This window comes from Natrix helvetica, assembly GCF_964273705.1.
Source record: "Natrix helvetica genome assembly, chromosome: 5".
NCBI lineage: Eukaryota > Metazoa > Chordata > Lepidosauria > Squamata > Natricidae > Natrix > Natrix helvetica.
In genome coordinates, this window is record NC_138551.1 from 15365947 (window position 1) to 16519379 (window position 1153433).

The 1153433-nt window shown below is 40.9% G+C and overlaps 2 protein-coding genes across 10 annotated transcripts in view; both read right to left on the bottom strand.

Annotated features, from left to right (window-relative positions):
• Nucleotides 1–8030: 8030 nt before the first annotated feature.
• NAALADL2 (N-acetylated alpha-linked acidic dipeptidase like 2) lies at nt 8031–714446 on the bottom strand. Of its 6 annotated transcripts, none has more exons than XM_081953457.1 (14): nt 714236–714446; nt 498051–498664; nt 396842–397112; nt 383261–383380; nt 339153–339303; nt 251565–251708; nt 221320–221412; nt 220298–220503; nt 213080–213208; nt 182293–182439; nt 115107–115202; nt 50382–50475; nt 41407–41605; nt 8031–8725 (listed from the first exon to the last, which is right to left on the bottom strand). In XM_081953457.1, exons 2-14 carry the CDS (start codon nt 498545–498547, stop codon nt 8527–8529), a joined length of 2346 nt encoding a protein of 781 aa, XP_081809583.1. In that variant the 5' UTR covers nt 498548–498664; nt 714236–714446; the 3' UTR covers nt 8031–8526. The 6 variants fall into 6 exon arrangements, with proteins under 6 accessions (XP_081809583.1, XP_081809584.1, XP_081809586.1 ...); XM_081953458.1 differs by lacking the exon at nt 714236–714446 and adding an exon at nt 713788–713980; XM_081953460.1 differs by lacking the exon at nt 714236–714446 and adding an exon at nt 519017–519096.
• A 343428-nt stretch (nt 714447–1057874) lies between these two features.
• The window catches only part of NLGN1 (neuroligin 1), an 835713-nt gene continuing 740154 nt past the window's right edge, over nt 1057875–1153433 (bottom strand). For all 4 annotated transcript variants that reach the window (XM_081953454.1, XM_081953455.1, XM_081953453.1 and 1 more), the window contains 3 exons: nt 1070899–1071111; nt 1061963–1062752; nt 1057875–1058903 (listed from right to left, as the gene is read on the bottom strand). In XM_081953454.1, the coding sequence (XP_081809580.1) occupies nt 1058087–1058903; nt 1061963–1062752; nt 1070899–1071111 (1820 nt within the window). In that variant the 3' untranslated portion in view covers nt 1057875–1058086. The remainder of the gene's footprint in view (nt 1058904–1061962; nt 1062753–1070898; nt 1071112–1153433) is intronic.

The window sequence follows — 1153433 nt, forward strand, 5'->3', positions numbered from 1 at the left end:
TTTGAGGGCAAAGAACATCTGAGAAACATTTTAGCCCAGAAATAAAAGGAGGGGAAAGATTCATTCCCTTTCTCTGGGTTCTGATTTGCAATGCTTTCTCCCCATACAACTCCTTTTTTTGGTGTGGGGGGGGGAGAGAAAGTGGGAAGGAGTACATCAACCAACTCCTAAGCATTGTTTCCTTTAAATCCTGACTCAACTTGAGGGTATTGAATAGAGAAGTAAACTCTATGGCCCTAACAATAGTTTCTATATCCATGGAAGTTGTGACATCCAATCTACTTCTTTACATAATACTCAAGCAACAAAGTTTAACATAAAACTCATGTCAAAAGCTACCCGTCTCCTCTCTTTTGAAAAGCCAGCTTTGTAAAACCTTTTTTGTTTTCAAAGAAGTGTACTGAACTTCTCTAAATCAGTCGGTGATTCTGATAGGACATTGAAAACAACTAAGCAGTTTTATTGCACCTTTCGAATACGATTACCAAAATCTCATTCTACTCCTTCCACTTAGTGTGTTGCATTCCTGCAGTCACTATATAACAAAGAGACAATAAAGGAAATAATCCCATTTGCATTGTATGACATCGACTTATTGTATGCACTTACATATACTTTAAAGCCAGAAAAAAAAGTTCTCTCAGAAATAAGGACTAGCTCTGTATACTACCATCTTTCATTTTTGCTAATCAAGAGAGGATCACATTATAGAGCCTAAAGCAATAGCTTCATTCCCAGTAAATTTGAATTTAAAGTGGAAAACCTTGCAATCTTTCGTTTTCCATTAGGATGATCACAGGGGTGTCAAACTCAAGTCCCGGGGGCCAGATCCAGCCTGCACAGTGCTTAGATCTGGCCCCCAAGGCTGCCCTGGAAACAGCAAAGGACTGACCTGCGGTACCTCTGCCAGTGAAAATGGAGCTCCATTTTTTGCTGGCAGAGGATTGCAGGAGGCTGCTGCAGCTGAAATCGGAGCTTGGGAGCTCGTTTTCACTGGCAGAGTGCTCGGGCCACCACAGGAACCCATGGCCAACCCCCCCCCCCAGCCCCCTGAGGTCAAACACAACCCTGATGCAGCCCTCAATGAAATCAATTTTGATACCTCTGATCTAGGGTAATTCTAGTGCAGCAGCCATAGTGGCATAGTGATTAGACTGCAGTACAGCAGACTAACTCACTGCTCACTGCAAGGGGTTCAATCCTGACTGCCTTGAAGTTGACTGAGCCTTCCTTCTTCCAAGGTTGGTAAAATGAGGACCCTATTGTTTGGGGAAATAAGCTGACTCTGTAAACCACTTAGAGAAGGCGGTAAAAAACTGTGAAGCGGTTCTTAGGTCAAAGTACTATTGCTATCTACCATAGCCTTTCTGAATAGCATAGAACAACACAATTGGAAGGGGCTTTGGAGGTCTTCTAGCCCAACCCCATGCTTAGGCAGGAAACCCTACACTACTTCAGACAAATGGTTATCCCATCTCTTCTTAAAAACTTCCAGTGTTGGAGCACCCACAACTTCTGGAGGCAAGTTGTTCCATTGATTAATTGTTCTGTCAGGAAGTTTCTCCTCAGTTCTAAGTTGCTTCTCTCCTTGATTAGTTTCCACCCATTGCTTCTTGTTCTACCCTCAGGTGCTTTGGAGAATAGTTTGACTCCCTCTTCTTTGTGGCAACCCCTGAGATATTGGAACACTGCTATCATGTCTCCCCTTAGTCTTTCTTTTCCTCAAACTAGACATACCCAGTTCCAGCAACCGTTCTTCACATGTTTTAGCATATATTGAATTCATTTTTTTATTCAAAAGAAAGTGTGGGTCATCCATTTGGGGATGCTTCTTTGTATCAATCACCCCCGCACCCTTCTCTGGGTAATCCTATAAATTTGCTACAAAACTTAACAATCTTTCTTGGAGAGTATAAGAAATGTAAATGGCAACTACACTCAACTATCCAAAGTATGGACATCGCTATTTGCTTCTAACCCAATGTTGCTGTTTTTTTTTTTTTTTACTCAGGTTCACCAATGAAGGGCCCACTTTAGGCTATATAAGCTTATTTATGAATAAGTTCCCTTAGAAATAACTCAAGTTGAAATTGGAGATACTCATCTCTCAGTAAATATATACAGAATTGCACAATAAATCTACCGGTAAGCATGATGGCCACGCTGCCAAATTTGGAGCCTGCATGTTAAAGCACACTAAATCATTTAAAATCTCTACCAGATTTATGCAGCTAAGTAGTCATTAATCCTTTCTCCGTGTTCTTATTTCTAGTTCTCATAGTTTCCTTTGCCCTGTGTAGGATAATGCTTGTGAGTAAAAAAAAAAACCCTCCTTTTAGTCAAACTCTGGTGATTACATGGAACCACCCAATCATTTTTTTAAAAAAAATATACCTAAATAGCTTTTCCAGGATTTCTCTCTCTCTCTTTTTCTCTCTTTAAGCTCCCCCTCCAGGTCTAGTTTCCCGTTCAAATACTTTGCAAGCACAATCAGCTGTTTTGGGTTTTGTTTTTGAGATCTAAGTTAGCTAGGTGGCATTACCTGCTCAGTTACTCCATAGAGTCCACAATAAAAGACCCCTAAGGTCACCTAATCACCAAACCCTGATATCAAAAGAAGCCAAGATGAAGTGGAATCTTTTCCTAGGAAAATATATAATTCAGTCTCATTTCAATGCATAATCAACAACTCAGTAATCAGAAGAAATTAAAAGACAATTGGGAAGAGTAGCAAGTTCAACATCTAAGCTGTAAGTTTTGTCCAATACGCTTTGTACATACACTCATTCCATACAAACTCCCAGCGACAGGCATATGCGCATAAGCTTGATGAATTATCAAATCCCCCCTTAAAATAGTCCGACAACTATGGGATCACTGTAGGGAAGATTGTATTTCACAGAGCACTGTGATGGATGCATTGGACTTCAAAATCTATACCACTTTATCAATGACTCCACAACCCCAAACAGTGGACCATCTGCATATAGAGTCAACTGGTTTACCTGTGCCGGAAGGTCAAAAATCACTACATTTGCCATCGGGCATATTTTCACCTTCCTATGGGTGACTATCAGAGGTGGTATTCTACCAGTTTGGACTGGTTCGCCCGAACATGTAGCGGAAATCGCGGGTGGCCCCTCCCACACATCCAAGCTCTATGGCATCCCATTTAAAGCCCTTTTTTTTAGCCAAAAGCGTATGTGCCAAAGACAGAGCGCGCTCACATTTGGGAACCGGTAGGGAAGGTAATTGAATACCATCCCTGGTGACCATTGGTGGCAGCCAGCAACTCCATAAAGCCTGTTTTCACAGGCAAATATGAACTGTGTTGTTTATGCTTTGTCCGGAATCATAATGGAAAGATCAGCACTGATTCCCCAGACCAACTCCAGACACTTGGATGTCAGTACTAGAGAAAAAACAACCCAACCCAAAACCAAAACCAAATGTATTTGTCAAGGCCAGGATTACAGTTATAAAAACAGTCAACTTTGGTCATTGCAACAGTAAGATTAAAAAACAGTGTGCCTGTGTTTTTCTTTTTATCTGCAGGAAAATACAGCACAGAGATAAATAATTAGGCACCAGGAATACTCCGAATCTTACATTTGGTTAAGTTAATCAAAGTGCTAGGTGCAAGTATGCAAACTAGGCCATGAAAGGATTAAGATATAACTTGAGGTTTGTAGGTCATGGCTAGAGGAACAGACCAATTTCAGATGTAATTTCTTTGACCTGTTGTTTTTCAAAAGTATCTAGTATAAAAATCCATTATGTCCGTACCTATCCTGACCTATTCCCACAGCCATTAATGCATAGATGCTGAAACACAAACAATGAATCAAAGCCAAATTAATTGTAGTTAATTTGCAAACATTTATAAAAAGGGACTGCAGTGCCACCTCTCTTGAGGTCTGTCTTTGCTTCCAGCTTTGATCAATAAAGCAATTTATGCTTCAGTGAAGGTTTGCTGGTCCCTTGCTTAAACAGAGTCACCTATGATGGGTGGGTGAGTAGGTAGGTAAGTGGATAAATATGCCTTTTTTCTTTTGTTTTAGAATGAAGAAGAGGGAGAAAGAGAGATCTTAATGGCTGGTTTTTTTTACTGTTGTGGCCTATAAACAGTAGATTTTAAGGGTTTTTTTCCCCTCTTAAGTTATTCAAAACAATTTACAATTTACAATCTCTCATGAATTTACTGGCCAAATCACAACTCTCTGGTATACTTATTACTTGTCTGATTTGATTGTAGTTTTGTTTCCCCCCCCCCCCATTCCCTCTACAATAGGCACTATAAATGTTAGCTTATTTATTATAATTTCATTTTCATCCACTTTAAACACACAATTATATAAACTATTAAGTTTCCTGGCTGTAAGAACTATTCACTACTGCGTTCATTTTGCTAGGTACCTGCATGTGACCCATGACAAAGTAATAAAGAATGCCTCGGGAATCTGGATGATTGCTGAAGTATTATTTTAAGAGAAGTTTGAATCTAGATTTGAGTGAATTACCAAAAGAAAATCAAATGACAATGTCTAATATGATTGAGTGGCATCCTTCTGCATTGATGCCACCCCAATAGCCTCAGAAGAGATTTCATTCAAAGCATGCAAGCTTAAGGATGCTTACGTAGCTGAAAATATCATTGAAATCAATGGAAATTCGCTTCTGAATACCCGTGGTTATGAATTGTGCTCAAAAGCAAAGGGAAAGCTACGCAATTCTTTTCTGAGTTAAGTGCACCATTTGATGTACGTATACCATATGTAGCATGGGGAAGAGCAGGATGAAAAAAATACGTTTAAATTCATTTCATTTATATTTAAATTGAGCTTCCTAATCAGAATTCTGGAGGATCCTACCTCACTGAAAATGAAACAAAATAGATTTTCCTTTAAATTATATTACAAAGAATGAGGATGTGTTGTTGGGTGATTTTCTGTCCCTCCCTCTCTCTTTCTCTGTCACAAGCACAGCAAGCTGTCACATTTATCTCTCCTGCTACTTTTCCTGGATTATTGAATAGGAGTCTCTGGAAAATCTGTTTTCCCATCAACATCAATCACATGCTTACTTCATGGCAAGTTAAGTGATGCTTTCTGAGGATAACCTATAGGTGACTGTACTATAGGTTCATGCCAGAGGTGGGTTGCTCCTGGTTTTGCCTGGATCGGTTGAACAGGTAGTAGCGGAGGCAGGAGGCTCTGCCCATCAGCCCGGATGCTTCTGTGCATGTGCAGAAGCATCGCACATGCGCAAGCATGCAAATGCGCCCGAACTGGTAGTAAAAAAATTGGCAACCCACCACTGGTTCATGCAATCTTTCATTAAACTTAATTAAACTTAAACTCATCTTTTTCTAGATCTGAAGCAGGAAAAACAGAATATTCCCCTTTCAATCCAGATAGCTGCATAAACCTTATGGTTCCCTCTGAATTAATAAAGACATTGGAATGCAATATTACCTGTCATACCATAAAGTTTTTGCTTTCAGGATGTGCATAGTAAAGGCTACAGTTTTGATGAGAAAGCATATGTCTTTAATGTCTGTTGCAGTGGTGGGTTTCACATTTTTTTAGATCCTCTTCTGTAGGTGTGGCCTGATTTGTGGGAGTGGCTTGCCGGCCATGTGACTGGGTGGGAGTTGTTTGCCAGCCATATGACTTTGTGGGAGTGGCTTGGCAGTCATGTGACTTTGTGGGCATGGCCAACCTGTAAAATGTGGTGAAACTTACTTAATAACACTCTTGCTTAACAACTAAAATGTTAGCACAGAAACTCTGGCATTTGAAGCACACAAGTCTTAAAGCTGTCAAGTTACAAAACCGTTGTACAACTAACACTTTAGGAAAAAAAACCAGGAGTGTTCAAACTTGACAGCTTTAAAACTGGTGGACTTCAAATCCCAGAATTCCCCTTCAGTCATGTTGGCTCAGGAACTCTGGCATTGAAGTGTGCAAGTCTTAAAGCTCTCAAGTTACAAGACCCTTGCACCCCTAACCCTTTAGAAAAAAAACCCAGGGATGTTTAAACCTGACAGCTTTAAGACTTTAAGGTTTAGATAGGACTCTTAGAGGTGGGTGGGGTGATTGGTGAGCCAGCCAATCAGTGAGCGGTGGGTGGGGCAAGCGTAGTGTGGACAGGCAGGGGGAGGGAGCTGGAACCTGTTCTAAACAGCACAGTAGATTTGTGGAACCTCTTCTATAGAAGAAGTTAGAACTGGCAGGAACCCACCCCTGGTCTGTTGGCTCTGATTAAAAAAACCAGCATGGGGAGGCTACTATATTTTCAGTTGCATCCATTTGGTATTTAAACACCTTGACTCTTTTTACCCATTCCTTACTTTTTTCTTGTAGATTTTCAGCAAAATGCTTTCAAGACACATGTCAACTCACAAAGCATCCCTGCCCTGCTCTCGAGTTGACATAAGAAAGGTGGGATGGGAAACCAATACAATGGCATGGCAGCAAAAGACAGATGCACATTCCAGATTTATCTGTCTCAAGGTTGTATCCCAGGGTTACTTACAGCAGCCGGAAGTGAGTGATCTCTACAACCCACAAAATTTACCCATTGGGGGGAGTAGGGAAACAGAGTCATGATTGGGGCCATAAATTACATGGGCTCAGAGTTGGCTTCACTTGAGAAGGTGCCAACATGAAGCTCCTAATAAATAATTGGATTTCTTTTGAAGCTTGGCTCGAGGCTTATGATTTAATTAGGACATCAATTGGAACTCTCACAGAACACTTTGATTTCAGTTTCCTGATCTATGCAACTTATTTGTCATCTATAGTTGTCTAGGATATCTCATAGGGCAGTAGTTCTCAAGCCTGTGGTCTTCAGAACCCTGGGGAGGCTGAGATGTCATCACAGGAGCTCGGTGAATACACTTCCTTAGAGTTAGGTCTTGGTGGTCCCTGGCCATGGTCCATAGCCACAAGAGGTATTTAAAGGGAGTACATGGTGAAGAAAAAGTTGAGAACCAGGCATGGTCCTATCTGGGTGAAGTTAGAGATTATTGACTCTTTTACAATGGCTGGTTTCTAATTTTCTTTCAGACCTGAATATGATAGTATGACCCCTGTGCATAAATAATAAGAAAAGATTAACTTCTTTTGTTTCCTGTAGGATAGCACCACTGACATTTCATTGTTGACTCTGTTCAATCTTGAATCTTCTGCAGGAGGTCCAGTTCAATTAAAGTTGACTCTTGCAAGTCAACGATCAGGTGTTGGTAAATCAGGTGTTTTATGAAATCTGAAAACATCCATGACCAACCACATATGATCAGATTTCATGGTTTCTGTTCACAAATGGGTGGGATATTTTGGCTATTGTTAAACAGAAATATCCAGCACCACAGGGCACAATATTTTTGAATGAATGTTACACAAATGGTTTTTGCTACCGAACGGCAACATTAGGCAAATGCTAGTCAATGCACTTGCATGTTGTCTTTATATTTAAAAATGTAGTAGCCACATGTGACCAATGATTGCAAATAAGGGAACAGATGGAAACTCAGGTATTCCGTATAGGAAGTGAGTGGAAATGGAAAGGATTATTTCATGTCTTTTCTGTGTGCAATTAGAAATGCAGTAGGCTATTACAGGAAAGATAAAAGCACCTTAATTTCTTTTTCCAGCTTGGATCAACTGTGTGGAATTGTTTTCTAGTTTTCCAATTTCAAATCTTCCTTATTTGCTCTTGATCTATCAACACATATACAGCTACCCATACACACATATTCCAAAAATAGAAATATGCAATAAACTCTCAACAATGCAAAAGGCTGCTTTAGCATTATCTAGGGCAGTGGTGAAATTCAACATTTTGTACTACCGGTTCTGTGGGCATGGCTTGATGGGCATGGCAGGGGAAGGATACTGCAAAATCTCCATTCCCTCCCCACTCCTGGGGGAAGGATACTGCAAAATCTCCATTCCTTCCCCACTCCTGGGGGAAGGATACTGCAAAATCTCCATTCCCTCCCCACTCCAGGTTAAGGATATTGCAAAATCCCCATTCCCACCCCATTCCTGGGGGAAGGATATTGCAAAATCCCCATTCCCTCCCCACTCCAGGGGAAAGATATTGCCAAATTTCCATTCCCACCCCACTCTGGCACCAGCCAGAGGTGATATTTGCTGGTTCTCCGAACTACTCAATTTTCCACTACCCGTTCTCCAGAACCTGTCAGGACCTGCTGAATTTCACCCCTGATCCAGGGGTACTATAAAGTACCTTGAAACAATTGTGTATGGAAATTCTGAATCATCCAGGTTACGGTTGTCCCAGAGGTGCTTTTTCAAGAGGCAGCTGGACTGGTCCAGTTGCCTCTTGAAACAAAACACCTTTGGGACTACCTTGAAACAAGGATTCGTTCTTTAAAGTTGAGAAACCACAGAAAGATTTCAAACCTATATCATTTCAAGTCTGATCCCAAGTCTTCTTCTATAAAGTGTAAACAAGGTTCTTAGTGGCGTGCGTGCAGATGCCAAAAAGCCAAGTTCGTCATTGGTTTCCCACTGGGGTGGCCTCAAAGACCTCAAGTCCTACTTTGAAACAAACCTGAGCTGAATTGAAACTGTTGAACACTTTTGACAACATAGCTTGTAGAGTCTCATTGTGCTGATGTAATTTCCAGTGCTCTGCTGCCTCCAGGAGTACCGAAAATCGCTGTGTCCTGTCATCTAGTCGATAAAGGATGTTTCTAAAAAAAAAGCAAAGAAAACAACAACCAAGAAAAACAGTAAATGATTGCCTTAAGTGGATGAAAGCAGATATCTAAAGATTCACCTGAATTCATCAGTGATTTTGTCAGGTGGTAGCCATATTTTCCAAATGACAAACATTGTCTCCTGTTAATACTAAGCTCTTTGCAAGCTCAGCTGACCTGTGTTTATTATGATCACATCTTACAAACATAATGGGTAAGCTCCATAATGTAAGTGAAGGACTAGTTTGGGTGTCAGTAATGTTTATTTTTTATTCAAATTATTTGTGAGCCATTTTGAGAATCAAGCTAACTTGGATGAGCTTCAAGTGGATGGAATTCAGCTTTTAGAATTCTCTGTAATAATCAAATTGCCTGAGCAAATTTTACAATAATAATACAATACAATACAATAGTAGAGTTGGAAGGGACCTTGGAGGTCTTCTAGTCCAACCCCCTGCCTGGGCAGGAAACTCTAAACCGTTTCACACAGATGGCTATCCAACATCTTCTTAAAGACTTCCAGTGTTGGGGCATTCACAACTTCTGGAGGCAAGCTGTTCCACTGATTAATTGTTCTAACTGTCAGGAAATTTCTCCTCAGTTCTAAGTTGCTTCTCTCCTTGATTAGTTTCCACCCATTGCTTCTTGTTCTACCCTCAGGTGCCTTGGAGAATAGTTTGACTCCCTCTTCTTTGTGGCAACCCCTGAGATATTGGAACACTGCTATCATGTCTCCCCTAGTCCTTCCTTCTCTTAAGCTAGACATACCCAGTTCCTGCAACCGTTCTTCATATGTTTTAGTCTCCAGTCCCCTAATCATCTTTGTTGCTCTTCTCTGCACTCTTTCTAGAGTCTCCACATCTTTTTTACATCGTGGCAACCAGAACTGAATGCAGTATTCCAAGTGTGGCCTTACCAAGGCATTATAAAGTGATATTAACACTTCACATGATCTTGATTCTATCCCTCTGTTGATGCAGCCTAGAACTGTGTTGGCTTTTTTGGCAGCTGCTGCACACTGCTGGCTCATATTTAAATGGTTGTCAACTAGGACTCCAAGATCCCTTTCACAGTTACTACTACTGAGTAAGGTATCACCTATACTGTACCTGTGCATTCCATTTTTGTTGCCTAAATGTAGAACCTCACTCTTTTCACCACTGAATTTCATTTTATGACCAACTCTTTTATGGTTTTAATATTAGGACAGCTGTTTGGGGGGATATAAAAAGTATTTTCATGAAGCAATTCTTTCATGGTATTCTGCCTGGTTACTTTCTGTATTATGAAATGTCCCAGTCGAGCACTTCCCTAATTAATACTTTAAGCAACATTATTTAAAGTACTGCAAAATTAAACATCTTTTCAAAAGCCACTATGCTGGCTGGCCCCAGTCATTGTGTTTCTGGTTGGCAGCAAGTAATACATATTATCTTAAAGCAGGTGTAATCATTACTCTAATTAAAATGGTATGTAAATATCATATAAATCTCTACCCAGAGGCATTTTTGGTTGTGAACCAAAGAGTGTGAAGTTGGAAAACAATTAAAACATACCTAAAAGGTTGGTGAGCGATCAGAGGTACAGCTTGATCCTCAAACATATGAAAAGAGATTTCATAAAAAGAATGGCAAGGGAAAGGGGGGGGGGAGGGAATAACCAAAAGAAAGGAGCTCAGCCAAGATAGTCCATTAGTAACTTAATTATAGACAAGCCCAGTGGCAACTGCAAATTAGTAATAAAACCTCCTGCGATAGTTACCCAGAAGACTACCAGTGAGTATTTTCTGCAGATCACTATCAGAGCCATCTAATTACCATTTAAAGAGAGAGGGGTTGGCTGACAACATCAACAGAAAATGCAGGATAAATGGCAACTTGATAAGTGCACTTTGAAATGGTTCTTTGGTAGCTGAGGGGGAAAAATGGATCCATCCCTAAAGGCTTAGGGACTTTCATAACTTACAACAGCATTTAAACATTTAAAGATGCTGCTGCTGGAAAATCCCTCTTGCATCTCAAGACAATGTTGTAGTAAGGTGAGAAAAGAAGCCCAGAATGAGAATAGAACCGTGATGGCAAACCGATGGCATGTGTGTCCAAAGTGGCATGCGAAGCCATGTCGCCTGGCATGTGTGGTATTGCCCTCTTCTGGGTTTCTGGCAAACATGCACATGCGACAATCAGCTGATCTTCATGTGTGAGGCAGTGCCAGCAACTGGAAGAGCTGGTCTTTCGTTTTCCAGCATGAGCATGCGCACCAGCCAGCTGATCATTGCGTGCACATGCATGCCAGTAACCGAAGACCAGCTTCATTTCCCGCCCACCCCATGCCCACTGGGGAGCTCCTCTTACAGGTTTCGGCCCAGACGAATGCACGTGCCCCCTTTTTGGCCATCACCGGAATAAAATTTCTGATCTATGGCTAATCTTATAAACAATAAAAAAGATAAATATAGAAGCAATGACAATGCTATTGTTTGTTTATTCGTGTCAGAAGCATCACAATAAGGCATATCAATATAAAACACAAGATTAAAATAGGCACAACTTAAGCAGATCTTGCCCAGAAACTAACAACATTGTGTTCTGTGCATTGCCATGACATCCTCAAGTGTACACTGATTGGGCGGGTATACATGTGTGTCATTGTCTGCAAAAGACTACAATTCCAAAGAGCAGAAGCAACTGGATAGCCTCATTTGTTCAGAGTGTCTTTGGATCTTGTTGTATACATACAGCAGTGTCTTTAATGATGTCCATACTACCCAGCTTTCATCAGACCCAGGTTCCAACTTCTCTGTTGGTTCCATCCAGTGTTGGTTGGTTGTAGCTTTCCATAGATCTACTCTGCTTTCAAATTCTTCACATTCTTTAAAGGTTATCCTGTTAATCACTTCCAATCAGAGGTGATATTCTGCCACACCAGTTTGCCCAAACTGGTAGCAGAAATTCTGGCTGGCCCCGTCTACCTGCCCTTCTATAGAAGAGGTTCCACAAATCTACAGTGCCGTTTAGAACCAGTTCCAGCTCCCTCCCCCTGCCCATCTGCACCATACTTGCCCCACCCCCCGCTCACTGATTCACTGACTCACCAATCGCCCCGCACACCTTATCTAAACCTTAAAGTCTTAAAGCTGTCAAGTTTGAACACCCCAGGGTTTTTTTCTAAAGGGTTAGGGGTGCAAGGGTCTTGTAACTTGACAGCTTTAGGACTTGCACACTTCAATGCCAGAGTTCCTGAGCCAACATGACTGGAGGAGGAATTCTGGAAGTTAAAGTCCACAAGTCTTAAAGCTGTCAAGTTTGAACACCCCTGGGGTTTTTTTTTCTAAAGGGCTGGGGGTACAAGGGTCTTGTAACGTGACAGCTTTAAGACTTGCATGCTTCAAATGCCAGAGTTTGTGAACCAACCTTTTGGTTGCTAAGCAAGAGCGTTGTTAAGTGAGTTTCACCACATTTTACAAGTTGGCCATGCCCACCCAGTCACATGACTGCCAAGCCACTCCCACCCAGTCACATGGCTGGCAAGCCACTCCCACTCAGTCACATTGCCAGCAAGCCGCTCCCACAAAGCAGGCCACACCTACAGAAGAGGTTCTAAAAAAATTTTAAACCCACCACTGATCCATGCCATACAGGACTTTAATTTTTTTTTTCAGATTATTTTATGGACTGGAAGAAATTTGTTCTGGATGAATTTTGAATGCACACTTTTCCCATTTGCAGTTTTGGATGCAAAGCTGGAATTGAAACATGGCCATTGTTTAACGGGAATATCCAAATGTTAGAATTGAGTTATTCAGTAAGAATATTTGCCCAAAGGTATGTACACATTGCAAAACTGTCTACCAAATTGCGTGTATTAATACAAATGGTTTACAAAACATATTATAGCAGAGAACACGAAAGGCAAAGTTGTACATCTCAATTGAATTATACAGTATAGCTTAAAAGAAATCATGTACCTTAAGAAAAAAAAATACCTATAAGCAAGGATGCATATATATTTAATGTGCATGTTTACTTTTAAAACAAATTGCATATTTACGTGCAAATTTAAGACTGGAAAAAGCAATCTCATAAAACCAACTGTCCATGAGGAAAGTAGATTCCTGTAAATAAGCCAAATGGATTGGCAAAACACTGAGATAGCATCTTCCTCCATCCCAACTATGGAGAACAAACTAGCTTGAGACTCACTGGAAGAATTCTGCGAGGAGAACTCTGCCCCCCCCCCCCCGCCAGCCCCCAGTGTCTCAATTTTGCTTTGCATTCTTCAGAATTTGCCATTTCATTTTCTGAAACAGGGGACCAAGTCTGTCCTTCGTTCTTCAAAGATGTTTTATTTAATGCACAGGGGTAGCTATTTTTCTTTTTTAATGTCACAACGTTAGATGTTCATGAGACACAAACTCATACCAATCTTTGACTTACTTCCATAATGGAGCTCAGAACTTCTCTTATATGTCATGATGGTTATAAATCATAGCCACATGACTGATCTGATTTCATAACATTTTTTGCAGTTCTTAGACAACTATGGCTGTTGTTAAGTGAACCCATTGACAGAAATGGGCTTTTTTAAATTTTTGCTGGAAATCAGAAGTAAATGCTGGCTTCTGGTTTTAAAAAAAAGTGATAAATTGTGGATGTGTGAGCAAGGGACAATGCAAATGGCTCTAAATGTGATCCAGATTTTGCGGACCCAAAACCACAGGACACAATGACATGATACAGAGGGGGCAGTCATCAAAACTTTAAATCCTGGTTGTAAATTCCTTTTGGTAGATCCGTGGTAACTGAATGGTTGCTAATTGGCTACCTTTATGAGGATTTCTGAAAATTATCATTATAAACAATTTGTCAGGCCTGCAGCCAGTTCCTTTAGCGATATTTGGCCTGCCACACCAATATTCTATTCTACTATACTGTTTCATTAGTGGGGAAATGGGAGGGGGGATGGTAAGGAGTAGAATGATGTTGTTAAAATAAAATTCCTTTCTAGAATCCAAAGTCATCCTTTGTCTCTACACCTCTGCACCTGATCGGAACTGGGTGGGTGGAACTGCCAACATGGCAGTGGGAGATTGGGCCATGTGATGGACTTGTGGGTGTGGGGGCAAGATCTTGAACTTTCAATTGGGTGGGGAAAATTTTATCTGGATGCTTAGAACGTCTATAGTTTTCTGAGATCAAAATCTTAGTTATTTTCTCGTTGTTTATTTCAGGTGCTATAATTTATAAGGTTATAATTAAAATTTTGTTTCATTCAGGATTGAAGGTAACTTGCCCAGCATTTTCAAACTTGCAAATCCAAAGGTCTCTAATAGCTTAGTAGCAGTTAATGAGCAATTTCCAAAAGTGATTACAAAATGTGGTTTGCAAACTGAGCGTCTTTTAAAAGTCTCTGACACTGTTATGAGCAAGAGGGTTAATTCCTTTGTTTCCCAATGCTTAGTCCTGCAGAAAACCATTATCTTGTGGTCTCTTCATGAGAAACAGACATCCAGAATACACGTGGGCAATATCTTATCCACTCTATCTGGAGCGCTTTCAAGAAACCATCTACGCATCTGATCCTTGGTCTTTACCTTGGTTGTTGGTTCCACTCTCATAGAGCCTTCCCTAACCCTTACTCTAACCCTAACCTCCATGACTGTCTGGTTTGCAACCAAACAAGACAAATACAGACTTAAATGGATAATTAGATCTGCAGAAAAAAACAATTGCTATCAACCTGCCTTCCATTGAGGACCTGTGTACTGCACGAGTCAAAAAGAGGGCTGTAAAATACCTACAGACCCTTCACGCCCAGGACATAAGTTGTTTCAACTCCTACCCTCAAAATGACACTATAGAGCACTGCACACCAAGACAACTAGACACAATGCCATTTTTCCCCCAAACGCTATCACTCTGCTAAACAAATAATTCCCTCAACACTGTCAAAAAATGTACTAAGACCGTATTAGTATTATTCTTCTCTTCCTTCCTAGTATTTATCTCTTCCCACTTATGACTATAACCATGTTGCCTGTATCTGTCGATTTATATTGTTTTTATTTGTTTACTAGTATGATTTGATAACTTATTAGTAACCTTGACTATCATTAAGTGTTGTATCTTTTTATTCTTGATGAATGTATTTTTTAATTCTCCTTATGTACACTGAGATCATATGCACCAAAGACAAATTCCTTGTGTGTCCAATCACACTTGGCAAATAAAGAATTCTATTCTATTCTATTCTTTAATTTGGCATACCTTCCCTGGAAGTTCTCAGATAGGTTTACATTTCCACCTTCAAGAACAATCAGATGCAGAACTTTATTATAGCAAAGATGAAAAATATAATTTGTAGGGAAGATGGAGTACCATGTAACCAAAGATATTGATCCCAGTGTCAATGGGACGATTCATTTCTTCAAAAGAAGGGTTCAAATTCCTTATTTACATACATACATACATACATACATACATACATACATACATACATACATACATACATACCATGTATATCTTTGTATGCAAGAATAAGATTGTATGTGTGGGATGGGATTGTGATTTGTGTAGAAAATACTATGTGGCAAGTTTATATTAAGCTCTCCAAATGATACATGGACTATTGAAACACCATAATTTTTTCATTATGTTATTAAAAGAACATCAATCCAATTCCAGTTGACTAATTGCTTCATAATATTTCTCTTCAACCTTAACTATTTTGATCACGTAAATATAATTCCCAGTCACTGTAATCTATTTAGAAAGATTCTTAAAAGGTAAGTGCAATGCATTATTGATGGTGCTAATGAAATTACTATATCTATCACTCATTCTTAATGGGTCCATTTTAGTGACAACATCAAACCAGGAAAATAATTAATATCTCCAGACAGCAATTCTGAAGATGATAAAACCTTTTTTTCAAGATTAACAACTCAGGCTGAAAAAAAATGAAGGGAAATCAACATACAAAAGGAATTTTATTAAAAGAAGAAAAGTAGTTATGAGTCATTTATGTGACTGAAAAATATTATTGTGCATGATCAAAATAATAGTTCTCAAAATATTGCCCTTTATCAGCTGAAATGGGGGTGGCATATGGCTAGTCTGCATTAAATCCAATCTTCAAAATGGCAATGCTATGTTTTTCAAAATGTCCTAAGTACAATATTCCACAAGGTAAGAAATAATTTTACTTTGGTCACAATACTTAGCTATTTTGGAGATTGAACTCAAGCGTCAGCACATTGTCAAATATTGCAGTTTTTCAGGAGGGGGCAAACTTAGCATCAACCTTCATATAAGTAGATATCACACTGAAAATGCACTGAGTTTCTGCAAAAACAAAAACACTTCATGGTCCCAGAATATTCTGTCCCTAAATCATTGGACCAGGCCAACAGATTTAGTGTCACTCAACAAATAATTTCCTTCAGGAGAACCTATTGTAAATAATTGTCCTTTGCCCTAAGAAAGTCACACAACTGATGGGATGGACAAACAACAGATATTAGGAGTATAGCACAAAAGTCAACCAGATGAACAGTACTGATTGTCATGAAGATGATGGTGGACAAAGATTGAACATTGACCATGTCTTCTCTTAGAGATCAGTATTAATGGCATTAGTGACCATCCAGCAACTCAGTGAAGGTGACACCAGATTTTTTTGGGGTGACAACAAACCATGGATACTAAAGGCCTCCCTGGACACACATTTAGTACTACACCTCATGTGGTTAACCTTTGTTATGAAATATCTTCTGGCTCTGAAAAATAGCAATAATGCTATCCCTCCAAAGGGTCAATGACAACTCATTATGGCTTGCCACAGGACGAGTTACATTAACATCAAAGAAATAGTAGAATAAAATCATTAAATAATGAGAAAGGAGTGACAAAATGAAATGTGAACAACAAAAATTAAAGCATTTTTTTGTAATGATTTTAAATAATTGAAATGTTTAATTGCCCTGCAGCGAGTCTGGCAGTGAGTTGGGCCTGGCAAATTGGCCGCACCAAGTTGACCAAGGTGAGTTGACTGTGGCTGTGACAAGTTGCCTCATTCCATCCTCATATGAAAAACCAAAAGAGTCACAAGACTCATAGAAGAGTATAAAGGATTGATGATGATGATGTGCTCTTCTACCTTCCTGATTTCAAATCAAATTGAACTCCAGGCCTAACATGGATAACTTATATAACAGGAGTCTCTAACCTTGGCAACTTTAATACGTGTATATTTCAACTCCCAGAATTCCTCAGGCTGTGGAATTCTGGGAGTTGAAGTCCACAAGCCTTAGAGTTGCCAAGATTGGAGATCCCTGCTCTATAACATCTTAGCTACAAGGTATTTTTTTTAAGCACTATACTTTAAATTGTGTACTGGTGTTTATTGTTCGTGAACCAAATATAAGTATTCTGATTTGATGAAGAAATAAAGGCTCCTCAAACCCAGTACTTAGGTATAAAATGTATCCCGTGAAGCTTTTAATCCTGCCTTCCCATTAAGTCAGGAGTGTCCAAACTTGGCAACTTTAAGACTTGTGGACTTCAACCCCCAACCAGCAATTCCCCAACCAGCTTTGCTGAGGGTTGAAGTCCACAAGTCTTAAAGTTGCCAAGTTTGGACACCCCTGCATTAAGTGATTTCATGAATGAAGTCTGCTGAAAATGTATCACTTGATACATTTCACGGCTCCGGATCAAGTTCCATCAGCTATCCTACTTCAAAGCTGATGTTTAAATTAGGCTGTAGGCAGAGTTCAATAAACCGAAATAACTAAATCTAAACTAGTTAGGATACCTAAATAATTAAGTAGACTTAATTGGATATGAGAATTCACTAATTATTTAAAAGGAATGGAAAGGTTAGAGTTTTAGATTCCAGTTTAAAAGCTACTTGCTGAAATGATCCTCCCCCCATTTCATTCAGAGACATTTGTATAGCAATGATAAAACGAAATCAATAAATTGCAAATTACAGTAGTATTTTATAGACAATGATTGGACACTGAAAGGTAGCTTGCCAATTACAAGGCAAGCAGCATTGACAGAAACTGTACTCATCCATATTCAAATATATTTATTTTATTTTTTTAAAAAAAAAATCCTCTCCCTCTTCTGCATCTTTACTCACCTCGCTTAATAAAACAAATCAAGTGCCAAAATGCAAGGTTATTAAGACTGTATAATCAGCTTTTTGCTAAATATATATTTGAATACTAACACAAGGCATAAATTGAACGGTTGTTTGCTAGGCTAATGGCTCTTAGCATATCCTTTGCATTTCATGTCATTGGGGAGAAAGGAAAGATTATTAAACTCTTAAACAGAAGGAGCAAGGAGACTGCAAACCTCTATCCTTATCTGCATGAACTATTTCAGTTGCTTTGTGAATAGGGCAGGGAACTTCAAGTTTTCCCTCCGATTACTTGACTGGTTGAATTTCCTATTAGCATTCAACAAGCTATTTGAATAGCATTATCATTGAATGTTATACAATCAATGCTGCCTACATTACCTACAGATAGTTGGGGTAATGATAAAGTTTCTTTAATGGAGAATATTTTCACATCCGAATCGCAATCATCACATGCTGTAGGTCAAGAACATAGATGAGAAGAAATGGGTATTTCAATATAGCAATAGCACTTAGATTTATATACTGCTTTACAATGCTTTACAGCCCTCTCTAAGTGTGTTAGATACTTGCTTTAACTACAGCAGTTTCCACCAAGGTCCTCTGTTCCTGCAGGAACAGAGGTTTAATCCTATTGGTCGAAGGGTCTGACAGCTCCCTATAAAAGGGCTGCTGTCAGACTCAACCTTCGCTGGATTGTTCTCACTTGTTGTACCTAATAAAGAGCTGTTGTTACCTTTACGCCTGTGTCTGCCTATCCATTACCCAATCTAACAAAGTGGTTTTGCAGAGTAAGCATATTGCCCCCAACACTTTGGGGCTTCATATTACCAACCTTGAAAGGATGGAAGGCTGAGTCAACCTTGAGCCTGCTGAGATTCGAACTGGCAAACTGCTGGCAGCCGGTGATCAGCATGCGGTACTGCAGTCTAACCACTGCGCCACTGTCTCTATGTGGGATTTTTGGAGGCGTGTGTGTGTATGTATAGAAGCGCATTGGCTCAGCAGTTAAGAAGCTGAGCTTCTTAAACCCAGTAGCCCAGGTTCAAGACCTGTGCAATAGGGTGAGCACCAGCTCCTGCATAATACCTACGGTAGTTTGAAAGCATGAAAATGGAGTAGATAAATAAGTGTCACTTTGATGGGAAGGTAACAATGTTCCATGTTTCACCACATGCTCTGCACTGTGGCATGATATCATGCTGACCACATGACCACAGAAACATCTTCAGAAATAAACACCATCCCTTAGAATCAGACATGATGGGAGGATGGGTAAAACTTTTACTAGATCAATAGACAGATCGATAGATCCATAGAGAGAGGAGAGGGGGAGGGAGGGATAGATACATGATAGCTAGATGATATCTAGATGATAGATAGCTAGATGGTAGATAGATGGTATAGATAGATAGATGATAGATAGATGATAGATAGATAGATAGATAGATAGATAGATAGATAGATAGATGATACATAGATAGATAGATAGATAGATAGATAGATAGATAGATAGATAGATAGATAGACAGACAGACAGATAAGATGATCGATTGATTGAATTGAATTGAATGAATGAATGAATGAATGAATGAATGAATGAATGAATGAATGAATGAATATATAATATAACATAAGAACACCATTTCTACAGCTACCTGGGTCAGGAACAAAAGGAAGACTATATCACACACACCTGGCAATTGATATATTTTTTCTTTGCCACATTCATGGCTAAGAATGGGGAGAATTTGGGATATTCATTATTTCACAGTAAAGCAAACCAATTTCATATTTTCAGATTAATCTGTGGATTGCAATATAAGGATTTTTCAGAGTGTGGGACTTGTCTGAAGTTTGCCGTGTTGTTTTCAGCTGAATGCTTGTCTAAAAAATGGCATAATTCGGACAAGACTGAAAAAAGAATGCATCTTTCATGTAAAGTGTTAATGATATAATTATGTGTTTGTTACAGAAAATTGAGCATTTTGTGGTTTTGTTCTTTAAAATGCAGACTGATTAGGAAATTAAACAGGATGTGTTTATGAAGGAATGAAATGAAGAGGACACTGCCATCACTCCTCTTTCTTTTAATTCATGTCATAATTCCACATCGCAATGACAAATTTACGCAAGAGGCACACAATCCCGTTTTCCTGAGTTTCTCCACTTTTTTCTTTGGTTAAAATTCTAGCCTGTATAGCGGCAGGGAAAACATGTCACCTTTCAACAGCGGCTGACCTACAAACCTAACAGGAAAAATTGCTGCTAGTTGCCTTATGATGTTGAATACATACTTGGAAGGAGGTATCTGTTAAAATCTCAAAACAAGTTATGCAGAGATGTGAAAAATGAAGAAAATGAATAAGAGTTGGTATTCAGCTGGTTCTCTCTGGTTTAGGTGAACCAGTAGCGGTGGCTGCCGGAGGCTCCGCCCACGCAACCCGACGTAATACGCGAGCACTGCACATGCGCTACCGTGCTCACATTTGCGAACCGGTAGGGAAGGTAAGTGAACCTCACCTCTGAAATTAATGTATGGTTTTCCCAAAACAATTGCAATGGTTGCCAATTAACATTCAAAGACATGTTTGGGACTGTGCCAGCTAATGCCGATTTAGTTGATTGACAAATTCATCAGAGAAGATCAGTCCTGAGATTGACAAAGTGTTATCTTGCAGTTACTCACAGATAACCTTCTCCATGGTTAACTCTGGAATGCTTTTTTTCTTCCCAAAATCACAAGCTGTGTATGAAATCCTTTGTTATAAAGGAGAGGCAAGCAATATGCAAGAATTACTACCTGGGTAAAGGGGGCTGAAACAATTTTTAAAGGCTCGAGAAACAGATAATATGGAGACGGCTCCCAGATTCACTGGAGAATAAGTCTGGAGGAGGAACACAGCAGTGGGTTTCACCTTTTGTTACCACCAGTTGCAGCTCATGTGCCTCTTCCATGCATTCACCCGGCCTTCCACGCATGTGCTTTGCTTGTGCATTCACCTCCCGGCCTCAAAAATGTGCCTAAATAGGATGGCATAGAGCCGGTGTGGGTGGGTCAGTTCACCCACATTTTCCACTACTGGTTTGGGCAGGAATAGCCAACACTCCAGAAGATAGGCTTAAGATACAGAAGGATCTTGACAAACTTGAACATTGGGCACTATCTAATAAAATGAAATTCAATGGTGAGAAGAGTAAGGTTCTACATTTAGGCAACAAAAACGGAATGCACAGGTACAGTATAGGTGGTACCTTGCTCAATAGTAGTAACTGTGAAAGGGATCTTGGAGTTCTAGTGAACAACCATTTAAACATGAGCCAGCAGTGTGCAGCAGCTGCCAAAAAAGCCAACACAGTTCTAGGCTGCATCAACAGAGGGATAGAATCAAGATCACGTGAAGTGTTAATACCACTTTATAATGCCTTGGTAAGGCCACACTTGGAATACTGCATTCAGTTCTGGTCGCCACGATGTAAAAAAGATGTGGAGACTCTAGAAAGAGTGCAGAGAAGAGCAACAAAGATGATTAGGGGACTGGAGACTAAAACATATGAAGAACGGTTGCAGGAACTAGGTATGTCTAGCTTAAGAGAAAGAAGGACTAGGGGAGACATGATAGCAGTGTTCCAATATCTCAGGGGTTGCCACAAAGAAGAGGGAGTCAAGCTATTCTCCAAGGTACCTGAGGACAGAACAAGAAGCAATGGGTGGAAACTAACCAAGGAGAGAAGCAACTTAGAACTGAGGAGAAACTTCCTGACAGTTAGAACAATTCATCAGTGGAACAGCTTGCCTCCAGAAGTTGTGAATGCCCCAACACTGGAAGTCTTTAAGAAGATGTTGGATAGCCATTTGTCTGGAACGGTATAGGGTTTTCTGCCTAGGCAGGGGGTTGGACTAGAAGACCTCCAAGGTCCCTTCCAACTCTACTATTGTATTGTATTGTATTGTATTGTATTGTATTGTATTGTATTGTATTGTATTGTATTGTATTGTACTGTATTGTAAACCAGTCCAAGCTGGCTGAATATCACCTCTGGAGGCATAAAACCATCAGAATGCAACATGTTGCTTAAGCTAATGTTAATAAAACTAATTCTAATCTTCCTGGAGACCTACCAGATGGGTTTGATACTTAGGTACCTGGTGAAGTCTCATTTTACCAAGACCTTTCCTGCATGAATATTGAACAAATTGTTTATTTCTGTTTTGTTATTGTTTCCATTCTCTCCATTTTAATGAATGTTTTATTTCATTAATTAAAGTTTATTATTGAATTTTATAATTTGACTATAAAACACTCCATGATGCCTTTATATGTGAAGTAATCCAAGGGATGTATTTAATAACCTAATGAATATTGTAAATAGTTGAGCTGTGGAGCTTTAGATGCAATTTCAGAAAGGTGTTTTGAAGTGTGTAGAAGGCACGAGATCTCATAAAGAAGCTACTGTAGAATCACGTGGACAGATATGACGTTCTTGATCTAACATACTCCAAAACACTTTTTGGAATCAAATCTAAAAGATGGCACAGGCCTAAGAAATAGCTGCCGCGTTGATTGCTCCTTGTTAGTAAAGCCGTCTTTCAAAATTTTCACCTCCTTTCTTTCTTCCTTAGGACTTCTTCCCAAACACTAAAGGATAACAACAGTATATACTTCATCCTCACATGAATATTCATTCTTTCTTGGTCAATTAAGCCTAGGAGTTTCCTCTCAGAATAATTATAAGATAATGCAAAATTTTGAGTTTCCCTGAACCTGCACATATCGTATCTTTCTATTATTTCTGGTTGGATAAGCAATTGCCTTCACATCTGAAGTTCAAAAATAAGGCAATGGTAACATCTTCAGAAATGAAGAGAGAAGGAGGAAGGATCATTGTAGTATGTGTGTCAGGATTTCAAATAGCATCCAAAAGTAAATCAGAGTCCAAAGCAAAGTTCCAATTTATTAAGAGAGCCATGTTGGCACATCTGGGAAAACCCAAATCTGAAAGCTTCCAGGTTTTCCCACCCAGTTGAAAGTTCAAGATCCTGCCCCTACACCCATAAGTCCATCACATGGCCCAATCTTCCACTGGCATGTTGGCAGCTTTCACCCATCCAGTTCCAGCCAGGTGCAAAGACGAAGGATGACCTTGGCTTTTTGAAAGTATTTTGTTATGGCTACGTATCACCCAACTCCGTAGAAACCCTCCCCTCCCATTTTCCCACAATAGTGGGAAATGCATAGTAGAATAATAGAAAGTGTGGCAGGCCTCAGGTCCAAAAGAAAAGATGGCTTACATGTCTGAAACTGTGTTTATTCTAAAAGGTTGGTATATTTTCCCAAATTTAGCAACTTGAAAGGCAATTCTGCATGGCTTCCAGGTGCTTCTTAAACTAACTTCAGAAATTCCAGTCCACATGGTAAGAGATGGCCAACAGGACCAAACAAGAGGTCAGTACAGACTATGGACACCAAGAGACCTGATTTATGGTTCTCCTGCTTCTTGTTCATCATTCACTGGTTGATTCCTACAGGTATCACCCTACCAGTGTCTGTCTTTCTCTTTTCAATTAGCCATTAGCTTTAAATGAAACTTGATTTATTTTGTTTGTAGGCTTCTAGAGTTTCTCATTTTAATAGTTCAACTTGACTTTCGAGAGTCTACTGCACTTAGAAGTGATAGATAAAAACATATCAAAAGTAATTTGTTGGGAAAGATGGTACATTGTAGTCTATGCCTGTTTTATTATATTGTGTTTGTATGTTTATAATAATAGCTGTAGTCAAACCTCTGTACATTGCCCTAGGATATATTGGCTCAGAAATATTTTTTTAATAAAGAAATAGATGCATAACTTAAAGAAAGCTGCTGTGCAGAATAGAAATCCTATTTAAATAGGAATTAGGTCATTGTCTCATCCCAATTTACATTTCCTCATACATATTAATTATTAATTTATATTTCATGAGACAAAACCTCAGAAACAGACATAGCCTTCAAACCTCATTTCGCAGCGGTTGTGAATCTGAATTTTGTTGACAACACGTCAACATCTCCATGTAAATGCCAACATTAGAATGTGCTTAAAGTCAGTTTGATTTTCCATTTTATCACTTTTGGCAGAAACAAATTCAGCAGAAGGTCCCTAAGTAATAATGACTAATTTGATAATGCTCTTACAAATGTCTGCTGTGGTTTTGCTCTTTCCTCATTAATCCTAATCATTCTGAATCATACCCTCGCTTAATAAATTTTAGGAAGGAAAAAAAAGTGGCGTGTAACTTAGTTACGGTAACCCAAATTTTATACCTGAAGCAGATGCTGAGAGCAAAGAGATGCAATGTTTATGGAAAATATTATGTTTATGAGAAAATTTTGGACTAGGAAAATGTCATGAAATGATCTGTGAAGAGAAGTACAGGTAGTCCTCAGCTTATGACCACAACGGGAGTTAGAAATCCAGTCATAAGTCATTGCAGTTGAAGGTTGAGGTACACAGGTGACCAGACCCATTTTCCCACTTTATCTATTTAAAGGCTATCATTAAATGAGAGGGCTTTAAAGCACTGTAAAGTGGTATATGTCTAATAGCTATTGCTATTGCTATATCTATCTATCTATCTATCTATCTATCTATCTATCTATCTATCTATCTATCTATCATCTATCTATCTATCTATCTATCTATCTATCTATCTATCTATCTATCTACCTACCTACCTACCTACCTACCTACCTACCTACTTACCAACCTACCTATCATCTATCTATTAATCTCTAAAATCTATCAGTCTATCTGTCTATCTAACATCTATCTATCTATCTATCTATCATCTATCTATCTATCATCTATCTATCTATCTATCTATCTATCATCTATCTATCTATCTATCTATCTATCTATCTATTATCTATCTATCTATCTATCTATCTATCTATCTATCTATCTATCTATCTATCTATCTATCTACCTACCTACTTACCAACCTACCTATCATCTATCTATTAATCTCTAAAATCTATCAGTCTATCTGTCTATCTAACATCTATCTATCTATCTATCTATCTACCTACCTACCTACCTACCTACCTACCTACCTACCTACCTACCTACCTACCTATCTATTATCTATTATTACCTAGCAATAAAATAATATAAAAGTTATAGATTAAAAACAAGTTAAAAACCATATTCAAACAAGTGTTATAAACCAGATAACAGCAAAATTAAAAAGTGACAGTTACAAAGTTTTGATGATCTGGCACACATTTCAACTCAAATTACTCAGAACAATCTTCATTTAGCAACCTGTGAAAATAGCAGAGAATCAGGAGGATGTTTTGATTCAGTCCTAACATTGTATTTTCCTGTAGAAATACAGTATATTACTGGAAAAATCAGTAACAGTGGACAAATTACCTTTTCACAGAAGCTTATTTGTAGTTACTTATCATTGAGGTATTGGTTACTGATGGTTTCTAAATGTAACAGCTCTATATCACCACTTATATCAAGCTATTGTAATTAAAATATTTGCAGTGGAGTATTGTCTTTCAGGTCAAATGAGTTACTGTATTAGAAAAGCCTGAAGTTATAAATATTTTTAAACTATTGATTTTCAAAGAGTCAACATCCTGGCAGAAAGGGTTAGCTATCTGAACTAGCAAAATGATGTTTAAACAATTAAATTCTCAAGATGAAATTCCCTAGTGTTTCCATAATGTTTGCCAGCAGAAATTAAACCAACCAAAAGCCCTGCAATATTTCTTCAAAAACAGATCCAAAATTGCCACCCATGTCATCTCAGACTACAGAGGCTGGAAGGCTATCATGAATGAAGACTTGAAAGTCAGTGTTCGTTATATATCTTGCCAGTATCACACCAGAATAAAGGACAGCAAAAGCTCAGAACTGAATATGCAGCCAAGGTCTGGAGGCAAGTAAACAGAACACAAAAGGAGGAAGAAGAAACCTGGAGGAAAAGTTCTCCTGGAAATTACACTCCAGATCTCAAAATATTTCCACACTTATGCATAGTATGGGAAAATGGGATCTTTAGTTCTCCATGTTTCTGACAGAGTTATAAGTATAATGTGACAAAAACAACTATAACTTGATGGAATGAGATGGGATCAGGGGTGGGCCTCAAAAATTGCAGCAATGGGGTTGCTGCTCCATTGATGGGTGGGCATGGCCGTAGTGGGCGTGCTTAGTCTGCCTCTGGCACCATGGTGGGGTGGGGCTTTTCATGCTCCCCAAGCTCCGGAGGCTTTCCTCAAGCCTCCGGGAGGGTGGAAACTGCTCCCCTCGGACTCTGGAGGCTCTCCGGAGGTTGGAAACAGAGCATTTCCAAACTCTGGTAGGCTCATTTTCCCCCATCCCCAAGCCTCCATGTGGGCCCTGTACTTACCTGGCATGATGAACGGGCCATGTGGAGATTTCGGAGGGAGGAAGGTCAGGGGGGTAGGGTGGGCGTGCGAGCTGGGGGTGGCATTTGGGGGTTCACCAAACTGGGCAGAATCCTAGCTAGGATTGCCCGAACCCGTGCGAACACCCCAGCAGCCCACCCCTGGATGAGATGGGATGATGGAGTCTTCTTTGAAGAAGACTCCAAAGAAATAGGCCCAGCATAAAGGGTGGTGGAGTTGTACTATGTATGTATGAGGGTATCATTCAGCTCATCTCCAGAAGCTAAGGACACCTGCACATGGGGATGGTAGACCACTAGATGACCTAACAATACCAAAGCAGTTGGCTAGATTAGGATATTTTAAAAAAATCCTGGAAAATCTCACTGTAATAGACATCTTTTTACTGTTGGCCAATGAACTTCATGTATAACTTTGAGTCAATCTGAACACTTATAACTCTTTGCCTTTAATTAGACAGCAGAATGATCTGGCAAGAAAGGTTTATTTTACATATGAACAGACCAGTGGTGGGTTGCAGGGAGTACACCCCAGTACGAGCAAACCGGTGCCTGCTGGGAGCACTGGGTACCGTTCCGGTATGGTGCTCCGGAAGGTCCACCCACCATCCTCCTTACCTGTATCTGAGCTCTTTGGCCCTTCTGCACATGTGCATGGAGCATACGGCGCCTGTGCAATGCTCCGCCGAGCAGCTGGAGTGTTGCTGAGGCGTTGCAGAGCATCACAGGAGGTAAGGACGCATGCGTGCATTCATGTGGTGGACGCCGGGCCCCATTGCACCATACTGGTTGCAATGGGATCCGGAACCCACCACTGGAACAGGCACACACATACATACACAAAGAAAGAGAGAGAGGGAGAGAAAGAGAGAGAGAGAGAAATTCATCATAATTTCATCAGAACATGGAAATCCTGTTTGGATCAGAAGAAAAAGAAACAAGAGTAGTAATGACTAGGTCAGAAGGTAGAAAAAAGAACAAAGATTCTGCTATCTGGACATGGACTTCACAAATAGAGTAAAATCACTGAAGAAATGAAAGTGACCAGAAGCTGGGGAAAAGCAATCATGGTATCCTTGAACCTATAATAACCAGGTGATGAGGTACTGAGAAGAGGCAGGTCTTTATACTGGACTTTAGAGGACTGAATTTTAATGAATGTTAGGATTGAAAGGAAAGCCAAACAGAGTACAAGCCATTACAAGAAGAAAGTGGTGACCTGATAATAGAATACTAGAAACTTGCTACTCTACTGCAAATGATCCCAAGTGATCCCAAGTAAGAAGAAAGCAGAGCTAAATATAACCAGGCACACAAATTACTTAACTCTGGCACCAATTAGCTGGGCTAGATCCTAAATTTAACATCTCCCCAATGTTCTTTACCTCAGCCCAGGATTTTACTCTTTTATGGAAGCTGTTTCACAGGCAGATGCCCCTATTTTTAATCTCCTAGGTTGAATACAGTGGTGGGTTCCGGATCCTGGTGCAGCAGGTACAGTGCAATGGGGCCAGGCGTCCACCAGATGAATGCGTGCAGCATGCGCGCACACAGCATGAAGATGCGTACTTATCGCCCATGACGTTCTGTGACGCCTCCGCAATGCTCCAGCTGCTTGGTGGAGCATTGCGCAGGCGCTGTACGCTCGGTGTGTGCACACGGAAGCCCCAAAAACTTCAAATACTAGTAAGGAGCGTGGGCAGGCAGGTGGGCACTCCAGAACACCGTACCGGAACAATACCTGGTGCTCCCGGCAGGCACTGTTACACCTGTACCAGGGCGTACCGGTCGTAACCCAACACTGATTGAATATGTCCTTAGTAGAGCTCTACTAGTCCACATTATGCTACAGTACAGGAGGGAACTGAAGCTTAAGATGGATAGAGAAGGAATAACAGATAATATGTACATGTATACATCTGAACTAGACTGCTGTTTCTCTGTGTCATATAATAAGAGATGTGGGTATGTGAGTATATGCATAATATTTATTTCTCTTATGTTTGTTTGTTTGTCATGTTCACATCGTATATATTGAAGGTGATGACCCTTTGAGACTGTATGTAACGAAATTTCATTTTAATCTCTGCCAATTAGTGTACATTTAAAGTGACAGTAAAGTTTGCTTGTTTATTTGCTTGTTTGTTTGTCAAACAGGTACAAGATAACAAGTATAGGTATGAACATAAACATGAACAAAGGAAGTAAATACAGATAAATGGGGACAGTAGCACAAGGAGAGTAGGCATGCTCTATACTTATGCACACCCCCTTTACGGACCTCTTAAGAATGGGGTGAGGTGGACAGTTTGAGATCGAAGCTGGGGGGTTTGGGGATGTAACAACGGAGTTGGATAAAGCATTGCAGGGGTTGACCACTCTGTTGCTGAAGTTGTATTTTCTGCAATCGAGTTTGAAGTGATTTACCTTGAGTTTGTATCGATTGTTTGCCCATGTAATTATTGTGATTGAAGCTGAAGAAGTCATTGAGAGGCAAGATGTTATAGCAGACAATTTTGTGTACTGTGCTTAGATCGAACTGCAGGCAGCGCAGTTCCAGGTTGACCAAGCCCAAAATTTCAAGCCTAGCGGCAGAGGGAATTCTATTGTGAGTAGAGGAGTGGAGGACTCTTCTCGTGAAATACTTCTGAACCCGCTCAATTGTGTTAATGTCCGATATACAATGTGGGTTCCAGGCGGATGAGCTGTATTCAAGAATTGGTCTGGCAAAGGTTTTATATGCCCTAGTTAGCAATAGAGTGTTGCCAGAGAAGAAGCTTCGCAAAATTAGGTTATCTAAGTTATTCTAACTCTAAATCGAACAAAGTTAAACAAATTCAACTCTCCAAGGCCAGGTGGATTGTTAGGGTACTGTAAGAATTAGCGGAGGTGGTCACAGAACCATCCTTAGTCATCTTTGAGAACTCCTGGATGAGTGATGATATCCTAGACAGCTGAAAGAGAGCAAATGATATTTCCATCTGCAAAGAGGAAACAAAGACTAAGGAAGCCATCAATCTGTTAGCTTGACCTCTATTCTGGGAAAGCTTATTATAATATTTAACAGCATATTTGACAGTTCCTGGAGGAACATACCACAATTACTAGGAGCCAGTGAATTAAATGCAGACAAATCGGCTCAAACTAACCCTCGTTGAGAAAGTTACTATCCTAGTAAAGAAGAAAAATGCCCTATACATAGTACACCTAGAGCTCAGCGAAATGTTCACTAAAAGCCAACATGGTGAAATATGATCTATATCAGTGTTTCCATCTTTCTGGCGAATTCTGGGAACTGAATTCTTCTTCTTAAAGTCGCTAAGGCTGAGAAACACTGGCCTAGATAATTGTAGTGTTATATGAACTCATAATTGCTTGAATGACAGCACCAAAAGAATACTCGTTAATAGTATGTAACAGAAAAAAAACACAAAACAGAATAACAGAATTGGAAGGGACCTTGGAGGTCTTCTAGTCCAACCCTCTGGTTAGGCAGGAAACCCAATAGTACTTCAGACAAATAGTTATCCAATCTCTTCTTAAAAACTTCCACTACTGGAGCATTTGCAACTTCTGGAGGCAAGTTGTTTCACTGATTAATTGTTCTAACTGTCAGGAAATTTCTCCTTAGTTCTAATTTCCTTCTCTCCTTCATTAGTTTTCACCCATTGCTTTTTTCCTGCCCTCAGGTGCTTTGGAGAATAGCTTGCCTCCCTCTTCTTTGTGGCAGCCCCTGAGATATGTGAAAACAGCTATCATGTCACCCCTAGTCCTTCTTTTCATCAGACTAGACATACTCAGTTCCAAGTATGGCCTTACCCATGTAGAATTCATTGACCCTATTATACTCAGTTGTTACTGAAACAGCCGCTTTGCTACAGATCTATGTGAGAGTGTTTCATCTGGATGCCTGTATTTAGTTTTGCACCATTGCTCTTTTATACTAGTAGCAAAATTTTTACAGTTCATATTAGGAGAAATACATTGCGGGGGTGGGGGAAATCTCAAAAATAAATGAAAGAACTATTTGCTTATCATTGCAGATATCCCATGTAGATATGTACATTCAACATAATTTGATTAGTGTTCCATACTAATTTAATTAATGTCTTGCTTAAAAAATACAATCCATTTAAAAAATCTATACCTATTTCTATCTGCATCTTTCAGCATATGTTGCTTTTCTAAGAAACTTCCACTACACATAGTTTTAGCATAAATTCCCAACGGTACAAATCTTTAACATAAAATACTCAGTTGTCATTCCTTATTACAGATATTATGCCTCAAATAGATTTTAAAAGTAATTTCTCTTATGCAAAGTCTGATTTAAAATGCAATGACCTATTTTTGCAAGCCGCTTTCAGAAATGTATTTTTGTTTGTTGCAGAAATGTTTGTTGCAGGAATGTATTTTTGTTCGCTGGATTTGGGGAATGGACAAAGAAGAAGCCACTTCCTAGACAATCTTTTGCAGGATTTTATTGACAGTACTTTGGTAATGGATACATACGCAGCAGGGGGTAGATACACATTATTGAATCTAACCCCTCATTTAGCATATTCCAATCAGTAAGCACACAATCTAGGAAGGATATTAATGAGTTGGAAAGGATTGAAGAGTGTGAGGATAATAAAGCATCTAGGAAATTCCAGTATATTTTGTTTAGTACAGAAGATACTGTATCTGTTATATGGATCCTAAAGGCAAAATAGGAATGGCAATTTATTTCAGCCCAGTGAACACACTGGGGGAACCTGCTGGAAAATGGGTTTAGTTTAAACATTGAGAAGGAAGTTCTACTTCTGAGATCAATCCAAAAATTCCTCTCTACGATATTGAGTGTCAAGTATTATTATATTTTAGGTCAGGGATGGAGTCCTAAGTTCAGACATATTTTCCTCATTCTACCTCTTCCTAATAGTTCTTCACAAAGGTAGCACTTAATCATCAAGACTATTGCAAATACCACCGAGTGATTTCTTGTTCCTATGCCCAAATATTTCAAGCTAGTAGGTAAAGGGTTGCTGGCTGGGAAATTCTGGATGTTGAAGTCCACACAATTGAAAATTGCTGAGAAACACTGTAATAGTTCCTTGTGTAACCATTCTCAATGGCCATCTCACCCACAGTGTTTAATTCTGCAAGAAGACTTCAGAAGTTAGGCCACTTCTACTTCTGTGTTGTAATATCATGGTTAAATGAGAACTTCATTGTTAGAAACTACTCATTGTGATTTTTGTGGAATCAGAGATGATTTTGATGTTGTTTTGTTTAATACTTTACTTTTTTTCCTCTGTGATTATGCCGAATATAGAGGTTTTGCAAAACATCTGCCAAATAGAAGTAGTCCTTAATTTATAGCCATTCATTTAATGGCAATTCAAAGTTATTATGGCCTTGGAAAATGTGATTTATGACTAGTCCTTGAAGTTACGACCATCACACAAACTCAGAAGTCATGTGATCGCAATTTGAGTGCTTAGCAATCTGCTCACATTTATGATGGTTGCAGTGTCTTGCATCCCATAATCTTCAGTTACAACATTCTCAGCTGGCTTCGAACAATTCAAATCAATTGGGGAAGCTAGTTTGCAACTGCCGTAAAAATGGTCATAAAAGCAGGTGTAGTTGTTTGATGACCATTTCATTTAGTGACCAAAATTCCAGTCCCAATTGTGGACATACATTCAGGGCCAACTGTACCCAATAAGTACCTCAGTATTGATCTCCCAAAATCCAAAGAACCCAGCCAAGTAGAAGAAAAGGGTGCTTAACCCATCTATCTATCATCTATCTATCTATCTATCTATCTATCTATCTATCTATCTATCTATCTATCTATCTATCTATCATCTATCTATCTATCTATCTATCTATCATCTATTTATCTATCTAGTCACTCATATACAAGATAACAGGAATAAGAATAAACATGAATAAGAGCACAGGAAATGGGTACAAATAAATGGGGACAGTAGGACAGGGACATTAGGCATGCTGGTGCACTTATGCACGCCCCTACTGACCTCTTAGGAATGGGGTGAGGTCAACAGTAGATAATTTAAAGTTAAAGTTATGGGGTTTGAGGATGTAACAACAGACTCAGATAGTGCATTCCAGGCATTGACCACTCTGTTGCTGAAGTTGTATTTTCAGCAATCGAGTTTGGAGCTCTTTACTTTGAATTTGTATCTCTTGTGTGCTTGTGTATTGTTGTGATTGAAGCTGAAGTAGTCATTGACAGGTAGAACATTGTAGCAGATAATTTTGTGTACTACACTTAGGTCAGACCGTAGGCGGCATAGTTCTAGGTTGTCCAAGCCCAAAATTTCAAGCCTGGTGGCACAAGGGATTCTGTTGCGAGCAGAGGAGTGGAGGACTCTTCTCGTGAAATACATCTGGACTCGCTCAGTTGTGTTAATGTCCTATATACAGTGCGGATTCCAGACAGATAAGCTGTATTCGAGAATTGGTCTAGCAAAGATTTTGTATGCCCTAGTTTGCAGTTCAATATTACCAGAGAAGAAGCTTCGTAAGATTGGCATTAACAACTCTTAATGCCTTTTTGGTAATGCATTTGGTGGAGGAAGCGAAGACTTAGGGGGTTTTTAACTAGATGTTTTTTATCCATTTTAGGGGGTTCCAGGTGGGTGGGAGGGATCAGGCCAGGAGGAGGACTTTAGCCAGGCGAACAGGTGAGGTCAAGGAGGGAGTGAGCGGAGTGGGGAGGGGGAGGGAAAATGACATTCCTACAGAGGGTTGTTTTATTCCAACAGTCGTGGGGAGGGGTGGGTGCGAGGACCGAACAAAATCTCGTAGTCGGTTGGGAGACCGTGGCTGTTGGACACGCCCGGTCGCTTGTACCAACCCCCGCAGCCTAGGTGGCCAGGATCTACAGATCCAGGGCCTGAGGCTGATGCTCTGCAATGCAAGGTCCGTTGTTAACAAGGCCCCCCTCATTAATGAGTTGATCTCAGAGGCGGAGCCGGACCTTGCAGGGATAACGGAGACCTGGTTGGGCCACGAGGGTGGTTTGCCCCTCGTGGAGATGTGCCCGCCAGGTTACAGTGCATTTCATCAGCCGCGGGCCCTGGGTAAGGGTGGTGGGGTGGCGGTAATTATACGGGAGAGTCTGGAACCGAGGGAGTTCACTGTGCCACAGATCTCCGGGTGTGAGTCCCTTGGTGTGAAATGGGGCCCAGGGAGGCAGTTGGGATTGCTGATTGTATACTTGGCTCCTTGCTATGCATCAGCGGCCCTGCCTGAGCTCCTCGAGCTGATCGCAGAGACGGCAGTTGATACCCCCAAACTTGTGGTTATGGGGGATTTCAACCTGCCGTCAACGGGCGAAGCATCCGAGGTAGCTCGGGAGTTCATGGCTTCCATGTCAGCCATGGACCTGACCCAATTAATTCAGGGCCCCACACACGAAGGTGGGCACACACTGGACCTTGTTTTTGTATCTGGACAGTGGACGAGTGATCTGGGAATAGGGGATCTAGTTATTACACCCCTGTCATGGTCAGACCACTCATCTCTCCGGCTCGACTTCCCCGGTGCTACCCCCCACTGCAGGGAGGCGGAACCTGATTGTCCCAGATGGTTCTGCCCCAGGCGACTGATGGAACCGGATAGGTTCCAGACGGAGCTTGGGCCACTTCCTGTAGTCCTGACCCGCTCCCGGATGGAGGACCTAGTGGCCGCTTGGAATAGAGCGGCTGCTGGGGCCTTGGACCGGAAAGCGCCTTTGCGGCCTCTCCTGCGGCAACGAACCACCCTGGCTCCTTGGCTCCGAGGAGCTGAGGGTGATGAAACGCCACAAGAGACGCCTAGAAAGCAGGTGGAGGTCCTCACGCTCCGAATCTGACCGAACACAGGTAATAGCCTATTTACGGACCTACCTTGTGGCACTGACAGCGGCCAAACGTAGACACTGTGCCGCTCTTATTGCGTCCGCGGATAACCGCCCTGCCACCCTGTTTCGGGTGACCCGCTCCCTCTTATCACAGAGGCCGCGGGAAGCCCCTTTGCAGGGTAGAGCAGAGGAGTTTGGGGAATATCTGCAGGACAAAATCGATCAGATCCGGTGTGGATGGGCCCCCTTCAGTGGACCAGGGGAGACGTCGGAAGCAAGTCTTGAGACACCACGCTGGGAGGGGTTTGACTCTGTTGCCCCCGAGGATTTGGACAGGTTACGTGGGCGACTGCGAGCCACCTCATGTTTACTGGACCCGTGTCCCTCCTGGCTTGTACTGGCATCCTGGGAGGTTACACGAGGCTGACTCCTGGGTCTGGTGAACGCTTCACTTGAGGAGGGGTCCTTGCCGGCCGCCTTGAAAGAGGTGGTGGTGAGGCCCCTGCTCAAGAGGCCTTTCCTGGATCCGGAGGAGCTAGCTAATTACCGTCCCGTCTCCAACCTTCCCTTTTTAGCGAAGGTTGTAGAGAGTGTGGTGGCACAACAGTTCCCACATCACCTGGTGGAAGCAGACTATCTAGACCCACGCCAGTCCGGCTTTCGACCCGGTCACAGCACGGAGACGGCCTTGGTCGCGTTGGTAGATGATCTCTGGAGGGCCAGAGATAGGGGTTGTTCCTCTATCCTGGTCCTATTAGATCTATCAGCGGCTTTCGATACCATCGACCATGGGATCTTATTGCGCCGGCTGGAAGAGGTGGGCTTAGGGGGCACTGTTTTGCGGTGGTTCCGCTCCTACCTCTCTGACCGGATGCAGTGTGTGTTGGCAGGGGAGCAGAGGTCGACCCTGAGGCCACGCACCTGTGGGGTGCCACAGGGGTCGGTCCTCTCGCCCCTCCTGTTCAACACATACATGAAGCCGCTGGGTGAGATCATCCGTGGTTTTGGGGTTGGATACCATCTGTACGCTGATGATACGCAGCTGTACATTTCCACCCCAAACCACCCCAACGAGGCCGTCGAAATGATGTCCCGGTGTTTGGAAGCCGTCCGGGTCTGGATGGGGGACAACAGACTTAAACTCAACCCCTCCAAGACTGAGTGGCTGTGGCTACCGGCACCCCGGTTCAACCAGTGGATGCCATCGCTGGCCATAGGGGGCGAACAACTGCCCCCCGTGGAACGGGCGCGCAATTTGGGCATCCTCCTTGATGCCCGGCTGTTGATGGATGACCATGTGACAGCCGTGGCGAGGGGGGCGTTCCACCAGGTTCGCCTGGTGCGCCAATTGCGCCTCCTATTGGATCGGGACGCCCTACGCACAGTCACTCATGCGCTGGTGACGTCCCGCCTGGACTACTGCAATGCTCTCTACATGGGGCTCCCCTTGAGATGCACCCGAAGACTACAGCTAGTTCAGAATGCGGCCACGCGGGCCATCATGGGAGGAACAAGATACTCCCATATAACACCTCTCCTGCGTGAGCTGCACTGGCTGCCTGTGGTTTTTCGGGTGCGTTTCAAGGTGTTGGTTACTATCTTTAAAGCACTCCATGGCATGGGACCTAGTTACCTGCGGGATCGCATCTCACCTCACACATCTCTAAGACCTATTCGCTCTCACAGGGAGGGACTCCTCCATGTGCCATCCGCCAAGCAGTGCCAACGGGTGGCGCCTAGGAGTAGAGCCTTCTCTGTGATGGGCCCAACCCTCTGGAATGACCTCCCCCCCGATATTAGAACTATTAACGACCTCCGCTCCTTCCGACAGAAGCTTAAGACCCACCTGTTCCAATTAGCTGGCTTAGCCGATTTATAGCTCCATCTTTCACCTCCTGGCAAACATCTTATTGTGGAATTTTTAAGGGAATTTTAATCTTATTTGTATTTTAATTAAATATGGTACAGTATATTTTCTACCTCCTCCGTCTATGTCTATGTTTATGTATATGTATTCTATTTTGATATGTATATGGTTTTTAATAATGACTGTACACCGCCCCGAGTCCTGCTTAGGAAAGGGCGCGGTTTATAAATAAAAGTTTGATTGATTGATTGATTGATTTTGGTTACAGTGAGCTCTGGCGCTTAGATCATTTGATATGTGTACTCCAAGGTCCTTGACAAAGTGTACTTACAATGTACCTATAGTATACCTATTTGACTGCTATTAAAGCAAGATTCTATTCCATGAATCGTGGCAGAATTTCCTGTATAAGTAGCATTTGCTTACAAAAGGACAGGCTAACTGCTAGTGCAAACTTTCTCTCAGTTACAAAGTAGAGTATTATTATGAGCAAAACTTCAGTTGCTTGGCTGCAGACAAGAGAGTGATGTTTGCTGTTTGCACTTCATAATTTTGCTATAGTTCAAATCACACTTTTGAGAACAGCCAGTAATATTTTAAACAAGATGTCCTTCACCATTCCATTTGTTACTAATAGCTTTTTCAAGTATTCTTGTAGTCATTGAATACAATGTGCTGAATTTCATGAAAAATGTGATATTAATGTTGTAATTTTACACTCTGGAGCTACTGAATGCATGTACCGAAGACATGATGAAGTATAAAGAGTTGCAATCATACATACAGTTATGGTTATCACTTCTTGGTTCGTGGCTAAGAATAATGCCTTGTGTAGTATTTGAATTTAAATTTCAGGCTTTCGTCATCGTTTTGCTCAGTGGTTGTATTATAGTGACTGGATCAGGTTAAAAAAGAGATGCAAGTTCAAAGCAAGAAAAGGTTGGGTTCAGACAATACTCTTAACTAAGTCGGTAAAAAACCTAGCAGATGTACTCATACAGTGTAAGGGTGTGGGTTCTCACAGCATACTAAGCTGTATGAAGTCAAACCAACATTAACACTAACCCAACTTAGCATATTGTATGAGTACATCTGCCAGGTCCTCCTCCTCCTCCTCCTCCTCCTCCTCCTCCTCCTCCTCCTCCTCCTCCTCCTCCTCCTCCTCCTCCTCCTCTTTCTTCTGGTGGAAGGGACCTTCTAGTCCAACCCCCCTGCTCAAGTAGGAGACCCAATACCATTTCAGACAACTCTCTTCTTAAAAGCCTCCAGTGATGAAGAACCCACAACTTCTGAAGGCAAGCTATTCCACTGGTTAATTGTTGTCACTTACAGGAAATTTCTCCTTACTTGCAGGTTGTTTGGTTAGTTTCCATTCATATATTTTCCATGAATTAAAACTGTAGAATTCACAATGTTGGAAGATGTTGATGTCTAATAGCGTCTGTGAGTTATCCCTCTACTTTCGTCAAGTACAATAACTACACTGAATAATGTAAGTCTCAATGACTATATAGAAGACAATAATTGTACAGGTTCCGTACCCCTTAAAGAATATGTGCTTTATTATGAAAATATATTCTATCTTCACAAGGCAGTAAATTATAGTATTTATGGAATCTTAATGATCTATGCGCAGTTGGAGCCTGAAGGTCAAGCCTGCAAACAGCATCCTAAATTTCTGTTTACCAATGAAGCTTTGTATTTATTACAGCACTGTTTTTGCTGCTATAGTTAAAGATCTGCCAGCATTTCCATTATAAACCATTATTTCAGAGGTTTATAACTCAGTTATAAATCTCTGCTCCAGAATGAAACACAGTGCAAAACAAGGTCTCCAGTGTGGGAGTGTTGTCTTTTTTCTCCTCTTCCATTTCTTTCCCATTTGCTATATGGAAATTCTTATTTTTCAAAATTGTAGAAGCCATCTAAAATATTGAAGAAGAACAATCCATTCTCAGTAGATTCAATGGAATAGTGAAGTGTTAATAGTGAAGTGTTAATACCGCTTTAATACTTGGAATACTGCATTCAGTTTTGGTCACCATGATGTAGAAAAGATGTGGAGACTCTAGAAAGAGTGCAGAGAAGAGCAACAGATGATTAGGGGACTGGAGACTAAAACATATGAAGAACAGTTGCAGGAACTGGGTATATCTAGTTTTAATGAAAAGAAGGACTAGGAGAGACATGATAGCAGTGTTCCAATATCTCAGGGGTTGCCACAAAGAAGAGGGAGTCAAGCTATTCTCCAAAGCACCTGAGGGTAGAACAAGAAGCAATGGGTGGAAACTAATCAAGGAGAGAAGCAACTTAGAACTGAGGAGAAACTTTCTGATAGTTAGAACAATTAATCAGTGGAACAGCTTGCCTCCAGAAGTTGTGAATGCCCCAACACTGGAAGTCTTTAAGAAGATGTTGGATAGCCATTTGTCTGAAACGGTATAGGGTTTCCTGCCTAGGCAGGGGGTTTGACTAGAAGACCTCCAAGGTGCCTTTCAACTCTGCTATTGTATTGTATTGTATTGCATTGAATGTATATTTTTCAGAAATAAGAATCTCAGGCTGGTTCAATATGTTTCCACCTTAAGAAGAGAAATCAAACAAAGTCTATTGTTTAATGCATCGACCTTTATGAATATCCACACGTATTAATGTCAGGACATTATAGAATTTTCTCTCCAGAGTTCTTAACAGAAGCTGCCCGATGTTTTTGGCTGAGGATATGGAGCTTCTAAAGCTCTAAGATATTGAGTGTTAGAGTAAGCTATGAATAAGCCGTTTCTTTATTTTTGATAACCTGTTTACAAGAAGCTTGCCAGATTGATATAAACTGGCAGATAAGGTCTTCACAAATCCAGCTTGTGTCATTTCCTCCCTCACAGAAGCTTTAGCTGCTACATTTCCCCCCACTCTGTTTTTTAGTTGGTAATTCCACCACAGTTCAACTTGTGAATACTGATTGGCAATATTAGGTGATTGATGGCTAGGTGGCTTTGCTGTGGTAAGGAAATGAGCCATTCATGGGTTCTAGTAAGTTAAAGGTTCCCCTTGCACATATGTGCTAGTCATTCCTGACTCTAGGGAGCAGTGCTAATCTCTATTTCAAAGCCAAAGAGCCAGCACTGTGCAAAGACATCTCCATGGTCATGTGGCCGGCATTACTAAATGTTGAAGGTGCACGGAACGCTGTTACATTTCCACCAAAGGTGGTCCTTATTTTTCTACTTGCATTACATGCTTTTGAACTGCTAGGTTGGTAGAAGCTGAGACAAGTAATGGGAGATCACTCCATTACATGGCGCTAGGGATTCGAACTGCCAAACTGCCGACCATTCTGATCGACAAGCTTAGCATCTTAGCCATTGAGCCACCACATCCCTAGATACGAATGAATATATTTGCACATTGCAGCTACACCAGCGAACTGGTTTGCTCTCAGTTGATCATCAGAGCTATTGGTTCACTCAAACCAATCCGAATAGGCTGAATCTCAACCTTGCATAAGCAGCTCTGTGCTCTCCAAAGTACTTTTCCCTCCTTAAATCTAATGCACTACCAGCATCTTTCACAATGCCTCCAAGACCTCTCTGTCATCTGAGTTGCCATTCTTATAATATAATAATGATAGGAAACAATGATAATAAAGGTGAATAAAAATAAAAACCCCAAATATCAAAATAAATAAATTCATAAACTGGATACATACTGGATTTCTTGGAACATCTACAAAAATGGTAATGTCCTAGAAATGGGAAAAATGGTGGGAATGTTTGAATGAAAAAGTAGTTTCAAATGAGGTTAAAACAATATGGATTTCTGAATGCAAGCGGATAAAATCTTGGATCATATAACTGTGGTTGACAAGAAGAAAATGTGGATAAATAGATGTGACGATAAAAGACAAGAAATTGAAGAAGATCACAAAATATCAAGATCTGAAAACTGAAACCGAAATATTATGGCATAAATCCGCTGTGGTGGCCCCAGCAGTTATCAGCACACTGAATGCCATACCAGAAAACCTTGGACAGTCCTTAGAAAACCTGCGCTTTGACAAAATCTCCATCTGTCAATTGTAAAAGTCTACATTGCTGAGATTTGCACATATAGTTTACTGTTACATTAACAATGTCCTAATTTTGGGGAAGAACCTGATGCTTATGAAGGTCAACACCAGTTAAAGAACTATTAGCTGTGATATCATATTGGTGTGTCTATAACAATAATAATGTTTAACAGCTACAACCTAGCGGACATTTTGCTTTTGAAATCTGTCTCCCCTACAAAAAAGACCAAAATAATCTTCCACTGATTTTCCTTGTTAGCAATACATCCCAAGAAGGATGATGTTGTGCTGAACTGTTAAAAAAAATTGCATGCTGGGTTTCTTTGGTATGGATTGCATTTCTTTTAGTGGTATCTTGTTATATATACAACAATATAATAAGATGCAGAGAAAGGCAGCTTCAGAAGACAAGTAAAATGACCATACTACCGTACTTTTGGAGTATAAGATGCACATTTTTGCCTCCCCCCCCCAAAAAAAAGGCTGAAAATTTGGGTGCGTCTTATACACTGAATGCAACATTTTTTGCCTCCCGAAGCCATGCCCCTTCACCAAAATGGCCGTGCATAGCCTTATGGAGGCTTTTAGAGAGCTCCTGGGGGCTGGGGAGGGCAGAAATGAGCAACAAATGGCCTGTATTTTGCCCCCCAGCCCCCAGCAGCACTCTATAAGTTTCCTAAAAGCTATGCATGCAATTTGTTTTGACAAAAATGGGCCTGTTTTTGCAAAAAAACAGGCTGGTTTTTGCTCATTTTTGCCTCCCCCCGTCCCCCCAGGAGCACTCTGCAAGCCTCCTAAAAGCTATTCATGGCTTAAAAAAACAACAACGGGCCCATTTTTGTGAAAAACGGGCCATTTTTGGGAGGTTTGCAGAGTGTAAAAACTTTTTTTTTCCCTTTTGGAAAGCTCTTTAACTGATGAGAATTACGTTGATCAAGTGCTGTGCCAGCAGAAACAAAGTCTTAGGTGCTGCAGATTGTCAACAATTTAGTTCTCCGGCACATGGATAAATACACCTGGAAACATCTGCCTACCTACCTACTCTCTCTCTCTCCCTACCTACCTACTGTATTTCTCTCCATATATATATCCCTTTATCTACCTAACTACCTAACTACTCACTCTCCCTACCTACCTATTGTATCTCTCTCTCTCTCTCTCTTTCTCTCTCCATCTCTCCCTCTATTTACCTACCTACTTTTAAAAAAATATCTCCCTCTTCAAAACTTGGTGCGTCTTATACTCCAGTGCGTCTTATACTCCGAAAAATATGGTAGTTGACATAAGGATGTGAAGTTCTGCTTTTACCTGTAAAACCCTGGTGGAACACCTGAAACTAAGAAGTTTTTCTCGAGACTCTGCAGTATGTCATTCAACATCCTGATACGGGCAGGAGCTCTTTCCTTTGGGTCATTGGCTGGCCGCATCTCATCTGATTGAAACAATTCTGCGCTCTCCCGTAAAGCATAGGCCACCTTCAGCAAATTGCCAGAATTATGAGGCTCATCTGTTAATAAAGGAATAAGATACAAAAACAGCTTTAGCTTTATTGACATACTAGGTCACTGTTTCATTTCATTGTGATAGTTTTACACAACTCAGCAGGGAATGTCTGTTAGTGCGGGATGTTGTCTACATTTCCAGTTGTACACAAAGAAGTTGCCCAGTTGTACCCAGTTGGCACTTGGAGCATATATTGCTTAAACCATAAAGTGTATCTGGGATACTGATTCCAAATTAGTCTAACCATAATATCAAGGCCAATGTTTCCCAGCCTTGGTAGGTGGAAGATGTGAGGACTCCCAAAATTCCCCAACCAGCATGGTGATCTAGGCTTTCTTTAGAAGCTAAAGAAGAATCTTCTTTAGAAGATTCCCATCTGAGTATTAAAGGGAGGTGCCAGTCTGTCTCTTGACTGCAGCAGGGGTCATGGTTCCAAAAGCTGCAGGCTGAGTTTACTGGAAAGTCTCTTTTAAACCATGCCATAATAATCTGCTTAGAAGAATAACATTGACATGTGTTGCCTTAAAATTATTTCTTTTACTAAATACAGTAGTTTATTTTAAAAAAAATATTTTTAATAAAAAATAGTTAATTTTTTTTAAAAAATAAGAATAAAAGTCTCTTGCATATAAAGGTAAATGTAAAGGCTCCCCTCGTACATATGTGCTAGTTGTTCCCAACTCTAGGAGGTGGTGCTCATCTCTGTTTCAAAGCCGAAGAGCCAGCACTGTCCGAAGACGTCTCCATGGTTATGTGGCTGGCATGACTAAATGCCAAAGGGGCACAGAATGCTGTTACCTTCCCACAAAAGGTGGTCCCTATTTTTCTACTTGCATTTTTACATGTTTTCGAACTGTTAAATTGGCAGAAGCTGGCACAAGTAACAGGGACATAATGGGACACTCCATTATGTGGCGCTAGGGATTTGAACTGCCAAACTGCTGACTTTTCTGATTGACAAGCTCAGAGTCTTAGCCACTGAGCCACCATATCCCTCTCTTGTCTATAGGGTTGTCCTTATTATATAGAAGACATACTGGTCATAAATTTATAATAATAATAATCAATCAGAATAGAGCTGGAAGGGACCTTGGAGGTCTTCTAGTCTAACTTGAATTGGACTTTAATCCCATGTGGAAGGACTTGAAGACAGAGATTTGTGGAACATACTTTTAACATTGAGTGAAAAATCAATCTCAAGAAGCTTCTTGGGTGAGAAGCGAAACATCTTCAAAAGAAAAAAAAAGCACAAGAAAGTCCAGTTGCCTTCTGAAAAAAGCACCTTTGGAATTGCTAGTGAAGGAACTGGGATTCAAGAAAAAAAACGCCACAAATTAGCAGTTGGTAGGGTAACGATGAAGATAGGTAGCTTACTCGAAAGATCAGAATTATGCAAGCAATGATATTCCCCTCTACAGAAACTATATGACACTCTAAAATGCCAAGAAATGAAACAAATAGATCATAGAACAAATCAATTCAGAGTTCTGATTCAAGGTACAAATGACTAGGCTCAGATTATCACATTTTGTGTACATTGTTTTAAGGCACATAATGAGAAGGTCATTTTGTTGGAAAGATGGGTTGAAAGAAAAGACCAGCAATGAGGATGTGGATTAAAGTAGTAATGGGTGCATTATGAGTTGAATTGAAGGGCCTGGTTTGTGGCAGTTCATGTGGTTGCTAAAAATTAGCACAGACCTGATGGCACATAATCAGTCAATCTGGTTTAGCTAACGTAGAGGGGAAAAAAAACGTTTTACTTATGATATGGCGACCTCAGTTATATTCTGAAAAACAAACCACCACCACTACACAGATGCTTAAGGGCAGAAGCACGTATTTTACAAGTATTAAAAAATCCATTGTTGCCCATTATAAGAGAAATGTTACCGCATTCATTCCAAATCTCTAGAATAAATATCCAGCCAGCGTAGTAAAAAAAAGCTGTCTAAAATCTAGTTACATGCAGCAATTGCAATGAAATATTTGCCATACAATTCAGAAATCAACACCATGTTTTTTTTCCTAGTACCTTTGATTATACTCATTTAACAATTGAATATAAACCAAATGAGATTATCAATCCTGACTTAGAAAGACACGGCCCAGGAACTGGAATTGTAGGGTAATGAAAATGGTTTTCTTTTTAGTGAAATATTGTTTGCATATCCCCTCGGTTTTTTCCCCCTCCCTTCAAAGTGTTGCTGAAAGTTGTTTAGGCTGATATTGGAAAGCATTTCTAAATGGCATGTTGTGCCAGTTTTAGCCCCTGCGATAAATTAATGGATGATTCAAACTTTCTCCTTTCAGTTATAGCAAAACCAAGCCTTCGACACTCATGAGATTATTAGAATTATTAAAACCATACATTTTACTTCCTGAAATAAAGATAACATGTGTCTGATGATTTGAAAGGAAAACACAAGTAACTGGATGTTTCAATGACCACCATGGTTTGAAATCAGAATAGATCTAAGATGTGATTTAGCTGAGATTAGTATTTGGTCAACATTATGGGGTTAAATAAGCATGGTTTGACTTTGTAAGTAGATCCCTTCGACTACCGCAACATTTCAAAGATATAAACTAGACTAGATTTGATTTGATTTTATTTGTTTAAAATGGCTAGCAATAGCAATAGCACTTAGACTTATATATCGCTTCACAGTGCTTTATAGTCCTCTCTAAGCTAGAGAGATGGCAATGACAAATCTCTTCTATATTGTTGACAACTATACAATTCATTTACTGACAAAAGATGAGATCAATAAATATATACAGATAGCCAAAAAGATACTATACACTGAAGAAGAATCAAGAGACATTCCTGCCAAGGGTTCTTTTCAGGTGGTATTCAGCAGGTTCTGACCAGTTCTTGAGAACTAGTAGTGGAAATTTTGAGCAGTTCGGAGAACCGGTAAATACCACCTCTGACTGGCCCCGCCCCCATCTATTCTCTGCCTCCTGAGTCCCAGCTGATCGGGAGGCAATGGGGATTTTGCAGTAACCTTTCTCTGCAGTGGGGAGGGAATGGAGATTTTACAGTAACCTTCCCCTGCCACGCCCAACCAAGCCACGCCTACCAAGCCACGCCCACAGAACTGGTAGTATTTTTTTTTAAAATCCCACCACTGGTTCTTTTACATATACCCAGGTTGCCCCCCCCCCCTAGCCCCACTGGACAAAATTGCTGTTTCACCCTAGACAGCATTTCTTTATTTTCCTACTATCAGGCAGGAGATATAGAATCATAGCCAGCCAAACAAATAGGCTGAAAAATAGCTTTTATCCATAGGCTGTCAGACTTTTAAATGCAACATAACACCACAACAGGCTAATGTGATAGACCTGCAGTGCCAGAAAAATATGCAACATGTATATTCCAGTGTAATATAATAGTAAGTAGATGATAGATGATAGATAGATAGATGATAGATAGATAGATAGATAGATAGATAGATAGATAGATAGATAGATAGATGATAGGTAGGTAGGTAGGTAGGTAGGTAGGTAGGTAGGTAGGTAGGTAGGTATAGGTAGGTAGGTAGCATAGATGATATAGATATAGATATGGATATGGATATGGATATGGATATGGATATGGATATGGATATGGATATGGATATGGATATGGATATGGATATGATATGGATATAGATATAGATGATATAGATGATATAGATGATATAGATATAGATGATATAGATATAGATATAGATATAGATATAGATATAGATATAGATATAGATATAGATATAGATATAGATATAGATATAGATATAGATATAGATATAGATATAGATATATGTTGTGGCCCAGCAGGATCCAGTTGAGCTGCTGATGGACTTGGATAGCGAGGGATCATTTGAGTCTGCCCTAGATGATGGGAGGACCCTGTGCAGGGTTCAGATTCAGAGCAGGGACCAGAGGGGCTGGTTGGCCACCAGGAGGCTCAGGTGGCTGTGGATTGGCCCTTCCAAGAGAGCTTATAGGTGAGGCATTGGGAGGGGACATTTGCAGGAAACAACCATTTGAAACTAGCAGTGAAGATAGTCTATGTCTTAGAGCCGTGTTTGAATATCTGGTTTGTTTTTCTTGTATGTGAGTTATCTGGGCCCTCAGCCAAAGGGTTTGTTATCTTGCAATTAAACAGTGGCAAACAGCCAAGCTGTGTTCTGGCTTGTTCACAGGCGTGGAGAGAGTGGGGTCAGAACAGATATAGATATAGATATATACATATTGGGTTTAGGAAGTATTAGGAAATATTGGGTTATTGAGATGTATTCCGTGTTCTTGGGTGGGCTGCACCAAGGGAGGCTCATTCAATTGCATTGAACACATTGCATTGACAATAAACGTTTGATTTGATTTGATTTGGGTTAGTGGACTTCAAAACCCAAGAGAGCTAAGGCAAGCATACCTGGTCTCTAGCAACACTCCCACAGGTACTCAAAGGCTGGGAATCACAGCTTACTATGCCACTTTCCACCTACTCCACCACATTAAGTAAATTTGCCTTGGGCCGATTCAGACACTGTGAATTTCCCGAAAGAACACAAAGCACCTTCTCCCTCTCTCCCACGCTAACACCACAAGTCCAATACCAGCCACACATTGTTGAGCTGGTTAGTGGCAGGTCATAAAGAGACAGGCTACCAGCAGCCTAGGTTCTGACCATTTTGCAGCCAGCCTCACTTCTCATTCAGCCACAAGGCCTTTCAATATGTAATGTTGATATCCCAGAATTCACAGTAGGAAGTAATGGGTCATGGATTTGTCCATCTCTTATTCAAGAATGTAAGAATTCGATTGGCTTGTTTACAAATATATGTATTCTCTAGAATCCCCACTAGTAGGCAACCTGTTTTTAATGCAAATGAAATGTACTTCTGGTGTTTCGGAGGGAAAGCAGGAAAAAGCCCAGGAAAAAGGAAAAAAAAAACATTTAATTAGTGCAGAATATACTCTATACTGCTTTTGACCAAGCATCTTTATATGTATTTTACTTATAGATTTCATGGTATATGTGTACAAGTTCTAATTTTCAGCTAAAATGTGAATTTTATTCAGCCAATTGTTTTTTAAAGGAATTACATTGTTTTTCTCTCTGCTTATTACAAAAGTAAAATATTTGCATTGTTAAGTGTATAACAATCTTTGTTGACTTGAGCTCCCAATTTTCTTTACCTTTGATTGAAGGTTCATTAGGTCCAGTCACTTGATTTCAAAGAAAGGGAATTGTTTTTTTGGGAGACTTCTAAGACCAATAAAATAAGATATATATGTTGCATTTGTGCTGATAAATAAATAAAGGGAGACTAGTATGTATGTATGTATATATATGTATATATGTGTATATATATATATATATATATATATATATATATATATATATATATATATATATATATATATATATATATATATATATATATATATATATATATATATATATATATATTGCTTAGTGGTTAAGACTCCTGCCTAAGATATATACAGCCTGGGTTCTAATCCCAGTAAGGGTATGGCTAGCTGATGAGAGCTAATTAGCTCGAAATAGATCTATCCTAGTCTCCCTTTATTTATTTATCAGTACAATTACAACACAAATATAAAAAGACAACAGTAAAAATAAAAATATGATTTTCTGCCTGCATGGTCTTTGTGATAAGCCGAAGGACAGAAAGAGGGAGTAGTGACCTTCCTCCCATATTTAGTCATACCAGGGGTTGTAACACAAATACATACCTATTTCCCTGGCTCAACTGATAAGGAACAGAGCCCGTGGCTTAGTGGCTAAAAAACTCCTGCCTAAGATATATACAGCCCGGGTTGAAATCCCAGTAAGGGTATGGCTAGCTGATGAGAGCTAATTAGCTCGAAATAGATCTATCCTAGTCTCCCTTTATTTATTTATCAGTACAATTACAACATATATATATATATATATATATATATATATATATATATATATATATATATATATATATATATATATATATATATATATATATATATATATATATATATATATATATATATATATATATATATATATATATATATACTGTTTCTGCACTTATGTTTAATGAAATCTCTTACAGGTCCTTATGTTGCCCATTCTCTCAGTTTTCTATTCAGAGAGATCCCTGTTTTGGATTAATTTCATAAAATTTAAATTGTAAAGTAGTACAGAAGAACATGGCTAGAGGTTTTTTGTTCATATATATTTGTTCAATATATGAAACATATATTCAAGCAATATGGAAATATGTTACTATCCAGGAGATCACCAAGATTGCAACCTCATTGTCATGCATTTTTTTTAAAGAAGTGAAACTCAATGTTAGATCATACTTGACATGCACAATATTCATGGACATCTATTTTCCTGTACCTATCTGTTTATTATCTTTACCTTCTGCAATCTGCAATAAGCAATCAAAAATAAAGTGAGTTGTTGCCCTAAGCCATTATCTATGATAGAAACAAGATATGCATGTAGAATTAAGACCAAACTCAGATTAAGAAGGGAGCTTCCCACTGAAATAGTGTCCCCAGTATAACCTATAGAGAGAGAAGATAAAAAGTTTATGGCAAGGACAATGCACTATTATAATCAGGGACACACATTCCTTGAATAACAGCAATCAAAGCTGACATCAAACCAAAAAATTACAGAGCATTTCCTTAAGGTCAGTTAATGAAATGAGCTGTCACATAAAGCAAAAGAGAAGTTAAAACCCAATTTTGTGTAGTAGCTAAGGTACTGAGCTAAAAACCAAGCCACTATGATTTCTACTTCTCCTTTAAGAATAACCTTGACTGAGTAAATTTAGGGACACCTACTAATGGAACAATTGTAGTATTTCACTTAACAACTGTGCTAAGAAAAGTCATAAATTGGGGCAAAACTCACTTGACAAATGTCTCACTTACTAACAGAAGCTTGGGGCTTAATTGTGGTCTTAGGTTGAGGAGTACCTGCACTGGTCTGATACAGGGATGGGTTTTGGATTCTTTTACTGCCGGTTCGCTCAGGGACACATTCGGGCGTGGGCGCGCTTGATGCACGCATTGCACACATGTGTAGTAATGAAAAATTGCTTCTGTGCATGTGCAGAAGCCAAAAACAAGATGGCGCTGCTGTAGGCACTGCCACTAGAACCAGCTCAGGGGCATGGTTACTACCTACTCAGCCAAACTGGTCCAAACTGGTAGAAACCCACCTCTAGTCTGATATGATTTGATCCTTTCTAATACTAGCTGACCTTTGCTGATAGCAGAAGCTAAGCTTGGTCAGCCTACGTTGGAGGGCAGGAGGACTACATGGAACCCAGATCCAGGGTTGGTGGCTCTAGTCAAAACAACACAACAGAAGAAGGCAATGGGAAATGTCATCTGGAGTGCTTCCACGAAAACTACATAAATTCAGTCGCTAGCTGTCAAGGCTAACTCAGTGACTAACTTGGTAACCTTTAACTCCATGGTAATCAAGTGTTGAACGGTAAGCCTAAAATGGTTAAATTAGGATTACAATATCTGCATTGCAAAACTCTGAACAATCGCTAGATGGCAGTGGCAAAATGCTCTCATGACTTCCATCTAGTACAGGGGTGTCAAACTCCATTTCATTGAGGGCCACATCAGGATTGTGTTTGATCGGGGGAGGTTTCTGGAGTAGGCGTGGCGAGGCTGGACATTGCCAGCTCGACGACTTGTGTTGGGGGCACCTGTGGTGGCCTGAAGGCTCTGCCAATGAAAACAGGCTCCCGAGCTCCATTTTCGGCTGCAACAGTCTCCTGCAACTCACTGCCAGTGAAAACGGAGCTCGGGAGGGCTCCCCGCAGCCCTCCTGAGCTCTGTTTTCACTGAGAGAGGCACCGCGGGCCGGTCCTTCACTGTTTCCAGGGTGGCCCCATGAGCCACATCTAAGCCCCCCCCCCCAAGCCTTGATTTTGACACCCCTGATCTAGTAGCCAACTGGATATTTGTCACAGAATTGGTAGCTCTCAGTGTGAATTTTGGATTTATCTCCAAAGCTCCAATCCCAGCACTCTGAAAACACACACGCACATACAAAAAAAAAACAGTTGTATTATCCTGAGCCTTGGGCCTCTGTTTGGTTTCCTTAAGGAGGAAAAGGTCTTCCCATTTTTATTGCCCTCTCATCCTAATACGCAGAGCAAGGTCATTCATTTCTAACACAGAGCTTTCAAGAAGGGGGACGATAAATCAAGCTGGGCAAATTATTTGGCATTAAATTATCCTGCTTCCTAGCGGCTGTGAGAAGAGAAGCGAGCTGGACTGATCCGCTGCCAATATGACGTGGTGCAATAAATAAGCAAGATGGCCAGTTTTCAAACTGGGAAAATTACGCAGCCTTCAAGAACCATGGAGTTCAGTGCCTCGTTTTCTTTTTCTTCCTATTTGCCAGCTTCCCTGTATAGAAGGGGAGGGGAAACAAAAAAAAAAAAACCCTGCCTGCAACCCTTAAAATGGTATTTATCATTCACTGAAATGTTTACAGTAATTATTGCTTAACTGTGTCTATATAAACCATTTATGTTTCTAATAAGTTTGCTGAAAATGATACTTAATTTACCACCAAGGCACAAGCCCTGACGCACAGCTTAAAAATAAATAAATAAATATTAGGATTAATAAAATAGGCACGCATTGTTTGTTTACAGCAGAGAGAAGCAGGAACTTGCCATCTCAATCAGAGGGGAAAGCAACCCATTTGCTGAAATTCCTTAGACCACGGTAGAAATTACCTTGCAGGTTTTTCTGAACTTCCAATGCAATATCCAGGGCATTAAAAGGCAGAACTGGCTTGCTAGCAATTTGCAAAATTGCTTCTCCTGTCAACTGGAAAGAAAAAGAAAAGGAAAAAAAAAAGAATCAGACACTCAGGTGCATTCTAACATAATCCACTGGGTACTTTCCCCCTAAATAAGCGATGTTCTCATTAAGACATCTGGACCGGCAGATAAACGCTTCAGCTTTAATGATGGATGCCTCACCTAGAATACAGCAAGGTAGTTTTGAAGACCAGATTAAATGGCCTGCACAGCTTCACTTTTCAAGTGAAGGGGACGGCTAAGGGTACAAAGGGACCATTAATTTCAATGGGAGAGGAACATAATATCCCTGCATAAATGAAGACACCCAAACCAGCAGTGCAGAGAATTTCTGGACCATTTAAGCAGTATGTGTTTGTATGAGAGTCCAAAACAGATGATCAATAGTGCCGGAATTTATTTCCAGTGTTGTCAATGCCGTTAAATCCCTGTAGGTTACTTAACTTATAGATATCTTGCTAATTATTCTTCATTCCTTTAAAAAAAATGAATGTCCTTTGGGAGAAATATCAGACTCAAAGAGGTGGTTGCCTTCTTATCTCTTTTACTCTTTCCATAGCTAATCCAAGGTTATTGTGTTAGAATAATAATTAACTTCTCAGTGCTCCCTGCACATCAAAATGCATTTGAGAATTTCAAAGGATGCAACTATAGTTTGCATTGTATTTTAAAGGATACCCATTCCTCTTCTCTTGTAGTTGTATGGTTTGTTATTCTTTTGGGACCTTGCTATATGTTAAGGTGACCAACTTTTTTACAATGAAAAGGAGGACAAAACATGTTCTATTGTCCAAAATGCTAAGGTGACCAACTTTTTTACAATAAAAAGGAGGACAAATAAATTGGAAAAAATATATCGTAAATAAAAGAAATATTTTATTCATTGCAACAATAATACACTAAAATATGATATATGCATAATAAAAACATTTGCAACATTTTATATTGTAATTATGCTTACATGCCTGTTAATTATTATTTAAATGAGTACTTTTCCATTGAATTAATATTTTTTGTCAATGTATCATCTTCTAACAATATATTGGAAATATCTGAACAAGAAATATCCTTCATATTGAATTTTACGGCAAGTGCTGCAGCTAGAGTATCAACATTCAATCTCGATTTCTCACTTGTCGAAAAATCATTGGCAATTGAAAAAAACTCTTTCAACTGCTGCATTAGTTCCAGGGCAGCACAACGTAAATTGAACAAGTATAAATAAATGTTCACATGGAATATGTTCATTTTTGAAATGGCTGAAAATATCCACCCATCTTTTATCAATTTCAACATGTTGATTTTCCCATTGTATTAATTTTTCAGAATTTAAATATACATTCAGTCTTCTAATTTCTTCAAAGAGACAATTGTCGTCTATTTTAATGTCTAGCATTTCTTTAGATAAAAATTCAACACAAGATTCAATATCTGTTCAATATACTTGCGATGAAGTAAAAAAAACACCAATAAAAACTGTTTAATAAAATATGTCACATAACGCGCAACAGATTAGCCTTCAAATATCAAAAAGGAGGACATGTAGGAGGACACTTTTCGAGGGAGGACAGAACTTACAAAAGAAGGACTGTCCTCCCTAAAGGAGGATGGTTGGTCACCTTATATATGTGTGCATGTTTCAACTGTCTTTGATTAACATTCTGAACAAGAACTAGGGACATGGTGGCTCAGTAGCTAAGACACTGAGCTTGTCGATCAGAAAGAGTGGCAGTTCAGTGGTTCAAAACCCTAGCGCTGCATAACGGAGTGAGCTACCATTACTAGCAGTTCAAAAACATGTAAAAATGCAAGTAGAAAAATAGGGACCACATTTGGTGGGAAGGTAACAGCGTTCTGTGCACCTTCAACATTTAGTCATGCCAGCAACTTGACCACGGATATGTCTTCAGACAATGCTGGCTTTTTGGCTTTGAAATGGAGATTAGCACCGCCCCCTAGAGTCAAGAACAACTAGCACATGTGTGCAAGGGGAACCTTTACCTTTACAAGTCCTACTGTATGTTCACACTGAGGCTCTTGGTCTTGTTCCAGTTACTGGAGACCAGTGATTCATTGTAAACTTGCTTTGGAAACTCAACAAGTATTTGAATTCTTTCCAGTTGTTGACATTTATTGAGTGATTTTTTTCCCAACACAGCCTGGCATAGATAGCAAGATAAATGTGTCTAGAACTCTACTCTTTAATGTTACCAATGGAGATTGTTACTTATTCGCAAGGCCATATGTCGAAAATCTGGGTTTGACACATTTGATATTGAGATATTAGCATGTCTCCAAAAGATTGGAGGAATGGAAGGTAAAAGATGGTGTCATTTTGGTTTTTGAGAAGTAGAATGCATTGACTGTTCATTGGCAGGGATTCAAAATATGCTGCTTATGTGAAAAGGTTGAGAAGAGAAAATAAATGAACATGTCCTCTTGCAAATTCTATTACTATCGTCATAGGTACACAGTGATATAAAATCAAGTATTTTTAATAACGTCACTTTATCTTTGTAACATATTTTCCTGTTCCATATGCTAGTGGCTTTATGAAATTTAGAGATAAACTGTCAAGCCGGCCTCCCTCAGCAACCAAGAAAGAAACCACTTAACTCCATTTTGCAGTATTAAGAGTACTTTTACTGGTTATGAAAAGATAGCAGCTAAACAAAGCAAGATCTGAGGCAAAAGTGTGCAAAATCATACATATCAATATGTGTCCAACCCCCTCCCCACGGTAACCCTCATCCCACTGTCCAATCTGCAAATCCCTTAGGTGTCATCTGAGTTTCATCTTCAAGGAGCATCATCAGGTTGGTATGCAGAATGGTTGGCCTTGACTGACACCAAGCACTAATCTCCAGCATGCACAGGAGATGTTGAGAACAAAACTCCCCTTTTACAATCTCTCTGTATTAAAACTTCCCCTTCCAAATTCCAGGCCCCCCTCTCTGTTTCAATGGCAGCCGAAAGCAGATAGTGAAGCAGAGGCTGACATAAGCTATCCCAAAAATGCTTTTTCAAAAGACAACTGGGCTTTCTTCGTTTTTCTGTGAAGATGTTTCATTTCTCAACCAAGAAGCTTCTTCAGAACCGAAGAAGTTTCTTGGATGAAAAGTGAAACATCTTCACAGAAAAACAAAGAAAGTCCAGTTGTCTTTTGAAAAAGCAGCTTTGGGACCACCATGGCCTGAATGACTAAGAATCTTCATAGACATTTAGGCATAAGCTAAAACATTTTTTTTTGGTTGGATATGTTTACCTTTATTATTTTACTTAGAGTTGATTTTTGGAACATTAGTATGTTCTGCCAATTGACTTAATGTTTAGTTAATGCTTCCAGAGGTTTTTTTTTTTACCTTTTACTATTATTTATATATAACTTGAGAGGAAAAGATTAAAAGGAAAATGAAATGCATAATATAATGTTTTATCCATAAGAAGTATAGAATTGTAACTATTTGCAGCCAGAATGATATATCTTTTTTGCTTTTCCTTTAGTGTATTTTGTCACTTTAAAAAATTAGAACTGTTTTTTTCCCCCCACAATGCATATATTTTTATCTTTGTGAGCTCCCCCCCCCAATTTCTCTGTCATTATTTTAAAATCCATAAAAGAATACATTTTAAAAAAGAGAGGAAAGACAGGGAGTGAAGAGTAGAATGTATTCTTCTTTTATCTGTAAGGTACTCCGAGGTTACATTAAATATATTTAATGCAATGCAATGTAGGGAAAAATAAACTAAATCTCATGAGACATTTCAAGTTCCTTTGTTTCACATAAACTGATAAAGAACTATCTTTGGAAGATTCACTTTTGCAAATAAGTCTGCTTCATCTGATCTTTAAAAAGGACTATTTTTTAAAGAAAATTATCTGAACAGATGCATCTGAAACAATATGAGATTGCAAAATTGTCTGGAAAGGAGAGAATTAAAAATATCTGAAAGAAGTCTTCAGACAAAAACACAGAGAATAAATGTAGGGCAAGACCAGGGATGGTTTCTGGCAGGCACTACTGCGCAATGCAATTAAAATTGTTCTGGGCATGCACAGAACTGGAAAAAAAAAGATGGTGCCGCCTATGCCACCACCCAGGGTGAGTGGCCAATTCCAGCCACCCAGGCCACCAAACCACTACCGGTTCGCCCAAACCGAGTCGAATGGTAGGACCTGACCACTGGGAAAGACACGCCCTTGGAGTACAGAAGCAAAGAACATTATAGAATCATGTAGGTGGAGGAATTTCTGAGAAGGGTTATAGCTAAATAACATGGAAGATTAGGGAAAACACAGGATGAATTGTTATCTTCTGTGAAGGAAGAGGGGACGAAAAGTTCTGCAAAACAAAGTTAATTCTCTCTAGAAGGCAGCTTGAAATTAGATGTTGTAAAAGTATGAAGTGAGGAAGTGAGAGAGACATCAGAGTAGAATATTGTATTTTGATTGAATTTTCATACAGCATTTGATATAGCAATAGCACTTATACTTATATACAGCTTCATGGTGCTTTTAGAGCCATCTCTAAGTTGTTCTACAAAGTCAGCATATTGCCCCCAACAATCTGGGCCCCCATTTTACCAACCTTGGAAGGATGGAAGGCTGAGTCACCCTTGAGCCTGGTGAGATTTGAACTGCCGAACTGCAGCTAGCAGTCAGCTGAAGTAGCTGCAGTGCTGCACTCTAACCACTGTGCCACCTGTGTTAGAGTGTACATTGCATAATTGTGCATTGTATAATTTACAAGGTTGTTGAAAAGTTAGTTAAAGGGTATCCTGGGATTCCAGTCATTGTCTTTTTACATAATAAATGAATGAGGTCATGATCTTAAGCCATTGTACATCTCAGTTTATGTTTAGGCACAGATTCTGTGTTTTGCTAATCTGGGTAAGAGTCGGCATGGTCTAGTAGGTTGAGTAATGGAACAGGAGTAAGGAGATCCAAGTTTAATCCATACTCAACAGAAAAGGTCAACTTTATTCAGTCGATCTTACACCACAAGTGGTTATGAGTATAAGTGAAAGGAAGGGTGTTATATAGGCTTTCTTGACTAGACACAAGTACAGTTTTTTCCCCGAATGCCATCACTCTGCTTAACAATTAATTCCCACAACGCTGTCAAATAAATTACTGAGATTGTATTAATATTATTCTTCTCTTCCTTCCTAGTATCTATCTCTCCCCACTCATGAGTATAACCATGCTGCTTGTATCTTTCAATTTATATTGTTTTCATGTGTTTCCTAGTACGATTTGATAGCTTATTAGTAACATTGATTATCACTAAGTGTTGTATCTTTTTATTCTTGATGAATGTATTTTTTAATTCTCCTTATGTAGACTGAGAGCATATGCACCAAAGACAAATTCCTTGTGTGTCCAATCATACTTGGCCAATAAAGAATTCTATTCTATTCTATTCTATTCTATTCTATTCTATTCTATTCTATTCTATTCTATTATTCTATTCTATTCTATTCTATTCTATTCTATTCTATTCTATTCTATTCTATTCTATTCTATTTTTCCTGCATGGGTGCAAAGAGGTGGAACATACTGCAAATGGAGAATCTATTATCAGTCAATTATTCTTTCTTATTTATTTGAATTTAGTTATTCTCTGCTAAGTCACCATTCCATCTTCAGGATGTATTTTTCCTTTTCTTAAATAAACATATGGATGTACACCCAGCCAAGTGAGTAGAAGACAGGAATAAAAGATTCAGGCGACACCTGCCCCTAATTAGATGTGGTTATATTGTAAAGGACAAACAAGGAAAATATATAGCTAAATCAATAACAGGAAAAAAAATTGTGGACTTTTAGTTAGCATTGAAGAACATGCATTTCCGAAAATCTATTTATAACATTTCACAGTCCTTTGATTTCAATTGTTTTTTTTAAAAAAAAACAATATGATAATTATTAACATTATTTTGTTTTGAAAAAAATGATTATTATTAGCAGTTTTGATTTGCAAAGCTAGCTTGGCTGGTTAGGGTATATCTATAGGTTTTAAAAAGACACTTTGACAAAACATTGGCTCTCACAGAATGCATTTTGGGTCAGTAGAGGGCCCCCTGACAAAAGACAAGAATAGTTCAAAAGCTGTTCTTCTGTAGTAGATAACCTAAAACACAGTAATCCAGTAAAGAGTGATCTTTCTAAAAAATAAAATTGGGATTGATCATTTTAATATATGCTGGTATATAACAGCAGTTCTTCTCCACATAGTAAAACTTTCCCTTTCTTTTATTCATGATTGAGGAATTATTGATCAGGAAACAAAAATATTAATTGACAAACTTCTCTATGCATGAATTGTAAGAAGCACCCAACAACAATAAGAAACCTTCAAAAAATTAACTTGTTAGGTTGCTCCTAAAATCATAAGCCTACTTTTGATTCTTATCATGTAACAGCCTTCAGGAATTTATTTATGTATTTGTTTATTTATTTATTTGATCACTCATGTACAAGATAACAGGAATAAGAATAAACATGGATAAGAATACAGGAAATGGGTACAAATAAATGGGGACAACAGGACAGGGACGGTAGGCACGCTGGTGAGCTTATGCACGCCCCCTCTTAGGAGTTTAACAGTTTAAGGTTAAAGTTATAGGGGTTTGAGGATGTAACAACAGAGTTAGGTAGAGCATTCCAGGCATTGACCACTCTGTTGCTAAAATGGCATTTTCTGCAATCGAGTTTGGAGTGGTTTACCTTTAGTTTGTATCTATTGTTTGCCTGTGTATTATGGCGGTTGAAGGTGAAGTAGTCGACAGGTAGGACATTGTAGCAGACAATTTTGTGTACTACACTTAGCTCAGACCATAGGCAGTGAAGTTCTAGATGTCCAAGTCCAAAGTTTCGAGCCTGGTGGCATAAGGCTTTGCAAGTACAGGAGTGGAGTATATGGGATGATAACTTAGCCATCTTAGTTTGAAGATAAGGTTACACATAGAAGAAAGAGGGAAGATCTACCTATATAGCTTTGTTCAGAAATTAGATCTCTAGAATAGAATGAATTTTAATTTAAATAGGAGGTACAAAGTCAAGGGCACCACTTCCTTTCCAACCCTCTCATGTTGATCAAGAAAGTAGTGTAGGTTATTCTTCAGCAGAACACAACGAGCCTCCTGGGAAAGCTTTGGTATAAATCTAGCCAAGTGCTTTTGCCACCTTGTTCAGATCTCCAACAATGAAACACTTGGGGATAGAGCAATTGGAATTCAAGGCACTTGAAAAAGGTCAATACTCACAAGATAATGGGATGTGCAACAAGAAGAATTTGAAAATGTTGTGATAATGCCAACTGTAGCAGGGTCAGCTGCTTTGAGATCATTTAATGTCTCTGTTATTAAAACTATGGATTAAACAACATTTTGCTAGTTTGCTGATAAGTAGAAGTGTTAAATTTGAATGCTTTATTTCCAAGAACTTCCAATGAAATTATGGATTGCTAGATAGCAGAAAATGGTCACACAGAGAGAGATTTAAACCATCTTCCAAATATGTGGAAATTAGAGGTGAGGACGAAGCTAATTGCAGGAACAGAAACAAATATAGAATAGAATAACAGAGTTGGAAGGGACCGTGAAGGTCTTGTAGTCCAACCTCCTACTTAGGCAGGAAACCCTACACCACTTCAGACAAATGGATATCCAACATTTTCTTAACATTGTCCAGTGTTGGAACACTCACAACTTCTGGAGGGAAGTTGCTCCATTGATTAATTGCTCTAACAGTCAGGAAATTTCTCCTTAGTTCTAAGTTGCCTCTCTCATTGATTAGTTTCCACCCAAGCACCCCCAAAGGTGCTTTGGAGAATACTTTGACTCCCTCTTCTTTGTGGCAACCTTGAGATATTGGAACACTGCTATCATGTCACCCCTAATCCTTCTTTTCATTAAACTAGACATACTCAGTTCCTGCAATCGTTCTTCATATGTTTTAGCCTCCAGTCCCTTAATATCTTTGTTGTTCTTCTCTGCACTCTTTCTAGACTCTCAAGGTCTTTTTTACATCGTGGCAACCAAAACTGGATGCAGTATTCCAAGTGTGGCCTTACCAAGGCATTATAAAATGGTATTAACACGTCGCATGATCTTGATTCTATATATTGATTCTATATATTGGCTGGATGTTCTTGAATCATTCTTAGAAGTAATCTGAAATCCAAGACCAGAAGAAATCTTTAAGAGATGCACATAATTATGTTATGCCTTATAAGTTGTTTTAGTGGAATATCTTCCCATACTTTGTCCATCCATCGAATTTTAGAGTCATATTGCCTTGGTTACCATGAACAGATTCCGGAATGACAGCTATAATATAATATTTTTAAACCCTAGAAATTATGCATATTATCCTTCTTATCAATCAGGGTGCCATCACAGTAATGCACGTGGCATTTTAAATTCTTGCTTTCTTCATGATCCAAAAGTGAGTTATGGAGAAATAACAATAAAATGGGGGAGAAAAAATGAGATGTCAGATCTCTTAAAGTATCTATAAGGAAACCATAAATTTAAAAAAAAATGATAGATGAGGCACATGACAAATTGGCCAAATGTGAAACTAGGATTTAGGGTGAGGTGGGAAAGAGCTGTCACAACAGATCAACACAGGTTCCTCCTAGATAATTCTGAGTTTTCCGCTGCCCCATTAATATGGCTATTTGGAGTGTAGGTTTCAGAAATTCAGTAGACCTTTATTTAAGCTCTATAACCTCAGCCATAGTTGTAAGATGAAATGGAGGGTTTTCAGGGGGGACATCAGTAGTGGGATTCAAATTTTTTTCACTACTGGTTTTGTGGGCATGGCTTAGCGGGTGTGGCAGGGGAAGGATACTGTAAAATCTCCATTCCCCCCTGAGTGGAAGGACTCGGGAGGTAGAGAATAGATGGGAGCAGGGCCAGTCAGAGGTGGTATTTACCGGTTCTCCAAACTACTCAAAATTTCCGCTATCAGTTCTCCAGAAGTGGTCAGAACCTGCTGAATACCACCTCTGGGGGGCATGGTGTGGAGGGGCACTTTCTCTTTTGCTCCATCCATGTCCCTTTTTTCTCTGACTTATCACTCAGCCTTGGAGAAGGATCTGGCCACATCTTTGATCAATTTCACTAAACATCTCAAAGTGGCAAAGTCCTGGGGAAAAAAACCAGCATTGAAAGCAGAGAGTGGCTGCCGTTAAAAGCACCCAAAGGTATCCCATTGAGCATATAAAATGATGATAACAATGGAAATCATTAAGAGCTCCCATCCCACATCCCAGCATCAAATAAAGCTGGTAAAAATAGGAGAAAATTGGCAATGAACTTATATCAAACACAGCTAGGAAAACCTAGCTGTCTTTCTGGATTTAAGTCAATTTTCTCTTTAATAACATTGCAATCCTGGTTTTTTTTTAAACAAACAACATTGGTCTACAATTCTTTAAAAAAACTAGACATTTTTAAAAAAAGTTTAATGTGTTTTAAGAAGTACACCAAGGGGATGTGGTGGCTCAGTGGCTAAGACGCTGAGCTTGTCAATCAGAAAGGTGGGCAGTTTGGCGGTTCAAATCCCTAGTGCAGCGTAACGGAGTGAGCTCCCATTACTTGTCCCATCCTAGCAGATGGAAAGCATGTAAAAATGCAACTAGAAAAATAGGGACCATCTTTGGTGGGAAGGTAACAGCGTTTAGTCATGCCGGCCATATGACCACGGAAACATCTTCGGACAGCGCTGGCTCTTCGGCTTTGAAACAGAGATGAGCACTGCCCTCTTGAGTCGGGAATGAATAGCACATATGTGCGAGGGGAACCTTTACCTAAGAAGTACACCAGGCCTCTATATGTAAGCATTTCAAAACGATGCTTGAATGCCACTTTGCAAAACCCTTGTCAGCTATTATAGAAGTAGATGCTTCTGTGAAAGTCAGACAGCCAATCTTTCCTGCATCTCCGACCAAAATCATCATCAAAGGAAGTTTCCAACATCTAGAGGGGAGGGATGTGCCCAAAGAATTTAAAAATGACCAATGGGAGTAGATAGAGCTGAGCTCTAACTATGTCATTTTCAACATCATTAGTGAGACTTCACAGAATTCTTGGAGAGCAACACAGGCATCAGAAAAAAAAGTGGGGGGAAAGGCTTTATAATAAGAAAAAATAAAGTCAAGTGTAATCTGCTTCCATTTATCCATGTATCTGGGATTGAAATGAAGGTTGTTTTCATTATGCGTTCAGATTCGTTATTACTATGGTTAAAGGTACACAAACACTCAGTGGATAAAATTGCTAAAACCTAAAGGCCACAGTAAAACAATATCAATACTAAGTTCCGATTCGATAACATTGTGAATAACAATATTTAAAGACGTTTAAGGAAATTACTACAACGTTACCCGGCAATAAATATTAGATATAGAAAGAATTTGAATGCCTGGAAATGTAATTATGAATGGAGATATATATTGTGATCTATCAAAGATATCCAGGGGCGGGATTCAGTCGGTTCGGACTGGTTCGGGTGAACCAGTAGCTCTGACGATCAGCTGTGAGTGAACTGGTTCTGTCTGATGATCAGGTGGGCCCGCCTGTCCACCCCTACATTTTACTGACCTATATCTTCTCAGCTGATTCGCATGGCAGTGTGGATTGCTGAGCCTCAGCTGTGTTACTCTCCAGCAGTAACGTGGAAGGTAAGTTTTCTTAAAACTCTGCACGCATGCGCAGTGCGCATCAGGTGTGTGCATGTGCAAAGTGCACACAAAGTGCATGCAAAGTACGTGCAAAGTGTGTACAAAGTACATGCAAAGTGCACACAAAGTGCGTACAAAGTACGTGATCACCCAACCAGTTGTTAAACTGGCAGGATCCCACCATTGAAGCTATCAGATACTTTTATGAAAAGTACTGTGTAAGAAGGGATGAGCCCTGGACAAAGTTGATCTTTTTAATAGGATATCCTTAAGTCTATATTCTGTTAAAGTACATCGGCATAAGTTCTCCTGACTTGTGAAATTTCACTTAAACATGTAGCTGCAATGGAATGAACAGGCTACCAAGATAAATCCATCTTGGGAGACACGTCTGTAAGTCTTGCCCTTCAATATATCTAAGGTTCCCTGCCTTAGCTTTGCCTTGGACCTAGTCATAGCCCAAAGCTAATAATGTTTCTTGTGAATATTTGTATTGCTTCAGGCATTGCACAACAGAACCTCTTTATTTAGGAATCAAATTATCTACTAAAACTCAAGAAACCAAACAAGCGAAAAGAATATTATTTCGACCAATAATTTAAAATCTTAATCCTCATTTCATTTTCTACCGCAATTATGTCTGCCCCTCGATGCAGAACCATATTTGAGACACCCACGGTTAGAATATGTTCTTCAAGAAGATGCATTCGAGCTGCTTTAAAAATAATTGAAATGCTACTGAACCTGTTTGCATCAGTAAAAAAAGCAGAGTTTACTTAGGAGCATTCTGTAATGGATAGAGTATTGGTGGGCTTTGATGCACGATTGGGACAAGAATTTTGGTTACTAAGCCAAGGCAGTTATTAAATGCACCCAATTTTACAACACTTTCCCTCCCATAGTTGTTAAGTGAATCACCGAAGCTTTTAAGTGAATCCTGGAGTTGTTAAGCAAATCTACCTTCCTCATTGACACTGCTTGTTGAAAGCTGGTAGGCAAGATTGTGAATAGTGACCTCATTACTTTCGGTATTTGTTAAAAATACATGGCAGTTGCCAAGAACAAAATTTTGATCCCGTGACTGTGGGGGTGCTGCGATGGTCATATGTGCGAGGACTGGTCATAAGTCAATTTTTTCAATGCATTGTAATTTCAAATGGTTGCTAATAATGGTTGTAAGTCGTCAACTACCTGTATGTTATCATATTGTCAGAGGCATGTAAGATTGCATCCAGATATATAACAGCTGAGGCCTTTGAACTCTGGTGCTGGAGAAGACTCCTGTGAGTCCCTTGGACTGCAAGGCGATCAAACTGGTCAGTCCTAGAGGAGATCAACCCAGAGTGCTCTTTAGAAGGTCAGATCCTGAAGATGAAACTCAAATACTTTGGCCACCTAATGAGAAGGAAGGACTCACTGGAGAAGAGCCTCATGCTGGGAACGATTGAGGGCAAAAGAAGAAGGGGACAACAGAGAATGAGGTGGCTTGATGGAGTCACTGAAGCAGTCAGCATGAGCTTAAATGGACTCCAGAGGATGGTAGAGGATAGGAAGGCCTGGAGGAATGTTGTCCATGAGGTCGCGATGAATAGGACATGACTTCACAACTAACAACAACAACAATACAATAGCCGATTAAGATCTAATTCATGCCCATTGTGTACTGTGGAAATGTCCTCTGAAAACAATTAGCAGGCACTTTCATGGCATAATTAGCAGATGAGCTTTATGAGGGTTAACAAAAACAATGGCAAAATGACAGAAACTAGCATTCTAGAGCCAACGTTTTCTTTTAGAGTTTATTTGTCTATGGAGATTGTCAGTCATTCAGGTCATGGTTGTCCCAAAGGTGCTTTTTCAAGAGGCAACTGGACTTTCTTGTTTTTCTTTTGAAGACATTTCACTTTTCATCCAAGAACTGGATGGTGGGGAGTGGAAGGATTTATCCTCCTCGCAGACAGCTGGTCATTTGCATTCTTTCAGAGAGTTGTTGAGGCCACTCGGACGTTTATCTGTGCCCCCAGAATCACCTGAATAGGGCAAATGGGTGTGGAGGGTGTTTTGGCTGCAAGATGTTTTGTGTCCTGTGTCCCTTCACTGTTGAACACAGGCAGAGGTTGTTGGGGATGAGTCTGTGTTGTCTTCATCTTAAACTAAAGTGCAAATGGTATCTGTCATCTACAATTTTTCTGGAAATCGGTCCATACTCCTGCACCATCCTTTGAATGGTGTCCAGAGATTCTCCGTCATCCAGAGATTCTCCGTCATCCAGGTCATGGTTGTTCCAAAGGTGCTTTTTCAGGAGGCAACTGGACTTTCTGTGATTTTTCTTTGAAGATGTTTCACTTCTTCAGCTCTGACTGGACTTTAAAGTTTATTATCTTTCCAAAGCAATGAAAAGGTGATTTGTAGCTCAAAAGGTTTCTACCAATGGCAGCTGCGACTGTGCCATCAAAGCCTTAGCCCTTGTTTACACATGTCACGTATAAAAACAAGGGCTCTCCTCGTGTATGAGGAGGAGCTTCCAACAATGGCGGTCGCCTCCTGAGCTCCGGAGTGAACTATGGAGCGCCTGACCGGGTAAGGACTGCAACCGGCCCTATGACATCAAAGGGGGCTGAGAGTTGATAGCCCGACCACCCTGGCTTGTTTTGGGCCAGTTTTGGCCTTCCAGGGTGGTCGGTGAAGATCGGAGAGCAGGAAGGAGTTGAAGATCGTAAGCGGCAATCGGCTGGGAAGAAGCCTGTGAACATGGCGACGGCGCAGTGCGGCTGCGCGGGCAGCGCTGACGCCGGCAAATTTAAAAAAGCCGAAAAGCAAAAAGAGAAAGGAACAAAGGGAAGGAACCCCAGAGAGCCCCCAGAGAGCCACCGGAGGCACCGGAGGGTCACTACCAGCATCGGGGGCACAGGGAGGAACAAGGAAGGAGCAACGGAGTGCCGGAGAGCGCCGGAGAGGCACCAGAGACATCGGTGAGGCTCTGGAATTATGGCTGGGGATGATTTGGAGCCTGGAGGCCACTGGAGATCATGGCTTGGGGATATGGACAGGCTTGAGCAGCCTGAGCAGGCACTTGGAGCCATGGACAGGTTTGAGCAGCTGCCCAGCCTAAAACAATCAGGACAAGAAGGCCCCCCCCCCACCCATTAAGGAATTTTTATTCACCTGGGGCCATTTGAACCATCTTTCTCCCATTTACCATCTTTGCCTCTCTCCACCATCTGCGACACTTGACTACCTCCCATTTCCCCCCCTCCCTCTGAAGTTACCATCTAGTTACCATCTAGACATTATTTACCATCTATTTACCACCTATTACTTACTATCTTCCTCTGAAGTTACCATCCAGACATTATTTACTATTATTTACCATCTAGACTTTAAGACTCTGGTCCTTCATTGAGACCCTAGCCCTGCCGGCTATGACCTATCAACTTTGTTTTATCAGCACCTTACCCTACTGGGACTTTTATTATTCAATCAATTTACTCGAGGTCAGACCTGCTCCACCTGCGAGAAGCCCCTCTCTCGCAGGTATGGCCCTTGGCCATTTCAAGGGCCAGCCTTGATGACGGGTTTGTGAACCCCGAGAGGTGGAAGAAAAGGAAGCTAAGGGGCTTTTTATCAAAATGTTTTATTATGTTTTTAGGTGGTTCTAGGAAGGGGAGGGGGGATAACCAGGCCAGGAGGGAAGCCAACGCCAGACGAACAGGTGAGTCTATGAAGGAAGTGAGCGGGGTGAGGGGGGAGAGGGAACAAGTTATTCCAGTAGAGGGTTGTTTTATTACAACGGTCGCGGGGAGGGGGGGATGCGAGGACAAGAAAAGATTGCAAGGTCGGTTGGGAGACCGTGGCTGCTGGCTACGCCCGGTCGTCTGTACCAACCCCCGCAGCCTAGGTGGTCGGGAACTACAGAGCCAGGGCCTGAGGCTGATGCTCTGCAATGCAAGGTCCGTGACCAACAAGGCCCCCCTCATTAACGAGTTGATCTCGGAGGGGGAGCTGGACCTTGCAGGGATAACGGAGACCTGGTTGGGTCACGAGGGGGGTTTACCCCTCGTGGAAATGTGCCCACCGGGTTTCCGTGCATTCCATCAGCCTCGGACCCTGGGTAAGGGTGGTGGGGTGGCGGTAGTTATACGGGATTGTCTGGAGCCGAGGGAGTTCACTGTTCCTCAGATACCCGGGTGTGAGTTGCTGGGTATGAAATGGGGCCCAGGGAGGCAGTGGGGTCTGTTGATTGTATACTTGGCTCCTCGCTATACGTCAGCGGCCCTGCCCGAGCTCCTCGAGCTGGTCTCGGAGACGGCGGTTGAGATACCCAAACTTCTGGTTATGGGGGATTTCAACCTGCCGTCGACGGGAGCAGCGTCCGAGGTGGCTCGGGAGTTCATGGCTTCCATGACAGCCATGGGCCTGACCCAACTAATTCAGGGCCCCACACACGAAGGCGGCCACACACTGGACCTTATCTTTGTATCTGAGCAGTGGACGAGTGATCTGGGAATAGGGGATTTAGAGATTACGCCCCTGTCATGGTCAGATCACTCATGTCTCCGGCTGGACTTCCCTGGCACTACCCTCCACTGCGAGGAGGCGGAGCCAGTTTGTTCAAGCTGGTACCGCCCCAAGCACTTGATGGAACCGGACAGGTTCCAGACGGAGCTTGGGCCTTTACCTGTAGCCCTGACCCGCGCTCGGTCGGAGGACCTAGTCGATGCCTGGAATAGGGCGACGGCGGGGGCCTTGGACCGGGTTGTGCCTCTGCGACCTCTCCTACGGCAACGACCCACCCGGGCTCCCTGGTATACCGAGGAGCTTAGGGTGATGAAGCGCCATAGGAGACGTCTAGAGAGCAGGTGGAGGTCCTCACACTCCGAATCTGACCGAACACAGGTAAGAGCCTATTTACGGACCTACCTTGTGGCATTGAGAGCGGCCAAACGTAGACATTGTGCCGCTCTCATTGCGTCTGCGGATAACCACCCTGCCGCCCTGTTTAGGGTGACCCGCTCTCTCCTGTCGCAGGAGACGCGGGAGGCACCCTTGCAGGGAAGAGCACAGGAATTTGGGGAATATCTGCAAGACAAAGTCGCTCAGATCCGGAGCAGATGGCCCCCCCCCAGTGGACCGGACAAGCCGACATCAGTGAGTCTTGTGAGTCCACTCTGGGAGGAGTTTGACTCTGTTGCCCCCGAGGATTTAGACGGGTTGCATGGACGGCTGCGACCCACCACATGTTCAATGGACCCGTGCCCCTCCTGGTTGGTACTGGCATCCTGGGAGGTGACGTGAGGCTGGCTTCTGGGCCTGGTGAACGCCTCATTGAGCGAGGGTTCCTTACCGACTGCCTTGAAAGAGGCGGTGGTGAGGCCCCTGCTCAAGAGGCCTTCACTTGACCCAACGGAGCTAGCTAATTATTGTCCAGTCTCCAACCTCCCCTTTTTAGCGAAGGTTGTTGAGAATGTGGTGGCGCAGCAATTTCCACGTCACCTCGACGAATCCGTATATCTAGACCCACGCCAGTCCGGCTTCCGACCCGGGCCCAGCACCGAGACAGCCTTGGTCGTGTTGGTGGATGATCTCTGGAGGGCCAGAGATAGAGGTTGCTCCTCTATCCTGGTCCTATTAGACCTCTCAGCGGCTTTTGATACCATCGACCATGGTATCCTACTGCGCCGGCTGGAGGGGATGGGAGTCGGAGGCACCGTTTTATGGTGGTTCGGCTCCTACCTCTCCGGCCGGATGCAATATGTGTTGACTGGGGGGCAGAGGTCAACCCCGAGGCCACTCTCTTGTGGGGTGCCGCAGGGGTCGGTCCTCTTGCCCCTGCTGTTCAACGCATATGTGAAGCCGCTGGGTGAGATCATCCGTGGTTTTGGGGTTGAGTACCATCTGTACGCTGATGATACTCAGTTGTACATCTCAACCCCAAGCCACCCCAACGAGGCTGTCGAAGTGATGTCCCGGTGTTTGGAAGCCGTCGGGGTCTGGATGGGGGACAACAGACTCAAACTCAACCCCTCCAAGACTGAGTGGCTGTGGCTACCGGCGCCTCGGTTCAGCCAGCTGATTCCATCACTGGCCATAGGGGGCGAACAATTGCCCCCTGTGGAACGGGCGCGCAATTTGGGCGTCCTCCTAGATGCCCGGCTGTCAATGGATGATCATGTGGCAGCCGTGGCAAGGGGGGCGTTCCACCAGGTTCGCCTGGTGCGCCAATTGCACCCCCTTCTGGACCGTGATGCCCTACGCACAGTCACTCATGCACTGGTGACGTCTCGCCTGGACTACTGTAACGCTCTCTACATGGGGCTTCCCTTGGGATGCGCCCGAAGACTGCAGCTAGTCCAGAACGCAGCCACGCGGGTAGTCATGGGGAGTACTAGGTACTCCCACGTAACACCTTTCCTGCGCGAGCTGCACTGGCTACCTGTGGTCTTTCGGGTGCTTTTCAAGGTTCTGATCACCATCTTTAAAGCACTCCATGGCATAGGGCCTAGTTACCTGCGGGATCGCATCCTCCCACATACATCCCTGCGGCCAATCCGCTCTCACAGGGAGGGCCTTCTCCTGGTGCCGTCCACGAGGCAATGCCAACGGGCGACACCGAGGAGTAGGGCCTTCTCTGTGATGGGCCCAACCCTCTGGAATGACCTCCCCCCCGATATTAGAACTACTACTGACCTCCGCTCCTTCCGACAGAAACTGAAGACACACCTGTTCCGACTGGCTGGTTTGGCATAATTTTAACGTCTACCTCCTGGCATACACATTCTTACTGGTTTTTAGAGGGATATTGTTTTAAATTTAACTTGATATTTTAAACTTTTGTATTGATTTATTTATTAGCTGTACAGTTTGGCATATTTTACCCTCCTCTTATACATGTATTTATATTTCTACGTTTTAATCTGTTGTATTTTAATATGGACTGTACACCGCCCCGAGTCCCTTTCGGGAGAGGGGGCGGTATATAAACGCTAATAATAAATAAATAAAATAAATAAAAAGGTGGGTCTTTCATTGTACAAACATGGCTGCCACCATGATTTTTTTAGTCCTCTGCGGATGTCTCTGTGTAACTCTAATTCTTTAAACTTATTTAAACGCCACAGGAGTTCACACTTAATGAGAATCATTAAAAGCCCCGACAGTACAAAAAAATACAGCACTACATCAGAGTGAAAAATTCCATCATTTGGAGACATGTTCTCCCCTTCAAACTTCTCCACTGAATCAGATTGATACCCTCCTGTCACAGAGAAGATTCAAACTAATTCTTGGTTCAGCACAAGACCATAACGACGGGCAAAGCTCCTTAATTTGTATGACTAATGTTTCCTTGCAATGCTTACTCGATATCAACAATTGTCAGTGATACAGTATATGTAAATAGTTGAAGACAATATCAAGGCCATTTGTATCTTAAACATGGAGATGTTCTGGATTCAGGTGGTCTGTTGGAGACAGTCTCTGGGGGAAACTCAATTGCTCCACTTCTATATTGAGGGGACATGATGGCTCAGTGATTAATGATGCTGAACTTGTCAGCTGGAGAACTGATAACCCAGGTTTGAGATCCAAGCTCTGAGCAATGGGGTGAGCTGCTTTTACTTGCCCCAGCTCCTGCCCACCTAGCAGTTAGAAAGCATGCAAATGCAAGTAGATAAATAAGTACCACTTTGATAGGAAGCTATCAGCATTCCATGTACCTTCGGCATATAACCATGCTGGCCATATGACCATGGAAATTATATTCAGACAGTGTTGGCTCCCTTGGCCAAGAAACTGAGATGACCACTGTGCCCTAGAGTCGGCCATTACTGACAGAGAAAACTTTACGTTTTACCTCTTCTATAAAGACAGTCCTCAACTTATAACCAGAGTTGAGCCCAATATTTTTGTTGCTAAGGGAGACAATTGAGTTTGCGCCATTCTACGACTTTTCTTGTCAGTTAAGTGGATCAAGTTAGAAACATGGTTGTAGCAATAGCAATAGTACATAGACTTATATACCGCTTCATAGTGCTTCACAGCCCTCTCTAAGCAGTTTACAGAGACAGTATATTGCCCCCAACAATCTGGATATTCATTTTACCCATCTCGGAAGGATGGAAGGCTGAGTCAACCTTGAGCCTGGTGGGATTTGATCTGCCAAACTGCTGGCAGCCAGTGATCAGCAGAAGTAGACTGCAGTACTGCACTTTAACCACTGTGCCATTGCAGCTTGTCAAGTGAATCAGGCTTCATCACTGACCTTGCTTGTCAGGAAGTCACAAAAGGTGATCGCATGGCAGTGCAACCATCATAAATATGAGCCAGCTGTCAAATGTCTGACTTTTGATGACACAACCGTGGAGATGTTGCAACAGTTGTAACTGTGAAAAATCATCACAAGCCACCTTTTCCAATGCCATTGTAGCTTCCTGCAATCACTAAACGACAGGTTGTAAGTCAAGGCCTATTGTCAGACCTGAAAGCCATCTTTTACCCTTTGGACTTCAGGCCTGCCACATTTTCTTATTTATTTATTTTATTTATTTTATTATTAGCGTTTATATACCGCCCCCTCTCCCGAAAGGGACTCGGGGCGGTGTACAGTCCGTATTAAAATACAACAGATTAAAACGTAGAACGTAGATTAAAACGTAGTTTTCTCTACTCAGAGAAAATGGCATAAACCTTATTTAAAGGTTTATACAGAGTGTAGGTGATAAGTAGGCATAATAACATTCTCAGAAAGCCAAGGTCAACTGGCCCTGCAGCTGTGATGAGGTGACTGGGAAGTAACTCCTGGTTTGGATGGTGCCTGATTGGATCATGTGGGTGCTGGGTAGGGACTTGAACTTTCCTTTGGGTAGGAAAAACCTGGCAGCTTTCAGATTCAGGTTTTCCCAGATGTGCCAATATGACATCTCTAATAAAATGGAACTTTGAGGAAACTCAAGCCTCGGAGCCTCAACCCTGACAGCTATATGTAGTGAATAAAACAACTTATCTACAAATATATCATTTCCACAGATAGGATGGGACAAAGTTCGGTGCAGCTGACTCATATTGACACAGATAATACATTTTGGAGCATGATTCTGTATTAACCTGAATGACAGCATGTTGCATTATAATATTGTGCTATGCAAACATTTCATTTGAAGATGAACCGTCTTCAGATAACAGTCAGAACCAAAAAAGTATTAATTCTCTACAGAGAAGCAACCGAAAATGGCTTGACCTCCTTGTACAGTTTAGGAAAGTAACATTATTTCTAAGACAATGGAGAAATGCATTTGCCTGCACTTATTTAAAGGAATAGAGAGAGAGCATTTCACCTCAACTGAAGAAGAAAATGTCAAAAAGAAGCTGGCTATAATTTTCTGCAATGTTTTATTCTGAACCACTTCTGAGGTAGGTACAGGTCCGCCCCCCCCCCGCCCCCCCAAGGCTGTGCTACGTGGACTCTTTTTGGCAGCACATTGTAAGCTAGAAAAAAAGTGGGATAGATAGCTTCACCACCAGACGGATTCACAACTGGCTGACAAACCGTACTCAATGAGTAGTCCTTAATGGGTCTAAGTCTACATGGAGAGACGTCAGCAGTGGGATACCACAAGGTTCCGTCTTAGGCCCAGTACTCTTCAGTTTCTTCATAAATGACTTAGATGAGGGAATAGAAGGGGAACTTACCAAATTGGCAGATGATACTAAACTGGCAGGAATAACTAACACCCTAGAAGATAGGCTCAAGATCCAGAAGGATCTTGACAGATTTGAACACTGGGGCCTATCTAACAAAAATGAAAATCAATGTAAAGAAAAGTAAAGTCCTAAACTTAGGTAAGAAAAACGTAATATATAAACTGGATGAAACCAGGTTTAATAGCAGTGACTGTGAGAGGGATCTTGGAGTCTTAGTGGACAACCAGCTAAATATGAGCCAGAGTGTGCAGCGGCAGCCAAAAAAGCCAATGCAATCCTAAATTGCATTAACCGAGGGATACAATCAAGATCAAGTGAGGTACTAATACCACTCTATAAATCCCTAGTAAGATCACGCTTAGAGTACTATATCCAGTTTTGGACACTATAAAAAAGATGTTGAGACTCTAGTAAAAGAGCAACCAGGATGATTAGGGGACTAGAGACTAAAACATATGAAGAATTGTTACAGGAACTGGACATGGCTAGTCTAGTGAAGAGAAAGGCCAGGAGAGACATGATAGCAGTCTTCCAATATCTCAGGGGCTGCCACAGAAAGGAGGGGGTCAAGCTATTTTCCAAAGCACCTGAAGGCCTGGCAAGGAATAATGGATGGAAACTGACCAAGGAGAGATTCAACCTAGAAACAAGGAGGAACTTTCTGACAGTGAGAACAATCAACCAATGGAACAGAAGTTGCCTTCAGAAGTTGTGGGAGTTTCATCACTTAAGACTTTGAAGAAGAGATTAGACTACCATTTGTCAGAAATGGTGTAGGGTCTACTGCTTGAGCTAGATGACCTACAAGGCTCTTCCCAACTCTGTTAATCTGTTAAACCAAAGGAAGCCAAAGATTTAACATGAAAAGCTGAGTGTCAACTTATAATATTTGAAATTATTAAAGGCCGGATGCAAAAAATATACAGCTTGTTCTGCATTTGAAGTGGTTTTATAAGCATTCCCTGATTAATATGGAGATAACAGATCATAGATCAATTTTATTTCCAAATGACATAGTCCTCTGAATTTCCTGATCAAAAGGTTATTCAAATATTGATATTGATAATGTTGAATGCTAAATGCATACAATAGGGGAATTTGAGACCACAAATATGAATACAGTTTATACATCCATGCAGTGTTTTAATCTACAGAATGAGGAAGAATGAGGAAGAAACTAGAACAGATTCATGCTTAAAAATAGGTAAAATTGACATGCTTTGTACATCTACAATTGAAATCTTGTTTATATCAGTAGTGTATTGTTTATACATTGAAAATTGCATCTGCTATTTACTCCTTTTGAAATACTGTAGCTGTACATCTAGGTCATGCAATATGTAAAACATATTTAAGATGATTGCTCAGAAGACTGAATAATATAAAATTGCCTTGCTTTTTGACAAGAACTTCTAGGGGAGAAAATCAGATTGTATTTTCATGCATTCTTCTTCCAAACTGAGGAATGTAAAATATAGACCTGCATATATCAACATCATTCACGATCAAAATATATACTATGCTTAATATGTAGATGCAATCATAACAGGGAAACTATCCAAACTGATATTGGCAAGTTTCCCAAAATGCTATTAGTCCTTGGATGGGAAACCATGAGAAAATCCCAGAACTATGGATCAGATTGGGAAACTGAAAAAAATGTTCTAGAACAGGGGTATCAACTGACGGCCCATGGGACAGATGCGTCACACACAGGCCACGCCCACCCTAGTTTTTATGCAGAAAACATACGTCAAAAATTATTTTAGGACATTTATGTAAAAGGCCATGTAAATTAAAAGAAATTTCATCTCTCTACTTGCATCCCACATTAGAACAATTTTGAATAAAGATCAGACTTTTTTTTTCTTCAACTTATTTTTTTCATGTCTTAGAATTTTGCTTTGCTAATATGGATAGTAAAATGAACAAGGTTTATACTAGACTATATATCACTAACTAGTTACAGTTGCAGATTTAATCTCCTTTTGTTGCTGTCTTAGTTTATTGTTGCCTTATAGTTTGAATTTTGTTATAAGCCATCTTCAGAAGCTTTATGCAGACAGTTGGCTTATAAATCTTTGAAAGGGGTAATAGAAAAAACAAACTGTAAAAGACTTTGTGATCAGGTCATATAACATCACAGATGTCTCCCTGGCACTGAATGAATCTACAGATAGTTCAGCTATCAATAATGCAAAATATTTCCTTGAAATAATGGCAATATTCTAAGGCAGGTGCCATACAATGAAAATTAAGCCTTCTAATTGTCAGTCTTACCACCATTAAAGACATTTCTCAGATATTTTTTTTCTTCCCTTCTATTCATGCACTTCCTTTTTTCCCCTCATTAGGAAACTGTTAATGTATAGAAGATTTCTTTGATCACAAAAGAAGAGTTTTCATTCAGATGAAATCATGGAAATAATTATGTTCGCTTATATTAATTAACAAAGATATAAATCTAGAATTAAAATGAATGAGTGTAGCAGTTTCTGTACAGTACCTTAAATAATATTTTCATAATACAATTATGTAGCTGTTAAAAGCTACAAAAGCAGGATTCCCATCATAATTTTTTTCTGTATGGCACCACTAAAATGCTTCTACCCGCGAAAACTATGCTGGCTAAAATTTGTTTCGCCCGAAGTGGTGTGAACTGGCTGAATCCCACCACTGCTGGCATGTCTCTTTAATCTCTCTTCTCTTTTAGCTCATCATTCCACCACATTATTGCCCTCATAGCTCCAAATTTGTCTTTACGCATGTCATATGTACATTTTTGTTTATTACAGGTAGTCTTCGACTTACAACTGTTCATTTAGTGACTGTTCACAGTTACAACAGCACTGACAAAAGTGCCTTTTGGCCAATTTTCACACTTACAAGCATTGTCCCATGGTCATGTGATCAAAATTCACAACCTTGACAAATGGCTCTTATTTATGATGGTTGTAGTGTCCCATGGCCATGCAATCACATTTTGCGACCTTCTGACAAGCGACACTCAATGGGGAAGCCAGATTCACTTAACAACCATGTTATTAACTTAACAACTGTAGCAATTCACTTAACAACTATGGTAAGAAAGATCATAACATGCATTTAACAACTGTCTCGCAACAGAAATTCTGGGCTCAATTGTAGTCCTCATTTGAGGACTACCTGTACTTAGACAAAGTTTGATAAATAGCATCCCTCAGATACAGCTTTGGGCAAAAATGTGTTCTTTGTGTATTTAAACCCAGAAAGGCTGTTTCACTGATGGAAGAAATGGGCTTTCAGGGTGGCATTGGGAAATGTCACCTTCTAATCAAGACATATGTTAAGAATGCATTAAGGGAAATCAGCCACCCAAATTATTTTATTTGAAAAGTCTCCATGCAAATACTTATATAAGATGGGAAATTAGTGCAAAGAAAAAAAGGAATATAACTAGAAAAGGTCTATAACTAAGTGGCAAACATGGTGGTGCACCATAATGTGCAAAATAAAAATTGCCATGAAAATGTATATAAACCTTCATGCGGTGCTTTAAGAAACATTTAAGGTTGCTAAAATGGGATGGAATTAACTTAGGCCTGGCATTATAAAAAATATAACCAATTTACCCACTTCTTGCATGAATGGTTTTTTTCATTTCAGAGTCAGACAGAGAAGCCGAGTTTTTCAATTCCGATTCATTTTCCTTTCCCAAAATGTAAAAGCACCCTGTGTATAGCTTTCGCTAAGGAGGCTAGTCTAGTAGACGTTTGGAATCATGTCTTAAATATACTCATGTAGTATCTGCATAGATCTCACACTCTTAATCATACATAATAACATTACTTTGTGCAAGTTGCCTGAGACGTAAGGCATTTAATCACAGCAACAATGTTTTTAATCATTCAATTAATTAAAAAGAGATGGGTATCAGCCACTTAAGGTCAGGATGCAATGAGTGCTACAGTCGCCAGAAGGAAAGGGCCTTCTACTATCAACTGATCAAATAAAAATATGCAGCTACCGGTATTTCATGTAGGGTCTAAAATTGCAAGCATTGTGTCTCCAAGAGGAAAATAATAACTAGGTCCATTCAACTGAATGTTGCTTATTTGCCATATTTGTCTGCCTTGGATTTTGATGCAATTTTATAAACAAAACATTTTAACAGGGCATTGTGCATAAGAATACCCAAGACGGCTTGTTCCAGAATTGTTCATAATGGAAAAATTGTGTGCATGCAACTTTCCATCCTTCTAATGGGAATTTCTTGACACATCCTGCAAGCAGCTTCCTACACAAGAAATTGGCAGTTTTTAAAATCAGGTGAGGTGCTCATTTTTTAAAAAAAATGGCCATCACTTCAAAAGATAGAATAGAACAGAATGACAGAGTTGGAAGGGATCTTGGAAGACTTCTAGTCCAACCCTCTGCTTAGGCAGGAAACCCTAAATCACTTCAGACAAATGGTTAGCCAACATCTTCTTAAAAACTTCAGTTTTGGAGCATTCACAACTTCTGGAGGCTAGTTGTTCCATTGATTAATTGTTCTAACAGTCAGGAAATTTCTTCTTAGTTCTAAGTTGCTTTTCTCCTTTATTAGTTTCCAACCCATTGCTTCTTGTACTGCCTTCAAGTGCTTTCGAAATAGCTTGACTCCCTCTTCTTTGTGGCAGCCTCTGAGATATTAGAACACTGCTATCATGTCACCCCTAGTCCTTCTTTTCATAAGACTAGACATACCCCATTCCAGAAACCGTTCTTAATACGTTTTAGCTGCCAATAATCTTCGTTGCTCTTTTCTGCACTTTTTCTAGAACCTCAACATCTTTTTTACACTGTGGCAACCAAAACTGGATGCAGTATTCCAAGTGTGGCCAGAATGCCCAAGATTTATCAAAATCACACCAAGGCCTCAAAAGCTCATCTTATTGAGAAGTTTTCTATGAATATTTTCTCAAAATGTATCTATGATCCCGAACCAATCCAGTCCACTAAAACCTCAAAAGGTGTTCTGGACTGAACTGAATTGGTCAGGATCATAGATATATTTCAAGAGAGTTTTCCTAGAAAACGTCTCAAGAAGATGGTTTCTAGCAAGTTTATCACTAGAGTTATAGATTAGAAAAGAAACAGCATGTCAGGGAGTTAAGAAAATACAACCTGGAGTTCAAGATGTCATGTTTTAGTTGGATACCCATATTTATTTAGCTTAGAATCTGCACTGAATGTAAAATATGTTGACATAAACACTGTTCTTTGAATATTCGATGAAGAATTAGTTTGAAGGACCATCCTGGAGAGAAGCATGCAGAGAATCAATTAAGGTCAGGTCTTTATCAATAGTAGCACAAGGTCTATGGATCCCTTGGAAGTTCTCCCCTCCCCTCCCTTCCCCTCCCCACTCCTCGCAGCTTGGTTTAAGATGAAAGTAAAAAATATAGTTTTTATATGCAACCATTCCCCCCTTAGAAATATGTGGTTTTTAAGATTGCCACGCAGGCCTTTATGATTGTAACTGTGAGTTTTATTGCTTGTCAACTCTTGCTGTTTGTAAATGATTTAAGCTAGCATGATGTTTTTAATGTTTCTTAGCGTTTGGTATAATTTTATCCGTGATGTTTGATTTATCAGTTAGCAGCCATAGGCAAATTTCAGTGGGAATGTGTGAGATAAGTTAAAAAAAAACAAAAAAAAGTGGCAGGCAAGAAAGGAAGAACATCAAGTGTGTGTTGGCAGGAGGAAGTGCCATGCATACAATTGGGACTTGGATATTTTTCCCCAAATTATTGAGCCAGTTTTAATTTTCTTTTTTAAAAAACCTTTATTTTATTCTTTGCACTACAGATATTCCTTGACTTATAACCATTTGTTTAGTGACCATTCAAATTTAAAGAAAAGTGCCCCATGACCTAGAACTAAGGAGAAATTTCCTGATAGTTAAAAAAAAATTAATCAGTGAAACAGCTTCCCTCCAGAAGATGTGGGTATTCCATCACTGGAGGCTTTCAAAAGGAGACTGGACAGAATGGTACAGAGTCCCCTGCTTGAGCAGGGGGTTGGACTAGAAGACCTCCAAGGTCCCTTCCAACCCTATTATTATACTATTGCATTCTAAAACTTTGTTTTGGCCGTCTAAAACTAAATCTAAATTCTGGAATAAAGCTTACATGATCAGCAAAAATTTCTATAATAACTCCAATTTTTTTCTTTTTCTTTTTAGTATTTATAGACATGGAGGAGCTGTAAAAGATTAAGAAAAGAGATTGATGAGAATTTGGACAGAGAAAATAGAATCTGGGAGCAACAGAATTTATTCCTGAAAAATCCTTGAAATATTGTCCGTCTCGGGATATTTGCTTTATTTGATATTTTCCCAATGAATTGCAGAAGGTCCATTTTCCTGCCAACTTTAAGCAGCTTTTAGTAATCGCCATGAGCTACATGGGAAAAGAAATAATAAAAAAACCGAAGCAGCAATGTGATGTTGTCGTTAAAGGGATGGAACCTCTCGATATATAAGCATCTTAAATATTATTGCCCTCTGTATTTTGGGTGAATTATTCCAACACCCTTAAATGACATAAGGCCAAAGTCATAAAGGAGAAATTATTACAGTGTTCATCAAGCTATCATTGCACAAAATAATGTAGCAAATAAAATCCCATAAAACCTCTGGAGATTTATGGCAGCGCTCTATGCTTATTAAAAACAGAGAGCTTTCTCTTGGCTTCAGACTTGAAGCTTTAACCTTAAATGTATGGTACACTATTGGAAAGCTTCGTTCAATGGTCCTTCTCCCAAACTTGATCCTTGCTGTTTCCAATGATAAGTTATGCGCCATGGGGCAGGGGTGGATTCCAGTTGCTGCTACTGCCAGTTCGCTCAGGAACGTGCTTCGTGCACGCTTGATGCACACTATGCGTCCTTGCGCAGTACTGAAAAATGCTTCTGTACTTGCGCAGAAGCAAAAAAAAAGATGCCGGCCCCTACGGCACTGTCAAGAGAACCGATTCTGGGGCATGGAAGGTCGAGTTACTATCTACTCGGCCGAACCAATCTGAACTGGTAGGAACCCACCTCTGCCATGGAGTGACATGGTGGTGGAAGGCACAATAATTATCCAGCAGAAGGGAACTAATTTGTTTCATGCTGATTTGCCAGATTATATTTTCATAACACGAACACCACATGAGGTTATTGGAGTACAAGCCCATAAGATAGCCACTTGAACCAGATTTTTTGTCAGAAAGTGTCATGCAATATGTAACACATTGTTCTGGGTCGCGGCAGAATGGGACAGGTATCATATATTTGGGGGTTGTATGTGGATTCTTCTGATAGTAAATCACTCAGAAAGCTCAGACTGCCGAAGGAGCTGCTGATACAGTTCTACAGAGGAATGATTGAGCCTGTCATTTGTACTTTTGTAACTGTCTGGTTTAGTACAGTAACCAAACAGAATGGGGACAGACTTCATGAATAGTTAAGACCAGTGATGGGATTCAATTTTTTTTACTACCAGTTCTGTGGGTGTGGCTTGGTGGGCGTGGCGTGGCTTGGTAGGCATGGCAGGGGAAGGATACTGTAAAATCTCCATTCCCTCCCGATCAGCTGGGACTCAGGAGGTAGTGAATAGATGGGGGCTGGGCCAGTCTGGGGTGGTATTTACCAGTTCTCTGAACTACTCAAAATTTCTGCTACCGGTTCTCCAGAACTGGTCAGAACCTGCTGAATACCACCCCTGGTTAGGACAGCAGAAAAGCAGTTTCAACCAGCCTGTCTTCCATTGAGGACTTGTATTCAGCATGAGCCAGAAAGAGGACTAAGACATGCCCTCTGACTAAGGCATGAACTGTTTCAATTCCATCTCTCAGGATGCCACCATAGAACACTGCATGCCAAAACAACTAGACACAAAGGCAGTGTCACGCCTGGAAGCCATCTTGGGCATTGGGCATTTCCCCCCCTCATGCCATCACTCTGCTAAACACATAATTCCCACTGCACCATCTTATGCCTAAGGATATCTAGCCATGTAGTCTGACTTATTACTATTATCCTTGTTATCCTTCCTATTACCTACTCCTATTAGTATTTTATGACTATCACTTTGTGGTTGTACCTTATGAACTTAGTTGCTTATATGTATACTGAGAACTTATGCACCAGAGACAAATTCCTTGTGTGTCCACTCATACTTGACCAATAAAAATATTCTATTCTACTCTACTCTACTCTACTCTACTCTACTCTATTATTTTCCCAATCCAATATGAAGGATCTTTTCCCCATGACAAATACCACATGTCTGAGAATGAACATTATGTGCAGCTGGCCAAAGCATGAGTAAATAGTTTTGCATGAAACATGAATTAAACATGGATGAGAACATCTGCTTTCCTTAATCCTTTTTGCTACTTCTGTGGACGTTCTCTCACCATCTTTTTTAGTCTCTTATTTATATATAAAATTGGCAAAGGGAGGTTTCCTATAGAACTCAGCTGATTATTGCAAAAGTCTTTTGAAATGAAGCCAAATATATGATGTCAACAAATAGAATGTTTCCAAATCAAGTTTTCTTAGAGCTCATAATGTTTTAATACTCTTATGCATTAGTACAGTCCAAATAACAATTCTGCAGATTCTCTGCAGGTTCTATGAAATACAACTCTGGTCCACAAATTTTACATTCTGGTTGTATTTCACTATTTGCAACATGAATTGAATTGCTTCATGTTGTGTGATCTTGCTGTCCAATTTTAGCAGATGTCAGGGGTTTTCAAGTAGAGTCTGGAGAGGTCCTCTAATCTATGATCTGTGGAGCGTCCATATGGAGTGCAGGTTTCTTAAACTGGGATATAGGGCACATTTGTCATATATCCATTTGTCTCCAAGATAGATTAGAAATTATAGTTGATGCCTCAGCAATAATCATAATCATAATAAACAGTGAGAACACAATTTTTTTCCTTTGCTTTGGACCAGGGGTTGGTTCTGGTTACTGCTACTGCTGGTTCACTCAGGGATGTGCACCATGCATGCTTGATGCGCCCCAGGCATACTTGTCACACCCCACACACACTTGATGTGTGCTGCGTGCACATGCGCTGTACAACAATAATTGCTCTGCGCATGCGCAGAAGACAAAAAGAAGATAGTGGCACCTATGGCGTTGCTGAGAGAACAGGTTTGGGGGCGTGGCAGGCCTGCGTCACTGCTGGTTCCAGGACCCAGGCTGCCAAGTTACTACCAGCTGAACCGGTCTGAACTGGTAGGAATCTACCTCTGCTATGGACCTTAATGCCTGGAAATTGCAACTATGATATATTGCAAAACAATGTTAAGCTACAATGCTATAGGAAGAACTACCCCTACATTGCAAAAGCCACTTATGAATAAAATACTTCCTTACAATTGTGAACGGGCAGTTTACAAAAACCATGTCTATACTTAACTGATGCATATGGACAAGGATGCTAATGAGGATGAACCATAGTAAGGCCATAGCCTACATTTGTTGCTTAGAACATGAGCCACAGGGGACAGTTGTCTGCTAAGACTTCTTGGTAGATCCCACATCTTCCACAAAAGCCAGGTTGAACCACTCTTATAACAGCAATAATATTGCCCTTCTCCATAATTAGGATTGAGGGATTTATAAATTCTACCTCTCCTTTCTTAGTTAGTGTTCGAAGGACTACCACAATATGTCAGCACTACTGTTGAAACTTTAGACCTTCCATTGCCTCATAAAGTCTTCTGGGACTCCACAATATACAGCTAGCCATGACCCTTCATTCCCAAGACATGCTGTCTCTACCACATGTCACCTTTTATCTTATCTTGATTATACCGCACTCTTTTTCTCATTATTCATTTCCAAATTCCCACCAAGCTATCCCTCTGATGGTTGATGGATGAGCTATGCAGTTATGTCTCTCCAGCTAAGTGTAAGACAAATAGCTAAGTAGGCTATGATCTTTGGGCAAATTGCTCTCTGGGAGAACAATATATACCAATGAGTTGTGTCAGCTTCCATATACACACTTGTCAGTTGCATTACGCCAGTGACGAAAGCACAAGTCAAAGGGAGGGCACTGAAGTTGAGGAAAAGAATTCAGTAGTGTCAGGAGAAATTAGTGAAGGATAGATCAGGAAAAGCAGGTGGCAATTCAGATGAAGTAACTCTGAGGAGGACGGGCACCACTACACAAGGTAAAACAAAATATTACCTGCAAACTACAAAGCACTTACTATTGCTTTGGCAGTTGACATTTGCTACAATTAAATAATCTAGATTTGTTGATTATAGATGACAACTTATTTCTTTCCAAGTGTTTTGATAAGCCCTGTCATGGAGCAATTCAAATCAGCAAGGGCATATTTATCGAAGATAACATAATAATGCTGCAAACTCTCTAGTCATACATGCTATACCAAACTTCAAAAATTAAATGTAATATTTATCTCCATTAAGTTGTCTTGTCTCTCTTTCAAGTAGCATCTTCCATAGGTCCATGATGGCTTTGTCTATTATATGGGCACATAATAATTTGAATCTGCTCCTAACTGAGATGCAGTTGTAACTCAATAGCACTAATGGCCTGCTTGCTTGATTTCTTGCATGTATAAGCAACAGAAAGAACCTTATCTTACCAGTCAACTATTTCCACCATGTCACATATGCAGAGATTTTAATATTTAGTAACCTACTTCTATGAGCCATGGCGGCACAGTGGTTAGAATGCAGTATTGCAGGCTAATTCCACATTCCACTGCCAGGAGTTTGATTCTGACCAGCTCAAGGTTGACTCAGCCTTCCATCCTTCCGAGGACGGTACAATGAGGACTGCTGGGAGCAATATGCTGACTCTGTAAGGCGCTTAGAGAGGACAGTAAAGCACTGTGAAGTGGTATATAAGTCTAAATGCTATTACTAAGTGCTATTCTAATGCTTCTTTACCATTGTTGTGGATATATACTACACACTGTACAGGCTGTACACATAAACAACCTACCATCTGCTTTTCCCATAGCTGCCTTGAGCTTTCTCCTGGCTATCATCTCTCTATACTACACACCTTAACTAAAATTGAATGAACTGATAAAAGTAACCATTTTTTCTTCGTCATCATTTCAATATCAATGAACTTTGGATCTAACATTACCTTGATGTTATACAATGTAGCGCCCCAAAGCAATGATGAATCCAATTGAAGTAGCATGTCTGTGGTTATCTCCACATGTCTCCAAGTACGGCTGATATAATGGGCAAGTTTGGTCTCCACTAACGATGAGAGTGGCTAGATGTCATACCATAGAATGTAGATGTCAACCTTGGGAACTAATTCAGATCCAGAAGTACTAGCTCTATCATTAAAGTTACATTAACAAAATACTGCAAGTTTGAAAGAATACCTGTTCCCCTTTTGTCTTCACAGTCAAAGTAACTAGGAAGATCTCTTCTGAGATGTTTGCCATCCCCCCATTTCTTCTGAAAGCTCAACTGCCTCTTCTCTGACGATTGCTACCCCAGTGATGGTGAACCTATGGCATGCAGAGCCTCTCTGTGGGCACGCATGCCATCGCAAGCTGTTCTTCTTGTGTGCTGGAGCTCAGAAACCCAGAAATGAGCTAGCTGGTGCACATGCATGCACCGGCCACCTGGTCTTTGGGTTTCCAATGCTTTAGCATATGCAAAAACCAGCTGGCCGGCATGCATGGGCCTGCCAGAAACCAGGACCTCAGATGGCTGGCACGTACCTGTGCACTAATCAGCTGGTCTTTGGGGCTCTAGGGCTCCAGCGCATGCAAACATGCATGCACACACGTTCCAGTTTGGGCACTTGGTGCCAAAAAGGTTTGCCATCACTGGCCATGTGGCTCTCCTGTCTCCAATGTCATCCCCACATAACATTACATCAGCAGACTGTAGAGAGTAAGGAAGATGATCTTGTGAATGACAGGCCAGGCCCAAAACAGCAAGGGAGGAACATGGTTAAGCCAAAACCAAGAAGAATGAATGCACAGAAGACTCAAACAGAAACCTCCCTAATTCACATGAGTATAACAGGGGATGGAGAAGAGAGTAAAGCACAGACAAACTTGGGGGGTCACCCCAACGTGAGGAACTGTATTAAAGGGCTGCGGCATTGGGAAGGTTGAGAACCACTGGTCTACATAATCTCGTAACTGAGGAACATGGTGGCTCAGTGGCTAAGATGCTGAGCTTGTCGATCAGAAAGGTCAGCAGTTCGGTGGTTCGAATCCCTAGTGCCGCCTAACGGAGTGAGCTCCCATTACTTGTCCCAGCTTCTGCCAACCTAGCAGTTTGAAAGCATGTAAAAAATGCAAGTAGAAAAATTGAAACCACCTTTGGTGGGAAGGTAACAGCGTTCTGTGCACCTTCGGCATTTAGTCATGCCGGCCACATGACCACGGAGACGTCTTCGGACAGTGCTGGCTCTTCAGCTTCGAAACTGAGATGAGCAGGAATCTTTACCTTCACCTAATCTCCTCAATAGATTTTAGCTCCCAGGTGCTCATATTGCATTACCACTGAAATTATAGAGTCTTACCGTGGATTGATTTTGTTCTACCCTCCTTAAGTTTGTATCTCTAACAAATTAGCTTACAAACAAACAAAACCCACCAATAAATACATTCCTTATTTTCTTACAAATATTTTTGTGTGGAAGATAATTTCCATTGGAAATATTTCTGCTGCAAATAAAGGGAATTTTAAAGCCGTTTACATTCCAAATGACATTAATATGCATTTACAAGGCAGACTGAAAGAACTGCCTTAGCAGAAACAGGATGGGAATAGCTAATTAACTAGATGATGTTTCAACAACAGATACAAAGAAATGTTCTTTCAACAATTACACTTTAAAGCAATGTTTTAGTTTATTACAATGGCAAGTATATTGCAATGAAACTTCTTCATTAAAAACTGCACCTTAGGGTCAGTTTGTCTGTGTTGCAGGGGAATTAGAGGGTTATTCATTAATTGCTACTTTAAAGTCTGCATTTAACAAGGCAAAATATCTCTTTTAGGAAACCAAAGTCAGCAAATTGTATTTTTTTCCTAGAGCTTTAAAAGGCATATATTAGTTTCTTGTACTGCAGAAAACTACTGCACTCTGGTGAACAATTATATTAAGTTCTTATTCATTCAGTTAAGTCATTTATAAACCACTCCCCTGCTGGGGGTTCGCAGGCATTTGGGAGAACCTCTAGCTAAGATCCTGTGCAGTTCGGAGAAACCAAATCCCACTCCTGGTTGGCCCTTCCCACCCCTCCCCCTCAGGAGTCCCCACATGGTCCGTTTTGGATGCAGGTAAGTGCAGGGCGCGTGCAGATGCTCAGGGAGGGTGAAAAACAGGCCTACCGGAATTTCGGGAAGGCAGGAAAAAGACTCATTTCCGTAGCCTGGGGAGGCTGTTTTCGCCCACCCAGAGGCTCGAAGAAACTCTCTGGAGCCCAGGGAGGGCAAAAATGCTCCCCCATGGTGCAGGAGGCTGACTAGGCCATGCCCACCATGGCCACGCCCATCCAGCAACCGGGCTAAGAACCCCTTGCTAAAATGTTTGAAGCCCATCCCTGAATATATCCTGCAGCACTATCAGGGGTGTGTTCCTGCCAGTTCTAACCTCTTCTATAGAAGAGGTTCCACAAATCTACAGTGCCGTTTAGAACCGGTTCCAGTTCCCTCCCCCCTGCCTGTCCGCACATCATCAAGATGAAGAGCGAGAGGAGGAATTCTGGGAGTTGAAGTCCACAAGTCTTAAAGCTGTCAAGTTTGAACACCCCTGGGGGTGTTTTTTCTAAAGGGTTAGGGGTGCCAGGGTGTTGTAACTTGACAGCTTTAAGACTTGTGTGCTTCAAATGCCAGAGTTTCTGAGCCATTTTGGTTGCTAAGCGCCAAGCCACTCCCACTCAGTCACATGGCTGGCAAGCCACTCCCACCCAGTCACATGGCTGGCAAGCCACTCCCATCTGGTCACATGGCCACAAGCCACTCCTACAAAGCAGGCCACACCTACAGAAGAGGTTCTAAAAAAAATTGAAACCCACCACTGAGCAGTATACAAGAAAGTCAAAGCAACTTTGAAAGTACAAAATATAGAAATTTAAAATAATTCAGCACAAATTGAATGCAGAAATATAAACATGTAAAGTATATGTTTATATTAATTTACTACTTAAATATGAGTCAGGAGTGTAAGGCATATATCAATAAAAGCCAATGCAATCCTTGGTTGTATAAACAGAGGCATGGAATAAAAATCACGTAAAGTATTAATACTGCTTTCTAAAGCCTTAGTAAAGCCATCCCTGGAATACTGCATCCAGTTTTGCTCACCACATTACAAAAAAGCTGTTAAGGCTTTGGAAAAAATGCAAACAAGAGCAACTAAGATGATTAAACGCCTGGAGACTAAAGCATACGAAGAACAGTTGCAGATTTTGGGTTTCGCTAGTCAACTTATTTACTGAGGCACCTGTAGGATACTTTTGATGGAAACTAATTTCACATATAAAGATTAACAGAGGGACAGACTCAAGATCACATGCAGTATAGGTGCTGCTTTATAATGCTTTAGTAACACCACACTTGGAATATTGCATCCAGTGCAGTGGTGGGTTTCAAATCCCGTTCCAACTGGTATAGTTAGAACAGGGCCGGCGGTGTTCTAATGGATGCGGGCAGCATGTGTGCAGACATGTGCAGTGCGCTTATGTGTCTTAGCACCTCCACAATGCTCCAGCTGCTCTGCGGAGCATCACGCAGGAGCTGTACATGCCATGTGCATTTGCAGCAGCTCAGAAGCTTTAAAACACAGGTAAGGAGCTCGGGCGGGCTGGTGGGCCCTCCGGAGCATCATACTGGAATGGTATCTGGTGCTCCGGACTGGCTCCAGTATGCCTGTACCGGGGCGTACCACCTGCAACCCACCACTGATCCAGCGTATGGTCACCACGATATAAAAAAGATGCTGAGATCCTGGAAAGAATGCAGAGAAGAGCAAGAAAAATGATTAGGGAACTTGAGGCTAAAACATATGAAAAATAGTTTCAGGAATTGGGTAGGTCTAGTTGAATGAAAAGAAGGACTAGGGGTGACATGAGAGCAGTGTTCCAGTATCTAAGGGGATGCCACAAAGAGGAGGTTGTCAGTCTGTTTTACAAAGCAGCAGAAGGCAGGAAAAAAGTAATGGATGGAAACTAATCAAGGAGAGAACCAGCCTAGAACTAAGGAGAAATTCTGACAGTGAGAACCAGGGGGATGGCTTCAGAAGCTGTGGATGCTCTACCACTGGAGGCTTTTATGAAGAGATTAGAATGGTATAGGCAGTGGTGGGATTCAGCCAGTTTCCACCACTTCGGGAGAGCCGGTTGTTAACTTTCTGAGCAGTTTGGTGAACTGGAACTCATTAGGGCAGGGAACCGGTTGTTAAATTATCTGAATCCCACTACTGGGTATAGGGCCGTGATGGCGAACCTATGGCACGCGTGCCACAAGTGGCACGCGGAGCCATTTGTCAGGGCATGCGAGGCGCCATCCGAGGCTTCCCTGATGCCTTCGGAGCGCTTAAAACGACCCTCCGAGCAACCCGGAAGTCACTTCATCTATATTGCTCGGAGGGTGGTTTTAAGCGCTGCAAAGGCTTCAGGGAAGCCTCCGGACAGTCCCTGAAGCCTCCAGAGGGCCTCGGGGGGGTCGGGGGAGGCTCTTTTCGTCCTCCCCAGGCTCCTATAAAGCCTCTGGAGCCTGGAGAGGGCGAAAAAAACATGTAAAACTGGGGGGTGTCACGCGTTGTGCGTGCATGCGCACTGGGGGAGGGTGTCGCGCGTTGCATTATGGGTGCGGCACGCCCGCACTCGCCCCCCCTGCGCTCCCCCCCACTTGTGGCACGCGAGCCAAAAAGGTTTGCCATCACTGGTATAGGGTCTCCTGCTTGGACTAGAAGACCTCCAGGGTCCCTTCCAATTCTATTCTTCTTCTTAACAACAAACAGGCCAATCAAGTACATAATGAACCCAAATTGGTCTCTTCAATGTTACATGGTGCTCATATCAAAATTTTCTATAGATCAGTACAGACCAGAGTAGATATGCACAAATGAAGAGTCTCTAAGTTTCAAAAAAAAACCTAATGTATTAAAAGAACTTGTTAACATTTTTGCTATCAGAACTAGTCTAAAAGAAATGTGCATAGAAACTTTTAAATATAACTAAGAGAGAATCCTAAGAACTAAATACATGGAGAATGCAGTCTTTGGTTAACCATTCTTACCTTCTTACATATTTATAAAAACATACAGAGTTCCATCTTGTCCTTTGTGCTCTACCATTTTCCTGATGAAAATTGCATCCCTTATGCCGTGTGCTGTAACTTTTTTTTAATGCACTTGGGAGTCTAATATTTCATTTTCCTTCATCTATATTGGTGAAGGAAATTATTATTTGCAGGCGGGAAGGATCTGATTTTCTTCTTCTTCTTGCTACACTTCAAAGCATCAAGATGTTGTAGCTATATTTTTGAATTTCTCTGAATGGGAGGAGATGAGCACTAATGGACTCTGTATGGCAAGAAGTGAAACATGCTGATCCTGGAAGAATTGATTACTCTTTTCTCCCAGGGTAATGAAGAAATTCATATAATGCAGATCTAATAAATAATCCTAGAGATTCACAGAAAGAAGGGACTGTAAATCTAAAACTTGGCTCCATTTGTTTACAGTGAAGAGCCAGCTGCCTTCACCTAAGTAATGACAATGAATGGATGTCAATTTGGCTCCACACCTACAGCAGTGTTAATGAGTGTGCTGTTTTACATATGGCTGCATTTCATTGCTCTCTTTTGAACCAACTTTGTGAAAACCTAGCCATGTTCTCTTGCACTTGGAATCATTAGCTAGAATTGCAATTTTCATGATGATAGACATGACAGATACCCAGTTGGAATTCTTTTTTTTTTGTGAAATTTTTTTTATTGTTTTAATTAAACAAAAACACAAAAAAGAATCATTCTTCATTACATCTTGTAGAAAGCATGTCGATTGGTTACAAATAGATTTTGTGTGTTACTACCACAATCATTATTTATACTTCCTTCATATTGAATTGTACATTTTAAATCAAAAATCTTTATGTATTTTACTATCAATGTACCATCATTCTCATTTGACTAGAATTATTTAAACGTGTTTTTATCTAGAATCATTTGCATTTAAAGACACAACCACCTACTGGCATTCGTTAGCTATTTCAATAAACCTCCAATAAATACCCTTTAATAATATCTTCCTTTTTTTCCCCCAACTCACTGTTCAAGGCCTATATCTATTTGCTTTTACCAATGCCAACACATGTAGAAATCATTAAACATTATCCATGTTGTTATTATAGTTATTTAATTTTTTTTTACTATTCATATCACATCTCCTCTCATCCGGCCCAAGAAAGATTACATCTTTGTAATAAAATCTAAACAAAAATTTGTTAGTAGAGTTTATAAGTACCCGAGAAAGATTATATCTTTATAGCAAAATCTAAACAAAAATTTATTAATAAAATTGATAAATCTTTTCCCCAGGTCCCGATTTGTAGTTTATATCCAAATTGCTTTTACTAGTTGAAATTATTATTTCATTATTATTATCATAATGAATTATTTGTTAATGAAAAAACATTTAAAGAAACATTCTAAAAACATCTACAAAATCCTACTTGTTGTTTTAAACAAGTTTTATTGATTTTTACAAATTTTCCAAGGAAAAAGGGTTCAAAGGGGTGTGATAACATTTTGACAGCTACATCGTGCGGGGGAGAGCAGTCCCCCCAAGTCTCACAACTTTTACAAACAAGAGTTAAAAAGAAAAACCTCAACATTTAATAGATATTAGCAGTTTTGAGTTTAACACTAAATCATCAGTATGTTTCAATCATTTTGTTTTGTATCACTTCTGTAAAGGTACATTGTAACAATAATTGCAATAATGTTTCAAATCACTTTTGTGACCTGAGTCTTCTAGTTGTTGCATCCTCCCCCCCATCTGCTGGCAGAGCCTCAGCCCCTCCCTCCCTCGTCTCTTGTGTACCATCCCCCATTTCATCTAGGAGAGCACTATGTTTTTTAGTAAAGCCTCCGCCTCCACAACTGTGTTGATTCTTATTCTGCTGCCCTCCCAGAAAATCAACATGCCTTCTGGTAATAGCCACCTGAACCAGACCCCTTTGTTATATAAATATTTTGCTAAAGAGGAATATTTCTTCCTCTTATCTCTTACTTTCTTTGGGATCTGCTTAAGAATGGTTATTTCTTTATCTTTATATTTTAGTGGTCCTCCCCTTTGAGCTCCTAGGACCTCATCTCTTGTGGTCTTTCTAAGAAATTTAACATGAACTTCCCTTGGAACATTGTGTGTTCTTGCATAGGCTGAGTTAATCCTATAGATCACGTCAATGTCCCACCAAAGCTGTTGTTTATCTCTATTAATGTATTCTGCTAATATTGTGGTCATAATCTCCTTAAGATCTTCATTCTCAACTTCTGGCAGGTTTTGGAACCTAAGGAAAAAGGACATCCTTTCAAATTCCATTTTTATCATGTGGTTTTCAAATTCTACATGCCCCCTTAGCATTGTCTTCACCTCGTCCCTCATCCCAACCGCACCCTCTTCTAGTACACCTATTCTCTGTTCATTCTGTGTGGCTTGTTATTTCGTTTCTCTGAGCTGATCATTTAAGTCTTGTAGTTGTTTTTTTATTTCGTCCTGTCCCTTTAGGATAGATTGAAGCATCTGGTGAGTAGACAATCTTGCACTCTCTTCAGGGGCTTTAGGTTGTAGAAATGACCCCAGTTGTGACTGCTGCACAATTGGGCTTGACGTAGAAGATGTCGGGGCCGATGAAGCCTTGCCAGGTGGTAGCTTTTTTGGACCCATCATGGAGCTCAGAAATAGTTAATCTATACAAAGAAATGGTGTCTGTAGGGAAGCACAGCCGGTAGAGATCACAAGGCAGGTAAATCCAAGAGAGAGGAAATCTAATACAGAAATAAATCAAATGAGTAGATCAAAATATTCCAAATCCAAGGGAAAAACACATTTAGAGAGGCTCCTGGAGATCTCTGGGGTGGAAACTAGTTCAGAGCCATGAAATCTTCCAAGGGAGGAGTCTCACTAGTTCAGAGCCATGAAATCTTCCAAGGGAGGTCCGTTGTTAATAAGGCCCCCCTCATCTATGACCTAATTCTTGAGGGGGAGCCGGACCTCGCAGGAATAACGGAGACCTGGTTGGGCCACGAGGGAGGTTTACCCCTCGTGGAAATGTGCCCACCAGGTTATCGAGCATTTCACCAGCCTTGGGCCCAGGGAAGGGGCGGTGGGGTAGCAGTGATCATTCGGGAAGACTTAGAGCCGAGGGAGTCCACTGTGCCACAGACATCCGGGCGTGAGTCCCTTGTCGTGAGGTGGGGCCCAGGGAGACAGTTGGGCCTGCTGATTGTATACCTGGCTCCTCGCTATACATCAGCGGCCCTGCCTGAACTCCTCAAGCTGATCGCATCGGTGGCGGTTGAGACCCCCAAACTTTTAGTGATGGGGGATTTCAACCTGCCATCGGTGGGAGAAGCGTCCGAGGGGGTTCGGAAGTTCATGGCTTCCATGACAGCCATGGACCTGACTCAATTGATTCAGGGCCAAACACACGAGGGAGGCCACACGCTGGACCTTGTTTTTGTCTCTGGCCAGTGGATGAGTGATCTGGGAGTAGGGGATTTAACCATCACTCCCCTGTCATGGTCAGATCACTCACTTCTCCGACTTGACTTCCCTGGTGCTACCCCCCGCTGCGGGGAGGCGGAGCCAGAAGATATTAGATGGTTCCGCCCCAAGCGCCTGATGGAACCAGATAAGTTCCAGATGGAGCTTGGGCCACCTCCTGTAGACCTGACCCGCCACCGGGTAGAGGACCTGGTGATCGCATGGGACAACGCGACTACCGGGGCCTTATACCGAGTGGCGCCTTTGCAGCCTCTCCTGCGGCAACGAACCACCCTGGCCCCTTGGTTCACTGTGGAGCTAAGGGTGATGAAATGCCACAAGAGACGCCTAGAGAGTCGTTGGAGATCCTCCCGTTCCGAATTTGACCGAGCACAGGTACGAACCCATTTAAGGACCCTTGTGGCATTGAGAGTGGCCAAACGTCAATATTGTGCCGCTCTCATTGCATCCACAGAGAACCGCCCTGCCGCCCTGTTTCGGGTGACCCGCTCCCTTCTGTTTCAGAGGCCACAGGAAGCCCCTTTACAGGGCAGAGGAATTTGGGACTTATCTGCAGGATAAAATCGCTCAAATCCGGAAGGAATGGGTCCCTTTCAGTGGTCTAGTGGAGACGTCCAAGGCGAGTCTTGAGAGACCACTCTGGGAGGAGTTTGACTTGGTTGCCATCGAGGATTTGGGCAGATTGCGTGGACAGCTGCAACCTACCACATGTTTGCTAGACCCGTGTCCCTCCTGGCTTGTACTGGCATCCTGGGAGGTTACACGTGACTGGCTCCTGGGCCTAGTGAACGCTTCGTTGGGCGAGGGGTCTCTTCCGGCCGCCTTGAAAGAGGCGGTGGTGAGACCCTTACTCAAGAAGCCTTCCCTGGACCCTACGGAGCTAGCCAATTATCGTCCTGTCTCCAACCTTCCCTTCTTAGCGAAGGTTGTTGAGAGTGTGGTAGCTTCTCAGTTTCCACGACATCTGGAGGAAAATGATTATCTAGACCCGCGCCAGTCCGGCTTCCAACCCGGGCACAGCATGGAGACGGCCTTGGTTGATGATCTCTGGAGGGCCAGAGGGGTTGGGGGTTCGGGGCACCGTTTTGCGGTGGTTCGGCTCCTACCTCTCCGGCCAGACGCAACGTGTGTTGGCAGGGAAGCAGAGGTTGACCCTAAGGCCCCTCACTTGTGGGGTGCCACAGGGGTCGGTCCTCTCGCCACTCCTGTTCAACACATACATGAAGCCACTGGGCGAGATCATTCGTGGTTTTGGGGTGGGATATCATCTGTATGCTGATGATACCCAGCTGTACATCTCCACCCCGAACCACCCCAACGAGGCCTTCGAAGTGATGTCCCGGTGCTTGGAAGCCGTACGGGTCTGGATGGATGGCAACCGACTCAAACTCAACCCCTCCAAGACGGAGTGGCTGCGGGTTAGGGTTCAACCAGCTGTTTCCATCTCTGGCCTTCGGGGGCATACAGCTAGCCCCCGTGGAGCGGGCGCGCAATTTGGGCGTCCTCCTGGATGCCCGGCTGTCCATGGATGACCATGTGACAGCTGTGGCAAGGGGGGCGTTCCACCAGGTTCGCCTGGTGCGTCAATTGTGCCCCCTATTGGACCGGGATGCCTTACGCACAGTCACTCATGCGCTGGTGACGTCTCGCCTGGACTACTGCAATGCTCTCTACATGGGGCTTCCCTTGAGATGCACTCGGAGACTACAGGTGGTCCAGAATGCGGCCGCGCGGGTGATTATGGGGAGTGCTAGGTACTCCCATGTAACACCTCTCCTGCGCGAGCTGCACTGGCTTCCTGTGGTCTATCGGGTGCGTTTCAAGGTTTTGATAACGATCTTTAAAGCACTCCATGGCACAGGACCTAGTTACCTGCGGGATCGCGTCCTGCCCCATACATCCCTACAACCAATTGGCTCGCACAGAGAGGGACTTCTCCAGGTGCCGTCCTCCAAACAGTGTCGGGGGGCGGCGCCTAGGAGCAGAGCCTTCTCTGTGGCGGGCCCAGCCCTGTGGAATGACCTCCCCCCTGATATCAGGATTACCTCTGATCTCCGCTCCTTCCGTGTAAAGCTCAAGACCCACCTCTTCCAATTAGCTGGCCTGGCTCAACCATAGTTTTATCCTATTGCTCCTGACGGGTTTTTTAAAATTTTGTAATTTTTTAACTGAGGGTGTTTTAAATAGCTATTTTAATTGTATTTTATATGTATTTTACGAGTGTTACCTCCTCCAGGTACATGTATGTATATGTGTTTATTTGTATATGTGTTGTATATATATGTATATTGTATGTGTTTTATTGTACGCCGCCCCGAGTCCTTTTGGAGAGGGTGAGGCTAACAAATTAAATTTCAATTCAATTCAATTCAATTTCAATTCAATTCAATTTCAACTCATTCATAGAGACAAAGAAGAAAGAGGAAGTTGGCCATCTTGGCTCAGCCTTTACAGGTGGTCAGGAAACAACAAGTCCAAAGTTTCCATACATAGTTTAAAGAAGAGTCAGTTCAACCATCCTTTCTCTCGCAATTATGGTCAAAAAAAATTTTTCCCATTGTTTAACGGAAGTGAAAATAAGTTTTTTAACTCTCTCTCTCTCCTATGGGAGGGAGAGATTTTGCAAGTGCCGCTTTTCCGAGAGGGGTGGGAATTCCCCCCCCCTCCAATCTTAACTCTTCCAAAAGTTGAAACAGAGTCCTGAGAAAAACTGCAATTCAGTCAATTGAATAAAACAATAAAAGACTTGGGGAGACCTCCCACCTCGCCGCACTTCAGCTGCGTCTTTCAAATTGCTCATTCCCTTCCAGACTCCGTTCGGCGAAGGCGCATGGTGGCATTCCACGCTTCCCCTACACTCCTCGGCTCCTGGGGCAAAGCTGGAGACCCCCCTCAGCTGCTGCCATTCCAGGGGGTCCCAGCAAGCCGCCCCTATGGCAGGGCGCCCCTCCAAGGCACCCTATGCTCCCCCTAGACTTAAAGGGAGCCCACCAAAAAGACGAACGGCAGACACAGGCATCCATCACCTTCGGCTACTGGAAGTCGTCTCCTACAAAATCCTACTTGTTAATCACCAAGAATTAACTGAGTTTTTAATTATCAACATTCATTATCAGGCTGTATCTTTCCAGTAGCAAAACAATCTTATCTCTTTTGCCAGTTGTTGCATCAGTTCTCTTATTAACTTCTTTATAAGGTTTTTAAAAACTTCTCTCCACACTTTTTTGCTTAAAAGATCTCTCATATAGTCTCTTTCTCCTTGAGCTGGTGTTGAAATTAACATATCTTTGATTATCAGACGTATTTCTGAAGCTGTTTCTCTTCTTAATTCCATCATCAAATCCATATCTTGACAAGAGGGATAGAGCTCCAGATTATCAAGTTCACTTTTCCAAATTCCCTTCTTTCTACTTTCACTCATGAATGCTCCACTAGTAAATCCATCTGTTATCTTATCTTTATCTTCTATATCTTCATTCTCTTCTTTAATTTTGGGGGCTCCAACCCCTTCATCTTTTGCTGTGCAAGACAATAGTCTATCCAACCTCTTATCAAATCTCTCAAATCCTTCCAATATATTTTGAATTCTATTCAAAAACTCCTGAAAACATAGGGTTTCTTCATCTGCATATTGATACATATTCCCAAGAAGAGAAGAAAGAGTCTAGAATCCACTGCCACTCTCGCCTTCAATGTCTTAGATGTACAAAAGTACTTTTATTTAGAATTTACTTAAGCACAAGATTCTTTTATTTTTTTTCAAAAAGGAAGGGTTCTATCTTTTTCTTTTCTTTTCATTCCCTCTTCCAAAATATTTCACAAAGACACCTGCAAAGGAACAGTCCGTGCCCTTGTCCTTATCAGTCTCCACAAGTAAGCTGCAAACCCTCCAGTTACAACGTCAGTAGAATCAAAGGAGATAGAACAAAGGATACATTGTTTCAAAAAAAACCAAGTTCAGGCTTCCGAATGGCAGATTCAACTTTCTCTTATTCATTTCAAGCTTAAAGAAAACTAAAGTCTCTAAATGTCTTTAATAAAAATTAGTAAGCAGTAGAAGGAAGGATTATTAAAATAAAAAAGGCTTTGATTCAGCCAAAAAATAAGGTAGCAAAGAATAGAAGAAGAAAAATCAATTCATTCACTTAAGAGGAGAAATGGAAAGCGTTACAATCACTTCAATCCACAAAACATTGCAAAGAAAAAGGGAAAAAAAACTTTCTAAGGCAGTCCAATAGAGATAAATTTCGCCGCTTTATTCCCTGAGACCAGCAAGGATTTGTCTCCCTGTTCACCATCTCTAAAGGACAGTTTAGGTCCATATGGAACGTGCAGCGGTAAAAGTATCAACAGCGGTATCAGACAAATGAGACCTCACGTTGTCTCGTCACGATGTTGGCTCCTCCTCCAGATATCCAGTTGGAATTCTTGATCTTTGAAATTTTACCTATGCATCTGTAACTCATTCATGATGCAATAATTCCTAATTCCCAATGTGGTAGCAAATTTTTACCAGGGGGTTGTATTTTGAATGGAAGGAAGAGTTGAAGGGACAACAGTAGAGGTGTCTGTGGGATTGGATGCTTTCCTCAAAATAATGGCTGCAGTGTTGTGGCAATGCACAATTTACTATGCCATTGTTCTGCATTTTGCCTCTCAAGCTGGCATAAGATGTAAAGGTAAAGGTAAAGGTTCCCCTCTCATATATGTGCTAGTCATTCCCAACTCTAGGGGGCGGTGCTCATCTCCGTTTCAAAGGCAAAGTTCCTATTTTTCTACTTGCATTTTTACATGCTTTCGAACTACTAGATTGGCAGAAGCTGGGACACTAATGGGAGCTCACTCCGTTATGCAGCACTAGGGATTCGAACCATCGAACTGCTGACATTTCTGATCAACAAGCTCAGCATCTTAGCCACTGAGCCACTGTGTCTTTTGTATACAAGATGACATGTATACAAAATGGTGTATCACACCGTTATGTATTTTCAGCATTTGCTTCCCCTTCTCCCTACCTCGGAATGCTCTGGACAATGGCCAGAGCTACTGTGTGCTGTTTGCTCAACACGAGGGCTTGTTGAAAACTAAGAAGAGGCCATGCTACCCTTTCCATTTATTCTTTTTATCAAGCTGCCTCTGATTCTTTCCTTCTAAACTGATTTGATCTATTTTGAAAATCTTTTGAGGACTTCTTGATACATTTCCCTGTGATACACAAACTCCCAAAATCAGAACTACATTTATGGCCCGTGTGGTTTACCCAGTTTGTTCATTTTCCTTTGCACCCCAGTACTAGATGAAACTCTGAAAAATTCATGTTCAACTGAATGGGACCGCAAGCCTTATTGTGATCAAGGTCACTGAAAACCTGTCTACTGAAATAAAGAAGTACCCTCCAGTTCTTAATAGTCAATACAGAAAAGTCTAAAACTAGCCTGCTGCAGAAAAATTCACCTGCTTTTCTACCAGATGTCATACTCTACTTCATGAAAAACATTTCCATGAAATAAGTGTTTTTATTTTAATCAAGGCAACCTTGTCTACCCAAATACGGGACAGAGCATGCTGGCAGTTGCTTTCGCAACAAACTATTTTCGTGTTAAATTTATATTTCACTGGCAAAGAAATAAAGGGAGACTAGTATAGATCTATTTAAAGGTTTAGAACAGGGGTTGAAAGGCATCTTACAAATGTATTGGTTGGGTTATTTACTGGTGGCTCTTTGGCAGTTTCTTGATTGGGGTATTGCTTACTTGATTGTTGGTCTGAAGTTAACCTTGGAATTAATCTATGCTGAGTGCTGATTACCGGTGGAAAAATGCTGGAGTCTTTTTCTCTTTGGGGGCTGGTTGATTGTCTCTTTTGCATAGTCTGTAGATGTTGTTAATGTCTATGTGTCTGTTGATAGCTGATTTATCAAGAGTGCCAGGCTTCCAGAAATTCCCTGGCATTTTGAGTCTTGGCCTGGTCTTGGATGGTCACATTTTCCCAATTGAATATGTGGTTAAATATGTTGTGAAATTTTGTCAGGTCTTCTGATTGCCAGTTGCGATCTATCGATCATCTATCTATCTATCTATCTATCTATCTATCTATCTATCTATCTATCTATCTATCTATCTTTCTATCTTTCTATCTTTCTATCTTTCTATCTATCTATCTATCTATCTATCTATCTATCTATCTATCTATCATCATCTATCTATCTATCTATCTATCTATCTATCATCTATCTATCTATCATCTATCATCTATCTATCATCTATCATCTATCATCTATCTATCTATCTATCTATCTATCTATCTATCTATCTATCTATCTATCTGTCTGTCTGTGTTACAACCCCTGGTATGCCCAAATATGGGAGGTAGCTCACTACTCCCTCTTTCTGTCGTTTGGCTCATTACAGAAGACCATCCAGGCAGAAAACCATATTTTTATTTTTAATGTTGCCTTTTTATATTTGTGTTGTATTCGTGCTGATAAATACATAAAGGGAGACTAGTATAGATCTATTTCAAGCTATTTAGCTCTCATTAGCTAGCCATACCCTTACTGGGATTCGAACCAGGGCTGTATTACATATTAGGCAGTTGTATTAGCCACTAAGCCACAGGCTCTCCTCCTTATCAGCTGAGCCATATTTGGGCATACCAGGGGTTGTAACACAAATACATACTTATTTCCCTGGCTCATATATATCCCTGTCTATCACTCCCCACTCTCTCTATCTATCTGCCTATCTATCTCTCTGCCTATCATCTCTCTCTCTCTCTCTCTCTCTGCCTATCTATGATCCATCCATCATCTATCTATCTATCTATCTATCTATCTATCTATCTATCTATCTATCTATCTATCTATCTATCATCTATCTATCTATCATTTATCTTTCCTTTGCCTTTGCCTTCTGTTACCCTGCATCTAATTGGACCTGTTGGGAAGTATTTCTTTCTGTGCTATGGCGTTGGTGGTATTTTGTGCTCACTTCTACACAGTTTTAGATGTGGAGTTTAATCCCAAACTTTTTCATTTTGCCTCTCAACATCTTGAGTTAAATCCCTCTCTGTCCGGAGGTCCCTAATTCTATTCTCCTTATTGACTTCAAGCTGTCTAACAGCAGTCACTTTCTCTCTCCTTTAATCTCCCCGTCTTGCTCTCTCTAGAGATTCTTATCCCTCCTTGATCCTTACTTCCTCCTGTTACAGGCTTTGCAACCAGATTTTATTCTCTTACATGTCTACCCAGCAAAATCCTACAGTTTTCATTAAACTGTTATTCCTTCAATTATTTCTTGGCTCTACTATAGCCACCCAGGTTATATTTATAACCACAAAACCACAGCAGCAAAGATGGGACAAAAATGTACTGGATCTTAACATATTAGCAATCATCAAAACAGATTACAGTAAAGAATATTTATTTGGCTAAATGAAGTTAAGTAGAGCTGAAAACTAAATATATGTGGGTTTTTGACAGGCAAACAATACCCCTCCCCCCAAAAAACCCCAACAACTACAAAAAGGCATTGCTCTTTACACTTCAATTAGCCCCATGCATTAACTATTGATGCTAATTAATGCAACAAAAGACTGGAACTTTTCTTTTTTAATAAAGGGGTTGCATAAATGTTTAATGTTTGCTTCTGAAACCATGACCACCCCTTCCCCTGCCAAGGAAAATTGAATAGTCTGACATTGTCCCCAAAACATAGAAATCTTTGATGTGTGTGTCTGTCCCTTCTTGACCCCTGTAAGATTGGTCCCAACTGTAAATTGGAATGATAGAAGAGTCCACACTCTAAACCACGGGTGTCAAATTCACGGCATCGTGTTGCTATCACGTAACATTTTGCAACATTCTTCCCATTTGCAGAGCTGGGGTGGGCATAGCCTATGCATGATGAATCTGGCCCCTGACCTGCCAGTTTGACACCCCTGCTCCAAACCTTCTATTCTCCTCCTTCCCTAACTCTACTCTCACTGAAATTAATCCGGTAGGTTTTACACTGATGGTCTGAAAGCAGTCTCCAGGTCTTTAGACAGATTCTGTCAGAGTTTCTTGCATAACTTCAAATCCAGAAAGCACACACAGATAACTGATGCAGCAGGATTCATTAACTTCTTTATATACATAAGAATAGATGAATAAATGTACAATACCAACAGGTGGTTCTTCCAAGTAAACACAAGGCAGGAGAGTTACAGGCAAACACAAGCAGTTAGCTTCATTTCAGCAGACAAGCCCAGACAGACTGCTAAGTTACTTCTCAGAGCAGCAGACTGCTTAGGTTTCTGTTTCAATTCTCTGCACAGACTCAGATTTGTTTAAGCTCCCATTGGCTGACTTAGTTGCTATGCCTATTCATTGGCTGACCTTGTTCCCATGTCTCTTCCAGTCATGAATATTTTAACAGGTTCTACCCTTATGTAGACCTGGGAGGAAATATTGTAAATGCAAGGAGGGGAATCATCTTTCACATAAGGCATCTGCAAGTGATTGATAGCTGTTTTGAACCAAAAATATTGCCATGGTTAACATTGTAGAGTAATAATAGGGATCCACAGTCATCAATTCTACCTCAAACAGTTTGCTAGGACTCTTGGGAATTTGGCCTGGCCCTATCCAGTTTCTCTTGTTTTCACTGCACCTTCTGCAAAATTGTATCCCACTTATCTGATGGTATCTCATGTGTGAAAATTTTGCCTTGACATAGGGCTCTTAGATAATGGTTCAGGATATAAACTCTAAGCACCTTATGATTTAATCTAGTGCCCCTAGTAGTTATCTATAGTGTTAGTAAGATCAGCAATACATCATGCTGGATGATGTGGCCACAATTCATGTACAGTAAGTCCTGAGTGAAATTGGCTATTCAGCTGTAAAGACTGCAGCACACCACCAGAACAACTGCTGTGTAAGAGACATATGTCTGTACATTTTCCTGATGAAGGATTGAAGGAGAGTTTTGACTTCCTCATATGGCACGCTGCTCAATCTTAGTTTACCCTTTCTCCAATCCTTTATACTGCTTTCTTGGGGTATAATTATAAGTGGCTCTGAATAAAAATGACATTTATGGGTCAATAATATTACCCTAATGTGACTGATCTAGATTAGCTGATTCGGTTTCAAAGAATGTCCTAGGTGAACTTCAATGTTGATGGAGTCATTATTGAGAGAGAGAGATAATGAAAGAGAGCTTCTAGTTGCAGTTGATCCCCCTTGAAAAACCATGACCAATTTTGCATGGAGATGGAGCACTGGCTGCTGAAGACAGTTCTTGAAATAAAACAAAGGAGTAAATGTCACTTGACTGTGGTTGGAATGATGGAAAACCTCAAGTTCTCTCTACTTTAATTTGCTATGACCAAGTAGTAGGCTATAATACAAAAATAATCTAAACCCCAGGCTAGAGATCAATGGGAAGGCAATATATTAAACATTTTGTGCTTCAATTCCCATCTAGTCTAGCAATCATGGGAACTGAAAAAAATTGTCATCAAACTTCTGGGAGCACCATCCAATCTATCCCCAGTTCAGCAGGGAGTAGGCAAGCACTGATCTAGTTCAAATAAGCAATGTGAATTGAAATATCAAATTGGTCCAAATGTATGAGAAAACATTCTGGCTGGCACTAACTCCAAGTGGAGCTGCCTTCTGCAATTGACTGGTGGTGTTTTGTCAATGCCAATGCAATTCAAGTGGTGCTCCAGGTTGCCTATTTTATTGGTATTATCTTTGTTGTTGTTGTTTTTTTGCCAAAGTGATTCTACTTCTATTTGCAGATTCACATTTTGTGATCTTCTCCAATTAATAATTCATTTTTACAATATTATTAAATCACACATTTAAGAATCAAAATAAGCACTATTAAAATGTCGTGTATATAGTTTATAATCCCAATGTCATATTGGGAAGTTGTACATCACTCAGATCCCTGTAAGTCCTGGGTAAACAGAATTTGTTGGAGCAATTATCTGATCAGTTTTCAACATTCATGTATAAATAACATTAGCAGGCAGTGAACTTTACATTAGTAAGCAATGAGCTAAGGAGAAATCAAAGGACTTTATTTTCTCTTGCATGAAAGGAAGATAAGTCTGTACCCTCTGTTGGCGGTTTTCATACCTCCAGCATTTTTTTCTGGAGTGGAAAAGCTAAAAAAAGATAAATGCTGTGAATATATTGAAAAGACTGAAGTTGGGCTCAAGACTCTCTCGCCTCTTCCATTACTGCAACTAACTCCTTTAGGAAAACTTTGAGCGTGATGAAGTACCACTTGCCCTGTTCTATATGTTTGGGTATGTTTTTTCATCTTTAAATGCAGATCAAAGTGCTTAAGTACTATTCATTGCAGACAATAGGGAGTGAAACTATTTTTATTTCAGCTAACATATCTCCAGATAATATCGACCTTGGATCCTTGGATCATTTTAATATATAGAGCATAACAACCTGATGTGGTAAGAAAGTTAGCAAAAATAGTAAACGTAGCCTATTCTAGATTGGAACATATAAATAGAGAAAGACACAGATATTTAGTGTAGAAAATCACTGTATAGAAAAAAAAATCCCTTTTTTGCTGTTCATTTTAATTACGCCTTGGTGAATGACTGATAAAGAAGTACACTTCTGTAAATATTCTATTCTGGAATAAAAATGACATTTCAAAGCTCTATCTACTGAAAAACTGTTCTCCTCCCCACTCAAATTTTACCTTCCTTAACACATTTGAGAAATATTCATTTATGAGAGGCTGAAGTTGTTTTGCTCTCTTATAAAAATATAGGCCCTTCTTTCATATTGTCATAAATACAAGCTTGTGTATTGCTTGTTTCTTGAAATGAAAAGCAAGATCAGTTTATAAGAGGAAAAACATGGTTAAAATAGATAAGTGATGGCTCCGCAGACCGCAAAGAAGCATTTTGAATTCTAGAAATGAAACCTCAAAAGGCTGAAGCCCTTACCCTATAGATGTATTGACCTGAATGTACGGTGGTATTTAGAGTCTTGCTCAGAAGTGGTATTCAGCAGTTTCTGACCAGTTCTGGAGAACTGGTAGTGGAAATTTTGAGTAGTTTAGAGAACCAGTAAATACGACCTCTGAGTGGCTCGCCCCCATCTATTCTCTGCTTCCCGAGTCCCAGCTGATCGGGAGGTAATGGGGATTTTGCAGTATCCTTCCCCTGCCACACCCACAAAGCCACACCCACAAAGCCACACCATGCCCCCAAAGCCATGCCATGGCCACAAAGCCACGCCCACAGAACCGGTAGTAAAAAAAATGAATCCCACCACTGGTGTTGATGGAGACAGAACTAGGATGTTCTGAGTTCTGGAGCACCAGCTGGCCAGCTGGTCTTTACATGCCTGGGAGCACTGGACATTAGAAGAGCAGTCACTCAGTGCACATGCTGGGCGGCTGCTCTTCTGATTTCTGGTGCTGTAGTGCATTTGAAGACCAGCTGGCTGGTGTGTCAGAATCTGGAAGAGCAACAGGCAATGGCTCACGTGCCTGGAGAGATGGCTCTGCATGCCACTTCTGGCAAGCTATTGTGGTCCAGCAATGGCCGGCTGAGTTGTTGGTGGACTCTGACAGCTCAGACTATTGTGGGACTGCTCTGAAGGATGAGGAAGACTCTGGGGGGTGTTTCAAGTCAGAGCAGGAACTAGAGAAGCCTGTTGGCCACCAGGTGGCATCTGATTCAGGGAGCAGTGAGGAGGAACAGAGGGAGGTTGTCCCTGATGTGCGTAGACGTCGAATAGATAAGAGAAAGGAACAGCTGTGGAGAAGACATCATAGAAGGAAGTAGGGACAGCTGGTTAAGGGTGTGGCCCTCCCAAAGAGTTTATAAGTGGAGCGAAGGGAGGGGGATCTTTGCAGGAGACAACAGTCCATATTCAAACCATTGGGAAAGCCTTCTGTAAGTGTTATCTTGTGTTTGTGAAGACACCTTTCTAGGCTCCCAGCCAAGGGGTGGCTTTATCTATGTAATTAGTCGTGGCAGACAGCCAAGCCTGGGTCTGCATATTCCTTGGATTCACGGGACAGAACACAAGTGTGCCATATGTTGGCAGTTGCTAGGTACATGCATGCACACCGGGGGACTGCTCTTCCAGTTTCTGAGGTGTGTGTGCATGCATACACACTCCCATTTCAGCACTCAGTGCCGAAAAGGTTCACCAACACTTGTATAAGGTCTCCTGCTTGAGCAGGGGGTTGGTTTAGAAGACCTCCAAGGTCCCTTCAATCTCTATTCTGATTGATTAGATTCCCCTTCAAAAATGTTTGCAAAGAGTACTTGGAAGGGAGGTTAGGTAAGAATTCCAAGGCTGTGGGCAAAACTGGAGAGATGACAAAATATGCTGGCAGAAAACGGTGTTGAACACTGCCAAGCAAACCTTATGGACATAGTATGTGTGTTGAGAGGTTCTGAGAGAGAGGGTGATAATATATTTATTTTATTTAACGGAAAATTGCCTAGATGTTTTTTACGAACAAATGCATCCCTTCAATTTCTGGCCTTAAAAATGATAATAATTATAACAGCCCCCAAAATAGAAAAAAATGTATGCAACCTACAATCTAAGATGATTTAGACTAATTAACACATCCTAATCAGGAGTTAGAGATCCACAAGCAAGCTCCAAAAAGTCAAAAAAAAATTAGCCTTCCAACACGATGGAGAATACAACAAGCTTGCAATCATTGTGCTACCACAATGAATTTATGCATTTAGATGAGTACTAGCAGGGAACTCATCAGTTAAATTAGGCTTTGTGAAGTTGCAAGTTCCGTTGGCATCCCAAATTTCCGTTTCTGATGAAATGAAATCAACCTTGCATCTTCCCCATTCTTTATTTCAAATAAATAAAACTTTACTTCAGAGAGAAGAGCTTGAAAACATTTAGGGAAGGACTTGAAAAACTTTATTTATAAGGGGCCAGATCCTTCCCCTCCTTTGCATCCAAGGATTTGTCTGGCAGTTCAAGGAGTATGGCAGCCATTGGATGGCACCAATCTATTAGCAATGAGGCTCCTGATAGGCTGCTATCATGCCTCAGGACCTAGGCTTCCCAAGAGCATGAAGCAAACTCCTTGTCCCAAGAAAAACCACTCCAGGCACGTGTGCCATAGGTTTGCCATCATGGGTATAAGGTTTCTGGCCTCAGTAGAGGGTTGCATTAGAAGACTTCCATGTCCTTTCCAACTTTGTTATTCTGTTATTAATAGCAAACGATTACTGAAAATGCTAGCTTTTTGATGCTGTCAAGATCTTTTCAGCCCAGTTTAATTTTGAAGACTGCCAAAGGAATGCAGTGAGCAAGTTGCATGCTGTAGCTCAAGTACTGTATTTTATCAGTTACGTGTATATGGAATAAAAATATACCAGGTTACTCATCTTTGTGGGACTTGCAGAAAGTTTTTTTGTTTGTTTACTTCTCTTAATATAAACTCCTTGGATCAACATGCAAGGAAAAAGGTATTTTATTTCTGAGCCTACAAGCAACAAAACAATGATTGAGTCCTATTAGGTGACAGATTGGATTTTGATGCTAAGGTCCAACAGTCCTGAATTAACCCATTAAGCAAAATAATAATGTGCTTAGGACATGAAGAGAAGTAGGGAAACAGAGTTTTCCCTTCTAATTATCGTGACCTTAACTCTTTCACTGTCTCAATAAAAATTTAATTTTCATCACTTTTTGAATCTTAATAGCTTGTCAGTTAAACATTGCTGCTATATTTGGAGCTTCTGTTCGCCTTAATCTGGCCCTGAGGTCTATAAATGCCTAATTTTATGGAAGCACTCTAATTCAAAAATAAAGGCAAGATCTTGTATTGGAAACTATGTACATAATCTGGAATGGTTATTTAAATCAATTACTGCGTAATGATTATTTTAAGGATTTTTCTCAACTTCAAATAGAATTTTGCCTCACTAATTCACAGCAACATCAATATAATTAACTTAAGCACATTTTGATGGCTTAATCTGAATCAAATGCTTTGGCTGCTTCCAAAAATCCTGAAGGACTTTCATCTCTGATGGAGTCAACGTCTGAAACTAAACCCACATTATTTATATAAAGAACTAATTTCAAGCTTGATGTTAATGACATTTACAGGTTATGGAATAAAGAATTGGAACATCCAATAATGGAACATTTTAATAGTTCCAGGTCTTACAAAACGTCAAATTAGTTTAACTGGGATTTAAGATTAAAAGGAATTTATGAAAATATTCTGTTTGAAGTACATTGGGCTTCTATTTGAATAGATATTATTGATATCTATAAAAATTGAGAGGTAATCAACAAATATGATTTGGTCCTGTTAGTCAATGACATCATTTTGGAATAAACTTTTAACATATATAATTCCATATAAAGATTGATGGGAATTTTTTTAAAATGTTAATTATCTTAATGTAATGTTAAATTATGTTCTGAAACATTGGAATCTCATCATTTTTGAGAAATTATGGCTATACAAGATATTAGGCATTGCAAAAAAGCAAAACAAAAAACAAATAAACAAAAACAAAAACCAACTATTTTGAAAAATTGTAAAAGTAGAATTATTCCAGATGGGAATAATTAGAATGAGAGCCACGGTGGTGCAGTGGTTAGAGTGCAGTATTGCTGGCTATTTCTGCTGATCATCGGCTGCCAGCAATTTGGCAGTTCGAATCTCACCAGGCTCAAGGTTGACTCAGCCTTCCATCCTTCCCAGGTGGGTAAAATGAGGACCCAGATTGTTGGGGCCCATAGGCTGACTCTGCAAACTGCTTAGAGTGGGCTGTAAAGCCCTATGAAGTGGTACATAAGTCTAAGTGTTATTGCTATAAAGACTGGACTCAAGAGATGTATAATTTATCTGTTTTATGCAAGAAGGATTTTTTATCTAATAATAAAAAAAAAACTGATGCAATATTTTTCTTTTCTTTTCACCATACATATAGAAAATGTGGTCACTAAGCAATTGACTTGATGACACATAATTAAACAACTTGTAATTTATCATTGTTTTTGGAAATTCAATATTGTTTCCAGCCACTCACATTGATTAAAACAGGTTGATGGCAATGGACAAATGACAGAAAATTAATGAACAAATTTTAAAAGGATAGAACTTGAGAAATCTAGATCGTTGTCAATGAAATGTAGAAAAATCAATGGGCAAGATGTGCTTTAGTCTTTCTGAGGCCTGTGTATCCTGAACCCCAACTCTGCAACACTGTTAAGTAATTAAGCTCCCCGTTAGAAGAGCGAGTATGCAGAGAAGCGTAATGAGAGTGATATGGAATAACACGCCCAAACCAGCATACAGAGACACTGAATAGTATAAAAATATAGTAGTTTACTATGTAGAAATATAGAGGTATTCAGAGTCCGGTTAACAGTCCAAGTCATACACGGTTCAGTAATTCAGTTATCAAAATAGTCAGTCTAATACACAAAGTATAGCTAAACAGTAGCAAACCACAATACCTCAGTATAGACCGATCAGCTTCTAACAAAGCAGAGAGCTAACAGCCATTCTGGCTCCCTCTTATGGCTGCTTGAGGTAACAAACCAATTATATCTCTTAAGCATTTAAAGTAACAGTAAAGTAATCGTAGCTTATATACATTGCCAAGCCAAGCCTAGGGTTACATCCCTGACAAACACTATCAACAAACAAAAACTTTCATTCCTGAAGACATAAAAGTCCCAATGTTTTTAACAGTTTGTCTAAGGAAGCAAGAAAAATCTCAGAGATGTGATGGGTTCCTCTTCACTGAATATATTCAAGTAAACCCTAGAAGAGGATATTTGGGATATTTAATTTGGGTCACTTCTCTGAGCAAGAGTTGGACTCAGTTGGACTAAATGGCCTTTTCATCTCTCAGCTTCTGCCATCTCCATATTCTCATTCTTCTCTTTTTCAACAAGCAACAAACTTCCCGTTTTATTTATTTTTTTGTATTTTTTTGTCTTAATGTTCTTTATGAAACTTTTTTTTAAAAAAAATAGTTTTTATTAAACATTTTTACCTTTAAAAAACAGAAAAAAAGCAACAAAAAAGGAAAAAAAAACAAGGCAAACAATACATAATATTTAAGTAATATAAAAATAGTTATACAGCCTTCTGTATTGGCATGCATGTTTAGCCTTTGTAGTTCTCCATTCTCCATTGCCTTCCTATCAGTTTTAACCTCTGTAATAATGTAATAACAGTTGCACTAACAATTATAATGATATTAATTGTCCCTATGACCATGGCATTTACATTGTGGTCAATACTTTAAGTTTGATAGTAATTACTAATTTTGTTTAATTTTTATTCAGTACTAGTTTAGAAAAAACAAAAAGAAAGACTTCTATTTCCTGTTTTGGCTTCTGTTTTCTAGCCACTTATAAATTCTATTCCATATTTTATAGAAATAAAACTTCTTTTAACAAACTTCCCCTTTTAAATTCCATTTGTATCCAACCGCCTTGTGCTTTCCATGTCCAGTCTACCAAACTCATAAGAAGATTCCAACTACCATACCATAATCTTGTCCTCCTATTTATCTCCCCCTCATCCTCCTTGGAGGTCCACAATGCCATCCTTTTTATCTGCAGCAAGGCTTTCAGCCCTGTCTCTATCATCTCTCCACTCTTCACAGGTCCTTTCTGATATGATGCTACTGCTGCCACATCTCCTGTACCACTTTCAGGTTACTGTAATTTTCTTCCCCAGATCTTTCTCCTTTTGATGCCTTTATCACCCAAAGATGAGATAAAATAAGCAGATTCCTTATCTCCTTCTGCTTTTTTATTTCTTCCTCCTTGCAGCTTCTCTCCATCACCAAATCTCTTGCTTGTCTTTAAAGCCTTAATTGTGTGTGTGTGTGTGTGTTGTATTTGTGCTGATAAATAAATAAAGGGAGACTAGTATAGATCTATTTCAATCTATTTAGCTCTCATCAGCTAACCATACCCTTACTGGGATTCGGACCTGGGCTGTATTACATATTAGGCAGATGTATTAGCCACTAAGCCACAGGCTCCACTCCTTATCAGCTGAGCCAGGGAAATAGGTGTGTATTTGTGTTACAACCCCTGATATGCCCAAATATGGGAGGGAACTCACTACTCTCCCTTTCTGTCTATCGGCTCACTGCAGGAGACCATCCAGGCAGAAAAACCATATTTTTAATGTTGCCTTTTTATATTTGTGTTGTATTTGTGCTGATAAATAAATAAAAATAAATAACACACACACACACACACACACACACACATATATTCTTATATATTCTGGCCTTTTCTTGTTCTTAACTACTAAAGCCTTCCTTACATGTCTTCCCCTGTCTCCATCCCCACCCCTCTTATCAACAGAGTGTTACATTTTCCTTGGCTCCAGCTTCTTATACCCTGTTATTGAAAGGAACTGATGCTCTGGATTACTTAGAATAAGTTAGCCTTGATTCAAAAAGCTTTGAATATCACAGAGAGAAAAAAGGATTTTAAATGCTGGCAATGAATGGGGGAAAAGAAGGTATGTATGTGAGAAGAATAAGAAGGTAGAGAGTAAGAGAGAAAGCTCTGCATTAACAACACCAGTACTAGTATATCAGTTGTTTGGGACTAGAAGTTTTTTTATGGCTGTTTTGGCTTCAAAAGACTGCTTCAAAAGATTTGCACATTAATATGCATATTTTTAGTCACTATGTCCTAATAAGTTCATCTTATATTTGGATTTTATTGTCTATGTAGTTTGTTTGTTTGTTTGTTTGTTTGTTTAGCTGTTTTACCAAAAGGCCTTTGCTAGCTGCTGAAATTGGGCAGGGAGCTCAAGACAGGAGAGGAAGAACAGGGTTAAATTAAAAAAAAATAACATAAGCCATTCTAATTTCTAATATTAAATGAAGAAGCCCAGGTGATGCAATGGTTAAGTTAAGTATTGCAGGCAAACTCTGTCCACAGCCTTGAGTTTGATTGTGACAGGTCTCAAGATTGACTCAGCCTTCCATTCTTCCAGGGTTAGTAAAATGGGGCCCAGATTGTTGGGGGGCAATATGCTGGCATTGTAAACTGACCAGAGAGTGCTGTAAAGCACTATGGGGCAGTATATAAGTATAAACCATGTTATTGTTATTGGAAAGAAAGAAAGAAAAGAAGGAAGGAAGGAAAGAAGGAAGGAAGGAAGGAAGGAAGGAAGGAAGGAAGGAAAAGAGAGAGAGAGAGAGGCTGTAAATCACTCTGGGGCAGTATATAAGTATAAATTATGCTATTGTTATTGGAAAGAAAGAAAAAGAAAGAAAGAAAGAAAAAGAAAGAGAGGCTGCAAAGCACTCTGGGGCAGCATTTTTTAAAGTAAAAATCATGCTATTGTTATTGGAAAGAAAGAAAGAAAAAAGAAAGAAAGCAAGAAAGAGAGAGAGAGAGAGAGAAAGAAAGAAAGAAAGAAAGAAAGAAAGAAAGAAAGAAAGAAAGAAAGAAAGAAAGAAAGAAAGAAAGAAAGTGTTGTAAATCACACTGGAACAGTATATAAGTATAAATCATGCTATTGTTATTGGAATGAAAGAAAGAAGAAAGAAAAAAAGAAAGAAAGAGAGAAAGAAAGAAAGAAAGATGTTGTTCTTTTTCTTCTTGCATTCTTCCTCCCATATTTTTTTCTCATCAGAGCATATCTTTTCAGTAGAATTGGATTGTTCAGTAAATGCATACAGATATCTTGCAAAAGGTTTCTCTAAAATTATATCATACTATCTGGATCCCTTTCAGTGAATTACATCAGCCTATAATGAAATATTCAGTCTTAGGTTCCAGCAAAAAAAAATACTTAACTGCCCATTTATTAATTTACTTATTCATTTATAGGACTGTGGGGTCACTTTCATCAATTACAACTCATCATTTTAATGAGTCCAGCACGTCAATAGAATAATCAACCAGGAGATTATTCTATGGATGTTTGCATGGAACAAGTGATGAACAAATTGTTTATCTAGTTAGAAGTGATCAATTATGATCATTGATCAGTCTTAATTAAATGCGTAGTAGATATTCGTAGCCATTCATAATGAAAATCAAAATGAAAATCATCATCTGGCTGTATTGACAGATCAGTATAACAAATCCAAAGAACAGGATCATATTTTGAAGTATGGAAAAAATAACAGAAATCTAGTTTCCATAGGGAGTGAAGTAAAGTTTCAAAAAGACATACAATCAGTACGTTACTTGGCACAAAATTCAATTTTGTATCCAGTTCTGGTCACCACAATATAAAAAAAGATGTTGAGACTTTGGAAGAGTAACGAGAATGATTAGGGGTCTTGAGGCTAAAACATACAAAGAATGGTTACAGGAATTGGGTATGTCTAGTCTAATGAAAAGAAGAACTAAGGGAGACATGATAGCAATGTCCTAAAACTAAAGACTGCTAAAAAGATGAGGGAGTTAAACTATTTTCAAAAGCACTAAAAGGCAAGGCAAGATGTCAGAGTGCACACAGTGTGACTATTTTGAGACAACTCGGGAGCAAAATACAGTAAAAATTATTTTTAACTTAACCCTAACTCTAACCCTAACCTCCAACGTCCCTTCCAATTATATTAGTCTATGGTCCATGAAACATTTCAAGCCCAAAAAAGAAAAGAAGTCCAGTTGGCATGAATCAATTTCCAGGCAACTCTATCTGAATGACTGAGAATCTTCATTTATATAGAAATTGTGATTGTGGAGCTCTACTTGCTATCCCCTTCTTAGACCACTGCCTGGGCGCTGCTATTGATACCCTACACAGCATGCTGCTTTGGGAATTGTGGAAGGAACACAGATACTGGTGTTCCATTTTTAGAATGATTTTTTTATTATTTTCCTTTGTCCATTTGCAATTGAAGGAATGGAGGTTTCCCCTTTTATTTTTTTCCATACAGCATGAGTGACAGAATTGAAGAAGGAAAGCAAGGAAAACAATAAGGCCTCAATTTAAAGAAAAAGGATTTGGCATTTAGTAGTTTTGATATCTGTGAACTTTCTTCCTACAAATAGTGGAAGCATAACGGAAGCTCTTGATAAGACAAAAAGAAGATCTTGACTGTTTTCTGAGGAGGATGTGGCATACTCTGCAGGGCCTCAAAATGTATCTTTAGAATTATATTTGAACAACATTGGAAAAGTATAGAAATTCCTATTGATGAGGAGGTGATAAGGAAAATATTAGAATGTGCAGAAATGAACAGATTAACCTTAACAATTAAGGAGAAAGAGCAAACTGAATATTATATGATTTGGGAAGTATTTTACCAATGGTTGGAGAAAAAGAAAATGAGTTTGGAAATGAAGAAAGTTAAAAAATAAGTAGATAATACACTTAGATAAAGATATAAGTAAGATGAAAACTGTTAGTATGTGCGTGATGAGAACAATGTGTTTAATGTTGATATGATGTTATTACTAGAAGATATAGTATTAAGAAGAAAAATGGAGAGTTCCATAACGTTTAAATTCTCAATATAGTGGAATACTAAACTTAGGGAAATAATACAATACAATACAATAGCAGAGTTGGAAGGGACCTTGGAGGTCTTCTAGTCCAACCCCCTGCCTAGGCAGGAAACCTTATACCGTTTCAGGAAAATGGCTATCCAACATCTTCTTAAAGACTTCCAGTGTTGGGGCATTCACAACTTCTGAAGGCAAGCTGTTCCACTGATTAATTGTTCTAACTGTCAGGAAATTTCTCCTCAATTCTAAGTTGCTTCTCTCCTTGGTTAGTTTCCACCCATTGCTTCTTGTTCTGTCCACAGGTGCCTTGGATGATAGTTTGACTCCCTCTTCTTTGTGGAAACCCCTGAGATATTGGAACACTGCTATCATGTCTCCCCTAGTCCTTCTTTCTATTAAACTAGACATACCCAGTTCCTGCAAACATTCTTCATAGGTTTTAGTCTCCAGTCCCCCTAATCCTATTTGTTGCTCTTCTCTGCACTCTTTCTAGAGTCTCCACATCTTTTCTACATCGTGGGGACCAAAACTGAATGCAGTATTCCAAAAGTGGCCCTAACAAGACCTTATAAAAGTGGTATTAACACTTCACCTGATCTTGATTCTATCCCTCTGTTTATGCAGCCTAGAACTGTGTTGGCTTTTTTGGCAGCTGCTGCACACTGCTGGCTCATATTTAAATGGTTGTCCACTAGGACTCCAAGATCCCTCTCACAGTTACTACTATTGAGCAAGGTACCACCTATACTGTACCTGTGCATTTCGTTTTTCTTGCCTAAATGTAGAACCTTACTCTTTTCACCATTGAATTTTAATTCAATTATTATAATAATTATAATAAACATTATAATTTAATTATAATGTTAATATGAATGTGAAAGATGTGGCAAAAGAGGAACGATGTTGCACAGAGATGTTTGTACCCAGACAACACACTGCTTAAGGAAAGATGGAATGTTTATTTTTGTAACTAAAAAATAATAGAACTCTTTTAAAAAAATTATCTTTAGGATCTAAGGACACAATCATGATTCTATGCCATTGACTCATGTAAAAGGATTAAAGAGAGTTATGAATTTCTTTGCTGGTTCATTTCAGAAAAAAGAAGGTTTGAAATAATAGAGAATAATTGTAGCTCAGGGTTGGGTTTTTTTAAGGTTATTTACCTGAGGAATTTAAAAAAGAACAACAATTCTGCCTATGTAATTGCTATACTAAATGGAATTTGGGAGAAATGCTATGCCTTGTTCAGATGCATTAGGCACAATTTCATTTGGCTGATCTCCATCAAGTGACAGGGCTAATTGTACCTCTTGAATGTCTACCTGGACTTTTTTTTCAACCAAGGTTAATCTGAAAGACCAACGCAAGGTGAGTGCAGGGACTTTGGCTAATAACTCCCCAATAGCATACGAGATTGAACTAAGCTTCAGCTAATATGGTCTGTGCATAAAGATCTTGTTCTTATCTATTAATTTCATGGAATTTCTGAAGCCTAAGTGGAAATTGGAATGATAATCCCACCTTAAATTGAAGGGATTTTAAAGATATATTATCGAATAATCTTGAATTCTCAAATGTAATGACAGGGTTCTGAAGGCATGGGGAAAAACAATTCACAGCTTTATTGCCAGATGGAATCTATCTAAATGCTTGCCTCAAGAAGTTGTGAATGCTCCAACACGGGAAGTTTTTAAGAAGATGTTGGATAACCATTTGCCTGAAGTGGTGAAGGGTTTCCTGCCTAAGCAGGGGGTTGGACTAGAAGACCTCCAAGGTCCCTTCCAACTCTGTTATTCTATTATAAACGTCTATCTTCTTAATAGCACTGTAACTGCCCAGCTGAGCTTGTAAAATTTGCTATTGATATAGGAGATTCTGTTGCACAAAGATTCAAAAAGACATTCAACATAAAATAGTGAAGCTTGTATTAGAGACAATAAATAAAATACCTAGCATAGTGAAGATAAAGGATAGCTGTAGAACAATGCTAAAAACATGTACTTATGTCTATCCTAAAAGGAATTCCTTGAAGTAGAAGTTTCTGTTTGATTCATTTTTTTCTAAATTTTAAAAAAATGTTTTTCCAAAAAAAGTATTAGTGAGTTATAAAAAGTACAATGCAAAGTATATAGTTATATATAGTTATATAATGTTAAAAATCCTATCTACAATATAGTGATTAAAATAAACTAGCCATTAAAAGAGAAAAAAGAATACATAATATTATGTTTATATGCAATAAAACACAAACAATTCATGTCATATCAATTTGTTAAGGATAAGGGATTAATTCAATCCTTAAACTTATAATTAAATGTAGACTATTCAGAAACATAATGCTACTTTTTTTTTTCATTTTGGGAATATAACGATTTTTCAGAAAGGATTTAAAAAACATCTTAAATTTACTCTTTAATATGGGGAAGATATATTTCTTTTCATTTATTAGGATTATCCTTTCCTGAGCCCCAAACTTGATAAAGCAAAAGAAAAAAGAAAAAATATCAAATTTTACATTTTGAGACTATAATTTAACATTGCAATTATGTTGTTCATTATTATGGTTCTTTCCAAATTTCCTTAAATGTATGCTATAACCTGAATCCAAAATGGAGCGACGGCTGGACAGGACTAAATCACAGGAGTTAAAAAAAATCTGAAGATCAAAAAGTTCATATGCAGCCTTTTGAAAACATTAAACACAGATAAGCATTATCCTTTTTTTTTTAATCACAAGAAACATGTATTTCTTAAGACTTGGATACATTGATTTTCCAAGACTAGATCATTTCCAAGTTTAAATCTGGGACTGAAGGAAGATTACCACCTTTCTCCAATTCACCACACACGTATTGTCTGTTCTACTTGAGTTGTTTCGTAGTTCATAAAAGACAAATGCTTTTTTCTCTGGACAAAAAAGAGCTGTGGATAATCTTTTCCTGTCCCCGTGAAAAGCACGACTCATCTTGGAATATTAAATGCAGGAGATATTTGGTATTGACCTTGTGTGTTAAAAACGGTTGTGGCCCACCAGTGGCCAGCGGAGCTGGCAGCAGAGTTGGACAGAGTGGAGGTTGGGGAGGGCTCAGATGAGGGCTCTGCATCAGAAGCAGAAGTGGGGCCAAGGCCGTCTGGCAGTTCTCAGCTACCTTCGGAGCCAGACAGCAGTGAGGCAGAGGAACACTGGAGCCTTTTCCCAGTGTACGCATGTGCAGAGCTGCCAGAAGAAAAGAACAACTAAGAAATCACTTAGTTGGGAGTAAAGCCACAGGTGGACAGTGCTTGACCCCTCCCATAGGAAATAAAAGAGAAGCGAAAGGGGAGTGGGCTTTTGTAGGAAACAATTCATTCGTTAGTTCATTTCAGGAGTGTGAAGATCTACCTATGAATCTCAGGGACTCTGTGCCCAGTTTCTCCTTGCACAGCACTGCATTTGGAAAAATTTTACATGGCAGCTTTCCAAGTAAAGGTGATAGCTTCACCTTTGAAAGACTGTTTACCAGGCCTTGGCTGAATGTGAATGAGAGGAATTCACATTCGTTTAATAAAAGGGGTTTTGTCGGGACCAGGAATCTGCTTTGTACTTTTTGGGGAAGCCTAGGTCAGAACAAAAACAATTTTACAACGGCTCTTCCAGTGAATGAGTGAACAAATACTTTTATGCCTGAATTTGGAAACCTTTTTATTCTGAATCCTGAAACACAAGCCTTAAGCCTCAAATCTTATACTTAACTTCTTGGGAGTTAGCCCCACAAGTTCAATGGGACTTTCTTTTGAAAGAATGATGCACAGAATAATACTGTGGCTGCCTTTAAATCATCAATCAAACTGTCAGTATAGGCTCATCAATAAAAACTTTCAACCCCCCCCCCCAAAAAAAAAAACAGTGAATTATTCATTCACAATTGGTTCACATGAAGGAAATACTTATATCACTGCGGAGAGGAGACATCTTAATTGCCTTTACCTTAGTGATGGATTCGTGCAGGCGGAAGGGAGAATCCAGCTTTGCGGATATTGTTGAAGACACAGGAAAAACAGCCTCAGAAAGAAAGCTTGCTGTCTGTGTAGGAGGGAGAAGGAGAAACCTTTAAGACTTCATATTGATTTCCTTCCTTAGAAGCTTTATTGGCTTTTGTCTATGGTTTAAAGGATTTCAATTTTTTTAAAGATTGTGTTGATGATTAGACTTCATTTCGGTGATCCAGTTTACTCATTTCAACACACTGCTTCAGAAACAATGAACTATATTTTTGTTTTTAAAACAAATAAACAAACAATACACTGTTATAATGGCATCCATTTTCGTGTGTGCATGTCACTCGTGGAATGCATTTATTGTATATTTTCATTTGAAGGAGAAAGCAATCTATACTAATAATCCTAAATTTCGAAAGGCAGAGATTAAAGTTAAAGGTTCCCCTCGCAAATATATGTGCTAGTCATTCCAGTCTCTAGGGGGCAGTGCTCATCTCCGTTTCAAAGCCGAACAGCCAGCACTGTACAAAGACGTCTTCATGGTCATGTGGCCAGCATGACTAAACGCCAAAGGCCCACGGAATGCTGTTACCTTCCTACCAAAGGTGGTCCCTATTTTTCTACTTGCATTTTTACGTGCTTTTGAACTGCTAGGTTGGCAGAAGCAGGGACAAGTAACAGGAGCTCACTCCGTTATGCGGTACTAGGGATTTGAACCACTGAACTGCTGACCTTTCTGATTGACAAGCTCAGCGTCTTAGCCACTGAGCCACCACGTCCCTCAGTTAGGAGATTATGTAGACCAAAATAAATAATCAGCTCTACATTAAGGCCAAACTACTTTTATTCATATTAGTTATAGAAACAGACAGTTGCAAGTTTGTAAGCATGGGCTTTACTCTCTTCTCCATCCCCTGTTATACTCATGTGAATTAGGGAGGTTTCTGTTTGAGTCTTCGGTGCATGCATTCTTCTTGGTTTTGTCTTAACCATGTTCCTCCCTTGCTGTTTTGGGTCTGGCCTGTCATTCACAAGATCATCTTCCTTACTCTCTACAGTCTGCTGATGTAATGTTATGTGGGGATGACCTTGGAGACAGGAGAGCCAATGGCCAGTGATGGCAAACCTTTTTGGCACCAAGTGCCCAAACTGCCCAAATTTCGCGGCACTAGGAATTCAAAATGCCAAACTGCCAACCTTTCTGTTCAACAAGCTCAGTCTCTTTGCCACTGAGATGACATACGTTCAAACAGACCTACAAAAGTCCGAGGAGTATTCATGCTTCAGTTTGTAATATATAGGTTTTTAAAAATATAAACAGGACAATATTTAGCACTGAACATTTGAACTAAGCATTGTAATTATTGGCTATTTATTTATATACTTTCGTACAATATTTGTAGACTACAACAATCGAGACAGAGTCTGGGTGAAAAAGAAAGCTTTTTTAAAAAAGATAGTGAAAAAAAAATTAAACTCACAATAGAATAAAAACTACAATTAGTAATGAAACAACACAGGGATCTCCCACAATTAATCAAGCATGATAGGATAAGATGGTCTTGAGAGACTTGCAAAGTATGAGAGGAAAGGGTAAAACATATTTGTGGCAGGTAATGAATTCCCAAGACACAGGATACTACAGATATTCAGTTCATCTTAAGTGAACAGATTATGCAATTACTGTTCCTCAGGTTGCACAGTGTGCCTTCTCCATAGCAGCTCTGTGCTCAAAGGAAGCCCCCCTCCTCATTTTTGCTTCTTCTGCTACTCCTTCTCCTCTTCCTCTTCCCTTCTTCAATATATATATATTATCCATATGAGCACACTGAAGCATACCCAAAAGGACATTTTGATTGCAACTGGTAATTACACACAGCTACAGAAGATAATGCAGGCGTGACTCCACTGAGGGGCGAAAATTTTGCAAAAGGAGCTTAGCATGAATCAAATTAATATTAGATTCAGCCAAAGAAGAACATCAAAACCAATATATATATATTTCTTCTTTAACTATTTGTTAACTATTTGTATATTAAGTATACCTATATTGTGTATTTATTCTGTTTTAACATGACTGTACACCGCCCCGAGTCTTGTTTAGGAAAGGGTGCGGTTTATAAATTAAAGTTATTATTATTATTATTATTATTATTATTATTATTATTATTATTATTATTATTATTGGTTTTAAGCAGACATAAACGCATGCTGAAAAAAACTAATGGAGATCAATTCAGTCCAATAAATTATTATCCATTTAAACAGCTAACCTAATACATATATTAATGCATATAAAGATCTTGGAACAGCTAGCTTAAATTACTGAGGTTTCATAGTTTTTTCTCATTAAAATTTTACATTTCCACTTATATGTGTGTGTGTGTGTGTGTGTGTGTGTGTAGTATGTATGTATGTATGTATGTATGTATGTGTGTGTGTGTGTTACAACCCCTGGTATGCCCAAATATGGGAGGGAGCTCACTACTCCCCCTTTCTGTCCTTCGGCTCATTACAGAGGACCATCCAGGCAGAAAACCATATTTTTATTTTTAATGTTGCCTTTTTATATTTGTGTTGTATTTGTGCTGATAAATAAATAAAGGGAGTGGCAATTACATCGGCCTAATATGCAATACAGCCCTGGTTCAATTCCCAGTAAGGGTATGGCTAGCTGATGAGACCTAAATAGGTTGAAATAGATCTATACTAGTCTCCCTTTATTTATTTATCAGCACAAATACAACACACACAGACACACAGACACACATATAATGTTATCAAGCATGTTTGTTAATATGATCTTGTTGAAATGTTCAACATTAAGAATTTGATTAAATTTCCTTTTCATGGGTTACATTTTCTGTCCTTCTTTTCCACGTTAGAGATAGCTGCACACACGTTTATCCCATGTGTGATAACTTCTTCTCAAACTAAAAAAAATAGATATTAAACTCCTAACTCTTTCTCCATGAAACAATGTTCTGGGGGCCACCTTCTGATGCTTTGTTAGCTTGGCAATATCTTTAAAAGGAAATGGGAACTGGATCTGAACCAACATTCTGGATTTATACCGATGGGAGCGTATAATATTATAACATTAGCAGCTTTATCTGGGAGTCTACAATGAAGGAAAGGTTGAGAATCACTGGTCTATGATGTTCTAATATTGCAGGGTTTTTTTTTTAAATTTATGCTTTGACAGATTCCAAACACCAGAAAATGGGTTAACAATAACTAAGTTGAATGCTTCATAAATGAACATCCTACAAGTTTGTCAAGAAACTCAATGACTTGTCTCTCAAGAAAATTCCATTTTTGTTTTTGTTTTTAAATAAGTGATAACATTAGCAGCTTTATCTGGGAGTCATTTCCTAATGATCTCGGTGTAGAAGCTGACCTTTTTATTGCAGCCGTGTAGCAGATCAATGTTTTTTTTAAATTGTTGCAGTACTCAATGCCCACTATCTGTTGATGTGTTTTCGGTGTGTCTGTGTCTGTGTTTGTGTAAATATGCAACAGAATTCTCCACTTTAGCATCCATATATTCTATGTGAAACCAGTACATTTTCATAATTTACTGCAATCAGAAGGATTAATAGTAGTTGAAACAGATTATGGCATTACAGATTAACAGAGTTGGAAGGGATCTTGTAGGTCGTCTACTCCAGCTCCCCCACCCAAGCAGGAGACCCTACACCATTTCTGACAAATTGCAGTCCAATCTCTTCTTAAAAGCCTCCAGTGATGAAGCTCCCACAATCTTCGAAGGCAAGCTGTTCCATTGGTTGATTGTTCTCACTGCCAGAAAATGTCTCCTTATTTCCAGGTTGAATATCTCCTTGATCAGTTTCCACCCATTGTTCCTTGTCTGGCCTTCAGGTGCTTTGGAAAATAGCTTGACCCCTTTCTCTCTGTGGCAGCCCCTCAAATATTAGACCACTGCTATCATGTCTCCCCTGGTCCTTCTCTTCACTAGACTAGCCATGTCCAGTTCCTGTAACCGTTCTTCATAAGTTTTAGCATCCAGTCCATTAATCAACCTGGTTGCTCTTCTCTGCACTTTTTCTAGAGTGTTGCATTATTTATGTATTTAAAACATTTACACACCCACCCATCTTCCAATTTACTCAGGGCAGCTCCCAATCAAAAGTGAAAACAACAGGTAAAATCACATTAAAACTATAGAAGTAAACAGATTAAACTATTAAAGACAATACTCAGCTGGCACCAAGTCAAACTTCTAATGCACAATTATCCCATCTACTCCCAGTGCTTAGGGGAATATATTTTACTGGATGGGCTGCTTATTGTTCTTCCCAAAGTAAGAACATTGTCCCTATATAATAAGCACCTGTATTTGAGGAACACATTTCTAAAAGTCTCCTGACAAAAGTCAGCTGTCAGATGCTAAACTCCTTATATTCACATTTACTTGAGACCTGAATTTAGGGGATGATTAATGTCAAAATGATGATTAATTCATTCTTTACTTGCCAGAAAGCTCTTTACTTTGCTGTGAAGTGTAGAAATGAAAGCTTTGGGGTTTAAAAGTAATATTAATGCTGCTTGAAAATTTAACAGGATTGATTTGTCATGCCTGGCATCTCATAATGTGCCTGCTTGCTTCTGAGAACTTGGACTCTACCCTGGGGCTTTGATTACTTTATGTTTTGCTAGCTGAAAGAGACAGAAATGTTTTTTTTAAAAAGAATACCTTCTTCTTGAGGCATCTTATCTCTTCTTTATAAAGAGCCTAGCTTGACTAAACATGTTTAGACAATTGTGACATTTCAAGAGAAATATACCTTTGGCACGGGTCTGTGCAGGCTTTCAGCCTCAACAAGCATCATGTATAATGCAAGCTAAGATAAAGGTTCCCCTCGCACATGCGTGCTAGTTATTTCTGGCTCTAGGGGTGGTGCTAATCTCTGTTTCTAAGCTGAAAAGCCAGCATTGTCCAAAGACGTCTCCGTGGTCATGAGGCCGGCATGACTAAACCAGGGATGGATTCCAGCTTCTTATACTGCTGGTTCACTCATGGACGCACTTCAGGCACACAGGCACCTGATGCATGCTATGCACAAATGCACAGTAGTAAAAAAAATGCTTCTGTGCATGCACAGAAGAAAAGACCAAGATGGAGGCACCTATGGTGCCACCAATAGAACTGGTTCATGGGCGTGGCCGGCCGAGTTAATACTTACTCGGCCAAACCAGTCTGAACTGGTAGGAACCAACCTCTGGACTAAATGCCAAAGGCCCACAGTGCACTGTTACCTTCCCACCAAGGTAGTCCCTATTTTTCTACTTGAAATTTTTATATGCTTTCGAACTGCTAAATTGGCAGAAGCTGGGACAAGTAACGGGAGCTCACTCCGTTATGCGGCACTATGGATTCGAACTGCTCAACTGTCGACGTTCGGATCAACAAGCTCAACGTCTTAGCCACTGAGCCACCATGTCCCCTATATAATGCAAGCTACTACCTACCAAATTGGGTGGTTAAACCCATATTCTCAAAACTGAGTCAATTTCTAAGCCCTTTCTTGATGTTTCCCTCCCTTCCTTTGGTCTTCTCAATTATCCACACCACTAGGCATTCTTAAAAAGGTTGTTTATGTGATAGGATCAATCATTCAAAGTTCTAGGGTATCTATTTGACTAAGACTGAATGACAAGGCTTTAAAGATCTGCGTATAAATGGGGAGGAATTTCTTTTGCTTTACTTCTTAGGGTGACAGAGTGATGAGTTGGAAAATCAAATAGATTACTTAGACTGAGATTCAAATATAACCTGTTATTAATACCATGTTTTCCTGAAAACAAGACCCTGTCTTATAATTTTTTGCCCACCAAAAAAGACACCAGGAATCATTGGGGGGGGGGTTGTCCACTGACACACTTCACTTGTGCGTGTCACCCCTGGCCTCCTTTTTGCTATCACAGGCCTTCAGGAACTTCTACAGCTTCGGATAGTTGAAATCAGGCCTCACACACTTTGGCCCATTTCTTCTGAAGTCAGAAAGCCTTTCCTGAAGGCCTCTGTATTCGATAACAGATCCCTGGATCAATCCCAAACTCTGTTATTGGCTACAGAGGCCTTCAGGAAACCTGGCTGCAGAAGAAATGGGCCAAGGTGTGCAACACCTGGCTGCAACTATCCAAAGATAAGTAGAAGGGCAGCTACACCACCCCATCCCCATTCCCATCCCCACCCTAGCTTATTTTTTACCCATGCACCTAGGACTGGGCAGGGTCTTAATTAGGGCTTATTTTGGGGGTATGATTTATATTGGGCGCACATGTAAAAATCAAACTAGGACTTACTTTCTGAGTAGGTCATATTTTGGGGGAAACAGAGTAGATGCATTTGTGAAACATGCTAAACTGGTTTTATATTAACCTTGGTTATATTTCTATGTGATTTATGGTATTGATTGTCAACCTGTGGTCCACGGAGCCCTGGGGAGCCACAGTTTCATCACAGGGCGGCCAGAAAAGTTTGAAGAAATGTTATGATTTAAACCTTCAGTTTTGGTGGTCTGTGGTCATGGCACAAAAGGGATCTACAATGAAGGAAAGGTTGAGAATCACTGGTCCATGATGTTCTAATATTGTAGTTTTTTTTTTTTTAATTTATGCTTTGACAGATTCCAAACACCAGAAAATGGGTTAACTGTAACTAAGTTGAATGCTTCATAAATGAACATCCTACAAGTTTGTCCAGAAACTCAATGACTTCTCTCTTAAGAAAATTCCATTTTTGTTTTTAAATAAGTGATAAGTATTCCACAGTCCTGTTTGCATACGGGAATATTCAGTCCCTGTCCTTGGTGCTGAAAAATTCCACATACCTGCTAAATCCCAGATGAGAAATAATTGGTAACCTTCACCCTGACGTTGTATGCTATATTTCCAGAATGAATACTCCTATAATTTCCTCCTTGCTCACCTAAATATTGCAATCATCTATACCTTTTGTCCAACCTCCTTATCTTAGTGAAATACTGATTGCCAAATATCAGGGCAGTGATCAGGTGCCCAGGAAATTGGTTATTTTGGATCCAGAGATTTATACTTTATTTATTTGGCCAAGTGCGGTTATACCAGTGATGGTGAAACTTTTAGACACCGAGTGCCCAAACTGCGCACATGCGCATGCCCGAACTGAAAGGTGTGTGTGCGTGCATGAACCCATGTACGTGCAAACATGTGATTGTGCAGACATGTGCATGCATGGGCATGAACATGCATGTGAACAGACATGTGTGCATGCATGCACAGCAGAGACCCAAAGACCAGCTGGCCGGTGGGAGGTGGGGCATCCTGATACCTGCAGCTCAGCAAGAGGTTGTATCTTTTTCTTTCATGAGTTTCTGTTTTGTCGTTTGCAGGAAAACAGAAGCACAGGAAAGAAACACCACAGAGATCTGACCTGTGGTGATGGCGCGCATGCAAGCAGTGAGGGCTCTGTGTGTCACTTCTAACACACATTCCATAGGTTTGCCATCACGGGGTTAGACACACAAAGGATTTGCCTCCAGTACGGAAGCACTCAGTGTACGGGCAACAAATTCCTTGGCCAAATATATAATATAATAAATAAAAAGGAGGGATAATGATAATAAGGTATATATATATGTATGGGTACAACATAAGAAAATTGGATGTAAATTGCAAATAATGATTTGGAAAGAAGGATTATAAAATTTTGTTATTGAATATTATGTATGTTTAGCTAGAATGGGACATAAAGATTCAGTGTTATTGGAGGATTTTAGAAATAGTAAATGAAATGCAAGTATGTGCTTATGTATTAAATCTTGGTATATTTTATGATGAAGGACGTTTAAACAATTATAATCAAATGCAAATGGAGGTATGATAATGGTAATATGAGTTAAAATATTTGAGTTAATATGAATTATGTTTGATGACTGTGGAAGAGATGCACGAAAGCCTTTTGTAACCAACTGATACACTTTCTACAGTATGCAAAAAAAGAAGTTTTATGTGTTGTGTTTGTTTTGAAAATAAAAAATAAAAAATAAAAAAGAGAAGAAATTAATAAAGTAAAATAAAAGAGACAACGAACACTCAAATAAGGAAAGGAATTTTAAGCTTGATTATTAGCTCCACCAAACCGATTTAAAAGCATAACATAAAAAGTGTACATATCAAGCAAGATAATACCCCAATTTCTTACAAGTTCCCAGGAGCAACTTAATAAGGTCAGCAAGATTCTCCAAGGGCAACCAATTTCCACAGTATCCTGGTTTCACGCAGAAGTTCCCAATAAACCACAACCCAAGGATTTTATCAAAACCTGGAACCATGACCTCATGGTTCTTTTATGGTCAGGAGATTGCAGGACCCAATCTTGACAATGTGCTGCATAATTCTGGAAAAGGAATGGAACATCTTTGACTATCACAGTGAGAAAAGCTTTGAAGCTACATGAAGATTTTTCCCCTCCCCTACTTCTCCTTTATTCAGTAAACAGAAGGAAAAAGCTCTAAACTTTTAGATGGTTTTTAGTATGAAGGAGAAATCAAAACATGTCACTAAACTCTTCAAAATAACAATGGACTTCCACATTGTCATCCCAGGTACATGGTAATTCTAGTAAACTCTTGAAAAATTTGAAAACAAAAGAACACTTATTGTACTTCCTACACCCAACCTGGCACTTTCACTGTATTTTTGAAAAAAAGAAGAGGAGAAATTTACAAAGGAAAGAAAAAACTGAGATTGTACAACATGGCCTCCTTAGGCATTAAGCAAAGCAATAACAACATTTCTGTTGTTCACAGTGTTTTGAGGAATATGGGGAGCTCATACATGATCTAAACTTACCCTTATAGCTGGTTTGTTCTGCTAACATTTACTCTTTGGTGGAAATTTACACTAAACCTTGATGAAACCTGTCCATTTGGGGGTTTAATTGGGTAAACTTAAAGGTAAAGGTTTCCCTTGCACATATGTGCTAGTCGTTCCCGACTCTAGGGGGCGATGCTCATCTCCATTTCAAAGCCAAACAGCCAGCGCTGTCCGAAGACATCTCCATGGTTATGTGGCTGGCATGATTCAATGCTGAAGGCGCCCGGAACACTGTTACCTTCCCACCAAAGTTGGTCCCTATTTTTTCTACTTGCATTTTTACATGCTTTTGAACTGCTAGGTTGGCAGAAACTGGGACAAGTAAGGGGAGCTCACTCCATTATGTGGTGCTAGGGATTCAAACCACCGAACTGCCAACCTTTCTGTTCAACAAGTTCAGCATCTTAGCCACTAAGCCACCACGTCCCTGGGGATTTGATTAGGTGCCCAAACTCTCCCCTTAAATCTCAGAGACCTCATTTGAATTCACAATGGGAGAGAGTGATCAGGACAACAAAGTGGTCTTTTTTTGAAAGAGCTCCCCACTGCATTGGTTTGGAGGGAAACAGTTGCACACAATAGGCAAAATACAGAATTGTATCAATGTAAAAAAACAATGTTGGGACACGGTGGCTCAGTGGCTAAGACACTGAGCTTGTCGATCAGAAAGATCAGCAGTTCCCTTGAGCCACGTAACAGAGTGAGCTCCTGTTACTTGTCCCAGCTTCTGCCAACCTAGCAGTTTGAAAGCATGTAAAATGCAAGTAGAAATATAGAGACCACCTTTGGTGGGAAAGTAACAGAGTTCCATGTGCCTTTGGCATTTAATCATGCCGACCACATGACCATGGAGATGACTTCGGACAGCACTGGCTCTTCGGCTTTGAAACAGAGATGAACACGCCTCCTGGAGTCAGGAACAACAAGCACATATGTGCGAGGGGAATCTTTACCTTAAAAAACAATTCAAGTTGTACATCAGCTATATATTTAAGACGTTTGGGAACCAGTTAGACTTATGCTCTAAAAGCTCCAACAACCTTCTTTGGAAACATGAAACACAATATATTTGAATGTTTCCTAATTAATCATTATCAGAAGAGTTAATGAGGTTATATATTCTTTAAAATTATTCTTCCTCTGCAAGTCCTGGGCATGTGTGGTATGTATACGAGTAATATTTCAGGGGAAAGAACACTAATATAATCCATTATTAGAATAATGCTGCATGTCTCAGAGATGAGTCATTGTAACTATTCATCTTTATTTCAAATGTTTGTCAGAACTTGGTGGGCTGAATTGATTTATTTATGAGAAAAATCAGAGGTAAAATATTGCTGGGTTAGTCACAAATGCAGAAAAATTGTCAGCACTGAATAGATAATTGTCTATGTAGAACTTGAACTTGCCTTTCAAAGACCTAAGTGCTAATTTATTGGCAATGTTTATGTCCTTCTCCAATCGTAATGAATAACTAACAATCTAAAGAAAAGAAACAAACAAACAACAAGTAGCATAATAAGCCATCAAGAACAACTAAGGGCAAAAACATGCTCAAACAATATGATTTCAAATTGTTTGCAATATTCACAATGGCAGCCAACCAATGGTTTTTTTTTTCAGAAATCAATAAATCCCATTCCTGAAGCTTATTCAAAGGAAAAATATAATTCATCTCTATGTTTTTTATAACTTTTTGCACCAGGAATTGTGGTAGCCTTTACACTCTGGGCAGTTTACAAAGATAGCATGATTTCAACTTTCATCACAAGAATAAATGATTTTGTAACTTACACCAAATGTTCTCTTCTTTCCATATCCCATCTCTTATTAATAAACAAATTCATTAAACACCATCATTTTAGTCCTGCTAGTTGATTTGATCAAGCTTAAAATAGGTATGAGATCCAATTTGGTGTAGACATCTAGAGAGGAACTGAGAAACTATGAGCTCTAGTTCAGCCTTAGGTGCAAAGCCATCAAAGCCATCTTTGAGCCAGTCACTTTTTCTCAGCTCTAGGAAGGAGGCAATGGCAAACCACTTCTGATGGCAATTACTGGGAATTAAACATGATGGAATGGAAGGAATTAAAATATGGATAGGTTATTTGTCGATAATCCCACTGTTTAACCCTGCATTTTAGATCTATACTGGGCTGAACGTGCAGCAAACTTCTTCTTCTTCTTCTCCTCCTCCTCCTCCTCCTCCTCCTCCTCCTCCTCCTCCTCCTCCTCCTCCTTCCTAGCATGTTTCTGCAGGTGCAGGGTCCACTTTTCAGATCATTGAACACCATTTTGCATGGTCAGCTGTGTTTCCAGGGTGCAGACCCATGGCTTGCATACCTTGCCACCTTTATTTTGGATGCCAGCCATTGACTTCTAGTTGGTAGATAGTCTTGGCCACGGTGAAAGGTGCTGCTCTCTGGACATGTCCATACCAGCAGAGACAGCCTTCTCTTCTCTTCTCTATAATTGGTGCTACATCAAAATGTTGTCGAATGGTGTGATTTGTGATGTGGTCAAGAAGGGAGATGCCCGATATCAAACAGAGCATTCACATTTCCATGGCATGGAGATAGCTTTCGGTCCCTGTTGCTGCTGCCCAGGATTCAGTGCCATACAGTGCAGCAAACTCCATAGATTAAATCAAATCTTCTTAATCAGCACAGACATCCCACAAAAGCCACATCGACTAAGCATCTACAATGTCTTGAATCCAAATGGAAAAACATTGCTCCGAAAAATAGTATGGTGATTCAAACAACTGACTAAAAGACTGCCTACAAACTTGAATTCAAGATTTCTTATAGTTTAATCCCAAGCAACCATTTTTAGAGATAATGATTCAAAGAGGTTCTATTATTCATCTAAGCAATATAAACAATTGCAGAGCTATTACAGTGGAGCTATTCAAACAAATAGAGGCAGCCTTCCCCAGATTCTTCTACTTGGGATTTCGGACAGGCAGAGATTGAAATTAATCTCTGCTTTTCCCCATTCCCAAGCAGTTCTGTCTGCACATTTAGTTAATGAGGGCCTCTTCAGCCTTAATGTATAATTTTGCTTTTGCTCGAATATTTTTCATAAGCACAAAACACTGGAGTAATGTTGAGCAATCAAGGAAATATTTTTTTGTTGCAGAAGGTAGCCTGAAGTGTATTGGGGTGGCACAACTTTCCTTACAGACAGTTTGCCAACTTTCAGGGATTATTTTAAATACATCTCAAGAGTTAGCTACAGTTAATAGCAGATTGGAAAGCTGCCCAGAACATATGAAGATTATCTAATCTAGTTGATAAAACAAAGGTTTTCCATCCTGCTTCTGGGCTCCTAAACTGACATCAGCTGACATTGATCAATGCTTCTCTCCCTTCAAACAAACACCGGAAAATAAACTCCTGTCACCTAACAGCTGAAGTGAAACACGGAAGGGCTGCAAGACAGATAGGAGCAAATCCAACGAATTCATTGACAGATGTCACAGTCCTGCAAGCAGAACCACCCACTTTGCCTTGTTCATAAGAAACAGCTTCAACAAGAGCAGGGCAAAGGAAAGGAGAGCAAGTTAGGCTAAGATTAATCAGATGATACAAAAAAATCAGGGGGTGAGATGGGTCAGTGATTAAAGATGCTGAGTTTGTATGCTGGAATACTGACAATTTGGGTTTGAGACCTGAATTCCTGTTGTCGCCTGCCAGCAGCCAGTGGAGCTGGCAGCAGAGTCAAACAGTGAGGAGGTTGGGAAGGAGCACAGGCCAGTCCTGGAGGCTGGGAAAGTCTTGGACGAGGGCTTTGTGTCGAAGGCAGTGCTGGGGCCGAGGCTGTCTGGCAGTGATCAGATGCCTATGACAGCAGTGAGGCAGAAGAACAGCTAGAGACTGTTCCCAGTGTGTGCATGCGCAGAGCTGCCAGAAGAAAAGAACAGCTAAAGAACAGGGGTTGACTTGGGAGTAAAGCCACAGGTGGACGGTGAATGGCCCCTCCCACAGGAAATAAAAGAGGAGTGAGTGGGCTTTTGCAGGAAACAATTTGTTCGTTTGGTCGTTAGATTCATTTCAGGAGTGTGAAGATCTGTCCGTGAATCTCAGAGACCCTTTGCCCAGTCTTTCCTTGCACAGCCCTGCATTTGGAAAATATTTACAAGGCAGCTTTCCAAGATAGATAAGGTCTGCAGTCATAAATATTCCTTTGAAAGACTGTTTGCCAGGCCTTTGCGGAAGGTGAATGAGAGGAATTCACTATTTGTTTAATAAAAGGGGTTTTGTCGAGAACAGGACTCTTACCTTGTGCTTTTTGGGGAAGCCTAGGTCAGAACAATTTCAGATAATGGGGTGAGCTCCCATTCCTGTCCCAGCTCCTGCCCATCTAGCGGTTTGAAAAGATGCAAATACGAGTAGACTAATAGATGCCACTTTGGTAGGAAGGTAACTGTGCACCATTGGTGTATAACCATGCTGGCCACATGACCACGGAAGATGTCTTTGGACAACCCTGGCTCCCTCGGCCAAGAAATGGAGATGAGCACCATGCCCTAGAATTGGACTCAACTGGACAGGGGAATCTTTACCTTTTTGCAAAAATTGGCATAGAAAAGGCAAACTTTGTTAGAAGCTCCTGTCATTTTAAGTGCACCTGTAGTATTAATGTTTTTAGTCAAAAACAACTGCTGCTCACTGGGCATAAAAAAAACCCAACCCAAGGACATATACAAAGTTTAATATGCAAGCACAAAGTACACTTTAAAGTCAAAAGTCAGATCATAGTGGACCTTTCTTCATGGCTGCCTTGGAAGGAACAAAAGTAGGCAAGCATGCTTTGGTCTGCCCTCCTGATATCAAGAATGGCGAAATGGTGAAATTTCTAATGTTAAAGCAGGGTAAGATTAAAGAAGCAAAAAATATACCCATTTCACTAGGATATTTTTAATGCTAGTCTGGAATAAAATCAGAATCTTGGAAATTGTAAGACAAATTTTCCAACTGCATTTATAATTGTGTTTGTTAACACAGATTTCATCTATATCAGCGATGGTGAACCTTTTTTTGGCTCGCGTGCCACAAATGGGGAGAGCGCAGGGGGGTCGTGTGCAGGCGTGCCGCACCCATAATGCAACGCGCGACCCACCCCAGGGTGCATGCGCACACAACGCGCTCCCCATTTTTACATGCTTTTTTCGCCCTCCCCAGACTCCAGAGGCTTTATAGGAGCCTGGGGAGGGCGAAAAGAGCCTCCCCCCCCCCGGAGGCTTCCCTGAATCCTTTGGAACGCTTAAAACCACCCTCCGAGCAACCCGGAAGTCACTTCCGGTTTGCTCGGAGGGTGGTTTTAAGCGCTCCGAAGGCATCAGGGAAGCCTCCGGACGGTCCCTGAAGCCTTCGGAACGCTTAAAACAACCCTCCGAGCAACCCGGAAGTCACTTCCGGTTTGCTCGGAGGGTGGTTTTAAGCGCTCGGAAGGCGTCAGGAAGCCTCCGGACGGTCCCTGAAGCCTTCGGAACGCTTAAAACGACCCTCCGAGCAACCCGGAGGTCACTTCCGGTTTTCTCGGAGGGTGGTTTTAAGCGCTCCGAAGGCATCAGGAGAGCCTCCGGACGGTCCCTGAAGCCTTCAGAACGCTTAAAACAACCCTCCGAGCAACCCGGAAGTCACTTCCGGTTTGCTCCGAGGGTGGTTTTAAGCACTTGGAAGGCGTCAGGAAGCCTCCAGACGGTCCCTGAAGCCTTCGGAACGCTTAAAACGACCCTCCGAGCAACCCGGAAGTCACTTCCGGTTTGCTCGGAGGGTGGTTTTAAGCGTTCTGAAGGCTTCAGGGAAGCCTCCGGATGGTCCCTGAAGCCTCCGGAGGGCCTCTGGGGGGGAGGCTCTTTTCGCCCTCCCCAGGCTCCTATAAAGCCTCTGGAGCCTGGGGAGGGCGAAAAATGGCTTTTAAAAAGGTGAACTCAGTTGGCCAGTGCGCGCATGCGCGCTGGCCAGCTGATAGGGCAGCGCCTCATGTGCCCTGACAAATGGCTCCACGTGCCACTTGTGGCACGTGTGCCATAGGTTCGCCATCACGGATCTATATGTTTTGAAATGCTTCCTTCTTACCTGGAATAAGTATAACATAAAGGGGCCAACAGACCTATATTATAGCAATAGCACTTAGGCTTATATACCGTTTCATAGTGCTTTTACAGCCCTCTCTAAGCTGTTTACAGAGTCAGTATATTGCCCCCAATAATTTGGGTTCTCCTTTTACTCACCTCGGAAGGATGGAAGGCTGAGTCAACCTTAAGCTGGTGAGATTCAAACTGCCGAACTGCAGCTAGCAGTCAGCCAAAGCAGCCTGCAGTACTACACTCTAACCACTGCACCACCTCGGCTCTTTATATCTCATGAGTGTTTATGTCTATCCAGACTTCCATTCCTTTCCCAGCTTCCCGGCAATTTCTCACACACTAATTCTAATTCTTCTCCCGCTTTGAGCAGGGGGTTGGACTAGAAGACATCCAAGGTCCCTTCCAGTACTAGGATTCTATGTTCTATGCAATGAGCTCATTGAATGACGTTGTCTTTACAGTGTTAATGGAAGAGAAATTTAGGCAATCCTTTGCTGGAGTTTCCTGACTTGGATGCAGCCTTGCTCTGATATTTTCCTCTTATGTCATATGAAGAGAATGGAAAGAGTTTCCTATTCTCTCCTTCCTTTCTCTCACATTTTCTTGTCAAGACTGGACTGGTAATGGCAACTACTTAGTCTTACAAACATCCGTACAAAAATAGAATCACTGAGAGCTGCGTCAAGCAACCAGAAAGTGTGTGGGGGATGTCAGGACCATAGATACAAGTACTTTTTAATCAGTCACAGAAGTGAAAAGGAAGACATTAATCTAGTCTGATAAATAATAATATAAAAGCAGGGAATAATTGGGAGGGGAAGAAGACAAGGTGGGTGTCATGCCTGCAAGCCATCTTTTCTTCTGGACTTCAGGCCTGCTACACTTTCTACTGTTTACTTTCTAATGTGGGAAATTGGGAGGGGTGTATGTAGCCATAATCATATTCTTCTTAGAAAGCCAAGGTCATCTTTGTCTCTGCACCTGGCCGGAACTGGATGGGTGGAATCTATCATCGTGGCAGTGGATGATTGGACCATGTGATGGACATGTGGGTGTTGGGCAGGATCTTGAACTGTCAACTGGGTGGGAAAATCTGGAAATTTTCAGATTCGAGTTTTCCCAGATGTGCCAACATGGCTCTCTTAATAAATTGGAACTTTGAGGAATCCTCTGCCTCAGAATCTGAATTAATTTGGGAACCCCGGCATTGGGTTAATACATATTGTGTCGTCATCTTCACTGAATGAAGTGTCATAAATTTTGTCCATTGCAAGATTTGCATCACAAGTGCAATAACACTGTGGTGGTGCGACAGCTTAAGGACACTGAATCTGCTGAGCTCTGGTAGCACTGTGGGATGGGTTAAGTTGCCTTTTTCTTCTGTCCTGACCACCCAGCACTTGGAAAACATTACTGCAAGTAGATAAATAGGTACCACTCTGGTGGGAAAGGCTAGCTGCATAAGGAATGTGAGCTGGCACCGACCTATGCAGACATGAGTTGAGATGGGCAGAAGGGCCCCCAGAATGTGTCACTATCTGAACGCCACTATCTGATAGTACAAATTAGTTCACACCCGGTGGCACACTGGATAAGGGCCCAGATTCAAAACTGAACAAACTAGCAATTAGGCTGTCAGAATTACTCTGTGAAGTGCAGATCTCCCTGACAAATGTATGCCATAGGAAATAAATAAATAATAACTCTTCATCCAGCTAAAGACAAGTGGTTTTTAGTTACTTACTACGTGTACACTATTTCTCTGAAACTTTCACATTTCCCTTCCCTTCCATTTGTTCACCTATGAAGTGCCTTCAAAAAACTAACAGCAACGTCCTTCTTCCTACTGTTTTTTTCCCCCTTCCCTAAAATGCTTGTGACTTTTGAGTCGTGTTCATATACCATGATTAATTGGATTTCTGCATTAACCTATTTTCTGAAAAATATACTGAGCCAGAAACGAAGCTAACAAGCTCTTCCTGCAAGAACACACTGAATTATTATCTAGGATGCTAAACAATTATACAGAACTAACAATAATTGAACCTTGGATGCTGTACAAGCCTATTTGTGGGTTTTTTTTTTTAACCCAGTTTTGCTCAGGAATATCATGCGTCAATATGTTGATCTCGTTCCTGTGTTTGTACAATGTATTTAACCACTGAAAGAATTGAACAGGAAAGGATTGCATCCCATCAGTAGTGGGATTCAGCCAGTTCGGATCGGTTCCAGCAAACCGGTCGTTAAATTAACACACACACACATACACACATGCTGCTATCAAAGTGGATCCTGGGTGTGTGCTATGCTGCAATGGAGAAACGGGCCACGGAGCGGCTGACGTGAGAGAAAGCGAAGGCTGATTTCCCTCTTTCTTCTCCCTGCTTCTCCTCCTTCCCTCTGACTTTTCGAGTCAGCCTCCTTCTTTCATGCCAGCATAGCACCCAGGATCCAATTTGATTGTGTGTGTGTGTGTGCGTGTGTAATTTAACAACTGGTTCATCCAGGGTAAGGTTGGCCATCATGGGAGGCTCGTCCTGCATGTGCAAGAAGACGGAGAGTTGGAAGACGGGGATGGGTCACGCCTCCAATGACAGCCAATCTAACCCTGGGCGAACTGGTTTTTAAATGATTTGAATCCCACCACTGCATCCCACCCAAAGCCACATTTTCTGCATATACTCACATGTAGAAATTTAAGGAAAATTAATGTGCATCTCCTATTATTTACCCTAGTTCAAGATCTTATGTGATTATGGATTAAATTATGATACATAGTCCTTGCCTTGCAATCACATTTGGGGGCCGATCACTAAGTGAATAATCACATGACTGTGATGGACTTATGACCTCACTTCCCTACAGTCATTAAGCAAATGACCATGGAATTTAAGTAAAACAACACATGACTATGACTTATAATTTTAATTTTGCACTTAGTAACAAGATGCAGACTGCAGAATAGAAGAGAATTGGAGAAGATAATAAAATTCAAAGACTTGCAAATAGAAATAGAACAACTGTGTCAAAAGAAGGCAAAGGTAATACCAATAGTAATAGGTGCGTTAGGGGCAATCCAGAGGTGGATTGCTCCCTGTTCAGCCCAAATCGGTAGTGATGGTGGCGGGAGGCTCTGCCCACCCGCCTGGACGCTTCTCTGCGTGCACAGAATCATTGCATGTGTGCGCAAGCACGCACGAGCGAACCAGTAGTAAAAAAATGGAAACCCACCACTGGTGCAATCCCGAAACAACTGGATTACCACTTGAACACTACTGGCATTGAAAATTTCGTCATAAATCAATTGCAAAAGACAGCTTTACGTGGAACAGCTTATATCATACGACGGTACTTTTAACGCCATCCAACATCAACATCTGCTTATTGCAGTTCCTTGGAAGGACTTGATATGTGAGTAAAAATGCCAAATCCAATCTGAACATCTGGCTGACTGTGTGTCCAACCATGATAACAAGATCATAAAGTATCAAGCTCTGAAAATTGAAGATTATGGCATAAACCAGTCCTGGTGATTTCAACACTTTTTGCTGCCAAATTAAAAAAAAAAAACTTGGACAGCTCTTTGAAAATCTACACATTGATAAAAAATTTATCTCTCAGTGACAAAAGGCCATACTGCTTGGATCTGCGCATAAAGTCCATTGATACATTATGACAGCCTAAGCTTTTGGGAAAAGCTAAACGCATCTGAAGATAAAGAAATGGGACATGTGATTTCCCACTGGTGTGTACATAATAATATTATTTTAATAATAAAAAATAATATAGGTAGTCCTTGACTTACAACAGTTCATTTAGTGACCAAAGTTACAACAGCACTGAACAAAGTGTCTTATGACCATTTTTCATGCTTACAATCATTGCAACATCCCCGTTTCCCATGGTCACATGTTCAAAATTCAGACACTTGGCAACTGAATCATATTTACGATGGTTAGTATCCCGGGGTCATATTATTCCCTTTTGCAACATTCTGACAAGCAAAGTCAACGGGGAAGCTAGATGCTCTTAACAACTGTGTTACTAACTTAACAACTGCAGTGATTCACATAACAATTGTGGCAAGAAAGGTCGTAAAATGGGGCAAAATTCACTTAACTGTTTATTTAACATCAGAAACGTTGGGTTTGGATGTGGCCGTACATTGAGGACAATCTGTATTGTGCCAGGACCTTATTCATTAACCACTGTAAGCAGTGGTGGGTTTCAAAAATTTTTTAGAACCTCTTCTGTAGGTGTGGCCTGCTTTGTGGGAGTGGCTTGTGGGCCATGTGACTGGGTGGGAGTGGCCAACTTGTAAAATGTGGTGAAACTCACTTAACAACGCTCTTGCTTAGCAACCAAAATGTTGGCTCAGAAACTCTGGCATTTGAAGCACGCAAGTCTTAAAGCTGTCAAGTTACAAGACCCTTGCACCCCTAACCCTTTAGAAAAAAACCCCCAGGGGGTTCAAAGTTGACAGCTTTAAGACTTGTGGACTTCAACTCCCAGAATTCCTCCTCTCGCTCTTCATCTTGATGATGTGTGGACGGGCAGGGGGAGGGAGCTGGAACCGGTTCTAAACAGCACTGTAGATTTGTGGAACCTCTTCTATAGGAACCCACCCCTGACTGTAAGATATTAAAACTCATTTTGTTTTGTTGAAACCTTTTGAAATGCCTGTTCTGCCCAAGACTTCCCAAGAGCATGAAGCAAATTCCTTCTCCCGATAAAAACCCCTTTTATTAATTTACTGTGAATTCTGCTCATTCATATCCAGCAAAGTCTTTCAAGAGAGGATTTAGTCACAGACCTTATCTGGCTTGGAGGGCTGACAGGCCAATATCTGCAAAACTTGGCAAGGAGTCTCGGAGAGCCACGAACCAATTAAGCAAACTAATTGTCTCCTGCAAACTCCATTCCCCGTTCGCTCCTCTTTTATTTTCTCTGGGAGAGGCCATTCATCATCGACCTGTGGCCTTACTCCCAAGTCTCCCCTTGTTCTTTAGCTGTTCTCTTCATCTGGCAACTCTGTGCATGCACACACTGGGAACAGGCTCCAGCTGTTCATCTGCCTCACTGATGTCTGACTCTGAAAACAGCTGATAACTGGCATATGGCTCTGGCCCCCTCTCTGCCTCCGACACAGAGCCCTCATCAGAGCCTTCCCCAGACGCCAGGACTGGCCCATGTTCCTCCCCAACCTCCTCACTGTGCGAATCTGCTGCCAGCTCCACTGGTCGCTGACATGCCACAACAATACCCTAAATATTTTTGATGGATGCGTTTCAGGATACTAAACTCTGCACATCGCTAGATTTAACATCATTGCTGAGTCCACCTGCAACTCCTGCTGCCTCAGAACTCTATTACCAAATCCCACAAGGCTAAAAAATAAATCTTTACACAATAAAAGCTTGAAGACCGCATGTATGTAGTACACTAACTCTTCCCTCTATTTTCCTCATTGTAATGTGTTTCAAAAGAAGTTCTTGGCTGAAAAATACATGCCTTAAATTTAGGCAGTAACGATAGTGACCATTAACGTTTTTACCCTGCTTTTCTTTTGGCTTTTTAAGTTATGACACATGGGGGGGGGGGTTTCTTTTATTTTACCTTCACAGCGACAACTCTGTGGAGTACTGTATTTTTGGGAGTATAAGACACACCCTTTTCCCTCAAAAAAGAGGCTGAAAATCTGGATGCATCTTATAACCTGAATACAGTATTTTTGGCCTACCGAAACCCCGCCCCCTTTGCAAAAATGGCTGTGCATAGCCTTTAGGAGGCTTATAGAGTGCTCCTGGGGGCTGGAGAGGGCATAAATGAGCAAATAAATGGCCACTTTTTGCTTGTTTTTGCCCCCCATCCCCCAGGAGCATTCTATAAGCCTCCTAAAGGCTATGCATGGCCATTTTGTGACAAAAACAGGCCTTTTTTGGTGAAAAATGGGCCGTTTTTAGGAGGTCTGCAGAGTGCAAAAACTTTTTAAAAAACTTGCCTCTTGGTGCATCTTATACTCCGAAAAATACGGTAGGTTAAGTTGAAAGGCAATGATTTGGCCAAAATTACCCAGAGAGCTAGATGTTTCCATTCCCACTCTAACACCTTTGTCATTGCATCACATTATATCTGATTGGAAGATCAATGGTCAGATCTCACTTGGAGGACAATTTGCCTGAAGGCAAATTTTCAGCGAATAGGAATAAAAACAGGATGCATTCATGCAAGCAAAACTACAGAAATGTGATGCAGTTTAAGAACATCAAGCTTGAGCTAGAGCCATCTCCAACAATAATCCATCGTCTCCCCAAGGATATCTTAATGCAATACAATACAATAATAGAGTTGGAAGGGACCTTGGAGGTCTTCTAGTCCAACCCCCTGCCTAGGCAGGAAACCCTATACCGTTTCAGACAGATGGCTATCCAACATCTTCTTAAAGACTTCCAGTTTTGGAGCATTCACAACTTCTGGAGGCAAGCTGTTCCACTGATTAATTGTTCTAACTGTCAGGAAATTTCTCCTCAGTTCTAAGTTGCTTCTCTCCTTGATTAGTTTCCACCCATTGCTTCTTGTTCTACCCTCAGGTGCCTTGGAGAATAGCTTGACTCCCTCTTCTTTGTGGCAACCCCTGAGATATTGGAACACTGCTATCCTGTCTCCCCTAGTCCTTCTTTTCATTAAAACTAGACATACCCAGTTCCTGCAACCGTTCTTCAGATGTTTTAGTCTCCAGTCCCCTAATCATCTTTGTTACTCTTCTCTGCACTCTTTCTAGAGTCTCCACATCTTTTCTACATCGTGGCGACCAGAAGTAGTAATTTCTTGGATCCAGACCAATGTTTAATGAAAAGAAGGACTAGGAGTGATAGGATAGCAGTGTTCTAATATCTAAAGCATTGTCACAAAGAAGAGGGGGTCAACCTATTCTCTAAGGGCAGGACAAGAAGCAGCAGATCGAAACTAATCAAGGAGAGAACCAACCCAGAACCAAGGAGAAAATTCCTAGCAGTTAGAACAACTAATCAGTGGAAAGGCTTGCCCTCAGATGTTATAGGTGCTCCAATACAAGACGTTAGAAAACCATTTGTCTGAAACGGTACAGGGTTTCCTGCTTCAGTGGGGGGGTTGGACTAGAAGACCTCCAAAGTCACTTCTAATTCTGTTATTTTGTTATTAACCTTGCCAAAGGTGAATATCAGGGATGAAATTCAGCAGGTTCTGGAGAACCGGTAGCGGAAATTTTGAGTAGTTTGGAGAACCGGCAAATGCTATCTCTGGCTGGCCCCAGAGTGGGGTGGGAATGGAGATTTTGCAGTATCGTTCCCCTGCCACTCCCACCAAGCCACGCCCACAGAACTGGTAGTAAAAAAAAAATGCATTTCGCCACTGGTTAATATTATCCCATAAGACAGTGATGGTTAACCTTTTCTGGACCAAGTGCCCAAAGCACGTGTTTGTGCCCACACCCTCAAATGGAATGCATGTGTGGCACCCGTGAATGCTCCCTGCCCTGTGCATGCAAACCCCCACACACAGAGACTTCACCCCTGTGCATGCATGCACACTGCCCCACACACACATGCCCCACCCATGCACACACGGGGGGGCACATGCAACCCGCCCCCACTGATGTGCAGCAGAGATCCGAAGACCAGCTGGCTGATGGGAGGCACGTACACATGCGCAGCGGAGCTAAACTAGGGCAACAGCTTGCATGCCATCAGAGAGGGGGCTGTGTGCCATAGGTTCAACATCATGGCTTTCTTCCTGATTGCATGCCACAAATATATTATTTCCTTTTTGCTGAATGTTGCTTTCCAGAGCACAAGCACTCTTTATTTATTCCTGGACTCACTGATGGATTCTTCTTGCGTTTCATGGTCCTCTTACTAAGCATCTTCAGATCTATAATTCAAAGATGTCAGTCTCTTCAGTATGCAACTTTCACAGGTGTATAATCCCTCTAGAAAGGCTACAGCTTTCACTATTCCTACCTTTTATAGTCACTGAAATGTCCTTCTCCTTTGTGCTCGTGTAAGTTTGTCATTATTTATTTCTCTGGAATTCATTTCCTCTTTACTTTTTTGCAACGAGGAAGGGCCATAATAAAATAAAACTCTATTCCAGAGAGAAAAGGATATATGCCCTAAATGGATTGTTTATTCCCTAATGCAAAAAAGAATATTTTCCCCCTTGCATTATACAAAAATAACACCCATTGTTTTTCAAGAAGGTTCTTTGCAGGCCAACAAAACTTCATCATGAACTGCCCTGCCCCCTCCCCCCAATCAATATGACTATGATCATCATCATTATTCCAGTCTGTGGCTAGCATAGGTAAAGGTAAAGGCTAGTCATTCCCGACTCTAGTGGGAGGTGCTCATCTCCGTTTCAAAGCCCAAGAGCCAGCGCTGTCCAAAGATGTCTCCATGGTTATGTGGCCGGCATGACTAAATGCCAAAGGCGCAAGGAACACTGTTACCTTCCCACCAAAAGTGATTCCTATTTTTCTACTTGCATTTTTACATGCTTTCGAATTGCTAGGTCGGCAGAAGCTGGGACAAGCAATGGGAGCTAATTCCATTATGCGGCGCTAGGGATTCGAACCACTGAACTGCCGACTTTTCTGATCGACAAGCTCAGCATCTTAGCCACTGAGCCACCACATCCCTATTGGTTTTGCATACCATTTACCTAATATTAGTTTATGCCATGAAGAAAAGCCACTGAATCACTGTGCCCCTTGTGGATAGCATAAGCCCTAGCAAAAACCAGATATTTATGCCAAAGAGCAGCATGAAATCACAAAGCTTCCACATGAGTAGCAAAATAAAAAAAATGATAAAACTAGTTAACTAATATGAAAAAAGAGGGCTAAGCATCCCTATTGATTTATTTATAAGGGACAACAAAGATTGTGCTTCCTGAACATTTTTGAGTGCATCTTATAGACCTGTAATTTAACCCATCATATACTCATTTATAGAAATCTTTGGTTTTTACAAAATGGCAATGTACAGTTACATTTTTTAATATCTGTTGGCTGTGCTGAGCACAAGAAAGAAACATACAAAAGGATAAACTGTTTTTAAACTACATCCAGTATACCAAGTACAACTGGAACATCTATAGAGATCTAAACGTTTTGGCTCTGCTGCTTGGAATGCAGCTTGTGTACATCAAGTTTTGTTGCTATATATGTGAGTGGGATAACCAAGGAAGTGAATTGTATCATATTTAAAAGAATTAACCACTCTAAAAGAATTTGGTTCTAGGACATAAAAATATGACACGCAAACCACTTGTTGACCCAACAAAGATATCTTTGCCTCCACACTTCACATAAAACTTGGAGCGATGAAAATTTTTGTGAAAGTGATGAACAGGGAAGGGGAATATGTTCATTACTTGAGACAAATGCTTCTAAGAAAAACTGATACCAAGACCAGGAAGGCATTTTTGTTGGTCCACAGATCAGATATGCCATCTAGACCTATTCTCGAATATAGCTCATCTGTCTGGAACCCGCACTGCATATCAGACATTAATACAATTGAGCGAGTACAGATATATTTCACGAGAAGAGTCCTCCACTCCTCTGCTCGCAAGAGAATACCTTATGCCATCAGGTTTGAAATTTTGGGCTTAGACAACTTAGAACTATGCCGCCTTCAGTCTGACCTAAGTGTAGTACATAAAATTATCTGCTACAATGTCCTACCTATCAATGACTACTTCAGCTTCAACAGCAACAATACAGGAGCACACAATAGATACAAATTTAAGGTAAACCGCTCCAAACTTGATTGCAGAAAATACAATTTTGGTAAGAGAGTCTTCAGTGCCTGTAATGCACTACCTGACTCTGTGATTTCTTCCCCTACCTCCCACAACTTTAACTTTAGACTGTATACTGTTGACCTCACCCCATTCCTAAGAGGTCTGTAAGGGGCATGCAAAAGCACATCAAAGTGCCTACCATCCCTGTCCTAATGTTCCCATTTATCCGTATCCATTTCATGTATTCATAATCATGCTTATACTTATATTTGTTATACATACTTGACAAATAAATAAATAAAAATAAAATAAAATAAGCAGTTCAAGAGTCTGTTAATGGGGCCAGAAAGAGAGAACCTGGAAAGCTTTCAAGGATGTTATTGAGAATTTCTTTGGCATCTACAGAGCACCAAACTACATTCAGCTGGTTACAGCATACAAGATCATGGAGTGGGAACAAGTCACTTTTGGACCCTGTGTGATGCAGTGAGATGCATCACACAGTGAGTACAAATGAAAATCGGCACACAAAACACTTTTAGCCCTATTGAACTCATTCAGCATGTTGGAAACATTATGTGATTAAATACAGTAAACATTAATTTCATGTTTTTCAAGACTCCTATGTATTACAGTCATGCTGAATCTATATTTGTGTTCAGTTGCAAGGGGCATATCATAATCACCAAAAGTTTTTTCAGGAAGGAAAACTTCTGGAAAAACAATGTTGTCCAGTGTTAAAAGAGCAAACCTATTTTTATTGGAAATTTAATACTTGAAAGTGTTCTGGTCAGCAGACACAGCCTAAGTAGGCCTTCCATGGCTAACCTTTTCTCTATTTTTTGCTGAAAATGACTCATCTGGCCACTCTTTCATTCTGTTCTTCAGGGCATCTGAAGCGGGAGGGGGGGAGCGAGAAGAAAACAGCCTCATTGATTGACCTCTTTTCCACTTCTATTCCCATTCAAACGCTGCTGCTGTTACAAAATGTTCTCCTCAAATATTATATTGTGCATTGGACGCTTGCCTTTTTCTTTCCATCTCCCACAAGATTTTGCCCATTATAGCACAAGCCAGTTCAAGCCAATCGATCTAATGAAGCTACATTGATTTTATCGTATAGTGATGACATCAAACTTTGAAAAGCAGGAGGGAAGAGGCTGGTAATGATCAAATTAAGGGTTTGTTGTCCCCCAAGCGTTAGGAGCTAAATGCAAACTGCTAATGAGCTTTGTAGTCCTCCTGATTGCAATCTTTTCCCTCCTTTCCACGGGATTTAACTGAAAACAACTAAAGTTCAAGGAGGGGGGGTTACCTATGGAGCCTGTGGCATGCTGATAAAACAGAGAGCAACATCTAAGCATCAAAAACCTTGAATATAGGAATTTATTTCTAAAATTATAGAAATTAATCTTAATCTTTTAATTAATCTAGTACAGGGGTGTCAAACTCAAGGATCTGTCCCGTGGGTTGCTTAGCTCTGGCTTGTGGGGCCACACTGGAAACAATACAATACAATACAATAGTAGAGTTGGAAGGGACCTTGGAGGTCTTCTAGTCCAACCCCCTGCCTAGGCAGGAAACCCTATACCGTTCCAAACAAATGGCTATCCAACATCTTCTTAAAGACTTCCAGTGTTGGGGCAGTCACAACTTCTGGAGGCAAGCTGTTCCACTGATTAATTGTTCTAACTGTCCGGAAGTTTCTCCTCAGTTCTAAGTTGCTTCTCTCCTTGATTAGTTTCCACCCATTGATTCTTGTTCTACCCTCAGGTGCCTTGGAGAATAGTTTGACTCCTTCTTCTTTGTGGCAACCCCTGAGATATTGGAACACTGCTATCATGTCTCCCCTAGTCCTTCTTTCTCTTAAGCTAGACATACCTAGTTCCTGCAACCGTTCTTCATATGTTTTAGTCTCCAGTCCCCTAAAACTCCAGTCCCCTAAAACAGCGAAGGCCCAGCCCGGAGTACCTCTACCAGTAAAAATGGAGCTCAAGAGGGCTTCACATAGCCCTCCCCACGGGGCTCCTTTTCTGCTGGCAGAGGGCTAGCAAAATAAACTACAAGGCAAACAAAACAGAAAGAGAAATGTTTCCCCTTTGCATTTAAGCATTACCAAGAAGGGACAGGAAAGGAGAAAGGGAAAGAAGAAAGACAAATTAAAAGAAGGGAAGATGAGAAGAGAGCAAGGAAGGAAAAAGAAAGTAAGAGGGGAAGGAAGAAGAAAGGAGAATGAAGAGGGAAAGAAAAAGAAGAAAAGGAAGGGAGGGAGGGAAGGAAGTCCTGCCTTAGAACTTGGCCAGTAGAGGACAAGGGTTTGGTCTCTCCTTCCAAAAAATGGATCCCCCAGCCCCTCGATCCCAAGTGCCCTTGATATGAGTGATGTCGAGCTGGCCACACCCACCCTGGCCACACCCCTACCCCACCCCTGAGGCCATACACAATCCTGATGCCGCCCTCAATAAAATCGAGTTTAACACCCCTGATCTAGTATTAACGCCCTACTTGTAAAACCGCAAGAGTTTAAATGAGAATCAGCATAATAAAGTATACAGCAGACACAGAGACACAAAACAACGCACACCTGAAATGACACAAATGAAATGGCCTAGGTTCAAACCACTGACATCATTATTCACCAAGGGTGATAGGATTGTCACATTCTTCATGCTGCCATAGGTATCGTATGCAGGTAGTCCTTGACTTACGACCACAGTTTCTGTTGCTAAGTGAAATGCTCAGTAAGTGAATTTTGCCCAATTTGATGGCTTTCTTGCCACAGGAGTTAACTGAGTTGCTGCAGTTGTTAACCTCGGAGCACGGTTGTTAAGCGAATCTGGTTTCCCTATTGACTTTGCTCGTCAGGTCGCAGAAGCTGATCGCATGACCCCCAAGGCACTGCGGCCGTCATAAACATGAGTCGGTTGCCAAGCATCTGAATTTTGATCATGTGACTAGGGCAGGGGTGTCTAAACTTGGCAACTTTAAGACTTGTGGACTTCAACTCCCAGAATTCCCCAGCCAGCTCTGCTCTGCTGGCTGGGGAATTCTGGGAGTTGAAGTCCACAAGTCTTAAAGTTGCCAAGTTTAGACACCCCTGGACTAGGGGGATGCTGTGAAAAATGGTCATAAGCAGTGGTGGAATTCAGCCACATTGGACCACTTCAGGACAACCAGTTGTTAACTTTTTGAGCAGTTTGGTGAACTGGTTGTTGGAAGAAATAATTAGGGCAGAGAACCGGTTGTTAAATTCTTTGAATCCCACCACTGGTCGTAAGTCACTTTGTTCAGCATCGTTGTAACGCTCAACGGTCACTAAATGAACTGTTGCAAGTCGAGGACTACCTAGACAGCCTATCCTTTTTTCAACTTCTCAGCCCAAAGAAAAGACACCAAGTTGTCCTCTGCATCCTTTTGTCCATCTTCCCTTAAGGCTATCTCTCCCCACAGCCCTGATCCGTTCAAGCGTTCACTTAATGAAACGTTTTGTGAAATGAAAAAGACATTGATGCACCTTTCTCCCAACAGTGGTTTTTGCTTCTGATTAGACTTCGATTGAGCATCCAATTTCCAGGTCTTAAAACGAATTCTCTTCTTTTAATTTGGACACAATTTTCGGCTGCCCTAAGGCCTCCTGGCAGTAATGAATTGACATATGAATCAATTAAATTTGGCCTCCAGATTTAGGGGGTGTGGGGAACGGACTGTCTTTGATTTATTTATGGCATGTGTCAAAATGTACTTCTGGCTCCTTTATGGCATGAAATCAAATATTTAATCCTTTCCTGTACAATTAGCATCATCTTTTAGAAAAATTAACTGAGCAGACACTTCCATTCACAAAACATTTGATGGTCTATTCATGTACGTTTCATAAAATAGCATTCTTCATAGGTCCATTATATTCCAGAGGGGGAAGAAAACCCTGAAGGATATGTATAATCAGAACAGTAATTTTGAATTCCTCTTTTTTTTAAAAAAAAATGAATTGCTTTAATAATCATTGGCCATTTATTTCCCAATCTAACCTTTTCATTTGTAAAATGAAATGAATATGACGATCGCATTAGGACAGAAAAATATGACACACATACGGAATAACATATTGAGATCCTGTAATAACATAGTCCATAGAATAGTAATGATAAGAATATATGTTAGAAATACTATTGAATCTATTACTATTGTTATAAATTATGCAAGAGATCACATAGACCAGGGGTGTCCAAACTTGGGAACTTTAAGACTTGTGGACTTCAACTCCCAGAATTCCCCAGCCAGCATGGCTGGCTGGGGAATTCTGGGAGTTAAAGTCCACAAGTCTTAAAGTTCCCAAGTTTGGACACCCCTGACATAGACCAAAGTAAAAAGAAAATAAAGCTGCTGAATTCTGTAGCTGGGTTTTCAGTATAATTGGGAAAACTTTAAAATTAATTCACTGAGCTCTACTGGCTGAAAACATTGCCAGTAGTTGATTTTCAGGTTTTTTCCATACTGTCAAATAAATCTGCCCAATCCATAAGCTTTAAGATCAATACAATACAACACACATTTGACCCAAGCCAAATGGCCACTAGCAAAAATTTTTTTTTAAAAAAACCTACACACAACATCTAAACACAACACAGAAATTATCATGAGGCCAAACAACACAAAATCAATCTAAAAACAGTATTAAAATGACTTGGAAAAAAATTAGAAGTATTAAAATATACTAAAGTTGAATTTAGAAGTCCTGCCATTGCTTGGGAATGCTCTCATCCAGCACCAAGAAAGAGACTGATGTTCTGACCTAGGCTTCCTGATACAATAAAAAGCACAAGTTTAATTACAAAAACCCTCTTTTTATTTCAAAGGCTATGAATTATGTTCATTCACAGCTTGTAATGAGTGCCAAATAGTTGTAAAGAGTTGTACAGTAGTCTGCCAAAGTCTTTCGGGATAAGGCTGATAAGCACCCACCTTTATCTACCTTCCTTGAAACGTTGCCAAAGACTTAGTTGGCAATTAGCTTGGCAAGGCCACATGGAGCAAAGAATCAAAACGGAGCTTCAGAATGTAAACTGACTAGCATGAACCAAGTTGCTTCCTGCAAAGGCTCATGTGCCTTTGCTCCTCCTTTATGTCCTATAGGAGGAGCCAATCACCTCCAAGCTTTACTCCCCAGTCGTCCCTTCTTTCTTAACTGTTCTTGCCTTCAGGCAGCTCTGCACATGCATCTGTGGTGGGTTCCGGATCCCGTTGCAACCGGTATGCTGCAACGGGGCCGAGCATCCACCACGTGCATGCATGCAGCATGTGCACAGCACATGCATGCATACCCACCACCCACGATACTCCAGCTGCTTGGAAGAGCATCATGCAGGTGCTGTATGCTTCATGCATGTCCGTGAATGCCCCAATCGACTCAAATAGAGGTAAGGAGAGCGGGGAGGCGGGTGGGCCCTCCAAAGCACCGTACCGGAATGGTACCTGGTGCTCCCAGCAGGCACTGGTATACTCGTATCAGGGCGTACCAATCGTATCCCACCACTGACATGTGTGTACTGGGAGCCTGTTCCTCTGCCTCGCTGCTGTTCGACTCTGGAGGCTCGGTAGGCAGCACATAACTCCCAGATGGCCCTGCCCCCCCCCCCTTTCTGCCTCCGACACAAAGCCCTCGTCCGAGCCTTTCCCAGACTCCAGGCCTGGCTCATGTTCCTCCCCATCCTTCTTGCTGTCTGACTCTGCTGCTAGCTCCGCAAGCTGCCGTGGACCACAATAACCGATTTCTATGCTAGGGAAGTGTCTATTGAGGAACTAATTTAGCCACTCAAGGTTCAATACTGAAAAACTACACATTCCTGGTAATATCAATCTCATTTTAGTTGAAGTATTTGAGAGTATGCTGGAATAGATATATGAAGGTCTTACAATCCAGGAAATATGTACAGGCAATGAGGCTGAAAGCCGCTTAAGGCATAAATGCTAAAAAAAAAAAAAAATCAGCACTTAAACTGAAAGCCAATCTAGACCATAAAGTCCTAGCATAATATGATCCTATCTGCCTGCCCTTCATTACAAGAGATAAGAGATAAGAGGTATAAAATCAGATTAACTAGATCTCATTTCTAGTGATACACTAAGGCACAAACTTGTCCACTCCAAGGATAAAACACAAATGAGCAATGCGATATATGCCATACAATGCAGTGAGATGTGCAGATCTGTACATTGGTGAAACAAAACAACCACTTCACAAATGCATGGCATAACATAGGAGAACAAACCCATCAAGACGAGATTCAGCAGTCCACCTGCATTTGAAAAACAAAGATCACTCATTTGACCACAGCAAAGTCCATATTCTGGATAGAGACGACCAATGGTTTGAACGAGGGGTAAAAGAGGCCACTGTGTTAAAACTGAGCAGCTCTCTCTCAACAGAGGGGGAGGGATAAAACACCACTTATCGGCTATCTATAACATAGTTCTTTCAGCAGCTCTTTCAGCAGTTTCAAGAAAATCCCACTCCTATTTGCACTCTGATTAGGCTGACCCTGAGAGCACAGATAAACTCCCAAGTGGCCTCAACAGCTCTCAGAGTCATGACCACATGGCTGCAAAGAAATATAATCCTTCCATTCCCCCCCCCCCCAATACACGCACACCATCCCACCATAACCCATGAAATATCTTAGATGAGAAGCAAAATGTCTTCCTAAAAAGTCCACTTGCCTTTTGAAATAACACTTTGACTCTCCCACTGTCTTCCTGGGTCAGTTAAAGATCTAGCACAGGGGTGTCAAATGTGTGTCATCACAGCGGTGTCACATGATGTATCTGGACTCCCCCCCCCTTCGCTAAACTGAGGGTGGGCATGGCCAGCATGTGAAACATCCGGTCCAGGTTTGACGGACCTGATCTAGCAGATGGATCCGCAGAAGCATGTAATCTTGGTTTTTAGATGTTTGGGGGAAGGGTGCCTTTTGGAGAGGAAAGTGGCTTACTGTATTAGTGACCCAGGCTCCTTTGGTTAATTGATGGAACACTGTCTTGTGTGAGCTGACAAAACTCCTATGAGCCTGATTCAGGAGTTAGCCTTAAGATGCGAAGGGCAGAATGCTTGCCTACAAATCTCTACCTTTATAACTTTATTTCAGGCAACCCATCCAAATTGGAAATCAAGTTGGTCTACATGCATGCATGCTCCCCCACCTGCCTTGTCCTGTACTGGAGCTTTTAGAGAAGTTACTTTGATATCTACTCCCAGTGAACGGTGATGAGCAATTATGAACATCTGTCATGATAGCTGTTATTTGGAAAATGAGCATAGCTGAAACCTTTGAGGGGGGGTGCTGTTTGATTTTTAAGTAGTGTTGAAAGCATACTCTTTCATAGAAAGAGAAAGGGAGCTGCTTGCCAAAATCCCTCATTTTCCCCCAGAAGGCACTGGCAAAGTTTTCTGCCAAGAAATAGCATTTTGCTGCCTGGATGAAAAAGTGTCATAATGTGATCATATTACATTATGAAAAAGAGGCCCATCTTTGAGACTGAATGAGAGGAGCCATTTAATGTTAGACTCTTTCAATGTGATTATAATAAGATCCCTTTCTGGTGAGGCTTTCCACACAGGTAGAACTACAATTCACAGTCATTTACCTGCATGTCCACTCTCGCATTGGCTGAATGTCAGGTGTTAGCAAATGGGGGGGGGAGCCCTAGATTCACAAAGAGTGTGACAATGCTACAAAGAATTGATCCACAAACAAACATAACAAGGTGTAATATTCTTACAGATTACATATTAACATAATTGGAAGGAACATTGTAGGTCATCTAGTCCCACCACCCCCGCCCAAGTAGGGGACCCTAAGCTATTTCTGACAAATGGCAGTCCAATGTCTTCTTGAAAGCCTCCAGTGATGAAGCTCCCACAATCTTCAAAGGCAAGCTGTTCCATTGGTTGATTGTTTCTCACTGTCAGAAAATTCCTCCTTATTTCTAGGTTGAATGTCTCCTTGATCAGTTTCCATCCATTATTCCTTGTCTGGCCTTCGGGACATTTGGAAAATATCTGGACCCTCTCCTCTCTGTGGCAGCCCTTCAAATATTGGAACACTGCTATCATGTCTCCCATGGTCCTTCACTAGGCTAGCCATGCCCAGTTCCTGTAACCATTCTTCATAGGTTTTAGCCTCCAGTCCCCTAATCATCCTAGTTGTTCTTTTCTGCACTTTTTCTAGTGTACTTTCTGCACTTTTCTTATAAGTGTGTGTGTGTATATGTATGTATGTATGTATGTATGTATGTATGTATGTGTGCGCGTGTGTGTAGGTACATACATACATTAGGTAAAGGTTTCCTTCACACATATGTGCTAGTCGTTCCCAACTCTAGGGGGCAATGCTCATGTCCATTTCACAGTGGAAGAGCCAGCACTGTCCAAAGATATCTCTGTGGTCATGTGGCCAGCATGACTAAATGCCAAAGGCTGTTACCTTCCCACCAAAGGTGGTCCCTATTTTTCTACTTGCATTTTTACATGCTTTTGAACTGCTGGGTTGGCAGAAGACATACATGCATACACACACACTCACACACATATAAGGTTTTGTTTGTGGGCAGGCATTTATTGCTAATGATATGCATACACTTGTGAAATCACATTGAAACAAAACAAAGTTCCTGCAAAATGAAAGATCTAGAATAAAAATGAAAGACTCAGAAGCACCTGAAAATAGGAGGTGCATCTGCAAGTCAGTTTGTTACAGGGGTTAACTACACTGGACTAAAAGTTCTGCTTTAGACATTAAAGCCAGCTGGCTGCCTTTGGGACAATCATTCCTTCTTAGCCCTGGGAAATGGCCAATCACTTCTAAAAATGTTGCTACATAGACTTGTCAAGGCACTCTCCAGGACGTAACAATGATTTGAAGGCAAAAACAAACAAAATGTCTATAATTAGCTCAGAATTGTGTTACTATTCATAATATATTATGTTATTTCGTATCATAGTATAGTAGACATCATATTTGTTACACTATGTATTATATTATATTATCATCAATGTCTCATTAACTATAATTAGATAATGAGAGCCTGATTGGTCCAGTATAATAGGATGCATACATCTAGTATGCTCTCAGCTAGTTTGATTTATAACTGAGATTTTATGATTTAGTGTATTATGTCAACCAAGCCAATTATGAACCACAATTCAACAAGCATCGCTTAGTGTGATATATTTTAGGGAATAGAATAAGCACATCAACAATTTAATTCTGACCTTCCCATTAATTAATTGTCCTCTTATATGAGGAAGGACTTATAAAAGCAAATAGAATGATTTCTTAGCTATAGGGGAAGACTTTAAAAGAAGTTGAGCTCAATTTCTAGTGAGTAACACAGACACCACTGCACACCCTATTGGCAGGGTACAGGAGTGACTTGTCATTGACCTTTAGGGACATGTGTTTGTCAGTGTATAAGAGTTCATGAATCGGAATAGACATGGCAACAGTTCAGCCAATGGGGACTGTTTGGTGACTCACACAGTTTGGAGCCCGGGCGTGGCTTAGCTTGACTGTTACGTATAAAAGAGTTGGTTTGTCCTTGCATTGTTTCTCTTATTATATTGATTCTCCACTTCTGCATTCTGAGCTCTGGTTCTGGCTTCTGCTGCATGGGTATTGTATACATGCGTCATGCTTTAAATTACTGTATATAAAGAAGTTTCTTCTATAAACGAATCCTGCTGAATTCTTTACTTGTGTGCTGGTTGGATTGCTGCAAACTCTAACAGTGTTTGACTTCCTACTTCATTCTGCAGCTGTGGATATCCCTGACATATTAATCACACCCGACCCTGCTTAACTTTCACGAGGACAGACAGGAACTGTTTAGCTATTTGGATTTTCCATTGGTATTGCCAACTGCCTTCATTTTTTTTTTCTCTTCCAATATTTGATGTGGTGACATGTTGTTTTATTCCTAATGTTTAACCAATCCATGGCTTTATAAAGGGAAGGAATCCACCCGCATACACAGATCCATGTTGTAAATGGCAAATTCTGCCATTTCTCATAGGAGATATTTACGTGACTCCATCAGTCATCCCAATTTTACTAGAGACATTGTTCCAATAGACACAAAGTCTTTTTGTTGGCTTGTTTACTGGTATTTTTAACCTTCCTTTATATTTTAACTTTAACAAGCAGCAAATTTTATAGTTGCTGACATTTATATCTACAGGGGTAAAGTCTATAAAATAACTTCTCTGATCTGTGTAACTGTAGTCAGATCTTCTTTTCCTTATCTGATCCTCCCAAGTGTATGTGAATGAAATTGACTAGGCTGCAGGACCCTTCTTCTTCTTCGTCTTTTTTTTTTTACTTGAAATATTCCATTTATTTTTCCCATTTTGTCATTTATAAGACACAAGATTAGATTTGCAAGCGGAAGCAAAGAATACGCAGCCTCTCTTGATGTTCCTTGTTTTGGTTTCTAAAGGTATAGAAGCAAAAGCAAAAATAATGAAAGTTTTTGAACCGAAGCAACCATCAGGGCCAAATGAAGTGCACCGTTTCTTTTTTATTTGTTTTTTTATATATATAATGTGGCACTTAATCTAAAAAATCTGATATGAAGTACTGCAATGTAATTTCTGGAGCTTAAAAACTTCACCAGGAGGTCACCTTCACATATTAACAATACACACAAAGTTTGTTGTGTGTAGTTTGGAGAATAATGCTTACATCAGAGAATAATTCCTTTCTGGTCTTGTCACAAAAATGGGAGCCTCTAGCTGGCTAGCTGTTACAAGTAGTCCTTGATTTACAACCACAAATTGATGTTGCTAAGTGAGACATCTGTTCAGTGAGTTTTGTCCAATTTTATGACTTTCCTTGACACAGTTGTTAAGTGAACCATTGCAGTTGTTAAGTGGTTAGTAAATCTGTTAGTAAATCAGGCATTGACTTTGCTGGGCAGAAGGTCACAAAAGTTGATCACATCACCCCTGGGACAACGCAACCATCATAAACATGAACCAGTTTCCAAGCATTTGAAGTTTGATCACATAACCATGGGATCAGAGGTGAAATCCAGCAGGTTCTGACAGTTTCTGGAGAACTGGTAGCAGAAATTTTGAGTACTTCGGAGAACTAACAAATGCCACCTATGGCTGACCCCAGAGTGGGGTGGGAATAGAGATTTTGCAATATCCTTCCCCTCTCATGCCCACCAAGCCACGCCCACCAAGCCACACCACACCCACCAAGCCACACCACGCCCACCAAGCCACACCACGCCCACCAAGCCACGTCCACCAAGCCACGTCCACCAAGCCACGCCCACCAAGCCAAGCCACACCCACCAAGCCATGCCCACCAAGCCACGCCACACCCACCAAGCCACACTACGCCCACCAAGCCACACCCACCAAGCCAAGCCACACCCACCAAGCCACGCCACGCCCACCAAGCCACGCACACAGAACCAGTAGTAAAAAAAATGAATTCCAGCACTGCATGGGATGCTGCAATGGTCATAAGTGTGAAAAATGGTCATAAGTCACTTTTCTCAGTGCCATAGTAACTTTGATCGGTCACCAAACAAACTGTTGTAAGTCTAGGACTGGCTCTACTTGAGCTTGCCTTTCATTCACTGCTCTTTGAAATTGCTTTTAGCCAGTTAATATGGCAAGGAGAAATTTCTCTCTCTGATCATTTAAGGTTTCAAGACTAGTGATAACTTCTTGGATGTTATCATAGATTTATTATTTATTTGCCACCAACCTTGTTTCAAAGCGATTCTGGGCAGCTTACAGTATTAAAATCAGGAATGGATTCTGTGCAATTTTACTGCTGGTTTGCTCGTGCGCACACTCATGTGCATGCGCAGTTCAATTAAAATTGTTTTGTGCATGCGCAGAACTCAAAACCAAGATGGGGGCAACAATAGCGATGGCCGGGGAAATGGTTCAGGGGTGTGGCAGGCCTGGGTCACTGCCGGTTCCAGCGACCCAGGCCGCCATAACACTACTGGTTCGGTCGAACCGGTCCGAACCAGTAGGAACCCACCTCTGATTAAAATCATTAAAACTGTAAAAAGATAAATATTTTTAAAATGATATAAATCAAATGACGATCAAAGATTGTAGAAAACTATAATTAAAGTGATAGTTTAAAAGATGGGGAGGGAGAGAACCGATGCGCAGAGAGGAGATGGGATTGCCTCTTAATTCATCAACCTCCTCCAGTGTGATGCTCTTCCATTGGGGGCCCAAACCATCTGGCAGAGCCAGGTCTACAGGCCCATACAGAAGGTCAGAAGGGTGGGGGATGATCTCACTTCAAAGGGTAAAATGTTGCAAAGAGCAAGAGCCACAGCAGAGAAGGCCAGGCAGAAGACTTGCAGAGTCCTCACAGTTATTCAAAATCCATGAATATTCTCCAATCTCATTCCAATCCCCAAGACATTAGAAAAACAGCACTGCTGCTTTGCCCAAATTCCTAATGGCTAGAAGGAAGGAGGGCTTCATATAGAAGTCTTCAATTGTGATTCAAGAAGCATTGTCTCTCCCTCAAAAAAAGAAAAGAAAAGCCCTTATTCTTACTTTCTCTTACTTTATTCTTATTCTACCTTACTCTTGAAATCTTGGTATTTCAAAAGGATTTTTTTTTAATTGAAAAGGGGTAAAAGCAAGTCAACATTCAAAGCAGGCTCTGGGACCCTTAGGCTATACAATCTATGATAAAGGAATTTAGGAACCCTTCCCAACCCTTCCCAACCCAAAGTCTTTAAGAAGATGTTGGATCGCTATTTGTCTGAAACGGTATAGGATTTCCTGCCTAGGCAGGGGGTTGGACTAGAAGACCTCCAAGGTCCCTTCCAACTTTACTATTGTAAATTTGTAAACTGTCCGATGTGGATTCCCACCAATCCGCAGGAATGAAGATGTACTGGCTCTCTGAGAAACAGATAAGTAGAGATTCTCAGGATCATCTTCCGGAGTTGCAATCCACATGGCTTCCCCCTCACCTTGCATCCCCTAAGGGTGAGGATTTTCAACGGTTATAAATCAGGCGAAAAATTAGACAAACAGGCAAGGCATAGGATACTTAAGATACATAGAAAGGAGAAAGAACAAAATGTATCAAATCCAACCCCCACTCTTTGTCCACCAAAGAATGGCAGATCCATGGATCTGACAGATGGTCTTCAAAGCATTGTGAAGTTATCCCATTCACCGTCTGAACATCCAATGATTTAGGGACATTGCATTGTTATTTCCAAAAGGAAAAAAAAGACTTCAGAATAGAACTGAAGCACCAACATGTTGGTAAACAATAAACAATACGAGCTGTTTATGTATAGCAAAGTAGGAGAAAGTATTCCAGGAAATGCTTCTTCCATCATCACAGATATTCTTTTTATGAGAAGTTGGTGCAAACCTTAGAAATTTGCTAAAAGCTTAGCATGGGATTTCAGAACTGTGATTAACTCACAGTTTAGACTGATAACCTTCAAAGACTTCTTACTGATACAATTTTCGAGCAAGACCATATGCTCAAACCGTAGGTCAGCTTCTGTGGCAAACCCAAAGCAGATCTTAAATGATCAATTACAATTTGGGAATGCATTTGGCCCTGAGCATAATGCTGATTCAAGCATTATTTCCGCAATGGGCAAGTGCCATTCAATATGATCCTTTCCTGGAGCTGCCCCTAGAATACTTTTAAAGTAGGGCTATCCAACCTTGGCTGGCTGTGTAATTCTGGAAGTTGAAGTCCACAAGCCTTAAAGTTACCATGTTTGGACATCCCTGTTCTAAAGGACCACCGTATGGACAGAAAAAAATGAATCATCTTTCAATGACTAGGAACAAATTTCTGTTCCTAATTTTGAATGTCAAATCTGGAAATATCTTACATATCTTTGAACTTGTTCTGACCTAGGCTTTCCCAGGAGCACAAAGTCGAGTCCTTGTCCCGATAAACCCCTTTTATTTAATTTACAGTGAATTCCTCTCCAGCAAAGTCCTGGGCCACAGTCTTTCAAGATAGTTCACAATTACCAGCCTTTATCAGGCTTGGAGAGTGGCCAGGCCGATATCTTTCAGACGCCGCAATACTTGGCAAGAATGCAGGAATGAACTAATAGTCTCCTGCAAACACCCCTCCCCTTTCGCTCCTCTTTTATCCCCTATGGGAGGGCCATTCACTGTCTACCTGTGGTCTCCTCCCAAGTCGACCTTTGTTCCTTAGCTGTTCCCTTTGTCTGGCAACTCTGCGCATGCACACACTGGGAAGAGGCTCCAGCTGTTCGTCTGCCTCACTGATGTCTGACTCCGAAGGCAGCTGATAACTGTCAGATGGCCCTGGCCCCATCTCTGCCTCCAATGCAGAGTCCTCATCAGAGCCTTCCCCAGACTCCAGGACCGGCCCATGTTCCTCCCCAACCTCCTCACCGTCCCAATCTGGCAGGCCACAAAAGAACTCAGGATCATTTCTGGACTTGTAAAAGTCTTGGTTCTAGTTTATCTAAACCTTCTTAAGGCTTACTTTTATAGTGGGATGTATCCAATGCAAAGTAGATTACAATTACAACTGTTCACGGTTTGGAAGGTATACTGGTAGTCCTCAATTTAAGACTACCATTTGAACCAGAATTGCCATTGCTAAGTAAGGTGATTGTTAAGTGAATAGTGCCTCATTTTACAATCTTTTTTTCCATAGTTGTTAAGTGAAGCACAGCAATTGTTTTGGGAATTACACGCTAATCAAGTAAATCCAGCTTTCCACCATCAAAAGCCAGCTAGGAAAGTTGTCAATGATGATCACACACTGTAACTTTGAGTGACTGCTAAACAAATGGTTGTATATTGAGGACTACCGGTACTTCTCTTGCTCCAGCCCAGTGGTGGCTTCCTGCCAGTTTGGACCGGTTTGGCAATCGGTAGTGGTTTGGCAGCCTGAGTCCCCGGAACCGGCAGTGACCCAGACCTACCACGTCCCCGAATCAGTTGTTTTTTGCTTCTACGCATGCACGCACAGTGCACCGACGAGCATACTGACAGTAGTCCCTGAAGGAACCTGCTCCAGCCACATCATATGAAACAGCCTTCAGATTTGGCTTACATTCAACTCAGTTTGAAGATTATTTTCATACCTGCTTTCACCAATCCGCCAATACATATGAGAAGAAATTTGCAATTATTGCAAATTGCAAGCTGAATACTGTTACCTGGAGTAAAGCGAGAACAGATGCTAACAAACACAAACTTTAACACACTTCAAAGATTAAAAGTGAATTAGACCCTGAGCGTATTTATAGTTTCTGGAAAGATTTTAGGCCTGAGTTTATTTTATGATATCAGGAAATATAAGTATCTAAATCTGTTTTATTATGCTAATCTATTGCATATTCCTATCTGCTCCTGGAGATGATAATGCTTGTCACAGGGATCCAGAAGAGAACAGTTACATTGTCAAGTTAATTCGTGTAAGCTCATAAGAATACCTTGGACCCCAACATTCCAAGTACCTTCTTATTTAAATTCCTCCTTACTGAAAGTCTCTGCATGACAACTGATTAAACTGAATTTTAATGTCACACCGTATTCTCATTATCCAAACAATTAAGAGGAGACAATTGAACGCAATCCCCTTGTCATGCCCTGATTTCCCCAGTTCGATTAGGAGGCGGGTTTAACAGATGGCAGAAAACCTAATTGAACCTTAAACATAAAAATCAAAAAAATGTTCATAGGGAATACACACACACACACACACACACACACACACACACACATCAGTGGTGGGTTGCAGGCAGTAAGCCCCAGTACAGAGCGCACACCCCAGCCCGGAGCACCGGATACCGTCCCGGTATGGTGCTCCGGAGGGCCCACCCACCTGCCTGAGCTCTTTATTGGAGTTTAAAGGCTTCTCTGCTTCCGCACAGGTATATATATATATATATATTTATTTGTATGTGCATGTGTGTGTGTGTATATATGTGTGTATGTATGTATGTATGTATGTATGTATGTACGTATGTATGTATGTATGCAGCCACCCGGCAACCCCCCTTTCTAGCTGTGCAGAGCGCCACTCACTGACGCAGTAATATCCCACAGAGGCTAAGCCGCGTGGCGCTCTGCCCGGCTGGAAAGATAGGTTGCACGAGCACTTGTTCTGCCTCCAGCTCACTTGCCTCCCAGCCTCACCATGCCTAGCTCTCCCTGCAGGACTGGGCAGGGCGCCACCGTTGCCGTGACCCTGCTGCCGCCGCCATGCTCCAAGCATAACCAGCTTCCAAACTCCGGAGATCCGCTGCCAAGTCTTCCAGCAGCAGCTGCTCTGGGGCTACACTCTATGATTGTGGGCTGGCTGCGGGAAGACTCTCTGTCCCACCAGAGTCTTCCAACAGCCAGCCCGCAACCATAGAGCATAGTCCAAGAGTGGCCACTGCCAGAAGACTTGGCAGCAGATCTCTGGAGTTTGGAAGCTGGTTATGCTCGGAGCATGGCGGCAGCAGTGGGGCCACAGCAGTGGCGGCACCACCCTGGCCCTGCCCTGCAGGGAGAGCTGGGCATGGTGAGTCTGGGAAGCAAGTCGTCTGGAGGCAGAACAAGTGCTCGTGCAACCTCTCTTTCCAGCCAGGCAGAACGCCACGTGGCTTAGCACCTTTGGGATATTACTGGGTCATGAGTGGCACTCTGCCCGGCTGGAAAGGGGCATTGCCAGGTGGCTTCTCATGAGAGCAGCTGCCCGGCAACCCCCCGCTGCAGCTGGGCACAGTGCCACCCACCAACCTAGCAGTATCCCAAAGGCATCAAGCAATGTGAGAGCCTTTGCCCCCCTCCTCCCGGTTCCTGCGACTTTGTGCCTTCAGGATATTGCTAGGTTTATGAGTGGCCCTCTGCCTGGCTGGAGGGGGGGGGGTTGTCCAGGGGGCTTATTATTGGGGGAGGACGTATATTTTTGCCCACAGAAAAAATATGGCATGGCCTTATTATCAGGACATGTTGTAATCTTGGGGAAACACGGTATGGATCTCTGTGTGTGTGTGTGTGTGTGTGTAATATTTTTTTGCTGATAAATAAATGAAGGGAGACTAGTATAGATGTATTTCAAGCTATTTAGTTCTCATCAGCTAGCCATACCCTTACTGGGATTTGAACGTAGGCTATTTTACATGTATAAGCAGTTATAATAACCTTGAAGCCACAAGCTCTCTTCCCTTATCAGCTGAGCCAGGGGAATGATTAGATGTTTGGTCAAGGCACCTTTTATCAGCAAAAAATGTAATAAAAATGGTTTTGGCCTGGGAGGCCCCTAGGGTGGAGCTGAAAGGCAAAATGGAAACAGTATGCTCCCTCCCATATTTGGGCATATCAGGTGCCTTGACAAAACATCTATCTATCTATCTATCTATCTATCTATCTATCTATCTATCTATCTATCTATCTATCTATCTATCATCTATCTATCTATCATCTATCTATCTATCATCTATCTATATCTATATCTATATCTATATCTATATCTATATCTATATCTATCTATCTATCTATCTATCTATCTATCTATCTATCTATCTATCTATCTATCATCTATCTATCTATCTATCTATCTATCTATCTATCTATCTATCTATCTATCTATATTAGGCATCAGAATTTCATGTTTTTTGATCTGCCACACTGTCCCTGCTCTTCAAGTACCAATCTACATAATATTATGACTCATTTGGTGGCACAGTGGTTAGAGTGCAATATTGCAGACTAATTCCGCAGACTGTCAGCAGTTCAATTTTGATGGGCTCAAGGTCGACTCAGCCTTGCATCCTTCTGAGGTTGGATAAATGAGCACCCAGATTGTTGGGGGCAATATGTTGACCCTGCAAAACCACTTAAAAGAGGGCTGTGAAGCACTATGAAGTGGTATACAAGTCTAAGTGCTATTGCTATTTTTCAAAACTTCTTTTAAATAATTTTTTAAAAGGTTAAAGGTTTCCTCTCTCCAGTTGTGACCAACTCAAGGAGCAGTGGTCATCTTCGATTCTCAGTCTAAGGAGTTAGTGTTGTCTGAAAGACACATCAAGTGGCCAGCATGAAAGTACAGAATGCAGTCATCTTTCCCACTGAAGTAGTACCTATTTATCTACTCACATTTACATGCTTTCAGATTGCTAGGTGAAAAGGAGCTGGGGCAAGAATGGGAACTCATCTCGTTGCATGACACTTGGGTCTTGAACCCGGGCTGTCAGCTTTCCAGCTGACAATCCCAGCATCTTAACAGCACCACCCATAAGAATTAAACAATTCCTATAACTTGATGTCACTGTACTGAATGAAAATACAAAAAAATAATAATCTGGAGATGGGAAACGTAAAACAAATTTTCTATGCTGAAAAGAGCATGCTAATTAACAAGTTGAAATAGAACAGGTTGCAAAATTACCATATACCTAGAGTAATGATTGTAGTGGGAATAAGCATTTACAGGTGAGAGGTAAAACATCTGGACATTTTCTGGATTATGAAAATGTCAAAAATGTACAACTAGGAAGCATTCTTTAAATTAAAAGTTGCATTGATTGTAATGAAAATGCTAAATATCAACAGTGGTATGGACTGAAAGAACCCATTTTCCTTTCCTATTCAAGCATTCCTAATAAATGGGAGGGAGAAGGACATGAAAAAGAAAATTATGAACACTAATTTGTAAAATCCACAAAATTAATCTATATAATCTAAATCCATAAATTCCATTATTCTAAGTTTTTTTTTTTAAAAAAAACATATATCCTTGTGTATTGAAATTTACATTTATACTAAGGTGGAATAAAATTTTGTATGTAAATTATAAGACCTAGCCATATAAGATCTAATAGATATAAAATACCAGGCTACAGGTTCTATCCTCTTACAGACAATTAAGCAATATCTACATGCAATGGGAAAGTATTTAGAGACATTTTAGGAAATTACATCACTTCTATCAACCAATAGGCAACAAAGGGAAAATTAATCTGGGTGGCCTGAACTATTTGCTAATTGTAAAGTTAATTAGCATGCATGAATATTGCTGGGAGAAGGAGGAGAGGACTTAGTAAAGCTCTTCTACTAGGACAAAGCTGTACATTTTTCTTACACCCCCCTTTCGAGTCAGCATCTGGTTAAACAATCAATTAGAAAAGAGCTGGAAGGGACTTTGAAGGTCTTCTAGTCCAACCCCTTGCTCAAGCAGGAGACCCCATATCATTTCAAATAGGTTCAATCTCTTCTTAAAAACCTCTAGTGATGAAGCATCTACAACTTCTGTTCCACTGGTTAATTGTCCACACTGTTAGGAAGTTTCTCCTTAAATTCTAGGTTGCTTCTCTCCTTGATTAGTTTCCATCCATTATTTCTTGTCCTGCCCTCTAGTGTTTTGGAAAATAAATTGACCCTCCTCTTCTTTGTGGCAGCCCTGCCATAGCTCATCTATATTTAGCTATTTCAATCTGTCTGAGATATCAAATCAGAAAAAAAAACCAAAAAGCTGTTATTGTAACTGGATTCATTCTCTCCCCCCCCCTCTCTCTTTCCCTCCATCCCTCCCTCTCTCTCTCCCCCCTCTCCCCCCCCCAGTTTTCTGGATTTCTAATTCTATAGATCTCTGCATTAGCTTGGCCTTTGTCCAGCCAGGGCCAAAAGCTAGTAGACAATCTTGAGTGAGCACAATGATTCAACTTATACAAAATATAGTTTTTTCATCTGCTAATAAAGTCATCAGAATATGTTAGAGAGATGAGAGATTTAATCTTCTCACAATATTTTGCCAGTTTAATTTTTTAAATTATCATTTAATGTGGTCTTCTGACTATGAATATTATTTTACTCATGTTATTATCATGAAGCATTTAAATACATATCTCTCTTCCCTCTTTCTTTCTTTCTTTCTTTCTTTCTTTCTTTCTTTCTTTCTTTCTTTCTTTCTTTCTTTCTTTCTTTCTTTCTTTCTTAACTTTGGCCAACAAAATACAACCCTGCTGTTACCGATGAGGTATATGGGATTCACCTGGAATCCAAAAGCTTTTTGAGGTCCATTTTGGATTCACAGATACCACTGGAAACTGGGACTTTATTTTAAACTTATTTTGCTGTATTTTTATTGATGCTTCCCCCACGCCTCCCCGTATGGGCAGGAAGCATGGTGAATACCGCATGAGATATCTTTAGACAGGCTTGCTATTCTCGCTGCAGGTAATTTCTGCTTAGATGAATGGATCACGGAAGAGAACTAAAACATGAATTGTTCACTGTAGAAAGATGACAACATCTGAAGTTTCTGTAAAATTGCTTGAATTAATTCTCTCCATTACATATTAAAAAGTCTGCAGTAAATAAGAATAAATAAGAGTGAGCCTGTGGGGTGTAAGAAGATTGGGAGTGACGTGTTAGGCTTTACTGAGATTTAAGGTACTCATATTGTCAAACTTCACAGCAGGACCTAGCAGTAAATCTCAGCTTTTCAGGAAGTGGCTTACTCGACAGAAGACTCACAGACCCCACTCAGATAGATTAGTCTCTTCTTGAATACAATAATGAAGTAACAAATACATAGATGATTTGCCTCTAGTAGGCAAAGAAGCCAACGCTTCTATAGAAATCTGTGCCCTAAAGTTTGTTTATTTTTTACATTTTTCCAAATTCAGAGATATCTGACAATTTGCTTAAGAGCTCAGAATATGTAATGGATCTCTATAACCCAAGACGTGTTGGTTTTTACCCATTTCATCTCATTTAATTAAGGATGACCATCCAACTAGACTAGGTGACTTTGGATAACATATAGTACAAAAGAAAAAAAAATGGGTGGAGGGGAGAGAGAGAGAGATTCAACACAAAAAGATAGGCTTAAGATACAGAAGGATCTTGACAAATTTGAACATTGGGCACTATCTAATAAAATGAAATTCAATGGTGAAAAGAGTAAGGTTCTACATCTAGGCAACAAAAACAGAATGCACATGTACAGTATAGGTGGTACCATGCTCAATAGTAGTAACTGTGAGAGGGATCTTGGAGTTCTAGTGGACAACCATTTAAATATGAGCCAGCAGTGTGCAGCAGCTGCCAAAAAAGCCAACACAGTTCTAGGCTGCATCAACAGAGGGATAGAATCAAGATCACGTGAAGTGTTAATACCACTTTATAATGCCTTGGTAAGGCCACACTTGGAATACTGCATTCAGTTCTGGTCGCCAAGATTTAAAAAAGATGTGGAGACTCTAGAAAGAGTGCAGAGAAGAGCAACAAAGATGATTAGGGGACTGGAGACTAAAACATATGAAGAACGGTTGCAGGAACTGGGTATGTTTAGCTTAAGAGAAAGAAGGACTAGGGGAGACATGATAGCAGTGTTCCAATATCTCAGGGGTTGCCACAAAGAAGAGGGAGTCAAATTATTCTCCAAAGCACCTGAGGGTAGAACAAGAAGCAATGGGTGGAAACTAATCAAGGAGAGAAGCAACTTAGAACTGAGGAGAAATTTCCTGACAGTGAGAACAATTAATCAGTGGAACAGATTGCCTCCAGAAGTTGTGAATGCCCCAACACTGGAAGTCTTTAAGAAGATGTTGGATAGCCATTTGTCTGAAACGGTATAGGGTTTCCTGCCTAGGCAGGGGGTTGGACTAGAAGACCTCCAAGGTCCCTTCCAACTCTACTATTGTATTGTATTGTATTGTAAAACAAGAGATGTCATTAAAAACTTTAAAAGAATACAACAGAATTGGATTCGGATTGAAATCTTCTATAGCTCATCAGTTAGGGATTGTATTCATTGTGAACCCAAATCTTAAGAGAAAGAGCCAGGTTCTAATCTCTTTAATTGCAATTTGGGTTCAACCGGAAAGTCGGGAAGGCTGGAAACAGGCCATGGTGCAGGATGCTAATTAGGCCCCACCCACTATGTACAGTATCAGGATTGTAACTTTGTTGCTTGTATCCTTACGATTTATATTGATATTCTTTCCTGATTGCTTATTTGTATCCTAGGACTATCATTAAGTGCTGTACCTTATGATTCTTGACAAATGTATCTTGTCTTTTTGTGTACACTGAGAGCCTATGCACCAAAGACAAATTCCTTGTGTGTGCAATCACACTTGGCCAACAAAGAATTCTATTCTATTCTATTTTCACTCTGCGAGGAGTGGCTTTGTCCACAGTCTCACACCTCAGACCAGGCCAGCTGTGACTCCGGTCACTACAGGAATGCCGATGACTCAACAACTGAACAACCAAGTCATCATCAAGAAGGTAAGTCACCTGGATCCTATAAGATGACATTTTTTTTTTTTTTACTGAATAGGCAGTGGGAGATGGGGGACCTTCCTGAAAGCAGATGGTGTCACAGGTAAACCAGTTCTGTACCATGCAAGGCTTTATACTGTAGGTGATAACTACTATACAGTATATTACCTCTTTAATCTCTTTGGAAAAATTAAGCGACAGGATTCTCCACATTTTTAGAAAACTGTCTGTTCCTTCCATTATCCCCCCTCCCCCCAATCACCAAAAGCTTTGGCCTTCTGTATTTATTTATTTATTTATTTATTTATTTGATTTCTAGACCGCCCCCTCTTCCCGAAGGGACTCGGGGCGGTGTACAGGTACCGAATTAAAAAACCTTACAAACAATCATAAATATAGTTAAAAACGAATTAAACTTTAAACCCCTGTACAAATTTATAAAAATTAAAAACTAAGCCTAAGACCAAAATTTAAAAATACAGGCTGGGGTGGGAGAGCTGGAATTAGGCCAAGCCGGCTAGATTAAACAGGTGGGTTTTGAGCTTCTTACGGAAGGAGCGGAGGTCCGTGGTTGTTCTAATATCAGGGGGAAGGTCATTCCAGAGGGTCGGGCCCATCACAGAGAAGGCCCTTCCCCTGGGCGTCGCCCGCTGGCACAGCCTAGTGGACGGCACCCGGAGGAGTCCCTCTCTGTGTGAGCGAATCGGCCGAAGGGATGTATGGGGCAGGATACGATCCCGCAAATAACTAGGCCCTGTGCCATGGAGCACTTTGAAGATGATAATCGACACCTTGAAACGCACCCGAAAAGCTACAGGTAGCCAGTGCAGCCTGCGCAGGAGAGGTGTTACGTGGGAGTATCTAGCGACTCCCGAGACTGCCCGCGAGGCCGCATTCTGAACCAGCTGCAGTCTTCGGGTGTAGCCCTTGGGTGCCACCTAAATTAAAAAGAACATTTTTGGCCAAAAGAAAGTCATTCACTTTTGCACTCCTGATTTGTGACTTAGCTCGGGCTTAAGAGAGCTGAGCTCCAGCGTTTTAAATAAAGAAAGGTAAAGGTAAAGGTTTCCCTCGAACATATATGTGCTAGTTGTTCCCGACTCTAGGGGGTGGTGCTCATCTTCATTTCAAAGCCAAAGAGCCAGCGCCGTCCGAAGAGACTCTGTGGTCATGTGCCTGGCACAACTAAATGCCGAAGGCACAACGAACCCTGTTACCTTCCCACCAAAGGTGATCCCTATTTTTCTACTTGCATTTTTTACATGCTTTTGAACTGCTAGGTTGGCAGAAGCTGGGACAAGTAACGGGAGCTCACTCCATTACCCGGGCGCTGGGGATTTGAACCACCGAACTGCTGACCTTTCTGATCAACAAGCTTAGCCTCTTAGCCACTGCATCCTTTAAATAAAGAAAACCCATCTACAAATTACTCTGATGCTTCTGATAGACCAAGAATAGCTAGGAACGTCTTTTAGGAAGAAAATGGTGGCACTTTTCAGAATTTTACAGAGAAAATTGTTCGGGCTGGACAAAAAAAATAAAAAGAGAACAAAGTCTACAGGTAATTCCAAATAAAATCAGTTAGCAATTTAGGTCAATTGCCACCTATGTATTTGAAGGAGTAGAACTCTGCTGTGAGAGGGACCTCTGGTCAGATGCATCCAATTTTGTCCCACGGCTAAACATTGTTTACTGCCTATTATTGGTGCTGTGGCTGCATTCAGCCTGTCTTTATTCAGAGAAAGAAAAGGCCCAGCTCTCAAAAGAAAGATTAGCCACAGGGCAGCAAAACTTCCATAGAGGTTGTGGCAGCCGACTCATAGGTGGCCCCTGGTTTTTCTTTCATCCTGTGGTGTTTTTCTAAATCTAGGAACTGGCAGTGATTCTTTCAGTGAAATTCTGAAAAGGACACGAGGGTAGGGAGAGGGAAGAAAAGTAATATGATGGAGCTTGTTTTAATGATGGACCTTTAGTCGTCATAGCAAGCTTTCTTTGCGTCTTTCCTCTCCATTTGGAGCGCTCTGAAATGACTTCTAAATTTAGGAGCGGGCGACGAAACTCGTGATTCACGGAGTCTAACAATAGTGCTGTTTTGTTTAACTGGCTTGCTGGTTGTGAATTGGCACCAGCCAGCACTTATCCAGTAGGTCTTGCTGGGATGGCACTTCATATGTTTAACTCAATGCTTGGAACCCCGTGCGTTTTGGAGGGAGGAGAAAAAAGGATGTGGCTGAAGGTTTCAAGGAAAGTCTTTGCTAAACCCTTTGTTCATTTTTTGAGTGCACTGAACAGTCATAGTCCATAGTACAAAAATCATCATTTGAGATTTAAAAGATCCAGTCCAGAGGGTTTTGGCTGAATTCTGCAAACTGCAAAACCTTCCCAGCCAAATGTATAATATATAATTAGTCTACCAAACAGCTGGTAGTCTGCATTTAATTAGCTATTTGCTGAATAGACTAGACTAGACTAGACTAGACTAGACTAGACTAGAATAGAATAGAATAGAATTCTTTATTGGCCAAGTGTGATTGGGCACAAAAGTCTTTGGTGCATATACTCTCAGTGTACATAAAGAAAAATAAAATAGATTTACATTCATCAAGAATCATAAAATACAACACTTAGTAATAGTCATAGGTTTATTAATAAGCAATCAAATTATACTAGGAAACAAATAAAACAATATAAATTTTAAAAATACAAGCAACATGGTTATAGTCAAAAGTGGAAAGAAATAAGTACTAGGAAAGACATAGGTACTAGGAAGGAAGAGAAGAGTAGTAGTAATACAGTCTTAGTAGATAGTTTGACAGTGTTGTGGGGATTAGTTGTTTAGATGGCATTCAGGAAAAAAACCCTGTCCTTGTGTCTAGTTGTTCTGGTGTGCAGTGACCTATAGCGTTGTTTTGAGGTTAGAAGCTGAAACAATTTATGTCCAGAATGTGAGGGGTCTGTAGATATTTTCACAGCCCTCTTTTTGACTCGTGCAGGTCCTCAATGGAAAGCAGGTTGGAAGCAATTGTTTTTTCTGCAGATCTGATTATCCTCTGAAGTCTGTGTTTGTCTTGTTGGGTTGCAGAACCAAACCAGACAGTTATGGAGGTGCAGATGACAGACTCAATAATTCCTCTGTAGAATAGAATCAGCAGCTCTTTGGACAGTTTGAACACAGGTTTGCTCTGAGGAAGAAAAGGCAAATGTGTAGGGAGAAAAAACAGCAAGAGGATTAAAAAAAATCCCCTCTTGATCTGACTAGGTGGCTGAGTGGGTAAAACACTGAGCTTGTTAATCAGAAAGGTTGGCAGTTTAGTGGTTCGAATCCCTAGTACAGGACTCCTGCGTGGGCAGGGGGTTGGACTAGATGACCTCCAAGATCACTTCCAACTCTGTTAGTGCCTATCTAAAGATAGCTCAGCAATATCTTGAGTTGGCTTGTTCATTTTCTACTTAGAGTCTTAATAACATGGCCAAAATCAGACCTAAAGGTAGTGATGATGAAGCAATGTCCATCATTTGGTTTTCAAGATGAGATTGCACTGTTGTTATATTTCATTAGAATCTTGCCATTAATGTTGGAAGGGGGGGGGGGACAATAATCCTGATTTCATTTTAGCAATATATTCGGGAGGAGTGGCAGAGAGACTGAATTGCTGGAATAGTCATGATCTTCATGAAGGTCTGTATAACTACAATTACCTGCTGTTTTTCATATTCATTACTTTTCAAAGCTGACAGTTATTACGTGCTGCTAGAAGTGACAGTGTATGTTCCCTTGTGGCTTTTCTTCTCTGCCTTTTAAAAGTATGTTCAAACAGAAAATTTCCAATCTGCAGTGCACCATGTCAATTTTCACTTCAAGGTTTTAGTCCCTCGCTCAGAAGTCATGAGAAAATTCAAACTTTTTAATAATTAAAAGTATTCAGCAATCCTGTGTCCGTGTACTCAGACATTTGGGATTTTTGTGTATATGAGTCTTATTTCATGTGTGTTTAGTGCTACCAGACCTCAGTTGCCAAAAATCCAGATGGCCACTAGCTGGTGCCCAAAGGAAAGCGGCTCTTTGATACCATATATTAGTTTCTTAGATTGTTGCAATCCAGGTCTAGGTTAGGTATGAGTATCATTGGATGAAAGTAACCAATGAAGCAACATTATCGCTGGCAGTAAAGATTTGCTGCCCCGTATTTGCTGTGACTGCTGTGGTTCTGTTCATAATCCATTGGCTGGTCCAGTAAAAGACAAAATAGCATTCAGGAAAACGTTCAAGTTGACGGACAGGTTTATGGTTTGTTTAAAACAGGGATAGGCAGTTATTTTCCCAAGGAACCACATGGGAAACTGGAAGTGCTGAAACAAAAGGGCTATGAAGGTGCCTAAAAACATGCACATGTACAGGCACAAACAGAGATAGGCACACATATATACGAATATATATATTCGACCCAGGCCTGCCATACCCTTGAACCCATTCTCCGGGCGGCGCTGTATTGTTTTTTGCTTCTGCACATGCGCAAAGCAATTTTTATTGACTGTGCATGTGTGCACAGTGTGCATCTAGTGCGGCATGGGGCAGCCACAAACAAACCAGCAGAAGTGACTACCGCAACCCACCCCTGGCTGGATGCCCTTCCTGTCGCCAATGCGGAGTTTTGTTCAGTAGATAAATGAATCTCCTGAATGTGAGGCGAGAGCTCCACATCTGATATATATTTTGTTGTATTCGGGTCTTTTCCCGTGTAAGATTGACAATCTCAATCCGAATACAACAAAACCAGCATACCTACACCCGTGAAAATCTGTGTGTGTATGTGTGTGTGTGTGTGTGTTGTATTTGTACTGATAAATAAATAAAGGGAGACTAGTATAGATCTATTTCGAGCTAATTAGCTCTCATCAGCTAACCATACCCTTACTGGGATTCGAACCTGGGCTGTATTATATCTTAGGCAGAAGTCTTAGCCACTAAGCCACAGGCTCGCCTCCTTATCAGTTGAGCCAGGGAAATAGGTATGTATTTGTGTTACAACCCCTGGTATGCCTAAATATGGAAGGAAGGTCACTACTCCCTCATTTCTGTCCTTCGGCTTATCACAGAAGACCATGCAGGCAGAAAACCATATTTTTATTTTTAATGTTGCCTATATATATATATATATATATATATATATATATATATATATATATATATATATATATATATATATATATATATATATATATATATATATATATATATATATATATATATATATATATATATATATATATATATATATATATATATGTTTTTGTGTATATGTATAAAAAGGCAATATTAAAAATAAAAATATGGTTTTCTGCCTGCATGGTCTTCTGTGATAAACCGAAGGACAGAAATGAGGGAGTAGTGACCTTCCTTCCATATTTAGGCATACCAGGGGTTGTAACACAAATACATACCTATTTCCCTGGCTCAACTGATAAGGAGGCGAGCCTGTGGCTTAGTGGCTAAGACTTCTGCCTAAGATATAATACAGCCCAGGTTCGAATCCCAGTAAGGGTATGGCTAGCTGATGAGAGCTAATTAGCTCGAAATAGATCTATACTAGTCTCCCTTTATTTATTATAATAGTGCGACTACCGGGGCCCTAGACCGGGTGGCGCCTTTGCGGCCTCTCCTGCGGCGACGAACCACCCTGGCACCTTGGTTTACTGAGGAGCTAAGGGTGATGAAACGCCACAAGAGACGCCTAGAGAGTCGTTGGAGATCCTCCCGTTCCGAATTTGACCGAGCACAGGCACGAGCCTATTTGAAGACGTACCTCGTGGCATTAAGAGCGGCCAAACGTCAACATTGTGCCGCTCTTATTGCGTCTGCAGATAACCGCCCTGCCGCCCTGTTTCGGGTGACCCGCTCCCTCTTGTTTGAGAGACCACCGGAAGCCCCATTACAGGGCAGAGCAGAGGAGTTTGGGAAATATCTACAGGACAAAGTCGCTCAAATCCGGAGGGGATGGGCCCCTTTCAGTGGTTCAGTAGAGACGCCCGTGGCGAGTCTTGAGGGACCGCTTTGGGAGGAGTTTGACTCGGTTGCCATCGAGGATTTGGACAGGTTGCTTGGACGTCTGCGACCCACCACATGTTTATTGGACCCGTGTCCCTCCTGGCTTGTACTGGCATCCTGGGAGGTTACGCGCGACTGGCTCCTGGGCCTGGTGAACGCCTCGTTGGGTGAGGGGTCTCTACCGGCCGCCTTGAAAGAGGCGGTGGTGAGGCCCCTGCTCAAGAAGCCTTCCCTGGACCCAACGGACCTAGTCAATTATCGTCCAGTCTCCAACCTTCCTTTTTTAGCGAAGGTTGTAGAGAATGTGGTGGCACAGCAGTTCCCATGTCACCTGGAGGAAAATGATTATCTAGACCCGCGCCAGTCCGGCTTCCGACCCGGGCACAGCACGGAGACGGCCTTGGTCGCATTGGTTGATGATCTCTGGAGGGCCAGAGATAGGGGTTGTTCCTCTATCCTGGTCCTATTAGATCTCTCGGCGGCGTTCGATACCATCGACCATGGTATCCTGTTGCACCAGCTAGAGGGGCTGGGAGTCAGGGGCACCGTTTTACGGTGGTTTGGCTCCTACCTCTCTGATCGGACGCAACGTGTGTTGGCAGGGGAGCAGAGTTCGACCCGGAGGCCACTCACATGTGGAGTGCCACAGGGATCGGTGCTCTCGCCTCTCCTGTTCAACACATATATGAAACCGCTGGGCGAGATCATCCGTGGTTTTGGGGTGGGATATCATCTGTATGCTGATGATACTCAGCTATACATTTCCACCCCGAACCACCCCAATGAGGCCGTCGAAATGATGTCCCGGTGTCTGGAGGCCGTACGGGTCTGGATGGATGGCAACCGACTAAAACTCAACCCTTCCAAGACGGAGTGGCTGTGGCTTCCGGCCTCCCGGTTCAACCAGGTGCTTCCATCTCTGGCCATCGGGGGCGTCCAACTAGCCCCCATGGAACAGGTGCGCAATTTGGGCGTCCTCCTAGATGCCCGGCTGTCCATGGATGACCATGTAACAGCCGTGGCAAGGGGGGCGTTCCATCAGGTCCGCCTGATGCGCCAATTGCGCCCCTTATTGGACCGGGATGCCCTACGCACAGTCACCCATGCGCTAGTGACGTCTCGCCTGGATTACTGCAATGCTCTCTACATGGGGCTTCCCTTGAGATGCACTCGGAGACTACAGTTGGTCCAGAACGCGGCCGCGCGGGTGATTATGGGGAGGACTAGATACTCCCCTGTAACACCTCTCCTGCGCGAGCTGCACTGGCTTCCTGTGGTCTACCGAGTGCGTTTCAAGGTTTTGATTATGATCTTTAAAGCGCTTCATGGCACAGGGCCTAGTTACATGCAGGATCGCATCCTGCCCCACACATCCCTACGACCAATTCGCTCACACAGAGAGGGACTTCTCCGGGTGCCGTCCGCCAAACAGTGCCGGGGGGCGACACCCAGGAGCAGAGCCTTCTCTGTGATGGGCCCAGCCCTGTGGAATGACCTCCCCCGTGACATCAGGATTACTTCCGATCTCCGCTCCTTCCGTGTACAGCTGAAGACCCACCTCTTTCAATTATCTGGCCTGGCTCAATCGCAATCGTAATCTCTCTTATTCCTCCTACTGTTTTTTAAATTGTCTTTTAAAATTTTTAACTGCATATTGGGTTTCCTACAATTGGGGTATTTTAATGCTGATTTTTAACTGTCTAAATGATGTAATTGGTTACCTCCTCCGTGTATGTGTGTTTTGTATGTATGTACGTTTATGTGTTTTGATACATCTTCTATGTTTTATATGCTCCATTGTACGCCGCCCCGAGTCCTACTTGGAAAGGGAGCGGCTAATAAATTCAAATTATTATTAATTATTATTATTTATCAGTACAAATACAACACACACACACACACACACACACACACACACATATATATATATCAGTTGCCTTCAAACTAAAAGCAATCCACATAGGCCCGTGTTGGCAAATCTATGGCACACGTGCCACAGGTGGCACACAGAGCCCTCTCTGCAGGCATGCCAGCCATCGCCCCAGCTTAGCTTCACTGTGCATGACCACAAGAGGTCTAAGTCTAGCACACCTATTGACTTTTATCTACTGCCAAATTGCTTTGACCATTGTAGAATGCTTTAGTACACAATAAACCTATGTATATAACAACAGAAAGAGAGAGGAAAGACAGAGAGAGATAGAGGGAGAAGGAGGGAGAGAGACAGACAGAGAGACCATGGACATTTTTGTGGTGACTATTAAATTAAATTAATTTATTTATTTAGTGTATGGCACGTTTTAGCCAGGGATCACCGAAGCAGCTGGGGAAGGATTTTTTTCGGATGGTGTTATCTTACCCCTAGGATGCCTGAATGCCAGTAGGTAATTGGGGAAGACTCCTTCCTGTTCTTACACAGTTTATTTACTTACAGGAATTGCCAACCACAGTGGCGTGCAGGTTCAGCATCTTACCATGTGACCCCCATAAATTAAATGAATAGGGCAGGCTATTAGCTTGCCTAGGCTGCCAGCTTTCCAGTTGACAAGCTCAGCATCTTTAACCGCTGAGCCATTATGGCTCAGTGGTTAAAGAAGCTAAGCTTGTTAACTGGAAAGCTGGCAGCCCAGGTTCAAGACCCAAGTGCCACCCAACAGGGTGAGTTCCCATTACTTGCTCCAGCTCCTGCACACCTAGCATTTCAAAAGCATGCAAATGCAAGTAGATAAATAGGTATCACTTTGGTGGGGAGGTAATAGCATTCCATGAGCCTTGCTGTTTAGTCATGCTAGCCACATGACCAAAGAAATGTCTTTAGATCATGCTGGCTCCCTTGGCTAAGGAATGGAGATAAGCACTGCCCCTAAGAGTCAGCTATTTTTGCTCATGCATTTAAAACTGTTGGGTGATTTGCAACCAAGGTAAATAATATTCCTAAATAATTCTTGAGTAGGCACATCCAACTCTTCTTCTCCCACTATTCCAACTTTATCTCTCCTAGTTAATATTCCCAACTCCTTCTAATGCATGGTCTATGTTCACATAAAGCATTAACTAGGTCAGCTATGGACGTAACAGCTACTTTCACAAACTAAGCTAGACATGGGGAGTGTTAAACTTCATTAGGTTTTCTCTCGTTTAGTGTATAGTGCAAACCAAACTATTTGGTTAATTTGTGGTTCAGTGTATTCCATAAACACTCAAAATGGATTAACCCAGTACCTAGCTGCGTCAGGTGTTAATTCATTGTTTTGTCACAAAGAAAACTTTTTCACAATTGGATACGACTGAAGAATTTAAATAATGTAACAAATATAGCACATTTTATATTTAAAAAGACATTTTGCTTTTTTTTGGGGGGGGGGGTAAACTGACTGTTGATCGTTGTTAGATCAAGGGTGGGATTCTACTAGTTTGGACTGGTTCGGGCAAAGCTGTAGCTCCGAAGATCACGAGCAAGTGGGCCCCCCGCCCGTCTACCCCTACACTTTATCTACCTTTATCTTCTTAGCTGAGTCACGTGGCAGAGTAGTTTGCTGTGCCTCAGCTGTTTTCCTTCCCAAGCAGCAATCCAGATTTGAAGTATTATCCGAACCGCGTATGCATGCATAGCGCAAGCCCTGGCACATGCGCGAGTGAAGCAAGCACACCCGTGCAAAGCACATGCTCAGTGAACTGGTTGTTAAACCAGTAGGATCCCACCCCTGTGTTAGATCCTTGACTAGCACTGATGATCCCAAAGTTTGAAGAAGCTTCTTGGATGAGAAGCGAAACGTCTTCAAAAGAAAAACAAGAAAGTCCAGTTGCCTCTTGAAAAAGCACCTTTGGGACAACCGTGACCTGGATGATGAGAATCTCCAAAGACATTTAGCACTGATGATGTTACCTAGTTTGGGTACTGAAACGTCTGCAAGAAAACAAGGAAGCTTCTAGGTTCACCCAGGACTCCTCAGGTTGTTAGATCCTTAGGTGACAATAAAACATACATAGCTTTTTGGAAGCGAAGGGTATGAATAGCACAGGAAGTTGTAAAGTTACTTTTAAAAAGAGCCAGGTATTTCATAACAAATAGAAATCATTCTGGATTCCCTCTGAAAAGGATGTCATCACCGATAATCAAAATTCTTCCAAGTATTTTTAATCTAATCTTCCTCCCTTTGAATAGGATTCTTAAAATGCTGATTTCTGATTTTTAAAACTTATGATCTTCTGACATTAGAGAATTTGCTATTAATCCTGGAATATAATGGTAGTGAAATTTTAGGCCTTGTTTTAGCAGGAACAGCACTTACGTTTGACAGAAGATATGGAAAACAACTTTTATTGTTTGGATGGTAAAAATAAATGTCCTGAAAACCTTACATCGTTAGAATTTGGACAGCTGCTATAAAATTCTTCATCTTCATCTTAAATGCATTAATAAATAACAAAGGTACCATGGGGGAAATCCATCTTCATTTTTAGAGGTTGCAAAGCATAGTATTTTCTAAAAACAAACTAATAGCAGCTGCACTCTTGATTTACCTGTCCTACTAAGGCAGAACAAAGTATGTCACCTTAGGAACTAAACACTGTTATAAATGGACAGGAGAAAAATAATCTTTGAGGAAAACTATTGGTTATTTTGAAAGCCAGATCCTTCATTAGCTTATGGAAGACTATAACAATGAAGACTATAATAACAGACATGCAGTTCTTTTTATATAGTTTACTAGCCGATAACCCAGCGTTGCCCGGGTATTTATTTATAGCGGGAAAATGTCTGGACCAAACGTAATTTCTAATGTTGGATTTTCCCCCTCACCAGAGGGAGCCCCCTTGTGGAGTACTATGAAGCCATTACCATGGCAACTCCATTGTGCTGTACAGTAGAAGCCATTTTACAGCAGTACAGTAGAAGCACAACAGGCTGTATCTTAGCAGAACACACACCCCGAGAGATTTTAGGGGTGTCTTACCCCCACAGTATTTGTTTCCAGAGAGTAAATCATCTGTGTACCAAGTTTGGTTGAAATTGCTTGACGTGTTCCAGAGTTATGCTGGAACATAGAAACACAGTCAGAGGAGATCACTTCCGGTCCCTGGAGGCGACGGGCATTGCCGTCTGCTGCTCGTCTCTCCGGTGGGCTCCTTTAGGGAGCACAGGGGGTCTTGGAGGGACCACCTGCCATAGGGCGGCTTGCTAGAGTCCCCAGAAGCGGCGGCAGCCATCAGGGGGTTTCCAGTCTCACCCCAGGAGCCGGGGAGCGAAAGGGGGGTGCATGGCATAGCTGTTGGCTGCTTGTGCCTTCGCCAAATAGATTCCGGAAAGAAATAATCAATTAGAAGTTGCAGTGAAGTGCTGGAGGTGAGAAGTTTGCCCTAATCTCTTTTAACACCATTTAATGGATGACCAACAGCTATTTGCAAGTTGTGGATTCAATCTATTTGAAGTTGCAAGATTGGAGGGTTTTTTTTACCCCCCTCAGTTAAAGTGGCATTTGAACTATCTCTCAATCTCGGAATGGAGTGAGAGGGTAAAACGTTGAATTACCCACTTGTACTAACTATGAGAAAGATTTACATCACAATTGTAAGAAGTGATTCCTGAGCTGTTTTAAAAGCCTTATGGAAACTTTGAATGCTTTGCTCCCTGGTTCCCTATGAGAGGCGGAGCCAAGATGGCGACCAGAACTGAATGCAGTATTCCAAGCGTGGCCTTACCAAGGCATTATAAAGTGATATTAACACTTCACGTGATCTTGATTCTATCCCTCTGTTGATGCAGCCTAGAACTGTGTTGGCTTTTTTGGCAGCTGCTGCACACTGCTGGCTCATATTTAAATGGTTGTCCACTAGGACTCCAAGATCCCTCTCACAGTTACTACTACTGAGCAAGGTATACTGTACCTGTGCATTTCATTTTTGTTGCCTAAATGTGGAACCTTACTCTTTTCACCATTGAATTTCATTTTATTAGATAGTGCCCAATGTTCAAGTTTGTCAAGATCCTTCTGTATCTTAAGCCTATCTTCTGGAGTGTTGGCTATTCCTGCCAGCTTGGTATCATCTGCAAATTTGATGAGTTCCCCATTTATTCCCTCATCCAAATCATTGTATAAAGGTAAAGAAATTGCCATTCTTAAGCACATTCCGGGGGGGGGAAAAGAGAAAAGAGGAGGAAGTATTACTCCTTATCAAAGAAATTATATAATAAAGGAATTTGGTTTAGATGGTTATTGCCAGAAGGAATGTTGATTTTCTGGGAGGGAAATAGAATTAGAATTAATTCAGTTGTGGAGGCAGAGGCCTAGAGGATGAAACTATAAGAGGTAGTGAAAAAGGTGATAATATACAAGATATGAGGGAGGGAGGGGCTGCGGCTCCGCCAGGGGACAAGGGGGAGGGAGCAATACTGAAAAGACTCAGGTCACAAAAATAAAGGTATTTGAAATATTATTGTAATTGTTGATACATTAGAAAGTGGTAAAAGAGATGATTGAACATATGGTCGATACAATGTATAATAAGATGCTGTTTTTGCTTATCTTTTATCTTTTGTTTTTCTTTCTGTAAAAGTTGTGAGATTTGGGGAGATTTCTAGCTTCAGCATGATGTAGCTGCCCAAATTTTTTGTATATCCACCTACCCTATAAATGTTTAAAAACTAATAAAATTCTTTTTTTAAAAAAGAAACACAGCGATAGATAGATGATAGATAGATAGATAGATAGATAGATAGATAGATAGATAGATAGATGCAGATACAGATACATATACAGATACAAACCAACCATTATTTTTGAAATAGGAAAGACACAATTAAAAATCCATTTGGAATCGTCTTTCCCCGAAAAGATAAAAAAATGGCAGTGGGTGCACTATTGGGGCATTCGAAAGGTGAGGTTATCTAGGAGAAAGTGTAGCTTTGTGATTGCTAAGACTCAGCAACCACTTGACGGCATATAATCAAACAATAATCAGTTACAATGGTTGAACAATGGCCTTAAATTCCTATGTCCCCAATCTCTAACACATTTCCTTGCACTTTAAAAAAAAAGTGTCTGTATTTATCTGTATGTTTGATTTTGGAATTTTATGAGATTTGGGGTTTTGTGAGATGAAAGAAAGTGAAGCCAACCTAATCTTTGTAGCAATTCATTCCAGAGTCGATAAATAAATACAATACTCTATAACTTATAAAAAAAGATACCATCTATACGCTACAGTAATTTGGGATGGCAGCTCTATTTGCCATTTAATATATTGCAATATGCACTTAACAGATCTCTCTCTGAGAGAGATGCTGCTTTTTGATAAAACTCCATATTCCGTTAATGTCTGGCAGAATTTCAGTCAAGTCATGATTTCATGTTTGTTCTGCCACAGCTATTTTGATATTTTTTTTTCTTTTGAACTAAGCAACCAATAATATTTTTCTTAATCTTTCCAAATACTTCCTCTGCCTAAAAGGCCACTGTAATTCCAGGAAATCAGATATGAGCAAGAAAGCAACGTATATTCGAAAACTTTCTAAATGCTCTATAAATGACATATTTTATTAAGGGCCACATTTTTTAACTGATTAAACCTTTTTAAATCTGAATCTTATGCTGCTGTGTCAATATCTAAATGCCAAATAGTACACGAGTGGATCTTGTTATGTTTTAAAGGCTTCCTAAGCCTTTGTCATCAGTGCTTTCATTTCTGATGTTTAGATGTTATGCAGGGGTGGGTTGATGCCAGTTTTACCATCGGTTCGCAACGTGGATATGCCAGGCACGCACATGCACTGTTCAATGTAAATTGTTTGCAGTGAACTGCGCACGTGCAGTCACTAAAATCCAAAATGGCGGGAGCCCAGTTGCGGCAAGGGAACCGGTTCAGGGGCGTGGCATGCCTGGGTTGCTGCCGGTTCTGCGATCCAGGCCTGACTTCCTTTACCGATTCGGCTGAACTGGGCTGAACTAGCAGCAACCCACCTCTGATGGTATGCACCTATGGTTATGCAAACAAAATGACACAACGCTCATCATTGCTGAAAGTCTGCGGACTGTTATTGTTCACTAAATAAATGAAATAAAATGAAGCGAAATGAAATAAGCACTCTTAAACCAGTCGCAAGACTTATCCAAGATGCAAAACATGCCCAGGAATTGAGTTCTTCTTTTCCTCTGTTGCTCCATGCAGCACGTATTCAAGTTGGTTCCTTGTAAATATGGAGTCATTATGAGTATCTATGGAACTTATCAATCATCTAGATTGTGGTTGTCCCAAAAGTCAACTGGACTAAACTGTCTTGATTTTTTTGCCCCTTGAAAATGTTTCGCTTCTCATTCAAGAAGCTTCTTCCATTCTGAAATGAAGAACTTCTTGGATGAGAAGTGAAACATTTTCAAGGAAGAAAAAAGAAGGTCCAGTTGCCTTTTTGAAAGCCATCTCTGGATCATCATGAAAAGTGACGATGAATGGCTTATTTTGCATATTTTTCCTACCCCTTTGAAACCAACAGTGGTAGCCATCAATATATTCAATATATTCTTATGTTTCCTCCTCTTTCTCAAGATAATAAAATTCTAAGGATCTCTCCCATTTTAGCTATTCATCAGTGCACTACTCTCCATTAACCTCAAGAAGAAGGACAGAACTCCACTTCAAAAGAGAAGTACACCTTGAATTCCAGTGTGAGGCAATTACAATCTTAAAATTCTTCCAAGAAATCTGTTCCCTTTCTATTCCCATTCTCAACAAACCAGGGATAAGAGGAAACCTAGGAATACATTATAGCAGCGATATAGCAGACATGGTAGCAGTGTTCCAATATCTCAGGGGACAAGAAGCAATGGATGGAAACTAATCAAAGAAAGAAGCAACTTAGAACTAAGGAGAAATTCCCTGACAGTTAGAACAATTAATCAATGGAACAACTTCCCACCAGAAATTGTGAATGCTCCAACACTGGATGTTTTTAAGAAGATGTTAGGTAAGCATTTGTCTGAAATGATGTAGGGCTTCCTCCCTAAGCAGGGGGTTGGACTAGAAGACCTCCAAGGACCCTTCCAACTCTGTTATTCTATTCTAATAATTTTCTCCTAAAGGTGCTTTTTTCAAAAGGCAACTGGACTTTGTTTTTTCTTTGAAGACATTTTGTTTCTCATCCCAGAAGTTTCTTCAGTTCTGATTGAATGGTGGAGGATGGAACTGATTTATATTTCTTGCAATCATCTGGTCCTTAACACTCTTTCTGAGAGTCACTATTCAGGTAATGCTGAGGACACAGGTAAACCTCCAAGTGGCCTCAATGACTTTCAGAAGGCGTGCTAACATTCAGATGTCTTCAAGGAAAAGGTGCCCTTTGAAAAAGCGTCTTTGGGAGAACCATTTCCTGGATGATTGAGAATTTCCATAGGCATATGAATAGCTCTTTCTAATAGAGCTCCTACTCGTAAGCCTATAGTTATTGAAAAGTCATTCGCCATTCTAGAGAAACGAAAAAGAGAAAAAGAAATCTCCATTCCTTTAAAAAATAAAAATAATAATAATAATACAATTTAAAAAATAATAAATGACTATTGCAGTTGCGTATTTTGTGTAAGGTAAATTTAAAAGTTTCCCTAGCACATATGTGCTAGTCATTCCCGATTCTAGGGGGCAGTGCTCATCTCCGTTTCAAAGCCAAAGAGCCAGCACTATCCGAAGACGTCTCTGTGGTCATCTAGCCGGCATGACTAAATGCTGAAGGCGCATGGAAGGCTGCTACATTTCCACCAAAGGTGGTCCCTATTTTTCTACTTGCATTTTTACATGCTTTCAAACTGCTAGGTTGGCAGAAGCTGGGACAAGTAACGGGAGATCGCTCCGTTACACGGTTCTAGGGATTTGAACTGAACCTTTGAAACTTTCTGATCAACAAGCTCAGCATCTTAGCCACTGAGCCATGGCTGTATTTGATCAGAAAACAAATGAGTGGGGAGGTATAGGAACTTAATCAACTATAGAAAAAGAATAATCTCATCAGTATGCCTACAGGAGCATGATCCTAGAAAGAGAAAGAGAAAGTTAAAGATTTCCCCTATCCTGTCATATCCGACTCTAGAGGACAAGGCTCATATCTGTTTCCTAGCCGAGGGAGCCAGAATTGTCCGAAGTCATTTCTGTGGTCCTGTGGTCAGTATGACTATATTACCTTTCCACCGAAGTGATACCTATTTATCTACTCACATTTGCATGCTTTTAATTAGATGGGCAGGAGCTGGGGCACGTAATGGAAACTCATGCAGTGCTCAGGTCTTGGACAGGGTGGTCAGCTTTTCAGCACTTGTCTGCAAGTCCTTAAAGCAGTTGTGTCTTTTGTGGGATCCATGGCTACCTTCCACAGCTGCTATCTTACCCTGAATGATGCGATCCAGTGGCCAATATGGCTATTTAAAGAATGGCTATTTAAAGCATGGCAAACAGATGCTGTGTTTGAAGTGTCACATGCTCCAGTACTTAGAAATGATTCCAAAGACGCGCACAGCATAATTAAACAGAATTTTGTGGTAGAAAATTGGGGATTTTGAACATTTACTAATTTGATAAATGAATACAATCACTGCCTTTGCCACTTTTTAACTTGCTTTTATGCTGATAAGTCCAGACAAATTCTTTAAAGTATCAGTCTTTCTTCAAAATATCAATACTAGTTCTTCAAAAACAATTATGCCAGTAACATTCTTTTTTTTTTAGATGAAATCTTTTTTAAAAAATCTTATTTGAACAATAGAAGACAATTGGCTTTTTCCTCCATTCATTCCATACTAATTAACTACTTGGAGAAAAGTGCTATTAGCATGACCATATTATTTTATCATTCTGAACAGCTTACAGATACAATTACAGACATAAGATATCCAGGAGAGGTCTTATGGTAAGATAAACTGAAGCCATATTCTTAAACAACAGATACTAAAAAGATATTTCTTGGCATTGAGATACCACAATATATTTGTTTATTAGGCTTTTATGGGACAGATGTAATATTCTTCCAGAGCTGAGTTTCTTATTATCATCAAATTGATCACACGCTATAGTATTTCCATTCTGCTAAAGATATACTGCATTGATCTACTGCACCTTCCAGCATGAATCTAGTCACTGGTGGCCTGTGTTATATTTATCCATTTTCATCTTACCTCAGGTTGAACATAACTGCCTGTTTATTCAAATCCTCAATGAGATCGTTTATGGTCCCAGGAAATAGACTCATCTGAATCATTCAGAACAGTTGAAGAATGAGTTATATTAGGAACCATGTACTTCTCTAAAATGGCATTCCAACACAGCTTTCATTAACCCAGAGCCCTCCAAATCTATTCAACCTCAAGACAACACCAACTGGGGATTATGAAAATTGAATCCAACCATCTTTTGTAATCCTTGTTCACTCCAGATAAAACAACGTCTTGCCAAAGTTAGCTGCCACCAGAGACGTTAAGTGCTAGTATGAAACCCTTCGGTGAGGGGCTGATATCACATTTTTACTCTCATGTGTAAACTCCTTGTCACATAGGAATGCCTCCAACACTCTGGAGGTGATGATAGATAGATAGATAGATAGATAGATAGATAGATAGATAGATAGATAGATAGATAGATAGATGTGTGTGTGTGTGTGTGAGAGAGAGAGAAAGAGAGAGAGAGAGAGAGAGAGAGAGAGAGAGAGAGAGAGAGATTTAAAAAAAACCGTTTACATAGCTGTCCATCTTCTAACCAACTGGGTGGCTATGAATGAATGAATGATTCTCCAAATAAATGATATATCACTTTTATAATTCTTTAATGTACTGTTTTATGTCATAAAAACCTTGCTTGCATCTGTCATGTCAAGTTTCTCAATAGATGCTACAGGAAAAATCCCTCCTTTGATGCAGTTGGAGCCTTCCAATTCTCACCTATGCCCTGCATAGTACCAATTCTGAAACAGAAGCTGTGTAGAGCAGCTGTTAAGTGACAGAAGAAATGAGCCTTGGACCACAAGCCTGTCATAAACATTGCACACTTAATCATGGAACATCTGCTTTTCCATTTCTTTTATGACAACCTTTGCCTTGTATTTAATCTAAAGCAGAATGCTTTTCCTAATAGGTGCAACAGTGTTTCACAAATTGAAAAGTCTTCTTGCTAAAAATAAAATACACCAACTACAGGACATTTCAATTAGCAGAACCATTTCTTATTAAATAACGTGGGGAGGGGAGAAATAAAAGGAAGAATCACTGTAATTTTTGGCAAATTGGGAGATTGCTCTGCCTTTGTGAAATTTTAATTATTAGCAAATTAGTAGTGCTGATGCCAACACAGAATGGATTCCAAGATCCTGCTTCATTTTGGCAGATAATGAAAGCACCTCTCCTCTCCTGCCCAAAAAGGCCACCCGTTTTCCCTAAGGACAACGAAGGGACTTAGAACACATTATCAAGGATATAGTCCCAGTTTTGATTTTTTACTCATGACACCTATTTGCATAAGGAAGTACCTTAAATTAAATAATGCCAAAGTCATATATAGTACCAATCTCTGTTGAACTTCAGGAAGGATTTTTTTTTTTTGCAAGGAGTTCATCTAGAAGTGCCAGCAAATGACTTGGCAACTTTCTACCTGCTAAGAAAGTAAACTTTCCTTTTAATATCGTGCGAAATATGGATGGAGCAACAGGATATTTCAACCAATTTTGTTGTATTTAAGTACAATGATAATAAGGATTATACTTCTACTTATATTCCCAAGGATGCAGTTCAATAACTAAAGTCAAGTGATCGCCTTCTGGCTATCCTCCCAATCTGTGGACTTTAACTTCCAAAATTCTCCAGACAGTGCAAAATTTTAGAAGTGTAAGCATGGAGAGAATGCCAATGTTGAAAAAAAAATTGTTGTTGGTTCTGGGTTAAGTGTCTTTAAGGAAACATCTTTAAGCAGATTTCCATTTACACTGTGAATTCCAAGCACTATGTGCTGGATGCCTTATTTATTTCCATCGTGGTTAACCTCTCTGGATGACTATTTGTGTGGAGCTCTGTGTCCTGAATATGGTCCTGAATATTAAAATAAATTTTGCTTTTCATACTGTTTGCCCTTAGAAACAGAAGAACGAGGGGAAAAAAACTGTTAAGTCTATCCCCGTTAGGAGACTAGAGTTCAGCAGCGGAATGTAGTAACGAATAAGCCATAGAATAGTCACAGACTATAAGCAGTCTTGAAGTATATACAGTCTATTTACACCTCGTTGAAGTTACAGTTGCTCAACTCACAATTCACCATGTAGACAGGTAACTTAGTTACAGACTAGCCACCATCCAATACACGGTCTTCCCTCCAATACAACACTCACACAGGAACAGTCAGGAACAATCAGAAACATCATTAGCTATCGGGGGAGAGGCCGTAATAGTTCCTTCCTCCTTATATGGCTGCTTAAAGCAATTAGCATCCAATTACATCCACTTACATCTCTCTAGCATTTAAAGTAACAGATACATTTGTTACAATCATGGCTTATATACATTGCCAAGCCAAGACTAGGGTTACATCCCTAACAAAAACCCTTAAAAATTGTTGGCTTTTTTTCTTCCTATTCTAAACTAAACTCTCAATGCCAGTAGCATCCAACCTTTTCTCTTTTACCATCACTTCCCCCCCCCCCCTCATTTATTTTCTAGGCAGGATGTAATTTGTACATTCATTAGCCCTTACATTTAATTTTAAGGACAACCAGCCACCTTTCAAAGAAAAAGAGCAAAAATCCACTTTGCACACCTCCTGTCATTGTGACTATCACAATTACGCTTCAGCATTAAGCCTCCTGATGCTATGCAGAAGACAGCAAACATACATTTTCCTTTTCAATGGAAATATGACGTGCACTTGGAGAGAAACTGATGTGACCAAATACAGTGCCAAAAACCTCTTGCTTCCTCTTGGCTTTCTCGCAAGAAATAAGAAAATGAGTCAGCAGCTTTTGACAGCTACTTTCTAAATGTACAAGAATCTGCAGCGTAAAGCAGATTTTATGTTCTGATTTACCAATCTAACCTGGTGACTTCATTTACAATTACCTCTAATGTGGTTGAATCCTGGTATGAAAACTGTAAAGCCGGGACTCCAAGGTGGTTGATGAAATAATCAGAATCCCCTTGCATTTGAATAGAACTAGCATTGGATTCCATGCATTTCTCTGGCCCAAGACAGGTGTACTTGTGGTTCTGGAACACACAAAACACAACACACAAGATTAGGATCAGAAAGGGCAGGTGCAAAAAAAAAGAAAGAAAGAAAGAAAAGGACAAAAAAAAAATTAAGGAAAATGAATGTAAAGCATCCCGAAGCCAGGATCATCCAACGCAGGGTTCACTGTGATGCCTGAGCTGCAAAACTGGAAAAAATGATAAACTTGGACACCACTAATGGCAATGAAACCAGTTGGTTGAACATACCCCTGTGGTCCTGCTTTTGAATGTGTCAGTATGCTGCGGAGGGAATATAGAGGAGAAACATAATATTTGTTACCCAAGATTGACCTAGGGATCCTTGATGCTCTCTGATGGCTTTCTTGCATATGTGTCATTGCACCATTGCTAGCACTGAAGATGTTACCTCGTTGGGTAATGAAATATATGCAAGAAAACCACCCAAGCTCAGAGAGCATCAAGGATCCCAGTGATTTGGGAGAATGAATGATAGATAATATAATCTCAAATGCAACAATGATGTATTAAAATTCATTCATTCATTCATTCATTCAGGAACAACCCCAGTCAAAAACAATTAGGCTTTCCATCACATTATGTTTATGAGCATCTTAAGCACCTTGAGGAGCCCTGGTGGTGCAGTGGTTAGAATGCAATATTGCAGGCTAACTCTCCCCACAACCAGGAGTTCGATTCCGATGAGGGCTCAAGATTAATTCAGCCTTCCATTCTTTCCAAGGTCAATAAAATGAGCACCTTAGATTAGTTGGGGACATTATGCTGATGTTGAAAACCATCCAGAAAGCACTGTAAAGGACTGTGGAGTGGTATATAAGTCTAGGTGCTGTTGCTATTGCCTTCTGAAAAATTGCCAAGATCAGTGTTCCCTAAACCTTTCTTCATGATCCAACAGAATTCAGCAGCTTTAGATTTACCAGGTCAGATGGTTGGGTGAGTGTACTCATCACTTATTTATTTATGCTTTTGTAAGCTCATTGCTTTTATTGAGTAAGTTAAGATATGGTGGGTCAGTTCTGTTTAGCCTTTGAGACAGAAGCCATTCAAAATCAGGCCTCTGCCTGCCTGCCTGCCTGCCTGTCTGCCTGCCTGCCTGCCTGCCTGCCTGTCTGCCTGTCTGTCTGTCTGTCTGTCTGTCAAATCCAAGTACCACACACTCATCACAAAATCTCCAGAAACGTAAAGCCTGCAAACTTGAAATTTGGCACATATGTTCCTCTTGGCTTCTAGGTGCTCACTAAGAATGGATTTTTCAAAATGACCATCAGATCATTAATATTTCTTATACAGTACTTAACATGTTCTGATGCTAAGGAGTTCTACTCCCCCTCCCCATCTGAAAAGAACTCTGTTCCAACTGCCAGTTGCCTCACATTCCATTACCTCAGTTCAAACTGGCAGATGTTCCACTCTTTCACTCAGGAGAGTTCTGGGGCTCCTTATACTACTAAACCTCGGTACTTCACCAAAATGTCTACGCTTTCCACCTATGGAACTGCTTCCAGACTCAAGGCGGCAGGAGCGATATTCCCTTATGTGTTTCAATCACTGACCACCACTGAACCAACGGATTGAACTGGAGTGAACCAGATTTCTCCTGCATTGCTCAATCACATAGTTTTGTTGTGAAGCACGGGTATCCAGCTACTACTATATAATGATGCCACACTGTTCTGTCTTTGTCCAACTAGAAATATTCATTAAAAAGAATTGCAGACCTCAATTAGGCCCCAAAGGATGACACAGAGCTGCCTAAAGTCGTTTAGCAATCAACTTTTTAACTTCTTGGCTAAAGGATGTCCATCCTTTTGGATGCCATTTCAACAGCAGGAAAATAAATTCCTAACACTAAATTATTTGCCTCTGTGTTTTGCAGGCCATTTTCTCTGGCTTTTGCTACTCAATCTTCCAATTACTGTAACACTGCCAGATTTTATCAGGCATATGTATGGCATTTCTGGTAGCTACAACCCATCTTTTAAAGGATGTACTCAGAGAGAACACTACTACTAGGGGAATTCATTTTAATTAGAAATTGCTGCTTGCAAGTCTCTTCTTGACAGCAATTTGGTCAGCTTTAATTAAAGGCTCGGGTTCGCATTCTATTCTTCAGTAAACAAGCTTGATGAATGCATTGTGATACAATGGCTATACTACTAATTATGGGTGGCAAAATTTAATGGGTTTATCATGCACCCTCTGGCTCAGGGAGGTGCTCTTGTTACTTTTCTTTCTTCCTTCAAAATGAAAGCATAATCCCATTAATCCAAGGATTTATGGGTTTGGCTGATATTGCCAAACTTTCCTAAGTTAATTTTGTTTTTGTTTCCTCTCCTCAATTTCTTGCATATATTTGAGGTTATGTGAATAGCGGGAACATGGAAATGATATAGAGTGTGTTAATGTTTAAGAAATAATTAAGTCAATTATTATTAATAACATGGTGTAAAACAGGTTATTACACTGTTGTGGCATATCTACAGCTGTCAATCTATGTCTTGCTTGACAAGAAGATACCTATTTCTAAACCAGTGGTTGTCATAGATGGAGGTTTTATTAGATCTAGGACTGAGGCTTCCCTTGGAGCAGGGATGTGAAACTTGATTTCGTTGAGGGCTGCATCGGGGTTGTGTTTGACTTTGGGGGGCCAGGGTGAGCGTGGCCAGCTTGATGTCACTCGTAATCGGGGGCACTTGTGGTGGCCTGAGCTCTCTGCCAACAATAATGGTTCCCGAGCTCCGTTTTTGGCTGCAACAGCCTCCTGCAACCTCCAGCAGTGGAGCTCAGGAGTGTTGCATTCCAGTAGTGGGATTCAATTTTTTTTACTACTGGTTCTGTGGGCATGGCTTTGTGGGTGTGGCTTTGTGGGCATGGCAGGGGAAGGATACAGCAAAATCCCCATTCCCTCCCCACCTCACTAACCTGCTTTCCAGCTCCGTTCTCCTGTTCAGGGCAACAAAAGAAGATCAGCTGGGAGGCAGCAGGGGCGGGGCCAGCCTATTTGCCGGTTCTCCGAACTACTCAAAATTTCCACTACCGGTTCTCCAGAATCTGTCAGAACTGGCTGAATACCACTTCTGCCGCATGCATGAGCCAGATCTGGCCTGTGGGACTTGAATTTTCCCACCCTGTCTTAGAGGATTAGAAGAGGATTTCATCTCTACCCCAATTGCCCTCTCTTCCTTTTTCCCCTCACTCTGAAAAAGCAAAATCTGTACAATTCTGTTTCATTGCAAAATGAAAAGCGCTATCAGAACATCACACCACATCATATATATATATATGTCGCCAAGATACTCTCAATTGTACATGGGAAAAGACCCGAATAGGCCAAGACCTGCATACCTGTACCAGTGAAAATCTACGAATATATATGATGAGAGCTAAATAGCTTGAAATAGATCTATACTAGTCTCCCTTTATTTATTTATCAGCACAAATACAACGCACACACACATATATATAGATAATAATTCCAAAAATGAATTTTCAGGAACCACAAAGGGTATTAAAATTTTTATTATGTAATTATGTAGTATTGAGTAGCTTTTAAAAAAAAAGTGTAATAGGATCATCCCTCTTGTAAACAATATTGATGTGTTTGATAGTGATAGTGATACGAATGATCAATATTACTTGTAATGCAATGATCAAGCACATAAGTTCAACTTTTACTGCATTATGTATTGGAATATAAATAGCCCTGTAAAAAAAAGTTACTGCTCAACTTTGACAACATTACAAAGCAAACAGAGTTAAGTAAATTCCAGTAAGAAAAAGATCTATTAGATAGTGGGCTCCTTCAGCATGCTAAGCAACAGTTTATTTAACCATCATGTTTGGCTTGTTTGGGAAGACAAAAGAGATTGGCATCTTGTTGTACAGATTTGCATACTGTACCAAAAGAAGACCAGTTGAGCCAACAGCAATGATTGTTATTAGAGAAACTGAGATTGCTTTCTGAACTGATTGCCTTATTTGCTTAACAGTAGATCTGGCTCTCTTTGAAGCTAAAGCTCTCACAGAAAGGATTCAGGCACTGGTGTAAGGTTTATTTGTTTGTTTATTCATGGATTATCATGTTCCTGCAAACTGAGCCACTGGGGTTTGCAAATCAATTTTATGCCCAAGCACAACTTGGGAATCCAACCATTGTGGCTTCTACAGCAAACAATAGTTAAAAACAAATATCTTATCAAGACATACTCCCTAATACTTCTGACTGTTCTGACCTAGGCTTCCCCAAAAAGCATGAGACAGAGTCCTGGTCCTAACAAAACCCCTTTTATTAAACAAATGTGAATTCCTCTCATTCACATTCAGCAAAGGCCTGACAAACAGTCTTTCAAAGGAATATATATGACTATAGACCAGTGATGGAGAACCTATGGCACCACAGGTGGCACGCAGAGCCATTTGTCAGGGCAGGTGAGGCGCTGCCCTGTCAGCTGGCCAGCGTGCATGCGCACGCTGGCAGGCTGAGTTCACCCTTTTTAAAAGCCAATTTTTGCCCTCCCCAGACTCCAGAGGCTTTATAGGAGCCTGGGGAGGGTGAAAAGAGCCCCCCCCCGAGGCCCTCCGGAGGCTTCATGAGCATCCATGAAGCCTCCGGAGTGCAAAAAACCGGCCTTACGGGCAAACCGGAAGTTTGGGAACCCACTTCCAGTTTGCTCGGAGGATTGTTTTGAGCGCTCCAAAGGCATCAGGGAAGCCTCCTGACGGTCCCTGAAGCCTCCGGAGGGCGTCTAGAGCCTGGGGAGGGCGAATAAAGCCTCTGGAGCCTGGGGAGGGCGAAAAAAGCATGTAAAAATGGGGGAAGCGCCTGTAGTGCGTGCATGCGCACTGGGGGGAATCACACATTGCATTATGGGTGCGGTACGCCCGCACACGACCCCCCTGCGCTCCCCCCACTTATGACACGTGAGCCAAAAAAGGTTTGCCATCGCTGCTATAGACCTTATCTACAGTATCTTGGAAAGCTGCCACTTAAATATTTTCCAAATGAGGTGCTGTGCAAGGAAAGACTGGGCACAGAGTCTCTGAGATTCACGGACAGATCTTCACACTCCTGAAATGAATCTAACGACTGAACGAACACATTTTTTCCCTGCAAAAGCCCACGTCCCTTTAGCTCTTCTTTTATTTCCTATGGGAGGGGCCGATCCCCTTCCACCTGTGACTTTACTCTCAAGTCTACCCTGATTTCTGAGCTGTTCTTTTCTTATGGCAGCTCTGTGCATGCATACACTGGGAACAGGCTCTAACTGTTCCTCTGCCTCACTGCTGTCTAGCTCCAAAAGCAGCTGAGAACTGCCAGATGGCCTTGGTCCCTTCTCTGCCTCTGATGAGAGCCCTCTTCCAAGGCTTCCCCAGCCTCCAGGACTGGCCCATGCTCCTCCCCAACCTCTTCACTGTCTGCCTCTGCTGCCAGCTCTTCTGGCAGGCCACAACACTGCCCTTGAGCATGGAATAATAAGAGGTTGATTCTACTCAACATATTCCTAATTTGTTGCTACTGGCAAGGAAAAAACATGGTCCCAATTCCATCTTCCACATGACTATACTGTCACCTTCATGGTCAGTCCAGGCTTTACAGAAGGCAAACTATCTCTGCAAGACGTTCTCTTGTTCAGACAACTCTGGTCACTCATTTAGATTCCCTAGAATTAAAGGACCTTCCAGGGCATCAAAGGAGTAGCCCAACATGTCTGGAGAACGCCAGATTGCAAAAGATTGTCAAGAGCATTATTGCAATATTAACAAATGAATGTTGTGCCTCTCAATACTCCTTACCAAGTTGGAAGTTGAAATAGAGTTAATTTACCATAGCAGAAGGTTGTCTTAGCTTGTATTACTCATGTACAGATGGGAAATGCTTGTGAAGTCGAAAAGTGGCTGCCAAGCTGTCTAGTCCTTTGAGTGGGTGTTGCAGCTGCCCTACAAATGGATCTGGCTTTTCTGAGCTATTATCTGTGTTCCTGAGTATTTCAGAGGCATTAATATCTGTGTTGAAAATCCCTAACGCCTTGGTTGATATGAATTTCAGGATGGAAAACTATGACTGGAAACAGCATTAAACTTAAGTGAGCAACAACACTGGGTGATGTTTGCTTATTTATTCAATTTAGGCAGCCACTCAGTTCACAAATTGTGACTACGGCTGGCTCACAATTGTTAAAACAGCACCAAAGAACAATATGCAAATTGCAAATAAAAACAGCCTAACCCTAATCCCCCCAAAAAGTATATATCCATGCTTAAAACTAAGTTAAAAACCAAAGAGTATAATCAGTGGCAAAGACACAATCCATAACTTCCAATACAAACATTGAAGAGCTTGTAGATGGCCAGTTTCTCCAAGAAAGATGATGAAACCATATCGTCAGAGCCTTCAAAAAAGCCTGTAGAGTCATGTCCAATCTAATCCCCAGAGGTAAGATATTCAAAAAGATGGGCACCATGACAGAAAAGGCTCTCTCCCATCTATACAATGCCTCTTCCATTGATCCTGCGGGACCTAAAGGGATAGAACTAGGGAGAGGCAGTTTCTCCAACAACCCACTAAGCCACCTTAGAAAGGGGGAGTAGTGAGCTCCCTCCCATATTTGGGCATACCAGGGGTTGTAACACAAATACATACCTATTTCCCTGGCTCAGCTGATAAGGAGGAGAGCCTGTGGCTTAGTGGCTAACAAATCTGCCTAATATGTAACACAGCCCAGGTTCAAATCCCAGTAAGGGTATGGTTAGCTGATGAGAGCTAAATAGCTTGAAATAGATCTATAGTAGTCTCCCTTTATTTATTTATCAGTACAAATACAACACACACACACACACACACACACACACACACACACACACACACACACACACACACACACACACACACACACACACACACACACACACACACACACACATACATACATATATATATATATATATATATATATATATATATATATATATATGAGAGATGAATAGCAGGAGATATTAATAGAGTGTGCTCTTAATTCCCTTCTCCTAGAAACTAGCTTTGATTGTCATAAATTAATCAATGCACACCTAACTTTATTTAATGAACACGTGGCTATCCTATGGTTAATGTATTTCACACTATTGTGAATTTATGCAGCCTAGGCTAAGAGAGATTTTACATGTAAAACTGATAACTGTGGCATGCAATAGAAAGCTTAGTGTATAATTGAAGGGAATGAAATTATTACAGCAAATCTCAGGTTTTCTGAGTCAATGGGGAAGGCTAATTCACTTAACTTATCAACTGCAGTAATTCACTTAACAACTGTGGCAAGAAAGGTCGTAAAATGGGAAAAAACTCACTTAACACATGTCTCACTTAACAACAGAAATTTTGAGCTCAATTGTGGTCAGACAGGACTACTTGTAGATTGGTCTCTTGTCCTTCTACCCATGCCAGTTGGTGTTTTCAAGATGCAGAACAAATGTTCACATCAAAGCAGTTGTGCTGAGTTTTTTTTCATAAGCCTGATCTGGAATGGCTGCAGAAGCAGGCATCAACCAAATGACAACCCATGGCTCTTCCAAGCTTTCAGTAAACTGAAATACCACACTGGAGGCTGCCAAACTCTGACTGCTCAGCAAATCAATCCCAAATTAACTGTTATCTTAAAGAAATGAGAAAAGCCTAAGAATGGAGCCAAAAGAATGTCTAGTGGTTGCTGTAGCCAGAGACAAAGGAAAGTTTAATGCTGCAAAGATGTGTATACCATTGATAGGTGGAATGTCAGAACTATGAATCAAAGCAAACTTAATGTTGGTAGGACCAAAATGTCAAGGCTGAACATTGACATTCTAGGAACCAGCAAATTGAGATGGACTGGAATTGCTTAATACACATTTGAGGAACAACTAATCCTCTTTTGCAGACAAGAAAATCATAAAAGAAATGGAGAAGCAATCATTTTTTAATAAAAGTCTATGATCAGGTAGAACACAAACAAATGATAAATGATCCCAGTTCCCTAATCCCAATCATTATTGCAGTGATATATGTCTATCATCTAACCACAGATAAATACAAAATACGAGTCAGATATATCATGCTTGTGATAAGAAACTGGAATGCTAAAATATGAAATAAACTAGCATCTTGAATGAAAGGAAACATTGGTCTTAGTGTACAAAATGAATTGGAAGACAAGCAAATAGAGTTATGCTGAGAAAACTTTCTATAAAGTACCAAAAGAGGAAGGCAGATGAATAATCTGTAGTACAGATGACTATATGTCCATCATTAAATGGACAGTAACAAAACCAGTTTGACTGTAGACTCTGCAAGTAAAGATGGAGAAACTCTATTTAGTCAACAAAAATAATATTGGATGATAACTGCTGATCAGATTATGAATGTCTTACAAAATTATAACTCATAATTACTATGCTGAAGAAAAATACAGCTGTCAGTTGACATATCAACAAAACACGATCTTAGACATACTACATATGATTATGTGGTGAAAGTAAAACACATTTATTTCATTAGATTTGATCAACAAATTTATGAAGAAGTCTGAACTGTAATTCATGACATCATTAAAAACTAAGCAAACAAAAAAAAATATCCCAAATGCTAAAAAGCGCAAGAAAGCTGTAATTTCTGTCTGGTGCTACATAGAAATAATTTGACGAACGGCAGAAGCAAGAAGAAAGGCAACAGAGAAGAAAAAAAGGTCAGCAAAATGCTGGGTTCAAGTTTAAGAAAAGAAGGAGATACATCTAAATATGCAATGCAAATATTTACTTATAAAAATTACAGAGATCAAAGGAACCTTTTTATGTGAAGAGAGGCTTAAGAAGAAACAAAGAAGGCAGAGGTCTACTGGGGAAAAAAGGAGATTAAAAGAAAAGATGTGCAAATATTTGCAAGAATTATACAAAAAATAATAATATCCCAAATCAATAATACACACAAAATTGCATCATGGAATGCACTGTTAAATCTACCCTACAATATTGCCAACAGCAATTGCAGAAGGTAATGAAATGCCATGATAAGATGAGGTAGTTGAAACTGATATTGTAAGCTGCTATGGAAAAACAGTGCTGACAGGATACTGAAAAAGATAAATTTACATTCCAATACAAAAAAAAATGGTAAACAATGCTCAAAGTACTAAAGAACAACACTTATTCTGCAAGCTAACCCATTTATGTATACAAGCTGGATCTGGATGAGGCAGAAGTCCAGGAAAGATCAGATTTAGGACACGTCTCCATGGCCAATTCACCACAGCCAACTTGCCCTGGCCAATTGGCCCGATCAACTTGCCATGGTCAACTCACCAACTCAGCCAACTTGACACAGGACAACAATTAAATGCTGTATTAATCATTTCATTCAGTTACTTTTATTACTGGTGATCACATTTTCATCAGAATTATGGCAACTCTTATTTCTGAATTGAGTTTCTTTATTTCATTATTATTGGCCACAGTTCCGCTGAAATTAATGTAACTTTTGCATTTGTTGAATTATCCCCTGGCAAGTTGGCCCATGGCGAGTTGGCCATGGTGAGTTGGCCATGGCAAGTAATCCCATTCCACACAAGAACATATGGATTGAATTATGAGAAATGCAAGGCATCTTAAAACAGACGCTTGTTTTCATTTTTATTGTATTTTATTTATGAGGTCTATTTTACTGACTATACTAACAGCTGATCAATAGTTCAGATCATATAGCATAGTCTTTTTGAAATATATGTCTGCTAGGCTATCTCATTTGCCTAAGGAAGAAATGGTATGATGATTCCAGTTAGATTGGAGTATAGAGCAATGTAATCATTCAAAAATGTGGAAGTTGTGCCTCAAGGTTGTGTACTATTACTTCATTCTTAAATGTTCGATGCAACATATGGAATGATAAAAATGGATTAAAAGGAATAGGAATTATAAATAAAATTAAATTGTTAGAAGAAAGATAAAGGATATCTTCTTATATGCTGATAATACTACTTTGATAGCTGGAAGTGAGAAAGCTTTAAATAATCTCTTGCTAAATATGAAAAAAATACCCACGCATTTTTGCTACTTGCTACTCAAGTTTTTCTTAATTCTGTTAAGATTATGCTAGTAGGCAATGCCAATCCAATACAAATGGGCAGAGAAGAAGTTAAAAGAGTAACAGATTCTCACTTTTTGATGCAAAACTTCCCATGGGTTATTACTGTAGCCATGAAATAAATAGATGGAACCTCCTTGGGTGAAAAGCTGTAGAAGTCCCAAATAAAATATCAAACAGTAGAGTAAAGTTGACAAAATGGTTCTCATTATGAAGCTTGCTAAGACAATCCATCTTGCTCTTTTAACCTGCACTAGAGTAGATGGTTAGCTGACATTCCCTTTAAGTTTATGGTTTGAGCATGACAAGCTGATATCACCCTGTGAATTCTACCTCACATTTTCAGGGCATATAACTTTGGGTCAGAATATTCATGACTGGCAGAGGCATGGTAACAAGGTCAGCCAATGAATAGGCCTTAGTCACAAGGTCAGCCAATGGGAGCTGAAACAGCTTGGAGCCTAGGTGTGGTTTAGCCCTGCAGCTCTGAGTGCTGTGCTGAGAATTGAAACTGAAACTAGTCTGTCTGCAATGCTGAACTCTGAACTGAACAATGAAACTGTTCTCTGCTGTATATTTATTCTTATATATAAAGAAGTTTATTTAAATGAATCCTGCTGAATCAGCTATCTGTGTGCTTTCTGGCTTTGATTTTTGCAACAAACTCTGATAGTTTGATATTTGCATAGAAAAAGAGAAGGAGGAGGAGGAAGAGGAGGAAGAGCAGAAGAATGAGCAGGAGGAGAAAGAAGAACTTTGAGGATAGATCAAACTTTTATTAAAATATAGCTGAGCAGAGGAAACACCATCCTCCAAGCAATGAAAGAAGCGGTTGAATGGCGAGATCAAGGGGATACTGCAGAATTACAGTTCTGTACCATCTGAATTATTGCATGGATTTGCCTTCGTACATGTTTAACAGCAAAAATCATAAATTCCAACCCGCTGGCATTTTCTCCCAAACATCACATCCAATAAGGAACTTCTTATCTCTCTCAACAGTCTGCTACACCAGATAATTACAGTGCTGTAATATTTATGAAGCCTGTCTTTCAGCCAAAGCACTTAGCAAGGCTTAATTGAGATTCATAATGCCCTTGCAGAGTCAGTGCAAGGATTGAACATGTGAGAACATATGACATGAAAAACCATCCTTTTATGGGGCACTGAGCTGGGATTTGTTGCTGCCTTTATTGATTCGCCTACCTTGCAAGAGTGGCCAACATTTGTGTCTTTTCAAATGAGCCGAATGGATTGATTGGTCTGATTTAAAGGACCATTTCTAAGGAGAAGCAGCATGCAATGAAGTCATCTCACGTTAAGGTTGTCATTTCCAACACAAGCCTCTGTTATCTGGTTGACGTCTCAGAGAAACCAAGGACAGCTTGTACCAAAAGACATTTTATCTTGGACACTTTTGGGTTTTTTTGTATCTCCTGCAAGTCCCTTGGACTGCAAGATGATCAAACCGGTCAGTCCTAGAGGAGATCAACCTGACTGCTCTTTAGAAGGCCAGATCCTGAAGATGAAACTCAAATACTTTGGCCACCTAATGAGAAGGAAGGACTCACTGGAGAAGAACCTAATAGTGGGAAAGATTGAGAGCAAAAGAAGAAGGGGATGACAGAGAATGAGGTGGCTGGATGGAGTCACCGAGGCAGTTGGTGTGAGCTTAAATGGACTCCAGTGGATGGTAGAAGACAGGAAGGCCTGGAGGATCACTGGGGTTGTGATGGGTCAGACCCAACTTCACAACTAACAACAACAACAACAACAACAACAACAACATCCTTCCAATGGTTGGGGAAGATATTTTTATTTTACAAAAAAATACCAAAGAATTTCAAAGGAGAAAAGCACACCTCCACCAATAGTAGCAGGGCAAACCACTATACCTACCTGGATAGTGAGATGTTAGCCAGAAAACACTCAACCTCAGATAGCACCAAGGATTCCATAATTCAACCCTAAGCTACCTGTATTATTTTCTATTGCAATTATGTTCTATGAAATTCAACTCCAATATATTTTCATATCTTTCTATTCAATATCTTTCATATATTTATAAATTGCTGATCTCTATATTCCTGTTGTCTTCATCCCTGCATTGTCATTCTCTTTAGAGTTATACACTTTTTCTACAGTTTGATCTGTCTTTTATCTCTTATTAGTTTCTGTTTTCTGTTTCTAAGCTGTCAAAGTCTTGGCTTTTCCTTCACCTTTTCAGATTGTTGGCTCCTGGCTGTGCCTTTTAATACTTTCCTTCTCCTAAAACTTGGTTCCATGTGAGGAAAATGGCTTGAAGGACTTTTCCGTCATGCCAATCTGAAGGGGGAAGAGAAAAACACCTCATTTTTTTCAGTTATCTTTGCTGCTTTTTCTCTGGGTGCCTCTTTCTCATCAGGACTCCCTATCTTTTAGTTTGCTTGTTTATTTTGATTCCTGGGCTTTGGCTCTTTTATTCATACAGAGGTCCCAGAGCCATCTTGTGTTCCATCTTCCTAGCCTATAGTCAAGCTATTCTCCAAAGCACCTGAGGACAAGAAGCAATGGGTGGAAACTAATCAAGGAGAGAAGCAACCTGGAACTAAGGAGAAATTTCCTGACAGTGAGAACAATTAATCAGTGAAACTACTTGCCTCCAGAAGTTGTGAATGCTCCAACACTGGAAGGTTTAAAGAAGAGATGGGACAACCATTTGTCTGAAGTGGTGTAGGGTTTCCTGCCTAAGCAGGGGGTTGGACTAGAAGACCTCTAAGGTCCCTTCCAACTCTGCTATTCTGTTTTCTGCCTTTTTCTGTTTTCTGCTTGGCATCTGCCATTTGATTGGCAGGTAGGGGGACAGCTGAGAAGAGAAAGATTGAGGGAAAAGCAAAGGTGCTCATAACCTGCTGAGGCAGGCTGTCCTTTCACAGTAAGGAAGCATCAATTTTAATTTCTCAAAAAGTAGTGAAGTATAATGGAAAATCAAATACAGTTTTCTTTCCAACGAGATTCTTCCAATTCAGTCTTCTACATTTAGGCAACAAAAACGGAATGCACAGGTACAGTATAGATGATACCTTGCTCAGTAGTAGTAACTGTTAAAGGGATCTTGAAGTCCTAGTGGACAACCATTTAAATATGAGCCAGCAGTGTGTAGCAGCTGCCAAAAAAGCCAACACAGTTCTAGGCTGCATAAATAAAGGGATAGAATCAAGATCATGTGAAGTGTTAATACCACTTTGTAATGCCTTGGTAAGGCCACACTTGGAATACTGCATTCAGTTCTGGTCGCCACGATGTAAAAAAGATGTGGAGATTCTAGAAAGAGTGCAGAGAAGAGCAACAAAGATGATTAGGGGACTGGACACTAAAACATATGAAGAACGGTTGCAGGAACTGGGTATGTTTAGCTTAAGAGAAAGAAGGACTAGGGGAGACATGATAGCAGTGCTCCAATATCTCAGGGGTTGCCACAAAGAAGAGGGAGTCAAGCTATTTTCCAAAGCACCTGAGGGCAGAACAAGAAGCAATGGGTGGAAACTAATCAAGGAGAAAGCAACTTGGAACTGAGGAGAAATTTCCTGACAGTTAGAACAATCAATCAGTGGAACAGTTTGCCTCCAGAAGTTTTGAATGCCCCAACACTGGAAGTCTTTAAGAAGATGTTGGATAGCTATTTGTCTGAAACGGTATAGGGTTTTCTGCCTAGGCAGGGGGTTGGACTAGAAGACCTCCAAGGTCCCTTCCAACTCTACTATTGTATTGTATTGTATTGTATTTTGGGTGTCTTCCAAAGGTGAAGATTCCAATTTCCAGTGAGGTTAGCACCCCCTCCCCGAAAAATGGCAGATTATTATATTTCCCAAAGAGAGAAACGGAGAAACACATTTTAAGGGAGAGAAAGCAACCCCTAATTTTCTTAATAGCCCACGCCAGATGTCAGCACCTAAGAGTTAAAGAGATAGTTCTATTCAAAGACAAAGCAAATACTTCAGGAAGAAATCCACTCACTCAAGATTCAACATAGGAAAAAGCCATTAAGCCACAATAGGAATTGCTCAACAACCTTTCAAGGGATGCAATGGCTCAGTGGCTAAGATGCTGAGAAAGGTTGGCAATTCAGTGGTTCGAATCCCTAGCAGTGCATAACGGAGTGAGCTCCCGTTACTTGTCCCTGCTTCTGTCAACCTAGCAATTTGAAAGCACATGAAAAATGCAAGTAGAAAAATAGGCACCACTTTGGTGGGAAGGTAACAGCGTTCCAGGGGCCTTCGGCATTTAGTCATGCCGGCCCCATGACCACGGAGATATCTTTGGACAGCACTGGCTCTTCAGTTTAGAAACGGAGATGAGCCCCGCCCCCTAGAGTTGGGAACGACTAGCACATATGTGCAAGGGAAACCTTTACCTTTTAACATCCTTTCAGAACACAAGCCCCTTCATTGCATCACTCTGAAAAACTTCAACCAAACTTAGTTCAGTCAAACACCTAGGATTTGTACTTTGCCTATAGAGCCAGCTATGACCCCTACATAACCCCTAAATGGCCCCATTGGAGTCTGACAACAAGCAATAGAATACATGTTCTTGCACAGGAACAGGAGGTTCAGTTCAAGTGCAAAGACCAAAGAAGGTATAAAACACGCTCACTCTCAACTCCATTTTGTCAGCTGCCCAGACCCCTTTGTGGTTCTGCTTCATTATTGAGATATTTCCAATCAGCCTCCATGTTTCCAGTGTCTTTCTCCCAGCTTGGAACTGAACCAGATGAATATTTCTTCTTCTCACACCAGCATTCCTTTGCCTGAGTAGCCAATGCTGAGAATTCTGGGAGTTGACGTCCACATGCCTGAAGTGTACCAAAGTTGGAAGTGCTTTTTCTGGAGTCCAAATGGATCATGTTTGTTAGGGCTAAGGGGAATTGTTGTCCAAATCAGATTGGGCAATGCCTTAAAAGTTCTGATCCCATAAGAGGTTCTGTGGTAAGATAAGAATTCATTTGACAGGCCTGAAGCCATCTTTTCTTTTGGATCTTTGCTCTACCACACTTTCTATTATTCGACTATGCATTTTCTATTGTGGAAAAATGGGAGGGGGGATTGTACCGAGTTAGATGATATGTAGCCATAACAAAATTCTTTCTAGAAAGCCAAGGTCATCCTTGTCTTTGCACCTCTACACCTAACTGGATGGGTGGAACTGCCAACATAGCAGTGGAAGATTGGATCATGTGATGGACTTGTGGGTGTGGGGGCAAGAGCTTGAACTTTCAACTGGGTGGGGAAAACTGGGAAGTTTTCAGATTCGGATTTTCCCAGATGTGCTAACATGGTTCTATTAATAAATTGGAACTTTGAGGAATCCTTTGCCCCGAACTCTGATTTAATTTTGGGTGCTATTAACTCAACACAATTTAAGTTGCATATGCCTAATTCATAGACTCTTACAGAGATGTTGATTTTCTCTCTATTTCCCACAAAATTGTCACTGTCTGACTTTGCTACAAAGGCTTCTGAACATGCAAATTGGCAAGAAAAAAACCCCATGCATCTTAAAAATGATAATAATAAAAATAATAATCCAAATCAAATAGGATTAATGCAGTGTCTAAAGTATAAGTAGATAATAAAAGCAATCATTTTAAAATAAAGCCATACCAGGAAAACCACAAGTCATTTCATCCTGTGTCTTTTTCTCTTTCTCTGTCTCTGGAGTATAGTCCCTTAAAGGTCATATTCTCTCTACTTCAGCTTCTTCTTAATATCATTCAATCCCCCCTTTTAAAAGGTCACAAATAGGATCTTCAAGAAAATTTCTTCCTTTTTCAGTAATGCAGACAAATGAAAAAACAGAGGAGTGAGGGGGGGGAGATAATAGAATTCATTCTGCCCCCAGCACTCTTCCATTCAACCTAACATGGTGTACAGTTAAACTATGAAACATCTTCTACAGAAGTTGGTTTCAGCGCTTGGCATAATTTGGAAAACAGCATCTACATCTAGGAAGATTTTCAATCATTCAGGTCATAGTTGTTCCTATTGAGAAGGCCATTGGACTTTCTTGGTGTTTTTTTTTTTCCTTGAAAATGTTTCACTTCTCATCCATGTTCCCATCCAACTTCTTCAGTTCTGGCTGAATGGTGGGGAATACAAGGATTTGTGTTCTTTGAGGTCATCTGGTCGTTAGCACTCTGAAGGTTGGTTGTTAGGTCTTTAAGAGCCATTGAGGCCACTTGGGGTTTATCTTTACCCTCATGGTCACCTGAATCAGAGTGTTCTGATCTAGACTTCCTTAAAAAGCGTGAAGCAGAGTCTTGGTCCTGGCAAAACCTCTTTTATTTGCATGACTGTGAATTCCTTTCATTCACAGTCAGCAAGGCTTGGCAAACAGCCCTTTCAGAGGAATATTTATCAACACGAACCTTATCTCACTTGGAGAGCTAGTTTCCAAACAACACTTGGCACAGAGTCTCTTATAGTCACAAACAGAACTTTCCACTCTTGAAACGACCAAATGAACGAATGGTTTCCTGCAAAAGCCCCACTCCCTGTTCGCTCCTCTTTTGTTTCCTATGGGAGGGGCCAATCACCTCCAAGGTGTGGCTTTACTCCCAAGTCAACCCTGCTTTTTTAGTTATTCTTGTCTTCTGGCAGCTCTGTGCATGCACACACTGAGAACAGGCTCCAGCTGTTCATCTGCCTCACTGCTGTCTAGCTCCATCTCTGCCTCCGATGCAGAGCCCTTGTCTGAGATTTCCTCAGTCCCTAAGACTGGCCCATGTTCCTCCCCAACCTCCTCACTGTCCAACTCTGCTGCCAGCTCTGCTGGTCGATGGTGGGCCACAACTCAGAGTACAAATGGGTATGGAACCTTCTTTGTACGGCTGAAAGGATTGTGAGTCTACTCTAATGTTCTGAAGAAACAATCATGAACAGAATGAAACAGATTCAAAGGATATGAATCTGGCTAACTCCCAGTGAATTACTGCATTCTGCCTTAGGACCTGGGGTTTGGCCAAATCCAGTGAACGAGTTACCAAGTTTCCATTTTTATATTTGCAAGAAGTGGCCTTTAAGTATGGCCACCGATATCACATCCCCTATTCTTCTTGCTATATTTTATGCTACTGTAAGCTTATTGAAAAAAGTTATCTGAAGAATGAGGTGCCTGAAGTGATAATATCCCCAAAGTCTGCAGTTAATGAGGCATGATCTCTTACTTGAGTTAAATTAATCCATTTGAAACATTAAATTTCATACTTCCTTCTACGCGGTTGCATAGATTTTTGGTGTCACTCATATTCAATTTATGGTGGGGAACAGGACCTCTTTTTGATTTAATCTAAATGCTTCAGGGTTTGCCAACTGCCCATAACCCCTGGTAGTCTGAAGTAGCTTGCTTTGTTAATTCTTCTGAAATTAGTTACATTTTTATGGCTCAGGTTTAGCAGCAAAATAACAACAGCCCCCAGAACCATATAACCGCAAGGAAGAAATGGAGAGAAGGAAGGGAGGGAGGGAGGGAGGGAGGAAGGAAATTTATTTACAAGGCAAGTTAAAAACTGTAACATAACAACAAAGGGATGAAATAGCAAACTTTTGTCCGAAGAATACAAAAAGGAAAATAGTATTAGTGTATTATGGAGTCTATAAAATCTGACAGCCCAGGTTCTCCTGAAAATGCCAGATGTTTTTCAGCCTTCTTGATGGATGGCAAGCTCCACATGGATCTTTGAAGGAATGCTATATTAGTGAAGCAATGACCCTGTTTGATGTTTCAAGCTAACTTCAACCTCCCACAAAATTACATCTCGAATTACTATCAATAAGTCTGCAGGGGAAGGAGTGGCAGAACGTGGGTCAGAGTTAAAGAAGCACTCAGCTGAGAATCCCTATGTTGCCACAAACGAACTAACTCCCCCTCCCACAGCGCTTGAAATCCATTGATCCTTATCTAATTGCAAGCGGGTGCTGGCCATTAGTTGAGAAGATTTCTATACATCAGCTGTATAGTAATAAATCTGTTTAATTGGACCTTCACATGTGGATCTGATCTTTCATGCATGACAAAATGTACCAATTAGAAAGAAAAAGATAACAGAAAAGAGGATGATTAAAAAAAGAGTAATTCTACTTTTCTTTCTTCGTTGCTTTTTCTTTTTTCTTTTACTATGATCTCCGTATGCAACTCTAAATAAATGATCCCAGAAGAGGTAGCCCTCAATAAAAAGAGTTTTAAGGTAAAGGTAAAGGTTCCCCTTGCACATATATACTAGTCGTTCCCAACTTTAGGGGGTGGTTCTCATCTCTGTTTCAAAACCGAAGAGCCAGCATTGTCCAAAGATGTCTCCGTGGTCATGTGGCTGGCATGACTAAATGCTGAAGGCACACAGAACGCTGTTACTTTCCCACCAAAGGTGGTTCCTATTTTTCTACTTGCATTTTTACATGCTTTTAAACTGCTAGGTTGGCAGAAGCTGGACAAGTAACAGGAGCTCAGTCCGTTACGTGGGGCTAGGGATTCAAACCACTGAACTGCCGACCTTTCCATCACCTCAATGTGCAGTTCCGTGTTAATAAAATCAAATGAGCAAACTAACCAAGGAGAAATGGTATCACTGCAGGAAATGGGAACTTTGGAAAATTAAAATGCAATTACCTGCACATTAAAGTAATAAAAGTTTAAGAGACACAGTGAAAAGAAAGGTATATGTGTAAATATAGGAGAAAAAACCAAACTAATAGCAACAGAAACAGTCACCAATTTTAGTACTGACAATGAAAATATTGAATTATTGAATAGTTTCTCCCCTTTGGAATCAACTTTTAACAACAAAGGAAGAAATGTGCCATCGACTATCATATGGTAGAAATGAAGACATCGGGGGGAAATATTCAGATGCTGTGATGTGTCTATATCCACAAAGATCAGAGTGGTACAGATAATGGCTTTTCCTATGAAGCTACAGAAATGAAAGTTATACGCAGGACCGAAAGCGTATTTATGCTTTTGAACTTTGAGGTTGCATAGAAGACTTGAGATTACAATGGAGAACCAAGACAACAAAGAAGTGGATAATTGAACAAATTAACCCAGAGTTCCCTCACTCAAAGTTACAGGCTGAAATTACTATATTTTGGACAGATTATGCAAACTCCTAGCACTCTGGAGTAGTTTACAATACTGGGAAAAGCAATAAAGAAATAGAAAAAGTGGCGAACAAGCAGCAGGGTAGATGAACTTAATTTAAGCTGCAATGGGAACAACACTGGAAGATTTGAAGGTCCAGTTTGGGGAGAAAATATCCTGGAGGGAAAAAACAATACCAGCTTGATGGTATATAATTATGCTCTCTTTCAGTTTTTCATTCTTTTTTAACAATAAACTTATTTCATTCTTTTTCTGCGTTACTTCAATATGCAATAAAATGCAATACCCACAATCTGCAAATTGTGTGATCGTAGGGTGCACCATAGATTAGGTGAAATCAGCCTTTAAAACATGAATCCACTTTTAAAAAAACAGTATATGTGTAATGCCTTGTTACTTGATGTATATATTTATCTGCCGCGTTTCAGAACAAAAAAAAAAATGGTCCCAGAGTTATAAGACAAAAATGCAGGCAAAGCAAAATATTAATTAAAAGCTCAACGGCGTAAGAACAGAGTTGGTTACCCTTCAACATTTTCAATCCATATGTGTTGTGAATTGTTCTAATGCAGGGTGGCAAACTCAATTTCATTGAGGGCTGCATCAGGGTTGTGTTTGACCTTGGGGGGGGGGGGCGTGGACAGGGTGAGTGTGGCCGGATCAATGTCACTTGTGTCGGGGGCGCCTATGGTGATCTGAGCACTCTGCTAGCGAGAACGGGCCCCCGAGCTCCATTTTTATCTGCAATGGCCTCTTGTAATCCTCTGCCAGCAAAAAAAAAAGAGCATGGGAGGGCCACATTTTCACTGTCAGAGGTGCCACGGGGTGGCTCTTCACTGTTTCCAGGGCCAGATCTAAACAACCCACGTGCCTCATCCAACCCACAGGCCTTGAGTTCGACATCCCTGTCCTAATGGTTGGGATACTCACATGTCTACTAGAATCCATTCTGAGAACAGAATGGTTTCTCTTTCTGATGTTAACTCAAAGCAATAGTTTTGATCTACAAAATGTATTGAAGCCAGTTTTACTGTAAGATGCCTAGAGTCGCTTCCCAGAGTGAGGCTGGCGGCATATGAATTTAATAACTAAAAATGTAAGTTGCATTGTGTTGAAAATCTCCTTTTCTTATATGAGCCCAAATAAATCTGAAGCTTTCATATAAATACATGGGCAGGTCCATCATTGTTATTCGTAGGTTAGTGCTATGTCACTGCTACTGGCCATCATTAGTAACAATGATGTAGCAATTAGTGCTTGTTGCTACATTCTGGCTGGTTTTCAATGGCACTGCTCACATAGGTAGGGCATGCAATCTAAATCTACAGCCAAATGAAGCTCTTAGGCGAGATGCAAGTATTTCCTGGCACTGCTTTTTAAAACATATTTCTTATATATGATGCAATCTGATAAATAGTCAGTTTTTGTCCAGAGATACATCATAGGAGATGCCATTCTCTGTCAGGGTTCCAAATAGCATCCAAAGTTAAATCAGAGTACGAGACAAAGGATTCCTCAAAGTTTCAATTTATTAAAAGAGCCATGCTGCCACATCTGGGAAAACCTGAATCTGAAATCTTCCAGGTTTTCCCACCCAGTTAAAAGTTCAAGATCTTGCCCCCACACCCACAAGTCCATCATATGGTCCAATCTTACACTGCCATGCTGGCAGCTTCCACTCAACCAGTTCCGGCCAGGTGCAGAGATAAAGACGACCTTGGCTTTCTAAAAAGAATGTTATTATGGCTACATATCACCCAACTCCATATAATCCCCCCTCCCATTTTCCCACAATAGAAAATAGACAGTAGAAAGTGTGGCAGGCCTGAAGTCCAAAAGAAAAGATGGCTTGCAGGCATGACATTCTTATTATGATGGAGGCCTTTTTCAGTTTCCATGTGTTGGCACTAGCTTTATCATTCATCACTATTATTGACCAACCCAAAGATTTTTGTAATATTTCAAAGAGTAGGGTTGATGCCCTGATGCACATGGTCAGCTCAAATAGGAAGCATTTATATACTCCTTCCTCCCAGGAAATATTTACCTGGATTGGGATGCTCTGTGCACAGTCACTCATGCCCTCATCCTTTCTCGCCTGGACTACTGCAATGCTCTCTACATGGGGCTGCCCTTGAAGAGCACCCGGAGGCTTCAGCTGGTCCAGAATGGGGCCACGGGGGTTGTCATGGGGGTACCTAGGTGCTCCCATGTTACACCCCTTTTAGGCGGCCTGCACTGGTTGCTGGTTGTTTTCCAGGTGCGATTCAAGGTATTAATTATTACCTTTAAAGCACTCCATGGCTTAGGCCTAGGGTACCTGCGAGACCACCTACTGCCACCAGTAAAATTCGATTTGGTTTTTTGGATATATATTTAATTTCTTTTTAACTTTTCGGGCTATGTGTTTTTTAATGTTGTACGCCGCCCTGAGTTCTTTGGGAGAAGGGCGGCATATAAATCCAATAAAAACAAACAAACAAACAAAACAAAACAAAAACATACTGATTAGTCTAGATGAGATGAGCCTGCAATCCAATAGTTTACCACAGGTGGGTAGGTTCTGAAGGGTCCTTGGTGCTTCCTGAGCTTGTTGGTTTTCTTGTATATGTTTCATTATCTAAGTAGGTAACATCATCAGAGTTAGAAGGGAATGGGGTTTGAGAGCAAACACTTCTACCCACTAGCATTGATGATATTCCTTACTTGGGTAATGAACTGTCTGCAAGCAAACAACTAAGCTCAGAGGACCGCTCAGTTCAACCCAGAGCTACACATATTCTCTTTTTGGAGTTAAACTCCATTTCAAACTTTACACTGATTTGTATAACACGAGGCATGAAAGTGAAACCCAAAGTCCACATATCCTAAAGTAGTAGTCAGGAAACTCCTTTCAATAATTCAAACTCTACCAAGAGAAGGGGAGGGTGTTTTCTATTCCAGGTGGCCCCCTCTGTTACTTTATTCAAGTTCAACAGAATCACCACAGGTATCCAATCAATCAAACAGAATAGAGCTGGAAGGGACCTTGGAGGTCTTCTAGTTCAACCCCAAGCTCAAGCAGAAGACCCTACACCAGTGGTTCCCAACATGGGGCCTACGCCCCACAGGGGGGCAATTTGAACCTTGTTTAAACCAAGTTAATGCCATTTTAAGCTTCCTCCACGTGAGTAGAGTTCACCTTTTGAGTAAAGTAAGAATTATATGTCACAGGGGTGGGGCATGGCCAAAAAAAGGTCGGGAACCCCTGCCCTATACCATTTCATACAGATTATCTGTCCAGTCATTTCTTAAAAACCTCCAGTGAGGAAGCACCTACAACTTCTGAAGGCAAGCCGCTCCATTGTTCTCACTATTAGGAAGTTTTTTTTTCCTTAATTCCAGGTTGCTTCTCTCTTTTTGACTAGTTTCCATTCATTGTGTCTTGTCTTGCCTTCAGGTGCTTTGGAAAATAAGTTGACCACCTCTTCTTTGTGGCACCAATACTCAAGAATAAATCAATATATACTCAATAGTAAGTTAATAAATAATAAACACTCAAATAAATCCCCTTATTACTATTCCACTCAAAACATGATGTGAATGGAAGATTGAGGAAGTATAGCAAAAAATAACAGTATAGCCTTACTTGTCTCCCTCCAGATCTCTCTCTATTATTCAACTGATTTGTATGCTCTAACAGACTGGTGGATTGGGAACCATATAAAGCTAGACATGAGTTAGCGCTGCATCTCCTTCTGAAATTCTTCTCCCCATAAGATCAGCTGAGAACACAAGGATGCTTAGATCACATAGTTTCCAGGTTTTCAAAAAAACTACCTTGCTGATGTTTGCTTGGATTGTCTAACCCTATTTCCTTGGCAATCACCTTTTGAAAAAAAGTACCTTTCATGTAGTAGACTGAAATATACTAAAGGACTTCTCTGTATGAAAGAGAAGGAAAGAAAAGAGGAAGCCGTCTTGTTTGGCATTGGAAATTATACCTGAGGTCTCTTGGGAATCTGAGTCATGTCATGATTTTATGAAATTTCCCCCCCTCCCCATAATTTCTGCTGAGAGTTTCAGCATCTAGAAAATAACCCACAAAAAGGTATTCCAACAAAGGAGCAAGATAACTGCCTGCAAATATTCAGAAGGGCCTCTCAAAATAGAGCCTAAGAAATAGAGCTTTTAAAATAGATTGAGGCAAAACAGATTTTGAAGTTGCCATAGCAGTTATATTTCAAAAGAAAAAGAAAGATTTGAAGAGCCTGACCTTTGAATTCTGAAAGGCTTTTTATAGGGAAACTTTGAAAAATATAAACCTTGTTCTTTCTAGTTTCTTTTTTGGCTCTCAGAAAATTGAGCTCAAAATGCAATTCCTAGGAACATACCAAAGTCAATCTTGGAATATAGAATAACAGAGTTGGAAGGGACTTTGGAGGTCTTCTAGTCCAACCTCCTGCTTAGGTAGGAAACCCTACACACCACTTCAGACAAATGGTTATCCAACTAAAATGTCCAGTGTTGGAGCATTAACTACTTCTGGAGGCAAGCGGTTCCACTGATTAATTGTTCTAATTGTCAGGAAATTTCTCCTTAGTTCTAAGTTGCTTCTCTCCTTGTTTTGTTTCCACCCATTGCTTCTTGTCCTGCCTTCAGGTGCCTTGGAGAATAGCTTGACTCCCTCTTCTTTGTGGCAGCCCCTGAGATATTGGAACACTGCTATCATGTCTCCCCTAGTCCTTCTTTTCATTAAACTAGACATTCCCAGTTCCTGCAATCGTTCTTCATATGTTTTAGCCTCCAGTCCACTAATCATCTCTGTTGCTCTTCTCTGCACTCTTTCTAGAGTCTCCACATCTTTTTTATATTGTGGCGACCAAAACTGGATGCAGTATTCCAAGTGTGGCCTTACCAAGGTATTATAAAGGGGTATTAAGACTTCACGTGATCTTGATTCTATCCCTCTGTTTATGCAGCCTAGTATCAGGGTTGCAGGCCTGACACTTAGAATAGTGTTGGCTGTTTTTGGCAGCTGATGCACACTGCTGGCTTAATTGTAATGTCATGTAGGCAATGATATCATTCAATTCAATTTCAATTCAATTTCAATTTATTTGTGCTTCTAGACCGCCCCCTCTCCCAGAAGGGACTCGGGGCGGTGTACAGTCCATAGAGAATATCACAAAAATACAATAAAAAATTAAATATGTACAGTTTGGAGGAGGTTAAAATGCAATTAAAAGAACTGTACAAAGCTAAATAAATATAATTTTTTTAAAATCCCTAAAACAGACACACAAGATTAAAAAACCCTAAAATAACCAGATAATAATACATTTGCCAGGAGGGACAGTTGTAATTATGCCAGGCCTGCTAATCGGAACAGGATTCAAGACAACTAAACTTCTCATTTTTAAATCTAAGGAACAAAAAAAAGTTTCGTATGACATTATGAATAGGGACAGCTTTTCCCGTTTAAATGTTCTTTTTAATAAAAAAGATGACTAAATTTCACTAATAGCTGCGAAGATAAATAGTAAAACCTGTTAAAATACAGTCTTTTCTAAGCAATGGAATGTATTTTAAAAAAAATAAATAGCAATTGCTCTGGCACACAGATTATTAATTTTGATTTTTCAGATGGGAGTGGAAATAGCACAGTGGCATTAAGAGATAAATTAGTGTGTGTGTTTGTGTAAAAAACATTTAGTATTTATTTATTTATTTATTTATTTATTTATTTATTTATTTATTTATTTATTTATTTATTTATTTATTTATTTATTTATTATTTCATCAAGCATCCATTAGATAACATATATAGTATAGACATGATTATGAATACATGAAATGACTATGAATACAAGGGAATATGAGGACAGGGACAGTAGGCACGTTGGTGCGCTTATGCACGCCCCCTTTACGGACCTCTTAGGTATGGGGTGAGGTCCACGGTAGACAGTTTAAGGTTGAACCTGTGAGGGTTTGAGGATGCAACAACGGAGTCAGGTAGAGCATTCCAGGCATTGACCTCTCTTGAAGTCGTATTTTCTGCAACCGAGTTTGGAATAGTTTATCTTAAGTTTGTATCTATTGTGCGTTTGTGTGCTGTTGTGCTTGAAGCTGATGTAGTGATTGACAAGTAGGACATTGTAGCAGATAATTTTATGTACTAGGCTTAGGTCAGACCAAAGGCGGCACAGTTCTAAGTTTTCTAAGCAGCTTCACCATAATCTGGCTTCCTACAAGCAAAGCCATTGGGAAAGCTAGCAGAGAAGTCACAAATGGCACATGTCAAGCCTGAATTTGATTGGGGTGTGGGATTGTTTGCATCCTTGAGCATTTTGACATGAATTCAGTTTGACACAGTTTGGGGCTGAAGGGAGATGGAGCCTTCAGTCAAAATATCATTCCTAACTGATGAGTCAACCACATTTCCAACATTTGGCTGAAAGGAGGAGGAGGAGGAGGAGGAGGAGGAGGAGGAGGAGGAGGAGGAGGAGGAGGAGGAGGAGGAGGAGGAGGAGGAGGAGGAGGAGGGATGTCACCGAGCAACCAGCTCCCATCGTGGTTGGACAATGTGACAGTTGTTTTGGAAAGTTGGGGAAAATTTAAATTATATTGGGGTGAAAAGCCTGGGTAGTACTGGGTTTGCACCAGTAGCCCCAAGTTGATGTATCTAAATAAATTTGTTCTTTGAGGAAAAGCAATGCCTCGAGTTTGATTTGTAATGGGGGCATTACTTGGGGCCTCACAATGTCCTTGCTTAATGGCTCGTGGTGACTCAATGAATAAGCCAATCAGAACTGCTGGAATTTCTGTGAACAAGTGGCATAGTCAGAAACATGACACTTTACAACCACGTTGTTTAATGATGTAATTCCTGGTCCCAATTATCATCATTAAGTGATGACTACCTATAGTAGACTAGATTCTCATTAGCACAAGGCAAATGTGCTTGGTCAAATACATTTAAATTCCTCCCAGGATTTAATTACTTATTGATTCCAATTGTAGAACTCAGAGATTGTCTGAGGTGAAAATATAGAATTTTTTATATTGTTCTGGTTATGTTTATTGTAGCACAACTTGCCATTTATTGTGAATTGTGGTTTCAGTGAACTGTTAGGAAATTTGTTGCCACTCATCTTCCCTCATTGTTTGGATACATTTCTTGGCTTGGGCTTAAGGAAAAAATTGCTCTCACGTGACTAAAAACTGCTTCACCCCCACTTACTGGTGTATTGTTACTCTTGAGTGTATCCTGTTAGGACTGCAGAGACAGAAAATATGCTGGGAAAAAGGAGCACAAACAAGCAAGCAAATAAATAAATAGATGTTTTCACCTTGTGTATGTTGCACACACTAAATACAAATCAAACTCCTATTTTTGAATTTATATACTTGGATACAGGTTTACACTGAAGGTTAAATATGCAACATGACAAGGATATGGTAAATGAAGCTCATATCTACATTTTACAGTTCTTGTCATGTCATGAGCCATGGTGGTACAGTGGTTAGAATGCGGTATTGCAGGCTACTTCTGCTAACTGCCGGCTGACTGCGATTTGGCAGTTCAAATCTCACCAGGCTCAAGATTGACTCAGCCTTCCATCCTTCTGAGAGGTCGGTAAAATGAGGACCCAGATTGTTGGGGGCAAGAGGCTGACTCTGTAAACTGCTTAGAAAGGGCTGTAAAGCACGGTGAAGCAGTATACAAGTCTAAGAACTATTGTTATTGCGCATTCCTAAAACACATATTTCCAGATCTAATTGTCAACACTTTCATTAGCACATATTTCATGAAAAATATCAAGCACTGAGACTTCCAATATGACGTAACACAGACCAGTTTACACATATGCAATGAAACCGCAGTCAAAATTAGCTCAGTGCACGTGACATAGCATAACAAAAAAATCTGTTACATTATTTGGAGATTTAATTTGGGAAAGCTGTATAAAACACACTAAAAGCTCCTTGTTTTTTGTGCAGGTGGATAATGGCCACTGTAGCTAAAATGAAATATTGCATATCAGATGGGCTTGGAATGAGACAACTAATTGTAGCCAACTCGCTGTGGCCAACTTGCCGTGCCCAACTCACCACGGGAAAATTCAACTTAATTCAATTTCATTATTTAAAATAATTTTAAAAAAATATTTTAATTTTGGCCATGCACATTTCACTTTGTCCCTTCTTTAGCATCATTTCTTTAATGATACTATTCCACTATTTCTTCAATGTTAGTGTAACTCTTGTTAGTTGTCCTGTGGTGAGTTTGAGTTGGCTGGAGTGAGTTGGTCACAGCGAGTTGGCTGTAGCAAGTTGGCCTAGCTCTGCAGCATTTGTTTTATGGAATGGAAAAAGTAACTTTTCTTTTTTCTTTTAACTGTGGATCTTGAATGTTTGTTTCAAAGTTTATTTTTCAATATATTACTAAGATGTCAAGATTCCCCAAGATTCTTTCTTGTTTTTGCTTTACCAAAGCCAACCCTACTGGCATATAAATTAATGGCTCGGTCAGAGTAACTTTTGTACTTCTGAAATGTAAATTTGGGACTAATGAATTAATGGTCTTATTTAGAGGATTTAATTCCCTCCCCAGCCAACACAGACTTTTCCATTATAAGGTGCCAAATAAATGGTGATTCATTAAGGCAGCAAGCTGACAATGGCACCTTCGTTTACAGAACACTCGGAGGCAGAAATGTAACTTGGCAGAATCTCCCTCCCATAAAATGGGCCATAATTAGCATGGCTGAACAGAGTTCACACATGCTCTCAAAGATCTCAGAATGTTTGGATCCCAATTTGGCTTCACAACCTAAATATTTAAATCTGCCTTCTTTGTTTATTCAAGGTTCCAGTCAGAATCCTCTAGCAAGGCCAGAGAAGTGGGTGGGTACTTCTGAGTTGTTTCTATGCCAAGACACAACATTAGTTGTAACTGATTGAAGAAATGAAGATTGCATGAAGGATGTGCAATAACATGGCTTTTGAGAATGTCCAAGTGTTTGTTCCAGATAATCATTATAAACATCCTATTTTATTTGTTTTTGTAGATACTGCTAGTAGCTAGATTACAAGAGTGCACTGGGCTTCAAGCATTCCCCAAATGGAGATGTTTAAAACAAAGCTGAAAAAAATACTATTAAAAAGGAACTCAGTTAAGAGAAATAGGACACAGGTAGATATTTATTTGAGATCTCTATTTATTTGAAATACCTTTTTAGCCCTTCCTTTAAATAACAAGATACAGTGTTCATAATCTTACCTATTTATGATTTTATTACACTTGTTTACTTACAGCTTGTTTTTAATGATTTCATTTTTGCATTTTTATGATTTTCTTTTCTAAAAAGAAATCCAGTTAATATTAGAATATGGGGAGATCAAGAATTCTAGTCCTGAATTAGACACATTAGTAGTCACTTTTTTTAATGCCAAGGAGGAGGGCAGTTGAAAACAACAACTGAAATCTTGTCAAGAAAACTGAAGTCACCAGTCAAGACCACAAAAAGAGAAGAGAATAGAAGGGAAGGGAAGGGAAGGGAAGGGAAGAGAAAGGAAGAGAAGGGAAGGAAGAGCAGAGCAGAGAAGAAAACAGAAAAGAAAAGAGAAGTGAAGAGAAGAGAAGAAATATTTATTTTTTAAAAAATGTTACACTGTAAATAGCAATAACCTGTTGGAAAATGTCTTCACATATCAATATAATGGAACACAGAGAAAGTTGCAAGTCCAGGTTTGTGGACTTCAGTTCCCAGAATTCTTCCCAATGGCCATAGTGGCTGGGAAATTCTGGGATTTGAAGTTCCCATGGCTGGAAGTGGCCATGGCTGGAAACAACACTTTAAAAAATTGTCTCAGGCTATCAGTCTGTGTAGACCAGTGGAAAGTACAAGACTAAATAACCTGAACTCCTACCAGGCAACTTATTATGTTTGTACAGACATTCTTACAAATGTGTCTTTTGCTTCTTCTCCCCTGTAAGCTTTGTGAGAAATGTGGGACAATTTATCCCTTACTCTATTAAGTTTCAAATAATAAGTTTTTCTATCATCTCTAACAAACAATATAATTTGGTATGGATTATTGCTTTTGTATTAATATAATTCAGTAGGAACTTTTTTTTATAGCAATCCAACATGGTTCACATATTGTTATCTTGCAACTGCTTCTACTGAGTTTTTTTTTTTTCCATTGTATTTTAGAAGAAAAATGGTGGGTGGATTTAACAACCCTGATGGTATCACCTTTTCCACTTCTCATTGGTATTACAAAGAAGAATCCCCCCCTCTTATTCCTTATTGCAATTCTCTGTTGCCCTAAATCAAAGAAGAAAATTGTTGTCTTATTAGGGTTATTAGAACTGCAGTGGTGCAATGATTAGAATGCAGAACTGCAGACTACTTCTGCCGACTGCCAGCACTTTGGCAGTTCGATTCTCACCAGGCTCAAGGTTGACTCAGCCTTCCATCCCTTCCAAGGTCGGTAAAATGAGGACCCAGATTGTTGGGGAAAATATGCTGACTCTGTAAACTGCTTAGAGAGACCTAAGACTAAGTGCTATTGTTCCTGTCTTAAAGTTCCTAATTTCAGAAGTGAGTTTTCCTTTTTTGTTTTCTCTAAGATATATTATCTTGAGGATCTGATACTCAATTATTTAGTATCATAGCATCAGTGGTGAAATTCATTTTTTTTATGACTGGTTCGATGGCCGTGGCTTGGTGGTGGCGTCCTGTGACTGAGTGGGCATGGGCAACTTGACACCCACTCAGTTACATGCCTTCAGTACCACCAGGCCATGCCCACAGAACCCAGTAGGAAAAAAATGTGTGCATGAGTCCATTCACAGCAGAGCTGCTGCTCCCTTTATCTCCCTGGCCCCCTCCCTCATGGGGACTATCTTAAAGGCTGCAGCAGCTCTGCTGTGAACAGAGGAAGAAATGTTTGGATTGTCTCTGCTGCATTTAATGTTGAATTATGTGGCAAAGACAATCAGAACATTTCTCCCCCTGTTCACAGCAGAGCTTCTGTTCCCTTTATGGTTCCCCTGGCCCCTTCCCCCCTAGGTCTACCTTAAAGAGACAGGCTGCAGCAGCTGTACTGTGAATGGAGGGATAAATGTTCGGATTGGGTGGGGGGTCGAGCAGCCAGAAAAGGTGAGCAGTAACAGGGCAACCAGGCAAGCATTTTTGCCACTGGTTTGGAGAACTGATGCCAATCGTCCCTGCCAGTTTAGCCGAACCGGGCCGAACCGGGCGGATTTCACCCCTGCACAGCATATTGATTTTATCATGGAATTTATATCTATCCATAAGCATTTTAGGGCTTAAATGTTTAACACATGAATCACATATCATTATTGTCCATTATTTTTGGAACTGTCCTGTACAAGGAGATACTCACCTTTGTAACTTCAGTTGCTAGTTGCTGAACAGAAGGGGATGCTATGGAGTATAAAATGCCTTTGCCTCTTATTGGATCATGGAGATTCACATATGCCACAGCGTTCCTCTGGAGAACTTTCCTAAGGTCCTAAAACACAAACACGGTTAATAAGCCAGATCCTAATTAAGGACCTGCATTGTTGTTATAGTCCTTTGAAATGTAGGAAATGGGGAACACAGGCCATGTTTTTTCCACCTACTTCAATTCCCCACGTAACATTTAATTCAATTTTTATAGAATATCATTTTAGGAACTTGAAAGGAAGTCTTTATTTAATTTCCCTCTTGTGGGGTTATAATTTTATTTCTCAAATGAACAAAATGAAAAAAAAAAAATGAAGCCAGAAGGATGTAAGGACTGCAAGTTCTAAGCAGCGAATCAAAACATTACATTCTCTGAAATAATAGGAAGTCTGTTTTGTTTTTGGGGCGACAAAAATGTTCCCGTTCCACATCAAACTTCAAATAAAAGAATGAGCAAACAATGTTTCCATCCAGGCTCCCATACTGCAGATGTGAATGGCATCATTTTCTCCAATGTTGTCATTCGGTTATCTTTTTAAAAACAAAGGCATATTTCAATTATGTCCCATTGCCTACCTAGCAATGAAGTATTTGTTCCACGAAGAGGTTCTTTGCGTTGAGCAAAAGGGATATAACACAATTACGTTTGATGCAAGGATGATTTGAAGTGGAACTAAAGAAATTTTGCTCTCAGGCAGTTGTAAGATACCTGGTTGCAACCAGTTCCCTCTTTCCATATTTTTTTTTTTCACAGCGTATTGTAAGCCCATAATTCAGTTAGAAGAATAAGGTTTTGGTAATGCTTTCACACTCAGGCCCAAGAACGTCTGCACACTTTCTAGGTAACTTCAAATTCAGCTTTATTGTAGCTGGCAGGTCTTTAAAATCCTGCCATTAGAATGTGCAAGCTAAGCAGAAAGTACATCTTTCGTGATTACAGGGGATGTTATTAATTTATAAAGTATCTACTTAGAAAAAGCAATCCCTGCCAATAGGGCAAAAAGGGGGAAATGTTCAGTTTATAGTTGTAAATTTTCTTTAAATCCCAAGGAAAATATGCACCTGCTGTGTTTCCTAAGATATTCCTTTGTCTTTGTCAGACCAGGGCTTGGTTTCTATTTTACTGCCTAGAGACATGATGGCGAACCTATGGCATATATTCCAGAGGTGGCACGCAGAGTCCTCTCTGTGGGCATGCGCGCCATCACCAGCTGGTCTTCGGCATGAAAAATAGCATGAAAATGGCATGAAAACCAGAATGAGCCTGCATGTGCATGGAGCTGGAAACCCGAAGACCAGCTGGCCAGAATGTGTGTGTGCACTGGGCAACTGGTCTTTGAGTTTCCAGCTCCAAGCGCATGCAGGCGCATTCTGGTTTGAGCACTCAGTGCTGAAAAGGTTGGCCCTCCCTGCCCTAGAGATTGTATCCATTCGATTGATATACCCCCTGTGAATGATGGATCCAGAGAGGTTTCTGAATGAGATGGGATTGCCCATGTTGGTCTGCTGTATGCTCTAACTCCATGATTGGCAAACCTATGGCAAGCGTGCCACAGGTGGTACGCAGAGCCATTTCTTAGGGCATTGCCCTGTCAACTGATTTCATTTTCGGCTGTTTTTCGCTCTTCGGCTGTTTTTCGTTGCCTTCCCTGAAGCCTCCAGAGGGAGGAAAAAACCTCAATGCACAAACCGTAAGTTCGGAAAGGAACTTCCTGTTTGCACATTGGGCTGTTTTTCATGGGAAGGTCGCCTGCAGATGCACGGGGGGAAGGCATGCATACGCATGACCCCCCCTCCGCTCTCCCCTCTTTCTCCCCGCAATGACAAAAAAGGTTAGCCATCACTCATCTAACTGATAGCCTTGGTTGCCACTTGGAACAAGGTGATAAATGAAGCCTTTAGATTGGATTGCACTTAACTGACCTTGTATGGATCCCATCACTTCCTGTGGCTTATAATGGATTGAAGAAGATGAAATGAGTAGAGATACATCTAGGCCATTATTTCCATTCAACAAAAAGCAAATTTGGCCAAACATTGCTTAGAGCTGCTATTAAGGCCTACCTTGGGGTGGAAAGGGCATTGAACTGTTAGTACCTCTCCACCATTTTTGCATCTGCAGCTTGCCATTCCAGAGTCTTGTTTCAGGTGACATGTGCCAACTTGGGGAAAAGGGGCATGGATAACCTCTTACAGGGATGCATGGAAGAATTTTCACAGAATCTGTTGGAAGATGTTCCTCAAATTCATTCCTATACAGATCCTGTAATTGTCACAAGTCCAGAGGAGATGCTTGGCAAGTAGTGTCACATGGTATCTGGGAATATTTTGAACCTGGATCTGGATAGGTTTCTCAGTACTTTCAGCTTGGCTACCTGCTCTTCTGATCCATGACCCTGCTGGTTTGTCAAAGAGGACTGAAGCTCTTGTGTGGGTGACTTCTGTTGGCAGTTAATTCTTTTAGTGAAGTGGATCTTCCTTTACCTATGAATCAAGATGGCTTACCACCATTGAAGAAGCCACCACTGAAACCTACCATATGGGACCGTTGTTAACCAAAATCTCACCTCCCTTGGGGAAAGTGGTTTCAAAACAGCTTTGGGAAAACTTGGAAGAGACAGATTATCTGGATCCTTTTCAGTTAGGATTCTATTACCTTCCCACCAAAGTGGTACCTATTTATCTACTCACATTTTCATGCTTTCAAACTGCTAGGTAAGCAGGAGTCAGAGCAAATAGCTTTGCATAGCATTCAGGTCTCAAATCCAGACTATCATCGTTCCAACTGACAACTCAGCTTCTTTAACCAGTGAGCCATTATGTACTTTTTATACTTTAAAACCCTTATTTAGTCATTATTTACTTACATCAGCAGTTCAGAACCCTTTAGAGGAGTTCCTGGTTTTGCATAAGGTAAAGGTAAAGATTCCCCTCGAACATATGTGCTAGTCATTCCCAACTTTAGGGGGTGGTGCTGATCTCTGTTTCAAAGCCAAAGAGCCAGCACTGTCCAAAGACGTCTCCGTGGTCATGTGGCCGGCATGATTAAACGCCAAAGGCGCACAGAACGCTGTTACCTTCCTATCAAAGGTGGTTTCTATTTTTCTACTTGCATTTTTACGTGCTTTCGAACTGCTAGGTTGGCAGAAGCTGGGACAAGTAATGGGAGCTCACTCCATTATGTGGTGCTAGGGATTCAAACCCCCAAACTTCTGACCTTTCTGATTGACAAGCTCAGCATCTTAGCCACTGAGCCACCACGTCCCTATTGGTTTTGCATACCATTTACCTAATATTAGTTTATGAAGAAAAGTTTTATCTAAAGTTCTCTTGTTTTGTGGAATTAGCTGTCCTCTCAGATACACTAGACAGACAATGCTGATGTCTTTCGGACATCTTTTAAAGTTCCATCTTTTTATTTCCCTCTGTAACCACTTTGTTTTGCTTTTTCTAATGGAATGATTTTAATTCTTTTTAGTATATACTCTTTTTAAACTCTTTTTTTTTAGTCTGTTTTTATCTCCCTTTTATCTTTATTATTTTGATAAAGAGCTTTGGTTTTTTTTTTTTTTAATGAGAAACAGAACATTATTTTGAATTTAAAAACTGAATGCATGGAACGAAAACAGTATGGCTAAAATACCAGGTTAGTCTGTGGAAAGGTAAAACATATAGATGATTCATTGACTGATCAATGTGTTGATTTCTGCAGAACTTCTGGCAATTGTGATTCTTTTATCAGAGTGTATTATGAATATTTCATCACAACAGCAAGAAAGCATAAGGAAGTGTCTCTGTTTGTATCTTCTTTCAAACTCTGTACCAAGGCTGATTCATAATGTACCTGAATCTATTTATAGATACCAAGAATGTACCTGAATCAATTAAGCTACCGGTATTTTTATGTTCTTATTTAAACTAAATCACCACTTTGCTGCTTTAAAGAGGCTGAGTGTAATACTGTTTGGTGTATATCCGTGATGGCAAACCTATGGCACACGTGGCAGAGGTGGCATGCAGAGCCCTCTCTGTGAGCATGTGTGCTGTCACCAGCTGCTCCTCTAGTTTAAAAAAAATAGGCTGTCTTGGGGGCTGTTTTCGGGCCTTTCTCAGGCCATTTTTGGGGCTGTATTTCAGGCCGGTTTTTTAGGCTTTTTTTCAGGCAAAAACACTTCCTGAAAATGGCCCGAAAAACAGCTCAATAAAACGGCCTGGAAATGGCTCAAAAAATGGCCTGAAAACGGCCATAAAGCAGGCATGCAGACACCAGCCAGCTGTTCTTTGTGTTTCCAGTGCTCCAGCGCATGCCATGCACGCACATTTGGGCACTGGGTGCCAAAAAGGCTCGCCCTCACAGGTATATATTATGTTACACACATATCAAAATCAGTAGCTTTAAAGCTCAGAATGATTGACATCCTTGGTTCATTACTTGATTAAGCTAGTTGAGAGTTATAAATTGGAAATTGTGATCTGAACCACATAAAATCCACACACAGTGGAATCTTCTCTCTCCTGAGGTGAGGTTGACCCCATCAATTCTGAACTTCTGATGGTTTTCTTAAGATCTACTTATGCCAACAAGGCTAGGAACCCAAGGTGATGAGAGAAATTATACAGTGACTACATAATTATTAACAGATTCATATTTATTATTAATTAGTATCTATTATTCCCTTGTTTGTACCTTTTTATCATTTTAAATATATTTTAATTAATAATAACAAATGATTTTATAGATTTATTCATTGTTTTAGTTTTGCTATACACCACCCAGAGTCACTTTTGGCTATGCAAATTCAATAAATAAATAAATATTGACACAAAGCTACCAGGCTGAAATAATGAATGTCTATTAAAACTGAATTGCTTGGCTTAAAGTCCAGCGGGTCCACCAGTCAGATGGGGAGCCAGCCAACCGAGAGCCAAAATCACCTAGGAATGATCTCTTGCTGCTGAAAAGAATCCAGGAATATAATATTCTTTTGAAAAACGGATCAAATGTTGACATGTCTACACAAGCTGAATCACTGAGTCAAAATCTGGGGAATGCAGGCAGCAGAGGCGTGTCCACACAGACTCAGTCCAATCAGCTACGAGATGGAGTTAACCCATTCCTGGATTCTCTCGTCAGCACACTGGAGAACATATACTTTTATTCTGCTTACAGTATTCAAATCCAACAGGCTGATATATACACAGTATCTGACTTGAATCTTAATATTGTCCATCTCCCTTTTCTCTCCTGGAAGTTTTATTACTTGATCTGACCAAAAGGCATGTACCAATTAGCCACCTACCTCGATTATCTTTATGGCTTATTTATCCAGTTTCCTCTAGTCACTGATTGACTGACAGATGGTGTTATTAACCATTCTTGTACTCTAAGTGGATTCTATGATGCATCTAGAAAATTATTTCCTTTTGCTCAATGCAACATTCAGGTGACACAACTTATTGTCTGTTTGCTGTTAAAGAACGTTTTAATTGGCTACAAATTAGAGGAGGAGGAGGCTCTAAAAATACTGATTAATTGCCTGAATTGATGTAAAATAATTGCTCTAAATGTTCAGTTTTCATCTACATGTGTTTTAATATCTTTACTCTTTCTTTTTTCTGCACCTTCTGAACTTCTATTCTTTTTTCTCCAGTTTACTTTGCATTAATTTTTTACTAGATTTATTTAAAATGCCAATAGCATTATTAAGTTAAAAAAAAGAACACAATCTTTCTATAATAGCTTTGATTGTCTGGTTGTTTTGCCTTTTGCAAAAATGAGAAAATCCACATTTTGTGGGATTTCAAAATTCAAGCTAATAAACACTTAAAACGCAACACACCAGATATTACTGTTATTTTAAAAAGATACGGGATGGTTCATTGATATGAAGAGACAGTTGAATTGATAAAAAAGATTCTGTAGGAAAAAGTAAATGATTGTCATGAAGATGAATACTGAAACTCTTGGTGCCATAACAAAAAGCACTTACCACTTAGACTTATATACTGCTTCATAGTGTTTTACAGCTTTTTCTTAGCTGTTTACAGAGTCAGCATATTGCTCCCAACAATCTGGGTCCTCATTTTACTGACCTCGGAAGGATGGAAGGCTGAGCGAGGAGGAGCAAAATTGAACTCCTGGCAATGAGCTGAATCAGCCTGCAATACTACATTCTAACCACTATGCCACCACGGCTCAGACAAATATTTAGAAAGTTTACATTTACTGTACTTTACACCATTAATTTTGCAAAAGGTGACCCTACTTATAACAGCTTGCATTTTTCAGTGACACTAACATGACTTTTTAATTCTTGCCTAGGACAAAAATAATTGAAATCATCACCCAATTAACTACATAGTGATTCTGATTTAGATGATAATCATAAGGGCAATTGATAAAAGCTGTACAACTAGGGAGTTTTCAGATATCACAGTCCTCTCTTTTTCTTCGTAGATACTACTATTTCATCTTTCTGGGTACAAACACTGAACCAGGGGTGGGCTTCAAAGATTGCAGCAATGGGTTTTCTGCCACATTGCTGGGTGGGTGTGGCCATGGTTGGTGCAGCCTAGTTGGCCTCCTGCACCACAGTGGGGGGAGCATTTTTTACCCTCCAGGCTCTGAGGCTTTCCTTGAACCTCCGGGAGGGTGAAAACTGCTTTCCCCCAGGCTCCTGAGGCCCTCCAGAGGCTGGAAACAGGCCCATTTCCAGATTTCTGGAACCTCTGGTAGGCCCGTTTTCCCCCCTCTCTGAGCCTACCCGTGGGCTCTGCAGTTACCTGTCATGATGAATGGCCAGGGGAAGCTCCTGGCAGGATGGGGTGGGGTGGGAGGGGTGGGTGGGGCCAGCCAGGGGTGGCATTTGGGGGTTCGCTGAACTGGGCAGAATCCAGTTCGGTGAATCCAGCAGCCCACCCCCTCCACTGAACAGATAAAAAAGTTGTGATGCAGTTTCGACTAAGTTTTCACTCATCTGAATGTTTAGAAAACGTCTCTGAGAAGGAAGAAAAGAACATACTCAGAGAATAAAATTTAGCAACAGGAGACCATGACGAGGGATATCTCAATAATTCTTATCCTTGATATTGGCAACTCTAGATTCCCCCCCACACTCCCCGTCTGAAGAAAGAAACCTGTGAGCATTCTTACCTCTGCCCATTCGTAGGAACCAATCTTGCCGTACATGGTTCCACCCCATGAACAAAAAACGATGGTCCTCTCAGGCCGCCAACCTTCCTTCACCTTCATGGCCAAGGCTTGGATAAGTGCAGTCATGACTGCTTTTCCATGAACCCACTGGTCACTACTGTAGCCAGGCAAATTGCTATGGTGGCTGCCAACTATGACGTATCTATCTGAAAAACATACAAAAAGCAAAATATTTTACTAATTAATCAATACAATCAAGAGTCCTTCCAAACACTAATGATATTGGTTACCTTTCCCATTCTTGCCAACTGTGCCACAGCTGTTGTTTGCCATAATAATCAGCTGGGTTCAAGAATTACTTTTATTTGAAAGACCTCAATCTTATTTGCATGCAATCTCAAGCTAACAACAACATTTATAATGCAGAATATTGTATAGTGAATCATTCAATTAATCGTCCAACGAACCTATCTGAAAAGACATAAGACTCAGTAGTTATAGCAACCAGCTAAAATGGACTTAAACTAACTTAAGGGGTTAGATGTGTCTTGCTTGGTTTTTAGTAATTACTATATTTTTGGAAGTAACTCAAATAGCTCACTATATTTTAAAAGCAGAAAGTCCCTTGCTTTCTGTTTGCTAAAGATCTGTAGTATAAGGTATAGTCTTTCAAACAAATGTGACTCCTAACAGAGGTCTTACTCAGATATGAAAGAGTTAAACTAGATCATAGTAAACCAAAATGTACCATGTGGAATGTGCTAAGATGTATATTGTCTACAGCAGTGTTTTTCAACTTTAGTCTGTGGACTTCAACTCCCATAATTATTTTTCAGACAGGTGTAAGTGCTCAGTCATGGTAACTATATAGAACAAACTCTAACAAATAACAGTTATGTATAGTTTGAAAGTTAAGTGCAATCCCCAATCCAGAATAAGTTGTGAAATTCTGATCTTGTTCAGAAATATGACAAGTGAGTTGCAGAAGTTAGCACATGGAGAAATAAAATAAATAAACCTACCAGGAATCGTAGCTCCTTTTAAATACCCAACAACGTTGGATATTGTTTTATATGTTGGCTGAGTTTGAATATTCAAAGTCACAATTTTCCTTTCTGCTAAGACAAAAACAAAACATTTTATGTTGGATTCATCTGCAAAGTTGTTAAGAAACCATATACCACGTTGTTTACCCGAAGTTACCACTTGGATTTCCAAAACTGACAAGGATTTTGTCTATTTTTTACCATTTTATTTTATTTAATCAGCTGGAGTTATAATAAAATACATCTTTATTAACAAACATCTCAGGAAAAATAGAATGGAAGAGTATTCTTTTATTTTATTTTCTGATTTACCACGTAATTCAGTGGTTTGTTTATTTCATTTATTTATTTTAGAAAATTTATATAGCTGTCTACTCGCTCACAGAGACTCTATAACGATTACTTGAAAGTTATCAAAACTATACAACATTCTGAAAATGGAAACAGTATAAAAGAACACGAAAACAGATAAAATGTACATATTACAGTAAAACCTTGTTAACAGAAGGAATAGAGATCATTTCATAAGTGACTTTGTTTTCATTAAATGCACCTGCAAGTGTAAACAGTTTTAAGTTACTGAATGGAACAGTTGTATCATTCTGGCATAAATTCTTTCAGTAGCACTTTATCTGTAAAAATATATTACTAATCAAACTGAAACAATTTCTCTTTAATAACTTTTTGAGGGGCTCACAATATTTCCTTTTATCCAGGCCATTTAATATTTTGATCATTTGATCTAATGACTGATGATTTCTGTCAGGGGAAAAAACACCCTGTTAGAGATCGATGGACCGTGGCTGATTCCCTTCCGCATATCTTTTGAGATATTTAGAAAAGAAATAGTCTTTAAGAAAATATTCTAATTAATAAACAAACTTTAATAATAAAATAAAACAGAAAATAACTAATTGGTTACATTTTGATAATGAAAGCTTCGTCAGCCAAAATTGGCTGCCGAACAAAGAAGAGAGGAATTTTGGAATGTGTAACGCGTGCGCAATAAATCACTTTCAGATAAGAACCTTTTTTTTGTTTTATGACCTGCGCAATAAAGCTTTCTTAGTTTAACTCTTGAGTGTCAATTCAGGCAGTTCAGGCCTAGCAAACCTTTTAACATCGTGACACCCCTTCTTTTGCTAGTCTGGGCTGACGTCATCAAATCATCAATTAAGGCACATCTTCTTTCGCAGATATTCGTGTTGATTTGCGGCAAGTGGTTTGTTAAGCATGTCTGCGATCTGATCATGTGTAGAAACATATTGCAATTTAACAAAACCTTGCTTAACTAATTGCTTTGTGTTTTGATAACGAATGTCAATGTGTCTGGACCTAGAACCTGTGAAATGTGACTCAGAAATATAAACAACAGATACATTATCTTCCATCACGGTGATTGGTCGAATCGGACGTGTCCAGATATCTGTGATCAAAGCATCAAACCACGTTAGAGAATTACAAGCATCTGAAACACAAGCATATTCAGCTTCAGTAGATGAACATGAAACAAAACTCTGTTTTCTCACTTGCCAGTAAACAGGACAACCATTTAGGAACATCATGTAACCAGAAGTGCTTTTGCGTGACTTCTTGTCGCTCGCCCAGTCGGCGTCGGCAAAACAAATCAACTTTGGTTGATCAGTGTGTGTTGGTTCTAGCAATAACTTCATGTGTTTAGTGTGTTTCAGGTATTTCAACAACTTCTTAATGCATGACCAATGAAATTGTGTTGCCTTACCTACGTGTCGTGATAAAAGATTAACACTAAGTGCGATGTCAGGTCTGGTCCAACTACTAATGTATAATAGTGAACCAATGACTGAACGATAAAGTGTTTGATCCTCGAACTCAGGGCTTGGTTCATGTGTTAAGTTGTGAAAATCTGTTTGCATGGGTGTCTTTGTTGTGCTAGCATCTTTCATGTTGCAATGATGTAGAATGTGGTCAATTTTCTCCTCTTGTGAAAGACTAAACCCCTTCTGTGTCTTTTCAATTTGAACACCTAAATAAGTGCTAATGTGTCCTAAAGATTTTAGTGTGAAGTATCTCTGCAAACTTTTGGCAAAAATCTCACTCATTTTCTTATTTGGACCAATATAAACAATATCATCAACATAAACAAGAATTATCTCATATGCATTGTTAGATCTTTTTGTGAACACGCATTCATCAGTTTCGGACTTAATAAAGCCCATTGAATTTAGTTTGTCAGTAAGACATAAATACCACATTAAACCTGACTGTTTCAGACCATAAAGACTTTTGTTCAGGAACCAGGTATCCCCTTCTTGCTTTCGGAATCCTGGAGGGCTTCTCACGTAGATCTCTTCATCTAGGTCTGCATGTAGATAAGCTGTGTCCACATCAAATTGGAAAACTTCTAAACCAATAATAGTTGCAGTGGTTAAAGCAATTTTTACACTTTCAGTTCTGACTGTTGGTGAGTAAGTGTTTGTGTAGTCCTCAGGATAACGTTGAGCGAAACCCTGAGCTACCAGTCTGGCTTTGTATAAAGACTCACCATTCGGTTTCTTCTTGATTCTGTAGACCCATCGGGTGCCAATGACTTTCTTATTTGCTGGAGGTTTTGCAGGTGTGAATACATTAAGTTTCTTTAAACTGTCCATTTCATCCTGCATTGCATCATACCATTTGTCTTGTTCTGAATCAGGAAGCTGTTTGATTTGTGTGAATGTCTCTGGAGGAAGAGTAACGTTGCAAATCAAAGGTAATGGTGATTTTGTCAGTTGCCATGAATAACGTTGTGGAGGGATTCCTTTTGTGGCCCTCTTGGAGCGTCTAGGAACAACAGACCAGTCTTCTTCTTCTTCATCATCATCCTCGTCCTCACGTTCGTCGCTAGCATCAGCATCCGCGGCTTGAGAAGACGGAACATCAGGTTGTGAAGAACTGGTAGAAGGAATATCTGCCTGCGAATTGTCATCAGGCTGCGTGGCATCTGGAACACCATCTCTAGGAAAATAAACTTCAGGATCATTGGAATGAATCCTGGACCAGTCAATGTCTTCCTCAAAATTAGCAGATTGTGAAATGACAATCACATGTTTAGTATCAATGAATTTGTACCATTTTGAATTATCATCAATACCCATAAATCTCAGTCTCTTTGCTACTGTACCTCCCTTTCTTCTTTGACTTAAGGGAGTGTTCACCATAGCATATGAACCAAAAATGTGGAGGTTCTTGAGATTAGGCTTGTAGCCATACAGCATGTAGAAAGGAGTTTGATTGATTATACTGCTCCAAGTACGGTTGACAATGTAATTTGCATATTTGATTGCTTCACCCCAGTATGCGTTACTGAGATTGGCATCTTCTAGAAGACAACGCATCATGGTTTGTAGAACCCCTTGTCTTCTTTCTACGACTCCGTTATGAGCCGGTGTATATGGAGCAGATGTCTGATGAAGAATTCCATTCTTACGCATCCAGTCCTGGAAACGCTGAGACATGAATTCTGCACCACGGTCACTCTGGATTCTGGCGATGCGAACTTGGTATTGTGTAGAAACAAATGCTGCAAAGTCTTTAAAGATCTGAAAGGTCTCAGATTTCTCTCTCATAGGATATACAAATCCATATCTAGAATGATTATCTACAATTGTTAAAAAATACTTTCTGCCACCAAGTGTTGGTGGGAAAGGACCCACTATGTCAGTGTGTACCAAATCAAAAATGCGTGTTGACCGGCGTGTAGCGTGTTTGGGAATTGCAGCCGCCTTGGATTTAGCCTTTTTGCAAACGGCACAATCCAAAAACACCTTACACCCCTTTAGATCCAAACCTTTTGCGAACTCCGGCATCTTTCTAAGAACACGGAAACTGGCATGCCCCAATCTTCTGTGCCACTTGTGAATACACCTGGAATGCAAAGGTTTACCAGTTAGTGAATTCTCAACATTAACAGTTTCATGAGGACCCTCAGGCTTGCTTTGAGCAATCTGTTTCTGTTTTCTTTGTTTGTTGGCTTTAGGAGCCTTTGGCACAGTAACGCTTTCTCTCTCTGGGACAACTCTCTCTGGGTTTGCGTTGTGCCTTTTTGGAGTTTGCATACTTGCCTGTGCTTGCCCTTTAGGCTTTGGCTTTAAGTAATAAACACCACCAATCAGCATGGTTTCAGCAACAATATCACCATCTTTAACTAAGTAACTTGCTTTTTCGAGGTGGTGAACCTGGAACTTTAACTCTCTAGACAAGTGACTTTGACTAAGCAAATTACTGGTTGCTGAAGGTATGTAATAAACATCAGGGATGTGTGTATCGAGCTCTTCAATGTAAACAGTTCCTTTTCCCATAACCTTGCAAGTGTGGTTGGTGAAGGAATACAGTTCTCGATACTCGGGCTCTGGTTCGCCCATCTCTGTGAAAAGTTCCCTTCTGTGGGTAACGTGCACAGCTGCTCCACTATCTAAAGTCCACAAAAGACGTCTGTCGAACTTTGGATCAGGTTGTGGAACGTTGGTTATGGCCAGTGTTGCAAGTGGAGCTTGTGAATCATGCCTTGGACCACGACGACCTTGTCTTCCGCCTCTACCTTTGCCTCTGGAATCTGTTCCTCTGGGCTGGTACGTGGCGGGAGCTGGAACTCGTTGGGGACAATCCCGGGTGTCATGTCCCACACGGTTGCAGGTGTAGCATTTTGGCATCCTTGGAGCGTAGCCTCTTCCTCGGAAGGGACGTCTGGCTGGAGCCTTTGGTGCTGGAGGCCGTTGCAGATGTGGGGTAGCTAACCTGATAGCTTCGTCTTCCACTAAAAGTCTGCAAACGTGGTTAACTGTGCGTTGAGCAATAGGCACGTAGTTAATCTTTGCAACAGCATCTTTCCATTCATAATTCAATGAGTTAATGATGATGCTAATCATTTGGATATCATCGATTACATGGCCATTTTGTCTCAATTCATTTCTCATTCTTTTCAGTTTGGTCAAATGTCCACCAATTCGTTCACCAGGTTTCAACTTCGAACCATGGAACTCAGACATGAGCAAACATGAGGATTCAATTGAAACGGGCCTGTAGCAATCTTCCAAAATAGCCCAAATTTCTTGGGCAGTTGCATCAGGTGGAAAGATACCTTGGATCTCAATTTCCATTGACATGAGTAAAGTCGTGATAGCTCTGTTTTCGAGGTTTCTTATTGCAGGTGTCCAGGGTTGATGGGGAGGATCAAAAAACATGGAATATGTGCCTTCTCTTCGAAGCAAGAGCGCAATTTCACTGACCCAGGCTTTATAATTCTCTCCTGACTCCTTTAATTTGGACTCACCAGTCAAGGGGGTGACTGTGAATACCTGCTGAGGAACAATTTGTTGCTCTGGTTGCAAATCTGGTTGTTGAACCAGGGGATGCTGGGGTTGCATCATTGGCCTTTGCGTAGCAACATCAAATTGGCTTCCTCGAATTCGCCTTTGGCTTTGCCTTTTTCCATCTAGGGAGAATTCCACACCGCCAGGGGGTGTTGAAGACTTAACCTTTGGAGACAAAGTTTTGGCTTCTAAAGGACTCATAGCTAATTCTTTAAAACTCATCACCTTTTGTTGTAATAATTTTTCTCCGCCAGCAGATGGCAGTGCAGCTTCACTTTTTGGCTGCCTCTCCTTTCTATACGTATGCTGAAGTTCAATGGGCTCAAAGGGACCACGTGACCTCGGTGACGTGTACATGTCTCTTTGTTCTAATTGACCAGTGAACTCTGTGGGGTGTGTCTTAGGCTGTTGTTTTGAAGAAGACAAGATGGCGTCCTCAGACATTTTGGGAGTGGGGGAGCTTCTTCTACTTCGCTTTATTTCGTTAAAACACACTCTCGCCTCCCTAACATATCTTTCTAAACGTTCTATTTGATATAGATAGCTTTGCATTTCTTGCTCACCATCTGGGGAGATGTTATAAAATCTGCTTTCTGCGTGGGAGGATATTTTCTGTGCCGGCAGTTGCCATTCATCAATCGTTTGATAATCTGCGAGGGTCTGGGAATGGAGTGGCTCTGGCAGAGTGGGAAGTTTTGGCTTGGCCCCCAAAAATTCATAATCTCCTGGAGATATTTTAGAAGGAGGAACCACTGACCTCGTTTCGTGGATGTCGCGTCCTGTAGCTCCTTCTCCCATATTTGGCTCGGCACCTGAAGGAATTTGTTGTTCCTGAAGCACGTTTTGATCTTGCTTCTCTGTGTCCGAGGGAGTCTCTTTGTCAGAGGAAGCTGATTCATCTGTGTTCGCCCCATCTTTCTTTTTCTTTCTCTTCTTCGACATGGCTAATTAGCCTTAGTCGGTTATCTTTAGATAGCATGAAGGGAAAATACAGCCATAAATTGTAGCCATCTCAGCTGGTCATCAAAAGCCAAACTCTGCATACCAAGTTGTCAGGGGAAAAAACACCCTGTTAGAGATCGATGGACCGTGGCTGATTCCCTTCCGCATATCTTTTGAGATATTTAGAAAAGAAATAGTCTTTAAGAAAATATTCTAATTAATAAACAAACTTTAATAATAAAATAAAACAGAAAATAACTAATTGGTTACATTTTGATAATGAAAGCTTCGTCAGCCAAAATTGGCTGCCGAACAAAGAAGAGAGGAATTTTGGAATGTGTAACGCGTGCGCAATAAATCACTTTCAGATAAGAACCTTTTTTTTGTTTTATGACCTGCGCAATAAAGCTTTCTTAGTTTAACTCTTGAGTGTCAATTCAGGCAGTTCAGGCCTAGCAAACCTTTTAACATCGTGACAATTTCTTGCTTTAATGAGATTTTTATGATTATGATCACTTTATTACATTTTTATAAGCTTCCTAGATTTATCAGGGTTTGGGGCATCATACACATTTTAAATAAACAAACAAATAAACAAACTTACACATGGATAAATGTCAATAGGAGAGACCTAACCAAGCATCATTCCACTGAAGATAATATTGAATAATTTCTTGTGCTGGCATATCTAAATAAGAATTCAATACTTATTTGCAAGAAATACAACACTATCCATAAGAATCAAAATTTAAATTTCAAGCCATTTGTACTTTGAACATCAATAGAAGCTCTTTAAATTTTCAAATAGGGTTGAATAATCTGAAAAGTGGTGGCATTTTGAAGTAAGTTTGGCTTTTTTTTAATCACTTTACCCTGAAAGAATCACAGGGTGATTTCATCACAATGGCCACAAACTGTTGTCCATTTTTAGAACTGACAAGACAGTCTGACAAGACTGGACAGGGAAAACCTTTATCCTTATATCCTTACATTCTTTATCCTTAAATTCTTTTTTAGCAAAAAAGTCAGGATACAACTTTTCTCCATCCATATTTTCTTGATCTGCTAGGGTTGCTTTGATTCTTGAACTTAAACTACTGTTTCTAGTAATATTTTGACTTTAGAGGGATAGTAAAAGGGATCTGGAATAAGAACTTTGAACTAATGGTAGAAGTAGCAACAATGTACATCAATTATCCTCTGGTTCATTTCTGATTTCTTCTTCCAACTGGAGGTCAGGATTCCAGGTCTATTCATCACCCACATTTCAGATGTTTTCCTCCCCTTAATACATTCTTCTCAAGGCTCTTTTTGAACTTCTCTAAAACTTTGGTACCATTTCATCTCCCTAATCAATGTCACTTATAGCCTCAACATCAGAAATAATGATAATCACATCATTAAGCCAAAAGGATACTCTGCAAGAACATCATTTCATCTTTAGTCTCAGGGACAATTATCCCTCTTATTGTTCCTTCCTCCCCAAGTTGTTTTATTTCTCGGTTTCATCCAACAAAAATGCAGGAATGGTTAATTGGGGAATGCATTATGAAGAAAATAACTTGCCTCTTTGTCTTTGTCTAAAAAAAAATCAAGTTCATGTTCCTTACATCTGATAATGATTTATTTTAAATATTAATTAAACCTTCTTTCTATCTTTCTATTCTACTCTATCCTTCCTTCCTCCCTCCCTCCCTTCCTTCCCCGCCCCCCTGAATGCTATCACTCTGCTAAACAACTAATTCCCATACTGTCAAATTATCTGCTAAGACTGTATTATTATTATTCTCTTCCTTCCCAGTACCAATCTCTTCCCACTTATGACTATAACCATGCTGCTGTATGTTTACAATTTATGTTGTTTTATTTGTTTCCTAGTATAATTTGACGGTTTATTAGTAACCTATGATTGTCACTAAGTGTTGTATCTTATAATTCTTGATGAATACATTCTATTTTTTATGTACACTGAGAGCATATGCACCAAAACAAATTCTTTGTGTGTCCAATCGCACTTGGCCAATAAAGTATTCTATTCTATTCTATTCTTTCCTTCCTTTGTCCCTTCTTCCTTCTTAGACTATGAAAACTAAATCGCATTATTAGAATTTAAAAGGGAGCAATGACAAATAAGAGGTTTGTTCTTTTTTCTCAGCAAAATATTACCAATAATACAACTTGATGCAAATCATGGGATCATCAGAAGAATGTCAATAATCTTAGCAGATATTTTATGTATTCAGCACCAGTTTTGACTGGAGAGGCAAGGCAGTATTAATCAATCTTAAATTCAACATTATGCATCCCTGGATATGGGTTTATAGAAGAGAAGCCTTTGGCTTTTGTATCTTTGATGGTAGCTTTGCTTTTTTAACCTATATTGAATGGTGGTTTTTTTTTTTTACATTTCTACATCGCTGACTTCTGGTGGTAGGAAAGTCAGTGATGTCAGAAGAGGGCCAACAATATAGAATATATTTCAATGCAGTACAATACATCCCCATACATCCCTACGACCAATTCGCTCTCACAGAGAGGGACTCCTCCGGGTGCCGTCCACTAAGCAGTGCCAAAGGGCGGCGCCCAGGAGCAGGGCCTTCTCTGTAATGGGCCCAGCCCTCTGGAATGACCTCCCCCCCGACATTAGGATTACTACCGACCTCCGCTCCTTCCGTTCAAAACTCAAGACCCACCTTTTTCAACTAGCCGGCCTGGCTCAACTATAGTTCCATTTTAATCCTCCTGGCAATCTTTTAAACTTGTAATTTTATATTGGGGTATTTTAATTTTTAACTCAACTACTACTATTTCTATGTATTGTAATGATTGTTATGTGATTTTTATTCCTCCTCCGTGTAATGTGTAATTTTATAATATGTGTTTTTATTTATTGTACGCCGCCCCGAGTCCCTTCGTGGAGAGGGAGCGGCTAACAAATCTAAATAATAATAATAATAATTATTATAAGGAATAAAGTGTTTAGCGAAGTTGAACTTGAGGAAATTCAGGCAAATTGCAAAACAACAACAACAACATCACAAGAGGAATTAACTGATACTCAAGACACAACTAAAGAAATCATAGGAGAACTCCCAGAGGAAGCTGCTGGAGAGGAAATAACAACACTACCACCAGAACTAGTTACCATTGAACCAACTGATGAACCAACTCAAAAACAAAATGAACTGAAGGACAAGATCATGGAGCATTTTCTGGCTAGGGAGGAAAGGCAACGTTTACCATCATTAAAAACTGTCCCTAAGAAAATTTTGGGTCCTATCATGAAAATGGTTAATGCAGTGCTTTCAACAATTGAACCGGGATCCATCTTGGAAACGAATCAGTTAATGTACAGTGCAGCTGTAATAGTCACTAATGAACTAGGCATTAAAATCAAAGTACCTAATCACACAATGGAAAAAGCATCAAAGCCAAAGTGGAAAATCCGATTAGAACAAAAAGTCAAAAAATTAAGGGCAGATGCTAGCAACTTGAAGAACATGCGTGAGCAACGGCTTAAAAACAACAAAATTATAGATCAGCTAATCAGAAGGTATAGATTGGATACAAGAAACATCAATGAAGCTTTAGAGATTGTAAAACAGCAGATAACAGCAACAGCTAGGAAAATTGAAAGATATGAGGCACGAATCATCCAGTATAAACAAAATCAGCAATTTCGATCAGACCAACGGCGTTTTTATCAAAGTCTTAATGTGAATGGTGACACCAAAAGTGAAAAACCAGAAAAGCAGGCCACAGCTGAATTCTGGAAAGAATTGTGGGAAAATGCAAAGGACTACAATAAGGAAGCAAATGGATACATGACTTTGAGGAAAGCATTGGTAATAAACAAATGCAAGTATTAGAAATAACAACTGAGATGGTCAAAAATCGAGTAAAAAAAGTAAAGAATTGGACATCACCTGGAAATGACCAATTACATGGTTTCTGGCTCAAATATCTGACCAGTTTACATGCAATGTTGGCCAGGCAACTGAATGAAATTTTACAAAATGGTCAAATTGATGAATGGTTGACAACTGGAAAAACATACTTGATTCAGAAAGATGCAACTAAAGGAACAATACCTGAAAACTACAGACCAATAGCATGCTTGCCAACAACCTTTAAATTACTCACAGGCATTATTGCAGATAACATTATGGATTATTTGGAAACAAACAAAATCTTGCCAGTAGAGCAAAAAGGCAACAAAAGAAGGAGTAGGGGCACAAAAGATCACCTTCTAATTGATAAAATGATATTAGAAAATTGTAAGAAAAGAAAAACGAACTTGAATATGGTCTGGATTGATTATAAAAAAGCATTCGACTCATTGCCACATAGTTGGATCATAAAATGCCTAGAAACAACTGGCATTAGTAAAAATATTATATCCTTCACTGAAAAGGTGATGAAACAATGGAGAACTGAGTTGGCAGTAGGGAATGAGAACTACGGAATGGTTAATATCAAGCGAGGAATTTTCCAGGGTGATTCACTTTCACCTCTTCTCTTCATCATCGCGATGATCCCACTATCAGTAATCTTAAAAAAAATGAAATTAGGCTACCAAACAGCCAAAAAAGCTGAAAAAATTTCACATTTATTATACATGGATGATTTGAAACTCTATGGAAAGTCAGAAATAGAAATCCAATCACTGACAAACACAGTCCGAATATTCAGCACCGATATTTCAATGCAGTTTGGCATGGAAAAATGCGCCACTGTATCCATAAAAAGGGGCAAAATCACTACATGTGAGGGAATTGAAATGCCCAATGGCCAACTAATTAAATGCAACGAAAATGAAGCCTACAAATACTTAGGCATTTTGCAGTTGGATAACATCAAACATGGAGAAGTAAAAACTATTGTCAGGAGAGAGTACACCAACAGAGTTAGGAAAATTTTGAAATCTAAATTAAATGGTGGAAATACAATCAAGGCCATAAATACCTGGGCAATACCAGTTATAAGATACACAGCTGGTATAGTTAACTGGACACAAGCTGATTTGGACATTTTGGACCGAAAAACCAGGAAACTAATGACAATGCACTACAGTTTACATCCACGCGGTGACACTGATAGACTATATCTGCCCCGAAAATCAGGTGGCAGAGGATTATTACAAGTGAAGCAAATAGTTGAAGAAGAAAAACATGCACTGGCAGATTATTTAAAAGAAAGTCAAGAACATCTATTAATTGAAGTAAAGAACAAAAATCTATTGAAGACCCAACAGACAAAACAAGAATACAGAAAAGATGTGATAAAATCAAGAATGGAGAGTTGGCAGAACAAAGCATTACATGGTCAATTTCTGGAAAAAATAAAAGATAAAGTGGACAGTAAAAAAACTTGGTTATGGTTAACAGCAGGTACATTAAAGAAAGAAACAGAGTCACTAATCCTGGCTGCGCAAGAACAAGCTATCCGCACAAATGCCATTAAGGCCAAAATCGAAAAATCCTCTGATGATGCCAAATGTAGACTTTGCAAAGAGGCTGATGAAACTGTTGACCACATACTCAGCTGCTGTAAAAAAATCGCACAGACTGATTATAAATTGCGGCACAATTCAGTAGCACAAATGATCCACTGGAATTTGTGCAAAAATTATAACATTAAAACAACAACAAACTGGTGGGAACATAAGCCTGAAAAAGTCACTGAAAATCAGATGGTCAAGATCCTGTGGGATTTTCGTATACAAACAGACAAAATACTAGCGCATAATACACCAGACATCACACTGGTTGAGAAAAAGAAGGTTACAATCATAGACATCGCAATACCAGGTGATAGCAGGGTCGAGGAGAAGGAACATGAAAAAGTCGCGAAATACCAGGACTTAAAAATTGAAATCCAACGATTATGGCACAAACCAGCAGTGGTAATTCCAGTGGTAATCGGCACACTGGGTGCTATTCCAAAAGCACTGGAATTACATTTAAAACAGTTAAAACTTGACAAAATCACCATCAGTCAAATGCAAAAAGCTGCACTGCTTGGATCTGCACGTATATTGCGAAAATACGTTACGACGTCCTAGGCCCCTGGGTGGGGCCCGACTAGTAATCAATGCCAAATCCAGCGAATCAACTGGCCGCTGTGATACAATCGTATAATAATCATCATCATCATCATCATCATCATCATCATCATCATCATCATCATCATCTGTGGAATCATCATGTCAACAGTGTGCCTTCAGTAATGACTAGCTCTAATCCCTCCTTAGATGGGCAATGATGGAAGAAACTGCTCCTCACCAGCAACTAGCTCAGGTAATAAAACACAAAGGCATATTGTACTGTGACATGACTTCACTTAAAAGCTTAGTATGCCTAACAAAGACTTAAATGACTCTCAGTGGAGTATGGAGAAAAAATAAAATTTAATTTTCTTTAAATTATTCTGACAGCCAATCTCATGTTCCAAACATTGGACATCTGATGAAAGTTTTTACCTCTTTCTGTTTGAGGTAAAACTGATGGGGAAACCTCAAGTTAATGCAACTTGAAATATTTTCCTCATCTAAGCCACCAAGCTACTTCACCATAAAAGGACGAAAATGAATCATTGTTGGGGATTAATTGTTATAGTTTAGTTGGTTTGGGGCAACCTTTAATTCCAAAACCACAACATACCATACAACCAATTTGAGTAATCCCTTGCAACCGTTGAAGTCAACTCAAGGCTGTGCATGGATATGAAGATATGTGAACAGCTTAAAAGACACAAAGACAATATAATTTAAAAAATTCTCAATTCCTATTTACTTATTTGGTGTACGAAAAAGAGAAAGTAAGTATATACACAAAACCCATATAATGATATAGAATATTTCCGTGGGGATACAGCAGTGGCCTCATAACCAATTCAGCTATCCAGGCAATTGCCTCTCTTCTAAGGAATCATAGAATATATGATGTGGGTAGTGATGGACCACATGTTTAATAATTTAATATATGTTTTTCAATGATAACAGCTCAATATACTGATTATTAAGATACCTCAATATACTGTTACCACATGAAAATATTGCATATACATATACTCATGTCTGTGTCTGGGTTTAATATTAAATCTAATTTTTAAAAGTTTGTACTATGTATTTGAAATAGCACTAGCAATAGCACTTAGATTGGTATACTGCTCCATAGTTCTTTTTAATATATTCTATAAGCAGTTTACAGAGTCAGCATGTTGCCCCCAACAATTTGGGTCCTCATTTTACTGACCTCAGAAGGATGTAAGGCTGAGTCAACTTGAGCCTGTCAGGATCGAACTCATGGCAGTGGGCACAATCAGCTGGAATAACTACATTCTAACCACTGCACTACCACAGCTCCTCTGGATGCCCCCAGGAACAGCTTGCCCCTAGAGGAGAACGTTTCCTCTATCCTTCTGACCTTCTGGAAGGGTCTTTAAACAATGGCTCTGCTAATTGTCTGTGGTCCTAATGAGGACAGGCTATACTGGAGCTCATTGGTAGAAGATAAAAGTCCAACCCTTTATCAGTTTTATGCTTTTGGTTTTTAATCTTGATTTAATCACTGATATTTTTAACACTTTTATGTTTAAGTTTTTGTTATGTACTGAAGTTTTCCCTCTGGTCCGTTCCACTAGGGTACTCGTTTCTGATTGGTTACCTGTTTGACAGCTGGCATATATAAAAGGCTGTCAAACAGGGCTCAGCTGTTGCCAGTTAGCTGAGACGCGTGAAATGTGAAGTGCCGCGTTTGGCAATCTGTTAGAAATAAACTGTTAGCTAACGTTAAGCCCTGGCTCACCTCTGTTTGTCCACCCGCGTTCTCCCAGCTAGAACATTGGCGACGAAGGTGGGATATCCAGGCGGAGCCCAGGCAGAGCTGTGAAAAGTCAATAATCTATGAGCTAAGTCACTGAGAGCTCAGGGAATCACTTGACGAGAGGTCGAGTGAGTCACTTGCCTATGAAGACTGCCTCTGATTAGTCAACGGAGAAAGAAGTTACCTCAGAAATGGCTTCCATGAACACCTTAGCCACTTTTAACGTGGCCGCAGAGACTTGGGGCTCCTATATTTCCCGATTTGAGTGTTTTTTAGAAGCCAACGGCTTTACCGACCCAACTGAACAACGGAAAAAGGCATGTTTCCTAAATTTGTGTAGTACGGAGATGCTTAATCTCGCAGAAACTCTAGTTGCCCCGCACTCCGTCCACGCTGTGACCTGGGACATCTTAACGGCGAAATTAAAAAATCATTACGCCCCAGCGCTGTCCTGCACAATGCGTAGATTTGTGTTCTACAGAAGGGTCCAGCTTGAGGGAGAGACAATTAATGACTATGTGGCTGCTTTACGAGCCGCAGCAGTTCATTATAGATTCAAAGACTTAGATGAAGCCCTTACAGACCAGATTGTTGGGGGGGGGTGTTTCAGACCTCCGTATACAGCGCCGCCTGCTGGCCAAACCTGAACTTGACTTACAGACGGCCCTGTATGAAGCCAGGGTGGTAGAGCTGTCAACGAAATCTACGGAGGAAATCCAGAAATTCTCCAAAACACAACCTGCAGACAAGACTACCGAGGTACATCATGAAGATGTTATCGATGACACTGGAGCCATCAGAAACGATGAAGTACATCGCCTCCGGGCTGAGCAGGCCAAAGGTCGGCAGGGTAAGGCCATGTCCCGAACAAATTGCCCAGGGTGTGGAGGTAGGCATGATAGAGCGGACTGCCATTTCAAAAATGCTTCCTGCCTCTGATGTCGGAAAAAGGGCCACTTAGCAAGGTTTTGTAGGGCTGCTGCGCCTTGCCCGAGTGTTTTAGAAGGGAACTCTCCTAGCACCAGTCAGGGTTTCAGAAAACCCTCCAGATTTGGTAGGAACGTGGGGTTTAGGAAGCGGGTACCACCCTCACTTTTTCCCTCTCACCCCAGTGGACTCTCCGGTCCCCGCAGCGCAGGACTTCCTCTCTGAGCACCAGGCGGTCCACCAAGTGGTGCGCCACTATCTGAATCAGGCAAAGGAGGATTACAAGCAGGTAGCGGATAAGTCTAGACGTGCAGTGTCGGAATTGGCTGTGGGAGATCGCGTGTGGCTGTCCATGTGGCATCTTCTGTCCCACCGGCCGACAAAGAAATTGGACCACCGGTATCTTGGGCCGTTCCCCGTGGAGGCAGTTATCAACCTGGTGGCCTATTGCCTGACCTCCCACGCTCGATGCGAGTGCACCCGGTGTTCCATCGCTCGCTCCTGATCCCTGACCGGTCGGCTTGTCCTCTACGACGTCCCTCTTCTCCCCAGCCATCTTCGTGTGAGGTGGACACACAGCCACCACACAAAGTGACCCGGATCCGTGACTTGAGATGGCTCAAGGGACGGTTCCAGTATTTGGTCGACTGGACAGATGAGGGGTCAGACGGGGGGACCTGGACCAATGTGACGGCTGTACATGCCCCTGGTCTGGTGCGAGCCTATCATGCGCAATTTCCCTTGAGCCCGCATCCCAAGCATCAGACCCGGGGGAAGGGCCCTGCAGTGAGGGATAGTGTTGTGGCCCAACAGGAGTCGTTGGAGCTGCCACCAGACTCCAACAGTGAGGGTCCCTATGAGTCGGCTCTGGAGGATGTGGAGGACCCTGGGCAGGGTTCTGACTCCGAGCAGGGATCAGAGAGGCTGGTCGGCCACCAGGAGGCGGCTGAGGCATGGAGCAGTGGTGAAAGCCAAAGGGAGGGTGCTCCTGATGTCATGCCTTGGAGCAGTGGGGAGGAGTCATGGGACAGCGAGTCAGACATCAGCAGTGAGTTATTGAATGCTCGTTACCGGAGCGCTAAGTGGCGTCAGGAGCAATTGCACAGTTACCGGAGGTAATTGCGCTCAGCTGATGATAATTAGACTCCTCTGCAGACTATAAAAGGACTGCTTTTGCATACACCCTTTTGCAGAAGTCAATGCAGGAACTATTGTGGGAGTACAGTCTTGTGAGCGTGGCAGGCTGGATAGCTGCTATTGTGTATCAGTGCCAGAGGGTTCTGAAGGTCTAGTCGTGTTGGATTGCTGCCAAGGATCTGTCTATCTGTACAATAAACCTCGTGAAGTATCTTTGGCTCGGAGTGTGTCTGTGTTGGCGGGGGAAGAGGGGGGTCAGAACACATATTTAACCCACCGAAGTTTAATCCACACATCAATTGTTTTCTTCCTGCCTAGATAGTGCCTAGTAGCTGAGTTAAGTGGTGGGATTCAAATATTTTAACAACTGGTTCTCTGCCCTAATGACCTGCTGGGTGGGCGTAGCCATGGCGGGTGTGGCCAGGGGGTGTCATAGACAGCATTCGGCCTCCTGCACCCCCCTGGGAGCAAAAATAGCCCGAGGGGGGGGAATGCCACACTCCCCTGCACCCCATTTTGGGCCTAGTAGGCCTCCTTGCAGCCTCCTGGAAGCAAAAATGGGCCACAGGGGGGGCATGCTACACCCCCGCACCCCATTTTGGGCCTAATAGGCCTTCCTGCACTTACCTGGGAGCCAAAATGGGGCACAGGGGGACTTCTTGAAGATGCGGGGAAGGAAGGTGTGGGGCCAGCCTGAAATTTAACAACTGGTTCACCCAAACAAGCCTGAACCAGCTGTATCCCACCACTGGTTGAGTTCCATCTTTTGGGATGGGAAAGTGAACAGAGCTAGAGAAAGCCATAGAGCAGAGGAGATAGGACACTGTATTGTTAATGACAATATGGTCCCTCAGGTGAATGATGATGTCCTTAGCAAAACACCAGAAGTAAGCCTGTAGCTATGGCTGTTTCAAACAATTCACAAGATTCCCTGGGGGAATCCTTTATAAATAATGTCTGGATTATTCCCAGGGAGCCTCAATGCAAAGATTTATTTATCATGTTCTCACTGTGCTCACTGAGAATGCAGTCTGTTGCTTTGCCAAGCCCCCAAAATAATAACCAACCTAGCTTGGGAAGAGAGTTGCTAAAAAAAAAAAAAAAACACCCTCTAAAGTGTTAGGAAGAATATACCTTTATGTAGAACATTTTTAAGACCAGGCATCCATAAATGTATTGTGTGCCAAAGATTATCATTTTGAATCTCTCTGCCTTTCCACAATTCAAGACAATGGAAATGCCATCAAACCGAATCTCAGGTGAGAAATACAGGTAGTCCTTGATTTACAAGAGTTTGTTTAATGGCCATTTCACAAACTGAAAAAAGTGACTAATGACTATTTTTCACACTTATGACCATTGCAGCATCTTTATGGTCACATGATCATATTTATGATGATTTCAGTGCCCCAGGGACATGTGATCATCTTTTGCAACTTTCCATCAATGGGGAAGCCAGATTCACTTAATAATCGTGTCACTAACTCAGGGGTGTCCAAACTTGGGAACTTTAAGACTTGTGGAAGTCCACAAGTCTTAAAGTTCCCAAGTTTGGACACCCCTGCACTAACTAAACAGCTGCAGTCATCCCCTTTTACGACTGTGACAAGAAAGTTTGTAAAATGGGGCAAAATTCTCTTAACAAATGTCTCATTTAGCAACAGAAATGTTGGGCTCAAGTATTGTTGTAAATCGAGGATTACCTGTGCAAAGTCCCACTTGGCAATCAATGGGTGCACCTTTTCAACATATTTTGAGGTGAATAAAACACATTATTAATGAACGATTCTAAAATTACGTAACAGAATGTCTGCAGAAAAAGTTATACATGCATTCTTAACAGAATTTGCTCTCCCCTGTGGAACTCATGTTGGGTGGATTACATAAAAAAAGATCTAAAGAACTGGATGCTTAATTTTATATATTCAGATGCTATGAACATATCCTTCTGAATAGCATTGCTTCAACCATGCTAAATTGCTCTTGAAACTAAGAATAAAACCTCTATTTAGCAGAGGAACATGGGAAAGGTGTATATGTTATTCTCAACTATCTGGTAATGATGAAAAATACGTCATAAGGAAATTTAAAATACTACCCACTGGTACACGTCATATTCATTCCGGGAAACACAGGCAATCCTTGACTTACAACCAGTCCTTGCACTTAGGACTGTTGCAGCATTCCCACAGTCTCTGTATCAAACTTTGGACAATGGGGAAACAGCAGAGCTGGTATTCAGATGGTTCAAACTGGATTGCCTAAACCGGTGGCACCAAACTGCAACCCCCCTTCCCCTGACTCCAAAATGTCCCATGTAGCGTCGCTTTCAATGCCATACACATGCATGTACACCATGCACATGAGCAAAGAGCATGCACAGAAGGCCAAACGCTCACAGTTACGAACCGGTGGTTAACCTAAGTGAATCCCACTGCTGGAAAACAGCATGTGTTTTACAAGGCTTACAGCATCTCACGATCACATGATTGTCATTGTCAACTTCCCTGGCGATCTTCTGACAAGCAAAGTCAATGGGGGAAGCAGGATTTCCTTAACATCAGCATGATTCACTTAACAGCTGTAATGCTCCACTTAACAGCCATGACAAAAAAAGATCATAAAAATCAGTCATGGCTCACGGCCTTGCTTAATAATAGAAATTCTGATAGCAATTGTGGTGTTAAGTCAGGAACTACCTATAACTAAAACTAGTAAGGAGTCCTATGCTATTTAAAATGGGCAACAAGGTTAAATATTACTAGTAATTTGTGTGTGTGTGTGTGTGTGTGTGTGTGTGTGTTGGTTTGTTTGTTTGTTTTCATTTCAGAACTTGATTCCTTCCAAATTAGCTCAACTCCAAAAAAGAGTAGAGAATACAAGCCTTTTGTAGGAGATAACCAGGCTGAGCCTGAAGAAGGGACCAAACACATCATCAGCCTCAAGTCCAGTGGTGTTTTTCTACCGGTTTGGACCAATTCGTCCAAACCAGTAGCATAAATTGCGTGTGGTCTCGCCCACCCTCTCACCCTGACTCTATGGCATCCCATTTAGTCACTTTTTTAGCCCAAAGCACATGCGCGGAAGGCTGAGGGCATGCGCGGAGGTGCGCATGCGCCAGTGGTGGGTTCCAGATCCCGTCGCAACTGGTACGCTGTGACGGGGCCGGGTGTCTACCTTGGGCATGTGTGCTGGGCACGCATGTGCACCCACCGCACTGCGATGTCCAGCTGCTCAGTGGAGGTCGCACAGGCACTGTATACTGCACGCATGTGTGCAAATGGGCCAGTTGGCTTAAATACAGGTAAGGAACGTGGGCGGGAGGGTGGGTGGGCCCTCCAAACTATCATTCCAGTATGACGGCCACTGCTCCCAGCTGCCACCAGTACGTTCGTACCGGAGCATACCAACCAGAACCCATCACAGGTATGCATGGAGGTGAACCAATAGTTGAACCAATAACGAGTTGATCTCGGAGGGGGAGCTGGACCTTGCAGGGATAACGGAGACCTGGTTGGGTCACGAGGGTGGTTTTACCCCTCGTGGAAATGTGCCCACCGGGTTTCCGTGCATTCCATCAGCCTCGGGCCCTGGGTAAGGGTGGCGGGGTGGCGGTAGTTTTACGGGATTGTCTAGAGCCGAGGGAGTTCACTGTTCCTCAGATACCGGGGTGTGAGTCGCTGGGTATGAAATGGGGCCCAGGGAGGCAGTGGGATCTGCTGATTGTATACTTGGCTCCTCGCTATACGTCAGCGGCCCTGCCCGAGCTCCTCGAGCTGGTCTCGGAGATGGCGGTTGAGATACCCAAACTTCTGGTTATGGGGGATTTCAACCTGCCGTCGACGGGAGCAGCGTCCGAGGTGGCTCAGGAGTTCATGGCTTCCATGACAGCCATGGGCCTGACCCAACTAATTCAGGGCCCCACACACGAAGGCGGGCCACACACTGGACCTTATCTTTGTATCTGAGCAGTGGACGAGTGATCTGGGAATAGGGGAACTAGAGATTACGCCCCTGTCATGGTCAGATCACTCATGTCTCCAGCTGGACTTCCCTGGCGCTACCCCCCACCGTGAGGAGGCGGAGCCAGTTTGTTCAAGCTGGTACCGCCCCAAGCACTTGATGGAACCGGATAGGTTCCAGACGGAGCTTGGGCCTTTACCTGTAGCCCTGACCCGCGCTCGGTCGGAGGACCTAGTCGACGCCTGGAATAGGGCGACGGCGGGGGCCTTGGACCGGGTTGCACCTCTGCGACCTCTCCTACGGCAACGACTCACCCGGGCTCCCTGGTATACCGAGGAGCTTAGGGTGATGAAGTGCCATAGGAGACGTCTAGAGAGCAGGTGGAGGTCCTCACGCTCCGAATCTGACCGAACACAGGTAAGAGCCTATTTACGGACCTACCTTGTGGCATTGAGAGCGGCCAAACATAGACATTGTGCCGCTCTCATTGCGTCTGCGGATAACCGCCCTGCCGCCCTGTTTAGGGTCACCCGCTCTCTCCTGTTGCAGGAGACGCGGGAAGCACCCTTGCAGGGAAGAGCAGAGGAGTTTGGGGAATATCTGCAAGACAAAGTCACTCAGATCCGAAGCGGATGCCCCCCCCCCAGTGGACCGGATGAGCCGTCATCAGTGAGTCTTGTGAGCCCACTTTGGGAGGAGTTTGACTCTGTCGCACCCGAGGATTTAGACGGGTTGCGTGGACGGCTGCGACCCACCACATGTTCAATGGACCCGTGCCCCTCCTGGTTGGTACTGGCATCCTGGGAGGTGATGCGAGGCTGGCTTCTGGGCCTGGTGAACGCCTCATTGGGCGAGGGTTCCTTACCGACTGCCTTGAAAAAGGCGGTGGTGAGGCCCCTGCTCAAGAGGCCTTCACTTGACCCAACGGAGCTAGCTAATTATCGTCCAGTCTCCAACCTCCCCTTTTTAGCGAAGGTTGTTGAGAATGTGGTGGCGCAGCAATTTCCACGTCACCTCGACGAATCCGTATATCTAGACCCACGCCAGTCCGGCTTCCGACCCGGGCACAGCACCGAGACAGCCTTGGTCGCGTTGGTGGATGATCTCTGGAGGGCCAGAGATAGAGGCTGCTCCTCTATCCTGGTCCTATTAGACCTCTCAGTGGCTTTTGATACCATCGGCCATGGTATCCTACTGCGCCGGCTGGAGGGGATGGGAGTCGGAGGCACCGTTTTACGGTGGTTCGGCTCCTACCTCTCCGGCCGGATGCAATATGTGTTGACTGGGGGGCAGAGGTCGACTCCGAGGTCACTCTCTTGTGGGGTGCCGCAAGGGTCGGTCCTCTCGCCCCTTTTGTTCAACGCATATGTGAAGCCGCTGGGTGAGATCATCCGTGGTTTTGGGGTTGAGTACCATCTGTACGCTGATGATACTCAGTTGTACATCTCAACCCCAAGCCACCCCAACGAGGCTGTCGAAGTGATGTCCCGGTGTTTGGAAGCCGTCGGGGTCTGGATGGGGGACAACAGACTCAAACTCAATCCCTCCAAGACTGAGTGGCTGTGGCTACCGGCACCTCGGTTCAGCCAGCTGATTCCATCACTGGCCATAGGGGGCGAACAATTGCCCCCTGTGGAACGGGCGCGCAATTTGGGCGCCCTCCTAGACGCCCGGCTGTCAATGGATGATCATGTGGCAGCCATGGCAAGGGGGGCGTTCCACCAGGTTCCCCTGGTGCGCCAATTGCGCCCCCTTCTGGACCGTGATGCCCTACGCACAGTCACTCATGCACTGGTGACGTCTCGCCTGGACTACTGTAACGCTCTCTACATGGGGCTTCCCTTGGGACGCGCCCGAAGACTGCAGCTAGTCCAGAACGCAGCCGCGCGGGTAGTCATGGGGAGTACTCGGTACTCCCACGTAACACCTCTCCTGCGCGAGCTGCACTGGCTGCCTGTGGTCTTTCGGGTGCGTTTCAAGGTACTGATCACCATCTTTAAAGCGCTCCATGGCATAGGGCCTAGTTACCTGCGGGATCGCATCCTCCCACATACATCCCTGCGGCCAATCCGCTCTCACAGGGAGGGCCTTCTCCTGGTGCCGTCCACGAGGCAATGCCAACGGGCGACACCGAGGAGTAGGGCCTTCTCTGTGATGGGCCCAACCCTCTGGAATGACCTCCCCCTCGACATTAGAACCACTACTGACCTCCGCTCCTTCCGACAGAAACTGAAGACACACCTGTTCAGACTGGCTGGTTTGGCATAATTTATAACGTCTACCTCCTGGCATACACATTCGTACTGGTTTTTAGAGGGATAATGTTTTATATTTAACCTGATATTTTAAACTTTTGTATTGATTTATTTATTTAACTGTACAGTTTGGTATATTTTATCTTCCTCTCATACATGTATTTATATAACTATTTCTATGTTTTAATCTGTTGTATTTGGATACGGACTGTACACCGCCCCGAGTCCCTTTTGGGAGAGGGGGCGGTATATAAACGCTAATAAACTAAACTAAACTAAACTGAAGGTAAGTGAATACCACCCCTACTCAAGTTCCTTCGCACCCAGAAGCCTCAAGTTCCTTTGCACCCACCTTGAATTCCATTGATCCTTTAATACTGCCAATTTGCTTGGACTGTTAGTAGTTCAGATTCCTGTAGAGAGCTTAAGCTTGCAATAAACCTTTATATTCATTTGAACTGCCTGGATTTCCTTATTTCCTGCACTTGATACCTATCAATTCATCCCAACATGTTCTTCATGTACTGTTTAGAAAAGGACATTCTCTGTGTAGCAGGGCCAGCAAGGCAGGGGGGGAAAATCCTCACCACCTCATTAATATGGTGTATTTTTTTCTGCAAAATCAATTCTTGCCTACTAATGTATCGAATACAGACTACTACTGACAATGTTACATAGTTAGGGTAATCTAACATCTGCAAGAAAACAAGCAAGCTCAGAGAGCACCAAGGACCCCTTGTTTCAACCCCAAACTACAAATATTCTCCTTTAATGCATCAAATAACCTAGGCAAACAATTAGCTACAAATCAATGGCTGCAGAGAGAATGTTGATTATATTATAAACTTTCATATCCAATGCTTTTGTCAGCATAGTTTATGGCAGGGGTCGGCAACCTTAAACACCCAAAGAGCCCCAAAGGTCCTAACTGGAAGCCCCCCATTCAATTCTGGAGCCAACCAGAAGTCCGATTTCCCCACCATAAAGTCTCCTCCTAGCGGGACGTCCTTTTTCCTCTACCTGTCATAACTGAAAGCCCTATCAATTATGGAGCTGACCGTAAAACCCGCTCCATGCCACCTGCTGCTGGCGCTCCATGCTTTCCTCCCCCCAAACCGGAAACTCCTCTCAAAATTGTGGTGCCGACTAGCAACAGGGAGCTGCAGCAGAGGGTTGAAAGAGCCACATTCCAGAACCGTGATTTGCTGACCCCTGGAAAGATGGAACTCTTATAACAAACATATTCTTCTGTCTCCTTATTTCATGATTTCTCACATTAGTTGCTGGATTTAATGAAGTCTTTCTTTTGCACCTCCAAATATATTTTGATTGATTAACAAGAAACCAGTGATTTAAAAAAATGTATGTGGTCCAAGATAAACAGACTTTGTTGCCCTTGGGCCATTCCAAACGGAATCTTCAAAAAGACAGCAAAGCTCTCTTGTATGATTTCTGTAATGATGCGACGTGAGACAATGAATATGTGCTGACATTTTGCTAGACCTGTTGGTAGCTTTGTCAGAGCAGATGTGAAACCAGACCTGGCAGTAAAAATCTCATCTTTGGCAGCTGTGAAAATCTAGACTAGCAATTACATCGACTGTTTGCTTTCATGGAGGTCAACAATTGTGGAAAAAAGGGACTGAAAAATCCCAGCTGATATTAAGACATAGGAGTTTAGAAAAATGGTCTTGTGGGTCAAATCACCTATACAACTTAGTTCAAGAGATTTGGAGAGCACATTAAGTATAAAGGTTTTAGTGATTGCATGGCAGAGGTGACAAACATGTTAGAAGAACATACGACTAACTCTGTAACCGAATGTCCCAAAGGTGCTTTTTAAGAAGGCAACTGGACTTTTTCTTTTAAAGATGTTTACTTCTCATCCAAGAACCTTTTTCAGCTCTGGCAGGATAGTGGAGAATCTCTACTGACTTTTATCTGTACAATTTGGGATGAACACCTTTTGAATGGCATAGAAATAGGAATGGATTTCCAGAGAGGGGAAAAAAAAGCAGACTACAGGAACCAGGAGCACTGCTCAGGTGACCCTGAGGACAGAGATAAATCTCCAAGTGCTTCAACGAACCTCTAAAACAGGGGGGTCAAACTCAAGGCCCAGGGGCCAGACCCAGCCCAAGGGGTACTTAGATCTGGCCCATGGAGCCACCCTAGAAACAGCAAAGGACCGGCCCACGGTGTCTCTGCCAGCAAAAATGGGCTCCAGAGTTCCATTTTCAGCTGCGACAGCCTCCTGCCATCCTCTGTCAATAAAAATGGATCTCACACACACACACCCTCCACAAGCTCCATTTTCACTGGCAGAGGATGGCAGAAGGCTCTCACAGCTGAAAATGGAGTTCTGGAGTCCGTTTTTGCTGACAGAGCACTTGGGCCAACACAGACACAAGTGACATCAAGCTGGTCACGTCCACCCTGGCCATACTCACCCTAGCCCCCAAGGTCAAACGCAACCCTGATGTGGCCCTCAATGAAATCAAGTTTGACTCTAAAAGGATGCAAATGACCAACTGCCTGCAAGGGATATAAATTCTTCCTTTCCCCGCTATCCTGTCAGAGTTGAAGAAGCTTCTTGGTTGATAAGCGAAACATCTTCAAAGAACCCCCCCCCCCCAAAAAAAGCACCTTTGAGGCAACCATGACCTGAATGACTGAGAATCTCTACAGGCGTCAGTAACTGAATACATTTATGGAGATCAGAACACCAAAATCAGTATTCATATTCTCCTCCTACAAAAATCTCAAATACTAACTAAAAAGTAAGGTCTCTTTCAAATCAAGCTTAACTCCTGGTACATATATGGATTGATTCAACTACTTATGTATACATAGACATAGTAGTATATAATATTTTATTGTTTTCCATTCTTAGGTTGTTGTAGCTGAATCAACCAATTTGTTGTAGTTGAATCAATCCACATATGTACCAGGAGTCAAGCTTGATTTGAAAGAGACCTTACTTTTTAATTAGTATTTGAGATTTTTTTAAAGGAGAATTTGAAGATTATTATCTACTAATATTATCTACTAATATATGTATATGCGTAAGTAGTTACAAGGGGACGCGGTGGATCAGTGGCTAAGACACTGAGCTTGTCAATCAGAAAGGTTGGCAGTTTAGGCAGTTTGAATCCCTAACGCTGCGTAATGGAATGAGCTCCTGTTACTTGTCCCACCTTCTGCCAATCTAGCGGTTCGAAAGCATGTAAAAATGCAAGCGGAAAAATAGGAGCCACCTTTGGTGGGAAGGTAACAGCGTTCCGTGCGCCTTCGGCATTTAGTCATGCCAGCCACATGACCAGTGAAATATCTTTGGACCTCACTGGCTCTTCGGCTTTGAAACAGAGATAAGAACCCTTCCTAGAGTCAGGAAAGACTAGCACATATGCGCGAGGGGAACCTTTACCTTTTTAAGTAGTTACGGAGTTACGTTCTTCTATCTGTCACTGATCTGACTTGGTTAGGTTTTCAATATATTGAAACCTATCAAAATACTCTTAAGGTGATGTGACCTGCTATGCAAAATAAATATTCCCTCCCAGTCTTCATCTAAATTAGGTTGGTTTGTTTTTTTTAAAGAACTGAGGAACTTCAGGGAATTTTCTTCCTGCTTCAGTCTTTGAGGTGGCTTCCTTTCTCTAATTGAGCAAATTAAACTGGGCTGAGAATCTAATCCCCGCATTAGTCACCATGAACAATGTAATATAAACAGTACCACAAGGAATATAGTTTAATCTCCAGCGTGTGTTCATGATGAAGTAATCACAGCCAGCCGCGACACATATAACTTATTCACATTTGTTCTCATCATCCTTCTTAGATCTTGCCAACTGACTCTTAACAAAAGGAACCATTGTCCCACAGCACAGAGTGGAATCGCAAATGAGCAATGGGAAAAACCTACTGGCACAAAGTGAATATGGTAATAAGTATAAATGGCAACAGGTGAAGAACTCTGCTTTTGATCTTTCTTTCTTATTTTTTTTAAAGGAGAACAATGTCATACTTTCTACATCTGAAATAATTGCATGTAAAGTGTTTTAGAACACATGATGTCATTTATAAATAGAGCTGTTGTGCAATGAGATATTTTTCTGGATTAAAGGGTAAGTGGAAGCTGTGCTGAAGTGAAAAAACAACAACAACAGAATGGTGTGCTTTTAGATAATAGGGATATACAGTATATTACCCAAGATTTTGTCTTGAAAGTTGGATCAGATGTAGCAATGCTATGGAACAGTTGGTAAACCCTTTGCTTTGTCATAAATGCAACATTTGAATAATGTAAGATACTCTGCTCTCTTTGGTAAGCTGTATATGTGAGACACTATCTTAAAACAATAGCCTACTTCCCCCCCCCAAAAAATGTTCCTTTTTTCCTCACAGAAGACAGAATGTTAGTATATGGAATATGTTTAAATTCTTCTCCAATATCTAGCTGATTTATTTATTTAAAAAAAGAAGCAGCTTTAACAGTTTGATATCATCATTACATTCCATTTTTTTAAAAAAAAATAACATTTTTATTTTAATTTCTTGAATTAATTGGTTTGTACATACTCTTTGCCCACTCTTAGGTTTCAGAATAGATGCTAAAGATATAGAAAAATAAATTTAGAAACAGCCTTTTGTGGCATGGATTCTGAGATGAAACATTAAACATTAGAGCTACAATTTGCTAAAATCAGAATATATAATTTCTCTCTCTCTTTCTCTGTCTCTCTTCATTGACCATATATTATTACTTTTTTATCTGTCTGTCTGTCTCTCTGTCTGTCTGTCTGTGTGTGTGTGTGTGTGTGAGAGAGAGAGAGAGAGAGAGAGAGATGGAGATGATTATAACAGTTCTACTACATTTTTCTACCTAAAGTAGAACAAAAAATGCGACCCCAAACATTTTTTTCTAATAGATAATATGGCCTTGAGTACTATATATAAGATGGCATGTTAGATCCTGTGTGAGGTTGCAACTCCCGTACACCTAACAAGATCAGTAGTTGTAGTCAGGGGTGGGATTCAGCCGGTCTGGACCGGTTTGGGTGAACTGGTAGTTCCGGCAATCAGTTGGCCCGGCCCACCCACTACTGTTCTATTCCGCCTTATATTTCCTTTGTTTGAAGCCCAGCTGATTGGCATGGCAGAGCGGATTGCTGCATCTCAGTTGTTTTACTCACCAGGTAAGATTTAGTGTTGATTTCAAATCTAATATGTGCGTGCAGAGTGAACCGGTTGTTACACCAGTTAAATCCCATCACTGGTTGTAGTTTGTGAGAGCTATAGTCCAAAATGTGTGGAGGATAGCAGGCGTAACATACTGCAGACCTTTCAGATCAGAATGTCTCACCTAAATCCTCCAAAGGCTCAAGACAATTGAGATTAGAAAACAAGTTATTGCTAATAGAAAACACTGAAGGGAAATCACGACTTTCACGCATTTGTTGTGAATATATTTGTGTGCAGGTACTAAGAAAAACAGGGAGCAAGCTAGGTGTAGTGGTTAAGACATCAAGCTAGAAACCAGGAAAGAGGGAGTTCTAGTCTTGAATTGGGCAGGAAGTCAGCTGGGTGACCTTTATCCAGTCACTGTCTCTCAGTCCTACAAGGAGACAATTGCAAACCACTCCTGAAAAATTTTGACAAGCAGATGGCAGGGAGTTGTCCAGGAAGTCTCTGAGATTCAGATATGATTGAATGGAAGGAAAACAAAAACCAAGCAAAGTAATTTCAGTCATAAGATTCAAGTCAAGGAATATATATATACACATATATACACATACATACATACATATATACACATATATACACATACATACATACACACACACATACATACATACACACACACAGAGATTTATTTTTTTTATTTAGTATATGGCATATTATACATGGATTAGCAATATAAATTGAACATTTCAACTAGATTAGTAGATCCCAGTAAAATATAAATGTCAAAAAGACATTTTTGTCTCTGTTCTATGTTCAAATATCAATATCTAGAATGAGGGCTGGATGGAGCCACTGAAGCAGTAGGTGTGAGTTTGAATGGATTCCAGAAGATAGTAGAGGACAGAAAGGCCTGGAGGAGCATTGTCCATGGTGTCGAACATGACTTAAAACTAACAACAACAAAGGCCATCTAATCATTGAAGCACAGCACTGTTTATATTTTAAAAAATCAGATACTGGACCAGTATATAAACTCAGCTTACAGCCCGGTCATGATATGATTTACAGTTTGACGTGGGACTCTGTGGTCATATTGGGGGGGGGGGGGGGGCGCATTTATACTGGGAGTCCCAGCAGACACCATGTGAAGTGCAAACCCTATTGAGGATTGTCTATTGCTGAGCCTGGCCCCTTTTTTGTGGGGTCATTTATATATCTTCTTATAACTAGATGTTCAGTGAGCTATTTGGCTTTCCACTGGGAATTAATGTTAAAGTTAACAAGAAACAGAAGGATAAAAGAAACAATCTAATCTACAAAATCAACTGTAACAATTGCAACCAATTCTACGTGGGACAAACATGATGTCAGTTAAAAAAGCTGGATACCCGAACATCGTCTGGCAGTCAAAAGCCACAACTCCAAATCCTTAATCTCTACTAAAAATAACCGGCCATGCTACCACTTGCCATGGTCAAGAGTTCATTGAAGCCTGGCACTCCACAAACAATTACATCAACAGACACATTGACCAACAACCAACCTATGAGCCCCTCAGAATCCAAATCAACTGTACAGCTAACCAGAGACAGCACCAACCCTCAACCAACCCATGAAAGCTCCCTCCAGTGGCACTTCATCCACCAATGACTTCCCCATCACACAACTCCCACTGATGACTCCCACCTGACCCATTACAAGACCCTCACTTGACATACTCATACATGGCATGACTCATCACAAGACCCATCACAAGACCCTCACTTGACACATCTACACCTGACTTACCACAAGACCTACTGACCACACAGAACCCTAACAAACAGAAGAACACTGACATCCCATAAACTCTGCTGAAGATGTTACCTAGCCTCGCAACAAAGTGTTGGGAAACCAACCCACAAGCTCAGAGAATGAACCTTCACCTTCATAATGTTAAAATTATTTGGCAGGTGTTGTGCAAGTGCCAGTGGATTTTCCTAGATTTGTGTCTTTCTGCTAATAAATGAGGAAGCATGCACCAGTAGGAGTGAGTTGTATGCAGAGATTTATATAGTTCTTACATATAAATTTAAGTAGATGCCCAGACTCGGAGGGAAAAAAACTATTGCTTTGATGTTCTCCTGCTACTTTCCTTGATATGGTATACTGTCCAGGAAGATTTTATCCAACTGCACTGTAGTTACCCAAGCATATCTACAATGGAAGTGCTTATTATCGGGCTTTTCAGTCAATGTCATGCATTAGACTATAATGTTCGGTACTAAGAGATTTGCTACTCCTGTTATTTGATTTCCCATCAGCTGGATCTTAACAGATATAGCACCCACTGGTTATAAGTGACAGCTCGATGAGGTTTTTGGGTTTGTTTCTTTTCGTGCTCAACTAGCCTGTGAAATATGATATGCAGAACATGCACAAACATGAAAATGGATTTTTCATCTGATGAACGTCACATGATTTCTGCCCACACTTCGGCAAGTTTCTCAGTTCTGCTTCCCCCTTAGCTCTTCCTAACGAATATGGCTACGATTGGTCAGACCCAATTACATGCAATTACATGCAATGCTTTGGGAAGCCTTAAAGAACTTCCAACATTTAACAGAGGTAAGAAAATTGAGAAATAGAGTAGTGTGAGAGCAAGAAAATGTTACCTGCAGAAGGCAATCTCAGGGGCTGGCAAACTTCATTTTCACCAGCTTCCTCAAGGGAAATGAACAGCTTCCTGACCAGTGTCACTGAAATAGTCTGCACTAATAGAGAAGTGAGGTTTGATCGGTGTTGTTTATAGCTTCCATCTTCAAAAAGTTGCGAGGGGGGGGGGAGACAGAGAGAAAGAAAGACAAGGGAAAAAAATATTAGTAAGTCACTATTATCAAAACTTTGTTCCATTTCCCTGTTTTTGCATCATATTTATTTATTTATTTATTTTATCAGACTTATTAGTCGCCCCCTCTCCCCACAGGGACTCATAGTAGAATTACAGGTAGTTCTCGCCTTCTGACCACAAGTGAGCCCAAAATTCCTGTTACTAAACAAGACAGTTGCTAAATGAACGTTGCCTTAATTTAAGACCTTCCTCGCCACAGTTTTTAAGTGAGTCACTGCAGATTTTAAGTTAGGAACACAGTCATTAAGTGAATCTGGCATTCCCCACTGACTTCGCTTGTCAGAACATTGCAGTAGGGGATCACATGATCCAGTGGTGGTTATATTACTACTGGTTCGTTCAAGTGGGCGTACTCATGCAATGCTTCTGTGCACACCCATCTGGATTGGCGGGAAGAGCCTCTTGCCACCACCATTACCAGTGTGCCCAATCCGGGGCAAACTGGCAGAAACCCACCAATGACATGATCCCGCGACACTGCAATGATCAATAATATGAACCAGTTGCCAAGCATCTGAATTTCGATCATGTGACTATGAGGAGGCTGCAATGGTTGTAGGCATAAAGAATGTCCATAAGTCGCTTTTTTCAAGGCCATTGTAACTTTGAGTGAAGTCCAGCATATTGGATAACCATCTGTTGAACTGATCTGTCAGGGAATTTGTCCTGACAACTGGAATGGGCCCTTTTGTGACTTAAGTTCACTGTTTTTGCACATTGCCATCTAAGATGGCATGGGTTATCCTCTGCTATATCTTTCAGAAGGGCTATCCTATTCTCCTTCCACCTTTTCTTCTCAATGCCAAACAGAGGTGGGTTCCTGTCTGTTTGGATCGCTTCAGCCAAGTAGGTAATAATTCGGCCTGCCATGCCCCCAACCAGTTCTATCGGTGGCACCATAGGCAGCACCATCTTGGGTTTTTGCTTCTGCACATTTTTTTTACTACTGTGCCTGTGCGCGGAGTGCCTTCCTGAGCGAACCGGCAGTAGAAGAAGCCAGAACCCACCCCTGATGCCAAACATTGTCTATCTTGGGAGGGCACAATTTCCAATCCACATATCATCTTTGTTGTCCTTCTCAGAAGCTCTTCCAATAATGATGGTACGTCAGTCTAAAACATGTCAAACTCGATTTCATTGAGGGCTGCATCAGGGTTATGTTTGATCTTGGGGGACCGGGGTGGGTGTGGCCATGTTGGGTGTGGCCAGCTCGATGTCACTCATGTTGGGGGCACTTGTGGTGGCCCAAAATCGTTCTGCCGGCGAAAACGGGTTCCCAAGCTCCGTTTTCAGCTTTGATGGCCTCCTGCAATCCTCTGCCACTAAAAATGGAGCTCATGGGAGTCACATAAAGCATTCCTGAGCTCCATTTTTGCTGGCAGAGGCACTGCGGGCCATCCCTTGCTGTTATCCAGGGCTCCCCATGGTCCAGATCTAAGCACCCCGTTGGCTGGAACCATCCCCCGGGCCTTGAGTTTGACACCCCTGGTCTAAAGTACAGGTAAGACTTCTATCTGAATAATTTTTCCCAGGGCTTTAACACTCATTCTAAATAGGAAAGCACATTCAATGCATCTTAATCCCCCATAGGCCCATTATTATGGATCAGAGAAGTAGTCTCACAACATGACATCCCTGAATAAATGCCGTGACCTTGACTGATTCCCCACCCCACATTATTAACTTCAAAGGATGGTTGTTTAAATAGCATGATAGGTTTAAAAAGGGATCTTCAGGACTGGAGGGGAGAAAAAGAATCAGAGACTGCAAATAGAGAAAGCAGCTTCAGTCACAATTCTTTTTTAGGTCTCCCTGAGAAACATTCCACAGACAGATTTTAAAGGTTTATTTTCCATCTGTAGAACCTATACACAATGAAAAGAAAATTTAGAGAAATATGTTTGTCATTGTTGAATAAAGTGAACCATCTATAAACAAGGCTGAAAAACGGCTTTTCTTTCACATTTGTGTTAAACCTTTTAAATCCTCCCTTATTATGCCCTAGAACAGTATTTTAATGATCTCCTCTCCCCCCCCCCATTTTTAGAAAAAAAATGACTAATATAGAACTGACTTTTAACTACATTGCTAATAGAATTGTATTACTTTTGAAATAACAGAAGTGAGTGGTTCATTAATTTTTCACCTTAAGCGTACTGGAAGTTTGACAGTTTTATGCTTTGAATAGATACTCCAAAGAACCTTATTCTGTGTTCTAGGAAAGTATAAAATTAGAACAGAAAACAAAGTATCTTCATTACATAAAATGTATACAGCTGTACGCTGGGAAACTATAATCTATCACAGCAAATCATGAATAAGGGATATTTGTTGGGGAAAAAAATTGGCTCATTCAACAAACTCAAATCTCCTGGACATCTTCAATTTATACTTAAAGTGAATATACTGACTTTAGGCATTATAATTTGGGAAGCAGGAAAAGAACTTCAAAATCCTATTTATTGAAGCAAATGGCCAGATTAAAAGGCAACATGGACATACAAGTGATCAGGGGGAAAAAAAACAATATGGAAAAAAAGTCAAAATAGTTGTTATGGCACCAAGCTAAAAAAAGAGGATTCTGTGAACTCTAGTTCCATTTATAGAGGCAGTTCTCGACTTATAACCAAAACGGAGCCCAAAATTTCTGTTGCTAAGTGGGTTTATTTATTTATTTAGTTTGTCAAACATGTACGAGATAACAGGTATAAGTATAAACATGGGCATGAGCACATGAAATGAGTACAAATGAATGGGGGGACAGTAGGATAGGGATGGTAGGCCCACTGGTACGCTTACGCCCTCTTACAGACCTCTTAGGAATGGCATGAGGTCCACAGTAGACAGTTTAAGGTTGAAGCTGTGGAGGTTTGAGCAAGTAACAACAGAGTCAGGTAGAGCATTCTAGGCGTTGACCATTCTGATGCTGAAATGGTATTTTCTGCAAATGAGATTAGAGCAGTTTACTTTCAGTTTGATCTATTGTTTGCCCATGTATTATTGCGGTTGAAGCTGAAGTAGCCATTGACAGATAGGATGTTGTAGCAGACAATTTTGTGTACTATGCTTAAGGCAGACCATAGGCAGCATAGTTTTAGGTTGTCCAAGCCCAAAATTTCAAGCCTGGTGACATAGGGTATTCTGTTGTGAGCAGAGGAGTGGAGGACTCTTCTCGTGAAATACCTCCAGACCTGTTCAATTGTATTAGTGTCCAATATACCATGTGGATTCCAGGCAGATGAGCTGTATTCGAGGATTAGTTGTTGCTGAGTTTTGCCACATTTTATGACATTTCTTGCCCCAGTTGTTAAGTGAATCACTGCAATTGTTAAGTTAGTAACATGGTTGTCAAGTGAATCTGGATTCCCCATTGACTTTGCTTGTCAGAAGGTCATCAAAGGCAATCACATGATCCCTGGGACACTGCTACCATCATAATTATGAGCCAGTTGCCAAGGGTCAGAATTTTGATCCTAGGACCATAGTGTTAAAAATGGTCATAGGTCACTTTTTTCAGTGCCTTTGTAACTTTGAAAAGTCATTAAATGAATTGTTGTAAGTCGAGATCTACCTGTATATGAAAGCCAGCTGGGTAACTTTGGGCCAATCACCAGGAGACTAAGAATTCTAGTCCCGCCTTGGCATGAAAGCCCGCTTTGAGTCAGGCATTCTCTATCATCTCAATTCACCTCTCAGGATTATTGTGGGGAAAATAGGTGGAGGAAGGAGTATTATGTATATTCACTGCCTTGTTGTTGTCGTTAGTTGTGAAGTCATGTCCGACCCATCGTGACCCCATGGACAACGTTCCTCCAGGCCTTCTTGTCCTCTACCATCCTCTGGAGTGCATTGAAGCTCACACCTACTGCTTTGGTGACTCCATCCAGCCACCTCATTCTCTGTCGTCTCCTTCGTCTTTTCTCCTCAATCTTTCCCAGCGTTAGGCTCTTCTCCAGTGAGTCCTTCCTTCTCATTAAGTGGCCAAAGTATTTGAGTTTCATCTTCAGGATCTGGCCTTCTAAAGAGCAGTCAGGGTTGAGCTCCTCTAGGACTGACCAGTTCTCATTCACTGCCTTGAGTTACTTATGAAGTAATAAAGGTGAGATAAAATCTAATAAATAAAAGAAATAATAAATGTTCTGTGATTCCAATATACATATAACCAGAACAGTATACTGGCAATCTGCTGCATTCTTAATCAAACAATTGCTCTTATTAATAAGCAAAAATAAGAATATCTTTATTAACAATATTTTAGTAGAAAAGCCAATCTTACAGAAGGTAAAATAATAGCTCCTTTTAACACAGCTGTTTTAAGGGCACTTTCAAAATTGTTTTCCAGATAACTTAAAATGGCTCATCCTGCTTCTGTAATAGCAGAAAGATTTTTCCCTGGGTGAGTGGGTGTGATGTGCAATTTTCAAATGCACAAAGATCAAGAGTGAATTTAAGAAGAAGAAGAAAAAAAAACTTTATATTGATTTGAGGCATGGCAGAGTAAAATGGGCATTTTTCCTAAGGTGTTCTATACTTTTATGGCAGACTTAATGTTTATCCTCAGTTGGAGCACGTTATCCCAATGTTTCTTGTTTTTTTAAAAAAATGTTTTGTTTAAAAAAAAAAAAGTATTGGATGCTGTCCTTTCTATTTTCTTTTCAGATTTCCGTTATTATTTTTCAACCAAAATAGAGAAACAGTATAGTATAGTAGAGGTGAATGTGACATCTCTGCTTGAGAACTAATGTCTAAAATGAACTACTTGATCTTCATGTCTTTAAGTCTTCCATGACTTAAATTTACAAAAGTGGTAAAATAAGATTAGGTGTTAGCTTTGTCCCCAAAGTCTAATGTTAATAAAAAGAATCCAGAGAGGAAAGAGTACATTAAGTTATGCTAGTTAGCTATACAACTTATCTCTCCTGTGTTTAGTTTATATATTTTATTTAGTTAGTTAGTTTGTCAAACATGTAAAAGATAACAGGCATAAGTATAAACATAAATATGAACACATTAATGGGTACGAATAAATGGAGACAGTAGGACAGGGATGGTAAGCACACTGGTGCCCTATTGACCTCTTAGGAATGGGGTGAGGTCAACAGTAGACAGTCTTAGGTTAAAATTATGAAGGTTTGGAGATGTAACAACAGAGTCAGGTAGTGCATTCCAGGCATTAACCATCTTGTTGCTGAAATCATATTTTCTCAAACTCAATCATATTGAGTTTGGAGCAGTTTACCTTGAGTTTGTATCAATTGTTTGCTCATGTATTATTGTGGTTGAAGCTGAAGTAGTCATTGCCTGGTAGGATGTTGTAGAGAATAATTTTGTGTACTACGCTTAGGTCAGACTGGTAGGCAGCGTAGTTCTAGGTTTTCCAAGCCCAAAATTTCAAGCCTGGTGGCACAGGGTATTCTGTTGTGAGTAAAGGAGTGGAGTGTTCTTTTTGTGAAATATCCCTAGACTCTCTCAATTGTATTAATATCCGATATACAGTGCGGATTCCAGGCAGACGAGCTGTATTCGAGAATTGGTCTAGCAAAGGTTTTGTATGTCTTAGTTTGCAGTATAATATTACTGGAGAAGAAGCTTGGCAAGATTAGGTTGACAACTCTTAATGCCTTTTTGGCAATGTAATTTAAATTCAAGGTCTTGGTTGTCTCCTTGAAAGTCCTTCATGGCATGAAACCAGGATACCTGAAGAACCATTTCAATTCATTGACCTGTCTCACCTGGTCAAGCATGTGGAGTATCTTGCATATCCCAACCATCAGGGAATTTTGACTGATGGGATTTAGGAGGAGGGACTTCTCAGCTGCTGCTCCCACCTTATGAACATCTTACCCTCAGAGGTAAGGTGAAACCCCGATTCTTCTACTTTTCCCAAAAAGTATTAAGACCTGGCTTTCCAGTTAACATTGGGATCTAAAAGTATGATGCACTCCAGGAGATGACTGACGGTTTAAGGACATTTCCATTTCTTGTAAATTTCCCAATCTTTGCATTTTAACTCAATTTATTTTTACTTGTACGTTTTGACTTTTTAGCTTCTCTTTTAAGATGTGCTTTTAATCATGTCTCTATAGAGTTTTATTACATTGTTGTAAACTGCCCAGAATCATTTAGGCAAGACGGGCAATGTAGAAATTTCATAAATGCAAAATAAAATAAATAAATAAAGTCAGGAACTAAGTTTGTTATGGTTGTTCTACTGAATGAATGGAAAACCCATATGATGATCTACAGAAAATACAGTAAGATATCTCTTCCTAACCTATCTTTTGAAAAGGTTATGCTCAGTTCTTAATTGAATCCATTGAATAATCCAATGGGACTATCCTGGAGTTTAAAAATGCAGTGTTTATTTCAATTTGGCATATGTAGAGTTCTTACGTATCAAATCCTCCTGAGATATGATTTCTAAAAGCAATTGCTCTTTTAGGAGAGTTAGTATGACTGTCTTTCTTAGCTTTGATTATTCAAGTGTTTTCCATATAACTTTTGCTTTCATTCCTGTACATATTATTAAAAGTATAATTATTCCTGAAAAGGAACCATTGTGACATTCAAGGGGGAATATCTTTTTCTGTATGCTTCTCATACATGGTGAATTTGACATTCACACTTACAATATGGAATGAAGTTAATTTCTCTAAGGGGATGCTCAGCAGATGGCAGTAAAAAGTGGAAATAAAGCACTTGTATCCATCTTTTGCAAACTAAATGCTAGCTAAATATCATGCATTTGGTAGCAAATAAATGCAGGTTTGTTGGAGTGGTTTTTAAGAAAAATCAAGCAGCATGATTGTATGCTAAGCAACAAAATAGTTCAATCCCAACCCACTCCAAATGTATTCCACTGGAAACTCAAAATAAAGTTAAAGTTACTAGCAAATATGTGTCATTGGTCAAAGCAAATCTTTGAGGATCTGGGGAAGTGATTTCAAAGAATTATTTTTAGATCACTGATATTTCCTATACCCTTACTTTTCATTGCATTGAGTATTATGCTAGTGCCTATCTGACTATAGACAGAGAATGATTTACTAGAAACAGCAGAAAGGAAAAATAAATAAATGAGAAGGAAAAATTGGTAGCGGCCAAAGGATTAAATATAACCCGCTAACTATAATTCCCTACATACTGTATAGCCACCATTCTATCTTGTAGCTATAAAAAAAGGGAAAAAAAAGTGAAATTAGCAATCTTGCATTTTAAAGCAAATGATTTAGCATTAAATGGTCAAGTGAGAACAGTCAAACAATTGGCAACTCCAAATCTCAACCAACAAATGTTCTGTCTTACACATTGGCAAAAAAAATATCAGAACACCAAATACAAGTTGAATGGTAAAAACCTAGTGGATAACCCACACTCTGTCAAGGACCTTGGAGTACTCATTTCTAATGATCTACTATAAGTCCAAGAGTTCATTTTAACAGCATTGCCAAAAAGCCATTAAGAGGTGTTAAGCTAATTTTGTGAAACTTCTTCTCTGGTAATATAGTAATGCAAAGTAGGACATACAAAACCTTTGCTAGACCTATTCTCGCACATAGCTCATCTGTCTGGAAGCCACACTGCATATCAGAGATTAATACAATCGAATGAGTCCAGAGATATTTCACGAGAAGATTCCTCCATTCCTCTGCTGGTAACAGAATGTCATACCACCAGGCTTGAAATTTTGGGCTTAGACAATTTAGAACTATGCCGCCTTCAGTCTGACCTGAGTGTAATAACAAAATTATCTGCTACAATATCCTACCTGTCAATGATTAGTTCAGCTTCAACTGCAACAATACACGAGCACACAATAGATACAAACTCAAGGTAAAGCATTCCAAACTCGATTGCAGAAAATACAACTTCAGTAACAGAGTAGTCAATGCCTGGAATGCACTACCTGACTCTGTGGTTTCATACACAAACCCCCATAACTTTAACTTTAAACTGTCTACTATTGACCTCACCCCATTCCTAAGAGGTCTGTAAGGGGCATGCATAAGCGTACCAACATGCCTACCATCCCTGTCCTACTGTCCCAATTTATTTGTATCCATTTCCTGTATTCATAACCATGTTTATACTTATATCTGTTATCTTATACATGCTTGACAAAATAAATAAAATAAATAAATAAAAATTATATCCTGTCTGCTGATTTTCACCTAGAAGTATATTAATCAAGTCCTTTCCCATTAAATCCCAATTCCCCATTGAGGAATCTGATCTACAATAGATTAGAACTGTAAAAAATTAAATAAACTGGGGAATGCTGATGTTGCCTATGTAAAAGATAGATTATGCCAGCTGATGTCTAATTTCATAGTTTGTGCCTTAAATGAGCAGTTTTTGCTTAGCATATTTAACACTTCCACAAGCATGATTTTTTTAAAAAAACCTGGTACTAGGAATAATAAACACCAATCATAGAAAAAAATATCTATGAACGAATGTAACAAAACTTAAAAATAATAGTTATGGGTAAAATAAGAAAGTTAAGAATGGTGAAACCCAAATAAAACATAATTGAATGGGAAAATTTTTTTTGTCTAGATTTATTATAATATAAATATAAATGATTCTAGACAAAAGCACATTTAAACAAATATAGTTAAATGAGAATGATGGTATATTGATGGTATAAAGATTTTTGATTTAAAATGTACAATTCAATATGAATGAAATATAAAGAATGATTGTAGTAACACACGAAATTTAATTGTAACCAATCAACATGCTTTCTGGAAGATGTAATGAAGAATGTTTTTGTGTGTGTTTTATGTTTAATTAAAACAATAAAAAAAGAAAAAAAATATCTCTGCATTTAATGTAGGCATTTGTATCTATAATTTTGTGAATAGAGACACACACTTGGAGACGACACACAGCAGAATTGCTTGGATTCTGCTTTTTTAGATTTTGTCTTCTGTATGTTTAGAATGCCTGAAATAAATCACTTAGTTCTGAAAATTGCTTCTTATTTGTTTGATGCTTTTAGATAACAGCAATTTATGGAGGTGGTAGTTTGAGGAAGACTTTATGGAGGTGTTCAAAAATTGCACAACAATAACTGAAATATACTTTGAACCGTAAGATTTTTTTCTGAACCTAATACAAAAAACACAACCTGTCAAGAATCTCTCTGTACCTGGCTTGCACATCATGCTCCACTACGAACAATGGCTACATTTACTCATTAAGCCATATTGTAGTTTTCCTTAATTTTGGCTTTGTTCAATGGGAGAATTCAGTCTCTTTTAAAGGTACAATGCCCAACATCAACTATGTCTAATCTCTGTGGTTAAATACCTTTTTTTAAAAAAAAATGTTCTTCTTGAATTGTATGTATTCAATTCTTCCTGATTCAGGAAGCTGTAATCAAATAGTTGATCAGTACCACCATATTAGAATTCAATACTGGATTGGATAGGAAATGTACTGTGTGCTATTCATATACTATTCATATAATTTACTTGGACTTCGGTAAGGCATTTGATAAAGCAGACCACAGTACTTGGTAAGATGGAAAAATGTGAGTTAGACCAGCTAGATTCATAACTGGCTGACCAACCTCACTCAAAATGTAAAATAAGGATCAGGATTGCTGGGGACAATATGCTAACTCTGTGAACTGCTTAGAGAGGGCTATAAAGCACCTTGAAGCCATACATAAGTCTAAATGCTATTGCTATTCTTTATTTTTCTCTTTTTCTTGAAAATGGTATTTATTAGTGGGGCACTTTTAGTACCAATCTGATGCTATTTCATACAGGAAGCAGAGGGTTGAATAAGAAAGTGCAAACAAAGTAAATGAGATGAAAGTATGTACAACAACTTTGCAGGGTTTGATGGATCTTTTTCCTTACGTTCAGTATCTAAGTATGTGTAAACATACTTAACAACAATACTGTTTGCTGAACCAGGGATAGGTTTCTTAAATATCCCTCCTAAAATTTCCAATTTCTTAGAATATGTCCTTGGAATTTTATCTGATGTAATTCATGTTTGCAAACAATTTTTCATAGTATGCGCATTATTTAAAAAAAAAAAGAATAAATAAATTCATGCTAAGTTTCAATTCTGGGATTCATTTTAAAATGCTAGGTTCAACTTCAAATTGGAACTACTATAATTTTCAGAATAATAAAATGCTCCGAGGTATAAGATGCACCTAGCTTTTGGGGAGGAAAACAAGAAAAAAATCTGCCTCTGCCTCCCAGCAATTTGCCTCCTTGCAGCAAACAACCTGTTTCAGTTTCAGTTTCAGCACAGCCTGATTAGCACAAAAAAGAAAAAAAGTCTCTGGCTCCTAGAAATTTGCCTCCTTATAGCAAACAGCCCATTTCAGTTTCAGCACAGCCTGATTAGAACAAGCAGCTGATTCTTGGTTGGATCACCCTCCTGAGGATCAGCTGTTTCAGGTTGCAGGGATTGCCATAGCCTATTGCCGCCTCCACACACCATATTTTTGGCCTCCACATGCCCCATTTTCTGCCTGTTCCAGGCCATGGGGATCACAATAGGTAGAAAATGGGGCGTGAGGAGGCCAAAAATGGGATATGGAGGGTGAAAATGGGGTGTACGGAGGAGGCAATAGGCAATGGCAATTCCTGCAGCTTGAAACAGCTGATGGTCACAAGGCCAATCCAACCAACAATCAGCTGTGCTAATCAGGCTGTGCTGAAGCTGAAACAGGTTGTTTGCTCCTTGATGCAAGGAAGCAAATTGCTGGGAGGCAGAGGCCAAAGAGTGGGAGCTGGCAGCTGAGTGAGGCTGCATTCGGTGTATATGATGCACCCAAATTTTCACCCTCTTTTAGGGGGGGGGGTGTATCTTATATTCCAAAAATACGGTACATTTCATACTTGAGTATTTCTTGCTGATTCCTGTTCTGTAGGATTAGAAGGACAGATACAAATTCTCTCAGTCTGAACTCATATAGTGCACCATGTTTTCAACAACAAACATAATCTTGTAGCAATTACTTCCCATTTCATAAAAACATGACCAAATTTTGTTTTACCATTTTTCCTAATGCCCAATCCTTTGAAATACAGATAAATTGAAATGAGAACAGGGATTGGTAATAGTGAAGTTACAAATCCTAGGCATGGGGGAAATTAAATTTAATGGGAATTACCAAGAAGTTATTTTCCCTTTAAAATAAATTGTATAAAGTTTACTCTCAATTAGCTTCAGTTCCTGTTGCAGTCTCCTGTGATTATATGCTCCTTGTTAAATCCCCTATAAAAAAAAACCAAAACGTATCATCTAAGTTAGCTAAAGATCAGCCTGAAATCTTTCCTTCTTTCCAAACTAAACAGAAAAAAAAGTTTTCATTTAATACTAAGCAGAACAAACACAATTGTGAACCTAAAGTCCTTGGCCTATAATAATTCTGAATTACAAAAGCTGACAGTTAATGCAATTTGTGTGGGATTCCCCTCCCCCCCATCAATGGACTGTTATTGAACAGAATAAAGTATTGTGTGAAATTAATTGGACTCATTATGGTCAGTTTGAAATATATTCACTCTACTTCTCTCGCAAATTTCTAAGTAACTACTTATCTTGCTGTAATTAGATTCAAAATTCATCCTTAGCACCTTGAAAGAGAAGGAAAAGCTGTTTGTGGGAAGATGATGAAGGTGTTTTAGGTTGAAGGATTAACATCCACCCTTGTCACAAATATTAATATGTATATTCATTCTGGATTTCAACATGAAAGAAATGAAATTTTAACTTTGCGATTTGAAGATTGGAATTGTTGAGGATTTACAGGAGTACTGTGTGTTATGGTTAATCTTAGAGCAAAAGGTTATATTGTATTTTATACTTGTAAATACAAAGTGCAACAAAGAAACTTGGAAATTACACACAAAGAAAGTTGGAAATTATTATATTTTTTCTGCAATCCCAGTTCTGCTTTTTCTCTACCTCCTTCATTTTTTTCCATTTATTTATTTTTATTCTATTTTATATTCTTATAAAATTTAATAAAGTTTGAGGGTTAGAGTTAGCTGTTACTGAAATAAGCTATACAAAATAAAGCTAGACAGAACTTTAAAACTGACTCCAAGAAAATGCAATGGAGTATCCAAGGACACAAATAATCAAACATTATTTTCCATTATGCTTAGTTCCTGTGACTTCATGGGTATGTTTAATATAAAACTTCCTTGGCATGTTATGGAAAAAATATGTAAATGCACCGGAGCTTATGCTCCGGAGACAAATTCCTTGTGTGTCCAATCGCACTTCGTCAATACAGAATTTTAGTCTATGTATAAAGAATAAACATATTCTAATATTATCATATAACACAATAATTCATAGCTATTACAGTGGCCAGAACTCATTATTTAGGTACAATATATTTAGATGCTCTTCTATACTGCTCTGCCTTTTGTAACCTACCATTGCATTAACAGAGATATTAATGGGAATGATTGTTTGATGCCACGGGTGGAACTTTTTCTTAGTAAAAAGAAGACCTATTTCCCCCCCCAAAACAATCATCTAAATAAATAAATGTCCCACTTTTGTCATGCTTTTTTACCACCTGCTTGAAGTCTAGGAAACACATGGATAAAAGATTCAATGTAAATGATTCACATATATTTATGTGGATTATACTATACAGTTTTTAAAACTTCAATATTATTATTTAAGCAAAACATATGGTAGGGTTATGTTAAGTTTATGCTTTTACTGACAAAGGCTCCTGGATTGGGGCTTGAAAGCGAAAATGGAAGTAGTATGCTCCATCCCAAGTTGGATAAACCAGGTTGCCCTGACAAATAAACACATATAGTAGGGTTGTTGTTGTTGTTGATGTTGTTGTCCTTGTTGTTATATGGTGGCTCAGTTTGGTGGTTCGAATCCCTAGTGGCGTGTAACAGAGTGAACTCCCATTACTTCCCACCTTTGGTGAGAAGGTAACAGTGTTCTGTGTGCCTTTGGCGTTTAGTCATGCCGGCCACACAACCACGGAGATGTCTTCTCTTTGGCTTTGAAACGGAGATAAGCACCACCCCCTAGAGTCGGGAATGATTAGCACATATGTGCAAGGGAACCTTTACCTTTAGGGTTATTATATCCAGCCTGATAAAATCAAGATGATCCTGAGATGGCAGCAAAGAGCTCTTTATCTCTATCTCTCTGCTGCCATCTAGTTGCAATCCACTGCTACTATTTCTAGCATATAGGCGTACTTTAATAGTATCTCATAGGCTCTAACATCAGCAAAAATAGAAATATATCAGTGCAAAATCAGTTATCAGGCTAATAGCCAAGCATAAAATACTTGGCTATTTTCACAGAACACTTTTACCCAGTTTAGGCTAAGTCCCAACAGATCTATTTGCACAGCATTCACACTTTCATTTAGTGTTAAACTTGATTTTTGTACCTTACTACATTGTGGAGGCTCAGACTCTTTGGTTAGATTATGATTCAACGCTTTGCACAAACCCAAAAATTGAATGCTACATGTATGGAGTTTTAAAATACATTAAGAAGACAGTGAGAATATATATATTTCTTCTGCTTATTGCCCTTTCACTGTCCTGTCCTTTCCTGGCTATTTTCTGCACAATGACAAATTGATCATCTGACTTGTCTTAACAAAGGATAAAATCGTACGTGATGTGCAGCATTGTTACACTGCCTGAAATGTCACGCTCGGCTTCTCTCCCGCTTGAGAGATAGAACATGCTGGGTGAAGAAACTGAGACAACATTGATAAGTTCCATTAGTGACACAAGAATTCAAGTGGGGGGGGGGGGCACAGGTTTTTGGATGCTTGCCTACTAGTTTCTGTAAATCTCAGAGTGGCTACTCAATCAAGAAAGGAAAGGGAAAAGAGCTTTATTTCTATTGTGTAATTAGCTGAACTGCCTTGAGAAGCAGTAATAAGCTGGTGTTTGGGTGCATATATGTGCATATATGTCCCTCTAAAAATACTTCAGACTCATTATAGCCTACCAATGCAAAATTTCCATTTTCCTATTTTCCTTGTTGAGGAATTATATACTGAAGTTCCCATCACCTTTTTCTTCGGCTTTCCTAAGTTTTCACCATGCAGCGGGTGGAGATGGCCAATGCCCTCGTAGTCTTTCGTAATATCTGCCACCTTTTCTCCTCCAATATCTGGGAGAAGTATGTGTAGGTACTTCTGATATAAGTAAGTAAGTATAATCTTCATTGTCATTGTACTTAAATACAACGGAATTGGTCATATGACATGAGTTGCAGTTTTCCATGGTTCCCCACCTTCACCGCTATCATGGCAAGCTAGATGAAGAGACCAACAATGACCGACCTCCTTCAGAGTTGTTGGACAAAGTAGCATCTCAGGATCTGTAAACAGTTGAGATGGGACTGCTTGGAAATCAACAGGATATTGGTCTCTAAAGTCAAGTAATCTGAGCTGCCATGTTTTCCCAGCACAAGGGCCCGCTGTGCAGAGGGGCGAATAGGATGAGGTCATCATGGAGATTCCCCTTTAATAAGTAACACCAGTACTACTGTAAGACAACAGTGAATTCAACCCTCTCTATTGGGCACAGCATCTGCTCACCTAGACTCTGTATGCCCTGAGTCCAGACCTTGATTTTATTTATGTATGTACGTAAAATAAGGAGAAATTCCTGACAGCTAGAAGAATAATCTGTGGAAAACCTTGCCTTCAGACATTGTGGGTGCTCCAACACTGGAGGTTTTTAAGAAGAGATTGGATAACCATGTGTCTGAAATAGTATAGAGTTTCCTGCCTAAGCAGGAGGTTGGACTAGAAGACCTCCAAGGTCCCTTCCAACCTATTATATTCTATTCCATCCCATCCCATCCCTGTATCTATTTAACAAATTTACATAGGCACACAATTCACACATAGGTGAAACAAAGAAACAAAGAGATTAATAAATTAAGTTGCACATGAAGGTATGCCATCACTGACTATGCTTAACATGGTAGATGCATGCATCTCCAACATCTTTAGATGATCTAGTTAGGCAAGTTGCATGAACCCAGAGTGTAAGTTACAGCTTTAAAAAAAAAACTACTTCAAATGTGTCCACTTAGTTATGCAAATGCTACACTGTTTTGCAAAATGAATTGGTGTCATGAGAATTTAGCCCACATTTTGTGTCTGCTCAACACAGTCTCTTTTCAAGTGGGAAAGAGCTAAGGAAATTAAGTTATATTAATTAATCCAAAGCATCCTTAACCTAATATTAGAAAATGAGAAGAAAAATATCAAGTGCAAAGTAACTGAGTCATCTATTTACTAAGAAAGCTGCTGCAGCGAGCAATGATTTTCAATAAGACTTAGATCTGCAAGTTAATCAAAATGATTGGTGATGGTACACAGAATTCTTAAAAGTCTGTCAGTGGTCGGCTCGTGGATCAATTAATACCTCCAAGTGCCTCTTCTAATCTGAGATGTAGCCCTTAACCCTTGTTCATCTTCCGTTTGTTCAGACCTCATGCTGTTGGCATTACAAATAGACCAAATTGGATGTAAAGGAGAAAATATATGACTATGAATTGTTCTTAACCAATTTCCTCCCAAAATACGGAGTCTACGATTATTCATTTGAAGTTTTAAAATCTGTGGTTGTTTTTAAGTACACACAAGATACAGTGAAACACATTAATTGTTTCTTAGAAAAATGAACGGTCCAATACAAGTATTGATTAATGATTTAGATGAGTGGATAGAAGGGGAACTCATCAAATTTGCAGATGCCACCAAACTGGCAGGAACAGTTAACACCCTAGAAGATAGACTCAAGATACGGATGCATCTTGACAAACTTGAACACTGAGCCGTATCTCACAAAATGAAATCCAGTGGTAACAAAAATAAGGTTTTAGACCTAGGCAAGAAAACCACATGAATAGAATAGAATAGAATAGAATAGAATAGAATAGCATGCAATGCAATGCAATGCAATGCAATAGATGTAAAATAATACCTGGCTCAATAGTAGTAACTGTGAGAGGGATCTTGGAATCCTAGTGGACAATCATTTAAATATGAGCCAGTAGTGTGCAGCAGCTGCCAAAAAAAAAAGCCAGCACTGTTCTAGGCTGCATTACAAAAGGCATAGAATCAAGATCACATGAAGTGTTAATACCACTTTATAATGTCTTTGTAAAACCACAGTTGAAATATTGCATCCAGTTTTGGTTGCCATGATATAAAAAAGATGTTGAGTCTCTAGAAAGAGTGCAAAGAACAGTAACAAAGAAGGGATTAGGGGTTGTAGCTAAAACATATGAAAACCGATTGCAGGAATTGGGTATGTCTAGTTTAATGAAAGGGTGGAGTTTAGTCAGTCCGACCACATGACCACGGAGACATCTTTGGACAGCACTGGCTCTTCGGCTATGAAACAGAGATGAGCACTGCCCACCATCCCACTTCTATCACAACAAGAAATCTACATTAAGACCTTAGCTTAATCACTGAACTCTAAGTTGGGGCCTAGGCTGAGAAATCCAGAAAATATCTCCAAACGTGGAAAGAAAATATTTCAGCTCCACTATCAAGAAAGCTTCGTGTCAGGTTGAGCACAAGAGTCTTTCACCATTATTCCACAAACTACATATTTTAAGAATGTTTGAAAAGAGAATATGAAGGGTTTAATTAGCATTCCTTACTTCTCAACAATTGCTCCCACAGCATTCACCAAGCAACATCATTATTCTTTGCCATCAGAAACTCACATAGCATACAAATCCATCAACCTCTTTGTTGGAAATTTGCTGTGGATATTCTCCTATTATGCTGCAAACCTTGAACTGCAAAATGAAAATAGCTAGTGTAAATGTATAATCTGAAAGCCCTGGCACCATTTTGTATGAAATTTGATATACTAGGGTATATCATCTCTTAATTGTGAGTCACACAATTGGGTTATCTTCACTTTTTCTGACTCATCATCAGTTTCACAACTTTCTGACTCATCCGTATCGCAAAATTAACATTTGAGAGGTGTTTTTTTTTTAATGTACATTAGCGGGTCCATTACATTCCTTATATTTCCAACTTCTCTTTCAATATGATCCCATTATGATAAAAGCAAAAGACACAAACCCAGATCTCCATTTCTGGAGACTGGGGAAAGAACAGCAAGTTTCAATTCATCTCTAAGTTATAAGTTATTGATACTTATTTGTGACTTTGTCTTTACAATACAATACAATACAATACAATAGTAGAGTTGGAAGGGATCTTGGAGGTCTTCTAGTCCAACCCCCTGCCTAGGCAGGAAACCCTATACCATTTCAGACAGATGGCTATCCAACATCTTCTTAAAGACTTCCAGTGTTGGGGCATTCACAACTTCTGGAGGCAATTTCTGTTCCACTGATTAATTGTTCTCACTGTCAGGAAATTTCTCCTCAGTTCTAAGTTGCTTCTCTCCTTGATTAGTTTCCACCCATTACTTCTTGTTCTACACACAGGTGCCTTGGAGAATAGTTTGACTCCCTCTTCTTTAGGTAAATAATTTGTGCTTTCTTCTAATATAAGTAGTCGTCAACTTACCACCAGGTTATAGGATCAATATCTAAGTCTTTTCCACTGAGGCTATCTTACCCGGCCTTATCAAATCAGAAGGGTGAGCTTTAATTTTTTTTATAACTCAGATTAACATGGGTAAAAATTATCTAGGTGGCTATCAATAATCAATATGGATTGATGGAGTAGAATCAATAATAATAAGCAAAGCTGGCTTCCTAGAACTGAGAGAAAGAAACAATTTTCAAATAGTTGCAATAGATACCCTATTTCTCCAAAAATAAGATCTCCATGGATAATAAACCCAATTGGGCTTTTAAGTGCATGCACTAAAATAGGTCCTCCCCCCAAAATATTGCAACACAGCAGCAGCCATGAGGTGACCACACTCGTCGCCTCCTGCACCTCAAAAATAATAAAACCTCCCCAAAAATAAGGCCAAGTGCTTATTTCAGGGATAAAAATAAATAAGACCCTGTCTTATTTTTGGGGAAACACTGTATATGAACAAATAAGTACCCAGAACTCAAAATCCTACAGTTACAGATGCAGAACTCAAGATAAAACAAGCTTCTTTCTTTTCATTTCAGGTAAGTCCTCACTTAATGACTGGCAGCTTAGTGACTGTTTCAGGTTACAGTGGACCTCCCCAGAGCTATTTACAACCTATTTTCAAAGTTCCAACAGCTCTACCCTCCAGTCACATGATCACCTTTTGGTTGCCTGGCAACTGGCTCACATTTATGCGAGTTTGTAGCATCCCTCGACATGTAATCATAATTTTTGACATTTATTTTGGGGGGGGGGTTGGTTTCTGGCATTTACTTCCATTTTCATTGGGAGAAAAGTGTTTTGGTTAATAACCATGGTGTTTGCTTAACGTCCACCACAAAAACAGGATGTAAAATTGGGAGCAGTGACCACTTAATAATTACCACAGTTTACAATTGTAATTCCAGGCTCAGTTGCCGTCATAAGTTGAGGACTAGCAGCGTATGGAATATTCCTGACTCTGAATAATAAAAGAGAAAATATTGGTCCTAGATAAATTTGTGTGGGCAAAGCACCTGCAATAAAGCATCAAAGTAATTAAAATTTACAAGGCTTTAGGGCAGTGATGGCTAACCTTTTTGTTGTCGCGTGCCAAAAGCGCCCGCACCCATAATGCAATGCGTGCATGACACCACTACCCTGTACCCTGCCCCCTGCACATGCGTGCTTAACCCCCCCATGCAACCCCCCCATGCCCCCGGGAATGCGTACACGACCTCCCCACCCTCGTCCCATTTTGGGTCTAGTAGGCCTCCCTGTAGTCTCCTGGGACCAAAAATGGGCCATGGGGGGGGCACTGCACCCCCCGCACTCCTCTACACATCTCCTGCATGTGCCCTTCCCACCGCGTATTCACAGCAGACACCCAAAGACCAGCTGGCCGGCGGGAGGCACGCATGCATTCATGGTAGAGCTGAGCTGGGGCGACGGCCTATGTGTGTGCCATTAGGTTTGCCATCACGGCGCTAGGTGGGATTAATTTTAAAAAGCTGCTGCATCATATGTGCAATTGAATATCTTACCCAAATAATTATTTTTCTAAAATCTACATTGAGAAATTTACAGAATAAATTAGGTTAGATTAATTTTTCACAGTTTTTCCCCTTCAAGAAAGAACTCTGCTACAATCAGCATTAAATATAGTTAGATTTCTTGCAGCAGAATTCTTAACAATCCAATGTTAATCTAAAGTTATGACAATATTCTATTCACCCCCACCACCACACACACACACACACACATTTTTATTGTTCTTGATAGGCAGATACAGTGTTATAGGTATTTTATTGCATTTCACTTCCACCAAAAACAGAGCGTTGACAAAATGGCAACCTAAAAATAAAACAATTGTTAATGCTAAGCGTCTCTTTCTGAACAGAAGACGCCTGAATGTATATTACAAAATAATAACATTGAGCTATCAACAGTTTGGAGGACTTCACAGCCGAGCAGCTAGCATGCATTTAATAATAAGCTGAAGAAAAGGACATAGAAAATGTATGTGATAAAGAAAAAGCAACTAAAGTCACTGAGTTATTTCTTGCCACAGAAGTATAATTCACATGACCTTTAGCTATGATAGCCACGGAAGGCAAGCTGCTCTTTTCTCAGATTTCAGAAATAAGGGAATTGGCACGTCAGCTCCACATAAATATCTCTCAGGATATTCACAATCAAATTGCTTTTTGCGGTGCTTCAGATGTAGGAAGCCAAGTCAGCCATCACATACAAAGGAGGTGGCACTGTGTCATCTCCAAATGAGAGGTGGTATTCAGCAGGTTCTGACCAGTTCTGGAGAACCGTCAGTGGAAATTTTGAGTAGTTTGGAGAACCGGCAAATGCCACCTCTGACTGGCCCCGCCCCCATCTATTCTCTGCCTCCCGAGTCCCAGCTGATCGGGATGAAATGGGGATTTTGCAGTAACCTTCCCCTGGAGTGGGGAGGGAATGGAGATTTTACAGTATCCTTCCCCAGCCATGCCCACCAAGCCACACCCACAGAACAAGTAGTATTTTTTTTGAATCCCACCACTGCTCCAAATCCATTTTTCTTGAACAACACATTGAATATTACTTATGGATGGTCATCTAATCCATGCCATAGTTTAACAATGAAAATTAAAGGGGGGGGATGAAATAACAGGAGGCCTATTTTTTGTATGCTGCTACCATTTTCAGAGTTTTCATAGCTATGCTCTGTCTTTTCATGTGTCTTGACTTCTGGTAGCCAAATGGATAAGCCCTTGCAGTTTTCTTGGCAACATTTTGGGAACAGTGTCCCAGATTCTTCTCAAAACTACGCTCAATTACATTGACCTAGGCTCCAGATTCATAAAAAAAGAATTGGACTCTGGAGTAGGTGGTTTCTTTATACCTTCCTATAAGGCCCCGAGTCCCTTGTTGGGAGAGGGGGCGGTCTAAAAATCTAAGAAATAAATAAGGCTGGGGTGTCAAACTCGATTTCATTGAGGGCCGCATTAGGATTGGGTTTGACCTCAGGGGGGAGTGGGCGTGGCCAGTGTTGGTGTGGGGAGCTTGACATCACTTATGTCAGAGGTGCTTGTGGTGGCCTGAGTCATCTCTAGAAAAAACAGGTTCCCAAGCTCCGTTTTCAGTTGCAATGGCCTCCTGCAACCCTCTGTAAGCGAACACGGAGCTCGGGACGGCCGCATGCAGCTCTCACAAGTTCCATTTTTGCTAGCAGAGGCACCACAGGCCAGTCATTTGCTGTTTCCAGGGTGGCCCTGTGGGCCAGATCTAAGCATCCCATGGGCCAGATCCAGGGGTGGACTCCTGCCAGTTCTAACCTCTTCTATAGAAGAGGTTCTACAAATCTACAGTGCCATTTAGAACTGGTTCCAGCTCCCTCCCCCTGCCCATCCGCACATCATCAAGATGAAGAGTGAGAGGGGGAATTCTGGGAGTTGAAGTCCACAAGTCTTAAAGCTGTCAAGGTTGAACACTCCTGGGTTTTTCTTTCTAAAGGGTTACGGGTGCAAGAGTCTTGTAACTTGACAGTTTTAAGACTTGCATGCTTCAGAGTTTTAAGTTTTAAGCTTGCTTTAACACTTGCATTCAGAGTTTCTGAGCCAACAAGACTGGAGGAGGAATTCTGGGAGTTGAAGTCCACAAGTCTTAAAGCTGTCAAGTTTGAACACCCCTGGGTTTTTTTCTAAAGGGTTAGTGGTGCAAGGGTCTTGTAACTTGACAGTTTTAAGACTTGCATGCTTCAGAGTTTTAAGTTTTAAGCTTGCTTTAAGACTTGCATTCAGAGTTTCTGAGCCAACATGACTGGAGGAGGAATTCTGGGAGTTGAAGTCCACAAGTCTTAAAGCTGTCAAGTTTGAACACCACTAGGTTTTTTTTTTCTAAAGGGTTAGGAGTGCAAGGCTCTTGTAACTTGACAGCTTTAAGACTTGCGTGCTTCAAATGCCAGAGTTTCTGAGCCTACATTTTGATTGCTAAGCAAGAGCGTTGTTAAGTGAGTTTCACCACATTTTACAAGTTGGCCCACCTGGTCACATGGCCAGCAAGCCACTCCCACAAAGCAGGCCAAACCTACAGAAGAGGTTCTAAAAATTTTTGAAACCCACCACTGGCCAGATCCAAGCACCACATGGGCCAGATCCCGGGCCTTGAGTTTGACACCCCTGCTATAAGGGATGAGAAGAATTTCTATTTTTCCCCTTTTCTAATAATGCCCAGCATGTACTGTAGAATTCTTGGGCTTTTCACATTGTGATTTGCCTCTGTGGGCTGCTGCTATTGGTACTACTACTACTACTACTGCTACTACTACTACTACTACTACTACTACTACTGTGATGAGATACGACCGGTACAACCCGGTACAGGAGTACCCATGCCTGCTGGGAGCACCAGGTAGTGTTCCAGTACAGTGCTCCGGACGGCCCACCCACCCTCCCACCCTCCTTACCAGTATTTGAGCTGATCGGGGCTTCAGCTGAGCAGCTGGAGCGTCACGGAGCATCGCAGGAGGTAAGTATGCATGTGTGCACTGCGCACATGCTGTGTACATGCATGTGGTGGACGCCCGGCCCCATTGCACTGTACTGGTTGCCACGGGATCCGGAATCCCCCACTGTGCTACTACTACTACCACCACCACCACCATTATGCAACTTTCTCTTCCTCCTCTCCCTTCTTCTCTTCTTTTCTCTGATGGGGAAAAATATCTTCTTTCTTTTAACTGCTGCACATCTTTATTTCCTGGTGGCTGCAGAGCTCCAACACGTATGCCTCCTCCCTACTCCTCCCACACTCTGTAAAGATTGTGGCTTTATTGGCAGCTCTGCTGTGCTAACATTGATGGAGAAGGCTCAAATGGGTGAGGGCAAAAACAGCACAGGTGCCTGCAATTTTGTCCAGCACCCTGTTGTTCCACAGTGTGATTCCTTTCTTCATGAGACCAAAAAGAACAATCAGCTCCAGATATTTATTTGTTTATTCTATTGACAATGAAGACATTCTATCCATAGGGTTTGAGACAGTGGTGGGATTCAATTTTTTTTACTACCGGTTCTGTGGGTGTGGCTTGGTGGGCATGGCTTGGTGGGCGTGGCAAGGGAAGGATACTGCAAAATCCCCATTTCCTCCCTATCACCTGGGACTCGGGAGGCAGAGAATAGATGAGGGGGGGCCACTCAGAGGTGGTATTTACCGATTCTCCGAACTACTCAAAATTTCTGCTACCAGTTCTCTAGAACTGGTCAGAACCTGCTGAATAGCACCTCTTGGTTTGAGACCCAAGTGCTTCATGACAGGGTGAACTCCTGTTCCTTGCCCTTCCTCCTACCTACCTAGCAGTTCAAAAGCATACAAATGCAAGTAGATTAATAGGCACCACTTTGGTGGGAAGGTAACAGTGTTCCATGCGCCTTTGGCATGCTGGCCACATGACCACCAAAAATGTCTTTGGACAATGCTGACTCCTTTGGCCAAGAAATAGAAATGAGCACCATGAGTCAGACATCACTGGCCAGGGAAACCTTCATCTTTTTATTCATCTTTTTTAGATTAACAGAGTCGGAAGAGACCTTGAAGGTCATCAAGTCCAACCCCCCACCCAAACAGGAGACCCTACACCATTTCCAACAAATAGCAGTCCAATTTCTTCTTCAAAGTCTCCAGTGATGAAACTCTGATGCAAACCCATCAGATTCATGCCTTCTCTGTGAACTGGATCAGAACATCCCATTACATTGTCCCAAAGGTGCTTTTTCAGGAGGCAACTGGACTTTCTTGTTTTTTTTTTCTTTTGAAGGCATGTTGCTTCTAATGGGGAATGAACTATCGTGTCAGAGCTGAAGAAGCTTCTTCGATGAGAAGCTAAACGTTTTCAAAAGGGGGAAAAAAAAGAAGAAAGTCCAATTGCCTCCTGAAAAAAAGCACCTTTGGGACAACCATGATCTGGATGACTGAGAATCTCTACAGAGTTTTATCCCATTAAATTAGCAGAACTAAGCAAACCTTTCAGAGGGTGTTTCACAAAGTCAGCAAACCACCTCTCCTGCAAACGTTAAAGCAGATATTTCGTTTAGGATGACAATGTGGCTTGTACAGCATTCCCATCCTAAGGATTGCTGGCCTGCATAGATAACTAGAGACAGCCCCTGAAGCAGCCATGGTATCTTTGCAAAAATCATGAATGTACTAATGACTTCAGAAATGATTGATTAGATCTGAAAACAGATATAGTTGTTTTAACATTCTGAGGAAGAGTGTTTTGCTAGTGTTATCTCGATTTGCTAATAGCCTCCTTTAAATGCTTTGTGCAAGAGAAAAGAGGGCCTTGGGACTTTCTTTGTTGATGGCATTTAAACAGGGGGTAAATGTCTATTTGTCAAGAATTCCTGCAATGGACAGAGGACTGGACTAAATGATATCCAAGGATACTTGCAGCTCTTACAGTCTAAGATTTATTAAAGACCCACAGATCACTTGCATCAGAATTGTGTGATAGGGCTCACAAAAATATACATACAAACCAGTGGTGGGTTATGACCAGTATGCCCCGGTAAAGGTGGACTAGTGCCTGCTGGTAGCACCAGGTACTGTTCCGGTACGGTACTCTGGAGGGCCCACCTGCCCGCCAACGCTCCTTACTGGTATTTGAAGTTTTTGGGGCTTCCACGCAGGTGCACAGAGTGTACGGTGCCTGCGCAGCACTCCGCCAAGCAGCTAGAGCATCGTGGGCAGTAAGTATGCATGTGCGCATTCTGCACGCATTCATGTGGTGGGCTTGCGGCCCCGTTGCACCATACCGGTTGCAACAGGAACCCACCACTGATCCAGAAACCACCACTGATGCAAACACACACCCACACACCAGCAATTGGATTCACTTACTTTCCCTACTGGTTTGGGAAAGTATGCGCACTTGCACACATGCTTGCTTTGCTTGCATGCACCTTGTCTGCACTGTGCACATGCCTTCTGCACATGCGCAGCACTTGGGCATTACTTGGGGGCAAGTGGGAGGAGCCTCCTGCAACCACCGCTACCAGTTTGCCAGAGAGAACCAGCTGAATACCACCTCTGACACACACACACATACACACACACCACATACAGATATAGATATATATCTGTACACACACACACACATATATGCATGTGTGTGTTTGTGTGTGTGTGTGTGCGTGTGTCAGGGGTGGGTTCCTGCCAGTTCTAACCTCTTCTATAGAAGAGGTTCCACAAATCTGCAGTGCTGTTTAGAACCGATTCCAGTTCCCTCCCCCACCCCCGTCCACACATCATCAAGATGAAGAGCGAGAAGAGGAATTCTGGGAGTTGAAGTCCACAAGTCTTAAAGCTCTCAAGTTTGAACACCCCTGGGTTTTTTTTCTAAAGGGTTAGGGGTGCAAAGGTCTTGTAACTTGACAGCTTTAAGACTTGCACACTTCAATGCCAGAGTTTCTGAGCCAACATGACTGGAGGAGTAATTCTGGGAGTTGAAGTCCACAAGTCTTAAAGCTGTCAAGTTTGAACACCCCTGGAGTTTTTTTTCTAAAGGGTTAGGGGTGCAAGGGTCTTGTAACTTGACAGCTTTAAGACTTGCATGCTTCAAATGCCAGAGTTTCTGAGCCAACATTTTGGTTGCTAAGCAAGAGTGTTGTTAAGTGAGTTTCCCCACACTGTACAAGTTGGCCATGCCCACCCAGTCACATGACTGCTAAGCCACCCCCACCCTGTCACATGGCCGGCAAGCCTTGCCCACAAAGCAGGCCACACCTACAGAAGAGGTTCTAAAAGATTTTGAAACCCACCACTGATGTGTGTGTGTGTGTGTATGATGTGTGTGTATATATGTATGTGTGTTTGTGTGTATATGTATGTATGTATGCATATACATATACATATATGTGTGTGTGTGTGTGTGTGTGTGTGTATGAGTGTATGTATGTGTGTGTGTGTGTGTGTGTGTACAAATATGCATACAAATATATGTATTTAGACAAAGTGTGTCCAAATATCCTGATGTCGTCTGCACCCCTGGTAAGGATGTGCCAGGATCTTTTTTCTGGGTTCCCTAACTTTTCCCTTGGGAGAAGTTAATTTGCAAATTGCACATGAGTCTTTGATCCTAGAATGATCCTTCTTAGTCATGTGGTTTCAGTAGGAGATTAGCATAGATTAAAATGGGTCCTTATCTGTACTTTGCTGTGGCAGTCAATTTTTTAGAGTGTTAATGCCCTAATTTAGCCCATTAAAGACTTACTGGTAATTAATTCTTCTCTATGTTGTATCCATCATTTTCTACTGATAGATATATAAAGGGAGAGAGAGAGTGGGGAGAGAGAGAGACTTAGCACTTCTTTAAAGAGTTGTTGAGAGTTGAATGCCACATAAATTAGAAGGAGGGGGAGGAAGAAGAAGAAAAAGGATTTCACCCAGTGATTTATACTGTTTTGCCCATATTCCTAGGTATTCTTGGTTCAAAGCTTAACACTGCTCCTTACTTTTTGTTAAGCGATATATGTAATCTACAAGTTATGAAAATTGCAATCACTGTGTTTAGAGCCATTGATTGCTACTTTTATTTTACTAAGGGACCATGATAGCAGTGTTCTCAGGGGCTGCCACAAAGAAGAGGGAGTCAAGCTATTCTCCAAAGCACCTAAGGGGAGAACAAGAAGTAATGGGTGGAAACTAATCAAGGAGAGAAGCAACTTAGAACTGAGGAGAAATTTCCTGACAGTTAGAACAATTAATCAGTGGAACAACTTGCCTCCAGAAGGTGTGAATGTTTCAACACTGGAAGTTTTTAAGGAGATATTAAATAACCATTTGTCTGAAGTGGTATTAATGGGTTTCCTGCCTAGGCAGGGGGTTGGACTAGAAGACCTCCAAGGTCCCTTCCAACTAGAAGTCCCTTCTGTTATCTGTTAAATACTATTTATATTTTACTTTTTAAAAATCGTTTTGTTCTTATGCTTGCAGTTTATTTCTCCTAGTCTACAGTCATTCTTTATAATGCCTAATAGAAAAAAAATCTCTTCCTTCTAGAAAGAGCAAGCAAATAAGTATAAGTATAATCTTTATTTTCATTGTATTTAAATACAACGAAATTGGTTTTAACCTCACTGGTGCAAAATTATAACAGAAACGAAAAAAGAAAGAAAAAGAAGGAAAAAAACTAGCGTGTGCATGGAGTGATTGTGGTTGGATTTAAAAGTCTCACAGCTCAAGGATGGAAACTATCTTTAAACTTGTTTGTTCGGCTGGCTATACTTTGATGCCTTCTGCCTGATGGTAGAAGTGCAAAGAGACACTAACCAGGGTGTGAATCATCTCTGAGTATCTTCCTTACTCTGCTAAAGCAGCGAGATCTGGCGATGTCATCCAGTGGTGTCAGAGGACAACCAATGGTTTCTTGTGCCGAATTGATCACTCTCTGTAGTGCCTTCCTATCTGCAGCTGTTAAACCAGCATACCATACTGTAATACAATATGTGAGGACACTTTCTATGGTGGACCGATAGAAAGAGGTCATCAGCCGTTGTTCCACCTGACTTTTTCGCAGGACTCTAAGGAAATGAAGTCATTGTTGGGCCTTTCCAATCACCAGAGACATGTTGTTTTTCCAGGTGAGATCTTGACTAATAAGCACTCCCAAGAATTTAAAAGAGGAAACTCTCTCCACATAGCCCCCCTAGATATACAGTGGGGCAGGTTCCTCTCTGTGCTTCCAGAAATCTAGCACCATCTCCTTTGTCTTACTAGTATTTAGATGTAAGTTGTTTCTTGAGCACCATGCGGATAACTTCTGGACTTCTTCCCTGTATGCTGATTCGTCCCCTCCAGTTATGAGACCCAGCACTGTTGTCTGCAAACTTTATTATGATGTTGGATGGATCAGAGGATATGCTGTCATATGTATACAGCGAGTACAGGTATGGGCTGAGCACACAGCCCCGAGGGGAGCCTGTGCTGAGCTTCAGCATGGAAGATGTAAAGGACCCAACCCTTACTGTTTGTGGACAATCCGTCAGGAAGTCTTTGATCCATTCACAAGTGAGGGGAAGAAAATTCAGGTCAGTCAACTTTTCAATGAGAATTTCTGGTAAGATGGCATTAAAGACCAAGCTATAGTCTATAGACTCTTGTGTTTTTATGTTTTACACTGCCCTGAGTCCTTTGGGAGAAGGGCGGCATATAAGTCCAATAAATCTAAACCTAAACCTATAAAAAGCATTCTGACATAATTCCAAGATTTCTCAAGATGGCTCAGTGCAATATGTAGAGCAGTGGTGATGGCCTCCTCTGTTGACCTGTTGCTTCTATAAGCAAACTGGTGTTGATCAAAATTTGGTGCAAGACAGGACCTGAGGTGTTGTAGGACCAGTCTCACAAAGCACTTCATCACTATAGTCGTCAGTGCAATGGGTCTATAGTCATTCAAGCTTTTTATGGCTGCTTTTTTCAGAACTGGGATAATTGTGGCTGCTTTCAAGCATGATGGGACTCTAGCCTGTTAAAAACCCTTGTCAGGACCCCTGTTAATTGGTCAGCACAGGTTTTTACCACTTTCCCCAACACCCCGTCTGGACCTGCAGCTTTGTTGGGATTTGCAGCCTTCAACTCAGATCTTACTTGATGTTCATCCAGGGTGAGTGGCTGGAGGTCAGAGGGCCTTTGGGCTAGAGCCACAGAGACTGATCTTTTGACCTCAAAGCGGGTGAAGAAACTATTTAGCTCCTCTACTAGCAGGGCATAAGCATTGGCTATTTTTTTCGTATTGCCCCTATAGTTGGTTAGATGTTGTAGGGCCTGCCACACCTGTCTTGAGTTATTATCTTCCAGATACTTCTCTACCTTTTGTTTGTATTTCTGTTTAGCTGCCTTAATGCCTCTTCTCAAGTTTGCCCTGGCTTCATTGTATTTGTCTTTGTTTCCTGCCTTGAAGGTGGAGTTTCGGACTCTCAGAAGTGATTGTACCTCTGCTGACATCTAGGGTTTACGATTACTGTAAACTCTGATGCGCTTATTCACTGTTACATTGTCTGTGCATGTTTTAATGTATGAGAGTACAGTGTCAGTGAATTCTTGCAGCTCCAAATGTTCAAATATACTCCATTCGGTAGTCTCAAAGCAGTCCTGCAACTGGCAGAATGCTCCCTCCGGCCAGATTTTGACATTTTTCAAGACTGGTCATATCCTTTTCCTAAGGGGGAATATACTTTGGGCACAGTAGCAGAGAGATGTGGTCAGACGTACCCAGAGGGGAGAGAGGGATTGCTCTATATGCCTGTCTTAAGTTTGAGTGCATATGGTCTAGAGTATTCTTATCTCTGGTGATACACTGCACATACTGCACAAACCTAGGGAGAACAGATTTTAGACTGGCTTGATTAAAATCCCCAGCCACGATAAATGCGCCCTCAGGGTAAGTTTGCTGCTGCCTCTGGATGGCGTCATGTAACTTAGAGAGAACTGCGCTAACATTTGCATCAGGTGGAATATAGACAGCAGTGATAACTATAATAGAAATCTCTCTAGGTAAATAAAATGGCTGACAAATGACAGTTAAGAATTCCACATCTGCAGAACAGTGAGTATAAGCAACTCTACTGTTAGTACACCAGTTATTATACGTGTAAATACAAAGTCCTCCACCTTTGCTTTTACCAAAGTTGCTGTTTCTGTCAAAGTGGTGTGTGGTGTAGTAAGTTAGCTCCACTGACACATCTGGTACAAGTGGATGAAGCCAGGTCTCTGTGATGATCATCAAACAGCAGTCACAAATGAGCTTATTCGCTGCCATCCATAGCTCTACTTCATCAGTTTTGTGGACAAAGGATCTAGAGTTGGTTAGAAAAATGCTTGGTAATGCTGGTCTGTGAGGCTGCTTCCGTAACCGAACTAGCAAACCAGCTCTGCATCCCGGCTTCTGCTTTCTCTCTCTTTGCCGCCTCCTAGGCCCAACAACGATCCATGGAGAGCCTGGCAGTCTTACTATGTCACTCGGTATATTGTGAGACTGCTGGAAGTTGCTGGTAATATCTAGTCGACTAGAAGATCCAATCATTAATAACTCCCTGCGGGTATAGACTAGTTTTTGCCTAACTCTACTGTGGCACCAGGAGCTCAAAGGCACAGTGTCTAAGCACGCCGCCATCTTGAGGGAAAAAAAAGCAAGCTTGTCACTATGATCACAGCAGAACTTTTTCCCACCGGTATTCTTAGCCCAATCCATTTTTGCACAACGACTGTACTACTTCATTTCTACCTCGTTTTGCTACATGGTTAGACCAAATAATATGTGTTATATTCAACAAGGCATTCTGTGCATGTTGGCACAGAGCTGATTATCCCCACCATGCATACCTGGAATATACTGTCTATAACTATAAGAGCTGCAGTGGCGCAGTGGTTAGAGGGCAGTACTGCAGGCTACTTCTGCTGACTGCCAGCTGCCTGCAGTTTGGCAGATCGAATCTCACTGGGCTCAACATTGACTCAGCCTTCTCTCCTTCCGTGGTGGGTAAAATGAGGACTCAGATTGTGGGGGGCAATATGCCAACTCTTGGCAGCTCTGTGCATGCGCACGTCAGGAACAGGCTCTACCTGTTCTTCTGCCCCACTGATCTCTGACTCCGAAGGCAGGTGATAACTGTCGGACATCCCTGGCCCCATCTCTGCCTCCGACGCAGAGCACTCCTCAGAGCCTTCCCCAGACTCAATTACTGTCCCATGTTCCTCCTCAACCTCCTTACTGTCTAACTCTGTCACCAGCTCCGCTAGCTGCTGGTGGGTCACCACACTTAAAAACTTCCAGTATTGGAGCATTCACAACTTCTAGAAGAAAGTTGTTCCACTGATTAATTATTCTAACTGTCATACAGTTTCTCCTTAGTTCTGGGTTCTTTCATTTGATTCTGAATGACATCTACCTACCTACTGAACCCATTAAAGCAATAATTATACGGCTAAAAATTGCAAGATTAATAACCAGACGTGACAAATGAGGAATCCTTCTGGAGACAGTGCTGAGTAAGGAGATTCACTTAAATGTTCAGATTCTAAGCATTTTCTATTCCATGCAGCTGTACCAGAAGGCGACCAATGCACTGATTGAATCTGAACAAGAGAATAAGGAGAAAGTGACCTTTATGGAACGGTGGCTTTTTTTCCCTCTAAGCCTTTACCTTCAATGTCAAAACAGTTTGTTGTAGGAGTAAAAGCTGATCAATTCACCCTTCACCTCACCATTTATACTCTTTCATGATTTTTAGGAAAGGCAACTTTGATGCAAGTTAAAGGGATATATATTTCAAACGAAGAATGTCTTTCATGTTAAAAATAAAATAAAATACATTAGAGGAAATTATCATCATGATAGAAAATTAAGCGGACACTCATTTAGTTATTTCTCCAATTTCTATACCCACCCATCTATCCTTAAAACTGCTAGCAGCAAGTACTGTATTTTCTGGAGTATAAGATGCACCTTTCCCTCCCCCCAAAAAAGGGTGAAAATGTGGGTGCATTTTATACACTGAATACAGTATTTTTGGTCTCCCGAAACCCCACCCCCGTGCATCCCATTTTTCTCAAAAATGGACATGCAGAGGGTTTGGGAGGTGTGCTAAGTGCTCCTGGGGGCTGGAGAGGGTAAAAACAAGTGAAAAATGGGCCATTTTTGCTCATTTTTGCCCACCCCCAGCCCCCAGGGGCACTTTGCAGGCATCTCAAACTCTCTGCATGCCCTGTTTTTCACACACAAAAATGGGACTTGCAGAGGGTTTAGGAGGCCTGCAGAGTGTCAAAAGTTTTTATTTATTTATTTACCTGTTCAAAATCTTGGTGTGTCTTATACTCCTGTGCGTCTTATAGTCCAAAAAATACAGTAAGCAAAACCAGAGAATTACAATTAAGCAAAAACAAGTTAAAACTTCATTGAGGCTCTACATGTATACCTAGTTTAATGATTGGTCCTTTCAAAGTTATAGCCACTTCAGCAACTCCTGAAGCACCTTTCAAAGTTATAGCCACTTCAGTAGCTCCTGAAGTCATTTACCCTCGCAACTGATCTCTGCAGGGTGCTGCAGTGGCCTTCTGCCTCTCTCCCCTCTTATTCCACCGAGTAGGGTTACCATAGTTCTTGGGCCTGCTCCAGAGGCACTCACACTATTGTACCACCAGTTTGCCATACACCAAAAATGTATGCCTTCGGCATATGTGCTTTGCTCATGCACATGGCTTGCACGCATGCATGCGTCTTAGAAAATATGGCTAAATAGAGCAGCATTGTGCCAGGGGTCACTACTATGGTTCATCTGAACCAGTTGAATACCACCACTGGCCTGCTCTTTACCCCATTTCTATCACCCATCACATACTTAATCTGGAGTTCTCCAGATGCCCTGTTGGGAAATGAGGGCAGGAAACACATCCTTGGGCCATGTGGCTACCTCCTGGATGTGGCCATTTTCAGTGTCCCCACAATTCCTTATCATTGTGCTAAAATGGTGACCGCTTCTTGGAGGCCACCACACAGGCCAGGCATGGTATGTAGGCTATAGGTACTCCAAGGGTTGAGGGGTAGTACATGGGGTGTTTCAGAAGGGGGGAGGGCAGGAAGTGGAGTTGTTAAGTGAGGTTTTTCCATTTAACAGCCATCACCACTTGCAACCATAATGGGAAGACCCCATTATGGTTGTAGGTCAAGGACAAGACGTATAAAAACACAGACTACTGTGTACAAACTCATGCCATCTGCCACACTAATACTTCACTCCCAAAATCTGAGGGAATATAGATGGAATCTCTTAGATTCTTACCAACCAATTGTCTATGTATTTATCAATCTTCTCAGTTGATAGTTGGAATTTTGGAATTTACTGAACCATAAACAAAGCACCTGCTTGCAAATGATTAAAATACCCATGCCTTGTTTCCAGGACCACATAGTTGTTTTGAGGAAGCTTTTGCACATTCTGAAGCATTTCTGAGCTAAAGCTGAAAGATTAATATGCAGCTATTGATCCTTCTAGGCTCCTCCATAAATTATACAATATAAGAATGACTTTTTCTTCTTCCCAACATATTTTAAAGAAAATCCTTCCCTTCCCATCAAGCTTGAACCTTTAGGAAAGAGCTTCTCACTGATATCAAAAAGAATTTGTCCTCTTTTACATTTTCTAGTTATATCAAGAATTGTTTTGCTTCAGAATACCTGGGAGAAATAAGAATTCCTTCCTTTGCACAGTACAATTTCTAAAGGATTGTCTCCTCTTTGTGCACACCTCTATAATTTATTAAGGGAAAAAAACTAACTTCAAAATATGTATCTAGTATGGCTGTGGAGTGCTTCATTTTTTATCTCCAAAAATGCTTTGCAAAATGTATTATTTGTCTACAACACCTTAAAGTAGTTGTGTGTTTTTGTGGCTCATGGAGAACAAGCCATTGAAAGGATGCAACTCCTTTAAAGTATTGGAGATGGTGTGATATTGGCGTACTCATGTGCTGCAAAGCAGACTTTTTAGAGTGAATCCAGAATTATACCCTTTCCTAGTTTCTAGTCCAAATCCAAATCTAGACAGCATACTACAAAGCAGAGACATCACCCTGCCAACAAAAGTGCATATAGTCAAAGCTATGGTTTTTCCCAGTTGCAATGTATGGCTGTGAAAGTTGGACCTTAAGAAAGGCTGAGCGCCAAACAATTGGGGTCTTTGAACTATGGTGGTGGAGAAGACTCCCGTGAGTCCCTTGTACTGCAAGACAATCAAACCGGTAAGTCCTAGAGGAGATCAACCCTGACTGCTCTTTAGAAGGCCAGATCCTGAAGATGAAACTCAAATACTTTGGCCCCTAATGAGAAGGAAGGACTCACTGGAGAAGAGCCTAATGCTGGGAAAGATTGAAGGCAAAAGAAGAAGGGGACAACAGAGAATGAGATGGCTGGATGGAATCACTGAAGCACTAGACGTGATCTTAAATGGACTCCAGAGGATGGTAAAGGACTGGAAGGCCTGAGGAACATTGTCCATGGGTTCGCAATGGGTTGGACATGACTTCGCAACTAACAACAACAGTTTCTAGTTTAAGGTTCAGTGTTACATGTCTAGATTCTAGTCTTTTGGCTAAAAGTTCTACCAAATTGCCCTACCAGGAGAAGTAGCTGTCCTCTTGTTTTTGAAAATGCAACAACTTTTTTTATATAACCATGAGCGTAGTAGTCTCCGGTCTAGGCTTCTTAGAACCTCCATTGTGAAGGCCAACGGGCGACACCTAGGAGTAGAGCCTTCTCTGTGATGGGCCCAACCCTCTGGAATGACCTCCCCCCCGATATCAGAACCACCACCGACTTTCTCTCCTTTCGACGAAAACTGAAGACTCACCTGTTCCGTTTAGCCGGCCTGGACCATTCATAACCTCATTATACCTCTTGGCAGATATATTTTAACTGGGTAATTTTAATTGGGTATTTTTTAGGATTGTTTATATACTGTTTTTTATCTGCTTTACCTGTACAGTGTTGTATTGCCTCCTCTTCTATGTTTTTATGTTTCCATGTTTGTAGTCTATTTTATCTATTTCATTTGACTGTACACTGCCCCGAGTCCCTTTGGGGAGAGGGGGCAGTATAAAAATCGAAATAAAAGGTAAAGGTAAAGTTGGTTATTATGCTGCTAGAAGCAAACAAGTCTCAGTTGAATCTGTGGGTGGAGATATTGAGCAGTGTTGCTTCACGTTTTTCAAATGACTTTCCTTTGGTGGTGACAGTCCAAATGCTATGGGAAAAACAGGAGTTCTCACATGAGAACTTTCCTTAAGATTCAGCAAGAAGTCAAAAATAATGAAGGAGAATTAGTAGAAAAAAGGCAGAAAAAAAATCTATGTTTGTTTGAAATGGTATAGCGTCTGCTGCTTGAGCTGGGGATTGGACTGAAGGCCTCCAAGGTCCCTTCCAACTCTGTTATTCTATCCTACTCTACTCTAATCTACTCTACTCTACTGCTTCTTATTTAACTATTTGGAATGGAATCTCTCTCACCAATCTGCTTTCACCAATTGAAAAAGAATGGTCAAATGTGGATACTACCAGCTTAAGAGTTGTACGTTTTTACATTACAGCAGGCAGAGAAGGGTAGATGGTACTCCATTTCTCAGAAGATAATGGAAACTTATTCAGTGGTGCTGTGTCTTCTAATTTGTCATACAGTGTTTTATCACTTTATGTAATTCATCAAAATTCTCTTCTGCTTTGTAAACTATTTCAAAAGCCAACAGGAATGAGAATTGTTGTTATTGTTGTTATTGTTGCAAGAGAAATTTCCAGCCAGGAATAAACTCACTTAATGACTTAGTAGCTAAAAGCTGTCTGTACCTGAACATTTGGTCCAGCAGAACTGAATAGACTGAAATGTATGGCACTTATGAAGGTCACTGCTAACTGTACCTGAGTAAATAATGTTTTAGCTCTCAATTAATTTGAAGAGAAGTTAAAATAAAATATGCTTGATTTCAATTGCAATGCAGATTTTTACTGCATACCCCTTATAGTATTTGTGAAGACAAGGGTTAAAAAAAAGGAAGAAAAAAATGAAAATGTGAAATGGATACAGGTAACCCTCAACTTACAACCACAATTGAGCCCAGAATTTATGTTGCTAAGAGAGATATTTGTGAAGTGAGTTTTGCCCAATTTTACAGCTTTTCTTGCCACATTTGTTAAGTGAATTGCTGCAGTTTTTAAATTAGTAACACAGTTGTTAAGTAAATCTGGCTTCCTCATTGGCTTTGCTTGTCAGTGTCAGGCCTGCAGCCATCTTTTCTTTTGGATCTTTGGCCTGCCACACTTTCTATTATTCTACTATGCCTTTTTCTATTGTGGGAAGATGGGAGGGGGGATTGTAAGGAGTAAGATGATATGTAGCCATAACAAAATTCTTTCTAGAAAGCCAAGGTCATCCTTTGTCTCTGCACTTCTGCACCTGACCAGAACTGGATGGGTGGAACTGCCAGCATGGCAGTGGAAGATTGGACCATGTGATGGACTTGTTGGTATGGGGGGCAAGATCTTGAACTTTCAACTAGGTGGGGGAAACCGGGAAGCTTTCAGATTTGGGTTTTCCCAAGTATGCCAACATGGCTCTCTTAATAAATTGGAACTTTGAGCAATACTTTGCCTTGGACTCTAATTTACTTTTGGATGCTATTTGGAATCCTGACCGTCAGAAGGTCACAAAAGATGATCCCGTGACCCTGGGACACTAGAACTGTCATAAATATGAACCAGTTGTCAAGCATCCAAATGTAATTCGTGTAACCATGGCGATACTGCAACAATCATAACTGGAAAATTCATCCTAAGTCACTTTTTTCAGTACCTTTGTAACTTCAAATGATCACCACATGAGTTGTTGTAAGTCGAGAACTACCTGCATTGTTAATTGTCAATACTGAATAGTGGTGAAGTTACCGTTGTCCCATTCCAATTCTTTGGAATGACCTTGACTTTGCTTTAAGATTTGAAAAAGATAGAAAACGATAGTTAACAACATAGACTTTGAAGGTAAGACACATTTAATAATGAAACAAATGACTAGAAATATAAGATGAGTAAGTCTGCTCTAAATAGGATTATTTCTTCCTTGTGGATTTATGCTAACTGTCATTTATCTATTTAGTAATAATTTGATGTCAGAAGTGATTATAAAAGGAGAAAGAAAATAGTATGTTGGGCAACGCAGCCAGAAATACACACACACACACACACAAGCATTGTTGCAACTTTCAAATGCAAGTAAAAAAAATAGGCAAGCCATTAAAATCAAAAGGATATTGCAGAGAAAAGCCCAAATTGCTCTCAAATTAGTCACCTACACATATTGTTCGGACTACAAGAGGCACTGGTGTATAAGGCACACCAAGATTTCAAAGAAGTAAGTAAGAAGAAAATGTTTTTGCCTCCCTGAGCCCCCAGCAGTACTCTGCAGGCTTCAGCCCCTGTTTCTGTCTTGCCCCAGCCCTGCTGAAGCCTGCAGAGGGCTGCTGGGTGCTGAGGGAAGGCAAAAAAAGCCTCAATTTTTGTGAAAAATGGCCTATTTTTCGCAAAAATGGGATGCAGAGGTGGGGCTTCGGGAGGCTAAAAATGGCTGTATTCGGTGCATAAGATGCACCAACATTTCCATGCTCTTTTAGGCTGGAAAAAGTGTGTCTTATACCCCGGAAAATACGGTAATTAACGTTGTACTGTTCGCAAGAAGAATAAAATATTTACTGTGGTAGTAAAAGCGATGTTGGTGTAGTGGTTAAGGCCAGATACTATAGACCTTTAGTTCTAATCCTTCCTTAGCCAAAAGCCAGGTAGGTGAGTTTGAGCCAGTCCTGCCTCTAGAGGTAGAAAGGCTATTGATGTTTTTGAATTTCACTGTGGGAGGAAATTCTGGAAAATAGACACTCCTGAATAGAAACTCCATTGACCAGGACTGTCAAACTCCCGGCCCATGGGCTGGATGCGTCAAGCACTGGCCAGACCCACACCTGGTTTAGCAAAGAGGGAGGGAGTTGTTAGGGATGTAACCCTAGTCTTGGCTTGGCAGTGTTTGTTTGTTTGTTTGTGTGTGTGTGTGTCTGTGTGTGTGTTTTCGTAGATTTTCACGGGTGTAGGTATGCTGGTTTTGTTGTATTCAGGTCTTTTCAATCCTACATGGGAAAAGACCCGAATACAACAAAACCAACATATATATGCATAAGCCATTATTGTAACAATGTATCTGTTACTTTAAATGCAAGTGAGATGTAATTGGATGCTGTTGCTTTAAGCAGCCATAAAAGGAAGTAGGAACTATTACTGTTTGTTCCTGATTGTTCCTGGTTGTTCCTGTATGTTCTCTGTGCTTGGTATTGGGATTGAATACTGTTTATTGGATGGTGGCTAATCTGTATATTAGTTACCTGTCTACATGGTGAATCGTGAGTTGAGCATCTGTAAATCAACGTGTTGTATCATAGACTGTATATATAATGTAAGACTACTTATAGCTTGTTTTGGAGATTGTTTATCCTATTTTTGTTAATGAAAGTAAAGCTATCCTTGTTTTACCTTCGGTGGCTGTGAGTAACTATTCAGCGGCACATTCGTTACTACCTTCTGCTACTGAACTCTAATCTCCAAAAGGAGATAGACTTAACAGGAGTCCCGATACATCACGTGATGCCACTGTGAAGATGTGAGTTTGACCTCCCTACCATAGACACTCTGGAAAACACCATGAATAGCCAAGAAAACAAATGGATAATTGAAAAGGTTAACTCAGAGTTCTCAATGAAGTCACAGTCAAATTATATTTTGGGGGGTGCATATTTTACTTACTTCAGACACATAATATGATATTTAGTTCTCTGGAAGAGTTTATAATGTTGGGAAAGGTGAAAGAAGAAAAAAGATCAATATCAAGTGGATGAACACAATTACAGCACCAATGGGTACATTTTGTGGAAGACCTGAAAGAGCAGATTGAGAATGTTACACAGAAAATTTATCTATATGGTTGCTCAGAGTCAACACCAATGTGGTGGCACATCAGAGGTGGTATTCAACCAGTTCTGACAGGTTCTGGAGAACCGGTAGTGGAAATTTTGAGTAGTTTGAAGAACTGGCAAATAGGCTGGCCCCGCCCCTGCTGCCTCCCAGCCTCCCAGCTGATGATCTTCTGGAGAGCTGGTTAGTGGGGTGGGGAGCTGGAAAGCTGGTTAGTGGGGTGGGGAGTGAATGGGGATTTTGCAGTATCCTTTCCCTGCCACATCCACAAAGCCACACCCACAAAGCCACACCATGCCCACAAAGTCACACCCACAGAACCAGGGGTGGGCTCCAGCTGCTGCTACTGCCAGTTCTGTCATGGATGAGATGCACGTGCTTGATGCACAGTGCAACAAAAATTGATCTGTGCATGCATAGAAGGCAAAAACTAGATGATGGCGCCTCCAGTGCCTCAACCAGTCCGGGGGCATGGCAAGCCTGAGCTGCCAAGTTGCTACCGGTTTGGTAGTAGGAACTCACTTCTGAACAGAACTGGAAGTAAAAAAAATTGAATCCTTCCACTGTGGCACATAATCAATCATCATGAAGCATGTCTCCCTGTTTCAATCATAGCTTTAACAGAATATTATGTGAAGGTATCTTTAAAGAAATCAAGCCACACATTCCTTCATTAAAAGGAATCAAGTCATTTTTATAGTAAAGAGAAAGAGAGATGGGAGAGAGGGGGGGAGAGAGAAAGAGGAAGAAAGGAAGAAAGAGAAGACTGGGCTTCACAATTGCTAGGACAATTATTGAAATATTTGATCTCTTGCCAAACGTTTGCGATATTTTAAGTTGGAATCTGAAAGTGTGGCGTGCTACTTTTATCACATTTAGAGAATTATTTGCATTGAAAATTGGAGCCTGATCAGATTTTCCTTTTCTTTGACTCTGCTTCCTTACTCTATTCAATCCCCTGTCTCTTTCAAAGAATCACAATCAATTTCTTTTGGGGAGACTGGACAAGACAGTACATGGCCTTCAGAATGCCTTGTCAGATGTTGCATGTCTGGAATACCTCAATCCATTCCTGATAAAAAAAATCAGAAATGAGGAGATGATAAGCTGCCTGGGAAAGCCAAGGGGAATCATCAAAAACATTAAAAAGCGAAATAATATTTTGGACATGTGATGTGACACCTGGAAAAATAGGGCATACTTCAATTAATCTTCCAGGGAAAGACTGAAGGCAAACGAGGTCCAGGCAGAAGAAGAACATCATGGCTTCAAAATCTAAATGATTGGTTTGGACAAAACTCAGCAGCATTTTTTCATGCGGCTGTTGATAAAAACAGGATCGCCCACATGATTGCCAACTTTCAATGATAGATATGGAACAAGAAGAATTATTCCTGGTTAAAAAAAAAAAGGCATTAAACCACACTGTGATTCCTTTTGTGCTTCTGCCTGCAGGGATATGTAGCTGGATTCTTGCATTTTGTTTGTTTGTTTGGAGTTTTTATTACTTTAAAATAATTCATACAAATGGATACAGTCACAAACATGATTTAATGCAAAATATTGCTAGCCTACTAACATTACTGGGAAGGAGTTTCCATGTAGGCAATGAAATATTTTTCTACTTTTTGGTAACTCTAGTACGCTGTTCTCAGTCAATCTCTCTTCTCTTCTCCTCTCCTCTCCTCTCCTCTCCTCTCCTCCCTCCCTCCCTCCCTCCCTCCCTCCCTACCTCCCTCTCCCTCTCTCTCTCTCTCTCCACCTCAGCAATAATATATACTTTAACTGGTGACAAAAACAAAAATCATAACCTTTGTTTATACAAAAACTTTTTATTTGCACATCAAAAATCTCTTTCAAACATCTTCATTCTGAAATGTGGGGAATTTATGCCAAAACCAGGAGAAAGGTGTTTTGCATTTTATTAAATTATTCTAAAAAAAATATGAAATAATAAGACAATAAGGTACAAAAAAAATGCACTGTATGGCATAGAAAGAAAGAAAAGAAAATAAGTGGGTGGATTCTTGCATTTTCATGGCTCGGCCAAAGTTTGTATTTCAAAATTGGATAGTTTGTCATTGCTTCTTTGACTCAGTGGCTTGGGATAACCATACATCATCTTGCAGAGCCTACTAGACCAAATGCATTCAGTCTATAAACTCTGTCAGAAGGATTCTTAGAATCCAATCCAAGCCAGGATTGTGCAAAAATGATATCAGACCCAAACAGCTTTAAGAGGAAGAAGTTATTAAAGAGCATAAAAACACTCAAAGGTAGCTAAAAATTGAGGTACAGAGACTGGGAATATTTATATGGAAAGTGGTATTTTGTGGTGTGTGTATGTGCCCTTTGTAATGTTTAATTTGATGGACATACAACTCTGGTTTTAATGTCCTTATCTTATTTTGGTGTATGCCTAGATTCTGACTCTGGGTGTGATCTTTGCGTATTTAGAAAAAACGCGTTTTTGTGAAAGAATTTTCCTTGTTTATTATTATTATTTGTGTTGTTTAATTAGTTTAGCCTGGTCATTAATTGCCAGAGGAGGAAATGGTTTAGCAATCTTTGCAACATTGTATTGACTTTGCAACATTGTTTTTTCTAAAACATATGAAGAACAGTTGCAGGAACTGGGTATATCTAATTTAATGAAAAGAAGGACTAAGGGAGACATGATAGCAGTGTTCCAATATCTCAGGGGTTGCCACAAAGAAGAGGGAATCAAACTATTCTCCAAAGCACCTGAGGATAGAACAAGAAGCAATGGGTGGAAACTAATCAAGGTGAGAAGCAACTTAGAACTGAGGAGAAATTTCCTGACAGTTAGGACAATTAATCAGTGGAACAACTTGCCTCCAGAAGGTGTGAATGCTCCAACACTGGAGGTTTTTAAGATGATGTTGGATAACCATTTGTCTGAAGTGGTGGAGGGTTTCCTGGCTAAGCAGGGGGTTGGACTAGAAGACCTCCAAGGTCCCTTCCAACTCTGTTATTCTATTCTATTTTAATTTCAGTTATTTATAGATCATGTTAAAGATTTTAAAAAGTAAGAGATAGTATAGGAATACATCTAATTTTGAATTAAAATCGTGCAATTATTAACATTCTTTCCACATCTTCATATAACAGTCACTCTAAGCAGCAAACGCCATGGCTAAAAACATTTATAACATCTGATTTTCTAATACTTCTGCTTCTTCTCCATCTTTGATCTTTAGCTCAAGTTACAAGCTGTAAAGAAACTGGAACTTTGGAGGTTATTTGAATCAGCTTAATTAGTACTGATAAAAATCTTGCACTATTGTGGTTTCGGAACTATTTCTGGCTTTCACTCTTTGTTGAGTGATAGAATTTCTTCTGGGCTCATGATCTGTCTTATGTGTCAATTTGTGTACTGTGTATTTTAAGCAAACGGCATAGAAAAGGTGTTATTTTGGAATAAATATGTATAATAATTATTAATTTTATCAATTAAGATATTGTGTTGGTGTAATAACTTAATTAATATTAATTGCTATGAGCCACGGTGGTTCAGTGGTTAGAATGCAGTACTGCAGGCTATTTCTGTTGACTGCCGGCTACCTGCAATTTGGCAGTTCAAATCTCACCAGGCTGAAGGTTGATTTGGCCTTCCACCCTTCCAAAGTGGGTAAAATGAGGACCCAGATTGTTGGAGCAATATTCTGTCTCTATAAACCGCTTAGAGGGGGCTGTAAAGCACTGTAAAGTAGTATATAAGTCTATGTCCTATTGCTAAGTTCTATTACACCTTCTTTTAGAATTAACAAACAGGTTCCAGTTGAGCCAGCTATGTGTATATATGGGTGTATAACTCATTGTAAATAGCCACTACTTATATGAACCATCAAAAGTAATATTTTCTTTTTTTAAAATGTGATCATATCAGTTTCAGGTGAATGCAGAAATAGGAAGAAATGGAGTGCAATGAACAACCTGAGAAGGATTGGACACCAAATGAACAATCCTATTTGAGCTCTAAGTGCAATCCAATTTGAAAAGGGGTTTTCTATTTCTTTCTGTCATGGTGCACGAAGGGGTGGTAGGGGCCCTCTTTCTCAAAACATAAAAACAACTTGAAAGGATGAGATCAAAGGAGTTGCAACAATCCATGCCCTGAGTCTTTTTAATAACTGAGCTCCGAAAAGAACATAAACAGGTATTTTGCAGAAAATATATTGGAATGTTGCACATCAACTACTTGGCAACCAGTTTGTTCTTCAGCCATTTCAGTTCCAGAGGGACAATAAAGAAATACATTCATCCCATCAGGATTCATAAAATATTTCTAAAAGAATCCCAGGGGATATGTTTATTTTTATGCCAGCGAATTTCTCTGGACCATCTTCTGCTTTTATCAAAATTATATGTCTTTGTCCTAGAGAGCATAGCAGCTCTTTAATCCGCTAAATTGCTTTCCTCCTCTGGTGCTGACATCCTAAATTAAGAAGGCTCTTCCACAATCACTGGGTAGACAAGATAAATCACAAGTGTCAGACCAAGAGAAAGGCTTGGGAGCAATATGGCAGAAAGTGGATTCATCCCAAAATTAGATAAGCTGCAGAGCACTCATCATAGCAGCATAATTTAATCAAATAATAGACAGGTAACCAAGAGATTTAGACCATTGACAATTGCTAATCTTCCAGGTTTCATACATATGGCCACTCTTAGCACTGTTGCTTAGCACTGTTGCTTAGCACTGGCAGCTGATCACTAGAGATGCATCTTCCTATTTGAAGTGTTCATATAGCCCAAGGGAATAGAAATTAATAGCAGGACGTAATATGATAGATCAGGGGATATACTGTAGGTATAGATACTAAGGAAGAGCTCTATGTAGGAAAATATTTCCGCTGGAAGAGTAAGACCATTTTACATATTCACCAGGGAGGCAACAGTTAATGACCCACATAGGGTCAAGGTTTTAGGAATCAGAACATTTTCATCAGGGGTGGGATTGAAAAATGTTAGCAACTGGTTCTCTGTCCGGTTGGGCGTGGCCATGGTGAATGTGGCCTATTTGGCCTCTTGCACCATGGTGGGGGCGGGACATTTTCATCCTCCCCCAGGCTCTGGAGGCTCTCCAGAAATGGGCCTGCTTCCGGATTTCCCGGGGGGGCATTTTTCATTCTCCCCAGGCTCTGGAGGCTTTCCTTGAGCCTCTGGGAGGGCGAAAAGGTTCTCCCCCAGGCTCCAGAGGCCTTCCAGAGGCCAGAAATGAGCCCATTTCTGGACTTCTGGAACTTCCAGGAGGCCCATTTTTTTTTACCCTCCCGGAGCCTCCACGCGGGCCCTGCACTTATTTGGCATCTAAAACAGGCTGCATGCAGACTCCTGGGAGGGGAGGGGGGCAAGGTGGGCAGGGCCAGCCAGTCCTTGCAACTACTAGTTCAGTGAACCAGATGCAAAATTAGCCTCTAGTTCACCCGCACTGGTCTGAACCGTCTGAATCCCACTCTTGATTTTCATCCCAATGACTTTCTGCCTACTCACCTAAAGATCCTATCCAAATTAGGTGAAAAATGAGGAATGACACCTTCCTGGAGGACATATATGCGGTCCCCCTAACCAACTTGCTCAGACCCAAAGATGCTTTTCCAAAAGATAGCTGGATTTGCTTGTTCTTTTTTTTCCTTGAAAACATTTCGCTTCTCATCCAGGAAGTTTTCTCAAAACTGTTTTCAAAGGAAAAAAAAACCCCAAGAAAGTCCAGTTGCCTTTTGGAAAAGCACTTTGGGACAACTTGGATGATTGATAGATAACTTGCTCAGATTGGGGGGGAGAGGATCTTTATTGTTGCTAGCCTATAGAAATAAATCTTGACTGACTAAAGTACTTACCTGGATATCCTATGAACTGCTTGGGGAAACTGCTTCACTCTCTTTCTGCATACCAAAGATTGTCTCTTTACTCCCTGGGAAAGGGTCCCTCCCTCCTGCATCCTTGGCCCATATTCCCCCATATTAGTATTATTTTTAATACTATGTGTTAGACCTGGAAGCCATCTTTTACATTGGACCTTCAGCAGTGGTGAAATTCATTTTTTTTTACTACCAGTTCTGTGGGCATGGCTTAGTGGGCGTGGCAGGATACTGCAAAATCTCCATTCCCACCCTACTCCAGGGGAAGGATACAGCAAAATCTCCATTCCCACCCTACTCCAGGGGAAGGATACTGCAAAATCTCCATTCCCACCCCATTCTGGGGCTAGCCAGAGGTGGTATTTGCCAGTTCTCTGAACTACTCAAGATTTTCACTACTGGTTCTCCAGAACCTGCAGAATTTCACCCATGATCTTCAGGCCTGCCACATTTTCTGCTGTGGGAAAATGGGTAGGGAATTATATGGAGTATGGGTGATATATAATCTAAATAACATTCCTTTCTTAGAGAGAAAGGACACCTTGCCCTGCAGGTGTGATGGTTTGACTGGGAGACATCTCCAGTTTTGGACAGTGTCTGATTGGATCATGTAGGTGCTAGGCAGGGACTTGTACTTTTCTTTGGGTGGAGAAAACCTGGAAACTTTCAGATTTGGGTTTTCCCAGATGTGCCAAAATGACATCTCTAATAAAATGGAACTTTGAGGAAACTCAAGCCTCGGTGTTTTCTTTCATTGGGGATTTACTTGGAACCCTGACACTACGTCAAATCTGTCAATTTTCTGAAAGTTACAATTCTACAGTCACAAAAATATGCTTCAATACTTTTAGATCATTCTGAAGATGCTTTTAAATTTCATTTCAGTTTTTCTTTAGTTTCAGATATCAAGTAGACTATATACCCTGCAAGCAAAGATGTCAAAGCTCTATTCGCTCAGCAAGAACAAGACCTTGTGCTGACTACACAAAATGTCTTCTTACAAGGTGACAGATTAAACTAAAGAAAATAAATAAAATCATCAGACCAACAAGATTCAAGTCAGCAATATTCCTTGTGATTAGGTGGTGAGCAGAAAAGAATAGATGTAATGGATTGGACAAAGAACTATGAACTGAAATTTGTGTCGTGGTTAAAGATGAATCCAACAAAAATGTCCTGCAATGCATAAAGCAAGAAAAATGTCTGCTGATACACTGAAAATAGGTGAAGGCATAAAGCAAAAGGTACCAGGAGTTGATTAAATACTGGAAGAAATGTTTAAAATCTTGTAAGTGTGGCTTTTGAGCAAGTACAGGAACTTCAGTAGTGGCAAAGAGACTAGAAACAATCCGTTTATATTTCAGTACCAAGGACAGTGGTACTAAAATAGCTTCAGTGAGGAGAGTGATGAAGAATGCTCAATCAAACACCTGCATATACTTCATATACCAGTTAGATGATGCTCAAAGTTTAAAGTGCAGACTTCAGCAATATACAGCATAAGACCTGCCAGATGTACAAACTAGATTCCGAAGAAGTAAGGGCACTCAATCTCACATTGCTAAAATCTAAGGGATAATGAAAAGACAAGGGAATTCTCGTGTTTGCTTTTTCTTGTATTTATTATGTAAAGGCTTTGGACTGTGCAGATACAATAAATTATGGATAGACCTTAGCTCTGTACTGAAAAACTGCAAGAAGTCAGAAGATAATAGAATAGAATATGGATTAATTGAATAGTGAACAATTGGAATAGGAATGCCCCTAAGTTGTAAATTGCTACCTTGTTTAATTGATATTCAACCTATAAGAGTGCAGAGAAGAGGAACAAAGATGATTAGGGGACTGGAGGCTAAAACATATGAAGAATGGTTGCAGGAAAGTTTAATGAAAATAAGGACTAGGGGAGAAATGATAGCAGTGTTCCAATATCTTAGGAGTTGCCAGAAAGAATACAATACAATACAATACAATAACAGAGTTGGAAGGGACCTTGGAGGTCTTTTAGTCCAACCCCCTGCCTAGGCAGGAAACCCTATACCATTTCAGACAGATAGATATCTGTCTAAGAAGAGGGAATCAAATTATTCTCCAAAGCACCTGAGGGTAGAACAAGAAGCAATGGGTGGAAACTAATCAAGGAGAGAAGCAACTTAGAACTAAGGAAACATTTCCTGACAGTTAGAACAATTAATCAGTGGAACAATTTGCCTCCAGAAGTTGTGAATGCTCCAACACTGGAAGGTTTTAAGAAGATGTTGGATAAACATTTGTCTGAAGTGGTGTAGGATTTCCTTCCTAAGCAGGGGGTTGGACTAAAAAACCTCCAAGATTCCTTCCAAATCTGCTATTCTGTTCTGTTCTGTTCTGTTCTGTTCTGTTCTGTTCTATTCTATTCTATTCTATTCTATTCTATTCCATTCTATTCTATTCTAATTCTATTCAATAATAAATGCTGGACTGCCAAAAAAAATGGAATTTCAACTCCTGGAAGAAATATCAATATCCTCAGGCAAATTACTGATACCAGTCAGACTGGAATGTAGGAAGACTTAAGGAATCTCTTGTTGAAAGTGAAAAAGCAGGTTTGCTGCTCGATAGCTTTATGCTAACAAGAAAAAGGGCCCCACTCCAAATCGGTAGAGAAGACATTAAAGTATTAGCATACTTTATTTTCTTCAGCCTTCCATCCTTCCGAGGTTGGTAAAATCAGAAGCCAGATTGTTGGGGGCAATATGCTGATTCTGTAAACCACTTACAGAAGGCACTATGCAAAACACTATGAAGGGATATATAAGCTAAGTGCTATTGCTATTGTTTGGCTGATATAACAATAATGAAGGCAAGCTTTAAAATGCTGTAATGATGGCTACATTATGCTAGAAAATGATATAAATCTAGTGGATAGATGGAATAAGACATTGGAGCAATCATTAGTCATTCTACTTGACAGACTACAAATCTGATTTTACAATCATCACAACAGGGGGAAAGTGTAATATTTCTAATTGTTCTATGTGAAAGAATAAGTTGATTTCTTTAAAAATATAATAAAATTTCATATTCTAATACTCTTCTGATGTTCCAGAGATATAACAAGCCATGCACTTCTAACCAATCATTTCGATCCTTCTGATCTTAAGTTTAAAATGTTAAGAATCTTTTTAGACTTTGCATAAGGAAAATGCTAATAAAGTTAGGTGCATAATTAATTTGATAGCTCTGCATCAAAACAGTCATAGCTATGCCTTTCACAAAGCCAGCTGAAATAAATTGAACAATTTCTTTGTTTTCCTTTATTTTTATTATTGTATACACTCCGCATTTTAAAGGTCACGGGGCTTTCAGATAGTAGAGAATAGAAGAGAATAGAGGATTTTCAATCCTGGTAGATATCTGATAAGTTTTAAAGGGCACCTGAGATACATTAACTTATCAAGTCCTACCCAAGCAGAAGAGCTCATTTTGCTTTGGCATTTGGCTTCAGGCTTCCAGCTTATATTCTCAAATAATTATATTATTTTCCTTTGGAATTAAAGGGCAATGTCTTTTTATTCATAAAAAAGGGGTTTGTTTGCTCCCTCTGGACTGCCCACCTGGGACAGAACTTATAAAAAATTAATACAGTTATCACAATTTTTGCAATAAAAAATAACATTTTGTTTATTTCAACCAAAGAAGGGTGTGCCTTTGGGACTCTGGTTGTTTCTACTTTAATGGGCAAACTGACTAGTAGCTAACGGGAAGATAAGGGTAACATGCTTGGTTATTTTGCCCTGATTGACCGGGTTCTCCTTATATTTGCACATGAATAAGCCTGAAATGCAATTCCAGAGAAATGAGCTTGTTTGGGGGTTCTAGCAGGGGAGCGGAGCTATTGTATACCCTTGACCGAAGATCGGTACACTCCTTCTATCTGAGATGGTCGTTCTCTTCGACTGAGCATGAAGCTTTGGGAGGGATGCACATGGAGTGGTGATGGAGGAAGGGGACACCCACCAAGCCAGCCAGATCAGTAATGTGTTTCCATTTGTTTTACTATCGGTTTGCTCGTGTGTATGTGTGTGTGTGTGCACGCTTGCACGTGCACATTATGCTTCTACCCATGCACAGAAGCATCCGGGAGGGTGGACAGAGCCTCCCGCCACCGCTACTACTGGTTCGCCCAATCTGGGCCAAACCGGGAGCAACCCACCTCTGAGCCAGATCAGCCGAATCAACCCTGGTGATCAATGGGGTGTCAGATGTCGCAGCCAGATCTCCCTCACATCTCTGAAATATAATCTCAGATAAATGTGTGATGGAAAGTAGTGAGGAAGTGGATTTAAGAAGAGAGGGGTGCATATAAGTGGAATACAGGGCAAGTCAACCCTGGTATTATTTGTGGGAGAAAGAGGCTGAAGATAATCTCTCCTGAATAGTTCACTGGTATAATGTAGATGCAGCTAGTAGAGCCTTTCAGTCTGGCAAGATTCTGTCTTTTGGTGTGAAACAGTAAGTTTGGAAAAATTTCCATATATTATACTGGTTATTTTCCAAATAATGCTAGTATTTACTAGCATTAAAACAATGCTAGAACAAAAATATTCCACAAGCAAGAAAAGTAAACCAAGCTATTATAAACATTTTGTTGGATGGCATTCAAAGATCTGAAATGCAGTCATTAGCAAGGAACTATCCTATTAGCCTTAACCTAGCTCCACCCATATTGAATAAGACAAGGAATGTACATCAGACTGCTTCTTTTGTACATGTAGTCCTCAACATATGACCACAATGGAGCCCCACAATTATGTTGCTAAGTGAGACATTTGTTAAGCGAGTTTTGTCCCATTTATGAGTTTTCTTGCCACATTTGTTAAGTGAATCACTGCAATTCCTAAATTAGTAACACGGTTGTTAAGCGAATCTGGCTTCCCCATGAACCTTGCTTGTCAGAAGGTCACAAAAGGGGATCACATGACTGGGACACTGCCAAAAATAAATAAATGTGAGTCAGGTGTCAAGCATCTGGATGTAAATCACATGACCATGGGGATGCTGCAACGGTCGTAAGGGTGAAAATGCTCATCAGTTGCTTTTTTCAGTGCCATTGTAACATTGAACGGTCACTAAATGAACTGTCGTAAGTCGAGGACCACCTGTGTTTTGAATACAGTTAAGTCTCTGCATTGATATGCTATCAAGGTGACTGAAATACCACAAGAACAATTGCATATGTGTGTGTACATGAGAAAGTAGATTGGTGTGGGCTTCAAAAATTTCAGCAATGGGTTCTCTGCCTGGTTGCTGGTGGGCATGGCCTAGTCAGCCTCCTGCACTCTGGCAGGGTGGCATTTTTCCCTCCCCAGGCTTCGGAGGCTTTCTTTGAGCCTCTGGGAGGGCGAAAACTGCCTCTCCTGGGCTCCGGAGACTCTCTGAAGGCTGGAAACAGGCCCATTTCTGGCCTTCCGGAAGGCCTGTTTCCCCCCCTCCCCAAGCCTCCGTGCAGGCCCTGACTTACTTCGCATCCAAAATGGGCCACATGGAGACTCCTGGGAGGGGAGGGACAGGGTGGGAAGGGGTGAGAGAAGGGGTGGGTTCCTGCCAGTTCTAACCTCTTCTATAGAAGAGGTTCCACAAATCTACCGTGCCGTTTAGAACCGGTTCCAGCTCCCTCCCCCTCGCCCATCCTCGCCCAAGAAGAAGAGCGAGAGGAGGAATTCTGGGAATTGAAGTCCACAAGTCTTAAAGCTGTCAAGTTTGAACACCTCTGAGGTTTTTTTTTTCTCTAAAGGGTTTACGGGTGCAAGGGTCTTGTAACTTGACAGCTTTAAGACTTGCACATTTCAATGCCAGAGTTCCTGAGCCAACATGACTGGAGGAGGAATTCTGGGAGTTGAAGGACACAAGTCTTAAAGCTGTCAACACTCCTGGGTTTTTTTCCTAAAGGGTTAGGGGTGCAAGGGTCTTGTAACTTGACAGCTTTAAGACTTGCGTGCTTCAAATGCCAGAGTTCCTGAGCCAACATGACTGGAGGAGGAATTCTGGGAGTTGAAGGACACAAGTCTTAAAGCTGTCAACACTCCTGGGTTTTTTTCCTAAAGGGTTAGGGGTGCAAGGGTCTTGTAACTTGACAGCTTTAAGACTTGCGTGCTTCAAATGCCAGAGTTTCTGAGCCAACATTTTGGTTCCTAAGCAAGAGCGTTGTTAAGTGAGTTTCACCACATTTTACAAGTTGGCCACGCCCACCCAGTCACATGACTGCCAAGCCACTCCCATCAGGTCACATAGCTGGCAAGCCACTCCCACCCGGTCACATGGCCAGCAAGTCACTCCCACAAAGCAGGCCACACCTACAGAAGAGGTTCTAAAAATTTTTGAAATCCACCACTGGGTGGGAGGGGCCATCAAGGGGTGGGATTTGGAGATTCTCTGAATGAGCCATAATGTTTTCTACTGGTTCTCCCAGACCCAGGCGTACCTGTAGCAGCCCACCCCTGCCAACATTGTATGAATTCACACCAACATTGCTGTGGATTTTGGCTTAATGCAAAGCAGCATGGCAGTCTGAGACCTTCCACTCTTTTCAGGAAGAGCAACTAAACAAAAGAGAGAATCCAAGAACAGTTTTTGGCTGGCAACAGACCTATTTCATTTTACAGATCAATTTTAGAAGCTACGGAATGACAGATGTAGCCCCAGATCCCTCTTCCCTTCTCTTGACATTATGGATATGTAATTCATGTTTGGTTTGATTTGAAACACAATACAAAACTCAGCCAACACCTTCAAGCAAGCAGAAAGGTTTTCTGAGCACATTTGCAGGCTGCTTTTCTTTCATTGGAAAGAAAAATCCTCTTGGAAGCTTTCTACATTTCTATAGATAATCTGTAATTCTTCATTTTTGTTTGGCTTTAGTCCTGATACTTTAAACCAGTCAATGGCAGTATGCAAATCCTATACTCTAAAGAGGTCTATAGTATTGTACCATAGCTATGAATCCTTGGGTTACTCAGTAGCCGGATTCACATAACATACTGTACTTGGTTATTGATTTAACACATGTCTAGATTGCCATAACTGGTTGGGTCCTGACCAGAGGTGGTATTCAGCCAATATGCATCAGTAGGGGAAACTTGGCATGGGTCGCTTAACCGGTAGGAGAAATTTGGCCTGAGTCACAGAACCGGTAGGGGAAATTTGGCCTGGGTCACGGAACCGGTAGGGGAAATGTGGCCTGAGTCACTGTATCGGTAGGGGAAATTTGGCCTGCTCACTTTTTTGATGCGACTGTGAGAAGCCTCCCAGCCATTGCCTCTTTGCCAGCAGCTTCCCGGCCGCTGGCTGAAGACTGCTGAAAACTACTGGAGGTCATCTTTCTTTCTGGAGTCCAGACCAGCCTCTGTGGGAAGAAGGTAAGTAGCCCAATGAAAGAGGAGGTGGTGGGGAAGGAAGCGGGACTAGGGCTGGGGTCATTGAAGGAGAGGAAATGCGGCAACGGGTGCGACTGGCAAAGGGACGGCGAGCCAGCATGCAGGAGGAGACCTTCGACAGATTATGCCAGGCCTGGGCAGAAATAGTTAGATAGGTAGAAATTCAATTCTTTCCTACCTTCTTCTGTGGCCGTGGCTTGGTGGGGGGGAGTCATGTGACTGAGTGGCCATGACCATAACCACTCAGTCACATGACACACACACACACCATTTACCCATGGCCACAGAACTATTCGTAAAACTATTTGAATCCCTGACAATATTCTATGAATGTAAAAAGTAGGGCCCCCACTTGGAACTACTATAATCTGGACAATCACAGGGTATAGAAAACATTACCTGTCTCTTGCCATTAAGATTTGTCTAGTTTTTTGGACACCAGAAATAGCAGCCATACCTAAACAGTAAGGCAAGCTTATAAAACACGGTTTACAAATAACAATGGTTGATTGATCGACTGTAATAAATGATTAGGGAAGATTCAAATGAAAGTCTAAGGAAGATAACGTCTGAATGTTACATTTGATGTCATGCAATGCACACCAAACTCCCAGGGTTCAACGATTTTATTCCCCACTTCTGAAAGCTGGGCAAGTCAGATCATCATTTCTGCAGGGATTTCATTTGGCTGGGTCTCAGCCCCTAGAAATCAACAACGTTATCACCAGCCATAGCCAATTCAATAGCTAAGGACACATTATTGCGTCCCAGAAAATCAATGGTGGAAGCAATTGTAACATTACCATGTTTAAAGTCATTAGCAGTTAAACGAATATTATCAATTCTAAATGAATGTTGGACTGATACCAGGTGCTAATTCCTCTTTGTGCCTTAATTCCTCTTTCAGCCCCATTAATGATACCATTAATCCATAAAGCCATCACCTGATATCAACTGTGTTCTAAACCATCAAATTGTCTTCTTTTGTTCTTCCCTAGAATCTTAAGATTCACTTGCCGCAGGAGGAGTGCTAGCCATGAAAGAATTCAGGAAGGCAAATTCTTGTTGAATCTTAGGGAATACAACATTTCCAACAGGATAAACACTTCAACCAGTTACTTGGAATAATGTCTTTTATTGGATATGTACAAGCAGAGATTGGACTGTTGGCTACTGCTGACTTCCAGCTCTGCAATTCTATGAATGACAACAATGTCTCCTCACTGCATTTCACACATGGCCACTTGCTCAACAAACACTGTGTTTTTCAGAGTTTTTCATCAACTCTATTCAACCATGGAAGCCTTTTCTTTCCTCTCTATCTGCTCATACTTCTTTTATATATTTGTTTGAATTCAATATTCATTCATTAGCTTGATCTGACCAAAGCACGGGAGCATCATATTCTTTCATATTGGTCAGTTAGCTGTGTACTCAGGCCACTTTCATTCTATAAGTATAATCTTTATTGTCATTGTACTTACATTCAGAATTAATTCATCTGTGATCCTGTCTCTTCTTATTTTACAATTTTATTTCTTATCTAAGAAAGTGGCAATCTCTTTCTTCTTAAATGTATTAAACAACAAAAAGGACACCACACATGTGCATGTGCAAAATTCTTATTGTGGTGTTCTTGGTGTTCTCTGAGCTTGGACAATGAAGTGTCTGCAATTTAAAAAAAACAGGCACAGAGAGCACTATGAGCTCTGCAGTTCAATCCTGTTGTTGTTAGTTGCGAAGTTGTGTCTGACCCATCGCAGCCCCATGGACAACGTTCCTCCAAGCCTTCTTGTCCTCTACCATCCTCTGGAGTCCACGCCTACAGCTTCAGTGACTCCATCCAGCCACCTTATTCTCTGTCATCCCTTTCTTCTTTTGCCCTCAGCCTTTCCCAGCATTAGGCTCTCTTCTCCAGTGAGTCCTTCCTTCTCATTAGGTGGTCAAATTATTTGAGTTTCATCTTCAGGATCTGGCCTTCTAAAGAGCAGTCAGGGTTGATCTCCTCAAGGACTGACCGGTTTGATCGCCTTGCAGTCCAAGGGACTCGCAGGAGTCTTCTCCAGCACCATAGTTCAAAGGCCTCAATTCTTTGGCACTTAGCCTTTCTTATGATCCAACTTTCACAGCCATACATTGGAACTGGGAAAACCATAGCCTTGACTATACACAATTTTGTTGGAAGGGTGATGTCTTGGCTTTTTAGTATTCTGTCTAGATTTGCCATAGCTTTCCTCCCCAGGAGCAAGTTCAACCCTAAGCTATACATACTCTCTTTTATCAGAACTCTTACTTATTCTATGCTTTCCTAGAAGAAGTGGGTAATCAAGTAACATGATAAAGAGTGCTTAGCTGATGCAGTCCTTCACATTCATCTTATGTGCTCCTCCATGCTAAACCATTCAACAAGCTTTCTGTGTTTTCTCTTATGCCTCACTTCCAACTCACAGCATTCTTATCACACTTAGTCAATTACAATTAATATTCAACAATATAATCAAGGTCTTTATTAGACAATTGTTCTGAATCAATGAAGTTACAATACAATAAACCCCCTTTATGTGATTTTCTCCTAAAACTTTTCAAGGGGTTTCTGCCACACCCATAGATTTCTCTCTCTATGTTATGCACAAGTCAAGGTGGGTTTTGTTGACGTAAGGGTTCATATTAGGAAAAAAAAAAGGCTGGGATGTACAGTTACGTACTTGGGCAACATAACTGCTTCCAATTCTACAGAGTTAGGTTTTGTGTCGAATGTTTCCCATCTCCCCTGCTTTTCCCCCTTTGTGGCTATAAGGACAGAAGCTTTATTGCTTCCAATCTATCTTGTTCGAAAGTAGAACTATGCACGGATCAACAACAACGCTTTTAAAGAATTCCTTTTTCTTGTTTGTTCTCTCTTCATTATAAGTGTAGGTGAACATTGATAATGTTCCCTAAAGAGTTGGAAAAGAAAGCATTGGGGGATGAGTCATTGCTCCACGTATCCCTTTTCCCAAATATCTCACTGCTTTTTTTTTAAAAAAAGTGAAAATTACCTTTTGCATAATGCCATAATAGACTGCCGTAATTGCTTTGCCTTGCTTCTATCTGTTAATAGCCTTTCAATGTTGCTTTTGTTATATTAAAGTGGACAGAGCATTATTAAATCTTCTGGTTGTTCTGAATTGTAGGAAGGTAGGTAGACAGATGAGTGGGAGTGAATGAAGGAAGGTTTAAAAATCATGTGATAGGTAGGTAGGGAGATGGAATGATTACAAAACCATGTTAAAGAGAAATTAGGAAGTGATATGGCTTCTAAAAAAAATAGCTCAAACTGTGACCCTCCCTCTATGAATGTTGCATTAAAAAGCAATTAATAGACTTTGGAAGAAGTGGAATTTTCTACTGACGTAAACTTAATTCTTCAATAGCCTTTCACTTAACAGCTTTCCACATTTTCCTTCTGTGATTGTTGCATCTAATTGATAATCACTGTACAGGGAGTCCTTCATTTAAGAGAGCAACTAGGCCTGGAATTCCCAATATTAAATGATGTGGTTATAAAAAAGTGACATCATGTGACTGCATCACTTATTGATGACAATCCCTACAGTCCCTGTTGTAGTTGTAAATGAAGATCATGGGTCATTAAGCAAGCAACTTCTTGAAAATTCCTGCTGGCTTCCAACAATCAAAATCACTGGGGAAGCCAGCAGGAAGTTTCAAGTCCCAGGCGGCTTACAAGCAAGAGCAATAGTACTTAGACTTATATACTATACAATACAATAGTAGAGTTGGAAGGGACCTTGGAGGTCTTCTAGTCCAACCCCCTGCCTAGGCAGGAAACCCTATATCATTTCAGACAAATAGCTATCCAACATCTTCTTAAAGACTTCCAGTGTTGGGGCATTCACAACTTCTGGAGGCAAGCTGTTCCACTGATTAATTGTTCTAATTGTCAGGAAATTTCTCCTCAGTTCTAGGTTGCTTCTCTCCTTGATTAGTTGCCACCCATTGCTTCTTGTTCTACCCTCAGGTACCTTGGAGAATAGTTTGACTCCCTCTTCTTTGTGGCAACCCCTGAGATATTGGAACAATGCTAACATGTCTCCCCTAGTCCTTCTTTCTCTTAAGCTAAACATAGCCAGTTCCTGCAACCGTTCTTCATATGTTTTAGTTTCCAGTCCCCTAATCATCTTTGTTGCTCTTCTCTGCACTCTTTCTAGAGTCTCCACATCTTTTTTACATCGTGGCGACCAGAACTGAATGCAATATTCCAAGTGTATGCCTTACCAAGGCATTATAAAGTGGTATTAACACTTCACGTGATCTTGATTCTATCCCTCTGTTGATGCGGCCTAGAACTGGGTTGGCTTTTTTGGCAGCTGCTGCACACTGCTGGCTCATATTTAAATGGATGTCTACTAGGACTCCAAGATCCCTTTCACAGTTACTACTACTGAGCAAGGTACCACCTATACTGTACCTGTGTATTCCATTTTTGTTGCCTAAATGTAGAACCTTACTCTTTTCTGCTTCCTAGTTCTTTATCGTCCTGCCTAAGCTGTTTGCAGAGTCAGCATATTGCTCCCAATAATCTGGGTCCTTGTTTTACAGACCTTAGAAGGATGGAAGGCTGAATCAACTTTGAGCCTAGTGAGATTTGAACTGTTGGCAGTCAGCAGAATTAGCCTCCAATACTGCATTCCAACCATTGCACCATCACAGCATTTATCCCCCAGGCAAAGAAGTGGCTGCTTCTGGGTAGGGAAAATGAAGATGGTAGGAAGGCAAGGCACAAGTGCCACAGGGCTTGAGGTGGCTGCTACTAGTGTGAGAATGTCTGAGTGGCCAGTGAGATGTGGTACAACTGCAGAGTTGCTGAAGGAGGGTGCACAGGTTGGAGAGACTTACCTGAGCAAACTGTCACCTTTCCTGCTGGCTTCCCCATCAATTCAGATTGTGGGAACCTAGCAGGGAAGGTTGCAAATTGCAATTACTGTATGTATCTGCAAGACACTACAGCTATTGCACATTTCAGCTGGTTGCCAAGCACTCAGATTGCAATCAAATGATCGTAGGGTTGCTGGTTTGGTCAGAACTTTAAGACCACCACTTGTTCAGTGCCATCATAATTTCAAATGGTCATGGAATGAGTGGTCATTACTCAAGGATAACCTGTATTTACTTAGGCCGTTCTCTTTTGTTCCATGCTTTACTTACAAATTACTCTTTCATGTCATTTCATAGCAGTGTTCCCATACATCAGGGGCTGCCACAAACAAGAGGGAGTCAAGTTATTCTCCAAAGCACCTGAGGGCAGGACAAGAAGCAACGGGTGGAAACTAATCAAGGAGAGATGCAACTTAGAACTAAGGAGAAACTTCCTGACAGTTAGAACAATTAGTTAGTGGAACAACTTGCCTCCAGAAGTTGTGAATGCTCCAACACTGGAGGTTTTTAAGAAGTATGTTGGATAGTCATTTGTCTGAAATGGTATAGGGTTTCCTGTCTAAGCAGGGGTTGGACTAGAAGACATCCAAAGTCCCTTCCAACTCTGTATTCTATTCTATTCTGTCCTTTTGTATTTTCTGGAGCTGCAAAATGTGTGATTTATCCAAAAGTGGGTGCAGGACAGATTTCTGCTTCACAGAGATTTTTTTTTTCTTGTATACTATCGAACCTGTCTTGATTCCTGGTGATTGCCAGACAAGTCCCTGCAGTTTTCTTGGCAAGATTTTCAGAAGACATTGTCTCCTTCTTAAGGTTCAAAGTAATTGGCTCAAAGTCACCTAACTGGTTTCATGTGTAAGTTCAAAAGCAGATAAAGAAAGCAAGAAAGATGGCTGCGAATAAGAAATGCCTAATGAAGAATGCCTAATGAAGCTGTTAATAAATCACTGCTTTTTGTATTACAATATTGGGTCGCTTATTATGAAGTAGGCATCGTTAGAGTACTTTACAGACAGCCATCTTTTTTTGTGAAGATGTGTTGATTGTTTTGGAACCAAGGGTCTACTAGCAGTTCAGTTTTGAGTCTCGTGGTTAGGTTGCTTGCTGGTTGGTTGTGCCGGTCACGGCGCTGTCATCTGGTGGTCACTTGGGCAGCTATTTGGGTAGAGGGAATGATGGCGTCTACCACCTGCTCCCATTCGCATTTCTACTGGGGCATGCGGGAGGGGGCTTCAGCTAGAAAGTTCATCTACCCTGGAATGTGTTTTAGTACAAAGTGGAAGCGGTTGAAATATTGAGCCCATTGGGCTTGTTTGGGTGATAGTTTCTGTGGGGTCCTAAGAGCCTCCAGATTCTTATGGTCAGTCCAGACTTCGAACGGTTTCTGCCCCCCTTCCAACAGGTGTCTCCAGGTTAGCAGTGCCCACCTCACTGCAAAAGCCTCCTTTTCCCATGCAGCCCCTCGTCTCTCTGTGTCTGTGAGCTTGCAGGAGGTGTAGGCACAGGGTTGTAAGTTTCCTTGGTTGTTCCTTTGGAGTAGCACCACTCCCACTCCATGTTGCGGGCATCTGTCTGGATCACGAAGGGTTGCTCAAGGTCAGGATGCTTCAGCACTGGTTCCTTTGCAAACATTTCTTTTAGTGTCTCGAATGCCTTTTGGCAGCTTAGGTCCCACTGTAGAGGTTGGTCCGGGAGAGGTTTTGTTCCTGGGCTCCCTGTCTTCAGGAGGTCTGTCAGGGGTTTGGCGATCTTCACAATGGAGGGGATGAATTTCCCATAGATGTTTGTGAACCCTAGGAAGCTTTGTAGCTGTCTGCGGCTGCGAGGGGGTTGCCAGTTTAGGACAGCTTGCACTTTGGCTGGGTCCATCTCTATTCCCTCATTTGACACTCGCTAGCCTAGGTAGTCTAGTCGCTCATAGTGGAATTCACATTTTGATAGTTTGACATACAGGTTGGCTGCCAGATATTTTTCCAGTACTTGGTGGACCAGGGGTATGTGGTCGTCCCTTGTCTCAGTGCAACTGAAACTGCCCCGACTGCTAGGGAAGGTACACCCAGTATTCCATAGTAGCCTCTTAAAACCCATGGTCGGATCCACTCTGAGACCACTGCCCTGGGAACCCCCAGGCCCTGTGGTCATAGGGGACCAAACCCATTATGAGGTGCAATGCATCCTTGATTTGAGGTGACACAGGAGGCAACTCCAGTACTTAATTAAGTGGAAGGGCTATCCCTTGTCAGAGGCACCTTGGGTAAAGAGTTGAAATATCCAGGCTGATCGCCTTATAGAGAGATTCCATGAAAAAAATCCAAACGAGCCTGGGGGGAGGACACAGCCTTGAATCCCATACTGGTACTCAAATTATTTTTGCTTGCAGAGATTGCCTTTGAAAAGTGAGGGGAGCCAGATGTCAACTCTCTGTGTTGACATTCCATGCAGAGCGGCAGCGGAGCCAGATCTCAGATTACAGTAGCTGGGTTGAAATGAATGAAGCTATTGGATAACACGATTTATGACAGGCTGAAGGGAGGACAGAAACATGGGCAAACTTCAAAAGCAGATAAAGAAAGCAAGAAAGATGGCTGCGAATAAGAAATGCCTAATGAAGCTGTTAATAAATCTCTGTTTTTTGTATTACAATATTGGGTTGCTTATTATGAAGCAGGCAGCATTAGGGTACTTTACACCAGAATCAGAAGGCTGCTGAACTCTAACTTCGCCTTGAGACTAGAAAAAGTCTTGAAAATATCACTCTCACATGAATGCACTGCTTTGGACATTCATGGAAAGTCACATACATATAGCTATCTCAGATATTAGTTGAAGTATTTCCAGTATCTTACCTGAACATTTTTTAAGCTTGTTCGTAATTGTTACCTTCTGCCAATTCATGTGTAGACAAGGACAGAAATCAGAAAGGTGTATTTTGGAACCTTTTCTTGCTAGCCTACCAAAGCAGACCATCTAAATTCCACTTAGAGTACAATTCCCTGGCAATTCATTGTCAGCACTTTGAAAAAGATAGATATCGATAAGAATAGTCACAGTGGCAACACTAGCTGCTGAGAGGCTAGTCCTCCAGTGAGATGGCCAATTGGAATATGATTTATGATTCACTGAATCAACTTTGATGTTCTCCTGAAAAAAAAAGAAAAGTAACACCAGGGAAGGCAAAAATGCCTCCTCCCCACCGTGGTGCAGGAGACCAACTAGGCCACTTCCACTATGGCCACACCCACCCAGCAACTGGTCAGAGAACCCTTTGCTAAAATTTTTGAAGCCCACCCCTGTATAAAGCATATACTTTGGTAACTAATAGGGAAGAGGAAATTCACCCTCGTTCTCTCATACAGATTATCTGAACTGTGTTGCCTCTTGAGTCTCCAGAAGGCAATTCCTCCTTCCTCGGAATCCAGACAACTTTCCATGACAGATGCAAACATTTTAAATCATACTTTCCCAATCCACATGATTTGGGAAATACGAAACTTCACAATGCCCTGAAAACCAAATTGATTTCTCAACCAACTCTAAATAAAATAAAATAAATTAAATCTAAATTAAATAAAACCCATTCCATGCTACAACTGTGACCATCAATTCCTCTTGTCATCAATCACCCATACACACAGCCACAGCACACAGAAACACACACAAACATTTCCTGGGGCTAGAAGTCATTTTATCCTGTTACATGGATAATTTGGTCTTAGCATGATACTTTGATGGACAGTAGTAGCCAAATTAACATTGACTGTCTAAAGTTTCCTAAAACAAGCTGCACATTCTCACTGGAATAGCCTAAACCCAATCTTAACCCTCTAGATCTCTGGAAAATGGCAGGCATCACAATAAGAAACTATAAGAATGCTTTACATTTTTTATATCATCAGCACAATGCAGACTGGAAACAATTGAACTCACACAAAAGTTTTTTGATTGCAGCGAAGCATCAAGTACCACACCATCCTCTCCTAGAAGGGGACTAGAGACTAAAATATATGAAGAACGGTTGCAGGAACTGAGTATGTCTATTTTAATGAAAAGAAGGACTAGGGGAGACATGATAGCAGTGTTCCAATATTTCAGGGGCTGCCACAAAGAAGAGGGAGTCAAAGCACCTGAGGGTAGGACAAGAAGCAATGGGTGGAAATTAATCAAGGAGAGAAGCAACTTAGAACTGAGGAGAAATTTCCTGACAGTTAGAACAATTAATCAGTCTCCAGAAGTTGTGAATGCTCCAACACTGGAAGGTTTTAAGAAGATGTTGACTATCCATTTGTCTGAAATGGTATAGGGTTTCCTGCCTAAGCAGGAGGTTGGACTAGAAAACCTCCAAGGTTATTCATTCTATTCTATTCTATTCTATTCCATTCCACTGCACTCCACTCCACTCCACACCACACCACCTCCCACCCCACACCGCTCCATTCCATTCCATTCCATTCCATTCTATTCTATTCTATTCTATTCTAGAAATTACAGGCAAGATGACCAAGAAGCCTTGCAGAGGATGATATGGGCATTGATGAGAAAAGGGCCTGCCTGTTAGAACAGGAAACTCATGGGTGATATGAAAGGCTTGAAGACTTTCTAAATCCCAGATTGGTACTCTCAGTCAAAAGAATTGTGGAGGGAGTGTGGGAAGGTCCTGCATATGATCAGAGGTCTGTAATTATGGTAAGAGGCAGCATCTCATGCTTTTTCCTTTATTGGATCAGAGTATTATACCCTACAAGATCTTGTTATGGTCAACTCATGTGGACACCAAAAGAAGGAAATATGACAGAAGACAGAAACTGAACCAGGAGAGACCTGATAGCAGTCTTCCAATATTTGAGGGGCTGCCACAGAGAGGGTCAAGCTATTTTCCAAAGCACCTGAAGGCCAGAGAAGGAATAATGGATGGAAACTGGCCAAGGAGAGATTCAACCTAGAAATAAGGAGGAACTTTCTGACAGTGAGAACCATCAACCTATGGAACAGAAGTTGCCTTTGGAAGTTGCGGGAACTTCATCACTGGAGGTTTTCAAGAAGAGATTGGACTTCCATTTGTCAGAAATAGTGTAGGGTCTCCTGCTTGAGTGGGGGGTTGGACTAGATGACCTATAAGATACCTTCCAACTCTGTTAATCTGTAATCTGAACAACTTCATAAAGGAGAATATTTGTAATTGAGGATTGAAACGAGGGCTCCTTGGTGGTCCCCGAGCTTGGTTGTTTTCTAGCAGATGTTTCATTACCGACTTAGGTAACACCATCAGTGCTCTGACGATGTTACCTAGTTTGGTAATGAAATGTCTGCAAGAAAACAACCAAGCTCAGAGAGCACCAAAGATCCCTCAGAACAATCCTAGCACCGACTCCTTTTAAAGCATTACCGCAAGCGGTTATGTTTGAATAGACATCTTTGCAGTCCCAAAGTCTGCTCCCTTTTTCCCCTCTACCATTCATTTGTCATTCAATGTGATAAAAGATCATTCGCTTTTGAAAATTTGTTCAAAGGAGAAATTCTTGTGGCGTTCTTGTACTCATTGACTTACGAAGTAGCCAAGGGATATCCATATCAACATGCTAATTTCACACTTGTTCCCTTCCGCACATCAATTAACTCCAAGGAAGTCTTTGTGTGAGCACTGTTTCCATGGGGCTTTCAGAGAGGAAATACACACAGGGAAGTTTCAAAGTGCAAAAAACTTGCATAAAAGAAAATAAAACCAGCCTCCTTCAATAATAGATTGAGCTCAAGTGTTACCAGCAAATGTTTAAAAAGAGGGGGAGGGGAGGGAAAGAAGCTTTCTTTCTTGTGGGAAAAGACTTGAGAAATGCAAGCCAAATTCCAGCATGCCTTCACTCATACGCCAAGGCTAGCTACAAATGGGCAGAATGACTCCCTTATCATTCAGTTTTGGTCGCCACAATGTAAAGAAGATGTGGAGACTCTAGAAAGACTGCAGAGAAGACCAGCAAAGATGATTAGGGAACTGAAGGCTAAAACATATGAAGAATGGTTTCAGGAACTGGGTATGTCTAGTTTGATGAAAAGAAGGACTAGAGGAGACATGATAGCAGTGTTGATATTGGAATATTTCAGGGGCTGCAACAAAGAAGAGGGAGTCAAGCTATTCTCCAAAGTACCTGAAGGTAGGACAAGAAGCAATGGGTGGAAACTAATCAAGGAGAGAAGCAACTTAGAACTAAGGAGAAATTTCCTGACAGTTAGGACAATTAATCAGTGGAACAACTTGCCTCCAGAAGTTGTGAATGCTCCAACACTGGAAGTTTTTAAAGAAAATGTTGGACAATCATTTGTCTGAAGTGGTGTAGGGTTTCCTGCCTAAGCAGGGGGTTGGACTAGAAGACCTCCAAGGCCCCTTCCAATTCTGTTATTCTATTCTATTCTATATCTGCATGCAAAGTAGCAACTCTTCTCTGTTAAGAACAATATCACATCAAGCAAAACTGCCTGTAAGGTGGCTCATTTCTTTCTAATTTCCCCATATAATACAGGTAGTCCTCAACATATGACTGTAACAGAGACCATACATTGCAGTCATATGGCACAATGGTCAGTTTTTGCAGCAAATGCAGTGGTCATAAAGTAAAGACTGAAGCCATCCTTGTTTGCTATGGTGTGGTTGTGTCAAAAATCGAAGTAACTTCCAGTTTTCAGCAAAACCATCATCAGCCATGATCACTTGACTTTGGGATGCGGCAAATGGATGTAACTGCAGCCTGGTTGCCAAGCAACTGAAGTGAGATCAAGGGACCACAGATGGGGGGGGGATCTTCAGAATCAGGCCATAAATTCAGAAGGTTGTTAAGTGACAGGTCATACGTCAAGGGCTACCTGTAAGAACATACTACAGAAGTTAGCATTAGACCTTCATGCTGCATTCAAGATGCCATCCCCAAAACGGGGCAAGGCAGGACAAAGTCTCAGTCAGACATGTTAGAATTTAACTTAATTTAACATAAAAGAGTTGCATTCTGAGGGAGATGGACCATCTCCAATTGTGATCTATAAATAAATATACATCTAAATAAATAATCAAGCAAAACATGGAAGCTAGAAGTATCACCGTGGATGGGGTCAAACAAGTACAAAGGACAAAAGGAGCCACACACAACAAAATCTCTCCTTTTGTAATGCACCATTACAAGGATCATGTCTAGAGGGAAGGTTTTAATTAATTAATTAATAGGCATCTGCATTTTAATTCATCATTTCATTTTAGACCCCCTTCATGATCGTTGTCCTATTCTAGTAGGTTTCATCCACTCAATCTGCTGGAATCTCTCTTCACATGCTCGGGATACACAAGTCCCTATCTTCACGAAGGTCAATGACCCAATGGCTAATCTCAACCTGGTTTGGCCAGCCTGTCGAAGGTGTTGTCCGGGGTGTGGCCACTGAGTATGCTACAGCTATTAGGAGCCATAGATGAAAGCTGAGTGACAGGTGGGGACCAAAGCTGCCCTAAAAGCTGCCCTAAAGTGAGCTGCCCTAAAAGGACATGACATGCCCTTAAACCAGAGGTGCTACCTCTCCCTGAACAGCCCATACACCCTTAGCATGTGAAGACAGATTCCAGTGGACTGAGTGGATGAAACCTAATGTCAGGCCTGCAGCGGTTCCTTTAAGAATCTTTGGCCTGCCACACTCTCTCTTTCTGGCTTCATCTTTAGTATGCATATTCATTAAGGGAGGGGGGATAGCAAGAGGTAGAATGTGTTGTTTTCAAAATAAAAAAAATCCTTTCTAGAAGCTCAAGGTTATTCTTTCTCTCCACACCTTGGCACCTGACCGGAACCAGCCGGGTGGAGATGACAGCGTGGAAGAAGAAGATTGGAGCATGTGATGAATTCGTGGGTGTGGGGACAAAATCGTGAACTTTCAACTGTGTGGGAATCCTAGGTAACTTCCAGAATTGGGATTCCCACAGATGTGCCAACATGTCTGACTTATTAAATTGGAACTTTAAGGAAAGTTTTGCCTTGGACTCTGATTTAATTCTGCATGATACTTGGAACGCTGACACCTAATAGAATTGGACAACGGGGATGAAGGGGGTCTCTGCAAGCGGTGTAGTATGCTAAGAGCACCGCAAGACACGAAAGACGCCCCTGCGTCCAACCCATCTCCAACTGTCTCGACTCTTGTTCTGCTATTGGAGCAAGGTGGAATCTGGGAAGAGAGAGTGAAGCTGACTATGCGCACCTCTCCCTCACTTTAATCCAATTCACGTGCAAGTCTTGACCAAATAATAATAATAATAATAATAATAATAATAATAATAATAATAATAATAATAATAATAATAATGGTGGTGGTGGTGGTGGTGGTGGTGGTGGTGGTGGTGGTGGTGGTGGTTGTTGTTGTTGTTATTATTATTATTATTATTATTATTATTATTATTATTATTATTATTTGATGAAACTGTTGACCACATACTCAGCTGCTGTAAAAAAATCGTGCAGACTGATTATAAATTGCGGCACAATTCAGTAGCACAAATGATCCACTGGAATTTATGCAAAAATTATAATATTAAAACAACAACAAACTGGTGGGAACATAAGCCTGAAAAAGTCACCAAAAATCAGATGGTCAAGATCCTGTGGGATTTTCGTATACAAACAGACAAAATACTAGCGCATAACACACCAGACATCACACTGGTTGAGAAAAATAAGGTTACAATCATAGACATCGCAATACCAGGTGATAGCAGGGTCGAGGAGAAGGAACATGAAAAAGTCGCGAAATACCAGGACTTAAAAATTGAAATTCAACGATTATGGCACAAACCAGCAGTGGTAATTCCAGTGGTAATCGGCATACTGCGTGCTATTCCACTGGAATTACATTTAAAACAGTTAAAACTTGACAAAATCACCATCAGTCAAATGCAAAAAGCTGCACTGCTTGGATCTGCACGTATATTATGAAAATACGTTACGACGTCCTAAGCCCCTGGGTGGGGCCCGACTAGTAATCAATGCCAAATCCGGCGAAACAACTGGCCGCTGTGATACAATCGTATAATAATAATAATAATAATAATAATAATAATAATAATAATAATAATAATAATAATAATAATAATAATAATAATAATAACAACAACAACAACAACAACAACAACAACAATAATAATAATAATAATAATAATAATTTTAGATTATTTGACTACTCTTAATCTGGATCAGCCTTTTTTTTTTTTTTTTTAACAGAAAGCACATTTGCATTGCTCTCATTCGGAAAAGTAAGCATTGACAGAGAATACCTCCTGCAGCAGTCCTCTTCTAAGCCTCTGAAAGAACAGAAAGTTAGTGGATTTATCAGAAGCCAGCAAGCCTCTCTGGCAAGCAAAGGCATCCTGCTTCATCTGTTTGACACATATGACCTCTTATAGCAGGATAGATATCTGTACGATGGGGAATGCTACTTTAGTCATTGTCATAGATTCATGGGAGCCTGCAAACGCTTCTGAGGGCAGCCAACAAAGGTGACAGTTGTTCCTTCTTCCAAGGGATCTTTCCCTCGAAAAGAAAGATCAGGAAACAATAGCTTTCCATGATATCTCCCAAAGAGGAAGAAGCATGGGGAAATATGTTGAAACAAGGCTGTTATCCTGGGCAGCTTGCAGAGTACTACTGTATTAAAGCTATACCATAAAAACAGTAATTAAAGCTTCAACAAGCAAATGAAAAACAAAAGGAAAGAACAAAGAAAGCAGCTTCCATGCTATTCTCTGGCTAATAAGAATGGGATGGGCCACCCAATGTGAGAGATACAATACAATACAATACAATACAATACAATAGCAGAGTTGGAAGGGACCTTGGAGGTCTTCTAGTCCAACCTCCTGCTTAGGCAGGAAACCCTACATCACTTCAGACAAATGGCTATCCAACATCTTCTTAAAGACTTCCAGTGTTGGGGCATTCACAACTTCTGGAGGCAAGCTGTTCCACTGATTAATTGTTCTAACTGTCAGGAAATTTCTCCTCAGTTCTAAGTTGCTTCTCTCCTTGATTAGTTTCCACCCATTGTGTCTTGTTCTACCCTCAGGTGCCTTGGAGAATAGTTTGACTCCCTCTTCTTTGTGGCAACCCCTGAGATATTGGAACACTGCTATCATGTCTTCCTTAGTCCTTCTTTCTATTAAACTAGATACACCACCCGTTCTTCATATGTTTTAGCCTCCAGACCTTTAATCATCTTTGTTGCTCTTCTCTGCACTCTTTCTAGAGTCTCCACATCTTTTCTACATCGTGGTGACCAAAACTGAATGCAGTATTCCAAGTGTAGCCTTACCAAAGCATTATAAGGTGGTATTAACACTTCACGTGATCTTGATTCTATCCCTCTGTTTATGCAGCCTAGAACTGTGTTGGCTTTTTTGGCAGCTGCTGCACACTGCTGGCTGATATTTAAATGGTTGTCCACTAGGACTCCAAGATCCCTTTCACAGTTACTACTACTGAGCAAGGTACCACCTATACTGTACCTGTACATTTCGTTTTTGTTGCCTAAATGTAGAACCTTACTCTTTTCACATGTGTACAACTCTTCCCTCCCTCCCTCCCTCCCTCCCTCCCTCCCTCCCTCCCTCCCTCCCTCCCTCCCTCTCTCATTCTTCCCTCTCTTTATCCTTCAGTATCAAATTACGTGAATTTTAAGGCTAGATAGAAGTATTTTTTTTTGAAGTGACATGGTGGTACAGTGGCTAAGATGCTGAGCTTGTTGATCAGAAAGGTCGGCAGTTCAAATCCCTAGCACCGCATATTGGCATAACAGAGTGAGCTCCCATTACTTGTCCCAACTTTTGCCAACCTAGCAGTTCTAAAGCATGTAAAATGCAAGTAGAAAAATAGGAACCACCTTTGGTGGGAAGGTAACAGTGTTCCGTGCGTCTTCAGCGTTTAGTCATGCCGGCCACATGACCACAGAGACAGCGCTGGCTCTTCGGCTTCGAAACAGAGATGAGCACTGTCCCCTAGAGTCGGGAACGAATAGCACATATGTGCGAGGGGAAAATTTATCTTTACCTTTAGCAGTATTTTGGAGTAAATATCAAGCTGAGCTTAAGTAGGTTTATTCTTGCTTGGCTGATTCAGAATACACATCAGCAAAGGTTGAGTTATAAATTTAATTACGCATTTAATTGCTTAAACAATCAACCTCCTGACTTTTTAACACTTGCTTCCAATACTTTCTCCTGCTTCAGATACAGATGTGCTCACAAGGGTTTAATAGTCTCCATCTTTGAACCATACTTATCAATGACCCACTCTATGTCTGTAAAACAGGCTTTGAACTTTATGGTACATCCAAGGTTTCTTAAAAGAAATAATAAAGAGTTCAGAAGTCCATAAAGATCTCATAAAATGTAGGCAGCCTGAGGAAGAGTGGTGTATAGAATCTGAAAAGCAATTTCACTCTTTTGTATCGCCATTGCAATGAGTAGGAGCCCCAATATTTTTTTACAACATTTTGTAGAGCTGAGGAAGCTTTTTGAGATTAGCTTTGCTTTTGAGGTTATTGGTGGCTCAGTGGCTAAGATGCTGACCCTGTTGATCAGAAAGGTCGGCAGTTTGGCGCGTTCAAATCCCTAGCGCCATATAACGGAGTGAGCTCCCGTTACTTGTCCCAGCTTCTGCCAACCTAGCAGTTCAAAAACATGTAAAAATGCAAGGAGAAAAATAGGGACCACCTTTGGTGGGAAGGTAACAGTGTTCCGTGCACCTTCAGCATTTAGTCATGCCAGCCACATGACCACAGCGATGTCTTCAGACAGTGCTGGCTCTTCAGCTTAGAAATAGAGATGAGCACTGCCCCATAGAGTCAGGAACGACTAGTACGCATGTGGAAGGGGAATCTTTATCTTTATCTTTATCTTGCACTAGGTTAGAAACTGCATTAGATCCATTAAACCCAAACCTTTGATATGAGTCAGAGAAGAATCTGGGGACTCCATATCTCATGTGTCACACTGAAGTCAATTTTATGAGTCCCCCATTGCTTGTATCTGAACCGTAGCTCAGAAGAGCTCACCAGCATCCCAAATATTTGCTGAATCAACTAGGTGATATTGTTGTGCCTGTTAATGAATTTATATGAATGAGCACTTGACAAACACGTGCCATTAACTATATTTCCCCCCTTTTTTTCGTATTGTGCACTGTTTGTGGTCAATGCAAGTATTTCAGCACTTATTCATTTATCCTTGAATCCTTCAAGTGCCTTTTGCATTTATCTTGAGTTCAGCTTTACATTCCTGTCTTTGAAGCAGAGATTGCTTTCTTTAAAGTACACTATGACATAAAATTGATTCATTGCATATAATTTATGGTTTAATGTTTTGACCCTAAAGCATTTCTACCCTCAGGATATTGAACATCAGGAATCCTTAGTTCTTTGGCTTGTGGGCATCAGACAACAAAGACTATGTAGACTTTTCTAATTAGGCACACCCTGAACTGATTCTTCAATTCTGTTTCTTTGTTGCTTTACTTGATTCTAGTTTTGCACACATCTAAGCCTTTCTTGTCAACTCTTGGCTCTTCTATGCTTCATATGGGTAAAGACTTAACCTGCATCAGAAAGGCATCATATGGTCTCTATTCATATAGCATAACATAAGTAAAAAGAAACACACATTTTTAACTGATTAAACAATAAAGTAGGATAAGACCTATAGCTTATCAATCCACACATTCCTCTGTAGAGACTGAATCTATCAGGAAATTATATCTGGTGAGACTTAGGAAAAGGTCTCACCAGATATATATTTCTATGGTGGCTCACACACTGTTTGGAATAACATTTTCCCAGAGATAAAGTTTACTCTCACCTTGTTAGTTTTCTGCAAGGAAGGTCTTGAAAACAGGGTTTGTAAAGCCCATTTGGAGCTGATCAAGTAGCTTGTTTGATTCTGCCCATAGCCAGGAGTTCGATCCTGTTGGCGCTCAAGGTTGACTCAGCCTTCCAACCTTCCAAGGTTGGTAAAACGAGGACCCAGATTGTTGACAGCAATATACAAAAAAATGCTGACATTATAAACCACCCAAAGAGTGCTGTAAAGCACCCCTTTTTTATGACCTTGTAATCTCTTAATTTGTGGCAGAGTCAGGGCGACTGATTGGATGGAGCTAAGCATTTACTGGCTAGATGCCCTGCGGAGTTTGTCACAGATATTTTTGCTTTGCGCCCTAGGAGAGAAATATCTACCACTACCTAGGATTGAACTCTTAACTTCCAAGTGAGAGGAGGTGACCATCATCACCTCTATGCAAGCACACCCACTCACAGGGCTGTCAAGCACTATGGGGTGGTATATAAGCAATACCACTATTAGTATTGCTATTCAACTGAAAATGTTTAACTGTGGATTTTTAACCCTAACCTATTTCGATCTAGGCTTCCCCAAAAAGCATGAAGCAGATCCCTGGTCCTGACAAACCCCCTTTTATTAAACAAATGTGAATTCCTCTCATTCACATTCAGCCAAGGCCTGGTAAACAGTCTTTCAAAGGTGAATTTATGATCACAGATCTTATCTAGCTTGGAAAGCTGCCATGTAAATATTTTCCAAATGGAGTGCTGTGCAAGGAAAGACCTGGCACAGAGTCTCTGAGATTCATGGACAGATCTTCACACTCCTGAAATGAATGAACAAATGAACAAATTGTTTCCTACAAAAGCCCACTCCCTTTTCGCTCATTTTTTATATCCTATGGGAGGGGCCAATCATCTTCCACCTGTGACTTTACTCCCAATTCTACCCTGATTTCTCAGTTGTTCTTTTCATCTGGCAGACCTGTGCATGCACACACTGGGAAGAGGCTCCAGCTGTTCCTCTGCCTCACTGCTGCCTAGCTCCGAAGGCAGCTGAGAACTGCCAGACGACCTTGGTTCCATCTCTGCCTCCGACACAGAGACCTCAACCGAGCCTTGCCCAGCCTCCAAGACTGGCCCATGTTTCTCCCCAACCTCTTCATTGTCTGACTGCTGCTAGCTCTTCTGACCACCGGCGGGCCACAATACAACCGTAGTCACAGTGGGTGAGTTGGGCAGCTATCTAAATTTGGTTAATAAATAAATAGAGGCATTATCTCTCTGGCAATGGGCATTTCATGTATATATTAATAGTCAACAATCTCTAATCTCCAATATTTATGTATCTTTCAACTCCCCTTTCTGATCCATTCTCAGCCTATAAAAGTGCCACTCAGAGTTGACAGGAATCTAACAAAAGAAGAGCTGGGAGCTTTTGGAATTGGTCTAATACTATAGAGGACCACAGAGGATTACATGCTATGACCCAGAAAGCGATTTACTGAACATGGCATAGAGTCAGACTATTTGAGGGACCTCCTGTCACCATTTGCTTCTGGCTGTCCAGTGAGATTAGACAACATGGTGCCTTAAGTTCCCTGGGCAGTGTCATTGAACAGCCTCCAAAAGCATACCTTCCCTATCACAATTCCTGCCCTCTGGAAAAACGTCACTCAGAAATCTGAGCAACGACATTCAGAAAGTCATTGAAAACCTGACTGTTTTGGGGGTTTAGGGGACCCCAATAGGATGTTTTATTGTTATTCCAAATTTGCCTTCTGAATGCTTGTGACCAAGTTTCTCTCATTTACATTGAGGTTTGATGCTAGTTTGCCTCCTCGGGGTGCACCTGGATAGCATGGTAATGTGAACCAAATGACAAGCAACAATCGGCAGCCAGACTACATTGAAGAATTGGCAGTTAATGACAGTTGGCAGCCAGACATCTTTATAGAACTCCTGGCTCTCTACATACCATATTTTTCGGAGTATAAGATGCACCGGAGTATAAGACGCACCAAGGTTTTGAAGAGGCAAATTTTTTAAAAAGTTTAAAATGCAGACCTCCCAAAAACGGCCCATTTTTTTTTCAAAAAAAGGGCATGAATAGCCTTTAGGAGGCTTGTAGAGTGCTCCTGGAGGGTGACGGCCCCAAATGAGCATTTTTTGCAAGAACAGGCCCATTTTTTTGTCAAAAAAGGACATACATAGCCTTTAGGAGCTTTGCAGAGTGCTCCTGAGGGCTGGGGGGGGGTTAGAAATGAGCAAAAAAACAATCCATGTTTTGCTCATTTCTGCCTCCCCAGCCCCCAGGAGCACTCTGCAAGGCTTCTAAAGGCTATCCACGGCCATTTTGGTGAAGGGGCGGGGTTTCAGGAGGCAAAAAAAAATGCTGTATTCAGTGTATAAGACGCACCCAGATTTTCTGCATCTTTTTTTGAGGGAAAAAGGTATGTCTTATACTCCAAAAGATATGGTACATGGCAACGGATTAAAATCTATTCTTGCCTGCTGGCTCACCATTTTGAGCCACATTGCACCACCAGCTCTACAGAGGCAGATAGCCTTATCTTATAACTTTGACATCAACACAAAGTGGAAAGCCAAATGGACTGCTGAATGCCAGATACAGGCAGTTATGAGGATAACCCTACATAAAAGGTGCCAGGTTTTGGCCTCCTCACCAGCTTTGGTCAACTCTGAACAGGATCCATGTGTGACTGTGATGCTCCTCGACAAAATATCCATCACTCTAGGTGGTGTGGATATTAACATTTGAACTACTAAAAGTCCATGTATTTGCCATACACTAAATAAATAAATCTCATTTACTTGCCATCCAGAGTCATGGAGTTTCATACATTATGATATCCTAGGTCCTTGGGATGAACTCAGTGTATGTGAAGGTCCAACAGCTGGAAGAAACCTGGAAGCTGAAATTTCACATTGTTGTCTATATCACGGCAAATATCTCCTCTGCAAAATTGAAGGAATAGTGGACAGACTCACTACAAACAACGGCATGACGAAGTAGCAACAATGGTGCACTGGAAGATCTGATTGACAGGAATCTGCAAGAAATACCACTTGCCTGCAAGCTAGAACTCAATGGACCATAAAATAGAGAAAGCCATAGAAAATGAAGAAGCTAGAGGGCTGTAGAGTTTTAGAATTCAACAGACAAGCACCCATCTCATAATACGGCACACTTAACAACTGTCAATAAGAAAGACAAAAAACTTGTCTAGTGGAAGTGGCAATACCTGGACACAGCGGAATAGAAGAGAAAGAACTGGAGAAGACAAACAAATGCAAAGACCTGCAAATGGAAATCAAACAATTGTGGCAAAAGAAAGCAACGGTGGTACTAGATATAGTAAAAGTAATAGATACAATACCAAAACAACTGAAGCACCACTGAAACACCATAGGCATTGACAAAATCATCATCAGTCAATTGCAAAAAGCAGCTTTATTTGGAACATTATCACATCCTGTGACAATATCTTTAAAATCATTATACAATAGTGTTGTGGCCCAGCAGGAGCCGTTGGAGTTGCCACCAGACTCCGACAGCGAGGGTCCCTCTGAGTAGGCTCAGGAGGATGTGGAGGACCCTGGACAGGGTTCCGACTCTGAGCAGGGCACAGAGAGGCTGGTTGGCCACCAGGAGGCGCCTGAGGCATGGAGCAGTGGTGAAAGCCAAAGGAAGGGGGCTCCTGATGTCATCCCTTGGAGCAGTGGGGAGGAGTCACAGGACAGTGAGTCAGACATCAGCAGTGAGCTATTAGATGCTCGTTACCGGCGTGCTACCCGGTAATTGCTCTCAGCTGCTGATCATTAGACTCCTCTCCAGACTATAAAGGGACTGCTTGTGGACACAGCCTTTACAGGAATCAACTGATCATTGGAGTTGGAGAAGCTCAGATCTGTGTCGTACTTTGGCAGGCTGGATTGCTGCCAAAGGGTTTACCTGGATTGCTGCCAATCTGTTCCCTGGACCTTGGCAGGCAGGAGTGCTGCTAAGGTGATTATCTGGAGCTTGGTAGCTGGATTGCTGCCAAGGGGTGTTGCTGTAGCTGGATTGCTGCCCAGAGTGCTATCTTGACCTTGGCAGGCTGGATTGCTGCCAAGGTTGAATCTGTATGTCAATAAACATCTGGAAGAGACTTTGTGTCGGAGTGACTTGGTATACCAGAGCGGGTGTGTGTGTCAGAACACAATAGCATCTGCCTATCACAAATGCTCAGGAAGAACATGATAGGTTAAAAAAAAAGGCAAATCCTGTCTAAATATCTGGCTGAATGTATGGCAAACCATTAATAATAATGATAAATGGTGCATGAAAAGGATGTAGCTTCTAAAATCCAACTTTTGTGTTACATATTGCCATGAAACCAGTGATGGGATTCAACCAGTTCAGGCTGGTTCGGGTGAACTGGTTGTTAAATTGCTGGTTAGCCCTGCCTTTTCCTATCCCACCCCTTTCAGGTCCTCACACTCCTTGTTTTGGCTCCCAGGTAAGTGCAGGGAGGCCTACTAAGCCCAAAATGGGGCGCAAGGGGGTACGCCCCCCCCCTGCAACCCATTTTTGCTCCCGGGGATGTAGGAGGTCGATTCCTGCCTGTCACACACCCTGCCCATGCTCACCATGCCCAAGCCCACCCAGCTGGTCATTAAGGCAGAGAACCGGTTGTTAAATTACTTGAATCCTACCACTGCATGAAACAGTACACCAATAAAATCTATAGAAATATTAGGAAATTCAAAATCATTAACTAAAGAAGATCTGATGTCACAGAGCACATGCCTGATTAAACTGATACACAACATTTATTTATTTATTCTCATTTTGATGCTGCCCCACTCCTCAATGACTCTGGGAAGTTTACAAGCAAAAGAAAAGAAACTATATAAGTATAAAGCAGCCAACAAAAAGGATAAAACTAAACTGAACTAAAAAGGTTTATAAATCACCCCATTTCAAAAAACTTAGTAAAACAACGAGGTTGAATTTGCAGGAAATTCTGACTGTTCCGTTCAGTCCCTTAAAAGAATAAAGGATCATAAAAACATCAAGCACAAAGGACAATCTTTAATGAGAAGCAGGATATGTCAAAAACAAATTAACGGCCTTATTACAATAAAAGGAAGTGGATGTACATTTAAATCATCGTATGTGTGCTTATGTAAATTGCACATGGTCTACTCAAATTTTGCAGAATAATTGACTATCCTCAATTAAAAAGAAATATGTGAAGGTAATGCTAATCCTGAGTTGAGTCAACTCCTGTTGATTATGTCTATAGCTGTGATGGCGAACCTATGGCACGCCTGCCACATATGGCATGCACAGCGCTCTCTGCGGGCACATGAGCCGTTGCCCCAGCTCAATTCTGCCATGCATTCATACATGCATGTCTCCTGCTGGCCAGCTGGTTTTTGGGTCTCTGCCATGCACACATTTGCAGGAGGCGGGGCACATGTGGGGTTTCAAGACATGCGTGGGGGGCAGGTCACACATGGGGGTCACACATGCATGCATGGGGCACATGGAGGCATTGCACATGCATGTACGAAGGGTCAGGGTGCATGGGTGTGTCACACATATATTGCATTATGGGTGTGCATGCACGCACATGCGCTTTCAGCATTCGGCACCCAAAAATGTTAGCCATCACTGGTCTACAGTCTTGTAAGCTTCCATTACTGAGTAAGAGCCCAACTGTTCTTATTTTCCAAGCATATTGGAGGTGGATGTAATATAGTTAAGTGTTCTGACCCCCCCCCCACCCACCAACACACATACTCCGAGCCACAGATAAGTTACCGGATTTATTTATAGACAGAACAGGTCCTTGGCAGCAATCCAACACAAATAAGCCTTCATAACAACTCGGCACTGATAAGCACTGGCAGCAATCCAGCCTGCCACGCTCACAAGACTGTTCTCCCACATTAGTTCATGCATTGACTTCTGCAAAAGGGCGTGTGCACAAGCAGTCCTTTTATAGTCTGGAGAGGAGTCTAATTATCATCAGCTGAGCCCAATTACCTCCTGTAACTGCGCAATTGCTCCTGACGCCTATTAGCGCGCCGGTAACGAGCATCCAACAACTCACTGCTGATGTCTGACTCACTGTCCCTTGTCTCCTCCCCACTGCTCCAAGGCATGACATCAGGAGCACCCTCCCTTTGGCTTTCACCACTGCTCCATGCCTCAGGTGCCTCCTGGTGGCCAACCAGCCTCTCTGATCCCTGCTCAGAGTCAGAACCCTGTCCAGGGTCCTCCACATCCTCCAGAGCCGACCCATAGGGACCCTCGCTGTTGGAGTCTGGTGGCAGCTCCAACGGCTCCTGCTGGGCCATAACAGTTAAGCATTGTTGGAAATCTATCATAAGGTTTAAAACCATTTTAAAATTGTCTTAAAACATATCTCCTCCCCGCCCCATCATGGGTTAGGATGAATAGTGAGCTCCTTTCTAAGGTTCTGTATATTAGACTAAAAGTGGACAATCTTATGGACAATTGCTGCCTTGTCAAGAAAAGGTTTTTGTTTGAAAATATAAGAGGAAGGAATGGTAAATATACCACTCAAGAGCTCCTGTACAAAACAAACAAACAAACACAGGCAGAATAAGTATTCTAAATGAATAACTAATAGCTATGCTGGGTGGTGCAGTAGCCTCATCTTCCCCTTGGAAGGTTGAAAGTTCAATACTAGGCACAGGCAAATATTTTTCTATCAGGGCGCAAAGAGAAAATATTGCATGTGTTGTGAACTCTCTGTAGGTGTCAGGAAGGGCATCTGGCCAGTAAAAGCTCAGCTCCAATAAGTTGCCCTGACTCCACCTGAATAAAAGGGATTAAATTGTTGCAAAAAGAAAAAGAAGGAAAAAACACCCAATAGCAATGCTAATGCCATGCAAGTTTTGACATTATCACATAAAGATCACAAATTATGTAGTTTGCATCCATTGACATAACCCTAATAATATAATTCTATATTTAATTCTTTAATTCTTTAATACTTTATTCCTTGGATAAGATACAGAAGGATCTTGACAAATTTGAACATTGGGCACTATCTAATAAAATGAAATTCAGTGGTGAGAAGAGTAAGGTTCTACATTTAGGCAACAAAAACGAAATGCACAGGTACAGTATAGGTGGTACCTTGCTCAACAGTAGTATCTGTGAGAAGGATCTTGGAGTCCTAGTGGACAACCATTTAAATATGAGCCAGCAGTGTGCAGCAGCTGCCAAAAAAGCCAACACAGTTCTAGGCTACATAAACAGGGGGATAGAATCAAGATCACGTGAAGTGTTAAATACCACTTTATAATGCTTTGGTAAAGCCACACTTGGAATACGGCATCCAGTTTTGGTCACCATGATGTAGAAAAGATGTGGAGACTCTAGAAAGAGTGCAGAGAAGAGCAACAAAGATGATTAGGGGACTGGAGGCTAAAATATATGAAGAACGGTTTCAGGAACTGGATATGTCTAGTTTAATGAAAAGAAGGACTAGGGGAGTCGTGATAGCAGTCTTCCAATATCTCAGGGGTTGCCACAAAGAAGAGGGAGTCAAGCTATTCTCCAAGGCACCTGAGGGCAGAACAAGAAGCAATGGGTGGAAACTAATCAAGGAGAGAAGCAACTTAGAACTGAGGAGAAATTTCCTGACAGTTAGAACAATTAATCAGTGGAACAGCTTGCCTCCAGAAGTTGTGAATGCCCCAACACTGGAAGTCTTTAAGAAGATGTTGGATAGCCATTTGTCTGAAATGGTATAGAGTTTCCTGCCTAGGCAGGGGGTTGGACTAGAAGACCTCCAAGGTCCCTTCCAACTCTGCTATTGTATTGTATTGTATTGTAAGATGACATCCATTCCATTCGTCTGGTGACATTATGCTATAAATAAGGTCACTTATCCCTCTTCATGAACACGTATGATGAGCCTTGAAGGTCATCAACTTATCTCTTAATGAGGTCCTGAGACTTGTCATGGCTATGGAATCTGGAATGAATAATTCCCATCTTTCCAATGAATAGGGCTGATAGAAGAGGCAAGCTGGTTATTTTGCTTAGAGCAGGGGTGTTAAACTCGTGGCATCACATTGTCATCACATGACGTATCACAACTGTTCCCCCTTCGTTAAAATGGGGGTGCGCGTGGCCAGCACATGATGCACCTGGCCAGTGGGCCGTGAGTTTGATACCCCTGGCTTAGAGCATCGTCTATAGACATGGTATTCAGCAGGTTATGATCAGTTCTGGAGAACTGGTAGCGGAAACTTTGAGTAGTTCGGAGAACCGTTAAATACCACCTCTGACTGGCCCCAATATATTCTCTGCCTTGCGAGTCCCAGCTGATCGGGAGGAAATGGGGATTCTGCAGTAACCTTCCCCTGGAGTTGGGAGGGAATGGAGACTTTACAGTGTCCTTCCCTTGCCATGCCCACCAAGCCACGCCCACCAAGCCATGCCATGCCCATCAAGCCATGCCCACAGAACCAGTAGTAAAACTCCCACCACTGATCCTCTTTCCTTTTTCATTAGATTATTTCTTCACTAGTGTATTTTATTAGAAACTTTGGCAAGAGGATGAGCTATATCTTGGATGGAGCCTATTGCATTTTTAGCATTTTAAAAACTGATAAGAGTTTCCATATCTTCAAAGCTGCTTGAGAATTTCCTCATTTTTCTTCCTTTTCCAAATACGGAGATAGAAATCCTATTACCAAGTGGCTTATTTTAGGAATAGAGTTCTCATAGGACAGATGTTTTGCTATTTACATACTAGGGAGTCTGGCAGTCTGGATACAGCTTTTCTCCATATCTTCATTTACCAAGTTATTTTCTTATCAGATGAAAGATTCCAGTTTAAAAAATAAACTTGGAACTATTGTATTCATGTGAGGCTAAACAATTCCTTGCCAGAGGTAGACCAAGTGAATGGGAAGATAGCAAGCTGCCAAAAAAGGCACATCTGTTTGTGTGTGTGAGTGTGTGTGTGTGTGTGCGCACACACACACATCCATATGCAATTTTTGTATCATTTATTTTTTATGGGTTGGCAGTAAACTCTTAAGTGACATAGGATGAACAAAAAACATTTTTTCTTGCTATAGGACGTGTCTATTTTCAGGTACAAGCTTTGATTCGTCCTGCTAAAATAAAATAAAAAAAAGAGATTTTTATGCCTAATTAAATTATCACATTAATCAAAACAGACCTAATTTTGGATTTTCCTCATTTTCTAAAACAATTAAACGTGGTTTTTTTAAGGTCTGATAACATTTGCGTAAGATAATACGATAAAGATCAAATATTACTTTGACTGGTTGATTGCAATCTAATGACTCTTCGTAGCTTACAGAATTAAAACAGTTAAAACATCCATAGTAAGGTTAAACCAAATAATGACATTAAAATCCCCCAGTGAAAACAGAGTAACAATAAACAAGAATCCAATACATCTACATGTGTATATAGGTATGTACTGTATGTTTATGTGTGTCTTTATATTGTGGTGGAATATAGTCTAGAGTCCCATTAGGTAGAAACTCCTTCCTAGAGGACAAAGAGGCAATATCTCCTTAGCAGTTCACAGAAAATATCTATAATTATGTCGATAGTAGTTTAGTCTGGCAAGATTCTGTCTGTAAACAAACAACAATGAAGAAAGTACTCAGAATTCCTTGTGTCATACATGATTTGTGGTGCCTGATAGAAATAAACTACATTTTTACACAGTCCCTTGCAGGTCCACCATACTCACACAAGTTGCCACACACACACACCGCCGCCCCTTTAATTTTCCTTCCTGCAAAAATTCCACCTGGAACCTATGGAGTCCCCTCACAAGCTTTCATGAGAAAGTCAGCACATCGGACCTAGGCCTTGAACCAACATTTCACAGGCTTTCCGTAAACCATTTCCAATTAACTTTACTTTTCATAGAGGGTGCATAAAGCATTGTTGAGTTGAGCAAACTGATAAACAACAGCCCATTTGTCAAACGTCACTGTGAAATAAGCAAGAATTAAGCTGGAGAATGCTACATTTGCTCTGTCACTCCTCAGGGCAATACTAGAAACACTAGGTCAGGTAGTCTGAGATGCTGAGAAATTGCTCAATTCCGTCCCACTGAGCTGTCACGGCATTTCATGCTGTGAATAGTTAACACCCATCCATGACGAGGAGACAAATGCTTCTGGTTTGCTTGCTTTCCTTATGCCATTCCACTCATGTCGCATCACAGTACTGTCACCTCAAAGGATTTAGCGACAATTCAAGAAAAGATTTTCAGGGTCTGGATACACCACTGCAACAAATGTTCTTGATGGTACTTTGTTACAATTTCACAGTTTGATCCTTAATGTCCTTCCCACCACCCACCTTGTAGAGCTAGAAGGCAAAAATATGATGTAAGATAGAGAAAAGAGCACAAAGTGTGAAACACTTTTCACTCTGTAACCTGGGATCTTGAGCGATGCATCAATACAATAAAGGTGAAGATAAAAGTTCCCCTGCAAATACGTGCTAGTCCCTTCCGTCTCTAAAGGTGATGCTCATCTCCGTTTCAAAGCTGAAGAGCTAGTGCTGTCCGAAGACATTTCCATGGTCATATGGCCAGCATGACTAAATGCCAAAGGTGCATGGAGCGCTTTTACCTTCCCACCAAAGGTGGTTCTTATTTTTTTCTACTTGCATTTTTACATGCTTTTGAACTGCTAGGTTGGCAGAAGCTGGGACAAGTAATGGGAGCTCACTCTGTTATGCAGCAATAGAGATTCGAACCACCAAACTGCCGATCTTTCTCATCTACAAGCTCAGCGTCTTAGCCACTGAGCCACCTGATCAATACAATACTAGTGTCTTAAATCTTCATCTATAGATTTCAGCATACCTCCAGCAAGGAACAATAAACGTTCCGCAAACCCTACTTCCTTCTATGATGTTACTTAGTTGGGTAATGAAATGTCTACACAAAAACAAGCATGCTTGGATAGCACCAAGAACTCCAGATGTTCTCTTGTATTGGTGCTTTGTATAGGCCCCAAAACACTTCAGAGGCATGCAAATGAGGGGGGGGGAAACAGATGGTGTTCTCTGAGATTGGTTGTTTCCATGTTCTAGTGCTAAGATGATAGAAATAAGGAGGATTTTTTCTGACAGTGAGAATAATGAAATAGCTTCAGGGGTGGTCTGCTGGGGTTCACAGGGGTTCGGGAGAACCTCTAGCTATGTTTCTGGGCAGTTCGGTGAACCCCCAAATGTCACTCATGGCTGGTCCTGCCTGCCCCACCACACTCCTCCCAGGAGTCCCCAAGCAGCCCATTTTGAATGCAGGTAAGTGCAGGTCACATGTGGAGGATAAGGGAGGGTGAAAAACGGGCCTACTGGAAGTTCGGGAACGCCTGCGGAGGCCATTTTCGCCCTTCCAGAGGCTCAAGGAAAGCCTCTGGAGCCTGGGGAGAGAAAATGTTTTTCCCCCACCATTGTGCAAATGCCAAGTAGGCCGTGCCAACCATGGCCATGCCTACCCAGCAACCGGGCAGAGAACCCCTTGCTAAAATTTTTGAAGCCCACCCCTGAATAGCTTGTCTCCCAGAGTTGTTTGTCTCCACCACTGGAAGCTTTCAAAAACAGACCAGACATCTGTTTGATAGGGATGGCATGGCTAAGCTTGCTTGCTATCGGCTGCCATAGAAACGGGGAGGGTGGGAGCATGGTATTGGGGAAGGGAATTATATTGTACTGGAGGAGTCTTGTTCTCACCACTTCTGCGCATGCTGGTGGCTGATGTTTGGACCAACCGTCTCGCATACCAACCTGATGAGGCTGTTTGAAGATGCACCCCACATGACACCTTAGGGAGTTGCAGATTGGACACTGGGTTGGGGAATTGGGAGGAGGGTGCTTGTGATATGTACATGTTCGCGCCTTTCCGGCTCAGATCTTGCTTTCCTTTTTGCTCCTTTCATTTCATATCTAGTAAAAGTACTTTATCTCTATTCAAATGGAGTTGAGGTTTTTCTTTCTTGGATACCGAAGGAAGCATGCCTGACATTAAGCAAGATCAGCAGGGGGTCAGACTAGAAGACCTCCCATGTCCCTTCCAGCCCTGTGATTCCTCCATCAAGGAATAATAAACAGAGAGCAAAACCCATTCCCTTCGACCACTGAAGAAGTTACCGCATTTAGCCAGGTAATAAAAACCTGCTAACATCCTTGATGTTTTTTTTTTTAAATTCCTGCTTCTTTCACATATCTTTAGTCATACCTCTGCTTCATATCTTTTCTATATTCATCTGCACATTAAAATAAAACCGCTTCCCAAATGAGATGTTTAGTTAGGTTGCCATCAAGTCATACTCAGTTTCTGAGACTGCATGTCAAAATGCCTTCCATCTCAACCCATCTGCTCTGACAAAATGCAGCACACTCAAAAGACTTTTCAATACTCTTTCTGAACTGGTATATCCACCTTTTTTTAATGTATTCTCTTTTTGTCTATGGCAGGGGTGTCCAAACTTGGGAACTTTAAGACTTGTGGACTTCAACTCCCAGAATTCCCCAGCCAGCATGGCTGGCTGGGGAATTCTGGGAGTTGAAGTCCACAAGTCTTAAAGTTCCCAAGTTTGGACACCCCTGGTCTATCTGTTGAACTATTGGAGGATGTTTATAGTTTTTCATAATGTTTTTAAGTGTGATAAATAACTCTGTATGATAGATAGGTAGCTAGAAAGAGAGATGGAGAGATAGTGTGATGGATAGATAGACAAATAAACAGACATCTATCTCTATCTTTTTTATTGAAGTAGGGAGAAGTAAAAGCTCTTCTCCACTCACTCTAAATAAATAAATCACATACAAAGTTACAGTATGTATGTCAGGACATTTTAGGATGGTAAAGTGACCATCATCATTTTAAAGGATTATACATGGAACCAAGTGCCTTGTACAGATTACAGATTAACAGAGTTAAAAGGGACCTTGTAAAGTCATCTAGTCCAACCCCCACCCAAGTAGGAGACATCTAACAAAAACCCAAGAAAGTCCAGTTGCCTCCATAAAAAGCACCTTCAGGATAACCTTGACCTGGATGACTGAGAATCTCTACAGATTTTCCAATTCTGTTATTCTAACTGTCTGATGGTCTATCTCAGGGGTGTCCAAACTTGGGAACTTTAAGACTTGTGGACTTCAACTCCCAGAATTCCCCAGCCAGCCGGCTGGGGAATTCTGGGAGTTGAAGTCCACAAGTCTTAAAGTTCCCAAGTTTGGACACCCCTGGTCTATGGAGATTCTCAGGCATCCAGATCATGGTTTTGTCTCAACGATACTTTTTTTCAAAAAGCATACTGGGCTTTCTTTGTTTATCCTTGAAGATGTTTCGCTTCTCATCCAAAAAGCGTCATCGGTTCTGACAGGATGGTGGTGGTGAGGGAATGGAGGGGTTATTCTCTTTTTGTACTTCCTTCAAACATCCCATTGCATTTTTTTCTAGCGGATCTTACAATCACATCCCATGCCCAGGATTGCTTGCTTTCTAATCCTTGCCTCAGAAGAACAGTCAGTCTTTACTTCATACAAATTTGACTAATTGGTTCTCTTGGAAGCCATGGTACTGTTAATTACTGTCCTTAAATCCATAATTTAAATATATGTCCCTTCCTTCCTTCTTTTACTCCTTCTAAATGTCCAGCTTTGATCAGCATACATTGCTACAGGCAATGCTACTTCTTTAGCTGTTCCAGTACTCATTGCATTGAAATATATTTATTTTCAAGCTCTTTTCCAAGTACCTATGCCTAGAAGTAATGCTTAGTACTATCACTGATGATGTTATCTACTTTGGGTAATGAAACATCTGCCATAATACAACCAAGCTCAGATAGCACCAAGAACCTCTCTTTTCCAAGTTTGACATTCTTTTCCTCCTTAGGATTAAATCCTCAACTTCTCCAGCATCCTGCCTACTTATCTACCCTTGAGATCAAGACAACAAATTATAATGAGCCACGGTGGCACAGTGGTTGGAGTGCAGTACTGCAGGCTACTTCCGCTGATCACCAGCTGCCAGCAGTTCGGCAGATCGAATCTCACCAGGCTCAAGGTTGACTCATCCTTCCATCCTTCCGAGGTCGATAAAATGAGGACCCAGATTGTTGGGGGCAATATGCTGACCCTGTAAACCACTTAGAGGGGGCTTCAAAAGCACTATGAAGCAGTATATAAGTGCTATTGATATCTTCACTTATTTGCCATCAACTATAAATTCACTAAGAAACGTCTTTCTCAACATTTTCACTTTTCATTTTACTTTCTTAACGTGCTGTCTTAAGTCTTCTTTGCTTTGATTAATAGTGGCATTGTCTGCATACTACATGTCAAATTATTAATTTGAACTGTCTTTTAAAATACACATTTTAAAAATGTAGCTTGAAGTACAGTAATAATTAATACGTGCACTGCAAATTATATATAGGAATAGTTTTATTTCTTTTAACCACTAGCAACTATGAATTTGCAAAGTATTAACTTTTGTCTTCTTATTTAGCATTAACTCAGAAAATTCACATTCCCTTTGGACTTTCATAATGAGCTCTTCTAAGTTTTCTTTACTTTCATCTAAGAGATTAGAGTCAGCTGTATAATTCAAGTTTGTTAGTGCCTGAAGAACATATTTTAAAATATGTGTTTTTTAAAAGTGTAACTTTAAACATGTATGAATGCATGTCCTATCCATTAATATTGGAAAGAACATATGAGATGCAATCCACTTGATTGTTTCACTTTGTTGCTGTTGTTGTTAGCTGTGAAATCATGTCCGACTCATCGTGACCCCATGGAGAACGTTCTTCCAAGCCTTCCTGTCCTCTACCATCCTCTGGAGTGCATTTAAGTTCAAGCCTACTGCTTTGGTGACTCCATCCAGCCACCTCATTCTCTGTCATCCCATTCTTCTTTTGCCCTCAATCGTTCCCAGCATTAGGCTCTTCTCCAGTGAGTCCTTCCTTCTCATCAGGTGGTATTTGAGTTTCCTCTTCAGGATCTGGCCATCTAAAGAGCAGTCAGGGTTGATCTCCTCTAGGACTGACCAATTTGATTGTCTTGCAGTCCAAAGGACTCTCAGGAGTCTTCTCCAGCATCATAGTTCAAAAAGCTCAATTCTTTGGTTTTCCTTATGGTCCAACTTTCACAGCCATACATCGCAACTGGGAAAATCATAGCCTTGGCCATACATGTTTTACTTTGGAAAGGCATATTCTGCTGTTGAGGAATATATATTTCTACTGTTGTCCTTTTCTATCACTAACACAATGTTTTGGGCAGGGTCCCAATCCCACTACAAGAATGTTTCTCAACTTGGCAACTTTAAGATATGTGAACTTGATTTCCCAGAATTCCCCAGTTAACTGAGATGGCTGGAGAATTCTGGAAGTTCAAATCCATGCATATTAAAGTTGCAATGGTTGAAAAACACTACTCTAGAATAATTTTAAGGACATGCACAGCTAAAGTTGCAGAAAATCATGTTGTGCATCACAATACAATCCACCTATGAAGTTAGCTATGTTTATATTGCTGATACCTGTGTTGCAACATTCAAAACTGTACAGCATTGGGTCAATCATTTAAGTTCTGGTCTATAGTCTACATTTTTAGTCTATAATTAAAAAGAACAACAAAAAGCTAACATTACTATTATTGGTGCAATTTGATAGGCCTGGCTAAGAAGGAATGCCATAATATTTTTTTTTAATGGAAAGTATGGGAAATAAACAAAATTCTTAAGAATGGGGAAAGCACAATGGAAGGCCATCAATGACATACTTAACAGATGAACCTGAAAACACAGACATTTTAAAGGAATCTTCTGTTGCCAGCATTAATAGATTGTAAATTCATAGTAAGATATATATATATATGTGTGTGTGTGTGTGTGTGTGTGTGTGTGTGTGTGTATGTATGTATGTATGTATGTATGTATGTATGTATGTAGGAGATGACCAGGCTGAGCCCGAGGAAGGGGTCATCAATCATGAGTCCATGCACACTCATCTAGGTCCAGCCCATCATGAATGCCTTCTTAATTCCCACACTTTTCCCTTGACAATTAGTAGCTCAGATTCTTGTAGAGACCTTAAGCTTTCAATAAATCTTTATACTCATTTGAACTGCCTGAAACTTTTGATTTCCCAGCCTTAAAGACACATTTCATAGATACCATTTGTCACCCATACCAACATTCAATATTTTTTAAGAAAAACATACTTCTGTCCAAGGAGGATCAGGTGTCTCACCATTACACTACAAGTTGTTTTTCTTTTTTATGCACATTCAGTATTTGCATGGCAGATGTTAAGTCATGATAGGTTAGACTACTTAGACTTACACGCTATTTTATGGTGCTTTACAGCCCTCTCTAAGTGGTTTACAGAGTGAGCATTTTGCCCCCAACAATCTGGGTCCTCATTTTACTGACCTCAGAAGAATGGAAGACTGAATCAACTTTGAACCCCTCAGAACTGAATTCCTGGAGTGAGCAGTGAGTTAGCCCTGCAGTACTGCATTCTAACCACTGCGCCACCACGGCTCATGATGGCACATGGACGGTTTCATCAATTGCTCCCTTGACATCTTCCCTGCAGACATCTCAAGATCATGAACTAGACTCATAACAGTAGCGCTACCAAGTTCTTCTATAAAGCATTTTGCCAATAACCTACCAGCAAAACAATCAATATTTATAAGTGATATTTCCATCTCTAGTGGCAAAGTGCCACATTATAACTTGCTGCCTGTCCTTTTCAATTAGATACAACTGTAAAAAAAAAATGACTAAAATCTTTTCCACGTCTCAATCCAGGGATAATCCATGACGACATTTTCCATGCAGCTAAAGTTAGACAAGAAAGAACTCTACCATGAAATCCATAGACAAAGAGGTTGTTTTGTTTCATAAAAACAAAGCCTTATCAAAGTGCACAGTGTATGACAAGGTCTTATGTATCTGAACTGCAGCAGATAGATTTTTTCAGAAACTGAGGGAAATGGAGAGAAATATTATTTTTCAGCCTTTTGTTTCTAGCAATATGGAACCACCAAGTCTAGCAATATTGACACCAAGTCTCTCAATTTTGTACCAAGGAAAAGGCAGTCTGGAAATAATTTATTTATTAGAGTAGACCTAACAGGCCAAATCTTCTTCACAACGTTCAGTAGGTCCTTAGGTATATCTGCTTTTAAAAAATGAAAAAAAAAAAAAACACTTTCCAATCTCAATTTTGTTTGATACTATTTGTGCTACAATCTACTTTTTTTTTTTTCAAAGACTGCATTACCATATATTTTCATATACATTTCTACAGTTTGCATTGGCAGAACATGGCAAATATAATTGGGAGTCGTGTAAATTTCTGTTTAACTGGTTTACATAAAGCCTTTAAAAAAAGAGGATTGCTTTCAGGAATCAGAGAGAACACGTTGCAAAGCCCAAAACATCTCTAAATCATGCTTAAATGTGCAACCTCAACCATTCTGATTCATGCCATTCACAGTTTGCTGATGACTCTGATACACTGGGCCCTGAGAAGCATGAATGAATAAAAGATTGTCAGACTTACCAAAGTTTAGATTTTTAAATAGAACTGATCCTTGGCTCCATTTGTTGAGAAAGGTATAATTTATTAGAGATCAAGTGTATTGCAATATTACAAAGCCAGAACTGAGAATCGCACGCCAAAATTGCTCAGTTCTACTACCCACACCCTTAACTGTTTCTTGCTGCCCACCTTGTGTAACCAATCAGGTTCAGACAAGATGTTTTCATAACAGTCGGTCCAAGCACAGTTTGGTATACAGATCCTTTCTCCTTCCAGCTGGGTGACCTTGAAGCAGCATCTCGAGAAGGCACAGCTCTTACTTTCATTTCCCCAAGCTTTTCCCCCTTCATTCCCTCTCCCATTCATTCACATAGCAGTGAAACACAAGCGAACACAAGGTGCCAACTGACACAGACAGTTACAGACTGCAAAATCCTTATATCACCTTTGTTTTATGCTTTCAACTAACCATTTTTGCAATAAAGAGCTTACTGTTTATTTCATGTAAAAAAAAAAGTACTCTCGGAAAAGTACTCACCAATACTGGGATATCCAGGTGTTGAAGGATCACCGCCACTGTTCAATGACACCATGAATGCCTTATTGCTCAGGTTTTGAAACTTTGGTAAATTGCAAGGGTCAATGTAAAGAAGAACACCTTTGAAACCTGCCTCTTCTAACAGTGAAAGCTGAGAAAGCAAAGAAGTAAAAAAAGGGAAAATTAGAAAAATTTTATATTCTCATGTTTTTCTCTTTCTTCTTCCCTAAGTGCCAAAAACGTGCAAAACATCAGCACGTAAAAAGTTTGAGGACATTGGTAAACAGTTATACTTATGCTTACATACATAGGCCATATGCATTTTAAATTCATAATCAAAGTTATAATCAACCCAATATCCATTATTCAGTATCTCTCTGCTATAATTATTAGAAATAATATACTTGACCACGTGTTAGAAAGTGCCATATATTTCAGATTATAAGATGCGCTCCCCCCCCCACTAAAAGAGGCTGAAAATTTGGGTCCGTCTTATACTCCAAATGTAACTTTTTTGAAGGTTTTTCCAGCCCTAAAGAGATGCTAGAGAGTGAATCAATCTTCCATGTTTTGCCTGCTTTTCTCATTGCTTCTTTCCAGAAGCTGTTTTTTTATCCCAAACCATGGGATAAAAAGGGAGCATGCACGCTTAAAACCAGCAAACCTATGTGCTAAAGCTGACCAGATGAAGGACACTAGCCAGATGAATACCTGGTAGGCAGAATTTTTTCCCCTATTTTCCTCCCCCCAAATTAAGGTGCGTCTAATACTCCGGTGTGTCTTTTACTCCAAAAACTAAGATAGATATCAAACTGTTTCTCTCTGCTATAATGTATTTGCTTGTGTGTGTTTGTGCAACTTTTTTTTTTGGGGGGGGGGGAGAGGAAAATCCACAAGTCAAAGAAAGACAAGTTTGAACACTTTTCACTGGTTCTCAAAATTCTACTTGTGCCAGATTAACTCTTCCAGGAAACAAACCAGAATCCTAAAGTTAGTTACAAAATCCAAATGCATTCTTCTAACAGTTTCCTTTGCCTCCAAAGTAAACCAATGCAGCCAAATACCTTGGATCAAATGTTCTCCTTACACATGAAACAGTCATGACCAAAGACCTTAGTTTTGTGTTTTTTTTAATGTAAATTGATATTGGTATCAACTGGAGACCAGAACAACTCTTTTTTATTTCTTTTTCTATGCTATTCAAGTAACTTTACTGGTGAGACAGGCAACACGTAAATTAATTAATTAAATGCATATTTCCTTTAGGCCAGGCAAATGAAGCATATACATTTAATTAATAAATAAACTTTACCCTGTATTGATCACAACTTTTAAACGGCATCTTTGAAACATGGGTACAAGGTCTCTCTCTCTCTCTCTCTCTCTCTCTCTCTCTCTCTCTCTCTCTCTCTCTCTCTGTCTCTCTCTCTTTCTCTCTCCCTCCCTTTCCCCCTCCCGCTCCCTCTCCCCCTCCCCCTGTCCCCCTCCCGCTCCCTCTCCCCCTCCCCCTGTCCCCCTCCCCACTCCCCACTCCCTCTCTTCTTCTCATCTGCCTAAAATACATACACAAATAAACCTTCTTAACTACTCTCAAATAATGTTCTTTCTGCATCTCCTAGATTTAGAGTAAAAATAGTTAGATGTGCCCGAAATAAGAATAAGAAAAGGACACCATTGTTTGGTATGTGAGTTAGCTATGTATCTTATTTTCTTTTGACCACCGAAACAAGCACTTGGCCTTATTTTCAGGAAGGTCATATTATTTTTGAGGTGCAGGAGGCGACAAGTGTGGTAATCCCATGGCTGCAGCTTGTTGCAATATTTTCAGGAAGGGCTTATTTTGGGGGGAGGGCTTATTTTAGTGCATGCGCTCAAAAAACCTGATTGGATTTATTATCTGGGGAGTTATATATATTAGTATTGTGTTGTGTTGCATTGTATTGTAATGTAATGTAGCCATAACCATACCATTTCATACCATACCATACAATATATTATAATATATAATACCACATATACTAAATGGTAATAATTCAGTAAGCAAAACATATATTTAGTTCCTTTTTATATTGTTTTTTTTAATGTTCTTTGTTTCACCTAAATAGACTTCAGGAACCAAGAAACAGAGAACATAGACTGCTGCTCTGTTATTACACAACCCATTTAAAGAAGAAGATTTTCAATTGCTAAAATTACAGCATGGCCTTAAAAGACAAATCCTGTTTCTTGGCAACAAATACTGCAGCATTCCTTTAAACCTCTGTACCCAGTCTTATAAATTTACCTGATGCATTTTTATATTAAATAAAGAAAAAAAGTATATATTCCTATCCAACCAAATTAAACTCCTTATGATCTGGGAGCTTGCAGCCAAATTTTCGGAATTCTATTTATATGTTGAAATGATCGGCATGTCCTGGGGTTTCTGGAAGATGTTCCACGCTTATTATTTGGAAGCTCAGATTTTAGTCACGAAATATTATTAATAGGTGGGATTCATTGCCACAAGAACAATTTATTTAAAGGACTAAATAGAATGGACCAGTTTTAGAAGGGAATTTGATTTTTTTTGTTTGTATCGTCTTCACCTGAATTTCCCATGGCTTCAGAGAATGGAAAACTATAATTATATTTTACCTGTAGAACTGTCTTGTTTAATGCCAAACTCTGCAAACCAATATATTAACTCTTTTTCTTGTGCATACATGCTATCTGTACATACCGTGTTTTCCCCAAAATAAGACAGGGTCTTATTTTCTTTTGACACCCCCCCCCCCCAAAATGCTTGGCCTTCTTTTCAGGGAGGTCTTATCATTTTTGAGGTGCAGGAGGCGGCGAGCATGGTCACCTCATGGATGCTGCTGTGTTGCAATATTTTAGGAGAGGGCTTATTTTAGCGCATGCACTCAAAAGCCCAATTGGACTTATTATCCGGGGAGGTCTTATTTTTAGGGAAACAGGGTATACTGAAAGCTTTATAGTAAGACTCAATGAAAGGTCTAACCCTAATTCTTCAATGCCTGCACAGCCTTCCAAGCTTTAGGCAAAAGGAAGGTCAAGTTAATTCACAACAAGCTTTCCCTCCACAGCTTTCCCTTGACAAGTCAATCTTCATTCAGATAACTGCTGACCTCTGATTAAGAAAACTGGATCAACCCATTAGCAGTTGATGGATGGCGGTAACAAAGATATGGCATGATGAACTAGAGAAGACAAAGACTTGGTTTTCTCTACAAAATTCTTTTTGCAACATTCTATGATATCTCTTGTTCAGGTTGCTTTTGAATATTAGTTCAGCACATTTCTGGAATTGTGCTAAACGTATGTCCAAAAAAACTTGGCTATGGATTGCGAGCTTAGCATGATTCCAGAATATTGCCATTCCAAAAATAGCACTATTGAGGAATATTGCTTAAATTTGTGTCCAACAACAGCCTAATGACAACAGGTGCAAATCACCTCATAAATTACGTCCCACCCAAATACATCCATGCAAAGCAATTGTAAAGAACTAGAAGATGTTTTGATGGACAGCTAAACTTATCAGTCTAAACATTTATAAAATGTGGCCTCTTTTCTAGACTCATCAAAGCTCCCAATAAGGGAACATAATTGTAAGTAAGGTGATCAAACCGGTTAGTCCTAGAGGAGATCAACCTTGACTGCTCTTTAGAAGGCCAGATCCTTGATGAAACTTAAATACTGTGGCCACCTAATGAGAAGGAAGGACTCACTGGAGAAGAGCCTAATGCTGGGAATGATTGAGGGCAAAAGAAAAAGGGGACGACAGAGAATGAGGTGGCTGGATGGAGTCACCAAAGCAGTTGCCTTGAGCTTAAATGGACTCCAGAGGATGGTAGAGGACAGGAAGGCCTGGATGAACGTTGTCCATGGGATCGCGATGGGTGGGACATGACTAACAGCAACAACAATTGTAAGTAACTGGAGAAAGCAATTATGTTGGGAAGAGTTAGCAGTAAAAGGGGGGGGGGGGAAGACTACCAAAGAGCCGATTGGCTGGACACCATCAAAGCTGACACCAGCCAGAGCATAGAACAACCCAAAGAAGGAGTGCAAGATCAGAAAACCTGGCCCATAGGATTGCCAAGAGTTAGACATGACTGAATGGATAACATCATCAATTGTGAGCAGTTTATTTCCATTTGGTGATCTTTGTGGAAAGAGAGGGTAATGAAAATGGGGGAATCAATCAATTCTGATCCTTAAAATCCCTTGTACAATATAAATAACAATAACAACATTTGTTGATATGACGCCTTGGGTAATAAAGAATCTCCAGTGGGAGCAGTAAATATTATGCTGATATAGTTATCTGCCAGCTCAAGGAATGGTGGACAGCAGTACCTCAACAACACAGTATCAAATATCAACAATGTCAAAGTGTCAACCAGATTTACTATGCTACTATTTTAAGAAGCTGCTAATTTTTTTGTATTAGGGTTCACATGCTGTAGCCCAGAATTTTACTACATTGAGTGTTATACTTGAATGCCCTTCTGATAAAAGGAAAGAGACTGAGAAGTCATCTGGATGACCTAACTTTCCCAGACAATGGATGAGATATTTGTAGTGTAGTAAGATGTGACCAACTGCTTTGACAGCAGCTGACATGTAAAGACATATTAAATGTTATAGTTTAAAGAGCTGACATCTGAATCTCAGCACACATAAAGAAATCTAACTCCGCTTTTCAAGTCAGAAGTCTTTCTTCTCAAGTGGCTGCTGTTTTGAAAGGCTAACAGAATAAAGTAGTCCTATGAGTATTTTACCACTCTCTTCTAATCTGACACTTATACTGAAAACAAAACTATTTTGTAGACTATTTTAGTCTCAATAAAATTTGTTGTTCAAACATATGATCATTCTTCTAGTATTAATGCTAGGTATACATAGCCCATAACTTGATTTGTTTTTGAGGGAAAACCAAGCTGATTAATCTACAAATTCCACTTTATGTGCAATAGGAGAAAATGTTACGTTTCAAATTAGAAGTATAACTGTGCCTTGAGTCTCTTAGCTGTTGACTGGAGAAGACTCATCTGAGTCCCTTGGACTGCAAGGTGATCAAACCGGTCAGTCCTAGAGGAGATCAACCCTGACTGCTCTTTAGAAGGCCAGATCCTGAAGAGGAAACTCAAATATTTTGGCCACCTAATGAGAAGGAAGGACTCACTGGAGAAGAGCCTCATGCTGGGAAAGATTGAGGGCAAAAGAAGAAGGGGATGACAGAGAATGAGGTGACTGGATGGAGTCACCGAAGCAGCAGGCCTGAGCTTAAATGGACTCCAAAGGCCTGGAGGAATGTTGTCTATTGGGTCACGATGGGTCAGACATGACTTTGCAACTAACCACAACAAAATAATTGTGCCTTTAATCACTGGCTGTTAACACTTGAGCTAGCCTTCCCATTATCCATTCCCAAATGGATTTACATTTCCTCCCAGTATTGCCAAAATCAGCCATTCTTTAGGAATAACAGTGTTGCCATTATATCGATATTTCTGACCACTACACATGCTCTGAACCAAATATACTGTATTTTTGGGAGTATAAGACACGGCTTTTTCCCTCAAAAAATTTGGGTGTGTCTTATACACTAAATACAGCATTTTTGCCTCCTAAAACCCCTCCCCTTCACCAAAATGGACGTGCATAGCTTTTAGGAGGCTTGTCTAGTGCTCCTGAGGGCTGGGGTGGGCAGAAATGAGCAAAAAGTGGGCCGTTTTTGCTCATTTTTGCCCCTCCCCACGGAGCACTCTTCAAGCCTCCTAAAGGCTATTCATACTCTTTTTTTGAAAAAAAAATGGGCCCATTTTTGCAAAAAAAAAAAAAAAAGGGGGGGGCATTTTGGGGAGGTCTGCAGAGTGCAAAAACTTCTTTTTTAAAATTTGGCTCTTCAAAACCTTGGTGCGTCTTATACTCCGGTGCATCTTATACTCCGAAAAATATGGTATGTAAAGGTTTCTAATGTCCAATCATGTCTGAAGAAAAACAGTAAAGAGCTGTACTACATGCTAATTAAGGTCATAGAATTATAGAGTTATATAAACTTGTGGTTAAGACTGATTAGGGAAGCATTCTGCTATAGAGATGCATTTATTTATATCCTCCTTTTATTATTACTTTTAAATAATTCATGACAATGAAGACACCCAATACTCCTTCCTCTTTTCCTTTTATCCACAACAACCATGTGAGATGGGTTGGGTTGAGAGAAAGTGACTGACCTAAAATCACTTAATTGGTTTCCATGGAGAACTAGAAATCACAGTTTTCCAGTTTCTAGCCTGATTCCTTAATGCCAGGACAAAATTGGCTTGTTAGATAGTCAGAAAGCTAGGCAAGATTGATTTTAAGGGACAGAGCAGGAGGATAAAGTCCTTCTCTGGTGGATGATTGGTTCTGGTTTTCATACAGCAGCTTGCAATCTTGTTGATCACCCAAATCATGAAGGAATATAGTGTCTACCTGGTTAGCAAAGCTGGGAGCATGATTGTAAAGAAAAATAGAATGCAAAACAATGGCACCCATCGAATTGGAATGGAATATTCTGTTTTGTGAACATCTGTCATTCAGCTCATTACTCTGTGACAAGTTTTCTGCAATTTGGAAAACCTGAAGACATATCAAATATGATCTCAAGTCACTGAAGAGAATGGGAGATCTAGGTTTTGATGCCTGTCTGCCTGTCTCTTTCTTGAAAACCCACCTCCTAAATCTATTATTGGAATAAATGGGATCATGGAAGATAGGATCAGTTGGACAGGTATTGAATAAATAGCTGAATTTGTACAGATGCAGCCTTGATATTTCTAAATAAAGCATAAGAAGATAGAGAATTCACAATGTAATTTTTTTTCTGTTTGAAAATCCTGAACACCCTAACATTTAAACCTGATTTTTAAAAAAAGTGTGAGCATGAAAATTGTGGCCAAATTAAGGGCTATTTCACCTTGCATCACAAGTAATCCAAAAGTAGAACAAGCACTTACCTCAATTCATAGTGCAAAATGTGATAGCCAGATTACCAATAATAATGAACGAAGATCTGTCTTTCTTAGTTGGATAAAAGCTCAGTTACTAGATATTTATTCTGAATTCGTGCTGAAGTCCCATTTAGGGCCATAAGGATCTGTTAACAATCACTTTTTTTTCACTGTACTAATTGGCAATGCATAAAATTACCTATGGGAAGCAAAGTGCCGCTTATGCTATCGGTAACGAAGAGAAAAAGAGAGAGAGAGAGGAGTCTGCCTCATCTTGCAAGAATTTAATTAGACGTCACCTGCTCTTGTTCTGTTGTTACAAGGCACTGTGCTTGTGTGGGCTGTTACATCAACAGAGCCCAAATAAGAGGAAAACAATGTACACATCTCTGTTTCTATATAAATCTTTCATCCTGTGCTATTTTAGTAGGCCCATTTTGGCTCAGGCTTAATTTTGGAGCATTACATTAGATATTTAATCATGCTGTCACTCTTCTCACTGAGATGCTAGAGGGAACAAAGTTCAATGAGGTCTTATAGGGAAAAAAGTCTGTGTTACTTAATGATCTCCAGACTGGCACTTGGTATAGTAGCCACGAAAGCCTTAGGAAAGGTATTAAGTGCCAGAATTTATCTGTTCTTACAAAGATCGGAATGGTGAAAATTGTGGTTTTCTTTATGACACTCTATAAAAGCAAAAGTTGGACTTGTAAGAAGCTGGATACAAATGGTATTGGCACTTTTGAAATCTGGTGTTGGAGAAGACTTCTGAGAATATCATGGACAGCCAAAGAAGACAAACAAATGGGCCATTAAAATAAGTAAGCTCAGTTCTAACAAAATGACCAAGGATGAGGCTAAATTCTTTGGATACCTTCTGTGAAAAGCTAGTTCTTTAGAAAAGTCCACAGTATTAGAAAAAGTAGAAAGAAAGAGAGCAACTTGTGGCAGAGTGAATGGATTCAATTGCAATGATAACTCCACCATTGGGAGACCAGAAACACAAATCTAGGGACAGATCATGATGAAGAAATGTGGCCACTAAGAATTGATACCAACTTGATGGCACAGAATTGAAATTTAACGATTCAAACATTTTGAAAGTATGGCATTCAGGAAGTCAGGCAGAGCTAGTTTAAAGTTCATCAGTTCAAGAAGATAGGGGAAATCTCTGTGTGTCATCCTGTTCATCTTTGTATATCAAAGGTAAATCATTGCATTATACATATTGGTGATAGAACATAAGAATTGAGGATAGGCTTTTTCAACTACTATTCCCACCTGCCCAAACATGGCAAGAATTGGTGATGACTGGAATTGAAACAATACTATAATCCAATAGAATGCTGCTACACAGCAATGTTTTCAACTCTGCAATTTCACTTATTACATGAATGATACTTGGAGAAGACTGATTACATCAATAAATTATTTCAATGGACTTTTTCTAAAATGGAAAAAAATAGTATTAACAAAGGTTTAGAATCAAGATCACGTGATGTGTTAATACCACTTTGTAATGCATTGGCAAGACCACACTTGGAATACTGCATTCAGTTTTGGTCATCACAATATAAAAAATATGTTGAAATCCTAGGAAGACTGCAGAGAAAAGCAACAAAGATGTTTAGGACACTGGAGACTAAAGCATACAAAGACCAGTTGCCGGAATTGGGTATGTTTAGTTTAATGAAAAGAAGAACTAAGGGTGACATGATGATGGTGCTCCATTGTTTAAGGGTCTGCCAGAAAGAAGACGGGGTCAACCTATTCTCTAAAGTGCCCGAGAGCAGAACAAGAAGCAGTGGATGGAAATTAATCAAGGAGAAAACCGATCTAGAACTAAGGAGAAATTTCCTGACAGTTAGAACAATTAATCAGTGGAACAATATGCCTCCAGAGTTTGTGGGTGCCTCACACTGGAGGTTTTTAGGAAGAGATTGGACAACAATTTGTCTGAAGTGATGTAGGGTTTCTTGCTTGGGAAGGAGGTTGAACTAGAAGACCTCCAAGGTCCCTTCCAACTCTGTTATGTTAGTATTTTGTCAATATTTATTCTCTCTCTCTCTCTCTCTCTCTCTCTCTCTCTCTCTCTCTCTCTCTCTCTCTCTCTCTCCCTCCCTCCCTCCCTCCCTCCCTCCCTCCCTCCCTCCCTCCCTCTGTCCTTCCATCCCCATTCCCCCCTCCCCATTCCCCCTCTTCCTCTCCTCTGCCTAAAATACATACATAAAGAAACCTTCTTAACTACTCTCAAATAATGTTCTTTCTGCATCTCCTATATTTAGAGTAAAATAGTTATATGTGACTGAAATAAGAATAAGAAAAGGACACAGTTGTTTAGTATGTGAGTTGGCTATGTATTGTTCTCATAACTTATTGTCCGTAATATTAAAACTTCATTTTACTGTGATTTTTGGCTGCTAAAGGGGTTGTATTTCACTTGGCAATGGACATTTAGAGTTTCTCCCATGATCACATTTCTTTTCAAGCACAGATTAGTTGCATCCTAATTCCATTCCACATGACTAAAGCTTTTTAAAAATTCTGTATTGATTTGTATCCAGGTTTTCCAGACAATTTTCTTTAGACTAACACCCATTGTAATACACCCAGTTATTTTGTTCCCATAGGGATCTGCAGGCAGTAAATAATAAAACAAGTGTTGTGATGTCACAACACAAATAATCTGACAAACAGATTTATACTCAGTGTTGAGATGCAAATTTGAAGTGCTTTTTTCTTTATTATGCTACAATTGGAAGTCTAAGTGGATTGTTATGTAGCTGAGTAGGAAAGTTTTCATCAGTATGATTTTTAAAAAAAAACCAACTTGCATTGTTAATTTACTTTTCACAAACCTCAGAAGGACAAGTGGTGCCATATTTAAATACTGGAATACTCTACCTGACTCTATTGTTGCAACCTCAAACCCCCACAGCTTCAACCTCAAAGTGTCCACCGTGGACCTCACCCCATTCTTAAATGGTTCTTAAAGGGGGCCTGCATAAGCGCACCAGTGTGCCTACCATCCCTGTTCTACTTTCCCCATTTATTTGTACTCGTTTCCTTTGTTTATACTTATACGTGTTATCCTGTACATGTTTGCAAATAAAATAAAATAAAAATGAATGATTGGAATTGTGCAGGATTTAGACTAGCATACTAACTGTGGCATATTTACAATTCCTTAGATTTGGCATCTAGGAAAGGATAAAGAAACTCTTTGAAAACCTTCTAGATCCTGTATTCAAATCATGGGACTTGGTGGTATTTATTTTATTGAAAACGGTCAGTATAAATTTATTGAACTCTGGGCAACTCCCAACTCCCAATTAACAATTATAACAACATACCAGTGGGGGTATGGTGTGGTGCAACGGGGCCCTGCGTCCACCACATGAGTGCGCACAGCATGGGCACAGCATGCCTGGACACATGCACATGTGCCCTTACCTCCGGCGATGCCTCCACGATGCTCTAGCTGCTTGGCGGAGCATCGCGCAGGTGTTGTACGCTCCATACAGCACCTGTGTGAAAGCGCCGAAGAGCTCAAATACAGATAAGGAAGTCGGGCGGGCGGGTGGGCCCTCCAGAGCACCATACCGGAACGGTACCCAGTGCTCCCAGCAAGCACCGGGACGCCCATACTGGGGTGTACCGCCTGCAACCCACAACTGCAACATACACAAACACACACATAGAAGCAAGCACACGCGCACACACGCACACACCATAAACACTAAAAAATTGTCACCAGAGTTAAACTTTGCATATCCTTGCTAATTCTTTTATCAGGTATGATAGTTTGTTATCCCCTTTGCTTTGAGGCTATCAGATTGAATTCAAAGCTGGAACAATTTATATCAGCAGAAAGTCTGAACTTTCACAAAGCGCCATACAGTAAAAGGAGGCCACTGTGTTTAATTCTATGCCAGAGAGAAGTGAGATTAACTGACTGTTTGTCTCCTAACAGTTAAAATAAAATTGTGGTGCTTGTTCCACAAGTATCTGCGACTCCTGTTTTTTTTCTTTGAAAGGGATGTCATAAGAACATGGTGTGGTAGGTAGAGAGAGAGAAAAGTTGAGTTCAAGGGGAGCAGCATCTGTTTGTCCATCTCCAGGTCAGTCTACAAAGAGTTTTCAATCTCTGGGGAATCACCAGAGTGCATGTGTGCATGTGTCTCAGAGCTCTACAATGTTGTGTTGCTGAAACTCACTCGCCCATAATAGTGTTGTGGCCCGCCAGCGGAACTGGTGGCAGACTCAGACAGTGAGGAGGTTGGGGAGGAACATGGGCCAGTCCTGGAGTCTGGGAAAGGCTCTGATGAGTGCTCTGCATCGGAGGCAGAGATAGGGGCAGGGCCGTCTGACAGTTATCAGCTGCCTTCGGAGTTGGAAATTAGTGGGGCAGAAGAACATCTGTAGTTAGTTCTTGATGTGCGCATGCACAGAGCTGCCAGGAGAAGGGAGCAGTTAAGGAACATGGACTGACTCAGGAATAAAGGCACGGTGGACATTGAATGGCCCCTCCCATAGGGAATAAAGAAGAGTGAAAGGAGAGTGGAGTTTTCAGGAGACAATTAGTTCATTTAATTAGTGTGAAGATTTGTTTGTGACTCTCAGAGACTCCTTGCCAAGTATTTTCTTGTACAGTGTTACATTTGGAAGACATCGGCCTGGCAGCTCTCCAAGCCTGATAAGGTCTGTGGTTGTAAATTCACCCTTGAAAGACTGTTTGCCGGGACTTTGCTGGATGTGAATGACAGGAATTCACATTAACTTAGTAAAATGGGTTTTGTCGGGACAAGGAGTCTGCTTTGTGATTTTATGAAGCCTAGGTCAGAACAAACAGTACCTTCCACCACCAGCACTGCCCAGTGTTGAGTTATCATCTACAAAACTTTTATTGGCTAATATACTAAACAAAAGTATCCCAGGTACAAAATTTCTTGAAAATTGCACTGGTGCCCACTTCAATTGACATCTCTGAATCATCACCATGTATACAAAAAATCTCTGAAGTTATTTTTCATTAAAAAATAAACAATCCTCTTCCCCTGCTGATCTTTTGCTCAATTCCTTACTCATGGAGTATGCAATACAGATGTAGTGGGACATCAATGTGACCATTATATGACCAATACCCAATATTAGCATTTACTAGCTGATAACCTGGGGTTGTCTGGTATTTATTTAGAGGGGGAAAATGTGCAGACCAAACATAATTTATAACATTGGATTTTCCCCCTTACCAGAGGGAATCCCCTTGTGAAGTACTGTGAAGCCATTGCCATGGAAACTCCACTGCACTGTACAGTCAAAGCCATTTTACGGCAGTACAGTAGAAGCCATTTTAAGGCACAACAGGCTGTACCTTAACAGAACACACACACCGAGGGGTGTTAGGGTATTTGTGTCCAGAGAGTAAGTCATCTGTGTACCAAGTTTGGTTGAAATTGTTCGAGGTGTTCCAGAGCTAATTAGCTCGAAATAGATCTATACTAGTCTCCCTTTATTTATTTATCAGTACAAATACAACACAAATATAAAAAGGCAACATTAAAAATAAAAATATGGTTTTCTGCCTGCATGGTCTTCTGTGATAAGCCGAAGGACAGAAAGAGGGAGTAGTGACCTTCCTCCCATATTTAGTCATACCAGGGGTTGTAACACAAATACATACATACATACATACATACATACATACATACATACATACATACTTGTAATGTTTTCCTTACATTTCAGCAATGAGTTAAAATTATATGGCTTTGCTAAAACATTTTCAGGCAAAAGATCTTTGAATAGAGAACCCGTCTTCTGCTATTAAATGAGACAGATATTTCGATGCCAATAAAATAACACAAAAAAGCAATCAATCAATCATCAATATAAACTCCATAATTTTTCATCTTAGCTGTGCTGAAATGAAAAAAAAAATCATCCTCCTCCTCCAGTTTATTGCCTATTCTCAGAGTAACTGTAACTCTTAAACTACAAAGTTAATATGGTTACTTAACATAATTAGAACTGGAATAATAATAACAGCAACAAGATTTCTTAGAAAATTAAATATATATGCTGCCAGCTTTTTGCAGTTATTTTTCAGGGACTTTTAATATATCTCAGTGTGCCAGTTTTATGGCTGGATCTTATTTATGAATCTGAAAAAGTCCAAAGCATTCAATTCCAATTAAAAATAAAATTGAACTACAACTCCCCATAAAGAAAAGTTGTTTGGACTTAATGTGCTCTACATAATTTCTCTCAGTACTAAAATAATTTACTTCCCAGTACAATCCAGAAAAAAACCCCCTCTTTATGTTGTATCTGTAGATAACACAAAATCTTTCACTCAGCTATTGCTTCATGTCATACCATATATATTTTAAATATCCATGAAAGGGAGCAGTCTTTGGGTAATTATAATCCTATTTTTTTCTTTGAAAGAATTCAAAAAGCCAATTCTCTTTCATCAAAATGAATGAGAACCAGTAATAAAAATGGGAAAGAATTCAATCAATCAACCCTAACCCAATAATTAGCTTCCTGTCATAAGATCAGGCACAAGATAATAGCTTGTGTGTACTGTAGATACATTTATTTTTCCTATCCTCTCTGAAACTTCAGCAAGTAAACTCCTTTGCTTAAATGTTTTTTGGTTAGGGCAATTTTCACAGATGCTCTGAAGTGCTGGGAAGGTTTAAAAACATCAATGATGCATAGACATAAATACCATTTGTTACAGTCTTCATTCTGAGGAAATGCACACCAATCAATACCCGGTCTACCCCTACATGAAGCTAAACTTTGTTTTCATCAAGCTACTGCATGATTCTCAAGAATGATGGCTGTACATAACACGTACAAAAAAGAACCCCATCACAAATTAATCACAATCAAGGTTAGGTCAAAAGCATGATGAAGGAGAAACCCACACATGACCTGCCTGATCATGTCCTGATATTTGAATGAGATACATAGCCCAGCCAGGAAACATCTGCTCTTCCAGCTGTTGTGTGTGTATTGTGTGGGTGACAAGTTAAAGCAAAGAACAGTCTGAAGGGAAATCTGTAGAAATGATGAGTTGTTAGAGATGGGAAGCAAGGTGTGTGCCCTTCATATAATTGAATGTAGAGTATCTCAGTTATCATCTGGCTAGAAAGATAGATCTGGATACTACACTGGGAACATGGTGACTGAAGCTACAATGAACCATATAACTTCGTGGGTAATTTGAGGCTATTCTTCTTTCTATCATTTCAATCTAAAACATATGGTTGTGATGGGGACATCATTAGGTGAGACTTCAGGAGAAGCAATTTATAGCATGCTAGATCTTCATTAAATAAATGGACAACAGAGAGAAGTCTGAAAACAACTTTGCATGCAGTCAGAAAGCATTATAGAGGATCTTGGGCCAATCTTTCCAAGAATGGATGGATGGATGGATGGATGGATATGGATATTATCTATCAATCCAATCCAATATATCTTGGTATCTAAAACTCACATTGCCATAAATCTTAACTGGCTATAACATTTACGGCAACATTTTTTGAACCAAGATATCTCAATGGGCTAAGTTTCATAATGTGTTTAGCATCTGGGATTCTTGACTCCTGAGGGAATGAAATTTGGAAAGTTGCAATTGGTTCAGTGCTACTGACTGCTGCTGTACTGCTATTGCGTTCATATGATCTGCATTGTCAACATTTCATGACAGTTTCCCAGCCAGTCTTGCAATCCCTCACTTTGTCCACCACTCATCAACAGCCATTTACCGGCAGGGCAGGGCAGGGCAGGGCAGGGCAGGGCAGGGCAGGGCAGGGCAGGGCAGGGCAGGGCAGGGCAGGGCAGGGCGGAACTGCAGTGTACTTTTCCTTGATTATGCCATCCTTCTACTGCACACTTCCCTGATTTTTGCTGTCCCCCTGTATGCCTTCTTTGATCTGCACAACACCTCTTGTGCACCCTACTGACCCATGCCAATCACTCCCACACACTTCCACAACCCAAATGGCACTGCTGGGCACACATATGCATCTTTCTTGAATCACACTATATCCACCACATGCCTTTCCTGACCTGCGCAGTATTTGCCATCACAGATCAATCTTCCCACTCAGGAAAAATTGTGACCTGAAAAAATTCAAGCTCAGAGTATTGTTTGGGAGCATATATGTGTGCCTGTGCATATATACATTGCATGAGTATGCACACAGACACACACAGACACACACACACACACACACAGAGAGAGAGAGAGAGAGAATTGAAATATCCATGAGAAATTCTCAGCATAAGCATTAATCATAACATGACTATAAGTTAATTAAAATAAATTAGTTCCAATTATAAGGTGCCTTTTATTTCAAATTAGAAACTAACATCCTGTTTTTCAATGGCTGCTTTCTTTGTGCCTGCCTTTATAGCCATGACAATATAAATAACTGACATTTAAAAAATTGTCTTGTTCTTTTCAAATGTGCTGCTCTGTGTAAAAGGCAGAAATATAAATAATGTAGTAAATAAATATATAAACATAGACGACCAGTTCTGATTGCATTCTTTAATTTATGCTTACCCTTTAAAAACTGCTATGCATGTTATATAATGTTTGATTGCATGTTGTTTTTCCTTTTCATCAAAATCATAACAGTTTACCACAGTGATGGCAAATATGACTCTTACAGTGGTTTCTCTAAAAATGAGCATGAACTGAAGGGAACGTATTTTTAACTCATAATGTAGCCCTTAATTAGCTTCAGCCATTGACTGAAAAAATAAAAAAAATAATTCAGAGTAAAATAAAAGTACAGAAACAGTCTGCTACAGTCTATTACAGGGGTGCCCAAACTTGGGAACTTTAAGACTTGTGGACTTCAATTCCCAGAATTCCCCAGCCAGCATGGCTGGCTGGGGAATTCTGGGAGTTGAAGTCCACAAGTCTTAAAGTTCCCAAGTTTGGACACCCCTGTGCTACAGTCTATTAGATAAGCACATCAAGGAATATGTCACATATCCCATTTACAATCAATTATACATTCAATGTGGTGGCTCAGTAGCTAAGACTCTGAGCTTGTCGAGCAGAAAGGTGGGCAGTTTGGCTGTTCGAATCTCCAGCGCTGCATAACAGAGTGAGCTCCCGCTAATTGTCCCAGCTTCTGCCAACCCAGCAGTTCGAAAGCATGTAAAAATGCAAGTAGAAAAATAAGAACCACCTATTTTTGTTCCCCCTGGAGTTGGGAATGACTAGCACATATGTGTGAGGGAACATTTACCTTTACCTTATATGTTCAACAAGAAAAAAAAATATTCTATAGCAACCAATGTTGCTTTTCCATTAGGTATGAGCTTAACTTTTGGAAGTATTCTGATACCTCTTGATTGACTAGCTCACGCAAGCTCCATGCTGTTTACAAAGGATCTCTTGGACTTTACTAGGATCTCCTAGCTCTGAGGAGCTTGCAGAGAGGAACAGAGGACAAGAAAAGAAAATCCAACCATATATTATGTACCCTCACAAGGCATTTTACTTCTATTTCTAACCTACTTGCCTGGGGAGGGAATTTGAAGAGGAATTAGAATGTTCATGGTGATATTTCTTTAATATTGACATAGGCAAAGGAAGGTGTCACTCATTTTTTCATCTAACAGGAAGCTGCATAGCATAAGCACCAACCAGCTTTCACACTCTGTACTGCCCTACTGAATGAAACATACTCACTTAAATTATATGAGTTGCAAAAGTTTCAGAATGCATCTGTTGAAATTAGCAATGGATATACTCTTGGTCCATTCATTTACATACATTTTTTTTTCAATTTTACATCATTTGTTTTAAAAAATGTGCAGCTGTGAGTTGCATTGTTAAGACAATGATTTGACTTTTTTTGTGGTGTTGGTGCAGAGGGGGTATTCAGCCAGTTCTGAGAGGTTCGGGAAAACCGGTAGTGGAAATTTTGAGTAGTTCGGAGAACCAGCAAATAGGCTGGCCCCGCCCCTGCTGCCTCCCAGCCTCCCAGCTGATCTTCTTTTGTTGCCCTGCACAGGAGACAGAGCTGGAAAGCAGGTTAGTGGGGTGGGGAGGGAATGGGGATTTTACAGTATCCTTCCCCTGCCATGCCCACCAAGCCACGCCACACCCACCAAGCCACACCACGCCCACCAAGCCATGCCCACAGAACCGGTAGTAAAAAAAATTTGAATCCCACTACTGTGTTGGTGGGATTTTTCTTTCCCACACACAGTTCTGCTTTGGTTTTCTACATTTCTTGGTGGTCGAAAACCCTAACTCAGAGCCATGGATCCTAGAGGTAACCCCATAAAGGAGGATGAAATGGGATAACAACCCCAGAAACGGCCCATTATAAATAGACTGAACTTTTTTGATCTAGGTCAGCGATGGCGAACCTATTTGGCACCGAGTGCCCAAACCAGAATGCACATGCATGTGTGCACATGCGCGCAAAGACCAGCTGGCCAGCATGCACATGCCTGTTTTTTGGGGTGTTTTTCAGGAAATTCTACGGGCCATTTTCCAGGCCAAAAATGATTTGAAAATGCCCCAAAAAACAGCCTGAAAAATGCCCCCCAAAATAACCTGTTTTGGGAGCATTTCTGGTGCTCTGGTGCCCATGCAGATCAGCTGGCCAGAAACCAGAAGAGCATCAGACGATAGTGCACATGCCCTCAGAGAGGGCTCTGCATGCGACCTCTGCACATGTGCCATAGGTTCGCCATCATGGATCTAGGTTAATAGATCTGTCTGGCAACAGGTCTTGGGACTTGAATCCAAGGTTTTTTGCATCTGCTGCCCGAGATTTGTTTAAACTGGAGACCACAAGGCTTAAATATGAGCTTGTCAGCATTTAAATCAAATATCCCAGCTCTGAACTACATTTTCTTGGCAAATGTAGTTTCCAACAAAGAAATCTTTGCATATTCTATGAGGGTTGGTATTGATTTTGTTTTCCTCGGGGATTTCTTTATTTGCAGCTTGACCGTTCCCCATATGCTCAGTTTGGAGTGAGCTCCCATATAAATTTACTCTGCCGTTTCGGGTCAGAGGAACTATTCTGGAAAAGGATTGCTTAAAGTTAGGAAAGTCTGAAAGCCACTATAGTAACTTCATCCCCCCCACCCCGTATATCTGTTTTACACAAGAAATAAGAGGGATGGTGTTTTACTCTCATAGCACATCCAGCGCTGATTTAATCATTTCATGTTTGACAATTCTCTAAAGGTTTAAAATTGTAAATGGCTGTTATATTTTAACTAATGTTTGTAATGGTAATGTGATGCAGGATTTGAGGTGAACCACGCAGAGGCACAGCGTGTTCTTCATTATGCCAAAAAGCATATTAAAGAAGTGTTACTTGCATTTACACATGAGTGATTACACTCCAATCCATTTCCCTCCCAGCGTACATTAGTTAGTTATTTTTTTAACAATTATATACAGTGTAAATTGATAAAAATGAATGCAAGTTTCAGTGTATTAATTTGGAAATATTGTCGAGGCCAGGGAATGGAGATATTTATTTAATGCAGCAAACAAAGTTTAAAAACAATTCTTATTAATGAAGTTTATATCCTCTCATCCAACTTCTTGCTTCACCAGTGTCAATTTAAGACAATATTTTTGGATTGAGAGAGTTTTCTGAATTTCGATTAGGAAATCCAGCTATAAATATACCAAATCATAAAGAGATAGTTTCATAATTTTGTTTTTCTTCACAATATCAATGGGAGGGTAAATATATTAGATAGATGATAGATAGATAGATAGATAGATAGATAGATAGATAGATAGATAGATAGATAGATAGATAGATAGATAGATAGATGATAGATAGGTGGGTGGGTGAATGACAGAGATAGATAGATAGATAGATAGATAGATAGATAGATAGATAGATAGATAGATAGATAGATAGATAGATGATGGATGGTGGATGGATGATAGATAGATAGATAGATAGATAGATAGATAGATAGATAGATAGATAGATAGATGATAGATAGATAGATGATGGATGGTGGGTGGATGGATGATAGATAGATAGATAGATAGATAGATAGATAGATAGATAGATAGATAGATAGACAGATAGAAAGGAAGTGAGGCATAACATCTATATTTCAAGGTCAAGCAAGGTAATTCAGAACAGTATAGAATAACAGAGTTGGAAGGGACCCTGGTGGTCTTTTAATCCAAATCCCTGCTCAACCAGGGGACCCTGTACCATTTCAGACAAATAATTGCCCAATCTCGTCTTAAAAAATTCCAATAATGGAGCACCCATGACCTCTGAAGGTAAGGTTGAGATGTCAACACCAAATTGGAAGTCAGATTAATTTTATAACAGATAAACATGCAAAACTATCAACTATTTCAGCTTCAAGAGTCAAGTCTATTGCATTATCATTGTTAATTATTCTCTTGTTGAAGTGTTCTGTTTTGGAGATTAACCTGGAATAATTATGGAAGCCATCGAAATAGAGAAACACCCCCACAACATGAATAAGTGTGACGATACCTCCCGCCTACCAAACATCTGGAAACCATCCCTAGTCAACAAACGAACCCTACCTACCACCCAGGCTGTTACAATACAAAACAACAATGCACACACAGTCAGCACCAATCAGCACCAATCTACCAATCATGATACAACCACACAACCAATCATTCCACTTACTGAAACAAAGCCAGTACTGAGCACTCCATCCCCTCCCACCAAGATTTACAGAAAGACGGCAGCTCCGTTCGCACTTTAAGCTAAAGACAACAGCCTGAAGATGGCGAGTGAGATCTCGCTGAAACATTGCCAAGACAATCTCAATCTTACATGGGAAAAGACCCGAATATAACAAAACCAGCATATCTATCTATCTATCTATCTATCTATCTATCTATCTATCTATCTATGTGTTGTATTTGTGCTGATAAATAAATAAATGGAGATTATTTATCTCCCTTTATTTATTTATCAGCACAAATACAACACAAATATAAAAAGGCAACATTAAAAATAAAAATATGGTTTTCTGCCTGGATGGTTTTCTGGGATGAGCCGAAGGACAGAAAGAGGGAGTAGTGAGCTTCCTCCCATATTTGGGCATACCAGGGGTTGTAACACAAATACATACATACATACATACATACATACATACATACATACATACATACATACATACATATATATATATATATATATATATATATATATATATATATATATATTCTCTCAATGCATATTCTTCTCTCAAATGTATTGTATGGATTGCTAGATTCCAAGTGTTTATTATATTTGAAATTTGCACTATTTTAAATAAATATTGATTTCTGAAGTGGTCCAACACTGCAAATTCCTTCATTGGTGATAAGAATTTCCTTGCATATCAATATTGTCAAAAAAGGATGTACACAATCAATTCCAAATATGATTTCTGAGGTGTATCACTTCTCCTTTTAATGGCATATAAAAACAAGCTCACAGTTTGTCTTTCAGAGTGAAATGAAACGATCTGCTAATAAAAACTGGGATATATCTTGGGTGGTGACAATGAGGATACCTTACTAAAGCCTCATAATTCTGTGTCTATAGAACTGCATTTAAAATGGTGTCGGTTGTGGAAAGCTATGTACAAAAACCAATGCAGATCTTTTATTTTAGAAAAAAAAATCTGGAAATTGGATGTTGTAAGATAAATGTGTCTTCTGTGGAGTGGATTTAGACTACCTAATCTGTTTAAGCAGGTTTAAGAACTCTTAAGAGAGCTCTGTGTGGCTAGATATTTCTTCTCATTATCATAGTCACAGTGGCAAGATAACACAGTGTGTTACTATTTCCACACTATTCATGTTGATTTGTTGCCGTAAAAATAACCATCCCATGTATCTTAAAATAAACAAAACAACAGTGGGAGGTGCTTTTCTTAGTTACAGTCTATTTCATTGGATAAACGAGGAATTTATTATTCTAATAAATATTTTTTGAAAGAGAGAAGTGTTATCTATGGTATCTGAGAGAGATGGAAAGCTTATTATTTTTTTATTTATCTCATTCACAAAATGTTTTTTTCCCCGGTCAGCTATGCTACTGACATTTTTTTTCTTACATCATTGTTTATTATTGTTTCCTGACCAAATGTGTACAGATACTTCTAATTCAGGATAATCTACCATGAATCTGTGATTTATCCATGATACTCAATTTATCAAGTTTTCAAAATACCAAAAAATTATTTGCTTGTAAACATTACTGGCCACTTCACCTAAGTGGAATTTTATCTGTATATGTATTTATATGTTTGTGTGTGTGTGTGTGTGTGTGTGTGTGTGTGTGTATGTGTGCCTGTGTGTATGTGTATAAAGGTTTACCCTATCCAGTCATGTCCAACTTTAAAAACCTGTTCTCATTTCTGTTTCTTAGATGAGGGAGCCAGGATTGTTCAAAGACATTTCCATGGTCATGTGGCCAGCATGACTTTATGCCAAGGCACATAGAATGCTGTTACCTTCCCACTAAACTGGTACCTATTTATCTATTTGCATTTACTTGCTTTTGGACTGATAGGTTGGCAAGAGCTGGCACAAGAATGGATGCTTACTCCATCAGGCAGTGCTTGGGTCTCAAACTGCCAACTATATGTGTAGGTGTAGGTATATGTCCAGAAGTTGTGAATGCTCCAACATTAGAAGTTTTTAGACTTATAATAACTTTGTCATTTTGTATGTACACTAATTGGCATACATTAAAATGAAATTTCATTGCGTTTAGCTCTCAAAGGGTCTCCACCTCCAATATACACTACAAAAGTGTACATTTTAAGAAGAGATTGGACAACTATTTGTCTGAAATGGTATATGGTTTCCTGCTTGAGCAGCAGGTTCAACTAGAAGATCTCCAAGGTTCCTTCCAACTCTCTATTGTTCTGTTCTGTTCTGTTCTGTTCTGTTCTGTTCTACCCTACCCTACCCTACCCTACCCTACCCTACCCTACCCTGCATATGTCCATCAAACTTGCACCAGCCAGAGCTTAGAATACCTTAAAGAAGCAGTGCAAAATCAGAAGACGTGGAGAGACTTGGTCCATAGAATTGTCAAAAGTCAGACACAACTGAATGGATAACATCATCATCATCATCATATGTATATGTTTGCCTATGGATCTGCAATAAAGGTCACTGCAGAAAATAAGATAAGCCGAGATGTATTGTTCTGAAATCGAATGGCACTTCTATGGGTTTCTGTAGACACGCTTGGTAAGACTGATAGAAAGATTCTAAAGTGCTGGGAATGCTTATAAATTATGGGAACTAGAACTTCTCATCTGCTGAAGGATTACTGAATGCAAGAGCTGTAAATGTCTGCTCTTGGCCAGAGCAAAATTACATCCATGTTTAGATAAGCATTGATGAGAAGTTGACAATGCCACCCGAATCTGAATTGCCAGACAACTGCTCTGTTTTATAAAACTATGGAATTATTAGAATTAGTTGGAATCCTACTTTTAGAATTTAACATAATTATAGTCCTCCTTCATCCAAATCAGAGGTGGGTTCCAATTGGTTCAGCCGAGTAGATAGTAACTTGGCCTGCCATGCCCCCGAACCGGTTCTCTCTGCGGTGCCATAGGTGCCGCCATCTTCTTTTCTGCTTCTATGCATGCGCAGAAGCATTTTTAGTACTGCACATGCACATATAGCACACATCAAGCGCACACAGCATGTCCCTCAGGGAACTGGCAGTAGCCGCAGCCAGAACCCACCCCTGATTCAAACATATAATAGATTTATAGAGAATCATAAAACTACACAGCTGTGATGACCCAGGGTACAGCATGAAGGCATCACATTCAGAGAACCAGTATGAGTCTCTTTATTGGTACAAACTTTGCTCCCATGTACTCTCTGGCCTGGAGAAAAGCTCTCCCACAAACCTGCAACAGCCTCTGGCTGCAGATACTTCAGTCCAAATGCTGTAAGTGGAATTATTGCAATCAATCCCAACACTGGAAGTCTTTAAGAAGATGTTGGATAGCCATCTGTCTGAAACGGTATAGGGTTTCCTGCCTAGGCAGGGGGTTGGACTAGAAGACCTCCAAGGTCCCTTCCAACTCTACTATTGTATTATTGTATTAATCACTCCATCAGGGCAAGATAATGAGTCCAAGAGGCAAAGGCAATAATTCCAGCAAGGCAAGATAAGCACAGAGTAGCACGGCAATAATACCAACCGTCAGGAGGAATGCCAGGAATGCAGGCCACAACACTAAATGAATTCTGCATTTGTTCCCGACAAACATCCCTCCCAACTGCCTCTTCTTTCAACTCCATCCCCAGGTGTGCCTTGTGAAGGGAACCAGGGCCCTTTCCTACCTCATAAGCCACACAACTCACGTTGATCTCTTCTGCATTCTTCCCTGTACACCTTAGGATGAGGAAGGGGTGGATGGCTCAGTGGCTAAGACACGGAGCGTCGATCAGAAAGGTCAGCAGTTTGAATCTCTAACACCATGTAATGGAGTGAGCTCCCATTACTTGTCCCATCCTAGCAGTTCGAAAGCACGTAAAAATGCAAGTAGAAAAATAGGGATTATCTTTGGTGGGAAGGTAACTGTGTTCTGTGCGCCTTTGGTGTTTAGTCATGCCGACCACATGACCATGGAGACGTCTGGCTCTTCAGCTTTGAAACGGAGATGAGCACTGCCCCCTAGAGTCAGGAATGACTAGCACATATGTCCTTGGTCTTCATCTGAACCCCCTCTTGTTCTACCTCTTCCCTGTTCTGCCCAGCCTGACTTTGCCCTTCCCAGTTTCCTCCACAGCCAGCGGAGGCACTCTCTTGCTCTCTGTCAGCTGTCTGTCTTCTGTCTCAGAGTCAGCCTCCAAAGGGGGCATGGCATCAGCCTTCTCTAGACTCTTCTCTCTAATCTCTTAGCATGTTCTCTAGAACATACTAAACATGCTTTTCTCTCTCCAGTCATGGACAGTAGATACAATCAGGCACTCTTTTCACAAGGAGGCCCATTGTTCTTCTGATCAAAATGAAGCCTTAAAACATGCCTGAATGATGTATAGATTTTATAAAGAATCGTGCCCCTAAAACTAGCATTGGGTGATGGTTTGTTCAGCTTTTGCTTGAACTTAACAAATAAGTGGGAAACCCATCAACTCTTTAATAAATGTTTCCACTGACAAAATCTGTCTACCTGCAAGTTATAACCATTGTCTCAGGACCTGGGTTTGAGGTTGGATGTGGTCTTCATTAATAAGGTGTCTTCTCAAAATATATAAAATGCTCTTGTAACAAATTTGGACTAAATTTTCTACTTCTCAGTCTCTCCTTGAGAGTTTTAGCTTCCAGGGCACTGGTCAAATTTGGTGTCCTTCTCTGAACTTTTTTCAAAGTGCTTCTGCCAATTCACCAGATCTAACTGGTAGACTGGATCCAACCTATTGGTTCAGAGATCTTCAAGGCTTAATCTAAATTGGAAAAAAACGATGGGAAACAGGGAAATTTCCAAGATACAGATCTGATACGCTGCCAACTACTTCAGCCAGCTTATCTTTTCCTCCTTAATAGATGTCAGCATGGTTTCTCCCATATATGCCTCAATAGAGCCCATTTGGTCTAGTGGTTAAGGCATCAGGCTAGAAAAAGGGAAACTGTGAGTTTAAGTCTGCCGTAACCATGAAAGTTACCTGGGTGACTTTGGGCAGATCCCCCTCTCTCAGCACAATTAACTTTAACAAGTTGCTGTTATGGGGAAAAATAAGAGGAGGAAGGTAGTGGATAGGTACTCTGCCTTGAGTTATTTGAATAAATAAACAAACAATAAATAGATAAATAAATACGTGCATTCTTCTTTCCCCAGTTAGAAAACCAACTACTCAGCTGCTACTAAGTACTAATAAGGATGCCTTGAATCCTAACTCATATCAGTAATTCTGAATGTTATTTCATGCATCATGCAATGCAAATTTAGATTTGGCCTCAAGTATACATCCAGCAGGAGACTGGAGCTAGTGTGATGTCCTGATGTACTTATCAACAGGAGGCATGTAAATACTGAATTCATGTTTTATTTTTAAGTATTCATTGGTCCTAATTTATACATGACAGAGATTATGGGTGGAAGATAGCAAGTTTCTTTGCAAAAGTTTTAAAAAGGAAATTTCCCCCAGTAAACTTACACATTTTTTTCTTCTTTTTGTTGCAACTCCCCTTAAATATGATTCTATATTCTGCAATTAATTTCCATATCCATATGGTTTTAATGCTCATATACAGCTTATGTTGTTCAATTATATTTATGGCACATGTTAATATCCATAGGAATTATATTCAGAGATTATAGTGAAATTTGCATTGTGTTTGCCCCTGCTGATATTGTCATTTCATAACATTCAGCCTTTTCTTTAAAAACACAAACAGAGAATAATAAAATATGTAATATCCAGGAATAGAAAAGCCTAAATGATTGGAGCTAGAATATATATATATATATATATATATATATATATATATATATATATATGTATGTATGTATGTATGTATGTATGTATGTATGTATGTATGTATGTATGTATGTATGTATGTGCGTGTGCATATGTATATGTATATGTATATGATGTATATGTATATTGTACTGTATATATATGTTACGGTGAAAGACCGAAATTGGTGAATGTCGACATTCACCAATCTCGCTTGGTGTATGTCCGAAATATTTGCTAAATGCCCTTATTTCTGACTTACACCGGTGAATGTCGACATTCACCAAGTACGTTTTCGCCTCTCTTTGCTCGACATTCACCAAGTACGTTTTCGCCTCTATTTGCGAGGGGAGGAGTGCGAGAGGATCGCCTCTCTTTGTGGAGGAAAGTACGTTTTCGCCTCTCTTTGCGAGAGGAGGAGTGCCAGAGGATCGCCTCTCTTTGGGGAGGAAAGTACGTTTTCGCCTCTCTTTGCGAGAGGAGGAGTGCCAGAGGATCGCCTCTCTTTGGGGAGGAAAGTACGTTTTCGCCTCTCTTTGCGAGGGGAGGAGTGCGAGAGGATCGCCTCTCTTTGGGGAGGAAAGTACGTTTTCGCCTCTCTTTGCGAGGGGAGGAGTGCGAGAGGATCGCCTCTCTTTGGGGAGGAAAGTACGTTTTCGCCTCTCTTTGCGAGAGGAGGAGTGCCAGAGGATCGCCTCTCTTTGGGGAGGAAAGTACGTTTTCGCCTCTCTTTGCGAGAGGAGGAGTGCCAGAGGATCGCCTCTCTTTGGGGAGGAAAGTACGTTTTCGCCTCTCTTTGCGAGAGGAGGAGTGCCAGAGGATCGCCTCTCTTTGGGGAGGAAAGTACGTTTTCGCCTCTCTTTGCGAGGGGAGGAGTGCCAGAGGATCGCCTCTCTTTGGGGAGGAAAGTACGTTTTCGCCTCTCTTTGCGAGGGGAGGAGTGCCAGAGGATCGCCTCTCTTTGCAGGAGGAGTGACCAAACAGTACATTTTAAATAAGAAAAGAAAATAATATTAATAAAAAACTTATTCAATTATGTGAATAACAACTTATTTATTGCAACAACTGAAACTATTATGACACTTTGAACTACACAGAAGTCCCTTGCTTTTGCAACTGCATTTATTTGTAGAACACTTCCTTTTGCAATGACAGCGCGTATAGCCTTGCCCACCGCTTCTCGAATTAGCTGCAGCTGCTTCTCTCAGTCCAATTTCTTGAATGGAAATCTCATTCATGGGAAGTAACTTTTCTTTACAAACTATGAACTGGTTACGTGTGTAAAGCTGCCTGAGGGTACCATTTTTATTTGCCAGTTTATAGAAGTCAGAGTCTTCTATTCCAACAACAACCGCTAACACATTTCGGCTATCTGTACGACCACGGTCGACATCAGGGATTTCTATTCGTACACTATCACCAATTTGAGCAGGAGGAAATTGTTTTTGTGAGGTCCGTAACATTTTGTTTGCTTGCAGTGAAAGATTCTCTTTCGCGGCCGCTCTTTTTTTTGAAATTAACTCGTGTTTTCCAGTTAGAAGTTGATGTGGAAACGTAGTAAAATGCAGGTCCTCTTCAATATTTTCCCTTGAAATATGGTTTTCCGTATGACCACCGCTCAATTTTTTTTCAGAAGTATTAACAGTTTCTTCAAGCTGTTTTTCGGTTTCACAAGTATTGGCAATTTCTTTGAGTTGTTCTTCGGTTTCAATATTTGCGATTTGTTCGCTAGGAAAAAAGACGATGCTATGCCTCTTTTTGCCTTAACGCCAAACATGGCTTCATAAGGACTTTGGCGTATTCCTTCGTGGTATCTAGTGTTCTTGGCAAATTGAACAAAGGGTAAACCATCTGACCATTTATTTGTATCGTTATCGTTCATCCATGCAGATAGCATATTCTGTATATCCTGATTGGCCCTTTCAACTGAGCCCTGTGTTTGACTGTGACGAGGCTTTCCATGAACTATCTTAACATCTTTCCACATAGCGCATAGTTCGGATATGACTTGATTACTGAATTCTCTACCATTATCTGATTGCAATATTGCTGGAGCACCAAATGTTAAAAATATTGAAAGAACGTGATACGCTACTTCTTCAGCTCTCTTAGTTTTCAAAGGTCGTAGCTGGACAAACTTAGTTAAATGATCTTGATAAACCATTATGAACTTATATTCGCCATCGCTGTTTGACTGCAGATCTATCAGATCAACTTGACATCTTGAGTTTAACTCAGAACTGACCATTGGTTTCACAACAATACCTTTCTTAGGTGCACTGTGTTTCATTTGACACTGTTTGCATAAATTTAAATACAACATAACAACTTCATATGTAACATTTTTGTATTTAACTTGCAATTCTTTAAGCATACGTGTTCTTCCTCCGTGGCCTATTCTGGTGTGAGTTTCATGTAGTATACTGAACAATTCCTCATTGGTAACATAATACTGTATATTCGTTTCTCCTTGTTTTAATGGTACAATTAACTTCTCTTCATCATTAATTTTTAAAACATCAAAACGTTGTAATAGTCTGTAATCCAAAGGTGTACTGCACTTAGTTTTAGCAGAAACCACTTCAGAAATTATTTTAGAGTACTTTTCTTGAGAAAAATAAAAACAATTGTCTTCTCGTTTCCCCGCAATTAATGCATTTAACTTTTCAATAAAAAGATCACGATTCACCGCAGTATCCATTGATAAAACGTTGCTCTCACCATCAAACACATAACACGGACAAAGCTGCCAGTCGCCTCTTTAAGGATTTGGATCACGATTCACCGCAGTATCCATCGATAAAACGTTGCTCGCACCATCAAACACATAACACGGACAAAGCTGCCAGTTGCCTCTTTAAGGATTTGGCGGGAGATAGCCAGTCGCTTTAAGGATTTGGCGGGAGATAGCCAGTCGCCTCTTTAAGGATTTGGCGGGAGATAGCCAGTCGCTTTAAGGATTTGGCGGGAGATAGCCAGTCACTTTAAGGATTTGGCGGGAGATAGCCAGTCGCTTTAAGGATTTGGCGGGAGATAGCCAGTCGGCGGGAGATACAGATATGCTCTGGTGGAAGTCGAAAAGAGAGGAGAAAAGCCGACAAAGAGGCGATAGTGTCATAATAGTTTCAGTTGTTGCAATAAATAAGTTGTTATTCACATAATTGAATAAGTTTTTTATTAATATTATTTTCTTTTCTTATTTAAAATGTACTGTTTGGTCACTCCTCCCGCAAAGAGAGGCGATCCTCTGGCACTCCTCCCCTCGCAAAGAGAGGCGAAAACGTACTTTCCTCCCCAAAGAGAGGCGATCCTCTGGCACTCCTCCTCTCGCAAAGAGAGGCGAAAACGTACTTTCCTCCCCAAAGAGAGGCGATCCTCTGGCACTCCTCCTCTCGCAAAGAGAGGCAAAAATGTACTTTCCTCCCCAAAGAGAGGCGATCCTCTGGCACTCCTCCTCTCGCAAAGAGAGGCGAAAACGTACTTTCCTCCCCAAAGAGAGGCGATCCTCTGGCACTCCTCCCCTCGCAAAGAGAGGCGAAAACGTACTTTCCTCCCCAAAGAGAGGCGATCCTCTGGCATTCCTCCCCTCGCAAAGAGAGGCGAAAACGTACTTTCCTCCCCAAAGAGAGGCGATCCTCTGGCACTCCTCCCCTCGCAAAGAGAGGCGAAAACGTACTTTCCTCCCCAAAGAGAGGCGATCCTCTGGCACTCCTCCTCTCGCAAAGAGAGGCGAAAACGTACTTTCCTCCCCAAAGAGAGGCGATCCTCTGGCACTCCTCCTCTCGCAAAGAGAGGCGAAAACGTACTTTCCTCCCCAAAGAGAGGCGATCCTCTGGCACTCCTCCTCTCGCAAAGAGAGGCAAAAACGTACTTTCCTCCCCAAAGAGAGGCGATCCTCTGGCACTCCTCCTCTCGCAAAGAGAGGCGAAAACGTACTTTCCTCCCCAAGGAGAGGCGATCCTCTCGACTCCTCCCCTCGCAAAGAGAGGCAAAAACGTACTTGGTGAATGTCGAGCAAAGAGAGGCGAAAACGTACTTGGTGAATGTCGGTGAATGTCGACATTCACCGGTGTAAGTCAGAAATAAGGGCATTTAGCAAATATTTCGGACATACACCAAGCGAGATTGGTGAATGTCGACATTCACCGGTGAATGTCGACATTCACCAGATTTCGGACTTTCACCGTAAGATATATATAAAGTTAGGACACACAGAGTGCTCTTGAAAACTCATGCCTTGAATATGCATTAAGAGGGCTGCCACAGTACATTCTACATGGGGCGGTCCTTGAAGAATATTTGGGAGCTGCAGGTGGTCGAGAATGTTATGGGTGTGGAGTCCTTAGTGCTCTCTGAGCTCATTCTTTGCTTGCAGTTGTTTCAGGAAAAAAGGAGGGAGGATAGAAGGAAGGAAGAAGGAAGCAATGGAGGGAGAGAGGGAGAGAGGGAGGGAGGGATTAAAGAAGGGAGGGAGGGAGGCAAGAATGAAGGAATGGAAGGAGGAGGGAGGAAAGAAGGGAGGGAGGCAAGAAGGAAGGAATGGAAGGAGGAGGGAGGAAAGAAGGGAAGGAGGGAAGAAGGAAGGGAGTTATGGAGCTTTTTTAATTTTGTTGAAATGTTAAACTAACATGAGTTGCTTAGAATTCTATTATGCCCAGGGGTGGGTTCCAGCAGGCACTACTCCCGGTTCGCTTGTGTGCCCGCTTTGGAATTAAAATTGTTTTGCACATGCGCAGAACTGAAAAACAAAATGGTACCCCAGCCACTGTCACCCGGGGAACCAGTTTGGGGGCATTGCAGGCCTGGGCCGCTGCTGGTCCCAGCAACCCAGGCCACCAAACCACTACCGGTTTGGCCGAATCAGGTTGAACTGATAGGAACCCACCACTGATTATGCCCTGTTCAGAAAGTGGGATTCCACCATCCCATTTTGTTTCTGATGCTTAAGGAATTCACTTTTTACAAATCGTTCTGCCTAATTTCCATTTCCCCCAAATTAAAAGTCCACGTGGATGTGACTTTTGTAAAATATGTGTGGCTAGGTACAAAGAATTACATTCAGAATGGTAAGTTCAGTTTCAGATTTAGTTTATTACAGTCATAGACCAGAGACCAGAATGGTAAATAATGAACTTTTGTATACTTTGCTTTTCTCACTGGGACCATTTGGAGGAATAAAGAGGAAAGGGGTGAAGTTGTATCCAGAAACCAACTGAATTGTAAGATTTGAAACTCTGCATCAAATAGCCACATTTTCTACCTAAAAAGGTGACACAATTTTATGAAACATATGTTTTTTGGGGGGACAGTCTGATAAAATCCAAAATAGATTAGACTGTAATGTTGTTACAGTGAAAAGTAAAAGAAAAAAAAAATCATTGCCTTCCACAATTTTTACTCCCTAGAAGAACTGTTTAATTGTTTCAATACTTTTTAGGTCTCATGTATTCCGATTAACAGAATTGAAAGGGACCTTGTAGGTCATCTAGTCCAACCTCCAGCCCAACCAGGAGACCCTACACCATTTCTGACAAATGACAGTCTAATCTCTTCTTGAAAGTCTCAAGTGATGAAGCTCCCACAACTTCCGAAGGCAACTTCTGTTCCATGGGTTGATATCACTGTCAGAAAATTTCTCCTTTTTTCCAGGTTGAATCTCTCCTTGTTCAGTTTCCATCCATTATTCCTTGTCTGGCCTTTGGGTGCCTTGGAAAATAGCTGATGTGATTGTTTCTATATGTGTCCATCTTTAATTTTTGATAATAACAAGGAGCTACAGAGACTGAAAGAATGCAGATTCAAATTAGCCTTTTAGCTCTTTATCTTAATATTGGCATGTATAGGGAATGCTTTTATGGGATTTATTTATGGGATTTGTGCGCCAACATTTGTCCCATAGTTGTTTTCCGGCATACATTATGCATTTCCCACAGTGGCATGAAATCTAAACTTTCAAAGAGTGCCATAATTAGACCCTTTTGATTGGCTTTTTCCTCACTTAATTGGATTGTGGCTTGAGGTTCCTGCGAGCTGCCATATTAATTTTTCAGACTGGTCAAGTGGATTTAACGCTATGGAAAATGTAAATGGCAGTTCTGGTGGCTAAATATATGTCATAAGTCACAGACTGGGAGGTTGCCATTGCAATCTAAATTTAATGCAGTTGTCAGCATACCTCCAGGAGGTCAAGAAAATAATGTGGAAGCTGGCATATTATTCTTATACTGCTTCCCCTTTTCCATCTGAGACTGAGGCTTTGGTCCTTAGGAGGACCAGTTGAAGAAAAGAGAGAATTTTAATATCCAGAAAAGTCCCCTGAAAGGCCTTCATCTTCTGAGGAAATAAAGCCGAGGTCCCAGAGCAAGTAGCATTAAATTTCTTTGCTGCAGTATTCAATCAAGTTATCACTCACCTTATGCACATAAACTGTTTGTGCTGTGGGCATCTCAGTCCTTGCAAAGAAACAAAATCAATATATAATTTTCTTTAAGGAAAGGACAGTGCAATTACACAGAATAACATGGGAATAATGTACATTTTTAAGCCAGACATCTTCTTTAATTCCAGAAAAATAGCAGTGCTATCTAATGTGCAATTAGGATTTAAATCGTTAGCAGTTGGCTGATGAACCAGTTTTTTAAAAATAGGAAAAAAAGTAAGAAAATTGAATCCAGTTTTGGTCGCCACGATGTAGAAAAGATGTGGAAACTCTAGAAAGAGTGCAGAGAAGAGCAACCAAGATGATCAGGGGACTGGAGGCTAAAACATATGAAGAATAATTGCAAGAATTGGGTATGTCTAGTTTAATGAAAAAAAGGATTAAGGTTGATATGATAGCAGTCTTCCGTCATCTAAGAGGTTACCACAAAGAAGAGGGGAGGGGGTTTCAACTAATAATCAAGTAACACACCACCTTCTGCTAGAAGGGGACTGGAGGCTAAAACATATGAAGAATTTTCGCAGGAACTGGGTATGTCTAGTTAAACGAGAAGAAGGGCTAGACATGATAGTCCTGATATCTCAGGGGCTGCCACAAAGAAGAGGGAGTCAAGGTATTCTCCAAAGCACCAGAAGGCAAAACAAGGAGAAATGGATAGAAATGAATCAAGAAGAGAAGCAACCTCGAACTTTTCAGACAGTTAAAACATTTAATCAGTTAATCCTTCCTATAGGATTAACAATTAATCACAACTGCAGAAATTGTGGGTGCTCTAATACTTGAGATTTTTTAAGAGATTGGGCAACCATTTGTCTGAAATGAAACAGGGTTTCTTGCTTGAGCAGGAGTTGGACTAGAAGACCTCCAAGGTCCCTTCCAACTCTCTTATTCTGTGATACTATGCCAATGTCTGAGATTCACCAGTCTGTGAATTTTAAACCAGTTATGGGTAGCAGGTTTTCCTCCTGCCTTGATCACAGATGTTGAGGAATTAGAAATCAGTATAAACAGGAACAATTACCAATATCAATTGACCACCATGAAGATCTACCCTTGATCTGGTATAAAATTTTGCAGCTAAATTATCCTGAATCGTTCTGCTAGTTCAAATCCAACGCAGCTTTAAATTACTATTTGTTCGACAAATGGATAAGAATTTTGAAGTTACTTCAGATTTACATACTGAGAGCTGCTTTTTTTTTCTAATCCTAATTGTTTTTGAGAGAGGATTAAGTGTCATTTTAATTAAATGCATTTTATTTTTGTGCTATGCGGAAAATCTCTCCCGTGTTTATTTTCTACCAGCTTTTATTCAATTTGATGAACAAGAATTTGCATTTTAAGTTTCCTCTCAAGGAGAAGACAATTTTGGATGAGATAATATAGTTAAAGTATGGTATTTGTTGTATTGTTTTTTTACTGTATTTGATATAAACTCAATGTACGTTAAACCAGTTATTTTTAGTGGTTGCTAGGTGGCCAAAGAATAGCATATTTAAGTATGCCTTTAGAAATCTGCAGCTGCCCTACTGGATTAAAAAAAAAATGAATTGCGAAGTATTGGGATTGGAAATGATTTTTTTTTGGGGGGGGGGGGGAAGCAGAACAAAAGAAAACATTACCAGAAATAATATTTTTTGCTGCCATCAAATATCAATATATCAGAAAGAAGAGAATTTCAAAGAAAATCTTGAAGTACCTCAAGAATAAAGTTAAGAAAGAATGTCTTTTTTGTAGGTGGGCTATAAGGTTGAGAAATTGCAAGAATGATTACCATATTTTTCAAAGTATAAGACACACCTTTTTCCCTCAAAAAAGAGGTTGAAAATCTGGGTGTATCTTATACACTGAATGCAGCATTTTTGGCCTCCCGAAACTCTGCCCCCCTTTGCAAAAATGGTCATGCATAACCTTTAGGAGGCTTCTAGAGTGCTCCTGGGGGCTGCGGAGAGCTAAAATGAGTGAAAAACAGGCCATTTTTTGCTCATTCCCCCTCCCCCCAGCTCACAGGAACACTCTGGAAGCCTCCTAAAGGCTATGCATGCCCATTTTTTGACAAAAAATGGGTCGTTTTTGAGAGGTTTGAAGAGAGCAAAAACTTTTATAATTTGCCTCTTCAAAATCTTGGTGCATCTTATACTCCGAAAAATACGGTAATGGCTGTGTGAACTGAGAAGCTTTGAATGTAAGGTTAGCCAGATAAGCCCCATGAACCATTCTTGGTGTCTTTTCAGCAAACAAACTTTCAAAATTGGATGATAGGAATGGATATGGAGTCTGGACAACCTTGGGCAACCTTAATTGCATCTCTTTAATAAAGGATTTATTTAAAGAGAAACTCTTTAATTTATAAGACCCACAGCATGCCTCTTATGCTGCTTCTGATGGGGTGGCGCCCTGGTGATGCAGTGGTTAAACTGCAGTATTGCAGTCCAGAGCCTGGAGTTCAATCCTGATGGAGGCTTAAGGTTGAATCAGCTTCCATCCTTCCAAGGTCAATAAAATGACAATCCAGATTGTTGGAAGCAATATACTTACATTGTAAACTGCCCAGAGTTGTGTAAAACACTACGGGATAATATATAAGCCTAAATGCTATTGTTAATGCTATGATAGGGACAATCAAGGAGAAGCAAACCAACAACTAGCCTAGCCCCAACCCATGAAGATCACCTGCACCTTGAATTAAATTGAACCCATAAACATTTTGATCATCAGTGCTGGTTGGAAAATGGAGTTCTAATAACAACTCCCAGTACTGTCATGGTGAGAGAAGGAGGGGGAGTGCATTCCACGCATACTGTCAACTGATGTCAGATCTCAGATTACTGCAGCAGGCTTGGGAGGGATGCATCTCATAGGGAAATGTGATTTATGACACAGACTGAGGGGAGGAAAGGAATAGGGGTAAAGTTCAGCTATAAATCAAACAAAGCTTTGACTTGACTGCAAAAAGATCTTGCCTATGATGCTCTTAATAAATAACTAGCTTTGTATTGAAATTTAACTTGATACTCATGAATCAATTAGGGCATTTTAGGAAACCTTACATCTAATATGTAGAAATCAAGGAACTCGAATAATTTCCTCATTTTCACCCAGATGCAGCATCCAGATGTTCTTCAAAGGCATCCCCGTGTAAATCATATACACTATGATCTGGGATTTGATTTGGTGCTTCAGGAAAGAGTTGGCCTGGTCCAAGACAGAGATTGTGCACTTCAATTTAGGGCCCAGAATGAGATACACAACTCATGATTGACTAGAATGTGAGATTTTCTTTGTCTGTCCTATTTTTTTCTAAACAAAATATTGTTACTTTTCAAAAAGAATTAGTGTTTTGGGAACATTAGTTCAGTTTTGAGATTAGTTAAAAGTCCCCATTTAGAGAAATTGGTAGAGCAATTTGGAATGAAGTCTGATTTAAATTCATGATATTCTGCGGAAGACATTTCCTTCGAGTTTCTGAGTATTTATTTATCACATTTATATAAGCTGTCCATCTCACTAAACGTGACTCTGGGCAACATACAACCAATATTTAAAATAATATCATGACAATCAAAACACTTTAAAAACAAGATAAATAAGATACTCTAAATAAAATATTCATATAAACAAAATACAACTATCGTACAGATTACCAAGGGGATCCCCCAAGGTTGCTGGAAGAACTATGTTACCCTTAACAGAATAAGTTGGACCTTGTAGATCATTCTAGTCCAATCCCTCGCCCATCTAATCCAGTCTCTTCCCCCCCCTCCCCACTCTGTTTTCAGAGCCTCCCAAAAGTCTAACAGGGATGAAGATATTTTTGGAGGAAGATTGATGTTATAGAGTGCAGAAGACACAGAGGTAAAGCTGTGTCATCTAGGTCCCATCAAACGAAACTCTTTAGCAGATGGAACCTGCGACATATTCCTCTTAATGACTCTAATGGAATGGGTACATGTGATTGGAAAGAGGCAGTCCCTTAAATAAACTGGACCCATTCCATGTAGAGCTTTAAAAATTAAAACCAGCACTAATGCAGATCATGGAACAGAGATGTAACATGTCCAGTTGTAGAGGCACAAATAACTATCAGTGCAGCTGTATCCTGCACCAGTTGAAGCTTTCAGGGGCAGCTGCGTATAGAGTACATTGTAGTAATACATCTTGGAGGTGACCAGAGTGTGAGTGACTCACAGGGTAGACCCTCATGGCCCAAGTAAGTGTAGACCCTCATCGTCCAATTAAGGGCACAACTGGTGCATTGTTCAAAGATACGTACCCTACCCATAATTGCTACCTGTTCATTGTGCAGCACTTGTGAATATAGAAAGACTTTCAGATTTCACAGTGTGTCTGTCTGGAGTATTGCCATGTCATTTAGAACCAAACATGGTGAAGTCACTGATCCAAAAGGCCCCCAAACCCAAAGCCATTCAGTTCTTCCAGAATTCAGTAGTTGTTCCCCTTTTAGACCTTTGTAATCTCCAGGCACCAGGACAAGTCATCAACAGCATCACTTATTTTCACCAAGGATAGAGATGTACAATTGAGTACCATCAGCATTACGATGATACCTCACCCCATGATGATGAATGATCTCATAGATGTTAAACAGATGTGTATGTAGATGTTAAATAGAAATGGAGAGGGTACTAACTCTGCAGAATCCCATACATTAAAAGCCACAGGTGGGGCCTCCTATTCCCAATCAACACTGCTGTCTGGTACGAGCCCTATAGGAAGGAAGAGAACCAGTCCAATATTGTGCTACCAACTTCCAACCCATGATGCTGATTCAGCAGGACACCATGGTCAATGATATCAATGGGATGAAGGAGAACAAGGGGTCAAGGAGAACATTGCACACCAGAACAATTAGATACAAGGATAGGTTTTTCCCCTACATGCAATCACTCTGCTAAACAACTAATTCCCACAACACTGTCAAACTATTTGCTAAGACTGTATTAATATTCTTCTTCTCATCCTTTCTATTACCTATCTCATCCTACTTATGGCTATAACCTTGTTGCTTATGTCTTTATGATTTATATTGTTTTATTTAGTTTCCTAGTATGATTTGATTGCTTATTTAGAATCTTATGACTATCACTAAATGTTGTATCTTATGATTCTTGATGAATGTATGTTTACGTACACTGAGAGCTTATGCACCGAAGACAAATGTGTTGTGTGTCCAATCACACTTAGCCAATAAAGAATTCTATTCTATTCTATTCTATTCTATTCTATTCTATTCTATTCTATTCTATTCTATTCTATTCTATTCTATTCTATTCTATTCTATTCTATTCTATCCTATCCTATCCTATCCTATCCTATCCTATCCTACCCTACCCTACCCTACCCTACCCTATCCTATCCTATCCTTCTGTTCTGTTCCAGTTCTGTTCCATTACATTCCATTTTTCTATTCTATTCTATTCTATTCTATTCTATTCTATTCTATTCTATTCTATTCTATTCTATTCCATTCCATTCCATTCACAAGGATAGATGGAAGGACATATGCACTGCCTCTCTTCTGCTCCCAGTGGAGATTATCCAAGGTTGTAACCAATGCTACTTCCATCCAGTGTCCAGGCCTGAAACCTGCATGGAAAAAGGTCCAAATAATTCACTTCATCTAAGGCCCATGGAAGCTGCTGAATAACCAATGCTATTTCTATCCCAGTTTTACAAAGGATTTTATATGGATAGGATCTCTTTGAGAAAAACCTCCACATAAAAGATCTCTTTGCTGTGGGAAGACCCCACAAATAACAATTTAAAATTTTTTTTGCAGACCTTAAAAACCTATCTGATGCCTAAAGCAGCAGGTCTAATTCACCGCACATCGATACGATTCAGCTAGGAAGCAAATTTGACATTAAGATAATAAAGATGGTTATTGAAGAAGAAAAGCAATTTGTCCAGCTATTAGTTTCCCTTGACTAATTAATCTTTGATTTGTCATAAAGAAGTCTTAAAAATGGAATTGGAGGCATCTCTTTAACCAGCACATTAGAACAAACATTTCACCACCAGTTCTAATATGAGAGGAGGCAAGGTCAAGTTGTACAGCAAATTAAATATTATCAATTTTTTTTCTTGAAGACTATGGTATAAACCATGGTTTGGAGAAATGACTCTAAAAATCCCAATAAGGTACTTTTCTGGGGGAGATGGAAATTATTTACTGATATTGCATCTCTTCTAACTAGTACATGCTGCTATGAAATGTGATGTAAACAACTTCCCGAGAGGGAAAAGTTAAGATTAGATTGAAGATAAAAGATATGCTTGAGAAATTATTAAAGGGTTGTGTGGGGTATATGTGTGCTAGATCTATGTCTTTTGAGGACACTAAAAAATCTTTTTTCATCTCCGAGAAAATGCAATATAATAATCTTTGGAGAAATACTGTAAGTAATACATTAAAAGTTGTTGGATTAAGTTTGACTCCTGCTTACTATGAGGCCATGTAGTTTTATCGACAGTAAAATGGAAATGAAATGTTCAGGGAATTTATTTCCTTAGGATTCGGTGATGATCAATATGAAACAGAACTATCAATTTGAACTTTCTCATGATCTACCAAATTCAGCTACCTGGACATATGTTAACTTGTTAGCAACTAACTCAGAGAACTAAAAATATGATATCCGTGAAATTTAGTTATGCATCATTAAAGCAATGTCTATATGCCTGCAATCCTACGCTGATGTTCTAAACGAGCCTTGATAAAAACCAATGTTCAAATCAGAGTTCCTTCATGATTACTTATTTCTATGCAGTAATTAAAACATGGACCTTGGAACCTATTTGTAGAGGCTATCAGGGTAGGAGAGAGATTCCTTACAAAAGAGTGATATCCAGAAACTCACTGTATTTGTGGTTATATGTGAAGATTGTCTTCACATCATTTCTCAGCCATTGGCTAAAATCAGGTGAGCAGGATTTTTTTAATCATTACTTTCTACGCTCACAGTTACCCAGTTGAAACCATGGTTCAGTGTGTCCGTCCATGTGTTGTGAAGTTAAAGAGTTTCATCATGTCTTCTGGCTGCTAGTTGATGTTCATGAATGGACTCTACTGGTCTTCTGTTGGTTTGTCCTACATACAGTAGTGGCTGTCACAATCCTTGCATTGTATGCTGTAGATGTCTATGTTTTCCCCCCTTTTCTGGGACTTTTGGTTACTTAGGCTGTTTTGGAAGGCTTTAGTTGATTTGTGGGCTACCTGGGCAAGGTAGGGTAGGGTAGAGTAGAGAACAGAACAGAAGAGTTGGAAAGGTCCTTGGAGATCTTCTAGTCCAACCCCCTGTTCAGGCAGGAAACCCTATGCCATTTCAGATAAATGGTTGTCCATTTGTGATTGTAATGGTTTGTTGGTAAGTTTCTGAGACTGTTTGATGTAAGGCACTGTTATAATTTTTACAGTGTAGGTTCTAACCCTATCATAATCTCAGATGACTTTTCCAATGGGGTTTCCCTAGAAATATCCCCTAGGAATAAGGAGGTGCCCTGCATCTATATACCAGACAAAAGAGACAATCAAAAAGTCCAAAAGGAAACAAACAGACCAAACACCTCCTTACCAATATGAGCATAGATTGATACCAAGATTAACACTAGACCAATAATCAAGTCAACAATAATCCAATGAAGGATCTACCAGTGCACACAAACAAGCTAATATTAAACAACAGCCTAACCAAGGAACAACCCAGAACACTCCCACCAACAATGGCAGGGCAAGCCATTAAAATATAAGAACAAACCCCACTCCCTTGTAGCACTGATGATGTTATCTAGTTTGGCAATGAAATGTCTACAAGAAAACCATCAAGCTCAGAGAGCACCAAAGACCCCCTGCAGTTCCATCCTGAGGTATCATTGTTGTTGTTTTTCTATCAGGAGTGTTATAGTGGCAGAGTGGCCTAGTGGTGAAGATGCTCACCTTCCATTCGGAAGGTTGAGAGTTCGATTCAAGGTAAGGGCACGGAGAGAAAATATTTGCTGCAGACTCTGTGTAGTCAGGAATGGCATCCAGGCTGTAAGTACTCAGCCCCCACTCCTTTGCCCTGACTGTACACTAAATTAAGGAATTGCAAGGTCATAAAAAAAGGGGGGGGGAAGTAGTGTTATGTGTTCATAGCATTTTATATGTGATGTTTTATGTTATAACATTATAACATTTTCTGGTTGGAAGAGACCTGGAAGCCATGCAAATTCCCTTACATCAGTGAACGGTGATATAAGTTAAAAGGGAGAACAATGAGTATCTTTAAATTTCTTTAAAAGTACGCAATGCACTGTGTATCTATTGCTTTTTTTGCTACACTTTATTCCATTACAGTTCATCGCATTTATTCTGAAGAAGCACACACCATTTCAGTACAGCTGGAAGCAGTGACTTTCGGAGACAATCCAACAAACCTAGTAAGATCCTGAAACGTGAGGAGGTTAGACAGACAATGTGTATATGTTGAGCTTCTCCTTGGGGCATGTTTAAATCTCCAACAGGATAAGTAATGATGTTGAAGAATCTGATCTCCGATCACACAACAATAGAAAACAGCATGGCTATCTCTAACTACACGGCTGTTAAAAAAAATAAAATCTTTGCTATTTTTCTTCTTCCTGCTCCTGTGGACTTTATAAAATGATGCCACTTGAGACCAAGGTGAGGGGGAAAATGGATTTGTTTCAATTGTGCAATGTCCTGAAATCATAACTCTGAAAGGCAAGGGATGTTTTTAGGGGGAAAATGCACAGCTACCTGAAATTGCTCTCAAATAAGAACTGGGGACAGATTTATTTGGGTCACCTTGTAATGCTCATAAAACTACTCATTTCCAGACCAATATGTAACCCCAAAATTCAATACTCTCCAAAACGTCTCTGAACTTTGCATGTAACATGTTGGGGTTCTCAAGGATATGAAATGGTTGTTACTGTTCTGACCTAAGAGCATGAAGCTCTTCCCAAGAGCATGAAGCTCTTTGTCCTGACAAAAACCTACTTTATTAATTTACTGTGAATTCTGCTCATTCACATCCAGCAAAGTCTTTCAAGGGAGGATTTATAGTCACAGACCTTATCTGGCTTGGAGAGCTGACAGGCCGATATCTGCAAAACTTGGCAAGGAGTCTCGGAGAGTCATGAACCAATTAAATGAACTAATTGTCTCCTGCAAACTCCACTCCCCTTTTGCTCCTCTTTTATTTCCTCTGGGAGGGGCCATTCATTGTCCACCTGTGGCCTTAATCCCAAGTTGACCCCTGTTCTTTAGCTATTCCCTTTGTCTGGCACAGTGGTGGGATGCAGGTGGGATGCCCCGGTACGGGCATACTGGAGCCTGCCCAGAGCACTGGATACCATTCTGGTACGATGCTCCGGAGGGGCCACCTGCCCGCCCGAACTCCTTACCAGTCTTTTAAGTCTTTGGTGCTTCCATGCACGCACACGGCACGTACAGCGCCTGCGCAATGCTCCGCTGAGCAGCTGAAGTGTCGCGGAGGCTCACAGAGGTGCTAAGATGGATACATGTGCTATGCGCATGTGCGCATGTGTGAGTGCGCTGCATGCATCCATGTGGACGCTGTTGGGCCCGTTCCAACCATACTGATTAGAACAGGATCCAGAACCCACCACTGGTCTGGCACCTCTGTGCATGCGCACACTGGGAACAGGCTCCAGCTGTTTGTCTGCCTCACAGATGTCTTAAGGCTGCTGATAACTGGCATACGGCCCTGGCCCCCTCTCTGCCTCCGACAAAGAGCCCTCATCAGAGCCTTCCCCAGGCTCCAGGACTGGCCCATCTTCCTCCCCAACCTCCTCACTCTCCGAATCTGCTGCCAGTTCCACTGGCCGCTGGTGAGTCACAACAGTTACTAGAGAAAAGTGTATACAAATAATCACATTTGCATGAAAATAACACAGAATACTAATGTAATGCATTGGGGGAAAATACACAATCACAAATATAACACATATAAAACAAAAGTGTGTCTCGGAAATTAGGAGCACCAGGATATGCAGACATTTTTTTCTTTCGCTGTTTTATGATTATTATTTTTTTATTTTCAAATGAATGCAGGCTTACGACTAGAAAAATGAAAAGCTGACAAAAATTGAGATTCAGCCCTATCTGAAAATGACTACTGTTATAAGCTTTGTGCTAATATTCCCCAGATCAGTTTTCTTCCTTGCTCCTGTTTATTGGCTGTTTCAATTCCTAGTGCGATCAATCAAAATACCTTGTGCAGCGCTTCCATTGTTGCTTCCTTAACGTTTATTTTATGGAAAGAAAACAGATGGAAGAAGCAGTGGGATGCGAAAAAATTAGAAATGGGAGGTAAGCCCTCTACAAGTCCATGTTCGAAGAAAGACAAATGTGCAATAAAACATCATCTGCTATTCCTGCATCTCTCTTTCGTAGCATAGATTTCCTTATCATTTTGCCATAGATTTTCTTATTATTCTGCACCATCAGGCAGAAACAAAGAACTTAAAGAGTTTGATGCCTTTCCTAAAGCTTAATTGGCACTTTAGTGCCTTCAAGCTATTATCCCGCTTTTGATTCCATCCATGGCAGGAGTACCTGAAATCAGGGGTACCTTTGTGAGGAGGACAGTCAGAAAAGTCAAGATGGTAGTTGTGATCTTATGACTATAGTTCTGTAGTTTTTGGAGTATAAGACGCACCTTTTCCCCTCAAAATAGAGGGTGAAAATCTGGGTGCCTCTTATATACTGAATACAGCATATTTGGCCTCCCAAAACCCCACCCCCTTTGCAAAAATGGCCATGCAGAGCCTTTAGGAGGCTTCTAGAGTGCTCCAGGGGGCTGGGGAGGGCAAAAATGAGCAAACAAATAGGCAATTTTTGCTCATTTCCCCCCCCCCCCAGCTCTCTAGAAGCCTCCTAAAGGCTCTGCACGGCCATTTTTTTGGACAAAAAATGGACCTGTTTTTCCTAAAAATGGGCCATTTTTGTGAGTGCAAAAACTTTCTTTAAAAATGTTCCTCTTCAAAATCTTGGTGCGTCTTACACTCCGGTGCATCTTATACTCTGAAAAATACTGGTAATGGTTTATATTTCTGGGTGTATCCTTTAGGAGATTTAGCCAGGAAGAACACAGGAACTCTTGACAAGTGGCAAAAGCATATTGAAATGTTATGCATTTCAACCCTAAATCTAGAGGTGTGGTGACTTAATGACGCCAGAAATGGTCTCTGTATCACTTCCAAACTGAACGTGTCGGAAGCCATTTTCTTGTTTCTCAGTTGCCACACAGTTTGGGAGGGGGAAAGCGTTCGGAATGCATTGGTACACACGACACTGAGGGCAGCCCTCCCGAGCTCCGTGCCTTTGCTGGCAGAGGGTTGCAGGAGGCTGTCGCAGCTGAAAATGGAGCTCAGGAGCCCGTTTTCACTGGCAGAGTGCTCAGGCCATCACAGGCACCATGACATGAGTGACTTTGAGTTGGCTACGCCCACTCCTGTCCCCCAAGGTCAAACACAACCCTGATGTGGCCCTCACTGAAATTGAGTTTGACACCCCTGGTCTAAGGGTTCCAAAAAGCTTCCTAACTCAATGTCTAATTCTAAAATCTCTTTTATTTGGAGAGCATTTACTGTAGATAGGAAGAAGATTTTCATCTTGGTTAATAATATGCTAAAGTACCTTTTGGCTGGTTTAGAATGCTGTATTATGACACTCAATGTACAAAGATACAAAGCTAACAGATACCATTTCACAACTTCCCACTGTCCACTAAAGTCAGTTGAACAAGAATTGTTACTGTCTCCTCTTTAAATTCTTGGTCAACAGATTAAATATAGTAAAATGGTTAAAGTATCAGAGGTATATAAATGAGGTATACACTGAGGACTCCATTTTATCATAGAAATCATTTGATAAATTAGAGCCAAGCATTCTTTTTCTGTTTTTCTTTTCTTTTCTGGAAAATAAAATCAGTTCATTAGAGAAAAGGTTTATAACATTTATAACATTGGGAATGAAGAAAAATAAAAACTTATTAAACGCAGCTTTACAAAACCACACCACAGGTTGCAAGTTATGACTTTCAATTCGAAAATCAGAAAGAAAGAAAAAAAAATGCACTCGGGAAAATCTGGAACTAACCTTATATAGCAAAGGCATGCGTCCAAGTTTCAAAAGAGCAATTTTGCTGGACACATTAGTAAACTGTTTAATCCTGAGCAAATCTCCTGGACTTCCATATTGTACGTCAAAAACTTCAGCCTAGAAAAACAGAAAGATGGATTATTGATTAGCATATTCTTTTTCTATATATTAGGAATGAATAAGCAGATGGTATCCATAGACAATTATGTCAGGGTTCCAAATAACACCCCTAACGAAAAAAGACTCCGAGGCTTGAAGTTCCTCAAAGTTCCATTTTATTAGAGATGTCATATTGGCACATCTGGGAAAACCCGAATCTGAAAGTTCCATTTTATTAGAGATGTCATATTGGCACATCTGGGAAAACCTGAATCTGAGAGTTTCGGGATTTCCCCACCCCAAAGAAAGTCAAAGATCCATTCCCTGCACCCAAAAGTCCATCATATGGTCCAATCAATTCACCATCCCAAATGGAGACAACCCCCAGTCAGAGGCTCTTCCCATTTATTAAGCATGTATGTAGTCATAAATACACAGGCTTCATTTAGCCTGAGAAACATGACCATATATCATACATAAGAGTAGCTCTTAAAGTCCATTAGAGATAGGTGATATTTTACCATACTCTGTAGGACAATATGGTAGGTGTTTCAGGACAATATGGTAGGTGCTTCACTAGTGGATAGAGACAATGTGTTGAGCTTTTACAGGAACAGCAATAAAATTGCACTTTGATTTATAGACCACTTCATAGTGCTTTACAGCGCTCTCTAAATGGTTTAGAGAGTCCGCATATTGCCTACAACAATCTGGGTTCTCATTTTACCAACCTTGAAAGGCTGGAAGGATGAGTCAACCTGAAGCCGGTGAGAATCGAATTGCTGGCAGTCGGCAGTCAGCAGAATTAGCCTGCAATGCAATATTCTAACAACTGCATCACCATGGTTCCATCTATGGCAAGAATGCCTGCTACCTCCTACCCCGAGAGGGGTTGTTGTTTTTTACGCACTTGCTATCGCACAGGATTTTAGTGCTTGATATATAACTGTGTTTCAAAGGCTAGATGAGGGTTGTGCAAATTATTTTAATATGATGTTTTAATAATATTTGCTTAATATGTTTCCTGTGAATAAGGGTATTTCTGTTAATTATGTTTGCATTCACACTACATTAATACACTGGCATGTATTAAGTTGACATGCATACCAACTTCCACATCACACTACCCCCTTTTTTAGGGTAAACAATCCAGGAAAGCAGAGAGAAGAGAGAGTAAACTGAAGAAATGAACAGGGTGATAAGAAAGGTCAAAGGAAATATGGCTAATTGCAGATGTTTCTTTTTAAAAGAGAATATTATTGTGCCTTCAAGTCAGTGAAGTTTTCTTGGCAAGATTTCAGAAATGGTTTGACATTGTCTGCTTCCTAGGGCTGAGAGAAAGTGACTAGGCCAAAATCACCAGTGACGTGCGGTGAGGTTTATGACTGGTGAGGCACTGACACAGTGCTGAGTTTCAAATATTTTTAGACTTGTGGACTTCAACTCCCAGAATTCCACAGCCAGGCATGCTCAGTTCCAATTTAAAGCGACAGCATTTGTTTTTCTCCTTTGCTCTTTCTTTCTTTTTCTTTTTCTTCTCCTTCCCCTCCTTCCTCCCTCTCTCCCTTCCTCCCCCTCTCTCAAACACACACACACACACACACACACACACACACACACACACACACAGAAGTTGGATTGGACTATCTCCCCTACCCCTTCCCTCTCTCACTCACTCTCAAACAAACCCCCCACACACAAAAGTTGGATTAGATATCTTTTCCAGTGGCTTGAAAGCAGCTCCTCTGCCATCCCCCCCCCCATTCCCCTGCTGCCTTTCCCAAACACCTCCACCATTGCAAATGCAGCCTGCTGTCTGGGTGGGAAATGCCTGGAACACAATAAAGCCCACCCACCACCTCCTGCTGGCAGGCTGGGGTGAGAGGAGAGGCAGAGAAGCTGGAGGGGAGCCGAGCCAAGCCTTCCAAAAGAAAGAGGCTGGGGGGAAGTGTGTGTACTACAGCATGGCTCTTTGCCTGGCTTCCTGCCTCCTCCTGTGGTCTCCTCAGTGCTCACTTGTTCTCTCCCTCCCCAAGTGTAGTTTGATTGCAGGTGGAGCCACATTGCCTTTTCAAACTTGTAATCAGTGAAACTGGGCTAGATTTTTATATAGTTTTATCCAGCTGTGTGTGTGTGAGAGAGAGAGAAATTAATGGGGGCCTGGGGAGGAAGTCACTACACTTGGGGAGGGAGAGCACCAGTGAGGTTAAGCAGAGTCATCCACGGTGAGGCAGCAACTAGCTCAGCTTTTTCCTTTTACTTTTTTTTTTCATAATGAGAGTGGTGAGGCTGTGCCTCACTTGCCTCACCTGACTGCACGTCACTGAAAATCACCTAGCTTGTTTTGTACTTAAGACAGATCTAAACTTGCCAATCTCCCAGTTTCTAGCCTGATGCCTTCATTACTATGCCAAATTGGCTCTCAAATGTAGTATATATTAACATTATTCCAACATCGGCATTATTATACAGTACTAAAATGTAGGGTAGTTAGGGGGCTCAATAGTAAAGATGCTGGGCTGGAAATTGGCAGCCCAGGTTTGAATCCTGAGTGTCACATAACGGGGTGAGCTCCCATCCTGCCAACCTAGCGGTTCGAAAGCATACAAATGTGAAAGTCTGTAGAGCTTCTCAGTCATCCAGGTTATGGTTGTCCCAAAGGTGCTTTTTCAGGAGGCAACTGGACGTTCTTGTTTTTTCTTTGAAGATGTTTCGCTTCTCATTGAAGAAGCTTATTCAGCTCTGACAGGATAGTGGGGAATGGAAGGATTTATATTCCTTGCAGACAGCTTGTCATTTGCATCCTTTTAGAGGGTCTTTGAAGCACTTGGAGGTATATCTTTGTCCCCAGGGTCACCTGAGCAGTGTCCCTGGTTCCTGTAGTCTGCAATTTTTTTCCTCTGGAAATTGAGTCCTACTCCCACACCATTCAAAGAGTGTTCATCCCAAATTATATAGCTAAAAGTCCAGTTGCTTCCTGAAAAAGGACCTTTGGGACATGCAAATGTGAATAGATAAATAGGTATTACTTTGGTGGGAAGCTAACAGCACTGGCCACTGGAAATGGGCAGCACTAGCTCCATAGCTTTAAAATAGCGATGAGCACAGCCCCCCTGTAGTCAGCAGAAAAATCCACAGGGACCCCCTTATACTAAAACCTTCTCCATACCTTTCTGTTCTCAAACAGCATCTTTGCTCGCACCATTTTATATATCACATTACTTTTCCACCCGAGTATTTCATCAGTGCAGTCCAACTGTGAATTTACTAGTCTTTTGCTTTCTCTCCATTGATTTACATGTCTTTCAAATATTTGTTTTGTGATTCCATCACTTTAAATAATCAAAGACATTCAATTTACTTTTCCATGCTGGATTGTTTGATATTTATTTATTTTCAGTCGCTTCTTGTTATATACACATGCTCCTTATGTACATCGTACCTACTGCTTACATGCTACATATGCATATCCCATGTCCCATATATATATAAGGGGATGCATTGGCTCAGTGGCTAAGATACTGAGCTTATTGAACAGAAAGGTCAGCAGTTCGGCAGTTCGAATCCCTAGTACTGCGTAACGGAGTGAGCTCCCATTACTTGTCCCAGCTTCTGCCAACCTAGCAGTTTGAAAGCATGTAAAAATGCAAGTAGAAAAATAGGAACTACCTTTGGTAACAGCGTTCCATGCCCCTTTGCGTTTAGTCACATGACCACATAGCGATATGGCCATGGAGATGTCTTTGGACAGCATTGGCTCTTCAGCTTTGAAACGGAGATGAGCACTGCCCCCCAGAGTCAGGAATGACTAGCACATACGTGCGAGGGGAACTTTTACCTTTCCATATACATTGTAAGTGCAGTTTTCTTTCCCTTCATTTATAACTTGCATTTTCTCTATTAACATAACTCCTCTTTAATACATTACTTTTCAGATCCATCGTCTTCATTACCCCACAGTAGCTACTTAATATTCTCTGCAAATCATTTGGGTTCTCAGGCAACAACACAGGATTATCTGTACACAAAAGTACATCTACATTCACATCCCCAAGCATCTTCTTTCTAACATTACCATATGCATTCTGTTCATTATGCTTGAGGGGACAAGGGAAGATTACTCGGGGTTCTGTTATACCTGGGGGAACTTCCTCCCGGCTCAGCTTCTGCTATGTGCATCTGAGAGATATGCTTGTGAAGACTATCTAGGTATTCTCTTGTGAAAATACATGGCAGATTGTCTGGTTCTCCCCATTTCAACCCTTTGGAAGACAAGCATAGCTAAAAAAAATTGTGGTTGTCATTTTGAAGATGGAGTTCTCACAGCCACGGAGCATGCAAACCCCGAGTAGAACCTTCAGCTGTTTAGGTAACTGAAGCAATCTCACACATTCCCATGTGCTCCCAAAAATAAACAAGTCACAAAGGGAAATGCAGTCAGGGCTTGAAAAAAACGTTCCCAATCACATCTTCAAGAATCATACTAGGATCTGATTTGCCCGGGAAAATTATCCCATCCCATAAAATATTCCCAGGCACTGTTACTGCCATAGGAACCATAGGGATGAAAGGGTTTTTTTTTAAATGATTTTCTGCTTTAAGAAATTATGGCACATTTCGTAACTGTATAGATTCACAATGCCTGGTAACATATGGAGACTTAATATGAAATTTCATGTGACTGTTAATGTAACTTGTCCAAGAATTCTTTTGTGAAAACAAGATCATTCCGATTGCATTATCTAATAGGCACATTTTCCTTAGTGGACTTTTACAGTGAAAAGTCTCTTCTAAGAAACAGTGAACCTTTGATTTAGGGGACTTCAATTTAGCAGACTTCAGTACAGTGGGCAAAGTCTGCCTGTGTATTGTATGTTTCTGTACATTCAGATCTAAAAAATCCCATCTGCCATTTTACATATGCTAAAATATATAAAAGACTTATGAAAATGCTCTAGCATATAACATACATATTCATGAAAGTCTATGAAATGGATATCTATCCATAACACAGACAGACAGACAGACAGAGGTATCTATCATCTATCTATCTATCTATCTATCTATCTATCTATCTATCTATCTATCTATCTATCTATCTATCTATCATCTATCTATCTATCTATCTATCTATCTATCTATCATCTATCATCATCATCATATCTATCTCATCTATCTATCTATCATCTATCTATCTATCTATCTATCTATCTATCTATCTATCTATCTATCTATCTATCTATCTATCTTACAACTCTGCTATTGTATCTATCTATCTATCTATCTATCTATCTATCTATCTATCTATCTATCTATCATCTATCTTACAACTCTGCTATTGTATCTATCTATCTATCTATCTATCTATCTATCTATCTATCTATCTATCTATCTATCTATCTATCTATCTATCTATCTATCTATCTATCTATCTATCTATCTATCTTCCAACTCTGCTATCTATCTATCTATCTATCTATCTATCTATCTATCTATCTATCTATCTATCTATCTATCTATCTATCTATCTACCTACCTACCTACCTACCTACCTACCTACCTACCTACCAACCAACCAACCAACCAACCAACCAACCAACCTACCTACCTACCTACCTACCTATCATCTATCTATGTTGCAGGAACTGGGTATGTCTAGTTTAATGAAAAGAAGGACAGTGAGACATGATAGCAGTGTTCCAATATCTCAGGGGCTGCCACAAGAAGAAGAGGGCACTGAGGGTAGAATAAGAAGCAAGGGGTGGAAACTAATAAATGAGACAAGCAACTTAGAATTAAGGAGAAATTTCCTGGCAGTTAAAACAATTAATCAGTGAAACAACTTGCCTCCAGAAGTTGTAAATGCTCTAACATCGGAAATTTTTAAAGAAGATGTGAGATAACCATTTGTCTAAAGTGGTGTAGGGTTTCCTGCCTAAGCAGGGGGTTGGATTAGAAGACCTCCAAGGTCCTTTCCAACTCTGTTATTCTATTCTATTCTATTCTATTCTATTCATATATGACACATTCACACATACATACAAACATGTTTATTAGAAATACACATAGAAAGATATCTAGCCATCCATAACATACCTGGCTTATCAAATATAAAAGAGAGAGAGAGATAGAGACAGAGACACAGAGAGAGAGACAGAGAGAGGGGGGGGGAGAATATTATTTTGTAAATAATTGCTTACAGGCAATTGACATTTATTGAATGTGACTTTTTAATGCAGTTGTCTTTGCAGAAAAGCAACTAATTAAAGACTGGGGGAAAGGGAAATGCTATTGAAACAAAAGAAGGCATTATTCCCATCTCTAGATGATACTCCGTGTTCTGTAAGTTCAAGGAAAGGAAATAACTCTCTTGGGAGTGAAATATTCATATATTCATATATTCCTGGAGAAAAAGGTAAACACTTTCAATGCCGAAAGTCATGGTTAAAAGCTACATGGGTTATGTAGTTTCTCTGGATTCTGGGATTTTTAGGTTCACTCTCATTTAATCGGCAAGGAGAATCCATATTATTTGAGCTGTGGTGGCGCAGTGGTTAGAACACAGTACTGCAGGTTACTTCTGCTGACTGCCGGTTGTCTGCAATTTGGGAGTTTGAATCTCACCAGGCTCAAGGTTGACTTAGCCTTCCATATTTCCGAGGTCAGTAAAATGCCCAAATTGTTTGGGATAATATGCTGACTCTGTAAACTTCTTAGAGAGGGCTCGTAGATAACTATGAAATGGTATATAAGTCTAAGTGCTATTTCTATTACTATTTCGGAGCCCAGACATCACCTGCCTGCGAAGGTGAATGAAGATGTGGCCCCTATTCATCAAAGATCTCATTTTGTTATGTCCAGTTTGCCTTACAGGTTTGGAATTCAAATCTGATGCCATCCATTTCAATCATCTCTGTTTTGAAAAATAACATTTAGGATCTCTATTATCAACGAGGTGTAAAGCAATCCAAATGTCAAATCCTGTTCATCGACATTCTGGAAAACCTCATGAGGTGGTAGCATCTATGTACTCTTGGCTAAACTTGAAAAAACTAAGCGTCAGGCCTGAAAGCCATCTTTTGCATTGGGCCTTCAGGCATGCCACATTCAATGATGTAGGAATATGGGAGGGGGGATTATATGGAGTATGGGAGATATATAGTCATAGTAACATTCATTTCTCAGGCACCTGAGGGTAGAACAAGAAGCAATGGGTGGAAACTAATCAAGGAGAGAAGCAACTTAGAACTAAGGAGAAACTTCCTGACAGTTAGAACAATTAATCAGTGGAACAGCTTGCCTCCAGAAGTTGTGAATGCCCCAACAGTGGAAGTCTTTAAGAAGATGTTGAATAGCCATCTGTCTGAAACGGTATAGGGTTTCCTGCCTAGGCAGGGGGTTGGACTAGAAGACCTCCAAGGTCCCTTCCAACTCTACTATTGTATTGTATTGAATCAAGGACATCTTGGTCTACAACTGGAGGGATGTGACTAGGAGGCATCTCCTATTGGGATGGTGCCTGATGGGGCCATGTGATGGACTTGTGGGTGCTGCCTGGGGGCTTGGACTTTCATTTGGGTGGGGAAAACCTGGAAGCTTTCAGATTTGGGTTTTCCCAGATGTGCCAATATGGCATCTCTAATAAAATGGAACATGCAACATGGATGTTCACAAAGCCACCAGGAAGTAGATTCAATCCAAGCACTGACTTTACTTTACACTCTGGAAAAGATATGTAGAAAAATCTATCCTGTTCATCATGTTTTAAGTATCCCTCTGGTTGTTTCAAGAAATACAGATAACCATGTTCTACTTTGTGTTTAGATCATTAACTTTTCCCTCAATAATCTGTTCTATAGGATAAGGCTGTCTGAGCTCAATAGCGTGATGGATAAATGAGGATGGAGACAGCCGTGCTCAAGGCTACCTTACGCCGTGAAATTTATTCAGGTGACTTTGGGACAGTCACTTTCTTTCAGACCAGCCAATGTCCCAGGTTAATTGTAGGTGTGAATGGAAGGCTTGGTGCTCTATGAACCTGAGGAGGGAAGATAGTCTATGACTCTAATAAGTTACATTTGCATGCAAAATGCAAATTTCAATCTTAATTTGTTTGTTTCACGCTGGACAAATTTAATTAGCAATAAACAAATCAGAACAGGAGGTAGTGATTAAAATTCAAATCATCATCACAATCTGGGATATTGTGTTAGACTATTAAGAATATTAGGGATGCGGTGGCTCAGTGGCTATGACACTGAGCATGTCGATCAGAAAGGTTGGCAGTTTGGCGGTTCGAGTCCCTAGCGCTGTATAATGGAGCGAGCTCCCGTTGCTTCTCCCAGCTTCTGCCAACCTAGAAGTTTGAAAGCACGTAAAAATGCAAAAAGAAAAATAGGAACCACCTTTGGTGGAAAGGTAACAGTGTTTCATGCGCCTTCGGCATTTAGTCATGCGGGCCACATAACCACATGGGGATGTCTTCAGACAGCGCTGGCTCTTCGGCTTTGAAATGGAGATGAGCACTAGAGTCGGGAACAATTAGCACATATATGTGAGGGGAACCTTTACTTTTACCTTATTAAGTATATTGCATAGTCTCCCTATTAAAGGCTGCTACCATCATTTAGCAACAGCATATGTAGGCATCTGGATGAGTGGTGCAGTGGCCTAGAGGTGGAGTTCTCGCCTCATGATCAGGAGGCTGTGAGTTCTATTCTAGGTAGCGGCAGATATTTCTGTCTCTGGGCACAATGAGTAATTATCTGCTGCGAACTCTGCATTGGCAACAGGAAGGGCATCCGGCCAGTAAACACTCAGCTTCATTCAGTTGCTCTGACACTACCCCAATGTATGGGATTACCAGATCATTAAAAGAAAAAAAAAATATGTAGGCATCTGGAAGATAACATTCTGATTATGGCATCAGTTTCCATTAGTTGAGTCATAAAGTTAATAAGTAAATTATGTACAGAAAACACTTTGCATAATTGACATCATGATACAGGTGAAGTCACTTAGCCCCTTTGTATCCCATGGACATTCCTGCAAATGGAGATACATTTATAAAATCCAATATCCACCCTGTGTTTCAGAAGCACAGAGTGTATAGTCCTATAGCAGTGATGGTGAACCTTTTTTGGCTCACGTGCCACAAGTGGGGGGAGCGCAGGGGGGTCGTGTGCGGGCGTGCCGCACCCATAATGCAATGCGCGACCCCCCCAGTGTGCATGCACACACAAAAGGCATGACCCCCCATTTTTACATGCTTTTTTCGCCCTCCCCAAGCTCCAGAGGCTTTATAGGAGCCTGAGGAGGGCGAAAAGAGCCTCCCCTGCCCCCCCCGGAGGCCCTTCCGGTTTGCTTGGAGGGTCATTTTAAGCGCTCCGAAGGCTTCAGGGACCATCTGGAGGCTTCCCTTAAAACGACCCTCAGAGCAAACCGGAAGTCATTTCCAGTTTGCTCGGAGGGTCGTTTTAAGCATTCAGAAGGCTTCAGGGAAGCCTCCGGACAGTCCCTGAAGCCTCCGGAGGGCCTCTGGGGGGGCAGGGGAGGCTCTTTTCGCCCTCCCCAGGCTCCTATAAAGCCTCTGGAGCCTGGGGAAGGTGAAGAATGGCTTTTAAAAATGGTGAACTCATGCACGCAGGCCAGCTGACAGGGCAGCGCCTCGCATGCCCTGACAAATGGCTCCGCGTGCCATAGGTTTGCCATCACTGTCCTATAGAGATGTTCTTCCTCATGCCTGTATACTGTATTAAAAATACAGCATGATTTCATTCTATCTGTGGGAACATACAAACCTAAGCTATATGTATGTATTCAGTAAGGGTGTATCAGTCTGTTATCTTTGATGCTTAGAGAAGAGTGTCTGATTAACACTTTCACTAAATGAAATGATTCACCTTCAATTTTCCATTCGAATAGTAAGACAAAAGAAGGGAAGAAGCACAACTACTTTTTCTGAAGGTCTCTTTGGAAGGGAAAACAGTGGCTACTTTTTCTTACCTTTTACCTTTAGGCATCTTCAGATCATGCTAATCAAAGCCCCTGAAGGGAGGACAAGAAGCAATGGATGGAAATTTCAAAGGTGCTTTTTCAAGAGGCAACTGGACTTTCTGTTTTTTTCCTCTGAAGACATTTTGCTTCTCATCCAAGAAGCTCCTTCAGTTCTGCCTGGATGGTGGGCATTGGAAGGATTTAGACTCCTTGCAGACTGCTGGCCATTTGCATTCTTCTAGAAAGTCATTCAGGCACCTGGAGATGTATCTGTGTCCTCAGGGTCACCTGAGTAGTGCAAATGGGTGTGGAGCCTTCTTGGAACTGTTGAAAGGACTGTGGTGTAGACTGGAGATGGATGGTGTTGTATTCCTTCCCCTCTGTTGAGAAAGGGCTATCCAATTTTAACATAGGTGCCCGCTTTGACTCTTCTTTCAAACCAGTGGTCCTCTCTGTTCAAAATGTGGACTTTGCTGTCTTCAAAAGAGAAGCCTTTGTCTTTTAAATGCAGATGGATTGCTGAATTTAGACCTGAGGGGATTGTTCTCCTCCATGCAGAGGAGTATAAATCCTTCCATTCCCTAACAACTAGTCAGAGCTGAAGAAGCTTCTTGGAGGAAACATCTTGAAAGAAAAAAACAAGAAAGTCCAGTTGCCTCTTGAAAAAGCACCTTTGGGACAATCATGACCTGGATATCTGAGAATCTCCACTGACAATGAATGGAAACTTATTAAGGAGAGAAACAACTAGAACTAAGGAGAAATTTCCTGGTAGTTGCATTAACAGAGGTATGCAATCAAGATCAAGTGAGATACTAATACCACTCTATAAAGCCCTAGTAAGACCACACCTAGAGTACTGCATTCAGTTTTCATCACCACACTATAAAAACAAATGATGAGACTCAAGAAAACGGGCAACAGAGAGCAACCAGGTTGATTAGGAGACTGGAGACTAAACGTATGAAGAACGGTTACAGGAACCGGGTATGGCTAGTCTAGTGAAGAGAAGGACCAAAGGAGACTTGATATCAGTCTTCCAATATTTGAGGGGCTGCCACAGAGAGGAAGGAGTCAAACTATTTTCCAAGGAACCTGAAGGCCAGATAAGGAATAATGGATGGAAACTGACCAAGGAGAATTTCAACCTAGAAATAAGGAGAAATTATCAACCCATGGAACAGAAGTTGCCCTTGGAAGTTGTGGGAGTTTCATCACTTGAGACTTTCAAGAAGAAATTGGACTGCCATTTGTCAGAAATAGTGTAGGGGGGTTGAGTGCTGCTTGAGCGGGGAGTTGGACTGGATGACCTATAAGGTCCCTTCCAACTCTGTTAATCTGTTAAAATTAATCAGCTTTCCTCCAGAAGTTATGGGTGCTCCAACACTGGAGGTTTTAAGAAGAGATTGGACATTTGTTTGAAATGGTATAGGATTTCCTGCTTGAGCAGGGGATTGAGCTAGAAGACCTCTGAGGTCTCTTCCAACTCTTGTTATTTTGTTGTTATTATTGTATAGAGACACTACCAATAGTTGGAAGCATAAACTCGTATAGCATGAAAATAACAAAACGTTGATCATGACATCCTGAAGTGAACCTGTAAGCAGTGTCCTTTGTGTTTTGACATTACAATGCACATTTTGTCATTTGTCTCTCTTCCCCACAGCATAATTATGATATGAGATGAATTTCTCCCCCCACCTATTCGCTATGACTCAAAGTGAAACGAGTGACAATGGAATTTCATTCCAGAACCATGGACGTGAACATCATCAATGTGACATGTAAGAATGGCAAATTGTATGCAATCAAGCTACAGTTTTCAAAAGGAAATCTTACTATTGGAATTAGCCTCCTCATCTTAAAGATATAAGTAGTTATGGCATCTTGTAGAAAGTTTGCACCATCACAGCAGTGATTGCATTAATTCAGATGGTAGAGATGCATAATTAGGTAAACTTAATAGGGCTTTGTCTCTAGCGGAAGCCTTAATTCTTTTTACATTTGCAGGTGGCTAAGTTTAATTATACAGTATGAAGACCAGATGGATCTTCATTTTTTGAGGCCTACATATATCCAGAGCAGGCACTGCTCAAAAGCAGGTGGGGATGCTTGTAAATTTATCTCCCCATATGCTCCTGTTCTAGGCACAAATATAGATCACAAATTCCTTTGGGTTTAGATTCTTCACACCGATGCTCGGTTCTCACCTAAGACAAAATAAATGTTAAATACAAGTAGCCAGAAAGGTTGGGTATGTATAATCATGCAGCAGTTTCACATGAAAAATTGCTCTGTGAGTTCTACTCTGCATAGTTTGAAAACAAATAATAATAATAATAAGGATAGTTAAAAAGTGGGCTCTGATGACCAAACTAAAGGTAAAGGTTCCCCCACCCACGCTTGCTGTTGTTCCCAACTCTAGAGGGCGGTGCTCATCTCCGTTTCAAAGCTGAAGAGCCGGTGCTGTCCGAAGACATCTCCATGGTCATGTGGCCGGCATGACTAAACACCGAAGGTACAGGGAACGCTGTTACCTTCTCACCAAAGTGGTCCCTACTTTTCTACTTGCATTTTTTACGTGCTTTCGAACTGCTGGGTTGGCAGAAGCTGGGACAAGTAATGGGAGCTCACTCCGTTACGCAGCACTAGGGATTCAAACCGCTGAACTGCCGACCTTCTAATCCACAAGCTCAGCATCTTAGCCACTGAGCCACCACATCCCTGACCAAACTAGATAAGTATTAATATATAGATGTGGATTTCTTCTTTTTTATTTAAAAAAAAAACCCAAATGACTTCATAAATGAATTGTCTTACAATATTGACAATTGAGCTATCCAAGCAATAAGTACATAAGGTTTATATGTTTTAATCCCCTCATGTTGTATTCATCCACATTACCTGAGAATATTTTTTTAAGGCGAAAGGGTGAATTGTACTGCTTCTAATTAATAATCCCATTAATAGATGCCTTCTTATTAAGAGTGCATTCTACTCCATGTTGAGAAAAGTGATGCATTGAATCTGGCTGAAACCAGAGAGTGAGTGATTTTTTTTAAACTCAAGAATACATAGATATCTTTTCTTTGATGGACAATGCCTAATTTAAACAAGCAAAATAGTCATCGTCATGAAAATGTCCAGACCAGCTGTAATTTCTAATGTTGGATTTTCCCCCTTAACAGAGGAAGCCCCCTTGTGGAGTACTTTGAAGACATTACCATGGCAACTCCACTGCGCTCTTCAGTAGAAGTCATTTTAAGGCACAACAGGCTGTACCTTAACAGAAGACACACACCCCCACCCGAGGGGTGTTAGGAGCGTCTTACCCCCACAGTATTTGTTTCCAGAGAGTAAGGTACGTATCTGTGCACCAAGTTTGGTTGAAATTGCTTGAGGCGTTCCAAAGTTATGCTGGAACATACAAACACACACACACACATTTTTAATCTATATAGATAACACAAATGGTCATATTACCGTGATAGTTCCTTTGGCAGAGTAAGCAGCATAGGAGTACAGAAGGTCTTGACTGTGGTGAGTTTGGGTCTCCTTATTACATGGCTGTCCATCAGGATAATAACATTCCCCAGTGTTATTCAGAGTTACTGTATTTGGAGAAGAATCTGGCAGGTCAAGCAAGACAGTGTAATTGATGAGCTGGACATCTTCAAGACCAAAGGATGTCCACTGATCCAGAAGTTTTCTTGCAACATCTCTATCTTCTTTTCCATTCTGTTGTATCAAATCTCTACAAGAAACAATATCAAGAACAATTAAGCGTATGGATTAGCTTTTCCAATAAAAATTAAGCTTTTGATTATATGCATAGGTAACTTGGAATCTACTTTTTTGTTTATAAAACAAAGAAAGACAGGAAATGTTGCTCTAGGAATATCTACTTCATGAGTATCCTTATTGTATTAAGTCATTGTTTACTTAAGCAAGATGGGGAAATACACCACAATTATCTGAGTTTGCACAATAGCATGTTAAAAGCATGATTTAAAAACCACATTAGGTGGTTTCAACCAGTAGATTAACTAACTTTTGACTGGTGTGCCGAACTTGTAAATACCACCTCTGTCTGTCCCTGCCCCAACCACTCACTCACCTTGCCTGCCCGCCGCCCACTCTCCCCCCCCACTCGCCATCCACTCACTGCTCGTCCTGCCCCACCCATCCCAGCCCTATATAAGTTGACTTTGCTACGCGACCCAGCTGATTGCCTAGCCAGTCACCTTCGTGCCTTGCCTGCTCAGCTCATGAAAGGTAAGCATGCTGCCGCTGCCCACTTGCCTTTCACCTTGGTTTGGGGCCCGGGGCCTAGGGTCCTGCTATTCCCTGTGGCCCTGGAGACTCTGCCTACTCGCTGTTTGACTTGGCCAGGTTGGGGAACACGCCATACCCCGGCTCCGTATCTATATCTATATCTATATCTATATCTATCTATATCTATATCTATATCTATATCTATATCTATATCTATATCTATATCTATATCTATATCTATCTATATCTATATCATCTATATCTATATCTATATCTATATCTATATCTATATCTATCTATCTATCTATCTATCTATCTATCTATCTATCTATCTATCTATCTATCTATCTATCTATCTATCTATCTATCATCTATTTGCCTGAGCTTGATTTTTCTACCAAAGTTACTATAAACTTTGCAATCCTTTTATTTCTGTACCACGCTTACCATGTTGTTAAGAAATATGCAAAGCCATAGTAGAAACTATATGTCACATTGTCACAATCTGAGGAGGATTTGTTTTCCCATATGTCTCTGCCAATTGTCATTAATATGTCAATCCAGGAATGGCACAATGAAGTGTCTGTTCTCACTGGAGGTCAGCCGTCTCCCATTTCAATTCCTGATCTCTCTTTTTTTAGAAGGTTACTTTTCTTTTTTGTACACATTTAATTAAAAGTTTTACAAAGAAGTTTAAAAAGTAACACAAACGAATAAAGAGGGGGGGGGGAAGTAAAGTGCAAAAGAGAAAGAGAAATAGGAAAAAAAGGTTTCCAATTTCCTTTGCAGCAAATACAGGTATGAATTCATAGTTATCTTTTACTCTATGATTACAAAAAAGACTCTTTTTGTCTAGTATTTAATATTTTTGGAAAATGGCTTCTCCCGGGCTCCAGAAGCCGAAAACGGGCCCATTTGCGGACTTCTGGAATTTCCAGTAGGCCTGTTTTTTTGCCCTCCCAGAGCCTCTGTGTGGACTGTGTACTTACCTGGCATGATGAATGGGATGTGTGGAAACTCCTGGGAGGGGAGGGGTGGGCGGGGCCAGCTGGTCCTTACAACAACCGGTTCAATGAACTGGATGCAAAATTAGCATCCGGTTAGCCCAAACCAGTCCAAACCGGTTGAATCCCACCCATGTTTTGGAGGCATTCAACATCTACTGGAGAGGTTTTCTATAATGTCATATTGGACACTGATTGGTCTTTATGGGCTGGACCCTAGGGGAAAGATTTGAGGTGACTTACAATGTGTAATTGTTGTGTGGACTATCTTGCTTTGCTTTTGCTGCCATCAGTTCATTCTTAGTAAAAGTACCTTTTCTCTAAATATATGGAGTTGGGGGGAGGGGGTGTTTTCTTTCCTAAGATGTGGATGGAGGCAGAGCTGACAGTTAGTTTACTGTGAAGGTGCTGTGCTCCTTCAGAGTCATAATGTCAGTTGGACAGTACAGAATGATGAAATAAAGGTTAAATGTCAAGCTTAGAGGAGCCACAAATCTGGTCACATTGGACTTTGCATTTGTCTCCTGGTGCCCATTTAATTGAAAAACAGAGATTATTTCCAGACAAATTAGCAAGACATTCATCACCTCTGATCTATTCTAACACCAAACACTTTTCAAGAGTAGTAGGCTTACGCTAAAGGCTTGTGAGCTCTTTTCAAGAGGAATAATAGCCAAAGGTCAGCTCTTTGGACTTAATCTTTTCCACTTTATCTCCAATAAGTCTTCAAATAGTCTGCACAAAATAGACAAGTTAATCCAATCACTAGTACATTACAAGCCAGTGATTTCATCGGCTGTGCCCTTTAATGCAATGACATGAACTTAGACAGTCCCAATACGTGCCAAGTCATTTGATTAACACAGATTCTCCAGGAGTATCCACATTTCCCATCAGTATTGGAAGCATTAATAGACTAAATAATGAAAGAGAAGCCCTCCCATTACAAACAAGATCAAGGTACTCCCACATCCTAAGCACAGTCTTCGTTGCAGGGGGTTATTTTAAATGAAGATTACAATTATAGAACCGTTCTTTTCATTGCAAAATGAAATATGCTCTCTACTCAATAATTAAATGAAAACGGTTTCAAAACTTTAGTGACAATACACTTGATTGATTTTTCGGGGGGAAACATTGCGTTCCTTATTTACTTCATATTTTATTTTCAGAATATTAAAATACAGTTCTTAAGCTTTTTTAAAGCCCATCAGCAGATATGAAGTGTTTTTAATTAGTCTTGGGGATAATGCAATCTTGCAAAAAAAAAAATGCTAGTAAAATTTCTAGCAAGATTAGGTCAGTGAACTTAAATTATACCTCAGTATGAAATATATCAGATCAGTCTACCAGGAGTTTCTTCCAAACAACTGCAGGTTAATACCCTATAATTGAGTGGTGAAATTCATTTTTTTTACCTGTTCTGTGGGCGTGGCTTGGTGGGCATGGCAGGGGAAGGATACTGCAAAATCTCCATTCCCACCCCACTCTGGGGCCAGCAAGAGGTGGTATTTGCTGGTTCTCCGAACTACTCAAAATTTCTGCTACCGGTTCTCCAGAACCTGTCAGAACCTACTGAATTTCTCCCCTGCTGTAATTAATAAAATTTCTAAAAGCCTTCCAACTCTAGAGCAGAGTTTTCTTGAAAGTTTTTGTTATGTCCTTCAATCCTTAATCCAGCAAAAATAAGATTTAACTAGGTCCTTTAGGAAGCACCAAAGTCACAATTTGTTCCAAACTTTTCGATGGTAATTGCTGAGTTTCCCAACTGCATAGACGTATCTTTGCATTCTCGCTACTTATGAGTGAATGTAAACATTATTCATCCATGTTTAATTTGACTTTTGTTACAGAGTTTGGACAATTCTTCAGCTCTGACAGGCTGGTGGGGAATGAAAGGATATTCCTTGCAAACAGCTGGTCATTTATAGGACACAGGTAAACCTCCAAGTGCTTCAATGACCCTCTAAAAGGATCAAATGACCAGCTGTCTGCAAGGAATATCCTTTCATTCCCCACTAGCCTGTCAGAGCTGAAGAAGCTTCTTGGATGAGAACCAAAACATTTTTTTAAAAACCCAAGAAAGTCCAGTTGCCTCCATAAAAAGCACCTTCAGGATAACCTTGACCTGGATGACTGAGAATCTCTACAGATTTTCCAATTCTGTTATTCTAACTGTCTGATGGTCTATCTCAGGGGTGTCCAAACTTGGGAACTTTAAGACTTGTGGACTTCAACTCCCAGAATTCCCCAGCCAGATGGGTGGCTGGGGAATTCTGGGAGTTGAAGTCCACAAGTCTTAAAGTTCCCAAGTTTGGACACACCTGGTCTATCTGTTGAACTATTGGAGGATGTTTATAATTTTTCATAATGTTTTTAAGTGTGATAAATAACTGTATGATAGATAGGTAGCTAGAAAGAGAGATGGAGAGATAGTGTGATGGATAGATAGACAAATAAACAAAAAGACATCTATCTCTATCTTTTTTATTGAAGTAGGGAGAAGTAAAAGCTCTTCTACACTCACTCTAAATCCGTGATGGCGAACCTATGGCATGCGTGCCACAAGTGGCACGCGGAGCCATTTGTCAGGGCACGCGAGGCGCTGCCCTGTCAGCTGGCCAGCGCGCATGCATGCGCTGGCCAGCTGAGTTCACCTTTTCAAAAGCTATCTTTTGCCTTCCCCAGGCTCCAGAGGCGTTATAGGAGCCTGGGGAGGGCGAAAAGAGCCTCCCCCACCCCCTCGGAGGCTTCAGGGACCGTCCCTGAAGCCTTCGGAACACTTAAACCCACTCTCCGAGCAAACCGTAAGTGACTTCCGGGTTGCTCAGAGGGTTGTTTTAAGCGTTCCGAAGGCTTCAGGGACCGTCCGAGGCTTCCCTGATACCTTCAGAGCGTTTAAAACGACCCTCCGAGCAACCCGGAAGTCACTTCCGGTTTGCTCGGAGGGTGGTTTTAAGCGCTCCGAAGGCTTCAGGGAAGCCTCCGGACAGTCCCTGAAGCCTCCGGAGGGCCTCCAGGGGGTTGGGGGAGGCTCTTTTCGCCCTCCCCAGGCTCCTATAAAGCCCCTGGAGCCTGGGGATGGCAAAAAAAATGTAAAAATGGGGGGGTCGTGCGTTGTGCGCACATGCGCACTGGGGGGTCGCGCGTTGCATTATGGGTGCGGCATGCCCGCACTCGACCCCCCTGCGCTCCCCCCACTTGTGGCACGTGAGCCAAAAAAGGTTCGCCATCACTGCTCTAAATAAATAAATCACATACAAAGTTATAGTATGTACGTCACGACATTTTAGGATGGTAAAGTGGCCATCATCATTTTAAAGGATTATACATGGAACCAAGTGCCTTGTACAGATTACAGATTAACAGAGTTAAAAGGGACCTTGTAAAGTCCCCCCACCCAAGTAGGAGACATCTAACAAATGGCAGTCCAAACTCTTCTTGAAAGCCACCAGTGATGAAGCTCCCACAACTTCTGAAGGCAACTTCTGATCCATTGATTGGAACAGTCCTTTGTATGTGTCTGGCTGTCTCTTAACCATATAAAGGAAAAATCATATTAAATCAATGACAAATCTTTTGCTAGAAATTGTGCTTGGCATGTTTATAAATAGCACAACCATCCCAATGCTGGTATCTCCTGCTGTGGAAGAGATCCAATTAATCACAGTTGAATATATATATATATATATATATATATATATATATATATATATATATATATATATATATATATATATATATATATATATATATATATATATATATATATATATATATATATATATATATATATATATATATATATATATACACATATATACACACACACACACACACACACACACACACACACACACACACACACACACACACACACACACACACACATATATATATATATATATATATATATATATATATATATGTTGTATTTGTGCTGATAAAATAAAGGGAGACTAGTATAGATCCATTTCGAGCTATTTAGCTCTCATCAGCTAGCCATACCCTTACTGGGATTAGGTCATACCAGGGGTTGTAACACAAACATATATATACATATATACATATATACATATATACATATATACATATATACATATATACATATATACATATATACATATATACATATATACATATATACATATATACATATATACATATATACATATATACATATATACATATATACATATATACATATATACATATATACATATATACATATATACATATATACATATATACATATATACATATATACATATATACATATATACATATATACATATATACATATATACATATATACATATATACATATATACATATATACATATATACATATATACATATATATATATATATATATATATATATATATATATATATATATATATTCTCTTTACCGTGGCCTGTATATTCACGTATAAGATGCTTTTGTAAGATAAGGAAGTTAGAAAACCATTGGTTCAATCTATCCAGAGATATACCACAAGGTATCATTGTTCACAATTTATACTATAAAGCTCCAGCAATCTGACGGCAATTGTGTGAGTCAGAAAAGAAGCTGCTGAAAGTTCCTGAAGGGGAGAAAGCAATTTGTCTGTACAGCTCATCAGTTCACAACAATCATAATGCTAGTATTTCTTGTCAGCACAGCAGTGTGACAACCCCTAATGGTGGAAGGCCAGAACCTACCTGTATAGAAAAATGAACCCTTATAGAAACCAGCATTTTGATATAAAATAGGCACGAATGAAAGTCTGATATGGATCAATCAGCATGGCAGGTAAAGGATGCAGGCTGATTATTGGTGCAGACTTTGAACAAATCCTGTCAGTTTCATTTTTGTGGAACTTCTAAGGTATGCACATTTGCTACAATATACACTCAGTGTGGTATTATTATTATTTTTGTCCATAGATGTGAGAAATTGTTGGGTTCATCTCCAAGTGGGGAAAAAGACACTTGATTCATGGAAACTGCTTGAGAGGATGGTTTTAATGGTGGGCAGGATCACATACTTGAGGTCCTGGGCAAAAAGACACATGGGTGTGAGAGAGAGAGATTTATACCCTCTGTTGGGCTTTGAATTTGAGCTTGAATTCTGATTGGTTGTCAGACTCCCATAGGGCCATGCAGGGGAACTCGGTAGGCTGCCCTGAGTCCCAAGCTTGGTTGACTCTTGCTGGGTGATAATCAGAGGTGGTATTCAGCAGGTTCTGACCAGTTCTGGAGAACCGGTAACACAAATGTTGAGTTCGGAGAACCAGTAAATACCACCTCTGACTGCCCCCCCCCCCATCTATTCTCTGCCTCCCAAGTCCCAGCTGATCAGGAGGAAATGGGGATTTTGCAGTAACCTTCCCCTGGAGTGGGGAGGGAATGGGGATTTTTACAGTATCCTTCCCCTGCCACGTCCACCAAGCCATGTCCTCCAAGCCATGCCACGCCCACCAAGCCACACCCACAGAACTGGCAGTAAAAAAAAATGAATCCTACCACTGGTGATGATGTAATGAAAAGGCTTTGGGATTCCTATTATGGCTCTGTCTGAAGGAGGTAGATCTTTGTTATGTAGAATAGACTGGTCCAGGCCTTAATGGCCCATTGACAAAGGTGGGGTGGGGTGGGGCTGAGTTTCTGCCTCTCTTTTAGGGTAAATATTCTGCCCTTTTAATATTTCCTAAAATATCTCATTTTCCTAGGAGAGGGGTGGGTGCTAACTTCCTACATTAGGAAACCGAATTTTCAATCACAAAGGATTATCTTGCACTATTATTTCATAAAAGAGTCAAATCACATATGGCAAATAGAAGCAGCTCTTGTTGTCGGAAAGGCTTAGCTCTAACAAACAACACCCTCACCTGTGGCATAACTTACAGGTCAAAGATGGAACCAACATTGCTCAGAACTAAATTGTAGACTGTGCCGGAATGTAAGTTAGCAATCATTTTGGGATGTCGGTTCTGCAGACTAAGGGAAGGATCTTTTTTGGAGTGGAGGAGAGATGGCACGCAACAGGAAACTTTCTTAATGAGGATCAATGAACCCGAAAGAACCATTTCTCTGTGCATGGGCACACTCCATTCCCAAAGGATCTGTTCCAATCTGAACAGGAAATTAAACTATATGATGGGAATCTCACTCTACACACAACTTTAACGACAGTAGGGACAGGAGCAGAGCGAATCTTCTCAGATTGTGCAAAATGTCATTAGCCACACCTAAACGAGTCCTTGTTTTGACTTTTAGACAAATGTATGAAACGTTTCTTACATTTTGAAGGAGTTTATCTTCCTACCTCAGAACTTCAACTTCCAAAATTCTCAGCAATGGCCACATTGCCTATAGCCGTGATGGTGAACCTATGGCAGGCGTGCCACAGGTGGCATGGGGATCCCTCTTTGCCGGCACATAAGCCATTGCCCAGCTCAGCTCCACCGTGCATGCACGTGCCTTCCACCGGCCAGCTGATTTTCAGGTCTCTGCTGCACATGTGGGAAACGTGCCCACATGCTGGAGGGCGGAGGGGGCTGCGATTGCACGGGGGCTGCGATTGCACGGGGGTCTAGGCTGGAGTACGGGGAGGGGCAGTGCACCCCAGGGCCCTCAGGGGGAGGGCGTCACATGCACATTGCATTATGGGTGTGGGCACACGTGGGCATGCTGTCACGCGCGCACACCCACTTTCGGCACGCAAGGACAAAAAGGTTAGCCATCACTGGCCTATAGAATTGGAAAATCCAGGGGAGCACCTTTTGCTCCCCATATAGCAGGAAAACCCAACTCTTTGGTGCCATCTCCTGGTCATCTGGATTTTGCAAACTACACCTATAAGCTATAAATAAGTTTTCTCCTCCATCTTAGAAATGCTGCAGAAATCAACCCCTCCAAATTTTTAATACGAAGTGACCAATCTAATCAGTAGATTAGGACAGAGCTGTGCATTCTATTTCACAATTCTTGGAACGTTGGAAGAAATATATATTTGGAAATATATACTTTGAAAGAAAACTGCATTCAGAAATAGATACTTCAGCATAATTGCATATGAATAGGAGACATAACTAACCAACCAACTGCTTAGGCAGCTTTTTAAATGCACAAATTGATCAGAAATTGATTTATGGGGAAAACATGCAAAGGTGACATGCGCTAAAAACAGACTTTTCTTATTCTTAGTTGAACCAACATTGAAAGCTCATTTGTTCATGTTAGTTTGAATATACAGCCCTCCATTGGATGAAATGAAGAAACATTTAATAAACAGAATAACCACAATCATTTGGATGGGATGAATCACACATCTAAGAACACTGTTTACATATTTCCCGTGAATGTTACTTCTGGAAATCCTTGTGGCTGAGTGGATGGGTAGAGTGAATGACATTGACACCTCATCATAGTCATTGGATTTATAATATACCAGAGGTGGTATTCAGGTTCTGGAGAACCGGTAGCAGAAATTTTGAGTAGTTCGGAGAAGCGGCAAATAGGCTGGCCCCGCCCCAGCTGCCTCCCAGCCTCCCAGCTGATCTTTTGTTGCCCTGAACAGGAGAATGGAGCTGGGAAACAGGTTAGTGGGGTGGGGAGGGAATGGGGATTTTGCACTAACCTTCCCCTGCCACGCCCACAAAGCCATGCCCACAAAGCCATGCCCACAAAGCCACACCACACCCACACCACACCCACAAAGCCATGCCCACAGATAGTAAAAAATTTTGAATCCCACCACTGATTGTAACTGATTCCCACCTAATGGCAATGTGATACGTGAATTGACTGTACTTTAGCACTGTACCTTAGAATCCTGTAAGTCTACTGCTCTAAAATATATATTTATTCACATGGATTTCTGTCTGTGAGGCGCGGGGAAAGACCTTGGTGAAAACATTTGCAACCAACCACGGAGCAATTGTTTTCCTATAAAGGAGCCTTATGGGCAGAAATTCCATCACAAGCTGTCATCCTGGGGTGAAATACACACATGTGCTTGTGTGCCTGCTTTTCAAATATTACTTGTCTTTGTGTTTTAATTCCCTCCCTGCTTTTCCATCGGGCCCACAACTTAAATTGGTGTTTTCCATTTACCTCTTTCCCGAAGTCTAATTGCTGGAGAAATAACAGTGGGGAATTAGCACGCATATGTGTTGTAAATGAACTGATCTTTATTTAAATAGGGTGGGGGAGTGACAGCATGCCGTTCCAGAAAGAAAGAATGCAAATATCTTCAGCATTCATTCCTATCATGTCAAAGCCTCTAGCAGGAGAAAAGGATGGCTCCTTTTTCTTTCTGATTTCTTGCTTTTCCCCCCCCACCATCTCTTCCTCGTGCATTTTTGTTTCAGGCAAAAGATACACAAGACAGATGATAAGCAATATCTTAACTCTCCTCCAACATGAAAAAGTATACTGCCCGATCCATCAAAAGCCAGTAACTGACAATTGAACAACGCACTGCAATTAATCCACAGAATTGCCATTTAGAAACATAAATCTCTATCAGCGAATAGCCCCATGCAAATGCATTATTTCTCCATCCAGACAGATCTCAGAATCTACAATGGCAGAAATCCATAAGGACTTTTAATCTAAATACAGTTACTTGGATTTCTGAATGTTTTGCTTTTAATATCATCCAGTTTTGGTGCTTTATCATTTATGTGGTTCTAAGCACACTATAGTCAGCTCAACTGTACTAGATCCAATAAAAGACCAAGATTATTTTACAATGAATAACCGTTCTGTTTCTAAAAGTAGGATAGAACTTGTCATGCCCGAGCATATAACTTTTATATACTGTTGTTGCTCTCTACCGCCATCTAGTGGCCAGAGAGACAAATACCACGTATATCTCACCCCTTTACCCATCAGCCCATACTCTCAAAACAAGTGCATGCTTGGAAGCCAGACTTAATTTCCTTTAGCATTTGGAGAAGGCAGAAGCATAAAGAAGAATCCATCTTAATCTGTGTCAAATGGTCATTCAAGAACAAACCCACAACCCACACACAGAGCATCGCTGGTGAGATTAAAATTACTTGTATTTATTCATTGTTATGTTCAGCAGTAATTTAATACTGTCTATCTTGTATTTGGTTCTCATTGTATGTATCCCTATTTCCCCCAGATTCACCATATCCTGTTCTTTTAATAAAGCATTCACATCTACGTACACAGTCTGTTTTATTGGAGGATAGGTGGGTTTAACTGCATGTTGAGCTGCACACAGACTAACGTGTAGTGAGGACAGAACAGAACTATACAATTTGCTCCATTGGGCATCAAAATGCCCTGGGAAAGCTGATCCTTGGGATGGAAGAGCCACTACATGGGGCTCCCCTTGAGATGCACCCGAGGACTACAGCTGGTCCAGAATGCGGCCGCGCAGGCAATTATGGGGAGTACGAGATACTCCCATATAACACCTCTCCTGCACGAGCTGCACTGGCTCCCTGTGGTCTACCAGGTGCATTTCAAGGTGTTGATTACCATCTTTAAAGCGCTCCATGGCACAGGACCTAGTTACTTGCGGGATCGCATCCTGCCCCATACATCCCTGCGACCAATTCGCTCTCACAGAGAGGGACTCCTCCGGGTGCCATCCACCAGGCAGTGTCAGAGGGTGGTGCCCAGGAGCAGGGCCTTCTCTGTGATGGGCCCAGCCCTCTGGAATGACCTCCCCCCTGACATTAGGACTACTACTGATCTCCGCTCCTTCCGCAAGAAACTCAAGACCCACCTGTTCCAACTAGCCGGCCTGGCGTAACCATAGCTCTATCCTCTAATCCCCCTGGCAATTTTAAATTGTAGGGTATTTTAATGTTTTTAACTCCATTAATTATTGTAATTATTGTGTTATTTTATAATTGTTGTTGTGAGTTTTTATACCTCCTCCTGTGTAACATATGATATGTATTTATTGTACCCCGCCCCGAGTCCCTTCGAGGAGAGGGAGCGGCTTATAAGTGTAATAAAATAAAATAAATAAATAAATAAATAAATAAATAAATAAATAAATAAATAAATAAATAAATAAATAAATAAATACTTCTGGTAGCAAAGCCCTACCCTAGTTCTGAGGATAAAAGGCAGGGGCCAGAGATGAATAAGTGTGGCAGACAAGTATTCATCTCCCTGGCAGACAAACTGGCTAGCCTGCTGTGTGTGAGAGAGATTTTGCTGGCGCTGCTGGGGCTCCTATTAAAGGAATCATTGATTTAACTACAGAGGGTTTGTCATGTTTGACAGCCAGATCAGAACAGATAGTCACTAAGCAGCCAATCATAAGCCAAGGACTACCTGTGTTTTAATAAACTCAACTCAAGTCAACTCAAGTCAACTCAAATCAAGTCAACTCGTAACCGGTTCGAACCAGTAGCAGAAATCGTGGCTGGCCCCACCCATCTGCTCCGGCTCTATGGCATCCTATTTAGGCCACTTTTTAAAGCCAAAGCACATGCACGGAAGGCTGAGCGCATGCAGAGACATGGCGGGTGAGAGCACAGCGAACCGGTAGGGAAGGTAACTGAATACCACCCCTGCTGAGGATGTCGTTACAAAATGCATTGTTTGCTTTAGTCCCCAGTTTCTCTTTTTTCATTTTTTTTAATTTAAAGTGTTTAGTTTAAAACATTTTTAACCCTCAGTCTATCCTCTTCCTTCCAAAGCTTCACCCACCATTGCAGAGCTAACTGACTGTCTTACTGCTCACTTCATTATAAGTGCAGTAGAAGTTGAGAATTTCTGCCTGATGTTCTGTCTTTTCCATAGTTCACCATAGTTCACTGTATTATTTTAAGTGACTTTTTTTCTGCCTTTACAAAAGCATCTGCAACAGCCTAATGGAGAAGGTAAGAAAAACAGTCTTGGTCTCTTCAACTGGTCAGTTTCCATTATTTCATGGAAGGTTTAATTCAGTGTTTCTCAAACTTGGCGACTTTAAGTCCTGTGGACTTCAACTCCCAGAATCCCCCAGCCAGCATAGCTGGCTGGGGAATTCTGGGAGTTGAAGTCCACAGGACTTAAAGTCGCCAAGTTTGAGAAACACTGGTTTAATTATTTGATTTTGGACATGAAAGGCTGCAAAATGAGGTAAACACTGAACTACATCAGAGCAAAAATATTATTAAAAAGCCTGGCTTACAGGAGAATGTCTGTCTGTCTGTCTGTCTGTCTGTCTGTCTGTCTGTCTGTCTGTCTATCTATCTATCTATCTATCTATCTATCTATCTATCTATCTATCTATCTATCTAACTATCTATCTATCTATCTATCTATCTATCTATCTATCTATCTATCTATTTTCTATTTTCTATCTATCTTGAACATACCTACATTAAATAATTTCCCCTTTTCTCTCATTCTCTCTGTCTCTGTCTCTCGCACACACACAGAGAGGAATTGTTAGTGGCTTTTCCTGTTGTTTTTGGTAAGGAAGAGAGAAATGCCTGTTTGTCTTCAGCGTGACACAGCTAGTAGCATAGGTAAAATTATTCATGTTTCATCAGGACCAGCTATTATTGGATTGTGGTTAATCATTATCTTTTTCTTTTCACCTCTGTATGTACTGTTGGTAGTCACTTAGAAACTACCAACTCATGAAAATAAAATAAAAACAATCTATGCAAATATATAGTCCGACAAGAGGTCCTCTATCTTCTTCTTTTCTATATATAAAAATGACTCTGTGTGTGTGTGTGTGTGTGTGTGTGTGTGTGTGTGTGTGTGTGTGTGTATGTTCCAGCATAACTCTAGAAGACCTCAAGCAATTTCAACCAAACTTGGTACACAGATGACTTACTCTCTGGAAAAAAGTATTGTGGGGGTAAGACACTCTTAAAACCCTTTGGGCGGTGTGTTCTTTTAAGATACAGCCTGTTATGCCTTAAAATGGTTCTACTGTACTGCCGTAAAATGGCTTCTACTGTACAGCATAGTGAAGTTGCCATGGTAACGGCTTCACAGTACTCCACAAATGGGCTCCCTCTGGTAAGGGGGAAAATCAAACATTAGAAATTATGTTTTATCTGGATATTTTCTTCTATAAATAAATATCCGGGCAACACCAGGTTATCAACTAATTGGGAGTAAAGAAGAAAATAACAGAAATATTATTGGAGCTTGGGGAATAGGGGGAGATGCTAATAATCTAATGCAACCCTTACAAAGAGTTCCTAAGTCAAATGTACTCCTTAGACTGAGCAACTTGATGAATTTCAAGTACATTTCTTGACCATTTGGCCTGAACCTTTTAAGCTGTTCCATTATATTCTCTTTCTTATAATTAGATTATATTACCATAGAAACCAATCAGTAAGACCAGGAATATTGACTACCAATGTAAGGTAATTATTACCCTGGTGTTAGCAATTTTTAAATCATTTACAGCTGACTATGCATGCTTGATGACACAAAGGGTCTTTTGGCACCTGAAAGCCTACAAAATTTATCATGGCATTAGAATTTTTGGACTACAGTCCATCTTATTAGGTGTAGTTACTAAACTGTCTAGTTCACAAAAGCGTATGCCAAAATCAACCTGCTTGGACCTCCAGAAAAGATTAGAATGGTATTTGAAGATGTGTGAACAGTTGATGTGATAGGGTTTGCAGTGTGACATTTGTATAATTTTTGACACTCTCTATCTTAAATATAAAATGGATGAGTGGTAAGGTAAAGGTTCCCCACGCACATATGTGTTAGTTGTTCCCAACTCTAGGGGGTGGTTGCCATCTCTGTTTCAAAGCCAAAGAGCCAGCGCTATCCAAAGATGTCTCCGTGGTCATGTGGCCGGCATGACTAAATGCTGAAGGTACATGGAACGCTGTTACCTTGCTACCAAAGTAGTTCCTATTTTTATGCTTTTATTTTTACATGGTTTCGAACTGCTAGATTGGCAGAAGCTGGGACAAGTAATGGGAGCTCAGTCCATTACACGGCGCTAGGGATTGAAACTGCCGAATGCTGACCTTTCTGATGGATAAGCTCAGCATCTTACCCACTGAGCCACTGTGTCCCTTGAGTGGGGACATGTGTTTTGTTGTATCTCCACTCACCCAGTGGTGGGATCCTTCTGGTTTAACAACTGGTTCGGTGATCGCGCGCTGCATTCATGTCCGCAGTTTGGAGAAAATTTACTTTCCGCATTACTGTGGAGGAAAACAGCTGAGGTGCAGCAATCCACTATGTCACGCGACTCAGCTGATAAGATACAGGTAAGAAAGCACAACGATCAGCCCACTTGCTCGTCGGAGCAAACCGATTCACTCCCAGCTGATCATTGGAGCTACCGGTTTGCCTGGTAGAATCCCACCCCTGCACTCAACCATTTCAAACATAAGATGGGGACCTTCAAAAGTATTGCGAAATGCATTGCTGTTTCTGCTTCTTTGAAAGACCAAAGAGAACATGCCAATCGTTCAATTAAAAAAACAAATTGAAATGACATAATGTTATATCATCTTTTGTTTCCAAAGAGAGTTTCAGGAAGTCAGAATTGATTTTTTCCAAAATCCAAAGAGAGTCTTTTCTATTCAAATGCGGAAAGAGCTGGACAGGAAGAGGCATTGTAAGTATAGCCACTAATCATAAAAGCTCTACTTTCCCTAGTGACATGCTTTGTCAATTTCAATTCCTCATCATTTCCTCATTTCCATTGAGAGGAGAGGCTGATTAGATTGCATTGCTAAGTCCAAATGCATGCAATGTTATGCTGCTAGCTAATGGCCATATATTTTTGGAGGGGGATTGTTGAATTGTATGATTTAGCTATTTCTTGTTTTCAAATAGCATCCTGGTCATTGATAAACCTTAATGGAATTAATATGCCCGATCTAGTAATTGGAATTTGAGAAAGAGAGAGGCATCAAGAAAAAAAGAATTAAAAAGATGTCACTTTAGTTCCTGTCTCAGTGCAAGACATTCACAGTGATCTCAATATTTGTGTATTTAGGAAGTATTCCTAGTTGCCTAGGAAATATTTTAGGATTTGTGTGTACAGTATATAATGATATAAATTCATATATATAAGCTAATGAATATGCTGATTTTGTTGTATTCGGGTCTTTTCCCGTGTAAGATTGAGATTGTCTTGGGAATGTTTCAGTGAGGTCTCACTCGCCATTTTCAGGCTGGTGTTTTTGGCTTAAAGTGTGATCGGAGCTGCCGTCTTTCTGTAAATCTTGGTGTGGGGGTATGGAGTGCTGGCTTTGTTTCAGTAAATGGAATGATTGGTTGTGTGGTTGTATCATGATTGGTAGATTGGTGCTGATTGGTGCCGGCTGTGTGTGCATTGCTGTTTTGTATTGTAATGGCCTGGGTGGTGGGTGGAGTTCGTTTGTTGACTAGGGCTGGTTTCCACATGTTTGGTAGGCGGGAGGTATCGTCAATGGCAATGAGTAATATTTACAGATGCATTGGGATTTAAGATGATCCTATTTCAGACTTATATTGTATGTGGGGCGGTGCTCCTCTCCATTTCTAAGCCGAAGAGCCAGCGCTGTCCGAAGATGCCTCCCTGGTCATGTGGCTGGCATGACTAAACACAGTACGCTATTACCTTCCCACCAAAGGTGATTCCTATTTTTCTACTTGCATTTTTATATGCTTTCGGACTGCTAGGTTGGCAGAAGCTGGGGACAAGTAAAGGGAGCTCACTCCGTTACATGGTGCTAGGGATTCAAACCGCCAACCTGGCGACCTTTCTGATCAACAAGCTCAGTGTCAGCCACTGAGCCACCATGTCCCTTGTTAAATTGTATGATTTATCTATTTCTTGTTTTCAAATAGTATCCTGGTCATTGATAAATCTTAATGGAATTAATGAGCCCGGTCTAGTAATTGGAATTTGAGAAAGAGAGAGGAATCAAGAAAATGAATTAAAAAGATGTCACTTTAGTTCCTGGCTCAGTGCAAGAAATTCACAATGACTTCAATATTTATGTATTTAGGAAGTATTCCTAGCTGCCTAGGAAATATTTTAGGATTTGTGAATACAGTGTATAATAATATAAATTCATATATATCAGGCAATGGGTAATATTTACAGATGCATTGGGATTTAAGATGATCCTAATTCAGACTTTTATTGTATGTGCTAAGTTAAAGTATGGCAAATATAGAATATCCTGATTCTCTACCATTGATGATTTCTGAATAGACTTCTCCTCTTCCATTTTTTTCTATGACACATTGCTGATGGCCTATTATTGCTGTAACTACATTGTATTCATTCACTTTACAATAGCTTCTCGTTTGGAATTTAAAACTCCATTGTGCCTTTTCAAAAGGTATTCTAAGAACCTTATGGTCTGATAGGGTATTGTTATTAGTTCAAAACACACTTCCCTCTAAACTGCATTGTATGTGAAATAGCATCATGCAATCCATGTATATGCACTTATATATGTGCCATTATATGCCTACGTAGGGCAGGAAGCAATTGATAGTTAACCTCATCTGGGTTTCGAAGCTAAACAGATGCGAGATAGATGTCACTGTCTCAATCCAAGATAGGAAAGGAGGGAAGGAGGAAAGGAAATAGGGGAGGGGATGGAAGGAAGGAAGGAAGGAAGGAAGGAAGGAAGGAAGGAAGGAAGGAAGGAAGGAAGGAAGGAAGGAAGGAACATTCTTCAAGATTCAAGCATCAGTAGAAAAAGCTTGCACCTTTATAATAAAAATATAGGCCATTCAGAAATGTATGTTCTAGCGATAGTGGATAATTTATTTATTTATTATTTATTACTTGAACTTATTAGTCGCCCCCTCTCCCCACAGGGACTTGGGGCGACGTACAAAAGTATTATATAGCGTACAGAGGAGGTAAAAATAAATAAATAAGTTACAATACCTAAAAAAGTTAAAACCCCAGTGAAATTAACCCTTAAAACTAAAATTACCAATTAAAAATGCCCTGGGCTGGAGAGGTTGTAGTATTATGCCAGGTCAGCTAGTCGAAACAGGTAGGTTTTCAGCTTCATACGGAAAGAGCGAAGGTCGGTTGTTGTCCTGATGTCTGGGGGGAGGTCATTCCAAAGGGTGGGGCCCACTACAGAGAAGGCCCTACTCCTGGGCGCCGCCCTCTGGCACTCTCTGGAGGAAGGCACCCGGAGTAGTCCCTCTCTGTGTGAGCGGACGGGTCGCAGGGATGTATGGGGCAGGACGCGATCCCGCAGGTAACTAGGCCCTGTGCCATGGAGCGCTTTGAAGGTGGTAACCAGCACCTTGAAGCGCACCCGGTAGGCCACAGGAAGCCAGTGCAGCTCGCGCAGGATGGGTGTTATATGGGAGAACCTCGATCTCCCCATAATTACCCGCGCGGCTGCATTCTGGACCAACTGCAGTCTCCGGGTGCACCTCAAGGGGAACCCCATGTAGAGAGCGTTACAGTAGTCCAGGCGAGACGTCACCAGCGCGTGAGTGACTGTGCGCAAGGCCTCCCGGTCCAAAAGGGGCCGCAATTGGCGCACGAGGCGAACCTGGTGGAACGCCCCCCTTGCCACGGCTGCCACGTGATCTTCCATAGACAGCCGGGCATCAAGGAGGACGCCCAAATTGTGCGCCCCTTCCACCGGGGCTAATTGATCGTCCCCGATGGCCAGCGATGGCATATGCTGGTTGAACCGGGAAGCCGGAAGCCACAGCCACTCTGTCTTGGAGGGGTTGAGCCTGAGCCTGTTGTCATCCATCCAGACCCGTACGGCTTCCAGACACCGGGACATCACTTCAACAGCCTCGTTGGGGTGGTTTGGGGTGGAAATGTACAGCTGAGTGTCATCAGCGTACAGATGGTATCCCACCCCAAAACCACGGATGATCTCGCCCAGCGGCTTCATATATATGTTGAACAGGAGAGGCGAGAGGATCGACCCCTGTGGGACCCCACAGGTAAGGGGCCTCGCGGTCGACCTCTCCTCTCCTGCCAACACACATTGCGTCCGGCCAGAGAGGTAGGAGCGGAACCATCGTAATACGGTGCCCCCGACCCCCAACCCCTCCAGACGGCGCAATAGGATACCATGGTCGATGGTATCAAAGGCCGCCGAGAGGTCTAATAGGACAAGGATGGAGGAACAACCCCCATCCTTTGCCCTCCAGAGATCATCCACCAACGCGACCAAGGCTGTCTCCGTGCTGTGACCGGGTCGGAAGCCGGACTGGCGCGTGTCTAGATAATCAGCTTCCTCCAGGTGGCGCGGAAACTGCTGAGCCAACACACTCTCAACAACCTTCGCTAAGAAAGGAAGGTTGGAGACAGGACGGTAATTTGCTAGCTCCGTTGGGTCCAGAGAAGGCTTCTTGAGCAGGGGCCTCACCACCGCCTCTTTCAAGGCGGTTGGTAAAAGGCCCTCACCCAGCGAAGCATTCACCAGCCCCAGTAGCCAGCCTCGTGAGCCCTCCCAGGAGGCCAGTACCAACCAGGAGGGACACGGGTCCAATAAACATGTGGTGGCTTGCAGTCGCCCGCGCAGCCTGTCCAAATCTTCGGTGACAACAGGGTCAAACTCCTCCCAGCATGGTCTCTCAAGACTAGCCTCGGACGTCCCCACTGGAGCACTGAGGTCGGTCCATCCCCTTCGGATCTGATCGATTTTATCCTGCAGGAACTCTCCAAATTCCTCTGCCCGGCCCAGCAATGGGGGGTCCCGCTGCCCCTGTGACAAAAGGGAGCGGGTCACCCGAAACAGGGTGGCAGGGCGGTTCTCTGCGGACGCTATAAGGGTGGCACAATACTGACGTTTGGCCACTCTTATTGCCACAAGGTAAGTCCTTACGTAGGCTCTTACCTGTGCTCAGTCGGATTCGGAGCGGGAGGACCTCCACTTGCTCTCTAGGCGTCTCCTAAGGCGTTTCATCGCCCTTAGCTCCCCGTTAAACCAGGGGGCCCGGGTCGATAGTGGCCGTCGGAGAGGCCGCAAAGGCGCCACCCGGTCCAAGGCACCGGCGGCCGCATTATTCCACGCGGCTACCAGGTCCTCTGCCTGGGGGCGGGGCAGGTCTGCAGGAGGTGGCCCAAGCTCTGCCTGGAACCTATCTGGTTCCATCAGACGCCTGGGGCGGAACCATCTGGGATAGTCTGATTCCGCCTCCCCGCGGTGGGGAGCAGCGCCAAGGAAGTCCAGCTGGAGAAGTGAGTGATCTGACCATGACAGGGGCGTGATGACTAAATTCCCTCTTCCCAGATCACTCGTCCACTGGTCGGAGACAAACACAAGATCCAGTATGTGGCCTCCCTCGTGCGTGGGGTCCTGAACTACTTGAGTCAGATCCATGGCTGTCATGGAAGCCATGAATTCCCGGGCTGCCCCGGATGCCTCTCCCATCGATGGCAGGTTGAAATCTCCCATCACTAATAGCTTGGGGGTTTCAACCGCCATCTCCGCGATCCGCTCGAGGAGCCCGGGCAGGGCCGTTGATGTATGGCGGGGAGCCAGGTATACTATCAACAGGCCCAGCTGACTCCCTGGGCCCCATTTCACGCCCAGAGACTCACAACCAGATATCTGCGACACAGTGAATTCTCTCGGTGCCAAATCTTCCCGGATGATTATCGCTACCCCACCACCCCTACCTTGGGCCCGTGGCTGGTGGAATACACGGTAACCTGGAGGGCACATTTCCCTGAGGGGCAACCCCCCCTCCGGGCCCAACCAGGTTTCCGTTATTCCTGCGAGGTTCTGCTCCCCCTCTGTGACAAAGCAAAAGTCAGAGAAATCATGTTTAACAAAATTTATATCCACAATTGTACAGATCAGGTCAGTCCTTAGCAGAATTCACAAAGATTATGCATTAGTGTGTGTGTGTGTGTGTGTGTGTGTGTGTGTGTACTTACACATGAACGCACACACATTGTTATTGGGTGGATTTTACAGATGGGCCAGATTTCCTCATTCAGGGATGTGCAAAATGGTACTAAAAATTATTATGATTGATTTATATAAATTGGCCACCCAATTCCAATTCAAAATGACATCAGAATAACATACAAATGCAATACGAAATTACAATACAAAAGGTGAATGAGATAAAAGACAGATGGATATCATCACAATGTGTATTAGCTACTGAAAACTCCTGATACCTTTTTCATTTGTTTGAATTGTTCCAGCCATTTTGAATTTAGGATTATAGCTTTGAATGATATTTGGTGGACTATCTGTGTTGTGGTTCTATTAATCTTTTTTTTTTTAAATTTATTCAACTGGTATAATTTGATTTCACTATTTGATGTTATTCTGTTATCATCTTGGACATGTGTCATTTTTTCTTATAAACGATTAGCTAACTGAATAAAAAGAAATCTCATTTAACTCTTTGGCATCCTGAGCCATTCTTGTTTTTATATATGGTTCTTTTATTTCTGTTGCATGACGGAGTCACTTTTTCGCCCCGTTAAAATTTAGAAGAAGAAAAACTGTTCGCTAATAATAACGCTTGCTTCTGGCCGACACCTTTAGACAAATTAGCACTATATATTAGAGTTTTATATCACATTTAAAGAGGAAAATGAACTCAAAAAGTCATGGGGGCACCTGTTGGCAAGCAACTGGAATCTGTTTTTGGAATAGCATAGTTGTCTCTGCAGCTGCTGCCTGATGCCAGCACAATTTTGCTGTAGAAGTTCATCAGGTGCTCCATCTATGTACAGATGCACTGCAAAGCACAGCTTCCATTTTATAATCTATAGCCGTGATGGCGAACCTATCCCACAGGAACCTACGTGAAGATTACCCTGCCCCCTTCATTTTATAGCACAACTAAAAAACAAGAAGGCCAGCTTAGAATCAGTCTAAACTTCTCAAATTTTCTTAATATGAAGGAGAAATCAAAATATATTAACACTTCACAGTAATAATGCTTCTGTCAGGCCTGTAGTTATGTTCTTTTTAGGATCTTTGGCCTGCCACACTTTCTTATAATTTTCTATGCTGTTTCATTAGTGTAGTAGTTGGGAGGGGGGAATAGAAAGGAGTAGGATTGTGGAATGTATTGTTGTCATTCTTTTATAGAAGCTCAAGGTCATCTTTTGTCTCCGCACCTCGACACCTGACCGGAACCAGAGGGGTATAGATGCCAGTGTGGAAGATGATGATTGGAACATGTGATGGATTTGTGGGTGTGGGGATAAATCATGAACTTTCAACTGGGTGGAATTCCAGGATGCAAATCAGAGTTGGAATTCCATAGAGGTGCTAACTTGCCTGTAGAATAAATTGGACTTTTAAGGATGTTTTGCCTTGGACAATGATTTATTTCTGCATGGTATTTAGAACCCTAACAGCTTCTCTGCATTGACATTATAGTTGGAAACAGAGAGGACCCAAGAGTGATAATATTTCATTGGCTATCTCTCTCAAATTTGATCAGAAGCCATTGCGGTAGCATCTTAATTATCATCCATACTGCACTTAAAGTTCAGAACTTGTTCCAATGTGGCTGAGAATTATGAGGTGCCCAGTGTTGGGATTCAAATAATTTAACAACCAGCTCTCTGCCCTAATGACCAGCTGGGTAGGCGAGGCTCAGTGATCATGTGACTGGGTGGGCGTGACTAACTCAACGTCACTCAGGTCGATGGGCGCTTCACCTTAGCTATTACAATGTAATAAGGGTTAACCGGAGAGGCAGTTTCTGTAAGCAGGGCAATAAAGATTAGGCTAGAAACAACACCAGAATGTTTCCTCCTGCCTTCCTTACAGGATTAGCCCTGTAAAATGGGGAAAAAAACCAAAATGAGATTCTTCCAACAACCAGTTCTCCGAATTGCTTAGAAAGTTCTCCCGAACAGGTGTGAACTGGCTGAATCCCACCACTGGAGGTGCCCATGGAAAAGCCAGGGACAAATTATTACCTATCTCCTGTATATGAGACAATTCACATTTTGGATTGTGTTTTGAAGAGAAATAGAGAGTATTTTTTTTCCCAAAAATCTCTCATTTCCACACCAAAGCTGTTTTGCTTATTTATTTATGAAAGATAAAAATGAAAAGTTGAGGGCAACAGTAGAAGGCTTCTGCCAGAATGTCAGATGTATTCTCAAAATTAGAATTTAATTCGAAGTGGGATTACATAAAACCACAGTAACCAGAAATATTCAAAGAAGTGACAGAAACATTCAGATGTTAGAATATCAAAGTAACATTTTCAGGATGCCCCCATAGTATTGATTGTATTCTAATGTGCAATCGCCGGATTTGCAGTAACGAAGAAAGAAATGGGCCAACATAGAATGTGAATGTTTGATCTTATAGGCCAGCTGTAACAGTTGCTAGGCATTAAAGACAAAACAGAAACTATTCAAAAAATGCAGTATCAATTATGCCCTTGGAAAAAGAAAGCAACACCATCACAACACCATCATTTATCAAAGCTAAATGTAAACTTCCCCCAATGGTGTTTCTAGGGACACTTTTGAAAACAAACAGGGACAAAGGAGAGGGCAACAATCACACAACGTTCACACACGTGATACTCCAGGAAGGGCAGTTTTACAAGGCAGTTGTATGTCTGTATTGCAGATAGTCCAGGAAATTGATCAGGCCCTCTTTTGTTACTTTTCTTACCTTCCTTAAGGCAGAAAATTCCTCTACCAGCTCTCTGGTGAACAGAGGGATTCTAGAAATCAGATATTACTTTAATGGCCATTGTATTCTGAATACTACAGAGTGAATCTCTTGCTTTGCTAGAATTTAATATTGTCTTTTCCTGTCTTTTCAAGTTCAGTGAATAAAAACCCAAGGTATGAAACAATCAATAGTCTTTCAGACCCACAATAGGAAATTTAAGGACAGGGCATATAAACAAAGAGAGATATCTTTAAAAATGTGAAAATCTGCTTTAAAAAACACACACAGAGACAACACATTGATTATAGCAGTTTATCTTTGTGCCACAACAGTTTTCCTCTCCCTCTCCTTTTTATTTCCATCGTTCTACTTATTTCAGAAAGGCTTACTGTTCCAAGCCATGAAGCTGGTAAAATGCAAAGAGGAATAAATCCATTCACATTAAGAGCCACTGCAAGATCTGTGGAGACTCTAGAAAGAGTGCAGAGAAGAGCAACAAAGATGATTAGGGGACTGGAGACTAAAACATATGAAGAACGGTTGCAGGAACTGGGTATGTTTAGCTTAAGAGAAAGAAGGACTAGCAGTGTTCCAATGATAGCAGTGTTCCAATACCTCAGGGGCTACCACAAAGAAGAGGGAGTCAAACTATTCTCCAAGGCACCTGAGGGTAGAACAAGAAGCAATGGGTGGAAACTAATCAAGGAGAGAAGCAACTTAGAACTGAGGAGAAATTTCCTGACAGTTAGAATAATTAATCAGTGGAACAGAAGTTGCCTCCAGAAGTTGTGAATGCCCCAACACTGGAAGTCTTTAAGAAGATGTTGGATAGCTATTTGTCTGAAACGGTATAGGGTTTCCTGCCTAGGCAGGGGGTTGGACTAGAAGACCTCCAAGGTCCCATCCAACTCTACTATTGTATTGTATTGTATTGTATTGTATTGTATTGTATCTGGCTAGGAGGGTTGACTCAGGACAATGAGGTCTGGTTTAATTAATAATAATAATTTATTAAATTTCTAGACCGCCCCCTCTCCCCGGAGGGACTCAGGGCGGTGTACAGGAATAAATTTAAAACATACATACAATCATACACATAGGTAAAAATCAAATTAAACAACCCCTGTACAATTTATAAAAATTAAAAAACAGACCCTAAAACCAATCCTAAAGATTTAAAAAATAGAATTTAGAAAATAGACTGAGGTGGGATAGGTGGAATTAGGCCAAGCCGGCTAGCTGGAATAGGTGGGTTTTAAGTTTCTGACGGAAGTTTAAGTTTAATGCAAAGGGCATACAAGCCAGAACAAGAAAGACAATTAGAGTAGAAGTATGGTAGCTTTTACACCATAAAGAAACAACAAAGATGATTAAGGGCCTGGAAGCTAAAACACATGAAGATTTAGGTATATTTAATCTAAAAGAAAGACTGTGGTGACATGATAGCAGTGTTCCTCTCCCCCTTCCATATAGTCTCCTTTCAGGCTGTAGCTTCTGAGTGGTCTTCAAAAATAGTGTCATGTACATCAAAAGTGGTACTCGGCCAGTTTGGACCGGTTCTGGATAACCGGTAGAGGGAATTTTGAATAGTTCAGAGAACTGGAAAATAGGCTGGCCCCACCCCTGCTGCCTCCCAGCCTCCCAACTGCTCTTTGCCCTGAATAGGAAAACGGAGCTGGAAAGCAGGCTAACGGAATGGGGAGGGAATGGGGATTTTGCAGCATCCTTCCCCTGCCATGCCCACAAAGCCATGCCCAAAAAGCCACGCCATGCACACAAAGCCACGCCCACAGAACTGGTAGTAAAATTTGTTGAATCCCACCACGGATGTACATCACCTTTACAGTCATGCAAATAAAATGAGAGTACGGCAAAAACATGCCCTAACCTCAAGAGTGACCACAAATTTGTTGCAGATATATACAGTTGAGTGTTATATCAACATTTTGACAGAATGGGAACCCCCCCCCCCCCCAATGCTATTAGCAATTTTATTAGATATTAATCTGGAGCAGGAGAAGAATTGGATTCTGAAGAAATCAGGTGAGGGATCAAGGTAGATTTCTCTCCTACTAAAAACATTGAACAGAACCCATTCTAAAAAAAATCTCTGCAGCCGTGTTCCATCCATTCCAATTCCTAAAGCCATTGTAATAAGAAGAAAGATTTACCTTTCAAGAAACTGAGGGAACTTCATGTTGAATAGGAATGGATAGGAACAGAGGTCGGTTCAGCCCGGTTTGGCCGAATAGGTAATAACTCGCCCTGCCACGCCCCCGAACCTGTTCTCTTGAAAGCACCATCTTGTTTTTTTTCCTTCTGTGCATGCACAGAAGCATTTTTTTACTACTGCACATGCGTGTGTAGTGCATAGCATGTCCCTGAGCCTACCAGCAGTACAGGAATGGGTTCCTGCCAGTTCTAACCTCTTCTATAGAAGAAGTTCCACAAATCTACAGTGCCGTTTAGAACCAGTTCCAGCTCCCTCCCCCCGTCCGCATATCATCAAGATGAAGAGCGAGAGGAGGAATTCTGGGAGTTGAAGTCCACAAGTCTTAAAGCTGTCAGGTTTGAACACCCCTGGGTTTTTTTTTCTAAAGGGTTAGGGGTGCAAGTGTCTTGTAACTTGAAGAGTGTTGTTAAGTGAGTTTCACTAAATTTTACAAGTTGGCCACGCCCACCCAATCATATGGCTGGCAAGCCACTCCCACCTGGTCAGGCCATGTCACTGCGTTTATTTGGTTTGCCAGCTGTGCTCACATTCTGAGTTATACGGTAGAATGAACTGACTTCTTATCTAAGCTTCACTGCGCATGTCACACATTCCTTACTTTTTCTTTACATTGCTTTTTCTTTTGTCCGCCTGCCAAGGCAGACAGGAAATTTGCCAAGATGTAATCATTAACTTAGTAAGTTTGTATTTTTACTTTTTTTACAATAAAATGTTTTTCTTAGAATATATCTCGGGTTTATTTTGCTTATTTAGAAGTATACTTCAAGGAGAAGCCACGATTTCATACCTCGTTAATTACAGGGCTGGAATTCACACCCTGACAGGCCACACCTACAGAAGAGATTCAAAAAAAAATTGAAACCCAGCACTGCTGCTGGAACCCACCCCTGGATAGGAACTGTATTACAGCCCCTTACGCTCTAGTCAAGGGGTGTCAAACGTGCATCGTGAGGGCAGCATCACATGATGTATGGGGACTTTTTCCCCCTTCGCTAAACTGGGCATGGCCGTGGCCAGTGCCTGTGCATCTGGGCCACGGGGCGAAAGTTTGACAACCTTTCTCTAGTCTGTCTGTAAAATACAGTAAGTGGCAAATGGCATGTTCTATAAAATAGCAATTTAATAACGCTTAAATAAAGCATAATGAACTGGTTAATGGCATATTTAATCATTCTTGATCCTTGCAACTGTTTGATGTAATTAGGTTTTTAAAATGTTTATTTTATAAATAGCCGCCTGCAACTTTAAACGGCTTCAAGACAACTAAGTCTTGAAATAAAAAAGGTTTAACATATAGCATGCTGTACATTCTTTTTACAGTTTCCTGAGCTTGCACAACACTTTGGACAGAACTGCCACAGATCCTTCCCACAATTTGCTTACCAATGGATGCAAAAGAAATTTTCCAGCAATCCATTCTCATATGGCTGTGGAATGGAAGTCAGAAGTGATGGTTATATTGCATGCAAGATCTTGAAGGTATGTTTCTATACTGTAAGTTACATTTGTGTTTTACTTGTAATTGATCTGTTTTTATTTTATACTAGTTGATAACCCAGCGTTGCCTGGGTATTTATTTATAGGGGGGGAAATGTCCAGACCAAATGTAATTTCTAATGTTGGACTTTCCCCCTTACTAGAAGGAGCCCCCATGTGGAGTACTGTGAAGCCGTTACCATGGCAACTCCACTACAATGTACAGTAGAATCCATTTTACGGCAGTACAGTAGAAGCCATTTTAAGGCATAACAGGCTGTATCTTAACAGAACACCCCCCCAAGGGATTTTAGGGGTGTCTTACCCCCACAGTATTTTTTTTACAGAGAGTAAGTCAGCTGAGTACCAAGTTTGGTTAAAATTGCCTGAGGGGTTCAGAGTTATGCTGGAACACACACACACACACACACACACACACACACACACCCTTACTACTCCAATTTCCTCCTTAAGTGTCTTTAGCATGGCAACCTTTTTTGTTTTTGTTTGCTTGCTGTTTTTCCCCTGACATTTCATCATCGCAATGCTCATGATGATACATTTCTCCAAAAAATCTATACTTTTAAAATAACAGGATCTAATTTTTGGTAGGAAGACCAGCACTATGATTTTCTCCTCTGACTCTTTTTCAAAGTAAGTTCCCAAAGACTGACCTGATGTTTCACGCCAATATTCATGTTAGAAAGGCCGGATATAAATGTCAATAATTTTATTTTTGACCTTTACCTGAACAGGGAAACATGACTTTTCTACTAGTTCGATCTGAACAACCAAGCAAGACTTAGGGTGGTAATACAGATTATACAAACAGCCTAGTTTGTATACCTAGTTTGAAAGGGTTAATTTATAGGTGGAATGGTCACAGTGGTGGGATACGACCTGTACGCCCCGGTACAGGCGTACTGGTGCCTGCTGGGAGCACCAGGTACCGTTCCTGTATGGTCCTCCAGAGGTCCCACCCATCCTTACCTGTATTTGAGCTTTTGGGGGCTTCTGCACTCCCACACAGAGCGTACGGTGCCTGTGTGAGGATCTGCCGAGCAGCTGGAGCGTCGCGGAGACATTGCAAAGTGTTGCAGGCAGTAAGTACGTATTCGCACACTATGCGCATGTGTGTGCGTACTGCCCACATTTATGTGGTGGACGCCCAGCCCTGTTGCAACATACCAGTTGCAACGGGATCCAGAACCCACCCCTGAACAGTAAGCATTTTTGCAATAATTGGGGTGATTTTTTTTTTAAAAAATCTCCTGTTAAGAAAATGAAGCGGTGGGATAATGCTGTGAAAATTGGTATTTTTGCCACAGAGAAGTATCTACTGGGGGTATCAAATGCTGTTAGGTCACAATTTACACATTCTTAATGTGGGAGACTGAACTGAAAGGAGTTATAGACATACAAGTAGGCCTTGATTTACAACTGGTGACTTAGTAACCGTTCACAGTTAAATTGGACCTATCTGGGGATACTTACAACCTGGATTTGAAGTTCTGGTGTTCACATTTTCCCACGGTCATGAGCAAGGGTGCTTTTCACTTACCTTCCCTACCGGTTTGCAAATGTAAGCCCATCTGCGCACACGCTCAGCCTTCCAGGCATGCACTTCGGCTAAAAAAAACTGCTTAAATGGGACGGCATAGAGCTGGGGCAGGTGGGTGGGTGGGCAGGCCCACCCGCAATTTCCACTACCGGTTGGGGGGAACCGATCCAAACCATCAGAATACCACCTCTGGTCACGTGGCTATAGTTCAGGTGTTTGGCAACCAGGCCAAATTTATGGATGTTTGCAGTGTCCCACAGTCACGTGGCTAAGTTTTATGACGATTTTGATGAGAATTGACATTTACTTCTGATTTTCAGCAAAACCATGCCTTACTGAAAACCATGAGTTCACTTAACAACCAGGACAGTCATTTTATGTCTAAGGTATTTGCTAATGACCACTGCAAAAAAGTTCATGAGATTGAGTTGGTCACATTGGTGATCTGATTGACAAGTGTCATGAGTTACAACGAGCGTGATTGGCAGGCTCCATCATGGCGATTTAATCAAATGCAGGGGGGAGGTAAGTGTGTCGGGAACAGCCATTTGCATTGGCGCAAGTTTCCCTGGCCCTCACAAATCCTGATTGGCTTTGTTGTGGATTTTGGACCTTGCTTTGTGGACTTTGAACTTTGTTTCTAGACTATGGATGTTGCTTTGTGGATTCTGAACCTTGTTTTATGAACTCTAAACCTTGTTTGTGGACTTCAGACTTCCTCCTTGCTTTGGGGATTGACTCTCGTTACTATTCAGCCTAGTTTGTGGGACTAAGTTGCCTTGATTTTGGATATCTGCCTTTGGAGGAAATTGGAGTGAGACTTTGGAGTGCCATCTGTTGCGGTTATGCAATAAACAAACTTTAATGGTACCTTTGCCTGCCAGTGGACCTGTGTCAGAACAGACATGTTGTGTAAACATGACAAAATGGATCAGCCCCTGATCCATTATTATACTTTCACACATTATGGAAGTAACAATACAAACATTCACTTTAAATGAACCTTGTTTATTTATTAAATTTCTATGCCATCTATCTCACAACCTACAAGTTCTGGGTTCAACAAAGGTAATTCATTTGTCATGTATGACAGGGATTGATACTTCCATATATTTCAAGGTAATAGAAATATAATAGTCTAATAAGGGGTGCAAATATAATAGTCTAATAAGGGGTTCTTTTTAAAGGTCAAGCTGGTGTGATTTTACTATTTTTATTTGTGTCATACAAAATTGGCCACTACCTTTCTTTTCTTTGACAAACCCCTGCAGAAACTTCTAAATGTGATAAATTAGAGGTCAGCAATTAGGTGCTTTACCTACCCAAAGTTCAAGTGTTTTTATCTTCAATGATTTTTTAATTGTCTTCCAAGAACCTGTATAATTTACCAGTAATGGAAATTTTTCAGAAGTGCTTTAATGAGCAGACCTTCAATCACAAATGAAATCCCTAATCATTTTCTTTGTATTCAGGACCACTGAATAAGTGGCATGATCTTTTCTGTTAGAAAGCCAGCATCCTGATTCACTTTGACAATTTTCTCTTGTACATCCAAGATTAAATATATACATGTCTCCAGTGGTGGGATTCAACCGGTGTAACAACCGGTTACATGAACACAGTCCATTTCAAAACAGCTCTAAAACTTACCTTCTACTGCAGCCCCAGTGAGTAAAACAGCTGTGGCCTTCCCCAAAGCCTTCGGAATGCTTAAAACGACCCTCCGAGCAAACCAGAAGTGACTTCCGGAGGGTCGTTTTAAGCGCTCCGAAGGCATCAGGGAAGCCTCCGGATGGTCCCCGAAGCCTTTGGAATGCTTAAAACGACCCTCCGAGCAAAGTGGAAGTGATTTCCGGTTTCCTCGGAGGGTCGTTTTGAGCGCTCCGAAGGCATCAGGGAAGCCTCTGGACAGTTCCTGAAGCCTCCGGAGGCCCTCCGGGGGCTGGGGGAGGCTCTTTTCGCCCTCCCCAGGCTCCTAAAAGCCTCTGGAGCCTGAGGAGGGTGAAAAAAGCATGTAAAATGGGGGGGCACCTGTAGTGCGCGCATGCGCACTGGGGGGTCGCACAATGCATTATGGGTGCAGCACGCCCACACACAACCCCCCTGCACTCCCCTCATTTGTGGCACGCGAGCCAAAAAAGGTTTGCCATCGCTGATCTGCAACATGGAATGTCCCTTTAGGGTCTCAGGCCAATCGGGAGAATCAGGTTTATTAAATTTCCCAAGTAAATTTCTTTAGATTTTATCTGAACCTTCAACTGGATTTGAATCTGCAATTGGATCCCAACATGGTTTAAAGGTTCAAAGTCAGTTTTTTTTCCCAAGAAGCTGACTTTTGGGGTTAAAAGAGTCAATTTGATCTGATAACCAAACATATGTGTGGTCTATCAAGGTCCATCAACTATTCAAATTGATTTAATATGTGTCAATCGGCTCCACTGACACAACTCAGAAACAGCTTTCAAACTAAACAGGGCTGGTATTCACTTACTTTTCCTACCGTTTCACAAATATGAGCGTGTGCATGCATGCATCCATGCAGGCACTCAGCCTTCTGCACATTTGATTGTGTGTGCAGCTTTGCACGCATGCACACAGCTTGAAAACATGCCTAAATAGAACGGCATGGAGGCGGGGTGAGTGGGCAGGCCTGCCTACCTGCAATTTCCACTACAGGTTTGGGTGAACTGGTCCGAACTGGCTGAATACAACCTCTGAAACTAAACCTTCAGACAGTCCAATGGTTGGAAGAAACCAATTTTACCCTACCTAGCATCTAATTGAATGAAATTGAACCCACTAAGCTACCAATAAAACCTCCCTTACATACCTGGCCCCTGAGCTACATGAAATACTCTCTACTATAAGTACAGAACTATCTGTAATGCTGGTTGCATTTTATCATGTATACGCTGATGTTTTAGAAAATATTCTATAAAAAACAAGTTTTAAACAACACAGCCTTCGGGTAATAAGACTGAATATAAAAAACAAACAAACAGTATTTTGATTACATAGAAAAGTCACTGTGAATGTTTGGGTTTTTATATTTGCTTTTCCTATTTGAATTTTCCCATTACACCCTCTCCTTCTGACAATGATGAACGATGCAGTGGAGGTCCCGAAATAAGCCTAAAACACAAAATAAATGCCAAATCTCAATATGCATCAGGAAATCTGCGCTTCTTGAAAAGCTGACCTTTCAATGTGGCCTTGACCCAAATGTCAGTCTCTTTGCTGCTTTCAAAATTCTCTACATGTCTGACAGGCAAGTGCCAATCAAAGATTTCCTATTGTCTAGCTGTTCAGTCTCAGAGGCCTTTGAGGTGGCTTCAAAAGCACATTTCTAAACTAACTTCGGAGTTTTTCCGGCCCACTTGAAGCTGTGCCACCCCTGGGCTGCTCTAAGTAAAATTCATGCTAAACACTCACTCATGAAGACAATAGCAACAAAACAGTCCCAATGTCTACCTTTCCAGTTGACCAAAAGCATAGGAATTATTCTGCTTTCTATTTCTCAAAAGCTTTGCGAGGTAGTCCAGGCAATAAGAACACCCAAGCATTAGCTCTATTTTTTTTTAATGTAAGGTTACATTAAAAGAATCTTACAAGTTTGAAAGTACCCCTCCTGCCTCTCACTTTTACTCTTCCAAAAGCTAGGGAGGATTCCCTTGTGGTACACTTTCTCCACCTCATCACCTTTAGACTCAAACTTCATTTATCAAGCCATTGTCTACATTGCAAATGTGCCTCCTGTCTGTCCTACATACAATCCCCACATGCCATTACACCAAGGTTGTCAAACTCTATTTCATTGTGGGCTGCTTAAAGGTGTTTGGGGGGGGGGGGGACATGGCAAGGGTGAGTGTGGCCAACTCGCCATCACTCGTGTTAGGGGCATGTGTGGTGGCCCAAGTGCTCTGCTAGTGAAAACAGAGCATTTTTTTGTTGGCAGAAGGTTGCAGGAAGCTGTTGCAGAAAGGGTGAAATTCTGACAAGTTCTGGAGAACCGGTAGCGGAAATTTTAAGTAGTATGGAGAACCGGCAAATACCACCTCTGCCTGGGTCCAGAGTGAGGAGGTAATGGAGATTTTTGCAATATCCTTCCCTCAGGAGTGGAGAGGGAATGGAGATTTTGCAATATCCTTCTCCTTCCACGCCCACCAAGCCACGCCCACAGAACCAGTAGTAAAAAAATGAATTCCACCACTGTGTCCCAGCCATTTTTGCTGGGAGAGGCACTGCAGGCTAGTCCTTCACTGTTCCCAGGGCAGCCCCATGGACCAGATCTAAGCACCCCATGGGCCAGATCTGGCCTGAGGGCCTTGAGTTTCACACCCCTCCATTACACAAAGCACTGTTCTAAGTTCACATGATTACATTTAGAGCAGGTCTCAGAAACAAAGTAGAATCAAGGTTAGGGAGTAAAGGGATGGATAACCACCAACTCCAAGGCTACAGTTTGGGAGGTTTAATAAATATCCCTGAAATAGCCAAGGACAACCCAATTCTACACTATTGGGAAAAAAAGCCCATTTAGACATTATTTTCACTTTCACTTTTACATAACGGTCCTGAGATATTTGACTACTTATTAGTACTATACGTCACCAGCATTCCTTCAAAAGCATAGACTAGAATGATATAAAATCCCTTTTGTGTTCTCCCCCCCACCCCCACCTTCAATCATGTCAATTTTTCAGGAACTACCTGGAAAAGTTCCTGCGGTTTTCTTGGCAAAATTTCAGAACTGCTTTGCCATTGCATCCTTCCAAGAGTTGAAAGAAAAGAGGCTGGCCAAGCTCACTTTATGGCTAGGATGGAACTAGAAGTCATGATTTCCCAGTTTCTTGGCTGATGCCTTAATCACTACATCAGTGGTCCCCAACCTTTTTGGCTTGACGGACGCGTGGTGGTGGGGACAGGGGATCGTTTTCTATGAATAGCAGACACGTGCTTGCACAAATGGAGCTCTATGTGTGTGATTATGAGCAACTGCCACTTGTGCAAGTAGACCTGTGCGCACATAAACACAGACACACAGACACAGACAGACAGACAGACACACACACACACACACCTTCTCTTTGTGCAGCCCGGTTCCAAATGATTCTGCATCAGTGGTGGGATTCAATTTTTTTACTACCGGTTCTGTGGGCGTGGCTTTGTGCATGGGATGGCTTTGTGGGTGTGGCTTTGTGGACATGGCAGGGGAAGGTTACTGCAAAATCCCCATTCCCTCCCCATCCCACTAACCTGTTTTCCATCTTTGTTCTCCTGTTTAGGACAATAAAAGAAAATAGGCGGCGGGGCCATCTATTTGCGGGTTCTCCAAACTACTCAAAATTTCTGCTACCGGTTCTCCAGAACCTGTCAGAACTGGCTGAATACCACCTCTATTCTGCATCCTGGGGGTTGGGGACCCATGCACTACATCATATAGCCCTTGTTTATAAGTATATACCTACATTTCTAAACTACAGCTGTTGTGTTTAGCAATAAAATGGATCACATCAGTGGCTGTGTTGCGAAGTATTCTCCACTGTCACGGTGTACAGACAGAAGGCAAATAAATTATTGTATTAGACCATTTTCTAACATTATTTCCCAAGTAAATTGCTGATGTTTTGAGCACAGGGGAAGCTTAATGACAGCGGAGAGAACTTGCCCTGACTTCAATATGATCTTTTAAACACATAAAAGTCACATTATGTGACTGTACTCATTTTATCCTGCACGGAACAGAATGAATTGATGTTTGCCACTCTGAATAATCTCTGTTTGGGAATAAGTACAATCCGTCTCCGTACACGTTTAATCAGCATTTGTTGTTGATTTTTTTTTTTTTTGCAAAATATTGTAAAAAGCTCTCAGCACCTTCTGATGAAAGCATAAAAAACCACAACCTGTGGAACACAGACTGATTTTCCCACCCTTCAACATGCATAGCTGTGAAATATGAACCCCAGAAGACTTAGCTGTTTACAGCGTCTCCTTTGAACAGGTATTCATTCTGCACTCCATATCAGCCAAGAAAGCTGGAGGGAAAAGATCTGTAATAGGTTTCAGCTGTTGTTAAGACTAATTTTCTCCCTGCCTTCCTGTATTTGTAAACCAGTCCTGGGTACGTCTTGTCAGGCATGAATTAGCTCCATCAGGGTTTGTTTACTTCACTGTTTTTATGCTTATATGGCTATGCTGGTGGAAGAGATGGGACTCTCACAGCAAGGCTCCAAAAAAAGTGAGAAAAAGCCGTTGGTCTTTCACATTAAAAAAAATACTTTAAACTTCTACTCCTGATTCTTTCATCTATGTTAAAAGTTGTGTTGGTCTGTGCTTGGTTACTTTCCCTTCTCAGAATTTGCAACTAACTACCTTTCAAAAGCAGTCATTCAAATTGTAGATGAAAAAGAGAGGTAATAATAACGTTGTTGTTAGTTGCGAAGTAGGGATCCATCGCGATCCATCCATGGACAATGTTCCTCGAAGTCTTCCTGTCCTCTACCCTCCTCTGGAGTCTATTTAAGCTCATGCCTACTGTTTTGGTGACTCCATGAAGGCACCTCATTCTCTGCTATCCCCTTCTTCTTTTGCCCTCAATCGTTCCCAGCATTAGGCTCTTCTCCAGTGAGTCCTTCCTTCTCATTAGGTGTCCAAAGTATTTGAATTTCATCTTCAGGATCTGGCCTTCTAAAGAGCAGTCAAGGTTGATCTCCTCTAGGACTCACCTGTTTGATCGCCTTGCAGTCCAAGGGACTTGCAGGAGTCTTCTCCAGCACCACAGTTCAAAGGCCTCTATTATTTGGTGCTCAGCCTTTCTTATGGTCCAACTATGTGGTCCAACTAATAACTTTAGTATATGTTAGATTTCCCACTTTCCTAAAAAAAGTCAAGATGGACTCAAGTTCTCCTCCTTTCATTTTTTTCCCCTGATACCCTGAGGTAATACCTTAAGAGGGATGTTACAATCTTTTGTTGCACTGAAACAAGGTGTATTTGCCACTATTGGCAGATTTATTTTCACACCAATGGCTTTTGCCCATGTGCCAAACATGCACACAAGACACTTTTTGAAGGCCAAGAAAGGAACTGGGATTATACTGGTTGAAAGCAGAGGACCCTGGAGGTTTCACAACTTAAGTTAAAGGAGCACTTTGCTTTGAAACTTCACTGAAGTGAAATGTCCCTTTGAAACATAGTCCCAGACTGATAAACTAAGATTTACATGCAGCAAAAGCTTGGCAAGCAGATTTCTTCACAGCATGATTCCCTCTTTGTCAGAAATTTATGAATGATAGAAAAAAGTTAAACAAAATATGCTTTACTTTTTTTTTTTACTGTGGAAAAGTTTATTTGGCAATTATTATACTCTCTGTCTGGCAAAACATTTTCTTGTCATTGTGAAGCCAATAACTACAAGGTAAACATTTCTTTTGAACCAGGCTCAACTACTTTTGAGAATAACAGGAAAGTTATTGGAATTCTTTGCCAATGATAAAGAAGTGGTTTACTGTTGTCTTGATTACTTTTTTTTTTTTAATTTTGGAAAGATTACTTTTTTCAGTTTTGGAAAGATTGCTCTTTTCAGTTTTGGAAAGATTACTTGTTTTCAATTTCGCAGTCAAAACTTTAGAATTTCCTGGTGTCTTCTATTTCAGTACAGACCTGCTTAGCTTTTTTGAGTAAGCCACCTGCTTAGCTTCTAATAAGCTATTGTTGTTCTTAATTGCAAAGTCATGTCCGACCCATCGCCACCCCATGGACAATATTCATCTAGGCCTTCCTGTCTCCTACCATCCTCTGGAGTCCATTCAAGCTCACACCTTCTGCTGCGGTGACTCCATCCAGCCACTTCCAATGAGCTATATTTATGCATTAATTTTGTGTGTAAATGAGATATTCTTACTTTACCCAACTTACAATGACCACTACAGATCATATATTTACAAACTGTAACTGCTTGACTGCAGATGCAATTCTGCAACCTTTCCCAGTATCCAAATGCAACTCATTCTAAACTTATTAATCCATTAAACCATTTAAATATGAGCCAGCAGTGTGCAGCCACCGCCAAAAAAGCCAACACAGTTCTAGGCTGCATAAATAGAGGGATAGAATCAAGATCACATGAAGTGTTAATACCACTTTATAATGCCTTGGTAAGGCCACACTTGGAATACAACATTCAGTTTTGGTCGCCACGATGTAGAAAAGATGTGGAGACTCTGGAGAGAGTGCAGAGAAGAGCAACAAAGAGGATTAGAGGACTGGAGACTAAAACATATGAAGAACGGTTGCAGGAACTGGGTATGTCTAGCTTAAGAGAAAGAAGGACTAGGGGAGACATGATAGCAGTGTTCCAATATCTCAGGGGTTGCCACAAAGAAGAGGGAGTCAAACTATTCTCCAAGGCACCTGAGGGTAGAACAAGAAGCAATGGGTGGAAACTAATCAAGGAGAGAAGCAACTTAGAACTGTGGAGAAACTTCCTGACATTTAGAACAATTAATCAGTGGAACAGCTTGCCTCCAGAAGTTGTGAATGCCCCAACACTGGAAGTCTTTAAGAAGATGTTGGATAGCCATTTGTCTGAAACGGTATAGGGTTTCCTGCCTAGGCAGGGGGTTGGACTAGAAGACCTCCAAGGTCCCTTCCAACTCTACTATTGTATTGTATTGTATTGTATTGTATTGTATTGTATTGTATTGTATTGTAATCCAAACTATTTTTTCTTTTCGAAAAATTGTTATTTTGTGTTGAAATGCTTCAGTGGTGCAGTGCTGTAATCTAAAGCATGTTACCAAAAACTAATAATATATTATACTTCTGGGTAGTGTGTTAGATTTGGTGAAATCCTGGATTTAAATCTTAGCATGAACTGTAAATCTTACCGGATTATATTTGATTAGTCATATACAGTGGCTGGAGTCACCCTTCATACTAAGCCATGGTTCATTTTAATCATGCTTTGTTGACTAAGCTGCAGTAATAGTGTTTGCATTGAGCCAGAATCAAATAAAACATGTCTAGTGCGATATTCTGAAGATATAATTATCTTTGCAAAGAGTCTGAACCTGATTACCAGCAACAATTTCAGATGGCAGATTTTTATCACATCATTTTGAACATGGTCATGGGCACTTCAAATGCAAATTGAAATAGAAAACGTATAAATAACGTTTTAACTGATTGAAAGTAAAACTTAAAATCTCACGCAAGAAGACATAGTTTTCCTAATTTGCTGTATGACTTTAACGTTCTCAGAAGATAGAGAGGGAAGTGGGCTGTTGCCAGTTCAGATTGGTTTGGGTGAAACGGTAATTCCAAGCACTGGCTGGGCTCGGCCACCTACCCCAGTGCTATATATCTCACACTCTGGCTCGCTCGCCCCGTCCATGCAGCCCAGGTGATTTTCACACCCCGCCCGCTCTACTCACTGCAGCTGCCCAAGAAGGTGTGTTTGAAGCCGCGTGCACGAAATCCCCATGTGTTTGAAGCTGCATACTCACATTTTTTGTTGTGCACTAGGCGAACTGGTTGTTAAATTATGTGAAGTCCACCTCTGGATCGAGATCACATTTTCAGGCAGTTCAAACTGGTCAGACATACTTACTAATAAATAAGAGTTTCCCCCAAATTGGTGCATAGGCATAACACTTTACTACTGTGTGTTGCTGATGAGGTAATCCTAGCTTCTATTAGCCTTAAAAACACCTTGAGATTACTTACGCAGTATTGCTTTGACGAAGAAATTACTAATACATTATTCTAAGGCCAGGATTTTCACTTTCTTCAAGTGTCCAAAACAGCGAAGCTGGAACTTCAGTGAGAATATTTTGAGATAATTGTTAGAGATAAGTATTTTGAGGTAATTTTTCAAGCTTCGGGAAACAGAAATGCCCACCTGGATTATGTATCTCATAATGCACAGAGATCTGCTCCAGCTATTAAAACTTACTATTTTGCCAGAGGAACACAATTTATCCCTGCTGCAATTAAGTGATTTGAAGCTAAAACTATAGCACAACTGCTATGAGGAGTTCGAACCTGTTTCTTTCCAATAAAAGAGGCATCACTCTTTCTACCTCATTTGTAAAGTGTTGTATAACTTATTTGTGGAGAAGATTTTTGAATGTACCACATCATCATGCGACCCCCTTGCTAGGTCTCTAGGACACACTGTATTATCCCTGTATTATCCCACTGTATAACACACTGTATTGTAACCTTTTGACACACTGAGCCTTAAACAAACCACAAGGGATGGGCTTGCCCAAGAAACTAGTCTAAAATGAGGGTGGTTTGTGTTCCATGTTGTCAAACAAACACAAGCACTGTGTTCCATATTATAATATAGCTGTCCATCTCTATGAATAATTCTTGCAGACAAAGACCTGGTGGGGGTTCCTAAGGTGTCATCCTTTGGGCTATAGTTCCATCAACAGTAGTTGATTATAATTAAATACATTCATTTTAGACATCTCATTATGTAAACTAAGTTCAAAAACACTAGGGAATTCTCAGAAGTCTGGCACTCAGGGAAATCAGCCATCTATAGGCACATAGAGATAAACAACATTTACACACAATTCAAAGAGACAATTAAAAAGCTTAAAAAGGGGAAAAAAGACCAAAACACCTCCTTCCCAGCAATCAACACCCAGATAAAAGGGATTAACACCAGGATTAATATCAGACCAACAATCAAGCAGTAAGCAATAACCAATTCAGAGAAGCAAACGTAAACAATACCCTAATCAAGAAACTACCAAGAAGAAAAACTCACACCAACACTGACAGTTATACACATATAAAAACACAGAACAAACCCTTCTCATTTCTAGCACTGAAGCTGTTACCTAGTTGAGTAATGAAATATCTGCAAGAAAACAACCAACAACTCTGAATCTCATAATTAAATAAAAGATCCCTACACTCATAAATTTTCCCAACATTTTCTTCTCTTCTGATTTTGTTTCAAGAATAAATTATCCTTCACTAAATTGATAGGAATTGATTTTAAAAAACCATCAAACTTAATGAGAATGTTTAAAAAGAAATAAAAAAAACATCTTGAACATTGGGTTAGGAAATACTCAATGGGTAATGAGAAACATTGTAATTAAGTGAATATGATTTTCACTTCCTTCTTTTGTTGTTTTTGCTTGGAAAAAAGAAGTGCAATCAGTTACCTTTTCTCAGTCAAATCACAGTAATTCTGGCTTCTGTAAATTTCTCTATGTGTTAGACTTAAATCTTGCTTTGTCTCTCCATGTACATAAGACATACTACAAATACACATAACAATCATGCAAAAGCAACCTTATGATCTAAATTGGGCTGAGCAATAATGAGCTTGCCTAGTCTGGAATGGGTGAAGTTAGAGTTGAATCTGCATTTCTGAGCCATGGCCCAATAATTTAAATACCACAGTAGCCCAAATGGTCTACCTCTTAGTGGTGGCTTGGCTTTGATCTTTAGCAGGGGTGTCAAATTCAATTTCATTGAATGCCACATCAGGGTAATGTCAGGTTTCCAAGTAACACCCCCGATGAAAGAAGACTCCAAGGCTTGAGTTTCCTCAAAGTTCCATTTTATTAGAGATGTCCTATTGGCACATCTGGGAAAACCCGAATCTGAAAGTTTCCAGGTTTTCCCCACCCCAAAGAAAGTTCAAGTCCCTGCCCAGCATCCACATGTCCATCACATGGCCCAATCAGGCACCATCCAAAACTGTAGATACCTCCCAGTCACACCATCGCAGCTGCAGGGCAAGATGTCCTTGACTCTCTCAGAAAAGAACATTATTATGACTATAGATCACCCATACTCCATATAATCCCCCCTCCCATTTTCCCACAGCATTACATGTGGCAGGCCTGAAGGCCCAATGTAAAAGATAGTTTCCAGGCCTGACAGCTTGTGTTTGACCTTCGGAGGCGAGAGTGGGCATGGCCAGGGTGTGGTCAGCTTGACATCACTCATGTTGGGGGCGCCTGTGGTGGCCCGAGCGCTGTACCAGCATAAACTGGCTCCTGAGCTCCATTTTTGGCTGTGATGGCCCTCTGCAACCTTCTGCCAATAAAACGGAAGTCAGGAGGGCCACACACAGCTTCTTTCACAGGGAGAGGCACCGCGGGGTGGTCCTTCGTTGTTTCCAGGCATACCCCATGGGCCAGATCTAAGCATCCCATGGGCCGGATCTGGCCCCCAGGCCTTGAGTTTGACACCCCTAATCTATAGGGTCAAGGCTAGGAATTTCCAAGTAACTATGATTTTAATTCCACTGGACATATTTTAACTCATGGATCTTCCATCTAAGATACTTATATAGTTATTTCAGAGTTCCTGAATTTTATAGATGTACGGAATAGATAAGGAATAAAATAGCAAGCATCACATTTTGCCTTCCTGCACAAAGGACCAGGACTGCCTCATGAGATTTTACTATCTGAGATGAATTGAAAAGCACTAGAGAGGCATTGCACATAAGATGTATCGATTTTCAAAGGCTCTCTCACAAACATTCCCTATGTGTTTGTGAATGTGCCTATGTGAGTTATACATTGTACTAAGCTGCCATGGGCTTTGATTTTAATGTGGTATATGAACTTAGAAAATGTATTTTATAAACCAAAGTTAATGGCTTAGCATTTGATAAGGATCCAAAATTATCTTTTAGTCAAGCAACCCAAGGGTCAATATGAAGTGTGAACTATGTGTTGGCATGATTTAGGTATCCCAAGATTCCTTGCATATTTTCTCTTGTGACCAAAATTGATCCATCTTATGGGAATATATGCCAACAAAAGTGTGTATAGTCAAGGGTATGGTTTTTGCAGTTGCAATGTATGGCTGTGAAAGTTGGACCATAAGAAAAACTGAGCACCAAAGAATGGAGGCCTTTGAACTATTGTCCTGGAGAAGACTCCTGTGAGTCCCTTGGACTGCAAGGCGATCAAACCGGTCAGTCCTAGAAGAAATCAACCCTGACTGCTCTTTAGAAGGACAAATCTTGAAGAGGAAACTCAAATACTTTGGCACCTAATGAGAAGGAAGGACTCACTGAAGAAGAGCCTAATGCTGGGAAAGATGGAGGGCAAAAGAAGAAGGGGAGGACAGAGAATCAGGTGGCTTGATGGAATCACTGAAGCAGTCCGCCTGAGCTTAAATGGACTCCAGAGGATGGTAGAGGACAGGAAGGCCTAGAGGAACATTGTCCATGGGGCCGCAATGGGTCAAACACGACTTCACAACTAACAACAACAACATGAGAATATAGGAATAATTGTATATAGCTCCATATTACTAAACATAAGGGTTTGTTATAGCTAAGAAAATGTGTTTCTAGCCCCATAGAGTTGGGAATGTAAGAACTGCAAGCTTCAAATAAATATAGCTTTTTGAAAGCTGGAGAACTGTTAACAAGAACTCATTTATAATAAGTTCATTAAGGTAGAATCATTTGTCTGAATGATCTGTAATGTTTCTTCCCAGGTTTCTGGCCACCTGGGATTGGTGTTTACTATATAAGCTTTCAACAGATTCACCTCCTGTCTTTTGATTGCTTATGTCTAGTTTCACTTCCCTTCCCTTCCAATTGCCCAGTCTCTCACAAGATGCTTCTTGTAGTCTACATTTTCAGAATATGGAAGTGCAGCATACTCACCCCTCCTGAATTTCTGCAAAGTGGTCAAAACAGAATAAATCAGGAGCACTTTAAGGATCCAACTGATCCAATGACATCAAATTGATGTCAATTGTTCCTGGAATGCTGTTTTAAGTTGAAATTCATTGTAATAATTTTATGGGTTTCCAATTTTAGTTATTGTAGATGTTCAGATTTTTGAAAATTGCTAAGAATCTTGGGATTGTGGTAGTCTAGAAAGATAATAAAAGTATGCCTATTTGTTACACATTACATGTGTGTATTGGAGGTGATCACTCTGCTTAATCATAGGATCAGCCCGGCATATGTAATTTTCCTTGAGGACATTGATGGATAAATCTAAATCAAAACCCAAATACATACCTGGCTTAAGCACAGATGCAGCTTTCTCTTATCTTATAAATAAATGAATGTTCATTGCATCTTTTATTTTGGAAAAACAAAAACCAAACCCAGAAGGATTTATATATGAAAAATTACAGCACAAATAGAAGCTGGGAATAATGAAACAATCAAGATGAAAAATTCCTTTGATCTCCATGGATGAGAGAGAAAAAAAAAGATTTAACCAGATGTTTAAGCATCATTTATTTCAGCTGTAAAAAAATACTGTTCTTAACAACAAATGATATGCTCTCTCTGTATAAGAGAAAAAATCATGGAAAACAAATAACAAAATAACACCTTAAGGCTACCAATTTAATTTGTGAATAGACATATTATCTTGTTAATTCAACAGTCAGAGTTTGATACCTGCCTCTAGGTATTATTAATCCTTGGGCTATTTTCCACTTCTTTATAAATAAAATGTTGCCAGCAGATGGAGTTCACCTCTTGCTATATTTTGTGTTATTATTATGATGCCAACATTCAGCCACCAAAAATACAAGGTTCAGAGATGGATCATCGATCCCAAACAACAGTCCGTGTTAAATTACAAGATGAATTATATGTAGTAGGAGCCTTCCTAAATTGTGCTACTGCATAAATTACTGTAGATGGAAGGTCATCAGTGGTTCTCCCCATGTTCTCTCAAGTAGTCAGGTACACTGATTTGAACCTGAGGGAATTCACAAAGCATCAACCTGATATCAATGAAGCTCATATTGTCAGGCCTCCAGTCATATTCCTTTTAGGATCTTTGGCCTGCCACACTCTCTCTTATTTTATTATACTGTTTCATTAGTGGGCAATTGGGAGGGGAATAGTAAGGAGTAGAATGTTGTTGTCAAAATAAAACATTCCTTTCTAGAAGCCCAAGGTCATTCTTTGTCTCTGCACCTGACTGGAAGTGGATGCCAGTGTGGAAGTAGAAGACTAGACCATGTGATGGACTTGTGGGTGTGGGGCAAGAGGATGAACTTTCAACTGGGTGGGAAACCCAGGAAGCTTTCAGATTCGGGTTTCCCACAGATGTACCAACGTGTCTCTCTTAATAAATTGGAACTTTGAGGAAAGCTCTGCCTTGAACGCTGATTTAATCCTGGATGATATTTGGAACACTGACACATATTATGTCAAATTCGAACTTTGAAGTTTACCCATCTCCCTTCCTTTACAAAAAATATTTGAGCACCTTATCAGAAGATATTGGTATCATCATCATCATCATCATCATCATCATCATCATCATCATCATCCAGAATAGTCAGAAGCAAGACAGTTCCTTACAATTTTAATATTGTGCAATATGTGACAAATTACATCCATTGAACTTCCCTCTTATGCGTAAAGGTGCCCAAACCTCACCTTCCACTGCATTTGTTTATCGAAAAATAATTACAATCCTGAGGTAGTGTTTGTAGTTTGTCTTCTCTTACACACAGGAACTAATAGAATAGAATAGATTTCTCTGTTGGGCTATTGTGATTGGACACACAAGGAATTTGTCTTGGGTGCATAAGCTCTCAGTGTACATACAAACAACAAAGTGATTGTCAGATATCAAAAATCTTAGTAATTATCATTAATCATAACAAGTGAAAAATCTTAAGACACCAACAGGAGAAGTAGGAGTGAAAAGATGAGAAAGGATGAGAAATGAAAAGATGAGAAGGATAAAAAGATGAGAAGGATAATAATATGTATTCCTATCTCTATAGTAATTAGGTAAAGGTAAAGGTTCCCCTTGCACATATGTGCTAGTCATTCCAGTCTCTAGGGGGCGGTGCTCATCTCTGTTTCAAAGCCGAACAGCCAGCACTGTACAAAGACGTCTCTGTGGTCATGTGGCCAGCATGACTAAATGCCAAAGGCCCACAGAATGCTATTACCTTCCCACCAAAGGTGGTCCCTATTTTCCTACTTGCATTTTTATGTGCTTTTGAACTGCTAGGCTGGCAGAAGCTGGGACAAGTAACGGGAGCTCACCCCATTACGCGGCACTAGGGATTCAAACCCTATAATATATAATATAATATAATATATTATAGCAATTAAGTACACTTACATCTATAGCTAGGGGTGCGATGGCTCAATGATTAAAGACACTGACCTTATTAGCTGGAAAGCTGACAGTCCAGGTTCAAGACCCGAGTGCCATGCAATGGGAAGAGCTCGCATTACTTGCCCCAGCTCCTGCCCATCTAGCAGTTCAAAAGCATGCAAATGAGAGTCGATAAAAGAGGTATCACTTTGGTAGGAACATAAGAGCATTAGGTGCACCTTGGCATTTGCTCATGCTGGCCAGATGACCACAGAGGTATCTTTGGACAATGCTGGCTCCCTTGGCTAAGAAACAAAGACCAACACCAACCTTTAGAGTCAGATACAATTGGACAGGAGAACCTTTATCTTTACCTTTATATCTATAGTTAAGACCATAAGAGTTTCTGATAATGGAGGGGAGAAAAGACAACAACAATACAATACAATACAATACAATAGTAGAGTTGGAAGGGACCTTGGAGGTCTTCTAGTCCAACCCCCTGCCCAGGCAGGAAACCCTATACCGTTTCAGACAAATAGCTATCCAACATCTTCTTAAAGACTTCCAGTGTTGGGGCATTCAATAGAAGAGAATATTTATAGTACAGGGTTGAATTGTGGAGTCCTTGGTGCTGCCTGAATTTTTTTTTTGCAATCGCTTCATTACCAAACTAGGTAACCTCCTCAGTGCTTGTAGGGGGATGGGGGGGGTGATCTCTGTTTATATTCAGTGACTTGCCCTGCCAGTGTCACATCACAAGCCAAACAACCAATTTCAGTGAGTATCAAAGACTCCAAAGAGAACAATGATAATGTATGTTTTAGGAAGTTATAAAAAGCAAGAAAAAGATGCCATTCTAGCTATTCCTCTGTATGGTACATACAATGCTGTAAGAAGCATCCCACCCTTCTAAACAATTTTTTTTTAAAGCAAGCAAGCCATGAATTTCTGTCCGAAAGGTACAAAATCTCCTTTTTGTATCAAGTAAGAATTTCTGTTTCCAAGGACAACTTTTCCCTCTAAGGCAGCCCCCTATTGTTATAAATTAATAAAAGTTGCAAGCATCCAAAACTTTTTAGTGGACTAAAAATATGCTCACAAATGAGGGAGGTAGAAAGGAAAAGCAGACCCTCCAACAAGGGTCATATCAAAAATTAAGGATGATGTAAATGAATCTATTGTAGGAAGGGAAGGGAATTCAATTGAGTTTTCTTGTGTTAAGAGAACTGCTCAATTATCAACAACAAAGGCATACTTGTTCAAAGCTGTGACCTGGAGCTCTTTAACAGGCAAATTTCCAGTTGGCTGTAGTGGGCCTTTCTGAATATAATATTGATGCAAACTCGAACTGGGATTTCTTTATGGATTGCTTATTCAGTATTATTTCTTTGGTACAAGAGGATGCTTTTTATTGTGCACGAGTGCAGCATCTCTCTGTAAACACGAAAGCAGAATACAGAATAACAGAGTTGGAAGAGACCTTGGAGATCTTCTAGTTGAACCACAGAAGAAAATGGAAAGGAAGAAAGGGTCATTAGCAATAGCACTTAGACTTATATACCACTTCACAGTGCTTTACAGCCCTCTCTAAGTGGTTTACAGAATCAGCCTATTGCCAACAATCTGGGTCCTCATTTTACCCACCTCAAAAGGGTGGAAGGCTGAGTCCACCTTGAGCCTGGTGAGATTCAATCTGCCAAACTGCTGGCAGCCAGTAATCAGCAGAAGTAGCCTGCAGTACTACACTCTAACCACTGTGTCACGACAGCTTAGTCATCCTTTCCAAAGGCCTGGGTGAAGAACCGGGTCTTTGGAGCCTTTTGAAATACCAGTTGGATGGGAACCATTCAAATTTCAGGGGCAATCTCATTCCCGAGGGGTTGATATGGTTTCTTGCTAAATCATATCCTGATCCTGAAAAATAAGGCCTCGGAGAGAACATGGTAGTCTTTTGCCTCATTACAAGAATCTGAGATTTATTCCAGCCCACAAATTACTAACTTTCATTCCTGATATGGAGATATAAGACCAAAATGTGAAACGCCTGAGAATTCTTTTGACCTCTCTTGAAAATCCAGTAGACACTCTACTGTTCATTAGGTTGGTTAAACACTAATAGGAAAAGTATTGCTTTTGTTTGTTTTTGCATAGTATAAGGGTGTCCAAAGCACGGGGAGAAAAATCTATGAATTGAGAAAGATCTTATTGCACAGTCAGTTATACACTTGTGGGTACTGAGACAAGAGTTAACTGGTCTGGTTGTAGATCCTTCAATTCCTCATCACAGATGGAATTCATAAAGACTGAAGCACGCTTCTTTGTGAACAAAAATCAACTTGAAAATGCAGGATGAAGGAACTTTTTTTAAAGAATTGAAAACTTAGAGAATATATAATTAACCCTACATAAATATGTCGTGGAAAGCATCAACTCATGCTTTCAGTCAGTGTGATGTAGAAACTGAGATATTGGACTAGAACTGGTGAGATCCAAATTCAAGCCTAAACTCAACTGATTTTTAAACCACACATGCCCTCTTAATCTAACCTACCTCAGAAGAGGGAAGGAAAGAAGGAAGAAGCATAAGCATCTCTGCTTTTTTCAGTTTGTTTTCTTTGCTATGTGGAATTATATATTCAAAGTAGAGGTGCCTGTGGTCCTTTAATTAACAGGTTATGACTGAGCATTTCCAGTGTTTGAATTTAACTCAGGCCCCCAGTTACCAGACAGCTAAAGGAATCTGTCTGTTGTGGCCCCCCAGCTGTCAGCAGAGTCAGACAATGGGTTGGGGAGGAACTTGGGCCAGTTCTGGAGTCTGGGAAGGCTCTGATGGATGCTTTGCATCAGATGCAGAGATAAAGCCAGGCCGTCCGACTTCTCCAAGCCACCAGAGAAGCAGCTGCCTTTAAAGGCTGATATGAGTGAGGAGGAAGAACAGCTGGGGCCTGTTCCAGATGCACCTATGCACAGAGCAGTTAGATGAGGTGAGCAATGGAGGACAAGGAGTCAACTGGGGAAGCAAAGCACATGTAGATGCAGAATGGCCCCCTCTCTGGCTGGGGATTAAATAGAAGGAAAGGGGAGTGGTTGTCATAGGAGACAACAGTTCACATTTATTAAGATTTTGCTCATTGTGCTTCATGCCACAAAGACTGCATGCCAGAACTTAATTTGCAGCCTTTCAGCTGGGAGCTCACCATTATTGCAAGGAACTGATAAGTTCTGTTAGTGCAGTTAACTCCTTGAAGGACTATTCCCTGGACTTTTTGGTGGGTGAATGCAATTAATTCACAACAGGTAAATAAGGAGAGTTTTTTTCATTACAAAGAGTCTATTTCTTGCTTCTGCTAAGGCTGGGTCAGAACACTGTCTGGCATGCCAAACTGAATAACTAATCAGTGCCTGACTTCAGATATTTCAGGATTCCTAAGTGAATCTTTTGAGTCATTTTTTTGGAGGGGTAAGTATGGGTCTGGATCTAGATATTGTATTGTATATCAGAGAAGATTTGAAATGTTCAGAAGGGATACATTGCTTATGTCATCTTCATGTACATCTGGGTAGTGTGATAGTCAAAGTAACATGTTACATATGGTTCTTCAACCTGTAGGACAATTATCAACTCATTCAAGCATACATGCCCATCTACCACAACTTCAGTGCAAACAAACACCAACTAGAGTTTTCTTTCTCATACTTTAGCCAGGTGATAGTGGTGGATCCATTATTATACCACTCCTGATTGGAGCCCTTGGGGTAATACCTAAAGAACTTCCATGATATCTGAAAATATTGAATTTATCAGATCTGATGACTCTAATTTTACAAAAAAAGCCACTTTGCTGGGAACTACCTATATTCTTAGAGGCTACTTAATCAATGTTAAGTTTTTGGTTAGGATTTGAATTGTTAAGTTAAGAGTTGAAAAGAGATAACCACAGCAACAGAAAAGGAAAGGAAGAGAGGAGGAGAGAAGAGAGGAAAAGGGAGGGAAGGAAGAAAGAGGAAAGGAGAGAAAGGCTGGAAGGGATAGAAAGAGAAGGAGAGGGGGTAGGAAGGGTAAGGGGAAGAGAGGAGTAGGGGAGAAGCAAGGGAAGAAGGAAAGGGAAAGGAGAGGAGGAAAGAAGTAGAGAAGGGAGGAAGGGCAAAAAGAAAGGTGGTGATAACATAAAAAAGGTGTATGAGATGGTAAGCAAAGCAACCCAGAATGTATATTTTAACCTTTTATATAGGAAAAAAAATGTGTAAAAGGGATAAATATGTATAAGAACAATAACTACGTGAACCTGTAACTGTATGTAAGAGAATAAAACTTAAAAACTTTACATGTGAATTGTTAAGGTTCTACCTGTTTTAGACTGTCAATATAACTGAAAATTACCCACACATCAGTGGTGAGTTCCGGAACCCGTTGAAACCAGTACGCTGCGACGGGGCCGGACATCCACCTTGGCCTCACGCACTGCACACACATGTGCATGCGACCGCCCTGGGATGCCCCAGCTGCTTGGTGAGGTTGCACAGGCGCCATACGCTGTGCGCGTGTACACAATTGGCCCGTTTCCCTCAAAAAGGGGTAAGGAACGCTGGCAGGCAGGTGGGCCCACTGAAACACTGTTCTGGTACTGTGGCCGCTGCTCCCAGCTGCCACCAGTACACCCGTACCTGGCTGTACTGCCCAGAAACCACCACTGCCACACATAACAAACAATATATAATCTATGATTCGATAAGAAGCAGAACAAAGTATTTTTTTCACGAAGAAGTTTTGTTTTCTTTTTTTAATACAGAAACATGGGCTACATATGAAAAACTGCAATATCTCACTGCGTGCTGCTAAGTACGAGTCAAGGCAGCTTGCCATCTCTTAGCCTCAGTGTCAGTGATTTAAGTAGCTAAATGTTTTCAGCAGTTGAAAATTGCTCTCCAATTTCTTTATTGGTCTCCTTAGCATGCATGCATTTGTCCCCTCTGAAATATATATATATATATTTCAGAGGGGACAAATTCATTCAAGATGTCTTCTGGCAGCATATTGTACCCTTTGCGGTTCTTGGAGTTGATTATAGATAATTCAGCGAGACGATGTTGAAGAGGTCCATTTGCCCATATCTTTCTGGCTTTTGAAAGGGTGTTGATTTCACTTTAATGAGAGCTGGAGAGCATCTGGTAATTACCCATCGGAGGCAGGCCAACTGAAAAAATAGCAGCTCCATTGCAAAGGGGCTGGCAAGGGGAAATCTTAAAAATACTCCATATTTAGCATTTGGCATGCAAATGAAAAATGGGGGGAGGGACAGCCCAAAAGAACTGAGCCAGCAAATTGTTTTTGTTTGACTAACATTAGGAGGCATCGTAAACTAAATTAAGGTATGTATGTATGTATGTATGTATGTATGTATGTATGTATGTATGTATGTTCCAAAATGCTCTTTCATTCTCCAGATGCCACTAAAAAGGATTTGCAGATGCCTGGCGAGGAAGCAAGGAGTACTAAGGATGGCAAAATGTAGCCATATGGATACCAAATCCATAAATTGGATTTGAGTCCCTTCCAATCCTTTAACATGTTAGCTATGCAAATGACAACCGATCAAAGCCCCCTTAATCAAAAAAAATGTGGTTTTAAGCCATTGCATGATTGGACCCCAAAGGGGATTTGTATGGTCTTTGCTGCATTTCTTCTAGTGAGACATCAAATACATACGTAGTGCAATTTAAAATGGATTGATGGAGAACCAATCGTGAGAAACCTAACCATTCCCTGGGAAGGTAGCGTTGCCCTGCTTTGTTTTACTTTTCCCTTTCTCTGATTGTTCATTTTGCCAGCTAATATATTTTGAAACTCCACAAGGAGATCATGACTAAACCGCAACACATAGGAATAAAGAAGCGATGGCAATTTGTAATATGCATTTGCACAAGCTATACTGCAGTGTTATAAAGTTCTGTACCGCCACAGATAACATTTTAGAACCAAGCAATATTGAAAGTGTAGAAGGCAACGCTTTATTCCCAATGTTACAATAAAAGAATTTCAGCTGCTTTGAAAGCAACAAATAGGCTATAAAGGTTTTCATCTAAAAACACAGAATTTGTGGTGGAAAAATCCAAGCATATCCCAGAAGGTATTCTGCAAAGCAAATGTTGGCATTTTCTACTGAATAATGGTCCTGTAGCAGCAACAACTTTGAAAATCATCTTTAGTAGTTACATCTTACAGCTGAATCCTGTTTGGAGGGAATGAATAACAGAATAACAGAGTTGGAAGGGACCTTGGAGGTCTTCTAGTCCAACCCTCTGCTCAAGCAGAAAACCCTATATACCATTTCACACAAATGGGTGTCCAATCTCTTTTTAAAAACTTCCAGTTTTGGATAAAGTGGACAGTGAAAAAACTTGGTTATGGTTAACAACAGGTACATTAAAGAAAGAAACAGAGTCACTAATCCTGGCTGCGTAAGAACAAGCTATCCGAACAAATGCCATTAAGGCCAAAATCGAAAAATCCTCTGATGATGCCAAATGCAGACTTTGCAAAGAAGTTGATGAAACTGTTGACCACATACTCAGCTGCTGTAAAAAAATTGCGCAGAATGATTATAAATTGCGGCACAATTCAGTAGCACAAATGATCCATTGGAATTTGTGCAAAAATTATAATATTAAAACAACAACAAACTGGTGGGAACATAGGCCTGAAAAAGTCACCGAAAATCAGATGGTCAAAATCCTACGGGATTTTCGTATACAAAAGGACAAAATACTGGCGCATAACACACCAGACATCACACTGGTTGAGAAAAATAAGGTTACAATCATAGACATCGCAATACCAGGTGATAGCAGGGTCGAGGAGAAGGAACATGAAAAAGTCGCGAAATACCAGGACTTAAAAATTGAAATTCAACGATTATGCACAAACTAGCAGTGGTAATTCCAGTGGTAATCGGCACACTGCGTGCTATTCCAAAAGCACTGGAATTACATTTAAAACAGTTAAAACTTGACAAAATCACCATCAGTCAAATGCAAAAAGCTGCACTGCTTGGATCTGCACGTATATTACGAAAATACGTTACAACGTCCTAGGCCCCTGGGTGGGGCCCGACTAGTAATCAATGCCAAATCTGGTGAAACAACTGGCCGCTGTGATACAATCGTATAATAATAATAATAATAATAAGAAGAAGAAGAAGAAGAAGAAGAAGAAGAAGAAGAAGAAGAAGAAGAAGAAGAAGAAGAAGAAGAAGAAGAAGAAGAAGAAGAAGAAGAAGAAGAAATGTTAAACTTATTGGAAGAGATTGGGGAAGAGGAGTGAGAAAGTTATAAATCTAATCCACTAATATGGATTAGTTAATTCAGCCACATAATTATAACAAATGTTTACTCGTGTTACTAAACCTAAAGTGCTTGTAATGGATGTGTGAATTTTGGGCTTCAGTGTGCATACATATGTGTCATATGTACACATTTGACAATGAGGAACATTGTTTTCAAAGTCAATGGAACCTGCTGCATTTTAGGAAAGTTTTACAAACATGGTTCTTCTTTGAAGACCTTTCCCTTCTCACCCAAGAAGCTTCTTCAGCTCTTCCTGGATAATTTGAATGACTGGGAATCTCCATAGGCTTTTAAAAACATGGTAATCATTTATTACTTTCATTCATCTTTTTTAAATCCTCTTTATTCTGTCTGTCTGTCTGTCTGTCTGTCTGTCTGTCTGTCTGTCTGTCTGTCTGTCTGTCTATCTATCTATCTATCTATCTATCTATCTATCTATCTATCTATCATCATCATCTATCCATCCATGCACTGGTTGTGGTTTTCATAATTGCTACTGTATAACAGAATTTTCACAGAATCTATGGAAAAAAATACTTTCCCACTTAAGTGTAAAGGGAAAATCTTCTTTGTTATACAGAACAGTTAAAGCAAAGTCCGCAAGAGAATCAGGGGTATAAAGGCAACTTTCATTTTTATAAACATCACCTTTTGGTCTTGTGCCAATGAGAAACATGTAACTTGAAAGCCTTTACTGCTGCATCATAAACTTAGTCCAGAGTAGCCAGAAGAACTTTAATTCACTGGAGAGCATCAGGACTTGCTTTGAAATCTGGATCAGCAGTAAGTGTAAGGCAGAGGTCAAGATAAAAGCATTTTCCATGACAGTCCAGGGTTTTGGCCCCAGAGAATTACACAAGCCTGACCGAATGTCAAATTGAGGGTCTGAGTCCAGGACGAGGAGAAAGAATGAGAGAAATACAAACTCAGAGCTAGAAAATTATTTCCAATAGAGGGGAACAGACCTATGGGCTACTCTTACATAGCTTAAAGCCCTAGATCAGTGTTGGAGTGTCTGTGTGTGCGTTTGGGGAGCACCAAAACTGGAAGAGCACCCCCGGTGTGCAAGTGTGGAAGTGCCAGAAACCAAAAAAGCACTCCCCGGCGTGCATGCGCGCACCGGAAACCACAACCTCAGCTTCATGGTGTATGCATGCGCACCAGGGAGCTGCTTTTCTGGTGCCCGGTGCTCCCGCACATGCGAAGACTAACTGGCTGACACACATGCACGCACCGAGAACCACAACCTTAGCTTCCCAGCATGTACATGCACACCAGGGAGCTGGTCCTCCAGTTTCTGGCACTTCCGTATGTGAGAAGAACAGCTGGCCAGCAAGCATGCATGCACTGGAACCTGCAACCTCAGCTTCCAGGCATGCACATGTGCGCCAGGAAGCTGCTGGAAGCCCAGCACTCCTGCACACGTGAAAAACAGCTGGCCAGCATGCATGCACACGCCAGAACCCAGAAGAGCAATGGGTGATGGCTGGCATGCCCGGAGAGATGGCTCTGTGTGCCACTTCCGTGCCATAGGTTCACCATCACAGCACGAGATGGTGGCACTGTTGCCCTGTTCTCCCAAGGACACATGCCAATTGCTTGTGCTCTGCCCTTTTATATCAGCTCGCCAGGGGCACTGCCAGAATTTGGCCCACCATTATTTGAAATCACGTCCGTCTTTCACCAACTTCATGGACACATAGGGCAGCCACAGGCTCTTCAGCACCATCTGCTTCCGTGGTGTGGAGACAATAACTTGGTCCTTAACACCAATTACACTAAGGAGCTTATAGTGGACTATAGAAGGAATAGATCAGATATCCAGCTCTTGCTTATCAATGGAGACCGAGTGGATCAAGTGGCCAGTTTTAAATTTCCGAGTGTTATTATAAAAGAGGACCTGACCTGGGACGATCATATTGCAGTACTGGTTAAAAGGGCCCAGCAGAGATTATACAACCTGAGAGTTTTCCAGAAACAACAACTGAATGAAAAACTGCTGGGTACCATAGAGAGTATTTTAACTTACTGCACCTGTGTATGGTTTGCCAATTGCACAGTGGCAGATAGGACAGCACTCCAGAGGGTTAACGACATTGCCCAGAGGATCATTGGTTGCCCTCTCCCCTGTTTGGAAGAACTCTACAGCTCCCACTGCCTTAAGAGAGTTCAAAACAGTCTTAAAAATATATCTCATTGTTCTGACCCCCCTTCCTCCGTTGCCCACACAGAACACACACTCCGGAACAGTACAAAGGAACAAGGTTTATTGCACAAACAAACAAGAGGTTCCGAGGCAGCAAGCCACCAAGACAAAACTCACAGGAACAGAACACAAAAGCAGCTATCCAGCTTGCTAGAATTCCAGACTAGAACTTCTGGCATAAGCCTTCTGTTGACTGCTGCAAAGGGCGTATGCACAGTCAACCCTTTTATAACCTGGAAAGGGAGCCTCCCAAACAGCAGCTGAGAGCTCTTTACCGCCTATAATTACGCCCACGCTCCTTGCGTCTATGGGCGCGCCGGTAATGGGCGTCCAGAAACTCCCTGCTGAGTTCTGACTCACTGTCTTGTGAGTCTTCCCCGCTGCTCCAAGGCATGGCATCGGGAGCCCCCCTCCTCTGGCTCTCACTGCTGCTCCATGCCTCAGGCACCTCCTGGTGGCCGACCAGACTCTCGGATCCCTGCTCAGCGTCGGAACCCTGTCCAGGGTCCCCCACCTCCAATGGAGCCGACTCATAGGGACCCTCACTCTCGGAGTCTGGTGGCAGCGGCAATGGCACCGGCTGGGCCACAACATCTCATCCTGGGCACTCTTTTTTAAATTATTATTATTACCATCTGGCAAACAGTACAGGACAATAAAAACAAGGGCAACTAGGCTGAAAAACAGATTCTATCCCACAGCAGTAACTATATTGGATTCTACTGTATAGTGCAGGGGTCGGCAAACTTAAACACTCAAAGAGCCTTTGGACCCGTTCCCCACAGAAAAGAAAACATCGGGTGCCACAAAGGTCCTAACTGGAAACCCCCCTGTTCAATTCTGGAGCTGACCAGAAGTTCAGTTCCCCCACCATAGAGTCTCCCCCCTGCACGGTGTACTTTTTCCTCTTCCTGTCATAACCGAAAGTCCTATCAATTGTGGAGACAACTGGAAAACCATCCCCTTGCCATAGAGTCTTCTCCTGGCGTACTGTGATTCTTTCTCCCCCCCCCCCCCCGGAAGCTTCTCTCAAAAATTGCGGCACCGACCGGTGTCGGAGCCACAGCAGAGGGAGGAAAGAGCCACATGTGGCTCCAGAGCCACAGTTTGTTGACCCCTGATATTGTGGGTTTTCAATTCAATTGTATAGAATGTGAAGGATGTGCGTTTGCATTTTATTATTATAGTTATAGTGTACACCGAAGATGGCGTTTAATTTCATTGTATGAGGTAGAATGGCAATAAAGTAAACTTACATTTCAGGCCTTATGGTCTCTCTGATCTCTGTCTTCAGCCTCTGATTCACACGACTGATGAGAACATAACATTTTCCTTTGCCACAGAAGTGGGTTGCTTCCGGTTGAGACCGGTTTGGGAGAACCGGTAGTGGTGGCTGGCTGGCCATGCCCCTGAACCGGCTTGCCCCGACGCTCGCCCTGCCTCGTCTTTCCCACATGCATCTACACAACTGCCTCCTAGTGCCTACACACAGATAAGCAGCATGGGCTGCTCAGGGAGCCCTGAGGCTTCACAACCACTGCCTCCTAAGTGGGATCGAGCCTCCCCACCCCTCCGCCTCCTTGATGCACGGAGGCAGGAGGCGGCAATTTCATTTGCTGCCTGTGAGCTCTGAGGGGGGTGGCAAGCAGCCAAGCGAACATGCCAGGATCTGCTGGCTGCCTCTAATCTGCAGTTTATTGGTGAGCAGGTTTACTCATGAGCAGGATGCTTGGCAGCCAGCAGATTGCTGGCTTGCTCGCTCTGTTGCTGCCTCCCCCGCCCTGGAGCTCACAGGCAGTGAACACTCTTTCGGACCCTCCAGCTCTCCTGCGTTCAGCTCAGCGTAGCTCGGGTTTGGCCTTTTTAAAAAAGGCCTTTTACAGCATATTTTATTTCCCATCTCCAATCGGAAACATAAATTTGCCAAGCCACGCCCACAAAATAAGCCACGCCCACAGGACAAATAGTAAAAAAAGTTGAAACCCACCCCTGCTTTGCCACAAATATACAGTTTCTCTTTCTCCTCCCAACCAGATGACTGATTTACCAGACATTTTTTGTAGACCTCCCTGCTTTCTTATTGTAGCTAAGCTTACAAGTATAGAAATCCATGTCTAGAACAATGGAGGAAGCTTGGGTGCCAAAGTTTAAACAGAGGATATCAAGTCATCTTGTAACTAACAGAAAGTTACAAGATCTGTGTCTCCTGGCATTCCTTCCCAAGCAGCATGCAATAAAACAATAACACGTTAAAGCCAAATGGATCCTATCTAATGATTCATCAAAGGAGGATGACAATAAAACAATCAGGGAACAAGGACAACAAAGAACAGGAGGTAAAGTTGGAACTCACACTGAAACTAGGATGAGGGGAGGTGAAAGATACAATAAGTAGATAATACTGTGTTGGCACTCCTGAAGTCCCAGCTTCTGCCAACCTAGCAGTTCGAAAGCAGGTAAAAAAATAGAAAAATAGGAACCACCTTTGGTGGGAACGTAACAGCGTTCTGTCCCCCTTCGGCGTTTAGTCATGCCAGCCACATGACCAAGGAGATGTCTTCGGACGGCGGTGGCTCTGAAATAGAAATGAGCACTGGCCCCTAGAGTCGGGAACTACTAGCACACATGTCGAGGGGAGCCTTTACTTTTTACTCTGTTGGATGCTTAAGGAATAGAAGCAAAGTAGAAGCATCCCTTCCAGGTAAACCGGACAGGGAAGAGACCCAATGAACTAATACTACTTTATTGTAAAGCTACCTGAACTGAACCTTGCAAATCTGAAGGCACAAACTTTCTGATTTTTAACCTGACTGTTTGATACATTAGGGCAGGTTCTTCCTAGCTTTCTTCCTTTGATCATTAAGCCACTGGGGGGCCCTGCTTCTCTTTTTCTGAATGTTTCCTAAGCTGCATCTCTTCCCCTTTTTCCCCAAGGTCATTCACACATTCTGTTATAGGATGACAAATGAAAAGTCAAATAAATGACAAATGTTACTTTTCCTAGTCCTGAAGGAAACTGGGCTTTGAATGATGAGCTGAGTCTGCAAAATAAAATTTCACGAGGGCTTCCATCACTGCAATACTGAACAATTGCACATTTTCAAATGCTTAAGAATTTGACTCATCCTTCAGCCTGTGCTCACTCAAGAGAGCCCAAATGATGGAGTAGTTCTTCTTTCCAAGAAAGGTTTATCATCACTTTCTTTTCATCTGTTCAGGAGGAAATGTCTGTCTTCCACCTGTTCCAGTTTCTGCCCATCCTGGTGTAGGAAGTTAGCACCCACCCCTCTCCTAGAATGAATGAAATATTAAATATTAAAAAGGCAGAATATTATATTTCCCTGGAGGAGAAAAGGAGAAACATGTTTTAGGCAAGAAACAGACTCACTCTCAATAGCCTTGTCAATAGGCCATTAAGGCCTGAGCCAGTCTATTCTACATAACAAAGATCCACCCCATTTCATTGCCCTTCATTGCACCACCCACCAAGTTTCAACCAAACATAGCACACAGACAACCTACAAAGCTAGTTATGACTTCTGACAGCAACCAATCAGGATACTCCTCCTGTGCCCTAGGAAGTTCAAAGCCCAGAGAGGGCAGCGTCCTAGGTGTCAACCAAGTACCTTCTTAAAATATAAGATGTTCCGAGTAGCGCAGTTTTTTGCAGTTCTGCTGGTGTTATTGCAGGAAGCTGCAATTTGTTGATGTATCTTGTAAAATTCTTGGACATGGTGCCAAGTGCCCCGATGACAATGGGTATCACTGTTACATGCCTCATCCATAGCCGTGTAGTTTCGATGGCCAGGTTGCGATATTTCATGATTTTTTCTAGTTCTTTTTCTTCAACTCTGTCATCTCCAGGAACAGCAATATCAATAAACTGTATACTTCGTCCCTCTACAACCGGGATATCTGGTGTGTTGTGCTCCAAATGACGATCCGTTTGTATTCGAAAGTCCCACAAGAACTTCACCTGCTCATTTTCGATAACTTTTTCCACTTTATGTTCCCATGACTTTCTGGATACAGGTAAATCATATTTTTTTACATAATGACCAATGGATTAATTTAGCAACTCAGTCATGTCTAGCTTTGTAATCAGTTTGTGTGATTTTGCAGCATTCACATATTAAATGTGAAACAGTTTCGACTTTGTTATGGCAAAGTCAGCAGTTTGGGTTGTCAGTGGATTTTTGTATCTTCGCTTTCATGGCATTAGTTTGTAGTGCTTGTTCTTGAGCAGCCAGTATTAACCCTTCCGTTTCTTTTTTGATAGTTCCCATCTTAAGCCATGTCCATGTCAAGTTGTCATCACATTTTCCTTCAATGTTTTTCAAGTGCTGTCCATGCAAAGGTTTGGTTTTCCATCTATTTAATCCGTCATCCAGCTGTTTTTCCTTATATTCTGCCTTTGTTTCTGTTGTTTTTATGCTGTTCTCCATTTTCACAGCCTGCAGCAATTTTTCTGTACTTTGGTTCACATAATCATTCAAACTCCATTTTTCTTCTTCTACAGTTTAATGGATTTGCAATAGCCCCCTGCCCCCTATTTTTCTTGGCAGAAAAATAGGAGGCAGGGGGCTATTGCAAATCCATCAAATCTGTCGATGTCACTTCGTGGATGTAAAGTGTGGTACATATTCAAAAGTTAGCATGTTTTCCGGTCCAAGTTTTCCAGTTCAGCCAGAGTCCAGTTGATGATTCCAGCTGAGTAGCATATCACTGGAGCTGTCCATGTATTAATGGCTTTAATTATGTTTCCAGCATTCAGCTTTGATTTTAATATTTTGTGGATATAAATAACAACAACAACAATAATAATAATTAGTGTTAGCCACTCAGAGGCTGAGAATGTCCTAGTTTTATGCCATCTCTGAGCTTTTGAATCTGAGCTTGTATTCTGATTGGTTGTCAGACTCCCATGGGGCCATTCAGAGGCAACTCTGTAGGCTGTCCTGAGTCCCAGGCTTGGTTGAGCCTTGCTGGATGATGTAATCTTCCCAGGTACCATGTGGTGAGTTGGGTAGAGGGCTAATCCTATCAAGTCTTGAGGGCCATGTCTTAATCCCATCACTCTGGAGCTAAATGGGGACGGAGGCAGGGAGCGGCTTTGTCTTTAAAACATGTTTCTCCTTTTCTCATCCAGGGAAACATAATATTCTGCTTTTTAAAAATATTTCTTAGAATATTTCATTCTTCTAGGAGAGGGGTGGGTGCTAACATCTTACAATATAATGGAAGATATAATACTGGAAATAATAATATAATACAGTATAGGTGGTACCGTGCTCAATAGTAGTAACTGTGAGAGGGATCTTGGAGTCCTAGTGGACAACCATTTAAATATGAGCCAGCAGTGTGCAGCAGCTGCCAAAAAAGCCAACACAGTTCTAAGGCTGCATCAACAGAGGGATAGAATCAAGATCACGTGAAGTGTTAATACCACTTTATAATGCCTTGGTGAGGCCACACTTGGAATACTGCATTCAGTTCTGGTCGCCACGATGTAAAAAAGATGTGGAGACACTAGAAAGAGTGCAGAGAAGAGCAACAAAGATGATTAGGGGACCGGAGACTAAAACATATGAAGAACGGTTGCAGGAACTGGGTATGTCTAGTTTAAGAGAAAGAAGGACTAGGGGAGACATGATAGCAGTGTTCCAATATCTCAGGGGTTGCCACAAAGAAGAGGGAGTCAAACTATTCTCCAAGGCACCTGAGGGTAGAACAAGAAGCAATGGGTGGAAACTAATCAAGGAGAGAAGCAACTTAGAACTGAGGAAAAATTTCCTGACAGTTAGAACAATTAATCAGTGGAACAGTTTGCCTCCAGAAGTTGTTAATGCCCCAACACTGGAAGTCTTTAAGAAGATGTTGGATAGCCATCTGTCTGAAACAGTATAGGGTTTCCTGCCTAGGCAGGGGGTTGGACTAGAAGACCTCCAAGGTCCCTTCCAACTCTACTATTGTATTGTATTGTATTGGAAATCTGCTATTTTATGTAGATAAAGTAAAGCATGGATTTAATTTCTCATGTACTGTTTTTAGTGATTAAATCTGCTGCCTAGTTCTTTTTTAAAAAAAACCAAATATATTAGTGATCTGGAACGAAAGCAGTTTTTTAAAGCAAGGATTCAGAGAGAACACCATTTATAGTAGCATTACTGCCTAATTTCCATCCACACACTACTCTCCAAAACAAACAAATTTATCTATCATTCCAATTCAGCTATGGCATGAAGTTTCTTGTTTCGTTAAATCTCTCTTCCCATGCGGCAAAAAAACCAGGCAATTCCGGGAAGTATTCAGCTCTGCAATTATGCTGGGGACTTAAATACACTGTGAATTTTCCCCAATTGTTCCTTGTTTTCTCGAGTTTTCTAAGCTGCAAAATGCACTGAAACCAACCTTGCAATTTGTAAAACTTCACTTGCAATGAGTTTTCCGCAAACGTATATTCATAGCACTTGAGAATTTCTTTGGAGTTTATAACAGTGGTATTTTTGAGCTTATTTCATTGATGGAGATGACAAAGGATGCTACTGTTAGCCATCTTTCTGTCACTTATGGTGATTCCTGGCTATGCATTTTTAGGGGTAACAGGGTGTGGGGGGCAGTAATGGGAAGACATTTAACTGTTTGAAGTCAGAGAGTCTGCAAGCCATTAGACAGTTTGTAATATAATATAGCTCTTGGCCATATCATAATTAGATAACTGCAGAAATACCATACAGATAGTGGTCTCATTCGAGACAACGATGAATCCACGTACAGATGGGAGGTTGAACAGCTAGCCTCGAGGTGCGACTGGAGCAATCTGGAACTGAACACACTCAAAACCATAGAAATAGTGGTAGACTTTAGGAGAAACCCTCTTATGCTGCCACCTCTTACAATACCAGACAACAAAGTATCAACAGTAGAGACCTTCAAATTTCTATGTTCTATCATATCTCAAGACCTAAAATGGAGACCTGATATCAAAAAGTCATCAAAAAAGCACAACAAAGAATGTTCTTTCTGTGCCAACTCAGAAAGCTCAAACTGCCCAAAGAGCTGCTGATACAGTTCTACAGAGGAATGATTGAGTCTGTCATCTGAACCTCCATAACTGTCTGGTTTGGTTCTGCAACCCAACAAGACAGACACGGACTTCAGAGGATAATTAGAATTGCAGAAAAAAAACAATTGCTGCCAATCTGCCTTCCATTGAGGATCTGTACACTGCACGAGTTAAAAAGAGGGCTGTGAAAATATTTATAGACCCCTCACATCCTGGACATAAATTGTTTCAACTCCTACCCTCAAAAGGATGATATAGAACACTGCACACCAGAATAACTAGGTACAAGGACAGTTTTTCCCCAAACATCATCACTCTGCTAAATAAATTATTCCCTCACCACTGTCAAACTATTTACTAAGTCTGCAATACTATTACTATTAATCTTCTCATCGTTCCTATCCCCCATCTCCTCCCACTTATGACTGTATGACTGTAACTTTGTCGCTTGTATTCTTACGGTTTATATTGTTTCCTAGTATGATTTGATTGCTTATTTGTACCCTATGACTATCATTAAGTGTTGTACCTTATGATTCGTGATAAATGCATCTTGTCTTTTTTATGTACACTGAGAACATATGCACCAAAGACAAATTCCTTGCATGTCCAATCACACTTGGCCAATAAAGAATTTTATTATTTAGTGACCTTTCAAAGTTACAATGGCACTGAAAAAAAGTGACTTATTAACATTAACATCATTATCTGCATTAGCAGAGGGATACAATCAAGGTCAAGCAAGGTACTAATACCACTCTATAAAGCCTTAGTAAGACCACAACATTTCTTCTGAATGTGGAGACATTTATTTTTATTCTATTTTTTTCCATGAAAGTGATCCTGCTTTTTCCTAAGCAAGTGGGAAGTGAGACAATAGTTATATGTAGCTCCTTTTAAATATGATTGTACTAAGGTATTTTAATTCATGCACACCCACAACAATCTAGAATTATTATATTTTTCGGAGTATAAGACACACTTTTTCCCCCTAAAAGAGGGTGAAAATTTGGGTGTGTCTTATACACTGAATGTAGCACCATCCATCCACCATCTCCCACCCTCTGGCCTCTGCCTCCCAGCAGTATACCTTCTAGCATTAAATGGGAAAAATGGGGCTTGCTGTGGCTGCAATAGGGTATAGCAATCCCTGCAGCCTGAAACAGCTGATGATTGAGAGGCGTGCTTAAACTGAAAATGAAATTTGCTGTTTGCTCCTTGAGGCAAATTGCTGGGGGGCAGAAACAGATTTTTCTTTTCTTGTGCTAATCAGGCTGTTTGCTGTTTGCTGCAAGAAGGTAAGTCAATAACTATAAATGCCTATAGAATGTTCAAATTCTTAGACTTATTTTTTAAAGACTACTTTATTATTGTTCTAGACAGCTTAACAAAATGAATGCTTGATCTGAAGAGGCCCAGTGCTATTGTATCTTCTTTTAGATAGCAGAGAATAACTATACTTCTAGAAAGCACATCAATTTTAACAGCATCTGTACACGTATAGACTGAAATGTAACACTACAAACAGTGTATATTGCCTGTACTGTTTGCTGCTTGTTGCAAGGAGGCAAATTGCTGGGAGGCAGAAGCAGATTCTCCCCCCCCCCTTGTTTTCCTCCTGAAAGCTACGTGCGTCTTATACTTCAGAGCATCGCATACTTTGAAAAATATGGTATTCTCAACCTTGACATCTTTAAGATGTGTAGGTTACAGTTAGGGTTGCCAGGTCTGCTTCCAAAAAATAGCGGACAAGTGTGTGTGGGGGTTAAGTAGTAAAAAAAAATTACAATTAAATTATATATTTTCTTACAAACATTTTAACACGTATTAAAATAATCACTTCAAAACTTTACTTAAAATTCAAAACATCAAATATATTATAATTAGAAGACAGCAAAATAGTATTTACCTAAAAACAATGATTAACTTTTATGCTTATAATCCTTCAATGAAATCTTTGGTTTGACAAATTTGCGCTCTACATATTGAGGCTAGTACTCATTGAACCTCAAATGATGATACGTTATTGAGTGTTCCAAAACATACCTATCCAACTAAGAAAAAAGTATAATATAAAAATAATAGATAAATGCGAGTTAAGAAAAATAGTATGTAAATAATTTTATATACTTTTATTAAATGTCTTGTGAAACAATTGAGTATGATTAATAATTTTTTCGGAGAATCGAGTTCAATGGATATTCGATCTTTGTCTCATTCTAACTTATGAAAAAAAAAGACAAAACACGATTCTCCTATCCCTATTCTCTTAGACTGTACAGCTTTAAATTACGTACCATTTCATCCTAAAGCTTTTGAATAAAAAAAATGTCCACTATTTTGTGAAAAAAAATAGTGAACATAATGTGAAAAAAGCGGACTGTCCACTCAAATAGTGGACACCTGGCAACCCTAGTTACAGTTTCCAGTTTTCTCCAGCCTGATTAAGTCTGGAAATTGAAGTCCACGCGCATTAATATTGCCAAAAATGGACAAACAGTAATCTAGAATGACAGCAATTCATACTTTTACATACTGTATATTGTGCTCCTTTTCTTTCAAACTAAACCTGCACTTTTCTCTTTCCTAAACTCCCACACCTTTATTTTTGCCCTGCCTGGAAATAAATGTGCCAGGAAGGTGCCCAAGGAGAGCTCTCAGAAATACAGCAGTCTATTAAGCCAAATGAGAAGGTGGTGCAGAATGAAGTATTGAATGTACCTGGACTTTCAGACCTTTGATGGTCAATTCCTCAAGTAGAAAACATACAATCTTCAGGGATGTCCTTTAATTTAATACTAGAATAACTTGTTTTCTTACTGCCACCAAAAGGAAAACACGAGGCACCATGTAACATAAAGCATTAGAAGGATATTGTGTTCCTTGCCATAAACCTTTGCCTAACAGATCTTCTGGGGGAAGAATGCTACTGGAACTAAAGCACAAAAATGCTGGGGAAATGATGGGTCATTTTTCAAACAGGGCAACAAGGACTAATCCATTAGTAATAAACAGTGTAAGGAATGAGGGGTCCTTGGTGTTCTCTGAGCTTTGTTGTTTTGTTGCAGATACAAGATGTAAGTGTAAGAAATCTTAGCATTTCTCCTCTTAGCTAGCCTTCTTTAACTATAAACTATTTCACCCTTTAGTAGTGATCCATTAACTTTGTTTTTTCCCTCTTGCCTCTCTCTCTTTCTTTCCAATTGATGAACATAAAGGCCAAACGGGATGGCTGTCAGGAATATCAGCCTATCAGCCAGAGAGACAAAACAAAAAAACACTTATGATGTTATTTAGTTTGGGCAATGAAACATCTTCAAGAAAACAAGCAAGCTCAGAGAACACTAAGGGACAAAAAAATTAAGATGTATGCTTTGATCATGTAGCCACAGCTGCCGTCTTGACTTTTTGACGTTCCCTACCATTGATAGCTACCATTGAAAAAATAGAAAAAATAGAAGTTGCTTAATGTACCTCTTCTGCAATATTTTTTTGCAAAAGCTCATTCCTAACACCCCCCCTTCCCCAAATATATGGGAAGAAAATTTTCTAAAGCTATAAATATTCATTTGCCCCTTTAACTGGGGCAGAATGCTTTCTGTTTGCTTTTGGGATCTGCCAGAAAAGGCATCATCACCCTGATGTCATTCTAATTAGCTTCTCAGTTAAAGTTTTGAGATCTCAGGATGCTTGTACAATGAAGCTAGTTTTGAGATGGCTCAGGATACTTGTACAATGAAACTAGTAGGTGAGGTTATCCGCTAGTTCAGGGTCCAGTGTTATCAATATGTGCATGATAATTAGTTCTACATCACAACCTTAAGACAGGCAGGTAATGCTATTGATGTCCTGTCCTAGTGTCTGGAGTCTGTAGAGGTGTAGATGGGGTAGAACAGATTCAGGACCAATCTTATCAAGACTAAGTGTCTCTATTGTGTTTGGGATACCCAGGTCCAGAGATATTCTATCTTTAGCCTTAGATGGGTTTGTGCTTTCTCATTGTAAACTGGCACACAATCTAGGGGTCACCTGCACAGAAGAGCAGATGCTAATTGCATCCAAGGGTGCCTTTATGTAGGTTATGTAGGAATCCCTCATACAGATCACTTATGCCCTAATATACATCACAGCTGGACTACTGCAATGCATTCTACAGGACCCTGTCCTTGAAGACTACTCAGAAGAAGCTGCAGTGGATCTACAGTGCAGTACAGCAGGCAGTGCTGGGCATCCCTCAGCATGCCTATATGACATCACTGCTCCATGATTTGCACTGGATGCCAATAGAGTTTGAGGTACAATTTAAAGGCACTGAGGTCCTACAACCAGAAAGGACCACCTATTTTGATTTGGTCTATGGTGCTCTATGAGTTCCCTCAATCAATCAATATTGTGTGGGAAACCCCCTCCTAGAAAAATGAAATATTTTTTTTTGAATATTAAAAAGGCAAGATATTATATTTCCCCAAAGGGAGAAATGAAGGAACGTGCTCTTAAACAGCCCCGATCACCCTGCCCCCCAATCAGAAACTGAGGAGGCCACCTTTTAGAAATGCTGATTTGGTAATCCGTTCAAGACAGGATGTTTTGAAACAAAGGCAGAATAGTAGGATCAGAAGCAGCCCAAAGCAGTCCAGAGCCCTTTCATTGCACCACCATCCCAGTAGTTCAAAGTCACCAAAGCCTGAGAGTTCAGATAAACAATAAGCCAGAAGTTTACCAGATTAGTTCAGACAAACACCTAGGATTTGCATTTCCTCTTTTCCCTATAGAACCAGCTGGTTTATCCGCTGTGGACAGGAAGGCACTACAGAGAGGGATCAATTCGGCACAAGAAATCATTGGCTGCCCTGTAACACCACTGGATGACATCACCAGCTCTCGCTGCTTTAGCAGGAAGATACTCAGAGATGATTCACACCCTGGTCAGTGTCTGTCTGCATTTTTACCATTGGGCAGAAGACATCGAAGCATAGCCAGCCGAACAAATAGGTTTGAAAATAGTTTCTATCCCTGGGCAGTCAGACTCTTAAACACAACCACAATCACTCCACACACACACAAAAATGTATGACTAGTTTTTCTTTTCCTTTCTTTTTTTCCCCTAATTACTTGCATAGGGATTAGTCTTTATACTATTTATGTTGTTTGTATTTTTTGTCATGGATTGCACCAGTGAGGGTAAAACCAATTTTGTTGTATACATGATGTACAATGACAATAAAGGCTATACTATAACCCAAGGGTCTCCTTAAAACTTGCCAATTTTAAGACTTGTGGACTTCAACTCCCAGAATTCCTCAGCCAACCATGTCCTACTGGGAATTCTGGGAGTTGAAGTCCACAAGTCTTAAAGTTGCCAAGTTTGGAGACCCTTGCTGTAACATCTACATAACCCCTACATAACTCCATAGAAATCTGACAACAGCCAATAGAATATTAAAGGACATGTTCTTGTATAGCAGTGGTTCTCAACCTATGGTCGGGACCTCTTTGGGGGTTGAATGACCCTTTCACAGGGGTTGCCTAAGACCATTGGAAATCACGTATTTTTGATGGTCTTAGGAACCAAGACACCAATTTTATGGTTGGGGGTCACCACAACATGAAGAACTGTATTAAAGGGTCGTGGTATTGGGAAGGATGAGAACCTCTGTTGTATAGGAACAAGAAATTCAGATACAAAGCCCCAAGAAGGTATAACTGCCACCCCTTCATCTCCATGTTGTCAGCTATTTCTGTTCATCAGTAAATGAATCCTCTCCAGCCTCCATTTTGTCTCCAGTGCCTTCCTCCCAGATTGGACTTGGACGTGGATATTTCTTCCAACAATTGTTTATCAGGAGACAGGATGTATACTTTATTGGTTGCAAGGTCTGCCCTCTGGAATAATATCCCCACAGAAGTTTGTTTAGCTCTTAGCCTGATGTTATGAAAGACTTAAAAGTCTTAACAACAAGTCAGAACTCCTAGTCCTGAAGGAAAGAGGTTTGTAGAGCTTTGGGAGACTGGTTATTATTCAGCATGTCCAGATGTGTAGGTTCTTCTTTATTGTTTTCTAATTTTAAGTACAACTCTCCCAGACTCATTTTGGATAGCTTTTAAACTTATTAAACAAATAAAATGTAACTGTCCTTCTTTTAGTAATTTCACCTCCTTTGCATTGTGGCTTCTATACCTGATACTCAAAATGTACCTAAAAACACAGCCACTATTTCATTGTATCTGTCCCAAATCTCCACCTTCATTAGATGAGGATGTAAATCACACGGTTTCATTAGATGAAACTATATTATTGTTGTTGTTTTAAAAACTGATATGCTGTTCATCAGAAAGCCTTTTCCCAGGGCAGTTTTATAAAGCACGCACACAAACTCTTAAACTGCAACAATGATTAAAATGCAACATATGGACAATAACATCTTGAATTCCCGATTTGGTTAAATGCTTAATTGCAGTATATACATTTTAAATATTAAGCTATTTGTATATTAAAAGGCCTGGGGGAACAACTAGAAAGTTAATAAAAGAGATGGCAGAATCGGCTCACTAATAAAGCATTGCAAAATGACAACTGAGAAAATTAACTCATAGGCTGCCACTAGCTACAACTAAATATCCATAAGGTGCCATTAAATATGGTAAAAAAAAGTGAATATGGCAGCCATGAAGGTGTGATTGAAGCTCTTCCCTCTCCCTCCCTCCCTCCCTCTCCCCCTGTGTGTGTATGTGTGTGTGTGTGTGTGTGTTGTAATTCATATTGTTGTGGTCACAATACTGATGTTTTACCCTGTTCTCAGTACTCTCATATAAGGTTATCTTGAGTGGAGCAAGTCCATTCAGAGTATTTGTACCTAAGATCATAGTCAATTCTTTATCCTAATAAAACTGATAAAGTCTAAGTACTTCATTCACAAAAAAGAGGTATTACTCTGGACATCATGAAAACAGGAAAAATGCTTTTTCCCTGTTTTCTGACAACTGTGCACAAATTTAGATATTCTGAGACAATATGATATATTATTAGTATGCTTGATAGGTTTCTGATTGCCTTAATATATAGAAAGAAGAAGTGGAGAGGGAAGGGGAAGTGAGGAGGAGGAGGGGAAAGGGAAGAGGAAAAGGCGGAGGGGAAGAAGGAAGAGGAGGAGGAGGAGGCAGCTCTGTAAGTTTAACATTGGAATAGTACTGTATAAAATCAACTACACATCACAAACATTGTACCTATCACCAGATATGGTCATATTACATCTTATAATGATATAATTTCAGGACAGATCATTCTATTTTTCCTCAAAATCACACTCCTCCATGAGTTATGGAATATTTGAGGGGGAGGGAGCTTCAGGGTAAGTTGAAAGGGGATTTCTCTGGTTTCATCCAGATATCAATGACCCTTCAAAGAAAAATAAGAAAGTCCAGTTGCCTCTAGAAAAAAAACACCTTTGTGAGAACCAAGACCTGGATGACTGAGAATCTCCATAGATATATCCTAAAGAAACTTCTCTCACACCAGAAATGTGTGCTTTCGGTTATTCTATGTGTAGCATTTATGTGGTGCCTGGTTGTGTGTGGCTTTTTAGTTGTTGGCCGGCTATTAAGTCATTGGCTCTTCTTTCCTTGTGCTGCCAAGTCCTTGGCTCCTGATTACCTGATAAGCTGGTAGTAAATCAGCACTCCTGTTGACTGAGAAGGGATCTGTTTCCCAGACTTCAATCCCTTCACTGACTATTTTATTACCTGCTTGGCCAACAATCGTAGTAGCTGTAAAAATGATTGTATGTCCTTGTTCATTGCAATGTGAGGCTACCAATGAGTTTGGATCTCCTTGCCTGACAGCTCTTTTGTGTTCTTGAAATCTGATGGTTAGCTCCCTCCCTGTCTGTCTTAGATAGTCACAGGGGCAATCAATGCAGGGGATCCAGTAGATTATATGAGGAGTATCTCCCACTTCCAATCAATCTTTGTAATGCGTGATTTGTCCTCATACGGTAATGTCTGGGCAGTGTGTGATGCCCACTTGCAAATCTTGGAAGTTGCATTCTACTGCTTGTGAAATGTTTTTGATGTATGACTGGGTATTCCATATAGCTGGTCTTGTACCTTCCTTCCTTCTTTCTTCCTTTCTGTCCTCTGCGTGTTGCACAGGCATCTTGTAATGACAGCTTGTGGGTACCCATTGTAAAATATTCATGTACGTACCTGTCAGTGGTGGGTTGCTCTTACCATTGCTACCAGTACGCTGATCACAGTCTGTTCGTGCATGGTTTGTTCGTGCACTGATGTGTGCAATCAGGCTCAATCCACCACCCCTGCGACAACCAATTCCTTTTGGAGGCTCGCGTAGGCACCACATGCTGTGTGTGCATGCACACTTTGCCATTTGCCATAAAAACAGCTATAGAGCATGGGCAGGCAGGTGGGCCAAACGAGCCATGGTACCGGTACACTCTCAGCTGCTCCCGGCCACTACCGGTATGGTCGTACCAGGGCGTACCTGCAGCAACCCACCTCCGGTAACTGTTCTCCAGTTGTTTATCTTGTTGAGTATCACAGTGGGTTCTCACCCTGCCAGATAATGTTGTGACACAGCTATTTTTGTGTGACCATGGATGGTTATTGTTGAAACTCAGAATGTGTGGAGTGTTGGTGGCCTTGCGATAAACCGTGGTTTCTAGGTTTCCATCTTCCTGTCTTGAATATTGACTCAAGAATTAGAGGGCCATCAAAAGACAGGAAAGGCAACATGTTATCAACAATGACAATTATTTTGTTAGCACTTGTCCTTTCTCTCTTTCACGCTTATGAACCATCATTATCTGAACAACTTAGTCTAAGAATAAGAAGAATTGATGAAAATAATAAGAAACTTTAATCACCCGAGGCATAAAAGACAATGTCACACGTTTTTCCCAACAACAGATTTTTGCCACATCTTATGAATTTTGAATGTACTGGAATATTAATTGTATGAATGACCAAATGTGTCAGATTGAGTCTCACATTTCCAAATGCAAATGAGTTCTATCCAATTCAATTTTTGCATGCTTTTTTCTCTTCTTCCAAAAAAAAACCCTGTAGCAAATGTATTCGCCTTTCCGTGGACATTGCTTATATTTCCATTACTTTTACCATCATTTGCCTAAAATACACATTTTTGACAAGTAGTTCACTTCTAACATAGATATTTTTTTTCATTCAGAACAACACCAAATAGTGAGGGATTCTATCCAATTAAAGTAGCATCTTCTGTTGCGTTGTAATTTGGTTTCACACGAAATTGGGAACTTCAAGCAAACTTCTACAGACCAGTCGCATTTGATTCTGGGACATACATAGCTTTAAAGATCACAAACAAGATATGAGTTTGCATCCAGAAAGTACACTGGTAACTGTAGTATCTACAGTTGGTGCTATATGCTTCCACTTTGTATAGTAATTACAAAGGTGGTTACCTTATTTTGGACTAGGGTTGTTTCCAAATGAGCTTCAAGGCAGACCAGATCTGGTCTACAAAAATCAAGTGAACCCACAGTAGTTAATCTCTGTATGATTTATGCCTCAATCCAACCTAATTGCCTAGAATTATAAGACCTTTTTAAAGAAACACACACACACACACACACACACACACACACACTGATAACCTGGTGTTGCCTGCATATTTATTTATAGGAGGAAAACATCTGGACCAACTGTAATTTCTAATGTTGGATTTTCCCTCTTACCAGAAGGAGTCCCCTTGTGGAGTACTGTGAAGCCGTTACCATGGCAACTCCAATGCACTGTACCATAGAAGCCATTTTATGGCAGTACAGTAGAAACTATTTTAAGGTACAAGGAGGCTGTATCTTAACCGAACACACACACACACACCCAAGGGGTGTTAGGGTAATACTTTGATTTACAATACAATACAATAGTAGAGTTGGAAGGGACCTTGGAGGTCTTCTAGTCCAACCCCCTGCCTAGGCAGGAAACCCTATACCGTTCCAGACAAATGGCTATCCAACATCTTCTTAAAGACTTCCAGTGTTGGGGCATTCACAACTTCTGGAGGCAAGCTGTTCCACTGATTAATTGTTCTAACTGTCAGGAAGTTTCTCCTCAGTTCTAAGTTGCTTCTCTCCTTGATTAGTTTCCACCCATTGCTTCTTGTTCTACCCTCAGGTGCCTTGGAGATCATGTCTCCCCTAGTCCTTCTTTCTCTTAAGCTAAACATACCCAGTTCCTGCAACCGTTCTTCATATGTTTTAGTCTCCAGTCCCCTAATCATCTTTGTTGCTCTTCTCTGCACTCTTTCTAGAGTCTCCACATCTTTTCTATATCGTGGCGATGTAAAATTTAATTGGTGTGAAGCAGTCTAAGTCTTTTCTTATTAATACCTCTGTAAATATAGCCCATTCAATCACACCTGATTTTACAAATAGCCAACAGGGGAGGTGGAAAGGAAGAGAGAGAGAATGAAAAAGATGCTCCAAAAAATGTAAATAAAAGAGAAGGAAGGAAAGGGTTAGCAACAGCTAGAGAAGCAAAGTAAAGCCAGATTGCTTTGAGTAGGACACGGCCCAATAGCTGTTGTTTATGAGTGGCTGAAAGGTAAGGGGACTAGTCAGCATAGGCCTCTCTTCATTTATAATGGGCTCACCTACAAAGCTTGGCAGCTGCCTGTCTCCCCAAAGGATTGTGTCAGTGTTCCAAGCAAACAAACCCAGCCACTGTTTGCATTTGATCTCTTTTCCCTGCCTTCTTGGGGGAATCGTCATTTTTTTTTTTAGCTTGCACAGCTCCAGATGAAAAACTAGATGCTCAAGTTTAAATTGCAAAGAACAAAAGCAAACCTTGTCAGGCTCCCCCCAAAAACATATGCTCTCGACTCAGAACAAAATGATGCTCTCTGTTTTTAATACCTGTGATTGGAGAATGGTAATAATTGCGGGTGACAACTTGCCTCCTACTCATGAAATAATTACGGCTCTCTCTCCAATTTAGCATCTGTGTTGCCAGATGTTATTGTCAAACACGTATGCAGTGGGCACACATCCTGAGAAAAAACTGGCCTTTCTCCCGTATTCTTTGCACATGTCAGAAGATGCAGGTGGTGTGCTGTGATCCAATATCCGGGCCTGCTTTGCTATGCAAATCTTGTAGACAGAATCAGCAGGGGAGGCAAAAACAAAACAACAACAACAACAAAAAGCAAGCAGGAAAACACTAGGGTGCATCCAAAGGGTTGGGAAATAATTGCATTTGGAAAACTGAGATGGACATCTCTGCAGTGATGCTGCCAGACGATGTCAGGGAAATTAACAGCCAATTTGGGAGAAATGACCTGAAATAAAATGGCTGGAGCTACGAGCGATATGTGTGAGGCGATCCCATTACTGTTTCTCCTGACGCTAACCTAGCATCGGTATCAAGAAAGGAAAAGCTATGGATGCCAATGCCTGAGTCTCCGCTATGTTGGCTTCAGATTTTGAGAGCTCCTGGTAGAGAAGTATTGGTCATTCACTTATCCTCTTCTACGGGATCTAACCTGTAAGTGTTTGCCAAGATGACCACAAGGACATCATCATGGTTGCTGCATCTCCTTCTCTTTGCTTCCATTGCTCACAGAGGTCAACTGAACCAACAGCTTTATTCCAACGACTTCCAGGGGTGAGGAATGGATGCTCACAACATATTCCCAGCGAAAGCCATTCCTCGGCTGCATTCCAGGAAACTCAAGCCTGTCATTTATTTAGAACTCTTTTTTTCTTCCATAGAAGGAAAGTAAAAACATGGAAAAAACAATGATATCTAGTGCAATAGCAGAAGACGACATCAAAGTTAACAGACATAAAACTACTTGGTTAAAAAAAGGTTAAAACTCCCATAAGTCAACCACAAACCATGGTCCCTCCTGAATGTATCCCTGTAATCTTCTTGCCAACATTACAGCATATCAACTCCAGAATCATCCCTTATTCTAAAGAAAAGAAAGAAAGAAAGAAAGAAAGGAAGGAAGGAAGGAAGGAAGGAAGGAAGGAAGGAAGGATAGATGATAGATAGATAGATAGATAGATAGATAGATAGATAGATAGATAGATAGATAGATGAAGGAAAGAAAAGGAGGGGAGGGAAAGGGGAAGGAAAGGAAAAGTTGAACTATTCATAATTTTGACTGTGCACTAAATTCTCTAGACAAACACATTGCAAAAATATAGTTCAGAGGTCAATTCATTCAGGGATTTAGAGGCATCGTGGTATCTTTAAAGTACTGACAGAGTTTAAATTCCAGTAGCCACAACAAAGTTACCTTCAAAATCAAATCACCATTATTTTCCAATCAGAGTTCTCCTGGCCAAAACCTTTGTAGCAGAAGTTGCCAGGATCCATCATAAGACAGCTGGCCCTGATTAGATCTAATTATGGCCAGTAGTCTGTAGGGTAGAACAGCCTACAGCAATAAATATTGCTATTCCCAAGATTATTTCATTATCATACTGAATTTTTATTTTGTACAACTCAAGGTGGTATAAAGCTCACTTTTTTTTTTTACCTTTCCCACAACAATAACTTTGTGATTTGAAGGTCACATTCGTATTTCAAAACCTAGCTTAGTGCTTGCAGAATCAAGAACATGGGAAGTTCTTCTGTAAAGATCCCCAAGATATATCCTCCTTCCTGGAAATTAATTAGTTCCAGTGTCTCCTCAGTGTGAGATTCAACCGAAGAAATTATAAGACATCAGAGTTGGGGGAATGTGGTCCTCCAGAAATAATCTGAATTCCAACTCCTATCATCTTCAATAAGCATTAACAGTTAGGAAATTAGAAGTCCCAAATTTACTAATTCTAGTCTTCATCTTTTTTTTCAAGACTCACTTTACCAAAACAAAATTTAGAACAATAGATTGACAAAAAAATCTTAGGTTTTAAATTGGATGTGTTTCTTCTGAATAATGTTTCCAAGTATGCCTTGTGTTCTTTGTATAATTTCTCTATATAGTGCTGACCTCACGACTTCATATCTAAAAGTGTGTGTGTGTGTGTGTGTGTGTGTGTGAGAGAGAGAGAGAGAGAGAGAGAGAGAGAGAGAGAGAGAGAGAGAGAGAGAGAGAGAGAGATCAAAAGCAGTCATTAATTGCATAGATATTTTAAGTAAGGTGTTAGCCCATGGCCCTAGAAGCATCAGCAAAAGTGATGGGATTCATCAGTTAGGAATCAGAATCAGAAAGCAGGAATCAGAAAAATTCCAAAACTGGATTTCCTTAACCACCTCTGTAATTCTGCCTTCTTCAGCATTGGAAGTTCATTGTTGGGACTGAAGAAAATAATACGTGGGGGATATTGAATACAGAAGAAGTCAGCCAGCACTCCCAAAACAAGTGCACATTGGGAAGCCCGACTCCATTTCCTTTAGCATTTGGAGAAGGCAGAAGCACAAAGAAGAATCCATCTTAATCTGTGACACATGGTCATCCAAGGACAAACCCACATCCCACACACAGAGCGTCGCTGGTGAGATTTAAATTGCAGTAACTTAATCCTGTCTGTCTTGCAGAAGCAACTTAGAACTGAGGAGAAACTTCAATTAATCAGTGGAACAGCTTGCCTCCAGAAGTTGTGAATGCCCCAACACTGGAAGTCTTTAAGAAGATGTTGGATAGCCATCTGTCTGAAACGGTATAGGGTTTCCTGCCTAGGCAGGGGGTTGGACTAGAAGACCTCCAAGGTCCCTTCCAACTCTACTATTGTATTGTATTGTATTGTATTTTGGTCTCATGGTATATATCCCTATTTTCCCCAGTTTCACCATATCTTGTTCTTTCAATAAAGCATTCACATCTAGGCACATGGTCTGTTTGATTGGAGGAGATGTGGGTTTAGCTGCATGTCGAGCTGCATACAGACTAAAGTGCAGCGAGGACAGAATACTTGATATACTCAATATCTTTTACTATTAATTCATGGTTCTGGTGATTACATGGCCAGTCACTCAATAATATATTCAGTCAATGATCAGCAAAATTTAAAATAACAAACACAGAAGGAATCAGCCATTTATCTTTTGTGGCTACTGTCTACCTTTTAGATGTGTAAGGTTAGTCATCACACAGCTATGAAAATAGGTGCTTCTCCTCCTTCTCCTCCTCCTTTCAAAAATCCACAAATTGCTGGTCATGTTTGAGACTTTGGAGAAATTGTTGTTTATTCAGTACTAACGAATTTGTTAATAAGTTGAATTAACATTTAAAAGAGCTGCTTGACATTCTTATTCTTAGCATTGCTGCCTGAAAACAAAGGAGGTGCTGAATAGATTCTTAACAAGCATTCCTAATGCTAATTGAATGCTTACAAAAAAAAGTGTTTGTGAGGGTGTGAGAAAAGAAATAACTTTTTGTAGCAGGTGAATAAATTAAAATAAATATTATAATTTAAGGGTGCACGCAAAATTATCCCTATCTCCCCTTCAAATTTGCAAGTCTGAAGGAAAGATACACACATACACAAATGCACGCACCTGATCTACTTTCTAAAACTGCTCTGGTTTTAGTTTTCAGTGTTGGAGTCACAACATTGTTTATATATATTGTCACCATTATCTGTCCATATTTTCTTTTTTTTTCTTTTTCCTTTTCTTGCTCCTAACAATTGATTTCCAGCACATATGTGTAACTTGACTGAAGTCTCAGGGCAAAACAGAATCCTGATGTGACTGCCTGATTTTAGTAAAACTCCTTTTGGTGCTGTGGTTTCATCAATATGCATAAGTTCGAAGTCATCAATAATCTGTAACCCTGAGAACTAGCAAGTGAAAGCTGCAACTAATATGTGTCACTTTTTCAAAGCTATTTTTTTTCTCCTAAGGCAGGAAGTAGTTGAAATGAAGCAACAGAGAAAAACAAACCTAGTGCTTGTAGAAAGATCATAATTTAATGTCTGGATTTTCTCCATTGGACAAAGTGGGAAATTGATGAAAAGTCTAACTAAGAGTGCAATACAAATTCTGTCCTTTTTGTAGTTGTGTTGCAACATCACATGTAAAGTCCATAAGGGGAAGAGATTATGCATTGGTATCCCAATGCATCTTTTGGCATGCTGGCATCATTGTGTCTATGCCCAGTATATTTTTTTTAGGTTTGTAGTTCAGGCTACAGTGCTGACATTTGCTGGGGAATTATTCATCCAAGCATTAAACTATCTCACTTAGCTTTTTCAAGTTCACCCAAAGTTGGGTAGCTTGTGCCATTAGTTGGGTTTTAATATAATAGAATATATCAGAATAACAGCATTGAACGGAACCTTAGGGATCTTCTAATCCAACCCCCTGCTCAGATAGGAAGACCTGCCAAATGGTTATCCAATCTCCTCTTAAAAACCTATGGCAACCAAAACTGGATGGATCACCCACCACTTCTGAAGGCAAGACGTTCCACTGATTAATTGTTCTCATGGTCAAGTAATTTCTCCTTAATTCTAGGTTGTCTCTCTCCTTGATGAGTTTCCATCCATTGCTACTTGTCCTGCCTTCAGATGCTTTGGGGAATAGGTTGACCCCCTTTTCTCTGTGGCAGCCCCTGAGATATTGGTACATTGTTGTCATGTCATCCGGAGTCCTTTGTTTCCTTAAACTAAACGTATCCAATTATTGCACCTTTATATTAAAACGGACCTAAATCAAGCCAGTCCCATTTGTCCTGCATTCTGAAGGGGTTGACTGCTCATTTTATCAACATTTTTTGATCAATGCAGTTTATCTCTACAATTCAGAAGATCTACTATGTTGCTATCCCTAGTTGCATGACATCATTTCTCTCCAAGATCAAATGTCAGCTCTATAACATATCTGGAGGGAACACTGTCTAATTCTATTGCATCAGCTAAAATGTTGCAGGATCTGCATTCTTTGGAAGAAGGAAGCCCCATCATAAATAAACTATAGATCAATCAATCAGAATAGAGCTAGAAGGGACCTTGGGTGTCTTCTAGTCCAACCCCCTGCTGAAGCGGGAGACCTTATACCATTTCAGACATGTGGCTGTCCAGTCTCTTCAAAACCTCCAGTGATGAAGTACCTACAACTTCTGAAGGCAAACTTTTTCCACTGGTTAATTGCCCTCACTGTTAGGAAGTTTCTCCTTAGTTCCAGGTTGCTTCTCTCTTTTATTGGTTTCCATCCATTGCTTCTTCTCCTATTTTTACATAAATAAGTTGATCTCCTCTTTTTGTGGCAACCTCTCAAATACTGAAATACTGCTATCATGTGCCCCCTAGTCCTTTTCTCTAGACTAGCCAAATCCAAATCTTGCAATCGGTCTTCATATGTTTTAATCTCCAGGTCTTTAATTACCGTAGTTGCTCTTCTTTGCACTTTTTCCAAAGTCTCAACATCTTATTTGTAATGTGGTGACCAAAACTGGATACAGTATTCCAGGTGTGGCCTTACTAAGGCTTTATAAAGCAGTATTAATACTTCACATGATTTTGATTTGATACCTCTGTTTATACAACCAGGATTGGTGTCATGATTTTTTGGCTGCTGGCTCATTTTTAAGTCCACTAGGACTCCAAGGTTCCTGCATACAGTTTTGTTTGCCAAAGTGTAAAAAGAGATGTGGAGACTCTAGAAAGAGTGCAGAGAAGAGCAGCAAAGATGATGAGGGAACTGGAGGCTAAAACATATGAAGAACGGTTGCAGGAACTGGGTATGTCTAGTTTAATGAAAAGAAGGAATAGGGGAGACATGATAGCAGTGATCCAATATCTCAGGGGCTGCCACAAAGAAGAGGGAGTCAAGCTATTTTCCAAGGCATCTGAGGGTAGAACAAGAAGCAATGGGTGGAAACTAATCAAGGAGAGAAGCAACTTAGAGCTAATAGAATGACTTAGAATAGGATAAAAAATAACTCTTTATTATTGGATATATTGAAGATGATTTAATGAATCATTATAATATTAATGGTTATATATTTAGAATACCTTGTCTAAAATGGAGAAACAATAGTGATAATCAAACAAAGGAAGCATAATAACAATGTATACAAAGATATCTTGATTGACAATATGTGAATTTTGATAAAATTCAAGTGAGGACTAGGGAAAGGACGCAGAAAGACCTTGTAACCAATCGACACACTGTATGTAGTTGAAGAGGCTTTTGTGTTATATGTGTTGTGTGTTTGTGTTTGTTTGAAAATAAAAAAAAAATTAAAAAGAAAAAAGAAAAAATGCAGAGAAGAGCAACCAGGATGATTAGGGGATTGGAGACTAAAACATATGAAGAACGGTTGCAGGAACTGGGGATGTCTCGTTTAATGAAAAGAAGGACTAGGGGAGACATGATAGCAGTGTTCCGATATTTCAGGGGTTGCCACAAAGAAGAGGGAGTCAAACTATTCTCTGAGGGGAGGACAAGAAGCAATGGGTGGAAACTAATCAAGGAGAGAAGCAACCTAGAACTAAGGAGAAATTTCAGGACTGTTAGAACAATTAATCAGTGGAACAACTTGCCTCCAGAGGTTGTGAATGCTCTGAAACTGGACGTTTTTAAGAAGATATTGGATAACCATTTGTCTGAAACGGTATAGGGTTTCCTGACAAGGCAGGAGGTTGGACTAGAAGATCTCCAAGGTCCCTTCCAACTTTGTTACTCTGTTCTGTTTCCTCTGATAGTTAATGTTTTTAAGCCAGGTTTCGCCTGATCTGCATTTGTACCTTTGGCTTTTTCTGCCTAAGTCTTGCAGAAAAGTCTTGCTTTTCTCCACATTAAATTCCATGTTGTTGGATAGGGCCCATTGTTCAAGTCAAGATCTTTTTGGATCCTGAGCTGCAAAAAGAAGGGTTTTTTTTTTACAGCAATTTGTTTTTCCGTAGGGATCTCTGCTACGAAAGAGTAAATCAGCCAGTTTCATTTTCACCCTTTCTAAGCTATGGATTCTGTTGTTAAAAGAAAATGAAGTATTTGACCTTGAATAAAATCAGTTTCAATTATGAAAATTTCAGTCTGATCCTGATGTACCCCAGCAAACTCATCAGCTTTCAAAGAATAGCCTCCTTTTTTTTGGTACGGCTACTTACTGTTCACAGAAACTAATTATAATTCAGATGGTGTCAATTTCATTATCCCCAATCAATTCTCAAAGGCAGTGAAAGAAAAGGAGGCAGAAAAATAAAGATTGAAGAAACTCTCACTTCTTAAAAGTCCTCAGTCTCATCACTGCAGATATGAATACAGTGTGGATGACAAATCAGCCAGCAGGTTGCAGAAAGGTGGATAAATGGAGACAAGGCTGCTGCATGACTTTCTTCTAATAACCAAAGTCATTCATCTAGACACAACTGTTATTTTTATTTATCCGAATATATCAGCTGCCCAACTCCAGTTGTGGAATGGTGCCTCACCCAGAAATCTTTTGTAATCTGAGTTGTTTTCACCTGAGGCAGGAAGCCAAGGGCTAAGGGTTGTGGAATTTGCAGGCCCAGGTATAGGCAGGGGGTTGGACTAGAAGACCTCCAAGGTCCCTTCCAACTCTGCTATTGTACTGTATTATAACCTAGAAATAAGGAGAAATTTTCTGACAGTGGGAAAAAATCAACCCATGGAACAGAAGTCGCCTTCGGAAGTTGTGGGAGCTTCATCACTGGAGGCTTTCCAGAAGGGACTGGACTGCTCTCTGTCAGAAATGGTGTAGGGTCTCCTGCTTGTTCGTTGGGTTGGACTAGATGACCTACAAGGTCCCTTCCAACTCTGTTAATGTGTAATCTGTACACACCAGAAAAAACAGTGCTATATGTAGCAAGAGGAATCTGTGCACTTATTCATCTATTAACAGAGTTAGAGTAACAGAATCTGGACAAAAAGGAGGTCAGACATAAAATAAAACCACTTGGCACATGGATGTGACTACAGAGTAGCCAAAGAAGTCTGCAATTTTCTTTTGCAGGGCTACTTAGCCCAGACTACTTGGAGAGTTATGAAAGTGGAGGTCCATACACCTTAAAGTGTTCGGTGTTGAAAAACACTGCTCTAAAAAGTAAGGGTTCGTTATGTTATGCCTCTGAAGCAAATGATTGTCTACATCGCGGGTTGTCATGGGGAGTACCAGATACTCCCACGTAACACCACTCCTGCGCAAGCTGCACTGGCTGCCTGTGGTTTTTCGGGTGCGTTTCAAGGTTCTGATCACCATCTTTAAAGCGCTCCATGGCACAGGACCTAGCTACTTGCGGGATCGCATCCTCCCACATACATCCCTGCGGCCAATTAGCTCTCACAGGGAGGGGCTTCTCCAGGTGCCGTCCACTAGGCAATGCCAGCGGGCGGCGCCAAGGAGTAGGGCCTTCTCTGTGATGGGCCCAACCCTCTGGAATGACCTCCCCCCCGATATCAGAACCACCACGGACTTCCGCTCCTTCCGACAAAAATTGAAGACTCACCTGTTCCGACTAGCTGGCCTGGCATAATTATAACTGTTACAACTGTTACCTCCTGGAAATATACTTTTAACTGGTATTTTAAGGGTATTGTTTTAAATTTAATTGATTTTAGGGGTTTTAAAGCCATATTTATATTCTTGCTGTACAGTTCTTTTAATTCTTTAACCTCCTCCATATTTATATTTATTCACTTATTCATCTGTTTAGCTATTTAATGAATTTTACTGTGGATGATTTATTTGCTGTGTGGACTGTACACCGCCCCGAGTCCCTTTTGGGAGAGGGGGCGGTCTAGAAGTGCGAAGAAATAAATAAATAAATAAATAAATAATAATAATAATAATAATAATAATAATAATAATAATAATAATAATAATAATAATACATTGCTCTACAAAGTGTGTATGTGTGAGAAAATGTGAGTGTCAGGGATGAAATCAATTTACCTTCACTACCGGTTCGCAAATGTGAGTACGCGCATGTGCGGGACCTTCCGCGCATATGCAGAGCATCAAAAATGGGACATGATGATGTCCAGGTGGGTGGGCAGAGCCTCCTGCCACCAGCACTACTGGTTTGGCTGAACCGGTTGGAACCGGCTTGTACACATACACACACACACACACACGCAAACACACACACACATACAATGTGGTGCCTTTTATTCCTTCTATGTTCTCATGCCTAATATTGCACCACAGGGAAGGAAATCAGGAAGGTATAAAGGAAGGAAGGAAGGAAGGAAGGAAGGAAGGAAGGAAGGAAGGAAGGAAGGAAGGAAGGAAGGAAGGAAGGAAGGCAGGCAGGCAGGCAGGCAGGCAGGCAGGCAGGCAGGCAGGAAGGAAGGAAGGAAGGAAAGAAGGAAGGGAATTCTTTATTCCCCAAGGGAAGAAAAAATCAGGAGAAAAATATATTATTTTGTAAAAAATAAAGAATCTTAAAAACTCAGGGATATAATTCACTTCAGATTAATTTTTGAAACCTGCATGCAGATACATAAGATTAGAAGATCTCTGACATTAAGGTCATACCGTAGGTATTTATAAAATTACATTAATCATTACATATAATAGGAAAAGTTTTGTTTGTTGGTTAGTTAATTTCAAAGGGCTGCCCTACTCAGAAAAAAGTGAATCTGAGCAGTTTAACAAAGGAATGAAAACCCAAATACAGCAAACACTCAGAATTGAAAAACGGAATCACACCATAACAAAGTGAAAGGATAACAGAATAACTGAGGGCATTCATTCCCCCCAAATTATCCTTTCATTCCAGATGGCTTCATCTCGTGTTCTGGCTTAGTGCCTGGGAAGAAACATAGAGAAAAACAAAACCTGCGAATGAAAATGGGTGAGAAACTCACTCAGAGAGGCACAGAAAATGTGGCAGAGCTGTGGCTATCTTGGAAAAAAAAGCCTGAACAAAATCTGTATTTATATGGCAATCTGCCAAGGATGTGGGGGATATAAGCACGCAGCACATACTTATACATATGCTACATGTGTGTGTATGTTTGTGTCTATAATCACTTCAGATTTAATTCCCCATACCTAATTTAAACTCCAAAAACTTGGAACCGAGTCATATCCTTCTGAGCAATTTATGGATGAAGTTTAAGGACTTTTCCAAGATGGCATGGTTACCCTCCATCTCCACTATGTGTTTTCAGGAAAAGACATATATGCTTAAAAGTGCTACAAATGGTACTAGGTTTTTATCTATCTTTGAAAGTGGGGGGGGGGGTTGGAATTAATGTTGTGGTCTGCCAGCAGATTTGGCAGCAGATTCAGACAATGAGGAGGTTGGGGAGGAACATGGGCCGATCCTGGAGTCTGGGGAAGGCTCTGATGAGGGCTCTGTGTCGGAGGCAGAGAGGGGGCCAAAGCTGTCTGACAGTTATCAGCTGACTTCAGAGTCAGACATCCGTGGGACAGAAGAACAGCTGGAGCCTGTTCCCAGTGTGCGCACGCACAGAGCTGCCGGGAGAAGGGGACAGCTAAGGAACAAGGGTCGACTTGGGAGTAAAGCTACAGGTGGACAGTGAATGGTCCCTCCCATAGGGAATAAAGAGGAGCGAAAGCGGATTGGAGTTTGCAGGGGACAATTAGTTCAATTCATTAGGGTGAAGATCTGTTCCTGACTTCTTGCCAAGTATTGTCTGCTACAGAGTGGTATTTAGATGATATCGGCAGCTCTCCAAGCCTACAGATAAAGTTCTGTAGTTGTGAAATCTCTTGAAAGACTGTTGGCCAGGATTTTGCTGGAGAGGAGTTTACCCTAAACTAAATAAAGGGGTTTTATCAGAACAAGGAGTCGGCTTTGTGCTTTTGGGAAGCCTAGGTCAGAACAATTAGTTCTAAAGTACTCTGTAGCTCTAATACAGGGGTGTCAAACTTGCAGCCTGTAGGCTGGAAGCATCACGGGCTGGCCACCCCCACTCCCAGTTTAGTGAAGGGAAAAAATGTCATGATATGTCACGTCACAATGTGACGCCGCTAGTTTGACACCCCTGCTCCAGTGGGGGTTCCAGCCAGTATGGCCGTACCAGTCGTAGTCGGGAGCAGTGGCCACCGTACCAGTACGGTGGCTCGTTTGGCCCACCTGTCCGCCCACGTTCCTTACCTGTTTTTGAAGCAACTGGCCAATTGGGCACAAGCGCACAGCCTGTATGACCTCCGACTAGCAGCTGGGTGTCGCAGAGGCGGTTGAGTATACATGTGTGCGCAACGCACGTCAGGCGCTAGCGCGAACAGACTACGAGCAATGTACCGATAGCGATGGTAAGAGCAATCCACCACTGCCCTGTTTGTGTGTGTGTGTGTGTGTGTGTTTATGTATGCATTCATATATAGTATAATGTATCTACCAAGCCATAGTGGAGTAGCATGGTAGATTATAATCTTAATAATTTTCATGGTAGACCATAACCTTCATTAAGAGCACGGTTTTGCAATGGACTGATTTAAATTAATACAATCAATTATGACAATGATAGTTTTGTAGATATACAATATTGACACATATCTATGGAGACTCCGAGTCATCCAGGTCATGGTTGTCCCAAAGGTGCTTTTTTTTTTTCAAGGGGCAACTGGCAAGTTTCTTGTTTGAAGGCATTTTGCTTTCTCCTCTTAAGAAGCTTCTTGGATGAGAAGGGAAACATCTTCAAAAAAAAAAAACCCACAAGAAAGTCCAATTGCCTCTTGAAAAAAAAGAAATACCTTTGGGATATACTGACATACAAACATCTAGCAACATTATATCTCAAAACATTAAAGTCCATTAACACTAAAGGTAAATAAATCTGGTCTCCTAACGTTTCTTTAAAGAAAAGGTTGCTATTTATAATTGCTTTAATAAGCTTTCACTTTCCTTGGTGGTTTTTGGTGAGTCCTTATTGGGCAGTGGAGAACACTGAGTGCCTTACACCAGGAGCAACTGCTTACATAGAGGAAGGGCTGCCTATGCCCAGTTTACACTTAAATAGCAAGCAGCAGTAGTTACAGATGTTTAACAGAATACCAAATCTTAGTGCCTAACTAGAGGTTATGCACAGGTGCAGTTGCCTTTGCTGATTAGTGGTACTGAGATATGTATCACATTGTGTGCCAACTTTAATTTCAGAGCCGCTTCTAGTTATTTTCACATTATTAAAGAGAACACCTGGGCTTATTAGAAGGTTTCCATAATGTGAAACAGAAAGAGAAATAGATGCTTTCTGATGTTCTGTGATTCTGCAGAAAACACCAACTAGCGGTTTCATACCCCTCGTGGCTACATTTTGACATTATACAAATCTACCTTTTCATTAACTTAGTTTAGCACGGTAAAAAAATTGATAAGCTTTAAAAAGATGGTTAAGGGCTGTATGAAGTGTGGGCCACGGACGGGTTAACACTTTGCTAAATCTATGGCTAGCAATCTAATCTGCAAACACTACAGCCAAGAAATTAAAAGACGCTTGCTCCTGGGGAGGAAAGCTATGGCAAATCTAGACAGCATACTAAAAAGCAGAGACATCACCCTGCGAACAAAAGTGCATATAGTCTAGGATATGGTTTTCCCAGTTGCAATGTATGGCTGTGAAAGTTGGACCCTAAGAAAGTCTGAGCGCCAAAGAATTGAGGCCTTTGAACTAGGGTGCTGGAGAAGACTCCTGCGAGTCCCTTGGACTGCAAGGTGATCAAACTGGACAGTCCTAGAGGAGATCAACCCTGACTGCTCTTTAGAAGGCCAGATCCTGAAGATGAAAATCAAATACTTTGGCCACCTAATGAGAAGGAAGGAGTCACTGGAGAAGAGCCTAATGCTGGGAAAGATTAAGTGCAAAAGAAGAAAGGGATGACAGAGAATAAGGTGGCTGGATGGAGTCACTGAAGCAGTCGGCGTGAGCTTAAATGGACTCGAGTTCCTTTATTATTTTTACTGGCTGATATTTCTTTCATATTGGCTGCCCCAAACGATTGTTTGTCTTCACCTTGACTGGAGGCAGGCAACATTTAACCACAGCTGCATCTGATTTTTGAGAACTTCAAAAAAGAGTTAGTTTGAAAAATCTGCTCCATAATTTTAATGAATGCCATTGTTGAATGATCAGCCTAAAACACTCTTATGGCAGGGGTGTCAAACTAGTGGCCCCCAGGCCGGATGCATCAGGCACAGTCCACCTCTACCCCAGCTCTGCAAAGGGAAAAAACTTTGCGATACATTACATGACAGCAATATGACGCAGCGAGTTTGGCAGCCATGCTGTTATCACATCTAGCTGGCCGTGATACCTCTAGCAACTCATTAACTTTGATATGACTTGATTTTTAAGTTGAATCAAGCTAGGTTAGTACTTGGAAGGGAGACTACAGATTACAAGGGCAAATTGGGAACTCAAGCTGCCAAGAATATGGCATGGATGAGTCTATTAAATCACCAATATTTGAGTTTGATCTGAAGGAAATCTTATTTCTTATAATATATAAATATATTATTATATACTTATTACATATTATTATAATATCTATACAGTATACTATATATTATATAGTGTATTAGATATAATATACAGATATATAATATCTGTCATCTGCACCTCTATAACTGTCTGGTTTGGTTCTGCAATCCAACAAGACAGACACAGACTTCAGAAGATAATTAGAACTGCACAAAAAACAATGACTACCAATTTGCTTTCCACTGAGGACCTGTAGACTGCATGAGTCAAAAAGAGGGCTGTGAAAATATTTACAGACCCCTTGTATCCTGCGCATAAATTGTTTCAACTCCTACCCTCAAACCACACTATAGAGCACAGCACGCCAAGACAACTAGACACAAGAACAGTTTTCCCCCGAATGCCATCACTCTGCTAAATAAATAATTCCCTCACCACTGTCAAACTATTCACTAAGACTGCATTATTGTTACTATTAGTCTTCTCATTGTTCCTATCGCCCATCTCCCCTGACTTATGACTGCAAGATTGTAACTTCGTTGCTTGTAACTTTGTTGCTTATGATTTATATTGCTATTGATTGTTTCTTGATTGCTTATTTGTTCCCTATGACTATCGTTAAGTGTTGTACCTTAATGATTCTTGATGAATGTATCTTGCCTTTTTATGTACACTGAGAGCATATGGACCAAAGACAAATTCCTTGTGTGCCCAATCACACTTGGCCAATGAAGAATTCTATTCTATTCTATTCTATTCTATTCTATTCTATTCTATTCTATTCTATTCTATTCCATTCCATTCCATTCCATTCCATTCCATTCCATTGTGCAGTGCAAAAGCATATGAAATCTACCATATAAGTATATAAGTATAAGATACAGATACTTGGTAACAAATTAAATCTATCCAGGGCAGTACCCGAATTCAATTAGTATTGAATCTTATACATAGCAACTTCTTAAGTTCATTTGCTATTGCTTTTAAATTAATAACACTCCGAGAGAAATAAAAAATGTGCAAAATACAAAAATAAGAGTGATGGCGATTGTCAAAGAGAAAAAAAAAGAACCCATGGAAAGTTCTTTAACAAAAAAAAGCGAAAGAAATATGACAAAGAAGAAAATCTTACAAAATGCTATACTTAGCAAGTTTTTGGGGAAAAGTAGTGGATTACTTCAATATGACTGTGTGACAAATGCTAAAATGTTCAGAGGATAATATTCTTTTGAATTATATACCTTGTGCATGGAATTTGACAATTGGACAATGGAAATGGATTTTCTCTGGCCTTACTATGGCTAAAAGACTGCTATTTCAGCATCAGAAAAATAAATGTATAGGTTCATTTATTCAATGGATTGAAGACTTGATTACACTCGCTACTCGTGAGCAGATTGGCTATAGATGTAGACTTCATATAGATAAGTGAAATGAAACATGTAACTCATTCGTACAGAATACAGAAGATTTAAAAAAGATAGTTATGTAAGTCCATTAGGTATATACTACATACTTGAATAATATTTGCGCTAGACAAGTATATATAGAATTGTAATTATTGTTACAATGACATATCGTGTTATATTTTCTTTTTCTTTTCTTTATTATATTTGTTCCATAAAGATTAGTTTAAGACTATAATTTTAGACCCAGTTTGCGTTGCTACATTTTCCTTCCCATATACAACAACCAGCATGTTGGAGAGATTATACAAAGAACCTTGAAAAAAAATTATTAAAAGCTTTTGTAAAAGTATGTAAAACCATGGTTAAGATACATTAGGAGGTGGGAAAGCCAGGGAAAGTTAGTGGGTAATTTCAGTCTCACAATCCTCGCAGGGTGACTGCTATAGAAAAAAAGGGTGGGGTTTTTAAATGCCATTATTAGCCAGTAAAGAAAAGGTGGTTACAATGAGAGAGAGAGAGAGAGAGAGAGAGAGAAATGGCAAATATCAACATATGGATCCTGCAATATCAAAATAGAATCTAGATTCCTGGTGAATTACCTTGGTGGAATTGTCAACAAGACTAATCCACACTGAATTTTTTATTTTTATTTTTTACAATTTGCAATAGTAAACTTTTAATGCAAATATATACATATTCACATAAACCAGAGATGGTATTCAGCAGGTTCTGACCAGTTTTGGAGAACTGGTAGTGGAAATTTTGAGTACCTCTGATTGGCCTCGCCTCTATCTATTCTCTGCCTCCCAGCTGATGGGGAGGAAATGGGGATTTTGCAATAATCTTCCCCTGGAGTGGGGAAGGAATGGAGATTTTACAGTATCCTTCCCCTGGAGTGGGGAGGGAATGGAGATTTTGCAGTATCCTGTCCCTGGAGTGGGGAGGGAATGGAGATTTTGCAGTATCCTTTCCCTGGAGTGGGGAGGGAATGGAGATTTTGCAGTATCCTTTCCCTGGAGTGAGGAGGGAATGGAGATTTTGCAGTATCCTTCCCCTGCCATGCCCATCAAGCCATGTCACACCCACCAAGCCATGCCCAGAGAACATTTGAATCCCACCACTGGCATAAACCCTAGATTTACCTAAAGATCATGAGTGCTGAAGACAAGATCTTTAGACACATTTCTCTTTTTCTCCTTCTGTCCCAGTATTTTCTTTGTGTATCAATAAAATTTCCCCTCTAAACAACAATAACAACAGAGGGATAGAATCAAGATCACGTGAAGTGTTAATACCACTTTATAATGCCTTGGTAAGGCCACACCTGGAATACTGCATTCAGTTCTGGTCGCCACGATGTAGAAAAGATGTGGAGACTCTAGAAAGAGTGCAGAGAAGAGCAACAAAGATGATTAGGGGACTGGAGGCTAAAACATATGAAGAACGGTTGCAGGAACTGGGTATGTCTAGCTTAAGAGAAAGAAGGACTAGGGGAGACATGATAGCATTGTTCCAATATCTCAGGGGTTGCCACAAAGAAGAGGGAGTCAAACTATTCTCCAAGGCACCTGAGGGTAGAACAAGAAGCAATGGGTGGAAACTAATCAAGGAGAGAAGCAACTTAGAACTGTGGAGAAACTTCCTGACAGTTAGAACAATTAATCAGTGGAACAGCTTGCCTCCAGAAGTTGTGAATGCCCCAACACTGGAAGTCTTTAAGGAGATGTTGGATAGCCATTTGTCTGAAACGGTATAGGGTTTCCTGCCTAGGCAGGGGGTTGGACTAGAAGACCTCCAAGGTCCCTTCCAACTCTACTATTGTATTGTATTGTATTGTATTGTATTTGTCTGAATTTTTAGTTCCTCTTGTTTGGCAACTATTGGCTCTATTTTGGTTCCCCTGTTTTCTTTGCTTCAAAAAAAAAAAAAAAAAAAACCAATGAACTTTACCTGGGATCTCACTCTCATTAGAAATTTTATTTGACATACTTTCACACTGATAAGCACATTTTAAATAACCGCAATTTACAAGAGCAGTCCCTGAGTTTCAAAACAAAGTAATTTGAAGTAAGGCAATGCCATTTTTTTTCGGTGACTGCAGATGTGTAAGGTGTGTAAGGTGTGGTAAAAAACCAACACCAACATTCAAATGATGGCTACAACAGTGCAGTCAAAACTACACATGGATTTTGCGTGCAGAGCTGTTGTGTCCCTTCGACTTCTTTGACTGTACTCGGCGGATGCTCCCGAGTGAATGAAATGTATCGTGTGTGCATTTCAAAGGCAAACACAGAGATTTGGGGAGGAAGGGGCAAGGTTTATAAATAAATAATGTGTTCTTGGAGTTTGTCGACATAACTATGCCAGTCAGTCTAATATCATATGCTGGCAGGAAAAAAACAAAACATTACAAGCCAAGAGATCTGTCCAAGACAAAATTCAACAGTTTTAACTTTTTGTAGAATTCCAGAGCATGTAATGGGATAGCATTACAGATGAGTTAACATATAATACTTCTAGGTTCATTGCGCTTCAATGCAAGGGTGGGTTGCTGCTGGCATTACTGCAGGTCCGGCATGCAAAAAAAATGTGTGTGCATTTGCACCTAAAAAGGCCTGCTCAAGCGCAAAAAGTTTAAAAAGGGAAAAAATTGTATTTCTGCAATGAAATTTGTTCTGCGCATGTGCAGAATCAAAAATAAAGATGGCGGCGCCATAGGGGAACTGGTTCAGGGGTGTGGCAGGCCTGGGTCACTGATGGTTCCAGACTGCCAAGTTACTACTGGTTCGGCCAAACCAATCCGAACTGGTAGGAACCCACCTCTGCTTCACTGAAACTTTTCATGAATCATCTCCTTGAAGGTCTTTTAACAAAACAATGTGTCCCTCTTAGTTTCCAGAAGCCAAGATAAGAGACCATGTTTTCCCCTACTCTGGAAAACAACTCAGGTTCCTCATACATCTTGTGCCAGAAGCCCGTTCTACATAGCCCACCATGAAGTAGGCTGAAGCCTCCCAAACGACTTTGTCAACATGACAAACAAGATGGCTTTTCTCTTTGGTTAAGTAAAACCTCCTGCCTTCAAATCTCAAAACTCTTCACTGAAGAAAGTCCCCTGTCAGGCCTGCAGTTATATTCCTTTTTAGGATCTTTGGCCTGCCACACTCTCTGTTATTTCATTATGCTGTTTCATTAGTGTAGTAATTGGGAGGGGGAATAGAAAAGAGTAGAATTGTGGAATGTGTTGTTGTCATTCCTTTCTAGAAGCCCGAGGTAATATTTTGTCTCCGCATCTCTGCACCTGACCGGAAACAGCTGGGTGGAGATGCCAGCGTGGCCAAAGAAGATTGGACCATGTGATGGATTTATGGGTGTGGGAAAAAGATCATGAACTTTCAACTGGGTGGAATCCCAGGAAGCTTTTAGATTTGGGATTCCACAGATGTGCCAACATGTCTGTCTTATTAAATTGGAACTTTAAGGATAGCTCTGCCTTGGTCTCTGATTTAATTCTGCATGATATTTGGAATGCTGACATCCACATTGTTCCTTAGAGGTTGTAAAGCATTGTTCATATCAGAGCTGGGTTGCTGCCCGTTCATCCTGGTTCGGCCGAACCACTAGTGGCAGCAGCGGGAGGCTCCACCCATCCACCCAAACACTTATGCACATGTGCAGAAGTGTTGTGTGCGCGAGCACGAACAAACCTGTAGTAAAGCGGTTAGCAACCCATCACTGATTTGTATATATTACAATCTAAGTTCTTAATCTAGTAGTGATCTAGAGTTGCAACTAGAAAAAAGTTGCATCTGGAAGAGAAGGCAAAAGGGAGAAGGAGGGAGAAGAAAGAGGCCCTTCATCCCATATTCCTTTTTGGGGATGATCTGGTCACAATCCATTTTGCATCTTTCCAGATATGAAGATGGGAAGGGTGTCCATTTTACATTCTGGAGGCAGATGAGAGGACAACCAGCAGCAAGATGGCTGGCCTCAATTGTAGTGGTGATGGGTTCACAATTAGAAAACCCGAAAGACCAATCTGGGTACAGATCACCCAGCAGAAGATCTGCCTATGCTATGTGGCTGCTAAACTCAATATAGACCTGATGGCATATAATCAAGATATCTAGATATTGGATGAGTTGATATTTGGCTTTTGTTTTAACCTTATTTATACAATACTAATTTAATTTTGCTTCACAGCAATGTAAGTCACAGTAATATGCATCCAGAGCAGGGGTGAGTTTCAAAAATTTTTAGAACCTCTTCTGTAGGTGTGGCCTGCTTTGTGGGAGTGGCTTGTGGCCATGTGACTGGGTGGGAGTGGCTTGCCAGCCATGTGACTGAGTGGGAGTGGCTTGCCACATAGCAAACAAAATGGCTCAGAAACTCTGGCATTTGAAGCACGCAAGTCTTAAAGCTGTCAAGTTATAAGACCCTTGCATCCCTACCCTTTAGAAAAAAAAACCCACGGGTGTTCAAACTTGACAGCTTTAAGACTTGTGGACTTCAACTCCCAGAATTCCTCCTCTCACTCTTCATCTTGATGATGTCCGGATGGATGGGGGGAGGGAGCGGGAACCGGTTCTAAACGGCACTGCAGATTTGTGGAACCTCTTCTATAGAAGAGGTTAGAACTGGCAGGAATCCACCCCTGATCCAGAGGAAGGGAAGTGGCTTGCTATAAGTCCATCCTCCGCCCCATTCATTGGGATCAGAAGCAAGAGAATGAATGAATAGCTAGCTTTCCTGGAATGGAAAGTTGGATGAGCTCAACCACAAGAAAAGAGTCCGAAGGAAGAGATTGGAGGGAAGTTTCTTAAGACAGCATGAACACAATATTGGAACTATTTAAGGACAGGAACAATTAAAGTGCAGGTATGACATGATAGTTTCAATAAAGAAATAATACCAATGGCTGGAGCTTATTTCATTTACTTCCAGAATGAAATCATCACAGAAGTCCAGCAAGAACAGTTTCATGTTTTGCTTTGCCACTCTAGATGCAGGACAAAGTCTCTCTGAAGAAACACATCAGCTGGAAAGGATAGTTTAAACATGGCATTTAATGCATCAAACACTCCTAGGCAGCTCAATCTGTTTGACACTGCAAGCCATGACCAGGATTCAAATCTAATCATTTGTGTATTGGGTGCCTTTGAGTCAATGTTGACACCTCGCAAACTGCCTGAATAAATCCCTGCAGTTCTCTTGATGAGTTTTTATTTAAGAGGGAGTTTGCCATCTTCCCAGGGTTGAGAGAGTGTGATTGGCCAAAGTCACCCAGATGGCTTTGTGCCTAAGGCAGGGCAGGAATTCACAGTCTCCCGATCTAGCTTATTGTCTTAACTACTGCAACGAAGTGTCTCCAACCCCTTCCTTATTTCTCCCACGGTTTACCAGTGAGATTTCCTTAGATTATGAAGGAGGAACTGCACCTACTACTGTCCTACAAAAGATGTTCATTCAAACAATACTGAGCAAATTACACAGATATGCCCCTAACCTGCTTTAGCTGTTGGAGAATGGATAATGGGTCTGCAACCTTAAAGAGTCAAAGAGCCTTTTGGACCTGTTCCCCACAGAAAAGAAAACACTGGGAACCACAAAACATGGGTGGGCATGGCCAACTCAACATCACTCACTCCTACCCTGTCATATGACCCCTCCAGCCATTACTACTTGTACTTGCCATATCTCGCAGCCACTTCTTCCAGCCACTCATTGGTCGCTTGGGGAGGCATCTAACCTGCTCTCTGCCCTGGCCTGGCTGCATCCAACACCACTGCTGCTGCCACCTCCTGCCTGCTGCTCTTGCAGCACCTTGCGCAGCACAGTTAAATTTAGCGTGCTTTACACTGCGGGAGACAGCATCCCTTCCACCTCCTGAAGCCCATTACAATGCGGAGCATTGGCCGCAGCTGGGCTGGGCCAGTGTCTCAGGACAGAGAGCAACCCACGTATCTCCCCAAGTGACCAAGGTATGCACAGCACCAATAAGGACCGGAAGAAGTGCGCATGAGTTATGGCAAGTACAGGGTTGCTTTGCTCTCGCTCTGGAACATGGAGTGAGTCTCCATCCCCCTGCCATTTTCCTTACCTTCTCATGCCAAGTGAAGAGTGACTAGGAGGGGAGGGAGAGGGGCAGGGCCAGGAAATGGTGGGTTCAGCCAACAGGAAGAGCCACAGCAGGAGGAAGAAAGAGCTGCCTGCAGATCCAGAGACGCAGGTTGCAGACACCCGGGATAAGGGAAGGAGAAAATTGGGGGTTTTGTCAGCATTTTTGAAGTGATTTTGTCTGCACAATTCAGTAGAAGGCTATTGTCCCTCCCTTACGTTGCTCACATAGCTTTGATATTTAGCTCAGAATCGAGATATAATGGCCTAAAATCTGGAACATCTAGATCAAACCTGGAGATGGATAACCCTGAAAAAAGTGGCTAGCCCCAAACCATTCCCTAAATTGAAATCAAACCACATGTAAAGTATGCAGTTTCAGAATCCAACCAGAACTTCAAGAAGGGAATTGAGTAAGGGATGGGAGAAGCGTCTGAGGGGTTCGGGAGTTCATGGCTTCCATGACAGCCATGGACCTGACCCAATTAATTCAGGGCCCTACCCACGAAGGGGGCCACACGTTGGACCTTGTTTTTGTCTCTGGCCAGTGGACGAGTGATCTGGGAATAGGGGATTTAACTATCACTCCCCTGTCATGGTCAGATTACTCACTTCTCCGACTTGACTTCCCTGGTGCTACCCCCCGCTGCGGGGAGGCGGAACCGGAAGGCATTAGATGGTTCCGCCCCAAGCACCTGATGGAACCAGATAAGTTCCAGACGGAGCTTGGGCCACCTCCTGTGGACCTGACCCGCCCTCGGGTGGAGGACCTGGTAGCCGCATGGAATAGTGCGACTGCCGGGGCCCTAGACCGAGTGGCGCCTTTGCGGCCTCTCCTGCGGCAATGAACCACCCTGGCTCCCTGGTTTACCGAGGAGCTAAGGGTGATGAAATGCCACAAGAGACGCCTAGAGAGTCGTTGGAGATCCTCCCGCTCCGAATTTGACCGAGCACAGGCACGAACCTACTTAAGGACGTACCTTGTGGCATTAAGAGCAGCCAAACGTCAACATTGTGCCGCTCTTATTGCATCTGCAGATAACCGCCCTGCTTCCCTGTTCCGGGTGACCCACTCCCTCCTGTTTCAGAGGCCGCGGGAAGCCCCTCTACAGGGCAGAGCAGAGGAATTTGGGAAATATCTGCAGGACAAAGTCGCTCAAATCCGGATGGGATGGGTCTCTTTCAGTGGTCCAGTGGAGACGCCCAAGGCGAGTCTTGAGAGACCACTCTGGGAGGAGTTTGATTCAGTTGTCATCGAGGATTTGGACAAGTTACGTGGACGTCTGCGACCTACCACATGTTTATTGGACCCGTGTCCCTCCTGGCTTGTACTGGCATCCTGGGAGGTTACACGCGACTGGCTCCTGGGCCTAGTGAATGCTTCGTTGGGTGAGGGGTCTCTGCCGGCCACCTTGAAAGAGGCGGTTGTGAGACCCCTACTCAAGAAGCCTTCCCTGGACCCAACGGAGCTAGCTAATTATCGTCCGGTCTCCAACCTTCCCTTTTTAGCGAAGGTTGTAGAGAGTGTGGTGGCCCAACAGTTTCCACGTCACCTGGAGATGATTATTTAGACCCATGCCAGTCCGGCTTCCGGCCCGGGTACAGCACGGAGACGCCCTTGGTCGCGTTGGTTGATGATCTCTGGAGGGCCAGAGATAGGGGTTGTTCCTCTATCCTGGTCCTATTAGATCTCTCGGCGGCTTTCGATACCATCGACCATGGTATCCTGTTGCGCCGACTGGGGGGGTTGGGAGTCAGGGGCACCGTTTTATGGTGGTTCGGCTCCTACCTCTCCGGTCGGATGCAACGTGTGCTGGCAGGGGAGCAGAGATCGACCCTGAGACCCCTCACTTGTGGGGTGCCACAGGGGTCGGTTCTCTCGCCACTCCTGTTCAACACATACATGAAACCGCTGGGCGAGATCATCCGTGGCTTTGGGGTGGGATATCATCTGTATGCTGATGATACGCAGCTATACATCTCCACCCCGAACCACCCCAACGAGGCCGTCGAAATGATGTCCCGGTGCTTGGAAGCCGTACGGATCTGGATGGATGACAACCGACTCAAACTCAACCCCTCCAAGACGGAGTGGCTGTGGCTTCCACCCCCCCGGTTCAACCAGTTGCTTCCATCTCTGGCCATCAGGGGCGAGCAACTGGCCCCCATGGAACGGGCGCGCAATTTGGGCGTCCTCCTAGATGCCCGGCTGTCCATGGATGACCATGTAACAGCCGTGGCAAGGGGGGCGTTCCACCAGGTTCGCCTGGTGTGCCAATTGCGCCCCTTATTGGACCAGGATGCCTTGCGCACAGTCACCCATGCGCTGGTGATGTCTCGCCTGGACTACTGCAATGCTCTCTACATGGGGCTTCCCTTGAAATGCACACGGAGACTACAGTTGGTCCAGAATGCGGCCGCACGGGTGATTATGGGGAGGACTAGGTACTCCCATGTAACACCTCTCCTGAGCGAGCTGCACTGGCTTCCTGTGGTCTATCGGGTGCATTTCAAGGTTCTGATTATGATCTTTAAAGCGCTCCATGGCACAGGACCTAGTTACTTGCAGGATCGCATCCTGCCCCATACATCCCTACGACCAATCCGCTCACACAGAGAGGGACTTCTCCGGGTGCCGTCCGCTAAACAGTGTCGGGGGGGGGCGACACCCAGGAGCAGGGCCTTCTCTGTGATGGGCCCAGCCCTGTGGAATGACCTCCCCCTTGATATCAGGATTACTTCCGATCTCCGCTCCTTCCGTGTAAAGCTCAAGACCCACCTCTTTCAACTGTCTGGCCTGGCTCAACCGTAGTTTATCCTTTTCCTCCTGACAGTCCTTTTTTAAATTGTATTATTATTTCAGGGTATTTTAATGACTAATTTAATTTTTATTATTATTAATGTAATGTATTTTTAATTATTACCTCCTCCATGCATGTATGTATATGTATGTATATGTGTGTATTTTTATGTTTATATGTATGTATGTATATTTTATTGTACGCCGCCCCGAGTCCCTTGCGGAGAGGGTGCGGCTAACAAATTAAATTTCTATTTCTATTTCTACAAGCATATACACATACAGTATATACATGCATACATACACCACATTTTTGCCCGGTGTCCAATACAAATAGGAGAACAATTATGCTTATTATGATGATAAAAGATAAAATTCTGGAAACTTGGGTTGTTCAGCTTGAATGACTTTGTAAATTAATGCTTTCCTATTTTTTGTCCTGTTGTTCATTTCACTAGCTCAGGATCTTATTTTGCTAGAGAGAAATGGCATATTTTCTCCCACATAGCTCATGGAAACAAAAGCTTCTTTGGCACAGATTAGTTTGCTTAACATCACATACTCAAACGGCTTATTGGTTTAATCTATTTTCCAGATTTGCAAAATGCATTGAATCATAAACTAACCAAACCACTTTCTGGATTAACACAACATAAGCCACATCACAGTAAGCCAGGCTAACTCTTTCCAGATTAAGGAGGGGAGGTACGAATGAAGTTGTTAAATGACTTGATTAAATGTAGAGTGTAAAGTGAGCCAGTGCATATATTATACCAAAAGCAGACCTGTACACTTCTGAATATGTAGAATAATGTAGGTTGACATAATGAAAAATGCAATGCCACATTAAACTTAACCACCACACTCCCCAGCACAACAAATTAGACATTCAACAGGGCTAAGTGATATAGACTGGGGCATCCACAGAGGGATTTCTAAAAAGGTCAAGAGTTATCAGATGTAAGCAACAGAGGGGGCTTGCTACCAGTTCGGCCGAACCAGTAGTAGAATTCAGGCCTGGGTTGCAGAACCAGCAGAGATCCAGGCCTGCCACGCCCACGAACTGGTTCCCTTGCCACCACTGAGCCACCGCCATTTTGGTTTTTAGCGACTGTGTTTTAGTCACTGTAAGTTGTTCTGAGCATGCATGAACAGTGAATGCACGCACAGCACACGCCTGGTGCACATCTGGTGCACGTGGGGATTGCAAACCAGTAGTAAAATTGGCAGCAACCCACCCCTGGTAAGTAACCAGAACCACTTGTGAATAGTCTTAAGCAGCAGCTTCATTGTTAAGTCACCCATGTTGCAAGAATCTCTCCAGACTAACTTTATTCCCTTGGAAATGGTCAGACAAGACTTCAGGGATTCTTGGGTGAACTTTAAGTGATTGAAGGACTCTAAGCTAAAATCTTTTTTAACACTTCATTCCAGTCTAGCTGGAGATTCCACCCAAAATGGTAACCATAATAATGTGACCGAATCCCTGCTCTTTTGTGCATCTCTTTGTAAAAAGGCTCCCCTTTGTACAAAATGAGAGGGCTTCAGTTTACCTTGAACTTCACAAACAGTTGCAAGATAAGCACCCTAAGCAAAGGCTTCATTTAATTCTACAAAGTATTACTTTTCAATAACCAACTTTTTTTAATTCCATAGTTGAATAATTCAAACAAGTTGACCTATGCCAAATTCAGCAACCTGTGAATCAGCCTCAGAAACATTTACATTAAACAAAAAAAAAAAAAAAAAAAAAACAGCGAGAGGTTTTATTCTCACACAGCCAGTGAGAAGCAAGATGACAGAAAATCTGAAGGTTATAAAAACAAAGGACAGAGGAAAAACAGACCAGCAAATAAACCACCGTGTAGAGTACGTAGGAAAACAAAATGCAAGACAGTTTTTTTTTAAAAAAATAGCATGTGTTCTTGAATCACAGTAGTTGCCGAAACTTTTGATGATGGCTTCCTTCTTTATTCAATAAAGATTATTTATCTGTAGTCCTTGAGTTTCTTCCGAATAGTTCAAAGGGATTTATTTCTGCCTACGAGATGAAACTTTATATCTAGAGATATTGCTATGAAGATTCACTCAGCAATGTTCAATAAATCTTGGGATTGTTTAATCAGTGCCCAACTATTGTTGAGTGACTATGTTCACAAACACACTTAACCTGATCGCTGAATAAATCCATTCCTGAAATTGCACAATACATTTTAGCACTATAGCTAAGCAAATAGGATGGGATTGCACAGTGCACTTGACAAAGATACATCTTCCAAGTTATCACTATTCGAATCAATATTGTGTGGATGTTCCAAGCAGATCTTTTAATGGACTTGGTTAAATGCATTTTTTGTAAACACAGCCTAATTCCTTCCATAAAAAGCTGACATTATCTTTGCAGAATGTACTTCTGGAAAAAGAACTATTACCAAACAATAAAATTAATGCAAAAAGCCAATAAATAAGCCATTAAGCAGAAATATTCAGTGGCAAGTAAATTGATAGAACTCATTTGCCTACGTACTGTATACAGTGAGGTGTGGAGGTTTGTGAATCCTTTTTAATTGTCAATGTTTGACAAGTGGGGCAAATACCTTATATTGGAATACAGTGTTTGCTTTTTGCCAAGCATAACACTTCTTGTCCAATCAAAAATGTTCTATTTTGGTCTCATTGGTTCACAGAACCATTGTTCGAATATTCTTGAAGTATGTTGACATGATCTTTTGGAAATCATAGATGAGACACAATCTTCTTTTTGGAGAACAGGGGCTTTCTCTCTGCCACCTGGCCCTTCAGACTATTGTTGTTCAGTGTTCTACTAATGGTGTCATGGATACTGACATTCACTAATGTAAGAGAAGCCTTAAATTTTTCTAGATTAGATTAGATTGACAGAGTTGGAAGGGACCTTGTAGGTCATCTAATCCAACTCCCCACCCAAGCAAGATACCCTACACCATTTCTGACAAATGACAGTCTTGTTCTGGACCTAGGCTTCACAAAAACACGAAGCAGACTCCTTGTCCTGACAAAACCCCTTTTTATTAAACTAATGTGAATTCCTCTCATTCACATCCAGCAAAGTCCCAGCAAACAGTCTTTCAAGGTTGAATTTACAACCACAGACCTTATCAGGCTTGAAGAGCTGCCAGGACAATATCTTCCAAATGCAATGCTGTACAAGAAAATACTTGGCAAGGAGTCTCTGAGAGTCACAAACAAATCTTCACACTAATCAAATGAACAAATTGTTTCCTGCAAACTCCACTCCCCTTTTGCTCCTCTTTATTCCCTATAGAAGGGGCCTTTCACCGTCCACCTTTTACTTCTAAGTCGGCTCTTGTTCCTTAACTCCTGTTCTCCTGGAAGCTCTGCACATTCGCACATCGGGAACAGGCTCCAGCTGTTCTTCTGCCTCACTGATGTCTGACTCGGAAGGCAGCTGATAACTGTCGGACGGCCCTGGCCCCCTCTCTGCCTCTAACACAGAGCCCTCATCAGACCCTTCCCCAGACTCCAGGACTGGCCCATGTTCCTCCCCAACCTCCCCAACCGGTCTGAGTTTGCCACCAACTGCCATAACAAGTCCAATCTCTTCTTAAAAGCTCCAGTGATGAAGCCCCTGCAACTTCTGAAGGCAAGTTGGCTTTTTTGGCTGCTGCCACACACTGCTGGCTCATATTTAACTTTGTCCACTAAGACTCTAAGATTCCTCTCACAGTTACTGCTATTAAGCCTGGTTTCACCCAGTCGATGCATGTACTTTTGATTTTTCTTGCCTAAGTGTAAGATTTTACTTTTCTCTACATGTAAGACTTTACTTTTCTCTTACTTTTCTAGATATTACTTTTTTTTAGACCTCCTGGGTTATTATATGTCTTGCTCTTGGTATGGTTATATTCAACAGGAATGGGAGTCTAATAATGTATTGAATTGTCTCCATTTGCATGCAATTATTCCTGCCAGTGAACTGATGGAATCCAACTCTTTTGTATAATCTCCATTGGTTGAACCATGACACACTTTCACATCCTTGGGTTGTCAAAACCAAACTTTGGTCATGAATATCCAACATTATGTTCTTTAAACAAGGAAGAATCTCCATATTCACACCTGTTCATCATTCCAGTAACACTTGACTCTAATTTCCCCTTCAAATGAAGTGATAATCCTACCCCGTTTCCCTAAAAATAAGACTTCCCTGGATAATAAGCCGAATCCAGCTTTTGAGTGCATGTGCTAAAATAAACACCCCCCCCCCAAAAAAAAATAAGCCCTTCCTGAAAATATTACAACACAGCAGTAGCCATGAAGTGACCAAGCTCGCCGTCCTGTACCTTATAACTAATAAGACCTCCCTGAAAATAAGGCCAAGCGCTTATTTCGGGGGTTAAAAGATAATAAGACCCTTTCTTATTTTCGTGGAAACATGGTAGAGGTTTAAATACTTTTATCGTGCATAAATATGTAGCTTTGGATCATTTTCATCAATAAATAAATGAAATAAAGAGCAAATAAAATATTTTGATTCATTTGTTTAATTGGGTTCCCTTTATCTAATTTTACTGCTTGTGCAGAGAACAGATCATGTTTTAAGTCATATTTATGCAGAAATATGGAAAATCCAAAAGGATTCACAAACCTCTACACCACCTACACATATTCAACAGGTCGTTTCGATTGATGCATATTCTCACAATGTGAAAAAATACCTTGCTGGAGAAAATGAAACATTATTAATCATCCAATGCATGACAAACATATGACAGTCATATGTCATCTTCCACCGGTGATCATTTCTGTCCACAGATTTGGTTAGAAATTTTGAAATTACCCCTTCAGCTACGATTAAAAAGTGATGAGGAAAAGATACATCCCTCAGCGAAAGAGACATATTGTCAGGCTTTGGACCCAACGTGGCTGCTAAGCCTTGCTTCTCCACATTCTGAATCCCTCATTTTTGGCAGAAGATTCATACCCCAATCTACCTGATAGAGGTGTTGCTGTAGGGATAAAATGAAAAATACCTCCGTAGAGATATTTTTCCTCATATTCCTTGAGCCCCTATAGAACAGGTGAAAGATAAACACAGTAATAAATAAAACAAGATCTTTTTGACAGCATCATCCAACTAAAAAACAGAAATATAGCATTTACCTGAAAATGTGTGCAAGATCTTTTGCTCCGATACCTTTAAGAATATCCTGAATGATGGCAGGATTACTGGTTTCTGAAGATGTGGGTGAAGGTGGGCATGGTGTATGTCCATAGTAGCCTATCAAAATCCCCAAAATAAATAAACTCGTAGCTGTGCAAAATAGCTTAAATATCCAGCAAAAGCTGCAGCAATTGGTCTTTGGTGGATGCTGTGTCCGGTGAGAAATATAATCCAGATCTTCCTGGAGTCTTTCAAACCTTCCTTTGGGAGATGCTGATGGTTGAATGGACTCCATGTCAGCGTTTTGACTACTCTCCATTGGTTGACGGACTGCTCCATCCAACATAAAATGGTCAAAGCTCAGCTCTTCCTCCAATTCTTTCTCCATGTCCCATTCTAACTCCAGGGAAGTGGCTTGAAGGTCTTCACTATCTAAATACTGTGCATTCTGATCTCCATGGACTTTTTGGTAAGCCATCCTTTTACCAGGTTGCATTAAATATGTATAAATATAAGGTCTGCAAACTAAGATGAAAGTTTGAAAAAGCGCGATATGTTCAGCCTTGAGAAGAAAAGACCAAGGAAGAAGAACAGGATAGCCATGTTCAAATGCCTGGGAAAAAATGACACAGACAAAGATCAAAACAATATTAACAATAAGAATAACAACAACAATAATAATATTCCAATTGTAATTGGAACCCTTGGAGCAATACCTAAAGGGCTACCTCGCCGTTTGGAAATTTGTCTGAAATGGTATATGGCCTCCTGCTTGAGCAGAGGGTTGGACTCGAAGACCTCCAAGGTCCCTTCCAATTCTATTATTTCATATTCTAAGTATTAATACAATTAATAATGTTAACATAAAATTTATAAAATTATAAATATATAAAGACAAATGAATAAGAAAAAATACCTCTGGTAAGGAGAAAAATCCAACATTAGAAACACCGGGTTATCAAGTAGTAAATAAATAAAACACTTGAAGATTAATATAACCTTTTTTTAAAAAAGTAGTTTAAAAAATCATTAATGTGCTGGTGGAATATAGCTCCACTATGTGTGTGTGTGTGTGTGTGTGTGTGTGTGTGTGTTGTATTTAGACATACTAGGGGTTGTAACACAAATACATATATATATGTGTGTGTGTATGTGTGTGTGTGTATGTATGTATGTATGTATGTATGTATGTATGTATGTATGTTTGTATATATCAGGATTCTTTCGTTTTTAAAGAATTGCCAAACATTTAATTGACAATAGATATCTGGAACCACCCAGTTACTTTATTTAAACCATTTGCTAATTCAGATATCAACCAGTTCCCTTCCGCTATTGTGACCAATAATGTAATTCCACCTATTTTTCTTATTTACTGAACTAACCAACCATTTTTTTCTTTCCTTCTTGGTCCATTTCCTTATGTCTCACATGCTTTAAATTGTGACCTTGTGGCTAAAAAGAGAAATGTTCCTTTGAAATGAACTTAATTCTTTATGACTAACTGAGAATATCCATAAAATGAGGAGGAGGAGGAGGAAGAAGAGTATTGTACTGGTAAAAATAAACATTCATATTAGGGCATCTACAAAGTAAGAATTGCTGTCTTATGATAGAAATTTCAGAATGATATTCCTTTATCTTCAATTCCTCAATAAAATGCTGTCATCTGGATATAGTTTTATTAAGGTAAAGGTTCCCCTCTCACATACATACTAGCTGTTCCTGACTCTAGGGGGTGGTGCTCATCTCTTTTTCTAAGACAAAGAGCCAGAGCTGTCTGATGACAATTCCATGATCATGTGGCCGGCATGACTAAACGTCGAAGGTGCACGGAACACTGTTACCTTCCCAACAAAGGTGGCCCCTATTTTTCTACTTGCATTTTTACATGCTTTCGAACTGCTAGGTTGGCAGAAGCTGGGACAAGTAACGGGAACTCACTCCATTACACAGAGCTAGGGATTCGAACCGCTGAACTGCCGACCTTTCTGATCGACAAGTTCAGCGTCTTAGTCACTGAGCCACCATGCCCCCCTCATAGTTTTATTAGTTTATATTTTTTGTAACCTGCATATTAACCTATGGTTCTTCCTGACTGATCAGTACACCTGAAATTTATTCTACGGATCTGATTTTTTTTTAAGGGGCTTCATACTTTTTGCTCTTTTAGATGTAGCAGAATCATGTCTCAGGTGATATTCTTCACAAAAATGACTTCTATAATGACATAGTGGAAGGGGTGGCAGTTTTAGCCCATTTCTATCTGAAAAGACATGCCCTCAAAGTAGAACTCTGACCTCTAATCTAAACATGCAAAATCAATTCTCGACAAATCATTTCTAAACTGACTTCAGGGACGAGGCTTCGTTCTCATTCATAGTTTTGACTATAGAGATTTCATCACATAAGCAGTGGCAATTTAATGCTTTTCAAGCAGCAGACAGACCCATCAATTAGAATGCAATGTAGATACAGATATTAACTCCTCAAAGTGACGCTTATCTGAATGACACCTGCAACACAGTCCCCGTCTCCTTCTTGAAACCTAGTAATATGTTTTCCTCATCTAAGATCCATCTTCCAGATAGCTTCATGAATTGGATAAACTTAGTTAGATGCCAGCAGCAGGGAAAGGGAGGAGTAAACTCCTCTCCAAACAGGAGAGAAAAAAATTACAAAGCATATCAAAAAAAAACAACAACCACAAACCAAAATGAAATTGGGGGAGGGGGAATCACCTAAAGGTGTCGCAATGCATAGCACCTAATTGGACAATCCTAATTTTTTACATAAGGGTGGCTCAGTGGCTAAGACACTAAGCTTGTCAATCAGAATGCTCTCTACGTGGGGCTCCCCTTGAGATGCACCCGGAGACTGCAACTGGTCCAGAATACGGCCGCGCGGGCAATCATGGGGAGAACGAGGTTCTCCCATATAACACCTCTCCTGCGCGAGCTGCACTGGCTCCCTGTGGTCTACCGGGTGCGCTTCAAGGTGTTAGTTACCATCTTCAAAGCGCTCCATGGCACAGGACCTAGCTATCTGTGGGATCGCATTCTGCCCCATACATCCCTGCGACCAATTCGCTCTCACAGAGAGGGACTCCTCTGGGTGCCGTCCACCAGGCACTGTCAGAGGGCGGCGCCCAGGAATAGGGCCTTCTCTGTGATGGGCCCAGCCCTCTGGAATGACCTCCCCCCAGATATCAGGACAACGACTGATCTCCGCTCCTTCCGCACGAAACTCAAGACCCACCTGTTCCGACTAGCCGGCCTGGCTTAACTAGAACTTTCTAACCTCCCTGGCAATTTTAATATTTTATACGTAAATTTTGGGGTTTTTAACTGATTTAATTGTTTTAATTTATTGTTATTTATTTGAACTTGACTGTTAAATATTGGTGTTACCTCCTCCATGCCACACTTGTATTTTGATTTAATTGTACGTCGCCCCGAGTCCCTTTGCGGAGAGGGGGCGACTGATAAATCGAAATAAATAATAAATAAAATAAATAAGAAGGATCAGCAATTTGCCAGTTGGAATCCCTAGTGAGCTCCCATTACTTGTCCCAGCTTCTGCCAACCTAGCAGTTTGAGAGCACATAAAAATGCAAGTAGAAAAATAGGGACCACTTTGGTGGGAAGGTAACAGCATTCTGTTTGCCTTCAGCGTTTAGTCATGTCGGCTACATGACCATGTAGATGTCTCTGGACAGCGCTGGCTCTTCAGCTTTGAAACGGAGATGAGCACTGCCTCTAGAGTCAGGAACGACTAGCACAGGGGTGGCGAACATGCGGCTCGCGAGCCGCATGCGGCTCCCGGCCAAAATAAATGAGGCTCTTTGCCTCTTATCATTATTTAGTATACTGTGGCTCGGATCGCGCGCTCCCTTTCGGAAGCTGGGGAGGTCCTTTGCAGGCAGCTAGAATGGGCCGCCTGCAAAGGACTTCCCCAGACTTGCTTTGAGGAGCACGGGGCGACTGAGGCTAGTTGTGAAGCCCCAAAGCCCCCACCGCCACCGGAAGAACTGCTGCCACCTCCTCCTCATCCTCCTCTAACAGGCAGCACTGCCGGATTTGCCGCCCGGCGCTGCGGCTGAGATGAAGCTGCCAAAGCTCCAGCCGGCATCTCCGTGCATGGCAGCAGCGCCTCCCCTCCGCTCGGAGCAGCTGAGCTCAGTCAGCGCTGGGTTACCCCTGCCCCCTCCTCCTCCTCCGCCGTGCTTTTGAGGAGCCATGAGGCTGCAGGAGCCAGTAGGAAGGCAGGGGGGAGCAGGGGAAAAAAAGCCTCATGGCTCCTCAAAAGCACGGAGGAGGGGGAGGGGGCAGAGGTAACCCAGCGCTGAGCTCAGGAGGAAATCTGGTGATTCTGTTGGAGGAGGAGGAGGAGGAGGAGGTAGCAGCAGTTATTCTGGTGGCAACTCGTACTCGTCGGCATCTTCAGCAGAAGCCCTGCCCACAATGAAGAAAGCAAAGATGGAGCAGATCCACGCAGATGACGTCGCTGCAACATGACTGGAGGAGGAATTCAGGGAGTTGAAGTCCACAAGTGTTAAAGCTGTCAGGTTTGAAGACCCCTGGGGGTTTTTTTCCCTAAAGGGTTAGGGGTGCAAGGGTCTTGTAACTTGACAGCTTTAAGAGTTGCGTGCTTCAAATGCCAGAGTTTCTGAGCCAACATTTTGGTTGCTAAGCAGGAGCGTTGTTAAGTGATACTGATATTATATAACACTTTGAATTAAGCGGGTACCTTGAAGAAACATAACTTTGAGTTTCAAATAATACTGATTTCGTTGTTGTCTTAGGTGACATCTGTGAAAAAAATTCGGGTGCTCAGGCATGAAAATGTGCTGCTCAAACACTATACTTTTCTGCTCACATCGAAAAAAAATTAGAGGGAACATTGCTTCCGGGTCTGTTTTGGCAGGTCACTGCGTGGTGTGGCTCTCTGACTCTCACAGTTTAAAATTTTGGCTCTTTTTGTCGAACTTGTTCGCCACCCCTGGACTAGCACATATGTGCAAGGGGAACCTTTACCTAATTCTTTACAAAGAATTCAGTATTTCAAAATCTGTGTCCTAAATCACAGAAACACACATACGCAACAGCTGAACAGGTCTACACATTTGCCACCAGCAATATAATCATTGTTTAAGGTCTAAAGTGGTTTATAATATTGCAGGCAAGCTGTGCTCAGAGCCTGGAGTTCAATCCTAAGGCCTTCAAGGTTGACTTTCATCCTTCCACGATCAGTATGAGGTTCCATATTGTTGGGGACAATGTATGCAAATAATGTTTATATTATAAACCACCCAGAGAATGCCGTAAAGCATTTTGTAAAGCATTATATAAGCCTAAACACTATTCGTATTACTCTATTCTCCGTTTTATGTAATTCCCTAATGTTGGGGTTTCCTTGTCTCTTTCCACAGATTTTGTTTTTGAACATTTGTCACTTTCACTGAGAGTGATTCTTGGTAGTTTAGGGTTTGCTATTCTTTCATAGTTTTTTGTCATTGTTAGATTGTTCTCTTGAATTTGTTTTCTTTTTTTATGCATATGACTGCAAACTGGTCTGGGACCTCTTTAATGTTAAATTTATTTTTAAAATGTCTTACTACTTCCCAATTTTGCAGCGTGTGGATGCTTAAGAGTGCATGCTATAGTAAATACAAGCCAGACATGAAAACCTCTAAATTGCCTCTTTTATCAGCGCCAGAAGTTAAAAAAAAAGAAAATCAGAATTCTATAACAGCTGCCTTCGGCTCTCCACACATTAAATAGAAAGCAACATGTAAAATCAAATGGTGTAAATGTAGATGCTAAATGAAACAAAATAAATAAACATAAATTAGCAAGGTCCAAGAGTGGAATCATTGATAACTGCTTTAAGGAAAATTTTGGGCACTAGAATGCACACAAATCAGTAATGTTTACCAAACTATCCATGCAAGAACTTCATAAAAATGATATTAGATTCTATGAAATGGTTGTTAGCAGGGGTGGGCTTCAAAAATTTCAGCAATGGGTTCCTTACTCCATGGCCATGGTGGGAGTGGCCTAGTTGGCCTCCTGCATCATGGAGGGAGGGAGGGCATTTTTGCCTTCCCCAGGCTCCAGAGGCTTTCCTTGAGCCTCTGGGAGGGTGAAAACTGCTCTCCGGGCTCCGGAGGCCTTCTAGGAGGCCCCTTTCTCCCCTCCGCAAGCCTCCATCTGGGCCCTGCACTTGCCTCACATCTAAAACAGACCACGTGGAGACTCCCAGGAGGGACCTGGTGGGGTGGCAGGGGTGGGGCGTGGTGGGACGGGCCATCCAGGTGTGGGATTTGGAGGCTCTTCGAATTGGCCACAATGTTAGCTACAGATTCTCACAAACCCGGGCGAACCCACCCCTGATTGTTAGCCTGAATGAAAAACAACCTCTTTTATTAATTGGATAGGCTTTTCCAAATCAGATCAAGATTTCCTAAACAGTTCTTATTTCTACTGGGAAAATTTGTCATTACCAAAAGCTCTTTCAGAAAGATTTTTCAGATAGATGCCTGTATAAGGAATTGGCAGAAAGGTGTTGAGTTTTTTTCTAAAATTCTCATCGCCTTAACTTCCATGGATATTTTACACTGAGATTTCTGTTTGTTGTCGTATCTTTTTCCCCCCAGCGGAAACTTGTGAACTCAGAAAATGGGGGATTTTCACTACTATTTTACTTCTTGAAGCTCACCTCAATATTTCTTAAATTCTTCAATTGAAACAAAACCTCCACTTTTCTCTCAAAAAAATTATTTAGTGATCAATCTAAATTGGGTGGGTGGGGGGAAATAGGTACTTCCTGCTAACTGACTGACCCAAGGCTTACCAAACAATTTGTAACTTGCCCTTAAGACCAACAATGCTTTGCTTTTCCCATAACATATGTTGAAATATTTGCAAATATTTAAATATTTGAATAATATTTTAATGACAATAAGGCCAACTGCACTGCCAATGGCATCATACACTTTTAAAGAAAAAAAAATCAACAATGACATTAAAAGTGACAATTTGTCTCCAACATGTCCACTGTGGCTGTTCTCCCATTTTCTATTTTCCCAAACTTGGTCCCCAATCTGAATATGTATGTATGTATGTATGTATGTATGTATGTATGTATGTGTATATAATAGATAGATAGATAGGTAGGTAGGTAGGTAGGTAGGTAGGTAGGTAGGTAGGTAGGTAGATAGATAGATAGATAGATAGATAGATAGATAGATAGATAGATAGATAGATGCATGCATTCATACATGCATACATACATACATATATATGCATACATACATATATACATTTTTATCAGTTTTACTAATTGTATTTCTATATTTTTGATTACTATAATAAAATATTAGTTGTCCAAATTAGTTCTTATAAACATTTAAGCAGCAGATAGATATGAGCTTTTTAAGGTTTCCTTATCTTTTAATAGTGAATTGAACAGGGCACTCAGCTATTTGCATTTTCTGAAGTTCATGTATCTGAATATGTGGCACTTGTTCATCATTATACAATAAATTTCTGAATATATTCAAAAGTGTGCCAACCGATATAGGTACCACAGGTTGCTATGACAACTGCTGGTAGTGAAATCTAGAATATTTATTTTCTCAATGTATATGCAGACATATACCTATCCACTTAAATGCACTACGTCTCTCCCCTATTGGGAGATAGATAGATAGATAGATAGATAGATGGATGGATGGATGGATGGATGGATGGATGGATGATAGATAGATAGATAGATAGATAGATAGATAGATAGATAGATAGATAGATGGATAGGGTCTGACTGACTGACTGATTTTTGCTATTGTGTGGATATCCATAATTTTGAAAATGTCATCAGAAGAAGCTGATAGTCGCTTGATGTATAAGTTACAGAAATGGAGTTAGGTGTATCAAAGACATATCCTTGACCACTTAATGAAATGTTTCCATTTATTTGTGCTTTGTCAAACAACTTAACTTGATTTTGTTCTTGAGTCTCATTGTATATATTTTTCTAAACAACAAAAACACCTTTTTTCTCAGTTCATCCAGAACAAAAAACCCACCCAGAGCCCAATGAAAAGACAGATTATGTGCTCTTGATAAAAAAAGAGAGATAATGCAAATGGTAATGGCTGAAATCCAAAGGATCAAGGTCAGTGCTGAATTTCAAATACTTGGCTCCACTTTAGTCACATTATATATTTCTATAACACTAATCACACTTCCACCTCTTCATGGCTTTCTATAATTCTTCTGCCAAATCACCCCATATTTAACAATCTTCTCCATTTCTAAAGCCCTCAGCTACAAAAAAAACAAAAAACAAAACAAAACAAAAAACAAAAAAAAACCTGTCCCTTATAATTCAGTGGAAGTGTTGCTCATGACATAAAAGATAATGTAATCAAAAGGACGTGCCCAAGGGTTGACATATTGTAGCGACAATAAAGTTATTCAATGCATCACAGTGATGGTTTAGTGAGAAGTTAGCTAAGACAGCCAAGGAAACTTTCAATTCATGGTTGTGTTCTGACATGAATATATTCCCAAGGACATCTTAAAACATGACCCTCCTGCCCTTGTCCATGAATACTGGAGTGAATTTGCACAAAACAGTCAACAACTGGGAAAGATTCTAGTGAGACAAACTAGGATCAAAGCAGTGACGTGCGGTGAGGTTTATGGCTGGTGAGGCTGGTGACATCATCAGGAAGGTGGGGAATGGGACCACGTGTGCTGGAGGCTCAGGCTGCCTCAGCCTCCAGCACACGTGATCCCATTCCCCACCTTCCTGAGCGTGCTCTGCCGGCTCGCGCTCCGCAGTCCTCGAAAGCGACTGGGGAATGACGAGAACCTTCCTCCCTCTGTTAGACTTTGCGCGCTCCTCGCGACTGCATATTGCAGTCACGAGGAGCGTGTGAAATCCAGCAGAGGCACTAAGGTTCTCAGCGTTCCCCAGTCACTTTCATGCCTTCGTCATCCGGGAGCGCTGACAACATTTCTGCCTCCGCCCTTCGCAGCTCCCGGGCGCGCACGGACGGAGGTAGCCAGAATGGCGCTGAGGCAGTCCGGCGGGCGAGCGACCGAGGATCAGGGTGCCTTGCTCGCTCTTTCATCCGCCTGGACCGCCTCGGCGTCGTGGTGGCTACATCTGTCTGGCCGCGCCCGGGAGCTGCGGAGGGCAGAGGCAGAAATGTTGTCGGCGCTCCCAGATGACGAAGGAACGAAAGCGACTGCGCTTTCCCTCCCATATTTGGGCATACCATGGGTTGTGACACTACACGCACGCGCTCATAAACACACACACACACCTCAACAACGGACACACAGCCAGCACCAATCAGCACCAATCTACCAATCATGATACAACCCCACATCCTATCAATCCACTTACTGAAACAAAGCCAGCACTCCACATACACACCAGTATTTATAGAAAGACGCGTGCTCCTGGGGAGGAAAGCTATGGCAAATCTAGACAGTATACTAAAAAGCAGAGACATCACCCTGCCAACAAAAGTGTGTATAGTCAAGGCTATGGTTTTCCCAGTTGCAATGTATGGCTATGAACATTGGACCATAAAAAAGGCTGAGCACCAAAGAATTGAGGCCTTTGAACTATGATGCTGGAGAAGACTCCTGTGAGTCCCTTGGACTGCAAGGTGGTCAAACCGGTCAGTCCTAGAGGAGATCAACCCTGGCTGCTCTTTAGAAGGCCAGATCATGAAGAGGAAACTCAAATACTTTGGCCACCTAATGAGAAGGAAGGTCTCACTGGAGAAGAGCCCAATTCCAATAGTGGAAAACTCTGTCATGCATAAACACATATGATTACTGTCTGAGAAAGACCTCCACATGCTTGAATTAAAATTTTAGGAAGCCACATCAGAATTTGAGAAGATACATACAACTCTGTTTTTCAAGAACTGGTGCTACATCTAAAGCATTTTGTTAAGTTTTCTGGCACAATCACCAAGGCATATTTTTAATAATCTGGGAACTTGTGAAAACTGAGTTTGCAAGAAACCATAAAGTAGTTCAAAGAAAAGCAGTTTTTCTTTCCCATTCTTTTTAACTCTTTAAAAAAGTTTAACTTATCAAAATAGTTACAAAATACCCTAGTGTAGAAATGAACATAGTAGGTCAGCCAACACTCCATATGTATCAAAGTTCGGGTAATTCTCTTGAGCATTTCTAAGAAAATGCAGCAGCACAATATCCTTCACCAGTGCAGTTCCTGACCTTCAGCTTATTAAACTCCACTTATAGAAACAAAACAAAATTAATAGAAGTTTAAATAGCGAATCCTATCCAGATCTGATAAAAAGATTCTTCTCTCACACATAAAGTTTATTCCCCTTGAAGAATACAGCTATCATTAAACTAATCGCATCCAAAGCTGTCAGTGTTTGCACAAGCTGTGCTTCCCTCTGGCATAATTAAAAGGTGAAAATGCCCCTTACCTCATACAATAAACTCTTGGCTCTTGAAAAAAAAGTGTCACAAAATCACGTTGAAACTATAGCTGGGAAAATCAAGGATAAAACTGGTGGCTTTCATTTATCTTCCTACCACCATAAATCATTACTCCCAGGATAAAATCAAGGTGGACGATTCAACTCATAGAGATCTAAATTGATTGACCCAAGCCCCTATGAATTAAAAAACTGCCAATGAAGCCAGCAGCAATGTCTAAGACCATCCTCACCCACACAGACAGGCAAGAGAACGGAATATAAACTCCTTACCAGCACTGATGATATTACCTAATTAGAGTAATGAAATATCTGCAAGAAAACAAGCAAGCCAGCCAGTGGTAGGTTTCACTTATTTTTACTACTGGTTTGCCTCGCATGCGCACCTTCCGCACATGCGCCTGGCCACCCACATATGTGCTTTGCTCGTGCTTGCACTTTCTGCGCATGGCTAAATAGGATGGCATAGCGTCGGGGTGGGTGAGCAGGCCCACCCATGATCTCCGCTACTGGGTCACCCAAACTGGTCCGAACCGGCTGAATACCATCTCTGAAGCAAACTCAGAGATGAGAATGGTAATTTGAAAATCAGATTAGAACTAAAAGACCAATGGGTGGAATTGGAGTGGTGGTTGTACCTGCAGATACAATTGTGTTTTGTGAAAGATATGAAAACATGGGTTTTTTTATAGAGAATTAATAACATTCGACAAGGTATTAATGGGGACGGATGACAAATTGAGAATTATTATTTATTGAATTATAAAATGGAAGAAGAACAAGTTAAAGAGATGAGCTTTGGGAGAGAAATTGACAATGGCCACATCATATAAGCAAAATCTTTATAAAATGTTGTATAGGTGGCATTTGCCCCCCGACAAGATTGGCCAAAATGTTTAGCAATATGTCCCCAAACTGTTGGAAATGTAAACAAATACCTGGCCCATATTACCACATGTGGTGGACCTGTACAAAGGAAAGGAAATTTTGGATACAAATGCATACGTGGTTAGAAAAAAATGACCAGATAACATATAGACTTTAAGCCAGAATTATTTTTACTAGGTATTACCATATTTTTTGGAGTATAAGTCGCACCGGAGTATAAAACGCAGCAAGGTTTTGAAGAGGAAATGTTTTTTAAAAAAAGTTTTGCACTCTGCGAACCTCCCTCCTTTTTTTGCGAAAACAGCCCTGTTTTTCCTCCCCAAAAGGCATAAATAGCCTTTAGGGAGCTTGCAGAATTCTCCTGGGAGATGGGGGGGGGGGCACAAACAAGCAAAAAATGGCCCATTTTTCATGAGAACAGGCCTGTTTTTCATTTTAAAAAGGGCATGGATCGCCTTTAGGAAGTTTATAGAGTGCCCCTGGTGGCTGGGGGGGGGGGGGAATTGAGCAAAAAATGGGCTGTGTTTTGCTCATTTCTGCCTTCCCCAGACCCCAGGAGCTCTCTAAAAGCTTCCTAGAGGCTATGCATGGCCATTTTGGTGAATGGGGTGGGGTTTTGCGAGGCAAAAAATGCTGTACGCAGTGTATAAGATGCACCCAGATTTTCAGCCTCTTTTCTGAGGGAAAAAGGTGTGTCTTATACTCCGAAAAATATGGTATATCAGATGGTTATGATAAAGAGACAATATACCGAATATTACACATCTTGACCGCCAGAAGAATTGTGTATGCACTGCAGTGGAGGAGACGATAAGGAAGATTCTAGTCCCTGCAGAAATGGACAGACTAATGCTAAAAATAAAAGATAAAGGAGATACAGAATACTATGCTACATGAGATAGTTAGAAATATGAGGTAGAAGTGGCAATGTGGAAGAATCAATTAGGTGGACATGGAAAGAGACATTACGTATGTATTAGAATGTAGGTATTAGAATGATAGATAAGTTGATATACTAGAATATGATGGTCATAAATTACTGCACAACACTAGCACTGTTTAAAATAGTATATATGTTATTTTGTTTTTACCTTTGTTTCGTGACAAGTGGAATGCCGGGACAATTACACTGTATTCAATATATTTATATGTAAATTATATATATATATATATATATATATATATATATATATATATATATATATATATATATATGTGTGTGTGTGTGTGTGTGTGTGTGTGTGTGTGTGTGTGTGTTTGTGTTACAACCCCTGGTATGCCCAAAAACAGCTTGAAATGGATCCATACTAGTCTCCCTTTATTTATTTATTTATCAGCACAAATACAACACACACACACACACACACACACACACACACACACACACACACACACACATATATATATATATATATATATATATATATATATATATATATATATATATATATATATAAAGTAAAAGAAAATGTCATTGATGTATGTAAAAGTGAAGGAGCTTTGATTAGAAAATCACAGACAAAATTTTGATTTTTGTTCTGTTTTGTTGATACACACACCACAAATGCCCTGTACCAATTTGAGCAAGCTAGATCTGAAAAAAAATGACCTCTCTTTCCACCCTCCTCACCATTAAAATGTTCATCTAAGACTTCTGTTCCACACGGCAATTAACTGCAAAATGACATTTCATTTTTCAAGATCTGTATTTTCCCACCCACACATGTAGATATATGTACACAGAGAGCCATGATACTTTCAATTCAGGTGACACTTTCATTGTTCCTAATTAGACAAATGCATCCAGAAATTAAAAACGACAAAGAGAAAATGGTACATTGAAAGTATTTTAAATAACATCAAAGGAAAATGACAGGCTTTCTTACTGAAAGTGTTGGGTGATAAAAGAGGACGACAGGAGAAGAAACAGACTAACAATCAGGTTTAGAGGCCTTGGCATAAAACATTTACTCCCCTTAGTGGGAATTGGTAGTCCCAAAGCTAGAGACCTGTGTGTGTGAACTGCGTTAATCATCTGGTATGAGCATTCACTGTTTACTCTGGAGACAAGAGCAAAGGGAATGGGTACAGCAAAGGAAACAGATGGGCAGTTCGCTAAAACCACTCTGCACTTGACTTGTAACCCTTGGAGAACACTAACAGAAGTGGATTCCTTAACCTTTGACAGAAACTAGGCATCTTTTATTTTGTTAATAAGGCAGCCCACGCTCCAGCTCATGTTATATAAAGGTTTCCCTCTCACATATGCGCTAGTCATTCCCGACTCTAGGGGCCGATGCTCATCTCTGTTTCAAAGCTGAAGAGCCAGCACTGTCCGAAAAGATCTCCGTGGTCATGTGGCCGGCATGACAAAATGCTGAATGCACACGGAGCACTGTTACCTTGCATTTTTTTACCTGCTTTCGAACTGCTAGGTTGGCAGAAGCTGGGACAAGTAATGGGAGCGCACTCCATTATGCAGTGCTAGGGATTTGAACCGCCGAACTGCCAACCTTTCTGATTGACAATAGCACTTAGACTTATATATCACTTCATAGTGCTTTACAGCCACCTTTAAGTGGTTTACAGAGTCATCATATTGCCACTAACAATCTGGGTCCTCATTTTACCCACCTCGGAAGGATGGAAGGCTGAGTCAACCTTGAGCCTGGTGAGATTCCATCTTCCAAACTGCTGGCAGCTGGTGATCAGTGGAAGTAGCCTGGAGTATGCATTCTAACCACTGCACCACCTTGGCTCTTATCAATAGATGATTGCTATATTATAAAGATCCAGTGCCTCTTCTTCCTTCCTCCCTCCCTCCCTCCCTCCCACTCTCCTTTCCTGCCTCCATTCTTCTCAATCCCATCCCTCTCCTTCCTTCCTTCCTTCCTTCCTTCCTTCCTTCCTTCCTTCCTTCCTTCCTTCCTTCCTTCCTTCCTTCCTTCCTAGGGCTTCTTGAGGGCTTCGGAATAGTTTTCATTAAACATTAATCCCGTGTGGAACTATACAATAAAAATTCAATGAACAAACACATTATAAATCAAGTGCTCTATGTCAACATTTACTGATCTCAAAAAGTGTTAATATTTGGATGGGGGACTAGTGAGAAAACACTGGGCTATAAAGCTAGACTCAGTTGTTATTTTTAAAAAAACCTGATAGAAGGCAATGGCAAGCCCCTTCTGAAATGTCATCAAGAAAACTTTGTGATGGTATCAATTGTGCTGGTTCAGCAAAGGAAAAGCATTATAATGCTTCTATGAAAACTCTTCTCTATCCCCATAGGTCAGGGTGGGGCCATGTTCATCACGCACAGGCCATGCCCACCCCAGATCTGCAAACACAAAAAAAGATCATTATATGTCACATGACTATATTCATACACACACATACACGGGAACACACACACACACACACACAAATATATATATATAGATATGTATGTATGTATGTATGTATGTATGTATGTATGTATGTAAAGGTTTCCCTCACACATATGTACTAGTCATTCCCGACTCTAGGGGGCGGTGCTCATATCCATTTCAAAGCCGAAGAGCCAGTGCTGTCTGAAGACGTCTCCATGGTCATGTGGCCAGCATAACAAAACGCCGAAGTCACACGGAACCCTGTTACCTTACCTGCCTAATTTATTATTGAACAAATTTAAATAGGCACTCAACTCACACAGAAGTATGTCTGAGGACTTTTTTTTCAAAAAAAATCCACCATATAATAAAAATCCAAACAAACTCCATCCCTCAATCAGTAGCATGAGTTGTCTTGGGGAGGAAGGGTAGATTCTTATAAAATTTCCTCCTTCCCAATGCAAGGATGTGCCACCACTTTTCTCCAAAATATATTTTAATGGATTAAAAGAAGTCCAAAGGTTTTGAAGAATAAGTATGTTATATGTTGGGATATTGCTCTTTTTTGCTCTTTTGGTCCAGTTGCAATTGGTATTTTTCCTCCTTGGTTTTTATCCTATTACTGCCTACCAGAGGTGGTATTCAGCAGGTTCTGATCAGTTCTGGAGAACTGGTAGCGGAAATTTTGAGTAGTTCAGAGAACCAGTAAATAACACCTCTGACTGGCCCCGCCCCCATCTATTCTCTGCCTCGCGAGTCCCAGCTGATCAGCAAGAAACGGGGATTTTACAGTATCCTTCCACTGCCACGCCCACCAATCCATGCCACACCCACCATGCCATGCGCACAGAACCAGTAGTAAAAAAATATGAACTCCATCACTGGTTTCTACCTTGTATTAAAGATGAAAAAAATGACTCCAATTTCTTCTCAGATGACAAAAACAACTCTGATGGAAAAATGGGACCCTCGGTAGCAAGCACAGATTTATTTATTTTTTATCAGCTGCAACCTTTGTGGGAAGAGCCACAGCCTAGAACTACCCTTTAGCAAATATGCAAATCGGGGGGGGGGGGACCCTAACATCTACCAATTTGTTTCTGCTTTATCTATATTACAGAAACTCCTCTGACTTGTGTTATTTCCTGCTGATTTACACCAGTAAGGAGAGATTTAGTTTGAGTGTTTATAATGAAAGAAATAGGCTAATAAAATATTTAGAAACTGAGTGACTACATTTACAGTTAAAAGAGAATTTTAAAAGCTACCTTAGGAATGAAGATAGTTACCATAGCATCAACAATTTTCCCCCCATTTCTGAAGCTTGTCAAACACCGTGTTTAAATAACAGCAAATAGTGGCTTACAAGAGTTGATATATTTAGAGAGATTCAAGAGGAATTAAAAACTATTAAGAAAGCTCCCTTGTACCCATTGTAAACGTACCACATTGTTTCAATGTTTTATTTATGAACAGGGACATTATTAAAAGTAAAAGATCTCCAATAGCCTATAAAAGTAATGCTGTTATGAGATTAAATGTCAGGCAAATGGCATGGAAAATGGAAAAAAATAATATTCCAATCATTATAAAACAGAAGTAATCTTAGTAGCTTTATAACTTCAAAGTAGCTGTGTAAACAACCATGTTTATTATATTAAAGCAAGCACATTTCTCCCATTTCAAATGCAAGCCTTGATTGGCATTGTTCTCCATTTATGAATATCCCCCTTTTCAAGCAAAGCTTTGAAATGCTACTAATCATATTTAATATCCATTTATTCAGAACATCCATTTATTTTAGCACAGAAAATTTGTCAACAAATGCAAAATATACAGATGTGTGGGAACTGCATCCTGGCAGAACAGGTGAGAACGTGCTGTCCCGAGACATATTGTATGGTGGCAGGTATGAGAAAGTTCAGGTGATCAATATTAGCATCCAGGTGTGTTGGGCTGCACAGCTCACTGGGGTAATTTAGATGCCGTCCAAATGTGAAAAGCCAATTAGCACTGGGCCAGAAGGGCAGTTTTCACCATGAATAACCCTGTGTTCCTTCTGGGTTAATCTAGCTCTCCCAGTCAGGTCTGCAGTGAAAAATACAGCACAGAAGGTTAACTCTCTTCTTAGTTGCCGCTATAAGGTGGCCAAGCAAAATTTAATTTTGCTAGAAATTTTTCTTTTCGACTATTTTCAACTCCAGACATGGTATGTAAAGCGAACCAAAAAGGTTGTGAGAGGTGGGAAGGATGTCTCCCTGCAGTCCACTAATAGTGGCTTTGACAACGAGTGGTCCACCACTGATTGTTATTTATTCACTAGCTGATAACTCGGCACTGCCTGGGTATTTATTTATCCCATCCCTCCTTCCATGAATGTCTCCGCAATTTCTAATGTTGGATTTTCCCCCTTACCAGAGGGAGCCCCCTTGTGGATCCGTTACCATGGCAATTCCACAGCGCTGTACAGTGGAAACCATCTATTTATCTATTTCAATTATTTCATTGATTTATTTTTTATTTCATCAAGCGTGAATTAGATAACAGATGTAAGTGTAAACATGATTATGAATGCAGGAAATGAATATGAATACATGGAAACATTAGGACTGGGACGGTAGGCACGCTGGTGCGCTTATGGACACCCCTTAAAGATTTCTTAAGAATGGCGGGAGGTCAACAGTAAACAGTCTAAGGTTACGGTTTTGGAGGTTTGGGGAAGAAACCACAGTGTCAAATAGTGCATTCCAGGCATTGACAACTTGGTTACGGAAGTCGTATTTTCTGCAATCAAGTTTGGAATGGTTTATCATAATTTTGTATCTATTATGTGCTCGTGTGTTGCTGTGGTTGAAGCTGAAGTATTCATTGATAGGTAAGGACATTGTAGCAGATAATTTTATGTACTACGCTTAGGTCGGATCGAAGACAGTGAAGTTCTAATTTGTCTAGGCCCAAAATTTCAAGGCTGGTGGCATGAGGTGTTCTGTTGTCAGCAGAGGCGTGGAGGAGTCTTTTCATGAAATATCTCTGGACTCATTCGATTGTATTTATATCTGATATGCAGTGCTGGTTCCAGACAGATGAGCTGTATTTGAGAATTGATCTAGCAAATGTTTTGTATGACCTAGTTTGCAGTTCAATATTACTGGAGAAGAGGCTATGCAAGATTAGGTTAACAACTCTTTTTTTAAAAAAAAAAAATTATTCTTTATTTTCAAAACAAACACGATACAAAGAATGTTCCTTCTTTATATACTGTAGAAAGTGTATCAGTTGGTTACAAAAGATTTTCTCTTCCACAGTCATTAACCATAATTCATATTAACTCAAGTATTTTAACTCAGATATTTATACATGTTACCATCATCATATCTCCATTTTCATTTGACTATAATTGTTTAAACGTCCATCATAAAATATACCAAGATTCCAGTAGCAAAACAGTCTCATGTCTTCTGCCATTTGTGGTATCAATCCTCTAATCATCTCCTTCATCAAATTTGTATGGACTCCTCTTAGCAACTCATTGCTTATAAAATATCTCATGTAATTTTGATGCCCTTCTTCTGTTTCCTTAATCAGCTTATTTTTAATTGTCAGTAGTATTATCAATGATGTCGCTAATAAAATTTCTCTCTTTAAATCCATAAATTCTTTTGTTTTCTCTGCTTCTGTATCTTGCCATCTGGGATAGAGTTCCCCTCCATTTAATTCCTCTTTCAGTATTCCACTCTTTCCATCACCAGACACAAACCAATCATGATAAATATCAGCAGATTTAATTTCTTTATGGTCATTTTCCTCTTTGGTTTTTAGGATTCTAACCTCCACTTTTTCCACTTGATAAAAATCTCCAATGTCATCATATTTTACTGTTAGATGCTCTAAGCCTTCCAACTTCTTCTCCGTCTTCTCAAATGTGTTTGATAATTTCTGAATTTCTAAGAATATCTTTTGCAGGCTTAAAGTTTCTTTCTGCTGTTGAAGTTGTGCCATTATCTCAAGCTAACAAACTGCTGGAAGGTTTTTACAAGATTAAGCATAAATTCACAATAAAGTTTTATTTTCACTTTTCTCTGGTTAAAGATATACTTCAAAGGGACATCTGTATGCTTTTCTTCTTATCATTCTCTATAAACAAGCAGTGAGACCTTGGAGTGCCAAGCCAGGATAATCAGTAAAGAAAGTAAAAGTAAAAGTAAAAATTAATTTTAAGTTTTTTATAGGCAGTCTCTTTTAAAATGGTAAAAATTCCTCACCAGCTGGAAACATTTTCTCTTTCCGTATCCTTCCATTTTGGAGCCGCCCTGACTTCATCAGCCTTGGCTGGATTTTTTGTCGATGGCTTGAAGAACTTCTCTTGCATCGATCAGGGACTTTGTGATGTCCCTGAGATCAGCAAGACGTATTCTTCCTGTTCACCATCTCTACGGGACGGTTTAGGTCTGATTGGACCACCCAGCAGCAAACGTATCAGCTGCAGTCTCGGAGCATCAAGACCGCACATCCGTATCGTCGCAACGTTGGATCCTCCCTGGTTAACAACTCTTAATGCCTTTTTGGCAATGCTCTTACAGTGAGCTCTGGCACTGGATGAGTACTCCAAGGTCCTTGGCAGAGTTGGGGTTGTCTAGAAGGTCATATCCGCCCAGCTTGTATTTTGTGTTTCTTATTTTTTTTGGGACAATGTGTAAGACAGAGCATTTGTTGGTTGAACAAATAATATTAATAAACAAATAACGGTGGAACCCGTTTAAGGCAAAGCAGGCTCTTAACAGAACACATAGAGCACGGGGTGTTAGGGGTGTCTTTCCCCACCACCACCACCACAGTATATGTTTCCAGGGGGTAAGTAGGTACCACATATACTCTACCTGTGCATTTTGTTTTTCTTGCCTAAATGTAGAACCTTACTTTTTTCACCATTGAATTTCATTTGTGGAAAATGTGGAAATGAGATGAGTGGACTCTCCACATATCATAATTGATTTAAATAAGTAAACACACAAACAAGATCAGAAATAAATGACCTGCAGTGATCAAATTTATATTTTGCATTACTTTCATAACAGATGTGCATGCCACAGACCACTCTTCTCTGAACTTGGCAATTTTGAGATGTATCAACTTCAGCTCTCAAAATTTCCCAGCCAAAAATGCTGGCTAGGGAATTCAGGAAGTTGAAGTTCACACATTTTAAAATTGCCAAATGTGAAAAACACTTGTCTTCTTTTAGACTTTGCTAATAATTATAGATTATGGCTTGCCCAAGAAAATAGAACTACATGGACTCTTTCCCCCCACCTTAATATTATTTGTTTATTAAAATTTAAATGAAAGTAATTGCAAGAGACAGAATTATCTCATGTTAATCCACCATCTGGCAGATTATATAAACACCTCAATTATTTGGGCTGGAGTTTATTTGGCAAATCCACAATGCCATTATTTTCCTGAGCACATATTAAAGTGATTTCCTTTTGATATCAAAGTCATCGCAGTACTAAAACTATTCTAAAGTGCAAAGACAGAGGCAGCAATGCTCAGCTCTCAAGCAATTCGGGGTATATTTATGGAAAGTTTATTGAGCTGCATTTAAGTGCCACCCCCACCCCCAAATAAATGATCTACAAAAAACTATTATTAGATTGAAATATCATTGTGGATAACCTTACATGTACCAGAGGTTGCAAATGGGCTGGATTTTCACAATGCAGTAGATGTAATGTTAGGGGATTATTTCAAGCCACCATGGTTTGCCATTTATTGTAACCTTGGCTCAGGCTAATAAGAGTGAATATGTGGTTTGTTAATAGTTTTTAAAATTAAAGTGTGATATAATTCTGTACTATGCCTTTAACCCAACTACAGACAAAAGATAGGAAAAACGATCAAGGAATTGTCCATTCAAATGAACATTACGTATTTATCCCCAAGATCAAAATAGCTATCTTGCAATATTTGAGGATCTATCACAGAAAAGAGGGGTGTCAACCTACTCTCCAAAGCACCTGAGGACAGGCCCAGAAGTAATGGATGGAAATTTATCAAGGAGAGATCCAATGTAGAACTAAGGATAAATTTCCAGTCTGTGACAACAAATAACCAGTGATGTAGCTTGCCTCTAGAATTTGTGGGTACTCCACCACTGGAGATTTTTAAGAAGAGATTAGATGGTGATTTGTCCACAATTGTATTGGGTCACCTGCTTGAACAGGGGTTTGGAGAAGAGGACCTCCAAGATATCTTCCAACTCTGTTCCTTCTGGATTATGCAAAATCAAAGGTGGTGATTGTTAGGAATGTAAGCTAACAGTTGGGTTAGCAATATATAAACCAGGATGGTAGTACTGTAGCTTTAAGTACTGCTGTAATGTGATTGGTTGCTGGTATGTCTCAAGCAGCTATAAGAGGGAGCCAGAATGAGGGTTAGCTCTCTGTTTGTTAGATGCTGATCGTGGATACTGCTTGATATTGCTTGTGAGTTACTGTGTTTTGCTACTGTTAGCCTTAACTGATTATAATATACTGGACTGTGTTCGAAAGATCATTCCTTAACTGAGAACATTGATAACTGACTGACTGAACCATGTATGACTTGGACTGTTAACCGGACTTGAATACCTCTATATTTCCACACAGTAAACTACTATATTTTATACTATTCGGTGTCCCTGTATGCTGGTTTGTGCGTGTTCTTCCATACCACTCTCATTACACTTCTCTGCACACTTACAATACAATACAATACAATAGTAGAGTTGGAAGGGACCTTGGAGGTCTTCTAGTCCAACCCCCTGCCTAGGCAGGAAACCCTATACCGTTTCAGACAGATGGCTATCCAACATCTTCTTAAAGACTTCCAGTGTTGGGGCATTCACAACTTCTGGAGGCAAGCTGTGCCACTGATTAATTGTTCTAACTGTCAGGAAGTTTCTCCTCAGTTCTAAGTTGCTTCTCTCCTTGATTAGTTTCCACCCATTACTTCTTGTTCTACCCTCAGGTGCCTTGGAGAATAGTTTGACTCCCTCTTCTTTGTGGCAACCCCTGAGATATTGGAACACTGCTATCATGTCTCCCCTAGTCCTTCTTTCTCTTAAGCTAGACATATCTAGTTCCTGCAACCGTTCTTCATATGTTTTAGTCTCCAGTCCCCTAATCATCTTTGTTGCTCTTCTCTGCACTCTTTCTAGAGTCTCCACATCTTTTTTACATCGTGGCGACCAGAACTGAATGCGGTATTCCAAGTGTGGCCTTACCAAGGCATTATAAAGTGGTATTAACACTTCACGTGATCTTGATTCTATCCCTCTGTTGATGCAGCCTAGAACTGTGTTGGCTTTTTTGGCAGCTGCTGCACACTGCTGGCTCATATTTAAATGGCTGTCCACTAGAACTCCAAGATCCCTCTCACAGTTACTACTATTGAGCACGGTACCACCTATACTGTACCTGTGCATTTCGTTTTTGTTGCCTAAATGTAGAACCTTACTCTTTTCACCATTGAATTTCATTTTATTAGATAGTGCCCAATGTTCAAGTTTGTCAAGATCCTTCTGTATCTTAAGCCTATCTTCTGGAGCGTTGGCTATTCCTGCCAGCTTGGTGTCATCTGCAAATTTGATGAGTTCCCCATTTATTCCCTCATCCAAATCATTGATGAAGATGTTGAAGAGTACTGGGCCTAAAACAGAGCCTTGGGGTACTCCACTGCATACTTCCCTCCATGTAGATGCAGTTCCATTGAGGACTACACGTTGAGTGCGGTTTGGTCAGCCAGTTACGAATCCATCTGGTGGTGATTCTGTCTAACCCACATTTACTCTCCTAACGGGGAGTTTACTTACTTAACACTGATGATGAAATCCACTTATGTTACTTGAGGAACATATCAAATTGCTGAGCTAAAGTACCCTTATTCCAGGGAATGCAGCAAGATGTCTATAGAATATCATTAAAAAAAAGTCAACATGGTCAGTGGTGGAATTCAAAAATGCTGGCAACCGGTTCTCTGCCCGGATGCTGGGTGGGCGTAGCCATGGTGGGCGTGGCCTACTCAGCCTCCTGCACCATGGTGGGGTGAGGTATTTTCACCCTTCCCAGGATCCAAAGGTTTTTCTTGAGCCTCCTGGAGGGCAAAAGCGGCCTCCCCCAGGCTGTGAAGGTCATCTGAAGGTGGAAACAGGCCCATTTTTGGACTTCCAGAACTTCTGATAGGCCCATTTTCCCTCTCCAGGCTCTGGAGGCTTCCCCGAGCCTCCAGGAGGGTGAAAATGGCCAGTTCTGGGCTCCGGAAGCCAGAAAAGGGCCTATTTCCTGACTTCCAGGAAGTCCATTTTCACCCTCCCAGAGCCTCCACACAGGGCCTGCATTTACGTAGCATGATTAATGGGACATGTGGACACTCCTGGGAGGGAAAGGGCAGGGTGGGCAGGGCCAGCCAGTCCTTGCAACAACCGGTTCAGCGAACTGGATGCAAAATTAATATCCTGTTTGCCCGAACTGGTGCGAACCGGCTGAATCCCACTCCTGAACATGGTACAACTACAATGTGATCAGAACCCATCCCATTTTTATATGCATTATACAACACAGATAGAAACCCAGGCTTCTATGGTGCCACCAGAACCATTATCTTGACTTTTAAATCTGTATCCTGCAGATACTTCTGAAACCAGATATCATTAAAATCTCTAATATCTGCAGAATATCTAGAGCCATGAATTCCAATCATAGCACTGAAAGCCAATACTGGTCCACCAATGAAAAAGTCAATAGAAAGCATTGTCATACAGCCTCATTTCTAGAAATTATTACTGCATGATGTGGTAAAGAACACAAGCTTTGGTGGTTTAAAAAAGAGATTGGCTAAGTTCATGAAAAGAGCCTGTTTGGGGAGGTGGTTTAGGCACACAAGCTACAAACCAAGAGACATGAGCTCTGATCCCACTTTAGGAACAACAACAACAACAAAGGTAAAGGATTCTCTGTGGATTTCCCTCCGCCCATTGTTGCCGACTGTACATAGGTGGCAGTGCTCATCTCTGTTTCAAGGCCATTGAGCCAGGGCTGTTTGAAGACATTTCTGTGGTCATGTGGCCAGCATGACATCATGGAGCACAGTTACCTCCTCACTGCAGTGGTACCTATTTATCTACTTGCATGTTTCCAAACTGCTGGATTAGCTGGGGCAGGGACAGAAGCTCACCCTGTCATATGGTGCTTGGGTCTCGAACATGGGTTGCCAGCTTTTCCAGACAATAAGCCTCTTAACCACTGAATGACCACTGGGTTAAGACCAGTCTCTCTCTCTCTCTCTCTCTCTCTCTCTCTCTCTCTCTCTCTCTCTCTCTCTCTTTCTCTCTCTCTCTTTCTCTCTCTCCCTCCCTCCCTCCCTCCCTCTCTCCCTCTCCCTCTCCCTCTCCCTCTCTCTCTCTCCCTCCCTTCCTCCCTCCCTCTCTCTCTCGCTCTCTGTCCCCCCCCCCCCGCAGGAAGCAGGCAATAGCAAACCATTTCTGGAAAAAAGAAACATTACCAAGAAAACTGCAGGGACTTGTCGAAGCAGTCATCAGTAATTTTTAAAAAACTGATGCACACGAAAAAGGAGCAGGGTTATGGAGGACTATCAAGTCTTGAACATAAATGTTATCTTTATGTTGGGGAAATAATACCTCTAAATACCAATTGCAGAAGAACAATACTAGTATCTCAGCACCACCTGCATGTGATAAGCAAAAATAGTAGACTAAAATGGGTCTTGGCCCAATCTAACAGGACTATTTTTATGGTCCTATAAAGCAGCAGATGAAATGTATCTTACATCTTTGCTTATATTCTTGATTTAGCCTCATTTTTGCTTTTGATCTGCCAAGTTTAATATTAACACTCTTCAGTATTAGTCAAATTCTTTCAGGATACCTATTGAATGTGGTTCTAATCTCAAAACTCTGGGTCAATAGTGGACAGGTTATTCACCTTCAAGTAGGGAAGGATGAAAATGTTACAAGGAAATACGACAACATATCATCCTATACATGCTTACTTTGAAGTAACTCTCACAAAATTCAAGAAGACTTTATTTCCAAATAAATGTTCCTAGGAATCTTGCCAAATGAAAAATAAAGAAACTACAATCAAAATTTTGATTTAATGCTGATACAGAAGCAGCCTTTACATAAAGATTTTATTGCAGCTAATTTGTTAAGAGGGACAAAAAAACCCTAAACATGATACACACAAACACACAGACACAATCCTTCTGCCTTTTCCCCGGAAGTAATAGATTGATTACAGAAATAAATACCTTACTACCATCTTCTGATAGAGAGGATAATTAAATCTGTGGAAAATTCCACTCAACAATACTATAAACAATCAAGAGTGCTTGCTTAGAGAACCTGCTTTGCCCAGTCCATCTGCTGATTAGAGTTGTTGCTTTTTTTAGTCCTTTATTCACATTTCTAAGGTCCACTTTTTAAAAAGGAAATGACAAATAATATTTCTAAAGCACATAAACAGATGGCATTGCAGCAGGTGATCATTTAATTTAAAAAAAAAGTTTTACAGAGTGAGCAAACTGTCCAAAAGCTCAGGAAATAGTATGAATGTATATCTGGCAGCATACAGTGTTAGGAAAAACGGACTCAACTTTGCACTTGGAAGAAAGTTTTCAAGCCTATAGATTAACTCATGACCGTGAAGACAATTTCAACAAGAAGTTTAGGTTAGTCAATATATCCTGCTCCTAATATTCTTAACTGTTTAGATATTCAAGGCTGCTTTAGACAGCAGATACTGAATGGGGGGTCTAAGCAGCTTTCTCAAATGTCCTAAAAAGATTGAAGTTGGAGTTTAGAATTACTCTTGAGTCCATTTCTGTACGTGGAATTTGGGAGGATGCATAACCTTTCACTCTTTGCCTCGGGCAGTGAAATCATTTGGACCAACTTCACTCAATATTTGGCTTAGAATGGGGAGACTTGCTTATCTGAAGCACACTGTACAACATAGAATGACTCTGTAGACTAAAGCATCTCATACCAAGCTGCTTTTGAATATCATTTGCTAAGAAACATGTCAGAACTGTTTATATACCCTGTTTTCCTGAAAATAAAACCTCCCCGGATAATAAGCCCAATTGGGCTTTTGAGCGCATGCGCTAAAATAAGCCCTCCCCCGGAAATCAGCTCTCCCTGAAAATATTGCAACACAGCGGCAGCCATAAGGTGACCACACACGCTGCCTCCTGCATCTCAAAAATAATAAGACCTCCCCAAAAATAAGGCCAAGTGCTTATTTTTTTGGGGGGGGGGGTTCAAAAGAAAATAGGATCCTGTCTTATTTTCAGGGTATCACATTAGGTAGCCCTTGCTTACTGACTACCACATGTAGTGAAGTTCAAAAAAAAATCTTTTTCTTTTAATGATCCTGTAGTCCAGTGGTAGTCAACCTTTTTCTACCTACTGCCCACTAATGGATCTTTCTTGATGGGAAAATTTCCCTACTGCCCACCAGTTTTTGCACAAGTGCGGAATATTTTTTAGAAAGGAGTGCTTTTTCTTTTTATCTCCTTTTTTTAATCTTCCTTAGGGCTATGTACAAAAGTAAGGCTGAGCTAGTTAGCCCACTTATTATTATTAGCCAACAACAATTCTCTCCTGCCTTTTCTTTCTCCTTTTTTGCAACTGCTCTGCTCCGCTTCTGCTTGTCCCTGCTAACAGTTTCTACTCCTCCCTTTCTTCTTCCCACGTGTTTGCTTGTGCATGCGCTTGCGCTCGCCTGCCCACTCCCAGAAAAGGCGGTTTTAACCTCAGAAATCCCTAATGCACGCATTCTCGCGTGCGTTAGTTCAAAAGGAGGTTTTAACCTCCGAAATCCCCACCGCCCACCTGGAATCCTAAAACGCCCACTAGTGGGCGGTAGGGACCAGGTTGATGACCCATGCTGTAGTCCCTTGCATCAGAGTGGAGTCAGCGCAACTAAATGGAGTTTGAAAGTTTACTGGTCGGATGCCCTTCCTGACACCTATGCAAAGTTCACAGCAGACAATAACTCATTGCGTCCAGAGGAAGAAATATCTGCCTAGGACCAAACTCACAGTCTCCTGATTGTGAGGCAAGAGATACTCTAGGCTTCTAGGCCACTGTGCTGGTCAGTGAAATTCAAAATATAATGGTATAAAAAAAAAAAGACCCAAACATTGGCTTTGCAACTGAACCTTGTATTTATGACTTTTACAGTATCACACTGCCACAGGATCACCATTTGCATGATTATCAACTAGCTTCTGACAGGCAAAATTAATAGATTTTAATAGATTGAGGAAGTAAAATCACAACTTGAAGTCACATGATAGAACAGAATAATAATAGAGTTGGAAGGGACCTTGGAGGTCTTCAAGTCCAACCCCCTGCTTAGGAAGGAAACTCTGTACCACTTCAGACAAATGGTTATCCATGATGACTTACTCAATAATTATAGTGATTAATTTAACAACCCAATGGGAAGGAATGTCACATTATTTTTTCTGCTTAGCAACTACAATTCTAAACATCATCATCATTTTTATCATCACTATCACAATAATAGCAGCTTCTTCTTCATCATCATCATCATTAAAGATGCAGCCACTAAATTTGCACAACTGAACTAATTAATTGGATTCTGTAATTAGCAGTCTCTTCCCACCATCCACTGCATTGTTAAACCATTGTCTCTGACTTGAAAGTTCCTGATGTTGTCAGCATGAGCTAATGAAACTTTTTTTTAATCAATAGTTTTATTTTGTTTTGTAGAAAAATAGAGATTACCCAAGAAACCTATTGGGGTTTCTTCATTAAGAACATTTATGACTATTCGTGCAGAACTTAAAACTCTTGGATTTCTTTTTAAACCCTTCTCATCTAATCTGCTGTAAAAGAAATTATTGTCCGGATTATTACTTTCTCTCTTTTTTTTTCCAAAAAGAGAAGAATATATGATTTTAAATTCTCATGGGTTCTGTGACAGCATGGAATCACCCATGGCTCTCTGCTATCTAGGTAGGCATGCTGGTTCTTTTTCACTGATAGCAGAACCAGAGGGTAGAAGAAAATGCATATATATTTTTTCAAAGGAAAGGCAGATTGCTACTGTGTTAGGAAGGAGAAACGTGGACAATTAAACAAAAGGCATCTGGGAAGAAGGAAAGTGTCAAGGGCAAATCAAAATGCATTCCAGATATGGTTAGATACTTCAGATTTTCTATTTTTTTTGTAAAGAGATTTTATTTTATTTTTTACTCTCATACCCACATTTACAAGTATATATTCTTACAGTTATTATTCTTACCACATTTTAACACTTTTAAACATTCATTTTTCCATATAAAAAATTAAAATATATGATCGAGATTGCTTTGCTTTTACCATCCCATACACCAGGGGTGTCCAAACTTGGGAACTTTAAGACTTGTGGACTTCAACTCCTGGCTGGGGAATTCTGGGAGTTGAAGTCCACAAGTCTTAAAGTTCCCAAGTTTGGACACCCCTGCCATACACCTATTTTGTTTTGCTGCTACCCTACTTTCCTTTCCTTTTCTCCCTCCCTCCCTCCCTTCTCTACTTTCTTCTTTCCTCCTCCCCTTTCCCTTTCCTTCTTGCCTTTCCTCTCCCCTACTCCTCTCTACCTCTTCTCCTTCATATCCTCTCTCCCCCTCTTCCTATCCCTCCCAATCTTCCCAACCTTTCCTCTTTCTTCTTTCCCTCTCCTTCTCTCTCTTCTCCTCTCCTCTTTGCTAATTGTTATGGTTTCAGGGCAAAATTCTTGAAGAGAAGTGAAGTGAAGAAGATCCACTGAATAAGGGGAGATGCAGTGAGAGACGGTCCCTCTTGTGTTGCACCAAAGTTACGGAAGTCTTATCACAATGTAAGATATGCAACAAATATAAAGACATAAACATAGGACCCTTAAAATTCATACATGGTCTGTTCTCACAGTGGCCAACCAACATAATGATACTAGGCTCCCAGGAGATACCCTTCAACAACACTCACACTGCTATCAAAGCTAATAGCCAGTGAGCCCTATGACTTCCATAAATTGGTCCAACCTGGTTTTTAAGCCAACCATGCTTCCAGCCCCATATCACACAGTTTTTAATGGCCAGTCAGGGAAGTCCAGTCAGGTCCTCCTATCTTCAATTAGCCCCTAACTGAGGTAACAGCCAAAGCTGGACAATGATCCCCTGGCCATGACTTTCACTTGTTGATTCAACAGGAGCTACAAGTCCAGGATGACACCCAAAGTCATAAACCTTCTGCTTCAATGAGCAATGTAACTCTATCCAGAGGATAAAGGGGATGTATAGAGGAATCCCAATGCTTACAAATCCAGGAGAGGAAAAAAATGGAGAGTAAGAGAGGGAAAAAATGACTACATGCATAGACATAGATGAGATTATTGTCCTTCTGTGTTGCTTATCAGAGAGAATGGAATGGAATGGAATGGAATGGAACGGAACAGAACAGAACAGAACAGAACAGAATAGAATAGAATAGAATTCTTTATTGGCCAAGTATTGGACACACAAGGAATATGTCTCCGGTGCAGAAGCTCATACATGCAAACAACAAGTGATGTCATAGATCATAAATCATAAGATCATAACTCTTCATAAATCAAAAGATACAGACAGCAATTATAACATGTCAACAGGAGAAGGTTGTAGGAAAGATGAGAATATAAGATGAGAAATATAATAGCACTATAGCCTACTACATAGTTAAATATATTTAGGCATAAGACAGTGCCTAAAAGTAGAAGAGAAAGGAATTTTGATGCCTAATTAATTTCCCATGCCTGAAAAAGAAACTAAACAAGAAATATTGTTTGCTGTGCTAATACAGGAAAAATGACAACATAATCACAAGAAGATTCCTAGTGTGCTCTGAGTTGGATTATGCCCTTGTGGTAGATACAATGAATGTACACATAAAAATCACCTCAAAATACTTTACTGTACAATTTTACAGCAAATGTAGAACATGGGGAAATGGGTTCCTAAATGTGAGAAAAAGACTAGAGTTTATTTTCATGCTTACTATTACTTTGTCCTGCCTCTATGTTATATAGATAATAGTTAAGTTTCCCACAAAACGGCTTCCTAAAATGAAGATAGACACTTGATCAACTTGCAACAGGATGAGAAGGATAAAACCGCTCATTATATTAAAAAAATTCCATCTACTGGATATAATGCAGTCGCACAACAAATGCAGATTGTGCTATTTGTTTTGAGGATACAAAAGAAGTGTTTTGGAGAGAAGGCTAATTTGCAGCTATTTGGTAGCAATTTAATTGCACTTGTAGCTTGCTTCCTTTCGAAATAACACTAAACATAAACATAGCACAAGGTTACTTTGGATATGAAGAAATCAGAAATTCCCAAATGCTTCTTTTTTTTAAAAAAAAAAAGCTGACATTCGTAGCTTGAAATGCTAAACAAAGTGTGAAAATGTATTAGAAGAAGGAGCATAATGAGTCAACATCCAGATAAATATTTGCCATTTGCAAACACAGTGCAAATCAAGATCTTAATCAATCTGACAGCAACTCATAAGTTGGTGGAGTGTTCAACACTCCGAGACGAGCTGATTTTAAAAACTGAACACCATGTTAATGAAGTTTTAATTTTCCTTTTTATTGAGTGTCCCCTGAGCCTTGTTGAAAGATAAAAGTCAGAGTATCAGATTAGCGATGGCATCAAATCCATCAACGGCTGAAATGTTCTATGCCTGCCTGCCTGTATGCCTGCCTGCCTGCCTGTCAATAAATGTATCGATCTATTAACTAAACTGCATTGGAAGACAGGACAGAGATCATGTCAATCATTCAGTGACTAGGGCAGCTGCCCACATTATTAAGCAAAATGGAAATAAGTAATTATGATGGCCCATTTTGTACATCTGAATGCATGGACTGAATGGTGTTAGATATTAACATATATCGGGATAAGTCTTCCCTCTGGTCCGCTCCTACAGCGGGAAACAGGTATCCCTCTGATTGGTCGAGGGGCGTGCCCAATCCCTATAAAAGGGGAACCCTCCGACTACCAAACAAGCTGGATCACTATTATTACTAATAAAGAGCTGTTAAGTCACTTCGTGTCCGCAGTCTGTCTCTCGTTGCCCAGATCTAACATTGGCGACGAAGGTGGGATCGAGAGACAGATAGGACGAAGAACGATACCTCAAGAATCTCCGGATTTGATCCAGCCCAGGAATTCGGCAGCAATTCCGACAGCCATCTCAGATCACCGCAGCGCGGCAAATTCAAACAGAGAAGATGGCGATGCATGCTCCCCCCGCTCCTTTCGACCCAGCAAACGACGAATGGGAAGCCTTCATGATTCGTTTTGAGTGTTTCCTCGAAGCAAACGAATACACGGGGATCACCGATGCGAGGAAGAAAAACATCTTCCTCGGCTACTGCGGAAAAGAAGTCTTCAATATGGCCAGAGACCTCACCGCGCCTACTCCAATACAAGCAGTATCGTGGACAACGTTGCAACAGACTCTGCAAACTCATTACGCGCCAAAACCTTCCCGCCATGTCTGCCGCAAGGAATTCAACATGAGGACCCAGATGGCGGGAGAATCCATCAATCAATATGTTGCAGCCCTACGAAAAGCAGCAGCTCACTGCGAATACAGGGATTTGGAAGAGCACATCTTAGAGCGGCTCATCTGTGGGATAAGAGACATTTCGTTGCAAAAGAAGCTGTTGGCAAACCCGAGTTTAACCCTACAGACAGCGTTAAACGAAGCAAGAGCGTCAGAATCAGCAGAGAAATCATCGGTGACCATACAACGAGGGGCCAGCGTAAACCAGCCAGCACCTAGGCAAACCAGAGTTCACTACGAGGACACAAGCCCCGACTACGAGAATCCCGAGTTCGAGGACAGTCACCTAATGCAGAGCAGTCACGTGAGGCCTGGGGGGAGACCCGGATCCCGTTTGCCGCCCTGCGCAAGCTGCGGAGGGAATCACCCCAGGTCTACTTGCAGGTTCAGGAACGTTGTTTGTTCGCACTGCAACAAACTTGGGCACATCGCACGAGTGTGCCGGAGCGGAGTCCCTACCTCACGGCAGCCACCCATGTACCGCCAACAGAAGCCCAACCCAGGGGCTTGGCGAAATCAAAAAGGGCGCCCAGAGAGAAATCCACAAGTGTTTACCCAGAGAGAAAATTTCCAAAGAGCTGAACGAGCGTATTCCCAGAGAGATTACTCACAAGGAAGTGAGCGAGCGTATCCCCAGAGAGAATACACACAAAGAGCTGAAAGAGCGTTCTATCAAGACGCTCAACGAGAGTATTTTCAGGATGTTGACGATGAGATAGAGTTGACCCAGAGAGAGGAGTTGCGAACGTATCTCACCACAATACATCAGGTCCGCCCTAAGCGGCCAAAAAGGCTGAGAGTCACAGTCCTCTTGGAGGGCTCACCCTGCGAGCTAGAAGTTGACACAGGATCGACCCTGACGATCATTTCATGGGCATCCATGAAACAGGCTATTCCTAGCCTCAGAAAGAGCCAACTACACGCTCCAGACGTCCTTCTACGAGACTACCAGGGGAACCAAGTCCCCATCGTGGGCCAAGGCACATTCCACATCCATTTCAAGGACATCGAAGCCCAGCTGCCCGTGACCATCGCCAGCGCGCCATTGCAGAACCTTCTGGGGCTTGATTGGTTTGAAGCCCTGGGGTTAGAAGTCACCGGGATCAACGCCGTAAGAAACAGCAGCGCTGAACAGATTTTTAAGGAATTCGAGGATGTGTTCAGCCCCGGTCTGGGTAAGTATGTGGGTAAACCAATATCATTCAATTTAGACCCTAAAGTGGCGCCAATCCGACTTAAACCGAGACGAGTGCCTTTTGCACTCCGCCCTAAAATAGACAAAGAGATAGATAAGTTAGTGGAGCAAGGAATCCTTGAGCCGGTAGATCACGCGCGCTGGGAAACGCCCATCGTGACCCCAGTCAAGCCAGACGGATCAGTCCGCATCTGCGCGGACTATAAGTGCACAATTAATGTCGCGCTACAACAGAGCGCATATCCTGTGCCAGTAGTACAGCACTTATTGCACTCGTTGGGGCCAGGAAGGGTATTCGCAAAGTTAGACATGGCACAAGCTTACCAGCAACTGCCAGTTGATAGCGCCACAGCGGAGGCCCAAACGATAGTGACGCATAGAGGAGCATTCAAATGCAACCGGCTACAATTCGGCGTTAGCATTGCCCCAGGATTGTTCCAGAGCGTCATGGAACGACTGTTGCAAGGGATACCAGGAGTCGTCCCCTATTTTGACGACATCTTGGTGTCAGCTGCAAACGAGGAGCAATTAAACAAAAGAGTCAGATCTGTTTTGGCCAGAATCAGAGAAAAGGGTCTCCGCCTTAAAAAAGAAAAATGCCAAATTAACGTGCCTAGCGTAGAATTCCTGGGTTATAGAATCGATGGTCAGGGAATACACCCCACTTCAAAGAAAATTAAGGCGATCCAGGACGCCCCCACACCACGAAATCAGACCGAGTTGCAGGCCTTCCTCGGATTACTTAACTTCTACAGCGTTTTTCTGAGACAGAAGGCGACCGTTGCTGAGCCACTACACCGTCTACTCCAGAGGAACGCACCATGGAAATGGGGACGATCCGAAGCTGCAGCTTTCGCCGGAGTAAAGCGTCTACTCACCACTGACTCATTGCTTGTTCAATACAGCCAGACCCTACCGCTGGTATTGACCTGCGACGCATCACCTTTCGGAGTTGGAGCAGTCCTCAGCCACCGGATGCCCGACGGAAAAGAAGCACCCATCGCGTTCTACTCCTGAACTCTTTCATCGGCCGAAAGAAATTACAGCCAAATGGACAGGGAAGCGCTGGCTGCCGTCGCGGGAGTAAAGCGTTTCCACGAATACCTCTACGGCCGCGATTTTGAACTGATCACAGATCATAAACCGCTGTTGGGACTTTTGGCGGGAAACCGCCCCACTCCGGTCTCCCTTTCTCCTCGCATGACCAGGTGGACTGTTTTCCTGGCTGCATATTCATACAAATTGATACATCGACCGGGCTCCACTCTTGGACACGCAGACGCACTCAGCCGTTGCCCATTACCTGACATTCTGCCAGACCCCACTCCAGAAGCACCGGTATTGCTCATTGACTGTTTGGATTCGGGACCGGTTTCTTCCTACGATGTTGCAAGGTTCTCCTCTAAAGACAATTTAATAAAACAAGTTCAAACTTGGGTTTGGAGGGGGTGGCCAAAGGGAAATGTGGGCCCGGAATTCAAAATGTTTTGGTCGAAACGGGACGAGCTCTCAGTACTACAAGGATGTTTGTTGTGGGGGGATCGAGTTGTTATTCCGCATGCTTTACGTAAAAACGTATTAGATGCTTTACATATGGGTCATCCGGGGATTGTTAGAATGAAGGCGTTAGCAAGAAGTTACGTGTGGTGGCCAAACATGGACAAAGAAATAGAGGAGTGGGTGACCACTTGTGACCCATGCCAGGAATCGAGACCAGCACCCCCGGAAGCGCCCGCCACAGAATGGGAGAAACCCAAAGCACCCTGGTCGCGAATACACATCGACTTCGCAGGGCCATTCCAAGGTCAGACCTTCCTTATAGTTGTGGACGCATACTCAAAGTGGCTAGATGTAGTCCTAATGACTTCAACCACGGCAGAGGCAGTCATAAAGGTTCTACGGCGACTCTTCGCCACCCATGGCCTGCCAGATCTCCTCGTATCCGATAACGGGCCCCAATTCACGGCCATGCACTTTGAAACATTTTTAGCAGGGTTGGGAATCCGGCATGCCCTCATCGCGCCATTCCACCCAGCATCAAACGGACAGGCGGAGAGAATGGTGCGATTCGCAAAAGAGGCCCTCGCCAGGATGGGTCCAGGTGATTGGCAAACACGCATTGACCATTACCTCCTCATTCAACACATTACCCCGAGCGCAACGACGGGTAGGAGCCCCGCTGAACTACTCATGGGCCGTCGCCTACGATCTCACCTAGACCGGCTCCATCCGAATTACTCTGCCACGGCTCCCCCAGACTCTACAAGTAAGGTCCGGTTTTTCAGAGTAGGGGATTCAGTATACGCTCACAACTACACGGGGGGAACATTATGGATGCCGGCAAAGGTCATAGGCATCACGGGCCCACGATCGTATTTGCTAGAGCTAGAAGATGGGCGGAATTGGAAAAGGCACATCGATCAACTGCGGGGTCGCCTAGCACACTCCAACCTTCGCAATGAAGACGAAAGCTTCCTGTCTACAGAAAGTCAGCCACAAGAAAACCCCATCATAGGAAACAACGACGCCGGCGAGCCAAGCGTGGAACAAGACAACACGCACGTAGCAGAGCAACCCCCAGACAACGCAGCCGAACAAACTCCTGAATGCCCGAGCAACGAAGGCACAAGACCTCCAGAACGGGAAATAGGAAAAGCACCCGATCCTGCAACTACTTCAAACCAACCCGCACCCAGTCCTGCAACCACTTCAGGCCAACCCGAACTACGGCGTTCCTCCCGAGCAAGACAAACACCCACCTACCTAAAAGATTATGTTACCTACCGCAACGTCCCATCTAGGAGGGGAGGGGTGTTAGATATTAACATATATCGGGATAAGTCTTCCCTCTGGTCCGCTCCTACAGCGGGAAACAGGTATCCCTCTGATTGGTCGAGGGGCGTGCCCAATCCCTATAAAAGGGGAACCCTCCGACTACCAAACAAGCTGGATCACTATTATTACTAATAAAGAGCTGTTAAGTCACTTCGTGTCCGCAGTCTGTCTCTCGTTGCCCAGATCTAACAAATGTGTGACTAAGAATTAGTTCATTTTTATTTAGTTAAAACGTTGTCTTGCAAAATGCCACTAACTTAGAAAAAGGAGAAAATTCCTGACAGTTAGAGCAATTAATCAGTGGAACAACTTGCCTCCAGAAGTTGTGAATGCTCCAACACTGGATGTTTTTAAGAAAATGTTGGGTAAGCATTTGTATGAAATGGTGTAGGGCTTCCTGCCTAAGCAGGGGGCTGGACTAGAAGACCTCCAAGGTCCCTTTCAACTCTGTTTTCTATTCTATTCAAGAATAAATTGCACATACCTTCTGCTGAGAATTCTTTTTAAAAAAGAATAGCCAATAGAAGATTTAGTAAGGATGGTGAAAGGGAAAAGACATAAATCAAGGCAAGATAGGAATCAGCCCTGGAAATAACAGATTCACAGTAGTAGAGTTTTCTGCCAAATCCAGGAAAATCTTATAACGTGTTAGCAGGGAAAGGCTCTAATTTTGTTAGGTGTATGTTTGTCCTTAGAACTGGTGCAATTAGAACCTATGAAAACTTATTCAGAACATTATTTATTTATTTGTATCCTGTATTTATTTATTTTTACAAACAACTCAAGGTAGCACACATATCGAATATTCTTCTTCTTCCTATTTAACCAACAACAGCAATCCAGTGGGGCTGGAAGAGAGTGACTGGCCCCAGGGGACAGCCAGCTGGCTTTCACCGCTAAAGGGAACTCACAGATCTCCCACTTTCTAACCTGCTGCCTTAACCACTATGGGTATTGTTCTACACCTACCTTAGCCATACTATTAATGATAAAATCCCTTTTCATGCAAAGGTTTCAAAATCCCTGTGCTGAAATTTGTGTGTATTCCATTTATATGCAGTGTGCCCTACATGAATCCATCTAATATAGTCACCCAACAGGGAGATGGGATGCATAATCACGTAATAAATAAATAAATTGACAGACTTGAACATTGGGCACTATCTAACAAAATGAAATCCAATGGTGCAAAAAGCAAGAAAACCAAAATGCACAGGTACAGTATAGGTGGTATCTTGCTCAATAGTAGTATTGAGTATGTGAGAGGGATCTTGGACTCCTAGTGGACAACCATTTAAATAGGAGCCAACAGTGTGCAGCAGCTGCCCAAAAAAGCCAACACAGTTCTAGGCTGCATCAACAGAGGGATAGAATAAAGATCACGTGAAGTGTTAATACCACTTTATAATGCCTTGGTAAGGCCACACTTGGAATACTGCATTCAGTTCTGGTCGCCACGATGTAAAAAAGGTGTGGAGACTCTAGAAAGAGTGCAGAGAAGAGCAACAAAGATGATTAGGGGATTGGAGGCTAAAACATATGAAGAACGGTTGCAGGAACTGGGTATGTCTAGTTTAATAGAAAGAAGGACTAGGGGAGACATGATAGCATTGTTCCGATATCTCAGGGGCTGCCACAAAGAAGAAGATCAAGCTATTCTCAAAGCACCTGAAGATAGGATATGAAGCAATGGGTGGAAACTAATCACGGAGAGAAGCAACTTAGAACTAAGGAGAAATGTCCTGACAGTTAGAACAATTAATCAATGGAACAATTTGCCTCCAGAAGTTGTGAATGCTCCAACACTGGAAGTTTTTAAGAAGTTGCTGGATAACCATTTGTCTGAAGTGGTGTAGAGATTCCTGCCTAAGCAGGGGGTTGGACTAGAAGACCTCCAAGGTCCCTTCCGGCTGTATTCTATTCTACTCTGTTATTCTCTTCTAAATCATCAATCTAAGAGATTGGTATTCGTTTATCCTGCTTTCTCATAATACATTTCAATATCCACTTATTGTATAGTTTTAGTATATATTGTCTAAAGCACTCTAGGAATCATTAGAAGGAAGCATATGCAAAAGATTCAGGGATTTAAATGTGGATGGTTGGCTACATTTAAAAGGTCTGCATGCACACTTGAAACCTGTTTAAAATAAAAGTCAGTGATCCATAACATCAGAAAGCCGCAAAACTACCCCCTTGAGGTTGCAGTTGATTCTGTTTCTCTATGCCATAGCTCAATTTTATCTTACAAGCTTTAACTAGAAAAGACAGAGAGGCAACGGACTTTGTCTTATCACTGGATTTGAATTGTGACCATACTCCTATTTATTCGAGATATCTCCTGAGAACATCATTTTCCCCACCTTTACACCAAAGGATCATAAGAGTTAAAGCATGCAAGCAACCATAATGTTTCTACAGGAGGATTAGTTTAATAGCCTATATGTTAAAGTGAATAACTTGCATATTCGTTAGCAGAAATAGACCATATGCTGGAGAAATCATTGGATCTGCTTCACTGGGGGGGAAAAATCAGCAATCCTCTACAATTAAAAGGCCTCAGCAGTTAGAAAACCTTTAAAGCCAATCCAACAGTTATCAAATGAACTTTTAATGATACCTTCACCATCTGGGAGACAGACCTTCAATGACAGGCAGGTTTGCATATAATAGAAATATTCATTTTAATATATTCTAAAAATCTACAGCGATCTTAACATTTCTTAGAATCAGTATTTTATAAAGCCATGGGGGTGGGGTGGGCAGGGGGGTTGGAATGTCTGCAGAAGTAGAATTCACTTGGGTTGCCATCTGATTAATTAATTAGTCAGTTAAAAGAATATTTTTATCGTCCAATCTGTGGCTCTGGAGCCGCATGTGGCTCTTTCATCTCTCTGCTGCAGCTCCCTGTCGCTGTCGGCTCCACAATTGATAGGGCTTTTGGTTAGGACAGGCAGAGGAAAAAGGATGCTATGCTAAGGAGGAGACTCTATGGTGGGGGAACCAGACTTCCGGCCGATTTCAGAATTGAATGGGGAGCTTCCAGTTAGGACCTTTGTGGCTGCTCTTTGAGTGTTGGTCTAATTCTAGGATGTCCAAACTTGGGAACTTTAAGACTTGTGGACTTCAACTCCCAGAATTCTGGGAGTTGAAGTCCACAAGTCTTAAAGTTCCCAAGTTTGGACACCCCTGGTCTAATTGTTTACCTCTAAAAAGCCGTTAAAGCATTAGCATTTCCATTGTTGGGAGCTATATTGCAATTGGTCCTTATACTTGTAGTCCTTTCAGTTCTGTTTATCTCCCATAAAATGTGAACAAATACATTTTGTACTGTCCCATTATATGTCTATATCTATGTCGGGGGTGCGATGCCTCAGTAGATGAAGACACTGAGCTTGTCAGCTGGAGAGCTAACAGGCCAAGTTTGAGATCCGAGTTCCATGCAGCAGGGTGAATTTCCATTACTTGCCCGAACTCCTAACCACTTAACAGTTCAACATCATGCAAATGCAAGTAGATTAATAGGTACCACTTCAGTGGAAAGATAAGATAGTTCCATGTGCTGGCCACATGTTCAAATTGCCTTCAGGCAGTGCTGGCTCCCTTGGTCAAGAAACAGAGATGAGCAACATGCCCTAGAGTTGACTACAACTGACAGGGAAACATTTATCTTATGTGTATGTGTATTTCCAGCACTATGATACAATCTTCCACAAGTGAAAAAGTGTGTGCATTTGTCGGTCACCTTCAATCCCAAAAGGATAAATTTATAATATTGGCAAGCTTTATAAAAGGACTAAATGCATATTCAAGTCAGCTTATTAAAACTCCAGCAGCAATGCCAATTTTAATATTGTTTTCTTTTCGGAATGATTTTGATATGTCAGCTACAAAAATTCCACTTTGATGTTGTGATTGAAAGCTTATTTTGTAACTTTATTATTTCAGTTTAGTTTATTATAAGATTTTGAGGCTATCCCACTACTCTACAACGCTGAATGGCTTACAGATTAAAAATAGCATAAAAATACAAAGCTATTTTTTTTATGAAGAAATATCAGCAATTCTGTATGTTGGCTCAGAATTTAAAACTGTTTCTTGCAAGTCCCAATTAATACCACAACTTGTGCAGCAGGGACTTGAAAATTATCAGCTACATTACAGTCCCTCCTGAAAATGTTTTGTTCTGCTAGATCTAACCAAAATCTTTTGAAAAGGCTATCCATCCAGATAGGCGAGAAAGTGAGAATCGTCTCTATAATTGATCCTTAGCCAGCTAGATTTTAAATATATGCTGCCCTTGAACATGGAAGCTTAATTAACTCTCTTAGTTTTCATAATTAAGAGCTACTGTCTTAATCCCTTTCAAAACTCTATTCTGGGGCCTAGAATAGAATTAGAAAATGTTTAGGAGATAGAATTTTAATAGTTAATATAGAAACAATGTTTACTATTATTTTGAATATACATTTTTTATACATGCTACAGTGATCATACATGGCTAAGATGCTGAGCTTGTCGATCAGAAAGATCGGCAGTTCGGTGGCTTGAATCCCTAGTGCCGCATAACAGAGTGAGCTCCCGTTCCTTGTCCCAGCTTCTGCCAACCTAGCAGTTCGAAAGCATGTAAAAATACAAATAGAAAAATAGGAACCACCTTTGATGGGAAGTAAGTAACAGCGTTCCATGTGCCTTCAGCATTTAGTAATGCCAGCCACATGACCACGGAGATGTCTTTGGACAACACTGGCTCTTCGGCTTTGAAACTCCCCCTAGAGTTGGGAACAACTAGCACATATGTGCAAGGGGAACCTTTACCTTTATAGTGATCATTCCAGAATACCCTAGCAGAGAAACATTTCTGAATATTTTCCCACTATTCATTCTCTCTCTCTCTTTCTCTCTCTTTCTCTCTCTCTCTCTCTCTCTCTCCCTCTCCCTCTCTCCCTCTCCCTCCCTCCCTGTATTTATTTATTTGTTTGTTTGCTTGTTTGTTATACTATAGATATTTCCTACAAGATAACTCAGGGGAGCCTTACAGATTATACAAAGACAAATAGAATAATTATAAAATGTAAACTATGCAAATTAAAATCTATGAATTGTCTATGACAATTCACTATGGCCAACCCACCACAGCCAACTCACTGCAGGACAAAAGTTACACTAATATTAAAGAAATAGTGCAATAGAATCATTAAAGAAAGGATACAAAAGGAGAGACAGAATGAAATGCGAATGGCAGAAATTAACATAATTTGAAATTCATTTTAAATAATTAAATAGAATTGCTCAATTGTCCCGCCCGCGAGTTGTCCTATGGTGAGTTGGCTGTGGTGAGTTTTCCTGCAGCGAGTTAGCCATGGCAAGTTGGCCATGGAGAGTTGGCCACAGCGAGTTGGCTGTAGCAAGTCATCCCAGTCTATGGTGAATGAGAGCTTCTTCCCTGTGAATCATCTCTAGTGGTAAGTGCCCCCTTGTGACTACTTCGATTTTGATGAGAGATAACTTACTTTCAGGTGCTTTCCAGGAGCAAATAATTTATGAGACCTTTGTACAGGGAGGTGTCTTTATTTACGAGATAGCTAAAAAATTTCTTGTCATTGATTCTATAATCAGCTTTCCAGCAGCCTATAGAGACCAAGGCCTCCTCCTATGTCGATTCTATTTCAAGAAATCAAGAGGAATATTTATTTTTCAATACTTACTGCCCATGAGGCATTCTTGGGAAAATCCAGAGAAATCATCTAATTGGTTTCTCCGTAGATATATTTTATCATTTTCTTTTAAAATGCACTGTCTTTATATATTAGAAAAGTTACGATGGGATTGATTTTATGAATAGTCATCATATTTCATGTGGGGGTATGAATGTAATGTGAATTAGAGCATTTCATGAACATTATTTGCCCATTGCTTTAAAGTAACAAAAATAATAAGCTTTTAGAAGTGCAGAAGTCATCCTTAAATGAGAATAGGAGAATTACTCCAATGGTTGAAATAACTGTGTGCTCTTGAAACTAATTCTTGGCAGATTTAGTTGAGATCTCTTTCTATGTTATTTAGATATATCATTACAATTTGCAGAGAAAAAAGAACATTTTTTTCAAACTAGTTGTCTTCACACTATTAATCTATCATCTATCTATCTATCTATCTATCTATCTATCTATCTATCTATCTATCTATCTATCTCTATCTATCTATCTATCTATCTATCTATCTATCTATCTATCTATCTATCTATCTATCTATCTATTTATCTATATCTATCTATCAGAATAGAACTGGAAGGGACTGTGGGAGGGTCTTCAATTTCAACCCCTGCTCAAGCAGGATACCCTATACTTCTTATACTTCTTCTATTCTTCTACAACAAACTCATAATCAATTAAGGATACGTGTGTGTGTGTGTGTGTGTATGTGTGTGTGTGTGTGTGTGTGCTTGTATGCAACAGAGTACAGTATTTGGAAGCCATTGAACCAGGAAGCAGTATTTGTTGAGAACTATTCCTGGTTACCCTGGGTCCCATTTATGACTTGCAGCAATAATAAATCATATATCCAACGAAGAATCAGCATCAGTCAAATAGAAGAGGTTATTATTGGATGAGCAAGACTAGGTTATACAACTGGAAAGAATGCACTCCAAAAATGAATCAATGAATCCAGCCCTGGGATACTTGATGCTTGTAACTGAGATTGTTGATAACTAAGGTCTACAAGCCCCAGAATTCAATGCCACAATCAGATTTCACTACCACAGTTAGGAGACCTGAAACTCCTTATGCTGCAGACCTTAACTTCAGATAGAGATATATATCAAATATATCTCTTCCCTCCCTCCCTGTCTCCTTCTCTCTCTTTCTCTCTCTTCCTTCTCTCTCTCTCTCTCTCTCTCTCTCTCTCATTTTTTGATATGAGAAATCAGAAAGAGTGCAGAGAAGAGCAACACAGATGATTAGGGCAGTGGTGGGTTCCTTCCACAGTAGTAGTTTGGGGGCCTGGGTCACTGGAACCGGCAGCCACTCAAGCCTGCCACGCCCCTGAACTGGTTCTCTGGGCAGTGCTGTAGGCGCCATCATCTTGTTTTGGGCTTCTGCGCATGCTCAGAACAACTTTTATTGTACTGCACATGCGCTCGTCAAGCACACATCAAGTGCGCGCGAAGCACCCATGAGCAAGCCGGTAGTAGTGGCTACCAGAACCCATCCCTTCATTAGGGGACTGAAGGCTAAAACATATGAAGAACAGTTGCAGGAATTGGGTAACACAGTCCTACTACTCTTTCCTCTTTACTAACTCTGAGCTGCCAAATTGCGTGATATTGGATCCTATTTGTTTTTATTTCCTCCTTATTTTAATATTCATCTGAGATGAATGTCACACTTCAAATAGTTCCTTTGGCAGATCTACATAGTTTATGGCTCACAATTCAGAGTATCATGACCATTCTAGGTCAATACAAAAAGTCCAAGCAAAGATTTCCACATTCATTGAATTTCCTTTTAATAAAATCGGTCAAAGGCCAAAGAAAGATGTCTTTCACAAACTAAGGCAGACTCGATAATGCATGAAGAAATCTATGACCAGATGTTCATTGTTTAACTAAATGTTTTGTACTTGGAATAATTCTTCCATTTTTTCCCCCTAAGCAATCTCATTATTCCTGTTGTGCTGATTAATCACAAGATGCCTATCCTTCACTTAGCACATGTGTAATGTCTTTTTCATTCCATAAAAGAAGCATTCATTCCCCAGAATCCTGGAAGTGGTTGTAATTAAAACAGACACACACATCATGTAACCTAACCTGTACAAAATAAAAAAAACTCTGCCAAGAAGCAAAAAAAAAAAAAAGGAACTTGAGTCAAAACTTAACATAAGAGTTAAAAACTCTCCTCTCCCTTGCTCACTCTGCTTTTGTGCAAAATTGTTTTCACAGGGTTGACATTGTAAACTAATGTCCCCAATTTAGAAAATTCAAATTTATTGGGCGATTAACACAGCCCTTCTCTAGAAATCAGTTTCTACTCATGAATACAAAGTGCCCATAGTTTTCTCTTCATCAAAATCAACAAATACCTGTCTGATTATTTTGAATAAGTGGAGGCCCTACTGTTAATATTTATTAGTAGCATTAATATTATTTAAGTGTGTATATTGCATTTCATGGGGGGATAACCCCAATTTATAGAAGCAATTTTTTAAAAAAGAGTGGCAAAAAATTAACCAGTATTGTGTGGGAAAATTGATGGTTGTACAAATTTGCTTCATAGTATATTGTCATAAGTGGGAATTGACACACTCCCGTCTTTGGATAAGGACAGGAATAGCCAAAGGCTTTCACTTTCCAATATAAAACTTCAAACAAATACTTCAGACCCACCCATATTTCCCCAGAGATAAAACATTCAAGGAACAGTTCTCTTTTTGCCTTTGCAGATTCCATTCAAGAATAAATTAAATAATAATATGTTAGCTTTCTTTTTACTTTGAAGTAGCTTTATCTAGTGGTAAATTTGACCCTGTATGAAAACAGAGAGCCCAATCTCTCTTCAAGATTTACGCAACTTTTAAGAGTAGAGGCAGACAAAACAATTTTCTAGTATTTGGTACCATCTATCCAGGGATGGGTTACAATACAATAATACAATAGCAGAGTTGGAAGGGACCTTGGAGGTCTTCTAGTCCAACCCCCTGCCTAGGCAGGAAACCCTATACTGTTTCAGACAAATGGCTATCCAACATCTTCTTAAAGACTTCCAGTGTTGGGGCATTCACAACTTCTGGAGGCAAGCTGTTCCACTGGTTAATTGTTCTAACTGTCAGGAAATTTCTCCTCAGTTCTAAGTTGCTTCTCTCCTTGATTAGTTTCCACCCATTGCTTCTTGTGCTACCTTCAGGTGCCTTGGAAAATAGTTTGACTCCCTCTTCTTTGTGGGAACCCCTGAGATATTGAAACTCTGCTATCATGTCTCCCCTAGTCCTTCTTTCTCTTAAGCTAGACATACCCAGTTCCTGCAACCATTCTTCATATGTTTTAGTCTCCAGTCCCCTAATCATCTTTGTTGCTCTTCTCTGCACTCTTTCTAGAGTCTCCACATCTTTTTTACATCGTAGCGACCAGAACTGAATGCAGTATTCCAAGTGTGGCCTTACCAAGGCATTATAAAGTGGTATTAACACTTCACGTGATCTTGATTCTATCCCTCTGTTGATGCAGCCTAGAACTGTGTTGGCTTTTTTGGCAGCTGCTGCACACTGCTGGCTCATATTTAAATGGTTGTCCACTAGGACTCCAAGATCCCTCTCACAGTTATTACTACTAACCACTACTGCTGATTCGCTCGTGTGCATGCTGTGTGTGCACAGTGCAATTAAAATCTTCTGTGCATGCGCAGAAGTGAAAAACAAGATGGTGGCACCAATGGCGCTGCCCGGGGAACCAGTTCGGGGGAGCATGGCAGGCCAGATACCCAGGCTGCGAAACACTACCAGTTCGGCCGACCCACCATTGAACCCACCACTGAATCTTATCTCTTTGATTTATGGCTAAAATCTGTAGGTTTTAGAAAAGCTTTTTTATTCTCAAGAGAAGCCAATTTATTGTATTACATTACTGCATGGCCGGTAAGAGTAAATGAGCTTGGATCATGATAGTAAAATAAATTCATTGACGGCAATCAATAGTTTGTTGATGATCATGATATTGTTGGTTAACCATTAAGTCAGTGCCTGGTCGTTTGGCCTTGATTAGGAATTGTGTGTTGGCTTGTTTAATGAGCCATCCATTTGTTTTTCGTATCACCAGTCAAACCAGACAGCAAAATATGTACTCGGGAGATTAGAAACCTTGTCTACAGATTCTGCTGTTATTAAAGTGACAGATAAGTGACAGCTATAGTCTAATAAGAGATTTTATCTGGTGATGTTTCTAGTCACCAATAATCTACATGTTCAGCATTGAAGAGGTGATTATCTAGCTGGGGAAGAATCTGGCTGAATCCCTGAAATTGGGAGATTTAAATGAAATTAATGGCCTGTGGACTGGGAAAGAAAGAGAGGAAAAGGAGTGAAGAAAAAATAGAGGAAGAAAAAGAGAAGGAGGAAGAAGAGCAAAAAGGGAGAGAACAGTGGATTAAGGGGGAAAAAGGAGTGAGTTGCTACAATGGGTTGGAAATATACTCTTGAAGAACAGCTGCAACCAAGGCAAATAAAATAAATCCAGTGAGTCCAGATCAGAAGTGTAATCTGAAAAAGCAGATTAAAAGTGATAGTTTTTAAAAGGTTTTGCTAAGAAAAAAGGATGGAAGAAGGAAGTGCATTCAGGCTTCCAAGATTCTGTAACCTTATAATAAAATTAATATTAGCATGGATGACTTTGTACTCAATACAATACAATACAATAAAATAACAGAGTTGGAAGGGACCTTGGAAGTCCTCTAGTCCAAACCCCTGCCTAGGCAGGAAACCCTATACCATTTCAGACAAATGGCTATCCAACATCTTCTTAAAGACTTCCACTGTTGGGGTGTTCACAACTTCTGGAGGCAAACTTACTCCTAATCTAGCCTACCTATAAAGGCTCCCAGTCACTTTAAGCCCTTGGATCTCTTTTCTTTTCTTGAAATTGCCTGTAGCACCAAGGGGAGGTAATCAGCCTAACGACTCTTGAAAAACCATCCAAACATGATATTGGGATACATAAGGAACAGCTAGGGTAGAGCAAAGGGCCACCTACAGTATTCTGTTGAGTTGCCTGGAAATTACATGGACTAAGAAATTGCTTCTTGAGTACTTATCTGATTGAAATTGATTGCATTAGTGTAACATATCCTGTATTATTGCTCCTATTAAATTCTTATTCATTCCAACTATTGTCTCGGACTCTTCTTGCTTTTTTGCCAATCATTAGTGTTAAAATTTTGTCCAAAATGTCTTTTGGGCACCATAGATGTTATTGACTCATGCAACATCCTTTTATGTGGCGTGGATACATATATTTGCAGAAGTAACTGTCAATCATCAATTGATTAATTATATGTAGAAAACTACATGGTGTCAGGCCTGGAAACCAACTTTTGCATTGGGGTCTCAAGCCTGCCACAATTATTGCTGTGGGAAAATATGGAGTATGAGACATATATAGTGTAAATAATATTCCTTTCTCAGAGAGTCAAGGACATCTTGTCCTACACCTGGAAGGGTATGACTGGGGTTATCTACAGTTGGGATGGTGCCTGATTGGACCATGTGATGGACATGTGGGTGCTGGGTAGGGACTTGGACTTTTGTTTGGGTAGGGAAAACCTGGAAGCGTTCAGATTCAGGTTTTCCCAGATGTGCCAATATGACATCTCTAATAAAATGGAATTTCAAGGAACTTCGAGCCTGACAGATGAATCAGTCCATAAATTCACCAGGAGCTGAACTAAAGGCAAAATTTCTCAGTAACTGGCTGTGTTCCTCTAAAACGTTTCTTCAACATCCCACTTTAGTCTTCATCCCTGGAGTCTTCTGGTGGTCAGACATCCAAGAACTAAACAATTCTGACACTTAATACTTTATTCTAGACTAGTCAGGTTCTTCTGGTTGCTACAATTTGGACCACAATCTCAAATATAAGTCACTGCTACATTGCTAAGGAAGGAGTTTGCCATCCCAACATTTCTGGAAGCCACCAGTTTGGGGAGGCCTGTCCTAGACTATATGAAGAACATTGTGATTTAGCATCATTTCTAAGTGGGAAGATGCAGTAGGATGATTAAATCACACGTGTCTGTGTGTGTGTGTGTGTGTGTGTGTGTGTGTGTGTGTGTGATGGATCACATTTTCAAGCATTCCCAACAGAGAAAAAAAGTTAACTAATTTTTGCCAAGCAGAAAAGAAAGACAAGACCAAATTTAGACATTTACTTTGTAAAACTTTTTCAAAGTGAAAAAAAAAAGGTTAACTTTTTTTTTTTGGCTTTGTAAAGGTTTTACAAAGCAAATGCCTAATTTTGGTCTTGTCTTTCTTTTCTGCATGGCAATTAAAGAAACATGCAACAGAGAATTCACATGACATCAGTAAACTCCCCCAGCTAAACTCCAAACAGATACATTTAATCTATTATTCCAAGTGTTTTTTCTCTCACTTTCTATTATACCTAACAGCTTTCCAAGTTCTCACTTGAGACGTCCATTCTTCTAAAACAAATATAGAATCTTTATGTACCGTATTTGTATATATTCCATGATTAGATTCTGAATGATTCACAATCATTTAAAATCAATGCAATTCTCCCACCCAAAACACCTGTAATATAACATTTCCAGAAACCACTATATATATATAGATAGATAGATAGATGATAGATAGATAGATAGATAGATGATAGATAGATGATAGATAGATAGATAGATAGATAGATAGATAGATAGAGACAGAGACAGAGACAGAGACATAGACATAGATATAGATATTTTCCCCAAGAGCAGCAAGTTTGTAAGTAATTGAGTTAGTTAGTTAGTAAAACACAGGGACATGGTGGCTCTGTGGCTAAGATGCTGAGCTTGTTGATCAGAAAGGTCGGCAGCTCAGCGGTTCGAATCCCTAGTGCAGCATAATGGAGTGAGCTACTGTTACTTGTCCCAGCTTCTGCCAACCTAGCAGTTCAACAGCATGTAAAAAGGCAAATAGAAAAAATAGGAACAACCTTTGGTGGGAAGGTAACAGCGTTCTGTGTACCTTCAGCGTTTAGTCATGCCAGCCACATGATCACTGAGACATTTGCGGACAGCGCTGGCTCTTCAGCTTTGAAACGGAGATGAGCACCGACCCCCTAGAGCCGGAAACAACTAGCATGTGCAAGGGAAACCTTTACCTTTACCTTAAAACACAACCAATAATTTTTGCTTCCATGTGTTTGGTGGAAAATAGCATTTTGTTCAACAAAGAAAAGTTAGGAAAATTGAAGGGAAGAGGTACTTCCTAGGACTAGGTCAGCCAGTGAGGAAGTCTGACCATGGGCTCTGCTCCTCCCATGTCTCAAATGGAGAGAACCCAAATTTCCTATTGGACAGACATAGGGTGGGCAGATTCAAAAGAAGCTGTGAATTATTCAGACTGAAGATCAGCTGAACTTTCTCTTTCAAGTATCCCCTGAAGTTTTCAAGTTACAATAGTCCTTTATCATGGTAGAAAGACAGAACAAATCTAGTTTTGAGAGGAAATAAGACTCTCCTTTTCTTCTTTAAAAACTTCAGAACATCTACATGGTTCACAGCACAAACCCACCCAACCAAAGTCACAGGAAAAGGTTGAAAAGGTATTATCCCAAAAGGTCACATTAGCTTAATGAAGTGCCTTTTTCTTTTTTGACAACCTGGCAACAATTTTGGGAATATATTCACTTTAGTAGAAGCATTGTGTGCCCTCTGTACTGTAAACAAAGACATTAGTAATTTCCTTAAAAGGTCAGATACAAATGTATTATTTAAAAGTAGGCATTTTCCTAGTTGAATTTATGAATATGGTCTAGGACTAATACTGTTTTTCTAACACACACACATAGACACACACACACACACACACACACACACACACCACAACGTTTTTTAGAGGGAGTGTATAAAATACTATTATTCCTTCTTTGGCTTATCTACTATCTTCCTACAACATTTCAATCCTCTTTTTATTTAATAATAACTTTGAGTAATTAAAATAAAAAGAACATTTAAATTTTGATCTTTAGAAAAAGAAACTATGAAAGGTGGAAGTCTACAAACTTGGAACATGTCTTGGTTTGTATAAAAAAGATTGGATTGGAAATAGTTGGTGGATTGGGATAACATATATATCCAAGAAATGAAATGAAAACAAAGAAAAAAGGAAAACTGGGAAATACCATTAGTTGTAGCATCACTCAAAAGTGTGCAACATATTGCCTATGAAAGAATTCCTAACTTATTTCCTAAATTAACTTTTGACAAAACCTTCTAATGTCAAAATAGATAGACAAAGAGAGGGAGAAATGAGAACTTTGAAAACGTTTCATTCACAATCTAATACAAATAGCACATTGATGTTTTATTCCATTTTTTTTTCTGGAAAAACGCATCCACTGGCTTTAGGAATACAAACATTGGAGGTTCATAAATTTTATTACAAATATGAGAAATAGTATGACATCTATTCAGAATAATAACCAATTCATTAGACCATTTTCCACCTCCAGTCATATACAGCCCAACGTATGAGAATATGAGCTCTGACCATGTATTTAGGATAGGATTGGGATTGGGATTGGGATTGGGATTGGGATTAGGGTTAGGATAGGGATAGGGATAGGGATAGGGATAGGGATAGGGATAGGGATAGGGATAAGGATAAGGATAAGGATAAGGATAAGGATAAGGATAAGGATAAGGATAAGGATAAGGATAAGGATAGGATAGGATAGGATAGTTGGAAGGGAACTGACTCATGTAAATGACTCAGACCTCAATTTTGGTCACCACAATATAGAAAGATGTTGAGGTTCTGGAAAGAGTGCAGAGAAGAGCAACAAAGATGATTAGGAGGCTGCAACTCTAGTCATAAAACATATGAATGGTAACAGGAATTGGGTATGTCTATGCTAGTGAAAAGGAGGACTAGGGGTGGCATTATAGCGGTGTTCTAATATTTGAGGGGCTGCCACCAAGAGGAGGGGTCCAACCTGTTTTCCAAAGCACCTGAAAGCAAGACAAGTAGCAATGGTTGGAAACAAACCAAGGAGAGAACCTAAAACTAAGAGAAATTTCCTTACACTAAGAATAATATTATCAAGAGCACCTTCTACAAATGTCTTCTTCATCTTCTTCAGGCATTTGATAAGGTAGACCATAACCTACTACTAGATAAAGTAGAAGAATGTGGGTTGGACAGCATCACCACCAGATGGATTCGTAACTGGCTGACCAACCGCACTCAACGTGTAGTCCTCAATGGAACTGCATCTACATGGAGGGAGGTAAGCAGTGGAGTACCCCAAGGCTCTGTTTTGGGCCCAGTACTCTTCAACATCTTCATCAATGATTTGGATGAGGGAATAAATGGGAGACTCATCAAATTTGCAGATGACACCAAGCTGGCAGGAATAGCCAACTCCAGAAGATAGGCTAAAGATACAGAAGGATCTTGACAAACTTGAACATTGGGCACTATCTAATAAAATGAAATTCAATGGTGAAAAGAGTAAGGTTCTACATTTAGGCAAGAAAAACGAAATGCACAGGTACAGTATAGGTGGCACCTTGCTCAACAATAGTAACTGTGAAAGGGATCTTGGAGTCCTAGTGGACAACCATTTAAATATGAGCCAGCCGTGTGCAGCAGCTGCCAAAAAAGCCAACACAGTTCTAGGCTGCATCAACAGAGGGATAGAATCAAGATCACGTGAAGTGTTAATACCACTTTATAATGCCTTGGTAAGGCCACACTTGGAATACTGCATTCAGTTCTGGTCGCCACGATGTAAAAAAGATGTGGAGATTCTAGAAAGAGTGCAGAGAAGAGCAACAAAGATGATTAGGGGACTGGAGACTAAAACATATGAAGAACGGTTGCAGGAACTAGGTATGTCTAGCTTAATAGAAAGAAGCACTAGGGGAGACATGATAGCAGTGTTCCAATATCTCAGGGGTTGCCACAAAGAAGAGGGAGTCAAGCTATTCTCCAAGGCACTTGAGGGTAGAACAAGAAGCAATGGGTGGAAACTAATCAAGGAGAGAAGCAACTTAGAACTGAGGAGAAACTTCCTGACAGTTAAAACAATTAATCAGTGGAACAGCTTGCTTCCAGAAGTTGTGAATGCCCCAATACTGGAAGTCTTTAAGAAGATGTTGGATAGCCATTTGTCTGAAATGGTTTAGGGTTTCCTGCCTAGGCAGGGGGTTGGACTAGAAGACCTCCAAGGTCCCTTCCAACTCTGCTATTGTATTTGTATTTGTATCTAAAAGTTTATAAAATGTACCTGTCTGAAGGCTCATGCATCTAAGTTCTGTAGTTTTAAAAAAGTGAAAGTGAGAATTATGTGGTTTTGCTTGTATATAACTTTCTATGCCAGTTTGAAACATCTAAAAACCACAGCAAGCTATCCCAGAAAAAGACAGGCAAACATATTAACTAGAGTTTGTGCAATTATTATTTGCAATTGTTAAATGACTTCTAAGATTCTTTGTGGATTCAAGTGCTATTTTTCATGCTACAGGAATAAAGTTTGAAGACTTTCCTTTGAAATTAAATGGACAGTAACCTCTGTTGGCTTTTAAACTATAAAATTCAACTCTAACCCCATGACTGCTTTCAAGGCCTCAAAGCTACGTTCTTCCCACCATCAGCAAGAAAACAGAACATGGGACTGTTTATCTGATACTGTTCTCGGAGAAGCATATTTATTTTCCAGAAGAAACAAACAACTTAATGAAATGACAGTCCGTTCAGTTTAATTATAATTTGTTATAAAAATGAAGTATTGAAGTAATGTGCATGGAAGGGTATATTTTTCCATTAGTTTCATTTGAATGCTTCTGTTCCACATAAAGAGACACGGCATACGTCTTTCCTTCAGTAGAAGAGCAGATTTTACAGATGTTCCACAAACTGTCATTTCTACCCATAATTATAAGGCATCTTGAGAGAGAAGTGGAGGCTGCTGATAAGGTCACTTCCTCCACAATGACTTACAGGGAGAAAGAAGAAGAGAAGGATGAAAGCAAATTTAGGATATTCTGGGCAGAGTTTCTTTTTTAAAAAAATATTTTTTTTATTTTTAATTTTCAAAACAAACACAACACAAAGAATCCTCCTTCTTTACGTACTGTAGAAAGTGTATCAGTTGGTTACAAAAGACATTCGTGCATCTCTTCCACAGTCATCAACCATAATTCATATTAACTCAAGTATTTTAACTCAGATATTTATACATATTGCCATCATCACACGTCCATTTTCATTTGACTATAATTGTTTAAATGTCCTTCATCATAAAATATACCAAGATTTAAAAAGTAACCACATAGTGGCATTTAATTAATTGATTTATTTATTTATTAAACTTCTAGACCGCCCTCTCTCCCCGAAGGGACTCGGGGCGGTGTACAGGTACAAATTTAAAAACCATACACTCAATAATATACATAACTAAAATTGAATTAAATATCCCCTGTACAAATTTATAAAAATTAAAAACTTAAACCTTAAAACCAAACCATAAAATTTAAAAATACAAACTAAGGTGGGAAAGCTGGAATTAGGCCAGGCCGGCTAGGTGAAACAGGTGGGTTTTGAGTTTCCGGCGGAAGGAGCGGAGGTCCGTAGTCATTCTAATGTCAGGGGGAAGGTCATTCCAGAGGGTCGGGCCCATCACAGAGAAGGCCCTTCCCCTGGGCGTCGCCCGCTGGCACAGCCTAGTGAACGGCACCCGGAGGAGTCCCTCTCTGTGTGAGCGAATTGGCCGAAGGGATGTATGGGGCAGGATACGATCCCGCAAATAGCTAGGTCCCGTGCCGTGGAGCGCTTTGAAGATGATAATCAACACCTTGAAACGCACCCGAAAAGCCACAGGCAGCCAGTGTAGCTCACGCAGGAGAGGTGTTACGTGGGAGTATCTAAGACTCCCGAAACTACCCGCGCGGCCGCATTCTTAACCAACTGTAGCCTTCGGGTGCATCTCAAGGGGAGCCCCATGTAGAGAGCATTGCAGTAGTCTAGCCGGGACGTCACAAGCGCATGAGTGACTGTGCGAAGGACGCTCCGGTTCAATAGGGGACACAATTGGCACACCAGGCGAACCTGGTGAAACGCCCCCTTGGCCACGGCTGTCACATGGTCGTCCATTGACAGCCGGGTATCCAGAAGGACGCCCAAATTGCGTACCCGATCCACGGGGGCCAGATGTTCTCCCCCAATGGCCAGTGATGGAGTAAGCTGGTTGAATAGAAATTTCATTTGCTATTTCTAAAATCCTCCAATAACACTGAATCCTTATGCCCTATTCTAGCTAAACATCCATAATATTTAGTAACAAAAATTTCTAATCTTCCTTTCCAAATCATTGTTTACATTTTACATCCAGTTTCCTTATGTTGTACATACATACATACATACATACATACATACATACATACATACATGTATGTCTTTGGTTGTTCGGGTGTTCTCCCGTGTAGAATTGGAAGTATCTTCACGACGTTTCGATGAAGTCTCATTCATCATCTTCAGGCTGGTGCTTCCGGCTTGGTGCTTCCGGCTTGGTGCTTCCAGGAGCATTGCTCCTGGAAGCACCAAGCCGGAAGCACCAAGCCGGAAGATGATGAATGAGACTTCATCGAAACGTCGTGAAGATACTTCCAATTCTACACGGGAGAAAACCCGAACAACCAAAGACATACATACAAACACCCGCGAAAACCTCAGAAAACATATATATATATATATATATATATATGTATGTATGTATGTATGTATGTATGTATGTATGTATGTATGTTTTGTATTTGTACTGATAAATAAATAAAGGGAGACTAGGATAGATCTATTTCGAGCTAATTAGCTCTCATCAGCTAGCCATACCCTTACTGGGAATAGAACCCGGGGTGTATATATCTTAGGCAGGAGTCTTAACCACTAAGCCACAGGTTCTCTTCCTTATCAGTTGAGTAATATATATATTGTTATCATTATCCCTCCTTTACTTTACTGTATCCTGTATCATAACATTTTCCCCCTTAATAATCAAAACTTAACTAAATTTAACTTAGTTCTTTTTTATTAGCCTTTATATATAACCAAAAAGATTTCTAATCTTCCTTTCATGGGTACCATTCGGTATTCATATCCAATTATTACTTATCATAACAATACATATGTATACATTATTATCATTATCAATTATTTATTTGGTAATATCTTTTGTCACTAAATTTCACTAAGTTTAATTGGTTTAAAATTATACACTTCCATCTATCAACCTGTATCTTTCCAGTAGCAAAACAGTCTCATGTCTTCTGCCATTTGTGGTATCAGTCCTCCAATCATCTCCTTAATCAAATTTGTATGGACTCCTCTTAGCAACTCATTGCTTATTAAGTCTCTCATGTAATTTTGATGCCTTTCTTCTGTTTCCTTAATCAGCTTATCTTTAATTGTCAGTAGTGTTACCAATGATGTTGCTAATAAAAAAAATTCTTTAAATCCATAAATTCTTTTGTTTTCTCTTCTTCTGTATCTTGCCATTTGGGGTAGAGTTCTCCTCCATTTAATTCCTCTTTCAGTGTTCCACTCTTTCCATTTCCAGACACAAACCAATCAGAATAGATATCAGCAGATTTAGATTTTTTATGGTCATTTTCCTCTTTGGTTTTTAGGACTCTAAACTCCACTTTTTCCACTTGATAAACATCTCCAACTTCTTCATCATATTTTACTGTTAGATGCTCTAGGTTTTCCAACTTCTTCTCCGTTCTCTCAAATGTATTTGATAATTTCTGAATTTCTCACAATATCTTTTGCAGGCTTATAGTTTCTTTCTGTTGTTGAAATTGTGCCATTATCTCCAGCTGACAAACACTGCTGCTCTGGCTTGGAAGGTTTTTAAAAGATTAAGCATAAATTCACAATAAGGTCTTATTTTCACTTTTCTCTGGTTAAAGATATACTTCAGAGGAACATCTGTATGCTTTTCTTCTTATCACTCTCTATAAACAAACAGTGAGAGCTTGAAGTGCCAAGCCAGAATAATCAGTTAGGAAAGTAAAAGTGTTTCGTTTCCAATACACAAACCTCCAGCCTCCGAGTAGCAGTGTTATTGCTACAATTTTCTTTTTTTCCCTTTTGTATCTTTTTTATATTCCAAGTTTTAAAAAAGTCAAATTCTTGAATGAGTTAGAGAAGAGGGGAAAAACACCCACAGTAATGAAGGAGGAGAATTTTAGTCCATAGGTTGCAATAATAATAAAAGAAAAAAATAGAAGAAAACTTAATCCATTCATTTTAAAAGGCTTGCATAAATTCCATCCATGAACATAGCATTTAAATGTAAGATAACCCACTGTCCAAAACCATTCAAAGCTGAATTCTGCCGTTTATTTCTTCTGTTCTCAAATTTAAATTAACTTTAAGTTTTTTATAGGCAGTCTCTTTTAAAACGGTAAACATTTCTCACCAGCTGGAAACACTTTCTCTTTCTGTATCCTTCCGTTTTGGAGCCGCAGTGACTTCTTCAGCCTAATGGCTGGATTTTTTTGTCTTCTGGCTTAAAGAACTTCTCTTGGATCTATCAGGGACTTTGCAATGTCCCTGAGATCAGCAAGACACATTTTTCCTGTTCACCATCTCTGCAGGACGGTTTAGGTCCGATTGGACCACCTAGCAGCAAAAGTATCGGCTGCGGTCTCAGAGCATCGAGACTGCACATCTGTATCGTCGCGACATTGGCTCCTCCACCCCCTGGGCAGGGTTTCTGGGAGGGTCTACAGAAACAGGGCTTTATTGCTGCTGTTGCCATAGGAAACTCCATCAGTAGCTAATCACCCTCATTAAAACCCCAGGAGAAATGTAAATATAAAAGCAATAAGTGAACAATGCAATAACATTTTTTATTAACAAAAATGTGCCATAAAAATATTCTGATAAAAGAGCAAAGGAGAACCACAAGCAATAAATCTTACTTTAAAATCAGAGGTTTGTTGTTTCCAATAATTTGGAACAAAAGAAAGAAGCAAAAGATATAACAACAACAGAAAACTCACATAGTCAAACCATTGCAATGGGGTCCAATGACACACAACAGGTCCTACAAGGACTGCTATTGGGCAAAGGATACCATTGTCACCTCAAGCCATATTTCATATACCTTTTTTTTAACTGACATACGCATTCCATAGATTCACTTCCTTGTTCTTTCTTACTTTCTTATTGGCCGTCACTTTCTGTAAACACCTGTGTATATTTGAAGCTCTCAGACCAGGGGTGGGTTGGTGCCAGTTTTACTACTGGTTTGCAACTCGCACGCAACGTGCGTGTGCGCTGTTCAATGTCAAGTATTCTTCACGCATGAGCAGAACAATTTACAGTCAACTGCGCATGCGCAGTCACTAAAAAAACAAAATGGTGGCACCCAAGTGGCGAAGAGAGAACCAATTCAGGGGCGTGGCAGGCCTGGATCACAGCCGGTTCTGTGACCCAGGCCTGAATTCCACTTCCCTGTTCGGCCGAACCAGGTGCAACCCACCTCTGTCTCAGGCACTTGTTACTTTCAGTTCCTCATTTCCCACCGTCTCATTCTCCTGCTCTAAATATATCCATACAAGAACATATTTTGCAGAAAATGCAACACACAAGTCAGCACATTAGAAATATGTCTGGTACATTTTTCAATTATGTTAACTTAAAACATTGGTTCAGTGAGGCCTGCAAGCTCACTCCTAGGTCTATTAGTTGTAACTTTCCAATGGATATATTTCTCTTCTCACAAGTGCAATAATAAAGCAAGGGAAGGAAAGGAATAATGGCACTATTCCTCTTTACTGAGAAAAAAGTAGGGCAATTTTTACTAACAATCCTACTTGACTGGCACAGGAATTCTGCAACCCTTCTACTATTGTAAGAGTTTGATTAACAATAATAGCCCATTCCAATTTTATCATTCGTAGTAGACATTATCTCACCTATGCTTCTTTCAGATTAATGGCTCTCATGAAGACCTTGGAAATGATATTCAAATGCTGTGATTTGTCTATACCTAAAAAGATCGGAATTATTGGACACTCTATGGAAGGAAGATTTGAAGTTTAAAGAAGCAGGACATTGATGCTTTCAAACTTTTGAGGTACAAATGATCAGCTCAAATTACTCAACTTTGGGTCCATTATGCAAAGACCCATTTCTCTAGAAAAGTGTCTAATATTGGAAAACATGGATGAAAAGAGAAGAAAAGGACCACAATAGCAAGGTGGATGGACTCAGTTACAAAGACAATAACTGACCATTGGGAAACATGAAAGAATAGAAATAGTTTTCATAGGTGGCAAAAAAAATCTATCTATACGGCTATATAGAAATAAAGAAAAATAACTTGATAGTATAACACAAGTCTGCGACTAAAAAGCTGTTTGATTATTTTCATCTAATTTTCATGTATTTTGGTATGCTGAAAACAAATAAAATATTGAATAAAACTCCTAGACGTCATGATTTGCTACAACATGCAAAATTGTCTTCAAATTTATCGTTTTTTTTTTAATTTTTGGTATTTTTTTATGTTATGGGTTTTTAACCAAATTTAAAGTCCAAATTACTATTAATTAATTTACATAAGTGCATTTAAGATATACGGTAAAATGCCAAAAAAAACCTTAAAGGGGTTGTCCAAGTTATGTAAAAAAATATAGCACTGTAAATCTGATGGTCAGCAATATATACATAAGCTAAGCAAGTTTTAAGTCTGTGCTTCCAATGGTAGAAGGGGTTAATCTAAGCAAGTTTTAAGTCTGTGCTTCCAATGGTAGAAGGGGTTAATCTTTCCTGAAGAATCCAGTGGGAGGGAGACACAGGGCAGATGGCAGCATCTCTGGTCAGTGCAGGGGGCGTGGCCAACACTATGACGTCTCGTGTACAGACACAGAGCTGCTCTCTCCTGCATGCCACACTTGTGCACGAATCATCATCAGGTTCTTGGTTCTAGGCTGTTCACACTTTTTCATCGCAATTCATGTTAGCTCATCATTCTTCAACCATTACGTTATGGCTCCGCGAAAGTGTATTAATTCGCCGGACAGTTTCTGTTTCATCTGTGGTGAATATACAGTGTTGAAGCAACAGTAGAATATTACAGACTTTGTGAAAAAAGTATACTTTGCATACTTTGGACTAAATATTGGAGATCAAGATAAAGTTTGGGTGCCTCATAAAGTGTGCAAACGGTGCATTGAGGACCTCTGAAACTGGTTCAAGGGTAAGAAAAAATCTTTCCGTTATGAGAATCCTATGGTATGGCGAGAGCAAAAGAACCATAGTGATGACTGTTACTTTTGTTCATGCGATGTGAAAGGGTTTAATTCCAAATGGAAGCATTCCATTTCATACCCCAATCTTCACTCAGCAATTCGTCTCATCCCCCATGGCACAGATATCCCAGTACCCAAGCCCCCTGCTACCTTGGAAGAGATACCTAGCTCCGATGAAGGTGAAGTCATACCTGAACCAGATGACGAATCAAGTTCTGACTTTGAAGATGATACAAGACCAAAATTGTTTTCTCAGGAGGAGATGAATGATTTGGTAAGAGACTTGAATCTTCCCAAAGATGCTGCTGAGTTACTCGGATCAAGGCTGAAAAGCAGGAATTTATTGTTGCCAGGAGTGTCATCTTCATGGTTCAGACATCGTGAAAAGGAGTTTGTTCCTTACTTCGCCCAGGAAGACATGTTGGTTTATTGCATCAATGTCGAAGGTCTGATGGGTCAATTTAAAATCCAATATGATTCAGAGCAATGGTGTCCTTTTATAGATTCTTCAAAAAGAAGTCTCAAAGCAGTTTTATTCCACAATGGTTTTTACGCTTCCATACCTGTAGGTTATTCCGTACACTTGAAGGAAACCTAGGAGAACTTGGAATTGGTTCTTCGTAAACTTAAATATGAAGACCATGGTTGGCAAGTGTGTGGGGCTATAGTTGATCAAGAGTTTGTCAATACCATGACAGATCCTCAAAAAGAAGGGTGGCTTGCATTTAAAGAAGTCGTACAGAAATTTTTAGGCAATAACAAAGATCCTCACTACAAAAAGATCGTCGGAAGAATGCTGAAAGCATTTTAAGCTTTAGGTTGCCTGATGAGTTTGAAAGTGCATTTCCTCCAGTCCCACCTTGACTACTTTCCTGAAAATTTGGGAGCTGTGAGTGAGGAACAAGGTGAACGATTCCACCAAGACATTAAAGAGATGGAAAGGAGATACCAGGGAAAATGGAGCATTACAATGAGGGCAGACTATTGTTGGATGCTTCAGAGAGACATTGCTAGAGAGAGAGATGCTACTCACAAGTGTAAATGCACCAAGAGGAGCCTCACAAGGAAGAAGAATCGAGTTTAGTGTGGGTAGGTGAGCTCATATCAGTTCAAAAAAGGATTTTCATGAAAATATTGTAATAAAACTTTAATTTTATAAGTCTATTTCCATTTATTTTGAGGTATTGCTTATTTAACATAGTTACCTAAATTGTCAGGAAACGTGATGACCTATGACAAAATGGAGGTCATTTTCAGATTCAGCGCACCAAAAAACATAAAGATTATGTGGAATAACCAAAACAGCTCTCAGAAAAAAGTTTTTTTGCAGACCTGTGAATCTATCAATCAATTTTCAGATTTAAAAAACCCATGTGAGTTGATTTGGAGATGGTTTATGTAGAAGTTACAGGTCCACATCAGATCAAGTTAAGACACAAAGTCATGGTTTCAAGAAAGAACTGAATACATTTGAATAAAAACATTTCACATATTCTACCTGTTCTTTATCAGATTATAAGAGTTTCTTTTTACGTTTACAGGAATTGTATTATAGCCATACTCTGGCAGTGCTTACTTGGATAAGGAAATCACCCAAAAAATTTATGGGTGGAGTATCACTGTGGTCTAATAAGCCAACATGTTACAGATAAATCAAAATAGGAATATTTATACAACTATTTTACCAGGTTCCAAGCATATACATTCAAGTCAGTGTCAAGAATATATAATTCATTCAGATGTCCTTTTTTTAAAAGATTCCTATCATGACCTTCTTTTAGGAGTTCAGGATGGCATATATAGTACTCCCTCCTATTTTTCCCTACAAAAACCTTGTGAGATAGATTGGACTGAGAAAAAATACATAACATAACCTTTATTGTCATTTTTTTCTGTGGGCATTCTGGCACACATTAAAAATGAAATTAGGTTGACTGCTTTCAAAACAGTAGTGGAATACGACCGGTACGCCCTGGTACGGGCATACCAGTGCCTGCTGGGAGCACCAGCTACCATTCCGGTACGGTGCTCCGGAGGGCCCACCTGCACTCCTTACCTGTATTTGAGCACTTCAAGGCTTCCGCACACGGAGCATACCGCACATGTGTGACGCTCTGCCGAGCAACTGGAGCATTGCAGAGGCCTCGCGGAGCATCGTGGGCAGTAAGTACACATGTGCACACTGCATGTGCATGCATGTATGCTGCATGCATTCATGTGGTGGACACCCGGCCCCGTTGCACTGTACCAGTTGCATCGGGATCCAGAACCCACCACTGTTTCAAAAGTACACATACACAACACACATATTGATATGCAATATACATACATGTGTATATACCTACACCCTAACCTATAAACATTAATCACCGTCCATCTTGAATACATAACGGAACGAGGAAGCTTGAGAGATTGAAGGAAAGGCATGATAGGCAAGATGCCTTCAAACCCTGAGGCAGCATGAGTCCTGTTCTCTTAATAGCTGAGGCAGAGGTAAGTTCCTACAAGTTTGGGCCACCGGTTTGGCCGAACCGATAGTGGTTTGGTGCCTTGGGTCGCTGGAACTGGCAGTGACCCAGGCCTTCCACACTGCCAAACTCGTTTCCTGGGCAGCGCCAATGGTGTTGCCATGCTGTTTTTCAGTTCTGTGCATGTGCGGAACAATTTTAATTGCACTGTGCATGCATGTGCAGCAAGCATCAAGCACATGCGCATGATGCATGCACACAAGCAAACCAGCAGTAGTGCCTGCCGGAACCCACCCCTGAGCTGAGGGCTAATCAAGAGTCTCCACAGGGCGATTGTGGGTGGGGGGGAAAGGGTTAAAAACATCAAGATGACAGCCACAGCCAAGCAATCAAATCCCCATGTTTTATGCCCCCAAAAATCAGGACTTTACATTAACTTCCAGCTAAGATTTTTTGTTCAAGCCTATACACAAGAATCTAGTCAATTAATGGTCCGTAATAGAATGGCAAAAGATGTGAGTCAATAGAATTCAAAGGGGCTGGATTCAGATCATTTGTGGCAACATAATAGCTCCAGACAGATAATTGCCAGACCAATTCTCAAATATAGCTCATCTGCCTGGAACCCACACTGTATAATGGACATTAATACAATTGAGTGGGTCCAGATGTATTTCACGAGAAGAGTCCTCCACTCCTCTGCTCACAATAGAATCCCTTATGCCACCAGGCTTGAAATTTTGGGCTTTGGCAACCTAGAACTACACCGCCTATGGTCTGACCTAAGCATAGTACATAAAATTGTCTGCTATAATATCCTACCTGTCAATGACTCAACTTCAACTGCAATAATACATGAGCACACAATAGATGCAAACTCAAGGTAAACCACCCCAAACTCAATTGCAGAATATATGACTTCAGCAACAGAGTGGAATGCACTACCTGACTGTTGTTACATTCTCAAACCCCCATAACTTTAACCTTAAACTGTCTACCGTGCATCTCACCCCATTCCTAAGAAGTCTTTAAGGGGGCGTGCATAAGCGCACCAACGTTCCTACCATCCCTGTCCTATTGTCCCCATTTATTTGTCCCCATTTCCTGTGTTCATGTCCATTTTTATACTTATACCTGTTACCTCGTACATGTTTGACAAACTAAATAAATAACTCTCTCTTAATTTTGCCCCCGGGATCTACCTCTTCTTCTACATCACCCTTTTAATCTCACATGTAACAACAACAACAACAACAACAACAACAACAACAACAACAAAAGCCCATCCTATCTTGTTAGAAGGTTCCAATGCCTTTTATTTGCCTTATTTTCTGCCTTCCATTAGATGGGGAAAATCTTGAACCCTATGAACTCATTTAATTCATATATGACTTAATCAGACTTGCTTATTTGTGAAAGTGTGAAGCACTCAGCTTTAGAGTAAAGGGTAGCATTGTAATCCTATGCTTATCAGGAACAAGGTGAAGCAAAGTTAATGAAGGATTTGGAAAGAACTTTGACATCTTTAATCAAAGGGCACTATTGAACCTGGAATTAATAGCCATTATTCCAGGAAGAATTCATGATGACATTTAAATAAACAAATCCTTCCTGACATTGTTCCCTGTCAAGATCCTTTTTTCCACCACAATCATATTTTAATTTCATGCACCTCTCATTTTGCTATTGCTAATTTTACTCCTTTAATTCTAATTTCCACCCGTGTTCCACTCTTCTTTGTGAAAATGCCCCAGAGTTTTGAGACACATCTATGTTTAATGAATATTTTATATTTGCACAGGTTTTCTCTCTCTGTGGGGGAGAAAAATAATCCCATCCCATCCGTTTCACTGGCCTTTGGATATAATTTAAACTTAGATTGCATTTGGTACATTTGTTTTCTAAGAACCAGTTCACAGATTCAAGAGAATAGTGAATAGGTTTTCCCCTTTGCATTTTCAGGCTACAGGGGAGAATTATATAGATGAAATTATAGATCATAATTAACACATATTTCTAAATTTGTCCAGAGGTAAATTGCATGACGTTTATTGGGACTTGATCCCAAATTTCAGTGAAATTTGTGGAAATGTATATTTTGCATTCTCCATCCGTTTTTTTTTTTTTAACCAATGGTCAGAAGAGAAGAAGCCATATAAATTACAGATCACAAACTTGGGATTTTGTCCTCTGTGTGGTCTAAATATGAATCCTTGAGTCCAGAGGTCGGCAACCATAAACACTCAAAGAGCCATTTGGATCCTTTCCCACAAAAAATAAAAAACCGGCTTAAAAAGAATTTTCCACTCTCAGAGGAGGAACAGAGTGGGAGTAGTGAAAGAGACAGTAAAACACAAGACAGTAAGATCCAAGACGGGAAGGAGGGGGGCACCTGAAGCTCTCTCTGGCAACAGGGAGGAAGAAGCAATATCGAAAAGGCTCAGATCTCAAAAATAAAATTATTTGGAACAATAGCAGTTAGTGATATAATAGAAAACGACAAAGAGAAACATGTAGGAACACAAGACTAACAATACAGAGTAAGATTTGGTTTACTGTTTTCTTCTATAAATTTGTTGTACAATGTTATATAAATGAGTACCGTGCTGGGATCTCTACCAGCAGTATGAAAGCTGCCAAAAAAATTTGTATACCTATTTACCCTTCCCTATATATTTGAAAACCAATAAAACTTTGTTTAAAAAATAAAAAACCAAAAAATAAAAAACCGGGTGCCACAAAACCCTTCCGGTGCCTGACTATTTCCGGAGTGTCCACAAAACGTTTCTTTTCTTGGATTTATCCATGGTTGGCCTACCAGGGGTCGAAAAGCTCAATAAATAGCATGCTGGTGAGTGTTGCACATTGGCAGTTGTGACACATATTTGGAGTGACAGGAAGCTGCAGCAGAGGGATGAAAGAGCCATATGCGGCTCCAGAGCCATGGGTTGCTGAGCCCTGCTTTAGTCCCAAAGACCTTTTTAGTCAGAATTGAGACTAGGGTATGGAACAGAGATGGTGTGATGATGTTCTTGGATGAGTTGCAGTGGGAGCAGGGTGTACAGTGCAGTGGTGGGTTCCAGATCCAGTTTCAACCAGTACAGTTGCAACAGGGCCTGGAATCCACCACATGAACGTACGCAATGCATGCATGTGTTCTTACCTCTTGCGATGCCTCCGCGAGCCTTCGTGACGCTCCAGCTGCTCGGTGGAGCGTCGCTCAGGTGCTGTGCATTCCGTGCGCAGAAGCGCCAAAGAGCTCAAATACAGGTAAGGAGCTCGGGCAGGCGGGCAGGCCCTCTGGAGCACTGTACTGGAACGGAACCTGATGCTCCAGGAAGTCACTGGTATGCCCGTACTGTGGCGTACTACTTGCAACCTACCACTGGTACAATGAATCCATTCTTGCTCTTAGTGGCTTTCAATACCATCTATCATGCTATCCTTCTGGACTGCTTCCAGGAGATAAGAGCAGTTGTCGTGCTAATTCTCTCTCTTTTCCACTGGGTTTAGTTCCAATTGATGTTGAAGGGGAGGAGAGTTCCATCCCACAGCTGAACTTTGTGGGGATGCCACAGGGTTCAGCACTCTCTCCCTTCCTGTTTAACATCTACAAGAAGCCACTGGTGAGGTGAGGTGATGGTTTGGAGTGAGCATATTGGTGATAACTAGCGTTACACCTCCACCTTAAGCTACCTGAGTGATACCTTGGACGTCATGTCCCAGTGCTTGGAAACTGTGGGGCTCTGGATGGGTTACAACAGGCATCGGTTCTTTACATGAGGTTCTCTTGAAGACCATTTGGAAGCTACAACAACTGCAGAATATACAGTGACTCTATCTTTGCCTGCTTGACATCCAAGGGAACGTGATGGGTCAGCATTTAAAGACGCTGAGTTTGTCAGCTGGAACTATTGCTGGAAAGTTGACAGCTCAGGTTTGAAACTGAACCCTCCACAATGGGGTGAGTTCCCATCCTTGCCCCAGCTCCTGCCCACCCAGCAGTTTGAAAGCATGCAAATGCAAGTAGATAAATAGGTACCACTTTGGTGGGAAGATAACATATAGCCAGTGGTGAAATTCCAAAATTTTTACTACCAATTCTGTGGGCATGGCTTGGTGGGCATGGCAGGAGAAGGATACAGCAAAATCTCCATTCCCTCCCCATTTCAGGGGAAGGATACTGCAAAATCTCCATTCCCACCCCATTCTGGGGCCAGCCAGAGGTGGCATTTGCCGGTTCTCCAAACTACTCAAAATTTCCGCTACCAGTTCTGAAAACCTGATGAATTCCACCCCTGCATATAGCATATAGTCATATTGGCCACATGAGCATGGAAGATGTTTTCAGATAATGATGGCTTCCTCAGTCAAGAAACAGAGATGAACACTGCACCCTAGAGCTGGACACAACTGGACAGGGAAGCCTTAATCTATACCTTTGCTTGGCATCTAAAATTAATCAAGTTGCGGTAACTGCTCCTGGAAGTCTGCCTGAGGATCATCAGCTCAAGACCAGTCAAGGATCAAATCCCCAAAAGTAAGCATTATATTAGAGGAAAAGGCACAAGTGAATCCAGGGAAAAAATCTGGTGAAAAAACAATGTACATGAGCCGTGCAAAAATACAAAGAACGGCAGAAACAGACTAACTACTAGAATTCAGTTTTGTTTTGTTTTAGGTAGATCAACTTGAATCAAACTAGAAAACGTAAAAACTAGTTTTTGGTAACCGAGGCAACCTTTCTAGCATAGCCGGGAAGGCTTCTCATGGCTGAGAAGTAGAGTCCACATGTTGGAATTCCTCCCATGTTTCTGTCATTCCGTGCCAAATACAAGCTGCGTTTTGTTCAGTTCCACATAATCCACTTGCTTCTGAGAGTACATTTAACAAGGGTCTTTGAAAAAGAGATTTCTCTTGACCTTCTAGTGATGTGGGTCAGCACAGGTGGTAGGTCAAAGCAAACCTTGTTTCAAAGGGTCCAGCCAGTGACCTGGAGCTTCTGCTATTTGACTTGCTTTAACAAATACAGTTTCTCCTAAGAGCTTTGTTGACATACTGGAGGTGGGGAAACATTTGAAAGCTCATGAAAACTTACCCAGTTGGGTTTTTAACGTGATCTTTCAGAATGTACTAGAGGAGGAAAACGAATACTACCAACTTCATATGGACATTATTTTCTCCCTTTCACGAGACACAATGTAGCAGCAAATCCTTTCACTTGATGACCCAGGCATACACACTGATCTGGTATGATAATGATTTGTTTATTCACTATATGAATATAGTGTTGTGTTTAATGTTGTACGCCGCCCTGAGTCCTTTGGAGAAGGGCGACATATAAATCCAAATAAACCTAAACCTAAACCATATAAGGCCATCCACTTAAAAGCCACTCTAAGTGGCTAACACATTTTAAAACAGAAAAGAGATACAAATATTTTATTTTATATGTCATATTTAATGATAACCCACATACCCCGCAAAATATAGAAAAGCACAGTCCACAGTCAAAAGTCACATTGCATGATAACCAGATGGGCCACCCAATACTCAGGGCTCAGCAACCGACAGCTCTGGAGCCGCATGTGGGCTCTTTCATCCCTCTGCTGCAGCTCCCTGTTGTGGTTGGCTCCACAATTGATAGGACTTTTGGTTAGGACAGGCAGAGGAAAAAGGATGCTGTGCTAAGGAGGAGACTCTATGGTGGGGGAAACTGGACTTCTGGTAAGCTTCAGAATTGAACAGGGGGCTTCCGGTTAGGACCTTTGAGTGTTTAAGGTTCTCAACCCCTGCTCTAGCTGAATACTAAAAGGAAGAACCAGACTTTTGCAGCACACTAAGTTCTTCCAGACTTACAGTTCAAAAGCAGGTCGGCACACACATACATATTTACAGATAGAAAGAGAGAAGGATAGACAGACAGACAGATAGATAGATCAGAGGTAGACAGACAGATATAGGTAGATATAGATATAGAGATGGACGCAGTGGCTCAGTGGCGAAGACGCTGAGCTTGTCGATCAGAAAGGTCGGCAGTTCGACGGTTCAAATCCCTAGCACCACATAACGGAGTGAGCTCCCATTACTTGTCCCAGCTTCTGCCAACATAGGAATTCGAAAGCACGTAAAAATGCAAGTAGAAAAATAGGAACCATCTTTGGTGGGAAGGTAACAGCATTCCGTGCGCCTTCAGCGTTTAATCATGCCAGCCACATGACCACGGAGACATCTTCGGACAGCGCTGGCTCTTCAGCTTTGAAACAGAGATGAGCACCGTCCCTTAGAGTTAGGAACGACTAGCACATATTTGTGAGGGAAACCTTCACCTTTTACTTTTAAGCTTCACCTACCTCATCATTATCCAAACTGCTACATTCTGGACTAGCTGATGTTTCCAAATGATCTTTTATCACAGCCCTATATAGAACATGCTGCACTAACCAACATTAAAATGACACCATCCTTAGTGAGGTAGGTAACTTGAAATGGCTGAGCAAATACAAATGTACTTTTCAAATAGATAGCTATTTGAAGTTACAACTGCCAACACATCTTAGGGAGATATTTACACGAGTGAGATTTGAACTGCTTGACACAGTGGTCAGATATGGGAGATTCCATTCTATATCCTATAATGGACGTCTTTGCATTTGCAGAGGGGCAGAGGTAGAAGACCTGGCTCACATCCTATTTGATTGTTGCCTGTATAAAAGGGTGAGAGACAGGTACCTTGGTCCATATACCAACGAATGACCCTTTGGGATCCCCACATCTAAACAACTTACCTTATGTGCGGTGAGAACCTGAAAATAACATTTAACACAGCACAGTACTTGAGCAAAATGGTTCAGTTGAGATCCTCATATGCGGGACTGATTGGGGTATAGTTTGTAGGGGTGACACCAAAATATTACTTTATCACATTTTATCTATATCTTACATTACTGTATTTTATTCTATTTTCATCTTAGATGGTATTTTATTCCAAGTTCATTTTAAATTGCATTTTATTCCAAGTTCATTTTAAATTTATTACTGAAATTTAGATTTCAGTAATAATTTGTTTCTGGAATTCTGCACTTTGATATGGCCCAAGGGCTAATAAAATCAATCAAGAATGAATGAATGAATGAATGAATGAATGAATGAATGAATAAATAAATAAATAAATAAATAAATAAAGTTCAACAAGTGACCACCTAACCTTAACCCTAACCCTAATTCTAACTTTAACCTCTCAATCCATAGACAACTGATTTAAAACAGATTTGTACAAGCTAGCCACCTCTTAGCTTAAAGTCAGTCATGACTAGTGGGGTAAAACCTGCAGGGGCAACTTTACAAGGCAATGAGACCCCCTCCAGAAGTAACAATGGAAAACGGCACAGTGGTTAGAGTGCAGTACTGCAGGGTACTTCTGCTGATTGCCGGCTGACTGCAATTTGGCAGTTCAAATCTCACCAGGCTCAAGGTTGACTCAGCCTTCCATCCTTCTGAGGTGAGTAAAATGAGGACCCAGATTGTTGGGGGCAAGAGGCTGACTCTGTAAACTGCTTAGAGGTGGCTGCAAAATGGTATATAAGTCTAAGTGCTATAACTATTTCCCGAAACAAGTAATTAAAAAAAAACAGTTTTGTTGCTTGGATTGAGATAAGCCTAAACCTGTTCTTTCCCATCTAGACTTTCACAATCTCTGAGCAATGAGATAGATTAGTGCTGAGGAAAAGTGCGGGTCTTAGGAAAAAAAGCCATTGGAAATACCCAGAAATGTTATGATAAAGATTAGACAATTTTGGCATCTGAAGACTGCCTATTCCACAGATGTTCAAGAAAAGACCTCTGAATTAAATGGACTCTGTGGGGTTCTATCCAATAAGGCAGGGGTTGGCAACCTTAAACATTCACACTTAAAGAAAGGCCCTAACCAGAAGCCCCTCCCTTTCAATTCTGAAGCCGATTGGAAGTCTGGTTTCCTCCACCATAGACTCTCCTCCTTAGCACAGTGTCCTTTTTCTTCTACCTGTCCTAATCAAAAGTCCAATCAGTTGTGGAGCCAACCAGTGACAGGGAGCTGCAGCAGAGGGATGAAAGAGCCACCTGCAGCTCCAGAGCCTCAGGTTGTTGACCTCTGCTAAAAGCAAAGGAATTGCCTTGCGGGATATTATCCAGAGGGGTTAAGAACATCACATTTTGGGATCATCTTCCAAAAGAAGCTCAAGGAATTATATTCTAACAGATTGTGAGCAAAATATAATTCATGCCCTTGCTTAACTCAAAGAGAAGAGGGAGTTGAAGAAACATTTTTCTCCTTGAATGTTTAAATGCTATCAAGAAGCATTTCTTTTCAATCAGAGAAATAGTTAATTCAGAAATCCTGGAGACTGCAGAGTATAAATCAAGGACTGATTTACCACAATCTAACCTTGTTATAGCATAAGTTGTGCAGAAAAGGAAATGGGGAGATGTAAAAGGAAATAGAAAGAGTAATTGACTGTTTATCAAAACTGGTTGGAAGCTGCGTAATCCATTTTTCATGCTTGGAAATGGAACTAAGACATTTTCCATTAGCAATCTCTGTTAAAAATAAAGGGAACGAAACATACACAAAAATATGTATGTTGGGTTTGTCTGGTCATTTCTTAAGAAATCAAAGCCTCCTGACAAAGTATGTTTACAATACAATACAATACAATAGTAGAGTTGGAAGGGACCTTGGAGGTCTTCTAGTCCAACCCCCCGCCTAGGCAGGAAACCCTATACCGTTTCAGAGAGATGGCTATCCAACATCTTCTTAAAGACTTCCAGTGTTGAGGCATTCACAACTTCTGGAGGCAAGGCTGTTTATATGCCATTGCTGAATTTGAACCAGTTATTTTAATTTACCTTAATTTAATTTAGCTCAAGCAAACTAATATGGTTTCATATCTGGAGTTCAAACTTAGTTGTAGATTTTGATTAGTTAAAGAACTGACCTGTATGTAAAGGAAAGAGGGGTCAGGTGCAAGAAGTCAGGAGCTAAGGTTGTTCAAATGAGTACAAGTTTACTCCATGCTATTTCTGTACAAGAATCTGAAGCCCTAATGGAAAAGGCAAATTGGCAGTAGACCAGAGTCAACAGAATTCAAGGAGGACTGGCGGGCACAAAGAGACTTCAAACTGATGACCTACTTGACCCCCTCCTTCGGGCTCAGCTTGGCCCTCTCCTACAAGATTTTCAGAAGAGCTGAAAAAGAGCAGGCTAATACAGGTTGCAACTTGCTCTCATAATGTCTGAAAAGGGCAAAAAACATTGAGAGAGAAGCAAGCAACTCAAGATGTCTTCTAAAATGTTAGTGCTGTGCAATTAAATATATATATAACACTTTAACAACAGAATAATCAGAGAAGCTATTGAGATAGAAAAATGACCACACAGCATGAATAAACGAGATGATACCTCCCGCCTACCAGCCATTTGGAAAACCGCCCTCACTGACAAACGAGTCCCTAACACAAAGAATGATATCAGACCCACACTCACGAAAACCACACAGGATGTCACTATCACACATCCACGCAAAAAGCAAGCCCAAACCCACACCGATGATGACCACAAACCAGAAGCCCGACCACAAACCAGAAGCCAGACCACAGCTGCATTATTAGCCACTTTAAACCCCTCCAATCCATACATGAAGCAAACTGATGCCCACCACGGAGATGTGGCACGACCACAAACGCGAAGCCAAACAACAGTAACGCAGCTCACCAGCTCAAATCCCTCTGCAACTCAGACTAACACAAGCACAACCAGGCCCCCACCCAAACAGAACACGGCCCCATCCAATCAGAGCACAGCCAAACTCCCATCCAATCAGAGCACAGCCAAGCCCCCCTACCAATCAGAATACACCTCCACCCAATCAGAATGCAGCCAAGCTCCCACCCAATCAGCTCAAACCCCCACTGGCAGTTAAAAAGAGGAACCGGCTGAGATCTCACATTGCTCCTGGAAGCACCAAGCCGGAAGCACCAGCCTGAAGATGATGAATGAGACTTCATCGAAACGTCGTTCAGCCAAAAGAAAGAAAGAAACGTGAAGCAAGATTTCTGGAGATTTAATACCAATCTCAAATCAGCAGCTGCATCTACCACCACGTGATGGCCTTCTCCATCAGTAGTGTTGAGAAATCCATTCTATTAAACCGAGATGGAAAGGAACTTCAACCAATTTGGTCTAATGGTTAAGGCACCAGACTAGAAGCCAGGAAACTGTGAATTCTAGTTCTGCCTTAGCCATGAAAGGCAGATGGGTGACCTTCCAATCTCTCAACCCAACACACCTCACAGGGTTGTTGTAGTGGGGAAAATAGGAGGAGAAAGGTTTGTCAGATGTGTCCACTGCCTTGAGTTATTTATAAAAATAATAAAGGCAAGATACAAACAAATAAAGATACAAACAAAAATGGAGTGAGCTCCTGTTTCTTGTCCCAGCTTCTGCCAACCTAGCAGTTTGAAAGCATGTAAAAATGCAAGTAGAAAAATAGAAACCACCTTTGGTGGGAAGGTAACAGCATTCCGTGCGCCTTCAGCGTTTAGTCATGCCGGCCACATGACCACGGAGACGTCTTCGGACAGTGCTGGCTCTTCAGCTTTGAAACGGAGATGCGCACTGCCCCATAGAGTTGGGAATGACAAGCACATATGTGCGAGGGGAACCTTTACCTTTACAAATAAACAAGCAAATAAATAAAAATAGTGTTGGATATTTACAACTGAACTTCAAAAAGAAAGTTGAAAAGAAAGAAGAAATTTTTGTTGCTCTTCTTCAGACATAAGAATATGCCAAGCCCTGATCTTTCATAATATTGATTGATGGACTTTAGTAGATTATTAATGCTCACTAATAATTGTTTTCATGATGACTTATTTATGAACTGCCTTTCTTCTCATGTTCTTTTTATGATGAAAAGAGAAAGAGTGGTCCCAAAAACAGAGATTCCCCATTCTTATAAATGAGAATAATAAAAAAGATCCCTATAAGCAAATATAATTGAGATACAAATAAATGCAAATAGGAGGAACTCAGAAATAAACTGTGACCTGTGCATAACCTTAATTATCATTTTAGTATTTGTTGCAGAAGATTTGCTGCTCATTTTCCACTATATTTCCCAGTGTTACAATGCAAATTACATCAATTAGATGGAAGACTGACAGACTAAGTTTCTGCTTATTGTTTTATAATTCTGTTATGTGTTATTTTAAAGTACCATAGACATTTGAAACTCTTTTCAACCTTTACTGCCAAATTATACCAAGGAAATTTATTTAATAATTTATAATCTCAGTCAGATTTCTTTAAGTTAGAAAATGTTGGTTTACCTTGCTTAGCTACTACTTATATATTTAGAGTTAATCACACTGATTCAGAATCAAACTAATGAATATAAAATAGCACACCAGTGATAGAAGCATATAATTAAGATAATGTTGGCAACAACATCACTTCATATTAAAAGCTTTGATTCTCCATTAAATTCATTTCAGAAAAATCATAAAGGTGGGGGGGGGGTTGCATAAACTTCAACATAAATTTTGACCAACATGGGTGATACATGGGGAGCCTATAATACATAGGAAGATTTGCCCTAGTTTCTACTTGAAAAGTAAGGTAAATTAAAGGCATGTATGAATGAAAGATTTTCTGCCTTCCGAAAGGTGCTTTTTCAGGAGGCAACTGGACTTTCTTGCTTTTCTTTTGAAGACATTTTGCTTTTCATTCAAGAAGCTTCTTCAGCTCTGGCAGGATAGTGGGGAATGGAAGGATTTATATTCCTTGCAGACAGCTGGTCATTTGCATTCTTTTAAAGAGTCATTGAGACCACTTGGAAGTTTGACTGTTCCCTCAGGGTCACCTGAGAAGGGCTCCTGAAGTGGTGAGCAAAAAAAAGGACCCCTGGATTCCACACTAATTCTATCCAGGAAAGTGCTACTCCATCCAGAATCAGAAATGAAAGATCTCCAGTTCCAGGAGGGCCCAAACCCTGCAGAACAGAGGTGGCATTCAGCAGGTTTTGACCAGTTCTGCAGAACCGGTAGCAGAAATTTTGAATAGCTCAGAGAACTGGTAAATACCACCTCTGACTGGCCCCGCCCCCATCTATTCTCTGCCTCCCGAGTCCCAGCTGATCGGGAGGAAATTGGGATTTTGCAGTAACCTTCCCCTAGAGTGGGGTGGGATTGGAGATTTCCACACCCACCAAGCCATGCCCACCAAGCCACGTCCACAGAACTGGTAGTAAAAAAATTGAATCCCACCATTGCTGCAGACATTCAGTCTTGTTAGGGTACAATCAAAGCTTCTTCCTTCATATCTAGAACCTCACTGCCTCTTGGCATGGGGTAAGAACATTGCTGGAACCCTTTGTAAAGCCTTTAATGGAGATATATACTGGTAACAGTATCAGAGCCAGTTAGTGCTCTGCATACCTCCCCACCCAGCAACTTTTGCAGCTGATGAAAAAAGTGCTTGCCTTGGAAAGTTACTAAGGCCATTTGTGACTGTGTGAACTTGAGAAAGTATGGGATGAATAATAGACATAAACAACAAGCAGACTTCGATAGTAGCTTATTTCCTAAAGAGCAGTTCAGTCCTAGTTGTAGAAAAGTCCCGGAAGAAGGTATTTAACATAGTCACTTTAATGAGGTCACTAAGAAATTAATCCTGGAAGTTTCTATTACAGTTTCCAAGATTCTTTACTTTAGCCCTCATCTGAGCATTAAAGTCCTTTCTTTGAAATCTGAATAATCCTTGCTTCCTTGTTCATACCTTGTTGACAATTTGTTTAGTGAAGAAGTAAACCAATTGGCAACACCTGTCCTGCACCTGGCATATTTTGTAAGGCCTCCTCAAATTTGCCTCCTTGCGAACTTACTTTTAGAAGTTGTGGGAGGTTTTTAACAAGGCAACCATTTGTCTAAAATGTATAGTGTCTCCTGCTTGCACAGGGGGTTGGACTAGAAGACCTCCAAGGTCCCTCCAAACTCTGTTATTCTGTTAAAGGCTTTTGGAACTATTCTTTAGCACTAAAGAATCTCTTAAAAGGAAAATGGGATTCCCTTGTTTGAGAGGTCTTCTCCATCCAGCCCCAATTAATTCCTTGAAATATGCTCCTTGAAGTTATCTGCCTACAAATGGCCAAATCATGTTGAATGGTATTGTTTCCATTTTTCTCCTAATTTTCAATTTGCATAATGTTCACATCAAGAAATATAGATTTAAAAGATTTTCTGCCATATGGGTGTGACAAGCTCCATTGATTTCTCTTTGTAATTTCCTTAGTGCCCATATAATGAAGCTAGAATTTATTGGTGTTTATGAGCTAACCATTTGAGTGTCTCCCCATCTGGGTAAATTATGTTTGCATTTGTGATATGTCCTATAGATGATATCCTATTTGTGACTAATCAGTGTACTTGTTCAATGAATTCTGTTGCCAGGAGTGAAAGAAATGCAGTAATATTCCCAACATTGGGTCTTTCTATTTATGATTATGGCTTTCATGTAGATTTCACTGATTGTCACCAAGTATTTATATTCCTATGTACATATCTTGTTTTGTATTTTAATTCTTGAACTTTGTACAGATATTCAAGATTCCTCAACAGTTAGTACAATCTTATCTAGTCTTACTTGAATTAAAAGATTGCTATAAACATTTAATGCTTTCACAGCTTCCATGTCATTCCATTCTTGATCGCAGCTACATACTCAACTCACAGCTCTGAACTTGGAAGCATGATACTACAGCTTGCATCCTATACAGTTCTACAGAGGAATTATTGAGTCTGTCATCTGCGCCTCTAATAACTGTCTGGTTTGGTTCTGCAACCCAACAAGACAGGCACAGACTTCAGAGGATAATTAGAACTGCAGAAAAAACAATTGCTACCAACCTGCCTTCCATTGCATGAGTCAAAAAGAGGGCTGTGAAAATATTTGCAGACCTCTCGCATCCTGGACATAAATAGTTTCAACTCCTACCCTTAAAGATGCTATATAGAGCACTGCACACCAGAACAACTAGACACAAAGGCAGTTTTTTCCCCAAACGCCATCACTCTGCTAAACAAATAATTCCCTCAACACGGTCAAACTATTTACTAAGTCTGCATTACTATTCATCTTCTCATCGTTCCTATCACCCATCTCCTCCCACTTATGACTGTATGACTGTAACTTTGTTGTTTGTATCCTTACGGTTTATATTGATTGTTTCCTAGTATGATTTGTTTGCTTATTTGTACCCAGTGACTATCATTAAGGGTTGTACCTTATGATTTGTGATGAATGTATCTTTTTTTTAATGTAAAGTGAGAGCATATGCACCAAAGACAAATTCCTTGTGTGTCCAATCACACTTGGCCAATATTCTATTCTATTCTATTCTATTCTATTCTATGCTATGCTATGCTATGCTATGCTATGCTATGCTATGCTATGCCATGCCATGCCATGCCATGCTACGCTACGCTACTCTATTCTATTCTACTTTATTCTACTCTATTCTATTGTGATCATGGTTCAAATGCATACCTCTGTACTGACTTTCTATAGATTTCAAACAATTCTATCCTAGGTTTCTATTCAAAGATGTGTTGGGTGTGCTTTTCATAAACCTCTGTAATTAGGAACCCTTGTTCTGTGAATGCATTTTTTTTTTGCTCTTCTTTTCCACTGTACTATCATCTCTGCATCCTCCCTGGCTTCTTTGTACAATTCCATCCCAAGAGAAGCTAATGTTCCCTTCTGGTCTTTTCACATTGGAAAACCAGGAAAGTTTCAGACTGAAAAGAAACTGAAACTGAAAGCAGCCTTGGAGTAGCTGACTCTACCTCAAGCTGCCCCTACTTTAAAAAATTGCTTAGGGAACGTTGAAAAAAATGCCTTGAGCACCCTAAGAATAAAGTAGAAAAACAGAAGCCTCTTTGAAAACCTTTGAAAGGGTTTAAGGCAGAATTTGGCACTACATTAGTATTCTCATTCCAAGAAAAGATCAGTCTTGGAGAAAAGAGCAGAAGAGGTCACTAAATGACCTCACACTACCTTTAGTGTGATTTGAACAGTGGGTATTCCCACTCTGTAAGAACTCTGTAAAATCTATAAATATTTTTCCAGGAAAGTTGGTGGTGCCCCTTCGCTTAGCAAACTTCTCAGCTTCCCTAAAGAAGGGCCTACAAGCTGGAGACAAGCTTCTCTTTAACTCTGGAGCAGCAAAGACAGTCCTCATGTGCAAAGTCACATCAGACATTATATTCATTCTGACTTTGCATCTGTTAGTAACTTGATTTGTTATTTTTTATTATTTGCCTATTCTTGACTGATCTGAGGAACATTCTGTTCCGGGGATGTGCAGAATCAATCATTCAAACCTTTATTAAGGTCCTAAAGTGCAGAATCACCCTGCCAACAAAAGTGTGTAGTCAAGGCTATGGTTTTTTCCAGTTGCAATGTATGACCATGAACGTTGGACCATAAGAAAGGCTGAGTGCCAAAGAATTAAGGCCTTTGAACTATGGTGCTGGAGAAGATTCCTGCGAGTCCCTTGGACTGCAAGGTGATCAAGTTGATCTCCTGATCAACCCTGACTGCTCTTTAGAAGGCCAGATCCTGAAGTTGAAACTCAAGTACTTTGGCCACCTAATGAGAAGGAAAGACTCACTGGAGAAGAGCCTAATGCTGGGAAAGATTGAGGGCAAAAGAAGAAGGGGACGACAGAGAATGAGGTGGCTGGACAGAGTCACCAAAGCTTAAATGGACTCCAAAGGATGGTAGGGGACAGGAAGGCCAGGAGGAGCATTATCCATGGGGTTGCGATGGCTGAGACACAACTTCGCAACTAACAGCAACAACAAAAGTGCGGCACCTCAAACAAATGCCCTTCTACTTGGTTCACATTTTTATTTTGATCCTCCAAATATTTTCCTTGCAGAACAAAATTTAGAAAAGGATGGGAGGGAGGGAAGGAGCTGTTAGCGGTGACATTTAATTCTGCTATCAGTTTGAGCAACAACTAATGTAATGAGGATTTAATAACTAACGCAGGAAACAGGCATTCCACAGCCGCCTATTTGTGGCGCCGCTTGAAGGACCCGCACGCATCGAATGCGAGACGAGCAATAACAACTTATTAAACCAACCCGAGAAGGCAGTGAGACATGAGCCTCCTGAGCCGTGTTAATTATCTTAGGGTTGGAATCAGTAAGAGTCTGACAGGCAAATCAAATGGCAGAATCAGTGCATTCAGGTCTCCAAGGCTCGGCTGCTACGACACTTTCATATTTCAGATGACAGGAAATATGCAGGAACATGCCAACCCAGAGCCCCTCAATTATGCTCAGTGTCACGGCTTACTGTCGAAGGAAGTGCTAATTTCCAACATATCACAGAGGAGGAGAATGAGAGAAAGAGAGAGAGGAAGATGTAATCCCATAACCAAAAAGTGCTCCTCTGAAGGAACATACTGACAAAATACTTTTTGATGCATCTGAGAATGATCATATTGTATCTTCATTAGTGTGTGTGTGTGTGTGTGTGTGTGTGTGTGTGTGTGTGTATGTATGTATGTATGTATGTATGTATGTATGTATGTATGTATGTATTGTGTCAGGTTCAAATCCCAGTAAGGGTATGGCTAGCTGATGAGAGCTAAATAGCTTGAAATATATCTATACTAGTCTCCCTTTATTTATTTATCAGCACAAATACAACACAAATATAACAAAGGCAACATTAAAAATATGGTTTTCTGCCTGGATGGTCTCCTGGACTGAGCCAAAGGACAGAAAGGGGGAGTAGTGAGCTCCCTCCCATATTTGGGCATACCAGGGGTTGTGGCACAATACATACCTATTTCCCTGGCTTAGCTGATAAAGGAGGAGAGCCTGTTGCTTAGTGGCTAACACATCTGCCTAATATATAATACAGCCCAGGTTCAAATCCCAGTAAGGATATGGCTAGCTGATGAGAGCTAAATAGCTTGAAATAGATCTATACTAGTCTCCCTTTATTTATTTATTTATCAGCACAAATACAACACACACACACAAACAAACAAACACACACACACACACACACACCAGTGTGAAATTCGACTTTTTTTTACTACTGGTTCTGTAGGCATGGCTTGGTGTGCATGGCAGGGAAAGGATGTTGCAAAATCCCCATTCCCTCTCCACTCCCGAGGAAAGGATATTGCAAAATCTCCATTCCCTCCCCACTCTTGGGCCAGTCAGAGGTGGTATTTGCCAGTACTCAAAATTTCCACTACCAGTTCTCCAGAACCTGTCAGAACCTGCTGAATTTCACCCCTGACACACATACACACACATACATATCTACAGATAGAAAGAGGGAAGGATAGACAGACAGACAGACAGATCAGGGGTAGACAGACAGACAGATCTAGGTAGATATAGATATAGAGAGAGACGCCATGTCTCAGTGGCGAAGACACTGAGCTTGTTCGATCAGAAAGGTCAGCAGTTTGGCAGTTCACATCCCTAGCGCCACGTAACAAAGTGAGCTCCTGTTACTTGTCCCAGCTTCCACCAACCTAGTAGTTTGAAAGCATGTAAAATGCAAGTAGAAAGATAGGGACCATCTTTGGTGGTAAGGTAACAGAATTCTCTCTCGGTATCTTATCGAGAGAGAGGGGGGGAGAGGGAGGGAGGGAGAGAGAGAGAGAGGGATAGAGAGAGAGAGAGAGAGAGATGATAAAGATAGAGATAGACAGACAGAGACAGGCAGAAAGATGTGACAGGCTGGCTGGGACTAGAAAGAGAGCCTTCTCTACCCTTGTGCACATTCTGGAATATTCTCTGCCCAGAAGTGATTGCAGGCCCTCACTTCCTTAGCTAGAATTAAAATATGGTTCTGCAACCTCATGTAGGGAGCCCAGGGGACAGGGGTGGATTCCTACCAGTTCTAACCTCTTCCATAGAAGAGGTTCCACAAATGTACAGTGATTCAAGTGTATCTTCCATGCAAATTTCTACTTTTTACCCTCCTGATTTTTAAAATTTATTTCTCTTCTTTGGAGTTCTTTAGGGCTCTTCTTTCGGGGTTCATCAGGGTATACATAGCACCAGCACTGAAATCCTCTGAAGTCTGCTACCGGTTCAATGAGTTTGCTACTGAGAGAGCGCTTTACACACATGCACACCTGAGGCACACCTGCACAGCACTAAAAAAGGAACATTTTAAGCCTTCCAGGAAGTAAAACAGCGAGGGGGGGGAATCCGCTTTACTATGCAATTTAGATTAGCTAGAAAGCAGGAAATCTGACGATTCTAACTAATATAAATCAATTGTCACAGCTGATCGTCAAAAATACCAGTTAACCTGAGTTCCGGTTCCGGCAGCGGCGGCGACGGGCAGCTCTTTGCCCGCTCCGGCTCCCCGGTGGGCTTCCTCACTCCTTGGGGGGCACAGGACACCCCGCAGAGGGGTCCTGCCGGAGGGGCGGCATCGCAGAGGACTCCTGCAGCGCCGGCGGCCAGCGGGAGGTCTCTCGCGCGCCCAAGGCACCGGGGAGCAAGCTCGGAGGGCGCTTCGCGTTTCTGCGCCTCGCGCCTCGCTATAAGCCGACTGGAGAATGTAACAATAGAAGGAAGCGGCTGCAGTGCGGTGAGGTTGCTTCTCTCTTCATTCCCTACTTTGCATGAAGAACTATTCAGCTTTTTAAAAAGATTTTTACTTTCGGAGCATTTTGGAGGCGCGGCTGGAGGGAGGGGGGTTCCCCCCCCCTTGGACAAGCGGCGAGGAACAATTCTGCTCTCAGCCCCTGGGGAAGGAGGAGGGGGGAGAGCCAACGAATGAAGCCTCACCCAGGCTGAGATGATTTTCTCTTCAACTTATTTCTACATATTACTGTGATTTGAGGACTTTTGGAACTTTTTAAAACTTTGTTATGCCTCTGTGCCCAAAACTGGCAGGGCAGGATGGCACACTTCCGTTGTCTTTATGAACTGTGAAACCTGACTCCACCTTTAAAATTCAGGCTTCCGGTCTTTGTCTCCGTGTCTCCCAGAGGAATCTCTTGTGGATTGGTATTTTTTAAACTTCCTAGGGGAAATTTTCTATCTACTGCCAGACTTATTAGAGAGACTCTCTTCTGCCTGGCTCTTCTGCTCCCGAGACTCACCTGGCTACCCTTCTTTTCTAACTGTCTATCTTATATATGGATTGAACTTCTAACGTTATAAAGGATGGCATCTAAAAGACCACCTCCTGGAAAACCTGGCTTTGCCACTTCTGCTGCAACATCTGCAACATCCAGTCCAGCCACACAGTCAAAGATATCAGAACTGATGCAACCTAAGACTACAGAGATGGACTTTCAACAAATGCTTCAACAAATTCTACAGGGCCAGGAGGAAATCAAGAAACAGCTAAGGGAAATGAAAGATGAAATTAAAGAAAATCAAGCCCAAATATATAAGAACTCACAAAGACTGAATCTTGTGGAAGGGGGGGGGGTGGAGGAGGTGAGGGGGGGGGGTAGAAGCTGTGCAGAAAGGGAACAAAGATCTTGACATCCAACAGATGAAAATAGAATTTGAGAGAATGTCCTATTACCTTAGATTTCAAAATGTTATAGAAGAAGATGGGGAAAACATAAAGGACATCATGACAAACATCCTGGTTGACTACACACACAAAGAAAAACAACAGATGGGGTGGGATATAGACCTGGTTTATAGAGTGAATTCAGCTTATGCTAGAACACACAATGTACCTAGGGAGGTTCGCATTAAATTTCTTAGAAAAAACACAAGAGATGAAATTCTGGGTGTACAAAGGGGGCAAGCATTGACATACCATGATATGGAGATAACCATTCTGAAGCAGATCCCTAAGAAGATTAGAGAAAAAAGGAAGAATTATTCGCAATTAGCGAATAAATTATACCAGAAAGGGGTGTGGTTTAGATGGTTGATGCCTGAAGGTATGCTGATATTCTGGGAGGAGACAAGAATCAGAATCAATTCACCCATAGAGGCGCAGGCCTTTATGGAAAAAAACAAAACACTCCTAGAAAAAAGACAAGACACTACAACGGACACACAGGACATGGGAGGGGCCAGAGCTCTGCCAGTGGAGGGAGATGGGACAATAGCAAGAAGACTCAGATCACAAAAAGAAACAAGAAAATCATATTATTATAAACTGACCAAAAGTGATAATGGAATTATATCTGGATTTTATACTGTAATGTCTAATCTGATTGAATTTAGTAATAGAATTAATATGCTGATTGTAACCAATTATATACCAATGCATTATATATAAATGTATACTATGAGTATGGAGGGAGGGACGCCTGCCACATTTTGCAACTGCCAAAATTTGTATACCTGTCCATTTACCCTTTTCCCTATAAATGTTGAAAAACCAATAAAAATTTTATTATAAAAAACAAAACAAAAAACCAGTTAACCTGAACTGGTAGCATTTTTTTTTACTACCGGTTCAGGCAGATAGCATTTTTTACTACCGGTTTGGGTGAACTGGTTCGAATTGGTAACATTTCACCCCAGCATACCACTCTTTCTTCCTATTTTTCTACACAATCATAGCTTGATGATGTAAGTTGGGGTGAGGGAAATTTAACTGTTGGTTGAAGATCTGGAGACCTTATATGGTTAAAGGTCCATGAGATCAGCACTTTAACTACTACACTGCACTTATTCTACTAGAAGAAGAATGACTGGGTCAATGTCATATCCAGAAATCAAAATTAAAGCACTCCTTTCAAATCACTGCCCAAAACTTAAATTCTGATTATTTTAGCGAGAAAGATGAAACTTAACTTTGGCAATTGTGAGATCTCAACACTATTTCTTTTTTTAAAAAAATAAGAAAATTGTCAAAAAGAAAAGAAAATAATATCAGACAATTATCAGCTTCAGAGAGAAGAGTCCTAAATTATTATAAATGATCACAAATATTAGAAGACAAAAATAGCCATAATTAACCTTTAAAAGTACATTTTACTTTAATATGATTTGATATGCAAATGTTAAAGACTGAGTGAAACAAATAAGAGGAGATAATTAATTTTGTCTAAGCAAAAGGAAATTATCTTAATATCTATATCAAAAAAATTCAGTAGGTGTTAGACATCAAGTTATTTAACACCAACAAAAAAGCTACAGCTTAACTTACTGGATATTACTGGTTTTTTTTTCTTTTAGAAAAAAGCTCTAATGCTTAATTAAAACTGTTACATTTTTCGTAAACTGTCATTACACATATTCATTTGACTTTCAGACATTGTTTAATATTTTTGGATGGGTTTGTTTTTTTTTTGAAGTACATACTAATTACAGAGAAATGGGTGGTTGGACAACCAAAGTGAATTCTATGTGCCCTTCTAATTAGTAAAAAGAATGTTGGTCCTTACCTGAACATCTCTTTTTGTAGACGCATGAGTAGAAGCACACTGTCAAGCAAAAACAGACAACAGACGGGGACAACCTCCCCCCAGCCGCTCACCCCGACTCATTACCAAGTACGTCTTAATAGGGGCAGGATGTCACCCCTCCCTCTCATCTACGAAAAAGAGTCGTGCGGCTCAACCAATCGTCCTGGTGGTTGGCCGTGCCCAAAATGTGCTCCAACACTATTGATGCCAGATGCCTCTCCACCCAGGAGCCTAGTTTCAGTGCCTCCAGCCAAAGGGCTCTGGAGTGAGTCCCACCTTGGCGGTTTATGTGGGCCTTTGTGGCCACATTGTCTATCAACAGAAGAACGTGACGGCACTCTATCATGTCTCTGAATTGGTGGAGAGCCAGTCTGGTGGCCTTCAGCTCCAGCCAGTTTATATTGTGGCGAAGGTCCGACTGGGTCCAATGGCCCTGCACCATGTCGGAGTCCATGAGTGCTCCCCAACCGAACAGGCTTGCGTCTGTAGTGATGGTCACTCGATCTGGCTACCAGAACTCCGATCTGCATTGAAGGGCCGAGGACAGCCACCACCGCAGAGATAGCCGCACATCCACTGGAATGGGATGAGGGCCCACAGCAGAGTCCATGAATGAAGCTGTGCCCAGGGGACAATCCCTATGCACGACACCCTCTTGCTCAAAATGCGGGACGTGGTCAGGATGGAAATTGCCTTGTGCGAACCTGTCTTGCCAGGGCCTGGAGGTTGACCAGCCGGTCTGAGGATAGACGAACCGTGCCCTCTATGGAATCTATCACCGCCCCCAGATGTAAGATCCTTGTTGTGGGTGAGAGGTGGCTTTTGGGAAAGTTGACAGAAAACCCCAGGGTCTGCAGGGTTCAGATGGTTAGCTTTAGGTCTAAAACAGCCCGAGCATAAGAGGGGGCTTGCACGAGCACATCATCGATGTAACATTGAAGTTTCAACGGAACCGAGAACAGTTGAGCCACAAATGCCACCAGGACCTTCGTGAACGTGCGCGGGGCTGAGGACAACCCGAAGGGGAGGACCCTGTATTGGAAGTAGAGCCCATTGTGGGAGAAGCGAAGGAGCCTGCGATGAGCAAGAAGGATAGGGATGTGGAGATAGGCTTCTGTCAGGTCCACTGACACTAGGAAGTCCCCCCTGGCTGATGTCCTGCAGAATGGACCTGAGGGAGGACATCTTGAAGCGCCTGTACACCAGAAAGCAGTTGAGACGCTTCAGGTCCAGTATCACTCTCCAGCCGCCGGAGCTCTTCGGAACAAGAAAAAAGTTGGAATAGTAACCCTGCCCGCGTTCCCCTACTGGGACTGGTTCCACTGCCTGGATGTCCAGAAGAGTTTGGATGGCTAGGGACATCTGACGATGACATTCCAGATCCTGGAGTGGCAGAAAGGTTCTGAAGAAGGTCGGGGGCATGGAAAGGAACTCCAAGCAGAGTCCGTTCTGGATACTGGACCGAACCCAGTCACACAATCCCACAGATCCGCAAACAGTTCCAGGCAGCCTCCTATGGGAATGCTCGGATTGGAGTCATTTCTCTTTGCGGAAGGTGCAGCCACCACCTCCCTCGAAAGGGCCATCTGGACTGGCTCTGGAACCTGCCTCTGTCCTGGTAGTAGGGCCTCTGGAAAAACCTATCTGATCTATAAGGGGCATATCTCTGTTGTTGATTCTCTGGTTCAGGGGCCCTGCCTGCGGTATGAGGACGGATTGTTCGTCTTCTTGGTGTTGGTTGGCAAGACCTTCTTTTTGTCCCTATTCTCTATGAGAAGGGGATCCAAACATTCACCAAAAAGATTGGGTTCAGAGTAGGGCACAGCCACCAAGCCCCACTTGGACTTATTGTCCATCTGCCAATTGTGCAACCATAACAGCCTCCTAGAAGTCACCGAGGTGGCCAGGGCTCGGGATGAGTACTTTACAATGTCTAGGGTGGCATCTGCAAAGAAGTGCGTGGCAGCAATGATCTTTGTAATATCCTGATGAAGTCTCCCATCCTGGATCGGAATGCGATCCTGCAACTGACAAAGCCACATGATGGCTGACCGGTTGATATAGGAGGCAGCTCCGCCCATGTGGAGGCGTTGAAGTTTTTATGATGTGTAAGTTCCGCCCACTTGTCCTCCGGTTTCAGCTTATCCCCTGTCACTACTGAGGAAGCATTAGCAAGGGACGTTATAGGAGGGTCGATGTTAGGCACCTGGAGAGCCTGGGAAAATGCCTTCTCCATATTGTAGAAGCAGGGTCATTGCTCCCGGGATTGGGAAAGGTAGAGGAGCAAGCCCACTGATTCTTTACCACCTCTAGAAAAAGGGGAGGAGCAGGAACCTCCTCCTTATTGGCTGCTGTATGACCAAACTAGGGTCTCTGGGAGGGGGAATGGCAGGATCCCCTGTACCGACCTTAGTGGTCTTCTTTGCCTTATGCAAAAAAGATTTAAACATGGGGGGATCAAAGAGATTGGGGAAGGCCGGAGGATCCAGGAGAACAGTGTCCTCATCCTCCAAGAACCCCATGTCCTGGCGCGGATCCTCCCCTAGCACTGAACCCTCACTAACTACTGAGGTAGAAGGAGGTCTCGCAGACTGGAGTCTAAGATCAGAGATGCTTTTGGCCTGAGGAGGCCCCTGGGGCCTAGGCTCCTTATAGGATTGCTGATCCCTCAAGGAAACTGCAGAGGCAACCCCTTTTGAAATGGCAGAGGAAATAAGCCTCTTAATGCTCTCAAGAAGCAATTCCAGATCCTCAAACTCATCCTCAGAGTGTCCCGGATCAGGGCCCTGTGGAGCTAGGGTGCAGGGAGGAAGAAATCCCCTAGATCAGTGATGGCAAACCTATGGCATGCATGGCACAGGTGGCACGTGGTGCCATTTGTCAGGGCACACGAGGCGCTGCCCTGTCAGCTGGCCAGTGCACATGCGCACGCTGGCCAGCTGAGTTCACCCCTTTTTAAAGCCATTTTTCGCCCTCCCCAGGCTCCAGAGGCTTTATAGGAGCCTGGGGAGGGCGAAAAGAGCCTCCCCCCCTAGAGGCCCTCCGGAGGCTTCATGAGCTTCTCTGAAGCCTCCGGAGCACAAAAAACCAGCCCTACAGGCAAACTGGAAGTTCAGGAACGGACTTCCTGTTTGCTTGGAGGGTTGTTTTGACTGCTCCGGAGACTTCAGGGAAGCCTCTTGAAGCCTTCGGAGTGCTTAAAACAACCCTCCATGCAAACCAGAAATGACTTCCGGTTGGTCGGAGGGTCGTTTTGACTGCTTTGGAGGCTTCAGGGAAGCTTCCTGAAGGTCCCTGAAGCCCCTGGAGGGCTTCCGGGGGGGGGGCGGGGAGGCTGTTTTCACCCTCCCCATCCTCCTATAAAGCCTCTGGAGCCTGGGGAGGGCGAAAAAAGCATGCAAAAATGGGGGGGTCATGCCTGTAGTGTGCGCATGCGCACTGGGGGGGGTCATGCATTGCATTATGGGTGCGGCACGCCTGCACACGCCTGCGCTCTCCCCACTTAGGGCACAAGAAGCAAGAAAGGTCATCGCTGCCCTAGATGAACCCTCCAATGGATCCTCAACCACCTCCCTCGAGCCATGGGGTGAGACAGGAGGGGAAGGGGAAATTTCCAGGCCTGATTGCATGCGTGCCCCAACAGGAGAGATAGAAGGGGAAGAAGGACTGAATCCCCTGGGGGGAGAAGCTGAATGAGCAGATACCAGCCTTAACGGAGACCTAGATCTGGAAGGAGAAGATTGTTGGCTTGTTGTTCTGCCCTAGCAATTACTTTTTCCAGAGCCTTTTGGGGCCTGGTCTCATCCCTCTGGGTAGCTCTGGAGGGCCGTTGGGCTGCTGTAGGTTTGACCGCTGCTGCCCTGGTTCTGGGCCCTTCCCTCTCCTAGAGCACGTTCTGGGCAACCCCTGGGCCATCGAAGTGGTCTGCCTGCTCTCCGCCATTGGAGCCACTCACGTGTCCTGAGGGTGCTGCTGCCCAAAGTCACCAGCTGGTGCAAGGGCCTTGCAGGAGGAAGGATTGGGCTGCTAAGGCTAAACTTGCCAGCCTGACACTGGCCGCGATGCAAGTGGTAATTTTCACGGCTTACAAATGGCCTCTTCCACTTGTGTGCCTCCAAAATGACCGCCCCCACATGCGTGCAGCCAAAATGGCTGACGGAGGACTCTGCGTGCTGCAAACGGCTTTTTTTCCTTCAGCTGCGGCTTGAAAAGGCTTGTCGTGGCTCGTTGCGACCAGGCGTGGCTTGCAAAGCTAAAATTAATAGCCTGCAGCCTGATCGTAGCCTCTGGCCAGCAGCCCTTCCCACGGAGCTGCGAAAGGAGAGCCTGACATCCCCGCAGTTCCAGGGATCGGTCAGAGTTCCCGAAGACCACAGGAGGAGAGTGGAGCCAATTTTGCTCTCCCCCTGGCTTGCTGTGAGACAGAGGACCCTGTCCCTGCAAGTGGCAGCTCAGACAATTTGGAATTTAGAATAGCCAATATATATCTCATTAATATAAATTTTTACTCACTCTGGGAACTCATACAGTGCTTGGACCAAAGACTGAGAGGAACTGGGAACCACAGGGAAAGGAGGAGGTTAAAAGAGATTTTCCTCAGTCTTCTGGACCAATCAGGCTGTGAGAACATCCCAGGAGTCGCCCCTCCCTCGAGTCTACCGGAAAATATTTATCCTTCAACTACTGCAAAGATAAGAAAATGGCTTCAATTTCTCAACACATTGAAGATCTGATGTTCTTTGCAACTTATAATTGAGCTGCTTACAGTTAAAAAGAAATTGGAAATTGCTGTGTAAAACTTTATATAAAGATGAAGTCAGTCCTCTATGCACACACTAAGCTTTCTTTTTCTCCTCTTTTCTTTTTCCATCTTCTGTTCTGTTTAATTAAAAACACAAAAATCTAAAGAACAAAAATGATGTCCATGATTTATCAGCAAATAGAACCCGTCTCTGAGAATCAAGTGAGTTGGGACACACATGGTTTTTCGCCCTGCGTATTTCATTTATACCTCGAGCAGTGCTATGGATGGATTTATGGATTCATGATAGGTACAGTATCCTTTGGGGCCAAAAAAGTATCCTGAGTAATTTCCAGTTTAATTCCATCCTGTACACTCCTGCTCAATTCCTTTATGTGGATCTGAAGAAGCAAACATGTCATTCAATTTAGCTGGCAAAAAATCTAGTTTATTAAACACTGCAAAGAAATAGAATTACTGGCAAAATGGGACCACAGGCATCACACAGGCAAAAACAGCAAGAAAGACACATGGATGAACAATAAGCAAAAGGTAAAAAGATCAGAATTATGTTTTTAATAAATTTATTCTATCTACTATTTATCTATCTACTATCTATCTATCCATCCATCCAGATCAGAGCCTAGGGGCTAAGATATCTGCCTAATATGTATACAGCCAAGGTTCAAATCCCAGTAAGGGTATGGCTAGCTGATGAGAGCTAAATAGCTTGAAATAGATCTATACTAGTCTCCCTTTATTTATTTATCAGCACAAATACAACACAAATATAAAAAGGCAACATTAAAAATAAAAATATGGTTTTCTGCCTGGATGGTCCTCTGTAAGGAGCCGAAGGATAGAAAGGGGGAGTAGTGAGCTAGGCAAGACAAGAAGCAATGGATGGGAATTAATCAAGGAGAGAACCAGCCTAGAACTAAGGAGAAATTTCCTAACAGTTAGAACAGTTATTCAGTGGAATGATTTGCCTCCAGAGGTTGTGGGTGCTCTAACATTGGAAGTTTTAAAGAAGAGATTAGACAACCATTTGCCTGCAATGGTGCCAGGAGTATCAAACTCATGTCGTCACGGCAGCGTCACATAATATATCGGGACTTCCCCCCCCTTCACTGAACCAGGTGGGGTTGGGGCCAGCATATGACGCAAACGGCCCAAGGGCCACAAGTTTGACACCCCTGGACTAGAAAAACCTCCAAGGTCCCTTCCAACTCTGTTATTCTGTTATTCTGTCTATCTAGCGTTTGTATGTGTCTCTGTGTGTCTGTGTCTGTGTGTGTGTCTGTCTGTCTATCATCTATCTATTTATCTATCTATCTATCTATCTATCTATCTATCTATCATCTATCATCTATCTATCTATCTATCTATCTATCTATCTATCTATCTATAATCTATCATTTATCTATCTATTGTATGTATGTCTATCCTTCTATCCATCTGTCCGTCTGTCAATCCATCTATCTATCTATCTATCTATCTATCTATCTATCTATCTATCTATCTATCTATCTATCTATCTATCATCTATCTATCTATCTATCTATCTATCTATCTATCTATCTATCATGTCTTTCTGTCTACCTACCTACCTACCTACCTACCTACCTACCTACCTACCTACCTACCTACCGTGTGTGTGTGTGTCTATCTGTCTGTCTGTCTGTCTGTCTGTCTGTCTATCTTCAGGATCATGTACTGTCCTCTAAGCAATTGAATAACACAATAGCTTGCACATTCTTCCCTAGTATGTGTCACCTGTACTATCCCTAAGACAAAAGGTAAGACTGAAGTTTAACCTGATATCCATGCCAGGTGATAGGTTTAGGTTTAGGTTTATTAAATTTATAGACCGCCCCCTCTCCCCGCAGGGAGATAGAAACATTGCTTGCTTGTTTCCCTATTTGCTGTTGCTAGACATAGTCACCTTTAAAACAGGAGGCTGACTTTAGGCTTGTGAGAATACCATAATGGAGTCAGATGAGATTGCTTTTCCATCTAATCATCTCTGGAGGAATGAAACATGTTGGATTTAAGATTGTCATCTTTTGGGATAAATACAGGGCTTGGATTGATTTACTCCCACTACACAGAGTTTCATTAAAAAAAGAAAGAAAGAAGACATTTATTATCAAACTGGAAGAAAAAGAAAAGCTTGCTGCAATAAATGGCCTCTATTTTTCTTCCACATGTGAGCATGGTAACAAAAGGCAAAAAACAAATAGGGAATTACTTATAAACTAAGCAACTACATCACTGTATGAAATTTTAATATTTTGTCATTGCAGCGTTGCAATGGCCAATTTAAATTTCTCAGCCAAGATTCTGAATGCAAGGTACCATTATACATCTTTATGCGTTTGAACAAGATTTTTTTCCTTATTAGAGGTGGAAATACAAGCAATATTTTAACGTTCATGTTGTTCTCCAGTGTTCAGCTCTTTTACACAAATTCGCATATATTATGCTTAACAAAATAGAGACAAATGTGGTTGCCTGCTGCATTTTTATAATGCAGATTTTTATTTTCATAGGCAAGCTTAAAATTGAAAAGCAAGAAATTAAAACAATCCCATTGAAAACGGGTGAATTTACAGGAAGGTGCCGTTGACAGTTATATGTTAATTTAATTTAATTTGTCATATTTCTAGGCTGCTCAACTTCCAGATAACTCTGCATGCTTCACAAACTAAAAGCACAATAAAAATAATAAGGAACAATAAGGTAAAGGTTCCCCAGCACATGCCTGCTAGTCATTTCCAACTCTAGGAACAATAAACAGCAACAAGTAAAAGAAAAATGGAATCTTCAGAAAAAAAGATATCACATTGTTCCACTTCATCCACCACCTACAGAATCAGAGTTGGAAAGGACCTTAAAGGTCTTCTAAACAACCCCCTGCTCAAGCAGGAGATTCTTATCATTTCAGACAAATGATTGTCCAGTCTCTTCTTAAAAACCTCCAATGTTGGAGCACACAACTTCTGGAGCCAAGTTGTTCCACTGGTTAATTGTTCTACGTATCAGGAAATTGCTCCTTATTTCTAGATTGATTCTTTCCAGAGGTGAAATCAACTTATCTTCGCTACCAGTTCACAAATATAATATGTAAGACCTTCATCGCATGCACTGAGCATCAAAAATGGATGTGATGATGCCCGGGAGGGCGAGTGGAGCCTGCTACCGAGCGCACTTACAAAGATAAGTAGAACTGGGGGGTAGGGGGGAATCCACTGTGCCAAGCGATTTTAGATTAGCTAGAAAGCAAGAAATCCTGCTTTCCAGATAATATAAATCATGCGTCACAGCTGATTGTCAGAAATACTGGTTCGCCTGAACCAACAGCATTTTTTACAATCAGCAAATAGTTATAATCTCTGCTCAAATTATGGATAGGTGGATGAGGGAAAGTTCTTGAGCGAACTTCTATTCGCCTTTGTTTTTAGCTGATAATAAACTTTCCTTTTATAACTTGATCTAATACCTAGGAATAGGCAAAAAAAAGAGTCTAAAGTTCTCAATTTTAGCATGACATGTTTATTTATTTGATTAAACTGACAGGACAAAGCACTGCTGCCCTAGAGGCTAATGTACCCTCTTCAGTCAGAGGCACAGGGGTAGAAGTACCTGGCAGAAGGCTGTGACTTGTGAATAAGGCGATAGATGAATAAGTTATATTAGTGCTTAAAACAATAATTAAGAGGTGCTACATAAAAGTTAGGAAATCACCTCCTTGCAATTCGTGCACTAATTGTAATTACTATTTTCCCACCACCAAAAACATTGCCAACAAATGTATTGATACTAACAAATACCATGCCAGTACGGTTTATCTCAAAGAAATCAAAATAGGAGCATTTTAGCTACTTTAGCATCTGTTCTTATACTTGATTTTAAAACATCATCTCTTAAGTTTCCTAGCAACAGATCTGCCTTTAAGTGATTGTAAACATGCATTTTGATTTATTTAGAAATCTAGGCAGAGATCCAAATAAGTGCTTACGTGGACCTGTGCTCTGAAAAGTTTCACTTTCTCCTTTGAATGGCAAACATCTTCTGGCATTTCATAACCTACTTGTCAAGCTCCCCATTGTAGAGAAGCTTTGCTTCAGACTTTAATTTGAGAAGTACAAATGTGAAACTTCCTTAGGGACCTAAAACAAATGGCACAGATCTTTGGATACAGATCCTTTAGGACTGCTGTATGTCTCCATAGTTGATTTAAGCCTCGTTCGTACATTCAGTTCCAATACCCGAGGGCAATAAAATGACCTTCTCTCTCCCTCTCTCTCTCTCTCTCTCTCTCTCCCTCCCTCCCTCCCTCCCTCCCTCTCTCTCTCTCTCATATTCATGGCTGGTTATCACAATGAGAAACTCCATGCTATACAATTACCTGTTCTTAGATCATGAGAAAGCATATGTGTGTATGCAAAGCTATGATGCATGTCAGGGCTTCAAACATTTCAGCAACAGGTTCTGTGCCTGGTTGCTGAGTGGGCGTAGCCTCCTATACCATGGCAGGGGGAGCATTTTCGCCTTCACCGGGCTCCAGAGGCTTTCCTCGAGCCTCTGGGAGGGCGAAAACTGCCTCCCCCAGGCTGCAGAGGCCCTTCGGAGCCTGGAAACTTCCAGAACGTCTGGGAGGCCCATTTTTCCCCCTCCCCAAGCCTCTGCATTTACCTCACACCCAAAACAGATCTGCCTTGTGGGGTGTTTAGATCTGGCCCATAGGGCCACCCTGGAAACAACGAAGGACATTTTTGGTGCCTCTGCCACCCAAAATCGAAACTCTAGCATTTTCATTGGCAGAGTGCTTGTGCCACCACAGGCACCCCTGACACGAGTGACGTCAAGTTGGCCATGCCCCTCTGCTCCCCCCGAGGTCAAACGCAACCCTGATGCGGCCCGCAAAGAAATCGAGTTTGACACCCCTGCCTTATAGTCAGCAACAACAAGCAGAGTAAAATCTGCAGGGACCCCTTTACATATTTTTTTCAAACTCCCCCCACATTTTTGCCATATTCTTAAATCTGTGCATTTAGACCAATGTTTTCCTTTGTGTGTATGTCTGCTGTTCTTATGCTGATCAATAAAGCTTTTCACTTTGTATGATTGACCTCTATAAGGAAAGCAAGAAATAAACAGCAGGCAAAATGACTGGGGGGGTGTAGGGGGAAGAGACAAGCATTTTCCAGAGCAGAAATATAAAATTGCAGCTTTCACAATTTAAGCTCTCGTGAATGGCTGCTTGAAAGCATTATCTTTTAGATCTGCATTGCCAGAACCCTTTCAAGGAAAACGGTTTTCTTTTTCTTTAACTACTGGAGATATTTTAATTTTCTGGCTTCTGTCTGGTTCCCTCCTTCATGTTTGACAAATGTGTTTGTGATCAGCCTATACTCTTGCATTGGGTTCATTTGTATTAGTTTACATAGTAGATCTCATTTTTCCAGCTAGTGGACTCTTGCCTTTTCTTTTTCTTTTGTTTGCTTTGTTGTTGCCATGTATGTGTCGGTTTGTATCCTAACGCTTGCTCTAGAGTGTGTTCGCAAATTAATATTTGGGGTTTTAGCAGGTTAAACAACACACATGCATTATATTGCACTGATGGTCATGCAGTAGCCCTTAGACTTATATACCACTTTACAGTGTTTTACAGCCTTCTCTAAGCAGTTTACAGAGTCAATATATTGCACCCCAACAATCTGGGTCCTAATTTTATCCACCTTGGAAGGATGTAAGGCTGAGTCATCTTTGAGCCTACTGAGATTTGAACTGCCAAATTGCAGGCAGAGGGCAGTCAATAGAAGTAGTCTGCAATACTTCACTCTAACTACTGCATCATCTGTCTCAATATTAGCTTAACTGGGTTAATTCTGTTTTTGTTTTCTTTCCTTGTTTCCCCAGATACTTAGAAAGCAACTTTCACATACAGGTGAAACTCAACAAATTACAATATTCTGATTTTTCAAGTTTTACCTGTATATTCAAATAAAGGAAACCATTTTATATAGGTATTTTGACCAATTTGAGAAGATACAATCCAGTGAGGTACTAATACCATTCTATATAAAGTCTTAGTAAGGCCACACCTAGAATACTGCATCCTGCTTTGATCACCACACTATCAAAAGATGTTGAGGCTCTAGAAAGAGTGCAAAGAAGAGCAATGAAGATGATTAGGGGACTGGAGGCTAAAACATACAATGAATTGTTGCAGGAACTGGGCATGGTTAGTCTAGTGAAGAGAAGGACCAGGGAAGACATGATAGCAGTGTTCTAATATTTGAGGGGTTGCCACAGAGAGGAAGGGGTGAAGCTATTTTGCAAAGCACTTGAAGGCCTGTCAAGGAATAATGGATGGAAACTGATTAAGCAGAGATTCAACCTAGAAAGAAGGATAATTTTCTGACAGTGAGAACAATCAACCAATGGAACAGCTTGCCTTCAGAAGTTGTGGGAGTTTCATCACTGGAAGCTTTCAAGAAGAGAGTGGACTGCCATCTGTCAGAAATGATGTATGGTCTGCTTCTTGGGTGGAGAGTTGGATTAGATGACCTACAAGGTCCCTTCCAACTGTGCTAACCTGTTAAAAAAGTCAATTATTACTCCTTTACAGGTTTTAAATTGTACTGCCATACCCAGTCTCAGCAGGTGGCAGTACGTAGCTAGTCTTACCAGGGTTTGGAAGCTAAGCAATGTTTGATCCGGTTAGAATTTGGATGAGTTAATTCAGGTAATACTAATATTATAAACAAGGTAGGAAGGAGAAAACTGGAAGTAGGTAGTTGTAAACAACTTTTATACAGTTGTCAAGAAATTATATCCAAGTAGACGGCATGTCACAAAGAGTCATGTTCAACTTGAAAGAGACTTTACTTTTTAATCCTTTACATAGTAAAAAGTAGAGAGACTACTAAAAAGAACTGTGGTTCTTTGTATTGTGCTATTTTTCATGACAGTAAATTGGCCCACAGATCAAGAAAAGTAATCTAAATTAGTACAAATAATTTTTTGTGGAATGGAAAAGCTGCTAAATCCGTTCTGCTCCATACAATCTTTTCAATTTTTCCTCAGATATTGCCCCATTGTCTCCACCTTTTATGAATATTTTATAAAAAGCCTGTATAGAAAAAATGTTCTGCATTTTTCTTCACATTTCTTTTGATATATGCTTTTTTAGAAACCATTTTCTCTATTATATGCCCTTTTGTACACAATTTTTCTGGAATATATACAAGTTTTAGACATCTTTAGAAACTGCATTACAAAAAAACAGTGTTTGGATACAACTCAACATATGACATAATTATCTCAATTCAAGCCCAAGACAAGACAATTTATATTGCAATTATTCAAATAAATGCTTGCTGATGCAGATAAAATAGATGTTGAACATTCTGTGGATAAAAACAGTAAAGTACCAGGATATAAACTAAGAAATTGTTAGTTCTAGTCCTGCCTTAGGCATTAAAACTGGCTCACTTTGGGCCAATCATTCTTTTTCAGCCCAACACATCTCACAAGTTTGTTGTGGGGAAAATAGGAGGAGGAAGGTGTACTGGATATGTTAATCATTTTGAGTTCTTTATAAAAATAATGAAGGTGTGACATAATTAACTAACTAGATAACTAACTAAATAATAAACAGATAGATACACAGGCAGACAGAAATGTTAAAATCACGTGGAATAATGGGAAAACAGCTTTGTTGTTAGTTATGAGGTTGTGTCTGACCCATTGCAACCCCATGGACAACATTCCTCCAGCCTTCCTTCTACCATCCTCTGGAGTCCATTTAAGCTCACATCTACTGCTTCGGTGACTCCATCCAGCCACCTCATTCTCTGTCGTCCCCTTCTTCTTTTGCCCTCAGTCTTTCCAAGCATTAGGCTCCTCTCCAATTAGCACTTCCTTCTCATTAGGTGGCCAAAGTATTTGAGTTTCAACTTCAGGATCTGGCCTTCTAAAGAGCAGTCAGGGCTGATCTCCTCTAGGACTGATCGGTTTGATCACCTTGCAGTCCAAGGGACTCGCAGGAGTCTTCTCCAGCACCATAGTTCAAAGGCCTCAATTCTTTGGTGCTCAGCCTTTCTTATGGTCCAACCTTCATGGTCATACATTGCAACTGGAAAAACCATAGTCTTGACTATACACACTTTTGTTGGCAGTCAAATAGATGTATGTAAAACATGTTTACAGCAAAAATTATATATGGACATCACCACTGGACAAGGTTCAGATCAAACTGAAGATACATTCTGCAAGCAAAGATGATGTTCTATTTCCTCGGCAAATAGAAAACCAGGTGATTATGAGCTCCTTATTCCAAAAATACAGTTATATTAAGGAAAGCAAAATAATCAGATAGAGTCTTAACAATAGTCCACGTGATTATGTGGTAAAGATACAGATTAGATATAATAGATTAGACTTGCTAAAGAGTGCTTGAAGAATTCTAGACTGAAAGTTTTGAAATAATTAAAGATGCAGCACATAGAAATATCTCAAACACAAAATAGCAAAATGGTTCTCTGTTGATATGTTGTTGAGATGATAAGACATAAGGCAAAATGCAAGACAGAAGAGAATGGCCCAAATAAAAGATGAGTATATTATAAAAAGATGCATGGGATTATATCTTAATTAGCAAAACAATGAAATTGATGATAGCGATCATGTGGGAAGGGGAAGAGTTTTATTTAAGAGAATTGCAGAAATCAAAGAAATCATTTGTACAAAGATTGGTGTGATAAGAGACAAAGAACCCAGAGATCCACTGGAAAAAGAAGATACAAATAAAACTAGCCTTAATATATGGAAGAACAAGACAAGAACAAAAATGTTCTCAAAATTGAGGGTACATATGGATGACTCAATTAGAGCCAATCATTCTGGAAAGGGCCCAAGAGGCTCTAGAAATTATTGCTAAACAATGACAATACAATTGTCGATGAACCACTAGTGGATAATCAATTAAATATGAGCCAACAATCTGCGGTGGCATCCAAAAACCCCAGTGCTAAGTTGCATTAATAGAGGGATACAATCAAGATCACGAGAGGTACTGATACACTCTATAAAGCCTTAGTAAGACCACACCTAGAATACTACATCCAGTTTTGATCACCACACTGTAAAAATGATGTTGAGACTCTAGAAAGAGTGCAAAGAAAAGCAACCAGGATGATTAGGTGACTGGAGACTAAAACATATGAAGAACTGTTAAAGGAACTGGCATGGCTAGCCTAATGAAGAGAAGGACCAGGAGAGACATGATAGCAGTGTTCCAATATTTGAGGGGCTGCCACAGAGAGGAGGGGATCAACCTATTTTCCGAAGCACCTGAAGCAGAGGTGGGTTGCTCCCAGTTTGGCCTGATTTGGCCAAAATGGTAGTGGTGACGGCAGAAGGCTGCGCCCACCCGTCTGGAACCTTCTGCGCATGTGCAGAAGTGTTGTGCATGTGAGTGAGCACGAGCAAACTGGTAGTAAACCAGTTAGCAACCCACCACTGACCTGAAGGCCAGACAAGGAATAATGGATGGAAACTGATCAAGGAGAAATACAACTGTTGTGTCCTCGGAGATTCGACCGGAGGCTGCCGCTGAACCAGGAAGAAGCCCTGATTGGTTCAGGCGTACCTGCCAGCCGGTGGCACAATGCCAGCCCTCCCATTGGTTCCCCACCTGACAGCTTCAAGTATAAATAGCTGTCAGGCAGGTTTTGTTGTTGTTCTGTTAGTTACGCATGCTGTTGAGTGTTAATAAAGAGTTAACTGAACCCGCTGACTCCTCAGTTATTAAGCAATCGTAAAAACATAAAAACAACGAAGAAATAAGGAGAGATTTTTGGAGAAGGAGAACAATCAAGCAATGGAACAGCTTGCCTTCGGAAGTTGTGGGAATTTCACCACTGGAGGCTTTCAAGAAGAGACTGGACTGTCATCTGTCAGAAATGGTATAGGGTCTCCTGCTTGAGCAGGGGGTTGTAGATGACCTAGAAGATCCCTTCCAACTCTGTTATTCTATTTATACTAACTGTTTAAATTCTTACAAGATGACCCAACTAAGTGATGCATTTACTTCAGGTGTCAGCAAACATTTTTTTTCTGTAAAGGGACAGGTCACACCCATCCTCTGACTTATGCAGATCTGCAAATCCAGGAGTGTGGCAGCCATTAAAATAGCCCTGGCACATTAGCATAAAGACTGTTGATAGGCTGCCCCTGCTGCCATTGCTGTCTACAATGCCCAATCCCTGCCCTTTTGTCCTGCCCCTCAGACCAGGAGCTTGGCTGACGTTTAGTTTGTCAATCTGCCACTTGCCTGCCTACCCCACTCTTATAAACCAGGCAGATTGGACTGACGAGTTGTAGCTTGCCAACTGCTAACGTAGTTTGTAAGCAGATATTAAAAACACAGGAGTGGCTAAGGGACTGGAAAGATCAATGTACTATTCCAATGCAAAAATAAAAATAAAAAAGGCAGAGGTAAAAAAATGCTCAAACTATGAAACATTTGCATTTATAGCATGTGTTAATTTTTCAGCCCATGGGGAAGAAACTGACAGATGTACAAAGTGGATTCAGATGACACGGAGATATCTGAAATCACATTGCTATGTTTCCCAGTAGAAAATTGAAAAGTCGAGACTGTTCTAAAAAGACATTGTTTAATCGGTTTTGTTTTGTTTTTGCTTCTATTAATTGTTAATTGCTTTTATTAGTTTTGTTTGAGAAATGGTGTATAGTCTTTAAAAGATGTAGCTCTACAAAGCCACCTCATCTGACTATTGAAGAATTTGTCTTTTTAGCAGAAAACAGTGAAATAAATGAAGTTAACTGTACGAACAGGAATATGGGAACGCCTTCCTATTTTACAAAATATGATGCCTTCTGTGAAAGCATTGCAAGTATTCTCTGGACCACAAATGAATCTTCATAAAGGTGGCTTAAGGAGTTTAATAAGTTAAGATTATATTGTTGTCTTTAAAAAAAGAACAATTAAAAACTGTACTGATGCTAGAGGAAATCCTCAGATGCAGTATCCTATTTTATGACTCTAAAAGATGCAATTCTCAAGAGACTTACATCATTTTTCTTATTTGAATTTGGGGACCAAAAGCTTGAAATCTAAATGTAATATCTTTGGTAGCACATATCTCTGTTTATTCACTATTATTGTTGTTGTTGCCAAGGAAACTGCGTTGGTTTGACCATCAAGCCACCAAGAATCAAGCTGGATTTCTTTTGATCAGAATACAGCCAAAGAAACACTTCAGAAAGCTCTTAAAAGATAAAAGAACTATCTAAAGAAAGGTCTTTATGCCTGCAGTTATATCAGCTTGTTATTATTGGCATAATTTAAAAGTACTGAAATATACTGTAGGTAGTAGTGACTAGAAGAAATATGCAAAATTATCTCTTCCAGCCACTTCAGTGGGATAGAGTGATATCTCCTACCTTCAGTTTCTCTGCTATGGTCTACTCAGGCTTCCATGATTAATTCATGGACTGAATAGGCTTTTCTTAAGCTTTGTTTAAAATCCTTCAGATATTTTTCAATCATACCTTTCCTCCAATTTCATTTGTTTTACTGTCTTAGCACAATTGAATATCATAGGTACAGTTGACTGAATGTGATGACTAAGGGTAACTTCAAGCAGCAATCTGAAATATAGACAGTTGGGATATCAAGATTATTGTACCTTGAGTTTGTAAATAAATTTAGAATAATTTCAGAAATGATGGGATGAGAGGAAAGGGAGAGGGAGAGGGAAAGAGAGGGGAGGGGAGGGGAAGAAGAAGGGAGGAAAGGAAGGGAAGGGAAGGAATAAAAAGAAATAGTCTTAACTCAGAGAATCAAAAATAATTATAAAGTTGATGGGGAAAAATAATATTTAACAAGACAGAGGGACATTGAACACACAACTACACAAGAGGTTCTTCTAGCAAAAATGATCTCTTTCTACCTCAACTACAGTGGGACATGTTTTCCAAGATTCACTCTGAATTTAGGATAACCCCATAGATCCTGAATCCAAAACTCCAATGAAGAAAGAAATCCTCTACCCAAACCCCTTTTTTGTTTTTGTTTTTGCATTTGTTTGTTTTGCAATGCAGTATGGGAAAGGTTCCCCCACACATGAATGCTAGTTGTTCCTGACTCAAGGGTGTGATGCTCACCACCATTTCAAAGCCGAAGAGCCAGTGCTATCCGAAGACATCTCTGTGGTGATGTGGCTGGCATGAGTAAACACCGAAGGCATACGGAGCGCTGTTACCTTCCCACCAAAGGTGGTCCATATTTTTCTACTTGCATTTTTTACGTGCTTTCAAACTGCTAGGTTGGCAGAAGCTGGGTCAAATAACTGGAGCTCACTCTGTTACGCAGGGGTTCAAACCACTGAACCAACAAGCTCAGTGTCTTAGCCACTGAGCCACCACCTCCCTCAATGCAGCATGACACCCTACCAAATCCCGAAACTCCATATCTTGCACTCAGTGATGTGCGGTGAGGTTTATGGCTGGTGAGGCACTAACCCAGTGGTGGGTTTCAATTTTTTTAGACTTGTGGACTTCAACTCCCAGAATTCCACAGCCAGGCATGCGCAGTTCCGATTTAAAGCAACAGCATTTGTTTTTCTCCTTTGCGAAAGAAGATTCCTTTTTTCTTTTTCTTTTTCTTCTCCCTTCCCCTTCTTCCTCCCTCTCTCCCCCCTCCCCCCTCTCTTAAACACACACACACACACACACACACGTTGGATTGTACTACACACACTTTCCCCCAGCCCCGAAAGGATCCAGCCCAGCTTCACTGATTACAGGTTTGAAAAGGCAACATGGCTCTGCCTGCAATCAAACTACACTTTGAAGTTTGAAGTTTGAATTTCCCCCCCTCCCTCCGACTCACACATACCTTTTCCAGCTGTTTCAGAGAGGATTTCAACTCTGCTTTTGCCTCGGGTCCTCTGAAGAAGCCCTGCCCAAACGAGCACCCTCTACTATGAGGCAGGAGAACTATGTGCCTCACCTACATCAGGAATTTTTAGGCTTTTAACCCGTGCTTAACTCTGCTCGAGTGATCATAAAACGCCTAAAGTCAGACTAGATGAGGCATGCACTTCTCCTGCCTCATAGTAGAGGGCGCTTTTTAGAGGCTTTTTTAAACAGTTAAGCAGAGTCATCCACAGTGAGGCAGCAATTAGCTCAGCCTGACCTCAGCTCTCGCCTTTTTCCTTTTACATTTTTTTTCTTTTCATGATGACAGTGGTGAGGCTGTGCCTCCCCCTGCCTCCCCTGACTGCACATCACTGCTCGCACTCACTCTGGAGATTTTGCCAATTTGAACTGAGGTGGAAACAAATTAGCTGGGGCAGGAAGAACATTTTCCCCAAATACTTCCCAAACTGGGGCTGTTTTTTTAAAATCAGATCAAATAAAAATATTTGGGGTATGTTATTGGCTTTCATCTGCAGCCTGTACTGTAGATGTAAACACTGCTATAGAACACAAGTCTAACAAAGTTTCCAATCTGAACTTGAAACTCTTTTTTTTAAAAAAAAAATTGACAACAGCTTTCCAGCATATGGAATTACATGCAATTACTGCAAAAGGAGATGCAGAAAAAGGAGTAAAATTGGAAAGCTAAAAAAGTAATAATAACGTTCACTGGCAATTTCTAAAGCATGGCTTTTAAAGCTTCTAACTTAAACCATTGCCACCAATAAATCATACTTTTAGACAAGGCACCTTCATTTCCTTGACTTTTTTCGTTGAAAACAGTTGTTCTGCTAAAGTCGCATTTGTCTGTCTAGAGTGTGTGGCGATAACAAACCAAGTATCTACCTCATTTATTGCAACATATGTTTTAGAAACCTCTGTGGATTCAGCCCAATGTATATTGCTCACCATCATATAGGTTGCTCTGACAACTGAAAGCCTGAGCTTTTCCCATTACAGGGCATGGATTTCTTTTATTTATCCAGGATAAAATTTTGCAGATTTCTTTTGAGAGAAAGAGAAGCAAAAGAAGAATATATATAGACACAGAACAGGACAATGGCATCGCCTTCCTCCCTTACATCAAAGACACCACAGATAAAATCAGCAAAATTCTCCACAAGCACAATATCAAGACAGCCTTCACCACTGACCAAAAAATAGCCAACATCTTAAGAAACCCCAAAGACAAAATCCAGCTAGAAAACCAAGGAGTCTATGAAATACCATGCAAAATCTGCCTGGCAATATACATAGGACAAACAAACAGGAGGATAAATGCACACAGAACACAAGAACGCAGTAAGAAAAAAAGAAAAAACTTCCTCCCTTTTCCAGCAGCTTAAAGCTACAGGACAAGAAATCAACTTTGAAGGAACCAGGTTAATCTCCAAAACAGAACACCTCAACAAGAGAATAATTATGGAAGCCATCGAAATAGAGAAACACCCCCACAACATGAATAAACGTGATGATACCTCCCGCCTACCAAACATCTGGAAACCAGCCCTAGTCAACAAACGAACACCACCCACCACCCAGGCCGTTACAATACAAAACAACAATGCACACACAGCCAGCACCAATCAGCACCAATCTACCAATCATGATACAACCACACAACCAATCATTCCACTTACTGAAACAAAGCCAGCACCCCATCCCCTCCCACCAAGATTTGCAGAAAGACGGCAGCTCCGATCGCATTTTAAGCCCAAGCCTGAAGATGGCAAGTGAGATCTTGCCGAAACGTTGCCAAGACAATCTCAATCCTACACGGGAAGAGACCCTAATACAACAAAACCAAATATATATCAGGAGAGGAACCTTACATAAAGAATTTGGTAACAATGGCATAATAATGCTAGGAAAGGTTGGAAAGAATGAGAAGAAGAGAATGGCCAGGAGCAAGGTGGATACACTGTGAAATGGTACAGATCAGGGGTGTCAAACTCCCATTGTCACGGCATCATCACGTGACCTATCGTGACTTTTCCCCCCTTCGCTAAACTGGGAATGGGCGTGGCCAGTGCGTGATACATCTGGCCCACGGGCCGTGAGTTTGACATCCCTGGTGTAGAGTTTCTTGCCTTAGCAGGATGGTGGACTAGAAGACCTCCAAGGTCCCTTCCAGCTCTGTTATTCTTTTATTCTGTAAGCTCAATTATAGTAGAGGTAGTCCTCAACTTACAACAGTTCAATTAGTGATTGTTCAAAGTTACAATGGCACTGAAAAAAGTGACCTTTTCACACTTATGACTGTTGCAGCATCCTTGTGGTCACATGATCAAAATTCAGACACTTGGCAACTGGCTTATATTTATGACCATTTGCTGTGTTCCTGGGGTCATGTGATCACTTTTTGCCACCTTCCAACAAGCCAAGTCAATGGGGAAACCAGATTTTACTTACTAGTTTAACAACTGCAATGATTTAGTTAACAACTGTGGCAAGGAAGGTTGTAGAAAGGGGTATAAATCACTTAACAAATTTTTGTTTTAGAGACAAAAATTTGGGGCTCAATTTTGGTTATCAGTCAAGGACTACCTGTAGTGATGAGTGCACCATTGGAAACCTGAAAGTCAGGAACAGATCTTTATAAAAAAAAACCCTCTATCTTATGTGATTGCTAAGAGTTGACACTGGCTTAGTGCACATAATGCATGGCAATGTCATAATCAATTGAAAATATTTCATATTTTGAGGTTTTAAATGTTTTAATGGTTTGTATTGGCTTGGTTTGAATTTATATCAGGCATCATTAAGGAATGGGCAGGGAAGGAAGAAGGAAGGAAGGAAGGAAGGAAGGAAGGAAGGAAGGAAGGAAGGAAGGAAGGAAGGAAGGAAGGAAGGAAGGAAGGAAGGAAAGTTTGAAGATGAGATATGCATTTAATAATCAAACAAATAAACATAGCTTCTATTGAGTTTCATGGGCCTTACTCCTAAGAAAGGCCACAAAAATAAATGATTTGTTCTTTAACAGGACAAACCCTGCTGAAGGTCCTTCTTAAAATTAAATAATCCTTTCATTACAATAAATTAACAAGAATTGTGTAAAACCTGGATTCTTTAGCAAAACTGCAAGATGCCACACAAATATTTTATGCAATTATCCATGTAACTAGAAATGGACGGATGCCATTTTGCCACTGAATTGATGTAAGCCTCATTATATTAAGTTTAAAAAAAAAAACCTGCTTTTCTGCCACTGCTTATTAAGCACCCGAGAACTTTTGATTCTACGAACTGCTGTGAGGTAGTGGTTACTTTTGTTTTTAATGTTGTAAAAGTACTTGACACAGTTAAAGACATGCTATACATACAACCCCACAAAAACAACAAAAACAACTGAAGTTAAATTAGATTGCCACCAAACTCATAACTGAGTTTCTCCTTATGTGGTCAATTTTCGGAGGCCTCTCCTAATGGTTCAATTAGTTCCCTGGGTCCATGGATAAGAGCTTGCTCAATGTTCTGTGACATATTACTGATTAGTATCTGCTGAAACCTTTTCTTGGTGAACTTTCTGTGCTATATGGGTTCATATAAGCAATCATTTTGTTAGAAAAATGAACCTGCTGTAATTTGAGTATTTGCTGTCCACAGCGTTCTTTTCGTTCTCATATCCATTAAATGCAACACACGTAAGAGAAGTGTGTTGCCCTTCTTTCCTTCCTTCTTTCCTTCCTTGCTTCGCCATGAGTACTTGATACAAATAACTATCATGAAAACCTGAATTCAAACAAAACACACAAGACACCAAAAGCTAAACAAGTAAATCTCTCTCTCTCTCTCTCTCTCTCTCTCTCTCTATCTCTCTATCTATCTATCTATCTATCTATCTATCTATCTATCTATCTATCTATCTATCTATCTATCATCTATCGAGAGAAAGATCTTGATATAAAAATACTGTGTGTAAAGTACTCTAATGATGCCTGCTTCATAATAAGCGACCCAATATTGCAATACAAAAAGCAGTGATTTATTAACAGCTTCACGCTAAGTCCTCAACTTACAACCAGCCGCAAGTCCTCGACTTATGACTGACAGCCAGCAACAAGCTCAGCCGCGCCTGATTGGCTAAAGCGTGGCTGGCTGAGCGCGGGCTCTCTAAGCAATGCTACTGGTCGCCCTGCTTGACAGCTCCAATATAAATAGCTGTCAAGCAGGCGAGGTGCTGAATTCGTCTGTACATAGTTAGTTATTGGTTTGCTTAATAAACTGAGCTGTTCTCTTACCTCAGCTGTGTCACGCCTCTTCTGTTAATACCGAATTTAACACTTCATTAGGCATTCTTCATTAGGCATTTCTTATTCGCAGCCATCTTTTTTGTTTTCTTTATCTGCTTTTGAACTTTGCCGGTGTTTGTGTCCTCCCTTCAGCCTGTCATAAATCATGTTATCCAATTTCTTCATTCATTTCAACCCAGCTACTGTAATCTGAGATCTGGCTCTGCTGCCGCTCTGCATGGAATGTCAACACAGAGAGTTGACGGCGTGGGGGTAAGACACCCCTAACACCCCTTGGGGTATGTGTTCTGTTAAGATACAACCTGTTGTGCCTTAAAATGGATTCTACTGTACTGCCATAAAATGGATTCTACTATACAGCGCATTGGGGTTGCCATGGTAATGGCTTCACAGTACTCCACAAGGGGGCTCCCACTGGTAACAGGGAAAATCCAACATTAGGAATTACGCTTGGTCCGGACATTTTCTTCCTATAAATAAATACCGGGGTAAACCCCAGCTATCAGCTAGTATTTAATATTAGTGAATAGAAGATTAAAAGGCCTATGTAACAGGCTGTGAGAATGATCCTGAGGAAGAGGAGAAACAGCCACAGCCAAGGCAATTGTCATATAAAAGAAGTTTTGAGCCCAAAGATGACTATCTGTATGGACCATCCTACTTTAGCAGCATTCAAAGCTGCCTGTGCAGAATTTTTAAAGAGCATTACTCCATTGTTGCTTCCAAACATGAGCAATATCCAATAAATGAGACTTAAATAAAAACAGCTAGGATAATAACATTTCATGTGTTGCATGGAGCAAACAATAAATTACGTAACTGGTCAATTATGAAAATCATTGCTAATGTTCTTGAAAAAAATATATCCTCAGATCCACATTTAGTTATTCATAGAGTTCTTCTGGCCACGGTAAACAAACTCCATTTAAAAAAGACAACATTATCTTGATTAATTCTACATGCTATTCTCAAAGCAGAAAATGAAAGCGGAGAATTTATATATGATTTAAAACAGTAAATAGCAGTTTGGATGCTAATAAGCATTTACAATTGATCCCAGAACCCTGAAACTCTATAAAATACATCATCATAAATCTTTGCAGAAGATATTTGAGCATATTTACAATATCTGAGCAATTTTACAGAAATGTGCTAGAGAAAAATGTCTAGCACAATATTATAAATGTAAATAATCATAAAGAAGGCTCCTAAAAGCTGACTGGTATGAACTGAAGTGAGATAAAAGATGCCTAAATAAATAAATCCCATTTTTCGCCAATAACCATTTAGGATGCATATTTAGTTGCTGATTGAAGGATGTTTTCGGCTTTAAAGTGCTAAAGTGCTAAAGTGGAACTGGGTCACCTCAGGATATTATCACCACACCAGAGATGGTATTCTGCGGGTTCGCCCCGGTTTGAGTGAACCAGTAGTGGTGGTGGCGGCGGCATGCTCCGCCCAAAGGCATCATTATGGATGCTCTGTGCATGCACAGAAGGTTCTGCGTATGCGCAGAAGCACCGTACGCAAGTGAAGCAAGAATGCACACACACCCACGCTCCCAGTTCTGAACCGGTAGCAAAGGTAAGAGAAAACCAATAGTGCACTACACCCATAACTAGGATTGAAATCCAGAAGATGATAGATAGATGGTAGATAGATAAATAGATAGATAGATAGATAGATAGATAGATAGATAGATAGATAGATAGATAGATAGATAGATAGATAGATAGATATAGATGGGTGGGTGTGTGTGTGGGTGGGTGGACGGATAGCTAGCTAGCTAGCTAGCTAGATAGCTAGATAGATAGATAGATAGATAGATAGATAGATAGATAGATAGATAGATAGATAGATAATATAGCTAGATAGATATGAGATGATAGATAGATAGATAGATAGATAGATAGATGATAGATAGATAGATAGATAGATAGATAGATAGATAGATAGAGAATATAGCTAGATAGATATGAGATAGATGATAGATAGATAGATAGATAGATAGATAGATAGATAGATAGATAGATAATGATGGATAAATAGATAATATAGCTAGATAGATATTAGATAGATAGATAGATAGATAGATAGATAGATAGATAGATAGATAGATAGATAGACAGATAGATAGATAGATAGATGATAGATAGATGGATAGATGGATAGATGATAGATAGATAGATAGATAGATAGATAGATAGATAGATAGATAGATGATAGATGATAGATAGATAGATAGATAGATAGATAGATAGATAGAGAATATAGATAGATAGATATGAGATAGATGATAGATAGATAGATAGATAGATAGATAGATAGATAGATAGATAGATAGATAGATAGATATAGATGATAGATAGATGATAGATAGATAGATGATAGATGATAGATGATAGATGATAGATGATAGATGATAGATGATAGATGATAGATGATAGATGATAGATAGAGAATATAGCTAGATAGATATGAGATGATAGATAGATAGATAGATAGATAGATAGATAGATAGATAGATGATTGATAGATGATAGATGATAGATGATAGATAGATAGAGAATATAGCTAGATAGATGATAGATGATAGATAGATAGATAGATAGATAGATAGATAGATAGATAGATAATATAGCTAGATAGATATGAGATAGATAGATAGATAGATAGATAGATAGATAGATAGATAAATAGATAGATAGATAGATAATATAGCTAGATAGATATGAGATAGATAGATAGATAGATAGATAGATAGATAGATAGATAGATAGATAGATAGATAGATAGATAGATAGATAATGATGGATAAATAGATAATATAGCTAGATAGATATTAGATAGATAGATAGATAGATATAGATGATAGATAGATGATAGATAGATGATAGATGATAGATGATAGATGATAGATGATAGATGATAGATAGAGAATATAGCTAGATAGATATGAGATGATAGATAGATAGATAGATAGATAGATAGATAGATAGATGATTGATAGATGATAGATGATAGATGATAGATAGATAGAGAATATAGCTAGATAGATGATAGATGATAGATAGATAGATAGATAGATAGATAGATAGATAGATAGATAGATAGATAGATAGATAGATAGATAATATAGCTAGATAGATATGAGATAGATAGATAGATAGATAGATAGATGATAAATAGATAGATAGATAGATAGATAGATAGATAGATAGATAGATAGATAGATAATATAGCTAGATAGATATGAGATAGATAGATAGATAGATAGATAGATAGATAGATAGATAGATAGATAGATGATAGATAGATAGATAGATAGATAGATATAGATGATAGATAGATAGATAGATAGATAGATAGATAGATAGATGATAGATGATAGATGATAGATGATAGATGATAGATAGATAGAGAATATAGCTAGATAGATGATAGATAGATAGATAGATAGATAGATAGATAGATAGATAGATAGATAGATAGATAGATAGATAGATAGATAGATAGATAGATTCAAATGGCAGAGCATGGTCCCTAGGAAAAAGGGACCACTCTGTGAAATTAGTATAAGCAAATAGCCAGTAACTGTCTAACCAATCAGATAGCTTCATGGGTGCAATATGAAACCATACAGTCATTAAATGAAATCAGTATTAATCATGAAATCATTGTTAAACCAGCTTTTTCCACAAGCTATGTGTGTTTGTTTTTAAGGAAGTGCTATGGAGTCCCTCAGTGGTGTGGGTGTGTGTTCTTGCCCCTGCTCCTGTCAACATAGCAGTTCAGAAGCATGCAAATGAGAGTAGATAAATAGGTACCACTTGGGTGGGAAGTTAACAGTGCACCTCTGGGTATAGTCATTTCGGGCATATGACCACAGAAGTGTCCTTGAACAATGCTGGTTTCCTTGGCTAGGAAACAGAGGTGAGCAATGTCCCTTAGAGTTGGACATGACTGGGCAGAGGAAATCTTTACCCCCTTCATAGGTGCAATATGAAACCATACAGTCATGAAATGAAATCATTATACCTTCTCTGTTACATGATTGTCCCCTATTAAACAACCTTTCCCTTTGATTTTGGATGGTCCCTGAACATATTGGCTTTGTATAAGATTGTTAAACCAGCATTTCCCACAAGCTATGTGTGTTTATTTTTAAGGAATTGCTGTGGAGTCCCTCAGTGGTGTGTGGGTGTGTGGGTGTGTTTGTACTCTGTTTTATTTTAATTGATTATAGTTGTTCTTTTTTTTTTCAATGAAGTGTTCACTCCCCCAAGTTAAATATTTAAGACAAGAGGCTCTATACATTTTCTAAATAAAATAAATAAATACAGCACATCTTTATTTCTTAGTGCGCCTGAAGAGATTTCAGAAAGCCAGGTAAACATAGTTCATAGTTTGTTAGTAAACTCCTAAATTTTGAACAAAGAAAGTTAAATACTTAGGAACATATCTAACTATACCTCATACTAGCTGATAATGGACAGCAAATGAGATTCTCTTAGATCAGGGGTGTCCAAACTTGGGAACTTTAAGACTTGTGGAGCTGGCTGGGGAATTCTGGGAGTTGAAGTCCACAAGTCTTAAAGTTCCCAAGTTTGGACACCCTTGTCTTAGATGTATTATTTATTTACCCATTTTTCATAGCTTCCCAGTTAACTTTTATGTCACTCTAGGTGACTTACAATAAAACCAACATAAATTGCATAATATATAAGATGAAAATAAAAGCATATAGCATACAGGCCCCATCTAATCCATCATCCATACACCAGTTGGTGGGTTCTAACCAAGGGTGGGCTGCTGCTGGGGGTTCGCAGGGGTTCGGAAGAACCTCTTGCTAAGATTCTGTGCAGTTTGGAAAACCCCCAAATCCCACTCCTGGCTGGCCCCGCCCACCCCACCCTGCCCCTCTCAGGAGTCCCCATGCGGCCCATTCTGGATGCAGATAAGTGCAGGGCATGCACGGAGACTCGGGAAGGGTGAAAAATGGGCCTACTGGAAGTACTGAAATGGGCCCGTTTCTTGCCTCCACAGGGTGTCTGGAGCCCAGGGAGGGACACCCCCCCCCCACATACACATCATGGTGCAGGGGGCTGACTAGGCCACACCCACCATGGCTACAGACAGCCAGCAACTGGGCAGAGAACCCCTTTCAAAAAAATTTGAAGCCCACCCCTGTCTCTAACCAACATCCAGGATCTAAGGCTTGAGTACAAAACCAAGTTTTCCAAACATTATGAAAGCCAAGTAGGGATAGCGCTAATCTAACCTCATGGGTAATTATGTTCCCTGGGGAGGCTAACAGGAAAGGAAAGATTCTGCTTTTAGTCTTCACCAGCTGATATTCCCAAAATGATTGTACTCCGAGCATGCTCTTCCTACCAGATCAGATAGGACAGGAAGACAAATTGGGGAGAGATAGTCCTGTGAATAATCTCATCCTAAGTTTAAATCTTACCTAATGGTTAAACTCTTTCTAAATGGCTGATGTTCCTATTGTCTAGGAAAGTGAAATCAGATCATAGTATCCCACCCGATATGTCAAGTTGGTAAGTCTGAATCAGTGGTGGGTTCCAGATCCCATTGCAACCGGTACGGTGCAACGGGGCCCGGCATCCACCAAATGAATGTGCACAGCACTTGCGCACTCATGCGCAGTGCGCACATGCATTCTTACCTCCTGCAACACTTCGAGACGCTCCAGCTACTCGGCGGAGCATCACACAGGCACCGTACGCTCTGTATACGTGCACAGAAGTGCCGAAGAGTTCAAATACAGGTATGGAGGGTGGGCAGGCGGGTGGGCCCTCCGGAGCACCATACCAGAACGGTACCTGGTGCTCCCGACAGGCACCGGTACGCCCGTACCGGGACATACCGGCTACAGCCCACCACTGGTCTGAATGAATAATTGGTTGCAATGAATAACCAGGTGTATATGTTGAGAATATGAGTGATTGTTGGTAGCTATTTAAGTATGGCTTATAAGCAACTTCTAATAGAGACCCTATATTGTTTTCTTAGTTTCAATATCTTAAAAGCATTTTCACAACAAGAGGAGAATGTGTCTTATTTTACTTGTCCAAAATGTGTCAAGGCTGGATAAAGAACTGGGTGTGTGTGTGTGTGTGTGTGTTAAGAAACAGACACAAAGATTGGGAGAAATGTTGTATACACGGATCACTTAAAGGGTAAGTTCACCTCGATCATATTTATTTGAAAGGTAGTAGATTTTTGTCTACCTGCGATATTATGAATTACAGCATATCTAACAATGACTAGTCATAAATCCTACAATTATTGAAGGCATGGCTTCTTTGATTGGTCGCATTGACAGTGTTATCCTCCATTATTACAACAGCATAGTAGCCGTTTCCAGGAGAGCAAGGAATTTAATTGCCATGATGATTTATTTGCCGAATAAAAAATACTGTTGTAAGCAAGGCTTTTGAATTGTACCTTACAAGCATCCAAAGTATTACCTGCTAATTAGGTACAGAAAGTGCATATGTAATGTTAGCTGAAACGGTTCAAGCTTCTGACACAAGCTTTTTAATGCAAAAATAAAATAAAATAATTACAATTGCTGTAATAAATTTGGTATCATTTTTATACGATTCAATACTCTTTTGAAAGTGATTTGCCAGCTGATCTATGAAGTTAGCCTAAAAACGAAGAAAAATAAAAATAAGGGGAAAAAAAAGAGTTTAAATGTGTCTAGAGTTCAGATACAATGGATTATAAATAACGTAAATCCCAATCTGCATATCCTGCCTGAAATGTACAGAGTTATACTTTAACAATCTTGAGGGCTATTTTGGACAATTTGGCTGACTTAACTGAGAATAAAACTGACTGCCAGCAAAAGCAAGTGCAAACAATATTTCTCAAAGACTTGTATGTTAATATTGTACTTATCATTGTGATGCTTTCACTAATGCTGTGAAGTCAAAACAAAGGAATTCAATAATTAGGGGAAAAAAATACTGACCGTTTTCCTGAATGTTATCACTGAAGTTTCTTACACCTTTATTTCCAAACAAATGACAGATCATTGACATACAGGCAGTCCTTGACTTAAAGCCATCTGTTTAGTCACTCATTGGTCCTCACACTTACAACTCTCACGTGATCAGAATTCAAATGCTTGGCAACTGGCATGTATGTATGATGATTTGCAGCATTCCGGGGTCATGTGATCACCATTTGTTACCTTGTGCTATGGCCCACCAGCAGCCAGCAGAGCTGGCAGCAGATTCAGACAGCGAAGTGGTTGGGGAGGAACATGGGCCAGTCCTGGAGTCTGGAGAAGGCTCAGATGAGGGCTCTGCGTTGGAGGCAGAGAGGGGACCAGAGCTGTATGCCAGTTATCAGCTGCCTTCAGAGACAGACATCAGCGAGGCAGACGAACCTTTGTGCGCATGAGCAGAGTTGCCGGGAAATGGGAACAGCTAAAGAACAGGGGTCGACTTGGGAGTAAGGCCACAGGTGGATGATGAATGGCCCCTCCCAGAGGAAATAAAAGAGGAACGAAAGGGGACTGGAGTTTGCAGGAGACAATTAGTTTGATTAATTGGTTTGTGACTCTCCGAGACTCCTTGCCAAGTCTTGCAGATATCGGCCTGGCAGCTCTCCAAGTCAGATAAGGTTTGTGACTGTAAATCCTCCCTTGAAAGATTTTGCTGGATGTGAATGAGCAGAATTCACAGTAAATTAATAAAAGGTTTTTTTTTGTCGGGGCAAGGAATTTGCTTCATGCTCTTGGGAAGCCTCGGTTAGAACAGTCAGCTGGTTTCTGACAAAGTCAGTTGAGGAAGTTGGATTTGCTTCATGATCGCCTGATTGACTTAAAAGCAAATGACCCATTGCAGACTGATATTTTTTATATCAAAAGGTATAAAAATTGGATGATAGCTCATCATGTCACTATCCTGCCACATCCACTGAGCAATGTGCATGAGATTTTTCCCCCTCCTTAAACCTCAGAAGGGTTTCATTCGTTTCTTTCATGTTCTTCTTACCCTATACTTCGTCCCTAAAGAGATCACAGAGGAATATACTTAAGGCAGTGAAACAATAAAACAAGTCTTGTTACATGCTGACTTCACAGCAGCCCAAAGAAACACATCTTGACTGTCCTTGTAAATGCAAAGTAGAGGAAGCATAAGGACTAGGTTTTTCAGAGCTGCCACAGCAAATATTAACTTACAGATCTTTATATATCTTATAAACATTTCAAGGGACACCAAGAAGAACCTCCATGAAAAGAACTAGTTGTTAGGAAGATGTGTAAGGAGGAAATTAGTTCTTCAGGAAACCTGGATTCATGCCGTTTAAAGCTAGCTCAAAACCAGCTCTTTGATTTGTCAATAGACAGCCTCTATTCCATCTCTGTAAGGAATTTCACAGCAGTATTCTAAACCAGCTAAGATTTTTCCGTCTTCTGAAGAAAGAGCCACATCTAGAATAAAATATAGTAATCAAGCCAACCAAGGAATGGGTACATGGTATAAATAACCCATATAGAAAAACCTTAAGAACCATTTGTTTGGGGAGTGTTCAAAGTTGCAACAGTACTGAAAAAAGTGACTTACAACTGGTCCTTGCACTTACCATCATCTGCATGGTCGTGCAATCAAAATTTGGGCACTTGGCAACTGATATATATTTATGATGGCTGCAGTGTCCCACGGTCATGGGGTCTCCTTTCTTTCTCCTTCTCCTTCTCCTTCTCCTTCTCCTTCTCCTTCTCCTTCTCCTTCTACTTCTCCTTCCCTTCCCCTTCTCCTTCCCCTTCTCCTTCCTTTTCCCCTCTGGAGACATGTATTTTCAGGCATATTTGAAAATGAAACAAGATGGTGTCAGAGTTTGCAGTAGAAATCACATCCAGAAAGCACAAACAGATAACTGATTAAGCAGGATTCATGAACTTCTTTATATACATCATAACACGTGAATAAATGTACAATACCAACATCAGATTCTTCCAACGTGGTAGAGAGGAGAGATTGTTTCAGTTCAGAGTTCAGAGCAGACTACTAGGTTAGTTTCCTTTCAGGGCTGAGCACAGAGCTAAGCCACACCCAGACCTTTTGCTTAAGTTTCTGTTTTCCAAACAAACCCCACTGGTTGACCTATTATCATGCCTATTCATTGGCTGACCTTGTTACCAATGTCTCTGCCAGTTCATGAATATTCTGACAGGTGGTAAAATAAAATCATATAGGGCAGCAAGCATGGCATACTGAAAGAAGGTTCTATATTCCCAATAGCATAAAATTGCCCATTCTTGGTTTGGGCCATGAAACCCACATGAGATAAGATGCCATCTGTGAGAAACCCCTTTTGATTCAGTCACCCCTGGAAAAACCTCTCAGGTTTTTAGCTTTATGGCAGTGTAAAAATGAATTTCTAGCTCCATCTTTTATTCATTTTATAGCACCCCTAGTGTCACTGCCCTTCAAGAAGCAAGTGACATGGAGAACAGATTGGGGATTTACCTGCATTCTGAGGAAATGCTTACTGAGTCATGAATCCTTAGTTGGCTCTCTTGACATGAGAATCCAATCTTATTGCAGACAGATTCTGAGAAACAAGGCTGTTAGAAAATGTTGGGAGTGTGCTTACGTGTGGAACACAGTTGATCCTCCCCAGAAGCTGTTGCCAGTAAATTATCATAGTATAAAATGTAGTTCTTTATCTCTGTGTCATATCCATTCTAGCAGCCACAGACACATATTTCAGTAACAGGGCTAAAATGTTTAAATGCCTATTCTTTGTAAAGTATTCCTTCAACTGTATTATTTTTGAAGACATATCAAAAAGATGTTTCAGAGGTGGTATTCAGCAGGTTCTGACCAGCTCTGGAGAAATGGTTGCAAAACTTTTGAGTAGTTCGGAGAACCAGTAAATTCCACCTTTGACTGGCCCCGCCCCCATCTATTCTCTGCCTCCCGAGTCCCAGCTGATTGGGAGGGAATGGGGATTTTGCAGTACCCTTCCCCTGCCACACCCACCAAGCCACGCCCGGTAGTAAAAAAAATTGAATTCCACCACTGGTGACAGTGTATCTGAACGTGCATATATAAGCAGTAATACCAAAACTGGAAAAACCTTATATATTTCTTAGTATTATCATTCAATTTAGTATATGGCCAGTATCACAATTTTCGCTCCTTTAAAGATTTTTATTTTATGAAATAAACAGGAGGTTGCCTATATAAGCGGTGGTATATTTTCCTATCTCTCAACATGCCTTCAGGATGCTAGACTCCAGATGGGGAAAAAATTAATGAGGAAAAAAAAAAGATCTCACAAAGAAGCCTGGCTTATTAAATAATTAATCTATAATCATTTCCTCCTCTCTCTCACCCACACCCTATACAACACTGCACAGATATGTAAATAACTGCTGATTTTTCCCAATAGTAATGAAGTACTGGGAAAAAATAATAAAGTACTGCAGAATATATATGGGACATTTGGAGAAGTTGATCCAAATGATTGCTTAGAAGCAGAATGCAAATAGGATGCAAAAATGAATCAAAGGTTTTATTTTTTTGATAGATGGTAGTTGGACAGACATTAAGGGTGAGAAGTATGTTTGGTGCAGAGACATATTTCAAGGTATAGGCAGCCTGTGATTACACAATGTTTATAAATGTCTATATAGTTATAGTGTAGCTTTTATTGTCATTGTACAAAATAAATACAATGAAACTGGTCATATATATTTTATATATTTATATATTATTTATCTATATATTTTGCTCAAGTTTTGTTGCATGTTTGACACAAAAAAAGATGCAAGCTTCCTTCCTGGAAATTTATTTTTCAGTTATTTGTTCAGTTTATATAAATAAACTATAATTCTGCTTGCATAAAGAAACCATGCCAAGTGATTATGGAAACATTTCAGAGCCATATTAAAAGAAAAATACTCCAAGCCCATTTAAAATTGTAAATAAAACAAATGTACTTCATAGATCTCAATTTTAATTATGAATCTGAAAAAAAAAGTCGGAACTAATTAAACCAATTCCAAATAATTACATGCTGAACAAGCCATGATGAGAAAAGACAACTGGTCACTTTGATCATAAAATGTAGGAACAGATGAATTTTCTGTCATGGTAAACAATGCACAGAGTAAGAAGAGTCTTCTAGAAGACCTTTTGAGCTGGATTCTAGCAATAAATAATTTCTCCATAATGAAAATCGGATCATGATATTCATAGACAATCTGGTATCCACCAGACATTTGGAGCTATAGCTCCCAAAATCCCTGATTATTAACCATGATGATTAGAGCTTATGGGAATTGTAGCCCAATATATATTTCAGGTTAGCCCAATATATATTTCAGATTATTAGATAGCTTTGGTTCCTTTGATCTCGGAGGATAAGAGGTATGTAACTTATTAATCTTGGCTTTCTTTCTTTTTGACTTTCATTTTGCTGGAATATGAGTTTATTCTGCTGCGTTCCTTTCCTCATTTTTCTATCATTTTTTCTTTGAATCAATTTTTGCTCTTTATCTGGGACACCAGGGATCCCAAGCCCTGGGCTGTGAATTGGTACCGGTCCATGGTCTGTTAGGAACTGGGCCGTGCAAGCGACAGGCGAAGTAAGTGTGCATGGGTGGAATCTGTGTGCAAAACCATCCTCTCCTCCCCTGCAGTCTGCAGAAGACAGTTTTCCTTCCAAAACTGGTTTCTGATACTAGAAATGTTGGGGATTGCTGAGGTAGATGAATCAGCCATGACTGACATATAATGAACGGTTGCTGGAACTGGGTATGTCTAGTTTATTTATTTATTTATTTATTTATTTATATTTGGTGCTTCTAGACCGCCCCCTCTCCCAAAAGGGACTCGGGGTGGTGTACAGTCCATAAAGAATATCACAAAATACAATAAAAAAGTTAAATATGTACAGTTTGGAGGAGGTTAAAATGCAATTAAAAGAACTGTACAAAGCTATATAAATATACGTTTTAAATCCCTAAAACAGACACAACAAATTAAAAAAACCCTAAGATAACCAGATAATAATACATTTGCCAGGAGGGACAGTTGTAATTATGCCAGTTCATAGTTTAATGAAAAGAAGGACTAGGGGAGACATGATAGCAGTGTTCCGATATCTCAGGGGTTGCCACAAAGAAGAGGGAGTCAAGCTATTTTCCAAAGCATTTGAAAGCAGGAGAAGAAGCAACGCCTCGGAAGGATGGAAGGCTGAGTCAACCTTGAACTGGTGAGATTTGAATTGCTGAACTGCAGATAAATTGCATATTAAACACATATCTACAAGATATATTCTACAAGCACGTCATATAGCAATAAACCTATAAGCACCATACAGAAATAGTAAACATTTATTATGTGACTTGAGTGTTTTCCCTTACTTTTAAACCCTTTTTGTCTAAAAAAATATGTGTGGCTGTTGAAGGCAACTGAAAAGCACAACATTCTAACTGATTTTTTTAATGCTTCGGGAGTCAGGGAATGGCCTCATATTGTAATACACTCCTTCATTTTTGCATATACCACAAAAAAGAAATAATAACAATATGGCTGCCACATTTGCCAAAAATATACATTACCCATAATAACCAAGGCAAAAGATGATACACCACATGGTTTTAAGGCTGCTGAAATATGTTTTCTTTGCTGCTATGATCAGTTAAACAAAGAGGGATTCATTCATTCAATATATGTGTACATCATTTCTGATTATTATTATAAATGATGCAGAGGCTTACAGCCAATTAAAACAGAAATAAAAATAATTAAACAAATCAAGTAAAACACAAGAGACATGCAATTTTAAAAAAGGGACAGAAAGCAGAAAACCAGAATCAAGACAAAAACTACATTAGTGTTATTACTATTGTGACACGATTAAATAACAATTAATTTGCAGGACTGTCTCTAATTGAGCATGTCTATCCTTCTCATCAGATTTGGCAGATGAGGCAATTGATGAATCCTGTCCATTAAAGAATGCAATCTATCACATCCCGTGCCCTGTAGGAGTTCACATTAGCCCTGACCCTGTTGGTTTTCACAAGAGTTGAAATTGTGCATGTGCTCCTGGACTTAAAATTAATATTAATATGGGCTTAAAATTCTCCTAATAGTGAGAACAGTTAAACAGCGGAATGGTTTTCCTTCAGAAGTTGTGGATGCTCCATCATCAGAGGCTTTTAAGAAGAGACTGGACAGTCACTTCTCTGGAATATTATTGGGTCTCCTGCTTGAGCAGGGGGTTGGACTGGACGACCTCCAAAGTCCCTTCCAACTCTGTTATCCTGTTAAAATTTGGAGTATTGATCGAAGTCTGTGAAATGGTTTGCATTTGTGATTGCTTCTGTTGCTTTTTTTAAAAAAAATCTCAGCTGCTGATTGTCTACTTTGTACATCTTTGGAGTTTTCTGCTAGTTTTCTATTACTAGTTGTCCAGAGTCACTTATTTGAGATAGATATATCTATCTATATCTATCTATATAGATCTAATCTATATAGATCTAATCTATATAGATCTAATCTATATCCTATCTATCTATCTATCTATCTATCTATCTATCTATCTATCTATCTATCTATCATCTATCTATCTATCATCTATCTATCTATCTATCTATCTATCTATCTATCTATCTATCTATCTATCTATCCTGTCTATCTATATTTATATATTGAATAAACACACATACACACATGCATAGAAACATACACACACACACAGACACAGACACCCACACACCAGTGGTGGGTTTCAATTTTTTTTAGAACCTGTTCTGTAGGTGTGGCCTGCTTTGTGGGAATGGGCTTGCCGGCCATGTGACTGGGTGGGAGTGGCTTGCCAGCCATGTGACTGGGTGGGCATGGCCAAATTGTAAAATGTGGTGAAAGTCACTTAACAATGCTCTTGCTTAGCAACCAAAATGTTGGCTCAGAAACTCTGGCATTTGAAGCACACAAGTCTTAAAGCTGTCAAGTTACAAGACCCTTGCACCCCTAACCCTTTAGAAAAAAAACCAGGGGTGTTCAAACTTGACAGCTTTAAGACTTGTGGACTTCAACTCCCAGAATTCCTCCTCCAGTCATGTTGGCTCAGGAACTCTGGCATTGAAGCACGCAAGTCTTAAAGCTGTCAAGTTAGAAGACCCTTGCACCCCTAACCCTTTAGAAAAAAACCCCCATGGATGTTCAAACTTGGCAGCTTTAAGACTTTAAGGTTTAGATAGGACTCTTAGAGGTGGGTGGGGCGATTAGTGAGCCAGCCAATCAGTGAGCGGTGGGCGGGGCAAGCGTGGTGTGGACGGGCGGGGGGAGGGAGCTGGAACCGGTTCTAAATGGCACGATAGATTTGTGGAACCTTTTCTATAGAAGAAGTTAGAACCGGCAGGAACACACACGTCTTTCTCTCTCTCTCTCTCTCTCTCTCTCTCTCTCTCTCTCTCTCTCTCTCTCTCTCTCTCTCTCTCTCTCATTCTCTCTCTCTCTCTCTCTCTCTCTCTCTCTCTCTCTCTCTCTCACACACACACACACACACACACACACACACACAAACACACAGAAGGTCATTACAATAAATGGATGTCATTTTCTTCTAAACGTTTCCTTACTTATTTAAGGCAAGACCTCTGATCATTATGAAGTACAGTAACATTTTCTCTGGAAAAAGAAACTTTTGGTTTCTTTTTGTATTTTATAGTAGTCATATTGTGTCTAGCCCCTATGGGGTTAATTACACACACACAAATGTGAAACCATACAAAGACAAACACTGTATATACACACTGTGTATATGTAGGTATGTGTTTGTATGTGTACCTCTGCACACACACACACACAATTTATTTGTATTTGTATATTAAGCACATCATTGATTTATAGACTGAAGGGGAAAAAAGTAGCCTTGGATGGCTACATATTGAACCATTAAGAAGCAATTAAAGCAAACAAGATTTTAGCAAGCCTTCTCACTCCCCATAAACACAGTTCTGCTATTCTCAGATTGCAAGATCTCCATAATACTGAAACAGAGGTGTATTATCTTCTTGATTCCTGATCTTCAAACAGTGTTTTAGCTGCACTTCTTAATTGAAGTATTCATATTTTGCAGTATTTTGTGGCAATAACAAATACATTATGTACCTAAAATAGCATCTCAGGAACTGCCCTGTACACATGTACTCAAAAAGTAAGTCAATTATGTTTTAGCAGGGCTTGATCTCCAGAAAGGGTCTTGAATGAGAGGCACACCATGAAATTCCATATATTCATAATCAGTGGAGCTTATTCTCATATAAATGAGTACAGTTTAGCAATCTATTCTTTTTATTCTCCCCCTTCTCCTTTCTTTAAGCACGTGCACAGAGAATTAGTTAATTACCATAAATAAGTAATCCATGGTTAGTTTACTTAATTACTCTTAACAAGAGTATCCCACCACAAAGTGAGAAATGTGTTTATTCAACAGCTATTTAATCCACAACCCTTCATTACAAAGCTTACCAGAATTTGCACAAATAAAATACAATGAAAAGTATACACTTCAGTAGCTGATAAAGCTACACATGCATCAGCAATCTCATCAAGAAAACAAGACGTACGTATTCGAAATCTGGTCTGCAAAGATCTAGAAATCCAGACTTCAGAGTTTTCTACATCTCTCTGTTGCCAGTCTATTCTACATAACAAAGATCTACCTCCTTCAGGCAGAGCCGTAGTAGGAATTGCCCAAAAACCTTTTCATTACATCATAACTCAGCAAGAGTCAACCAATCTTGGGACTCAGGACAGCCTACAGAGTTGCCCCTGCATGGCCCCATGGGAGTCTGACAACCAATCAGAATACAAGCTCAAATTCAAAAGCCCAGAGAGGGCATAAAACCCAGGAATTGTCAGCATCTCTTCCTTTTTCCCCCCCAGGACCTCAAACCATGTGATCCTGTCTGCCATTAAAAATCATCTTTCCAAGCAGTCTCCATTTTTCCAGTGACATTTTCCCAACTTGGAACTGAATCCCAAAGGACATTTCTTCCAACACATCCAAACAAAATCTTCTCTTAAATCTTTTAGGCCTAATCTTGCCCCTCTGAGACAGAAGAATATGTGCATTTGCTTTCCTCGTTTGACGGTCCTTTTTGTATCTGAAAAAAAAATGTTTTCATAACCCTACTCCACCTACTCATTTCCAGATTAAAGAAATTCAGATATATATTTTTTAAAAAAAACCTTTACAATCAAAATCTTTACAAGATTGTAATTTACAATTTCAGGGAAGCAGGCACCTTTTGAGTATGCTACTACAATTATTCTTCTTAGTAAAATTATAGGATATAAATCTTTATTTCTACCCTCTTGGAGTGAATAGAAAACAGAAGTGGAGTGAACAGAATGCAAAAAACCACTGGCATCTGTATTTAAGGGGAGAAATATTTAAAGCGGTGGAGCCCGGATCCATCTCGGCACCCAGTTATCAATGTGCAGCAGAGTAGCTATCAGTGTTTCAATTCAAGGCACATTACCACAGAGGTTTGCCCCAGGGCTAATCAAGTGACAACTTAGCAGTGACGTGCACTCAGTGGAGGCAGGGGAGGCGGAGCCTCACCACTCTCATCATGAAAATAAAAAAGAATTACTCCAGGAAGCCGTGAAAATGGCTGGGAGAGGCGCGCGGCTTGGTTTAGCCTCCCTGGACATCTCAGCAGCAGCCCCAAGTGTGCCGATCTCGCCATTTTTTACATCGGGCGAGCCCAGGATCCTTGCAAGGGGAATGGGACGTGTGCAGGAGGCTCCTCAGCTCCAGCCGCCCCGCTCCGCGCATAATTTCCAAACTCCAAAACTTCCAGCATCGGCCGCTCTAGGAGTGCTCTCTATGGTGGGCCGGCTGCTGGAAGACTCTGTCCGGAAAACTCTCTGTCCGGCAGCCGGCCCACCAGAGAGAGCACTCCTAGAGCGGCCGATGCTGGAAGTTTTGGAGTTTGGATGTTATGCACGGAGCGGAGCGGGGCGGCGGCGGAGCGGGGCGGCGGCGGAGCGGGGCAGCGGTGGCGGAGCAGGGCGGCGGCGGAGCGGGGCGGCGGAGGAGCGGGGCAGCGGTGGCGGCGGCGCGGGGCGGCGCAGGGCGGCAGCGGCTGCGGGCGGCGGCAGCAGGTGGCGGGCGGCGGCAGCGGGCGGCGGCAGCGGGCGGTGGCAGCGGGCGGCGGCAGCGGGCGGCGGCAGCGGGCGGCGGCAGTGGGCGGCGGCAGTGGGCACTCCCCAACCTAGCGGTATACCGAAGGCGGCAAGCAACGTGAGCGCTCCCCCCACCCCCGGCTCCTGTAACTTGGCGCTTTCAGGATAACGCTAGGTCAGTGAGCGCGGGACAGGTTGTATTTTTGGGGAAACACGGTACCTAGGCATTTTTTACATCGGGCGAGCCCGGGATCCTTGCAAGGGGAATGGGACTATGTGTGCAGGCGGCTCCTCAGCGCACAGCCTCAGATTAGCAGAGCCGCGATCCCCTTCCCCTGCACACATGGTCCCATTCCCCTCCTTCCTGAGGCAAGATGAAGGGGACCGCGGCTGCGCTGATTGAGGCTGGAGCTGAAGAAACTTCTCCGTTTGGGCTGCGCCCCTGCGATCGGAGCAACCACGTGGTTTGATGACGTCACCAGCCTCACCAGTCATAAACGTCACCGCACGTCACTGCAACTTAGCAATGCTTACACATGGCCATTTTTTCCATGGAACTTCCCAGCGGCCTACCATTTCCATAACGTAAGTAGCTGGTGATTTAAATATTTGCTAAAATCCTCCTCAACCCTGAAATCACCCTTTCACATTTGAAAAATGATCTCATTAGCACAAACATATTATTCTAAAGCAGTGGGTTTTTTTTTAAAAAAAAAAAAACTTGGCATCTTTAAGATGTACAGACTTCAATTCCCAGAATTCCCCAGCCAGCATGAAGATGAATTCTTGAAGAAAAACTATTCTCCAAGGCACCTGAGAACAGAACAAGAAGCAATGGGTGGAAACTAATCAAGGAGAGAAGCAACTTAGAACTGAGGAGAAATTTCCTGACAGTTAGAACAATTAATCAGTGGAACAGTTTGCCTCCAGAAGTTGTGAATGCCCCAACACTGGAAGTCTTTAAGAAGATGTTGGATAGCCATCTGTCTGAAACGGTATAGGGTTTCCTGCCTAGGCAGGGGGTTGGACTAGAAGACCTCCAAGGTCCCTTCCAACTCTACTATTGTATTGTATTATTAGTTTGTTTTGATAGCCCTCTGCCAGCAAAAAACGAGCCCGAGGGTTGCGGGTCCTCCCTCCCCAGCTCCATTTTCACTAGCAGAGGCACCACGGGCCAGTCTTTCGCTGTTTCCATGTCGACTCCGCGGGTCAGATCTAAGCCCCCCCTGGGTTGGATCTGGCCCGTGGGCCTTGAGTTTGACACCTCTGTTCAATAATACTGAAAATCAACTCATGAAAGCCTATTTGTATGGTTCTCCCTCTTTGCCTTTTTTCCTGGTAATAATTAAAGTGCATTTGATTTTCAAGAAACAGGCAGTGCGGTGGTGTGCATGCGTATGTAGACAAGTATGGTCCTCGACTTACAACAGTCTGCTTATGGGACTATTCCAAGTTACAACGGCACTGAAAAAAAGTGACCTGACTATTTTTCACACTTATGACTGTTATAGAATCCCCATGGCCACGTGGTTTACATTTGGATCAGTTCTGGGTTCCGGATCCCGTTCCAACTGGTACATGGACACGCGCATGCCTTGTAGCTGCAAACGAAGCTTCCGCAAGCCTCCGCGATTCTCCAGCTGCTCGGGGGAGCGTCGCACAGGCGCTGTATGCGCCATGCATGTGCGCGGAAGCGCCGAAAGCTTTAAAACATGGTAAGAAACTCGGGAGGGCGGGTGGGCCCTCCGGAGCACCAGAACGGAATGGTACCCAGTACTCCGGGCAGGCTCCGGTACGCCCATACCGGGGCGTACCTCATACAACCCAATACTGATTTGGATACTCAACAATTGGTTCATATTTATGATGGTTGCAGTGTCCTGGGGCCATGTGACCTTTTTTTTTGGTGAACTCTTTACAAACAAAGTTAATGAAGGAGCCAGATTCACTTAACAGCCTCATTACTAATTTAACAATTAACAAATGTGGCAAGAAAAATTGTAAAATGGGACAAAACTCACTTAACAAATTCCTCGCTCAGCAACATAAATTTTGGGCTCAATTGTGGTTGTACGTCGAGGACTACCTATACATATTATTCTTTCACAAAGTGACACCACTTCTTTGGGATCTTAATTAGCAAAAGGGAAATAGGCTATACCTATGAGGGCGAACCTATGGCAAGTGTGCCAGAGGTGGCACGCATTGCCCTCTCAGATGGCACAAAAGCCACAAAAGCCATCACCCCAGTTCAGCCCCACTGCACATGCACACATGCTGTCTCCTGGCCAGCTGGTCTTTGGGTCTCTGCTGCACACGCACAGGGGAGGGGTATATGCGGGAGGGGCTGTGCGTGCATGTGTGGGGTGAGGTGGGTGGGAGGGTCATGCGCACATGTGAGGGTGCAGGGCATGAGTGGGGACTACGTGTGCATGTGTGGGAAGGGCATGTTTGAGGGAGACACATGTGCATGCACGGGATGGCAGGGCACAGGTGGGGACCCAATGGTGCAGCTGTGGACTAGAGTGGGGCGGGCTGTGTGCGCAGGCATGGTGCCACGGGGCACAGGTGGGGGCATATTCATGTGCAGGGGGCAGGGCAGGTGCAGGGCTTAGTATAAAGCAGTGTTTGTCAACCTTGGCAACTTGAAGATGTCTGGACTTCAATTCCCAGAATTCCCCAGCCAGCGAATCTTCAGGTTGCCAAGGTTGACAAACACTGGTATAAAGAATGTTAACCTGTAAGAATCCTGGAGAAATTCTTTTCAGCAATGTACAGATGGATGTCTCAAAGAATGTTAAAAAGAGGGCATGGACCAGGGGTGGGATCCTGCCAGTTCTAACCTCTTCTGTGGAAGAGGTTCCAAAAATCTACAGTGCCGTTTAGAACCGGTTCCAGCTCCCTCCCCCCGCCCATCCGCACATCAAGATGAAGAGCGAGAGGAGGAATTCTGGGAGTTGAAGTCCACAAGTCTTAAATCTGTCAAGTTTGAACACCCCTGTTTTTTTTCTAAATGGTTAGGGGTGCAAGGGTCTTGTAACTTGACAGCTTTAAGACTTGAACACTTCAATGCCAGAGTTCCTGAGCCAACATTTTGGTTGCTAAGCAAGAGTGTTGTTAAGTGAGTTTCACCACCTTTTACAAGTTGGCCATGCCCAGCCAGTCACATGGCTGGCAAGCTACTCCCTCCCGGTCACATGGCTGGCAAGCCACTTCCACTCGGTCACATGGCTGGCAAGCCACTCCCACAAAGCAGGCCACACCTACAGAAGAGGTTCTAAAAAAAATTGAAACCCACCACTGGAATGGACACAAGCAGTGACAGCTATCTCTTCTATAAACTTCACTCAAAGTCATTTAAAAGGTTACTACATCATGCAGCAAACAGTTTTATCTGTAAGTGGCTTGTTATGTATTTCCAAAATTTTCTCTAATGTTACTTTAAACTGTAAATGCTTTCCTGGTTTAATTGTAGAGAGCTGATTGTACAGGTCAGTACTGTGGGAGCGAAAACTCATTATACCCTAATTCTATAGAGATTTATGCAGAGGAAAATTCCACTGTTGTTCATTTCAGCTTTCAACCAAATTAGAGTTGAGACTCACATTCTTAAGACATAATTATGCATCCATCTTTTATCTTAAAATGTGTGGGCAGGACAATGTTATATTTCAGCTTATTGATAATGTGAAGTACACAATCGTCTCAAAAACATGATTTTGAATTTCTTCTTTTTTTTAGAAAAAGCATTCTGAGATTGAAGTTAAGTAGCATAAATTGGACTACTCCCATGTGAAAGAATAGGCTTGTGAAGCCATCCAATTTCCTCCTAACTCTAAAGAGCAAATAGGATTATTGTTCATCCTTCTATCCTCTTCTCTCGGGCTGTGAAAAAGGTGTAATCTTTCTCTACATCCATTCAACGAACTTACTGCTTTTTCCAGTGGAATGAACACAAGCTATTCAGAACTCCTTTACAGGATTCAGAACAGGATTCATTTGCCACCATTGATCAATAGTCCATATTCCCAAAAATGAAGCTCATGAATATTCACAATCCCCGTATTTTGTATTTCTGTTTATTTCCATTTTTGAACAAATAGAAATAGCACTTGGATTTATATACTGCTTCATAGTGCTTTTACAGCCCTCTCTAAGTGGTTTATAGAGTCAGCATATTCCCCCTCCCCCCCAAGAATTGAGGTCCTCATTTTACCCACCTCAGAAGGATGGAAGGCTGAGTCAACCTTTAGCCTGGTGAAATTTGAACTGCCGAACTGCAGCTAGCAGTCAGCTGAAGTAGCCTGCAATACTGCAGTCTAACCACTGAGCCACCTTGGCTCTATAGCTGATTTCATATTTGTTTTAGGCTCGCTGTTTTCAAAAGCGCAATACAACAATCAGAGGTGGTATTCAGCCAGTTTGGACCAGTTCATCCAAACCAATAGTGGAAATCGCGGTGAGCCCTCCCACCCGCCCTGGCGCATGCGTGCTCACATTTACAAACCAATAGAGAAAGTAAGGGGATACCACCCCTGACAACAATGTTGTAATGTAAACCAGCATTTTAGTTATCATGGCCAACTAGATGTATTTGGGCAGCTCTCATGTCCCTTTCTTACTTCCCAGGGATATTTAGTATACTACCTATGAATCAGGAAATAATAGTCACTCCCCATTCACCTTTTCACTTCTCTTTTAAAGCTATCAATATTCACTAGTAAAACACACTTTCTTCTTTTGGGCTGTATATTCCATTGTTGTTATTGTTGTTGTTGTTGTCTGCATTCAACTTCAGTAGATGATCTACAGTTCTCATATTGTAGGTGAGGGAGAAAATCTCTTTCCATGTTATCTTGGTTATGCATGATTTTGGATAACTACCTGTAAGGCAGCGCAAAGCTTTCAAGGGACAATTTGGTTCAGTGGTAATTACCATCATACCACTCCAATGAAGCAGATCTGCCAAGCAGCATGAAGGCAAAATTATTAGAATCCCCGTGGAAATGTTGGGCTGAATCTTCAAGTTAGCCCAAAAAGCTACATTTGTGGAAAGCCAGGTCACTTCTGTAGTGCAATGCACCATGTAGGTGCAAATAATGCTGCCTTGCACAGGTTCACTGTCCCATAAGTGAAACAATATCCAGAAACTGACTCAGTGCACCTTGAACTGTTCTGATATTTTTAAAGGACATTTTATTGAAATTCTATCAGTCTTGTTGCTTCAGAGCAATTCACCAGAGATGTTTTCTATTAGCTTAACAAGTTTTTGACATGAATACTGGCCTGACTTTTACCTGAGCCTTTCAACCATGACAATATAATTAAATGTTTTGAATGATGTTTCAAGTGTGAGACACTAAGAAATGATGAGGAGACTTCTAAGGAAAAAAAAATCAAATGCATACAGTATATCATAATATCCAATTCGTCAAGCTCATTGCCAATAGTGAGTTGTAACTTGCTCTAATTTCATTTGGTAATATTTCAAGATTAATCATGATGGATATCATCAGATAAGAAGGTAAAGTAGGGAACCAGTTCATCTCCTGATTGGTCATATCCAGAATGGGCAAGTTGACCCATTTTGGGAGACTGTGGTGGGGTGGGGATGGCGGGGGGCAGCAGCAGCAATAGCATCTATGCCAATGTTTCTCAACCTTGTAATTTTAAATTGTAGGGCCTTCAAATCCCAGAAGTCCCATGCTAGCAGGGCTGGCCTTCTGATGAATTTTTATACCACAATCCCTGCCAACTCTGACCATCCTGCTTGGAGTCTGATTGGTGCTAAATTCTGATATATGTGAAAGATGCCCAGGTCCACACTTCATCCTTTCATCCTTAAATAGTTTGTTAAATAGCTTTTGCAGTTCAAGGGGGAAAACAGGCTTTTGCAGTTCAAGGGGTAAGGCCACACTTGGAATACTGCATTCAGTTTTGGTCGCCACGATGTAAAAAAAAGATGTTGAGACTCTAGAAAGAGTGCAGAGAAGAGCAACAAACATGATTAGGGGACTGGAGGCTAAAACATATGAAGAACGGTTGCAGGAACTGGGTATGTCTAGTTTAATAGAAAGAAGGACTAGGGGAGACACGATAGCAGTCTTCCAATATCTCAGGGGTTGCCACAAAGAAGAGGGAGTCAAACTATTCTCTAAAGCACCTGAGGGTAGAACAAGAAGCAATGGGTGGAAACTAATCAAGGAGAGAAGCAACTTAGAACTAAGGAGAAATTTCCTGACCGTTCGAACAATTAATCAGTGGAACAACTTGCCTCCAGAAGTTGCGAATGCCCCAACACTGGAAGTCTTTAAGAAGATGTTGGATAGCCATTTGTCTGAGTTGGGGTAGGATTTCTTGATGGATCATGAAAAATGAAGTCCTAAGAATTCATGTTGGCAAGGCACATCCAGAACAACCATAGAAATAAACTTTCTTTGCATTCATACCTTCTCTGCTATTCTTTACATCCTCTAACCAAAGAAGCTTTTGAGATGCAAAAGAAACAGCAGTTGAGAAGTGATGAGAGGATGAGTGGTTTTTTAAGGCTTCCTTTCTCTGGAGAAACACAATATTTCTGCTCCTTCAAAAACAATTCATATCTTTCCTCCAACCTCCAATACGGAGGAAGTCCATCTCTTTGTCATATAACTAGTTTTAATAAGTTAACTGTTTTGATAATTATATTTGGCCATGCCTAAAAGGTCAGGAAAGTCACTCTATTGCAACAGGGAAGACCTTTGGCAATACCACAACTATTTAATATTTTAATAATTTATTCTACAACGCATAGAAAAAATAATCAGCTGTCTTTTATGATGAAAAAGGAAACTTTTCCACCACAGGAAAAATATAGTGATATTTTGCCTCAGCTAACATGACATTCACTGTCTCAGATCCACACCCAATAATTCTGTGATGCAGCACAAACAGTGAATCACAACACTTGATGTTAATGGCTACGCTGACATCTCAAATCACAGCTGTTTCCCAGCAGTAGCCAAAGGCAAAGAAATGTTTTTGAAAAAAAAAGAATAGATTATTAACACAAAGTTGCAAGAAAATCATTCACAATAAGATGTTAATAATAATAAAAACTGATACACACCAAAAGAAGTGAAAATTACTACATTGATTTAGGCATTGTAAAGTGAGTTGTGTATTTCTCAACTAGTATTGGATAGACATAACAGTCTATCAAACGGGTTTTTCACAATGTTATATTAAACATTTGATTCAGTTTATTGAAGATAATAGATGCTTTATGTACCCAAGCAGTTGAAGCTGGGAACTCTAGGCTAATTTGCAAAATGGCACTCTACAAGTCAATGAGATGGTTCTGTGGGAATTGAATTTCTATAACAATGTCAAAAAGAAAGCCTTCCTATATTCCAGGTAGTGAGATAGGTGGCATATAATTTTAATTAATAAATATATTTATATATAAGTGGGCAAAGATGAGGTGGAGTCATACACTTCAAAACCATAGGATATATGTAGTTGATATCTACATAGGGTATCAAGTGTAGTCAATATTTTATCTTTATTTCATACATACATATCAGAGGTGGTATGCTGTCAGTTCGCACCGGTTCGGGCGAACCGGTAGTGGCGGCAGCGCGAGCCTCACCCACTCACCTTGACATTATCAGTCTCCCTTTATTTATTTATCAGCACAAATACAACACAAATATAAAAAGGCAACATTAAAAATAAAAATATGGTTTTCTGCCTGGATGGTCCTCTGTAATGAGCTGAAGGACAGAAAGGGGGAGTAGTGAGCTCCCTCCCATATTTGGGCATACCAGGGGTTGTAACACAAATACATACCTATTTCCCTGGATCAGCTGACATATATATATACCAGGGTCATACCAGGGGTTGTAACACACACACACACACACACACACACACACACACACACACACACACACACACACACACACACATATATATATATATATATATATATATATATATATATATAATTTGTTTTCGTAGATTTTCACGGGTGTAGGTATGCTGGTTTTGTTGTATTCGGGTCTTTTCCCATGTAAGGTTGAGATTGTCTTTGCAACGTTTCGGCAGGATCTCACCTGCCATCTTCAAGCATGGGCTTAAGCCCACGCTTGAAGATGGCAGGTGAGATCCTGCCGAAACGTTGCAAAGACCATCTCAACCTTACACGGGAAAAGACCCGAATACAACAAAACCAGCATATATATATATATATATATATATATATATATATATATAGATAGATAGATAGATAGATAGATAGATAGATAGATAGATAGATAGATAGATAGATAGATAGATGATAGAATATTTTGAAAATATTCAAAAATATTTTACTTTTGAAATTTTGCTTCAATAGCTCAAAGTAATAATTTAAACCAGGATGATCAACTTGTCATTAAACAGTGACAATTAGTGTCACATTTATGGAATTATATCTATATCTATATCTATATCTATATCTATCTATATCTATATCTATATCTATATCTATATCTATATCTATCTATCATCTATCTATCTATCTATCATCTATCTATCTATCTATCTATCTATATCTATATCTATATCTATATCTATCTATCTATCTATCTATCTATCTATCTATCTATCTATCATCTATCTATATATATATATGCTGGTTTTGTTGAATTCGGGTCTTTTCCTGTGTAAGGTTGAGCATAGCTATCTATACATGGGAATCTGAGTAGATTATTCTTTGTCCATCTACATATTTGTCTGAAATTAATTATATTCTAAATGACATTAAGTATTAGGCATATGATTAGCTTAACAATGCAGAATGCACAATTCACTAGTCAGAGGATAGATATAATCTGAGTATCTTACTCCCTAGCATGCATGGGAGCATATGGCAGGGATAATTAAGTTTCAGTATTATTTCCAATTAATTATAGTTGTAATCACATTATATCCTGTACTGGACTTGAAGGCTTATGAATATGTCTCAGAGTTCTTTGAGGTTAATGAACAGTGCAAAAGAATTTTATTATCTGAAGGTTGATTATATCAGCGCAATGTGCATGTCTATTTAGATCCATGCAAATATATTCCTGTTTACCTGAACATATGCTGCACTTAAAAGCTTACAATCAGCATATTCCTGATACCAGTTCATCCCATGTATTGCTATATAGGGTAATTCAGTAATAAACAATGCTGCCAAATGTAATCAAACTGAGCCAGGTAAAAAAAACAAAACAGTAGAACAATATGGCTCCAGTCAAGTTTTCTGCATGTCATAAAACTCATTGGCCGAAGCAACAGAAAAAAAGGACATTAAAATATTCATTTCAGAAATCCAAGGGAATGAATATGGACAGCATATGGTTAAATAAGTGGAGGAACAAATAAAAACAATGTCACTGAAAATAACTTCCAAAAACAAATTGCAGATCTTTCAAACAATCATTCTGTCATAGAAACAAAGAAAACTGACAGCAGAAAAAGACTCAGAAGTCCATCAAGTCTACCCTTTGAGTTTTCCTGCGGCTATTTTTTTTTTTAATATTTAGCTATTATATTTTTGACTACGGTTTATCACACAGTCAACCAGATGTTCACACTGGATTTGGCACTATTGTCTACCTACTGGGTCCTTACCCAGGACCTGGGTTAGGCAGATGTGGATGTTTTATGGTATTAAAGATATCATTGCAGGATGTAAGCATTTTCAGGCAAAGCTGCCTTTTGTAATTGACTGATAGTGAATTTGTCAGTGCCGATGGTATTTAAGCGTTAATCCAATTGTTCTGGGATTGAACCCAGGTACCTATCACTATTGTAATGATGTCTAAGGAGATTCTCAGCTACCCAGGTCATGGTTGTCCCAAAGGTGCTTTTTCAAGAGGCGACTGGGCTTTCTGGTTTTTCTTTGAAGAAGCTGAAGAAGCTTCTTGGATGAGAAGTGGAACATCTTCAAAGAAAAATCAGAAAGTCCAGTCGCCTCTTGAAAAAGCACCTTGGGACTATTGGAACGATCTTTGCTTTCTTTTGCCATAGTCGTTCTGTTTCTATTTGCAGGTCTTTGTGTTTTGTTATTTTCTCCAGCTCTTTCTTCATCAGTATCAAAAAACCATCATACCTTACAATCTCACCCTCACCTTTCTCACATACATAAGAAAAGCTGCAACAGATTTGAGTTTCTATACAACCGGTGGATCTATCAAACTCTCAAATTGTATTTGAATTGCTCCAAAGCAACTTACTGATCCCTACTTTGATGTCCTGGATCAATCTGATTATTCAATTCAATATTTCTATTTGAAGGGATAATTTGCCTGAAACTCCTTTGAACCAAATCTTTACTTCAACATCTCACCCCATTCTACTGAATACCAAATCAAATTACTTGTCCTTCTAACTGTGCATTAGTTGCTTTGATTGACGCATGTGTCAGGCCTGCAGCCATATTCCTCTTGGATCTTTGGCCTGCCACAATTTCTATTATTCTTCTATATCTTTTATATTGTGGGAAAATTGGAGGGGGGATTGTACAGAGTTAGATGCTATGTAGCCAAAACAAAATTCCTTTCAGAAAGCCAAGGTCATCCTTTGCCTCTGCACCTATCGGAACTGGATGGGAGGAACTGCCAGCATGGCAATGGAAGATTGGACCATGTGATGGACTTGTGGGTGTGGGGGCAAGATTTTGAACTTTCAACTGGGTGGGGAAAAACCGGGAAGCCTTCAGATGCAGGAGTTCCCAGATGTGCCAACATGGCTCTCTTAATAAATTGGAACTTTGAGCAATACTTTTGGATGCTTTTTGGAACCCTGACAGCATGTTTTCCAGGAAGAGACCTTGATTGTTTTGCCTTTCTTCTCCTCAGTCTGCAGAGGCCAGGAGGGCAATGACTCAGAATAACCGGTGCTGCTAGTTGATCAGGTTCCTATCCAGTGGTGGGATTAAAATAATTTAACAACCCATTTTCTTCCCTAATGATTTCTTCCAACAACCAGTTCACCAAACTTCTCAGAAAGCTAACAACCGCTTCTTCCAAAGTGATCTGAACTGTCTAAATCCCACCACTGTCCCTATCCCTTTCTAATATGCATTATATACATCACACACATGTGATGAAAAAGGCTGGTTAATTTGAATATATTGTAGAGAAAAGTATATGTGAGAAAGACACTACCTAGAATCAGAAAGCTGCAAAGGATCTCAGAGGTCATCTAGAATAATTCCTATTTTCCCCTTGATCTTTATTTTTTCACACCACTAGTTCTATCCCTCAAAACAAAATAGCAATTTTCTTGCTGTACCATTTTCCATTCTTATTCTCTCTTCTTCTGATCTGTCCCTTCAAGATGATTTGTCTGTGTTACCTACGTTTAAACCTCTAGCCTGATTTATTATTAAATGTAGCTAAGTACAGTAAACAAAATTCATGATTCTACCCTTTCCCTTTCTTTTTTTAACAATTGCTTTCACTTGAATTCCTTGAATGGACATTCAGTGCCGTGCAGTTTATTGAACATGACAAAACTTTTAAAAGGATCGTCTAGGATTGCAAGGAAAATCAGATGCCAGCTCCCTCTTTGAAGGACTGCCAGAGGACAGTCTTTTAATTGAAGAGACGTCCAGTCCAATTTCGTTTTCTAAAAACAAAGAACCATAAAATGAAGAAACAGGAGACTCAGAGTTGACTATTTATAGTTAGCATTTGCACTGAAAATTGAGCAGGGAGTAATATTTCCTGCTCAATGGTGCCCATCATGGTTGAGATTACTGCATTCCCAGGGCATAGGCACAATATTGTAATGCCTGCAAGGCAGTGGTGGGTTTCAAAATTTTTCAGAACTCCTTCTGTAGGTGTGGCCTGCTTTGTGGAAGTGGCTTATCAGCCATGTGACCGGGTGGGAGTGGCTTGACAGTCATGTGCCTGGGTGGGCGTGGCCAACTTGTAAAATGTGGTGAAACAAACTCACTTAACAATGCTCTTGCTTAGCAACCAAAATGTTGGCTCAGAAACTCTGGCATTTGAAGCACTCAAGTCTTAAAGCTGTCAAGTTACAAGATCCTTGCACCCCTAACCCTTTAGAAAAAAACCCCAGGGATGTTCAAACTTGACACCTTTAAGACTTTAAGGTTTACATAGGACTCTTAGAGGCGGGAGGGCAATTGGTGAGCCAGCCAATCAGTGAGCGGCGGGCGGGGCAAGCATGGTGCGGGCGGGCAGGGGGAGAGAGCTGGAACAGGTTTTAAATGGCACAGCAATTTTGTGGAACCTCTACTATAGAAGAGGTTAGAACTGGCAGGAACCTACCCCTGCTGCAAGGGAGCTGTAAATGGAAAACTGGCCTCCATGCTTATCCAAAACTTTCAGAGGTCTGAGTTCTGTCTTTCGGTTCTATTCTTAAAATTTGCTTAAAATGCATGAACAGAAAAAGTTACTTTTCTTGCTTGCACAGCCACCACTTGGGTCTTTTGGCCCTAAATAAATAAATAAATTATCATAACCACATCTATTTTAAGTGGCATGTCTATGGAACTTCTCAGTCACGGTTGTCCCAAAGGTGCTTTTTCAAGAAGCAACTGGACTTTCTGGTTTTTCTTTGAAGATGTTTCGTTTCTCATCCAAGCCAAGAAGTTTCTTCAGCTCTGAAGAAGCTTCTTGGATAAGAAGCAAAACATCTTCAAAGAAAAACCAGAAAGTCCAGTTGTCTCTTGAAAGGCATCTTTGGAACATTTTAAGTGGCACTTTCTCTAGACTTTTTTTTCCTGCAAAGATGTGAAGTGCTTCCAGCAAACTCAAAACTTGAAATGGTTGAAAGACATCCAGTCATGTCTACATCATTGTGGAACATAGATAAAGGTAAAGGTTACCCTTGCACATATGTGCTAGTCGTTCCTGATTCTAGGGGGCGATGCTCATCTCTGTTTCAAAGCCAAAGAACCAGCATTGTCCGAAGACATCTCTGTAGTCATGTGGCCAGCATGTCTAAATGTCAAAGCCACATGGAACACTGTTACCTTTCCTCAAAAGGTGGTTTCTATTTTTCTACTTGCATTTTTACATGCTTTCAAACTGGTAGGTTGGCAGAAGCTGGGTCTAGTAGCGGGAGCTCACTTAGTTATGCAATGCTAGGGATTCAAACTGCTGACTTTTCTGATCAGCAAGCTCAACATCCTAGCCACTGAGCCACCTTGTCCCTATGTTGTTGTACATGGATATATATTTACTAATTTCAGCTTGGTGAATAGCAATAGCACAAGATGTATATACTTATCCCATAGTACCTTCAAAGGCATTTTGATTTACCACCCAAATCATACACACCAATATTGTGCATGCCATCATGTGCTAATATTGCAACATTGCATTTACTCCCACAAATAGTTGATGTTGAGTTATTATGGGGCAGGGCAGCTTTACAAATTTTGATGAATAAACAAGCCTTTTTCAAGTATAACCAGGAGTTTGGGAAAATCATATAAAAACATGTACTTCTGTGTTCCTTTAATTTCTTTTTCAGTTGACTGACTGAATAATCAACCACACAGTCGAAGAATTCAACTGAAATGTTTTCTTATATTTCTTATGCGATTACCCCAGGCCTCCTAATCAAAATGTTTCCTTCTTTGGTGCCAGTTGTATTCCTGAATGAATGGAGAAATTGCTTCAATTTGAGATTTCTCTGCCAACTTGTGGGCACTTGGAAGAACATTTCCAAATCCTTCCACTGACTGGTATAAATGTGGATATGACTGGCTTTCTTCAGATCTTCCATTGAGCCTTCAATTGTTGCTTCGGTAGTGCTGTTATATTTCCTTTTTTTATGATCTTGATGGTTTTTAGGATGAGTTGGGCAAGTGACGAAATTTAGAGTATAAATAAACACAAATTCTCAAAATTAGAAGTATATAACATCTAAGAGCTGTCTCTCATTAAATAAACCCATGAGTTTATTATCATTAAATAAACCCACTGCAATGTTGAAGCCAAGTGTAGCCAGTATCTGCTAAGTACTGTAGGTAGTATTTCTATTTGCTGAAATTGTAACAACTACAATACTGAAGGCAGAATTCTTAAGTACAAAAGTGGGATTATAACTCATCCTTGGCATGAGGTTGGCCCAGGTTGAATTACTTGAAGCTGTTGTTGAAAGAAAGAGATAAGAAGTGTTGGGAGAGAATCAAGACCACTGCCTGGAGAACTGCTGTCAAATGTCAATCAAACAAGCAACATCAGGCTGAATGGGCAAATAAATGTATACATTTTGTGCACTATCTAAGTTTTGCCCAATTATTTTATTCACCGAAGTACCTCTTCAGTCTAAAACTACAGACCAGTTGGTGGTAAAGTGGTTTTTTTAAAAATGTATATGGATCTGTGTTTTTTTATAATAAATTCCAATTGGCATAAACTTTATTCCAAACCAAAATATATTGCCTCGCTAAATTTATATTCTGTCGCTAATTGGAATATTTTTGAAAGCACATGTGCATATTCAGAGCCTGCCACTTTTCTCCCCTATAAAGGGTGATTTTAATTACTTAGCATGGCTGTGGTTATGTTAGCCAGAGGTTATATGTCAGCTGTATTTTATGTTAGTGATGGATTATTTGAATCTCAGTTGAACAATATTTTTGTGGTGTAGTATAATGCCAGCCTGAGGCGATATACAAGTCTTAGGAAATAGATCAATATTTTTTTAAAAAAAATATTATGGGCACAATTGTTACAAGTACTGTCTCACAAATATCATGAGACAGAAATTAGCCAGCTTCATTTAAGGATAATGTGTTCCAAGTCACCAACCCTTGCAGTTAATGTTTCAGTGTTTCATGGTGATTTAGGGAGATTGAGTTAATTCAATAAATCTTGCTCATTTAACAGAAGCAAAGTGTGTTGTGTCACCACATGCCGAGTTACTTGTTTCTTCCTCACCAGAACTTGTAAGGGAGATGTTTTTAAAAAAATAACAAAAAAAACCCAGTCAAAATTTAACTTCAAAGTTTCAAAGTTGGTAGAATTCTCTTAGGGAAAGCACCTTTATAAGCACCAAGACCAAATAGTTAACTTATTTCCTTTAACAGCTAAAGACTAGACAATTTATTTAAATTGTTGCTCTCTTTTTTTATTCAACTGTTGTCCCAAAAAACTGGCGAGAATTTACCCTGGCATCTGTCCACTTGTTATTCCCACAAAACCAACCCTAGGTAGGCGATTGATCCCAAGGCCCTCTGTGGATTTCCATGACTTGTAGTTTGACTTGAACCTGGTTTGTTTCCAATACCTTAACTAGCATGTCACATTGTCTCATGCACAATTAACATTAACTAAAGCAGGGGTGTCAAACTCAATTTCTTGGAGGGCTGAATCAGGGTTGTGCTCAAGGAGCCTGGGTGGGCATGGCCAGCTCAAAGTAAACTGTGTCGGGGGCACCTGTGGTGGCCCGGGTGCTCTGCCAGCGAAAATGGGATCCCGAGCTCCATTTTCGGCTGCAATGGCTTCCTGCAACCTTCTGCCAGCGAAAACAGAGCTCAAGAGGACTGCACGGGGCCCTCACAAGCTCCATTTTTGGCTGCAACAGCCTCCTGCAACCCTCTGCTGTGGGCAGCCCTCTTGAGCTCTGTTTTCACTGGCAGACGCCATTTCCAGGGCAGCCTCGCGGACCAGATCTAAGCTCCCCATAGGTCAAATTCAGCCCCAGGGCCTTGAGTTTGAGACCCCTGAACTAAAGGATCAGAAATAGACTATTTATTCTTTTTAATGGTTTGGCAAGATTGAGTTCTTGTCACTTTTTAAGTATATCTTGGGGTGAACACATTAGTGGCTTTTTTCCTTTTCTTTTCTTTTTCCTTTGGCTTTTCACCACAAATAGGCAGGAAACAGCACTGCCATTGTCAGTGACAACATGTCACATGTATCTTCAAACAGTACAAAACAGGAGCTTGAAAAGTATAATGAATGCCTAGCAATCCACCTAGACAAGTGATGTTGGCACAAGGTTTTGTGGTTCTTTTTAACAAAAACAATGGTTGTCAATATGTCCCTGTTCTGCAATCATTCATTAGGTGTCATTCCCAATGTTTGTTGTGGCTTCTACTAGCTGAGGTTATGACTACCTATTCCATCACAGCATGCATGTATTTATAGATATGCATGCATTTATGGATTTGTATGCATTTATGCTTTGGTAGCAGGTGACTAATGGACAGGTCCAAGCAGTTTTCTAAGCAACATTGTCCTAGGGTTGACACAGAGGGACTTGCACAAAATCATCCAGCTTTTTAGGCACTTTTCTCTCATACGTCAACAAAAGATCTCCCTTTTTATCGCTCCTAGCTGATAACCTGGCATTGCCTGGGTATTTATTTTGTAGGGGGAAAATGTCTGGACCAAATGTAATTTCTAATGTTGGATTTTCTCCCTTACCAGAGGGAGTCCCCTTGTGCAGTACTATGAAGCCATTACCATGGCAACTCCACTCCGCTGCACAGTAGATTCCATTTTACGGCACTAAAGTGGAAGCCATTTTAAGGCACAACAGACTGTATCTTAACAGAACACACATCCCGAGGGGTTTTAGGGATATCTTAGCCCCATAGTATTTGCTTCCAGAGAGTAAGTCATCTGTATGCTGGAACTACACATACACTGTCATTTATATATATACAAATGAACAATTTACAGACATTTAATGAGAAAAGCTGACTAACCATGAAAACATCACCCCAGTTCTAATATTAACCTATGGAATGTGTATCCCCATATATATTTAATCGTTTCTTGAAGTTCACCTTAGCTTGAATACAGCAAGGGATGACTCTGGGCCAACAGCCCAAGGCCTTACTTAGAAAACTAGTAGGAAGGGCCTCCACATAGAGAAGAACCAACTCTAAAGAATATGAAATAGGAAGAGCATTTTTTACAACACAATGAGCTTCATCAAGTCCTGAATGTAAAACCATTAAAGTCACTTAGTTACATCCTGTAATTTCTTTTTTCTTTTTTTAATTTAGTAAATACTTTTTTTATCCTGTTAGACCTGTACCTAGTACCATTTATCTTCAGGGTTATTGGGAGTTGGGTGACGTACAGGTTTATTAAATTCTTATTCTTATTAATACACCCAACCAACGTTTCATAAGTATTTGTTGAAACAACAGAAAAAAGAACAGTAGGGCTCTCTGCCAATCTTAGAAGGTAGACCTCACAGGAAACATTAACAGACTATTGCCAAGTATGAAACTACTTCTCTTCTGTCAGGGTTCCAAGTAACACCCCCAATGAAATAAGATTCCAAGGGTTGCGTTTCCTCAAAGTTCCATTTTAGTAAAGATGTCATATTGGCACATCTGGGAAAACCTGAATCTAAAAGTTGCCAGATTTTCTCCACCCAAGTGAAAGTTCAAGTCCCTGTTCCAGCACCCACATGTCTATCACATGGTCCAATCAGTCACCATCCAAAACTGGAGATGCCTCCCAGTCACCTCATCACAGCTGAAGGGCAAGAGGTCCTTGACTCTCTGAGAAAGGAATGTTATTTTGACTATATATCTCCCATACTCCGCATAATCCCCCCTCCCATTTTCCCACAGTAGAAAATGTGGCAGGCCTGAAGGCCCAATTCAAAAGATGGCTTCCAGGCCTGACATCTTCTCTGTCCATTTTACAGTGTAAGAAATGAGGGAGATCTCTACTGGGTCTTTTGCTCCACCCACATTCCAGCTGTGGCCTAAGATCCATTTTATTTGACTATTCCCTGGGCTGCACCTTGTTGCCCATCTCCCAATGATATTCCCATGAACATGACTCTTTCCTTATGAGCCTTGCAGGCGCCCTGCAAACTCTTGTTAGCTCTTTGAGGTTGTTTTAAAGCTGACCACAACTGTTGCGGTCTTTGAGGTTGTTTTAAAGCTGACCACAACTGTTGCGGTCTTTGAGGTTGTTTTAAAGCTGACCATAGCTGTTATGATTTCTGCTATTTTATGATTTATAATCTACGATTTTATCACCTTGTTGTTTGTTTGTACATACAAATGTACACTGAGAGTTTATGCAGCGGAGACAAATTCCTTGTGTGTCCAATCACACTTGGCCAATAAAGAATTCTCTTCTCTTCTCTTCTGTTTTGTTCTGTTCTGCTCTGTTCTATTCTATTCTATTCTATTCTATTCTATTCTATTCTATTCTAGCAATACTGTTGTGGCCCGCCAGCGGCCTGTGGAGCTGGCAGCAAATTGGACAGTGAGAAAATTGGGGAGGAACATGGGCCAGTCCTGGAGTCTGGGGAAGGCTCTGATGAGGCTCTGTGTCGGAGGCAGACAGGGGCCCACAGCCGTATGCCAGTTATCAGCTGCCTTCGGAGTCAGACATTAGTGAAGCAGACAAACAGCTGGAGCCTGTTCCCAGTGTGCACATGCACAGAGTTGCCAGATGAAGGGAACAGCTAAAGAACAGGGGTCGACTTGGGAGTAAGGCCACAGGTGGAGGATGAATGGCCCCTCCCAGAGGAAATAAAATAGGAGTAAAAGTGGGGTGGAGTTTGCAGGAGACAATTAGTTTGCTTAATTGGTTTGTGACTCTCCGAGACTCCTTGCCAAGTTTTGCAGATATCGGCCTGGCAGCTGTCCAAGCCAGATAAGATCTGTGACTGTAAATCCTCCCTTGAAAGACTTTGCTGGAGGTGAATGAGCAGAATTCACAGTCAATTAATAAAAGGGTTTTTTGTCGGAACAAGGACTTTGCTTCATGCTCTTGGGAAGCCTCGGTCAGAACACATATGGCTGCAGATGGGCCAAAGCAAGCACCTCCCAAATCCCAGCTGCCATGGTGCAGAGGTAGGCACCCCATGGGCTGTTTGATTCCGACTTCCTGCTGGGACATGGGAGAGGGCAATGCACATTCAAGCAGGGAACGTTACAATTTGCTAGCGTATTAACAGAATGCCCTTGCAACTGTTCTTGAAAGACAGAGGTGCAGTGCAGCAGAAGTCTGCCATTCTAGCCTTTGCATGACACAGAATGCAGTAGAAGATAAAATGTTTGGCCTAGCAAAAGCGAAAGATTTCCCATCTTGTCAGGAAGGAAGAAAAAAGTTTGAAGTGTTTTATCCTGTGTGAATTTTCTCCTTCACTCCCTCTAGCAATAATTAGAAGAAAGACGTAAGGCACAAGGACTCTTTTTGATAGAAGTCTTCAGACCTATTAATGTTGGTTCTTACTGTAAGGCAGTGCTTCTCAATTATTTTCTGTCATGCCCCCCCTAGGAAGAAGAAAACATTTCGCGCCCCCCCCCGTGCGACTGTAAATAGTCTAATTTGTCTATAAAATTGTTATAAGTACACCTCTGCATAACATAGCACACCGGTCTTTCCTCGACTCCCACCGTAGTCACATGCTTTCTTTCCTCTTTCCCTCTTACTTGTCTATCCTTCCTTCCACCCTCCCTTCCTCCTTCCCTTCCTTCCTGCCTCCCTTCCAGTTCCCTCCTTCCTCTTTCCCCCTGCCTGCCTGCCTTCTTTCCTCTTTCCCTATCCTCCTATCCTTCCTTTCTCCCTCCCTCCTTCCCTGCCTCCCTTCCAGTTCCATTCTTCCCTCCTTCCTTCTGCCTCCTTCCTGCCTGCTTGCCTTCTTTCCTCTTTCCCTCTTGCTTGTCTATCCTTCCTTCCACCCTCCCTTCCTCCTTCCCTTCCTTCCTGCCTCCCTTCCAGTTCCCTCCTTCCTCTTTCCCCCTGCCTGCCTGCCTTCTTTCCTCTTTCCCTATCCTCCTATCCTTCCTTTCTCCCTCCCTCCTTCCCTGCCTCCCTTCCAGTTCCATTCTTCCCTCCTTCCTTCTGCCTCCTTCCTGCCTGCTTGCCTTCTTTCCTCTTTCCCTCTTGCTTGTCTATCCTTCCTTCCACCCTCCCTTCCTCCTTCCCTTCCTTCCTGCCTCCCTTCTAGTTCCCTCCTTCCTCTTTCCCCCTGCCTGCCTGCCTTCTTTCCTCTTTCCCTATCCTCCTATCCTTCCTTTCTCCCTCCCTCCTTCCCTGCCTCCCTTCCAGTTCCATTCTTCCCTCCTTCCTTCTGCCTCCTTCCTGCCTGCTTGCCTTCTTTCCTCTTTCCCTCTTGCTTGTCTATCCTTCCTTCCACCCTCCCTTCCTCCTTCCCTTCCTTCCTGCCTCCCTTCCAGTTCCCTCCTTCCTCTTTCCCCCTGCCTGCCTGCCTTCTTTCCTCTTTCCCTATCCTCCTATCCTTCCTTTCTCCCTCCCTCCTTCCCTGCCTCCCTTCCAGTTCCATTCTTCCCTCCTTCCTTCTGCCTCCTTCCTGCCTGCTTGCCTTCTTTCCTCTTTCCCTCTTGCTTGTCTATCCTTCCTTCCACCCTCCCTTCCTCCTTCCCTTCCTTCCTGCCTCCCTTCCAGTTCCCTCCTTCCTCTTTCCCCCTGCCTGCCTGCCTTCTTTCCTCTTTCCCTATCCTCCTATCCTTCCTTTCTTCCCTCCCTCCCTGCCAGCAGCTCCTCCAGCATCCCAGCTGGAAGCAGCAGCACAACAGTCGCCGTTACCAGGGGCGAAGGGGTGGGGGTGGCAAGATCGGGCGACCGCCGCCCCTTTGTCCCTTCCCCAACAGCGGCTGTTGCGCTTCCGCTTCCAGACGGAATCCTGGTGGTGGAGCTGCTGGCGGGGAGGCGAGCTACCTGCATAAAGACGCCGCCGAGGGCATGGCAGAATATATCCCGGCTTGAAGTGGCAGTGCTGGGGACTGCTCAGAGACTCATCAGAGCCGCGGGCTGGAGCTGTGCAAAAAGTCTGCTTGGGCTGGGGGGGGGAGGGAGGGAAGCCTGGGACAGCCATGCTTCCCTCCCTCCCACCCCCGCCCGAGCAGGCTTCTTGCACAGATCCAGCCCGCGGCTCTGATGAGTCTCTGAGCAGTCCCCAGCGCTGCCACTTCAAGACGGGATATATTATGCCTCGCCCACGCCGCCGCCGTTGCACCCAGATGGAAAGGGAGCCTTCGCGCCCCCCTTTACGGAGCCTCGCGCCCCCCCAGGGGGGCGCGCCCCACTATTTGAGAACCGCTAATTCCAGAGGATCCAGAGTAAGTTTGGAACAAACTTACAGTACATAATCACCCAGTTTACAATGCCTGAAGTTCACACTGAGAGCTCAAAGTCAGTTCAAATCTCTGCTATCTTACTTCTTATAGTTAGGCTGCACTGAAGACATCAGAAAATTGTCATGAATGCTACAACCAAAGTCTTTTTTTTAAAAGTGAAGCTTTTAAAATACTAATTGAAGATTTGCTGTTCTAATGCCTGGGTTTTTATTTGAATTTATTTCAAGGTCGAATTCAACAGGGACACAGTGGCTCAGTGGCTAAGACACCTGAGCTTGTCGATCAGAAAGGTCAGCAGTTCAGTGGTTTGAATCTCTAGTGCTGCGTAACAGAGTGAGATCCCATTACTTGTCCCAGCTTCTGCCAACCTAGCAGTTCGAAAGCAGGTAAAAATGCAAGTAGAAATATAGGGACAACCTTTGGTGGGAAAGTAACAGCGTTTAGTCATGCCGGCCACATGACTATGGAGACGTCTTCAGACAGCGCTGGCTCTTTGGCTTTGAAAAGGAGATGAGTGCTGCCTCCTAGAGTGGGGAATGACTAGCACATATTTGTGAGGGGAACCTTTACCTTATTTCAAGGATATATGCTTTTACTGAATAAAGACCACATTGTATGCATACAAAATGGTTTCTTCATTGGTAGTATATGTGATGGAAATATAAATACACACACACATACACACACAGACCGAGTGGAGTATAAAATGTCAACAAAGGCAAGGCACACAGACATTAAAGAATTATGACAGTTTCTAATAGCACTAATGGTTAATAAACGAACCAATTTCGTTATATTTAAGTACAATGACAATACAGATTATACTTATAGCTTGAGCAATGCTAGGATGATGCATACATTAAGTCCAGTTATCTGTCATGGAGCAAATCTTGCCTCTCAAACGTGAACTCCGTGTATTCTGTCCTAAAGTGCAACAGCTGAAAACTAGCTCTTTCCACCTGAGCAGAAAGGAAACTGCCCACACAGAAGAGGAACAATGGCTCCAACTGTGCTCTGAGTGAAATACTGCAGGCTACTTCTGCTGTCTACAATTTAGCAGTTCAAATCCCACCAGGCTCAAGGTTAACTCATCCTGAGCAGAAAGGAAACTGCCCACACGACTGAAACTCAACCCTTCCAAGACGGAGTGGCTGTGGCTTCCGGCGCCCCGGTTCAACCAGGTGTTTCCATCTCTGGCCATTGGGGGCGTGCAACTAGCCCCTATGGAACAGGTGCGCAATTTGGGCGTCCTCCTGGATGCCCGGCTGTCCATGGATGACCATGTAACAGCCGTGGCAAGGGGGGCGTTCCATCAGGTTCGCCTGATGCGCCAATTGCGCCCCTTATTGGACCGGGATGCCCTACGCACAGTCACCCATGCGCTGGTGACGTCTCGCCTGGACTACTGCAATGCTCTCTACATGGGGCTTCCTTTGAGATGCACTCGGAGACTACAGTTGGTCCAGAACGCGGCCGCGCGGGTGATCATGGGGAGGACTAGATTCTCCCCTGTAACACCTCTCCTGCGCGAGCTGCACTGGCTTCCTGTGGTCTTCCGAGTGCGTTTCAAGGTCTTGATTATGATCTTTAAAGCGCTCCATGGCACAGGGCCTAGTTACATGCAGGATCGCATCCTGCCCCACACATCCCTACGACCAATCCGCTCTCACAGAGAGGGACTTCTCCGGGTGCCGACCGCCAAACAGTGTCGGGGGGCGACACCCAGGAGCAGAGCCTTCTCTGTGATGGGCCCAGCCCTGTGGAATGACCTCCCCCGGGACATCAGGATTACTTCCGATCTCCGCTCCTTCCGTGTACAACTGAAAACCCACCTCTTCCAACTATCTGGCCTGGCTCAACCGTAATTTTCTCGTACTCCTCCTGACTGTCTGTTTTTTAACATTCTGAATTTGGATTGTACATGGGGTTTTGTAATTAGGGTATTTTAATGGTTTTTAATTGTCTATGTATTGTATCTGTTAACCTCCTCCGAACATGTGTGTCTTTGTACTTATGTATGTCATGGATTTATGTAAATGTTATATGTTTTTTACTCCATTGTACGCCGCCCCGAGTCCTTTTCGGAAAGGGAGCGGCTAATAAATTTAAATTATTATTATTATTATTATTATTATCCTTCCATCATTCCGAGGTGGGTAAAATGAGGACCCACATTGTTGGGGGCAATAGGCTGACTCTGTAAACCACTTAAGAGAGGGCTGTAAAGCACTGTAAAGCGGTATATAAGTGTAAGCTCTATTGCTATTGTTAAACACTGCACCAAACTATCAGGCGCATGTAATCAGGACCATCTGTTAGATTGCAGCATAGAAGATGTACTCAAGCCTATGATTCTGGTAAACTAAGGTGCAAGATTAAATTGGCCCCAGGTAAGGATCAATGGAATTCAGGAGGAGTTGAACTTGGACTGCTTATGGAAAAGTAACAACTCTAAGCTGATGACAAGGCAACTGAATGGAGCTAAGTGTTTACTGACCAGATCAGTGGTGGGTTCTGGATCCCGTTGCAACTGTTACGCTGCAACGGGGCTGGGCATCCGTCACGTGCAGAAGTGTTGCGCGTGTGTGCACACACACCGCCTGCAACAATCCAGCTGCTTGGCGGAGTGTCACGCATGCGCTGTACGCTCCTTGGGCATGCGCAAATGGCCCAGTTGGGTCAAATACAGGTAAGGAGGGTGGGCGGGCAGGTGGGCCCTTTGAAGCACCATACCGGAACGGTACCCGCTGCTCCCAGCAGGCACTGGTATGCCCGTACTGGAGTGTACCGGCTGTAACCCACCACCGGGCCGGATGCCCTTCCTGTCACCAATGCAGAGTTTGCAGCTGATATTTACTCATTTTGCCCAGAGGGAGAAATATCTGCCGCTTCTTAGGGTGGAACTCACAGCCTCCTGATAATGTTGCAAGAGCTCCACTTCTACACCACTCATGGCAGTTAATGAATGATCATTAACTGCCATGAGTGGGGCAGTGGTGTAGAGGTGCAGCTCTTGCTAGCCACATTTCAACTAGTGCCTTACCAATCCAAAAATATTGCCAAACTTCTTGTTACCCATTAATCACGTTTTTTTTTTAATGCTATAGCTGATATAATGCTACAGCTAATGATGCAGTTCCTGGCACCGACGAGAAAATGTATTAATTTTATGCAATCTATTTTCTGCTATACCAAGCCGTTTCCCTAGATCTGCTCAGTACGAACTTTCAAAATGTCCCTCATTTCTTTTTTCATCCAAAAAAAAAAAATAGCTGCTAAGTTGAGGGTGAGATGAAGTCCTCGGAAAAGCAAACAATCTTGGTAAAATAATAATGACACCCACAAGAATAAAGGACAGCCCTTCTTCACTGGAAGGTCATCTTTGCAATATAATATCTTCAAAAATGTTGGCTTTGAAAAAAATGTATCCTACACATTTTATGTTTAATATATTAGACACACTGCAACTATGGATGCTTCAGCTAAAGTCTACTAATTATACTGTTCGTCCTAAATGGTAGATACATGGATTCTTGGTTATATTTAACTTGCTTCTGAATATTGTTGACCAATTTTGAATTCTATCAAAATAAGAAATATATATATCCCCCCCCCCCAAAAAAAACCCCTCTCTGTTATGAGTTCAACTGTATTTCAAGATTACTGCATTCCTGAAAATACACATAGGCATCTTATTTGTAATTGTATAGTATCTTGGTTGGAAAATTGCCTTAAGTATTGAGCTGGGTTTACGTTTAGGGTATTACTTATCAGTCAGGTGATCCGATTACAGAAACCGCCAGGAGAAGTTTTCCAGAGGAGATACATAAACATGGATTTCATCTGTATAAAAACTGATAACTCATATCACAAAGGGGAAAAAAAGATGGAGTCTACGCCAAATTTAATATGTTAGAAGTTTCAGTACCAGAATAAACTGCTTCAGGAAAGGTGGAATTATAGCTTGAGGGATGATGTAACAAGGAGAAGTAAAGGCGGCATTCTTTAGCTCAAACTGGCATAAAGCTATTTATTTATTTATTTGGAAGAAAAAAATCATTAGCAACAAACAAAAGCTTATGATTTATGCTTTTAAGAATTGCACTTTGCCACCACTATGAGCAAGCCTACGAAAATCTGAGCAAATCCTAAATGAGTGCCATCAAGACAATAGCTGTCTTAATTAAACCAGCTGTTTGGTTGGAATCTCTTGACCTTTTTTATTTTTAAAAGGAGCATTTTCTTACCAACTTCTCACTAAAAAAATACACATGTAAAAGATAACTAAGTTGTTTGAGTTTTGGGGAAAAAATTAACATACATAGGAGGAACTTAAGCATAAAGACTTTGAGCATTTTTATGCTCAAAGACAAGATTTTATCAAGGTTTGTGTGTTTCTTTGAGAGAAGATGTGTGGTCGTTGCAGTGGCGTAGCATGGGGGTGCAGGGGGGGCGGCCGCACCGGGCGCAACGTCTGGGGGGGCGCCCTGACTCGCCCCGCGCCACCCTTTGCCGGACTGTGGCCACCTCTTTCTGCGCCCGGCTCGGCCCGCAAACTAAGCTCCCCGGCCCCGGCCCGCCCAGGCCCCTCCTGTGCACCGCCTACCTCCCAGCGGAGCCGGCAAGACCCGCCGCGCCGCCCCCGCGGGAGCCGAAGGAGAGCAGCGCTGCGCTCCGTCTGCCCGCCGCTGCAATGCCACCGCGTCCTCCCGCTCCGGCTGGAGCGCCCCGGGGAGCCGGCGCCTTCCTGAAGCCCCCAGTGCGCCTCCCACCCCCGCGGCACCTGCTTCCCTTCAGTCGAGCCTTTTCCCGCTGCCCTTCGAGTTCCTTTTCGGGAGGAAGGCAGGAGGCCAGCATGGAGAGCCTCACTTGACTGATGCCGACCCAGGGGCAGCTGCAGTCGGGCTGCCCTTGGGTTAGGGGGCGCAAATTACTTGCCTTGCCCCGGGTGCTGACAACCTACGCTACGCCACTGGGTCATTGGCTTATTAACCATGAAGGATCACAACTGTCTAGGTTCACACAATACACTAAGCCAGAATTTAAAACATCTGTGGCAGAGGTGGTATTCAGCAGGTTCTGACCAGTTCTAGAGAACTGGTAGCGGAAATTTTGAGTAGTTCGGAGAACCGGTAAATATAACATCTGACTGGCCCCATCCCCATTTATTCTCTGCCTCCTGAGTCCCAGCTGATCAGGGGGAAAAGAAGATTTTGCAGTAACCTTCCCCTGCCACACCCACAATGCTACACCCATCAAGCGACACCCACCAAACCAATAGTAAATTTTTTTGAATCCCACCACTGCTCTATGGCCATAATTGCACCACAGGCAAAGTTAAGTCTCCTTAATGCTGCAATGTATAATTCCAGTTTATACACATAAGTGTACAACCTAGAGCCGTGATGGCGAACTTATGGCACGTATGTCAGAAGTGGCACGCAAAGCCATCTCTCCAGGCATGCCAACTTTCATATATTTCTCTTCTAGATTTCGGTGCTGGTCTTAGCGGGAAGCTGAGCTTCCGGTTTCCGACACGTGTATGTGCCGGCCAGCTGGTCTCCAGGGAAGTTTGCGTGCCAGAAACCGGATGTCCATGTGCATCAGGGAGCTGCTCTCCCTGTTTCCAGCACTACATCCAGGCACATGCGCACTCCCATTTTGCCACTCAGTGCCACAAGTTCACCAACACTGATCTAGAGTCTTGAAAATGGAGTCTAGAGTCCTCTTGTCTTCTGCCTTGCAAGCTCCACCACATTGCTACTCATGTCTACTGCAGCTGCCAAATCACATCACTTCCTTCTTTCTTTCCTGATTTCTAACCTCCTTCTCCCTGACTTCATCTTGGGCCTTTGGGAGAATCTACCAGCATGCTCTGCCTTTCTCAAAGATCAACCAAGTAGCCACACAAATAAAATCAATGTTTTTATGGGAATGGAACAATTTACTTAAAAGGTAGATTGGAGGAGGGCAAAACAATTTATTCTAAAGGTGGACTTGAAGAACAAATCAATCGATTTTAAAGAAGGACTATTGGGAGCAATTTGTTTTAAAGATGGATTGCAAAGATGTGGGCAGAAGTGTGACCATTTGTGTGTTTTGACTGCAGGAGTATATTTAACACACATAAGTGTATGCCTTTTTCACTTTGACCCTGTTAAGTTTCTTTTTAAACCCAACACATTGCTTAAACATGTTTTCTTTTTACCTAGAAACAAGTGCACATCCTGATATGCAACTTAAGAAATCATATTACCACTCAAACAATACAAAGAATATATTGTATAACCTCAGGGAAATTATGCATTTTATTAAAAGAATATGCAGTGAAACATTAGATTAGGAATAGTCTATGCTCATCTCTCTGTCTCTCTTTCTCTCTCTCTTTGTAAAAATAATTACAAACAGTAAAAACTGGAAAATTATAAGCATAGAAAGAGTAGAAAGTGCAGAAAAGAAAGAAAAGGGAAGAAATGGAAACAGAAATAGAAAAGAAAGAAAAATAAGGACTGTAATAAAGAAAAAAACATAAAGAAGTGACTTCCCACTTTCATCACAAGCATAAACAATTTTAGTAAACTTCTTCCACTCTTAACATACAACAAATGATCTCTTTTTCCCACCTCCATCTTCTGTCTATAAACAGATTCATGAAACCATTTCAATCTTGGTGTCAATCCAAGTTCATTAAAGGGTATCAAAGATAACAACATATCTATTTCAACCGTTGATCAAATAAACCAAATTTATATTCCTTCCTTTTACCTCTAATCATCTTAATTTTTGTCCATTCAAATAGTATTATAAAACTTGATTTCTTTTCATTCTTTATTTCTTTTGACAAAATTCTTCAAAACCATAAGTTGTTGTCTGCAAATCCAAAATAGGAAAATTATCCAAACTACTTTATTTGTTGTTTGTATGTCATTTTTAATTAAGACACCAGGTCTTTTCTTTTCATCTTTTTCATCTATTTCCATATCAGTCTCACTCTTGTTTCTATTCTATAGCATCTTTTAGAAACAGTCTATCTATAGAGGCTGTGATGGACTAAGTGAAGCAGCAGTTTCCCAAGAAGGATGGAGCACATTTCAAAGAGGGAGTGAGGCAAGAGGCAACACAGCCCAGAGCTAAATAGGAGATAGAGGAAGAGAGTTAGGACAGTCACTGCCTAGAATCTCCCAGAATATATTCATTGGGATGAAAGTAGTAAAGGTTTAGTCCCCTAGATTCTGTCTATCATATATAAGCAAATAAAGAACTGAACTTTGGCTGGATTGTTCTATGCCTTTCTTGGGCTGGTAAAGGTCAGGTACTTTTAAAATTAACTTCTGGGTTTACTGATCAAAAATATCCTTTAGTTCACTCTTAAATTATTTTGTTTCATTCTGTAATTATAAGCTGAATTTAAGTGTTCTTCTTTAATTGTAATCTTTACTTCCTTTTCTAGTTCCATCTATTATCTAATAATCAAAACCTATATTTAACTAAATACTAAGGGTGAAAGGTACATTCAGTAAAAAAAAATGTGCATAATTCTTTAAAAATTTCACTTGTTGATGTTGGTGGTTTGGGAGCTGTGATGTCACAGTGGTTAGAAGGCAGTACTGCAGGCTACTTCTGCTGACTGCCATCTGCCAGCAGTTTGGCAGTTTGAGTCTCACCGGCTCAAGGTTGATTCAGCTTTCCATTCTTCTGAGGTCAGTGAAATGAAGACCCAGATTGTTGGAGGCTATAGGCTTACTCTGTAAACTACTTAGAGAGGGCTGTAAAGCACTATGAAGCAGTATATAAGTCTAAGTGCTATTGCATCTTCAAGACAGTTTTTGACTTCTGCAACTGCCTGGATAAATTCCTTGGTTTACCATTGCCTCTTTCCTAGAGCTAAGAAAGAGAGACAAGTTCAGGATCACCCAGTTGGCTTTGTTCCTAAAGCAGGACCACAATGCTCAATATCCCGGTTTCAAGCGAGTGCCTTAACCACAGTGGTTCTCTTTCCCTACATTTTTACAATTGGAAGTGTATTAACACAATATCTGTAAAAGAACCTAAGCAAATGAGCAACTCAAGATTCTTCGGTTGTAAACAAAAAAAAAAAAGCAGGGGTGGGTTGCTGCCAGTCTTACTACCAGTTTGCAACCCGTGCACAATGCATGTACGGGCTTACTTCACTCACATGTGCGCCAGACATACGTTGTGCACATCATCATCATCATCATCATCATCATCATCATCATCATCATAAATATTTATTTCTTAGCTGCACCCTCTCCCGAAGGACTCGGGGCGGCGTACAATAAAACATATGAAATACATATATAGACAAGACATACCTATAACAAAGACGTATATCAAGACATGTACAAGGAGGAGGTCGGCTAATGAGTAAAAACAATTAAAATCACAATGTTTAAAAAACCCCTAAATAATTGAATACAATTAAAATACCCAAATAAAAAACCCGTCAGGAGCGATATAGTTAGATCAAAGTTGAGCCAGGCCAGCTACTTGGAATAGGTGGGTCTTGAGCTTTATACGAAAGGAGCGGAGGTCAGAGGTATTCCTAATATCCGGAGGGAGGTCATTCCACAGGGCTGGGCCCGCCACAGAGAAGGCTCTACTCCTAGGTGCCGCCCCTAGACACTGTCTGGTGGACGGCACCTGGAGGAGGCCCTCTCTGTGCGAGCGGATTGGTCGCAGGGATGTATGGGACAGAATACGATCCCGCAAGTAACTAGGTCCTGAGCCATGGAGCGCTTTAAAGATTATTATCAAAACCTTGAAACGCACCCAATAGACCACAGGAAGCCAGTGCAGCTCGCGCAGGAACGGTGTCACATGGGAGTACCTAGTACTCCCCATAATTACCCACGCGGCTGCGTTCTGGACCAACTGTAGCCTCCGGGTGCATTTCAAGAGAAGCCCCATGCGCGCTGTTCATTGTAAATTGTTCTTTGTGCATGCGCAGAACAATTTACAGTGAACTGTGGATGCGCAGTCCCTAAAAAAACAAAATGGTGGCACCCAGCAGTGGCGAGGGAACCGGTTCGGGGGTGTGGCAGGCCTGGGTTACTGCCAGTTCTGCGACCCAGGCCTGAATTCCACTACCAGTTCGGCCGAACTGGCAGCAACCCACCTCTGGATGGGTAAGAAAGTTCTGGCACCATCCACATCCAAGTCACAGCTACACTCCCTTTTCTACCCTACCCTAACTCCTCCCAACCTAAATCATGTTAAGTCATCACCAGGAATGGCCTATTTTTGGTTTGCAATGCAGTCTTATGACAAAATTCTAAGGATTTTATATCATTTCTGCAATATATTCATCTGGCAACTCAAGCTTGGTGAAGGGCTGAGAGTACTCCACATTATCAAATACCTGCCCTCAGCACTCCAGCAGCCAAAATTTCAAGGGAGGGAAGGAGGGAGAGAAAGAGTTGCTGTTAAATCAGTGCTAAACCTGTAAGGGTAGATTTGCCCTCCTTGTTAATTTATTATCTCTGCTGGAAGCAAGCACTAGCAAGTTTAGTGTTTGAGAAAAGGGCATGGGCTTCTTGAGTTGGCAGTCCTTTCCTGTGAAAATAGCCTTTCTCAAATAAGGTAGAGTTGCAACAGCAGCCATAGTTACCAGAATTATTAAGCGCATAAGCTGTAATATGAAGTGGCTGTAGACTGAAATGACCCTTCAGAAAAGGAAGAGATGGATTAGAAAAGGAGTAAAAAAAAAAAATAGCCAACCACTTTAAGAAAGTGAACCACCATTGAGGCCCACTTCCATGCAAGCAAAGAAAAATCAATGCCATTGAAACAGCCTCTTGATCTTTAAATAAACTAGTTTTGTTGTAAGCTGGCGGATTGTGATTTCAATGCATTCACATTAGAATACTACAGGAAAAATATGGGGTTTTTTCTTCACTAATCAATGTTTTACTCTTGGTTAGTTTTAGGGACTCTTCTCTGGATGCAACAGCTAGAAGAATTTAAGAGCAGATAACAGGGTGTCCCTATGTCAACCTTTATGGGTTGGCTAGCTCATAGATATTATCTGGTATCCCAGTATGTGGAAGTTGATGCTTTAATCCTTCCTATATATTGCCCAAGAAGTGGTGGGCACACAACTCTAATCTCAGATTTCACATGTCTGTAATCTGTAATCCCAGATTTCACAAATCCTCTGTACTACCTTTCCACAAACTTTTACAGGAGCTGTTGTAGTTGGATCAACATTTAATGCATTAGAGGCAACATTCGCTAAGCCATGCCAATATCATATGCCTCCACAAAACCCAATGATGGAACCTGTTGCTTAGTGATTAAAATTTTGATGGACTCCACAAAAGCTACTTACGACTCAATTTTGAATTTACGTCTCTCCATACACAAACAGTGAGATGATCCCATTTTGGTTGCTTGGTGACTGGTTCACATTTACAGCTGTTTGCAACATGCAATGGTCATGTGAAGGCAATCTTTTTTTGTTGTTGTTGCTTTCCGGCTTTTACTTTCAGTTTCACCCATTCTGTGAAATGGATTCATTGAATGATTATGGCATTCACTTAACTACCACCACAAAAATCATGGTCCCATCACACAATGCCTCAACTTATAATAGTAATGACTTTCAACCATCATTCTAAACTAGCGGTTCTCAACCTGTGGGTCACGACCCCTTTTGGGGTCGAACGACCGTTTTACAGGGCTCACTGAGACCAGCGCAACTCTAAAGTTTAGACTCTACCTCGCGTTCCTTGAAATCCCCATGGATGGGCTCCAGAGTGGCCACGTAGAGCATCGCCGCGGCTCCACACCTTAAAAAACATAGGTGCAGGCGCACACCCCATACAATTAGCCTCAGAGACTTAATAATGAAGGGAAAGTGTTCCTGTGAGGAAAGAAGGGGCTTAGGTCCTGCTCCGGGCTGTAATTGTGCAGGGCATGCACGTGGCTGTGTTTTCCACGCCACTGCCAGGTATTTTTAACTATATCTAAATCCACAACCAGACCTGTCATCAAGAGCCAAGCTCAGGAGCCTGAATTGGCCCCATTCACACAATGAAAAGCTGCTTGCTAAAAGTACCATAAACCATGCACAAAGGAAAAGAGCAAAAAAAATGCAATGCAAGTAAACAATTTAACAAATGATACAAGTGGAATTATTATTAGAAATAAAATGTAACAGAGAAAATATGTATGAAAATATAAAGTTGGGTTTCCTGAAATGCTACCCCGAGAACCCATCAGAGAAAGTAAATAAGCAAGGGCAACAGCGGAAAGGAGGAAAGATGAGGAGGGAAAGAGAGAAAGGGTAAAGCAGAGGGAGTAAAGGAGGGGAATCAAGAGTAGGAGAGAGGGGAAGCGGGAGGAGAAGAGAGGAGGAGAGGAGGAAAGAGAGGGGAAGAAGAAGGAAGGAAGGAGGAGGAGGGAAAGGAAGAAAGGGTAAAGCAGAGGAAACAAAGGAGGGGAAGTAAGTGTAGGAGAGAGGAGAAGAGGGAGGAGAAGAGAGGAGGAGGGGAGGAAAGAGAGGACAAGAAGAAGAAATTTTATGGTTGGGGGTCACCACACATGAGGAACTGTATTAAAGGGTCGCGGCATTAGGAAAGTTGAGAACCATTGTTCTAGACTCAATTATAGTCATAAATTGAGTAATGTATGCTCTAAGACCAACCCAAAGTAGTTACTTTTCTTGAAACAGTAATATGGGAGGACATCACTGCAAGGTTGTAGAAGGAAGTCCACTAGAAGGATATTGTCAGAGTGTGTTGCAGCAATCACATCCAGAAAGCACACACAAGTGCTTAACTTCTTTTTATACATATTATATAACACATGAAGTAAATATACAATACCAAAAGCTGGTTTTTCCAACGTGATAGAGAGTACAAGCAAAACACAAGCATAGTAGAGAACAGCTTCAGTTTCAGTTCAGAGTAACAGACTAGTTTAGCACTCAGCACAGACTCAGAGCTACAGAACAGTTGAACTAAGCCACACCCAGGTTCCTTGCTGTTTTTTTGTTGCTCACACAGCAAATACTGTTTCAGTTTCCAAACATCCCTCATTGGCTGACCCAGTTGCTATGCCTATTTATTGGCTGACCTTGTAACTAAGCTGACCTTGTAACTATTCCAGTTCATGAATATATCTACGCTGACAGATATAATAGCCTGCAGTCTGGGCAGTCTACTTTCAAGATGTTGGCCAAGTAGCCCGAGTCTGAACATTCTGTAATTCCTCTGAAATCCATTTGATTTGGGTGGAGAAATAGAAGTACATTTTTTTCAGAGTATAAGATGCACTGGAGTATAAGATGCACCAAGATTTTAAAGAGGCAAATTTTTTAAAAAAGTTTTTGCACTCTGCAGACCTCCCCCAAAAAAGGGCATGAATAGCCTTTAGGAGGCTTGTAGAGTACTCCTGGGGGCTGCGGGGGGGAATTGAGTAAAAAACGGCCCATTTTCTGTTCATTTCTGCCCTCCCCAGCCCCCAAGAGCACTCTGGAAGACTCCTAAAGGCTATGCAAGGTCATTTTGTTGAAGGGGGTGGGGTTTTGGAAGGCCAAAAATGCTGTATTCAGTGTATAAGACGCACCCAAATTTTCACCCTCTTTTTTGTGGGAAAAAGGTGCGTCCTATACTCCGAAAAATATGGTAGTTTAAATAGTAAAATATGCATGTCCCGAGTCTGAGATATTGTTCCAGCTATTGAGATATTGTTCCACGACACATCTGTTGTAACATGCAGTTTATTAAGATCTACTCGGAGGTGCCCAATCGTGACACAGCTGGTAGTTTTTAGTATTAAAGCTCCCCACAAGTAAAAGTTATTCTGCTATGTAGACTGGGTAATCTGAAGAAGCTTTTACTACAAGTGCAATCTACGCACACCAAAGCTCACATTGATGAAGAAACAGGTTGGATTTAATTAAAGGTTTAACCAAAGTAAAAAAAAAAAGTGTGTTCTTCAAATTTACCAAGCCAGGTGAAAAAAGAAAAGAAACAGTGCTGGTAATTAAAATGAGAATACATTTTCATCAGGACTCCGATCCACAAAAATGAATACGGAATGAAATCTGCTGCATTTGTCTTTGATATGTCCTTGTACGAACAAGGGATGAAAAAAAGAAGAAGGAAAAGAAGAGGAAAACACTGATATATAAAACTTTGGTCCCTTAAGCATATGCAGAAGGAATTGCTGGAGGAATTAAAGCTCATTTTCAGATTGTTTTTATAAATTTTGCCAGTGATTGGGGGGGGGGGGGTAACATACAATGCTTTCACAAGTCCTGCAAATTCTCTATACTACCCCTCCCTTCACCAATTTTTAGAAAAGCTGTTGCAGTTGGATCAACATTTAATACATTAGAGGCAATATTTACTAAGCCAAGCCAAAGTCACACGCTTCCACAAAACCCAATAATGTTTTCAAATGTTTAGGTTCACCTGTAACCTGGCTGGACTAAGGGGAATTAAAAGAGCAGCAAAATCCTTTTAAAAGAACAATAAAGTGGGGAGGGGGTTTGGTTATTTTATTGACTCTGCTACATAAGTTTCAATATTGCCAAGCTCTTGTGCTTCTTAGAGGAGACTGTAGATTAAAGATCACAATAGATTAGTTACAGGTAAAAAAAATGTAAGGTGAACGATGGCAAAACTTTGGTCCAGCTGATAGCACCTCATAAAGGCCCCTTTCCAGGAATACAGGCGAAGACGGTCAATGGTTTTGAAGGTGGAAGAAGGCTCTACGCAGATCAAGCGGCAGAACCATCTTCTAGGAGAAGGGAAACTCTGATTACAAACCTCCACTGCCTTGTGGCTATATCCACTGCTGGAAAAGGCTTCAGGAGTCAACCTCGAGGCAAAATCCCGAGCCGGAGTCCCAGAAGCAGTTTGTGACTATGTACAACCAGGTTCTGTTAACTCCTGCAACACAGCTGGAACCAATCGTATCGGCTCTGCCGTCCCATTGGACAGTTTCAGCAACATGGAGAGTGGGGATCTGCTGCTTGGGTAACAGTCTAGCCTCCATATTAATCTACCCAGGCCTTGTGCTGGAGAGGACACTCCAGCTTTGACCTCTTTCCAGAGCACGATACCATAGTCTTTTGAGACTGAAGGATGCCAATGCATCAGGGGTATCTATTATGTTTCTCCTTTACTGAAACAGTAACTGAATAGCTGAGGTAACAGTAACGGTTTATTCTGCTCAAGATACAATGTAACGAATTTAACGACTCTCCGTCTGACAGCCCTTTTATAGCTGAGCTGTCAGACAGTTAACCAATTGGATTGTTTAACGCTTCCCTCGAGCCTACACGGACGCAGGAGCCAATCAGTGGACACAACAGTATCAAACTCAATGTCCACAGGCTGGATACAGTCTGCAGGGTGTTTAAATCTGACCAATGGGGCTGGCTTGGAAATATCAAAGGACCGGCCCATGGTGCCTCTGCTGGGCAAAATGGGCCATGGGGGGGGGGAGGACATGGTACCCCCGTACAGCCCATTTTCAGCTCCATGGCCTCCAGCAGTACTCTGCTAGCCAAAAATGGGCCTTCCAGAGCCTCGTGGGGTCTCAGTGCAGCCCATTTTTGGACTGCAAACAGGCCTTGTGGGGCCTTCACAGTTCCATTTTTGTCTGGCTGAGTGCTTCTGAGTGCTTCTGCACCCCTGATCTATAGCGCTGTCTCCGTCTCTGTCTCTCTGTCGCTCTGTCTCTGTCTGTCTGTCTGTCTGTCTGTCTGTCTCTCTCTCTCTCTCTCTCTCTCTGTGTGTGTGTGTGTGTTAATAAAAAAATTAATCCTGTAAGCAGCATGTAAACAGTGAAAATCCACTTCTGGGATACCACTGAATTGTTTATATAAATACTATAGATTGAAAATCTACTTCAGAACTGATAGAAATTCATGAGCGTTAGATGCTGGTAAAACTAATCTGGGTCAAATCTGAAATCAAGAGATAACTGAATATGCTACCATTGTTTGCAATTTTAGGCAATCCATGGGTTTTTTGCAGCATCAAAGAGCATGGATTGCTTAAAACTGCAAACAATGACATTGCTTGAAATAAAAAGGTCTATAATATTGATACCACTACTTGTCCCTGATTTGCAAACAATTTTCAAACTGGAATTGTCCATTTTGGGCATAGTATATCTATACTACAAGAGGAAAAAGAGGTGAAATTGTGCTTCTATTAACACTTTCCAAACTGCTTTTTCCAAGCTTATTGTAAGAAATATAATGGCACAATAGGTAATACATAGCCCGAACTCTGTCTTGATGTCAAAAGAATCATATAACAACGTTCTTTTTGTTTTAAAGAATTTTATTGGTTTTAAAATTTATGGGAAAAGGGTAGGTGGATATACAAAAAAAAAAAAAAAAAATTGGCAGCTCCATCGTGCTAGAGGTAGGAATCTCTCCAATTCTCACAACTTTTACAGAGAGAGAGAAAAAAAAAGATAAAAGATAAGCAGAAACATCATCTTATTATACATTGTATCAACCATGTGTTCAATCGTCTCTTTTGCCACTTCCTAATATATCAACAATTACAATGATATTCCAGATATATTTATTTTTGTGACCTGAGTCTTTCCATTATTGTTCCCTCCCCCCTGTCCCCAGGCGGAGCCACAGCCCCTCTCTCCTTCATGTCTTGTGTATTGTCACCTTTTTCACTACTTCTTATATTTCCGTCCTCTAGGAGGGCGCTATGTTTTTTAATGAAGGCCTCTGCCTCCACAACTGTGTTAATTCTAATTCTGTTTCCCTCCCAGAAGATCAGCATTCCTTCTGGCAATAACCATCTAAACCAAATTCCTTTATTATATAATTTCTTTGATAAGGAGGAATACTTCCTCCTCTTATCTCTTATTTTTTTCGGAATTTGCTTAAGAATGGTAAATTCTTTATCTTTATATTTTAGTGGTCCCCCCCCCCCCTTTGAGCCCCTAGAATCTCATCCCTCGTGGTCTTCCTAATAAATTTAACATGTACTTCCCTTGGAACATTATGTGTTCTGGCATATGCTGAATTAATCCTATAAACCAGATCCATATCCCACCACAACTGTTCTTTATCTCTTTTAATATATTCTGCTAAAATTGTACTCATAATATTCTTAAGATCTTCATCTTCTGTCTCCAGTAGGTTCTGGAATCTGAGAAAGAAGGACATTCTTTCAAGTTCTATCTTTGCCATAAAATTTTCCAATTCTATATTCCCCTTCTGGACTGCCTTAACCTTCTCCCCCAGCCCAACTGCGTCCTCCTCCAGCACACCAATTCTCTGTTTATTTTCTGTTATTTGTTGCTGCACACTTTTAAGCTCTTCTCTAAAATCTGCTACCTCCTTTTTCAACTCATTTTGTCCCTGCATAAGAGCATATAATAACTTTCTTATTATGCCCATAATTGAAACTGAAGCAAAAATGTGTGCCTTCTAATAAAGCTGAATGTCAGACAAGTTAAAACTCATCACTCTCAACATAATCAATTTAATCTACAGTATAGCCATAATTTAGATTGTAAAAAAAGCGTATTTTCCATTAAAATCTTAATATCCTATCAGTCTACTTGGAATAACTTAAAAATATTAGACATCTCTCTGAATAAGTATCAGCGCTAAAGTAATTCTGATTTTGAAATGTCTTTCAAAATCATATTTCAAAAGCCAGTACAAATTTAGATTTCTTTAGTACCTGTTTTAAAAATAGTAATTCCAGAAAATTAAATGCTTTAACTATTCCTAAGGAACATACAGTATTTGAAATAGAGAAAATGGTTAGTTTGCTGATTTGTATAATAAATAGTTTTATAACAGTGAAAATGTATTTTATTTTGGAATTAAAGTGTATGGATCACTGGACAGTTTACATCATTGTTCCTCACCTACAGAGAGAATCTTGTCAAATTAAAGTAAACAACTTACATCATTAAGAGTATGCTCTTAGAACTCCTTGGGAGGAGCGGCATTTACTCCCTTTTTCCTAAGCAAAATATCTAAACTTTGCTATTTCTTGCTCCTTTGGAATGCACTGCCTCTCAGCTTTGTGGACTACCTTCCACAACTTTCGGGAAATCTATAAAAAGGTGCTCCAATTAAAAGCATTTTTTAAAATAATGTATTCCTTAGTTGTTTTCTTAGGTATTGGGGAAATCTCTATGCTTCAAATTAAAAGTGAATTTGTGATGTTGTTGAAGAGTTTGTGCCACTCTGCAATTTAGCAACAGATTTTCCTTCCATAATGCAATCATACAATCCATTTAATAAGGTAAAAACCTACTTAAGCTGCAGGAACTCCAGAAGTACTTATTTTAGACTGACAGCTATTTGTAAGTGACATCTTCCTACTTGAGTCCATTGTCATGAACAGTTTCCAGGAAAGCTCCAAGATGATCCTTTGAAAAATTACTCACTCTTCTTCTTAAAAAGGAATGGAAATTAGGCAGGTGTCAGCATTTTACAGGAAACTGACAGGATTAATTTTCCTGTGAAGCTCTGTTGGTATTGTTTAATGACTAAAAGTGCACAGGATTACAATTAAAGATATTTCCAGAAAGGCAATTAAAGACAATAGAAAGTTTAGAAAGAAGGAAATGGGAAGTTTGTGAAGTAATTCCTTGAGATCTCTGGAGCCATTGTCCATATCTATCTCGGTGGGGGAAAAGGGCTACACTCAAAATTTTACTACTTAAATTAAGTGCTGATGCTTTTTTAAAAAAGGACCATATTTTTCAGAGTATAAGACATTCCAGAATATAAGACGCACCTTAGTTTTTAGGGAGGAAAATAAGAGAAAATAATTCTGCCTCTGCCTACCAGCATCCTTGGTACTCATTTGGCTAACGTCCTGTCAGTGTGTGAGAGAGTTGAGGGCTGTTTGGAAACACACAGTATTTGCTGTGTGAGCAACAAGGAAGGAGACAGCAAGGAGGCAGGGCATGGCTTGTTCTGTACTAAAGCTGCATGCTGTGCTGATATCTGAAACTAAAACTGAAAGTGAAACTTCTCTGTTGAACTACTACATTGGGAAATCTGCTTTTGGTATTGTATATTTACTTAATGTGTTATATTATATATAAAGAGAAGTTATTGAATCCTGCTGAATCAATTACTTCTGTGTGCTTTCTGAATGTGATTGCTGCTGCAAACTCTGACACGTCCTTGCAGCAAATAGCAAACAGCCAGTTAAGCTTCAGGACATTATTTCATCCTGATTCAGCATGAACAGCTGTTTGGTGGGTGGATCTCCCAGAATACCCCCAATCAGCTGTTCTAGACTGCAGGGATTGCCACAGACCATTGCCTCCTTCGTGCATCATGTTTTTGGCTGCATTCGGTGTATAAGACGCACCCAAATTTTCACCCTCTTTTAAGTGTGTCTTATACTCTGAAAAATATGATACATTAATTTATTTCACTTAATTATTCTTAACAAGTGTGAGATTGTATATATACATATTCAGCACCTGAATGTCTATTGAAAGGCCCAAAGGTTAACAGGAAAACATAAGGAAGTCTGCTGAAATGCTTGGGATGCTCCTGCTGCAAAGTTTAAAGTCTACAAAGTACATTCCATGTGCTCAGCTTCATATTTTTACCACCGCTCAGCACAATCAATTGAGGTTTATGGCAGCTTCTGTGAAGAAGCCTAGAACTCTGTTGAGTCCATAAAGGCTTTTTATTTATGATCCCAAGTTCCCAAGCAGCTCATTAGGCAAATTCAGAGAAGAGCAGTGAAGAGGCTTATATGGGACTCTAAACTTAGTTTATGAAGAGAGACTAAATGAGTTGGACATCTTTACCCTTGAGAAGAAAAATTAGTGGCAGGATAAAATAGTACTTTGCAAGTATCTGAAAAGGTGCCACACACTTCAAGATCTTATTTATGTCCCTCCAGAACAGAAAAGATGGAACAGTGGTCTTAAGTATCAGGAAAGCAGGTTCCATTTTAATGGTAGAAAAACAATGTCCTGAAATTATGTAGCATTTCAATGATGAAACCAATTCCAGAAGCAAGAGAGATGCTTGTCTTTTATAGGAATGGAAAGGAAAGGGTAGAGGATTTGGCAAGCTGATCTCTTACAATGCTAGATTTCACAACTTTTAATACATCAAAGTTGAACATCTTGAAATTAGGTGGATTGTAAAGATCGCAAAGATCATCAATGCAGGTTTTTTTCATCAATATTGTTTCATCAATACGCCCTCAAGGTTTCCATTCCCCCCCCCCCTTCAACTCTCAGAAGCATTAGAGCAGGAAAAAACATGGATATACAATAAATATGGAGTAAATAGTTTAATTTCATCCATCTGCTCACTATTCCAGTTTTAATGATTTAGTTTAATTGCAACGCTTCTACCTATGGTTAATCAGTTCAGAAACTGTCCCAATCCATGATTATCTTTAATTACAGATTGCAAATCTCTACCAAAATATTACTGTTTGATCTAAGTTTCTCAGTCAACCTTCAACCATGATTGGTCAATTGACATTCACAGAGACAGGAATACCTTTGGTAATAGGACTAACCAGCATATTAATATTCATAATACCTATGATAGTAGGGATAACTTTTCTTTGAAGATTATTCAAATGTGTTTTAAATCTCACACAAGTACAGAATTTCTTTGTTATTTATAAATATATGTTGTCTTTTTTCCAGACTGGGAAAAAGATGCAGCTGCTTTAAATGTCACATTAATTTTAATGGTGGGAATCCATATTTTGAATTACTTTTGAAGTAAGCATTACCTTGGTTGATGCATTTCTTAGTTTACACAAGGTTAAGAAATGCTTCCCAATTGTCCAGGTGATAAATGTGTATTCAATAGGTATATTCAAGATACTCTAGAAAACAAATCACAATTTTTGTGATTGTCTATGGGGATTCTCAGTCATGCAAGTCATGGTTGTCCCAAAGGTGTTTTTTCAACAGGGAACTGGACTTTCATGTTTTTCTTTGAAGGCGTTTTGCTCCTCATCCAAGAAGCTTGTTCAGCTCTGACTGGATGGTGGGACTGGAAGGATTTATCCATTTCCACCATCCAGTCAGAGCTGAACAAGCTTCTTGGATGAGGAGCAAAACGCCTTTAAAGAAAAACATGAAAGTCCGTTGCCTCTTTAAAAAGCACTTTTGAGACAAGTTCTAGCTCTATCTATCTGAATCTTTCATTTATGGGATGCTGGGTTGTTCCTGAAGACTACAAAAGGCTTGTAAGAGCAGAAACCAGGAGGTCATTTCCCTGAATTTATTCAAAGGGCGAAAAAACCTACAGTAGTTTCTTTAAATCAAGCATCGTCATTAACCATGGCAATACCACAGTGTCCTCTTCATTTTCCTTGTTTTGCTTATTAGCAGGATTTATGATCCACCTCAATCCCAAAGGACTCTGGACCGTGTACAACTATAAGAAAAAAAGGAGGAAACCATAATCATATATATAGGTAAATCAGAATAATGTCAAAACATCCCAAAATGGTCACACACACAAAAAGAAAGAAAGAAAAGAAAGTTCAGCCACCAATAAAGCATCAGACATAGTACTCTTAGTGATCTGGGACCTAAAAAGAGTGATTTGAAATAAAACAATTTCAACCTCTTTAAGGAATCGAAGAAGGGTGGAAACCATAATATAACTTGGAGTGGGATGAGACTAATAGAGTGGTGAAATTCAAATTTTTTTTTACTACCAGTTCTCTGGGCATGGCTTGGTGGGCATGTCAGGGTAAGGATACTACAAAATCTCCATTTCCACCCCACTCTGGAGCCAGCCAGAGGTGGTATTTGCTGGTTCTCTGAACTACTCAAAATTTCTGCTACCAGTTCTCTGAACTATTCAAAATTTCTGCTATCGGTTCTCTACAACCTGTCAGAACCTGCTGGATTTCACCCCTCGACTAATCCATAAGGTGGGGACTACTACAGGGAAGAGTGGTGATCTTACCCATGCCCTACAGACTTCATGATAGGTGGAAACTTCCAACAGGCCATTTTTTTTGCAGGATCCAATCTGGGTCTGTCACCGAGACCAGAGGTTTAATCTTGCATGCTTTCAGACTCATGCTGAAGCTCATGACCTGAGTAACTTCTCTCTAGCAAAGTGTGTGCTTTGGGCTATTCTATGTGTAGTATTTTAACACTACACATATTAAATACTACACCTTTAATTAATATTAAATATTACACATAAAATAGCCAAAATTACACTACTACTAGAGAGAGGATCCCTGAGGATGGGCTCCAGCACGAGTCTGAAAGCTTGCAAGACTAAACCTCTGGTCCTGATTTTTTGGGGGAGGGGGGTTAGTGTACAGCATGTGTTAGCCAGGGATCACCGGGGTGAGTGGCTGCCTCTGTGAAAGGAATTTTTTTCAGGCGGTGTTATCTTTACCAGCGGGATGCCTGAATGCTGGTAGGCAATCAGGGGAGACTATGCAGTTTATTCGCTCACGGGAACTGAGCTGCGAACCTCAGCGACGTGCAAACCTAGCATCTTACCATATGAGCCACTGTGGGCCCCTCTGGTTCTGGTGACCAAACCAGATTAGATCTTAGTTTTACACCCCTGCCTTAGAGATATAATTTACTATGGGGGTGCATAGCGAATTAAGACTGGCAGTATTTGCAAATCTGACTTAACTACCTCAGGGTCAATATAATACTGTAAATTACAACATAACAATTTGTTGGTGATAAAAACTTAGTGTTCTCCTCTGACCCTCCAGCATTTTTTGCATGGTGGCTACTTTAAAAAGCCAATGATGACATTCTCAGTGGAGCCAGCTGTGCCTGGAATTGCGGCATGTAGGTAGATTCTTAAAGACTTCAGAAGCAGTAAAGAAAAATGCATTGATAGAGTAATAGCTTGACTTTTCTCCTTGGTTTTCTTAGCTAATCTAATTCATTGCCTTGATTTTCCTCTCTTGTCTATTCCCACTCTTACACATTCCCACCCCCCAAACCATCCTGAGATCAGAATTGCTTTTCAGATCAAGATTCCAAACCATTTAACAAATAACTGTTGATGCTTTATTTATGTGGGCTTCATGCCGTTCCATAACTTTTTATCTTCCCTTTTTATAAGTAAATGCAGTTTATAAGTAAGAGCAGTTTGTAAGGAAGACTGGATAACTGGAAAATATTTCAGCCCTTAAGATAAACTGCTAAGTATGGGAGAGTATCTTGATAACACCGAGCATATAGTTTATACAGAGACTTTCAAACCGCCTTAGTAATATTTTGAATAGGTCTAGCAGAGATGTGCAAATTAACCCTGATCCACTCCCAGTTGAAGAAGTGAAAGTTAAAGGTGGCACAATTTAATTTTGCCTTCCCAGATTGATTTGGAGGTGGTAAGATGTGATTTGGCTTGCTTGGATTTTCAATTTGGAAAAATCTTCGGCCACAGAAGATAATGAGAAAACATAGAATAAGTAAAGCTTTTTTCCCCTTCCTTCCTTTCTTCCTTCCTTCCTTCCTTCCTTCCTTCCTTCCTTCCTTCCTTCCTTCCTTCCTTCCTTCCTTCCTCCCTTCCTTCTTCTTTCTTTCCTTCTTTTCTTTCCTTCTCTTTCCTTCATTCCTTCCTTTTTCTTTCCTTCTTTTTTCTTTTTCTTTCTTTCTTTCTTTCTCCTTTTCTTTCTTTTCTTTCTTCCTTCTTCTTTCCTTCATTTCTCTTTCTTTATTTCCTTCCTTATTTCCTCCCCCTTTTCTTTCTTTCCTTCTTTCTTTTCTTCCTTCTTTTCTTTTTCCTTCCTTCTTTTCTTTTTCTTTCTCTCCTTCCTTCTTTCTCTTTATTTCTCTTTCTCTCTCTCTGCCCCCTTTCTTTCTTTCTTTCTTTCTTTCTTTCTTTCTTTCTTTCTTTCTTTCTTTCTTTCTTTCTTTCTTTCTTTCTTTCTTTCCATCAACAAAGTGAAAATACTGAAACGGAGATGTGGGCCCTAGCCCTACAAAATTTCATCCATATACAATGGCTTTAAAGGTTTCATACTGTAGATTTCACTGAAGTAGTTACCCTTTTAAGACAGAAGTTGAAAAGGATGGCACAGCAGGGTTAGCATTGCAATAGTCAAGTTACACTGAACTGGTGCAGGAACTATGCCATTACAACTTAAAATAATTTTCACTTTTTAAAGTACCATTTTCTTTAATTGTTCTGTTAGCCTCTGTGGGTAGACTGGCTTGACACAGTTGAACAAAATGTTTTACCTCTTCAAGGAAGCCACCAAAAAATTACAACTGCCAGATCTTAAACAGTACAACTCCCTTGGTTTCCAAGAACTTAAATTGCCTACACCTCTGTCAAGTAGCATTCTTAGCTGCCAAGCTCAATGGGGCTACTTGGAACACATGTACAGTATCCTTTTTAAGAATATCAAAGATGCCCAAGTTTCAGATGCATATTCTGAGGATGTTCTGAACTCCATGTTAATGATGAGAAAAGTGGACCTTTTAAGAGAAATATATCCTCCCAACCATACTGGAGATAGAAGTTGGATGGATTGATTAGCCCAGCTATGTTGCGGGAAAAGCTCTGAATGGACTGACTACCAGAAACAGACTGTAGCAAAGTAATCTGAAAGCTGGCCATAGGAGAAGCAAAAATTACTCTCACACAATTTTTCTGTAGATAATTGCAGTTAAGAGCTCAGGTTGGCTCCTACGGCACAGTTTGCCACATATTTGTATCGTAAATTACATGGGGCAGACTTGACATGTTGCTCCTAATAAATAACTGGAATTCTTTTGAAACTTGGCTCGAGGCTCATGAGTTAATTAGGGCATCTGTTGGAACCCTGACACAGTGGTGTTACATGGGCCACCCTTGATGCCCCCAAAACTATCTCATCACAATGCTGGAAACAGTTAAAACAGCAATGGCCTAATATAGAGAGATTAATATTTTACAAACAGAGAGATCCGTATTTTTACTAACATACTTAGCAAGAGATAATCCCAGAGGGACGGATAAAAACTGAGACTTTCATTTGATACTATTCTCCTTTTTACTGCTGCAAAGCTCTCTATGTGGACCCATCTGTGAAACATGTCCAGGATAAAGAGCAGCTTGGTCACTGATTCAAAATATAAGGATCATGTAATTCTAATATCGGCGTAGATTGTCAATAGCGTATTGAACACAATATAAGGTGTTGCATTGATGTTTAAAGCAGGGCCACATATTGGCCTAGACAACTATTGACTGACAAAGGTCACTGTTGTTATCTAAATGTTTGCTGTCCAGATATGGTGGCCCTATTTTAAACATCTAAAAGTTTTTGACCTAACTATCTGAAGGAATGCCTCTCTCATTATAAATCTGATTCTTAATGTCTTCATGACAAACACCACGGTGGCTCAGTGGCTAAGATGCTGAGTTTGTCGATCAGAAAGGTTGGCAGTTCAGCAGTTCAAATCCCTAGCACCGTGAGCTCCTATTACTTGTCCCAGCTTCTGCCAACCTAGCAGTTTGAAAGCAGGTAAAAATGCAAGTAGAAAAATAGGAATCACCTTTAGTGGGAAGGTAACAGTATTCCATGCGCCTTCGGCATTTAGTCATGCTGGCCACATGGCCACAGAGACATCTTCGGACAGCACTGGCTCAACGGCTTTGAAACGGAGATGAGCACTGCCCATTTCTCCTTACTTTTAAGGTTGCTTGTGTCATTGATTCTTCTTGTCTTGCTCTCTGGTGCTTTGGAAAATAAGTTGACCCCTCCCACCCCCGTTTGTGGCAGCCCCTCAAATATTAGAATATTGGAATAATATAATAATGACAGCTGTTGGATATGCTTAGCTCCTTTACAATTTGGAAGATTTGACATGTTAACTCTGGTCCATAACTGCATATTGAATGTGGAATGACGAGAAATCAAAAAAGCAGAAAGAGCAGCCTTGTTGGTATGGGACAGGTCCAGGACTAGACTAGACTAGACCTCAACTGGCATGCAAGTGGTGGGACTAGGATGGAATTGGTGAGAACAAGACAAAAATGAAATGTTGCCTATTATAAATCTTTACTTAATTAAAAATAAATGGAATTAATCGAGTTACACAATTATTTCCATATACTTAATCTTCCCTCCTCTGTCTCATCATAAGTTAAAATTTGACAGTAACTTTAGCCTGCAACCATATTTTTGGGGCTCTAAAATTGAGAGTAAGCAAATTACTATATAGAAAAAGTTATAGAAACACATCCAACAGAAAAATGCTGCTATTTAGGCTAAGCTTCTAATTCAAAGTTTGTCCATATAGATTTTGAAAATGGATATCACGATGTAGCATCATGTCTGATTTTTTCTTCCCTTTGTTTGAATTAGTCAGGCTCACAGGGTAACCCACCTGAATTATCCTTCTTTAAGATCTGGTATATGTCGCCCTAGTGTTTTTCTCTATATTCAATTGCCAAACAGACAATGCAGAGATTATTATTGTTCCTGCTTTTGGAATTTCTTATTTCCCAATCCTTCAAAAACCGGGATAGAAATGATTAAAGTCTTCTGCATTGTCAAGATGCCCTTCAGATAACCCTTCATATAACTATGCCCAGAAGAAGAAAATGCCGTGCTAAATATCCCTGTTCTGACCTAGGCTTCCCAAGATCATGAAGCAGACTCCTCGTCTTGATAAAACCTCTTTTATTTAGGTTAGCGAGAATTCCTCTCCAGCAAAGTCCCAGCAAACAATCTTTCATCAGATTTCACAACTACAGACCTTTAACAGGCTTGGAGAGTTGCAAAGTCAACATCTTCCAAAAACGCCACGCTGTAGCAGCAATTACTTGGCAAGAAGTCAGGAACAGATCTTCACCCCAATGAATTGAACTAATTGTCTCCTGCAAGCTCCCTTCCCACTTCACTGTTCTTTGTTCCCTATGGGAGGGGCCATTCGCTGTCCACCTGTGCATTTACTCCCGGATTGGCCCTTGTTCCTTAACTGTTCCCTTCTCCTGGCTGCTCTGCACATGCGCACATCAGGAACAGGCTCCAACTGTTCTTCTGCCCCACTGATACCTGACTCTGAAGGTGGATTGGATTGGATTGGATTTATTAGATTTATATGCCGCCCTTCTCCCAAAAGACTCAGGGCGGCGTACAACATTAAGAAACACGTATCACAAAAGTTAAAAGGAAATTAGATAAGTATCCAAAAAAAAAAACCCAATTAATATAACAATAACAATTTAAAAATTAGATAAAATGGATGGATAATTGGATGGGTGGATAATTGTCTGAAGCAGAGCACTCATTAGAGCCTTCCCCAGACTCCAGGACTGGTCCATGTTCCTCCCCAACCTTCTCACTGTCTGAGTCTGCCAACATCTCCGCTGGCTGCTGGTGAGCCACTGTAGATATTTAAAGGTTGGTGTATATCAATTAATGTATTAGGCTTTACACCCATATGATTTTTCCCCATCAGGGTCTATTCAAAAGAATTTGTATTTGAATCCAATTTTTTTAAACATTATCCAACCGTTTTTAATTAGCACTTAATTGTTGATGCCTACATCAAACACCATATTAACAAAGGCTACAGAATTCATTTACCTAGAGACCTATTCATTAACTTGACTGTTATCCCACAATTGAAATGAAGAACTGCAAACATGCAATCATATACATTTGATTTTATTTTTTTTCCTGATATAAATCAATCAACTTAGGTTGCAGACTCTACACAGCAGTCCAGTTATCCTTGGAAGAACAGGGGCTTCATGTTTGTTGCTTGCAGAGTACTTTATAATCACATTCTACAGTTGCTGTTATCCCTGTTTTTATTATGATAATTATCCTAATTGTTTTACAATTGCAGATCTGAAGCAGCAAGATTTCAATTTGTTTGAACAAACTATTATAATGTAATATTAACTAACCCATTCACCAGCTTTCATGGATTTTACATTTTGGCTAATACATTTCAGAGTTTTGCATACATCCTGCCTTTTAGCAGGGAAACTCATAATTCAGTCAATTATATAGTAGAATATTTACTACTGTCTATCATTATGGCTAAAGGGATGTGGTGGCTCAATGGCTAAGACGTTAAGCTTGTTGATCAGAAAGGTTGGCAGTTCGATGGTTCAAATCCCTAGCGCAGCATAATGGAGTGAGTTACTTGTCCCATCTTCTGCCAACCTAGCAGTTTGAAAGCATGTAAAAATGCAAGTAGAAAAATAGAAACCACCTTTGGTGGGAAGGTAACAGTGTTCTGTGCGCCTTTGGCATTTAGTCATGCTAACCACATGACCATGGAGACATCTTCAGACAGCACTGGCTCTTCGGATTTGAAATGGAGATGAGTACACACACACCCCTAGAGTTGGGAACGACTAGCACATATGTGCAAGGGGAACCTTTACCTTTACCTTGTCATTATGGCCACCATCTTGATCCTTTTTTTAAAATCACAATCTGTGGTTCCCCTGCTTCTTTTCATTGCTAATAAAATTCAGATAACTTATTCAGTAACATTGTTGGTCCTCTCTGATCTCAGCTTGTTTAGCATGAATTAACATTTGCCTAATTGTTTGTGTGTGTTCATTAAAATGCCTACCATAACTCTCCCAACATCCATTTCCCAATTACCGACATTAACTTCTGTTTATATTTATTTGAATATTTTAAAAAGACCGAAGTAAATGCAGCTTCTGGGAGAAAAAAAAAGTAAACGATCGGAAATCCAAAGGTCAGAATCAAAGAGTTATGCCACAATCATAAAGGAGAATATCTTACTTATGAAGATCAAGGCAGTTGAAGTGGCACACACAGAAAGTTGCCAATTGCAAAATCTGCTTTAAGCAAACAGTTTTTGCCCACCATAAATTATTTAGTGTGAATCTGACTTAATAGTTATCGGGAACATTTTTAAGGGAATGAACTAAATGTTAATTTCCTCAAAGGGATTGAAACATTCCTTCTCTTTTTTAAAAAAATATGGGGGATCATTAACATTTAAAAGAAAGAGAGAATTAAAAGTTTAGAAACTGAGAGTAGCAACACTGCATGAAAGGAAAGGTGACATAGCAGAAACCAAGAACTTCTGCACTACAGCATGTTGGAGACGTTTTATAGCAGCATCAAGCAAACCATCAACCCAAAATGACACAGTTCAAAAAATGCGATGGTTGTTCCTCAGAAATGGAGTTCCTAAGACTGTGATGGTGAATCTATGGCACACATGTCAGAGGTGGCATGCATACCCCTCTCTGCTGGCACATACACCGTCACCCCAGGTCAGATCTCCGTGTCGTTTCTTTCGTGAGCTTCTGTTTCCATGCAAACGACCAAACAGAAGCTCACAAAAGAAAAAGATCTTACCTCTTGCCGCTCTGCCAGTGTTGGGATGCCCCGCCTTGCGCCAGCTGGTCTTCGGGTCTCTGCTGTGTATGCACGTGTGCATGTCAGTGCATGTGCATGTTTGTGCATGTGCATGTTTGCACATGTCCACACATGCATGCACAGGTCCACATGTTTGGACATGCACACATGCACATTTGCAAATGTGCATGTCAGTACATGTTCGAGATCATGCATGTCTGCACATGCACATGTCCACACATGCACACACATGTCTACGCATGCACATACACATGTATGCATATGTCTGCACATTCGCGCATTCACGCACACACCTTTCAATTTGGCCAGGCACGCACGCACCGTTTGGGCACTTAGTGTCTAAAAGGTTCACCATCACTGTCTTCAGAGATTATTAGCCAAACCAATAAGACCCTTTTAAAAAATATATATTGAATGCTTTAATCTTTAAAAACAGAAAGAAAAACACAACAAGAAAGAACAAAACACAAAACATCCATAACAACATTAAGTAATTATACAGCCTTCTGTATCAGCTTTCCTGCTTAGCCTTTACAGTTCTCCATTCTGCATTGCCTTCCTATTGCTTTTATACTATACTATCACAGCATTAGTATTAACAATTATAGTAATATTAATTATTTATATCACCACATATTTATATTCTCTATTTTCTGCTTTGGCTTCTGTTTTCTAGCCACTTATAAATTTTATTCCATACTTTATAGAAATCCAGTTCTTCTCTTTCTTTTAGTTCTATTGTCATTTTGTCCAAAGAGTAATTAGAAAAGTACTCGAATGCGCAGAGATGGACAAAATGACCCTTTTCATTCATTCAAATTGAGGCATGTTTTCTACAAACCTCAATCTTTCACCATCCTGGAACACAAGACAGAATTCTGTGAAAGAATTTTAAGACCTTGTTTTTTTTTTGTTGTTTTTTTTTTTGACAAAAGTGGGGAGTGGCTTTTAATTGTTTCCAACTCTGGCTCTATGCTACATTTCCTGTGCCCACCAGAAATTTTTCTGGAATATGAGGCTGCACTGGAGCTTCATAGGAAGTGTTTAAATGCCAAGAAATGATGGTATATGGTAGTTTTAAATTGAAGAATCCTTCCAGAGAAGTGTGCTAAGCATTGCAAACTAAGTAATAAACAATTTGGTCCAACATTTACAATACAATACAATAGTAGAGTTGGAAGGGACCTTGGAGGTCTTCTAGTCCAACCCCCTGCCTAGGCAGGAAACCCTATACCGTTTCAGACAAATAGCTATCCAACATCTTCTTAAAGACTTCCAGTGTTGGGGCATTCACAACTTCTGGAGGCAAGCTGTTCCACTGATTAATTGTTCTCACTGTCAGGAAATTTCTCCTCAGTTCTAAGTTGCTTCTCTCCTTGATTAGTTTCCACCCATTGCTTCTTGTTCTACCCTCAGGTGCTTTGGAGAATAGTTTGACTCCCTCTTCTTTGTGGCAACCTCTGAGATATTGGAATAATGCTATCATGTCTCCCCTAGTCCTTCTTTCTCTTAAGCTAAACATACCCAGTTCCTGCAACCGTTCTTCATATGTTTTAGTCTCCAGTCCCCTGGAGTCAGACAATATGTTGGAATAGACCCAACTTCATTTGGCTCAGTACATCAAAAATCATTCACAAGTTAGGTAAAGCTACCCTTAAGCAAAATAGGAATGTATTGTCTGGGCTTGAAATATTATCTGAAGATAGGAAATATGTTTTATAAACTCACATTTAGTCCACTCTTGACTTAAAGTAGTTCTTTCTCGTTGCTTCAATCACTGGTGATTAAGACTCAAGTGATGCAGTGAGCTTGAAAGGCAGAGGGGAACTACTGTAAATGTGGAGATAAGAAGTTTAAATTTGATCATTGTAAACCAGAATGTGGCTGGGTCTTATCACAATGCTGGTCACACCGAAGAATGAAATTCAACCTGGTGACCCTTCTGAACTCACAACTTTATTATAGGTAGACATACTGTGGGATCTGATTTTCTTTAGAAACTGCTTTTTTCCCATTGCAAGTAATAAACAGGGCAGATTATAATCAGGACTCACTGAGAGTATACTCTAACTTTGAGCATACCATATTGGCTACAAGGAATAGGTAGCATGACAGCCAGCAATAAGAAGACTCAAATTGAAATGAATAAAAAAATCACCATGAATTCACAACTCAATGCTCCAACCATTACTTTTGGCTTCTCCTACTGTTCACTGTCCTGTTTTCCATCATATTGGCCCAATGGCCAAGCTGTCTTTAATCAGTGGAATGTGTCTTCAGAAGGTTTGGGTGCTCCAACACTGGAGGTTTTTATGAAGTGATTGGACAACCATTTGTCTGAAATGATGTAGAGTCTCCTGCTTGAGTAAGGAGTTGGACTAGAAGATATCCATCTCTGTTATTATTCCCCCCCCCCAAGATGGCAGCACGCTTAGACACTGCGGCTTTGAACTCCTGATGCCACAGTAGTTTTAGGCAAAAACTAGTCTATACCCACAGGGAGTTATTAAAGATTGGATCTTCTAGTCGACTAGATATTACCAGCAACTTCCAACAGTCTCACAATATACCGAGTGACATAGTAAGTCTGCCAGGCTCTCCATGGGTCGTTGTTGGGCCTAGGAGGTGGCGAAGAGAGAGAAAGCAGAAGCGGGGATGCAGAGCTGGTTTGCTAGTTCAGTTACAGAAGCAGCCTCACAGACCAGCATTACCAAGCATTTTTCTAACCAACTCTAGATCCTTTGTGCACACAACTGATGAACTAGAGCTATGGATGGCAGCGAATAAGCTCATTCGTGACTGCTGTGTGATGATCATCACAGAGTCCTGGCTTCATCCACTTGTACTGGATGCATCAGTAGAGCTAACTAACCGCACCACACATCACTTTGACAGAAACAGCAACTCTGGTAAAAGCAAAGGTGGAGGACTTCGTATTTACACGTATAATAACTGGTGTACTAACAGTAGAGTTGCTTATACTCACTGTTCTGCAGATGTGGAATTCTTAGCTGTCATTTGTCGTCCATTTTATTTACCTAGATAGATTTCTGTTATAGTATCACTGCTGCCTATATTCCACCTGATGCAAATGTTAGCGCAGCGCTCTCTAAGTTACATGACGCCATCGAGAGGCAGCAGCAAACTTACCCTGAGGGCGCTTTTATCGTGGCTGGGGATTTTAATCAAGCCAGTCTAAAGTCTGTTCTCCCTAGCTTTGTGCAGTATGTGCAGTGTACCACCAGAGGTAAGAATACTCTAGACCAGTGGTTCTCAACCTTCCCAATGTCATGACCCTTTAATACAGTTCCTCATATTATGGTGACCCCCAACCATAAAATTATTTCCGTTACTACTTTATAACTGTAATTTTTCTACTGTTATGAATCGTAATGTAAATATCTGATATGCAGGATGTATTTTCATTATTACAAGTTGAACATAATTAAAGCATAGTGATTAATTTGGCAATCTTGGTTTGGGAGAAGATCAGCCAGGCTGGGATTTTCCAGGATAAAACGACATCCCTGCATGCTTCCAGCAGCAGTTCGTGGTTTATATGAATTTCACTTTATTAAGTTTACTTTTTTTACATTCCGTTCCCCCCACCCACCCACCCAGTTTTTTTTCTTTCTTTCTTTCTTTCTTTCTTTCTTTCTTTCTTTCTTTCTTTCTTTCTTTCTTTCTTTCTTTCTTTCTTTCTTTCTTTCTTTCTTTCCATTCCTCCCTCCCTTTTCTTCTTTCTTTCATTCCATTCCTCCCTCCCTCCCTTTCCTTCTTTCTTTCTATTCCTCCCTCCTTCCCTTTTCTTTCTTTCTTTCTTTCTTTCTTTCTTTCTTTCTTTCTTTCTTTCTTTCTTTCTTTCTTTCTTTCCATTTCTCCCTCCCTCAATCGATTTAACACAGATTAAGAAGTTGCCCCTTAAATGGGGTTTTAAACAGAGGCTTAAGCTACATCAAACTGTGCTTCTGTCCCAAGTGGAATTCCTCGGGATGGAAGGAATGGGTGGGCGGGGCCTGTCCTCCCCTCTGACCTCTCCTGCCAGCCCTTCCCGGGGGCCAAAAAGCCTCCCAACTCAGTTTAGCCCGCAGGAGAGGACCGGCAGTGGGGGCGTCAAAGGCAGTGTCCAGGCCCAAAGCGGCTTTAATCCTGGCCTGTGCCTGCTTGGCTGAGATCCCATACCGCAGCTAAAGCAGGTGGCTCGACTGCCCCTCCAGTCTCCTGTTCTCCAGGTGCCTTCGCGCCCCTGTGCAGGTAGCTGGGCTGAAGCCAGACGTCCATTGGAGCCGAGGCTGATCTGCCACCCAGAAGAACCTGTCTCTTTCCCCCTTCAGCGCCTCGGCCTTTCCCTGGCATGGAGACCAGGGACGGTGGCGTCTGGATTGCACCCAGAGCCGGGAGGAGGCTGCTTTGCCACCCGGAAGTCTTCATGCCGCTTCAGGATGTGCTCCTGAGTATGGGCGACGCCGGTGGAAGTGGATGGTCTTAGGCAACCCCTGTGAAAGGGTCGTTTGACCTCCAAAGGGGTCGCGACCCACAGGTTGAGAAACTCTGCTCTGGACCATATGTACTCAAACTTAAGACAGGCATATAGAGCAATCCCCCTCTCCCATCTGGGTACGTCTGACCACATCTCTATGCTACTGTGCCCAAAGTATATTCCCCCTTAGGAAAAGGATACGGCCAGTCTTGAAAACTGTCAAAATTTGGCCGGAGGGAGCACTCTGCCAGTTGCAGGACTGCTTTGAGACTACCGAGTGGAGTATATTTGAACATTTGGAGCTGCAAGAATTAACTGACACTGTACTCTCATATATTAAAACATGCACAGACAATGTAACAGTGAATAAGCACATCAGAGTTTACAGTAATCGTAAACCCTGGATATCAGCAGAAGTACAATCACTTCTGAGAGCCCAAAACTCCACCTTCAAGGCAGGAAACGAAGACAAATACAATGAAGCCAGGGAAAACTTGAGAAGAGGCATTAAGGCAGCTAAACAGAAATACAAACAAAAGGTAGAGAAGTATCTGGAAGATAATAACTCAAGACAGGTGTGGCAGGCCCTACAACATCTAACCAACTATAGGGGCAATACGAAAAAAAATAGCCAATGCTAATGCCCTGCTAGTAGAGGAGCTAAATAGTTTCTTCACCCGCTTTGAGGTCAAAAGATCAGTCTCTGTGGCTCTAGCCCAAAGGCCCTCTGACCTCCAGCCACTCACCCTGGATGAACATCAAGTAAGATCTGAGCTGAAGGCTGTAAATCCCAACAAAGCAGCAGGTCCAGACAGAGTGTTGGGGAAAGTGGTAAATATCTGTGCTGACCAATTAACAGGGGTCCTGACAAGGATTTTTAACAGGCTAGAGTCCCATCATGCTTGAAAGCAGCCACAATTATCCCAGTTCCAAATAAAGCAGCCATAAAAAACTTGAATGACTATAGGCCCATTGCACTGACAACTATAGTGATGAAGTGCTTTGAGAGACTGGTCCTACAACACCTCAGGTCCTGTCTTCTAACAAATTTTGATCAACACCAGTTTGCTTATAGAAGCAACAGGTCAACAGAGGAGGCCATCACCACTGCTCTACATATTGCACTGAGCCACCTTGAGAAATCTGGGAATTATGTCAGAATGCTTTTTATAGGTTTAGGTTTAGGTTTAGGTTTATTGGACTTATATGCCGCCCTTCTCCCAAAGGACTCAGGGTGGTGTAAAACATAAAAACACAAGAGTCTATAGACTATAGCTTGGCCTTTAACGCCATCTTACCAGAAATTCTAATTGAAAAGTTGACTGACCTGAATTTCCCTCCCCTCACTTGTGAATGGATCAAAGACTTCCTGACGGATCTTCCACAAACAGTAAGGGTTGGGTCCTTTACATCTTCCATGCTGAAGCTCAGCACAGGCTCCCCTCGGGGCTGTGTGCTCAGCCCATACCTGTACTCGCTGTATACATATGACAGCATATCCTCTGATCCATCCAACATCATAATAAAGTTTGCAGACAACAGTGCTGGGTCTCATAACTGGAGGGGACGAATCAGCATACAGGGAAGAAGTCCAGAAGTTATCCGCATGGTGCTCAAGAAACAACTTACATCTAAATACTAGTAAGACAAAGGAGATGGTGCTAGATTTCTGGAAGCACAGAGAGGAACCTGCCCCACTGTATATCTAGGGGGGCTATGTGGAGAGAGTTTCCTCTTTTAAATTCTTGGGAGTGCTTATTAGTCAAGATCTCACCTGGAAAAACAATATGTCTCTGGTGGTTGGAAAGGCCCAACAATGACTTCATTTCCTTAGAGTCCTGCGAAAAAATCAGGTGGAACAACGGCTGATGACCTCTTTCTATCGGTCCACCATAGAAAGTGTCCTCACATATTGTATTACAGTATGGTATGCTGATTTAACAGCTGCAGATAGGAAGGCACTACAGAGAGTGATCAATTTGGCACAAGAAACCATTGGTTGTCCTCTGACACCACTGGATGACATCGCCAGATCTCGCTGCTTTAGCAGAGTAAAAAAGATACTCAGAGATGATTCACACCCTGGTCAGTGTCTTTTTGTACTTCTACCATCAGGCAGAAGGCATCAAAGTATAGCCAGCCGAACAAACAGGTTTAAAGATAGTTTTTATCCTTGGGCTGTGAGACTTTTAAATACAACCACAATCACTCCATGTACACGCAAGTTTTTTTCTTTCTTTTTCTTTCTTTTTTTGTTTCTGTTATAATTTTGCACCAGTGAGGTTAAAACCAATTTCGGTGTATTTAAGTACAATGACAATAAAGATTATACTTATACTTATTCTGTTATTAATTCTGTGTAATTTTGTATCCTATGTCTATGGAGATTCTCAGTCATCCAGGTCGTGGATGAGCTGAAGAAACTTTTTGGATTGGATGAGAAGCGAAATGTCTTCAAAGAAAAACCAGAAAGTGCAGTTGCCTCTTGAAAAACCACTTTTGGGACACAGTCCGAAGTAAAAAAAAAAAAGATTTATTCTGTAGAAGAAGATAATGATAAACTTAGACAAGATAATAAAGCTAAGAATATTTCTGTAACAACACAAGGAACAATTAATCGAAAGGGTTTCAGAGTGATTAATGAACAGCTATGAAAGTTAGACTTTGAGAAACGTTGAACTGTAAGAAAGACCTATCATTTGTCCTTGGTCAAATAAAGACTAAACACTCCCTTGAAATGGTGCGCGGCAAGCAGAAACACATACAGGTGCATAAGATGGCAGTCACTAGAGAAACAAATGGCAAACTTGAAAGAGACTTACAGTATTTAAAAAATGTATAGGCTACTTCAATTATAGGAAACTCTAAAAGCCCTTCAGCCAATATAGAACAATACAATAAAATACAGTTGTCTGATTTACAACCACCACAATGTAAAAAAGATGTGGAGATTCTAGAAAGAGTGCAGAGAAGAGCAACAAAGGTGATTAGGGGACTGAAGGCTAAAACATAGGAAGAATGGTTGCAGGAACTGAGTATGTCTAGCTTAAGAGAAAGAAGGACTAGGGGAGACATGATAGCATTGTTCCAATATCTCAGGGGTTGCCACAAAGAAGAGGGAGTCAAACTATTCTCCAAGGCACCTGAGGGTAGAACAAGAAGCAATAGGTGGAAACTAATCAAAGAGAGAAGCAACTTAGAACTGAGAAGAAATTTCCTGACAGTTAGAACAAATAATCAGTGGAACAACTTGCCTCCAGAAGTTGTGAATGCTCCAACACTGGAAGTTTTTAAGAAGATGTTGGATAACCGAAGTAGTGTAGAGTTTCCTGCTTAAGGAGGGGGTTGGACTAGAAGACATCCAACTCTGTTATTCTATTCTATTTCAGGCAATATAGACCAATGCATGATCTTTTGGATCATCCTTTGAGATAAAAGTAGCGCAGTCTGATACAGCCAGAATGAACATTAAATTTTAGGCTGACCGTATTATTTAACCCCAATGCTGGACGGTCATGTGATCATTTAAGAAGAGTATGTATTATAAACAGTAACATAAATGCAGAGGCAAACAAATAGCAGCAATGAATCAATATTTACTTAGGTAAACATAAACAGGATGAACACAGGTGGGCAAAAAAGCAGTGGGGAGAGAGCAACTTCCTCCCAATTTCCCCATTGACTTTGCTTACCAAACACTGGCAGGGAGCATCAGAAATCACTACCATGGAATTGCAGGGATGCTGCAGCTGCCACAACTTTGCAAATTAAAGGGGTCTGGAGATCTTTGAAATTTCAGTTCTACAGAAGCAATGGCTCCTTGATGATTATTCATTTTGTGTGCATTTTTTTAAAAGTTTGGGTATTTGAGGTGCTTTGATTCAAAAATTGTTGTAGTGTGATGTGCTCTAGTTTGGGCTAATTGAAGGGTACCAACAAACAATAGACAGAAGTAGTACACAGACAGAACAGTACAATAAAACCTAATTGGTTGCCTTAAGACAGGAGTCGGCAACCTTAAACACTCAAAGAGCCACAAATGTTCTCACCAGAAGCCCCCCATTCAATTCTGAAGCTGACTGGAAGTCAGGCTCCCCCAACATAGAGGCATGGCATCCTTTCGTATGGCATCCTTTTTCCTCTACCTGTCCTAACCAAAAGCCCAATTGTGGAGTCAACTGGCAACAGGGAGCTGCAGCAGAGGAATGAAAGACCCACATGCAGCTCCAGAGCCGCAGGTTGATGACAGTCATCTCAGGATTCAATAGCTCTAAAAAAATAAATGAGAATTCAAGGTTTTTTTTTATGAATTCTGGAATAAATCCTCTTTGTAGGGCAAGTTATTATTAGAGACGTGAAGAATTTCACGGAAATACTTGATTTGAGGCCTTCTCTTTCGTTCTCACACCATAGGTGGGAAGCTTTAGCCATCTTACTCCTTTCTCTCAGATTGGACAGAAGAATCTGTCTGAGATAAATGGACAAATATTGTAGATAGGACCAAAGAGTAACACAAAAAAGACATTTTTTTTAAACTAATAATATCAAAAATGAATAATATGAAATACATTTTCAGCACTCAAGATTGAAGTGGGAAAAAAATCTCTCTCTCTCTCTCTCTCTCTCTCTCTCTCTCTCTCTCTCTCTCTCTCTCTCTCTCTCTCTCTCTCTCTCTCTCTCTCTCTCTCTCTCTCTCCCCCCTTCCTGGAAACATTTAAAAAATTGCAAGATAGATTTCAGTGAATTATAATTCTGTTAGCTCAGCCTGGAGTTTCATCTACAGTTGGGAAAAAAGATGAAAAACAGTAGAGACCTTAGTTGCTTTATCTTCTCTTGTATTATAATTTTAAGCATTTACTTCTTTTTTGTTTGATAGAAATGGTAATAAGAAAGAGGTAGCCTGGAAGAAAATGGTGATTGTAATTGTTCAATTTGTGACTGCATTATGCCCACACTCTTAAAACACCCACCTACTGATATGTAAAATTTCAATTCAAACCAATATATATGAGTAAATTGCAGCACCTCAAATTATTTGGAATGGAACATTAAAAGCAGGGCAGAAGATAAAACACCACCAACTTGATAACTTATTTTTTCAGAACTTAATAAGAAGCCTTAACAACTTCCCCATAACAAGATACTCCAGCTTGTACTATACTAAATGCTCATTTCTGATGTCATTTCATACCTTTTGCAAAACATTTTCTGTTATTACATCTTGAAAATATATTTTGTCTTTGACCAAATCCATTCCATTACCTTAAAATGAATAAAAATCAACCAACCCTTATTATAATTTATGGAGATAGAAAAATATATTACTCATATTACATCAATATTTGTATTAGATCAATGTTCCATATTCTAAATTCCTATGCAAATACATTATATATCTATTTATCTGCATCAATCTATATTTATCAAACCTATTTAGTCAAACATCTTGGCCAATCACAAGGGTGTTGTTACAGGGAGAATGGGAGAAGGAAAGAACATTAAATATATTCACCACCTTGCTTTATTTATAAAAAATAATAAACAGAGGATATCTATCTATCTATCTATCTATCTATCTATCTATCTATCTATCTATCAATCAATCATCTATCTATCGCTTCTTGGCCTTTTGGCCAAGATCAAGTGTAGTGTATCTACCTATCTAATCTTTGTTTCTGATACTACTGCAGAATAAAATGAAAACCCAAAATATGTAAGCATAGAGTAAAAGTATTGTTAAAGTATCAAAATATTAAAATCCCAATAAAACAAACTAACAAACCAAGATAAACACAAACAAATATACAAAGGGAACTGACGTTCAATTCACTCACTAGCCTTTTGTCATAGTTCTAAACAGAATGTAGGAGGGATTGCAGTCATTTCAGGTAAATTCAAGGAAAAATGATATTTTCAAGTTGTATCAGAGAAAGATTTTGGAGAGCAGGAAAACCTGGATGCAACGTTACGATCTTAGCATTGAACCTAATGTAGATATAGTAAACCCCAATTTGTGTTAAAATAATTACTCAATAAAATGGACAAAGTTCACTGTTTCAAAAGGAGCCTGGGCAATTAAAGTACTTTATCTTATATGTACAAACTTATAGCATTATGTAATTTTGTAACTGATGCAAATTAATAATTTGCAGTTATATATCTCAGTCATATACTTTCTTGGTTATTCTGGGTTTTTTTGTTTGTTTGTTTGTTAAGGACACTGGTTTCCTTTACTGAATGTCTTCTGAAGAATTAGAGTATTTCAACAAAATATATAAGATTTATTTATTTATTTATTTATCTATCTATCTATCTATCTATCTATCTATCTATCTATCTATTTATTTATTTATTTATTTATTTATTTATAAATTGATATCTACCCAACTGCTTTTGTTAAAAAAATAATCTCAAAGTTCCTTGCACTCTTGGTAAAATATTTAAACTGATATAATCTTTCTTTAACTGTTTTTGACTGTATTGTTGTTGTTAGCTGCCCAGAGTTGTGTTTTACATGATGGACGGTTAAATCAATCCTTTAAATAAATACATAGAAAAGATATAACAAAGAAAACACTTAAATAGGTAAAACAATAATAACAATTATTTTTTTAAAAAAAAAACATCCATAGTAGCACTCACACAAAGAAGGTTTAGAGAAAACCTCAAACAGTCACACAAAGAAGAAAAACAATTTTACAAGATATGAACAGACTCAACCAGAGTTTCAACTGGGTAACTACTAGCCTCTGTTTCAACTGGAAGCTTAGCATTCCTGGAAGCTTGTCATTCAGACAAATGAGTCATCAATACACACGTAGAGTTAAATCATATTTACATACCTTTCTAAAGAGAAATAAAAATGCTAAAAAAGAACCAAAAACAGAACATATCCTCTCCAGCAGCCAACACCAGATAAACAATCAGACAAAAACAATCCTCAAACAGGATTGTAAAACTCACAAAGTCACGGCAGCATCACGTGACGTATTGGGACTTTCCCCCCCACCTTTGCTAAACTGAGCATGGGCATGGCTAGCGCATGATGCATCTGGCCCACGGACTGGAAGTTTGACAGCCATGCTCTAAAGGTATTACCATGGAGAAAACCAGAGTCCATCCCAAATAGTTAGGGAAATCTACCATATAGGAATGGGGAGCAAACTTTGCATTCACTGGCCTGATAATGTTACCTAATTTGGTAATAAAATGTCTTCAAGCAAACAACTAAACTCAGAAAATGCCAAGGACGCCACAGGAAAATATATTTCAAGAGATATGTAAGTCATGTCAAGTTGGATCATTATAGAATAGAATAACAGAGTTGGAAGGGACCTTGGAAGTCTTCTAGTCCAACTGTTGTATTATCCAGAAAATCGACACATAATGATAAATTTATTTTGAAAATAAAGACAGCATTAGGCTTCAGGAATAATCAGTCACCACTGGAAAAGATAAAGATAAGGAAGAAATTGACTAATAATAAAGCAAGAATAAGCTGTTTATTGCATTTATGTTAAGATAGAGGACACATTTCAGCCATATATAAATTACAGAATAAATTTATGAACACTAATGACTATCCACAGCTTGCTTGCTTGCCCTCTTCCTCACTCACTCACTTACTCACTCATTTAATATAGCCACCCATTTTATATTCATGGTTCCAGTTTGGTTGCAGATAAATTGCAATTCATTTTTTCAGTTTGAAGGAAATGTTACTTTTACACAGGATTCACATTCTTGTAAAATATGTTTAGGAAGCTCTTCAGTTAAGGGTACACCAACAACACATTAAATCACTTCAGTTTTTGCTGAGATCCACTGCTTGTGTGGGATATTGCTCAATTTAGATGTCAAAGTTCAAATAACTTTAAACTTAATACAAAGGAAATATGAAGTAAACACAAAGTGACCCACCAAATATCTCTGCCTCTTTCCCACCTCTTTTCCATTATCCTCCACCAACAGAGGTGGATGATGGACATATTTGAGTCTGAGGTGGGTTCCTGCACTGGTTGATACTGGTTCACTCGTCGCACATTGCTTGCACATGCTCAGTTAACTGAAAATTGTTCTGTGCATGCACAGAAACATACCGGCAGCCACAGAAGAGACCGGGGAACTGGTTCAGGGGCATGGCCAGCCTGGGTCGAACTGGGCCGAACCCGGGAGCAACCCACCTCTGATTTGAGTCTTTGGACAACTTGGAATTAATTAGCAAAAATTCCTATTTAAAAAAAAACATTCAATAAAAGGAAGATTCTGTCTCCTAGCCTCCACCCTGAATTTGGGAAATGATGATGGATATGAAAGGCAGCTTAAAACAGACATTTGCAAAGTCTATCCAATATCAAAGGTTTGATGGTGCCCATTCAGAGATAAATGCATAAAATATTGTCACTTGGCATGTCCCTAACTGGGACATTGTGTAACTGCTGAAATCCCACTTACAGTTCTTGATAAAGCCAATCACTTGGGAAGTGTCTCCTTCATTTCCTTGATATTTTAAATAATCAAATGTTGAATGCCTAGATGTATGTACCAAGTTCTACCTCATACAGAGGATGGAGGCTTTGCATAGAAGACTCAACAGATTCCTTCACAAGCTCTTCAGTGGAAATGTCCCTGCATTGACATTTTTTTTGTCTCAACTAATGTAAATCAATTTCTACCTCACTTACCACTAGAGAGTATTACTAGTTGCTTATTCAGTCTAGCAAAGAAGAAACCATTTCAGCAAAAGCACAGAAATGTCATGTATATCTCGGGCTATCAATCCAGCTGTCATTCCACCAGGGATGGGTTCCTGCCAGTTCTAACCTCTTCTATAGAAGAGGTTCCACAAATCTACAGTGCCGTTTCGAACCGGTTCCAGCCCCCTCCCCACACATCATCAAGATGAAGAGTGAGAGGAGGAATTCTGGGAGTTGAAGTCCACAAGTCTTAGAGCTGTCAAGTTTGAACACCCCTGGGGTTTTTTTCCTAAAGGGTTAGGGATGCAAGGGTCTTGTAACTTGACAGCTTGAAGACTTGCACACTTCAATGCCAGAGTTCCTGAGCCAACATGACTGGAGGAGGAATTCTGGGAGTTGAAGTTCACAAGTCTTAAAGCTGTCAAGTTTGAACACCCCTGGGTTTTTTTTCCCTAAAGGGTTAGGGGTGCAAGGGCCTTGTAACTTGACAGCTTTAAGACTTGCATGCTTCAAATACCAGAGTTTCTGAGCCAACATTTTGGTTGCTAAGCAAGAGCGTTGTTAAGTGAGTTTCACCACATTTTACAAGTTGGTCACGCCCACCCAGTCACATGGCTGGCAAACCACTCCCGCCCAGTCATATGGCTGGCAAGCCACTCCCACCCAGTCACATGGCCAGCAAGGCACTCCCACAAAGCAGGCCACATCTACAGAAGAAGTTCTAAAAAAGTTTGAAACCCACCACTGCATTCCACCTACTGGTATTACTCCTGCTTCAGGCCTGTTCCAACAGGATTCATCCCCAATGTTCCAGTGGATTCACCTACCTGCTGGATCCACCCACTGACCTGCTGGCTTGTTTTGCTTTGGGGTGATCATATCTCATCTTTGCAATCCCTTGTAAACCATGTCTATCTATAGTGATGGAGTATGTCATTCATGAAACCAACCTACATTGCCAAACACAATAAGAAACAAGATGCCATAGGCCAGAGGTCGGGAACCTTAAACACTCAAAGAGCCATTTGGACCCATTTCCCATGGAAAAGACCAGGAGCCACGAAACCCTTCCGGTGCCTGACTATTCCTCCTGAACGGCTACAATACCATATGTAGTTGAATTAAACATTCTGTTTTCTTCTGAAACCTTTTCTTGGATTTATTCATGAGTCACCTACCGGGGATTGAAAAGCTCAATAAATTTCATGCCGGCAAGTGTTGCCCATTAGCAGTTGTGATGCATATTTTGAGTGACAGGGAGTTGCAACAGAGGGATGAAAGAGCCACATGGGGCTCCAGAGCTACAGGTTGCTGACCTCTGCCCATAAGTCTTCTATGTTCCTGTGGTCATCAGAAGAATACATAGAATATGTGAACTTGGCTGTGGTTTTAACGATCTAGACAGAGAGGGCAGCTGAAGAATTGCTGTTTTTGGAAACAGGTTGACTGGTTATCATAAATTATGCTGGGCAGAATTTTATTTACAACTGAAAGCTTTTTTGTTTGAAGGCAATTCTGGAGAAGATTGCTGAAAAGAAATCTTGTAGAACATTCACTGAAGACTAAGAGAAAGATGTGTTAGGGAACCTTGTTGAAGATGGCAGGATATCAATGCTCTGTATTCCGGAGTTGAGAGAGGAAACCTGTGGCAAGTTGACAGAGAAAGTGTCTGGCTAGAATACCTTTGGCCCTTTTATGTTTAGATTAGAGTTTGAGTCAAGTAAGAAGAAATGGTACATAAATCAGTTCAACTTTCTAATTTCAAAAAAAGTATGCAGCTAGAACAAACTTCAGTTGAATTCTTGAGTGACAGAAGCCTAATTTGTCAACAGGAACAGAATGGGGCATGGAGATTCTTTGTTTAGCAATAACATTCTTGGTAAGGTATGCGATAAAATCAAAATTAGCTTGCTTATTTTGAAGTATTTTTTTTTAATGAATGGATAGGGAGAGAGGTTCTCAAAAGTACATTATTTGCATTGTCCTTCATGAACTCTATGAAGCAATTTTTTATAGTCATATTGGTTTAAGGCTATTTACAGATAGTGCTTGACTAATAACCATTGATTTAATGATCATTCAAAATTACAACTGTACTGAAAAAAGTGGACTCAACATCAACATCCCCTTAAGCTGTATTCCTGCAGAATTGTTTCACCTATGTTTAACATATGAAGACAAGAAAGGTGGGGGAAAGGTGACAATTGTTGTTCATTAAGTATAGGCAATCATTTTGAACAAGGGGCACCTTCCAGAAAAAAAAATGCTTGGGGAGAATGTATTATATGGCACTGATTAATAGGTTGAAAACAAGGTGGCATTCCATTTTCACCCATTCACACCGAACTCCTTCTATTCTTTAATCTTATTTATTTATTTATTTTATTTTATTTTATTAGATTTCTAGACCGCCCCCTCTCCCTCTCCAGAATTAGATTTCTAGACTGCCCCCTCTCCCTCTCCAGAATCCCTTTTCTTCTTTTCATGGCATATGAGAAATAGGACACTCGGATCACCAAATGGCTCGCTCGCTCTGACCTTTTCAAATGTTGGAGAAGGACCAGTTTGATTGGATGGCAAACAAGTTAAAGAGGAAGATCTTCCCCCAGGAACATTGCAGATCCCGATTGTTGCATTTTAGAACAAACAATGAGAGATGATCTTATCAAAATTCGGTACATACATGTGTACACAAACACAGATATATTTTGTTCTTTAATCATGAACAAAAAGACATTGTACTGCAATAAATTAATTTGTACTATTTGGATAGTGTAATTGCACAAAATGGAGATGCAGAGACAGATGTCAAATGGAGATGCAGGGACAGATGTCAAATGGAGATGCAGAGACAGATGTCAAATGCCACATTGGAAAAGCAACAGCTGTTTTCCAGATCTGGTGCTCATCATCTATATCACTGAATCTTATACAATACAATAGTAGAGTTGGAAGGGACCTTGGAGGTCTTCTAGTCCAACCCCCTGCCTAGGCAGGAAACCCTATACCGTTTCAAACAAATGGCTATCCAACATCTTCTTAAAGACTTCCAGTGTTGGGGCATTCACAACTTCTGGAGGCAATTTCTGTTCCACTGATTAATTGTTCTAACTGTCAGGAAGTTTCTCCTCAGTTCTAAGTTGCTTCTTTCCTTGATTAGTTTCCACCCATTGCTTCTTGTTCTACCCTCAGGTGCATTGGAAAATAGTTTGACTCCCTCTTCTTTGTGGCAACCCCTGAGATATTAGAACAATGCTATCATGTCTCCCCTAGTCCTTCTTTCTCTTAAGCTAAACATACCCAGTTTCTGCAACCGTTCTTCATATGTTTTAGTCTCCAGTCCCCTAATCATCTTTGTTGCTCTTCTCTGCTCTCTTTCTAGAGTCTCCACATCTTACATTTCAGTTGCTTACCTCTGTAATGATCCTGACTGCTATTTATGCCAGTGAGATCTGGAAGACATCAGCTAATATTAACAAGAGATTCAACATCGTATAACAAAGATGCCTTCATCAATTCCTAAAAATTTGCTATTTTGTTGTTACTAACGAAGAAGTGTTCCAAGAAGAAACTCCAAAAAAGAGTTTCTCCAGCAAATTACATAACATAGTCACATGCAAAAGACTCCAATTTGAAGGTCATACAAGGTCCTACATGGAGGACAATCAAATTCCCAAGATGACGATGAGGTGTCCTGTCCCTGATGCCAAATAACCAAGAGGATGCCTTCCAAATACATGGTGAAGAACATTCTTAGACATCTTAAAGACTTTAAACATCACATGGGAAGACGCTGATGTACTCACCCAAAACAAAACCGAAAATACTGGAGATCCCTTGCTGCCCTATATGCAGAAAATGTAATGCTAATACTAATTTGAACGTGTATGTCCACATTATTAGCTATCTAATTATCAGGCAACTATTTAAAACAAGGCCCGCGGGCCCCATCCTTGCTTAGATCTGCCCTGCGGGGCTGCCCTGGAAACAGGCCCATGCTGCCTCTGCCAACAAAAACAGAATTCAGGAGGGCTGCACATACAGGCCCTCCTGAGCTCTGTTTTTGCTGGCAGAGGGCTGCAGGAGGCCATCATGGCCAAAAACAGAGCTCTGGAGGGCAACAAATGGCCCTTCTGAGCTCTGCCTTCGGTGACAGAGGGCTAGCAAAACAAACAACTAGCAAAAGTAGCATTTGATCACAAGGCATGGAGGCATAGAGAAATGTTTCCCCTTTTGCCTTTGAGCATCCAAGAAGTGACAGGAAAGAAGAAAGGGAAAAGGGAAAGACAAAGAAAAAGAAGGGAAGATGGGAAGAGAGCAAGGGAAGGAAAAAGAAGGGAAGAAAGGAGAAAGGAGAATGAAGAGGGAAGGAAAAAGAAGAAAAGGAAAAGGGAAGGAAGGCAAGAAGGAAGGAAGGAAGGAAGGAAGGAAGGAAGGAAGGAAGGAAGGAAGGAAGGAAGGAAGGAAGGAAGATTATAAAGAGAGAGAGGAGGGTCAATGGATCCCCCAGCCCCACTTGGGCCACCACTGATGCCTTGACACAATTGATGTTGAGCTGGTGATGCTTATCCTGGCCATGCCCACTCTGGGCATGCCCACCTGGCCCCCGAGATCAAACACAACTCTGCCTTCAATGAAATCGGGTTTGACACCCTGATTTAAAATATAATAAGAATATAAACAAATGTAAGGAACATTGACATCATCGTATCTTTCTCTTCAAAAAGGAAGCACAGATTTTTCACACATTCCATAAGTTCTTCTAATATGTTTGAATTAATGTGATGAGAAAAAAGGCAATCTTTTTATGCCAGATGTGGAAGATCAATAGCTAGTGCCCCGAGTTTATAGCATAATTAAAATGTGGGAACAGGAATAATTTTCTTTTCAGTGCTTCGGGCTAAGGATAGCATTATCAACAAGTCAAAAGAATATGATATAACTTTTACTGTTTATGAATGACGCAGAAAGGCTTTATGGGTTTTAAAAGTAATTTCACAAGTTGAGAAGGAACAAGGGAGTAGAAGCTACAGCATTGGCAAAATTGCTACTTTGCTTTCTAATCTGCAAATGTGCATAAGAATTACTCATAACATCTAACTTATGACTTTTTTTTGCAAAGCTGAATGACGCATGCACTATGTGCTGGCCAGTTGGGATATACCTCGTTGGATATAGTATGCTAGAGCAGTGATGGTGAACCTTTTTTGCCTTGGGTGCCCAAAGTGTGCACAGACATGCTATTGTGTGCATGTGGGTACCCACCCCCATAATTTAATGTCCCCCAACTTCCGGGTTGCCTGTTGGGCCATTTTTCAGTCTCCGGAGTGCAAAAAATAGCCCAATGCGCAAACCGGAAGTTCGGGAACTGACTTCCAGGTTGCCCGTTCGGCTGTTTTTCTCCCTCTGGAAGCTTCAGGGAAGCCTCCTGAAGCCTCCGGAGGGCGAAAAACAGCCCAACGTACAAACTGGAAGTTCAAGGAAACCTCCGCAGGGGGGGAAATGGCTGAAAATCAATGCCCAAAATCAGCTGGCCAGCGAATGAATGCATGCTGGAACTGACAGGGCAATGTCTCGCGTGCCTTCAGAAATGGCTCCATGTGCCATCTGTGGCACACGTGCCATACGTTTGCCATCATGGTGCTAGAGTAAACTCTATACATCAAAGTGAGTGGGCCAAATAAGTAGAGGATAACAGACAGAATAACAGAGTTGGAAGATACCTGGGAGGTCTTCTAGATCAAGCAGGTTCAAGCAGGAGACCACTTTCCAGGTTCAAGCAAAAGACCACATTCCATTTCAGGCAAATGTCTGTCCAGTCTCTTCTTAAAAGCCTCCAGTGTTGGGGCACTCACGACTTCAGGAGGCAGTTCCTCCACTGATTAATTGTTCTAACCGTAGGAAAATTTCTCCTTAGTTCTAGGTTGCTTCTCTCCATGATTAGTTTTGATCGTTTCTTGTCTTGCCCTCTGATGCTTTGGGGAATAGGTTGACCCTCCTCCCCCCTCATCTTTGTGGCAACCCCTCAAATATTAGAACAGTACTATCATGTCACCCCTGATCTTCCTTTTCACTAGATTAGACAAACCCATTTCTTGCCATAGTCCTTCATATGCTTTAGCCTCCAGCTCCCTAATCATTTTTGTGGCTCTTTTCTGCACTCTTTCCAAAGTCTCTACATCTTTTTTTATAATATGGTGAACAAAACTGGATGCAGTATTCCAAGTGTGGTCTTACTTTATAAAGCGGTAATAATACTTGTGCTTTAAAAAGTCAAATGCTTCCAGATTTTGCTCCGATCATCCTTAGGGATAGCCCCTGTTGTAATCCAATTCCACTTTTGACACGCTAGATAACTGCACTGACCACAGGTAATTTATTATAAATTACCTTTTCTTCAGAAAGCTTTAGATTGAAGTAAAACTTTTAGATTTATTTATTTTTCAAAAACTCATGTTTGCCCCTTATTTGGGTCCTTTAGTTTTTACAATCTTTCACAGGTTCCCATGAAAAATATGAAAATTGAATTGTCTCTTTAAAATAAGTTTACATGTACTGTTTGATTTTAGATATTTTTATCAGAATATGTGTTGTGTTGCATTTTTATTCTTGCTGTTGTTTTGATCTTCAATCTATCTTTGTAAAAGTTAAAGCATAAACAATTTTTGTTTTCCTTATCAACTTTCTTCAGATAGGCCCCCTTTCTTGATTATTTTTTTTTCTCCAAGGAAATAATGGTCACCATATGGATATGGATAACATAGTAGTCACGATGTATTTCTTGAAGCTTTTATTCCACGTGAAAACGGAGTCCAGAGTAATTTCAGGGGATTTCCATGAGGTGTTGTGAAAAGGATTGACATGTTTTGCAATTTTATAAGGGGTTTATTTGACTTTGTTTTTTAAATGTATTAAACTCTCTATATGAGTGTGTGTGTGTGCGCCCGTGAGTGTGTTGAGAGACAGAGAGAGAAGTTTGTGTATGATAAATACTCATATATACACATATGCATCAGTGATGTGTTCCAGATCCTGTCGTAACTGGTACGCTGCGCATGGGGCTGGGCATTCTAGTCGGGCACAGGTGCTGCACATACATGCACATGTCATTGCCCTGTTACACCCTGCTGCTCGGCGGAGATCACGCAGGTGCTGCAACCTGTGTGTGCATGCACAATTCGCCCAGTTGCTTCAAAAACAGGTAAGGAATGCGGGCAGGCGGGTGGGCCAAACGAGCCACCATACTGGTACAGCAACCGCTGCTCCCGCTACTACCGGTACAGCCATACGGGGCCATACCACCCAGAACCCACCACTGATATACATACAGATACTGATGTGCATACGCATATGCATATACATTTAGATGCAAGAAGCCTGCAACCGCCTCCTCTTTACCAGATGGAACCAAGCCAGGAGCGGCAGCTGGAGGCTTCTCACGCCAGAAACTACCAAAAACTACAGGCTGAAAAGGAGGCCTGAAGTCCCGCTGTCACCGTCACTGCCCTGTTCTTTGCACTAGCCGCACACACGTACCCCATTGCCAGATCCAACCAGAGAATGGCCTGGTGTGCTGGAGAGACAGAATCACAGCAGAGTTGTTTGGAAGGCAGCCGGACTGAGGTGTCTCTTTTAGATACTTTGATGCAGGGGGGAGGGGGGACCCTAAAGGTACAGGCCGGGGGAGCTGCCTTTTTGCCAGTTCTGTGGGCATGGCTTGCTGGGAGTGGCTTAGTGGGATCATGTGTGGCCAACTCAACATCACACATGTCGACATCACTCACATAGAGTTGTCAAGCCCACTCAGTCACATGACCCCCCCACCAAGCCACGCCCACCAAGCCCTGCCACACAGAACCAATAGTAAAAAAAAATTGAATCCTACCACTGACATACACACACACATACACCACAAACTACTGGAAAACTAAGCTGCAAAAATTGACAATGGGCTCAAATAAATCTTTGAGGATGATTCTTTTTAAAAGTTGTATATCAGTTCTTTGATATGAGATCACACTTTTGTTACTTGCCATATATCACAAAGAAAGATATAAAATATTCTTCCTGCAAAGCTCAACCTCTGGTAATTTCATTACAGATTTTCTATTTTTTTTTTTTTTTGTCAACAGTATAAAAGAGGCACAACATTTCCTTCTTCGAGGATATGATTGAATGTCCAATGTTAAACAAAGGATGTTTCTTCACAGAAACATCTACAATAGTCAGGAAGAAGTAGGTGAAGGAAGGAAGAATGACGTTAAATTGTCAATTTAATTAGTAAGCAAACATTTTTACCAATTCTTTTCAATTAATTGTGAAATGTTAATAGGCTTGTTAGGATTGGACATTCTAAGCCCTTGGATGTCTTAGGATGGTTTTAAGGGATACATATATTGTATTATTGTATTATTGTTGTTTTAATTGTTGATTTATGGGAGATACCTAGAGTTTGACACAAGATTGCTGGCTATAGAAAATGTTTAAATAAATAAACAGATAGTATGATATGATTTTTAAAATATTTTTAAAATATTTGAAATTCTACTTCTCCCTCATCTGCTCCTACAGGTTACCAATTTTCTATATTTATCAGGGGAAATAGTATAGAGAGAGAATCACTTTGGTGTCATGGGTAAGGTATCAGGCTAAAAATCAGAAGGGTGTAAATCCTAGTTTTCTTTATGCAAGACTAACCCTTCTCTCTCAGCCCTAGGAGGGAGGCAATGGCATTTCTCCCCCCCCCCCACCTTTCTAAAATCCTTGCCAAGAAAAATGCAAGTATTTGTCCAGACAATCTTCAAGAATCAGGTATTGGTCAGTGGTGGGATTCAATTTTTTTCTTCTATGGGTTACAATAATACAATACAATACAATACAATAGTAGAGTTGGAAGGGACCTTGGAGGTCTTCTAGTCCAACCCCCTGCCTAGGCAGGAAACCCTATACCGTTTCAGACAAATAGCTATCCAACATCTTCTTAAAGACTTCCAGTGTTGGGGCATTCACAACTTCTGGAGGCAAGCCGTTGCACTGATTAATTGTTCTAACTGTCAGGAAATTTCTCCTCAGTTCTAAGTTGCTTCTCTCCTTGATTAGTTTCCGCCCATTGCTTCTTGTTCTACCCTCAGGTGCCTTGGAGAATAGTTTGACTCCCTCTTCTTTGTGGGAACCCCTGAGATATTGGAACAATGCTATCATGTCTCCTCTAGTCCTTCTTTCTCTTAAGCTAAACATACCCAGTTCCTGCAACCGTTCTTCATATGGTCTCCAGTCCCCTAATCATCTTTGATTCTATGGGTGTGGCTTGATGGGCATGGCAGAGAAAGGATACTTTAAAATCTCCATTTCTACTACACTCCTGGAGAAGGATACTGTAAATTCCCCATTCCCTCCCAATCAGCGGGGACTCGGGAGACAGAGAATAGATGGGGGCTAGTCAGAGGTGGTATTTCCTGGTTCTCCAAACTACTCAAAATTTCCACTACCGGTTCTCCAAAACTGGAGGTTGAATACCACGTCTGATCCTGGTATCAGAACAAAAGTAACAGAAGAATTGGAACAGAAGAAAAGTGAAAAGTATGGAGAAGGAAAAATAAAAGCCTAGGAATTAAAGGCTCCCAATTCTCAATTCTTGAACTGGATAGTGTTGCTATTATATTATATATTATATAATATATAAAATATTATATATTTTTTCCACTTGATTTTTTTTTCACTGCCCATTTCCAAAGAGGCCATCCTACTAATGGAGGGAAGTTGGCTTGTTGAGACAGAAGGAGAGCAAAACTCAGAGATGGAGTACCACTCTGAAACCCCTCGTTTTAGGATATTTCCTCAAAGTTGACCAATGCAATGGATAGGAAGTTCAAAGCTATTTCCCAGAACATTTAGATTTATTCAGTGTATGGTCACCAAGATCTATATAAAAAATGTTGAGTCTCTAAAAAGAGTGCAGGGAAGACCAATAAAGATGATTAAGGGATGGGAGGCTAAAACATATGAAGCATGGTTGCAGGAATTGGGGATATCTAGTCTAGTGAAAAGAAAGATATGATTAGGGGTGACATGATAGCAGTTTTCCAATATTTAAGGGGTGGCCACAAGGAGGGGGGTTTCAATCTATTCTCCAAAGCACCTGAAGGCAGGACAAGAAACAATGGATGGAAACCAATCAAAGAGACAACCAGCCTAAAACTAAAGAAAAAATTTCCTACCGTTAGAACGATTAATCAGTGGAATAACTTGCCTCCTGAAGTCATGGATGCCCCAACCCTGGAGATGTTTGGACAATCATTTGTATGAAATGGTGTAGAGCTTCCTGCTTGAGCAGGGGGTTGGACTAGAAGACCTCCAAGGTCCCTTCCAACTCTGTTATTCCAGTTATACCAAAATACAGTAGTATCGTTACAGCAATAATGGTAAAGGTTGCCCTCACACATATGTGCTAGTCGTTCCTGACTCTAGGGGCTGGAGCTCATCTCCATTTCAAAGCCAAAGAGCCAGCGCTGTCCGAAGACGTCTCCATGGTCAAGTGGCTGGAATGACTAAACGCCGAAGGTGCACGGAACACTGTTACCTTCCCACCGAGGGTGATTCCTATTTTTTCTATTTGCATTTTTATGTGCTTTCGAACTGCTAGGTTGGCAGAAGCTCGGACAAGTAATGGGAGCTCACTCCATTACACAGCGCTAGAGATTCAAACCGCCAAACTGGCAACCTTTCTGATCAACAAGCTCAGCATCTTAGCCACTGAGGCACCGCATCCAATAATGTATGGCAATAAAGATGGTTAATTTATTTCAGCCAGAGATGGCTTGCTGCTGGTTCAGCTCAGTTCAGCCAAATCAGTAGTGGAATCAGGCCTGGGTCACAGAACCAGCAGTGACCCAGGCCTGCCATGCCCCCGAACTGGTTCCCTCACTGCCGCTTGGCCGCCGCCATTTTGGATTTTAGTGACTGCACATGAGCAATTCACTATAAATTGTTCTGCACATGCGTTCAGAGCAATTTGCATTGAACAGCGCATGCACGCACATGGATTGCAAACATGCAGTAAGGCCAACAATAACCCACCCCTGCTTTCAGCCTAGGGACCATGCAGTGCTTCTTCCCTGCCTGAAAGCTTTAGGAGCCATGGCTGATAATATTAATATATTATGAGTGAAAAGGTCTAACATTTTAGAATCCTTTTTAACTTTGGGGTATTAGTGGTGTAGAGATAATGCTCTAATAGGACGTTTGCTGAGACAAGGCATCCGTAACATTCTTTCAAAACCACAAGCCCAATTTTTTTTTCTTTAGAAATACACCTACTCAGACTTACTCAGACCTTGGGAAGCTTCACACCTTTAAAAGATTTCATTCTGCCCTCAAAACCCTCCTTCCCTTCCGTCAAAGGAAACAAACAACATTTTTGAATGTTCAAAATGAATGTTTGGCTGTTCAGGAGCCTCATGTAGTCTATGGATGGCACACATGAAACATCAATATGGTTTGTAAATCCCAACATTAGAGGGGCGTAGCAGAAGAAACGGTTTGCTGTTTCAGGGCACCATTGTGATTGCTTTTGATTCTTGAACAAAGTGACATTTTAGGAATGCTTGCTCCAAATCAGTTATGGGTATAGAAAGCAACTTATGGCACATTGGCATTAGGATTCACTGGAATGTTTATAAAATGATGCCTAGAGGTTTCATACTACCAAATACTTCTTAGTAGAGGTTTGATAATTGATATTCTTTATGATGCCAGCTCAAGCTGGTCTCTTTTTACTTTCCTTGATCCATGTATAAATGAGCCAAGCACAGATTTAAACTCTACAGCTTTGTGTGTAACTGCTGAGAGAAGAACTAGGAAAGTTTTTTTTAATAGTTTTCAACAGCAGGACTACCTGCCTGCAAGCATCCTATTATTTAACACTTTGCTCAAATATCATGTGGATATTAATTTGCATATACACATATTGACTCTTAAGCGAAAAGAAAAGAAAAGTAAGTGAAAGATAAATACAGCAATAGAGAAAAATGAAGGAGGAAGCAGAAATAAGAGGCTTGGGTTGACTCTGCAAATAAACTGTGAAAATTTCATTCTGTTATTTTGGTGTGTTTATAGTTCATTGACATTCTAATCAAATTATCCTGTACATGAGCAAAGAAGATGGTTTCTTGTGGCCCAAACATGTAGATTCCTCTCTTCCCAACCTAGTTTTCTGAAGTCAAATCATAAATAATTGCCAGCACTCAAGAGTAGGGCATATCTGTGCATTAGTTTTATGCTTTCTGATGTACCAGCTCATTTTAGCCTCTGTTACAACTATTATAGTCATTTCAAAAGGTCTGAGTCATGTAATAGTTCTTTCAGCTGCAACAGGAGGCTTGTAGTATTATAAACCCCTTTGGGAAAATACAGGATAGTATGCAATATTCTTTAAATCTGGAGACAAGCTATTTCTGTTCACAACAGATTTTCATTCTGCATGAAAACTGTGGCCCACATAGGCCTTGCGCAAGGATCAGAGGTGTTATTCAGCCACCTCTGACGGGTTCCGGTGAACCGGTAGCAGAAATTTTGAGTAGTTTGGAGAACCGGCAAATACCACCTCTGTCTGGCTCCTCCCCCATCTATTCGCTGCCTCCCAAGTCCCAGCTGATCGGCTGGGTCTTCTTCTGTTGCCCTGCGTAGGAGAATGGAGCTGGAAAACAGGTTAGTGAGGTGGGGAGGGAATGGAAATTTTACAGTATCTTTCCTCTGTCATGCCTACCAAGCCACGCCCATCAAGCCACGCCCATCAAGCCACACCACGCCCACAGAACTGGTAGCATTTTTTGGGGAATCTGGCTAGGATGACAACGATAATGACAACAACCGCCAACAGAGTGGGTGGGTGTCACAGTTCAGTGTAACTGGGTAGCTCAGCAAAAGTTCAACAGTACAACTGGACACAAGTTGTACTCCCACGTTTGCTGGAAAATTTCTGGAGATATTTCCATTGTTTTCCAAATATATCTAATGGAGGAACAACTCTTCCAATAAGTTCTCAAAGACAACCTGTAATGGAGTCTCCAGCTAGAGTAAAGGGTGGACTAAAGAGACTGGTGAACTTCACATCCTTCCAGGTGTGCTACCCTGCTCATACATGTATACATAACGGTAGGTTAAAAGTCTTTATTGAGTTGCCCGAGCCCAAATATACAGTCCTCAGCATTTGTTGAATAACAAAAGCCTATATATCCCCTCTGAGTCCCACTGAAGGTTCTAATGAGCTGGCAAGAAGAGAGGTCTCAATCCCCGAAGTTAGGCAGAAGCTAGAACAAAGGGGCTCAACTCAAGAGTTCCAAAGTCTTGAATTAGTCCACTGGGCAAGGCGCGAGGTCAAGGCACAAACCAGAAGTCCATATCACTAGTCCAAGGCAAAAAACACAACAAGGAATACGAAGTAAGACAACCGGACAACATCCTTCTCTTTGGGCAGGCTTACATATTTAATGCTATTATCACCCCTCATGATGGGTGAGGTTGCTGCCTCATAAGTAGCCTTGATAACCGGCATTGTTCCTGTCACCTCTCTCCCCTTAACACCCTTGGATTGAGGCAGTGGTGGGTTGCAGGCAGTATGCCCCGGTACAGGTGTACTGAAGCCTGCCCAGAGCACTGGGTACCGTTCTGGTATGGTCCTCCGGAGGGCCCACCCACCTGCCCATGCTCCTTACCTATCTTTAAACTCTTCGGCGCTTCCACACACACGCACGGTACCTACAGTGTCTGCACGACATTCCGCCAAGCAGCTGGAGCATCATGGAGGCTTGCGGAGGTGTCACTGGATAATAAGACACATGCATGTGCTGCGCACATGTGCGTGTACACTGCACGCATTCATGTGGAGGACACCAGTCCCTGTTGCAACCATACCAGTTGCAACGGGATCTGGAACCCACCACTGGATTGGGGAAGGAGGTAGCTCCTCATTACACTGGCTGTGGGCAACTGCACCTGGTCCCCATCTGTAGTCTCAAAGCTATGTTGCTGCAGCTGTGACTCCCTCCGCCAAAGCTCAGCTGCCGCCCATCCAGTCATTCCAGCTGCAGTTGCTCCATCAAGCTGGGTCCTTCCTGTTTCACATCTCCAACAGCCCCTGGGCTCACTGCCCTGCCTCCCTTGGAGGTGCCAGGTACTGGCTCATTCACCTCCTCTGAACTAGCATCCAGAGAGGAGATCAGAGGCGCATCCAGAGATGCGCCCAGTGAGTCAATCACCCCATGTGAGGAAGAAACAGAGGTAAGAACCTTCTTAAGATGCTTGAAGATTTTTTCTGCCTGTTCCCAATCTGCCTGTTCTCATTAAGCCACTGCGCCACTGCGTGCCCCTACTCCAGCTGGTGAGTCCGCCATACAACCTGCCCACCAGCACTGATGGTACAGATGCTGCAGAGAAAGCCCAGTAGAAGGATTACCTCCTAAGTGATCTCTTGAGATGGTTTCCCAACTGCTAGAAAGAGAATTGTACAGAAAAAAAAAGATACACACTATTTAGTTATTTTGCAAAGGAATAGATATAAGCAAGTCACAATCTTCTATTTTAAAACAATTTCAGAAGGAATTTTTCTTTCATCTAGTGGAAAGAGGGCAGATAGGGGAAAAAAGTGTAGGAGAATATCTCTGCCAGGCATTAATAATAATAAATTCTACCTGTGACAGCAATTTGAGAGATTGGAAATCTTGCAACTATGCCATTTTGAATTATTCACCACTTGGGAAATGCACTGATATTTCATTTGGCGGCTATGCAAGCATCTTAGGCGACACTCAAGTGCACAGTACAAGACAAGTTACCAACCAGGATGAGTCCATCAAATAGATGCTGACACCTTGGACTAGTACATTTCCCTGGGATTTATGTGCTAGCAATATTCTGGATGATAAAAAGCGGGGAGGGAGGGAGAGAGATGCGGACCTTGCTAAAATACCAACCCTACCACAGTGAGGTTAACTTTGGGATAAGAAAAACTGGATCGAGGGAGGTCCTCTTCTTTATCAAACTGCAATCCAAGCCAGTTATGAAATCTTGGATGTTTGCCTTGGGTTAAAAGAGGAACATTGAGAAACATTAACCTTCATGTTCAGGAAGAAGGAAAGAAGAAAATAACTGCTCTAAAATATTGGAAAAAAAACCCTACATTTTCCTGCTAGTATCCCCCCCCCCAAAAAAAAAGGAAGGGGGGAGATTTTATAAGACCTAGATGTCAGATCTGGAAGCCATCTTTTACATTTGGGCCTTCAGGCCTGCCACATTTTCTACTGTGGGAAAATGGGAGGGGGATTATATGAGTATGGGTGACATATAGTCAAAATAACACTCTTTTCTCAGACAGTCAAGGCAATCTTTCCCTGCAGCTGCGATGGTGACTAGGAGACATCTCCAGTTTTGGACGGTGCCTGATGGGATCATGTGATGGACATGAGGGTGCTGGGACTTGAACTTTCCTTTGGGTGGGGAAAACTTGGAAACTTTCAGATTCAGGTTTTCCCAGATGTGCCAATATGATATCTCTAATAAAATGGAACTTTGAGAAAACTCACCTCAGAGTCTTCTTTCATTGGGGGGGGGGGGGGTGTTACTTGGAACCCTGACACTACAAGGTGCTAGGAAGATATTCAATATTATTCTGCATTGGAATTTATTCTTCTTTCATTTACTACCTGTTTCTGGTCCCTACCCCAGGCAGAAGGCTCTTCAAGCTAATTATGGCAGGGACATCCAACCTTGGCAACTTTAAGACTTATAAACTTCAATTCCCAGCATGGCTGGCTGGGGAATTCTGGGTGTTGAAGTTCACAAGGCTTAAAGTTGTCAAGGTTGGACACCCCTGTCTTATAGATCACAGAAGAAAGGCAGTGCTTGAAACCAGGATTTCTTCTGAAAACCAGGAACCAAAAGTATCACCCATTGAGGAAAGTTGGGAAGAATTAAAGGTGCATATTTTAGCCTGATGTCTTTACAATCCTCAGTATTTGGGGGAAAGAATGCTGTTACCTTCCCACCAGAGGTGGTTCCTATTTTTTACTTGCACTTTTTACGTGTTTTCGAACCGCTAGATTGGCAGGAACTGGGGCAAGTAACGGGAGCTCCCTCCGTTATGCAGCACTAGGGATTCAAACTGCCGAACTGCCGGTCTTTCTAATCAACAAGTTCACCTGACCTTTGCAACCTGCAAATTATTCCCCCTAACCCTGTAAACCAATAGAAATGAACTAACAGGGCAAATCTCTCCAATTCAGCAACTTTGCTAAATCTGGACATTGCAACATTTTGCTGCAATCCTGTATTTTATCGCTTACTTTAAAATTATTCTAAGTTGTTTAAATTGGACAGTACCTGGATAGAAGAATGTGAATAGAAGTTATTCACATAAGGAGCATAAGGGTGCCTAATTGCCAGGCTATTCAGACGAGCATACAATTTAACACTGGAAGAAGAACCTCATATTAAATTGCTGCCAAAGAATACAAAATGTATAACTGTCATAGCATACTATTGGGTTTTTAAAAACCCACTGGGAATCCTCTAAAATAAACCCTTAATATTAAGCAGAAACTAAGAAATGCTTACAGTTGAAATTAAGAGGATATGCAAGCTGCCTTAATCAATTCATGCCATCCTTGAAGATATTTGGCACCATAATAAACTCAAATTTTCTAACAAGGGTTGTTCTAGGAAAATCAGATTTGCTTGCTTTGGGAAGCATGAATTAGATTTCAAAACTGGATCCAATCCAAATCCTTGTGTATGCTTCAAATACTGGCCTATCATTTTAATCCCTTTTGGCATAAAATTAATTCAAAATTGCTGTAGATCAAAAATGTTGTAATGCCCAAATAGGTAATGGAGATGACTCTTTAGTGCTTAAAAAAGTTGTAAAGATAAAGGTAAAGGTTCCCCTCACACATATGTGCTAGTTATTCCCGACTCTAGTGGGTGGAGCTCATGTCCATTTCAAAGCTGAAGAGCCAGCACTGTCCAAAGAGGTCTCCATGATCATATGACCGCATGACTAAATGCCGAAGGAACACTGTTACTTTCCAACCAAAGGTGGTTCCTATTTTTTCTACTTGTACTTTTTAACATGCATTCAAATTGCTAGGTTGGCAGAAGCTGGGACAAGTAACGGGGGCTCACTCTGTTATGCACTCCAGTGGTCCAAGCAAAACATGTTTCATAATTCTGCTAGTTGGTTTAAACTGCCAAGATTGATAGGCGTTACTTTGAACAACTAAAATAAGTGCTGCCATGCAGAGCTACATCTTTTATCATTATGGACCATGCATGTCTGCCCAAGCCCACCGGTGTTCAGAATATATGAACAGAATATATATTCAGATGACCCTCTCAATTCCTTTCTAGCATGCCTTTGACTGTAGGCATTTGATTGAACTCCAAAGACCTTCAAGAATTTGAAAAGCTGTTAGATTCAGAGTGGGAAGACCTGTTCTAGATTTTCACAAGGTTTTGCATTTAATGAGTGTAAGGTGTAAGAAACATTACATGGCTGAAAATTAAAAGAAAGGTCTTGGCAATGAGAACAATTAAAGTAGTGATGGGTTGTGTCTCTAGAAAGGATGAATTGACAAATTAACTAATCCGCACCATGCCAGCCCTGACTTCCTTACACTGAGGATTGGACACAGATTCATTCAATCTCAGAATTCTAACATTCACACAATTCAGTTTATTAATGTACCATTTTAGAACAAAGTGATAGGACAAACAAAATCTGGCACCTGTACAAAGCCAATATTCACGTGGGAATGCTAGAATGGATAATGGATTGGAAGAACTCATTCCAGATTGGTTGAATTCCTAGCATCTCTCATCTTTGGATCGTTGTTGAGCAATATCTTTTATATGCCAGGCCAAAGAGATGTAATGTAGCAGAAAACATTGGGTGCACTTTGGGGGAAGGGGGGGACAGTTATAGATGTATGATGTATGGTGATTAAATAATTTTAAATCAGATTTGCAAAGATCTATGTAGCAGTACACAATATACATGTATATTATGAGATTCTCTTGTCTCATCCATGTGCACTTTGTTCCAGTAGCTCACTTATCAGATTGTCCCACATCTCATGTGGGCCTTGTTAATCTAGGTGACATCTGACCTTATATGACTCTCCTAGATTACATCACTCTCATAAGAGGTGCGGTGGCACAGTTAAAGCGCAGTACTGCAGGCTACTTCTGCTGGCTGGTGGCTGCCTGCAATTTGGCAGTTCAAATCTCACCAGGTTCCAAATTGTTGGGGGCAATAGTTTGACTCTGTAAACCACTTAGAGAGGGCTGTAAAGCACTGTAAAGTGGTATATAAGTCTAAGCAGTGGTGGGATTCAGCCAGTTTGCCCCTATTTGGGAGACCCTGTTGTTAACTTTCTAAGCAGTTCGTAGAACTGGTTGTTGGAAGAAATCTCATTTTGTTTTTTTCCACTTTACAGGGCTAATCCTGTAAGGAAGGCAGGAAGGAAATATTGTGGTGTTGTTTCTAGCCTAATCTTTATTGTCCGGTTTACAGAAACTGCCTCTCCGGTTAACCCTTATTACATTGTAACAGCTAAGGCGAAGCAGCCATCGATACTGAGTACTGAGTCTAAGTACTGCTATTGCTGTCTGCAGTGAGAAAATGAGGTTTTAGGGGTCTTTGCCTAAGGAGTCTTACTGGTAACATGGAATCAGCTGGAACGTGAATCCTGGCCTCCTGTGTTAAAGACTAGTGCCCAAAACACTTCTGAATCATTCAGTCACTCTACAGGGAGGGCTCAGAGACAGAGAGGCCTCAACAACAATCTAACTTTTAGTGGCAAGATGCAAACAAAAACAGCTTATAATTGAACAGCAAAACCAAGTAGCTAGCATGGTATACAATAACGTCTGTTATGGACGAGATACTCCCAAACATGGCTAAGAACCTGTGAGATTTCAAGATCCAGACCGACAGGCAGGAAATGGTCAGTCAACCAGACATTTTGGTAGAAGACAAGGTTGATATAGAAGTCCCAAGTGACGGCAACATCAAGAAGAAAGAATATGAGAAGGTAGAGAAGTACCAAGGCCTGAAAGGGGAACTAGAGAGGATGTAGGAAGTAAAGACCAAAGAGATCCTAGCGGTGGTAGAATTGGAGCTGGAACTCCTAAGCTCCAACAGATCCAGAAATAGCATTAGTGTGTTCTATCCAGAAGACTTTGATGCTAAGAACATCTAAGATACTGTGCAGAATCTTCAAACTCCCAGACCTCTGTGAGAAGATCTGAGATTGAGGAACACATACTACCCATAAGGCTGAGAAGATATTTTGTTTAATTAACAAAGCTCCAGATATAATTGATTTTATATATACAGTGCATACACTGTGGAAATAACTGTTCCTCCTTGTTTACTTCCTGCTTCCAAAATTGCTAGTGGTTAATCATTAGCTACTTCTGCTCTAGATTCCAACATTGTGTTGATGCCTTTATCAGGAGCAAAGCACAGAGAAAGCAAATAGATAAATTGTTTACTGCTGGAACATAGTATCATGGGTATTGTTTTAAAAGCCCAAGACCGACATGGACCGTGAGCAATCAAATTATCAAGGGATAATTTCAGTTTAAACCACAGCATGCATTTAAAAATCACTGTTGTTTAAATTATGTCCTTTGACAAAGCCCAAGCTTATTTCTCCATAAACTGTTGGTCTTCCAATTTCTGTTATATTGACTTATAAAGGGCAATGCCCCTTCAAATTGCAGACCAGGCCAATGGATCAGTCTTCCAAAGATGTTGCTTTCTAGTCCCAAAGGTGCTTTTTCAAGAGGCAGTTGGACTGTCTTGTTTTTCTTTGAAGACATTTCACTTCTCATTCAAGAAGCTTCTTCAGCTCTGACTGGATGATGGGGAGTGGGAGGATTTATATTGCTTGCAGTCAGCTGGTCATTTGCATTCTTTTAGAGACTCATTGAGGCCACCTGGAGATTTATCTATGTCGTCAGTGAAAATAGGTGTGGAGCCTTCTTGGAACTGTTGAATGCACTGTGTTGTAAACTGGAGATAGATGTTGTCATATCCTCTCTAAAATAATGCAACTGACCAGCTGTCTGCAAGTATAAAGCCATCCATTCCCCACCATCTAATAAGAGCTAAAAAAGCTTTTGGATGAGAAGTGAAACATCTTCAAAAGAAAAACAAGACAGTCAAGTTGCCTCTTGAAAAAGCACCTTTGGGAAAACCATGACCTGGATGGCTGAAAAACTCCATAGACATTGTTGCTTTCTATATGTCTTGAAGTTATATTTCCTGGAATTTTCATATAGCTTAATTTATATCAAAGGAGTGTAAGTCACCAGAGCATGTTAAGTTGTAACCCAGAGCTATCTTGTAGAGTTCCCATTCATGAATTTTTCACTAAAACATACAGAACTCCTAAATTTCCTTGGAGTACAATTTTGAAACTATCTTATAGAATCTGCTGTGAAGAAGAAAAAAAATCTTCATGGGCGACTAGTTCCAATCCTCTGTTTTTCACGTAAGTGCCTCCTTTGCAATCATAATGGAAACACTTCAGAGGTTGAAACAGTCCCTATTGCACCTCTTTTATCTGAGTTATGAAATATTTAATTCAGAATGGAGGAAAAAATAATAGAAAAGACTGGATTTCATTAATGGAAGCCCCCTTCCCCCAAAAAATAAATAGTAGCAGTGGTCATATTTGGGCAGAGAGACAACAAAGAAGAAATTAGATGCAGAAAACTGTTTGTAAGAACACTTGAGACAAAGCAAATATTCTAAGTTAAGAATAGTGAGAATGTTATTTGTCAATTGCATGCCTCAACAAGAGTCCTGGAAAAAAGTTTAATAGTTTTGTAGTTTCTACTTTTTCTTTGACAAATATCCACTTTGGGGATGGAAAAAAAACCTCATTACTTTATTGAGTAGTTGTCCTTCGGTGATTGACAAGAAATTGGATAGTTTACAATGTAGTGCAACCAACTTCAGAAAACTATTAGGAATATGGTACGTCTTCAAGGAACTTCAATGAAATAAAGCAAAGTGTCATTCACAATCATCAGAGTGTCCAACCAACCAACTCATATGATACTATATGAGAATCAATTGGGCCTAGTGATTAAGGCACTAGAAATTAGGAGGCCATGAGTTTTAGTCTCACTTTAGCCATGAAAGCTTGGCTGGGTGATTTTGGGCCAATCACCAGGAAACTTTGAGTTCTGAAGGTGTGTTGGATATGTTTGCTGTCTTATTTGAAAAAATAATAATTAAGGTGGGATATTAATTAATTAATTTTGTGAAATCAAACTGATTCATTTCCATTACCCTTTGAAAAAAGGTTTTCATTGTAAAGAAGAAATACAAGAGAAAATAATGGGGGGAAAAAAACCAGTTAATGCTGTAAGTAAATAAACAATGCAATCCATCTGTGGAAATTGAATTTGTAAGGGCAGTTCCTTAGATTGAGAAATCACCCTATGGTTTAATGAGATTGGAGATATATAACACACTGACATATAAGGAGGAGTGCCTGGTTGGACTAATGCTGTTGGCATTATCTTAAAAGTTATATACGACTAACATTTAGAAATATGCAGATTTGACACATTTTGTTTTCATAAATCAGGAATGAGCAGAAAAGAAGAGATTTGCCATGAATTAAATCCAGTTGTGTACCAATAATGAAAATCACCATGAATTCAGAGAATTCACCTGGGGGGAAAAATCTTCAGGAAAAATGAAAATTGCGACTTGCAAGCTTGGCTTGATACTGATCATAACTCCAAGGCAGGTTCATGCTATCTCTTAAATTTTACCATATATTCATTCACCAGTATGTGGCTCAGGAATTTTGGCTAATGAAGTTCTATCATTCCTGGTATGCATATGTTTATTCCTGTTGGCTCATCCTTTTACTTGTATTTTTCCACTGAATAGCCTAGATACCTCAGGCTATTTATGTCTTCATTCTCCTTAGTTGAAGCTACACCCTGGTTTGTATTTGTAAGAGAGAGGGGGGGAGGGAGGGAGGGAGGGAGGGAGAGGGAGGGAGGGAGGGAGAGAGAGAGAGAGAGAGAGAGAGAGAGAGAGAGAGAGAGAGAGAGATGACAATGCAAAGGCTGAATATATTTCGTAACTCAAGAAATCAGATCTGATATTCCAGATTTGTGCCTGCAGCCTTGGCATTTACTGGACTTCTAATTTTCTTTTTGTTTCAATTTTAAATAAACTAATGATCAGGTAGTCAGCAAGTTGGAAACACCAAGCACCATCTGACAATATCTCCTATATTTCCTAGTGCCTCTGGGCTTCCCTTATCAATTCAGAAGATATAAGTCAAAAATAATGACTACAGCTGGCTACAAGCCAACAATTTGCTTGGAACGATGTCTTCCTTAGGAGAAAAATAACATTTTTGGATCAGGATGCCAAGAGTCTCCCAGAATTTTAGAAAGAAGGATGAGGAGCATCCTTGTTAAAGTGCTTTTTAGTAAACACCTGTATGGACTCATGCCACGATAGCTGCTATTTTATGAATCAATAAACCCAATCCATATAGGTAGTCCTCAACTTACAACTAGTTACAATGAAGTACCGCAAGGCTACTTACAACCATGATTCTAAATTCCAACAGCCACTCCCTCCCCATGATAATATGATTGCATTTTGGACTATTGACAACTGCCCTGCATTTACAACCATTTGCAACATCCCACAATCACATAACTGCAATTTACATTGGGTGTGGGATTTTTTTTTTTTTGCCAGAAACTGGTGTTTACTTCCAGTTTTTGACCCCCCCCAAAAAAAAGATCCACCTCACACCATAAATTTATTTAACCACAATGGTGATTCACCTACCAACTGCTGTAAAAAAAGGGTTGTAAAATTTAGCTTAGCCACAGGGGGAGCCATTGAGCATGGCCACAGGGAGAGCCATTGAGCAATTGGCATGACTTATGACCATAATTCTGGGCTAAAGTAATAGGTATGGTTCTAAGTCGGGAACTACCTATAGTAGTTGAGAAAGGGCTTAACATGGCCTGTTCTTAATCTTCCAAATATGCCTGGATCGCCAAAAGAATTTGAATATAAAGATTACTTAAGGTTTCATCCTTATCTGTGCCTCTAAATGGGGAACTCATCAAATTTGCAGATGACACCAAGCTGGCAGGAATAGCCAACACTCCAGAAGATAGGCTTAAGGTACAGAAGGATCTTGACAAACAAGAACATTGGGCACTATCTAATAAAATGACATTCAATGGTGAAAAGAGCAAGGTTCTACATTTAGGCAAGAAAAACAAAATGCACAAGTACAGTATGGGTGGTACCTTGTTCGATAAAAGTAATGTGAGAGGGATCTTGAAATCCTAGTGAACAACCATTTAAATATGAGCCAGCAGTGTGCAGCAGCTGCCAAAAAAGCCAACACAGTTCTAGGCTTTATAAACAGAGGGATAGAATCAAGATCACGTGAAGTTTAATACCGCTTTATAATGCCTTGGGAAGGCCACACTTGGAATACTGCATTCAGTTTTGGTTTCAACAATGTAAAAAAGATGTGGAATCTCTAGAAAGAGTTCAGAGAAGAGCAACAAGGATGATTAGGAGACTGGAGGCTAAAACATATGAAGAACGGTTGCAGGAACTGGGTATGTCTAGTTTAATGAAAAGAAGGACTAGGGGAGACACAATAGCAGTGTTCCAATATCTCAGGAGTTGCCTGAGAAGAAGAGGGAGTCAAACTATTCTCCAAGGCACCTGAGGGTAGAAGAAGAAGCAATGGGTGGAAACTAATCAAGGAGAGAAGCAACTTAGAACTGAGGAGAAGTTTCCTGACAGTTAGAACAATTAATCAGTGGAACAGCTTGCCTCCAGAAGTTGTGAATGCCCCAGCACTGGAAGTCTTTAAGAAGATGTTGGATAACCATTTGTCCTGAAATGGTATAGGGATTGGACTAGAAGACCCCCAAGGTCCCTTCCACCTCTGTAATTCTATTCTCATTCTATTTATTATTTATTTATTTATTTATTCGACTTATCAGTCGCCCCCTCTCTGCAAAGGGACTCGGGGCGACGTACAATCAAATCAAATATACAAGTGTGGCATGGAGGAGGTAACATGGGAGAACATGAGCAAGATGGACAATTTTGAACTTCTAGTTTGCAAATGTGTTTAATTTCCATATGTTGCTTGACCTTTCTAGAAGGTACGGCTGCAAATCTGAACAGACAAAAGAATAAAAATCAGCCCTTAGATCCACTCAGTTGGCTGCCTCTTTTGTCTCTCGTGCCTCGCAGGAAAATAGAGACTCTCAGCTCCTGCTATATCAGCTAGGCTGCTGTGTTATGCACCAATCAGGCAGGTGCACCTGGAAACATTGAAAAGTTTCCTAAACCCGAATTGAAAGCCCAGAGATGGAAAGTTAGAATTCTCCTCCTTCGTTTCCAGTTGAAATGGTGTACCATTTCAAGGAAAACTCTTGTAACCCTGCCTCCCTTTTCGTTTTCTCACCTTCAAAATTCAACATTTCCAGGTTTCTGTGTGATTCATCAATTAAGCTGAGTTTACTTCAGCCAGGATGAAAGCATAGTCCACTCATTTGCAACTTGGCAATAGTAGAGAATCCATTTGCCATCCTATCTATTAAAAAAAATAGACTTTCTCCAGTCATAAACAGAGGTGGTATTCAGCCAGTTTGGACTGGTTCAGGCGAACTGGTAGCGAAGATTGCGGGTGGACCTGCCCACCTGGCCTGGTACGATGCCATCCTATTTAGCCACATTTTTGAGGCCAGGCATATGCACGGAAGACATCCACGAGAGCAAAGCAATGCACAGAAGGTCGGGTGCATGCACGGAAGATGGCAAATCAGTGGTAAACATAAGTTGGAAACCGCTTGTTGGAAACCATATGTTAAAGTTTTCTTTGCAAGCTTTTGCAAAGAATAAACATGGCTTGGCTTCTTAGGCAATGTGAAGCTTACTCAAAGGAGGAAAGACCTTCCTGCTATTTTCAAAAATATCTTTTCTTTGTTCATTTAAAGGACTTGTTTATAATTTTGGGAATGAACAATGAAAATCAATGCAGAGCAACCCAAACACTACTGAATTAAGTGAGCACGGTGCCCCCAAATTGCAGAAAATAATCATTAATCATACGTCCAGTCAATACTAGCGATTAGTTTAGAGAATAGAATAAATCCCATCCTTGCAGGGGGAAAAAATAGCCTTATTGTACAACAAGAAAAGGAAACCAATATCTACTGTAAAAGAAGCCTTGAAATATTCTGAGAATGGGTTAAGAATAAAACAAAAGCTTCTTTCATTGGGAAGGATTTTTTTTTTTTTTTGGCAGAAGATTATACACCTAAGTAAGAGTCATTGCTGTGAAAATATTGTGCTGTGCTGTTTTGTGATTGTGTTCTTTCCTTGCCCATCACTGAATCCCACTGTACATGGACAGGGTGACCATGTCTGATTCTATCTCACCTCCTTTAATACAGGTGGTAATAGAAGATCTTCTGGCTGTGATTTGTCAGCCTTATGCTTTTCCATACTGTTTCTATCAATTAACTGGTTCAGGAAGAAGGTAGGCCATTTCTGCCTTGTTGTGTTTGGATAAAGAAAAATCCATTGAAATAGGAAAAAGCAATTAATTAAGACTTTGTGCCAGGCCCTTGGTTTAGTTTCATTTTCAGTTGATGTGCAAACAATGACAAGTTGATGCATAAAGCATGGGTAATGTTGTTGCTAGGATCTGCTAGAACAAGCTTCTAATTCCTCTTTGTGGATTCAATACTGGCAAGTAGACCCAATGTTGAAATTGTCCAAAGAGAAATAAAGAGGGAGAAAAACATTTTTTACAAATTTTAGAATAGAATAGAATAGAATAGAATAGAATAGAATAGAATAGAATAGAATAGAATAGAATAGAATAGAATAGAATAGAATAACAGAGTTGGAAGGGACCTTGGAGGTCTTCTACTCCAACCCTCTGCCTAGACAGGAAACCCTATACATTTCAGACAAATTGTTATCCAACATCTTCTTAAAAACTTCCATTGTTGGAGCATTCACAACTTCTAGAGGAAAGCTGTTGCATTGATTAATATGAGCTGCTGCTGGCTCATATTTAAATGGTTGTCCACTAGGATTCCAAGGTCCCTCTCACAATTGCTACTATTGAGCGAGGTACCACTTATACTATACCTGTGCTTTTTATTTTTCTTGCCTAAATGTAGAACCTTACTCTTTTCTCCCTTGAATTTCATTTTATTAGATAGTGCCCAATGTTCAAGTTTGTCAAGATCCTTCTGTATCTTAAGCCTATCTTTTGGAGTGTTGGCTATTCCCGCCAGCTTGGTGTCATCTGCAAATTTGATGAGTTCCTCATTTATCCCCTCATCCAAATCATTGATGAAGATGTTGAAGAGTACTGGGCTTAAAACAGAGCCTTGGGGTTCTCCACTGCATACTTCCCTCCATTTTCTTTGTATGCTGCTGACATTGTCATTTTATAATCCCCCCCACACACACAATTTTTTTGCAATTCTCTAATTCTATGCTATAGCCTTTTTTTTTTTTTGCCCAGGTTATCATGGTTTCTTTTACCGTTTCTTCCTCAATTTTGAATCTCAATAAATAGTTGTATGATTTTATTATCATTTTTTCCTCCGTCCCTAGTAATATTTTACCCAGTTCTTGTTGTTCCCTACTGAAACCATAGTTTTCTGCATATTTGTTTTGTATCTCGACTGAATTTGCATGTAGGGCCACCAATCTATGTCAATTCCCTGGTTTTTTTTAATTCTTGTTTTGTTTTTAATTTCCCTTGGTCATCTAATATATCTTTATATCTTGCTATTTTGTCTAAGTCCAACACATTTGTGTGTATTAGTGCTTCCATAGTTGATAACCAGAGTGGTATTTTATTGTAGTGCTTCTTCTTGATTTTTTCCCCATGTTAGTAACACAGTGTCTCTAAGAAGGAGAAAAAGGAGAAGGAAAAGGAGGAAGGAAAAGAGAAGGAAAAGGAGGATGTGAGGGAAAGGGAAAGGAAGAGAGGAAGGGAGACAGAGAGACAGAAGGAAAGAGAAAGAAAGAAGGTGAGTAGAGCTGAAAATGATTTGCTAACAGTTTGATGCACCTTTATTGATTATGCATGAGAGGTCCCAATTTATATACTTCTCCCAATGCACATAATAATCTATGGTGAGATAGTTATTAGCTTAAAAAGAGCCACAGAGCATTGTGGTGTTCAGTATTAAGATTTAGAAGTATGTTTAACATGCTTGGAAGTTCTATTCTACAACATAATCTCCTTGTAGAATAAACAAAGAGGTTAAATTTAAATCTCCTTAAATTTAATGAATACATAAACCTTTCAGCAATGACAATTTGGCATAATATTTTGGATTGGGCTGTCTTTAAGGAAGATTTTGTGGTGTTCTGATATATATATATATATATATATATATATATATATATATATATATGTGTGTGTGTGTGTGTGTGTGTGTGTGTGTGTGTGTGTGTGTGTGTGTGTGTGTGTAGGTAGGTAGATGATAGATAGATAGATAGATAGATAGATAGGTAGGTAGGTAGGTAGGTAGGTAGGTAGGTAGGTAGATAGATAGATAGATAGATAGATAGATAGATAGATAGATAGATAGATAGATAGATAGATAGATAGATAGATAGATGGAGAGGGGGGTGTTCATGGAACCCCAGTAATTCACCCTAGATTTAATTAGAGGTACCAGGACATGGACTATATGCTTAACCATCAATGTCTTTCTGTATTGCACTACTTAGTGGAAAGCATAATTGATGATGAAGAGAAATAGTCACTTTATACTTTTCTTTTCCTAAAAATGGGCTGGTCCTACAGCAGGGGTCAGCAACCCCTGCTGGAGCCACATGTGGCTCTTTCATCCCTCTGCTGCGGCTCCCTGTTGCTGGTCAGCTCCACAATTGATAGGGCTTTTGATTAGGACAGGTAGAAGGAAAAAGGATGCCGCTGTAAGGAGGAGACTATGATGGGGGAACTGGACTTCTGGTTGGTTCCAGAATTGAACGAGGGGCTTCTGTTTAGGACCTTTGTGGCTCTTTGCATCTTTAAGGTTGCCGACTCTTGTCCTACACCATTGAACCAAAGACCTTATTTCTCTATGAAATTGTTAGAAAGTCCAAAAAAGCCCTAGAGTTCAATAAGGAATTCATCTATTTTTATTCAAAGATGATTGTAACAGTAGCTCCGAACAAGTGTACAACTTGCCAACATTTCACATGTGAACATTAGAATGTGGATCACACCAGGAGAGAATCCCTGAATTCTGTTACTAGTGGTTGAAAACCATGTAGTCATTGATTCCAAGACTATGTGCCTGCCATTTCCAACTAGTTAATTCAGCTCCTTGTCACGGCCCACATGAGATTCTCTCACAGCACACATCTTGAAATTCATGTTCTGTTGCATTGGTGCATGCACAGCAGCTGCTGTAATACATCACGTTTCCTCTGGGTAGTAAAATAACCCACTTTCTGATTTGCACAAGACATTAAGCCATCAACGATGTAAATTGGCTGGGTTGGCCGCACACTAAGCCACCCAAAAACAAATAAACAACACACACACACAAATAAAAATTAAAAGGAACCAAGCTTTGCACACTCTGCACATGGAGTCCTTCAGTGTTTAACAGCCTTGATTAGATGCGTTGTATGGGCACAGTAAGTGGAAGAATGCTTGGTGTTAAAAGGCCTTTGCAAATTCTGATACAAAATGACAGGAATTTCTAAATTAATGTGGCATTCAACCATTAATTAAGTCACACTCTCCATATTTCCCAAGACTACTACAGTGAAAAAGAATGTCAGGATCCTTGGAAAGGAAATATTTTCTGGAGGATTTTGATTCAAAATGCAATTTAATGCAACTTTTACACGACCATTTTCAAAAAGGAATTGGGGGAATGAAATAGAATAGACTTATTGGCGGATGCATAGAAATATGGGATGAGCCACGAATTTGTTCATCAGGCAGCTTCATAGCCAGTTCTTGAGCTACATGCAGACCTCATCTTTTCCTCCCCCACCCCCCAATTTCTAAATACCCCTAAAAAAATCATAATACTTCCCACCTTGGAAAATATTACAACTGTAGTGGAAATATCACTATAGATCTAATATCGAATCAACCACAACAAAAAGTCAACTAACCCTGCTCCCAGTCCCAAAATACAAAAAAGAATCTGATCCGATCCATGTATACTTAATATGACCCCATCTATTTTGCATTATATGTCCTACAGCTGCATCAATTGTCAGTTCTCACATGCTATCAATGGGAATGAAAGTGCTTAGTAGAATCCCATCTGTTTTTCCATCATGGCTGCACCTGTCAGATCCTTCATTTCAAATAGGCCAAAGCTAGAGATTGGACACAACCTAATGGCTAATAAGTAATAAATCTAAATTACAAAAATTCAGATGGTCACTTGATAGGAGTAAATCTTTGCTGCCATCTCATAGTCCTTTAGATCTTTGCAGCCCAGATCCTGATTACTAGCAATCAGTAAAGGGAAATCAGGCTCTCTTTGAACTGAATCAAGTAGCCAATAAAATATCTACACACTTTCTCCTTGCCCCAAATTACACCCTGCTGGCTTCAGGCTAAACCAGGCCACTCTATAAATAACAATATCCAAATCTATAAAATATTTTTTTTTAATCCAGAAAGTTATATTACTACATTGTTTCATAAATTCTGGAGGAGACACATACACACACAGAGAGAGAGAGAGAGAGAGAGAGGGGGAGAGAGAGGGAGAGAGAGGGAGAGAGAGGGAGGGAGAGAGAGAGAGAGAGAGAGAGAGAGAGAGAGAGAGAGAGAGAGAGAGAGAGAGAGAGAGAGAGAGAAGAGAGAAAGATGACATGCAACAGGATACAAGCCTTCTTCAAAACTGCATGAACGTAATAAATTGCGAGGAGATGCAGTGGCTCAGCGGCTAAGACGCTGAGCTTGTCAATCAGAAAAGTTGGACGTTCGGCAGTTCGAATCCCTAGCACCACATAATGGAGTGAGTTCCTGTTACTTGTCTCAGCTTCTGCCAACCTAGCAGTTTGAAAGCATGTAAAAATACAAGTAGAAAAATAGGAGCCACCTTTGATGGGAAGGTAACAGCATTCCGTGCACCTTCAGCATTTAGTCATGCCAGCCACATGACCACGGAGATATCTTTGGACAGTGTTGGCTCTTCAGCTTTGAAACGGAGATGAGCACCGCCCCCTGAGTCGGGAACGACTAGCACATATGCACGAAGGGAACCTTTACTTTTAATAGATAGTATGAACCTACTTGGCATGCCTACAAATGTCATCAGATTGTCAGTCAAATAGATTCTCTTTCTGAACCATCTTCTTATTCAAGAAGAAATTCCTAGATTCACTTCAACTCAGAAATTATGAGGCAATGGCACTGCATAATCCAGATTGAGGAACCAATCAAGAATTAAAAGTCTTGTTAAGTCCACAAGCCTATACATACAGATACAGATATTTATTTGATAAGATATTTACTGTAGTTTATAGACCATTACATTCCAGAAACTCTGAGCACGTTATAATAGCCACACACAAAAAGCAGTATCAGAAAGAATGAAAGGACATGCACATAAACAAATGACCTCTGATAATATCCAGACCAATGTGCCTACACTTTTGGCGTAACAGAATCCTTCATTTCATCCTGCACCACCTTCCAGAAAAACCATCTTGAGTCTTCAAAAACTTCACCAAGATTGGGCAATCCAAATATAATGGAGTTAGCTGTCCCAACGGAGGGGTTCCTCACAGAAAATGTTGACACACACACACTGGGGTCCTTTCAAGTGCCATATGCCATCATACCATGTTGCAACAACACCATCAGAATGTATTTTCGCTATCGGTTCAGAAGGATTGCATAATGATGGTAATTTCTGTCTTAAGAACTCATGGTGTAGATGGAAGTACAACAATGGTGTAAACATTCCGTGATTGCTAAGTAGCAAAATGCATTCAAAAGGTTTAGCAAAGGAATGACATCAAAACATTTACCACCAAGAAAACAAAATGTTTGGTAGGCTGCCCTCAGGATTCTTAATCTGGACTATACAGCAGCAGCCCAAATAATTTTCTATAGCAACCAAGTTCAGGTCGAAGAATCAACCATCCACCAATTGCGGTTTAGAGCAGCTCGTTTTTGCTTGTCCATCCCCCGGCCTTGGTGCCTTTGCACAGAATTAGCCATTATCAAACTTTATGGCAGTTGCTACAAAAGAAGCTAAGTGGCTTGTTCTAAATAAGGGTTGGAATTTTGCAGGCCAATTTATCTCCTCTTCTGATAAAAAGTGCCGGTTAACTAGCAAATTACTGTGTTTTGTTGGTTATAACATACTATCTTCTCACTTACTTGATTCCTCACTGAGAAACATACTCTTGCTTTCCTTTCCTTTCTCTTCTTCTTCTTCTTCCTCTTCCTCTTCCAACAAACCTTCTCCGTGAAATAAAACTGCAAGATTACCAAGTCCCTGGAATGTCACACTGATTTCTATCCATTCGTGGCACCTTTTCATTCTGTTAACATTTCAGGAAAATCCAACCATCTACTCTTATGAACCGAAGCAGCATTTCCACCCCACTCCACCCACCCCAAAACCCACAAAAAACAGCAAGGGTGAGGGTTTTTCCCCTCGTTTCCCAAGAACTTTCACATGTATCAGCAAAGCCACACCAGATATACTTGTCCATGCAGAAAACGGCCCATTAACTGCCTTGAAATTTAATCCTGCTCAGGGCAGATTACAAACATGATCTCATCTGTTACACACATAGAGACGTACGCACAGAAACGCACTCACCTGGCAAGGGAGAATGGGGGAAGCCTATATCCTTCTCTGCCAGGTTCTAGGCATAATGGAGTGTGCGATCGTGTGTACGTGTTGGGTTTGCGGAAAGAAGGATCCAGGTAGTAGAATGGGTGACGAAGAAAGTTTGACCTCCTGGTTTCCTACGGCTGCATGTAACCGTACACCTTTTTTTTTTCCCCCTAGGAATAATTAGCAGCTTGCCTTCCTCTGTTACCTGGGCTTGCCTGACCTGTTTTGCTATAAAGTGACATCACCTCTTTTGATCTCTCCAGTTGAATTTACATGTTCTTCGGACACAATAACCAGACGACTGACTTTGGACTCAACCTATCCAACCTAGTCCCTCTCTCCTCTCCCTTCCTCCATCCCCCTCCCTCTCACCTCTCATTTTTAATCTGCCCTGGTCTTTTTTTTTTTTTAGAGAGAGAGAGAAAGCTGCCTGTCCAAAGTCTATTATTTGTCAGGGCCTTTTCTGAGTTACTATGCTGAAACCTAGGGTTTTCTATAAGAAAACAGAATAAATTTGGACTCATCAGAAGAAGCCCATGGATATATTTCTATAAAGAGAGGGGGAATATAATAGGCTAGATTAAAAAAAAACTATTTGAAGATTCATGTTCCCAATCAACCTACACATGCCAACCTTTTTATTCCCCAGAAATACCTTTTCTCCCTGAGAACAGTTCTGTGGGTATTCCTTTTTCTCAGACACATTGGGGGAGGTAGGAGAATGCCCACTTTTGCAATTTTTTTCTAAACATTTACTGAAATCATATTACTAATTTTAACATTATCATCATTGTGGTTAGTGTATTATTGCTAATAATATGATATCAATTATCAATATTAACGGTTATACATTTGGGTGATCCCCTGCTTTCCCAGACACTTAAAGTGACAGGGGACAAAAACATGAGAGGAGGGTGAGGGTGAGAATAAGGATGGGGAGGAGGATAATTAGGGGGAGGGGAGGATAAAAGATAAGAATAAGGATGGGGAGGAGGAGAAGGATAAAGGATAAATGATAAAGTTAAGGATGGAGGGGAAGAGGAGGATAAAGTATAAGGATGGGGAGGGGGAGGATAAGGATAAAGGGTAAATGATTAGGGGACTGGAGACTAAAACATATGAAGAACGGTTGCAGGAACTGGGTATGTTTAGTTTAATAGAAAGAAGGACTAGGGGAGACATGATAGCATTGTTCCAATATCTCAGGGGTTGCCACAAAAAAGAGGGAGTCAAACTATTCTCCAAGGCACCTGAGGGTAGAACAAGAAGCAATGGGTGGAAACTAATCAAGGAGAGAAGCAACTTAGAACTGAGGAGAAACTTCCTGACAGTTAGAACAATTAATCAGTGGAACAGTTTGCCTCCAGAAGTTGTGAATGCCCCAACACTGGAAGTCTTTAAGAAGATGTTGGATAGCTATTTGTCTGAAACGGTATAGGGTTTCCTGCCTAGGCAGGGGGTTAGACTAGAAGACCTCCAAGGTCCCTTCCAACTCTGCTATTGTATTGTATTGTAAGGATAAGGACAGGGAGCGAGAGGAGGAAGAGGAGAATGAGCAGATTGATTTACATAAGGGAATATGTTAAGATACTGAGAATGAAGATATGAATTACAGTTTTGGAGACAGTCACTAAAACTACTAAGAAGCTACAATAAAAATAATTCAGTTAGTATAGGTAATCCTTGACTTACAAAAGTTCATTTAGTAACCATTTGAAATTACAGCAGCCCTGGAAAAAGTGACTTATGGCTGGTTTTTTTTTTTTTTTTTTACATTTATGCCCATTGCAGCATTCCGGTTGGTCATGAGATCAAAATTCAGATGCTTGGCAACTGATTCAAATTTATGATGGTTGCAGTGTCCCAGGATCATGTGGACAGCTTTTGTGACCTTCTGACAGTGATTCATTTAACAACTGTGGCAGGGAAGGTCAACATTCACTTAATTGTCTCACTTAGCAACAGAAATATTGGACTCAATTGTGGTTGTAGGCGAGGACTGCCTGTACAGGATCAATAAAGGCTTCCTAGAAGCAGTGAACCTTCATTGATCCTATATAGGCGGTTCTAAGAAGCAGTGATTAGGAAGCCGAAATGGAAATAGGTTAAGAAACAACTATAATAAGAAGTTAAGATATAGAATATCAATTCCTAGCCACAGATGTAGACCTGAAATAGCTAGATCATTTGTGTTTCTGCCTGAATTGAAGGTGGAGCAAAGCTCTAAATGACTCTGCATCTCATTATACTAATTACACCACTTACATTCTCCCTCCACTGTCATGCTTTACAACAACGTCTACCTCCATGTGTGAAATTAAACAACACATCAAGTTTGTTGGCTGTGATAAGAAAGAAAGGGATATCCTTGAGCACATGCAAGCTCTACAGTTTAAGCTTGGACAATTTTCTGACTTTGGCTATCTTAATTAATTGGACAGGAGATTACCGAGAAATCCCACCACTTAACACTCGATTGAGAAAGAGGAATAACATTTTAAAAGCAGACAAAGGAAAACTACTTCTGTCTGTTGACAAGGAAACTACAGGTTTTGTGTAGTTTACAAAACCACCACGATTTGAGTTTGATTCGGAATTTGTTTGTTTTTCAGTTCTCACCTGTACCTCAATTAGAGGAATAATATTTGAGTATGCTTCAGATAGTGTACTTAAAATTGCACATGGCCAATTTTACTTGCACAGTCAACATAACAAATGACCATTTGCAAGTGTCCCAGAAGGAAAAACAAAATGTTTTTAACAAGCAAAGGAAGAATGTTGCAATAACCATATCAGCTTTTTTTGCAGCACTTTTGGGCCAGTCACTGCCTCTGTTTTTTCTGCATGATTCCAAGAAGAAAGTAGAACAGAAGTTAGGATGCATGTGGCTGTCAGCCTTGCGAGGTTAGTCCAGACAAGAAACACGCCTAGAAGTAGAAAATGAATGTTAATTAGAGGAAGATTCAACCTGGAAATCAGAAGGAATTTCCTGACAGTGAGGACAATTCAGGGCTGAAATTCAACAGGTTCTGATCAGTTTCTGGAAAACCAGTAGCGGAAACTTTGAGTAGTTCGGAGAACCGGCAAATACCACTTCTGGCTGGCCCCAAAGTGAGGTGAGAATGGAGATTTTGCAGTATCCTTCCCCTGCCATGCCCACCAAGCCACGCCCACACTATCAGCAGTAAAAAAAAAAAAAAAAGAATTTCACCACTGGGACAATTCATCAATAGAACAGCTTGCCTCCTGGAGTTGTTGGTGCTCCATTGCTGATGGAGGCAACCATTTGCCTGGGATCCAAAGATGCTTTTTCAAGAGGCTTTCTTCTTCTTTGAAGATGTTTCACTTCTCATCCAAGAACCCTTTTCAGCTCAGAGCTAAAGAAGCTTCTTGGATGAGAAGCAAAAAGTCTTCAAAGAAAAACAAGGAAGTCCAGTTGCCTCTTGAAAAAGCACCTTTGGGACAACTATCACCTGGATGACTGAGAATCTCCATAGACATTTGTCTGGGATGATATAAAGACTCTTGCCTTAGGGAAGGGGTTGGGCTAGAAGACCTCCAAGGTTCTTTCCAGCTGTATGATTCTCTGACTCTATGAAGTACCAACTGTATCTTTATTGTAAGGTTACATTAACACAACATTGCAAATCTGAAAGTACATTTCTGCCCCTTCTTCTTTACAATTCAAGAAGTTAAGGAGATGCTTGTCACATCCCTATTCCTTCTCTGGATTCAACTGCTACTTATCTGCCTGTTGTCTATTTTGTGGTTCTTCTGCTTGTCTCTCAGTGTCACTCCTATAAACCATTATATGGGCTCAGTTTTCTCCCCTGGCCAGCAAAAGCTGAACCTTTGCAAAGATTATCTCCAAAATCAACCACTTACTTTTGCCCCTTAACTGTAAGGCAGATTTAGCTGTAGAATTAGGAAAGGACCTAGGGCTGCATGAGACTATGAAAGAGAAAATCACATCAGGTGTCCTATCCTTCCAAGCAGAAAAGGAGAATTCAACATGATCAGTGGTGTGTCTTCCTCATTTTGAAGAAATATTTACTTTTCTCCTTCACTGTGTTAGAGGGAAAGCCAGTAAAAGGTTCGTGTGTGGTAAACTGGGAATGAGCTGCTGAGTGGTTGTTGTTGTTTTTTAACAAAACAAAACAAAGCTCCCAAGATTTATTTTATTTTGGCATTTACGGAGCTATCAACTGGAGCAAAGCAAACAGACTTAACAACCTTATTGTGCAAATACCCTGCATATTAAACTAATATATGCTGTAAAATATAGCACTACAAAGGTGCCAAAAGTACAGTAATTTGTTCCCATTTAGAACACTCTGTAAAATGTCATCTAATTAAGCAAGCTGAGTGTTATTATGTTCCAATATGCAAAGAAGGAAGAAATGCAGCTATTTTAGGTTGCTTTGTCTTCTTGTGGTTTTTTTTTTCTTTCTTCTTTAAACATGGAGAATATTTTCCCAGGCTATCATCTTACACAATGACAGAAAAGTGCAGGAGTCATTATTCTGCCTAGATTATAGGAAGATTAATTATTTTATTAACATATACTTGCCACCCACTTTGGGGGGGGAAATGAAAATAAAGAAAAATCCCAACATTTTTTGTTTTTAGTGCTTTTATAAATCAGTCATTTTCCAAAGCATTAAATTTCCTCATGCTTGTGTTAGAGTCAAAACAAACCTATGATTTATGTTAAACCAAGAACGGTTAAATGAGAGAAAATTGGTCAAAGTTCATCAAGCAGCCTTCTTAACCAAGTCTGAGTAGCTTTCTCTGATTAATACTGGTAGGTTTTTTTATTGAAAGTTGTATACTTCTTAACATTATCCTGTGGTTAATCTTGTTAGTATTATTATTTTCATCAACAAAAGACAGAAAAGGACCAGTAGAACTGCATGACGTTTTGAATGGATACAAGTAATTAAAAACCTGTCACTTAAGTGATTTTTTAAAATCACAACAGATCTCCCAGAGCTACTTATAACTCAGTTCTGGACTTCTGACAATTGCACACAAACACACACACACCATGATCACATTTTTTGAATTCAGCAACGGACTCATAGAAACACAAGTTTTGCCCATATTTTTGCTGGTTTCTGGCATTTTCTTCCAATATAATACAATACAATACAATAGCAGAGTTTGAAGGGACCTTGGAGGTCTTCTAGTCCAACCCCCTGCCTAGGCAGGGAACCCTATACTGTTTCAGACAAATGATTGTCCAACATCTTCTTAAAGACTTCCAGTGTTGGGGCATTCACAACCTCTGGAGGCAATTTCTGTTCCACTGATTAATTGTTCTAACTGTCAGGAAATTTCTCCTCAGTTCTAAGTTGCTTCTCTCCTTGATTAGTTTCCACCCATTGCTTCTTGTTCTACCCTCAGGTGCCTTGGAGAATAGTTTGACTCCCTCTTCTTTGTGGCAACCCCTGAGATATTGGAACAATGCTATCATGTCTTCCCTAGTCCTTCTTTCTATTAAAGTAGACATACCCAGTTCCTGCCTAGGCAGGAAACCCTATACTGTTTCAGACAAATGATTGTCCAACATCTTCTTAAAGACTTCCAGTGTTGGGCATTCACAACCTCTGGAGGCAAGCTGTTCCACTGATTAATTGTTCTAACTGTCAGGAAATTTCTCCTCAGTTCTAAGTTGCTTCTCTCCTTGATTAATAATTTAATAATAATAATTTATTAAATTTCTAGACCGCCCCCTCTCCCCGGAGGGACTCGGGGCGATTAGTTTCCACCCATTGCTTCTTGTTCTACCCTCAGGTGCCTTGGAGAATAGCTTGACTCCCTCTTCTTTGTGGCAGCCTCTGAGATATTGGAACACTGCTATCATGTCTCCCCTAGTCCTTCTTTCTATTAAAGTAGACAGACCCAGTTCCTGCAACCGCTCTTCGTATGTTTTAGTCTCCAGTCCCCTAATCCAGAAAGAAACTTCCAGAAATTTCTTCTGGAAAGAAATACCAGTTGAAGAAAACTGGTTCATATAACAGCATTCCCTTAACAACCACAGTTAAAAAGAGTTGTAAAATCAGACACAGTTGTTAACAACTGTTGTGACTTGTGACCCTGATCCAGTGCTCAATTACAGTTGTAAGGCGAGAACTACTTGTAATTTGATTTGAAGTAAATTCAAATAAATCACCTCTGCAGCTGAGTTTCAAGAGGTGACTGAACCTGATTGTGACAGCCATTTTAGGATATGGTCATACACCTCAGACACCCCAAGTTTCCTAGATAAATCATTCCATTTCTGACCAATTCCAATTTCACATGCGTTGAAGTTCCGGAGAGGCAGAGGTAGAAGACCTGGCTCACATCCTATTTGGTTGTTGCTTTTATAAGGAGGTGAGAGACCAAACAAATGACTTATTGAGATCCTCATATCAAAACATCTTACTTTATGTGTGGCCAGAACCTGAAAATAACATTTAACACAGCACAGTACTTGAGCAAAACGGTTCGCTTGAGATCTGCACCCATGGGACGGATTGGGGTAGATTGTAAGGGTGACACCCAAATATAATTTCATGTCATTTTATTCTATTTTATATATTTATGTATTAAATTATATTGTATCTTCTCCTATAACTATCGCATTTTATCTTACTCTTATTTTAAATTGCTTGTATCAGATTTGTTAGATCGGGTAATGGAAAGGCACACACAGGTTAACGGTAACAACAGCTCTTTATTGTAACAGAACAAGTATGTACAATCCAGCGAAGGTTGAGTCTGACAGCAGCCCTTTTATAGGGAGCTGTCAGACCCTTCGACCAATGAGATTAAACCTCTGTTCCCGCCGGAACAGAGGACCTTGGTGGAAACCACTATAACTGAAGCTAGTATCTAACAAGATTTTATTGGCAATATGTGTTTGAACCTTGTGCTTTGATATGGCCTTTAGGCTAATCAATAAAGCTATCATATCACATGCATTTAAGTCATCTTGTTTCTCCATTTGTTGGTGGGTTTTTTTAAAAAAATATATACATAAGTATATTTAATTCTACTTATTCTAAAACTTTGAATGTTCTTCTCTTAACAAAATATCAGATTTTCTGTTAAGCAACATTTTACATTCAATGTTTTCCACACAAGTACCGTATGTGTTTGTTTATAATGTATTCCACTCCCCAACACACACACACACACACACACACACACACACACACACACAAATATATATACAAACACATACAATCCTTGAGGGATAGGATCAAAATCATGCGAGGTAGAAGTGCCACTCTATAAAGCCTTAGTAAGGCCACACCTGGAATACTGCATACAGTTTTGGTCACCACATTACAAAAAAGAAGTAGAAACTTTGGAAAGAGTGCAGAGAAGTGTAACAAAGATAATCAGGGGCCTGGAGCCTAAAACATATGAGCAGTTGCATGTTGTGGTCTGCCAGTGGCCTGCAGAGCTGGCAGGAGAGTTGGGCAGTGAGGAGGTTGGGGAGGAACAGGGCCAGTCAGTCCTGGGGGCTGAGGAAAGCTCAGACAAGGGCTCTCTGTTGGAGGCAGAAAAGGAGCTAGACAGCAGTGAGGCAGAGGAACAGCTGGAGTTTATTCCCAGTGTGCGCATGCACAGAGCTGCCTTAAGACAAGAACAACTAAAAAAGCAGGGTCGACTCAAGAGTAAAGCTACACCTTGGACATGATTGGCCCCTCCCATAAGAAACAAAAGAGAAATAAATGGGGAATGGGCTTTTTGCAGGAAACAATTCGTTCATCGGTCTGGAAAGTTCTGTTTGTGAGAAACTGTGCCAACTTTCATTTTGGCACTAATTATCTGGAAGTGCTCCTAATGGGATAAGGTCCGTGTGGATAAACATTCCTTTGAAAGACTGTTTGATAAGCCGTGCTGACTGTGAATGAAAGGAATTCACAGTCGTGTAAATAAAAGAGGTTTTGTTGTGACTAAGACTTTACTTTTGCTTTCTAAGGAATCCTGGGTCAGAACACTGCAGGAACTAGACATGGCTAGTCTAGTGAAAAGAGAACTAGGGGTGACATGATAGCAGTATTCCAATATGTGAGAGGCTTTCACAGAGATGACCAGGTCAATCTATTTTCCAAAGCACCTGAAGGCCAGATAAGAAACAATGGATGGAAATTGATCAAGGGCAGGTTCAGAGCCTACCAGCTCTGAATGCAATGGATATTTTGAGTTCCTCACATTGCATTCAATTTTCCACCATCTTCCTTCTCCTGGCTCTCATAATCGTAATTATCTCTGTAAGAGTTGGCGTCCTCCCATTATTCATCGTAAGCCAATATGACAGAAAAGGAACTATTCTCTCTTGTTCGAACCTGCTCAGGTGTGGTCTGTTCTCATTGTGTGAATGTAAAAGATTACATTCTATCTTGAAATCAGATTCCTCTACAAAGTATGCAAATCTAGCAAAACTATGCAGGGGTTAATTGGAAGACTGTGGGAAACATGTGCCAGAGGAAGATGGTATATTTTCCCAGTGCAAAAGGAAAATATCTTTTAGACGTATCCGTGGCAAAATGTCTTGCATTTACTTTTCTCTCACAAGCAGAAGGTGAGATGCCGACAAAATGAAGACATTGACTGGCTCCAAGAGAGTTGAGTTTCCGCGGGAAGTGATTTTAGCAGAGGCTAAATTAAGTCTCTCAGTGAAGTTACTCCATTTTTTTTCTTAATATGTTGTTTTAATTTTCATTTAGACCTGACTTGGGCATTTTAGAGTCCTTGGGCCTCATCCAGGCCTTTGGCTGTCCTTGTCTGGCTTGCATAAGGTTAATCAGAAATTAGAAAAGAAATGTAAATAAGACATAACATGTATTCTTACCAGTAGCAGCTGATCAAAACCATATACAGCAGTAAAATTAATATTAAGCATAATTAATCAACATAGAAAGGAAATGTATAATATAAAACAATAAAAAATATTCATGATAAAAGAAGAATCAAGTTCAGCCTATTGGTTCAGTCCCCACAATAATTTCCAGTTTCTCATTTCTTGGGAAAATGAATTGCCTACCCCTGATTTCAACTGAGTTATTGTAGAATGCCCTGATCAACCAATCACGAGAAGAGAGGATAAGAAATTTAGATTTTGAAGTTACATGATTTGATTTGAATTTTCTTTGATTTGAATTTCCCTTGATTTGAATTTCAAGTAGATAAAACATTTGGTCATAAAATGTTTAAAATATTAAGACATCTGTCACTATCTCTATTTTTTATCAGAATGGGATGAAAATAGGACAAATTTACAGCCTTCATAGGCATTAGCTCTGCACTGTTTCGGCCACATAACTTGTTTCCACAAGAAATACTGAAATATTTCTCTGTACCTCCTCATAGAAAGATATTGCAAAGATGAGATTCTGCAGAGAGGCTGTGTTGAAACAATGTAGGAAAATATCCTAATTTAACATACAAAGTAATATTTAAAAGATGCTAGAAAAGATCAAGCAGTACATCCTCTTCTGGTCATATCTGAGATACCCATTATTGAGATAGGAGCAATATATATTGAATTAATGAATACAATAAATAAAAATATTTTCTGTGTTGCTTATTATTTATTGCTGTGTCGAGTATATCATTTGTAAAAGATATACTTGTAAAAGTCACTTCCTTTTATACTTTTGCTTCTTTCTATAGTTCCTTTAGTCTGCATTCCTATGCTTTATCTTTTTTTCTTTATTCTTTCCATAAATCCCTTTGATTATATATGTTAGTTTTTATCTTTATATTCTATAAAAAAGTAATTTTAAAAGTTACTTTTCATTAAACATCTTAATAGCACCCATTTCTTCATTTTTCTATCACTTACTCAAAAAAGTTACTTTAAGACCATTTGATAGAGATGGTAGATGATAGATGCTGGTAGGTAGATAGATAGATAGATAGATAGATAGATAGATAGATAGATAGATAGATAGATAGATAGATAGATAGATAGGTAGGTAGGTAGGTAGGTAGGTAGGTAGGTAGGTAGGTAGGTAGGTAGGTAGGTAGGTAGGTAGAAGATAGGTAGATAGGTAGATAGGTAGATAGATGATAGATAGATAGATAGATAGATAGATAGATAGATAGATAGATAGATAGATAGATAGATAGAGATAGATGATTGATAGAGAGATAGATAGAGAGATAGATAGATAGATAGATAGATAGATAGATAGAGAGATAGATAGATAGAGAGAGAGAGAGAGACAGACAGACAGACAGACAGAAAGACAGATAGATCGATAGATCGATCGATAGATAGGTAGATAGATGATAGATAGATAGAGATAGATAGATGATAGATAGATAGACAGACAGACAGACAGACAGACAGACAGACAGACAGACAGACCACAGATCCACCCACCCAAAAAAAGACACACACAGAGCCAACCTTTGCCTGGATCAAAATGTAGTAAGCTGAGCAGGCGTTTTTACCAACATAAAATGTACATGTCTTGTTTTAGAATTAATACTCCATCGGTGTGTTAAAAGATAACATCCCTGAAAAACAATTAACTCTTGGGTCCAAATTAATTTTTTCCATTGCAAACCATGCATGAGGTCTTTTGCAATTAACTTGTATGCACATGTGACAAAAACCGAACGTGCACCTGCTCTTTATACTGTATGATAACAATCAGGAGTTTGAAAGACTGAAGTATTTAAATTCTGTTTTCCTGAATTCCTGAATGTTGGCTAAAGAATACCTATGCATAGATCCGTGATGGTGAATCTATGGCATGCGTGCCACAGGTGGCATGCAGAGCCATCTCTGAGGGCACGTCAACTGTTGCCCTAGCTCAGCTGCAGTGTGCATGCGCGTGCCGGCCAGCTGATTTTCAGCCTTTGAAGCATTTTGCTCAACTATTCCAGAGAGGTAAAGGAAGAGACAAGAACATGTTCTCCCACAGCTGTCTCTCTCTCTCCCTCCCTTTTCCCCTCTCTCACTTGGTATGAGTGTGTGTGTGTGTGTTTGCACATGAAAAAAAGAAAAAAAATGTGCTCCTCCACTAATAGTAGAAAACATTGATGTGCAGTGTTAAATTTCAAATTCCATATGAAAGCAGACGGGTGAGTTAGCAGCTACAGAACGGGCTCTGTGACTTTATTATTCTCAGAATCCTATCACATTATCCTCTGGATTATTTTATATAGCTATCCTCAAGCTTTTATGGAGCTACTGAAATGATCTGTTAAAATATCTCCCTCTACTTTCTTCTTCTTTACATCCTCTTTTACTGCTTTGGGTGTCGAGGGAAATAAAAATACATCTTTGCCTTTTTTTAAATGTATGAAAGGCTAAGATGAAAGGCTGAAATACTTCCTTTACACTTGTAAGCTTTTTTCCCCTCAATTCCTCCCTCTTTTATTTTTTTGGATGCTGCTTGAAAACATGTGTCATGCCTTCAACCTCAGCTTTACTTCCTCTAGAACTCACAGAGACTCAAAGAAGCATTTTTAGAAAGTGAAAAACCGAAAACTTGAAATCAGTTCTATGTTTCAAAGACAGTGCTAGTGTCCTCCAAACCACAAAATGCAATCAAAGTCCTCTCTTCTCATTTGGTGGCTAAAGCATTTGAGTTTTAGTGTCAGTATTTAGTACTTGTGCTATTTTTAGGTATTTCTTCAATTTCGTTGAAGGGAGATCAAGTAAAGCTAGTTGGGTGACTATATTGTGATTAGCAAAATGGCAATCAGTTTAGAAGGATCACAACACATATTCAGAATTATCTGGAAATAACAAGGCTCAGAATAACAGAATAAAAGAGTCGGAAGGGACCTTGGAGTTCTTCTAGTCCAACTCACTGCTCAACCAGGAAAATCTATACCATTTCAGATGAATGGTTGTCCAATCTCTTCTTAAAAACCTCCAGTGTTGGAGCATTCCCAATTTCTGGAGCAAGTTATTCCATTGATTAATTGTTCTAACTGTCAGGAAATTTCCCCTTAGTTCTAGGTTGCTTCTCTCCTTGATCGGTTTCCATCCGTTGCTTCTTGTCCTGCCCTCAGGTGCTTTGGAGAATAGATCCTGTCTTCTTTGTGGCAGCTTCGCAGGATCTCTGGAATGGATCATTTTATGTTTTTCTTTAAAAGCTGGGGTGCTTTATTTGATCCCCCTTCAATGAAATTGAAGCGATACTTAAAAGATACTTTAAGTACTAAATACTGACGTTAAAGGTCAAATACTTTGGCTACCAAAACAGAAGAGAGGGCTTACTGGGGAAAAAGAAACACCTGATGTTGGGGAAGATTGAAGGCAAAAAAAAAAAAAGGGGGGGGGGGGACATCAGAGGATGAAATGGTTAGATAATGTCATCAGCACAATGACCACGAATTTGGATAGATTCCTGCAGACAGTGGAGGACATGGGTTAGTATGCTGTGGTCCATGGGGTCATGAGGAGTTGGGCACAATTTGGTAACTGAACCTATATATAAAATGCCATATATATGTGTGTGTGTGTGTGTGTGTGTGTACACATACATACATACATATATTTAACACAAATACATACCTATTTCCCTGGCTCAGCTGATAAGGAGGAGAGCCTGTGGCTTAGTGGCTAAGACTCCTGCCTAATATGTAACACAGCCCTGGTTCGAATCCCAGTAAGGGTATGGCTAGCTGCTGAGAGCTAAATAGCTTGAAATAGATCTATACTAGTCTCCCTTTATTTATTTATCAGCACAAATACAACCATATATATGCTGGTTTTGTTGTATTCGGGTCTTTTCCCGTGTAAGGTTGAGATTGTCTTTGCAATGTTTCGGCAGGATCTCACCTGCCATCTTCAAGCGTGGGCTTAAAAAACGTTGCAAACACAATCTCAACCTTACACGGGAAGACCCGAATACAACAAAACCAGCATACCTACACCAGTGAAAATCTGCGAATATATATATAAGCAGAATATATGCGATAAGCAGAAATATATATATATATAAATATATATATATATAAATAAATATATATATATATATATATATATATATATATATATATATATATATATATATATATATATATATATATATATATATATATATATATATATATATATATATATATATATATTTCTGCTTATCGGATTTACATCCTGCTTTTATTTTGTACAATTCAAAGTTTATATAGTGCTCTCTCCTCTTATTTTTTCCCCACAACAACCCTGTGAGGTAGGTTGGGCTGAAAGAGACTGGCCCAGACTAGAACTCACAATCTCCCAGTATCTAATTCAGGATCTTGATCATTACTTTGCTTCTTCTGACTTCTGTCTCTAATCAAAAGCTAAGCATGTGCAACTAAGCATGCATTAGGCATAAATGTGTGTGTACTGTATATGTAGGAATGAATGAGACGAATGAAAGAGCATATTAATATATTCTAACAACCCCTCTGGGTCCTTCTGATTCTTGTTTTGCAAGGCAAAAGAGACTTACACTCAGAAATCCACCTGTCGTCTCAATCAAAGTAAAGTATGCTAAGAAACAGGTAAGGTTTTCCTTCTTTCCATTTCATCAACACTGAAAAAAATCAACAAGATGATCTTACAAGACCACAAAAGTAACACACCTACTGCTTGAAACAAAAATCCACATGGTACCTCCTAGTGGTAGTACCAGAAACATAAAAAGGTAAAGGTTCCCCTCACACATATGTGCTAGTCGTTCCTGACTCTAGGGGGAGGTGCTCATCTCCATTTCAAAGCCACAGAGCCAGTGCTGTCCAAAGACATCTCTGTGGTCATGTGGCCAGCATGACTAAACGCCGAAGGCGCAGGGAATGCTGTTATCTTCCCAGCAAAGGTGGTTTCTATTTTTCTACTTGCATTTTTACATGCTAGGTTGGCAGAAGCTGGGACAAGTAATGGGAGCTCACTCCGTTACGCGGCACTAGGGATTCGAACCACCAACCTGCCAAGCTTTCTGATCGATCAGCTCAGCATCTTAACCACTGAGCCACCACATCCAGAAACATGGATTGTCATAATTGACAGGAGATGCCCTTTCATAACATTCTGCCCTGTGATCATTTCTATGAACATCAATAAGATGATTCGCACAAAATGGGAAAACAAAGTGGATGTATCTTTCTGTGTGGCTGAATTCAAAGTCACTTCAAAGCATATTTGCATTTGGATGTGGTTTTTTGTTCATTGTTTATTACCTTTAATGCAAAAGAGCTGGGTCAGGAGGTAAGTCAACAGAAGGCTATGATTTCAGAGAGTTGGAACAGATTGCAGTGTCTTGTTTTTTTTCCTTGAAGGCATTTCTGATAGAACTGAAGGAGCTTCTTGGATGAGAAGCAAAAAGTCTTCAAGGAAAAAAAACAAAGTCTCCTTGCCTTTTGCAAAAGCACCTTTGGGACAACAGATTGCAATGGGTCCTTTCAGCTATGAGGAGATCCCTTCAAATTTGGCCAGCTGAGTCTCTATATTTATTCCATCAAATGCCTGGAACAATGTCATACCATGATGTTTCTGCATTCCATGCGGTTTGGGGAAATAACAGCCACTGCCATGGGATTTACAGGAAGGCAGATTCACCTGAAGGTTGGCTTTCTAACTGTAAGAACAATTTGCAAGTAGAAATAATTCCCACTGTGATGATAAGCTGCCCTTGATCACCAGTGTTCTAATGGAACCCATATAACCTTTTATTGAGGAGAGAATAAAAATCCATTTAGATTCTTGCCTCTAAATAGCCTCTTCTTTCTCAATGATTCCATTGACTTTTAGCTCCTTTTTACATTAACAGTGAATGCTAAGAAATGGAGATGGTCAATTGTTTCTCTGTTTGTATTAGCTACCAGAAGAGCATATGGAATTGTTTTCCCATGAAAGGATGGAGATGAAGCAATCAGTTCCATATATGGTTATCTTTCAACTGCCTTTCCCAACTATCAGCAACAGGGCTTCTGAGAAGCCATCTCATCCAGGGTAGAGATTGATTTCAAAAGCAAAAAGCAAAAGAAGAGAAAGTTTAAAAGAGAACATGGACCACTAAAGGCCAATCCAAATCAAAAAGTGTTGCCAATAAAATGCAGTCAGACCAGAATATGCCACTTTCCATCCATCTGGGCAATTGGACCATAGACCACCAAGATTTTGCCTTGCTTTGCCTTGTCTTGCCTTGCTTTGCCTAGCCTCGCCCTCGCCCTCGTCTTCGCCTTCCCTTTCCTCATTGTTTTCTTTCATACAGCGGCTGCCTGGTTACTAATTTGTTGGGTGAAAATTGGGAAACTTTATCTACATGACAAGCTCATTGCTTTTCTGCAATCACCCTTTGAGTGATTGCAATCTCTGAGAAGTGTGGAACATTCTGTGAAAAATATGAAGGGAGAAGGCAAAAGTTCAATTTGATTTTATTTAAACTGGGTTTGGTTTTATTTTGCTTACAATACTTGAGTAAGGGTTTGATGAAGTATTTGCTCTGTCTTTAACAAGGGGACGCAGTGGCTCAGTGGCTAAGATGCTGAGCTTGTCAATCAGAAAGCTCGGCAGTTCAGCAATTCGAATCCCTAGAGCCACATAACGGAATGATCTCCCGTTACTTGTCCCAGCTTCTGCCAACCTAGCAGTTCGAAAGCACATAAAAATGCAAGTAGAAAAATAGGAACCACCTTTGGTGGGAAGGTAACAGCGTTCTGTGCACCTTCAGTGTTTAGTCATGTCAACCACATGACCACGGACACGTCTTTGGACAGTGTCAGGAATGACTAGCACCTATGTGCGAGGGGAATCTTTACCTTTATGTCTTTAACAAGTTACCTTAAACATTAAAACATAGTAGTTTTATTGTAGAGTTCTGTGGCAGCTGCACAGGTAGCATACACTACCCATGCATGCAGCTACAAAGATATAATAGAAAAATAATTAGGATTCTAGTCATTATTTTTAAAATTATTTTTTAAAAATATTTAGGAGCTGTTCAGTTCTGTGCTTTAATTTCCTTACCTGGACTCATGGCAATGGTACATATAAGAAAACCTGAAGGACCAGGTTAGAGATTCACGTAGGAAAAACTAGGTTGTTGCTAAAAAATTTATCCTGAGTTAATGGTGTATAATCATTCAAGATTATTCCTATATTGGAGGGAACTGTATTTTGCAGGTTCATTCTGAAATGTGGTGGGTCCTTTTTCTTTTAACTGTACATCCTTCAAGCACAAAACCTCCAGGCTCAAGGTCAAATAAAATGGATATAAGAAACATCTAGAGTTTTCTTTGGCGCCCCATGCTGTGCTGGAACACATTAAATTTTCATATATTCACATATAATCTGGCATTTGCAATACAGTAGATTTTCCCCAACAATTACAGTTTCTATATTCACCGAAAACAGTCTGTGAAGTTCCATCTCGGTGACAGTTGAGTGTCTGTATTTTTAAAAGCATAAAGCTCTTTATATTTTTACAGATTCCACTCCAGTGTCACACATTTCTTATTTTGCGCTCTCTAAAAACGATACTTTTAGCCCCATTAATTTTCTTTTTTTTAAAAAGAAAAAAGAGGGACAACTCAACGTTATTTCACAGAGTTTGAGGCTGCGGATCAAGTCACTCATATAAAACATTTTAATTAAGCTGCTGGTGAAAGAAAATAAGGAGTAAAGGGGTGGGATGGGATGGAAAATAGAAGCACAAATGTTACTGTAAGGAAATGAATGATATCCCTATATAGCAATAGAAAAATATGTTTTCATGCATGGGTTTTGGATGTAGAGCAAAGGATCTGTGAAAAGGATGCAACCCTGTCACTCACCTTTGGCATGCTGTTGTGCATACAGGGAAGTATTTTCAACATAAGAATAGATTCAGACCCATCAACCACATTTCCATGCCTTTTTCCATCCAAGCCAATTCCAGCTTTACACTGCTTGCCTTCCGTTGCCAGGCGTAGACTTTCTGCAACTTTCATGTTCTTTTCCAAAGAAGTAAACAAATTTCCTCAAACCAAGACACCTCCTCCCTCCTCAGTCCTATGACAATATTGCAGGGGTCCCCAAACTTTTGCAAATTTAAGACTTGGGGACTTCAGCTATCCAGCTATCAGAATGAAGCTATCAGAATTCAAAATTCCAGCTATCTTGAAGTCCAAAAATTTTAAATTTACCAAGTTTGGAGATCCCTTTTCTATTACAATAGAATATTCTATTGCTATGTGCATTTGGTGTGGATCTCACCAAATGTGAGAGTGTAGTATAGGAGGGTAAAGTTCTCAGTCCCTTTTTGAGTTCCATTTCTCTAGGTAAAGGTAAAGGTACCCCTCGCACATATGTGCTAGTCGTTCCCAACTCTAGAGGGTGCTGCTCATCTCTGTTTCAAAGCTGAAGAGCCAGCACTGTCCAAAGACATCTCTGTGGTCATGTGGCCAGCATGACTAAATGTCGAAGGCTCACGGAATGCTGTTACCTTCCCACCAAAGGTGGTTTCTATGTTTTCTACTTGCATTTTTACATGCTTTCAAACTGCTAGGTTGGCAGAAGCTGAGACAAGTAACAGGAGCTCACTCCATTACATGTGCTAGGGATTCGCACCACTGAAGTGCCGACCTTTCTGATCAACAAGCTCAGCATCTTAGTCACTGAGCCACCATGTACCGTTTCTCTACTTATCCATAATAACTTAGAATAGGCATTCAGCAGTTACAGGACTAAGAGTTCACCATTTAATTTATTGGTATGGAATTCCTTCCAGTCATGCTATTGAATTGTCTGCAAAATCTATTGCATTATTTCCTTCCATTGTGACTTACAAGAACAGAACAGAACAGAATGGAACAGAATACTTTATTCGACAAGTGTGATTGGACACACAAGAAATTACTCTTTGGTGCATAAGTTCTCACTGTACATACAAACAACAGAGTAATATAATCTTAAGATACCAATAGGAATAGGAAAGATGAAAAATTATCAGCCATCTAGGTCATGCTTGTCCCAAGAGGGCTTTTTCAAGAGGCAACTGGACTTTTTTTTTCTTTGAAAACATTTCACTTCTCATCCAAGCAGCTTCTTCAGTTCTAACTGAAGTTTCTTGGAAGAGAAGCAAAATGTCTCCAAGGAACAACAGAGAAAGTCCAGTTTCCTCTTGAGAAAGCACTCTTGGGACAACCATGACCTGGATGACTGAGAATCTCCATAGACATGTCCAAGATACTGTAGCTTTTAGTGTCTCCCACAGTTTTCACACAAATCTTAGGCCCCCCAATATTTCTTGTCCTGTTTCCTATTATACAACAAAATATTCATTTTTGTCTCTGGCTCTGTGGCAGTCTACAAGTAGGAGAAAGTTCAGTTATTCAATTTTTTGTATGTATTTACTCTGCTTAAACTTTCAAAATGGATGTTTCTTTTTAAAGATATAGCTCTAGTTTTTCCCACCATGTTGCCTTCCGTAGAGAGCTTTTAAAAATACTTATCAAATGGGAAGTATATAATTTCAGTGCTGTTGACATTACAAATATAGGACAAAATCTACATTCCAAAACTGGTTGAAACAAATTGCATATTGCAAATGTCACTGTAATTTGGAAGGCAGTAGAAATTTGTATTAATGCTGTTGCATGCATTGTTTTGCTATCATTCAAAACAATTCACCAAGAGTTTTATTATCTATTTCTTCAGAACTCACAATGCATAGTCCATTCAAGGAACTATCTTTCTGCAGAATTGATGAGCACCACCCATGCGTTCCGACAGATTGAATATAACGTCTACTATTTATGTAGAGAATGTAGCAACACTTAACCCATCGTGGCCCTGCTTTTCATTGCTTTTTTAGAAAGCTAGGTGCTTTATAATTTTCTCTTACCACCAAATTAACCTAACATCCATTTCAGAAGCAGAACATAATTCTTAGTTTTCCTAACTTTGATTCATTGCAACATCGCATTTTTCTAACCAAAACTTTCAACAACAAGAGATAAATTGTCCTAAGATATTCTAAAGATTTTTATGTTCTATGCAAAGGTTATGGGATATGGGTGAGATCTCATTCCCTCCTTCATTAGATTCCTATGCTGTGATGATCTACTGTCTCTGTGGCAGATGTATGTGTTTGTATTCTGTCTATTATTCTTAGAAATCATTCAAAGTGGGGAACATATCTAACACGCTTTCTACTTCTTATTTTCCTCACAAAGTAGGTTGGGCCGAGAGAGAGTGACTGGCTCAAAGTCAACCAGTTGGCTTTCATGGCTAACGCAAGACTTGAACTTATGATCTACTGCTTTCTAGCCTGGTGCCTTAACCACTACACCAAACTGGCTCATGAAGTTGTCATGAAATCCAGAATTCAGATGTTTTCATGCAGTGGGGAGGAACTACTGTCAATCTCTTTCCCATCCTCACATTTTTAAAACATCTCAGATTGAGCCAGATTATGTTTTAACAGCATAAGTATTTCATTTGTGAGAAGATAAAAGATATTAATTTTACTTTCTTCATTCTGTTTCTCTCTCCTGCTTTATTTTTTTCATTTTTGCTGTTATTATTTCTGTTGTTTTTAAAACATGATATGCCTTTCATATACTGAAATGATCATGTTTTTATCATCTCAAATGAGGGGAAATTCATGGTCAGAGAATAATCCAAGGACCATAAAACCTTGCTCTATTCAACACATATCTTGGCCTAATTCTGCAGAACATTAGCCTGTATTAAAAGCATGTATTAAAATGAGGAATACATTTGACTATTAAGAAGTATTAATGAGTAGAAAGCATTAAATTATGAATTCCCAAGTGGGAGGTGGGTGCATTTTAGAAGAATAAGAGGCATCCCAATCCAGTTATTTTGTGTGAGAGAAAAAGGGTGAAGACAGACCATCCACAATCATTCTGGGAGTATGCGCTTGATGTAGACAGTAGAGAGCTTCAGTTTGGCAAGATTCTGTCTAAAATGTGGAAAAATAAAGAAATCTACTTAAAAGAATCACCACATGTTTTTTATTAGTTTTGGAAACCTAAGGCAAAGCTGGAAAATTATCTAAAATCTAGAGGAAAGATTGAAGCAAAATAGCTGGAGAGATTTCAAGGAAGCCAAATGCTAATTGATTGTTATCATTTGCATGGCAGTTCAGAAGATTTCAATGTTGGTCTGAATTTTGCCTACAATAAAATTTGGAGTACATTTGAAGGAACTATGCAAGACAAAGATGGGTCAAGTCAGTGAAATTTCTATGAAACTAAATGAAAAATACTTGCATAATCTTTCCAAGAACTGCATAATCCCATCAAGCTCCATAGAAAGAAGTCATTGGACTAGATATGGCAGAGAAATACCTTTTTATATAGCATGAATGACCTATTATGCTATTGTGTAAATCACAAATGTATGATTAAGGAATGCTGATATGACAGTTGATTGTTCAATTACCTTTGAGTCCCATTAAAGTTCCTTAGTCTTCTCTTATACTAAAAAGCTGAAGTGGTAGTAATCCAGCTAAAATGGTATGACAATATTACTAGTAATTTAATTTCTCCAAAAGGGTTTATTATCCTTTGGACTGATACTCTCTAAAATCCATTTCACTCCAAGTTCTTTTCTCTCTTTCATGTTCTTTGAAGTCAATCCTCTTTGTTTTGTTTTTTTCAATGTAAGCTTTAACATAGGTCAATGATCCATAAAATATCTAAATTTGCAAAAAATATATAGAAACTATTATATACAGAACATTGGAAATAAGTGTAATTAGATTCTCAGTGCCGGCAGTTGTGTTAGCCTCACTCTTTACAGATATGTGCCATATGCACTACAGAACAATGTTATATAACGTAATATCCAATTATGTTATCTACAAGAGATAGGAAGTATACTATCTCCCCCAAAATAAAAATGAAAACGTTAACAGAGGAGTATTTCATTTTGCTGTATTCTGTTTTAGGTTTTTCTGCTTTTTTAATTTGGAAAGGATATCTGGTTTGCACACCCATATATTTTAAGTTATAAATCACAAGGGCCAACATTTTTTAACTACAACCCTTTTTTCTCTTTAGATAAGAGGCTCTGTGTCCACAATTCATGTCTTTCTTGAAGTTATTTTATGGTTCAGGATTTCAGGATTGCTGGAGGCTTTTTTTTTTTTTTCCAGCACAGCATCAAGGGCTGACAGGCAATTATATATGAGATACAATAACTGCTAACAGATTAATGTAACAAGCTTGATGTAAGTATTCAGAAACTAGTCCCACTGAGTTTGGCTGCATGGTAGTTGTAAATAGTCTTGAAAAAATATTGTTGTGAAAATATGTCCTGGAGTTTAAAAGGATGGAGGAGAAAGAAAGACAGCTGCTCACCTCTTTCATTATCAACTTTCCTGTGATGTTTCTGTTGCCCATAAAAATTGGATTTCACCGTAGTATTAGTGTTGTTTTTAATTTCATGCCAAGAAAATAGACATATGCCATACATAAGCTGTATTTCAAAGAGAACATTGCAGACTTTATTTTGACTTTATTATTTTATAAATTTTTATGTGTACTAATTTGGAAGCATATGTTAAGACATCCAAGGTTGATGGAGCTAACTATCAGTTTGTTGGCCTGAAGTAACCTGACTTCAAGTTCATTGCAGATTCATTAGGACCACTCTTTTTTTTTCTCACCCAATCTATATCACTGAGTTGTGAGGAATAAGGAACAACCCCACAAGCTTCTTGAGTTCTTTACAGAAAAGGTGGAGTATAAACGTAAACATCTATAAAGTCCACAATTATGACTGAATGGAATAGACCTATTATTCCATCTTTCAACCGAGAAGTGAGTTGCTGGACAAAGTTCCTGTTACTTGTTACCAAGCTAGTCCCAATGCAGGATCTTGAGGAAGAACAGTGTTCTGACCTAGGCATCACCAAATCTCGAAACAGACTCCTTATCCCGAAAAAAAAAACACCCCTTTTTATCTGGCTATTGTGAATTCCTAGCATTCACATCCAGCAAAGTCTCGGCAAACTGTCTTTCAAGGTTGAATTGCAACAACAGAACTTATCAGTCTTTGGATAGTTGCCAGGCCGATAGCTTCCAGGCACAATGTTGCATAATGAAATACTTGGCAAGGAATCTCTGAGATGCAAAGACTCAGATAAATAAATCTTCACACTAAAAAATGAACTAATTGTCTTGCAAATATTACTCCCTTTTTGCTTCTATTTATTCCCTATGAGAGAGGCCATTCAGCATCTACTAATGCCTTTACTGCCAATTTGACCTCTATTCCTTAATTGTTCCCTTTTCCTGACAGCTCTGCACATGCACACATAAAGAACAGGCTTCAACTATTCTTCTGCCCCACTTATCTCCGACTCTGAAGGCAGCTGATAACTGTCAGACGGCCCTGTCCCTCTTTCTGCCTCCAAATCAGAGAGCTCATCAGAGCCTTCCCCAGACTTAAGGATTGGCCCATATTCCTCCCCAACCTCCTTGCTGCCACTTTTGTGGCTCTGCTGGCACCTGGCGGGCCACAACAAACAGCTGATGTAATGCTATCTGTCCCTTCTTCAACATCAAGTTGTGGGTTTGACAACTAAAAACTCCCGAAAGACTTCTAGACAGGTGGGTGAGATTGTATCAGATGTTGTACGGTACTCTTCTCAGAGAAGTGGTCAGAGATGTGAACATGCTTCACAGAAACAGCAGAAGTGGCTAATCAAGAAAACATCATGCCGAGATTGGTGAGTGCTAATGACAGGGAGCAGAACAAGTGGTTACAACAGGAGTGATTTCAGAAGCACAAGCAGTAGAGAATCAGTAGCAGAAGTAGAGGCCAACAGTGCAGAGGTGGTATTCAGCCGGTTAAGACCGGTTCACACAACCAGTAGTGGAAATCGCGGGTGGTCCTGCCCACCCACCCCAGTTCTATGCCATCCTACTTAGGCACATTTGTGAACCGGGAAGGAAAGTAAGTGAATAACACCCCTGCAACAGTGGTGTCATCTCTAGCAGGTAGCAAAATTTGAAAGTGAGTCACCTCTGTCAAAACCTGGCCCCATCCAGCTGTGAGATTCTGGAAGCTGAAGTCCACCCATCTTCAGCTTGCCAATTTTGGAAAACACTGAACTAAATCAAGGCAACACTGTAATGTCAACCTTGTATTCCATTCATCTTTTGTTGAGGAGATAGTTCCAGGGTGCACTGAACTTATACTGTTATACTGAACAGGTATAAAATGATTTCTCGTACCTTGGTCAGGTGGGAGTTTTTAGTGTGCATGAGATGACAATGCAAAACTGCAGAAACAGTAAGCGGGTTTTATTTACGTATGTATTTATGAAAAATTCTACAGTATACTGCCTACTCATCAAAACAAGAGTATGATTTACCGGTCAATTCATAGTGGTTGATCTCCAACCCTAATACTGGGTTCTGGGAAGAAACAAAAGAAAATCCATGAACTTCAGAAACCACCACTATTGGAAGCAGAGCAAGCAACTTTATGGACCTTTGCTCTAATAACAGAATAATAGTGTTGGAAGGTACCTTGGAGGTCTTCTAGTCGAAGCCCCTGCTCAGACAGGAAACCCTACACGATTTCAGACAGTTGTTCCACCTTTTTTTTAAAACCTCCAGTGTTGAGCAGTTGATTTAGTCACTTTTGAGTTTAGCTCATCTCCGAAAACCAATGCAATTTTCACTACAGAAGGTTACTTCTACTTCTACTGAGATATTTTCTTGAATTCCCAGGTTTAGCTATAGCTAAGAACATCCTACCTGATCCTGTTGTTAGTTTCTCTAACTTTTTCCTTAAACTGCCTATCATTGACCGTACACATTTCTTAAGAGGTCCCTAAGGGGGGGGGGGGGCAGGCATAAGCGCACAAGGGTGCCTACAGTCCCTGTCCTACTGTCCCATTTATATGTACTCTTTGTATGTGTTTATAGCTATGTTTTGCTTATTTATATCGATTTATTTGTGCCATTTTTTCATGTGTTTTCATATTTGTTTCCTTGCACTTGTTGATAAATAAATAAACAAACAAATAAAAAATGAATGAATGAATGAACAAACAAACAAACAAACAAACAAACAAATAAATAAATAAATAAATAAATAAATAAATAAATAAATAAATAAATAAATAAATAAATAAATAAATAGTGCTACGTTTCCACAGTGGACTCCATCAGACTGAACACTGCTCAGTCTTTAAATTCAGAGGCTAAATTAAATTCAGTTAGCTAGCTGCTACAGCTGCTTAGGTAGCGAAGATATTAACTGTCTCTAATATTCTGTAGACTGAACCAAAGTTGAAGTTATTTGCACTAAAACCTCATTGTGTTTCATGGCCATATTATACATTTATTTTTTGTTAACACTTCTAACACAATTAATATGATAAAGGTTGGCTATAAAATGATTTTTTAGCACCACCACTGAGCATCTCCTTTCTACTCTATTTCTGCCTTAGCTTCTGATAATTACCTACTCTGTGCCTGAGCAGGCCATTCTTTTGGAGGCGTTTTGCATTAACTTAAATTTCATTATGGAAAACAAGAACACAATCACCTTTTAAATAGCTCTTTTGCCTGTTGTTCTGAAGCACGGAGCATTCCAAGTAAATGAATAAACAAGGCTATATTTGTGCTTCCCATGGTGTCTGTATGCTTCTTTCCTTATTTGTCCAAAAGATAATATTAACTATTTCTTAAGAGATATAAGTTTGGGGGAGCTTCTTCAGAACACCATTTAAAATATCACATTTTGCACTTGTTTCCAAGGCATTTAAATCCACTCGACACTCCTTTTCATTTCTTCAAAAGACACACTTGAGGGAGCAACAGGCTTCCTCCCTCAACCCCAATGCTACAACCCTTGTATACATAATTATACACAGAGATGCTTAATGTGTCTTTAGATACCTTCGTTTTCAAGGTTCCATATCTATCACTATATACAAGTGCCACTTATGTGTGTGCAGAAGTTCAAGAGCACAACTCCCAATTCCTGATTACTCCCTGTCTTCATTTGTGAACTTCAGGAAGATTTTCCCCCAAGAGATAGTTGTAGCTTAGCTTTACTAGTTTTATTTATTTATAATTCACAGGGATAGGTAAAGGCAAATGTTCACCTCGCATATACGTGCTAGTTGTTCCTGACTCTAGGGGGCAGTGCTCATCTTCGTTTCAAAGCCGGAAGAGCCAGCGGTGTCTGAAGATGTCTCTGTGGTCATGTGGCTGGCATGACTAAAAGCCGAAGGCGCATGGAACATTGTTATCTTCGCACCAAAGGTGGTTCCTATTTTTCTACTTGCATTTTTACATGCTTTCGAACTGTGAGGTTGGCAGAAGCTGGGACAAGTAACAGGAGCTCACTCCGTTATGCGGCACTAGGGATTCGAACTGCTGACCTTTCTGATTAACAAACTCAGCATCTCAGCCATTGAGTCACTTATTCCCTTATTCACAGGTATAAGGATATCCAATTCCTCAGTAACTCTGGATAGGATACAAATATAAAATATCAAACACAATTGAAAAGGAAGAGCACCATCCACTGAAAATTGCAACACTCCTCATAGAGGGAGACCACATCCTACCTTGTCCTAAATCCTTGAACTAAAGCCAGGTCTTCCAGCCTGATTTAAAAGATAGCAAGGTCAGAAGTGTTCAATTCAAAGTGGATGCTGTTCCAGAAGGCAAGCACCATGACAAAGAAGAGAGAATTCTTCTCAACGGTGTAATCCTCTGAAGTCTGCTACCCGTTTGGTGAGTCTGCTACTGAGTGTGCGCTTTGCACATGCATGCATGCCTGAAGCGCACCCGGGCAGCACTAAAAAAGGAACATTTTGAAGTCTTCTGAGTCTACAAAGTAAGTAGGACAGCAAGTGGGGGGAATAGGCTGTGCAGTAGTGGATTCTGGATCCCGTTGCAACCTGTACGCTGCAACGGGGCCCGGCATCCACCATGTGTATGCTCACAGCATGCACGCAACATGTGCATGCGTGCTTACTTCCCGCGACGCTCCAGCTGCTCAGTCAAGCATCATGCAGGCACCATAAGCTCCGTGCATGTGTGCGAAAGCCCCAATCGGCTCAAATAGCGGTAAGGAGAGCGGGTGGGCAGGTGCTCCCTGCTGGGAGCACCAGAATGGTACCTGGTCCTCCCAGCAGGCACCGGTATGCTTGTACCGGGGCGTACCTGTCATATTCCACCACTACCGCTGTGCCATGCAAATTAGATTAGCTAGAAAGCAGGACAATTCTAGCTAATATAAATTGTGTGTCACAGCTGATTGTCACTCAGCTGATCGTCGAAAATTCCAGTTCCCCTGAACTGGTAGCATTTTTTACTACTAGTTCGGGCAAAACGGTCCAAACCGGTAGCATTTCATCCCTGCTTCTTGTGTCTATCAGAGGACATTTCAGAATGGGTAGAACTTAAGCATGTAAATCTTAGACGATGGGAAGAAATAACAAGAGATAACTTATACCATATTGGGTGTTGTAAGAGGGAAGAAGGACCTTGAATTGCACCCAGAATGTACTGCAACTATCAAGAGTAGAGGTGTTAACATGGGCGTATCATTATAACCCATAACTTCTAGACCAATTAAAACTACTGAGTGACCTTCAAAGTCTGCCACATGGAAAGGATACTAAAGCAGTCCACACAAAAATTGAGCAAAGCTTAAATACTGCAGAGCATCAGAAGGCATCCCAATCCGGGAATGGTGCAATAACATAAGACGAGTCTCTGCAAAATCCTTTCCCATTCCCATGAAGGTTCAACCCCATCCAGAGCTAAAGATGGAGAATCCCTCAGTCTGAATGGTCTTGCTAAGACTTAAGCCTGTTCCTCCCCATCTAGATCCAATAAGCTCCAGGCACTGGGGCAAGACCTTGAGAGCATCACTTGGTCAGTCAGGCATTGAGTTTCACCAGAGTCTTGACAATATCTGACCTTAGGCCAATGGATGACCTCACTCAACATGCAGCTATTAAATGAGATGAATAAGAAGAAGTGACACCTCCAAAATCAGAGGCTTTGAGTTTGACCTTTGCCCTATTGGTTCATTCAGGCAGGACCACAGAAACACTAAGCAGCACCCCCAGTCTTGTAAGCCAGGGGTCTAACACTACCAGGCCACAGCCTATTCAGAACAGGCCTACGCCAGCGGCGAGTAAGCATATGTTTGACACAGCCCCACGAGTGGGAGGCTCTGATGCATGCAGTCCCACTCACTCACACAAGTGGCAGGTGCTGGTGGACGCAGCCCCACTCGCACAAGCACCAGGAATGCGCAGCCCCAGGAACTCACACAAGCACCTGAGGCAAATGAAGCAGTGTGCGCATGCGCATGTGTCTGTCCTTCACACAAAATTATTCCTTCTCCCGCCTCCTGGAAAGGTTGGGGAATGCTGTTGTAAGCCATCCAGAAGAATACCATGATTAACTGTATTAAAGTCTGTTGGGCAGCCAGAAGACTAAAACATATGAAGACTAACATATGAAGACCTGGAGACTAAAACATATGAAGAACGGTTGCAGGAACTGGGTATGTTTAGCTTAAGAGAAAGAAGGACTAGGGGAGACATGATAGCAGTGTTCCAATATCTCAGGGGTTGCCACAAAGAAGAGGGAGTCAAACTATTCTCCAAGGCACCTGAGGGTAGAACAAGAAGCAATGGGTGGAAACTAATCAAGGAGAGAAGCAACTTAGAACTGAGGAGAAATTTCCTGACAGTTAGAACAATTAATCAGTGGAACAGCTTGCCTCCAGAAGTTGTGAATGCCCCAACACTAGAAGTCTTTAAGAAGATGTTGGATAGCCATTTGTCTGAAATGGTATAGGGTTTCCTGCCTAGGCAGGGGGTTGGACTAGAAGACCTCCAAGGTCCCTTCCAACTCTGCTCTTGTATTGTATTGTATTAACATCTGCATTACTCCTATCTTGGCAACAGCAGTCCTCAAGTGTACCCAGTGCTGTCCCAGTGTTCATCCTATGCACTGGCTTGAAATCTGATTAAAAAGAGTCTAGATAATGTTTATTCCAGAGTGGGAGCCTCACTTTTTTGTGTTCTAGACTTGCACCTGCATTTATGTAAATATATATATATATATATATATATATATATAGTGTGTGTGTGTGTGTGTGTGTGTGTGTGTGTGTGTGTGTGTGTGTGTGTGTGTGTGTGTGTGTGTGGTGTGTGTATCACACAAGGAAGATCCGGATCAATAATGTCATGTTAGATTATTTCACCAGGGGACAGTTTGAAGAAACCATTTAACTTGTAGGTGATATGCTTAAGAGGCAATTAAATTGCCATCGTCAAGGTTGTCACAGAAATGAGGAAGCAAATTTGTTTCCTGTTGCTCCATATAGTAAGACCTGAATCGATGGTTTCAAATGACAAGAAAGGAGAACACAAATAAGCATTACAAACAACTTTATAATGGTTGAAACAATAATAGCTTAGGAATTGGTGGGCTGTCTGTCATTAAAGTTTTCAACAGAGTTAGAAAGTCCCCCTATCAATCTTGCAGTACCTGCACTGGGCTTCCATTAAAACTTCCATCGCTACATATATAACTTTGAATGTACCTATCCTGGAGGAAACCAGTAAATTCCTTTCTGACATATAGTATGGTCTTAAATAGGCACTGGAAGAAGAAACACTTCTGCAAACAATTTTTATTCTTGAAGAAGTAGGGGCCATACACAATGGAGAGAAAATAATTTTCTCCACTCTAAATTAAAGTCCTCATGAAGTCTTCTCTCTCTGTAAGCCTTCCCAGGTGGACCAGACAGGAAACAGGACTAGATTATTCAATTCTACTTTATTGTCAGGCTACATTAGCAGAACCTTGCAGGTCTGTAAATACAAACCTTCCACTATTGCTTTTTAGAGCCTGGTAATTTAGAGAGGATCCTTTTTGAGTTTCTTTCTCTGGCGATTATATAGCTGCAAGCTTCTACTCCCAGGCAGCATCTCTTACCCCATCTCCCTGGGCCTGTGATGGTAAACCTATGGCCCGCATAGCTCTCTCTGTGGGCACTCGTGTTGTCGCCAGCTGCTCTTTTGGTTTCCAGCATGCACATGTGTGCCGGCCAACTAGTCTTCGTGTGTGCTGGAAATCCCAAGACCAGCTGGCCGGTGCTCTAGAGCTGTGGTGAGTGTGCATTCCAGTTTGGGCACTGGGTGCTGAAAAGGTTCACCATCACTGCCCTAAGCCATTCCTACACATCATTATATCCTTGCACGTTTTCAAGATTTCAGCATGCAGATCAGGAGATGGGTTCCAGCAGGCACTACTGCCAGTTCGCTTGTGTGCGCATTGCATGCAGGCTTGATGTGTGCTGTGTGCGCATGCACAGTGCAATTAAAATTGTTCTGTGCATGCGTAGAACTGAAAAACAAGATGGCAGCGCCGTAGGCGAGAACCGGTTTAAAGGCATGGAACCTTGGTTACTGCCAGCAACCCAGGTCACCAAACCACTTCCACTTCAGCCAAATTGGTCTGAACCGGTAGGAACCCACCACTGATACATATATGGAGATTTTAGTAAGCCTTCCTTCCATATAGTAAATCCTTGGAATAAGTGAGGTAAAACACTCAAGATATTAAGGTGCTCTTCCTAAACTAGGCCTGCACTTCATAAAACCCAAATATCCAAGATTGTCAATAGGTATATATAACCAGTTTCCTACTCCTTTTTAACACCTCACCGCACCTCCTGCTCAGTTTCAAAAGTAAACATATCTTTTTTTTTCTAATTATACTGAAAATATCTACTTTCCTACACCCTTCATCAAAGCCTCGAGAAAAAAGGGGGAAATATAAAATTAACATATCTACAATTAAATTGTTAAGATATACACAATAAGACCACGTTCAAATAATTCTTCATCTTCTGCTCCAAAAATGAACCCAGTTTGATGAATCTTCTATTTATTCTTTAGGGACTTCGGTTTAACTTTCCCTGGTTGCTTGGCAACCAAAACGCAATTGTTAGGCCTACATATTAGACATTCACTTCGACCAAGGATGATTTTTCTGGGTTTCATATATAGCAAAGAAAAGCACATATATAGTGTATATATACTGTGTGTGTGTGTGTGTGTGTGTGTGTGTGCGCACGCACACACGCGCACATACACCCATATATGTAAGCACAGTGAGAAATAAGAATTGTACTCTGATCAAAAAAGTACTACCAGTTTTTCTTAAAAATGTCCAAATATAACCCTGATAATTGTTGCATACTGGAGAATACAGAGTCTTTGGTGCAGCACTTTTTTTTTTCAGGAATTGAATTGAATAGGATACTTATTTGGCTAAGTGTGATTAAACACACAAGGAATTTGTCTCTGGTACAGAGGTTCTCATGCAAAAGAGATGCAAAACAACAGAATCACCATCTTCATCTCAATAAAAGGGAGAATAAAGAAGATGATAAGGATAAATAATAATACTACAGCATTACCAAATTGGGATCTATACGCATCAGCAGTAACAATAACATGGGTGAAGGATTGGATAGAGCTAAATAATAAAAGAATTTTAACCTTGGAAGGCCATGATTTGCAAGCAGGCTGGCATACATTCCTATGGGATGATAAAAATAAAGCGCACAAATACTTTCAAAATCATTTAATTAAAAGAGTGTTATTGCAAAAATGGCTCAAAATTAAAAAAAATCCACTATGTGAAAATTCCGAATTGGCTATCACCAACAGAAAGGACGACTCATCCAAATTTTATAGATTTGAACAAAATGCTAAGATATAGAGACTTAATTGATAGACAGGGAAACTTAAAAACAATTGAAGAATTGGCAGAACAGAACATGAAAGTTGACTGGCTAACTTACCTTCAAATCAAAACTACATACAATAAAGATACCAAATTATATGACATCGAAACAGAACCACACGAATTGGATAAAATTATTCAAAGCTCAGATAGAAAGTTGATAGGGAGAATATATAAATTTCTCCTGAAGTATAAAATGGAAGAGGAAATTGTGAAAGAACAAATGATAAAATGGGTGCAGAACTTTGGCTATAATATTGAATTAGACAAATGGGAAAATTTTTGGAGAACAAACTTAAAAATGACACTATCAGTTGCATCCAAGGAAAACCAATACAAAATGTTTTATAGATGGCACCTGGCACCAACAAGGTTAGCTAAAATCTCAACAAATACTTCCCCAAAATGTTGGAAATGCGAATCGATACACGGAACATATTACCATTTATGGTGGACCTGTGAGGAGGCTAAAATTTTTTGGAAAAAGATCAAAAATTGGCTGGAGGCAATAACAGGGGTTAAAATAGAATGGAAACCTGATTTTTTTTTATTAGGAATAATGTCTGTGAAATACAAAAAAGAAATCCAGTATTTAATACTACATATAATTACGGTGGCAAGGATTGCCTTTGCCCAGAAATGGAAAAACAAACTAACTCCAAGTGAAGATGAAATAATAAGAAAGGTTATGGATTGTGCTGAAATGGACAAACTAACTAAAGAAATTCAGGGAAAAGAAGAATCAGAATTCTACCAGATATGGGATAAATGGTATAGGTGGATGGAGGAAAGAAACAAGAATCAATGAAGGAATATAACAAAACTCAAAAATAATAGTTATGAGTAAAATAAGAGAGTTAAGAATGGTGAAATCCAAATGAAATACAATTGAATGGGAAATAATTTAAGGTGAGTGGTATCGATTGATAATTGCTACTAGAAAGAACAGGAAGCTTCTGTTTGTGGTGCATTGTGTAAATGTATTGTACGTCTAAGTTTTGTGTGTGTGTATTTTACATGTTTGTTAATAAAATTGAAAATAATAATAATAAAAATAATAAAAAATAATAATACTGCAGCCATACTACATGGGTAAATACACATACGTAGACATCAGACAGCATTGTGAGAATTAGATGTTCAGCAGAGTGATGGCACAGGGCAAAATATTTTCCCTGTGTCTCACTGTTCTGACATGAAGTGCCCTAGAGAAGGGGTCCCCAAACCCCGAACTGTTGCCCGCTCCTGTGGTTGAGCGCCTACATCCCCAATTATGTGAGCAGTGGCCATGTGAGTGTGTGCTCCATTTGTGCGAGCAGCAAGAACGCATGCCCAATGGAGCTGTGCATATATGTGCTTGCCAACCACTCATGCAGAACCATTCCCTTTCCCTCCCTGGTCTGGAAAGCTGGAAAAGTTGGGGAACTCTGCCCTATAGCCCCATCCTGAAGGGATGAGTTGAAGCAGTTTATGTCCAGGATGTGAATGGAATGCATATATCTTCTCAGTGCTAAGAAATAAAAAAAAAAAACAAGAAATAGAAACATTTCACTTTTCAATGATAGAGGAAATGCCCCCCAGGACATTTTTCTCAATATTGTGGGTCTTGTGTAGAACCAGGAATCTGGGTCAATGGATTTTCCCATTTCTTCTGCATCTGCAAGAGAGTTTCCCATTGCTTGGATCTGTACCTTAATCCCATCTCCAATTCACCATGACTCCCATCCACATCCCTTATACTTTAAGTTATAGAATTGGTAGCCCCCAACCTACCTAATGTAGGGGTGATGTAAGGAAGATACATTGTTGTGGTGTCCAATGGTGTGTCGATTTTCCTACTCTGGCCACTACTTGTTATTTTATTTCATCCATGTATCAAATTCATTGATTTCCAAATATTTTATTCTCAGAAATATCCTAGCAATATACAATATACTTCTGAAGTGAAGGGAAAAAAATATTGCTGTGGAGTCTTGGTGGCACAGTGGTTAGAAGGCAGTACTGTAGGCTGGCTCTGCCCACTGACAGGAGCTCAACCCTAATGGGCTCAAGGTTGACTCAGTCTTCCCTCCTTCCAAGGTCAGTTAAATGAGGACCAGATTGTTGGGGGCAATACGCTGACTCTAAACTGCTCAGAGACTGCTGTAAAGTGCTATGGATCTGTATATAATTCTAAGTCTTTTTTTTTTTTTTTTGAAAAAAGTTTTATTGGTTTTTTTAAAACATTTATAGGGAAAAGGGTAAATGGAATGGTTACAGATTTTGGCAGTAGCAAGTGTGACAGACGCCCCCTCCCTCCAATCTCATAGGTTACATCCATATATCAAGCATTAGTCCATAATCATAAAAAATCAGCATATTAATTCTAGAAAAAAAAATTTTTCAGTCAGCTTATATTGTTATAATATATAATCTAGATATAATTTCATTATTACTTTCGGTTTGTTTATAACATTGTGGCTTTCTTATTCATTTTTGTGATCTGAGCTTTCTTGGTATTGCCCCTTCTCCCCCTGCTGGCAGAGCTCCGGCCCCTCCCGTGTCCTGTGTGACCATTGTGGTATCTTCTGTTTTTTCTAGGTTCGCTTTGTTTTTTTCCATAAAGGCCTGTGCCTCTATGGGTGTGTTAATTCTAATTCTTTTCTCCTCCCAGAATATCAGCATACCTTCAGGCATCAACCATCTAAACCACACCCCCTTCTGGTATAATTTATTCGCCAATTGCGAATAATTTTTCCTTTTCTCCCTAATTTTTTTGGGAATCTGTTTTAGAATGGTTATCTCCCTATCATGGTATGTGAGTGTTTGCCCCCTTTGCACACCCAGAATTTCATCTCTTGTGCTTTTCCTAAGGAATCTAATATGAACCTCCCTGGGCACATTGTGTGTTCTGGCATATACTGAGTTCACTCTATAAGCCAGATCTATCTCCCATTCCATCTGTTGTTTATCTTTATGTATGTATTCAGCTAAAATATTAGTCATTATGTCTCTTATATTTTCCCCATCTGTTTCTATTACATTTTGGAATCTAAGATAGAAGGACATTCTCTCAAAATCTGTTTTCATTTGTTGGGTATCAAGTTCTTTGTTTCCCCTCTGCAAGGCCTCAACCCCCCCTCTCGCCTCCGCCACCCCACCCTCCACAAAGTCCAGTCTCTGTGAGTTCTTATAGATTTGCACTTGATTTTCTTTGATTTCATCTTTCATTTCCCTTAGCTGTTTCTTAATTTCCTCTTGGCCCTGTAAGATTTGTTGGAGCATTTGTTGAAAGTCTATCTCTGTAGTCTTGGGTTGCATCAATTCTGTTATCTTTGACTGTGTGGCTGGGCTAGATGTTGCAGATGTTGGAGCAGAAGTGGCAAAACCAGGTTTTCCAGGAGGTGGTCTTTTTGGAGACATGGTTTGAAAAGCAAAGGAATCAGTCACTGTAGAGACTGGGCAGCTGGAGAAGAAGAGCAGGCAGACGAGTCCAGGAGATAGAGAATCCAGACAGATGGGAATTTCTTTAGTAACTCTAGCAATAGGTGAAAGTTTTTTTTTCTCCAAAGGGTTCAAGGAATCACAATCCACAAGAGGTTCCTCTGGGTGGCTCGGAGACAAAGACCGGAAGCCTGAATTTTGAAGGTGGAGTCAGATTTCACAGTTCACAAAGACAACGGAAGTGTGCCATCTTGCCCTGCCAGTTTTGGGCTCAGAGGCATAGCAAACTTTTAAAAGATCAGAAAATTCTCAGTTCACCCATAAGTTCTGGATCTAAGTCCAAGGAAAGTCACTTTTATAGGGGTGAGGCATCATTAGTTGGCTCTCCCCCTCCCTCCTTCCCCTGGGGGCGAAAGCAAAATCTTTTCAAGCTGCTTGTCCAAGGGGGGGGGGGAAATCCCCCTCCCTCTAGCCGCACCTCCAGCAAAAGTCCTAAAGAAACTTTGTTTAAGAAAAGGCTGAAAAGTCCATTAATTCAAAAGAGAGGGAATGGAGAAGGGAAGCCTCTCACCACACCGCCGCTGCTTCATTCAGAAGTATATTCTCCGATCGGCATGGGGCGAGACGCGCGCACACGGGCGCCCTCCGATACTGCTCCCCGGTGCCTAGAACGAAGCGGAGAAGCCCCCGCCAGCCGCCGCCGACGCCAGGACCTTCCGCAAGCCGTTCCCTCGGCAGGACGCCTCTCCGGGGCGTCCTGTGCCCCCCCAAAAGCGGGGGAAGCCCACCGGGAGAGCGGGAGCAGGCAAAGGCTTGCCTGTCGCCGTAGCCGCCGGAACCGGAAGCCTATAATTCTAAGTCTTGTTGCCCACTGCTATATTGCACATATATTCCTAATTTGGGTTTCTGTGCGTGTGAATAGAATTTGTGTACTGTATACACTTATGCATCACAAAGGAAAAGCTAAGCAACTACTTCCATTGAAAGAGCAGTTATGGGGGGAGAAAAGAATTTATTAAGTTTCTGAAGTTCACAAGAACTAAGGTTCTATGGGCCAATACTCACATTAGAATATTCTAAGGATAGATGACAGACTGCTTTTTAAATAAGCCATTCACTTATTAAACTAAATTAATCAAATCCCTAGGATTTCGGCAGCTCACTAAACAAAACTGGAATCCAGCTACATTTTTCTTGGGCATGCTTGAAAGCATGATGGCTCCAATTAAATCTTATATCCCTGTGTGAATGACTAATGCCATCAAGGGCTGAAAAAAAAATGTAGTCAGGTCTACATGGTGATAATTTGACACTGGCTGGGATCTGAAAAACAGAATTTAAAGCAGATGGCAGGACCTAAGTGACCTTGGCTATTCCAAATACTAAGCAGGGTTGGACCTAGGTGATAATTGGATGAGAGACCAACGGGAATCTTGGGTCTGTGGCCTAGAAGGTCAAAAGATGATGGGAAACCAATTTTTTTTTGCACCTTGTTGCCTGATAATTATATAGTAGATAGTTACCACAAATTGAATTCAATTCAAAGAAGGTTTGGGATAGAGCCAGAAACAAAGTGTAAGTTGGACTGAAAGGTGAGGAAGACAAGATCAAGAAGAAAACAACAAGTATCAGCGTAGCTTGGTATGACAATTCCCTGGAAGATTTTTCCATTTAAGAAAGACATAGCTGAAATATAATGTTATAACTGTACTGTATACCTATCCATAGGTATTTAGAGATAGTGGATGGAATCAAAACAGGGTAATGATTGCCAACCTGTTCGGCAGTAAGTGCCGAAATGGGAGTGTCCGCATTCATCTGGGCTGAAACCCGGAAGAGGAGCTGCCCAGGGGGCATGCACACACTGGAAAATGAACCTCCGGTTTCCGGCACGTGCATTTGCACCAGCCATCTAATTTTCCTGTTACTGACGTGCATGCACACATGACAATCAGCTGGGCGGCACAGATGCTTACGCTGGAAAAACGGAAGACCAGCTCTTCCAGTTTCCCGCACTGCTGCATGCATAAAAGCCAGCTGATCGTCGCACGCACATGCTCACCAGAAGAGGAATGGGTGATGGTGCACGGGTCAGGTGACATGGCTCCGCATGCCACTTCAGGCACCCATGCCATAGGTTCGCTATTACACTTATAGGGAATTGGTTTACACACTAAGTAGGATATTCTCATTCTCTCTCCCTCTCTCCCCCCCTCTCTCTCTAGCTCTCCCTCCCACTCTCTCCCCCCCTCTCCCTCTCTCTTAGTGTGTGTGTGTGTGTTTCACTCTCTCTCTCTCTCTCTATCTATCTATCTCTAGCTCTCCCTTTCTCTCTCCCTCTCCCTCTCTCTCTCCCCCCTCTCTCCCTCTCTCTTTGTGTGTGTGTGCATGTTTCACTCTCTATCTATCTATCTATCTATCTATCTATCATCTATCTATCTCTAGCTCTCCCATTCTCTCCCTCTCCCTCTCTCCCTCTCCCTCTCTCTCTTTGTGTGTGTGTGTTTCTATCTATCTATCTATCTATCTATCTATCTATCTATCTATCTATCTATCTATCTATCTATCATCTATCTATCTCCCTTTCTCTCTCCCTCTCCCTCTCTCTCTCTCTCCCTCCCTCTCTCTCTTTGTGTGTGTGTGTGTGTGTATGTGTGTGACACTCTCTCTCTCTCTCTCTCTCTCTCTCTCTCATACACACCCCTATGGCCTGGTTACATTGTGATTCCACAAGACGGAGCAAAAGAAACCTACCTTACATGTTCAGCTTGTGTATAGATACAGTAAAAGACCCAACTACAGAGAATCCTCAACTTACTAGTTCATTTAGTGATGAATCAAAGTTACAACAGCACTTTAAAAAGTGACCTATGACCATTGTTTACATTTGCAATCACTGCAGTATCCCCACAGTCACGTGCTCAAAATTTGGATGCTTAGCAACCGAATCATACTTATGACAGTTACAGTGTCCCTTTAGCGACCTTCAGAACAGGCCAAGTCATTGGGGGATCCAGACTCACTTAACAACCATGTTACTAATTTAACAACTGCAGTGATTCGTTTAACAACGGCGTCCAGAAAAGCCATAAAATGGGACAAAACTCACTTAACCAATGTTTCACTCAGCAACAGAAATTTCAGGCTCAATTGTGCTTGTAAGTTGAGGACCACATGTGCACATTTGAAACAAGAAATCCAATTCTTCTTCTGCCTCTTCTGCCTCTTAAACCATCAAACAGGCATCATAAGCAATAAATAATAGTATTCAGTATCCATTCAGTATCTGACTATTCATTCATCATGTCAGTTTTCTGTGTATTATTATATATTTTATTCATTAAACATGAAACTCAGCCAACTGAACATTCAAAAATGCATTACAAATACCAGTGACTGGTGCTAATGGTTGATACGGGTTGCTGCCAGCATCCTAGGTATCAACCAAGGTCCTTCTTAAAATATAAGATGTTCCGAGTAGTGCAGTTTTTTGCAGTTTCGCTGGTGTTATTGCAGGAAGCTGCAATTTGTGGCTGTATCTTATAAAATTCTTGGACATGGTGCCAAGTGCCCCGATGACAATGGGTATCACTGTTACATGCTTCATCCATAGCCGTGTAGTTTCAATGGCCAGGTCATTATTTTTTCTAGTTCTTTCTCTTCGACTCTGGCATCTCCAGGAACAGCGATATCAATAAACTGTACACTTCGTCCCTCTACAACCATGATATCTGGCGTGTTGTGCTCCAAATGATGATCTGTTTGTATTCGTAAGTCCCACAAGATCTTCACCTTCTCATTTTTGATGATGATGATGATAATAATAATAATAATAATAACAACAACAACAACAACAACAACAACAACTTGGTTATGGTTAACAACAGGTACATTAAAGAAAGAAACAGAGTAACTAATCCTGGCTGCGCAAGAACAAGCTATCCGAACAAATGCCATTAAGGCCAAAATCGAAAAATCCTCTGATGATGCCAATTGCAGACTCTGCAAAGAAGTTGATAAAACTGTTGACCACATACTCAGCTGCTGTAAAAAAATTGCGCAGACTGATTATAAATTGCGGCACAATTCAGTAGCACAAATGATCCATTGGTATTTGTGCAAAAATTATAATATTAAAACAACAACAAACTGGTGGGAACATAGGCCTGAAAAAGTCACCGAAAATCAGATGGTCAAGATCCTATGGGATTTTCGCATACAAACGGACAAAATACTGGCACATAACGCGCCAGACATCACACTGGTTGAGAAAAATAAGGTTACAATCATAGACATCGCAATACCAGGTATTGAGCAGGGTCAACGAGAAGGAACATGAAAAAATCACGAAATACCAGGACTTAAAAATTGAAATTCAACGATTATGGCACAAACCAGCAGTGGTAATTCCAGTGGTAATCGGCACACTGGGTGCTATTCCCAAAGCACTGGAATTACATTTAAAACAGTTAAAACTTGACAAAATCACCATCAGTCAAATGCAAAAAGCTGCACTGCTTGGATCTGCACGTATATTACGAAAATACGTTACAACGTCCTAGGCCCCTGGGTGGGGCCCGACTAGTAATCAATGCCAAATCCGGCGAAACAACTGGCCTCTGTGATACAATCGTATAATAATAATAATAATAACAACAACAACAACAACAACAACAACAACCAACCAACCAACCAACCAACCAAATGTTCAGACTGTCTACCTACCTACCTTTCCAAGGACCTGGGATAGGCAGTTTTTTTTTTAATTTAAAAATCTATAATGGGTGGGGGAGAAAACTCATCTGGAAATCAGCCCCTCACAAAGCAAGCAGATAAACATGTGAATTTAACCTGATCTGCTCATCCCTACTGAGAAGCTGCCACCTGCAGTTCAATGAAAGCCCATATGGAGCAAACACTGGTTCCTCATTTCATTCTTGACACACACACTGTCGCGATCTACAGAATCATAATCTGTTACAGCCCATGACACAAACATCCCTTGTTCAAGACAGCTTGATAAATAAAAGCTTGTGAGGGAGAGAAGCTCTTTCATCATTTAAAAACTATTCTTCGCTCCGACACATCAGCAACCACATGACATTCCAGATCGACAGCTAGTTCAGCTCACTAATCACTTCCTCTAATAATTCACACATCACATTTCTAATTAACTTTGCATTCTCATCTCCCATCTGTCTTTTACATCCCCCACAATTGCTGAAACCGGGGTGGGATTCTACACTCAAGAATCCTGATGACTTCCTTTTCATTGCATTTCCTTTTCTTTTCTTTCTTTTTTTTTTAAAAAAGCCACCTCACTGTATCAATTAGAACATCGTTAGTAGTCATTGTTCCTTCTTCACAAAGCAGAATGTTGACATGGATAGAAAAAGACAAGGATGAACCATAATTTCACACTGAAATGTTTACTTTACACAGTAAGGTGGGGGGACAATTAAAAACCAGCAATGCAAACCAATGAAATCATAGGCTTCTTTTTCAAACCTTTTGGTGAAATCCAGTGGTTGGGCACTAAAGGTAAAGGTAAAGGTTCCCCTCGCACATGCATGCTAGTTGTTCCCAACTCTAGGGGGCAGTGGTCAGCTCCATTTCAGAGCCGAAGAGCCAGCGCTCTCCAAAGACGTCTCCGTGGTCATGTGGCCGGCATGACTCAATGCCAAAGGCACACGGAACGCTGTTACCTTCCCGCCACAGATGGTTCCTATTTCCCTACTTGCATTTTTACATTCAAATTGCTAGGTTGGCAGAAGCTGGGACAAGTAACGGGAGCTCACTCCGTTATGTGGCGTTAGGGATTCAAACTGCTGAACTGCCGACCACTCTGATCGACAAGCTCAGCATCTTAGCCACTGAGCCACTACGTTGCTCCACTGTAGTTGGGTACTAACTATATCTTTAAAAGTGAAATAATAGCAATGTGTAACAAACACATTTTCAGGCCGGATAATTGCATGGGGTTTCCAAAAACATCTGATAAAGCCACCTCCAAAAGTTGTTAGGATATTATAATTTACTTATTTTAGTTACAGGCCAGCACAGAAGTAAAATATAACTATCATTCTACAATTAAAAACACCCCACATATCATTAGAATAAAATAAAGACAAAACTAGGAATATGAGATTTAAAAAATATAGGAATTAAAACATAAGATAAACTCTCTTTTTATGACCCTTTAATCCCTTAATTCGGGGTAGACTGGATGAAGCTGAGCGTTTACTGGCCGGATGCCCTTCCTGACACCACGTGGAGTTCACAGCAGATATTTTTTCTTTGCTCCCTAGGAGAGAAACATCTGCTGCTACCTAGGACTGAACTCTCTACCTTCTGAGTGAGAGCAACTCTTTACCACTATGCCACCATGCCAGTCAGTTTTAAACATAATTAGATAAATCTATAAAATGAGAATTAATTTTACAATGAATAATCTAAGGGGTATAAATAACAAGAAAAGGCATGTAATACCAGAATTTATAAAAAAACACAACCAGCATATAAACTTATAGTAACTTAAAAAAGAAAAGGAAAAGGGGGATATATCAGCAAATTGCAATTTTTAATGCGACAGAAGGGGAAACAAAATTAAGTACATAACTATATTTACTATTTTTAATTTCGGTTAAACTAAAACTAAGTGACCTAAACCAATTTTGGTTAAACTAAACGTTGGTTAAACTTTGCAGTGCATAGAGCAGTGATGAAGCGCCAGAGGAGACGTCTAGAGAGCAGGTGGAGGTCCTCACGTTCCGAGTCTGACCGAACACAGGTAAGAGCCTATTTACGGACTTACCTTGTGGCATTGAGAGCGGTCAAACGTAGACATTGTGCCGCTCTTATTGCGTCTGCGGATAACCGCCCTGCCGCCCTGTTTAGGGTCACCCGCTCCCTCTTGGTGCAAGAGACGCGGGGGGCACCCTTACAGGGTAGAGCAGAGGAGTTTGGAGAATATCTGCAGAACAAAGTCGCTCAGATCCGGAGCAGATGGGCCCCCTCCAGTGGTCTGGACGGGCCGTCAGCAGTGAGTCTTGTGAGTCCACTCTGGGAGGAGTTTGACTCTGTTGCCCCCGAGGATTTAGACAGGTTGCGTGGAAGGCTGCGACCCACCACATGTTCATTGGACCCGTGTCCCTCCTGGCTGGTACTGGCATCCTGGGAGGTGACACGAGGCTGGCTTCTGGGCCTGGTGAACGCCTCGTTGGGTGAGGGATCCTTACCTACCGTCTTGAAAGAGGCGGTGGTGAGGCCCTTACTCAAGAGGCCTTCACTCGACCAAATGGAGCTAGCTAATTATCGTCCAGTCTCCAACCTCCCTTTTTTGGCGAAGGTTGTTGAGAATGTGGTGGCGCAGCAGTTTCCGCGTCACCTCGATGAATCCGATTATCTAGACCCACGCCAGTCCGGCTTCCGACCCGGGCACAGCACTGAGACAGCCTTGGTCGCATTGGTTGATGATCTCTGGAGGGCCAGAGATAGAGGTTGTTCCTCTATCCTGGTCCTATTAGATCTCTCAGCGGCTTTTGATACCATCGACCATGGTATCCTTCTGCGCCGGCTGGAGGGGATGGGAGTCGGAGGCACCGTGTTACGGTGGTTCGACTCTTACCTCTCCGGCCGGATGCAATATGTGTTAACAGGGGGGCAGAGATCGACCCCGAGGCCACTCTCTTGTGGGGTGCTGCAGGGGTCAGTTCTCTCGCCCCTTCTGTTCAATGCATACATGAAGCCGCTGGGCGAGATCATCCGTGGTTTTGGGGTTGAATACCATCTGTACGCTGATGATACGCAGCTGTACATTTCAACCCCAAACCACCCCAACGAGGCTGTTGCAGTGATGACCCGGTGTCTGGAAGCCGTCGGGGTCTGGATGGGGGACAACAGACTCAAACTCAACCCCTCCAAGACTGAGTGGCTGTGGCTTCCGGCACCTCGGTTCAGCCAGCTGACCCCATCGCTGGCCATAGGGGACGAGCTACTGCCCCCTGTGGAACGGGCGCGCAATTTGGGCGTCCTCCTAGATGCCCGGCTGTCAATGGATGACCATGTGGCAGCCGTGGCAAGGGGGGCGTTCCACCAGGTTCGCCTGGTGCGCCAATTGCGCCCCCTACTGGACCGAGATGCCCTACGCACAGTCACTCATGCTCTGGTGACGTCTCGCCTAGATTACTGTAATGCTCTCTACATGGGGCTTCCCTTGGGACGTGCCCGGAGACTGCAGCTAGTCCAGAACGCGGCCGCGCGGGTTATCATGGGGAGGTCTAGATACTCCCACGTAACACCGCTCCTGCGCAAGCTGCACTGGCTACCTGTGGTTTTTCGGGTGCGTTTCAAGGTCCTGATTACTATCTTTAAAGCGCTCCATGGCTCAGGACCTAGTTACTTGCGGGATCGCATCCTCCCACATACATCCCTGCGGCCAATCCGCTCTCACAGAGAAGGCCTTCTCCAGGTGCCGTCCACTAGGCAATGCCAGCGGGCGGCGCCGAGGAGTAGAGCCTTCTCTGTGATGGGCCCAACCCTCTGGAATGACCTCCCCCCTGACATTAGAACCACCTCGGACTTCCGCTCCTTCCGTCAAAAATTGAAGACTCACCTGTTCCGACTAGCTGGCCTGGCATGATTATAAATGTTACATCTATGAACTCCTGGTAGTATATTCTCATCTGGTTATTTTAAGGGTAATGTTTTTGTTTTAATTGTTTTTAGGGCTTTTAGCCTCATATTTATTTATTCTTCTGTACAGGACTCTTAATTTTAACCTCCTCCACATACATACATGCATATATTTATAGCCCTATTTATATTTGTATTTTATCTGTGATTTATTGTGGACTGTACACCGCCCCGAGTCCCTTTTTGGGAGAGGGGGCGGTTTAGAAATGTGAATAAATAAATAAATAAATAAATGTCAACCTTTTCTGGACCGAGTGCCCAAAGTCCCCCCCTCCCCGCATACGCATGCACAACCCCCACAGACACCCTTACTTGCGCATGTACGGCAGAGACCTGGCTGGCGGGAGGTCCGTGCACATGCACAGTGGACCTGAACTGGGGCAATGGCTCACATGCCCCCAGAACGGTCTCTGTATGCCACCTCTGGGCATAGGCTATTTTGACGTCCTGTTCAAAAGAACAAATGTGATTCATAGTTCAGAAAATGTTGGGCACTTCTGTTTTAAAGAAAACTCTTTTTGTAAGACAAAAAGTTGTAAGACAAAAAGTAGTAAAGAGTAGTAAAACTCTTTTTGTAAGACAAAAAGACCAAACAAAATGAAAATCAGCTTGGAAACCTGGATAAAGAATACAAGATGGTAGCATGAAACAACTCAGGGAGACCCTATTAGAATCTGACAGATATTAAGGCTCTGAGGAGAAGGGCCAGTTTCTTAGTGTCTGCCTGACCGCTAAAAGCCTGACAGCTACAAAAGTTTGCAAAAACAAAACAACAACCCACTATTAAACAAGATGGGAGAAAAGATTTTGTAAACCAGCAAGTTGATGCTCTAGCCATGTTTATCCTAGCAGCACAAGGCTGCTCATTCACATTAACTGCTTACCTGATTCTTTCAGTCAAAGATTCCAGAAGGAAATGCTAGGATTTCCCCCTTGCAAAGTTTGTGTTTCTACCCTAAACTGACATTGGTCCCTGGATACGCTGACAGTGTGATGCAAGCTACCTTGGGAAGAGGCAGTGCTGTCCTCAGGCTAAACCTGAAATTTAGTAGCAGCAGACAAAGGAAACAAATGTGCTCTAGTTTTTAATCCAAAATTTACATGCAATGATGTCTGTATACTGTTGGAAGAAATGTCCATATGGGTTCAGTTCCGAGTGGGGGGAAAAAGACACTGGAAACATGGACACTGCTTGGAAAGATGGTTTAATGGTCCAAATGGGTTTTTTGTTCCTGGGCAAAGAAAAAGCACATGGGGGAGAGAGAGAGAGAGAGAGAGAGAGAGATTTATACCCTCTCTTGGGCCCTGCCTTGGAGCTTCCTGTTCCTGTGTAAGAAATGTATTCTGTCAGACTCCTATGGAGCCATGCCAGAGATGGTATTCAGCAGGTTCTGACCAGTTCTGGAGAACCGGTAGTGGATATTTCGAGTAGTTCGGAGAACCGCTAAATACCACCTCTGACTGGCCCCGCCCCCATCTATTCTCTGCCTCCCAAGTCCCAGCTGATTGGGAGAAAATGGGGATTTTTGCAGTAACCTTCTCCTGGAGTGGGGAGGGAATGGAGTTTTTACAGTATTGTTCCCCTGCCACTCCCACCAAGCCACACCCATCAAGCTATGCCACGCCCACCAATCCACATCCACATAACCGGTAGTAAAAAAATTTGAATCCCACCACTGGGCCATGCATGGGTAACGTTGTAATGTCTTGAGTCCCAAGCTTGGTTGAATCTTGCTCGGTGATGTAATCTCCACAGGTACCCTGTTGTAAGTTCTGTTGCTAAATGGGTAGAGGGCTACCTTTGTTGGATCTTGGGTGAGGGCATTTGCCTATGAATAGACCTAGCTATCTCTTTATCTCTTAAATGCTGACATCTGCTGTGAGCTGTTGAGGAGGGTGGGGGCTATTAAGAGTGAGTCTGCTTCCTGCCTTAAAAAAAACATGTATCTCCATTTCTCATCCAGGAAAATATAATATTCTGCCTTTTTAATATTTCCTAGAATATTTCATTCTTCTAGGAGAGGGGTAGGTGCTAACTTCCTACAATGCAAAGGATCACTTATGGGAACAAATGGCCCTATTCATTTCATCAGAAAAGCCATCCATGCTCTGGTATTGTGCTGATAACACAGAGTTTTTATTCCCTGCAGTAAATCATGGAAGAACTTTCTATAGGTGGAAATCTATGCATATCCAGAGTTCTGCAAGATAGTCTCTGGCTGAAAGACACATTTGCAGTTACACTTAAAAGCAAGTGTTTTCCTTCATAAGCAGGAAGTACTTCTCTCCTTCTCCCAGCTGCATATTTCAAAACCACTTGTAAAACCATTGCAAAGTTGTATTCCCTGCAGTAAATCATGGAAGAACTTTCTGTAGGTGGAAATCTAGGCATATCCAGAGTTCTGCAAGATAATCTCTGGCTGAAAGACACATTTGCAGTTACACTTAAAAGCAAGTGTTTTCCTTCAAAACCATTGCAAACGAAGTAGTGAGATTGGGACCTACTCGATCACCTCTGGGTACTTTCATTAGAGGAGAGATCAGCCAGGCAAGGCAATCCATGATATAAAATATGGCACTGTTCTCAAAAAGTGAAAGTCCAAGGCAAAGCAATAGTGAAATTTTATTTTTGCCCTTCAAAGCCCAGGGTCCTTCAAAGCCCAGGAAGACAATTAAGGTGACAATAAAAAACTTGAAAGAGTTGAAAGCGCTGAAGGCAAAGGGACGTTTCATCAGATGGAAAGGAAGGGGGAGGGGGGAAATCACATCTACGAACAGGCTCCTGTAGAGATTGTTTTCCTATTATTTGTCTCCTTCAAAATAAGAGGATTTTGAAATGTTAATGGTTTTAGGCATATTCATCACAAGCACTGCTCAGTTTCTTACCAACTAGCTGTGAGAACTTTTTTTTTCATGTGTTCAAAATAAGAAGCCCAGTGGCTCATATGGTTAGGATGCTGGGTTGAAATTTAGCAAGCCTGCATTCAAAACCCAAAGGCTGCCATGGGGCGGGGTGTGCTCCCATCCTTTGCTTCATCACCTGCAAGGCAATCAAGAAGCCCCAACTGGGTGTCCCCCAGGTAAAGATGATGTCACTGGCTAATCTCTTCAACCTGGAAGTGACTCGGTGCTTCTGACGTGAATGTGATGTGATGTGCTCAAAACACTGAGACAGGGAAGAATTGAAAACAGCAACGTATTCACAGATTCTTCTGGCTTACGTTGCTAAGCAAACATTTGATTCATAAACATTAAACTTCTACATAAGGCAGGTTGACATGGTGCAAGAGAAGAGAATATTTGTCACTCATGGTTGAACGGTGGACTCCTTGCAGACATTTCATTACCTAACTATGCCCTGAAAACATCTGAAAGAAAACAACCAAGCTCAGAGATGCAGCAGCTGCCAAAGAAGCCAACGCAGTCCTAGGCTACATAAACAGAGGGATAGAATCAAGATCACGTGAAGTATTAATACTACTTTATAATGCCTTGGTAAGGCCACACTTGGAATACTGCATTCAGTTCTGGTCGCCACGATGTAAAAACGATGTGGAGACTCTAGAAAGAGTGCAGAGAAGAGCAACAAAGATGATTAGGGGACTGGAGGCTAAAACATATGAAGAACGGTTGCAGGAACTGGGTATGTCTAGTTTAATAGAAAGAAGAACTAGGGGAGACATGATAGCAGTGTTCCAATATCTCAGGGGTTGCCACAAAGAAGAGGGAGTCAAACTATTTTCCAATGCACCTGAGGGTAGAACAAGAAGCAATGGGTGGAAACTAATCAAGGAGAGAAGCAACTTAGAACTGAGGAGAAACTTCCTGACAGTTAGAACAATTAATCAGTGGAACAACTTGCCTCCAGAGGTTGTGAATGCCCCAACACTGGAAGTCTTTAAGAAGATGTTGGATAGCCATTTGTTTGAAACAATATAGGGTTTCCTGCCTAGGCGAGGGGTTGGACTAGAAGACCTCCAAGGTTCCTTCCAACTCTGCTATTGTATTATTGTATATCACCAAAGATTCCACAGGTTGTATTGTTCTTGTTTTGTGGTTTGCAATTTTATAGCTGCAAAGACGAAGTCAGGGTGGGATTTAGCCTGTGTGTGATTCTGGTGAGAAGTTGTCAATAGTCACAGCCAAGAGATTTTTAACCTATTTTTAACTAAATAATGCACTCTGGAGAGAGGGGGAAGGTGAGAGGGAGGGAGAGGGAGAAGGAGAAGGGAGGGGAGTTTATAGAGTTGCTAGGATGACATTCAATATTATTCTGCATTGGTATTTATTCTTCTTTCATTTACTTCCTGTTTGTGGTCCCCACCCTGGGCAGAAGGCTCCTTCAAACTAATGTGAGATGCTTTCATTTTCTAAACCAGGAATAAAACAATGTGTGCTCCATAACTTTTATACAATATGCTAGTATCACTTTTGTGATCCCAAGAGCACCTTAGCAGGAGCAACCCTCTAAAGCTTATCCTCCTCTGGAGGGTTTTAAAAGGCAAAATACCCCATTAAGTGGTGGCATCCAACCAAACTTTAATTGATGTCCTAAAGCTTAGCAGTCTTAGGCATCGCCCATCCTTGGATGGGAGACCAGAAGAAATGCAAGGGCTGTAGGGAAAATTGGGGGGGGGGGGGGAATCCTTGAAGAAGGCATGGCAAATCATTTGTGCATTATTGTCCATGAAATTACCAGAGGCAGAGCTCAACATGAAGACCTATTATCCTTCAAGGGGAAAATTGGCATGTTATGCCTTGTAGAGTTATCTATTTCACCTCTTAGAAATGCAAAATTCCCCAGTCAAGAGGCCTGTTTTATATCCTTCCCATGCTTACTTCGAGAATATGGTTTTCCACATGCCACAGTATGTGGGGCCTAATAGGGCCTCAGGGCGACAGAACATATGCACTCCAGCACAAACTATTTGATATCCTACATGCTACAAGCATTTGAAACTGGTGCATTCCTTACATAAAATATTTGTCTGCTATTCTAATAACTTGATTCAATCCAGAATGTGATGGCCTTCATTTGTCCCAGATCCCATAACCATGCAGAGTGCAAATAGAACAGAACAGACAGAATAGAAGAGTTGGAAGGGATCTTGAAGATCTTCTAGTCCAACCCCCTGCTTAGACAGGAAACCCTGCACCACTTCAGACAAATGGATATCCAACAACACGCTGTGAGGGAGTGAATATTTAAGGAGTAAGAGTCATTTAAGATGTCTAGATGGCATACTTAAAAGCAGAGACATCACCCTGCCAACAAAAGTGTGTATAGTCAAGTCTATGGTTTTCCCAGTTGCCATGTATGGCTGTGAAAGTTGGACCATAAGAAAGGCTAAGTGCCAAAGAATTGAGGCCTTTGAACTCTGGTGCTGGAGAAGGCTCCTGTGAGTCCCTTGGACTGCAAGGCAATCAAACTGAGATCAACCATGACTGCTCTTTAGAAGGTCAGATCCTGAAGATAAAACTCAAATACTTTGGCCACCTAATGAGAAGGAAGAAGATGGAGAAGAGCCTAATGCTGGGAAAGATGGAGGGCAAAAGAAGAAGGGGACGACAGAGAATGAGGTGGCTGGATGGAGTCATCGAAGCAGTGGGAGTGAGCTTAAATGGACTCCAGGGGATGGTAGAGGACAGGAAGGCCTGGAGGAATGTTGTCCATGGGTTCGCAATGGGTTGAACACAACTTCGCAACTAACAACAACAAAGTCATTTAAGTCCTTAAAGTTTTAGTCAATTTTTAGAAAAGTTTTCCTCAACACTAATAACTTTGTATCCAGCCTGGAGCAATGCCATTTGGTTTTCTTTTGAGTTTGATGTTTTACCTCCTAGAAAACAGCAAACTGCTTTGACAGTGATGTAACACAGAAAAAAACTTTTATTTGTTTTTGGGAGGGGGTGGGGAAGCTAACTGCATAATTTTCCCACTCAGGAAAATAGAAATATTATATTGATTTCTCTTCTACTGCAAGGGGAATTGAATGAATTTGACAGAAGGAATCTTCTAAAAAGCTTTGACCAGCAGAGCCAACATTTACACATTGCAGCCTAAGCAAATTCTTAGCAAAATGCAGTGGAAGATACTTTTGTTGTGCCTTTTTGCTCATTCCAGGTTTAAATCTTAAGAGGTAAACTTCTCTCTATATTTTCTAAAATTGAGCAGATGGAAACTGCATGTGAATATTTGGAATCCTACCATACAGCAATCGGGCAAGACAGCATTATCCACACTGACATACATAATAATTTGGTGGAGGTATCTAATCAACCATGGATTGCTCCAAAGGGCTAGGTTTATCTGCCCTCCTTACAACTACAGAATGTGGGTCAACTGCACTGTTTAAAAGCATGGGCTAGAAGAACCCATTAGTATAAATTGCAGTTGCTGAACATTTGCTCTGAGCTGGAATCTACTGACATGATAGGGTCATGATAGGTTCAATGAACTATGAATTCCATAGAAATGAACAATGTATCAACTCACAAAGCATTCCTGGCTGCTCTCAAGTTGCCATAGACAAGGGGGATGGAAAATGAACTTTGCAACTGCAGCAAGGGAGCATTCAGTCAGAAACAAAAGCACATTCCAGTCATATCTCTCTCAAGGCCATCTCCGCAGTTACCCACAGTGGCTGGAGTGGAGTGATCTCAATAACCCCCGAAATTACTTGTTGGAAAATGTGCATTCTCATTGGCGAATGTGACTGATGACACACCTTGGAACGAAGGGGGAAACAGGGTCAGAGCTGGGATGTAAATTATGTGGGGTCAGGGTTTGCTTCACTTGAAATATGCTGACATGAAGCTCCTAATAAATAGCTGGATTTCTTTTAAACCTTGGCTCGAGGCTCATGTTTTAACTGGGGCATCAGTCGGAACCCTGACACAATGAGTATTCTCTCTCCATCTACCTTATTTGGGGCATGTTTGTTGCGAACAAATAGTTACAGAGGCTCTGGAGGATACAAATTACCTCAACCTGTGGCAGTCAGGATTCAAGCTCAGACATGAAGCACCAACCACATTGGTTTCTGCCTGACCTGTGGCAAGATGGAGAGAGAGAAAAAACATTAGAACATTGGTGTTATCCTAGATGTCTTGGTGATTTCCTGGACTGTCTCAGGGTTAAGAGCTGGAAGCATATTTTTTTTCTACTCTTACCTGACTGGGAAGCTAGACAGTAATGGCAGGTGTTACAGGGGATCCCATGTATGGTAAGAAATGCCATCAAGTTTTGTTTTCTTTCCTATCCTGTTTAACATCTGTTTAAAGTTATTAAGAGAAATAATCTATTATTTAGCATGAAGTATCATCAACACATTGAAGAAATCCTGTTCTACATCTCCACCCCAAGCCACATGAGAGATACTGTAGAAATCCTGACCTAGTTTCTGAAAGCTGTTAGACTCTGGTTGGGGAAAAAAAGATTTAGACTTCACTAAAACAAGACAAAAATCTAACAAAAGTTCACTGATTCCCATTCTACACTATATTTGATGCTTTTCTCAGCAAAAGCAAATTCATAATCTGGGCGTCAGAGCTCCTACTAGAGGAGCGGGGTAAAGGACACGGCTAAGAAGCTTTCTTTATTATTTTTCAACTTTACTTGGAACACGATGCAATGAAAACTCATGCCCTACACCTACTCTTTACCTAGATTATTGTAATTTACTCAACATGGGGCTGGCCTTGAGGATCACCAAGAAACCAATACAAAATACAGCATCTCACATGCTTACTGGAGAGGGTCCTGCTACAGGGGCTCACTGGTTACTACTGTGTTTCTGAGTGCAATTCAAGCAGTTAGTTGCTACTTAAAACTCTTACATTGCTGGGCTATCTAAGAAATTGCCAGCTAAGTTTTGCCCATCTGATCAAGATACCTAGAGACTGCTTGCTAGGGATCCCTTTAGGCAATTGAAGGATTTTCTGGGGATTTTCTGCAGGACCACCTCTCCTATTGAACACTTTCCCACTGTTTAGCTGTTCTATTCTTCTTTCTTTGGTTTAACACACATCTCTCTCTTTGTTTTGTCCAAATAGCTGCAACAGGCAAAGCAATTGCTTATGTGTGAGCACTTATATGCACACAGTAGCTAGCAGCAAAATAAGTTTTGTTTGGGCCAAGATGGAGACCCTTTGGTTTTAGCTTCCTAAAACAGCCTGACTAAGAAAAATACTTATGTTCAACAATATGTCAGGGTATTATATATGGCTGTGTAACATGCCGTTTGTTTACTGCAAATGAAGTGAGAACAATTTTGCTCTCCCAGCAATTATGTTACTTTTAAAATAGTCTTATGTAGCCCTAGATGAATCAGTGGCCTAATTTAGTACAAAGAAATCAACTACACATTTCTTTTTTCTTAATTTATATAGAGGCAGAAATAGATTCCTGCTTTCCCTTTCATGCAGCTGAAATGTTCATTTAGTGGGATATTTGGAGAATTTGAGAGGGTTATGTGGAGAATTTGGGAGCCAGCCGTATGCAGCAGCTGACAAAAAAGCCAACACAGTTCTAGTCTGCATAAACAGAGCCAACACATGTAAAAAAGATGTGGAGACTCTAGAAAGAGTGCAGAGAAGAGCAACAAAGATGATTAGAGGACTAGAGGCTAAAACATATGAAGAATGGTTGCAGGAACTGGGTATGTCTAGTTTAATGAAAAGAAGGACTAGGGGAGACATGATAGCAGTGTTCCAATATCTCAGGGATTGCCACAAAGAAGAGGAACTGTCAAACTATTCTCCAAAGTACCTGAGGGTAAGACAAGAAGCAATGGGTGGAAACTAATGAAGGAGAGAAGCAATTTAGAACTAAGGAAAAATTTCCTGACAGAATAATAAGAAGAGATTAGATAACTATTTGTCTGAAGTGGTGTAGGTTTTCCTGCCTAAGCAGGGAGTTGGATTAGAAGACCTCCAAGGTCCCTTCCAACTCTGTCTGTTATTCTAATTAGTTATACCACAGTTTTTGGACTGCCAAAAAAATGGAAAAATATATGACATCAAAAACTTGTACTTTGGATGCTGAGTCACGAGAGCATAATCTGAAGGTGCTTTGGTACATCAGCCAGACAGAACTGCATGTAGCTTGAATGATTTTCTCTCCCACCCACCATTCAATGAACTATGACAAATTTTGACTCGGGATGGCTACTACTATTCACTCTGCAAATATTTACTCTGCAATGTCTGCAGAGAAGAGATTGGTTTTGGAAAAAAGATTATCTCTGCTAATTGAAATGCAGTTGTCTGGTTTCACTGTATTCAGTCCACACCATCTTCATGTTACACAACCAAATAGAATAGGCCAACCTGCATATTGGGATTCAGGAAGACACAAGAGGGGAAAACGGACAGGGGGGAGGGACAGCTTTTATCACCTGTCAGTAACAATCCATAACAACAGCATCTCCAGTTTATGAATATGCAGTTCACAGAATGGCACATTTCACACCTGACAGGACATAGATTAGTTTAGTGGGTAGAAATAAAAGGCATACAGATTGTGTGAATGAGCTGATCTTCGAAGGGATGGGTTGAAGATACATGCTGAGAGCAAAACATGCTTTAGAAGGGAATTTGAGCAGCTCCTTTGGACAAACCCACCAACTTAATATTCTCTTTTTTTAAAAAAAGAAGAGGAAGAAGAAGAAGAAGGAAGAAGAAGAAGAAGGCGGAGGAAGAAGAAGAAGAGGAAGGCCAATGCATCTTATTGTTAAGGCTAATCACTTTTTAAAAAAACAAAGCTTTTCGCAAGAATTTTACAGTTTGTCTACAGTTTGTCTACTTGTATAGGAGACAACCACAAAGTCATAATCAATATGGAGATTGTGCGTAGGGCCATATCAAGCCTATCTTGAAGTCTATTGACTCTTTACTTTACTTTTATTTGTGCTTATAGACCGCCCCTCTCCCAAAAGGGACTCGGGGCGGTGTACAGTCCATACAGAAAATACATCACATGAATAATTAAATAATTAAATAATTACATTGTTAAATAGATGGACTCTTAGATGGACTCTTATCTGGCACCAATTTGCATTGACCATTAGAAGTTCAGATTCTTGTGTATGAGTAGCATGGAATAAACTTGTAATACTGTTGAGTTTTATCCTGGTCCCTAACTTCTTACACCCGACAATTTGGTACTTAAACATGGGGATATTGCAGTGACTACCTATGGAAGCCTTGCTCGAAGAACCAAGCTCCTATTAACACTCTTGTTTGTTTTCATTATTTCTTTGCCTCTTTGTTTATATACTTTGCATCTTTTTTTTCAAAAATTCTAGTCATCTGCCTTTCTGAAATCAATAAAGGAAATAAATTGATCACTCATTTCCACAATTAGTTATCTCTAAAGATGACTTGGCACTTGATCATCTTTATTGTCCTGCACTTTCAGGTTCCTGTTTTGTGCTCAAAATTGCACACAAAGTTTGAGGTCAAACATGATTAATTAAAGCCTTACATCTTTCTTATCCAGTAGGAAATGGGTCCTTAATTTTTTTCCTTAAGTGGCCGGGCTAAGAAAAATCTATGTAATGTCTTAACATGTATTAGGAAGTAAGATTCTAGTGTTAATCCTTTTTTAGATTACCATAAAAACTGAACATCAAGTTTTCTTCTAGGTAATTCCAATTGTTGTTATTCAGTGAAAGGATTATCACTTTCCTTTTGCTTCCCCTCTCTTCTTCTTTTTTAATTACACACCATAAAACACAGCAATCTTTTACGCACAAACTGACATCCCTTCGACGTGATTCAAATAGGAAAAAAAAATAGTAGAAACCTGAAGTGTTGTAGCTTGCTATTGTATACTTCTTTTTAAGGATGCAATATATTATCTTCACAAATATTGTCACTATGTCTGTTCAGTATATTCAAAGCTGTACTCAAAGCCATCATTCCTGCCTTGCCTGAAAAATAGCTGAAAACTAATAGTTAAATGTTTCAGCATAATGACATAAATGCAATTAAATGAGATTTTATTCCTTCATCGTAGTAGGCTAAATATTAATCCTGTGCAAATTCCCTAGGAAAGTATAAGCCACTTCTCCCCCCTCCCCTCCCCCGTTTTTCTTTATATTTTCAATCAAGGAAAATACAAGGCTGCATTTCCAGATATGTTATTTTTCCCCCCCACTTATTTTTCCTTATTTTGTCCCAAGACAAGATATCCAAAGATTCCCCTTGAGGATTTGCATTTTTTGAACTACAGGTTTATTCTGGTTATAGGTCATCATCACAGTTAGTAACCACATTCATAAAGTCCCTGGCTGATTTGTCCATAATCCAGTCTTTCAAATTTTTCAATGATACACCTTTCCTTTAAATTCAAGGAAGCATCCCCAAAGGCATGTTATTCCCCCTCCCCCCATTTTTCTTTCATTAAAATTCCTGTGGTCACTTTGCCCAGGACAAGGTATCCAGAGTTTCCCCTTGAGGAATTGCATTTTTTGAACTACAGATTTAGACTTGTTATAGATCATCCTAAAGGGGTGGCTCAGTGACTATGATGCTGAGTTTGTTGATCAGAAAGGTTGGCAGTTTGGTGGTTCGAATCCCTAGCACCGCGTAACCAAGTGAGCTCCTGTTACTTGTCCCAGCTTCTGCCAACCTAGCAGTTCAAAAGCATGTAAAGATTGCAAGTAGAAATAGAGGGACCACCTTTGGTGGGAAGGTAACAGTGTTCCGTGTGCCTTCCGCATTTAGTCACACTGGCCACATGACCACGGAGATGTCTTCGGACAGCGCTAGCTCTTCGGCTTTGAAACAGAGATAAGCACTGCTCCCTAGAGTCGGGAACAACTAGCACATATGTGCGAGGGGAACCTTTACCTATAGATCATCATGACAGTGCTGACTTTTAGCAACCACATTCATAAAGTTCCTGGCTGATTTGTCCACAGTCCAATTTTTCAAATTTCTCAATGATACACCTTCTGCTATTGTAATCAGGACCATTCTCCTTACTACTGGTTGTCCTATTCTTTTCTTTCCTTCCACCACTCGCATTACAGCCTCCTTCAGAAAGCAAGGCCTTTGCATACTCTTTCCCAAAATATGATAATTTGAACCTGGGCATTTATGCAGTGAAAACTCTGGGTTTGATGGTTTGTTTAATAATCCATTTGTTTGTTTTCTAGGCTATGCATAGTACTCTCGGGAATCTTCTTCAACACCAACATTAACAGAATTACAGAGTTGGAAGGGACCTTGGAGGTTTCTAGTCAAACTGTCTGATCATGCAGGAAACCCTATACCATTCTAAATAAATGGATGTCCAATTTCTACTTAAAAACCTCAAATGATGGAGCACCCACAATTTCTGAAATCTAACCGTTCCACTAGTTAATTGTTCTCACTAGTTAACTTTTTTGACTGGTTAATTGTTCATTCAAAATCATTAAGTCAAAATGTCATGGGGAAAACTAGAGAAACTGAGACATTAAATTGGTATCTCATTATTAAATTTGTAATGATTGCAAAACAGCTCTGTCAGGTTAAAAAATTTACAACTAGATTAAGGTAAAGGTAAAGGTTCACTTTGCACATATATGCTAGTTGTTCTCAACTCTAGGGGGCAGTGCTCATCTCCGTTACAAAGCCAAAGAGCCAGCGCTGTCCAAAGACGTCTCCGTGGTCATGTGGCCTGCATGACTAAACACCAAATGCGCAGGGAACGCTGTTACCTTCCCACCAAAGGTGGTTCCTATTTTTCTACGTGCATTTTTACATGCTTTCGAACTGCTAGTTTGGCAGAAGCTGGGACAACTAACAGGAGCTCATTCCATTATGCGGCACTAAGGATTTAAACTGCTGACCTTTCTAATCGACAAGTTCAGCCTCTTAGCCACTGAGCCACTGCCTCCCTTTTTATAACTAGAGTGCATGTTCATAAATGTGTGAAACTTTCATTAGCTGGACAGAAGAAAGAAAAGCTACTAAGGTTTTTCAAGTAATGAAATATTGCACCGCTTTGCTGCTTCTCAAAATGTTTGCATTTGGTAATATGACTGAATATTGGGCCTAACAACAAAAATAGCTGTTGTGACTTCATCTGACAATTGATTGTTTTCAAAGTGAGAGATTAAAAATGTGATCCAAACATAAGTGAAGTATCCCATCTCTTTTACATGCACATGTTTTTGGGAAGCCAGCAAAGTATCTTCTCCACAAATAGAGGTAGACAAATATAAACTGGAAAGGAAGGAGAAAGAAGTTGATTAACCCATAGGGCTTTCTGAAGAAAGAAACTAAAAAGCAAAAAAAGACAGAAAGAGTCTGAGAGGGCAGAGAATTATGCATTAGTTTACTGAATATTTTATCTACAATTTGTCCTAATATTATTACAGAGAAGAAACTTAGTTTTAAACTCTCTAAAATTTCCACTTGCAAAAGTCCCCCTTTTCCCCTTATGAAATCTGTGTTTCTGACTCTGAAGAATTATTGTCTGAAACATGTACAGAATGTATTTCAGAAATTTGAAGTTCAGCACAAAGGAAGCAGAGGGAGAGAAGTTGCTTTGGAAAAAAAAACCAATAAAAAAGCAATAACGTAGGACATCTGATGCCCCATAGCTACTATTGACTCTCGGAGTGTTTCATAAGACAGATCCTTTATAACATCCAGCTATGTTACATAATCTAATACACTAAATTACTGTATCACCAGGTTAGTTCCTTTAAAAAGTGCCCCTGGCACTTTTGCAATGGGTATCGTGTACAATGCTACATGTGAAGCCAGGAAAAGGAAAAGGATGGGAGGCAGGGCAGGGCAGAGCAGAGCAGAGCAGAGCACAGAACAGAACAGAACAGAACAGAACAGATCTATTGACCAAGAGTAATTCAACACACAAGGAATAAGTTTCCGGTACATAAGCTCTCAATGTACATACAAACAGCAAAGTAATATGATCATAATGTACCAATAAGAGAAGGTAGTAGAAAAGATGAGAAAGATAATAGTAATGCAGCCATACTTTGTAGATAAATATCATTAGAAATAAGAGAGTACTATTGAAAGTACTATTTAAAGTTTATACGGTAAGAGTGATAGCATAGGGGAATGATGATTTGACATAATTTGATGATTAAAATTACCATTCCTTCATGTGGAATTAATACTTCTGATTCTTCCAGATCAATTTAAATCTTCTTGAAAGAATGTTTTGGAGAGTAAGTTTCCAGTGTATGGATCTGTGTGAGAGCTGTAACTACAATGGGACTCCATAAAGCTAAGGATAGAGTGTAGGAGGGACAGGATATTAATCCTCAAAAAGATCATGACCAGGTGCTCAATGACTGCCTCCTGGAGACCCTTGGAAGAGACATATTCCAGCAGAGTATCATTTCTACATCCCTGTTTCTTGCCAGAATAAAGTTTTCACCTTTGATTTTCTCAGTATTCTTATTATAGAGACTTTCTAAGAAGGCATATCCAATAGGACTGAAGAAATGTAAAAGACAACTCAAGAGATGTAATGATGGAACCTACGAAGTGAAGGTTACATTGTTTAAAATTAAGGAACAGATTTATGTTAGCTTCATCATAAAAGTCTTTAAAATCTGTCTGCTATCTGAGGTCTTGGGAAAAGGGGTTTGTGGAATGCTAGAGATGATAAGAGAGACTTGTCTGGGTGCCTGGATTTTTTCTCATTGTTTCTACTGTTGTTTTTGTTTTATATTCCTATTGGATGTAAGTTACAAGTAGCCCACAAATTACAACTATTTGTTTAGTGACAATTTGAAGTTAAAACTGAAAAAAAGTGATTTATGACCATTTTTCACACTTATGACTGTTGCAGCATCTTCATGGTCACATGATCAAAAGTCATGTAAGTAGCATATATTTATGATGGTTGAAATGTCCCAGGACCAGGATCTTTTGAGGCTTTCTGACAAGCAAAGTCAATGGTGAAGACAGATTCATTTAATAATCATGTTACTAACTTAACTGCATTGATTCACGAAACAACTGGGGTAAGAAAGGTCTAAAATGGGGCAAAACTCACTTAATAACTGCAAAAACTGCTTTGCAGTGGGAATTTTGCGCTCAATTGTGGTCATACATCAAGGACTACCTGCAGATTTCTGTCTTCTAAATCTCATAAATACATAAATATCAACATAAGATATATTTTTTTCTCTCCAATTATCAAAAGACAAATCAACTCCATGACTGGAAATATTGGAATTGGCTTTCTATTAAGTCCTTTGGTTCATCTTACTCAGAATTGTTTGATTTTTTATTGGTTTTTTAATTGATTAAATTTTTACCAAATGCACCTGTAGTGGTCTATCAGTGATCAGTGAATTTTCTCCTGGTGGATGTTACACACATACTTGTTGAAAATATTATTTGATTCCTTCCCCCCACCAACCCTGAATGTGAGAAAGAAGAATAAGAAAGTAGTTCATCCTCAATCAACAGATTGTACAATTCCACAAACATTTGCAACATAAGAAATGCTTTTAGAACTATTGACTGTGCATTGGATCAGCCAACAATTTTAGAGGCAGCCCTCTGTTCCTGCTTTCCTGGTCCCTTCAGAAGGCAATCACTTAAAAAGAACAAGCAAAGGTTTACCCTGACCTAACCTGTGGACTTTAAAAGGCCTCTAGTTATCTCCCTTGACAACTGCATGTCTCCTGTTGTACTCAACTAAAGTGTCATTGCAATTAGTATAAAAAAGGACAGCAACATGCTTCAAAAGAACGCAGCCAACCTGCAAAGTCATATTCGTTTTAATGAATGCCTTGGATTTCCCTTTGGCTGTATAATCAAAATGGTGAGTGACTGGTGCTTTGCTTCTGCCTACTGGAATAATGACAGTAAGCTAGAGAGCAGGAAGGGAACAATTATCACCATGTCTTCTGATTAATTAGTGTTTTGTCTCTGTCCATGTCCTCCATGGTCCCTCTTTTAAGATTGAGAAGCAATCTGTGGAAACAATTTTCTTTGAACAACCATGACTGACAATGTCAAACATGACCTTGATCATGAAAGGTTGCCGATTAGTGCCCCAAGCAATCAGTGTTGCTTGTCACTGTACTTCATTCTTTTAATAATTTAACTACATTTAACTTTTTAAAAGCACTTTTTAAAAAGGAGTTGCTGAGTATTCTAAGGTGTGTTTTAACACCAGTGTTCATTTAGGACAGGGGAAAGTATTTTTTTTTTTCAAAGTAAGGGAGACGCTTAGACTTTGAACAGTCAGCTGAGACATCACTCCAAAATGCTGACAAAAACTGGAGGTCAGAGGGCCAAAAAAAATGGGCATGAGTCAACACAAGTTAATTAAACATAATTAATATTTAATCGTCTAAGTGAAAGAAAATGCAACTGAGAGTAACATCAAGATGTTCAGAGAAAGTGAAGGAGAAAGTGAATAAAGTGTTTTTTCCTCTCTTTTCCAAATCATAAGGACCAGAGGTCATTCCGTATAGCTGAATGGAAGGGGTTTCAAATCAACAAACAAGCACTTTTTCAGAGAGCACATCATTAACCTATTGAAATTTATAACCACAAGACACGATAGTTTTACAAAAGTGCACTGGGTAAATTAATGGAGGATAAATCTATCTAGCTTTATTCATTTGAAAGACTCATGGCTACTCCATGTTGTGGAGAGTATGCCTCAAACTAGCAAGTAGGTGGAATAATGGTTGGAATCCATCTTTTGCTTGCAAACATCTCAGAAGCTTCAGGTTGGTCACTGGGAAAAGCAAAATGCTGGTCCAAGATGGTCTTTGGACTGATCCTATCATGAAAAAGAACCAGTCTATCCTTATTTGTTATATTGTTGTACATGTTTGTGAGGAACATTAAGGATGATATCCTGATTTAGAAAGCAAAATAACAGGATTCAGGAGTAAACTCTACAATTAGCTCTCTAGGAACTTACAAAGTAGATCAAAACTAGGAGATTGTTTGGATTTATCATGTACAATTTGTATTCATACTTGTAAAATCATAAAACGTGTATGTGTATAGGTGCAGCTAAACATCAATTGGGCAAATACCTCTGCTTTGTGTTGATAACACAAGAATAAAAACAGTGTTATTAGTTGCCAAAACAAAAAAAATGAAGAAAGGAAAATTGGCATCTAGTATTAAGACGTTAAATGTTATTCCAGGAAAGTGGGGTTTATTACTTCTGTTTTTGGTATTAATAAAACCTCAGGTTTCTTTCTTGTCTTTTTTCTAAAGGACAGTAACACTGTCAAGTTGTTTCTTTTCACTGTTTAGCCTTTGATGCAAAGCTACAAAGAAAGCATGTAGAGATATAGAACATCAGAACTTGAGAGTAAGTCATATTTCAGTATGAACGTGGCAAGATCAAGTATAAAATCTGAATATTTGAAGGGCAAATAGTTTTGATAGGACCATTATATGTCTTTCCAAACTGAAGCTGAGAAGTTTCAGGAAGTAAGGATGGTTTTAGAGGAAGGGAAAGGAAATAATTCACAGTCAGGGCCCAAAAAAGTCAGGGCTCTGAGGAGGAAAAAGAAGATGAACTATTTTGAACAAAAAAATACAATCATTGTCTCATTCTTGGAGGAAGGCAAGATAAATTTAGATGTGAAACCTTCATCTCCAGAAAGTGGTTATGATAGGCTTCATATTGTTCTGACCTAGACTTCCCAAAAGCATGAAGCAAACAGGTCCCTTCCAACTCTATTATTCTATATTCTAAACTCCTTGTCTCCACAAAAACCCCTTTTATTAAGTTACTGTGAATTCCTTTCATTCACACCCAGCAAAGTCTTTTAAGGGAGGACTTGCAGTCACAGACCTTATCTGGCTTGGAGAGCTAACAGGCTGATGTCTGCAAAACTTGACAAGGAGTCTCAAAGAATTAAGAACCAATTAAGCAAACTAATTGACTCCTGCAAATACCCCTCCCCCTTTGCTCCTCTTTTATTTCCCCTGGGAGGGGCCATTCCTTGTCCACCTGTGGCATTACTCCCAAGTCTCCCCTTGTTCTTTAGCTGTTCCCTTCATCTGGCAACTCTGTGCATGCGCCCACTGGGAAGAGGCTCCAGCTGTTTGTCTGCCTCACTGATGTCTGACTCTGAAGGCAGCTGATAACTGACATACGGCTCTGGCCCCCTCTCTGCCTCTGACACAGAGCCCTCATCAGAGCTTTCCCCAGACTCCAGGACTGGCCCATGTTCCTCCCCAATCTCCTCACTGTCCGAATCTGTTGTCTGCTGTGCTGGCCACTAGTGGGCCACAACACATAACAAGTTGTTCAAGGACCCTAGAAAAACAGGATTTTCAAGATCTTCCTCCCACCAATTTTGTTGCCTGGAGCATTTTGTCAATGTAGATCTTTAGTGTCAGTATAAAACAGGAGTGGAAAATCTGTGGGACATGATTAAATTTCTAGCTCCCGGTATCCTTCATGATTGACCATGTTGCCTAAGGCCACTAATATTTATAGTTCAGCAATGCTTGGAGTTTACCCAGCACAGGTGTACAACCTCCAGCTATTTTTTAAACACCTTTAAGGATCTGGAAAGCATCTTACTGCTTAGATTTCTAAGAGGAGACAATTTCCAAGAGAAAGGAAAAAAATGCTGTGGTCTATGCTCTCGGTTTGTTAAAACTGTCTACACAAAACAATGAAAACGATATGTCTCTATTGAACTGGATATATGTGAAAAAGGAATCAGGGAGCAGAGATTCAGAAAAGTCATAGGGCTTGAAGAAAACGCTTGCAACAGCCTAGTCATTTTGGCTGATCAATGTGTGCATACCCCAGTTTTTTAAAAGCAGCGACCTCCAACTTTTTGGGCACCAGGGATCGGTTCCATGGACATATTTTTTTCTGTGGTGTAGAGGGGGTATGGTTTTGCATGCTACTTGCATTTTGTGGATGAGGCTTTGCTTGTTAATGGCATGACACGACCGGGTATTCTGACTTAGGCTTCCCAAAAGCACGAAGCCAACTCCTCATCCCAAGAAAACCCCTTTTATTTGGTTTAAAGTGAATTCCACTCCAGCAAAGTCTTGGCCAACAGTCTTTCAACAGATTTTACAACTACAGACCTTTATCAAGCTTGGAGAGCTGCCAAGCCGATATCTTCCAAATGCCACTCTGTAGCAGACAATACTTGGTAAGAAGTCAGGAACAGATCTTCATCCTAATGAATTGGATTAATTGTCTCTGGCAAACTCCACTCCTCTTTATTCCCTATGGGAGGGGCCATTCACTATCCACCTGTGGCTTTACTCCTGAATGGATCCTTGTTCCTTAGCTGTTCCCTTCTCCTGGCAGCTCTGCGCATGCGCACAGTGGGAACAGGCTCCAGCTGTTCTTCTGCCCCACTGATGTCCGACTCCAAAGGTAGCTGATAACTATCGGACGGCTCTGGCTTCCTCTCTGGCTCCGACACAGAGCCCTCATCAGAGGTTTCCCCAAACTCCAGCACTGGCCCATGTTCCTCCACAACCTCCTCACTGTCTGAGTCTGCCCCCAGCTCCACTGGCCACTGGAGGGCCACAACACCCAGTGCTGGTCTGTGGCTCAGTGGTTGGGGACTCCTATTTTAAAGTATAACTTTTAGATGGATTTTTATTCCTATTACACTCATTATTAGCAATATCAGTCAGCTTTTTTTCTTTAAAACTGTGATTTCTGCCACAAACCTATAAACTTATAAATTACCACCTAAATGGTCAAAAGAAAATATGATCCTAAAGATTATCGAGGACCTTCCAAAAGATAAGTTAAAGTTATGTCCTCATCTCCTAACTGTAATATCCTTCTATAGTGATTAGGGATCAAAGTCTTGATTCTTATCAAGAATGGATACATTGTCCAGATACCACCCAGTGGTCTTTTTTTGGCAACTGGCAGATACCAAAAGGAACTCTGAGAGAGGCAAATAATTATATTTCTCTTCCTAACTCTAAATTTATCCCACTTTAATCAACTGATATATAGCCATTTCACATAAATCATCAAAACGAAGGTAAGGCATTTTGGCTTAACCCTAAAAAATGGCATTAAAAGCCAGCTCACATACATACATACATACATACATACATACATACATACATACATACATACATACATTAACCTGGTTCCTGCAAAATTGATTTCATGTCCTGTAGCTTTCCAATATCCAAAACAGAACACTTCAACAAGAGAATAATTATGGAAGCCATCGAAATAGAGAAACACCCCTACAACATGAATAAACGTGACGATACCTCCCGCCTACCAAACATCTGGAAACCAGCCCTAGTCAACAAACGAACCACACCCACCACCAAGGCCATTACAATACAAAACAACAATGCATGGACAGCCAGCACCAATCAGTATCGATCTACTAATCATGATACAACCACACAACCAATCATTCCACTTACTGAAACAAAGCCAGCACTCCATCCGCTCCCACCAAGATTTACAGAAAGACGGTAGCTCCGTTCGCACTTTAAGCCAAAGACAACAGCCTGAAGATGGCAATTGAGATCTCGGTGAAACGTTGCCAAGACAATCCCAATCTTACATGGGAAAAGACCCAGATACAACAAAACCAGCATACCTACACCCGTGAAAAGCTACGAATATATATATATATATATGTTTTCTGAGGTTTTCGCGGGTGTTTGTATGTATGTCTTTGGTTGTTCGGGTTTTCTCCCGCGTAGAATTGGAAGTATCTTCACGACGTTTCGATGAAGTCTCATTCATCATCTTCAGGCTGGTGCTTCCGGCTTGGTGCTTCCGGCTTGGTGCAATATATATATATATACACACACACACATACATACATACATACATACATACATATATATATATATACACATACATATATATATATATATATATATATATATATATATATATATATATATATATATATATATATATATTCTACCTTTATTTATTTATCAGCACAAATACAACACACACACACACACACACACACACAGATATATATAAGATACTTTTTTGTAATAAGCTCCATTTATCTAGTAGTAAAGATGATTAATTATCTCGTAGTGAAACTGAAAGGACTTCTAGAACCGTAAGAGGATCTAGTTGATCTGAAAGCCCATATGTTAGCTTTTTTTTCCTTCTTACATGGCCCATATGGTAACGTCTTTTCGTCTTAGAAACCGACTAAGATGAAAGATCGAACAGTTGCTGCAAGTATTTAATAAAACCTTTTTTTCGGTATGAGCTGGATCTGGGTGGCAACATTTTAAAAGCATTAAACAGGCAGTCACTTGTGGCATGCTTTATTTAGTTCAATTTGTAATTGGACATTTTTACTGTGTTGTGTTAATTGAATGTTTGCTTGTACTTTTTCACCTTATTGTATCTTCTTGCATTCAGATGAGCTAGAGAAGTCAACGAAGAAACAAATGGATCATTTGATGGCCTAGGTCAGGGGTGGGGAACTGTGGCTCTTTTGCGACTTGTGGACTTCAACTCCCAGAATTCCAGAACCAACATAGCTGCCTCAGGAATTCTGGGAGTTGAAGTCCACAAGTCGCAAAAGAGCCACAGTTCCCCACCCCTGGCCTAGGTTAAAGGTTTGTTTTATGTGTTCCATTGATTTTAACTGGTTATTTTATTTAAACGTTTTAATGTTGCATTATTCACTTATAGGTTCCACAAATAGGCAAAATAGACTTCCCAGAAGAAGAAGAATATTCCATTTTTGTTAGCTTTAATATTAAAAGCTTTTTCACATTATCCTTAGCATGCAATGAAAGAGAACTCATGATTGAACAGAGTGTAAGGCTGTCCCAGACACAATTTTTTTTTAGCACAAAATAAAAAATTCTGGAGGATAGAAAGTGTTAACCTACATTAGGGGTGTTAAACTGCGTCACTCGCTTGCATCACTCGCTTGCCTGTTTAGTGAAAAGGGAAAAAGTCATGATATGCCACACGATTACAGCGTGAGTTTGACACCCCTGACCTACATAGACAGGATGAAAACTGGGGTGATGATGATGATCTAGAATTTAAAGGCACAAGTTCCAGCAAGAACGCAAAGACATCACTGATACAAAACAACTTTTGGGGTATTTAATTTTAACTTATTTTAATATTTCTATGTTATTATAATGATTGTATTGTGTTTTTATACCTCCTCCGTACAATGTGTAATTTTTATAATATGTGTTTTTATTTATTGTACGCCGCCCCGAGTCCCTTTGTGGAGAGGGAGCGGCTAACAAATTTAATAAATAAAATAAATAAATAAATAAACTTTATCAGACACAGCCATTTTCAAAGATTCTTTGAAATCCTTCAAAATATGTGTTTCCGCAACATTACAAACCAAGTTTAAAGCACTGCTCTGGTCAATAAGAGAGATACGGCTTTGTCCAGATTTGAGCAACTGTTGCATAAACATTGCAAATATATGCAGCCTTCTTTTCTTCCACCAAGCAAAACGGCGTCTCATGAATACACTCGTGGAGACAAAGAAGAACAAACTTTGCTTTCAACACGACATTACTACAGTATAATATCAGAAGCACAAACAATGAGGCCAGATTTCCTAGTCCTATTGCTTATGTCACATCTCTGCTATCTTTTACATATAGAGTAGCCAGGTAGATCATATTCCTTACTTTAAAACTTCAATTATAAGAACCCTTCATCTATGTCTCCTCTATTGGTAATTGTGTGACTTTTGACCATAACACAAAGCAAAACCTTAGCTCCATGGTATGTATACTAAATTAAGGTGATTCACTTTGGTTCTTGTTAATTGGAAGGGATATACATTTTTTATTATCATTATCTCTTTTATTCATTAAAAATTAAACAGAAACTCAGTCAACTGGATATTTAAAAATGTATCATAAATACCATTGACTGGTGCTAATGGTTGATACAGGTTGCTGGCAGCATCCTAGGTATCAACCAAGTACCTTCTTAAAATATACGATGTTCTGAGTGGCACAGTTTTTTGTAGTTCCGCTGGTGTTATTGCAAGAAGCTGCAATTTCTTGATGTGTTTTGTAAAATTCTTGGACATGGTGCCAAGTGCCCTGATGACAATGGGTATCACTGTTACATGTTTCATCCATAATCACGTACCATGTTTCCCCAAAAATAAGACAGGGTCTTGTTTTCTTTTTACCCACAAAATATGGCTTGGGCCTTATTATCAGGGGAGGGCTTATTGTTTTGGGGTTGCCGGGTGTTTCCTCTCTTGCGAGCAGGCTCCCAAAGACCCAGGCACAGCCTCAGGAGCAAAGGACTCTGTTGCACTGTCACAGCAGCGCAATACAGCAGCCATGAGGTGACCGCGCTCATGAGCAGCCAGCAAACTCCCTTTCAAGCCAGTAACAGCACCATTCACTGACCTAGGAGTATTGCCAAGCCACGTGAGCACCTGTTCGTGGCTTGGTGCCTTCAAAATGCCAGTGAAAGGCGCTCTGCATGGCTGGAGAGGAGGGTTGCGTGAACGGCTGTTCTGCTCCCACTAACGCACCTCCCAGCCTCATGATGCCCTGGCCCAGCTGTCCCCGCAGAGCCAGAGAACCTCTGCTGCTTCCGCTGCCCTGCTGCCATCCCAGCATGGGTGTTTTGGCGGCTTCCAAACCAAGTCTTCCAGCACTGGCTGCTCTGGGCATATGCTCTATGGTTGTGGGCCAGCTGCTGGCAGAGCATACTCCCAGAGCGTACAACCTGAGGCTGTGCCTGGCTCTTTGGGAGCTCGCTCGCAAGAGAGCAGCCACCCGGCAACCCCCCTCTTCAGCTGGGCACAGACCCGCTCACCAACCTAGGGTATCCCGAAGTCACCAAGCAACGCAATCACCTTCACACACACACGGTTCCTGCAGCTTGGTACCTTTGGGATACCGCTAGGTTGGTGAGCGGTGCTCTGCCTGGCTGGAGGTGGTGGTGGGGGTTGTCCAGGGGGCTTATTTGCAGGTGAGGGCTTATATTTTTGCCCACGAGAAAAATGTGGCAAGGCCTTAGTTTCAGGACAGGTCATATTTTTGGGGAAACACGGTAGTTTCGATGGCCAGGTCATGATATTTCATGATTTTTCCAGTTCTTTTTCTTCAACTCTGGCATCTCCTGGTATAGCAATATCAATAAATTGTACACTTTGGCCTTTGACAACTATGATATCTGGTGTGTTGTGATTACATTATTATTATTAATCATTGCACAGTCAGCCAGATGTTCAGTCTGAGTTTGACATTTTTGTCTACCTATGGAGTCCATACCAAGAACCTGGGATAGGCAAATTTGGCTCCAGACACTGCCACATCTGCAGAACAGAATTATTATATACTTTATTCATTAAACATGAAACTCAGTCAACTGAACATTCAAAAATGCATCACAAATACCATTGACTTGTGCCAATGCTTGATATGGGTTGCTGCCAGTGTCCTACGTATCAACCAAGTATCTTCTTAAAAAGTGGAAGGAGGGAGACATAACTAAGGCAGAATATCAGCAAATAGCCCAAGCCTGTAAAGATGAAGTAAGGAAAGCTAAGACTCACAATGAAGAAAGGCTTGCCACAAAAGTAAAAATTAACAAAAAAAGCTTCTCCCAACATGTTAAAAACAAGAAAAAAGTTAAGGAAACAATTGGTCCATTGCTAGGAGAAAGTGGCAAGAAGGTGACAAGCAACAGGGAGAAAGCAGAACTATTTAACTCATGTTTTGCATCTGTCTTTACACAAAGGGATAAAACAGTCCAACCTATCAAAAGCAGCACCACAAAAATCAGATTAGGAACACAAATTGAAATAAGGAAGAAAATGATAAGTGAGCACCTGTCTACCCTAGACGAGTTCAAATCACAAGGACCGGATGGATTACACCCCAGGGTTCTGAAGGAACTAGCAGACGAGATCTCAGAACCACTGAATTATATCTTTCAGAGATCCTGGAACACCGGGGAACTACCAGAGGACTGGAAAAAAGCTGATGTGGTTCTCATCTTCAAAAAGGGGAAAAATAGATCCAGGAAACTACAGACCTATCAGCCTGACCTCAATACCAGGAAAGATTCTGGAAAAAATAATCAAGCAACGAATTTGCGAACACCTAGAGGCAAACAAAGTAATAGCCAAAAGCCAACATGGATTTGTCAAAAACAGATCATGCCAGACTAATCTTATTGCATTCTTTGATAATGTGACAAAATTAGTGGACCAGAGGAATGCCGTCGATATAGTTTACTTGGACTTCAGTAAGGCTTTTGATAAGGTAGACCATAACCTACTACTAGGTAAAGTAGAAGAATGTGGGTTAGACAGCATTACCACCAGATGGATTCGTAACTGGCTGACCAACCGCACTCAACGTGTAGTCCTCAATGGAACTGCATCTACGTGGAGGGAAGTATGCAGTGGAGTACCCCAAGGCTCTGTTTTAGGCCCAGTACTCTTCAACATCTTCATCAATGATTTGGATGAGGGAATAAATGGGGAACTCATCAAATTTGCAGATGACACCAAGCTGGCAGGAATAGCCAACACTCCAGAAGATAGGCTTAAGATACAGAAGGATCTTGACAAACTTGAACATTGGGCACTATCTAATAAAATGAAATTCAATGGTGAAAAGAGTAAGGTTCTACATTTAGGCAACAAAAATGGAATGCACAGGTACATATAGATGATACCTTGTTCAGTAGTAGTAACTGTGAAAGGGATCTTGGAGTCCTAGTGGACAACCATTTAAATATGAACCGGCAGTGTGCAGCAGCTGCCAAAAAAGCCAACACAGTTCTAGGCTGCATAAATAGAGGGATAGAATCAAGATCACGTGAAATGTTAATACCACTTTATAATGCCTTGGTAAGGCCACACTTGGAATACTGCATTCAGTTCTGGTCGCCACGATGTAAAAAAGATGTGGAGACTCTAGAAAGAGTGCAGAGAAGAGCAACAAAGATGATTAGGGGACTGGAGACTAAAACATATGAAGAACGGTTGCAGGAACTGGGTATGTTTAGCTTAAGAGAAAGAAGGATTAGGGGAGACATGATAGCAGTGTTCCAATATCTCAGGGGTTGCCACAAAGAAGAGGGAGTCAAACTATTCTCCAAGGCACCTGAGGGTAGAAGAAGAAGCAATGGGTGGAAACTAATCAAGGAGAGAAGCAACTTAGAACTGAGGAGAAATTTCCTGACAGTTAGAACAATTAATCCGTGGAACAGCTTGCCTCCAGAAGTTGTGAATGCCCCAACACTGGAAGTCTTTAAGAAGATGTTGGATAGCCATCTGTCTGAAACGGTATAGGGTTTCCTGCCTAGGCAGGGGGTTGGACTAGAAGACCTCCAAGGTCCCTTCCAACTCTACTGTTGTATTGTATTGTATTGTATTGTATTGTATTGTATTGTATTGTATTGTATACGATGTGCTGAGTAGCACAGTTTTTTGCAGTTCCACTGGTGTTGCCAGCAGAACTGCAAAAAACTGAGCTACTCCGAACATCGTATATTTTAAGAAGATGCTTGGTTGATTAATTTTTATTATTATTATTATTATTATTTTTATTATTATTATTATTACTATTATCATCATCATCATCATCATCATCATCATCATCATCATCATCATTTCAGAAACTGCTGTTTTGAATTAGCGGCAGATAGAGGAGTGAACTGAGACATTATCTGTATCAGCCAAGTGGCTCATTTTACTGAAGGAATATTTTGGCAACGAGAATAGGATTCCATAAGGGGGGTTGATTGTGAGTCTAGTCACCCTCGTTTAGGGGAGTTAAGCCACCCGCTAGAAACGGGGATACTATGAGTTCAAGTTCCACCTTAGCTATGAAAGCCAGCTAGGTGGCTTTGGGCTAGTCACTCTCCCTTAGCCCAACTCAGCAGAGAGAATACCAAAAGTGATATCAGAGCTGAAGAAGCTTCTTGGATGAGAAGCAAAATGTCTTCGAAGAAAAATCAGAATGTCCAGTTGCCTCTTGAAAAAAGCCACCATTGACTGCGTTACTGAGAATCTCCATAGACATTCAGCTCGGAGAACTGTTGTTGTGGGGAAAATAGGAAGAGGAAGATGTGTTGGATATGTATGCTTGCCCTGAGTTACACATAAAAATAATGAAGGTGGGATACAAATAAATAAATATACATCCTCTTAGGCTGATTATCTAGGGCTACAGACTCAGATGTTTCTTCCATAGTTTCTGTAGCAATAGCAGGAGCACTTAGACTTATATACCACTTCATAGTGCTTCATAGCCCTCTCTAAGCAGTTTACCGAATCAGCATATTGCCTTCCCAACCATCTGGGTCCTTATTTTACCCACCTCAGAATGGTGGAAGGCTAAGTCAACCTTGAGCTGGAGAGATTCGAACTGCCAAACTGCTGGCAGCCAGCAGTCAGCAGAAGTAACCTGTAGTACTGCGCCACCATGGCTGTAGTTTAGTGACCATGCAGGCCCCTGGTTTAAAACACTTAAAACCAACAGCAATAATGTTAAGGGAACGAGCGTTTTTAAGGCTGCTGGAGTTGAAGCAATAGGCATTTTATCAGGATTCATCCCAGATGCTAAAGCTTCTGAAATGAACTCTCCGGAGTCCTGATAATGCCAAAGTCCACACCTTTTGCTCTTAGCATTTTAGGTAAGAATTTCATAACAGAGTCCCTTAGCATTTTTTTTTTTTTTGCAGATCAGAATACAGTGGTGTTTTGTGAGGTGAGCTACCTATTCTGTATCAGTTACTATTTATTTAAGCAATTTACGTGGTTGCCCATCTCACTACTGAGACAATAGAGAAACTGCAAAACAACTCAAATTAACTAAAAGAAATGTCAATAACAAACACGATATCATATGCCAGAGCTCCAAATAGATCCTTCCATCTGTCAATCAGACTAAACTTGCAAGCAAACAAATGAACAGGGTTCACCTATCATCTAGGTCCAACTGCATTTCAGCAATAAATCATTTTAATCACACCTTCATGTGCAAAACTGGTCTTTTGCACCTGACAGAAAGCTCTTTAAGGTTATGATCCACTTTTAACATCAATACTTCTTAATTATATTTTAATGTCAGTACTTTTAACATATGGTAAAAAGTAATATGTATCGCTGGTCTTTGACTGTAATAAAGATTTATACTTATACTCTTTAAGATTAAAATGAAATAATAAAATGAAATGAAATAAAATATAAACTTTGACAAATTTAGGGGGGGGGGGAATGCACATGTACAGTAGTGACCAAAATTGTGGAAATCTTTTGGGAAAAGTGTACAGTATTTTTGAGGTTTGGTGGCTAACAATACCACCTTTTTTGGAGTAGTAACATAAAATTATATATCAATGGAAATATAATTTAATTAATAATGTAATGCAATTACCTTTTATGAAGGATTTGCTATTAGAATAGCAGTTATAAACAAGAAAAATAAAACAGATAGAAAAAAAAGAGATATACAAAAATTATCACCATAGAAAAAATGAGATATACAAAAATTATCACCATGTCAGTTAATACCTAGCTGGGTAACCTTTAGCATGAATTATGGCCTTATAACGTCTTCCCATGGAGTGAACCAAGTCTTTTAGTTCTGCAGCTGTTATCATGTGAAACCAAGATTGAATGATTGCTTCTATTAACTGGGTTTTATTGCTGGCTATATTTGGTTATAACTTTTCATAGGATACAGATAATTGAACAAACCTTGTTGCATTACATTCTTGATTAAATTATCTTTCCATTGATATATAATTGTATGGTACTACTAAAAAAAATGTGGGGTTGTTAGCCATCAAACCGCAAAAGTACATTTTTCCCAAAAGACTTCCATAATTTTGGCCACTATTATACATTATACATCCAGAATATCAATCAGAATCAGAATAGAGCTGGAAGAGGCCTTGGAGGTCTTCTAGTCCAACCCCCTGCTCAAGGAGGAGTCCAGTCTTTTTTTTTTTTTAAAAAAAGAAACCTCCTGTGATGAAGCACCTTCAACTTCTGAAGGCAAGCTGTTCCACTGGTTAATTGTCCTCACTGTTAGGAAGTTTTGCCTTAATTCAAATTTAATTCCCTTCTTGATTAATTTACAACTATTAGAAACTAATATAATATAATATGGATGAGAATTGCTGCAAGTAATCAAAAGGTATAATCTATTGACGGCTCAGCTTTTACCAGAATAAGGAGAAGAAAAAATAGCCTTACTTTCTTCTTTAATTTAACATGTAGCACTTGGTCTTTCTCCTTTGCCAGAGGTAAAGGCTGCAGTTCCTTTATTAGCCATTCAAATTTTTCTGAGTCTGAATTTTTCTTTCCGCTTGATGTTGCCTTCATTTCATCTTCAATAAAATAAACTTAGACCAAGTAAAAGAATAACTGTCCCAAGCATCTTAATCATGTATGGTTTTATTTCTAATTCACAAGCACTAGTTGACACATTCGCATTATTTTTAAGGTTTGCTAGGAACCAGCTTCTAGCAGAATTTAAACTGTAATGTCACTAGCAATTGCCAATATAAATCATATTGATTTTTTTTTTCAAGCACATGCTCTGGAAAAGGGGAAAAAAATCAATATTTCAGGAAGTGAAGCACAGATGACTTCAGAACATCATAACAAATATAAGGAGCGGGGGAGAACTCCCCAAAATAAAAATAGAAAAACAGAGAACAAGAATTGAATATTTCTGAGCATGCTATTTCGATGTACAAAATAACCCGAGACATTTATCCTCCAACTTCATTCTTTATAGGGGTGAAATGCCTTTAACTTGGCATTGAATGCAATCTGACTTATTAAAAGGGTATGGAAGAGTGAATTATAATCATTTTGCAAAGTGAAATACAGGGCAAAAGAGTCTGCTTCTACCTCTCATTTACTTCAGCCTAATTAAAGGACAATTTCCCTTAAAGTCACTGATGTAAATTTGGTGGGAATGAGATTTCGGATTCCAGCCAGATGTTAACTGCATAATGACTCTAGGCTCCTGCTGCTGATAATGTCCCCCCCCCCCATCTGATCTTTTCACAAGCCTAGTGTGCATTTTGTTATGCAGCCAATCAATATAGAAAGCTGTGGTTGTCTTGCTAATAAGCCCTGAGTATGTAAGAACATAAGGACCGACTTGTAGGGTCAAAGCACAATCAGCAATGGAGTATACTCCACTGGATCGGCTTCCGTTTACACGATTTGTCAAAATCCGAGTTGAAATATTAAAAGCAAACTCACAAGGGTTCAATAAGTCAACATCCGTGGGAAGAAAAAGGTTTGCTCAGGCAGAATATGAAACATACTTGACACGGCACTGCTTCTGCAAAAGAAATCCCCTGGTTGAGCTTTTCCATCTGTCTAAGCAGAGTTGGGCTAAATAATTTGTGTCATTTGCTCAAGTTCCAGAATTAGCAAATTGTGGTGGGCATCGTGTCAATGGATGATGAGACGAGCGTGCGAGAAGGCTAACAACGGAGGGGAAGAATGGCTGTTTTTAATGACAGCTTAATTTATGTGATTGGTGCTGCTAAGTTATTCCATATGCCAGAATGGTGTCCATATGTTTCAGGGACCTCCCACCTTGTTCCTATTCCTTGGAACAATTTCCCCTTAAACTATTGTTTGAATCTGAGTTACAAGATTCCAAAAGATTCCTGGTGCATCTCATTTTGTCAGGTCCTTGATGGAGGAATCAGATCAGGCTCACAATTTTCCTTGTGTCTGCACACACCCAAACACACACCCAAACATGCAGACAAATTCACTGATTTAGTTTTAATTTCTTGTGTTTGATCACAGTAATGTATGTATGTATGTATGTATGTATGTATGTATGTATGTATGTATGTATGTATGTATGTATGTATATATAAGTCCAGTACCTACAGAAGTCCTTGACTTATAGCCATTTGTTTAGCAACTGTTCAAAGTTACAACGGCACTGAAAAAGACACCAATCCTCACATTTATGACCATCACAGTATCCCCATGGTCACATGATCAATATTCAGGCACTTGGCAACTGGCATATATTCACATGGTTGTAACAACCTGGAATCATGTGGTCCCCATTTGTGACCTGCCAAGGCAGCATTCCAACAAGAAAAATATCAATGGGAGAAGCTGGATTTAATGATCACATGGTTCATTTAACAACCAAGGTAAAAATAGTCATAAAACTCACTTAATTGTCAGAGTGTGCCCAGCGTGACTACTATTTTGAGATAACTCGGGAGCAAAATATAGTACACAGAGGTTTTGTCTTGCATACATACACGTGTTAGGTTAAAACCAACCAATCAAGCAATCTTCAACTCTACACGGGGAACCACAATGGAGATAGGACATGAAGAGAGAGAGACACGAGGAGAGAGAGATGCCCTTACATGGCCTCCCTTATATATACAGCTTCTTAAAGTGACAGCAACCCTGCTGACTCATCCTCATGTGTTCGTTTCAATTTACAGCCTTACAGCAGCTGGTCAGCTATTAAATTGCCATTACCCTGACAGAAATCCATTCCCCACCATCCAGTCAGAGCTGTGAAGCAAAACATCTTCAAATAAAACAGTTGGCTACGAAAAAGCATCTTTGGGACAACCATGACCTGGATGACTAAATCTCCATAGACTTTTGTTTAGCAATAGAAATTCTGATCCCAATTGGGTAAAGTTGAGAACTATCTGTCCTGGGAAAGCTGTAGCATCTATGGTCCATGTCATGCATCACTTTAAGTCTCTCGTGAACTTTCAGCAAATATTGCTATTATTTTCTTAGTTTTGGGGAACAGCTGACTGCTCTTCTTTGGAAAACTTTTAGCACTCATACCTGATTATAGTAACATTGCATAACCCTAAATAATATATTTTAAATTGTATGTCTCTTCCAGATGAATTCTTACATCATGGGTGGCCCTCACGTTGATGTTACACACAGTTTTAAGTGGGTTTGAACAACAAAATAAGTAGGCAAATCCTGGGAATTGTAGTCCAGCAACATCTGGCAGGTTGCAAATTCTGCTGAGTAATGCTGTGGATGGCTTCGACTTTCAAGATATAATAAAGGAATTCTGCAAAAGCAGAAGCTGATGATACATAAAACCAGTAAACTACATCAGGATGAATATCACATCAGATATGAAATCAATCTTTAGACATTTTCAGTGGGGCAAGGGGTACAAGCAGAGGCGGTATTCAGCAGGTTCTGACCAGTTCTGGAGAACCAGTTGTGGAAATTTTGAGTAGTTCAGAGAGCCAGTAAATACCACCTCTGACTGGCCCCACACCATCTATTCTCTGCCTCCCAAGTCCCAGCTGATTGGGAAGAAATGGGGATTTTGCAGTAATCTTCCCCTGGAGTAGGAAAGGAATGGAGATTTTACATTATCCTTCCCCTGACATACCCACCAAGCCAAGCCCACAGAACCGGTAGTAAAAAAAAATTGAATCCCACCACTGGACACAAGTAACAAAATGTACATTATGATATCCTGGCATAAACCCTACAGCTAACCCTTCATAACTTGAAAGTTGAAGCCATCCAAAGTATAGCTCTCTATATAAAGATGAAGGAAGAACTTGTGACCCTCCAGATTTTATTACAGGATCCTTTCTCACTGATCTTGTTGGTTGGCCCTGCTTAAAATTGTATTTAGCATCATCCTGAAGTCCACCCATGATATCAGAATGCAAGTGTGGAAGAGTGGGGTTTGTGTAGTGACACACCATGCACACTACCAATCTTTTTCATCATCTTGACTAGTGCAGATTCCTCTGAATCAGCCTGAGAATGAACAAAAACAAGAATAAGCACAAAATGTACAATTAATCTGAGACTCATTGATTTTGACTGGACAAAAATTCTGTTTGTTCATTCAATCTAGTTAAGGGCTCTTAAATCCAATTGATTTCAATTGGATTTCATATTTGCCTTAAGCTTTTCCCAATGTAAACACCGAAGACAAGCACTTTTGAACCCAATGTTCAAAAGTGCTTATCTTTGGATGTATTTTGTGATTGCTTTAGTAACCAGTGGTTCTGTTACCATACAGAAGGCATTAATGCCAGAGGAAACATTATTATCTCTCTCTGTGTGTTTTCTTCAAAACAGAAATAACAACGAGTTCCCAGGAGATAAAATACCAAAAAAGACAATCAAAAGACTGTTTTAAAATACATCATTTTGAATCAATATTTTTGGCCAACATATCCATTATAAATTCTGATAAAAGAATCAAAGGATAAAGCCTACAGGTATATCTCGACTTACCACCTTTTTGGTGAGTGACTGTTCAAAATTACAATGGTAGTACGGTAGAAAATGTGACATGACCATTTTTCACACTTATGACTGCTGCAGCATCTCCATTGTCAAATTCAGATGATTGGCAACTGGCTCCTATTTATGACCGTTGCAGTGTCCAAGTGTCACTGGACACATTTATTTATTTATTTATTTATTTATTTATTTATTTATTATTTATTTATTATTTATTTATTTATTTATTTATTTATTTATTTATTTATTTATTTATTTATTTATTTATTATTTATTTATTTATTTATTTATTTATTTATTTATTTATTATTTATTTATTTATTTATTTATTTATTTATTTATTTATTTATTTATTTATTATTTGGATTTCTAAACCGCCCCCTCTCCCAAAAAGGGACCTTCTGACAAGCAAAATCAATGGGGAAGCCAGATTCACTTAACAACTGCATGAGTCACTTAACTTCAGTACTTTGCTTAACAACCATGGCAAAAAGTCATAAAATACATTGATTCACTAAACAACCTCCTTGGTTAGCAATGGAAATTCTAGTCATAGGTCAAGAACTACTTATAAGTCAGGGAACATCTAAGGAAATAAATGCATGTTCTTTGGCTGTTTATGTGATGCTCTCATACAATACATAATTGCAATGCCACCTAACCATATAAACAGAATGAGTCAATTTTCCAAGATTTTTTCCCCCTCATCTACATATCTCTAGTCCCAAGTATCCTAAAAGAAACATTAATACCATTTTCCTCCCTCTAGGTAGTTTATCATCTTTCAATGTGATGGAAAATAAATTTCTTCTGGTATTTATTTGCAAATGAGGAGGAGGAGGAGGAGGAGGAGGAGGAGGAGGAGGAGGACGAGGAGGACGAGGAGGAGGAGGAGGAGGAGGAGGAGGAGGAAGAGGAGGAGGAGGAGGAGGAAGAGGAAGAGGAAGAGGAAGAGGAACATTTCAAAACAATTGCATTGGTAGAATGAAGAGATCCTGGAATTATATTTCTTATGAGTGCAATGATCTGATCTCCTTGGCTTCCCATTCTTTGGGGAAATTATGGGAAAAATTTCGGGGGTGACATTGCAGTATGCTGAAAACATAAACCTTGTACAAATACTTCTGCAGCCTTTCAGAAAGTAAAGAAGCTCAAAACACCATCCTAAGAAAGTGAACCAGAAATCTCTTGGTCATTGAAATGAAATTTGAGGAAACCTGTAATGCAGGGGTAACAAAATCAAGGCCTGCGGAACAGACCCAGCCCACGGGGTGCTTAGATCTGACCCGCGGGGCCACCCTAGAAAACAGTGAAGGCCCAGCCCGCGGTGCCTCTGCCAGCGAAAACTGAGTTTGGGATGACAAGGGCAGAGGGTTGCAGGAGGCCATCACAGCTGAAAATGGCGCTCAGGAGCTCGTTTTTGCTGGCAGAGCTCTTGGGCCACCACAGATGCCCCCAATGTGAGTGAGCGACATCCAGCTGACCATGCCCCCTACAAGGTCAAACACAACCCTGATGTGGCCTTCAATGAAATCGAGTTTGACACCCCTGCTGTAAGGCAAAATATATTATAATGAAGCGAGAGACGGAGGGAGGGAGGAAGAAAGGTTAGTTCAAGTTTCAATATATCTTCAATTAAAAGTCAATAAATTACAGCAAATGTCCAGTTTTACTCACTAGAAATAACATGTGGTATATGTGACATTATATCTTTGCTGAATAATACAATTCCAACATTATTAAATGTTAATTATCAGATTGTCCCAGGTGATCACTGGGGAAATCTGACCTGCTTCGTGTACACAAAATTCTCACTTATACTAACATTTATATAGTCTTCATAAACATTCTTACTGTTCTTCTAGATTAATTACCCCAGAGTCTTCACATAGTTACAAAGGTTCAGCAAATTTCTTAAAGAAACAGACAATGAACTGCCTTCAGCTTCCTGACTGAATGGGGAAAAGGTTTATTGGTGGAAGTGAAATTAGTTAAGAGGAAAATGTTACTAATCTTGATCATATCCTCTGCTCTTCTGGACATTTCCTATTTTAGACACCTAGATCAAAGGTTGTAAATGTACTACTCTCTAAATACCTGATAAAAACCTTGCTTGATATTTTTTTAAAGAAATTAACATTAATCCCCAAGTCCCAAGATCCTTCATGATGTCTGTCAGCTTTAAGTATAAAGTGATCACCTTCAGCTTGAAGGCAACATCCATTTTGGGAATAGATCCCAGTTAACTGAATAAGCATTCAAGACAGCCCTGCTCTTTCTCATATAGTGACCAATGTTATATATCCAAGAAGCTGTAACATGGACAACAGGGTGGTAATTCTTCCATGTTTGCTCCACAGGCGCTGGTGTTTCAGATTTGGTGCCAATGATTCACGAGGCAGTAAACATTTTAAAGCTGATTTTCCTGAAATTTATGTAGTAACTTTCAGACTGATGCCTGTGGGCATTATGGTTTAACTCAGTGTGCATGCGCTGAGAAAACACATAGAAAATGGTCTTTGTAGCAGAGAAGTGCACAAGTCACAATTTAGAGAACAAACACAAGCCTTTTCCATCCTCTTTGGCTTGAAGAACTGCAGGAAGTCTGGATCATTTTTTCTTTATGATCCAGTAGATTACCCTTGATTGAGCAGCTACCCAGACTGTTATCTTTTCATATACCAATCTCAGTGGATCTGATAAGAGGTGTCATTTTTTTTAAAAAAAAACTTGTAGCAGTGATCTCCTGTACACTGTGATAACTGGTGAAAGTTACCTGTGATAGTGGGAATGTTGTGGGTTCTGTCCACTAAGGAAATACATCTGGCAGAATTCAGAAGAAAGGCCTTCTCTGTGGTGGCTCCTTCTCTCTGGAACATCATTCCTCTTGGCTCCCACTCTAACACTCTTTCGGAAGGCCTAACGATGTGGTTCTGCCAGGAGGCCTGGGGAATCTGGACCAGGATTGGACCCATTAAATGGCTGGTATGAATGTGTGTGTTGCCATTGGGGTGGGGGTTAATGTTTTATTATTTTTATTTCTTTTATACTGTGCTTTTATTCCCTGTAAACTGCCTTGAGTCGTCATGTGCAAGTAGGCGGCAGTCTACATTTTCTAAATAACAATAATCTTATTTTGCTGCCCCAATTATTCTTCTGACAAAGTGACAAACTTTTCACAGCAATGTTACCACAACTTGTATGCCCTCGACATTTGAATAGAATAGTAGAGTTGGAAGGGACCTTGGAGGTCTTCTAGTCCAACCCCCTGCTTAGGCAGGAAACCCTACACCATTTCAGCCAAATGGTCATCCAACGTTTTCTTAAAAACTTCCAGTGTTGGAGAATTCACAACTTCTGTAGGCAAGCGGTTCCCCTGATTAATTGTTCTAACTGTCAGGAAATTTCACCTTAGTTCTAAGTTGCTTCTCTCCTTGATTAGTTTCCACACATTGCTTCTTGTTCTACCCTCAGGTGCCTTGGAGAATAGTTTGACTCCCTCTTCTTTGTGGCAACCCCTGAGATATTGGATCACTGCTATCATGTCTCCCCTAGTCCTTCTATTCATTAAACTAGACATACCCAGTTCCTGCAACTGTTCTTCATATGTTTTAGTCTCCAGTCCCCTAATCATCTTTGTTGCTCTTCTCTGCACTCTTTATAGAGTCTCCACACCTTTTTTTACATCGTTCCTTCTCTTAGAGGTTCATTTGTTTAGTGAACTGACTCACATTTATGACAGTTGCAGTGAACTGGGATCATGTGATCCCCTTTGGTGACCTTCTGACAAGCAAAGTCAATGTGGAAGCCAGATTCACTTAGCAGAGTAGAGAGAAAGAACGTATATGAGGAGATAAATAGCTTTGCCCTTTAAGGCTTCTGCAGGATTCAATATGACTCCTACTCCAAAACTCTTTGAAACTTCTGTAATTAGTGCATTTTAATGAATTTTCTGGCATAATCATCTTATTAACAAAAGCTATGCAATAATAGGAAGAGAAAGGGGGGGGGGGAAGCTAAGATTGTGTAAAATATGAGATATTTTGCAAGTTTCGTAAATCTTCCCTCACGCCTCCTCAGTTTATGAGCAGGAAATCCAAAATTCACTTCAAATTTAACTTTAGGCAAATTTTCACTGGCAACACTAAACCTCACAGTTGTTTATTCTTAGGTCTCGGCATTCTGTGCAATTTAAATAGAGCATGGCAGAATATAACAACGATCCGTGTATGACCTAGAGCAAAACAGTGACAGCCTGTGAATGGCAACTTTATAAATATGCAGTTTTTAAAAGAAAATAAAGGGGGAATAATAACCTCATAATTATGCCCAGTTCTTCATTGTTATTTTTTAAAATATCTCCTTAGTTCAGCGATGACGAACCTTTTTTGGCTCGCGTGCCACAAGTGCGGGGAGCACAGGGGGGGTCGTGTGCCGGCGTGCTGCACCCATAATGCAATGCACGACCCCCCCCAGTGCGCATGCACGCACAACTCGCGACCCCCACATTTTTACATGCTTTTTTCACCCTCCCCAGGCTCCAGAGGCTTTATAAGAACCTGGGGAGGGTGAAAACAGCCTCCCCCGCCCCCCCCGGAGGCCCTCCGGAGGCTTCAGGGACCGTCCGGAGGCTTCCCTGAAGCCTTCGGAACGCTTAAAACCACCATCCGAGCAAAGCGGAAGTGACTTCTGGGTTGCTCGGAGGGTCGTTTTAAGCGTTCCGAAGGCTTCAGGGAAGCCTCCGGACGGTCCCTGAAGCCTCCAGGAGGGGGGAGGGGGGCTCTTTTCGCCCTCCCCAGGCTCCTATAAAGCCTCTGGAGCCTGGGGAAGGCAAAAGCTAACAGGGCAGTGCCTCACGTGCCCTGACAAATGGCTCCCCGTGCAACTTGTGGCACCCGTGCCATAGGTTCGCCATCACTGCCTTAGTTAATTAAACACCAAAACTCAAGAGTCACGATCAATCGAAATGTTTCTCAAATTTGGTAACTTAAGATGTGGGGACTTCAACACCCAGAATTCCCCAGCCAGCCATGCTTCTACCCATGAACTACTCCTGACTTCGAGGTATGAACAAAAGCTTCAGGGATTAGTTCAATTGGATTTAAAGAGCTATTGGAATATTAGCATGATAAAATGTATTACATATATACACATTCTTAAATATAAAATTCATTACCATTAGTTGGATTTGGAACTATGTAGAGCGCAGACTGAATTGGAGTTGGATAGTTCCATATCTGTTGGCTAGACTTTTTTTCCCCCTGTGCTTTCGAGTCAGTTTTAACTCCTGATAAGTCCCTGAAGTTTTTCTTGGCAAGGTTTTGTGGAAATGGTTTGCCATTGCCTGTTTCCTAGGGCTTAGACAGAGTGTCCGGCCAAATATACCCAGCTAATTCTGTGCCTAAGTCATGACCAGAATTCTAAAGACAAAACAACAGAACAAATTATAAGCAAATGAAAAACCACTTCCATATTGTTGCCAAGAAGTCGCTAAGAGCTGAACTCAGAGTTCATACTCATAAGAGTTAATACTACGTTTGTTAAATCATAGGACAAGGTTATAGTGAGAGGAAGGCAATGCAGAAGGGAGAATTATAAAAGCTAAGAAGGAAAGCCAATAGAGAAAGCTGTAAAATTATTGTATATTGTTATGTATGTTCTGTATTTTGTTTTGTCTTACTGTGTTTTTTTTTCTTTGCTGTGTCTTCCCTATTGTTTTTAAAGATCAAAATATTTAATAAAAATTATTTTATTTAAAAAAAGGAGCTGAACTCAACTGAGTTCATATCTACATAACGATAGATGATCGATAGATAAGATAAGATATACAGATAGAAGAGATAGGTAGGTAGGTAGGTAGGTAGGTAGGTAGGTAGGTAGGTAGGTAGATATAATCTTTCTAATCTTAAAAGTTATCATTGTTTTCACCATATATATACATTATACATTTTTCCCATTCTTTAAACTTATTGGTTCTCTATTTTCAACATTTTTATCAATTCCACTCAACCGTGGCTTTCGAAGATTTTCTCTTACTCTCAAAACCCTTTATCCAAATATTTATCTTACAAGATCATCCTCATTCATAATTTTATATGGTCAAACCAATTCAATCTATTTCTAGTGATTGAAAAAGTCATCTCAAAGGCTACCGTTGAGAAAGGAATCATGAAAAGAGTCCCTTCTACTTGATCTTCCTGAGCTAAAGAAAAAGTTGGGAGCAAATGGTTCCATAGATACCAAGCCTTTAGCCACATAGTTGACAAATATATAGATGACAAACAGCATCTTGAATTGAACCCTGCAATCAGTTGTAGTGCATGGGTGAAACCAGAAGTCTCCATAAATATTTGAGTCATTGCATTCACTAGGTTTAGCTTACACATATATGAGGACAACCTATATAGACCACACTCAATCATTTAAATAAATAATACAATACAATACAATAGTAGAGTTGGAAGGGACCTTGGAGGTCTTCTAGTCCAACCCCCTGCCTAGGCAGGAAACCCTATACCGTTTCAGACAAATAGCTATCCAACATCTTCTTAAAGACTTCCAGTGTTGGGGCATTCACAACTTCTGGAGGCAAGCTGTTCCACTGATTAATTGTTCTCACTGTCAGGAAATTTCTCCTCAAATGATAGCCAAGGCCTAAGTTAGAGTATCCTTTTCTAGGAATAGTCATAACTGATACATACAACTCTTCTAGACCAGGCATCAGTGGTGGGTTCCTACTGGTTCAGATGGGTTCAGCCGAACTGGTAGTAGTTTGGCGACCTGGGTTGCTGGAACCAGCAGCGACCCAGGCCTGCCATGCCCCCAAACTGGCAAGCCTACAGTGCCGCCATCTTGTTTTTTGCTTCTGCACACACGCAGAGCAATTTTTTCTCTCATTTGCTTGCACGCCCACAAGCGAACCAGCAGTAGTGACTGCCAGAACCCACCAGGCATCTTATACTTTCTGCAAAGTATAAGAATTCTTCTGGGACAATAGTGTTCCCATTGCACCTACAGGCAGTTCTGAGCACAGATTGTGTAGGACGTTTTGTGCTCAAGGTCAGAAGAGTCCCTGAAAATTAGGAGAAAGCAGAGACAGTTGTTCTCAGCTAAAGAGCAGGTTCAAAAGCATTCATGCAGATGTTTTAATATGCCTATGTTATTAAGAATTTGGCAGGGAAGATAAGGAAGCACACAACACAGTTCTAGTGGCATCAGTTCCTCTTCAAATCCTGTGATCAAATGATAATTTTCCTTCTAAAGAGGAACAGGCCTAACTCTACTACTGAGTTCTCAATTTTTGTTTCCCCCTTCTCTGCTATCTTTCGATTGAAAAGTCTATATAAAGCTTCACATAGGAAGAATTTCCATAAGAAGAAGAAAGGAAAGGGACATGAGGGTGGAATATTTAAAATAGTCAAATAAAAAAAAATACATTTCAAATAAAATGACTTACAAATTACTCACTACCAAGATATTCGCACAGCCCATTAACTGTTTTATACTCGTTATTGTAATCAGACATTACATTTTAACTAAAAAGGATAATAAATGTCTACTCAAATACAGACCTTGCTAGTGATATAACATAGCTATAAGAAAGAATATTCTTTTTAAATTGAAGCTTCATTAACAAAAATGTTGACTTGAAGATAAAGACCGTGACATTAGCCTTGCTGTTGTATTTTTTTTTAAATATTCAGTAGAAAGTTCTCTTCCCCTTCATTATTTTAATACAATATACTTGTTTTCAAAGTCTAATTTAAGATGTAATGGTTCAGAGAAGTTTTTAAAAAGGAAACTGGAACAATACAACTAAAAATATCACTGCAGCCCACAAGAAAATCTATATATGGGCAATTAGCTTTGATTGTTTTAAACAGTGACAAACCAGACCAGTAATTAGAAATCATGCACAATGTTAGCAAATGACTAAATGCTGTTGATTAGTTAGCAAAAGATTTCTTTATGAGTATTCTGAAGCAAATTGGATTGAACAGCATTTGTTTGTTTTTCTTAACTAAGCCATAGTGAAATCATGTTTTCATTTCCAATCCATTATAGTTCAGCAGTAGCCAGAGAATCATAAGTTCCCCATCTCGCAATAAATGAACTAGAATGAGCTTACATTCCATCATCTGTGTTTTGCAGAATGCTGTGGCATTTATTTATTTTTTTGCAATTTAAAAATGTGTACTGAATATGCTGAAAAACAGAAGCTATGTTCATTAAAGGAATAAGTGCATGCAAAACTGTATATGCAGAGCAAAAAAAATGGATGGCAAATGGAAACATAGAGAGAGGGAGGGAGGGAGGGTGGGAAGGAGGGAGAGAGATGCAGCTGGATAATGTACTGTGCTCCTTTTGATGTTGGAGACCCGAGTTCAAATCCCAGCTGGTACCTACCTTACCAGTAGGGAACCATGGGCAAATGCCCCCTAATGTTTCATCTGCCTACTTCAAGCATGAGAATGACACAATCAAAGAGAGTCATGCCAGTTTAGATGTTGCCCAGATGATCAAGGTCAACAAATGTTGAAGAACTCTATAAGAGTATACTTAAACCACAGAGAGTGGATATATGAAACATATTGTTGTGGCCTGTCAGCAGAGCTGGCAGCAGAGAGACAGTGAGGAAGTTGGGGAGAAACATGGACCAGTCCTGGAGTCTGGAAAAGGCTCTGAGGACGGCTCTGCGTCAGAGGCAGAGATGGGGCCAGGGCCGTCTGACAGTTATCATCTGTCTTCGGAGTCAGACGTCAGTGAGGCAGAAGAACAGCTGTGGGCATACACATAGTTTCCAGACAAAGGGAAGAGCTAAGGAACAAGGGTCAACTTGGGAGTAAAGCCACAGATGGATGGTGAATGCAGAGGTGGAGTCCTACCGGTTCAGCCCAGTTTGGCTGAACCGGTAGTGGTATGCCGATCTGGGTCGCAGAACTGGCAGCAACCTAGCCTCCGAACCCAGCCTCCGAACTGGTTCCCTGGTCACTGCAGTTGCTGCCACCATCTTGTTTTTGAGTTCTGCGCATGCACAGAACAATTTCTATTGAACTATGTATGCGCGCGCAGCACGCATCCAGCGTGCATGCACATGCAAAGTGTGCCCAGGAGCAAACCGGCAGTACCTCTGGCTAGAACTCACCCCTGGTCCCTCCTATAGGGAATAAAAGAGGAGCAAAAGGGGAGGAGTGTTTGCAGGAGACAATTAGTTCATTCCTGCATTCTTGCCAAGTATTGCAGCATCTGAAAGATATCGGCATGGCCACTCTCCAAGCCTGATAAAGGTCAATAATTGTGAACTATCTTAAAAGACTATGGGCTGGGACTTTGCTGGAGAAGAATTCACTGTAAATTGAATAAAAGGGGTTTATTGGGACGAAGATTCAGCTTCGTGCTGCTGGGGAAGCCTAGGTCAGAACACATATGAGGGAACTATGAACGGACAGAAGAGCTGCCCCCACACTAATTGAGAAACAGCTGCCTGTGTAGCCAAAGCCTAAAGCTGGAATGTCACTATTCCCTCTATTACAGAGCGTAGTAGCAGATATGAGGCACAAGATCATGGATAAGCTAGCTACAGTCAACTCTTAAGACTCATTACCAGTGCTCAGTGGAGAAGTAGCATTAGAAGATGCTAATAGAGCCCTCACAACAATCCATACTACCACAAACCCTTGAATTGTCAAATCTCTGATAGAGGACATGAGTTTGAAGAAGATGCATACTACCCATAGGGATGAAAAGAGATTTTTTTTATACAGTTGCCATAGAAATGCCATACTTTTCATGACATGTTTTTGTTCTTGTGCAAAAAAGGATCCGTGGTCAAGTAAATTACAAACAGAGCAAAATTGAATATAAGGGCCTTTCCTTACAGAACCTGCAGATGGTCATTTCTTTTCCCCAATGAAGCAAAGTTCTGACAGTTAATGTATTTGTTCAAGGCAACTGGATAAAATAATCAGTCTCTGCTGTTTTGCTGTCCTAAAGGTCTATTCTCTTACTGTTTCTTCATTAATCTGAGATTTTGTTTCTTTAACATAATCATCTTCATGTCAAGCCCTGAACTGTAGCACATAATCAGGGAATCGGGATTCACAAAAGATTTCTTTAGTGAGTTTTAATGCCAAGAAGTAGGGGTTAGAGTACAGAATCTTAGAAGTTGAGATGGGAACCGTCTTGTAGCCATCTTGTATGAATGTGTGGGGTCTCTTTTGAACTTCTTTTTTCTAAAACATTTGCATTAAGACTCCATTTATTTGATAAGCCTGAAATTGGACCTTTCATGCCTTGATTATGTTTAGAGATGTTCCTATTTCTTTTTTAATCTCAAGACATTCTCTTATGTCACATGTCTCCATACTTTCAAAACTCATGCCCATATTTCCAAAATCTGCTTTTAAAGTACCTGTTGATACTTTTGTAAAAGAAAAAAAAAGTCTGAGAACTTGATCACATTTCAGTCCTGGAGGTCAAGTCACATAGCATGAAAATTGGGTGAGGGTAGGTTCGGGGAGGATGCCTTCAGGTCAATCAGACATATCACTACAGTTTTCTTATCAGATTTTTGGGAGTGATTTGCTATTTCCTGCTTCTTAGAGAATCTGATTGGCCCACGATCACCCCCAGCTGGCTTTTCTCCCAAAGCAGGACTAGTACTTCCAGATCCCATCGCAACTGGTACGCTGCGATGGGGCTGGGCGTCCACCATGGGTACACGCACTGTGCACGCATGCTCACCCACTGCCCTGTGATGCTCCAGCTGCTCAGTGGAGGTCGCACAGGCACTATATGTTGCACACCTCGTGTGCAAATGGCCCAGTTAGCTCAAATAGAGGTAAGGGACGAGGGCAGGTGGGTGGGCCCTTCAAAGCACCGTTCCAGTACAGTGGCCGCTGCTCCCAGCTGCCATGGGTGTGCCCGCACCAAGGCGTACCGGCCAGAACCCACCACTGTAGTACTTACTGTCTCCTGTTTTCAATCTGGTATCTCAACCTTTACACTAAACTGGCTGTTGGGATTGACAGATATTGCTTTCAAAAGAGCTATTTTCCCAAAACAGATTTCAGGAAAGTTTTAGTTCAGTGGTGTCCACCCTTGGCAATTTGAAGACCTGTGGATGTCTTAATAGGATGTCAGCTATTTACAGAGATTATAAAATATATCTTAATATCCACACATAACTAGAATACTTCTACTGATAAGAGGGAAAAGGTTAGCTACATGGCTGGTTAGGAATTTTGGGGGTTGAAGTCCACTAGTTGCCAAGGTTGGCAACTGCTTTTATTTTTCTAGAACTTTCTGCCACATCCCTAAAGATTTCTAGTCAGTTAATTCTGAGGTGACTAGAGATAGGAAGCAAATTCCACATCTCTTCTTAACCTCAGTTGCCAAATTTTACCTTTAAAAAAAACACCTACCAGTCTAACAGGAAAAGGGGAGGGGATTGCAACTGTCCTTCATGCAGTTGTAGTTTCAGTAGTAAATGTGTATTAAAATGAGGTATGTCTGATGAACAATCAATGAGGAATCAGAGCTTGTCCATCTATTCATTATAGCACTATTTTTGTTTGTTTGTGCTTTTGAATCAGTATTGACTCCTGGAGATTGCCTACACAAGTCAATGCAGTTTTCTTGGCAAAGTTTTCTTCCTAATGCTGAGAGAGAATGACTGGGCCCAAGATCATCCATCTAGCATTTAAGGTGGAACCAGAACTCTCCCAGTTTGTAGCCTGATCTCGTAACCATTATACAAAACTGGCTCTCTATAAGTAAAGTTAAAGGTTCCCTCGCACATATGTGCTAGTCGTTCCCGACTCTAGGGGGCGGTGCTCATCTCCATTTCAAAGCCAAAGAGCCAGCGTCACCATGGTCATGTGGCCGGCATGACTGAATGCCGAAGGTGCACAGAACATTGTTATCTTCCCACCAAAGTGGTGCCTATTTTTCTACTTGCATTTTTACCTGCTTTTGAACTGCTAGGTTAGCAGAAGCTGGGACAAGTAGCAGGAGTTCACTCTGTTATGCAGCGCTAGGGATTCGAACCACCGAACTGCTGACCTTTCTGATTGACAAGCTCAGCATCTTAGCCACTGAGTCACCACATCCCTTTTGGCTCTCTATAGCTTTCTGTAAATCACATGCTTAATCTACTCTGCTTTGGCTTCCTATCAATGAGGTTTTGGTCGTGATCTGAAGGATAGCTTTTCAATTATTTTGTCTTCCTTAATGTCAATTAATTTTGAAACAATTATTTCAAAGCTGACATTGCATCAGAGGTGGTATTCAGCAGATTCTGAACAGTTCTGGAGGACCAGTAGTGGAAATTTTGAGTAGTTCGGAGAACCGGTAAAAACCACCTCTGACGGGCCCTTTCCCCATCTATTCTCTGCCTCCCGAGTCCCAGCTGATTGGGAGGGAAAGGAGATTTTGCAGTAACCTTCCCCTGGAGTAGGGAGGGAATGGAGATTTTACAGTATCCTTCCCCAGCCACGCCCACCAAGCCACACTATGCCCGCCACGCCAAACCCACAGAACCAATAGTAAAAAAAAAATTGAATCCCACCACTGCATAGCATGTCCTTTCTTTTCTAATGTAACTATACAGTTTTGAGGACAGGACTTTCTTATGAAAGGGAATGTCTGCATGACTTTTAAGCCAAGTATTTTCAACATGCAGATTTCTGTATATTTAGCTTGTAGCAGAAGACTGAAATGTGGGTCATAATAAGGAAGAAAAATGTCACTATTGTCCTGATTAGAATTCCCTAAGGCAAAGTATTGCCTATTTAAAAAGGCATCTTCCTGGTTATATGGCATGGGTTTCCAATATGATTCAACCCCAACATATCACTTCTTAGAAGTAATGTTAATTTGATGGTCTTGTTATAGGTCCCTTGTGCAGCACTACTTAGCCCAACGCATAAGCACAAAGTATCTCAAAAATTAGCAGCATTACGTATGCAAGAGAAAAGAGGGAAAGCTAGTGATGGTCCCATTTAATCTATGTTTGCACATTCTGCTCTAAATTATCTTGATTCACGACTGTTGGACCATAAATGCAAATGTACAATTCTTGCCTGAAGAAAAATCGGAAAACATCAAAACATATTTTTAAAAAATTATTTTCAGAAATAAGATCATGATATAATCTCCAACAAGGTATTTACACATGAATCACCATGGAAGTTTTAAAATGACAAATTAATAGGCAGATGCAAAGGATGGACGGATGAACAAATCTGAATATTACCAGAAGTGATGAGAAATAAAGTTATCTGACACTAAAAGCCCATCAATATGAAAAAAGCTATTGACTGACTCATCTTGAAGAAATTAGCAAAATGTAGCTATCTTTTTTCTTCTGTCAGTAGGAGTACAGTAATTATGTCTGGATACTGAGATATGTTTTAGAGCCTCTGTAAATATTGAACAAGACCAACATGATTAGTGAAATGGTCATCATTAAGACAGATAAGATGTATGCCTAGAACATCTATGCCGTCCTCCAGATGATGATGATTCTTCTTCCATGTCTAGATCAAATTTTAAACTGCCAGAATGAAGCCACCTTCTTGGCTTTGTCATTGGCCAAAAATAAGTCATTATCAGTACGTGTTCTACAGAGTAATTACTGAATGTGTCATCTGCACCTCCATAACTGTCTGGTTTGGCTCTGCAACCAAACAAGACAAACATAGACTTCAACGGATAATTAGAACTGCAGAAAAAAACAATTGCTGCCATCCTGCCTTCCATGGAGGACCTGCACACTGCACGAGTCAAAAAGAGGGCTGTGAAAATATCTACAGACCCCTCACATCCTGGACGTAAATTGTTTCAACTTCTACCCTCAAAATGACACTATAGGGCACTGCACACCAGAACAACTAGACATAAGGACACGTTTTTCCCCCAAATGCCATCACTATTTAACAACTAATTCCCACAACACTGTCAAATAATTTACTAAGACTGTATTGCTGTTATCCTTGTCTTCCTTCCTTGTATCTTTCTCTTCCTACTTATGACTATAACCTTGTTGCTCGTATCTTTCAAATTACATTGTTTTTATTTGTTTCCTAGTATGATTTGATAGCTTATTAGTAACCCTCACCATCACCAAGTGTTGTATCTTTAATTCTTGATGAATGCATTTTATTCTGCTTATATACACTGAGAGCATATACACCAAAGACAAATCCTCATGTGTCCAATCACACTTGGCCAATACAGAATTCTATTCTATATTTCTGGGTAGTAGCTGACATATGAGTAGATGGATGGGCTACTTGTCTCTACACATTCACATAGCTAAGAACCACCACTTGATCATATTAGCTTTACTTTTAGGCACTCCAACTCTCAACCTATTCAGAGTCCTCCAAGTAGTATAAGGCAGGTCAGATCCTTCAGTCATATCCTCCTTTAATGTTATTTCTTGTTTGATGGTCTCATTCTTCCATCTGATATTTCGAGCTTGTTCTTGTCTACCCTCAGGAATGTTTGTTCTTACCATACAGATGTTTTTCGATCTCCAGATGTTGCTGTATTGTATCATCTAGTGTACCTTACTATTGACCATGCTAACCAGAATTGTTAAGAGTTCAAGCAGAGGAATATCTAGAGAGCCCCAAGTTCCCTAATCCAAACAGACTAACATACTGTATGTTCTTCACTATACCATAGTAATTTTATTTTTATAACATAAACAGGAAATGTCACTTTAGTAATTATGCATTTTCTTCCTTTCCAGATTCAACTTGGGAGACCCATGCTCATAGTTGATTCCACATAATTCCTGATTGTTTCACTGGGAACGCAATGGGACCCACAGCACATTCATGAACAAATATGTCATCACTTACAAATTAATTCCGAATGCATCTTCATCTCTTATCCCACCCACACCCACCCTCAAATTTCTGAATAGTGCTAGAGTGGTCATAGCTGCAGCTAAAGGGATAAAGGGAAATATAGATCCTATTGTATGTGCTAGGCATCAAAGTTATAGAATTATATTTCTAAGCATTTCTGATAGCTTGCTTACTATTGAGTCAAATACATCTAATACCAGCCAGTTTTTGGAGAAAGGAGGATTCAACCCATCCATATCAGGGTTCCAACTAACATACCAGCATATCCATAGCAAACAAAATTATGAGGAAGGTAAATTCCTTAAAGAATAATTTTATTGGATATGTCATATTGGCACAGGCTGGTGAAAACCGACTCTGACTATTCCCTCGGTTTCCCCCTAATTAAAAGTAAACGTTTTTCACTTTCTCAAAATAATGGTCCAATCAGGATACTGTCCAGTTGCTGGGTGACTCCAGTCCCCTCCTTCAGAGCACCTGCAGGAATGTCTTGGTTTCTTGGTTCCCACAAGAAAGTATTTGTTTTGACTACTGTGAAAAACGTCTGTCAACCCTGAAGGTGGCCTGACTGAGGCCATTTTGAGACTTCAGCATTGACAACACAGGGTTGGTGGGAATGCTGGAAGTTCACTGCTACCATGAAATTGTTGTGGGAGGAAGGAAGGAATATTTTTCTACTGTGGCTCCCATTTGTGAAATAGTCAATTGCCCAAACTTTCTGATTTTCAAAAAGTGTACTGAAAGAAAACTCTTATTACCTTATTATATTTTTGTCCAATATATTATAATGCAAAGGACAGCTTATTCTTGTAAATCTTCAAGAGTCTCAAACTTCTTATGGTCAAAAAATATAAATAAATAAATAAATAAATAAATAAATAAATAAATAAATAAAAAATAAATAAATAAATAAACAATAAATAAATAAATAAATAAACAAACAAACAAACAAACAAACAAATAAATAAATAAATAAATAAATAAATAAATAAATAAATAAATAAATAAATAATGTGGGCAAGGAATATATTTTCCCCAAATTGTGACTTTTGATCTAGTTAGTCTGAATATCTGTGCTAGTAGGGCGGAAATGTGAAAATTGTTACGCAGTAAAATCTCCTTCCCCCTTTTTTATGTGCATTGCACACATGTTAAAATGGAGCACTGTTCTGAACAGACAATTGTGTCTGCCAACTTGACATCATTGACAACACACAAACACACATCTCAATGCCCCCACCTGTGAGGTATATTACTAGAATTATCAATAAGAGTTTGTGACTGAGTTAATCATAGTGTGGTAAATAGGACTAGTATCAAGGTTAAGTTCAACTTATCTGGGGAAAAAGTCCACTTGTTTGTTTATGTATTAGATTTATGTACTGCCCATCTCTAAAAAAATGTTTTGAGGAGGCCTAACTCCTCTTGTAGAACATATATAGTGAGCTTTTATAATACGCTACTCTTAATTTTCAATCGCTGTTTAAAAAAAACTGTTTGAAAGCTTATTCTGACTTTACCGAACACGTCAGTAGTGCTGTAACATTTATGGTTTAATGAAGGATTAAGGGCAAAAGCAGCAACATTTGGAAGGCATGTAGATAAGGAACTGCAGTTGGTTAAATATTTATTATTTAATTTCAGCCACACTGCACGGCCTCTGCTGGAAATGTTGAAAATTAGTCATGTAAAAAATGGTTTGAAAGCTATGCTCTGGAAATGCACATTTTGCGCACTTCATTTCCTTTTATAGTCTCCAAGAACTATTACAATTTTAATAAACTTGTATCTGGGATTTGAATGCTTATCCTCAAAAGACATGAATTTATTAACTAGAAGACACCCCAAACGGTAATAAAATGTATTCCCCAGTAGCCCGTTGCAAATGGCCTGTAAAAAATTACATTTTATTAATCTAGCACAATTAAAGAATACAGCTGTCCTATTTGCTTGCTTGGGACCATCTTTTTTCCTTCGTTCACTGTCCCTTAAATTTCCAGGCACTATTTCTCTTCTTTAAAATTGCAAGGAAATTCTCTTTGATACCTTGGTTCCTGCAATAAAGTACTGTTTACCTATAAGAATCTGAACTTTTCCAAAGTTATGAAGCAATTTCTCATTTAAAAAAAGCACCTCTGATGCAATTATATATGACCCCATATATGCATGGAAGGCTTTATTTTCCTCCTAAATTTTGAAGAAATGTGGGTGCCATTTACACAATATTTGATCACAGAAATGTGCATCCTTTTTTAAAAAAAATATTTAATCATAGAACTGAAAGGAACCATTTAAGCTGTCAAATTTAACTGTTTGCCTCAGTGTTTCTCAACCTTAGCAATTTTAAGATCAGAGATGATATTCAGCAGGTTCTGACCAGTTCTGGAGAACCAGTAGTGGAAATTTGGAGTAGTTCGGAGAACCGGTAAATACCACCTCTGACTTGCCCCAGTCCCATCTATTCTCTGCCTCCTGAGTCCCGGCTGATCGGGAGGAAATGACGATTTTGCACTATCCTTCCCCTAGGCGGAAGGGAATGGAGATTTTACAGCATCCTTCCCCAAGCCACGCCCACCAAGCCATGCCACGCTCACAGAACCAGTAGTAAAAAAAATTGAATCTCACCACTGTTTAAGATGTCTGGGGAATTCTGGGAGTTGTAGTCTACTCCATCTTAAAGTTGCTAAGATTAAAAAACACTGCTCAGTGCAGGAATTTAAGTGAAGTAATCACAATCAGAGGACTGTCTATCCTATGCAAACCCACCCTTTGATTTATGATCACATAAGAAGGATGTGACATGACACTTGAGAGATCTCCCAGAATCCCCCAAACCTGCCCAATCAAGCATCATGTCCCACATCAAGAGCTCAGATAATTGATCTCCAAGGACCATTTTTGTACTGAAACTGTAACTTCTTTCATAAAGATAATTTCAAACAGAACACGGGCCAAAAGTCAAGATTAAGGATGAATGGAAAATTGCTGTCTTGAAGTCAAACAATAGGTCATTTCATGTTGCAGATGCCCTGCAACAAAAATATATATTGTACATTTTTTTTTCTTTGAATCATGATTTGCTCGTGATCTGTTCTTCCTTTTTTTTCTTAATATCGTGATTTGGGAAACAAATGCCCAACTATTTTTATCTGTTGCTTTTAAAATCAAGGAAAATGACATTGCAGACAGACTGAAATCCCCAGATAGTTTATTGGATCACAGCAGTGCAAAATCTAGTTATTTCCAAAACACTGAATTGTTGTGACACTGAACTTTAAAATGCTAGAGATGGTTAGGTGAAGATGCAGCAGATTTAATACAAGGTTGCTTTGCATTTTCCATTATTCTGCATGGGTGAAACTATATATTCTGATTCAAAATACCCAAGGAATCCCTAATGAAAATGCTATGGATGCATGGATGAAACTAGAGGCATATTTTGATTCACAACACCTATGGAATCCCTAATAAAATTGTACGGAACAAAAATAAGATTCTCTTTCCATACATCGAAGATCAAGCAAAGCCATGAATAGGTGATCTCATTTGTGGCATTGAAGGGAGTGAAGTTTTCTGCTTCCTGATCTGTTCATCATGTAATCATGTTTTATGCCCCCCCCCCCCTCAAGTGACATTGGCCGACTAACAAGGTATATTTTTTAACCTGTATCCAGCCAACTCTATCTTAAGCTGCCAAAGATATACAGATTTTGTTGTTGTTAGTTTGAAGTTGTGTCCGACCCATTGGGACCCCATGGACAACGTTCCTCCAGGTCTTCCTGTCCTCTACCATCCTCTGGAGTCAATTCAAGCTCACGACTACTGCTTCAGTGACTCCATCATGCTACCTCATTCTCTGCCATCCCCTTCTTCTTTTGCCCTCAATCTTTCCCAGCATTAGGCTCTTCTCCAGTGAGTCCTTCTTTCTCATTAGGTGACCAAAGTATTTGAGTTTCATCTTCAGGATCTGGCCTTCTGAAAAGCAGTCAGGGTTGATCTCCTCTAGGAGGAGGATCACCTTGCAGTCCAAGGGACTCGCAGGAGTATTCTCCAGCACCATAGTTCAAAGGCCTCAATTCTTTGGTGCTCAGCCTTCCTTGTGGTCCAACCTTCACAGCCTTATATTGCAATTGGGAAAACCATAGCCACAATGTTACATTGTGCCATACCCTGATGATAAGGTTTTGCATGTTATCCATCACCACTCTTCTTGGGGTAAGGGGGATGGGGTTTCTATGTACAGTGTTTATCGGGTGTGATCCTTTGAGTTATATTGACCATCAGAAACCAGTATGCAGCTAGTTTTATCCTTACTGCAACTCATCAATGCTTATTGCTACTGATATCTGATGAGTTCTAATAAGGATGACACCCTTCATGTACTGTTTCCTCATGATCAATATAAGGGTTTTTTAAAATATCACAGTACAAATAGAAATCAATAAAACCTGCACCTTGGAAAAAAAACTCACATATCACACAACAGAAATGGGTTCCAGGCAACAGTGGTGCATTCTGGATCCCATTGCAACCGGTACGGTGCAACAGGGCCCAGCATCCACCACATGAATATATGCAGCACGCGTGCACACATGGACAGCACAGGCATGCATCCTTACCTCCTGCAACACTCTGCGACGCCTCCACGATACCTCCGCGACACCTTTGCAATGCCTCCGTAAAGCTCCAGTTGCTCGGCGGAGCATCGCGCAGACACCGTACGCTCCGTGCAAATGCATGGAAGCACCAAAGAGCTCAAATAGAGGTAAGAAGGGCAGGTGGGCCCTCCGGAGCACCGTACCAGAACGGTACCCGGTGCTCCCAGCAGGCACTGGTAAGCCCATACCAGGGTGTACCACCTGCAACCCACCACTGCTAGGCAAGCACCTGGAAGGAAATAAACTCTTCATGAAGTTCCTGAAGTCGACAGGATCAGGACTATCTGAAGCTGAGGAGCAGCTTCTTCTGTCTATATCAAGGGTGTCCAAAGATGGCAACTTTAAGACTTGTGGACTTCAACTCCCAGAATTCCCCAGCCAGCTGCTGGCTGGGGAATTCTGGGAGTTGAAGTCCACAAGTCTTAAAGTTGCCAACTTTGGACACCCCTGGTCTATATGCTCCTATTAAGTGTTGAGAATCACTACTTTACTTATTAGGTTATTAATTTAAACATTTCTCATATACTTTCTAATTCAGTACAAACCTCCTCTTCAAATACGTTTGCTTTTGCATTTACACCTCCTATTATATTATCTGCACTGCATCTTCCCTCCTCCCCCACCCCACAAAAATAATAATAAAAAGCTTTTAACAGATGCATCAAAAGTACCATCTAATCATTCTAGATTAATTTCTATTCTTAATCCAAGATATTGGACATCTGACAATTTAAGCAGGGGGTTGGATGAAAAGACCTCCAAGGTCCCTTCTAAGTCTGTGATTCTGTTTCTGTTTTTCTGATAGTTTTTGCTGTACTGCCTGCTGTATCTGAATTTCATACTCGGTGACACTCCAAAAATCAGAAACAGTCTTATTGATCCAAGAAAGGTTTGCTACTAAACAGAGAAACCAGGACACAAACGAATGACAGGTTTAAAGAACTGAAGACTACAAGCAAAAGAAAACATCTCGTTTGGGGAGAAAAGAGAGTGAAATCTTAGCTAGAATATACTGTACATTCTGGATGCTTTTTTGTGTAATCCTGATCCAATATGGTTAACTCCTTCTATACCATCAGATCATTCAGAAGGCACTAAGGTATGCTACAGCCAATAAACAGATTAAGAAAATAGTTCAAAGGGCCAAGCAGAAAGCTAGACTTGAGAAAAGTTTGCCAGGAGAAGCAAAACGCAGCTACGTTGTCAACGCTCAAGGAGACCTGTCTACTTAGTTTTATTGCATGTAATTAAAATATATAAACATTATATCACAAATATATAAATATCCTGCCTGTGGCTATCCCAGCAGTGTACAAAAGTATCATCAAACCTGTCATAAAAGATGCAGTTGAAAACAGCCAGAAATAATCATAATAAAAAATAGTAATAAATGAACCGCATCCAATAAAAGAAACTTGACCATTTTTACTGATCAACTAATGTAGATGAGCTCAAGAAGAGTTGCAACAAGTCAGGAAGTCCAATTACATTCTTCCTGTTCAGAATAACCAGGGAACCAGCTCGAGAAAAGGTAGCTTAGACTGTTTTGGGGTTCTTTGTCTTTTAATGATCCCGTAATATCTTACATCGGGGTGGCGTCGGGGGCAATCGAATGGAGCAGAGTGTTTACCGGCCGGATACCCTTCCTGTCTCCAATGCAGAGTTCCTAGTAGATAATTACTCATTGTGCCCAGAGAGAGAAATATATGCCGCTACCTAGGATCAAACTCACAACCTCCTGATCGTGAGGCTATAGCTCCACCTCTGTAGCCTAGACTATTCTTCTCTGAGAAATTAAAATACCCATTTGCAACATGGAACAATGAAACATACCCCTATGAAAAAACATTAGAAAGAGGTGTATTGGTAAAGAACTTGTTTCTGAGATATTAAAACTCTTATGTCCACGTAGCTCTTTCAAATGCCTATACACAGAATGTATACACAGAAACAATAGTGTCAAAGGTGCTTTTTTTCAAAAGGCAATTAGACTTTGTTTTTCTTTTTTTCTTTGAAAACCTTTAGCTTCTCATCCAAGAAGCTCTCCAAGAAGAATTGAAGAAGCTTCTTGGATGAAAAGTGAAACGTTTTCAAAGAAAAAAACCAAGTCTTCCAATTTTAAGTCCAGTTGCCTTCTGGGGGGAAAAAAGCACCTTTGGGACAACCATTAATTATATGATTGAGAGTCTCCATAGACATACAGGCACAATACTTCACCAAAGATCCCAGCAGAAATTTTCTCTGTGCATAAAGACACACTGATAGCTAAGGTAAAGGTAAAGGTTCCCCTCACACATATGTGCTAGTCGTTCCTGACTCTAAAGGGCAGGGCTCATCCCTGTTTCATAGCCGAAGAGCCAGCGCTATCCGAAGACGTTTCCATGGTCATGTGGCCAGCATGACTAAATGCCAAAGGTACACGGAACATTGTTACCTTCCCACCAAAGGTGGTTCCTATTTTTCTATTTGTATGTTTACATGCTCTTGAACTGCTAGGTTGGCAGAAGCTGGGACAAGTAACGGGAGCTCACTCCATTATGTAGCGCTAGGGATTTGAACCGCTGAAATGCCGACCTTCTGATCGACAAGCTCAGCATCTTAGCCACTGAGCCACCATGTCCCTTTTTAGTGATAGCTAAAACAGCCTTCAAAGCACCTTCATGAACTTTCCAGAGTTCTTTTAATTCTTCATTCACACCACTTTGTTTTACAAAGAACCCGCTTTTCGATGCCTTGCAGCCTTAAAAACAATTTTATAGAACATGAACTAGTATGACACGGTACAGATTCATAACTAGTATGACACGGTACATATTTCCAGCATTATATGAAAACACATCTTACAGAAAAGAAAGGAGCAGCTGCAGTGGATAGAGATTAAATACTCTACACATATCGGTTTATCTAGCATAATAATAGCCCGAGAAAATAAAACAAACTCTGGCAAATCAGACTAAAAGCCAGTTCGACGGCTTGCTTGAGTAGAAGAAAGGAACATGAACATTGCAAGTCCAAAATAAGACATGACAGCACATTCCAGTCAAATTCATTGATATGGCAAGATCTCTTAATGTATGCATACTCATTGTAGCTAGAAGCCACTGATAGCCTTAAACTCTGAGTTTTGTTGATTTCTTTTCAAACTCTCCCAGTGGATGGACATGCCGATTTCTCATAGCGTCAAAATCCATCATCACATTAAGAAGGATTTCTTTTTAGGTGTTGTGAATATCCCACAGCTGAAGCTGAAAGATGTGAGAAGTATTTTTGTGAAGCTGAAACTAGAAAGATAAGGCAAGTATTTTTGTGTGTCTTTCAGAATGAAATGTTTGTGGAAATCCCAGAGGTTTCTAAGGTTTCATCATAAGGGCATGGTATGTGACTAATAATTTAAGGTACATTCTAAAATACATATTAGGTAAAGGTCAAGGTTCCCCTCGCACATATGTGCTAGGGGCGGTGCCCGTCTCCATTTTAAAGCCAAAAAGCCAGTGCTGTTTGAAAACATTTATGTGGTCATGTGGCTGGCATGACTAAATGCCAAAGGCACATGGAACGCTGTTACCTTTTCACCAAAGGCGATTCCTATTTTTCTACTTGCATTTTTACATGCTTTCAAACCGCTAGGTTGACAGAAGCTGGGACAAGTAACGGGAGCTCGCTCCATTACACGGCGCTAGGGATTCAAACCGCTGAACTGCTGACCTTCTGATCGGCAGCGTCTTAGCCACTGAGCCACAGTGTTCCTTAAAATACATATTATATAGATATAAAACCACACCCCCTTATATATCATCTTATTTTAAGGGTTCATTAAATGCTCATGAGATTGAAAAAGTCATCGTTGTTTTAACAAAGGAATCGAATATGACGATTATCAAGTCAATCTGCTTTTAGGCCAGGAAAGTAAAGCAGCCCATCTAAAGTTTAATTACCTGAGGAAGCTTTCTATATTGTGAAATGTAAGTCTCTGACATCCAGAATTCACTATTAGAACTGCACTGTTTATTTATCTCCCCATCATGCCAGGCGGAGATAAGTAAATATGTTCTAAGGGACCTGGTGAGAATTGAAAAAGGATCCTGGATTATAGATAAGTTGGGGGAAAATACACAACCTTTTTTTAGTCTTAGGTTCTGCTCAGAATTTTGATTTTGGGAATGGAAAGGAAGTAAAAAATAGCAATTCATTCACTGGACTTTCTCCCTGAACTAGATTTTTTATTGGCTATTTTTCCCCAAATTAATTTTTTTAAATTTTTTAAAACTTTTTATTTTGTTTATACAAACTTCACATCTTTGCAAACACATTACATTTCTTTTACATATCTGTTATGATTCTTTTACCTGTACAAGTAAGTCTTTTATAACCTTCTATATATGTGCATTTATATTATTTCATACATCTTTTTTCATTCTACCACATGCATGCGCGCATATGCGTGCAGAATGTGCGCAGCCTGCGCATGCGTACTTACCACCCACAATGCTCTAGCTGCTAGGTGAAGCGTTGTGCAGGCATCATATCCTCCGTGCGCATGCGTGGAAGCCCCGATCAGCTGAAATACAGGTAAGGAGGGCGGGCGGGAGGGTGGGCTCTCTGGAGCACTGTACCAGAACGGTACCTGGTGCTCCCAGCAGGCACCAGTACACCCATACTGGGGCGTACGGGTCGTATCCCACCACTGGCACGCATGCTATAGGTTTGCCCTCATGGCTCTATAATGTACTGAAGTCTGGGAATAGACCGCAGGGTTAACCACGCAAGCACTTCAAAGTTGCTGTAGAAGAAACCCTATACAACTGTGACATCCAACCAAAGAAACTAGAAGCTGAAACTGCTGACAGAATTTATTAGCAAGCCCTGTACCAGAGGTGGGTTCGTACCGGCTTGGATGGGTTCAGCCAAACCGGTAGTGATTTGGCAGACTGGGTCGCTGGAACTGGCAGTGACCCAGGCCTGCCATGCCCCCCCAAACCAGTTCTCCTATGGGCTGCCATCTTGATTTTCGGTTCACGCACAAAGTTTTTGTGTGCATTAAACCAGAAGTAATGTCAGGAGAAGCCCACCCCTGCCCTGTACTATGAAGTTTCCACTGGCTTTGAAGACAGGCATTGTTAAAAATTGTGAGTAGCATCAGCAAAAGGACTTCCAGTGCCTCCATTGCCCTTGACTCAGTACTTCCAAACTGGGAATGCAGAGCGACCTCCATGTTCACAAATGACCTGCACATTTAACAGGTCTTCTTTGAACTGAAAGAACCCCCCCCTCTCATCCAAGATTGCAGATGAAATTGAATCCCAGGTGCACAATACCATGTCTTTTTTTAACTGAAAGCCCTCCCCCCCGGGTATGTCAGAGAGAGAGAGTGTGTGTGTCCATGTTCACAGATGAACTGCACAATAGCATGTGTCAGACCTGCAAGCCATCTTTTCTTTTTAGGTTTCAGGCCTGCCACACTTTCCACTGTTTTCACACTTTCTATTGTGAATTATATGGAGTTGGGTGGTGTGTAGCCATAATAACATTCTTCTTAGAAAGTCAAGGTCACTTTTGTCTCTGCACCTGGCCAGATGCGAATGGGAGGAATCTGTCTTCATGGCAGTGGAAGATTGGACCATGTGATGGACTTGTGGGTGTGGGGCAGGATCTTGAACTTTCAACTGGCTGGGAAAACCTGGAAGCTTTCAGATTCGGGTTTTCCCAGATGTGCCAATATGACATCTCTAATAAAATGGAACTTTGAGGAAACTCAAGCCTTGGAATTTTATTTTGTAGGGGGTGTTTCTTGGAACTCGGACAGCATGTCTTTTTCCCTCCCTCCCTCCCTCCCTCCCTCTCTCTCTCTCTCTCTCTGTATTTATATGTGCATTCTTCCATTTGCTTTTATTTCTCGAGTATTAAATTCATTATATTGTTGCTTTGAACATCAGGGTTTTTAAAAATGTTCTTTGCATCAAAGAAAGCTATAAAAATAGGATTTTGCAAAGAAAACATTTTTAACCACATGGCATAGTTTCACCATTTGTAGGATGGTTTAGTTTGAGTATGTACTAAGCCAGTGGACATGTGTCACATTTTGGGCATGATATGGTCAGTTGAGTTTTCACTTTTAACGTGTGAACTTAGGTAAGTATGCTTTATTCAGTAAACTGTGGTTTTCAAAGGATAGTGTAGAATAATGGGGGGCACTTGAACAGAGGGCATTTATGCTCATGTGCAAGCTCCACTTGTGGGAGTGGAGGTTGTCATGCGTGAAGCTCCATTCACACAAATGGAGCTTCACATGCAAGCACAATTGAGGGGGGTAAGGGAAGACCCCTTAATGTATCCTCTTCCTATTAACTTGGACAGCTGCTATTTTATTAGTTTTATCCTGGGGCCTGAATGCCTTGGGATTTTCTCACCTTTTGGAGAATGTATTAAGGGGTGGGGGGGCATGTGGGTCATTTCACTCTAAACGCCAGCAGAAGATTACCCTGGGAATGCTGCCTTATCTAGTTCTCAGGACAGCCAGTGCAACAACATCTTCACACCTGTGAATTGGCTGAATCTACATCTGATCGGGAGGAGGAGTTTCTAATCAGTGGTGAGTCGCACTTACCGTCACTACTGGTTCGGGGTTTGCATGCGTATGCACAATCCACTGCTACTGCGACAACCAGCTGATTGTCAGGGCTCACGCAGGCACCGCCCACTGTGCGCATGTGCGCTGTTTGCCTTTTGCTATAAAAACAGGAATAGAGTGTGGGCGGGTGGGTGGTCTAAAAGAACCACCATGCCGGTTCACTCTCAGCTCCTCCAGGCCACTACCAGTTCTATTGAACCAGGCCAAACCGGCAGCAACCCACATCTGTTTCTAATGCCTTATTTCAAAATTGCATTGCCTGAGGGGATTGAGAGTCTGCTTTGCTTTTGTTCTGCTATCACTTTCTACTTACTACTCAATAAAAGAATCCTTTTGAAATACTCTGTTTTGAACAGTTCTACTTTCTTGAGAAGGAGGAGGGAGAGGCAGGATCTTACTTTCTGTTGCAAGATGTTTCAAAGGGCAGGAACCATGTCAGAAAAGGCACTTCTCCTGGATTCTACCAACCGAAATTCAATGGCTGATGGCAGGGGTGGTTTCCAGCATGGCACTACCGCTAGTTCACTCATGGGCGCACTGTGCACGCATGCAGAGTATAATACAAATTGTTATGTGCATGTGCAGAAGCAAAAAAACAAGATGGTGATGCCTATGGTTTGGCGGCGTGGCAGGCCTGGGTCGCTGCTAGTTCCGGAGACCCAGGCCGCCAAACCACTACTGGTTCAGCCGAAGCAGTAGGAACCTACCACTGGCTGATGGGATCCACAGTAGGCCCCCTTCTGCCAACATGAGTTGCAAATCGTTACTTCATATTTGAAAAAAAAAATACAAGAAAATTGTGGTTTGTTAAGAAATGAGACCAGATGCTGAACATTCTTCCCTGTGAAAGGTGGAGGGAGAAAATTCAAACCTTGGTCTCATAGTTTGAGGTTCTCATAATGCTAATTTGGAGCAGTTCAATATCAGAATACAGATAGCATTATTCAGAATAATTTAACTGACAGCCCTTTGGGGCTTTGGCAATGGTATAACAACACACTTCACATCTGCGTAAATGTTTGAAACGCAATTATCTAAAAAGAAAACAACGCTCCTTTGTCCTCTTGAAAAAAAAAAGTCAACAGCAAGTCTGTGATGTGCATACGTTTGTGGCTTGTAGGCAATTCAAAGCTAAGAGATCTGTGACGCCTAGCAAACAGACGTTGCCTGCAGTCCTGTGGTTCCCCAACCAGATGTGCATCTTGCATCCAGGAAGAGTGCTCAACTTCCAACATCTCTCTAGGTGCACTTTTTAAAAAAAAAACAAATGCTATTAAGCATGGCCCTCTTGAGTTGACACAGAGTGGAAATATCAGCAAAACATTAGGAGATGCAGTGTCATTACGTTCTAAATGTAGGACTCCTGAACTGGATTCTCCCCCTCCCCCCCAAAAAATAAGAACCTAAATAAAGCTATTATCAACTTGATGCTTGGCATTTTGTGTGAATTAATGAGCAGCTTGGAAAAGTTGATGGCCCAGAGCATAGCCAAGGGCCATTAACCTCAGGCAACCATTAATCCCCAGGAAGTGCACTGTGACAAACAAAGTGAGCATGGCTAGTATGGAGATTTTTGTACAAATGTCATTTGCTACATTTGTGTGTTGGGTATGTTTGTGCATCTAGAGCTATTTATTGACTAGAGCTTTTTATATTCTGCCACCATCTGTAGGATGTACAGCCTAAGGGTACTACACAAGAGACAAGGAGCCTGCCCAGCAAAGACACCAATCCAAAGCCAGCCTGTTAAGAAAGAGGCAACATCAGGATCCTAAGAATCAACACAACTCTGCAAAACTGATGGATGGAAATATTGTGGGTCTGCAGTGGCTCAGTGGCTAAGATGTTGAGCTTGTCGATCAGAAAGGTTGGCAGCTTGGCGGCTCGAATCCCTAGCACCGCATACTGGAGTGAGCTCCCGTTACTTGTCCCAGCTTCTGCCAAACTAGCAGTTCGAAAGCGCGTGAAAATGCAAGTAGAAAAATAGGGACCACCTTTGGTGGGAAGGTAACAATGTTCCATGTACCTTTGGCATTTAGTCATGCTGGCCACATGACCATGGAAACATCTTAGGATAGCGCTGGCTCTTCGGCTTTGAAACAGGGATGAGTCCTGCCCTTTAGAGTCAGGAATGGCTAGCACATATGTGTGAGAGGAACCTTTACCTTTACCTTAGCTATCAGTGTGTCTTTATGCACAGAGAAAATTTCTACTGGGATCTTTGGTGAAGTATTGTGCCTGTATGTCTATGGAGACTCTCAATCATATAATTAATGGTTGGATCAGGATTACACAAGAAAGCCTCCAGAATGTACAGTATATTCTAGCTAAGATATCACTCTCTTTTCTCCCCAAACTAGATGTTTTCTTTTGCTTGTAGTCTTTAGTTCTTTAAACCTGTCATTTGGCCACATGATCATAGAGACGTCTTCGGACAGCGCTGGCTCTTCAGCTTAGAAATGGAGATGAGCACCGCCCCCTAGAGGTGGAAGCCTGTGCAGGGGAACCCTTACCTTTACACAGAAGGATGATGCAGAGAGCTGGCCTACCACAAGCTGGATCAGAGCCCCGGAGAACTGATTGAATTAAAAAACAGAGTTTATTCTCGGTCCTCTTGATTTGCTTTATCAGATAGTGCAGGTAGTCCTTGACCTACGACCATAATTGAGATTTAAAAGTATGTTGCTAGGCAAGACCATTGTTAAGTGAGTTTTGCCCTATTTTATGACTTTTCTTGTCACAGCTGTTAACTGAATCGCTGCAATTAAGTGAATAACACAGTTGTTAAGTGAATCTGGCTTCCCCACTGATTTTTGCTTGTCAGAAGGCTGCCAAAGGGACAATGCAACAATCTAAATACGAGTCAGTTGCCATGTTTCTGAATTTTGATCAGGTGACCATGGGAATGCTTGCAATGGTCCTAAGTGTGAAAAATGGTCAAAAGTCACTTTTTTTCAGTGCTCTTATAACTTCAAATGGTAACTAAGTGAACTGCTGTAAATCGAGGACTACCTGTATAGGGTGGTGAATCGTTTTAGGGAAAGAAAGTATTTGGATGACTCTACCGTGAGTTTCTGATTGTTTGGAGCCCTTTGTCTCCTCCATGGATGCAAAGTAATCTGATAAGAATGTTAGTGATGTCTTGCCCTTTGTATGCGGCTTTGGGTCTTTGACTTCGCTGATGATTCTCTAGAACTGTACTGCAGGTTTTTTTTTAATAACATGGTTCACAAAACCTGTCTTCGTACTAGATGGAAGTGGATCAATATGACCAACTACAGAAGAAGGTTAAGGTCAGACTTTCAAAATTACTTTTTACAAGTCAACAATTTACCCTAAACAAATCTCTCTCTCTCTCTCTCTCTCTCTCTCTCTCTCTCTCTCTCTCTCTCTCTCTCTCTCTCTCTCTCTGCCTCCCTCCCTCCCTCCTTCCCCCATCTCTCTCCCCATCTCTCTCTCTCCCCTCCCTCCCTCTCTCCCTCCCTCTCCCTCTCTCTCTCTCTCTGCCTCCCTCCCTCCTTCCCCCTTCTCTCTCCCCATCTCTCTCTCTCCCCTCCCTCCCTCTCTCCCTCCCTCTTTCTCTCTCTCTCTCTCTCTCACACACACACCTTGTTTTATATTCTTGTAGAGACATAACCGAAGTACTCTGTCGTAACAATTTCTCCTCAGGCTTGTAAGAAATCATTCCACCAAGAACTGTTAGCTCAGAATTCACAGTTGTTTTTCAAGGAAGATATTCTGGTGGTATGACCGAGGGCTGGGAAAACACATCAAAAGCTATTTATGAGCGCTCATCTGAGAGGGTTGTAGGTGTACCATAAATGTAGTGAGTTACACCGAGAAATTAATTGTATTGAGAGATCTTTATTCCCACAAGTGTGGTTCTCTTCATGGAATAACAGTGACCTAAATAATTGGGTTACTGTAAAGAAGAATAAACAAGAAACTTGCAAAAACAGCTGCCCTTATATCAAATGCAGAGAAGCATTGTTGCAGAAGGGAGGGGATACATGAGAGCTGACCTAAAGGGGCTCACTGATCAATTCTTCTAATGCTATAGTTCGGAAAGTGCTTGAAGGAAAAACATTTTACATATTTAAAGAAAGGTGAAATGTACTTTTGCAAATACAAATTGGATATTAAATAAGTCTGATGTTTACTGGACAGAATTGTTCTGACCGAGGCTTCCCAAGAGCATGAAGCAAACTCCTTGTCCTGACAAAAACGCCTGTTGTTAATTTACTGTGAATTCTGCTCATTCACATCCAGCAAAGATTTCAAGGGAGGATTTACAGTCACAGACCTTATCTGGCTTGGAGAGCTGACAGCCAATATCTGCAAAACCTGGCAAGGAGCCTCAGAGAGTCACGAACCAATTAAGCGAACTAATTGTCTCCTGAAAACTCTACTCCCCTTTCGCGCCTCTTTTATTTCCTCTGGGAGGGGCCATTCATCGTCCACCTGTGGCCTTACTCCCAAGTCGACCCCTGTTCTTTAGCTGTTCCCTTCATCTGGCCACTCTGCACATGCACACACTGGGAACAGGCTCCAGCTGTTCATCTACATCACTGATGTCTGACTCTGAAGGCAGCTGATAACTGGCATACAGCTCTGGCCCTGTCTCTGCCTCTGACACAGAGCCCTCATCAGAGCCTTCCCAAACTCCACGACTGGCCCATGTTCCTTCCCAACCTCCTCACTGTCTGAATCTGCTGCCAGCTCTGCTGGCAGGCTTCAACAAGAATCAAAGCTAAGCTATGCTTTAAAAGTTATATAATAACATAATGTGAAAAAAAAGCATAATACTTGGCGTTGGTTGTTATCTTTAGCGCCCTACATGGCACGGGTCCAGGGTAACCGATGAGTAGTCTCTCTCTGTTGGGACAAGCCCACCCCACTCACACCAATGCAAAAGGCCTGCTGTAGATCCCGCCTGCTAAGGAACTGAAGCAGCTGTGGTTAAGGAGCCTTTTCTGCTTGGCCCCTTCCTTGTGGAACATTAAACCAGCAGAGATTTTAACAGATTAACAGAGCTGGAAGGGACCTTGTAGGTGTTCTAGTCCAACCCCCTGCCCAAGCAGGAGACCCTACACCATTTCTGACAAGTAACACTCCAGTCTCTTCTTGAAAGCTTCCAGTGATGAAGCTCCCACAACTTCTGAAGGCAAGCTGTTCCATTGATTGATTGTTCTTACTGTCAGAAAATTCTCCTTCTTTCTAGGTTGAATCTCTGCTTGATCAGTTTCCATCCATTATTCCTTGTTTGGTCTTCAGGTGCTTTGGAAAATAGCTTGACCCCCCTCCTCTCTGTGGTGGATGAGAAGTGGCCCCTCTCTTTTGGCCTGCTGGTGACACCAGTTTTTGCCAAGTGGCCTAGGCCCTGGGGGGGGGGGGCTTAACTGCTGGAGGTAACTGACATGTAAGAAGACCTCATCCCCATGGCTCTTAGTTCCCTTAGTTTGGTTTTAGTATATCAATAGCAATATCACGTAGACTTATATATTATATTTATAACCCATGGTAGTGCAGCAGTTATAATGCAATATTGCAGACTACTTCTGCCCATTGCCAGGAGTTTGATCCTAACTGGCTCAAGGTTGAGCCTTCCATCCTTCCAAGGTGGGTAAAATGAGGACCCAGATTGTTGGGGGGGCAATATGCTGATTCTGTAAACTGCTTAGAGAGGACTGTAAAGCTCTATGAAGCGGTGTATAAGTCTAAGTGCTATTGCTATATATTGCCCCATAATGTTTTACAGCACTCTCTGAGCAGTTTGCAATCACAGCATATTGCCCCCAACATTTTGGGTCCTCATTTTACTGACCTCAGAAGGATGAATCAACCTCAAGCCCCATCAGGATTGAACTCTAGGCTATGGGCAGAATTTTCCTGCAATATTGCATTCTAACCACTGAAGCACCAGAACTCCTAGTGTAGTCGTTAATAATATTTTACTTTTGTGTTGTTTTAATATTTTAATTAATTTTAATTTGTTTTATAACCTGTAAGATGCCCAGAGTCACCCTGTAAGGGGAGATGGGCAGATAATAATTGAACAAACCTGTCACTGCGTTTATTTGGATTGCCAGCTGTGCTTACATTCTGAGTTATACGGTAGAATGAACTGACTTCTTATCTAAGCTTCACTGCGCATGTCACACATTCTTTCACACCTTCACATTCTCTTTTCTTTTTGTCCGTCTGCACAGGCAGACAGGAAATTTGCCAAGATGCAATCATTTAGCTAGTAAGTTTGTATTTTTACTTTCTTTACAATAAAATGTTTTTTCTTAGAACATATCTCGGGTATATTTTGCTTATTTTAAAAAGTATGCTTCAAGGAAATGCCACAATTTCATACCTCGTTAATTACAGGGCTTTATTCACACCCTGACAAAACCAAACAACCAAGAAATAAATACACTGCCTGAAGTTCCAAATATGTATCTAGGTTGACAAAGCTTTGCTCCAAAGTTTTGCTCCTATGACAAAATACAGGAGGCTTGGTCTCTGGACTTTGAAATTTTATCTAGCTCTATCATAGTCTTTCTCCCAAAGACCAGGCATGTGTTTATTCCAAGTCTACATTTACACCATCCTTGTGAACTTTTAATCCTACGAGTTACTACTACAACTTCTCTGCCAATCTGCATCGAATTAGTATTGCTAATGAAGTCATCTTAAGGGCAGGCTAATTGGGATATGCAAGTTTCTTCATCACTAAAGTGTAATTAAATATGAATGGGAAATTCTGCAATGGGCTTCCTAGGGTCTCACATATCTATGGAAAGTCATTTGTATACATTATTCATAAAATAACATAGTGTTCCAGACCACTGGCTAAAACATTTATGAGTTTGGGCATAAATCAGATAGAGGGCTGATGCCTATTTTATTTTTATTTTATTTTTTTGCATAAGGCACATGTAAAGTCAATAGACTTTTTCGCCGTATGGAACAATTTAATGATTTCTACATTAAAGAAAGACCTGAGGAGAATAATTGTTCCATGTATCCACCCCACCACAATCTCTCAATGAGCTTTTCAATAGTGTTTTTATATTATATCCACCCTATTGCAAAAAAAAAGTCTTCCCTTTCCAAGGCTGTAGTTCTAGCAATTAGCTGAATGATTACTTTAGCATCTGCAAATCACTGCCAATAGATTGAGGCTTTAAAGCCACTTTCAAAGAATGAGCTTCACTCGTGCTGTTCCACTGACCAATTTGCATTTGGCAATCGGCTTCCTCCACCCACTTATTGCTTTAAACCCCGCTTGTTACACACAGAAGACATGTTTAATAGCCTTTGCTCGGCATCCAGGATTTTTTTCTTTGGTGAGGATTATACTTTATATTATATACTTTACGGATCTTGGATTTCTGAACTGAAAACTCACTCACTCTCTCTCTCTCTCTCTCTCTCTCTCTCTCTCTCTCTCCCTCCCTCCCTCCCCTTCACACAACCACAGGAACATTTACGATCACACACATGTTCAACAATGTAGAAGTGCAACTTTATACTAATTCTAGTATGATTTTTGCTGGTCTGCAGCTGCCCCACTCAGCTATTAATAGTTACCATCTCAAAATTAAGGATCTCAAAACATCTCACGCACTCATAAACATATTTTGCAAACAATACGATCTGCCATAGCTGCTCTCTCAATCCAAACACAGCCCCCAAGATGGTGTCCGAATATCGAAATCTTTTTCTAAAAGTTTGAGTGTCTCCCAAAAAGTTGGTCCCGCATTGTAACTGTTATATGAAAGAGTATAAAAATAGTAATATCGAATCTTCAGAATTTATGTTAAGTTTTTTAATTCCATTTTCCAGATACATAATCTGTGTGTATGTATGTATGTACCAGGGGTGGGTTCCTGCCAGTTCTAACCTCTTCTATAGAAGAGGTTCCACAAATTTACAGTGCCGTTTAGAACCGGTTCCAGTTCCCTCCTCCCGCCCGTCTCCACATCATCAAGATGAAGAGCGAGAGGAGGAATTCTGGGAGTTGAAGTCCACAAGTCTTAAAGCTGTCAAGTTTTGCCAATCCTGGGGTTTTTTCCCCTAAAGGTTAGGGGTGCAAGGGTCTTGTAACTTGACAGCTTTAAGACTTGCACACTTCAATGCCAGAGTTTCTGAGTCAACATTTTGGTTTCTAAGCAAGAGCATTGTTAAGTGACTTTCACCACAGTTTACAATTTGGCCACGCCCACCCAGTCACATGGCTGGCAAGCCACTCCCACCCAGCCACATGGCCAGCAAGCCACTCCCACCCAGCCACATGGCCAGCAAGCCACTCCCACCCAATCACATGGCTGGCAAGCCACTCTCACAAAGCAAGCCACACCTACAGAAGAGGTTCTAAAAAATTTTGAAACCCACCACTGGTACATACGTACGTACGTATGTATGTATGTATCTGTGTGTGTGTGTGTGTGTGTGTGTGTGTGTGTGTGTGTGTGTAGAGAGAGAGGGGGGGAGGGAGGGAGCGAGGGAGAGAAGAAAAAGAAACAGTGCAGTTCTGAGCACAGTTAAGGGACAACCCAAAGAAATACTACAAGAATACAAATTGGATAAAGGAAGCAGGTAAAAATAAATTAAAAACTGAAATAGAAGCACTCGTCTCAAAGATGCTTTTCCAAAAAGCAACTGGACTTCCTTGGGTTTTTTTTTTTTCATTTAAAATGTTTTACTTCTCATCTTTACTTCTTCACAACCTCTACCTATCCCAGGTTCTTGGAGATCACTCAATAGGTGGATAAACATTCCAACTCCAGTCTAAACTCTGGCTAACTCTGCAACCAATCATAATAATAACAATAACAACAACAATCATAAAAATAACTACTACTACTACTACTACTACCACCACCACCACCACCACCACCACCACCACCACCACCACCACCACCACTACTCGGAACATCTTATATTTTAAGAAGGTACTTGGTTGATACCTAGGAAGCTGGCAGCAAACTGTATCAACCATTAGCACCAGTCACTGGTATTTGTAATGCATTTTTGAATGTTCCGTGGGCTGAGTTTCATGTTTAATGAATGATGTATATAAAAATAATAATAATTCTGACATGCAGGGACAATGTCCTTTCTAAGATACAAAGTACATTGAGCATCATGAGGGAATGCAAGTACTGGGCCACAAGGAGAAAACACAACCCTGGTCAATCTTTCATGGGACTATTCATGAGTAAGGGGTGATGCACATAAAGTGCCAAACAATTTATTTGAAAGAAAAGAAATGGTATAAAGGACATCTTAATTTTATTTGCTGAACCTTAGCTAGCTCCAGCAAAAACCCAGCTCAAGATAATAAAGAATCATAATTACATTATTGACATGTTTTTCCACTTTATCATTAATAATTGAAATCAATTAAAACAAAGTGACTATATCCAATTGTTAGATTGATGATGGCCATGGAAACAGTACAATGTGATTATATGATGATCCATCCATTTCATCTACCATTGCAAGAGTATGCAAGGCTAATTCCTAGTTTGTCCAATCACTTTGCAATCTTTTTGTCTGCTTTTTATTTCCAGAAAAGCCCTGTTTTGAGTCAAATTTGGAGGATTGCCAATGGAGACAACATTTTCTTGCAATGACAGCATCGATTTTGATCAGGGAGGAAGGGGGAGAGCGAGGGAGGGAGGAAGGGAGGGAAGGAAGGGGAGATGGAGGGAGGGGGAGGGAGGGAGGGAGGGAGAGAGAGAGAGGGAGAGGGAGAGAGAGAGAGAGAGAGAGAGAGAGAGAGAGAGAGAGAGAGAGAGAGAGAGATGAATCTTAAAAATCTTATTGTCCCCTTTAGTTTAAACTAGCTCATAACCTGTCATTGCCCAGGTATGTATTTATCCCAATCCTGTTTTAGACAGGAATGGTGATGTCAAGTGGCAATGTAAGTGTGGAATGGGCTGTCCTCCCTCCTTCCATGAATGTCACCGCAATTCCTGAAGAGGCTATGACAAGAGCAACTTCTCCCTGAGACCTGATTTCAGCAACAATCAAATTAGTTAAAAATGTTTTCCTTGTGCCCCCAGAAACGTAATTTCTAATGTTGGATTTTCCACCTTACCAGAGGGCGCTCCCTTGTGGAGTACTGTGAAGCCGTTACCATGGCTGTTAAGTCCTCGAGGCTGCGACGCCATTGACTATCATTACCGGCCCCTGATTGGTTGAGACGCGAGCAGCCAGCTGGCGGGAGAATGCAGCCATTCTATTGGTTCAGCGTCTGACAGCTCTAGTATAAAAAGGGCTGTCAGATGTCAAATGCTGCTGTTTGCCGGGTCGAGGTTTGCCTTACATTTTGCCATGTCATACTGTTAATAAAAGGTTGTGTTAGCTTCCACCTGCCTTGCCTCAGTTCCTGTCTGCCTCATTCTCCCTACAGAACAATGGCAACTCCACTATGCTGTACAGTAGAAGCTATGTTAAGGCAGTACAATAGAATTCATTTTAAAGCAGTACAGTAGAATCCATTTTAAGGCACAACATGCTGTATCTTAACAGAACACACGCCCTGAGGGGTGTTTGGGTTGTTTTACATGCACAGTATTATTTTTTTCAAGAGAGTAAGTCATCTGTGTACCCAGTTTGGCTGAAGTTGCTTGAGGTGTTCCAGAGTTATACTGGAACACACACACACAAACACACACAGAGAGACACACAGATAGATAGATAGATAGATAGATAGATAGATAGATAGATAGGTGGGTGGGTGGGTGGGTGGGTGGGTGGGTGGGTGGGTGGGTGGGTGGGTAGGTAGGTAGGTAGGTAGGTAGGTAGGTAGGTAGGTAGGTAGGCAGGCAGGCAGGCAGGCAGGCAGGCAGGCAGGCAGGCAGGCAGGCAGGCAGGCAGACAGACAGACATGGCTAAATCAAAAAGATTAAAAGTAGTAGCTTTATATGATATATTCACTTCTGTTTTATTTTACCCACTCTGAACTGTTAAACAATGTCATTATTACCAGTTTCCCCCTCACTCGTTTATTTTAATACAGGCCCACCTCCAAAGATTTGCCTCATGAGGCACAGATAGCCATCAGCTTTTTGTAGCCTTTTCAGCGGTCAATTTGCTCTATGTAGCTCATAAGGCAAACCTTTGGGGGGTTGTAAGAAATTTTATTTTCTGCTTCCAGATGAATGGCAAGAAGATGGGGGGGGGGAACTGTGCATATATACCATTAATGAAATAGGTTGGTAATACTCTGGAGATGCTTTTGGCCTGAAAAGATATCTAATTGAGAACACTTTCCAATCAACCAAGTAGATGACCATAAATGAAACCAAGGTAGTGAATTAAGTAGTAATGTCACATAAACCAAATCATGTGGGATGCACATCCTGTATGTATGATTCAGCTCCCAAACTAAGTCAAGCAATATAGCTACTGAAATCTAAATGAAGACTTTTTGATTCTCAAAATGATTTATGGGATGTACATCAGTAGTTATCCAATATTTTATCTCCTGTATTACACCCATGCAAGCTTACTTGGAGACTTAGGCTACAGTTCTATACTGGGAACTCGGTCAATATCAGCCTTTGACATCTTTTCTTTTTTTACGGTGGTCCTCTCTGGAGCCTAATTTTAAACAAGCTTATGGAAAATCAATAGTTCAATTTCTTGCCAATTTGTGGTAGGAAACACATAAAAAACGATCTAAGTGGTATGTGAGACTCAGCATATTTTTCTACATTGTGTCTTCTTGCATATCCATAGTTCTTATGAAAAAGTATAAGAAAATTTTCAAATGTTGCTTGAAGGTAACATTTTGGATAGTAAATCCCAATATCTCTTTCTGAAGACCTCAGTATATTCTTGAGAAAAGTCGCTTTTCAGAGTGTGATGGGTGGTATATAAAGTTAATATATACCACCAATAGACCTATGTGTATGTATGTGTGTGACAGGGATGTGGTGGCTCAGTGGCTAAGACGCTGAGCTTGTCGATCAGAAAGGTCAGCAGATTGGTGGTTTGAATCCCTAGCGCTGCGTAACAGAGTGAACTCCCGTTACTTGTCCCAGCTTCTGCCAACCTAGCAGTTCGAACGCATGTAAAAATGCAAGTAGAAAAATAGGAACCACCTTTAGTGGGAAAGTAACAGCGTTCCATGCGCCTTCGGCATTTAGTCATGCTGGCCACATGACCATGGAGATGTCTTTGGACAGCGCTGGCTTTTTGGCTTTGAAACGGAGATGAGCATCACCTCCTAGATGTCGGGAATGACTAGCACATATGTGTGAGGGGAACCTTTACCTTTACCTTGTGTGTGTGTGTGTGTGTGTGTGTGTGTGTGTGTATACATATATTCTATGTATATATGTGTACATATATGTATGTATCTATGTATGTATGTGTATATATATGTGTGTGTGTGTGTGTATGTTGTATTTCTGCTGATAAATAAATAAAGGGAGACTAGTATAGATCCATTTCAAGCTATTTAGCTCTCATCAGCTAGCCATACCCTTACTGGGATTCGAACCTGGGCTGTATTACTAGCTGACTAGCTGATGAGAGCACAAATACAACACAAATATAAAAAGGCAACATTAAAAATAAAAATATGGTTTTCTGCCTGGATGGTTTTCTGTGATGAGCCGAAGGACAGAAAGAGGGAGTAGTGAGCTTCCTCCCATATTTGGGCATACCAGGGGTTGTAACACAAATACATACATACATACATACATACATACATACATACATACATACATACATACCAGGGACGTGCAGTCAGGGGAGGCAGGGGAGGCAGAGCCTCACTGCTCTCATCATGAAAAGAAAAAAAAAGGGAAAAGGGAAAAGGCACACGTGTTCCGATTCCCTGCTTTCCTGAGTCAACATGAAGGGCACCGCGGAGTGCGAGCTGCAGGACTGCAGAGCGCGTTCCGCGGTCCCCTTCATGTTGACTCAGGAAGGCGGGGAATGGGACCACGTGTGCAGGAGGAGTGCGCTCCATGGTCCCGCGGCTCGTGCTCCGCGGTCCCCTTCAGGTTGACTCAGGAAGGCGGGGAATGGGACCACGTGTGCAGGAGGCTTAGGCTGCCTCAGCCTCCTGCACACGTCCCATTCCCCGCCTTCCTGATGACGTCACCAGCCTCACCAGCCATAAACCTCACCGCACGTCACTGATACATACATACATACATACATACATATATATCTTATATGTTTGTGTATATATAATAAATACTTGATATATAAAATAAATATAAGTTTATAAACAAATAAAGATTTGTTTATCATGCTTCATAGCTCCTTGTTATACATTTTTATTATCCCCTGAAATTAACCTTTATTAACCATTATATTTCCTAGGGGTGTGAAAATAATTAAAACAGAGGATACCTTAAAAAAATAACTTGTCTACTGATAATTAGCAATGAAAGAAACTGTAACCTTTTTCTTGCGCTAAGGCACATTTGCAGACAACATTTTTCACTCTTTCCCTGAGTTATACTTTTATCACCATGTTTTAGGAGCATTTAGAACTTGGTATTTTGACCCACGACAATTCAGTACTTCTTCCAGGTAGCTCATTCACTGTCAAAAAGTAATTCTAATGACTTAGGCATTGTAGCAGATACCAAAAAACCCTACCTTGAGTGCATGTTAGCCAGCTCATTCCTCCCTATAGAACCAACCATAGCAGAGCTGCTTATTTTGATCACATGGAAAATAATACATTGGAAACTAGCTGATAACCCGGCGTTGCCCGGGTATTTATTTATAGGGGGGAAATGTCTGGACCAAATGTAATTTCTAATGTTGGATTTTCCCCCTTGTGGAGTACTGTGAAGCCATTACCATTGCAACTCCACTGTGTTGCACAGCAGAAACCATTTTACAGTAATACAGTAGAAGCCATTTTAAGGCACAACAGGCTGTATCTTAACAGAACACACACACCGAGGAGTTTTAGGGGTGTCTTACCCCCACAGTATTTGTTTCCAGAGAGTAAGTCATCTGTCTACCAAGTTTAGTTGAAATTGCTTGAGGCATTCCAGAGTTATGCTGGAACACACACACACACACACACACACAGAGTCATTTTAGATAGATGATAGATGATAAATAGATAGATAGATAGATAGATAGATAGATAGATAGATAGATAGATAGATAGATAGATAGATAGATGATAGATAGATAGATAGATAGATAGATAGATAGATAGATGATAGATAGATAGATAGATGATAGATAGATAGATAGATAGATAGATAGATAGATAGATAGATAGATAGATAGATAGATAGATAGATAGATAGATAGATAGATAGATAGATATCAGTTGAATCTGACAAACACCCTTTTAAGTTCTGGAGAACTGCCTTGTAGGTCTGTTTGCATCTAGCACCAAAAGTCTCCTGCTAGGAAAAAATTATTCCATCCAACTGTTACATCAAAACTGATGTTCTTTCTTGTCCCCTGGATGGATCATCTTTCAGATTATTCTTTACTATTTTTCTTTCAGGGGTAAGGATTCAGATCTGCATGCTTAAATTTATGGAATTTGTTCGCGTGCCTTTGGCATGAAAGCCACATGAAGCATATTTTAATAATAAATAAAAATGCGTAGAAAAGTCAGACTGGTTGTGACTTTACCTAAAGCTGTATTCTTGTCACAGTCCATTGGTTGCTCTTCGGTATGATCTTTCCTAGAAGTTTCAATGGATTTCACTTCAAATGGGATGTTTTATGGCTGTGTGGCATGCTAATACAATGTTCCCCAAATGGAGTGGACATTGCTAATCTTATATATTGTTGATACCCTATTAATTTTTATTTTTTTTAAATAAAGCACCTACAAATGATAGACGTATGACATTCAACACCGATTGAATAAAGTAGGTATAAAATAGGTCATAGAAATACAGTACGTGTAATATATATATATATATATATATATATATATATATATATATATATATATATATATATATATATATATATATATATATATATATATATATATATATATATTTAGGATTAAAACTAGTATTGAACTATGTCGACAGCATTTGTAGCAAGCCATCGTTCTCCACTTAGGATGCTGAATGGAACAGCGTGCAACACAACCACCGACCAAACTATGTATGTATAATTATTGTAAATATGTATGTAACTGAACAGTATAGCCCCATATTAATCCCCAAAGCCTGCCTCAAACCACTAATTACCTTATTAATGAAGCAATTCCTTTGGTCTGAGTTTATAGTCTGGATTAAAGCCATTAAGAAAGAGTTTGCGTGTTTTAGCCACTGTAGCTGCATCAGCCTTAATCACTGGAAAGGCTTCCAGAGCAATTGTTACATATTTTAACTATTTTATCATTTTGTATTTCTAAGCTGCCCAAAGGATACGAGACTGGGCAGCTATAATCAATTTAAAATAATAATGCAAACAATCTACTTTGCCCTTTGCCAGAGGTTTGGATTTGAATGTAGTAAAAACTGCTGGGACTATCCAGTTGAGAATGTTTTCGAAAATGAGCAGGTTAAGCTCATGGGATTTTCAGGTCGAGGAAGCATAATAACATGCTTCTAGCATGTTCATAACATGCCTGATATAACAGTTATCTAAAAGAAGAAAGTTCATTCCCAGCATTAGGCCCTTCTCCAGTGAGTCCTTCCTTCTCATTAGGTGGCCAAAATATTTGAGTTTCATCTTCAGGATCTGGCCTTCTAAAGAGCAGTCAGGGTTGATCTCCTCTAGGACTGACCGGTTTGATCACCTTGCAGTCCAAGGGACTCACAGGAGTCTTCTCCAGCACCATAATTCTTCGGCACTCAGCCTTTCTTATGGTCCAAGTTTCACAGCCATACATTGCAACTGGGAAAACCATAGCCTTGACTATACACACTTTTGTTGGCAGAGTGATGTCTCTGCTTTTTAGTATGCTGTCTAGATTTGCCATAGCTTTGCCATGATCTACAATAATAATCATAATCTATAATAATCATAATCTATAATAAGTAATTAATGTTTCCTCTCATCTTTTGACAACTCAATAAAAACTATTTGAATATTATCCCATAATCAGGAATCTCATAGTAAGGCTTAATATGAGACACAAAGACCTTTACCCTTAGAATGTTCTAAACAATTAGTTACCACACTCTTAGAACTTGTGAAATGACAAAAACAAGCCAATATTGTAGGAAACTACACTTCAAAGTGTCCTTGCCTTCTCAATGAAGGAAATGTAGACATTGCAATATTGTCATAATTGTTCTGTTTGTTTGTTGTTTTAATTCCCACATGTATATCCCACAATACATGATTGGTAACTATCATTCATTTAAATTTCAGATATGATTACTTGATATTGCTTTACATACTTTTACTTTGTTGTCATTTTAGAAGGGATCAGATTTAATATAATTTAGTTGTCTACCTTATAATTAAACGCTGGCTATACCCTGATTAATTGTTCTAAGACTCCCATGAACATTTCTTATTATTTTTGTTTTCAGTAGCACTGTAACCATCCCTATTAAAGATGCCATGAGACCCTGCTAGAAACACTTATCCAACGTCTCTACTTACCTGTCCAACTCTAATTTTCATCGATTCATCACTTCCTGTTATGATGCGTAACTGAATAAATCTTCATCTGCCAAATCACCCTGCACAAAACCAGCACATAAATTCATTTTAAAGCTTGAAACTGAAGAAAAAAACAATAAATGACTAAAATGGAACAATTACAAGGGGGTTGAGTTTAGAGCATTTCATTGGATGATTATAGGCATAAACGTGTCCATGGATGATAAATATAATTCTGCAGGAATACCATCATATCCGTAAAATAAGCCAGGATATTAAGATAAATGTGAAAGTTTAGAGAATTAGGAGTGGAGGGGCCACTTTATGATTGTCACTAAACCAAATATTAGCTAATGTAGAATTGATGTCTCACTAACAGAAATCAAATTAAAGTCTAGTGTGCAAGTGTCTTTGATTAATTAATGTTTTTAGTGACAGTTGCTTTAACATAAATTTTCTTTAATGCTACAGAATGCAACCATTTATCAGCACAATGGCTCTATCATTCCCTTTAGCAGATTATGCAGTATCTGAACACAAGGTAGCCAAGGCACACGTGCAATTCCAATTGCAAGCAGAGCTTTCTCTTCCTCAGGAAGCCAACAAATTCCTTTGAATTATTTCTCCCAACAATGCACATTTACATGTGTATCGCATTAGGAATCAGCTTCTTCTTAACCCACCCACAAATTCGCAAAATGTAAAATAGATGCTTCTTAATAATATTCTTCGACTCTCTTTTGAAGTACAAATTGCTCTGTAGCTTTGGCCATTAATGGCTAAATTGGAACATATTTGCAAATGGGAAATGTCTGTCCTAATCTCCTGAAAGGAATGTCCCTGTATTTTCAAAACTGATATTGACATTCCTGGAGCCTATTCATCTATTTAGAATATTCACATACTGTGCTTTTCAATCGCAGAGCAGTTAACAAAGCAGTATTGCACCAGAATATCGAATTACTTCTATAATTTAGAAAGTAGAGGAAGGAAGGAAGGAAGGAAGGAAGGAAGGAAGGAAGGAAGGAAGGAAGGAAGGAAGGAAGGAAGGATTGCCCAAAAGTCATAAATGGTACACAACAACAAAAAAATTCTGTATGGAAGAATTATAGTTGCCAACAAAACCAACACAGTCCTAGTCTTCACCAACATTGGGATAGAATCAAGATCATGTGAAGTGTTAATGCCATTTTATAATGCCTTGATAAGAGCACACTTGAAATATTGCATCCAATTTTGGTCACTATGATATAAAAAAATGTTGAATTTCTTGAAAGATTGCAGAGAAGAGCAACAATGATGATTAAAGGACTGGAAGATTTAAAAAAAGCAAAGAATTGGAATTGGATATGATGAATTTAATGAAAAGAAGGGCTAGGGGAGACATGATAGCAGTGTTCCAACATCTCAGGGGTTACGACAAAGAAAAGAGAGTCAAGCTATCCTCCAAAGCACCTGAGGGTACAACAAGAAGCAATGGGTGGAAATTCATCAAAGAGAGAATCAACCTAGAACTAAGGAGACATTTCCTGACAGCTACAACAATTAATCATTGGAAAGACTTGCCTTCAGAAGATGTAGGTGCTCCAACAATGGAAGTTTTTAAGAATAAATTGAACAACCATTTGTCTGAAATGTTATAGGGTTTCTTGCTTGAGAAGGTGGTTGGGCTAGAAGACGTCAAAGGTGCCTTCTAATTCTGCTATTCTGTTAAAATCTGTGCTGCTTTTGTAGCCATCATTCTCAATCTAGTTCCCTGGAGATATTTTCAGTTTCAATTTTCAGTGATCTTGGATTGCTGGACTATTTTCTGCATGAGGACTTTGTAGTATCTATTTTCTTCTCTAGCAATTACCTTTGCCTACCCTTTCACTCTCTGACTCTTCTTTTTAACTCTTCATTGCTTACTGAACTTTGCAGTTTCCTTTCAAGCTTTTGAAGTAGGATAAGAGGATCAAGTTAAAAATGTAGTATGTGTACATATCAGTATCAAAATAGAGATCTCAAAACTCATAATGTTTTCTGTTTGTAATTACTTTACAAGTTATTCTTTGCCAACTCTAGTATATTCACACAAACCATGATATAGAATTCGTCAGATTTTGCCAAACTTCCAGATTGCCTTATGTCTCACAAAATGGCTGGCATTGATTGAAGTTCTTGATTCAAGGGACTCTTCCCTCTAATGTAGCAAGAATGATACATTCCAATTACAAAGAAGGGCAATGCCAAAGAATGTTCAAACTACCACACCATTGCACTCATTTCACTTGCTAGTAAAGGTATGCTCAAAATCCTACAATTTAGGCTCCAGAAGTATATGGATTGAGAACTACAGAAGTACAAGTAGGATTTCAAAGAGGTAGAGGAACTAGAGATCAAATTGCCAACATACGCTGGATCATGGAGAAAGCTAGGGAGTTCCAGAAAAACATCTACTTCTGCTTCATTGACTATGCTAAAGCCTTTGATTGTGTGGATCACAACAAATTGTGGAAAATTCTTAAAGAGATGGGAGTACTAGACCATCTTATTTGTCTCTTGAGAAACTATATACGGATCAAGAAGCAACAGTGAGAACTGGACACAGAACCACTGATTGATTCAAAATTGAGAAAGGGAGTCCGGCAAGGCTGCATACTGTCACACTGCCTATTTAACTTATATGCAGAGCACATCATGAGAAAGTGGGAATAGATGAATCAAAAGTTGGAATTAAGATTGCTGGGAGAAATATCAGCAACCTCACATATGCAGATGATACCACTCTAATGGCAGAAAGTGAAGAGGAACTAAGGGGCCTCTTGATGCGGGTGAAGAAGGAGAGTACAAAAGTTGGCTTGAAACTCAACATTAAGAAAAATAAGATCATGGCATCTGGCCCCCTCAATTCCTGGCAAATAGATCCAGAAGAAATGGAGGTAGTGACAGATTTTATTTCCCTGGGCTCCAAGATCACCACAGATGCGGACTACAGCCAAGAAATTAAAAGATGCTTGCTCTTGGGGAGGAAAGCTATGGCAAATCTAGGTAGCATATTAAAAAGCAGAGACATCACCCTGCCAACAAAAGGGTGTATAGTCAAGACTATGGTTTTCCCAGTTGCAATGTTTGGCTGTGAAAGTTGGACCACAAGGAAGGCTGAGCACCAAAGAATTGAGGCCTTTGAACTATGGTGCTGGAGAAGATTCCTGCGAGTCCCTTGGACTGCAAGGCGATCAAACCGGACAGTCCTAGAGGAGATCAACCCTGACTGCTTTTTAGAAGGCCAGATCCTGAAGATGAAACTCAAATATTTTGGCCACCTAATGAGAAGGAAGGACTTACTGGAGAAGAGCCTAATGCTGGGAAAGACTGAGGGCAAAAGAAGAAGGGGACGACAGAGAATGAGGTGGCTTGATGAAGTCACCGAAGCAGTAGGCATGAGTTTGAATGGACTCCAGAGGATGGTAGAGGACAGGAAGGCCTGGAGGAATGTTGTCCATGGGGTTGTGATGGGTTGGACATGATTTCGCAACTAACAACAAGCAAGAGTGAATGAATACATGCATACATGAAGTATAAACAGTTTTGTGTAATGGTTAAGGTACTAGGCTAGAAAGCTAGTCGGGTGACTTTGGGCCAGTCACTCTCTTCTCGGTCCAATCCACTTCACATGATTGTTGTGGAGAAAGTAGGAGGAGGAAGGTGTGTTGGATATGTTCGCTGCCTTGAGTTGTTTGTAAAAAAAAAAAATAACAACAGAAAAACAGAGTTGGGAGGGACCTTGAAGGTCTTCTAGTCCAACCCTCTGCTCAAGCAGGAAACTCTAAATCACATACAAACAAACAAACAAACAAACAAACAAATAAATAAATAAATAAATAAATAAATAAATAAAGTATAGCACTTTCTGCTGTATTTTGAATAGTAAGGTTTACTCTCTGTACTGGTTACACTTTTCTTTGTGTCAGTGTATTTGAACAAGTACTAAAGGATATGCTATTTCACCAGTTACAGATTGGACTTCAATGCACTTTCCTTAATGGACAGTCAACATAGAGAATCCCTAATTCTCTCAAATACATAAACTAGGGTTACCAAATCTATGAAGACCCCTAGAGAGCAAATAAAGAGTTAAATTTCTGAATCCCCTTGCTGCCATCCAATGGTTGCCTAGGTTTCTGCAGTCCAAATCTGGAAGCCCCGTGTAAAACTGTGCCTAAAACACATTCTTATCTAGCTGAGAGGAAAGACAAACCGTGTCTACCTGAAATGTCTTGATAACGCAAAGGAAGATGGCTGCTTCTAGCAGACTATGAAGAGGCATGAATAAAAATAAAGCCAAACAGCACATAGATACCTTATATTGCTGGATAAATAACAGCTCCATTTTCCTTCAATTACTGTTTTAGTGTTCTCCACCTTGAAGGAGACATGATTTATTGTCAAACTTGTGCTTTCAAAAGAAAGCATACAAATGCAATTAGAGAAAGAGGTACCACCGACGGACAGTAAATAATGTCATGCTGTCCACATGACCACAGAAATGTCTTCGGGCTGGTTCAGTGGCCTTGAGACGGAGACAGAGGTGGTATTCAGCAGGTTGTGACCAGTTCTGGAGAACTGGTAGTGGAAATTTTGAGTAGCTTGGGAGAACCAGTAAATACTACCTCTGACTGGCCCCGCCCCCATCTATTCTCTGCCTCCCGAGTCCCACCTGATCGGGAGGGAATGGGGCTTTTGCAGTATCCTTCCCCTGGAGTGGGGAGGGAATTGAGATTTTACAGTATCCTTCCCCTGGAGTGTGGTGGGAATGGAGATTTTACAGTATCCTTCCCCTGGAGTGGGGAGAGAATGGAGATTTTACAGTATCCTTCCCCTGGAATGTGGTGGGAATGGAGATTTTACAGTATCCTTCCCCTGGAGTGGGGAGAGAATGGAGATTTTACAGTATCCTTCCCCTGGAGTGTGGTGGGAATGGAGATTTTGCAGTATCCTTCCCCTGGAGTGGGGAGAGAATGGAGATTTTACAGTATCCTTCCCCTGGAGTGTGGTGGGAATGGAGATTTTGCAGTATCCTACCCTGGAGTGGGAGGGAATGGAGATTTTACAGTATCCTTCCCCTGGAGTGGGAGGGAATGGAGATTTTACAGTATCCTTCCCCTGGAGTGGGGAGGGAATGGAGATTTACAGTATCCTTCCCCTGGAGTGTGGTGGGAATGGAGATTTTGCAGTATCCTTCCCCTGGAGTGGGAGGGAATGGAGATTTTACAGTATCCTTCCCCTGGAGTGGGGAGGGAATGGAGATTTTACAGTATCCTTCCCCTGCCACGCCCACCAAGCCACACTCACAGAACCGGTAGTAAAATATGTTTAATCCCACCATTGGATGGAGATGAGCATAGCCCCCTATACTCAGCAACAACTAGTGGAGTAAAATCTGGAAGGACTCTCCAGCTTTCAAAAGGAGGAGGAAACATTTTATGCTTCAATTAAATCCCAGAAGATAATATTCTTAAGGATTCCACACACACACGCACACACACACTTTTAGATTGGGAAACATGGCCATATGGAGCTTTGGAATAATATTAAAAAATACTAATAGAAATCAAAGACATTAGCATACCTCTCTCTTGGCCATCTCCAACAGTTAAGTAAGCGCAAAACTACTATGAGATACATTTGAAAGAATTGCTGAAGCACCCTGAGAATAAGGCAGAAGTATTATTTTCAGAGAGGAAAACTTTTAGAAATTACCAGACCAACTGTAGTACAACATGAGTGAGCAGGTGTGTAACATGATCTGCAAAAAAAGAAGCTCTACAGTTATTAAAAAGTGGCACAACAACATTTCCTGGTTTCTTCTCTCCAAAAATATGTTTTGAAATTATACTATTAAAGCTAATGTGATCATCGGGAATATTTTAAAGTGTATGGTCGGCTACATTTTCTGTAAAACTCCACAATGCTGAATATGAAAGCACATGCCGTTTTCCCCATTTTTTTCAGCGGTAAAAGAAAAATACGTGAAAATCTGCAACACCAAACACAGAATAACTATATTCCCTTGGCATGTTTATATTAACCTGTTGTAAAAGGTAAAGCTAAAGGTTCCCCTCGCACATATGTGCTAGTCATACTGTACGGTAAAAGGTAAAGGTTCTCCTTGCACATATTTGCTAGTCGTTCCTGACTCTGGGGGGCAGTGCTCATCTCCGTTTCAAAGCCGAAGAGCCAGCGCTAGCCGAAGACATCTCCGTGGTCATGTGGCCGGCATGACGAAACGCTGAACACTGTTCCCTTCCCATCAAAGGTGGTGCCTATTTTTCTACTTGCATTTTTACATGCTTTCGAACTGCTAGGTTGGCAGAAGCTGGGACAAGTAGCGGGGGCTCACTCCATTACGTGGCGCTAGCAGAGGTGGGTTGCTCCCGGTTCGGTCCGTATCTGGCGAACCGATAGTGGCAGCAGTGGGAGGCTCTGCTCACCCACCTGGATGCTTCTGCGTATGTGCAGAAGTCTTGCACATGCACAGAAGTGAGTGCACACATCAACACGAGTGAAGCAGTAGCACCAGGACCTAGTTACTTGCGGGATCGCATCCTCCCACACACATCCCTGCGGCCAATTCGCTCTCACAGGGAGGGACTTCTCCTGGTGCCGTCCACTAGGCAATGCCAACGGGCGGCGCCAAGGAGTAGGGCCTTCTCTGTGATGGGCCCAACCCTCTGGAATGACCTCCCCCCCGACATTAGAACCACTACTGACTTCCGCTCCTTCCGACAAAAATTGAAGACTCACCTGTTCCGATCGGCTGGCCTGGCATAATCATAACTGTTACCTCCTGGCAGACATATTTCTTAACTGGTATTTTAGGGGAATTGTTTTTAAATTTAATTTTATGGGATTTTTAGGGGTTTTAAATCTATATTTATATTTACTCAGCTGTACAGTTCCTTTTTAACCTTCTTTTTAACCTCCTCCATATCTATCTTCCTATTTAACTATTTTTAACTGTTCAATTATTTAGTTTTTATATGATGTATTTCTTGTATGGACTGTACACCGCCCCGAGTCCCTTTCGGGAGAGGGGGCGGTATATAAGCGCTCAGTAAATAAATAAATAAATAATAAATAAATAAATAAATAAATAACCAGGATTTTAACCTCTGAACTGCCGACCTTCTGATTGACAAACTCAGCATCTTAGCCACTGATCCACTGTGTCCCTTAATTAACCTGTTAATTAACCTGCTGAATTACCCACAATACACAGAATAGAGATAAACATGGATGTATGTGGAAGGCCAAACCATACATTCCATTCTGTATATAAATTCCAATAAACGTTGGCATATTATCCTACTGATAACTGATTGCATGAATCCACATGTAAAAACATGTTAAGTTATTTATAAGCTTCAAAACTCTGCTTATATGCATACTACCCCTGCTGTGAAAGCAATAAATACAGATTTGCTTCAAATTTATCAGTTCATTCTGGAGACTACTAAATGTGTTTGCTTCACGGACATATCTTGCTTCATTTCTTTCTACCGTTACTTTTTTTCCTATTATATGCATTTTTTTTAATATGGGCAAAATACGGAGGGATGGAATTGCTTTCATAGCAAAGGTGTTTGTCAAATAGGATCAGAGATTATCTATATATACTTCTGTTTGCCGTTTGGTTTTCTGAAGTAAACAAGCAATGTTCAACGTTGGTACATTTGCTTGTAAATGGAATAATTATGCTGATGGCTGCTTTGCCCTTTAGTCATTTGTTCCTTCCCTGTATCTTTCTAAAAGAAATATAATTGGAAATTGTGACAAGGGACAGACCTATGGATGGAAGGGAAAACACGATTTTGTTAAACCAAAACAGATAAGAGATATGAGAGATATGAATTGACACCAACACTGCGACACTACTACATAGGCTGGGCCCTTTACTATAGAGAAAAGTAGGAAAATATTTTTGTTACATCGTTTTCGTGAAATTTAGTAGCTTTGTCTGGAGGTTTTATTAACTTCATTATTATTTGTGTGTTATGTATGTGCACGCATGTGTGTGTGTGTCTATATCAGTGGTGGGTTCCGGATCCAATTGCAACCGGTATGGTGCAACAGGGCTGGGCATCCAATGCACACGACGCTCCAGCTGCTTGGCGGAGTGTCATGCAGGTGCTATGCGCTCCGTGCACGGAAGCAGCGATCGGTTCAAATACCGGTAAGGAGGATGGACGGGCAGGCCCTTCAGAGCACTGTACGCCCACCACATGCACCCCACACATGTACTGGAACGGTACCTGGTGCTCCCAGCAGGCACTGGTAAACCCTTACCGGGGCGTACCAGCCATATCCCACCATTGGTCCATGTATACTGTATATATACAAAAAGGAGAAAAAAGAAAACAAATGGTGTAACAACCATTTCAGAACCGACTTCAGAATTGTACTGCCCCCTTTCCTTTAATGTTTTATTTATTAAAATCTTATCCGTCTTTATTACTTTTTAAGTAACTCAAAGCAGCAGACATACCAGTGGTGGGTTGCAGGTGGTATGCCCTGGTACGGGCGTAACAGAGCCAACACGGAGCACCAGATACCTTTCTGTTCCGGTGCTCCGGAGGGCCCACCCGCCCGCCGAAGCTCCTTACCAGTCTTTTAAGTCTTCTGCACTTCCACACATGCTCACAGCGCGTACAGTGTCTGCACGACGCGATGCTGAGCAGCTGGTGTGTCGCGGAGGCTTGAGAAGGCGCTAATAAGCATATGTGCACTGCTCAAGTGTGCACATGTGCTGTGCGCATCCATGTGGATGCCGCTGGGCCTGTTCCAATCGTATCGGTTGGAACGGGATCCGGAACCCACCACTGAGACATACCTAATATTCCTTTGTTCTCCTATTTTCCCCACAACAACAATCATGTGAGGTGGGTTGGGCTGAAAGAGAAGGACTGATCGAAAGTCACTCCGCTAACTTTGGTGCCTACGGCTTAGAATGGGTGATTGGCTCAAAGTTCCCCCAACCAGCTATCATGCCTAAGGCAGGACTAGAACGCCCAGGCGTTGGCTCAAGGTTCTCCAGTCAGCTTCCATGCCTATGGTGGGACTAGAATGGGTGATTGGCTCAAGGAGTTCCCCAGGCAGCTTTCATATCTAAGGCAGGAAATATGAGATATCAGAGTCTCCTGATTTCTAGTCTTGTGCCTTCACCCCTAGTTCAACCGGCTCTCATTTCTAGCAAGAAAATTGATTAATTAGCTTTTCAGAGGACAAATATCCCTACTGAAGTAACAGGGCATCATTTCATTTCCCCCATGCCTCTCTGTAGTTTGGAGGCAAAAAATAATCAGGGAAAGATATTGACTTCTCTGAAATATGTTAATACAATACAATACAATAGAAAAGTTGGAAGGGACCTTGGAGGTCTTCTAGTCCAACCCCCTGCCTAGGCAGGAAACACTATACCGTCCCAGACAAATGGCTATCCAACATCTTCTTAAAGACTTCCAGTGTTGGGGCATTCACAACTTCTGGAGGCAAGTTGTTCCACTGATTAATTGTTCTAACTGTCAGGAAATTTCTCCTCAGTTCTAAGTTGCTTCTCTCCTTGATTAGTTTCCACCCATTGCATCTTGTTCTACACTTAGGTGCCTTAGAGAATAGTTTGACTCCCTCTTCTTTGTGGCAACCCCTGAGATATTGGAACACTGCTATCATGTCTCCCCTAGTCCTTCTTTTCATTAAACTAGACATACCTAGTTCCTGCAACTGTTCTTCATATGTTTTAGTTTCCAGTCCCTCATCATCTTTTTTGCTCTTCTTTGCACTCTTTCTAGAGTCTTCACATCTTTTCTACATCGTGGTGACCAAAACTGAATGCTGTATTCCAAGTGTAGCCTTACCAAGGCATTATAAAGTGGCATTAACACTTCACGTGATCTTGATTCTATCCGTCTGTTTATGCAGCCTAGAACTGTGTTGGCTTTTTTGGCAGCTGCTGCACACTGCTGGCTCATATTTAAATGGTTGTCCACTAGGAGTCCAAGATCCCTCTCACAGTTACTACTATTGAGCAAGATACCACCTATACTGTACCTGTGCATTGTTGCCAAATTGCCTATTAAACAAACAGCAACTTTGATGTTAAGCTTTTAATTTATCTTCAGGATGCAATTTATGGTTAGACTCACATTCCCCCCTCCTTTCTTTTTTTAAATCACCACATTAATTTATATTATTCAGAGATGGAATGGTCAGTATTCATACAATTCCTAAATTAACGCAAATGCAAAAATAAAAGACAAGAAAAGAAATAGCCTTGAAGATTTAACAGATTTATTAGGGCATAATTTTTATGGATTGGAGTCCAGCAGATGCAGGAAAGTGTTGCCTTCCAACAGCAATACTTTTAAGTAAAGTAATAAAAATAATAATAGAGAGAACAAGGTCAGTCTGAGTCAAGCAGAATATACGCTGATATTTACATATCCAGAAATAAAAGCATTGAGTTGAATGGAATTTAATTCTGGGTGGACATGGTGAAACAATATTGAGCTGTAAATATACATACACACATATAATAACAAGTAAATATTCTCAGAGGAATGAATGAATGAATGAATGAATGAATGAATGAATGAATAAATAAATAATAAATTCCTAGATTTATATACATACATACAATAATTCAGTAGCTACTCTCAAAATCATAAATAAATAAATAAGTAAATTAATAAATTCCTAGATTTATTATGGCCAGGGGCTTGGGGGAATGAGAAGTCTTGTTAGGGATGTAAACCTAGGCTTGGCTTGACAATGTATATAAGCTATGATTGTTACAAATGTTACTGTTACTTTAAATGCTTAAGACATGTAATTGGTTTGTTACCTCAAGCAGCCATAAGAGGGAGCCAGAATGGCTGTTAGCTCGCTGTTTTGTTAGAAGCTGGTTGGTGTATTGTGGTTTGCTACTGTTTAGCTGTGTTGTGTGTTAAACTGAGAATGTGGATAACTGAATTACTGAACCGTGTATGACTTGGACTGTTAACCGGACTCTGAATACTTCTATATTTCTACATAGTAAACTACTATATTTTTATACTATTCAGTGTCTCTGTATGCTGGTTTGTGCGTGTTATTCCATATCACTCTCATTACGCTTCTCTGCATACTCGCTCTTCTAACGGGGAGCTTAATTGCTTAACAAGTCTGAGGATTGTATTTTTTTAAATAATCCAAAGTGCAGTTATTACTTCCTATGAGTTGATACACTATGATCCTATGATACACCCCACCACATTTTTCACACAGTTCATTGGGGGGGGGGGGTTCCTAATATTTTTATAAGCAATGGTCAGCTAAATGACAGTATCTGACAATACAGATAGTCCTCAACTTACAATCTTTCATTTAATGACTGAATTTTCAGTGACTTATGACTATTTTTCGCACTTATGACAGTTGCAACATCCTTGTAGTTGTGTGATCAAAATTTGGACACCTGACAACTGACATCTACTTATGGTGATGCCCCAGAATCACGTAATCACCTGTTGTGACCTTCGGACAAGCAAAGTCAATGGAGAAGCCAGATTCACTTAATGACTGTGTCCCTAACTTAACAACTGCAGTGATTCACTTAACAACTGTGGCAAGAAAGATTGTAAAATGGGGTGAAATTCACTTAACAAACTGTGTTGCTTAGCTATAGAAAATGTGGGTTCAGTTGTAGTCGTAAGCTGAGGGCTACCTGAACTAGATTTTACCTGAGCTGGGTTGGGACTGAAATACCTGGATCGAAAATTTCAATCCTGAAGGTTAAATTAAGAAATCTTGGGAAGTAGGGAGGAGGCACCATTTCTGTCTCCCTTGGATCAAAGAAATAATTATTGATTATTATTATTCTATTCGAAGTTCATTCTCATAAACGTGCATACGGTACAAACAGACGTACATAGAACCTATTTCCCAGTTCTCTAATTGCTACAGTGACAAGATTATAATTATGTGGTTTTTACATGCACAAATTCAAATGGAGGTTTTTGCATGTTTCCCACCCACCCCACCCCCCAAAGCTGAAAGAGATTAGGGTGCTGCTAATGAAAGTTAACAAGTACAGTGCTTTTGCACAATTCTAAAATGCCAGATTTAAAATTCCAGGTAATAATCAAACATTATCATATTGCTTTCTTCTCCTCCTTTGCATACGTTTATTCTCCTGAAATGGGGAGGAAGAGAACAAGAGGGAAAAAGTGGGTTTTGGGGGGAGGGGAATTGTTACTTACAAGGAGTGGACCGCGGGAACATGAAACTGGAAGGCATTGATTTGCATTTATTAGAGTATGGCGTTGCATACAGAATCGTTAAAACGGGATCAGCATCTCTTGGGATTTATAATTAAGATGCTTATAATCTGTTTTAAGAAATTAGCCAAGAAATGGGGGCGGTGGGGGGGGGAGAGACATACTTGTGTTTGTTCTGAAGCTAAGCGGCTTTACGAAGTTATCAGACGAGACAATGTACTTCTTAAGGCAGAGCAACTTCCTCTTTATCGCTACTTTCTATCAATACACGATACAGTTAGGCCTCGACTTATGGTCACATCTGAGTCCAAAATTCATGTTGCTAAGCGAGATAGTTGTTAAGTGAATTATGCTCCATTTTACGACCGTTCTTGCGCCAGCTGTTAAGTGAATCAAAGCAGTGTGCCGGAAGAAATATCCATCCGCTTCAGTTCCAAGCGGGGACAAAGGCACTGGAGACAAAATGGAGGCTGGAGGCTGATTGGAAAGAGGGTCCATTTATTGATGAAGCAGAACAGTGATGGGATTCACATTTTTTTACTATTGGTTCTGTGGGCGTGGCTTGGTGGGGGTGGTTTGGTTTGGCGGGTGTGGCAGGGGAAGGATTCTGTAAAATCTCCATTCCCACCCCACTCCAGGGGAAGGTTACTGCAAAATCCCCATTCCCTCCTAATTAGCTGGGACTCGGGAGGCAGAGAATAGTTGATGGCAGGGACAGTCAGAGGTGGTATTTACCATTTCTCTGAACTACTCAAAATTCCCACTAATGTTTCTCCAGAATTGGTCAGAACCTGCTCAATATTACCTCTGAAGCAAAACCACCAAGTACATGTGATTCTGGGTAGAAGTTAAAAATGAGGGTTATTTATACCTTCTCTTTGACTTTGAACTTGAGCTTCCTGTTCCTGTGCAAGAACATGCATTCTATTGGCTGTGGTAGGGGTCATAGTTGGCTCTGTAGATTGTCTGTGCTAAGTTTGGTTGAAGTTTGGAGGGTGATGCAATGTCCTTAGGACAGTGGTTCTCAACCTGTGGGTCGGGACCCCTTTGGGGGTCAAATGACCCTTTCACAGGGGTCACCTAAGACCATCAGAAAACACATATTTTCAATGGTCTTAGGAACCGAGACACCAATTTTATGGTTGGGGGTCACCACAACATGAGGAACTGTATTAAAGGGTCGCGGCACTGGGAAGGTTGAGAACCACTGCCTTAGGAGATTGTGCAATGTGGTGAGCTCTGCTGCTAGATAGTAGTGGGTTAATCCTACCTTTGTTCAGACATTGCTTCAGGGAGTAATGGTGTCAACGCCTAAGGCGTTTCCATGACTACTATCACCTTGAGATGCATACTTTTGGCCAGAGTAAAAGTCTCATATTTCTGTACTGGGATGTGAATGTGCATGTCCTGCCATAACGTCCTGTTGGAGAATGTGATTGATGACCTCAGCCAGAGGGGAGGGGGCACAGGGGTAAAGTTCAGACGCCATTAAGTGTGATTTAGTTTCAGCTACACAGAAGTCCGTGCCAAGATGTTAGTCCTAATAAACGAATGGTGTTTTTTTTAATTTCGTCTCGGGACTCGTAAATTAATTAGGGCAACTCTTGGAACCTTCACAAATGGATTACTAAATCTGCATTTCTAAAGCTGCCCCAGCTCAGTATCTGTTTGGGGGTGGGCAGGGAACTGGGGCTGAGTTTCTGACTCCCTTAAGATTTTTATTTCTTTTTTAGGGGGAAATATTTTATACTGCCTTTATAAAATTTTTCTCAAAATTTTTCATTCTTCTAGGGAGGGAGGGAGCTTCCCACAAGTGTAAAATTAGGAATATGGTTGTTAAGTGAATCCTGCATCCCCATTGACTTTGTTTGTCAGAAGGGTCACAAAAGGGGAGCCCACAGCCTTGGGACACTGCAACCGTCATACATACGAGTCAGTTGCTAAGCATCTGAATTTTGATCATGGGGTCATGGAGAGGCTGCAACGGTCGTAAATGTGAAAAATGACCATAAGTCTCCTTTTTTTCCCCAGGGCTGTTGTAACTTTGAATGGTCACTAAAGAAACTGTTGCAATTGGAGGACTACTACGAAAACCTTGCATGCTTTTGGGGTCTACTCAGAAATAAATCTCATCAGGTTTGATGGGTCAGGTGTCCCAATAAATGTGAATTCTATTTCATACTGTACGGTAAAAGGTAAAGGTTCTCCTCGCACATATTTGCTCGTCATTCCTGACTCTGGGGGGCAGTGCTCATCTCCGTTTCAAAGGTGAAGAGCCAGTGCTGTCTGAAGACATCTCTGTGGTCATTGTGGCCGGCATGACTAAATGCCGAAGGCGCATAGAATGCTGTTACCATAAAAGGTGGTACCTATTTTTCTACTTGCATTTTTTACGTGCTTTCGAACTGCTAGTTGGCAGAAGGTGGGACAAGTAATGTAAGCTCACTCCGTTACGCAGCACTAGGGATTCGAACCGCCGAACTGCCGACCTTTCTGATCGACAAGCTCAGCATTTTAGCCGCTGAGCGACCGGGTCCCTTATACTTTACGGAAGTAGAGTGAAATAAGTCCTATTTTTAGGACATCTTTTACAGCGAATGTAGAAAAGCAAAAGGATTGCCACTGGCCCAGAAAAAAAGAGAAATCTAGTTCACATCCAAGCACCATCACAGATGCTCAAATCCAACAATTCTCTGCTTTAGCCAAGAGGTGGCAATACTGGATCCATAATTATTATCAGCCTATCAGCCTGTTTCTGTTGCTCTCCTGAAGACTCATTCCATCTCATTCAAATAACTCTTTTCTTCCAAACTTGCCCTGCCTGTTATTTCTGTGTTTTCACCCTCTCAGCAGGTTCTCTATATGGTAAGCTGTTTTTCTACTGCCGTTTTCACTTCATCTATAAAAGTCGTTTTAGTACATCTGCCCTCGGTCAAAGCAAAAACCTGTTGTCCAACCGAAAGCTTCTTATAAGCAATCCGATTTGCCTTAAATGCTTTTACATATATTCTACGAGCAACTCACATCAAAGGAACTTCTGTTGCCCCTGGCACAGCCAACGCTGGTTAGCCATTGACTCAGTCCCTTCTCCCAGCATGTTAGCAACATAATCTCAAAAGCTGTTTTGACTCACCGCTGACACACATCAGCAGATGCAGCATTACCCTAATAGCAAGCCATCAGTCTCTGAAATCTGTCAGCAAAAGGCAACAGAGCTATTCCTCCGACTATTCCCTGACATCCTTTGGGCAAGCGTTTGCAAATAGCTTGATCAGTATTTGTTACGAGATGATTTGCGCCGGTTTTTTGGGTGTGCGGGTTGTTGTTTTTTACAAACTTTATAAAATATTACCTTTCCCTGACAATGGATAGAAGAATGCATGCCCAGCCACTGAAAATACTCATCACTCTGACATTTTTTGCACTATACAAATGCTCTATAATGTACTTATGTGGCCATGCAATCTACGTGAACTGAGAGTCAATTACTGAGACCAATATTGCATTCACATTACAATTCTATTTTTTTTCCAGGCAGAGGTTTTGTTGTTGGTTTTTTCCCCAGCAAACACAATGCACAGAGATACCAAAGAAAGCTGCCATGGATTTCAGTGAGCGTGAAACAGAGCAAATTTCATATAACGGATGGTGTTAATGGATGGGTAGCAACGAATGGCAACTTCATAGCTGTATATTTGGCACAACGACATCCAAAAAGGAAGAATACATTGTGGGGAAAAACTGCATACTTAAAAGGGTGTATGAGAGGAATCTTGACTTTTTTTTAAAAAAATGAGCACGCACAGGTAGTCCTCGACTTACAACCATAGTTGAGCCCAAAATTTCTGTTGCTAAGTGAGACATTTGCTAAGTGAATTTTATCCCATTTTACGACCTTTCTTGCCACAGTTGTTAAGTTAATCACAGTTGTTGTTAAATTACTAGCGTGGAGTCAAAGGTCTGGAGACTAAACCTGTGAAGAATGGCTGCAGGATTTGGTTCTGGCTAGTCTAAAGAATTGAGGCCTTTGAACTCTGGTGCTGGAGAAGACTCCTGCAAGTCCCTTGGACTGCAAGGCATCAAACCAGTCAGTCCTAGAGGAGATCAACCCTGACTGCTCTTTAGAAAGCCAGATCCCGAAGATGAAACTCAAATACTTTGGCCACCTAATGAGAAGGAAGGACTCACTGGAGAAGAGCCTCATGCTGGGAAAGATTGAGGGCAAAAGAAGAAGGGGATGACAGAGAATGAGGTGGCTGGATGGAGTCACTGAAGCAGTAGACATGAGCTTAAATGGACTCCAGAGGATAGTAGAGGACAGGAAGGCCTGGAGAAACATTGTCAATGGAGTCGTAATGGGTCGGACATGACTTCACAACTAACAACAACAACAACAAAATCTAAAGAAAAGAAGCATTAGGGGTGACATGATAGCATTATTCCAGTATTTGCCGCAAAGAAGAGGGGGTCAAATTATTCTCAGAAGGCAAGGCAAGAAACAATGGATGGAAACCAATCAAAGAGAGAAGCAACCTGGAATTAAGGAGAAACTTCCTAACAGTGAGGACAATTAAACAGTGGAACAGAAGTTGCCTTCAGAAATCGTGAGCGGTCCATGCCTGGAGATTTTTAAGAAGAGACTAGACAGTCATTTATCTGAAATGGTATAGGTTCTCCTGCTTGAGCAACGGGCTGGACTAGAAGACCTCCAATATCACTTCCAGCTCTATTTCTATCTCTATTATTCCTATTCCTATCCCATTCTATTATGCCGGTTATTAAGTGAATCTGGCTTCCGAATTGATTTTGCTTGTCAGAAGGTCGCAAAAGGTGCCCACATTAACCTGACACATTGCAACCATCATAAATATGATTCAGCTGCCAAGCATCTGAATTTTAATCATGTGACCATGGGAATATACTGCAACAGTCATAAGGGTGGAGAAATGGTCATAAGTCACCTTTTTTGGTGATGTGGTAACTTTGAACAGTCACTAAATGAACTATTGTTAAGTCGACAACTGCCTATATTAGGAATCTTTAGAGTGGCATTTGAAACAGTGCCAGCTCTCAGATTAACAGGAATATTATTCTTGCAAATTCTAATGTCAGATATATCTGACATTAACTTAAAACTGTGCTCGGCAAAGCAGGTTTTTGTTTTTTAACAACAAGGAAACCACAAAGATTAAAAGCCCCTTGTGATGTTTTATACACAAAGGTAAAGGTAATGGTTCCCCTCGCACATATGTGCTAGTCGTTCCCGACTCTAGGAGGCGCTGCTCATCTACATTTCAAAGCCAAAGAGCCTGTGCTGTCCGAAGATGTTTCTGTGATCATGTGGCTGGCATGACTAAATGCTGAAGGCACATGGAACGCTGTTACCTTCCCACCAAAGGTGGTTCCTATTTTTCTACTTGCATTTTTGCATGCTTTTGAACTGATAGGTTGGCAGAAGCTGGGATAAGTAATGGGAGCTCACTCCATTACGTGGCGCTGGGGATTCAAACCACTGAACTGCCAACCTTTCTGATCAACAAGCTCAGTGTCTTAGTCACTGAGCCACCCTCTTTTTATACATAGGACAAAAAAAAGCTGAACTCTGAGTTAATAAGTGTTACTTTGTGGTAAGCACTTTAATTTAAGAGTGAATGATTCAGCCCAGCTTGGACATTGATTTCCTTTTTCTTCTTCTTCTTTGAAATCAGTGTGTGACCTTAAATTCTCTTCCTAATCACCAAAATCCTCTTAGCGTGGAATGATCATGCTTTTATTTTTCTAACCCCCTCTTTCCAAAAGGAGAACAGCTTCTGAAATCCTTGCACACCTGAAGGAAAGGATTTGAGTACTGCAATTTTCAATCAACACTTACTGAAGCATTTCACACAGATTTCAAAGAACCTTTATCTTATGATAGACTCCTGGAATGAGATGGTTTATAAAACTGGATAAACCATAGAATAGGAATGGCTATGGAGAGTTTCAGTCATGCAGGTCATGGTTGTCCCAAAGATGCTTTTTTTCAAGAGGCAACTGGACTTCCTGGTTTTTTCTTTCAAGATGTTTTCTTTGAATATGTTTTGCTTCTCATCCAAGAAGCTTCTTCAGTTGCCTCTTGGGGAAAAAGCACCTTTGGGACATAGGACAGGAAGGGACTTGGGGGTGTCTTCAGATCAAATCTTTATCATGGTTACAAAGTCAGCAGTCAGAAATGAAGAACCCAGGTAAAATCAAGATGTGCCAGGGGTGAAATTCAGCAGGTTCTGACAGGTTCTGGAGAACTGGTAGCGGAAATTTTGGGTATTTTGGAGAACTGGCAAATATCACCTCTGGCTGGCCCCAGAGTGGGGTGGGAATGGAGATTTTGCAATATCCTTCCCCTGACATGCCCACTAAGCCACACCCACAGAACCAATAGTAAAAATAAATAAATTTCGCCACTGAGATGTACAATATAAAACTAAAAAGGAGGAAACTTGATTTTAAAAGGTCCAGATCCCAAAAGAGGTAGATTAGTATATGTACAAGTGCAAAATTGGACAACCCAGAAAGATCTATTTGGACAACAGTCAAAGAGGAGAAGACACAAATAGAAATCTTTCTTTCTCCCAGGAAATTTATTCAGAATAAGATCATCATAAAAAAAAACAAAACAATAGGGATAAGTGATTCCCTATAAAGAGAGTTGTCCATTGTTATTTCCCACCAGAATTTATTGTCCATAGGGGACATTTAATTAACTCACAGGTCAAATCAACATCTAAATACTATGTTAGTAATGGTTACATAGCCACAGTGAAACCCTCTAGATTACCCCATGAATATCTGCTGATTAGATAGCTTCAAGAAAATAACTTGTACTCTTTTTAATCTTCCATACCAGTAATATAAATGCAGGTTCATTTGACTATCTTCAATTGTACCAGGGACGTGCGGTCAGGGGAGGCAGGGGAGGCAGAGCCTCACTGCTCTCATCATGAAAAAAAAGGGAAAAGGGAAAAGTTGCTGAGGAGCCTCGGGGAATGTGACTGCGTGAGCCGCGGCTCCCTTCAGGTTGACTCAGGAAGGCGGGGAATGGGACCACGTGTGCAGGACAGAGGGAGGTGCAGGAGGCTCCTCTAGCCTCAGCCTCCCTCCTGCACACGTGGTCCCATTCCCCGCCTTCTGTCGGGTTCTGACGCCAGAGCTCATGTTCCAGGGCGAATGTGCATGCGCGAGCAGCTCCCTTCCTCACACTGAGCAATGGCAGGTTTACGGGAAGTTGCTCGCAAAAGTGGAAAGTGCGACTGACTTTTTGGACCATCGGCTACCATTTCCCTGCCAGCTCGCTCACGAAAGGACCCTGGAAACTGAGTCGTGGCCAGCGCCTTGCTAAGAATTCCCCGCCTTCCTGATGATGTCACCAGCCTCACCAGCCATAAACCTCACCGCATGTCACTGAATTGTACGCATGGCCTTTGATCAAACATGTTCATTTCACTATGTCTGGTAGAATGCCCTTCCCCCCACCAAGTCGTTAATAGGCCATTAAGACTAATAAAAGCCTATAGAATTCAACAGGCTTTACTATCCTCCTCCACAGAGAGAAATGTGTAATCCTTTCATTTTTATTTTCATCTATTGTTGCCTTAATATGAATAGCTAATTAACACTCAAGGTCTACATGGAGCCAACAGAAATTGGGTTAAGACTGTTCTGGAATTACACAACTGAGCCAAATTATTGGCAACTAGTCATGTTTATACATCAGGAGTAGACCAACCCTCGGTGGTTTCAGGGGTTACATTTTCTTGAAGGGGAAAAGAGTCAAAGAATCATGACACTGTGAACAGAACCAGGAAACTATAGGATTTTATAAGTGTCTTGGGTATGAGTTTGAATTGGATTCAGCTTATTTTAAGATGTATATTCCAACTTTTATTTGAAAAGGGATGCGGTGGCTCAGTACCTAAGATGCTGAGTTTGTTGATCAGACAGGTCGGCAGTTCAGCGGTTCGAATCCCTAGCACCCAGGGATGTGAGCTCCCATTACTTGTCCCAGCACCTGCCAACCTAGCAGTTCGAAAGCATGTAAAAAATGCAAGTAGAAAAATAGGGACCACCTTTGGTGGGAAGGTAACAGTGCTCCGTGTGCCTTCAGCATTTAGTCATGCCAGCCACATGACCATGGAGATATTGGCTCTTTGTCTTTGAAACAGAGATGAGCACCACCCCCTAGAGTTGGGAACCACTAGCACAGATGTGCAAAGCGAACCTTTATCTTTATTCCAACTTTAATATGCTTCTTGCTATAAATGGCTTGCAATATGGAATTCAGCAATCATAGTTGGAAAAATAATCCCAAAACTCTGAGACCAGAAAAACGGGATTCATAGTTTACAAGTGATCTGAGCAGGGCAGATGTCCTGCTTCACATTAGCACAGAGCCCTGATTTAATTTGAAAAGTTGTAGTTGTTTTCCCCTGTGTGGAAATTTCTTAGCTAAGCTCCTATCCCGCTATTTCTCCAAACAGCTCAGCATCATACATGTTTTTTGCTTGGTACATTTTACACTTACAAGAATCTTGTGAAATGGGTTACGTTCAAAGAGACTAATCCAAGGGATTTGTGGAGGAGTAAGATTTTGTACAAGAATCTCCTTGCTATTAGACCGACACACCTTAAGCACTATGGAACATATCCGTGATAAAGTCAAAACCTTATTTCCTGAGTGGAGTTATTTACAAACTATAACCTTTCTGATATTTTTAAACTGGAAATAAATTTTGATCAGTTGGTGCATGCAAGTTGCCAATGCAGATCAGGACTACAACACATGTTCATTCCTGAAGTTTCTTATGGTCCAAGTTTTCTAAAAATGTAGAAGACTCAATAGAACTTATATACTTCTCCTTAGTGCTTTATAGCATTCTCTGAGCAATTTACAATATCAGCATATTGCCCCCCAAAATCTGTGTTCTTATCGACCTCGGAAGGATGGAAGGCTGAGTCAACTTTGAGCCCTGTCAGGATTGAACTCAAAGCAGTAGGCAGAGTTTGCCTGCAATACTACATTCTAACCTCTGCACCACCAGGGCTCCCATAGTAACAAATAAAGTATCATTAGTTTCTGTTTTCTTTTTAAAGTAATTGTGAAGGAGGATTTAGAATCAAAATGTTAGAGATAGAATTTACATTGTCAAAAATGCACCTTAAGAAAGCAAAGTTCAAAATCAGTGTATTATATAATGAATGCAATATAATCAATCTGTTTTAACTTCTTACATTGTTTTGAAACCTGCAATCAAATCTCAGACAATAATGCATCCAATTGTCTTCAATTTAAAAAAAATCAATCCAACTGTTTTTTTCATTCTAAAATCTTGCAACAATACCCAAAATCTCACTACAAAATTCGTAACTTCATTCATTTTTATTTCCCCCAAATCAAGAAATATAAATTATCCTATATTTTGCAAGACTTCTACACATGTTATTTATAGAATACATTGTACTGTCACACTATAACTTACAAATTTCTGGGCAGAGAGTTCTAGATTGCATATATTAAACAGAGAAAAAATGTAAAAGGATATATATTCTGTGGAAAGTAGAAGGCATTTAAGAAATGTGTAGGTATGGTATGAGCACGGTAAAACCTCTACAATGAGTATTTTAAAATATAACACTGCTAAGTAAATATTAGTAAATTATGTTGAAAATATTAAACAAGACCGTGCCCTTTAGGTTGGATTGCCAAAATAAAAATCTATATTCCTCATACAGAATAATACTTATTTTAGGTAATTAGGTTAATAATTAGATAAATCCAGTTAGTTTGGATAATTTTTATATAAAAACATGTAAGGTTTTACTGATAGGTAGGAAGAGCATGTAGCATAAAGTTATTTTAAAAAATAAGCAATTATAATAGTTGAAGTAATATTCTTTTCATTAGTAAAGTGTGATAGTGAAAGTTGGACCCTGAGATAGATAGGAAATTATTTTAAATTATCCAGGCATCCGATGGATTATAACGGCATATAAAATGAAGGCAGAGAGAGAGGGAGACAATGGGCAAATGTTTACTAAGTAACAGTCAAAAAGTTCTAGATCAAATCAATTGGTAGGATTATTTGCAAATAAACTCGCAAATGTTTGGAATGCAAAATGAACATATGATAGTTTAGAAAAAAATGGCATTTGGCAAGGCTAAGGGAATAGAATGGGATAATAGAGATGGAAGATTTTTGATTAAAAAAACCTTTATATTTCTTCCTTTTACTTCTAACAATCTTAATCTTTAGTCTGTTCAAATAAACTTTAATGTCATAGAATTTGATTTCCTTTCATATATTCTTTGTCCCTTTTCACAACATTCTTCAAAGGTTTAACAAGCTTGTTTTGGAAGTCCAATAAAAAAATGTATACATCCAGGTCATTCTCTTGGCTTATTATTTGAATTTCCCTTTTGATTTTTAAAATATCAATCTGTTTCTTTTATATACCTGGTGAGACATTAACAATGGTTGGCATTGTTTAACCAGTGTGTTAATCTGGTGACGTAAACTACACACTTCTATCTTCCGTGTTCAGTAGTTTTTATTTACGATATTTATTTATTTTGTCAAGCATGTATAATATGACAGATATAAGTATAAACATAATTATAAATACAGGAAATGGATACGAATAAGTGGGGACAGTAGAACAGGTAGGCACATTGGTGCGCTTATGCATGCCCCTTACAGACCTCTTAGGAATGGGGTGAGGTCAACCTTAGACAGTGTAAGGTTAAAGTTTTTTGGGAGGGGTAGGGAAGAAACCACAGAGTCAGGTAGTACATTCCAGGCACTGACCACTCTGTTGCTGAAGTCGTATTTTCTGCAATCGAGTTTGGAGCGGTTTACATTAAGTTTGTATCTATTGGGAGCTCATGTATTGTTGCAGTTGGAACTGAAGTAGTCATTGACAGGTAGGACACTGTAGCAGATAATTTTGTGTACTATGCTCAAGTCAGATTGAAGGCGGCATAGTTCTAAGTTGTCTAAGCTCAAAATTTCAAGTCTGGTGGTATAAGGTATTCTGTTGTGAGCAGAGGAATGGAGGACTCTTCTTGTGAAATACATCTGGACTCTCTCAATTGTATTAAAGTCTGATATGCAATGCAGGTTCCATACAGATGAGCTATATTCAAAAATAGGTTTAGCGAAGGTTTTATGTGCCCCAGTTTGCAATACAATATTACTGGAGAAGAAGCTGCGCAAGATTAGGTTAACATCTCTTAATGCCTTTTTGGCAATGTTGTTACAGTGGCTCTGGCACTTAGATCATTTGAGATGAGTACTCCAAAATCCTTGTCAGAGCGAGGGTCATCCACGAGGTCGTATCTGCCTAGTTTGTATTTGGTGTTCTGATTTTTTTTGCCAGTGTGTAAGACAGAGCATTTGTTGGTTGGGATTTGGAGTTGCCAATTGTTTGATCCAGTGGTGGGTTCCTGCTGGATCGCACCGGATCGCGCGTGCTCCCTTTCAGCGCTCCACCTGGCTTGCGCGCTCCCTTTCAGCGCTCCACCTGGCTTGCGCGCTCCCTTTCAGCGCTCCACCTGGCTCTCGCGCTCCCTTCCGGCGCTGAAACCGGAAGTACAGTCTTGCCCCGCCCCTGGCGAAGCAACGATGCCTGCCTGCGCTCCACCGCTCCGCTGAGGAAACATCTCCGTTCCCAGCCGAGCTGGTGGAGCGCAGACAGGCGTTGTTGCTTCGCCAGGGCCGGGCAAAACTGTACTTCCGGTTTCAGCGCCGGAAGGGAGCGCAAGAGCCAGGTGGAGCGCTGAAAGGGAGCGCGCAAGCCAGGTGGAGCGCTGAAAGGGAGCGCGCAAGCCAGGTGGAGCGCTGAAAGGGAGCGCGCGCGATCCGGTGCGATCCGGGAGGAACCCACCACTGGTTTGATCATTCTGACACATAGCCAAGGTCTCTTTGTAGGGCAGTAGCATTGTCGGTGGTGTTGAATAGTTTCACATCATCAGCGAAGAGAATGCAATTGCTTATAACATGGTCTCAAAGGTCATTTATGTAAAGTATAAAGAGTTTGGGTCCTAATACACTGCCTTGGGGGACACCACTGTTAACAGGTGCAGGTTTTGATAGAGCGCTCCCTACTTTGACTATTTGTTGCCTGTTTGACAGGAACACAACTATCCACTTGTGCTGGGATCTGGAAATGCCATAAGATTTTAGTTTTAGAAGTAATTTGTCATGTACCACTGAATCAAAGACTTGACAGAAGTCTATGTAAATTGCGTCTATTGCTTTACCCTGGTTCAGTTGTGTAGTCCATATATTTTTGCAGTGCAGAAGTTGTAGATTATAGGACAATTTTTTCCTGAAACCAAATTGTTTGTTAGAGAGTAGGTTGTGGGTAATGGATTGGTTTATGATTGATTCCATGACTTTGCAGGTGATGCAACATAAAGAAATGGGTATGCAATTTTCAACTAAGCTGGGGGTCACCCTTTTTGAAGATAGGGATGACCATGGCTAGTGACCATAGGTTGGGCAAGGAGCTGGTACTGAAAGATTTTTCATAGATTATACTTAGAGGTTCTGCTAAGGCAGTGGGGAGATTTTTTAAGAAGTAGGCACATAATCCATCGGTATGTCCTCTCTCGATTCTGGTAGCTATAACTTGTGGCTGAATAAACTCTGACATTGAAATGAATCTCTGAATTTCCCATTTCATCACACATAAATATTTGTCCATATTGAATGTTCTGGCAGTTTGATACATATTCCTAGCTAAAATGAATAGAACATCTAAATGACCTTAAATCATGATATAAATACTGTTTTCTTTGGTTGACAAACAGTACATGTCCTTTTCTCAGGACTATAAGTTCATCCTGGACTTAATTGGCTTTGTAAAATAAAAAAGATGGGAAAAAACCATTAAAACTGTGTCTAGCAGCTGGATTTAACATCTGCCTTGACAAGGCCATTAATGCTTGATTAATTAGTTAATTTATGAGACTGTGGGAAAATATCAAGAGCACCTAAGTAATTTAGGAGCTGTAAAAAAAGCAAAATCTTAGCACCCTCAATCACATAGGTTTTCATTTCACATGGCAATTTTTAAAATCACCTTTCTTTACATTTACTAATTGTAATTTCACGCATAGTAACAAAATTTATGTTCTATGTTAAAATATTTCAGTATCAATGCTGCCATTTAGGAAAGCCAGAATATGGCTAAAATGTGTACATTCAACTTTAACTATGTTAAAAATTCATTGGGGAATCAAGAGGAAAGTGATAGCTTTTCTGAATATTTTTGAAATAAAAATAAATATTTACATGCTTGGGTAGAACTGATATTTAATACTTATATTTTTAAAAGAAGAAATGTTGGAAAGTTAATAATGTGGACTTCTAACTCTGTTATTCTGTTCTTTTCTAGAATTATTTATCATGAGGAATCCATGGCATTCTCTGAACTTGGTTGTTTTCTTCCAGAAGTTTCATTACCCAAAATAGGTAACATCATCAGTGCTAGTCCTAATGGGTAGCAAAACATCTGTCAGAAAACAATCAAGCTCAGAGAGTACCAAGGACGCATCATTTCTACCCCGAGATACAAATATTATTTATTAATTGTTACCCAAGAACAGATATGGACTCAGGGACAACACAAGTCCCTGAACAGCAGTTACCAATAATAATGTTTTGGGATCCAACCATTGAATCATAGTTAAGTTGATGGTGCTGTTCTTGCTTTTGTCAAATGCCCCTGCAAGTTACAGTTGGCCAACCATAGGATCAGCTAGAGTGAACATTGGGGTTTCCCTCTTTCCCTCACTTTAGGGGTGCCAAACTGGAGGCCTGCAGGCCGGATGCGTCATGTGCAGGCCACACCCACCCCAACTCCGAGAAGGGGGAAACTGTCACGATACGTCATGTGACAACAACGTGATGCTGCAAGTTTGACAACCGTGCTCTAGCTGCTATATGATTTCAGTTGACCTCCACAGTGGGTAAGTAAATGCATATTATGACTGGAACAATGAACAGATATTATAAAGAATTTAGATTTCTTCTGATAGTATTCTTACGACCTCCTGCCCAGGCCCTCAAAAATCTCCAGTTGAATGATCAACAGAGGTGGGTTGCTCCCGGTTCGGCCTGGATCGGGCAAACCAGTAGTAGTGGCAGAGGGAAGTTCCGCCCACCCGCCAAGACAATTCTGCGCATGCGCGCAAACCAGTAGTAAAAAATTTGGAAACCCACCACTGATTATCAATCATCGCTTGACATTCAGAAGAAGTAAACTGATCTCATTCCTTAAGTAGGTAACTTCTTGGTAATAGCAAGAATCTCATTTTTTTTCTGCAGGATGAGAGAATGAAGTTCTGATTGCCTGTCAAACAACTTAAATGATTGTTTTTATTCAATAAAACTAATGCTCTGTAAACATTTTACAGTCATTTGCTCAGGTTTGGGGAGTTTATCATGAAGTCACTCAATATGTATTTGCAAAGATGTAGCCAAGAAATGTCAGTCTCCCAGAAACCAAATTTCCATAATCACCTACCCACCCTAGTGCTCTTTTACTCAGAGAAATTAATCCACTTAGTCCAAGATAATTTAATTTCCCTTCCTTGGGATGGGTTGCATTGAAAAGACATTCAAAGAGGCAGAAAAGGCTGCAGATAACGGTAGGCAAGACATTTTAAAAATCCCAATATAACCTTGACTTTAAAAGGCGATTCTTCCTTGCCCCACTTTATATCCTATCTGAAAATTTAGAAATCATCTTTTTTTGAAGAACAGGCCCTGAATTGATCCAGAATTTCTTCCATGGCCACAAATGAGAGAAGGAGCAGAAAGCCTCAGCTATTAACCATGAATTTAATATTTCTATGGACAGTTTCGAGGGAGCATATGTGCCAACGGCACTGTTGTTTCTGCAGGGCCTTCAAGGCCATGGAAAGTTCCTCAGGAAACACCCAAAGTCCTTGAGATGACACTCAATGTCCTTAGAAGACCTCCAAGGGAGACAGATGACTATTTCTGTACTTCCTTATCTTATCTGTAGTGTGCCAGCTTGTCTGAGTGAGGTGTGCCAGTGTTTTGGGGTGGTGTTGTGGACAATATAGCAAACATATGAGTCTTAAAGTCTGTTCGGGGTTCTCCCTTGCTAAGGCCCCTCCCACCATCTTTATTCAGCTGAATAAACATGTAAAGCTTATAGAGGTAAATACCTGGACTCTGCCTTTCTTCACACCTGAAACTGGCAAAAAAAAAACCATACCATGCATCTTCCTGTAAAAGACACATCTCTTTCATTGCCTCACCAACTAAGCCCAATGGAGAATTCCCTAATTAAGAACTATTCCAGTCATAACATAAGAAGAACTATGCTTGTTTAACTCAAAGTGCCACAAAACCTGGTCCCACATTTTGTTTAAATGCTGTAGCAAGTCAGCACCCACCCCTCTCCTAGAAAAATGATACATTTTAGGAAATATTAAAAGGGCAGAATATTTCCCTTAACAGGGGGGCAGAAACTCAGCTGCCTCTACCTCTGTGAATGGGCCATTAAGGCCTGAGCCAGTATAACAGACATAACAAAGATCTACCTCCTTCAGGCAGATCCATAATAAGAATCCCAAAGCCCTTTCATTACATCATCATCCAGCAAGGCTGAACCAAACCTGGGACACAGGACAGCCTACAGCAGGGGTGTCCGAACTTGGGAACTTTAAGACTTGTGGACTTCAACTCAGCTGGCTGGGGAATTCTGGGAGTTGAAGTCCACAAGTCTTAAAGTTCCCAAGTTTGGACACCCCTGGCCTACAGAGTTGCCCCTGCATGGCCCCATGGGAGTCTGACAACTAATAAAAATACAAGCTAAAATTCAAAAGCCAAGACAGGGCATAAAACCAGGGCACTCTCAGCATCTCCTCCCATTTTCTGTTCAGGAGCTCAAGCCATGTCATCCTGTCCACCATTAAACCAACTTTCCAAGCAGTCTCCATGTTCCCAGCATCTTTCTCCCCACTTGGAATTGAACCCAGGTGGACATTTCTTCTAACAATGCAGAAGGGAGATTTGCAAGGAAAACCTACTTGCTCATCTCCCCTAATATTCAAAACACGTTGCCCTAACCGGGAGCCATTTAACCTTATCATCCATCAATTTGTATAATCCTCTTTTAAGTTCTTCAAGTTGGTAGAAATTACGACGTTCTGTTACAGTGTGGATCACCACAAATTAAAAAAAGAAGAACTGGACAAGGTACAGAAAGAGGCAAGCAAAATAATCAGAAGCGTCCTTCTACAAGGAAGAATTATAAGCTTTAGGCCTTTTTTTTTTTAACTCAGTTTTTAAAAATGCAGAAACCTGCAGAAACAGCATGTACCTGTTAAATTGCTTTTGGCTCACACTGATGTGTACTAATAATTTATTCTACGTATAATTTTAAGCTCCCTTAATTTGCAGGAAAAGAAGCTGTTTTTGAAATATTTGGGATGGCACCTTCCTTAATTATGAGTGGATAAGTCAGTGTGAAAATCCTTTCTTCGTTGTACAATTACCTCTCTAGTGGTTTGCACCTTGGTCCCAGACTTCATACTTTATTTTAAAAAATTACCAAAGTACCTATATTTCATGCAAAATCTAGACACACATTATTGTTGCAACTTCTGGCACTGGGAAGTTGGAATCTTTCTAACAAACTTGCAAATTCATTTGTTACGGCACAATGCAAAACGTACATACATACATGCATAATACATGCATGCATGCATGCATGCATACATGTGTTTCAGGGATGGGTTCCGGCTGCTGCTACTGCCAGTTCGCTCAGGGATGTGCTGCGTGCGCATGCACAGTACTAAAAAAAACTTTCGTGGATGTGCAGAAGCAAAAAACAAAATGGTTGTGTCATAGGAGCCGCCGAGAGAACTGGTTCAGGGGCATGGCGGGTTGAGTTACTACCTACTCGGCCGAACTGTGCCGAACCGGTAGGAATCCACCTCTGATAGGTATGTGTGTTTGTCTATCCACATACATGCAAACATGTATACATATTTCTGATAGAAAAAGACCTAAATCAACTGTCCTGTGGTTGTTTTTAGCGAGATTTTTAACATGCAGACTCTGTTCTAGTTTCAGATGAGCATTATATTCATAGTCAATCTAAACTTTACGATTGCCCAAATAAGACTCTCTTGTTTTCCTGGCATCTTAAATCAACTTAGCAGAATAACAGAGTTGGAAGAGACCTTGGAGGTCCTCTAATTCAAGCCCCTGTTCAAGCAGGAAACCTTATACCATTTCAAACAAATGATTGTCCAATCTTTTCTTTAAAACCTCCAGTGATGGAGCACCCACAGCTTCTGAAGGAAAGTTGTTCCACTGATTAATTGTTCTAGCTGTCAGGAAATTTCTCCTTAGTTCTCGGTTGCTTCTCTCCTTGATGTGTGGTGGGTTCCTGCCAGTTCTAACCTCTTCTATAGAAGAGGTTCCACAAATCTACTGTGCCATTTAAAACTGGTTCCAGCTCCCTCCCACCACTCGACCGCACCACGCTTGCCCCGCCCGCCGCTCACTGATTGGCTGGCTCACCAATCACCCCGCCCGCCTCTAAAAGTCCTATCTAAACCTTAAAGTCTTAAAGCTGTCAAGTTTCAACACCCCCCATGTTTTTTTCCCCTAAAGGGGTAGGAGTGCAAGGACCTTGTAACTTGACAGCTTGAAGACTTGCACGTTTCAATGCTAGAGTTCCTGAGCCAACATGACTGGAGGAGGAATTCTGGGAGTTGAAGTCTCTATCCCTAAAGGGGTAGGAGTGCAAGGATCTTGTAACTTGACAGCTTGAAGACTTGCATGCTTCAAATGCCAGAGTTTCTGAGCCAACATTTTGGTTGCTAAGCAAGAGCGTTGTTAAGTTAGTTTCACCACATTTTACAAGTTGGTCATGCCCACCCAGTCACATGGCTGGCAAGCCACTCCCACCCGGTCACATGGCCAGCAAACCACTCCCACAAAGCAGGCCACACCTACAGAAGAAGTTCTAACAAATTGTGAAACCCACCACTGGTTTCCATCCATTGCTTCTTGTCCTGCCTTCAACTGCTTTGGATAATAGGTTGACCCCCTCTTCTCTGTGGCAGCCCCTTAGATATTAGAACACTATTATCAGGGCAACTGTTACCTTGGCCATGCTTTTTCCATGAAGTGCAGGGGGAGAAAAATGAGGGCTAGGACCCTGAAGATAAAAGCAGGTACAGACCAATCTAAAGTTACCAATAGCTGGGATGTTCATTCCGGCCTTCTTCAGGCAACCTGAGCCTGCTGCTATGTGGCAAAATGTCCAGACTCTATACAGGGTTGAAATTGCTGCTGATTGCTGTCATTATAGGGGATATGGTACTTTAACATCAGTATAGCTAACCAAGGTTTAAGGCAATGTCATCTATAGGCCGAAGCCCTAATAGAATAAAGAGAATGCCTATGGATGTTTGTACTAACAGGAAGACAAGTGGAGAAAAAACCCTTGGACCCACTCATAAGAGCCCTGAAATGGCTTTTGTAGGCAAAAAAGAGTGTTAATTGGAGCAATGGAAACCATGAATGTTAACCTTAGCAAAATGTAATTATAAGGCATACTAACAAGTTAACTAAATGGTATTAATACTCCTTTCCTTCTTAATGCAATTTTTAGGTGCTTTTTTGTTACTCGGTTTCCATCTGGTTTCTTCACTCCAGCGGCATCTCCCAATAAACCTAACCATACTCCTGTTGCATCACCCTCCCTCTCTCCCTCCTTCCCTTCCCTGATTCTAAGGGTTTTAAACCAGTGGTGAAATTCAATTTTTTTAATGCCGGTTCTGTGAGTTTGGTGGGCATGGCAGGGAAAGGATACTGAAAAATCTCCATTCTCACCCCACTCCAGGGGAAGGATATTGCAAAATCTCCATTCCCACCCCACTCTAGGACCAGCCAGAGATGGTATTTGCTGGTTCTCTGAACTACTCAAAATTTCCGCTACCGGTTCTCCAGAATCTGTCAGAACCTGTTGAATTTCACCCGTTTTAAACCCCCCTTTTCTTCCCTCCCTCCCTTCCCTGATTCTAAAGGTTTTATCCCTTCCTTCCTTCTTCCCTCCCTACCTCCCTTGTCTTCCCTAATTCTAAAGATTTACCCCCCTTCCTTCCTTCCTTCCTTCCTTCCTTCCTTCCTCCCTCCCTCCCTCCTTCCCTCCCTTGCCTGATTCTAAGGGTTTTATCCCTTCCTCCTTCTTCCCTGATTCCAAAGGTTTTATCCCCCCTTTTCCTTCCTTCCTCTCTCCCTCCCTCTTCCCTGATTCCCTCTCTTTCTTCCCTGATTCTAAGAGTTTTATCCCTCCCTCCCTTCCTTCCCTTCCCTGATTCTAAAGGTATTATCCCCCCTTTTCCTTCCTTCCTTCCTCTCTCCCTCCCTCTCTCCCTCCTCTCTTTCTTCCCTGATTCTAAGAGTTTTATCCCTCCCTCCCTTCCTTCCCTTCCCTGATTCTAAGGGTTTTACCTCCCCCACTTTTCCTTCCTTCCTTCCTTCCTTCCTTCCTTCCTCCCTCCCTCCCTCCCTCCCTCCTTTCCCTTCCCAGATTCTAGGGGTTTTAACCCCCCACCCATCCACACTTGTCTCTACAATGTGCTTAAAGCTGGACAGCTGACTGTAAGACCTCTGCTGTTTTTTTTTTTTAAAAAAACCAGACTTTAACCTTGACAGACACATGTAGCGTTTTCTTGTTTCCTGACAGTTCTCCCTCCACAGAAAGTTTCTCAAGGGCCAGAGTGCAAAGGCATATGAAAGCAGTGAGGCCCAAGGAAAGGAAAGGAAAAGAGATCTTGGAGCTTTGTAGTGTTTTGAGCCCTTTCTATTATCTCGTGGCAGAGATCAAGGCCACCTATTTTTTCAATCGCACAATAAATCTGTCAGCAGGACTCTTAGGAACAGTAATTTTCTGTCTCCTTGAGGATTTCTATCTCCAAACTGGGCCCTCCTTACAATTCCTCCTCCCAGTCACCTTGAAACGAGTGGCAAGCTTGCCCTTTCCTGTTTTTCCTTGGCTTTCTTTTTCTTTTCCTTCACAGCAGGAAACAGAACTTCCTCAAAGAATCCAAGTGCTTCTTGTTCACCCATTTTAAGATTCATTCCATCACGGCACTGCATTTATCAATTAGCATGGGCCTTCTCTTCCCTGCAGCCAGTCTTTCTCAAACATGACATGTGCTTCCAGCCAAACTAAAGGGATCAAAAACATAGGCACCAACTCTGCACAACAGCAGGTTCTGACCAGTTCTGGAGAACCGATAGTGGAAATTTTGAGTAGTTCAGAAAACCAGTAAATACCACCTCTGACTGCCCCCCCCCAGCTGACCAGGAGGAAATAGGGATTTTGCAGTAACCTTCCCCTGCCACACCCACCAACCTTTCCCCATGTCAATCCCACCAACCTTACCCACAGAACTGTAACATTTTTTGAATCCCACCACTGCTGCACAACTAGCCCTGATTTGAAAGTTTGATTCAAGCTGCAGCTGCCTTGTTTGTCCCCTTGAAATCATGAGCATTGATTGTATTTATTGCTGGCTTTGCTGTATCGCAAAATAATGTGCAACAACAACAACAACAACAACAACAACAATAATACGCTTTTATTTGGAATAGACAGTTGTATATCTCTAGCTGTAGACAGTAATCAGATTCAACGCGTAAGAGCTATTTCTGACTATTGCTTAATGATCCGTTGGTCTTGTAGGAAGTCAACCCGTTCTCTCTCTCTCTCTCTCTCTCTCTCTCTCTCTCTCTCTCTCTCTCTCTCTCTCTCTCTCTCTCACACACACACACACACACACACACACACACACACACACAGGTTTTACGAATGAGATTCTTTTGTATCTATGGAGAAAACTGGAGTATTTCATTCAGTATTCCAGGCCAGCCTATTCACAAACAAAACACCTTCATACATGACTTTGAGAAAAGCATTGGTAACAAACAAATGCAAGTATTAGAAATAACAACTGAGATGGTCAAAAATCAAGTAAAAAAAGTAAAGAATTGGACATCACCTTGAAATGACCAATTACATGGTTTCTGACTTAAATATCTGACCAGTTTACATGCAATATTGGCCAGGCAACTGAATGAAATTTTACAAAATGGTCAAATTGATGAATGGTTAACAACTGGAAAAACATACTTGATTCAGAAAGATGCAACTAAAGGAACAATACCTCTCTCTCTCTCTCTCTCTCTCTCTCTCTCTCTCTCTCTCTCTCTCTCACACACACACACACACACACACACACACACACACACACAGGTGGGGGCTTTCCTAAAATCAAATTATTCACTTCTCTCCACTATCAATAAAACACTCCAGACAGTCGCTCCAACAGTTAAGATTTATGAATGAGATTCTTTTGTATCTATGGAGAAAACTGGAGTATTCCAGGCCAGCCTATTCACAAACAAAATGTCTTCAGCCACAATGGCACCTGATGGGATTAAGAATCTACATTCACCCCCACCTAAATTCTAAGGACAGGCCATGACCTTTAGGACATAATAGGATTAACCCATCACCATTGGAATAGTGAAAGACCCAAGGCTCACTACATTGTACAATCCCCCTGGAGCATCTCAATCACCAAGCCCAGATCCCTATAAAAATCCATCCCCTCACTCAGCCATTTTGTCAGCCACCCCAGAAACATGCCGCTGTCACTGAAGTTTCAGTGGATTTTTCTTCCAACAGTCGCTTTATATTTTTAGGCAATTCAGATGACTTCCTTAAGTGTACTTGGTAAAATGTTCAGCTTGGACGTCTGTGGGAAATCTATACTGCTGTTCACTTTTATAGCAGCACAACTCTCTGAGGGACCCACAAAATTGGTTTAGAGAACACTTCTTTAAAGATGAAGTGAATTCCTCACTTTAAGATGTGAGGACTTCAACTCCTACCATTCTGAAACACTGTTTTGGAGTTTCTAATCATCTGGAGAGCAAGTGCTATGATTGAGTGAAAATAGAGAAGAATTCTAATTCATACAATCCCCCTGAAAATGGCAATAGTGCTGCATTTTTTTTCTACAACAGTTTGCAAAACTTGTATGCATCATAACAAACATATTTGGGAATTTTAAATAAATAAATATAATGGTCGCTATGGCTTTTAGTTATGTTGTGTTAGTTACGTTGAAGAACATAAGAATGATATTCCTGTTCCTAAATATAGTATTATCCATTATTCTTCTAAGTATTAAGTGTTACTGGTTTATTAAAGTAGAGGAAAAGAATGTCATTGGGAATTGGAGAATGTTTCTCATATAAACATTAATTCTGAATTGCTCTGATTTTTTTTCCAAGTTGAGCAGTGCATTAGAAATTCTCCATGTTTTATTATTTATATGAAATAAAGCTTGATTTCATGGCAGCATCAGTCTCAAAAATACATCTTATAAAAGCTATATGCTTAACTTTTCTCTCTATGTATCCTTTGTGCTACATAAAACTGTCTGCACAAGAGTGCTTTTTCCTATAGTATTTCACCAATGAGAAAGTTTCCTTGACTAATTTTCTGAAGCATAATTAAAATATTAATGCAGGAAAAAAGCAGATGGAGTTTTACCTAGATTTCCTTCTATCGTCTTCCAGAGAATAAAAAAGCATTGGGATGTGGGGTTTAATTTGGTTGGTTTTGGTTAATAAGTATATTCATTACAGCTGAAATAAATTGAGATTTGGTGAATTATAAGTGGGCTTGGAAGGAAAGGAAGGAATTGTTCGACTTTATTCTGCCCTAGTCAGACTTCATTTAAAAATACGGTGTATGTTGGTTATGGTGGGCCTTTGAAATGACAAACTGGAGGACGCCCATAATAACAAAGGCATTGTAAACTAAGCCTTATGAGAAATGTTTAAAACAGGGGTGTCAAACTGGATTTTTTCAAGGCCCAGATCAGCATTGTCATTGTCCTCTGTGGGGCTGGCTGGGGTGGGGTAGATGGTACAGACACTTCCTGTAGCACCCTACCAGCCAAAAAGGGGAACGGCGGGGGCTCCCATGATCCATTTTTGGCCTGAATAGCCTCCTGCAGTACCCTGCCAGCCAAAATGGGATACAGGTGCTGCTGGAGGCTATCCAGGCCAAAAATAGGGTGAAGGGGGCATGCACAGGGGCCCTGCGCCTCATTTTCACTAGCAGAGGCACAACAGGCCAGTCTTTTTTCTATTTCCAGTCTGGCCCTGTGGGCCAGATCTAACACCCCATGGGGCAGATCTCACATGCGGGCCTTGAGTTTGACACCCCTGTTTAAAAGATCAGAGTGTACTTAGCCTGCAGAAGTACAATCATTTACTGATGGGAGATACAGCAATGGAGTAACAGCTGCCCCAAAAAAGATTGTAAAATGGGGTGTGGTCAGGTGCAGACACTTAACAACCATCAGAATTTACAAACAATATTCCAGGTTTCAGGTAGTCCTTGATTCATTCATTTAATGACTGTTCAAAATTGCAATGGCACTGGAAAAGTGACTTATAACCATTTTTCACACTTACAACCATTGGAAAAACCCCATGGAACCATGATCAAAATTTGTCCTGGGGTCCTGTGATCACCTTTTGTGAGTTTTCAATAAGCTGAGTCAATGGAGAAGCCAGATTCATTTAACAAACTTGTTACTAACTTAACAACTGCAGTAGTTCACTTAACAACTGTTATAATATAGTACTGCAGGCTATTCTGCTGACTGCTGGCCGCCAGCAGTTTGGCAGTTCAATTCTCACCGGCTGACTCAGCCTTCCATCCTTCTGAGGTCAGTAAACCGAGGACCCAGACTGTTGGGGCCAATATGCTGACTCTGTAAACCACTTAGAGAGGGCTGCAAAAAGCACCGTGAAGTGGTATTCAAGTCTAAGTGCTATTAGTAAGTGCTATTAAAAATGTCTTGCTTAGCCACAGAAATTTTGAATCTATTGTGGTTGTAAGTTGAGTAATAGCTTCAGGGGTGGGCTGCTGGGGGTTCGCAGGGGTTCGGGAGAACCACTAGCTAAGATTCTGTGCAGTTCAGAGAACCCCTAAATCCCACTCGTGGCTGGCCCCGCCCAACCCACCCCGCCCCTCCCAGGAGTCCCCACACGGCCCATTTCGAATGCAGGTAAGTGTAGGGGGCAAGTTCGGGGAGGACAAAAAACGGGCCTACCAAAAGTTCGGGAAGGTCAGAAATAGGCCTCCAGAGCCTGGGGAGGCCGTTTTCACCCTCCGAGAGGCCCAAGGAAAGCCTCTGGAGCCCGGGGACAGCAAAAAACGCTCTCCCCATCGTGGTGCAGCTGATTACGCCATACCCACCATGGCCACGCCCACCCAGCAACTAGGCCTTGCTAAAAAAAATTGAAGCCCATCCCTGAATAGTGGTACTTCTAATTCAAATCGGATGGATTATATTACATCTTCAGAAAGCTTATTTAGAGTAAAGGTACTGCTCTCGAGTTTAATCTGCCTTCGTGATATTATTAGTTGAGCCTCATTGACTATACAGTCTGGGGCATTGAATAGAAGACTGAATTCCTTTGTCAGCTCTGCTGTAATGCATCCATATACTCCAGGATCTCACTTACTAAAGAACACAAAGGCCGTCAGCCTTTTCTTCCGATACCAGTACTTGGTATTGTGTATTACCTGAACTGCTGCAACCATGTAAGAAAGACGGAAGTCAGGGAAAGAAATTATAATGAGTAGCCAGTGGAAAATAGGAAGTAGGACTTGTTGGGGTGGTTTTTTTTCAACTTGTCTTTTTCATGAATAAGCATTCAAAGCAGCAATAACTGAAAGAGGTTAATTGTTTTCTCAGGATTTTCATACCATCATTTTTTTTAAAAAAATGACCAGAGATCGCTTCTTTCAAAGCCAATTCCACTTCTGAAACTGCTCACTTGACTTCTTGATCTGTCAAATATCTTTGGTTCTTCTCTTCCAATGAGATCTGGTTGGCTGAGATAGCAGCAATAATGCTTCGGTCACAGTGAGAAGGAGAGAGATCTAAAGCTTCTCTCTCTCTCTTTTTCCCCCCGTAGTGCTGAAATGCCAGGATAAAAAGTCCTGGTGGCCTTAGAGATGAAATTTCCTGAAATATTTCTATTATTTGCAGTTCAACCTCCTGTCTCAGCCAGGTGAAAATCATTTAACAGATGGAAGATTAAGTGACTATGCTAAGCTTTCAGATGCATATGAGGACTAGAAAATATATGCTGGAGTGCCCAAAATCCTTGTTTTAGATTTTTATAACACATAACCTAGCCAAACAACCTGCCCAAAACCTCAAGTAGCTGGGTGGGGAGTTTGCTATGTAAACATCATGAGTACACAGAAACAATATCAGTTGGATTTCAAATTCAGCTATTGCTCATTGGTCTATTACTCCATGTAGGCAGTACAACCCATTTCATTGTATTTAAGTACAATGACAATAAAGATTATACTTATACTTATTAGAATCAATTAGGAAAGAGTAAAATAGGGGTGGGGAGGGCAGAGTAGGATAGAGCGGGATAGAGTAGGATAGAGGAAAGGATAGGATGGGATGGGGTGGGGTGGGGTAGGGTAAGGTAGGGTAGGGTAGGGCACAGTAGAGTAGTGTAGGGTAGTGTAGTGTAGTGTAGTATAGTGTAGTGTAGTGTAGTGTAGGGTAGGGTAGAGTAGAGTAGAGTAGAGTAGAGTAGAGTAGAGTAGAGTAGAGTAGAGCAGGATAGAAGAAAGGATGGGATGGGATAGGACACTTTATTTAGCCAAGTATTTATTTAGCAATAGCAATAGTACTTAGGAATAGGAAGGAAGGACTCACTGGAAAAGAGCCTAAGACTGAGAAAGATTGAGGGCAGAAGAAGAAGGGGATGATAGAGAATGAGATGGCTGGATAGGGTCAACTGAGGCAGTAGGTGTATACCTTAAATGGACTCTAGAGGATGGTAGAGGACAGGAAAGCCTGGAGGAATGTTGTTCATGGGCGTTGCGATGGGTCGGATATGACTTCGCAACTTACAACAAAGCGCTACCACTTAGACTTCTATATATTTACAGTCCTCTCTAAGTGGTTTACAGAGTCAGCGTATTTCCAAGAACAATCTGGGCTCTCATTTTACCCACCTTGGAAGGATGGAAGACTGAATCAATCTTCAGCCAGTGAGAATCAAACTGCTGGCAATCAGTGTGCCATGCATTCTACGAGCCACCACGGGTCACTGTGAGACACAAAGAATTTGTCTAGTCTAGTGAAAAGAAGAACTAGGGGTAACATGAAAGCAGTGTTCCAATATTTGAGGGATCGTCATAAGAAAGAGGGAGTCAACGGCTTGCCTTCAGAAATTGTGGATGCTTCATCACTGGAGGCTTTTAAGAAGAGAAAGGACAGCCACTTGTTTGGAATGGTATAGGGCAGTGATGGTGAACCTATGGCACGCGTGCCACAGGTGGCACGCGGAGCCATTTGTCAGGGGGTACTGAAGAACATTGCTGGCTCATGTTTAAGTGATTGAACATTAGGTCTCCAAGATCCCTCTCACAATTATTGCTCTTGAGCCAAGTTTCACCTAGTCTATACCTGTACATTTGGATTTTTCTTGCCTAAATGTAAAACCTTACTTTTTTCAACATTGATTTCATTTTGTTAGATAGGGCCCAGGGTTTAAGTCTATTCTCTGTGATGGGCCCAACTCTCTGGAATGACCTCCCCCCCCCCATATTAGAACTACCACCGACCTCCGCTCCTTCCGACAGAAGCTTAAGACCAACCTGTTCCAATTAGCTGGCTTAACTGATTTATAGTCCCATTTAACCTCCTGGCAAATAACTTATTGGGTAGTTTTTAAGGGTATTTTAAGGGTATTTTAATGTTTATTTGTATTTTAATTTAAATATTGTACAGTCCACATCCTACCTCCTCTGTTTACCTATTTGTATATTTAAGTATACCCATATTTTGTATTTATACTGTTTTAATATGACTGTACACCGCCCCGAGTCCTGTTTAGGAAAGGGTGCGGTTTATAAATTAAAGATTATTATTATTATTATTATTATTATTATTATTATTATTATTATTATTATTATTATTATTATTATTATTATTATTATTATTATTATTGAGATCCATCTGTATCTTGAGCCTATTTTCTGGGGGAGTGGCTATGCCTGCTAGTTGAGTATCATCATGAGTTTTCCTTCTATTCCATTATCTAAATTTATGTTTATGAAGATGTTGAAAAGTAAAACAGAACCTAGGGGAACCCCACTGCTTACGCTCTTCCACATGCCCTGTTTCCCTGAAAATAAGACCTCCCCAGATAATAAGCCCAATCAGGCTTTTGAGAACTTGCACTAAGATAAGTTATTTCCCAAAAATAAGCCCTCCCTGAAAAATATTGCAACACAGCAGCAGCCATGAGGTGACCACGCGTGCCGCATCCTACACCTCAAAAATAATAAGGCCGAGGAGGAGCCAACGTCACAACAATACGGACATGCGGTCTCGATGCTCTGAGACCGCAGCTGATACTTTTGCCGCTGGACCTAAACCGTCCCGCAGAGACAGTGAACAGGAAGAATATGTCTTGCTGATCTCAGGGACATTGCAAAGTCCCTGATTGATCCAAAATAAGTTCTTCAAGCCAGTGACAAAAAATCCAGCCATTAAGCTGATGAAGTCGGGGTGGCTCCAAAATGGAAGGATACGGAAAGAGAAAGTGTTTCCAGCTGGTGAGGAATTTTTACTGTTTTAAAAGAGACTGCCTATAAAAAACTTAAAATTAATTTAAATTGGAGAACAGAAGAAATAAGTGGCAGAATTAAGTTTGGAATGGCTATGGACAGTGGGTTATCTTACTTTTTAAATGCTATCTTCATGGATAGAATTTATGCAAGCCTTTTAAAATGAATGGATTAAGTTTTCTTCTTCTATTCTTTTTATTATTACTCTTTGTAAACTATGGACTAAAATTCTCCTCTTTCATTACTGTGGGTGTTCTTCTAACTCATTCAAGAATCGGACTTTTAAAAAAAACTTAAAATACAAAAAAGATACAAAAAGAAACAAAGAGAATTGCAACAATAACACTGCTACTCAGAGGCTGGAGGTTTGTGTATTGGAAATGAAACACTCTTACTTTTCTCATTGATTATCCTGATTTGGCACTCCAAGGTCTCACTGCTTGTTTATAGAGAGTGATAAGAAGAAAAGGATACAGATGTCCCTTTGAAGTATATGTTTAACCAGAGAAAAGTGAAAATAAAACTTTATTGTGAATCTATGCTTAATCTTGTAAAAATCTTCCAAGCCAGAGCAGCAGTGTTTGTTAGCTGGAGATAATGGCACAATTTCAACAGCAGAAAGAAACTGTAAGCCTGCAAAAGATATTCTAAGAAATACAGAAATTATAAAACACATTTGAGAGGATAGAGAAGAAGTTGGAAGACTTAGAGCATATAACAGTAAAATATGATGAAGAAGTTGGAGATGTTTATCAAGTGGAAAAAGTGGAGGTTAGAATCCTAAAAATCGAAGAGGAAAATGACTATAAAGAAATTAAATTTGCTGATATTTATGGTGATTGGTTTGTCTCTGAAAATGGAAAGAGTGGAATATTGAAAGAGGAATTAAATGGAGGGGAACTCTACCCCAGATGGCGAGACACAGAAGAAGAAAAAACAAAAGAATTTATGGATTTAAAGAGAGAAATTTTATTAGCAATATCATTGATAACACTACTGACAATCAAAGATAAGCTGATTAAGGAAACAGAAGAAGGGCATCAGAATTACATGAGAGATTTTATAAGCAAAGAGTTGCTAAGAGGAGTCCATACAAAGTTGATTAAGAAGATGATTAGAGGACTGACATCACAAATGGCAGAAGACATGAGACTGTTTTGCTACTGGAAAGATAAAGGCTGATAGATGGAAGAGTATAATTTAAAACTAGTTAAACTTAGTGAAATTTAGTGACAATAGATATAGCTAAATTTAAAAAAATGATAATGATAATAATGTATACAATGTGTAGTGTTATGATAAGTAATAATTGGATATGAATATTGAATGGTACCCATGAAAGGAAGATTAGAAATCCTTTTGGATTATATATAAAGGTTAATAAAAAAGAATTAAGTTAGATTCAGTTAAGTCTTGATTATTAGGGGGGGAAATGTTATGATACAGGATATAGTCAAATAAAGGAGGGATAATGATAACAATGTATACATATGTATGGGTACAACATAAGGAAACTGGATGTAAATTGTAAACAGTGATTTGGAAAGGAGGATTAGAATTTTTTAAATTAAATATTAGGGATGTTTAGCTGGAATAGGACATAAGGATTCAGTGTTATTGGAGGATTTTAGAAATAGTAAATGAAATGCCAGTATGTGGTTATGTATTAAATCTTGGTATATTTTATGATGAAGGACATTTAAACAATTATAGTCAAATGAAAATGGAGGTATGATGATGGTAGCATGTATAAATATCTGAGTTAAAATACTTGAGTTAATATGAATTATGGTTGATGACTGTGGAAGAGATGCATGAAAGCCTTTTGTAACCAATTGATACACTTTCTATAGTATGTAAAGAAGGAAAATTTTATGCGTTGTGTTTGTTTTGAAAATTAAAAATAAAATAAAAAATTATTAAAAAAACAATAAGGCCAAGTGCTTATTTGGGGGGTTAAAAGACAATAAGACCCTGTCTTATTTTTGGAGAAACACAGTAGATGTAGCTCCATTAAGGATTACATGTTGAATATGAATTATTACTTTCATTACTTCTCATCCAATCCCACATCCAGTCATGTAAAGAAGAGTTTGTCCAAACGCTATTGGAGATCCACTGCAATTTTAATATATTTGAGTGGTGCTACTCCTATAGTTAGATCTGCATACTTTTTGTTACAAAATTAAAGCTAACACAAACACTATTTTCTGAGATTAGCTATTGGATTACTATATTCTCTGTATCATGTAAAGGCAAATTACAGTTTGTAAGGGTAATTGAAAGGGACACGGTAGCTCAGTGGCTAAGACGCTGCGCTTGTTGATCAGAAGGTTGGCAGTTCAGCGGTTCGAATCCCTAGCGCTGTGTAACTGAGTGAGCTCATGTTACTTCTCCCAGCTTCTGCCAATCTAGCAGTTCGAAAGCATGTAAAAATGCAAGTAGAAAAATAGGAACCACTTTGGTGAGAAGGTAACAGTGCTCCGTGTGCCTTCAGCATTTAGTCATGTCAGCCACATGACCACAGAGACGTCTTCGGACAGCGCTGGTCTTCAGCTTTGAAACAGAAATGAGCATCCTAGAATCAGGAATGACTAGCACATATGTGCAAGGGGAACCTTTACCTTATTCTCTGCATCGTGTAAAGACAAATTACACTTTTTTAAAAAAAAGTATATTTAATTTCTCTTTGCCATAGAAAGGAGCAAAGATCTGTACTTTGACACTGATAATTAAAAACCTGAAATTTCCTCCCAGCTGTTTCTTGGTGTTGGGCTGATATAGCCATGAGGGCTAGGCTGTTTTTATTTGTTTGTTTTTCAAGATGGCCTGAGGATGTTCTGAACCAGGTTTGTTGAGTACTGTTACTAGTTGTTCTTTCTATATTCTTTCGACTGCATTTCACTTATGCATTATATATTAGAGTTTGGATCCCTTTACACCACAGGATTTGAAAGATCTTATGAATGCACAAACTTTTGCTCGGCCTGCCTACAGCTAACATCAAAGAATCGCTGCATAAATGACTCAGTCCTGCCTCTGTGCCAAGGAACTTAGATAACCAGAGTTGCTGTTTCTAACAGCCCCACGGGTTACACTGGAAACTTCCATGAATTCAATGGTTTCATCAGAAAGCAAAGGGCATAAAGCAAAGAGCCGCTAACAAGGCAAAAATCAGATGAGAATGCCTTCAGCCCCAAACCAGGAAAGTAATTTAACAAAAAGTATTTCAGGCAAGTCCCTAGTTCAAAACAAAAATAAAGAGAGGCAGAGGCAGAAGCGGGTTCAAATTTGCAAGGTTCTGTTATTATAGTTTTGCAATAAAAGTAGTCCTTACCTGATATAGCATTGGTTTTCTAGTGTGCCCTACCAGATCAGATCTGCAGATGAATTTCCAAATGCCCAGAATGGAGGATACCTGGCTAAAGGTAAAGGTTACCCTCGCACATATGTGCTAGTCATTCCCAACTCTAGGGGGCAGTGCTCATCTCAGTTTCAAAGTCAAAGAGCCAGCGCTGGCTGAAGACAATTCTGTGATCATGTGGCTGGCATGACTGAACACCGGCTAGAGAAAGCAAGCTATAAAACAAAATAAGGAGAAGATAAAGTCCCCAGACGCTGCACTATTAAATGGAAAGGGGGTGGGGGGGAACAGAAAAGAAATATTAAATATATAAGTATATATTGAGGAATAAGATATAAAGGGGATAAACATAACTTAGGGTAGGCTAGCAAAGGTAAGGGAATAAGAAATGATACTAAATTATATTTGGGTTGGCGGAAATACCATCCCAAGGAAACATAAACTGAGTTTTGAAATATACACCAACAATAATAGAAAAAGAAAGGGAGAGAGGAAGAGAGATTGAAAGGAAGATGGGGGAAAGAAGAAAGAGGTAGGGAGAGGAGGATGGAAGGGAAAGAAAGAGAAGAAGTTAGGAGGGGGAAGAGAAAGAGCAGGAGTAGGAGAAAGGGAAGGGAAGAAGAAAGGAGGAGGAGAGGAGGAAGGAAGGAAGTAAAAAAGGGAGGAAGGGAGAAAAGAAAAGGAAAACAAGGAGGTGTTACAAAAGGAGGAGGGGATGGTAAATAAAGTAACCCAAAATGTACACTATCTTATTAAATGAAATAATAAATGTATAAGAATGATAAATGTAAAGAAGAATTACAATTATGTGAATGTGTACTTAAAATCAGTGACGTGCAGTGAGGTTTATGACTGGTGAGGCTGGTGACGTCATCAAACCACGTGGTTGCTCCGATCGCAGGGGCGCAGCCCAAATGGAGAAGTTTCTCTTCTCAGAAATGTCAGAAAGGGACAGGCAGGCTGCCACAGCTCCACTGAGAAGACATTTCTGAGAAGAGAAACTTCTCCTTTCTCCTCCTCCCCCCCCCCTTCTAGCACTGATGATGTTACCTAGGCATTTTTTGCATCGGGCGAGCCCGGGATCCTTTCAAGGGGAATGGGACCAAGTGTGCAGGCGGGTCCTCAGCAGCGCACAGCGTCAGATTAGCACAGCCGCGATCCCCTTCCTCTGCACATGTGGTCCCATTCCCCTCCTTTCTAAGCCAACATGAAGGGGACCGCGGCTGTGCTGATCTGAGGCTGGCATTGAGGAGCTGCCTGCACACGTGGTCCCATTCCCCTTGCAAGGATCCTGGGCTCGCCTGATGCAAAAAATGGCAAGATCGGCACACTTGGGGCTGCTGCTGAGATGTCCAGGGAGGCTAAACCAAGCCGCGCGCCTCTCCCCGCCACTTTCTCGGCTTCCCGGAGTAATTTTATTTTATTTTCATGATGAGAGCGGTGAGGCTCTGCCTCCCCTGCCTCCCCTGCCTGCATGTCACTGCTTAAAATGGTATATAAGAGAATTTTTAAAAACTGAACTGCCAACCTTTCTAATCGACAAGCTCAGCATCTTTGCCCCTGAGCCACCGTGTCTCATACCTGGCTACACAAGGACAATTGCGAAAATCTTGGAGTAGTAATAAATTGTAAGCTGATATTAACCAGCAGTATGTTATGACTAATGCAGTCAGTCAGGGAGTACAGCGAAGAAGAAGAAAGATCAAATGCCACAGAGTGGTAATTTCAAAATCACAGTAGTGAATCTTTCTACTGTACAAGCAGCCCTCAATTCAAAACCTTTCATTTTAAGGACAAGAAGCGAAGGATGAAAGCTAATGGAAACTAATCGAGGAGAGAACCAACCTGGAACTAAGGAGAAATTTCCTGACAGTGAGAACAATTATTCAGTGAAATGACTTGCCTCCAAATGATGTGGGAGCTCCATCACTACAACCTTTTAAGAAGAGACTGGACAACTGTTTGTCGGGAATGACAAATTGCAGGTTTCAGGTTTCTTGCCTGAGCAGAGGGTTGGATTCCAAGATCTCTTCCAACTCTGTTATTCTGTTTAGTGGCCTTTGGATTACAATAGCACTGAAAAAAGTGACTTGTGTCTATTTTTGCCACTTATAACCATTACAGCATCCCTGTAGTTACATGATCAAAATTCAGATGCTTGGCAACTGGCAAGTATTTGTGATGTTTGCAGTGCCCATGGGTCATGTGGTCACCTTTTGTGACCTTCTGACTAGCAAAGTCAATGGGGAAGCTTAACAACCATGTTACTAATGTAACAACTACAGTGATTAAGGAGAAACTTCCTAACAATGAGGACAATTAACAAGTGGAACAGCTTGCCTTCTGAACTTGTAGTAGCTTCATTATTGGTGGTTTTTAAGAAAAGACTGAACAGCCACCTGTATGAAATGGTATAGGGTCTCCTGCTTGAGTAGGGTCCCTTTCAGATCTAGCCCCATTGATTGATTGATTGATTGATTGGTTGGTTGATTTACCTAACCACTGTGAAAAGAAAGTTTATAAAATGGGACAAAACTCACTTAACAAGTGTGTTGCATTAGCAACAGAAATTTTCAGCTCAATTGTGGTTGTAGGTCAAGGACTACCTGTATTTTGTATTGATCAAATCCTAGTTTGAGCTTTGTATCCAAATTGTCAGAGTATATTCATGAACAGGAGTAGGGCATAGCAACAGGTCAACCAATGGGGGACTGTTTGGTAACAGAGACATAGTATTTGTTGTATAGGGCCATAAGAGACAGTTTGGAGCCTGGGCATGGCTGAACTGTTTTGTATATAAGCTTGAAGGCACTAACTTCTCTCTCCTCCATTTTGCCTTCTCCATTTTGTGCTTCCATTTTGTGCTGGGTTTGTACTTGCTATTTTTCTTCTTTACAACGTGAAAAAACCTACAAGGGTATTGTGCGCCTTATGGGTTATTATGTATATAAAGAGAAGTTAATGAATCCTACTGAATGTGTGTTTTCTGGATTTAACTTCTGACACAATTCTGGGCATGCCACATCACACCCTTTCAGAGAACGTAGAGAAGGCTTCTAATTGTAGAAAAGTGCAGTTGTGGGATAAAAACTGGGCATGCTTACCCTTGAGAAAAGAAAGCTCAGGGAGAACACAAAATCACTCTTGAGAACTGAGGTCACACAGAAGAAGGTAAAAAAAACATTCTCTATCCTTTTAGGGGACACACAATATTGTATTTATGTTACAGAAAGGTAGATTATAATGAAATATAAGGGAAAAAGTGTCCTGACATTTGGAGAAGTTTGATGGTGGGACTAATTATCACGAAAAGTGGTAGTCTTTTTTATTGGATGAGTTCAAGCTAAGGCTAGACAACAAATGAATTTAATTTAGATTCTGCATTGAACAGGGGAGTCAGAGTCAATAACCTAAATAACCCCTTCTAACTCTTGCAATTCTATTATTATGTGACAGAGCCATGGTGGTGCAGTGGTTAGAATGCAGTACTAGAGGCTATTTCTTCTGACTTCCGGCTGCCTGCAATTTGCCAGTTCGAATCTCACCAGGTTCAAGGTTGACTTAGCCTTCCATTCTTCTGAGATCAGTAAAATGAGGATCCAGATTGTTGGGGGCAACAAGGGAGCTGTAAACAGTGATGGGATTCAGCTGGTTCGAGCGAGACAGTTGTTAAATTGCTGGCTGGCTCCACCCCTTCCTGCCCTGCCCCTTCCAGGAGTCCCCACATGCCCTGTTTTTGCTCCCAGGAAGCTGCAGGGAGGCCTACTAGGCTCAAAATGGGGCATGGGGGTGGGGGGGATTGCATCTATCAATTGTACTACACCTTCCTAGCCAAGCACCACTTTAATTCTCCAGAAATATTTGTTTTGTGTATTCCGGAACAAGGAATCATGGGCTGAGGCGAGAGGCAAGTCAACCAGAAGTGTTTATTAACAACTCAGAAGGAACGGAACAAGCAACTCCGGTTTGACAGCTTTTTATAAGGCAGCTGTCAAACAGGCAACCAATTAGAACATGTAATTCTCCTGCCAGCAAGCTTTACCAATGAGACCCCTTTTACTGCACTGATTGACACCTGAGATACAACACCACTTTTCCCCCGGACCGCACATGCATAGTCTAAAAGGTAGGCTGGCCAGCGCCGGATCCTTCCCAAATGTTGTAGACTGAAGCCTGGCGTGGGCCCAGAAGTAGGAGAAGTTGGGTTCGCAGTCCGGGCTGAACGGCGGCACTCACCCGGCCCTCCGGGAGATTCTGATCTGGATTTAACAGGTGAGTTGTCTGTCGCGGTGTCGGCAGTTGTGGTCGGCCTAGTGATCAGAGGTGGCAAGGAACTTGGCTGGTAGGCGGCATGCAGAGGTTTGTTGATTCCGCGGTGTTCTGTGGTGGTAGGGCCTGCGGGTGCCGATTCATCGGAGTCTGGGTGTTCAGCAGCAGCAAGGCCCATTGATGCCTCTCAATGACGTAGTTGATCTATATGCTGCCACCATACCCAACCATCTCTCAGTAGGACCCTGTAAGAGCAGGGTCCTGTTATTTCCATTATTTCCGTTGGTACCTATTTTGGTGTTCCTGCAAAGTTTTGGGGGAACACCCAGTCCCCTATAGTGAACCAACAAGTGTTGTACTCTCTAAGAGGTCCTTGACTGGTGATATAATTGGGATGTATGTGGTCCAGAGTTGTGCGGAGTCTCCTGCCCATCAGAAGCTCCGCTGGCGTTTTGTTAGTTAAAGGACAAGGGGTTGTATGTTGCAGTAACAAATAGTGTGATATGTTGTCCTGTAAATTACCTGCCCCCATCCTTCCCAATGCTTCCTTGGCCAAGCGGTCTGCTCATTCCGCTCGGCCATTGCTAGCTGGATGGAATGGGGCCATCAGCGCCTGCCAAATACTCAGGGAGGCTAAGAATGTTTGGAATGTGGCAGCCGTCCATTGTGGTCCATTATCAGTTACCACAATGTCTGGCAACCCATGACATGCAAACAATTTCTGTAGCACCCTAATCGTAGCTTCTGCCTTGGTAGAGCCCATGGGCACAACCTCAATCCATTTGGAAAAGGCGTCTACTGCTACTAAAATCATAGCCCCCTGGATTGGGCCAGCAAAGTCCAGATGCAACCTGGACCATGGGCATGGTGGAGTCTCCCATTCCCTAGCCTCAGCTACTGGTGGTGTGGTGCGGGAAATTTGACAGGCCGGACACTGGCCAACCCACGCCTGAATGGCCTCGTCCATTTGTGGCCACCAGACTGCACCGCAGGCCAGGGTTTTCATATGTACTATGCCCGGATGACCCTCATGTAATCTCCTCAATATTTGGGTCCACAGGGCTACTGGCACCACAACCCGGTTGCCCCATAGCAAGCACCCTTTAAGTGCTGACAATTCCATCCACCTGCGATAATAGGGTAGGAAGTCCTGTGTTATGGAATCTACAGGCCATCCTTTGCGTACATAGTCAAGGACTAGGGACAATATTTTGTCAGTGCGAGAACATGCTGCAATATCAGTAGCCATAACTAGTAAGTTAATGTCCACCACAGCTAGAACAATGGATGTAGGAGCGGGGTCCTGCACTGGGATTGGCAGCGGGCATCGACTTAACGCGTCAGCATGCCCCAGGCTCTTTCCAGGCCGATGCTCCAGATGGTATGAATAAGAAGCTAGGAACTCTGACCAGCGCAACATACACGGTGAGAGTATCTGCAGGGTCTGTTTTTCGCCGGCCAGAATGCCCAGTAGTCAACCAGAAGTGTTTATTAACAACTCAGAAGGAACAGAACAAGCAACTCCAGTTTGACAGCTTTTTATAAGGCAGCTGTCAAACCGGCAACCAATTAGAACACATACTTCTCCCGCCAGCAAGCTCAGTGCGTCTTGACCAATGAGAGCTCTTTTACTGTAGTGATTGACACCTGAGATACAACAATTTGAATGTGTTATTGTGAAACATATAAACAAGTGAAGAGGGGATGGATGAAAATAGCATACAGACACACATGGCAGAGAGAGTCATAACATTAAATCTCAATAACCAGGAGTTAGTCCAAACAATTAATTGATAATATGCCACTGGCACTTTGGGGAAACCACGCAGAAACATATAGGAAACATTTCAAGAGAGAAGAGAATGCACTGGGAATTAATCCAGATAAGAAGAAGTCCACATATCTTTCTCCACAACAACAAAATTCTCCCATTTCAAAAAATAAACAAGTAAAGGCATCAACACTGAATTTTTATTGGAACAGGATTATTTTACAAATGCTTTTTTCTCCACATTCCTATTAGTTTAGGCAAAATGGCTCACTGTGGTATTTTCCATTTATTCAGAACTATTTTTGAACAGTAATCCAATGAACTAAAAAATCTCTGTTGCATCAAAACCTGCTCATAAAACCAGCTTTAGGAATAGCCTCCCCTTATCCACTTTTCTTTAAACTATAAATAATGTGGCAAAGATGACCAAAAACTACTTATGCCAACTGATGTTTTTCAGACAATTTTCATAATTCAAAATGATGATATATATCATTTTTCATGGAACTTACATAAATTAAATATGTCAGCTGCCAAACCTCAGGCAAACCACTGCTTATTTTGGGGAGTGTAAATTCTTAGCTGTATCAGTTAGGTATGTGGAATAATATAAAATGTTATGGAGAAAATGTTCTTTATTCCCATGTTCTTTATCACATTTAATTCCATTTTAAAGAAATGAATCAGAGAGGGGCAATAAAAGTATATCTTAATTAGGCCACTCAATTACATCTCAATGAAAAACTTTTGTCTCCAGATTGGTGCAGTTTGTCAGGATCCAATTCACTGTCTAAAAGTTTAGCTAAAATTGCCTGATGAATATTCTCTTTTATATTTGATTGCTGCATCCTGAATATTTAAACTAAACATTGCTCTGATTGCCAGCTGACAAACCACACATGAAACAGCCTTTGATTATCTAACTGTCATGGTAATGTATCAAATTATTGTTTGCTTAATGAAATGACAAAAGACAAAACGGCGCAAACGTGTAAGAACAAAAGATGAGCGAACCAATCCTTTCATTCACATTCCATCAAAGAGTTCATAGAATTGGACAAGGCCAAATCAAAACATCTTAATGGGCACATTTCTGGCCCAGCCTCTTTTGAAATAACCAACAAATGTCCATCTGTACATGGTCCCACTTGTGCCTGGCCTTACAGTCATAAAGTAGGGGACACAGTGGTGTAGAATCTTAATGACACTAAAATTCCTGATCAGAAATGGTCTGCACTCAGCAGTTTGAGCCCAACTCTGTTAAATGGAGTGAGCTACCATATCTCAGTCCCTAGCTTCTGCCCACCGAACAGTTCGAAAGCATGCAATATTGCAAGTAACACAATAAAGAGTTGGAAGGGATCTTGGAGGTCTTCTAATCCAACCCCCTGCTCAGGCAGGAAACCCTATACTATTTCAGACAAGTTGTTGTCTAATATCTTCTTAAAATTTTATGTTGGAGCACCCTCAACTTCTAGAAGCAAGTTGTTCCACTGATTAATTGTTCTAACTGTCAGGAAGTTTCTCCTCAGTTCTAAGTTGCTTCTCTCCTTGATTTGTTTCACCCATTGCTTCTTGTCCTACCCTCAGGTGCTTCGGAGAATAGCTTGACTCCCTGTTCTTTGTGACAACCCCTGAGATGTTGGAACACTGCTATCATGTCAACCCTAGTCCTTCTTTAGGTATAGGTAATCAAGGCTTAAAGGGAGGAGCAAAAAACCTGTGATTTTCCATATGTTGCATATTACAATTTAAGTTAGGCCTATCAGTGAGGAATGTTGGCAGTTGCAATACAGTATATCCAAAAAACCCCACATATTTTTCACACCGCTTTAAGAAATACCTTTTCACTCAGTCAACAAGAAAAAAACAATAGGTAGTTCCTAAATGAGTAGGGAAAAAAGCCACAAGAAAATAAACATATCTTTAATACTGATCTCATCATTTCTACTTTAATTTTCTCCTTTCCTTTTTCCTTTACGGTTTATCTGTTTATCGGTATTCTTTGTCCCAGAATTAATTGCAGCTATTCTACTAAAATCATTTGAAATGAGCAACAAGTTTTATAATTAAATTGTGAAGAAGACAAAATGCTTCCTCCCCCTTAGTCTAACTGTACCCAAATTTATATTTAATTATTTTCCAGACGTAAAATGTAAGCCAAGCCAACCCGTACATTCCAAAAATAAATTGTTCCTCTAGCTAGAAGCTTGTCCCTTATTGCCCAATTGGTTTTCTGATAGCTTATGGAAGCCTTTTCAGCAGCAGCTATTTGGAGAGACAGATGGGATTGAATGAAATCACAGCATATTTCAGCTTTGTTTTAATTAGACTTCATTTTTAAAAAAGGGATGGGATGGCTATGACAATTCTTCCAGATATTGGAAGTTATATACCAGAAATGCTTGAACAGCAAAAGTGTTCTGACCCAGCCTTAGCAGAAACAAGAAACAGACTCCTTGTCACAAAAAAGACCCTCTTCATTTACTCTTGTGAATTAATTGCATTCACTTTTGAATTAATTGCATTCAAAAGTCCAGGCAATAGTCCTTCAAGGAGTTAACTGCAGTAACAGATCTTATTAGTTCCTTGCAATAATTGCAAGACCATAGGCTCCCAGCCAAAAGACTGCAAATTAAGTTCTGGCAAGCAGTCTTTGTGGCATGAAACACAATGAGCAAAATCTTCAGAAATACGAACTGTTGTCTCCTACTGTTGTCTCCTCCTATTTATTTCCCAGCCAGGGAGGGGGCATTCAGCATCCACATGTGCTTTGCTTCCTGAGTTGACTCCTTGTCCTCCCTTGTTCACCTTTTCTAACTGCTCTAGAAGTGCATACATACATCTGGGACAGACCCCAACTGTTCTTCCTTCTCACTCATATCAGCCTCCGGTGGCTGGGAAATGTCAGACGGCCTTGGCTTTATCTCTTTGTCTGAGCATCTATCAGAGCCTTCCCCAGACTCCAGAACTTGCCCAAGTTCCTCCCCAACATCCTCATCATCTAAGTCTGCTGCCAGCTCTACTGGCAGCTGGCGGGCCACAACAAAAACTGACCAACAAGCAAGTACTGGAGCAAACCATACCAAACATGTCACTGGTAGACAAAATCACAAAAATGCATTTCACTTACTTTGGTATGTCATGTGGAGGAATTCATTGGAGAAAGGAATTATGTTTGGAAGAGTTAGCATTAAAAGGAAACCACACCACCAAAGAACACAATGACCGGACACCATCAAGGTTGACACCATTCAGAGCATAGAAAACCTCAAAGAAAAAATGTGGAATTGGAAGAATTAGAGGGACTTGATTCATAGAAACTCCAAGAATTGGACATCACTGAATGGATAACATCATCATCATCATTCCAGAGAATTGTGAAATGGAGAGCTAAAATGCTGAAATTTGTATCATCCTACTTTATTTCCACTTTTTTTTCTCTTTGATAATACTGGTAGTCATCAGCTTACAACCCGCGTCAACAGAGGAATTAATGACCACATAAATCCCTGAATAACTGCATCGATTCACTTAACTCTAGTGAAAAGGTCGTAAAATCCGGTGTAGCTCACTTACCAACCGCCTTGCTTAGCAACAGAAATTTTGGTCCTAATTATGTTCGTAAGTTGAGGACTACTGTCAGCCTCTACTTTGCTTGCTTGCTATTTGCTGCCATAGTAACGGGGAGGATGGGGGCTCATGGTATTTGGGGGGGAATTACTAGGTACTGGATGAGTTATCATGAAGGGAGTTTTGGTCTCACCATCTTCTGCGCATGCTGATGGCTTGTGTTTGGGCTTGGTCAAGGTCAACCGTCTCTGCATACCAGCTGAATGAGGCCACTTGAAGATGCACCCCACATGATACCTTTAGGAGTTGCAGATTGGACATTGGGTTGGGGTGACTGGGGGGGAGGGTCTTGGGTAAACATTTGATATGTACATGTTCAGGCTTTTTTTGCTTCAGATCTTGCTTCACTTTAGCTGTTTTCATTTCATGTCCAGTAAAAGTACTCTACTCAAATGGAGTTGGGGGCTTTCTTTCTTGGATACTGAATTTTATACTGCATTGTATAAAATGCAGTGGCCTGATCAAGATTAATGTATTTGCAGTGAAGATTAGTCTTTCTTTCAGATAAAAATAATAATGTACACTCCAGATGTTTCTTTTTCTTTTTCTTTCTCTAAATACCTAATTTATGTGTGTGTTTGTTTTTGTGTGTGTGTGTGAGAGAGAGAGAGAGAGAGAGAGAGAGAGAGTGAGAGAGTGAGAGAGTGAGAGAGTGAGAGAGAGAGAGAGAGAGAGAGAGAGAGAGAGAGAGAGAGAGAGAGGTATCAGGCCACTGCATTCTTATTTTCATATCCGACACAGAGAGAGAGATGAAAGATGAGAGATGCCTGCATGAGATGAAAATAAGAATCATGTTTCTCTTTGACAACTCATGGTGGTCTCCTATGATGACCATGAAGTAAAGTGAAATAAGAAAAGACCATTACACAATGCATTTTACATTTTGTCTTAGGAAATTGGCACATACTATTTCTCTCCATACCACAGACACTGTGCAAGCTGTTAGGTGCTAGAGAACATTCATAAACTTTATTTCTATACAAGAAGCCTGACGATAGAATGGAATGTGCACTGCTAATGAGGAGGAGGTAAGATCGAGGAACTTAGAAAAGCCGCATTAATACTATAAAAATCACTGGACAAGATGAATGTACAAACAAAGTGAAGCTGGGAGTTTGTGTTGCTCTTAATGCCTCCTCGGATGGATCTGCCAACTAACTGAAGCGTTTGTATATGCAATGTACATGTGCAAAAGCTTCTTCTTGTAAGTTACTAACCTATTTAAAAAGGCAGTCAAAAGGTTTCAGATATTCAAGATAATTGAAGAACGGCCACACTGATAAGGACAGTGAAAAAATAGCAATAGCAGTAGCACTTAGACTTATTTACCGCTTTACAGTGCTTTACAGCCCTGTCTAAGCAGTTTACAGAGTCAGCATATTGGCCCCAACAATCTGGGTCCTCATTTTATCCATCTTGGAAGGATGGAAGGCTGAATCAACATTGAGCCTGGTAAGATTTGAATTGCCATATTACAGGCAGCTGGCAGGCAGCAGAATTAGCCTGCAGTATTGCACTCTGACCATTGTGCCACGGTGGCTCAAATGGAGGCGTGATGACAGTATATGACTCAAGATATTACCCTTTCTGTAATTCATAGAACAAGGGTCTAAATTCTACAACAAAAATCCCAAAATCAGGCATGAAATTCGGCAAGTTCTGACAGGTTCTGGTGAACCGGTGGTGGAAATTTTGAGTAGTTCCGAGAACCGGCAAATATCACCTCTGGCTGGCCCCAGAGTGGGGTGGGAATGGAGATTTTGCAGTATCTTTCCCCTGCCACGCCCACCAAGCCACGTCCACCTACAGAACAGATAGTAAAAAAAAATTGAATTTCACTCCCCCTCAGGTCCATGGAAATACCTTTTACCACAGAACCAGTCTCTGATGCCCAAAAGATTGGGAGCTGCTGTTCTATAATTCCTGTCCTAAACAGGAATTATATGATTGATTTATACGCCTGTATCTTTGGATTAGTAACTTAAAGCGGTTATGCACCACCTTGTTAATATAAACTGAGTGTAATTACACCAGAGCACAAAAGAAGACTATTGAATTGGTATCCCCTGTCAGCAAGCAAGCAAGAGCATAGCTCTTCTGCATATTAAGCATAATAATAAGAGTTACTTGAATATTATGCATTGCTATATTCAAAGTTGATATATTGTGGCCATTTCTCTCTTTCTTTAATAAATGCAATCTTTTTAATCAAGTCTGTTCAGGGGGACAGAAGATTAGTTAAGAAAGGAGGTAAATGCAATGTTAGATTAAATATCACCGGGAATTAAAAATACAATTTTGTATTATTAGCAGGTATATATATTGAGGAAAGAATATGCAGCATTAAATTAAACGTTGCACAATGCAAAAAGAGAAGGAATAAAATGAATCTGATGCACAAGACAGAAACAATCATGAATACTTAAGCCAGTTTTGTTTGTGTTTAGCTTATTTCATTTTATGTACTCTACGGAGATCTTCTTTTAATCCAGGAGTTTATAACGCAAATCCTGTTTGCTCAACAACTGCACTAGGTTTTGTGTAGTCTATCAGGGTCTGCACTCCAAAACTAGTGGACCAGTGGTGGGATTCAAATTTTTTTACTACTGGTTCTCTAGCCGTGGCTTTGTGGGTGTGGTGTGGCTTTGAGGGCATGGCTTTGTGGGTGTGGTAGAGGAAGGTTACTGCAAAATCCCCATTCCATCCCTGCCCCACTAATCTGCTTTCCAGCTCTATTCTCCTGTTCAGAGTAACAAGAGAAGATCAGCTGGGAGGCTGGGAAGTAGCAGGGGCGGGGCCAGCCTATTTGCCGGTTCTCTTAACTACTCAAAATTGCTGCTACCAGTTCTCCAGAACCTGTCAGAACTGGCTGAATACCACCTCTGTGGTGGACATAGGACCTTTTTTTTACTGAGGATAGAAGCTTTGAGGGTTAAATTACTCCTACAATTTCTTACCCAAACTTCAAAATATGCAACAAAAGTCTTATGTTTTGGGGCTCACTTATTCTGGAAGGCTGAAGAAAGGTTAGTTAAGCTCTGCAGAATTTCTCACCATTTAGTTTCACTTGATTCGCTAGAAGAAAACTTTACAGTGTATAAATTATCGATCATGGAGATCCTTTACAGCATCTTAACAGTATCGTGGAGATGCTTTACGGTATCTCCATGATACGTAATTTCATTTGCTTTGATTTTGTCAACTTACAACTTCATATAACTCTGTTCTACTTGTTTACTTTTAACTCCAATATTGCTTTATTGATGAGTTGATATAGCCTGTTTAGGGGGGAGGGCAAATATACTCCCTCCACCCCATCCTGCCTCCCAAAAAACAGATCAATCCTTGTATTTTCTAACCACTGACTATTGCCAGTGTCTTTGTGGCCAGTTTCCCCAGGTCATTCTCACATGCCACCATAAGTACCTAAAATACTAAAGTACCCACGAAATCTACATTCCATGACTCAATGGGTTTATTATTTTCTTCACCGTTTTCAGAGAACACAAAATAGTTTTTAATTATCAAATAACCATTAGACAATATGTGTGTGGTATGAGTTTGCTGATACAATGCTTTTGCAAGTTCGTTTTGGAATAATAGATTGTCCTTCAGCCTGCCCATAAAACTAGCAATTTTTTCATCAGCTTTACAAAACTGCTGAGTTTATCCATCTAGCATAATTATAGATTTCTATTATTCTGTCTTTAACTCGAGTTCTTGAAATCCATTAGTATCTCTGTAATAATAGTAATACATATTTCAAAGGATGAGGGGAAAATAGCAACGGTTTGGCTGTTCCTTATGAGCAGTGATACATCTGTCAACAAATGCTTCAAATTAAGCGGCTTGTGCAATTTTTTTCTTTTCTTTTGTAGTCATGAATACCAATTCTCAATCCAACTCATCAGGCCAACTGGAACTTTGGTTCTCTCTTTGTAGACTTTGGCAGACTTTCTCCTTTCAAGCCTGCTATTTCCAATTTGCATAAAATGCAATGAATACAATATATCTATTATATTGATGAATGATTGCTACACAAGGAAAAGCTAGAATTCTGGAATTTCATGGTCCCAGAAATCATAAGATGAGGGCAAGTGGTAGAGCAGAAAGAAGTTTGAATTTGAACCCAAGGATAGTCCTCTACTTAAATAACAGTTGGTTGAGTCATTGTTCCACTTTACTGCTTTATTTTACTGTGGTGGTGTCAGACACAAGGAACCCAAAACAACACAAGAAGTTTATTTACCATTGTTTGCCCATAGATAGGAATCTTGTAAGTCTAAAGCACATAGAATAACAGAGTTGGAAAGAACCTTGGAGGTCTTCAAGTCCAACCCTCTGCTTAGGCAGGACACTCTATATTGGTTCAGACAAATGGCTGTCCAATCTCTTCTTTAAAACTTAAAACTTCTAGAGGCAAGCTGTTCCATTGATTAATTGTTCTGTCGGGAAATTTCCTCTTAGTTCTAGGTAGCTTCTCTCCTTGATAGTTTTCATCCATTGCTTCTTGTCCTACCCTCAGGTGCCTTGGAGAATAGTTTGACTCTCTCTTCTTTGTGGCAACCCCTGAGACATTGGAACACTGGTATCATGTCTTCCCTAGTCCTTCTTTTCATTAAACTAGACATACCCAGTTCCTGCAACTGTTCTTCATATGTTTTAGCCTCCAGTCCCCTAATCATCTTTGTTGCTCTTCTCTGCACTCTTTCTAGAGTCTCAACATCTAATCATGGTGATCAAAACTGGATGCCGTATTCCAAATATAGCTTTACCAAGGCATTATAAAGTGGTATTAACACTCCACATGTTCTTGATTCTATCCCCGTTAATGCAGCCTAGGACTGCGTTGGCTTTTTTGGCAACTGCAGCACACTGCTGGCTTCTATTTAAATGATTGCCCACTAGGACTCCAAGATCCCTCTCACAGTTACTACTATTGAGTGAGGCACACATACAGTATATTGTAGCTGTGCATTTTGTTTTTCTTCCCTAAATGTAGAACCTTAGTTTTTCACCATTGAATTTCATTTTGTTAGATAGCACCCAATGTTCAAGTCTGAACATTCTGAATTTCTTAGATATACCCTGTAAAAGATTAAGGAGGATCCATTCTGGACTTCTTCCTACATACCAAGGATTCCAGGCTGATTTACCTCTTAGCTCCTTGGGAAATACCCCCTCCCTCCTGTGACTCTGTACCATGTTCCACCACATCTGGTGGGGTTTCCTTCATTGGATGTATTTAATACAGATCTATCTTTAAAAAGGTAAAGGTTTCCCTGTCCACTCATGTCCTACTCTAGGATGTGGTAGTAATCTGTTTCCTGTCTGAGAGAACCAGTGTTGTCCAAAGATGCTTCCGTGGTCATATGGCCCGCATGATTATATGCCAAGATGTACAGAATGTTATTACCTTCCCACCAAGTGGTACCTATTTATCTACTTGCATCTGCATGTTTTTGAACTGCTAGGTGGGTAGAAACTGGGGCAAGAACGGGAGCTCACTCCATTGTACAGCACTTGGAGTCTGAAGCCAGGCTGTCAGCTTTCCAGCTGACAATCTCAGCATTTTTAAACATGGAGCTACTGTGCCCCTGTAGAGGTTTATCTAAGATGCCTTAATTTGGGTTCCTACATATCCTTCATTACCTCTTTTGATTACTGAGCAAGAGGTTGGCCTCAATGGTGCTTCCAAGTCTTTGATTCTGTGATAAAAGTAGACAAATGGAGTTGGAAGAAAGAGCAATTTATAGGATTAACAGAAGATGTTTTAAGCAGAGGAAGGATTTTTTTCCCAGCAATAAATTCCCTTTTAAAAAATGAGTATGTCTTTACAGCTTATCTCTATGGAGCATACTGTATATGTCATGGCTTTCAGGCAAGACAGAGTTGGGAGAAACAAATTTCAACTAGCCCATTTCCTGATATGACACAGTGCAATTGCCTAGTCATTTTCCTGATGTTTAGAACATTTTAACATCGCATCTCTGAAACCTTCTTCCTTTAATAAAGAGTGCCACACCTCCTAAATATGACTGACTGTACAAATAAGAGATGAGTGTCTGTAGATGGTGGTCTAATTACAAATATCTTCCACAAAGAATCAGTTCAAAGGAAAAAAAACTCAAGAGGCTTCACATCTCGCTGTTTGAGGAAGTTGCACAACATTCTCAGAGATTCTTCCCATCCTGCTTACAATCTTTTTGGACTGTTGCCTTCTGGCAGAAGATACAGAACAATTAAAACTTGGACCACAAGTCTGCTGAATAGTTTTTATCCCAGAGCTATAAGTACACTCAACAATGAATTAAAGGGCCACCATCAGCGAGCTGTTGGGCAGCATTACTTGGTCTGTTGTGTGGATGCTATGGTAGTTTAGGGGCAGGAAATTTTTGCTGGGTGGGGGTATGTTTGGGGATTGTCATTTATTTTGGGCCTGGTCTCTGGGTGTTGTGTGAATTTTGTTGTATGGTTATATTGTGTATATACATACAATGACAATAAAGTAATTATCATTATTAAGAGGCAGAAAGAGAAAGAGAAAGGGGAGGGAGGGAGGGAGAGAGAGAAGTGAGAGAGGATAACGAGACAGAAAGCGTGCGAGAGAGAGAGAGAGAGAGAGAGAGAGAGAGAAGAGATGAAAAAGAGAGAAATGAGAAAGTGGAAAAAAGAGAAATGAAAGAGAGAGAGAAAGGGAGAAAGAAAGAGTAAGAAAAAAGAGAGATAAAAAGAGAGACATGAGATGAAAAGAGCAACAAAGACAAAAATAGAGGAGAAAGAAAGACAGAGAGAAATGAGAGACAGAAAGAGAGAGATAAATAGAGGGGAGAAAGAGAAAGAAAGATGAGAAAGAAAAAATGATAGAAGGAGGAACAGAGAGAGACAGGAGTGAGACAGAGAGAGATGTGACAGAGTGAGAGAGAGAATTGAAGGAAAAGAAGAAAGAAAGAGTTTGAAAGAAAGAGATGAAAGAGAGATAAAAAGAGAGCCATGTAATGAAGAGAGCGAGAAAGATAAAAAGAGAAGAAAGAGAGAGAGAGACAGAAATGACAGACAGAAAAAGAGAGACAAATAGAGGGGGAAGAAAGAGAGAAAGAAAGATGAGAAAGAGAAAAATGATAGAATGAGAGAGAGAAATGAGTGAGACAGAAATAGAGAGATGTGATAAAGCAAGAGAAAAGAGAGAAAAAGAGAGTTACTGATCCTGACAATTTTGATGCTGAAATGTTACCATGGGCCCACTCAGCAGATGATTTCATGAGAACGTGGCCTTTAACAGGAAAGGAGGAGAAGAAAAAGAATTTTTCCACATTTGTTTGGGGGGGGGGGAGGAAGGGAAGATGAATCAAGAATCCTAAAGCTTTAGTACGCAAGCAAGGAGGAGGGAAGAGATGCTTCCATTCTAAACCACCCTTATAGAAGTGGATAATTATTCATAACTTCCGTATGAACCCCCCTCTTGGGATTTGCATCCAAAAAGTCCGATTCATCTTGCTGCAGCTTTGAAACACAGAAATCATGAGAAGAGAAAGATGTTCGGTTTTGATTTGTTAATGAAATGCTGATGCCGACTGCTTTCAGATTACGGTGTAGAGAAAGACAGATGTATACATGCAAAAGAAAAAAAACCTAAAAACTAAATCATCACTTATCTAGTCCCTTAAGCACAATTTATAATTAGCTGAAAACAGACTCCAGATGTTGGGTAGCGTAGCGAACTAGTAAGACTGCTCAGGCTTCCATTCAACATACATTTACTGGAAAAGAGGAATATTTGAGGTCTTAGTGGCAATATAATACAAAATGACCTAATCCTTATCTCTGCAATTGTAGCCGAGATCCCCTAAATTTTGAAATTCCAGAACCTGCTGATTTTGATACACCCAAAATACATTGCACTCAAACTTAAAATTAAATTAAATTAAAAGTTATAAATAGGAGTACAATAGATTTAGAAATGCAAATTTTGAGGAAAAGAATTAGGGAGATAAGAAGCATATTTAAATTACAGCAGCATTAACATTCAATAGTCACATGACCACAATTTATGACATTTTTTTTTAAATGGAAACTGTTAGGGATGTAACCCTATGCTTGACTTGACAATGTATATTAAGCTATGATTATGTTACTGTTACTTTAAATGTTAGAGAAATGAAATTGGTTTATTACCTCAAGCAGCTATAAGAGAGAGCCAGAATGGCTGTTAGTTCTCTCTCTCTCTGTTTTGTTAGACGCTGATCGGATACTGTGTCGTGAGTTACTGCGTCTTGCTACTGTTAGCTACTTTGTGGGTTAAACTGAGAATATTGATAACTGACTGACTGAACCGTGTATGACTTGGACTGTAAACTGAACTGAATACTTCTATATTTCTACATAGTAAACTACTATATTTTTATACTATTCAGTGTCTCTGTATGCTGGTTTGTGCGTGTTATTCCATATCACTCTCATTACGCTTCTCTGCATACTCGCTCTCCCAACGGGGAGCTGAATTACTTAACAGAAACCAATGTTTACTTCTGGACTTACTTTTGGATAATGGGTTCACTTAATGACCATAGCATTTGTGTAATGAGGATAGCATTCACTTTACATTTCTTGTATTCACTTAACAAACATTCAAACAGTGTCATAAAATTTGATCAGTCATGTTAGTTCCTTGACTTAAGACTATCATGACATAGAACGAAAATCCCAGGCTCCATTATGGTCATAAGTCTAGAGCTATGTCATCTAGTCCTAGCATTAACATCTGATCCCATCTGACATCAGTGTAATAGCCAGTAGTTGACTGCAGCTGCCAAATCAAGGTCACTTAAAGTGTTAATACCAGTTTATAATGCCTTGGTAAAACCACACTTGGAATATTGCATCCAGTTTTGGTCACCATGATATAAAAAAGATGTTGAGACTCTAGAAAGAGTGCAGACAAGAGCAATGAAGATGATTAGGGGACTGGAGGCTAAAGCATATGAAGAATGATTGCAGGAATTGGGTATGTCTAGTTTAATGAAAAGAAGGACTAGGGGGTGACATCAAAGCAGTGTTCCAATATCTCAGGGGTTGCCACACAAAATATGGGTTTCAACCTATTCCTTAAAGCACCTGAAGGCAAGACAAGAAGCAATGGATGGAAACTAATCAAGAAGGGAATCAACCTAGAACTAAGGAGAAATTTCCTGACAGCTAGAACAAGTAACCAGTGGAACAACCTGTCTTCAGAGGTTGTAAGGGCTCCAACGTAAGTTTTTAAGAAGATATTAGACAACAACTTGTTTGAAATAGTATAAGGTTTCCTGTCAGAGCAGTGTGTAGGACTAGAAGATCTCCAAGGTCCCTTCCAACTCTGTTATTCTGTTACTTGCAATATTGCATGCTTTCAAACTGCTGGGTGGGCAGAAGCTAAAGATCAAGGTATAGGAGCTCACTCCTTCTAATGTTGCTGGGCTCAAACTGCTGAGTGCAGACCATTTCTGATAGGAATTCCAGTGTCATTAAGCTTCTGCACCATGTCTGCTACTTTAAGGCCAGGCACAAGTGGGACCATGTATTGATGGACATTTGCTGGTTATTTCAAAAGAGGCTGCCCTTTCTTCCATTGTACTATAATCAGCTTAGCAGTCGGCCGCTTCTCTTTGGGTGAAATGGAAAGGGATTTATGCTTCCATTAAATCCCAAGACAAGGCAGAATGATGACATGCTAGTTAAGATTGGAGATCTCCAAAGTCCCTTTCAATTCTGTGATTCTGTTATTGTCCACAGATATTATGAAAGCTTCATCAGAAGGGGGAAAATAATCACTGTTTCCCTCTTCCTTTTCATGTCTTGACATAAGGCATGACCATGTGACCTAAACAAATCTTTAAGTAACCTGTCAGGAAAACAAACTTCTTTTTAAAAAAATTAAAAGAGAAACACAGAAGTGGCTAAGCCAAAATGCCCTAACAGGCTTGAATTGCAGCTGACATATTTTGGGAATCCATTCATACATTCATTCATTCACCCAAATTCCTCTCACAACAACTATCTTCAGGCACTCTGGATGGATAATCTTAAACTCCTTTCTTTGTGCAAAATTACTCAGTGATCCAGAAATTAAGGAGCCTTGTTCAGGTGTTAAAGGTATTATACTAGGAGGTGTACAAGTGTCCTCTTTTGCAAAAGAAAAGACTTAGTGAACTTTTGAATATTAAATACTGATTCTAAGTTTTACAAATTTAAATATTATGTATAGCTAGATATAGCTATCTAAATAAAGAATGAATCATGGCTGGCCAAAGTCATAATAAAGGATACGGTTATGTAATCATTGGTATTAATCCTGCTGGTTTAACAACCAGTTCGATGATTGCGGGCTTCGTGCACATTGCCACACTCCCCACACGCCCGTGCCTGATGCGTGCTCTGTGCATGCGTGCAGTTTTAACCAAACTTACCTTCCACATTACTTCTGGGGAGTAACACAGCTGTGGTGCAGCAATCCAATCTGCTGTGCGAATCAGCTGAGAGGATATAAGTAAGTAAAGCACAGGGGCGTGTTGGCAGGCCAACCTGATCATCGGAGTGAACCGGTTCGCTCCCCAGCTGATCTTCAAAACTACCGGTTCGTCTGAACCAGTCCGAACTTGCTGAATCCCACCCCTGGTTATGTTCAGCTTTATATATTCATTACTCTTTGCTCATGCCAGCTATTTTGCTTTAATTTCTTCCCCCTATAATATCTTTTGTTTAAATATTTTAAGTGTCACATGAACCCAAAGGTTGTTATTAAAGTTTTTCAGCGAGACCAGACGGTTCTGAGGCAGAGAAAGGAAAATGTTAATTGGTGTTTAATATGAAACCTGTACAATTTCAGAGGTATGCTGTTGAAATGCAGATGAGCTTCGATTATTCAAAATAGTGAAAGAAGCTGAGATTTTTGAAATGTTAATTAAAAACACAAGGGACATGAAAGAGCCCAACAAAAACCAATGTGTTAGTTGTGAGGAAAAAAAGCCGATTTTGAACAATAGAACTTCAGAAACAAAAGAGAAGGAGACAAGAAAAGGAGAGGGGAGTGGAGGAAAAAGTATGCAGTTCAAATTCTCAGTCTGCCTGAGAGAGAGAATAATTGTATTAGTTGCTCATGAGCAAACAGTTTATTTATATAATGTAAAAAAGCACATTAAGTAACTTTCTGCATGATTCCACCAGAGGTTAAAATGCATTTGCCTAATATTTATGCATGCTAGGTTGAGCATAGAGAATATTTTCTTGCTGGCATATACATTTTATCCATGCTGTCCTTTGCTCATAGATCTATTGTCCGATTCCTTCTTTGGAGGTTATATTCAGATACCAGGCATAAAAGTGAGAATATTGTTTTGCGCGCGCACATGCACACACACATACATATGCATATTCATGCAGTCAGTTGTGAAGTTATTTGGAGAGAAGACGAGTTACTCTTCTTGCCTGTTTAAATAATGCATATGTATCATGCAATTACTTCCTACAAACCTTCATATTCATACCAGAGGGTGCTTCTTTTCTTAATGTCTATTTTGTAGAAAAGGAAAGACAGTGGAATGAGCTATAGGAAACCATTAAAAGTTTATAAAAATAACAGGAAATTCTTGTAAAATTCTATATGTCATTCTTGTTTGCAAGCACCCAAACTCAAGATTCATTTTTAAATTTCCTTTTTTATTGACTAGGGACATTAGGACTGAGAGTAAAGATACTGAAATAGTAGACAGCTTTTGCCTTTTGGGATCACCTATCAAGAGAGAGAAAGGAAGGAAGGGAGGGAGGGAGGGAGGCAAAGAAGGAAGGAAGGGAGGAAGGGAGGGAGGAAGGAAGGAAGGAAGGAAGGAAGGAAGGAAGGAAGGGAGGGAGGGAAGGGAAGAAGGAAGGGAGGGAGGAAGGAAGGAAGGAAGAGAGGAAGGAAGGGAGGGAAAGAAGGAAGGAAGGGAGGAAGGGAGGGAGGAAGGGAGGGAGGAAGGAAGGAAGGAAGGGAGGGAGGGAAGGGAAGAAGGAAGGGAGGGAGGAAGGAAGGAAGAGAGGAAGGAAGGGAGGGAGGGAAGGAAAGAAGAAAGGAAGAAAGGAAGGGAGGAATGAAGGAAGGAAGGGAGGGAGGGAGGAAGGAAGGAAGGAAGGGAGGGAGGAAGGAAGGAAGGAAGGAAGGAAGGGAGGGAGGGAGGGAGGGAGGGAGGAAGGAAGGACACTAGCACTTGAACCGTGAAAATCCTGGAAAAGATATTCAGATGCCAGGATATGTTTATATTAAAAAATCCATTCAAGACAGGATATTTCAAAACTCCTTGCAGCAAAGTTTGGCAGTTAACCAAGGCACAATGATAGGATTACAACAAGTAGCCCCTCACCCAAAATCCAACGCAGGATGAAAATCATTAGCCACAATGGGAATTGCCCAACATCCTTTCAGAACACAAGCCCCTTCTTTGCATAACCCCCAGAACAGTTCAAACCTCAAAGTCACAGAAACCTATAAAGATCCATCCACTCATTCAACCATTTGTTCAGCTGCCCCATTCTGTTCACCAATAAATGGATCTTCCTTTCAATCAACCTCCAGCCTCCATTTTATTTCCGGTGCCTTGCTCCCAGCTTGGACCTGGACCTGGATATTTGTTCCAACAGAAGAATAGTTCCTAACCAATGAAAACTAAATATAAGGCATCCTTCATTACCGTCTCATTCCTGATATCTAGTTGCATATGATCATGTTGACTCCTTAGTAATATACAGAAGTGATTTACCACTGTCAGCTTTTCAATTTAATAATAACAGAATAACAGCTCTCTGTGTAAAGGTAAAGAAGGTAAAGGTTCCCCAGCACATGCTTACAGCTCTAGGGGGCGGTCCTCATCTCTGTTTTTAAGCCAAAGAGCCAGCGCTGTCCAAAGACGTCTCCGTAGTCATGTTTAGCTGGCATTAATTCTGAAGGCGCATGGAATGCTGTTACCTTCCCACCAAAGGTGGTTCGGTCCCTATTTTTCTACTTGCATTTTTACATGCTTTCGAACTGCTAGGTTGGCAGAAGCTGGGACAAGTAACGGGAGCTCACTCCGTTACGCGCCACTAGGGATTCGAACCGCCGAATTGCCGACCTTTCCGATCGACAAGCTCAGGGTCTTAGCCACTCAGCCACTGCATCCCAAGTGGTTGTATAGTCCCTTCTTAAAAGCCTTGCAGTGATTTCTTTGCAAGAAACCTTGCATGCCAAAGATTTATTCTACAGTGATGGGATTTGCCACTTGGTACTTAACCAAGTCTAATCCTGCTTTATACTGAGATCAGCTAGGTGCAGTTACTTTTGGAGAACAAACAGTACCCTTTTTTAATGTAGGTTTCCCCAATTCCTAGCTTTTTCACAGATTGTGTAGGCCTCTGCAAACCCCTCATTTGCTACTTTATATATACAAGGCTTCTTATTTGCAAGACCTACCAGAATGTTGCTAAATATTCTGCCACTTCTGCTAAGATGTAGTTGGAAAATCGACAGTTTATCACAGCAATCTTTTCTCTCTCTCTCTCTCTCTTTCTCTCTCTCTCTCTCTCTTCCCATACCTTCCTGGCAATCTCCACCTGACCTATTCTGGTTGCTAAGGGAAACTAAAAGACTGCCAAATAAGTAGCACTCAGATAAGAAACAAATGTAGGGCATTTGCTCATTAGTGTATCTTGCATTCATTTCTTTGCTCTAACAATTGAAAAATGCCTTTTCTCCCAACTTTCATTTTCTTTTTTTCTTTTGTTACTAAATGAATGCATACGGCTAGCTTCTGGTCAGTTCATGTCCACAGGTAACATGATGATTTCCCTTTCATTGTATAGACTTGCCTAGACAGAAAGCTGGCGTGCCCAAGATTGCATACTTCTTTCTTTCTTTGTATAATGTAGGGTTGGAGCTATGTTGATAACTATAGTTATTATAAGTAACTAACTGTAAGAAACTCTCTTCAGGTAATGCACTCTTTACAGTCAAAATGTAGCCGGGTCTCCGAGGGAACTCTTAAAAGCTGAGCAGTGTTCCAATATCTAAGGAGCTGCCACAAAGAAGAGGGGGTCAACCTATTCTCCAAAGCACCTGAAGGCAGGATAAGAAGCAATGGATGGGAACCTGGGGTGATATTCACTCACCTTCCCTACCGGTTCACAAATGTGAGTGCATGCACATTCTGTGCAGGAGCTTTTGGTGAAAAAAGGGCCAAAATGGAATGCCGTAGAGCCTGCGATTTCTGCTACCGGTTCAGGCGAAGCAGTACAAATCTGGGGTGGGTTCCAGCTGCTAACTACTGCTGGTTCACTCAGGACACACCACACATATGCATGCATGCAGACACCTGCCTTATGAACGCTGCAGACACATGTACAGTGCAACAAAAATTGCTCTCTGCATGCACAGAAGGCAAAAACAAGATGGCGGCATCGATGGTGCCACCGAGAGAACTGATTCGGGGGCATGGCAGGCCTTGGTCGCTGCTAGTTCCAGTGACCCAGGCCGCCAAGTTACTACCAGTTTGGCCGAACCATTCAAAACCAGTAGGAACCCACCTCTAGTCCAAACTGGTAAAATACCACCTCTGATCAAGGAGAGAAGCAACCTAGAACTAGGGAGAAATTTCTTTGCAGAATAAACCAGTCAAACAACTTGCCTCCAGAGGTTGTGGGTTCTCCAACATGGGAGGTTTTTAAGAAGAGATTGGGCAATCATTTGCCTGCAATAGTATACAGTTTCCTGCTTGAGTAGGGGGTTGGACTAGAAGACCTTCAAAGTCCTTTCCAACTCTGTTATTCTTCCCATCAGCTCTTTATTACATTTCCAGTGGTACACACCTTCCATAGACCTCTAATAACCTTGTGAGTTGACCATTCTCTTGGATAAAATACAAACATTGCAGAAGAGGTAACTGCCAGTTGTTTTACTTGGCCAGCTACTCCAGACAAATGCAGTGTGCTACCAGTAGAAAGCACAATACTAAATCACACACAGCCAGGTTATCTGGGGAATGGGGACTTCACTTGGTTTGCTTTGTTTCAAAAATGCTGGCCTTGACATTGAAAGAAACCACAGTGGCCTACTCAGAAGTTGTCACTGTGCAAGCTAGCAGAATAACAGATTATGCCCCAAAGATCAATTAACCAAGTTCAAGCACGCTTTTGGGGAAGTATTTGAATGAGGTCCTTCATCCACCAGTGTAACATAAACAGTCTTCGTGAATATTTGGCCGAGCTGTTTTTCTTTGCATTTTTCAACTGTAGTTGAACTGGCCACCTGAGTATTATTAAATTAATACCAAGTTTCCCCAAGCTGATGTGTTTAACACCAGCTATGGAGTAATGATTACTATCTCTATGGAAATGCCATGACTTTGCCAATTCTTTCCTTAAAGAAACAGCAACATTAGCTTGCAACTCCCTTTCATTGCTTCAACATTATACAGAGGGTTGAGATGATAATATAAATCATTCTAGCACAATGCAGGTTTACTGATCTAAGCATGTTGCTGTGATTCTTTTGAGATACAGCTGGTAGTATGGAAACTAGAGTATCAGGATGATTGATCTGTGAATGCAAAAAGCCATAGTTCCTATTGTAGACTCTGCTATGACCTCACTTCACAGCCTATAATGAAAAAATGAAGACGGTAAATAATTAGCGCTGCAGGGGTGTATCAGCTCCTACTGCTTTAGCTTCTACTTTAATTATTTAAATTTAATACAATTTTACTTTAGGTGGACAACATGCAACAACCAGGGAAAGATGTACTTTCAGACTTGCAAGGTTGTACCAATAAAGGAGCACTCTTGACTAGCACTGATGATGTTACCTAGGTAGAGTAATGAAACATCTGCAAGAAAACAACCAAGCTCAGAGAGCACCAAGAGCATTTCATTGCAAGTTTGTTTTAATGTAATATTACAACAAAGTTAGAATTAATACTTCTGAGTGTGCCTCTTCTCTGGGATCAAGGATCACCAGCTTAAAAACACCCAATCAAACATAGAGGGCAGACTCAAATAATCTGATAAAGAACAAAGTCAACAAAGCAAGGGTCTTAAATCATAAATATCAATACCAGTCTTGGACCAATTTCCATATACTGCTTCACAGTGATTTACAACCCTCTCTAAGCAGTTTACAGAGTCAGCATATTGCCCCCAACAATCTGGGTCTTCAGTTTACCCACCTGAGAAGGATGGAAGGCTGAATCAACCTTGAGCCTGGTGAGAGTCCAATTGCCAAACTGCAGGCAGTCAGCAGAAGTAGCCTGAAGTACTGCATTCTAACCACTGCGCCACAACAGCTCATTAAATCAAGTCAATTGAAGGCACGTTTTCTTGGTCTCACAAAATAGCAACATTGAACACTTCAACAAGAGAATAATTATGGAAGCTATCAAAATATAGAAACACCCCCACAACACGAATAAACGTGACGATACCTCCCGCCTACCAGACATCTGGAAACCAGATCTAGTCAACAAACGAGCCCCACCCACCACCCAGGCCATTACAACACGAAACAACAATAGACACACAGCCAGCACCAATCAGCACCAATCTGCTAATCATGATACAACCACACAACCAATCATTCCACTTACTGAAACAAAGCCAGCACTCCACACACACCCCACCAAGATTTATAGAAAGACGGCAGCTCCGATCACACTTTAAGCCCAAAACCCAGCCTGAAGATGGCGAGTGAGACCTTGCTGAAACATTGCCAAGACAATCTCAATCTTACATGGGAAAAAACCCTAATACAACAAGACCAGCATATATGTACACACACACACAAACACAATCTTCAGTTAAGAGATTTTATATTAACACTGTGTTAATACACTCCTTGCATTACTGCAGTAGTAAATTGACTCGCATTCTTGGGATTTTTTTGTCAAACGTGAACATTCATTCTGCATATCTGCTTGGTGCTAATTCCTGAAACTTCTGGGGCTACCATTTTTGCACCGATATTGGCAGTGAGACAAAGCCTAACTGGCTGACGGGTAAAAACTGTAAAGCACAGTTCAAGAGAGCACGGTGACAAAATTTACAATCTCACATTTCTATATAGCCAGTTGTTAGAAGTGGAACAAAAGCCAAGGCTAATAATGTTTATTATCATTTAGTAAAAGCTAATTTCTACAGGTACTCATAGATATGATAATCTATCAGATTTTAATGAAGACTAATATATTTAGAGAGGGGAAAAACATAGAGGGCTGAGTTTCCTTGGTGACAACTCACACATTGCTGTAGGCAAGGACCATTTCATCCAACATATGAAATGGATTGAGTAGGCGGTGTGATGACATCCAGTAGAAAAGATACTGATTTTTTTTAAAAAAAATTGCATTTCATGTGCAAAAAATAAAACAAGAAAAAAGAGAAAAAATGAACTCCGCACAGTCGTTTATATTTTCCCCATTTTCCTACAATTTGATTGCATAATGTGATATGAATATATTTATGAACATTAATTTGTTGTGAGTTTCTTGTGTGTATATGTGTGTGTGTGTGTGTGTGTGTGTGTGTGTGTAAAACACAGTGTTTGTAAATGGATGTTAGGTGAGGGCAAATGATACGTGCGAGATGACATAAGTCAAGTACATAATTGCACTGTTTGCTTGACACAACATTACACACATGTTGGTTTGTCATTATTTGGAACAGAACAATGGGTGTTATATTTTTTTTCCAAAAAATAAAACGTTTATCCTTACATATTCATAAATGGTCTGATACATTAAATTAAAGTACATAAAATGGGGTGCAGTTTTTGTCACATATCCCTTTGGAAACCCCTGTTTGTATTTTAGCCTTAGCATATAGGTCAGAGGTGTCAAACTCAAGGCCCATGGGCTGGATCCCGCGGGCTTTTGGATCTGGCCTGTGGGTCCACCCTGGAAACAGCGAAGTCCATGGTGCCTCTGCCAGCAAAAATTGAGCTTGGGTGGGCCGTATTGCATTATGGGTGCAGGCGGGCATGCACATGCTTTCAGCACACAACGACAAAAAGATCACTGGCCTATACCAAGATATTGGTCAGATAAAAGAGGATTGAATTCCGCACAGAAAGGTAACCTGAAAAAGTGTCTTAGACTTTCCCCGGTTTACACAAAGATAAAGGGAGAGAAGGAACTTTTTTCCAATTTGCAAGTTTCTGTTATTGTAATCTTACAATAAAAGTAGCAGTCCAAACTTTGGTTTCCTAATCGGTTCTGGCATCAATCTTGCAAGTCTATTACTCTTTTTTTCTACAGCCAGAAGATCCCACTTTGGCTTCTAGAGAGGGCCTCTGATCTTCACCAAGCACCTCACAGCATTGTTGCAACAACAGGAAGTCAATGCAAATGATGTCTTCCTTAAATGTTACAACTACACTCTCTAGAATTTACAACTACAATGTTATCTGGGAACTCTGAAAAATGTAGTCTACTCCCAATGTATCAGGTAACTGGTTGAGGCAAGCTATATTAAGGGAGAGTTCTACATCTAATGTGAATATAGATTTAAAATGTGTGTGTGTGTGTTTGTGTGTGTGTGTGTGTGTGTGTGTGTGTGTGTGTGAGAGAGAGAGAGAGAGAGAGAGAGAGAGAGATCAGTGGGGATGTGGTGGCTCAGTGGCTAAGACATTGAGCTTGTTGATCAGAAAGGTCGGCAGTTCGGTGGTTCGAATCCCTAGCACCACGTAACAGAGTGAACTCCCATTACTTGTCCCAGCTTCTGCCAACCTAGCAGTTTGAAAACACATAAAAATGCAAGTACAAAAATAGGGGCCACCTTTGGTGGGAAGATAACAGTGCTCCATGCACCTTTAGCGTGTAATCATGTCGGCCACATGACCACGGAGGCGTCTTTGAACGGCGTTGGCTCTTTGGCTTTGAAATTGAAATGACCACTTCCCATTAGAGTTGGGAATGACTAGCATGTATGTGTGAGGGGAACCTTTACCTTTATATGTGATCAGAGCCGCATTTAATTCTAGTGCGTGTGGCTCAGGAAAACCTATTATGATTATTGTTGACATTATCACCACTATTTAATTAGTGCCACTTTCCCCAGTATGAAAGCATCTTTGTTGCTTTCCAAAGGTGTTGGAGGATAATTCCAATAATTCTCAGCCAGCATAGGAGTTGTTCAACACACTAGAAGGCACTAATGGTTTTAGCTAAACCCAAGTTTGTATGTTTAGATGACCAACCATGTAGATTTATTTTGTTTGCCGAGGTCTGACTAACATAACTGACTGACAAAGAGTAACAAAGATGATTAGGAGGCTGGAGGCTAAAAAACATGAAGAACAGTTGCAGTAATTTGGTATGTCTAGTGTAGTGAAAAGAAGGACTAGCGTTGACATGCTAGCAGTGGTCCAACGTTTGAGGAACTGCCATAAAGAAGAGTGGGTCAACCTGTTCTCCAAAGCGCCAGAAGACAAGACAAGAAACAATGGATGGAAACCAATCGAGGAGGGAATCAACCTAAAACTAAGGAGAAACTTCCTAACAGTGAGAACAATTTACCAGTAGAACAGCATGCTTTTAGAAGGTGTAAGTGCTCCATCACTAGAGGTTTTTTAGAAGAGACTGGACAGCCACTTGTCTGGAATGTTATAGGATCTCCTGCTTGAGCAGAGAGTTGGACTAGAAGACTTCCAAGGTCTCTTCCAACTCCATTATTCTGACATGAAAGCTTGTATGTAATTGGGGGGGGGGGGATAAAGTTTGAACTTCACCTTTTCCCATTCCTCCTGTCCATTAGTAAGAAGCCTATCTCCTGAAAGACTGAAGCCAACACATCTGATTGAAATTGTTTTATAGTACTGTTTATACTTTGGATTAATGTTCTGGCTTTTTCTCTTTGTGAAATACAGTGACCACTGAAATTATGCTGTAGTGCCTTCTCTAGATTGTCTTGTATTCCTTCGATTCTCCCCCATCTAGTTTAAGACAAGTAACCCCTTGGGAACATAGCCATTCAGCAGTTGTGCTGGTAGCTAAGTAATTCTGCCATCTGTCTCTGGAGACCTTGTTAGTGATAATACATCTAAAGACAGATTGAAGTAGTACTTCTCAGGTTTTGAGAGAGGTACAAGTGATTATTGTTTACTTTAGGTGATACACTATCTCTTTGGCTTTGACAGCCAGTCACATTTTCTGCTCAGAGAGGTCACTTCCGCCTTTTTGAAATGCTGCCATTAAAGAGAATTGCTTTATTTATTCCTCAGTATGACTCTGAATACTCTACTGATCATAAGAAGCAATAGAGAAGTACCTCCTTTCAGACCTGCAAGCCATCTTTTATCTTTCGGCCTTCAGGCCTGTGAGAAAATGGGAGGGGGGATTATACAGAGTGTGGGTGGTATATAGTCAAAATAACATTCCTTTCTCAGAAAGTCAAGGCCAACTTGCCCTGCAGCTGTGATGGTGTGACTGGGAAGCATCTCCAGTTTTGAATGATGCCTGATTGGATCATGTGATAGACATGTGGGTGCTGGGCAGGGACTTGAACTTTCTTTTGGGTGGGGAAAACTTGGAAGCTTTCAGATTCGGGTTTCCCCAGATGTGCCAATATGACATCTCTAATAAATTGGAAGTTTGAGGAACCTCAAGTCTCGGAGTCTTCTTTCATTGGGGGTATTACTTGGAACCCTGACACCTCCATTATCAAGGAAGACAGCAGAACTCTTAAATCTTAGATTAAAATTATGAATGTTTCTCCATTTGGAGATCTTGATCACTGGGCTGGCCCCTTTTCTGGAATTCAAGAGAGCAATCAAGGTTGTTTCAACAGCCGGTGTGATTTGGAAAGGATTCCTTCTGTGTAGAAGTATACAGTTTTATGAGCAGTATGTTTTTGAAACATAGGGAGATTTTTTAAATGTTTATTGTTACGTTTTTTCCCCTGTTGTAATCCTACTTATATATAAGATTATGAGCTGCTTAAAATTGAGTGACGATTGCAACAGCTAATAAAATAAATACCTTCTTGTAGAAACTGACATTGGGAGCTTTTAATCATCAACCTGAAATGCGGAAGGAGTTACAGATATTCAAGAGCCAAGGCTCTACAGTGTAAAATTATACTGTAAATACTTGAATTCTTGAACCAGAGACAATGGAACAATGAGAAATGTTGTAATTTGAACTTTGTGTTTTTATGGCATGTGGGTGGATGCATGATGGGAACTTTAGGTTGCCATGTGTATCACTTCACTTCAGAAGCATTCGAATACAAGATCAGGCATCTTATTTTGACAGAAAATAATTGATTATATCTGTCAAAGAAGGGGATGTGCAAAATAAAAACAAATCAAAAATTACCAACAGATTACTGGAGATCAAGAAACTTTCCCCCCACTAAAATACAGTTAGATTCAGATAGAAGAGAATCCATTCTGTTTAGTTGGCTAAACCCAATGGTGGGATTCAAAAATTTTTTACTGTGGGCGTGGCTTGGTGGGCACGGCATGGCTTGGTGGGCGCGGCTTGGTAGGCGTGGCAGAAGAAGGGTACTGTAAAATCTCCATTCCCACCCCACTCCAGAAGAAGGTTACTGCAAATCTCCATTCCTTCCCAATCAGTTGGGACTTGGGAGGCAGAGAATAGATGGGTGTAGGACCAGTCAGAGGTGGTATTTACTGGTTCTCTGAACTACTCAAGATTTCAGCTACCAGTTCTCCAGAACTGGTCAGAACCTGCTGAATACCACCTCTGGCTAAACCTGAAACTGATTTTTTTTTCTATGGTTGTTCTATCTACAGCCACAGGAGTTCAATATTTGTTCTACTCAGACTCCTATTCTCTTTAAGTTTAAATACAAACTTAAATAGTAGTTATGTATCTTCTACAGTAATCAAATCCAAAGGCAAAATTAATAGAGGTATGTAGTAAATAAATAAGGATACACTGGATCAATGTTTTTCTATTTTTTTTCTTTTTCTACTTATGACTAAGTTGGTAGCAGACCAATTAACTCTATAGAAATAAAAGCAGGTGCAAGATACTTGCTTCAAAACAAATGAACCTTATTTTCTTGATATACCTAAAGCAATTAAAATGCTCATACTCGGAGGCACATTTGTGTGTGTGTGTGTGTGTGTGTGTGTGTGTGTGTGTGTGTGTAAATTTGATTATATTAAAGCCACCTAAGCCTACAACATTTAATGTGTTTTCATTTATTTGTGATGTACAACATTCTTTCCCACTAAAACAAGAAAAAAATAATCTAAAACAGAAAAAAAAAAGCAATACATAAAACACGAAAATATAACAGATTTCAATTAAGTTTATGGGTAAACCAAAGGATTAGGAAATTTTGGTAAGGAAAATCCAACCACGGCCAATTTATCTGATAGATTTTACAAGACCTCTGACCCAAGCCAATTTTTCTAAAAGTTAAGCATGTTTTGAGATTGAAAGCAGTAGTTGGGGGAGGAAGTAATGGATTAAGATGGGTTAGGGACCTTTACAGCACCCCTTAATTATCTCCAGCTTTGCTTTTAACATCATCCAGAAGCTGGAGAAAAAAAATTGGAACTGTCCTATTCTAATATGAAAGTATAATTTTAATTAATAGGTAGGAACTGACATGTCTCCTGAGACAGATGCCTTTCATAATGTAACAAAGACTATCCACTAGTGCATAATCTCTCTCTCTCTCTCTCTCTCTCTCTCTCTCTCTCTCTCTCTCTCTCTCTCTCTCTCCCTCCCTCCCTCCCTCCCTCCCCCTCCCTCCCTCTCCCTCTCCCTCTCCCTCCCTCCCTCCCTCCTAATACTAGAGCATTGTTCTTTACCAGAATTTCCCAGGCTACATTTTCACTGGGAAACTCTGGGATTTGAAGTCCAGACCTCTTCAAGCTGCCAAAGATGAAAAGAAGCATCACTGGAATTTAGAAACAGAAGAGCGGGGGTATGAAACACAAGGTCTGTGGGCCACATCTGACCTGGGATGTGGTTGGATCTGGCCCATGGGGCCGCCCTGGAAAATGTAAGGAGCTGGCCAGTGTGGCTTCAGCCCAGTCTACCCAATGCAAAGAGGAAACATGCCAGCAGTTTGGGGAGTGGCGTCGAGCTGGCCATGCCCACTAGTCAGCCACACCCACCCAATCGGCCATGCCCAACACCACCCAAGGTCAACCACAGCCCTGATGCGGCCCTCAATGAAATTGAGCCCCTGCCATAGAGTTATGACATTTGCTCTGGAAAAGTCCTTTTTTCCACCCTGCCATTTCAATGTGCCAAGAAGCAGGAGAGGTTGCCAGATATATTGTATACTTTAAAAAGAGCATAGATACTCTCTGTTTCATCTGCCTTGTAGGTTCCTTTTAATAAAAAAAAATGTCAACTTGGAATCTTCAAAGCAAAAGGGTACCTTGGTAACCTGGGCCATGTTGACCCAGAAGGTTATGAATGTTATTAGAAATACCAAAAATAAAAAAAATAAAATAGTTTGTTCTAGCTTGAGAATTTGTTTAGTATTTTGCCTATTTCCCCGGAAGGAAGACAAAACTGAGATGTTATTATAGCATCCAAAACAAGGAACTATCAAAGAAAAAATAACAGCGGCAGGGCAATTTATTGTATACAAAACAAGGAGCAAACTGTACACTCATTTAGCATTGATGATAATACCTTGTCAGGTAATGGAACGTCTGCAAGCAAACAACCAAGTTCAGAGAGCACCAAGGACTCCACAGCCTTTTTCTGTTCCTTATTCATTCTCATTTTCAGGCAAACATAACATTAACTCTCATAACTAATAGATAATCTAGTTTTTATGGACCATCATGTCAAATAATATCTAATCTGAGGCTTTTAACAAAATGCTTCCTTTATCCCTTTTAAAGCATTTACAGTACCTATAATAAGTGTTTACTTAGATGCACATTTCCAGTGAAATTTCCTGAATTGATTCGGCTAAATAGGCTGTCCTAAATGATTCGGTAAAGGGATTTTCACCCATTACAAATTTACAACAATATTTATGACATTGGTTATTTTTCAAAGTAGTTTTTCTTTTATGATTCATTCATTGCTTTGAAATTATCCCTGTGATTCTGAGTCTTAGTGTAAGCAAGCCACTCACGGAGGCCAAAATGTTATCGTTTTGTAGTCATTTACAACTGACAATATGACATTCTAAAATGATTTACTACTAGGAATTCAGTTTTTAGCGTTTTAAATAGATTTATGTTAAATCTACTTTAAAAATGACTCTCATTCCAAGGGAAGAAAAACATGTGGGTGATTAATGATGAGATTTCAAAGTAGGTTAGTTTGTTCCTGCCTAGGCCAATAAAAAGTTATCCATTAGTTTTATTTATTAAACAAATTTATATAGCTGCCCATTTCACCAGAGGTGACTCTGGATGGTTTACAACAACCAAATAAAACTACAATATAAAATCAATCACTATAAAACACTCATAATAATAATAAAAACAATCAGTATTAAAAATTAATATTAAAATATACAAATAAAAGGAGATAGATTTTGGTTCTTTTCCCAATATCTAAAAATCATGAAATAATAATATTCTCACTAACTTAGATTAAAATCCATAATACATTAATCTATTTAATCTGAATCTTTATCAAGATTCAGATTGCCAAATCAGGGTCTCTTCCTGAACTTCTGGTTTGCCTATAGGGCCATTTTTTTGTGCTCCAGGGGCTTCAGGGAAGCTCCTGAATCCTCTGGAAGGCCTCCGGGGGCCCCAGGGGAGGCTGTTTTCTTCCTCCCCTGGCTCCGATAAAGCCTCTGGAGCCTGGGGAGGGCAAAAAATGGCTTTAAAAAAGGCTGAACTCAGCTTGCCATCGTGTGCATGCGTGCTGGCCAGCTCACAGGGGAATGCCTCGCATGCCCTGACAAATGGCTCCATGTGACACTTGTGGCACGCGTGCCATAGATTCGCCATCCCAGCCCTATACCATTTCAGACAATCCAGTCTCTTCTTAAAAACCCTCAGTGATGAAGGTTTTTAAGAAGAGATCTCTGAGATCTCCCACAATCTCTGAATGCAAGCTGTTCCACTGGTTAATTGTCTTCACTGTCAGGAAGTTTCTCCTTAATTCCATGTTGCTTCTCTCTTTGATTAGTTTCCAAGCATTGTGAGTTTCCATTGATTAGTTTACAATCTATTGTGAGCAATACTTACAATATTTTTTTTAAATCTAAACTAAAAAAGATACAGATTCAGATATAAGAATCTGGTGTAAGAGTCACATACTTTAATTAAAACACTTTAAGTCTAGAATTCAGTTTTGCCACTACAAATTAAGTATAATCTCTAGCCTACTCTAGCCTGGTGAACACAAATTTCTTCATTTCACCAATGTGATTTATCACAATAAAGCAGAAAGAGTTATCCATTGGCTAATTTTATTGAAAATGGGAAATTAATATTTATCAATCTGATAGAAATTTCACAGAAATCTAAGAAGAGATCCAGATCTAATTTTTGTCCATATATCTTGTCTCATTAGACTGCAAGCAAAGAGGATCAACTGTTAATTCTTTTACTTTCCCACCCTCTTTTTCTTTAAAACTTTTAGACACAGCAAGACAACGGCAAAGATTGCAGTGCCATTCATATGATCCAAATATATATAAGATAATACAATTCATTTGTCAACATTCCAAATAATGCATTCATAGAAAGCAGCACTCTTAGGCAGGCAAGTTCCTCAAAGAACAATTTATTGGATGCATCATATTGGCATTTGCTATTTTACTTGCTATGGCAAATCTAGACAGCATACTAAAAAGCAGAGACATCACCCTGCTAACAAAAGGGCATATAGTTATGGCTATGGCTTTCCCAGTTGCAATATATGGCTGTGAAACGTGGACCATAAGAAAGGCTGAGTGCCAAAGAATTGACGCCTTTGAACTATGATGCTGGAGAAGACTCCTGCGAGTCCCTTGAACTGCAAGGCGATCAAACTAGGAGATCAACCCTGACTGCTCTTTAGAAGGCCAGATCCTGAAGATGGAACTCAAATACTTTGGCCACCTAATGAGAAGGAAGGACTCACTGGAGAAGAGCCTAATGCTGGGAAAGATGGAGGGCAAAAGAAGAAGGGGACGACAGAGAATCACCGAAGTAGTAAGCGTGATCTTAAATGGACTCCAGAGGACGTAGAGGACAGGAAGGATTGTTATTCATGGGATTACGAGGGTCGGACACGACTTCGCAAGTAACAACAACATATTGGCACAACTCAGTGATGTGCGGTGAGGTTTATGACTGGTGAGGCACTGACACAGTGCTGAGTTTCAAATATTTTTAGACTTGTGGACTTCAACTCCCAGAATTCCACAGCCAGGCATGCTCAGTTCCAATTTAAAGCGACAGCATTTGTTTTTCTCCTTTGCTCCTTCTTTCTTTTTCTTTTTCTTCTCCTTCCCCTCCTTCCTCCCTCTCTCCCTTCCTCCCCCTCTCTCAAACACACACACACACACACACACAGAGAGAGAAGTTGGATTGGACTATCTCTCCTACCCCTTCCCTCTCTCACTCACTCTCAAACAAACCCCCCCACACACAAAAGTTGGATTGGATATCTTTTCCAGTGGCTTGAAAGCAGCTCCTCTGCCATCCCACCCCCATTCCCCTGCTGCCTTTCCCAAACACCTCCACCATTGCAAATGCAGCCTGCTGTCTGGGTGGGAAATGCCTGGAACACAATAAAGCCCACCCACCACCTCCTGCTGGCAGGCTGGGGTGAGAGGAGAGGCAGAGAAGCCGGAGGGGAGCCTTCCAAAAGCCTTCCAAAAGAAAGAGGCTGGGGGGAAGTGTGTGTACTACAGCATGGCTCTTTGCCTGGCTTCCTGCCTCCTCCTGTGGTCTCCTCAGTGCTCGCTTGTGCTCTCCCTCCCCAAGTGTAGTTTGATTGCAGGTGGAGCCACGTTGCCTTTTCAAACTTGTAATCAGTGAAGCTGGGCTAGATTTTTATATAGTTTTATCCAGCTGTGTGTGTGTGAGAGAGAAATGAATGGGGGCCTGGGGAGGAAGTCACTACACTTGGAGAGGGAGAGCAGAGGCAGCAACTAGCTCAGCTTTTTCCTTTTACTTTTTTTTTTTCATGATGAGAGTGGGGAGGTTGTGCTTCACTTGCCTCACCTGACTGCACGTCACTGGCACAACTAGTGAAAGCTGACTCTCAAAATTCCTTCAGCTTTCACCTAACTAAAAAGTAAAAGTTCCTTCCCCTTTCCCCGAAGTCACTTGTCACGCTGTCCAATCAAGATGTTGAATGGTTGTTTGGCTAGTCCACTCCTCCTCTGGCCAGTCACCTGTCGGAATGACTTGGTTCCCACAGGAAAACTTTCTTGTTTTGGCTACAAAACCCCACCTAGCTATTTCCCCCTTCCCTGTCCCTTCTTCTGCTTTGTGGCAACCCTGAAGTCTCCAAGATGGCCTCAGCCAAGCTCACTTCAGGGCTGACATCACTGCCGTACATCTTACCTCTGCATCCAGATCCAGCTGACCTTGTTCTGTCTGTCAATGTAACCAGCACATCTATTTATTCGTTTATTTGCTATATTTGAATTTCTATCCCATAATATGGATTAAATGAGTGGCTGAAAAAATATATATACAATGATTAAAATATTATATAATTAAGGGGGGGAAAACCCATATTTTAAACAAACCCAGTAGTCAAGGTACAATGACGTCAGACTCAAAATTAATTTCAGTTCATTTTGAAGGTAATTATTTTTGCCTAAAAGAATCATCACACGGTCTTCTTTTATTTATTAGGCAAAGAAAGAAGCTGTGATAGCTATATGTATGGGGACCTTATATTATTCTACAGGATTAAGATTCAGTCTGTTAGAATTAACAGGCTGAGTTGTGAATTACCATACAATGAGAAAAGATTAATTCACTTCTTTTTGGAATTAACGTGCAATGCTAAAGGATTACTTATAGTTCTTTTTAATTACTTTTGATCTCTACTGGAAAATAGTCACTACTTAAAATATCCTGTTGCCTTATGAGCCCTTTTAAGATACCCCATTGTAGCATTTAAGGCAGTAGCTCCTTTCTTATTTGCTTAATAAATCCATATTTATAAGGCTTAAATGAATTAATTTGAATACTCTAAAATTAGTCTGCGAATGAACTTATATGTATAGTAATACTAGACTAACTCCCTAATATTTTTACACATAGTGTAAAATAATGTAGTAAATTTAAGTGTGTGTGTGTATATATATATTAAGATATAGAATAAAGTAAAATTGTGTCTTCATGAGTTAGACTTGCAATTTTAATCCTTATCTTAGTTTGATTTTTCTACAACTTTTGAACCAGATTTAAATTTTGTTTTGATTTTTTGCAAACTTTGGAAAGGACGTAAGAGTATAAAAAAAGAAAGAGAAACATGAGGTATACAGTGCCTTCGGTCTGACCTAAGTGTAGCACATAAAATTATCCACTACAATGTCCTACCTGTCAATGATTACTTCGGCTTCAACCACAATAATACACGAGCACACAATAGATACAAACTCAAAGTAAACCGCTCCAAACTCAATTGCAGAAAATACGACTTCAGCAACAGAGTGGTCAATGGCTGGAATGCTCTACCTGACACTGTGGTTTCTACTCCAAACCCAAAAAACTTTAACCTTAGACTGTCTACTGTCCATCTCACCCCATTCCTAAGAGGTCTTTAAGGGGCATGCATAAGCGCACCAATGTGCCTACCGTCCCTGTCCTAATGTTTCTTTTTATTCATATCCATTTCATGTATCAAAAATCATGTTTATACTTATACTTGTTATTCTAATACGTGCTTGACAAAATCAATAAAATAAAATCAATAAAATAAAAATAAAATCAATAAAATCTTCCCTTTGGATCAAAAGAACGCAAGTATGGAGAAATGGTTTCAACCGTAGAAGAAACGTGAAGAAAGATTCCATCTTAAAGTATCTAAAGTACTAAAGTACTAAGGGAGAGAAACATTATCAAAAAAATAATGGAGAAGTGACTCTATCTTCTAATTTTTCGAATTTCTTTTCCCTTTGAGAGAAGCTTCTTTCTGTTTTCTCGGGGATTAATATTTTATTTTACATTATCTCCTGTATTAAATTTAAATTTACTATATTGTAGTAAAGGTAAAGGTCTCCTTGAACACTTGTGTCTGACTCTACAGCATGATACTCATCTCTGCTTCTTGGCTGAGGAAACCTGGGGTTGTCCAAACACAATACAATAACAGATTTGGAAGATTTGGAAGGGACCTTGGAGGTCTTCTAGTCCAACCCCCTGCATAGGCAGGAGACCTTATACCATTTCAGACAAATGGCTATCCAACATCTTCTTAAAGACTTCCAGTGTTGGGGCATTCACAACTTCTGGAGGCAAGTTGTTCCACTGATTAATTGTTCTAATTGTCAGGAAATTTCTCCTCAGTTCTACATTGCTTCTCTCCTTGATTAGTTTCCACCAGGGGTGGGTTCCTGCCAGTTCTAACCTCTTCTATAGAAGAGGTTCCACAAATCTAACCCCTGAGATATTGGAAGACTGCTATCATGTCTCCCCTAGTCCTTCTTTTCATTAAACTAGACATGCCCAGTTCCTGCAACCGTTCTTCATATGTTTTAGCCTCCAGCCCCCTAATCATCTTTGTTGCTCTTCTCTGCACTCTTGGCTCCAGTGGTGGGCTGCTCCGTGGTCGCGCAGGGTCAGGCGAACCCTTAGCTTAAATCACTGGCTGCACCCACCCGCCCGCCCTTGTGCTAAGCTTTCAATTTATAACTAACTTTCTGGCTCGTTCCCTCCGCCCTCGCTCCCCAGCTGAGTTTTGCGCCACCCCTGGTTTATATTTAAGTTTCTCAACATTAATGAATATGCAATAATATCAGTATGATTGGTTGGCCAACCTCATGAGTGATACAGCAATTTCTCTTTCTGGGATAATTCTCATGAACATTGACTAGAGGACTACTTACATAGCAAACCTGCTTGATTGAAAATAGATTCAGTGACCCTATTTTTAAAGGCAGAGTCGCATTGATAAATTATTCCTGCAGAGCAGGAAAACCAGCGAAATGAAATCCATTGTTCACTACAATTCCTGTAATCTTATGCCTGCTGGTTGAGACTGATAGGAATTGTGGATGTTTGTTTAAAGCTATCAAGAAGTATTTCAGTCGTTCTTTTTATTAGCACTTTATTTGAAAGCAATAATGGGCTGTGAAAAACGAATGGTTGCTATAAAGGCATTTAGCATGTATTTTATAAGCAATTAAAAATTATCCTTGAAGAAGCTTTTTTAAATGAGTGTTAATTGACAAGATAAGGCAAGCATCCCAAAGTAGAGCAACTATCAAACATCTTCCTCCCCTAGGTTTTTTTTTTAATGGCAATCTCATTAAAAGCCACTGTTATCTCTCTGGAATTCCCTTCTAAGAACAGATACATCATATCACTTTGTGTTTCTTTGCTAATTCTACTAAATTCCCACTTGTTTTGTCTCTAATGGTTTTACACATGGATACCCTTCATTTAAAACTAGTACCTGTGACTAAAATGACTAGAGTAGTAGCTTAGTTAATGTTAATTTTTGGAATAAAAATACCTTATTTAATTCTATCTTTGTTTTCCTTCAAATACCTCACAAATCCATGATCCTCCCTCCCTCCCTCCCTTCCTTCTTTCCTTTCCTTTCCTTCCTTCCACCTTCCCCAGAAGGCAGATATTGCTGCAGGCTACGGGAAGGAGTGAAGGATTGCGAGAATGGCTGGGAAACTGTCACAGAATATTAAAAATGCAGATCACATTACTTGGTCAACAATCAAAACCACTAAAACAGCCACAGCTTTTCTTAACTCCAGTCTCTTTGCAGTCCTTGTCCTAGATTTTGGACATATTCTGTAAGTTACCCCATTTGGTTAAAAACTGTTGTCCTATGATACACCATTTTGCCCAGTTACAAGGTCGTGACAACAAGAGTTTTAGTCACATATAAATTCAGTTTGTAAACAATGGGCCATGTCTCCCATTAAAACTTGTACTGACAGTGATAGGAAATCATATAAGCAAGTGAAATTTATTTCTCCTTCCAGATTTATAAATGTATGGTAATAATGGTTAGTCAAGGTATTGGCCAGATTAGCAGACCCGCAAAAATGTTGCCTAGCAATTGAATGGAGCCCGTCCCCCCAAAAAACGTATTTGTGACCCTACCTTCTTTCAAATAGTGTGATAAGAACTGTAATTTGTAGGAAGGATTTGCTTTAAAACCTGAGGAATTAGCCTTTTAAAAAAAAATATGATTCATTGGTACCTCCAATCAGATTTGCCAAGTTAATTCACTGGACTCCATCTATTTATTCAAAGATATTCTGCCATAACCTAAATCCCTTTAGCAGTGGTGGGATTCAATTTTTTTTACTACCGGTTCTGTGGGCCTGGCTTGGTGGGCGTGGCTTGGTGGGCGTGGCATGGCTTGGTGGGCGTGGCTTGGTGGGCGTGGCAGAGGAAGGATACTGTAAAATCTCCATTCCCACCCCACTCCAGGGGAAGATTATTTCAAAATCCCCATTCCCTCCCGATCAGCTGAGACTCAGGAGGCAGAGAATAAATGAGGGCGTGGCAAGTCAGAGGTGGTATTTACCAGTTCTCCGAACTACTCAAAATTTCTCCTACCCTTTCTCCAGAACTGGTCAGAACCTGCTGAATACCCCCTCTGTCCTTTAGGCCACAGGTTTCATATTTGCTCTCTTAATCTGGATTCTGATCTCGGTTTAAGGCTTTCTGGTGCTTGCTGTAAATATAACCATTTTAAATGGAATATTCTGTAGGCCCAACCAAACACCATACTTATAAACAGAGACCACCATTAATAGAAATTAACTCCCCCAATGAGAGACTGGCCTGCTTCCCTACAAGCATGAATAAGCAATATCTATATCTTCCATTTAAAATTTAAATCCAGGATTATTACCGCAAGCTCAGCAACTGATACCCGGGGAAAAAAAAAACTATTCTCTTGTACCGTTTAATTGAATTTAGGTGTTTTCTTCCCTTCCATTTCTTTTAATAGAATAAAACATTTGACTGTTGAAAGAGGGGGAGTACAAACCATATACAAAGTCTGGGAGTGCTTTTAAGTCTAACCAATTTTATTGGGGCATAAAATTTTTGTGAGCAGCAGCTCATTCTATCAGATGCATACTTCATTTTGTAACTTATTGGTGAGGCATAACTGCTTGCCAAAAAGCATATGCATAGGATTGCATACATTATTTGCTTACCTATTTATTTACTCATTTCACCATGTTTTTACGCTGCCCAGCTGATACCACTTGGAGCTTTTTACAATAATATTAAAAATACAGGAATCGAACAATCACTTTAAGCTTCAACTCAGCAATAAACATCAATAGCAATAGAACGTTTAGATTCAGATCTTTTGGTGGGGTTTTTTTTCCCCTCCAAGCTATTAAAAAAATAATAATAAGAAACTTTACAGATAATAAAGAACAACTTTGATCAATTCCAGACTATCTTATTGCTACACCATCGACCAAAGGCTGCTACTCAAAACTGATTGAAAACTCCTGATGGTTAAATGAAAAAGTTCTACTAGACGCCAATTACTTTCCAAACTCAGATGAAACTGTTACATTTTGAATTTTAAAATGTTTCTATGGTTGGGTCCATGAGTCTTTAGAGATTCTCAGTCATCCAGGTGATGGTTGTCCCAACGGTGCTTTTTCAGGAGACAACTGGACTTTGTTTTTCTTTGAAGACATTTTACTTCTCACCCAAGAAGCTTCCTCAGCTCTGAAAGAATAGTGGGAAATGGAAGCAGAGGTGGGATCGGGCGAACCAGTAGTAGTGTCAGGCCTGTAGTTATGTTTCTTTTAGGATCTTTGGCCTGCCACACTTTCTATTATTTTCCTATGCTGTTTCATTAGTGTAGTAGTTGGGAGGGGGGAATAGAAAGGAGTAGAATTGTGGAATGTTTTGTTGTCATTCTTTCTAGAAGCTCAAGGTCATCTTTTGTCTCCGCACCTCGACACCTGACCAGAAGCAGAGGGGTGTAGATGCCAGCGTGGAAGATGAAGATTGGACCATGTGATGGGATTATGGGTGTGGGGATAAGATCATGAACTTTCAACTGGGCGGAATTCCAGGAAGAGAATCAGAGTTGGAATTCCACAGACGTGTTAACATGCCTGTATGATTAAATTGGAACGTTAAGGATGATTCTGCCTTGGTCTCTGATTGATTTCATGCATAGTATTTAGAACGCTGACAAGTGGTGGCAGCGGGAGGCTTCGCCTACCCGCCTGGATGCTTCTGCACATGTGCAGAAACATCGTACGAGCGTGCAAGCGAACTGGTAGTAAAATATTGAAACTTACCACTGAATGGCAGGATTTGTATTCCTTGCAGACAACTGCATCCTTTTAGAGGGTCATTGAAGCACTTGGAAGACTTGGAGGTTTATCTCTGTCCTCAGGGTCACCTGAGTAAGTGCTCCTGGTTCCTGTAGTCTGCAATTTTTTTCCTCTGGAAATCCATTCCTACTACCACACAATTCAAAGGATGTTCATCCCAAATTGTATAACTAAATCCTTCCATTCCCCACTTATTCTGTCAGAGCTGGAGAAGCTTCTTGGATGAAAAGTGAAACATCTTCAAAGAAAAAAACAAAGTCCAGTTGCCTCCTGAAAAAGCACCTTTGGGCTTTGAGCATGCAGAACAATTTCTTCTCTCGGATTTGAGGTCATTAGATAATTACACCTAGATCTCAATCTTCCTTCATTACCTGAAATTTGGTAATCTGGGTTTAGAATTATCTTCTTTTGGGCATCTTATTTCATATAATAAAAGATAAATGAAAACATGATATTCTCTTGTCCTGACTGAGGAAGAGGATCAGGACTGCATGGGCTAAAGCTCTAGTACTCCTGGATTAGCAATAGCAATAGCATTTAGACTTATATGCCACTTTACAGCCCTCTCTAAGCGGTTTACAGTCAGCATATGGCCCCCAACAATTTTACCCACCTCAAAAAGATGGAAGGCTGAGTCAACCTTGAGCCTGGTTGGATTTGAACTGCCAAATTGCAAGCAGCCGGCAGTCAGCAGGAGTAGCCTGCAGTACTGCACTCCAACCACTGCGCCACCAAGTCACAGTAGCAACATGAAAGCTTTTTCTTGATTGGAAATGTAAGTAAATTTGCAATCCGCAAGGCTGGCGGTTCTCCTTCCTTTCTGCTCTGGAGGTGAAATGGATCTGTTGATGACCTTGGGGAAAAGAGGAAAAGATTTGCTGCCTAAAAACAACCCGATCAAAAGGGCAGGAGACTCCGGTATTTTAATGGTCAGAGAAAGAAACCTAGGAAGGATTCAGTCTAATTGATCAGTTAAAAGTGGTCGTGGGAATTTTGTACCATCAGGCTTGCAAGATTCTGTGGATGTGGCAATAAAGCAGATTTAGCTTACCTAGTCATTTCTGCCTGGTTGGCCCAGGAAGACTGACAGGGGAAACATAGAGGGAGAATCATTTGTCCCTTCATTTTATGTTGGCAGGCTCTTCAATGGACTGGCAACAGGACAGCCACTTTAGGAACTAAATTAAGACTAGAATAATTTGAGTTGCAGTCCTGCTTTCGGCATGAAAAACCAAGTAGGTGATCTTGGGGCAGTCACTCTCTGGGCCAGTGCTGTAGGGAGAAGGCAATGGCATACCACTTCTTAAAATATTGCCAAGAAGAAGGGTTTTCAAACTTTTCCTGGCTGAAGAATCGATTCATTGAAAAAAAAATCCAAGACTCTCTGATAATGAGAGGTGTAGCTTCTGAATGTCAGCTGACAAGCCTCCCCCTTTTTTATATCCCCACCCCCATTTACCCAATTCCCTTCTGGACAGTTTTTACTTAAGCCAGAAAAAAAATCCACACAAAAGACTAAGAAAAAATCTTTCTGTAAGGAACTGAGAACATTTATCCTACACCTGTAGAGTTTTCCTTCTGTAGACTCTTAAAAAGAGGGATTTCCTCCCTTTACACTGTAAACCTTATTCAAATCTTCATGGAACCCAAGGATTCTAGAGATCCCAGATTGAAAACTGTGGTGTAGAAAACTGCAAGGACTTGTTCAGTAGTCAGTGAGTCGAATCTAATTTGGAGGCAAAAATAAAAACAGGTCCACTTAGAAGAAAGGTTAAAAATTTCAGACCTTAATATCTCCTTCCTTCTTTCCTTCCTTCCTTCCTTCCTTCCTTCCTTCCTTCCTTCCTTCCTTCCATCCATCCATCCTTCCGCCAGTTGAATAACATGCTACTTTTTAAAAATATATACTTATGGTCAAGATATCTGTTTTACTTTTAGGGCAGGGGTTGCCACAAAGAAGAGGGAGTCAAGCTATTCTCCAAAGCACCTGAGGGCAGAACAAGAAGTAATGGATGGGAACTAATCAAGGAGAGAAACAATTTAGAACTGATAATAATAAATTTAATTTGTTAGCCACTCCCTCTCCAAAAGGACTCGGGGCGGCGTACAGTAAAAACCCATACATATATACATATACATACAATACATATACACATACATGCAAACACATACATGTACCCGGAGGAGGTAACACTCGTTAAAAGCATACAATAGTAATAATAGAATTAAAATTAACAATTAAAATACCCTCAGTTAAAATTACAAATTTAAAAAGATTGTCAGGAGCAATGGGATAAAACTATGGTTGAGCCAGGCCAGCTAATTGGAAAAGGTGGGTCTTGAGCTTTACACGGAAAGGTCTTGAGCTTTATACGGAAAGGTGGGTCTTGAGCTTTACACGGAAACTGAGGAGAAATTTCCTGACAGTTAGAACAATTAATCAGTGGAACAACCTGCCTCCAGAAGTTGTGAATGCCCCAACACTGGATGTTTTTAAGAAGATGTTGGATATCCATTTTTCTGAAGTGGTGTAGGGTTTCCTGCCTAAGCAGGGGGTTGGACTAGAAGACCCTCCAAGGTCCTTTCCAACTCTGCTATTCTATTCTATACCTTTGCTTAACCTTCAAAAATTACAACCTGCTTACAATCATGCCACACTTTTTTTAAAGGAGTAAACATCTTCCCCTATCCTGCTCTGAAATGAAGTATCCTATGATCAGTTCAGCCAATTCAGTAAGTGTTGAGGAAGGAGAATGCAGACTGTAAATTGCAAGTGAGGGGTAGTCTATTTTTCCACCTGAGTTCACTTGATGATTGCATGAACACGTCCATTCAGCAATGCAGATACAGTTTGCCACTGCTTTCTTGTTTGTTTGGGTTTTTTTTTTTGCTTCCAAGTCTAGAATACTAGAAGTCTCTACCGAGCACTGACCAAGCTTGATGTTATTTAGCTTTCAAGCATGAACAAGATCGGACAATTGCGATCATGTTCCCATCTGCTGAGATCAAGCTACAGACATGTTTTGCTGTAATATCATTTTAATTTTTAAAAATGATGGATATTGCCTTTCCTACTTTGTACGTTTGAAAACAGCAATCGCTTCCTTCATCGATAATCCATCGTGTATTGTTCTCTGGAAAAGGAAAAACGCTAGCTGTGCTTTATTTCTGCTAGCGTTAATTTTGTATAGATCCACTGGCATTCAAATTTGCTTCCAGCAGGATCCATGAAAAAATTATTTAGATTTCCTAGGAAGAAAAGATCACTTGATATCTATGGATCCCTCCTTTCCAAGAAGAAAGTTTTCTTCCACCCAATGGGATGCAGGCTGTAAGTCTGTCTGTCTGTCTGTCTGTCTGTCTCTCTGTTTCTGTGCATTTTGTTTTGCTCTGTTTCAATAACTATATAAATGCTTTTAATTGTTATAAAGGTAAAGGTTCCCCTCGCACATATGTGCTAGTCATTCCCAACTCTACGGAGCGGTGCTCATCTCCGTTTCAAAGCCGAAGAGCCAGCGCTGACCGAAGAAGTCTCCATGGTCATGTGGCCGGCATGACTAAACACCGAAGGCACATAGAACGCTGTTACCTTCCCACTAAAGGTGGTTCCTATTTTTCTACTTGAATTTTTACATGCTTTCAAACTGCTAGGTTGGCAGAAGCTGGGACAAGTAATGGGAGCTTACTCCATTATGCGGTGCTAGGGATTTGGGCCTCCAAATAGCCAACCTTCCTGATCGCCAAGCTCAGTGTCTTAGCCACTAAGCCACTGCGTCCCTCTTTAATTGTTATATTGAGTTGCTATTGTTGGTGCTATGTCACCATGAACAAGGTAATCTTTAAGGCAGGGCAGTATTTCAAAAATAAATGCAAAAAGGTCTTATTCAGAGGTACATGAGGGCAAACACAGAAAATGTGTTAGAACAGAGCAATCAAGTCTGCAAAAATCTGAATGGCCAACTGATGGCAGCAATGACCTTTCTCCCATTGAGCAAAATTTTGGATTTTGGTCATCCAGCACTGACATTCCTCTTTCAGGAATAATAATAACTTGCCCAGGCTTATGTTGGTTTGAGAAAGTGCAGGTTTGTCTCACACATGCTGGAAAATACTTCTTTTTGCCTTTCTATCTGAAGGGTTACATAACCCTATCTAACCATCATAATCCATATACCAAAGAGGCAGCATGATGTAAGGTGTTAAAATGTTACTGGAGGTCTTAGGTATGGAACTGGGCCTATCATTCTCCTTCAATTTCACCTACCTTAAGGGACTTTTTTTGGTGGAATAATGAGAAGAGGGAGTGCTCTGCAGGCCAGCTTTAAGTCACCCTATGTGGCTTGTGGTCAGAATATTTGAAGGACCATCTCTCCCGTACAAAGGGGGAAAAGCAACAAAGATGATTAGGGGACTGGAGGCTAAAACATATGAAGAAGGGTTGCAAGAACTGGGCATGTCTAGTTTAAGGAAAAGAAGGACTAGGGGAGACATGATAATAGTGTTCCAATATCTCAGGGGTTGCCACAAAGAAGAAGAGTCAAACTATTCTCCAAGGCACCTGAGGGCAGGACAAGAAGCAGTGGGTGGAAACAAATCAAGGAGAGAAGCAACTTAGAACTAAGGAAAATTTCCTGACAGTTAGAACAATTAATCAATAGAACAACTTGCCTCCAGAAGTTGTGAATGCTTCAAACAGTGGACATTTTTAAGATGTTGGATATACATTTGTCTGAAGTTGTGTAGGGTTTCCTGCCTAAGCAGAGGGTTGGACTAGAAGACTTTCAAGGTCCCTTCCAACTCTGCTATTCTAATTCTAATCCTATTACATCCACCTGACCATCAACATGGTCAACATCAACATTGCATCCACCTGATCATAACATACAGGGCATGCTACAGATTCCATCAATTAGAGTTGGACATTTAGTGGGACCATGAAAAAGGGCCTTCTCGGTGGTGGCCCTTTCTTTATGGAACATCATTCCCATCGAGCAGCAGTTGGTCCTCACTCTGTTGCTTTTCTAAAAGGCTATAAAACACAGTTTTATCAACAGACCTTAGGACCACAAATGGATAGGGAGCTGACCAAGTGTCTGATTTGGTTGTATAGCTGCTGTCATGAGGGATGGAGGGTTGATTTTTAAATGCTGTAAGCCACCCAGACTCACCTTTGTACAAGTTGGGCAGCGGTATAAATTCCTTAAATAAATAATGAATAAAAACTCCTGACCAGAAAGGAGTTCTACAGTTCTACAAAATGAATCTACAGTATAAATATGTAATATACATTTTTTTTATAAAAAAATGTTTATTGTTTTGTACCACAGACAATTTCCTACAGCTCTATCCTTCTGCATAATTTTCTAATGACATAAACATGCAGGAACATTTTCTTTCAATAGGAAAATGCACCCTAAAAGAATTGCCAACAATTAGATTTAAAGAACTGGAATGTTATACAGGCAGGAAAATGAATGACTTCTATAAACAAGCAGATGCTGTGTGCAATATCCTTGTAAGTGCTGGAAAATGAGAGGGGGAGGGAGAAAACCATTGTGAATTATCACCATCTCTTTGCTAACAATTCTGCTGCAATGATTGTCATGCTAAAATCATGATTGCTTTTCCTCACCCGGTCACAAAAATGGAGAGGCAAACCGGGGGAGTCTCTTTGCAGATCCCCCAGCCCAAATGACTATCCCAATAGTAGCCAAAGATCAGAGATAAAACTCAAGGGAAAAAGGCCCACCACCGTCAAAAAATATTTCCTGATGTGCACCTGGGAAATCTGAAAAAAGGGAAGTAACACAGACGGTGACAAAGCTGACATCCCGTATTCCAAAACCAGGAAAATCAGTTGTGACATTTTTCATTTATTTGTAAATGCCTCTTTGCCACTACGTTCACTCAAAATGACAGTTGCATCTTATGGAACTGAGGAAGTGATGGTAAAATAGAAGAACACTGACAGCTGCTTTAATGAGATTCTGTGTTAAGACTACTGTGACACATCCCCCGCCCCAACACACACACACACACACACACAATCACACACACTTCTAATTTCAACAACCAAGTACCTGATGTACAGAAATCCCACCTTGTCCTTTATAGGTCATTGTGCACTACTTTTAACTCAGCTCAAACCGTAAGAGTAATAATAATTAAACAAGAAGGCTCACAAAAGCATTTCTGCTCAAAACTTAACAGCAGAACATGGATAATTTCCTGGCACCGTGCCACATTGCTGGTATGTAAATTATCTTACTCAGTAAGCAATTCTGTTAAAGAAAATAGGAATTGTGGCTTGTCACTCGGAATTAATAGGTAGCATACAAGCCCACCTTATAACATAATCAGTGTTTAGCTTTCTCGCTCCACTTTGGATATGATCCTGAATTTTTAAAATGCCTGCCAAAACATCTGTTACTATTAAGTATTTGTGTTTTGCATTGTTCTGGCTTGTTACCAGGGAGTGTATATTTTCCTTTATGGAATTTTTCTCATGAGGGATTACTGAGGGGTAAAGCACCTCCAAAGTTACTCTGAGTGTGCTGCAATTCCAGTGCTTATAACAGAATACAATAATAACAGAGTTGGAAGGTCCTTTGGAGGTTTTCTAGTCCAACCTCCTGCTCGAACAAGAAACCCTATACCATTTCAGACAAATGGTTGTCCAATCTCTTCTTAAAAAGTTCCAATGTTTGAGCACCACAACTTCTGGAAGGAAGTCATTCCACAGATTAATTGTTATCACTGTCAGGAAATTTCCCTTTCGTTTTAGGTTGCTTCTCTCCTTGATTGGCTTCTATCCATTGCTTATTCTCCTTCCTTCAGGTGCTTTGAAGAATAGCTTGACTCCTTCTTCTTTGTGGCAGCCCCTCAAATATTGGAACGCTGCTATCATGTCTCCCCTAGTCCTTCTTTGCATTAAACTAGACATACCCAGTTCCTGCATTCATTCTTCATGTTTTAGCCTCCAATCCCCTAATCATCTTTATTGCTCTTCTCTGCACTCTTTCCAGAGTCTCAACATCTTTTTTATATCATGGTGACCAAAACTGGACGCAATATGTCAAATGTGGTCTTACTAAGCCCCTATAAAGTGACATCAACAATTCACATGATCTTGATTCTATCCTTCTGTTAATGCAACCTAGATCTGTGTTGTTGTTTTGGGGCAGCAGCAGCAAACTCCTGCCTCATATTTAAATGACTGTCCACTAGGATTCCAAGATCCCTCTCGCAGTTACTACTACTTAGCCAATTACCATCTATGCTATACCTGTGCATTTGGGGATGGTTATAACTAACTCCAATCACAACCAAATTTGAGCAATATGCAATTCCTCTTCTGTAATTAGGATTAAAACAAAATAAAATACAATCAACAAATGAAAAGCAAGGACAATTGCAATATAAGTCCCTGAGCAGTCGCTATTCACCCTCCTCCCATTAAAATTATTAAAGGAACATACATCAAATTGGACTTCCAATAGTTGAATGCATTGCCACAAACATCATTGTACAACTTGCTTGTTCATGTACTCTGTGCCTTTGAAGTGTTGTGCACATCTTCACTGTATATTGCCTTGAATTGAATTCCGGGGGGCGGGGGGGCGGGGGGGAGGATTACATTTCCTTCTTTATGAAAACAAATCAAGGATATCGATATGCAAAATTTATTATTATTATTTTTAAAAAATGTAAGTTTTTCCTAAGTTTTTCACTGGTCCCTCAAATGCAAATAGCCAGATGAGTGTGTTCCAATGAACACAAATTAATTAATATTAGATGTATACGGCTACCCATCTCAAATGCATGACTCAATCTGAAAAACAGATCAGGTGAGAATGAGTTAGGCACATATTAAATACAAAATCCTCAAACGTGTGGAACTCTTCACTAGGTTTCCAAACGTGTATCTTGCAAAGATGTACTTAAAGTGGAAGACAGTTTCATAAGAAGTTAGAAAAAAAATAAGAATACGGCATTCAAATGTTCTGCGGTAATTATGTCTTCCACTGTGGATTTAATTGCAAGATATTTTTGACTCCAATTTCCTACCAAGTTTTGCTCAATATATCCAAAATCATTTGAACTTACAGAGATGACGTTTTGTTAACATCATACAAAAGATTTGTTCTCCGAACAGTTAAATTATCTTTAATTCATTTTTTTATAAAAAAAACCCGTCCAATAAATCAATGATAATGTGTCCATGGGTTGTCTTAATATTCCCCTTTTATTTTTTAATAAATTCAGAAACCACAAAGCGGAGACAAAAAGGAGGAGTTTTCAGTTCACATTTTATTATTACTTTAATTGGTCTACAATTGCTCCTGACTAATTATTGTCCCTACAGGGCAAGCTATTAACCCAGTGTGTTGGCTTTTGAAAATGTTACTTTTTTAATAATGAGGCACTATTATTTGATGCTCTTTCTTTCTCCTTCCATGCTAGGAGTCGGCAATGTTTCTCAAGCTGGGGATCACATCTGGTCTTTCAACAGCATGCCTGTGGTTGCACTCCAAAGGAGGTAGGGATGAGACAGGACAGAACAAGGGCAAAAACAAAGATTCCTCTCAATTAAATTAATACTTTAATAGAGCATGAGTTAATAGCATTAAAAAGGGGATAAGAGCAGGTTGTTCAATGGCCAAGAATAGTGGCACTTTTGTCATTATTTCACCCTGAACTTCTAATATCATTGAGATATGTATTATTATTTTTCTGGAAGTTGGTGGTGATTAGGGGGAAAATAAAATAGGTTATGAATATTATGTTGGTGGCTGGTTTTTATTAGCCTATTTATCATTTAGTTGTGTTTGTTGTGCCAGTTGAACTTTAGAGAATGCAACTAGGCTTGCTATTACCATGATTGGTTGAGAAATAATTTCTACTCTAACTTGCATATCATGGTAAACATTGCAGTGTCAGGCCTGCAGTTATATTCCTTTTAGAATCTTTGGCCTGCCACACTTTCTCTCTCTTTCTTTACTATGCTGTTTCATTAGTGGGCAATTGGGAGGGGGAATAGTAAGGAGTAGAATTGTGTAATGTGTTGTTGTCATTCCTTTCTAGAAATCAAGGTCATCTTTTGTCTCCGCACCTCTGCATCTGACCGGAACTAGATGGGTGGAAATGCCAGCGTGGACGAAGAAGATTGGACCATGTGATGGATTTATGGGTGTGGAGATAAGATCATGAACTTTCAACTGGGTGGAATCCCAGGAAACTTTTAGATTTGGGATCCCACAGATGTGCCAACATGTCTGTCTTATTAAATTGGAACTTTAAGGATAGCTCTGCCTTGGATTCTGATTTAATTCTGCATGATATTTGGAAAGCTGACATGCAGTTTGTGTGGTATGTCTTTTTATCTGCTTAACTTCAAGGACATAATAGGTTAAATCTATTACTGCTATTTTATCATATCACATCCAAAATGAGGGAACTTAAATTGTGGGTCTCTGTTGTGGCCCTCCAGTGCCAGCAGAGCTGGCAGCAGATTCAGACGGTGAGGAGGTTGGGGAGGAACATGGGCCAGCCCTGGAGTCTGGGGAAGGCTCTGATGAGGGCTCTGTGTTGGAGGCAGAGGGGGCGCCAGAACCATATGCCAGTTTTCAGCTGCCTTCAGAGTCAGATATCAATGAGGCAGACAAACAGCTGTAGACTGCTTCCAGTGTGCGCATGTGCAGAGTTGCCAGATGAAGGGAATAACTAAAGAACAGGGGTCAACTTGGGAGTAAGGCCAGACAATGAATGGCCTCTCCCAGAGGAAATAAAAGAGGAGCGAAAGGGGAGTGGAGTTTGAAGGAGACAATTAGTTTGCTTATTTGGTTCGTGACTCTCCGAGACTCCTTGCCAAGTTTTGCAGGTATCGGCCTGTCAGTTCTTCAAGCCAGATAAGGTCTGTGACTGTAAATCCTCCCTTGAAAGACTTTGCTGGATATGAATGAGAATAATTCACAGTAAATTAACAAAATAGGTTTTTGTGGGGACAAGGAGTTTGCTTCATGCTCTTGGGAAGCCTAGTTCAGAACTATCTCTTCCTTAGTCCCATGATTACAAGAGACTCTTTGGGGTTGGGTGGCAATAATAAATCCAACAAATCATCATCACCAACATCATCCAATTGTTAGCAATATAGTATAGGAATGTGTTGTGGCCCATCAGCTGCCAGCAGAGCTAGCTGCAGAGTCCGAGGAGGAGGAGGGAGAGTGTGGGCCAGCTTCGGAGCCTTTGGAAGGCTCTGATAAGGAAACAGTGCCAGAGACAGAATCAGAATCAGGGCCTTCCATCCTTCCCTAGGTGGAGAGGCAGCTGTCTTTAGGGCCTGATTTGCATGAGAGGGAGGAAAGATGAGGCTCGTCCCAGATGTGCATATGCGCAGAGAGGAAAAGAGAGGAGAGTGAAGGAAATCAATAATCCGACTCTCAGGGAGAGGCAAACGCAGCCGATAGCCAGCCCCTCCCTGGCTGGGAAATAAATAGGGGTTTTTTGGAGAGTGGCTGGTTGTCCCAGACAACTGTTTGTTTCTAGTATACAGCAAGCAAGTCAGATTTCTTGGCTAAACCCAGGTTTGTTGGGACTAATTGCATTTGCTGTTGTTTGTTTGTGTGGTTTATCCATGTGAATAAAAGATTGTTATTGTCCTGTTATAAAAAGGGAGTTGTTTTACTCATGGGTAAATGTCTTATCACTACTTGTGAAGGTTGGGTCAGAACAGAAACATCTGAAGCTGCCTTGGTTTGAAGAAGACCAAGTAGAATAATTTACATTCACATATGGAAGAAATGATAGAGTAAGAACAAAAGAAGGAGGGCTGCAGTGAATCTATACTCTGTTTCGTGGGGTTTAAGTCACAGTGAGGTGTTGAAATTCAAGAATTGTGCCATAGATTTCACTGAAAAGGCGGCTGTGAGACCAGAGTTGAAGAAAGCAAGGCATTTGACATCCAACAGGCCAAATGTGAGAGCAGGAGAAAGAATGGATGGCACTTTTAAAGAAAGCAAGATAACTCTGGATGACAATAAAGTTGGAAAATAATGCATTCAAAGAAGAATCTCCTAAGAGAAACGAAGGTGACTACATCTGCCATCCCTGATAATGATTCTAAGACTGTCAACCATTCAAAAAAGATATTTTATCTTACATTTTGCAAAGCATCATTCCCAGTGATAGTGTTACAAATACATTTGTAAATGATGGAAATGAGGTGTGCTTTTTTTTTTTTACTATACATAGCAAAAAGAAAGCCATTTAAATGCAGAATGCAAGAGCCTGTGATAAATAATAAATGCTAGCTGTAGCTTTAACACCTACCTTTCTTTCAACAATATTAAAGTCAATAATAATAATTTTATATAACAGAGTTTTTTCCCCCCATCTCTTTTTTCACAGTGACAGGCTGACAAATGACAATTGATTTTGCATATCTCATTTCTCCACTCAAGAAAAGGTTACTTCTAACTTTAAAAGGAGCATACAGGTTAAAAGCACTGATAAAATCTCTATTCAAACACCTATTTCAAAGCAGCCACATCTTTTCCTGGGACTATATGATAATTGTAGAGGGCAACTGTGCCATCCTGAGAAAATCCATCACTGCTTTAAACAGCCATAGATAAACGCCGTTTGGGCTTCCAATCTAACCCCTTTTCCAAATTATTTCTGAAGCACCAACAGACCTCAGTTACCCCCCAAGTAATCAGCTGCCATTTGAACATTATTCTCCACCAGAAATGATTTTCAAGTAGGTGGATAAAGAAAGGGCAATCCGTGAAGTTGGAGCAGGTCCGTGTAACTGATTATTAGATAAGGTATGTAATTGTACAGCCGGATGAGCTAATAACTTTCCCCCGGGATATAAATGACCTGGTAATTCAAAACTGACAAAGTCAAAAGCAAGGTATAAACTGGTTTTTATTTCCCCTTCCCCCTTTTGTATCTCCAGGTTGGGATAAATATAATTTCTCATGGCAGTATATATCTCTCTCTTAAGCCTCAGGTAGTTTTAACTTAATGAGATTAGTTCCAGCCGAGGGTGAAACCCCATGAGATAGGATTAGCATCTTATCGGGTTTTGCCTCATCCAGCAAGTTCAACCTAGTCAATCTTGATGGTGCTCACTTACTATTGGCATCCAGGCTTTGTTTTCAAATCTAATACTGTCTCCTGACTTTGCCATCAAAAGCACTGGTAGAAAGTCAAGTGCTTATTTGGGGTGGGGGCAGGAGTGGGATTGGAAATTTTTAGCAACTGGTTCTCTGTCCAGTTACTGGGTAGGCGTGGCCATGGGGGGGGCACAGCCTAGATGGCTTCCTGCACCATGGCATGGGGGATTTTTGCCCTCCTCAGGCTCCGGAGGCTTTCCTCGAGCCTCCAGGAAGTGAAAATGCCTCCCTCGAGCTCAAAGAAGGCCTCCGGAAGCCAGAAATGGGCCCATTTCTAGACTCCTGGTACTTCTTGTTGACCCGTTTTTCACCCTCCCAGAACCTCCGCATGGGGCCTACACTTGCCTGGCATCCAAAATGGGCCACGTGGAGACTACTGGGAGGGGAGGGGCGGGTGGGTGGGGTCAGTCAGTCCTTTCAACTCCAGGTTTGGTGACCCAGATTAAAATTAACATCCAGTTTTCCCGAACCAGTCCGAACCGGCTGAATCCCATCTCTGGTGGGGGAGGGAGAGACAGAGAGGAGAATGAAAGAGCTCTATATCCTTTCTCTGAAATGGATAATTCCATATTACAGTACCAGAAAGTTATTCTTGGTGTGAACATCAGAAAGCAAATCAAGACAGAATGTGATAGGATTCAAAATATACTGATTTTTGAGTTGACAAGCATTCCACTTTATGATTCAGTACCGAGTTCTAAAATATGGTAATAGCTATGTTTTCAAAGTAAAAGGAAATTCAAAACAAGCCAACAGATAATCCTTCATGAGCCCATGGAAGCATAACTTCAAACTGACAGGAGGGTAGTTCGAAAGTAATATTAGAAAGTATTACTTCACAGAAAGAGTAGTAGGAATAGTAGGTCACTCAGCAGTCAATTGAGTTTAAACATGCTTGGGATAAACAAGTCTATCATCTGACAAAAAAAAATAAACAATAAATAAGAATAAAACAGAAATTAATAAAATATTGATTAAAAAAGCAAATAAACTCAAGGGGCTTAATTCCCCAACAATTCTTTTGTAATGGTTTCTTTAGGGTTTTCTCCAGTAAACCAACTTTTTTTTAAAACTTGGGAAATCCATTTTTGCTGTTTCTTACCTATCTGACCATGGGAACTCTGTCTGTGGACAAGTATTTCCATTGGACCCACTTGGAAATTATTTCGGTTTCTATTTTGTGGCACTCCGTGTGAGATAGGGATGAAGGTGTGAGACTAGAACAAGAAGATTCAACTTTATGAACTACCCTCAACCATGGAACCTTCCATGATGTCACTGGGACAGTCACTTTCTGAAACTCGTTTGCGTCGCATAATTGTAGGTGGAATGAAAAAAATCTACACTCTATACCAGTGGTTGGCAACCTTCAGCTCTGGAGCCGCACGTGGCTATTTCATCCCTCTGCTGCAGCTCCCTGTCAGCGGCTCCACAATTGATAGGGATTTCAGTTAGGACAGGTAGAGGAAAAAGGACGCCACGCTAGGAAGAGTCTCTATGGTGGTGGAACCAGACTTCCGGTCAGCAGAGGAAAAAGGATGCTGTACTAGGAGGAGACCCTATGGTGGGGGAACCGAACTTCTAGTTGGCTCCAGAATTGAACTTCTGTTTTGGACTTTTGTGACTCTTTGAATGTTTAAGGTTGCCAACCCCTGCTCTATACACTGCCTTGACCTCTTCATGTAAAAACAGGTAATAAATTTATTAAAATAAATAAATGGACAAATTTGAACCAAACTCAAAGCCCAAGCTTAATTTCTAGATATTTTAATTGAGTCAATTTTGCCAGTATTTTAGCCTAAGCCATTTAAATAAGGTTGGCTCCAATCAAGATTTAAATTATAGAATAAAATGCTAAACGTGATTCAGAAATGTTAATTAATTCCTCATACCAAAGTATAACCACAGCACAGAACTTTTATATGTTAATAAATAGCAACTGCAGACATCTGAACAAAGAGCAATTTCGTTTAATTATCAGGGTAGTAATTTTAAGTCATGAATACCTGTGAATAAGACACTGGTAATCATTCCTTATTCCAAAGACTGAAGGAGTTAGAGAACATAGCCTGAAATTAATACTCCTTTTATATTTTATAACTCACAGTTTAAAAGGCTGAGTTGTGCATAAGGTTGGAGATAATGCCTTCACATGACAACAAATGACTTTGAAAATTCAACCATTTTGTTGAATTTCTACATTTGCTTTGGGCTTGTAAAGGAGGTAATTCTGAGAATTCGAATAGCTTTTAGCTCTTTAGTCTCTGGTCCCAAAGGTAATCTTTCAAAAATAGCAAAGTCCAGAAGAAATAGGTTGGACAAGGCATATGTGATAAAGGGTGAAGTTAAGAGACTGGCTAGCTGGGAATTCCTGCAAGGGAGGAAGTGATGGAAATGTGACACTCACCCTCCCCAAAAAAGAAATCACTGGAGCTCTTATCTGGCTGTTCTCAAAGAGTTCAGCTGGTCTGGTTTTTGTAAATAGCAAGTAGCAATAAATAAACTTCTCTGATCAACGGTGTCTTCTAGTTCTTTGTGCCTGACATTTATCTTTCCAGACTAAATGAAAAGCAAAGATAGCACTAATAATAATAGGCACCTTGGTTGCCATCCCAAAACAACTGAAGGATACCTATGGTATTGAAAAAAAATCAACAGTCAATTGCAAAAGGCAGCTTTCCTTGGAACAGCTTACATCCTGTGATACCTTTAATACCATCAAACAACATCTGCCTATCCCAGGTCCTTGGGAAGAAGTCAATATGTGGATAAAAATGACAAGTCCAGTCTAAACATCTGGCTAACTGCAACCATCCACAATGTACACAACTCTCAGAAGAACATTGGCATTTCTCCTGCGGTGAAAATGCTTTTCTGAAATGTGTTCAGCATTAATCATGTCCTTTGGTTTTGAGGCTCAATCATTCCCAGTCCAGCTAAATATTAACAGGCACAGAGTGAAGTTAGGGAATTTCAGCTGGCAACAAACATGGAAATCTGAGCTGAAAAGAAAGGTTTCTTTTTCCGGAACCCTGAAAGTAAAGGGAGCAGTAGCTGCTAGTGTAACAGGTAGCTAATTTCATACAAATTTGTTCAGTAGATCAAATCAGGAAGGAAGAGGAATGAAGATGATTTAGTTTAGCCTCCTTCTAGGCTAGCAAGAAATCTGTTCTGAAATCTGCCTTACCATTTATCAAAAGTTTCTTCCTCTGTAGAATAAGTATCTGCTTCTGCTAGATAGTATTCTAATGTCTTTCAGTGAAATTTTTGAGCTTGATTTATTTTGGAGGTGTGAGACATGACCAGGCTGAGCCCAAGGGTTAAAGGCATCATCAGTCATGAGTCCCTTCATTCCCACAAGAGATCTAAGACCAGCCCACTATGAATTCCTTATCTACCACCAAATTGCTTTGTCAGTTAGTAGTTCAGATTCTTGTAGAGAGCTGAAGCTTACAATAAATGTTTATACCCATTTGTACTGCCCAGATCTCTTAATTTCACTGCCACTTGACAGGAGGTAGCAGAGGCTGCTAGCGCTGATTGTTTGTTGTTATTTGTTGTTGGTTGTTGGTTGTTGTTATTTTGTTATACATATCACCATCATTGTAAAACTTGTTTAGGTGCCAGCAATTCCCAACATTAAGAAAAAAAAGAAGCTCTCATAATGTCTTACTTGGGAATGTAATTGTAGCTTTGGAAAAAGAGACTGAATACTAGAAAGATAATTGATTTTTTTTTTGATAGATTGAGTGAATGAATGAATGAATGAATGAATGAATTGATTGACTCTGGACAGTGTACAGCGATCAAATAACATATAAAAACAACAGATATAAAAATATAAGAATCCATCATTAAAGAATTTATTAATCAGATCTGTATAGCCATCCATCTCACAAAAAGCAACTTTGAGCAGTGTGTAACAATCAAATAATCAGATTAAAAAAACAAATATAAAAATCCACATTAGAATATTTACTTATAAATACCCTTTGTATACCTAAATACTAAATAAATGCAGATATATCAAATTCCATCTATGAGAAAATTCAAAACTTCTCCATTGGAGGGGGAAAATGAATGGCCAAATTCACGTTCATCACGATATAAAAGAACTGTAGTACAAATCCTGCGTGCAGATGAAATATTACAAAAGGAACGTTACAATTTTATGCAGCACTGGTTCTAGATAGACTTGTGTCTTAAAATTGAAGAATAGGCCAAAGAATTGAAAGTGACAAGAAAATGTAAAACCACATTATTCTTTATAAAATTAGGAGATTAAGAAAATGGAACAAGGGAGAATACAAACTGTGTCTATTCTATTGAGAATACACTGAAACCACTTGGACCAAGTGGTGACCTGTTAATACCACTTTACAATGCCTTGGTTAACATCACACTTGGAATATTGCATCCAGTTTTGGCTGCCATGATATAAAAAAGAGTGTAGAGAAAAACAACAAAGATGATTAGGGGATAAGACTATAAAATATATGAAGAATGGTTGCAGATAATGGGTATCTTTAGTTTAAGGACTAGGGTTGACATGATAGCAGTGTTTCAAGATTTGAGGGGTTGCCACAAAGAAAAGGGAGTCAAGCTATTCTCCAAAGCACCTGAAGGCAGGACAAGAAGCAATGGGTGGAAACTAATCAAGGAGAGAGAAGCAACCTAGTATTAAGATTAGTTTCTGAGAATTAGAACAATTAATCAGTGGAATGACTTGTCTCCAGAAGTTGTGGGTGCTCCAATGCTAGAGGTTTTTAGGAAGAGATTGGACAACCATTTGTCTGAAATAGTATAGGGCTTGCTGCTTGAGCAGGGGGGTGGACTACAAGACCTTCAAGATCCCTTCAAATTCTGTTATTCTGGATCTGTAAAATTCAGGGAAATGTGAATGAATCTTTTTTTTAAATAAGGCTTACTTTCAAACCCAAGATCACCTAGTGAGCATCTTACTTAAAAGATTTGGGCCCATCTGTCCCTGCTTTCTCCCCATTTCTCAGAGTCAGTTGAAAGCGAGATGTGTGGCAATGGAAGGAAAGAAGGAAGGAAGGAAGGAAGGAAGGAAGGAAGGGAGGGAGGGAGGGAGGGAGGGAGGGAGGGAGAGATGGACAGACAATATGTTTCTTGCTACAGTGGGAAAGACTATGATAAAATGACCTTCTTCCATCTTCTTAGTATGAGGCCACTGCCTCACTTCATAGAACTTTTGTATATAATTATGTGGAGTGTATATACAGATACTCCTCGACTTACAACCACCATTGAGCCTAGAGCTCATTAAGTGAGCTTTGCTCCACTTTACGACTTTTCTTCCCATATTTGTTAAATGAATCACTGCTGTTGTTAGGTCAGGAGCACATTTGTTAAATGAATCTGGCTTCCCCATTGACTTCGCTTGTCGGAAGGTCAGAAAAGAGGATCACATGACCCCAGGACATGACAACTGTCATAAATATCAACTAGTTGTCAAGCACCTGAATGTAAATCACATGACCATGGGGATGCGGCAATGGATATAAGTGTGAATAATGGTCATAAGTCACTTTTTTCATCGCCGTTATGACTTTGAGTGGTCTCTAATGAACTGTTGTAAGTCAAAGCAAGTTGTTCCATTGATTAATTGTTCTAACTGTCAGGAACTGTCTCCTTAGTTCTAAGTTGCATCAAGGAGAGAAGCAACTTTGAATTAAGGAGAAATTTCCTGACAGTTAGAACAATTAAACAGTGGAACAACTTGCCTCCAGAAGTTGTGAATGCTCCAACACTGGAAGTTTTTAAGAAGATGTTGGATAGCCATTTGTCTGAAGTGGTATAGGGTTTCCTGCCTAAGCAGGGGGTTGGACTAGAAGACATCCAAGGTCCCTTCCAACTCTGTTATTCTGTATTCTAAGGGCTATCTGTATAGTTAATGTTTTCTTCTCTTTATGATGTTCTCATCGCATGGTAATTAAAACATAAATCTGCTACGTGGAAGAAAGAGTTCTGTTTTGCCTCTTCAAGCTTCCTCCAGTTTAAAATGGGCTTAAAAAGAATACCTCATTGAACAGAAGGTGCTTCAAACAGCAAAGCATATGTGCAGCAGAATAAAAGCTGCAAAAGACACAACATGGCCACACTAATCCTAATCATCTATATCATATTGATTCTTATGTACGATACTGTATGCACATTACTAGGGATTAAGAATGTTATCTCCTGTGGGCTGTTGATACTTGAAGCTTTGAATAGTTGTAGAATAACTGGGTTTGTGTGTGAGGGGGGGGATTCCCCTAAGTACTAAGAAGAAAGTTTTCTTCAACAACAGTCATTTGTCATGCTTTAAAATTGGATTTGAAACCCATTTTAACTTAACAAAGGTCATATCTACCTTGCCCATCCGCATTCCGTCTCAGAAAAAAAGTCACACGTGTACCCGGTTTAAGTCATTCAGTTTAAGAAGAACCTGTTTCTCCTTCTTTGGTTTTGCATTCATGAATATGTTTAACCTTTTCCTTTGACACCACATATTCGCTCTCATTCAAGCTCTGGAGATACGGTTTTCCGTATCTCAATATGCAGCAGCTAAGGCCTTACCAAGCAATATACTCTTGATAGACCTCTTTATCAAGAAATACAAAGGGAGGATCTCAGTTTGACTGAAACCAGCTTAAAATGAAATTACACAGGCTCAAATAATACAGTCTAATCTTTAGGAAGCTTACCTTGATTTTCCTTCTTTGTATAGGGCACAGATACTAAATTTCTTAAGCAGGATGCAATTAGCATCAATTTATTAAATACAGCATTCATCCACAGAAATGAAAAGAGAATACTAACTGATCAACATCCTTCCCCTCTCCTATTATTTTTCTTTTGGTGGAAGGGGAAAAAAACTGATTTATGTTTATCACTAGCAATCTAGACTTGTTGTTGTTGTTAGTTGCAAAGTCATGTCCAACCCATCACAACCCCATGGACAACATTCCTCCAGGCCTTCCTGTCCTCTACCATCATCTGGAGTCCATTTAAGCTCATGCTGACTGCTTGAGTGACTCCATGCAGCCACCTCATTCTCTGCTGTCCCTTTCTTCTTTTGCCCTCCATCTTTCCCAGCATCAGGCTCTTCTCCAGTGAGTCCTTCCTTCTCATTAGGTGGCTAAAGTATTTGAGTTTCCTCTTCAGGATCTGGCCTTCTAAAGAGCAGTCAGGGTTGATCTACTCTAGGACTGTCCAGTTTGGCTGCCTTACAGTCCAAGGGACTCGCAGGAGTCTCCTCCAGCATCATAGTTCAAAGGCCTCAATTCTTTGGTGCTCAGCCTTTTTTATGGTCCAAATTTCACAATCTAGACCAGTGATAGGTAACCTTTTTGATGCCAAATGCCCAAAGCGCACATGCTCAAAACCCCAAAGTGCAACACAAGCGCCCCCTGTGCATGTATGTGCATTCCTGTGCATGCACCCCACCCCATGCCCATTTTTGGCTTCCAGGTTGGTGCAGGGGGCCTTCCAGGCCCAAAATAGGACACTGGGGGAACACACAGGTACAAATCCCCAAAATGCAATGTGAGCGCCCCCCGCTCATGCACGGCAGGAACCCGAAGACCAGCTGGCCGGCGGGAGGTGCACATGCATGTGCGGTAGAGCTGGACTGGGGCAACGGCTGGAATGCCTGCAGAGAGTTCTCTGCGTGCCACCTGTGGCGTGCGTGCCATAGGTTCGCCATCATGGATCTAGACCAGGGATGGCGAACCTTTTTTGGCTCACGTGCCACAAGTGGGGGGAGCGCAGGGGGGTCATGTGCGGGCATGCCACACCCATAATGCAATGCGCGACCCCCCCAGTGCGCATGCGCGCACAACGTGCGACCCCCCCATTTTTACATGCTTTTTTCGCCCTCCCCAGGCTCCAGAGGCTTTATAGGAGCCTGGGGAGGGCGAAAAGAGCCTCCCCCACCCCCCCGGAGGCCCTCGGGAGGCTTCAGGGACCGTCCGGAGGCTTCCTTGAAGCCTTCGGAACGCTTAAAACCACCCTCCGAGCAAACTGGAAGTGACTTCCGGGTTGCTCGGAGGGTCGTTTTAAGCGCTCCAAAGGCTTCAGGGAAGCCTCCGGACGGTCCCTGAAGCCTTCGGAACGCTTAAAAGGACCCTCCGAGCAACCTGGAACTTCCGGTTTGCTCGGAGAGTGGTTTTAAGCATTCCGAAGGCTTCAGGGAAGCCTCCGGACGGTCCCTGAAGCCTCTGGGGGGGGGGGTGGGGGAGGCTCTTTTCGCCCTCCCCAGGCTCCTATAAAGCCTCTGGAGCCTGGGGAAGGTGAAAAATAGCTTTTAAAAAGGTGAACTCAGCTGGCCAGCGCGCGCATGCCATAGGTTCGCCATCACTGATCTAGACTATGTATGGTGAATCATGTTACAGGATTTATCTTGCCTACTCAAAACTCATTGGGAAGGTCAGGGTTAATTTTTCAAGTAAAAGATTCCATTTCAAGGTTAGAGTTAAGAGGCAAAACAGAATGAGCAATCAGGGTGTAGAAATATTTTCCTCTAAAATCACTGACAGAGCTCCACTCTTTTGTAAGCATCATCAGACCAACGCAGTAATTATTACACGAAAGCATTTTTAAATTCGACCGAACAAGCAAATAAAATCCTAGCAACTTGAAAATGAGTTATCCAAAGGCATGGATATGGAAACACTGCAATTAAAAATGTCACAAAATTACCTTATGTCAATGTTGACAAATATATATATATACACATATACATAAATACATACGTGTTGTGTGTTTGTGTGTGTGTGTTGTATTTGTGCTGAAATAAAAATATGGTTTTCTGCCTGGATGGTCTCCCGCAGTGAGCTGATAGACAGAAAGAGGGAGTAGTGAGTTCCCTCCCATATTTGGGCATACCAGGGATTGTAACACACACACACACACACATACATACGTACGTACATACGTATGTACGTACGTATGTACGTATGTATGTATTTGTGTTACAACCCCTGGTATGCCCAAATTTTTATAAAATAAAAGTCTCCCTTTATTTATTTATCAGCACAAACACACACACACACACACACACACACACACATATTATATATATATATATATGTATGTATGTGTGTGTGTATATATATATATATATATATATATATATATACGTGTGTGTGTGTGTGTATATATATATATATATATATATATATATATATATATATATATATATATATATATATATATATATATATATATATATATATATATGTTGTATTTGTGCTGATAAAATAAAGGGAGACTAGTATAGATCCATTTCGAGCTATTTAGCTCTCATCAGCTAGCCATACCCTTGCTGGGATTCGAACCTGGGCTGTATTACACTCTAGGCAAGAGTCTTAGCCACTATGCCACAGGCTTCTCCTCCTTTATCAGCTGAGCCAGGGAAATAAGTATGTGTTTGTGTTACAACCCCTGGTATGCCTAAATATGGGAGGGAGCTCACTCCTCCCTCTTTCTGTCCTTTCGGCTCATCACAGAAAACCATCCAGGCAGAAACCCATATTTTTATTTTTAATGTTGCCTTTTTATATTTGTGTTGTATTTGTGCTGATAAAATAAAGGGAGACTAGTATAGATCCATTTCGAGCTATTTAGCTCTCATCAGCTAGCCATACCCTTGCTGGGATTCGAACCTGGGCTGTATTACACTCTAGGCAAGAGTCTTAGCCACTATGCCACAGGCTTCTCCTCCTTTATCAGCTGATAAAGTTTTTCAATTGAAGCATAATATTGAAGGGAAATATGAATCAGAATAACCCTAACCGGAAGCAAATGTAAAATTCTGTTCGAATACCAACCAGCAGAACTAATATTTGCATGTCAGAAGTACTGAAATGCTTCTGTGGTGAAAAAAAAGGATGTGCTGGTGACATCACCATTGCCCAGAAGACACCCAGTTGGAGACTCCTTTCACATCCCTGTGAAGTTGCTTACTGAGGTAGGTACCCATTTCTCTACTCATGCTCACCCACAAGACAGCAGGAACTGGAGGGTGTGAGGACCTCACCCCATGGCAGTACTGAGTCTTGAACATTAGCCTGCTGATCATCAGCCCAGCATTCTAACCTTCATAGCCAATAAGTCAAAAAAATGCTGTAGAATTACTGAAAGCCTGACGCTCAGACAAATCAGCCATCAACAGGCACATAGAGATACCATATTTTTCAGAGTATAAGACATACATTTTTCCCTCAAAAAATGAGGGTGAAAATCTGGGTGCGTCTTATATACAAAATAGAGTATTTTTGGCCTCCCAAAACCCCACCCCCTTTGCAAAAATGGCAGTGCCATTTTTAGAAGACTTCCAGAGTGCTCCTGGGGACTGGGAAGGACAAAAATGAGTAAAAATGGGCTGTTTTTTGCTCGTTTTTGCCCCCCCCCCAGTCCCCAGGAGCACTCTATAAGCCTCCTAAAGTCATGCCCTTTTTTTGACAAAAAACCAGGGCCGTTTCTGCGAAAAATGGGCCGTTTTTGGGAGGTCCACAGAGTGCAAAAACTTTTTATTTTATTTGCCTCTTCAAAACCTTGCTGCGTCTTATACTCCCAAAAATAGGGTAAATAATATCAAGATTCCATTCAAAAGCAACAATCAGAAGGCCAAAAAAGGAAATCAAAAAACCAAAATACATCCTTATCAGAAATCAATACCCAGTTGAGCAGAGATCAGCACCAAGATTAACACTACGCCAACAGTCAAGAAGTAAATACCCTAATTAAGGAACCACCAACTCAAACAACAGTAAACAACAGCCTGATGAAAGAACCACAAAAAACACTCCCACCAACACTGGCAGGGCAAGCCACAAGTACATAAAAATGGGAGCCAAGCCCACTCTCTTCTAGCACTGATGATGTTACCTAGTTTGGAAATAAAATGTCTGCAAGTAAAGAGCCAAGTTCAGAGAGCATCAAGGTCCCCACAGTTCTATCTTGAGCTACAAATATTCTTTTCCAGTCTCAATGCTAATCATTTGCACAGTTCAGTTTTAGCTTTTATTTACCATCAACCATAGAAGATACCACTCTAATGGCAGAAAGTGAAGAGGAACTAAAGAGCCTCTTGGCGTGGGTGAAGAAGGAGAGTGCAAAAGTTGGCTTGAAACTCAACATTAAGAAAACTAAGATCATGACATCTGCCCATCTCAATTCATGGCAAATAGATGGGGAAGAAATGGAGGTAGTGACAGATTTATTTTCCTGGGCTCCAAGATCACCGCATATTGGGACTACAGCCAAGAAATTAAAAGACGGTTGCTCCTGGGGAGGAAAGCTATGGCAAACCTTGACAGCATACTAAAAAGCAGAGACATCACCCTGCCAACAAAAGTGTGTATAGTCAAGGCTATGGTTTTTTCCAATTCCAATGTATGGTTGTGAAAGTTGGATCATAAGAAAGGCTGAGGACAAAGAATTGAGGCCTTTGAACTATGGTGCTGGAGAAGACTTCTGTGAGCTCCTTAGACCGCAAGGCAATCAAACTGGTCAGTCCTAGAGGAGATCAACCCTGACTGCTCTTTAAAAGGCCAGATCCTAAAGAATGAACTCAAATACATTGGCCACATAATGAGAAGGAAGGACTCACTGGAGAAGAGCCTCATGCTGGGAAAGATTGAGGGCAAAAGAAGAAGGGGAAGACAGAGAATGAGGTGGCTGAATGGAGTCACCAAAGCAGTTGGCATGAGCTTAAATGGACCCCAGAGGGTGGTAGAGGACAGGAAGGCCTGGAGGAACGTTGTCCATGAGGTCGCGATGGGTCGGACATGACTTTGCAAATAACAACAACATAAAAGATGTTGGTAATCCTCCTTTGCTTTTACATATTGAAACATTGTCATCTTTTGTTACTCCACAGGAGTCTCTAAATACAGGTATTATAATCAAGAATGAATCCTTCCCCAGACATGCTTAACCAAATAGCCCTTAAAAGGGGAGGAAGAGGGAAAGGCCAAACCCTTGGAAGAGTATAACCAGAGGTGAGGCAATTTACTGATGGCTCCATCTTATGCACTACCTTCATGATTTCCCTCTTCAGATTGAGGCACTTGAAATCACAGTAGAGAGGAGAATGGAAGGTGGAAATCAAGTCAGCTCAATTGCCAGGTCAATGCCACAATTTAATTCAAAATCTCTAGACTGCTTGGGTACTTCCAGCTGAAAACAAAAGATAGGTCTCATCATCTGAGGCAAACTCAAGTGGTAACTCCATGACAATCAAAGCAGTTTTATCAACAATCCTACATCGATTACTTTCTGTGTATTTCTTCTGGGATTTTTATTCTCAACTTTTCAGTGCTGCCTAAAATCCTAGTATTCACTAAAGGTCTCTTTATCCAAGTATTAGGATGATGTTCGTCCATCGTGTTCGAAGAGGACCTTGACATCTAACATTTAATCCACGTATTAAGCAGCCATGACTTTGCTTACTTCTTCACCCTTTCTACAAAGAAAAGAAAAAGATGTAGCTCCTTTAAAGAGTTACTGACCCACCAGAGGTGGGTTGCTGCCGCTTCAGCCTGGTTCGGCTGAACCAGTAGTGGAAGTCAGGCCTGGGTTACTGCCGGTTCTGCCATGCCCCCGAACCAATTTCCTCACTGCCGCTGGGCTGCCGCCATTTTAGATTTTAGTGACTGTGCATGCGCAGTTCACTGTAAATTGTTCTGTGCATGCAGACATAACGATTTACATTGAATAGCGTGCCCACACGCGAGCGAAGCGAGCCATCTTTGGACCCAAATAGTAAACACCTCTTTGGCTGATTATCAAAGTAACTTTCAAAATCCAGACATTAGAAACAGATATAAAAGCAATTAGAACAAACATACAACCTTATGAGTTAAAATTAACAGTTAAGATCAAAGTTAAAAGTTTGTCACTTTGAATGGCCACCAAATGAGCTGTTGTTGTTAGGTCTAGGACTACCTGTACCTTCTCACTCACTATGTCCCAGGGGTGGGCTGTGGGGGTTCGCAGGGGTTCGGGAGAACCTCTAGCTAAGATTCTGTGCAGTTCAGAGAACCCCCAAATCTCACTCCTGGCTGGCTCTGCCCACCCCACCCTGCCCCTCCCAGGAATCCCCATGCAGCCCGTTTTGGATGAAGGTAAGTGCAAGGTGCACATGGAGGCTCAGAGATGGTGAAAAATGGGCCTAACGGAAGTTTGGGAAGGCCAGAAATGGGTGCAGGAGGATGACTAGACCACGCCCATCATGGCCACTTTCACCCAGCAACTGGGGAGAGAACCCCTTGCTAAAAATTTTGAAGTCCACCCCTGTTATGTGCCATAGACTTTACTTCAGATTGACTGATATGGTCACAGTTTCATTGCAGCAGATATTAGATTAAGAGCACTTGAACTGACCTGAAGTGCCACATTGTATGACAGCTAAGAAAATTAAAAGCCTTCAAGCGGTGATCTCGTCAGGCCTCTGAAGCCAAACAAACTAAAGTGTGTTAAAAACAGAGCAGGGAAGTTGTTTACGGGGCCGGATGTTGCTGAGAAAGACCAAGAGCTGGGAATTCTTCCTCATACAAACTAGCCAAGTACAAGTCCCACCTGAAAAAAGGGTAAATATGCTGGCAATTTTTTCTTGAAAGTATCTCCTCCCTGAAACTGAATGCATTTCAGAAACCACGTATGAATGGGTTGGATCAAGTTGGATGCCTTCAGACACTGTGGGTGCTTCATCACTGGAGGCTGTTAAGAATAGACTGGGCAATCACTTGTCTGAAATGTTATAGGATCTCCTGCTTGAGCAGGAGGCTGGACTAAAAGACCTCCAAGGTCCCTTCCTGCTCTATTCTGATTCTAATGATTGACTATTATTTGTCATCAACTTAGTGTTGACTCTTAGTGATTTCATACAGTATAGTTTTCTGGAGGGGACGGAGAGGACGCAGTGGCTTAGTGGCTAAGATGCTGAGCTTGTCAATCAGAAAGGGACAGCAGTTCAGTGGTTCGAATCCCTACCACCGTGTAACAGAGTGAGCTCCCGTTACTTGTCCCAGCTTCTGCCAACCTAGCAGTTCGAAAGCATATAAAAATGCAAGTTGAAAAATAGGAACCATCTTTCGTGGAAAGATAACAGCGTTCCATGTGCCTTCGGCACTTAGTCATGTCGGCCACATGACCATGGAAATGTCTTTGGACAGCACTGGTTCTTTGGCTTTGAAACAGAGATGAGCACCACCCCCTTGAGTCAGGAACGACTATCACATATGTGCGAGGGGAACTTTCCTTTATAGTTTTCTGGCTCTGCAGACTTGTGGTGATGGCAGTGGCAACAGGGAGGGGAGAGAGGATCTTTTTGCATGCCACTTGTGCAAACACAACTTTGCACACGTGCCCATTAGCACAGCCCATGCCCCAACAGTTGATGTGCCCAGCAGCGGGCTGTGGACTCTTGTCTTATAGAGATTTCTCCACAATGACCAATCTCTAATCTGCTTTTTCAGTAGTGTGTCTCTTGCCGTTATTTTAACAGAAAGTAGTACAGAAGCACAACATAGGCAGATAAGTTCTGCCTGAATTTACACAATGGCTGAGTCCTGCCTCTTAATTAACCTGCTTATTGAATTAATCTGTTTTCTGAGTTTGCGAAATGCATTAAGTTAAAACAAAAATGAGCAAAGGTCATACTAACTAGGTTGACCATATTGTTCCTCCTGACCTTCTTCATTTTACTTTATGCTAGATCCCTCCTGACTTAATTGAGCATGTGAGGTGAACACAATCACTGAACATTATTTCAACATTAAGTCTTAGCTGAAAGAATATGAATAGCAGTCCAAAAACTTTCAGCAAAATATGGAGCTTCATTCCAGTCCAGGTGTGGGTTTCTGCCAATTCGCACCGGCTCAGGAGAACTGGTTGGTGAAATTTATCGATCTGGTGAGAGGAGGTTCGACTGCTGGACCCGGAAGTAACTTCCAGAACGCCTGCCATGGCCTTGTCGCTCGCTTGGCCGTGCTGGCCGTCCCGGCCACACTAAACTAGCCCAGCCCACCACTCACTGTTTGGCTGGAGTCCAGTCCGGTAAGTTTACCTGTCCTGCTGCTTCATCGCCTGCCTGCTCCCTGCTGCGTCCATCGCATCGGAGAGCTGCTGATTCTGCCTGCTGGTAAGTGACCCGGTTTTTTTTCTTTTATTCTTTTAATCTTTTTTAAAAGAATATTTTATTTATTGTGCATATAATTTTTTTTTAATTGTCTTATACTATTTTAAAAAGATTCTATCCAAAATAAATTAAAAGAAACCATTTTTAAAAATTCTATACTCAATACTTTAAAATGTATTGTGTATAGAATTTTTTAAATCATTTTACTTAAAAGTATTGAGTATAGAATATTTTAAAATGGTTTACTTCAATTTATTGTGTGTGGATTCTTTTTTTTAAATTGTCTTAGACTATTTAAAAAAGATTCTATCCAAAATAAATGAAAAGAAACCATTTTTAAAAATTCTATACTCAATACTTTAAAATGTATTGTGTATCGAATTTTTTAAAATCGTTTTACTTAAAAGTATTGAGTATAGAATATTTTAAAATGGTTTACTTCAATTTATTGTTTGTGGAATACCTTGAAATGGTTACAGTATAAATTATTGCTGGTAGAATACCTTGAAATGGTTACAGTATAAATCAGCGATGGCAAACCTTTTTTGGCTCGCGTGCCACAAGTGGGGGGAGCGCAGGGGGGTCGTGTGTGGGTGTGCTGCACCCATAATGCAATGCGCGACCCCGCAGTATGCATGTACGCACAACGCGCGACCCTCCCCCATTTTTACATGTTTTTTTCGCCCTCCCCAGGCTCCAGAGGCTTTATAGGAGCCTGGGGAGGGCGAAAAGAGCCCCCCCGCTCCTCCCCGGAGGCCCTCTGGAGGCTTCAGGGACCGTCCGGAGGCTTCCCTGAAGCCTTCGGAACGCTTAAAACGACCCTCCTATCAAACCGGAAGTCACTTCCAGTTTGCTTGGAGGGTCGTTTTAAGCGCTCCGAAGGTGTCAGGGAAGCCTCCGGACGGTCCCTGAAGCCTTTGGAACACTTAAAACCACCCTCTGAGCAAACCGGAAGTCACTTCCGGTTTGCTTGGAGGGTTGTTTTAAGCGTTCCAAAGGCTTCATGGAAGCCTCCGGATGGTCCCTGAAGCCTCCGGAGGCCCTCTGGGAGGGCAGGGAAGGCTCTTTTCGCCCTCCCCAGGCTCCTATAAAGCCTCTGGAGCCTGGGGAGGGCGAAAAATGGCATTTAAAAAGGTGAACTCAGCTGGCCAGTGCGTGCATGCGTGCTGGCCAGCTGACAGGGCAGCGCCTCGCGTGCCCTGACAAATGGCTCCACGTGCCACCTGTGGCACGCGTGCCATAGGTTCGCCATCACTGGTATAAATTATTGCTGGTAGAATACCTTGAAATAGTTACAGTATAAATTATTGCTGGTAGAATACCTTGAAATGGTTACAGTATAAATTATTGTGTGCGGAATACTTAACAATAGTTTTTAAGGATTTTTTAAAATTATTTTTAGGAAAATTTTATTTTTTAATTGTTTATAAAATATGTTTACTACAAGAAATTTTATTCCTTTTTGCAAATGTTTTCTTTGTGATACAATATGTTGCTTTTAAGTGTTCAGTCCAGGTTTATGTGTCTCAAAGTGGCTGCTTTTCTATGGGCAGGCAGGTGGGTGCAAGGCAGCTTTGCCAGATTTAGTGTGTTTCACCATGGCTGTTTAGGTAATTCTGAGGTGGTTGCTGGTTCTGTGAGCTTCCTGGCACTGTCCTTTATAATTTCCCACAATGCCTTGATGGTTTTTATTCCAGTGGCTTTGTCTTTCCTGTCCTTAGGGTTAGGGGAAAAACTGGTTTCATTTGCAGTCTTTTTGGTGGGAGATTCTTATTTTTTGGTGTTTTCCTGGCACTGTCATAGTTTGTGTGGGTGTGGGTGTGTAATGTCCCGCAGTTATCTACACATTAATAATGATCAAGAACTAATAATATTTCCTTATACATTTTAGTGACCTTTCCTTACATAATTGGTGTTTTCTTTCATACTTTTGGATTTCATCCATTGGGGCAAAGAATTCAGTGACGTTGTCTTGGCCATTCCCACCCAGTCACATGACTAACAAGCCACTCCCACCTGGTCACATGGCCGGCCAACCACTCCCACCGGTCACATGGCTGGCAAGCCACTCCCACAAAGCAGCCTACACCCACAGGTTGCAAAAAAATTTGAAACCCACCACTGCTCCAGTCCACCTGAACAACTATTACTTTAAGAACACAGATGATCTGAATAGTGCGTTATGGGACAAAGAAAGGAAAATAGGATTGCATCGTGGACTGTGGAACAGGAAACAGGGAGGGAAGACTTGATGCTGGGTTAAGGGGACAGGAAAAGGCTGAGAAGAAAACCTGGAGAGATGAAACTGGGAACAAACAAGGTTAAGAAAAAGAAGGAAGACTGTTGAATTAATTTAATGAAAAGAAGACCCATGGGTGACATGATAGCAGAGTTCCAATATTTGAGGGGCTGCCACAAAGAATAGGGAGTCAATCAGTGGTGGGTTGCAGGCGGTATGCCCCGGTACGGCGTACCAGATCCTGCCTGAAGCACCAGGTACCGTTCCGTTCCAGTGCTCCGGACGACCCACCCACTTTGCCCGAGCTCCTTACCTGTCCTTTAAAGCCTTCGGGGATTGCGCACATGGCATGTACAGTGCCTGCGCGATGCTCTGCCGAGCAGCTGGAGCATCGCAGAGGCTTGCGGAGGTGTCACTGGCAAGTATGACGCATGCATGGGCCATGTGCATGTGCACGCACACCGCGCACGTCCATGTGGACGACGCCGGGCCCGTTCCAACCGTACCAGTTGGAACGGGATCCGGAACCCACCACTGGAGTCAATCTATTCTCCAAAGCACCTGAAGGCAGAACAAGAAGCAATGGATGGAAACTAATCATGTAGAGAAGCAACCTAAAACTAAGGAAAAATTTCCTGACAGTTAAAACAATTCATCAGTGGAGCAACTTGCCTCCAGAAGTTGTAGATGCTCCAACACTGGATATTTTTAAGAAAAAAATTAGACCACCATTTGTCTGAAATACTGCAGGGTTTCCTGCTTGAACAGGGGATTGGAGTACAAGACCTCCAAGGTCCCATCCAACTCTGTTATTCTGAATTAAACTTTTCTCTTAGAAAAATGCAGCATAAGAAAGAATGTTTGCACACCCATGGATGTCTATTCGCAGACATATTCATACACACCAATTTCCTCTACAAGCAAATCAAGTTTTGAGTTGTTAGTGAAAGTGACATCTGAATTTTGGGGAGATGGTTGAAACTACTGTTAATACCTGCACTGTTAGAATTGCACAAGGCTACCAAACATGGACTATTTTTTTAAAAAAATCAACCCCAGTTCACACATTGGGTTTAAGTCATTAAATCATTAACTTAATTGATGGCCTGCAATCCATCTTTTCTTTTTTGGACTTCAGGCTTGCCACACATTCTATTATTCTACTATGCATTTTCTGTTGTGGGAAAATGGGAGGGGGTGTTATACGAATATGGGTGATATGTAGCCATAACAAAATTCTTTCTAGAAAGTCAAGGTTATCCTTTGTCTCTGCACCTGGCCGGAACTGGATGGGTGGAAGCTGTCAGCATGGCAATGGAAGATTGGACTGTATGATGGACTTGTGGGTGTGGGGACAGGATCCTGAACTTTCAACTGGGTGGGAAAACCTGAAAGCTTTCAGATTCAGGTTTTCCCAGATGTGCCAAAATGGATCTCTTAATAAATTGGAACTTTGAGTAATCCTTTGCCTCCGACTCTGATTTACTTTTGGATGCTATTTGGGACCCTGACCAGTGACGTGCAGTCAGGGGAGGCAGGGGAGGCAGAGCCTCACCACTCTCATCGTGAAAATAAAAAATATATATTCCGGGAAGCCGCGAAAGTGGCTGGGAGAGGCGCGCGGCTTGGTTTAGCCTCCTTGGACATCTCAGCAGCAGCCCCAAGTGTGCCGATCTCGCCATTTTTTGCATCGGGCGAGCCCGAGATCCTTGCAAGGGGAATGGGACCACGTGTGCAGGCGGCTCCTCAATGCCAGCCTCAGATCAGCGCCGCCGCGGTTCCCTTCATGTTGGCTTAGGAAGGAGGGGAGTGGGACCACGTGTGCAGGGGAAGGGGATCGCGACAGCACTAATCTGAGGCTGTGCGCTGAGGAGCCACCTGCACACGTGGTCCCATTCCTCTTGCAAGGATCCCGGGCTTGCCCGATGCAAAAAATGCCTAGGTAACATCATCAGTGCTAGAAGGGGGGGGGGGGAGAAGAAGGAGAAAGGAGAAGTTTCTCTTCTCAGAAATGTCTTCTCAGTGGAGTTGCGGCCTTTCTGACATTTCTGAGAAGAGAAACTTCTCCGTTTGGGTTGCGCCCGTGTGATCGGAGCAACCACGCGGTTTGATGACGTCACCAGCCTCACCAGTCATAAACCTCACCGCACGTCACTGACCCTGACACTATTGTTTTAGAATGATATAGAAGTCTAGTCTTTGTGGCTTAACCTGATTGGCAAATAAAACCACACGGTTTATGAAACAATCCATGCTTGAAAAACCTTGTTTCAATATCACATTAAAAACCCTGCTTCATGTGTTATTATAATCCATTATATACTGCATTTAATTTTAGTGTGGTTTTATCAATCATAATTAATTGCTGACCATTCTGCCCACCAAGACAACTGTGGCTTGTTCATTAAGCCTTCGGTTAAAAGTGGCATGGAACCCAAACACTTTTTGAAAAAAGTAAAGAATAAAACGATCACCTTGGATTTTTCTCCGGCACAAAGTTGTTTGGATTTTAGAGCATTTCAGATGCCAGAATTAATGCCGTCTCCAAATAGTGACCCATTTTCTTACAAAGTAGGACACCACTTTCTGCTTCTGCCTGGAGAATTTGTACTTTCTAAACTATGCTATCAAGAATATATTACCAAATGGCCAATGCAAAGATGAAATATTGCCTTCAAAGACATAATTCAGATATTTTCCTTTCTGTCTCAACTTTCCTGCTTGTTCCATTGACTTTATCCTTACCTTAAAGAATAGGACAGACTTTCTTCTCCTTTGCAGTCAAAAAAAAAGGGAAAACTCTGCTTACTTTTAAACAAATAAAGCTGGAAGCATCATTCATTCTGGACATCAGATAACCTTGACTATTCAAAATGCCCCTGCCATTTCTTTTACACTCGACTTTCCATGACATAAATAAATAAAAATAAACCCTTAAATGTGACCTTGGACAAAACAATACTCAATTGGCCAGCAAGTTTTCAGAAGCCTTTATTGTTATTAAGTTGCAATTTTTTTTTACTCCCCCATTACAGTCTGCCTCCGATGCTTGGCAGGTTAAAATTTTTCATTTTCGCACTTGGATGAAGCTCATTCAACTAGAGATTATGGAGATAGCATCTGGTGTTTGGTTTATTTATTTATTTTTAGCTATTTATTTGGTTACTTTGCAGCAGGAACTCTCCACCTCTTTCTATCGTTAAGGGGACAAAAAGCACCAAACACGGTCTCAATTTTAAAGACGGCTCAAAAGTCAAGGGCTTAATCTATCGCTGTAGCGAAAGGTTTTGAAAAGGAGGCTGATATTCCCACCGCAGTTCAGTCATCAAAGAAAAGGAAGCCTCTATGTTGCCTTATATTTGTTACATTTGTGATTATGGCTGTTCACTTAACTGGAGGAATAAGTACCATTTAATTCATCAGCGATTGTTACTGAGGGCCAAATTACACAATACATTAAGTGCATAATCACATGTGATTTGTTTAGGTAGGGAAAGCAAATAGGATTGAGATCTTTTCCCTTTCCCTTCCATTCACTAAATATAATTCTGCTATTTGCTACTGGAAGGGGAGAAAACTATTACCATTGATAAATGTCCTTCTCCTAGCAAATTAAAAAAAAAACATGGTTTTTATTAGGACTCTACCCTCTGGATACTATCTTGTTTGCTTAGTTTTATTTATATTCAGCTTTCCCCATAACTGCTTAAAAACGACTAGGCACATTAAAACACTCATGTTTTGGTATATGATGCACCACATCCTTTAGAGCCATCCAAATGATCATCAAACTATTTATAGAATTTCATTAATATTTAAGACAATACCCTTCCTATCTTTTTTTGCTAACATTCAGCTTATGTTCCTTGAGCTCATCTTTACTAATTTCATTGCACAGGCCAATTTTGCACCATCAGATTTTTGGAAGAGGTGATAAGACTTCAGTTCTCTTAATGGCCAAACTTAACAGGAATTCAGGTCCAATAAAACAAGAGAGCACTAGGCATTAAAAGGAGGAGGCAGACAAATTCATCATATTTCTTAAAGAAATATGAGAAAAGGAGGAGAAAAGTGGGGAGTATGAGGGGAAAACAGGCATCAATCAAGAAAAGAAACATTGTCAAATCTACCAATAAGATAACTTGCAAGAAAAGAGTTGACAAGAGCTAGAGGGCGTTAAATGCGTCATAAGTTTGGAATCATTGCATTGCCACAAAAGATCTAAGTCCCTCCCCGCCTGGTAATTCCACTGACTCTTATCTAGCACCAATTTAGTGCTGGCTTTTAATTAACTAGATTATTAAGTAGATTATTGTGTATAGGCTTCAATAATTGGTATGGACTTGAATGATTAAATTCTTAGATTGTGAATCTAACTGTATCAATAACAATAGACTCATATACCACTCCATAGTTCTTTTCAGCACTCTCTGAGTGATGTTGGAAGAAATGTCCTTCTGGGTTCAGTTCCAAATGGGGAAAAAAGACACTGGGTTCATGGAAGTTGCTTGGAAAGGTTTATTGATGATGGACAGGACCACATGGTTTGAGGTCCTGGGGCGGGGGGGGGGGGGAGGAGGATCACATGCCTTAAAGATCTTGAAGAAGAAAGGGAAGAGATGCTGAGAGAGCCTGAGTCTCTTGGGCCCCGCCTTGGAGCTTCCTGTTCCTGTGTAAGAAATATATTCTGATTGGTGGTCAGATTCCCAGGGGGTGGGGGTCTTAGCTAACTTTGTAGGATGTCTGTCTCCCAGGCTTGGTTGAGGACCATGTCAATGTCAGCATTCCAAATATCATCCAAAATTAAATAAGAGTCCAAGGCAAAGCATTGCTCTAAGTCAGTGTTTCTCAAACAATTTTTAACCATCGCCCCCTTAAGACACAATTTGATTTGCCACCGCCCCCTAAAGATTATTTAATTGTATAATATACAAAATGTATTAAATTGCAAAATGTATTACATGTAAATAAATTTTTCACCGGTAGATCTATGAACATGATGTCATAGAAGTATTAGGAAATTCCATTGATAACTCTATGGCTTTTTCTTCATTCTCATCGATGAATCATAGAAAGGTGACTTTGCAAGCGCCTCCAGCTGCATGCAAATTTGCGAACGGCTTTGCAAGCGGATTGGAGGTTTATGTTACATTGCCAAAAGCAAGTGGTTGCATTTTTTACGTTTGCGTGTGGCTATGCAAGCAGTTGCAAGAAAAGACGTTTTATGTTACAGGAATGTTTGCAAGTGCTTGCTATATCCTAGTTTGCAAGCAGCTTAGCTTTTATGTTACGAGCCCCAGAAACAATAGGCCAGCTTTATGACTGAACTCTATTAATTTATAACAAGATATTGAAGCACGGATGTTGTAATCTTGTACATCGACTTATACGAAATATTTATTTAAATTCTATATCAATAACAATAGTTCTAACGGTTAGAACGACCATAGAGGTGGTCAAACACTCACCTTATCTTAGGATGGCTGATAGTACAATTAATTTGAAAATCCGTCGATTAACAACATCATCATCCCGGTGGAAAAAGCCATAGAGTTATCAATAGAATTTTACAATATTTCTATGGAAATCTATTCATAACTCTATGACTTTTTTCCACCGGGTATATGACTCAAATTTCTGAAAAATCCCAGTAAAAAAATATTCATAGAAATATCAATAGAATACCACAGAAATTTGATGAAATTCTATTCATAACTCTATGGTAGTAATTACTGGGCATCTCCGACGTCTGACACACAAATGACCATCTGTAACGTGATTGGCTGTTCAGACAGAAGGGAAGGACGTATCTGAAACTGGCATTTTCGCTCGTCAGATGTGCCAAGGACGCCTAAACTCTAAGGAAGAAGACCCAGCAACCCCAACAGCACAGCCATAGAAATTTAAATAGAATACCGTAGAAATTTGATCACCTTTCTATGAGATTCTATTGAAATTTCTATTCCTTGTGCTACTGGGGAAGCCTCCATTCCTGGCGCAGTGAAAGGAGGCTGACTCACACTGCGCGCGGCAAACACTAGACCCCCAGTAGCACAGCCATAGAAATTTGAATAGGATATCATAGAAATTTGATCAGCATTCTATGGGATTTTATTGAATTTTCTATTCCTTGCGCTACTGGGGACGCAATGTTAGACCCAAGACTGACTAAGGAAGTGCACATTCGCTCGTATGAAAGCCATGTTTCCAACAGCAACGATCGGTGTTGCACGTTTGCCCACGTGCCGCGCGCAATGACTGCTGTGTGAGTCCGGCAGAACAAGTAATAAATAGAATTTGTTCAACGCCCCCTTCTGTACGTTCAACGCCCCCATGTAAGGCGGAACTTCCTACCGCCCCCTTGCACTTCTTTAACGCCCCCCAAGGGGGCGGTATGGACCACTTTGAGAAACACTGCTCTAAGTTAATTTGGGATGATATTTGGAACACTGACAAAGATATCAGGACATGATAGGATTAGCCCATTAGCCCTCTACCCATCTCACTACATGGCACCTGGGAAGATTACATCAGCCAGTAAGACTCAACCTGTCAGGCCTGCAGTCATATTCCTTTTAGGATCTTTGGCCTGCCACACTCTCTCTTGTTTTACTATGCTGTTTTATTAGTGGGGAATTGGGAGGGGGAATAGTAAGGAGTAGAATGTTGTTGTCAAAATAAAGCATTCCTTTCTAGAAGCCCAAGGTCATTCTTTGTCTCTGCAGCTCTGCACCTGACTGGAAGTGGATGAGTGGAATTGCCAGCATGGCAGTGGAAAAATGGACCATGTGATGGACTTGGGGCATGTGGGGCAAGATCATGAACTTTCAACTGGGTGGGAACCCCGGAAGCTTTCAGATTCGGGTTTCCACAGATGTACCAACATGTCTCTCTTAATAAATTGGAACTTTGAGGAAAGCTCTGCCTTGAACTTTGATTTAATTTTGGATGATGTTTGGAATGCTGACATTCTTTTGTGTTGCAGATGAGCTGGCTCAGGCCTTAAGGCCCATTAAGAAAGGTGAGGGGACTGAGTTTCTGCCTCCCGTGTAGGGGAAATATTCTGCCCTTTTTAATATTACCTAAAATATTTCATTTTCCTAGGAGAGGGGTGGGTGCTAACTTCCTACAGAGGTTTACAGAGTCAACATATTGCCCCCCAACAATCTGGGTCCTCATTTTACTGACTTCAGAAGGTTGGAAGGCTGAATCAACCTTGAACCTTGAACCTGTCAGGATCGAACTCCAGGCTGTGACAGAGTTAGCCTGCAATACTGCATTCTAACCACTGTAGATTACCCACACCTAATAATCTCAGGTCCTTGGGAAGGACTCAATAGGTGGATAAAAATATAAAATCCAGTCTAAATATCTACCTGATCATGGGACCAACTTTAATAATAATTGCCATGCTTAATTTCAGGTCTTGCTTCCCCCACTTCCTAAAGACTATTTTTACTTTTATTCTTTCAGTTAGGAAAGATAAACAAAAAGAAGTCCTTTTATTGTTTCATCCCCTCTGGGTCTCATTTCTTTTCCCAGTTAGATAGCACTTTGCATCTTATCCTTTCCCAGCAGCTGACTGCTAAATTCATCTCCCCAAATCTCCAAAATTTTATTAGGTGCCTGTAAATCCTCAGGCAAGAAGGCAGAAGACGACTTTCATAGCACTAAAGAAAAGATATGCATTCAAAAGGGGTCTTGTTTTCCCCCTCTTCCTCTCTTGTTATATACAGTATATTCCCAGCATGAGACTAGGATTGTAAAGTTGTTAGCATCCTCTAGGGTGTACTTAAAACCATGCCATCCATGTACAAGATAAATGAAATTTGGTTTTTTGTTTTGTTTTTGTTTTTAAAAGAAAACCTAAGTGCAAAGTATTATTTATGCATAGAATTATCACCAATTCACCCAGGGAATTCAAGTCAGACAGCAATTTCCCAGGGAAGGCAGCTGACATTGAAATTACACAGAGTGCTTGCTTGGAATCAATGTTACTCATAAGATAATAACCCAGTCTGAAAGATCTATCTGGGACGGGGTATTTTTTTTTTCTCCTGAATTGTTTACTGGTCCCAGATCAACAAACAGATAAACAATGGTGTGCACAACACACACATATAAGGTATGGAATCTTTTAAAGCATTGGCTAGTCATCTCAAAACTTGTTATCTTTCTTTGAAATTCCCATGATTTTTTCAGCCAATCAGCAAAACCATTCTCATTTCTTTTTTTTAAATATTTTTTATTTTCAAAACAAACACAAAGGAGCTTCCTCCTTTACGTACTGTAGAAAGTGTATCAGTTGGTTACAAAAGACTTTCGTGCATCTCTTCCACAGTCATCAACCATAATTCATATTAACTCAAGTATTTTAACTCAAATATTTATACGTTACCATCATCATACCTCCATTTTCATTTGACTATAATTGTTTAAACGTCCTTCATCATAAAATATACCAAGATTTAATACATAACCACATACTGGCATTTCATTTACTATTTCTGAAATCCTCCAATAACACTGAATCCTTACATCCTATTCTAGTTAAACATCCATAATATTTAGTAACAAAATTTTCTAATCTTCCTTTCCAAATCACTGTTTACAATTTACCATATTTATTCGAGTATAACGCGCACACGTGTATAACGCGCACCCCCTAATTTTCGATTAAAAATCGGTATAAAATTTTGTTTCACACCAAGCATTGTAATAGTAATGACTATTGCCGCCGGGGGGGCGGGAAGGGGGCAGAGGCGCGCCAGCTTTTGCTCTAGTCAAGACAAAATAAGACCAAACTCGCGGGAGGCATTGTAATGAGTAGGCGATTGCTGTATAGAGAAGAGGAAGAGCAGGCTAATCTAAGTGACCTACTTCAGGATGGACACACACACACACACACACACACACACACGCTGCTGCCGCCATTCACAGGACCCGCCTCTCACCCTCTTCCTCCTGCCGACTGGAGGAAGAGGATGAGAGGCGGGTCCTGTGAACGGCCGCAGCAGTGGCGGCAATAGTCGCAACTCAGCTGCCTGCCGCCTTTCCCCTCCTTTGTCTCCCAGCCGGGGCGGCCCGCCACCGAGTTGCGACTATTGCTGCCGCTGCTGCCGCCGAACGCTGGCAACAGGCATGCACACGCGCGGGGCCCGGCTGAAAGACGCGTCCCGGAGCGCCTCCGCCGCCCGCCGGAGCGCCACCTCATCTCTCCCAGGCGCCGCCTTTGAAAACGCTTCAATGGCTGCCCACCAGGCGGGCGAAGCTCCCCCCGCTTCTTTTGGTGCCTTTTCGGGCTTTTCCTTTCCGCCTCCTTGCAAGGCTCTCCTCGGCATCAGGGCTGCCTTTTTCATCGTGACGAGCCCCGCTGCTTTCTGTGGGGTGAGGGGAGCTGTTGCCTTCCTTACTCCGAGGAAGCCTGCAGAGCCTCGCAAGGATCTCTTTCGGCTTCGCTTCTATGCTGGACCTTCTGTAGGTAGAACAAGCGACGATTCCTTGGTTTAAACGGCGGCAGCAGCAGCGGCAATAGTCGCAACTCGGCGGCGGGCCGCCCCGGCTGGGAGACAAAGGAGGGGAAAGGCGGCAGGCAGCTGAGTTGCGAGTATTGAGCACGGCGCGGCGCCGCCTGAGGCTGGGATCGAGGCTGCAGTCCGGAAATTTACAATTTACAATTCGCCACTGCCACCCCAGCCCAGCCCTCGTTTATAACGCGCACCCAAACTTTGACTTCTTTTTTGGGTATAAAATTTTGCGCGTTATACTCGAATAAATACGGTACATCCAGTTTCCTTATGTTTTACCCAATATATACACACATATACATACACACACACACACACACACACACACACACACACACACATATATATATATATATATATATATATATATATATATATATATATATATATACATACATACATACATACATACATACATACATATATATATATATATATATATATGTTACAAAGAATAATGAAAGAAAAAATAGAAGAAGAAAACTTAATCCATTCGTTTTAAAAAGCTTGCATAAATTCCATCCTTGAACATAGCATTTAAATAGTAAGATAACCCACTGTCTAAAACCATTCCAAACTTAATTCCACCGCTTATTTCTTCTGTTCTCCAATTTAAATTAATTTTAAAACAGTAAAAATTCCTCACCAACTAGAAACATGTTCTCTTTCCGTATCCTTCCATTTTGGAGCCGCCCCGACTTCATCAGCCTTGGCTGGATTTTTTGTCGCCGGCTTGAAGAACTTCTCTTAATAATAATAATAATAATAAATTTGGATTTATTAGCCGCTCCCTTTCCAAGTAGGACTCGGGGCGGCGTACAATGGAGCATAAAACAACAACACCAAACGTACATACATATACAACACACATACATACACGGAGGAGGAAACAAATTACATCAATAGACAGTTAAAAATCAGCTTTAAAATACCCCAATTGTAAAAACCCAAAAAATTAATATTTACGGACAGTTTAAAAACAGTTTGGAGGAATGGGAAGATTACGATTGCGATTGAGCCAGGCCGGATAATTGAAAGAGGTGGGTCTTCAGCTGTACACGGAAGGAGCGGAGGTCGGAAGTAATCCTGATGTCGCGGGGGAGGTCTTGCATCAATCAGGGACTTTGCGATGTCCCTGAGATCAGCAAGACATATTCTTCCTGTTCACCATCTCTGCGGGACGGTTTAGGTCCGATTGGACCACCCAGTGGCAAAAGTATTGGCTGCGGTCTCGGAGCATCAAGACCACACATACATATTGTCACAACGTTGGCTCCTCCTCCTCAACATTCTCATTTCTAATTAAATTCCTAGTTAATTTAAATTGTGTCACTTCAAGGAGTAATCCACTGTGTTCAATCACAATGAAAGTACTACTTACATTTTTTCCCAAAACTCCAGACAAGCTAACCATGGAGATCCATAGAAATTTCTACAAAGATCAGTAAAGTTTTCAGCCACCCTGAGAACTCATGATTTCATGAACCACAAATTTGGAAGCAATAGATAAGTGGCAGGTGGTGGGGGAGGCCTCCAAAATGAACCAGTTTACAAAAAGAAACAAAATTCTTTGGAGGCTTCCATTGAAAATATTAATTAAAAATGGCACAAACAACTGAGATCATTCTCTCTTTCTTCAGACAGGAAATTTTCATTGTGCTGCTGAAAAGTGAGAGTGAAATGACACAGGAAAAACCTGTGAATGGAACAAACTTGTTTTAATTGTGTGCTTTCTGACATCAAGCTAGGACTACAGCTAAGATGGAAACTGTTGTGGGGCATTACAGGTGTAGCATGTAACATGAAAGACAGAGAGCATCAACTATTACCATGATAAAGCACTGTAGAAAAAATTAAGGTTCTACATTTAGGCAAGAAAAACGAAATGCACAGGTACAGTATAGGTGGTACCTTGCTCAATAGTAGTAACTGTGAGAGGGATCTTGGAATCCTAATGGACAACCATTTAAATATGAGCCAGCGGTGTGCAGCAGCTGCCAAAAAGCCAACACAGTTCTAGGCTGCATCAACAGAGGGATAGAATCAAGATCACGTGAAGTACTAATACCACTTTATAATGCCTTGGTGAGGCCACACCTGGAATACTGCATTCAGTTTTGGTCGCCACGGTGTAAAAAGGAAGTGGAGACTCTAGAAAGAGTGCAGAGAAGAGCAACAAAGATGATTAGGGGACTGGAAACTAAAACATATAAAGAACTGGGCATGGAACTGGGTATGTTTAGAAGACCTCCAAGGTCCCTTCCAACTCTGTTATTCTACTCCTGCGATGACGAACCTATGGCATGCGTGCCCAAAGTGGCACAGAGACACATCATCTGGCACGCATGGCATCGCCCGTTCCTCTTCCAGGGTTTTGATGCATGATGATCAGCTGGCCTTCATCCATGTGGCAGTGCCAGAAACTGGAAGAGCTGATCTTTCATTTTCCTGTGTGTGCATGTAAGCCAGCCAGCTGATCGTTTCAGCTGATGCACCTCTTCCAGGTTGCAGCCTAGATGAGCGTGCTCATGTGCGTGCTCCCTTTTCGTCATTCGCCATCACTGTTCTATTCTATTCTAGCAGGCTATAGAGCCGTGAGGCAAACCTATGGCACGCATGCCACAGGTGGCACGTGGAGGCCTCTATGCCGGCACACAAGCCATCGCCCAGCTGAGCTTCACTATGTATGTACGAGCGCCTCCCACCAGCCAGCTAATTTTCAGGTCTTCATTGAGAATATAACTATATATATCCAACAGGAACAGGAAGTTCCTCACAGGAGCATATAGAAATAAACCCTAGAGAGGCAGGAAATGCACCACTGAACAATGGAGAGGAATGCTAGAGAGGAATAAAGCTGCATACAAGGCCGACATAACACATGTAACAGCGTAGGCATGTGGGGGGGAGGTGCCCCCCACCTATTTCATTTAGTGACCGTTCGAAATTATAACGGCTCTGAAAAAAATGGCAGTTGTTCACACTTACGACCCGTTGCAACATCCCCACAGACATGTGATCAAAATTCAGATGCTTGGCAACTGACTCATATTTATTATGGTTGCAGAGTCCGAGAGTCATGGGATCACGTTTTGAAATCTTCTGATAAGCAAAGTCAATGGGGAAGCCAGGTTCACTTAACAAACGTGTGACTCACTTAACAAATGCAGTGGTTCACTTAAGAACTGCGGCAAGAAAAGTCATAAAATGGGGCAAAACTCAGTCAGTTTTTGTCTCGTTTAGCAGAAGTGTTGGGGTCAATTATGGTAGTAAGTCGAGGACTTCCTGTATTTTACTGCTACCGTGGCATATTCCACACTAGTTAATGTGTAATGCTGAAGTCCTAAATACCCAATAAAGCTGTGTCCCATCAAATCTACCTCCTAGGAGTTAGTAGTGTTAAGTACCACAATTTGAAGCAATTTAAGCTCTATATTCAAGCACAGAATATAAAGAAGCATTTCAAAGTGCAATGTTTCCTTTAAGGCAGTGATGGGGAATGAAACAGTTACAACTGATCACTTTTTTCACATTTTCTCTATAAACAAGCTTTGAAACCTCTGAAATAGAAAAACACCAGCTGCAAATCATTCTGGGAAAAGGTGTGAGTATATATAAAAGGAAATTATAATTACAAAAGAACACTTTGTAAAACAAAACTTTGCTTTTTTCTCTCTCTCTTAAAAGCAAATAAGCATTTGTTATTTTTGGTGCTTTGTGTTCAAGTTTTCATTTCCCAACTTTTGCGTTCAAACTTTTTGTAGATTTAGATTTTTCAAGCATGCAGTCAACAACTGTAGCTGAAGTGTAATATTTTAATGTTTTAGCAATCCAATGCTCTGAAATCCTATGTATATTATCCATCCAATTTCAAAGATGCTAAAGCAAAAAGAAAGAAAAAATCCGGTTCAATAGAATTTGGGATGGAATCCTGATCTATAAAACTAAATTTCAGAATTAGCCCAATGACTTTATTAGAAAGAGTCTTGTTAGATCGGCGAGAAGCAGCAGGCAAGAGGCGCAAGTGAGTTTCAGCACTTTTTATTGCAAGAGTAAGTGACTGCGCTCTGCCAGCTGGGCTGCCGGAGATCACCTTTTAAAGAGCTCCGGCAGACCAGCCGGCCAATGACAGTTGTTTAAACTTCCCAGGGTTTGGGCAACCAATCCCTGGTGAGCATGAGAAAACATGTAAATTTAACAATGTACGTCCGGACGTAACACCCCTCCCCTCCTAGAATGAACAATGTCCAATCCCCACCTATGTAGGTGACATAATCTTTCAGGTAGGCGGGGGGTGCCACTCTCCTACTTGACCTGCGCAGATCACTTGTCCCTGGGAGCTCGGCTGGTGGGGTCGAGCCTGCTGTTCCTCCGGCTGCCTGGGAAGGAACCTTCTGGAGCTCCTCGGCCTGCGAGTCGGGCTCCAGCCTGGTTCCTTCGGCTCCTGAGATGCCATTTCTTCAGGAGACAGCTTCAGACGCAGCTACGTTTTTGGGGCTCGGGTTGGATGGTCGTCCCTCAATCTCTTGGCTTGGTAGGGCCGGTTCCCTCCTGTCTGCTTCCTGGCTGGCGGTTGAGCATGCTCTGTGGGGCGGAGACCTGGGGTTCTCCAGGAGTTGTTCTGAGCTGGCGGGTGCGGTCCTATCGCCCTGGTTCCTCAGTTCAGCATCCCCCATTCAGTGGAGCTGGTAGATGTGCCTCCTCCAGATTTGTCCATCCTGTAGCTCCACTAGGTACAACTTCAGCCTGATGACAGCCACGATTCAGCCCGCCAGCCAAGTCGGGGTCCTGGCATAGTTGTGGGTGAATATCTGGTCGTTTATGTTGAACTCTTGGGTTGGTCGAGCGGAATCCATGGGGTTCTCTGGAAGGTAGTCCAAGTGGTACCGGTCAAGTCTGGACCTCAATCTTCTCCCCATCAACAGCTCTGCTGGGCTCTTGTCAGTGGTCACATGGGGGGTGATGTGTTGGGTGAAAAGGAATTGGTTGACCTTTTTCTGCCAGTTTCCTGGTCCCATTCGGGTGAGGGTTTCTTTTGTGAGCCTCACCATTCGCTCAGCCTGCCCATTGCTTGCCGGATTGAATGGGGCAATGAGAACATGCTGGATCCCTTACTCTGCAAGGAATGCCTCCATCGTCTTGGCGGTCAGTTGTGGGCCGTTGTTGGAGACCAGGGTGTCAATAGGCCATGGGTCGCAAAAGGTTTCCAGAGAGCTCTGAGGTGGCCTCTGCAGTGGTTGATAACGACCTTCAGCTATTTGGAGTAAGAACCCATCACGATCAGGAACGTCTGCCCTTCCACTGGTCCTGCGAAGTCGATGTGGATAAGTGACCATGGTCCCTTGGTTGCTTCCTACTCTCACATGGGTGCCTGGGGTGGGGCTGGTCGTGTCCCCTAGCAAGGTCTACAAGTAGCTATCCACTCCATGATGTCCTTATCCATATTGGGCCACCAGATGTAGCTCCGGGCTAGTGCCTTCATCCGTACTATCCCTGGGTGACCCTCGTGGAGGGCTTTCATGGATCATCTCCGCAGCCTCTGGGGTACATTGACTCTCTCCCCACACAACAAGCAACCCTTGATAGTTGATAGTTCTGCCTGCTTACTCTGGTAACTCTGGAACTCCTCACTCAGCTTCTCCTGTGGCCAACCCCTCAACACCCAGTTCAGAACCTTTCCCAACCCCTTGTCCTCTTGTGTGTGCTTGGCGATGTCCCTGATGGTGACCAGGCTGGCTGGGTCAACGTCGATCAGCAGTACCATGGCAGTGGGGGCAGTGTCTTCCACCAGCTCTGGTAACAGGCAATGGCTGAGTGCATCGGCATGGCTGATGTCCTTCCCTGGGCGGTGGATCAGCTCGTAGTCATATGCTGTGAGGAAAATGGCCCATCTGGTCATCCTTGGGGACATGTACAGCGGGGTTTGTTCCCAGCGAGGATCCCCAGCAGTGGCTTATGGTCCGTGATAAGTTTGAAATGTTTGCCATATACATACTCATGGAATCTCTTGATCCCTGCGACTGCAGCCAAGGCTTCCATGTCAATCTGGCTGTAGTTGTGTTCAGCCGGGGACAAGGTCTTGAAGTAATAGGCTATAGGAGCTTATGATCCATTTGGTAGGCGATGGCTGAGGCCCGCTCTGACTCTGAAGGGGGAGGCATCACAGGTGATCCGAACCGGCAAAGTATGGTTGAACTGGATGAGCACGCTATTGGAGGATAGGAGCTTTTTTACCACTGCGAAGGCCCAGTCTTCCTTCTGTCCCCAGGTCCATGGTGCCGTCTTTCCCAGGAGCTTGTGCAGCAGCTCAGCAACAGTGGCCTTACATTGTAAAAAAAATACTATAAAAGTTCAATAGTCCTAAGAAGGCTTGGAGCTCTGTCTTTTTCCATGGGGTTGGGGCATTTCTAATGACCTTTACTTTGCTGTTGGTGGGGTGGATGCCAGACCTATCTATGAAGTATCCCAGGAATTCTACCTGCCCCACGCCGATTTTACATTTCTTTGGGTTCACTTTAAGTCCCTTCTCCTTGAACTTCCCCAAAGTCTCGTGCACGCTTCAATCAGCTGCTCTATGGAGACCCTTGAGATAAATATGTCATCAAAGTATGGCACCACCCCCGGGATTCCTTGCAGTAGCTGCTCCATTAAACACTGAAACAGTCCTGGGGCTACGCTGACTCCAAACTGCAGTCTGGTGCATTTGAAAGCCTACTGTGGGTCACAATCATTTGTGCTTCCATGGTGGCTTTGTCACAGGCAATTGTTGGTATCCTGGGCCAGGTCCAGTTTGACAAATATTTTCCCGCTTCCTAGGGAATGCAACAGATGTTGCACAACTGGCACTTGGTTCACACTTTGCTGTAAGGCCTTATTCAGAATACACTTGTAATCCACGCAGAGGCAGATGGAACCATCTGGCTTCACGGGGGTGACTATTGGGTTTCCCCATACCGCATGTTCAGTTGGCACCAGGATTCCTTGGGCCATTGCTCATCCACCTTGGGCCGTAGAGCAAAGGAAACCCCTCAGGGTTTGAACCTGATCGGGGTTACATGGGGGTCTAGATTAAATGAAATGGATTTCCCTGTATATTTACCTAGGCACCCAACGAAGACATCTGTGAACTCTGCCAGTAACCGATCCAGGTCGTGGGTTATGATTCGATGCAGGGTGGTGATGTCTAGCCCCAGGGGCTTGAACCATTCCACTCCCAGTAGGGCCGGTCAGTGGCTGGCGACAACCATGAGGGGTAGATGGCCCTGGAATTCGTGGAACACCACCTTGACCTCCATTCTTCCTAGGACTTGGATCCTGTTCCCCTGGTAGCTGCTGGGCCGGATGTTTGGTGGTTTGAGGAGCTTCTTGCTGGCTGTCGGGTTCAATTTCTTAATGGTCTGCCGGGACACGATCGTAAAATATGATCCTGTGTCCAGATCCATCTTGCATGGTCCCACTTCAATGGTCACTGTGGCATGGAACTTTTCCCCTTTGTAGGTATCTGAGTGCCCCACAGTGGTGTGATGGATCTCCCTCTGAGCTTGGTACTGTTCCTCTCTCCGCCTATTCTGCTGTTGGCCGGGTTGTGGGTTGCTTGGTCTCCCCTGCGGAGCTGTGGGTCTTGGCTGGGACGGGGTGGGCTGGGATGCTCTTCACTCCTCGGCAATGAGGCCTTTCCATTGGTATCTGCGACAGAGGGTTTCCCAGAAATAGCACATCACTCTTGAATGGAATCCCATGCAGTCAACGTGGCTGCCTGCTATCTATGTCCCTTGCACTTTGTCTCCTTTCTGGGTACATGCAGTGGATGGCGTCGGCATCGTCCCCTTCATCGTCATACTCCAGAATTTTGGATGCCCAGTCGGGTTTTCTGAACATTTGGTGTAACCACTGGTTTTCCTTACGTGCGCTGCCGAGTTATCCGATGACTCAGCTGCCCAGGCTTCCTCGACTACGTCCTTGAATGAGACTCCCCTTCTGATTAGCAGTTTCTTTTGCAAGGAGAGATCTCTCATTCCTAGGATGATCCTGTCCATCATTTTTTCTGGGTTGATGAATTCGCACCGGGTTGCAATTTCTCAGAGGCTGGCCATGAAATCGTTCACATTCTCTCCTTCCCGCTGGCACCAGTGGTAAAACTAATTCCAGCTCACCATGGGGGCAGCGGATGGCGCGTAGTGGTCTTCCAGGGCATGTTGCAGGGTTGTCCATGCGACGGTCTCTACGTCTGCTGGGGCAATCAACATCTGTGCCATCTTATAGATTTTTGTTCTGCAGTAAGTTAGGAATAATGCCCACTTCCTATTGTCTGGCCGGTCCTGGTAGTCGTTGGCTTCCAGGAACATCCAGAATCGCCCCATGTACGTGTGCCAGTCCTCTGTCTGCGGGTCAAAGATCGCTGGTGCAGGGGATGCTTGCGATGCCATCTCATGCTGTGGTGCAGGGTCTTGGTCCTTGTGCAAAATAGTCCAATGAGGGTTCTCAGGTCCCTTTGTCCTTTGTTGCCAGTGTTCGGCGAGAAGCAGCAGGTGAGAGGCGCAAGTGAGTTTCAGCACTTTTTATTGCAAGAGTAAGTGACTGTGTTCTGCCGGCTGGGCTGCCGGAGCTCACCTTTTGAGGAGCTCTGGCAGACCAGCCAGCCAGTGACAGTTGTTTAAACTTCCCGGGGTTTGGTCAACCAATCCCCGGTGAGCATGTGAAAACATGTAAATTTAACAACGTACGTCTGTACGTAACATCTCTCTCTTGATTTTTTACTACATGGAAAGTCTCAGAGCATAAGAGCTACAAGCAAACACAAAAGTGATTTTGAAAGTCATCATCGCCAGTGGAAAAGTTAGTTTTTCTGTGAAATCCAGATCAACCAACTGCTTAATAGACATTTGTACCTTTAGATAAAGAAAGCTGAATTAGTAATCTCTAAAATATTTCAGTAGCCTCACAAAATTTATTCTGTTTAAGATGGAGTGATTCCTTATTTTAATGAATTCCTTTTTTGGGGTATTCTTTTTTCCCCACTCACACTTTTTTTCTATTTAACATTTTATTTAATGGTATCTTAGAAATGGGGGGTAAAGATATATTAGAAATGTTCCTTCTTTAAAAAAAGCCAGCAAATGTAATATGCATCACAAAAATTGCTAAGGTTAAATATTCATAATCTGCACGCTAATGGCCCAATTTAAGTCAAATTTACATGTTTAAAATTGTCATGTAGGACTATAGAACATCAGACACAGTGAATTGCTTACTTTAGGTTTTTCAGTTGTAGAAAGTTCTACGTATTTCAAAAGAACAAGTGAACATCAACATTTAAACAGGAGGAAAGAGTATATTTAGACCCAATTACTATAGTATGGATGGATTAAAAGGGGTGCAGTAAAAATAATAACATGAACACCTGTGCAATTTTCTTTTGCTTTAACTCTGTGTTTGGTTGCACAGCCAGCCAGATGTTTAGACTGGATTTGGCAGTGTTAGCCACCCACCAACTTTTTCCCAAAGACTTGAGATAGGCAAATGTTGTTATTTGATTATATTAAAGGTTTTGTTGCAGAATGTAAGCTGTTCCAGGTAAAGGTGTCTTTTGTTGGTGATGTTGTTAATGCTCAAGTGGTGCTCTAGTTGTTTTTATTTTTTTATTTTATTTATTTGTTTGTCAAACATGTACAAGATAGCAGATATAAGTATGAACATGGACATGAACAAAGGAAATGAATACAAGTAAATGGGGATAGTAGGACAGGGACAGTACGCACGCTGGTATACTTATGCACTCCCCCTTTACACACCTCTTAGGAATGGGGTGAGTTTACAGTTGACAGTTTAATGTTGAAGCTGTGGGGGTTTGAGGATGTAACAATGGAGTTGGGTAGAGCATTCCAGGCATTGACCACTCTGTTGCTGAAGTGGTATTTTCTGCAATCGAGTTTGGAGCGGTTTAGATTGGATTGGATTGGATTGGATTTGATTGGATTTATTAGATTTATATGCCGCCCTTCTCCCAAGGACTCAGGGCGGCGTACAGCATTAAAAAACACATGGTACAAAAGTTAAAAGGAAATTAGAAACAGTCCAAAAAACAAATCCAATTTATATAACACTCACATTTTAAAAATTAAATAAAATTAACAGGCCAGGCCGGCTTGCTGGAAAAGCCAACTTTTTAGGGCGCGTCGGAAGGACCGGAGGTCAGGGATTATGCGAAGCTCTGGGGTCAGCTCATTCCAGAGGGAAGGCGCTCACACAGAGAAGGCTCTCCCCCTGGGGGTCACCAGCCGACACTGTCTGGCCGATGGCACCCTGAGGAGGCCAACTCTGTGGGATCGTACTGGACGGTGGGAGGCTACTGGTGGCAGTAGGTGGTCTCGCAGGTACCCTTGGCCTAAGGTATGGAGCGCTTTAAAGGTCATAATTAGTACCTTGAATCGCACCTGGAAGACAACCGGTAACCAGTGCAGGCCACCTAAAAGGGGTGTAACATGGGAGCACCTAGGTACCGCCATGATAACCCGCACGGTTTACTTTGAGTTTGTATCATGTATTATTGTGGTTGAAGCTGAAGTAGTCATTGACAGGTAGGACATTGTATCAGACAATTTTGTATGCTATGCTTAGGTCCAACCGCAGGCAGTGCAGTTCTAGATTGTCCAACCCCCAAATTTCAAGACTGGTGGCATAAGGGATTCTATTGTGAGCAGAGGACTGGGGTACTTTTCTCGTGAAATACCTCTGGACCTGCTCGATCGTATTAATGTCCAATATACAGTGTGGATTCCAGGCTTTGGATCATCACATTTTGGGATTTTTAAAATATTATTATTTCAATGCCTATACTGGCTGAGTCCCAGCAACTCTCTATGTCTATTACGGATGGCAGGTTCAGCCTCAAAAAACAAAACAAAAAAACAAGGCTTTGGAGTATTCAGAAATACAGTTATAGCATAAATCTCCAGTACCTTAAAGCAGCTTCACCTTTTCCCAAAACTGTACAGATAATGAACAAACTATACTGAATTTAACAATCACCTTGAGTTTAGCATGATTAGAGAAACTCAAGTGAATGATAGAATACAGAACTACTTTCTACCAACTTGGTAGAAAAGTACTGTCTATCTTTAGAAATATACAGGTGTAATAGACTGTATAGTGTATAATTTACAATATATTGTATATTATATAATATACAGTACATTATATATTGTACAGGTATAATGTCCTATATACCTCTCTAAAGTTGTCTATCAGAGGACATTCTATATATTGTATATACCACTGTAATGGTACAGCATACCACTTACCCCATCAACTGTGACCATATTTAGAAAACTGAAGAATATTTCAGATATTTTATTTGGTTCATTAAACACATTTCTCTCCAGCAACAATCCTAAAGATTCTCAGCAGCTAGCAAAGAATATAAAAAGCCACTTAAGGAGATCCATGGTGCAAACTTCACATTAGGGACAATAAAGACAACACCAACCAAGTACAACAATGTAAAGAAGAGAGACAGAATAAAGATGGCATTATAAAATTAATGGATATTTATGCACAAATAACATCCAGGCTGAATGAAATCAGACTCCTCTGATGTACTCCAAATGTGGCTGACATTAAAGTTGCTTAATCTTAGATATTCATTTCATTTGAATGAATCAAAGGAACTTTTCAGTCATGGTATGTCCCTTGATCTTGTAAACTTACTCTCTTAATGCTCTGTAGAATAGACCCTCAGTAAAGCATACCGCAAGGACCCTGATAACCGACCAGCATTTTTATCCAACCTCAGCATTTGAAATCCTATAAAGATACTATTGCATTACTCAGGGCCAAAAGTACATTACTAGACAGATTGCATTTTAGCTTTTTTTTTTTTTTTACATTGTATTTTATTCTTCTTCAAGTGCTGAATACCACACGGAGATACATTGCATGATAAGTAACGTCTAAAATAAACAAATCATGGGTCCCGACCACAGGGTCAGGCTTCACTTGTCAGAGATTGAAGGACACAACTCTGATAATGTATGCTTACAGCAGATGTAGGGAGGCCTCTAATTATGAGGAAAAGGTAGCTACCACAAACTAGGATTCAAGCCATTTGTATGTCTAAAAGTTCAAATAATTTCTCCTCTCCTGGCCTCATAATGGACTGAGAGCCACTTGTTCTGCAAAATGAAAAGCTGTTGTCATCTGCATTTGTCACTTCAGGGGCTAAGTTTCATCTCACACCCTATTTCCTAACCTTGGCTTGTTTTAATCCCCATATCTCTGTGTCCCTAAAGAATCTGATTAAAAGTAATGTCTACTAGAGAACATTCTGTCCCTGCCATTGCAAAGCAGACTTTCATCTGGTTTTATACGCAATGGTTACAAGTGGAATGTAATGGCATCAGTTCACAAAGTAGGAGTAGAATTATTTTACGCCGGCATTCTGTCTCTACAAAGACTGAAAGAGCTATTTCTATTTTAAGCCCTCCTCCTTACTTCAGCTTCATCTGAAATATATCACATTTTTAAAGTTATAATAATAACATCACATATTCACCAGAATGTCTGGTGAGAGTAACATTCCGAGGTTGGGCTCCAGCACGAATCCGAAAGCTTGGAAGACTACAGCTCTGGTCTCTGGTCAACCCAGATTGGATCCTACAAGTCTCATACTCAGCAGGTTGCTACATTCCAACCCGCTGCTATTCCAGGTTGCTGAGTACAGGACTTGAAAGGGGCCCCATAGTTCGAAACATGAGCAGAAATGTTCTTTACGCCTACGTTTTATGGTTGCATTGTTTTACTAACATGTTGTATGGCTCCAGTCAACCTTTCTGGCTCATAGTTCAAGCTAGATGGATGACCTCCCAATACTGAAGCTGTTAGTAGAAAACAACTGGGAGTGATCAACCATCCCAGCTTAGGCAAGGTGACAAACTTCACCAAAATTATGTGTGCTTGTATGGACAGGTTTCATATTTCAATCAAGAACAAGGACGGGTATTCTATGGAATCAGCCAAGGATCATAAGCCCTAGTTCTGTTCCTTGCTCTCCTTATTTTATGGAAGAGAAAGATTAATTTAATTTTAATGAGAAGAATTTTCTACTCATACTTACTTTACTTGAAAGAGCAGTGCTCTCCTTCACAGAGGGGTTTTTACATTCATGTCAGGGACTACAAGAGCAACCAGAATTTTATAGGCAGAAGAAATGTGTCTGCCCGTGAGAACCTAATAAAGTGTTTTTCAAACTTGGCAACTTTTGGCTGGGGAATTCTGGGAGTTGAAGTCCACATATCTTAAAGTTTCCAGGTTTGAAAAACACTGACCTAGTATATATTGGCTTAATGCTATTCGGTATCAACAAATTAATAGGGTGTATTCAAATGTAGTGCAAGATCAGATGTAGGTGTCAAACTCACAGAGTCACTTTGTCATCATGTGATGTATGGTGACTTTTTCCCCTTCACTGAACTGGGCATGGGCGTAGCTAGCGCATGACACATCTGGCCCATGGGCCGCAAGTTTTTTTTTAAAAAAAACAAAGTTTTATTGGTTTTTTTAAGAAATAAGAAAGGAAAGGGGTAAAGGAAAGGTTACAAATTTTGGCAGTTGCAGTGTGCGGCAGGAGTCCCCTCCCTCCATACTCATAGTATACAATTACAGAAAATTCAATACTAAATAACAATATATAGTCAGCATGTAAATTCAGTTAATAATTTCGATCAATTTATATCAAGTGGATTTTCTTACTCATTTTTGTGATCTGAGTTTTCTTGGTATTGCCCCTTCTCCCCCCACCAGCAGAGCTCCGGCCTCTCCCATGTCCTGTATGTCTGTTGTAGGATCATCTGATTTATCTAGGAGTGCTTTATTTTTTTCCATAAAGGCCTGCGCCTCTATGGGTGTATTAATTCTAACTCTTGTGTCCTCCCAGAATATTAGCATACCTTCAGGCATCAACCATCTGAACCACACCCCCTTCTGGTAAAATTTCTTCGCTAATTGCGAATAGTTTTTTCTTTTTTCCCTCACTTTCTTGGGGATCTGTTTCAGAATGGTTATCTCCCTATCTTGGTATTTCAAAGCTTGCCCCCTTTGTGCACTCAGAATTTCATCTCTTGTGATTTTTCTGAGAAATTTAATGTGTACCTCCCTGGGTACATTGTGTGTTCTAGCATATGCTGAGTTCACTCTATAGACCAAGTCTAATTCCCACCCCATCTGTTGTTTCTTCATGGGCCGCAAGTTTGACACCCCTGATTGTGGCCCGCCCTGTGGCCAGCAGAGCTGGTGGCAGAATCAGACAGTGAGGAGGTTGGGGAGGAATATGGGCCAGTCCTGGAGTCTGGGGAAGGCTCTGATGAGGGCTCTGCATCAGAGACAGAGATGGGGTCAGGGCCGTCCAACAGTTATAAACTGCCTTCGGAGCCAAATATCAGTGGGGCAGAAGAACAGCTGGAGTCTGTTCCTGATGTGCGCATGTACAGAGCTGCCAGCAGAAGGGAACAATTAAGGAACAAGGGCTGACTCAGGAGTAAAGGCACAGGTGGATGGTGAATGGCCCCTCCCATAGGGAATAAAGAGGAGCAAAGGGGGAAGGGAGTTGGCAGGAGACAATAAGTTCAATTCATTAGGGTGAAGATTTGTTCCTGACGTCTTGCCAAGTAATTGCTGCTACAGCATGACATTTGGAAGATTTCGGCCTGGCAACTCTCCAAGCCTGATAAAGGTCTGTAGTTGTGAAATCCCATGAAAGACTGTTTGCCGGGACTTTTCTGGAGAGTAATCTAAATAAAAGAGGTTTTATCAGGACGCGGAGTCTGCTCCATGATCTTGGAAAGCCAAGATAGAATCGCCAAGAGTCGAAACACTACCAAATGGATAATATCATTTTCAGGTGGATATGGAAACGGGAACAATAAATTAGCCAAAATCATTCTCTCTGCAAGGATCTGTAAATGTATACAAATAAATACAACAAAGTCTCTGGTTTTCTCTCATTCAAAAGATTCTAAACCATGACTGCTCTCTTTACATCTCCAGAAACGTGGAGTATTTAAACATAATTAATCAAAATATATAAAGTTGCCTTAAAATGATTCTGGAAAGAGTCTTTTTTTAAAAAACAAAATGAAGATTTTTTTTTTATTTTGATAAGAAAGGTTAAAAGAAAACCAGCCAATCAAACTGTTAACTACTGTATTAATTTTTGGAAACTACACAGGTATTTGTTAAACATTTTGGCAAAGAATGAATGAAAAGAGTAAAAACTGATACCAAACCAGCAATGCAAGCTAAGAACAGACGTCTCTCATGCAGGAAAAGCATTTCTGGCCAAGAACTTGAAATTCAGACCAATCATTTATCACCTACAAGCTTCACTATTCTAACTTTTAGCAAAATAATACATGCCCCAAAAATGTAGCCGAAGTACTTTTCCACCAACACTGGTTGGCTCACTTGCAATGTGCTCAGAAATAAATTAAAAAATAAATGCAATAGTGTTGTGAAAGGGAAGATAGGGTGCCATAACTCTTCCCCCTTATCATCCTTCTCAAACAATTGCACTTCTACACTAAACACAAAGACCACTGTAAAGATAACATATGGCCACATAAACTTTCCTGTGCACTGTGCTTAGTAAGCAAGCACATCTCTTTGAAGACAAGGAAAAAGTTATAAAATATGCTAAACTCGACATGAAAACTGCTAACGTGCCTGAGTTTTTCATCAAGAGGAAATCCCATTCCTCACTAATTATATTATATAGATACCTAGTTAAAGCTTTGTCAAAATAAACCTTTCTAACCATTAACTATTCAGCAGGCATTGTGCATTTGTCTTTATAATATATGCCTTGCATAGCTTCTTGTACAATACAGAAGAGAAACTGCATCACAGTTGCTAAAATGTTGCTTTCTTTCCATAAAATCTTATTAGATTATGTTAGATTGTAAAATATGGGCCTTGCTTTTTCACTCAGAATAATAAAATATGTCTCGCTGAACTAAAGCCATTAAAATTGGGTAGGTCTAGTTTAATGACAAGAAGGACTAGGATAGACATGGTAGCAGTGTTCCGATATCTCAGGGGTTGCCACAAAGAAGAGGGAGTCAAGCTACTCTCCAAAACACCTGAGGACAGGACAAGAAGCAATGGGTGGAAACTAATCAAGGAGAGAAGCAACTTAGAACTAAGGAGACATTTCCTGACAGAACAATTAATCAGTGGAACAACTTTCCTCCAGAAGTTGTGAATGCCCCAACACTGGAAGTCTTTAAGAAGATGTTGGATAGCCATCTGTCTGAAGTGGTGTAGAGTTTCCTCTTGCCGAGGGTTGCACTAGAACAGTGGTGGGCAACCCGCGGCTCGCGAGCCACATGCGGCTCTTTACACCCTTTAATGCGGCTCTTCTGTGTGCCGGGTGCCCGCTCCCCTCCCTCCTCTCGGGCTTCGGAAGGAAGCTTCTGCAAAAGCCCGGGCGAGTGACAACCAATTTTGGTCCTATGACTGCAGAATGCTGCAAAGTACCATAAATGCAGGCCAGTTGTTGAGTGTTTCAAATGTGATTGGAACACTCAACAAGGTGACCACAGTGTGTGTGTGTTTGTGTGTGAGTGAGACAGACAGACAGAGAGAGGAACAGAGAGAGGGAGTGAGGGAGGGAATCAGAGAGAGACTGACAGACAGACAGACACACACACAGAGTGACAGAGATGGGGGAGGGAGGGAGAGAGAGACAAAGAGCCAGAGAGAGAGAGAGAAAGAAAAAGAAAAAAAGAAAGTGGGAGAGAGAGATGAAATTAAAAACAACAACATACAAACCTGACTTACTCAAACTATCCAAGGAAATGCAAGGCCAATGTTCACATTAGTGGTTGTGACTTTGTCAGTCAATGTCAGGATGTAATTTTCTCTACATTGTAAGGCAAATTTTACGGAATTTAACGTTATCGATAAATAATATCGTTCTAAAGTTTTTGTTTTATTAGTTGTGTTATTTGTATCCTCCCGACCTATGTGGATACTTGCATGCAGAATATTCTCAATAAAAACTTATTGAAACTAAAAACAGTGTACCATCCTATGTATTTTCGGTTTTAAAAATGTGGCTCTCAAAGTAAATTTCAATCGTGGTTTTGGCGAGATTTGGCTCAGTTGAAAAAAAAGGTTGCCCACCACTGCACTAGAAGATCTCCAAGGTTATCCTATCCTATCCTATCCTATCCTATCCTATCCTATCCTATCCTATCCTATCCCATCCTATAAGCCTTATCATTCAGCCTGACATTCTTTGAACCCTTAACATTAAATGCGAATTAACTACCGTATTTTTCGGAGTATAAGACGCACCAAGATTTTGAAGAGGCAAATTTTTAAAAAGTTTTTGCACTCTCCCACGAAAATGGGCCTATTTTTTAAAGGGCATGAATAGCCTTTAAGAGGCTTCTAGAGTGCTCCTGGGGGCTGGGGGGGGGGGCAAAGTTGAGCAAAATATGGCCCGTTTTTTGCTCGTTTATGCCCTCCACAGCCCCCAGGAGCACTCTGAAAACCTCCTAAAGCAGGGGTGTCCAAACTTGGCAACTTTAAGACTTGTGGACTTCAACTCCCAGAATTCCCCAGCCAGCTGGCTGGGGAATTCTGGGAGTTGAAGTCCACAAGTCTTAAAGTTGCCAAGTTTGGACATCCCTGTCCTAAAGGCTATGCACAGCCATTTTGGTGAAGGGGGCAGAGAGGAGGCAAAAAATGCTGTATTCAGTGTATAAGATGCACCCAGATTTTTAGCCTCTTTTTTGAGGGGAAAAAGATGCATCTTTATACGAAAAATACAGTATTTTATGAAAGACTAAACAAATAACTCCAGTGGGGAGAAGAGGCTGCGGGCCACTTGAAATTTGAAAAAGGGCCACATTTGGCCCCCGGGCCGCACTTTGGACATGCCTGCTATAAGGGATAATTTATATATTTACTACCTTTGTATACCCTGTCTCATTATTGCAAATATAGTGTAGGTAGTCTTTGACTTATGACCACAATTGAGTCCAAAGTTTCCATTGTTAAGTGAATTTTGCTCCATTTTATGACCTTTCTTGATCCAGTTGTTAAGTGAATCACAGCAGTTATGAAGTTAATAACATGGTTAAGTAGATTTGGCTTCCCCGTTGCTTGTTAGAAGGTCATGACCCTGGGGCAACAGAAACGTTATAAATATGAACCAATTGCCAATCATCCGAATTTTGATCACATGACGGTGGAGATGCTGCAATAGGGATTGTGCGAAAAATGATAAGTCACTTTTTCCGGTGCTGTTGTATCTTCAAACAGTCAATAAATGAATATAAGTTGAAGACTACCTTTATTAAAGGTGTTTTTTTTTTCCAATCAATAAAAAGAAAAAATTAATACCTCAAATTTAGAATAAAACAGTATAAAGTAACAGGTTGAATTTAGATGATGAGATAAATAAGGAATCGCTGACACTGGGTGTCTGGGTGAAGAGGTAAGCCTTCAATAAAGATGTAATTATAGGAGCTTTATGAATTTTAGGATTGAGGGAATGTATTCCAGAATGAATGTGCCCATTTCTTCGAAGGTTTCCATGACAGTAAACCCAACGTGTTCCTCTGTAGTTCTTAACCCTCTGTCTAGGTGACCATAGCGATCAATGCTAGCGTAAACCAACAAAGTGACTTATTGGATAACATTGTTCCAAAGTTGGTTAGAGCAAAATCTCAACTTGCTTGCTAATTCCAGCTAGCAGAAGTTTTTTTCAGAAATAGTGTCTGTATGGAAACCAAATGTCAGCCTCTACTTTGCCTGCTTGGTATCGGCTGCCATAGTAACAGGGAGGGTGGGGGCTCATTGTATTTGAGGGGAAAGGGGTGCTGGAGGAGATATCACAAAGTGTTATGTTCTTACCAGTGACGTGCGGTGAGGTTTATGACTGGTGAGGCACTGACACAGTGCTGGGTTTCAAATATTTTTAGACTTGTGGACTTCAACTCCCAGAATTCCACAGCCAGGCATGCTCAGTTCCAATTTAAAGCGACAGCATTTGTTTTTCTCCTTTGCTCCTTTTTTCTTTTTCTTCTCCTTCCCCTCCTTCCTCCCTCTCTCCCTTCCTCCCCCTCTCTCAAACACACAAACACACACACAAGTTGGATTGGACTATCTCTCCTACCCCTTCCCTCTCTCACTCACTCTCAAACAAACCCCCCCACACACAAAAGTTGGATTGGATATCTTTTCCAGTGCCTTGAAAGCAGCTCCTCTGCCATCCCCCCCCCCATTCCCCTGCTGCCTTTCCCAAATACCTCCACCATTGCAAATGCAGCCTGCTGTCTGGGTGGGAAATGCCTGGAACACAATAAAGCCCACCCACCACCTCCTGCTGGCAGGCTGGGGTGAGAGGAGAGGCAGAGAAGCCGGAGGGGAGCCAAGCCGAGCCTTCCAAAAGAAAGAGGCTGGGGGGAAGTGTGTGTACTACAGCATGGCTCTTTGCCTGGCTTCCTGCCTCCTCCTGTGGTCTCCTCAGTGCTCGCTTGTGCTCTCCCTCCCCAAGTGTAGTTTGATTGCAGGTGGAGCCACATTGCCTTTTCAAACTTGTAATCAGTGAAGCTGGGCTAGATTTTTATATAGTTTTATCCAGGTGTGTGAGAGAGAGAGAGAAATGAATGGGGACCTGGGGAGGAAGTCACTACACTTGGGGAGGGAGAGCACCAGTGAGGTTAAGCAGAGTTGATTGCAGGTGGAGCCACGTTGCCTTTTCAAACTTGTAATCAGTGAAGCTGGGCTAGATTTTTATAGTTTTATCCAGCTGTGTGTGTGTGAGAAAGAAATGAATGGGGGCCTGGGGAGGAAGTCACTACACTTGGGGAGGGAGAGCACCAGTGAGGTTAAGCAGAGTCATCCACGGTGAGGCAGCAACTAGCTCAGCTTTTTCCTTTTACTTTTTTTTTCATGATGAGAGTGGTGAGGCTGTGCCTCACCTGCCTCACCTGACTGCACGTCACTGGTTCTTACCATCTTCTGCGAAAGGCTGATGGCTTGTGTTTGGGTTTGGTCAAGATCAACCGTCTCTGCATACCAACTGAATGAGGGCATTCAAAGATGCACCCCACATGACACCCTTGGGAGATGGAGATTGGACATTGGGTTGGGGTAACTGGGGTGAGGGTTTTGGGTAAACCTTTGATATGTACAAGTTCACACTTTTTTGCTTCAGATCTTGCTTCACTTTCACTGTTTTCATTTCATGTCCAGTAAAAGTACCTTTCTCTAATCAAATGGAGTTGGGATTGTTATTTCTTGGATTTTGAATGAGGCATGCCTGACATTAAGCAAGATCTGAAGCAAAAAAGCGTGAACTTGTACATATCAAATGTCTACCCAAAACCGCCTGACACCAAGTACTTTATTCTGAAATTGACCACTACAGAAGAAGCTGTAAATGCTTAACTAAATGCAAAGCATATAGAAAGTATTCCAGAAAAGTAAATATGAGGTTAGCAGCACCTGAATCTCAGTAACTAGGCCTGTGATGGCAAACCTATGGCATGCTTGCCACAGGTGGCACATGGAGCCATTTGTTAGGGCATGTGAGGCGTTGCTCTGTCAGCTCCAGCTGACTTTGGCCTTCTTTTAAGGCCATTTTTCGTCCTGAAGCCTCTGGAGGGCGAAAAACCAGCCCTACGGGCAAACCGGAAGCTCAGGAATGGACTTTCAGTTTGTTTGTAGGGCCATTTTTTGCCCTCCGGAGCCTTCAGTAGGCTTCTCTAAAGGCTCTGGAGGGTGAAAAACGGCCCTATGGCCAAACCGGTAGGACCGTTTTTTTGCCCTCTGGAAGGCTTCTGGAAGGGGGGGCGGGGGGGCTGTTTTCACCCTCCCCCAGGCTCCTAGAAAGACTCTGGAGTCTGGGGAGGGCGAAAAAAGCGTGCCAAAAGTGGGGGGGAAGAGCGTTGGTGATGCGTGCATGTGTGCAGAGGGAGGGTCACACACATAGCATTATCGGTGTGGGTACACCCGCACACGACTCCCCTGCACTCCCGGATACACCCGCACACGACTCCCCCGCTTTTGGCACATGATGTAAAAACAGTTAGCCATCACTGAACTAGGCTGTCATTCTTCAGAAAAGGAAATAGTTTGTCTCTCAAAGGAAAGCTGATAACAGGCTGTCCTAGATTCAGGGGACTGCCATTGCCAGCGATAGCTTTTTGAAGAACCTCAAACTATAGGAAGGCTCAGGTGGTTCAAATCAGTTCCTAAGTATCTATACCTTAAATTCTCCACCTTGACAATTTAATCTCAGCGCATTGGTCTTCATCCCCCATATCATTACCCCTAAACAGTGGTTCAGCACATGCATAGCCTCTTCCGTTTCAGATTCTTCACCATCAGACTTTGAGGTCAGGGTGTTAACATGGGAGCTCTGGCATGATAATTGTTAGTATGGGATTATCAATTTTGTGATTTTACTTAGCCTTAGTATGATTTATTTGTTTTTTCCCCCAATTTAATAGAATTGTTGGCTTTTATCTTGTTTGCCACCCAGAGTTTCTTCGGTAGATGGGTGGTCATATAAATTTGATAAATGAATACAGATGACACTTACTATAAAACACTTGAGAATGTCTAATCCAGTGGATTAATTTGGATATTAAACAATACTGGGGATGAAATTTGGACCAACTAATAATACAGTTCAAGAACTTGCAAGAGGAATAAAATCATTGCAGTGCCATGCTCCAAGTTCTCAACTGCAGATGTAGTCAAGGAGGATATTGTTGTATTGTATAGGGCTGTGATGGCAAACGTATAGCACATGTGCCACAGGTGGCCCTCTGCGCCATATCTGACATCATACGAGCTGTCAGCTCCAGCTCACATGCGCATGCAAGCCAGCTGATTTTCAGTCTTCTGGAGGGCCAGGGGAGGCCATTTTTACCCTCCCGGTTCTGGAGGCTTTCTGGGAGCATGGGAAGGGTGAAAACGGCCTCCCCCAGCCCCCAGGAGGAAATACCAAGCTCAGCTTGGAGGCGAGCAGGGGGATGCGCATGGGGGAGCGTAGGGAGTGTGTGTGCACACATGCACATGTAGAGGCACGCTTTGCATTATGGGTGCCGGCACATGCTATTGTGCATGCATACTCACATTTTGGCAACCAACAACAAAAAGGTTAGCTATCACTGGTATAGGGTAATGCAGCAGCCCACAACGTTTTGGCCACCAGTTCCATGAAGGGTGGTTTTCCCACAGATAAGGGTGTGTGATTTCACGTGCTTCCAGTGTCCTGCATGTGCGCGCATGTGGCTTTGCTCGCTTGTGCAGCCTGGTTCCTGAGGGCCACTGACTGGTGCCAGTCTGCAGCTCAGGGGTTGCGGACCCCTGGTGTAATATATAAAGCCACTAGGACACCAAGGATGGCCAAACCATATGACTCTCTCCACCATCTGTCTGGTTGATGATGGCTAATTTTGTCGTTAAATAAAGCCTAAATCCAACATTTAAAACATTGATGTCATCAGAGTCTCTGCACAAAAAATTACCCACATATTTTGTCCTCTAAAAGGCGTATTTATGGCAGGATAAATGTTAATGGAATTGCCTGGATTCAGCTTCTTGATGAACTTCTTTCTGAATGCCCTCAGGCCGACCTTCTGCACTTCTACACTGAATCTTTTATGAGACAAATAGGCATGGTGCATGGTGGGCTGGTGTGCTAGTCTTTCTTTTCACAACTATAAATAATTCCTTGGGTATCCCTAATGACTGGCTTTTACCCATTACCAGAAAATTATATGCCACGTTTAATTACGAGCTCTTGAATCGGATGCCCTTTGAGATCTTCTTAGTTACTTTAGGTCTGGTTGCTTTACCATGGACCAATGCATTAAAGAACACCATCTCACTGAGAAATATTACAATTGGCCTAAAGGTGCCACTTATATTGCCTTTATACACATAAGGGCAGTATTTGATTCAACACCATGTGAAAGATGGGAGGAAATTAACTATCACTTCAACTGATGTGTCTTTAAGCTACTTTTAAACATCTTGAGGTTACAATTCAAACAAAGTGAGTAGGTGCCTAAGCAACTTAACTGAATCTATCACAACTTGTAAACTATCAATTAGGCTACTTCTTTGTCCCACTGTTGTTTAACCTCTATATTGACAATGTTGATGCCAAGTCAAAATCCTAGTCTCCATCCTTTATCAATTTCCTTATTTCTATTTGTCTTTCCCTTGATGATGTGGCCATTTTGTCTGAGACCTGTTATAGGTCTCCAAGGATGTCTTTCAAAGCTTTATTGCTGGGTTACACTAGAGAATTCTTTGAAATTAATTACTCCAAAACAAAGGTAGTCTTTAGAAAAGATTTTAAATTCCCAAATTGAGCAAGTTAAATCTTTTAAGGAGTTGGCTGTTCAATGTCAACCTCCTACCAGTAGGGCAATTTAAGTAAGAGCGTTGCTTAGAAAAACTCCAAAAGGATCTTTTTGCAATTGTTAAACTTGCAAGCCAGTTTGTAAATATCCCTGGTAGCAATTAAATTATTTCAAGACAATGTTTTGGGATATGATGCAATATAGTGCTTAGCTGCATATCACTCTATAGGGAGAATGCAAGTTTAGATGTCATTCCATTCCATATTGCAAAGATGTGTTCACCATTTCTTGAATAAAAACAGTCAAACGCTGACCTATTATTTGTTAGCTCAAATAAGCCATTATGGTCAGAGGTTTAGGAGACCAGGATAACAAAGACCTGCAAAACCCGTATCATGAAGAGTTGAAGATGACCCAAATTCAAGTCCATCTACAGTTATGTAAACTTCTGAGGACAAATAATAGTACAGAATTGAAGAAAAACACTTTTCTACATAGGTAAGCTTTCAATAATAGCAATAGCACTTCTACTTATATACCACTTCACAGTGCTTTATAGCCCCTCTCTACATGGTTTACAGAGTCAGCACATTGCCTCCAGCAATCTGAGTCCTCATTTTATTGATTTCGGAAGGATGGAAGGCTGAGTCAACCTTGAACCGGTGAGATTCAAACTGTCAAACTGCTGGCAATCGGCAGTCAGCAGAATTAACCTGCAATACCGCATTCTAACTGCACCACCATGGCAAAAATGAAAGCTTGCCCCATAACATCTGAGGCTTTTTCTAGTCTTTGTCACACATTATGGAGGGAGGCAGTGATGCTGTAGCAAAGGAATGCAATAGCCATTAAAACAGAAAAGAGACAGGAAACAAAAATATCAGCCATGGGAAAATGGTAAGCATAAGCAAGAGACTCCAAATAGTACCACTGATTCTCTGTGGCATAAAAGTGGGACAGAGGGAAACTGTCACTCTTCCAAATTTCTGTTATTATAATCTACTACAGGGCCCCGGGAGGGGGGTACTTAGATCTGGCCTGCAGGGCCACCCTGGAAACATTTTTGCTAGGAGAAGGTTGCAGGAAGCCATCGCAGCTGAAAACGGAGCTCGTGAAGGCTGTGTGTGGCCCTCGCGGGCTCTGTTTTTACTGGCAGATGGTTGCAGGAGCTGTTGCAGCCAAAAAAGGAGCTCGGGAGCCCGTTTTGCCACCAAAGGCCCAAAGGCACTCCCGACAAGTGACGTCAAGCTGGCCTGCCCACTCTGGCCATGCCCCCGCCTTCGGAGGTCAAACACAACCCTGATGCGGCCCTCAATGAAATCAAGTTTGAAACTCCTGGTCTACAAGAGTTCCAATAGTCCTTGGAGTGTCTGATTTTTGCCAAAAGGCTGACAAGTTTAAATGATAAAGATGCCTTCAAGTTGAATGTGATTCCTGATGACTACAAGGATCTTTGAATTTTGAGGACAATTTAAAGTACATGTCCTGAAATCCATTGTTTTCAGAAAGTTGTGACATCTTTCACAACTCATAATGTGTATATTTTTTTTAAAGTGTGTTAAATGAATATAGCATGGCAGCAGGGACGTGCGGTCAGGGGAGGCAAGGGAGGCAGAGCCTCACCTCTCTTCATGAAATAATAGTATATAATATAATATACATCCGCCCGGCCGTGCCCGGGAGCTGCGGAGGCAGAAATGTTGTCGGCGCTCCCGGATGACGAAGCCACGAAAGCGACTGGGGAACGTCGAGAACCTTCCTGCCTCTGGTTCTCGTCGTTCCCCAGTCACTTTCGTAGCTTCGTCATCTAGGAGAGCCGAAAACATTTCTGCCTCCGCAGCTCCCGGGCACGGCCGGACGAATGTAGCCAGAGCGACGCCGAGATGGTCCGGGCTGACGAAAGAGCGAGCGAGCGAGCGATGGAGGTCCTCGGTCGCTTGCCCGCCAGACTGCCTCGGCGCCACTCTGGCTACCTCCGTCTATCCGCGCCCGCGAGCTGCAGAGACAGAAATGTTGTCGGCGCTCCCGGATGACGAAGTCACGAAAGCGACTGGGGAACGACGAGAACCTTCCTGCCTCTGCTGGACTGCAAAGTCCAGCAGAGGCAGGAAGGTTCTCGTCGTTCCCCAGTCGCTTTAGAGGACTGCGGAGCGCGAGCCGGTGGAGCGCGCTCAGGAAGGCGGGGAATGGGATCACGTGTGCTGGAGGCTGAGGCAGCCTCAGCTTCCAGCACACGTGGTCCCATTCCCCGCCTTCCTGATGACGTCACCAGCCTCACCAGCCATAAACCTCACCGCACGTCGCTGCATGGCAGTGCAAACACAAACTCTCATCAACTGTGCAAGTTGGGGGGAAATGTCTTTGAAAATACAAACATTGATAAAGAGGTATGAAAAAGCATTTGATTTGAATGGTGCATTGATTTTTAGAATGTCACAAATAAAATAGGACTAGTATTTCCTATTTGTTAAGTAAAGATTAGGCAGTGAATGAAAGCAATGGCATTACAATTCCTTCATCCAGGAAACTACTACAAATTTGGATGCTGAATATATTTTCCTAACACAAGAACAGCCATTGCTTTTTTTCCCTTTTTTTAGCATACCTTCTTTTAACATTACTTTGAAAGGGAGGTACAGCTGGCCTTGTCAAACACATCTGAAAAGTTATTCTCTTTGCTCTTTTGACCAACTCCTGCATACTATTTCTGTGCAATCAGCCTTCTCCAATCACTGCCTTGTGATCTAAAGAGCTCAGAACGCAAAAATGTCAGCATCACTTAGCAATCTGGAATGACCCAGGCATATTTCATTTATCTCAATGACCTTCTACTTCTACTTTACTATGGCTGCTAAAAATCATCTCCAAAGAAAAGTGAAGAATTCATACAAGACACCTAACAGCTTATCTGACTTCACCTTTCAACTTGATTTCTGTTCTGGTTGTCAAACTTTAAATGTCAAGAAGTGGTTTAGTGAGTCTTATTCGGAGTCTTCCCAATTCTGTTCATACTTTCCACCAAGTGAAACGTTCTCCTAGGAGTGTACTAAAGGGATATAACTCAAAACAGAAATGCATTTCCAATAACTTGTTTGCTAAAATTCTGAGAGCCCTTAGCTCAATTCAGTGTCTGAATGCTTAGCAAATCTGGTTCCTAAATTTATAGGACTGAAGAATACAAACCTCTAAAGAAACCAGGAAAATGATTTACTACTAAAACAATGCATCCATCCATCCATCCATCCATCCATCCATCCATCCATCCATCCATCCATCCATCCATGTATGATCCAAATGGCAACAGTTCTCCATGGATTGAACATAGAACTATTTGTTGAACTGTGGTGAGAGGGCTACTGACAGGTGCTGGTAGATGGACTCTGTGCTTCAGTCACTGTCACTTTGTGACAGTATGAGTAAGGCAGTAATGCATGTGCACAACAGCTGCAAGCAGCCAATGGAAGCCCCTGATTCATTGTCACTATGGTCACTGCTGCATCTACAAGGTTTACATGTGGAGAAGATGGAAAACAATTCACCAAATATGTAAGAAGCTAGGAAGTCTGAGCTATGGACTTAGGTATCACATGAAAGCATCAGGAGGCATCCAATGGAAGAGTGAAAACAATCCACTCACGACAAGTACATTGCAATACATAGTCTTCCCCTTTAGGTACCATGTACAACAACATGCTGTGGGCAAAATCACAAATTCCAAAGGGCAGCATTTGCACTATGATTGCCATGACCAGCGCAGACTGGTCAGAAGACTGACATCAAGAAACTTGCTCTGGATGTATTGGAAGTCAGTCTCAAGAGGCAATAAGCAATCTAGCACACACGGCTGACTCCATCAGCAATTATGAAATGTAGTTGCGCTTATGGTCAGATGGCAGGACTTCAGGTGACCACACAGCTCTTGGAACATGCCATACATTGTCAGGAAAAAGAAAGGCAGTTTATGCATTTCCTTGCTCAGCAAGGTCATTTCTCACCTTGATTGGCTCCTACCTGGAAGAGTCTCTACTTAATAGCCACTGTAGATCAGCATAACTTATTTGGGGAAGAACCATGCCTCCTGAACTCTGTGCTCACAAAGCCCTGCATCTTTTGCTTCCTGAAATCTTGCTGATGAGTAATCCAAAATCTGTTTGGTACATGCTCTTGACTCAGAGGGGTATGTTCCATTGCCAAACCAACAAGAAGAAAAACATGGCTTAAGTCTAGCACAATTAGAAAGCACAGTGGTACCTTAGGATTCATTGTTAATTGGTTCCTGGAGGCATGATGAGTACCAAAAACAATGAGTACCAAACAATTTTTCCCCATAAGGAATAATGTTGTGAGTTACAAGGCAGCCAACACCGACAAGTCCTAGCTGTGCACTGAGTACCAAATAAACGATGAGTACCAGGATAACATTTTTGCATCAAAATGTGTTGAATGCCAAATTTGATGAGTTTCAAAGTGGTTGAATACCAATGTATGCATAAGCAACTCACACAGAAACCTCCTTAACTCACTTGGGTAGAAGAAGAAGAATCTGACTAGAAGGATTTGGCTACTCCAACCATTTTCAATAAAAGGCCCTAATGCAGGGAAAGGAGAAGCAAAGAAAAGAGAATGACCAGCTGCAAGGTGAATAGACTTAGGGACAGTGGAGATTAGTGCACTGTTGTAAAATCTGAAAAATCGGATTAGGAATAAAGTGTTTTAGAGAAAATCTATATGGTGGTGTTGGAAAACCTCCAGGGAAGAGGTCTCAAGCAGGGAATTAGCCTTGAATCATTGCAAGGGATCCAGGAATGTGTGCTCCACCCAAGCTCCATTAAGGCTTATCTAGCTTTTCCCAAAGGAAGACAAGTATCTGGGGTCACCCATGTATTATAGGCAGAATATAATAAAGTAGTTAGCTTGAACCGTTACATACATGTGGATCCGTTAGCTTGCATCTTACAGGTTGCTATGAGTCAAAAACAACTTGATAGTTCATAACCAAAGCAATCTTAGTTTTTCTGCGAAATTGATCCTTGGTCTGGTCTACCCAGTGGGGCTGACAGTACATGACCTAGCTACATCTGTTGCTTCGGATTCTTGCTATTTGGAGCTTGTTTGCAGGCCAGCACATGTGTGATTGGGACTATACAGAAGCATGCATTGATTGCACAAACACTCTGCCTGCCATTGCCTGTACCTGTTTTAAGCCTTATCTGTGTGCATGTGTGTGTGTGTAGTTGGCTTGGAATAGGGCAATGATGTCATGACCTACATTTTGTCACTTTGGCATTACCCTAGTTAGGGAAAAGATGCCTACACCCTACCTGTAGGAATTGAGGCCATAGCCAAGAGTGCTCTTCCCTATATGCAATAGAAAATGTTTCTGTTCATATAATTTGAGGAACCTATATTTTCACATGTCCCTTCTCCCGCCAATTTAGAATCCTCCAAACTGCAGCAAAATAGAATATGTAACAGCTATCTGCAGGAGATAAAAGGATTTTGGAGGTAACAGACTCAAGTTGTATACGTAACAGGAATACTGTCTGAGATATTGAGGGAACCAATGAATAGCACAAAGAGTCTGACATTTGCAAGCAACAAAATCATTACTTTGTCAAATAAATAAATAAATAAATAAATAAACAAACAAATAAACAAATAAATAAATTTAAGCTTACTTTTTTTCATTCCTTTCATTTAAGACATAGCATGAAGCAACAGGATAAACCTAACATATATGAAAATAGAAGAGTTCTTGAAAGCAATGGATTGAAATGTAGCCAAGAGTGGATTGACACAAACATGCTTGCCTCTAGATCAGTGTTTCTCAACCATGTCAACTTGAAGATGTCTGGACTTCAAGGTTGAGAAAGACTGCTCTAGATTGTTTTTCAGTATTATACACAGGATAATTGACATCTAGGGGAGAGTACAGAAGCCCATGAAGAACACTGGACAAATTCAGACAGTACCTTAAATCCAGACTAAGAAAGCACAATTGCAGTGCTTACAAAATATATCCTGTCCGTTCGAATAAAATATACAAGTAGTCCTCAATTTATGATCATTCAATGTTATAACAGCCCCACACTCCAAAAAAAAAGCTATTACAATCCAGCTTTGAAGTTCTGACAGCATGTCAAGTCACCGTACTTAAGTCTGCTTGGCAACTGACCTGCATTTACTTCAAACAGTCACTGTTTACCAGGATTTACTTCTGGCCAAACTTGACCCATACCATACAATGGGTTTGCTGAACAACTACAGCATTGGCTTAACCACCATGGCGTTCACTTTATAGCCGGCACATTCACTTAATAAACCACTGCAAAAAAAAATTTTTTTTTTAAAGATCATATAATCAGGTTGGTCATGTGATTCCCTACTTTAAAAGCTTTGCAACATACAACTAGAAATGCCAGGCTCAGTTAGGATTGTATGTTGAGGAATACTTGTGTTATGACTTGACAGAGCTTCTTATTTGATGGAAATATTCTCAGACAATGGCTCGTTCCACAACGTGCTGAGCATAATCCTATTTTAGCCTGGCCTAATCTGTTGTATAAACTCAGCCATTATGAGAAGTAATGAACCCAGGTGTAGTGTGGCCCCTCAAAACTTGAAACACTGCTATCATGTCACCCCTAGTCCTTAAACTAGTCGTACCCATTTCCAGCAACCATTCTTTATATATTTTAGCCTCCACTTCCCTAATCAGCCAAAAGAGCCAATGCAATCCTAGGCTGCATTAATAGAGGGATAGAATGAAGATCATATGAAATGTTAATACTGTTTTATAAAGCTTCAGTAAGATCACACTTGGAATACGGCATCCAGTTTTGGTTGCCACGATGTAGAAAAGATGTGGAGACTCTAGACAGAGTGCAGAGAAGAGCAACAAAGATGATTAGGGGACTGAAGGCTAAAACATATGAAGAACGGTTGCAGGAACTGGATATGTCTAGTTTAATGAAAAAAAGGACTAGGGGAGACATGATAGCAGTGTTCCAATATCTCAGGGGTTGCCATAAAAAAGAGGGAGTCAAACTATTCTCCAAGGCATCTGAGGGTAGAACAAGAAGCAATGGGTGGAAACTAATCAAGGACAGAAGCAACTTAGAACTGGGGAGAAATTTCCTGACAGTTAGAACAATTAATCAGTGGAACAGAAGTTGCCTCCAGAAGTTGTGAATGCCCCAACACTGGAAGTCTTTAAGAAGATGTTAGATAGCCATTTGTCTGAAACGGTATAGGGTTTCCTGCCTAGGCAGGGGTTTGGATTAGAAGACCTCCAAGGTCCCTTCCAACTCTGCTATTGTATTGTATTGCAATTATAGGGGCTTTATGAATTTTAGGATTGAGGGAATGTATTCCAGAATGAATGTGCCCATTTCTTCGAAGGTTTCCATGACAGTAAACCCAACGTGTTCCTCTGTAGTTCTTAACCCTCTCTCTAGGTGACCATAGCTATCAATGCTAGCGTAAACCAACAAAGTGACTTATTGGATAACATTGTTCCAAAGTTGGTTAGAGCAAAATCTCAACTTGCTTGGTAATTCCAGCTAGCACAAGTTTTTTTCAGAAATAGTGTCTGTATGGATACCAAATGTCAGCCTCTACTTTGCCTGCTTGGTATCGGCTGCCATAGTAACAGGAAGGGTGGGGGTTCATGGTATTTGGGGTGGAATGGGTGCTGGAAGAGACATCACAAAGAGTTATGTTCTCACCATCTTCTGCGCAGGCTGATGGCTAGTTTAAGGACTAGGGGTGACATAATAGCAGTGTTTCAAGATTTGAGGGGCTACTACAAAGAAGAGGGGGTCAACCTATTCTCCAAAGCACAACACATGAAGCACTGGATGAAAAGTAAACAAGGAAAGAAACAACTGAAAACTAAAGACAAATTAACCAGGGGAACTTGTGGGTGCTCCATCATTGGAAACTTTAAGAGACTCGACAGCCAGTTGTCTGAAATGGTATAGGTCTCCTACTAGAGCAGAGTGTTAGACTAGAAGACCTCCAAGGTACCTTTCAACTCTGTTATTCTGTTCCATAGGGTAGGTTATTAATCTATTTAAATAAGAACAAATAGAATACTTTTCAATTTGTTTATATCTGCAAAATATTTAGTGTAAAAGGCTACATTATCAATTAATCATGAATTGCACACAGATTTAAAAAACCATAACCCAAACATATTGAAAACAAATAATTAAATACTAACCGAAGGCAATGATGTGAAGCAATAAAGTTAAAATTAGTATGACAAACACACCAATCATATTACCACGAAGCCTATTTGTAGGTTGTCAGGTCCCATTTTAATGAATGCAGGACAGCATTCAAATCCAGCATATTAAAAAAAAAATGCCATATTCAAAATAATATGCCTTTGTGCAGGATGAATCACATTTATTTGCATTACGCAGATCAATACGTCAGACCAATTATTTCCCAGCTTGCTCAAAATTTAATAGAGCATGAAACAGAACCAAGCAAGCTACATAGCAAGTTGGTATCAGTGGCAAATAAAACTTGGTAGTAAATCATGTTCTGAATGCTGCAAGCATTTAAGAGTAGGATCTTGCAGACTAAGTGGTCTTATTAAGAAGTAGCTTTAACTGAACTCAGATCAGTATTTATTTTCAGAATAAACCTCCACTGAAAACTAGAAGCTTTACTATTCCAATAGATACCTTTAAAACATCCTATGGCATAAATTTAATCAACCAGAGCTTATGAACCACATTTAATTAGACTATTTCAATCCCAACGAAGTGAAAAATTCCAAGCACATTCTAAGTAGATGCAAACAGGTTATCCACACGTACGTTGAGTAGTCCTCAACTTATAATAATTCATCGAGCGACCATTTGAATTACAACGGCATTGAAAAAAATGATTTATGTCCATTTTTCACAGTTATGACCATTGCAGCATCCCATGGCCACATGACCCAAATTCAGACGCTTGACAAATGACTCATATTTATGATGGTTGCAGAGTCCTGGGGTCATGTGATCGTCTTTTGCGACCTTCTGATAAACAAAGTCAACGGGGAAGCCAGATTCACTTAACAACCGTGTCAACAACTTAACAACTGGGGTAAGAAACATCGTAAAGTGGAGCAAAATCCACAAAATTAACAACTGCCTCACTTAGCAACATACATTTTGGACTCAATGGTGGTCGTAATTCGAGGACCGCATTTACCAGCCAGTGGTGGGTTTCCATTTTTTTTACTACCGGTTTGCTCGTGCGCACACGACGCTTCTGCGTAGGCGGAGCCTCCTGCCGCCAATACTACCAGTTCACCCGAACCGGGCCGAATCGGGAGCAACCCAGCTCTGGTACCAGCTGATCCTATTTCACATCTTAGTCAGAAAACAGGATCAACAATGTAAACCAGCTCATCTGGTTTCTATGAGTTTTACTCGCTACTTAATCCCAAAGCACGTACATTTGGAGATCTGTTAATTTTCTTCAAAATTAGGTACTAATTCATTATATTCTAATTGACATCAAGTTACTCCCAAATAAATTTCCTTAAGGGTATAGCTTTATTGCTGTATATGCTCCTAAAAAGGTATTGCTGAGGTTACTTGGGCTTGTGGCTTAATAAAGCTGCCACTGAACCATTAAATCCAGTGTGGGGTTTATTTCTGTACAGTCATAAAGTCAGGCTAGAACTCTACTTATATTACTTTCACCTAAATTAAATATGTTCATGTGATATTAATCTCAACCACGCTAGATAAAACCTTGTTTTATACTGACACATTCAATCATAAACTAGCAACAGATCTGTACAACACCAAATGCTAAATTGTTGTTGGCTACTTTAGTTTAATGTATTATGCGAAGAATAATTGTGTTTGAGAAAAGGCATGGTAAAACATGACTCCCCTGGGGATTCAATAATAATAGTTTCGATTTCCATAACCTACTAAATCATAAAATTATGGCTTGCAAATCACCATTGATAGATTCTCAAAACACATCAAAAACAAAGAACATTGAATCCCACTATGGTTTGGCATGTTGAGTGAACCCAACTTAAACCGGTCTTGTGCAATCAGAATGCCAATGAAAAAAATGCCCATGATCAGAGTGGATGGCACAAACTTACAATACAATAGTAGAGTTGGAAGGGACCTTGGAGGTCTTCTAGTCCAACCCCCCTGCCTAGGCAGGAAACCCTATACCGTTTCAGACAAATAGCTATCCAACATCTTCTTAAAGACTTCCAGTGTTGGGGCATTCACAACTTCTGGAGGCAAGCTGTTCCACTGATTAATTGTTCTAACTGTCAGGAAATTTCTCCTCAGTTCTAAGTTGCTTCTCTCCTTGATTAGTTTCCACCCATTGCTTCTTATCCTGCCCTCAGGTGCCTTGGAGAATAATTTGACTCCCTCTTCTTTGTGGCAACCCCTGAGATATTGGAACAATGCTATCATGTCTCCCCTAGTCCTTCTTACTCTTAAGCTAAACATACCCAGTTCCTGCAACCGTTCTTCATATGTTTTAGTCTCCAGTCCCCTAATCATCTTTGTTGCTCTTCTCTGCACTCTTTCTTGCCAAACTAAATCTATACTAAATCTAACTTGCCAAACTAAATCTATAACCAGAGCCTATGGCGGGGGTCGGCCACCTTAAACACTCAGAGAGCCATTTAGACCTATTTCCCACAGGGAAAAAAAAAACATCAGGAGCCACAAAACTCTTCCAGTGCCTGACTATTTCCTGAGTGGCCACAAAACTAACATATGTAGTTGAATTAAATATTCTGTTTTCTTCTGAAACTTTTCTTTTCTTTTATTTATTTATTTATTTATTATTCCTATTTATAGACCGCCCCCTCTCCCGAAAGGGACTCGGGGCGGTGTACAGTCACTAAAATGCGTTATAAAATACATACATAAAACAGTTAAATAATTAAATACGTAGGTGGAGGAGGTTGCAAGACTGTATATAGAATAATAAATATGGTACATTAAAAACTCTAATAACCCAGGAGTTAAAATATTACCCAAAATTACCCATTAAAATATATCCACCGGGAGGTAAAAACTAAGAATGTGCCAGGCCAGCTAATTGAAACAGGTGAGTCTTTAATTTTTGACGGAAGGAACGGAAGTCAGTGGTAGTTCTAATGTCGGGGGGGAGGTCATTCCAGAGGGTTGGGCCCATCACAGAGAAGGTCCTACCCCTAGGCGTCGCCCGCTGGCACTGCCTAGTGGACGGCACCAGTAGTAGTCCCTCCCTGTGAGAGCGGATTGGTCGTAGGGATGTATGCGGGAGGATACGATCCCGCAGGTAACTGGGTCCTGTGCCATGGAGCGCTTTAAAGATGGTAATCAATACCTTGAAACGCACCCGAAAAACCACAGGTAGCCAGTGCAGCTCGCGCAGGAGAGGTGTCACATGGGAGTATCTTGAGCTCCCCATAATCACCCGCGCGGCTGCGTTCTGGACTAGCTGTAGTCTTCGGATGCGTCCCAAGGGAAGCCCCATGTAGAGGGCATTGCAGTAGTCCAGGCGAGACGTCACCAGCGCATGAGTGACCGTGCGTAGGGCATCCCGGTCCAGTAGGGGGCGCAATTGACGCACCAGGCGAACCTGGTGGAACGCCCCCCTTGCCACGGCTGCCACATGGTCATCCATACACAGCCGGGCATCTAGGAGGACGCCCAAATTGCACGCCCGCTCCACAGGGGGGAGTTGTTCACCCCCTATGGCCAGCGATGGAGTTAGCTGGCTGAACCGGGGTGCCGGTAGCCACAGCCACTCAGTCTTGGAGGGGTTGAGTTTGAGTCTGTTGTGCCCCATCCAGACCCCGACGGCTTCCAAACACCGGGACATCACTTCGACAGCCTCGTTGGGGTGGTTTGGGGTTGAGATGTACAGCTGCGTATCATCAGCGTACAGATGGTATTCAACCCCAAAACCACGGATGATCTCCCCCAGCGGCTTCACATATGCGTTGAACAGGAGGGGCGAGAGGACCGACCCCTGCGGCACCCCACAAGAGAGTGGCCTCAGGGTCGACCTCTGCCCCCCTGTCAACACACATTGCATCCGGTCAGAGAGGTAGAAGCCGAACCACCGTAGAACGGTGCCTCCGACTCCCATCCCCCCCCAGCCGGCGCAATAGGATACCATGGTCGATGGTATCAAAAGCCGCTGAGAGGTCTAATAGGACCAGGATAGAGGAACAACCTCTATCTCTGGCCCTCCATAGATCATCAACCAACGCGACCAAGGCTGTCTCCGTGCTGTGCCCGGGTTGGAAACCGGACTGGCGTGAGATATTCGGATTCGTCGAGGTGTCGCGGAAATTGCTGCGCCACCACATTCTCAACAACCTTCGCCAAAAAGGGAAGGTTGGAGACTGGACGGTAATTAGCTAGTTCCGTTGGGTCCAGTGAAGGCTTCTTGAGCAGGGGCCTCACCACCGCCTCTTTCAAGGTGGTTGGCAAGGATCCCTCACCCAACGAAGCGTTCACCAGGCCCAGAAGCCAGCCTCGTGTCGTCTCCCAGGATGCCAGTACCAGCCAGGAGGGACACGGGTCCATTGAACATGTGGTGGGTCGCAGCGGTCCACGTAACCTGTCCAAATCCTCGGGGGCAATAGAGTCAAACTCCTCCCAGAGTGGTCTCACAAGACTCGCTGTTGACGGCTCGTCCGGTCCACTGAAGGGGGCCCATCCGCTCCGGATCTGAGCGACTTTGTCCTGCAGATATTCCCCAAACTCCTCTGCTCTTCCCTGCAGGGGTGCCCCCCGCGTCCTCTGTGATAGGAGGGAGCAGGTCACCCGAAACAGGGCGGCAGGGCGGCAGGGCGGCAGGGCGGTTATCGGCGGACGCAATAAGGGCGGCACAATGTCTACGTTTGGCCGCCCTTAATGCCACAAGGTAAGTCTGCAAGTAGGCTCTTACCTGTGCTCGATCAGATTCGGAGCGTGAGGACCTCCACCTGCTCTCTAGACGTCTCCTGTGGCGTTTCATCACCCTCAGCTCCTCGGTAAACCAAGGAGCCCGGGTGGATCGCTGCCGCAGGAGACGTCGCAAAGGCGCAACCCGGTCCAAGGCCCCAGCCGCCGCCCTATTCCAGGCGGCCGCTAGGTCCTCCGACTGGGAGCGGGTCAGGGCTATAGGTATTGGCCCAAGCTCCGTCTGGAATCTATCCGGTTCCATCAGGTGCCTGGGGCGGTACCAGCTTAGACAGTCTGGTTCCGCCTCCTCGCGGTGGGAGGTAGTGCCAGGGAAGTTCAGCCAGAGAGATGAGTGATCAGACCATGACAGGGGCGTGACCATTCCCAGATCACTTGTCCACTGCTCAGATACGAAAACAAGGTCCAGTGTGTGACCACCTTCGTGAGTGGGGCCCTGAACTAATTGGGTCAGGTCCATGGCCGTCATGGAAGCCATGAACTCCCGAGCCACCTCAGAAGCCTCTCCCGTCGACGGCAAGTTGAAGTCCCCCATAACCAGAAGCTTGGGGGTCTCAACTGCCGTTTCCGAGATCAGCTCGAGGAGCTCGGGCAGGGCTGTTGATGCATAGCGAGGAGCCAAGTATACAATCAGCAAGCCCCACTGCCTCCCTGGGCCCCATTTCACACCAAGGGACTCACACCCGGGTATCTGAGGAACAGTGAACTCTCTCAGCTCCAAACATTCCCGAATAACTACCGCCACCCCACCACCCTTACCCAGGGCCCGGGGCTGATGAAATGCCCGGAAACCCGGTGGGCACATTTCCACGAGGGGCAAACCGCCCTCGTGGCCCAACCAGGTCTCTGTTATCCCTGCAAGGTCTAGCTCCCCCTCTGAGATCAACTCATTGATGAGGGGGGCCTTGTTAATCACAGACCTTGCATTGCAAAGCATCAGCCGCAGGCCCTGGCTCTGTAGCTCCTGACCACCCAGGCTGCGGGGGTTGGTACAAACGACCGGGCGTAGCCAGCAGCCACGGTCTCCCAACCGACCTTGGGATCTTCTCCTGTCCTCGCATCCCCCTCTCCCCACGACCATTGTAATAAAACAACCCTCCGTTGAAATGACCTTTTCTTCCCCCCCCCCCACCTCGTTCCCTTTCTTCCTGGACTCACCTGTTTGCCTGGCACTGGCTTCCCTCCCGGTCTGATGGACCCTCCCCCCCACCCTGGAACCCCCTAAAAAAGATACAAAACATTTAATTAAAAACCCCTTAGCTTCCGTTTCTTGGATTTATCCATGGTTGGCCTACCGGGGGGTCGAAAAACTCAATAAATCGCATGCCGGCGAGTGTTGCACATGGGCAGTTGTGACACATATTTTGAGTGACAGGGAGCCGCAGCAGAGGGATGAAAGAGACACATGTGGCTCCAGAGCCATAGGTTGCTGACTCCTGGTCTATTGAGAGCATCATCTAGGTCAGTGGTTCTCAACCTGTGTGGGGGGGACCCCTTTGGGGGTCGAACGATCCTTTCACAGGGGTCTCCTAAGACCATCGGAAAACACATATTTTCGATGGTCTTAGGAACCAAGACACCAATTTTATGGTTGGGGGTCACCACAACATGAGGAACTGTATTAAAAGGTCGCGGCATTGGGAAGGTTGAGAACCACTGATCTAGGTCATGGTTGTCCCAAAGGTGCTTTTTCAAGAAGCAACTGGACTTTCTGCTTTTGCTTTCAAGACATTTTACTTCTCATCCAAGAAACTTTTTCAGCTCTTACTGGGTGAGAAGTCAAATGTCTTCAAACAAAACCCAGAAATTCCAGTTGCCTCTTGAAAAAGTACCTTTGGGACAACTACAACCAGAGTTTCCACGGGAAGATTTTTCTGCAGCTCCTGGAAAGGTAAAACAAACATTTTACCTTTACTGCAGCAGGAATTATTGATCTGCAAAAATGGAAAGATTTATCAATCCTCACACTGAAATAATGTATAGGAAAGTAATGGGTTAGGAAAAATAGCAAAATTAACTGTTTTAATTAAAGAATATATGTAGATTTGTTTCTACTTGGAAATTGCTTCTAGACAGGGGAGGAAAATGAAATCTTAACTTTGGGATTTGCTCATTGATTTGTTGTTACAGAAATGGCTAGTAGGTAAAAAGTAAAAACTTGGGGCTGTAATTTAATTTTTTATCCTATTATGCTGAAAAAGTTGGAAATCTGTGCTTTTCTTTTTCTCTTTTATCCTGTACTTTTCTTTTCCCATTTTTCCCTATTATGTTTACTTTCATTTGTATCTTAATGAGTATGTGTTTAAATAAAATGTATTTAACTAAAAAATAAAGATGAACCTGGACATTGACAGAGACCAGCTAAAGGTTTGATTAAACAAACCAAACCCGCAAGGAGGTAAACTCAAGGTAAACCGTTCCAAACTCAATTGAAGAAAATATGACTTCAGCAAGTGATCAATGCCTGGAATGCACTACCTGACTCTGTTGTTACACCTCAAACCCCCATAACTTTAACCTTAAACTGTCTACCGTGGACCCCACCCCATTCCTAAGAAGTCCGTAAAAGGAGTGTGCATTTAGTGCATCAGTGTACCTAACATCCCTGTCCTACTGTCCCCATTTATTTGTACCCATTTCCTGTGTTCTTATTCATGTTTATTCTTATTCCTGTTATGTTGCACGTGAGTGACAAACTAAATAAATAAATAAAATTAAAAAAGAGGACATGCCCCTGTTATGGTAATTTGTTTCAGCGTAGTGATTATGATGGTAATAGTATGCTATTTGGGGTTGGTTTTGACTGGGGTATCTGATTTAAGTAACTTCTTCCCACCCCCTTCTATAGCACCTAATCATTGGCTTGTACTACAGTAGGTGGCAGCACCTACCCAACCTTGGGCCGATCTCAAGAAAACTGTGCAGCACCAGCCTTGATTAATAGTTTGATGGAAGACCACTAAGAAACCCCAGCATATAAATTCGTTGAAAAGAAATCCTTGAGGAGTCCAGTGTCCAACTACTTCTGAATTGTTGCTAAGCTAGGACCTTCCCTGATTAAACCTCGCAACCTAAATAGGCAGGCAGGAAGGCAGGCAGATAGAGAGAGAGAGAGACAGATATATATATATATACAGAAAAAGAAAAATAGATAGATAGATGATAGATAGATAGATAGATAGATTAGATAGATGATTAGATAGATGATAGATAGATAGATAGATAGATAGATAGATAGATAGATAGATAGATGATAGACAGATAGATGGACATATGTGTGTGTGTGTGTGGTGTGTGTGTGTGTGTGATAGATAGATAGATGATAGATAGATAGATAGATAGATAGATATAGATATATTAGATAGATAGATGATTAGATAGATAGATAGATATAGATAGATATAGATTAGATAGATAGATGATTAGATAGATAGATAGATAGATAGATAGATAGATAGATAGATAGATAGATAGATAGATAGATAGATGATAGATAGATCGATCGATAGAGATAGATCGATAGATGATAGACAGATAGACAGATAGATGGATATATATGTGTGTGTGTGGTGTGTGTGTGTGATAGATAGATGATAGATAGATAGATAGATAGATAGATAGATAGATAGATAGATAGATAGATAGATAGATAGATAGATAGATAGAAAGAGAGTGAGATTTGCAAGCCTACGCTCAGCTCAGCCCTACCTCGGAGAGATCTCGTAGGAAAATTGGAACCCAACCTCCGCAAAAACCAAGCACAAAATCAGGTTAGCGGACTGTTCCCTTCCCCGGGTTGCATTGCACAACCGGTCCTCGGTTCGGCCAAGAGTTTCACGTTAATCTCGGCGCCCGACATTAGACCCAGAAGCCGCGGCACGAGCATTTTTTTACGGGGCCTTTCCTCCCCCTCTCTAATCTTCTACGTCGTGCTGGGCAATGCCCAGCCCGCTGCCCGGCTTCGCACCGCGCCAGGTCGCGGAAGGCTACAAGGGACGCGTGTTGTTTTGATTTTTTTTTTAAACCAGAAGCCGTTTCCTACAAATCGTGTGTGGACTGGTCTACACAAAGACACTCTTCAAACTCTCCTCAAGACAAAACAAAAAAAATTCCTCAGATCTCCCTCTGTGCAAAACAGATGCATTGGGGGTGAGGAGCTCTAAGGATCCTCCACTTTCTCCCCACTTTCTTTTTTCCTCCTTCTCACGACCGGGTCGGCTCATTCTAGCCTCTCCAGAGGAAGAGGTGGGGAAAACCGACCCAAGTCCCAACCGTGCTCTGGAAATGCCGCTACACGTATATAAAAGTTGCGGCTGCCTCGCGAGAGCGGCGACTGCGATAGAAGAGGCAGCGGCGGCAGCGAAGCGCGCGCCCTCCTGCCGACCTGGTCCCGGAACGTCGCGCGCCGCCACTGCGTACTTCTGGCGAGGGAGTGAGAACGCGCCGGCGCGCGCGCGCGCCTCGCCTGGATTTCTTCCAACTTTCCGCCCACCAGCTACGGGCTTCGGCTCTTCCCTCAACTCCCCCCCTCCCCCTCCTCCTCTCCCATCCCCTCGGGGTCGGCTGTGTTTACCTTAAAAAGGAAGGAGAGGCCGGACGCTGCGTGGCGACACTGGGCTCTCCGGAGGGAGGAGAGGAAAGGGGTTTCAGCAGCCGTAAAGTTGGAAGGAGGAAGGGAGGGAGGGAGAAGCGCTCCCCCCCCCTTTGCTCACCCTCCCGCCGTCCAACACACACACACCACAAACACACAGACCGTGGCTTCTCTGTGCTTATGGTACAGAAGGATGGAATGGGCAGGAGCGGCCCGGCCGCGGGAAGTTTCCTCAATAAGCCCCGGGAGAAGGGCGAGCTGGAACGCAGGGAAGGGAAGCTGAGGCCGGAGCGAGAGAAAGATGCTCCCAGTAGCAAAGCTGGTTCCTGAAAATGGAAAACGTTCTTACGTGGGAATTTTCGGGGACTTGGATCAGAGAACTGAGGGACGGGTGGGATTTAAATATTTATTAAAACATATGAAGAATGGTTGCAGGAACTGGGTATGTCTAGTTTAATGAAAAGAAGGACTAGGGGAGACATGATAGCAGTGTTCCAACATCTCAGGGGTTGCCACAAAGAAGAGGGAGTCAAACTATTCTCCAAAGCACCTGAGGGTAGAATAAGAAGCAATGGGTGGAAACTAATCAAGGAGAGAAGCAACTTAGAACTGAGGAGAAATTTCCTGACAGTTAGAACAATTAATCAGTGGAACAGCTTGCCTCCAGAAGTTGTGAATGCCCCAATACTGGAAATCTTTAAGAAGATGTTGGATAGCCATTTGTCTGAAATGGTGTAGGGTTTCCTGCCTAGGCAGGGGGTTGGACTAGAAGACCTCCAAGGTCCCTTCCAACTCTTGTATTGTATTGTATTATTTATTTTATTTATATCCCGCCTTTCTTTTATTGTTTATTTAGTTTTTTAATGTATACATTTATTAGCTGCCCACCTCGTATCCAACACCTCTGGGTGGCTTGCAACAGAAAATGTTTTATAAATACAGCTAGTCCTCAACTTAGGACCACAAGGGGGCCCAACATGTCTGTTGTTAAGTGAGACATTTGTTAAGTGAGTTTTGCCCCATTTTACGACCTTTCTTGCCACAGTGGTTAACTGAACCACTGCAGTTAAGTTAGTGACCCAGTTGTTAAGTGAATTTGGCTTCGTTATACCACTCATACAATGACTATAATAAAATTTGGAGTATGGCAACAAATGATAAATTAACAACAGAAATTAAACTTTTAAAAAGAGATGATTAAAATAAATAATTATAATGTAATAGGGGGGAATTTAATAAATTCAGTGTTGGTGGAAGGCAAAGGGAATAAACCTACTCCAGAATATATATAGTTTTGGTGGGTATAAGGGCACAATTGGGATATATTGAATATCTAAGAAATATAAGGGAGGGGAGGGGGTGCACTGTAATATGTGTTTTTTTTTTCCTTTTTCTATTGTCTTTCTTTTTTTTTGTATTCAGTTGTATATGTACTGTTTGTGTTATTTGTATTTTTTTTTAAGTTAAGTGAATCTGACCTCTCCACCACCCTGCTTTTGGTGCAGTTTTTTTGCCCTCCCCAGGCTCCAGAGGCTTTCTAGTATCCTGGGGAGGGCAAAAACACCCCCCCCCCCGGAGGTTTCAGGAGCTTCCCTGAAGCCTCCGGAGGGTGTAAAATGGCCTATGGGGAACCTGGAAGTTCGGGAATGGTGACTTCCGGTTTGTCCAATTTTCGACCTCCAGAGCCTTCAGGAGGCTTGCAAGGCCTTTTTTGCCCTCTGGAGCCTCCTGAAGGTTCCTGAAGGCTCCAGAGGGTAAAAAAATGGCCCTAAGAGCAAACCAGAAGTCCGTTCTTGAAGTCCGGTTTGCCCTTAGAGCTGGCTTTTCACGCTCCAGAGGCTTCAAGCAAGCCTCCGTAGGGTGAAAAATGCCCCCTGAAGCAAAGATAAATTTTCTGACAGAAGAATTAATGGAAACTTGCCTCCTCGAGTTGTGGGTGCTCCATTACTGGACTGCAGAACCATTTGACTGGGATTATATAAATCTTATGCCTTGAGCTTGACCAGAAGATTCCCAAGGTCCTTTCCAGCCCTACGATTCTATGAATTGCATAGATTCGATGAGGCAGTACCTTGACAAGGTGGTCAGCCTTGCATGCTCTAAAGAAGATGACATCTGTGCCAGAGGGTCAACCATATTGGTCAGGTCTCATCAGAGGAACCTGAAAAAGAGTCTCTCCCATAAACAATGTAGTGAAAGATGATTTATAGAAACTCATAACTGGATTGGTCATTGTCCAAGGCAATAAAGACCAAAGTAGATGTTGAGAGTTCCTGGATGCTGGTGACAAACATGCTGGATTTAAGACTGTTGGCTGAGCAAACACAACCAGGAGCTGCAGGTCTACTGGAGCAAAAAAGTGTTTCATCTATCTCAAATATATAAAGACTAAACACAGCAACAAGGAAATAATGATCTGCTATTACAAATCCAATCCAATGAGAAGAGAATATCTGAAAAGAATGCATCAGTTCTGGAAAGAACAACATTGAGGCTCAGAAATCATCAGAGCCGACTGCAGAATAAAATAATGGAAACTTTAAGGATGATATTGAAATGAGGCTTGGCAGAGGGGAAAAAAATACTACTCAGACAGAAATGTTGCAATTACTGGAACAGCACGCAATAAAGTTCAACTTCTGTTTTGCTACTCCCCACTCAGTTACTATATTCTTCACCTCCTTTTCTTTCTCATGAACTAGCCGCTACCTCCTACACACGCCAATCTGTTTTATCCTTTAAAATCTTGGTACATAATTGTTATGGCCCATAATTTCTTCAAACTCTGAAGAAAATAATCAACAACCACGGAAAACAGCACTGTGTGATGCTCTGGGGCCACACATTTTTTTAAATGTAAGAGCAAATTCCTTTGGAGTCTGAAATCTACTCCTGAGTAAATACATACATTTGCTTTGAAATGAATTGTGACCCGTCTGCGAAACAACAAGATTGACAATTCAGAATTCCTTCTGTTTTGTAGATTCATCCATTGCTGCTAAAGTTGCTACTATAATTTGCTACTTATAATCTACCTTAAATTTTGAGTGACATAATGGGGCACATTTAAAGTAAAATAAATAGTTATATAGCTAAATCAATATTTTTTTAAAAAAAAATTCTTCTACCTGCATACATTGATTTCAGTGAATCAGGTTAATTTCCCTTCTCATGCTAAAATTAAGACATTCTTGTTTGTAAAATTAATCGGTCTCACCCCCTGTTCTCCAAGGAACCAGCATATTTTTTCTTGTATGTAGAAACAACTGGCTGACTATTCATTGGATATCACAGTGTGTTGACATATCCTCTGAAATTCACACTTTTGAGAAAAAGTAGGAAGTTCTTAGGGAGTGAAGGAACAATGAGATTGAACAGTGGAGTTGACAATGGAATTCAATAAATGAAAGAGGCAGGCTTGTGACCAGAAAAAGAAATATATATTTTAGGGACTACATGATGTGCTCACTGTGTGAAGTGAAAATGTCCTTTCCTGGTTAGCTGCTGATTGTCCTCCCTGTCATATTCTCAATTCTGGAGCTGTTTAGCAAGCAGAGACTGCTGTAAACCTATAATAAAGTTTGTTTCAAAGGAACAAATCTCAGAATATTAAGAGGAGTTTGCTAGTGGATTTTAAGTGAGAAATATTTTGTTGTTGATGTTATTGTTATTGTTATTTCTTTTATTCATCAAACAAGAAACTCAATCAACTGAACCTGTAAAAATGTATCACAAATATCATTGACTGGCACTGATGGGTGATATGGGTTGCTGCCAGAATCCTAGGTATCAACCAAGTACCTTCTTAAAATGTACGATGTTCTGAATAGCACATTTTTTTTGCAGTTCTGCTGGTGTTATTGCAGGAATCTGCAATATCTTCATGTATTTTGTAAAATTCTTGGACATGGTACCAAGTGCACCAATGACAATGGGTATCACTGTTACATGTTTCATCTATAGTCACATACTTTCGATGGCCAGGTCACAATATTTCGTGATTTTTTTCCAGTTCTTTTTCTTCGACTCTGGCATCTCCTGGTACAGCGATATCAATAAGTTGTACTCTTCAGTTTTCAACAACTGAAAATGTTGTTGTTGTCGTCGTCGTCATCATCATCACTGTAACAATGAATCCAGGTGATTTATAGCATAATAAAAAGATAATATAAAATAATTAAAAATTAAGAAAAAAAAACCTAAGAGAACAATTGAAACCATGGTAGAGATCTTCTTTCTAACCCATCAGCCACTGCAAGCACTGGATCCCAAGCCAGCTGGCAGAGCCAAGTTGATCACAATATGAGATATTAGAACCTGTTTTAAAATAGTAAAAAAAATTGCTAAATAAAAAACAGAAAAGAAAAAGCTAAAAATGAGAATTATTAATACAGAGCTATAAAATTGTGACTTCAATATCTATAAAACTACAAAATAATTGTTAAAATTATATATAAACGTGTTAACAATATAGAAGTGCCTATATATTTTAAAAAGTACAGTGGTACCTCTGCCAGGAGATCTTCAAGAAATTCTTGCTTTTCTTACCGATAAACTTTCTCTTTCACAAAGTGAAGGAAAGTATTTCAGCTTTCCTTAAGTCAATAGGTTTTTGGGTTTTAAAGAAAAGTAAACCTGAGTGTAGCTAAATACATGCTTTAGAGTTCAAGAAACTCGAAGTAATCATAAAGAAGATTATATAGGGAAAAATAAAAGGAAAGGAAACCACTGAACTTGGAAAGGAGTTCCTTAAAAGAAAGCGCTTAAAAGCAAAATTTTTAATTCTTTCAGTGAAGAAAAATGGAAAGCAATAGAAGAAACCAATGGCATCACAAACACCTTTATTAAAATTCTGAAAATGAAAAAAAATATGGGTAATGTAAATTGGTATATCCAAGGAGAAGAAGACAAGTAGCCTGGAATTGTACAGATGGTGTTTGAAAAACTGAAATTCCAAATTAGCTGAGGTACAAAAAGGAGAGAAATAGTAACTGTATCAGCTGCTCAGCAAAAGAGATAGTTGCTAAGAATTTGCAAAGAAAAGCAGGAAGTCCTCCTATTTAACCCAATTCTGAGAAGAGAATACATGCTCCAAAGAGGAACTTAATTTTAAAGAAGGATTGAAATTAATAAACCTAAGGAAGTCATGTTTTCTTGGATAGTCCTGACTCTATATGCCCTTTGAAATCCCACAAGATAAGAAGTTTAAGTTAGTGCAGGGTGATGACAGAAATCATCCAAGCTGACTTTGAAAGACAGATTATTATATAAAGGGAGTGGATGATGTAACACTGATATATCCTTCTATTCCAAACACCAAAACACAACAGCAAACAGTCAAAATTGTCAGGATAAAGGTTGGATCCAATGAAATTACCTTCTGAACCACATTTTCATCTCTCTTGCTGGTTCAATCTAGATACTAATAAATTATGAGATACAAGAGGCTATTGCAGCCTACAAGTAGTTCTCAACGTGCAACCATTCATTTGAAGTTACAATGGTGTTGGGGGGGGAAATGACTTGCAACCAGTCCTTCTACTTACAAATATTGCAATGTCCCCAATCAAAATTTGGATGCTTTGAAATGCAAGACGGTTGGAAACATCTGGCTGGTATGAGGAACCATATATTTACAATGGTTGCAGTGTCCTAGGTTGTGATCACCATTTGCATCCTTCCCAGGGAACTTCTGACAAGCAAGTCAATGGGTGAAGCTCGATTCACTTAATGACTGCATGATTTGCTTAATAACCTTGGTTAAAAAAAAAAACCTTGTAAAATCTGTTCTGACTCACTTCATGACCCCATCAGCTAGTGGCATTTGTTCCAGACCCAGTTACAGGGGATCAGGGATCATGTCAGAGGCCAAGATGGTTAAAGGTTCATATGACAGGGCAAGCAAAGGGATGGAGGAGCACCATCCCGAAGAGGGGACCTTGAAAACTTGGGCTACTGTATGTTGCAATGGATCTGTGGAAGTCTACCCTGTGAATTTGAAGCATCCTGAAACTGTGCAGGCTGCAAAAAAAAAAAAAAGATTCTTGATGAACTGCCTGATTCAGTAACAAGATGGACTCCTGCAGGAGAAAACTGCGGTAAAATAGTCAGAATTTTTTTTTAAAAAAATGTCTCTAATTTAACATATGATGAAAAACCCCAATACGCAATATTGAGGAAAATCATTTTGAATGGCCTGGAACAAAAAGGAATTTGTTACAAGGAGATGCTGGATTTAACCTCTATACAAACTAAATGAATGCACAATTCACCACAGGAAAGCTCATTTGCTGATGCCGACACTCAAGCAAGTTAAAGGACAAGAAAGTTAAAAGGACAAGAAACCTTATAAAATATGTTCTGACTCGCTTCATGACCACATCAGCTAGTGGCAGATGTGGCCAGTCCCAGTTATAGTCATATGTTGAACTCTGCTTTTAGATACTTGTACGCTTCCAAGAAACTAGACACTACCAACAAAGTAAACACGTTCCCACTATCCATAAAGATATTTAAATATAATTGATTTGGTAATAAATTTCTTGCCATTTATATGGACTGCAGTCCTTAGTTCCATGTGATAGGTACAAAAGTAGAATTTGAACAGTAGGAGCCAAAAAGCCAACCCTAAGCCTATTACCATGAACCAGGTTTAGTCACCATGATATAAAAAAGATGTTGAGACTCTAGAAAGAGTGCAGAGAGTAGCAACAAAGATAATTAGGAACGGGAGGCTAAAACATACAAAGAATAGTTGCAGGAATTGGGGATTCTATTTTAATGAAAAGAAGGACTGGGGTGATGTGATTGCAGTGTTCCCATAATTAAAGGGGCTGCTACAGAGAAGAGGGGTGTCAACCTATTCTTCAAAAACTCCTAAAGGAAGGACAAGAAGCAATGGATGGAAACTAATCAACCTAGAGTTAAGGAGGAATTTCCTGACAGAACAATTAATCAGTGGAAAGATTTGCCTGCAGAAGTTGTGGGTACTCTTTCCCTGGAGATTTTAAAAAAGAGATTGGACAATCATTTGCTTAAAATGGTATAGGATTTCCCGTGTGAGCAGGAGGTTGGAGTAGAGGACCTCCAAGGTTCCTTCCAGCTCTGTTATTCTGTTATGAAACACAGTGACAGAACACACGCTTTGCTAGCAGAAGTTTCTACGTCAGACTGGAAGTACCAGAGATTATGAACAAAGCAACCTGATGAAGCTGTGATCTGCTTTGTTGTAACAAAGCTTCATGTGTAAATGATACATCTGGGAAGGGATTTTTGTTTTGCTTTGTCTTTACAAAGTGTAAATGTGCAAAAGATAGCAATTGCAATATCAATAATTGATGGTGGCACAGTTACAAAGGTGGTGTTTTGTTAGCTGAGACTTAGAGGAAAGCAAAACCTTCATTCCAACTGAGCGCTTAATGGCTTTCTAAAACCTAATATCTACTCTGACAACTGTTGCTGAAAGAAAGCAATGTTACAATAATGTAACTCGCATGTCTGCAGTATTTATCACTTCTTAGGCCAAAACAGCTGGAGAGAAGCTTTCAGCTCAAAGAAACCTAAGTCGAGCTAAGAAATGTTAAAATCCCTTCAATTGCTTTGAAGGCCAACAGAAAATGCAGTGTTTCTTTCTTCATTTGGAATCAATTACCCGTTAATCAATTGTCACAAAGGTTAGACAAGGCTTAGAAGCAAACCCAGTAATGCTGATAATACCATAGCAACCCTCCCTGCGGTATATTTATTAACTATTAGCATGCATTTTATATATTTATGTATTTATTCATTCAGTTTACATGGCTGTGCATCACTCGGCACAGAGATATATGACAGAGATGGCTTTGGGCCGCTAACAGAGACTAAAACAACACGATACAACCATCATAGCAAAAACAAAATAAACAGCAAATGTGAAAGCTGGCCTAAAACAAACAACATAGCCAACATAACCAAATAGAGGCTCAACCACACACCCTTGGCTCAACAATGAAATCCAATCTAGCAGGCCTGTAGGTTTAGGCTGGGTCTAATCCATAATTCCAAAGTTCAAGCATTACTACAGAAGAAGCCCTTTTGTTGACCCTGCCAGTTCACATTCCCTAATGGACAGGCTCTGGAACATCTCTCTTCTGCTAGATCTCACAGGAGGGGAAGGTATAACTGAGGAGAGAAGTTTCTCCAAGAAAACAAGCCCCATGTCATGTAGGGCTTTAAGCTCACTACCAGTGCCTTGAATGAACTCAGAAGCATACTGACAATGAACGCAACTTGCAGAGCAATGGTATCGTGTGCACCGAACAAAATGTGCATCCAAAAATACCCATGTCGTTGCATTCAGAATAGTCTTCAAGGGCAGCCCCACAGACCCTGTTGCAAAAATCTAATCGGGGAATAATCATTGCATGAATGACTGTGGGCTCCCTCTCCTGGTCCAGGAATAGGCATAATTTCCATACAATAAACCAGTATGCAAAGGCCCTTCCTATCACCTGCTGTTTGAGCAGGTATTCTGCTTAAGTAATAATCAGAGCTGACCCTGCTTACCTTTGGAGATCAGTGAAAGTTGAGTACCAAAGGCAGATGACTAACCAATTAAACTTATTAAAAAGTGTAACTATATAAAAACACACCATAAAAACAAAATAAACACCAATCAGCTGTAACTTTTAGTTCTGTTCATGGAAAGGGCAAGATATCATCATTTTCTTTTTCTTCTCCCTTCAACACATCTATATTATATTTTTCATAGTAGAGCTGCAAAGATATGGACTATCTTATTACTAATCATTTGTTGTTCTGGGGCATGGTCAATTATTTTATTTTAGATAAAAACAAAACAGTTTGCACCTTGCTCTGTAAATCATATTTTAATGTCATTTCTGCAGCATCAGTTCTTTACAGTTAAATAATCCTCAGCTAACCTCCCTGGATAGAAAGAAAAGAAATAGCTTTCATTTTCATTCATGGGGCTGCTGAACTCTATTTTACACATTCAGTTCAAATACTGGAAGTGCAGACTCAGGCCGGAGTGAATGACAAAATGCTTTCATTAATCTGCCTTGAGGAAATTCTTTTCATGCAAATGGAGCGTGCTATAATAGGACTTGTTAGATTCAAGATCACATTTTATACACTGACATTAAGGGAATTCCTGTTCAGCAATGAAGCACGTAGCCTTTTATAACATCATGAAACCATGCAATAATCCATAGAGTCTTGGGTGGTTGTATATTCTTGTTGCTGATTGATTGCCATCATTGCATGTGGAATTTAAGGATTTTGATAGGGGGAGTTGATTCTTTACGGCAGGGGTGTTAAACTCAATTTCATTGAGGGCCACATCAGGGCTGTGTTTGACCTAGCGGGGGATGTGGCCAGGGTGGGCATGGCCAGCTCAATGTCACTCGTGTCAGGGGCGCCTGTGGTGGCCTGAGTACTCTGCCAGTGAAAATGGGCTTCTGAGCACTGTTTTCAGTTGCGATGGCCTCCTGCAACCCTTTGCCAGTAAAAACAGAGCTCGGGAGGGCTTCCCGCAGCTCTTGCGAGCTCCATTTTTGCTGGCAGAGGCAATGCAGGCTGATTCTGCGCTGTTTCCAAGGTGGCACCACAAGCCAGATCTAAGCATCCTACATGCCAAATCCTCCCTCGCACCGCTGGGCCTTGAGTTTGACACCCCTGGCTTATGGGTTCTACTCATGTGTATTCAATGTGTAGAATTACCTCTACAGGAAGGCAATATGTATTGACAAACTACCAAGACACTCAAGGTATCTACCTCATTGCATTATATATCACTAAGCTAAAACTTGTCTCCTAATTGATTGCCTCTTGCTATATATCACACATGTAGTAATTCTAACGAACCATCCAATTTTGTCACGGAAGTGTAGTAAGGTAAGGGGGCTGGAATACACACTCATAAATACAAAGTGTTGACATATTAACTGCAAATAAATCATGGTTACATATGGCTAAATTTTAGAAACAGATGTTCATCCCATCTTTCTAAGGTTTTTGGCTAGGTAGTGATATATTGAAGCAACTAACCAAATTAAGCCATAGATTTGGGGGGGGGAGAAATAACAATACATATGTTAACAATAACATCAAAGAAGGAAATTAGAATGATGAGGAATCATTGAATCATTTCTATTATGAGATGTCTCCAGAAGAAAATAATTCCTTAGATGAGAGAAAGCAACTCTCCCAGTATGTACTTTTGGATTTAAATCTGAAAGATTGAAATTCTAATTCCCAATGAGCCACTGCTTAAATTTTGGGAAATTTACCACACAGATTTATTCTCAAGCTGCCCTAAAATGAGTTTATGAATGTTGCAAATTAGTTTTTTTGGAAAGGGGGCTCCAAATAATTATGTAAAGAATGTACTGTATAAAAAACCAACAAAGTGAATAAAATACTCAAGGAACCAAGAATTCTTGACAATAATTTGCCCAAGTGAAAAAAAAACTAGGGTTTTTTTTTTAATTGAGCCGCAAAAGAAAGATTCTCTATGTCTTCATCACTACCAGCCATCAGCATCTTGTAGGTTGCTGATAATTATCCTGGCAATTTAAATCCATTTTCTATTTTTTTCTATTGGAATGCATCAGAATGCATCACATATTCTGCAATCCAGTTAAATAAATAATATATATAAAAGAGAAGTACCACTCACTCATCACAAAATCTCCAGGACCGTAAAGCCTACAAACTTGAAATTTGACACATATGTTCCTCTTGGCTTCTAGGTGTCGCTAAGAAAGGATTTTTGAAATGACCATCAGATCATTAGTATTTCTTATACAGTAATTAACACACTCTGATGCTAAGGAGTTCTACTCCCCCTTCCCCATCTGAAAAGAACTCTGTTCCAACTGCCAGTTGCCTCACATTCCATTACCTCAATTCAAAGTGGCAGATGTTCTTTCATTCAGGAGCGGTTCGGGGCTCCTTACAGTACTAAATGTCGGTACCTCACCAAAATGTATCTGCCTTCCACCTATGGACTCAAGGCAGCAGGAGAGATATTCCTTTATGTGTTTCAACCACCGACCACCACTGAGCCAATGGATTGTGAACCAAATTTCTCCTGCATAGTTTCATCGTGAAGCAGAGATACTACTAGTAAATAATAAGAGGCATACAATCTTCTCTAGTAAAGAGATGTGAACACACCTGTGTCATCCTCACTCCCTAATTTACTTGAACTCTAAACTCGAAAAACCATTGCTCAGCACTATTGTTTCACTGATGGTAAGGATTCAGTTTGGGTTGCACTGATATATAAAAAGACAATCAAATGGATATTTCTAATTTGAAATTATCCCATGAGTGAAGGAAAGAATCAAGACTGGAGAAAGGACAAAACTTGAAGGACAATCAGTACACGTGGAGCGCTTAATGCTAAAAAGACGGTATATGTCCTTTAATAGAAGAATGTGCTTTTGGTAGCGTTACTGCCAATTTGCAAAATGAGCCATGTGCAGGAACAGAAGGAATTAAAGTCTATCTGTAGAATTAAAATGCGGCAAATCTTCAAGAGCTTAGGCCATGTGGGCTGTGTAAACTTAATCACAGAAAGTGCAGCATTTAATCTCCGTTCATTTCGGTCTGGCTGGAGTTGAATGCCACTCTTCTTGACTTGCCTAGTTTCACATATCTGGTGCATTAGAATTTAAACCTTAGGATAAGGTTCCAGTTACTTGAATATCTAATATCTCCTCCTTGCTCCCATTCAAGCAGACCGACAAATATACACATCCTTTACCGATGGAGTTAGCAAATTACACTAAAATCATCCTTGTCTACAACTTGCAAAATGTATTGTTCCTACAGCCTAATAAAAAGATGAATTATTGATTTTTGTGTGACCTGTTGTCAAGGAAATATTTGCTTTCAATAAAAAAATGATTTGAAGTAAATTAGGTCTCAAAGTCCCTTCCAATTCTGTCACAGATCTCATATGCTGTGCTTTGTACTTCTAACTCATCATCTAGGACTTTAGTCAGTGTAGTTCATAAACAATAGTTTATGTCTTATAGGAAACCATGGATTCTGGCTAATTTAACCAAGGGTTTATAACGAATTGTTGCTCAGTGTGAAGCATAATGCCTATTTGTGTTTAGGAGATAATAAGAAAATATAGCAGTATAATATCCCTGGGTAAATTTAGCTGGGAATATATCACTGATAAGGGGCATGGTGGCTCAGTGGCTAAGATACTGAGCTTGTTGATCAGAAAGTTTGGCAGTTCGGCAGTTCGAATCCCTAGCACCCCGTAACGGAGTGAGCTCCCGTTACTTGTCCCAGCTTCTGCCAACCTAGCAGTTCGAAAGCACATAAAAATACAAGTAGAAAAAATAGGGACCACCTTTGGTGGGAAGGTAACAGCATTCTGTGTGTCTTCAGTGTTTAGTCATGCTGGCCATATGACCACGGAGACGTCTTCGGACAGCACTGGCTCTTCAGCTTTGAAACAGAGATGAGCACTGCCCCCTAGAATCGGATATGAGTAGCACATGTGTGTGAGGGGAACCTTTACCTTTATCTTATATCACTGATATTGTAGAGTATCTGAGAATTATCATTTACTAGATTAGAATGCCTCTGAAGAAGTGTATGAGTTGAATGGCTGTAGTCATACATTATAAACCATGGCTTGAGTTGGCTATGGCTGGTTGAGCAAATCTAATTGACTCATAACACCAAGTCCTAAAACACATTTTGCAAACCCCAATGGCTAAACATATACGTTGCAAACATATAGCATTATGACTTTGTGTTGGAGTGCTTAAAGTAACCTTTTGGAATCCTGAATCCATTTTACATTTTTTGAAAGCATGTTTATTTATTTGTTAAATTTATTTGCTGTCTATCTTGCTTTAGGGCTTCTCTGTGCAGCTTACAACAGTAAAAATGTGTGTGTGTGTGTGTGTGTGTGTGTGTAAATTATAACAATGTAAATATAACAATAGCAAAGCAATACAATAATGAAAATAAATAATGAAAATACAAAAATATGAATTGAAAGATTGCCGGGGGAGCAGAAAACTCAGCTAATTGTACATTATGTTTTAAGAACATTATTTACTATTTATTAATTCTCCAGATGCAATTAAAGGAAAGATGAAAGAATAAATTTTAAAATGGATGAAGGGGGGTAGTTTAAAAAGATTGAAATGAATTTACTAGCTGTCAGGCCAGTGGTGGGTTGAAGGCGGTACGCCCTGGTATGGGTGTACCGGAGCCTGCCTGGAGCACCGTGTACCGTTCTGGTATGGTGCTCCGGAGGGCCCACCTGCCCACCTGCGCTCCTTACCTGTCTTTAAAGTCTTTGGTGCTTCCGTGCACTCGCACAGTGCGTACAGCGCCTGCACAATGCTCTACTGAGTAGCTGGAACATCGCAGAGGCTCATGGAGGCATCGCTGGACAGTAAGACGCGTGCGCGTGCTCTGTACATGTCCATGTGGACGACGACGGGCCCGTTCCAACCATACTGTTGGAACGGGATCCGGAACCCACCACTGTGTCAGGCCTGCAGCCATCTTTTCTTTTAGATCTTTGGCCTGCCACAGTTTCTATTATTCTACTATGCATTCTCTATTGTGGGAAAAAATTGTAAGGAGTTACATGCTATGTAGCCATAACAACATTCTTTCTAGAAAGCCAAGGTCATCCTTTGTCTCTGCACCTCTGCACCTGACTGGAATTGGATGGGTGGAACTGCCAGCATGGCAGTGGGAGATTGGACCATATGATGGACTTTTAGGTGTAGAGGCAAGATCTTGAACTTTTGACTACAGTATTTTTCGGAGTATAAGATGCATCTTTTTTCCTCAGAAAAGAGGCTGAAAATCTGGGTGCGTCTCATACATCAAATACAGCATTTTTTGCCTCCCGAAGTCCCGTCCATTCAACAAAATGGCCATGCACACACTTATGGAGGCTTTCAGAGAGCTCCTGGGGGCTGGGAAGAGCAGAAATGAACAAAAAATGGGCCGTTTGATCCCCCCCCCCCGCCCCTGGCAGCACTCTATAAGCCTCCATAAGGCTATGCATGGAATTTTTTTGACAAAAATGGGCCATTTTTTGCTCATTTTTGACTCCCTCAACCCCCCCCAGGAGCACTCTGCAAGCCCCCCCAAGACTATTCATGCCTTTCTTTTGAAAAAAAAACAGGCCAATTTTTGTGAAAAAAGGGCTGGTTTTGGGAGGTTTGCAAAGTGCAAAAACTTTTTTTTCCTTTTCAGAAAGCTCTTTAGTTAGAGTGATTGATGAGAATTAGATTGATCAAGTGCTGTGCCAGCAGAAACAAGTCTTAGGTGCTGCAGATTGTCAGCAATTTCCTTCTCCATCAGATGGATAAATACACCTGGAAACATCTACCTACCTATTATCTCTCTCTCCCTACCTATCTACTGTATTTCTCTCTCTCTCTCTCTCTCTCTCTCTCTCTCTCTCTCTCTCTCTCTCTGTATCCCTCTATCTACCCACCCACCTACCTACTCTCTCTCTCCCTACCTATCTACTGTATTTCTCTCTCTATCTCTTTCTATTTATCTCTCTCTATCCCTCTACCTACCTACCTACCTACCTACCTACCTACCTACCTACACCCCCCTCTCTCTGTATGGATAAATACACCTGGAAACATCTACCTACCTACCTATTCTCTCTCTCTCTCCCTACCTACCTACTGTATTTCTCTATTTCTCTCTCTCTCTCTATTTCTCTCTCTACATATCCCTTTATCTACCTACCTATCTACCTACCTAACAACTCTCTCTCCTTACCTACCTACTGTATTTCTCTCTCTTTCTCTCCCTCTCTATCCCTCTATCTACCTACCTACTTTTTTTGCCTCTTCAAAACCTTGGTGCGTCTTATACTCCGAAAAATACGGTAGGTGGGGAAAACTGGGAAGCTTTCAGTTTTGGGTTTTCCCAGATGTGCCAACATGGCTCTCTTAATAAATTGGAACTTTGAGGAATGCTTTGCCTTGGACTCTGATTTACTTTTGGATGCTATTTGGAATGCTGACACTAGCATCAAAAAGCCAGTTTGTTCTAGTGGTATAGGTAACTTCTGAAACCAGGAACGTTGGAGTAGTCACTCTCTTTCAATCCAATCTACATCACAAAGTTATTATAGGGAAAATATAATAGGAGAGGAAGAAGTAATATTAGATACGTTCACTGCCTTGAATTATTTATAAAAGCAGTAAAGATAGGATAAAAATCTAAATGAATAAATACCAAATAAATGAACTTCACTGAAAAATTTCAGAATAGCAGTGATTGAAACCTGCATATTAGGGCATCGTATCAGTTAAAGTTTAAGGTAAGTCAATAAGTTAGGTTATTATAATTATATTTAAAAGTAAGTTATAACATCAAATATGCTATAATCGGAGATAAAAGAATTGCAGTAATTTCTGTCCAGTCTAGGAAGTTTTGTAAATTTTGCAGATTATTTTAAAAAACAATATTATACTGTAATCTTAAATTAGGAAAAAATGAAACTTTGTTTATAATAGAAACTTTGTAAAACTGTCATTCAAAAATTGTATTTTCTTTATCAGATTCTTTTTATCAGGTGGTTTTATCACGGATGCATATTTCATGATTTGTCATTCTTATTGAGAGGAAATTATTCATAATTCCCAAGAAGAAAAGATCAAAAGCGTAGCAGCTGTTACTAATACTATGACAGTACTGTAACCATCACAGAAATATAAGGTTTAGTAACATTTAATAAGAAAATAACACTCTGAAAGAGAAATCCACTTTTACAATAGGTTCCAGTCTTTTATAAATTGATTTCCAATATCACTGAGCTTGCCACTAATATCAAAAACCGATCTTAATTGATTGCTACATTTCCAACAATTTCAAGACAATAAATTATATGTTTTTGTGATCAATATTGGAGCAATATGCCATCAGTCAAATGCCAATTTTCTCTAAATATAATTACCTGTAAGTGTAAATTTTATCTTTATCGTTCACTGATTTTCCCACTGTTGTATGTCAATATATATTTGAATTCATCTATTTAATCATAAAGTGTTTGATAGCTGACTTTCTGAATCATAGTCCAACAGCAACTTAAAAATAAGCCACAACAAATAATCTGGATTTTAGTGTGATAAATTTTTCATATAAAGTAAAATCTCTCAATATGCTGCCTTATTTTTATGATTCTTTTGGGATTGTAGTACTGTATTCATTTGTAATACGGAAATCAATGAGGTGGTACTGATCTTTCTGAAAGGAAAAAAAATCAAATGATTTCTTCGTTGGCATTTTAATCTGCCTATCTAAATTATTGTCCTTTCATTGTTCCCGTTGGGTTTTATACACATAGAAAACCACAAAGTTTAAGGGGATCTTTCTGTAATAAATATTAAGTTCTAAAAGTATGGAAAGTAGAAAAATAATTAATCCAGATCTTGCTTTGATATTTAAAAGATTAGAAACTCTAGAAAGAGTGCAGAGAAGAGCAACAAAGATGATTAGGGGACTGGAGACTAAAACATATGAAGAACGGTTGCAGGAACTGGGTATGTTTAGCTTAAGAGAAAGAAGGACTAGGGGAGACATGATAGCAGTGTTCCAATATCTCAGGGGTTGCCACAAAGAAGAGGGAGTCAAGCTATTCTCCAAAGCACCTGAGGGTAGAACAAGAAGCAATGGGTGGAAACTAATCAAGGAGAGAAGCAACTTAGAACTGAGGAGAATTTCCTGACAGTTAGAACAATTAATCAGTGGAACAACTTGCCTCCAGAAGTTGTGAATGCCCCAACACTGGAAGTCTTTAAGAACATGTTGGATAGTCATCTGTCTGAAACGGTATAGGGTTTCCTGCCTAGGCAGGGGGTTAGACTAGAAGACCTCCAAGGTCCCTTCCAACTCTGCTATTGTATTGTATTGTATTGGAAGTAACCATTTGATAACCATTTGTCTGATTATTTTCATGAAGGAGAGTCTACAAAGAAAATAAATATAAATACTATAAAACATCAATATATATTTTGCAACCTTCCTCAGAAAAGATACATCCTGAGGTGAGAAGCTGGACTTCCTTACCATTCAAAAACTTCATTTTTTGTGTTTTTTAATGATCCCATAATCCCTTGCATCGGGGTGGAGTCGGGGCAACTGAATGGAGCTGAGTGTTTACTGGCTGGATGCCATTCCTGTCGCCACTGTAGAGTTCACATCAAATTGATATTTAGTCATTGTGCCCAGAGAGACAAATATCTGCTTCTACCTAGGATTGAACTCACAGCCTCCTGATTATGAGACAAGAGCTCCACCTCTAGGCCACTGCACCACTCATTCAGAGAACTCCAATGAAGTAGGTAAAAGATGCTCACTCAAAGTTAATATTCTACAATTATTTTGGTATTTCCTCTGTGAGACACGAAAGCCAAAAAGGCATTTTACCTGCAACACAATTCTTTTGTTCTGGTGCGTGAAACGGCATGGAATAAGCTTTCCCCAGGCTCTGGAGGCTTTCCTCGAGCTTCCTGGAGGGTGAAAACAGCCTCTCCCAGGCTCCGGAGATCCTCTGGAGGCTGGAAATGGACCCGTTTCCGGAACTTCCAGGATGCCTGTTTTTCGCCCTCCCAGAACCTCTGTGTGGGCCCTGCGCTTACCTGGCATACAAAATGGGCCTTGTGGAGACTCTTGGGAGGTGAGGGGTGGACAGGACCAGCCAGTCCTTGCAACTACCGCTTTGGTGAACCAGATGTAAAATTAGCATCCAGTTCACATGAAGTGATTCAAACCGGCTGAATCCCACCCTTGGTTCTGTGTTCTTTCAAATCTCATTCAATTTGACCCTCTGTCAGGCCTGTAGTTATGTTCTTTTTAGGATCTTTGGCCTGCCACACTTTCTTATAATTTTCTATGCTGTTTCAATAGTGTAGTAGTTGGGAGGGGGGAATAGAAAGGAGTAGGATTGTGGAATGTATTGTTGACATTCTTTTATAGAAGCTCAAGGTCATCTTTTGTCTCCGCACCTCGACACCTGACCGGAAGCAGAGGGGTGTAGATGCCAGCGTGGAAGATGATGATTGGAACATGTGATGGATTTGTGGGTGTGGGGATAAGATCATGAACTTTCAACTAGGTGGAATTCCAGGAAGCAAATCAGATTTGGGATTTCATAGCACAATGCCAACATGTCTATCTTATTAAATTGGAACTTTAAGGAAGGTTTGTCTTTGATTCTGATTTAATTCTGCATGATATTTGGAACGCTGACACCCTCATTTAGTTAAGTGCCAAGCAAAAGATAGATTAACGTAAGCATCTTTTTGAATTCATTGGCAATATGAAGCATTTGGACCTTCCATATTTAAATCTTGATGATATGATAAAGAGAACTCTTTTCACTGGGGACTTTCCATGATGAGACATGCAGGCCATGAGGAAAATGACAAAGTGACAAAAATTTGTTTAACGGAAAGTAAAGACACACCCAGGACACCTATTACTTCCATTGGGCAATTTGTAATTTTACAAAATTAACATTACTAAACTAGCTTAGCCATGCTGTGTACGGGAGAGAGGCAAATCTTCATTTTGGAATAATATTTTAAAATATTATTTTAAATATTTTTAAATATTTTTAAAAATCAATGCCATATGTTGTGAGAAATACACTCATGAGTTTCTCAGTTCCCAAGTTGCTTTTCTTTCTAAACAAATAGAAGATATGATATACCGACTACCCTTCCAATATATGGAAAGGAAACAATATGTTGTTTAACAAGTAAGATTTCATGATATGTGGATATATTCACCGGGTATGTCCATCATCAGCAAGAAGGGTAAACAGACTCAGATTTGGTATGTCTTTTTTCCCAGCCTAATTTTGGATCATTAGGCTCCTTCCCATTATCTTCCAGACCTATAGGATGATATTAATTTGAACTGATGGAAATTAAAATTTTAATTTACCTGACAACACCATTAAGAGGAAATGTGACATATTACAGAGAATCCTTGACTTGCGACCACAATGGGCCCCAACATTTATCATACATTTGTTAAGTGAATTTTGCTCCATTTTACGATCTTTCTTGCCACATTTCTTAAGTGAATCTCTGAAGCTGTTTTTCAGCGTTCCAAATATCATCAAGAATTAAATCAGAGTCCAAGGCAGAGTTTTTACTCAGAGTTCCAATTTAATAAGAGAGACATGTTGGTACATCTGTGGGAAACCCGAATCTGAAAGCTTCCTGGGTTTCCCACCCAGTTGAAAGTTCAATATCTTGCCCCATACCCACAAGTCCATCACATGGTCCAATCTTCCTCTTCCGCGCTGGCATTTCCACCCATCTAGTTCCAGTCAGGTGCAGAGATGCGGAGACAAAGAATGACCTTGGGCTTCTAGAAAGGAATGTTTTATTTTGACAACAACACATTCTACAATTCTACTCCTTGCTATTCCCACTCCCAATTACCCCACTAATGGAAGAGCATAGTAAAGAAACAGAGAGAGTGTGGCAGGCCAAAGATCCTAAAAGGAACCGGCTGTAGGACTGACACTGTTGGTTTGATAACACGGCTGTTAAGTGAACCTGGCTTCCATATTGACTTTGCTTGTCAGAAGGGTACAAAAAGGGAATCACATGATCCTAGAACACACTCATCATAAATGTGAGTCAGTTGCCAAGTGCCTGAATTTTGATTACATGACCACGCGGATGCTGCGATGGTCGCAAGTGTGAAAAATGGTCCTAAGTCACTTTTTTTGTGCCGTTGTCACTAAATGAACTGTTGTAAGTTGAGGACTGTATTGAACCTCTGAAGAAGAACACATATTCTAGACCAGGGTCTGAATTTCATTAAGGGCTGCATCAGGGTTCTGTTTGACCTTGGGGGGAGGGGACATGGCCACGGTGGGCGTGGCCAGCTCAACATCACTGGTGTCGGGGACACCTGTGGTGGCCTGAGCATTCTGCATTCTGCTAGCGAAAACAGGATCCCAAGTTCCGTTTTCGGCTGCGACAGCCTCCTGCAAACCTCTGCTAGTGAAAAGAGAGCTCTGGAGGGATGTATGTGGCCCTCAGGAGCTCTGTTTTTGCTGGCAGAGGAACCACGAGCTAGTCCTTTGCTGTTTCCGGGGAAGCCCCACAAGTCAGATCTAACCACCCTGCTTGGAGTTTGACATCCCTGTTCTAGACTATGACCCATATAGAGGTCTTTCCACCTGCCATCTCATGTGTGAATTTTGTTCTAGCCCAATGGCCATCTTCACCTTGGTCTTTGTCTTTTGTTTTCTCTTTTTCTACAGGGTAATTTACAAGGACTGAACTTCAGCATCAGCATTAACAGATTCCTTTGGGGCGCATTGACTGGTTCAAGTCACTCTCTTTAAACCCCAGCCAGAGATGCTTTGCATGCATTCAGCAACAAATATTGGCATTTACATCTTGCTCGATGGCATGCGTAATCATTTCTTGCAAAAAGAAGAGGCCAAACTGGTGGAAGTGACTCCTAATTTTGTCAACTTTATTAGACTTGCATCTGTTCATGTCAAGTCTCAATTTTCTCCATTCCTTCGTTGCCCTTTCCCAATTTCACTCTCTTCACCGGCCAAAATTAAAAGGCAGTTTAGTCAATTTAATCTGTTGAGGGTTTCTTTTCCCCAAAGAGTTTCTAGCCTGACTCGGTGATCCTGATGCAGTCTAAAGCAATTGAGCTCTTATTAAAGCCTTATAATTTCAAACACACTTCTGTGATTGCTATTTGGGTGAGGACGGTGATGTCTGAATCCCGCTTGATTTCTTTTCTGTTGGCCTTGGCAGGAAACATACTGTAGGAACCATCAAGATAATAAATTGCTTCCCAGCTGATGGTTCCTACAGTGAGCTGGGAGAAGGTAGGTCTGCTTTAAAATATACCCTTCTCCCTCTTCCTTTTACAGCATTGGGATTGGCAAACAGGAGACATGCTGTGTTTCCAGATGGTGCAAATGAAATGTGGAAACGATCGGAGAAAAACAGAGGAGCAGGAGGCTCTCATAACATCCCATTGGGAATTCATCTCATCTCCAGATCTGATATTGGTTGGTTAATGAAGGTCATTTAGTAATTTCCCTTATCCTCAATTCAGAATACTTGTAGCAGGATTCGTTTCTATTTCCAGGGATACAGCAAAAAGTATGGCTGATTAAGGTTTGTTACTTTTGTTCTACCAATGCATTAAACTGCAGGTGATACTTATGGAATTTATTCATCCCTATAGGACTTATTTGTATAGTGAAAAGATCATTGTGTGACTTGATTTATTTATGTAATGGGTAAAGGTTCCCCACGCATATATATCCTAGTCGTTCCTGACTCTAGGGACAGTGCTCATCTCCATTTCAAAGCTGAAGAGCCAGCACCGTCTGAAGACATCTCCATGGTCATGTGGCCAGCATGACTAAATGTAAAAGGCGCACAGAACACTGTTACCTTCCCACCAAAGTGTGATCCCTATTTTTCTACTTGCATTTTTTACATGCTTTCGAACTGCTAGGTTGGCAGAAGCTGAGACAAGTAACGGGAGCTCACTCCATTACGTGGCGCTAGGGATCAACCTGCCGAACTGCTGACTTTCTGATCTATAAACTCAGCATCTTAGCCACTGAGCCACCACATCGCTAAATATAATGGATAGAAATGCTCAATAGAAGGCAAGTCATTTTGAGGAGGACAGATCATATCAGAAGTATCTGAACATAGAACATTATGGAACCCAGGACATAGAAACACAGAAGGGACCTCAGAGGTCTCCTTGTCCAACCGCTGCCCAAGGCAGGAGACCTTATCCATCCTATGATTGCCCAATTTTGTCTTGACGGCTTACAGTGATGGAGCACTCACGATTTCTGGAACCAACTTGCTCCACTGATTAATTGTTCTCACTGCCAGGAAATGTCTCCTTACTTGTAGGTTGGATCTCTGTTTAATGATCTTCCATTGTTACTTCTTGTCCTGCCCACAAGTGCTTTGAAATAGGTTGACACCCTTTGTCTTTGTCAGCAACTCAGTAGTAATGGAAGACTGCTCTTGTATCCCCCCCCCGCTAATCCTGTCTTCAAATAAGATAGACATACTTGGCTCCCTCAACCATTCATTGTATGATTTAACCTCTAGTCTTGTAATCATCTTCTCTGCACACTTTCTAGGGTCTTAGCGTCTTTTTGTATTGTTATGACTATCCAGAGTTTTTCTTGGCCATGCTCCAGACCCAACACAGTATTACAGATTTGATGTGGCCATGCTCCAGTCTCTCAGCTGAACTACATCTGCCATTTCATGCACAGCCAAGAAAGGGCCAGTCCCTTTAAAAAAGAAAAGAGAAAAATCCCATTAAGCTGCCTTATTCCAAGCTGAATCATTATTTATCTAGCGTAACATTGTTCGGTAGCTTTTACTATTCCAATATTTGCAGGTAGATATCTTTTAAACAAAGCAAGGAGACCTTTGGCTTAAAAAGAGGTGAAGTCAGAAGGAAAGATATCTGTTTATTTTCTGGAGAAATCTAGAGAAGAAAGTATTTAACCTTTCTGTATTTTATTTATTTGTTTCATTTCAGGTGTATAATATTACAGTTTATACATGAATGTTTCTTCCTCATAACCTCATAATAATCCTATGAAATAGGTCAGACTGGCAGTGAGTAACTGACCCAAAGTTATCCAACGTGTTTCCATGATTAAGGAGCCCTTAAATACTACACTATTGTATGCATGTCTACTCTCACAAATAACCACTTTTGAAGACTGAAATTCTAAATTTACCAGACTTAAGCCCCAGCAAGTGCAGTGTAATAGCTGAATAAGTACAAAGAATTTTGTTGAAATCTGTAACTGAGTAACCACAGTTACAGTTCTAGATGCAGTTACCTGAGAGTAAGGTCCTTTCAATTTACTGTAATTTACCTCTTAGTTACCAAGAATTTTTCAAAGGAAACTATAAAAGAGATAGCAGCTAATCAGTCTTATAACATGGCAAAATAACTCTTTTCTCCAGTATCCATTTACTGGTGAGAGATCAGAGAAAGTTGCCAATTTTTCAAATAAGAAGTGTTTTTTTTCTCTGTCTTCCATAAACTACAAGGAGTTTAAAAGATTATCATCGTAGCCTGTAATTTGATTTACGGTTTTTTGTAGAGAAGGTATTTTATTTTGCTTCTTCTAAAGGTTTTTGGCAGCAGCAAAATCTTTTTTATTATTTTTATATGTACTGGGCATTTATCTGTAAAAACAAAGACATAATTTTCAAGAAGACAGGGATACTGTATATGTATATACACACACACACATACAGTAGATATATATACCAGAGGTGCTAATTTTTTCACTACTGGTTTGGGCATGCTCCCAGGTGCGCTCCCGGATGTGACACTTCTGTGCATGCGCAGAAACATCGAGGCAGGTGGGCAGAGCCTCCCACCACCGCTAGTACTGGTTTGGCCAATCTGAACCGAATTGGCAGCAATCCACCTCTGATACACACACACACACACACACACACACACACACATTATTTTGAACTTTTGATTAGTTATTTTTGAACTAATTTTGAACAATTTTCTTTTCAGTAACATTTTGGAAACCTATTACTTAATTTCTTCTATAACATCCTCTCTATTCACAATTAGAGTCTTCTAAATTATGTCAATGACTTTTGAGGGAATGACTCATTCCACAAAGTACATTCAAAAATAATCTGCAATGAATGTCATACTAAGAGAGGGAATAAAATGCAGCTTGCAGACTAGCCCTGCACACTTGTGAGCTATGAAATATCACACCAGTTGCTTATTGGGGCCCATTCGGTACTTACTGTAGCACATATTCTTAATATGCATCACTTAGCAATTAGAAAAACAATATAACCCTTGTACCCCAAGTAGGTAAACTATATATGTGGGGTGTTTGATGCTCTCTGGGCTTGGTTGTTTTCTTGCAGATGTTTCATTACCCAACTTGATAACATCATTAGCACTATAAGGGGGTATGGTTGCTCTCTGTTTATATAAAAATGACCTGTCCTGCAAAACCCAGTAGCTTTAGAAAAAAAGAGAGTACTTTTTTGTGAGTACAATCTCTACAGTTTAAGGTGCCCAAGAGTCACTGTTTGGCACAAACAGGGAGAAGACAATCAGAGTACATCCATGAACACCAACTAGCAGTCAGAATACATGATGAAAATCGATTGCACAATACATAGTCAAACTTCTCCATAGTTTCAACTGGGAGATGGTGAGCATCCTACACCAACCTCTAAAAGTCTAAAACACTAGAGAATTCTTGGAAGCCTAGTGCACCGACAACTCAGCCATCAACAGACACATGTAGATAAACAACGTCTGCACACCATTCAAAAGAGACAATCAAGAAGGTAAAATATCAAAACTTCTTTCAGAAATCAACCTGATAACTAGAAATTAACTCTAAGCAGTAAACTATAATCAAATCAAGGAATCTACCTACCCAGTAACCAAAAGCCCAAGAACACTCTTACCAACAAGCAGCAAGCCCACTTGTATATAAACAGAGAGGAAACTCCACTGGTGATGTTACCTGGTTGGGTAATGAAATGTCTGCATGAAAACAAGTGAGCACCAAGAATTCACAGTTCAACTCTGAGCTACAAATATTCTCTTCTATTGAGCTGTGTTTGTTCTAGTGGATCTTGTGCAGTGCAGGCATACTTTTCCCAATAGCTGAGAAATTACCAAGGGCAAAGAAAGTCAAATAATAGTTAGACTCGCAAGAGGGTCATTTGAGTTTCGCCTAGAGAGTAGCCCCAGCAGGCTAAACATTTGTACTAGGTTTAATAGCATCCACAGCAGGGATAAGAAGACCTAATCACTTCATTAGAATAACATAATCATTAGAGGATGTTTTTCCAATGAAGGGAATATTTTTAGACAAATTCCCTCGGATAGCATGAAGACAAACATCAAGATGAGGAGTGGTTCCACTCTGCAAAGGTCATGAGTCTACTAAGCAAGAAAGTTAGCGAAAGGTAGTGAGGCTTTTGCAGCATAGTTCATCTTACCAACTCAAACCTTAATAAAACAAGGAGGTGAAGGTGTTTAAAATTTTATCAGAAGCTTCCAATTAAGGCTTGGTATATTGCACTGAAACATTTCATCTCTTTGAAATTTAAGTAGCATATCAATAATTAGTAGATTGTGAGGCCCTGCTCGTGCTTTTTCGCTTCTTAGTCACCTCCCAATTGTGCTAGGGAAATGTGTCTTGTGTAGAGTGTCCTTGAAGGGCAACAATTAGCCCAGAATGCAAAATCACAGGTTCTTACGAACATCTCCTTCCTTGCTTTAAGCTGCATGGATTTACAGTCATTTTCAAGGTGTAATTGAAGGTGCTGCTTATTACCTACAAAACTCCACATGGCATAGAACAAGGTTATGTGAGGGACAGCCACCTGTTCTTGTAGAACAAGGGAGGTGACATTGCCAGGAATAGGCAAGATATTCATCCAGATAAAGTAAGTTAAAAATATTCTTTAAATCCTGGGAAGGAAGGTAATAATCTGGAGAGGTTCATGTAAACACCTCCCTGGTTTACCGGGATGTAAAGAAACATACACTACAATGAGGCTCATAAGATTTTGTTACTGTGACTATTATAATAAAATAAAGTTTTAGTCTTTCTATAGCAGTGATGGCAAACCTTTTCGACACCGAGTGCCCAAGCCAGAATGTGCATGCGCCAGTGGGCTGGAAACTCCAAGACCAGGGCATTCAGCACAGGCCAGCTGGTCTTGGGGTTTCCGGAGCTCTGGTGTGCTCTAAGACCAGGTGGCCGGCACACGTGCCCACAGAGAGGGCTCTGCATGCCACCCCTGGCACGTGTGCCATAGATTCGCCATCACGGCTCTAGTTTACTTTTACACCACCACCCCCATTCTTTGCAATTAGGTCTCATCAACCCACAGGTTTTTTGCTTGTGTATCTGTGTAATTTTTGAAAGAAGGCAAGCAAATGACAACTACTGGATGGAATCAGGGGTGGAAAAAGCAAAAGGCCAGAGAGAGTAAACAGAAGGAAAGGAGTGGGGGCCATTTGCAAACAGGCCCCTGGCTGTCTATCAACTTAAACGAGAGATGTGAAACTAAACCGCACCCACCAATCAGAGCCCTGTTCTGCCCATCGCTTGTTTCGGTGTGCGTCTGGCAGCATTTCGTCTGTGCTGGGATGATGACATACGTGTCCACAGAGAGGTCTCTGCGTGCCACCTCTGGCACATTTTTGTGGCCTGATCTACCTAATGTGACTGAAAGTTCACAAAAGTATCAGCTCATCCTACATGTTGCAACAGGGCAGAAGGGGTTGTGTTGATTTCAGACATTTTCCCCATTGATTGTTGCTTGGTACTAATGACATGATTTATTTTGGTTGGCTTCTGCAAGTTTTGACTTTCTTTTTCATTATGCATCACAAAAGCCTCATTGTCTGATCTGGGCAGCTATTTAAATATTATAAATACTTATGGAAAGGTGAGTAGGTTTTTAGTGTGTGTGTGCATGTTCGTGAAATATTACTAAATATTGTAGGTTTGAAATATGGAAAAATATAAATCAGTCAATAAATATTTGAATTGTACATTTTTGGAAATATATTTAGAAATTATGTTTATATAAAGCACCACAGAGCATACAAACAGTACAGTCACCATGTACTTTACTGCTCAACTATATAACTTACAGGAAACAGGAAACTCTACTCAGAACAAAAGAAGATAGAGTATATACCATAGATCCAAACTTCTAAACATTGCCATCTACTGGCCAATTACTATAGTAGTTGTTGCATAAAAATACATTCCAACAATGAATTCCAACATATATTGTCTGGATCTGTACCTGTTCTGATCTAAGGAGTCTTATATAGTATTATCATAACTTTTTAGTATAAATTAATGTACATGCAGAGAAAATAGGAGGAAAGAGTTTGGAGGATGGCCCTTACAGACAGACAGAAGATCCATTTCCAAAACAGCAATCTGATAAATGAGGCTTGAACCCTCATTTCTGAAAACTCTCAGAAGCTTCTTGGATGAGAAGTGAAAAACGTCTTCACAGAAAAACCAGAATGTCCACTTGCCTCTTGAAAAAGCACCTTTGGGGACTTATGTTTATTTCACTGCTTTGTTTTCTGGAAAAACACCTGCTTCCCCTCTTAAGCTGCTACTGAGTCATGGTGTATAAACTTTATTACACTTTTTTTTTTCAAACTCTCAGCAAGTTGCGTTAATGTGACAAGATGCACTTCGATTGTCTTCTGTAGAATTCCATAAGGGAGATATTTATATCTTGAGAGGCATTGCATAAAATACATGCCATTGACTGTCTATAAATCTTCATATTCAGTGTCCCTATCCACTGCAACAATATAGATGAGATCTTGGGTTGCTATCGAGAACAACCACGAGGGCTAGGCTTCGATGTCATTAGGTCAGCAAGATTAGAGCTGTGTGTTGCTTTGGATTCAAAAGCAAAAAAAAGTGCTTTGGCACAGGTGAGTGCCACTACCACTAGTTCCTTAAAAGAGCTATATCTTCTCCTGGGTTTATATCACTGTCCTCTGCAGCTGCATCCCACTTCTAAGAAGAAGAAAAAAACGAATTTGGCTTAAGGATTCAGAGGCAGCTGCTACATTGCAAATCTTCTTTGTGTCTTTTGAAATCCAAAATGCCTTATATCTCTAACATAGATATATGAGGCAATAGTAAAGAAATAGGAAATGTATAGGAATAGTAAAGAATAACTACAGGGAGTCCTCGACCTACGACCACAATTGAGCTCAAAATTTTGGTTGCTAAGTGAAACATTTGTAAACTGAGTTGTGTCCCATTTTCTGGCCATGGTGGTTGAGTAAATCACTGCAGTTGTTAAATTAGTAACATGGGTTTTTAAGTGAATCTAGCTCAGGGGTGTCCAAACTTGGGAACTTTAAGACTTGTGGACTTCAACTCCCAGAATTCCCCAGCTGGGGAATTCTGGGTGTTGAAGTCCACAAGTCTTAAAGTTCCCAAGTTTGGACACCCCTGATCTAGCTTCTCCGTTGACTTTGCTTGTCAGAAGGTCACAAAAGGTGATCCCGTGATCCCAGGACACTTCAACCATCATAAATAGGAACCACTTGCCAAGCACATGAATTTTGATCTTGTGACCATGAGGATGCTACAAGTGTAAAGAACATAAGTGTGAAAAATGATAATAAGTCATTTTTTCAGTGCCCTTGAAACTGTTCTGACCTAGGCTTCACCAAATCATGAAACAAACTCCTCATCCTCAAAAAAAAAGTCTTTATTTGACTAATGTGAATTCCTAGCATTCACATCCAGAAAAGTCCCGGCAAACAGCCTTTCAAGGGTGAATTGTAAACCCAAACCTTATCAGTCCTTGGATAGATGCCAGGTTGATAGCATCCAGATGCAACACTGTACAAGGAAATACTTGGCAAGGAGACTCTCAGATAAGCAAATCTTCACATTAATGAACGAAGTGTCTCTTGCAAACACCACTCCTCTTTTGCTCCTGTTTATTTCCTATGGGAGGGGCCGTTCAGCGTCCCCTTGTGCCTTTACTCCCAAGTTGACCTCAGTTCCTTAATTGTCCCCTTCTCCCGAAAGCTATGTGCATGCACACATCAGGAACAGACTCCTGATGTTCTTCAGCCTCACTTATCTCCAACTCCGAAGGTAGCTGATAACTGTCAGATGGCCTTGGCCCTCTCTCTGCCTCCGACACAGAGCCCTCATTGTAGCCTTCCACAGACTCCAGGGCTGGCCCATGTTCTTCCTCAACCTCCTCACTGTCCAAGTCTTCCGCCAGCTCTGCTGATGGGCCACAACAGTAACTTTGTACAGTCACTAAATGAACTGTTATAAATCAAAGACTACCTGAAGTGGGGAAAAAGTTTAGACACCCCTTTACTGAATCCCTTGGATGAGCTTGTACTTGGCTGCTCTTTAGCCAATGCTCATGATGCTTGAATGTGGCCATAATTCTCACCTTTATTTCTGCCTCTCCTTTGGCCCTTGCAGTGTATCTATTAAGTTGTTAGCCATTATTTCAAATGGTGAGCTGCACCGACACAATAAACTATAAATCTAATAAGAAACCAACCAACACATTTAAATTGCCCACCGCTTGCAGAAAGATGGCTGTCTGCCAAAGGAGGGAGGGGATGATTGGGAGATTTAGAATAATTTTCCATATCGGATAATGGAATATATGAACTCTGTATGATAAAGCAGAGCCAATTCCATTTGTTTGTTTAGTTTCCTGACTTCAATCTCAAACGTGTTAAATGAGAGAAGATGTCATCTGGCATATTTTTTTCAGCAAATCAGAATTAGTTGAGGAATCACTGAATATAGAACATGTCTGTTCTTGCTGTAATTTACAGACGAGATAGTTGTTGCCATACTGATGTCTTTTTTCATGCCGTGAATTTTGGCTGTTATATATTCAAAATATTCCTCCTGTATAGTAAATTCTCTTATTTCTACAGTTAAGAATGGTCTACACATAAAAACAGACCAGTGAACTAATAATGTCAGATTAGTGAGTAGAAATAATATCCATATTATTGTTTTCAATCATATCACAGTATGTTAGTATTATTTTAACAGCAACAACATCAAGAACAGTATGTCTGTCTTTTGTTCTTTGCTGCCAGTTCTCTAAACTATATTCAACTTCTGGCTGAACGCTTGGGAATAGTTCTACAAAAAAATGTCCCACATAGCTTTTCTTTATTCATTAAATGGATTTTGAAATCACAGTAAGATAACAATATCTTAAAACTCAGCTATGTGACTATTTTTAGATGTTGTTATCTTCTTTTTTATTTTGTTACTAGCTGAATACCCGTGCTCCGCTACAAAACCATTTTCAAGCTGTATGTGTTGATAAATCAACACTTACAGCTTGAAAATTAATGAGTAATTACCATCAACCTCTCCTCTCCCCTTCTCCCCCTCAGCCTCTCCCCACAGAAGCCTCCCCTATCCTATCCCCTTCCCTCCCTCAGGTTTGCCCCACAGAAGCCCCACCTATCTTATCACCTTGTCGCCCTCAGGTTTGCCCCACAGAAACCCCACCTATCTTATCCCCTTCTCTCCCTCAGCTTTGCCCCACAGAAGCCCCACCTCTCTTATCATCTTTTCTTCCTCAGATTTGCCACACATAAGCCCCATCTAGCCTATACCCTTCTCTCCCTCAGGTTTGCCCCACAGAAACCCCACCTCTCTTATCACCTTCCCTCCCTCAGGTTTTCCCTACATAAGCCCCACCTATCCTATCCCCTTCTCTTCCTCAGCCTCTCCCCACAGAAGCCTCCCCTATCATATCCCCTTCCCTCCCTCAGGTTTGGCCCACAAAAGCCCCATCTCTCTTATAACCTTTTCTCCCTCAGATTTGCCACACATAAGCCCCATCTAGCCTATACCCTTCTCTCCCTCAGGTTTGCCCCACAGAAACCCCACCTCGCTTATCATCTTCCCTCCCTCAGGTTTTCCCTACATAAGCCCCACCTATCCTATCCCCTTCTCTTCCTCAGCCTCTTCCCACAGAAGCCTTCCCTATCCTATCCCCTTCCCTCCCTCAGGTTTGCCCCACAGAAGCCCCACCTATCTTATCACCTTCTCTCTTCAGGTTTGTCCCACAGAAGCCCTACCTATCCTATCCCCATCTCTCCCTCAGTTCCTCTCCAAACTCCCAGCCAGTAGGCCTGTTGAATTGGCCACACCCATGTCCAAGTTTTCAGGTTGGGAGGGGGAATAGAACATCTAACTCTTTAGCATCAGAGTGTCTTAATAATAATATACAAAATACTAATGTTCTGATGGTCATTTCAAAAAATCCTTTGTTACCGAGCACCTAGAAGCCAAGGGGAACATACATGCTAAATTTCAAGTTTGTAGGCTTTACAGTTCTGGAGATTTCGTATTCCTGCATGAGTGTTTTCGTGTTCATATACGTATATATAGATTAGGAGAAAAATAAGAGATCTAAACTCAATCCTTGGTTATTGTAGTCATATCCAGACTTCTCAGTTTGCAAGACTTCTGTTACGTCTTATAATGCAGAGATTATTATTTTATGTAGTACTCCTACAGAGAACTATTCGTGCCCTTGATACTGTAAATGTGATATGGGTCTGTATAATCCAAAGCATAGTAGAGTCTTTTTTCCCATCTTCCAATAGCATCTTCCAATAATGGGAGATATTAATTAATTAATAGAGTGCCTTTATTTTTTATTTATTTTCAGAAATAAACAAGGCAGCAATCACACAGAATACTTTGTTCTCCTATCCTTTAAAATAATAGCCCTGTAAGATGAGTTGAGGGAGGGAGGGAGGGAGGGAGGGAGGGAGGGAGGGAGGGAGGGGGAGAGAGAGAGAGAGGGGGGGGGCTCTTAATCATCCAATCAGCTTTTATGTCTACATCCGGATTAGAACTCACAGTCTCCTGGTGATTAGCCCAAGTCATCCAGCCAGTTTTCATGCCTAAATGGAACTAGAACTCACAATATCCTGGCAATTGGCCCAAAGTTACCCAGCCAGCTTTCATGATTAGGGTGGCACTAGAACTTATAGTCCACTGGTTTCTAGCCTGCTGTCTTAACCACTAGACCAAACTGTCTCTCTTGATGTTATTTATGTGAATGAGGTCTTGGATTCAGGCTCCATAATTTTTAGTTACATCTGAGTTGGATACCCCTTCTGAGTCTGGAAATAGAGGAGAAATGGCCTGAGCATCACATGGGGCTATTCTGCATAGACAGTACTGACCAGGATGAACCTGAAAATATTTTTTATATAGCAAAATTATACATGACAGCTCTGGAAGAAAAACATGCAAATTTGGAACAAAAATATCTGCTACTTGAGCACTTGGTGTTTCTTCAGATTTTCATGGCCTTTTTTTAGCATTCAGACAGAAGCTCTGATCAATGACTGGTACAATTAGAAAGATTATTTAAAACAGCGGCGGCGGCAATAACTGGGATTCTGAATGACTTGGTACAACATGCTAGATTTCTCATATTGCTCTGAGTTGGCATTGTGAAAATGATTGCTGGCAGAAAATTGTCTACATTACCATTAGGTTGGCTGGAAAGAGAACACTTATAAGGAGAGCCATGGCTTGTCTCCATGTTTGAGCAGCTGCCGCCATTGAGTCATTTGCTAAGGGGTATGTGTAAGTATCGAACTTAATGTTGATCAATGTGCAAACAATTCTGGGCATTGGATTGTGAGCAAGTCACCAGCTGCAGGTATAGATACTGATTGAGCGAAGAAATACTATTTGGAAGGATGCTTCTTGGCATGTAGGGATGCAGTGGCTCAGTAGCTAAGACGCAGAGCTTGTTGATCAGAAAGATCAACAGTTCAGCGGTTTGAATCCCTAGCACCACATAACAGAGTGAGCTCCCGTTACTTGTCCCAGCTTCTGCCAACCTAGCTGTTCGAAAACATGCAAAAATGCAAGTAGAAAAATAGGAACCACCTTTGGTAGGAAGGTAATAGTGTTCCCTGTGCCTTCAGCATTCAGTCATGCCGGCCACATGACCACAGAAACGTCTTCAGACAATGCTGGCTCTTTGGCTTTGAAACAGAGATGAGCACCACCCCCTAGTGTCGGGAACGACTAGCACATATGTGCGAGGGGGAACCTTGGTGTGTTTAATGGATGCATATGTGTCCATGAAAACATACTGTGGGAAACCACCACCCAACTTCTTAAAGAATGAAATATTTTGAGGACTATTTTAAAAAGGCAGGATAAAATATTTCTCCTAAAAGCGAAATAAAAAATCTTAAGGGAGACAGAAACTCAGAGCCCCAGGTCCCTGTCCCTGGCAGATATTTTGCACCATTAAGACTGGGCCAGCCTATCAAAAAACAAAAGACCTTCAGCTACAGGGTGAAGGGATTAAGACATGACCCTTCAGGGCATAATAGGATTAACCCACTAAGACACAGAGCTCACTACATTGAACAATCTCTTAAGGACATTGCATCACCCTCAGAAACTTCAACCAAACGTAGCTCAGACAACCTATAGAGCCAGCTGTGACATAACTACATAACACCTACATGGCCCCATCAACAGCCAAGAGAATGCATGTCCTTGCACAGGAACAGGAAGCTCAAGTGCAAAGTCCAAGAGAAGGTATAAAAAGATCAGAAATCATGTGCTTGGTGGTTCTGCTTCATCATTAAACCATCTTTCCAATCAGCCTCCATGTTTCCAGTGTCTTTCTCCCAGCTTGGAACTGAACCAGATGAATATTTCTTCCAACAGTACAAACAGCTCCGATATTATTTCAATATTGTTGAAGTTGTATTCCTGAGGAGCTAGCATTTCCTGGCATCTTAACAACTCTGCTGTTGTGAGGGGAGAGGGAGAGGGAAGGAAAGGCAATGGCAGGCATTCCGTGAAGGAAAATTCTGTCTTTAATTCTTTCTCTCTCTCTCTCTTTGGGATTTCTTCTACAATCCCCCCTCCCTTTTTTTTTTACTAATGAGCAGCATGTGAAGCCATTGTACTTTCCCACATTGTATTTCAATGTGCTGCTTCTCTCTCCCCCTCCCCCAGGGGCCATGTCTCTGGAAAGGGAAAAAAAATGTTTAATTTGGTTGGTTTCTCTGCTTGTTGCTGGCTGCAGAGCTTCCAAAATACACATTTTCTTCAATCCCCTCTCACACCTGTTCCAAGGTTGCAGCTTTTACAGGCCACTCTGCCATGCTGTAACTGGCTGAAAAAGGAGACAAGGACGACAGCATCGGTGCCTGAAATTTTCCTAGCAGCCTATTGCAGAGATCAATGTAGATCAATCTTCTATCATAGTATCGCTTTTATTGTCATTGTACATCATGTATACAACGAAATTGGTTATCTATCAATCTACAGTCTCATCTAGAGCCCACTATGACCACTGATATGGAGGGACATATAATCTTTTAAAAGCAGGCATGCATTTTCAATATTTCTCTGGCTTTCACTTTGTAAGGGAATATCTCTAGTATTGTCTTTATGGGAAAATTGGTGGTACAATGCGTTGCTGAGAACATTTCAGGCACCTATGATGTCCTATTTCAGCCAGGTTCAGTGTGGCAGAGTGGCCTGTAAAAACTGCAACCTTGAAACAGGTGTGGAGGGGGATGGATAGAAGAAAATGCAGGTGTTAGAATCTTGTAGACCTTGTAAAAGATAGTTAAACAACGGAAGCATCACTTGAATACCATCAGCACTGGCAAATTCAGCATCAGTCAGTTGCAAAAGGCAATTTTACTTGGAACAGCTTACAACCTGTGATGATATCTGTAACACTATCAAACCTCTACTCTTTTTTTTCTCTTATGGCTCATTATATCTCATGGCAGTGATGGCTAGCCTTTTTGGTGCTGAGTGCCCAAAGCACACGTGTCCACGAAACCCCACAATACAATGTGAGCATCCTGCACATGCGCCCCATCACCTGTGCATGCGCCCCCCCTCACATGAACTCCCCTGCCCATTCTTTGCTCCCAGGTTGGTACAGGAGACCTTCCAAACCCATAATGGGGCATAGGGGGGAGCATGTGTGTGAACCCCCCAAAAGCAATGGAAGTGCCCCACAAACATATGGCCCACCCCCGTGCATGCACGTGCACATCCCCCACATGTGCCCTGCCCCCTGCACATGCATGGCAGAGTCACAAAGACCAGATGGCTGATGGGAGGCGTGCGCACATGCGTGGTGAGGCAATGGCTGGTAACAAGGCCATGCCACATTTTTCTGGTGGGCAAAAATATAAGCCCTCCCCCACAAATAAGCCCCCTGGACAACCCCCCACCTCCGGCCAGGCAGAGCGCTGCTCACCAACCTAGCGGTATCCTGAAGGTGCCAAGTTGCGGGAACCGGGGGGAAGGCAAAGGTGATCACATTGCTTGGCGCCTTCAGGGTACCGCTAGGTTGGTGAGCAGCACTGTGCCCAGCTGAAGAGGGGGGTTGCCAGGCGGCTGCTTTCTTGCAAGCAGGCTCCCAAAGAGTGGCCGCTCTGGGTGTATGCTCTATGGTTGTACGCTCTGCTGGCAGCTGGCCCACAACCATAGAGCGTACGCCTACTTCTGGAAGACTCAGTTTGGAAGCCGCCGAAAAAGCCATGCTGGGATGGCGGTGGTGGTGGCGGTGGCAGCGGAGGTGCCCTGCCTCTGCAGGAAGAGCTGAGCCAGGGCATCGTGAGGCTGGGAGGCGCATGAGTGAGAGCGGAACAGTCACTCGCGCAACCCCCCTCTCTAGACGTGCAGAGCGCCATTCACTGGCATTTCGAAGGCGCCAAGTTGCGGGAGCTGGGCGGCAGCCAACAGGCACTCACACGGCTTGGCGATACCCCTAGGTCAATGAATGGCGCTGTGCCCGGCTGGAAAGGGGGTTTACCGGGTGGCTGCTCGTGAGCGTGGTCTCTTCATGGCTGCTGTGTTGTGCTGCTGCGACAGCACAACATAGCCATTTGCCCATGAGGCTGTGCCTGGCAAGAGAGAAGCCACACGGCAACCCCAAAACAATAAATCCTCCCCTCATAATAAGGCCCAAGCCATATTTAGTGGGTAAAAAGAAAAGAAGACCCTGTCTTATTTTCGGGGAAACATGGTAGGTTCGCCATCACAGTCTTATGGTATTGGAGAACTCTTCTGCACAGTGATAATTACATTAACTTCAGATCCTCTTAAAACTTCATTTGATTGCCCTCTAAAGTTTGGAGTAATATGTTTTTCCGATGCAAAAATAAGATGGTTCTGCATTCTTATTAAATACATTTTTTTTTCTTCAAACAAGTTAACAATAAATTCTCGTAACTGAGGCTAATGTGTGATCAAGTGCACATTTCTTGATTTTGATTTGGTAACGAATGCAATTCTGTGAAAAATGTGCTTAACGTTCTTAATTCATATCAATAGCACAGCCAAAATAAGTGGGTGTTGATCTTGAAGACACAGTACTGTATATTTGTATATATGAAAGATTTTTGTGTGTTAGTGGGATGGGGCTGATGTGAGAGAGAACAAATGAAAAATCAAGAAAAAAGAAAAAGTCAGTTTCTTCACTTCAGGAGCAAAATTGAAAAGCGTATGTGTGATGAAGTGAATAATGTTTTATCACAAGATGCAATTTTCAGTCAACCTTTACCCCCTGGATCAGTCAAAATAAGGTTTTTAAGTGTGGTACTTGCCCTATTAAATTGCACATTCACACTTTGTCCCCAAAAGTCAATCATAATAACTTTCTAAAAAAGTTTCCTACCTACACTAGTTGTTTATTTTTAGCAAAACCAATTGTTCTCTCTCCAAACAGACAAGTGGCTAATTATCTCCATTGTATATATGCAAAAGAATTATTATTTTCTAGGTGAATATGAAAGGCAGAATCAAGAAAAAAATGATGGCAATGTTAAGGAATAGCCAGAGAAATTAAGCAGAAAAACTAAATTAAAAGTAAGGAGCCAATTATGTGATCTGACTTCCATCCAAGTTCTTGAATGAAATGGAAAATTAGAAAACAGTTGATTTTTTTAAAAAAAATCTTCTGTTGAAAGTTAGCACCCACCCTTCTCCTAGAAGAATGAAATATTTTGGGAAGTATTAAAAAAAAGTCAGAATATTATATTTCCCTAAAGGAGAAACATGCTCTTGGAAAGCATCTTTCTTAATAGTCCCAACAGGACTTGGCCAGCCTATCTACAAGACAAAAGACCTTCAACTCCAGGGTGATGGGATTAAGACATGACTCTCCAGGACATAATAGGATTATCCCTCTACCATCTAGCAGCAGAGCTCACCACATGGCACAACAAGCCCCTTCACTGCATCACCCAGCAAGCTTCAACCAAGCCTGGGATACAGAGAGCCTACAAAGTTAGCAGGGACTCCTACAACAACAAATAGAATACATTTCTTGCACAGGAACAGGAAGCTCAAGGGCAAAGCCCAAGAGAGCGTATAAATAACCCTCACTCTTCACTTCATGTGGTCAGCTACATAGAATCACATGTGTTTGATAGTTCTGCTTCATTAAACCATTTTTCCAATCAACCCCCATGTTTCCAGTGTCTTTCTCCCCACTTGGAACTGAACCAGATGGATATTTCTTCCAAAACTGCAAATTAAATGTTTCAAATCAGCTCTGATTTTAAGCTTCTTTTAGTTGTTCATACTGGAGTTTGTAAGTTGGATTATATCATCTGAAGCTTCCTTCAAAGCAGACTATTGGAAGTATACACAAGATTTAATTCTTTTATTTGCAATCTCTAAATTCAGGGAGATCCAGATTGAAGAACCCTTCGGTCATAAACATTTGACCAGGTAGCTTCAAGCCAGTCTCTCTTAGTCCATTGTACCTCTCAAGATGACTTGTATGGATAAAAAGAGGGAAGGTAGGACCGTTATGTGTAGTAGAATATAAAACAAAGTCTACCTGCTGCGATTTTTTTATATGCAGCTGAAATACTCTCATATAATTGTTCTCACCTTAACTGAGGGCAGAACTAATTCCCCTTTCAAATCTCACTGGAATGGTTTCAACTGCACCAGGTCTTCAGAGTTCTTTGCTTCCCTGCCTGGCTCAATTTATAATTGTTTTCCTTTTACCGCTTCTTTTTTTCACTCTTTCCAGTTCTCTTTCATCCTCTCTCCCCCCCCCTTCTCTCCCTTCTTGGTTGTCTTTGAGTTTTCAATACTTGCCACTTGCCCTTTGTCATTCCTCTACCCGGGCCTTAACTCTTCAACTTTTCTCCTAAACAATTCCAGCTGTGTAGATGAATTGCAAGCATCATTTGATACCTCACAGATGCACATTGCCAAAAATTGGTAAAGGCTTTCCTGGAGGCAGAAGACACAAAAACGGAGAGCACGGGGGGGGGGGGGCAATGGCTATTGAACATCTTTATGGGAAGCTTCCTTCCCCCTGGGACTATTGTGGAAAGTTAGGGATTGAAGCTGCTTGTTTCTGACAGGCACAACATTCACGAAAGCTGCATTGTGATCCTGAATATAGGCTTAGCATGTATTTATTGTTTTGAAATGTTGGAAGAAAAATCCATCTGGTTCAGTTCCAAGCTGGGAGAAAAGCACTGGAGACAAAAATGGAAGCTGGAGGTTGATTAAAAATATGATTTAATGCAGGGGTGGGTTGCTGCCGGTTTTACTACTGGTTTGCAATGCACACGCGCACAAGCGAAGCAAGCGCACATGCACTGTTCAATGTAAATTGTTCTTCGTGCTTGCACAGAACAATTTACAGTGAACTGCGCACAAGCAGTCAATAAAAACCAAAATGGTGGTGGCCCAGTGGCGGCAAGGGAACCAGTTCGGGAGCGTGGCAGGCCTGGGTCACTGCCGGTTCTGTGATCCAGGCCTGAGTTACCGGTTCAACCGAACCAGGAGCAACCCACCTCTGGTTTAATGATGAAGCAGAACCACCAAGCACATGGCTCTGGTGCAGCTGAGCACATGGAGTTGAGAGTGGGTAGCCTTTCTACTTTCTCTTGGGCTTTGCACTTGAGCTTCCTGTTCCTGTGTAAGGTCATGTATTCTGTTGACTGTTGTCAGATTCCCATGAGGCCATGTAGGGGTCATAGCTGGTTCTGTAGCTTGTCTGAGCTCCCAGGTTTGTTTGAAGTTTCTGAGGGTGATGCCATGAAGGGGCGTTGGCCAATTCCTATTGTGGCTGAGGGCTAATCCTACCTTTGTTGGCTTTTGGGTAAGGGTAGTTGCTTATGGATAGAGCTATCTATCTCTTTATCTCTTATGTGCTGGCATCTGCTGAGGGCTATTTAGAAAGGTGGGGCCTCCTTTCTGTCTACAAGTTTTACTGAACATGTTCTTTTAAAAAGGTAAAGGTTTCCTCTGTCCAGTTGTGTCTGAGTGTAGAGGGCAGTGGTCATCTCTGTTTCATAGCCAAGGGAGTCAGTGTTGTCTGAAGATGCTTCTGTGGTCATGTGGCCAGCATGTCTATAGAATAGAATAGAATGGAATGGAATAGAAAGGAACGGAATGGAATGGAACAGAACAGAACAGAATAGAAGTCTTTATTGGCCAAGTGTGATTGGACACACAAGGAATTTGGTTTTGGTCCATATGCTCTCAGTGTACATAAAGAAAAATAAAATACAATAAATTCATCAGGAATCATAAGGTACAACACTTACCAAGGTACACAGAATGCTATTACCTTCCCATTAAAGTGGTACCCATTTCTCTATTTACACTTGCATGTTTTTGAATTGCTGGTTTGGCAGGAGCTGGGGCAGGAACAGGAGCTCTCCTGTCATGTGGTACTTGGATCTCAAATTGCCAATCTTCCAGTCAACAAATCCAGCATGTCAACCTTGAAGCTGACCTGATCAAAGCCATTTTGAGGCTTCAGAGTTTGCCACACTGGAGCTGAGAAATAGGGAGGCGGGGAATAGAGATAGCTGGGGTTTTGTAGCCAAAATAAAATACTTTCCTCATGGAATCAAGGACATTCTAACACCTGGTCAGAGAGAGGAGTAGCAACATTAAGAGGCGACCAGATTACACCTTGATTGGACCATGTGACTGATTGTTTGGGGAAGGGTGAAAACTTTTACTTTTAATTAGATTAAAACAGCGGGTCGGTTTTCAGTATGATATATATCCAGTGGTGGGTTGCCATTTTTTTAAACTACCAGTTTGGGTGTGCGTGCAATCTGGGAGGGTGAGTAGAGCCTCCTTCCGCTGCTACTACTGGTTTGCCTGATCTGGGCCAAATTGTGAGCAACCCATCTCTGTATATATCCAATAAAAATATTCTTTGAGGAATCTACCTGGCTCAGAGTTTTGTTTGCTATGGATGTGTTACTTGGAACCCTGACATCTAAATGCCAACTAAAAAAGAAAAGTCTATTTCTAAGGGTAGAGAGATATCTACAAAACCCTTTTTATGTACAGAGGCATCTTTAGAGATTCAGCCCACTAAACCTCTTTGCCACTCTCCTGTGGTGTCACCGCACACATTTTCAGATATAAATGATCTATCCTCCACAGCATTAAAATTTTAAAATTTCCCACTGGGAAGATGGGAGAGGCTTTCTGTTTTAAATCCAATTGCTACATCATTAGATGAACTCTGGGGAGATCACAGCATGAGAAGAGCAGAGGATTAATTTATAACCCTTCCTTCCCCAGCACTAACATTCACAAAATAAGCGCTTAAGAAGGTGGCAAAATGTCTTCTCTAACCAGCATTTTTATTTCCCTTGCACCGTGTCGATGGGTACCAGAGAAAGATGGTGGACGGCCATAAGGAACCCATGGCTTGTATTGGGGGACCTTCAGAGATTCATATGTGGACAATAAGAGAAAGCTTTTTAAAGGCCAATTTAGATGATAGTGGAATATCTCATCAAATCACCAAGGAGCCTCGGTGGCGCAGTGGTTAGAATGCAGTACTGCAGGCTAATTCTGCTGACTGCCCACGGTGTGCAATTAGGCAGTTCGAATCTCACGAGGCTCAAGGTTGACTCAGCCTTCCATCCTTCACAGGGCGGTAAAATGAGGACCCAGATTGTTGGGGACCATATGCTAACTCAGTGAACCGCTTAGAGGGGGCTGTAAAGCACTCTGAAGCGGTATATAAGTCTAAGTGCTATTGCTATTGCTATATGTTTCAAATACTGAGGTAAATTATGTTAGATATATGCATCCTAGAAGCTGAAGAGTGACAGTACCGCTTTAGATGCTTTTAGCTTCCCCAATTTTCTGCCTGCAAAACTTTCAGATGCAACAAGTAAAACCCAGGTAATAAGAATTCAGGTAGTGCTGATATTTGAAAGGGCATCGTCATTTATTACCACTGATGGCAAATAAAATGCAAAACACAACGGAGCTTCTCTGAGGACAATGTAGTGATGAGGTAAGATTAAACTACATCAAACAATGATGAGAAATAATACCGTCTGACATATTAATAGATCTCAGGGAAGCTTTGTTACTCAACCAAAAATGAATAGATGTTTTCCTGCAGAATTAATAAAATGGAAACAGGGAGCATTTGTTGCCCAGTGAAATTTTAATACTCTATTTCACTTGTAGTATGAGCAAAAGAGGCTGTGGAAACAACAACTATCCTCAGGGAGATTTACTTATTTTATTTTTATTTATTTGGAAAGTCAGCAGCCCAGGTTCCAGACCCAGCTCTCCCACCTTCTGTCAACCTAGTAGTTCAAAAACATGCAATTGTGAGTAGATAAATCACATGAAGTGTTAATACCACTTTATAATGCCTTGGTAAGGCCATACATGGAATACTGCAACCAGTTTTGGTCTCCACGATCTAAAGAAGATGTTGAGACTAGAGAAAGAGTGAAGAAAAGAACAACAAAGGTGATTAGGGGACTGGAGGCTAAAACATGAAGAACGGTTGCAGGAATTGGGTATGTCTAGTTTAATGAAAAGAACCATGATAGCAGTGGTCCAATATCTCGGGCTGCCACAAAGAAGAGGGAGTCAAACTATTTTCCAAAGCACCTGAGGGCAGGACAAGAAGCAATGGGTGGAAACTAATCATGGAGAGAAGCAACTTAGAACTACGAAGAAATTTCCTGACACTGACAATTAATCAGTGGATTCTCCAGAAGTCACGGGTGCACCAACACCTGATTTTAAGAAGAGATTGGGTAACTATTTATCTAAAATGGTAACAGGGTTTCCTGGCTGAGCAGGGAGTTGGACTAGAAGACCTACGAGGTCCCTTCAAACTCCTATCCTATCCTATCCTAGTCTAGCGTCTAGCGTCTAGTGTCTAGCGTCTAGCATCTAGCATCTAGCGTCTAGCGTCTACTCTCTACTCTACTCTACTCTACTCTACTCTACTCTATTCTACTCTACCCACTCATTCCACAAAAGTATTCTATTCTATTCTACCCTACCCTACCCTACCCTACTCTACTCTACTCTACTCTACTCTATTCTATTCTACCCACTCATTCCACAGAGGTATTCTATTCTATTCTAAATAGGTACCACTTCAGTGGAAAGGTAACAGCGCTCCGTGATGTCATGCTGGCCACATGACTGCAGAAATGTCTTCAGATAGTGCTGGTTCCATGGCCTTGAAAGGCAGACAAGCACCACTCCCTAGAGTCAGCAACAACTAGCAGTGTAAAATATGCAAGGTCTCCTTTACCCTTTTCCCTTTTAATTATTTATCTATCAGATTTACACAGCTACCCTCCTCACAAACATGACTCTGGGCAACTTCTAATAAAAGGAAGATGGCGTGAGAAACTTTACTATGGAGCTGCCCATGGTTTTATGAATACAGCAAACTCACCAGCCAGCTCTGAACATGAGCAGAAATCTCATCAAATCATTATGGATTTTTATGGAGAAACAAGAGGAGACAATAGACTTGGGGATGTCTCGAAGCTACGTATGGCCTTCCTCCAATCTGTGCTGGGCAGATGCCGTATTAATTTTCTACCATGCTCCCATTGTCAAGTCATTATTTTTAGGGGGAAAAGCAAGGCGGAACTAACTGTGGGGGGTGGAGAGAAGGAGAAGATAATAAGGACCTGCTGCTGCTCCCTCCACACATTTAGGGTTGATCCTAAATGACATGAAAAATGGACACGAGAATAAATAGGTTCCAGCTCATCTCTAATTATTATCTGATTCCATCATGACAGGAGATGTCTTAAGTGTGTATCTGAGCCTAAGAACATTCTGGGGAATGTTATTAGCAGAGATGCAAAATAAAGCAGAACTCTTCCAGAGAAGCACACCAAAGGAGTCTTACCATCTGTCTCGCCTAAAGCAACTTTTATAATGAGAGAACAGCCTTTCCCCTCTCCCTGAATATTTTAACAGGAGCTCTGTAAGGAGAAAATTGCTTTATTACAAACCGTCCATGTTTCCCAAGCCTTCAAGAAGGGCCTTGCCATGTTTTAAGGAAAGCAAGCGCTTTCTCAGCTATTTTGTTGCCATAGTCTTGGGGTTCTTCCAAGCCACTTCAGTTTTAAACAGTTTATTCAGAGTTGTATATTTAGAGGAAAAAGCCTTACAGCAGTGCAGGATTCAAATTAACTTTTTTTTAAAGGCTTAATGTGCTTTGAAGTGTTTTACTATTTCTGCCTGCTTTCAGCATAACCTTGGCTTGGACTTTTAGTGGGGGGGAAAAGCAGTTCATACCTATCCGAGTAACCATCTAAAGCAGAATACTTGGCATGATTGTCTGACTCATATGGAATCCTGATCGTCTATTCTGTCCTCTTGAAACAACTTTGCAGTCATGAATAAGAGACGTCCTAATGGAAAGCAGCAAGATATCCAGCAAACAAGACCCACATCAATATTAATCATGTGACATGTATAATGGAAGACAAGTAGTAAAACAGGGCAATGGTTTTGGAGCAGAACGGAATGCCTTGGCTTCTGATGAGAAAATGTGCACATGGACCTCAGCTTCGCGTGTGCATTTTGACCATTTCAAAAATACTATGGTGAGGGGTTTTGTTTTTTAAATAGTTGCTGTTATTTGTTACTGGACCATCTAGAGTTGTGTATGCGGTTGGTCAGAAAAGTCAAGGCAATGGTTGCACAATCAAAACCCCAACAGCAATTCCTGAGTGATTTTTTTTCCATATTATTTTTTTCTTGTATGAGCTTTACATAATAATAATAATTTATTAAATTTCTAGACCGCCCCCTCTCCCCAGAGGGACATGCAATATTCTGCTCAGATCACGCCACGCACAGTCTCAGATGCTGCAAATAAATAAATAAATAAATAAATAAATAAATAAATAAATAAATAAATAAATAAATAAATAAATAAATAAATAAATAAATAAATAAATAAATAAATAAATAAATAAATAAATAAATAAATAAATAAATAAATAAATAAATAAATAAATAAATCTTTCCCAGGCATGGCATATGATTACGGGACTGAAAGTTAAAACTGTTGTGGCCCACAAGTGGAGCCCCACAGCGGAGCTGGCAGCAGAATCAGACAGTGAGGAGTTTGGGGAGGAGCATGGGCCAGTTCTGGAGACTGGGGAAGGCTCGGACGAGGACTCTGCATCAGAGGCAGAGACGCGGCTGAGGCCGTCTGGCAGTGATCAGGTGCCTACGGAGCTAGACAGCAGTGAGGCAGAGGAACAGCTGGAGCCTGTTCCCAGTGTGCGCATGCGCAGAGCTGCCAGAAGAAAAGAACAACTCAGAAATCAAGGTAGACTTGGTAGTAAGGACATAGGGGGAAGGTGATTGGTCCCTCCCATAGGAAATAAAAGAGGAGGGAAAGCGGAGTGGGCTTTTGCAGGAAACAATTCATTCGTTCGGTCATTAGATTCGTTTCAGGAGTGTGAAAATCTGTCCGTGAGTCTCAGAGACCCTGTGCCCAGTCTTTCCTTGCACAGCACCTCATTTGGAAAATATTTACATGGCAGCTTTCCAAGATAGATAAGGTCTGTACTCATAAATATTCCTTTGAAAGACTTTTGTCAGCCTTGCTGAATGTGAATGACAGGAATTCACATTCGTTTAAAAAGGGGTTTTGTTGGGACCAGGACTCTGCCTCTTGCTTTTTGGGGACGCCTAGGTCAGAACAAAAACATACAAAAGTGGTTGCAAGAATTGGGTATATCTGGTTTAATGAAAAGAAGGACTAGAGGTGACATGATAAAACAGTCTTCCAATATTTAAAAACACTAGAGGTTTTTAAGAAGTGAGTGGGCAGCCACTTGCCTGAAAAGGTATAGAGTTTCCTATCTGAGAAGGGGGTTGGATTAGAAGACCTCCAAGGTCCCTTGCAATTCTACTATTCTGTTTTTCTCTTGTCTCTGTAATATGTCAGTGAGCTACAGTACTTGCCAAGTATACAGGAGCTGATTATTGGAATGCATTATTTGTTGGCACTATAGGAGAATTAAATCCAATCAGGAAAAAAATTCAGTTTCAATGATCTATGTTTCAAGGAAGAAAAATTTCTTTGGAGACCACAGATGGAGGGCTAAATGATATTTTTAATTTAAAGTGAAAGAAGAAACATAATTCTCACCCGCAGTTGCAGCATGAATCTTGACAAGCTAGCAGAAAGAATAAGATTAACACATGCACCCTTACACTATACACAAGCTCAGTTAGGAAGTTTCCACACTTTTAACATTTATTTTGGAACAGCTGTTTTCACACCGATAATCAAATTGTTTAATGTGTACCTACATTGGATTGCAAACATTGATGATGCCATAATATTTGCAAGTAACCAACTAAAGTCTAATATTTTGAACAGGAAAAAAAGCATTTACAGAATATGAAAAATTAAAACAAAACATTGGTGGACATCTATGATAAAATGGCATGTTTACGGGATTGTTTCAGTTGCAGTGTATTTAAAACTCTTTAAATAGATTGAATAAATCCTTTATTCCAAGACTGTATCTGTCTGTCTCTCTACCTATGGATGCTGAATAAAATACACACTATGAAAAGCCTACTGTTCAGTTTCAAAGATTCTGTTTCTGAATACCTTTATGGACAATTAGGTCTTCCAGGTCACCCCCAGCCAATCCACCCTTGCAGGAGAACTAATGCTATTTAAATTGAAGTTTGCTTAAAATTTCTAAAATACAATTTACCCAGAGACAAATCCAGCATGTTCACCTGGAATTTCATGTTTATATATAACCATGCTACTGTATGCAATAGCTAAATGCTTTTTTCTTTTCTTTTTATGATCCTATGGAGTTGTGCCAACTGAATGGAGCTGAGCATTTATTGGCCGGATGCCCTTCCTGATTCCTATGTGGAGTTCACAGCAGATATTTTCTCTTTCCATCCTAATAGAGAAACTTCTGCCGCTGCCTAGGATTGAACTCACAGCCTTCCGAGTAGGAGGCAAGCGCCTTCACCTCGAGTCACAGCATCTGTAGATACTTGTTTTCTTTATAAGCATAGACACAAATACTATTTCCCTAGATGTGAAAACTCAGGAAGCCTTCATACTCTGTGTTTTTCACTTGTGCTAGAAGCCATGGTATAGATTGGATGTAATTTTGAAAGGGTTTAGTTTGATCACTGAGTAGAGCGCTGAGTGGAGCATTGGTCAAAACCAGTTCAACTGAACAATAAGGCAAGTAGCAGAGTCAAATGAGGTGGCATCTACTGAACCACATTGCACATGATTTCTCGGTTCATCAGTGAGGGTTATTCATTAATGTTTAATCATTTTTTTTCCCTGCATGCAACAGCACTTCCCATTCCTTTCCATTTAACTGGTGATGTGAACACAACTTCACACATGGTGACGTAGAACGATTGGAAGCAAATCTAGTTCCAGTCTACATAGGAATTGCCTTAGACTTACATACCGCTTTCACAGTGCTTACAGCCTCCTCTAAGCGGTTTACAGTCTATTGCCGCCAACAATCCGGGTCCTCATTTTACCAACCTCAGAAGGATGGAAGGCTGAGTCAACTTTGAGCCAGTCGGGATTGTACTGTTGGCAGTTGGCAGAGTTATGCTGCAATTCTGCATTCTAATCACTGAAATCACCATGGCTCACACTTTCCACAATCTCACAATAAATTCCCTTACATACTTGCAAATAGATTTCTTTTTAGAGGAATGACAGGGAAGGCTACTTTATTAACCTCATTGTTATAAACAGTTGGTGTCAGAGAAACAGGTAACAAATAAGTAGTGAAACAGCTAGTTCTGATTTTTTCCGGTGCTCCTTACTAACTTGTGTAGGCTAGTAAAACAAAGAATATGTTTATCTTGCTATATATTTCCAACTGCTAATATAGTATTTTGATCTTAAATGGCTTATAAAGCAGTCATTTTTCATTATTCCTGCCTTACAAATATAAGCCCAATGTTAGCATGTTCCTAGGCTCTTTACTTCAATGTCATTATTTCCTTGGGTTTTAAAATACCTCATTAACATTGTGGATCATTTCAGAAGGGCATCTCAGCCAACTTTCTGGTGCCAGGCTGACCAAGAAGGTGCAACCAATTAAGAGTTGTTTATTGCTTGAAGGCCACTAGACTGACTGAGGTATGTGAAATAGGAGCCATGATTTTTTTTTTTGATGGATGGACACCACACAGAGAGGTGTTTCCTGATGTATTGTGATTCCCATTTTTGCACCATTTTGCACTGCTACTACACAATGATGAATGTTCACCAGCATGAATCACCATGGTGGTGGTAGAGATCCATTTGTTCTGATTCAGCACGTAGTTGTCATCAGCTGCAGAGAGAATTGGTTCCCATAGTCTCTGTCACATTTTCAGCCTGTTAGATCTCAGAGAGGCGGAATAAATTCACACAGCAGCAGTGGGACAGAAGTTGGTCAAAACAAGATTTTGGGCTGCTTTCTTACACTTGTTTTGTTTGTTTGTTTATCTTGTCATTGGATGGGAAGAAGTTTATTTAGATTTATGCTTCCTTTCTAAAGTTGCCAAATTAGCTTTTTTTTCCATACATGTTTTTCTTATTTGTTTGTGAGTCAGTAGGTGTGTATCAAAAGGATTTGATGGCTCAGCAGTTAAAGACTTTGAGCTGTCAGCTGGAAAGCTGGAAAGCTGACAGCTCAGGTTCGAGACCCAAATGCTGCACAATGGGATGAGCTCCTGTCATTTGCTCTAGCTACTGCTCACCTAGCAGTTTGAAAGCATGCAAACATAATTAGATAAATAGGCACCAATTTAGTGGGAAGGTAACAGCATTCCATGACCCTAGGCAAATAATCATGTTGGCAACATGACCATGAAATGTGTTTGGACCTCGTCTAAGAAATAGTGATGAGCACCATCCCTTAGAGTCAGCCATGACTGGACAGGGGAAACATTTACCTTTATGTGTGCATCATATATGCATTTAATTTTCTTTCTTTCTTTCTTTCTTTCTTTCTTTCTTTCTTTCTTTCTTTCTTTCTTTCTTTTTCTTTCTTTTTCTTTCTTTCTTTCTTTCTTTCTTTCTTTCTTTCTTTCTTTCTTTCTTTCTTTTGTGGTGTAAGGTTTCCTACCCACGCAGGGGGTTGGATTAGAAGATTTCCAAGTTTGTTATTCTATTCTATTCTATTCTATTCTATTCTATTCTATTCTATTCTATTCTATTCTAGTCTAGTCTAGTCTAGTCTAGTCTAGTCTAGTCTAGTTTTTCTTTCTTTTTCCCTCCATCCCTCTTTCTTTCTTTCTTTCTTTCTTTCTTTCTTTCTTTCTTTCTTTCTTTCTTTCTTTCTTTCTTTCTTCTTTCTTTTTCTTTTCTTCCTCCCTCCCTCCCTCCTCTTTCTTTCTTTCTTTCTTTCTTTCTTTCTTTCTTTCTTTCTTTCTTTCTTTCTTTCTTTCTTTCTTTCTTTCTTTCTTTCTTTCTTGCAGCTGGAAAATTTTTCCATCCTGCTCTTAAATATTCTCCTGTAAGGATAGTAGGGACTTATTTGCAAAACACCGTAAAAGGGGGTTGTGGCCTTGTAAGATCACATGGAGAGAAAAGCAACATAAGCTGTTCTGTGGTTTTCCTGCTGGGAAGACAGATTGCCTTTGCTGTTTTCCTCAGCTAAGGCAGCTAAGGCAGAAAGAGTGGCCTGGATGAGAGGCCAACGTGAACTAGTTTGGGGAAGGCTTGAGGGAGACGGAGACCTTTTTCCTCTTCATTGACATCTAAGAGCCATCCCTAAATATGATTTCAAAGCTGTCACAGAAAATGACCTCAATTTCAAATAAGCATTTTTAGGATTTTCAAGGCCAAATATGATCTTAGTTGGGTAGAACTCAATAGGAAGGGCTTCACGCTCCAAAATTACACTAAAATAAATCCATATCAGATTGTGTTGTTTTAAGAAAAATGTACCTCAAGCAAAATATGGGGAATTGTTGGGCAAGAAGAAAGATGATGCTTTCCTTATCAAGTAGAGTAACAGTGCTTCTGGTGGTTTCATATAAGCCGAGAGATATTGAGAACTATGGTCTAAATTCCAAAATAGCATTTTGGTGTATTTGAAATCATTATTCAGAAGATTACCATATTTTTCAGAGTATAAGATGCACCTTAGTTTTGGGGAGTCCTTAACCTGGTCAGCTTCAGCACATTAGTTTGTTTGCTGGTTTTGAGGTTGGGGGTGATGGGGACTGTGCTTCTAAAGCATAGATGATGATCTGAGGGAGCAGCAATTAGAAAAGCAGGCAAAAGCATGGAAGACCACTTAGCTCATGTTTGGGCTGAAAAACAGCTTCAAAAGCATAGCAGATCTTCGGAGGGAGCTCCAGTGACTAAAGCAGGCAAAGCAGGGAAGGGGTAAGAGAAGGCAGCAGCTGTTCCAAGTAGCCATTTTGGGCACTGCGCGTCCAGCATTTGGAGGCTAAAAACACAAACCATTGTCGGTGGCAATCTCTGCATCCAGAAAGAGGATGCACAGAGGCTGATGGGTAGAGGCCAGCGGGTGGGCTACATTTGGAGTATAAGACGCACCCAAATTTTCAGCCTCTTTTAGGAGGGTAACATCTAGAAAACCACTGTCACATTCCTCAATGTCTGGATCAGTGTGGCTTGGAAAAGAAAAAGAATGTCCCACCGTTCTCCCGAATATTCCATTCCTCAAACAGTGGGATTGGCCTGAGCCAGTTCTAGAGGGTTTTCGGATGCAGGGGTACATTAAACACCCAAGCAGAAAGTCTGGTTGAAACGGGCCAGGGTAGAACAAAATAAATCAGGCTGCCAGGTCATGTTTCTAAATGGAATTTCACTGCACTTTATATTGCAATGTTTCTCCTAGATGATATCTTTAATTTTGACTTCAACTTTTCTAGATAATTCATTTACGACACAAAGTTTTTAACATCTTATTTTGCAAGACTTTGTCTGCAATATAAATCTAGGGCTCTTTTACAGAGTCGCTAACCGTTGTGTGTTGACTTATGCCTCCATATCCCTTCAACTGGTTTTCCAATACAGTATTTAAAAAATGAGATAGTGATTAATGGTGAAGATGTGAGATGCCGATTCATATCAAACTGGCTATATTTGGACTAGTCTTTATCTATCCAGATGGCAAGCAACTATTAAAGCATAAAAGTCATTGTGATTGTTAGCCATTCATAGCTACATTTCTCATCAATTGATCTCAATCTCTTTTAAACTTTCCCAAGTTGGTAGACATCAACTCGGATGTACCTCTTGACCTATTCAATTTCATCAGATAACCCAAAGCTGTAGCACCATAGATTTGTTTCCATGACATAGCCAGAGTTAACTCCTTGATGGTTTAGAGAATCAACCAATTTCACACAATACATCAAATCATAAACACAGGGTTGGCTCCCTGAGTGCATTAGATTAGAATGCGGCTAACAATTTTATGTCTTAATATGTCAAGCAAATCAATCTTCTGAAAAGAAAATATATCAGGTCCACTCACTTTCTCACTCAATTTTAGAACAGCAATTGCAGCAATAGCATTTAGATATATATACCACCCCATAATGATTTATAGCACACTCTGGATGCTTTACAATGTCACCCTATGGCCCTCAACAATCTAGGTTCTCATTTTACTGACCTCAAAAGGATGGAAGGCTGAGTCAACCTTGAAACCCATCAGGATCGAATTCCAGGCTGTGTGCAGAATTTGCCTGCAAACTGCATTCTAACCACTGCACCACCAGGGCTCCTTCAAAAGCAATTTCAGCAACATGTTACTCTTCAGAAAACAGCGCTACTCAACCCTGCTTTAAGGAACACAATATTTTTTCCATCCTCAGCATGCATCCCCAGAGCAATTGCATAAATGGATAGCAAAGCCCATTGTTTCCATGCAAAGAATTTTAGAACATTAGAACTTGTCCCATAACCGCAAAATATATAGATCAGCAAAGATCCTAGTGTTTCCATCATGTTTAAAATTAAAGCTCTGTCTTAATCCTTTATTTTATGCACAGTATCTATCAAAACAATGTAGGTAAAGTGATTTAATTGGAATCTATGAATGGATAGGGAGAAATAGAACCCAATGAGCTTTGGAAAGGTAGAAGGGGCAGTTCCAGTCGTTAAGACTCCACATTCCACTGAGAATATGACACTTGCTCTAGTTTGGGAGACATTAAGATACCTGTCATCAGAAGTAAGGAATAGAGTTATTTTCTTTCCTTGAGTTGTATTCCATCAAATGTCTTGAAGATGTATTCTCTAAATGGTCTACATTTTCAAGATGCATTAGGAAAATGGATAATGTATGAGGAATCAGAAACTATAGCATTATTTTTCTCATGGAAATGCATTATTTTCTCCTCTTCAATAAGTGCAAAAATGTATGTGTACATAGGCATATGAAGAAAATAGGTATGGCATGAAATACTTACTGTAAACTTTCTTTGATCCATTTAAAACCTTGGTTGTAGAAATATGCATGAAAGAAAATGGTAGCACTCTCACTTTAATTTTTTGAATGTTTTGAAAAGGAATGGGAATCTCTCACCTGTTTATGTTTCAAGTTGATTTATGTTTAAATGCTACTTTAAAAGTTTCAAAACGGTATACTTATGTACAACCTTCTACTATTTTGAATCAATAGGAATAGTAACTAACAAGAGTCACTTTGGACGGTGAGACCCTATAAATTTAATAAGTAAATATATAAAATGGAAATATATATATATATATATATATATATATATATATATATATATATATATATATATATATATATATATATATATATATATATATATATATATACATACACATACACACACACACACACACACACACACACACACACACATATACATCATATACATATACATATATGTATTTGTGTTACAACCCCTGGTATGCCCAAATATGGGTATGGCTAGCTGATGAGAGCTAAATAGCTTGAAATAGATCTATACTAGTCTCCCTTTATTTATTTATCAGCACAAATACAACATACATACATACATACATACATACATACATACATACATACATACATACATACATACTGTAATGGGTTTTCTATGGAGGTGTGAAGACTTTAATGTCTGTTCCATATAATGGAGTTCTCCTGTTGCACAAAAGCATTTGATTTGGTGGTTTCTACAACTTTGTATATTCATAATGATGTTTTTTCTTTCATTCACAATGGTGTTCACATTCCACATCACTTTGTAGATCTGAGAGATAAATCTTCTCTTCATCAAAATCAGTTCATCAACATGTCTATGTATATGTTAGAATGGAATGCCAAAACTGAGCATCTCCATCTGAAATATGGCTATTGACTACCATTGCCAACTATGCAGAACCGGAGTGAGAAACTGTGGCTTTGATTTTGTGAAAATACAATACAATAGCAAAGTTGGAAGGGGACCTTAGAGGTCTTCTAGTCCAACCCCCTGCTTAGGCAATAAACCTTATACCGTTTCAGACAAATGGCTATCCAACATCTTCTTAAAGACTTGCAGTGTTGGACACTCACAACTTCTGGAGGCAAGTTGTTCCATTGATTGTTCTAAGCATCAGGAAATTTCTCCTCAGTTCTAAGTTGCTTTTCTCCTTGATTAGTTTCCACCCACTGCTTCTTGTCCTGCCCTCAGGTGCTTTGGAGAATAGTTTGACTCTTCTTCTTTGTGGCAACCCCTGAGATATTGGAACACTGCTATCATGTCTCCCTTAGTCCTTCTTTTCCTTAAACTAGACATACCCAGTTCCTGCAACCGTTCTTCATATGTTTTAGTCTCCAGTCCCCTAATCATCTTTGTTGCTCTTCTCTGCACCCTTTATAGAGTCTCCACATCTTTTCTACATTGTGGCGACCAGAACTGAATGCAGTATTCCAAGTGTGGCCTTGCCAAGCCCTTATAAAGTGGTATTAACACTTCAGTGATCTTGATTCTATCCCTCTGTTTATTTAGCCTAGAACTGTGTTGGCTTTTTTGGCAGCTGCTGCACACTGCTGGCTCATATTTAAATGGTTGTCCACTAGGACTCCAAGATCCCTTTCACAGTTACTACAATTGAGGAAGGTACCACCTATACTGTACCTGTGCATTTCGTTTTTCTTGCCTAAATGTAGAACCTTACTCTTTTCACCATTGAATTTCATTTTATTAGATAGTGCCCAATGTTACAAGTTTGTCAAGATCCTTCTGTATCTTTAGCCTGTCTTCTGGAGTGTTGGCTATTCCTGCCAGCTTGGTGTCATCTGCAAATTTGATGAGTTCCCCATTTATTCCCTCATCCAAATCATTGATGAAGATGTTGAAGAGTACTGAATAATGAAAGCTATCAAATGGATGTGTGTCCGTGTATGCAGGGATGTGGTTGAAGAACACACTCAGCTCTTAATAGACTTGCTGGGAGCTTTATGCTGGAATTTGGGAGGAACCAATGCAGAGAACTAAGCAGTACTCACAGGAAATAAGCCTAATTAAATTTAATTGAAAATAACTTGATGAGATTATGCCCCGTGTTTTCCAATCATGTTCTCTTTTGTTATATTGCTATTTACCATTAAGCAGTAAATTCTCTGGCATAATTCAGAGTTGAGTATTTCCAGCATTCTGTTATAAGGCAATGATTGATAGATAGAATCCCCACCCAAATCATAGGTTGAGTATGACATCAGACTCAGATTTTTCCCTTTTAACTAAACCAGGGACCGTATATATATAGAAAAAGCTATAAATAGACTAGACTAGACTAAAGAGAAAAGAATAAAACAGAATAGAAATACAGAGTTGGAAGGGACCTTGGAGGTCTTCTAGTCCAACCGCCTGCTCAGGCAGGAAACCCTATCCCAGACAAGTCTCTTCTTAAAAGCCTCCAGCAATGGAGCACCCACAACTTCTGTGGGCAAGCTGTTCCACTGATTAATTGTTCTGTCAGGAAATTTCTCCTTAGTTCTAGGTTGCTTCTTGTCCTGCCTTCAGCTGCTTTGGAGAATAGCTCAACCTTCTTTTCTGTGTGGCAACTCCTTAGTCACCCTTCCTCCTCTGGGGTGTCAAACGTACACTGTCACAGCGGCATCACGTGACGTATCAGGACTCCCCCTCCCCTTTGCTAAAGCGGGCATGGGCATAGCCAGCGCATGACACATCTGGCCTGTGGGCGGGAGTTTAGACAGCTATCAGACTGCTATCATGTCACCCTAGTCCAGTGTTTCTCAACCATGTCAACTTGAAGATATCTGGACTTCAAGTTGACATGGTTGAGAAACACTGCCTTAGTCCTTCTTTTCATTAAACTAAATGTACCCACTTCCAGCAACTGTTGTTTATATGTTTTAGCCTCTCCGGTCCCCTAATCATCTTGCTCTCCTCTGCACTTTTTTTCCAGAGTCTCTAAAGAAATTTGTGTCTGGCATGAACTTAGCATAGACATTCATTTGGTACCAATAATGTTAAGAAGTCCACATCAAGATGCTTTCTGATCTATTTCAATGTGTCATTCTAGCTTATATAGATAGATAGATAGATAGATAGATAGATAGATAGATAGATAGATAGATAGATGATAGATAGATAGATAGATAGATAGATAGATAGATGATAGATAGATAGATAGATGATAGATAGATAGAGATAGGTAGGTAGGTAGGTAGGTAGGTAGGTAGGTAGGTAGGTAGGTAGGTAGGTAGATAGATATGATGTGCTTTTAGTCGGCTCCCATCAATCACATTTCAAAATACAACCTTCCAATCCAACAATAGTTATCCAATGGCAAACAGTTCTTTTTATTGGTTTACATTTGGCAGGTCACAGTAACAACCACATCAGGCAGAAATTGCAAATCGACCACCCTGAATTTTGAAGACTTTCCCTGTTTTAACTTCTACTGGGAGGAACAAGGGAAACAGGCAGCACAAAAGGTGATTCATTTTGATCGCCGGAATCCTCAGTCTTAATCTGCATTCATTTTAAATACAGCTAAAAGAAATGTTTGGAATATATTTTTTTTAAAAAAATCTACAAGTAATCCTCGACTTACAACAACAGTTCATTTAATGATCCAATCAAAGTTACACTGAAAAAAAGTGACCAGTGACCATTGTTTACACTTAGCAACTGTTGCAGGATCAAAATTCAGACCCTAGGCATTCAAACCATCATCTTCTTTTAACAACCCCTTTTAATAACCCCATAATGTGGAGTGGAGTCTGGGCAACTGAATGGAGCTAGCAGAGTCTTCTAATGGCCGGATGCCCTTCCTGTCGCCAGTGTGGAGTTTTGTTCAGCAGTGTGTCCAGAGAGGGAAATATCTGCCTCTATCTAGGATTGAACTCACAGGCTCCTGATTATAAGGTGAGAGTGCCACCTCTAGACACCACACTTCCCTAGGCATTCATATGAAACAAACAAAATGCTAAAACGTTACAATAGTTATGTGGTTACTTACAAAGTACATCTAAATTATATTAAAGTATGCAAAATATCTTTACAATCCCCGAGGCATGTCGCAACTTTTGAGCAACCCTCATGCTTAGAAGTTGAAAGTTGAAACATTTGACACGGCAACTGACTCATATTTATGACATTTGCAATGCCCCAGAGTCACATGGTCCCCTTTTCCGACTTGCCGACAAGCAAAATCAATGGGGAATCCAAATTTACTTAACAACCATGTTCCTAATTTAACAACTGCAGAGATTCCCATAACAACTGGTGCAAAGAAAAATCATAAAATGGGGCGAAATTCACTTAACAACAGAAATGTGGGGCTCAATTGTGGTCATAAGTCGAGGACAACTTGCATTCGCTGACAACATTTATGCTTGATCAAATGTTTTCTTTTTGTAGAAAAAAATGCTTTTTTTGTAGTGGTAGTAATAAAATATGATTAGAAACCATCTCGTGTGTGTCTGTGTGTGTGAAATAATTTGCAAACACCATTTTTTTTTTGCCAATATTTGGAAATATTATTGGGAAATCAAGGACCCTAATCCTATACTGTACACTATAAAAGTTTGGTGACAGATCCTACCCTGTAAGTATACAATAGATCACTGCTAATGAGTTAAGCATTCATAACCTGAACATTTCCCAAAGAGGACTTAAGCCAAATATAGGCTGAGGTCTATACAAATATATCTGATCTTGTAGAAGCATACAAAAGTCTTCAAAAGCCAGATTGATCTCAAGAAATAACTCTTTATTCTGAGACAGTTACCATTACTTCATTTTTTAAAAAATGACAAAACAGCAATAAACACTTCGGCTCTTTAATGAGCAGATAACCAAGTCTCTTAGCATTGGAATAATTATAATGTTCATTATTCAGATTAGCTTTTTATTTTTCACTCAATAGAGCCAGCATTAGTGGCCCAAGAAGTACAAAGAATTTTCCCCATCAAGTTGTATACAATTTGTTGTATGTGTAATAAGCGTTCAATCTTGAAAAAGAGTAACTGAAAAGAAACATTTTCTGTTACTGCAGTTAGTTTGTCAGAGAAAGTTCTGCGCGTTATCTTACAAACTATCAAAATTGCTAGTCATTTGAAAAAATGCAAAATAAAATAAAAATCACATAACTGTACTCTAATAGAAATATAATACAGGAAAAGAGAAACTGTTATCACCAGGGCTGTGCTCTTTAGTCCATCTTATTTTTCCCCTTTTTAAATATATAAATGTATGATTACACATACAAACTTTTTTTTTGTTTTGTAAATGACCACGACATACCATATTTTTTTTAAAAAAATTGAAAAGTTAACTGTATGGGCAAAGGGGCAAAATCATCCTGTTATTTTAGCCTACTTTCATTTTCAATTCCAGACAACATTAAACAAGATGCAGAATTCAACATTTCCAGATTATTCCACATCGTTATTTCAATGGTGATATCTAATTAAAATACAGGGATCTCCTTTCTTGGACACTCTGTGATTCACTGGCAGTACACAAAGCAAAAAAATAGGGAGTGACCTAGAAATTGTGTAAGTGAATTTGTCCTCATGCAATATAATTGGCCGTATGAATAAGTGACAGTTGTATTTGTTGTGATCATTTTCGGCAAAGTCACTTTTACCTCTGGCAACATATTCCTAGCAAATAAATCTTGGAGCCTTCCTTGTTCTTTTGATGTTGTGGTGGTTCTTTTCACTGAAACTATTACGGATGTACGTGGAAGAGATTATAATGAAACTAGACCCAAATGGGGCTTACTCCATCAAAAGATGCCCTGTTAAATGTTACAACTTAATAGCATGGTGGTGGTGGAGTAGGGAGAGATTATTCTTATTAACCATTGCATTTATGTTTCACATTATTTCACTGCTGAATCCTTAGAGGATATTTTCTCAACATGTTGCCCATCAGATATTTTGGACTGTTAACTTTCCACCAAAAATAAGCCCAATGCATCTAGAGGACATTAAATTGGGAAAAACTGACTGGTACCACCAAGTCTCTCTAGAAGCTACCGCAGAGACCTCCATTAATGGAAGGCAGGGGTTTTTACTTACAATTTCCTCTTTTTTCCCCCCCTAGAAAACAAACCTTCCTTCAGTTAGGCCAATCAAGGAAATAAGTTTCAGCTGGACACTCCAATGACATGAGAAAAGATTTTAATGACAGCTTAATCAGCAGCACACCCACCAAGCATAATAAATTATCATGCACGTTGTGCGAAAAAAATATATTTCAGTTCCTTTATTCCCACAATGTTTATACCGACAGCACTTGTGTGATAATGTTGAAGCTGCCAGATTTCCAGAACATGGTTACTTAAAAATAAAATAATTTAAAAAAACCATTGGCAGATCTCAGCACATGAGCCTGTGTTTAAGGCCTTCAACAGCTCTGATGCTTTTGGATACTGATTCAAAGGTATAAATATGCTCTACACAAGAAAACCGTTCCAAATAAAAACCGGTGCAAACAATCTGACATTCCTTCAATGTGTCCCTTGTGCATATTTATAGAACTTTTTTTTAAATTTCTCAGTTGTAGTTTCTCTATCACTCCTGTGTGACACGTGCCTCATTCCATCCCGTAACTTAAACCCTAAAAAAAATAATAATAGAGCGTGAATGTAAAAAGTACCATTCAAGGCAATTGCTTCAAGCAATTGCTAAAGTTATGCTTTCTCTCTTTTTTTTTAAAGTTCATTTGTATATATGTACAATTCATTGTTTTCCTTCCCAACTCCCTCGAGTTCTCGATAGGTATATTCACATAATATCCCTCCAAATTTAAATAATAAGAGTCTTGTAGGGTTGAAAGCCAAGTTAAGTCTTCAGCAATTATAACCCACTGGAATCCACCCCCCAAAAATAACAGTTCATATCCTCTTGTTTGGCTATACCCTAGTTGTTGAATGTGAATGGGGATGGGGATGGGGCAGAGTGCTGTTCTGTCCACCAGTAAATGTATTAAATGTGTGTAAGGGTTGAATCCCAGGTATAGTGTTTGGAATCATTGTAATCGTGTTGGGGGTCATTAAAGGAATATCGTCAGGTGACCTTCTCATAGCTAGTGTGTAGTCTGGAGGGCAGGCGGTCCTAAGAACCACCTCGTGTGGATGAATGGATTCGCATTCATGACCCAAGTCACTGTGCTTCATTTGGAGGGACATTATTTCCTCTTCTTGTGCGTGGGTGAGATCGTTGGCAGTTGTACGCTGAGGGCTACATCTCCGATGGACATCATGTCTCCGCTTGTCCTTTTTGTAGTATAATGCTGCGAAGGCTAAAATGTTCAAGAACAGCAAGGATGCCCCCACAGCAATGGTGACACTCAACTCCGTGGAATAGTCTCTTTGATCTCCTGAAATTAGACTCGGCGGTTGTTTGGGATCGTCTTGCTTGGCTGTCGGAAAAGCTGACGTGACAGGCACCAAATTTTTCCGGGTTGGCCTGAAAGTAATATCAGTTGATGGCACTTTAGTCGTTGTAGAGGTATACTGTGAAATGTCATTAAGATTGTGCAGGTGAGGTACGAGTTCCAACCACAGGTTCACCTTGTTAGCTCGGTAGTGTTCCTTCACGCGTGGTTTTAATCCAATGTGAAGATAAAGTTGATCTTTTTGAGAGTATCTGGTCCATGCTACCTCCTCAAAACGATTAGGTTTCGTGTGAATGAACTTAGTATCTTGTGGAACTGGTTGATTGGGATCCCTAGGAAGAAAATGGGAAATGTCAAGCTTTTTTGAAAATTGGTATTTCTTTGAAAAGTATTTTTACCTGCTTAGCACAACATCTCACAAAACACTGTGTTAAATTAGTATGAATTAAGAATATGACTAGCATTGAGCCTTAGTCATATTTAAATAAGGTAAATATATCCCCTCACACATATGTGCTAGTCATTCCCGACTCTAGGGGGCGCTGCTCATCTCCGTTTCAAAGCCGAAGAACCAACGCTGTCCGAAGACATCTCCATAGTCACGTGGCCAGCATGACTAAATGCTGAAGGTGCATGGAACGCTGTTACCTTCCCACCAACGTGGTCCCTATTTTTCTACTTGCATTGTTACATGCTTTTGAACTGCTAGGTTGGCAGAAGCTGGGACAAGTAATGGGAGCTCATTCCTTATGTGGTGCTAGGGATTCGAACTGGTGACCTTTCCGATCGACAAGCTCAGCATCTTAACCACTGAGCCACTGCGTCCCAACATTTTAAGAAGACTCCATGAAATTAATGGAACTAAATTCACTACTAAATTAAAGCTCGTTAGTTGGAATGTCTTAAGTATTTTAAATCTAGATCCAAATTTTCCTAAGCATAGAGCCAAATATAATGAAAAGGCTCAGTTCAGGTTTCATTCTATCATGTTCTTCTTCATCATCATCATCATCATCATCATCATCATCATCATCATCTTCACAATAATAATATAAGCGTGTGATGATATAATATTGCATTAGCAATATTGCAAGGTTCAAACAAGTTCAGAACTATTTTCCTATAATAGTTCTAGTGGAAATTTAGTTTGGTCTAAACCCAGTCTACAATGCACATTGTATATTAGCCAAGTCTGACCATTTTTATTCAAGTTATTTAACAAATTCCGCAATTGTTATTACCTGCTTGTTTCCATAAAAATATGTTTTAAGCCATCGGTATATTTTTTTAATGCAAAAATTATATTTGTGTGTTTGTAAATATTTTCCAAATGTACTTCTCCAAGCTAGACTTCTTTCATATCACTAGTTTAGCGAGGAATATCGTAAAGCCAATTCCCGTCCTTGGCTTGTTTGTTTGTTATTTCTTTCTTTCTTTCCTGGAGCTAATTTTGATGACGATAATAGTTCTGAAGGTGAAGATTTCCCTTACCCAATCTTTCATTAATAATCCGTCTAATATACTTAAAAAAACATTTTAAATAATATTACATTAAGTGCAGTATCAATGGATGTGTTTGCTGCTGTAAATCAGCCAATTATTTTCACGCTGCTGGTGGCAATATTATAACTACAAGAAGAACTTTCAGAATATTCCAAGATTCTGAATTTATCAACTCATTGTGATTCCTGCGATGACCCTATAATGCAGGGTTATTTGCTCACTTGTCTCAGTGCTGCTGCAGATGTTATCTATGCATTAATCAATTCAGTGCAATTTGTCCCTTTATATTCACTGGTACATGTGCTGAAAGTTATTTACCATCAGATCTTGCTAGATATTCCTTCAAATGAGTTCTACCCACCTTTCTCAAACATTACTCTTACTCTCTTACTCCTTTCTGCCTGAAGCAAAAAAACAAGGAGTTTTTCTATGTGAGAGAAAATGGCCAGAGCATTAAAATTCTATCTTCTGTAAATTGTAATGAAATAGTGTTTTCCCAAGTGTGTGCTAATGTTTGTGTGGGAATATCTGCATTAGAATCTGAGAGTCGCCCTGGTTCATTATAATTTCCCCAAAACTATCTAAAATGCCCATACTTCAATTTCCACACTGTCCTTCGTTAACAACCTACACGTACAGGTAGTCCTCAACTTACGATCACAGCTGAGCCCAAAATTTATGTTGCTAAGTGAGTTTGGCCCCATTTTGTGACCTTTCCTGCCACAGTAGTTAAGTAAATCACTGCAGTTGTTAAGTCAGTCACACGGTTGTTGAGGAAATCTGGTTTCCCCATTGACTTTGCTTGTCCAATTGCAACTGTCATAAATACATGCCAGTTGCCAAGCATTTTAATTTTTATCATGTGACTATGGAGACGCTGCACTATTTGTAAGTGTGAAAATGGGACATGGGTCACTTTTTTCAGTGCTGTTGTAACTTTGAATAGTCACTAAATGAAGTGTTGTAAGTTGGGGACTACCTCTGTCTGTGCGTGTATGTATGTAGATGTTGTATGGTGTGAGGTGATTTTGTTGATTAGTTCTTGATCTATATTAACATCTAGGTACTCCTTACAATACAATACAATACAATACAATACAATACAATACAATACAATAGCAGAGTTGGAAAGGACATTGGAGGTCTTCTAGTCCAACCCCCTGCCTATGCAGGAAACCCCATTTGTTTCAGACAAATGGCTATCCAACATCTTCTTAAAGACTTCCAGTGTTGGGGCATTCACAACTTCTGGAGGCAAGCTGTTCCACGGATTAATTGTTCTAACTGTCAGGAAATTTCTCCTCAGTTCTAAGTTGCTTCTCTCCTTTGATCAGTTTCCACCCATTACTTCTTGTTCTACCCTCAGGTGCCTTGGAGAATAGTTTGACGCCCTCTTCTTTGTGGCAACCCCTGAGATATTGGAACACTGCTACCATGTCCTTCTTTTCATTAAATAGACATACCCAGTTCCTGCAACCATTCTTTATATGTTTTAGTCTCCAGTCCCTTAATAATCTTTGTTGCTCTTCTCTGCACTCTTTCTAGAGTCTCCACATTTTTTCTACATCATGGCGACCAAAACTGAATGCAGTATTCCAAGTGTGGCCTTACCAAGGCATTAACACTTTACGTGATCTTGATTCTATCCCTCTGTTGATGCAGCCTAGAACTGTGTTGGCTTTTTTGGCAGCTGCTGCATACTGCTGGCTCATATTTAAATGGTTGTCCACTAGGACTCCAAGATCCCTCTCACAGTTACTACTATTGAGCACGGTACCACCTATACTGTATCTGTGCATTTCGTTTTTCTTGCCTAAATGTAGAACCTTACTCTTTTCTCCATTGAATTTCATTTTATTAGATAGTGCCCATCTCCTCCAGGACTTACCCAGTCTTTGCAAAGTTTGTCCAATATGTCATCACCACCGCGCTTAGCATGATGTCATTTTTCGAAAAATTACAAGGAAACAATTCAGTGGGACCAATCATGGGAATTCCTAATACATACGGAACTTCATCTCCATGAGCAGCATCTGCCCATGCAGGAACCTGATCAGTTTGGCAATGGTGATAGAAGGCATAAAAATATGTAGGCGATCCAAAGTTTGAATGAAGATCAGCGGTAGCCACTGCTGGGGCAACCCACTGGTGATCAGTAAATAAAGCCAAGAGTGTTTTTCTTCTTGTTTCAGGGTTGTGTCTATCTGCCCAATCTGTATACATAAATTTAATAGTTTCTCTCAAGATGTCTTTGCCTTCCGGGTACCCATATAAGTTATCGACAAAGTTTGAGACAGCAAAGTCAAAATCACTAGCAGATATGCCGTCTTCACTGTCAACAATGTTTTCCACAAACTTGAGCCCTTCTCCTTGGTTAACACCCAACATAATGTCATAATTGAGGAATTCTCCTTGTTCCATCAATATCTGAGGGTCATCTGGTATCACATCCCCATCAATAACTGGACCAAAGGCTATGTGGTATCGGGCCGGTTGAATATCCTGATCGACAAGTTCTCTATACGGCTTCTTCTGTAGACATTCTACTAATTCTACGGTGTCTGATACATTGCAACCAACTTTTGTTGCCAACATCCTGGCATATTTGGCAGGCTGAAAACTGACTGCCCAGCTGGAAAGAGCTGTTCCACTTTGAGCTATTGCTCTTTGGAAAAGTCCTGTGTGATAAAGTAGAAGATAAAGTTAGGGGAAAACGATACTCAATGAGGACAATAGATCACATGCTTAAAGTATCTGAATTAAGGTTTCAGCATTACAAAATAGTTAGTACTACTACAAGCACTACTACCATACAGCCAAAGAAGAATGGCAGATAGCGGACACTTTGTATAGGTAAAGGTAAAGGTTCCCCTTCCACATATGTGCTAGTCATTCACAACTCTAGGGGGCTGTGCTCATCTCCATTTCAAAGCCGAAGAACCAACGCTGTCCGAAGACGTCTCTGTGGTCATGTGGTCGGCATGACTAAACGCCAAAGGCTCATGGAGTGCTGTTACCTTCCCACCAAAGGTGGTTCCTATTTTTCTACTTGTATTTTTACATGCTTTCGAACTGCTAGGTTGGCAGAAGCTGGGACAAATAATGGGAGCTCACTCCATTATGCAGTGCTAGGGATTCGAACCACCGAACTGCCGACCTTTCTGATGTATGGCAGGAGTAGTTGTTGTAGCTCCTCTAACATCCTTCACTCTTTCTAGGGGTAATTAGGAAAGAAAAAAAATAGAGAGAAGGACGAGGAGGGGAACAATAGGAAGAGGAAAGACTCGATTGGTTGAAAAATGGACAACTAAACTATGCGACATACTTATGCCCGAATATGAGCTACACACAGGGAGGGACTTCTCCTGGTGCCGTCCACTAGGCAATGCCAACGGGCGACACCAAGGAGTAGGGCCTTCTCTGTGATGGGCCCAACCCTCTGGAATGACCTCCCCCCCGACATTAGAACCACTTCTGACCTCCGCTCCTTCCGGCAAAAATTGAAGACTCACCTGTTCCGATTAGCAGGCCTGGCATAATTACAACTGTCCCTCCTGGCAAATGTATTATTATCTGGTTATCTTAGGGTTTTTTTAATTTGTTGTGTCTGTTTTGGGGATTTAAAATTTATATTTATATTAGCTTTGTACAGTTCTTTTAATTGCATTTTAACCTCCTCCAAACTGTACATATTTAATTTTTTATTGTATTTTGTGATATTCTCTATGGACTGTACACCGCCCCGAGTCCCTTCTGGGAGAGGGGGCGGTCTAGAAGCACCAAATATAAATAAATAAAATAAATAAATAAATACACATAATTATTATAAAATAATAATGAAAGAAAGCACAATTTATTGGAAGACTGCTTCCATATAAAACTTTGAAAAGAACTATTAGCAACTAAAAACATACTGATTTTTTAAATCCTGATTATGCATTGAACCAAACTTTATTACCCAACTAGCCGATAACCCGGTGTTGCCCGAGTATTTAATTATAGGAGGGAAATGTCCAGACCAAATGTAATTTCTAATGTTGGATTTTCCCCCTTACCCGAGGGAGCCTCCTTATGAAGTACTGTGAAACTGTTACCATGGCAACTCTGCTGCACTGCACAGTAGAAGCCATTTTACAGCAGTACAGTAGAAGCCATTTTAAGGCACAACAGGCTGTATCTTAACAGAACACACATCCCGAGAGGTTTTAGGGGTGCCTTACCCCCCCCTCCCAGTATTTGTTTCCAGAAGGTAAGTCATCTGTGTACCAAGTTTGATTGAAATTGCTCAAGATGTTCCAGAGTTATGCTGGAACACACACACACACAACACATACACACAGATTTGATGGAGCCCCTATTTCAAATTTCTAAAAACGGAGAGTCATATTTTATGAAAAGGCTTCAATCCCAGTTTCCAGAAGACTAATAAGGAAACATATAGGATAATAAGCAATGTGTGACAAGAAATAAGATATCAGTTAATTTTTTTGCAAGTTTTGTTTTTACAGAGATTTTTAACACAGTTTCAGTCCATCTATGTGCAGTAGGTGACTGCCAATTATGAGATATTTTAGTGGGGAAAAGAAAGAAAATAAATACATGAAATGGGGCACAACTGATTGCACAGTGTTCTTCTAGATTTTTGCATATGGCCTACAGAATTTAGTGCAGGTTGAAGCAGTGTTGCAAAAGATTAATGCGCAACGATTTGTTGTTCTCTTTCAAGGTATAATTCAGGAAGATTATGCCACCTTTTGAAACATCTCTGCTTAATTTATTTTATTTATAGCTTCTGGCTTCTCTGCTGGTTACTTACACCATAGAGTTTAATATAAACCATTCGATGACATCTTTTCTCATGTTTCCTAAATTTTGATAAAGCCAAAAGTTGAACTGGTTTTAAAATTTTACTCTATCACTCTGTTCAAGCGTGGTAAGGAATATTACAGGTATTCCTTTACTTACGACAACATTGAGCCAAACATTTCTGTTGCTTAGTGAAACAGTTTTTATGCGAATTTTGCCCCATTTTACAATCTTTCTTGTCACCGTTATTAACTCAATCACTGCAGTTGTTAAGTTAGTACCATGGTTCAGTGGTGGGATTAAAATTTATTTACTACCGGTTCTGTGGGTGTGGCTTGGTGGGCGTGGCTCAGTGGGTGTGACAGGAGAAGGATACTGTAAAAACTCCAATCCCTCCACACTCCAGGGGAAGAGTACCGCAAAATCCCCATTCCCTCCCGATCAGCTGGGACACGGGAGGCAAAAAATAGATGGGGGCGGGACCTGTCAGAGATGGTATTTACCGGTTCTCCGAACCACTCAAAATGTTTGTTATTGGTTCTCCAGAACTGGTCAGAACCTGCTGAATGCCATGGTTATTCAGTGAATCTGGCTTCCCCATTGACTTTGCTTGTCAGAAGGTTGGAAAAGGTGAGCCCATGTCCCTGGGACTCTGCAAGCATCATACATACAGGACAGTTATTTCAAGCCCCAATTTTGGTCATGTGATCATGGGAATGCTGCAATGGTCATGTGAAACAAGGGTCATAAATCACATTTTTCAGTGTCATTAAAGTAGTTTGCTATTGCCTCCTTCCTAGGTCTGAGAGAGGGTGACTGGCCCAAGATCACCCAGTTGGCTTTGTGTCTTAGGTGGGACAATACTTCTACTTCCATAGAAGTATTAGCTGTACAAAATAACGAGGCTCCTGTTTGCACAAACAAACAAAAATGGAAACAATTCTTCCTTCCCTGGTGTCTGTGTATGTCTCTCTGTGTCTGTGTTTAAATAATTTCTAACTTGCTATTGGATCTATCAGGAAATGCATTGGTTATATCACTATAGGTTTGCTACACATTCTTTTTCAGAGGCATTTCGGACCAATCAAAAGCTTTTCTCTTACACACCCATGGTTCAAAGGTGAAACCTCAAAAGCAACCTGGAGTAGATTAGGAATTAATGTTGGGGAACTAGAGAAATGTTCAACTACTTTATTAATTCAAAAAAGTTGTGGCCCGTCAGAGGAGCTGGCAGCAGAGTCGGAAGTGAAGAGATTGGGGAGGAATATGAGCCAGTCCTGGAGGCTGGGGAAGACTTGGATGAGGGCAGAGAGGGGGCCAAAGCTGTCTGGCAGTTCTCAGCTACCTTTGGAGCTAGACAGCAGTGAGGCAGAGGAACAGCTGGAGCCTGTTCCCAATGTGCGCATGCGCAGAGCTGCCAGAAGAAAAGAACAGCTCAGAAATCAGGGTCGACTTGGGGGTAAAGCCACAGGTGGACCGTGAATGGCCCCTCCCGTAGGAAATGAAAGAGGAGCGAAAAGGAAATGGGCTTTTGCAGGAAACAATTCATTCTTTCATTTCAGGAGTGTGAAGATCTGCCTGTGAATCTCAGAGACTCTGTGCCAAGTCTTTCCTTGCACAGCCCTGCATTTGGAAAATATTTACATGGCAGCTTTCCAAGCTAGATAAGGTCTGTGGTCATAAATTCACCTTTGAAAGACTGTTTGCCAGGTCTTTGCTGAATGTGAAGGAGAGAAATTCACATTCATTTAATAAAAGGGGTTTTGTCTAGGACCAGGGATCTGCTTCGTGCTTTTGAGGGAAGCCTACGTCAGAACAGATATGATTCTTTTGCACAGCCCCATAAATTTGGAAGCCCTTCTCTTGAAGGATTAGAGCAGCCTAAGCAATTAACTGTAGAGGCCAGTCAGGCAATCGTAAAATAAGGTATTTTAATTGAATGGATGCGACTTCAAGAACCTGACAGGTGAGAATCAAAAAAATAAATTGGAAAATAAGAATCCTTCTCTGCAGGGAAGGAATGATCTCCCTGTCTGCAAACACAGGGCCATGCAATTTAATAGTTCTCAGCATCGTTTAAAGGCAGTGGAAAGTTTAAAAGTTCCAAAAAGACCTTATGCAAGTACAGGTTATCCTTGATTTACAAGCATTCAGTTAACTACTATTTGAAGTTGCAATGACACCGAAAAGGCTGGCATATGAACAGTCCTCACACTACAGAGACTTGGGCGTTATTGGCAAAACCTTGAAACCTTGTCAGTTCTCCTGTAGGTTCCTGACTCCGCCTCTCTCTCTCTCTCTCTCTCTGCCAGCTCCATTCTCTCGTTCCCCGTTGGAGCTCTCAGGTTGCCTTGATGCTGACCCTGACTTCCACACCTCCTCCCCCTCTGATTTGGCTGCTTGAGGGGCCAGAGCCCAACAGACCACAACACTTTGACAGTGACATTGTAACTTTGAAGGGTCACTCAATGAACAGGTGTAAATCAAGGACTACTTGTGTATTGGATTCATTGTTGGGTGTTGTTGTTGACGATACAGTAGCATTGGTATGGTCTGTTTATATGGTATATTTTCCTGTTACTAACATTAATGCAACAGATCTACCCTCCCATTCCTTTTATATAGCCACTCCCAAGAAAAAGAAGCAAAGAATCCAGTAAAGAGATGGGTTATTCTGACAACCAATCAGAATACAAGCTCAGGTTCAAAGCCCAGAGAGGGTATAAAACCAGGGACTTTCAGCTTCTTCTCTCTTTTCTTCTTCACCCAACATCTTGAAGCATGTGATTTCCCCCTTTTCTGTTCAGGAGCTCAAGCCACGTGATCCTGTCCGCCATTAAACCATCTTTCCAAGCAGCCTCCATGTTTCCAGTGTCTTTCCCCCCACTTCGAACTGAATCCAGAAGGACATTTCTTCCAACATGTCAAACTACAACTTCTATTGGTTGATATGGCTTTTAGTTTATTTGTTTTCTTTTTAATTACCCACTTTACCACCTCTTCTGAATTATGTGGTAGGAAACAGCTAGCAAACTCTACCAGACAGTCATCCAGAAATGGTTACTGGAAAAAACAAGGAGCTTGTTCCAACAACCTACTGTTCTCAGTAACGTTTGAATGTTGGTTCAATGGGACTCAGAGAACTTGGAAAAGTTCACCAGAATATTTTAAGGGAAAGTATTTTGAACCACAGCTCAGAGATTTACTTCCCTGTCCCATTTCCATTCACTAAGTACCTCCAGTCTTGTAACAGTAATTTAGGCTTGTTTGCGAAATCAGAATTGGAAATAAATCTGTCCCAAGTTGTGGCTCTGGTTTTGGTTTGGAGGGCAAATGTCGAGAGAGGTAAGTTGCTATTTGAATGTAATTACTAGTCATCGGCTGTCACAAAAGAGGTTGAAATTACACAAATTAAAAGAAGAGAGAAGACAGAGAATGAACGAATCATTTATATCCCAGTTTTAAGTGGAAGCTTTTTTCATAGGCTTCTGTGAAAGACGCCACAGATTATTACAACAAAATGATCCACTCAAGAATTAAAAATAGACTGAAATGATTTCCCATGAAAAGCTCAATTTGTTCAAGCCGTGATATTACTGTAGTCCAATACATGATTCCCACCCCCCAAATAAAATATTTCAATTTTCTCTATAATGTTGAGCATTGATTTAAATGGAGCTATTTTGGACAGCCCTTCCTCAATGCTTAAAAGTTTCTTTTTAAATTCACAATGTTAAAGTATGTAAGTTCTGGATTCTATGGATTTGATGAAAACAAATCCATATTAACAAAACATGAGACATCAATTATAGTTTCTTTTCTTGCAAGTGAGTCAATAGAAAAGAAGTGGTAGTGGGTTTTTTTGCATTTTATTTATTTTATTATGTTTTATTTTATTTTATGGTAAATAGCATAAATGTGTTAAATAGGAGGGAGAAATTATTTTTGCTGGCTTTCCAGCTTTCCATGTAGCAAAGAGTTATTCAGATATACCGAGTAAAAGAAAAAGTACAGTAATAACCTTGATACATCTATAATTTTAGTCTTTTACTTGGGTAGTACCAAGTGCAACTCACAACAGATTTAAAATAAAATCTTTTTTTGACTAGGTGCTGACTTTCTCTTCATAGTAAATGAGTTTGCCACCCTCCTACTATTAATTTTGCCTTTAAAAGGCCTCCGATCACAAACCAGATTTTGAATGGTGCAAATGTCACTAACTCTCTTTCCAGAAAATGTTCCCTATTGCATATCTTGATAGATATACCCTGTTTCTCTGAAAATAAGACCTCCCAAGATAATAAGCCCAATCAGGCTTTTGAGTGCATGCGCTAAAATAAGCCCTCCCCCAAAATAAGCCCCCCTGAAAATATTGCAACACAGCAGCAGCCATGAGGTGACCACGCTCGCCGTCTCCTGCACTTCAAAAATAATAAGACCTCCCTGAAAATAAGGCCAAGTGCTTATTTCGGGGGTTAAAAGAAAATAAGATCCTGTCTTATTTCTGGGGAAACACAGTAGATTAGAAATGGAAATAAAATATAAACCCACTTTCTCACAAGAAAAAGTTCTGCTAGCATGTACTGTACTTGTGTTTCCATCAAATTCTAATGAGGACCAGAAAAAAAAAACTTGTTCCAATTTATGTGTTTAAAAACTTCAGAAAGCATTGATGGAAAAAACTGAAGGCATAACTTTTAATGGGGTCTCGAGTGCTTTTGAAATACTCTCGAAAGCTCCCAACCTTGACTTTAAGAATGGGCTTCTTCCAAGCATCAGAAACAACTGGATGCATCTTCCAAGTATGATTAGTAGGCATCAAGAGCTATGATTTCATTTAATCCTCATTCCCAATCACCTATCCTGGTGACCATCATGACATCACATCGTTGTGTAAAAAACTGCCAAATGAAAGAATATCTCCTTTGAATCCCACCACATTGTTTCATTAGAAAATGGTGGGTTTCTATATGGGATGGAATTAAAAAAGCAAAATGAAAATGTTGTTATACCCAGTACGTAATTTAATCATCAAAAGAAGAACCAAATTGGAAAAGCAACTAGCATGAGAGATCCAGAGTCTTCAATGCCATCAACCTTTTCCCTTCATTTAATAAATACTGTAGTGACATACAGCTGTAGTTAGGCTATATCGTGGATCATGGCTGATAATTTTCCAAATTAGCGTTCACTAATGGGAAAATATTAATATAGCTTATGAAAAACTGGCAATTCTTCTGGCATTAAAAAATATATATTTTACAAATTTTTTATTTACTTACTGCTTACTGTGAAATGGGTTTTGCTACAGAAAAGCAATGTATTAAATAAATAAATACCTTACTTATAATTTGCATCTGCACTCTTCAGTTCACACCCCTTCTGGAAGTATGATTGAGCCACGGTGGCACGGTAATTAAGAGTGCAGTACTGCAGGCTACTTCTGCTGATCACCAGCTGCCTGCAGTTTGGCAGATCAAATCCAACCAGCTCAAGGTTGACTCAGCCTTTCATCCTTCCGAGGTGGGTAAAATGAGGATTGTTGGGGGCAATATGCTGACTCTGTAAACCGCTTAGAGAGAGCTGTAAAGCACTGTAAAGTGGTATATAAGTCTAGGTGCTATTCCTATTGCAGGTTTGTTGGTTGGTTGGTTGGTTTTAATTATCAATGCCCCCCCCCCCCCTATTATGCCTGTGACTGTAATTATTATACACTTTCCTGAAGCCTAACTAAACAAGACTAGCTAAACAAAATGAACTAAACTAAATCTATTACACAGAGACAAACATATGTACATGTACAGGAAATAAAAAACAGTTACAGCAGAAGAGATACATAGAAATTCAGTTTGCATAAATTGTAGGCACAGTACATAACCTCATATCAAAAGTGGACTTATTTGGGGGTGGGGGCATTTTCTAGATACACCAAGAATATATATGCAAGAGCATCACAGAGTAGGCATGTGGTGGCATGCAGACACCAAAATCATCAAAATTTGCAACCTGCAATAATACCTTTGGTTGAATTGCTCCAACGGTTACCTTCAGAATAATGGGATAAAGTCAGGAGATTGACACATGAACCACCGGCGCCAGATCCAAAAACAGTTATTCTCAGCGGGTCGCCCCCAAAGAACCCAATGTTTTCACTAGTCCATCTCAAGGCCTGAATGAGATCAAGAAGGCCATAATTCCCTTTAGCTGCTTGATCCCCAGTGCTCAAGAAACCTGCAAGTCAAAAGAGAAGAGAGAAAGAAAGGAGGGGAAAAAGCCGTTAGAGCAAAGAAAAATTACTGCATATTTCAGATTACGGCTGTGCTGTTTTCATCAGGCCAACCACTTTCAAACATATCAGGAATTAAGCACTATGTAAATACATTTTGTTCTTTATCCACTTTGCAACCATTTACAAGTGACTCATCGTTCCCACTACAAATCCTTGGGTATTTCAGCACAGAATGGCACGCTAACTGACACTTCCCTTGCAATTTGTTTTACAGATCAGGGAGGCCGTAAGTTGAAGCTCATTAGGTAAGGGGGGCGTTCCACCAGGTTCGCCTGGTGCGCCAATTGCGCCCCCTACTGGACCGGGATGCCTTGCGCACAGTCACTCATGCGCTGGTGACGTCTCGCTTGGACTACTGTAACGCTCTCTACATGGGGCTTCCCTTGAAATGCACCCGGAGGCTGCAGTTGGTCCAGAACGCAGCCGCGCGGGTAATTATGGGGAGTACTAGGTACTCCCACGTGACACCGCTCCTGCGCGAGCTGCACTGGCTTCCTGTGGTCTATCGGGTGCGTTTCAAGGTTTTGATAACTATCTTTAAAGCGCTCCATGGCTTAGGACCTAGTTACTTGCGGGATCGTATTCTGCCCCATACATCCCTGCGACCAATTCGCTCGCACAGAGAGGGGCTCCTCCAGGTGCCGTCCGCTAGACAATGTCGTGGGGCGGCGCATAGGAGTAGAGCCTTCTCTGTGGCGGGCCCAGCCCTGTGGAATGACCTCCCTCCGGATATTAGGAATACCTCTGACCTCCGCTCCTTCCGTATTAAGCTTAAGACCCACCTTTTCCAAGCAGCTGGCCTGGCTCAACTTTGATTTAACCATATCGCTCCTGACGGGTTTTTAACTGGGTATTTTAATTATATTTAATTTCTAGGGGTTTTAAATACAGTATTTTAATTGTTTTTATCAATCGATCTCCTCCTTATGTATGTATGTATGTTTTAGTGTACCTTTGTTATATGTTTGTTTTGTTTACATATTTATTTCGAATGTTTCGTTGTACGCCGCCCCGAGTCCTTCGGGAGAGGGTGCGGCTAAGAAATAAATATATTATTATTATTATTATTATTATCATTTACATTTCCCATTGAGAGGACATTGGGAAGACCTGTCTGGCTGAGGTTGTTTATTCATTTACTAGCTGATAACCCTATTTATACTGGGGGCCAATGTCCTGACTAAATGTGATTTCTAATGTTGGGTTTTCCCCCTTACCAGAGGGAGCCCCCTTGTGGTGTACTGTGAAGCCATTACCATGATAACTTCACTGCGCTGTGCAGTAGAAGCCACTTTACTGCAGTACAGTAGAAGTCATTTGAAGGCACAACAGGCTGTATTGTAACAGAACACACACCCCGAGAGGTGTTAGGGGTGTCTTACCCGCACAGTATTTGTTTCCAGAGAGTAAGTCATCTATGTACTAAGTATGGTTGGGAATTGCTTGAAATGTTCCAGAGTTATGCTGGAACATACATAAATACATATACATATAAATATATAAATAAATATGAAGAAGAAGGAGGAGGAGGAGGAGGAGGAGGAGGAGGAGGAGGAGGAGGAGGAGGAGGAGGAGGAAGAGGAGGAGGAGGATAGAATAGATAGATTTATTTATTTATTTACTTTTAAGATAATAAGGACAAGGAGCTGAAGAAACAGAGCATCAGTGTATCACGTACAGAAGTTCATTTCAATTCATAACACAAATTTTCTTCCTGAATTCAACCAGGGAACCAACCCCTGTTGGTTTGTACAACATGCTGGATTTGGCACCAGCTTCCTGGTCATTTTTCTCTTCCCCAAATTGTGTGGCTTTCAGTAATTTAAAGGCTTCAACCGATGCCATTAGCAAACTTTGTCTAAGAGGCACAGAAAATTGCAAATACTAATCTTTAACCTTACAGTTCATCACTCAAAGCAGAGAACTGGGATTAAATCCTTCAATTTTTCCCAGACGGCAAAAGTTCACAAGTTGCTTTAGAAAGACCAAGACTCCATAAACCTTTCATTAAGATTTTGTTTTTTCAAATAACATACTTCTGTTCATAGCAGGGTTTAATTACAGAAACTGGGGAAACAACCTTTAATTATGAGGAGAAGAAAAAACATCCTTTTTATCCGTTAATAAAAAACGTGTTGGCATATCTATAATGCCCTTTGCATAATGGGTGATAAGAATGATCTCTTATTAATAACTGTAATAAGAGAGGAAAAATGAGGTAGTTTAGGGTTTTCTATGTTCTTGGGCTTAGGGAAGAAAATTGCTCTAATAACTTAGGAATTTCAATGACACATAATTATAATCTATTGGCCCTAAGCATTTGAACACTTCGGTAAAGTTTGTTTTATGATATTTATATCAAAGTGGTAGATAACCCTAGTCAGTAAACAAGTATGTATATCTGATAAATCATTTTCAGTCGAACAGGAGGAATTCATGTCATGGTTGTAATGCAAATGTCTCCAAAAAACCTACCGCATTTTTCGGAGTGTAAGACGCACCGGAGTATAAGACGCACCAAGATTTTGAAGAGGCAAATTTTTTAAAAAAGTTTTTGCACTCTGCCGACCTCCCAAAAATGGTCCATTTTTCAAGAAAACGGGCCTGTTGTTTGTCAAAAAAAGGGCATGCATAGCCTTTAGGAGGCTTATAGAGTGCTCCTTGGGGCTGGGGGGCAAAACATTGCTTGTTTGTTGTTCATTTCTGCCCTCCCCAGCCCCCAGGAGCACTCTATAAGCCCCCTAAAGGCTATGCACAGCCATTTTTGCAAAGGGGGCGGGGTTTCAGGAGGCAAAAAATGCTGTATTCAGTGTATAAGATGCACCCAGATTTTCAGCCTCTTTTTTGAGGGAAAAAGGTGCATCTTATACTCTGAAAAATATGGTATTTTCACACATGTGACACAGTGGTGGCTTGCTAACTGGTTTACTACCAGTTTGCTCATGCTTGTGCGAATGCTCATGCTCTGGGCCTAACCGGGAGCAACCCACCTCTGATGTGACAACTAAGAGACATTTGGAGATATCACAAGACACACTGATGAACAAACACTGATGCTTACTTTCCCAGATGTTCTTTAGTAAGCAAAGTATATTTTTTAATGGCTCAAATCCTCAGAAATAATGACATCTCCTCTAATTTTTATTTAGCATTTATTTATTGTGCTATTTTATATGTCACTCCATTTTGTAATTCTCTGCATGACTTACAAATAACACTGTAGAATTTAAGCATAAGAAAATCAGCAAAGTAAGCAAACACCAAAGTTATGGGGGTGCCATCTTTCAGACAGCAGAACTTTCAATTGTCTCTAAATCTCTCTGAAGAATAACAGAGTTGGAAGGGACCTTGGAGGTCTTCTAGTCCAATCCCCTGTTCAGGCAGGAAGCCCTACACCAAGTGTCAGGAAGGACTTGGGCTGAATTATCTGAAGGCTGTTCCAATTGCTTTGTTGAGAAAAATAAAACTTCTACTTTGCTTTATTTCATCAGATTGCTTTGGAGTTGCCAACTACTCTGTTTTATGTGGTAGTTCCAGATGTTTTTGATCCTCCCATACTACCACATCTTACAATACTAGACAACATAGTATCAACAGTAGAGACCTTCAAATTTCTAGGTTCCATCATATCTCAAGACTTAAAATGGACACCTAACATCAAAAATATCATCAAAAAAGAACAGCAAAGAATGTTCTTTCTGCACCAACTCAGAAAGCTCAAACTATCCGGGGAGCTGCTGATTCAGTTCTACAGAGGAATTATTGAGTCTGTCATCTGAACCTCTAATAACTGTCTGGTTTGGTTCTGCAACCCAACAAGACAGACACAGGCTTCAGAGGATAATTAGAACTACAGAAAAAATAATTACTACCAACCTGCTTTCCACTGAGGACCTCTATACTGCACGAGTAAAAAAGAAAGCTGTGAAAATATATACAGACCCTTCACATCCTGGACATAAACTGTTTCAACTCCTACCCTCAAAACGACACTATAGAGCACTGTACACCAGGACAACTAGACACAAGGACATTTTTTCAAGAACGCCATCACTCTGCTAAACAAATAATTCCCTCAACACTGCCAAGCTTTTTACTAAGTCTGCATTGCTATTAATATTAATCTTCTCATCGTTCCTATCACCTATCTCCTCCCACTTATGACTGTATGTCGGTAATGTTGTTGCTTGTATCCTTATGATTTATATTGATTGTTTCCTAATATTATTTGATTGCTCATTTGTACCTATGACTATCATTAAGTGTTGTACTTTGTGATTCTTGTTGAATGTATCTTTTCTTTTAACTATACTGAGAGCATATGCACCAAAGACAAATTCCTTGTGTGTCCAATCATACTTGGCCAATAAAGAATATGATATTGTATTGTATTGTATTGTATTGTATTGTATTGTATTCTATTCTATTCTATTCTATTCTATTCTACTCTATTCTATTCTATTCTAATGGAGTGTTCTGTATCATGGAAAACCAACAATGACAGCAAAATCTTACAGTTCTGTGAAGACAAGATACACCACGAAGTTACCAATCATTCCAGACCTTTAAAGGAAACAAAATCCTTATTACTAGAATATATTTTATGCATTTAAAATATGCATTAAAGCTGTGTCGATTGGCCAGGGTCCATGAATTTCCTGAATCATGAACAAAATGGGAACAAACACCTCAAAAACATATTTAGAACTGATATCCCCTATCCAATAGAGGGATGCAACGGCTCTGATGTCTAGGAGAAGAATTCTGCTTGGCTGAAGTTTGGAAAAGTGAATTTCATTTTCCAGAAAACGAAGTACTCCTAGAAATGACAGTGCTTTCAGCAAACTGTGGTAAAACTCAAATAATAACACACTGGGGTAGATGTCAGCATGCATTGTGTCCTTGCATTCTGACATGTGGCAGGAAAACACAGTTCATTGCATTTCTATGATGATGATGTTGCTATGCATGTTCTTTTTATTACCTGAAATTACGCCCTTACCTACTCCCGGTGGACACCTATCTCTCCAAAGACGTGCATTCCCATTCTTATTATCATTTATTTAGGTGAAGTCTTCCAAACTCTAGAATCCTTGGAGAAAATGACTGGGTTTTATTTGCATGCAAAATCTGCATAAATTAGAGAGGGAAAACACACTCACAGTTGTAGATGTTCTAGGTCAGGGGTATCAAACTCGATGTCAGGCCTGCAGCCAGTTGGGATCTTTGGCCTGCCACACTAATATTCTATTCTACTATGCTGTTTCATTAGTGGAGAATTGGGAGGGGGAATAGTAAGGAGTAGAATGTGATGTTGTCAAAATAAAATTCCTTTCTAGAATCCAAGGTCATCCTTTGTCTCTATACCTCTGCACCTGGCCGGAACTGGTTGGGTGGAACTGCCAGCATGGCAGTGGAAGATTGGACCATGTGATGGACTTGCGGGTGTGGGGGCAAGATCTTGAACTCTCAACTGGGTGGGGAAAACCAAGGAAGCTCAGATTTGGGTTTTCCCAGATGTGCCAACATAACTCTCTTAATAAATTGGAACTCTGAGCAATACTTTGCCTTGGACTCTGATTTAATTTTGGATGTTATTTGGAACCCTAACACTTGATTTCATTGATGGCCACATCAGGGTAGTATTGATCTTGGGGGGCTGGGGTGGGTCGCGTGGCCAGGGTGTGAGGGCCAGCTCGAAGTAACTCAAGGCTCCATTTTTGACTTTGGAACGGCTTTCTGTAGCCCCTCTGTCAGCATGCCATCTCCCCGGGCCTCCATTTTCACTAGCAGAGGGCTGCAGGAGGCCATTGCAGCCAGAAATGGAGCCCAGGTGGGCTTTGTGCAGCCTCCCTGAGCTCCATTTTTGCTGTCAGAGGCACTGGGGGCCGGTCCGTTTCCAGAGTGGCCCCACGGGCCAGATCTAAGCATCCTATGGACTGCATCCGGCCCCCAGGCCTTGAGGTTGTTCTAGGCACTCAACAGAATTGGCACTGTGGTACAGAAAGTGAAAGGCTGCTAAGCAGAAAAGGATTTTAAATTCCTTTAAATGACAGCATTCAGTTTCAGTCTCCTGTACATTCTACAACTGAGAATAAATGTTGGGACCTCTAAAACAAACCCTGGGCCGTGGCCATTGAGTCATTCGGAACTGGGCTGCAGCAGTGGTGGGTAAGCGTATGCATCACCACTTGTGACTTATGACCCTTCTTCACACTTATGACCATTGCAGCATCCCCATGGTCACATCATCAAAATTCAGAAGCTTGGCAAGTGACTCATATTTATGATGGTTGCAGTGCCTTTGGATATGTGTGTTTGTGTGTCTCATGTGATCAGCTTCTGTGCTCTTCCAGCATGCCAAGTCAATGGGGAAACCAGATTCAGTTAACAACTACGTTACTAACTTAACAGCTGTGGTGATTCACTTAACAACTGAGACAAAACTCACTTAACAAATGTTTCATTGAGCAACATAAATGTTGGGCTTAATTGTGGCCATAAGTCAAGGACTACCTATTCTACATGTATGTCCATACATACAAAGTGTGTACACCTCAATAGGATGGACTGTACAATGGTGGGATTCAGCCAATCACATCTATTCGGGAGAACCAGTTGTTAACTTTCTAAGCAGTTCAGAGAACTGGTTATTGGAAGAGATCTTATTTTGTTTTTTTCCACTTTACAGGGCTAATCCTGTAAGGAAGGCAGGAAGGAAACATTCTGGTGTTGTTTCTAGCCTAATCTTTATTGCCCTGCCTACAGAAACTGCCTCTCCGCTTAACCCTTATTACATTGTAACAGCTAAGGCGAAGCGCCCATTGATGTGAGTGACGGTGAGTTGGCCATGACCACACAGTCACATGACCACTGAGCCACGCCTACCCAGCTGGTCATTAGGGCAGAGAACCGGCTGTTAAATTATTTGAAACACACTAAGAAGAATCTGCAATATCAGAACATGAAAGAATATTCAGATACAAAGCTATGTAGGCTCTTTCACAGCTGGGTTTGTATTGAATATAGGATTCACTCTTGTGTTATTCTGCCTGTCCCCGGAGGCCGCCCTGTTAACCTTCTCCCAGTGGCTCCACCTGCAGCATTCTGAAATATGTCCGAAGGACAGTCCCACAATCATTATTTTGCTTATCTCCCATAGAGATGAAAGACATATAAAGAAATGCATAGTAAAGGTTTAATGCCCACCAAGAGTAAGATAAGCCTCAGTAAAAGAAAGGCAACAAACTTTTTACAGAAGCCTTAACAATCTGCTGAAAAAATGCCTAGAAAAGAATTATCCAGCAAATGGCCTTTTGGACTAGTGGGATGTTTTATTTTGGAAGCCCACCTTTGTTGAAGGAATAAATGAGATCAGGGGCATAAGATAGCTCTCAGTTTTATTAAATTCATACATTTATAATTCAATTACAAACAAAGCGTTCAGCAATCTACTCTGTGGAGGATGTACTCAAATGCAACAGTTACCAAGTTTCCAAGACTTAGTTAGAGTTATAGAAAGGTATTTCCAGGACAGATAGTTGTTGACAGGTTGCTTAATACAATAGCATTGGAAAAAAGTGACTTATGACAGGTTTTCACACTTATGACCATTGCATGGTCATAGGATCAAAATTCAGTTGCTTAGCAACTAACTCATATTTATGATCTAGGGGTCATGTGGGCACCTTTTACGACCTTCTGATAAGCAAAGTCAATGAGGAAGCCAATAATACCATTCCATAGTGCCATGATGGCGAACCTATGGCATGCATGACAGAGGTGGGACCCAGAGCCCTCTCTCCATGGTCATGCATGCCATCACCAGCTGCACTTCTGGTTTCTGGCATGCACATGCGCACTGGCCAGCTGATCTTCACATGTGCCAGAACCCCGGAAACCCAAAGACCAGGTGGCCAGCATATGCATGCAGGCTCACATGTTCCAGTTTGGACACTCGGTGCCCAAAAGATTCACCATCACTGCCATAATGCTTTATAGCACTCTAGGAGTGTTTTACAATGTCAGCATTTTGCCCCCAACAGTCTGGGTCCTCATTTTACTGACAGAAGGATGGAAGTGAACCTCAAGCTCCATCAGGATCGAACTCCAGGCTGTGGGTAGAGGTAGCTCGAAATCCTGCATTTTAACCACTGCACCACCAGGGTTCCTAAAAGGTTGGTCAGGAACACTTCAGTTCAACAGTGGAAAGAGGTTCCAAGATATTTCTCTCAATCACAACCTCAACAAATCCTATCTTTCCTACTAACCTCCATGGTGTCTCACTCCAGTCTAGAATAAATAGCTTTAAACCATTCTGTTGTACGCCGCCCTGAGTCCTTTTGGAGAAGGGCGGCATATAAATCCAAATAAACCTAAACCTAAACCTTAGCTTTACTATGGTTAAACCGGTATTCTTTCCTCATTCCATCACTGTTCTGCTGCAGCATGGATTTGTCACCCATGACTTCAGGAGGAAACCAGGCAACTAAATGAAGAGGAATGGTCAGCAGTGAATTTCAAATTTTGTAAACATGATGTACACCTGAATACATCTGGATTCTATCTCTCTCCCCCCCCCCCCCAGTTCAACTCAAATAGAACATTTGTCAGGCCTGGAAGCCATCTTTTGCACTGGGCCTTCAGACCTGCCACGTTTAATGCAGTGGGAAATTGGGAGCGGGAATTATATGGAGTGTGAGAGATATAATCAAAATAACATTCGTTTCTCAGAGAGTCAAGGACACTTTGCCCTGCACCTGAAGTGCTGTGACTGGGAGGCATCTCCTCTTGGGACAGTGCCTGATTGGACCATGTGATGGACATGTGGGTGTTGGGAGTTGAACTTTCTTTTGGGTGGGGAAAACCTGGAAACTTTCAAATTCGGGTTTTCCCAAATGTGCCAATATGGCATCTCTAATAAAATGGAACTTGAGGAAACTCAAACCTTGGAGTCTTCTTTTGTTGGGGGTGTTACTTAGAACCCCGACAACATTCTCACCTGGAAACTATGAGCAATATAATTCTACAATGAGCTTTTTCCTTCTCCGTGTAAGTAGATTTAGGATTACAGCCTCAACCATTATTCCTATGAAGTAAGACTTCTGTTCCAGAAAAGTGGCACCTTGCGTCTCTGCTTAGCATTTTGAGAGGAAAACTTCTCAAGAAACCAACCTGGATCAGACTTTAGAGGGTTTGTGCACATATGTAAGTGCACTGTAAATTGAACAGTATGTATAGGTACCTGTAACTTCATTGAAGTATATTCCTTATAACCTTAAAGGCCCTAACAGCACTTACATTGTATACTGTTCTGAACAATGAGCCTCTCCTGGGCCTCCATTTCTCTTAATCCTCTCCTCAGCCTCCACTTCTCTTCAGTAATATAGGTGAACAAGAACCTGTTTCATGGAGAACTCACCTGCTCCTTTGCTGCTGAAATCTCTGCAACTTGAATATGATTTTTTTTTCCAGGAGAATCTCATGCTTCATTCCCTTTCATTTTGTGGAGCGCAAAAGCACAAAAGTCTACCCTGAGGGTGGCCTTTGAAACTTTCCTTCCTGAAGACCTTCGGATCCACAGATCTAATGTGCCCTGTGTGCATGTCTTTTCATTATTAATTTTGTTTCTCTGCAGCCAAATAGTGATGTAGACACACCATTTCCAACCATCTTGTACAGATCTCATGTCCCAGTACAACCTACATCAATCGTATCGATCTCCTGGCTTCAGCCGCAGAGGTAACCTAGGAGAAACAACCTTGCCCTCGTTTAACATTGGCCAAACTCATTTCCCAGAGGATCAGTCGCTGAGCTTTCTGGACAAGCGGCTTCTCTTTTCTGAAGCGCTTTCCATGAATTGCTTGGGCAGAAAAGTTCCCCACTGCCAAGAGAGAGAGGACAAAAAAAACAAAATTGGAGATCTGGGGGAGGATGGATCGAAAAGATGGCATTTAAAATTTGTTTGAATTTGTTGACAGTTCTATCGGGTCCTGAAATCCCCTACGTTGACAAATAATAGGCTCAAAGAAGCTGCTCATAAAATCAAATAAATAATATTGCACTAGTTCAGGGGTCAGCAACCCATGGCTCTGGAGCTGCCATGTGGCTCTTTCATCCCTCTGCTGAGGCTCGCTGTCGCCAGTCAGCAACACAATTTTGAGAGGAGCTTCCAGTTAGGAGTGGGGAGCAGGGTGCGCGAGGAGGAGACTCTATGGCAAGGGGTGGGTTTTCTAGTCAGCTCCACAATAGATAGGGCTTTTGGTTAGGGCAGGTAGAGGCAAAAGGATGCTGCGCTAGGAAGATGCTGCTCTCTACATGGGGCTTCCCTTGAGATGCACTCGAAGACTACAGTTGGTCCAGAATGCAGCCGCACGGGTGATTATGGGGAGTACTAGATAATCCCATATAACACCTCTCCTGCGCGAGCTGCATTGGCTTCCTGTGGCCTATCGGGTGCGTTTCAAGGTTTTGATTACCATCTTCAAAGCGCTCCATGGCACAGGACCTAGCTACCTGCGGGATCGCATCCTGCCCCATACATCCCTACGACCAATTCGCTCTCACAGAGAGGGACTTCTCCGGGTGCCGTCCACTAAACAGTGTCAGAGGGCGACACCCAGGAGTAGGGCCTTCTCTGTGATGGGCCCAGCCCTTTGGAATGACCTCCCCCTCGACATTAGGATTACCACCGACCTCCGCTCCTTCCGTTCAAAACTCAAGACCCACCTTTTTCAACTATCTGGCTCAACCATAGTTCCATCTTATTCCTCCTGACAGTCTTTTTAAATCAGTAATTTTAAACTGGGGTATTTTAATTCCTAATCTCATTATTATTATTTTATGTATTGTAATGGTTGTTACCTCCTCCGTGTAATATATATATGTGCTTTTATTTATTGTACGCCGCCCCGAGTCCCTTGTGGAGAGGGAGCGGCTAACAAATCAAATAAATAAAATAAATAATAATAATAAGAGACTATGGTGGGGAAACTGGACTTCCAGTTGACTCCAGAATTGAATGGAAGGCTTCCGGTTAGGACTTTTGTGGCTCTTTGAGTGTTTAAGGCTGCCGACCCCTGCACTAGTGACTAGTGGATATTTTCTGATGGAACTTTCTTTGAAGAATGCCTTCAGAAAGAAGCAAATTATATCTTTCTTCCTGCAGCTGTTATCTGTCTGGGTCTCCCTCTCTCTTTCTATCTTCACGAGCTTCCACAACAGTCCTTTCCACAGGAACACACTTACTTTAAAAACATCATAGGTTGATGGTGTTGATGCTAGATTAGGCTGACGTCCATAATATATCTTCCTCAGCTGAACTACAGTTATTCCCAGAGCTGGATCAACAACAAGCCAACATGATCATGAAGTATTTATGATTTCAAAGGCGGCAATCTTTTGAGGCTAAAAGCCAAACTCTTGCCTGACACGAGGTGGCAAAGGTGAAGATTAAGGCTCAAAATATGAACCTTTGAACCAATCTTCCCCTCTGTCATGCAGGATCAACTCCTTTGCTCCCTGCCTCTAAGAAGCAGACTACAAATCTTGCACGTTTTTCAGACTCCAGCAAGTTTTCTATATGTATAGTTGTATCTGAAAGCCATTCTCTGCTACTTTCAAAACCAGGTATAGTTTCATGTCTATGGAGATTCTCAATCATCCAGATCACGGTTGTCCCAAAGGTGCTTTTCCAAAGGCAACTGGACTTTCTTGGTTACCCAAAAAATCCAATTGCCTTTGGAAAAGCACCTTTGATTTTCACACTCCTGAAACAAATCTAACGATTGAACGAATGAATCGTTTCCTGAAAAAGCGCACTCCCCTTTTGCTCCTCTTTTATTTCCAATGGGAGGGACCAACCACCTTCCACCTGTGACTTTACTCCCAAGTTGACCCTGATTTCTGAGTTGTTCTTTTCTTCTGGCAGCTCTGTGCATGCGCACACTGGGGCAAGGCTCCAGCTGTTCCCCTGCCTCACTGCTGCCTAGCTCTGTAGGCATCGGATCACTGCCAGACAACCTCGGCCCCCTCTCTGCCTCGAATGCAGAGCCCTCGTCAGAGCCTTCCCCAGACTCCAGGACTGGCCCATGTTCCTCCCCAACCTCCTCACTGTCCGACTATGCTGCCGGCTCCACTGGCCTCTGGTGGGCCACAACAGTCACTGGGTTTGAATTGATGTGTTTGTGTGTTGTGTTTAAGTGTGGGTGTGAGAAACATGTGGCCTATTAAATCCATGTCCATTCTGTCCATACAACAGTGGCAAAATCAGTTGTGGGGCAATGATGTATTGTAGTCTTCTTTTGTCCAGTTGCAGCCTTTTAGTTTGTATTTAAACAGCTGCTTTATCAAAGAGGCAGATTGCAAATGTAAATCCATGTACCCAATTCAATTGTGTTCAACTCCTGGAGTATTTTTGGATATAAGTCATTTATGCTGAGTTATATGGGTTTTCCCAGAGCCACCTGAAAGATATTGCACCATAATGAATGAATACATAAGGGGTGGGAGAAAATTACCCTGTTCCACTGAAACTTTTCAGATACAGTCCATAGCAATATTTCTGTCTCTGTGGATAAAAAGCAGGAGTTGTACCCCCACTTCTGTACAAACACTTTAAAGAAACTTAGCAACAAATCTGTCTTTTATCAAAAATCTTGCCATGTTGGTGGTTGCTCAGCTTACGGCTATTTCAATTTTCACTTAAAGAGAATGGGAATCTCTTTTCATAAAGCAGGGGAGTAGATAAAGCACTGATTCAATTTCAACATCTCTCATTTTAAAAAAAAGATCACAGGGTTTTATTGTAAAAAAAAAAAAAGAAGATTTAACAGAAGTGTGCAATGGATAGAAATCATGCTTCTCCTTCCTGTTGCTACCAAAGAAAGATAGTAGCGATACGAGACTCCAAACTCTACCTGTGCTTGAAAAAGCATCTGATCTCATATGAATCTGCATAAGTCTTGAAAACGCTCCTTCTAGGGGCACCAGGAGTGTTGTCCAAAAAACCCCAAACTGTTGTATGCAACCATATGACTAAAGTTTCATCTTGTTAAATGTCCATTGAACTTAACACATGCATGTTAAAAAAGACCAGGGCTTTAATTGCAAAGGTTGTAACTTGACTTTTTTGGTATTTGTTTCTCCTTCTGAGGTCTTGCTTGGTCCTCCCTAGTTTATGAGTTTCCAGATTGCCTTTTCCCTGATGGTCCACAAACCATACATAACTTTCCTAGAGATACAGGTACTTTCCATCTTTTCTGATGGAAGCGGTATGTTCTCTAAAGTTCCTCCTGTTGTGGCCTGCCAGCGGTCAGTGGAGCTGGTGGCAGACTCAGAGAGTGAAGAGGTTGTGAGGAACTGGGCCAGTCCTGGAGTCTGGGGAAGGCTCTGATGAGGGCTCTGAGTCGGAGGCAGAGATGGGGCCAGGGCTGTCCAACAGTTATGAGCTGCCTTCGGAGTCGGAGATCAGTGGGGCAGAAGAACAGCTGGAGCCTGTTCCCAGTGTGCGCATGCCAGGAGAAGGGAACAGCTAAGGAACAAGGGCTGACTCGGGAGTAAAGGCACAGGTGGATGATGTATGTCCCCTCCCATAGGGAATAAAGAGGAGCGAAAGGGGAATGGAGTTTGCAGGAGCAATTCGTGTGAAGATTTGTTTGTGACTCTCAGAGACTCCTTGCCAAGTATTTTCTTGTACAGAATTGCATTTGGAAGATATCGGCCTGGCAGGTCTCCAAGCCTGATAAGGTCTGTGGTTGTAAATTCACTCTTGAAAGACTGTTTGCTGGGACTTTGCTGGATGTGAATGAGAGGAATTCACATTGGCTTAATAAAAAGGGATTTTGTCAGGACAAGGAGTCAGCTTCGTGATTAGGTGAAGCCTAGGTCAGAACAGCTCCTGTGGTATCTTCTGTGATGTCATCCTAAATATGTTTACATACTGTATAAAGATGTGCATGCTCAAAAAAAAAAAACAGAATAGAATGCAGAATAACAAAGTTGGAAGAGAACATGAGGATTTTCTAATCCAACATCCTACTCGACCCTATATCCTTTTGGACAAATAAGCTATCTAGTCTCTTCTTGAAAATCTCCAATGATGGAATACCCACAACTTCCAAAGTAAGCCATTCCACTGTGTTGGTTCAAGGAGAGTAATGTTGGGGCTATTCAAACCCTATGAAGGCATATGCTTCTTGGATCCCATCAGATGACACTCTTAAACAGGTAAGCCCTGGGGCATGTCATCACTGAACATGACATGTAAAAACAAAGGGAGGGATCTAATAATTAGGTGCAAAGCCATGTATCATTTTGTAGGTGGTCATCAGCACCTTGAACTATATATCCCAGAGTGTGAGTGAAGTTGGTGAAACAGGAATATTACATGGCTAACCCGTGGCATGGCTTGCCAATTACAGCTTGCACTGAAGCATTGTGGACCATGACTGACTTGTAGAAGTGCCTCTTGGTTCAGGAATTGGCAAAATTGGCTCTTACCACATGGTTATAGAAGAATAAGCAATAGGTGGTTGGGGAGTAGAGCCAAGGATCCCCTCTACTTCTTTAGGAGTGAAAGAAATAAACACCTCCTAATCAGTTAGCAAGGTGGACCCTCAGTCACCTCCACTAGATTTGTATAGTCAAGAGTCCAAACTCCGAGTGGATCAGTCTGAGCAATTTTATGTGATACCAAGAATATTGGTATTCTTTATGCAAAGTGGTTAGAGTCCAGTACTGCAAACTACTTCTGCTGCCTGCCTGCTGCCTGCCTGCTGCCTGCCTGCTGCCTGCAATTTGGCAGTTCAAATCCCCACCAGACACAAGGTTGACTTATCCTTCCAAAGTGGGTGAAATGAGGACCCAGATTGTTGGGGGCAATATACTGACTCTGTAAACCACTTAGAGAGGGATGTAAAAGCACTGTAAAGCAGTATATAAATCTAAGTGCTATTGCTATTCTTCACAGCAGCCTTGGATTCACTCATTATTTTTCTTCCATGGTGTTCTAGATGTCTCTTCTGCTGTTTCAACTCCTATTGTTATACCTACCTCCTATTAAGAACACTATTCTAAAACAGCCTGTTGAAACCAATTTCTCCTCTCTTTCATCTCCTCTCTAATTCTCCATAATAATTTAACCAAATACAAGATGTCAAACAGCACTCCCATATTCAGAGAGGAAGGGAGAGAAAATGAGAAAGAAGTGAGACTGAGAAACATTTCAATTCCATTCCAGTTAATTGAAGTTGGAGTAATTCCTTCTACATGTGTGCAAATTACACATTGGTGCCCTTCAATTAAGGAATAATAGTCATGAAAAGTAATTTATACTCATAGATTAGATCTTGCGTATGAAAAATTACCAGTTAACTCAAAGTAGGCCTCTGGAGTATCAGCAAGTAATTTAGGAAGGATCTCATTGCATTGGTTTCCTTTCCTATTTGATTCTTTTCTTCTCTACATCAGATTCAGATTCTCATAGAAACATTAAGCACAATGCACTATCTAGAATATGTTTTCCAAATAGGTATTAGCTAGGCATTTCTTTGGTTCAAACAAGCAAACAAAAAGCATAGTACCAAATTGGAAATCTAACTGCTTAATGGCCTATAAGAGGGGCACAGTTGCTCAGTGGCTAAGATGCTGAGCTTGTCGATCAGAAAGGTTGGCAGTTCAATGGTTGGAATCCCTAGCACTGTGTAACCAAGTGAGCTCCCGTTAACTCAACAGCTTCTGCCAACCTAGCAGTTCAAAAGCATGTAAAAATGCAAGTAGAAAAATAGGGACCACATTTGGTGTGAAGGTAACAGCGTTTTGTGCACCTTCGGCGCTTAGTCATGCCAGCCACATGGCCACGGAGACATCTTTGGACAGCACTGGCTCTTTGGCTTTGAAATGGAGATGAGCACCACCCCCTAGAGTTGGGAACGACTAGCACATATGTGTGAGGGGAAACTTTACCTTTAATGGCTTATAATAAAGCGATCAGTCATATATCTCAGACCACTGAAAGAAGAGCCAGTTAAGACTGAAACCCTAAACTGTCAATCAAAGGTAAGTATGCATTCTTCACAGAGGAAGGAGAACCACTACAAAAGAGTGTTTCCAACCCCCCAGAGATGGTCCTGAATGATACCATGGTCAATGGTATTGAAAGCTGCCGATAAATTCAGGAGGACTAGGATGAACATACGTAGTCCTCCTGAATTTATCGGCAGCTTTCAATGTTGCTCAAACTCTGCTCCATAGCAGTGGGGGAGAGTTTAGGCAACACAGAGCTTCCTCAGTGGGAGGCCTGGATTAAGGGACTGTGCAATCCTGAGCTGGATGGGGGAACAGGGAAGAGATCCAGGTAGCCACACCATAGAATCTCTAAGGATATATCTAGTAGGTTAAAAGGTTATAGCTTTAGTTTGGCAAGATTCTGTCCATTAGGTGTAAGAAAATAAAGGATTGGACTTGATTGGATTGGATTTCACAGTGACATTTCAGGGTTTAGGGCTGACACCCTCATTCCTATCCTGAGCCCTCCAGAGAATAAAAATAATCATGCATGTACAGTCTATAATGCAGTGGTTCTCAACCCGTGGGTCGCGACCCCTTTGGGGGTCGAACGACCCTTTCACAGGGGTCGCCTAAGACAATTGGAAAACACATATCTTTGGAAAAATATAGAAAACATAAAATAATTTTATGGTCGGGGGACACTGCAACATGAGGAACTGTATTAAAGGGTCGCGACATTAGGAAGGTTGAGACCCACTGCTATAATGTATTTAATGAACACACTATGTGATCCAAAAATGCTTTTCTGTAGAGTATATGACTAGGTCAAGATCAAAAGATACAGTGTTTGTAGCAGCACTACATGGAAAATACGAGTTCGAAATAACCTTGGAGATCACCAAGTCCAACCCCTGCCCCCTTGTAAGAATCCATTGCTCCATTTTAAAGACAGAGTTATTGAGCCTTTCTCCACTTTATAATGTGTAAATGAGAGTCTACCATCTCCCAAGGTAACCTGTTCCATTTTTGAATAGTTCTTATCATTAGGAATAGTATGAACACACTCATCTTCCTCATGACTTGAACCTACTGCTTCCTATCCTCCCGTTTAATCAGTTCACCAATAACAGGCTCTGCCTGACAGCCCTGGAGATGTTTGAAGATTTCTATCTTCTCTTTTGCCATTTCTTTAATTATTCCTTACATTATTTTTACTTTTTTCTTCTTCCAGGCTCCTGATAATCTTGGCTGCTGTCCTCTGAACATGCCCAAATTTGTTAGTGATTACTGACAATGAAAATACAATAATATTTCATTACACAAGCATTCCGTTTTATAAACTGGACCATTTTAAATTTAATGCCATTTAAACTGTTTGTTACATTTTTGTATTGATTTTTAGGATTATACAATTGTTTGGAGTTGTCTTCTGTGCACCTATCTGAGATCTTTAGAAAAGCACTGAGTTAAGTTAATAATACTAACACACATTTGATTACATTCAGTTTAGGTGTCCTTTAAATCCCAGTCACCTTAACCCAGTCATGTGCTCTTTTGATTTCCTATACTAAAAGTTCTTTAACATTCACTTAAGGATGACTGATCTATCTGACAACCTCTAAAGGAGAAAGTTTATATACTGTATATATAAAGGCAAATACCACTCACTCTTCACAAAATCTCCAGAACTGGAAAGGCTACAAACTTGAAATTTGGCATGTATGTTTCTCTTTGCTTCTAGGTGCTTGCTAAGAAAGGATTTTTCGAAGTGACCATCAGATCATTAGTATTTCTTATACAGTAATTAACACGCTCTGATACTAAGGAGTTCTACTCCCCCTCCCCACCTGAAAAGAATGCTGTTCCAACTGCCAGTTGCCTTATATTAACACACTCTGATGTTAAGGAGTTAAACATTCTACTTCCCCTCCCCACCTGAAAAGAACTCTGTTCCAACTGCCACTTGCTCATTCCTCTTGTATAAACCTGTTTTTCTCTACAACAATGCCTATAGGAGATGACCAGGCTGAACCCAAGGGGTCAAACATGTCATCAGTCTTGAATCCCTCTGTGCTCAAATGAGATATAGATCCAGTTGACTTTGAATTCCATTGATTCTTATCTACCACAAATTTGCTTTGACCTTCAGATTGTTGTAGAGTATAAGCATGCAATAAACCTTAATATTCATCTGAACTGTCTGGATTTCCTGATTCCTCACACTCGACACTGCCAAGTTCATTCACTTGGTTTTCTGAGCCGAAAATGATATTTTTAACATACAGTGGAACTCTTCCTCTCTTCCTGAGGCTTCAATTCATTTTGAATAAATCCTATCCTTCTGCTGCTATAGGTGAATTGTGAGAATTATTTCACCATATCTTTCTTATTCTTATTAAATCATATTTATCTTCCAAAAGAATTCGAGCTCATCTCATTTCTTTTCCAAACTTCCCTTTTGCCATTTTCACTACACCACAATAGACAGACGAGACTGCTCTATGTGAGGTGATGACAACTGTAAATAACAAAAAATGTCACTGAAAAAGAATGACAGAGATAGTGGCTATTATCTGGATATCATTGAAGTGGTTGGATCTAAATCCTTATTTTTCAGTTTAGATTACGAATCTTACAGAAGATTCATCTTGCTGGAAAAAAGCTTTTCACCTATACCTGAAAATATTTCAAAAATGATACGGCCAATATGGTCATGAAATTTTAACCCTGTCAACTGAGCACCCCATACTGTGAAAGCTAACTTTATACTGGTTGGTGAATAAATACAGAATTCATGTGTATCAATTTGCCCCAAACGCATACATTAAGTACCTAATGGCAGTTTTGTACAGGGCCTATTGAGTCTTTTCCAAGGTTGGCTTGATTAATTGTCCAACCTTTACTCCTCCTTGATTATACTAAGTGATAGACACAGGTTTTTATCTTGCTCCTTCTAGAGAAGTTTTATCCATCCCTAATAAAGAAATAAAACTCCATTTTTGAATTTGGGACCAAGAAATGTGATAGGCACAACAACCAGACCCACATGTTTAGGGTTAAACTAGATTCTTTATTGTTCTATACCTATTCCATGGGAGTCTTCTCAAATTGACAGATTTGTCTCACTAGATAAGGCTCAAAGTCATTTGTTGGGTGGTGTCAGACCTTGCCCTCTTCTGTTTCCATAACAATTCCATTCTAATCAGGAGTGGGCTTTAAAATTTTTAGCAAGGGGTTCTCTGCCCGGTTGCTGGGTGGGTGTGACCAGGGTGGGCATAGTCTAGTTGGGCCTCCTGCACCAAGCTCCAGAGGGTGAAAATGGTCCCCTCGGGCTCCGGAGGTCCTTTGGACGCTGGACCTCTGGTAGCACATTTTTTGTCCTCCTGGAGCCTCCACAAGTGCCCTGCACTTACCTGCATCCAAAATGGACCACATGGTGACTTCTGAGAGGGGTGGGGTGGATGGAGCCAGCCAGGAGTGGGACTTGGGGGTCTCCAAACTGCACAGAATCCTAGCTAGAGGTTCTCCCAAACCCCTGCAAACCCCCAGCAGCTCACCCCTGATTCTAAATCTCTATTTGCTCTCCAATGGTAGAAGAAGGACAGGCAGAGCCTGGAGATGGAATTAAGAGAGGAATTAGCCTGGAATCATTATGCTCCCACAAGCTGTCTAAGTCCAACCCCTCTTAAATTCTGTTAACTTTTATCTAGCACCAATTTAGTACTGACAATCGACTAGATTTTTGTGTATAGGCATGAGCAATCATTTGGCTTAACTGGAATTTAACATGAAGGAACAAAAAGAAGAAAAGAGGAGGGAAACTAAATGGGAATGGAGAAAACAAAGAAACACACCCACACCCCAAACCCAGATCATTTTAAAGAGATTCCAACATCCCCCATCTAAAACACGTTCCCACAAGAAGAAATTGGAATATTAACATGCACACTACATAATACTAATATTGATTATCAATAGATGCTTGCGTAGTGCTTCAAAGTATATACCTTGAAGCACTACACAAATGTCTTGTCAACTCTGTAGTGAACCTGGCTGAAGCCATCTTTTGCTGCCTCATAGTTGCTACAAACTCTGAAAGGGGGAAAGGAGGGGGAAGTAGATAGACCGGCTAACAGTCAAAACAAAAAGTTTTCTTGTGGGAACCAAGGTCATACCAACAGGTGGCAATTGAAGGAGGAGAGGAGCGACCAAGCAACCTGCCAGCTATTGTCCTTAGACAATGTGACTAGTGACATTTGGGAAGGGAACCATTTGTTCTTTTAATTAGGCTAAAACCACAGGAACTTTTAGAGTTGGTTTTCATTGGCTATGCTGAAATGATGTATCTAATAAACATGTTCTTTGAGGAATCTACCTGCCTCAAAGTTCTGCTGTTGCGGATGCGTTACTTGGAATGCTGACCTGTCCATTGATCTTAGGTATGCATTTTTTGAGTTATAACCTTTACATCAATCCAATAAATGAAGGTAGGAGATCAAAGGATCTTGCGAGTTAGACAAGTCATTTAGGCTACTGAATGCAAATTAAAATAGCCCCCTCGGAGGGAAGACATCCAGCAAAGGAAATCACCTGTTGTGATCCCGAGAGGTGGCATGCGAAGAAGAGACTTCTTGGGATCCCGAGAGGTGGCATGCGAAGAAGAGACTTCTTAAGGGTTTTTTACAGGGGCTTTTAAACCAAATTTTAAGGTGGGGAGGGGGGTTGATTCGGATGACTCAGACAGGCTTGGGGGGGAGTCTGCCAGGGCACAGGCCAGAGCTAACTAATGGGTGCGGGTTGGGAGGGCTAGGAAGGGTTGGGATTCCGGGGGAGACATTAAGCCATTCCATTGGGGGGTTCACCATCTCTACTGTTTGTGGGAGAGGCAGATATGGTGGGGGCTGAGGGCCAAATGATGTTCGGAGGACGCGGGTTTGCTGTTTAAGAGCGATCGCATGTTCCGACCCTCATCACCCTTCTCGCACCCCCGGGTGCTCGGGATTACAGGACCCTGGTCTCCGGCTGGTATATATATATTTGTGTTACAACCCCTGGTATGCCCAAATATGGGAGGGAACTCACTACTCCCTCTTTCTGTCTATCGGCTCACTGCAGGAGACCATCCAGGCAGAAAACCATATTTTTAATGTTGCCTTTTTATATTTGTGTTGTATTTGTGCAGCACAAATACAACACATACACACACACACACACAATTTACATTTACATATATACATATACACATACACACACATATATATATATGTGTGTGTGTGTGTGTGTGTGTGTGTGTGTGTGTGTTGTGTTTGTGCTGATAAATAAATAAAGGGAGACTAGTATAGATCTATTTCAACCTATTTAGGTCTCATCAGCTAGCCATATTTGGGCATACCAGGGGTTGTAACACAAATACTACTAGCTCACTACTCCCCCTTTCTGTCCTTCGGCTCATTACAGAGGACCATCCAGGCAGAAAACCATATATATATATACACACACACACCTTACCCTTAGGAGATTTTTTGACTATATAACATATATATTTTAATTATGCCTGTCAGTAAAACCTTATAATAAGAAATGTAACAACAATAACCTTGGCCTCTCATCTAAAACTGCTATTCTCTGTATCAGTTAAAAGAGGGGGTGGCTGAAAGCTGAGATGATGCAAATGGAAGCTAATTGCATTTGATTTTTAAAATAATTATTGTTTTGTATGCTTCTTAAGGCAAAATGTGAAGTTTATTATTTGAAAAAAACAAGAAAGCCCAGTTGCCTCTTGAAAAAGCACATTTGGGACAACAATGACCTGGATGACTGAGAATCTCTACAGACGTTTAGCTATACAATTTGGGATTGAATGGTGGGGGAGTAGGAATGTATTCGGGCGAACCAGTAGCAGTGGGTGCTGGAGGCTCCACCCATCCACCCCGATGTAATGTGTGACTTTCTGCGCATGCACAGCAGGTGGCGCATGTGAGGGAAGCAAGGGCATTCACATTAGCAGAGATAAGTGAATCCCACCACTGACACAGATACACCTCCCAGTGCTTCAATGACCCTCTAAAAGGATGCAGATGACCAGCTGTCTGCAAGGAGTATAAATCCTTCCATTCCCCACTATGCTTTCAGAGCTGAAGAAACTTCTTGGATGAGAAGCAAAACATCTTCAAAAGAAAAAAACAGAAAGTCCAGTTGCCTCTTGTTTAAGCATCTTTGAGATAACCATGACCTGGAGGACTGAGAATCTCTCCAGGCTTTTATTGTTTGAAATAAAAACAATTTGAAGTTATAGTCTGACAAATTATACAGAGTATTAATGTCAGCCTTACCAGGTAGACCAGTCGGGAAACATGGACGGATGAGCTAATTCTACTTGTAAAGTAATTGTAAAGCTACAGTAGCAGAAACTTGCAAATCTGAAACTACAATTCTCTCACAACCATCTTTATAACCCTATCATTTAGGGAGGGTCCTTTCTGGGACTCTTCTTCTGATCGCTGAGCAGCGGTGGACTATACTTTTTCTTATCTGACCATGTCCTAAGCAGCATCTCTTTGTCCCATCTCTCAGGTCATTCCCACATAACATTACATTTAAATCAGTTCTTTGGGCTTATTGGTTTTAATTTAAAAAAAAAAACCGCCTTCCTAATTTTAATTTATGCAGCATAATGTGATTATTTACAGTGGATGGATGGATGAGTGGGTGGGTGGGTGAGTGGGTGAGTGGATGGAAGAGGTGGTATTGAGCAGGTTCTGAGAACCAGTAAATACCAACTCTGACTGGCGCTGCCTCCATCTATTCTCTGCCTCCAGAGTCCCAGCTGATCAGGAGGAAATGGAGATTTTGCAATATCCTTCCCCTGCCACCAAGGAATGCCACGCCTACCAAGCCACGCCCACTGAACTGGTAGTAATAAATTTGGAATCCCACCACTGGTGGTGGGTGGATGGATGGATGGAAGGTGGGAAGGAAGGAAGAGCTATGTGTAAGTAAAATAATAGCTCAACACTTATTTATTTAGCCTTTGGCATGTACATTGGTCATGCAATCACTGATCCACAAACTTAGTTTAAACAAAGTATCAACATATAGGTAGGTAGGTAGGTAGGTAGGTAGGTAGGTAGGTAGGTAGGTAGGTAGGTAGATAGATAGATAGATAGATAGATAGATAGATAGATAGATAGATAGATAGATAGATAGATAGATAGATAGATGATAGGTAGATGATAGACACACCAATACAATATAATACAATGCAATACAAGAGATAAAATATTAAATTAAGATAAAACCACAGCAAAATTACTATAATATGGAGCCATAAAATTGCAATGGGATCGATGTGGCTAACCAACTAACTTCCCAGAATTAAATAACCATAATAATTTAAAATATATTTCCTTTCAAAATACACATTTTAAATCTGCAGTTCTGTGCATCTGCAGAAGCATTTTGTTACTTTTCTGGGAACTCATTGAGAACTATTGTGAAGCATATTTCAACTTGCTTTCATTTTGGAAGGAGATAAGCAATTTGGCCTAGAATTAATTCACGTATCTCAAATTAATCACACCTTGCCAGCCTGACATTTGTTGGTCTCATTAGGCTAACCTTTAGTGGAGCCAAAGATTCAGCTTGCGGTAGGGCACACTGCTGGAGACCTCTTTAAAATATATCATTTAACCTAAGTCTGTTTCCAAAACTTTTATATCTCAGTTATGAAGTGTGGATTAGCATCTAGCCATTTTTGGCTAACCTCTAAAGATTAAGCAATTTGGACCTAATTCAATGTTTTAGCCAAGATTGAATGAGAGATTGTAGAGCTACTAGATTCTAGATTAAAGTGGGAAATTGACAAAAAGAAAATCCCAGAAAAAGCTAATGGCAAATCATGTAGACATAGTTGCTGGGAAAACAATGTAGCATGTAGTGTAGGGGTTAAATTTATATGTATATTTAACAAGTGTTTAAAAGAAAAGAACAAGGCAGAGAAGGCGGAGACTTTAAATGCAGAATGTTTGGGGTTCAAACTCTTGACATTATCAGAGCTAAGAAAAATTGTATCACAGAAATCTTTGAAACTTGGGCATTCAGAGTAAAGAGTATTAAATCAGATAAATCCATCATCACATTCAATATAAGGTAGTTTCCAATATTCCAGACTTTGTCAATTCAAGGATGTGTTTTTGCTTGAGATTTTCTGTATACAGTATATTCACTACAAGAATTTTGATATCACTGCTACTAATTCTAGTTTCTCCTTTAAAGTATCCCAAATCACTAGTTATATTACCTTGAAAGGTGAGGTTGACAAAGCATGGAGTTTTACTTGTAACCTTAAATTTTGGGCCTGGACAATCTACACAGACAAAGATCTGACCTAAGCATAGTACAGAAAATTGTCTGCTACAATGTCCTATCTGTCAATGACTACTTTAGCTTCAACTGCAATAATACATGGGCAACAATAGATACAAACTCAAGGTAGACTGCTCCAAACTTGATTGCAGAAAATACAACTTCAGCAACAGAGTGGTCAATGCCTGGAATGCTCTACCTGACTCTGTTGTTACATCCTCAAACCCCCATAACTTTAACCTTAAACTGTCTAGCGTCGACCTCACTCCTTTCCTAAGAGGTCTGTAAGGGGGCATGCATAAGCTCACCAGCGTGCCAACTGTCCCTGTCCTATTATCCCCATTTATTTGGTACCCATTTCCTGTGTTCATGTCCACGTTTATACTTATACCTGTTATCTCGTACATGTCTGACAAAGTAAATAAATAAATAAACTTGTTAGATCCCCCATATAAAATGAAACAAACAAAGTTTCACCAACTGGATCTAATGGTGTGCTCTCATCAGGATGCAGGATTCTGTCAAATTACCAACTATACAATCTTTTAGCTTGGCTCAAATGTTTGAAACACAATTCAGAAATGTCGGATTAATAACATTTGACCTCAATATATGGGCTAGTTAATTTTGGCAACAAGCGATTTTATATTTTTAAAAGAAAAAAAAACCTATCACAAATTTGCTATGGTTGAAACTGATTGTGTGAGTGATTCTCACTGGCAACTTAGCATAAAACAAAGCCATATTTGAGAACACCCGCGTAACACAAAAGGAGCAGAACCTCTTTGCTTGGGATCCATTGTAATTGCATTAAATTGTTCCATAAATATTTTTTTTCCATACATTTCATACCCAAATCCTTCAGCATCTCATTTCAGCGGGATTAAAGGTTTAAGGAGAAGTGGGTACTTGTTTGGAAATAAATCATTTATTATTTTCAATTCAATCTTCCTGCACATGTTTATGGCATCAAATTATGCAGAGGTGCCATAAAGGTGATGAATTCATCAAGGCAAATGGTCTGCTTCATCCATTTTTAAATATTTGTAACAGTGGCCTTTGGTATTAACTAAATAAAAACAAATGCTTTCATCCACACATCCTTTTATAGTAAATCTATTCTGTTCCCTAGAAATACAAGCTACAATAGGAATAAAAATCCTGCAATATGTTAGAAGTTAGACATAATAAGGTTTACAACATAATTTCACAAAGTGTATTGGCATTCTCACGGGTGATTTTTTTTAAAAAAAAAAATCCCAAATCTTTGGATTGTAGAAATATTTTAAATAAGACCCTTGAGGAAGCTTATTTAAAATAAGGGTTATATTTAAGGAAGGCCCAAATCTTAAGGTAATAGGCTTTCAGATTATTTTAGAGCTAAAGAAAAAGCATTTGGATGGAGAAATAGAATTACAAATGAAATGTTGGTTACTAAGTACTTGTTGAATATAAGATGAAATGCAAGAAATCATAGCAAGCCAAAACATTTAGTTCTGGTTAATTTTCTTCTTTCCGTTCCTACTCTAGGAGATTGTGTATTAACTAATGAAAACCAACTTTGGAAAAGGTTGAAATTGGACAATTAATCCCCACCTCCCGTTGACAATGCAGTAAGGTTGATGGGATCCACTATTAGGGAGAAAAGATAGTAGTTAAAAATATATTAATCAACACCCACCCACCCCGAGACTATGAATGGGGCTCAGCTGATCTGATACATTCTACCTTGATGGGAACCTGTGTTTAAGATAATAAACAATGAAGTAGATAGTCTTGGCAGAGCTAAATCAATTCAGAAGACTGGAAAAGGTGACTGGAGCTAAATCCTGAGCGTTTCAAGATTCATATTCCATAGTTCAAAAGTCATTAGACAAAGGCTAAAAAACTTAATATTACTACCCTTGGTCCCCTTGAGGTTGACAAAAGAGTAGGGTCAAATAATGCTAACAGATAACGCTGAGTTGGGACAGAGATGTTTTTAGATTTTCCTAGCTTTTGTCCTCTCTTGTGAAATGTGCATTTCAAAGCTGCAACAGCTATTTTAATCTGTTCCCCATGTCGGACTGGAGAGAAACTGTGCTGTCAGTTTTCATCAGTCATGTTGCAAAAAAAAAAAAAAAAAAAAAAACCAGGGGGCGTGAAACAACTTGAGAACTACCTGGGGAGAATCATTTATTTATTTTGCAGTTTAATGTAAATCACATTTGGATAAATTTGCTCTAATAAAACATAGGCCTATGCAAAAATTGCACATTTTTTTACCTGGATTTTGCATCAGGGGAAAAAAAAGGTAAAATTGCTCACAAAATTGGATATATTAAGAAGACTGTGTATGAAAAAAAAAAACCTATATTGTGGGTAATTGAGCGAAGATTGATATCTTACTGGGAAATACGGCATAAAATGCATACATTTTATGGCAGAGTTTATTAACATTAAAATCACAAGCTGATCGGGAAACAAGAGTGAATGAACTTAGATTGACAATTCGAGACGCTGAACAAAACTGAATGCATGATAATCAATCTGACTTGAAAATTCAGGGATTGAATCGGAGGTGGTATTCTGCGAGTTCAGCCCAGTTCGGGCGAACTGGTTGGCTCTGCCAACCCACCCAGGTGTCATCACGGATGCTCTGCACATGCAAACCGGTAGCAAAGATAAGAGAACATCATTACTGGACTGAATCTAGAACCAACGGAATAGCTCAACCACTAAGTTTTCCAGCTTTCTTCATCCGTGTATCCTGACCATCTGGGCTTAAAATCCCAAATATATTGCACTGCATAGATTGATATTTCAATTGAAACACCCACAATAACCAAGGACGAAGGCAAGCAGGAAGAAAAGGAGGGGTTGACAAATAAACTGAGGTTACGTAACCTGAAGTTCTCCACAGCCAGTTATCAGAACAAGTGGTAATAAAAACAGTCAGTGATATAATATTAAATATTTCTTTTGTTCCAATTTGAAAATGAAAACTTGGGTTGAAGAAAGGAGAGAAGAACTTCCATCTTCAGCCTAACAGAATTTTGAAATGGACCATAGAACACCGAATGAAAAATTCAAGAAATGAAAATTCAATTTAAAAATTCAGTATCTGCTGAAAAAAAGATAATTTCTTTATTTTTTCTTCCTTTTTTTCCCTTGCACTTTTTCATCTTGAAGTCTTTTAATTCAATTCCAAGGGAGAAATCTTCATAGTCCTCAACCGTAGTACAACCGTAATGGAACTTGCCCATCATGGTCATAAGTGGTGAAGGTGGGTCACTCACATTTCATATTTTTTATAGAAAACAATAATAGAATCACTCCAGTTGTTAAGCAAATGTCGCAGTCATTAAGGAAATCCATTGTTCACTATAGGGCAATTTTAACTGAAAACTGAAAGTAAATAAAAATTTTTTGTCAAAAATGTCATAAATAGCAGTGGCTGCAAATGACCATAAATGTGGGCTAGTTCTGAGTACCTAAAATGCTGTCATGTGATTGCAGGGGAGGGGAAGCTGTCAGAATTGACAGGTTCAAAAATGACAGTTGTAAGTCAAGGACTACCTATATCATCTCAGAGAAATGCCAGACCCTTTTTTGTTGAAAATCATTAATGATGAAGCACTCACACGTTCAAGAATCAGGATGATCCTGTCAAGAACCAAGGTTGCTCAAATGAGTAGCAATAGCACTTAGACTTATATACTGCTTTACAGCCCTCTCTAAGCGATTTACACAGTCAGCATATGGCCCCCAACAATTTGGGTCCTCATTTTACCCACCTCGGAAGGATAGAAGGCTGAGTAAACCTTGAGCCTGGTGAGATCTGAACTCCCAAATTGCAGGCAGATGGCAGGCAGCAGAAGTAGCCTGCAGTACTGCACTCTAACCACTGCACCACCGTACAAGTTTATTCCGTGCTATCACTCTAAAAGAATCTGAACTATTAATGGTCAAGACTAACTGGCAATAGATAAGGATCAATGAATTCAAGATGGGCTGGACTTAGATCTCCATAGACTCCAAACTAATGACACATTTGACCTCCCCTTCAGAATCAGCCTGGTTATCTCTTACAATATCATATGAATTTCAAACAATTCTACAGGATTAGTATAATCACAAAATAAATTTGAAGTTAGTATCCAGGGTAAATATGCTGGGAGTTAATTTTAATATGCTGGGAGTTAATTTTAATAGTTATTTTTTTACAAAAAACACAGGTGACAAAATTTGGAAAGTTGAAAAAAATAATACAAAGTTACACTTCTTAAAGTTACAAGTGGACCACCTTGAAAAGCTCTATTATATTTGAAAATGCGTAAACATAAAAGAAAGCTAAACAAAGCTCATCAAAACAGTGCCAGTTGGGCAAATATTATAATTTACAAAACTGAAAAAAATACAGCATATTTTTTTTTTTATTGTAGTATATGTGCCATTTTTCAGATCCTCTCTTTTCATACCTACAATAAAGGAGCATCTCCTATTTAATTACCTTTTTTGGTTCACTGGCAGCTGGCAACTGGTTGAACTTTTATAATTATAATGAGGTGCGTCAATTGTCGTGGAATATAGGATGGGTTTCTGCAATTGACGGTCAGTTCTGTATTCTATCAGAAGCTTAAACAGCTTTGTAAAGGTATTTCTTAATGATTGCATTTATCTAAATTCTATCTAGTCTGTATAAAGGGCTAAGTATGTGATTCATAGACTTCAAGTCTAATCCATATTGGAATTGGAGAAATATAGAACAGAGGAACAATGGAGCACAATGTATGTTGTGCTGTTGACAATATGGAGGCAATAATATGCTGTATTACAAGGAAGTCTACAGATTGGAGATCCTTGTTTATATAGAATGGTATTAAAAACATATACTGTACTTGCACATGTAACATACTTCCAAAATGCATTAAAGATGTACTGCTGCATTTGGCAGGGTTATAACTTCTGCTGGGAACTAGTCCACATCTTCTCTATCTTATTAAATACAATTTTGTGAAAGCTTCAATTGATCAAAGCCATGATGGGCAGCGGAGATTAATAGCTGTCAGACCTGGCATATGAAAGATTGAAGCTCGGAAGGTAAGAGGGGTAAATGGAAAGAGCATGAATTAATGGATGAAATAAATAATGAAAGTCAAAAAATATTGCATGTTGTTATGAAACGAAGAAAGGCTAAAGATATGATAAATCTGAATGAAGCCGATTCTGGATGTTGTGGGAGTGATGAAAATCTACAGGAAAGTGAAGCTATATTCTTAATAATGAATGGAAGGGCTCGAATGTATGTCAAAAATTATGAATTACTCTCTGTTAGTGTATATGAAAATCCGTATTTCAGTGATTGTTGCACGTTATCTTCCTGTGAATGGTGATAATGGAAGATCCAGAGAAGAATTGGGGGTTCTGCTAAAAGTGTGTGATTTATGAGAAAAGAAACATTCTGCTAAAAAAAAAAACATCAATATATAGGAGGAACAAGATAAGGCCACAAAAATGTTCGGGCCATTTTGACATTCAAAAATGAATGTTAGTGGTGACTGATAGGGATCTGCTTAGGGAAAAAAAGTCTGTTCCAAATACATAGTTTAAGCATAAGATTTATGGAAACACAGAAAAAGAATCTGTACATATCTAAAATGTGGTTTGATTGTTTATGGTGAAAGACAAAGAACCTGTTGTGGTCCACCAGCGGCCAGCCAAGTTGCAGCAGTTTTGGACAGTGAGGAGTTTGGGGAGGAACATTGGCCAGTCCTGGAGTCTGGGGAAGGCTCTGATGAGGGCTCTGTGTCGGAGGCAGAGAGGGGGCCAGAGCCGTCTGACAGTTATCAGCTGCCTTCAGAGTCAGACATCAGTGAGGCAGATGAACAGCTGGAGCCTATTTCTGTGTGTTGTCAGATGAAGGGAACAGCTAAAGGAGAGGGGTCGGCTTAGGAGTAAGGGCACAGGTGGATGATGAATGACCCCTCCCAGAGGAAATAAAAGAGGAGCGAAACTAATTGCAGGAGACAATTAGTTTGCTTAATTGGTTCTCTGAGACTCCTTGCCAAATTTTGCAGATATCGGCCTGTCAGCTCTCCAAGCCAGATAAGGTCTGTGACTGTAAATCCTCCCTTGAAAGACTTTGCTGGATATGAATGAGCAGAATTCACAGTAAATTAATAAAAGTGTTTTTTGTCAGAACCAAGAGTTTGCTTCATGCTCTCGGGAAGCCTAGGTCAGAACAGGAGTCAACATTGTCCCAAGACATTTGAATGATCATGCGGCCAGCATGACTACATGCTAAAGGTGCATGGAACGTTGTTACCTTCTCACCAAAGTGGTACCTATTTATCTACTCACATTTGGATGCTTTCGAACTGCTAGGTGGGCAGGAGCTGTGGCAAGGAACAGGAGCTCATCCTTAGTGCAGTGCTCAGGTTTTGAACCCAGCTTTCCAACTGACAAGCTCAGCATAGTTAAATGGGAAAATTTCAAGGCATGGGAGAATGGAAATGGGTTGTATGTTGTCTATGGAGAAGAATTAGCATCAAGAAAGAAATGAAAATGTCTCCATGTAGAACCTAGGAGTTGTCTAAGTCAAAAACCAGCAGAAACATTGAAGACAGTAGGAAGAAAATCTAAAATTACACATGCTCCTATCAGAGAAGATAAGATCAAAAATTGATGCAGAATGCATGGATGTGGTTGGATATCAAAGTGAGTGACTAGAATGAAAATAGTAAGTTGAGCTGGTTTGCTCATATGAAGAAAATTAATGAGGTTCAAATTGCAAGACCTATTCAAATTAAATTTCTTATTTTGAATTTGTAATATTCTACACATTTAAGACTACGAAAAGGTACTTCATTTAACTTGGTAACATGTCAAGATTATGCTAGCTTCTGCTTCCTTATGGATTAAACGAAACACAAAATTTGACTAGGCGTATGCTACTGCTTGCAACTCTGGAGGAAGGAAGAAAGTGGATCAAAAGAAATAGGTGAGAAATATAAACAGCAAAAGACAATAAACAGAGCAATGTTTAGATGTTTGCCATGATTGTAAAGCATGGAAAGGTATTGTGATGGTATGCCTTTTCTTATTTCATGACTTTTAGTTACAAATAGTCCTTACAACAGTAAATTTAATAACAGTTCAAAGTTACTGAACTTGCTTTTACTGAAAAAAGTGACTTATGACCATTTTTCACACTTACGACCATTGCAGCATCCCCATGGTCACATGATCAAAATTCAGATGCTTGGCAACTGATTCGTATTTATGACTGCTGCAGTTTCCCAGGGTCATGTGATCACCTTTTGCGACATGCGAAGTCAATGGGGAAGGCAGATTGACTTAACAGCCATGTTACTTACTTAACGGCACTTAACAACTGTGGCAAGAAAGGTTGTAAAATGGAGCAAAACTCACTTAACAAATGTCTCACTTAGCAATAGAAATTTTGGGGGTTGTAAGTCCAGGACTACTTCTTTTGGGTAACTCTTTTTTTCTTTTCAGCAACTTGCATAACATTGACTAAGGAAAAAGTGGACAATGTGTTGAGCAGTGAACATACATTCATGTACAGTGTATAAAGTTAAAACTGTTCAGGGATAAGGTTAGATTTAGGATTAATTTCTTGCATTACTCTAAGAAATTATGACAGCCTCCTTCTCTGGAACAAGAGATCTGTGAAGGAAATTTTAGGTTTTGGCGATAAGACGGCATCTTTATTATTTATTTATTTATTTATTTATTTCTTAGATTTTTAGACCGCCCCTCTCCCAAAAAGGGACTCGGGGAGGTGTACAGTCAATACAATAAAACCAGTCATAAAATTAAATACATTTAAGCTACATTTAAGATACATTTGGAGGGGAGATAGGCTGTACTAAGAAATAAATAATTCTAATCCTAAAAACATCACAATTAAAACCCCAAACCCTAAAATAAAATAAATCCCTGGGAGGTAAAACTAAGAAAGTGCCAGGCCAGCTGATTGAAACAGGTGAGTCTTTAACTTTTGCCGGAAGGAACGGAGGTCGGTGGTAGTTCGAATGTCTGGGGGGAGGTCATTCCAGAGGGTTGGGCCCATCACAGAGAAGGATCTACTCCTAGGTGTCGCCCGCTGGCATTGCCTAGCAGACGGCACCAGGAGGAGCCCCTCCCTGTGTGAGCGGATAGGTCGCAGGGACGTATGTGGAAGGATGCGATCCTGCAGATAACTAGGTCCTCTGCCATGGAGCGCTTTAAAGATGGTGATCAATACCTTGAAACGCACCCGAAAGGCCACAGGTAGCCAGTGCAGCTCGCGCAGGAGAGGTGTTACGTGGGAGTAACGTGTACTTCCCATAATAACCCGCGCGGCTGCGTTCTGAACTAGCTGCAGTCTCCGGATGCGTCCCAAGGGAAGCCCCATGTAGAGGGCATTGCAGTAGTCCAGGCGAGACGTCACCAGCGCATGAGTGACCGTGCGCAGGGCACTCCGGTCCAGTAGGGGGCGCAATTGGCGCACCAGGCGAACCTGGTGGAACGCCCCCCTTGCCATGGCTGCCACATGGTCCTCCATTGACAGCCGGGCATCAAGGAGGACGCCCAAATTGCGCGCCCGCTCCACAGGGGACAGTTGTTCGCCCCCTATGGCCAGCGATGGCCATTAAAATCTAAGGAAAAACCCAAAGCAGCAGGAAATATTAAGTTACAGTAAAACAGAAAAAACTGTAGTGGAAATTATAACCAAATGAACTTATTACTACTCCTGCATCAATAACATGAGAACTTTTGTATGTATTTATTGCTAAAAAAGGTTTGTGCCTTTCTGTTATCAGCTTGTTATCTTTAAGTGAGCATAAAAATTATTCTCTGTTTTTTATGCTTGAAAATGCATGTGCATTTTAAAAAATGGAATATTTCTGCAAATGTGTTTTTGCAAGACATGATTTCGGAATGCTATTTTCTCTTAATATATTAATTTCTGAATGTACTTTGTATGCATTTTATGACTGCATCACAAAACTGAGAACAAAAATGGAAAGATAATTTAATTCCACTTCATTTATTAGTTAGGGAATGCAAATTAGTATGATGCAGTGACGTGCAGTCAGGGGAGGCAGGGGAGGCACAGCCTCACCACTGTCATCATGAAAAGAAAAAAAAATGTAAAAGGAAAAAGGCGAGAGCTGAGGTCAGGCTGAGCTAGTTGCTGCCTCACCGTGGATGACTCTGCTTAATTGTTTAAAAAAGCCTCTAAAAAGTGCCCTCTATTATGAGGCAGGAGAACTGCATGCCTCATCTAGTCTGACTTCAGGTGTTTTATGATCACTCAAGCAGAGTTAAGCAAGGGTTAAAAGCCTAAAAATTCCTGACATAGGTGAGGCACGCAGTTCTCCTGCCTCATAGTAGAGGGTGCTCGTTTGAGGCAACAGCAGGGTTGAAATCCTCTCTGAAACAGCTGGAAAAGGTACGTGTGGGTCGGAGGGAGGGGGAGGAATTCAAACTTCAAAGTGTAGTTTGATTGCAGGCAGAGCCACGTTGCCTTTTCAAACCTGTAATCAGTGAAGCTGGGCTGGATCCTTCCGGGGCTGGGGGAAAGTGTGTGTAGTCCAATCCAACTTCTGTGTGTGTGTGTGTGTGTGTGTGTGTGTGTGTGTGTGTGTGTTTGAGAGAGGGGGAAGGGAGGGAGAGAGGGAGGAAGGAGGGGAAGGGGAAAGAAAAAGAAAAAGAAAGAAGGAAAATTCTTTCGCAAAGGAGAAAAACAAATGCTGTCGCTTTAGATCGGAACTGAGCATGCCTGGCTGTGGAATTCTGGGAGTTGAAGTCCACAAGTCTAAAAAAATTTGAAACCCACCACTGGGTCAGTGCCTCACCAGCCATAAACCTCACCACACGTCACTGGTATGTTGTAATATGTACCCAGCACATTTCTCCACCAAAACCTGACATTTTGGTAAGTGTTGTAGTGCAGAAATATTTTTACATATTAAGACAGTGATGCCTCAACTGGCCAACTTATGCCAGTACTTTTTACAATATTGTTTAAACAGTATAATAAAAGCTTTTAAAACAAAGCACAGCTACAAAAATAATCAGATATGACAGTCCAAATGAAAATTTAATTTAATTTTAATTTAATTTAATTAATTTAATTAGCACTTCTAGACCGTCCCCTCTCCCAAAAGGGACTCGGGGTGGTGTACAGTCCATATCAAAAACATCATACATAAAAACAATTAAAATTATTAGATGGATAAATACATAAATAAGAGGAGGATAAAATAGACAGAACTGTAATTGCTAAATAAATAATTTAAAATATACAAAATTTAAAACCCCAGTGTCCTCTAAAATTAAGTCCCCTAAAAAACCAGTAGGAAATATATATGCCAGGACGTAGACGTTAAAATTATGCCAGGCCAGCCAGTCGGAACAGGTGTGTCTTCAGTTTCTGCCGGAAGGAGCGGAAGTCAGTGGTGGTTCTAATGTCGGGGGGGAGGTCATTCCAGAGGGTTGGGCCCATCACAGAGAAGGCCCTACTCCTTGGTGTCGCCCGTTGGCATTGCCTAGTGGACGGCACCAGGAGAAGCCCCTCCCTGTGAGAGCGAATTGGCCGCAGGGATGTGTGTGGGAGGATGCAATCCCGCAGGTAACTAGGCCCTATGCCATGGAGCGCTTTAAAGATGGTGGTCAAAACCTTGAAGCGCACCCGAAAGGCCACAGGTAGCCAGTGCAGCTCGCGCAGGAGCGGTGTTACGTGGGAGTACCTAGTACTCCCCATGACTGCCCGCGCGGCTGCGTTCTGGACTAGCTGCAGTCTTCGTGCGCGTCCCAAGGGAAGCCCCATGTAGAGAGCATTACAGTAGTCCAGGCGAGACGTCACCAGTGCATGAGTGACCGTGCGTAGGGCATCCCGGTCCAGAAGGGGGCGCAATTGGCGCACCAGGCGAACCTGGTGGAACGCCCCCCTAGCCACGGCTGCCACATGGTCGTCCATTGACAGCCGGGCATCTAGGAGGACGCCCAAATTGCGCGCCCGTTCCACAGGGGGCAGTTGTTCGCCCCTATGGCCAGCGTTGGAGTCAGCTGACTGAACCGAGGTGCCGGTAGCCACAGCTGACAAGTGGGACTTGATGACATCGGTGGGATTCACTTACTTTCCCTACCAGTTTGCAAAAGGAGCATGCACAGAAGGTCGGGCATTATGTTGGGATGGGTGGGCAGAGCCTCTTGCAGTCTCCAATACCGATTCACCCGAACTGGAGATAACCGGCTGAATACCATCTCTGCTTGATGAAAATGACAAAAGAAACTACAACTACAGCTAAATATTAGGAAGTCCCTAAACTCCTTTTGAATATCTGAGCGTAACCCAGAAAATAATTCAAGTTCAGTCACTGATTCTCCAAATAAGAAAAAGAAACCTACTAAAGAACCACTCTATATCAGTATTCATACCTTATGTAGAAGGAACAACTCTTAAGACCCCAAAAAATAAATTCTATATTTCTATGAACCTAAAAATCAAAAGAGAAGGTACAAAGTGAAGTTCCTTAGATATAAAGTTTTATAAGTTTGGTGCTCTTCGTAAAACAACTCTGCCTGACGATGTCCAATCAGTAATCTGAGGACCACCAGTGCTCAGAATATATGGTATGTCAAAAACCACAGATCATGCAAACATGCAAACATGATATATCCTTTAACATGCTGATTTTTATTTAATTCTGAACTCCTGTGAATGGTACCTAAGGGGCAGTGGTGGGATTCAAATAATTTAACAACCGGTTCTCTGCCCTAATGACCAGTTGGGTAGGCATGGATCAGTAGTCATGTGGCCATGTGGGTGTGGCCAGCACTCATCACTCATGTCGATGGGCGCTTCGCCTTAGCTGTTACAATGTAATAAGGGTTAACTGGAGAGGCTGGTTTGGTTTCTGGTTTATTTGGATTTATATGCCGCCTTCTCCAAAAGGACTCAGGGCGGCGTACAACATTAAAAACACACATCACAAAAGTTAAAAAAAGATTAAACCCATTTCCAAAAAGACCAAACCGATTTTTTTTTAAAAAAAGAAACAATACATTTAAAATAAATTAAAATTAACATTAACATTAACAGGCCAGGCCGGCTTGCTGGAAAAACCAACTTTTTAGGGTGCATCGGAAGGACCGGAGGTCAGGGATTATGCGGAGCTCCGGGGGCAGCTCATTCCAGAGGGAAGGCGCTCCCACAGAGAAGGCTCTCCCCTTGGGGGTCACCAGCCGACACTGTCTGGCCGATGGCACCCTGAGGAGGCCAACTCTGTGGGATCGTACTGGACGGTGGGAGGCTACTGGTGGCAGTAGGTGGTCTCGCAGGTACCCTGGGCCTAAGCCATGGAGCGCTTTAAAGGTCATAATTAATACCTTGAATCGCACCCAGAAAACAACCGGCAACCAGTGCAGGCCATCTAAAAGGGGTGTGACATGGGAGCACCTAGGCACAGCCGCATTCTGGACCAGCTGAAGCCTCCGGGTGCCCTTCAAGGGCAGCCCCATGTAGAGAGCATTGCAGTAGTCCAGGCGAGAAAAGACGAGGGCATGAGTGACTGTGCACAGAGCATCCCGATCCAGGAAGGGGCGCAACTGGCGTACCAGGCGAACCTGGTAAAAGGCCCCCCTGGTCACGGCCGTCAGGTGTTCTTCTAAACTAAGCCACGTATCCAGGAGGCAATTTGTAAGCAGAGCAATAAAGATTAGCCTAGAAACCACACCAGAATGTTTTCTTCCTGTCTTCCCTACAGGATTAGCCCTGTAAAGTGGAAACAAATAAATAAAAGTGGAAAAAAATAAAATAAGATTTCTTCCAAACTGCTTGGAAAATTAACAACTGAGTCTTCCAAATAGGTGGAAAGTGGCTGAATCCCACCACTGCTAAGAGGGATGACACATATGCCATGAATTCATGGTATCAATTCTTGGCTGATAGGGTGGCCCTCAAACATATGGAGATTGTCAACCTTTTTAGTTTAAATCAAATGACCAAAAAGTTTTGCTGAATTTGAGTCCTTGGTGCTAACTGAGCTTGGTAGTTTCCTCACACTGTTTCAATATTCGACTAGTATCATCATCAATTGGAGCCATTAGTTGTCAAATGTCACTCACTTATTCACTATGATTGAGTTTTGATGGCATTCTATGGCATTGGCTCACTTCTAAAAGGGGATTTCTGGCTGGACCAGAAAAAGGAGAAGCTAGTAAATGTGTTACAGTTGATTCATCTAGCAAGTGAAGCAAGAGTTCATATTTTGGGGTAAACTAATCAACTCACATTCAGTATCACAATAATTTGCTTGTTGCATTTATTTATTTATGTTTAGATGCTGCCTGACTTCAAATAAATTCTGGACAACATGTTGCAATTAATATAGTTGTAGCATAGATTCACGGGAGCATATGGCTAGTCTTCAAATGAAGAAAATGCACACACATTCTGTCATGAAGTTCTGGATGGTCTAATTGCAGTGCTACTTACTGTATTTTTTTGAAGTATAAGACACACATTTTTCCCTAAAAAAAGAGGGTGAAAATATGGGTGCGTCTTATACACTGGAAACAACATTTTGGCCTCCTGAAACCCCAACCCCTTTGCAAAAATGGATGTGCATAGCCTTTAGGAAGCTTCCAGAGTACTCCTGGGAGCTGGGGAGGGCAAAAATGAGTGAAAAATGGGCCATTTTTTCTCATTTTTGCCCACCGCCCCAGTCCCAAGGAGCACTCTATAAGCCTCCTAAAGACTATGCATGCCCATTTTTTTACAAAAATGGGCCTGTTTTTGCGAAAAATGGGCTGTTTTGGGGAGGTCTGCAGAGTGCAAAAACTTTTTTTTTAATTTGCCTCTTCAAAATCTTGGTGCGTCTTATACTCCGGTGCATCTTATACTCCAAAAATACTGTAATATTAATGTACACAGTGGTTTTAAGTCGACATTCTCTCTGACATAATCACATTAACTACACCATACCTAGAATGACAGAGAGAGAAGGAGAAAAGACCTACCACCTATATTTTATAGTCAATATTTTATGATCCAATTCAAAAATTGAATTACAATTCTATGATCAGATGCTGCTAACATTCCTGACCTAGACAGTGTCCCGGAAACTCTAATAATGCCATTTACTAAATTCCCTTGATCTAAATTGATCTAAATTTACTAAAGTCACCTAATTCTAAATTGGTTACTCTCCAAACAGTTTTTATTTAGAGGCCACCTTATGAAAATGTGGGGAACTGACCCAAAATGGATTCACGACAGCCGGTCAGCAATTTCATTCGCTCCACTTTCTTTAGTCTCTCATTTGTTATATTCTGCATCATTCCTTTTCATACCCTTTCTACTTTTTTTACTGTTCAAATGATTGTGGAATACTAATCACCCTTTCTCTCTTTTTGTGTCTTTGACAAATTTGCTATTGCTTATTGATCGAGAAAACAAGTGAGAACCAACTGCGTAGGAGCAGATGGAAGATGTGGCCAGGAAGGGCTTGCACAGGTCTGTGTGGTCATTCCAGGATAAAAAAATGATCACTTATATGGTAGTCATCTCTCATTCAGATTATGCCAATTCACTCTACGTGGAGCTATAAAAAAAGATGTTGAAAAGATGTAAAAAAGATGCTGAGACTCTAGAAAGAGTGCAGTGAAGAGCAACAAAGAGGATTAGGGGACTGGAGGATAAAACATATAAAGAACAGTTGCTGGACCTGGCTATGTCTAGTCAGATGAAAAGAAGGACTAGAGGAGACAAGATAGCAGTGTTCCAATATCTCAGGGATTGCAACAAAGAAGAGGGAGTCAAGCTAATCTCCAAAGCACCTAAAGGCAGGACAAGAAGCAATGGGTGCTTTTAGGAGAGCAGCCACTTAGAACTAAGGAAAAATTTCCAGACAGTTAGAACAATAATCCATGGAACGTTGTCTCCAGAAGTTGTGAATGCTCCAACATTGGAGGTTTTTATGATGTTGGATAACCATTTGTCTGAAATGGTGTAGGGCAGCAATGGCGAACCTTTTTTGGCTCGCGTGCCATAAGTGGGGGGAGCGCAGGGGGCTCGTGTGCGGGCATGCCGCACCCATAATATCCGAATATCTAGACCCACGCCAGTCCGGCTTCCGACCCGGACACAGCACAGAGACAGCCTTGGTCGCGCTGGTGGATGATCTCTGGAGGGCCAGAGACAGAGGTTGCTCCTCTATCCTGGTCCTATTAGATCTCTCAGTGGCTTTTGATACCATCGACCATGGTATCCTATTGCGCCGGCTGGAGGGGATGGGAGTCGGAGGCACCGTTTTACGGTGGTTCGGCTCCTACCTCTCCGACCGGTCGCAATGTGTGTTGACGGGGGGGCAGAGGTTGACCCTGAGGTCACTCACTTGTGGGGTGCCGCAGGGATCGGTCCTTTCGCCCCTCCTGTTCAACGCATATGTGAAGCTGCTGGGGGAGATCATCCGTGGTTTTGGGGTTGAGTACCATCTGTACGCTGATGATACTCAGCTGTACGTTTCAACCCCAAACCACCCCAGTGAGGCTGTCAAAGTGATGTCCCGGTGTTTGGAAGCCGTCGGGGTCTGGATGGGGGACAACAGACTCAAACTCAACCCCTCCAAGACTGAGTGGCTGTGGCTACCGGCACCTCGGTTCAGTCAGCTGATTCCAGCGCTGGCCATAGGGGGCGAACAGCTGCCCCCTGTGGAACGGGCGCACAATTTGGGCGTCCTCCTAGATGCCCGGCTGTCAATGGATGACCATGTGGCAGCCGTGGCAAGGGGGGCGTTCCACCAGGTTTGCCTGGTGCGCCAATTGCACCCCCTCCTGGACCGGGATGCCCTACGCACGGTCACTCATGCACTGGTGACGTCTCGCCTGGACTACTGTAATGCTCTCTACATGGGGCTTCCCTTGGGACGCGCCCGAAGACTGCAGCTAGTCCAGAACGCAGCCGCGCGGGCAGTCATGGGGAGTACCAGGTACTCCCATGTAACACCGCTCCTGCGCGAGCTGCACTGGCTGCCTGTGGTCTTTCGGGTGCGTTTCAAGGTTTTGACCACCATTTTTAAAGCGCTCCATGGCATAGGGCCCAGTTACCTGCGGGATCACGTCCTCCCACATACATCCCAGTGGCCAATTCGCTCTCACAGGGAGGGGCTTCTCCTGGTGCCGTCCGCTAGGCAATGCCAGCGGGCGACGCCAAGGAGTAGGGCCTTCTCTGTGATGGGCCCAACCCTCTGGAATGACCTCCCCCCCGACATTAGAACCATCACCGACTTCCGCTCCTTCCGGCAGAAACTAAAGACTCACCTGTTCCGACTGGCTGGCCTGGCATAATTTCAACGCCTATCTCCTGGCATTTATATTTTTACTGGTTTTTAAGGGGATTATTCTGTAGACTTAATTTTATTGGGTATTGGGATTTTAATGTCTGTTTATTTTAATTATTTATTAGCAATACAGTCCTGCACATCTTTTATCCTCCTCTTATCCATCTATTTATATTTGTATATATATATTGTCCATTTAGTAATCTTAATTGTTTTAATTTTGTTCTTTGACATGGACTGTACACCGCCCCGAGTCCCTTTCGGGAGAGGGGGCGGTCTATAAGCGCTAATAAATTCAAATTCAAATAATGCAATGCGCAACCACCCAGTGTGCATGCACGCACTACAGGCACTCGCCCCCCATTTGTACATGCTTTTTTCGCCCTCCCCAGGCTCCAGAGGCTTTATGGGAGCCTGGGGAGGGTGAAAACAGCCTCCCCCGTCCCCCCGGCTCCCTCCGGAGTCGTCAGGGAAGCCTCCGGATGGTCCCTGAAGGCTTCAGAGCGCTCAAAACGACCCTCCGAGCAAACCGGAAGTGACTTCCAGTTTGCTTGGAGGGTTGTTTTGAGCGCTCCAAAGGGGTCAGGGAAGCTCATGAAGCCTCCGGAGGGCCTACGGGGGGGGGGGGAGGCTCTATTCACACTCCCCAGGCTCCTATAAAGCCTCTGGAATCTGGGGAGGGTGAAAATGGCTTTTAAAAAGGGTGAAATCAGCTGGCCAGCTGACAGGGCAGTGCCTTGTGTGCCCTGACAAATGGCTCCGTGTACCACCTGTGCCACGCGTGCCATAGGTTCACCATCACTGGTGTAGGGTTTGCTGTCTAAGCAGGGGGTTGGATTAGAAAATTTCCAAGGTCACTTCCAACTCTGTATTCTATTCTACGAGCTTCCTATGAAAAGTATTTAGAATTGTAACTCTTCCAATACGATCAATGCTCTGGTTTCTGACTCCTGTGGTATTTTACTATTGTAGACTACAAAGCAAGTGGTATCAGTGGTGAGCTTTCTCTCTCATATCTGAACAATAAGAGAGAAAGCTTAAACCATCTCTAAGAGTATTCCAGAACACCATTAATTTTTGCTCCTCCAGTGGGTTTTTAAGGATGAATGAAACACTGAAAGAAGAATATCATGCCTTTTTAAACAGTAACAGTTGGAAGGGACTTTATAGGTCATATAGTCCAACCCCCTGCTCAAGCAACAAACCCTACACCATTTCTGACAAATGGCAGTCCAATCTCTTCTTGAAAGTCTCAAGTGATTCTTCCCTAGAGTCCCAGATGGAGCATAAAAGGACTAAAGAAATTACCTTGACCTGGAGGCAGCTAGGAGACCATAGTCTTCACCATATTCACCATATGGTGATTATAAATATTCACCATATTATTCACCATAGTCTTCTTCAATTCCAACCTATGCAATTGAAATATATATATTCGCCCCCTAAATAATGCATTCCAACTATGTTGCATTTGCAGTCTTCAGTGAACAGCACACCACTGTTTAAACGCTATTTGGCTAAGGGAAAGCCAAATTATAACGGATCCCATAGAGAGACGTTTCCAAAGGTTACTTGGGGCTCAAGCTGAGAACAGCTTTGTATTCACTAAGCCAACACTTTATATGAGGGGTTCCTCATAACTACTATTTATTTAGAAAAAATAAAGGAGCGATATGTTTTTTAAGCAACTGCATGTTTACTTTCCTCTACATTTCCCCCCCTAACAATGGAGAAATAATAACAACAAATAGCATTGTTTCTGCAACACCTATTTTACAAACAGATAAAAGATAACTTTTGAGTAAAATATTTTTCCTCCTCCTCCTTCCCCTCCTCCTCAAGGTATCAAGTAATGTTGAAAGTGTCAATGGCATTATAGTAAACTTTCATACTTACTAGTCGTGCTGAGTTAGAGCTACAGCCATCACTGAGCAACTGACTGATCACATACCGATTTCTAAAATCACTTTTCTACAACAAGGGGATTGCATTGTGTTTCCCCAAAAATAAGACAGGGTCTTATTTTCTTTTGACCTCGAAATAAGCGCCCTTCGCGGAGGTCTTATTTCCCCCAGGAAATGGCAGGGAGTGGCTGCGCTGCATTTAAATATTTTAGAGGAGGGCTTCTTTTCAGGGGGAGGGCTTATTTTAGCACATGTGCTCAAAAGCCAGATTGGGGTTATTATCCAGGGAGGTCTTATTTTCAGGGAAACAGGGTGATACATGTTTCCTTTGTTTGTTCTCCAAATAGGAGAAGAAGATGGGAATAGTAAAGTAAACTTAATGTATCATCATATATCTGTCAGTTCAGAAATAAACCCTATTGAGACATGTGTTGGGTAAGTGTTGATAACCTTGCAATTCATTGATAAGTCTTCATTCAGATTTTAAACAAAAAAAAGAGTGGAAATCCTAGGATGTATTGTAGAGAGAACCAAGTAATTATGTTGTGTCTTCTGATATAAAAATGCTTGAGCATGCTGAAAAACAACAGAGAACAAAAGATAACAGGACAGAAGTTAGCCAAAGAATTCCTTTGTGGCTATTGTCCCAAAATGCCTCCATTTAAACCTCAAATTTGCTGATATCAGAAGCAAGTAGAAAGGAGCCAGATTTATCTATTAAATATCTAAGCTCTGAGCCTGACAGAGGAGGCGTACATCTGATTAAAACATGGAGATCAAGGGTGAAATTCAACCACCTTGGTCCAGCTCGGGAGAGGTGGTAGGGATAATTTGAATCGGTTCACAGAGCCAGTAAAAATCGGCCCTGGTTGGCCCATTCCATGCCCTCTCTGGCTGGGGAATTCTGGGAGTTGTAGTCCACAAGTCTTAAAGTTGCCAGGTTTGGAGACCCCTCATTTAAAGGAAAGACCCCAAATATTGGTGGCAATTTTAAGTTGACTCGGCTATAGTGTACCCTTGGAGACACAATTTCCTAATTTCCCTATGTATATACTATGTATGTATGTATGTATGTATGTATGTATGTATGTATGTATGTATGGAAAAGACTGGAAAAGACTGGAAAAGACTGGAAAAGAGCTGATGTGGTTCCCATCTTCAAAAAAGGGAAAAAAATAGATCTAGGAAACAATAGACCTATCAGCCTGACCTCAATACCAGGAAAGATTCTGGAAAAGATAATCAAGCAACGAATTAGTGAACACCTAGAAGCAAACAAAGTAACAGCCAAAAGCCAACATGGGTTTGTCAAAAACAGATCATGCCGGACTAATGTTATTGCATTCTTTGAAAAGTGAAAACATTAGTGGACCAGAGGAATGCCGTCAATATAGTTTACTTGGACTAAAGTAAGGCATTTGATAAGGTAGACCATAACCTACTACTAGATAAAGTAGAAGAACGTGGGTTGAACAGCGTCATCACCAGATGGATTCATAACTGGCTGACCAACCGCACTTAATTAGTCATATTTCTCTTGGATTACACTTTTGACCTGAATACCTTTTTTTTAATCTTTGTTGTTTTTAGTCATGAACTCATGTCCGACCCATCGCGACCCCATAGACAACGTTCCTCCAGGCCTTCTTATCCTCTACCATCCTCTGGAGTCTATTTAAGCTCATGCCTACTGCTTTGGTGACTTCATCCAGCCACCTCATTCTCTGCTGTCCCCTTCTTCTTTTGTCCTCAATCGTTCCCAGCATTAGGCTCTTCTCCAGTGAGTCCTTCCTTCTCATTAGGTGGCCAAAGTATTTGAGTTTCATCTTCAGGATCTGGCCTTCTAAAGAGCAGTCAGGTTAATCTCCTCTAGGACTGACCAGTTGGATCACCTTGCAGTCCAAGGGACTTGCAGGAGGGTTCTCCAGCACCATAGTTCAAAGGCCTCAATTCTTTGGCCCTCATCCTTTCTTATGGTCCAACTTTCACAGCCCTACATTGCAACTGGAAAAACCATAGCCTTGACTGTATGTCCTTTTGTTGGCAGGGTGATGTCTCTGCTTTTTAGTATGCTGTCTAGATTTGCCATAGCTTTCCTCCACAGGAAGGAAGGACTTTATCTTATTAAAGACAAATTACTCACTCTGCTCCCAATTTCTGAAATCCTTTTCATGACATTGACATCAATACCCACAGCAGCTTCGCTTTCTTTGAAGATACTCCCAAACAGACTCTACTAGACGCTCGTCTCTCTTTATCAGCCCCTGTCAATAAGGCAATAGATTATTCCAGGCCAGGGGACTTGATGAGGAAGCTTACTTATAGATCTTCAAAGCAGCCGTGTCCCCTGCAGTGCATGTTCCTTGTGTTATCTTGTGAAGGATTTGCTTGACCAGCACATGAATTCAAATAATAGGTTACCTTCTGACTATTATTCATAGTTAGCCATAAGGTGTTTCTTAGCATAAACTAGAGGAATACTCCTAATCAGAAAGTGAGTAACCGTGAGCAGGAAAGTACATAATGGAAGGCAGATTTTACAATCCCACTAGAAAGGAATTACATTTTGTCAGCTGCTTAGATAGTCCTGTGGGCTGGATACAAAGGTGTAATATATTTTAAACATTACTAATGATTAAAACAAGCTCCCATGTTCAAAATTAGCTCAATTAAATAACCAGAAACATTACCACAATATGATAATTGCCCTTGCTTGGCCATAGGAAGCTTAGGAAGATTCCTGAGACAGGGGTGAGCTTCAAAATTTTTAGCAGGGGTTCTCTGCCTGGTTGCTGGGTGGGAGTGGCCATGGTGGGTGTGGCCTAGTTGGCTTCCTGCCCACAGCAGAGAGGGCATTTTTGTCCTCCCCAGGCTCCAGAGGCTTTCCTCAAGCCTCTGAGAGGTCGAAAACGGCCTCCCCAGGCTCTGGACACCCTCTGGGGGCCTGAACTTCTGGTAGGCCCGTTTTTTGCCCTCCCTGAGTCTCCATGCGCACTCTGCACTTACCTGCATCCAAAACAGGCCGTGTGGAGACTCCTGGGAGAGGAGGGGTGGGCGGGGCCAGCCAGGAGTGGGATTTGGGGGTTCTCCGAAGTGCACAGAATCTTAGCTAGAAGTTCTCCTGAACCCCTGCAACCCCCCAGCAGCCCACCCCTGACTGAGAGCAAGAAAATGCCCCATTTAATGGTTTTCATTATGGGGAAAATATACACTGATAGGAAAAAGCAGGTGTGTTCAAAAACACACAAACACAAAATAAGTGCATATGCACATATAAATGTACATGAAAACATACTTCCCATTCAATTAGCTATAGGAAACTAGCTTCAGGGGAAAAAATACACCGCAAGGAATAAATTCTTTAAAAGATGAGGAACCTCTCCTGGATGGACCTGTCAAACATCTTCTCAAAGTAGAATTGTATCAGCCTCCCTAGAGGAAATAATTCTTTGCTGGGGCAGAGGTAAAATGCAAGCACACATCAAAAGGCAAATAAACAGGAGGGTTTTCATTTTCATTCCCATGGAAATTTAACAAGGAATAGTGGATTTCCAAATAATATACAATATACAATAGAAGAGTTGGAAAGGACCTTGGAGATCTTCTAGTCCAACCCTCTGCCTAGGCAGGAAACCCTACACCACTTCAGACAAATGGTTATCCAAGATCTTTTTAAATACTTCCAGTGTTGGGCCATTCACAACTTCTGGAGGAAGTTGTTCCACTGATTAATTGTTCTAACTGTCAGGAAATTTCTCCTTAGTTCTAAGTTGCTTCTCTCCTTGATTAGTTTCCACTCATTGCTTCTTGTCCTGCCCTCAGGTTCCTTGGAGAATAGTTTGACTCCCTCTTCTTTGTGGCAACCCCTGAGATATTGGAACACTGCTATCATGTCTCCCCTAGTCCTTCTTTTCATTAAACTAGACATACCCAGTTCCTGCAACCGTTCTTCATATGTTTTCGTCTGGCGACCAGAACTGAATGCAATATTCCAAGTGTGGCCTTACCAAGGCATTATAAAGTGGTATTAACACTTTACGTGATCTTGATTCTATCCCTCTGTTGATGCAGCCTAGAACTATGTTGGCTTTTTTGGCAGCTGCTGCACACTGCTGGCTCATATTTAAATGGTTGTCCACTAGGATCCAAGATTCCTCTCACAGTTACTACTATTATAGTTACTAATCCATCATATTATTTAGTAAAAAGAATAAAATATTTTTATCTGCTTTCAGATCTGTTCTGGACTTGAGGATCTTGAATCATCATCATCATTATTATCAGTGTTGGTTTTCCAAATTTTTTTACTACCAGCTCTGTGGGTGTGGCTTTGTGGGCATGGTGTGGCTTTGAGGATGCGACAGGGGAAGGATACTGCAAAATCCCCATTCCCTCCCCACCCTACTAACCTGCTTTCCATCTCCGTTCTCTTGTTCAGGCCAACAAAAGAAGATCAGCTGGGAGGCAGTAGGGTTTGGGCCAGCCTATTTTCCGGTTCTCTGAACTATTCAAAATTTCCGCTACTGGTTCTCCAGAACCTGTCAGAACTGGCTGAATACCACCTCTGATTGTTATCATCATTGTCATCATTGTCCCATTGTCATCATCATCTTCTTCTTCTTCTTCTTCTTCTTCTTCTTCTTCTTCTTCTTCTTCTTCTTCTTCATCATCATCATCATCATCATCATCATCATCATCATCATCATCATCTGACATGCACACTTATAACAAAGCTTTTAGGTAGCTAGCTCCTTGCATGTTCTAGAGAAGGAGTCCCCAACCGTTGGGCTGCAGACCACTACCAGACCACATTCTGTTGGCCACTGAAGCAGTGGGCAAGTGTGTGAAGCTTCATTTTCACATGTGCAGAATTTAGGTTGCGAGTGCGAAACCACCCCCACCTCTGCCAAACCCCACCAAAGCTGTTGCCACTGGTCTGCGGAACCAAAAAGGTTGAGGATTCCAGGAAATCTGTTCTCCAGAGACCCGAGGAAAACCCTCTTGCAATCTGCTTTAAGCATCTTTCCCCTTATTAAGTAGCCATGTTTGATTAGGGCTTGCCTTCCTCCCAAAGTAAAAGCCAACTTCATTTTCATGCAGCTACACTTAGAATCCTCATGACTTCAAATCTAATTCAAGTAGACAAATCTTATTCCTGCATGAAAAGAAATGAAGGTTCCCTCTTGTGTGTGGTACTGGGTTAAAGGAGGTTTGGTCTAGTATTGAAATGAGCACTAGAGTTGCTTCATACTTCATTTCTTCCTCTTTTACCCAACAGTTGTCCCTCACTTTGAATGGTGTGTATTCACCTGTGCAGACTATGAATGTAGCAGCTCTTTTCACCTTCTGAAAGCAGGGTTAACTTTTACCAGGCTGCTTTAAAGAAAAGAAGGGGGATGCGTGCTTTGTTTTTGAAGAATTAGGAAATGGAATAACTTTAGGTCTTCATGGAAAGGATTATGGTGATGAAGACAATAACAATGATTATGGTGATAGCAATAGCAACAGCAAAGCAGACTTATATACTGCTTCTTAGTGCTTTACAGCCCTTTCTACGCAGTTTACAGAGTCAGCCTATTGCCCCCAACAATCTGGGTCCTCATTTTACCCAACTCGGAAGGATGGAAGGCTGAGTCAACCTTGAGCCGGTGAGGGCCGAACTGCTGGCAGTCAATAGAATTAGTCTGCAATACTGCATTCTCACCACTGTGCCACCACAGCTCAATGTCAACTCTCAAAACAACTCTAGCTGAAGCCATATTGTTCTTGCTTGATGATGATGATCATGAGGACAATGATTTTTGTAGGTCTTCAGTCAGAATCAGGGTTTCAATCAGAACTTTTTTTTAAATTCCAAGAGGTCAGGTGGGGGCATGCTACATGTACCAGCATTACCCCTTTATTATTATTTCATATGTCAATATTTTCTCGCTTTTTCCACCTATGAAGTAAGTGTAAATGGGACACATGCTGATTTTTATATGGTAAATCATTTTATTGACATCTTGAATGAAAAATATGGGTCTATTCAGGGGTGGTATTTATTTACCTTGCCTACCGGTTTGCAAGTGTGAATGTGCACATGCACGCACACACTCACTTCGCTCGCATGCACCACATCTGTGCATGCGCTCCACCTTCCATGCATGCGCTTTGGGATGTCCTAGAGCTGAGGTGGGTGGGCAGTGCCACCAGGGGTGGGTTCCTGCTAGTTCTAGCCTCTTCTATAGAAGAGGTTCCAGAAGAGATTTTTTTCTAAAGGGTTAGGGGTGCAAGGGTCTTGTAACTTGACAGCTTTAAGACTTGCACACTTCAATGCCAGAGTTCCTGAGCCAACATGACTGGAGGAGGAATTCTGGGAGTTGAAGTCCACAAGTCTTAAAGCTGTCAAGTTTGAACACCACTGGGTTTTTTTTTCTAAAGGGTTAGGGGTGCAAGGGTCTTGTAACTTGACAGCTTTAAGAGTTGTGTGCTTCCAATGCCAGAGTTTCTGAGCCAACATTTTGGTTGCTAAGCAAGAGTGTTGTTAAGTGAGTTTCAACACATTTTACAAGTTGGCCATGCCCACCCAGTCACATGGCTGGCAAGCCACTCACACAAAGCAGGCCACACCTACAGAAGAGGTTCTAAAAAATTTTGAAACCCACCACTAGGTGCCACCCACAATTTCCGCTACTGGTTCGGGTGAACCGGTCAGAACCAGCAGGATACCATCTCTGGATCTATCTACTCTTTTCAAATATTGAACCAAAGTTTGAATGCACTACATTCAAGAAGAGAACCAGGGACAATGATGTCCATTGTAATGCATTAGCTATAAATCTGTCTATCTAACTATCCTATTTAGTTTCTATGTTCGTTATCAAGAGTCTCTTGATAAAACAATACAAACAGATAAAATCATCTAAAAGATAAAACACAATAAAAATAGAGACCTACAATGGTCCAGTCTTGAATAAAAGAAAAATCTAAAAGAAGAAAAAGCGGGAAGCAAGAACAATGAGCTTTCAGATTTGGGTTAATGTCAGGGATTCAAATAGCATCCTCAAACAAATAACACTCCAAGGCTAGAAGTTCCTCAAAGATGCAAATTATTAAAAGAGCCATTTTAGCACATCTGGGAAAACCCGAATCTGAAAGCTCCCATGTTTTCCCACCCAGTTGAAAGTTCAAGGTCCTGCCCCAACACCCACAAGCCCATCACATGGTCTAATCTTCCACTGCCACAAAGACAGAGTCCACCCATCCAGTTCCGGCAAGGTGCAGAGAGAAAGGATGACCTTGATTTTCTAAAAGAATGTTATTATGGCTGCATATCACCAATATTAATTAATAAGCAATATTAATGTTTCTTTTTCATGTTGTGCCATCCTTCCAACTTATAAACATTGCCACTATAGCATTTGAGGCTTTTATTGTATTCCAAACAAGTTCATTATAATCTTTCAAGTCAAACTTTGCCTTCACTGCAAAAACTCTGAAACAGCAGCTGTATAAACAAACCGTGCTCTTTCCACTATCACTCTCAATAAACAAACTGAAAGGAACTCCAATTATCAAAGAGCAGAAAGAAAATACAATGATTCAGCCTCCAGCCTTAAAGTGGCAGTGTTACTTTTTCTCTCTCTGCTATTACAGCCCTTTTTAAATAGCAGTTATGGAGAAAAATTCTTAATAAAAAAAATCCAGTCAAACGTTATAGAAAAGCAAGAAATTTTTAATCCACAAGTATATATAGGAAAAGTAAAAAATAAAAAGTAGAAGAAAAACTGAGCCTTCCAATTTAAAAAATAGGAAACATTTGCAGAACTTCCATTTATAAAAAGATAATTTAAAGAAGAGATAACACACTAAGTTTAACGTAGCTTAATTTCGCCGCTTGTTTTCTTTTGTCTTCAATTTTAATTTAGTTTTATTTCTCTTTGGGTAGTCTCTTTTCTAATAATAAAATTTCCTCACCAATCTGACACACTATTCTCTTCCATTTTCTTTCTGTTCCGGAGCTGTCCCAACTTCAGCAGCTTCAGGGCTGGGTTTCTGTCATCAGGAAAAAGAGCTTCTCCTGAAACAATCAGAGACTTTGCAGTGTCCCTGAGATCAGCAGGACATACTCTTCTCTATCACCGTCTCTTCAGGATGGTTTAGGTCCAAAAGGACCACCCAGTGGCAGAAATATTGACTGCGATGTTGGAGCTCCAAAGTTGCACGTCGTATCGTCGCGACGTCAGCTCTCTCCTCACATATTACATTTCTTAAATCTTTTCTAGTCCATTACACAATAAAAGAGTTTAAGGGTAACATCTACACTTACTCAATTTAGTATCTTCCAGCTATAATTATAAAGCAGTAGAGACAAACATAATGCTTTGGTGTTAGCCTTTCTTTTTACATTGCTGTTTGGTTTTTTCCCCAGTTTAGTAGAGAAAAATGTGAATGTGTCTTTACGCATTTACACAAATGCGAAGAAAGAAAGACTTTTCACAGCACAATAATTCTTTCCTCAGTACATAATGCTTTTTATTTTCTCTCAGAAGCTGAGATTAAAAGAAACTTTAAGAAAACTAAGCACATGTTTGAAAATCAACATTAACAATCACACATCATATTGTTCAGTGGTTAGGGACGTCTGAAAAACCTTATCAACTTTACCAAGTCTATTCTCTATCAAGAATAGGAAACAGCAGCCAATGACTTAATAGCCAGTCATCAACACCCCAGTCACAAAACAAAAATTTCATTGTACGAGGTGCAATGACAATAAAGTAAACTTAACTTAAATGCGACACACAACCAGGCACCACATAAATACTACACATAGAATAGCCCAAAATACACATTCTGCAAAAGCAGGGGTGCCAAACTTGCAACGTCTCATTGTCATCACGTGATGTATCAGGACTTTTTCCCCCTTCGCTAAAATGGGGGTGGACATGGCCAGCATGTGATAAATGTGGCCCGCGGGCTGCGAGTTTGACACTCCTGTGCTAGAGAGACGTTCTCTGAGGAATGGACTCCAGCATGAGACTGAAAGTTTGGAAGACTAAACCTCTGGTCCTGGTGACTAACCGAATTGGATCCTGTAGCATCAAGAATAACTTAAGCACTTGATTGTTTAAACTATGTTTAAATACTTGTATTTTTACTGTATTTTTCAGACTATAAGACATACCATGACATACCATGATTTTGAAGAGGCAATTTTTTTAAAAAAATGTTTGCACTCTGCAGGCTTCCCAAACCCCCTGCACGTCTCATTTTTTGTTGTTGTTGCAAAAAACAGGTCATGCATAGGCTCCGGGAGGCTTGTAGAGTGCTCCTGGGGCTGGGACGGGGAACAAAAATGAGCAAAAATGGCCCATTTCTTTGCTCGTTTTTGCCCTCTCCAGCTCCCAGGAGCACTTTGCAAGCCTCCCAAATCCTCTGCACATCCAATTTTGCAAAGGGGGCAGGATTTTGGTAGGCCAAAAATGCTGTATTTAGTGTATAAGGCGCACCCAGGTTTTCACCCTATTTTTTTTGAGGGAAAGGGGCACCTTAAACTCCAAAAAATACAGTATTTATTTTTTTAAGGTTTATTAATTTTAGTAGAATCATCAGGATGCTTATATACCTAATGTTAAGTCTTCTTATATAGAGACAAGACAGCCTTTAAAAGAAAAGAATAACCAAAATTGGAGATATTTTCATAAATTATGAATAGGATGAGGTATTTCTGGACATGGAAGATGGAAATAAGTTTTGTGAGTCAAGACAGAGGAGAAAGATGGCCAGAGGCTGATTTCTTGTTGTTCTTTATTGAAAGATGGCATACCAAGTTGAGAGATTTTCAAGATGTTTGGCCCTAGAATACATTCTCCCACATTCATTTTTCTGAAGCTTCACTGCTGACATCACCGAAATGGAACCTTTTATCACCCTGGCACCATTAGTAACTTTCACCAATTTTCTCAATTTTTCATCACGTCAACCAATCAGCAACCAGATTTATTTTTCATCAGTAACCAATCATGAATTTAGATTTATATTGATTACTTTTTTCCTGTGAAACTAAAAATCATGTATTAATGATGAATACATTTTCTAAATTAATTCATTAAAACAAACAGACTTCTTCATCATAAGAAATTTACCAAAGTATATTCTTTAGTTAATTTTGGGCTAAAATTTGTGCTAAACAGCCCGATCACTTTTTCTTATCGTCCACCTATCATTCATGTAACTTAGAAGAATATTTTGCCCTGAATCTTTTTTTTTTTTTACTCCAACTCATTCCTTGCTTTTCTTTACATTCCACTGACATGTAATAAGCAATGGTCATCAACTTGTGAATTCCTACATACATTCGTATGTTAAAATTCAACACAGAGTCAACACATCCGGGGGATAGAGCTGTGGGAAAAGTCAACTAAGCGCACTAAACTCAACCCCAGGTCTGGGACTGAGATTTTACAGCAAATGGCCTGAATTATAGTGTGATGACAAGTGCTATAAATAACCACGAATGATAATTGTTTCAATTTACCAGGTGACAATGAAAACAAGAATCAAATCTACATGATAGTTTACAGAATTCTACATGATCTAGAAATGGACCAGCTCTGCTGCTCCTGTTTTCTACCCTGGTGGCTCACTGAAATTTAAAAATCAGTGTTACTGCATTCCTATATATCAGGGGTGTCAAACTCAAGGCTCGCGAGCTGGATCTGGCCCATGGGGTGCTTAGATCTGATCCATGGGGACACCCTGGAAACAGTGAAGGACCAGCACGTGGTGCCTCTGTCAGTGAAAACGGAGCTTGGGAGGGCTACACACATTCCACCCAGACTCCATTTTTAGCCATGATGGTTTCCTGCAGCCATCCACCAGCAGAAATGGAGCAGGGAGTGGGGGTGGGGGGCACTGTGATGACTTTGCATAATATAAAGGCAGAAAGCAAGGAGCTTGAATAGAGGCTAGTCTTTATTCAGCGGCAGCCATCTTAGAAAACTAACTTTTGCCCTAGATGACATCATTAATATAGTTAACTGTTTCCTAACCTTCTTAAAGAGCTAGGCATAACAATTGAACTTGAAATATAACATAAAACATACACATCATTACAGGCACTCCATTTTTGCTGGCAGTGAGCTGCAGGAGGCTGTCATGGACATAAACGGAGGTTGGCAGCCCATTTTCGTTGGCAGAACACTCCGAACATGACTGATGCCAAGCTGGCCATGCCCACTCTGGCCACACTCAACATGGTCCCCCCGAGGTCAAACATAACCCTGATGTGGCCACCCACCTTGGCTCTATTTTGTCCTGTTTAGGGACTATTTTTGAGCAAAGCACATGCGTGGAAAGCCAGACACATGTTAGACATGGCGCATGTGCATATATTTGCGAACCAGTAGGGAAGGTAAGTGAAAACAACCTCTGGCCAGAACCCAGAAGAGCAATTGGCGACAGCTCACGTGCCCAGAGAGATGGCTCTGCGTGCCACTCTCGGCATGCGTACCATAGGTTCTCCATCACGGCTCTAGGGGGAAAGATGCAGTAACAGTTCTTACAGAATTATTTCAGTTTCTTTTTACTGCAAACCCAGAGCTTTACGGAATGTCAGCAAATTGGACTATGGGCTTAGAATGAATTACATTCTCTGAGAATGTTCCAATAACACACCTTTAAGCAGTCCTGGAGACAATCAAGAGAAAAGACCAGGAAAACAACAGGAAAACTCCCTAGAGTTGTCTATATATGTCTATTTTTACTTAATTGTTCTGTTTACTAGGCATCTGCAGCCAAACATGTGGCTGCTGGTTTTGGGAATATATATATAATTCTGTCCTCTTTTATCTTGCACAGATTGTCCTTTCCCTTGTGTGTGTGTTTTGTTTTATTCCTTAATCTTTCATTTTTTAGTCTATTTTTTCCTGTTGATTAGTCAAATGTCTAGTATTGTGTCCAGTTCTGGAAACTGCATTTTAAGAAGGTTTCAGACAAAGTTCAGAGAATAGGTTTAAAGACGGGTAACAAAAATGATTTTAGGACTGAAAACTAAGTCCTCTGAGGAGGAATTAAGAAAGGTTAGCAATTGTATTTATTTATTATTTATTTATTCACATTTCTAAACCGCCCCCTCTCCCAAAAAGGGACTCGGGGCAGTGTACAGTCCACAATAAATCACAGATAAAATACAAATATAAATAGGGCTATAAATATATGTATGTATGTATGTGGAGGAGGTTAAAATTAAGAGTCCTGTACAGAAGAATAAATAAATATGAGGCTAAAAGCCCTAAAAACAATTAAAACTAAAACATTACCCTTAAAATAACCAGATGAGAATATACTACCAGGAGTTCATAGATGTAACATTTATAATCATGCCAGGCCAGCTAGTCGGAACAGGTGAGTCTTCAATTTTTGACGGAAGGAGCGGAAGTCCGAGGTGGTTCTAATGTCGGGGGGGGGGGAGGTCATTCCAGAGGGTTGGGCCCATCACAGAGAAGGCTCTACTCCTCGGCGCTGCCCGCTGGCATTGCCTAGTGGACGGCACCTGGAGAAGGCCCTCTCTGTAAGAGCGGATTGGCCGCAGGGATGTATGTGGGAGGATGCGATCCCGCAAGTAACTAGGTCCTGAGCCATGGAGCGCTTTAAAGATAGTAATCAGGACCTTGAAACGCACCTGAAAAACCACAGGTAGCCAGTGCAGCTCGCGCAGGAGCGGTGTTACGTGGGAGTATCTAGACCTCCCCATGATAACCCGCGCGGCCGCGTTCTGGACTAGCTGCAGTCTCCGGGCGCGTCCCAAGGGAAGCCCCATGTAGAGAGCATTACAGTAATCTAGGCGAGACGTCACCAGCGCATGAGTGACCGTGCGTAGGGCATCCCGGTCCAGTAGGGGGCGCAATTGGCGCACCAGGCGAACCTGGTGGAACGCCCCCCTTGCCACGGCTGCCACATGGTCATCCATTGACAGCCGGGCATCTAGGAGGACGCCCAAATTGCGCGCCTGTTCCACAGGGGGCAGTAGCTCGTCCCCTATGGCCAGCGATGGAGTCAGCTGGCTGAACCGAGGTGCCGGAAGCCACAGCCACTCAGTCTTGGAGGGGTTGAGTTTGAGTCTGTTGTCCCCCATCCAGACCCCGATGGCTTCCAGACACCGGGACATCACTGCAACAGCCTCGTTGGGGTGGTTTGGGGTTGAAATGTACAGCTGCGTATCATCAGCGTACAGATGGTATTCAACCCCAAAACCACGGATGATCTCGCCCAGCGGCTTTACGTATGCATTGAACAGAAGGGGCGAGAGAACCGACCCCTGCGGCACCCCACAAGAGAGTGGCCTCGGGGTCGATCTCTGCCCCCTTGTCAACACATATTGCATCCGGCCGGAGAGGTAAGAGTCGAACCACCATAACACGGTGCCTCCGACTCCCATCCCCTCCAGCCGGCGCAGAAGGATACCATGGTCGATGGTATCAAAAGCCGCTGAGAGATCTAATAGGACCAGGATAGAGGAACAACCTCTATCTCTGGCCCTCCAGAGATCATCAACCAACGCGACCAAGGCTGTCTCAGTGCTGTGCCCGGGTCGGAAGCCGGACTGGCGTGGGTCTAGATAATCGGATTCATCGAGGTGACGCGGAAACTGCTGCGCCACCACATTCTCAACAACCTTCGCCAAAAAAGGGAGGTTGGAGACTGGACGATAATTAGCTAGCTCCATTTGGTCGAGTGAAGGCCTCTTGAGTAAGGGCCTCACCACCGCCTCTTTCAAGACGGTAGGTAAGGATCCCTCACCCAACGAGGCGTTCACCAGGCCCATAAGCCAGCCTCGTGTCACCTCCCAGGATGCCAGTACCAGCCAGGAGGGACACGGGTCCAATGAACATGTGGTGGGTCGCAGCCTTCCACGCAACCTGTCTAAATCCTCGGGGGCAACAGAGTTAAACTCCTCCCAGAGTGGACTCACAAGACTCACTGCTGACGGCCCGTCCAGACCACTAGAGGGGGCCCATCCGCTCCGGATCTGAGCGACTTTGTTCTGCAGATATTCTCCAAACTCCTCTGCTCTACCCTGTAAGGGTGCCCCCCGCGTCTCTTGCACCAAGAGGGAGCGGGTGACCCTAAACAGGGCGGCAGGGCGGTTATCCACAGACGCAATAAGAGCGGCACAATGTCTACGTTTGGCCGCTCTCAATGCCACAAGGTAAGTCCGTAAATAGGCTCTTACCTGTGTTCGGTCAGACTCGGAGCGTGAGGACCTCCACCTGCTCTCTAGACGTCTCCTCTGGCGCTTCATCACCCTCAGCTCCTCGGTATACCAGGGAGCCCGGGTGGGTCGCTGCCGTAGGAGAGGTCGCAAAGGCGCAACCCGGTCCAAGGCCCCAGCCGTCACCCTATTCCAGGCGGCCACTAGGTCCTCCGACCGAGCGCGGGTCAGGGCTACAGGTAGCGGCCCAAGCTCCGACCGGAACCTATCAGGTTCCATCAGATGCTTGGGGCGGTACCAGCTTGGACAAACTGGTTCCGCCTCCTCGCGGTGGGATGTAGCGCCAGGGAAGTCTAGCCGGAGACAGGAGTGATCTGACCATGACAGGGAAGTAATGTCTAAGTCCCCTATTCCCAGATCACTCGTCCACTGCTCAGATACAAAAACAAGGTCCAGTGTGTGGCCACCTTCATGTGTGGGGCCCTGAATTAGTTGGGTCAGGCCCATGGCTGTCATGGAAGCCATGAACTCCCGAGCCACCTCGGATGCTGCTCCCGTCGACGGCAGGTTGAAATCCCCCATAACCAAAAGTTTGGGGATCTCCACCGCCGTCTCCGAGATCAGCTCGAGGAGCTCGGGCAGGGCTGCTGACGTATAGCGAGGAGCCAAGTATACAATCAGCAGACCCCACTGCCTCCCTGGGCCCCATTTCACACCAAGTGACTCACACCCGGGTATCTGAGAAACAGTGAACTCCCTCGGCTCTAGACCATCCAGTATAACCACCGCCACCCCTCCACCCTTACCCAGGGCCCGGGGCTGATGAAATGCATGGAAACCTGGTGGGCACATTTCCACGAGGGGCAAACCACCCTCGTGACCCAACCAGGTCTCTGTTATTCCTGCTCCCCCTCAGAGATCAACTCATTAATGAGGGGGGCCTTGTTGGTCACGGACCTTGCATTGCAAAGCATCAGCCGCAGGCCCTGTCTCTGTAGATCCCGACCACCTAGGTTGCGGGGGTTGGTACAAATGACCGGGCGTAGCCAGCAGCCACGGTCTCCCAACCGACCTTGTGATCTTCTCTTGTCCTCGCAACCCCCCCTCCCCGCGACCGTTGTAATAAAACAACCCTCTACTGGAATAGTTTGTTCCCTCTCCCCCCCCACTCTGCTCACTTCCCTCCTGGACTCACCTGTTCGTGTGGCACTGGCTTCCCTCCTGGCCTGGTTATCCCCCCCCTTCCCAGAACCCCCTAAAAACAGTATAAAACATTTTGCTAAAAAGCCCCTCAGCTTCCTCTTCTTCCACCTCTCGGGGTTCACGAACCCGTCATCAAGGCTGGCCCTTGAGAGAGCCAAGGGCCATACCTGCGAGAGAGGGGCCTCCCGCAGGCGAAGCAGGTCTGTCCTCGAGTAAATTGGTAGGTTGTTGACCATCCCGATAGGGTAGGGGTGCAGATGATATAAAAGTTAATAGTTAAAAACCAGTGGGCTAGAGTCTCAATGGAGGGCGGAGGGTTTGTAATTAGCAATCTCCTTGGTTGGCTCCGTAAGGAGCACAGGGGGCCTTGGAGGGGTCCCCTGCTGAAGGGCAGCTCGCTGAAACCCCCCGGAATCGGCGGCAGCCAGCGGGGGTGTTTTCAGCCTCACCTAGGAGCCGGGGAGCGGAGGGGGGGTTTGGGACAGCCTCGTGCTGTCCGCCCTTTCGCCGAATGGGCTCCAGGAAGAAGGAGGTTATCCAAGGAAGAGCGGCTGAATGCTGGTGGTGGGGGAGCCACCCTGATCTCCTTAATCGTCATTAAAAGATAAGCAGCAGACTACTGTAAGTTCGTGTTCAACTTATTTGAAACTGAAGATTAGAGGGGGGTGTTTCTTCTCTTTACCCCCCCCCCTCAGATTAAGCGGCATTTGAACTATCTCTCTCTATATTGGAATGGAGAGAGAACAAAGGCTGACTCATCACTTGAACTAATGATGTGAGAAAGATCGCTATCACAATTGCAAGAGATGATTGCTGAGCTGTCTTTTTTAAAAAAATCTTATGGAAACCTCCGTTCTTCTCCCTGTGAAAGGAGGAGCTAAGCTGGCTCCCTTCCGTCTTTGTTTTTGCACTTACAAATGAAGTCTGCCTTTTGAAACTACCTTAGGAAAAAAAAACCTCTGGTATTGTTTTATTACCATCTCTGAGGGAGACCGGGACCTCTCCTGTTACGTGGTCTACCTGGAACTTGATTATTTGACTTTCCCCCTTTCTGCTGTGCCTCGGTGTCTTTGAACGGTGAAGGAGAATTAACTCTTTGCTTTTGGATTTGCCTGCCTCCTTGGACCGGCACAGCTGCGCAATCCGCCGACGCCATTTTCTTTGTAAAAGACTTATATACATCTCTGAACTTAGACAAATGGGGCCTAAGAAATCACCAACGGGCAAGTCATTTTCGGCTCCCCCGTCTGCCACCTCCAGTCCAAGCATGCAGCAAACGAAAATTACCTCATTGTTACAAAAAGAAGGGTCTGGAGAGAGCCCGAAAGAGCTATCTGTTGCCCAAATGTTTCAAGAAATTATGAGGGGTCAAAATGAGTTGAAAAAAGTGGTGACAGATCTTAAAGATGAACTCAGAGGTGTTCAACATCATATTTCAGAAAACAAACAGAGAATTATGGTGTTGGAGGAGGGGACGGCTGGGCTAGGGGAGGAGGTTAAAGCAGTCTGGAAAGGAAATGTAGAATTGGAGAACTTCATGGCAAAAATAGAATTTGAAAGAATGTCCTTTTTTCTCAGATTACAGAACCTACCCGAGAAAGAAAATGAAGATCTTAAGGATATTATGAGTACAATTTTAGCAGAATATATTAAGAGAGACAAAGAACAGTTGTGGTGGGACATGGACCTGGTTTATAGGATTAATTCCGCATATGCTAGAAGTCATAATGTTCCAAGGGAGGTACATGTTAAATTTCTCAGGAGGACCACAAAGGATGAGGTGCTTGGGGCCCAAAGGGAGGGACCACTAAAATATAAAGATGAAGAAATCACCATTCTTAAGCAGATTCCAAAAAAGATAAGAGAAAGAAGGAGGAAGTATTCCTCCTTATCAAAGAAATTATACAATAAAGGAGTTTGGTTTAGATGGTTATTGCCAGAGGGAATGTTGATCTTTTGGGAGGGAAATAGGATTAGAATTAATACAGTGCAGGAGGCTGAAGCCTTCATTTAAAAACATTTCTCTCTCCTAGAAGACGAACACAGGGAAGGTAGTGAAAAGGGTAGCAAGGTACAAGATATGAAGGGGGGGGCTGTGGCTCCACCTGGGGACAGGGAGGAAGGAGCAATATCGAAAAAGCTCAGGTCACAAAAATAAAAGTATTTGAAATATTTGTAATTGTTGATATACTAGAAAGTGACAAAGGAAAAATGATTGAACACATGGTTGATACAATGTAGAATAAGATTCTGTTTTTTGCTTATCTTTTATATCTTGTTTTTAATATTGTAAAAATTGTGAGATTTGGAGGCATTTCTATCACTAGCGTGGGAGCTGCCAAAATTTTCTATGCACCCCTTTACCTTTTCCCATAAATGTTTAAAAACCAATAAAATTCTTTTTTTTTTTTAAAAAAAAAGAAAGGTTAGCAATTGTACACTTCCAATACAGAACTGCTTTGCAATGGTCTTTTTTCCTGGAATTTTACTTGACGTTTGAAATTATAGTCCTGAATTTTACAGAAGGCACTCTGTCAAATATACTAGCCAAGGCAAGACTGATACTGCTTACTTTTAAAAATTATTAATACTAGGATAAAAAAAAGAGAAACTAGTTAAAGAATAGAATAGAAATCAGAAATAAGTACACAAGTTTCACTGTGGAGTAAAGATACATTATTCAGGGCAGTAAAACTAAAAATGGCTCATGAAATACAATTCTACAGAGTGACACAATGAGCGTTAAAATGGCTTGCACAACAGCAAAAACCAAGAAACAAATCTCATATACAGTATAGCAATGGCAGTAGCATTTAGTTTTAAATACCGCTTCACAGTGGTTTACAGGCATCTCTAAGCAGTTTGCAGAGTCAGCATATTGGCCCAACAATCTGAGTCCTTATTTTACTGACCTTGAGATGGAAGGCTGAGTCAACTTGGTGTCAGTCAGGATCAAACTGCTGGCAGTCAGCAGAGTTAGCCTGCAATACTGCATTCTAACCACTGTACCACCATGGCTTTTATATGTATGTTTCCCCACCACCACCAAAAAAAGGTAACTGGACTTTCTTTTTCTTTGAAAATATCTTGCTTCTCATCCAAGAAGCTTCTTCTGTTAGAATCCAGTTGCCTTTGTGGCAAAGAAACCTTTGGGACAACCAAGACCTGGATGATTGAAAATATCCATAGACTCACATACAGTAGATCCAGGCTCAGAAATTTGGGGGCTAACTATCATCAATCCAGAAATAAATGTTGGGATCTGGATGGATTATCCATTTGGTTAATATTTGGTCGCAGTTGTGAAAAAGAAAGAAGCTGGAGGAGTACATTAATGTAAAGGAGAAGAAACTATTAGAAAAGGGGCTGAACATAAAACTGCCAGTACAGTGATATAACTATTATAAAAAATATTATAAAAACAGGACAAAGTTCAGAAAAGGGAAACTAAAATGATTAGGAACTTCACAATGATATTTTTTTTTAAGTTTAGATGTAAGGTTTGAAAGCAGATCCATAATCAAAATTAAAACTAAAGGCAGAAATATGTATCACCCATAGAAACAAAATTTTAAATGGCCACCATCATAAGAGCCATGGTGGCGCAGTGGTTAGAATGCAGTACTGCATGCTACTTCTGCTGACTGCCAGTTGCCTGCAGTTTGGCATTTTGAATCTCACCAGGCTCAAGATTGACTCCCCCTTCCATCCTTCCGAGGTCGGTAAAATGAAAACCCAGATTTTGGGGGGCAATATGCTGACTCTGCAAACCACTTACAGAGAGTTGTAAAGCACAGTGAAATGGTATATAAATCTAAGTGCTATTGCTATCATTTGAAATAGCTTAAAAGAGATTAGACCAAATTTATCCATTATTGGTTATTCCGGTAACCAAACTGACTGCTTCTAAATGTTCTGTGTTTCTTTCTTGTAAATGATGGAGCACATTTATAGGGGCTGGAGGCTTGTTTGTTTTGTTTTTGTTTTTTTTAAAAAAAAGAAAACACAAAAAGGAACAAATCTGAAAACGTTTAGAAGGATAAAAAAATGTTTACATTTATAATTTTGCATCACAAAGGAAAACTTAAGAGCAACACCAAGCAAAAAGGACGTTGCTAGGCCCTTGAACACTTCCAGTTAATTTTCTGCCCTTCTTGTGGTTTACAATAAATTATTCTTTCATGCTACCATTAAAATTGCACAAACTTTCTTTCCACTTTTTATTTCAGTTTATCAGTTTGCTGCCAACTAATAGTGTCATTAAATAGAAAGAGGAGAGCTGAATGCATTGAGGAATTTCTCCATTTATTTTCTTACTGGCACCTACTTGTACCACTTTCAAACATAAAATGTAGAAGCATGCGAACAGGACAATATGCTGTGTGTATCGATCAAAGCAAAGTTAAGATCTGTCTGCTTTTACAGAGAATATCAAGGTCAGCTGGCTTTTATTAAGCTTATGAAATATCTCAACATCTTTTGAAAGCACAAACCTCAAGTTCTCAATGGAGAAACTCTGGATCACATTTTCCATTATTTTTCCTCTGTAAGCCTCGCTACAATTGTGCAGATTTCATCAAATGTACCTTTCTCTAATACTTTGCACAAATCTGGCCACTGTAGAATAAGGAAATTACAGCAATCTTGAAGGACAATACAAAGCTTACCCACTTCTATGTGTACCCTAGTCCTTGGAGCAGAACAGGAAAATCTTTAAAACATTTGTCTTTTTAACCAATAAGCAGAGATGGTTTTTAATTGAGTCTCCTCCAACACCACAGGCGTCCCCATAATGAATATAATGGGCCAGTTGTGCTTTTAAGGGCACCAACATAAATCTCTGGCCATTTCATAGACTTCATATGAGTTGTTCTAATTCATGCCAAGGGAAATGAAATACGGTCATTATACTTTAACGTGTATACATATAATTGCTGAAGCTAAGATTGAATTGGGGATGGGGAAAATGTCTTCTGCCCAGCGACCAATAATATCTTGTTTCATTTTTTCCTTGGCCTTAAGTACAAGCATATTTAAACAAGCCTGCTACACAGAATGTTGAGCAACAGTAAATTGATACGCAATTTTTTGATTTTATATGATGATGATTAGTTTACCCCAAGACCTCCCAATTTCTTTCTTGATACAAAGTAGCAGCAGCATAAGTATAACTTAAAACATAAAGTTTATAACCTGTAAAGGAATTCAATGTTCGCCTTGGATAAGATATGAGACAGTCATTAAGGGGGAAAGTATAGTAGAAGGAAGGATTGGGACATTAAGGAGAGCCTTGGATATAATTTTACAAAGTCCAAAGACTGAAGCAAGTGTGAAAAAGAAATGGTAGCAGAAATTTTGAGTAGTTCAGAGAACCAGTAAATATCACCCCTGCCCCCATCTATTCTCTGCCTCCCGAGTCCCATCTGATCGGGAGGAAATGGGGATTTTGCAGTAACCTTTCCCTGTCACACCCACCAAGCAATACCATGCCCACCAAGCCATGCCCACAGAACCAATAGTTAAAACACACACACACACACACACACAGAGAGAGAGAGAGAGAGAGAGAGAGAGAGAGAGTGTTAACATATTTGATTAGAAGACTTAAGCTTTCCTAGCTACCGCTCAGTTTCTTCAGATACATGGAATGGTGAGATTTAAGATAATGTTTCTTCTCCTTCTCCTTCCACCACCTCCACCTCCACCTCCAAATTCTACAACCGCCCATCTAGTCAATGATTCTGGGTGTCTTACTATTCAACACGTTTGTGTGTACTACAGTTAAAAATAGTAAAATATTTTAAAACAAGAAAAAACACAAAAAACATTCCCTTCAACATACACAAGAACAAGTTAGCAATACGGCTAGGAAAGGGGGGCCTCGACATATTCAGCACCTGAGGCACAGGAACCTAGCCAGGTTTTTAGGGCATTACCAAAGGGTAACAGGATCGGGGGCCATTTTCATCTCCAAAGGAAGGATGAGCCATTGACCAGGAGGCCACTGTGGAAAAAAGCTTTTCTTCTGCCAACCAACAATCCTTGGCTTTTGGGATCTGCAGCAGGTCCATTCTGCTCAACCTGGTTGGATAGGTAGGGACTTTTGGGGAAAAAGTGGCACTGCTTGGTTTGATGGCAGCGGTGCCTCAGATAGAAAGTCCATTCAGAGAGTGGTAAGGTCAGCCGAGAAGATTACAGGAAGCTCACTTCCTGGTATTCAGGAAACTGGTTATAAGCGCTATTTGCTTAGAGCTTAAAACATTGTTAGACACCCCACCCACCCACCTTCAGGGTCTGTTTCTGTTGCTCTCCTATGGGACGAGGTTTAGAAGTATCCATAGCAGGACTGCGAGATTCTCTAACACAGGGGTGTCCAAACTTGGGAACTTTAAGACTTGTGGACTTCAACTCCCAGAATTCCCCTGGCTGGGGAATTCTGGGAGTTGAAGTCCACAAGTCTTAAAGTTCCCAAGTTTGGACACCCCTGCTCTAACAGCTTTGTTCCAGGGGTGGGTTGCTGCCGGTGTTACTTCCGGTTTGCAACCTGAGCACAATGTGCACCCACACATGCTTTGAAAATGTGTGTCAGATGCATGCTGCGTGCGTGTGTGTGTGTGTGTGTTGTTTTCCTTGTAAATTGTTCGGTGCACAAATTCAAAATGGTGGCACCCAAGCGGCAGTGAGGGAACCAGTTTGGGGTGGGGGGGTGTTTCAGGCCTGGGTCACTACTGGTTCTGTGACCCAGGCCTGAATTCCACTACCGGTTCGGCTGAACTGGGTCAAACCAGCAGCAACCCACCTCTATTTTGTTCCCTATGCCATCCATCTGGTAAACTTGTAAAATTTGTTTCCCTTAGCGTATACATGTATACATTCAAACTAGAGTGTGTTGTTTCTCATAACATATGTGGATATTTGCATAATTTTTGTATTTATTTATTTATCTTGTCATGTTTATGATTATATTAGAGATGGAGACCCCCTTTGAGAGGCATGGTGGCACAGTGAGTGTAGCACTGCAGGGTACTTCTGCTGACTGCTGGCTGATTGCAATTTGGCAGTTCGAATCTGACCAGGCTCAAGGTTGACTCAGCCTTCCATCCTTCCAAGCAGTGACGTGCAGTCAGGGGAGGCAGGGGAGGCAGAGCCTCACTGCTCTCATCATGAAAAGTAAAAAAAAATTACTCCGGGAAGCCGCGAAAGTGGCTGGGAGTCACGCGGCTTGGTTTAGCCTCCCTGGACATCGCAGCAGCAGCCCCAAGTGCACCGATCTCGCCATTTTTTGCATCGGAAGAGCCCGGGATCCTTGCAAGGGGAATGGGACCACGTGTGTAGGAGGCTCCTCAGCGCCAGCCTCAGATCAGCGCAGCCGCGGTCCCCTTTATGTTGGCTCAGGAAGGAAGGGAATGGGACCACGTGTGCAGGGGAAGGGGACCGTGGCTTGCGCTGATCTGAGGCTGGCGCTGAGGAGCCTCCTGCACACGTGGTCCCATTCCCCTTGCAAGGATCCTGGGCTCACTCGATGCAAAAAATGCCTAGGTAACATCATCAGTGCTAGAAGGTAGTGGGGAGGGGAGAAGGAGGAGAAAGGAGAAGTTTCTCTTCTCAGAAATGTCTTCTCAGTGGAGCTGTGGCAGCCTGCCTGTCCCTTTCAGGAGCTCTCCAGAGAAGACATTTCTGAGAAGAGAAACTTCTCCGGTCGGGCTGCGCCCGTGAGATCAGAGCAACTACGGGGTTTGATGATGTCACCAGCCTCACCAGCCATAAACCTCACCGCACGTCACTGCTTCCAAGGTTGGTAAAATGAGGACCCAGCAATATGCTGATTGTGTAAATCACTTAGAGAGGGTTGTAAAGCACTGTGAAGCGGTACATAAGTCTAAGACTAAGTGCTATTGTTATTTATGCAACATAATGTTGTTTTAATGTATGTTGATTAGTGTACATTCAAAGTGACAACAAAGTATCCTATTCCTGTTCCTAAAGGTGATCCATTCAGGTATTCCAGTCCCATGTAGGTTTTTAAAGGTAACTATCAGCACCTTGAATTGCATCCAGAAACACATGGGTCACCAATGCAGCTTAAACAGAAGTGGTATTATTACTTAAGGGCAATAAATAATGTACTTGTTTTAAACATGTCTTAAAGGACAATGGGAAAAAGGAGTTGATTACTCAGGGTAGTTTAACTTTAAACTAAAATTACAGAGGAAAAATAGTGAGATTTTCAGAGACAGCTGCAATCCTGTGCAATCTAAAACCAATCAACACTTGTGATGGGTTGCCATGGGAAGCAAAATATGAAACAGCCTCTTTGTATTAAATGAACATAAAATATGATGAAATAAATGGTCAATTTCCTCCACTTGATGAGGATTATCAAGAAAGCCAGCATTATGTCAGCCAATAAAAATGGTGGGCAATATAATAACATTTGGGATAAACATAGATAATCTTAATTTCAGTAGAGCATTAAATTGCCTTTTCATAATGAAAATGACTAAATAAATATCGTCTATGATTAATCAGGGCATTTAAGAATGTATGGCTCTGTTCAAAAAGAGGTTTTGAGTAGGGCTCGCCACAATACTAATAACAATTCCCTGATTGGAATTCCTGGTTGGAATTATCTTAATTAAGTTAAAGAGGATACTTCTGTTGGAGATGTAAGATGAATAAGTACCAAGATGGGAAGCGTTCCAAGTAATGCCCCCAATGAAGGTATAACTCCGAGACAGGTAGATTCCTCAAAGAACAGGTTCATTCGATACATCATATTGGTACAACTGGGGAACACCGACTCTAAAAATTCCCACAGTTTTTTACCTAATTAAACAGTGAATGTTCCCCCCCTTCCCCTGATCATCAGTCACATTGTCTAATGAGGTACTGGCTGGTTGCTTGGTTATTCCACTTCTCCTCTCTCAGGCATCCGTTGAAATGACCTTGGTTCCCACAAGAAAACATTTTGTTTTGACAGCCAAGGGTTAGGCTATCTACTTTCCCCCTCCCTTCCCCCCATCTGACTTCTGGCAACCAAGCAGCAAAAGATGGTTCCAGCCCAGTGACGTGCAGTCAGGTGAGGCAGGTGAGGCACAGCCTCACCACTCTCATCATGAAAAAAAAAAGTAAAAGGAAAAAGCTGAGCTAGTTGCTGCCTCACCGTGGATGACTCTGCTTAACCTCACTGGTGCTCTCCCTCCCCAAGTGTAGTGACTTCCTCCCCAGGCCCCCATTCATTTCTCTCTCACGGACACACAGCTGGATAAAACTATATAAAAATCTAGCCCAGCTTCACTGATTACAAGTTTGAAAAGGCAACGTGGCTCCACCTGCAATCAACTCTGCTTAACCTCACTGGTGCTCTCCCTCCCCAAGTGTAGTGACTTCCTCCCCAGGCCCCGTTCATTTCTCTCTCACACACACACAGCTGGATAATACTATATAAAAATATATCCCAGCTTCACTGATTACAAGTTTGAAAAGGCAACGTGGCTCCACCTGCAATCAAACTACACTTGGGGAGGGAGAGCACAAGCGAGCACTGAGGAGACCACAGGAGGAGGCAGGAAGCCAGGCAAAGAGCCATGCTGTAGTACACACACTTCCCCCCAGCCTCTTTCTTTTGGAAGGCTCGGCTCGGCTCCCCTCCGGCTTCTCTGCCTCTCCTCTCACCCCAGCCTGCCAGCAGGAGGTGGTGGGTGGGCTTTATTGTGTTTCAGGCATTTCCCACCCAGACAGCAGGCTGCATTTGCAATGGTGGAGGTGTTTGGGAAAGGCAGCAGGGGAATGGGGGGGGGGTGGTGGCAGAGGAGCTGCTTTCAAGCCACTGGAAAAGATATCCAATCCAACTTTTGTGGGGGGGGGGGTTGTTTGAGAGTGAGTGAGAGAGGGAAGGGGTAGGAGAGATAGTCCAATCCAACTTCTGTGTGTGTGTGTGTGTGTGTGTGTGTGTGTGTGTGTGTGTGTTTGAGAGAGGGGGAGGAAGGGAGAGAGGGAGGAAGGAGGGGAAGGAGAAGAAAAAGAAAAAGAAAGAAGGAGCAAAGGCGAAAAACAAATGCTGTCGCTTTAAATTGGAACTGAGCATGCCTGGCTGTGGAATTCTGGGAGTTGAAGTCCACAAGTCTAAAAATATTTGAAACCCAGCACTGTGTCAGTGCCTCACCAGTCATAAACCTCACCGCACGTCACTGTTCCAGCCAGATTCAGTTCAGGATTGACACTGGTCCTAAAATTAGAGTATCAAGGAATCTTGTGCAACAACTGTGTTGTTCCATGTTAAACTGCTGAGTGGAAAGAAAAGCTAAGACTGAAAGTAAGAAAGAGGGCTTGAAACACTAGTAACTGAAATAACTTTTCTTGTGTTGATTTGTAAAAACTGAGGGAGGGAGGGAAGAAAGGTTGGGCAGTTCAAATTTGAGTAATAAACTTTCCCCAGTAAATGCATAAATGTTCCCCACCTCCTTCTCCAACATCTTTACAGGTGATACATACCCTCTGATAGCAACTATAGTCCAATGGAAGAACATACTGTTTATGTGAAGAAGGTTTCAAGTTCAGTTCTCAGGGTTTCAATTAAGTCAAAGTATTAGGAAGCTGAATTTGATTTTAAGAACAATGGTGGAGATGGTTGTCCATTGATACTGGCTCTTTGGAAGGAATGCTGTGCATATTTTGGACTGCTTTTCCATTTCATAATATAGACTGAAGCAACTTTGGAGGTCTTCTAGTCCAACCCCCTGCTGAAGCAGCAGACTCTACAGTATATCATTTCAGACAACTGGATAGCCAATATCAAAGGGAGAAAAAAGAATGTCATTGTCATAAGTATATACACTACAAGCCACCCAAGCAAACAGAGGAAATAGATGAACGTTTTGAAAGCTAGTTAACTAAGGCATGTAGGAAGGAGACCCCAATAATAATAGGGGACTTTAACCACCTTGACATCAATTGGGAGACAAACTCTGCACCTAGTGAAATATCAAATAGATTCCTGACAAACCTATCAGACAACTTTGTCTCCCAAAAGTTAGAGAAGGGAACTAGAGCCATATTGGACTTAATTATCCCTAACACAAATGAAATAATAGAAGTGGTTGAAGTTACAGGATCCTTGAGAAGGAGTGGCCATGCAATATTGAAATTCAACATAATACAAGGACAAGGAACAGAAAATGTCAAACTTAAGAGAAGTGCTTGCGAAGGAATTAGAAAATAATCTAATGCAAGGGTGTCAAACTCACAACCCGCAGGCCAGATATGTCATGCGCTGGCCACGCCCACCCCTGTTTTGGCAAAGGGGGGGAAGTCATGATATGTCACATGACAACAATGTGACACTGTGAGTTTAATCCCCCTGATCTAATGGGATTCTCAGTTTTAGGCTTATATTCTAAATGAACTAAAAAAAACTTAGAACTTGTTGCTCCTCCCTTAGCATCAGGAATTGTAAGACTCAGTTGAGACCAATAGTGGGCTGCTGGGGGTTTGGGAGAACCTCCAGCTAGGATTCTGTGCAGTTCGAAGAACCCCCAAATCCCAATCCTGTCTGACCCCGCCCACCCAACCCTACCCCTTCCAGGAGTCAAAACACAGATAGTTTTGGATGCAGGTAAGTGCAAGGTGTGTGCCGAGGCACGGGGAGGGCAAAAAACGTGTGTACCAGAATTTCAGTCCCTGTTTCTGGCCTCCAGAGGGCCCCTGGAGCCTGGGGAGGCCATTTTCACCATTCCAAAAGTTTGAGGAAAGCCTCCGGAGCCCGGGGAGGGCAACCCACCCCCATGCCATGGTGCAGGAGGCCAATTAGACCATGCCCACCATTGCCACGCCCACCAGCAACTGGACAGAGAATCGCTTGCGAAAAATTTTGAAGCCTACCCCTGGTGGAGACCCTCAAATGGCTATAAAACATAGAATTTAAAAAATGCATATTAAATGTTGGAAAACCTTGCATCAACATATTTTGGTAGCTAAAGCAAGCTCTCTATTATCAGCCCATCATTTTAAACATGGGAATAACTTCACTCAAAATCATTTTCAGAAGATTACTTGACAAAAGTACGTAAGCCTGTCTTTAGTACAGAAAACCATATTGTAACAATGGTACTCATGATTATGTTCCTTGCTTTTCTCAGTGGCCTTGTAGGAGAGAATTAAAGCTAAAAGAAACCCTGAAAATACACATTTTCAGGATCTCATTCAGAGGCCGAAAAAGTAGATCTGATTATTTATGTGCGAAGGAAGGGACTGTTCCTTCATGGTTACTGCTTCTACCACAGCCCATTTTTTAATTCCTGACAAAAGCTGCCCTCCTGAATAAAAGATAATGGCACCTCATGACGAGGCATCGTTTGATGGTCATTCCAGAGGAAATGATGAAATGTGGACATTTCAGGGCTTTCTAGCAGATTAAAAACTCTGAGAAGCATATATGTCCCTCTGCCTCGGCCATCAAAATGATTCCTTCTGAAAAATCTTTTAAAAATGGGAAATGTTTTATTTTTACCAATACACTGCGATTCACAACTTGTTTTGAATTTGATTTGACAAAACAAAACAAAAATATAAACCATCATGAAATGTTTATGCAAGTTTTAATGTCTAGAAGAAAACTAGATTTTACACTGACACCTACTATTGTAGATGATAATGATGATAAAAAGAGGGATTTTCTAAGTTTAAGGACCTTGCCTACATTCAGGCAATAAAATGAAATTCAATGGCGAAAAGAGTAAGGTTCTACTTTTAGGCAAGAAAAATGAAATGCACAGGTACAGTATAGGTGGTACCTTGTTCAATAGTAGTAACTGTGAGAGGGATCTTGGAGTCATATTGGACAACCATTTAAATATGAGCCAACAGTGTGCAGCAACCGCCAACAAACCCAACACAGTTCTAGGCTGCATCAACAGAGGGATAGAATCAAGATCACGTGAAGTGTTAATACCACTTTATAATGCCTTGGTAAGGCCACACTTGGAAGACTGCATTCAGTTTTGGTTGCCACAATGTAGAAAAGATGTGGAGACTCTAGAAAGAGTGCAGAGAAGATCAACAAAGATGATTAGGGGACTGGAAGCTAAAACTTATGAAGAACGGTTGCAGGAACTGAGTAAGTCTAATTTAATAAAAAGAAGGACTAGGGGAGACATGATAGCAGTCTTCCAATATTTCAGGGGCTGCTACAAAGAAGAGGGAGTCAAACTGTTCTACAAAGCACCTGAGGGCAGGACAAGGAGCAATGGGTAGAAACAAATCAAGCTGAGAAGCAACTTAGAACTGAGGAGAAATTTCCTGACAGAACAATTAAGCAGTGGAACAACTTGCCTCCAGAAGTTGTAAATGCTCCAACACTGGAAGTTTTAAAGAAGATGTTGGATAACCATTTTATCTGAAGTGATGTAGAGTTTCCTGCCTGAGCAGGGGTTGGACTAGAAGACCTCGAAAGTCCCTTTCAACTCTGTTATTCTATTCTATTCTATTATATTCTATTCTTGCACAGGAACGGGCATCTCAATCACCTTCTAATGTTAAGAAAACTGTGCTGGCTCATGCAAAAAGCCCTTTTAATCTAGCATTTAGTTTCTTGTGGGACTACTAACCCAGTAACCTGAGTGGCTACAAACAGAATGTGGTTATTTGGATGACACATTATACCCCCCTAGAAATAAATGGAGGAAAATAGTTCTTCATAGACTCTTCACATGTATTTCCCCAAATACTTTTTCAAAGTCATCCAAGCAGGTGGCCATTAAATATTGAATCATGCAAGTTAATTACATGCTATGTCACGAAGTGTCCTCTTCTGCCTGTTAAAGTTAATCCTTGATTTACGATCATAACTGAGCCTTGAATAACCGTCTTAAGTTGTTGTAGTCAAAAGTCAAGGCAGCACATGACTGGATTCAAACCTACAAATCTTTTTGTTAGTTTTTGTGACAGTAGTTAAGTGAACACAGCAGTTGTTAAGTAAACATAGTGGTCATTAAGCAAATCCATTTTCTCCAATGGGTGTTTTTGCCAGGAAACCACCCAAAAACATCAGAAATAACAGCTATGTGACCACAATCCATTGTAAAGGTGAGCTGGTTGCCAAGCATCAAAATGTGATCATGTGACTTTCTCTCTCTCTCTCCATCATAATTCCAAAAATTATGTTGTACATAGATCTGAGGAGGTCCATCATAACTTCAAATGGTTATTATGCAATTGGTTCAGTGGTGGGGTTCTTTTTTTTTACTTCCAGTTCTGTGGGCATGGCTTGGTAGGTGTGGCATGGCTTCATGGACGTCACAGGAGAAGGATACTGTAAAATCTCCATTCCCTCCCCACTCCAGGGAAGGTTACTGCAAAATCCCCATTTCCTCCCAATCAGCTGGGACTCGGGAGGCAGAGAATAGATGGGGGTGGGCAGTCAGAGGTGGTATTTACCAGTTCTCCGAACTACTCTTAGCTGTTTGGAAAAGTAAAACACACAATACACAATATCTAGGTACAACTTAATCTGACAACCCACAGATTAAATAAATAAGCATAAACTAGAAATTGTATAAACAAAATCTTTTTAAGAACCAACCAGGTTTTTATTTGCTTTCAGAAGGTAGTCATAGTTGGAGCCAACTGATGCTGAATGGTTTTTTTAAAAAAAAATCAGTGTTGAGAGTTATGTTCTTGAAAAAGCTAAGGATTGTACCTATTTAGTCCGAAAAAGAAAGAAATATGCAGACAAGGCTATAGAATAGGGCAGGAAGTTGAAAAATCATATTTCAATAGATGTCAGTGACAAACCACCCCCCTACTTTTAAGCTCAATTTAAGTCCAAAGTTCTTTTTTAAGTAGATAATCCATGCGCTGGGGAAACCCAACACACAATAGGTGTTTAATGTTTATATCCTACCAATGTCCATAACACCAGTGACGTGCAGTCAGGTGAGGCAAGTGAGGCACAGCCTCACCACTCTCATCATGAAAAGAAAAAAAAATGTAAAAGGAAAAAGGCGAGAGCTGAGGTCAGGCTGAGCTAGTTACTGCCTCACCGTGGATGACTCTGCTTAACTGTTAAGGCTGGAGGGAAGGACCCTGGCTCGCTTGTGCTCTCCCTCCCCAAGAGTAGTTTCATTGCAGGCAGAACCACATTGCAGGGCTGGGGGATGGTGTGTGTGCTACAGCATGGCTCTTTGCCTGGCTTCCTGCCTCCTCCTGTGGTCTCCTCACTGGTGCTCTCCCTCCCCAAGTGTAGTGACTTCCTCTCCAGGCCCCCATTCATTTCTCTCTCACACACACACAGCTGGATAAAACTATATAAAAATCTAGCCCAGCTTCACTGATTACAAGTTTGAAAAGGCAATGTGGCTCCGCCTGCAATCAATCTACACTTGGGGACGGAGAGCACAAGTGAGCACTGAGGAGACCACAGGAGGAGGCAGGAAGCCAGGCAAAGAGCCATGCTGTAGTACACACACTTTCCCCCAGCCTCTTTCTTTTGGAAGGCTCGGCTCGGCTCCCCTCCGGCTTCTCTGCCTCTCCTCTCACCCCAGCCTGCCAGCAGGAGGTGAGTGGGTGGGCTTTATTGTGTTCCAGGCATTTCCCACCCAGACAGCAGGCTGCATTTGCAATGGTGGAGGTGTTTGGGGAAGGCAGCAGGGGAATGGGGGGGGGGGGGGTGGCAGAGGAGCTGCTTTCAAGCCACTGGAAAAGATATCCAATCCAACTTTTGTGTTTGTGTGGGTTTGTTTGAGAGTGAGTGAGAGAGGGAAGGGGGTAGGAGAGATAGTCCAATCCAACTTCTCTGTGTGTGTGTGTGTGTGTGTGTGTGTGTGTTTGAAAGAGGGGGAGGAAGGGAGAGAGGGAAGAAGGAGGGGAAGGGAGAAGAAAAAGAAAAAGAAAGAAGGAGCAAAGGAGAAAAACAAATGCTGTCGCTTTAAATCGGAACTGAGCATGCCTGGCTGTGGAATTCTGGGAGTTGAAGTGTACAAGTCTAAAAATATTTGAAACCCAGCACTGTGTCAGTGCCTCACCAGTCATAAACCTCACCGCACGTCACTGCATAACACACAGGAGTGGCCTAGTTTAATATAGAAACCCAGTACCAGCAGAGTGAATGCTTACATTAAAATGACAAGAACACAATTCTTTACTAGTACAATGATTCCCTTAGGGAAAAGACATTAAAAAAAAAATTCTTGAGCAGGGTAAATAGGGACAACTGGAACTTAGAAAATAATGTTGCTGGGATCAATGCCAGTTGATGGGGCCAAATTAAATCATCAGATGCAGCATTCACTCATTCTGAGAATGCTACAAACACACCAGATTCAGACACCAAAAGAAAGAGAGGTTTGCTGCCAAAACACTTCTCTTAATTGGAATTTGGTGACCTTGCTTTTAAAGATTTCTACCATTCTATTACAGAACTGCAGCTGAAAAACCCTGGAGAAAGAAAGTCTGATATTTGAAGGGCTTTAAATTTATAATACAGACGTATCCAAAGATTTTGTTGGTTTCCCATAAGACTTATCCAAGGTAGCACTTGGACAAAGAGAGCTTAACCTAGAAATGTAGGGCAAATGTATTTCTATTGTGGCCATCCAAATATATTTCATTGAATTTTGTCATATATTTTGCAATACATAGGAGCTTCAATCACTTATGGCCTACTATCTATGAACTTTTTCAATGCAAAAGGGACACGGTGAAGCAGCGGCTTAATGACACTGGAACTACTGGCCAGAAATGGTCCACACTCCAATGGTTCGAGCCCAGCTTCATGAGATGGGATGAGCTCCTACCACTTGGTCCCTGGCTTCTGCTCATCCAGCAGATTGAAAGCATGCAATATTGCGAGTACATAAATGGGTACCACTTTGATGGGAAAAACCTGGAAGTGTATGAGGAGAGCAGAAGCTGGTGCTGGACCTGGCTTGATGTAAGGCAACACAACACAAGGCAAGGGAGGAGAGACTGGTTGAGGAGTATTGAAGAGCCAGCAACCCGAGCACCACTAGTCAGTTGGTGTAAGCTACTTTACCCCTTGCAGTGCACCAAGGACAGGCACAAAAATGCTTTTTCAGGATGCAACTGGACTTTCTTGTTTTTTCTTTAGAATCCAGTTGCTTCTCATCCAGTTGCATCCTGAAAAAGCACCTTTGGAACAACTATGACCTGGATTGACTGAGAATATCTACTAGCATTTGTAGATTTCACTGACATTGTATGTCATGTGCTAAATAAATAAACAATCTGAATGTAAGGATTTGGTGTGCTATTTTTGTGTGTCAAAGCTATTTTCCCATGTGGAAGGAAGCTGAAAGTCAACTGTATGGAACCAAAATAAGCTCATCACACAATTTGTTTTAGGTCTGTTTTGGGTTCACCTGCATAAGTGGTTTTCATTCAGTCTCACCCAGAGACATGCACAAGATGAGTATGTGACACAGCTATAATGAGGGTGCTGAAGAATTTTGCTCATATTCTAGCCTCAATTTCCTATGCTCTGTGCCATTCATTTTTTTGTTCAAGAGGATTGTTGAAAGATCTGTACTGCATAGAAACTTAATATTCTTACTACTGCTCTAATTATAAAAAAATATAAAATACAGGTAGTCCTCGATTTACAACAGTTTGTTCAATGACTGTTCAGAGTTACAACAGCACTGAAAAAAAGTGACTCGTGACCAATTTTTCACATTTACAACCATTTCAGCATCCCCAAGATCACCTGATCAAAATTAAGACCCTTGGCAATTGACACGTATTTATTACGGTTGCAGTATCCTGGGGTCACGCAATCTCTTTTTGCAACCTTCTGACAAGCAAAGTCAATGGGGGGGGGGGGCAGACTCACTTAGCAACGTTATTACTAACTTAACAACTGCAATGATTTATTTAACAACTATAGCAGGAAATGTTCATAAAAACTCATTTAACTACTGCCTCACTTAGCAACAGAAAAGTTGGATTCAATTGTGGTCGTAATTTTGGACTCAATTATGGTCATAAGTCAAGGACTAGCTGTAAACATCTATAACAAGGGTTCCTGGGAGGCAGATTTTTTTTTCTTGTGCTAATCAGGCTGTTTGCTGCAAGGAGGTAAGTCAACAACTATAAATGTCTATAGAATGTTCAAATTGTTAGACTTATTTTTTTAAGACAGCTTTATTATTGTTTTAAGACAACTTAACAAAATGAAGAAGCTTTTTAAAATAAATGCTTGATCTGAAGAGGCCCAGTGCTATTGTTTTGAAAAGCGCTATTCTTTTAAATAGCAGAGAATAACTTTACTTCCAGAAAGCACATTTTAACAGCATCTGTACAAGTATAGTCTGAAATATAACACTACAAATAGTATATATTGTCTGCACTGTTTGTTGCAAGGAGGCACATTGCTGGGAGGCAGAGGCAGATATTTTTCCCTTGTTTTCCTCCCCAAAATCTAGGTGCGTCTTATACTTCGGAGTATCTTATACTCCAAGAAATACGGTATGCTGGCTGGAGAATTCTGGGAGTTGAAGTCTACAAGTCTTAAAATTGCCAAGTTTGAAGACCTCTGATCTATAACAAGTTTCTAAATTGTTAATTCCCTTCATAATCTCAAGGATGCAATCAGAGCTTATGTCCAAATTTATTTTAGGGGAAAGAATTTGTACTTTTTTTTTCTTAGGTAACTTTATCAACATTCACATGTTTCCCAATGGTGGGATGAAATAAACTTGAAGTATTTTTCTTTTAAAGCATTGGTAGCAAAGAACAAAACTGACAGGCTTTCATCCTTAGATAAAGTAAGTCATCCCACAGGTATTTTCAGACCATGAAAAAAAAAAACACCACAGGATGGTTATAGAAGGCCAGAGAAAGAGCTGGAAACAGGCAGAGTATCTCATCTCCACCATCTTCCCAGATGTGTGTCAACTTAAAAATCAGTGGAGGAATTTTTGAAATGCACAGAGAACAAGACCCATTAATCTTAAAGTCTCTTTCAAAGGGATGAAAACTCATAAAGAAAACAGAAGAGTGACTTTGGCAAAATAATAACATTGGGGGCTCACAATTGAAAGCAGTTTTGTCTGCCCGCAGCAGGGTTTGAAGAGTTCAATAATTCAGGTTTTAAGATTAGATGCTGGGCTTGTTTTTCAGCATAACTCTTTTCGTGAACTTTCAAATGTTGGCTGGAATCCATAACCTGGAATGCAGATAATAGGATTAGTGCTGTGCTTGCGGTCATCAGAAAATCACGGGAATATCTTTTATAGACCTTAAATTTGATCATGCCTGCCAAATCTGGCCTGCACTCACAGTAGTACTCTACACATTTGACATCACGATCTCTGGAACTTAAAAGATATTATCCACTTAGCTTTCGTTAGCCTCTGCAAACATCGGCAGAATGTAAAAAACTACAATTTAAAAGATACTTACCTTTAGGCATTATTGATCAATTTGGTCATTGCATGCAGGCCTATCCACCCATCATGGGCAAAACAACAAAGGAATCTGGTTGATTTATCAAATGTGCCTGTGAGGTGGAGGAGCGGTGGTTTGTGGAAGGGGCCAGAGAGAATGCCATTAAAGTAACATCGGACAGCTCAGCGTCATTCCCTGGGGATGAGCAGCCCAAGCGGTACACGATAGGGGAGGAACCAACAGGTGCTAAGCCTCCATCGATTAACAAGTCAGAGCTAATTACAGGTGGGAGGCAGGCGGATGGGCCTATCAAACGCACAGTGGTCAAATTGAGCAATAATGCATAAAAGCAAGTATCCCATCAATGGTAGCTTTTACATTCTGATGATGTAAGCAGAGGCAAATGAAAGCTAAGTGGATAATATATATATGTTTTCGTAGATTTTCACGGGTGTAGGTATGCTGGTTTTGTTGTATTCGGGTCTTCTCCCGTGTAGGATTGAGATTGTCTTTGCAACCTTTCAGCGAGATCGCACTCGCCATCTTCAGGCTGTGGTCTTAAAGTGTGACCGGAGCTGCCATCTTTCTGTATATCTTGGTGGGAGGGGATGGAGTGCTGGCTTTGTTTCAGTAGGTGGAATGATTGGTTGTGTGGTTGTATCATGATTGGTTGCTGATTGGTGCTGGTTGTGTGTGCATTGTTGTTTTGTATTGTAATGGCTTGGGTGGTGGGTGGGGCTCGTTTGTTGGCTAGGGCTGGTTTCCAGATGTTTGGTAGGTGGGAGGTATCATCACGTTTATTCATATTGTGGGGGTGTTTCTCTATTTCGATGGCTTCCATAATTATTCTCTTGTTGAGGTGTTCTGTCTTGGAGATTAACCTGGCTCCTTCAAAGTTGATTTCATGTCCTGTAGCTTTAAGGTGCTGGAAAAGGGAGGAAGTATTTTCTTTTTTTCTTACTGCATTCTTGTGTTCTGTGATGCGTGCATTTATTCTCCTGTTTGTCTGTCCTATATATATTGCCGGGCAGGTTTTGCATGGTATTTTGTAGACTCCTTGGTTTTCTAGCTGGATTTTGTCTTTGGGGTTTCTTAAGATGTTGGCTATTTTTTGGTCAGTGGTGAAGGCTGTCCTGATATTGTGCTTGTGGAGAATTTTGCTGATTTTATCTGCGGTGCCTTTGATGTAAGGGAGGAGGGCAATGCCATTGTCCTGTTCTGTGTCTTGGTTTTTGGGGGGAGTCTCCTTTTGGATTAGGTTGGTGATGAATATATATATATAAATAAAAAAAATAAAAGTTCCGGAGATCGCAATGTGTATCTCTTCTTTTATATACATATACATATATGTATACAATGTATGTATGTATGTATGTATGCATGCATGCATGTATGTATGTATGTATGTATGTATGTATGAATTGGCATAGGAAAATTCCAATAAGAAACAAAGGCAACAACACAAGCAAAAATTCTTACTTTAAGATCAGAGGTGTATTGTTCCTAATAATTTGGAACATTAGAAATGAATAGATATAAAAAATACAATGGCAGTAATACACTGCATTGACATATTAATGCAGAGGGCCAATGAGATATAGCAAGTCCTACAAGAACTGCTATAAATCAAAGGGCTCCAAGCCAATCTTGAACCCTATCTTTTATACTGTTCTTCTAACAGTATAAAATGCTTTACAACCTCACTAACTGTCACTATCCATGAACACCTGTGTACATTACTTTCAATTCCTCATTTCCAACAGTTTCATTCTTTCTCTTTTATACGAATCCATACAAGTGCATATTTTGCAAAAAAAAAAAACATATTTCACAGTTAGTAACGGTTCAGCAGGATTACAAATATTTCTGGTAAATTTTGAAATCATCCTAGCTGAAAACTTTGGTTCACATCTCTTTCTTCTGGGGCCTTCTATCATCCATAGGACTTATTAAATCTAATAGATCAATAGGCTATATTTCTTGATTCTCACAGTATGTATGTATGTATGTATGTATGTATGTATGTATGTATGTATGTATGTGTGTATGTATGTATGTATGTAAATAATAGCCCCATTATTCAGAACAAGCAATTTCCAGAGGGAGCAGAGCAAATATCATAGCCTGAAATATGTTTAAAAACCTAATAAAGTTATATATTATATGTTTTGTGTTTAAAACACACACAGACACAACACTTGTCACAGTGGCTTGGTCTTGACAATATTTCATTGAGTAAATAACTGGGTGAATAATAATCTCTTAAGCTGTCACCTGAAATTAAAAACATAGATGCCAGTCATATTTATCCCAAGATAGAATTCTATAAATGGTGTCTCATAATAATAAATATGCTATGAGTTGAGCCAACTAGTAAAAACACGAACCAGCCACCTGCACAATTGCCATAACCCATTACTAATTCTTTCAGGTTTGGTTTTAAACACTACCTTTATGGGTTTTTATTTTGGGGGTGGGTTATATTAGTTATATTTATGTAACTAATAAATATAATAAATATATTTATTAGTTATATAAATATAACTAATATAACCTCTGACAGTCTACAGGCTAAATGGTATTTTTGATTAAGTATAGTATTATCAAATCCTTAATGATTCTTAACAACTTCAGATTTTGAGTGTTAAGGATGGGGATATTTTAAGTGTTTAAGGTTTAAGGTTTATTTGGATTTATATGCCGCCCTTCTGCAAAGGACTCAGGGCAGTGTACAACATTAAAAACACACATCACAAAAGTTAAAAAAAGATTAAACCCAAGTTTAGAATCTAGCAATGGGAAGAGCATTGGACATTGCTAAAAAATAAGTGGAATAGAGCATGAAAAACTGCCACAGTCTTGTTTCTGCCTTAGAGGGTTGGATCTTATATCTTATCCCTGAGAATCTTATAACAATTTAAACCAGCATCTTGTGTTAAGTCAGACTTAGATGGCCATTACCAGGAAAGAAGGTAAAATGTTCACGTGCTAGAAAACTCTTCTCCAAAGGATAATTTTGACAAGGATCATATTACTATGGAAAAGATAAAGCATTCTAATTCCATATTATCAACAGAAGATACAGTCAAGAATATATTTAAATATTCTTTTCTTGGAAAATGTACTTTGTTATATGATTGTGGAATCCTTGATGCTCACTGAGCTTGGTCATTAGCTTGCAGCATTTCTTATCTAGTTAGGTAATGAAACATCTGCAAGCAAACAACCAAGCTCAGAAAGCACCAAGGACTCCATAATCCAACCCTGAGCTATGTACTGTATATTCTCTTCTCCTGCTATTTGTTCAGTCCCAAATGTGTTTTTTTTTCTATATAAAGAGGCAACTTGTCTTTCTGGTTTTTCTTTGAAAACTTTCACTTTCATCCAAGAAGCTTCTTCAGAGCTTCTTCTTCTTCAGAAGCTTCTTGGATGAGAAGAAAAAAATTCAAAGAAAAAAACCAGACAGTCCAGTTGCCTCTTGAAAAAGCACCTCCGGGACAACCTTGACCTGGATGACTGAGAATCTCCATTGACTGTGTTCAATATTATTTTCAGCCCAGTCCTAATCTACTAGCAGACAACCAGAACATCCTACATGAAATCATTATCCTCCTTTATATTATTTTTTGAGATGATATTTCTTTAAGTCAAATGAAATTTACAAAGTTCTTACATTGTTGAATTCAGATGCATCATGCTAGCAAGGGCAGCACTTGAAAGAATGGACTGTTCTATAGGCAGAACACTCAGCCACAAAATATCCATTTTATAATGAAAATGATAGGAATGTTGCTTCCATCTACAGAAATAGTGATGTAGATAGAACAGAACAAAACAGAACAGAACATGATTGTTGATTGGCCAAGTGTGATCGGACACACAAGGAATTTGTCTTCAGTGCATAAGTACATAAGGGTACATAAAAGCTATAAGTGATAAATCATAGAAGATAGATAAATGATAGATAGATAGATAGATAGATAGATAGATAGATAGATAGATAGATAGATAGATAGATAGATAGATAGAGTGTGGATGCCCCCAGAAATTTCATCCATGTTCTATCTGAAAGATGACAAAGAAAATGAGGATAAAAATATCTTAAACAATAAAAAATAAACAACCATGTAGGTCAGTTATCAAAACAAAGAACAGATGGGAAATATATCTTCCATTGAAAAGACAATTGCTTCTAATCCTTCATGTAGAACAGTCAAGAAATAGAAATAAAGAAAATGAAATTGACTGCAATATAAACAGTTCATATTTGATACCCAGAAATTTCCAGAATAACTTCATAATGACCATATAGTGCAACTATTATAAATCTACAAAGCCTTTGTCTGGTGAGAAATATGTACTTGCAGTATTTTGCCTTGTTAATAGAGAATGGCCTAGCATATGGTGTTTTTTGAATTTTGAAGGTCCATACCTATCAAAATTAAATAGATATTGATTGGGAAATATGATTGTAAGTTTAAATTCTTTCTCTCTTGTTCCACCTGTTTAGAAGACAGAATCCATTTAAGAATCACCTTGATAGAAAAGAATCAATTTAAATCCCATTTGTCTGTAATACTATCTAATCTTTAACGCTAATATAATTTCCTGGGATCCTTAAAGCTCAATTAAATCCCAAGAGAAAATATTTTAAGAGAAGTCCTCCCATGAAAGTTTTGTAGAATATAAGATAATAAAAGCAATAAATAAAATAAAATAAATAACAGTAGCATTTTCCCCCAACTCTAAGACTCAAAGAAATTCAGAAAATTCACAAGGAAAAAAATCAGATACATCTGAATGATTTGAATTATCTAGACACATTGCAATTGGCATTTCAACTGGTATAT

Coding starts and splice junctions, on each gene's coding strand:
- NAALADL2 (XM_081953457.1), bottom strand. CDS start 498,547: ATGCAACCTGGTAAAAGGATGGCTTACCAAAAAGTCCATGGAGATCAG. Junction 182,440..213,079: donor TAGCAACTGAAGTTACAAAG/GTGAGTATCTCC, acceptor TGTGTGTTCCAG/AACCACAAGTACACCTGTCT. Junction 8,726..41,406: donor GTTCCACCAGGGTTTTACAG/GTAAAAGCAGAA, acceptor CTTTTTTTTTAG/AAACATCCTTTATCGACTAG.